Source organism: Microtus pennsylvanicus, chromosome 4, assembly GCF_037038515.1.
Source record: "Microtus pennsylvanicus isolate mMicPen1 chromosome 4, mMicPen1.hap1, whole genome shotgun sequence".
NCBI classification, from domain to species: domain Eukaryota; kingdom Metazoa; phylum Chordata; class Mammalia; order Rodentia; family Cricetidae; genus Microtus; species Microtus pennsylvanicus.
In genome coordinates, this window is record NC_134582.1 from 47687655 (window position 1) to 48841087 (window position 1153433).

A 1153433-nucleotide genomic window follows, 5' to 3' on the forward strand; every position below is an offset into this window, starting at 1 on the left:
CATCTTGACACAGGCTAGGGTCATCTGAGATGAGGAAACCCTGAGGAATTGCCTCCATCAGATAAGCAAGTCTATGGTGCATCTTTTTTCTTTTTTAAAGAAATTGTCAGATTTTTTTTTAAAAAAAGATTTATTTATTGAGTATACAGTGTTCTTTCTGCCTGCATGCATGCCCGCAGGCCAGAAGAGGGCATCAGATTTCATTATAAATGGTTATTAGCCACCATGCAGTTGCTGGGACTTGAACTCAGGACCTCTGGAAGAGCAGCCAGTGCTCTTAACCTCTGAGCCATCTCTCCAGCCTCGCGGTTCATTTTCTTAACTGATGACAGATGTGGGACAGCTCAGTTCCTGTGGCCAGTGCTGCCCCTGGGTGACCCTAGGTAGGACACGAATGCTGATGGAGGCCCCGTAGGAGCAAGTCGGTGAGCAGTGTTCCTTCACAGCCTCTGCTTCGGTTCCTGCTCTAACTTTCGTCCGTGGTGGAGTGAGACCCCAGAGTTGTCCGCTGAAATAAAGCCTTTCCTCCACAAGCTGCCTTGGGTCATGGTGTTTATCACAGCAATAGAAACGCAATTTAAACAGGGCCAGTGGTGAAAGGAAAGCCCCCAGAGGGCTCCACGAGAGGATTCTGGGGGAAAACCTCCTCTGTTTGTTTTGTTGTTGGTGGTGGTGGGTTTTTTTTTCCCTCGAGATAGGGTTTCTCTGTAGCTCTTTGGTTCCTGTCCTGGAACTACCTCTTGTAGACCAGGCTGGCCTCGAACTCACAAAGATCCACCTGCCTCTACCTCCCAAGTGCTGGGATTAAAGGCGTGTGACACCACTGCCTGGCTTGTTTTTTGAAGACAGGGTTTCTCTGTGCAGTTATGACTGTCTTGGAGCTTGCTCTGTAGACCAGGCTGACCTCAAACTCAGAGATCTGCCTGCTTTTGCTCCCCTAGTGCTGGGTCTAAAGGCTCGCACCACCACCACCCGGCAAAAAGGCCCTCTTATGTTCTCACATCTCAGTTCCAGAGGTTCTGACAGTACGGTGGGCACACATGCCCTGTGATGCCAGGGACGTCTAGGTTGGTGCTCCACCCACCCCCACTATGAGGTTCTTCCACAGACCGAGACAGTCACTGCCTCAGCTCCTCTGCCAGCCTAGATCCCTCCTCCCGGGTCCTGGTCCTCCAGGGCCACCTCCTCCTCAACCAAGCCTCCTCCCATATCTCAGACTCCTTTCCTAGAACCCACCATCAGTCAGGGCCCCGCCTTCTCTGACTCCACACTAAACTCTGGTTCCAGGATTTGTCTGTCCCCAAGACCTACAGACCTGGTTTGTCCACAAAACTTCCTTTGCTTCTTTTCTTCCCTCACCCTACTCCAGCAGTCCTGGACTTTTCTGCCCCATCTCCAGCTGTTTAACAGCAGCCTATCTCATTCTCTCCCCTGGGCACCTCGCTGGGGTCCTTGTCCCCAGAGTTAACATCTGCGGGGATCTGAGATTCTGGGGTGTAAAACAACTCATGACTCGTTTCCCGTGTTCATCTGGCCTTTTTCCACCCCTCTCACAGCCGAGTCTTCTCAGTGGGTCCTCCCACTTATTGGCTTGGTGGGGCAAGAATAACTCGGAGGCCATAATGAAGGAGGTGGCAGAGTTTAGTTTATTGGCTCATCCAGTGGGCACTGTGGGATCAGGAGCTGCTCAGCTCCTCTTCCTTCTTCACGGATTCCACTTGGCCCTAAGTGAAGCTAGCAGACCCAGGGCCAGGGGTGGGGTCCGGGTTGGTTCTGACAGGGGTATGCTTGGCACAGGAAGGGGACCCCATGGCAAGGTAAGATGGGTCCCTTTGACAGGAGAGGAGCCAGCTTGGCAGGACCTCCATAGTGGGCCCTGGGAGTGGAGAAGTCCAGCCTAGACCAAGGATGGAAGGGTAGGGGACAGTCCCTTGGGGCCTCATTCTGTCAAAGGCCTGGGGCCTCTGAGGTTCTGAGACCAGCAGGGGTGGATAAAGAGGAAGCCCAGGGCTGAACCTCGCCAGCAAGCATGGCCTTGGGATCCCACCTCTTTCTGGTGGTGTGGAGAGCACACAGCCCTACAGTTACGGTTCTGGCAAGACCGTGTCTTCACTCAGAGCTGGGCCTGAGCAACCCCCTCCCCACTTCTTCCCCTTCTCAAGGTGCCTTAAGGCCCCCTCCTTGGTCTCTCTGGACAGTGGCCACTACCCCTATTGAAGAGACAGCGGTGGAGGCATGGCAGGCCTCGCAGAGGGGGATGGCCATGGTCTTCAGCAAGGCACTGGATGGGTTGGGCGGGGCGGGGCTATAGCAGCCGAAGAGCGATGCTGGCCGGGAAGCCCCCACCTCCTCAAGGGCTCAGTCATCAGCTTCTGGCCTCAACCCTACAACTGTGCCTCCCTCCTCTCTGCCCAGCCCCCTCTGGAGGAGTGTCTACTGGAAGAGGCACAGGAAACAACCATCTAGGGGGTTCTCGGGTCTGGCCCACTGTGGAGGAGGGGCTAGGGCTGCAGCTCCCCCCAGTGCTTGCTATTGGCCGATAGCTGCAAGGGTGGGGGGAGGCGGGGCCTCAAGCGGAGTCACCTCCTCCAGAACCCTTCTTCTTGGGTCGGGTCTTTAGCGTCTTGGAAGCCACCGGCTAAGGAGAAAGGATGATGGGGCTCAGCCTGGTCCCACTCCATCGTCCCAGTTTCCCCAGGCCATGGCCTGTGTTCTCACCTCAGCTTTGGGGACTTTTTTGATTGATTTGGTCCTCTTGGGTGCCTTGTCTCCCAGGTCATCTTCTGAGGTCTCTGTCCGGGGATCTGCCTGGCTTGTGCTGGACCTTACACTCAGAGCAGGGTCATCTCCTAGTTTGGGGGGCGGGGAGAGAATAAAGGCTCAGGCGTCTGTCTGGTCTTTTCAGCTCTGTCCTATTTCCCACAGCCTGGGGTCTGCCATTACCTAAGTCCTCAATAGTGTCCAGGAGCCCCCCAGGGCCAGGTCGGAGGCGGCCATCGGGCCCCTGCAGTGGCAATGCATCCTCATCTCGAATGAGAGTCAGGTCCTGCATGCTGAAGCTCCGCAGCTTTTCGGAGAGCACCCCCTGGCCCTAGGGTTACCACCACGCACCAAGAGAGCAGAAGGGAGGGGCGGGGTGGAGAGAGAGGTTACCATAGTGTTGGGATATTTTCCCTTTGGCCAGATGAGGAAACTGACCAGACAGTAGAAGAAACCAAGGCTGGAGCCTGGAGCCTGGAGCCGCACAACCCAAAGGCCTGAAGACAGGACACGGGAATGAACCCAGCCCTGTCTCACCTTGGCAGCAGCTGTGACTGCGGCATTGGCGGCCAGATTCAGGCCCCGCTTGCCCACCCTCATCATGGTCTCATAGCTCTTGTCTCGGGCTTGTGTGATATATTCGTCGATCTCCTGCGGGGACGGGAGACCCGAGAGGTAAGGCTGCAGGCAAAGACACGGCCCGGCCCAGGGAGCTGGGCTCTACAAGGTTACACCCCCCCACCCGCCCCCGGAAAATGTATGTGGTTGCAGGCTCGGGAATGCCTCAGCTGGATCAGGCTGGGAAGAGTTGAAGGTTGGGGCGAACCTTTTCCTTGTTGGACAGAGTTGGATGCACGAACTTGCGGTAGAGAACGCTGGAGCCCTTGGTGTAAGGGGACAATAACCAAATCACAAAAGCAATCTTGAGCTCAAAGTAGAAGGGGAACCTGTTAGGAGGACAGAGGCACACGAGAGTTGGGGGATACTGGATCAAGTAGCATTGACCCCGGAACAGTTCCCACCCCTAGTGCTCTGGGGCCGTAGGTTTCCAAGAGAGCTGCGAGGGTGGGGCTAAACTGAGACTCCACGCGGGAAGGTAAGAAGTGACCCCAAGCCGGGTGGTGGTGACACACGCCTTTAATCCCAGCATTCAGGAGGCAGAGACAGGCGAATCTCTGTGAGTTCAAGGCCAGCCTGGCCTACAGAGAAAGTTCTAGGATAGGTAGGGCTACGAAGATTTGTGTCAGAAAGAGAGAGAGCTGGAGAGAAGGCTCAAAGGTTCAATTCCCAGCAACCACATGGCAACTCACAACCATCTATAATGAGATAATTTAAAAGGAAAGGAAAGGAAAGCAAAGAAAAGAGAGAGAGAGAGAGAGAGAGAGAGAGAAAGAGAGAAGTGACTCCAATTGGGTATATGCCTATAATCCCTGTACTTGGCAGGGTGTTCACAAATTTGTGGCCACTCTGGGCTACCTGAGACCCTATCTCAAAATAAACCACAAACCAAAGACATGGAATACATTCCTCAATCTCAGGCACCTGTGAAGTGGAGGCAGGAGGATCGTGAGTTCAAGGTCATTTTCAGCTACACAGGGAGTTCAGGGTCAACCTGGGGGACGCAAGACCTGTCTCAAAAAAGAAAACAAAGCAAAAAGCAAAAAGAGGGGGCTGGAGAGATGGCTCAGTGGCTAAGAGCATTGCCTGCTCTTCCAAAGGTCCTGAGTTCAATTCCTGGCAACCACACGGTGGCTCACAACCATCTGGAATGAGGTCTGGTGCCCTCTTCTGGCCTGCAGACATATACACAGACAGAATATTGTATACATAACAAATAAATAAATATTTAAAAAAAAAGCAAAAAGAGATCCCAGAAGGAATTTCCCCAGCAAGCAGCTCTCCTTCCTGTATGCTGAGGGATGTCACCTGTCTTCCGGGTTCCCGCCCTCCTTCCATGATGAGGACCGGGATGGTGTCTGGATCTTGATCCTTGCTGCCATGACATGACCCCTACCCCCTTTTTTTCAGTATTGGCCCCAGACATGCTCAGCTCTCTACCATTGAGTGTTTTCATGTGTGTGTGTGTGCGCGTGCGTACGCACACACACACGCACACGCACACACACACGCACACACACACGCACACGCACACACACACGCACACACGCACACGCGCACACGCACACACGCACACACGCAGACCAGATGTCAGCCTTTGGTGCTGTTAGCCAGCCCTGGTCTCCATCTTTCTGCTTCCCTGAGCTGGGATTACAAGCATACACCATCACTGCCTTTTAAACATGGGTTCTGCATGGCAAGGTTCACACACTGAGCCATCTCTCTAGCCCTTCAGTATTTTTAGCTAAGAACTGTTTGAGAGGTAGTCTCACTGCGTTCACACTGTGTTCACACTGCATTCACATTAGCAGCGGATGCCAGCGTCAAGTGCCCTTCGCATCACTGACAGGCACTCGGTCCTTTTCCTTCTGAGTACCGCTCTCCATTTCCCCCAGGCTTTTAAGCCCAGGCCGCAACCTCCAGCAAGTCTTTTACATCCTCACAAAGCCCTCATCCAAGCCCTCTCCTTCACTTGTGCCCAGGGAATCTAGACTTACCACGCAGAGTCTTCTAACAAATCTCTAAATTACCTTCTCTCTACTGAAACTATTGCTGGTGAATACAAGGGCTTTATCTACAAATGAAATGACAGTTTGCCTTCCAATCTTTACATTTTCTTTGCCTCTTATTTAAAAATGTTTTGTGAAGTCAAGGACAATTTTATTGGAACGTAGAAGGAAAGCAAACAAACAATCCCAGGGCAGGCAAGCTTTACCCTCAGCAGCTTCTGGGAAGAAGGGAATGGAAACAAAGGAAGAACAGCGAGGTCAGAGGAGTGGCAGACAAGCTGTCATGTGGAGGAGAGGGGAAGGAAGCTCCAAGTATTAAGGAAAGCACATTTAGAAAAAAGAGGGGCCAGGCTGTTGTGGCGCACGCCTTTAATCCCAGCCCTTGGGAAGCAGAGACAGGCGGATCTCTGTGAGTTTGAGGCCAGTCTGGTCTACAGAGAATTCCAGATAGCCAGGGCTACACAGAGAAACCCTGCCTTGAAAAACAAACAAAAAAAGAAAATAAAAGAAAAGAGAAGAAAGAGAGAAAGAAAAGAAAAGAGGTCATCAGTGGTTAAGAGCACAGGCTGCTTTTGCAGAGGACCTGGGTTTAGTTCCCAGCACCCACATGGTGGCTGACAACTGTCTGTGCTCCATTTCCAGGTGATCTAATGCCCTCTTCTGACCTCCACTGGCATCAGGCACACAGGTGGTGCACAGACATACATGCAGGCCAAACGCCCATGCACATAAAACAAGCATTTTTTTTTAAAAAAGAGAAAGTTGGGCATAGTGGTGCATTATACACCTGTAATTCTAGCATTTCAGAGGCTGGGGGATCATTGCAATTCTGAGGCCAACTCGGGCTACATAAAGGGTTCCAGGCTAGCCCAGGCAGAAATACATAGTGAAACTATCTGGGGGAGAGAGAAAGAAAAAAAAAGAAAGAAAGAAGAAAAGAAAGAAAAAGAAGGAAAGGGAAAGACTATGAGAGGAGATAAAAATTATGCTTTTTTTGAATTCAGAATAGTAAGCAGATTTAGGAAGGTACCTGGCCAGTAAGCTCTTGCTTTTTTTTTTCTTTCTTCTTTATAGACCAGGCTGGTCTTGAACTCACAGAGATCCTCCTGCCTCTACCTCCCAAGTGCTGGGATTAAAGGTGTGCACCACCACCACCTAGATGCTATTGCCTTTCTAAAAAAATCTTAACCATGGGGGCAGGAGGGATGGCTGCTCTTCCACAGGTTCTGAGTTCAATTTCCAGTACCCACAAGGTGGCTCACAGCTATCTGTAATGAGATCTGGTGCCCTCTTCTGGCCTGCAGGCATACATGCAGACAGAACACTATACATAATAAATCTTTAAAAAAAATCTTACTCATGTATGATATGTGCATGAGCACATGTGTGTGTTGGGTGCAGGCTTCTGCACAGTGCAATGTGGGGGTCAGAAGACAGCATCTGGGGCTGCTTCTCCCCTCCACTCTTACCTGGCTTGCAGGGATCAGACTCAGGTCAGCAGGCTTATGTGGCCAGGGCTTTGCTGCTGAGCCACCTTTCTGCCCCCTGCACTGAGATTACGTAGGCCAGGCTGGGATACCTTATGGGCCCCTGGGATTACAGGTGATTCAAATTCCATGTACTGTCCTCTTCAAGAGGTGCTTGCTCAGACATGTTCCCCGTCCCTGTAACACTCCTATACTTTAGGCCTATTAGTGCAATGCCTTGGAAATATGAGCATCCAGTGTCCCACAAACAGGGAAGACAAGGCTTAGGAACTGGCGATCTGTCTACTGTCCCAACAAGGACGAAGGAGTGGACACAAAATTGGTGAATTCCACTGTGGTGCTATGGCTGTCACCAGAAGTGAGGACAGTCTGTCAAGCTTTTGGGCTAGGGTACCCTCAGCTGTCCCAGAACTCGCTATGTAGATTCACCTGCCTCTGCCTCCCAGGTGCTGGGATTAAAGGCGTGGACCACCATGCCCAGCTTGCTACATTTGTTCTTACTCTGCTGATATCAGGCCTTAAGAACAGTATTAAGGACACCCAGGGGCTGTTGGAAGTTGGGGTAACTCTAGCCTGGGTCCCAACCTTCTGCCTATTTGGCTTCTAAAGGGAAAGGGTCTGGGTCTTGAGATACAAGGAGCGGCCATTGGACCTCACCAGGACAGTATGATATCCGTGAGTGTCTCTGCTGTGGTGAAGAAGGCGAAGACGATCCAGTACATCATCCATTTTACCTGGGGGGCAAAGGGCAGCATTATATGGGGCCTAGGACTGAGAATATGTAAACACCAAGGCCCCCGGCTGCCAAGGAAACCTAGGACCCCATGTTGCTGCCTGCTCTCTACTGAAGTCCTGGGAGAAAGTTCCCCAGGCCCTTTGTCAATCATACCAAGCCTGGGTGGAGAATAGGGAACATCCCAGAACCTCTTTTGCTCAGGGTTTTGTTGGATAGCATGGCACGAAGCCATTGTCTCCCCCCACCTGTAATGTGATAAAATGCCCCCCCCCGTGTTTGTTAAACGTTGTTCACTTACATATTCCTTCACGTTTTTGGTCTTCACAGCCTTGTAGGAAGAGTAGGCTGGGTACAGGGTGCCAAAGATGAGCCTAGGAAGGCAGGCATGGTTACTGGGCCCTCCTCCCTCCCAGCTCTGCATCAGCCCTTGGGGGGCTAAGGTGCAAAGGAACAGAGCTCCAAAGAAGCTGGCTGAGGAGCTCTAGTCAAGGACTAAGGTCAGAGCGGTGAAGACTCCAAGATCACATCCAGCCCTTCCCCTAGACCCAGAGGCTAGAGGTCCCTTCAGCCAGAATCCTTGGCGATGCACAAACATGTTTTGGGAGTTAAGGGGGCTGGTCACTGCCATGAGATGTCTTCCTTCTTGGCCTAATGCCCGCTCAACCATCTGTTCATACTCTCCACTTCCTTGTCTCAGAGACAGGCTCGGTAGAACCAATTCTCCAAGAGAACCTAACATCACCTAATAGGGCACCCAACCAGGCAGTCAGAACTATTGTGATCTTGGGACTAGAGGGCACAGGTTCAGGAGGTCCTGAAAGAGACAGAGGTTTATAACCCCATGTCAACATGGTCTGAGGTCAGGTACAGTTAAGACCCTGTCTGAGCATCCCACTGTAGATTACAGAAAGGACATCAGTGGTGGGGTGGGGGTGGAGGGAGTTTGCCCAGGCCAGGAGGGAACCAATCATCCGGAATGCCACGCGGAGAGATAAGGCCTCTAGCGGGTGGGAAGAGGAAACCCCAATGGGCTGAGAGGAAACCAGGACACAGGCCTGTGACAACACTGACTGGGAAGAAGGGTGGGGTTCCTGGTATGCCAGTCCTGATGGAGGCTGAGGGTCAGAACCTGAACTAGAGGAAGGGTTGGCTCTGAAGCCCGGCCCCTTCAAGTGTGGGTGTTGCTAAGCCAGGGCACTCGCTGCCCGTGCTGATGCTGGATAGTGGGCCAGAATCCTCAAGGCCAACATTTAGGCTCCTGCGGGAGGGAGGTATTTCTTCCTGTATCCGGGGGAGGTGCCAGGGCCATAGCTCCACAATGTGACTGTTACAATGTGTCTGGGATCAAGGCTACCGAATGTTTTCCCAATCCTAGGCAGATAATAGACATCCATCCTGTTACCTCCCCACACTTTGTCCTCCCAGCACCTGGGCTTCCAGGCCCAGCCTTCCTCCCTGGATGCCTAGGGCAGGTGTCCTCAACCAGTCTCTAGCCAGGGAAACAGGAGGAGGGTCTGAAAGCTTTGGGATCTGAGCTCTGGAATGATGAGGCCCCTGTCAAGCTCCCCACACTGTCTTACTCTCTTCCCTAGGGAAAGGAAAGTCTTGTATGCTGGGCTCCTGCAGCCTAGATCTGCTCAGTGGGGGAGGGGATGTGCCTGCCTCCCCTTATAAATCAGTAGCTGCTCAGCCTCTAGGATGGGGGAGGGCGCAGGAGCAAGGCAATTAAGAATAAACGGGTTTTAAAAATAATATGGGTGAGGTCTCTGGGAAACCAGGCCTGTATACTCCCGTAATGCCCCCCTTCCAGTCTTCGGGCTCCCATCTCTGTCTCTGGGGACACCACATAGGAACCTTGGGCTAATCCATCCCAGGCTTGAATACCGCGCCCTCCATCACCGGCCCCCCTCATCCCCCACCGGGCGAGCCCCGCTACCGCCTCGGCACTCACACCACCAGGCGAGAGATGATCCAGGACACCATGGCGGGGCGGGGACCCAGCCCGGGCGAGGATGCAGCTGCCCGAGGCCGGCGGTGGAGGCAGCAGGAGCTGCAGTTAGCAGCGGCAGCCGCTGTGGGGTCAGCAGAGCGCGGAGTTGCCGCCGTTAAAGGGGAGGTTCCTGCCGCAGCAACGGGCCGTGGGCGGTGGCGGCTCTTAAAGGGGAGGCCGCTGTGTCGGCGCGCCCCCCCAGCACCTGCTGTGGCTGGGCATGCGCCTTCACCCTCAGTGCCCAGCCTGCCTCTATATCGCTAGTTCATTTTCTTTGAGCTTCAAGGTGGAGGCCAAGCTCCCGGCGGGGACTCTTTTTGTCATTAGCTTTGGTCCATCCTTTTGACATTGATGTCATTGGTTCCATCCTTTTGACATTAGCTTCGGCCCACCTCTGGCCCTGCCCACATCAGGTTGAAGGCCTCAAGATCCCACCAGGAGCAACAGCTGCTTTAGTGCTTAACTGGCAGGCCCTGTGCTTAGAGCTTTGTGTGTTATTCCATTGAATCCTCACGACTACCCTATAAGGCAGAAGTTATAGTTAATCCTCATCTTGAAGGTGGATGTTATTGGTTTCCACTGCTATGCCAAGGGTCACAAAACCACTAAGTCATACTTGTTACGATATAAAGCCAAGTTTATTTTAGAGGCTACATGCTCCAAGGACCAACCATCGAACTCTCCTCCTCCACTGCAGGCTCCAGGACGTCCACCTGGGCTCCTGGGCCAGGCGTTGCTGCACCTGTGCACTCCAGTCCTCATCAATAACCGCCAATTTCCAGGTAAAAGGGAATTTGTTCACATGGTTTGATCGGACTTTTGGGTAGTAAATTGTGCTAGGGTTAGGAATATGTGAAATTTAATTTCATGGGGAGGGAGGGGATAGGAGAGAGAGGAATGAGTCTCAAGTCAGTGAAAAGTCCAGAGACCTCAGCTCCACCCCCCTCAGAAAATACAATTGGTGGTGGATGTCCTATTTCTGAAGACATTTATATCCGGAATGTAGGCTAGCTCGCAAAGCAGCCCCCCCCACTGCCCTCCTTCCCCGCCCCACTTTACAGCTGCTACATCCTGCAGCTTTGTGTTGAGGTATAACCCTTTGGGTGGACCACACTATTAAAATGTCCAACCAGGCTGTAAGGGCATGATCAGAGTTGTGTATTTCAAAGACTCATATTCAAACCTAGAAGCCTTGAAAAACACAAATAGTCTATTTCTAGCTTGATAATTATGTTTCTAGGCTCAAATGCTCTGGAAGGTGTTTTCAGAGGAGCAAGTTTCAGAAGAATAGGTTTCAGAGAAGCAGGCCTCTGATGATGCCTCTTGCTTTTCTACATAACTTCCTTCCCAAAAGACCTCTTTTAACTAGAATATAGTCTGTCCTTACCCAACAAGAACAGTTTTAATTTTGCTTAATAAACAACCCCAGTTGGGTCCTTTGCAGAGCCGCACACTTTACGGTATGCAGTCGGATGACCTCACAGCCTCACCTGGAGCTGTGCGCAGGCTGTACATTAGGGCACTGTTCTTGCATCCTGCACCCTAAAGGAAGGAGGACCCCACTTAGCCCTTTTTGTTCAGTGAGCATAAACTCCACCAGCCAACTCAGGTGATTCTTTGCCTAGTCTCTCACTGGGCACGTTCTTTCTCTCAACTAAGCACAACTCAAGGGCAAAGAGTGATCAGATCATTAGGCGCAGGGCAGCAAGAGGCCCTGAAACCAGCCACACCTGACAGCCCACAGTGTAGTCTTGACTTTAGAAAAGTTGGCACAGAAAGAATTTTGTCTGCTCCAAACAGATTTGTTAGATTTTTTTAAATAAGAACATGGAAATCCCAATCAGCCCTTCAATAAAATTAAAGTACAGAAAGTGAAATTAAAAGTATTCTACAGTAAATGACTTTTATTTAAAAAAAAAAAAGGTAACTGTGAACATATAAACAAGGCTGCAGGGCAATACACCGGGAAGAGATACATTTCCCGGTGTACCTATGGGCCAGTGAATTCCATCATTTCCAAGTAAATTCTTAATAAAAACTCCACTGAGTTGTAAAGTTTTGCTGAAAATAATTCCAGACAAAACTCTAAAAAACAAAAACTCTTATATTGGAAACCAAACTTTCCACCCCATTTGGAAACATATGCAGAGTCCCAAGGGAACGCTGGTAGTCGGCAAACAGATCCCGGAGTCAGCGGTGTGCACGCAGGGAACGCTCCACAGCTCAGACATGACACAGTTCTTTCTCAGACAACTGTTCCCTCGAGATAAGACTGAGAGGGAGGGAGAAACTAAAGGATTATAGTAAAATGCCAATTCTTTTAAATTACGCTTTGGCTGATTTTGTGCTATAAGGGACAGCTGATTTCTAAAAATCATATCTTTCAAAGAGTTTTATTGAAAGGAAGACTAAAGTAATGTGCCTTTCCTTGTAGTCCAGGAAAACAACTGTGTTATTTCAAAAGTTCTAAAAATATCTACTTTCATGAAATAGTAACTATTTCACTACAAACCTAGTTCTCACTAATACACACGGTTCCTAATCCTGAAGCCTCCTGGGAAAAGTTGTAGGCTCTCCCTGGGTCTTGAAGACTCCATATTCACAGAGAGTATGGGGAATGGCTGCACCCCATCTCCTGGGATGGGCCAGGTCAGAAGTCATGTGCAGAGACATGGCCGGGCTTCCACCAGGCACATTGTATCTCCTTACTTTACCAGTTATGACTTCCTCCGCCTCCAAACACAGTCCCACTGAGCTAGGCACAAGAGGAACAGAGAAGGAAGGTGTGCCCACATTCCTGGTTTCCATGGTCTCAAACCAGGAGATGTGCAGGAGAGCCCAGCGATGTTCAAGCAACCTGGATTCCCAAAGGCCACTGGATGGAGTGTGGCACCCTCAGCTTCGAGTCTGAAACTGTGTGTGTGAACAGTGCCATTTTCTTGTGTCAACCTTCAGTGTTGAGGCAGCATAGAAAGAGCGGCTGGAGAGTTTGTAATACTGACCACACTGGCTTGGGGAAGGGCCTCTGCTCCTGCAGAGAGCCCTGCCGTTCCCTGGTAAGCGTTGTGAAAGGCCTGCTTTACAGGAGAGCTGGAAGTTCCCCATGCCTTAAGACCTTGCCAGTTTGGATTCGTGGGCCTTGAGAGTGCCAACAGCATCTTTCACTGCGTGGTATATGATGTTCTTCACCTGGAGAAGAATTAGCACTGTCAGTTCAGGGCAGCTCACAAATGCAGGTCTATATCCTACCCCGACAAGCTTACTGAAAAGTCAATGAGGACGCCCCAGCTCTGTGCTTCCCAAATCAAGCCCACGAATGAGTTACCAGTCATGCAGGATATGAGGTCCACACTCAAGAAAGAATGTGTATAGCTATCTCACTCCTGTTCTCACTAGGTGTTGGACAGAGTCACTAAGCTGTTATGTGGACCTCTAGTTAATCTATGCCATGAGCCTATGAAGTTCAATTATTTTATCATAAGCCTTGTTTAAAGACACTGAGAAAATCAAGTTCCAGGGAACTAAAGCTGGGCACAGAGGCACATGTCTATAATTCCAATGGTTGAGGTCAACCTGGAATAAAGACTGTCCAAAATACCCCTGCCCAAGACCCCACAGCACTGAACAGTGGGAGTGGGTAGGCAATGGGCTGTTTTCCCTACTGTTGAAGGTTGGTTCTTCTTCCACCTTGTGGGCTCAGCAATTAGACTCAAATGCTTTCACCCACCGAGCCACCCCGCCAGCCCCCCCCCTGAGACAGGGTCTTACTATTTAGCCAAGGCTGGCCTCTAACTTCATTTTCCTGATTTAGATTCACAAGTAATGGGATTACAAGAATGTGACAGCAGGTCTAGAGCGTATGTGCACACCATTTGTCTAAGACACATATTTTACATGTGACATTGGAAGATTTAATTAAAGTTATTAAAATAAATTGACAGGCTAAAAACTTTAAAGAACTGACAAGATGATTAATTTTCCTAGGGTAATTTTTCCTGAGTGAGGTAAGCCAGACCCAAAAAGAGGAACATGGGATGTACTCACTCATATTTGGTTTCTAGCCATAAATAAAGGACATTGAGCCTATAATTAGTGATCCTAGAGAAGCTAAATAAGAAGGAGAACCCAAAGAAAAACATATAGGCATCCTCCTGAATATTAACCTTCATCAGGCGATGAAAGGAGACAGGGACAGAGACCCACAATGGAGCACAGGACTGAAATCTCAAAGTCCAAATCAGGAGCAGAAGGAGAGAGAGAGCACGAACAAGGAACTCAGGACCGCAAGGGGTACACCCACACACTGAGACAATGGGGATGTTCTATCGGGAACTCACCAAGGCCAGCTGGCCTGGGTCTGAAAAAGCATGGGATAAAACCGGACTCGCAGAACATAGTGGACAATGAGGACTACTGAGAACTCAAGAACAATGGCAATGGGTTTTTGATCCTACTGCACGTACTGGCTTTGTGGGAGCCTAGGCAGGTTGGATGCTCACCTTACTAGACCTGGATGGAGGTGGGGGTTCCTTGGACTTCCCACAGGGCAGGGAACCCTGATTGCTCTTTGGGCTGACGAGGGAGGGGGACTTGATTGGGGAAGGGGGAGGGAAATGGGAGGCAGTGGCGGGGAAGAGACAGAAATCTTTTTGTTTGTTTGTTTTGGTTTTTCGAGACAGGGCTTCTCTGTGGCTTTGGAGCCTGTCCTGGAACTAGCTCTGTAGACCAGGCTGGTCTCGAAATCACAGAGATCCGCCTGCCTCTGCTGGGATTAAAGGCGTGCACCACCACCACCTGGCCAGAAATCTTTAATAAACAAACAAATAAATATATAAATAAAAATTGGCAAAAAAAAAAAAAAGAAAGAAAAAGAAAACTGAGGTAAGACAAAAAAGGAAGGACACACTGGTACTTTACGATGTTGTCTATGTACATAGTGTATTTCATGTATATGTATGACATCTTACTTCACAAAAATAGAAGGCTCTGTGATGGGCATACAAGATGCCCTGGGCCTCTACTGGTTCTTTTCTATTACTTAACAAAAACGCACCGTGAGCTGTGTTTTAGATTTGTGCCAGGGAAAGTTGTCAATTAAACAAATTTCTGCCTTCACAAAGCTAATTAAGTTTTACAATTTAGCAAACTAGCAATGAACAAGTTAAAGAACAGTTATGTCAGATCGATGGGACCTGAAAGTGTCAGCAGAGTTGACGCTGCTATGTATTATTTTTGGATTTACATTTACATGTGTGTACACACTGAGCACCACAGGTGGGAGTTCTCTCCTTTAGCACATGGGTCTTGGAATCAGATCCAGGTTATGAGGCTGGGTAACAGCTGCTTTTGCTTGCTAAGCCATCATGTTGACCCCAGTGCTGTTATTTATTAATTTGTAATAAACTATTTACTTTTATTTTATTGTATTGTGTGTCTGCATGTATACCATTACCAGTGCTTGCAGATGCCAGGGGAAGGTATCAAATCCCCCGGAACTGGAGTTACAGGCAGATGTGAGCCTTGGGAACCAAACCCAGGTTCTCTGCATCAGCAGCATGTGGTTTTTTTGAGACAGAATTTATGTAAAACAGCCTCGGCTGTCCTGAAACTTGTTCAGTCGATCAGGTTGACCTCAAATGAGACACCCCGCTTGCCTCTGACTCCTAAGTGCTGGGATTAAAGGCATGTGCCACCATGCCTGGCTAGCATGTGTTCTAAACCTCTGAGCCATCTCTGTAGCCCCAGATGCTATATAAAAAAAAAAAAAAAAAAAAAGAAGGTTGAAAGGAGGCTGAAGAATTGGCTCAGGGGTTAAGGGTACATTCTGTTCTCCTAGAACACTCTTAGTACCAGAGTTACTGTCCAGAACTTTGGCTTCAGAGGATCCAATGCCTTCTCCTTCCTGTGGAAAAAAAAATGCTGGGTAGTGGTGGCGCACACCTTTATTCCCAGCATGAGGAGGCAGAGGCAGGCAGATCTCTGTGAGTTCGAGGCCAACCTGGTCTACAAGAGCTAGTTCCAGGATAGCCAGGGCTGTTACACAGAGAAACCCTGTCTCGAAAACAAACAATCAAAGCCTTATTTATTTATTTAATGTATATGAGTGCTCTATCTGCATGTACAACTTTATGCCAGAAGAGGGTACAAGATCCCACTATAGACAGTTGTGATCTACCATGTGGTTGCTGGGAATTGAACTCAGGACCTCTGGAAAAGCAATCAATACTCTTAACTGCTTAGCCATCTCTCCAGTTCCCCAGCAACCCCACTGCCCCCACAATGCCTTCTTCTGGTCTCTACTGGGACTGCACACACACACACACACACACACACACACACACACACACACACACACACGAACAGATACATAACTTTTAAAAAAAGGCAGCTGGGTGGTGGTCACTTTTAATCCCAGCACTCAAGAGGCAGAGGCAGGCGGATTTCTGTGAGTTCGAGGCCAGACTGGTCTACAGGAGCTAGTTCCAGGACAGGCTTCAAAGCTACAGAGAAACCCTGCCTCAAAAAACCAAAAAAGGCATTAAGAGTAAAAAGACAGTCTACCAGTTGAGACCTGGAAGAGGTGGGGTACGAAATCGGTACATTTATATTGCTTCTATTAATATGAGTATATATAATGTAAGAATGTCCATCTGCTCTGATTTGCAGAATAAGGGACATGTGATTGAAGCCCTGTACATGGCCAAGTTCAAGTTCTCTGACCACCAGAAGGCCCACTTGTCAAAGTGTGGCTCCTCCAAGTTTAATGCAGATGAATCTGAGGACGTGGTAGTTGAGAAGCTTCTTATCCCCGAAGGCTGTAGGGACAAATATGTCACCAGCTGTGGTCCTGGAACAAGTGCAGGCTTGCTACCTGTGGCGCCTTCTATTGTGATGAATGACGAGTCCCACTTTTTGACTAAGTTGGGACTGTTGTCATAGGCTTATAATTCTAGCTACTCTTGAGCATGAGGCAGGAGGATGATAAGTTCTAAGCTAGCTTGGGCTACAGAGAGTTCAAGGCCAGCTTGAACAACTTAGTAAGAACTTGTCTTGAGCAGTAAAGGACCTGCCAACCACATGCATAGTCTGTGCACATTCAGTTCCCAGCACCGTGAACAATGTGCGAAGAAACAGGACCCTTCCTCCCTCCCACAGTATTTTCTTATATCCCCGAGCAGGGATGCAAGCCTACTCAGTTATCAACACTAGAACTCCCAAGGACTGAGAACTAGGGAATCATTACATAGGAAATTGGTAGATTAAAAGACCCCTCCATACACACACAACACAGGGCTTACTCAGGAGTTCAGGTCAGCCTGGAATTTGTGCTTCAGCTGGGTTATAGGCATACATTAAGATGAGTGGATAATAAATTCCTGTAAAGGAGCTGGAAATAGGAGGATCAGGAGTTCAAGGTCAGCCTGGGCTATTTGAGGCAGCGTTCCAAAAACAAACCAATAATCGAAACTCAAAAACCCAACTGAAATGGTTAGGTATCTGCTGTTTCCCAGTCACTTCTCTACCAGAAAACAGCCACGAGGAGAATATGTCTTTGTGTGTCTGTGAGCATTAGATAGGAAGACAGTGTGAGTGAAGGAGGGACCATTTACCTGTAGTTTATCCTCATGATTCGTATGGGTGTTGGAGAGATGCCTGAACTCTTGTGTTAGGCGGAAACAGTGCTTCACGTGCTCTGGGGATACGAAGTCTTCTGCGACTTTAATGCAGCTATACAGATTGTGAACCTGGGAGGCAAGTATAGCAGGAGAATGTAGACCTCAGAGATTCAGTAACTCATACGAAAATGCCAGTGGGCTGTGGCAGCACATGCCTTTAATCCCAACACCTCGGGAGGAGGGCAGGAGGATCTCTGTGAGTTTGAGACCAGCCTGGTCTACAGTGGGAGTTCCAGGCAGCCAGGGCTACAAAGTGAGACCCTGTCTTGAAAACAAAACAAAAAGTTTATGGCTAGGAGTGGTGGTGCACACCCTTAATCCTAGTACTTGGGAGACAAAGATCTCTGTGAGTTTGATACCCCCCCCCAAAAGAAAACCAACCAAAGAAAACAGAAACAGCAATAACAAAACAGAAAACAACTACCATAAAACAAACAAACAAAAACCAAGCATTTAAAGTTACAAGGAATAAAGTTAAAAACTAACAAGCCATGGTATTAGAGCACCCAGTCTGATCCTGCCACTGAAAACTAAACTCAAGAGACAAGCCAACACCAAAGCCCATGGGGCTGTGGAGCCGGTCTCCATTGTTCAACTCACCTGGTGCGGGGCTCCAGCAGGTATGAAAACAGCATCACCCAGGAACTGCACGATGGCCCAGCCTTGCACGCCATACTCCTCAAAGAGTCGCTTCCGGAGGATCTGGTCCAGATACCAACTTTGGTCATGAATTGGGTCATGATCAGGAGGATTCTCTTGGCCTTGCTCTTCTCCAACCTGAAGTTATAATCAAAATCCAAAAAAAGGAAGAATTAATAAAGTAGCCCTTCCTTGCCCACGGTTTCAACAGTTTCGTTTACCCACAGCCAACTGTGCTCTAAAAACACATGGAAAAGTCCAAAAAGGATTTGCAGGTTTAAAAATTGTGTTATTATGGTGTTAATTATGGTGACACGAAAGACTCCCCCACTGTCCAGCACCACCTCACACTAGACATGTTGTATCCTCATCGAGGGTAGCTGTGTGTCTAGGTTCCGTTCCAGTTCAGGTGGCTATAAACTTTTCAGAGAACACGTGTTCAAGTACTCTTTAGCATGCTTTTAATCCCAGCACTCAGGAGGGAGGCAGAGGCTGGTGAAACTGCTGAGTTCCAGCACAGTCTGGTCTACAGAGTGAGTTCCAGGACAGCCAGGGCTACACAGAGAAACCCTGTCTTGAAAATGAACAACAAAAAAGAAGCTTCTTATTACCTCAACATTTATTACCAGTATGCATATATAGGGGGAGAAAGATGTAGGGAACCTCCTAGGAATGTACTATCCCTTAAGCACACAAAGAACATTATCTTCTTTATTCTGTTGACCATGTTCTAGTGTGAGCTCAGGCCCCTTTGCGCATTCTGAAAGATTTCTCAACCAATAGGTCCCCTTTCTTTGTTTCCCCGCAGTGCTGAAGATGGAACACAGAACCTTATGCACACTAGATAAGCATTCTAACACCAAACTCCAAACCCAGCTTTTTGTTTATTATTTATTCATTTTTGAGACAGGGGTTTCTCTGTAGCTATTGCTGGCCTGGAACTTGCTCTGTAGACCAGGTTGTCCTGAATGCTCAGAGATCTGCCTGTCTTTGCCTCCTGAGTGCTGTGATTAAAGACACGCACCACCAGGTCTAGTCAAATTTTATGTATATGAGTGCTTTACTTAAGCATATACTGCTTCATGCCAGAAGAGGACACTGAATTTCATTACAGATGGTTTGAGTCACTATGTGGTAGTTGGGAATCGAACTCAGGACCTCTGGAAGAAAAGTGCTCTTAACTACTGAGGCATCATTCTACACCCCCCCCCCCTTAAAAAGACTTATTTTTATTTTATGTGTATGAGTGTTTTGCTTGCATATATGATCTAAACCTGTTTACCACATGTGTGCTTTGTGCCCAAAGAGTTCAGATGATTTACAAGGACCATGAACATCCATGTGGATGCTGGGCACTGAACCTGGGTCCTCAGCAAGAGCAACATGTGACTCAACTGCCGAGTCAGCCCACCAGCCTCAAGTTCTTGCTTTTCTTTTTCTTTTTTTTTTTGAGATAGGGTCTCTCCAGGTAGTTGAGGTCGGCCTCTGTGATCTTCCTGACACCAGCACTCAAGTGCTACAGGTGTACCCTACCATGCCTTGTACAAATAGGTCTTTACTACCAAGAGACTTCACAGGAGAGACCTTGGTAGCTGTCTAGACCACAGCCTGGAGCTGGGGGTATCGCCCCGCTGGAGGCATACCTTCCTGAGGAGCTCTCGGATCTTCTCTGCATCCTTGGCTGCATAGATGTGCCATAAGGCCCCTGGCTTCTCTTTTCCGTCATGAATCCTCTGCTTGGTCACCTCATCAGCATCGCCCTCATCAATTGTTTTGAGGACTTCTGAAAAGAACAAAGTGGTGATGACAAAGTAACCTTTAGGGGAAAATGTCCAACCAGAACAAGTTTGGTCTCTGTTCTTCTCTGAGTAATATCACAAGAATCAAAGCTTACTAGGCAGTGGTGGTGCACACCTTTAATCCCAGCACTTGAGGCAGAGGCAAGTGGATCTCCATGAGTTTAAAGCCTCCCTGGACTACATATGGAGTTCTACATAGATCCTGTTTTTTTTTTCTTAAAAAAAAAAAAAAAGAATCAAAATTTATATGGGGGCTGATGAGATGGTTTAGCAGGTAAAGGCTCTTGCCATCATGTCTGATGACCTGAGCTGGATGCCAGTGACCCGTGTGGGGGAAGGGAAGAAGAACAGGGTCTCACTGTACCCTAGGCTGGCCCAGAATTCACTATGTAGACCAGGCTGGCCTTACACTCTTAGAGATCCACCTACCTCTTCCTCCCAAGTGTTGGGACTAAAGGTGTGCATGATCACTCCCAGCTTCTTATGGAAATCAAACTCTGGTCATCATGCTGTTGACACTTTACCAACTCAACCTTTATGTTTCATCTTTGTGCACACAACCTGGCTCTGCCATTTATCATTCTACAGTTGATAAGGTTAATGAGTCAAGCAGATGGGTCAGTCCTGTCTTTTTATCCCTTCACTTTTTGAGACAGTTTTCTCTGTGTAGCTGTCCTGACTGTTCTGGAACTGGCTTGGTAGACCAGCCTGGCCTTAAACTTACAGAGACCCACGTGCCTCTGCCTCCCGAGTGCTGGGACTAACCAAGTGCACCACCACTGTCCAGAAGTCCTTTCTTCTTATTTTTTTTAAAAGATTTATTTATTTATTTATTATGTTTACAACATTCTGCCTCCATATATGCCTGCACACCAGAAGAGGGCACCAGATCTCATTACAGATGGTTGTGAACCAACATGTGGTTGCTGGGAATTGAACTCAGGACCTGTGGAAGAGTAGTGAGTGCTCTTAACCACTGAGCCATCTCCCCAGCCCTTCTTATTTTTTTTAATATTTAGCAGGTGCCAGAGGGCATCAAATTCCTTGGAGTTGGAATTACAGAAGGTTGTGAGCCTCTTGTGGGTGCTGGGCACCAAATTCAAGGGGCACTGTACTTTTAAGCAATGTGCCAAGGCCCCAGTCCTCTCTGTCCTTTCTTTGCCAGACTTCATATTTGGACATTCCCTGAAAGGCAAGAACCCAGTCAAAAGTTTCCAAGCAGCACTCTGCTAGAATTTCCCGTGGTCTAACAATATCCACCAGGTACACACTAAGCCTGGAAGAAACTTGCATTGGTTACTCTACTTCTTAGGGGAAACCACATTAAAGCAATTTTTCTAGAAATCCTACCTTCATCATGAGCACCCTCCCCGACAGGGATCCCAACATACACCATCACATTAACAGCATCAGACACATCTAAATGAAGGTTTGTTGTGCCAACTCTTCTGTCTTCTGCTGTTATCAAGCCTAAAGGTGGGAGGAAAATATGAAAGATGAACAGATGAACAGGTGCTATTACAAAGGACTCATGTCAAGCCTGAAAATGTGCTCTAGAAAGTCCTTAAAGAGATGCCCCAGGGGAGAGGCAGTCCAGCAGTAGAGTGCTGACTAATGTGCTCAGGCCCTAGGTTACATCTCTAGCACACAGAGAGAGGAGAGGAGTCAGGCAGGGAGGTGAGAGGGGAGGAATGAGCATCAGCTAAAGCACTCTTCTTTATCTTTTATACAGGTTGAGACTAATTTCTAGCTTGGTCCACATAGCATCAACATCCATCATGAAACCAAGCCACTTTTGAAAATGGTCCCTTTCTTGAAATTCAAAACATGCAGGCATTAGGGACATTCAGACAGAACTCAATTTTCACAGTGTTTTATTTTATTTTTTGTTTGTTTGTTTTGTTTTTTGAGACAGGGTTTCTCTGTGGTTTTGGAGCCTGTCCTGGAACTAGCTCTGTAGACCAGGCTGGTCTCGAACTTACAGAGATCCGCCTGCCTCTGCCTCCCAAGTGCCGGGATTAAAGGCGTGCGCCACCACCGCCCGGCTCAGCATTTAATTTTAGGTCATTTTTGAACTTAATAGAATACAGGTATGACAGCAAGGTAGCTGGCATTCTTTAGTTTTAGTAAAACTAAAGAATAAAACTAAGGATATGTCTGCTGGAGTAGAATTTTTGAGTTTTTGTTTTTCAAGACAGGGTTTCTCTGTATAGTCCTGGCTGTCCTGGAACTCACAGAGATCTGCCTGTCTGGGATTAAAGGTATGCACCACCATCACCTGGTGAGAAGAAACTGTTTCTAACAGATATATGCAAGCTTATGAATGTTATACCAATCACTACTAACAAAGGAAACATTCAGAACTACCCCAGGTATGAAGCTCCCTATCGTGTCTGTGTATGAAATGAGAACAGCAGTCCCCAAAGGGTTAATTCTGTCCTCTCCCTCATACCATAGGCGTTGTACATCTTGGGGCCCAGGTCAGGCCTTACAAAGTAGCTGGGTAGCCTAGAAGCGAGATTGAGCCTGCCATCCCGTTTGGTATATTCTGGCAGAGGAAGATTCTCCATCAGATCCTCAAACCTAAGAAAGGGCAGGAAGGAAGACAAAGAGCATTCACTTCTCTGTGATTCTGCTGTGTTGGTTTCAGCCAGGCATAAGCCTCTGAAGACAACATTCCCTGAAGTCACTAACCTTGTTGGCATCATGTCCCGAAAATCTTCCCCAGGGGGCCAGTCTTTGAGTTTGAGCACCATTGGCTGCCCATCTTCTGACCTCAGTCTCTCTAGAAGACAGACAACATTCTTATACACCCCTACTGCTACTCTTCACAGGACCAAGTCTCTGGAGACAAGCCTCCTATTTCACTTTGATTCTCCACTTCCTGTAGTAGTATGTGCACTATCTCTCCATTTTATAGGACTCCTGCTCCCTTCCTCAGTGCAACAGAGCTCCATGCAAGCCATATGCTCCCTGAACTGCAGGCCTGTTCTGGGAGCCACAGGACTGCCATGCAGCTGTGTAGAGCTGGCATGAAGACAGAAGGCTCCTCCCAACAAGAGGATACAGTTTGTTATTTCAGGTACAGGACCAAGTATTTAGATGCTTACTACTGTTGTCACTGCATAACCAGAAAGCAAAGTTACTTACTGCATATAATCTCAAAGCCATCCCAGAAATCCCGAACTTTGACATCAGAAATGATAGCACAGTTCCGGCAGTTCACCAAGTCCACATCCTGGTCTCCAAATTCCTGGCTAAAGGCTTCTGGCTTCCAGAGTTCAGACTTGAGCTTTTTATGTACCCCTGACACTAGCACTGGCTGTGGAAACAAAGATAACCCATCAGAACCATCTAGGAAATATTGCTCTCCATGAACATCGATTGTTTTTCTCCAGAATGTAATCTACAGATTCCCATATATTAGTTAAAGAGAATGGGAAACTGTCTTGTCTCTATTATTATTCTAGGCTCTCACTCTGGGGAAACATCCTCCGAAGACACTTTTCTTTCTTGGTGTCTATCAGTATTCTGAGGTGAAGAGACATTGCTGGCTAATGCAACTTTGAGAACACTGCCTCACAGTACAATGCAAACCAGGTGACTCCATAAGCTCCTCCCTCCTTAGCACCTGCTCAAGTCTAAGTGCCATGGAGCACCATCGCATTATCAAACACATCACTAAAGACTGAAGCACTTACCCAGAATCCTGCTACTCAGCTCCTTCACACTCCAAACCCTACACTCGGGGATTCTCCTCCAAAGGTGCCATCATTAATGGCAGCTCAGCACCCACTGGAGTTCAACTGCCCTTTACAAATACCAAGCACAAAGTGTTCTTAGGGATTTCCTTGACTCCGTTTTGTTTTTTGAGATAGGGTTTGTCTGTGTAACAGCTCTGGCTGTCCTGGACTGCTGTTTGTAGACCAGGCTGGCCTTGAACTCAGAGATCCGCCAGCCTCTGTCTCCCAAGCACTTGGATTAAAGGTGATTGTCACTACCACCCAGCTTTCCTCGATTCTGAAAAGCAAAGTCAACTAGAAACAGAAGGATATCCTCCATGAATTTACTATATACATAATTTCCTGGCAGAAGACCTTCTAGACAGGCCTGGGATTATCCTGGCAGATGTGACTGCCAGGCAAACAGCAGGCTATAAAATCAACTCAGTGTTTCTTACCTGGCCTTGTTTCCAGCATTCTCGGAAGATCTTCCAATTGTTTTTGTTGCTGGGGTCATGAAGACACAGAAGTCTCCCATCACAGAGCCAGGAATGAGAGGTATGGGGGTCTAGCACATTTAACCCCATCACCATCTCCTTCACTTCCTTTTGGGTATCAGTCAAGTTGCAGGACCGCTTTGAAGAATCTGAGGTTTTCTTATTTTCCACCACAGAGGCGATGATGTGGTCGAGGAAGTTGGGCAGGCTGGCTTTGTTCTTCAATCCCTTCACAGACAAACCCTCAGGTGAGCTTGACTCAAGCACCATGATAACATTAACAAAAAAGAGGACTGTCTCACAGTTATAGTTCCAGGCTTTAATCTATCCAATTAATAAGATGTCTTCTGTAATTGCAGGGAAGACATAAAGTCACTAATCTTTACTATCTTAAATTTCTTGACCTTTAGCATTTTCTTACATTTATGAAAGAACAGAAAGATTTTTTGTTTTTGTTAAGACAGGGTTTCTCTGTGTAGCCCTGGCTGTCCTAGAACTCGCTCTGAGACCAAGATGGAAACCTGCTTCTGCCTTGTGCTGGGATTAAAGGCATGTACCTCCAAGCCCGGTAGGAAGATTTCTTAAGACCTGGGAAATATATCTCTAGCTTTAAACTCTGTGATAAGTACATGCATGTAGACTACAGAGTTCATAAAACACTAAGTGATTTATAAAGGTTAGTTCAGGAAAATCTCTCTTTGGATGGTATGCCTGGGAGATACTGCAATTGTACCTGAGCAGACTTAACAAGGCAGTGGTTTTCTGGGCTGGTGAGATAGATTGGCGGGTAAAGGTGCTTGCCACCAAGTCTGAGGACTTTGTTTCTACTCTGGGACACACAGAGGAAAGATGGGGAGCAGGTGAGTGCCCACTCAGGTAACAGAAGGGCAGTAGTTTTCTGCCACAGAACATTTACCTTAGTAATCACTATCTAAGAACCATATACTCCAAAAGTGGTCTCTTTTCTTTCCAGTCCTTCTGTTACCATCTACTTTGAATTTCTCCCACTTCAGCTGATGGGAAAGCAGGGCAAGTCACAGAATAGAGAACTCCTATAAATCCAATCCTGTCTCAAGTACTATCCACTCATCCTACAGTGGGGTGTGGTGGCAGGTGGGTCTCTGTGAGTACAAGCCTAGTCTTGTCAACACAGCATTCCCAGCCAGGGCTACACAGTGAGACTCTGCCTCAACCAACTAAAAACATATAATCATACAATGTTCTGGCAAAAAAAAAATTAGAAAAGGAAATGGGGGTATTCACAAGTACAACATATATTTTTGAAATAAATGACCTACAAGGTATAAATAAACACTGAGAAGCAGAAAAGAAAACTGTAGAACAAACGTGTGTAAAACAGAAGAAAACTATATACATATAACATTTCTGAAATGACACTCAAGAAATAAATGCTGATGCTAGGCAGGTCAGATAGTTCAGCAGGTAAATAGACACTTGGTGTCAAGTCTGGTGGCCTGATTACTACTACCCACTGGATGGGAGAACTGACTCCCAGACTTCTCTCTCTCTCTCTCTCTTGCATGCGTGCGTGCATACACATACATACACACCCACACCACACACGACCTGAAAAATAAAAAAAGAAACAGAAACCAGGAAGACCTCTTTTTCACAGCACCGATTAAAAACGATACTGTACAAGTACCGCGACACTAACGATATGTACTAGTGAATAAATGCCTTTGCAGAGGCGAGAGCAATACAATAGAACACATTATGATAAGTGCTATGAAAGCAATTATGTGTAGAGGATGGGAGTGCAGCAAAAACCCAGGCGAGGTTGTAGATGGACACTTACTGCTGAGGACGCAGAGAAAACAGGTGGGAAGGGTATGCCTGTGTCCAGGGGGGTTTGAGGAAGTTTTCCGGGCCCAGAGTGAAGGAGGTCTCGAAGGCTAGAACCCTCAGTTTTGCTGTTGGAGGCAGTGGGACCCAGTAACAGACTGTTAAAAAGCTTTGGAGTCAATGGAGAGACTTTTGCAGTGGAGTTGAATGAGTCCAGCCCAAAGGGTGAATGAGATTCTTTATTGAGCACCGACCTCAGGGACCCTGCTTCTGTAAGACCATAAAAAGAGAGCATTAGACGGGGAGGAACAGTCTGCAGACACTGACTCTCCCAACACCCCTAGGAAAGATACCCACCCACCCCACCCCGCCTCCAAAATGAAAAGCTATGAACATAGGTTTCAGGGATACAGAAAAATTCTCTACTTCTTTCTTCTTCTCTGTTTGGATCACAAAATTCCCTTTTTCTCATCTACCTTTTATCTTCTAAGACATTTTACATGGTCTCCAGATCTCTTGAACTGAAATTGTCAGTGATGCTTTTTAAAAATGGAGATCTGTCCTTATCTCAAGAAATTCTAACTTAGCCGGGCGGTGGTGGCGCACGCCTTTAATCCTAGCACTCGGGAGGCAGAGGCAGGCGGATCTCTGTGAGTTCGAGACCAGCCTGGTCTACAAGAGCTAGTTCCAGGACAGGCTCCAAAACCACAGAGAAACCCTGTCTCGAAAAACCAAAAAAAAAAAAAAAAAAAAAAAAAAAGAAATTCTAACTTAATGGTTTCTTTTTTTTTTTTGGTTTTTTGAGACAGGGTTTCTCTGTGGTTTTGCAGCCTGTCCTGGAACTAGCTCTTGTAGACCAGGCTGGTCTCGAACTCACAAAGATCCGCTTGCCTCTGTGTAGTAATAGGAGCGGCGGGGCTGTGTCCCCAACACCCCAGCCGCCTGCTCGGCTAGCTCATGCCCCGAAATAATTACACGGACACTGTATTCTTTTAATCACTGCTTGGCCCTTTTGCTCTAGCCCTTACTGGCTAATTCTGATATCCCGATCAACCCATCTCTAATAATCTGTGAGCACCGGGGAAGATTCTAGCCTAAGTCCATCCTGGGTCGGAGCTGAGGCGTAGCGTCTCTCTGAGGCGTCTGCTCCGGAGAGGAGAGCTGTGGAGTCTGAGCTCACTTCCTCTTCCTCCCAGAGTTCTGTTCTGTTTACTCCTCCCACCTATCTTTTAACCAATGAGGACCAAGCAGTTTCTTTTTATTTAACCAATGACCTTCCTCCATCACCTCTGCTGGGATTAAAGGCGTGCACCACAACCGCCCGGCAAACTTAATTGTTTCAAGTGGGATGAAAGAATGTGCATCTGAAAAACAATTCCCAGGTGGTTTTGAAGCCCATTTAAAAAGGCTGCTTGGCAAGTCTGTGAGTGGGGCCAGCCTGATCTACAGGGAGAGTTTATGGTCAGCCAGGGCTACACAGAGAAACCCTGCCTCAAAAAACAAAACAAAGCAAACAAAAAATATAGGCTGCTCCTTTCAAGGCCAGCTGAGCCCTACTTCAAAATAATCAGCTTTTCTAAGTCTTGCTGTCAATTCTGGCTGCAGAAATAAACCAGAAGAGAAAGAAGCTCACTAAAAACCTCAATTCTGATCAAGGAGGTCTAGGTAAGGACCCAGGATCACTCTACTTTCAAACAAACAAACAAACAAACCGACCCAAACAGAAGAGAACCACTCAAGCTGTATGATCAGCCAGAGAAAAGAAGCGGCACTTTTCTAAAGGGGTATGGTTACAAGTCAGTTTGAAAACCAAACAAACAAATAAATCACAGAATAACCCAATTTTCCTCCTACAAGGCATGGGCGGTTTATCTCACCTTTTGTTTCTTCTTTAGCCTTCTGAGTTGCTAAATCTGCCAACCAATGCAGGGCAGAAGAGGGAGGGGCCGTGTCAGGGCACGGGTGCCTGATGGCTTTTAGTTCACTATTGCTATTTGATGCAGGGCCTTCTGCTCTTAGGGACTCCTCAGACCTGCTGTCGATGCTGGGGCCTTTGGGGACTTGGTCCGGCTCTGGATTTGTGATCGCTGCAGCTCCACCTCCACCCGAGAAGGTAGTTTCGTTTCCAGAAGAGGCACTAGGGGTTATACTGGGGAGCTGAAGCAGGAACGGTGAGAGTGCCCGTTAGAAGCACTACAGAGGGGAGGGTTTGGTAGAAGTGAACATGGCTACCAATGGCTCTGACACTACACCAGTCTGGGAAGAATAACCTCAACTGTCTCAAACAATGTTATTTCATCCACACTTAATGAGTCTACAATGTGCCAGCAGTTTATACTAGGTTCTGTAGAAACCAGTAACACTCGAAATTCATTACTTAAAGTATGTTTTAAATCACTTCTACAACAGAAAACCAGAGATTAAAAATTAATCCTATAGGGGCTGGAGAGATGGCTCCCTAGTTAAGAGCTGACTGCTCTTCGAGAGGTCTTTCTTGAGTTCAATTCCCAGCAACCACATGGTGGCTCACAACCATCTATAATGGGATCTGGTGCCCTTTCTGGCAGGTGTACACACAAAGGAATTATTCACCCAAAAATAAATAAGTAAGTAAATAAATAAATAAATGTTGATTCCATGAAAACATTTTGGGGATGAAAAGAGATAAAATGTAAGTTGTAGCCGGGCGGTGCTGGCTCACGCCTTTAATCCCAGCACTCAGGAGGCAGAGGCAGGAGGATCTCTGTGAGTTCGAGACCAGCCTGGTCTACAAAAGCTAGTTCCAGGACAGGCTCCAAAGCCACAGAGAAACCCTGTCTTGAAAAACCAAAAAAAAAAAAAAAAAAAAGTAAGTTGTAGATGAGTTTTATTTGTTGTTTTGACTTTGCTCCTGAGAAGTAGTCTTGATACATTGCCCAGAGAGGCTTCAAAACTCACAATTCTGTCTGTCATCTCAGCACCCTGAGTAGTTAGAATGGATTATTTTTAAAAAGTTTTCTTTTCCTTTTAAACTTAAAGCACTGATTTCGTTTTAATTGGCATATAAAGTGACAGGTCCCTATGGCATCTCACACACCTAGTTTTGCCCGCACACCCCATCCATGCTCTCACTTTCCCACCACCACCCCCGACCCCGAGTCCTGCCCCTTCTGGAACTAATTCTTAAATAAAATTATAAAAAGAACCCAAAATAGAGAGAGAGAGACAGAGAGAGAGAGCGAGAGCGAGAGCGAGCCTAATCCCTCTCAGTTGTGGCCCCACACTCTGTACCTGTGACATTCCGTTGGTGACAGCAGGTCTCAACACAGATTTGCTTTGCCGACTAATACAAGGGCAGTTTGCTTTAATCCCCCACTTTCCCCGGGCAGCATGTACCATGTCTCCAATATTGTACAGCGCTAGGGGAGAAGGAAACAGTAAGGACCACTGAACACTGGCCCGTGTCACAGTGTACTAAGGCTCTTGTTTGTTTTGAGACGGCATCCGTGGACCCAGGTTGGCTTTCAGCTGCTGAGGAGGAACTGCTGCAGTTTGGGATTATGACCCAAACATAAGCAGTCACTCCTTCTCGCAAGACGACTGCCATCTTCATAGGCTCAAGGTTTACACTCAGCTGGATATCCCCCTGCAAGCTGAGACAGGGCCCAGGGCCTGGTTCTGAGCTAAATCCCCCAGCCCACAGCTGGATATTTCTATTACTGTTTATTTGACCGGAATTTACTGTGGCCTCCAATCCAGGGCAATCACCCTCCTACCTCTACTTCCTGAGTACAGGGGTTATAGTTATGAAGCATCATGGCAGTTCTCAGTTGCCTTTTTTGTCCTTTTTATAAAAAGATTTATTTTGCTGGGATTAAAGGCATGTGCTACCACTGCTTGGTCAAGAATGTCTGTATGTACGCATGTATACTAAATGCATGCCTAGTTGCCCTTGAAGGACGAGAGAGAGAGAACTGAATCCCCCCAGAACTGGAGTTGTAGGTGGTTGTGAGCTGTCCTATGTGGGTGCTGGGAACTGGACTAGGTATTCTGCAAGAGTAGCAAAAACTCTCATCCAATGAACCATTCTTTCCAGCCCTTAGCTAGATTTTTTTTTATAAGCCCAAAGCCAGAAGTCTGGTATGATGGTTTATTATTATTGTCAGCTTGATCAAATTTAGAATCACTATGGTAACACAACTCTGAGTGTGCCGAGGCACATTTCCAGAAAGGTTTAAGGGAAGAGAAAGGGCCATTCTCAGTGTGGGTGGCAAGCTCTGGAGGATTTGAGGCCCAGAAGTGAATACAAAGGAAAAGCAGACGAACACTAGCATGTAACTTCCGAATCCTGACTCTGAATCAACCCTTAAGTGACTTTTCTCAGAATTCTGTCCCAGCAATAAGAACGGTAGCAACAGAGTTAGTGACTGCTACTGCTTTCTTTTACTCTGGCCCAGCTAACCAGTCTCTGTTCCTAAATTCAAGGCCTGCTTACACTAGATAAAATCACTTTCCGTAGGTGGGGGTGTGGCCTCAGGGTCATTCCTGGCTGTAGAAAATAGCATGTAGTGGCAGACTCCTGTATTCCCAGTACTTAGAACTGGAAGGCAAAAGGATCCTAATTGCAAGAAGCTTACTCATATAGTGACTTCCAGGCCAGTCTGTGCTAGAGTGAACCAGCAGTCAACAGTGCTTTCTACTCGTCTAAGGGACTTGAGTTCAGTTCCCCAGTACTCAGGTCAGAGAGTTCAAAGCTACAGGTAACTCCAGCTCCAGGGCATCGGATACCCTACTTCCCCTACTTCTGAGCTCCATGGGTACTTGCACACAGACATACCATAAAGACATAAATAATATGAAATAAAAATAAATCTTTGAAAAATTAAGGAAAACGGCTGGAGAGATGGTTCAGAGGTTAAGAGCACCACTGACTGATCTTCAAAAGGTCCCGAGTTCAATTCCCATGATAATTCACAACCATCTACAATGACATCTGGTGCCTTCTTTAAATAAATTTAAAAAAAAATAAATTAAGGGAAAAAATGCTAAAACAATGGGGCTGAAGAGATAGCCTAGAGGTTAAAAGCACTGGGTGCTTTTTACAGAGTACAGGGTTCAATTCCCAGCATCTACACAGTGACTCACAACCCTTTGTAATTCCAGGTCTAGGGGATCTGATGCCCTATTCTAACCAAGCATGCAGGAGGCAAACGTATACGCAGATACACATGCACACACACACAGTAAGTAGACAAATAAAATTTTAAAAGACTAAAACAAAACAAGGAGCCAAATAGTTCTCTGTGAGTTGAGGCCTGCCTATTTTACACATCAAGGTTCAGGCCAGCCAGGGTTACACAGTGAGACCCTGTCTCAAACACACACACAGAGGGACTAAACCACACTGAGGCCAGGGATAGAGCTCTGTGGTAAAGTGTTGATCTATCGTGTAAAAGACCAAGAGTTCAATGCTCATCACTACAAAACCAAAACAAATAAGCACATAGCACTTTTTAACCCAATCTCAAAACAGAATTACTTACCTGTGCCAGGGATGATCTGTGTAGGCATGAGGTTTTCTGGTTCATGGGACTGCCCCTTGGCACACTTCAGCCAGGAGAAAACTTCTTCATCGCCCATTTCTTCGGTCTCTGAAACAGAAATTAATTACTTATTTTATAGGGTCATAGATGGAGCTTCTTTAGTGAGTGGAAGTTTCAGAACCTTAAAGGCCACTTTTCTTTTCGCATGGCCAAAAAAAGCAACAGCTAACTTAAAAAACTAAAAATTACAATCTGCTCTACTGTGTAACACTTCATAAAAAACATAAATCAACAATCTAAAGCAGATCCCTGTTTCCTCTACAAACTTCGTTCTTCATAACTTTCTTTCAATCTTGGCCACCACTGTTCTGATTGTTGGATGAGGTCTCATGTAGCTAAAGTAGCTGCAGACACTGATCTCCCGCCTCTACCTGACAAAGGCAAATGTTACAGAAATGACTGACCACATCCGCCACACCCAGGCAAACACTACCAACACAGTGACATCCCTAGTCCTACTCAATCTTATAATACTGAATTTTTTGTTGCTTGTTTTTGTTCTTTTGAAACAGGGTTTCACAGTAGCTATGGAGTCCGTCCTGGAACTCGCTTTGTAGACCAGGCTGACCTTGAACTCTCAGAGATCTTCCTGCATCTGCCTCCCAAGTGCTGGGATTAAAGGTGTGCGCCACCATGCCCAGTACTGAACTTTTCCTTAATGAATTTCATATAAACAGATGTATACAGGATAAAGTCATCTGTACTGGGCACCACTTAAGACTTTGTTTTGTCTTAGCCAGGATTGTGCTATACAGTGGAGACTGGATTTGAGCTCAGGTTGTAGTCCAGATTGTTTTCAGACTCTGACTGGTGTAAAGTAGGTTTCCTGAGATAGGATGGATCTCAGACTTGCTATGTAGCCAAAGTCAGCCCTTAACTCTGAACACTTCTGCTTTCTTCTCCTGAGTATAAAATTACAGGGGTTTACTGCCAGATTTAAAGTAGATTTAAAAAAAGACAACTTCACCTGTGTCTGAATGAATGCTGTATGTGTACAGGTGCCTGCCATGCCCAGAAGAGGTCACGGAGTCACCTTGCCACTTCTCTAATTAGTTCTAATTAGTTTTGAGAGGCCCTCCTCAAATACAGCTCAGGCTGGCTCCCAACACGATCCTCCTGGCTGATTCCTAGACTGTGATTACAGGTGTGCAACACTGTATTTTGCCTAGCAATTATTTTGAAACCCTGTCTCGAGCCCACCCCCCCACAAAAAAAAAAAAAGGAAAGAAAGAAAGAAAAGAAAAAGGCTTGGCTCAAGAAACCACAGATGGTATAAGAGATGGGTGCAGGTTTTCAAGTTCCAGTTGCTTCAGCTCTAACACCCACTCCCACCAAACAAAAACAAAACAAAATCTATGCCCTTGGCACGCTACAGCCATGACAACCAGCATCACAAAAGCAGGCCGGATCAGTGTTAGAAACCATGGTCTCTGCCTATAAATTTGGCGAGTGTGCTCCGAGCTGTCTCTTCTACTTTCCTGGTCTCTGCGGGAACGGTGGTTCTGTAAGTCTATTTCTACATTAAAACTATATATATTTAAAAAAAGAAAAAGAAAAAAAAAAGAAAAAAAAGAAACCATGGTCTCAGAATTTGGAGTACTGAGGAGATGCAGGGAAGAAAATAGTGAGCTTGACAGCAGCACAGCCTATGAAGGGAGACTGTGTTAACAAAACTAACCAACCACCAAACAACACAGATACCCAACTGTTAGAAAGGTTTACACTGGATCTCTGAGGAGGCAAGATGAGGATGAGGACATCAAGGGATAAGGGGTTCCTAACTTAAGCTAGAACCAAGGGAAGCAAATAATCTGAATATACGTTTCTAAACAAAACGGATGGACAAAAAGAACCCCAAAAGATACTCAACATCATATAGATAAAATTTTTTAAAGGCTCGGGGATCTCTTTCAAAGACTCCAGAAGGATAAAATATCACCTAAGTAAATAGAAGTGCTTGTAAGCAAAATAACTACCCAATATGCTCTTCTGTAATGTTGGGGCATTCCTCTTCAGCCTATATGCCTAGAGCACCTGGCAGATTTCTCAGTCAAGTAGGAAATCTAAAGGACTATCCCACCTATTATGGCAAAATTCGTCAGTCTCTATTTTCTCTAAATTTATCACTTTATCAGTTGCTAATGGAGTAGATACTGTTGATGTATTTACTGCATTTACATATTGTATATAGTTATTGTTCTTATGGTATATAGTTTTTCTTATAACCTTTTTTAGACAAAAAAGGAAAATGTGTATTTGTACTCTAACAAATAAAGCTTGCCTGAAGATCAGAGGGCAGGGCTAGTCACTAGTTACCCATAATTACAACAGGGGCTGGCCCGATGGCTCAGAACTCAAGATTGCATACTGCTCTGCAAAGGATTGAAGTTTGGTTCCATAGAAGCCCGCACAGAGTCCCAGCCTCGTGGTGGTGGTGCATGCCTTTAATCCCAGCACTTGGGAAGCAGAGGCAGGCAGATCTCTCTGAGTTCAAGGCCAGCCTGGTCCACAAGAGCTAGTTCCAGGAAGTTACAGAGAAACCCTGTCTTGAAAGAAAAAAACAAAAAGTCTGCACAGAACTATCTATACCTCCAGCTCCAGGGGATCCCATACCTCCTTTTAGCCTCTGTGAAAAGTGCACAGAACTATCTATACCTCCAGCTCCAGGGGATCCCATACCTCCTTTTAGCCTCTGTGAAAAGAGGCGCCCACCTGTGCACACACCTGCAGACAAACATACATTCACATAATTAAAAGATAATAGCTGGGAGAAGGAAGGTTGAGTAAGAGAGATGACGTGGAGCCATTGCCCGAGTAAGACATGTAGAAACTTTGCCAGTAAGCCACTGCCACGTGGCAACACAAAGATTAAAGGAGATGGGTTAAATTAATATGTAAGAGTTAGCCATTAAGAAGCTAGAGCTAATGGGCCAAGCAGTGATTTAAATAATAGAGTTTCTGTGTGATTATTTCAGAGCTTAGTGGCAACAAACTGGCACCCGAACAAGCAGCCTCCCTTCACCAACACTGCCTGTCTAAAACATCTGATAAAATAAAAGAGCTGAATAGCTAGTACCGAGATAGAAGGATAGGTAGGGCTGGCAGGCAGAGAGAATAAATAGAAGGAGAAATCTGGGAGGAGGAGAGAGGATGCTAGGGGCCAGTCAGTGAGCCAGCCACGGAATAAGAGTAAAAGTAAGATTACAGGAGTAAGAAAAGGAAAAAGCCCAGAGGCAAAAGGTAGATAATTTAATTTAAGAAAAACTGGTTAGAAACAAGTCAAGCTAAGGCTGGGCATTTATAAGGAAAACTAAGACTCCATGTGGGAGTTGGGTGGCAGGCCCACCCCAAGCCAAAGGAATAAAATGAGTAAAAAGAGTACAACAAAAACAAATCTTAAAAAAAAAGATGTTCTATGTCTCAGAAAAAGATGTCGTGACAGCCAGGCGGGTCTTTAATCCCAGCACTTGGGAGGCAGGGGCAGGCAGATCTCTGAGTTCAAGGCCAGCCTAGTCTACAAGAGCTAGGTTCAGGACAGGCTCCAAAGCTACAGAGAAACACTGTCTCTTGAAAAACCAAAAATAAAAACCAAAAAAACCAAAACCAAACCAACAAAATCAATCCCCCCCCCCAAAACAAAAGATGTCATGACAAAGACCAATGAGGCTAAAGAGGGACAGAAGCCCATTCCTGTCTGATTCCATTGCCAAAGCTCATAAATATGTCTCCTAGTCACGTTCAGAATTACCCAGACAGTATTTACTTACCACTTCGAGGACGGCTTTTCCTCAGCCGGTAACAGTCCAGGCAGACCCCAAATCCACATTTGCGACAAACCCAGTGGATGTTGAAGAGAGTTGTCTCACAGACATCACACATCTCCCGCACTCCCCGCACAGCTCGCTTCCAGGCCACTTTCTCTGGTGGAGAAAAATGCAGTGGCAGTGACTCCGGCACAAGACCCCAGAATGCTGACTGGCACTCACAGCATTTTGTCCAGTTATAAAAATTCTAAATACAAACAGGTTTCTATAATTCTAAGAGAAACAAATACAAATACATGGAACACTTAATGTTGTCAGGGAGTTGCAGTGACAGGAGGTGATATGACAACCTAGTGCTAATACACAATGTCACATGTTATCAGTTAACAGCAAAATTCTAGCTGTGTTGTGATTCCTGCATTTTGAAGATGGAGGAAGGAAAATTAGGAGTCTAAAGCCAGCCTGGGCTACATGAGACCCTGTCACAAAAAATAATAGATAGTATAAAATCTTTAATTAGGGAGAACTTGACAAAGAGAATTTTTTCCTTAAAATTTAAAGTACAAATTCATAGTATAGTTTCCCTTGGTTTGGGAATAATATGCAGTATATTTGCATTGTTTCTCTGTAATAATGAGGATTCTAGGTGAAAAATAAAGTATTAAATGGCACCACATCTCAACAAACCATTGGTACTGATGCAAATTTGTTTAAAGCAAATGAAATCAGGATGACTCAATCCCAATGGGGTCAAAAGCTTCTGTTGGCAGATGTATGACAAACAAGAAAGGCACATTAAGAAGGAGTTTCTGATTTACTAAGTGTCAAAGACTGAAAAAATGAGATCTGTTAGGTACATTTCTGATTTTGATTATAGGCTACTACAAGGAGGAGTCTAATTAGTCTTAATTCATCTATAGTAGATGCCTTCTCCATCCACTCTCTCTCTCTCTCAAGTAGAGAATAATCACCACTGCATGCAAGAGCAGCTGGAAACAAGTAGAAGGGTGCCTTACGGTGTGGTTCCACCATCATCATGGCCTCCTTCTCAGACATTACAAGCTGGCAGAACTGGTCTCCAACATTGGCCAAGATGTATTTTGAGGTTTCTAGGTCTATTCCTTCTGCTAGGGAAGAAGAGGGAATCCACAGGTTCATAGCATCAGGGTCACTCTGCTGAGGGCTTAGAAATCCTTCTACACGGAGTACCCCCTTGCGAGTGAAGACCAACCTAAGACAAAAAGGAGACAAGTCAAATACTACTGTCCCTTGGGAACTGAGGAGAACGGTTAGAGGCCATACTTCCTAGTGGGCCATGCTGCCTACTCCCCTACTAAAATCTGTGGCTGATCAAGTCCCTCATAATATACTGTATTTTTACTACATGTTTTTGCATATTCCTTTAAGTCACAAGCAGGTTACTTATAGTACCTAATAAAATATAAACATTACAACATTTACATATAGCATTACTATAATACTTAGTTTTATATTTTATATTTTATTTAAACAGTATAATACTATACTGTTTAAGGACTGGGGAGGGGAAATGAAGGGATGCACAATGACAGTGAGGTGGCTCAATGGGTAAAAGCACTTGCTGCTAAACTTGACAATCTGTGTTTGATTCCCAACCACTTCTTCAAGTTATTCCCTGGCTGCCAAATGCCACACACAATTTAAAAAAAAAAAAAAAAACAACAAAAAACCAGAGGCCAGAAAAGGCATTGGATCCCCTGGGATTGGGGTTACAGATAGTTGTGAGCTATCATGTGTGTGCTAAGAATCAAACATGGGTCCTCTAGTAAGAGCAGTCAGTGCTCTTAACCACTGAGTTATCTCTCCAACTACCCCGCCCCCAAAATAAGTAAATGTAAAAGCAAGATGAGAAAAGGTTTCTACAGGTTTAGCTAGCATATATGTTATATGCCTAAGTAAGTTTTCAGTCCACTTATTTCAATCTCTTTGCGTGTAACCACCACAGACAGAGGGCAAGCTATATGTGGTCTTTGCTAGGAGACCACTTACTAAATCTCCATTCTTTAAAAAGCTTCAATGAGGCCAGGCAGTGGTTTAATACCAGCACTCTGGAGGCAGAGGCAGGTGGATCTCAGTGAGTTCCAGGACAGCCTGGTCTACAAAGGGAGTTCCAGGACAGCCAGGACTGTTACACAGAGAAAACCCTGTCTTGAAAAACAACCAAACCAAACCAAACAGAAAACCAAAAAAAAAAAAAAAAAACCCAAAAAAAACCAAAACAACAACAAAAAGCCAACCAACCAAACAAACAAAAAACTCCCATTAGAGTTGTCATGAATTTTCCCATCCATCTGTTCCAGACCCATATCCATGGCACTAAATGTAAATAGAGAAAAGCAGGGACCACTCCATCATCACACTTAGACCTTAGATGGGCTCCTTAGTGCCCAGCAGTCATAGCTGTTCACTGATGCACTCCTCTCTAGATGCAGCCTCTCCCTTACCTCTCATCATACAGAGTATACAGAAACCAGAGAACAATGTTTGTTTGTTCCTCTCACCACCTTACTGCCAGAGCTTCCTGCAAACAAACCCAAGTTCTTCATCTGATGAGCCATTTGAAATAAATTCTCAATCAAGGTCAGTATTTCTATGTATATCCTATCCTTTTCTCCAACTCAGTAGAATTTCTCTACTAACTCTTTCTCTCTTTCGAGACAGGGCCTCATGTAGTTCAGGCTCATCTTAAATATACTACATAATCAATGCAAGCCTCAAACTCTTGATTTTCTTACCTCTGCCTCCACAGTGTTGGGATTACACACATTTATCAACAGATCTTCAAGCACTTACCAGCATAAAAGCCAAGGCTCCTGGCACAGTCCTTTAAAATATGGACCCATCAGTTTTAGCTTAGTTGGAAGAGTGCCTACCTAACTTGCAGAAGGTCCTGGGTTCATCAGCACCAATAAAAGGATGGTGTGACATATCTCTACCCCTAGCACTTAGGAGACAGAGGCAGCACTATCAGAGCTTCAGTTCATCCCCACCTTCACAGGGAGTTCAAGACTATCCCGGGGCACATGATAACCAATCTCAAAACAAACAAGCAACAAACAAAATATGGGCCCATCATGAGTTCTCCCTTTGCTCATCCTAGTCTATCCTCTTCCCTAGTTCTACCAGCAACGGTGCAACCTCCAGAATGAACTTGCTTTCACATTGTCTCTCACGCTAGAATGGTGGTGTACATCTTTTTTCTTGAAACAGGGTTTCTCTGTAAAGTCCTGGTTGTCCTGGAACCCATTCTGTAGACTAGGCTGGCCTTGAACTCAGTGCTGGTATTAAAGGTGTGCACCATTCCTGCCTGGCTCACAAAGAGTTCAGGACCAGTCAGGACTCATAGTAAGATCCTGTCTCAAACAAACAAGCCTCTCCAGCCTCCCCCAAAATATCAACTATCTTTTCACATTGGTTTTAATACTCAGATGACAGACTTCTTTTTGTACATATAACATTTTTTTTTTTTTTTGGTTTTTCGAGACAGTGTTTCTCTGTGGCTTTGGAGCCTGTCCTGGAACTAGCTCTGTAGACCAGGCTGGTCTCGAACTCACAGAGATCCGCCTGCCTCTGCCTCCCGAGTGCTGGGATTAAAGGCGTGCGCCACCACCGCCGCCGGTGGTGGAGCTTGACTTTAATCCCAGCACTTGTGAGGCAGAGGCAAAAAGATCTCTGAGTTCAAGGCCAGCCTGGTCCATACAGCAAGTTCCAGGACAGTTAGGGCTACACAAAGAAAAACCCTACCTTGAAAAAGACAAAACAAAGAAATTATTTTTATTTTATATGCATTGGTGTTTTGCCTGGATGTATTGGGGGAGTTGAATCCTCTGGAACTGGAGTTACAGACAACTGTGAGCTGCTATGTGGGTTCTGGGAATTACACCTGGGTCCTCTGGAAGAGCAGCCTGAATCTTAACCACTGAGCCCCCTCTTCAGGTCAAGATTTATTTTCACTTTAAGTTTAAGCATATATGTGTGTGTGTGCAGGCCCCTGCAGGTGGAGGTAGAGCTATGAGGCGCTCACAAGGGTGCTGGGAACTAGAAAGAGCTAAAGAGCCACTGTTCTAGCCCCGGACATGTTTTGTTTTTGAACTTTTTCCTCTTGTCTAAACCACAAGAACTGAAATTTGGTGTTTTCTTGGCTTCTAATGCACAGGGGATAAAATGGTTGACACAATAACGGCCCAATAAATATTTGCCAAATACAGGAATTCAGGCCAGACCAATAAACAATCTGGATTTCTTTGCTTGATCCTAGTCAAAAAGGCTAAGAAATGGATTTCTTTATTCAGTAAGCAAAGATTCTTAGTCTAGTGTGGTGGCAGACAGGATGTAACTCCAGCACTTGGATGGCTGAGGGCAGAGTGATTCCACTAGTTCAAGGACACACTGACAACACAATAAGACCATGTCCCCAAACCAATCCAAAAGAAAAAACAAAGGACAAAAAAGAGGCCTCACACTATCTCCTAATCTCACACCCACCTCTCAGGTTACTCTAGCACTAAAGAAGGAGAGGCGGTCAGGCGGACCTGTAATATAAACTGAGTCCTGCTTATACTACTAACTTCGAATGGAACCCTGTTTGAGAATAAGTCAGGGACTAGCACAGGGCTACAGCTAAAACTGTTCACCTTCCATTCTCTAAGGGCAACATCATATGTCATTTCTAATGCAACAGAGTCTCAACACAGGCTCCAAAAACAAAGGTTAAAGAAAGAGAAAGATGGAAAGACACCTTTGTGGCTCCTGAGGAAGAGAGGGCGGGAGTCATTCAAAACTAATGAAAACTGGGAATTCAGTCAGACAAAGGAGCCTGGTACCTCCGGAAGTGGAAGAAGCGGCAGGCTACAGTGGAGTCGTCTTGCTCCTGTTCCTTGAACTTGCGATACCTCTCCAGGCGGCACTCCCGACACTTGTGCAGGTGGGGTGCCACGTTGATGCAGGAGCCATCCTGCAGGAAGGGCTCTCCAGACTGCTTCAGCTTCTTCACTTTGCTCACGTCTTTCAGCACTGACTGGCCGACTGCGAGGAAGGAGGAAAGGCGTTCATAGAGGTGTAAATAGGGTCCAATGACATGATCCTCTTAGAGACAAGACAAATATCCTGACCTGAGCTATTTCACTTTGTATTCTTTAGGAATATAACCAGAAGGCCGGGCGATGGTGGCACACGCCTTTAATCCCAGCACTCGGGAGGCAGAGGCAGGCGGATCTCTGTGAGTTCGAGACCAGCCTGGTCTACAGAGCTAGTTCCAGGACAGGCTCCAAAGCCACAGAGAAACCCTGTCTCGAAAAACCAAAAAAGCCATGGAGAATCTGTATCAAGTAACTCAGAGAAGTGAGAACACTGGTCTAGGGGTGAAAAACCCCACAGGGACAGAGGAGACAGCCACTACCTAAAGCTGGTTCTTCAGGCTACAGCTGTATCTTGGGCTCCCAGAGTCTGTCAATCCCTGAAGGAAAGAGCTGCTTTTATTACTAGACTCTCAGCAATATCTTGTTGTAGTGACTGGCCTCTGGTAGGTGTTAAATGTCTTAAGGGAGGAACAAACTGTGAGGCTGTGAATCTTTTTGCTTCATCAAACCTACAAAGGATTTCTATGGGAACAGTGACTATCTTTTTGGATCTCCCTGAAGTAAATTTAAAGCTGGTCTAAAGTGAAGTCAAAAGGAATGGGATATACACAGAAACTTAGTTCCTCATTAAAAACAACAACAAAAAAGACTGACAAGATCAAGAATTTTGTGCCCAGAAAATCCTTACAGTAACAACACGAAAATAATGCTGCCCTGAACCAGGTTTGGCAAGAGGACTCTGTCAAGCCCTTTTGGCTTTGTAATGCTATGAGATTAAGAACGTTCCATCACATCATTTGATATTAGTGTTAGAGCAAAGCCCAGCTATGGTCCCAGCAGGATCACCTTTCAAGGGAGCAGTCCGAGGCCGGCCCTTTGAGGCCTGCTTCCCTTTGCCCTTGCCCAGCAGCAGCTCAGCACTGCGCTCCCCGTTGGGACCTAGCTTCCCCATCAGGTGCTCTGGAATCCCCTTCAGGCCACTCTTGGCCTGCAGCTGCTCCTCCGAATCGCTAAGATCGGACAGGTCACTGTTGGTGCTGGAGTCGGAGTCCTGTCTGCAAGCCAAGCTTCGTTCATCCAATGAGAACCTTCTTACGGCTTCAAAAGGAGCTTTGTTCTCCTGTGAAAACTCTGCTGGGGGGGACAGAAAGCTGCTTGAGTGCCTGCCAAAGACATTACTGAAGGTTTTGAGAAGAGGATTGTCCTGCTGGCCAGGTCCCACGGTTGGCCTCTCTTCTGTGGGGCTGGAGGAGAGAGTAGGCATCTCAATGGGTTGGGTGAGGCTGCTGGTGGGTGAGCTGGAACGGCCATTCCCCATGGCAGAGAGGCTTGGGCCCCCAGTGCTGAGAGCTGAGCCCAGAACACCAGACACCAGCTTTGAGGAGTCAGTTGTAATAAAGAGGGTTTTTTTCTTTGCTAAGGATGCAGAATCTGCAGAGGCATGAGACTCGGGCCAGCTGGGTGTTGCCTTTGAGGTGACAGTGTTGGCAGAGGAAGAGCTACCTGATGCCTGAGACGCAAAGCTGCTGAAAGGGCTGTGTTCGACTTTCTCCACAAATGCCAGGAAGGGGTTAGAAGGCTCTTCGCGGGATAGTTTGGGGGGCTGTAAAAATAGATTTTCATGACTCTCTGGGGTGCGGGTGTTTAAGAGACTCCGTGGGAAGGCTGGAGTAAGGGTGGGCATAGACTCTGCAGGCACTTTTCGGTCTACAGAGCTGCCAGTCTTGGGACCTGGCTTAGTATCTGTCCCAAGAGAAGATCTGCCTTTACACAGGCCTGCGCTCAGGCTCTCAAGGCTTTGTTTGAATGAGTCCCTGCTAGAGGAATCATCAGCCATACTCTCTGAAACAGTGGTGAAGTAGTTACTGCTGGGTAAATTTTGGGACATGCATTGAAAAAACAAGTTCTTGGAGAGATCTGAGTCCTTCTGAGACTCTGGTGCAGAGCTAGAGCTGAAAGAGAAGCCCAAAGGCTTGTTTTCTGTTGCTAAAACTCCATTGGACTGGCTCCTTCCACTTCCAAAAGTCAATGGTTGTGACAAACTTGACAGAGACACTCCAAATCCAGAAGAGGCCAGACTAGAATTTCTTGAATTCTGGAAGGAAGATTTTAGTTTTAGTTAGTGATGTTGGCTACAACCTACTGATCTTTCTTTGTCAGAGCTATCACTAAAGCAACATTTCTGCAAGCCAATCAACTTCTCTCTTAGATTTCATGAATCTGTTCTTATAACTGGATTTCACCAGTACTGGTAGGGAGGAAACCGTCCACAGTATAGAAGTCATCTTTACTTTAGCAAGGTAAGCCAGAGATGGCATGATGTCATCTAATCTGCTACTCAACTGGTCATTATCTAGCTGGAAGGCAGTACCAGTACGATGCTAAGATGCTAGGTGTATGAATCTTAGTATGTACTGTAGTTGGAAAGAAACTCAATTAAGGAGCTGGGGGAAAGAAAGGGTTCCTGAACAGTCAATTCTCACTTTGTTATGTAACTAAAGACCTTTGTAACATCAATCTACTTCCTAAATGCCCTATTACAGAAAGGTATTGCTTTGAGAGATGTGGTCTCATGTAGGCCAGTATGGCCTCAAACTCTCTATGTCTTCCAGAATGACCTTTAACTTCTGCTCTTCCTGCCTCTACTTACCAAATGCTGAGGATACAGGATAGGTGTGTATCAACATGCCTGCTTTGAGGCAGTGGGGGCTGAACCCAGGATTTTGTGTATGCTAGGCAAGCACTTTACCAATAAGCTATATAGCCCTCAATAGTTTTATTTACTTAAGCTATTGTAAAGAGCCCATATTACAACTCCCTTTATTTATACAACTCTTTTCATTAAAGAAAATAACTTTATGAATTTGAAATTTCATAAAATGGATCTTTTTGGAAACCAGCCACCTACTTATAGGTTCATGTCAACTTGATGAATTTTTTTTGAGATGGGGTCTATGTAGCCTTGAACTCAGATCTCCCGCTTTGCCTGCCTTTCTAGTGCTGGTATTTGATATGTGCACCACATGCTCTGCTAATGTCAACTGAAACTGAATAGATGCTTCAACTAACACTAATTTACATGAGGCAATTTACTGAGACCTTTTGCAATAATTAGGTTCTATTAAGACTCCCAAAATGAAAATGTGTACATTGAAATATATGCTAAATACAAACATTTAGGATAACAAAGAATGAAAGAAATATTTCGACATTTCTTCCTTTACTTTGAAAATGCTTAACTTACATATGTGAATGCCTGTAGGACACTTTCATGTACATTAGGCACCTAGACCTAACACATACATAAACAGACATATTCATAGGAGTCCTTTCTTATTATTGGTTTAAATCTGTAATACTTAGATCCTAGCACCCCACTTGAAAATCATGTACTATTAAAAAAGAATGATAAACCTAAAAATTCACTTTATTGTATCTGTTTGGAGTGAGAAAAATCTTGGAAACTAGTAATGGTTCTGGCTTTATAACACTGTGAGTGTACTAAACACCATAGAACTATACATTTTAATGGATATAATGGAAATTTTTTTTAGAGTAGCAAAGAAGCCTAAAATACTGGCAGCTTAGCTTCAGCTGATATTTGCTACCAAGACTGTTTTGGGACATTTTAGAGTTAAGTTCGCTTTCTTTCCACTAACCACACAAGTACTAACACCCTACATTCATGAAAGAGAACAGGGCTGACAGTACCGAAGCTCTCCAGCTGTTTCACTAGCAGCATCTGGCCAGAAGCCCGATACCTGCAAGACTCTAAGGAACTCTAAGTAGCTCATACTCATTACTAAAGCAAATAGCACGTGGGCGATAGTAATTTGGTTGCTCTTTCCTTCAAATTCCAAATCCTTTTCTTTTCTTTTTTTCTTTTTTTTGGTTTTTCATGACCGGGTTTCTTTGTAGCCTGTCCTGGAACTAGCTCTTATACACCAGGCTGGCCTTGAACTCACAGAGATCTGCCTCCGCTGGGATTAAAGGCGTGCACCACCACCGCCCAGCCCAAATCCTTTTCTTATAAGAAAGGGATGAAAACTGGTGCAACTCAGTTTTTAGAAGAAATTTCTTGGTGGCTATTCTGTTTCTATATTTCAGATCAAATAATTGTAATGGAAACATTTATGGCTATACTTTGATTTTAAAAGGCAGGCTGAAACATTAATAAAATGCTTGATAGTCCAGAAATTTCTCCAAGGTATTTGAATTTTTTGTGAGGTGGAATGAGGGGTAGGGATGACTAGGGACTGAAACTACTAGAATTGTGAGCACACCAGGCAAGTGTTCTACCAATGAACCATATCCCGAACTCTCCAACCCATTGAACCTACATTACTTAGATTTATTCAGCTTTTCGACTTCAAGAATAAAAACATTTTATAGCACATAAAATTTGTTTTGTTTTATAAACCCATTTACACTCATACTAACTTTGATGCAGTGTTGATTTTAAAAACTTAGGCACTACACCGACTTATCTGCACTAGAAATCCACGTAAGAGCTACTTGTTCTTTTGCTAACACTGGCTAATTAACAAGACAACCATACACTACATTTACAGGTCTTGTCTTCTGTCTGAACTTTTCATCTCCCTCCCTATCCCTGAATACTAAAGCTTTGAAACATTGCACTTGCTAGGACAGGGAAGAAAAACGAAATCAGTAAGTCATAGGTTTTGTTGTGGCTGTTTTGTAGTGTTAGAGACTGAAACCTGGCCCTTGCACAGAATAATCAAGAGCTCTGACACTGAGCTAAACCCTCAACCAAATGCCATTATTATCTGGCATTCCTATACTTGAAATGATTCCATTTTATTTAGTAGGAGAGCTCCTCCAAATAAGGATTTTTCTTTTTAGAAAGGGTTTTAAGTAGCCCAAATTGGCCTCAAACTCTTTAAGTAGCTGAGAATAAACTTGAACTTTCTGCCCTTCTTGCTCCCTCCAGAGTGCTGTGACTATAGGTACTCATAAACCTCCACGCCTGTTTTTCATATATAATATTCAGTATTTAGCACACAGTAGTTTCCCATATAAAGTTTTTTTGTTTGGGTTTTCTTTTACTTTTGTAACGAAGTTTTATATTGCCCAGGCTAACTGTCTTAAACTCCTGGTTCAAATGAACCCCTTAGCCTTAGTTTCATTAGTGACCAGAGATTACAGCATATCCAACTTTTATTTTATTTATTTTTTTAAGACACATTTTTATGTCTGAGTGTTTTGCCTGCATGTATTTCAGTGTACCACATCCATTCTGTGGGTCCTGGGGACTGAAGCCAGGTCCTCTGCAAGAATAGCCAGTACTCTCAACTGCTGAGCCATTTCTCTAGTTCCCAACTTTTATATTTTTTCTTTTATATTTTTTAAAAGTCAAGGATTTCATATTCTAGTATGAGTTAACAGCCTGCTTGAAAGAAAAATGCTAACACCATAAATTATACTTTGGTGACCAAATTTGGTCAAAGACCATATAAAACTAATTTTTATATTGTCCATTTTAGCTTATATTGATATAATTGATTATACATATATATAAAACAAATAGTAAAGTGGATACCACTGTGACTAAAGCCATCAGATTTTACAGTAGTGCTCTTTAAGAGGATAAGATTAACAAGACAAAAACTTATGGCCATATCAAATAATAGCAAGCAGGCTCCCCACAAGAAAAAATATCACAAAATGAAGAACTGAAAACAGCATAATGGCAGCGTGGACACACACACCCTTCATTATGGTGTTCACTATCACCAACACTGGAATTCATTAACTTTGCTCTCAGAGTCCTAGTAAAGGCTCAGCCGCTCTGTGAACTCAACAGATAACTGAAAGAAAAAGATTCCCACAAATGATCTTTTCCACATCTCATTCAATTGAATTGTCTTTTGGTTTTTAATTAGCTCAACTGTTCAGGTGACTTTTAAGAGCTGATAAAGTTATTTAAAAAATACATATTTGCCAAATGAGCAGAGTACAATTTAAGTCCATATCAGAAATCTTCCTTCCTTGGGGCGTTAGAGATGCTTTTCAATGTATTAGCAATGAAGGAGGGTGGAAGAGTTAATGCAAATCTGCCAAGTCTGCCCTGAAGCACTCACCTCTCCTGAGGCCTGCGACCAGCTGCCTTTCTGTTTTTCCGGCCCAGTCCCTGATGCAAGGCCAGTGTCTGAGATCCTCACCGTAGTTGGGGTGGAGCTGGTGGTGGTGACTACAGCTGCTGAAGCCACCATGCCCTGGCTAATTTGTTCCAGTGTTTTTCCTGCCTCTTTGTTTTCAGCTCCACCTACCTCTGGGGCCATAGGTGTCTGACCTGTGGCTGAAGAATATGGAGTGAACGGTACAGGTATGTCCCCACCTACAGGTTCATCCTGCACCACCAGAGTCCTGCCGTTTTCTTTGGTGTAAGTGGCAAAGCGAATGTTGCGGTTAATCTGGGGAACAAATGTAGACGGTGGCTGCTTGGCTCTTTGCTCCAGCCCTGGCTCTCCACTGGCATTACCTCCTTTCCAGGGCCCTCGGCTTGCCTCACCTCCATCACTCCCATTACTGTCTACTTCACCCCTGTCTCCTTTTAATTTCTTTGTAGCAGGGTCACACCCAGAGTCCGAAGCACTTTTCCTCCTCCGGCCATCTCTCCCCTCTATGCTCTCTCTCTTCTTCTTTCCTTTGGAAGATTTTACTGCTTTTATGGTACCCCCCTACAAAACAAAATTCAAAAAAGGTTTATTGTAAGGGATCTTTCATTCTGTGAAAACCATTAGCCATTAGTGCGTTCCCATCCCTAGAAGCAGATAAAGAAGGCACAGTCCTGATGCCAGCTCTAAACATTCAGAAAATTCCAGTCCTCTGGTGGCTCACTTTATAGATACACACATTCAAGATAGTAGTTACTAGAGGTTAACTTCCTTGGCAAAAGCTTGCAGGTAAAATATACTACTTCACAGGGATTTTTTTTTTTTTTTTGAGCATTTCAACAATTTGTGGAATTTCTGCTACAAATCCAATTGTCAGAGCTAGGTTAGGAGCATTATTTGCCCAATAATGAAATAATGTTTGCATATTTATCTCCTTGGGTTTTTTTAATTTTCATGTATGTGTATGTATGTGCCATGTGTCTTCCATGTGTGTACTGGTACCCTCAGAGGCCAGAGGTGGAAGTAGGGTCCCCTGGTGCTGGTGTTACAGGCAGTTTCAAACTGCCTGATATGGGTTCTAGATGCTAAATACCAGCTCTCTAAAGAGCAGCCGCCAGTACTTTTAACTGCTGAACCACCTCTTTAGCATCCCTTCAGAAAAAATTTTCAGCCAGGTGGTGGTGGCACAGGCCTTTAATCTCCCAGCACCAAGGAGGCAGAGGCAGGTGGAAAAACAGAGCTGTTACATACAGAAACCCTGCCTCATGCCCCTGCCCTGCCAAAAAAACAAAGGGTCAGGGTGGTGGTGGTGGTGGTGGCTGGAGAAAAGACTCGGTGGTTAAGAGCACTAGCTGCTCGTCTAGAGGACTTGGAGTTGACTCCCAGCACCCACACGAAAGCTTTCAACCACCTGTGTAATTTCACTTCCAAGGAATCTGACGAACTCTGACATTTGAGGGCACCAGGCATGCTCAGAAGATGCACAGGCATACACACAGGCAAAACCACCCATACACATAAAATGAATACTTTTTTTAAAAAAGTTAAAAAATATATTTATGTTTTTGGATTTATTTTGAAAGGGTGAGCTTACATGCCACACTGACATGTCTGAGCCTCAGACTCAGAGCTTCTGCTTCTGTCCCACCAGCACCTGTTCTGTTTTTGATAGGCTTGCACTTCAAATACTGAAATATAAAAACTCCACTATTTAGAAATCACTCAGCCCAAAATATGTGAATCCTGACCAAAGGAAAAGTAAACCTGACATTTTGAACTGCACACAGACACTGTTAGACTCCATTGATTTCCAGACCTTTCTCCAAACCTTTAGTCAGGGAACTGGAAAAAAACAACAGAGCAAACCGCAAATCTTTTTTTTTTTCAAGTATCTCACACTACCAATGACGTCTTGTGCCGTCTTTGAGGACAGATACCTAAGACGATGGGGATTAGAAGGGACAGTTCTCATCCTTTCCTGAGAAACAGGTTTTAGGCTGGTTCGGAAGCACTGAAGAGTATAGAGGGGTAATAAGCTAGTTCTGTGTAGCAGTGAGTATTTACCATTTAATAAATCTGCCCCACTACCCTCAATACTTACAGAGTCATATCTTTACTGGAATCATTATATCTGGTATGTCAATTTCTTTGTTTTTTTTTTTTGTGACAGGGTTTCTCTGTGTAACTTTGGAGCCTGTCCAGGAACTTGCTCTGTAGACCAGGCTGGCCTTGAATTTACCTACCTTTTCCTCCCACTTGCTGTGATTGAAGGCGTGTATTACCACCAACTTCGTAAAAGCTTTAAATTTTCCTTGGAGTTGGGTGGAGTGGTGCATGCCTTTAGTTCCAGTAGAGGCAGGCAAAGCTCTGAGTTTGAGGACACCCTGCTCTAGACAGTGAGTTACAGGATAGTCACAGCTACATAGAAAAACCTTGTCTTTTAAATTTTTTTTTCTTCTTGTCAATTTATGTATTTTTTACTTTCTTTTTTTGCTGCCTTCATTTTTCTCTCTTAATTTTCTTATAAAATTCATTTTTCAAAAGATTGATTTATTTTATGTATGTGTGTATGCCTGAGTGTATTTACATAGGCCATGTGAATACACATGCCTTTGGAGGCCAGAAGGGGGCATCTGATGCCTGGAACTAAAGTTATAGGAGATTATGGGACAGCAGGTCAATGCTGGAACTGAGCCTAGGAACTTTACAACCTGTAAGCCACATTTCCAGTATCTCCTGTAAAACTCAAAAACCAAACCAAACCAAAACCCACAAGATTTACTTTCATTTCTCCATACTTCTGGCACTATTATCCAAGTTTCCACAGAGATAATTAACAGGTCTGAAAAAATAATAACATGCTCACTATAACTAAGTATCTATCATATTTCTGGTAATATTATCTAAGTTTCCCATACTTTTATTCAAGAATTGAAAGTACTTTGTTGAGCATAGTTTTTATTTCATCCTCATTTAAAACTACCCATTTGGCAAGTTTTCAGCCTAACAGCAGAAGCATATTTACTGAGATAGTTCATTTATTCATTCTCACACTTAACAGAGATGAGGGGATTGATCGTGGAGGTCTAAACGGTTATTATAGAGCTTAGAACAGTGTCGATAATAATTGTATTTTGTTAGTAAAGAATATAGTCATACCATGACAAAGCCAAAAAGGAAAGAGCCAATATCTTCAGCTAAAAAACACAGATTCAGTTTCTAACTCATGGCCAAACTGCAGCCCTGGCTCAGAGCAGTCTCCACCAGTCTCTAAGAACCAGGGTGGGTCCTATTATGCTGAGTTGCTCAGATGTGAGCAGACAGCATAGGGAGTGAGACCTGTGCAGGCTCTCCAGCTTTATCTAACCAACTGAGCAGTTCCATTTATATATTAATAAGTACTTAAGAAAACAAATGAAACACAGAAAGAAACAAAAGTAGAGCTCAATACATCATCAAAATAAGAGGTATTCACAGCCATGCACATACAGTAAAGGCTTATCCTATTTATGATAATGTAACTAAAGACCTATTAAATTTAATCTGGTTCTTTCCTTTCCTTCTCTTCTTGTTTCAACAATGACTGCAAAGCAGTGCATGGTGGCACACACCTATAGGCCCAACACTTGAGAGGAGAGCAGGTGGATCTCCAGGCCAGCCCAGTCTACACAGTGAGTACCAGACATACACAGATCCTGTCTCAACAGGAAAAGAAGGACCGCATACTTGTCAAAAAAGAATGAAAGAGAAGCCGGGCGATGGTGGCGCACGCCTTTAATCCCAGCACTCGGGAGGCAGAAGCAGGTGGATCTCTGTGAGTTCGAGACCAGCCTGGTCTACAGAGCTAGTTCCAGGACAGGCTCCAAAGCCACAAACCCTGTCTCGAAAAGGCAAAAAAAAAAAAAAAAAAAAAAAAAAAGAATGAAAGAGGAACATTTACAGAGGTATTAGTAAGACTATGAATGTGGATATTTGTTTTGTCTTTTGAGACAGGGCCTCAATTAGACCAGGCTGGCCTTGAACTCCTGATATTCTTGCTTTACCATCAATGTGCTGGAATCATTGTCAGGTATGGCTGGCTCAGGCAGATTTTTAACATAGCTTTGTTATTTGTTATAATAATTTTTAATGAACCAAAGATTGGCATGGTTCAGAATAATTATAAAATAAATCATTGTGTATGGAACACTAACTAGGCATTTGTTTAATTTGATTTCACTACAAAATATAGAATTTCATTCTACCTTGGAGCTCACTGGGACCTGATTTAGGGGTAGGAAGGATACAGCTTTTCCTTTATATCCTACTATTAGGTAAGTCATTATTATTGCTATTGTTTACTGAAGTTTTAACTATCTATTAACTTGACCTAGGAGAATATAAGAAGAAAGAGGCCATGAATTTTACAATGGGGACATTGCTTTAATTAAAAGGGTTTGCTCAAACTAGGTCTTTTTCCTAAGGCTGTTCTCTCTTAACTAGATAAATCAGAAAGAAATCAGAAAAGAATAGCCAGAGCCAAGCAACTCAAGGGAATCCATGGAAAATATGTATTCAAGGGATCCACATAGCAGAGTAACGCAAACTTACAAATCTACTTAGACTATTACTATACCTCACTCTGTGGTGTTGAATTGTCCATCAGCATCACATGGATAAGTCTGGGGTCTACTGACTTCATTTCGCCAGTCTATAGAGCAGGAAAACAGAACCCATCAAAAAAGAGAAAAGATAGTTAATACCTTGACAACCAAAATGCAATATACATTTTCATCAACAATATAGGTATCTATTTAATTTTACTTCCCTACAAAAGTAAACTTCCTAAGTAGTTTTCCTAGTAACAGTATTGTAAATAACATCTAGAATATGGTAAGGATTAATATATTAAGCTAACAAATTAAAGAACTGAGCGAGTTCAAGATCTAAGTATGTCTTTGATGTAATAATGTCTATGATCAAATATTGTCTTAGCATATTCATTTAAATTTCTGTATCTAAGCCAACAATCATTAAAAGAGGCACTCAACTATTAAAGAAAAAATAAAACCTGTAGGAATGGGGACAATGTGATAAAGTACAAGTTTATTCTATTTCTAGCAATTAGACACAAAGGAATTTATTTTCTTTTTTCTTTTTTCTAAAAGATTTATTTATTTACTTACTTGCTATGTACACAGTGTTCAGCCTCCATGTATGCCTGCAGGCCAGAAGAGGGCACCAGATCTCATTACAGATGGTTGTGAGCCACCATGTGGTTGCTGGGAATTGAACTCAGGACCTCAGGAAGGGCAGTCAGTACTCTTAACCTCTGTACCATCTCTCCAGCCCCAGCTTTTTTTTTAAGGATTTATTTATTTTTTTTAATATTTATTTTATTTATTTATTATGTATACAATATTCTGTCTGTGTGTATGCCTGCAGGCAAGAAGAGGGCACCAGACCTCATTACAGATGGTTGTGAGCCACCATGTAGTTGCCGGGAATTGAACTCAGGACCTTTGGAAGAGCAAGCAATGCTCTTAACTGCTGAGCCATCTCTCCAGTCCTCCAACCCCGTTTTTTGAGACAGAGTTTCTCTGTAGCTTTAGAGCATGTCCTGGAACTAGCTCTAGTAGACCAGGCTGGCCTCGAACTCAGAGATCTGCCTGCCTCTGCCTCCCAAGTGCTGGGATTAAAGGCGTGTGCCACAAGCGCCCAACTCGGAATGTATTAAACAGACTTATTTTTAATTACAAGTTATGTATGTGTGTTTGTACATGAGTACAAATAGTCAGAAGAGAGTGTGGGAACCCTTTTAAGTGGAGTTATAGGCAGCTATAAGAGGGTGCTAGGCAACAAACTCAGGCACAGGCGCTCTTTCCTGCTGAACCACCTTTCCATACCTTCATGAAGGGTTCAATCCAATAAATAAAATGTGTGAAATCATGTATAAAGTGTGCTAATTGAGCTAATACCTGTGTTAGTAAAAATACCGTGCCTGATTTCAAAGTCCCCTAATTTAAAACTATTTAGTTATGATATATTCACTTAGAATATACTTTGTTTGTTTGTTTTTTTCGAGACATGGTTTGGGACCTGTCCTCTTGTAGACCAGACTGGCCTCGAACTCACCGAGATCTGCCTGCCTCTCTCTCCTTAGTGCTGGGATTCAGGGCATGCGCCATCACTGCACGTAGACTAAACGTATATTTTAAAGGATGAGTCAAATACATATATATGTATATATATATATATATATATATACACACACATATATGTGTGTGCGTAGCATCCATATACAATTATATTCAAAAGATGAATTGTGCCTATGTACCATATTATATCAATCACTAAAGTATAAACTTCATATAACTAAAAACATATTATAGATACATACTTAGAAAATATTAGGAAGAATATGGAAAACACCACACTGGTGGCACCACTGTGGGAGTAATAAATAGTTTCTTAGAGGAAGAGGCAGTTTTCATTATGCACTTTACATGTATGTATATAATCTGAACGTTTTTTAAAAATTGTCTTCAGTGGGGAGGGACTAGAGAAATAGGACAGCTTTAGAGCAGAGGACCTGGGTTGGCATCACGCTTACTCAGTGCCCACATGGTAAATCATTAACTATGTGGAACAATTTAAGGAAATCCTACTTTCTTCAGACCTCTGTGGGCACACTATGCATATAGCACATACACCCACACACACCTATGCATATAAACAAAAAACTAACTTTATTATTACAACAAGTTTTTTTCTGTTTGCTGCAAAATTCAAGCTTGACTGTGCTTTAACCCATTTCTGGAACTTGACATGTTCCCCTCACACTATGGAGTTTGACTCATACCTTGACATACTGTGATAACACCTTTGAATATATCCTGATAAGATATTCTGTCAAATAATTTTGAAATGTTCAACTAAGTTTCTATACAAGCAAAATTCTTCTGGAAATCCTGCAAACCTTATCCTGAAGCCTTGAAGTTTGGGGGCTATTTAAATCTAACCTTCTTCTATGTTCAATGCTATTTTCTCAAACTCCAGTTGAGGGAGACAACCCTGTCTGACAGAAAATAAAGCCTGTGTAATTTGACCAAAGAATTTCAGTAGTGGTCTTTCCTCTTCTTCCACGGGATTAAGGCTTCCAAAGTGCTGGAACTATGTGTAAATGCAGCCACACCCAGTTTACAAGAACTGTCAGAGACTCCCATGCTATGAAGTCAGCAGGCTTATTTATTTATTGGTTTTTCAAAACAGGATTTCTCTGTATAACAGCTCTGGCTGTCCCAGAACTCGCTCTGTAGACCAGGCTGGCCTTGAACTCACAGAGATCTGCCTGTCTCTGCCTCCAGAGTGCTGGGCTTAAAGGTGTCAGTGAGGTTTTACATGTTTACCTCTAACTCACAATGAGGTAACAGTTACGCAGCCTTCCTCAGGCTCACTCAGAAGCAGAGGCAGAGGGAGAAGCCAGTCTTCTTACAATGCTGAAATACTTTTGCTGTCATTCACACTAAAGCAGTGGCTGTACCTCTTACAGAATAAGAGCCTCACCTCAGTTATAGAAACCTCCATGAGACGGGTGATTGTGTCCTGACGGTTTACAACACCACATAGCCATACTTCTTCTCCTTCTGGCTGGTATATTTTGACCCTGTGACCTTGAACACTATAGGGACCTAGAGAAGAGAACAATTAGAACTGAATGCTTGGGCTAAGCACATGAGGTAAACACTTAGCATTTTCTGTGCAGAGCTGAAAGGAACAATTTTTCATACTCAGCAGAATAAAAATGAAACACTGTTTTTTTCTAGTGAATTTTATAAACTTTTCATTTCTAAGGAATCTCCCAAGTCCCCAATTCTATCTTTTTAATCTATTATTTTATCTAATCTATTCTTATCTCTTCCCTCAACCATAAAATTCTGAAAGGCTAGCCTAAGCTATAAAGCAAAACAAAACAAACCAGGTCACTAAGCTAAATGTGCTACTAGGTAAAATGGCCATAGGAATAATAAATGACCATTAATGCCTGCTATCTGTTTCAGTACTGTTAGGGTGAGAGTTCAACTCATGGTGAAAATATGGGAGCTAGGAATTTACATATTTTACAGAAGCACTCTACCACTGACTAGACTCAAAAACTCTAGCACACACCTCCCCCTTTACTTTTGTTGTTAATGGACAAGCTTTATGCATATACTTTGTTGGTGTTAACAAGCTTTTAGCTCTTGAGAAATGCGCAAGTTGTTAGTATAACTAGAACAACAACGAAGGCTTTCTCTAAGGGTGGTGTCTCTATCATTAATGCTTTGTTTAATATGTAGTTAACATACTATGTGGAAAACATCAAACCTTTGTGTTTTGAAATACAGAAAGAAGATCTAGGGATGCTGTGTTTGTCAGGACTATGAATTATTAGAAAATATGGAAATTTTATAAATTGAACCCTCTACCCAATGGTAGGAAGTGACACTGTTTAGTACATGTGTTTAGTACACTAAACATGATGGCCTGAGTAAGAGGCTGTTTTTTGTTTGTTTTCAGTTATTCTAGAAATTCAGCTAATTATAGACATTCTCTCCATCAATGGCCCACCTGATCTAGAGTCCAAGGACAGAAAACTGCTTGTTCTTACCTCGGCTGAATATTTCTTGTAGCTTTTTGTCACTGATCAAAGCATTAACTGTTTCTCTTAATGCAGCATGCTCTAAAAGAATCTGGTTTTGAGCATCTGTTCCCATCTGGCAAAGTAAAAGGAAACAACTGATGTTAAAATGAAAGGCAATAAAACTTAGCAGATGAGAAAATCCTTCCCTAAAGAGTCCTGCATCACCCACAAACCCAAGGAGCATGAAGATGAATGAAGCAAGGATACTGAAAGGGAATGACCTCTGAGGAGGAAGAATAACAAAGAAGCTGCCATTAATAACTCATAGAATGTAGTTTAGGAAATATTGGTCTCAGCTCTCCCAATGAAAGAGTAAAACCTTCTAATCTACATGGGAAGTAGAAAAAGACAAGATCTCCTGAGTAAACTGGGAGCGTGGAGATCATGGGAAAAGGCAGAAGGGGAGGTGGGAGGAAGGGAGGAGAGCCGAGAAAAATACATAGCTCAATAAAAACAAAACAAAACAAAAGTAAATTAAAAAAAAAGAAATAAACACAGGCAGAAACTTCTGAACCGTTTCTCCAATCAGTAGTATCTTTCCTAATGAAACTACCACTCACATGATAGTCTGTTTAAACTATTCACACTCACTTTTCTCTGTGTGTGTGCGCACACGCGCATATCCTTTCATATTTCATACTGCTAGGAACCAGCTGTTACTCATTTCTGCTCATCTGCCACTAAGATAAACACAAACCTCACTAGGTTCCAGCCACACAAGTCATATCAAACGCCATCTTAGAGAAGCCCCCTTTCAATTTATTTATTTATTTGTGTGTGTATAACGTGAGCAGGTATCAGGAGACAAAAGAGGGCATTGGTTTCCCCTATAGTTGGAGTTACAGGCAGTTGTAAACCTCAGGTTATAGGTGTAGGGAACCAAATTCAAGTCCTCTGGAAGAGCAACAAGTGCTCTTACACTGCTGAGTCCTCTCTCTAACCCCAGAGAAGCCATTTTTCTTGAAGTCCTGGGTGGCTTTAGAGTGGGGGGTGAAAGTACAGAAGAGAAAAGAAGCATTAGTCACCAAATATATTTTTTAAGAAATTAGAAAACTTCAAATGCACAGAGAAATTATTACAGGAAGCAAGGTAATGCCAAAAGGATTTGAATCAACAAGGAAATTAACAAGGAGGTAACTAATAAGCCCAAGATTAGATAGAGCAAATACCTGGAACAGATGCAGCCCATTAGCATCTGACATGAAACGCAGTTCTCGATCCACAAGGTATTCAACTGGCACCACAGAGCCCAGACCCAGCTTATCTACCAGGGGAGTGAAAGTCTGTAGAGCACAATGACAATGAAAAGAGGCTGATGAGAACTTGGAAGTGAAAACAAGGAACAGTCAATTCCTCTCTGACTTCAGAGAAGCACATCCAATTACTACTCTCCTCTCATCCTAGGGAACACAGACAAGCTAACAAACAAGGCCTTGGGAACATTTCAAACATTGCCATTGCCACTGCTCACATTACCTCAGGAAGCAAACCAAAGGAGATTTTTTTTGTTGTTGTTGTTTTTCGAGACAGGGTTTCTCTGTGGTTTTGGAGCCTGTCCTGGAACTAGCTCTTGTAGACCAGGCTGGTCTCGAACTCACAGAGATCCGCCTGCCTCTGCCTCCCGAGTGCTGGGATTAAAGGCGTGCGCCACCACCGCCCGGCTCAAAGGAGATTTTTTTCTCTCTCTTTCGTCTTTTTTGTTTGGTTGATTTTTTTTTTTTTTTTTTTTTTGGAGACAGGGTTTCCTCTGTGTAGCCTGACTGTACTGGTACTCACTTTGTAGACCAGACTGGCCTCGAATTCAGAGAACTGCCTGCCTCTGCCTCCCAAGTGTTGGAATTAAAGGTGTGCACCACCATGCCTGGCTATGTTTGCTCAGTATTTTCTAACTTCTGTTTGTTTGGTTTTTGACTCAGGGTGAGGAATTTATGGTAATCCTCCTTCCTCAGTCGCCTAAATGAGGGAATTATAGGTGTAAACCATCATACCTGGTTTTAATACTTTTATATCTAAAAATGGCAAGTGGAATAAGAAATTAATCATTGTTGCACATACCTTTAATCCCAGCACTTGGGAGGCAGAGGCAGGCAGATCTCAGTGAATTTGAGGCCAGCCTGGTCTACAAAGGGGACTGTTACATAGGAAAACCTTATCTCGAATACCAAAAAATGGCTGACCTTGAGCTCTCTATAAATGAAGAATGACTTTGAACTTCTAGAATTCTGCCTTCATTCTCCTAGGTCCTGGGGTTACAGGTGTGTACCAACATACCAGCTTTTATGTGATGCTTTACATAAAACCAGGGGCTTCATGCATGTTAGGCAGGTACTCTACCCAATGAGCTATCTGTTCAAATCTCTTCTCCTCCTATGCCTTTAATTATATCTCACTATATAACCCATTGTCCTTAAATTCATGATCCACCTGCTTTCCAAGTGCTGATATCACAGGTATATACTATCAGACCATCCTGGGCAAATCAGGAAGACACACTATCTGTAAGTGCAAGACAAAAAAAAAAAAAAAGAAAAGAAAAAAGGGTGGGGGCTGGAGAGACGGCTCAGAGGTTAAGAGCATTGCCTGCTCTTCCAAATATCCTGAGTTCAATTCCCAGCAACCACATGGTGGCTCACAGCCATCTGTAATGGGGCCCACTTCTGGTCTGCTGGCATACACACAGACAGAATATTGTATACATAATAAATAAATATTTAAATATATATATATAGGCAAGCCAGGCATGGTGGTGCATGCCTTTAATCCCAGAACCCAGGGACAGACACAGCTGGATCTCATGAGTGCGAGGCCAGCCTGATATATACAGTAAGTTCCAAGACATTCAGGGCTACATAGAGAAACCCTGTCTTCAACATCAGCCAAAAAAAAAAATAAAAATTAAAACTTATATTAAGAGATAATAGTATACCAACAGATTGGATGTACCATTTGGTTTACATCATTTATTTTGGGTTAGTCACAGAATAAACCAGTGGGCAGTGGTGGAGCATGTTTTTATCCAAGACTTGGGAGGCAGAGGCAGATGAATCTCTGTGAGTTTGAGGCCAGCCTGGTCTACAGAATGAGTTCCAGGACAGTCAGGGCTACACAGTAAAACCCTGTCCTGAAAAGTCAATCAATCAATCAGTCAATCAATCAATCAATCAATCAAAATAAACTTTTCTTCAGAACACAGAGAAAAAGAACTGTTAATTTTTGCTTTGGTAACTTCAGAAGAAAAGTTTGTTAAAGACAAAGCATGTAGATATTTGCAATTTCCTATGAGGTAAATATTTATAGGCCTAAGAGAAAAGGTCAAATTGCTCCTATCTAATAAAAGTGATTCATTTATTGGGCTACATGATATAGCTCAGTGGTAAGGCACTTGCCTAGTATATAAGATTTGATACCTGACACCATAAATAAAAAGAAAATAGTACAACAGGGGAAAAAATATCAAAATGCTTGCCTAACGTGTATGGGTCTGGGTTTGATAACCAGCATGGTATAAACAGGGCTGGGTGGCACACACCTGTAATCCCAGCCCTGGAAGGTAGAAGTGGGAGGATAAATTCAAAGTCTGCCAAGAAGCCAGTCTGGAGTATATGAACTTGTCTCCAACTCATTCCCCCCCAAAATAAATAAGCACAAATAAATAAAAGCTACTTACTAGTGCTGGCCACTGCGCAACTGAGACACGAGTGCCCTGTAGAAGGACTGGGTCCTTCCGGGGTGCCCAAACAAGTGATCCTTCTAGCAGAAGTACTATTACTTCTTCAGCATGAACTTTAACCCAGGAGTGTTGCTTCCAGTTACAGCCGTCAAATTCTACAAAGATCTGCAAAGAGATATCAAAAACAATTGGAATGTTACATTTGAGGAGAAAACAATTTTCCTAGTTTTAAACCAAAGACTAAGAAAATTTCCATAAACTTACTTCTAAGGTCATTTTTATTGATATTTTCTGTTACTTAAAAGATTAAAAACAGGTCTGGAGGGGGCTGGAGAGATGGCTCAGTGGTTGAGAGCATTGCCTGCTCTTCCAAAGGTCCTGAGTTCAATTCCCAGCAACCACATGGTGGCTCACAACCATCTGTAATGAGGTCTGGTGCCCTCTTCTGGCCTTCAGGCATACACGCAGGAAGAATATTGTATACATAATAAATAAATAATAAAAAAAAAAACAGATCTGGAGAGATGGCTCAGTGTTAAGAGCTTTGCCTGCTCTTCCAAAGGTCCTGAGTTCAATTCCCAGCAACCACATGGTGGCTCACAACCATCTGTAATGAGATTTGGTGCCCTCTTCTGGCCTGCAAGGATACATGCAGGCAGAATACCATATACATAATAAGTTAATTAAATCTTAAAAAACAAGATTAAAAAAAAACAAATTTATTTAGGGTATAGCACATGCATGTGGAGGTCAGAGGAAAACTTACATGGGTCTGTTCTCTCCTTCCACTACATGGGTTCTGGGAACAGAACTCAGGCTTGGGGGTTAAGTGTCTTTACCTGCTAACCCATCTCACTTTAATTTTTATTACCTTTATTTACTTATTTTGTGTGTATGTGCAATTGCGAGAGTATATACATGGAGGACAACTTGGAACCACTTCTTTCCACAGTGTGGTCACAGGGATTTTAACTCAGGCCAACAGGTTTGGCAGCAAGAGTGTTTTATCAGCTGGCCCAACTCACTGGTCCAAGGTTTCCTTTTTTTCTTCCCAGACAAGGTCTCATGTATCCCATCCTGCCCTCAACTGGGATTACATGCACGTGCCATCACATCTGGTTTTATGCAGTACTAGGAATCCAGCTCAGCTCTGCATGGCAGGCAAGAAAAGGATGATAAATTAACAAAAACTGGAAGTTGGGAAGACGTTCAGTGGTTAAGAACACATACTTTTTTGCAGAGCCCAGATCCATTTTGTTTTCTAATTGGAAGGGTTTTTTTTTTGTTTGTTTGTTTTTTTGGATTTTTGAGACAGGGTTTCTCAGTAGCTTTTTGGTTCCTGTCCTGGAACTAGCTCTTGTAGACCAGGCTGGCCTCGAACTCCCAGAGATCAGCCTGCCTCTGCCTCCCGAATGCTGGGATTAAAGGTGTGTGCCACCACCGCCCGGCTTGTTTTTGCTTTTAAGATCTATTTTTACTTTTAAGAACATAAGCGTGGCCTGGTGGTGATGGCAGCACACACCTTTAATCCCAGCACTCAGGAGGCAGAGACACGTGGATCTCTGAGTTTGAAGCCAGGATCCAAAGCTACAAAGAAACCTTGTCTCGAAAAACCAAAACAAGCAAGCAAACAAACAAACAAAATAAAAAAGTGTGATTTAGACATGGTGTCCCACAACTTTGACCCCAGGAAGAGTCAAACTGATTTTTGAATTTGAGGCCAACCAGGGCTGTTGCACAGAGAAACTGTGTCTGGAAAACAAAATGAAAATACAACAAAGGTTTAGGGATGTGTGTGTGTTCTGTGTGTGCATGCAGAGGTCTAAGAAGCCAGAAATGTCAGATTCCCCTGGAGCTGGAGTCAGTTATGAGCTAGCCAACATGGGTGCTGAGAATTGAACTTAGATTCTCTGCAAGAGCAGTAAGTGTTCTTAACCACTGAACCATCTCTTTATCTCTTTTGTTTGTTGTTTGTTTGTTTTAGTTTTTTTCCTTTTTAAAAAAAGATTTCTGGGATGGAGACATGGTTCAACAGTTAAGAACATTGGCTGCTCTTCCAGAGGACTGGATTCAATTCCTAGCACCCACATGGCAGCTCACAAATATCTGTAACTCCAGTTCCAGAGGAATCTGATGTCCTCATACAGACATACATGCAAGTGCGCTTGTGCACACATGGGTGCGTGTGCTTAACTTTGATAAAATGCCCCATGAGTGCAGATGCCTATGTAGTCCAGAAAAGACATCAGATACCCTGGAGCTGGAGTTACAGGTGGCTGTGAGCTGCGTGAGGTGGGTGCTAGGAATTGAACTTAGGGCCTCTACGAGAGCAACCAATACACGCTCTTAACCATGGAGCCATCTCTGAGACAGAGTTTCTCTGTGTAGCTCTAGCTGTCCCAGAACTTGCACTGTAGACCAGCCTGGTCTTTAATTTAGGAGTTATGTGCAACCATGAGCCTGTACATCCACTGCAGTCCACTGAGAATGATGCTTCTCTGATTAAGCCTGAGAGGAGCATCTATACATGGGCATAAAACGTGATTTTTATCAGATGCTTTTTTCTTCAATGAATGTATCACTTATTATATAGGTAATTAATTTTAAAGGGAAAAATTAACTTTGGATTAGGCTTAAAAGATAAACTATGGAGTAGAGAAACTAAGACCATTCACAAAGAAATAAAATTTAAAAACAAACAAACAAAAAACCAGTAAGAGTACATGAATGTGAACTCTATTTGAGATATTAGAGATGAGAATAACAGGATATGGTGATGACTGTCGGGGAGTAAAGGAAATAAAGGTTCATTAATAAGATTCTTGATTTTTAATTTCCCTATTTCAAAATGTGAATTATGTGCAATTTTACAAAACTGTAGGATAAAGTGATGAAGCATGATGATGTGCTGCTGTTTTCAGGTAAATAACCATTTCCTCTTTATAGTTTATTTTCCAAGCAATATCTTTCCAATATCTTTTCCACCTAAGACTGAGTATATTGAATGGTAGTAGGAATAACAGTGATAGTCTGAATAAAAATTCAAATATGTACAGCATTTTGAGGAGCTATAAGATCAATGTTACATAGGGACTTGTACCCCAACTCCCCCAAGCTTCTACTTTAGTCTCCTTGAGCCTGACTTCCTTTGTCTATAAATAGAAACAATAAGGGCCTCAGAGGGTTGCCTGGAGCATTCATTCCCTAAGCAAGCTTGGAATACTTATTGGTCATAGTATAAACTGATAGAACCTTTAAAAGAGAAGTGTTGCTGGACTGTGGTAGCGCGCACCTTTAATCACAGCACTCTGGAGGCAGAGGCAGGCAGATCTCTGTGAGTTTGAGTTCAGCCTGGTCTACAGAGTGAGTTACAGGCAGCCAGTTACACAGAGAAACCCTGTCTCGAAAAACTAGAGAAAGAGAGAGAGAGAGACAGAGACAGAGAGAGACAGAGACAGAGATGTGTCAGGTGTCAGGTGTGATGGTATATGCCTGTAAGCCCTCTAGGTCTACCATTCCCAGGGGAGTAAAGCAGCATTGGGAGTTCCAGGACAGCTTAGACTGAGATCATGCCTCAAACAAAACAAGAAAATGTAAAGATGTGCCTAAAACTCTTAACATGTAAATATCTGGCAAAACCACTCCTGTAATGACTTTAATTACCCCAGACACAGAGAAGTCTTTACAGAAAGTATTATTAAGATAACCATGGTGGTGCACACCTGGAAGCTCAGCATTCAGGAAGCTGAGGCAGGAGAACAGAAAGTTCCCAGAGACTCTAGCTCCCCCCCCCAAAAAAAAGAACCTTGGTGCTAGGATTATAGATGTATGCCACTACTTTTGCAGGATTGGGGGTGGGGTCCAGCCTTCATGCATGCTAGACAAGTGAGCTTCATCCCTAGCCCCAGATAGCTTAACTGGAGTTGAGGTCAATATATTTATATTGAATCCACCATGCAGCAAAACCTAGACTAAATCTGAAATGACTCTTTTGCCTCAGTCATGATGAGGAACACGACATGCCACCACATCCAGTTTATCATCCCCCCCCCCCTTTTGAGACAAAGTCTCAATTGTGCAGACTTGACTGGCCTCAAAATTCATAGAAATAAACCTGCCTTTGCCTAGCTTTACTATCTTTTTGAAATAACATCATGTCACCTAGGCTAGTCAAAACAAAACATTTGCCAAACAAAGGTGGCAAACTTTTAATCCTAGCATTTGGGAGGCAGTCAGGCAGATCTGAGTTCAAGGCCAGCCTGGTCTACAATGTGAGTTCTAGGACAGCCAGGGCTACACAGAGAAACCTTATTCTGAAAACCAAACCAACCAATCAAACAAACAAACAACAATTTAAAAAAAGCTGGGCATGGCAGTGCATATCTTTAACCGCAGTACTTGGGAGGCAGAGGCAGGTAGATATCTGTGACTTCTGGGCCAACCTGGTCTACATAGAACTTCAGCCTGTCAAGGCTACAAACTGAGCTTTCCTCTCAAAAAAAGAAGAAAAATTTTCAGCCCATATTGGTACATACCTATAAGCCCAACAATCAGGAACTAAGGTGGGTAGATCATTTGGGGTTCACCTGGGCTGTCTTGAGAAAGAAATGGGAATAATGCAATGGAAGACAGAAAGCACTAGCGAATTAGAGGACCACAAACTGAGGGTTGCTTGCTATAAATATCTTTGGGCTACATCTAATTTTCCTTGTCTAATTCTTCACATGGCAAAAATCCTCCTTACCTTGAGCAGGTGAGAGGATTTTCATCTCTACAGGTATATGCACCACTGTAAATTAATAATCTTGCATATGGATTTTCAAATCAGTCTCCAGAGAATTTGGTTAGTGAGTCAGTCCCCTAGAGCCCCATTACCTACAAAGTCACTAAAAATATGGAGCTTATACCCTCTTGTAAAACTAAGAGGCCACACCACTTGAGTCACTACTAAACAATCAGGCCGGTTTCACTCACCTGGAGAATAAGAATAAAAGACACTTTAGCAGTGGACATGATGGGTTTGGAGGGCTTAAAAACCACCAACCTATGGAAGGCAGTGGAAAACTGAGGAGTAACAGGTGTTAAGTGTCCCTCAGGCCTTCCGGCAAGAAAACCTACAGGCACACACCCACGACAGCTGTTGTTAAAAACACCGAGAGAATGTTTCTTATCTTCTACTCTGGGTCTGTTTGTGAAGGGAGACTAAATCAACCAGAACAAGCTAGTAGAACATACAAGTGCTTACAAGCTCTGGGCAGATGAGGAGTTGGTGATGCGAATCCCTGGTAAACGAAGGAGCAATTAAGAGGAGCTGCTTGAAGTGGCAGCACACACACCTGCAGCACCAGGCCAGGCCAGTTCCAGACCAGCCAAGGACTCTTAGAAAAATGCTCTGCTATAAATACAAAAGCAAAAACTAGCCAGGCCTGGGGCCCACGCACTGGGGAGCAAGGGGGAGGGAGAAGCAGGTCAGTTCCAGGCCAGCCAAGACTACATAGTGAGACCCTGTCTCAAAAAACAAACAAACCAAAACTACAACAAAACCCCAACCCCAAAGCAAACCAAACAAACGCAGAAGGAGAGCTCTGATGCTGTAGTGGAGGAAGGTGAAATAAGTCTGTGTAGTGTGATGTGAGGGGACAATGCGCTGCAAAGACAGGCCCTTCAAACTGGGCAGCAGAGCAACTGGGGGGCTAACGCAAGGGCTTCTCAAATTCCAGGCTACCCTGGGCTACAAAGCAATATCCTTACTAATTATTTGTTTGTCTTAGCTGGCCTCAAATTCTTCCTTCTTAGGCCTCTGCTGGGATTAAAGCCATTCACAACCCAGGCAAAATAAATGTCTTTTAAAAATGAACAGAAGGGCTGGTGAGATGGCTCAGCGGTTAAGAGCATTGCCTGCTCTTCCAAAGATCCTGAGTTCAATTCCCAGCAACCACATGGTGGCTCACAACCATCTGTAATGAGATCTGGTGCCCTCTTCTGGCCTGCAGGCATATATGCAGACAGAATATTGTATACTTAATAAATAAATATTTAAAAAAATAAATAAAAATGAACAGAAGCCAAGAGTGTTGGTGCTTTCTTTTAATCCCAGAACTCAGAGGCAGGTGAATCTCTGGAGTCTAGGCCAGCTTGTACACATCAAGTTCCGGGTCTACATACTGAGACTCTGTCTCAAAAAAAAGGGGGGGGGGGCTGAAACCTGGTGATGGTGGCACATGCCTTTAATCCCATTACTCAGGAGACAGAGGCAGGCGGATCTCTGCGAGTTTGAGGCCAGCCTGGTCTACAGAGTGAGTGCGTTCCAGGATAGTCAGCTAGGAAGGACTGTGTCACAGAGAAACCCTGTCTCAAAAACCCAACCCCCACCCAAAAAAGTGGGTCTGGAGTCAAGATGATAGGTGTTCTTAGCATCCAATTAAACACTATATGCTCTTATCAAATGAGCAGAACCTCATTGCTATTTAAAGCTACTCTCCAAAATGCTAGGAATTATAGGCTTGCATCACCATGCCCAGTTTATCTACAATTCTCTAAGCAGGTGTGGCGGCTCAAAACATAGACTGTTTCAAAACAACATACCTCTCTAAACATGCACTGATCCACAAAATATATTTTATTTACTTTACATGCAGGCCACACACATTAACATAAAAAATAAGTCAACAAATCTTTAAAGTGACAAAATGGAGAGAAGGGGAACATGACTGGGGGTAGGGAAGTACAGGGTAGGTGCAGGGGTGTAGCTGCACGGTAGAATACTATTACTCAGGCAGGGGGTTGACCTCCAGCATCAAATCACAGACTCCATCACAATCAGGGCTGACAAGTCTAGAAGTAGGTAGAAAGTAAGAATAGTTTCTACACAGGAAAAATGGTACTGGCATGGACCTGATTATAATGACATCATTTAGAAACAAAATGAGAAAGTAGGCATTTTATGGTTCACCTTCCCTACTATGACACAAAGAGAAAAGGCTGGTGTAGAAATAGCAGACAGCTTGGTGTGGTAGTCCATGCCTCTAATTCTAGTACTCCAGAGGAAGAGGCTAACGCAAGTGGGTCTCTGTGAATCTGAAGCCAGCCTTGCCTACACAGTAGTTCCAGACCAGCCAGTGATATAGAGACCCTGCATGAAAAAAAAATTGGGGTGTCAAGGGGGAGAGAATAGATACACTTTCATTCCTCATAGACTTCCAGATAAAAATCATATGGTACTAGCCAGAACAATGCTATAATTATTATCTCAAATCACTACAGCCGGGAGGCAGAGGCAGGCGGATCTCTGTGAGTTCAAGGCCAGCCTGGTCTACAAGAGCTAGTTCCAGGACAGGAACCTAAAAGCTACAGAGAAACCCTGTCTCGAAAAAGAAAAAAATCACAACAAAGAGAATATTTTATTCTTATACTCTGAAACAGAAATAAAAGATTAAAAGTTAAAACATTAAGGCAGATACCCTTTAATCCTTCTTGAGAGTCTGGAATGCTTAGACAGCTGTGATAGCCCAAACAACCCAATGCAACACTTACAGCACCATTTAATTCTACCATACTGCAGCAACAACAAAAGCTTTCGTCATAAAATTGGTAGTGCCACAATTGAGAAAAGAAAGGACAGATCAAATCGCCTATTTTATTATATTCAATGAAAAAATATCAGGTGAATGGGAGGTCCAAAGATTAAAGCAAGCCAGGAGTAGCAGAAGCGCCTTTAGTACCAGCTAGCACTTGAGTTCACCAGCCTGGTCTACATAATGAGTTCCAAGCACACAGGGAGTCATACATAGTGGGAATATCTCAAAAAGAAAAAAGGAATAAAATAAAAATACAAAGAATATTTATAGCCTAGTGGTGGTGGCACACGCCTTTAATCCTAGCCCTAGGGAGGCAGAAGCAGGCCCATCTCTGAATTTAAGGTCAGCCTGATCTACAAAGTGAGTTCCAGGACAGTCAAGGCTACACAGAGAAATCCTGTCCCATAAAACAAAAACAAACAAAAGAGTAATGATTACAATATACTAGAGAGGTAATCCAAGTTAATAACCAGCCCAGAAGTAGTGGCGCACGCCTTTAATCCCAGCACTTGGGACCAGAGGCAGTTGGATCTCAATGAGTTTGAGGCCAGCTTGGTCTACAAAGCCAGTTCCAGGACAGTCAGAGCTGTAACAAAGACACCCTGTCTCAAAAAGTTAATAACTGCATAAAGAACTCAGAATAAAAACATAATTAACTAATTTCTCAAGTGATCAAAGATGCATAATTAGGATGGAAGAGGAGGAAATACATCCAGAAAGACCAGCAGTTATGAAAACGTTAGATACTTTTTCTCACTGTCAACAGTAAAATACTGATGACATCATTTGACAATAAAGATGTAGGAAAACAAGAACTATAGCACTGTTTGTGGGAGTATGAAACATTTTAATGAGTGGAAAATAACCATGCATTTAATACCTAATAAACTAAAAGTGCACGTATCTCAACAATCTCACTCTTGGATGCCTAAAATACAACAGTGAAACCTGGATCACAAAACACAATGTGCTAAGGACAGATTAATATAGTTAGTGTCCCTCCAAAAAAGTTTTAAATAAAGTGGATGTCCACCAAGAGAAAAAAAATTAAGAACTAGATCATGGCACACTCATTCTATAAAATATGAAGGGGTTATAAACATGATGAAAATTTGGGAGTAGTACAGTACCCACCTAGCATGTATAAGGCCCCTGGAAGGGCTGAGGAGAGTTGGAAAGTGTTTACAACATAGATAGCTACTGATGTCTGCGGTATATATACATCAATTAAAATAAGAAAGCAGGGCTGGAGAGATGGCTTAGTGGTTAGGACCACTGGCCTGGCTGCTTGTGCAGAGGACCCAGACTTTGCTCCCAGTACCCACAGTCACCTGTACAGTTCCAGAGGATTAAACACCCTCTTCGGATCTTCTCAGGCACCAGGCATGCACATGCATACATGCAGGCAAAACACTCATACACCGAAAATAAGTTTATCTAAAAAGAGCCAGTAGCAGATATTGTGCAGTAAGATAGCATTTGTCCAAAAAAAAAAAAAAAGCAATTCTTTGTAGAGAAGAATTTTACAAGTATGTACCCACCACCATGCCCAGTTTCTGCAGTGTGGGAATTAAACTTAGGCCCTTATGCTTGCTGGGCAAACACTACTGACTGTGCTCCAACCCTATCCTTCTTTTCATTTTTTTGCATGTACAGTATTTTTTTATTTTTTTAAAGGAAAAATAATCATATTCTTCCTTGATAAGCTGGAGCCACAGAGGTCAAGACTGCTGTGCTCTCACGTCTATAGCTTTGTTTGACATTCTGTAAACAGATGTACTTTTATAATTAAAAGGAAAATCCACGGTATTTTTTTCTGTTTATCTATACATGTAATGGTCTCAAGGACTCTGGAACATACATGGACAAATAATGATTTAGGAACTCAAAGTGTACAACTACATTATGAAATAATATAAACGCAAAATCCACTAATCTTGCAACATATTTTTAAAAAACACACAAAAGACCTATTTTGAACGAAAAGCCACTAATCCAAGAGAAACAAAGGGGAAAAATTGGGTTTGTATCCGGATAAAAAATCAGCAGCTGCTTGTCAAAGGAAGTTTGATGGTGAACACAACCACTCTTAAAACACTCATCAACAAATTTCCCAATGAATGGAGTAGAGGTTTTCATTTTTTTCCCCACACATCATATCTTAAGGCAGGATATGGCATTGGCAATGAAAAAATAGGTTCATTAAATGTATCACCAGTATACTCAAGTATTTCTGGGTCAAAAAGTATTTAGAAAGAGGGTATTAATGGAGCCTAAAATTGAGAAATGTGTTTTCAATCAGTTCAGAAACTATTCATCCAACCCTTAATTACTCATCCTTAACAGGGGGCGCCCTGCTATGCATTACTCAAAACCAAGCACGCCTGAAAACCTCTTAAACATAACTGAAAGAAAATCTGCCCAATCACAGGCCAGTTGCTGGCAAACTCCACCCTTGAGTACAGGAAGAACACTTTTGATTGGAAGATAGTTGTGTTTACTACAATGAGTGGTGCAAATTGGAAAGGTCCACATGCCCAGAGTCCAAAGACATTCTCGTCAATGAAAAAGGAAAACAAACGGCAAATACACATTTATTTCTCACTAGTCACCGTCTTCAACAAAACCTCAAGGTAACTGCAATTCTAGAACAGTACGGCAAGAAGGTTAAAAAAAAAACCTAAAAGGCCCAGAGTTTTGTTGTGACTGTTTTCTCATATATGTTCCCGGATAAAAGTGTAAGACAAGCACAAATCTATTCACCAAGTCCAAAGTTACCTTTGCTTCTATGTTCACATTGCGCCATAGACCTTCAACACAGTTGTAAGAACACCTTGGTTTTTTTCAAGAATCACTGCAAGTGTTTAGTTGGTTGGAAAACCCACTTACACTGGCCAAGTGGTAAAACTATTAAGTATTTAGCCCTAGTAGGTGTCCAGCACTCAGTGCACTCTGCAATCACGAAGATCAACAAACAACAGAACGACTGGGTAGCCAGTTCAGGTGCAGAGCTCACGAGCTCAATTCATTTGACGGAGAGAACGGGAAACAACTATTCAAAGAACTGGGAAGTAAAATCCCAATGAAATGGCAATGCCTCAGGTCAGAGTATGCGCATATGGGTAGATCTCAAAAAATGCTTTGCTTGGGGGAGGGAGGGGATTAGTGAATGAGAAAGAAACCACCACGATCGAACCCTACCCATCTTTCGTAGAAAGGGCAGAGGAATTTAGGATCAAATCCCCATCTTATTGTCGTGGTATCTTTTTACAAATTCACTCCGCTGGAGCTTCATCAATACCCTAACAAACCTCCTTTATACATCCCAGAGAATGAACAAAGCAAGTAAACAGAACCAGGAGCGGTAAAGCTTGAGCCAGAAACTAGCCAAAAAAAAAAAAAAACAAAAACAAAAACAAAAAAACCCAAAGGTTGCTTACCAACTAGAAAGCCCAACACTTGATCCCTAGGATGCAAAACCAGCAGCAGACAGATACATTAATCCTAAATCTCACAAAATATGTTCCTGTTTGGTGAATGAAATGTCTGCGGTATCAAGCCCATGGAGAATATTCACTTTCTGTTTACTGATCAATAGATCATTCCAAATACCCTTCCCGCCCATTTCTCATAGCTTTAGCTCACCAGAGAGGCTAGCTAGGGCCGCTATCAGAATGAGGAACTGAAGAGGCTTGACAAAACTCAAAGGTAGTATTTTGCCGCCACATTAGCAAAAATAAAAGCTCACGGTCTCGAACGCTACTTAACTATGAACGGAACAACTTTCACGATAAAATATAACGAGGCAAGCGGCCAAACCCTAATACAAAGTTTCAAAGCAAAACCTCTCAAGGTTAGGGGAGTAACCGAGTTAGAAGCAAAGCCACCACTCGACAGCCTCATTCGGCTACCAGCACAGACCTCAAACTTATCAAAAGGCTCAAACAGCAGCTCCTGACACCCAGAAGCGCCAAAAGAAGGGCGTTCGAAATCAGACCACAGAACTGGCCTTTCTGGGGACCGCCAGGCCGAGCCCTGCTCAAACAAGGAGGAAGTAAGTGCCAGATTTAAAAAAAAAAAAAAGCCCCAAGCAGCTCCAACTGCAGCCGCCTCTGAGCCTCCTGCAGCTACCCACATTCTGGCCGCGCTCAGGGCTGCGGGAGGAAGGGAACCCGGTGCGAGTCCCCCGAGACGGCCTGGGGACTCCAGGTCGGCGTCTTCTAGATGCATTTTGCGGGGCCCGGGGACCCAGGGTTCGAGAGCCTGCTCTGAGGGCGTGGGGGGGGGGGGGGTGCGCAGAGCAGGGTCGCCCAGGAGGCGGGGCCTGCCGGCTAGAAGCAGCAACACCAGCTTCCTCGCACCCCGGCCGCCCCCCAGGAGAAACTGGGGCGCGCACCCCGACGCGGAAGCCACGCCGGCCAGAGCCCGAGTGCCCAAGCGCCGAGGTGCCGGCGGGGGGCGCTCAGGAGAGCCGGGGGCGCGGAACTGGGTCACCCCCGCCTGGCCACCCCCCTCACAAAGGCCCCCGGGGAGGCCGCCCACAGGCCCCACAGCCCCGGCCTCGCGTGCCCGCCTCGGCCGCCACTCACCGCTAGGTCCTGGGGCACCGCCCCGCTCATGGCCCGCACCGTGCCGGCTCGCCAGGCCCGAGTGCGCAGCGCAGGCCCAGGATCTCCGCTCACTGCCGCCGCCGCCGTGGGGGCCGAGGCCGAAGCTGAGGCCGCAGGGTCCGAGAACAGAAGCAACAGCCGCTTGCCCACCGGGGAGGCCGCCGCGTCCGCCATCGCCAGGGCCGGCCGGACCCGCGCTCCCGCCCGCCGCCTCCCACCACCTCCGCCGCCAAGCGCCCGATCCACCCGCAAGGCCTCCCTCCGCACCACCCGCGGCCGCCGCTCCCCCCCACCCCCCCACCAGCCACCACCAACCACCGGCGCCGCGCAGCGCCCCCCGTGGCCGGGAGCGGAGGCACAGCCAGGGCCGCGCACAGCGCCCCCAGCGCTCTGGAGCCGGACAGCAGCTGTCAGCCCCTCGCAGCGCTCCGCCCCAACCTCCCCAGGGCCTGCAGTGCCCCCTGCGGTCGGGAGGGGAATTGCAAGTTTGGCTGGGGGGCGGAGAGGTGGGCGGGTCCTTTAGCCCTTTCCCCCACCAGTAGCACCATCACTAGTTCCAGTCTTACTCCAGTCCAGGTGGTCACATGTGGAGGAGTTTACGCCCTCTCTCCTTAGACAACACCAAAGACTTTTCAAGAGGGTGGGGAGATGAGGGAAGGTACCTAGAACATGGCTATTTTGAGTTAACCCCAATAACCAACCCATTGATCTCCTATCCTAAAACGAGTTACTTCCTATTACCTGTTAGGAAATACCCGCTCCATTGATCCATATGGGACCCTACCATCCTTCTCATTGGCCCACAGGAGTTCAGTACTTGATAGATTCCTTTCCTATTGGCCAATGCGTAACATCCATTGGGTGTGATTATGATCTCCATTGGCTAAAGACGAATGTACCTTCTTAGTGTTCTGTCTTGAACCCACAGAGGTTCTTTCCTTTTCTAATGGGCCAATATATTTCTTTGAAGGTTTATTTTAGCCTGGTACAGCAGTAGCACATGCTCTTAACTTCAGCACTCTGGAAGCAGAGGCAGGCAGATCTCTGAGAGTTGGAGGTCTATCTAGGGAGATTTAGCCCAGCCAGAGTGATGTAGTGAGAACCTGCCTTAAAACAAACAAACAGACCCTTTGTGGTAGTGCACGCCTCTAATCCCAGCCCTCAGGAGGCAATGGTAGGCGAATCTGTGTGAGTTCGAGGTTAGCCTGGTTTACAAGAGCTAGTTCCAGGACAACTAGAGAAACTGTCTCAAAAAAACCAAAACCAAACCCTTTTATTTGTATGTTAAGTGTCTTAAGTATTTTGCCTCTGTGTGTGTATGTGTGTGTGTTTGTGTGTATGTGCACCACTGTGGAGACCACAAGAGGGTGCTAGATCCATGGAACTGGATTACAAAACAGTTGTCATGTGAGTGTTGGGAATTGAACCCAGGTCTTAAGACCAGGGAACAGCAAGTACACTTAACTACCAAGACATCTCTCTAGCCCCAGTCTGTCAACTTGTAGAGAAATGGGAGAGACCACCTAATGTGGTGGCATTTCATTTTGCCATGGACATCATAGGGTTGCAAGCAAAGAAAGTTCCATGGCATCTATTAGAACTATTTCAGGTATGAGCTATCCCTCAATCTTAGTTAGAAAAGGACGTGGTACACAGAGAGGATGTTGAGATTTTGGCTAGACTAATCCACAATATGAAATGGAGAGCCTCCAACATTTGTTGGTGATGTTAGACTACCTTGTTTCTAACTCTCTCTTGAATACGCAGACTAAGTCTGTACAAACCAGAAAGAGTCTAGTCCTAAACCATGACTGTTGCTACAAAAGAGGCTAGTTCTTTCATTCATCTGCCCAAAGTAGATGTGGCTACCTAGTTATCTCCTTTTCCATAACCCTGTCTGTACCTTTGACCTATTTTTTTTTTAAAGCAAATATTGGGATGGGAGATACCAACTACCAACTTCATAAAGTACAAAATATCTAGGGAACTCTTTCTAGTGCCACGCTGTGGAGCACAAAGGGAACAAAAGTTTCTTCCCAACTTTTTTGTGTGCTTTTTAAGGGTCTCACTATGTGTCCCAGGCTGACCTGGAGGTCACTATGTAGAACAGTCTGCTTCTCTGGTTAAAGGTACGTTCCAACCCCTATTCCTTGTAACTTTTCTCTCCTGTAACAAAGCGGAGAGACCTGGACTGAGTCCTTAGAGCACATGGCCCATAAATTATTCATAGAAGGAAAACAGGTGAATCCATATAGGACCTATCTGCCTTGCATCTTTTCTACCAAAATTAACTACTGAAGGGTTTTCCTTCCATATGAGCCTTTAATCCCTGCCCCAGTGTCTACAGCTGACTTTGCACAGCACTGTGACAACTATATTTAAGCTCAGGGATGGGATGGGCAAAGGAGAAATTCATCTAACAAATAAAACAGGCACCTTTTCATGTGCCAAGAAATTCCCAAGTATTTAGGCCACAACACTGAATAAAACAATCCCCTGCCCTTATAAAATTTACACCTCTTTCCTATAGAGACTTCAGCAATGAAAGTGATGAGCACATTTGGCCTCAGAGAACTTACAGAACTTACAGCTCTCCATAGAGCTGAGGGAGAGCTGAACAGGAGACTATTCACCTAGCATGTACTCAACCCTTGTGGTTTTATTCTCCGCACAGCAGATGCACACACACAAACACACACAAATTATAAACCAACTACAAGACTAAAAAACAAAAATAAGGATTATTGTCATTTTAGTTGTTCAAACTTTGCCCTGGCTCAAGCAAGTGCAACAGGATAGTTGTGAAGAGAGAAAAAGCAGGAATAGAAATTTCCCTAACCATGTGTCTGCCATAGTCTATCTCCAAAGCCGCTCCTCCTTTATTTCCAGGGCAGGTGGCAACTCCCACTCTCTAGGTTCCTGCTCCAGGTAACCAGGCCAGTCCTGTCTTGTACACAACATTGGTTTCCAAGATGAGTCCCACAGATTTGAAGTAGAAAACCAGGACATAGGGTGAGCACCTTGACTCTCCATTCAGCCTGGTAAGGAAAGGCAGAGGCCCTTGCTTAGCTAAAGTAGCTGTATTTCATCCATACACATTAGAAAAATGTTAACATAAGGAGAAGGGTGGAATATAAAAGCAAAGACTTCAACAACACCTTTTTTTTTTTTTAGGCAGCAACAGAAGTTTTAAGGAACATGTCCTTTTCTAGGACAAAAGAGCTTTGCTGTTAGGATAATTTTGCAAACAGGATTTTTAAGATGGAAAAGTTACCCAGATCTTGGAATCTGAGTTCTGAGGACTAAATCTCTCTCTCCAGAATATTACGTGAAAACTTACGAAGGGATTCTTTTCTGTTCTCTCACCATTCAAAGACAATGAATTAACCTAGTCAAGTGTCTAAGTGCCCATCAGCCATATCTCAGGGAACTGGAATGTATTAGTACTTGCTTTTAACCCGCTGGAAATGAGAGTGATGGCGGACAACACATGTAAGTACCAGGAAACTGGAACCAAGCCATATGAACAGAATTCCAGGCAACAGGGTCTGATCATAGAAGGGTCTAGGGACCAGATACAGTCCTTTTGTGGGGGCTGGTCATGCCTTAAAAGGATTGGGAAGTCAAGCATCATTCAGTTTCTTCCTCTCACTCTCTCTCTCCCTGTGTGTGTGTGTGTGTGTGTGTGTGTGTGTGTGTGTGTGTATGCACACGTAAGGGAAAAAGACACTATAGTACACGAGGTTGCTTGGGAAAATGGATTATTCTAATAAAACTTTATTTTTTCAAACACAGCCACAGAGGCAGAACCTCATGTTTTAACACACAGACTTATGGAATTTTTAATATAAAACAAAGTTTACGAAAAATTTTTTTCCACTTTTTGTTTCTGTAATCCCATTAGCACAGGGACTTTGGCAGCAGGTGGGAATGAAGGGCAGCTAGGGCTGCCACTGGGCAGTCACCGGGCACAGGAGGAGAGCATCAGCCTGGGAGTGGCTTCACTCACACACTCAATAATACTCACCTACCGGCCAGCCACACCACACACGCAGCACAGATGCAGACGTCTACACAGCGTCAGCCACAAGCCCCGGAGGTGTGCTCCACTCTGGGAAAGCCCAAATGTGAAAACCCAGATAACGAAACCAGCTAAAGTAGAGGGAGGTTGCTTGCTTTACAAAAGAAGCAATCATAGGCTGCTTTTAAATGACCAGCAGTCCAAATGCATCAAAAAATAGCATTTGGTTTACACAGAACTGTCGGAACAGATCTATTGTGTAAAGCAAAATGATTCACTTCTTGAAAAGGCTTGTTCCAGGGCCAGAGGCATTTAAACTGGGAAGCAAGATGATAGTTCTGCTTAGTTTAACATTCCAGACTTAAAGGAATGGAATTAAACTATGACAACTGTAGGCCTCCTTTCCCTAAGGGTGGTGACCTAAGGGCTCTGGGAAAGCCAGAATGAAGGCAGAATCACTGCCTTCACTTAGACTTAGGGTCTTGCAGAGACCCCATTGGCATTGCCAGTGACCTATTGGAAGCTGACACTGCCATCTGCAGCAGAGACCCCAGGGATGAGGATGCCCCAGGTGGAAAAGAAGCTGGCACCAGGGAAATTATGGAGCAGAGAGGGAGAACCAGGGAAGGATAAAACCAAGGATAGGTAACTCCCGGGCTGTTTCCCTGGACTCTCAAGAGAGCCTCTCCTAGGCCCTCAGAGACTGGGAGCCCAGTGGTAATATGTGGTAACTAGCCAGGAGACAGGGAGGAGCCCTGGAAAAGTAGAACCTCTGAGGGCCACAGGCTCAAGAAGACATGGCTACCTCCCTTGAAGACACCCTGGAAATTGAAGAGAAAAATGCCCTTACTATAATAAGCGGGAAGGGCAGGTTCAATTTCGTTATGCAGGGTGTTCTAAACAAAGGCTCGCAGATTGCAATCGTGGCAGCTTCTATACACATGCCCACTGGTGCCAATCCTACCACGGTACCTACAATCTTTAAGTCCATTACTATAGCCATTGGGACCTGCTGCACTGGCTGAAGTTGTGGGTAAGAAACAAGAAAGGAAATTCAATCCAACAACAACAAACTCCCAGCTGCTTCTCATAGTCTTTGCTTTACACATCCCCAGCCAATCCCTTGGTGAGCCCCAGCCTCTCTGTGGTCTCTCAGGGCCAATTAGAGGCAAATAAACATTTCCTGGCAAGAGTGGAAGACAAGCAAACTATTAAATGCTGAATGCCCTTCCTCTGTCTCGCAGATCAGAAAGAGACTGGGCCTCCATCTCGCAAGAGTAAGTTTCCCTACAGCCAGCTTCCAAAAGGCAGCGCTGGGGTGGGCTCCAGGACTTCTGGATACGAAATGTCACTGCTCCTGCTACAGGTCAGCCTCAACATATTCTGGGGATCAACTTTGTCTCTGATTTGAAAGATCAGAGCATGAAAGGGTCCCCTTGGTGAAGAAGAGAAAGAACCCCTCCGCTCTGCCTCAGCTGCCCATGTGTGCACCTACTCAGAGAACGAGAGAGGCAGGCTGTCTGCAGCTTAGGTAATCGATGAACACAATGAACGTGACCTTTCTACAAGCCCTCTTGCGAGATTTATCTAGTGGGTGAGGGTGGGACTGAGGAAAAGACCATTAGCTGAGGTCACCGTTCTTAGATCCCAAAACAGAGCCATCTGCAGAGCAAGTAATACTATGAACTTAAAAGCCTGGCTCCAGAGTTAAGACCAAAAAAATAAAAAAAAATTAAAAAAATTTAAAAAAGAGCCCCCTTTTCTCTAGACACCTTGAACAAGCCCAACGTCATATTTAAAAAGAGGCAAAAAAAAAAAAACAAAACAAAACGTCAAGATTCTGGGGGCATGCTGACGCTCTGCTGTTAAAGGAGCAGCTGCCTTCCTTCCCTAAGGCTACACAAACACACCTCTCCTCAAGTACACGCCCAAGCACACACACACTCACACAATTTCTCCGAGGAGGCTGACTGAATGCCCCCACCCTGGCCAAATTCTAAGACACAAGTGCCCTTTGAAACAAAGGGGCTAGTGAAATTCCCCGAGCTGGGGTCAGCAGACCCCTTCCTTCCCTGCCCATTGCTCTCTCAGTGGCAGGGATACTCACACTCAGGGCCGCCATGGGGAGGGTCTGCTCTGGGGCTGTCCCTCCCGCCACCAGCTCCGTTTATCTTGTCCCGGCCAGTCTCTTGGCATGGTCGAGCTTGCTGGAGCGAGAAGACTTGGGCTGCCCTGAGTCGGAGCCCTCACTCACCCCCTTTCCCAGGCTGGGCCCTCAGCCTTGGAGCCTCCACACGTGTTAGTAGCCATTAGACAGTCAGTCAGTGTGGCCCCAGGAAGCAGTCTCTCAGTTTTAGTTTTCCTCAATCAGATTCAGGTCCAGGTCCCCAAAGTCCTGCTGGCACAGTGTCCGCTTGTTTAGTTCCTGCCGTCCCCACCGCACAGCCCCCTCTTCTTCCTCTTCGCTTTCACTCAGCACATGGGATGAACCCTCAACAGGACTGCAGGAAGCAGAGAGAGGTGGGGGGCTACAGGCCATGAACCATGGTGGAGAGATGCTGCTGCCTTTTGGAGCTGTTTCTTGGAGACAGAGACCTCCTGAGTATGGTTTCTGTCAAATAACATAGTTAAGACAAAAATATTAATTTCCCATAAGTAACCTAAAATTTAAAAACTTTCCATTGATTACTTTATGTGTATAGGGGTTTTGTTGCACGGAAGTCTGCGTACCAAGCAGACAGAACAATGCCTGCAGAGGCCACTAGAGAGCGACAAATCTCCTGAAGTGGAGTTACACGACACGGGTGCTAGGAATCAAATTCAGGTCCTCTGTAGGAGTAGACGTGCCCTCCTGGCCCTCCAAAAATATATTTTAAAGGATCCCTCTCAGTTACACTTGAGGGCCAAAATTCTAGGCTTTAGAGCAAGGTTCCAAATCATAAAATTTGGAGCATTTAGTACACATGTAAATTCTCTGAGGAGAGAACCCCAGTTTCCCCCTTTAATCTATTACTTGGGAGGCAGATCTCTGAGAGTCCAAGGCAGGCCTGGTCTACATAGTGGGTTCTGGATTACAGTAATGGCCTATCTCAAAAAACCAAAGCAAACCAAAACCACAGCAAAGCATAGAAGCCTGGGGGTTGACTATTAAACACAGGGACACAGGTTCACTCACAAGTACCACAGAATAGAAGCAATGAGTTATGATGGGGCATGGTGGTATCTAAAATCTCATAGCTCAGCGAGCTGAACCCAACCTGGGATAAACAGAAAAACTTTATCTTAAAAAACAAACAAAATAAAACAAACAAACAAAAAAAAAACCCGGCTTATTTATAAGCTTTTACAAGCTCCATGCAGCCAACAACACCATCTGCTTATTTGGCCACTCTTGTCTGCCTGTGCCTAAGCAGAATCGAGTACATAGATTTTGCCATGAACGCTTCCTGAATGGAAGACTAAAGGAACAAATTCTCAGAGACCTGTGACCAAGAAAAATCTGGAAAAAGTGGACAAGTACATCTCCAGCAACTGCTCTCGGGCTAGGACTTTAGAAAAGTGCCTGCTAAACTTGTTTCAGCCTCCGAAGGCCCACGAGGCAGTGAGGGCAGAGAGCAAAGCCCACCCTGAGCACAAGGCCTCAGCGCCAATGACAGGGCTTTCGTGACTTAAGAGTTCTCTGAGAGGAATAGTGCCTCTGGCAGGACAAGGTTTAATGTCTCGCCTAGTTTCTTCAAATACCAAGGACTAATCTGACAGGGCTGGAAACTTTAAAGGTTAAAACTCAAATAGTTCCAGGCAAGCCAGAAAGGTCTTCCTAGAACAAACTCCAGAGTTCTCAGAGATGCCTGCAAAAAAGGCGGAGCTAGATGTTTCAGCCGTCTTCCCACTCATCTCTGCTCTTCCGGCTTACCAGTCCCACCTGATTCATCTTGTCAAAGTCCAAGGAAGGCCTCAGGCGCCGGGAGTCCTCTTCGTGCCGCCGCTTGATGCCAGTTTTGCGGGCATCCAGGTCACAAGGCTGCGAGCGGCTTCGGGGAAGGTTGCGGAGACCTCGAGGTCTCCAGGGTAGCTCTGGGGAAGATGCAGGGGAGCTCCGGGCAGAGGGCAGGAAGCGGCTTGCCTGTGGGCCCAGGCTGGGTGACAGGGAGAAGCGGCGCTGGGGTGGGCAGGGTGACAGGGACTCAGCATCACTCTCCCAAGAACCATTCTGAGGGGAGGTGGCACAGGGTTGAGAGGAATCTTGGGCCAGAGCCAGGCTGAAGAAAGGAGGGCTGTAGGGTCTGTGGGCTGGGGCACATTGAGAAGAGGCACTGGGAGCTTGGAGGAACCTGAGGCTGGAGACCCGCTTTGGGGGGCTCTGGTGAGGCACCTGCGGCCCACCCCCTCCAGCACTGCCCCGGTGCTTGATGGGAGTCCACAGCTTGGAGGGGGCGGGCCGCCAGACTGGCTGCCAGCGAGACAGGTCCACAGGCACCGAGAGTGAGCGGCAGTGCCTCTTGGATGGAGGAGCAGGGGGCACAGGAAGCTTCTCTGGGTCTGGGGGTTCAGGGCTTAGTACTTGGGAGAGGGGCTGCTCTTGTGGGGAGTTCTCCCGACTGGGTGGTCTGAGGTGCAGGCTTAGGCCCGAGGGATGGTAGCTGAAGTTGAGGCTGTCCTGGAATTCAGCACAGGAACAGTGGGGCAGGCCCCTCCAGGAAGCACCTTCTGAAAGGCATTCATCATAAAAAGGATTAATAACTAACATCATATAATGCAGCGAATACTTCATGCAGTTTCACAAAAATCTTCATGAAGGAGGTACTATGATTACCCCTTTTCAAGGTGACAGCAGTTAACTTGCTATCAGTGAAGAAAACAGGATTCCAACTGTACTATACTATGCTACCTTTATCCTAAGAACGTTTACACACCGTCTTTCACTTCCTCTCAAATGAGCAATTGTCAAAAGAAACCTGTATGTCTGTGTGTGTATGCCCCACTCACCCCAATCTCCCAGACCAATCCTATCTACTGCCCAACCTTCCCTGTGCCCAGTCTGGTTCTGAAAACCAGGCCTATATTCACTTTCTCTGGCCTTGTTCCTTCCTTATGTTCTCCAGGACCAAGCAAAGCAGTACTGTCTGGAAGAAGTAATCAAGTGGCTAAGCAATCACTTTCTTGTTGTTTTTTGGTTTTTCGAGACAGGATTTCTCTTTGTAGCTCTGGCTGTCACTTTGTAGACCAGGCTGACCTCGAACTCACTTTCATCCTAAGTGAGATGATGGCGGGTCTGATGGCAGAACATGCTAGAGAATCTTGTGTTCCTTTTGTTCTTTTATGTTTGTTTGTGCATATACTCTAGTTCTCTTCCCCTTAGGCCTTCATAATAAATGTTTGAGAAAAAAAATGTTTTTGAGACTAGGTCTCACTATATTTCCCTGGCTGGTCTGAAACTTGCTATGTAGATCAAGCTGGCCACAAACTCACAGAATCTACCTATATCTGCCTCCCAAGTGCTGGGATTAAAGGTGTGTGCCACTATGCCCAGCTCCAAGCCTTTTAAAGACAAATAGATTGAAGGACCAAATGGGTATAATGGCTCAAGCCCATACTCCAAGAATTCTGAAAATGCAGGCAGGAAATGAGTTCGCAGTAATCAATAACTACAATGTTGAATTTGAGGCCAACCTGGGCTACAGAAGTAAAGATAAGAGAACTGAAAGAAAAGGAAATGAGCTAAAAAGAATGATCCTCACTCGCTACACTCCAATAAAAACCGTAACGTACGGAGTGTATGTGTGTGCACACGTTCATGTTTGTGTACATGTTCATGTTCACGTGGGTATGTATGGACTGATCTCAGAGGTCAACATCTGATGCCTTGCTCAACAGCACTCTACAGCATTTTATTTTTAAATTACATTTATTTATGTGTGTGGGTATGTGTGCCCCAACACCACAATCATGTGTGTGCAGGTCAGAGGACACTTGGGGAAGCCACTCTCTCCTTCAATCATGTGGGTCCTATGGATGGAACTCAGGTCATCAAGAACTTTAGGACACCCTACCTGCCCACCCCCCCTGAGGTAGGGACCCTCACTGAACTGGTCACTCCTCAATTTGGACAGGCTGGCTGGCCAACTGTCTCTCAGTCTCTAGACACTGGAATTAGACTCTGCTACCACTCCTGGGTTTATGTGAATGCTGGGAACCCTAACAAGTTTATAATGCAAGCACTTTATACCATCTTTCCAGCCCCCAAATTGTGACTTTTTTGGAGACAAGGTCTCGTGTAATCCAAACTGGCCTCAAACTTGCTATATAACCTTTATTCTCCTTCTTCTACCTCCCCATGTAAGACACATTTGGGGGAAATAGCTCACTACAGGACAATGGACCTATTCCAAGTTTTCTCAAGAATTCTCTAGAAAAGGCACAAATCAAAGTATATAAAATCAGACTTGATGACAGCAAGTATTTGGTCAACAGTTCTTCATCTTACTGAACTTCACAGGGCAGGAATAGTGGATCCTTATGGTATAATAACCTGCTTTCAACAAGTGCTTAAGGAAGAGAAAGACAATGGATGTAGCTGCTTGCCAGATCCCCCAGAAAAGGGAATGTGTAGCAGTCCAGCAACATGGGTTAGGGAGCTTCTGGCTGTCTTAGCTATGCTCATGATCGCAGGCCCTTAGATTAATTCCTACTCTAGGAATTTACATCTCAGATGTATTTTTACATATCAAACATGACCTGGGGCAAAGCTATTCACTACAGTTCTCTGTAAAGAATAGAAAATGAGTCTGGAGAGGTAGCTAGTAGATGAGAACACTTGCTGTGTAAACATGAGCCCTAGAGTTTAGATCCTAGCACAAATAGCCAGGCATCCACCCCTGAGTCTGAGGGTGGAGACAGGAGGATCATTGAGGCTTGCTGACTGCAAGCCTACCTCTCCAAATGAAAGACTGTCTCAAAGGAGTGAGGCAGAGGGAGAGAACACAACACCCGACACCCTCCTCAGGCTTCAGTGCACATGTTTAATATCCATACATGCATATACAATACATGCACACACGCCCCAAAAGTAGAAGACTGCAAATGTCCAAATCTCCACCAACAGGGAGTCGGTAAGTGAACACAGATCCATGCAGTGCAGTAACGTACAACTACATAAAACAGGAAAACACTCAGCACAGACAGGGAAAGGTACTCAGCTGCACTAAGCTATAATGAAGCGTGGACTAGCAGAAACTCTGTGCCAAAAAACAATAAAGCAAATAGACTTATATTTGCCTCTACTTGCATACAGATATCTCGGTGCTGCGAGAGGACTCAGAGAATAAAGGTATTTGCTGGCAAGCCTGATGACCTGAGTTATCCCTGAGATCTACACAGTAGCAGAGAACCAGCTCAACTCTACAGGCCATGGTACACATACCCTGCCCCTCCGTAAGTACAATTTTAAAAATTAGACATTATGAGTTAGGCCTGGTGGCACAGACCTGTAATCCCAGAGGCTGAGGCAGGAGGTTATAAAGTAAAAGTAAGCCTGTGACATTTAGAAACGCCCTCTCTCAAGATAAAAAAGTGAGCTGGGCCTAGAGGCACACAACTGTAATCCCAGAACTCAGGAAGTGGGAGCAGAGAATCAGGAATCAACATCAGCCTCAACTACAGAGCAAGATCAAGACAAAACTGAGTTGGAGATGCAGTCCTGCTGTGGAATAATCCTGTACTCCGTGAAGGTGTGCTGCTCTCATTGTTAATAAAGAGCTGACTGGCCAATGACTAGCTAGGCAGGAAGAGGTTAGGTGGGACAGCCAAACTGAGAGGATGCTGGGAAGAAGAGCAGAGTCAAAGAGTTGCCATGGAGAGCTGAGGAAGCAGGAGATGAACATGCCATGCTGAAAAAAAGGTACTGCCACATTGTACAGCGTAAATAAGAAATATGGGTTAAGTTGTAAGAGCTGGTTAGTAACAAGCCTAAGCTATTGGCCAACCATTTATACTTAATAAGTTTCTGTATGGTTATTTGGGGGCAGGTTGGTGGGACAGAAAAACTCCACCCACACAGTCCTGTACAGAGTGCTTGCTTAGCATGTCTTAGCATGAGGTTCAATCCCATGTACTACCAAAAAAGAAAAAAAAAATTCTAGTTGGATATGTGTACAAGAAACTAGTTAACAGAGCCCAAGCAAGAAAGCTCAACAGATAAAGGTAGCTGCTGTCAAGCTTGTTGACTTGAGATGGATCCCTGATCCCTAGAAGCGTCATGGTAGAAAGAGAAACCCAACTCCTGAGGCATGTCCCTCACCTCCACACATGTACCCGACATTCATGCATGCACAGCCCATCCGTCCCCTTCCCCAATGTAAAAAAGAGAACAAGAAATTTATAGGTCAACAAGATGGCTCAAAGGGTAAAGGTGCTTCAGGCCATGTGGTGGGTGAGAACTGATTTCCTATAAAGTGTCCTCTGACTTCCACACACTGTAGCATAAACTTTATAAATGTAAAAAAATGACAAATAAAACCTAGTGGTAGGAGTTGCCTCTCCATTCCATATATAGTTCTTAACAAAGGAAGAGCCGCACACACACTGGCCAAATGCCCTGTCACTGAGCACGGCTTACAGAAGTTACTTTTAGAGAGGAACTAGGAGCTAACTAGGAGCTAAATGGATTGGAAACAGAAGACAATGACTTCTATCAACGTAATATTTTTGCTATTTTTAAACTACATAAATGTATTACCTCTTCAAAGCAATTACATTAGGAAAGTTATACTGATTGAGGCTCACACCTGTAACCCAGCACTCAAAAGCAAGACTGTTAAGAGCTCTAGGTCAGCCTGGACTAGAAGATCCTGCCTCAAATCTAAACACAACAGTAAAATAGAGATAAGTAGCACTCTTAGAAGGTGGCCTTGACAAAAACAAAAAACAAACAAAAAACAAGCTGGTAGGTAGAGGAAGGTGGAACTCTGAGTTCCAGGCCAGCCTGATCCACAGAGTAAGTTCCAGGGCAGCCGGAGCTACACAGAGAGCCGGTTTCAGGAAAAATAAAAACAAAGAAACTAACAAAATGAAAACAAAGAATCAAACACAAATGAAAACAAAAATAAAAAAACAAAAAACCAAGTTGGGGTGGTGGCAGAACGCCTCTTACACTAATAACTTTATTACTTGAGGCAAAAGCAGGAGATCTCCTTGGCTTCAAGGCTAGCCTGGTCTACAGTGTAAGACCCTGTCTCAAAACAAAACAATTAGGCTACCACAAAAACTAGAGGTAGGCTAACCATCTCTGGTCACTAAAAATTAATCAAAGAAATGTGTGGACAGAAACACAAACAAACACACATATATATAAACCAGAGATTCCTTACCAGACACAAGCTGGAAAGGGTTCCCACAGTTGGATATGTCTGCATGATCAGGCAAAGGCTAAGAGAGAGATTATCCATCATTATTTGGGTTCAGGACAAGGACATTTCTAGAGAGACCTCTTATATTCTTCCTATAGCTCATGAGCTACCAGCATATTAGAGACTCCTGTGTTGTTCTCTTCCTATTGTGAGAAACAATCCACACCTTCAAACATTACAAAGCCCTTTTCACCCAAGTTTTAGCGTCCCTGCCCCCTTCTCCTCTTGGGCTGGTTTGAGCCGTTAGTGGGCTTTTCCAGTATAAGCATGTTTCACACAACACAGAACAAGGGTAAAGCCTCCAGGAAAGGGGCTAGATCATGAAGAAGCGGAAACACTGGTCTTTTACCAGACTGATGCTGAAGCGCGTGCATTTCAGCTCATCCAGGGTCTGCTTCTGTAGCTGCTCAGTGATCAGGGTTATCATGATTTGTCCAGGATTTGACTTGCACACTTCGGAGCAAGTGATGGATGTCTTCTATGTCTTTCTTCCAGGTCTCACTCGTGAGCCGACTTCTGCCACTGGAGCACCGTGCTAGCACCATTGGGACTTCCCTCTCCAGTCATGCCTGCTGAGTCTGCCAATTACAGAGGGATCGGCCCCAAGTAACATTAGAGATGCTCCTGATGCAGAGATGGGGAATGCATGGCACACATACCACAGCACCCCCATGCCAGGCCTCTGGCAGACATCATTAATTGATCATAGTCCTCTCCCAGCAAGCCTAAAAGAAGCCTCAGAAACACACTGAACTAGGCACTCTAGATATCCAGTAAAATAAACTGGAGAGGGCAAACTGAAGCCTATTTACTGTTCCTAACTTGGCTTATGCTCTGTTTTGTCTACCTAGAATATCAGCACCACTAAAGAAACAGCTCAAATGAGAAAGATGCCCAAGTGGTTATTTCCATACAGAATCAGCACAATATTCTCTTTATCTTACAGCCAGAAGCCAAGAAAGGAACCCTTCTCCTAAACCACCGGGGCACAGTGCAGGGAGAGGAGCAAGGCATGGCCTTCTGCTTCAGATCAGAATACGATTTTGAATCCTCCTATGGCCTAAATAGCTGATCCATCTTTATTCCCCAGCAGATATTGTGGGTATTCTCTTACACAGTGAGAAGGAATGGTCAGGGTGGTTCCGATTACATTTCAACTGTACAGATATTAAAAACAACTCCATGACTTCATTCAGCCAAGTTTTTTCACGATCCCACTCAAAGGCCATGAATATAGCTAACCAAGAATCTTCCTTATGACTGAAGCAAACTATTTTTTTTTTAATCAAAGAGCAAGCTTCAAAATCCCACACATTACTACCTGAGCGGCCTTGGCTTGCTCAGAGGGAGGTCAACAACATCTTTTCTTCTACCTCTTCCATAACTAACCAACATGCAGACCAGAGTACGCAGAGGATTAACTAGTACAGAGAACAATTAACCAAGAAATCTAAGTCCTGAGCACACACCCGGGATCCCAGCACTTGGCAGGTGAAAGAGCTCACCAAGGCAAGCCTGGGCTACAAACCTGTCTACAACACAAAGAGAAAAAGCTGCCGCCACCACCACCAAGTCTTAATTCAATTTGCTCAGTTTTGGCTGACCACGTAACAGTCCTGCTTACCCATATGCAAGGTGGGTCTAACAATCTTATTCTATCACAGGAACGAGGCTACATGAAATATCGAACTGTACAATACCTTAACAAATGGCCTATAAAAGGTAGACGTTCACATAGGCTCTTGTTTCTTATCCCTCCTATTTGTTTGCTCCTCCTCAAAAGCCTTGGCGTGCCCGAAGTGGTGATACCATTAAGATGAAGAAAGTACAGGGTCTATCTCTGGCTGGACACCATCCTCCCTCTCTTGTTCACCACGGAAGAGCCTAAGGGGTCGGGCTCTTCCTCCTGTGACCTTGGGGGTGGGGGACACCACCCCTACAAAAAAAAGAGGGTGTCACCTCAGAGAAAGGCAACAAAGAAAGCAAAGCACCCTAGGATGTATTTGGAGGTCTTTGGAAGAGAGGTGCAGAAGTCAATCACCGCTCTAGTTAACTATCATTTCCACACATAATTAGTACTACCACTCTGAACAAAGTTCCAGTTTCCTGCGAACTGCTTCAGCTGCTTCCCCTGTGTTCTGGTGGGAGATGCCAAAGCCGGAATCACTTCTGCTCCTATTTTCTTAGCTCTGCCCTCAAAAATCAACAAGGCAACCTAAGCAAAGACTTTTACCCTAGAGACCCCAGGCTGACCAGACATAAGGAGCAGGGAGTGAGAAACCTTTGAAGCTTTTCATGAGGCATTTGGACAAGCAGCAAACTCCCAGCCCTCTCTAGAAGCAGCTGAAGAGAGTGATTTTCTATTTTTCTGCATTTTAATTGTTGGGATGTGGCCACACACAGCGGTAATTGGAACAATGCAACTACCACCACGCAAATGATACTCTGAGCCCGAGTTTCCTAAAACAGGCCAGGCTGAGAGGGGGAACAGAACGGAAGCCATAAGGAATCAAACCAGGACACAAAAGAAGGCAAACCAGCTCTGCAAGGGGCCTTCTCGTTCTCAAGCAGACATTAAAAAAAGTGTGAGAAGGCCTCTCTGGCGGCCTTCCTTCCCCTTCCATTTTGTAGATCTGAAGGGTAGACAGCCCTCGACATCCACTAAACAAGTTAAAACTTCTCAGCTTAACATTACTGGCACAAGGCTCAGCCCTTCACTGAGCAGCAGGCCGCATGGCCCTCCCAGCAACCCCACCAGGCCTAACTCTCAACCCAGGATCTCCCCGCACCACAAGCCCCCTAAGATAACGACTGACCCTCCTCCCCTATTGGATGGAAGTAACCCCTGACACTTGCGTTTCAGGGATACTGAGGTTGTGCTGAAACCTGGACAAGCTAGCAGTCAGGCCAGGGGAAAAGAAAGTCATAAATTCCCTGGGGGCATTCCCCCCCAGGTCCCAGTCCCAAACCTCTGGGAGAAACTGAAGGAAAACATAAGCGAGGCGGGGAGGTGCAGGAAAAGGTAAATGGGTATCAGACTGCTCTTCTTCCATATGGCTCTGGGGAAGATAAGGGTGACAAGTGGGGTGCACCCATCCCCCCACCACGACGAAAGAGCAAACGGCTAGGCTCCCTCTAATCTTCAACCTCTCCCTCAGTTGCCCTGTTTGTCCCCGCGGGGTGGGGCATGGGGCATCTACTGGCTCCCGGGGTGGGGGGGGGACTCCAGGGTTTGCTCAGGGGGACTGTCGCTCTCCTTTTTTCCAATAGGGTTCCCCATCTGACCGCGGGAAGCGAACTCAGGACGCAGAGGATGGGGAGGGTCTGGGACATGCACTCCGCCACCCCCTCCCCCACCGGGTCCCGTGCTCTCCCGCCGAGGCGGCCCTGCGAGGCTCAGCCGCACCAGCGGCTGGACTGGGGGAGGGGAGAGAGGGAGGGACGGTCGCGGTGCCCGCCCCGAGGCCCCAGCACCACCTGCCCTCCGCTACCTACCGCGGCTCCTCCAGCTCCCAGGGCCGCGGCCGGAGCAGCTCTGAGCGCTCCGTTCGCCCCACGGTGCCCTTAAAAGGCGCTAGCACGAACCAACGGGCCCTTGAGGAGAGTGGGAGGATCGCTCCTGTTCGCAGACTCTCCCGGTACCGCCCGAAGAGGCCCGAGCCCTATGTGGTTTCTCCCTTAAGCCTTTCCAGAATAGTGCCTTCGGAAAGGAGCCTAGAGCTGTGATTTGGGGACGCGATGGTTTCCTCACTAACGAATCACCCCCTCCAAAATATTGCAGAGAGTGGACGGGCCCAGTTGGAAGCATATCCTGAAGCCCGTAGGGGAAGCCATGTCGGATAAAGGTAAACAAAGCCACTGTCCACTCCTTCCATTTCTTCATCTTCCCAACTGAACTGTCTTACTTAACTCAGACCCCGAAACAGTATTAGACACAGCCTTCTCACCTGGTCTTCTGTCCCTTCCGAAACAGCCACCTTTCTGTAAGCATCCCCCCTTTCCCCTGACAAAGGACCGATCCTTGGTGTGAAGGCTGCCGGGAAATGTAGTCCAAGCGCCGATCAGGGCCTGCTCTGAGCCCCTGGAGCCCCTCTTCTAGCTGCGGATCTGCTGGAACCTTTATAAATCTGGGATTTATAACGGTTGTGGGGCTGTGTCTTATTCTATAATTTGTCCTCCCCCAAAATACTTTGTAAAGCTGAGGCGGCCCCGAGGCTGTTCACTCCCTCCCTTCCCTATCCGCCTCATCCCGCCCCCCCCCAGCAGGATGAGGTAATGGGATTGTGATTATGACATCATAGGTGGTTCAGTTGCAGGGTGTGTGTGTGTGTATGTATGGAGGGGGAGCACGGTGGTTATGGCTGAACCACTTAAGACAGAGAGGGAGGAAGCTGGCATATGAGGAACCGATGTCGACAGTACTGTATTTCCTCTTCAGGAACTGGAAACCACCTTTTTATTAAGTCTCCACTACCACCACCATCTCCCACCTCAGCCAAAGTTTTAAGTCCTCTTTCAAGAACTGAGTGTTGATATAGGTGGTGTGGGGGAAGGGAGGAGTCAAACCACCATACAGGTTCCTATCTCTTCTGTAAATTGGAGTCTCAGCTGACTAAAAAGTTTTCAATAAATGCTGTCGTGCTGTGATCACTAGTAGGTCATAGTTTTAGATGTCCTTATTAATTGGTTGGAAAGTGGTCATTCCAGTACACTTGTCTAGGACAGTAGTAGCACCGAGTCCCTACCAAACATGGGCTTTCTTTAGTTTGCACCCTACATGTCTGGGATAGGTAAACAGCAGTAGACTCAGTGGTGAAGCTCTTCCTCTTTGAGCTTGGGAGGAGAGGAAACACGACCCTTCAAGTATGCAAACTGAAAAAGAATGAAAAAGAGAAGAAGTATGAAAGAGTGGAGATAGAAAGTCAGGTGTGGTGGCACACGTGTAAAATCCCAGCACTTGGGAGGCAGAGCCTAGCCTGCTCCACATTTCAGGTACCAAATAAAATATAGGAGGGGGAGGGTGGAGATTCACTTTGCATTGTACATTTGACAAAGCCTATGGGAGCCATGGTTTCCAGCAATTGCACTGCGCTACTTACTCTATATCCTTGTTTTTGAGACAAGCTTTTGTGCAGCTCCTGCTGGCCTCAAACTCACTATGTAGCTAAGAATATCCTTAAACTCTGTTCTTCCTGCCTCAGCCTCCCAGATGCTAGGATTAGAGACATGGACCTCCGTGTCTAGTTGCAATATATACTTTTTGTTTTGGTTTTGATTTTTGGAAACAGGGTCTCTCTTTGGGTAGCACTGGCTGTCCTGGAACTCACTCTGTAGACCAGGCTGGCCTCAAACTCACAAGAGATCCACTTGCCTCTGCCTCCCAAGTACTGGGATTAAAGGCGTGCGCCACCACTGCCTAGCGTGCACTCTGTAGTTTAAGTAAACATATTTATTATCGTTTTCCTTTCAATCACCATATTTAAAAAGTCAACAAAAGAACCACCTGAAAGGGTAAAGGGCTGCCAAATAGTAGGTAAGGTTATATCAAAATCTGAGACTCTAACTCCTTGTATGTTTGTTTCGTTTTTTTGTTTTGAGATATGATCTCACCGTGAACATCTGGCTGTCCTGGAACTTACTATGTAGACTAAACTAGCCTACAATTCCCTGATATCCCCCTGCCTCAGCCTCACCAGTACTGAGATTATGGACATGGACCACTAGATCCAGTAACACCTTGCTATTATTAATATGTTTACTAACGTTAGATGGCTGTGTGAAAGTTTAGTGCTTATTAGCAAAACATAGAAACTGAGTCAGATTAAAATTTACAATCCCAACCCTGGAGAGAAGCAGGAGGATTACTATAAACTCCGGGCCACCCTGGGTTACATAGCGAATTCTAAATCAACCTGGACTACAGAGTAAGATGCTGTCTCACCTCCCTCTCACCAACAAATGAATAAGTAAATAAATAAAATTAAAAAGGAAGGAAGGAAAGAAGGAGATTAAAGTAACCTTAAGGACATATAGCTCAATACTGCAGGGCAAAAGAAAATTGCAAAACTAAATTTAAAACCACTGCAAGTCAGGCATAAGAACTCATGTGAGGGGCAGGAGAGATGGCTCAGCGGTTAAGAGAACTGGCTGTTCATGCTGAGGACCTGGGTTCAATTCCCAGCACCCACATGGCAGCTCATTCCTGCCTGTAATTCCAGTTTCAGAGTATCCCACACCCTTCACACAGATATACATGCAGGCAAAGCTCTAATGCACATGAAATAATAAAAAATTTAAAAAAAAAAAAGAACTCATTTGAAAGGAAGGGCACACCATGTTTCAGTATGGCCTAAGATTGCCTACTCGTAGAGCCAACACTGCCCATACCTATGCCTGCTTCAATTTTCAAAGGTGTTTTTGATTGCCTGGTTGATGTTTTTGTTTGCTTGCTTGCTTGTGAGTCTTGTTTTTGTTTGGCAACAGGATATAATGTAGCCGAGGCTGGCCTTTACCTCCTGATCCTACTGTTAATTTCTGTAATAACAAACTCTTAAATGTTTCATACAAATCAAGTTTTAAATGACAGAAATAAACAATTCCTTGTCCTTTGCTTTTCCCTTCCTAGTGCTGGGATTACAGGGGTTGCCAACATGCCCAATTCCCTTTGTTCTATTTGTGGTGAAAGAGATGAAACTCAAGGCCATATGCATGGAAGGCCACGCCCTCTATCTCCAGCCCCCAACTCTTTTGGACTCTACCCTGTGCTCTCATAGGTCAGACCCCTTCTAGTTCCCTAATCCAGTGGTTTTTGGCAGAGGACACTACCTGGGCCTCTTTCTGGCCTCTGTCCCAATTCTCTGAGGATTCTGGGGCCTGGAGCCAGTCATCCAGGAGATCATCCGAAGGAGCAGACTCCACTGGCCTTAGGAAGTTCTTAGTTGCCTTCCTAGAGAGGCAGTGGAGTGAGAGAACATGCACTCATGCAGATAACCCCAACTTCTACCCAACAAAACCTAAATCCTGCAAAGTGGAGAAAGTAGGGCTCATCCTACACCACTCATAGAAGGAACCAGATTAGTGAACACACCCCAAAGCCTCCCTGTCATGCAGAGGCTGGTTTGGGGGGTCCCAGTTATGCATGGCTCTTCTCCATTGCCTGATCTGGGCATCCCAGGATCGGCGACTATACCTCTTGATTTTGTTTGGTGTTTGAGGATGAAACCCAGGCTGTCGCTGTGCCCTGGCAACAACAAACATGGGTCAGATTGAGGTCAAAGGAAAGGGATACTGCCCACTGCTTACCTGTGAATCAGAGCCCAAGACAGGGATTACCCAAGGGCAGGCTAATACTCCATTCCAGCAAATACAGTGGGACCAGGCCTGGGGCACATACCTAGAATCCTGAAATCTTAGCACTTAGAGGTGGAGCAGGAGGATCAGAATTTCAGTGTCATAATTGACTGACTACACAGTGAGTTTGAAGCTAGCCTAGGCTACATGAGACTAAGAGACACAGAGGGAGGGGCAGAGAATAACGCCCATTTCAGCAAGCACACATACTAAAATTAGAATTATACAGAAGCTTAAGCTGGTCCTGAATTAAGGATGAGATCCAACTTTTTGATGCATTTCACATTGTGTGTGTGTGTGTGTGTGTGAGAGAGAGAGAGAGAGAGAGAGAGAGACAGAGAGACAGAGAGACAGAGAGAGAGAGACAGAGAGAGAGACAGAGAGAGAGACAGAGACAGAGAGAGAGATTAAAATAGAAAGGGAACTATAGAGGAAGAGGAGGTAAGAGGTCTAAATGCAGCAGAGAGGAGAGAATATTGGAATGTATGTGACATGAAAACAGAAGAGGGGGGCTGGAGAAATGGCTCAGAGGACCTGGGTTTGATTTCCAGCACCCACACGGTGGCTCGCGACTGTGTGTAGTTCCAGTTCTAGGAGATCTGATATCCTCTTCTGGCCTCCACAGGCATACATGTGGTGCACAGACATACATGCAGGGAAAAAAACCCATATACATAATAAAAGATTTAAAAACAATGAACAAAGAATAATGGAATACATTCGTATAATGAAAACATCCCAGCGAAATCCCTTCATTTGCCGGGCGCACACCTTTAATCCCAGCACTTGGGAGGCAAGAGGCAGGCGGATCTCTGTGAGTTCGAGACCAGCCTGGTCTACAAGAGCTAGTTCCAGGACAGGCTCCAAAACCACAGAGAAACCCTGTCTCAAAAAAAAAAAAAAGAAAGAAAAAGAAAAAAGAAAGAAAGAAATCCATTCCTTTGTACATCAACAAAGAAAATTAATAATAAAAAAAGAAACACGGGGGCCAACAAGATGGCTCAGTAGGTAAGAACATGTGCCAGGGTGCAGGAGGCTGATGCCAAGTGTGATCCCCAGAACTGCCTGTGCTAGAAGCAAAGAACAACGTTTGAAAGTTATCCTCTGACTGTGACAGGGACATCTGCACTCACACAGCTCAGACATTAAATGACAAAAGCAGGGGGGCTGGAGAGATGGCTCAGAGGTTAAGAGCACTGGCTGCTCTTCCAGAGGTCCTGAGTTCAATTCCCAGCAACCACATGATGGCTGACAACCATCTATAATGAGATCTGGTGCCCTCTTCTGGCATGGAGGTGTACATGCAGGAGGCACATTGTATACGTAATAAATAAATCTTTTTGAAAAATGATTAAAAATAGAACACAACAAAGACTTTAGAATAAAGAAACAGACAAGCTTTGAAAGTCTTCTGGGTTAAGGCTTTCTCTACTTGAGAGAAATCTCACACTTATTTTGGGGGACTAGATTGTGGGAGAATTGGTCATTTTTCACCTCTGCTAGAGCACTCAGCTGCCAGTGATCTTTCCATCACTCGACCATGAGCTACAGCCATCTGGTTGACATTCTGGCTGTAAGCGCCCCCAGTTGCACTCACCTGGGGACCAGAAAGCACTGGTAACCAGGTGTGCACTTGCCAGTCTATCTGCTTCTGCCGCCGCTACAGGACCACCTCATCTGTCTCAACTTCCCACCTGCAAGGAAGAACATGCGGTGCCTTGAAAAGTATGACGCTAGCCATCAAAGCACACCTCACACTCCCTTAAACCCCAGGCTTATTTTTCAACTTACCTGGCATGACAGGGCTCTGTGATGACTCCCACACTCACCATCTCTATCCTAGAGGACAAAAACTTTCCACACACCTCCTCTCTGGAGAAGCAGTTTCTGCAGATAAAAAATATCCTGCATCTCTCTTCCACCATCACCACCAAGATTCTCATAGGAGATGAAGGTTATAGATTTTTGTTTATTTTTTGTTTTTGTTGTTGTTTTGGGTTTTGGTTTTCAAGACAGGGTTTATCTGTGTGGCTTTGGAGCCTGTCTTGGAACTCACTCTGTAGACTGAGGTTGGCCTCGAACTCAGAGATCCCTCTGCCTCTGTCTCCTGAGTGCTGGAATTAAACGTGTGCACTAGCAAGCCCAGTTTCTTTTTCACGTGTGTAGGGTGTGTATGTGTACAGCTGTCCACGTGTGTGTGGGGTGTGTATGTGTACAGCTGTCCACGTGTGTGTGTGGGGGGGTGTACAGCTGTCCACATGTGTGTGGGGTGTGTATGTGTACAGCTGTCCACGTGTGTGTGGGGTGTGTATGTGTACAGCTGTCCACGTGTGTGTGGGGTGTGTATGTGTACAGCTGTCCACGTGTGTGTGGGGTGTGTATGTGTACAGCTGTCCACGTGTGGGGTGTGTGTGTATGTGTACAGCTGTCCACGTGTGTGTGGGGTGTGTATGTGTACACCTGTCCACGTGTGTGTGGGGTGTGTATGTGTACAGCTGTCCATGTGTGTGGGGGGTGTGTATGTGTACAGCTGTCCACATGTGTGGATGCATATGTGCCTGTGCATTAGGTCAGAGACTGAAGGCAGGTCTCTTAGTCCTCACCTTGTATATTGGAGTAGGGTCTCTCATTTGAACCCAGAGCTCACAGATTTGGCTAGTCTAACTAGCCAGCTTGCTCCAAGTGCCTCTGCCTCCAGAAGGCTAAGATAACAGGCAGGCCGTCGTGCATTTATGTGGGTTCTAGGAATCCAAATCTGTTCCGTAAGCTTGGTCTGCAAATGCTTTATCCACGGAGACATGTCTCTAGTCCTCAAGTCCAGCTTTAAAGGTTATTTTTCTGACTTTTCTCAAAAAGTGGCCTGCTATTAGCATGAGTAGTACCTGACAGCCTTGATCATTCCTGGGCCATACTCTATAGATCTACTGACCTGCATTTAAAATACTTCCTAAGGTTTTATATTAAAACATGTCCTTTGTTTTTGAGACATCATTTTACTTGGTAGCCCAGGTAGCATTGAACTTGTGATCCTCCAGCCTCAGCCTCTCAAGGGCTTTGACTACAAGCTCTCACCACCAAGTTCCCCACATTTTCTTTGATACTAGGTCTCATTATGTAGTGAAGACTAGTAATTCTTCTTAATCCTCTGCAGAGCTGGGATTACAAATGGACATTACCATACCTATCTTAAAAAAATTTAATTACAAAAAATTTCAAGAGAGGTGTGGTGACACATGCCTGCAGTCCCCGAATTTAGGCGGTTAAGGCAGGAGAATCATGAGTTTGAGGTTAAGACCTTGCCTCAACTACACATTAAAAAGAAGAGAAAAAAAATGGCTGGAGAGATGGCTCAATGGTTAAGAGCACTGGCTGCTCTTCCAGAGGACCTGGGTTCAATTCCCAGCACCCACATGGCAGGGGATCTGACACCTTCACGCAGATTTACATGCGGGAAAACAGGCAGATCTTTGTGAGTTTAAGGCCAGCCTGGTCTACAAGAGCTAGTTTAAGGACAGGCTCCAAAGCTACAGAGAAACCCTGTCTCAAGAAAACAAAAACAAAACAACAAGACAGACAAGAAAATATTCACATTTATTCTGAAGCAGAGTATAGGAAACTGGATGGGTATGGCATCACACACCTGTAATCTCAGAATCCAAGTGGTTGAGGTGGAAGGATTTCAAGCTGAAGACAAATTTAGGCTAAACACACAAAAGCATAGCATAATGCTTTGTTACTTAAGAGTATGGTCCTGGGGCCAGAGGCATCATCATCAACTGAGAATTTGTTATGAATGTAGAAATTTTGGTCTCATACCCCGACCTACTGAATCAGAATCCAGTTTCTCAGGATCTCCAGGTGGTTAGTATGTATGTTAACTAAAATTTCCCACCCAGGCATCACCCCCACACTCACGGCCAATTATCTAATCTATACTCACCCTCGCTCTCAAAAGATTTGAAGAAAATAAAAAAGACCAACATAAGAACTTTTTGGGCTCAGGGGCTGGAGAGATGGTTCGGCAGTTAAGAGACATATAGCTCTTGCAGAGAAATTGAATTTGGTTCCCAGCACCCATGTTGGGCAGCTTATAACTGTCAGTAACTCCAGCTCTGAGGGATAGCCTCTGACCTCCCAACTGGCACAAATTCTCACTCACACACACACAATTAAAAATAAAAGAAATTGAAATCAGGCAGTGGTGGCACATGCCTTTAATCGCAGCATGGAGAGGCAGAAGCAGATGGAGCTCTGTGAGTTTGAAGCCATCCTGGTCTACAAAGCGAGTTCCAAGGAAGCCAGAACTGTTACACAGAGAAACCCTATCTCGACACACACACAAAAAAAAAAAAAAACAAAAAACAAAAACAACAAAAAAAAAAAACCAACAACAACAAAATCTAAAAGCTGTTACCGGGGAGTAGCAGCTAAATGACAGTACTTGTCTAGCATTCCCAAGGCTCTGGTTCCATTCCTTCCATTCCTATTACCACCACCACCACCACCACCACTAATATAATAATCTTCGCCAGCCCTCTCCTCCTTCTAGAAGGGTCTCACTCTAGCCGAGGGTGATCTGGAGCTGACTGTGCAGTGCAGGCTGTCCTCAAATCACGACGATCTTATCTCAGTCTCTCAAATGCTGGGTTACAGTCATGAAACCACCCATCTCCCTACATATAAACCTCATCTTGTCAATGTTCGAATCTACATAAATAGCTAAAGGTTAAGATCCTTTAGAATGTCGTAAGGATTACGTCAAAAGGTTTAATTCCTCTATTCTCCCTAACAGGAATTTCTACCCAGAAAACGTCTTGGAAGTGGTCAGCGGCGACTCAGCATCAACACACACCTGTCATGCCCCAACAACTGCCACGCCGGCGACAAAATGCTCCATTTCCAGCCGAAAGCTAACAAAGGTCAAGAGAAACAACGCAAGAAAGTAACAAGGAGAAGGAAACACTTCCAACTCAAAAACAGTTCCTCCAGACCATCATCATTAGTGGGGCTCTATTTAAATCTCCCGGGTTGCTGGGGTTGCGGGAACTGTGTACTGGAAGGGTGTGGCGATTGGCCAGAGGGAGAGCCAATGTACATCAGGCTCTCTGTGTGCCGGAGAGATAAGAGCCTAGTGATTGGTCAGAGGGCGGGGTCATGATCTGAAATGCTGATTGGCTGACGGTGCAGGCAGGCGGGCGGTGATAGGTTGTTGGGAGAGCGGAAGGTTTGAATGGACTGGCTTGTGTCTGTTGGTCTTGTCCTTCTGCCAGTTCCGGAGAGAAGCTACAAAGCTGGACCTCTAGTTACAGAGATACAATTTTAACCCGAAGAAACGCTTCTGTTCCTCAGATTCCTTGTCATCCTGTGGAATCTTTGCTTCTGTCCAGTCCTGCAGGAGGTTCTCCAAATTCAAGTCCGCTGCTACTTAAGGTAAGCGGAGAGCTGTGTCCATTCGGGAATCTCGGAAACCCGATTGTCCCTGCAGGATTCTTTCGGGACCAGAGGTCCCAAAAGCCTTATCGCATTAGTTAGATTCATTTTTTTTCTGGTCAAGAGTGTGAAACTGGATGATTTGGATCAAGCCAATTTTCTCTGAGCAACTGCAGTGTGACATTCCAGCTGCGTTAGACTCGATCATTTGGGGTTGCTCTTCCAGCCGGGCTTAGGCGGGCTCTGGAAAGGGCGGAGAGCTTGAAAAAGTTGAACATCTGGAGTGTTCTTCTCTTAGATAACCCTCCTCCCTTGGTGAAGACTTGGAAGTCATGTCTACAGGACCCTTTCCACCTGCAAGAGAAGAGGAACGTTCTGTTTCAGCACCCAGTTTTAGGTCCAGTCAAAGGAAGATGTTACACCTACTTTTGGAGAGAAACGCTTCTTTTACCGCCTGTTCAGATTTCCCCGGATCTCCAGGAGACAAACTCCTTGATTTGCCAAACCTAAGCATTTTGTCTGGGTAAATTCATTTTTTAAAAAAGACTTATTTTTTTAATGATGTATAGGAGTGTGTGTATGTGTGTGTGTGTGTGTATTTCACATGTGAATATCTGTTTGTGATTGTAGGTGTTTTCAGAGGTCAGAGACATTGTACCCCTGTACAGGTGGTTGCTCTGCTTGAAATAGGTGCTGGGATCCTAACTACAGTCTTCTGGAAGAATTTTTTTATTTTTTATTTATTTATTTTTTTTTTGTTTTTCGAGACAGGGTTTCTCTGTGGCTTTGGAGCCTGTCCTGGAACTAGCTCTGTAGACCAGGCTGGTCTCAAACTCACAGAGATCCACCTGCCTCTGCCTCCCGAGTGCTGGGATTAAAGGTGTGCGCCACCACTGCCCGGCTGTTTTTTTTTTTTTTTTGTTTTTTTTTTTTTTGAGACAGGGTTTCTCTGTGTATTAGCCCTAGCTGTCCTGTAACTAGCTCTTGTCCAGGCTGGCCTTGAACACACAGAGGCCTGCCTGCCTCTGCCTCCCAAGTGCTGGGATTAAAGGCATGTGCCACCACTGCCCAGCGAGAACAGCAAACTCTTAACCAGAGCCATCACTCCAGCCAGTAAATTAAGTTTTAGTTCTACATCTTATTTTTGATTTTATGAGCAGGTTTGTTTGCTGAATTATCCTGTTTCAAGTTTCAGGGTTTGAGTCTCAGCCACGACCTTGAACATGTGACTCTTTTGAGTCTTGAGCTTCCTTTCTATGTAACAAACAATAAAAAACATCTTTTTCTATCTGGGACTTGGTGGTGTATGTTTGTGAAGACAGGATGACCACAGGTTCAGGGCCAACCTGGGCTTACCTTGAATTTCAGGACAATTATTGGGCTATGGAGTGAGACTCTATTGCAAATAAATAATAACAGAAAGAAAAAAATCATATCTTTTTAAAATTATTTATTTATTATGTGTATGGCTACATATATGCTTCCACACCAGAAGAGAGCACCAGATCTCATTATAGATGGTTGTGAGCCACCATGCGGTTGCTGGGAATTGAACCTGGGTCCATCTGGAAGAGTAGCCAGTGCCCTTAACCTCTAAGCCATCTCTCCATTTCTGTCTTAACAGGAATAATCTTTTCCTGTCTTGTCAGAATCAATGTGCCGTCTAGGAAGAACTCTGAAAATTCTATTTTGATGTTGTGTGAGTTGGTCACTTTAATTGTATCCGTTTTTGTGCTGTACTTTTAGATTCTGGTCGTTTCGTCTTTACACCTCACTAGCAGGCAAGATTTGAGGAGTAGTAGAGATTCCAGGGAGAAACTGAATTTGTGTTCAGGGTGAACAGGATAGAGAATGTGGGCTCTAGATCCTATTTACTGGGCAGTGAGATGGCTCCGCGTGTAAAGGCGCCTGGCACCAAGCCTGATGACCTCAGTTAGAGCCACTGTCTCCTCGAGTTGTCTTCTGACCTTCACACACAAGTATGTGCTCATACAAAAATAAAATGTAGTAAAATTCTAAAAAAAAAAAAAAGAAAGAAAGAAATCCCTTTAGTTCTCATTAAATAAATCACCTCCGTATGTTGGTGAGAAGAGAATGAGGCTCCCATTGTCACACTGTTGTCATGGAGAAACGTGAAACGTGGAGGATTGTTTTTCTCAACCCAGTCTGAACTATTTCAAAATAGCAGCTAGATTGGTTTGGATACTGTTTAGACCTTTGTGGTGGTAACTGAGAGAGATGTCATATGAAGACATGATCTCTACCTTTTTAGGATAGTATACCCTAATGGGAGTCTTAATAGAGTCTTATGTCTCAACAGAGGAACTCCAAAACGTTGCCTTGATCTTTCGAATCTTAGCAATGGAGAGCTGTCTGCTTCTCAGCTTACTGCTTCTGCTGACTTTGATGAAACCGGTAGGGGACAGTCTTCAAAGAGAAAACTAACTTTAAAATTTTTATCTTTATTTAATTTTTATGTGTATAAATGCTTTTCACGTGCATGTATGATGTGTACCACATGCATGCCTGGTACCCTCAGGAGCCGGAAGAAGAGTTGTGAGTTGGATCCCCTGGAACTGGGATTTCTGACTGTGATGAGCTACTGTGTAGATGCTAGGAAATGAACCTGGGTCCTTTGGAAGAGCAGCAAGTGCTCTCAACTGCTAACATCACTTGTGCTGGAGAGGTGGCTCAGCCTTTGAAGGCTAAGGCTTGGCCTGGCAGTGGTGGTGCACACCTTTAATCCCAGCACTCGGGAGGCAGAGGTAGGCGGATCTTTGTGAGTTTGAGGCCAGCCTGATCTAAAAGAGCTAGTTTCTGGACAGGCTCCAAAGCTACAGAGAAACCCTGTCTCGAAAAACAAACAAACAAAAAACAAACAAACAAAAAAGGCTAAGGCTTATTATAACTTTTTCGAGAGAACACAAGGTAATGGCATAGAAATGGAAGATGGTGAAAATAGATAAAGAACCTATGTAAAACCAGGTATATTAGTTTATGTAAACCCAAAATTTGGAAGGTTGAGACCAGCCAGCGCTACCACATACCAAAGCCCTGAGAGAGAACATTTGCCTAAAAGTAGAAATTTTGAGGTTAGATAATTTTTAGTTGAATGATAAATGGAAAGAGAAAATAACAGTAATAGAAGTTGCTTTGCATTAGAAAAGCTTTTCAAGAAGTAATTTATTTTGTTGACTGATTAATGGTGTAGATGCAAGTGCAGTAAATTTTTTTTAATTCCAATTTAATCTCACTAGAAGCAAAGAAATTGGCATAAAAATACTTTGTTCTACAAGACCCTTCATTCAGTCCTCAGTACCCTCCAAACTCAAAAGATATACGTTGCCAACTAATTGGTGTGTGTGTGCGTGCGCGTATGTGTCTGTGTGTTTCTGGGTCTAAACCAAAAAATTTTGCTAGTAAACCATTCTAATGTTCGCTGTAATTTCAGATTTCCTGAATAGCCACTTTCTTTTCTGTTTGCTTTCTTGGCGAGGGGAGAAGGTGGAGGTTTGAGACTGTCTCATGTAGCTCAGGCTGGTCTCAAACTTACTCCGTAGCCATTGCACTTCTGATCTTCTTTACCTCCCAGGTTCTGGAATTATTATTAGTGCGTGTTTGTTTGGTGGGGGTGGGGGTAACAGACTATGAGATAATGGATGTGTGCCACCATGTTTTCATACAGTGCTGAGGATTGAACTTTGTGCATGCTAAGCAAACACTCTACCAAGTAAGCATCATGCCCAGCCCATTATTCTCCATAACTGATTGCAGGTTCCTTGGATTCCTCAGGACCTCAGGATGCACAGTTAACCGCGAAGTAAGTTCTGCTGTTGAAAATGGTCTGCACGCCCTCACTGCTCACAGGGAAGTCCTTTGTGGACTCCGCAGACAGCGAAGTTCTTCCCTTGGGGTATTCGTGAGCTTGGAGGCCTTAGATTCTGGCTTGACAGATTTTAAGTTTTCTGGTTCTAAATTGTGTTGTGAAATGCAGACTATTTTAAACCGGCACACACAGAAATAATCTTGTTTTTACATGAAGGGAATGGTATACTGCGCGCATGCTGGAGCTTCTCTGCACGTGTGAGGTGCTGTATTTCAGTGACTCGGGATGCAGGGTCAGGAATGAGATTGTCTGGATCCTGGTGACTTACTACTTCACCAGCTGTGACCCACAGTTTCTTAATTCATTGGATCAAACTTTCTTTATTCATAATAAAAGATAACAGTAGCACTTTTTATTTTCTTTTGATTTTTCGAGACAGGATTTCTATGTAGCTTTGGAGCCTGTCCTGGAACTCACTCTGTAGACCAGGCTGACCTCAAACTCACAAAGATCCGTCCTCCTTTGCCTCCCGAGTGCTGGGATTAAAGGTGTGTGTCACCACTGCCTGGCAATAGTAGCACTTTTTAAAAACAGCTATTGAAAAGATTACTTAAAAGTGAGAAGGCTGCCGGGCGTTGGTGGCGCACTTCTTTAATTCCAGCACTCGGGAGGCAGAGGCAGGCGGATCTCTGTGAGTTTGAGGCCAGCCTGGTCTATAAGAGCTAGTTCCAGGACAGGCACCAAAGCTACAGAGAAACCCTGTCTCGAAAATCCAAAAAAAAAAAAAAAAAGTGAGAAGGCTGCTGGGCCATTTGAGACACTGTCTTAAATGAAACAAAATACCATCCAACCCAAACGTTAAAAACAAATGCTAATCAGAGCCAGGTGATATGGTTTACGTTCTAATTCCAAAACTCCAGTGGTCGAGGCAGGACAGCCTTACCTATGTAACAAGTCTGAGGCTAGCCTGGGCTTTGTAAGACACTATTTTAATACCGTCTCCCATTTCTACCCCCTCCCCTCAAAAAGCAAACAAACACAGAAGAACGAAGCAAAACATATATATAGCAAATACCAAGCATTTTATATTAGTTGTTATAACTATGATGAAGTATCTCTTGGAGATCCTAAAATATTTAGCTAGGAGGTGTACACAGAATAAAAACTGACTTCGGTTAAACTCAAAACTTATTCTAGACAGTGGTGGCGCACGCTTTTAACTCCAACACTTGGGAGGCAGAGGCGGCAGATCTCTGAGGTCAAGGCCAGCCTGGTCTACAGAGCAAGTTCTAGGACAGTCAGGAACTTGTGTTTCTTTTGTTTGTTTGTTTATTTATTTATTTTTATTAACTGGTCAGTTTTATTCCCAGAGTTATAGAAGGTGTATGTGCATACCCCCACCCCCAATAAGTACTGTAAAGCATTCCCAGTATAACTCTGGCACTCCATGCTCTGTGAAAATAAAAATAAGTGTTTATGCTGGCAGATTGTAAAATCCCCTACTACTTCCTTTTTTCCATCTTGTGCTTTTTGTTTTGTTTTGTTTAATCTTTTTTTTTTTATTGACCTCTACATTTTTCTCTGCTCCTCTTTCTGCCTCTCCCCTCCTCTTCAACCCTCTCCCAAGGTCCCCATGCTCCCAATTTACTCAGGAGACCTTGTCTTTTTCTACTACCGATGTAGATTAGATCCATGTAAATCTCTCTTAGTGTCTTCATTGTTGTCTAGGTTCTCTGGGATTGTGGTTTATAGGCTGGCTTTCTTTGCTTTATGTTTAAAAACCACTTATGAGTGAGTACATGTGATAATTGTCTTTCTGGGTCTGGGCTACCTCTCTCAAAATGATATTTTCTAGCTCCATCCATTTTCCTGCAAAATTCAAGCTGTCGTTATTTTTTCTGCTGTGTAGTACTCCATTGTATAAATGTACCTCATTTTCCTTATCCATTCTTCGGTTGAGGGGCATTTAGGTTGTTTCCAGGTTCTGGTTATGACAAACAAAGCTGCTGTGAACATAGTTGAGCACATGTCCTTGTGGCACGATTGAGCATCCTTTGGATATATACCCAAAAGTGGTATTACTGGGTCTTGAGGAAGGTTGGAGAAACCCTATTTTAAAAAACTAAAACCATGGGGCTGGAGAGATGGCTCAGCGGTTAAGATCACTGGCTGTTCTTCCAGAGGTCCTGAGTTCAATTCCCAGCAACCACATGGTGGCTCACAACCATCCATATAATGAGATCTGGTGCCCTCTTCTGCCCTGCAGGTGTACATGCAGACACTGTATACATAATAAATAAATAAATATTTAAAAAAACTAAAACCATAACAAAAAATCAATACTTATTCTAAATTGACTGTTTTAGTCTTCTTAGACTCTCCTTAGATATTGTATAAGTAGATACTATGTAATCGCACTGGGGAAAGCTTTCTCTTTTTTTTGGATTTTCGAGACAGGGTTTCTCTGCGGCTTTGGAGCCTGTCCTGGAACTAGCTCTGTAGACTAGGCTGGTCTCGAACTCACAGAGATCCGCCTGCCTCTGCCTCCCGAGTGCTGGGATTAAAGGTGTGCGCCACCATCGCCCAGCTGGGGAAAGCTTTCTATGGCAGCTTTTATGAGTACATGTGAAATTTTTACTTGTATTCATTGTTGTCTTTGAACTGATTTTTCTGTCTTTTCTTCTCCTCTTTTTTTTTTCTTCTTCTTCTCCTTCAAGACAGGATTTCTCTGTGTAGCCCTGGCTGGTCCTGATACTCTGTAGATCAGGCTCCAGAGTGCTGGGATTAAAGGCTTGTGACCACCACCTGGATTGATTTTGGTTTTTTTCCTCTTTCAATACTTTTTTCTTGGAGGCTGGGTCTCATTGTCGTCCAGTATGACCTGACTGCTGGCTCCACAGTGTCGGGCCACCGGCCCGGCTTTGGGTTGTTGTAAATAGCCCATGCTTGTCGACTAGGTAGGTTGTGGGAGGGAAGATGGAAACTCAGCTCTAAAGAGCCTCCTGTAGCCAGTGTGGGAACAGGGGTGGAAGGTGCTGTCTGGTGGTCGCTGGGCTCACCCAAGGCCCCAGGGGTACATCCTACCATCAGAATAGACTTTCTTGTGCACGTGTTTATCTCATCCAGGTCAGGTATGCTGGTGAACTGAGGGCCTTTTCCCCAGGACGCCACTGAGTCTTGATATTTAATACCCTGCGTATTGTTGGAAGAGACAAATAAACACTAGGACTCCTTGAATAGAAGAAAGGAAAAGCCAGGTGCCCCTAACCACCGAAGAACCAAACTGTGTTTGGGGATTACCTGACTAGTGGTCTGTTTTTGTTTTAATCTTCAGGAATCATCACCAGGACCTTATGAAAGGCATCCCAGTAGGTAGACTGGCCTGCCCACCCACCTTCCTACCTCCGCCCCTTCCTTTGAATAGGGGTCTCACTATACTTGGCTAGCTGGGCTGGAGTTGAGCGCTGACACTTCAGGCATGCATCACCAAGCCCAGCCTAGACTCTCCCTTGGTTTGACTGTGACTTTATTTCTCTGGTGGGAAGCAGAGGGGTCCCAGCTGGTGGTGTGGCTTACAGAGATTGGATGTTTTCAGTAGACACCGTCTTTTAGGTGCAGCTTCTGTGTAGTACTCCAAATGCTTTGGACCACGGCCACAGAAAAAAAGATGCAATGCGTGACCTATCTGCAAATAAAGAAAATGTGAGTATTTAGTGGAAACCTTGTTATATTAATTTTATTTTTTTAAATGAACAACTGCTTGATGTCATGAAACCTAGGCTCAATATGCTAGACAAGTGAATTCCATCACTGTACAACAACAACAAAAAAACCTCTTGTTTTTCTACCTAATGTTTAACCTTAGGACAAACATCTAGCTCTATAGCAAGTTATCAGTTATCTCCAGTTCATCAGTTTAAGTATACAGATTGCCATTACTATCATGTAAATGATTGTTTTGAAATGGTCATGTTGTGTTTGTAGGTGTAGGCACGCGTAGTACAACCTATATGCAAGTATACCTTCCCAAGCAAACTTTCTTCTCTATCCTTTTGCTTATGATGATAAAATTTGTATTCTCCAAAGCAAATCTAAGTATCAGACATGAAGTCCAAAGTATTATATATCTTCCGATACGCATTTGATGTTTGTGTGTATTTGTTTATGAGATGTGATTCTTTTGGCAGACATTACTACTTCTCTTCCTCCAGCCAATGCAGTTTTTCTTATGCAGATAAACACCAATCTGAAGACATTAGAGTGGGAGGCACCTAGGACCTCGAGGTTTCGAAACCTGCCTGGAGAGCCCCTGGCTTCTCCCCTTCCTGTGCTGGTGAGTTGTTGGATATGTTGACGACTGGAGTATCATGGACCAGAGAGTAAGCTGTGGACTTCTGGCCTGTTGACTTTTTCTGAGCTGCTTTAGGTGATAAGAGGGTGAGGGAGTAAATCCAATCTCTGTCTTTTTAGGTTTTTAAACTATGGAGTGAGAATTTTTCTTAGGCCTTTGGTTCCTTCTTCTTTTCTCTTCCTTTCTTTTCGGGTTTTTGAAACAAGGTCTCAGTCTGTAGTTCAAGCTAGCCTGGAAGTCGCTGTGTAGTTCAGGCTGTCCTAAAACCTACAACAATCCTGATATCTCAGTCTAGTGCTAGGATAACAACCCTGCGCCACGATGCATGTTGCCTAGATTCTTTATTCTTTTTTGAAGTGAGGTTTCACTGCTCAGGCTAGCCTTGAATGCCTGTTCTCTGTCCTCCTCTTTGGTCTTTTGAGTCCTGATGTTATAGGTTTCTGCCCCTACAGGTCGCTTTTAAGAGTTGTACACTTTTAATTCTTACATTTATATTGTTAGTATATTTTGAGTCAGTCTTTGTACATGATACAAGTGTTCTGGTTTTGTTTTGTTTTGCCGGTTTTTCAAGACAGGGTTTCTCTGTAGCTTTGAAACTAACTCTTGTAGACCAGGCTGTCCTTGAACTCACAGAGATCTGCCTGCCTCCAACTCCCAAGCAATGGAATTAAAGGTGTGCGCTACCACCCTCCTCCCCCGACTGATACAAGTGTTCTGAATAAAGTCAGGGTTTCTTGTTTGTTATTTTTCATTTTTTTGTTCCTTCATTGAGACAGGATTTGAATATGTAGCCCAGGCTTGCCTTGGCCTGCTCTTCCTTTTGCACCAGCCTCTTGATTAGTGGGATCATGGACATGTGCTTTCACACTCAGCCCTAACTAGGTTTTAATCTCGTCAATATACTTGATAGGAAAATAGAATCATGGTGGAAAATGAAATGAGGTGTCTGGGCAGTCCCATTACTACAGTTCCGAAACTGAGTCAAAATCTAAAGCTAGAAGACCAAGAAGGGATTTCAGAGGAGCCAATGGAGTTTTCCCTGGAAGACCAAGGCACCAAGGTACGGCATTCTGTTATTTTTAATTTTTCATCCTTTCTTTTCTATTTCATTTTTTATGTGTATGTGTCTGTATGTTTGTGTGTATGTGTATGCCATATGTATGGTGGTCAGAGGGCAACTTGTGAAAGTTAGTTCTCTCTTATCATCCAGGCATCAATCTCAGATCAGCAGGCTTCACGAGCTGAGTCATCTCAGTGGCCTTTGGTTTCTGCTATTGTTGTTGGTTGTTTTTTTTTTTTTTCTTTTAGTTTTTTGAGACAGGGTTTCTCTGTGTAACAGCCCTAGCTGTCCTGGAACACACTCTGTAGACCAGGCTTGCCTTGAACTCACAGAGATCTGCCTGCCTCTACCTCCCGACTGCTGGGATTAAAGGCTTGTGTCACCACTGCCCTGCTGTCTTTGTTTTTTAAAAACAGGGGGGCTGGAGAGACCGCTCAGCAGTTAAGAGCATTGCCTGCTCTTCCAAAGGTCCTGAGTTCGATTCCCGGCAACCACATGGTGGCTCACAACCATCTGTAATGAGGTCTGGTGCCCTCTTCTGGCCTGCAGGCACACATGTAGAAAGAATATTGTATACATAATAAATAGATAGATAGATAGATAGATAGATAGATAGATAGATAGATAGATAGATAGATAAAAACAGGGTCTCAGGATGTAGTCCGGTTGCTGACATTGCTGTTCAGAGCAGCTTTGACGGGCACACTCCTGTCTTAACCCCCGGGATGCTAAGACTACAGGTGTGCGTTCTTGTGCTGCTTTTCCAAATTGTCCATCTCAGTTTGTTTGTTTGTTTGTTTGTTTGTTTGTTTGTTTGTTTGTGACAGGGTCTAACTTTTAGGCCCAGGCTGTCCTAGAACTTACTTGTATCCAAAACTGGTCTGGAATTCACTGTATAGCCCAAGTTGTCTTGGAACTCCTTAATCCTCCTGCCTCAGTCTCCCAAGTGCTAGAATTACAGGTATGAGCTTCTACATTTGTTCCTAAGTAAACAATAGTCTATACCTATTGTACAGGGCTGTGAAAACAAAACAAAAAGCCAGGATCTTAGTCATGATACATGCCTATAATTTCACTGCTTGGTAAATAGAAGCAGGAAGGTTGTAAGTGAAAAGCCAGCCTTGATTACTTAGTGAGACCTGGTCTCAAAGGGGTAGTGGACTGGAGAGATGGCTCAGCAGTTAAGAGCCCGGGCTGCTCTTTCAGAAGACCAGGGTTTAAGTTCAAATTTTTATTTTAATTAAAAAAAGAAAGAAAGAAAGAAAGAAAGAAAGAAAGAAAGAAAGAAAGAAGTCTTTAGACTCGAAGACTCACCTAACGGATAGAGTCTTGTCACCATGGAGATCATCCTATTACTGGATGAGAAATTTTAGTCAGTAATTTGAGGCATCAGCAGAAGTGATGGCTGGAATAACCAGGCAGGATCTTGCAAGTGTTTTACGGTGTACTTCCCACATCACTAGGAGATAATTTGAAACTGCTTGTGCCTTGTAGGTGTGTGTTGACATTCCAGAGATAGTTTCTGAGGTGTTTAGCACTTCTGAATCAGCTTCATTGATTTGAAACTAATGTGGACAAAGATGTTTGAAAATCCACTCCCGTAAGTGGAGTAACTGTCTGGAGGGATAAGCTGACTAATGGAAGTGGATGGACACAAAAGGGCAGGATGAGGGTGTGGAAGTAGTGCACTCGACATACAGTGCGCCCTTGTACTGAAACTTTATAAAGTTAAAGATAAATGATTTGCCAGGCTTGGTGGCTGATGCTTATAATTCTCGCACTTGGTGCGCTGAGACAGGAAGGTTTCCTCGAGCTCGAAGTTGGCCAGGGTAGCAGAGGGATACCCTGTTTCCACAAGCTAAGTGTAGTGAGTTCACAAGGCAGATGTGGTCCATGGGTTTCAGTTCCTGTGTTAGGCCATCTGCCATCTACTGCGAGCCTCAGTTTTCCCTTATAAATGGGAGAGCAGGGCTGGGCAGAAGGCTCAGCTTATAAAGCCCCAGAACCCACATAAATGCTGGGTGGTTCCACCTGTAATCCAGCTCTAGAAAGGGGAAGACAGCAGACGGAGATTGGGGTCAGCAGGCTAGTAGAGCAGCCTCACCAGCCAGCTCTCCGTTCAGTTGACAGACTGCCTCCATGAATGAGGAGAGCGACTGAGGAAGACTATTGGCGTCCACCTAGGGCCTCCACAGGCATTCACAGACACGTGCACACATGCACGTGGGTTACACGAATACGTATGTGATATGGAGGACATAATAACTTCTACAGAATTCCTGTCCATATGATAAAGTATTAAGAGCAATTTGTATAATTCCAGCACTCAGGAAGCTGAGGCAAGAGAAGTCCAAGTTCAAGGCCAGCCTGTCTCAATCTCTGCTTCTCCCTAAAGTAAAGCATGTATGTTCTTTTTTTTTTTTTTTTTTTTTTTTTTTTTTTTTTTTTTTTTTTTTTTATGGTGAAAAAGTCTATATTTAGAATTAGCCGGCTGGGCTCAGTTTAGATGATTCCAATCTTGTTGGCAACATCCAGAGCATCATAATCAGGAGCCAACCGAACATACGCCTTCTTCTCTCCGTCGGGCCTTATGAGGGTGTTGACTTTGGCCACATCGATGTCATAGAGTTTCTTCACAGCCTGTTTGATCTGGTGCTTGTTGGCCTTGACGTCCACAATGAACACAAGTGTGTTGTTGTCTTCTATCTTCTTCATGGCTGACTCGGTGGTCAGGGGGAATTTGATGATGGCATAGTGGTCAAGCTTGTTCCTCCTGGGCGCGCTCTTCCGGGGGTATTTAGGCTGCCTTCGTAGCCGCAGGGTCTTGGGACGCCGAAAGGTGGGCGATGTGCGGATCTTCTTCTTTTTGTGGCTGTGGACGCCTTTCAGCACTGCCTTCTTGGCTTTCAAGGCCTTCGCTTTAGCTTCGGCTTTGGGAGGGGCAGGAGCTTCCTTCTTCGCTTTCGGCGCCATCTTGACGAAAAGGGTGGCCTACTCCAGCATGTATGTTCTTATCTCACACATCTGTGTGTATGCGTGTGTGTAAACACAGGGTAGCAGTGTTTAATGGAGGAGAGATCCACCTGCTTCTGCCTCCCAATTGCTGGCGTGCACCACCGCTGCCTGGCTAGAGAAGACTGTGGAGCTGGTTCTCCCTTCCACATTAATATGGGTTCTGGGAATTGAACTCAGGCTGCCAGGCGCCAGCAAGTACCTTACTTACTGCGCCATCTTGCCAGCCCTGTTCTTTACACCTTTTTTTAAATTGTATTGATTTTTATTGAGCTCTACATTTTTCTCTGCTCCCTTCCCTTCAGCCCTCTCCCAAGGTCCCCATGCTCCCAATTTACTCAGGAGATCTTGTCTTTTTCTACTTCCCATGTAGATTAAATCTATGTATGTCTCTCTTAGTCCCCATTGATGTCTAGGTTCTCTGGGATTGTGGTTTATAGGCTGATTTTCTTTGCTTTTTGTTTAAAAACCACATGTGATAATTGTCTTTCTGGGTCTGGGTTACCACACTCAAAATGATGTTTTCTAGCTCCATCCATTTTCCTGCAAAATTCAAGCTGTCGTTATTTTTTCTGCTGTGTAGTACTCCATTGTGTAAATGTACCACTTTTTTTTTTTAATCCATTCTTTAGTCGAGGGGTATTTAGGTTGTTTCTAGGTTCTAACTATGACAAACAAAGCTGCTGTGAACACAGTTAAGCACATGTCCTTGTGGCACGATTGAGCATCTTTTGGATATATACCCAAAATACCCAAAAGTGGTATTACTGAGTCTTGAGGAAGGTTGTTTCCTAATTTTCTGAGAAATCACCACACTGACTTCTGAAGGGGCTGTACCAGCTTGCACTCCCTTTACCCCACAACCTCTCCAGCATAAGTTGTCATCAGTGGTTCTGATTGTTCTTTAAATCTTTAACATGAGAATTGGGGTAAGTGAGAGTTTTGTCATTTCAGAGCTTAAGTCTAAAGAAGATGGCCCCTCTCTGTGACATCAATGCCATTCAGATGGAGGAGGAAGAGTCTGAACAAGGGTATCTGATTGGTGATTTCTCCAAGGTGAGTTTGTTTCTATCTGCCTTTACTATGCGCGCACGCGCGCGTGTGTGTGTGTGTGTGTGTGTGTGTGTGTGTGTGAGCTCATAGAAATCTCCCTGCCTCTGCCTCCTGAGTGCTGGGATCAAAAGTGTGTGCCATCACCACCAGGCTGAATCGTCTGGATTTTAATCTCTGTTTGCAGAGGATGCTAGATGTAACACTAAATGTGCTTTGCTGACTTAAAGGTATATATACCTCAACCCTAAGTCTGTCTACTAAGAAGGTATTTCTTGTTTATCTAAGAAAAATCCACAACACTGGTATGTATATGAAACTTTGTATCCTTTATTCTTGTTAGAAATATCTTTTTGAGAGCTGGCAAGATGGCTCAGCAAGCAAAAAGCACCCTGGAGCTTGTGGTGGAAGAAAAGAACCAATTCCGGAAAGTTGTTCTCTGAGCTTGACACACGCATGGTGGCGCATGAATACCCACAGTCACCCTCACACACATTTCAAAGGCATTTATTGATTGTGTATACAGTGTCCTGCCTGCATATGTGCCAACGTGTCAGAAGAGGTCACCAGATCTCATTGTAGATGGTTGTGAGTCACCATGTGGTTGCTGAGAATTGAACTCAGGACCTTTGGAAGAGGAGCCAATGCTTTTACCCTTTGAGCCATCTCTGCAGCTCTCACACACAATTTTTAGGATGTTTAAAAATCTTTTAAGCTGGGTGTAATGGCTCATATATATAGTCTCAGCAGTCAGTAGACAGAAGCAGGAGAATTGCTGCAAGTTTCAGATCAGCTTAAACTCTATAGTGAGTTCTAGCAAACCAGACTATCCAGTGAGACCTTGTCTCCAAAAGCAGTTTGTGTGTGTGTGTGCGCAAATAAGTAAAATGATATTAATACTTGGTTAATATAAAAAAGTAGAAAAATATATTCCAAACCTTTTTAACGAGGAAGATTATTTTTTGTGTATATTTCTATTTCTACAGACTTTTTCCACACAAACACACACAGACACACACAGATGGTATTTTTATCCCCCAGCCCTCACTAACAACAAAAATAACTGTTATGCTCTTTTGGGTCTGCTGAGGTTTTGTGTGCTTCTCTGTTGTTTTATGTCATCTCATGGGCTCCTCGGAATAAGAGCACAGCTCAGTGGTAGAGAGAGTGCTTGCCTGCTGTGCCCAGGTTCCGGACTGGATCCTCAAACTGCCATCTTTTCTGAGGCAGGGTGGTGAGATCCTGTCCCCAGACCATAGCCGAAGCTTTTCAGTGGGTGCTGGAGATGTAACAGTGATAGAATGTGTGCTTAGATGTCCAAGGCCCTGGGTTCAGACCTCAGACAGACAATCTTCCCAGCAGCAAACAGTTCTGTTTCATCATTTATCTTTGCTTTTACAATGTTTTTATTGTTAACGCCTTTAAGTTTTTCGAGTGAGTGTGCGTGTGCATGAGAGTGTGCGTGTGCATGAGAGTGTGTAGTGTGCATGAGAGTGTGTGTGTGCATGAGAGTGTGCGTGTGCATGAGAGTGTGCGTGTGCATGAGAGTATGCATGTGCATGAGAGTGTGCGTGTGCATGAGAGTGTGCGTGTGCATGAGAGTGTGCGTGTGCATGAGAGTGTGCGTGTGCATGAGAGTGTGTAGTGTGCATGAGAGTGTGTGTGTGCATGAGAGTGTGCGTGTGCATGAGAGTGTGCGTGTGCATGAGAGTATGCATGTGCATGAGAGTGTGCGTGTGCATGAGAGTGTGCGTGTGCATGAGAGTGTGCGTGTGCATGAGAGTGTGCGTGTGCATGAGAGTGTGTAGTGTGCATGAGAGTGTGTAGTGTTCGTGTCATATACTAGAGGACTACTTACGGGAGCTGGCTTTCTTTTTCTACTATGTGGGTCCTGGGGTTGAACTCAGGTTTTCAAGCTTGGTGGCAAATACCTTTACCCACTGACCTGTGTCTCTGGTCCTGTTTTTGTTTTTGAGACAGCCTGATTTTTTGCCAGGCTTATGCACAGCCACTTGGCTTATGTTTTTGTTTTTTAAGATATCTCATATAGCCAGGAGGTGGTGGCTCACACCTCTAATCCCAGCATTTGGAAGGCAGAAGCAGGCGGCTCTCTGAGTTTGAGGCCAGCCTGCACTACAGAGTGAGTTCTGGGATGGCCAGGGCTGTTACACAGAGAAACCATCTCAAAAAAAGATAGCATCTCATAGCTCAGGATCCTTCTGCTTCAATCTCCCAAATGCTAGGGTTACAGACGTATACCAGTTCTTGAACATTTAATCTTTTGATTTTGGGTGTGTGGAGGCTGCTGTATGTGCTTTAGTGTATGTGTCCATGTGAAGCCATAGGTCAACCTTGAGTGGTGTTCCTCAGGGGCTGTCACCATGTGTTTTTGAGGCAGTGTCTCTCACTGGAACCTAGGCTAATAGATGAGTCTAGACTGGCTGGCCAATAAGCCCCAAGGATCCTTGTGCCTCTGCCACCCCAGCTCTGGGATTACAAATGCATACCATCCCGCTAGCTTTGCTTGTGGATGCTAGGGGTCAATGTGGGTCCTCATAGTTGTATTTTCTCACCTGACCTATCTCCCCACCACCCCCATTTTATTTTTTTATTTTTTTGGTTTTTCGAGACAGGGTTTCGCTGTGGCTTTGGAGCCTGTCCTGGAACTAGCTCTGTAGACCAGGCTGGTCGCGAACTCACAGAGATCCGCCTGCCTCTGCCTCCCGAGTGCTGGGATTAACCCCCATTTTATTGTTAACAACAACAACAGAATTGTTTATTTTTATTTTGTTTTTATGTGTTTTGCCTGAATATCAGTACGGGCCAGTGACCTATAATGTGGGTGCTGAGAAATGAACCTTGGTCCTCTACAAGAGCTCCAGGTACTCTTAACTACTGAGCAATGTCTCCAGCTCCACATTTCATCATAAAAAAAAAATTGGCTAAATAGTGCACACCTTTAGGTAGCCAGATCTCTGTGAATTCAAGGTCAGCCTGGTCTACATAGTAATTTCCAGTACTGTCAGAGTTACGTAGTGAGACTCAAAAAACAACAACAAATTTTTGTTTGTTTTTTCTAGACGGGGTTTGGGTTTCTCTGTAGTTTTAGAGCCTGTCCTGGATCTAGCTTTTGTAGATCACAGAGATCCACCTGCCTCTGCCTCCTGAGTGCTGGGATTAAAGATGTATGCTACCACTGCCCAGCCAAAAATGTTTTTTTTTTTTTAAAAAAAGTTTTATTTTGTATACAGTTTTGCCTGCATGCTAGAAGAGACCACCAGATCTCATTATGTGGTTGTGAACCACCATGTGGGTGCTGGGAATTGATCTCAAGAAGAGCAGCCAGTGCTCTGAACTGCTGAGCCATCTCTCCAGCCCCAACAAAATGTTTTTGTTTTATGTATATGGGTTATGTGCCTATGTCTATGCATCACATGTGTGCAGTGTCGTCAGAGGCTGAAAGAGGGCATCAGAGCTATTGATACTACAGCTGGAGACGACTGTGAGCTACCACGTGGGTGCTGGGAGTCTGAACCCAGGTCCTCTGAAAGCAGCCAGCCATCCCCCAGACTTGTAGTTCATCATTTTCAATATCTATTCATTAGTTAATTCTTTGGCTATTCATGATTTCTCTATAAATCCTTTCTGTGGGACATTTGGGTTTATAACTTTCCTTATGAGTAAAATGGGCATATTTGTGGAAATGTAGAGTTCTGTGTACGTCCTTGAAAAGTTCCTAGGGATCGGCTATTAGAAACAGAATTGCTCTTTGGTTTTCTAATATCACTTGAAAGCCAGATGTGGTATTGCACATCTTTAATCCTAGAGCTCTGGAGGCAGAGGCAGGGGGATCTCTGAGTTAAGGCCAGCCTGCTCTATAAAGTGAGTTCCAGGATAGATGTACACAGAGAAACCCTGTCTCACTTGGAAAGGACACTGTGGGAGTCTTGGATCTGACGTGGGCTGGGAATCCCTGCTGTAAATTCAGTTCTTGGGTCTTTCTAGGTGTGTGTGCTGCCGATGGTGTCAGGAAAACACCGAGATCTGAAGTACGTCACCCCGGACACAGTAAGCAAATTTCTGCAGATGATAACCGGGCGATCATATTGTCAGCCTGTGCACCCCTAAAGCCCACCTTGTCTGTGTTGCCGTCACTCTGTCCACTCTCATGGGCTTCTTATTCCACTGAGGCTGTGTTAGAAGGACTTCTTTGTATCCATTTTCTATCTTTTTATCAATCTGTCCAACTATTTTATAGATAAGTTTTCCCTCTGTAGACCAGGCTGTCCCGGAACTCACAGAGATCTGCCTGCCTCTGCCTCTGGAGTGTTGGGATTAAAGGTGTGTGCACCATGCTTTTCTGCCTTTTAAAAGTTTTGAATTAAGTAAACGATATATTATAAATAAGGGAAAGAAGGGAAGGAAGACATAAAAAGAAAAAAAATTACTCAGTTGGGACTCAAAGTAGCCTTGAACCCTTATTTATATGTTAGCAGTCTCTCTCTTTCTCACAAACAATAGCAACAACAACAACAACAACAACACACACACACACACATACACAATGACTCTGAAAAAGTCTCCTTTATCCCAGACTGTTTGTAAATTCACTGTGTAGTTTTTTTTGTTTTTTAAATTTTTGAGACAGGGTTTCTCTGTAGCTTTTTGGTTTCTGTCCTGGAACTAGCTCTTGTAGACCAAGCTGGTCTTGAACTCACAAAGATCTGCCTGCCTCTGCCTCCCGAGTGCTGGGATTAAAGGCATGCCCCAGCCATCTGTTGAAATAGGGGCAGCGGGGCTGCATCCCCGGCACCCGGCCGCCCACGCGGGGCTGTGTCCCGCCACCCAGCTAGCTTTACCCGAAATAATTACACGGACACTGTATTCTTTTAAACACTGCTTGGCCCATTTCTATCTAGCCTCTTCTAGGCTAACTCTCGCACCTGGACTAGCCCATTTCTAATATTCTATGTAGCACAGCTAGGTGCGCTTACCGGGAAGATTCTAGCCTACGTCCATCCTGGGTCGGAGCTTCATCGCGTGTGTCTGCCCAGGAGCCGGGAGCATGGCGTCTCTCTGAGGCGTCTGCTCCCGAGAGGAGAGCTGTGGAGTCTGAGCTCCCTTCCTCTTCCTCCCAGCATTCTGTTCTGTTTACTCCTCCCACCTATGTTTTAACCTATGAGGGCCAAGCAGTTTCTTTATTACTTAACCAGTGAAATCAACAGATTGATATGACACTCCCACATCACTTCCCCTTTTTCTGTTTAAACAAAAAAAAGGCTTTAACTTTAACATAGCAAAATTACATATAACAAAACAGTTATCAAGTGAAAGTTACAATAATCTTTATCATAACTAAGGAAAACTATAACTATAACTAACTATAACTACACAGTGAATTAGCCGGGCGGTCCTTACATTTCTGAGCCATCTACTTCCTGAGTGCCGAGAGTCTAAGTGGGTGCCGTCATACCCGGTGTGATCCGTGCTCGCAGAGTTGTGTGTGCACTGTTCCACCTCGGTTTCTCCAGCTACCCACTCTCACTCTTTCTTTTCTTTTCTTTTTTTTTTTTTGAGACAGGGTTTCTCTGTAGCTTTGGAGCCTGTCCTGGAACTAGCTCTTGTCTCCCAGGCTGGCCTCAAACTCAGACATCCTCCTTCCTTTTCTCACTCTTTCTGAGACAGGATCTCTCTATGTAGTTCGAGCTGGCCTGGAACTTGCTGTGTAGATCACACTGGCCTTGATCTGCTTGCCTCTTTCTTCTGAGTACTGGGATTAATTTTAGTTTCTAAAAAAATGATAAATTTACACTTTTGCTTGGTGAGATTATTGTAAGTATTTGAGGCCAGCAATGGCTACATGGTAAGACCTTGTCTCAAGAAAAACAAGGCCAGTCATGGCACACATCTTTAATCCCAGCACAGCACCTGGGAGCAGAGGCAGGTACATCTCTGAGTTTGAGGCCATCCTGGTTTATAGAGAGATCCAGGACAGCCAGGGATATACAGAGAAACCCTGCCTTGAAAAACAAAACAAAGAAAAAGATGCACTGTATTATTTTAATAACTATATAATCCATTATACCAGAATGTATAGCTTATTTAACTAAACCTTTCTTATTGAATATTAAGTTGTTTCTAATATTTCAGTGTCCTAAAACAATGCTAAGATGAATATCAATTTGTGAATTTTTACTTAAAGTGTTAGAAGAAACTGAGGGTAGTGAGTACATGCTTTTAATCCCAGCAATTAGGAGGCAGGGCCAGGAGGGTCAAGAGTTCAGAGTCATCCTCAGGTATAGTGAGTTTGAGGACAGCCTGGGCAACATAAGACTTTATCTCTTCAAAACAAAGACTTTAAAATAGGAGGTATAATTTCATGTATTTTTATATGTATTTATAAAGTTTCTTTCTAGAAAGGCTGAACCTAATTTATTCTTCTAGAAGCAATTTTAAGTTTTCCCCTTTAAATACAAATCCTCACCTGTATGTTTTCTGAAAGACTTGGTGAATGGGGAACTATTTCCCATGTCTTCTTATAAAATTGGGTTCTCTAGCTACTGCCTCTGCTACTGCTGTCCTCCTCGGACGTCTCCTGAGAGGCTGCTGGTGACCATGCTTGTCTCTAGATGGATGGGTAACCTCAACATCAGCCACATGGGGCCTCTGCACAGGCATCTCCGCTTCATGCTCATGTGTGGGACTGGGCTTAACCATTGCCATGTTGCAGGTGCAGGCTACCTCTGTAGGCTGTGCATGCAGCGCGGCCCTGGGTGGCAAATGGGAGTATACAAAAAGGCGCTGTGGCTCCTCTCTCTGAGTGACAGTGGACAGGATGTTCAGTCTCCCTTTCCCTGCAGGTGGCTGATTTATTGTCTGGAAAGTTCCAGAATCTGGTTGAGAAGTTTTATATCATCGATTGCCGCTATCCATATGAGTACCTGGGAGGACACATCCTGGTGAGGTGACACTGGGAACATTAGCAAGGGAGAGGCTGGAGATTTGAGTTTATTGAGAAGAGTATATGGGCAGAGGGTCCTGAAATCTAGCACCAGGACGGGGATTATCCGTTTGGATCACATCGGAGGGAATCTTCATGTCTGGGTTAAGTCTGTGCCTTGAGCAATCCCTTTCCCTCCTGGATAATCTCCCTCTTTCCTGTGGGAGCCCCGAAGTAAAAACAGTCGGAGAACCAGGAACACTTTGCAAACATTTAATGTTCACACACAGTTCTCAGAGTTTAACCTGTACTCCAGTGGTTCAGTTCTGTGAACAGGCGTGGAGCAGCTACAAACCAAACTCTTTGCCATGCCCTAGGGTAGATACAGAGATAGGCTTAGCCTCTTGCCCTGGAATGCCTTCTTGCCTAGTCTTTCTGGCCTGAATATCCCTGCATAGTATCCCAGGCATTCCTGAGTATTGACTGGACACAAGCCCTTGAGGGAATTCTTGCTAACATCCTTTTCTACAGGGAGCCTTAAACCTGTACAGTCAGAAGGAACTGCATGAGTTCTTCCTGAAGAAGCCTGTTCTCCCTCTGGATGGCCAGAAAAGAATCATCATTGTGTTCCTCTGTGAATTCTCCTCAGAGCGAGGCCCCCGAATGTGAGTGTCTAAGGTTGGCGATGGAAATGGATCTTGAATGAGACTTGTCAGACCAGTTTAGACAGACTAACCCGAATGAGCGCCTTCCACTGCAGTTAGATGGTGTAGAACTTTGAGACACGGGTCTTGGCTAGAACACACAGGCCATAGGATTGGGCCTTGGGGGTTGTAGTCCAGCCCTACTTCCTGTCCCATACCTGCTTCCTCATTCACCAAGTTGTGAACAAGCTGGGCAATAACCTCCAGTGCCAGCAGTGAGGCTGCAAGACTCCATGCCTCAGGGTGATTGAAGGGAAGTGTTCCCAGATTCAGAAGTTTGAGCACTAAAGGGAAGAACTGGGCACTGGAGATGTGATTCAGCTGACAGTGTGCTTGCCTAGAATGCATGTCCTTGGGTTTGATCACCAACATTGCATAAAACTGGTCATGACTGTACACACCTAGAATCCCACCTGGAAAGATGGGAGTCACACAACCAGGAAGAACAGAAGTTTAAGGTCCTCCTGGGTTCTAGATCAGTTTGGGCTAGAGAGCCGGTCTCAAAAAAAGAGCCAGACATGGTGGCGCATGCCTATAATCCCAGTACTTTGGAGGCAGAGGCTGGCAGATCTCTTTGAGTTTGAGTTTGAGACCCTGTCTCAAAAACAAAACAAAACACAAACAAAAATCCATGTAAAGACACACGCACACACACAAAGAGGTTTGGGGATGAAGCTTCAATGGAGGAAATGGAAGAGAATGCTATTTGGACCTTGGTTAGCCACAAAGGTTCTTTAGGGAAGTTAGTTATGGTCTGCCCCCAACCCCCACTGAAGGCTCGCGGGCTCCTGACTTTTTGCTTCCTTCACCCAATTCATCTCTGGATTTTCTCTAAAGGTGCCGTTCTCTGAGAGAAAAAGACAGAGCTCTGAACCAGTACCCGGCATTATACTACCCAGAGCTGTATATCCTCAAAGGGGGGTACAGAGACTTCTTTCCAGAATATATGGTAAAGGGACATGGAAGAGCCCAGACGTGGTGGGATGTGGAAATGAGGTGAGGTGGGTGGTGGTGGTGTGGCTCAGACTCGGAAGAGCCAGCGTTAGCCTGCAACCTCCAAAACTGTAAACGTCCTGAAAGGAAAATACAGCTCAGCCACTGGGAGCAGCACCTCTTGTCCTTCGTGGGTAGAGCTCAGGAGCCTAAGGAGTCCTTGTCCTTGTCCCCTACCTTTCAGGAGCTGTGTGAACCACAGAGCTACTGTCCTATGCACCACCAGGACCACCAGGCTGAGCTGCTCAGATGGCGAAGCCAGAGCAAAGCGCAGGAAGGGGAGCGGCAGCTTTGGGAGCAGATTGCCGTCCTGGTGAAGGATGTGAGGCCATGATAGTGGGTATGACAGTGGCCGTGAAGTCGCCGGAAGACAATGGAGATGCCAAACAGAAAGAGTCATCTATGCCTCTAACCCTATGATTGTTAAGCTGCAAACATTGGGGATAGTCAGGCATAGTGCAACACCTTTAGTCCCAGCACTCAGGAGGTAGAGGCAGGAGGATCTCTGTGAGTTTGAGGCCAACCAGGGCTACACATGACCCTATCTCAAAAACAAATAAAAAGCAAACAAAGCAAAACCCATCAGACAAAAGCCTCCAGGTGTCTACAAGCCAACAGGCTGTTATTCTGACAGACTGCTAGGCCTGAGAACCCGCTCGGTGTCAGTGAGCTGCTGCCCGGGGGCTGAATGGTGAACAGAGGTGTTCACCCTGCTTCAGGGAGTTCATAGAGCTCTCTGCTCAGTTTCCCATGTCTTAGCAGAAGCCAGACAGCTGGTTCTCTGACCAGGCCTGGCTGTCTGACATCCTGCCTCTTCTCTTTCTTTGTATTTTCTCCCATTGCTCCCCATCCTCTTTACTGAATGGGAGGGTAAACAGATGTGTGATTGTGAGCCCAGGCTCTTCCTAGAAGATCTACATAAAGCAGCGAGGAGTCATGAGTGAGGCTCCTTTAAGGGATTGTCATGCTTGGTGAGGGGCTTGCCCAGCAGCCGCAAGAACCCTGAGTTTGGGCTCTAGCACTATAAACAATTTAAAGATGCAGTCTTGGACTGGGGAGATGGCTCAAAGGTAAACATTTGTTGTGTATGCATGAGAACTGAGTTCCAAACCCAAGAAGCCCAGTAAAACTGAGCACTGTAACTGCATCTGGAGTCCTGCTGCCCTTCCATGAGACGGAGGTGGGAACAGAGGCCCGGGACCCTCTCGGGCCAACTGAACCAGTATACGTGAGTGGACAACAGAAAGGAGACCCTGACTTAAATAAGGTGGAAGATGGAGACCAACACCAGAGGATGCCCTGACTCACACGCACACAGCTTTGAGACCTAAAGGTATAACCTGATAATGCCAAATTCTTCTCTTTAGTGCTTAAGTTTTAGAGCATGGGCCCTCAGCATCATGAATTTGAACTAAAAAAATCATGGTGTTTGCTTCAGCAGCACATATACTAAAAATGGAACAAAAGTGCAAGGAGAATGCACAGATTAGTGAGCCATTCAATATATACCTGTATACACACACATGTATGCATACATATACAGATAAAATACTTATTCCTCATTTCAGGTTTTTTTTTTAAAGATTTATATATTATTATTTTGTTTTCTTTGAGACAGGGTTTCCTAGTAGCTATGGAGCCTGTCCTGGAACTCACTCTGTAGACCAGGGATTAAATGTATACGCCACCACCACCACCACCACTAGCAACAATCCCAGCACTCAAGAGGCAGAGGCAGGCAGATCTCTGTGAGTTCAGGGTCAGCCTGGTCTACAGAGTGAATTCAGGACAGTCAGGGCAACACAGAGAAAACATGTTTCAGGAAAAAAAAACAATAACAACAAAACAACTTTCAAGTGTGGAGCTAGTGCCTGTAATCTTAGTACTTGAAGAGGTGGACCTAGGAGGACCTGAAGTTCAAGGCCAACCTCGGCTACTTGATCCTACTTCACAAAATCAGCGGGGCAAATGTTCCTCCTCAGGTCCTCTGATGCGCCTTGAAGCACAGTAGCCATTGTTCTGGAACTAAGGAAGGTTTTCGCTGAATTCTCATGCTGGACTTAGTAGTAAATGTTTGCATCCCTAAGAGGCCAAGGCAGGAAGTTGGTGAACATTAGGTGTCAAACCTGGGATTCACTAACAATGAGCTCATGTACAAGATACAGGTCTGTGGTGAACTTTTTCATTGTCTTTTCTTTGAAAATTTATAAAGATTAATTTATGTCTATGAGTGATGTGTGTGTGAATATGTGTATGTGTGACGTGTGTGTGTGTGTGTGTGTGTGTGTGTGCGCGTGTGTGTGACTTATGTGCCTGACACAAGATGCCGAGGCCATCACAGGACACTAGAACACCTGGAGCTGGAGTTGGGGATGATAGTGAAGCCACCATGTGGGAACAAGTGCTCATAACTGCTGAGCCATCTCACCACCCCGTTTCTCATTTTTATTTTTGAAATGACTTCACTCTGTAGCTCAGGCCTGTCTGGAGTGACTAGTTTGGTGAGCACTTGTCTAATATACGTGATTTCCCGGGTTCAGTCTCCAGCACCACACGAATGAGCATGCTGGGTACATGGCTGTAATCCCAGCTACTGGAGATAAGGGAGGGGAATTAGAAAGTCCGTGTCACTCTTGGGTGCTTATCAGCACAGGTCACACAAGACCATGGCTTTAAAATGGCAAGAGGGTGGAGAGGTGCTTGGCAGTTAAGAGTAGTCACTGTTCCTCCAGAGGACCCATGTTCAGTTCCCAGCATTGTCATCAGTAGCCACTCCAGCTCCAGGGGAGTCAATGCCTTCCTGTGGCCCCCATGGGTACCCACATGTGGTAAACACTTAGCAATTATTTTCCTTTGTCTTTTTTTAAAGCACTGAAAAGACGGCTCAGTGGTTAAGAACACTTGTTGCTTTTGTGGAAGACATTCACATGGTGGGTCACAAACTGTCTCTAATCCCAGTTCCAGGGTATCTGACTCCCTCTTCTCGGGGGCATCTGACACACATGTGATGCACATACATACATGAAGGCAAAACACTCATAAATCTAAAAATATTCATACACACACATGCCATGGTAATCATGCAGAGGTCAGAGGATAAATTGCAGGAGTTGATTCCCGCCTACCATCTGACTTGGAACTGGATTTGGGACATCAGGCTTGGAGGCGATGCCTTTACACACTGAGCCGTCTCCCCAGCTGTGCTGGCTAGTTTTCAATGCTTTTGACAGAAGTTAGTGTCATGTGGAAAGAGGGACTTTTAATAAGAAAGTGCTCCACAGGGTTGGCCATAGGCAAGTCCGCAGGGCCTTTCTTGATTGGTGATTGATGTGGGAGGCCCAGCTCACTCTGGGTGGTACTACTCCTGTGCTGGTGGGCCTGGGTTAAAGGAGAAAGCGGACTGAGCAAGTCAGTAAGCAGTGTTCCTCCATGGCCTCTGTGTCAGCGCCTGCCTCCAGATTTCCAGTACAGCCACAACAACAACCAAAAAGAAAAGTCACTCTTTAGTTGCTTTCTTGACAGAGTTGCCTAAAAGTGTCCTTAGTGGATAGAAGCTAGGGAGATAGCTCAGAGGTTGTTAAGAGCACTGCTTCTTCCAGGGGTCCTGAGTTTGATTCCCAGAAACCACATGGTGGCTCACAACCATCTGTATTGAGATCTGGTGCCCTCTTCTGGCCTGCACGTGCACATGCAGGCACACTGTATGCATAATAAATAAATAAATCTTTAAAGTAAATAAAATTGTCCCAGGCAGAGGTGGCAGCTCTGAGTTGGTTTTATAATTTCCTTGTCTGTAGCTGGGATTTTGTTTTTCTATTTTTCAAGCTCCATTCCATTTTAAATCTCAAGGATATAGTGTAGAATCTAGGTTAGTTGAAAATGGAGACTTGTGATATATGAAGATGCAGATAGAAGTACAGGAGCTTGGGCATGGTGACGCGCCCTTAATGCCAGCACTGGGAGGCAGAGGGAGGTGTATCAGAGTTCTCGAGGCCAGCCTGGTCCACAGAGTGAGTCCTAGAACAGCCAGGGCTACACAGAGAAACCCTGTCTTTAAAAACATAACAACAACAATAATAAATAAGAAGAAAGAAAAAGTAGAAGTGCAGGGGAAGATCAGCTGGACTTTAGGAAGACCTTTCAAACCTTCCGCAGTGCTCCGGACAATCCCAGAGCTCTTTAGGTGGGCAGCTTTCGTCGTGTGATGAGACACACAACTCTGGTACTAGTGACCGAGAACCCAAGATTAGGAAAGGAGGAAGCACTCTAAAACATAGACCAGAGACAAAAAAAGAAAAAGATTCTGGAACAGGATAACATTCTTGATGTAAATCTGTTTCTTGTTGAATGCAGGCTTCCCAGCAGAGGGCACTGCTGCATTTTCAAAGACAGCCTGAGCTTCCACTCCAGCTGTCTGTGGGAATGAATGCTACCTCCATTGCCACTAAGCCCTTGATCTCAGCCTCTGAGAGAGAGGGCGGAGGGGAAGGTACTGCTCCCAGTTCCAAGCTTACAAGTGCCAGGGCTAAGCCAGGACCCAGTAGCCTGAGGAAGAAAGTATTCAAAACACCCAACTGGGGAGCGGGGAGGCACTCTGGACTCCTTACTGTCCCGGAGAGGTAGACCCAAGCCCCAATAAGATACTGCTGTCTGTGTGTTCGCATTTTAGTAATCTTTTTTATTATTTATTTTTGGTTTTTAAGGTAGGGTTTCTCTTGTATAGCTTTAGTTGTCCTTGAACTCTGTAGACCAGGCTGGCCTCGAACTCATAGAGATTCACCTGCCTCTGCCTCCCCAAATTCAGGGATGTGGGCCCCCACCTCCCTGATACCCCAAGATTTCTCATCTCCCTCTATATTGGGACTGGATTGTCAAATTCATATTACTTTCAAAAATATTAATAGCACTTTGCAACTGCTTGCTGCATGCAAGACTGTTTAATCTCACTGGGCGGTGGTGCACGCCTTTAATCCCAGCACTCAGAAGGCAGAGTCAGGTGGATCTCTGTGACTTCAAGGCCAGCCTGGTCTACAGAGTGAGTTCCCGGACAGCCAGGACTACTACACAGAGAAACCCTGTCTCAGGGGGAAAAAAATAAAAGAAAGAAAGACTGTTTAATCTCATTTCATACATACAAACTAATTTTCACAGCAATCCTATGGAGAGAAATTAAGGAACAGAGAAGATAGCCAAACCACATAGCTGCCCCACACGGCTCACACCTGTAATTCCAGCGCTCCAGACAGGCAGGAGGATTGCCTAGAGTTTGAGGCCAGTCTGGATTACATAGTCCTAAACTAGTCTGAACTAGTGTGAGATTTGTCGCGAACAAAAACAGAAAATCAGGTATGATAGCACACTTATAATCCCAGTATTGGGTTTAAGACCAGCCTGGGCTACATGGAATCCTGTCTCATAAGGGAAAGGGTCTGGGAGTGTAGTTCAGCACCCACAAAGCCCTGGGTGTTACCACAGCTATAATTCCAGCGCTGTGGAGCTAGAGACAGAGGACTGGAATCTCAAGATTATCCTTAGCTACTTAGTGAATTCATGGGCAGCCTGGGATACTCAAGAGAACATGTAACAACACATGCACGCGTGCGTGCGCGGGCACACACACACATACAAGTGAACAAAAACAGTAAACTAGTAAATAGTTACTCTTTATGTTTTTTGTTTGCTTGTTTGTTTGTTTTGTTTTTTCTTTTGTTGTTCTGGTTTTTGAGACAGGGTTTCTCTGTAGCTTTGGAGTCTGTCCTGGAACTTGCTCTGTAGTGGCTGCCCTCAAACTCACAGAGATCCACCTGCCTCTGCCTCCCAAGTGCTGGGATTAAAGGTGTGCGCCACCACTGATTTTATGCAGCATTGATAAGGATCTAAAAGATTAAACTCTTTCTTTGACTTCATCATACACACACATAATACATTCTGATTACTCTCCCCTACCTGTCCTCGTATCCCTTCCATACTTCATAAATTCTGATGTTACCAAATCCTCATCCTACAACAGTGTGCCTTTTGGAAGTGGGTGTGTAGTGGGCTTTAAATCTGTATTATATTTGTAGGTTCTTGAGCACTCGTGTGTGGTTTATGCTTGGAAAAATAGACCAAGAGCAGACACTAAATCACAAGGCTTTGTAGGGGGCACAGCTCTCACTGGTGGCCTTGAACTACCTGATATTTGTCAGGCAATAAAGAATGGAAATCTTTTGATGTAAAAGTTGAGTAGTTATCAGTGTCAGCTCAGTGCCTGGCTGACCTTATTAGGAACATATTATTAGGCATCAGCTATTATTGCTCACTCAGATCAGGCAGATATTACCAGAAGTCCCACGAGGTGGACGAGGTGGTGCATGTCTATAAATCTCAGCACTCAGGAGGTAGAGGCAGGGGAGTTTTTTGTAAGTGTAAGGCCAGCCTGGTCTACATAGCCAGCTGCAGGTCAGCCAGGTCTACATTGAAAGTCCCTGTCTAGGAGAAAAGGAAGGACAATTCTTTCTAACATGTATATATAGAATTGTCAATTCTTGGTGCCAACAGTGTTTAAATGTGACAGAAGCACTGCCCTTAAGAAACTGACAAGGCATGTAGAGATGAAAGCAGCTGGAGCTACTTGATACCCTGTCTCAAAGCCAAACAAAAAAAATACCATATTCAGCCAAAGAAAGAAATGCTGCCCCCTCTTGTTCCAAATCGGCAGACCAGGTGGTGGGAGCTGGCCAAGTTCAGAGAATAATTAGCTCCTGTACTCCACCTGAGATGAGGCAGTTCATTCAGCGCTCTCTCCGCTGAGGTCATTTGCTGAACCCACATCCAGTATGCACTCAACTCATAAACCTTATATAATATAATGCCCTTAACTTTACAGATGAAGAAATGGAGCGCAGAAAATTGACTTGTTATTGTCGCTCTGCAAGGCGCTGGACAGAACATTGAACCTAGGCAATCTATAATGTGTGCTATTAACTACTCACTATGTAATAAATAAATAAATATAGCCAGGCGATGGTGGTGCACAACTTTAATCCCAGCACTTGGGAGGCAGAGGCAGGGGGATCTCTGTGAGTTCGAGGCCAGCCTGATCTACAAGAGCTAGTTCCAGGACAGGCTCCAAAGCTACAGAGAAACCCTGTCTCAAAAAAAAAAAAAAAAAAAGAGAGAGAGAGAGAGAGAGAGAGAGAGAGATGTCAGTACCTCCCTTTCTTAAAAAGTAAGCTGATCCAGAGCGACTATGATGTCTTATGACCAAAGAACAACACCAAAAAACAAAAACCAGGATTCAACATATAAACAAATTCTGTAAATAAATAAAACATAAACATTGTATTATGTCAGAATTTGGATAATAACTGCAGCAGCTTTGGCCTAAGCATTGTTCTTGGGCACTCTGGCTATTAAGAGTTAATACACTCCTTGGGACAAGGCAATCTGCCAGGGTTGACTTGAGATTTTGTATTGGTTGAGGATCCTTGTAGCCACAAAAGCTACTATCCTGAGAACAGGCTTTCACATACCTCTAGATTCTTAAAAATCGAGATATGGGGTTGATGAGTAAAAATGATTATAAAAGATAACTCTCAATGATGATTAAACTTGAGGGAAAATGATTGTAAAACTCTGTTCTGTCACAGTTTATCAATGATAAGTAAAAATGCGCAAGAGGAAGTGAAACACATATACAATCTATGCTTTGGAACAACATAAATCTATCCCTGCTTACTGAATTCTGTATAAATAAAGAAACATTCTGGCTGCTAGTCAGTGAGGCTGCAAGATTCTCCCAACCACCGTGCTTGGCTCATCTTCCTGGCCTCCTCCTCTCCTCCCAGAACCTGTCAACGGTTGGGGCTGGCCCCCAGCAGTTCAATGGGGAGGGGATATGCAGAGCACACAGCCCATTAGCCTACTCAGAGGGGAGAAAATCAACATTGCAAATGCCAGTGCATTAAGACAAGGGACTTTGGACCTCTGGGCACCGTTGGTAGACTGTAAGACCTCCCAAGTCTGGGTTTGTGTCTTAATCACTTTATACTAGCCAAAGCTGTGCACGTAGTTGATCTTAAGAAGACCGTGACTGATGGCTAATGTCATCTCTGTAGACATGACTGGTTCATTTGTCACCATCTACAAGTTTCCTAAGGGTGATGCCACATGCTTCGCAGGTGTTGGCAGTCTGAGGACGTGGCTGATGGGAAGAGTATGCGGGGGGGCAGTCAAAATTAGTCTTGGGGTAATAGTAAAGCTTATAGTCATGTTAGTTAGATTTTCTAGATATATAGAGATATATTTCAGATAGGCATTCTTCATATCTCTCAAAGGCTACAGAATATGGCATTTAAAATATTTTAATAACTTAGGACTTTTCATGACAATGAGACATATCTGCTCCTGGCGGCACCAATCTACTTCGAGAGGAAGATGGGCATCGAAGAGGATCCTTCTGGAGTTTGATAGCCATTTGGGCAAGAAACTGCTCTTGCCTGGACTGTTGCATAAAATGGACACAGAGAACCTGCAGAGAGAGGACTGCTGAACTTGCCTAAAGGTGAGACGGTCTTTTGGGGTTCATGACTCATGAAAGAGTCTGCGAGACATTCTGCAGGACACAGCAGATAGTGACTGAACTGTCTTTGAAATTGCCTGCTTCATGGAAATGTCTGCTGGATACTATGGGCCTGAAGGCTGAAGATGGATGCCCCAATGGTATAAAAGAACTTTGGGTGACTGTCCAGGCAGCGAGATGTCTTTGTCATTTATAGAGTTTGAAGTTTCTTAGTTCTTGTTTACTTAGGTAATATTATATCCTTCTGGAGTCTTTGATGGAGTTGAAGAATGGATAGATAGTTATAGTTTTCCATTGTTATGATAAAAGATAAAATAGATATAAATATTGTAATTGTAATTCTTGCTTAATAACTGTTTTGTTATATGTAATTTTGCTATGTTAAAGTTAAAGCCTTTCTTTTTTTTTTTGTTTAAACAGAAAAAGGGGAAGTGATGTGGGAGTGTCATATATCAATCTGTTGATTTCATTGGTTAAGTAATAAAGAAACTGCTTGGCTGGCCCTCATAGGTTAAAACATAGGTAGGCGGAGTAAACAGAACAGAATGCTGGGAGAAAGAAGCTGAGTCAGGGAGTCGCCATAATTCTCCCACTCCAGGCAGACGCAGGTTAAGATCATTCCTGGTAAGCCAGCTCGTGGGCTACACAGATTATAAGAAATGGGCTAGTCCAGGTGTGATAGTTAGCCGAGAGAAGGCTAGATATAATGTTTAAAAGAATACAAAAATACATAAAAATATAATGTTTAAAAGAATACAATTTGTGTGTTGTTATTTTGGGGCATAAGCTAGCAGGCGGCCGGGGTGCCGGGAAAGTAGCCTGCCGCTCCTATTACTACAACTGACCTTGTTCCTGCATTTATTTTAAAAGCTAGATTTCCCACTATGTAGACCAGGTCGGCATTAAACTCACAGAGATTCACCTGTCTCTAGCTGTTGAGTGCTGGGATTAAAAGTCTGTGCCACCAAGCCAGACAGTCCCCAAATTCTTGGTTATTCTATGGGAAAAGTATTGGAAAGATACTTTTGGTACCCTTTTTCAATGATAGTTTGGGTGCTGGGGAAGTGTATTGGGGTACCCTTTGGCCAACCCACATCTTTGTGAGATCTTAGAACCTGGTCCATTCCTAGCATCTCCACCACCTGAAATTGTTTCCTTTTGCTATGTAAATTACTTTTGAAACTCCTTCAGGAATGAAGTGGAATGCCGAGCTGTGGTGGCGCACGCCTTTAATCCCAGCACTCGGGAAGCAGAGGCAGGTGGTTGTCTGTGAGTTCAAGACCAGCCTGGTCTACAAGAGCTAGTTCCAGAATAGGCTTCAAAGCTACAGAAAAACCTTGTCTTGAAAACCAAAAACAAACAAAAAGAATGAAGTGGAAAGCTGAGGCCAGCAGCTAGCTCCCCAGCTGCAGGTTTCCTGACCTCATTGGAGGGGAGGCTTAGGTACTTAGGGATGGGGTGGGGTTGGGAGCCAACAGGCCCCGTACAATGGCTGGGTAGCCAGATGTTTGCTTTCACAGCTCTCCTGTAAAACTAGCAGGGCAGATATAGATAAAAATGCAGCACAAACTCCATTTAAAGTACATTACAGCTCAGGAGCCAGCTCCCCCCAGGCAGGAGAAGGGAGGGAAGGGCGCAGAGGCCACATCAGTCCTCTTCTTATCTAGGGCCACATGTCTCTCTTCTAGCTTTGTGAAGCGTGATTTACACCCCTGACTGGAATGACTCTCTTTCTGGCCTGATTACATCTGCAAATGCCCCCCAGAGGCCACAGCAGGATGGCCATTTTCAGACGGAGCGGCCAATAAATCTCAGAGGTTTATATTGTACTTCACGGTGCCTTCCCTCTTGGCCCTCTGCCAGTCGGGTTGTGGAAAGGGGGGGGGGTGCTCACGTTGGAGGCTTAGGAGACAAAACCCTCCTCTGCTGTCACCCTTTACTCTTGTCCTTCTAGACCTGGCTTAGTTCTGATCTTCCCAAGTCAGTTTTCCCTCTGGAAACGGGTGGGAACCAAGCCCAGGCCTGGCCGTTGTCCTTGCTCTCACTGGTGACGGACGTGCTGTGTTCTGGACACTGCAGCTCCCAGCTAGTTTAACCCTGGTACAGCAGCTTGCTCACAAACCCCCGTCACCTGGAAGTGGGATCGTGAGTGGTGTCTCTAGTCTCTCTCTTCAGTGACTTGGCAGGAGTTGGGGGGGGGTTGGAGGCAGGGTCTCTAATCCAGACCGGTTTGCCTTTGAACTTCTGGTACTCCTGCTCCACCCCGGAGTGCTGAACCCAGAGCCTCACTTTACCACTCTATCCACTGTTCTGCATCTTAGTTCTGGTCAGTGTTTGATCTGTTTAGCAGGAACTGGGCACTAGGGGTTAGGGTGGGAGGAATATCCTTCCCACTGCTCTCATCAGTCCGAGGGGCTTGATTTTGGAGCAGGTGGGTTTACCAAAGCTCCTGAGTCCTGCCCTGCTTATGCTCCCCTCTGTCATTTCACCAGTCTGGGGACCAATTTTTAGAGTCTTGATTTCAATAATCACAAAACCTTACCCCTGGAAATACTTACTTAAGGACAAATGAGATAATAGACGTGCAAATTCACACATACACACACACACTCACAATCAAGATACCCTTGTTCAAGATTTCTTGATTTGGTTTAGCTTTGGTTTTGTTTGTTTTTTTGTTTTGTTTCGTTTTGTTTTTCTGAGACAGGGTTTCTCTGCATAGCCTTGGCTGTCCTGTAGACCAGGCTGGCTTGAACTCACAGAGATCCCCCTGCCTCTGCCTCCCAAATTCTGGGATTAAAGGAGTGTGAGATACGGTGTCTCTCTGTAGCCCAGACAGGTCTGGAACTCACTATGTAGGTTAGGCTAGAGTCAACTCACAGCAATCCTCCTGTTTCCACCTCTGAGATCTCAGGAGCGAGCCCACACCTAATTGATTCCAATGTTGTTACAAGATTTCATTTGTTCCTGGATAGGGAGAAGGGCTCCGAACGAGAAAAACTGCTTTGTTTTTTGACAATTACTTAGCAGCAGCAATCTTGCCAGGGAAATTGGCAGCGGACAGACAGTAGGTTGGCAGATCCAAGTGGCTCTAAGGTCTTGTCCCGCTCTGGGTCCGGGAGAAACAACTACCCGAAGCTCCCTCGCGCTTCAGAATTGGAGGGCGGTGCCCACGACCCTAGTGGGAGAGTGGCGGCGCCGGGAGGAGGGGCGGGAGGCGGCGGTGGGAGGTGCCGGCCGAGGGAGCCCTGTTCGCCGAGTCCCGAGTCCCGAGTCCCGCGCACGGAGGCAGGGAAACGCGGCTCCCTGGAACCCAGCTCCCTGCGCAGGCAGAGCGCCTGGAGAGCGGACACCCAGCGTCCACACCCGGCCATGGGACGCTCCCGGAGCCCACGACCGCCGCCGCTGGTGCTCTTGCTACTGGTGCTGTCGCTGTGGCTGGCACTAGGAGCAGGTAAGTGTTGCCCCGTGCATTCACTCAGCCAGAACCCTTTGGGGCTGTAGGACAGGTAGACCTAAGAGTATTGGTGGGGTGCTCGCTCTTCTGTCTCTGGAGTCTGGGGAACTGGAGTAGAAAGTCCAGAGTGTCAAAAAGGGGCTGGTTTCCAAGCCTAGAAGAGAGTATGGTCTCGTGTAGATGGAGCCCTATCAAATCCTGGCCACCTAAGCATCTCCTCGCCCCTGCTTCTACTTCTCTCTTTTGAGGTGCATCTAAATCAATCATGGGCCAACCTGAAGCCCGGCACTACCAAGTCATTATCTGCAGGAGGTGAGAATCTGATCAGAGGTTGCCACTGGCTCTCAGTGGCTTTCAACTCTTCCATACTGCAGAAAGGAAGTAGAAACTGAAGAATTTGTGTAACTTTTCATAGAATAGGCTTGTGAACTGCTTAGAATGTGCTAACCTCATTACCTGGTTGTATTGTTGAGAATGTTACCACAACCTGCCCTCTTCCTACACTGGGATGTGCTTTTTAATTACTTAGTTATTTAATTTAATTTATTTTTTTGTTTTCGATATAGGGTTTCTCTGTGTAGCCCTGGCTGTCCTGGACTCAGCTGTAGATTATGCTGGCCTTGAACTCACAGAGATCCGCCTGCCTCTGCCTCCCAAATCCTGAGATTAAGGTGTTTTTTTTATTGAAAATAGATTCTTCTCTCATACTATACATCCCAATGGCAGTTTCCTCTCCCTCCACTCCTCCCAGCCCCCACCTACCTTTTCTCTCCCCCAGATCTACTCCCCTCTGTTTCCCTTCAGAAAAGAGCAGGCTCCCAAGAGACAACAACCAAACATGACAAAATAGGATACTATAAGACAAGGGAAAAGCCCTCATATAAGCTGGACAAGGCCACCCAATAAGAGGAAAAGAGACCCAAGAGCAGGCAAGAGCCAGAGACATACCCACTCCCTCTCAGGAATCCCACAAAGTTGGTGTTGAGAATTCTCTTTCTGGCCACACGGCTTTCCCCCAGCTGCCCAGTACAGTGCCTTCTCCAGAGGGTAACTGACCCGCAGTAAATTTTGTAGGATGATATAATTCAGGGCTGAATTAGAGCCATGTCCTTCTATCCAAGGAAGAGAATCGGAAGAGCCACAATCCCTGGAAAGAAAGATAATGACCTCGGGAAGGTGGAAAGGCACTGGGGAGTCTCACTGCGGGTCTCCTGCCAGAGCCTGAGTGAGAAAACAAAATAAAGCTACAGCAGCAGCAACAACAACAAAACAACCTAGCCTGAGTTGAAAGAATCCCGAGTGAGAGACCACACACAACAGGGGTTGAGAAGGTCGTGGTGCTGTGAGAAGAGAAGACCTTGAGTTTGAATCCAGCCTGGACTAGATACACAGCAATGCCCTGTCTCCAAAAAGGTGCAGAGCGTGGGGAAGGGGAACAGAGTGTCTGGGGAGATGGTCAACAGGCAGACTGCTTGCTGTGCAAGCTTGGGGACCTGATTTTCAGATTTCTAATACTTACATTAAAGTTGGGAGCTCACATCTGTAACACCAACAACAGGGGTGCGGTGTAGAGTGGTAGAGACTGGGGTTTGTTGTCCAGATAGTCTAGTCAAAATGATGAGCTCCAGGTTTGGTGAGAAGACCTGTCTCCAAAACTGAAAGTAGCCAGGCAGTGGTGGCGCATGCCTTTAATGCCAGCACTGGGGAGGAAGAGGCAGGCGAATCTCTGTGAGTTCAAGGCCAGTCTGGTCTACAAGAGCTAGTTCCAGGACAGGCTCCAAAGCTACAGAGAAACCCTGTCTCGTAAAACAAAACAAACAAACAAACAAAGTAAAGAAAGAAGAGAACAATCAAGAAAGACTCCTAACTTGGACCATTGGCCTCCACAGGCACATGACGCACAAGCACATCTATGTGCACTCAGACACACATACATACATGTGAAAATAACACACACACAAGGAAGAGATGAGAAAAGGGAAAAGGGAGGAACTAGTCTGTACAGCCTGTCTCTGTTGGTAAATCTGGGCAATAAGAACTCGTCAGCCTGACTTGGCTGCCCACCAGGAAATTCCACTAGTCCCAGCATCTCTGCCAGTTAGGATCAGAGGTAAACATTAAATACCTTCCTCATTAATTGGTGAAGTGGAATGACAGACAGGTCCATCCCACCATAACTCTTGTAATAATTTCTGCTCAAGTGGCCTTACCAGGGCCTAGCTTTGTGGGTGTACTTGCCTTGCGTCATTCCTAAGGCCCTAGGGTTTAATCCCTAAGCACTACAGCACACACACATGCACAGAGCACACACATGCATAGAGCACACGCACACACCATTGCTGTCCAGTAGCTGCCAAGTGCTGCTTATGAGCTAACACTAACGGGGAGTTTTTTGTTTTTTTTAAACGGGGAGTTTTTAACAATTGAGTAGAGAATACTAGTGCTCACCCCAAGCCAAACATAAAGGGGACTTCCCCCTCTCAGGGATGTGGCATCGTGGACTAAAAATCATTCTAAACTAGCTAGAAAACATGCGTTCTAAGTTCTAACTTTGAGCTAGGCTGGACCAGCTACATCCCCTGGTGCGTCAGCACAGAGCTGTAGATTTAAAAGAAGAGAAGGAAAAGGACTCAGGATGTAGCTGAGCATTGGACCTCTTGCCAACAAGAGCTAGATCCAGTTTCCCAACTCTATCCAAGAAGAAAAGAAAACACGCGTCAATTAAAGCACACATCTGTGCCTTGTATCAGTTTATGATCTTGCCCTGACTTAAGCCCCAGTTTCACAATCCAGAAGACAACTTCTACTTTTTTTCCTCTTGAAATTTAAATTTAAGTCCCTCCAAGTTCTTTGTGGCCTGAGTGGTTTGTGAATCCACCAGGCTCAGGCTCGGTCAACTCCCAGAAAAAAGAACTTTTCCTTTGGAAGAGTTAGGAGTCAGAATTTGGTCCAGTTAAATGTTCATTTAGTTCAGTAACCGCAATGAGACTGAAGCCTGTGACATTTCCTTCAATCAACCACTAACTCGTGTTTATTTGTAATGAGCGTCTCTTTAAACTTTCTACAATTTAAACAATTAACTTGTTTAAATCCATGGCCCCCCTTTGGGTAAAGGTCTTTTCTTTTTTTTCTTTGAAAAGGGTCTCTCTCTGTAGCCCTGACTGTCCTGGAACTCACTATGTAGACCAGGTTGACCTCAAACTCACAGAGATGCTCCTGCCTCTGCCTTCTGTGTGCTGGTATTAAAGACATGTTTCACCATGTCCAGCAATCTTTTCCAATTTTTGTTCACCATCCTTAGTCATTAATAAAACATACCACACGTTACACACACACACAAGCAAATATATAAATCTCATACCTTCCTTAAATATTTTTGAAAATTCAAGAGTTTTGTGGCTTCTTACACATATGAAGCTATCAAAAGTTTCTATTTTATATGCATGTGTGTTTTGCCTGAATATATTTGTGCATATTTGTGTGCCACACAGTCCTTGAGGCCAGAAGAGGGTGCAGGATTTCCTGGACTGGTGTTACAGACAGAAGTGTGCCATCATGTGGATCCTGGGAACTGTGCACAGGTCTTCTGCAAGAGCAGCCAGTACTCTTAATCTCTAAGTCAACTCTCTAGCCCCCTTCTTTTTCTTTTCTTTTATTATTTTAAAAAAAGATTTATTTCATCATTTTTGTGTATGTGTGTATTTGTGTATCTTTTTCTCTTTCTGTATGAGTGCAAGTGCCAGTGGAGGCCAGAGGAGGCCAGAAAAGGGTGCTGAATACCTTGGAACTGAACTTGCAGGTGGTTATAAGCTGCCCCTTGTGGGTGCTGGGAATTGAACTCAGGTCCTCTGGAAGAACATTATTCTCTCTTAAGAGCTGAGTCTCCAGAGTGCTTTCTTCTTCTTCTTCTTCTTCTTCTTCTTCTTCTTCTTCTTCTTCTTCTTCTTCTTCTTCTTCTTCTTCTTCTTCTTCTTCTTCTTCTTCTTCTCTTTCTCCTCCTCCTCCTCCTCCTCCTCCTTCTTCATCATCATCTTTTACATTTGTTTACTTATTTGGGGTGATGGAGGATGCATATGTGGAGATCAAAGAATAACCTACAGTAGTTTCTCAGGCTTGGTAGGAAAGGTCATCTTGCCAGCCTAGGCAAGCTTCTAATCTGGGCATGGTGATGCATGCCTGTAATCCCAGTTTTTGGGAGGTGGAGGCAGGAATACCAGAGGTTCAATGTCATCCTCCACTGCATAGAGAGTCTGAGGCAAACCTTGACTACCTAAGGCCCTAGTTCAAAAAACAAGCATGAACTTTTACATGTTCAAGGTGACAGAAAAGAAACCACACCGTTAGTGACAGAGTTACCACCACCTTTCATGGATTTTTGCAATTGAAAAATTCTCATGACTATGGGTACTATGTTACTGAGCAAAAGAAGCTGTGTCATTACGGTGGCTCATACCTGTAACCTCAGCACTCAGGAGTCTAAGGAAGGAGGGAGGATGGAGAGTTCAAGGCCAGCTTGAGCTCCTGTGGTACATTGCGCTATTTATCAAGAAAAAGAAAAGAAACCCACTAAAAGGGGCTAGAGCAATTCTTCAGTAGGTAAGAGTGATTATTTGGTAAGCATGATGATTTGAATTAAATATCTAGCATCCACAGTTAAAACAGCAAAACACAGTCACGGCTGTGTGTACCTATAACCCTGACATGGTGGGACAGAGACAGGCAGATGCTGAGAGCTTGCTGGTCAGCCAGCCTAGCCAAAAAGATGAGCTTCTGGTCTAGTAAGAGATCCCGTAGCGAGGCAACAAGGCAAAGGACAATAGAGAAAGACACCCTACATGCTGCCGTGACTTCTGCGTGTGTGTGCACAGGCACATGTACTGCACACAGGCAATGCCCCACACATAAATAAACACATACATACTTGCCAAGGTGCAAAAAAGAAATAACCAAAAATACACATATTAAGTGATTGAAAGTAAAACTGATCTCTGTTGTTAGAAATAAATATTGGACTGGACGGTGGTGGTGCACGTCAGAGGCAGGAGGATCTCTGTGAGTTCGAGGCCAGCTTGGTCTACAGGGCAAGTACCGCGTGCCAGGATGGCCAGGACTACAGAGAAACCCTGTCTTGAAAACACACACACACACACACACACACATAGATACTGACTTTCTTGCAGGTACCCAGAAGAGGACTTTAGGGCCTTGGGTACTGTTCAGTTTCATTACTCGGATGCTGGTTACATAGATGTATTCGGTTTGTAAAATTCATTTATTAATACATCTTTCATTCGTAGACTTTTCCTGTACCCTGCTCTTCAGTTTATTACTGAGGATCGCAAGAAGCTAACAAGCACATAAAAATACACGCAGCCGCCTCAGTCATTAGAGAGATGCAAATGAAAATCACAATGAGAAGCTTTCCTCCGGGGGGGGGGGGCACAATAGCAGCAAAATAGAAAAACAGCAATTTTCCATTGTAGGTCTGAGGAAAAACCAGACTCATCTCAGGTTGGCTGTGGGGAGCTAAAAATGTAGCTTCTGTGGAAAATAGTTTGACAGTTTTCCCCCCAAAAGTTAAGCATAGCAGGGCTGGAGACTGCTCGGTGGTTAGGGGAATTTTGTCGCTCTGCGGAAGACCCAATTTTGGTGCTCAACACCCACAAAGAGCTTCATAACTTTGCCAAACTCTAGTTCCAGGATATCCAGCTCGCTCTTCTGGCCTCCATGGGCAACATACGTGTGATATACATATGTACATGAGGGCAAACATACACATAAAATAAATAAGAATGAGAAAGTAAATCTTGGGTCTGGCAGGGTGGCTCAGTAGGTAAAGGCACTTACCATCAGGCTCCGGGATGACCCGAGGTCAGTTCCTGGGACTTAGGTGGTGGAAGGAGAGGCCCAGATCCTATGGATTGGCCTCTGATCTTCACTTGTGTGCTGTGGCATACAGACCCTTCATAAAGAAGTAAATATCATAAAGGAAACTTTAAAGGAACGTAAATTTTATGTTGTGTGGATTTCACCTTAATAAAAAGTTTACTAGATTACAAAAGGGGTTCACTAAATAAGATAGCCAGAAGATGGGAGAGAAGGGCTTTGGGAGCTACAACCGTGGAGACCTGAAAGGAGACTGGCCAAGGGAAATGGTGGTTGCAGCAACGGGACTTGTTGAACACATGCATCTTAGGGTTTCTGAGGCTGTAAAGGGACACCATGACCATGGCAACTCTTCTAAAGGAAAACATTAACCTGGCCGGGCTTACAGTTTCAGAGATTTAGTCCATTATCATCATGGCGGCACGCAGGCAGATACAGTGCTGGAGAAGGAGCTGAGAGTTCCACATCTTGATCCACAGGCAACAGAAGCAATTCTGGATCGCACTGGACAGAGCTGGAGCTTAGGAGACCTCAAAGCCCACCCCAACAAGGCCACCCCTCCTAATAGTGTCAGTCTCTATAAAGGTCATTTTCTTTTTGAGGGGAGGTGGTTTCAAGGCAGGATCTCTCTGTGTAGCCCTGCTGTCCCGGAACTCTGTAGACCAGGCTGGCCTTGAATTCAGAGATCAGCCTGCTTCTGCTTCCTGAGTGACGGGATTAAAGGTGTGTGCCACCACATCGCTGCTGCCATTTTCTTGCAAACCACCCTGTCGGAACATCTAAATTTTAGATTTATTTATTTTATTATTTTATGTACATGAGTGTTTTGCCTGCATGTGTGTCTGTGTCCCACAGGCACGTCTGGTGCTGGAGGAGGGCAGAACAGCGCTGGATCCCTTGGACTGGCGTTGCAGTGGGTTGTGAGCCTCCATGTGATGCTGGGAATTGAACCCAGGTCCTTTGAAAGAGCAGCCAGTGCTCTTAACCACTAAGCTACCTCTCCAGACCCGAATTTCCACTTTAAGCAGCTGACGGGAAATGATGTGCCGTGACACATGGGGATACCAAGTCCTAGAAGCAAGAGCTTCTTCCATGACTGAACTGCAACTGTCTGGGTATTTCTGAGAAAATAAGTGGACCAAATACCCGCCCCCCATTTAAAAACTATGTTTTATATACTTATTGGAAGGAGTCAGGCATGCCATAGCATGACTCCCGAGAGTTGCTTCTATCCCTCCATCATATGGGTCCTAGGAATTGAACTTAGGTCATCAACCTGGTGACAAGCACCTTTACTCACTGAGCTATCTGGCCAGTCTACCTTACAGTGTTTTTAAGAGATTTCAAATGAAAGACTCAAAGGTGTTGCTAACCTGCATCTGGAACTCCATACACACTCTCAACCCTCTGGTTATGATGGCAGCCCTGCCTGTGGCATGGCCCTGCCCAGGGCTACCTTCTCCTGTCCCTGGAAGTATCACTAAGTTTATTTCCTAAAAGCTGGTCTCCTCTGCCTCCTTGGAGGCTGAGAAACCTCTTCACATCTTCATCTCTTCTCAGGCCTTTCCTGTTTCATGTCTATCGTGACAACTGTAGACTATCCAGTCCACTGTGTTTCTTTCTCTCCACACTTCTTAAAAAGAAATATATACGCGCGCGCGCGCGTGTGTGTGTGTGTGTGTGTGTGTGTGTGTGTGTGTGTGTGTGTATGATGTGGTATTCCCCTCTGTATGCCGTGAATAGCACTGGCTAATGAAGAAACTGTCCTAGGTCTGTACAGGGCAGAACAGAGGTAGACAGGGAAAACTAAACTGAATGCTGGGAGAAAGAAGGCAGAGTCTGGAGAAGCCATGTAGCCCCTCAGGAGACAGATGCCAGAACTTTACCTGGTAAGCCACAAACATGTGGTGATACACAGATTAATAGTGATTGATTGAAAATGTAACAGCCCCTGGCATTCATCCTTGGGGCGCCAATGGAGCGCCAGTGGACCAGAAAACTCCATCTCAGGCCCCTTCCTCCTGGGAGTTGCCTTGCTCCGGAGTCCACCTCTGGAAAAGTACGCCAAGTGCTGACCCCTCCTTAGGGAGAGTCAGGACCACGCCCACAGTCAATTTAGGCTGCTGCCAAGAAAAAGAACACGTGGTCTTTGGGTTTTGTGTGCCCCCCAGCCCCCCCCACCTGCCTTGCTTTCCAGGCCACCCAGGAGTACTGCAGTAAATATGGGCACTCATTCGGTCTAATTTGATCTGATTGGAATTATTTGTGTTGGCAGAGAGGCTCATCTTAAGAATATTCCTCACAAATAGAAATAGGTTAAATTAAGATGGAATTTGAGCCTGGGTCCTTTGTAAGAGCAGCCAGTGTTCTTAACTGCTAAGTCATCTTTCCAGTACACTCCACACTTCTTCTTCTTCTTCTTCTTCTTCTTCTTCTTCTTCTTCTTCTTCTTCTTCTTCTTCTTCTTCTTCTTCTTCTTCTTCTTTATTTTTTCGGTGCATGGGTGTTTTGCCTACATGTATGTCTGTGTGAGGGTGCCGCATCCCCTGGAACTACAATTACAGACAGTTGTGAGCTGCCGTGTGTGTGTGCTGGGAATTGAACCTGGGTCCCCTGGAAGAGCAGCCAATGCTCTTAACTTCTGAGAAATCTCTCCAGCACCCTCCACACTTATTCTTAAAGGGCTTTGTGGTGCCCTAGAGTTTTCTCATGATTTCCTCGGAATCTGCCCTTCCTCACCTCATGATTTGGTGGCCTCACTTGATTGCTGTCTTTGCAGGAGACTCCCCTCCCACAGAGAGCAGGTTTGTGAACAGCTGTATCCACGCCAGAAAGAAGTGCCAGGCTGATCCTGCTTGCAAGGCTGCCTTCCATCAGCTGGAGTCGTGCACCTCCAGTGCAGGCACTGCACTGGCCCTAGAGGAGTCTACCATGTCTGCAGACTGCCTCCAGGCGACGCAACAGCTTAGGAACAGCTCTCTGATGGGCTGCACGTGCCGCCTGCGCATGAAGCACCAAGCTACCTGTTTGAAAATTTACTGGACGGTTCACCCTGCCCGAAGCCTTGGTAAGATGCTCTCCTAGAGTGGGCTAAGCTGTAGGTGGATTTGAGGAAGTCATTTCTCAGACCATGTGACTGATTTGGTGGGGACAAATGAAGCTCTGTGAGTGGTATCTGGAAGAGATGCAGGGAAAATTTGGCATTATCTTCTTGGGTCCTTAAAACTTTGCCCTCCCCTCTACCTATTTCTACATTTCTTTTTCTTTTTTTTTTTTAATTTAACCTTCTCATTTTAGTTGTTTGGATTGGAATGTGCTATACATTTAATCCCACTCCCCTTTCCTCCTCCCCCTCCCCTTCCACCCTCCCCCCTGTTCACAGAGTTTGCTCCAGAACAGTCAGGGCTATACAGGGAAACCCTGTCTCAACAAGCAAACAAACAAAATTTCTTTATTCATGTGTGTAGATCTATGTTTGTATGTATGTCAGGGTGCACGTGAGTTCTGGAGTAGCTTCTCTTCTTCTGGGAATCAAACTCAGGTTGTCAGACTTGGGGGCAAGCCCTTTAACTGCTGAGCCATCTTGCTGGCCCCTTACGTCCACTTTTCTTCCCTGTATCCTCCTCTTCACAAAGCTCTAAGATGGAAGATCCCAGCCTGAGGAGTTCCTGAAATAGGATGTTGAGAGAAAATGAGGAAAGGAAAGGGATCTTAACTCAGAACATGTTTAGAACACCACAGGGCCTGCTGATTCAGAAAGAGTAGCTTGTGACAGAAAGGTTTTCCTTAATCACACAAGAGGCAGCAAGAGAGAAGGCACAGAGAGAGCCAAGCAGGTTTACACCTGTCTCTTGCCATAGGCCCATCTTTACTAGTCATCATTGTTAGGAATATTTTCCTAAGGCGAGCTCTCCACTGATGCAAAATCCCAATCAAGCCAAATCAAAGCAAGCCAAATTAAGAAATATCCAGGTTTAATGGGAGTTTCTGCACTCTCGGGTGACCCTGAGACCACAAGGAGGAAGGAAAAGAGACCATGTGTTCCTCTTTTGGGAGTTCACTTAAATATTCTGTGGGAGTTATCCTGACCCCCTTTCTGGCCTGCTGGGATTTGGAGTCCAGAGTGCTAACTCTCAGGGTCAGCTAGCATAGATGCAAGGGGCTGGAGCCTAAGCTCCCAATTTAACAGTCATCTTTGTAATTAACTAACTAACTAATTTGGGGTTTTTTGAGACGGATTTCTCTGTGTAGCCCTGGCTGTCCCAGAACTCGCTCTATAGACCAGGCTGGCCTTGAACTCAGATATCTACCTGCCTCTGCCTCCCAAGTGCTGGGACTATGTTGTGGTAATGAAGAAGAGGAAGAAGAGATCCATAGGTGAGCATGGAGGCTTGTAATCCCAGCACTCGAGGGACTGAGGTATGAGGATCCCCAAAATTCAAGAATAGCCTAGGCTAGTGAGACCCTGTCTCAAACAACAAAACAAAACAAAACCCCAAAACAAACAAAAAAAGATCAAAAGGGGCTGGGGAGGTAACTCAGTCAGCCTTGCAAACATAAAAGACCTAAGTTTGAGCTCAGAACACACATTAAAACAAAGCAAATGGGCATGTGACATTTGTAATCCCAGGGCCGGGGAGCAGACAGGCAGATCCCTGGGGTGTAGGCCAAACAGCTGAGCCTGCTCAGTGAGGCCTCATCCCTAAAACAAAGAGACAAAGTGGGGGCAGTGTGATGAGGGGACTGCAGATTGTTCTGGTGGTTAAGAGCACTGGCTGCTCTCCAGAGGACCAGGGTTCAATTCCTAGCACCCAGGAGGCCGCTCATGACTGTCTGTAGCCCCAGTCCAGGGGATCCGACACCCTCTTCTAGCACTTGGACACTTTCAGGTTTTGCCCAGTGGTCTTATTCTGAAGCACAGAACGGCCTCAGACATGTGCCCTCAACCTTTGACAGCAGAGAACACAGGCCTATGTCCCGGCTCATGGAATTTTCTCTGCTGGGTCTGGATCTGGCTCCTCTTGATCTAGAAACCCATAAATTGAAAAGACAAGGCATCTGCCTTCCGTATTCTCAGTGCACGGTAAAGAACGGAATCAAGACACAACGCTCAGAAAGGGGAGGCTGGGAGGCATAGGGCACACTGGCTCACAGCGGATGTCCAAAGACCGTCCTCCCTAAGAGGAAGGGTGTTCCCTTTGCTTTAGGGGTGCAGTGGAATGTCCCCTGTTCTGTAGGACTCTTGGCCCAGCCCTCTGCCAGCCTCTTGCTTTTCTATTACTCTCTTTGGCTGTGTTGAAATGGGCGTCGGAGACTGAGCCTCCTTGGGGACGGAACAGTATTCTCAGCCTGCTTCCTGCCTGACGGAGGTTGGGGATTTTAAGTCTCATAATCCTTTAATATGGGCTGGTAGCGCTTGGCTGTACAACGCACAATTGCTTTTTATATCTTTGATTTCTGTCATCTCATGAGCCCAGTAGCCTTTCCCACAAAGACATGTGCTTCCTTGTAGCCCTAATTAGAAGTCCCTTGCCCTTGTTTTTCCTCCGGAGTGTATTTGTCCATCTGGCAGGATTTATTCCTTACCCCCTCATCAATCACGAGATCCCAGCAATCGCCAGGGTACCCATGTGTTTGATTTGTTTTCCTTCTTGTTGAATTCTGATCAACTTCATAACTCAGAACCCTTTCCAGCCTTATCTTCTGTGTCCAAATAGGAGAGAAAGTTGCTTCTCTTAATCCTGTAACCCTAAAATTCTGATCTCTTTTTTTTATTTATTCTTAATTTATATACATTGATGTTTTGTCATGGATGTTGGATCCCCTGGAACTGGAGTTACAAGCAGCTTAGCTGCCAAGGAATTGAACCCAAGTCCTCTGGAAGAGCAGTCAATACTCTTAACCACTAGGCCATCTCTCCAGTCCTGTCTTTTGTTTTTTTGAGACAGGGTTTCCTTGTGTAGCTTTGGTCACTTTGTAGACCAGGCTAGCCTCGAACTCAGAGACCCATCTGCCTCTCTGCTGTCTTGAAAATCAAAACTTTTGCTAGGTTAAACCACAGTTACAGCAAGCCCTCTTCCAGACCACTGCTTTCATTTATTTATTTATTGGGGGTGTCTTGAGACAAGGTTTATCTGTGTAACAGTCCTAACTGTTCTAGAACCAGCTCTTGTAGACCAGGCTGGCCTCAAACTCACAGAGATCCTCTTGCCTCTGCCTCCCAAGTCCTGAGATTGAAGATGTGCGCCACCACCGCCCGGCTCAAACCTCTGCTTTTAAAAAGAAAACTGTCTTTCTTGCTCATGTTTTACACCGGACGCCAGCTTCTGTCAGTTGACTTTGCTCTGCCTTTCGTCCTCATGGAACAACCCAGGCTGGTAGAGAAAGGAGGGGCAGCAGGGGCAGCAGATCCATGCGATGGGTCTAAAATGTCTGCTCAGACATGGCTTACAACATTACAGCCTAAACTCCACAGGCTGAAGCGAGCCACATGGCCAAGCCTGACACCAGTGGGCTGACTGTGTGTGTTCCTCTCACAGGGGACAGGGAAGCCCCACTTCCTGCTTTCTGCTCCTCATCCTAACCATTTCTCAGTGCATGGTAATCTTCCTCAAAGACCTCATCCGGGACTCTCCCACTTCCTGATTCTCTTCAGGAGGTCCCAGGTCTTCCTTTCTTTTTTTTTATGTTTATTTATTTATTATGTATACAATATTCTGTCTGTGGGCATGTCTGCAGGCCAGAAGAGGGCACCAGACCTCCCTACAGATGGTTGTGAGCCACCATGTGGTTGCCGGGAATTGAACTCAGGACCTTTGGAAGAGCAGGCAATGCTCTTAACCACTGAGCCATCTCTCCAGCCCAGGTCTTCCTTTCTTAAAGCCTGTCCTCACAGTTTTTCTCACAGCTATGCTCTTGCAGTCTTCAAGATGCTTTTACAGAGGCCTGTAGGGTGACACCAGCAGCTCACCTCTTTTCTAGAGACAGGGTCTCGTGAACCCAGGCTGGCTTCTAAGCAGCCAAGAATGGCCATAAACTCTTGTTCTGTCTACTCTCCTTCCCGAATGATGGTGTTACATAGGAGTCTCTATGCCCAATTTGTTGTTGGCACTGGGGTTGAGCCCAGAGTTTTGTACATGCCAGGCAGGCACTCTAACACTGAGCTGCATCGCAGCCCCCAACACTTATTAACGGCATTTATTAAGCACCCACCACGCTTACAACCTGGCACATGCCCTTCAGGAGTCTGTCGCCCCACAGGAGGACAGGGAGGGAGGTGCTGGCTGTGGGGCCACTGTGTCTTTCCTTCCTCTGGTTTTCTCAGTTTGGTCCAGCTCCGGACCTGGCCTCACTTCCATTTCTATGCTGTCTCTATAGCCAGTGGTCAAGCCCAGAACACAACCCGTTTTCGTCCCTTCCCTGATGGCAAGGGACAGCAAGAAAACATCTCCTTGCTCAATTGTGCACCCACAGGCGAGGTCTATTCTTAGGAGCAGAAACTCTAGGACCAGTGTGGGTTTTATATCCCACCCCACCTCTTTATTTGAGACAAGGTCTCACTATGTAACTCTGATTGGCATGAAACTCGCTACACACACACACACACACACACAGACAGACACAGACACCAGGCTGGCCTCTAATTCAGAGAGAGCAGCTTGCCTTGTCCCAGAGCACTGCGAGGAAAGGCGTACACTGCAGTGCCTCGCCCAGGTCCCCTTCATATTAAGCCCGTGTGAATCTAAACAAGTCACTTCCCCTCTCATCCTCAATTTCTTCTTACCTACTCAGACTTCCAGAAGGGATGAAACGAGCTGTGTGTGTGTCTGTGTGTGTGTGTGTCTGTATGTCTGTGTGTCTGTGTGTGTGCGCACGTGCATGTGCCTGGGATCCAATGTGTTCAACAAATGATAGCTCTTAATTATTTTCATATATTTATTCATCGGGCCTAACCTGTGCCTTCATGGCTCTGAATTATTCTCCTCTCTGTGCAGCCGTAGCTCCCTAGGTACAAGACCTTGTCTTGTCTTTTGCTGTACAGAGCCTTGCCGCCTGGCCCGGCAACTTCAGCCCTCCCCGCTCCCCTTTACAAGTCCTTGTTTTTGGTGGTCGCATACTCTCCATTCTCTCTAGGTGACTATGAGTTGGATGTCTCCCCCTATGAAGACACAGTGACCAGCAAACCCTGGAAAGTGAATCTCAGCAAGCTGAGCATGCTCAAACCAGGTGTGGAGGACAAGCCCTAGGATGCAGAAAGGGAGGCTGGGCTTGGGCTCTGAGGGGAGCATAAACTGGGGGTGCTTTGGGGAAGAGTTTCTGCCTGCTGTGTCAGGATGGAAGTCTGAGCTCTGGTGCACGGTCTGTGTTCCCAGGAGTCATTAAAAAGCCACAGTTACTAGGGAAACCTCCAGAGCCCATTAGGGCTACTGGTCCTCAGGAAGGGTGTGTGGGAGCAGCAGCAGAGCAGAAAACACACTGAAATGGAGTATTTACCCACATTTAAGGTGGCCAGGAAAGTAGTTTTTTTCAGAAGTCCCTAAGGACTAGGAAATTGCTTGTTATCAACTGTTCTAATGGGGTGGGTGAGAAGTTGGGCAAGAGAAAGTAGCAAGCATTTCATTCCCACAGGGGTCACTCAGGGTGGGAGCTATCAGTCTGGTGAGGGCTGGAGTGCATGTTTTTCCTCCAGGCCTGTGAGGCTGTGAACTGACTGAGAAAGAAGACAAATGCACAGGGGGAGTGAGGGGGTGCACAGCCTTAATCCAAGCTCTGGAGAAGTAGAGGATAGACTGTCAGGAGTTTAAGGTCATCCTCAGCTACAGAGTAACTTCTGGGCCAGACTGGGCTACCTAGCTAAAAAACAAAACAAACAAATAAAACAACAAAAAAGAATACATTCAGGCAGTAGTTTTTAAGATACAAATAAAATTTATTGTATAGTTGGTTCTGTATTTTTAAAATTAGAATTTTTCTTGTTTTTGAGACAGAGTCTTACTACGTAGCCCAGACAGGCCTTGAAGTCTTGCTATTTATTCTTCTGCTTCCAAGTGCTAGAATTATATGAGTGCACTGCCATGCCTGGAAGAATTACTATATATATAGTAATATATATGTATATGTATATCTTTATATATATATTGTTTGTTTTGTTTTGTTTTGAGTCCTGGCTGGCCTGGAACTCACTATACAAATCAGACTGGCCTCAAGCTCCTAGAAACTCACCTGCCTGTGTCTCCTGAGTACTGGAATTATAGACATGTGCTATCACATCCATCTTAAGAATTAGAATTTGTATTGAGTTTTATATTATAGTCAACTGTATATATCTTAGAACTGGAGTTTTGAAGAGAAAACACAGATTTCTACATAACAGACCCATTAGGAGGAATCAGTAAACAACCTGTGAAAAATCACAGCCTGCTGGAATATTCTGGGCTGTTTGTTGGAATATTCTGTTACTAGAAATATCATAGGGGTGTGGGGCTGTAGCTCAGTGGTGTGTAGACGGCATGCAATGAAGTCTAACCCCACAGCTCCATACATTAAAATATCATTCTAGCTGGGCGGTGGTGGCGCACATCTTTAATCCCAGCTCAGGAGGCAGAGGCAGGTGGATCTCTGTGAGTTCAACACTAGCCTGGTTTCCAGAGCAAGTTCCAGAATAGCCAAGGCTACATAGAGAAACCCTGGCTCATGAAAGAACAACACCACACACACACATAGTGTTGTTATAATATATATATCATATATATATCATTCTAATTTTCAAAGTTTCAGAATATGGGAGAATTTTTATATGTGAATCAGTAAATGAAAGATGGGCAAGTAACATAACACTGAATAGAATAAACGAAAGATGGATGTGGTAGCTCATAGCTGTAACCTCAGCCCTGGGGAGGTAGAGTAAGAAGAGGATCAGAAGTTCAAGGGCATCTTTGCTAGACAGTGTGCTCAAGGTCAGTCTGGGCTCCGTGAGTCCCTCTCTCAAAAACAGGACAGATGAGATGGCTCAGTGAGTGAGGGCTCTTGCTGCCAAGCCTGGCCACCTGGGACTCATGTGGTGTCAGAAGAGAACCAGCTCCCTCAAGCTGTCCTCCAGCTTCCACGCATGCTCCCTAGCAACACACACACACACACACACACACACACACACACACACACACACAATTTTAAAAAAGGAAAGAAAAGATATCCCCTCCACGAAAACTAACAAAACCCTGAACAGAGTAGAAAAGCCTCCAGTCAAACCTAAGCAGAATTTGGTTGCATCTTCTCAACAGTTGGGAAGTTCTCTGGGGATTGCAGAGCTTCTAATTGGTGATCCCCACCACCAGGCCTCACTGCAGGGTCAAGGAGCCCCTTTCGTTTACTGAGCTGTCTCCTGCTCCTATGCTGGATAAGTGAGTGGGGTGTTAGATGTGCGTGGATGTCGGTGGTGATGACGATAATGGTGATGACGATGATGACGGCTAGGATGATTTTACCAGACCAGATGAGGGCAGGGAAGGAGAGAAGTGAGAGAAGTGTTAGGAGTGGATTAGTTCAGGATAGTCCTTCCTTTCTGCCACCTCAACATCCTGTCACCTCAGGCGTTTCCTGGACTTCCTAGTGAGACCTTGCCTTGGTGACTTGGTGCTACTCTCCCCACAGACTCGGACCTCTGCCTCAAATTTGCTATGATCTGTACTCTTAACGACAAATGTGACCGCCTGCGCAAGGCCTACGCAGAGGCGTGCTCAGGGTTCCGCTGCCAGCGCCACCTCTGCCTCGCACAGCTGCGCGCCTTCTTTGAGAAGGCGGCAGAGCCCCATGCCCAGGGCCTGCTGCTCTGTCCATGCAGGCCTGAAGATGTGAGCTGTGGCGAGCGCCGGCGGAACACCATCGCCCCCAGCTGCGCCCTCCCCTCTGTGGTCCCCAATTGCCTGGATCTTCGGAGCTTCTGCCGTGCGGACCCTCTGTGCAGGTGCCCTGTGAGGGTGGGCAGGATGGGCAGGGATGTGGCACACCTCTCCGTCTGGGTCTGGCTATCCTGCGGAAGCCGCGTCTGATTCCCCAGACACCGGGAGCCCACTGACTCTTACCTTGGAGATTTTGTGACCCTCCCACCCCCCACTCTTCCTTCTTTCCTGTAGCCCAGGCTGTTCACTACATTATGTAGCCTAAGCTTTCCCCTGGATTTCCCGAGTGCAGGGGATTATAAAGTCACCTCACCACTTCCGGCCGTGACCATTTTATTTTAATTTATTTTATTTTATTTTATTTTTTGAGACAAGATTTCATATAGCCCTGAATTCTTTTGATCTTCTTTCCTTTGTCTCCTAAATGTCTGGTCAACTTACTGAGTTCCAGACCAACCAGGGTAGCAAAGTAAGACCATGGCTAAAAAAAATTAAAAAAAATAAAAAACAAAACAAACAAACAAACCCCACATTTATTTACTTATTTGTTTATTTATTTATTTGGTGAGGTGAGGGAGGCAGGGTAGTCCTGCAACCTCAGGATTCAGAGTGCACATGTGGAGGTCAAAGGTCAACTTCCACTGAGTCAGGTTGTGGAGAGATAGGAAGGAGCTCAGGTCTTTAGGCTTGCTAGTGAGTGATTTCATCTCATTGGCTCCAGAAACTCTTCTTTTCTTTCTTTCTCTCTCTCTCTCTCTCTCTCTCTCTCTCTCTCTCTCTCTCTCTCTCTCTCTCTCTCTTTTCTTTTCTTTTGTTTTTGTTGTTATTGCTGTTTTTGTGAGACAGGATCTCTCTACAGGTCCTGGCTGTCCTGGAACTCACTAGGTAGACCAGGTTGTCCTTTGGGTTTAGAGATCTGCCTGCCTCTGCCTCTGGAGTGCTGGGAGGCCCTGGGATACCTGGTTAGCACCTGCAGTCCAGGTATTCCTACAGCCAAGAGGCAGAGGTAGGAGGGGCCTCCAAGCTTCTGGACCAGGAAGGAGGCAACTGCAAAACCAAGAGAGACTGTCCCAAGGCGTTAGTGGAAGGTGCGGAGTGCTCCCCATCCACAATCGATGGCTTCCTAACCATTCCCCATGTAAATAAGGAAAACATTTCTAATTAAAAATTAAATAAAGAGATAAAATCCCAAGCCAGGCTAGTAGCTCATGCCTGAGGCCAAGGGAGAAAGAGCAGAGATGGAAGAGCATTCTCGGATACATCCAGAACTTGAGGCCAGCATGGGCTATGGAAGACCTTGTCTTAGAAAAACAAAAATTAAAAATAAATCAAAATCAAGCTCTTAACAAGCGCTAGCATTCACCGAGCACTTGCCCCTCCCCACAAGGCTGAGCGCAGGTTAACTCCAACCAGAATCCCATGAGATCTGTAGGCTATCCCAGCTTTTACAGGAAACTAGATAGAGCCTTGGAAGCCTGAGGCAGGAGGATGCTTGAATCCAGGATTTTAAGATCATTGTGAAAAACAAAGTAAGACGGTTTCAAAAGATGAAAATTAAAAGTGTAGTGAGAATGTCGTTACAAAACCCATTATTACACATAATTAATATATGCTAATACAAAATTAAAAAACGTTAAAACATCGCTCAATATTCTGTCACTATTCTAGAAAGCATTCCCTGCCAGATTTTTCTATCCGGGCAACAAAACAGGCACATCTGTGTCTTTTTTTTTTTTTTTTTGGTTTTTCGAGACAGGGTTTCTCTGTGGTTTTGGAGCCTGTCCTGGAACTAGCTCTTGTAGACCAGGCTGGTCTCGAACTCACAGAGATCCGCCTGCCTCTGCCTCCCAAGTGCTGGGATTAAGGGCGGTGGGCCACCACCGCCCGTTTTTTTTTTTCACATCTGTGTCTTGAAGTCTTTCCTACACTATACACCGCTCACCACAAGTGATCTCCTGTGGAGGCAGGGTGAGCGTGGGTGAGAGGCAGGGTGAGCGTGGGTGAGACGTTTCAAACATGTAAGCTCAGGTCTGTGCTTAGCTGCTAGATCCGTCTCAGCTGTAAAGAGAAGCTTCACTTGTGGCTGTTGTAGGGGACCTGAATTCGGTTCCCACACGATGGCTCACAATCGCCTGTAACTCCAGTTCCGGGGCATCCAACTCCATGTTCTAGCCTCCATGGGCACCAGGCACACACATGCTGCACATACATACACGCAGGCAAACTTCATACATATAAATGATTTTTTTAAAGCTTTTACTTTGAGCTCTCAATAATAACACTAGCATTTCCAGCCACTTCTTATGGACTTGATGCTGCTTTAAATACTTAGTATCTTCTTGTTTAAGTGGCAGGAAGCCTATAAGCTGGTTGCTGTGACTCTTTTGTATCATCCTCAGTTTACAAATGAGCAAGCCGTAGTGGAAAGAAGCAGAATAGCATGCTCAAGGTCTACAGGGAGAGAGTCTGGCTTCTTTTTCTTATTCTTTTCTTTTTATTGAGATAGGATCTTTCTATGTAGGCTTGATTGGTCGGGGACTTCCTAGGTGGATCAGGCTAGTCTCAAACTCTCAGAGATTTGCCTGCCTCTGCCTCCTGGGAAAGATGTACACTACCGTGTCAGGCAAAGGTCAGATTTCTAACTTGGCTTTGGAGGGCAGGAATATGACTTAGTCTCTAACCATTCTGTGTTCCTGATGACTATCATTCTAGTAAACATTACTATCATCTCACACATTTTATTTATTTATTTATTTATTTATTTTGTTGTTTTTTTTTTCAAGACAGGGTTTCTCTGTGGTTTTGGAGCCTGTCCTGGAACTAGCTCTTGTAGACCAGGTTGGTCTCGAACTCCCAGAGATCCGCCTGCCTCTGCCTCCCGAGTGCTGGGATTAAAGGCGTGCGCCACCACGGCCCGGCTTTATTTTTATTTTTTTTTTTTTTTTGGTTTTTCGACACAGGGTTTCTCTGTGGTTTTGGAGCCTGTCCTGGAACTAGCTCTTGTAGACCAGACGGCCCGGCTTTATTTATTTTTTTAAGGTTTATTTATTATGTACACAGTGTTCTACCTGCATGTGCACCTGCAGGCCAGAAGAGGGCACCAGCTTTCATTACAGATGATTATGAGCCATCATGTGGTTGCTGGGAATTGAATTCAGGACCTCTGGAAGAATAGCCAGTGCTCCTAACTGCTGAGCTATCTCTCCAGCCCCCTCACAAATTTTAAAACGAGTAAAATATTGGCCTTTAAGGAGTTCCAAGCTGTGTAGAAGTAGTAGAGAAGTAAACAACCTAGCATGAAGCAAAATGTAGCACAAACTGAAGAAACATATACAGGACAAACTCACTTTTAGCACCTAAAAATGACTGGTATGTCAGGTGGTTTTGTTCTTTAAGGTTTTCTTATTTTGATTATATATGTGTTTTGTCTATCTGCATGTATGTATGTGTTCCGTGTACATATCAGGTACCCTGAGAGCCAGAAAAAGGCATCCGATCCTCTGGGACGGGAGTCACAGATAGTTGTGAGCCACCATGTGGGTGTTAAGAATCGAGCCCCTGTCCTCAAGAAAAGCAGCCAATGCTCTTGGCTGCTGAGCCATCTTTCCAGCCCTGGGGATTGCATTTTATCTCAGTAATTGATGTGATCGGATCGACCATTGTGAGTGTAGCTGTTCCCAGCGCTTAGGGTCCTGAGCTGTATAAAAAGAATGTGAACTAAATACCAGCGTGCATGCATTTTCTCTCCCCTCTGCACTGTGGATGTGAGTGGCCACTTCAAGTTCCCGCTTCCGTGGCTTCCCTGCTCCGTTGAACTGTGACCTGGAACTGTGAACTAAAATAAAACCCCAAATTTTACCGCAGCAACACAGAGAGAAACTGAGAGGGCCGTCTTCCCTAATGTAGGATGGATGCTAATAACCAGAGTGTCTGGCATTGGCTAAGCACGGAATGTGCGCCGGGCACTATGCTGAATGCATCCTCCTGTTCGTCTCCTGAAAGTCGGCCTGCTTCGGCTGTTGTCCTCTCTGACTGACAGTCAAGGAAACCTCAAAGATCGTGTAGCCAGGGACTGTGGAGCTCACGTTCACTGTGATGGGCTGTGGGGCCTCGGGGGTGGTGACTGGATTGTGGTGCATGTAGGGCTGAAGGAGAAGAGGAGCTGGCGTGAAGACAGGCGTGGCCAGCTGAGGACAGCGAGGGTGAAGTCTGGGTCCTCAGTGGGGGTCCTGGGTTCCTTTCTTTCAGATCACGCCTGCTGGATTTCCAGACCCATTGCCATCCTATGGACGTCCTTGGGACTTGTGCCACGGAGCAATCCCGATGTCTGCGGGCTTACCTGGGGCTGATTGGTGAGGCTGGGGCATAAGTAGGAAATCAATAGAGTAGCCAGCTCCGAGGTGTGAATACACTGGAGACAGCGCCCGGGATGGCGCTGAGGTCCTGGGACAGGCAGAAGAGGATGGAGGTTGGAGTTGGAGTTTATCCCTTCCTCTCTTCGCCCAACAGGGACTGCTATGACCCCAAACTTCATCAGCAAGGTCAATGCTAGTGTTGCCCTAAGCTGCACCTGCCGAGGCAGTGGCAACCTGCAGGAAGAGTGTGAGCAGCTGGAAAGGTCCTTCTCCCAGAACCCCTGCCTCAGTGCGTAAGCCCCTCTTACCACCAGCCCCTGTGACTGTTGGGGGGGGGGAGTCCTGTCCATCTCTCTAGTCAGAGCATCCTCTTCTGGGCTCAGCCCTTCATCCCTCCAACCTGAACCTTTCTTCCTTCTCCCACTCCTCCCACTCCCAGAGTGGCCTCCATGCTGCCTGTTCAACTTGTCTAGGCCCCAAGATGAACAAGTCAGAATTCCACTTCCTACCCACCTGCCCACTGTACCCCAAGGGCCCCGGCATTCCCTTTCTTGCCTTGGGAGTCTGAGGAACTTCCTGGCACCTTGCTCCAATCTACTTTTCCTCCTGTACTTAGTGGAGGCCATTGCAGCTAAGATGAGTTTCCACAGACGACTGTTTGCCCAGGACCCGGTGGACGACCCTACCTCTTCTGTGATACAGCAGCAGGTAGGACCCCCTCGGTCACATACCTCACGGATTTTACCGCACTAGTTGGAGAAAATGCAAATCAGTCAAACAAAGGGACAAGGTGGAAGAGACACCATGATACAGACCTCTAATAACATAGCCCTCCAAGGCACATGTCATGTGACTAAGGCTTAGGTGTTGAAGCGAGATGTCCTCTGGGCTGACTCTATTCCATTTCTTCCACAGAAAAATAACCCTGCTCCAAGACCACAGCCCAGGCTACCTGTTCTTTCTGTCTTCATACTTACCTTGCTTCTACTTCAGACCCTCTGGTAGCTGGTCATCCTCAGGGTCTTTCGTTCTTTCCGCCGCACCCAGACTGACTTGCGGCCTGTTATGGGTGAGAAACTGACAGCCTCTGGAAGAAGATGCAGTGTGCAACACCGTAACCCTGGACCAAGCAGGCGTCTCGCCTAGCACGTCCTGTCTGCTCCAGATGAGGGCCTGGGAGAAGCTAGGGGCTATGACCTTCAGACCCTGACTGGCCAGTTCTCAAACCTCCCTGACCTCTTCTTCTATCTCAGGCTGTCCCTCCTTAGGACTTTTGTCACCACGGTTTTGGCCATATATTCTGGTGGCGATTTGCTTCCCCACCCCCATCCCTTCTTCCTCTTTCCCAGGATTGCCCAGAGCCTAACAAGTCAGCCATTCCCTGTTCCATTCTTTAGGAAGGCAGGGCTGAGGGTTCTGAGGCAGCTGAAAAAGACACTCCCTTTGTGAGGAAGGCTGGTGTTCCTGGCCCCTCATCCCCTCTGAATGGAAGTGAGAAACTGCTGTCTTCACTGCTCTGACGTGCAATCCTGAACATTTGGGCATCAAGAGCTGAGGCCTTTGGGTCTTGCTTAACTCCTATGACTGTCCCCAAGTCCCCCAGCCCCTTGGATCATGATTAAACATTTTGACCTAAAACTAAATCTTTTCCCATTTTCTTAAACTGTGAGTTTACACAAGATTAGTGGCATGCCTCAGTCACAAGGGCACTGAGAAGATGATGGGGAGACACAGCCTCCCTCCTGGCTGCTGACGGCTGTGAGCGTTCAGGCAGCTCTCTCAGCCGCCCTTGCCACAGAGTTAGAAGAAAAACAGTAAATAAAAATAAAAGATCGATAAAAGATGGTCTCCATCCCAACTCTAGGATTCTGGGACCTGCCTAGAATCTACCACTGAGGCCCCCAGTCAGCCGCAGCATTGATTGAACCCTTGTCTGATGAGCTGCTCCAGATCACGACAGGCCCAGAAGAAAGCAGAGGCTGATCCTTGCTCTAGGGGAATCTAGTCCTACAGGAGTAAGGAAGCGTCCTTCCCGAGCAGAGGAGTTGGAAGAATGTATTTATAGAGCTGTGGGTGTTTGCTCATTCATTCCTTCTTTCTTTCCGAGGCCGGCTAGTCAGTTCTGTCTCCGTGAGACACTGGGGTAGACGGAAGAGGGGCTGAGGAAGCCAGGCTCAGACACTATTCCAAGTCTTTTCTCATACCAGAGTAGAGATGCCGAGAAGACAATCAGTGATATTGAAACACAGCAGTGTGGTAAATGCAGCAGAAATAGCTGTGCGCCAGCTACTGTCTAATACACACTGTTTTCAGGAACACACATTGATTCATTTAGGCCTCTGTTGTAGCTTAAAATAATTTTTTAGATTTACTTTTTTATTTTATGTTTGTGAGTGTTATGTACCACATGCATGCCCAGTGCCCACAGAAAAGGGCACCCTGGGACAGGAGTTACAGAAGGTGATAACCACTGTGTGGGTGCTGGGAACCATACCCAGGTTCTCTACAAGGCCAACAAGTGATCTTAACTGCTGAGCCATCTTTCCAACTCCTCCACCTGTGTTGTGGTTTAAAAGTGAGGTGCCCCCCCCACCATAAGTCTACAGCTATCTTAGCTTATACATTCTTAATTTCTGAAATGTCACTCATAAACTCATATAGTTTTTTTTATTTTGTTTTATTTCATTGGTTTGTTTAGACGGCTTCTCTGTGTAGTCCTGGCTGTTCTGGAATTTGATCAGTAAACCAGGCTGGCCTTGAACTCTGAGAGACACTCCCCAGCCTCTGTCCCCCAAGTGTTGAGATTTGTTTGTTTTTGAGACTGGGTCTCTGGTGATTTGAATAAGAATGGCCCCCCCACCAGGCTCATGCTTGGTCCCCAGTTGATGGAACTGTTTGGGAAGGATCAGGAGGTGTGTCACTGGGGGTGGGTTTTGAGCTTTGATAGCTCACTCCAATTCCAACTAGCTATCTCTGCCTTCTGCTTGTAAGCTCTTGGCTACTGCTTCATTGCTGTGGCCATGCCCCATGCCACGGTGGTCATGTGCTCACCCTCTGAAACTGTAAACAAAACTCAATAAACTCTTTCTTCTATAAATTGCCTTAGTCATGGTGTCTTTTTTTTATTGATATTTATTGACCTCTACATTTTTCTCTGCTCCCCTCCCTGCCTCTCCCCTCCCCACTCCAATCCTTCCCCAAGGTCCCCAGTCATGGTGTCTTATCTCAGCAACAGAGAAACATCTAAGGCAGCATCTCATAGAGTTCAGGAGTCCTCAAACTTGCCATATAGCTGAGAATGACCTGGTCCTCCTGCCTCTACCCCCCCAAGTGCTGGGATTATTGTCATTCACAACTATGTCCAGCAGTTTTTGTTTTATTTTGTTTGAGACAAAATCTTACACTGTAGCTCAGGCTGGTCTGAAACTCACTGTGTAACCTGATTGGCAGTGAAGTCCTAACAATCCTGATTCAACCTCCTGAGTGCTAAGATTACAGATGTTGGTCACCATGCATGGCTTCTCTTCCTCCCTCCCTCCCTTCCTTTCTTCCTTCCTTCCTTCCTTCCTTCCCTCCCTCCCTCCCTCCCTCCCTCCTTCCTTCCTTCCCTCCCTCCTTCTTTCCTTTCTTCCTTTCTTCCTTCCTTCCTTCCTCTCCCCCCTTCCTTTTCTTTCTTTTTATGGTACAGCTTGGAATCCAGCTCAGGACCTGTATACATGAGGTTAAGAACTCTGCCACTCGGGTAGTTCTCAGTACTCTGCCCCCTCCCCTCCTTTTTTGGAAACAGGGACTTTCCATTTAGCATGAAGTCCCGGCTGGCCCTTGCTATGTAGCCCAGGTTGACCTTCAGCTTGTGGCGATCTTTCTCTTGTCTTATGAAATTCTAGAGCTTTTGAGAGGTGAGGCTAACTGGAAGTTTTGTTGTTGTTGTTGTTGTTGTTATTGTTTTGTTTGGTTTGGTTTTTCAAGACAGGGTTTCTCCATGTAGCTCTGGCTGTCCTGGAACTCACTCTGTAGACTACGCTGGGCTCGACTCACAGAGATCCACCTGCTTCTGCCTCCCAAATGCTGGGATTAAAGGTGCGTGCCACCACGGCCTGGCTGGGTATGTTTTGATATGTGTGTGGAGGTGCACATCCAAGTGTAAGTCACAGACATTGCAGCAACTGTGAATGGAGCCTGAGCTGTGCCTGCTCCTCTTTGCTACACACCATGGACTTGTATGGTGTACATTCATATGCACAGCTATTCAACCAGTTCTGAACTCATGGATATTTGATTGTGTTTTATTTTTTATTTTTCGTATGTGAGCCAATAAACATGCTATGGTATATGTGTGGGGGTCAGAGGACAATTTGAAGGAGACATTTCTCACCTTTTAAAAACTTCATTTAACTTTATTTTATGTGTTTTTTATATAAAGGTATCAGATTCCCTGGAGCTGGAGTTACAGACAGTTGTTAGCTGCCATGTGGGTGCTGGGAATTGATCCCAGGTTCTCTGGAAGAGCAGTCAGTGCTCTTAACCGCTGAGCCATCTCTCCAGCCCCAACTTCTCACTTTTTATGTGGGTCCCAGAGTTCAAATTCAGGTGCTCAGGCTTGGTGGCAAGCACCTCCACCCAATGAGCTATGTGTTTGTTTGGTTTTCGAGATAGGGTCTTCTGTAGCCAAGGTTTATCTCCAACTTGATGTGTATTTGGTGATGTGAGAATGATCTTCAACTTCTGATCCTTCTATCCCTGTTACGGGAGGTCCTCCCACTCCTCCAGCCTATCGCCGCTGAGATACCAGCCCCTTGGGGCGTGGTCTCTCTCCCTTTAAAAAAGCGGCCACTTCCCTCTCCTCTCTCTCTTCACTTCCTGCTCCGCCGGTGACTTGACTTCCTTCCTGGTTACGCAGAGGGCTGACAGTGATCTGTAAGTTTTTTCCCCTTTAAATAAATACCACCCTATTAATCATAATTCCAAACCGGTGTGGCATTGTTTGTGACTTACGCCTTCATTTGGCGCCCAACGTTTGGTTTTAGAACCTCTCCCGGCTCGCAGCCGCGAGTTCGGCTTGGCGGCCGGAAGTTCGGCTTGGCGGCCGCAAGTTCGGCTTGGCGGCCGCAAGTTTGGCTTGGCGGGCGCTTGTTCAGCTTGGCGGGAGCCCTTGCTTCCTCAGCCGCTGCCTGTGGATTTAAACTCCACAGGCCCACGTAGTCTCTGCCCGCCTGGTTTGCTCTTTTCTGAGTCGTTTTTAAATCCCCCTTGCAAGCACAGCTCTTAAGTGGCGCGAACCAGAGCACGCGGTTGCTGAAAGCTGCAACCCCTCAGGGTGACTCTGTCACGTGGAGGCATAAGCGGCTTCCAGGTTGCTCTTCTCTACCCCTGGATTCTGGTTTCTGGTTCCATCTCTGGAATTGATTTAATTACATTTACTTTGTTGAGCAACTTACATTTTCCAGTTTTTAACAAATACTAGGCGGACTCTGAAACAGGACCGTGTTTTCGTCGAGACTTGGCAACAGCGCCACCTGCTGGATAATAGGTAATATGGCAGTTCCCGTTTCCAACGCGAATTTTACTGTTCTGGTTACCAATACAATGGGTTATATCATGCAAGGTTTATATGACTATGGGGATAACTTAATTTACTGGTTACTAGGTTTTAGTATTCTTTTGCATATTCTATCATTTAGGAAGATCATGGCACTCCTAAGAACCATACAATCTTTACTAGAAACTCATGCAGGTCAGGAGATTAAGGATTCAAAAGAGACAATAATAAAAAGACTTGAAATGATTGAAGAAATGATTGGAGCTGGTGAACAGAGTAATAAGGCACAAGGACAGGATACAATGCCAACACCAGCTATTAGAACTGGCTTACCAAAGGTTTTAGCAGCATACCCTATACTTAATTCTGACAAAGCGTCAACTTCTAAAGGCTCAAAGGGAGTCAGAGAAGCTAGATGGACGCCAATAGCAATGAATGATCTAAAAGAAATTAAGCAAGCTATTGTTAATTTTGGCTTGCACTCTGCATACGTAAAGGAAATGATAAGGACTTGGGCTTCTAATGCTAGAGCTACCCCCCATGATTTCCATCAGTTAGTGTCTGCAGTTTTAGATAATGGACCTTCCTTGATGTTTGGAATTTATTTTAGAGAAGAATCCAAACATATGGAACAGCAAGGAAGAGCAAAAGGTATTGAGGTTTCCCAAGACCAAATTCTTGGTGCAGGAGAATATGCTGATCCACAGGTCCAAGCTCTTTATGATGATGAAGTACTGTGTCTATGTCACCAAGCAGCTTTAAATGCTTGGAATAGGATACAAGATCCAGCAAAAAGGGTTGAATCATATACCAGAATTAGGCAGGGACAGAGAGAACCCTTTATTGACTTTTTGCAAAGATTAATTAAGGCTCTGGACATAGGGGTAACAGACCCAGAAGCTAGACGAATACTTCTTGAATCTCTAGCTTTTGAGAATGCAAACATAGAATGCAAAAAGATAATTGGGCCTTTAAAGTCTAGATCAGCACCTATGGATGAATGGATTCAGCATACGATGAATGTTGAGACGTTTAGCTATAACGATGAATCTTGGGTAGGAGAAGCGATTTCCACAGCAATGAGGAGACATCAAACTGCCAGGTGTTTTAATTGTGGTAAATTAGGACATCTGAAAAGGGATTGCAGGCACAGAATTTCTAGGAATATTATCTCCTCTGGGAATGACAAAGATAGGAGACCTAGGCCTTCAGGTATATGTAGGAGATGCGGTAAAGGCCGACATTGGTCCAATGAATGCAGGTCAACAACAGACAAACAAGGCAACCCGATACCGTCGGGAAACTCCTTGAGGGGCCTCTCGCAGGCCCCCAAGCCAACAGTGGCCCAGTCATTCCCAGTCACAGTGGAGAACGTGCCTCACCAAGAAAATTAAAAGCTCCAATTTCTGCTGTAAAAAGTAATACTGGTCTAAATGATGAAATCCATGTGGAGGATGAGTCAAAAAACCCAGTTGGACAGAGTAAACGTATATTTTGGCAGACTTCTATTAATGATCAAAGACCAAAGCTAAGAGTCTGTATAAATGGCACTTTTATTGAAGGCTTATTAGACACAGGTGCGGATGTAAGTATCATTACCCCAGAATCTTGGCATCCGAATTGGCCTCTTCAAGAGGTTGATGTTCAGTTCCTGGGAATTGGAACCCTATCTCGTGTAAAACAAAGCACAAGATGGGTTGAATGCATAGGGCCCGAAGGGCAAATAGGAAGACTAAGGCCATATATAGCCAATATTGCCATAAATTTATGGGGCCGTGACCTGCTACAGCAATGGAATACCCAGATTAACATTCCTGTAGTTCCAGGAACTCATAATTCTGGGAAGTATATGATGAGGTATTATGGAAAAAGGTCACTAGCCATTCAGGCTGTACAAGAACATACAGCAAATACCAAACCTTTAGAGGTACCAACAGCCCTACCTTTAAAATGGCTAACTGAGAAGCCAATATGGATCAAACAGTGGCCTCTAGCTGAGGATAAACTACAGGCATTGGAACAGCTGGTGCAGGAGCAACTAGATGCTCACCACATTGAAGAATCAACCAGCCCTTGGAATTCTCCTGTGTTTGTTGTAAAAAAGAAATCTGGTAAATGGAGAATGGTGACAGATCTAAGAGCTGTCAACAAAGTAATTCAACCTATGGGCTCACTACAATCTGGAATTCCTTTGCCTTCTCTGTTACCAAAAGGATGGCCTCTTATAGTTATTGATTTGAAAGATTGTTTTTTCACTATACCGTTACAAGAAAAGGATAGAGAAAAATTTGCCTTCACAGTGCCTACTTATAATAATTCTCAGCCCAATAGGAGATATCAATGGACTGTCCTCCCACAGGGTATGCTCAATAGTCCTACACTGTGCCAATATTTTGTAAGTAAGCCATTGGAAATAATTCGTAAACAATTCCCCAAGTCCATTATTTATCATTACATGGATGACATCTTGTTATCTGATTCAAATAAAGATACTTTAGAAAGGATGTTTGAAGAAGTAAAGAAAGTCTTGCCTAGGTGGGGATTACAAATTGCCCCTGAAAAGATTCAAAGAGGAAATTCTATTAATTACCTAGGTTACAGAATAGGGTTAGAGAAAATTAAAACGCAAAAGGCACAAATTAGGAGAGACCGGTTAAAGACTCTTAATGACTTCCAAAGATTGTTAGGAGACATTTCCAGTCTACGACCAGCTGTTGGGATAACACCTGATCTAATAGTTCATTTAAACAAAACCTTAGATGGTGATAAAGATTTGAATAGTCCAAGAGAACTGACAGCTGAAGCAGAAAAGGAACTGACAATGATTGAGGAAAAATTACAGGAGGCACATGTGGATAGGGTGAACCCAAATCTTAGCTGCATCCTAGTCATATTGCCTTCCAGAATTTCTCCTACAGGGATTCTAATGCAGAGGGAAGATATTATTTTGGAGTGGATATTTATACCTAATAAACCAAGTAAAAAATTAAAAACTTATGTGGAAAAAGTCTCTGAATTAATTATAAAAGGTAAGCTGAGACTTCGTCAACTAGCAGGTATAGACCCAGCAGAAATTATAGTGCCTTTTACTACTGAAGAAATAAAAAAGTTATGGGAAGACAATGAACCGTGGCAAAGAGCTTGTGCTAATTTTTTGGGAGAAATTAATAGCAACTATCCCAAAAGTGGTAGACTTAACCTCATAAAAAGAACTTCTTGGATTCTTCCTAGAATTGTACGTGATGCTCCAATAACTGGAGCCCGTACGTTCTATACTGATGCAAATAAATCAGGGAAAGCAGGTTACAAGTCAGATGAATTGAGTAAGGTGGAACAAAGCCCTTATAATTCTGTCCAGAAGGCAGAATTATATGCCATTCTTATGGTGCTAAGGGATTTTAAAGAACCTCTTAATATAGTTACAGATTCACAATATGCAGAAAGAGTTATCTTGCATATTGAAACCGCTGAATTTATACCAGATGACACAGAGTTGACTTCATTGTTTATCCAGGTACAAGACATAATCAGGAACAGGCTTTGTCCGATGTACATAACACACATCCGGTCCCATACAGGTCTGCCTGGTCCTCTAGCCCAAGGCAACGCTGAGATTGATCAATTATTGATTGGAAGTGTGTTGCAGGCCTCAGAATTTCATAAGAAGCATCATGTCAATAGTAAAGGCCTAAAGAAAGAATTTTCCATTACTTGGCAACAAGCTAAGGACATTATAAAGAAATGTCCTACTTGTTCTTTCTATAATCAAACACCGTTGCCTGCAGGGAGTAACCCAAAGGGCACTAAGAGAAATGAAATCTGGCAGATGGATGTGTTCCACTTTATAGAATTTGGTAAATTAAAATATGTACACCACACCATAGACACGTATTCAGGTTTTCAATGGGCTACTGCCCTGAGCTCAGAAAAGGCTGATTCAGTAATCACACATTTATTGGAAGTTATGGCCATCATGGGTATACCTGCGCAAATAAAGACAGATAATGGTCCAGCATATGTATCTAAGAAAATGAAACGCTTTTTTGATTATTATAATATAAAACACATTACAGGTATACCAAATAATCCTACAGGTCAGGCAGTTATAGAAAGATCAAATCGTACTATAAAGGATATGCTGAACAAACAGAAAGGGACCGAAAATACCCCCAGAAATAGATTACATAATGCTTTATTAACCTTGAATTTTCTTAACGCTAATGAGAAAGGAACGACAGCAGCAGAGAGACATTGGATAATGGAAAAGTCTGCTGAACTAAATCAACCGATTTATTTCAAAGATGTGCTGACCTCTCAGTGGAAGCCAGGAGATGTGCTACGTTGGGGAAGGGGTTTTGCTCTTGTTTCCACAGGAGAAGAAAAATTGTGGATACCATCAAAATTAATAAAGTTTCGATTTGAAGAAGAGAAACCTCTTGGAAAGGAGAAATGACAACTCATCCACAATGATTATATTCATACAGGTGGTAAGAAAAACATATAGAATGGGGGCAGGGTTCTGTTCTTATCTCCACAGGAAAACACTCATCTTTGAGAAATTCAAGGGACCCTGGATGTTTGGATACTGACAGATGGAAAAATACCTGCCCGATAGGAAATATCAAGAAAACTGAATGGGCTGTGTAAGTAATATTAAACCATATTTCTAAATTTATAAAGCTGGTTTTGAAGTTGGACTCTGGCTCAGTCCCTCTCCAATTCCAAGCCTGTTAGTAAGAGAAAAACCCAGAGTTTCTGGAGTTTCTGTCTCATGTCAAGAGCCATGATGTGGGACAGAAAGAAATATGAGTTTAGAAAACATCTTTGCTTTTCTTCATATCTATCATACTTTTCATTGAATATATCTATCATGTCTTTCATTGAATATATATATATGTCTATATGATTAATGCTTAAGTTTTTCATAATGAACAATGAGTTTTTCCTGAAGTGACATTTGAAGTTTCCAGGAAGAAGATGGGGCCCCATAACAACAACTCCACCTGGTTGATATGACGTCATGATACTGATAGCGCTACAACAAGACCTGCTTTGGGTACCAGCTGCACAAGACAGTTCCAACTTGGTTAGCTGAAATGGTGCACATCTTATACAACATTTTGGCCAGACCTGCACAAAATACTCAGAGACTATTGGCAATATTAAAAGACTTGATCTTGAAATTTAACCATCATTTTACTTTCACAGGATCCCCCAGAAAGAACGTCGCCCCCATGACAGCTGGAAGTAATTCTAGAGGACGACGTCCCCTCTCCCAGTAAAGTTTGCCCTTGGGTTTAGGGACATCATTTAGGGGTTGATTATAATTAGTATACGATTGAGGGTTGGGGGAGGAATTTTATAAGCTCAGGGATCATTTTGAAAAAAAAAAAAAAAAAGAGGGATGATGGAATAATAGATTTGTAATTGTGAGTTACTGTTTTTAGACAAATATATTGGTATAGATTCTTGTATATTGATACAAAGTTAAATTATATTGACTATTGTATGCATGCATGTTTCTACCTTGTTTAAAACATTTTTATGTATTGACATATATTGTATTGTATATATTTACCATATTGCTGTGTACATTTCTACCTCTGATTAAGATACTTATATAATGTTTGTGTATTGATATATATTTACCTACTGCAATGTATATTTGTACATTGTTTATATTTGGAGGTCATTGTCCTCATTTGTTTCACAGTTGTTTATTGTCTTAATCTTTAAGTTAGATAGATATTGAGAATTATATAGACTAATAGTCATCTAAGTTTGTCATTTATAATTAGACTAATCAGGTTCTTTAGATATATAGAGATTATACTCAGTATAGATAGTCTTCAACTTCTTCAAAGAGCTGTAGAAAATGGCCTTTAATCTAACTCAGAGTTTTGTGGTAGTGAGACACAATTGCTCCTGGCAACACCACTCTATTCCCGAGAGAATGTTGAGCACCAAAGACACTCCACCTGGAGCCTTTCCTTTTGGCAGAACTGGCCTTGGGGCAAAGAAATGCCCATACCTCAACCACTGACAAAGATACAGAGCATGCATCAATGGATAAAACAGGGCTGTCTTATCCTGCCAAGACAGGGTAAGATAGTTTTGAAAAGTTGCTTGCCTTTGAAAATGGTGTGTCAGTTATGTTAGGCCTTAGCCAAAGTTGGTTGCTTCAACACTGCTAATGTGACTTTGGGTGATTGCCTAGGTAGCTAGTTGTCTCTGTGATTTGTTGCATGTTTTGGAAGTTGTTTTACTGAACTTCCTAATTAACCAGGTAACATTATTTCCCTTCTCAGATCTTCGATGGGGTTGAAGACTATATAGATGTAGTTACTTTTCTCTCATGACTTGGCCAATTTATTTATTATACAAGACCTAAGCTAGTTAGAATAGGATATTTGTACTTATTGTATATAATTTCATAGTAGGTTTAGAACTCTCTTATTTAAACAAAAGGGGGAGGTGTTACGGGAGGTCCTCCCACTCCTCCAGCCTATCGCCGCTGAGATACCAGCCCCTTGGGGCGTGGTCTCTCTCCCTTTAAAAAAGCGGCCACTTCCCTCTCCTCTCTCTCTTCACTTCCTGCTCCGCCGGTGACTTGACTTCCTTCCTGGTTACGCAGAGGGCTGACAGTGATCTGTAAGTTTTTTCCCCTTTAAATAAATACCACCCTATTAATCATAATTCCAAACCGGTGTGGCATTGTTTGTGACTTACGCCTTCATATCCCTACTTAGTTAATCTTTTATTGCCAATAAACAATATCACAGATCTGGTAAATAATAAGGGAAAAGAGGTTTCTCTGGGCACAGTGGCACAATCTGTAATCCCAGCTACCAGCTATCAAAAAGATCATGGGTTTAACAGCAAGATTCCCTGTTTGCTAAAAGGTGGTTTATTTGGTTTGCTTCTGGATTAAGATCAAGGGGCTCTCTCTGGCTCTGGCTTTGCTGAAAGAATCTCTCTCTCTCTCTCTCTCTCTCTCTCTCTCTCTCTCTCTCTCTCTCTCTCTCTTTCTGACACCAGTATCCAATCATGGAGGCACATCCTTGATTATCTTTATCTGATCACTTCTCAAAGGTCTCACCTCTAAATACCAAAGTTGGATGTGTGAGACAGAGTCTCACGATGCAGCGCTGGCTGGTCTGGAACTCATTATAGAGACCAGGCTGGCCTCCTACTCACAGAGCTCCTCTGCCTTCTGATGGGATGGGTGTGCACCACTATGTACAGCCTCCAGTGGGGACTGAACTCCAGCAAAGCTTTCTGTGGAGACAAATCAGTTCACACCAGAACGCTTTCCATTTTCCTCTGATCTAAGGTTGTGTGTGTGTGTGTTATGATGAAGACTGAACCAAGCTCCTCACACAAGTGCTCTGCCACTCGGGTATGTCCCCAGATGATGCTTTTGTTGTTTGTTTATGAGTATTTTGCCTGTGTGTGTTTGTGCATCACATGCACACCTAGTGCACACACACATGCACACACACAGACACATACACACACTGCTGCCAGAGTGGTGGGTGGAATAGGCAAGCCTCTCCCTGCATATTCTTGTATCCTCATAGCCTGCCTAGCCCAGGAAATGCTCAGCCAAGCTGCCTCCCAGCAAACTTCAGCGGGGGCACAGGGTCTACCCGCCTTCCCTCTTTCTCTCCTCCAGGGGAGAATTCTGAGCATCCGAGGCCTCTCCATTTGCTTTGGCTCCATTAGCCTGGGCCTGGGGGTGTGAATGGTACAGTCATTCCTTGCTAAGTGCTTGAATTAGACTAATAGGTCATCTGTGCTTTTCTCTGAAGAAAGTCCAAATTCCTGGTAAACAACTAGATACTCTCCCAGCCCACAGTCCAGGGCCAAGATCAGGTGGAGGCACGGTGGCTGGGCTGGAGCTCTTCATGGTGTCGTGGCTGGGATGGTTAATGTCATTAGACTAGTTTCTGTGAAGCCCAGTGCGACGGGCTCTGGGAGCAGAGGGCTGAAGGACAGTCTTGGGACAGTAGAATTTTGTGCTTGTTTGTTTGTTTGTTTTGTTTTGAGACAGGGTCTCACTATATAGCTCTGGCTGGCCTCAAACTTACAAAGATCCACCTGCATCTGCCTCTCAAGTGCCAGAATAAAGATATGTGCCACCATGCCTGGCTTCCATCTTATTTTTCGAGATAGGGTCTCTTACTGGACCTAGAGCTCACTGATTCACCAAGACGACCTAGGCAGCAGGTTTCAGGGGTCCTCCTGTCTCCAACCCACCCATGCATGGCTAGAGCTGCCATACCTAGCTTTTTTTTTTAAATGTGGACATTGGGGATCCAAATCCAGGTCCTTATGCGTGTGCATTGAGTGCTTCCCAAATTGATCTCTCATCCCAGCTCCCCAACTTGGTTGTTTTAAAGGTTGGAATATATTATTATAATACTTTACATAGTGTAACATGAGGGGGCTTGCTTGTTGCGGTTTCTGTCCCACCTGGTACCCTACAGCCAGCAAGTCCCAAAGAAAATCACACAGAGATCTCCATAAGTTATAAAACTGATTGGCCCATTAGCTCAGGCTACTTATTAGCTCTTGTAGCTTATATTAACCCATTATTCTTATCTATGTTGGCCACATGGCTCGGTACCTTTCAGCTGGGCAGGTTACATCTTGCTTCTCGGTGGTCTGGGCTGGAATGGGGGAAGTGCTTCCTTCTTCCCAGAATCTTCCTGTTCTCCTTGCCCTGCCTCTACTTCCTGTCTGGTTTTCCTGCCTATGTTTCCTGCCTGGCCAATCAGCATTTATTTAAAACATGATTGACAGAATACAGACAATTCTCCCTCACCAACATAGTGCCCCCTACAGGATGATTACTGGGTAAATGACAGTCACTGTTATTGTTGCTTCTGGGAGAGACCTCTGTGGGCACCATGGCTTCTGTTCTAGGACCTGGACCAGCACTAAGATGGTGTTGATGTCTCTTCCACTAATTGTTCCCAGGTTCTGTGTGGAGTGGCCTTAGGACATCCTTTCAAAAGCTGAACTCCAGGCTGAAAACCAAAAGGCTGAGTTTGCTCCTCAGATCCCAAGGGACCTTGGACAATTCGTGAAAGCAGAGGTAGCATCTTTGTCAGTAGGCTTTTGACTCCAAGTAACAGAATTGCTTGAATTACTTAGTACAAGGGTAACTAACCGTTATGTAATGCAGTTCCAGGAAGTTCAAACAGGCTTTAAGGAGGCTGACCCAGTGAGTCAGGAGCCAGGGGCATCCTCAATTATTTTCCACTTTTTGTATACTAATTTTCTCTACATGAGGAAATCTGGGTTCATGGTCAAGACTGGTGCTTTTGGATAGGTGTAGTACCAGGCGCAGGAAACAGAGAAGTTGCTGTTGGCTTGCTAGATTTCTGGTCTTGACTGTTGAAGAATAGGGCAGAGTGAATGTGTTATCCACAAATTAAGTTTATTTTCACATTGAGCTGAAGGCAATGAGAACCAACAGAAATGGTAAGAGTTTTCTATTGTTGTGTGTTTGTTTTGTTTTGAGGGCAGGTTTCTTTTTGTAGCCGTGGGTGTCCTGGAACTCGCTCTGTAGACCATTTTGGCCTTGAACTCACAGAGATCCGTCTCCCCCTTGCTTCCTGAGTGCTGGGATTAAAGGCATGTGCCACCACCTCTGTCTTTTATCTCCTGAAGGCAAGGCATAAATTTGCAATCCAGGAAGGGGCCTTCCCTGTGGCAGAGTGAGGAAGCTGCTGTTCTATTCCCCTTGAGGTTTTTGCAACAAGGTCTCATGTAGAACAGGCTGATCTCAGACTTGCTATGTAGTGGAGAATTATCTGGAACTCCAACTCTTCTGTCTCCACCTCCCAAGTGCTGGTATTATAGGTGTGTGTTACCATGCTTGGGCTCAGCTAGCTTCCTTCCTTCCTTCCTCCCTCCCTCCCTCCCTCCTTCCTCCCTCCCAACCTCCTTCCCTTTCTCCCTCCTTCCCTCCCCCCCCTTCTTTCTGATAGTGTTTTTCCATGTTACCCAGGCTGGTCTCAGCAATCATGTCTCAGATTCCCAGATAGCGTGGGGCTTCTGATGTGCAGCCCTATACCTAGAGAAAAGCTACTCCTTTTGTTTGTTTGTTTCAAGAGAGGTTTCTCTGTGTGACCCTGGCTGTCCTGAAAGTTACTCTGTAGACTGGGTTGGCCTCAAACTCAGAGATCCGCCTGCCTCTACTTCCCCAGTGCTGGGATTAAAGAAAGGGGTGTGCCACCACTGCCCAGTGACAAAAAAATGCTACTCTTAAATATTTTACAGATTTATTTTTATTTTATGTGTATGAGTGTTATGCCTGCATATATATCCATGCATCACACGCATGCCTAGTGCCCGAGGAGGTCAGAAGAGGGCATCAGATCCCTTGGAACTGGAGTTAAGGATGGTTGTGAAACACAGTGTGGGTGCTGGAACTGAACCTGGCTTTCTGCAAGAACAGCAAGTGCCCTTGACCACTGAGCCATCTCTCCAGCCCCAGAAAAGCTTTTCTTGTTATCCAAAGGAGGACTTAACACCAAGATGAATTTGCATAAATCGACTTTACTAAAGAGCAGGCAGCTTCCTTAGCTTCCTATACAAGCCTGCTAGTCACTTCTCTGCCACCCTTCGTTCCAATCCGCGTCCTTTCGTTAGAGGCGACATAGACTCTCCAAAGTCTAGCTGTCTCTCACTTCTTTTCTAAACTCCTGTACAATAGTGACAAAAAATCCGGCACCTTTTTATCCCCCCGCCCCCAATCTGTGTGTCCCTGTGACCAGCTGCCTTCCATGCCCAACACCATGCCCTCCTTTCCACAACAGGCTACTTTCAAACTATGATCTGGACTAAATCCTTTCCTCTCTTGGAAAGGAAGTCAGAGGCCAGGTGTAGTGATGCACTCCTTTAAGCTGGAAGCAGAAGCAGGAGGGTCTCCGTCGAGTTCGAGGCCAGCATGGTCTACCTAACAATTTCAGGTCAGCCCAAGCTATAGTGAGATCCTGTCTCAGTCGAGAATAAAAACAAACACACTCCCACCCCCACGTGCTTGTTAGTTTGATTTGTAAACCTCCAGACACTTTCCTTGGCTGATGAGCCCTCGGTTTTTTTCTTCCACGCTTGCAAGGACGCCCTACGGTTCTGTCCTGCATCCTCTCTGGTTCTTAGCGTGTTCTCAACAAAGCTGTTTCTCTCCGGAGGAGGGTTTTCACATCTGGATCTAAGAGATTAATTCCAATAAAATTCTGCCTTCCAAAAAAAAAAAACAACCAAATAAACAAAACAAAAACCTTTTGCCTTTAGATACTGAAGCGGTCAAGGCCTTATCTGAATGCGTGGGTGGAATGGGAGTGGAAGAACAGAAACAAGGATAATGGCTACCATTTATTGGGAGTTTAATGTGTATAAGGCACCATGCTAATGGCCTAATGAGCATTATCTCATTTAATTTTCATAATCATCCTATTTTATTTTCTCAATTTTACATGGAGGTTCAGTGCAGCCAAACAACTCACCCAAGGCTCCTGAGCTGACGAGTGACTGATCTGGCAATCAAAGCTCAGCCCGCCTGACTCCGCGCACATCTGAATGTCCAGCACTGGGCCGAGACCCCATAGCCTAAATTACAAGAAGCGATAGTATCTGGACTTGGCCTCAAACACAGAGAGCTCTTTCCAGGCTGCAGGGACGGCTTCCTGGAACGGCCAGGCTTGAACAATGAACAAGATTTGTTTTGCAGAGATGAGGAAAGGGCGGCCCAGAGATCAGAGGGACAAATGCAGAGGCTAGAAAGGTTAAAGTGTTGGGAAGGCGACCAACGGTTGGCTGTGACTGAGGTTCTGAGAGCAAGCCCTCCTGTCACTTCCCTCCCCGAGGAAGGACACACTGCATGGGCAGGGCTGCTAGGACACAATCTAGGCCTTGTGGAAGGGGCAGGGGTCTTGGAGAGCGGGTATGTAGCTGGCATGCTTGGTATTCCTGGCCATGCAGAGATCCGTGACCCTTCACCCTTTCAGTGACATCCCAGAGCAAAGGTCATTAGCACGAGGGTGTGTGTGTGTGTGTGTGTGTGTGTGTGTGTGAAAGGATGAAATGAGCCTGTGTCTGGGCTAGAACCCATCCCCCACAGAAGGATGCCTATAAACAGACCAGACCGTCTGGAGTCTCTGTTGAACTGAACAGAAGAAGGGAGAGGGTTTTTTTTTCCCCAAGACCCTGGGCTGCTCATACTTGTGTTGGCTTTGAATCTTCTGCTAAATACCTGTGGTGGACTGGGTAAGGCAGGCAGCAGGGTGACCCAGAGATAAAGCAGACAGACAGACAGACAGTAGGGAGAGGCATTATTCTTTGTGAGCGCAGTGTCCAAAACCGCACTAGCTTTACCTGTGTGGCCTTTTAAAGTCGAGTGCCTCATGGTTTGTTTCTTTGTAGTATCTATCTTGTATCTGTCAATTCTGAAAGAAAATTTTAATATAAACTGCATACTCTTTGAAAAATAGTGGCAGCAAGACTTAAATTCTGTGGCTGAAGAGATGGCTCAGGGGTTAAGAGCACTTGCTGTTCTTGCGTAGGACCCGGGTTCTGTTCCTAGAAACCACATGTTGGCTCACAACCACCTGTAACTCCAGTGCCCTCTTCTGGCCTCCATGAGCACCAGGTATATACACAGTGTATAGATGATATAGACATAGATATTCATGCAGGCAAAACACACATACTCATAAAATAAATAATTACTTAGGGCAGGTGCTATTATCTCATTTTATTTTTTTTTCAAGACAGGGTTTGTAGACCAGGGAGCCTTCAAACTCAGAGATCCCCCTGCCTCTGTCTCCCAAGTGCTGGTATGAAAGGTGTGTGCCACCATGCCCAGCCTATTACTCCTTTGAGGCAGGATCTCTTGCTGTCTGGAGCTGGACAGGCGGGCAGCAAATCCCCTCGATAATCTGCCTCCACATGCTATGCTATAGAGGCAAACAACTGTGCTGGGCCTTAACCAATGATTATATCACACTTATTTACTTGCATGTCTATGAATGTTTGTGCATGTGTAGAGGAGGCCAGGGGAGGCCTGCAGGAGGTGGTACCTTCATTACAACTTGTGGATCCTGGGGATAGGGCTCAGTCATCCGCCTTGGTGTTAAGCGCCGGGCCATTTCAATTGCCTTCCACTGGTTTTACTCCTATTTTGTTAACAACAGTAAAGGGATCCAAACCCAGGTCCTCAGGCACGTGCTCTCCCCTGCAGAGCCATTCCAGCCTCCTATTATCCTGTTTTACAGGAAGGAGAAACAGGTGTCTGGACTTTGACTCGTACAGAGCCACAACACTAACCAATGGTAAGTGGACTGCGAGTGTGTTCTTTGCTTACTGGGAAGAGGCATGAGGAGGGGCAGGAATTCAGCGCGGCCCAATCCCTGAGGCATTGTGAAGGAGGAAACTTGAAGGGCATCGCGGACTGAAGCAAGGGCCCAGGGTTCCTTCTGAAGGGAGGCCTTAGAGACAAGTATATCAGATAGGCTGTGAAGGGGGTAACTTCGCCCCTCTCCCACAAGGAGGGTGAGCCTGGCACTTAGGAGATTTGTCTGTTTCCCAACTTTGCCCCAGGCTGACTCTGTCTGTGTGCCCTCTTAACACAAAAGACCCCTTGTAGTCCCTGAAAGAGACCATCTGACTCAAGCTGGCTCCCCACTGTGGGGAGGGGGGGAGATCTGTGGTAAAGGGACCTGGAAATGAATTCCCAAATCAAGTACTCAGTTCCCCAGAAATGGCTTGCTGACCTTCAGTGGCTTAAAGACCACAGAGTGCAGTGAAAAGGGCACAAGGGAAGCAGATCCGGCTTGATCTGGATTTGAGACTCAGCAACACTAATCAGCTGAGGGGATTCTGGCAAACGGCCTCATCCTATTGCTCTTCAGTCTCCATCTGAAGACCGGTGGGCCCTTCGATTATATTACAATAAATACAGACTTTAAAGTAGCACATTAAAGTTACTGTTGCCAAATATTTTTATACATAACTTTGTAAAGGTGTGTTCCACTTGTTTATGTTGTAGAATCTTTGTTTAACTGTGTAAAGCTGTGTTGCATTTGTTTAATTATGTAAAGATATGTTGCTGTTTAACCTTGCCTGCCTAAGGCACCTGATTGGTCTAATAAAAAGCTGGACAGCCAATAACAACATAGGAGGTATAGGTCGGAAAGTAAGTAGGAGAGAGAATTTAGGCTTGGGGGACGAAAGAAAAAGAGATACCAGGGGCCAGATAGAGAGTAAGCAGGAAAGCAGGATGTACTAAATGAAAGGTAAAAAGTCCTGGGGCAAAACGTAGATGAATAGAAACAAGTTAAATTAAGTTATAAGAGCTAATGGGACAAGCCTAAGACAAGGTTGAATATTCATAATTAAAAAAAAAAGAGGACTCTTCCAGGCAGTTTAAATCCCAGCACTTGGGAGGCAGAGACAGTCAGATCTCCGTGAATTTGAGGCCAGCCTGGGTCTACAAATCTTGTTCCAGAACAACTAGGGCTACACAGAGAAATCCTGTCTCAGAAAACAAACAAACAAACGATGGGCCCCTTTGTGTGGTAGATGAAGCAAAGAGAAAAGAGGAAGAGGAGGGCCTGGAGAGATGGCTCAGTGGTTAAGAGCACTGGATGCTCTTCCAGACTTCCAGAGGTCCTGAGTTCAATCCCCAGCAGTCATATGGGGACACACAACCATCTATAATGAGGTCTGATGCCTTCTTCTGGCCTGCAGGCAGACTTACAGGCAGAACACTGTATATATAATAAATAAATCTTTAAAAGAAAAAAAAAACAAAGAGGAAGAGGATCTACTGGCCGCTAGATATAGCGATTCTAATATTTACTTCAGGGTTGAATGTTAAAGACTTGTCAAATCCAGGTCCCCCCCCCCAGGTCCCTCCCCGGAAAGATTCCTAGACAGTGGAGGGGAAAGAGGGCAGCAGATGAACACGGATGAACACGGAGGGCTTCTGGTCTTGCTGCCTCTTCACTGTGCTAGAGCAACCCCACAAACCTCTCTAAACCCGTTTCTTCACCTTCACATGCCTCTTCAATTTAAGGGATACTCTGGAAGGCCATCCCATATTTATTTATTTATTTTTATTTTTGTTTTTGAGACAGGGTTTCTCTGTGTAACAGCCCTAGCTGTCCTGGAACTAGCTCTTGTAGACCAGGTCAGCCTCAAACTCACAGAGCTCCATTTGCCTCTGCCTCCCGAGTGCTGGGATTAAAGGCGTGCACCACCACCGCCCGGCTAAAACAGATTCTTGTAGATATATTTCAAATCATGTGAGTGAGGGCTGGAGAGATGGCTCAGCGGTTAAGAGCACTGGCTGCTCTTCCAGAGGTCATGAGTTCAATTCCCAGCAACCACATGGTGGCTCATAACCATCTGTAATGAGATCTGGCGCCCTCTTCCGGCATGTGGGCATACATGAAGGCAGAATGTTGTATATATAATAAATAAATAAATCTTAAAAAAAAAAGACAAATCATGTGAGTGAGTGTTCTTCCTGTGTGTGTATGTGTGTGTGTGTGTGTGTGTGTGTGTGTGTGTGTGTGTGTGTGTGTGTGTGTGTACTGAATGCATGCCTGGGTCCTGAGGCCATCTGGAACTGGAGCTACAGATGATTGTGAACCACTATTGGGTGTTGGGAACCCAGCACAGGTCCTCAAGAGCAGCTAGAGCTCTGAACTGTTGAGCCCTAAAGTTTACATTTTAGGGCTGAAATTACAGTGGGAAATTGAATCAGGGGATCAGAAATTCAAGACAGGCTTAGGCTCCTTGAGAATCTCTCAAAAAAATAACAACAACAACAACACACAAACACACACACACACTGAGGGGTTGTGGGGGTAGACAGAGAGACAGGGAGACAGAGAAATAGCAATCATAAAGTATACAAAATTTGGGACCCCTGTATTTGTGTTTTGCAAGAGAAGACAATTTCTCTGCCACCCAAGGAATTCCAGATCACGACCACTTTCTGGATGCATTGGCACAGGTCTGCAATCCCAGCACTCCAGAGGGTAAGGCAGGAGGATCGAAAGTTGGAGGCCAGCTACACAGGGAAACCTTGACTCAAAAATCAAAACCAGGGCCAACCTGAAGGCACACTGGGTAAAGGCACTTGCTGCCAAGCCCGATGACCTCATTCTGGAAAACCCACGTGGTGGAAGGAGAGACCCAACTCTGGCAAGTTGTCTTCTGACTTGTACGCTTGCTGTGGCACACCCACAACCCCTCTCTCAGCACACAATAAATAAATTGTAATTAAATAATTAAAGACAAAGAAAACAAAAACTTGACCACTTCAGAGAAATGAACATCCAGGAAAGATAAAGCAAAGGGGAAAAAAAAATCAGAATTGGAGTTTCAGGATTCACGTTACTGAGGCTCAAATTATCTGTGGCCGTCCTGCCGAGCAGCAGATATAAAAACCCTTAGCATAGTGTCCGGAGTTACCTAGGGGTACAGCACAAACCTGGGAGTCCAGCCGGTTGGGGAATGGGGCTGGGAGCCCCGCCTTCACAGTGCTTGCAAGTCTGTGGTTCCTGAGTTTTCCCTCCTCCTACCAGCCCCAATTTCCACTATGTGTCTCTAGAGTCATTATAATGAATCATAAGCTAAAGTATGTTAAGTGCTCTGCCCAGTGTAGGAACACAGTAAACAACAACACGGATAACCGCGCTTGAGCTGATGCAAAGGTGGCCAAATCTTGGAACAATATCCCGCCTCCATCCATCCCGGGCTGGGACCCTGGTCCGGTGAGCGCAGCAGCTGCTCTAGGTCCTCAGCCAACCGCACTGCTTGCGGGCGCGGCGCGCGCGGGAGGTTGGTGCCCGGGCGGGGGGAAAGTGAGCTGCGGGCTGCGAGCAGGAGGCCGCTAATGCAGTCGTCAGTTAATTAGAGGAGAAGGTTATGTCATTAACGGCGGGATCGATGTAAAGGGAATTAGGAGGCTCTGGCAGCGCCACCGCTGTACACTCGGCCCGGGCCAATTCCATGAAAATTCGATACGCATTAGCGCGCAGGATCAGCAGCGGCCCAGGGCAGGGAACGCGGGCCTGGGACCTGAGACACGGACCTGACCCGGTGTCCTGGTGTGACGCCGGGTCTTTCCGAGTGCTTGTGAGGCGTGGTCCCTGCCGGGCCGCACCTTCACTGGTCATCATTAAACCTTCCAGCAGATCTTCCCCAGGTCACAGAGAAGATGCTCTGACCTCCCTAGACTAGCCCAGGCCCCCCTCAACCTCCCTTACCGCACTCGGTTCTTTGTGGCATTTATCAGTGCCACAATATGGTCACCTGTGTAACTTCTATGGCTTTCTGCCCACCAGACTGTCAGTCCCAGGCCTGAGGATTGTGTCTGTCTTGTTTATCTGCACAGTGCCCGGAATGCAGCAGGTGCTCAGTAAATATTTACAGAAAGTGAATTTTCTTAGCAATCTAAAGAACTGAAAGGAGAATTAAGGCTGAAAGAAAGGAATTGACTTTATCAAGATTACCCTGCTCTCCCAGATTCCCAAACTCTTTGCTGGAACACATCTATTAACGTATCTGAATCTTGATTTTCCCAGCTAGGAAAAAAAAAAAGAGCTACAGCCGCCTTCTGCTAGGTGCCTGGGATTGTGCTAACATTTTCTGTATGTTTGCCCCTGAATTAAAGTCATTTAATGAGGCAGGAAATTGACACTAGTTTGCCCTCACATTCGCTCCTCTTCGGTTACCATGTTACAGAGGCCCGCCCTCTCCTCTAAACCTGTCCACTCCTGATCAGGCTGCGTTTCCCAGGCTCCCTTTCCAGTTGGCTCTGACTGAGGTTGGCCAACGGGAGCGAACGGTACCAGATGGAAAGGTTCTGGGTTGGATCCGAACTGTCCCTCACAGGTCCACATTTTCCTTCCTTCTTTCTTTCCTCCCTCCCTCCCTCCCTCCTTCCCTCTCTGCCTGCCTTACTTCCTCTTTTCTTTCTTATTTGTTAATTTATTTTAATTAGATAGTCTGCATATATTATGTGTGCTGTGTGCATGGCTGTTGGCTGTCCTGGAACTGAAGCTGTAGATGATTAGGAACCACCAAGTAGGTGCTGGGAATGGAAGCAGGTCCTCTTACAGGGCAGCAAGTGCTCTTAACCACTGAGACATCTCCAGCTCTCAGGCTCATGCTTTGAATGTTAGTTCCCCAGCTCTCCTATAGTGGGAGGCCCAGACGGTCACAGTAGGCCTCTAGAAGTGAGCCCTCCAGTCCTGTCTGACTTTATTTTCTGATCCTTCTGTCTACTTCCTGGGCCTCAATGATGTGAACAGCTTTGCCCCCATGCTCCTACTGCTGCTAACTAAGATGCTCTGCATGCCTCCCCTCCATGACAGACACCCTCTGCCACGCCTTCCTCCCTTTAGGTTGTTTCTGTCTGCTACTGTAGTCACCGTGACATGAAATGAAATGACATCGAGGACAAAGGGGACAGAAGGCAAAATACCCCTACCCTTGCTATTTTCTGACCCTGCTTATAACGTCTAGTTTGCTTTCCTTTCCCCGTCACATCAGTGATGGCTTCTCTGTCACCTAAGCTGCCACAGTGTCAATTCCTTTGCATTAGATACTCTGCTTGCAATATTCAGGGTGAAGTCATTTTCATGATTACTATAAGAGCCATAATTTGAATCTAGATCTTTCTAATCTTTTCTAACCTCGCTTACTTAAAATTTCTCATAAAAGGTGACAACGGGACAGAATGAAAGAATAACAACCGCCTGACCATTCCTACCCGTGAGAGTTCGTCCTGATAATCTCCAAGAGACCAGCTATTGCTGAGACAAGGTCCTGCTGTATAGCCGTGGCTGGCCTGGAGCTCACTGTGTAGACCTGGCTGCCAGAGAGCCATCTGTTTCTGCCTCCTGAGCACCTTAATCACAGATGTGAGCCCCATGCCCAGCATAAGAGAGAGACTAGTTTTGAAGATAATGACACCTCTGTGGTACCTCTTCATGAATGTTTACTGTGTTTTAAAAACTCTACTTTTGACAGGCAGTGGTGGCACATGCCATTGATCCCAGCACTTGGGAGGCAGAAGCAGCCAGATCTCTGAGTTTGAGGTCAGCCTGGTCTACAGAGCAAGTTCTAGGATAGCTAGGGCTACAGACAGAAACCCTGCCTTGAAAAGCCAAAAAGAAAAAAAGAAACCCTGACTCTACAGACCAAAATCAACCAAAACAAAACAACCCCCCCCAAAACCCCAAAAAACAAAACCCTGTACTTTTGATACCTAAACATTGTTTCCATATATAAACAAACACAGGTGGTAATGGCATCTGCCCGGCCTGGTTGTGCTGGCTTTTGTTTAGTGTTTGTTTTGTTTGTTGAGGGCAGTAGCACCCCAGGAAGCTATCCTGGTTTACAAAAGAAAAGTGTCTGAGCCTGGTGATGGTGGCCCACACCTTTAATCCCAACAATCGAGAGACAGAGACAGGCAGATCTCTGTGAGTTCAAGACCAGCTTGGTCCATAGAGCAAGTTCCAGGACAGGCTCCAAAGCAAGCAAGCGAGCGAGGGGGGGGGGGGGGAGAGAGAGAGAGAGAGAGAGAGAGAGAGAGAGAGAGAGAGAGAGAGAGAGAGAGAGAGAGAGAGAGAGAGAGAGAGAGAGATAAGAAAAAGAAAGGTATCTGAGCCTGAAAACCTGAAAGCAGCTTCCCTCGCGGGTCCCACCTGTCCCTGCCCCATGCCCTTCGATGATGGACTGTGATAGGGAGGTGTAAGCCAAACAAACCCTCTCATTCCCTCAAGTTGGTTTCGTTCAGTGTTCTATCACAGCAATGGAGGGCAAACTAGAACACTGGCAGAGCTGTGACAATGAGATGAACTAGTATATGCCAAGGACCTACACCGGCTGCTTGTTCAGTGGTCGTCCTTTTTTTATATATAATTTATTTTTATCTTGTGTGCATTGCGTTTGGTCTGCATACATGTCTGTGAGGATGCCTGATCCCCTGGAGCTGGAGTTACAGACAATTGTGAGCCACCATGTGGGTGCTGGGAATTGAACTCAGGACTTCTGGAAGAGCAGCCAGTACTCTTAACCGCTGAGCCATCTCTCCAGCCCCCAATGGTTGTCCTGAGGAGTTTTTTGTGTATTTGGTCTTCTCAGCTAGGTCTGCCCACCCTGCCCTGGGAGGGCAGCAGAGGTGTCTTTCATTCTCGCGTGTTCTACTTAGCACATGGTAGACTCAGGGACTTGGAAGTGACAATCAGATGGCGGGCCTGGCAGGTACAACACACAGAAGATGTGTGTGATGAACATTAGGTCTGACTGAACGCTCCCAAATCAATTGGCCCACCCCCTGGGACTTGGCTGGCAATGAACGGGAGTGTGAGGTTCTTTTGACACATGTTCTCAGGGCCTGATTTGAGCTAAGATGTCTGTTCAATGGTCCCCAGGGCAATTTTCTCCTGATTGAATTGCAACTTTTGATTTTAATGGAAAAGAAGCCAAGTGTAAAAGGCAGTTTTTCCCAGGAGCAGACATTCTTGTTCTGCTTTTCTTTCTGAATTTGAGGGGTGCCAACGCCTGTCATCTGCAAAGGGGCTCCAGGGATGGTAGTTTTCTGGGGACAGGTACACAGGTTGAAGTGGAAATTGGGGAGAGAAGTTTTTTTATTTCTTCTCTTTTTTGTTTTTTTATCTATCTATCTATCTATTTATTTATTTATTTTGAGACTGAGCCTTACTATGTAGCCTTAGTTGGCCTGGAACTTTCTATGCAGACCATGCTGGCTTTGAAACTTATGGAGATCCACCTGCCTCTGACTCTCAAGTGCTGGAACTGTAGGTGTGTGCCATCCTGCCCAATTCCTTTTTTAAAAATTTATTTGTATTAAACACAGGGTTTCACTATGTAGTCCTGGCTTGCCTGGAACCCACAAAGATCTAGCTGCCTCTGTGTCCCCAGTATTGAGGTTAAAGATTTGTGCCACATGCCCAGTCCAGCCAGGGCTACACAGAGAAACCCTGTGTAGAAAAATTTTTTTACTTTTAAAAATCACCCAAGCGATTTGTCCCTGTATAGGTGTGCTATGTCTGTTTCCGCTGGGCTGGACATGAATATAGTGGTCTTGAACCAGGGCAGCAGGGATCGTCCACGGAAGATAGGCACTAGATCAAGCCTGTTAACATTCCCTTGGAGGCCTGGAGCCAGCACTTGGGAGGCAGCCATAGAAGATCAGAAATTCAAGACTGTCCCTATATAGCAAGTTCAAGGCCAGCTTGAGCTACCTGAGACCCTGTCTGGAAAACAAACAAACATTCCCTTGTGGATAGACGGGAAGAAGCTCCTTCGGGAGACCTCTCAAGCTGCACCCCTTCCTAGTTATGAGAGGTAAACAACGGGCTAGGTTGATTCTCTTTGGTGGCGTGGCTGTCCATCCATTTCCAGGGGAAACTCCGTGATGCAGCTTTTCGTGGGCCGTCTGTGGGGAAGGTGGTATTCAGTGGTGTGGCTGCCCAGCAGACCTTTCTGCCTTCCTTGCTGTTTATCCTCCTGGGAGTCATTCCTGCTCTTGTAAGTAATTCCACCATGCTGGGATTTGATAGGCTTCTCTCTCTCTCTCTCTCTCTCTCTCTCTCTCTCTCTCTCTCTCTCTCTCTCTTTTTCTTTCTTTGTTTTGTTTTTCGAGACCAGGTTTCTCTGTAGCTTTAGAACCTTTCCTGGAACTCGCTCTGTAGACCAGGCTGGCCCCGAACTCACCGAGATCCACCTGCCTCTGCCTCCTGAGTGCTGGGATTAAAGGCGAGCAGTGGTAGCGCACAAGGCTTGTTTATTTAGTCTGTGGGTACTCTCCCAACTCAGAGAGAATAGATGTGTCCTTATGTCTCCCAGGAAAAGTCATTCAACAATGAGGTAAGAGTAATCTTTTAGGGGCTGGAGAGGTGGCTTAGTGGTTATGAACACTGGCTTCTCTTCCAGAGGATCCGGGTTCAGTTCCCAGCATCCACAAGACAGCACTTGTAACAGTGTAACTTCAGTTTCAGGGGAGCTAACGATTTAGGAAAAAAGAAAAAGAAAGGTCCTTTAATAACTCACCACCAGAGCCAGTGTCACACACCTTTAATCCCAGACGCAGAGGCAAGTAGATGTCTGTGAGTTTGAGGCAAACCCGGGCTACACAATGAGTTCTAAGCAGGCCTGGGCTTCAGAGTGAGACCCTGCCTCAACAGTGAACAGTGGTGACACAGATGCCCCATTAGGGTGGAACGCTCAAGAGTCTGCCTTTTCTCATGCTTTGACCAGTTGGTCTCTGCATTAACTGCTGCCCACTGAGGAAAGATGTTTATCTTGCCAGCATTAAGTGCGGCACTAGTCAATGGGTATACACACTAATATTTAACATGGAGTCTGACAAATTGACCATCTAGTAAAATAGCAGTAGTAAACACGTCCTCCCCCCACAACCTATGACATCCCACGTCATGGCCTTTTGAAAGGTTTACATTTCCTTCCTGTGGGGCAGATCTCAGATCCAGTCAGAGAGTGGTTAGTTACCCCCATAACCTTCATGCCACTATTACAGCAGTGGGCATATCTTACCTGGTAGTTCAGTAGTCAGAGTTCACCACTAAATAACAATGACCTTTCACCCTTAGTGACCTGCTTAGCATCTTCCAACACTATGAAAGCAAGCCGGCCTGGAGGAAGGTGTCAGGTCAGTTCCAGCGTGATGTCACTATGCCCTGCAACTGAAATACGTTGTGTCTTCAGCAAGCAGTTCTGGGTAACCAAGAATAATGGCAACAGCCTGAGAACTTAATGTTTACTTTTTATAGATGAAACTGATATTCAGGGAAATAGTTTATCTCTCAGGGCACAGTGGACAGTAATGGAGCTGGCCTTCGGCTTCTCTGAAGGAGCCGAAAGTCTGTACTCTTTGTTAACATGCTCTTTGCCTCCTGTTGGGTGTGAGCCTCACCCAGAGTTGGTGAAATACTAGCTACCTCCCCTTGTCTGACTTGGTCTCTTGTGATAGACGTAAAAGCTTTTTGTTCATTCTGCCTGCATTTTCCAGCTCAAGATGAAAGAAGAGTGACTGGCTCAGTAAGTGTTAGTTGTTATTAATATTGTATTGTCCAGGTTCTTTCTGGCAGCCAGGGAGGTGATTCCCCAGGCCATTGCTAGCAGTGAGTACTTAGAAGTGTTCTTGAATGAAGGAGACCAATGGGTTGGGAGTTTGGAGAGTAAAGTTGATCTAGGAAAAAGCTGAAAGGGGAGAGTGTAGGGAGCAGTGGGGCAGAGGAAGCAGTTGGCAGGATGCCAGACTGCACTTTGCCTTTGGTGCGGCCGTCCCTGAGGGTTGGGAGGTGTGGGGGGTGTTAGCCCCTCTACTCCTGATTGGTCAGATCTCCTCGCTTTAGGCCTCATTTCTTCCCTTTCAGGGCAGATTGAAGCTTGTGGTTACATAGAGCCCCCTGGAATTCTTCCAGGAAGAGGGTGAAGCGTGCCTTGAAAACCAAGACTCGAGTCCTATGTGGGTCAGAGCTGTGCACTGCCAGGCACACTACACTCACGCTGCTGGAGAGCTTCCAAATCAGCCAGATGTCGGTGCACATCTCAGCATCCCCGCTCTTGCAACTGTGACTTTGCGCAGGTAACGCATGCGTCCCGTCCTGTTCAATAAGGTTGATAAGTAGCACCCACTGTCCAGGTGCTTTTGTGAAGGCTTCGTGGGCGAATGCATTTAAAGGCTTAGCATGGTGCCTAATCAATAGCCTTATTACTGTTCTTGTTATTATTAAGTGTTGTTAGAATTTGATGTCCCATTGGCATGAGCTCATGAATTCTCCAACCTCTTCCTCTCGCTCCTGTCTGTCCAGTCCTGGAGAATATGAGTCAAGTGCACTCAATGGCTCTACATGCCTTGACTTCCAGTGAGTCAGCCCTTCTGGTACCTCTGGGCAGCCCCAGGACGATAGCAACTGTCCCTCCAGGATTCTAGGATGACCTGTTTGTCCCACATCACGGGAAAGACTGATACAAGCTTTATCTGAGTCACATTCCATTACGGGATTAAATCAGACTTGTTCTAGTTGCTGCCGTAGGCTGGGTTCCCAGCAGCGGTTATTGCCTTTGGCCCAATCTGAGGTCATCACACTTCTTTGTACCCAAGGGACTCACCCCGCCTCAGGCAGAGGAGGAGGAGAGGTCCTGGCAGTCAAGGGGAATTCAGTTAGCAAGCACCACCTAAGTGTGGCTAACTACAGACAGGCACAGGAGGGCACACTAGGAGAAAGGAAGGCTCCAGACATCTGCCTAGCCAGCTCTCTCAAATGACATTTGTATGAGGGCAATGAACAAGGGGCATCAGCAGAGAGGTAAAGGGGCAGAGGAATAAATGTGCCCGAAGCAGAATAGTGGTTAAATTTCTCCGAGCTTCAACTTTTTAGGACATTACTGATTACTAAAAAGAGTTAATCCAAATGGAAACACACTGATTTAAAGGATGCTTGTTTGTTCTGTTTTCTCAAGACAGGATCCTAGGTAGTCCAGACTGGCTTCAAGCTTGCTACAATGACCTTAAATTTTGGATTCTCCCACCTCCCTAGTGGGACTTCCACGTGTGCTTACGCAGTGCTGGGTACTGGATCATCCAGGCATTCTATCGGCAGAGCTCCACTCCCTGCCTGAGGTTGTGGAAATAAGTGTGGGTGGTGGGTGGTGGGTGGTTGGGTTTAGCTCTTGGCTTGGTTGCCTCCTGACTTTTTTTTAAATTAAAAAACAAAAACAAAAATCAGAGTGTAATTATGTAGCCCAGATTGGAACCCACCATCCTTCTGCCTCTATTTCCTGAGTGCTGAGGTTACAGACGTGCAAAGCCGAGCTAGACTTGCTCGCTGCCTTTGTGCCATTCTTCTTCATTTTTCCAAGCCTCGGCTTCCTAGGTATTAAAAGGCGAGAACATCTCCCTCCACGGGTTGTTGGAAGGGTTAGAAAAAAACTAGACATACGATATAGTTGGCACTTGCATGTGCATATGGACCCCAAATGATGCCCAATGAAGCAACTCATGTTTTCTTTTCCTTAAGGTGGTATAGAGAGGAGTGTTTCTCCACCACTGACTCACCCACCATACAGCCACCCCCAGTGCGATAGTAACACCACAGAGATGTGTTTATATCACAGGCTTTGCTGGGTCAGCAAGATGGCTCAGTGGGTAAAGTAAGGACCTAGGACCCAGACAGAACCCCGGGAATGCAGTCAGACAGGGATAGGGGCCTCAGAGAAGGATCGACAGTAAAAATGGCAGTCTCCCTCCCAGCTTCTTTTTTGCCATCTTTGCCAGGTTCAAAGGATACTCCAATTCCCCAAACCCCAGAAGGCAGTCCAATGGGCTCAACCTGGGATTTCTGGAGATCAGATCAAAGCCAGCCTTCCTCAGGAATTAGTGAAAATGGTTCTCATGCACTGATGGAGTCATTTCCCTTACCACTGGCAGAGGGACATCCTGGCAGAGGGACATTAGTCTGCCTGTGGTGCCTATTAGCGATGCTCTTCTGGACCCCAGGCTCCCTCAGTATCACAAGTACCTGTTAAACAGTTCAAAGTTCATACTGTCCTCCTAGCCCTTCTCACCTCCTTCCCTACCCTAAAACTCCCTCCAGCTCAGCTCATGGGTTTCCCTCCCCTGGCTTCTCTCCTCTCCTCTCCTCTCCTCTCCTCTCCTCTCCTCTCCTCTCCTCTCCTCCCTCCCCTCCCCTCCCCTCCCCTCCCCTCCCCTCCCCTCCCCTCCCCTCCCCTCCCCCCCCCCCCCTCTCTCTCTCTCTCTCTCTGTAGTGGGAGCTGTGGGGCTGCATTCTGCCACCCAGCTCCCGCCACCGGCTAACTTATGCCCGAAATAATTACACGGAAACTGTATTCTTTTAAACAATGCTTGGCCCATTTCTATCTAGCCTCTTCTTGGCTAACTCTCGCACCTGGACTAGCCCATTTCTAGTGTAGCCCACGAGGTGGCTTACCAAGGAGATTCTAGCCTACGTCCATCCTGGGTTGGAGCTTCATCGCGTGTGTCTGCCCAGGAGTGGGGCATGGTGTCTCTGCTGAGGCGTCTGCTCCCGAGAGAACTGTCGAGTCTGAGCTCCCTTCCTCTTCCTCCCAGCATTCTGTTCTGTTTTCTCCACCCACCTGTGTTCTAACCTATGAGGGTCAGCCAAGCAGTTTCTTTATTTTTTTTTAACCAATGACCTTCCTCCATCATCTCTCTCTCTCTCTCTCTCTCTCTCTCTCTCTCTCTCTCTCTCTCTCTCTCTCTCTCTCTCTCCTCTGCTCCTGCATCTCTCACTGTATCTTCTTTATTCTTTTCTCCCTGCTGTTTATCCCTCTCTTGCAGATAACCCTGGTCAGATCCAGTCTGCCGACCATGCTTCTTTCTCTCTGAGCTCTAGACCCTTCCAGACCCTTCCAGATGCCTCCATCTGTTTTCCCTCTCATATCAACAATAAAAACCTTCCCTTTATATATCACAGAACAGTCACATCATCAGATATACAGTCTTGATTTGAATTAAAGACCTGGTGGTGTTTTCTCCTGCCAGTGGGTCCCATCCATAGATCCAGGCTAGTCAGGTGTAGTCAAGGCTTGTCCTGAACATGTTTACATAAAGATACGGGTCTATCAGTTTCCCTTTCTTTGTTTAAACTGATGAACCCAAAATGGGGGAAGAGGACCCATCCCAGGCCACCAAAACTACTTAAAACCCCCAGCACTCCAGTCTCCTCTCAGCTCTGTGGGGAGTTTTTTACTCTATGCTTTATCCCGTGTGTGTGTGTGTGTGTGTGTGTGTGTGTGTGTGTGTGTGTGTACTTCTTTTGCTTCCAATAAAGGTTGTTATAAAGCTGTCTACCTTGTCTGAGATTTTTTCCTGACTTTTAATATTTTAATTAACTAAGAAAACAAACTCAATTAAGACCTCTAGATGTAACAAAGGCATTTGCCTCCAAGCTTGATGGCCTGAGTTCGTTCTCTGCAGTCCACAAGGTAGAGAAAGAGAACTAACTCCTGCAAATTGTCCTCTGACCTTCACACAGGAGCTGCCTAGAAAGTGTGTGTGTTGCCGGGTGGTAGTGGTGCATGCCTTTGATCCCAGGACTTGGCAGGCAGAGACAGGTGGATCTCTGTGATTTCAGCCTGGTCTACAGAGTGAGTTCCAGGACAGGCTCCGAGTCTGGGGGATGGGGGAGGGGTGGAAAGAGAGAGAGAGAGAGAGAGAGAGAGAGAGAGAGAGAGAGAGAGAGAGAGAGAGAGAGAGATTGTGTAAGAATGGAATAAAAGGTTTTTTGCATCTGGAAAGATAGCTCAGCAGTTAAAGGCACGGCACTTGCTGCTCTTGCAGAGGACCTGGGTTTGGTTCTTATCACCTACATGATGGTTAGCAACTGCCTTAACTCCAGTTCCAGAGCCTACAGCTTCCTCTTCTGGCAGCTGCGGGTACTGCACATATGTGGTGCACAATATATACTTGTATGCAAAACACCCATATAGATAAAATGAAAGTTTAAAAGAAAAAAAGTTAGAAACCTTCTTTGCTAAAGGTTACTTGCTCTTCATTTAGGGCCACAAGGGAACTAAAAGGACCTGACATCTCTACTCTTATTTTATGTCTTTCTCTTTTACTTTGGATCCTTGTTCTTGCTTAATGCACCTAGGTTTATTAACCACTCAGGGAGTGTCTCTACCTAACCTAGCTTGTCCTCTTCAACGCTGAAGGCACAGAGATAGGTCATTGCCCCACACCTGTATTCCCCTTAGATTCTAGGAAGTAAAACGTGGTGGCACCAGGAGCCAAACATCCCTCAGCTAAGGGTAGCCTCCACAGTATCAACTCTGGCCACACAGCGGAAATAGTTACCCCCAGAAAACAGCTTGCCTCCTCGAGCTGTATGACTTCTTCCAAGGTGGGACAAAGATGAAGGAAAGCACACCTTGGCCGGGACTGTGCAGTTAAGCACAGCTCTCACCCCTGCCCTGCTTTTTAATGTAGACCTAAAGCTCCTGTCAACATACTGAAGACAAGTTTGGGGTCTGGAGTCCAGTTTTTATCTGTTCTTCTCTACGTGAAGATGCTAGTTAAATTCCACTTTCCTGCTTTTGACCTTGCAGCCCCTGGTCCAGATGAAGATGCCCTTGGCCATTCAGGGAACGGTTGAAGGGGGAATCCAACCGAAGAGGGTCAGACTTGAGCGACTTTTCTCTCTGACTCCAGATAAAGAGTATTGTTTGGGTCCCAGTTGCCTGCCTAGACTTGCGGACCTTGGGAAGTGTGAAAATGCCACTGTCTTCTCAGGGAGGCCCCACAAGCCCACTAAGGGCATTATGGTTTTCAGTGACTGCTGGGAGTATCCTCTGCTGTCTTCCTCAGGGAGAAGGAATCACTCAGTGGGAAACTGAAGTTCCCAGAAAACAAAATGGCTCTTCCTGTGCTAAACGCCCTGCAGGGCTGATTGAATGATTGCAGTTGTGCAGTTGTGGAGACCTGGGATGCTACAGGGTCAGAGCCAAATTACCTGGGGCTATCTTTAGCTTCCTAATGGCCATTATTGCCCTCTGTGTGTGAGCTTGCATCCTTGTTACTAAGAGGTAAATCCTTCTGGAATGTACTAACAGACTACTAGCTTCCCCCAAGTCAAGGGCCAAGAATGCCATCAGAGAACCCCTGAGGCTTACAACAGATCTTTCTACTTTGCTATGACTGGAACACTCCCTGTTTTCACCAGTATATTTTTAAAGTACCTTGATTTATGATTCTCTTCATTCTGCTATTATAAAAATGAGACAAACCAGCTGCACTGGGTGGTGCATACCTTTAACTCCAGCACTTAGGAGGCAGAGGCAGGCAGATTTCTGTGAGTTTGAGGCCAGCCTGGTTTATAGAGTGAGTTCTAGGACAGCCAGGACTACATAGAGAAACCCTGTCTTGAAAAAAAAAATCACGGGGACTGGAGAGATGGCTCAGCGGTTAGGAGCATTGCCTGCTCTTCCAAAGGTCCTGAGTTCAATTCCCAGCAACCACATGGTGGCTCACAACCATCTGTAATGAGATCTGGTACCCTCTTCTGGCCTGCAGGCATACACACAGACAGAAAATTGAATACATAATAAATAAATAAATATAAAAAAAAGAAAGAAAGAAAACACTCACACACTGGGCTGGTATTGAAGCACATGCCTTTAATCCCAGCATTCCAGAAGACAGTTTGCAGTCATTTTGGTCCAGATAGTGAATTCCAAGCTAGCCAAGGCTACATGGTGAGACCTTGTCTCAAAAAACAAAATGAAACAAACCCCCAAAGCAGCAACAAAACCTTCATGAGACTGTCACCACACTGGCACATGGTATCTGGGGTAACCTAAATCCGTTGCCTAGCCATGCATTAAGAATAGCTTTCCTATAGGTTGCTAATTTCCTTACAGCAGCACCAGTACCAATCTCTGTTTGACAAGACTTCTGTTGCCCCGCTCCTGCCCTGTCAGGAGTTCAACCCCCATCTGAATCCGGAATCCCCCCCCCCACGTCCTTTATTCCTTAAAATCCTGCCCCTGAGCTCAATGCTCTGATCCAGCCGCAGTGTTAAAGTGGGTGGAGAGTCCAAGCTCAAGCTTGAATAAAGGCTCTTTGCTTTGCTCTAGTGGTCTCTGGGGGGCTCATGACGCCAACATAACACCAGCTCTGCCCAGTATTCCCAGTCCTTGGGATATTGTCAGTCTTTTGACAAGCCACAGTTTTTGTTTCCTTTCTTTCTTTCTTTCTTTCTTTCTTTCTTTCTTTCTTTCTTTCTTTCTTCCTTCCTTCCTTCCTTCCTTCTTTCTTTCTTTCTTTCTTTCTCTCCCTCTCTCTTTCTTCTCTGCCCCTTCCCTGCGGAGGGTTTTTCCTCTGTGTAACCCTGGCTATCCTGGAACTCTTTCTGTAGACCAGGCTGGCCTCCAACTCAAAGATCCGCCTGCCTCTCTGCCTCCTCAGTGCTGGGATTAAAAGCGTGCGCCGCCACCACCTGAACAAATTATAGTTTCTTATGACTTGTTTTATTTTTGAGACAGGGTCTCACTGTAGCCCTGGCAGTCCTAGAACTTGCTACATAGACTAGGCTGGCTCCTAACTCACAGAGATCTGTCTACCTCTGCCCCATAGAGGGCTGGGATCAAAGGTGTGTGCCACTACACCTGACCGCTTGTTTTACTATTGCAAGTAAATGTTCCCTTTTTTACTTAAAATAATACAAATGCGCCTTTCTGTGCTAGAATCTAGCAGTAGCAGGGTAAAGATGAATGCAAGACAGCTTATCAAGGAGAGAGAGGTCTGCTCCAATCTCCCTTTGCTTTGCTTTTTTAAAAGGAATGTCAAAAATATTTTATGTGTGTGTGTGTGTATGTGTGTGTATGTGTGTGTGTATGAATCTACATATGTGTACTGCATTTATGCCTGATTTCTGAGGAGGTCAGAAGGAGTTTGGGATTCTCTCAAACAGGAGTTACAGATGACTGTGGGCTGTCATATGGTTGCTGGAATCTGAAGGCCATTCCTCTGCAGAGTAGCCATTGCCCTTAACTATGGAGCCAAGCCGTCTCTCCAACCCCCTTTCCTCCCCATACCTGAGTGTAGGCTCTTCTGGCTGTCTGGCCTGCCTGACAGGAAGCTTACTGTGATCAAGTTCAGCTTGTCGCTCCAGCAAGGGAGTTCCCCCTGGATCATCTTCCTTAGACAGAGGAAAGGGCTGAGCCACAAGTGATGTCAGCTCAATCAATGCCTCCTCTTACAATTCTTAGCAGTGACCTGGGAGGTGAGGCAGCTTTACGGGGAACCTGATTAATAGGGATGAGAGACACTGGGAAGTGGGGAAGGTGCACAGGCTGGGAGCCCCATGAGCAGAATCGACAAGGAGGCATCCGATTACATGCTGGGGTTATTACCTTGGGGAGAGGGAACTGGACAAGCCTGCCTTTCCATTATGCAAAGAAAGGGCTTTTCAAGTAAATTTCCATTTAAGTAGGAGTTTAGACCGTGAAGATGGGGCCATAATAGCTCTGATGGGCACCACAGCTATTAAAAATACATTTTCCCTGCGCTCGGGCTGCCTTGTCATCTTCTTATCGTTTATCCCTAGACGGCTGTGACTTGACCGTGCCCAACCATCTGGGAAGCAGGTTACCATTGATCTCTCTTTTCAACTTTCAAATTCTTCGACATACACAGTGGATAAAATTGACATGGTTGACACAGCCCTCTGATGTTCCAGAAAGTGATATAACCTAAAGGTTGGGTTGGGGAAGGAGGAGCATGGTGGGTAGGAGGAAAGCTCTCTGTTCTTAGTCGTTGTTGGGCTCATATCTCTCCTTATACCACCTTGTGCTGCACATTTGGGTCCTCAGACATACATGATGTGCCTTTAGCTCAAGGCACTCAATCTATTGGTTCTGCTGCCTGGATTCTTCCCCTGCGCTACCAGGCTGACTCCTACCCATCCTTCAGGTTTCTGTTGGAACCCGATTTCTTCAATGAAGCCTTCTTGACAGACTTCCCGGGCCAGGTGAGGGCCTCATGTCTATTCCATATTGTTGTATAATAATCTGCTCCTGCCGAGCTCTCAGAATTCTCTACCTCCCGATGGACTCAGCCTTGTCTGGAGTCAGTTCTGCATTTCAGCCGGTTGTCCTGCTGCTGGCGCGCTGGCAGGCTTTGCAGAGCCTCGGCCAGAATGGCAGGGGAAGCAGGGGCAGAGCGATGTCTGGTGGAGCTAAGAAGCGAACCTGGTGCCTGCTTATGTAGTGTCTGCAGGGCAGCGAGAGGGCAAAGGTCAAAGCTGCGTGGTCTCTTATGGCCAAGGCTCACAAGTGACATCACTCCCTGTTAGCATAGTCTCTTGGTTGGAGCAAGTCACAGAATTAATGGAGACTCAAGGGAACAGATGCAAGTTCACCTCCTGAGACAAAGTCACACTACAAAGGGGCACATAAGCAAGATTGGGAGGACTTGTGGTCTCTTCGCTCCCAACCTAGCACTGGCCTCCCTTGTAGCTTTTCTCTCCATGCATCTCTTACAACTATTTTCAGTTTTTGTTGTTGTACTGGAAGACCTTAAGCTCCTGCCTCCACTCCCTACATGCTGGGATGACAATCACGTCACCACATCCGGCTTGCTTTTGTTATTTTTGAGACAGGGTCTCACTCTGTATCCCAGACTCCTCTGGAACTCACTGTAGAATGCAGGCTAGCCCCCAGTTCACAACCTACTTCCCAAATGTTGGGAGCATATACGAGAGCCATCATACGCAGCTTCTAACTATTATCACCGAAGACTTCCTTGTGTGATTGTTTATTGTCTTTCTCCCTCATGATACAGCAATGTCTGTAAATGTGGATTCATCTTGCTCTTCGATCTATCCCAAGAGCTTGAGTAGGTAAGCGGTTATTGAATAAATAGACCACATGCAGACACGCAGACACACACACACACACACACACACACACACACACACACACACACACACACAGCCCAAGTCACTGACCGTGACACTGAGAACTGACTGAGGGACCTGGGAACTGACTTGTTGGGAACTGACTGTTCTTTCTTTCCTTATGGAGTTTAGACTTAGTGAGTTCTTTCCAGCAGCAGCCAGCTCCCACTTGTACATTGGTCTCAGGACTTTTGAGCTAAAGTGTTTCTAATTCAGCAAGCAGGATGGAGGGATGAAGGGAAGAGCTCCACCTGCCGGCCGGAGCCAGGACTACAACAGGAGACAGCACTGGAGTCTTGCCAGGATCTCAGGTACCATCAACCTGTGCACATGACAACGGAGGCAAACAGTTTCCAGGCCTGGTTTCTTTACTTCAGAATGTCTGGACAGTCCCCATATTATGTCATCCTGCTTTCTTTTTCTTTTTTTGTCATCCTGTTCTTTTAAAGAATATTCTCCTAAGTGTATACCTCTCTCATTGTCATGACGAATCTATACGATGGTTTTGTTTTTGTTTTTTTCGAGACAGGGTTTCTCTGTGGCTTAAGATGGTTTTTTTTTAGCATCTGAAAAAGAACACAAGGTCTATTTCATAGCAGCCTATAACATTTGAAAACAATCTGTAGATGGAAACTATAAACAAGAAGGAATAGTATCGACCAGCAGTTTGGCTCACTGAGTAAAGGTGCTTTTCAAAGAACCCGATGATCTGAGTTAGGGCCCTACAACTCACTCGGTGGAAGGAGAGAACTGACCCCCCCCAAAGGTTATCCTGTGACCTCCACAAGTGTGCACAGCAGGTGCACGCCCACACATGTAACTGACCCCCCAAAGGTTATTCTGTGACCTCCACAAGTGTGCACAGCAGGTGCATGCCCACACATGTAACTGACCCCCCCCCAAAGGTTATCCTGTGACCTCCACAAGTGTGCACAGCAGGTGCACACCCACACATGTAACCACAAGCACAATCAATTAAAAATGTAAGGAAAATTTAAAAATAAAAATATCACAAACTTAACGTTATAAAAATATAGTAGAAGAATACAGACATTCGGTGTGCAGGCCTTGAGGTCACCTCACCTAAATTATCACCTGAGGTTGTTCTCTACTGCGTGATATGGAGATAAGGATACTTGTTTGCAGGAGGCCAAAAGGATTGCATATGTCAAGGTCTTCTGCAATGATCCCTGAGCCTTCCGTGCAGGAGTTGTGTTCTAGATGTTATCAGCTGGGGCTGGGTACCGCAAGAGCTCTTGTTCTCTGCCTTTTGATTGGCTGTGGTTTTCTTTAATAATCTTTATCTGTTGAAAAGAGAAGTTTCTTTAAATTATTTCAAAGGTAGGCGTGGAGCTGGTGGAGATGGTTCAGTGAGTTAAAGTACTTGCTGCCAAGCCTGACCACCTGAGTTCAACCCCAGGACCTACATGGTGGAAGAAGGAAAGTCACTCCCTACAAGTTGTCATCTGACCTACACAGACACAGACACAGACACAGACACACACACACACACACACGACACTAAATAAATAAATGTAATAAGGAAAGTTCAAAGCCAGGTGTGGTGGCATATATCTATTAATTGCAGCACTTAGGAGGTAGGGGCAGGAAGATTAGGAGTTTAGAGTTATTCTTGGCTACATCGGGAGGAGTTCAAAAGCAGACTGTACAACATGAGATTTTTGTTTCAAATGAAGAGCTGGAAATCTATTTTCAGTAAAATATGTTATTGTAAATTTAAATTTTATCATTAAAAATTAAATTACCTTTTCACCCCTTATCAAAGAAATGTCTGTGAGTTTGAGGCCAGCCTGGTCTACACAGAGAATTCCAGGACAACCAGTGCTACAAAAAGAGACTTTTATCTCAAAAAGACACCAAACTAAACCCAAAGAAAAAAATCCAAAGAATAATAAACTAGCACGAAAATTTCCCAAGGTGCCGGGTGATGGTGGCGCATGCCTTTAATCCCAGCACTTGGGAGGCAGAGGCAGGCGGATCTCTGTGAGTTCGAGACCAGCCTGGTCTACAAGAGCTAGTTCCAAGACAGGCTCCAAAACCACAGAGAAACCCTGTCTTGAAAAAAAAAAAAACAACAACAACAAAAAAAAAAAACAAAAAAAAAACCTTCCCAAGGTGTTTTAGTTACTTTTCTATTGCTGTGAAAAGACACCGTAATCAAGGCAACTTATAACAGAAAGCACTTTTTTGAAGCTTACAGTTTCAGAGAGTTAGAATCCACAGCCCTTACTCATGGCAGCAGCGGGCAGGCACGATGTTGGAGCAGTGGTTGAGAGCTGACACCTTGGTGCACAAGCAGGAGGCAGACAGAGAGCTAACTGGGAATGGTGTGGGATTTTGAAACCTCAAAGCCCTCCCCAGTGACACACCTCCTCCAGCAAGGCCACACCTCCTAATCCTTCCCAAACAGCCCCACCAAGTATTTCAACACATGAGCCCATGGGGGTCATTCTCATTCAGACCACCACAGAAGGGAATTAGTGAGCTTGTACTGATACTACTATGTGCATTTTTTTTTAAATCCCTCCATGTTCCTCCAGGCTAGTCTAGAACTTCTGGGCTCATGCAATCCTCCTTTCTCAACTCCCAGAAGAATAGGACTACAGGCATGTGCCACCACATCTGGCTATATGAAAGACTTTTAGGTTAAAGAAAAAGTGACGCTTAGCAGTACACATCTGTAATTTCAGCACATAATAGGTGGTGGCAGAAAGATTAGGAGTTCAAGGCCAGGCTGAGCTCCATGAGAACCTAGCCCCACAAATCAATCAAACAACAAAGACATGTTAAGTATCTTCCTGTAATTTGTGTGTGTGTGTGTGTGTGTGTGCGCTAAGGATTGAACCAGGGCAAGATTTATCCCTACAGCACTCTGCATGTGATAGTTCAGTGCTTCTAGTTTATAATTCAGAATTTTTCCTGAGCCTGATAATGTTTTCTTATCTATAAAACTGTGGCGACAGAATGATAGAAATACCATAGCTCTGATTTTAGAATTCAATCAGATTATATTTGTAGAAGCACACAACCCTTCATCAGGTAACCTCTCAATCAATATTGACCGCTTTTTCCCTGTTGGGGCAAAACGGAGGGTGATAAAGAGGAATGATTTTTCACGCGGGGTAGCGCCTCTTAATATACTTCAAGGAAAAATCCCAGGGGAATCTTCGAATTCGTTCCAGAATACATCCATCATTGCCACCCCCAGGCAAAGAGTCTTCCCATACGCCACGCCCCTTTCATCTTTCGTTGAAGATGAAACCGCTAAGATGCATAGCTCTCGCTCTTCTCCATCTTTTCTTGCCACGAGACCTCAGGCCCCCACCCATCAAGTCCTTTATTTACCTCCCTCCCCCTCCGCGTTCTAATTTACCTCCCTCAATAACTCTTGCCAATCAGGGTGTAATTGTCTCTTTCTCCCCACCCCGCCCCACAGTGCCTTTTAGGCCCATTACGAAGAAGGTTTGTGACTGGTTGTTTTGGAGCAAGGCTAAGCCAATGAGAGGCAGACCTTTTCGGCTTTGCGGAGCAATTATTGTCGACGCTGATTGGCTGGATCGGCCGAGAGGAAAATGGCTGCGAGTACCTCGGTAGTCTCTGTGGCCGCGGCGGCGGCCGCGGTACCGGGCGTGTCCACTGGCGCGGATTTCTCAGACTTGCGAGAAATTAAGAAGCAGCTGCTGCTCATCGCGGGGCTCACTCGGGAGCGGGGCCTGCTTCACAGTAGCAAATGGTGAGAGGTCGCGGTCGGATGGGGCGGTGCTGGATCTCGGCCTCGGGGCGCTCGCGTGGCTGATGCAGTTTGCGTGGTGTTCCAGGTCCGCGGAGTTGGCCTTCTCTCTGCCCGCCTTGCCTTTGTCCGAGCTGCAGCCGCCGCCGCCTCTAACAGAGGTAAGGACGTCGTTACAGCTGCGTTCCCTAGCCACAGAGGGATGCGGACCAAGAGGTCCTCAGCGCCCTGTCACTGGAGGAGAGCCCGCTGCTCGGTGGAAATGATGTAGCTGAGACGCCGGCGTTTGAACTGGGCCTTACGAGCGAGTTCATATGTGGGGGTTGCTTGTGCCTTGGAAGATGTAGTCTCTGCTGTTACTTAAGCAGGGGAGAACTAGTTAACAATTACTGTTTGAGATTTCAGCCTTGATGGGGTTGAAGGGATGGCTCAATGGTTAAGAACCTCTGTTCGATTTCCAGCACCCTCAGCAGGCGTTTCAAAATCTCTTGCAACTCCAGCTCTTCAGGGGATCCCACACCGTGTTCTCCACGGATACACACACCTATGCGGTATATGGATACACATGCATACACATAAAGAAAAATCATTTCTAAAAAATCCATCCCTGGCCTGGAGAGATGGCTCATCGATTAGCAGCACTTGCTCCTCTTCCAGAAGAGCTGGATTTGATTGCTAGTATCCACAGAGGCAGCTAACAAATTACCTGCAACAAAGTTCCGGGGAGATCCGATGTGGGACGGCACCAGGCATGCATGAGGTGCGCAGACACATGCAGGCAAACCATTCACACAGAGAAAACAAAAACAAACAAACCCCTGGAGCCTTTAGAAGGGTGTGAGGTCAGCCCGGACAATGCTAATAAGAAACATGAAATCATTCTTCTACACTGTAGCTCTTCGCTGCAGATTGATTAAGAGTCTGTGTCACAGGCTTTTAACCCCACTCAGGAGGCAGAGGCAGGCAGATCTCTGCGTTTGAGGCCAGCCTGGTCTACAGAGCAAGTTCCAAGACTGCCAAGGCTACACAGAGAAACCCTGTCTCAGCCCCCTCCTCCGAAAGTGTTCTAGGCACATAGGATTCAGTAAAATTAACCATTCTCATTAGCAAAAGGAGGTAGAGTGCAGGCGACTTGCACGCAGGTTTTCTTCTGTATTTCAGGCATGTTCTCTACTAAAACCATCAATGTTGGCAGGTGGCAAGCTTTCTGCAGCTGGGTGTGGTGGCTCATGCCTGTAATTGCAACACTTGGGGTCCTGAGGCAGGGGGATTGCCAATTGTTTGAGGCCAGCTTATTGAGCAAGCACCTACTTCAACCCTCCAACCCCCTCCTAAAAGTGACAGCCTTTTCAGTTGTAGATAATATTAATAACTTTCCAGTCTCCAAGAAGATTAAGTAAAGCAATGAGGGTAAAGTTAGGCATATATTATTTTATATGACTTTTTAAAGTCATTGTGATTTGCATCTGTCTTATTAGCTTGTATTTCTCTGTGCTGACTGTCACAGTGCTTAGGCACATGGGTGTCCATAGCAGGATAAATGAGTAAACAATGAACACTCTCAAGTGAGAGAAGAGCTTCAGTAAATAGCCTCCTCTCGCGAATTTATGTCACTTGGACCAGCTAAGATGCCAACCACTTGAGTTGGACTTCTGGACCACACAAGATGGAGGGAGAGAACTGACTTCTGAAAGTTGTTCTTTGGTCTCTACTTACTCTCTCTCTCTCTCTCTAAGTAAATGCAAAATACATAAATAATTTTTAAGAACTCACATAACACTTACAGACATTAAGTGTTAGCTATTGGTGAGGTTAATAGCTTCCAGGTTGCTATGAGATATGTTGACTTAGAAGCCTCTTTGCTGAATTGTTGAGCACATATTTATTTATTTCTTGCTAGGAACTATCATGGAAGAAACATTTAAGTCCAATTTAGCCTTGATCTGTAATTTAGAGTAAACATTAAAACTTTTAATAGGGGTTTGGTTTTTGTTTTGTTTTCTTTTAGGTACTGGATCTAGGACCTGTGCTAAGCAAGCTCTCAACACTGAGTTGTGTTTTATATTGTCAGTTCTCTTTTTATTTAAACAAAAAGATTTGTTTTCATGGGTTTTGCCTGTGTGTCTGTATGTTTGTGTGTGTGTCTGTGTGCGCAGCAGATGGCGTCAGATCCCCATTAAGCTGCCTCGTGGGTGCTGGGATCCAGACTCAGGTCCTCTGCAGGAGTTGCCAGTCCTCTTACCGGCTGAGCCATCTCTCCAGCCCCACTCTTTGTTTTGAGATGGGATCTCACTGAGGGGCATTGTTTGAGACTGGGTCTTATTATATAGCCTTGTGTGCTGGACAGTTTAATGGGGAGGGTGATGGGGGAGGGTCCAGTCCATTGTGAGTGGTTCCGTCCCTGGGCTGGCAGTTGTGGGTTCTACAAGGAAGTGCGATGGACTAGCCAGTAAGCAGCACCTGCCTCTGTGTTCTGCCCTGCTTGAGTTCCTTCCCTCACTGCTTTGATGATGTTAGGGAACTGTGAGTGAAATAAACCCTTTGGTGTTTCATCACAGCAGTAGTAACCTGGAGATACCCTAGCTGGCCTGAACTCGCTTTGTAGACCAGGCTGGCCTCAAGCTCATAGAGATCTGCCTGCCTTTGCCTCTCGATTGTTGGGATTCAAGGTGTGTACTATCATGTCATGTACTGCTCAGAAGACGACTTTTGGGAGTTGGTTCTCTCCTTCTACCATGTGGGTTCTAGGTATCAAATTCATGTTTTCAGACTTGGTGCCAGGCTCCTTTACCCATTGAGTCATCTTGCTGGTTCCAAATTTAAAGACCATATAGTCCAAGTAGTAAAATTTTCTGAGTTACATAGGTGCATGAAAAGTTAGGAATATTATTTTATGTGTGTATGTTTATACAGTTTTGTATAACCATTTTGGTAGTGTTTGCTGGTCTCAGACTTAATATGTACACCAGCTTGGCCTTGGGCTTGTAATGATCCTCTTTCCTCTGCCTACTGAGTGCTGAGATTATGGGCACCATATCTGTCCTGGATGAATTTCATTATAATTCATGTAAAATTTTGTTTATTTCCTTATTTTGTGTGTGTGTGTGTGTGTGTGTGTGTGTGTGCGCGCGCGCGCGCGTGTATGTCATGGCACATATATGGAGGTCAGAAGATAGCCTGTAGGAGTAGGCACAGTTTTTCTTTCCTGCAGCCACTCTCAAATAATCACTCACAGGCTTAATATAAATTATAAATGCTTGGCTAATAGCTCAGACTTATTACTAACTAGCACTTAAAACTTAACCCATTCCTATTAGTCTAATGCTGCCCCAAGGCTCTTGGCTTTTACTTCTATCATATTTTGAATGTCTGACTCATTGCCCATCTAGCTGGCAACTTCTCTAACTCTACCCTTCCTCATCTCATCATTCTCAATTTGACTTTCCCACCTAATTTGGTCCTGTTTAGCTATTGGCCTGTCAGCTTGTTTATCAAACCAATCATAGTGACATATTCACGCAGTGTACAGAAGGCTTATTCCATAGCCTGCAGGGGTTGGTTCTCCTACTGTGTGGGTCCTGGAAATTGACTCAGCTTTTCAGGCTTGGTGGCAAGTGTTCTTAACCTTCTGAGTCATCTTGCTGGCCCCAACAAACCCAGGCTTGTGTGTGACAAGCAGGCATATTCACCATTATACTAGAGGACCCTTTTTTCTCTCCTCAAGATACCGTTTTCTCTTCTCCGTATTCTTTTTGCTCCTTTTGACTTTCCTCCCCTCTTCTCTTTTGACACAGGGCCTCTTGTTGCTCAGGTTGTCTTCAGACTGGCTGTAAAGCTGAGAATAACCTGAATTCATCCTCCTGCTTCTACCTCCCAAGTGTGGGGATTATAGGCATACCCTGGGGTTACAGGTATAGGCTGCTATGTCTGGTTTTTGTGTGAGCTCTGGGAATGCAAATTCAGGGGATAATGTGTGTGTGGCAGATACTTTACTCATTGAGCCAACCCCCCAAACCCCAACCTTGTTTCCTTTCTTTTTCTTTTTCTTTTTTTCTTTTTTTTTCTCTTTGAGACAGAGTGTCATTATATAGTGTTGGCTTTCCTGAATCTCACTCTGTAGTCTGGACTTGGTTTGAACTCACAGAGATCTGCCTGCCTCTGCCTTCCGAGTGCTAGGATTATGCCACTTTTTATTTTGGAAAAAAAAAAACTTTGGAAAAAAGGTTCTTTGCCTTTACAGGTGATACACGTATTAAAAACTACTGTATAAATGCATGTATTTACATATATTGGGGGAGGAGAAATAGTTAATCTTTTCCTATACTTGAAATTAATGGATATGCTTTTTTAAGGTGAACTTTGGCTGTCTTAGTCTTAACTACCCACACAGTCCTGTCTCTTCTCTTCTAGGAGGACGCCCAGGATGTAGATGCCTACACCCTGGCCAAGGCCTACTTTGATGTTAAAGAGTATGATCGGGCAGCACATTTCCTGCATGGCTGCAATAGCAAGAAAGCCTATTTCCTGTATATGTATTCCAGATACCTGGTGAGGGTCACTTTAAGATGTTATTCTGCCTTCAGGGAAACATCTGAATTTAGAACCAAAAGGAAAATTTTAATTAAAAATAAATTAGATATACATATGTATATATGTATGTGTATATATATATATATGTGTGTGTGTGTATATATGTATATATATGAATGAATGTTTTGTGTGTATATATGTATGTGTATCATGGGTGGACCTGATACAAGCAGAGACCTGAAGAGGAGTTACAGATGGTTATGAGCTGCTATGTGGATGCTGGGATTTGAGTATGGGCCATCTGGAAGAGCAACCAGTGCTCTTGACCACTGAGTCATTTTTCTAGCCTTGAAAAAGTTTAATTTTTAAATACCTAGGTAGTAGGTCACCAAGTGAATATGCTTAATGACAATATTACAATAAAAAAATAATAATAATAATAATAATAGGAAGCCAGGCCTGGTAGTGCACACCTTTAATTCTAGCACTTGGGAGGCAGAGGCCGGTAAATCTTTGTGAATTTCTAGCAGACTAGGGCTACACAAAGTCTAAAAAAAAAAAAAAGTAACAAAGTTTAAAAAATAGCAACGTATGGGCTGGAGAGATGGCTCAGTGGTTAAGAGCACTGCTTGCTCTTCCAAAGGTCCTGAGTTCAATTCCCAGCAACCACATGGTGGCTCACAACCATCTGTAATGAGGTCTGGTGCCCTCTTCTGACCTGCAGACATACACACAGACAGAATATTGTATACATAATAAATAAATATTTTTTTTAAAAAAGAACGTATATGCAGGTAGGATGATTACTAACAGGATGACTCTTTTCTCTGGGTTATTGCATTGATACTACTGCTTAAGAATTGGTAGGGTGTGGTGGTATCTATAATCTCCACATTCTAGATGCAGAGAGCTAAGGATCCCAGGGAGTTCGAGGCTATGTTGGTCTGCACAGTGACGTAGTGAGTTCCAGGCCAGGTAATGGTAGAGATCCTAGCTCAAAAAACGAAAGGCCTGAAAGCAGGACATGATGGTATACACGTAGAATCCTAGTACTTGGGATGCCAAGGCAGAAGGAGTAAGAGTTTGAGACCAGTTTGTGCTACCTTGTATGATCCTGTCTCTATAAACAAACAAACAAAAAGCAAAAAAATAAAAGTACCCCCACCCTAAAAATTCTACAATTGAGTTAAAAAAGTATCAGTTGATTTAAAGTTTTATAAACTCACTTCACACTTATTTGTAGTATATTTATTACTTTGTTAAAAATTTTGATAAAAAGGACAATGCAACCTAGTATGGCAGCATACACTTGTAATCCTAGCACCCGAAAAGCAGAGGCAGGAGGTTTTCTCCTAGTTCAAAACCTGCCTGGTCTATATTGAAAAGTCCAGGTCAGCTATGGCTATAATAGTGAGAACCTGCCTCAGAAAACCTAAATAAATAAGAAATGACAATGTAAGTAAAATTAATATTGAATTTGTAATTGTCTTGGATACTGTCCTACTGTGTAACATAGCCCAGGCGGCCCTGGAACTGTTGTCCTGCCTGTACCTCCGCAGAGTGCCAGGTTTACAGGCATGCACTACCACATACAGCCTTTCTTGGTTTTTTTTTCTTTCTTTTGTTTCTTTCCAAGACTGGGTTTCTGTGTGTAGCCCTAAACATCTTGGAACTCACTCCATAGACCAGGCTGGCCTCGAACTCACAGAGATCCACCTGCCTCTGCCTCCTGAGTGCTAGGATTAAAGGCGTGCGCCACCACCGCCCTGCTGGATTCTCATGTTTTTAACTGTCTATTTATCATTATATTTAAGTCTTTGGTGCTCAGTGTACTCACATTTAGCCAGTGGGAACACCTGAATGAATGGTTGTTTATAAGGCAAGTGTTATTTTGCGAAGACTTTAGTTAGTCTTGTAGATAGAGTCAGGCTGCTGCTTTTAGGAAGCATTTAGAATAAGGTGAGAAGGGAGCTGGAGAAATGGCTCAGTGGTTAAGAGCACTGCCTGTTCTTCCAAAGGTCCTGAGTTCAATTCCCAGCAACCACATGGTGGCTCACAACCATCCGTAAGGAGATCTGGTGCCCTCTTCTGGCCTGCAGGCACACATGCAGACAGAATACTGACAATACTGTATACATAATAAATAAATAAATAAATCTTTAAAGAAAAAAAAAGAATAAGGTGAGAAACCTGTTTATTGATTCTCTCCCTCTCTTACAGTCTGGAGAGAAAAAGAAGGACGACGAGACAGTTGATAGCCTAGGTATGTTTTTTTTTTTTTCCTGTCTAACCTTTTGTCCTAAAAGGCAGATCTGCATGCTTAGATGCCATATGGGCCATTGCAGGGTCCATCAGTAGACTCCATGGCTCATGATTTATCTCGGCTTCGGGCTGTCCACCCAGCTCCACCGCTTGGTTGCTGTGGGATTTGGCTTGCTTCCCTTAACCCATACTTGATTTCTGCAACCTAAGGTGGACAATTCAGTTTTAATTGGAACTGTGATTTGTAAATATTGATAACCTACGACTGCACACCAGTCATCATCTCGAGTAAATGGGTTGTGTGAGGGGTTGCAGGGATAATTTTGGTTGATGATAACAGAAATATATGTGTGTGTCTGAGGATGAATAATTCTTTCTCTCCTAGGACCCCTAGAAAAAGGACAGGTGAAAAACGAGGCTCTCCGAGAGCTGAGAGTGGAGCTCAGCAGGAAGCACCAGGCCCGGGGACTCGATGGGTTCGGCCTTTACCTGTGAGTGTCACCAGGGGTTGGCGCTTTCAGCAGCGTGTTTGCCCCTTGAGGAGAGGAGAAGGGAGGAGACATTCTCAGGCTTTAACCTCCCTGGTGGCTCTGACTTTCTTTCCCAGGTATGGGGTGGTGCTTCGGAAACTGGACTTGGTGAAAGAGGCCATTGATGTGTTTGTGGAGGCTACTCATGTTTTGCCTTTGCACTGGGGAGCCTGGTTGGAGCTGTGTAACCTGATCACAGACAAAGAGATGGTGAGTTTCATGGGGAAACCTATGGTAGTGTTGTGGGGAGAACGTGCTCTCACTCTGAACTTGGTTCAGAGCTGGCTCTTTGCAGCTCCCCAGCCCCTCCACTGTTCTGTTTGTGGGAACTTGCTAGGTAGCTTGGGTTTATTTAACCTGTGGCTCTTCTGCCTCCACGTACCTACTTCCCTGGCAGCACAGGTGTATACTCTCATACCTGGCTTTTTGTTTGTTTGAGACAGAGGCTCTCTATGTAACCCTGGCTATCCTGAAACTCTGTGTAGACCAGGCTGCCTCTGTCTCCCGTGTACTGGGATTAAAGGTATGTGCCTTTATGACCTGCCCTGAAATCTTTTTTATTAGTTGCTGTCTGTGAATTTTGTTTAGTATTCATTTTGTCCTTTAGTAGTTGATAGAACAACACACTTCCTTCCTTTTGTTGCTCCTAAATTGCTAAAGGTAGACCAGGTATGGTGGTGAGTGCCTTTAATCCCAGCACCTGGGAGGTGGGTCTTTATGAGTTCAAGGCTATCCTTTTTTGTGTGTATTGAATTCCAGGCCAGCCAGGGCTAAGACCTTGTTTTAAAAACTATAAAAACTAAAGGTGGGTTCATTCTTATGTTCCCACAACAATGGTTTGTACTGCTCAGTCAGTGTCTGAAAATGTATCTTTATTTGTATTCCCCTTCATGTAGGGTGAATCAAATTATGCATTGAAATCAAATTATGCAAAAACAATTTTTTCATCTTGCATATCAAAATCTCTTTCTTATGTATACAGTGTTCTATCTACATTTGTGCCTACTCTCCAGAAGAGGGCACCAGATCTCATTACAGATGGTTGTGAGCCACCATGCGGTTGCTGAGAATTGAACTCAGGACCGCAGGAAGAGCAATCAGTGCTTTTAACCTCTGAGCCATCTCTCCAGCCCCCTCTCTTCTTTTTCCTATCAGATTTTTTCTTCCTTCCAGCTTCATCATTATTACTATCACTACTCAAGATACCCTGAGTTTGGGTATGGGTGGTTACTATTGGTTCTGGACATAGTAGGCATTAATTCTAGATCCTTCCCTGAGCTAAGAAAGCTCTCCACCACTGACCTGCATCGTAAGTCCAAGACATCCAGTCTCAACACCTCCAAGTCTGTCACCTCCTTTTCTCCTGTCTCTCTTTGCTGGGATGAAACAGTGCTGTGGTCGCTTTTCTGTGGGAATCTTTCTCTTGGTTGCTTGTCACCTCTCTTGGCATCTCGGACCTGGATTACTTAATTAATAATGGATACTTTCTCTCTAGCTTCTGGTTTACAACACTCTTCCATTTCCAAGTTATCCTGTACACAGTTTCTAAAATTCCTTTTTAAAAAGTGTTTAAAAAAAGATTTATTTAGTCTTATGTGTACAAGTATTTGCCTGGGTGTGTGTATGTGCACCATATGTGTGCATGGTGCCCAAGGAAGTCAGAAGAAAGCATCTGAATCTCTGGAATTATAGGCACCTGTGAGCCACCCTCTAGGTGTTGGGATAGAACCCAGATCTGCTTCAAGAACACCCCCACCCCCTCAGAGTGATCCTTTTATGTAGCCCTGGCTGACCTGAGCTCTCTATGTAGACCAGGATATCCCAGAGATCCTCTTACCTCCCAAGGAAGAGACAGGGTTTCTCAGTGTAGGTCTGACTGGACTGGAATTTGCTGTGTAGTTCAGGCTAGCCTTGAACTCACCACGATCCTCCTGCTTCTACCTTCTGAGTGGTGCTAGGATTAAAAATGTGCACCACCACACATAGCTCTTTTTTTGGGGGGGGTTTCAAAACAGGGTTTCTCAGTAGCTCTGGAGCCTGTTCTAGGACTTTACTCTGTAGATCAGGTTGGCTTCGAACTCACAGAGATCTGCCTGCCTCTGCCTCCTGAGTGCTGAGATTAAAGGCTTGCACCACCACCGCTTGAAAAGATGATCTCTCTGTTAAGACTAGGCTGACATCAGATTCATGGCTGTCTTTCTGTCTCAGCTTCCTGGGTACTGGAATTATAAGGAGGAGACATCATAAAACACTTTGGGCAGAAATTTTCAGTAGTTTCTTAACTGTATCTTGTTTTCTAGTGTGTGATGGGGTCTACTTTTTTTTTGACGCAAAGCCTCCTTAAACAAAGCTAGTTTTAATCACTGTACTCTTGTTGTTGCCTTTGCCTGGAATGCTGTTTCCTCTCTTCTCTCTATTCTATTTAGATTCTGCTCATTCTCAAGTTTTGTGGGTTTTGTTTGTTTGTTTAAGTCTATCCTACTGGGCCATTCTCCCCTAATTATGCTTCTAAGTCAGATTCAGTGGGGTTACCCTGTATTCATTTGTAGATGTTCATTAAGATTTTAGTGATGAATCCTTTTAGAACGTAATGATCTTTGGTGTTGCTTTGGGAGAAAGACCAGATTATACTAAGTGTGTCCCTCTCTCTGGGTGCTAGCTGAAGTTCCTGTCTTTGCCTGACACCTGGATGAAGGAATTCTTCCTGGCTCATATATACACAGAGTTGCAGCTGATAGAGGAGGCCCTGCAGAAGTATCAGCATCTCATTGATGTGGGCTTCTCCAAGAGCTCATACATTGTATCCCAGATCGCAGTTGCCTATCACAATATCAGAGGTGAGTGAACAAGGGTGCTGGAGTGCCAACAGACTCTGGCTGCAGTTAGTCGGGCTTTGAACTCTGCCTTCTTTCTTTCAGATATCGACAAAGCCCTTTCTATTTTTAATGAGCTGAGGAAACAAGATCCTTACCGGATTGAAAATATGGACACATTCTCCAATCTTCTTTATGTCAGGGTAATTTGTTCCTCTTGATTGAGCTTGATGAAGCTCCTGCATTAGATAGCATGTTTGCATTAGCTAAAGAGTGAACACCTTCTGGGTGCTTCATCAGGCTCACATGATCTTCCTCTTTCTTCCCAGAGTATGAAGTCTGAATTGAGTTATCTGGCACATAACCTCTGTGAAATTGATAAGTACCGAGTAGAAACATGCTGTGTAATTGGTGAGAGTTGGCTACTTTTTTCTTTTAAGATCTCTGTCTGTCTGTCTGTCTGTCTGTCTGTCTGTCTCTCTCTCTCTCTCTCTCTCTCTCTCTCTCTCATCTCTTTGTTGAGACAAAGTCTCTCTATATAGCACTGGAACTTGCTGTGTAGACCAGGTTGGCCTTGAACTCACAGAGATCTGCCTGCCTCTGCCTCCCAAGTGCTGGGTTTCTATAGAGACCAGAAGAGGGCTTGGTCCTTGGAACTGGAATTATAGGTAGTTGTGAGCGGCCATGTGGGTGCTAGACATTGAATTTAGGTCCTTTGGTACAGCAGTGCTCTGAACTGATGAGCCCCATCCTAGAGGTGTTTTGAGAGAGGGTCTCTCTCACCCTAGCCCAGAATGACCTAGAACCCTTCGTCTTTACTGGCTGGTAAAGAACCTGGTGGTTCTTTTGCTTTTGTTTGTGCTCACCCCTTAGCCTATGAGTGCAGGAAGCCACAGAGTCTAGATGTGTCAGATCATTCTGGGCCTCACGACACAGACGCCCTCTAAGGGCTGTGTGCATCCTTAGACTAGCTGCTGAGGCGCCTCTCCAAGAACTCCCTTTGGCTTCCTTTTGTTTTTCTGAGACAGTTCTCTCAGTTAGCTTCAGTCTGCCTCAGCTTGGAATGTAAGCAGTGGAGGATGACCCTGAACTGCTGATTCTGCTGTCACCTCCCAGAGACCAAGCTCGCGGGAATGTGCTACCCTACCCAGCTAGTATTTGGTTGTTTGTTTTCCAGACAGGATCCATATCTACAATTCACTGTGTGACTGTGGGTGACCTTAGCCTCCTGACTACTCTCAAGCATTGAGATTGCAGCTGTAGGCGTATTCGCTTTGTTTTTCAAAAAGACATAGTAGAGACTTCTGTAGAGCCCTGATTAGGTAGAGAACTGACTATGTAGATCAGGCTGACCTAGACCTCAGAAACATCCTCCTACCTCTGCCTCCTAAGTACTCGGTTTAAAGGCGTGAACCATTTTCCCTGGTGGCAAAGATTCTTATAAGAGGGCATGAAACCTGTTGCTTTAAAGCTTCTAGGTGAACATGAAGTTGAGTTTGAATGTAAATAATCAGACATAGAGTAGAAACAGTGAATATAATTAATTTCTAATAAAACTATTTTTAAAACATACTAGGAATTTTTGTTGTTATTATCGTACCAAAATGGAATCTTTTATACAATAACTTCAAGTTTTCATTATTTTATTTAACAATTTCTCATGTTCTCTACAAGTTAATATATATTGAAATCTATGTTTGACTGGCTTATTGTGTACATATAATTTATACATAAGGGAAATTTTATTTTGATTTTTGAGGTAAGGTCTCAACCTATAGCCTAGGCTGGACTGGGATTTACTGTGTGGCCCAAGGTGACCTGCAGCTTTAGGCAGACCTGCCTCATCCTCCTAAGTGGGGTCACTGCAGCCAACCAAAGGGGGCGGTTGTGGAATTTTGTTTTGTTGTTGCGCTTTTCCTCTTTTTTTTTTTTTTTTTTTTTTTTTGGTTTTTCGAGACAGGGTTTCTCTGTGGTTTTGGAGCCTGTCCTGGAACTAGCTCTTGTAGACCAGGCTGGTCTTGAACTCACAGAGATCCGCCTGCCTCTGCCTCCCGAGTGCTAGGATTAAAGGCGTGCGCCACCACCGGCTGGCGCGCTTTTCCTCTTTATTATACTTGTTTGAGTGTGTTGTCATCCCATATATAACAGCGGTCTAAATTATTTATTTATTTATTTATTGGTTTTTTGAGACAGGGTTTCGCTGTAGTTTTAGACCCTGACCAGGCTGAACTTGAACTCACAGAGATATGCCTGCCTCTGCCTCCCGAGAGCTGGGATTAAAGGCGTGCCCCACCACCGCCCAGCAAGAAAGGTGGTTCATGCATTGTTTTTTTGTTTTTTTTTTCTTTTCTTTGAGGCAGGGTTTTTCTTTTTTTTTTAATTTTTTTAATTTATTTATTTATTAAAGATTTCTGTCTCTTCCCCGCCACCGCCTCCCATTTCCATCCCCCTCCCCCAATTAAGTCCCCCCCCTCAGCCTGAAAAGCAATCAGGGTTCCCTGTCCTGTGGGAAGTCCAAGGAACCCCCACCTCCATCCAGGTCTAGTAAGTTGAGCATCAAACTGCCTAGGCTCCCACAAAGCCAGTGCGTGCAGTAGGATCAGAAACGAGGCAGGGTTTTTCTGTGTAGCTTTGGAGCCTGTCCTGGAGCTGGCTGTTGTAGACCAGGCTCTAAAATTATTTTTATTGCTACTGTTATGAATTGTAATGTAATTATTTGTGTTTTCCAATAGTCCTAGGCTATCCCTGTCAAAGGATCATTCAAACCCCAAAGGACCTGTGACCCACAGGTTGATAACTACTGATAAAATATACAGATGTCAGATGTGATGATTATTTGCTTTGTAAAAGTACTCCAAATTATATTCTTACCTATGCTTTTTATTTTTCTGTATGTCATGAAAATCTCTTCAGGTTGGAACTGGGTTCAACAGTAGAGTGCTTTCCTATGCCCCAGATTCATTGTTCAGCACTAATAAATGAGAAAGTAAATACAGTTTTTTAAAAAAGAAGGAAACCCCTTCAAGTCTCATGACAGCTTGAGTTGGTTCCTTGAAAGAGGAAAAGCTTTATTGGAACAGAGAGCCAGCCACAGGACTTGCTGTGTTAAGTTCATGGTGAAGGGAGCTTCCCAGCAACATTACAGTCTGACTCCATCAACCTAACAATTTTCCATTGTTTTTCCCATGCTCCAGGCCACTGCTTGACTTTCTAGCTTATAATTTTGCCTAATTGGAAGTTTATATAAATGATATTACTTAATATTAATAAAATCCTAAACTGGGCGATGGTGGTGCACGCCTTTAATCCCAGCACTCGGGAGGCAGAGGCAGGCGGATCTCTGTGAGTTCGAGGCCAGCCTGGTCTACAGTGCTAGTTCCAGAACAGGCTCCAAAGCCACAGAGAAACCCTGTCTCGCAAAACCAAAAAAAAAAAATAAAATAAAATAAAATAAAAAATCCTATTGTCTGACTTCTTTTAGTTAGATCTTTTTTTTTTCTGGCTGCCTAGAGCTTACTGTGTAGACCAGAGTGGCTTCAAACTCACAGAGCTCTGCCTGCTTTTCCTTCCCAAATGCGGATTTAAAGCTTTTCCCACCCATTCATTCAACATGGTTTTAAGACTTATGAATGTTGTAGCATCTAAAGCAATCCCTTTTCTTCCTGGATTGGGTCCCATTGTTTGGATCTACCATATTTGCTGATTCATGCCTCATGAGTCAGGTTAGCTTTTAGACTCTTAAAATCTTTTACAGCATCTTAAATCAATTTGTCTTTTCACAAACAGTTGTAATAGAATGCTGTGATTCTTGGTGAAGAAGCTCAGAGCTCTCTACCTTTTTAATCCTTTTGAGAAATTCCTTTGAAGTCTAGGTTGAAAATAATCTAGTTTAGAATCACTAATCTAAACAAACAAAATTCAGGCCAGGCGAGGTGGTGTACTCTTTTAATCCCAACACTCCAGAGGCAGAGGTAGACAGAGCTCTGAGTTCAAGGCCATCCTGGACTACAGCCTGAGGTCCAGGACAACCAAGGCTACAAAGAGAAACCCTGTCTCAAAAACAAAAATAAACAAATATCACCAAACTAAAGAATGTTAGGGAAAAATATATTTTCTCTCTCTCTCTCTCTTTAATATTAATATTAATTTACCTTTAAGGGTTTATTTATGTTTATTAGTGCTTGCCCATAGTCTTTATGTATGTATGTCATGCCTGGTACAAAAGGAGGCTAGAACTTAGCAAACATGTCCCCTGGCACTGGAGTTACGGGTAGTTGTGAGCTGCCACATGGGTGCTAGGAATTGAACTCGGGTCCTCTGGAAGAGCAACCAGTGTTCTTAAGCCACTGAACCATTTCTCCTGCCCCTTTATTTTTATTTATGTGTACTTGTGTGTGTGTGTTTACTGTGAATCATTTTGTTTTTTCTTTATCAGGCAATTATTATAGCTTACGCTCCCAGCATGAGAAAGCAGCCTTATATTTTCAGAGAGCCCTCAAGTTGAACCCTAGGTATCTTGGGGCCTGGACGTTGATGGGGCATGAGTACATGGAAATGAAAAACACATCTGCTGCTATCCAGGCTTACCGGTAAGTGTCCAGTTGGGGTGGGAGGGGTGAGTGGAACAGGAGCCTCTGCTAAGCCTATGTGTGGCTAACCTTAATTCTTTTGCCATGTTTCTGTCTGTTTTGTCTATTTCTTAGACATGCCATTGAGGTCAACAAGAGAGACTACAGAGCTTGGTATGGCCTTGGACAGACCTATGAAATCCTTAAGATGCCATTTTATTGCCTTTATTATTATAGACGGGCCCACCAGCTGCGGTAAGTTGGTTTCTTGACAGTGTGGAAAGGGTTGATATGATACCAGCTCTCTCTCAGAACTAAAGGGTGTGGGTCTGGTCATTTTTACTTAGTTTCTCTACTAGTGTGTTTATGGGATAATTATAAACACTAAGTAAAGTTATTAAATGAAGCATTGACTGAAGAACAGTCCTTGCATAGACTGGGAACAGTGTGAAATAGTAGAGACTAAGCTTTCAGGTGAGGACTTGAGGTTTTGGTAAAGTCTTTGCTCTAACTATTTGTTACCCTTTTTCATAGTCCCAATGATTCTCGTATGCTGGTTGCCTTAGGAGAATGTTATGAGAAACTCAATCAACTAGTGGAAGCCAAAAAGGTACCTCAAATTTCAGCCTGGAGAATCTAAGCAGAAACCTGTTGTTCAGAAGGACGTTGAGCTGTGTACAGTGCTGTAGTAACCCCCCCCCCCTTCGTATTCTGATCTGTGTGTAGCATAAAAGAAATGTAGGCTGAGATTATCAGCGTGGATGTCTACATGTATAGCCTGGACCTATATAACAGGAAAAACTCTCTGTATTGTGTAAGCCTGCATTTCTAGAAGGCTTGTATGGCCTTAGTGTTGATGTGATTAGTTGTTCCACATGGGCAGCAGTCAGAAGTGACCAGTTTATTCTTCGACAGTGTTACTGGAGAGCATATGCTGTGGGAGATGTGGAGAAGATGGCTCTCGTGAAGCTGGCAAAGTGAGTGGAATGTCTTTGATACTTGTGTTGGTTCTCCTGAGGTTGTGTCATGAGTGTGGGCATGGAGCAGGGTGTGGAAAGGGTGTGGAAAGACTGGTTCTGCAGTCGCGCAAAGCTCTTTCCTTTTCTCTGTGTTGTAGATGAACCCAGGACCTTATACATGCTAGGCATGAAGTTATATTCTGGCTTTAGCCTCTTGACTCTAGAGAGTTCCACTTCACCTTGAATTGGAATAGATTTCCTGTTAGGCAAGAGATGAAAAATGAACTGAAGAAGATCTGAGTGGACTAGAAGTGTGGTTGTGTGGTCGAGGACTCACCTAGCATGCATCAGGGCCTGTGTGCATGGGAGAATTGCCCAGAAGTAGTCAGCTGTTGGCTATCGCTTTCATTCGTACCAGTGTTAGCAGGAAATTTTTGGAAGGGTATATTATCCAATTATCAGTTTAAGTCAACTACTCTTTTAAAAAGTTTTTTAAATTTTGTGTATATGTATGTGGTATGTGCATGTGGAGGTCGTGCCAACCATTATGTGGTCCCCGGGAACTGACCTCGATTGTCAGGCTTTGCTTCAGCTGCTAAGCCAGCTCACCTGGCCCTTAACTTTTTTTTTTTTTTTTTTGAGGCAAGGACTTACTATGTAGCACTGGTAGACACCCTGCTTTTTGTTGTTGTTGTCATTTTGTTTTGTTTTTTAAGATACGATTTCTCTGTGTAGCCCTGGCTATCCTGGAACTGCTCTGTAGATCAGGCTGGGCTTTAACTCACAGAGATCCCCCTGTCTCTGCCTTCCTAGTGCTGGTGGATTGAAGCTGTGCACCATAGTAACCACTTAATAGACACTGATTGTATTCTGGATCTCAACATGTTATTTATGTTAAAATTTACTTGTTTATATGTCATTTCAGGTTTTATTTATGCCTTTACTTTTTAATATCTGACTTGCTTTGTGGTCTTTTATTTAAAGCCCAATTTCTTTTGTAGGCTTCATGAACAGTTGACTGAGTCAGAGCAGGCTGCCCAGTGTTACATCAAATACATCCAAGATATCTATTCGTGTGGGGTATGTGTCAGAGCATGAGAGCTGTGTCCCTGACGGGTTCTTGTCACCTCAGTCATGCTTGCTTTCCTTATCTAGGAAGTAGTGGAGCACTTGGAGGAGAGTACAGCCTTCCGCTACCTGGCCCAGTACTATTTTAAATGCAAGTTGTGGGATGAAGCTTCAACTTGTGCCCAGAAGTGCTGTGCATTCAATGATGTGAGTATTGGATTCTAAAAGGTTTGATTTTTCAGGCCAAAACATGTGTTCTTTACATGGTGTGCCAGGAAGCTTACTTTGACTTTTGGGAGTCGGCCATTGAGTACTTCTGTAGTGAGGAGTGGCGGGCTGCGTTCCTGCCGCCTGGCCGCCTGGCTAGCTTATGCCCCGAAATAACAACACACAAATTGTATTCTTTTAAACACTACTTGGCCCATTAGCTCTAGCCTCTTACTGACTAATTCTCACATCTTGATTAATCCATATTTAGTAATCTGTGTAGCACCACGAGGTGGCTTACCAGCAAAGATCTTAACCTGCATCTGTCTTGGAGAGGAGAATCATGGTGACTAAATTCACTGCCTTCTTCCCAGCATCCTGTTCTGTTTACTCCGCCTACCTAATTTTCTGTCCTATTAAAGGGCCAAGGCAGTTTCTTTATTTAACCAATGAAATCAACACAAAACAGAAGACTCTCCCACATCATACTTGCTTTTTTTTTAAGGGGACAAGACTCCTTTTATTTGTAAAGGAATGTTCTGAAGAGTATTTTAAAAACCAACTTTTGAGAATAGCACGGAACACATTTTGAAACAGCTGTAACTTTGTTTCAGACGCGGGAAGAAGGTAAGGCCTTGCTCCGCCAGATCCTACAGCTGCGGAACCAAGGGGAGACCCCGAGCACCGACACACCTGGTACCTTTTTCCTCCCTGCCTCACTGTCTGCAAACAACACGCCTACGCGCAGAGTTTCTCCACTCAACCTGTCTTCAGTCACGCCGCCGTAGTTGACAGCTCTCAAGGCAGCGCACTGCTAGACCAGTATTAAGCCTTACCTCCGGTAAAGAGCAGCCACGTCTGTTCTCCCAAGGACCTAAACTCTTCTCATTTTTACAGATAGAAACAGCCTTGGGGACAGCCTATGGAATCACCTTCAGAGGTAGACAGGAACGATGGAGGACAGTACTGACTGTCTTCTGTTAGCCAGCACTTCTCCCTTCTATTCAGAATAGCAGGTCTTGGCCCTCCCATAGTCTCCTCACCTCCACAATTTCCTCACCTCCACAAATCCCTTTTACAGCACTTTACCATAAGTGATGCTACAGAAACAAGGTTTAATGCTGCTGGAGTGGGCTAGGCAAAGGGGGGAGTAAAGACTATCCTGCTTGTCTTCTGGTGTAGTGAGGTCAGGTGTTGACAGGGTTTCTCTGTGTAGCCTACAATGGGATTACAGGCGTGTGCTGTGAGGCCTGGCTAGAATGACCTTCGTTTTGCAGTGTGGTCTCTGATGTCAGAGATTAGGGTTAGAGTGTAGCTATTCATATGATCTTTGGGAGACTGCTTTCGAAGGGAGTCTTCTAAAACCTTTCAAGTGGAAGTCTGTGAGCATGAACTGTGAGCTCATATTGAAGGCCAGGATGGCTACAGCATTGGCTATACCCTGATGAAAGTCAACACAGGGAGACCAGATTACAGAGAACTTTGTGGACATTTGAAAGTACCTTTTTTATTTCAGACATTAAAATCCATGCTGATATCTTTTAGTTAATGCTTGATGTAATTGTTTTTTCCTTTTATCTCCAAAGAATACTTTGTTTTCAACTTTGTCTGCAAGGTTGAGTCAAAATCATCTTATGTTCTTGTAGTTTCAAATACACTTTGATGTTTGTGCTATATGATGCTAGCGACCATTCTGTGTTTAAGATGTAACCTTCCTTCTCTTGTGCTCCTCAGAGTATTTTTATTCCCCTCTTACTTTTGAAATTTTAGCTGTGCATGGTGGTGCACGTCTTTAATGCTAGCATTTTGAAGACAAAGGCAGGTGGATGTTTTGAGATTAGCTGTCTACACAGCAAGTTCCAGGCCAGTCTGAGCTACATAGTAAGACCTGTCTTAAAAAAAAACCCAAACAAACAACAAAACAAAACCTTTTGAATACATATTGCCATTTGACTCATTTCGTAGTGCACCTTAGGCTGGTTCCCATTGCTGTTCCTGTCCAAGGGTCCAACGGACCAGATGGTATTTATATCAGTTTCTGTCCCCCTTTTTATATTTTTCTAAGTTTGGAATCCAAATAAAAGCATAAACAGTGTCTTTATTCAGTATAATATTTGTGCATGAAAAATGAGATTATATATGTGATTATAATACAATAATTCGTGATACAGTTCAGGAGATATACATACATATATATATGGAGCGTAAGAGACTTAAAAGTTGAGCAGTTCACCAACCTTAGGGCGACAAGCATGTGTCATCCCCACAACCTTAGTACTTTTTGCCGAAAGGAGACCTGAGCAAAGGAGAGTGCCGAGAGCGCAAGATCCGCGCGTAAGGGCCGTTGTCTGTTGAGCTCTGGCAGGTGGGTGTTCGGGGAAGTAAGTTTCGAAGGAATGGTTTCTTTCCTGGGGGTTGATGATTTGGTTGCTGGTTTTCCTGGTTTGTTCCCAACCGCTTTTTAGCAGAAGCCTGGCCTTGGAGCTTCAACACAGTGTGATACTGCTCAGCAATGCAGGCTGTCTTCTTCTGAAGGTCCAGTTTCACTAGCATCATGTTATTCTGCAGCTCAGCCAGGGTCTGGTTCTAAGTAACATAGAAGTTAGAGATTGAACCTTTAACCCCAGCATTTCTACGTTCTAGGCCAGCCAGAGCTACACAGTGAGACCCTATCATCTTCTAAAAACATTTCAGCCTGCCCCTAGGTATCAGTCTAAGAAGTGAACATTTCTGTTTAGCCTTTTAAGATCTCTGGCATCAGCACACACCAAGGAGAAATGCCATTGCTTACTTAGTGGTAGAGTCCCTGCGTAGCGTGCATGAAGCTCTGGGTTCCACCCCCATCATGACAGTGTTTCACTAGTACACCTTTCTCTTTTGTTCTCAGTTCCCTTCTCACATAGACACTGGATGGGCCTGGGAAGGGGAGGAGTATCTAGGGTGCCCTCACCTGTTTGATTAAGATGTCATCGCAGTTGGTCAAGGCTTGGCGAAGTTTTCCTGCCCCGGTGCTGTGACAGCAGGCCCTTTCTGCTGACTGGAGAGACTGTCCTATTTTCTGAAGCTCTATCCTTAGCATCCTTATATTCTGAAAGAGCAGGAATCAGAGTGTGGCTAAAATCAACCACAGCAGCCATTTGACGAGACTGGAGGCTGGGAGCCGGTAAGATGGCTTAGCTGGTGAGGGCACTTGTCCCCCAAGCTTGACATTCTGAGTTAAATGTTAAATCCCAGGAACCCACATGGAACCCATGTGGCTTCCACATTACCACACACAAATAAATAAATGTAAAGCAAAAACAAAAGCTGGCTTTCTGAATGAAATAGCCATTCCTCAGGGGACACACATACAAACCCAAATACAAAACAAAAAAAACCCAGTCTCACATAAATTCCCTTTGATAACAGAAAGGTTACAAACCTTCTGGCCCTCCTCTAACTTCTTATCCACATCAATGGTGAAGGGCTTGGCTACAGCTGGTGGTTCCACCATTTGCTGGAACTTCTGTGGCTCTGGGAGGGAAACAGAATATAAACACATTTAATACATGGCTTTCCAGCTTTGGGCTTACCTCTTTAACAGCAGCAAGCAGACAAGGTGAGGCTCTTTCCTTACCTTCAGTGGCAGAGTTCAGCTCTGCTTTGCATTTTTCTAGTTTAGCTTTTGCTTCCTGGAGCTGCTGAGTGGAGGCAGAAGCTGCCAGCCTTTGTGACCGCCGTAGGGACAGTTCAGACCCTGACACTCGAGCCACTGGTTGCTGTTTGGCTTCCTGCAACAGAGTTTCTAGCTCTTCAATTTTTTCATCCCGCTCCTAAGAGGGAAACAGAGAGCACAATTCTGTCCAGGGTCAGAGAAATAACCAAAGGACCTGATTAAATGAACATTTTTTGGGGATTGTTTTTTTTTTTTTTAGTTTCTCTGTGTAACAGTTCTGTCCTGGAACTTACTTGGTGGACCAGGCTGGCCTCAAACTCACTGAGATCTGCCTAGCTATACTGGGATTAAAGGCCTATGCCACCACTGCCCAAATAAATGAACATAAATTTGACGCTAGACCCTGAATTTAAATTCAGATAACTACAAGGCACTAAGAGAAATGAAGAAAAATGACTTATATTCCTGTTCTTACTAGAGTTTATAAAACTTAGGTAGGTACACACACCTTTAATCCCAGCACTCAGGAAGCAGAGGCAGATGGGTTTGACATCAGCCTAGTCCACAGAGTTCCAGGAAAGCCAGGACTGTTACACAGAGAAACCCTGTCCCACAAAATCAATCAACCAATAAATAATTAAATATAAGTAAAATTTTGTTCATCTCAGACAACCAAGTGCCAGAAGTCTGCATGGCAGTTGGGACTGAATGGGGCAAACTCACCTGAATCTCTTCTTGGTAGAAACTTGTCAACGATTCCTTGAGGATCTTCAGCTTCTCTTCATACATTTCCTCCAGTAGTTCCTTTTGGTTGTCCAAATGCTCACTGAGAGGAGGGTAGTGAGGATTCTGAGTGAAACTAAGGGACAACCCTGTGCCCCAGTCTTCTGTCCCCTCTCACAGGTAACTCGCTAGAAGGGGCCACTCAGCAGTACCTGCACCATTGCTCCCGCTGCTGCATCTGTTCCACCATCTCGTTGCAAATTTCCTCGCGGAGCTGCATTTCTAACTGCAGCTTTTCTTGTCGTTCTTTTAAAAGCAGTGTTTTCATGGCTTCTACCACCTGCAGTAGCTCCTAGGAAGAACGCACCTGTCAGAGATCTTAAATCCTTCTGCAGTAAAAGGCCCGAACCCATCTGGAGCACCCTGTGGAAAATGTGCAGCCATCAAGCTGCTATCCTAGAGCCTTTTTGTATTCTCACCTCCTTGCCATACATAGAGATGTCAGCTTCTTTTTCAGGATGGTCATCAAGGTCTGAGTCAGTCTTGCCCCCTTTCTGTAATCCAGGGGCTACCTGAAGACTATGCTCCTTGATGAATGAATGCAGGGAAGGGATCCCCAAATGCATAGGTGGGGCATGCACAAGCTAGAGAAGGAAAAGAAAAAACAATCGACTCGTTTACCAGTTTCTAAGGATTATCTTAAGGTTGCCAGTCCAGATTAAGTACAATCATCATGCCTATAGCTTCATACCTGGCTGGCAAGGGCTGAGAACTTGGCCACGTGAAGAGTCTCATCATAGTTAGATGCACAGGGATTCACATTGACAATCATACATGAACGGCCTCGACCTGTGAAGAAGCCTTGGAACACACGAGTCAACTTGCTGTCGCGGAAAGGAATCAGGTTCTGCTTTGACCTTGCACAGAATCAGAAAATTAGCACTGTGAACATAAAGGGACTTTCAAACACCATCCTTACAGGTGACGTAGAACTGACCAAATCACCAAGTCCCAGGCCATCCTAGCCCACAGCTTACCGGTTCTGCTGATTTTGCCGCAGGGCAGCAATACAGCGGCCCAGTGTGTGCAGAGAAGTGTTAATGTTTCCTGCCTCCTTTAGCCGCTCGCCACTCTTTTGATCTTTGCAGCGCTCTGAGCCAGCCAAATCACAGAGTGACAGTCTGGATGGAATAATGGGTAGGACCTGATGTAAGGAACTCATAGCTTATATAATTCTGGGAACAGCTAGTTCCTTTGAGAATTATATTACCCTTCGCCCCTACAACCAGGTGACCAAGATGATTAAATTTCTAAATGGAAAAACTTACTCACTGATCTTGGGCACTATATCCCCTTCTCCCTGAAGATGCAAGATTCTGATGGAGAAGATGCTGTGACTAAAAAGGAGAAGAGAAAAATCATATCATGTTGCCCATGATCAGGTGGAGGGCTAAGGCTTCCTAGACACAGCAAAGAGTTAATTTTCAAACTCACCTGCGACTAGAGTTGTGGTTCAGGTGGGTGCTGGCAAAGCTCTGGTTCTTGCGACCCACTTTCAGGAGTTTCCAGGCTTCCTCAACATCGCGAACATGGATCCAGTTGAGGTCTGTGGCCAAGAAAGAGGTGGGAACACTTAGCCCCCTTTTTTCCCTACATGCCTCCAGGTTTTCTATCAGGTTCCTCTACCTTTGTATACCTTTCACATAAGGATTGCCATTCTGATCCTCACACAGCCGCAGTGTCTGTCTCTTATGCTGATGGTTAGGTGGTTCTAACAGGTCATAAAGCAATTCATTGTAGATCTCAAAGAAGGAGATCCAAACAGAGAAGCGGATGTCTGCTGGGACACTTACTGGAGCAGTGTCTGGCTGTGCCCATGAATGACTTGTTACTGTGAGAAAAATCAATGTGTAGGTCATTAATCACGGAGCAGTTCATCTTGCCTTGGTCTACAGGAACTTCAAAAGATGGATTTCAGGTTGTAATCTCTAGTGGGTCCCCACCATTGCCCAGCACAGCGCACATGTACGTACCGTCCAGCTGGCTACTGCTGCTGAGCTGACTGGTGGAAGACAGCCCAGCAATGCCACTGTCAGAGCTGGTGCTGGTACCTATCCGACTATCAATGTGGACACGTTTCTTCAAGGAGGTGGACAGCTCCTCCTGAAGGAGCAAAGAGAAGATAAGCACAAATCTTTCCTGAACTCTACCCTTTATCCCAGCTTTCTTACTACTTTACTTACTTCTTGAAGGCCTCCAGTTAGTAAGGATTGCTTCTTTATTTCCTCCTGGCGAATCTGTTTGCTGTCTAGCCAGATCACCTCACTGGAAAGCAAGGGCTTCAGATCAGGTGTCGGATGAAGTTGGCCTTGGAGACTATTAAAGATGAGAGCCAGGGACCGGGGCAAGATCCCCCCATCCTTAGTAGTACCTGGAAGAATATCAGAGATAATATCTTTTACCCAGGGCATCAAAAGGCAAAGACAACCATTAGATCCTGGGTTAACTACCCTGCTCAAGCTTACTACTTACCTTGAACTGTGTACGTCTTCCCCGAATTGGTAACTCCATATGTGTATATGAGCCAGTTCTGCCCTTTGAGTACATCCTTTACCATCTCCTTCACAGTCAAATTGAAGAAGGGCGCCTGGCCCACTTCTGGCCCAAATATCTAGAAATAGACCTGTTATCAGAGGCCTGCCATACTTCACCTGCCACCTGTTTCCTGTGCAGGGCTAGTAGGTGTATTCCTTCCTGGGGACCACTCAGCTAGGTTTTCCTACTGAACTCCAGCTGTTCCTAAATGCCGAAGACTCAGCCACACTCTGCTAGTCCCCTTCTTCCACATTAAATACTTAATGCTATTGTGACACTGTGCATACAAGGGGAAAATATCATTGGTTGTAAGCATGGGTTTGGAGATGGCTGGATCTAGATCCCAGCGCTGTCTTCCCACTTACTAGCTCTATGACGCTAGCAAAATTACCTTCACTGTACTATGAGCCACAATATGCTTATCAGGGAAGAGGTGATGATAGTATCAGCAGGAATGAATGTACATAAAGTACCTGACACACTGATTAGCACATACAGTAAGGGTCCCAGAATTAATAGATACACATATAGAGAACTCACACTCGGGTAGAAATCTTTTAAAGAACAAATAAAACTTCCCGAGTGTTGGGTCTAGTTCATACACCAGTATTGCATACCTGGGAAAAGGTGAATTTGTGGGTGGCCTGACCAATTCCCCTCTCATTGCTCTTCAAGGCAAAGGAGTCTTTGGGTGCTTGTAGCATAAGAGTTTCTGTATTCTCAATACGGACACAACCCTGAGAAGGCAGAAAGCAGAGGTCAGCACAGTAAAGAAGTGTTCCTAGTGAGCCTCTTCTGTACTATACCATTTCACCTTATCCTCACCTGATCTTCTTGTCGGTCCAACTCACAAGTTAAAAAGGGTCTAATTCGAAGGTAAACTTTCACCCTCTCTGCAGTGTCCTCAAATGGAGCCTGTAACAGATTCCAGCCAGGACAGAGTTAACTTCTAAGCAAATGGGCAAACAGCCCAGTTCCTAGGAAGCATGCTACCAATTCCTCATTCCACCTTAAGTAGCCCTGTGCAAATGTTCTTTGGTTCCACAATAATTCTAGTGCACATGAACTTTGTTACCCTTCCCTGTTTCATTACTGTCCTCTAAATCTGGCTAGCTATACCAGTGATCTGTGTTAGAATTGGTTGATATTTGAAAACCAGTACGCACCAGGCATCATGCTTGTAATCCCAACATCCACTAGGAAGAAATGGGGGAATCAGAAATTTAAAGCCAGTCTTGATTACAAAGACTATTTCAGAATAAACAATTTTTGTTTATTTAACTTAGGTTCTCTGGCAAGAAGGACTCTTAACTCTTAGTAAGATGGCTCAGTTTACTTACTAAACAAGCCTGCCAACTTGAGTTCAGTCACAGAAATCCACATAAGAATGGAAGAGAACTGACTCTCCGAAGCTGCCCTCTGACTTCTACATGTGCGTATCCCCATCACATATACACCCAACAATAACAAGTAAGAGTAGACATGCCTGAATCCAAGACCCATTTCATCATAGTAATTAGGAGACCATGAACACAGTTCTGAAGGACGACATCAAATAGCAGTCACTCCATTTACTCAGCAGATATTTAGAGCTATTACTGAGAAATTTTTGGCCTACAAAAGAAAGGCTAAAGCTTTGGCAGCTATGATAATTATTAAAACATGAATTCCATTCTACCTAGTTAAGACCACCATGGTTCTGTGCAAACAATTGTATGCAGTGCTGAGATTTGAACCTAGGACATAGCAAACATGTATTCTCACACCCTCGTATCTATGATTTAACAATGGGGTATTTCATGATTATAATGTCAATAATATTCTTAAGAATATAAACTCTAGGCCAGGCGGTGATGGCGCACGCCTTTAATCCCAGCACTCGGGAGGCAGAGGCAGGTGGATCTCGGTGAGTTCGAGGCCAGCCTGGTCTATAAGAGCTATTTCCAGGACAGGCTCCAAAGCTTCACAGAGAAACCCTGTCTCCAAAAAACCAAAAAAAAAAAAAAAAGAATATAAACTCTATTTTCTACTTGTTTGCCCTCTTTTGTGTTTTGGCTTTTCTAGACAGGGTTTCTCTGTGTAGTCCTGGCTGTCCTGGCACTAACTTACTATGTAGACCAGGCTACCCTCAGAGATCATCAAGGCCCAGCTTTGCCCTTAATTTTTAATTGATCTTTCACTTCTTCGGGATTACTGGTCTTTGATCTCATACTACCTTGTATAAAGAACTGTTAAGCTGCCGGTATCATTTTCTGCCCCTAAGCCATTCAACTCCTATACCTGTTTGTCCTCCAGAGAGGTGGAGATGACAGAGCAGTCTGACAACAGGTCCTTTCGAACCACGGACATCAGATCTGCAGCTGTGGATTCAAACATGGGGGAGACTACAACATCCTCATCAGACAGTAAGCCCGCTGGCGGAGAAAGGATCCCGTGAGACATAGCAAGAGAGTCAGCCAACGTCTAAAAGACAAGAGACAAGAGTAAATGGGTCGAAGAGCATTCATGCAGAGAAAGTGCAAACCTATGGGTTAGAAACAATTCCCCGATGAGTGGAATAACCTTGCCCAGGACATTACGTCGCGACTATATACCATTATCAGCTAAGCGGAAGAGAATGAGAAAAATAATCCAGCCCGAGGCTGCATTTCTGAGGGGGACTTGGCACCGAGAGATATCTAGCGTTCCCCAAAGGCCTAGCAGTGCAGGTGTGCTTCAGGAACCCTACGGTACTTTTCCAACCTCACTCCAAAGATCACGGTGAGAACTCGGGAATTAGAGAAGACACGGCCACGCAGGCAAGAGCTGATAAACCGTGCTCCAGCCTAAGCGCACTTACCCGAAGACGGTCTACCTCGCTGCTTCTCCGATCCCAGCTTCCACCCAGCAGCAGAACCAAGGCTCTGGCTGGCGGAGAGCACAACTCCGCCCACGAGGCGCAGCTTTGTTCCTCGTACAATGTTTTAAATTGCGCGCTGAGCTCGTCCGGCCAATCAGAAAGAGAAGGGGGGCGGAGACAACCGGGAGACTGCTTCTGGTTGACCTCTAGTAATGTGGGTCCGGGTTAACAACTGTCAGGAATTCGTAGATGTTCGTTACCGGATTCGTCTCGCTTCGCTCTTTACTTCTCTCTAGATCTAGACGTTTCTTTCTTGAGGTTTCAGCTGATATACCTTTTCCTTTGTTCGTTAAAAATAATAATAATAATAATTTCCTAGGCTGATTTTATTAGGGAAACTGACCCACCCACATTACCCAGGAGGCACCGCGAACACGCTGGTACCGTATTTCCCAGAGTTCCCTGCATCTTTCGCAAGCGTTGAAGACGTCGAAGCCAAAATGGCGACCGGAACAGGCAGTGAGTATCGGAGCGGCTTTTGCGTTCAAGGCCTTTGTGGAGTCGAGGCTACGCAGCCCATTTTCGTCGTGCACGAACGGAGTGGGAGGAGTGGGTTGTCGGGAGCGCAAGGTCTTCAGAGATTTGCCTTCCGTGGCGCGCTTATGGCCGCCGCCTGGCGGAGGGATGAACCCGAGGCTGCAGAGAAGCAGCCGCGAAGCCTTTGTGTGCTTGGCCCGCTCGAGGGTAAACATAAAGGCAGGGCCCAGTGCCCTGCGGCTCAGTTGTTTCTCTAGTCAGGTGTGGGAAGCTGTCGCGGTAAGATCTGTTAACTGTGGGCGTGTTCTGCCGTGGGGAAAATGCGTTTCGTGTTTTTCAGCCATTTTTTTTTTTGGTTTCACTGGCAGTTGGGGGGGGAGGGGCTGAGATGTAAACAACTTTATGCAAAGCAGGTGGGCAGTAGGAGCCGGTGGCCGCTAGGAATCTTGGGAAATAAGGTTGATTTCAAACTGGGGAACTTTTTTTTTTAACGTAATATTGCCTTTTTTTTTTTTTGAGAACAGACCTTAAAGCCATGGCATTTGAACAAATACAGTGTTTTGAACAAATGGCATTTGAACAACTTAATGCGTATTCATTGTACAGGTATCCTGGCTAGTATTGATGATATTTCATTGGATGGTGAAAATCAAAATTTGGTGATAATAAATGGTTGATGGTAGTATTTCACATTTTTTTCGAACAAGATTGAGATTTAATTTGTTTTGAGACTGACCCTGGCTGGCTTGAAACTCACTATGCAGGACAGGCAAGCCCTACTCACAGAGTTCTGCTTGCTTCTGCTTCCTGAGAACTAGGATTAATACTCCATACTCATCCGGGGTGTTATTTTATATCGGCTTTTAGCTGTTCTGGGACTTAGAACTAGCGCAGTGATGGGTGATGGTTTCTAAGCCTCCTTTATTCCCAGAGCACAAGCTGCTGAGTACTGGCCCGACAGAGCCATGGTCCATCCGAGAGAAGTTGTGTTTAGCATCTTCTGTTATGAGGAGTGGAGATCAGAACTGGTAAGGAATCTAAGATACCTGATTTATTGGGCTGTACGACTGAGTGTTTTTCTTTCGTGTTTTGTTTTCTGTGTATCCCTGGCTATCTCAGAGCTCACGCTGTAGACCAGGCTGGCCTGCCCCTGCCTCCCCGGTGCAGGAATTTGCCATGTGTCATCAAATTAACCAGGAATGAGTATTTTTCACCTCGGGGTATTTATTCCTTTAAGTTAGTCACTTTAAAGCTCTATGTAGTAGTCAGCTTCAGCAAACTACAGATCATATACACATTAAATAAACCCACTGAAAGTGAAAACTTTTTTGGTTTTTCCTGTTTTCACAAAGCTGTGCAGCCATCCCTGTAAATCTCTTTACATTTCCCTCTGCTCCCCTTTCCAGAGCAGTCTGCTTTCTTTCCCTATAGATTTGCCTATTCTGAACATTTCCTGTGCGTATGCTATGTAGTCTTCTGGGATTAGCTTTTTTGTCAGTTAACATAGCACTTTCAAGGTTTATGCACATGTAACATACGTTAATACTTCTAGTATTGGTCATAGGATAGTATGACTCATCCCTTCCGTATCTGTGCAGAATTGGTTCCAGGACCCTTGAGGTTATAAAAATGATGGTGACTCAATTCTTTTACATAAGATGCCTTGTATTTGCATGTCGCCAACACATACCCTCTTAAATACTCCATGTTATCTCTAATACAGTGACATTTTATGCTAATGGTTTAGGGCAGTTTCTTAACCTTGGGGTCATGACCCCTTGGCACACCTATTTCCAAGAATATTTACATTATGATTCATAACAGTAGCAAAATTACATTTATGAAGTTGCAATGAAAATAATCTTAGGGTTGGGGAGTCACCACAACCTGAGGAACTGTATTAAAGGGTCACAGCATTAGGAAGGTTGAGAACCACTGGTTATGGGAATAAAGTCTGTACATGTTCAATACATGCTTGACAGGGCTTCTCTATTCCTGGCTGCTCTGGAACTCACTTTGTGAACCAGGTTGGCCTTGAATTCACAGAGATCCACCTTCCTTGCCTCCCAAGTTCAGGGATTAAAGGCATGCACCACCACTGTCCAGCTTGTTTGTTTGTTTTTAGAAGTGGCTATAGTGTCTAACCTAGGTTGAGTAAATCCAAAAATGTACATCCCCTGCCTGTGTTCATTACCTGACTGCATGTTCATGTCAACTGCATGTTCGTTCGGGCTTTCACCTTGGGGCAAGTGTGAATAAGTCTTTGTAGACAGTGTCTTCAATTCTCCTAAGATCGCCCAGGCAAAAGAGTCTCTGGGCCACCTGGTAACTCCAGGTCTAACAGTTTATGAGGAACTGCCAAAATATGGGCACATGAGTGCGGGATCCCCTGGGAGCCAAATGAGGACCTCAGAGTCCCTGAAGTTCCAGACAGTTGTGAGACATTTGACATGGGTTCCTAGAACAGAATGTTGGCTCTATGTAAGAGCAGTATGTGTTTCCTGAACCATCTCTTCATCCCCCCCAAATTTTGGAGAGTAGAGGTACTGGGGATGGGACACGGGATTTTTGTGCATGCAAGGTAAAGATTCTGCCATCTTACTATACCTTCAGCCATCAAACTTAGTTTCATTTGGTTTGGTTTTTGGTTTTTCAAGACAGTGTTTCTCTGTGTCGTTTTTGGAGCCTGTCCTGGAACTCACTTTGTAAACCAGGCTGGCCTCAAACTCCACAGAGATCCACCTGCCTCTGCCTCCTGAGTGCTGGGATTAAAGGTGTGCACAGCCACCACCTAGCCTGATTTTGATTTTTAAAGACAGAGTCCCACTCTGATCTGTAGATCAGCTGGCCTCAAACTCAGAGATTCTCCTGTCTCTATCTTCTGAGTGCTAGGATTAAAGGTGTGTGCTGCCATGTCCAGAAAAAAGTATGGCCTAGGCTGTCTGCTGCTTCTCCAGCATATTCTACTGGCTTAATATTATTTTATTTTTTAAGCTACACTAGCTTCAAACTCCTCCCTATGTAGCCTGGGATGACTTTGAACTCCTGATCTTGCCTCAGCCCCCCTGAATATTATGATTACAGGCATGTACTATGAGGCCCAGTTTTTTTTAAATTGATTTATTTTTATTTTATGTTCATTGGTGTTTTGTCGTCAGTGTTGGGTCCCTTGGAACTGGAGCTACAGACAGTTGTGAACTGTCATGTGGGTGCTGGGAATTGAACCAGGGTCTTCTGGAACAGCAGTCAGTTCTCTTTACCACTGAGCCATCTCTCCAGCCCCCGAGGCCCAGTTTTTGAAATACAGATCAAACCAAGATTTCATGCAGGCTAGGCCAGCACTCTACCAACTGAACTTATCCCCATCACCTTCAGTTTTTTGTCTGCTTCACAATATTTCCTGTCATTTTTTATAGCCATACTAGTAAGTATAAAGTCATATCTCATTACAGATTTTTTTAATATTTATTTGTGTGTTTACATGTGTGAGTGTGCATACAAGTGTGGAGGTCAGAAGACAGCTTGCAGAATTTGTGGACTTGTTTCTCTTTCCACCTTATGGGTTTTGGGGATCAAACTAAAATCATCAAGTTTGGTGATCCGTGTCTATTAGCAGAGCCAGCTCATAGCACTTTTGGTTTTTTGAGACAGGGTTTCCCTGTGTAACAATCCTAACTGTCCTGGAATTGGTTCTGTAGACCAGGCCTGCCTCTGCCTTCTGAGTGCTGGGATCAAAGGCATGGACCACCATCACCACCTGGCTATACTTTTTTTTTTCATCCAGCTGCACTGTTTTTTTAAGAAACACTTTTTTTATTATTTATTTATACAATATTCTGTCTGTGTGTATGTCTGCAGGCCAGAAGAAGGCACCAGACCTCATTACAGATGGTTATGAGCCACCATGTGGTTGTCGGGTATTGAACTCAGGACCTTTGGAAGAGCAGGCAATGCTCTTAACCACTGAGCCATCTCTTCAGCCCCAAGAAACAATTTTTAATCATTTATTTTTCAGGCGTATGAGTTTTGCCTTCTTGTAGGATGTATGCTGGAAGAGGTTGTGAAATTCCCAGAACTGGAGTAACAAATGGTTTTGAACCCACCACATAGGTGATAGGAGTTGAACTAAGGTGCTCTGGAGGAGCAGCCAATGATCTAACTGCTGGGCCATCTCTTCACCTGTCTTTGATTGCTATTGTTTACAACACAAAAATTTTTTAAGAATATTTGCAGGGTAGGGCCACTTTATATAAGCCTGACTGTCGGGAACTCACTATATTGACCATGCTGGCCTTGAACTCACTGAAATCTGCTTGCCTCTGCCACCCAAGTGATGGGATTAAAGGTGTGCACCACCCGGCCCAGCCAAAAGTTTTTAATTCTAATGATACCAGTTTAGTTTCTTCTGTTGCTTTGTTTGAGAATTGGCTAGGAAAATACTTATTTTGCTTTTTTGTTTGTTGGATTTTACTATTAAACCTTTTTATTACCATTATTTTGTGTATATCAGTGTTTTGCCTGCATATATGCATGTATACCGTGTGCTTTCCTGGTGCTTTTGGAAGCCAGAAGAGGTCTTACTGAAATGTCTTTAGTTGATTTTAAAGGTTTGTTTTTGTTGGTAGCCTCCAAATCTCTGTGTAACCCCACATTGTCTGATCTTGTCCTCAAGATTTTTCTCTTTGCCGATTGTTGGGGTTATAAGTATACACTAACACACTCAAATAATATTTGGGGGTTTTTTGTTCTTGTTTCTTGAGGCAAATTTTTCTGCATAATAGCCCTGACTGTCGTGGAAGTTTAAACCAGGTTGGCTCAAATTCACAGAGATCCAACCGCCTGCCTCTGCTTTCCGAGTGCTGGGATTAAAGGTGTGCACCACCACCTCCTGGCTCAGTTAGATAATGTTTTAATTACATAAAGTTGTACATACATAGATTGGCCCCTGTCCTTTAATTCAGTGGCAATGATCTTGCCTTTGTTCGTGATATTATTATTAGTGTTTAGTTTTTCCTTAGTCAGGAAGATAGGTTTAACGTATTTACAGGGCCTAATTGACAGAAAATGCTCTTTGGGGATTTGTTTGGATTGTTTTATATTGGCATGGGGTTTCACTTTGTAGCCCTGGTTGCCTGGTCAGCCATGTAGACCAATACCCAGCTGCTTTGGGGAGAAAGGTGGGGCGGGGCAATGAAGGGTCTTGTTATTTAGTTCTGGCTGGTCTGATACTCACTATGTGGCTCAGGCCAGCCTCAAACTTATGATAGCCCTCCTTTTTGTTAGAGTTATAAGTATATATTGTACACAGTGAAAAATACTTCATAAAATTTAAACGACTGGTGCATACTTTTAGTTCCAGCAGTCAGAATTCTGAGGCAAGTGGGTCTCTTGAGTTCAAGGCCAGTCTGGTCTATAAAATGAGTCCAGGACAGCAGGGGCTGTTTCACTAAGAAACTCTAACTCCAAAAAAACAAAAACAGAGAACCCCTGTTTCGAAAAACCAAAAAAAAAAAAAAAAAAACTTTTAAGAGTGGTTTCTTAGAAACAGTTAAGTGTTAATAAAGGTTTTAAATACAGTTTCATAATAAAGGGCTAAGAGAAAGAGAGTGCCTCAGAAGGAAAGGAAGGTGAGAGCAGGGGTGTAGGCTTCTCAGGAGTCATAAAGTAAGACATACCAAACATGGGTACTGGTTTCTCAAGGGAGAATGGCCAAAAAAATAATTTTAAGAATCTAGTTGGGCTGGAGAATTAGCTGGCTCAGAAGTTAAAAGCACTGGCTGCTCTTCCAGAGGTCCTGAGTTTAATTCTCAGCACCCACATGCTGGCTCACAACCATCTAGAGTGGGATTTGATGCCCTCTTCTGGCCTAAAGTTGATAGAGCACTCATACATCAAATAAATCTTAAAAAAAAAAAAAGAATCCAGGCTGGGGATATAGTTTTGGTATTTGTCTACATATGTGAGACTCTGGATACATTTGAAGAATTTTTTTCTAGCATGTAAAGACTTGGTTTATTGCATTTTAATTCATTGTGCATGTATGTGTATATAGGTGTGTGAATACCACTGTGTGTGATGGGGAGGTCAGAGAACAAATTGTAGGCGTTGATATTTCTTCCTGAACCCCATAGATTTTGGTGATTGAGTTCATATCATCAGGCTCGGCAGAAAGTGCCTTTACCCACTGGGCTATTTCACCAGGCCTTCAATTGCTTTTTATATAGTTGTCATTTTCTGTTGTCAGGTATTCCAGAACTAGAGCTCTAACAGGTGGAGCACTCACCTAATGTGCATGAGTGAACCTCTGTTTTTATTCTCAGCACTGACAAGTAAATAGATAGAGTAATGATGAACTCTAAGCTTTGAAGTCAGCCCGTCTCTGCCACTCGTATTTTTCCTGTTTGATGTATAATAAGGCTTTTCTCATTTGCTAGGGTATCAGTTAGCAGAGCAATCAAGCCTTTTGCAGAACCTGGCCGGCCTCCAGACTGGTTTTCTCAAAAAGTAAGTTCCCAATCAGATGCTCTTCTACACTCATTGGAATATGAAATTGGTTCTTTACCAGGCTCTGCCTTGTTTTTACAAGGTTTTCTGTATCATGAAGCAGGGAATAACTTACAGTGCTAGAGGCTGAGTGTAGTGGTACATACCTGCAATTCTAGCGATTAGAAGATAGGCAGGAGGATATCAACATGTGTGAGACTAGCCTGGTTTACATGGTGAATTTCTTTTTTTTTTCCTTTTTTTTTTTTTTTTTTTTTTTTTTTTTGGTTTTTCGAGACAGGGTTTCTCTGTGGCTTTGGAGCCTGTCCTGGAACTAGCTCTGTAGACCAGGCTGGTCTCGAACTCACAGAGATCCGCCTGCCTCTGCCTCCCGAGTGCTGGGATTAAAGGCGTGCACCACCATCGCCCGGCTTTGACTACATGATGAATTTCAAGTCAGCCAGGGCTGCATAGCAAAGCCCTGCCTCAAGAAAACCGAAAGAAATTATGACTGGGGAGGTAGCTCAGTGGTTAAAGTATTGGCTGTATAAGCCCAAAGTTGGGATTCTTAAACCCGCTTACATGCCAAGCATGTCAAGAAGGTGTGGCAGCCCACCAGTTACTACAGTGTTTGGAATGGAAAGGCAGTAAGTAATCCTTGGTGCAAGCTGGCTCTCTAGACTAGTTAAAACAAGGTCCCTGCTTCAAAGAATGAGGTAAAGGCCAGGTGATAGTGGCGCACGCCTTTAATCCCAGCACTCGGGAGGCAGAGGCAGGCGGACCCCTGTGAGTTCGAGACCAGCCTGGTCTACAAGAGCTAGTTCCAGGACAGGCTCCAAAACCACAGAGAAACCCTGTCTCGAAAAAACCAAAACAAAAAAAAAAAAAAAGAATGATGTAAAGACTGGTTGAGGGAGACCTCCAGAGTTAATCTTGAGTATCCACATGAATGTACCTACGCCCACACATACATATGAGCTTGTGAACACAGACATTCCACACATTTAAAAAAAAAGTAAAAGGGTTTAGAAAGAAGGTTCAGTGGTTCAGAGCACTTAACATTGTAGAGGACGTGGGTTTGGTTCACACGCATCTGGTGGCTTGTCAATACCTGTAACTCCCGGCTCTGGGCATCCAGTACCTTCTTTGGCCTCTGAGGGCTCATATGAACATACATACAGAGATACAAAAACGAAATAAATTTTAAGTAAAACTATTTTTAAGATGAGATATTTTAAATTTAATAAAAATAAATAACTTATCTGGGTCTTGGTGGCACATACCTTTAACCCCAGCACTTGATAGGTGGGGAGGATCTCTGTGAGTCTGAGGCCAGCCTGGTCTACAGAGTGGTTTCCAGAACAGACAAGGATACACAAAGAAACCTTGTCTCAAAAAACAAAACACATTTAAAATATTTTAAAATATTTAAAAATTAAAAACAAAAGAAAATACCATTTTCCTTTCCCCCTACTATTTGCTAATCTGGTTATATATGTATGCAAAAAAGTATTGCAAACTTTTTTCTAATTTTTATTTAGTAATAATAGTAGTAGTGTGTGTCTTACTATGTATCCTTGGCAGTCCTAGAACTCACTGTGTAGACCAGGCTAACCTTGAACTCGGATCTCCTGCCTCTACCTCCTACCGTGACCAGCTAAACAACACAGTCTTGAAAAGGTGTATTCACTTAGTCTTATTCTAATTGTTGAAACTTGCAAATCTTGTTTCTTTCCAAGCTTGCTTATCACATTTTTATTTTTTTCCATAGCATTGTGCTTCTCAGTACTCAGAGCTCTTAGAGACTACTGAGACTCCAAAGTGAGTATAGACCCAGGTACACATCTGTTTAGTTGGGAAGTGTTCACCATGGACATCAGTCTTAATTGGGTGAGAAAGGTATACCGGGTGTTACTTAGGATTAAACGGTGGAAAAGGCTGAAAGACTACAAGTAGAAAGAAACACTTGGCCTCTTAACTTCAATTTGGATTTATTATTGTTTGATTTTCCACAGACGGAAACGTGGCGAGAAAGGAGAAGTGGTAGAAACTGTTGAAGATGTTATTGTTCGGAAACTGACTGCTGAGAGAGTTGAGGAATTGAAGAAGGTGATCAAGGAAACACAGGAGAGATACAGGTAGTTATCAGATGACTTGGGCTGGCTTGGAAAGAAATTAAGAACTGATGTTTTGTCTGGTGGCGCATACATTGCATTCCAGCATTCCAGAGGCAGAGGCAGGTGGATCTCTATGACGTTGAGACCAGCCTCCTCTACAAAGTGAGTCCAGGACAGCCAGAGCTTTTCACAAAGAAACCCTGTTTGGAAAAGCAAGTATAAAGAATAGTTGTTTTTTGTTTGTTTGTTCTTTGTTTTTGACTGTGTAGTCCTGGCAAGCCTGGAACTCACTATGCAGACCAGGCTCTGATTCCCATGAACTTGGATTAAAGGTGTACACAGAACCAGCCATGTAGAGTTTTTTGATTTTTCTTTTTTAAGATTTTTTTTTTATGTATATTGGGGTTTTGCCTGCCTGTATGTCTGTGTGAGGACACTAGATTTTCTTGAATTGGATTACAGACAGTTGTGAACTGTCGTGTGTCTGCTGGAATTGGACCCAGGCCCTTTGGAAGAGCAGCTAGTGCTCTTAACTGCTAAGCTACCTCTCCAGCCCCCATAAAAGTTTTTAAAATAGCAGATTGAGAAATTCAGTTAAAGATGAGCAGTGGTGGTGCACGCCTTTAATCCCAGCGCTTGGGAGGCAGAGGCAGACAAATCTACACAGAGAAACCATGTCTTGAAAAAAATACTTAATTGAGTCTGGGTGTGTGGTGTATGTCTACTCAACTCAGGAGGTTGAAATAGAAAGGTCACTTGAGACCACAAATTCAGGCCAGCCTGGACTACATAACAAGGTCTTTGCTTAGAAAGCAAGACAAGAGTCATGGAGATTGCTCAGCAGATAAAAGCGTGTGCTGTACAAGCCTGACAGCCTGAGTGTGATATCTGCACTCATATAAAAAGCTCTAGATGTGGTAGTTTATAGTGGCAGGAAGGAGAGAACCAGTCCCCAAAGTTTGTCCTTTGACCTCATATGTGTAGAATGTGTCCACCTATACTTGCGTGCACTCACACACACACTAATCAATTTCTAAAAAGCAGTATTGATAGCTTATGCTTGTTATCCCAACACTTACTTGGGAGACCAAGACAGGAAAATTTCTTTAAGTTTGAGGCAAGCCTGGTTTACAGAAGGAGACCCTGTCCAAAAAAAAAAGAAGAAAGAAACTTACAAAATTAAAAAAAAAAAAAACTCATAGGGGCTGGAAAGATGGCTCAGTGGTTAAGAGCATTGCCTGCTCTTCCAAAGGTCCTGAGTTCAATTCCCGGCAACCACATGGTGGCTCACAACCATCTGTAATGGGGTCTGGTGCCCTCTTCTGGCCTGCGGGCATACACACAGACAGAATATTGTAAATATAATAAATAAATATTAAAATAAACAATTAATTTAAAAAAAAAAAACTCATAAAAAGAACCACAGTCTGTTTCTTTCTGTTTTTATAGGCGACTAAAAAGAGATGCTGAACTAATTCAAGCTGGACACATGGACAGCAGACTGGATGAGCTTTGCAATGACATTGCAATGTAGGTTCCATCTGTGCCCGTTGGCAGAAACCTTTTTTATGAGGGCAGTGTGAACTATGGGGAAGAATTGGAGTTGGCTAACATTCAGTTCTTTCTTCAGGAAGAAGAAATTGGAGGAAGAAGAGGCTGAAGTAAAAAGGAAGGCTACAGATGCTGCATACCAGGGTAAGCTGAGTCTAGTGCCTCTGCTAGCCCTTGATCATAAAATACTGCATGCTAATGACAGTTGACTGTTCCGTTAGAGTGGTGACCGCTGCACCATGGAAACTTAGCTGTTGATAACATAAAGTCTACTAGTTTAAATTTACTTGCAAAATTTATCATGTCTCTCCCCTTCCCCCTTTTTCCCCCTGCTAGGTAGGGATTGAACTGAGGGCCTTATACATGCCCCATAAAGTTAGACTTCCTGGTGGCATTAAATAAATAGACTTTTATCAAAAAATTCTACTGTAATTCAAAATGATCAGAAATCTACACCTTTGTGTTTACCATAACTAGTTTTTGTCTTGTCCCATGAGTTCCCAGTTGTAGACTCGGGATCAAGCAAATGTTTTAGGCTCCTGAATGATCTGTCAGAATTGTAGGGCAGTTAAAACTTTCTCTCCTTTCTCTAAAAGTTTTAGTATTTTTGAATCTCTGGAACAAACTGGCAGTAAACAGGAGAAATATACGAATTTATTGTTTGCATGTGCAAAGAACCCTCATCAAATAAGGCATGTGGGTAAAGAATGTAGCACAGTAGCCTTGCATGGGTGAGGCGTAGTCTTTAGCACCAACAAACAACTAAAAAGAACAGAGATTCTTGTTATCTTTTTTCTACCAGAGTAAGTCATCCATTAATGTCCAAGAAGACATTAGAAAATGAGGTCTCTTTATATTCTCAGGATCTCTAGTTTACTAAGGACTCACAAGCTTAGTAATGATATACTGAATAAAATTTAAGGTTTTATCTTACAGGGTTTCTCTGTAGCTTTGGTGCCCGTCCCGGAACTAGTTCTTGTAGACCAGGCTGGCCTCAAACTCCCAGAGATCCGCCTGCCTCTGCCTCCTGGAGTGCTGGGATTAAAGGCGTGCGCCACCACCGCCCGGCTTTTATCTTTTTACTTTTTATTTTATTTTATTTTATTTTTTTGGTTTTTCGAGACAGGGTTTCTCTGTGGTTTGGAGCCTGTCCTGGAACTAGCTCTTGTAGACCAGGCTGGTCTTGAACTCACAGAGATCTGCCTGCCTCTGCCTCCCGAGTGCTGGGATTAAAGGCGTGCGCCACCACCGCCCGGCTAAATTTTTTATTTAATTATTTTTATTGTCTTGGTGGTGAGGTACGCAGGTGAGTGCCATAGTGTGTATGTGTAAATCGGAGGACAAGTTTTGGAAATCCAGTCTCTTCTCCCATCAGGTGGGCCTCAGAGATTGAATGTTTACCCACTGAACCATCTCACTAGCCTTAATTAAAGTTTTAGAACTCGAAGGCCAATAAACAAAAAAAACCAAAGCCAAACATGGAACTGGATGTGGTGGTGTACATCTTTAATCTAGCATTTGGGAGGCTGGGGAGGAACATCTCTGTGAGCCAGTCTGCTTTATAGAGTGGGTTCCAGGCCAGCTAGTGCTACATTGTGAGACCTTGTCTACAAAAGGAAAGAAAAAAAGGAAAGCCAGGTATAATGGTGCATGCCTATAATTTCAGAATTTGGAAAGTGGATCCAGGAAGGAGGTGGGATCAAAAATCCATCTCAGTGAGCCTTGGTGGTGAGGTGGGAAGAGAAACTTAGTGTTTGCAACTATAAGGCAGAGTACATGGTGTGAACCAATGAGGTCCTTTCCTCCTTTTAAAAGCAGCGTCTTTGGGTCTTTGGGGGGGGGGGGTGTTCAAGACAGGGTTTCTCTGTAGCTTTGGAGCCTGTCCTGGAACTAAGAGATCCGCCTGCCTCTGCCTCCCAAGTGCTGGGATTAAAGGTGTGCGCCATTACCGCCCGCCTGGTTAAAAGCAGACTCTTAAGTCACAGGAGAAGACATTGAGAAGTATGTAAAACATTTATATAAACTACTACCCTTGAAGTAGTTAAGTAGTTAATTTGTATAGTGAGATAATTGCCCTTAGTTTGAAAAATGAAGCTAAAAGAGTAATTAAACTTCTAATCTAGACTTACCATGCCTCTTTAGGGTATAATAGTGGCTGGTTTCACTTATTTAGCCCTAAACATTTGGTCTCTATTCACTTATATTCTAGCTCGGCAAGCAGTAAAAACACCTCCTCGAAGGCTACCAACTGTGATGGTCCGTTCACCTATAGATTCTGCCTCCCCAGGAGGTGATTATCCACTAGGAGACTTGACTCCAAACACTATGGAAGAGGCTACCTCTGGGGTAAGTATATTTACATTTATTGAAATTGCTTTGCAGAGGGAAATTAAGCCAGCAGAGAGCTGAATAATGGGAAACCACTTTTTGCCTAAAAGCAACTTTTCTTGGTCTGAATGTTAAAGACTATAAGGATGGACCTAAAAGCATTGAGGATTTTGACTTTTTGGTAGATAGGTAAAAAGACTATGTGAATTATTGGTAAATGTATTTAGTCTTACAAAATTTCTGTTGAAGAAAGAGATCGTTTCTTTACAAATAAAATAGTAATAGTTTTTTAAGGAATTTGAAAATAACAGGTTGGATGTAATAATTGGGTTGTGGGTTAGAGTGAGTGGAAGAGAAAATACTATGGGAAAGAAGTGTAGATAGTTTCTGGGTTTTTCCATTCAGAACTAATAAAATAATAGACACACTAACACATCCAGATTAGTAGGGAACCTTCCATAGTTTGAGAAGTCAGATAAAGGTTCTCTGTTGTCTCTTAGGTAACCCCTGGGACTTTGCCGAGTACCCCAGTCACCTCGTTTCCTGGGATTCCTGACACCCTTCCTCCAGGCTCTGCACCCTTAGAAGCCCCCATGACCCCAGTAACAGATGATTCACCCCAGAAAAAGATGCTTGGACAGAAAGCAACTCCACCCCCCTCCCCTCTGCTGTCAGAGCTCTTGAAGAAGGGCAGCCTCCTGCCTACTAGCCCCAGACTGGTATGGAGACTTCTGTGGGTGTTTGAGAGCTGTGGTGATTTAGTACTTGGAAGGGAATGCCTGGGCCCTTAAATATGACCTGGGGTGAAACAAAAACAAAACAAAAAACAGGAGTGTCCTAGTTAAAGGTTAACTTTTTTTTAAAAAAAAAGTGCGTTAAGTTGGTCCTTGGATCCTAAGGTATCTGAATGATAATTATTTGTGATTTTCTTCCCCCAGAGAACTCTTGTCACTTAAGTTCTAAACATTATAGTTTAGAGTTTCCCTTCTATCTTAAAGTATTTTTGTGGATACTAAGTTTTAGTTTCAAGAGGTTTGTTTGAGCACTGGAGCGTTTTGGGAAGTGGTAGTGAAAGAACTTGAGTGTAGCCTTCACCTCTGTTCTTCCCTGGTAGGTCAATGAGAGTGAGATGTCTTCTGGCCACCTGAACAGCACAGGTGTTCTCCTGGAGGTAGGCGGGGTTCTTCCCATGATACATGGTGGGGAGATACAGCCAACAACCAGTGCCGTTGCAGCCTCCCCTGCTGCCTCAGGTAAGTTATTGTTCATGCTTCTCATGTTTATTATAAAGGAAATAGTCATGTATTTAAGGCCAAATTATAGTTCTGAGACTGCTTTGGAGCCAGCTTTTCTATTAACATAGTGCTTGAGATTATTGACCCATTTCATATGTGAAATATTAATAGCTTTAATTACCACAGTATAGGTGATAAAAAAGACCAATAAAGTTGATAGTGAAGCTATTTCTTTGTGCCTTGTAAAATGTGAAAAGATGCCTGAGATCTTGAAATTATAAAATAGGGAAAAGAGGTTTAGAACCAGAGATCTGGGCTTCAATCTCATGTCTTTCGTACAATTGATTTTTTGGCCTTGGGTAGATAACTATTGAGGCTTAGTTCCCTATTTTATTAATGTTGGCAATATATTAGTTCTTGCAAAACTGTGGAAAGATACTAGAGACCCTGGAGATTATAAAATAGGGGAAAAGAGATTTGGAACTAGAGACCTGGTTTGAATCTCAGATCTACCATACTGTTGGTTTTGCGACATTTGGCAGGCAACTTAACTACTGGAGAGTTAGTTTCCTATTTTAGTGGTGGCATATATTTTTTTACAGGGATGTGTTAAGATTAAATGAGAGAATATGAAGCAAAAATAGTAATACCATATGAACATTACATTAGAGATTGGGTAGGGTCTATTGGTGCACTCCTTTAATCCCAGCACTTGGGAGGCAGAGGCAGACGGATCCCTTATGAGTTCGAGGCCAGCCTGGTCTACCGAGTAAGTTCCAGGACAGCTAGGACTACATAGAAACCCTGTCTCAAAACACCCTCCCCCCAACCCCACTCCCGCAAAACGAAACACTGGTATTGATTAAAGTGGAGCATGGGCGATGTACAGTGTGCTGAACTTGAGCAGGAGTTGCAGGGCTTTTCCTCGCTTTTCTTTTTCTTCCTTTTTTTGTCTTGTTTTTGAGACGGGGTCTTGCCATAGAGTTCAGGCTGTCCAGGATTTTGTTTTGTAGCCATGGAGCTCTTTCTTCCTCAGCCTCTTGCCTGTCATACCAGTCATTTTATTTTATTTTATTTAGTGTGTATTTTTTCCTTAGAGAAAATGTCTACCTGTTTTTGCTATAGATAGTGTATAATCTGACACTTGGGTTCATTCCTAACTTGGAGGAAGATCCTAGGTGAGGTTAAAGAAAGGAAGGATGTGGTTATGAGTTTATTCAACACAGGAGTTACTTTCATTCTTTGAAACTGTAAAAAAATATTGATTGAGTCCTCGAGTGGCTATTGCTTCTTGTTCATGTGCTTTCTTCCCTCATTTTGTTTACCTCTTTGTCTGTTAGGTGCTCCCACTCTTTCCCGGCTTTTAGAAGCTGGTCCTACACAGTTCACCACTCCTCTTCCTTCCTTCACTACTGTTGCCAGTGAGCCTCCAGTTAAACTTGTGCCACCCCCTGTAGAGTCTGTGTCCCAGGCTACCATTGTCATGATGCCTGCGCTGCCAACACCATCCTCTGCTCCGGCTGGCTCCACTCCTGAAAGTGTAGCTCCAGGTTCGTCCCTGACCCACGCCCTGAGCAGCCACAGGACCAAACTTTAGTTAGAGAAAGGTGACCAAGAGCATTATTTCCCATATAGATACTTCTCTTCCGTTCTCGTAGACTTGGATCATCTGTATCCTTAGAAAAACTAGGATAGAAGTGGGTGGGTATTTAGTGAGTTGGGTGGGGAGGGTTAAGTGTGGAGACATAAGTAGGCTTGAGGATGTATTCTCACCTCACTCTAAATAAAATCAGGGCGAAGAAAACATGGGCAGGAGTGAGTTTTTAACCTTAAGTGTGTCTGACCTTTAGTGTCTACAGCTCTGGTGTGATCTCCGGGTGGTCATTTAATAATGGATAAGCTTCTGAATTGCTGTTTTCTTCCTGTTAATCAGTGAGTCAGCCCGACCCCTGTGTTCCCTGTGATGCCGTGGGGGATCCACATACTGTGACTGTTTCCATGGATAGCAGTGAAATCTCCATGATCATTAATTCTATCAAAGAAGAGTGTTTCCGATCAGGAGTAGCAGAGGCTCCTGGTGGATCAAAGGCTCCAAGCATAGATGGAAAAGAAGATTTAGATCTGGCCGAGAAGATGGATATTGCTGTGTCTTACACAGGTGAAGAGTTGGATTTTGAAACAGTTGGAGACATTATTGCCATCATTGAAGACAAGGTAACTATCTAGCAAAATCCTAAAAAGTCTTCAGGGTACTACATAGACTACCTCTGACTTTCTTTGGTTTTCTTAGTAAGGATTATTTAATTGTACTTTTGTCCATTTTCATCTTTATAATCTGATGTACTACTTATCTTCCCTGCTGTCCTGCTTACTTGTTTGCTCAGCACAAGTGTCTGTCCACTGGTTGCTTCCTCTAAATGGTAAAAGTAGAAAAAGTAGCTTTAGATTCAGCATCTGATTCTATACTGTTAGACTGGGGGGACATGGGCTTTTTTTGTGCTCTGAACAGTTTGTATATTGTGGGACAGGTCGATGATCACCCTGAAGTGCTGGATGTGGCAGCTGTAGAAGCAGCACTATCATTCTGTGAAGAAAATGATGATCCGCAGTCCCTGCCTGGCCCTTGGGAACACCCTATCCAGCAGGAGCGGGAAAAGCCAGCACCTCTTCCGGCACCAGAAATGACAGTCAAACAAGAGAGACTAGACTTTGAGGAAACAGAAAACAAAGGAATCCATGAACTGGTAGACATCAGGGAATCAGGTGTTGAGATTAAGATGGAACCTGCAGAGCCAGAGCCAGGCATGTCAGGGGCTGATATAGTAGCTGGAGTTGGTCCAGTCTCAAGTATGGCACCACCAGAACTCAGGAGTCAAGACTTAGATGAAGAACCTAGAAGTTCTGCAGGTGGAGAGATTGGTGAAACAGATGGTTCCAGTGGGAAAGACGATGAGATGCCACTTTCAACTGTGAAGACAGAGGTATTTATATGAATGGGCTGGGAAGAGAGGAGGGTTGTGATTCCTGAGTCTTGGCATGTTGCACATAGCCAAAGCCATAGGCTGCAAGTAGTAAATACCAAGGCGATCATCAAAATATTAGATAAGGAGGACTGAGGATTTTTTCCTGTGGTCTCCTTGTCATTAGAGAATGAACTATGGGCCTTCTAACAGTTTATTAGTAATTAAGATACTTAATCTCTTGCTTTTCAGGCATCTCCTGAAAGCTTGTTGTCTCCATCACATGGGTCAAATCCAATTGAAGATCCTTTAGAGGATCCGCACAAGTTTGAAATATCAGGTGAGTAAAGAAACTTTATGTCTAGCTTGAAATCTCTTCCTTTTGGCTTCTCAGGGTTTGTGGGTTGTGGGCAGGTAGAGGAGAAGACAGGACAGCATGGAAAGAAAGGAGAGCTGCAGGGAAGGATCGTGGTCCACAGGAAGGGGAAGGCTAAGGTACAGAATCTTCAGGTAGTTTTTCTCTCCTCTGCAGACTCATTGAAAGAAGAATCAGGGACTATTTTTGGAAGCCAGATAAAGGTATTTCAGACTTTTCTTTATTATTCTTGCCTTATGATTAGATTTTCCCACACTGTGTTATTAAATGAATTTTAGTAAATTCTTATTTTTATCTCCTGGTAAACCTGTAGGGAGTTGGATGAGGAGAAACTGTAGCAGACAGTCTGGTCTAATGGGAGTACTATGGCAGCATGTGCTTCCCGTGAGAATTTCTCTGTATATAGCGCACAAAGAAGTTTTGCTACATCCAGAATGACTCAGAGTGAACAGAGGTGCCAGGAGGAACATTTGGGGAGTCAGGTTACAATTTAGACTACTGAAAGAGAATTACCTGGTTTTACCTTAGAATTACTAAAGTAGCGGTAACAAATTTAAAGTAATGTAAGGTGAGCTTGCTCCGTCAGCAAAGACATGAAATAAAGTGATTATAAAATGATTTTTGATAACTTTGTACCCAGGGTCAGAGTTCCTCTCAAGAGCAAGGGGAAAGAAGGAACGCCTCTTAGCTTAGTCTTAAGTAAGTAGCTTTTTTTTTTTTTTCCTTCCTTTAAAAAAGGTCCTGGGCTGTATTCTTTGTCCAGGTTATAAATTACTTTGCCTTACTTAGTCAGTTAAGTAGAGGGTAGTATAAGTGATAAAGGGCTCAGCCAAAAAAAGTGTGAGGCCATTTCTAGAGCTGATCTAACCCCAAAACAGATCTCATTTAATAATGGTTTGGTAGGTAGCTTTGCTTGCATTTGTTGACTAATGCACACTATATCTAAGGATGCTCCAGGTGATGAGGAAGAAGAAGATGGAGTCAGTGAAGTAGCTAGCCTAGAGGAGCCTAAGGAAGAGGATCAAGGAGAAGGCTATTTGTCTGAGATGGATAATGAACCTCCTGTGAGCGAAAGTGATGATGGCTTTAGTATACATAATGCTACACTGCAGTCACACACACTGGCAGACTCTATCCCAAGTAGCCCTGCCTCTTCACAGTTGTGAGTATATGGGATTCCTTTTTTTATTTTTAGATGGGGTCTCCTGTACCCTAGGTTGGTGTGCAGTTGTTACTATATAGCTGAGGGTGATCTAGAACTCCTACTCCTCTAGCTTCTGTCTCCCAGATGCTGTATTACAGACAGATTATAGGTGTGAGCAACTATGCTTGCCCTGTGGGGGGGGGTGGTGTTTGGGGACATTGAACTTTTGAATGCTAGGCATTCTAGCATAGAGCCATATCTTTAGCCTTAATTTTGCTTGTTATTTTCCCTTTCTCAGCTTGAAACAAATAGTTGAAGAGAAATAGGGCATTGTTTTTCTCCTTATGCTTAGTAGTACCCCTTGTCTATTTCAGCTCTGTGTGCAGTGAAGACCAAGAAGCAATTCAGGCTCAGAAAATATGGAAGAAAGCCATTATGCTTGTGTGGAGGGCTGCAGCAAATCATAGGTGAGCAGGCATTACAAGCTCCTCATTGTTGGCTCAGGAAGTTATTTCAGTAAGCTATGAGACTGCTGATGTTTCTCCTTTTGGGGAATAAATCAGTAATAAATCTATTCTTTTTGGACAGGTATGCCAATGTGTTCCTGCAACCTGTTACAGATGACATAGCACCTGGCTACCATAGCATTGTGCAGAGGTAAGCCATAGTCCAGTTAACATGCCTGACTGAAAATTTGTGTAGACGTAAGTGAATTTTGCTTTAGGTAGTAAATTTAAGGCAAGGGTGTTTTGTTTTGAGACGGGGTCTTAATATATATCACCTTGGTTGGCTTGGGACTCTATAGACAAAGCTATCCTCAAAGTCACAGAAAGTGAGTAATTCCTGCCTCCACCTCCCATGTGCTGAGATTGGTAAAGGCTAGTAGTATTAGTGTTGAACTGACCATGGCAGTGGCTGATTACCATCGATAGTCTAAAAGAATTAATTATCTTTTATTACTTTTCTTGATGCCTAGTTTATAGATGGGCTTTTGGGGGAATTGAATACATGCTTTTAGATCTTGGTAGCCGAAACTGAAGGTTTATGTGAACAGGACTACATAGTGATACTGTATTCAGAAATCAAAGTGAAATCCTCCCTCCACAGCCAATTAGCTCTGTTTATTTATTTATTTTATTTTTTTTAGACCTATGGATTTGTCAACCATTAAGAAAAACATTGAAAATGGACTGATCCGCAGCACAGCTGAGTTTCAGCGTGACATCATGCTGATGTTTCAGAATGCTGTTATGTATAATAGCTCAGACCATGATGTATATCACATGGCAGTAGAGATGCAGAGAGATGTCCTGGAACAGATCCAGGTACATTGAGGCTCATTTTTGTTTGAGTAGGGATGAAGTGAAGGGAAGAATCATAATGGTGACTTTGCTTGTAGTAGGCATCAGGAGCACAGGTAAGTCAGTCATTTTTTCTCTTACTGGAGTTGTATAGGTTTTATTGGTTTGATGGAAGAATTATAATAGAGATTCTATCTTTCTTAGGCAAATGAATTCAGTTTTTGTTGTTGTTGCTGCTATTTTGCTCTTGTTGCTAGAGATTCAAACTAGTGCTTCACACAGCCTACACAAATGCTGTACCACTGAGCTATATCACGTCCACACCACACCCAGTTTATTGATATTAAGAGTCAAGCCCAGGCAGGGCTTCATGTGTGCTAGACAAGCACTGCTCTATCTAAGCTATTTCCCTGGCCCCCTCTGAAGTTTTCAAATCAGTTTTTAAGGTAAGGCTAAGGATGTTTTTAGTTACATAAAGTATTCTGGCACAGAGTGCATAATCCCTATTTATCACAAGAAGTCTACTTCGGTCTTAACAATTGTCTCACCACACATCCTTCATGATGCTGACCTTGGAGGACTGTTGTGTCTTTGTTAAGTCTGCCAAGTGACTTTAATTGCTAAAAGTCTTTGTTTTATTTTATTTTAAAGCTACTTTCGGCTTCTAAATTCTGTAGGAACAGTTAGAATTAAGCCTTTTAGTAAGCCAAGAAGTATTGACTAGAAGAGTGTATAAGTGTAGTCACAAAACCTGAAGTATGTTGGTTCTTTCCTGTTGGGTTGGGTCTTTGTGGTCAAACGTTTTTTCTTCTCTCTACAGCAATTCTTGGCCACACAGTTGATTATGCAAACATCTGAATCTGGAATCAGTGCTAAAAGTCTTCGGGGGAGAGATTCTACCCGAAAACAAGATGCTTCAGAGAAGGTATGGAGACAGAAATGGAGTCGAAAACATCCAGAGAACCTTAAGTTACCCTTACTCTTACATTGCTAACATTCTGCAAGCCAGTGGTGTGCAGATGGGTGTGAGGGTGGTGGAAGCCTGCCTCTGTCTGTGACACGAGGGACAGTGTGATTTGAGTGCGTGGATTATTAATCCTCTAGGAGAGTGCTGTCGGGTGGGGGTGAAGTAGTTGACAGCAGTTGGTGACTTAGCTCCTGTTCTGGGGTCCTGTGGCTGTGGGATCTCTTTCCTCTTGCTCTCGAGTTTTACATTTTTGTCTTTGTGCTGTGTGTGTGGTGCTTTTGCCTCTGTCCTGAGGTTTGGGGTGCTTGTGGCTGAGAGTTTCTGTGGAACCTGATCAGTATTTGTTTGTCCTCTAACAGGACAGTGTCCCCATGGGCTCTCCTGCCTTCCTTCTCTCTCTCTTTGTAAGTATTGAATGGCTGCAAGGGGTGATGTTGCCAGAAAGATTCGCAGCTTCTGCTGGGCCTGGGTGGCAGAGGGAAATCCAACATGCAGACTGTGGCAATGTCTTGAAATTCTTTTTATCCATTGAATAAGAAACTCTTCTTCTGCATTCTTTGCATGTGGTGTGTGTGTGTGTGTGTGTGTGTGTGTGTGTGTGTGTGTGTTGGAGGCGGGGGCTGGGAAGCTGGGTGGCTGAGAAGGAACTGACTGTAAGATCACTGCACTGAAGTATGAAGTGTTCTTAGGGAAAAGGACCTGGGATGCACCTGCTCCTCATTTCTTGCTTCCACCTTTTACCAGTTCTTTACTTACAAGTGGAAGAGAGCTCAGAGCAGCAGCTGCTACCTGGCGTTTTTGGCATTTTCCTCGTGTTGGCAGATATTTAACACATACCTTTCCATTTCCTCCTACCTAAACTGAGAGACTTAACACACAAACCCTCAGTAAAATTAAGCTAAAGATCTCAGTGGTAAAGGCACTTGCCGTGGGAGTCTGGTGACCTGAATTTGATCCACAGACCCCAGCGAAAGTGGAAGGAGAGTACTGACTCCATGGAATTGTCTCTGAACTCCACATGTACACCATGGTGTATGTGCTCCTACACATACATCACACACAGTGATGGCAGTTCTTTAAAAAACTTCTTTTAAAGATCTCAGTAGCAGTGACCACTTGGGTATAATAATTGCTGATGAGATTATAGGTAAACATAATAGTTCTAGCCTAAAGGTTTTTATTCTTTTGCTCTATAAATTAAATGTCTGACTCTTCATGGTAGAGCAGTGAAGTAAGGGAAAGACCATGATGAAAAACTGTACAGTCTTAACTTAAGATCATTGGATAATATTTGAGGGCCTTGTTTTTCTCATCTGTGTAATGGAAGTAATAATGAGTTGAGGGCCAGGAGGATTGCCCACAGGATCAAGGAATGCCTAGGCTATAGAGTAAGACCCTGTCTCCAAAGAGAGCAAGAGGGAGTACTAGAGAGATGCTCAGAAGTTAAGAACACTGGCTGCTCTTGGAGAGGATCTGGGTTGGCTTTCCAGCACCCACATGGTGCTCACAACTGCCTGTAATTCCAGTTTTAAGGAACCCAAAGCCCTTTTCCGGCCTCCACAGGCACTGCACGCTTGTGGTGCACATATACACATGCAGGCAAAACATTCATACACATTAAATGAAAATAAGGCTTTAAAAAAAGAAGAAGAAAGAAAGAATAAGATTGAGATAACCTGTCCAGCCTACCTCACAGGGATGTTGTGAGGATAAAATAAGTTATGAAACTAACTTGGGGGAAAAAAATAAAGTGTTACACAAATGCAAGGTGTTATTTCTAACTGTTGGCTATTGACAACTTAATGTTCTAAAAAAATTTTAATCCTTGCATATTAGAAATACAGAAGTGGTCCAGCCCAGCCAAAGTGTTCACTAGTTCATCTTGCCTATAGACCTGTACCACAAACAGAACACTGTGATGTCTATTCTTTCTTATTGGCCTGCAACAGTGACTCTGGATTCTCATTCGAGTGGCTGGCTATTGCAAGGCCAGTTAATAGGATCTTTTATCTATTGAAGACAGCAAAGTTTTGCACAAGAGGAAGGAGCTGGGCTGCAGGGAGAGAGCAGCAGATGGAAAGAAGCCTGATTGTCCTGATCTCATGGAAAGCAACGGTCAGGAGGTGCTAGGGAACTAGTGCCAGGGTCAGTCTGCAGGAAAGGCCTTTCTTATAGGGACCAGCAACTGGACAGGTATGTTAGCCAAGAACCTCACTCTCCACTGCCCTTTCTGCCTCTCCTACTTTGCATTTTTTCTTCCTGTTCTTACACACAATGTGGGCCTGGGTGGGATGACTGGTAGTCATTCTGTGGGACCCCAGGTGAATACGAAGGCCTTTGTGTTGGCATGAGGAAGATACTGTCTTACAGTTCACTCACAGAATACCAGTGTTCTTTTAGCTGCTCTGGAGAACAGAAAATCCCTTCCACTTCATCCCTTTGGTACTCTCTGCAGATCCATTCCCCCACGAAATCAAATTCCCAGCATTCCTGTTGTATGTTGTCTCTTACCATGTAATCAACTCACTCATGTTTCCTTCCTTTCTTTGATATTGTCTAGGATGGGGGAACCAGGGGACGCCGCTGTGCCATTGAAGCAGACATGAAGATGAAGAAGTGAAGCCTCAGAGTTCCCTCTTTGAGCTGAACCTGAACTAGGAATAAACAAGACATAGCTTGGGGCTTGTGGGCTCAGATCCACATTTGATCTTAGTCAAAAGGCTGAGAAGCAGTTATGGGTCCAGAAGAGAAGGTGCCTGGGCCAAATGACATGAGTTGAGAAAAATCTCTTTTCAGAGAGTTGGAGTAGCACAATTGCCCGTTTTAGGGCAAAAATCATGGGCTATGTTAATGCCCTACTGTGTAGCTAGCAGGTTGTAGCTAATTTGTACTGTCTTGTGAAGTGTACAGACTTTTTTAAAGAATAAACCTGTGAAGTGTGTGTATATAACAAACAGAAGGAAAACTCTGGCCTTTGGTGTGTCCTTTGTGTTTAAAATGTGTTTTCTTCACCACGGTAACTAATCATGAGGGATGGATTGTTAGAGCTGAGGAGTGGGTTTATAAGCTGTTTGCAGCAACTGAGAAGAGGTGAGTAGCCAAGACTAAACTCGCGATTAGTGTTTTTAAAAGAATACCGGCTATTTTATTGAACTTTTCTTGAATGTTTGGAAAATGTGAAGATTATCAGGATCTAGTTCATACAATTCCTTAGGGATTTAGCATGGACAAAGGCAGCAGAATAGGGCAGGAATGTTTCAAGCCAGGACTTCTTTGCTCATGCTATTGTTGTTGTTTTCTTTTGTTTTTGTTTTTCGAGACACGGTTTCTCTGTAGTTTTTTTTGGAGCCTGTCCTGGAACTAGCTCTTGTAGACCAGGCTGGCCTTAAACTCACAGAGATCTGCCTGCCTCTGTCTCCAGAGTGCTTGGATTAAAGATGTGCACCACCACCATCCACACTATTGGTATTTCTTTTTTTTTTTTTTTTTTTTTTTGGTTTTTCGAGGCAGGGTTTCTCTGTAGCTTTGGAGCCTGTCCTGGAACTCGCTCTGTAGACCAGGCTGGTCTCGAACTCACAGAGATCCGCCTGCCTCTGCCTCCCGAGTGCAGGGATTAAAGGCCACCACTGCCCGGCCCACTATTGCTATTTCTGTAGGTAGAACTCCTGCACAATATTCTTCTGTCTTTTGAGGTGGAGTCTGTATTTTGACAAGGCTAGCCTAGAGCTAAAAAAATCCTCCAATTTTAATTTCCCCAGTAGTTTGGATTACAAGTGTGTGTACCACACTGGGCTAGAACTGCTCAACCAACAACAACAGAAACTTACTGATGTATGTAAAGGTTAGTTTCTAAGAGGAAGTTGAGGCCAGGTGTGTATATTGGTAGTATAGTGGTAGAGCTCAACTAGTTCTCGGCAATCTCCAGTACTGGGGGAAAGAAATCACTTGAAAACAGCATGGCTCATACCAGTAACCCTAGCACTTGGGAACTGGGGCAGGAGGATAGCTGATAGTTTGCGGCCAGACTGAACTGGAGAAGGAGCTCTTGTCTCAAAACTACATTGGTGGGGCCTGCATGGTGTCTCAGTGGGTTCAGGATCTGCTATCCCTGCAACCCACATGGTGGGAGGAAAGGCCTGACTTCTACAAGTTGTGCTGTCACCTCCACACAATGGAGTGTGCGTTCTCATATGTATACGTGTCTGTGCACACACAAGTGTAATTAAAATTTTTAAAAATGTATTAAAAACCTTGTGACCTTAGTTTTATCTATCCTAACTTCTGTTTCTAAATAAAAATGTTCATCAGTAAAGTGAACTAGTATGAACCTTTTTAAAAATAAAATTACTAATAGGTCATGGTTTAATTCTTTATTCTTCCTCGAGGAAAAAGGTTTAAGAAGAAAATGCCTAAAGCTAGGTGTAGTGGTGCACGCCTTTAATCCCAGCATTTGTGAGGCAGAGGCAGGTGGATCTCTTGTGAGTTCAAGGCTAGCCTGGTCTACATAGTGAGTTCCAGGCTAGCCAGGGCTACCTAGTTGAGACCCTGTCATTTAAAAAAAAAAAAAGTACCTAGAAGTCACAAGTATTACTGCCTAAAATAGAACTGTTTGTAAATTTGAGGGTTTGGGATATAGTTTAGAGTTTACTTTAAGTCCTAGTTCTTCTTGTACCGTTGTGACCCAAGCCTATTCCTGGCACTAGAAGTAGGTAAAGGAGCATCAGTTCAAACTAATAATTGGCTACATAGCAAATTTCAGGTCACCCGTGATATACAAGACCCTGTTCAGAAATGTAAAGTTTGCTAAGCTAAGGGAGAAGTTAGTCTTTGAGATGAAATAGAATTGAGTCCGTCCAGGAGTTAGAATATGAAATGAGTCTCAAAGCAGTCCACAGACAGGCATGCCTTACAAACACCAAGGCACTAGAAGCTGGAAAACTGCTGGGCATGGTGGTGCATGTCTTTAATCTTAGCACTCCAGAGGCAGAGGCAGGTGGATCTCTTGAGTCACAAGTGAGCCTAGTCTACAGAGTGAGTGCCAAGCCAGCCAGGGCTGCATGGTGAGACCCGGCCTCAATAAATAAAAATTTTAAAAGTTTTTAAGTAGGGAAAGTTTGTCAATAAAGTATTCTAAAGATAATTTTCGGTTGGTAGAAAAGCTGATGCGTGAGTTTACCAAGATAGTAACTATTGGGGGCAAAACTAAGGAGGCATAGTTAGGACTCATGCTGTTGAGGAGTGAAGTACAGATGAGACAGAAGGCACTCCTGCCTCAGCGGTAGAGATTAGGCACGGTGATGCAGCTTTGTAATTCCAGCCAACACTCAGGACACTTAAGTAGAATTTTGAGTTTGAGGATATATATAGCAAGACACACAAAAGGCAGGGGATGGTGCTCTTGCAGAGAAAGTGAGTTTAGGTCCTAGCACATCAGGCAGCTCACAACTGGTAACTCCAGCAACTAAGGTGCCAGTACTTCACACTGGCATATATACATAAATGGTAATTTTAAATACTTTGTAAAAATCAAGGGAGCAACTTGAACAGAGAAAAAAGTTGAAACTTGAATTTAATGGCAAAGCAGAAGACCAAGAACTCAAGAATCTACTGAAAGCTGTGGCTAGATGCTGGGGCTGTAGCTGGCTTTACTAGTATGCTTGGAACCCTGGATTCCGTTTTGCCACCACATAAACCAGGTCCTTCTCGGCTACCTACTGAGTGTGAAGCCAGTCTACGTGCCAACCTGTCTTTAGAAGAAAGAAAAACTGCAAAAGACAGTGCTGCTCTTCCAGAGGACCTGAGTTCAAGTCAGAGCACCTACCTACATCAGGTGGCTTGCCACCACTTCTAATCCAAGGGATCAAATCCTTCCCTCTACTGGCCCATGGACACCTACACATACGGCATTTACACACACACCACGTAAAAATAATAAAATTTCCAAATGAATGAATGAATAAGTGCTTCTGTTTTTATTCTGACAGTCAGATGTGACCAGAAGGATGCCAAAGGTAACCACAAGTGTTTTGAGACTAATGATTAATAAATTAGTAATAGATTAAAAGTTGTATATACTGAGGAAAATCTAATCCTCAGGTTTTTGCCTTGCTGAGTCCATGCTGTCTGGTGATAGAGCCAGTCTGTAAGCCAGGTGTGCTCCAGTTCTTCACCCCACTTTTGTCCAGTAGGAAATCCAAGTTTGAAAATGGGGTAATCTAAACAAGCTATTTTTTATCCAAAAGATAAATTTTCATCTAATGTCTTTGTTTAGCTGGCTCTTGTGCCTCCTAGTGAAAGAAATTTCAAGACCCTTTCTATGAACTTGGAACATAGCAGTGTACTAGGAGTGTTGATTTGAATTAATTTGTTTTTATTTGAGTTAATGCATCTTTTCTGTGTGTTTACAGGTGCGGTGCAAGTGGATCTGGATGAACTCTGGTCGCAATGGCCCTGAGAACACTGAACTGAGCAACAAGTACAGGTCTGCCCTCAGCTCCTGGAACTCCAGTCTGGATCTTGATATGAGCAATTGGAGGGAAACTGAGAATTCAGATGTAGAGGCTGAGGAACTAGAGGAAAGCATCCCAGAGAGAGAATCTAGTGAGTTCCTTGTGGAAGATGTCGAGAGTGAAGAATCTCAGGAGGAGGGAGAGCAAGGCAACAGCCAGAACCTCCTTCACTTCCTCTCTGAGGTAATGGTGAGGCTATTATTTCCACAGCTGGAAAGATCACACTTCACCCCTTTTTTTTTTTCTTTTCCCCTTTCACTGTCTTTTCCCCTTCGCTTCCTTTCACCTTCTCTTTTCTCTCATTTTGAGATCAGATCTGGCTGCTTAGCCCAGAAACCCGGCTTCAGCTTCAGCTTTCCAAGGGCTGACATTTGCAGGGCCGCCGCCCTGGCCCACCCAACTTCTTACCAGAACGCTTGTTACCCTTGCATGTTTCTACTACTGTTAGTCTTGTTTACTGAAATGAAGGCTTGGGACTAAAGAGATGGCTCAGTGGGCTCTTGCAGAGGACTGAAGTTTGGGTCCCAGCACCCACATCAGGCAGCTCACAAATGCCTGTAACTCCAGTTGGAGTGGATCCAATACCCTCTTCTGGGCCTCTGAGGACACACACATGCATGTGTGTCATGTATTCAGAAACAAACAAACACACACACATAAAATTTAATTTTTTTGTATGTATGTATGTTTCTTTAAGACAGGGTCTCACTATGTAACTTTGGCTGGCCTGGAACTCACTATGTAGACCAGGTTAGCCTGAAACAGATCTGCCTGCTTCTGTCTCCTAAGTGCTGGGACTAAAGCATGCACCACCATGCCCAGTAAATAAAAATAAATCTTTAAAAAATAAAAACAAAATACAAGTACCACTGTGGCAGTGGCTGGTTATTATGCCCCCAGCACCTGGTGCTGATATAGAATATGGCCAAATATATAGTTTGCAATTGAATGTCCTAAATCCACAGTCTTTAGGCCCCTGGGTCTTAGGAAGTAGAATTTTTTTAAAAGATCTTTATTATGTATACAGTGTTCTATCTTCATGTATGCTTACTCGCCAGAAGAGGGTACCAGATCTCATTACAGATGGTTGTGAGCCACCATGTGGTTGCTGGGAATTGAACTCAGGACCTCAGGAAGAGCAATCAGTGCTCTTAACCTCTGAGCCATCTCTCCAGCTCAGAAGTAGAATTTTTTTAACAATCTATTTAATTTTATTTTATGTACATTGGTGTGAAGGTATCAGATCCACTGGAACTGGAGTTACAGTCGTGAGCTGCCATGTGGGTGCTGGAAATTGAATTCGAGTTCTCTGGAAGAGCAGCCAGTGCTCTTAACCACTGAGCCATCTCTCCAGCCCAGGAAGTAGAATTTTTATATTCAGTGTTGCCTTATCATGAATATCCTTGTTGTCCACGTGTCATTACCTTGGTTAAGGGCTGAGGACCAACATATTGGAACAGTGAATTTACATTTTTTCTGCAACTGCAAAGGAACATGTTCAAGAGAATGTACATCAAGTTCAGCAAGTATCTAGTTCAAATGTTGCCACTTCTATAAAAGAAAAAGAGTTTAAGTTTTCTAGGCAGCTATTCCCAATTAATCACAATTGACACTTGAGATAAAAAATTATACCATAATCTTAAAGAGCTAAGAATTATGTCTACATGTTCACTATGACCCACTGCCTTTGATAACATTTAATAATTGAATGATTAAATGGGTTAAATCTATTTGCCATCCTAGACTTAGTCCTACTGACAGTATGAGCATGTGGCATCACTGATGTATGGATGCTGGTTTCCATTGCTGTTCCTATGCATCTAATAATAAACTTTGATTGCAGGTAGCTTATTTAATGGAGCCATTGTGCATTAGCAGCAGAGACTCAAGGGGAAACTGTTGTCCTTCATCTGGTTGGTACCAGGCAACAGGAGAGAAGGGAGATGGAAACTACCAAAGTGAAAGAGGAGCCCTGCAGACAGACTGAAGAGCTTGTAGCCAAGCTAGATTTAGTGGCTGAAAAGAAGCTACTGAGAGAATATGGAAAGCCAAAGGCAGCTCCAGCCCCCACAGATATTATACCCTAGAGGGGCTGCCCACAGAGAGTGAAGAGGTAAACAACTTAAATCACCTGGTTACACAGGGAGGCGGAGCAGAGTGGCTACAACACAGCTGGACTCCACAGGGTTAGGTAAACTTCCTGGGTTCGAAGTCTGACTTCAGCACCAGTTTTAGCCATGTGATCTTAGTGTGTTACTGGATATTTAGAACCCCTGTTTTCTCTGCTCCCAACAGATTAGTGTTCTGCTTTAAAGATTTTTTTTTTTTGGTGAGATTTATTTAATTGCAAGAATGCAGCCAGACATTGTAGCACATCCCTGTAATCCCAGCACTTGGAAGGCTAAGGCAGGAGGACCAGAAGTTCAAGGCCACCCTTGGCTATACAATGAATTTCAAACCAGCATGGGCTATAAGACATCCTGTTTTAAAACCCAAAACAGGGCTAGGGGCGAGCTAAATTCAGTCCCTAGAACACACATGCTGGAAGGGGAAAACAGATTGCTGAAAGTTGTCCTTTGATCTCCACGTATGTTCATGTGTGTGTGCACATGTGTGTACCAATAAACAAAAACTAAAACAGTGACATAAAAAGTCAGCTCATGTCAAGCACAATGCGTGGCTCATAACAAGTAGTTATTGCCAGGTGGTGGTGGTGCACACTTTAATCTCAGCACTCAGAATGCAGAAGCAGTTGAATCTCTTGAGTTTGAGGCCAGCCTGATTTACACACCAAATTTCAGGACAGCCAGGGATACACAGAGAAACCCTGTCTTCGAAAAACCAAAACAAACAAAAATTGTTGCAGATTATGTATGGGAGTTTCCTCCTCCTGTTTGATCCCAGCCACAGCTGTCTCTGTTCTTATGTCCTCAGAGAGCATGTCCCCCAAACACAGGCAGAACAGAGTCAGAGAGCATGTCCCCCAAACACAGGCAGAACAGAGTCAGAGAGCATGTCCCCAAACACAGGCAGAACAGAGTCAGAGGGTTGTTTTCAGCAGAAAGGAGAGCAGCAGCAGGAAATACACCTTTCAGAATGAAAGTCTGAGCTCAGTGGCAACAACCAGTTGCCACTAGTTTCTGGCCTTAGAAGTCTTCATCTCACTCGGGAGGCAGAGGCAGGCGGATCTCTGTGAGTTCGAGACCAGCCTGGTCTACAAGAGCTAGTTCCAGAACAGGCTCCAAAGCACAGAGAAACCCTGTCTCAAAAAAACAACAACAAAAAAAAAGTCTTCATCTCCCATTTTAACCTCATAGCCCATGCTGGGGCAGTAGGGGCGGTCTCTTGTCTGGAATAGGCAGGGGTTTCTCAGAAGATGTCTTTCCCCATAATTTAGTAACAACTAGATACATTAAACGTGGGTCTACCTATGGTTGGAAAGTTTAGTGGGGGAAGTACCCTACTTGTACTCCTCAGGGAGGTGTCCATCCACAGGAATTGACTATAGCTGGCTGAGGCCTATTTTGATTTCTTTCTTTCCTGGATAGAACCCAGAGTCTGAAGCATGCCAGTCAAACCCTCTACTGAGCTAACAGCCAGTGTGCTGTTTCACACCCTGCTCCGAACCCTCTTACTCAGCTTTCCCAGTGTTCCTGAACTTGCCAATGTTTATCCTAATGTTTGTTTTAGCTTTAAAAGAATCAGTCAGAAAAAAAAAAAGAATCAGTCAGTTTGGAGTCTCCTTGTTAATATTATCTGGCTGGCTATAATAGCTAGCTTTAAGACCACAGGTGATACAGTAAAAGGTTAGGTTTTTTTTTTTTGGTTGTTTTTGTTGTTGTTTGGCTTGTTTGTATGTTTCCCTACAGAGGGCAACATCAGCTTTAGAATTAAATTTACATTTTCATTTTGGGGCATTTAAAAATTGTACAGATTATCACTGAAAACTTCAGTGATCTGCCTAACAAAGTCATCCTTTTCTGATTTTTCTGGTAACTGTATAGAATTGACCTCTTCTCACCTTACGGTCTGCCTTCACTTATTCTGTATAAGTAAAGTTATGATGCAGATAGTCAATCTCTAAAGTTTCCTGTGCTTCTTGGGTTTCCCAGGGGGAGGCTCGGCAGGACTCAAAAGAGGAGGATCAGGGTGAAGGGGATACTTCGGATGTGGACAAGCAGCCCTGGTCAGGTGACTATGATGCTGGCACGAGCGCTCAGGACACTCCCCTGGTGGACATCCTTTACAACTGCCCCAACTCCTCGCAACTGTAAGTACAGCGCTGGGGTGTGGCTGCATGCTAGAGTGCCTGTGTCACACACAAGGCACCGAAGGTGATCCCCAGCACTGCTGGGACTCTGAGCATATACCTTCGTCCAAGGTTGTTAGGATTCACGCTTTTACTTACTTCTCTTTATAGTTACTTGAATTTGTTACTGTGAAATGAATTATTTTTATAAGTTTTGAAAGGTGTTACAGGTGGAAAATACAGTGCTAATATATAGATGGTGCAAGTAAAACGCTAATGCACATAAAATTAAATAAATCTTAAAAACAACCAACAGCCTGTTTTGTTGACATTAAGAAAGCCTTCGTGGATGAGGATGTAGCTCATAGTAGATGAAAAGCCCTAGGTTCAATAACCAGCACTGTGAAAAAGAAGGAAAAAGAGTATCAATCATAAATAAACCTTCTCAATGATTGCTACTTTAATTTACTTAAGAAATGGTGCTAAGTGATCTATTATACAAAATATACCTTTTTAAAAACTACTGGAACAGGGCCAGGAGTACATGCCTGTGCTCTCAGAGCTAAGGAGGCTGAGGTAGGAAGTTTGCTGCAAGTTCAAGGTCAGCATGGGCTACTTAGAGAGTTCCAGGACAGCCAGAGCTACAGAGCAAAACCATGTCTCAAAATTAATTTTATAGAAACCTATTTTTAAAATCTTTTTTTTTACATTTTATTTATTTATTATGTGTGTATGTCTGCAGTCCAGAAGAGGGCACCAGACCTCATTACAGATGGTTGTGAGCCACCATCTGGTTGCTGGGAATTGAACTCAGAACCTTTGGAAGAGCAGACAATGCTCTTAACCACTGAGCCATCTCTCCAGCCCAGAAACTTATTTTTAAAAATTTTTTTTCCCCCAAGACAGGGTCTCATGTAGCCCAGGCTAGCTTCAAATTAGCTATGTAGTTGAGGATACCTTGCTCCTCCTATTTCTACCTTCCAAGTGCTAGGATTATAAATCTAAGTCATCATGACCAGCTCTTTAAGATGAAAGTTTATGTGCTCCCTTTATCTTGCATGTGTCTTGGGAAATTGTTAATATAATTGTCTTATTTTTATAGATAATTGAGGGACTAAAGACCATATTTTACACATATATTTATTTTGAAATATGATCTTACTAGGCAGCTCTTGTTGGCCCGAGCCTCTGACTCCTGAGTGCTAGGATTACAGGTATATTCACCATGTTCTCCTCAGACTATTTTTTGGAAAGCAAAAAGTAGCGCGCTTTGTTGGTACAGGCAGGCTAACCTTAGCATTCTAGGAGGCTGATGAATCTGTTTTTGTGTGACATCACTACTGGGGAAATTCAAACAAACATCTGCTTACATCAACAGGGAACTGATCAGAGACCAAAGTAATGATATCACCAGAGTCCAACTTAGTGAATTAATGAGTTTATTAGGAGAATTTACAGGAACATAGGTGAGAGGCTACTTATTGGAGAATGAGATGTCTGAAAGGGAGCACTGAAAGCCCACCCCATCATGGGTAACATCTCATGAAAACTGAAACCTTAGATCTCTCTGTATAACTTGTAGGCAGATCAGTAGATGGGAGAGTCTCCTTAGAAGTCCTTACTATTTATATAACTTTGGTGAGGAGGAGCTTGTGAATCTTCTCAGTTTCAGGGACTTCCTGAGACTTGCCAGTTGTTTGCTTCCTGATCTTAATGAGCCCCCTAATGAGTTGAAAAGGAAGTCCTTTTAGAACTTCCTGAGTCTTGTCTTTGTTGTGTCTTGTTTTGAGATAAGGAATCAAACCTGGCTGTCCTAGAACATGGTATGTAGACCAGGCTGAAACTCACAGAGATCCACCTTTCTTTGCCTCCCAAGTGCTGGGATTAGAGGCATATGCCAACATGTCTGACAACTTCTGAATCTTCAAGGAACTTCATTTCAAAATGGGATGTTTAAATTCAGAGAAAATTGTATATATCTTCTGTATCTTAGGGGAAAAAAAGAAAGGTGTAAGGGAGAGAGGAGACAGGAGAAAGAAAAGAAAGCAATAGAATAGTGGTGATGGTGTCTGCTTGATCAAATATATTTTTTTGTTTATTTGGTTGTTGAACCAGAGTTTCATGTAACCCAGACTGACCTAGAACTCTGTATGTAGCTGAGAGTGATCTTAAACTTCTGATCCTACTGTCTCTGCCTAAGTGAGATTATAGGCTTGGCCAGTTATCTTAAGTGGGGATAGAAAGCTGAATTCTTATGTTAAAGCACAAGTTTAAAACCCATTTAAAAAACTGAGCTTGGGCCGGGCGGTGGTGGCGCAAGCCTTTAATCCCAGCACTCGGGAGGCAGAGGCAGGTGGATCTCTGTGAGTTCGAGACCAGCCTGGTCTACAAGAGCTAGTTCCAGGACAGGCTCCAAAGCCACAGAGAAACCCTGTCTCGAAAAACCAAAAAAAAAAAAAAAAAAAAACAAAACTGAGCTTGGTGCCTCACATCTATAATCCCAGAACTCTTGAGTTCCCTGGTTGACCTAATAACTTCCAGTCTCTCTACAAAGTGAAGCTCTCTGTCAAACAACAACAACAACAGTCCCTGGGGTGCGGGGAAGGTAGAGGTAGATCCCAAAGGCAGAGTGCACTGATAGAACTCTGCCAGTATACTCAAGGCCTTGTGTTTTAGCACTGGAAAACAAGATCAGACAGAACCGGTGTTCACCAGGCTCTTCTTCTCTATCTCAGTCTGTAGTCTGTATTGACAGGGACGAGAGAAACAGACCTGGGGTCTGGTCTACTACACTGTACACCCACTCCCTTGCTTTTGCTCTCATTTATGTTACTTGGTATTTGTCTCTATAGAGGTAAAATAAACATAAGACAGAGATTCTTAAAATGTGCATAGTTGGTTAATTATGAGGTTACAAAACCTACCACAGTACATATAGTGCATACATTAAATACTTACTGTGAGGATGTAGAAATGAAGTTCTACAACCTAGTGCAAAAGAGCTGTTGTTTAGTCTGAGTGATCAGAAACTTAAGACACAGATGCTATTACAAACCAACCTCCCGTAAACAAACCTAATGACACTCACTGGGACATACACAGAGACAGGGAAGGAGAAGAGAGGCTAACTGGGAGAAGGAAAGGGACTAATGGGACAAGAGATGGTAAGGGGGTGGTGGTGAATATGATCTAAATATATTAATGTGCATGTATAAAAATGTAATGAAATCCATTATTATGTATAATTAATATATGCTAATAAAAACATTAAATAAAATAGGAATGGCTGGAGAGATGGCTCAGCAGTTAAGAACACTTGCTACTCTTGCAGAAGACCCAAGTTCGTTTCCCAGCACCCATATCCGGAGGCTCACAACCATCTGTAACTCAGCTCCAGGGAATCTGATACTCTCTTCTGGCCTCCTCCGGCACTGCACTCATGTACACAGAAACACACAGAATTACAAAACAAAAATAAATTCTTAAAAAATAAATAAAATAGGAAAAAAGAAAAGAAATTTGTTTTGTGCTTTAAATGTCTTGCTTGGATAGGGTTCTGTAAAATAATAGCATCTAAGGATAAGTTGAGTAAAGATCATAGTAAAATTATATGATGGTATGTGATTTAGATCCAGGTAAGGCCAGGTATGGCGGCATGTGCCTTTAATCCCAGCACTCGGGATACAGAGACAGGTGGATCTCTGTGAGTTCAAGGCCAGCCTGGTCTACACAGCAAGTTATGAGCCAGCCAGGGATACATAGTGAGACCATATCTCAATGAATAAGTAAATAAATGAATTTAAAGTGCCTGGAGAGATGGACCAGCAGTTAGAAATACTAGCTGCTCTTGTAGAGGACTAGGGTTTGGTTCCCAACACCCACATGATGTAACTCCAGTTTCAGGGCACCCAGTGACCTCTTCTGACCTCCTCCATGGCTACCAGGTACACACATAGTACACATACGTACATACAGTCAAAATATTTATACACATCAAGTAAAAATAAAATAATCTAAAAATTGACTCTAGATCTAGGGAAAATATTACATAATGAAAATAAATAGTTATGAGGAGGTATTAAAATTGAACAGATAGGAGTGTAGTTTCAATGGATTTATGCCCTCTAGTACACGATGCAAAATAAGAATATGAAAATCATTTTTTTTTCATGTGACAGGCTCTCATGTAGCCCAGGCTGGTCTTGAGTTTTCTCTGTAGTCAAGGATGATGAACTTTTGATCTTCCAGTTTCTGTCTCCCAAGCGCTAGATCTGCAGATGTGCCACTGTGTCTAACTGAGAGAATGTTGAGGAATAAATACAGTGTGTGATGTAGAACATGTAACATAACATACTTTGCGGGCAGAAAGCTTTTCTTCCTTCCTTTCTTTTCTCTCTCTCTCTCTCTCTCTTTGTTTTTTTTTTTTTTTTTTTTTTTTGACAAGGTTTCTCTGTGTAGCCCTGGCAATCCTGGAGCTTGCTCTGTAGACCAGGCTGACCTCAAACTCAGAGATCCACCTGCCTCTGACTCCCAAGTGCTGCGCTTAAAGGTTGTGCCACCATTGCCTGGTTCAACAGAAAGCTTTACAACTGGGGAAATTATAAGTGAGATAAAGTATTGAACTGTTGTATCTCAAAAGAAAAGCAAAGAAAGACAATTTAGTCGAGGACAGGAAGTATCATGAGGAGAAAGGAATCTATAGTAGCTATTTGTTTTAAGATTATGATAGCTAAGGATATAGTCTAATAGTAGAGTACTTGCTTGTCCAGCCAACAAGAAGCACTAGTACCAGAAAACAAACAAAAAATGAAAACTGAGGTCAGAGGGAGGGCTCAGTGTGTAAAGACACTATTGGCCAACTTGATGACTTGAGTTGCACATGGTGGAAGAAGAGAACCAGCTCTTTCAAGTTGTCCTCTGATCTCCATTTGTATAAGTGTACCTTGGTACCCACCTGTGTGCGCACGCTAGCACACACACACACACACACAAGTGCACATGCAGGCTATAGAAAAAACTAGGGAAAAAGCTAGAACAACTGAGATCGCTGTGGGAAGGAGGCTGAGGGATACTGACGAGCAGGCAGGAGGGCTTAGTCTCCAAAACAGGGAGACAAAAAGAAAACGTTCAGTTTGGAGACACAGTTTGCATCCAGAACCAGTCTAGGGCAGATGGGCCCACTTCTGAATGTTAAAATGGAAAGCGGAGGGCGGCCATTATCAAGAGGCTGCTAAAGGGAATACCATATTTCTCCTGTGTAAAGTGTGCAGCCTGGTCCAGGAAGGGATCCCCAGCTGCCAACAGGTTCCTAGGACATTGTTCAGAGAGGAGTACACGTGTATGCATAGTGTGCTCAGGTAAGGGTCTTAGGCTGCTAGGCATATTCCTAGAAAAGGGGCGGTATGTGTATAGCCCAAAGAGTGGGCTTTCAGGCTGCTAAACTTGGCTACCCCTAATGAGGCATACAGGGGAGAGTGAAAGAGAAAAATAATTAAATATCAAACGTTCAAATGAAACATAACAGAATTCTTTGATATGTGAGGAACAAATTAATAGTATCTACTATGTTTCCTGTGGTTATAGGTGCTTAGGAAAGAACACTGAACAAAAACTTTTTTTTTGAAGTGGAGTCCTATGTAGCCCAGATTGGCCTCCAACTCATTATGTAGCCTTGAACCTCTATCTTCTTCTGCTTTCAAAGTACTGGGTTATAGGTGTGCACCATCAAGCCACTTCAAACTATTTCATAGCACAGTTCTGTAGAATCACAAGTGCCAACCAGCAGAAGTAGATAAGGCTCAAGGGAGCATGGCAAGCACCTGTAATCCCAGCATTTGGGAAGCTGAAGGTTAACAGTTTAAAGCCGTCTTGAGATAAACATAGATTTTCAGAATAGTCTCCAAACATCAGGGTGGGGGGAAAGAGGGAAAAAGGGAAAAAAGGCACAAGCAGTTTCAGATTTGCAGTAGACTTTATAAGACAGCCCACTTACTCAGCATGGTGGCACAGGCCTATAATTCAAGTGTTCTGGGATGTGAAGAAGGAAGGAGAATCAGGAGTTCATCTTCGGTTGCATAGCTAGTTCAAAGCCAGCTGGTCTACACGAAACCCTATCGCAAGAGAAAAAAGGAGAATGCAAGACAAAGCTAACCACTTCGTGGGGCAGTAGTGACACAGTTCATTGTGCTGGAGAGAGATGATGCAGCAGTTAAGAGCCCTTACTGCTTTTGTAGAGGACCTGGGTTCAGTTCCCAGTGCCCATATTAGGCAACTCACAACCACCTGTAATTCCAGTACTAAGGGCACCCTATGCCCTCTGGCCTCTACAGGCACCAGTTCATTCTTGATGCACACAAACTCACACAGGCACACACAGAGACACATAAAAGAAAGGATGTTAAAAAATATAGTTTACTATATTTTTACTATTAAGTACATTGTCATGACTATGCTATTATAGCCCTTCAGATGTTTAATTAGGAGCGCTATACCTTGGGAAAGCCTCGTTATCCACCTAGTGAGACACAGGACTACTTATGAAGCGACTGTCTCTTTTCTGTCATGTATCCTGTAGGAGTGACCTAAGCCAAGGTGACCCTATTCAGGATCATTCCCTATTTAAGAAGACTCTTTTGCAAGTCTGGAAGATGATTGCCAGTCACAGGTAGGTTTCCAATATGAGATTATCTCCAAAACCAAAGGACATGCTTGGATATGCACATGGAAGGGGATATGTTCATCCTGCAAGTCATGGTTGGAGTGGGGGTGCAGGTCTGTGACTTCAGCTGCTGATGTGCCTGCCCAGCACATGTGACATCCTAGGTCTCATCTGAACATAGCGAACACTGGCCAGGACCTAACATGCCTGTCATCCCAGCTTAAGGAGATGGAAGCAAGGTGATCACAAGTTGAAGGGCACCCTAGCTTGAGATAGGCCTGAGCTACAAAACAAAACAAAGAGTCCCCCAAACTAAGAACGAAGCCATGGGTGAGACCTATATCTGCTTTATTAGTCTCTAAGGAGTCATGCTGTGCTATTTGAATTGCCCTTAGGAATTCATTCCCAATACATGCACTTCAAATATATGTGCCTCCTTCCCATATGGTGGATCTTCCTTTCCACAATAACAGGTCCTCAGAGCTGTGGGTAAGGCTTCCTAGGTAGAATGCATACATGAAGTTCTAGTGTTGCATATGCTTGTCAAGTCTGGTGGTACACACCCATCAAGGCAGGAGAAGCAGAAATATACATTTATCCTTAGCGGTATAGCAAGTTTGAGGCTAGCCTGAGCTATGTGACACCCTGCCTCAAAACAAACAAAAGGTTGGAGAGATAGCTCAACAAGTAAGAACATGTGCTGCCTTTGCAGAGGACAAGGGTTCGGTTCCCAGTGCCCACACAGTGGTTCACAGCCATCTCTAACTCAGGTTCCAGGCTTCAGGTGCCCTATCCTGGATCTGTGGGCACTGCACACATGTGATGCACGTATATACATGGAGGCAAAACATTTATCCACATAAAATGAAAAGAAATACTTTTAAAAGGGAAAGAAAAAAATCAGGGTCTTGGAAACCTTGAGCAAATTTTGAGCCTTTAACTAAAAGAGATTATGATAATAGTTAAAATATTTTACAGGTTGGGTCCCCCTCCCCACATTCTTGCTGTTTAGGGACGTCAACAAGAAGTAATACGCTCCTGGGCAGTGGTGGTGCACACCTTTAATCCCAGCACTTGGGAGACAGAGGCAGGCGGATCTCTGTGAGTTCGAGGCCAGCCTGGTCTATAGAGTGAGTTCCAGGACAGGCTCCAAAGCTACACAGAGAAACCCTGTCTCAAAAAGTATATATAATATGCTGTTTGTTTTTGCTTTGTAGCCTAGCTGGCCTAGTACTAGAACTCCATAAGTAGTTGAGACAGGCCTTCAGCTCTTGGTGACCCTCCTGTTCCAGCTTCCTTAGTGCTATGACCTCATTTACTCTGTAGTTCTAAGTATTCTTGTCATTAGCCCATCATTCTCCTTTGGAGTGGTTCCCCAGGGTTTCTTTATCCTCTTTGGGTTTATATCTTAACAGGTTCAGCAGTCCATTTCTGAAGCCTGTGTCAGAAAAGCAGGCCCCGGGATACAAGGATGTGGTGAAAAGGTCAGTAGGAAAGGGGCCAAGAGCGTGGCTGGTTGCTTTGTTATTGTTTGAGACAGGTCTCACGCAGCCCAGGCTAACTTTAAACTGGCTAGATAGCTGAGGATGGCCTTGAACTTCTTATTTCTTATCCTCCTGACTCCAATTTCCAAATTCTGGAGTCACAAGTATGCACTGCCATGCCCATTTTTTGTGGCGCTGAAGATTAAACCCAGGGCTTAGAGCATGCTGGGCAAGCCTCTACCAGCTGTGCAACATTGCTAGTCTGACTCATTGTTTTCTTTTTGTTCGTTTTGTTCTGTGGGTTGCAGTAGCTCAGGATGGTCTCAAATGGTTGGAGCTCACCTTGAATTCCTAATCCTCCTGCTTCCACCTCTGAAGTGCTAGGATTACAGGCCTGAGACACTACACCAGGCCCTCGGTTGCTTTTGTATCTGTCTTTTCATTCTTTATTTCCCATCTATTAGACTATCTTATTTCCAGTACTCACAAACTCAAGATATATCCCACAGCCAATATAAACCAGCTTGGCTTAAAAAAATTGTTTTTGGATATGCTTTCTGTTCCCTGCCCCAACAATACCTAAATTGGTTTTTAACTTGTGGGTTCAAGTGATCTTCCAATTTCTGCTTCTCTCTTAGCTGAGACCACTGGTTTTTGAGACAATCTCATGTACCCCATGATGGTCTCAAACTTAGCTGCAGATGATCTTGAACTCTCAAGTCTTCCGCCTCTACCTCCTGAGTACTGCAGTTACAGCTGCTATTACTGTTATTTTTTTTGTTTTAAATTTTGTTTCCCATTTATCTCAGTGTGGGTCCTGGACATTGAACTCAGGCCATCAGCTCTGATGGCAAACCCTTCCACACACTAAGCCATTTTTCTGGCCCTTTTAGTTACCTTTCCATTGCTGTGATAAAATACCCTGGATAATATCGAAAGCAACTTAAAAGATAAAGGGCTTGTTTCTGCTTTCAGTTTCAGATGTTTATAGCCCATTGTGAAATGGAAGACAGGCAAAGAAGGCGTGATCGTAGGAACAAAAAGCTGGATGCTCATATTGTATCTATACTTAAGCAGAGAGGGAGCTGGGAGGTGGTGGCGCATGCCTTTAATCCCAGCACTCGGGAGGCGGAGGCAGGCGGATCTCTGTGAGTTCGAGGACAACTTGGTTTACAGAGTGAGTTCCAGGGCAGCCAGATCTACACAGAGAAACCTTGTCTCAAAAAAACAAAATAAAACAGAAAAAAAAGTTCCATAATTTTTCCAAGCAGTGCCACCATTCAGTTCCTGTTCCCAAAAGTTCATGGGGCTAACTTAGTTTATCCTTCTAATAAATCTGTCATCTGAATACATTCAGTCCAACTTTAGAAATCCCCATAGTCCTTAACAGTGCCAATATTTCAAAAGTTTAAAAATCTCCGTCTAAAATATCTAAAGCCCAGGGCCAGGTCTTTTCTAATTTGTTTGTTTGTTTGTTTAAGACATAGTTTTACTGTAGGGCTCTAACCAGCCTGGAACTTGCTACATAGTCTAGGCTGGCCTTGAACTCTAGAGATCTGATTGCCTCCTGAGTGCTAGGATTAAAAGTATGTGCACCACACCTAGTTTTTAATTATTTTTAATTATTTATACAGTGTTCAGTCTGCATGCCAGAAGAAGGAACCAGATCAAATTATAGATGGCTGTGAGCCATCATGTGGTTGCTGGGAATTGAACTCAGAACCTCTGGAAAAGCAGCCAGTGCTCTTAAACCTCTGAGCCATCTCTCCACCCCCCCCCATTTTTTTTTAAGATTTAAGTTTTTAATTTTTTAAAAATGTTATTTTTAAAATAATATTCGTATGTGTGCTACAGGAGTTCAGTGCATAACTTTCAGCAGCCCGTTCTCTCCTTCCACCATGGGCTTCAGGAATGAACTCAGGGTGTCGGGCCTGCACAGCAAGTTTGTTCATTTACCTGCTGAGCCATCTTGTCAGCCCCTCTCCTAATTGTGACCCCGGTAAATAAAAAATGAATCATATTCTTCCAGTCTACAATGACACAGGGTGTACATTCCTAATTTAAAAGGGACGAATGGGGCATAGCAAGGGAAATTTGGACCAAAGCCAGCCTGGAATCCAGTAGGGCAAACGCCAAATCCTGCAGCTGTTTAGCACCTGGTGCTGTAGTGTTCATCTGGGCTCGAAAAGTTCTGCTGTTATATAGAACACACATAGATTCTCTCTTGGGCCAACTCCATCCCATGTCTAAATCTATGTTCAGTAGAGATGTCATGGTCCTAAGGTCATCTTCACAGCTTCACACAAGGGCAGCTCAGTCATTGCTGCAGCTCCGCGACACCTTGTCATCTCAGTGCAGATAAGAGGTTTCTCTTTAATGGCACTCATCTCTTTATCAATTAGATGTGTTTATGGCCTGCTCTCTCCTCGTTCACAGCTCTGATCTTGTGCACCCTTCCTTGCCAGACTTCACGGTTTTCTCTTTTCTACTCCTCTCACTGCAGACATGGATGAAAGCAGTGAGCAATAAAGAGCCTCATGTTTTCCTGCCTTGAAATTTCCTCTGCCAAACAAATTAGTCCATGACTTTTTAATTCAGCCTCTCTCACGTGCCTAGAATTGGCAGAATATAGCCAAATTCCTTGCCGGAATAAAACCTGAATGGCCTTCATTGCGGTTCCCAATAGAATCCCTGCTCTTCTCTGAATGAATCTTCATGAACCAAGCCTCTCCAGTCTGCATGTTTCTCTGCTTGTCTTACAGACTCCTACCAGAAGAGCCTATAAAGCTCTTCTTACCACATTTAAAGGCCTTCCTAGCCCAAATTTCAAAGTATTTTTTCATTTCCTAATTAGTTTCAAAGACCTAAGAACCTTATAGTCAGGCTTATAGAAACTGCCCGACTCCTGGTGCCGGTTTCTGTCTTAGCTACTTTCTGTTGCTGTGATAAAAAATACTCTGGAAAAAAAGTCAATTTAGCTGGGTGGTGGTGGCATACACCTTCAATCCCAGCACTTGGGAAGCAGAGGTGGGTGGATCTCTGTGAGTTTGAGACTAGCCTGGTCTACAGAGCAGTTTCAGAACAGCCAGGACTGTTAAACAGAGAAACCCTGTCTCAAAAAACCAAAACAAACAAAAGATCAACTTAGACCTGGGTGTGATGGTAAACTCAGAGGAGCAGAAGCAAGTAGATCTCTGAGTTCTGGCCAGCCTGGTCTACACAGGTTTCCAGGACAGCCAGGGCCATTTTGAGAGATCTTGTCTCAAAAAAGCAACCAACCAACGGAAAGGAAACTTACCAGGTGAAGGGCTTATTTTGGCTTACAGTGTCAGTAAGATACAGTCAGGGAAAACATGATGGCAGCAACACAGGAAGCAGAGAGAGCGCGAACAGGGAGCGTGTGCACTTCTTCCCAGCAGGGCTCTGCCTTCTAAAGGTTCTACACCTTCTCAAGCAGCTCCCTCAACAATGAGGCCCATTGTTCAAATGCGTGGACTAGGAGAATTTCACATTCAAACCACAATGTTGACGCCTGGGATTCTTAGGAGCAAGGGTTCTGTACATCTGGGTTCCTTGTGGTAGTGCATGCTCTTCCACAGTAAGCGTCCTCTTTGTCTTCTGGGGCAGCATCTGGGGACATTTCCTTCAAACTCTTGAGATCTCTTCTCTTTTTCAACTAAGGGTTTCTGGCACAGTAGGAGCCTCCTTTTCCTTCTCTTTGGCACTGCCATGGTTACAGCCAGAAAAAAACAGCATGTAATCTCTTCAGACCTCAGTTTCTTCATCTGTCTAATGGAAAGCATATGTCCCTATCTTTACTCTGGAAAGTGAGGCAGGATTATCACCAGTTGAAGGCCAGCATAAGCAATGGGAAGGCAGACAGACCTTCTGCCTCTGCCTCTCAAATGTTGGATGAAAGGTATCTCACTGTGTCCAATAAAATGGTACATTAAAAACAGTAGTAACAGTGGGCCTTGTGTCAGCAAGTCGGCAGTTCTCACTCCCTGACACAGTGCGGGAAGACAGCGAGTTCAAGGCCTGCGTGGCAGTTTCATAAGATCTTGTCTCTAAAAGGCAAAAGAAGGGCTGGGATAAAGGCTTAATGGGAGGGTGCTTACCTAATATGTGAAAGGCTCCACCTAGGTCAGTGGTTCTCAACCTTCCTAATGCCGCAACTCTTTAATACAGTTCCTCATGCTGTGGTGACCCCCAATCATAAAATTATTTTGTTGCTACTTCTTAACTGTAATTTGGCTTACTGTTATGAATCATAATGTGAATATCTGATATTCAACCCATGTGAGAGGGTTGTTCGACTCCCAAAGCATCTTGACACACAGGTTGAAAACCACTGCCATGGGTTCAACACCCAGTGCCTCCAAAATGCTGCTGCTGCTGACAAGTAATACCTACACTGTGTGTAATTTACCGTAGAATGTGCTCAACGTAGTGCTTGCTTGGCCTTTATAAGGGATCAGTATCTGCAGCTACTGCTTTATTATTTTATGAAAATTGTTATGATTGCCTCTCTTGTAGTTTGCTTTCCATTGCTGTGATAAACACCATGACCAAAAGCAACTTGGGAGAAAAGGGTTTATTCCATATTCCAGGTTTTTTCTATCATCCAGGGAAATCAGGATGGGAATTCAAGTCAGGAACTTGGAGGCAGGAACTTGGAGGCAGAGGCCACCACGGAGGGATGCTTCTTACTGGCTGGCTCCTCCTGGCTTGCTCAGCTTACTTACAGAACTCAGGGCCATCTTCCCAGGAGTGGCACCACCCACAGTCGACTGGGACCTCCCACATCCATCATTAATTTAAAAAAAATGCTCCAGTCATGCCCACAGAGCAGTCTAACAGAGACATTTTCTCAGTTGAGGATCCCTCTTCCCAGATGACCCTCGCTTATGCCCCATTGACAAAACAACAAGTAAAGACAAATTCTCAAAGAGCTTGTTACAGACACCACATTTTTTGTCTGTCTGTCTGTCTATTTTGAGAGAGTCTTACTCTTGCTATCTTGTAACTCAAAGTCATGATAATTCCCCCGTCTCAGCTTCCGGTTCATTAGCTCTTACACATTAGGACTGATTTCCTCTTGCTCCTGCAGACCCATGGACTTAACAACCCTGAAGAGGAATCTGTCCAAGGGACGCATTCACACCATGGCTGAGTTCCAGCGGGACCTGATGCTGATGTTCCAAAATGCTGTGATGTACAATGACTCTGACCATCACATCTACCATATGGCCGTGGAGATGCAGCGTGAGGTCTTAGAGCAGATGCAGGTACTGTGGCAGACAGTGCCATAAGAACGGGGAATGGAGTTTCTGGAATCGGATGCAAGAAGCCTGTGAGACTAGAGATGATGTGGAGTGAGTGACCTTGTGTTCAGAGATGACTGAAGGACCCTCAGGATTGGTAAACCCTGTCTTAGAAGGTCCAGATTTAGCACTGGCAAGAGGTTATCTGGGAAGATCAGGAGCAAGACAGCAGGGACTGAGCAAGTAATGGGAACTTCTGCTTTCAAAGGCCCAAGTTGTAAAACTTAAAAGCAAGTCAAGTGCTGGGTCCACTGTCCATGTCCTGGTTGCTACAGCTGCTGTAATGTAACTCATGTCCATTAGCAAATAATGTACATGAATAGTTGCCGCCTTTGGGGGATAGGCATAGTAAGGTCAAGGAGACGTAAGGATTTCTCTTTGGGGAAGCATCGCACTTTAATGATAAAATAGATGGGGATTTTTGCCTATAAAATAGATGAAATTATTAAATTAATGGGTTATCAAAAAATTGAAGTTATTTAGCATACAATCAAATTCTTAATATCACTACATGAATCTTTTTCAGTTTTTCAGTTTTATCATTAAAATTAATATTTTTATGCTTTTTTTTTTTTTTTTTTGGTTTTTCGAGACAGGGTTTCTCTGTGGCTTTGGAGCCTGTCCTGGAACTAGCTCTTGTAGACCAGGCTGGTCTTGAACTCACAGAGATCCGCCTGCCTCTGCCTCCCGAGTGCTGGGATTAAAAGCATTATTTTTATACGTTTAAAAAAATAGATGAGGGCCGGGCGGTGGTGGCGCACGCCTGTAATCCCAGCACTCAGGAGGCAGAGGCAGGTGGATCTCTGTGAGTTCGAGGCCAGCCTGGTCTACAAAGGGAGTTCCAGGACAGGCTCCAAAGCTACAGAGAAACCCTGACTCGAAAAAACAACAACAACAAAAAAATAGATGAGGGGGCTGGAGAGATGGCTCAGAGGGTAAGAGCACTGGCTGCTCTTCCAGAGGTCCCGAGTTCAATTCCCAGCAACCACATGGTGGCTCACAACCATCTGTAATGAGACCTGGTGCCTTCCTTGCCAGCAGTACATTGTATGCTTAATAAATAAATCTTTAAAAAAAATAGGTGAAATTGCACATTTCCTATGTGGCTTTAAGGTTCTTGGTTTGTGTCTGGCCTTGCCCCTATAGGTGCTGAGTACTTGGTTAGACAAACGGAAGGACTCGAGCAATCCGGAGTGAGTGCCAGCTAATCCAGTGGGTGAAGGCAGCCTGCTCTGTTAGCCTGGAACTACAAGTCTGAGTAGTTCTGAAACCTGGCCAGAAAAGATCTGAAGACTTACTTCCTCCTTCTCCATCACCTTCCCTAATAAGGATAATAAGCCTTACTTCCTTACCGAGCAGTCAATGGTGCTTGCAGCTGTAATATTTTAAAGGGCTGGAGGTGGGGTGCTGAGATCCAGGTTTATGATGTAAATATTTCCCATATTTTTGTTGCATAGATTTAGAAGTGATTTAATTGAACCTTTTGCTTCTCTATAAATAAATATTTTACAAGCCAAAGATTTTGTTTGGTTTTTTTTTTTCTCTTTTTTTTTTCTTTTTTTTTGGTTTTTCGAGACAGGGTTTCTCTGTGGTTTTGGAGCCTGTCCCGGAACTAGCTCTTGTAGACCAGGCTGGTCTCGAACTCACAGAGATCCTCCTGCCTCTGCCTCCCAAGTGCTGGGATTAAAGGCGTGCACCACCACCGCCCGACCTCTTTTTTTTTTTCCTGTCCTGGAACTAGCTCTTGTAGACCAGGCTGGTCTCGAACTCACAGAGATCCGCCTGCCTCTGCCTTCCCAGTGCTGGGATTAAAGCCACGAGCAACCACCGCCCAGCTTTGTTTGGTTTTTGAGCAAGGTCTCAGAACACTTAAACTCAGGCTTTCCTGGAAATCTATAGCATTCAGCCACTCCCTCCAATGGAATGCTGGGATTAGAGGTATGTGCCCCCAGACCTTACAAAGACTGTTTCAAATAATTAAAGAAGCTGGGATAGAAGGCACAGCATCAAGTGGTGAAACGAAGAAGGTATTTGCTGGGGATGGCCCAGTGTTGAGTGCTTGTCTAGAATGGGCCCCAGGGTTGATCCCAGCACTAACACCATCACCTCCTAAAGAGAGGGGTGGGGGAAGGAGGAGGAGAAGGAGGAGATGGCCCTGGGGTTGATCCAAGCACTAACACCATCACCTCCTAAAGGGGGGGGGGGAGAAGAAGGAGGAGGAGGAGAAAGAGAAGGAGAGAAGAAGAAGAAGAGGAGGAGGAGGAGAGGAGAAAGAAGGAGGAGGAGGGGAGGAAGGGAGGGAGGGAGGGAAGGCATGCCAAAAATGAAGAAAAGAGAAAGTAGTGTTAAGAAATAAACTTGGGGGGGGGGGGGCTGGAGAGATGGCTCAGTGGTTAAGAGCATTGCCTGCTCTTCCAAAGGTTCTGAGTTCAATTCCCAGCAACCACATGGTGGCTCATAACCATCTGTAATGAGGTCTGGTGCCCTCTTCTGGCTGGCAGACATACACACAGACAGAATATTGTATACATAATAAATAAATAAATATTAAAAATAAATAAATAAAAATAAAAAAAAGAAATAAACTTGGCATTAATCTTTCACACGGTGTCTGGGAGGGGTGGAGCCGGTGAGAGGAGTGTCTGATTTATCTCATTTAAGAAGTGTGAATAAATCAAGCATTCTTCAAGTAGGTCCGAGGAAGAAGATCAATTAGAGGAGGGCTGGCACTACGGTTCAGTGGGTAAAGAGGCTTGCATACAGGCCCCGCCACATGAGGTCCATCCCTGGAAACCGCAAACACGGAAAGACTTGATTACACGAAGTTGTTTTCTTACCACCACATCACACACAATAAAATTCTCACGGCCTGAAAAACGCTGCTGGGATTGGCCCTCTGCAGCCACCGTTGGAAAAGCAGCTTCAGGTTTCTTAGCAACGGGTTTTGACAACACCTGAACGGAGATGAGAGCGGGGAGGGTATAGCCTGGAGATTTCCTAAGGATTTGGGGACCCTGCCTTGCAGTAACGTCTAAGTCTGTGCAAAGCAGTTCCCGAGGGGTGGGGACCCCTCGCTAGGGCAGCGGGCTAGAGCCTTCCCCACCCACTGATGGCGCATTCCAGTCTCCAGCCTCATTGAAGCGGCCAGGGTTCCACTTGGGCTTTGTACAAGTCATATTCTTCAAGACTGCTTGTAGGAAGACACGCAGTTTTCATTTTCACAAATTAATCAACCCTAACACCAAGTATTGCCTCGGGTCGAATTTGGGACGGGAGCGCGTGTCATTGAAGTGGATACCTGGTCAGAGATTAGTGACTTATACCGGGAAACGCCAGAATGGAGGTGTCAATGCCCCTGCCTCAGATATATGTAGAAAAAACCCTAGCTCTTATCAAGCCAGACATTGTTGACAAAGAAGAGGAGATACGAGACATTATTCTCAGATCTGGATTCACCATCATTCAGGTAACTTCCAGCGTCTCTTTATTAGTCTGCACTATACGTATATAAATGTACCCACCCATTTAGATCCGTGGTAACATTAAGCTTACACTTCTAAACATAAAGGTTATATGTAAGCTGGTCTGCCTGTAATCTTGGTCCGGGGAGGTGGAGGCAGCAGGATCAGGAGTCCGGCTATGCAGTGACTTCAGAGTTAACAGATCTGCTTCAGCTCTGTGAGACCTGTCTCAAAAACAAGCAAGTTACTTGTAATAGATATGTTTTCTCCATTTCCGAAAGATACAGCATAAGACACAAAAGGAGCCGTGTCCATCCCTTAACTTCTCCAAGTCAGGTCTAGAGAGAGGAAATGGTTTACTGCATTGTCCTCTCCCAGGGGTTTCTCTGCGATTGAAACATTTCCCCCACAAGAGGAAGTGATCCTCTCTGACTTCCTCACAGGAGTCTCTTTGGTAAAGTTCTGGATCATTAAATTGTAGTCGACGTATCCCTTCTAAGGCATATGCAGTACTCCTGTGCCTAGTTGGGTTCTCCAGTGGTGGGAGGGTTTTAGTTTGTGTGTTTGTTTTTAAAACAGGGTTTCTCTTAGTAGCTCTGGTTGTCCTAGAACTCACTCTGTAGACCAGGCTGGCCTCAAACTCAGAGATCCACTTGCTTCTGCCTCCTTAGTGTTGGGATTAAAAGTGTGTGCCACCACTGCCCAGCAAATATTTGATGTTTTAAGACCAATATTTGTTCCACAGTTGGTAAACATTGTTAAGGAAGCCAGACTCTCCAGAGGACATTGAGAGGTCAGCTTGTATTATACAGGGAGTCCTAGGTCAGCCTGGGGTACAGGGACCTGAAGTACAGGGGACCCGAGCACCGGAAGTGGTGGTGTAAGCCTGTGATCCCAGCACTAGGTAGGATAAGACTGGAGGATCTTGAGGGCCCCACCATCTTGGCCTTCACAGAGTTCCTAACTGTCCTCTAGAATGACAATGTCTCCAACTAAGGACAAAAATGTATGAATATACCAAATAGAATATAATATTTTGTTGAATTTTACTTGAGTTACTAGTTTTTTATCCTTTTAAACGTATATAGCTTAGTGCAGTGCTCTTATCCCAAGCACTGCAGAAGCAGGTGCACCTCTGTGAGTTTGAGGCCAGCCTGATCCCTACAGCAAGTTCCTGGCGAGCCCAGACTGCACAGTGACCCTGTCTTAAATGTTCTTATACAGAACCAAGCATAATGGCACAGGCTTTTAATCCCAGCCCTTGGGAGGCAGAGGCAGGCAGATCTCTGTGAGTTCGAGGCCAGCCTGCTCTATATAGTGAGTCCCAGGACAGCCCGAGCTACAGAGTGAGACCCTGTCTCAAAAACAACAACAACAGAAATTATATAGTATTAGGTTGACATCATATCACCTATTTTATCAGTGTGTTAAAGAAAACTGAGCTGGGGAGAAGGTTTTTGGCACAGTGTTTGCTGAGCAAGAACAAGGACCTGAGTTTGAATCCCCAGCAACCATGTAAAAGCTAGGTGAGGTGGTAGACACCTGTAGGTAATCCCAGTGCCGGGGGGGGGGCAGGAGGACCCCTGGAGCTTTTGAACCCACCAGGCTTGACAAGTTGGTGAGCTTTGGGTTCAATGGGGGATCCAAGGTGGTGAGCAAGTGAGGCTAGCACCCAGTGTGGAGCTCTTGTCTACACGTATGACACCAGCACCCCCACATATGTGTATATACCCATGTACACAGGCATGCATATCACAGACACACATACACACACACAGGTGATGGGGGGGACTTTGTTTTTCCTTTTCCTTTTGCTTTGTTTTGGAAGAGATTCATTACATCAATTGTACCATACTATTTTTAGGGTCCAGCGCAGACAGTGGTATTCACCACCTTCGCGTGGTTTTGTGACCCTCACCATTATCATCTGTCATTTTCAACATGAAGCTGTGAACTTACTGTTAAAAGGGGTGAAGTGTGTTTCCATCCCCCCAACCCCTGGTAACCACTAGCCTACCTTCCGTCCCAAGGCTGGGACTCTCCCAGCTGTCTCACAGTGACATTGCAGGGCATTTGTGCGGTTCCTTTGCGGAGCAGGCTCTGAGCTTTCCTCTTTCCAGCAGGTGGCAGGCTTTTCTTTGTCACAGGCTGAGTTCTGTGCCCCACCGGTAGCGTTTTCACCAGATCCCGCCGCAGTCCTGAAGCTGGCTCCGTCAGTCAGGCTTGAACTCACAGATTTCAGTTTTAAAGCAACCAATAAAATCATTAGTTTTGTGTCAACTTTAAAGACGGACTCAAAATTTTTAAAATTATGCTGCAGAAACCAACAAACCTGCAGAAGGGGCCCATGCAGGGCTGGGGAGGAAGGCAGCAGAGTGCACTGGCACAGAAACGGGCCATACCGTGAGTGAGGCCTGCCTGAGGACACAAGACCCATCTCAAAACAGACACACAGCTTCACTGGGTGGTGGAGAGAGGAGAGTCGTGTGGGAGCTAGGCTTCTTGGGAGCTAGGCTTCTTGGGAGCTAGGCTTCTTGGGAGCTGGCCGAAGAGTTTATCAGAATATTCCTCTCTACGCCCTATAATACCGTGCCTGGAGCTAAACTCATATCTCAGTTATTGTTGTTATTATTATTTGTTGTTGTTGTTGTTTTTAGAGACAGTGACTTTCTCTGCAGCCCTAGATGACCTCACTATGCGGACCAAGCGTGCCTGATGGCTGGGTGGCCGTGCACGCGTGCCTGCACAAGGGTGTGGTTGCCAGAAGAGGGAGTGTGGTGGGTACCCTGCTGGTAGTGTAGGTGCTCGGATCCAAACTCTGCTCCTCATGATGCTCAGCAAACACTCTTTAACAACGTGTGTGTGTTTTGTGTGTGTGTGTATGTATGTGTGTGTGTGCATGTACACACACAGTGTATGTGTTTCAGTCTGAAAACTTAGGGAACCGGCTCTGTCTTCCCAGCATGTAGTTCTGGGGTTGAACTAAGAGCTTCAGCATTGGCAGCAAGCGTGTTTCCCCACAGAGCCATCTCATCAGCCTAGGGATCTTATTTATTTTAAGTTGGATAAATATAAATACTTCCTCTGAGCACATTTAATTTAATTATCATTTCTGTATAATAATACAAAGATAATTACAGGCATGAGCTGCCATGTCTGGGAAGTTATTAATGACTTAATGAGTTCTTTTGAGCTGTTACTTTAATTGCTTTTGTTGACTTTGTTTTGTTTACAGAGACGAAAACTACATCTGAGCCCTGAGCACTGTAGTAACTTTTACGTGGAACAGTATGGGAAACTGTTTTTCCCAAACTTAACAGCTTATATGAGCTCTGGACCTCTTGTTGCTATGGTACTAGCCAGACATGACGCCATCTCTTACTGGAAAGATCTTCTGGGGCCACCTAATAGTTTAGTAGCCAAGGAGACACACCCAGACAGGTAACTTCCCCAGAGTGCCTTGAGGGATTGAAGCCCCCTTAAAGTATGAAAGCAAAAGAAACAAACCCAGTATCTTTGTAATTCTGGATTCCAGGCGTGAGCCACAACACGTGCCTATGAAGGAGGATTTTTGAAATTGCCTTTTATTTATTTATTGTGTGGGCACTTGGGCCTGGCCCAGGGGGAGGCCAGAATGCAGCTGGTGGGAGTTAACCCTCTCCTGTCCACAATGTGAGTCCCAGATCAACTGGGTCACCAGGCTTTAGAGAACCCACGCACTGATCCAGAAGTAAGATTTTTAATGGGAAAATTTGAAATTTTTAGATTTATTTTCTGGACATGGTGGTTCATACCTTTAATCTTAGTACCTGAGACTGTCTCAGAAGGCAGACAAACTTCTGAGAGTTTAAGGCTGACTTGGTCTACCTAGAAAGTTCCAGGCCAGCCACGGATACATAATGAGAAGATGCCCCCCCCAAAAAAATCAAAATTTTTAGCACAATCACTGGTTTCTAGAAATGAAACAATTGTCGCACTTTTGAATTTATATTTCCTTTTCACTTCTCCCAAAAACACCCTTCTTCACCTAGAGAATGGCTGTTCTCAGTGCATTCCACCAGCACACACAAATGTTTGACTGTCATCTAGTGATGTCCTGTCTAAAAACAAGCAGACAAAAATAAAAACCGCTGGCGAGATGGCTTAGCCGGTAAAGTGCTTGTTGCCTAGTGGGATGACCTGGATTCGAACTCGACCCACGAGCTGGCAGGAGAAAACCACCCCTGAAGTAGTTTTCTGACCTCCACGTGTGACACTCCCCCTCCTCCCAATAATGTGGAGGAAATGTCAGAATGGAAGGACAGCATCCTTCCCTGGCTGTCAGAACGGAAGGACAGCATCCTTCCCTAACTTGCTTTAGTCTAAGGGCGATTTACGGTACGGATGAGCTACGGAACGCCCTTCATGGGAGCAACGACTTTGCTGCCTCGGAAAGAGAAATTCGGTTCATGTTCCCGGAGGGTGAGTTTCTCACGCGGGCTTTCTTGACTACACCCCCAAATCGGTCACTTCTTAAAGTTTGTTTTTGTTTTGAAGATATGACTAGGAAGCAAGATAGAATTTTCCTCCAAATATGCTTTATTATATTTTCAAGTTGTAAGTCATCCAAACTTGAAGCTGGAGGGGCCTGGGATGTAGCTCAGATTGTGGGGTGCTTGCTGAGCTCCTGGGAAGTCCTGGGTTTGAATCCCAGCACCGAATTTAAAAGCAGGCACAGGTCAGTAGCCTGTAATCCTAATTTTAGCTCCGGAGGACCAGAAATTCAAAGTCTTAGCTCTGTTGAAGCCAGTCTATGCTACCCCAGCCCTTATCTCAAAACAAACAAAGCACAAACTCAAAACAAAAACCAAACTCTCAGCTCTTGGGAGGCAAAGGCAGGTGGATCTCTGTGAGTTCCAGGACAGCCTGATCTGCAGAGCTCCCGGGCAGCGTAGGCTACACAGAGAGAGACCTGTCTCAAGAATGCAGAAGCTGAAAGAAAGAAAAAAAAGAAAAAAAAAGAGAAAAAAAGAAATAAAGAAGAAAAAAAAAGAAAACCAAAAAAAAAAGAAAAAAAAAAAAGAATGCAGAAGCTGAGACACGGCTCAGAGAGCTGACTCAGCTGCTCTTGCAAAGGACCAGGGTTCAGTTCCCAGCACCCACAGCGGTTGGTAACTCCAGCTCCAGGGGATCCAACACCCTCTTCTGACCTTTTTGGGCAAGCCGGCATGCACCGGTATGCACAAACATACATGTAGACAAACACACATAAACACAAACACCGACAAAGCAGAGCTGAAAGTGCACACCCATGGATTGTGCTGTGCCCTGGGCGCTCTGGAATTCCTTCTTTCTCTGGGCATGTTTAGGTTTGTGCGGTCATTCTTCCTAATTACCCATGATCCTTCAGGAGTGTTTCAGACACAGAGGAATAGTAAAGTTAACAAGTTCTAGTGCAGTCAGGCAGGGCTCTGTTGCTGGCTCTGCTCCTTTGTTTAGACTTGGTAAACGTGTCTTTTTACAAAAAAAGCATTTTTTTTTCTAAAAGTTGTAAGTCATTGTGAAATTGGTCATTAGAGATTCTTTTTGATTTCCATCCAATTTGAACTCATGAATCTGGTAATCCTTTAAGAAATGGACATACTAGCCAGGTGGTGGTGGTACACATCTTTAATCCCAACACTCAGAAGGTAGAGGCAGATGGATCTCTGTGAGTTCAAGCCCAACCTGGTCTACGTAGAGCAAGTTCCAGGGACAGTCAGGGCTACACAGAGAAACCCTGTCTAAAAAAAAAAAAAAGCCAGAAGAAGGAAAGAAGGAGAGAGAGAGAGAGAGAGAGAGAGAGAGAGAGAGAGAGAGAAGAAGAAGAAGAAGAAGAAGAAGAAGAAGAAGAAGAAGAAGAAGAAGAAGAAGAAGAAGAAGAAGAAGAAGAAGAAAGAAAGAAAGAAAGAAAGAAGTGTGGAAGAATCAGGATGCTGTCTCTAAGCACTGGGGTGAACCTAGGACTTTATAACAGGCAGATCTTGGCCAGTGAGCTGCTGAGTGTGCAGCCCTTTTATTTTTAAGATTTATTTCATTTTTGTTTATTTCTGTGAGTATATGCTACATATGTGCAGATACCCTTAGAGGCCAGAAGAAGACATTGGATCCCCTGGAGTTAGAGTTACACTCAGCTGTGAACCCCCTTATGTGGGCTCTGAGATAGGAATTTGGGAGTCTCTGGAAGAAAACTTGGCCTTAACCATTGAGCCATTCCTCCAGTCCCCTGTTTATTTTGAGACGGGCCTCTGTGTCTCAGGCTGGCCTTGAACTCCTGATCTTCCTGCTTCCACTTAGTGAGTTCTGGGATTCCAGGCATCTACTGCAACCTGCAACCAGTCCTTTGTTTTTTAAGACAGATCTCACTAAACTGTCCACAGGTGAGCCTTGCTTGGGTCCATCTGCCTCCCGGGCAGCCACGGTGTGTGTGTGGGGGTGTTGATTTGGTTTTGCTTTAGTTCTTTTGTGTTTGGTAGTTTTTGTTATTTTGTTGTTTTTTATTTAAATTATATTTATTTCTCTGTGTGATCACAAGCTTAACAAGCACCGTGTGTAAATAACACCTCAGTAAAGAGTCAGAGTGTGGTGCCTTGCACCTGTTATTCTCGGAGCCAGGAGCCTGAGTAGGAAGATCACCGTAGGTTTGATGCCAGCCGAGGCTGCCCAGTGAGTCCCAGGCCAGCCTGGGCTCTGGTGAGACTCTGTCAGAAAGTCAGTATTGATAACAATTACAACACTTCAATAAATATGAAGAAACAAAAATCGAATTTAAAACTCACAGTGGGGCTAGAGAGATGGCTCAGAGGTTAAGAGCACTAATTGACCTGAGTTCAATTCTCAGCAACCATATGGTGGCTCACAACCATCTGTAATGAGATCTGGTGCCCTCTTCTGGATGCAAGTATACACACAGTCTGAACACTATATACATAATAAATAAATCTTTAAAAAAAAACTCACAGTGATACAAATGTCTTGCAACAGTTCAAAACTCTTGAAGACATCCTTTTTAATAGTTATATAGTGTGTACTCATTTACATTTGCTTTTTAGTGAGAATTTATTTGTATTTGCAGTGATTATTGAACCCATTCCAATTGGACAAGCTGCTAAGGACTATTTAAATTTGTACGTGACGCCAACCCTGCTTCAAGGCCTCACGGAACTCTGTAAGCACAAGCCAGAAGACCCTTATGTAAGATCCCTTTTTATTCAAACTAGAGAATAGTGTGTATTGTTTTCATATTTAAAATTGTATTTGGCCGGTTGTGGTGGCGCACGCCGGTAGGATTTGCTGAAGGAGGCAGAGGCAGGAGGATCACGAGTTCGAGGCCAGCCTGGGCTACACATAAAAAAAAAAAATAAAATAAAATTGTATTTGTTTGCTTTTGAGCCAGGGTCTCACTGTGTAGTCCTGGCTATCCTAACCCAGGCTGGCCTCAAATTCACAAAGATCTACTTGCGTCTACCTCCTGAATGCTGGGATTAAAGATGCCACCACCATATCCAGCTAATACTTATTCTTTTTGTTTTTTTTTTTTTTTTGAGACAGAGTTTCTCTGTACCTTTGGAGCCTGTCCTGGAACACCCTCTGCAGACAAAGCTGGCCTAGAACTCACAGAGATCCTCCTGTCTCTGCCTCCCAAGTGCTGGGATTAAAGGTGTGCACCACCACCACCTGACTAATATTTATTCTTTTAGTCTAAAGATTCACAAGTTCTGAGTCTTTCTTGGTCTATGTATTGATTCTGTGGCCACCAAGCAGGATAGTTTAGTGAGACCCTAAAGTGTCTTGTCTTCAAGGCTGGTCTGGTCTACACAGTGGACTCCAGGCCAGCCAAGGCTGTGCAGTGAGACTCTGCCTCCAAAACAAAACAACAAAGGGGTGTGTGTGTTGGGGGGGGGGTCTGGGTAAGTTGGTGGGAGGTCGATAAAGCAGTTCCGTGCAAGCCTCATGAAATGAGCTCCATTTTCTTATTCTTTTTAATGTTTTTATTAGCATATAGTAATTATACTTGCTAAGTTTCATTATGACATTTTCATAGATGCACATAACACTGGGTGATTTTTTTTTTTGCTTATTGTTTTGTTGAAGGGTTTTGTTTAATTGTTTAGGGGAAGTGTCCTATGAAGCCCAGGCTGTCCTAAAACTTTCTCTGTAGACCAGGCTGGCCTTGAATGTTGTTGTAGATCTTTAGACAAGGTCTCTCTGTCTAGCCCTCGCTGGCCTATAACTTACTAGGAGATCATGTCTTTGTTTGCGCATGTGTGCACCCCCTTACCTACCATTGTCCCTGTCCCGCTCCCCCGCTTCCTCCTCCCATTTAGCCCCTCTCCTGCTTCCATGTCTTCTGTTCCTTTGGACTGAGTTTCTTTAGGGTCATTTACAGGAACGCTCATGAGGGTATGAGCAAGGTGACAGGCCTTGCTAGGGAGGGCTCAGCGCGTAAACTTTTCCTCCTCCATTAAAATGTTGCAACAATTGAATTTATTTATTTATTTATTTATTATGTTCTTATTGTGAGTACTACAATACATGTGTGGAGGTCAGAGAGGGCTTTCTCCTTCCACCGCGGGAGTCTTCAGGACCTTACTAAGGTCTTCAGGCTTGGAGGCAAGTACCTCTACCTACCAAGCCATTTCTATGGCCCTCCATTTGTATTATTTTATTTTATTTTATTTTGGTTTTTCGAGACAGGGTTTCTCTGTGGTTTTGGAGCCTGTCCTGGAACTTGCTCTGTTGACCAGGCTGGCCTTGAACTCACAGAGATCCGCCTGCCTCTGCCTCCTGAGTGCTGGGATTAAAGGCGTGCGCCACCACCGCCCGGCTTCCATTTGTCTTTATTATAATTATCATTATTTTATTTTGTATTATGAGAGAGGATTCCCTGCATCCTGAGCTGGTGCCAGACTAGCCATGTGGACAAGGATAACTTTAGACCTTGCTTTTACCTCCCAAGTGCTGGGATTACAGATGTGTGTCCCTTCTCCCAGTTTACCAGGTGCTGGGGATCAAACCCAAGGCTTTGTATTTAGTAGGCAAACGTTCTACCAGATGAACCTATCCCCAGATCTTAAACTGTTTTTGCTTTTCCAAGACAGGGTTTCTCTGTGTAACTCTTGTTGTCCTGGAACTAGCTCTGTAGACCAGGCTGACCTCGAAGTCATAAAGATCCATCTGCCTCTGCTGGGATTGAAGGCATGCACCACCACCTCCTGGTTCTTAAAAAAAAAATGCTTAATTACATTTATTATTTGTGTGTATGAGCTTTTTTCTTTTTCATCCTTCCTTCCTTTCTTTTTTTTTTTTTTTTTTTTTGGTTTTTCGAGACAGGGTTTCTCTGTGGCTTTGGAGCCTGTCCTGGAACTAGCTCTTGTAGACCAGGCTGGTCTCGAACTCACAGAGATCCGCCTGCCTCTGCCTCCCGAGTGCTGGGATTAAAGGCATGCGCCACCACCGCCCGGCTCCTTGTTTTTGTTTTTTTTTGAAGCAGGATTTCTCTGTATAGTCCTGACTATCCTGGAGCTCACCCTGTAAACCAGGCTGGCCTCAAACTCACATCGCTCTCAGCCTTTATTTTTATTCTTTTTTTTTTTTTTTTTTTTTTTTTTTTTTTTTTTTGGTTTTTCGAGACAGGGTTTCTCTGTGGTTTTGGAGCCTGTCCTGGAACTAGCTCTTGTAGACCAGGCTGGTCTCGAACTCACAGAGATCCGCCTGCCTCTGCCTCCCAAGTGCTGGGATTAAAGGCGTGCGCCACCACCGCCCGGCTTTATTTTTATTCTTAAAGTGGTTATAAAAGTTATTTAGCAGTCAGACAGTGTAGACCAGTAAACCAGACTAGCCTCAAACTCACAAAGATTCACCTTTTCTACCTCTGAGTGTTGGAATTAAGGCTGTGGCCCAGCCCAGCCCAGCCCACACTCATACTCTTAATCATTTTCAAATGAAGAGCTAACAGTATAGAATGATTTCACTATGTTGCAAAAATTCTACTTCGTGTTTCTTATTAACATTGTCCAGGCTGGCCCCAAAGTGTAAAAGCTTGATTGCTACAGTCTGTCTTGGTTCTAATGAGTTAGCACTCCTCCCTAATCACTTCGCTTTGCTATCTCTTCCTGCTTTAGTTCAACATCTACCCTGGGCTCACAGTCTTTAACCCCCCTTAAGGTAGATCAGTAGTCTGAACTGAACCTCAGCCTCCACTAAGCCCCAATGACACAATGCCACTGGAGGGTATCATCTCTCTACACGTGGTCCCTTGTCAACTTCCAGGATTATAACGATCCCTCTAAATTTGGGCAGGTTGGTGGTGGTGCACGCCTTTAATCCCAGCACTCAGGAGGCAGAGGTAAGCAGATCTCTGAGTTCTAGGCCAGACTAGTCTACAGTGTAAATTCCAAGACAGTCAGGGCTACACAGAAAAATCCTGTCAAAACAAAAACAAAACAAAACAAAACAAGTTATTTAGCTAGATGTGGTGGGTGGCACGTGCCTTTAATCTCAGAGTTCAGGAAGCAGAGGCAGCTGGATCTCCAGGAGCTCAAAGTCAGCCTGGCCTACAGAGTAAATTCCAAACAGGCTAGGCTGTGAGATTCTGTCTTAAAAATCTTTTTTAAAAAGATACTTAATTTTCTAGTTTATATGTTTATTATACATAGAAAGGAAATAGCTAGATGGGGTTTTTTTTGTTTTGCTTTGTTTTTGTTTTTGTTTTTGTTTTTTTTGGTTTTTCGAGACAGGGTTTCTCTGTGGTTTTGGAGCCTGTCCTGGAACTAGCTCTTGTAGACCAGGCTGGTCTCAAACTCACACAGATCCGCCTGCCTCTGCCTCCCGAGTGCTAGGATTAAAGGCGTGTGCCACCACCGCCCGGCTAGCTAGATGTTTATTAACTTTAGTTTTTCTTTCTTCCATAGGGCTGGCTAGCTGATTGGCTGCTGAAAAATAATCCCAACAAACCTAAACTGTGTCATTTTCCAATACCAGAGGAGCCTTAGTGTGCTGGCGGGACAAGCAGCGAGTTATCTCCCTGTGAAAAGCTGCGCATCTACTTTTAAAAAGACACCTCCTTCCTAGTGGTTCAAGTAATTACATGTGTAATAAACTAGCTTTTCTTTACATTAAAAAAAATGTATGTGTCTTTGTGTGGGTATGTGTCTGCATGTGAGCACAGGAACAAACCTGAGGAGGCCCAAGGCATTGGATCCTGTGGAGCTGGGGTTACAGGTAAATCACCTGCACGAGGGTTGGGAACTAGGGTCTTCTGCAAGAGCATGTACACTCTCCAACACTAAGCCGGCTATCTCTCCATCCTGAAAATACTTTAAAAATACTTTCCTCTCCCAGCACTCGGGAGGCAGAGGCAGGTGGATCTCTGTGAGTTCGAGGCCAGCCTGGTCTACAAGAGCTAGTGCCAGGACAGGCTCCAAAGCTACAGAGAAACCCTGTCTCGAAAAAACTAAAAAAAATAAAAAATAAAAATACTTTCCTCTTTATTTGTTGTTGGCATGAATATTTGTCTGCATGCAAAATTGTATACCGTGTTAGTGCAGTACCCGTGAAGGCCAGAAGAGGCAGCAGATCCCCTAAAACTGGAGCTACATTTGTGAACCACCGAGTGGATGCGAGGAGTGGAACCTGGGTCCTCTGCAAGGACCCCAAGTGCCCTTTAACTGCTGCGCCGTCTCTCCAGTCCATGTGTATGTATCTGTAGGAGAAAATGGTAACAGCACAGATGCAGGAGCCGGCCATAGGGTCGCACACCTAGGAAAACAGAATCTGTAGGCCTATGTGGGCTACACAGTGAGACTCTGTCTTAGAACCAAAGCAGGCAGCAGACATGGCCCGGTGGCTGAAGATCCTGCTGTGTGAGCCGGCAGCCTGAATTCTAGCCCCTGAACTCACGTAAAGTTAGAAGACTCCACAAAATTGTCCTCTGACCCTCACACATGTGCCATGGCACCCATGGCCCCCCCTGCAATCTGCTTGTGGTAGAGCAGACTTGGAAGGCTGAGGCAGAACTATTAGAAGGTCAAGGTCAGGGCTGGAGATGCCTTTGAGTTGCTAGAGTTGCCTAGCATGCATGAAGAACTGGGCTCCGTTCTCAGCACCATATAATACAGGGCATGGTGGTACATGGCTATAATCCCAGGATCTGGGAGACAAATATGAGGGGATTGGAGATTAAAGGTCATTCTCAGATATATAGCAAGTTCAAGGCCACTCTGGGCCAACTGAGAACCTGTCTCAAAAAATAAAACAGGGACTGGAGCAGTGGCTCAGTGCTTAAGAGCAATTGTTGCTCTTGCAGAGGACCCAGGTTCTATAGCTAGCATACACGTGGTAGGTTCCAGATTCTATACCTAGCACCCATGTGTAGGCTCCAGATTCTATACCTAGCACTCACATGTAGGTTCCAGATTCTATACCTAGCACCCATGTGTAGGCTCCAGATTCTATACCTAGCACCCATGTGTAGGCTCCAGATTCTATACCTAGCACCCACGTGGTAGGTTCCAGATTCTATACCTAGCACCCACATGGTAGGTTCCAGATTCTATACCTAGCACCCACGTGGTAGGTTCCAGATTCTATACCTAGCACCCATGTGTAGGCTCCAGATTCTATACCTAGCACCCACGTGGTAGGTTCCAGATTCTATACCTAGCACCCACGTGGTAGGTTCCAGATTCTATACCTAGCACCCATGTGTAGGCTCCAGATTCTATACCTAGCACTCACATGTAGGTTCCATGTTCTTTGCCTAGCACCCACGTGGTAGGTTCCAGATTCTATACCTGGCACCCAGGTAGTAGGTACAACCATCTGTAACTCCAGTTCCAGGGAATCTGATGCCCTATTCTGATTACCACGGGCACCAGGCACACACATGGTACACATACATACATGCAGGCAAAACACACATAAAATAAGATAAATAATTAAAAATTTAAACAATAAAAAAGAATTTTAAGTAAGTTAAGCCTGGGCAATTTATTGAAATTCTGTCTCAGGGGCTGGAGAGATGGCTCAGTGGTTAAGAGCACTGACAGCTCTTCCAGAGGTCCTGAGTTCAATTCCCCACATGATGGCTCACAACCACCTATAATGAGATCTGGTGCCCTCTTCTGGCCTATAGGCAGGATACTATGTAAATAAATAAATAATTTCTTAAAATTTTTATTTATTTATTTATTTTTAAATCTTTTTTTTTGATTGATTGATTGATTATGTGTACAGTATTCTGTCTGCATGTCTCCCTGAAGGCCAGAAGAGGGCACCAGATCTCATTACAGATGGTTGTAAGTCACCATGTGGTTTCTGGAATTGAACTCAGGACCTTTGGAAGAGCAGGCAGTGCTCTTAACCACTGAGCCATTTCTCCAGCCCATAATTTTTTTTTTAAAAAAAGAAATTCTGGGGGGCTGGAGAGATGGCTCAGTGGTTAAGAGCATTGCCTGCTCTTCCAAAGGTCCTGAGTTCAATTCCCAGCAACCACATGGTGGCTCACAACCATCTGTAATGAGGTCTGGTGCCCTCTTCTGGTCTGCAGGCATACATGCAGACAGAATACTGTATACATAATAAATAAATAAATATTTAAAAAAAAAATAAAAAAAGAAATTCTGTCCCAAAACTAAATAAAGGATGACTTAGCTGTACTCGCTCTGTAGTCCAGGCTGGCCTCGAACTCACAGAGATCCGCCTGTCTCTGCCTCCCAAGTGCTGGAACTAAAGGTATATGCTGCAGATGCGGGGTAACAGAGATATTTTAAAAATTCCATTACATTTCATGTATTGTGTGTGTGTGTGTGTGTGTGTGTGTGTGTGTGTGTGTGTGTGTATCTGCGGATGTATATGTGTGCCTTGATGCCTTGGGTGGAAGTCAGGGGACAACTTTTGATTCTCGGCTCTCTCCTTCCACGATGTGGATCCTAAGATCAACCTTGGGGGCAAGAACCTTTACTGGATAAGATGTGTCTGGTCAGCCCCAGGATTTTTTATAATTTTGCTTTGTTCTTTGATGGGACTAGGGATTGACCCCAGGGTCCCATGGGCCACAGTGAGCATCTACCATGAAGCTAAAAATCCAATTTGCTTTTTGCTTCTTCTTAATGTTTTTAAATGTTTTCCTTTATTTTGAGAATGTGTGTGGTGTGCATGTGGAGGTGGGGCAACTCTGGAGTTGCTTCTGTCCCTCTGCCTTCAGGCAGGTTCTGGGAATTGAACTTAGGTCACCAGACTTGTGTGACAGGCACCTTCATCCGCTGGGCAATGCTTCCCTCTCACCCCATACTCTGACCCCTTACCTAATTTTGAAGCAGAATCTCAATACATGGCTCAGCCTGGGGGAACGTGTACTGACCTCCTGGGATTACAGCCTGACACTACAGATCCTACTCTGTTGTAATGGGACCTTGGGCCCACAAGATTACCCAGGGACCCAGGGACCCAGGGACCCAGGGACCCAGGGACCCAGGGACCCAGGGACCCAGGGACCCAGGAAAATTGATCACATACTTGGTAACAAAGCAAACTTCCACAGATATAAAAAAAAAAAGTTTAGTAACTACCTGTGTCTTATCGAATCACCATGGAATAAAGTTAGAATATAACAACAATTCAACCCCCAGAAAACCTACAAACTCATGGAAACTGAACAGGTAACTACTGAACCACCCCTGGGTCAGGGAAGAAATAAAGAAAGAAATTAAAGTCTTCCTTAAATTCAATGAAAATAAAGATACAAAATACCCAATCTTATAGGACACTATGAAATCAGTGCTAAGAAAAAAGTTCATAGCGCTAAATTCACAAATTAAAAAAAGACGGAGAAAACTCACATTAGAAACTTAACAGCACAGGTAACAGCTCTAAAGAAGAAGAAGAAGAAGAAGAAGAAGAAGAAGAGGAAGAGGAAGAGGAAGAGGAAGAGGAAGAAGAAGAAGAAGAAGAAGAAGAAGAAGAAGAAGAAGAAGAAGAAGAAGAAGAAGAAGAAGAAGAAGAAGAAGAAGAAGCTGACTCACCAAGGAGGAGAAGAAGACTGGAAAAATCAAGTTGAGGGTTGAAATCAACAAAATAGAAACAAGGAAAACAATCCAAAGAATCAATGAAGGAAACAGGGCTAGTTCTTTGAGTAAAATCAACAAAATTGACAAACCCCTATCCAAACTAGTTAAAAGGAAGAGAGAGAACACACAAAATAACAAGATCAGAAATGAAAACGGAGCCATAACAACAGACACTGAGGAAATTCAGAGAATCATTGGGTCTTGTTAAAAAGCTTATGTGTGACAAAGTTGGAAAATGTAAAAGAGATGGACTTGTTTTTAGATAAAATCCAAATACCCAAATTAAATCAAGACCAGGTGAGCAGCACACAATGCCTGTCTGCACTCTATGTGCTACCATACAGTTTGTGAGCTACGAGCAAGGGGCTAGAGGTTAAAATACACAAACACACAGACAGAGAGACAGAGACATGGACCTCTAGTCACTGGTAAGAAGCCCTTTAAACAACAGCACCCTGGAGGCTTAGCACCCAACAGTCAATTGGGCCAACAGATGAAAACCTTATCCTCTGATCCTCAAGGCCAAGGCAACCTCTTTTGGCTAGAGAAAGAAGAGCTGGAGAGATAGCTCAGTGGTTAAGAGCATTGGCTGCCCTTCCAAAGGTAACAAGTTCGATTCCTGGCAACGACATAATGCCTCACAACAATCTGCAATGAGGTCCTGTGCCCTATACTGACAACAGAAGGGAAAGGCAGGAGAGATAGCTCAGTGGTTAAGAGCATTGCTTGCTGAGTTCAATAAGGTGGGACCCAGGGACCCAGGGACCCAGGGACCCAGGGACCCAGGGACCCAGGGACCCAGGGACCCAGGGACCCAGGGACCCAGGGACCCAGGGACCCAGGGAAAGAGAATTTGCCACCAACTCTGACAACCTAGCTTTGGTCCCTGAGACCCACACAGTGGAAGGAGAGAGCCAGCTCCTGCAGGTTGTCCTATTTATTTCACGTACACCTCCTCCTCCAAAACACACAGTAAATAAGTAGTAGTGGCTTTAATCTTAGCCCTTGGAAGGCAGAGGCAGGCGGATCTCTGTGAGTTCGAGGCCAGCCTGGTCTACAAAGCAAGTTCCCAGGACAGCCAGGGCTACACAGAGAAACCCTCTCTTGAACTCCCCGCCCACCAAAAAAAAATCATAAAAATAAGTTGTGGGGTGGGGCAGAACGCTGTGGTTTGTTCCCGTTACCCCAGGGTTTGGGAGGCGGAGAAAGGACGGTTGTGAAGAGGAGGCCCGGCTGTCAAATATATTTTTAAGAAGTTTATACACAGCCGGGCGGTGGTGGCGCATGCCTTTAATCCCAGCACTCGGGAGGCAACGGCAGGTGGATCTGTGTGAGTTCGAGACCAGCCTGGTCTACAAGAGCTAGTTCCAGGACAGGCTCCAAAACCACAGAGAAACCCTGTCTCGAAAAACCAAAAAAAAAAAAAAAAAAAAATTTGTTTGTACCCAAAACTGCTGACCCTGCTCTTATGAGGTCAGCTCTTTGTCAAAACTATTTAGATTGAACTTTGACTCAGACATGACCCAGGTCTGTTCCATTTGTGACCTCAGTTGCTTCCCTTGGGTCTTACTTCCTTTGGTTCCTTCACCATATAATGCCTTTGAAAAGTTAATGCCATCAGGGACTTTCAGACCTACAGAGAAGCTGGTTTCTACAGTGGGTCCAGAGGGCAACTTCAGATGCAGACACGAGTGACTTCATCAAAGATAGGCCTGAAGAAGACCTCCGCACAGTCAGGCTCCGGTCCTGATAACTCGCCAGTTGATTGGCCTGCAAAGAGAGATGCCCAGAAGGGGGCTGGGTTCTCCCCCCCCCCCTCATCCAAATCAAAGACCGAAGACAGCGCCTTGATTGATGCCTTTTGTTCCCAGATAAAACTGGTTTTTATAGCCCACCCCCTGCTACTGCCATCCGCTCCCGGGGGAGTCGGGTCCCCAGGCGTCCTGGGCTGCAGCTGCTGTAGGCTGGAGAACCCTGCGGAGGAGAGAACAGTCTGCCCACAAATGCGCAGCTAACCCTGCCGGCAGCCCCAGCGCTAGACTCTATAAAATGCCATTTCCCTCACTTGCCTCCTCGGCACCTCAGGGCTGGGGTGGGGCCACGTCCTCGGGAGTGTGGCTTTTTTAAGGCTCTAAGTCCCCACCCCCTGTTTGCTTCTCAAGTCAATTGTGCTCAGTCAGACTAAGCATTTTCAACTCCCTGTGTGAGGACAGTTTGGGGGGGGGGGGGATTAGGGACAGCTTTGTGACAACAAACAGGAAAGACGTGTGAACAGCGAGAACTGAAAAATATAAATGATCAATGACAGGTCATTACTTTTTCTTCCAATCACCGGGAGGCTTGCTGCTTTTCCGGCTTTATGGCAGCGTCACTTAGATCACTTAGTGTTCTCCTAGCTCTGCTGGAGCTGGCTACTCTTCAGCAGAACCGTGGCGTGTAGGGGGCTAAACTGGTTTATATGAATAAGCACCTCAGGGCGGCAAGATGACTCGGGGTGAAGGCACTTGCGGCCAAACCTGATGACTGAGTTCCATTCTTGGGGCCCACACAGTGGAAGGAGAGAACCAAGGCTCTCAAACTGTCCTGACTTACACACACACACCACACACACACCACACACACCACACACATACATACCACACACACACACGCATGCACACAGAGACACAAACGCACATACACACAGACACACACACACATGCACACACACATACATACACATGCGTGCACACACACAGAGAGACACACACCACATTTTAAAGAGAAAAAAAACAGTAAACATCTTCGTGTTGGGGAGGGGCACTCAATAACTCTTGTCTTAATAAAAACTGTAAAGCCCTGCTCCTTCCAGGTGGCCTTTATGATGGGGCCAGAATGACAACCTTGCTGGACTTTAGTGCTTCTGGCCCTAGCCAGTTAAAGACCATTTCAAGGGGTCGTTAACATATCTATGTGGTTAGTGACTCCAGGTACCATAAAATGGTCAGAAAAGGAACAGCCTGCAGCACTGTCTACTGAGGTGGAAGCTTCAGAAACAAGCGTTTCCTTCTTGGTGGTGCTGGTCTTTGTGAGGTGGCAGTCACACCCCTCCCCCAACCAAAGGCTGGAAGCTGAGCCAGCTGTAGACTCCCCAGAAACTTTACAACCCTCAAGAGGAACACAGCACATGTCCTACATGAAGCCAAGATGTGGCCTTAGGTCACGATGGCCCATCAGTGAACTCACGTCACTGTGCAGCTGCGAGAAACCCGCCTCTTCTTATAGACTGGCCGTAGATCGCTGCACGTCCCGGCACCTCTCGTTTGCTCTGACATTTGCTGGGGTCCATCCTTTGCATTTTCTCTGTTCACCTGTTTCTGAGACAACATCTCAGGTATCCTGGCTCTGGTCCTTCGGTCTTAGCTGCCTGGATACTGGGACTGGGGCCTGAGCAACCACGTCCAGCTACAGTCGTTTCCTTTCCTTTTAACATTTATTGTTTATTTGGTGTGGGTGGGTGGGGGTGAATGTCCCGGTGCTGTAGAAGAAGCTTTGGGAATTAGTCCTCTCCTTTTATCATGTGGATTCTCGGAATTCTCAAGTTATCAGGCTTGGTAGCAAACACCCTAACCCACTGAGCCATCTCGCCAGCCCCATTTTCATTTTCTTGTTTGTTTATTTCACTTTTTTCTTTATTCTTTCCTTTTCTCCCTTCTCCTTTTTCTTTTTTTTTTAATTTTTTAAGTTTTGGTTTTTCGAGACAGGGTTTCTCCATGTAGCCCTGACTATCCTGTACTTATACTATAGACCAGGCTGGCCTCTAATTCAAGAGATCCGCCTGCCTCTGCCTCCAGAGTCCTGTGATTAAAGGCATATGCCACCACCACCCGGCCCTTTTTCCTTTTTGAGTCAGGGTCTCACGTATTCCAGGCCGGTCCCAGACTCACTGTGTAGCAGAAGATAACAATGAGTTCATGATTCTCCTCATCCAGGATGCTGGGATCATAGGCGCTCACCACCGCATCTAGGTTATGTGGTACTGGGTGTCAAGCCCAGGGAGGACTTCCTGCAGGCTATGTCACCATAGCAACATCCCAGTTCCACGGTTTCCTATGGCGCTTTTCTCCCCTTCTATAGCTTTATGTCTTTACCTTTTTTCCCCCGGTCTTGATCCCTTCATCTCTTTAGGTTGGCTGGAAATACACTTGACCTCCTCATAGTTGCTGCAAGACTCTGGAATCCGAAGCATTTCACAGGGCAGAGGAACCACAGTGTGCAGGGGCTAGGGGTGTAGCTTGGTTGGTGGAGAGTTTTCCTAGCAAGCATGAAGTCCTGGGTTTGGTGCAGTACCAGGTAGGCAGAGTTTTCCTGTGCCAGTAGCAGCTCCTAAGTAATCGCTCAGAAACTTAATATTAGTGGTAAAGGCTTGGACTACAGCTCAGGCTTGTTACTAGCTAATGCTTACATTTAAATTAACCCATGATTTTGTGGAGAGACAGAGAGCGAACGGTCGTGCGCTGCCCGCCCGCTGCAGCCTCGGTCTCGGCACGGACCTGCAGCAGGAGCGGCCGTCTCTTCCTCCTCCTTCCTCCCGTGAGATTTTTTTGATCTTCAGCTACATTTCAGCTTTGTGAGAAACCTTATCAACAAAGAAGACGGCTAGCAACGTTACCAACAAGACAGATCCCCAATCCATGAATTCCCGTGTATTCATTGGGAATCTCAATACTCTTGTGGTCAAGAAGTCTGATGTGGAGGCAATCTTTTCAAAGTATGGCAAAATTGTGGGTTGCTCTGTGCATAAGGGCTTTGCCTTTGTCCAATATGTTAATGAAAGGAATGCCCGGGCAGCTGTAGCTGGAGAGGATGGCAGAATGATTGCTGGCCAGGTTTTAGATATTAATCTGGCTGCAGAGCCAAAAGTGAACCGAGGGAAAGCAGGTGTGAAGCGATCTGCAGCGGAGATGTACGGGTCAGTACCAGAACACCCTTCTCCGTCCCCTCTACTCAGTTCCTCATTTGATTTGGACTATGACTTTCAACGGGATTATTATGACAGGATGTATAACTACCCAGCGCGTGTTCCTCCTCCTCCTCCTATTGCTCGAGCGGTGGTGCCTTCTAAACGCCAACGTGTTTCTGGAAACACCTCTCGGAGGGGCAAAAGTGGATTCAATTCAAAGAGTGGACAACGGGGCTCTTCTTCCAAATCCGGAAAATTGAAAGGTGATGACCTTCAGGCCATTAAGAAGGAGCTCACTCAGATAAAACAAAAAGTGGATTCTCTGCTGGAAAGCCTGGAAAAGATTGAAAAAGAACAAAGCAAACAAGCAGTAGAGATGAAGAATGAGAAGTCGGAGGAGGAGCAGAGCAGTGCCTCTGTGAAGAAAGACGAGACGAATGTCGAGATGGAGTCTGAGGCGGGCGCAGATGACTGCCGAGGAGGGCGACCTGCTGGATGACGACAATGAGGATCGAGGGGATGATCAGCTGGAGCTGATCAAGGACGATGAAAAAGCAGCTGAGGAAGGAGAGGATGACAGAGACAGCGCCAATGGGGAGGATGATTCCTAAGCACATAGCGGAGTTTAGAGATCTTATCCTGTTATTCATTTACCTAGACGCTTGTGAGAGATGGAAGTAACGCCAGGTCCTCTCCCCTAGTGTCTTCAGCACAGTCTCACTGTTTGCCCTCTCCCTCTCCTGTGTTCATTGATTCATAATTGCCTTGCGCCTAGTTCCATTCTCACATCCTTTGATGCTCCTTAGTAGTTTTGTTAAGTCTTACCCTGTAAGTTTTGCCTTTAATTTTGATACCTCTTTGACTTAACAATAAAAAGATGTATGGTTTTTAAAAAAATTAATTAATTAATTAATTAACCCATGTTTCTCATCTGTGCTCCGCCACGTAGCTTGGTACCTTTTCTCAGTGTGGCAGACTCATCTCGCTCCTCCTTGGATCTGCTGATGATTCCTGACTCTGCCGTCTTCCTCCCAGCATTCTCAGTTTGGTTCTCCTGCCTAACTTTATTCTGCTCAGCTATTGGCCAGCCAGCTTTTGTATTAAACCAGTCATAGCATACGACATATATTATTCACAAGTGTAAAGGAATATTCCACAGTGCCATGGAAAGCTGGGCATGGAGTCATACTTGGGAGGGAAAGGCAAAAAGACAAGCCGTTCAAGATTATCACCTCCTTGGTTACATGTTCAGCGTCAGGCCAACCTAGGAGTCATAAGATCCTGTTTTAAAATAATAAATTAAAAGCAGTGTCCTGATATGTTTCTAAGGGAACTCAAATTGAGTGGGGTCCTAGTGAGGATGACTGTTGCTGGGAAGAAACACCAAGACCAAAACAACTCGGGAGGGAAGAGTTTATCTCAGTTTACAGAGTCCATCAGTGAGGGAAGTCAAAGCAGGAACTCAAACAGAGCAGGAACCCGGAGGCAGGAGCTGATGTAGAGGCTATGGAGGAGTGCTGCTTATTGGCTTGCTCCTCATGGCTCGCTCAGCCTGCTTTCTTTTTTGTTTGTTGTTGTTGTTGTTTTGAGACAAAGCCTTACTATGTAGCCCTGGCTGTCCTGGAACTCACTTTGTAGACCAGGCTGGCCTTGAATTCACAGAGATTACCTGCCTCTGTATCCCAAGTTCTGGAATTAAAGGTGTGCGCTATGATACCAGGCTAGCCTGCTTTCTTATCGAACCCAGGACCACCAGCCCAGGGATGGCAGCACCCACAGTGGACTGGGCCCTCCATGGCAATCACTAATTAAGAAAATGCCTTATAGCTAGATCTTATGAAAACAGTTTCTCAGTTGAGGTTCCCTCCTTTCAGATTCTCTATTTTGTGTTAAGTCAACATAAAACTAGCCAACTTGTGCTGGTCAAGAACTGGGATTAGGGGCTGAAGAGGTGGCTCAGCAGTTAAGAGCAAGCACTGGCTGCTCTTTCAGAGAACCCATGTTTGATTCCTATATGGCATCTCATGACTGTCTGTAACTCTAGTCCCAGGGGATCCAATGCCCTCATCTGGCCTCAGTGGGCACCAGGCACCTATGTATTCCACAAATATATGCATACAAAACAACCATGCACATAAAATTTTGAAATTAAAAGAAAACAAACAAACAAAACCCAAATAGGCCTAGTGAGATGGCTCAGTGGGTTAAGAGCTTCTGCTCAAGCATTAGGGTCAGTCTGGACCCTCAGAACCAAGCCATATAAAAGCCATGGAGGCCTTTGTGTGACATTGTGCAAGTGAAGACCCCATCCAGAGAAGAGTTAGTGCCCCTGGCCTTCATCATAATTTCCCTTGACAGACAGATATAATTCACTAAATTCCTCTGACCTTTCACATTCGTTCATGTTCGCGCTGATACTTTTTGAGGCTTTATCTTTGCTACACTCAAACATGAGAGTCTGCCCGAGTGATTTAACTCCTTTGTCATGGGGATCCCGAAACAAAACAGACAATGGTCTCACTTATGTGTATAAAACTTTTTTGTTTTTGTTTTTGTTTTTGTTTTGTTTTGTTTTGTTTTTCTAGACAGGGTTTCTCTGTGGTTTTGGAGCCTGTCCTGGAACTAGCTCTTATAGACCAGGCTGGTCTCAAACTCACAGAGATCCGCCTGCCGGGCGGTGGTGGCACACGCCTTTAATCCCAGCACTCGGGAGGCAGAGGCAGGCGGATCTCTGTGAGTTCGAGACCAGCCTGGTCTACAGAGCTAGTTCCAGGACAGGCTCCAAAGCCACAGAGAAACCCTGTCTCGAAAAACCAAAAAAAAAAAAATTTTGTCTCTGTTTGCCAACCCTGGGGAATTAATGTCTCTCATGTCATTAGATAAACACACACATGTATGAAACTGACTAAAACCCAAGTGTCTGGGTACACCTGTGAGGGATTTTTCTTAATTCAATCATTTAAAGTGGAACGACCCACCTAAAATCTGGGCCCACTGCTGGTGGCAGCCTATATAAAGAACAGGGAAGAAGGAAGCTCTTGCTTTTTCCTGCTTGCTCTTGCTCTCCATCCACCAGTATTAGAGTCGACTTCTTCAGAGTGCTCATGGATCTGAAGATCAGCTGAGACATCCAGTCTTGCAGACTGATTAACAACTGGATTCTCAGAGTTGGGGAATTAATGTCTCTCATGTCATTAGATAAACACACACATGTATGAAACTGATCACAGCCTGGAAGCCACGCTAATAAATTTCCTTTATACATATATATTTTATATATATATATATAATCGGTCATGCTATGATTCATTCTGTCAGTTCTGTTCCTCTAGAGAGCCCTGACGAACAGTCCTCTCAGTGTGTGCTCTCATGGATTCTGAATTCTTGTCAGGTTTTCCCTTACCACACCACTGTCCCCAGCCTTGATGTAAGAAGAATCATATGCACAAAGGGGAAGCACAGTTTTAGCCTCTATCTAGCCTTCAGACTCTGCAGAGTACAGCGTCAAGCTGAGGACACAGGTGAGAGAGGGATGCCCTGGGAGTGTTGAGGACATGGATGGTGTCAGGGACCTAAAAGACCTCATGAAGCTCCCTGTCATGCTGACCCCGGATTAACCCATCATTTCCCAGCCCTTCCAGCTGTCTGGATTTCCAGGAGCCTCTTGTGTTAATCTATGGAATTGACCAACTGAGTTTGACCATGACTGGTTTTGTTTTGCAAAACAAAATTGGTACAGCAGGCCTCATGCTGACTGAGTGAATGGTGTCATCAACCCAGTTCAAGGGGTGCCACCAAAGGAAGGAAATGAAACTTCAATTTCCTCCTCTGCTAAATGATAGCTCATCTACTGATTATGGCTCTTCTGCTCAGGGCAGAGAATTTTATTGCTTCGTGCCACATGCCAACCTGGATTCAGAGAGAGAGAGAGAGAGAGAGAGAGAGAGAGAGAGAGAGAGAAAGTAATAAATTATTTCTCCCACTTTCCCCTCTAATGTCCTCCCCAACCCCACACCTGATTGACCAAGACTCAGTGGACAAGGCCTTTCTCTATTGTCAGCAGGGAAACAAAACCCTTTCTGCCCCCACAAACCTCATGATTTTACCTTTCCACTAAGAAGCAAGACTTTGTTTAAAAAGGAAAGCCCATAGGTAAACAGAAGGCAGCAAGTGCCTTTTTGTTTTTGGAGCTGGTTTGCAGTGAGCTGAGCCCTCCTCTTACTGCTTGGTTGGGCACTGCTTTTCCCAGGCAGATAGATGTTTGCTGCTTTGGTCCCCACAGAGTCTCTCATCCCTTAGAAGGCCTATCTCATGGCCTTGCTATGGGTGTAACTGTGCTTGCTTCCGAGCATTTGTTGAGAGTGTATAAATATATAGCTGCATGTATTTATTATTATCATTATGTTGTTTGTGTGCATGACTGGAGATAGAAGCCTGCCACAGTTTATGTAGAGGTCAAAGGACAACATGGAGTGGTTTTCTTTCCACTTTTATCTGAGTTCCAGATATCTCAAGCTCATCAATCAGGCTTGAGTGGCAAGTGCCTTTACCTGCTGAGCCCATGTACATACATGGGGCCCATGTATGTTTGTGTGTGTGTGATGTACATATGTGTTTGTAAGTATTCACATGAATGAGCATGAGTGTAGAAGGCCGAAAGTTAACATCAGGAGTCTTCCTCAGTTGCTCATGGCCTTATTTTTTTGAGACTGGGTCTCTCACTGAACTTGGAGCTTGCCAGTTGGGCTAGACTGGTCAGGAAGCTCAGGAGATTGCCTGGTTTCCCCTCCACAGGGCTGGGATTACAGATGTGTGCCACCCTGCCCAGGGCTGGGATTACAGATGTGTGCCACCCTGCCCAGGGCTGGGATTACAGATGTGTGCCAATGCCCAGGGCTGGGATTATAGATGGTGTGCCACCCTGCCCAGGGCTGGGATTACAGATGTGTGCCACCCTGCCCAGGGCTGGGATTGCAGATGTGTGCCACCCTGCCCAGGGCTGGGATTATAGATGGTGTGCCACCTTGCCCAGAGATCTGAGCTCAGATCCTTTGCCATAGAGCCATTACTGCAAGTTTGAGGCTAGTTGTAATCTATGGCCAGTTTCAGGCCAGCATATCTACATGGCAAAACTTTAAAAACAAACAAACAGAGATGAGCTAGGGATGTAGCTTGGTGGTAGGGCACCTGTCTTGTATGCACAAGGCCTTGGGCTGGATCCCTCAAACTACAAAATAGAACAAACAAGAATCCAGGACACTTTTCAGAGTCATGGATGAGCCATGATAATTGCACTTTTAACAAGAGCCCTAAACCAAGAAAGATTACTGTGTTTCCAGAGGCCACTGAAGTACAGTGGGATTTTGACTATGACATCATGGTCCTACCTCTGAGAGAGGTATGTGAGCTCTATTGTGGGTTTTTGTTTGTTTGTTTGTTTGTGGGTTTTGTTGTTTTGTTTTTTTGAGACAGGATTTTTCTGTGTAAGTAGCACTGGCTGGCCTTGAAGTCACTGAGATCCTCGTCTCTGCCTCCCAAATGCTGAGGTTAAAGGCGCGCTACCACCTCCCAGCTTGTTTGTGTTTTTGAGACAGGGTCTACGGCTGGAGAGATGGCTCAGTGGTTAAGAGCACTGACTGCTCTTCCAGAGGACCTAGGTTCAATTTCTAGCAACTAACAACATGGCACCTAACAACTGTCTGTAACTCTAAGATCTGATGCCCTCACACAGACAAATGCACATAAAATAAAGATTAATAAAATAGCTGAAAAAATATATATAGTCTCAGCTGTCAAGCCAGAGGCAGGTGAATCTCAGTGAGTTCAAGACTAGTCTGGTCTACACAGCGAGTTCCAGGACAGGTTCTGAAGCTACACAGAGAAACCCTGTCTCAAGAAAACAAACAAACAAACAAAAAAGACAGGGTCTCTTGTAGCTCTTGCTGGCCTAGAGCTTGCTCTGTAGCTGAGGGAAACCTTGAACTCTGGATCATCCTGACTCTACCCGGATCACAGCCAAGTTCCACCACACCTGGCTCTACCTGTTGTAGAGACATGAACACATTGCATAGGCAATAAAATAATGTGTAGTTCTCTCTGACTAATGGAACACAAGGTCAAGGAATAGGTGGCCCTTCAAGGAGTCTTCGGAGTTGGACAGGTACATGGGACAAAGGCACTCAGCTGGGATGCAGAAATAAAGTAGAAATTATATGTGCAAGGCAATATCGTAACCTGGCCTGGCTAGAGCTGCAAGAGCAAGCAATAAAATAGGGGAAGTAAGTTAAGAATAGCTGTGCTTGGAAAGGTGATGGGCTGGCAAGGAAGTAGGCTAAAGCGATCATATACAAACATATGTATGTGTGCACACACGTATAATTTATTATAATAAATCAATTATGGTACCCACATCTACAACCCCAGTCCTTGGAAGGCTGAGGCAGAAGAATTACCATAAATTCAAGGCCAACGTGGGCTATAAAATGAGTTCCAGGCCTCACTGGGCCCTAGGCTACAGAGAGAGATCCTGACAAGTTGAGGAACAACAACAGACCCGACAGTTACTGGATTAGTGCAAAACCCAGATACAGGGTGTAACCCAGAGTGGAGGTGAAGGTGATGGAGAGCAAAGCAGAGCCGGAGAACAAACCAAGGGAAGGCGACCAAATATGAGCAGCTGAGCAGAGCGTGGAGTCATGGGTGACTCCGAAGAGCCAGCTCAGCTGCTGGATTTTATTAGGCCTTTCATTGTGTTAGTTACTTTTCTGTGGTGTTGCTAAGACAAAACACAGCGACTTACAGAAGGATTTATATCGGTTTATGGTTCCTGATGGATGAGTCAACTGTTGTGGGGAAGAGTGGCGGCAAGTGGCACCCACTATGCCAGGAACTGGATTCTGAATGCTCACATCTTCTAGGGCAAGCAGGAAACAGAAAGAGTGAATAGGAAGGGGTGGAGGGTTTTGAATCTCAAAGTCTACCTATAGCAGCATTCTTCCTTCAGTGAGCCTGTAGCACTTAAATCTTACCAGACAGTACCACCAGCTTGGGACTAAATGTTCAAGTACTCAAGATTCAACGGCCAGCTGTGGCTCCCAGAACAGAGGACCCCTGAAGTGAATGTCACATCCTTGTCCCCATCCCACCTCCAGTTCCCAGCACATGAGGACCTTGGTGATTGGGGTTGATCTACTGGGCCAATTCCAGCTGATAACAGCTGGCAGTTAAACTCTCTGGCTGGGATGGACAACCTATTGGAGCTAATTAGTGAAAAACCTGCAGCGTTTGGGGCTATTCTGGAAGTAGGAGTAGTGGATGTCAGAACACAGGGCCTTAAAAGACAAGGCTGAACCCGCGGGTTCACGTGCAGATGGGCACATGTCTTACAAACACCTGCCACAGGGAGGGAAGGACTGGCATCCCCTCCCCCATGGTCTTTCAAGACAAGGTGTGCAGCTGGATACATAGGAGGTGCCTAACTGTCACCTCAGAGCTTGGGGGACTGAGACAGAACGATTTCTAGTTCAAGGCCAGCCTGGGGTGCTTAGCAAGGACTTGTCTCAAACAAACACAGGAGAACAATCAACAAACCCAAAATAGTTTGAGTGTAGTTTGCTGCTCTTCTTTCCTTAACTTTCTTTTCTTCTCCTCCTCTTCCTGCTCTTCTTCTTTCTGCTCCTCCTTCTTCTTCTTTCCCCAGACAAGGTTTCTCTGTGTAGCCCTGTTGACCTGGCAGTAGCTCTGTAAACCAGGCTGGCCTTGATCTGCCTGTGCCTCCTGAGAACACCTGGAAAGAAAGAAGTGTGTGTGGGGGGTGAAGAGGGGGGGAGGCAGGAAGAAAAACAGAAAGTAGAGAGCCAGTCTAGACGTAGCTTAGGTCAGCCTTGGACTCACTATGAAACTGAGAATAGCCGGGTGGTGGTGGCGCACGCCTTTAATCCCAGCACTTGGGAGGCAGAGACAGGCGGATCACTGTGAGTTCGAGGCCAGCCTGGTCTACAAGAGCTAGTTCCAGGACAGGAACCAAAAGCTATGGAGAAACCCTGTCTCAAAAAAAAAAAAAAAAAAAAAAAAAAAAAAGCCGGGCGATGGTGGCGCATGCCTTTAATCCCAGCACTCAGAGCTAGTTCCAGGACAGGCTCCAAAGCCGCAGAGAAACCCTGTTTTGAAAAACAAACAAAAAAACAAAAAAAAAAAAACAAAAAACAAAAAAAAAATAAAATTAAAAAAAAAAAGAAACTGAGAATAACCATAAGTTCATAACCTGGTCCTCTTGCTCCTGACTCCCAAGTGCCAGGATTACAGGTATGTGACACCACACCCAGCTGGGAATGGGTGCTATAGCAAGATTATTGACTGAATGTTTTAACATCAGAATCAGGTAACTATGATTTTTTTTTATTTCTCCGAGCCCTACGGAAATAATCTTTCCCTTTGACTATCTGGTTTTCACCATAATTCTGCCCGTAGGTACTTCTTAGACATCTGGTGCACCAACCACACGGCTTTTCGGCACCAACCACACTTCTCATCCATGTCCCCTATCTGTCCGAGCCCTCTGCTTCCCTTGGGATATTACACATTCCTTTTCCGTTGCTTCACCCTAAGAAGAGCAGCCTGGTTGGGATGACCAGAGCACCAGGCACGGAGATTGCTCAGGGGTCGGGGTCTATTCTCTCCCCTGCTATGCAGGGTTCTTTCTCCCTGCGGTAGGGACAGGAGTGGGAGGAGGGACTTCGAGGTCTGTCTCAACCCTTCGAGGTTGTCCTTGCTTTCATTTTATTTTTCTTCACCTTGGATCTTCTGTCGCCAATAGAATTCCAGGCAGTTTGTGCTGCGCAGCTAGGGATTCCCTTTTTCCCTTGGGAGCCTGTGCTCCTTTCCTCTGTCTTCTGAAATAAACACCCTCCCTTGACGTCCTCTCTTGAAACTTTGACCTCTAATGAAGTCCCGACGCTCAGTGGTTTTCTGGTTTTCTTTCCCCCCTCGGAGTGTCCCTTGGAGAACTAGAATTCTGCCGACCCAAGTCAGCAGGGGCCAGGCCGTCTGCTTTATCATTCTAAGGAAGGCTTTTGCAAATCAAAAGTTAAGGCTTTCTTTCAGGAGAAAGGCTGGGAACTCTACTGCTCTCACTTGGAGAAGAAAGAGGAAGAGGGCACCTCTCACTGCATATGAATGATCTTTACTCCACAACTGTCGGGGTGGCTAGAGTGTTGCTGGAGATTTGGGGCTCCCCACAGCGGAGTGACTGACTGCAAAGGGAAGAATTTGAATTTATGAGGTGACAGGTTTGAATTCAAATCCACCTCCCTGTTGTCATTCTTGGGTTGGGGTACTTGCCCGCTCTGAGCCGCTGTAAGAGGGAAATGAATGTAACTCTTAAACTTTGATGTGTTTTGGGTTATGGGGATTGAACCCAGGGCTGTGAGCACGCACAGCACGTACTCCACCCTTGAGTTATACCCTGAGCCCCAGTCATTCCAACAATTTAATTAGATGTTCTGAAGACTGGAGGAGAGAGTGTCTGCTAAACACTTGCCACTTGTCCCTTCCTATTGTGGTTCCTGAACCCTGAATGATCACCTAACTGCTAGCTGAGGCTACGTCTGTGGGAGCCTATGGCAGGCTCTGGAAAATGGCTTCAGGGTTTTCTTTAGGAGTCCCTAATTCTATCTACATCAGAGTTCAGATGGGAAGAAGGCGGAGGAGAAGGCAATGGAGAAAGAGCCTTATGGGGGCCCGTGGCTAGTATAAGTGTATTTTCTAGTCTGGACAGAAAACACAGGAGTCATTTCCCAGGTACAGTGATGAGGGTCTGGACTTGGTGAAATTCTGGCTCAGGAACAAGTTTCCCTCATCCAATCGATCCCCTTCTCAGCAGGTTCTCAAGACGTTGCACTGAACCTAGTCCACCTGCCTGCCTCCAATCCTGAACCTGTTGATCACGTGAGTTTTACCTTCGGCCACCTTAACGATAGCCGGTTTGTCAACGGTGAGCCTGCAGGGAAGGGGTTGGGGTTGTAACTGGTGGATCTGAATGAGGCTGGATGGGCCACAGTGACAGGAAGGTGATGGATGTGGAGAAATCTAAATTCCTTTAGTTTCTGGCGCTAAGGTTCACACTGGTCAGTGATGATTGATGGCTTTGGAGGCAAGATGGATGGGGGCGGGGCTCGGGAGAAGACATCAGCGGACTGTGAGCTGCAGGGGGTCGGGGTGCCCAGAATTATTTTTTTTGTGGCTTTTTTTTTGAGGGGGTGAAAACTCTTCTATTACCCCACAGAGACCACAAGGCAGCAGCGATAGTTTTGTTTCTGAATACCGCCCCATTATTTGGGTGTATGAATTTAACATGAGGGTCAGAAGGTTGGGGGTGGGATGTCAAGCTAGCAGGTGTCTTGGACCTTGGGATGGAAATTCTGTTAGGGATGCGGGGAGAAAAATCGAGTTTATTCATTTCCCTAACGGAATCACAACCTCCAATCAGGCGTCAGGCTGGGTACTTTGAGATCCGTGTTTATTGCAGGTCGACACTCGGGACCATGTAATTTTTGTGCCTTGGTTTTTACTTCCCAGGAAAATGACCTTTCCTTTGGCCGCCTACTCAGAGCCTCTAGTTTCTCCTCTCTCGCCGCCACCGTCACCACAGCCCCACGTTGGCCACACTGCCGTTCTCTGTCCTTACCGTTGTGTCTTTTTTACCCCTTGTTTTGAAGCGGGTCATGGAGGAAAGCGTGTCTATGGACTTCCTGTTGTGTCTGACCTCCCACACATGTGGGGTTTCAAACTAGAAGTGATGGAGGTCAGGCTGGACCAGACTCTAAAGGAACCATTGTGGTTTGTTTCTCTTGTGATGCCGATTTCCTTAGGGGCCATCTCACTCTCATCACCACAGACAATTTTAAAATGAACTGATCATTTGAGCTGGAGACTGTGTTCAGCAGTTAAGAATCTGCATTCTTCTTGCAGAGGACCTGAATTTAGTTCCCAGCACCCGCAGCGGGTGGCTCACAATCTCCTGTTAACCCCCACTCCCCCAGTTCCAAAGGAATCGGAAGTCTCCTGGCCTCTGCGGGCGCCTGCGTGCACGTGCACAAAGCAAAAATATTTATTGTAGGCAAGAAAGAAACAGAAGTATCCTGTTCTTAAATGCCTGGGAGCGCCGCCTGCTCCTGGGGATTGCCGCCCGCTCCCGGGGATCGCTTACTCACTTGTTAAACCTCCCTAAACCTCCCGCAGGGATCCGGACCAGTGTCATTCTGGCTGTGAAATTCAATTAGGAAGGAACCCAGAGGCTTGGGGAAGAGGCGGCAGCTCTTTAAGGGAATTCTACCCCTCCTCCAGAGGCGACCTTCTGAAGAAGTAAAAGTGTAACCAGGGGAAGAAGAATCCACAGCTTTCCTAGACTACCGCCCTGGGACCCGGGTCTTGGTGTACAGACACCCGAGGCAGTTGAGACAGTAAACACACTAGGATGTGGTCCAAGTTCAGAGGACTTCCTCACTCCCCAAAGTTGCCTAAATTCTACTTAAATAACACCCAAATCTGGTGCACTGTTTTCCTGTTACTTCCCTTTTTTGTTTGTATTTGTATTTATTTATTTTGGTTTTTGAGACAGCCTGGCCTCGTACTCCTTTTATAGCTGAACTTCTGGTCCTCTCGCCTCTCAAGTGCTGGGATTACTGTAGGCATGCACCGCCACACTCAGTTTTGACTTTACTTCCTGTCAAATATTGAAATCACTTGAGTGTTCCATTTTCTCCATAGCCTGGTGATCCCCGGTTTTCTAAAGGGCTTAGGAAAAGGTCCCAGCTGAGGCCCGAGGATGACTCAACCGGCTGAGAGCTGGCCTAGGAGCATATGCTGTCCTAAACTCGATCCCAACACCACATAAACCAGGTGTGATGGGGATAATTCCAGCACTCTGAAAGTGGAGGTAGGAGGTCAAGAGTTCATGGTCATCCTTGAGTTTTAGGAGAGGCCAGTCTGGATTGGAGAGACCCTGTCTAAAGACCGAAAAAGAGAAGTCCTAGGGCTGGGGAGACGGCTCAGTGGTTCAGAGCACCAACCACACCAGGCTCACACCTATAATCCCAGCACTCAGGAGGCAGAGGAAGGCAGATTTCTGTGAGTTCGAGGCCAGCCTGGTCTACAGCGTAAGTTCCAGGACAGCCAGAGCTACACACAGAGAAACTGTCTTCAAACAAAGCAACCAACAAAAAACAGCACCAACTGCTCTCGCAGAGGACCTGAGTTCACTTCCCAGCACCCACATGGTGGTTCCCAACCACCTGTAATTCCAGTCCTGCTGACTTCCACGGGCATGTGGCACACAGACATACATGCAGGTAAAACAGTCATACACACACATGAAAAGAAACAAATTTTTTTTTTACAACAAAAGTCCTGTCTCAATAAATCCTAGAAGCATTTATTACAAATGACATTGAGTTTCCAATTTGGGAAAATAACAGAGTCGAGATGTTCTATAGCTCTGGTGAAGTACTCTTCTTCTAGGATGTTGTCTGGTGAGTCCTGGTCACCTGCCCACTCATTGTCCTTTTGGCTCTCATCACGCTGGGTCCTGGTTTCCTTAAGGTTTAGCCAGGGGACCTGTTTCTAAGTGTATAAGCAGATGGAAACCCCCAGCACACTAAGCAGCTCACAGTCGGAGAAGCTGGTCCCCGCCCACGCCCCTCATCAAGGGCTTTCAATGGGTCAGAAGTGAGGAAGGGCGCTCCTTCCCAAGTCTGAACAAAACTCTGATCCTTTTAAATTAAATTTTTACTTTATTATTTTATATGCATAGATATTTTGCCTGCATGGATGTCTGTGCACATTTGTGCCTGCTGACCAACGAGACCAGAGAAGTACATTGGAGTCCCTGGAACTGGAAGTGAGTGCCTGGAAGTGAATTGAGTCCTCTGGAAGGTCAACCAATGAGCGCTTGTAACCACTGAGCCACCACCTCAACTCTGGAACTGTTTTCCTTTTGCTTCTCTTCCCTCCAACTCCCAGCAGCACAGCTGGACGGAACAAATTCTTTGAGGGTCCTTTGGATGTGCACTCCAAAGCAAACTCCTCTTTTAAGAAGCTGCATAAGTCCAGGAGTAAAGGCGCAGGAAAGAGGGGGGCGGGGCACAAGTCAGAGAAGCAGGTTCCGATTTGAGCTCTGTGAACAGGCTCTGTGATCTATGGCCGCTCTCATAAGACCAACCCTGTGGTGATGGATGTCTCAGTTGCTTTCCAGTCTGTGTCCGCTAGGCCAGAAGCTGTGTCCCCCACCTCCACTGTCGTCCAACTGAATGGCAAGTGAATTTGTGGTGGTGTTATCTAGCGCCCCCCTTTCCCTTACCCCGGGGCCGGCCACTACCAGCGGGACGTGTGCAGTAGTACCTGTTCACTATCCGCCTGCACTGGCCACACTTGACGGTGCAGCACCATTTAAAGTTGCAGTTACAGCTGCTCACGGCCTCTGTTTTCCTCTCTTCCACCTGCAGCCCGCACTCGGTGCACAAGCGCCCACAGCTGCGCTGCTCCCACCTGGACGCACCGCGGGCGTTCTGCAGGCACTCGCGTCCCTCTGTGCCATAGATGCCCAGGCTGGCATTGCGGGAGCAGTAGTCAGGAGAGTCCTCCAGGAAGACCAGCTCGGCCTCTGCGCTGGGAAGGAAGGTCTCTGTGGGAGCCCAGCGGCCCTCGGCTCGGTTGCCAGCCCTTAGCTGGCGCTTATCCAGCTCAATTTTCAGCGCGCGGTCATACTTGGCTTTTAGATAGTCTCCCATCTCCCTGAAATCGGCCAGCCGCAGCCAGCACGTCTGGATGCTACAGCTTCCTGAGATGCCATGACATTTGCAGGTCCTCTTCATGGAGGCCCTCACTGCCTTCAGAGAGAGGGGGGAGAGAGGGAGGGAAAGAGGGAGGGAGAGGGAGGAAGGGAGAGAAAAAGTGGGGAGGGAGAGAGGGAGGGAGGGGGAGGGGAAGAAGGAGAAAAGAGAGTGAATGAAGGAGTTGGGGGAAGAGAGAACACAAAGAATAACTCTTGGTAGAGAAGGCCAGCGGTTAGCAACCAAATGGAATATTCTAGAGAGGTGGTTTCTGACTCTGGAGACCTGTGGGGATTACTGGGGAGTCTCCTAAGCCCTTCCCAGATCTTTTCAAGGAGAACATTCAGGAGTTAAGGATCTGAATGCTTCCTCCGATGGAGATCTGGTCAAGTGCTGAGAATGTTACTGCAGCCAGGAACCTAGGCTCCTGGTCCTACCCCAGCACTTCTTCACTGCGTTCTTGGCCCCCTGAAGCAAATATTGGATAAGATTGGGGCTGATGATACAGCTCAAGGGTAGAGGGCTGGCTTAGCATATGTGGGGGCTACAGTTCAGTCTCTAGCACCTCAAAAAATAGAAATTATCCTGTCAAATTCAGGCAAAAAAGAAGAAAAATAGGAATTAAAAAAATAATAACGCCGGGGGGGGGGGGATGGTGGTGGCGGCGCACTCCTTTAATCCCAGCACTCGGGAGGCAGAGGCAGGTGGATCTCTGTGAGTTCAAGGCCAGCCTGGTCTACAAGAGCTAGTGCCAGGACAGGCTCCAAAGCTACACAGAGAAACCCTGTCTCGAAAAACTAAAAAGAAGCCTGGAGCTAGACTATTTGTGGTGACCTGTAGCCCTCCCCCGGGTCTCCCCCACACCCTCTTAGAGAGAAGGGGTCTGGATCTATTTGCTCTCCAGGCAGGGGTTGTAGCTGTCTCGAAAGTGCCTCTCCCTGTCCAGGGTGACCAGGACAAGCAGGTGAAAGCTCACAGGAAAATTTCAGTGTTTTTTGTTCTAAGTCCAACTTGCTTCCAGATTTGAGTTTATAACATACTCCACCAGAGACCTTGTTGAAGGACAGATTCTTCAGTCCCAACCTCTCAAATCCCAGATAGGCGTTAGGACAGTAATAGACCTCTGTTGATGTGGCCTGACGGCTGGCTCATGCCTGTAATCCTAGCACTCGGGAGGCTGAGACAGGAAGATTGCCGTGAGGTCAAGGACTATACAGTGAAGTACCAGGCAAGCCAGGGCTACCTAAAAAAAGAACCATTTTTGGAAAACACAAGCACACCAAAAAAGGTATTTAAATGTATCACATCTGGGTGGTGGTGGTGCATGCCTTTAATCTCAGCACTCAGGAGACAGAGGCAGGCGGATTGCTGTAATTTTGAGGCCAGCCTGATCTACAAGAGTTGGTTCCAGGGGCTGGAGAGATGGCTCAGTGGTTAAGAGCATTGCCTGCTCTTCCAAAGGTCCTGAGTTCAATTCCCGGCAACCACATGGTGGCTCACAACCATCTGTAATGAGATCTGGTGCCCTCTTCTGGCCTGCAGACATATACACAGGCAGAATATTGTGTGTGTGTGTGTGTGTGTGTATATATATATATATATATATATATATATATATATATAACAAATAAATAAATAAATATTTTTTTAAAAAAGTTGGTTCCAGGACAGGCTCCAAAACTACAGAGAAACCCTGTCTCGAAAACCAAAAACAAAACAAAAAAATAATTAATTAAATAAAATAAAATGGATTGCATGTTCGCAAGGCCTGACTCTTATCAACTTTAGTGTCTTAGACAAGCCGCTGTCTGGGACTTAACTGGCTTTGTCATCAGAAAACAGAGACAACTGCCTCAGTTCTTCCTGAATGGCACTGGGGTGAGCCAGCTCTTGGTGACCGTGAGGGGCTATTCAAAGCTGTACCCACCAGCCTGCCAGCCCTGTTGTTGTGAAGGTTCATCAGAGCTCTGGCATCCTTCCCTTTCTCCAGACTGTCCATGAAGAGTCTGGAGATTCTTTCCCCAAATTCCACATTGTCGCTGCAGCCTCCCCAGATCCAGCCATGGCCACCTACACACAAGGAAAGAAAGGGTTCTCAATACAATGCTCAGCTAGATCCCAGGGAAAGAGCGGCGTTCTGTTTAGTTGACAGCTGAACCATCCTCCAGAGCCCTGGGAGGATGTGCTAAAGCTGTGTGTATCTGAAGGTGAGATGGGGAAATGGAGGTATTTGGGAAGGATGGGTGGGGTCTGATTCCCAAGCCCAGTCTGGGCAGTAGTAAGTCCTCTGTGCCCACCAGAAATATGGATACATATGATGACTTGGATGGTCCCGGAAGTTACTCACACATTCTAGACCTCTGCACTTGTACAACGGTGTCAGAGTCCCCTCCACCCTCATTAGTGACAGGTCTGAGTCCTGTAGGGCTTTGTAAATAGTTGGGGAGCGTTGGTTGGTTGAAGAGAAGCTATTCTTGTACCAGGGCTGGTCTTCAACTCTCCCAGCCTTCTCAAGGCCCAATCTCCTTGTTTGTTTTTGTTGTTTGTTTGTTTTGTTTTTCAAGACAGAGTTTCTGTGTAGCTTTGGAGCCTGTCCTGGTACTACTAGCTCTTATAGACCAGGCTGGCCTCGAACTCACAGAGATTCACTTGCCTCTGCTTCCTGAGTGCTGGGATTAAAGGTGTGCGCCACCACTGCCAGGTCCCCGCCTCTTCCCGCCTCCATCAAAGGCCAACTTACCTGTTTTTCCGTTTTTTGACCCATCACAACCACAGTTTTCAAAGTCACCCATGCTGCAGTTCTTGGTGATGGTGTACATGACTCCAGCAGAGCGGATGGCGTGAAGGAAGGACGACTCTCTCGTGGCTTTGGAGAGAAGCACAGGTGAGGCCTTGGGAAGAAGGCTGGCTTTGTGTCCCTGCCCACCTCCCACCTGCAGGGATGGACACCCCACCCTGCGGATGGGAAGCAGAAACTCAGGGGATTCTGAAACTAAGGCTACTGGCCAGCTGTGGTTTCAGATCAGGACGCCGCTCTTCCGAGTCCAGCCTAGACCTCTGTCCACTAGAATATAGGCAGCGAGACCCCGCCCAGGTCTGGCGTAGGCAGTCCAGAAAGACCTTTTATTTCTGAACACAGGGCAGGGAGGCCGTGTGTGTGTGTGTGTGTGTGTGTGTGGTGTGTATTTATATAGTGTGTGGACACACACAGGTACATATGGACACACACCCTTTGCATGTATGTATGTATGCATGCGCACATGTCCATAAGTGTCTGTGTGTGTAGACAGAGCCAAGGTGAACATCAGGCATCTTCCTCTGTTAGAATGTCTTACTTTTACAGGATCTCTCACTGAATCTGGAGCTCACTCTCTGAGACAGGAGGATTACGGGTGTGTGTCCCACACCCAGGTCCGGACCAGGTCCTCAGGCTTGTGCCGCACTGAGCCATCCCCAGGCCCCGGAGGTCTTACCTTACAAACACTTCTTAGTCTACCTGCATGATCCATCTCCCCCAACTCTCCCCAACAACTCTATCGTTTCTACAAAAGGGTTCCCATACAAACTCCTGCAACTAACTGAAAGCATTTGTGCACGTGTGCACACACACATAAACACCCACACCCACACATATACCATGTAAACAACACACAACACAGAGACACATGCAGATAATACATATGTATCACAGACATAAACACACATATACACAAATCACACATACACGTCACACACACCACACATATACACACATACACATATCACATACACACACACCATACACCTCCACATCTCTCTCTCTCTTACACACACACAGACACCACACATACATCTCACACCACACACCCCTCCACATCTCACACACATCCACACCACACACACACATCCGCACACCCTCCACATCTCTCTCACTCACATGCACACACCCCTTCACATCTCTCTCTCACTCACACGCATGTCATACACACACACACACACACACACACATACACACACACACACCACAGCAGCCTGAGGCAAACTCATTCAGATCTTGCAGCTGCATTATCAGTAGGATGTTATGGTAATGGGGCAAATGCATCACCTTCGAGGGCTCCGTGGGTGCCTGTCTCCATTTCTTACTGCATTTCATGCAAATCAGAGCAAGGTGAGTATGAACAAGCACACAAGGTGAGCATGAACAAGCACACAAGGTGAGCATGAACAAGCACACAAGGTGAGCATGAACAAGCACACAAGGTGAGCATGAACAAGCACACAAGGTGAGTATGAACAAGCACACAAGGCCAATGTGCATGAAAACCTACAACAGCATTTGTAACAAGACCCTTCTGTTCGCTACATTTAACTCTCAGAACACTCAGAACACTCCGAGGGCCTGGAGATGGCTCAGCAGGTCAGGGCCCTAGATCCAAGCTTGATGACCTGAGTTCAATCCCAGACTCATGGTAGAAGTGGAGAACAAATTCCTGCAAGTTACACACACACACAAATACACACACACAAACACAAACACACACACACACCGCGGCATGCCCCCTAGTAAATAAATAAATGGTACGAAACTCCTTTTGAGCAGGTCCGACGCCCGTGCCCCCGACCTGGTGTTGACAGGGTCACCCTAGGAAGCAGTGTCTCAGCAGCCCCGGGCATTTTCACGTTCCATCATGCATACACATGCCATAGACCCACGTGTACAAGCCCGCCTTGCAGTGTGGCCCCGTGAAAACTTACCTCCCCTCAGCCGGTTGTGGGTGGAGAACTGGACAGCATGCTCGGGGCAGTTCCATCGCTCCCAGGCAAACTGGAACTTGCACTCTTCCATGCCAGTCTGAGCACCCAAGGCCACACTGGTGGCATAAGTCAGATAGGCCTGTGCCAGGGGAAAGGGCTGTGAGATTCCCTGGGCATGGGCCATGTGGGGTCGGGGAGAAGGCAGACTCAAATAAAAATTTCCCAGTAAAAAACCACACTGGGGCCTGGGGACATTGCTCAGGCAGAGTGCTTGCCTAGCATATACAAGGCCCTAGGTTCAACCCTGGGCACTACAAAACAACAACACAAAAACTAGGCGTTGCTAGGTTTCTCCATAAGAGGGTCTAAAACTGCCCCTCCCCTTCTCTTTCCCCAGAAGAGTCTAGCAGGGACCCCAGAGGATAAAATCAGCAGGGACGGAAAGACATCCTACCTTAGGACCTGTTACCAGGAAATTGCTCACTGACCTACCAAAAAGAAAAACCGAGGTGAACAGGGATGATGACAGGCCGGGCGTCCTTGGGGAATGAGGGCTGGGGAAAGGACTCACCACGCAGAGGCACCGAAGGTGGTACAGCACATGCCCGCAGCCACCCACAGCATAAGCAAGTGGCCCATGGCTCTGTCCATCCCAGGGGACCAGGGCCAGCTCAGGACAGGGGCAGAGAACTGAGACGGCAGAGCCGGTCTCAGTATTTATGTGAGAAAATTCTCAATGGCCAAGAGGGAAAAATCAACAGCCCATCTCATTTGTTCCTCATTGGCAGAGCTGTGGGAGCCGCTGACCCAATGCGGAATCAGAGAGGAGGCTCTCAGCCCAAAGCCTTCAAGGAGGCCACGCCCTTCTCTCCCAGACTGAGAGGGGCAGAGCCGGTCTCCCACCTTTAGGGCCGGTTGCCTGGAGCAGCATAGGCCCCTCCCCCGACCTCAGCCACCCCTCCCTTGGAGCTGCAGGTCTTCATGTGTTAATGAGACTTCAGCCTTCACCCCGATTTCCTCCACAAGTTGTTGATAAACATAGAGGAACTTTTTGGGGACCCCCCCATGAGTGGGCACACTTTACTGTCTCTACCTCTTCCATTGGTGACTGCAGGGTGAGGAAACTGTGAGGCTCGGAGCAGAGGCAACAGAGACCAACTCGCAACTGTGCCCTCAACTACTTTTTATCAAAGTAAGTTCTGGTGTATTTCCTCCCTTTCTATTGCCTTCCCTTCTGGGTCTGAGGGTCAGATCTCCATCTTATTATTGCTTACATGGTGCACGAATAATAAAAACCCAGACACAGATATTGGGGTTCAACCTGAAGATCAGAGAAGCAAAGCAGCCAAGCCTCTAGAGAGTTCTTAAATCTTCAGACTGAAAGAGGGCGAGTTCCTGACTCATCCTGCCTTCTATTCCTCTCTAGTGCTGGGATTAAAGGTGTGCACCACCACCCCTCTATGGCTAACTAGTGTGTCACCACTGCCTGGCCTGTATGGCTGACTAGTGTGGCTGTTTTGCATTCTGGTCTTCAGGCAAGCTTTATTTATTAAAATACAAAAGAAGTATTACTACATTTCCCCTTTTTTTGTCTAAAATAAAAAAGAAAGCTAGATAACTAATATAAGGAAAACTATATACAATATATACAAACAATAAATACATCAACAATGTCTAGTCCATTTGCATTTGACAAATTCAGAGAAAATACTCCATAACTATCCTATGTTGGTGAGTCAAAAGTACCTAATTTACTTTCTATCATAACTTGGTTTCTGTGTCAAGTAAAAAAGGGAAATGATAACTATCTAGTCTTCAACTCCCTCAGAGACCCAAGAAGGAAATAATATTAACTAAGTAAGCAGGAAGTACAAGCAAGAGGCTTCCAAAAAGTATGAGAAATAACAGAAACAGCAGGCTGCCTGGACAGTCACCCAAAGTTCCTCTGCAACATTGGGGCATCTATCTTTGGCCTACAGGCCTAGTATATCCGACAGACTTTTCTGTGAAGCAGGATATTCTGAAATGCTGTCCCTCCTTGTTTTTGTTTTCTTTTTAATTAATATTTATTTATTATTTATACAGTGCTCTGCCTGTATGTCTGCCTGCAGGCCAGAAGAGGGCACCAGATCTCATCATGGGTGGTGTGAGCCACCATATGGTTACAGGGAACTGAACTCAGGACCTCGGGAAGAACAGCCACTGCTCTTAACCGCTGAGCCATCTCTCCAGCCCTGTCCCTCCTTGTTTTGACAATGTTTGGCAGTCACTTTCTTTTGTGTCCTGTTTGTCCAATTAGGACAGCATACTGTCAGCAGTTGAGGCAAGGACATTTTCTTGCCCAGTGGCTTATTTTGCCACAAAGAAAGTAAACTTCATGTGGAGTTTCTTCGAAGCCCATTATCTTCTCTGAAGTAGATTGGTACTGCCAGAAGCAGACATGTCTCATTGTCATAAAAAAGAGCCTATGTTTTTTTCTTAATATTTATTTATTTAGTATACAATATATGCCTTCAAGCCAGAAGAGGGCACCCAACCTCATTACAGATGGTTGTGAGTCACCATGTGATTTCTGGGAATTGAACTCAGGACCTTTGGAATAGCAGGCAATGCTCTTAATCACTCAGCCATCTCTCCAGCCCCCCAAAAGAGCCTATGTTATTAAAACATCTCTGAAGTGTTTGTTTGACCTTGAAAACATACCTAATTTGACTACAAGTTTGATTATAATAATTGATTAACTACTAACCTGCATTTCCTTATTATCCTAAACAGTTGGTAATAATAATTTTCAAGGACTAGAAATTTTTTTTTTTGTTTTTTTGTTTTTTTTTTTTTTGGTTTTTCGAGACAGGGTTTCTCTGTGGCTTTGGAGCCTGTCCTGGAACTAGCTCTTGTAGACCAGAGGACTAGAAATTTGCATTACATTATTAAGTGAGTTGCATAGGTACAATAACTTGAACAAGAGTAGAAATGTATGTACAGTGTACTCTAACACAATCTCAAATTTGTATCAATATACAAAACTGCAATCCAACGTAAAACATTTAAAACTAGTAGTTGCTTTTTAAAAGTAGATTTAATAATCTACTGCTTTATCCTATTTTTTTTTAAAGATTTATTTTTTTTTTTTTTTTTTTTTTTTTGTTTTTCGAGACAGGGTTTCTCTGTGGTTTTGGAGACTGTCCTGGAACTAGCTCTTGTAGACCAGGTTGGTCTCGAACTCACAGAGATCCGCCTGCCTCTGCCTCCCGAGTGCTGGGATTAAAGGCGTGCGCCACCACCGCCCGGCTATTTATTTATTATGTACACAATGTTCAGCCTCCACGTATGCCTGCAGGCCAGAAGAGGGCACCAGATCTCATCACAGATGGTTGAGAGCCACCATGTGGTTGCTGGGAATTGAACTCAGGACCTCCGGAAGAGCAGTCAGTGCTCTTAACCTTTGAGCCATCTCTCCAGCCCTCCTATCATATCTATATCCCCCTTTGTTCTTTTTAAAATAAGAACCTTGAGTCTAATTTTCTTTGTTTAGCTTTTTTCCTGACGATTACCAATAACAACTCACAATGATAAACATCTATAACCCAATGAAAGACCAAAAACCACCCACCCTACCTCTTGGGAAGAATGTGGGTGTTGCGTTCTTAAATTTACTTCCTGCTGTCTGGGGGCAAAGGCATCTTTAGGGGATCCTGAAAAGAAAAATTTGGGTTAATTGTCAAGTCCTGGAAGAGGTAGCTGTATCATTTGTTGTCCAGTCTCTGCATAATGGGAAAGTGGAGGGCTTGTTTCAAGTCCTGACTAGAGCAGTTTGTTAGGCTGGATCATCTCAACTAGCCACCTTGAAATTGTTCTGAGCAGTTTGTAGTCTAAAGCCCATCTTTAGGTGGTGCCTCCCGAGTGCTGGAATTAAAGGCGTGCGCCACCATCGCCCGGCTACTCTGATTCTTGAGACTTTTTTTTTCTGGATGATTTGTCCTTTTTCTTTGGATGTCTCATTTGTCTAGTGGTCTTCAGATTCCTTAGCTGGATATCTTAATTCTGAAAAGACAAAAACAAAAGCCTTTCCCAACACTAACTCTGGGAAGATTCTCTTTTGGCAGGTTATATCTGATCAAATGAAAAGCTTTTGTTATTTTTTTTAATTAATTAATTTATTTATTATGTGTACAACATTCTGCTCAGAAGAGGGCGCCAGATCTCATTACAGATGGTTGTGAGGCATCATGTGGTTGCTGGGAATTGAACTCTGGACCTCTGGAAGAGCAGTCAGTGCTCTTAACCTCTGAGCCATCTCTCCAGCCCCAGCTTTTGTTAGTTTTATAGGTTAGGCTAGCTTAACCGACCATGGTGCTTAGTGAACCAACATCTCTTCTGATTAAGAAGTGTCTCTTGTTCAAACTGAATCTTTCAATTTTGATGGTATCTATAGGTTTTCTTCTCCTGTGGAAACAAAAGCAAAACCCCTTCTCCAACATAACATGTGTCCTGGTTTCCATTCTGAGGGCAGTACATCTTTAAAGTATATCAGCTGTTTTAATTCTGTAGTTTTTTTCTACTAGTCCGTGTCGCTCTGCAGTTGTTATTTCTTTCTCATTAGCATTTAGAAAATTCAAAGTTAATAAAGCATTATGCAATCTATTTATCATTTTATATGCAAACAATTTATCATTCTGTTCTGTTTATTTAACTTATCCTTTAGAGTTCGATTTGATCTTTCTATAACTTCCTGTGCCTGCCCTTTAGGATTGTTTGATATACTTGTAATATGCTTTATATTATAATAAACAAAAACTGTTTTATTTTCTTAGAGGCATATGCTGGAGTATTGTTTATCTATCTTTTTGTTTTTGGTTTTTGAAAACAGGGTTTCTCTGTAACTTTGGAGCCTATCCTGGAACTAGCTCTTGTAGACCAGTCTGGCCTCAAACTCACAGAGATCTGCCTGCCTCTGCCTCCTGAGTGCTGGGATTAAAGGTATGCGCTGCTACCGCCCAGCTCACATTGTCTTTATTTGTGCAGGTATACCCATGATGGCCATAACTTCTTTTTTTTTTTTTTTTTGGTTTTTCGAGACAGGGTTTCTCTGTGGTTTTGGAGCCTGTCCTGGAACTAGCTCTTGTAGACCAGTCTGGCCTCAAACTCACAGAGATCTGCCTGCCTCTGCCTCTTGAGTGCTGGGATTAAAGGTATGCGCTGCTACCGCCCAGCTCACATTGTCTTTATTTGTGCAGGTATACCCATGATGGCCATAACTTCTAGCAAATATGTGATTACTAGGGGGCTGGAGAGATGGCTCAGAGGTTAAGAGCATTGCCTGCTCTTCCTAAGGTCCTGAGTTCAATTCCCAGTAATCACATGGTGGCTCACAACCATCTGTAATAGGGTCTGGTGCCCTCTTCTGGCCTGCAGGCATACACACAGAATATTGTATAAATAATAAAAAAAAATATTTTTTAAAAATGTGATTACTGAATCAGCCTTTTCCAAACTCTAAGTAGTTTCCCCTTGAAAACCTGAATAGGTATCAATGGTGTGGTGTACATATTTTAGTTTTTCAAATTCTACAAAATGGAACACATCCATCTGCCAGATTTCATTCCTTTGAATACCCTTTGGGTTACTTCCTGCAGGTAGTGGTGTTTGTCTGTATAAAGAATAAGTAGGGCGGGCATCTGTGACTAGTAAGAACCTTCCTCCCAGAGGGGCTGTCCCAGTGACACCATCTCATGTGGTTAAAGTGCCGCCTTCACAGCCCCGTCTAGAATCTAAGTCTGAATCACAGAATCTACCACAAAGGCCTCAGAGAGATCAGAGAGTTTGAGAGCAACGGATCAATATCCCTCCTCAGAGGGGACCCCGGCCAATCCGCGAGGCTGGTGAAGCAGGAGATGTGGAACCTCGAAGGACGGTGAGGCACCCTGACAGTCACCAGCTCTTCATCGGGAACCTGCCACCCTGCCACATGAGGTTGACAAGTCGGAACTGAAGGATCTTTTTCCAAAATTACGGGAATGTGGTGGAGCTGCGCATTAACAGTGGCGAGAAGTTACCCAACTTTGGTTTTGTTGTGTTAGACGATTCTGAGCCTGTTCAGAAAGAAGGTCCTTAACAATAGGTCCATCATGCCTTCTGAACGTGGAGGAGAAGACTTGAGCTGCCAGGGAAGGCGACCGCAAGGATAACCGTCTTCGGGGACCAGGAGGCCTCTGTGGTGGGTCAAGTGGTGGGATGAGAGGCCCTCCCTGTGGAGGCATGGTGCAGAAAGCAGGCTTTGGTGTGGGCAGGGGGATCACAACTCCAAGGCAGTGAATTGCTTGGCCCAGGATCTCCACACAGCACACAGCCCTGGCTCCTGCAGAGCGGTGATTTCTTCAACCAGCCTTTGGTGTCTTGGAGTAGTCTATTATAAACTGCTCGAGTTTGTACAATTTTCATTTCCCTTGTGTTCATGGTGTGTGCCCCCCACTCTCCTTTCCTCCCCTGACCTTTTAGTCCTTCACTTCCAGTTTTCCGGAACTATACTTTAGGAGGAGTAGGTTTTTAAAGAAGAGGAGGGAGACTCTTCCTGTTCACACAGAAGATACAGACTGGAGTTGAACAGCCATTCCCCAAAGGAGTGCATCTCACTTTCACTGACAATGGATGTTTCATTTGTTGGGAAACACACAGGATTTGATAAACATTTTGGAAGCAGGAAAAAATCCATATTATTTGCCAAGAGTCATGTCTCCTGTCTGGTGTGGAAAAATTGCCTTTTGGCAACTGCCACTGGGTCCCTGCTGGTGTGGCTAACCGAATAAAAGGTGTTTCTAGAACCTTGTTCTTTTGACATGTGATTACCAAACAGTTCTAAACCTCTGTTTTTACCATTGGATTTTAAGTTGTGATGTAGCCTGTCAATGTCTAGACCACAGCTAAGGATTTTTGTTGAACTGTTAGGTTACTTTGAGGTAGAGTTTTTCAAGTTTTATTGTATTTGTAAAAGGAAAAAAAAGGACAAAATCCCCACAAGAAACAAACCCCAGCCGGGCGGTGGTGGCGCATGCCTTTAATCCCAGCACTTGAGAGGCAGAGGCAGGAGGATCTCTGTGAGTTCGAGGCCAGCCTGGTCTAGAAGAGCTAGTTCCAGGACAGCAGGACAGGAACTAAAAGCTATGGAGAAACCCTGTCTCGAAAAATCCAAAAAAAAAAAAAAAAAAAAGGAAAGAAAACAAACCCCAATCTGATAACAAAACCAAGCAAAACTGTGCCTTCTATTTATCTTTGATTCTGATCCTGGCAATTGTTTATGCACTGGTTTCAGAGTCAGGGCATGTTTCTTTGGTCCTGGGTTCAGAGATAAAGATGTTTCTTTCCCTGGCTCAGGTCTCAGATCCAGGGTGTGTTTCTCTCACTGGCTCTGGGTTCAGAGTCAGGGTGCTCAGTGATTGGCTGGTTTCCTGCTCCACTTGTCCCTTTTACCCTACACACACGGATCCACACGTGCCTTCTGTAATTTCAATAAAGCCAATTCTCTCTCGGCTTCAGCAGATAATTACCTGGAAATATTTAAGTCCTTATCACCATTGAAGGTTTTGTTTAAATTAATCAGGTCATCAGGACCTATCCCAATTGTATGCCATAGCTGGGAAATGTCTCCTAGCAATCTTTGAAAGTCATTAAGAGTCTGCAATCAATCTCTCCTAATTTGTACCTTTTGGGGTCTATTTTTTTTGTAAACCTATTTTATGACCTAAATAATTAATAGAATCTCTTCCTTGTATTTTTTCAGAAGCAGTTTGTAATCCCCAACAAAACAAATTTTTATTCTTCCAACATTTTTTTTCTAAAATATCTATAGTTGAATCAGATAGTAAAATGTCATCTATGTAATAGTAAACTATAGACTGAAGAAATTACTTACTTATCATTTCCAGTGCTTGACTTACAAAATATTGGCACAGGGTAGAATAATTCAACATTCCCTGTGGCAGAATCTTCCATTGATATCTCTTATCAGGGTGAGAATTATTTTAAGTAGGCACTATGCAGGTAATTTATTTCTTCATCTTTTTCTTGTAAAGGTATAGTAAAGAAACAATCTTTGAAATCAAATAACTATAAGAGGCCATCCTTTATGCAATAGAGAAAGCAAAGGAATTCCAGACTGTAGAGGTCTCATTGGCTGAATCACCTTATTAACAGCTCTTAGATTTGTCACCATTCTCCATTTCTTTTTTTTTTCTTTTTTTTTTTTTTTTTTGGTTTTTTCGAGACAGGGTTTCTCTGTGGCTTTGGAGCCTGTCCTGGAACTAGCTCTGTAGACCAGGCTGGTCTCGAACTCACAGAGATCCACCTGCCTCTGCCTCCCGAGTGCTGGGATTAAAGGCGTGCGCCACCATCGCCCGGCACCATTCTCCATTTCCCAGATTTCTTTTTAACAAATGCAAGAGAATACCAAGGGCTGGTTGATTCTTCAATATGCTGAGCATCTAGTTGCTCCTGTGCCAGCTGTTCTAAAGCCTGTAGTTTCTCTATTGTTAAATGCCATTGCTTAACCCATTCAGGTTTGTCTGTTAACCATTTTAAAGGTAGGGCTGTTGGTGCCTTTGAAATATCAGCTATTGTTGCATCCTGTTCTTGAACATCCTGAATGGTAGATGACTGTTCTTTATAATATTTTGTAATATTTTTCCAGAAACATATGTTAATTTATGGTTTGTTTCTAGGATTGAGGGATTGGGGAATGTTAATCTGAGCATTCCATTGCTGTAACAATCACATCCCCACAAATTCATTGCTATGTTAGTCACATATTGTTTTAATTTTCCTCTCTGTCCTTCTGGCCTTAGACATTCAACTCATTTTGTGCTCTCCAAACCCTAAAAACTGGACATTTACATCCTGAAGAGGCCAATTTGGATGCCAAGATTCTGATGAAGTTATTGTCACATCCTTACCTGTATCTACCAGACCTTCAATGACAATGTTATTTATTTCTATTTTTAAGTTTGGTCTTTGTTCATTTATAGAAGTTTGCCAAAATACTCACTTTATGGTTTCTCCTGAGTTTTTTTGTTTTCTCGTCTATCTTCTATAGCTGTTCTATTATCCAGAGCAGTATGGTTTTATAATAGGCATTATGTTCTTTAATTGCTCTGGGAAGGAGTTTCCTCTACGATGGCGGGAAATGACTGAACTGGACTTGTCATAGTGGCCTACTAAAGGCCCCTCACGGAGTTTCCCAATGGCAGGGTATTACCTTGAATATTCCCTGTTGACCTACATTCTTTAGTCCAGTGTCTGCCTTTGGCACACATTCTATATATTCCAGAAATGGGAGGGCATTCTTAGAAAAAACATTGCTTCTAGAAATGCCCTGTCTACAATTCCTGTTAAGGTGATCTTGTTTGCCACAATGATAACATTTGACATTTTGATTTTTCTTAAGTGATTTGGAAATCACCTCTCCTATCCATGCATCATCATGTTCATGAGATTCAATATTAATTGTATCTTGGAACCATTCTTCCAAAGGGGCTGATCTTGCCTTTAAAGGCCTTTTAAATAGATAACTGCCATTTTTAAAAGCCAGAGATCTGGGGCTGGAGGGATAGCTCAGTGGTTAAGAGCATTGCCTGCTCTTCCAAAGGTCCTTTTTTTTTTTTTTTTTGGTTTTTCGAGACAGGGTTTCTCTGTGGTTTTGGAGCCTGTCCTGGAACTAGCTCTGTAGACCAGGCTGGTCTTGAACTCACAGAGATCCCCCTGCCTCTGCCTCCCGAGTGCTGGGATTAAAGGCGTGTGCCACCACTGCCCGGCCCCAAAGGTCCTGAGTTCAATTCCCAGCAACCACATGGTGGCTCACAACCATTTGTAATGAAGCCTGGTGCCCTCTTCTGGCCTGCAGGCACACATATGAACAAAATATTGTATACATAATAAATGAATATTTTTTTTAAAAAGCCAGAGATTCAATTATTACTTGTCTTTCTTCTAAATTTTTTATCTTTATATTCACTGCTGAAGTCAGTCTTTGTAAGAAATCCATAAAGGCTTTGGGCCCTGTATAACTTTAGTAAATGACTCAACTTTCTTTCCTATTTCTCCAGTTCTGTCCCAAGCATTCAAAGCTGCTAATGGCATAAAGCCAGGACGTGACCATCATAGAGAGATTTCCTTTCTATAGTAGCATAATCTCTTTCTCCAAGATTTTGATTTTAGGAGATTTTCCCGCCTCTATCTTTACTCCATTGTTCAATAATCTTAGCCTCTTCTCTGAACCTGGTACTCCATTTTAATTGTGGACCTGACTCTAAAGCACCTTTAGCCAATTCTATCCAGTCTTTAGGGATAATTCTATTACAAACTGACCACGAGCCGGGCGATGGTGGCGCACGCCTTTAATCCCAGCACTCGGGAGGCAGAGGCAGGCGGATCTCTGTGAGTTCGAGACCAGCCTAGTTCCAGGACAGGCTCCAAAGCCACAGAGAAACCCTGTCTCGAAAAACCAAAAAAAAAAAAAAAACCCAAAAAACAAAACAAAAAAAACCCAAACTGACCACGAGTTTGACATTTGCTTCACAAAAGGTGAATGCATGCCATATGAGACTATTGCTTCCTTGAATCTCCTTAAATCTATCATTGGCACGGGAGTCCAAATAGCTGTAATAGAGCCTCTGCAATTTGACAATTCCTATAAGGTTACTGAATATAATAAGGTTGGTTGTTGCCCTGCGGTGGTGGCGCACGCCTTTAATCCCAGCACTCGGGAGGCAGAGGCAGGCGGATCTCTGTGAGTTCGAGACCAGCCTGGTCTACAGAGCTAGTTCCAGGACAGGCTCCAAAACCACAGAGAAACCCTGTCTCGAAAAAAAAAGAGAGGATATCTAATTTAGATGGGATTTATGTAATTGTAAACATTATCAGCTTTATCATTTTTGTCTTATCACTAAAAAGTTGATTAATCTGACTGCTAAGATACAGGCATTAGAAAAACTTAATAAAACAGATCACAGAGAAATTCAAATACAGAGAGAGGAATTTAATGGAGAACCAATTTCAGCATTGCCTGATAAGAATAGAGAGGAACTGCCGGGCAGTGGTGGCGCACGCCTTTAATCCCAGTACTCGGGAGGCAGAGGCAGGCGGATCTCTGTGAGTTCGAGGCCAGCCTGGTCTACAAGAGCTAGTTCCAGGACAGGAACCAAACGCTATGGAGAAACCCCGTCTCGAAAATCCAAACAAAAAACAAACAAACAAAACCAACTCAACTGAGCTTGGAGTTCTCAGATCACACCAATACACTGGACACACAGAGAGACTGAGTTTGTAAACTTGTGTAAGAAGAAAGACTCTTTGCTTTTACATACAGGACTCTGTCTCCTAGTTGGTTTTTGGGGGAACTCTGTGATCTGGGCATAACAGTTAGATCAGAGAGTTCTGTTCTCGCAAGGTTATTGTCAACAGGTGTGGCTAATATCCAGACCTAGTATTTCAGAAATAGAGAAGTAGACATGTTTCTACCTCAAACAAAAGTCTAAGGATCCAACTACGCCTTCCCCCCACCCATTCCTTTAAGGAGATAGCACTGGATTCCACCCAGGAGTGGTTTGCCTACAGAATGTTTTGGTCTAGGGGGTGAAAATGACTTGTTTTGCCCTAGCAACAGAATGTTTAACTATGGTAAGTATGGATTTAGCCCAGGACCTTCAACTGGTCTGTTCATTTCATCGTATCACGTTAATCCATTTTTTTTTGTCTTACTCCTATCTTTTGGGGTCAAGGGTATTTTAAGCAATTGGAAATTAAACACGGGCAATTTCAGTACTCACTGGAACTCCCTCCCAACACTATCCTATGGTTTTATGTCTTATTATTTTTGTGTCTTCGTATTCTTTACTGTATTTCTAAATCCCAGCACCCCTACCATGGCAAGAGGTATTTTTGTCGAGGCTGGTCCCTAATCTAGGATGAACCAGGAGATAATTCAATGCAGGATGAACTCTTGCTCTGCTCAGAGAGAAGCTCACACAACTCATTGTGACACAATACTCACAATATGCTTTATGAGAAACCGCAGCAGAAAGGGACTTCTGGTGAGGCCTGCCATCTAGCGGCTTTTTGTGGTATTACAGACTCTTATTGACAGGCCAAGGGATTTTTACCTTTATTGAATCTCTAAGGCAGCAACAGAGTCAAGATTTTGGAATGGGGGAGGGAATGGGAAGAAGATTTGGCATGTAAAATGAGAAAAGATAGTTGTGTTTTAGCCCTTATGAACAGTTTAGCACAGATTATGTTTCTGCACATATTCATATGCATGCAATATATATATAACTGTGTATGTGTGGTATGCTCTGTCCACATGTATGTGGGCAGATGTGCACACACGTATGTTCACGACATTGGGAGGCCAGAGGCTAACACTGGGTATTTTCCTCAGTAGCTCTCTACCTTATAAATTGAGCAGGGTCTCTCACTGAAACCCAAAGTTACACACACACACACACACACACACACACACACACACATACACATATGAATTATATTATTATTTTTCCTTATGTTTTGTCTTATTTTTGTTTGTTTGAGTCAGGGTGTCTCACGTAGTCCAGGCTAGCCTGGCACTTGCTGTGTAACTGAAGATGACCTTGAATTCCTGACCTCCTGTCTTCATTTCCCAAAGGCTGGTAACACCTAGCTGTGCTTTTGAATGTTCACATAATGGATCTATCGTTTATGACACCTACCTCGGTCTTCCTGGTGCATTTCCGTCCTTTTTAGACAGGTCACAAGCGGTACAGGCAGACGGATCTCCACGCCTCTTTGAGATAAAGCCTTCTCCACCTCTCTGATGCTCACTGCGTAGCTGTCCTTGAACCCAGGCAATGCTCTTCGTCACACCCAGCTAAGTGCTGGGGTTACAAGCCCAAGTCACCATGCCTACAGCCAACTCTCAATCATCTCTCCCTTTCTTCCTCTTTCATCTCCGAGACAGGGGTTTGTTTGTATCCCAAGTGCTCCTTGAATTAGCAGTCCCTGCCACAGCCTGTGGAGTATGGAGTATCAGGATTAAAGGCATGAACCCCTGTACAGGGTTCACTACCTTCCAAACTGGCAACATTTCTATCAACAGAGTTCCCCGGAAAACTGGTGTGCTTCCCGTGACTCTCATTTACGTTCCTTTCTTTAGGCAGACGGATCTCCACGCCTCTTTGAGATAAAGCCTTCTCCATCTCTAAGTGTCCTAGAGACTCTGTTGTTTAATGGAAAGGAGCCCTACAGCACACCCTTTCCCCCTTTTTTATTGATATTTATTGAGCTCTACATTTTTCTCTGCTCCCCTCCCCGCTTCTCCCTTCCCCTTTTCAATCCTCCCCCAAAGTCCCCATGCGCCCAATTTACTCAGGAGATCTTGTTTTTTTTCTACTTTCTACTTCCCATGTAGATTAGATCTATGTAAGTCTTTCTTAGTGTCTGTATTGTTGTCTAAGTTCTCTGGGATTGTGGTTTGTAGGCTGGCTTTCTTTGCTTTATGTTTAAAAACCACCTATGAGTGAGTACATGTGATAATTGTCTTTCTGTGTCTAGGTTACCTCACTCAAAATAATGTTTTCTAATTCCATTCATTTTCCTGCAAAATTCAAGCTGTCTTTATTTTTTTCTGCTGTGTAGTACTCCATTGTGTAAATGTACCACATTTTTCTAATCCATTCTTTGATTGAGGGACATTTAGGTTGTTTCCAGGTTCTGGCTATGACAAACAAAGCTGCTATGAACATAGTTGAGCACATGTCCTTGTGGCACAATTGAACATCCTTTGAATATATACCCAAAAGTGGTATTAGTGGGTCTTGAGGAAGGTTGTTTCCTAATTTTCTGAGAAATCGCAACACTGACATCCAAAGGGGTTGTACCAGCTTGCATTCCCACCAGCAATGCAGAAGTGTTCCCTTTTCCCCACAACCTCTCCAGCATAAGTTGTCATCAATGTTTTTGATCTTGGCCATTCTTACAGGTGTAAGATGGAATCTCAGAGTTGTTTTGATTTGCATTTCTCTGATGACTAAGGATGTTGAGCATTTCCTTAAGTGTCTTTCAGCGATTTTAGATTCATCTGTTGAGGTCTGTACTCCATTTTTTTTATTGGATTATGTGATCTTTTGGTGTACAATTTCTTGAGTTTTTTTTTTTGTATATTTTGGACATCAGACGGGGTTAGTGAAGATCTTTTCCCATTCTGTAGGCTGTCGTTTTGTCTTGTTGACCATGTCCTTTGCTTTACAGAAGCTTTTCAGTTTCAGGAGGTCCCATTTATTAATTGTTTCTCTCAGTGTCTGTGCTGCTGCGGTTCTATATAGGAAGTGGTTCCCTGTGCCAATGCGTTCAAGTGTACTTCCCACTTTCTTTTCGATAAGGTTCAGTGTGGCTGGCTTTATTATTTTTATTTATATTTATTTATTTATTATGGATACAATATTCTTTTTGCATATATGCCTGCTAGAGGAGGACACCAGACCTCATTACAGATGGTTGTGAGCCACCATATGGATGCTGGGAATCGAACTCGGGTCCTTTGTAAGAGCACGCAATGCTCTTAACTGCTGAGCCATCTCTCCAGCCCCTGTGGCTGGCTTTAGGTTAAGGTCTTTGATCCATTTGGACTTGAGACGCATCTTTAATCTCATAAATGGGCCTTTGTGTGGTCTTCTAGCAGTCTGAGGAGTCTCCTTTGACATGTCTAGGATTTATTTATTTAGTAACATCTTTTTGGTTTTTTAAATTTTTTTATTTGTATATGTAGGTGTGTGTATGTGTGAGTAGATGCTGTGTGGACAGGAGCCCCTGAAGGTCAAAAAAGGGGATCAGATCCTCTGGAACGGGAGTGACAAGTGGTTGGGAGCTGCCTGATGTGGATGTTAGGAACTACAGTCTGGTCTTCTGCAAGATGTTCTTAACTGCTGAGCCATCTCTCCAGCCCCTGAGATATTATATTGACTTTTTTTTTGTTTGGTTGGTTTTTTGAGACAGGGTTTCTCTGTAGCTTTGATGCCTGCCCTGAAACTAGCTTTTGTAGACCAGGCTGGCCTAGAACTCACAGAGATTCTCCTGCCTCTGCCTCCCAAGTCCTGGGATTGAAGGAGCGCGCCACCATCGCCCACCTTATATTGACTTTTGATTGTATTTATTTAGATCTAGGGTGCTCTCAGTAGGCCCCGATCTTAATTTCTTTCTTTCTTTCTTTTTTTTTTTTTTTGCTTTTTCGAGACAGGGTTTCTCTGTGGTTTTTGGAGCCTGTCCTGGAACTAGCTCTGTAGACCAGGCTGGCCTTGAACTCACAGAGATGCGCCTGCCTCTGCCTCCTGAGTGCTGGGATTAAAGGCGTGTGCCACCACCGCCCGGCCCGGATATTAATTTCTTAATTAATAAATTTTGTGTATGTGTGTGTGTCTGCTTACGTGAGGTCAAATATGGCATACATGTGTCCAAGTGTTGTCCTTGTGGAGGTCAGAGGACAACTTTCAGGAATCGGCTCTCTCCTATCATGGGGTCTGGGGATTGCGGTCAGATCCACGGGCCTGAGCATCGAGCATCTTTGTCTTTAAGCCCTGTTTTCCTGTTTGACCTTTGTTTAGAGGCCAGATCTTGTTTGTTTGTTTTTCAAAACAGGATTTCTCTGTGTAGCTTTGGAGCCTGTAGATCAGGCTGACAGAGAACTCGCAGAGATCCACCTGCCTCTGCCTCCCAAATGCTGGGATTATAGGTGTACACCACCACTGCCTGGCTAATCTTTTAAAAAACTTAAATATATACGGAAGTTTTGCCTGCACGTGTGTCTGTGTATCATGTTTGTGCCTCGTGCCCATGGAGACCAGAAGAGAGCATCAGGTCGTGGAACTAACATTACAGACAGCTGGGAGCCACTATGTGGGCGCTGGGAGTGGAACGCAGGTCCAGGTCTTCTGGAAGAGCAACCCATGCTTTTAAATTTTAACCACTGCGCTGTCTCCAGATTTATTTATTTATTTATTTATTTATTTACTTATAAGTTTTCGGGATCAAACCCAAGATTTCCCACAAACTAGGTTTGTACGCTACTTTTTATCTGCCAGTCCTTAGAAGCCAGATTCCCCCACCTTTTCTCTCTCTTTCTCTCTGAGACAGGGTCTTACTATATAGCTCTGGCTGTCCTGGAACTATGTAGACCACACTGGCTTCAAATTCACAGAGATCCGCCTGCCTCACCCTCTCAAGTGCTGGGATTAAAAGTGTGCACCACCATGCCCAGCTTGAGACAGGCAATCATATAATTTAGGTCGTCCTGAACTCCCAGTGTAGCAGAAGAGGACCTCAAACTTGTTATCCTGCCAGGCTGATCTCTGAGAGTTCAAGGCCAGCCTGGCCTACAATTCCAGGACTGGCTCCATAGCTACCGAGAAAGCTTCTCTAAAAAACCAAAACCAAAAGCAAAAACAAACTTGTTATCTTCTCGTCTCAGCTTCCCAAGTGTTGGGATTACAGACGCGTGCGAGCCCTGTCTGCAGACTCTGCCACCAATTGTTACTTGGCATCTGACTCCACTTGTCAACATTGCTATGAATCTGAAATCCTGATGGCTTTGGTGGGTGGTTCCAGCTCGGGATCTTGAGAGGATGCAGGCTGTGGTGGGCACGAAGTTCTCAGCTGCAGATTCTGCAAGGCTGAAGAGGGAGACTGTTTACAAATTCGTTCACATGGTGGTTGGCAGGGTTAGTTCTCACCCGGTAGACTCTCCACGGGGTTGGGGTTGTCCCATCACAAAGCTGCCAGCTTTCCAATGATCTAAGAGAAAGAGAGGAAATACCCAAGAAGCCATAGACTTTTTCTAACCCCATCTGAAAATGACATCATATGACAGTTGTATTTTGTTTGTTAGTGATGCATCAGTGTGTCCAGCCAGTTTACACTGAAGGGAACCCCACAAAACACCAAGAGATGAAGCGGGAGAGATCACTCAGTGGTTAATAGTATATACCGCTCTTCCGGAGGACCAATCCCAAGCACCCACACGGCAGCTCACAATTGTCTGTACTTTCAGTTCCAGGGGATCTGATTCCTCACACAGACATGTAGGCAGGGAAACACCAATGCGTATGAAACACCAAGAGAATGCTGCAATTGCCTTAGAAATGGTCAGCAACACACTTGTTTTCTTTTCTCTCTCTCTCTCTTTCTTTCTTTCTTTTTTTTTTTTTTTTGGTTTTTCGAGACAGGGTTTCTTTGTGGTTTTGGAGCCTGTCCTGGAACTAGCTCTTGTAGACCAGGTTGGTCTCGAATTCACAGAGATCCGCCTGCCTCTGCCTCCCAAGTGCTGGGATTAAAGGCGTGCACCACCACCGCCCAGCAGGAATATTTTCCTAAGGCGAGCTCTCTGCCGACACAAAATAATCCCAATAAAGCCAAATCAGACCAGATTAAAAGATATCCAGACCGGACGGTGGTGGCGCACGCCGTTAATCCCAGCACTCGGGAGGCAGAGGCAGGTGGATCTCTGTGAGTTCGAGACCAGCCTGGTGTACAAGAGCTAGTTCCAGGACAGGCTCCAAAACCACAGAGAAACACTGTCTCGAAAAACCAAAAAAAAAAAAAAAAAAAAAAAAAAAGATATCCAGGTTGAATTAGACACCCGTGCTCCTGTTCGGCCCTGAAGGGAGGAAAGTCACCAGTTGGTGGACACCTGAGCAGAAAAGGGAAAATCACGCGGGGAGCCGATTAATAGCCCAAGGGAGTGGTCTTGACCTTTCCTGGGGAGGGGTCAAGGTTCAAAGGGCATAGGGGAGGGGTCTCCAAAAATGGAGGCCAGAAGCTGGGATTTACAGTTTATAGTGGTATATTTGTATTTATTTAATGAATGAATCTTGCCTGAAGACCAGAGGCAAAGCTAAAGCCACTAGAGGCCAGGGAATGGTGAGGCACACCTTTAATCCCAGGATTTGGGATTCAAGGACACCCTAGGCTACGCGAGGTCAAAGCAGAAACAAATCCTGGTGGTGGTGGTCTACTCCTTTAATCCCAGTCCTAGGTAGTCACTCCTTTAATACCAGCCAGCACCAGAGGAAATATAAATTGCAGGGAGAGAAAGTCGTGGCGGCTTAGTTTGCCTTCGCCCAGCCTTGGTAGAGGTAAGTCTTCTCTATTGGTTTGGCTGCCTTGCTTTTCTGGTTTTCGGGTTGAACCCCAATTTCTGTCTCTGGATTTTTATTATTTGTGTACATTTGTTTATCTATGGCTTCATTTTCTTATTTTAGCCCGGGAGCCGTAGTCCAGCCCCCAGCCTCAGTCCACTGCCATCCCCTCTGTCCCAGCCGTGTCTGCTCCTCGTCCCGCGGAAGTCCAGCTTCCACCATGCCGGACAACGCGGATAGCAAGAGCCTCAAATGCGTGCTCTTTGGATTTAACTTCATGTTCTGGCTGGGCGGATTTGCGATATTTGCCTTTGGACTATGGCTCCGATTAGACTCTCGACTCTCAAACCGACAGGAAGAATCTGATCCCAGTTTCTACCCGGGAGTGTACTTCCTGATTGGAGTTGGGGCCCTCTTTATGCTGGGGGGTTTCCTGGGCTGCTGCAGAGCTGAGAAAAAATCCCGGTGCATGCTGAGATTGTTCTTCGCATTTCTCCTGGTGATATTCGCCATCGAGATAGCTGCAGCCTTCTGGGGCTATACCCATAAGGATGAGGTGATTAAGGAAGTCCAGGAATTTTACAACAACACTTACCAAAGGCTGAAGAGCATGGATGGGCCCCAGCGGGAGACACTGAAAGCCATCCACGCGGCGTTGAACTGCTGTGGCCTAGCAGGAGGCAAGGAACAGTTTATCTCGGACATCTGCCCCCAAAAGCAAGGTCTTGATACCTTCCAGGTTAAGTCCTGCCCAGAAGCCATCAGTGATGTCTTCAACAGCAAGTTCTACATCATTGGAGCAGTGGACATTGGCATGGCCGTACTGATGATCTTCGGTGCAATTTTCAGCGTGGTCCTGTGCTGCGTCACCCGGGAGCCGAGAAATGATCCAGAGTCAGCCCGACCCAGAGCGGGAGCATCGGCCCCGAGGACTAATGGGGCTGTTTGAATTTTTTTAAATACTAATATTAGTATTTAAAAGACCCGGATAAATCCAGACCCCCCCCCAGCAGGAAAAAATACAGCCAAAAATCTAAGCAGGGAGAGAAGAATCAGAAATCTGGGACTAGTCGGTTCAGTAACTCTGTTTCAGGAACTAGCTGAAGATAAAGTTAGATTGTAATCTTGAGAATAATCTTGTGAAACAGGGAGTTGCCCCTTGTGATCATCAGTGGTATTTTCGAAATTTTCTCTGACGCCCTCCCTACCCCCTTTGGATTACTGGGCTGTGGTTTCTTCCCTTAAAAACCCCTTCTCCCAGTGACTGGGGTCGAACTCCTCCCCTGCGTGGGTTAGAGTCTCGGCCCCAGTGCACTGGTAACCTGTCAATAAACCTTGTGTGATTGCTGCAAGGACGGTCTCTCGTTAGTTACTAGGGGAGGGGGAGGTCGTGTTATCTGGAGACTTGATTCTTTCCATATGGGGGTCTTTCATATTCATTATGCGTTTCTAGACAAAAGTTACTCTGTATTTGTCTTTAATGCTTTATTCACCATTGAGGGATCTGGGGGTTCAATTTGCTTTGACTTTTTTTCTTTTTTTTTTTTTTTTGGTTATTTTTGCTTGTTATGTTAAGCAAAAATCCTTCAATGAAAGGTGCTATATTTGCTAGACTCTAGACAGTAGATATTGTACATAAAGAGATTTTTTTTTTTACTTTAAAAAGATAAAAGAGCCGGGCGATGGTGGCGCACGCCTTTAATCCCAGCACTCGGGAGGCAGAGGCAGGCAGATCTCTGTGAGTTCGAGACCAGGCTGGTCTACAGAGGTAGTTCCAGGACAGGCTCCAAAGCCACAGAAAAACCTTGTCTCGAAAAACCAAAAAAAAAAAAACAAAAAAAAAGAAAACCAAAAAAAAAGATAAAAGAGTCTCAGATTTAATCAGGTTTTAAGTTATATTGAAGACAATTTGATATATAATAAAATATTATTACAATGTCTAGGGAAAAAAATTAGCCCGGAAGTGGTGGCGCACACCTTTACACCCAGCACTTGGAGGGGAGGCAGAGGCAGGCAGATCTCTGTGAGTTCAAGGCTAACCTGGTACAAGAGCTAGTTCTGGGACGGGCTCCAAAGCTACAGAGAAAAACATCCAAACAAAGATTAAAAAGATACATTTATTTGTGAAGGGTGGTGTGCGTGGGGAGCTCAGAGGACACTTGTGGACACAACTCTCTTTCTACCTTGTGACTCTAGCCTTTAGCAGGAAACACCTTTATTTGCTCAGCCATCATCACCTGGCTTTTGGGTTTTTTTTGGATTTTTCGAGACAGGGTTTCTCTGTAGCTTTTGGTTCCTGTCCTGGAACTAGCTCTTCTAGATCAGGCTGTCCTCGAACTCACAGAGATTCACCTGCCTCTGCATCCTGAGTGCTGGGATTAAAGGTGTGCGCCACCACTGCCTGGCATCACCTCGCTTTTGGAGAGATGGCTCAGTGGTTAAGAGCATTGCCTGTTCTTCCAAAGGTCCTGAGTTCAATTCCCAGCCACCATATGGTGGCTCACAACCATCTGTAATGAGATCTGGTGCCCTCTTCTGGCCTGCAGGCATACACGCAGAAAGAATATTGTATACATAATAAATAAATAAATACTTAAAAAACAAAACAAAAAAACGTATTTATTATAGTGTGTGTAGGCAAGACATGTGCACGTGGGTGCTGCTGTGTTGTATGGGTAGGCATGGCATATGGGCATGTGAGGGCTACTATGTTGTGTGCATAGACATGACATGTGCGTGTGAGTGCCACTGTGTCATGTGTAGGCGTGACATATGTGCATGTGGATGCTGCTGTTTCATGTGTGTTGGCATGAATGATGTACACGTGAGCACTGCTGTGCTGCATGGAGGTCCGAGGACAACTCCTTGTTGGAGCTGGTGCTCTTGCTCTTCCTCTATGTGGGTCCTGGGCTGGAACTCTGGGTGCCCTGCCTGCTAAGCAAGTGCTTTCCTCTCTGAGCCATTGTGCTGGCCTCTATTTCATTTTCAAGATTCACATGCTGATGCCGGGCGGTGGTGGCACATGCCTTTAATCCTAGCACTCGGGAGGCAGAGGCAGAGGCAGGCGGATCTCTGTGAGTTCGAGACCAGCCTGGTCTACAAGAGCTAGTTCCAGGACAGGAACTCACAGAGATCCGCCTGCCTCTGCCTCCCGAGTGCTGGGATTAAATGCGTGCGCCACCACCGCCCAGCATGTTTTTTTTTTTAAGCTATTATAAACAGTATTATTTTCCTGATTCATTTCTCAGCATTAAAAGAAATCCAGTGTATAGAAAACAAATTGCTAAAAGCTGGGATTTGTGGCACATGCCTGCAATCCTGGTACTTGGAAGTTAGAGACAGGATCAGAAATTCAAAATCATCCTCAGCTACTTTGTGAGTTCCAAGCCAGTTTTGAGATTGTTGTCTCAGCCCAAGAAAAGAGCACTGCTTCTTCTTCCAGAGGTCCTGAGTTCAGTTCCCAGCAACCACATGGTGGCTCACAATCATCTGTAATGAGATCTGGTGCCCTCTTCTGGCCTGCAGGCATATACACAGATAGAATATTGTATACATAATAAATAAATATTTAAAAAACAAAACGCAGGCTGGAATGACTGTCCGTGGGATGAGTGTAGAACATCATAGGAGAAACAAGGCTGACCCGCAGAGAAGTTGGGCTGTGATGGGGAACCTCTGAAGACCTTCAGCTGCCCTACCATGGTCATTCCAGAGCTGGCAGGACCCCGCAGAGTTGGTACCAGCTGAGGTAAGGGAGCTGGGCCTGCTGGGCCTTCACCTCCCATACTGTCAGCCGCTGGCCGCTGGTTGGTTCTGGAATGCCTTCAGTCAAGTATTCTCTAAGTAGGGTTGCCCATGGATGGTCATGTCAACACTCCCAGGAGCTCAGGGTAAGATCTGCATTCCCAGCGAATAAGCTTAGTGTCCACAAATTCTGTGATCCAGAACAGATCCTGAAGCTCAAAGAGGTGAAACACGTGGCTTGCCCAGAGGGACAGGAGATGCCCTCAGAACACTCAGAACATTTGATGCTAACATGCGGTCAGATATAGTGGCGCTTCCTAGAAATCCCCAGCCCTGAGGTTAGCTGAGGCTAAAAGAATCTTGAATTCAGGGCCAGCATGGGCACCATGGTGAGATCCCATCTTAAAGCCAAAACCCAAACAACAAAAAATAATCACAAATAAAACAACAACAACAAATCGTACAAAACAGGCTGGAGGGATGGCTCCATGGTTAAGAGCATCTCCTGGGAACAGGAAGACCAGAGTCCACATCTTAGCGCCTGTATATTAAGCTAGGCATCCCATGAGTACCTGTAACTCCAGCTCTGAGGAGTCTGCTGCTTGTGTACACAGACACACCCCACCTCTGCACACGCACACAAACGCGTGCTTTTGAAAAGGCTGTCAGCTTGACTGCCTTTGGAATTAACTAAAAACCCAAGCCCCTGGGCACACCTGTGAGGGAATTTTTTGTTGTTGTTGTTGTTAATTGGATTGTTTGAGGCAGGGAGATTCACCTTAAATCCAGGTTGCTTGAGGTTGGAAGATCTACCTTAAATCTGGATGATGGAGATCCACAGACCCACCCTAAACTGGGCCAGCCTAAACTGGCAGCCTCTGCCTCTGTAAAGGACAAGGTTTTCCTCTTTGCTTGCACTGTGGCCTCCTCCTTCTGGGTTCTGCTGTGTCCTGAAGACATCCAGTTGAGACATCCAGCCCCATGTACTGGACGACACTGGATTTTTGGCTTTTCTGTCAGAACAACATCCATTGTTGGACCAGCAGGGACCCCAGTCTGTAAGCCATTTTAATACCCACATTAATATATATTAATATATAACAATATAATGTACTATTATATGTATATATCAATTATATTTATATAATCAATATATATTTTTCAATCAGTTCTGTTCCTTGAGAGAACTCTGACTGATACACACATGAAAGGTGATTTTTTTTCTTTCTTTTTCTTAAAAGATTTATTTATTTATTATGTATACAATATTCTGCCTCCATGTATGCATACAGGCCAGAAGAGGGCGACAGATCTCATTACAGATGGTTGTGAAAACCCACGTGGTTGCTGGGAATTGAACTCAGGACCTCTGAAAGAACAGCCAGTGCACATATCCTCTGAGCCGTCTCACCAGCCCTCTTTCTTTCTTTTTTGTTTTTTTCAAGACAGGGCTTACTTGTGTAACAGCCCTGGCTGTCCTGGAACTCACAGAGATCCGCCTGCTTCTGCTTCCAGAGTGCTGGGATCAAAGGTGTACAACATCATACCTGGCTTCATTTTCTTATTTGAGATAAAAATTACATTTGTTTATGTTAGGAATATTTTCCTTTTTTTTTTTTCCGAGACAGGGTTTCTCTGTAGCTTTGGTGCTTGTCTGGGAACTAGCTCTTGTACCAGGCTGGCCTCGAACTCCCAGTCATCCGCATGCCTCTGCCTCCCAAGTGCTGGGATTAAAGGCGTGCACCACCACCGCCCAGCAGGAATATTTTCCTAAGGCGAGCTCTCTGCCGACACAAAATAATCCCAATAAAGCCAAATCAGACCAGATTAAGAGATATCCAGGCCGGGCAGTGGTGGCGCACGCCTTTAATCCCAGGACTCGGGAGGCAGAGGCAGGTGGATCTCTGTGAGTTCGAGACCAGCCTGGTCTACAAGAGCTAGTTCCAGGACAGGCTCCAAAACCACAGAGAAACCCTGTCTCGAAAAACAAAAAAACAAAACAAAACAAAAAAGATATCCAGGTTGAATTATATACCTGTGCTCCTGTTCGGCCCTGAGGGGAGGAAAGTTACCAGTTGGTGACCACCTGAGCAGAAAAGGGAAAATCACGCGGGGAGCCGATTAATAGCCCAAGGGAGTGGTCTTGACCTTTCCTGGGGAGGGGTCAAGGTTCAAAGGGCATAGGGGAGGGGTCTCCAAAAATGGAGGCCAGAAGCTGGGATTTACAGTTTATAGTGGTATATTTGTATTTATTTAATGAATGAATCTTGCCTGAAGACCAGAGGCAAAGCTAAAGCCACTAGAGGCCAGGGAATGGTGAGGCACACCTTTAATCCCAGGATTTGGGATTCAAGGACACCCTAGGCTACGCGAGGTCAAAGCAGAAACAAATCCTGGTGGTGGTGGTCTACTCCTTTAATCCCAGTCCTAGGTAGTCACTCCTTTAATACCAGCCAGCACCAGAGGAAATATAAATTGCAGGGAGAGAAAGTCGTGGCGGCTTAGTTTGCCTTCGCCCAGCCTTGGTAGAGGTAAGTCTTCTCTATTGGTTTGGCTGCCTTGCTTTTCTGGTTTTCGGGTTGAACCCCAATTTCTGTCTCTGGATTTTTATTATTTGTGTACATTTGTTTATCTATGGCTTCATTTTCTTATTTTAGCCCGGGAGCCGTAGTCCAGCCCCCAGCCTCAGTCCACTGCCATCCCCTCTGTCCCAGCCGTGTCTGCTCCTCGTCCTGCGGAAGTCCAGCTTCCACCATGCCGGACAACGCGGATAGCAAGAGCCTCAAATGCGTGCTCTTTGGATTTAACTTCATGTTCTGGCTGGGCGGATTTGCGATATTTGCCTTTGGACTATGGCTCCGATTAGACTCTCGACTCTCAAACCGACAGGAAGAATCTGATCCCAGTTTCTACACGGGAGTGTACTTCCTGATTGGAGTTGGGGCCCTCTTTATGCTGGGGGGTTTCCTGGGCTGCTGCAGAGCTGAGAAAAAATCCCGGTGCATGCTGAGATTGTTCTTCGGATTTCTCCTGGTGATATTCGCCATCGAGATAGCTGCAGCCTTCTGGGGCTATACCCATAAGGATGAGGTGATTAAGGAAGTCCAGGAATTTTACAACAACACTTACCAAAGGCTGAAGAGCATGGATGGGCCCCAGCGGGAGACACTGAAAGCCATCCACGCGGCGTTGAACTGCTGTGGCCTAGCAGGAGGCAAGGAACAGTTTATCTCGGACATCTGCCCCCAAAAGCAAGGTCTTGATACCTTCCAGGTTAAGTCCTGCCCAGAAGCCATCAGTGATGTCTTCAACAGCAAGTTCTACATCATTGGAGCAGTGGACATTGGCATGGCCGTACTGATGATCTTCGGTGCAATTTTCAGCGTGGTCCTGTGCTGCGTCACCCGGGAGCCGAGAAATGATCCAGAGTCAGCCCGACCCAGAGCGGGAGCATCGGCCCCGAGGACTAATGGGGCTGTTTGAATTTTTTTAAATACTAACATTAGTATTTAAAAGACCTGGATAAATCCAGACACCCCCCCCTAGCAGGAAAAAATACAGCCAAAAATCTAAGCAGGGAGAGAAGAATCAGAAATCTGGGACTAGTCGGTTCAGTAACTCTGTTTCAGGAACTAGCTGAAGATAAAGTTAGATTGTAATCTTGAGAATAATCTTGTGAAACAGGGAGTTGCCCCTTGTGATCATCAGTGGTATTTTCGAAATTTTCTCTGACGCCCTCCCTACCCCCTTTGGATTACTGGGCTGTGGTTTCTTCCCTTAAAAACCCCTTCTCCCAGTGACTCGGGGTCGAACTCCTCCCCTGCGTGGGTTAGAGTCTCGGCCCCAGTGCACTGGTAACCTGTCAATAAACCTTGTGTGATTGCTGCAAGGACGGTCTCTTGTTAGTTACTAGGGGAGGGGGAGGTCGTGTTATCTGGAGACTTGATTCTTTCCATATGGGGGTCTTTCATATTCATTATGCGTTTCTAGACAAAAGTTACTCTGTATTTGTCTTTAATGCTTTATTCACCATTGAGGGATCTGGGGGTTCAATTTGCTTTGACTTTTTTTCTTTTTTTTTGGTTATTTTTGCTTGTTATGTTAAGCAAAAATCCTTCAATGAAAGGTGCTATATTTGCCAGACTCTAGACAGTAGATATTGTACATAAAGAGATTTTTTTTTTTTACTTTAAAAAGATAAAAGAGGGGCTGGAGAGATGGCTCAGCGGTTAAGAGCACTGACTGCTCTCCCCGAGGACCCGGGTTCAAATCCCAGCGCCCATATGGCAGCTCACAACTGTCTGAAAATCCAGATCCAGGGGATCTGACACCTTCACACCAATGCACATAAAATAAAGCTAAATAAACCATAAAAAAAAATTAAAAAAAAAAAAAAAAGATAAAAGAGCCGGGCGATGGTGGCGCACGCCTTTAATCCCAGCACTCGGGAGGCAGAGGCATGCAGATCTCTGTGAGTTCGAGACCAGGCTGGTCTACAGAGGTAGTTCCAGGACAGGCTCTAAAGCCACAGAAAAACCTTGTCTCGAAAAACCAAAAAAAAAAAAAAAAGAAAAAAGAAAACCAAAAAAAAAGATAAAAGAGTCTCAGATTTAATCAGGTTTAAGTTATATTGAAGACAATTTGATATATAATAAAATATTATTACAATGTCTAGGGAAAAAAATTAGCCCGGAAGTGGTGGCGCACACCTTTAAACCCAGCACTTGGAGGGGAGGCAGAGGCAGGCAGATCTCTGTGAGTTCAAGGCTAACCTGGTACAAGAGCTAGTTCTGGGACGGGCTCCAAAGCTACAGAGAAAAACAAACAAACAAAGATTAAAAAGATACATTTATTTGTGAAGGGTGGTGTGCGTGGGGAGCTCAGAGGACACTTGTGGACACAACTCTCTTTCTACCTTGTGACTCTAGCCTTTAGCAGGAAACACCTTTATTTGCTCAGCCATCATCACCTGGCTTTTGGGTTTTTTTTGGATTTTTCGAGACAGGGTTTCTCTGTAGCTTTTGGTTCCTGTCCTGGAACTAGCTCTTCTAGATCAGGCTGTCCTCGAACTCACAGAGATTCACCTGCCTCTGCATCCTGAGTGCTGGGATTAAAGGTGTGCGCCACCACTGCCTGGCATCACCTCGCTTTTGGAGAGATGGCTCAGTGGTTAAGAGCATTGCCTGTTTTTCCAAAGGTCCTGAGTTCAATTCCCAGCCACCATATGGTGGCTCACAACCATCTGTAATGAGATCTGGTGCCCTCTTCTGGCCTGCAGGCATACACGCAGAAAGAATATTGTATACATAATAAATAAATAAATATTTAAAAAACAAAACAAAAAAACGTATTTATTATAGTGTGTGTAGGCAAGACATGTGCACGTGGGTGCTGCTGTGTTGTATGGGTAGGCATGGCATATGGGCATGTGAGGGCTACTATGTTGTGTGCATAGACATGACATGTGCGTGTGAGTGCCACTGTGTCATGTGTAGGCGTGACATATGTGCATGTGGATGCTGCTGTTTCATGTGTGTTGGCATGAATGATGTACACGTGAGCACTGCTGTGCTGCATGGAGGTCCAAGGACAACTCCTTGTTGGAGCTGGTGCTCTTGCTCTTCCTCTATGTGGGTCCTGGGCTGGAACTCTGGGTGCCTTGCCTGCTAAGCAAGTGCTTTCCTCTCTGAGCCATTGTGCTGGCCTCTATTTCATTTTCAAGATTCACATGCTGATGCCGGGCGGTGGTGGCGCACGCCTTTAATCCCAGCACTCGGGAGGCAGAGGCAGGCGGATCTCTGTGAGTTCGAGACCAGCCTGGTGTACAAGAGCTAGTTCCAGGACAGGCTCCAAAACCACAGAGAAACCCTGTCTCGAAAAACCAAAAACAAACAAAAAAAAAAAGATTCACATGCTGATCCTTTCAACCATAACATTTTTTGTTTTTTTTTTGTTTTTTTTTGTTTTTGTTTTTTCGAGACAGGGTTTCTCTGTGGTTTTGGAGCCTGTCCTGGTACTAGTTCTTGTAGAACAGGCTGGTCTCGAACTCACAGAGATCCGCCTGCCTCTGCCTCCCGAGTGCTGGGATTAAATGCGTGCGCCACCACTGCCCGGCACGTTTGTTTTTTTTTTTAAGGTATTATAAACAGTATTATTTTCCTGATTCATTTCTCAGCATTAAAAGAAATCCAGTGTATAGAAAACAAATTGCTAAAAGCTGGGCATTGTGGCACATGCCTGCAATCCTGGTACTTGGAAGTTAGAGACAGGATCAGAAATTCAAAATCATCCTCAGCTACTTTGTGAGTTCCAAGCCAGTTTTGAGATTCTTGTCTCAGCCCAAGAAAAGAGCACTGCTTCTTCTTCCAGAGGTCCTGAGTTCAGTTCCCAGCAACCACTTGGTGGCTCACAATCATCTGTAATGAGATCTGGTGCCCTCTTCTGGCCTGCAGGCATATACACAGATAGAATATTGTATACATAATAAATAAATATTTAAAAAACAAAACGCAGGCTGGACTGACTGTCCGTGGGATGAGTGTAGAACATCATAGGAGAAACAAGGCTGACCCGCAGAGAAGTTGGGCTGTGATGGGGAACCTCTGAAGACCTTCAGCTGCCTTACCATGGTCATTCCAGAGCTGGCAGGACTCCGCAGAGTTGGTACCAGCTGAGGTAAGGGAGCTGGGCCTGCTGGGCCTTCACCTCCCATACTGTCAGCCGCTGGCCACTGGTTGGTTCTGGAATGCCTTCAGTCAAGTATTCTCTAAGTAGGGTTGCCCATGGATGGTCATGTCAACACTCCCAGGAGCTCAGGGTAAGATCTGCATTCCCAGCGAATAAGCTTAGTGTCCACAAATTCTGTGATCCAGAACAGATCCTGAAGCTCAAAGAGGTGAAACACGTGGCTTGCCCAGAGGGACAGGAGATGCCCTCAGAACACTCAGAACATTAGATGCTAACATGCGGTCAGATATAGTGGCGCTTCCTAGAAATCCCCAGCCCTGAGGTTAGTTGAGGCTAAAAGAATCTTGAATTCAGGGCCAGCATGGGCACCATGGTGAGATCCCATCTTAAAGCCAAAACCCAAACAACAAAAAATAATCACAAATCGTACAAAACAGGCTGGAGGGATGGCTCCATGGTTAAGAGCATCTCCTGGGAACAGGAGGACCAGAGTCCACATCTTAGCGCCTGTATATTAAGCTAGGCATCCCATGAGTACCTGTAACTCCAGCTCCGAGGAGTCTGCTGCTTGTGTACACAGACACACCCCACCTCTGCACACGCACACAAACACGCGTACTTTGGAAAAGGCTGTCAGCTTGACTACCTTTGGAATTAACTAAAAACCCAAGCCCTGGGCACACCTGTGAGGGAATTTTTTTTTGTTAATTGGATTGTCTGAGGCGGGGAGATTCACCTTAAATCCAGGTTGCTTGAGGTTGGAAGATCTACCTTAAATCTGGATGGTGTGAGATCCACTGATCCACCCTAAACTGGGCCAGCCTAAACTGGAAGCCTCTGTAAAGGACAAGAAGGTTTTCCTCTTTGCTTGCACTGTGGCCTCCTCCTTCTGGGTTCTGCTGTGTCCTGAAGACATCCAGTTGAGACATCCAGCCCCATGCTGGACGACACTGGATTTTTGGCTTTTCTGTCAGAGCAACATCCATTGTTTGACCAGCAGGGACCCCAGTCTGTAAGCCATTTTAATACCCACATTAATATATATTAATATAAAACAATATTATGTATTGTTATAATACATGTATTATATACACATATATTATATATAATATATATGTATTATTATATGTATATATCAATTATATTTATATAATCAATATATATTTTTTAATCAGTTTTGTTCCTTGAGAGAACCCTGACTGATACACACATGTAAGGTGGTTGTTATTTAAAAATTTTTCTTGGTTTTTTGAGACACGGTTTATCAAGTGAAACAGACCGAGCTATCCTGAAACTCACTCTGTAAACCAAGCTGTCCTCGGACGTGAGTTCTGACTGCCTCTGCCTCCCAAATGCTGGGATTAAATGTGTGGCCTACCACCATCCACGAAAAGTGATTTTTTTTTTAAATATTTATTTATTTATTTATTTATTATGTATACAATGTTCTGTCTGTGTGTATGTCTGCAGGCCAGAAGAGGGCACCAGACCTCACTCACTACAGATGGTTGTGAGCCACCATGTGGTTGCTGGGAATTGAACTCAGGACCTTTGGAAGAGCGGGCAATGCTCTTAACCTCTGAGCCATCTCTTCAGCCCCCGAAAAGTGATTCTTAACCTAGAATTCTATCCTGACTCAAATTATGAATCAGAAGCGTGGGAATAATAGAGATATTTTAGATAGAGTGTTTACTTCTCTCTAATTCTGAAAAAGTATCTCATAAAGTCTAGGCTGATCTCCAACTCACTACATACTGGACTATGTAGGCAAGGCCCTGCCCAGAGCTCAGAGATCCACCTGCCACTGCCTCCTGAGTGCTGGGATAAAAGGCAGAGATCACTACATGGGGCCCAGCTTTGAAGTCTTGAGACTCTGGCCTCCACCTTACTCCCCAGAACCAGGAATTTGGGTGTGCTCCACCACACCTGCCTTTGAGTGGTTTCTTAAGAAGCAGTTTGACAAGGAGTCTGGTAAATCTGCAGGTGTGTGCGGACAGCAGTCTGCGCTGGAATGAGAAGCTGCAGGCCATGCCTGGAGGCAAGTGTTTAGTGCTTAAACCACACAGTAGTTGTGGACGTGTGAATAGTCAGTAAAGTTAAGGACCTAAAGTTAAGGACCGTAGTTGTAAAAGTCAAGACTATTGGGTTTCTGGTAGGAGGTAGGGAGGGTTGGGAAGATAACTCAGTGGTTAAGAACGGGTACTGCTCTCCCAGAGGACTTACGCTTGGGTTCCAGCACCCACACTGAATGGTTCACAGCTTCCTGGGATTCCAGCTCCACCGGGTTTGACCTTCTCAGCCACAACTTGCACCTACATTCAAGTGTACGCACATACACAGATCTCAGTCTTAAAAATTCAATTAAAAAGAGGCAGGGACTGTGTCCAAAGGAGGGTCTTGAGAGGCGCTGGGGTTCTGTCAGAGTCGTGAGACCCCAGACAAGACCGCAGAGCCGCTGTCTGGTGCAAACACAAACAGGTTTAACTGATTAAAAACCGAGCTTGGTCCACTTGGAGAAGGGCGGCCCTGAGCGTTTACAGGGTTTATATAGGGAAAACCAAGTGGGTCACAGCCTGGTCGGAGGGTCTTGGGGTCGCGGACATTTAACCTGATTGATTATGGCGAGGGGAGGTACAGAACTGAAGAGTAAAGCAGTTAAAATTACATCAGGCGTGGCTGAGGCATGTGGCTAGCAGCTGGCAGAACTATGTGGTTCATGGCTGTCATCACTCACACCCAGGGTGGAGTTCAGCTCATTGCTAGAACTTGGGGGATCTTGGGATCCTAGAGAGTGCAAAAGAGGGGTGATCTCAGCTTAGTTAGAATTTGACCCTCACATTGCCATTTATTTTGTGACCTGATTCTGTTTTAATATGTAGGTATGTGCTTTTTATTTCCATATAATGTTTCCTCTGCTCCTCCCTGGCCTTTCCTCCCTCTCTTCATGCACACACACCTATGCCACTTTTCTATTTCTGTGTGCGCATGTCCGTTCACAGGTTTGCACACATCACACTGTAAGGGTGCCCATGGAGTCCAGGAGAGCGTTGTGTTCCCAGGAGCTGGACTTACAGGTGCTTGTGAGCTGGTCTAAGAGTCTAACTTGGGTCCTCTGGAAGAGCAGCAAGTGCTCTTAACCACAAGAAGCCGTCTCTCCAGCCCCTCTGTTATATTTTAAAATAAATTATTTAAAGGCAGCGAGGCCATCTGCAGCTATACCACCCTGAAGGCTCCTGTCTCATCTACAAACAGGTAGTTGTGGTGGTATACACCTGCAGTCTCCAAACTCAGCAGGATTGCCATGAGATTGATGCCAGTGTGGACCACAAAGTGAGGCCTTCCCTATCTCAAGCAAGCACTGGAGTAGGGCATGGTGGCACATATCTAGAACTTGAGGGACAGAGGCAGGAGGATCACTTCAGGAAGTCCTGAAGCATGAGACCAGTTAGGGCTATCCAGTGTGTGACCCTGTCTCAACAAAATAAAACAAACCAAAAAAAACCCCTAAAATCACGGGGCTGGAGAGCTGTCTAGGTGGTTGAGAGGAACGTGTTTTCCTGCCTCGCAACTGTCTGTAATTCCAGTTTCAGGGGAACCTAATGCCGCCTTCTGGCCTCCTCAGGCACCAGGTATGCCATGCACAGACCGAGGCAAACATGCATACACATAAAAAATAATAAAAATCCCAAACCAAATCCAAATTAGCTAAGCCAACCAAAAGGTGCCTCTACCCTCTGAGACATCTTCCCAGTCCTGTGAAGGTATTTCTTTTGACCTCAGAACACAGTGGGAAATTTCCAACACACTCTGAGTTCTTTGAGTAGAGAAAGTTTGGGAACTTCCAGTATATGAAAAGTCCCTGGCACCCAGATCCCAGGTGGTCAACAAACACTACAATCTACTAAGGCGCTTTCTACAAGGGGGCACGTTTCTCCCATTGTATTTGTGGCCATAGTGGAAGCAAAGTCAGAATTTTTTTTTTTTTGAGACAGGGTTTCTCTGTAGCTTTGGAGCCTGTCCTGGAACTAGCTCTGCAGACCAGGCTGGTCTCGAACTCACAGAGATCCGCCTGCCTCTGCCTCCCGAGTGCTGGGATTAAAGGCAAGCGCCACCATCGGCAGGCTTGCAAAGTCAGAATGTAATGACAGCAACAGACACACGGGAAATGTCAGGTGACTGAGGGAGGGGGCTGAGACAAAGGGTCTTCTTCAAACACCCGAGCGAGGGGGCTGAGACAAAGGGTCTTCAAACACCCGAGCGAGGGGGCTGAGACAAAGGGTCTTCTTCAAACACCCGAGCGAGGGGGCTGAGACAAAGGGTCTTCTTCAAACACCCGAGCGAGGGGGCTGAGACAAAGGGTCTTCAAACACCCGAGCGAGGGGGCTGAGACAAAGGGTCTTCAAACACCCGAGTGAGGGGGCTGAGACAAAGGGTCTTCTTCAAACACCCGAGCGAGGGGGCTGAGACAAAGGGTCTTCTTCAAACACCCGAGCGAGGCCACCGGAGTGGGTAGGCTTGGCCTCATTCTCACATCCTAGAGTTGGCACAGGCCATCAAACCAGAATTTGATGGCTCTGTTCTATATCATAGCTTTCTGTTGCAGAATTGTTGCTTAAAAATGTTCCATGGTAGTGGGCAGTGGTGGCGCACACCTTTATCCCAACACTCAGGAGGCAGAGGCAGGCGGATCTCTGTGAGTTCGAGGCCAGCCTGGTCTACAGACCAAGTTCCAGGACAACCAGGGCTACACAGAGAAACCTTGTCTCGAAAAACAAAGAAACAAACAAACAAAATGTTCCCTAGACCCCAACAGGTTTGGAAACTGTTGGCGGCAGTCTGGACTGAGTTAAAAACAGGCCTGGTACATTACGGAAGGTGTCTCAAGCATGAGTCGCATTATAGAAAATGTAAATCAGCCATTGTGTTAGCCTAATTCACCGAGCACTGCTGCTTTTGAGTCACTATAGAACCAACAACAAATGATAATCTAATATTTTGTCACTTGGAAAAGCCACAGGAGCTCTGTGGGGATGTGGCTGGGTGGGTAGAGCGCAGGCTGGGCAGGTATGATCCCCAGCACCGCATAAACAAGGCATGGGCTACTTGCCTGTAATCTTAGCACTGAGGAAGTAGAGGAAGGAGGGATCAACAGTTCATTCTAGGCTACGCGGTGAGTTTAAGATCAGTCCGGGATACAGTAAATAAATTTATAATAATTTAGAAAAAAAAGATATAATTACGTTCCCTATGTACTGGAGTCAACCACCCTCCTCAGTATGTTCAATGAGCATGGCTTTTGTTTCTTGTTTGTAGACTAAGAGCTACAAACAAGCTCTTGTAGGTAAGAGCTAATAGCTTTTAGAAAGCATTCCATTTTATTTGTTTGTGCATGTGTGTGAATGTGGTATGTGCCCTCAGTGTGCACATGCAGAGGTCACGAGCACAGCCTGTGGGACCGGGTTCTCTTCCACTACGCAGGTCTTGGGGATCAAACTCAGGTTTGTCGGGCTTGGTGGTACCTTTACCAGCTGAATCATCTTTCCAGACCCAGGGTTTACAGCTTTTTCCCAGTGGGAAAATGTCAGTCCCCAAGCTGTGCTCCCCTCCCCATAGCTTTAATCACCAAGCAAAGCTTTTGGAGCATACGATCCTTTGTGCTCTGTTCTGTCAAGTAAGAGTTTGCGTAACAGGAAGATAGGTTTATTGAGTTCTTTATTCTCCAGAGTGCAAGCCATAAACTTGGACTTTTGTTTGATCACGCTTCCTTGCTTTTTTTTTTTTTAAAATTTAGGATGTCTTTTGGAAGAGTTCGTGAAAAAAAATGGAGGATGTGGTTTATCAGGATAACTTTTAGAAAATTAGTTGTTAACAAACACAAAAACCAGAGGCTAGCCTGGCGGTGTGGTGGTGCACACCTTTAATCCCAGCACTTGGGAGGTAGAGGCGGGTGGATCACTGCTAGTTAGAAGCCAGGCTGGTCTGTAGAAGCTCCAGGACAGTCAGAGTTACACAGAGAAACCCTGTCTCAGAAAACAAACAAAACCAAAAACCAAAACCAAAAACATGCCGCAACAGACTGGTTAAGTCTCTCTCTCTCTCTCTCTCTCTCTCTCTCTCTCTCTTTCTCTCTCTCTCTCTCTCTCTCTCTCTCTCACACACACACACACACACACACCACAAAAAAAAAAAACCAACCCAAACCAGAAAAACCAAAAAGCCAGAGGCTGTTTCTTCCGAATATTTCTCAGATTTTAAAATTTAGACAGAATCTCAAAGGGTGGGGTGGCTCACACCTTCAATCCTAACACCCAGGAGGCAGAGGTGGGTGGATCTCTGTGAGTTCCAGGGCAGCCTTGTCTACAGTGTTGATGACTCTGCCTCAAAGAAATGAAAAAATGGCCTGGCTGTGTCAGTCCAGTGGAGGCAGGAGGATTTGTGAGTCTGAGGTCAGCCTGGTCTACACAGTGTTTTTGTGTCAGAAACAAAGAAACAAACTCAAAAACAAACAAAAGATGGGACTGGAGAGATGGCTCAGCGGTTATGAGCGCCTGTTGCTTTAGCAGAGGTCCCAGGTTCTATTCCCAGGACCCATACAGTGACCCCCAGCTGTAACTCCAGCCCCGGAGGGTCCCGCACCCTCTCTAGCCTTTGCAGGCACTGCCCTTGGTGTAAGACATTCATGCAGGTCAAACAGTCATACACATACGAATAAAATAATAAAAACAAAAAACAACAGCCCAAAGCTCTGCCTGCCTCTGTCTCCCAAGCACCGGAAACAAAGGTGTGTACCACTACGCCCTGCATTCATTCTCACTGTTCTGATTTTTGTTGATTCAAAGTACAAAAAAAGTCTTGTTCCTTCTGGTAATTCCATTGCAAGTTTAGATAAAGATTAAGAATTTGCTTGCATCATCTCTTCCTATCTGCCCTGTATTTAGCAATCTGTTGCAGATGATTCCCAGTAATTGGGGGTGGGAGGTATACAGACCTCACGATTGGCTTTTAGTATAAGTAGGTATGCTTATCGAAAAGTGCGAGAGAACGGTCTGTTGTTGCCGCAGCCTCCCACCCATTTTCCTTAGTTGAAATCAAGAGGCAGTGAGGGAAGGTGGGGTCGCATACGTAGCATTTGTTCCCTGAGAGGGTTAAAGGAAAGCTTTGCCCAGAGCATTCAGCCAATGGGGGTTTATCTTGATGAGGTAATGCTTTCAGCCTAGGCTTCGTTGGCAGCCCTTCTCCCTGCTGGCTTTTCTCTGGGAGGCTCGGAAGGGATGCGTCTTTCTGGAGCTTGCCAAGTTCCTTTGTAATTTCTCGCCGGCCTCCTGATGCCGCCGCCTCTGGCGGAGCTGGTGTGTGGAGTTGCTGACCTCTCAGAAGAGCTTGGCAGCGCATCTCTTTCTTCAAGTACCGGGGTTCTCAGCAGTGAGAGCACGAACACCGGCAACCCTAGGGTCCGCAGCGTTTCACTTAGCCTTCTCAGGGCTGGATGAGACTGCCTCCAGAACCACCCCTACCCTCACACCCTACCCCACACCCCTACCCCATACTCCAGGGGCTTTTCTCCAGCCACCTTTCCTCTGTGGCTTTCTCTTTGGCCACTTCCCCTCCGGTGAAATTGTATGGAGTCCTAGATGCAAGAACAGGCGTCTTGGTGGTTGTTTTTTGTCGCTGTTGTTTTGTGCTAGGGCCTGAACCCAGAGTCTCATGCCTGCTAAATGCAAGTCTGGTCATTACATACTCGGCCTGAGCTAGGTTTTGTCAGTAAACTTGGGCCACCTTCCTTACACTTAGACAAAGGAGTGAGGTCCTAAATTCAATTCCTAGTAGTAACCATCCGTAATGAGATCTGGTGCCCTCTTCTGGCCTGCAGGCGCATATGCAGGCAGAACACTATAATAAATGAACACATAAAATTTAAAAAATAATGTAAATTACCAGCACTGCTGGTCAAGGAAATAAGAAAAACATCAAATTACAAGTTTTAGATAGGAAAAGGGGACTTATAGCTTTGAGGCCTGTTCTAGAACTCGCTTTGTAGACCAGACTGGCCTCAAACTCACAGAGACATGCCTGCCTCTGCCTCCCGAGTGCTGGGGCTTAGGCGTGCGACACCACTGCCCAACTGGGAAAGTGTTTTTTTTTTCTGTGACTTTGCTGACTGATTTTAGGTACGAGAATCACCACATATACACACACCACATATATACATACACTACACCATATACACACCACATACATACATCACAGACCCCCCCACTATACCACTTACATACACACATACAAAACACACACACATGCATGCATACACACAGCACATGCATACATAGACCACACACACATATACACTACATCACATACACACACCTCAATATACGTATGCATATATATACTATACCACATACACATATATACACTACACATACACACATACATACAAAACATACACACACACCACATACATATATACACCACACACACATACACTACGCCTACACCCACATACAGAGAGAGAGCCTCCTATGCCCTCCTGGTCTCTTTCCAGCTCACCCCACCCACCAACTGACAGGTCTCACCCTTGCCAGATTAGATTATTGCAGGAAAACAAAAGACCAGGAAGAAAAGGGATGATAAAAAGTCACGAAGGCTGCAGGAGTTTTCCCAGAGCTCCAGGCTGAAACCACAGTCTCCCAGCCTTTTCTGGAGGAGTCTCAGACTCACGCCGAGTCTTTGGAAGCTGGAAGGAACATGGTGAGTGGTGGCCGTGCGATCCCCAGATCTCCAGAGCCCAGGGCCTGGCATGCTTTTATTTTATAATTATTGGAAAGTTTTTGTTTTTTTGGGTTTTTCGAGACAGGAAAGTTTTAATCAGATAGAGGTGGAAAGAATAGTTTAATGTGCTTTCATGTATCCATCAATCATTTTCAAACAATTTTCAATTTATCACACGGGTATCTCTCTAATGTCTTAGCAGTTTCTCTGATGTGATTCTGCTGAGCCTTCTCTCTTCTTTTTTCTTTTCTTTTCTTTCTTTTTTTTTGTTTTGGAGCCTGTCCTGGAACTAGCTCTGTAGACCAGGCTGGTCTCGAAGAACTCACAGATATTCCACCTGCCTCTGCCTCCCGAGTGCTGGGATTAAAGGCGTGCGCCACCATCACCCGGCCCTGAGCCTTCTCTTGAAAGACAATGAGTAATACAAGCAGGTCAGAGTCATATTTTTTTCATTTCTTTTTAATTTATTTATTCCATATGCATTGGTGTTTTTGCCTTCATATATGTCTGTGTGAGGGTATTGGATCCCGTGGAACTGGAGTCACAGACAGTTGTGAGCTGCCATGTGGGTGCTGGGAATCGAACCCTGGTCTTCTGGAAGAGCAGTCAGAGCTCTTAACCACTGAGCCATATCTCCAGCCCCCATATTTTGTATTTTATGGGTTACTAAGAGTTCAAGAAACCACAGTAAAGCACGGTAAAGAAACAAAAATCCCAAATAAAAACAAAAAAAATGTGCTTTGTTTTTGTTTTCTGTTGATTTTTTTTGTTTTGTTTTGTTTTTGCTTTGAGAGACAGTTTAGCCACCGTCTCTGACTAGGCTGGAACTGTTCAGCCCAGGTTGACCTTGAACTCAGGAATTCTTCGACCTCAGCACCCTGCTTGTTAGGATTACAGGTGTGAAATACCACACTCAGAGGAGACAGGAACAGCCTGTCCTGAGCTATTTAATGAGATGATCATAAAGCAATCTCTTTGATTACCTACAAAAGGAGATGCTGAGACTATATATTTGTTTTTTATACATGTGACTAAAAGTTCACCAAGGGGCTGCAGCGATGACCACTGTGGTTAAGAGCACTAATGTTTTTGCAGAGGAGCAGAGTTCAGTTCCCAGAACCCACACCAGGCATCTAACAAGCACCTGCAACTCCAGCGCCAAGGATTCTCATACACTCTCCTTCAGTCCCTATGCTCCAGCACACACCCCACTACCACATAATTTAAAATAAAATAAATCCTAAGACTATGTTTCCAAAGACCGTATGGCACAGTGTTATAATTTCAGCTACTCGAGAGGTTGAAGTAGAAGAACTGAAAGTTCAAGGCCAGCTTGGGCAAAATAGTGCGATCCTGTCTCCAAAATCAATCTAAGGGGAAGGGGAATGGCTAAGATGAAACTTCCGAAAAGTAGTTGCCCAGGGTTCAAGTCCTTGGGAAAAAAAAATCAAAGCAGCGCAGGACACGGCTTTAAAGATGACACATTTGTGGGAGGAGAGGGGCCACCTAAAGCGCTTTTGTCAGGTTCTGGGATCCCTGCACCCACTCTGCCGCTGACTGAATGGGGCCAAGGTCTTCGTGTTTCTTGGTGTTCCCATTTTATTTATCTTTGACCCTTGTCCTGTGGGCTGGTTCTTTATCTTCTAAGGACAGAGATAAAATAGCCGGCTAAGTCTAAGTCTGCCTGAACAGCCTTTTGGGCAGTGCCAGCCTTGGTTCTGGGGAAAGGGCGGCTGCTGCAAAGCCCTCCTTTGCTGTGGACTGGAATGCGGACCTGCTGGACTGGGTGAGTTCCTTCCCGCTGAGGTCTCCCTGCGGTAAAAGGAAGTTTTGGGAAATGGCAGAGAAAGTGGAACTTTCAGAGTAAAACTGACTAGGGTTTGGTTAGGCCAGAGGTGGTGATGCTTACCATACATTAGCACTTGGGAGGAGGAGGCAGGAGGATTGTCAAGTTCCAGCTAAGCTTGTGCTACATTGCAAGACCTGTTTTAAAAAAGAAAAGCCAAGAAAAATAAAATAAAATAAAGAAAAGCCCCATCTAAGGTGGTGACTGGCGCACTGCCAAGTGCTTCATGTTCGTGATCAAAATGTGGAAACAGAAAGAAAAAAAACCCAAAACCAAGAAAACAAGGTAGCAGGGATGGATGGGCAACCCTGAAGTGACACTGTCACCCTCACTGGGGACACAGAAACTCTGCAATCAAAAAGAAGCCATGGCTTCTGCTCCTCAGTCCCATGAGATGACTACATGCCAGGTGTGCTGGCTTGGGAGCCTACGGTAGGAGAATCAGGAGCTCCAGGCAACCTGACGGGGTGAGATTCTGCCTCAAAAAAGAAATAAATCATGTACAGTATCTGTTGTCAGAGTTCAGGCAAATTTTAAGTGTTCATTTTTTTGTTGTCTTGATTTTTTTTTTCTTTTTAAGATTTATTTTGAGACAAAGTCTTCTAGAGTTCAGGTTGGACTTAAACTTGCTAGTAGTTTAGGATGACCTTGAATTCCTGATCTTCCTGCCTCCTGAGTGTTGGAATTACAGGTGTGTGCCGCCACACCCAGGCCAAGTGTTTTCCTTGGTTGTTAAGAGTTTGCTCCATACAAAGACATGCATGAATATACAATCACATCATAGAACTAGCTTCATGGAAAAAAAGCTGGAAACAACGTACTAATTCGACACGTGTCTGTGGAATATTATATGTAAATAGTAAATGGACGCTCTGGAGGTGCACGCCTCTACTCCCAGGATTTTGGAGGCAGAGACAGATCTCTGCAGGTTTGAGTCCAGTCTAGTTCAGATAAGCCAGGGCTACGTGCGTGCTTACATGTATTACTCTGTCTCACAGAACAAAACCATCCACCCCCAAAGAGGAGATGGGATATTAGGGGGATGCTTTTAAGTATTTAAAAATTTGTGTGCACTTTTAGGATTATCTAAAAGGATACCCTTCACAAGATTTGCTTTTGTCAGAAAAGGAGTAAAAGTTAGAGTAAAAAGCGTTTTCTTTTGGTTTGTAAAAACTTCTTAATTTTGTATTATGCCTAAGTGTATATTGTGCAATGCATGTGTGTAGGAGCCTGTGGAAGTCAGATGAGGCATCGGATCCCCTGAAAGTGGAGTTACAGATGGCTCTGAGCTGCCTTGTCGATGCTGGGAACCGAACCTGGGTCCTCTGTAACAGCAGTCGGTACGCACTCTTGACTGCCGAGTCTTCTCTTTAGCTGTCTTCCTTTGGTTTTATGAGACAGGGTCTTATTCAGTAACTCAGGCGGACTTCAAACTCATGACAATTCTCCTGCCTCAGCCTTCCAAATGCTGGTATTCCAGACATGAACTGTAATACAGGACATCCTTGTGTAGCACAGGCTAGACCAGAACTTAGCATATAAACCAGACAGCCTTCAAATCCGCAGTGAGTCTCCCACTTCTATCTACCTGAGTATCGAGAGAACAGGTATGGCCTAATCTCTGGGTCATGAGAACTTTGATTTTTGTAAGGTGTTATTGTGTGTGTGTGTGTGCCTATGGGCAAGCTGGGCATTGTGAATGAAGGGCCTTGCATGTTTTAAGCAAGTCACTGAGCTCCACGCTACCGCTCGGTGCCCATTTTTAATGGCTCTGAGTTCCCAATTACTATAACACGGTCATTGTTTTGAGTCTAATCTCAGGAATGTGTATTCCTTAAAACTTCATTCCATTCCATTTGTTTTATAGTGTGTGTGTGGGAATGTGTGCCACCGTGTGTGTACAGAGAACAGAGAATCACTTTGATCCTACCGTGTGGGTACTGGGATGGGTTGTCAGCCTTGGTGGCAGGCACTTTCGCCTGCTGACCATCTTTCTGGACCCATGTATTTCTTTTGTACTTGAAAAAACAATGATGAGGTTGGATGTGGAGGTGCACATCTTTAATCCCAGCACTGGGGGCAGGTGCAGGTGGATCTCTGAATATGGGGCCAGCCTGGTCTACAGAGTGAGTTCTAGGACAGCCAGGGCTACACACAGAGAAGAGGAGGAGGAAAATGAGAAGAGGGAGAAATAGTGATGATGAGAACTGGCCTGTTTCTTGCCTAGGTCTAGCTTCACAGTTGGGTGGAGCATGGTGAATCTTCATCCCAGATGCATGAGAAGGAAAGCTTTAGCCACAAAGAACCAGATAAAAAACTAGAAGAAGAAGGGAGAAGAGTGGAAGAGGGCACAGTAGCTCAATTCTTCCGGCTCTTGGAAGGCAGAGGCAGAAGGATCAGAGTTCAAATTGCTCAAGACCAGCTTGAGCTAAATGAAAATTTGCCAATAAAGAGTAAAGGAGGGGGCTGGAAAGATGGATCAGCAGTTAAGAGCACTGGCTGCTCTTCCAGAGGTCCTGAGTTCAATTCCCAGCAACCACATGGTGGCTCACAACCATCTGTAATGAGAGTTGGTGCCTTCTTCCGACCTGCAGGCACACATGCAGACAGCACATTGTATTTATTACATGCGCATAATAAATAAATTTTTTTTTTTGGTTTTTCGAGACAGGGTTTCTCTGTGGCTTTGGAGCCTGTCCTGGAACTAGCTCTGTAGACCAGGCTGGTCTCGAACTCACAGAGATCCGCCTGCCTCTGCCTCCCAAGTGCTGGGATTAAAGGCGTGCACCACCACTGCCCGGCTGAAATAAATATTTTTAAAAGGTAAAGGAGAAGATCCATGTTATCGTTATCATGTTATGGTTGTTGGGGGTTGCCTTACAGGCTTACTACATTCAGGTGAGGTGTTCTAAAGATGGCAGATTTGTTCCCACACCTTTTTTTCCTCTCTTTCTTTCTTTCTTTCTTTCTTTCTTTCTTTCTTTCTTTCTTTCTTTCTTTCTTTCTTTTTTTTGGTTCTTTGAAATAGGGTTTCCCTATAGCTCTGGAGCCTGTCCTGGAATTAGCTCGGTGTGACCAGGCTGCCCTCAAACTCAGAGAGATGCACCTGCCGCTGCTTCCTGAGTGCTGGGATTAAAGCTGTCTGTCCTCCCACCATTAATACTACCCTGGGCTCCTGAGGACTCAGAGAAATGAAGCCCTGGACCTGGCAGCTCTTGCCCAAATGAAGCATGAGACATCCTTCCCTCTTCCAATCTGGGCATTCATTTTCCCAGTGTCGCGGAGCGGTGGTGGTGCACGCTTTAATCCCAGCACTCGGGAGGCGGAGGCAGGCAGATCTCTGTGAGTTCGAGACCAGCCTGGTCTACAAGAGCTAGTTCCAGGATAGGTTCCAAAACCACAGAGAAACCGTGTCTCGAAAAACAAAACAAAACAACAAAAAAAAAAACAAAAACAAAAAAAACCCCACAGAGAAACCCTGTCTCGAAAAACCCAAAAAAAAAAAAATCAATTTTCCAGTATCCTTTTTCTTTGCAAAAAGCACATTGCCTACTCTAGCCCCTCTTACAGGAGATTCTGGCTCCCCCTCCATGGGGTCTCTCTCATCAGTGTCCCTGAGCTCTGCCACTACTGTTCAGGTCAGTCTTTTATTCTGCTTTTCTTCTACAGAGCCATGGTTATTATGAAGCTTCTGAGCAGTCTCCAATGATTGGGACCCATTCATACCCTCAACCCCTTCTAAGTTTTGAAGTTTCTTTCTACTATCCTGAGAGACTACATACAAAAGCAGTAGGCAGTTGCTCACTGGTCTTCTGGTACATTAATCTGGGTCTATGGGTGTGAACATCTGGTAGACCTCAAAGAGGCCCTCCAGGAACCCACAGACAATTCCTGGGGCTCTTGTATTACCTCACTCACCTTAGGCAGATTGGTAGCTTCTCTAGCAGTGACCTTCATTCCTCTTAAAACGTCTTGGCAAAATTGTTCAGAGCATCCTTCCCTAGGTGAGTGTTGGGGTCCCAGTCAGGTTGAACAGAGGGGAAAATCCCTCTGTAGGCAAATGTCTTTTTGTACCACCAGCCAGCTCCCAAATAACCACACAGAGACTTGTTAGTTATAAATACTTGATCAATAACTGAGGCTTGTTTCTAACTAGCTCTTATAATTTAAACTAACCCATATTTTTGTTACTCTATGTGCTATCATGTAGGTTGGTTCCTTTTTTTGGCACAGAAAGTTCATCTTCTCCCCGCATCTCCCAACCCCTCTCCATCCCTGAGAGCTCCCTCCTGCCTGCAAGTCCTGACTAAACTCTGCCTGCCTAATTATTGGCCATTTAGGCCTTTATTAAACCAGTGAGAGCAACATGACTTCAGAGTGTGCAAAAAGATCATTTTAAAATACCCCTCTAGCCGGGCGGTGGTGGCGCACGCCTTTAATCCCAGTACTCGGGAGGCAGAGGCAGGTGGATCTCTGTGAGTTCGAGACCAGCCTGGTCTACAGAGCTAGTTCCAGGACAGGCTCCAAAGCACAGAGAAACCCTGTCTCGAAAAACCAAAAAAATAAAATAAAATAAAATAAAATAAAATACCCCTCTATGGGGCAGTGATTGCAAATGGCCAGACACTCTCCAGCCAGATTCTGTCTGCTCCTCAGCCAGGAGCTGTTGGCTGTCATCCTGGTTGGCTGATGGGTGTAAAAGACTGTCTTGAGAAGGCTGATGAGACCCCGAGGATTTTTTGAGGATGGTGGATTCTGAGTTTTTCAATTATACAAATCACTGATTGAAAAGGAGATGTAAACTATGAAAGGAGAAGAATGAGAACTCCAGGGCATGGGTCCACAGCTGAGTGCATGCGCGTGCGTGCATGCCTGTGTGTGTGTGTGTGTGTGTGTGTGTGTGTGTGTGTGTGTGTGTGTGTGCTCTCCCTTAGAGGCAGGATGGGGCACCTAACCCTGCCCCAGGGAATTTGTCCCAGAGCCCTCACCCAGAGCCACTCCTTTTGTATGAAGGGGGGAAAGGGGCCTGAGGGAGAAGATACTATCTGCCTTTCAGTGTAGCCAGGGGAACCATTTCCTTGGGGATGGGGTCAGCTTCCTCTGGTGGGACACAGAGAACAGGCAGAGGTTTGGGTTTTCTCTGGTAACCAGCCCAACCAAGAGGATTCAGGTCCCCAGGGAGAGAGCGCAGGTCTTAAGTCAAGGGGATGGATCTTGTACCAGAGAAATGTTGGTTGTTTATTATTCATTGGTTCTTTGCTCTTTTGGGAGCCCACAACCCAGCTCCCAAATAAATATATACAAAGTGGCCCAGCCTTAGCTTGGCTTGTTTCTAGCTAGTTTTTCTCAACTTGAATTATCCCATCTATCTTTTGCCTCTGGGCTTTTATCTTTCTCTACTTCTGTAAACCTGTTTTTACTTCTTGCTGTGTAGCTGGGTGGCTGGCCCCTGATGTCCTCCTTCTTTTTTTGCTCCTTGATCTATTCCCAGATTTCTTTTATTTCTTCTCTCTCCCTGCCAACCCTGCCTATCCTTTCTGCTGCCTGACTATTGGCCATTCATCTCTTTGTTAAGCCAATCAGGTGTTTTAGACAGGCAAGGTGTCACGGCTTCACGGAGTCAAACAAATGCAACGTAAAAGGATGCAATATATCTTTGCATCATTAAAACAAATGTTCCACAGCTTAAACAGATGTAGCACATTTTAAAGCAATATTCCACAACAGAGAAAGCCATTAGCCAATGTAGGGACATTGGTCAGGGTGGCCAGAGTCTCCAATCACTATGTTCCAGACAGCCTGAACTATCTGGGGTTCAGAGATACATCATTGGGCCACCCAAGTGCAAAAAAAAACCCCAAAAAACAAAAACCAAAAAACAAAACTAATCTATTTCACAGAACGTCTGGAGTTTTCCAGGAAAGGTACAGACACCAAACCAACTTCCTTTAAGTGTTTATAATATACTTCATCGGTGTCTTGGGACTGCTCTCTTCCCTTCTTAGTCTTAGGTAAGCTTTTATTGCTGTGAAGAGACACTGTGAACACAGCACCTCTTATAAAGGAAAACGTTTAATTGGAGCTGGCTAACACTTTCATAGGTTTGGTCCATTTTCATCATGGCTGGACATGGTGACATGCAGGCAGACATGGTGCTGGAAGGGTAGCTGAGAGATCTATATCTTGATCCACAGACAGCAGGAAGAGATACACTGGACAGGCTTGAGGATCTAAGATCTCAAAGCCCGGCCCCCAGTGACACTTCCTCCAAGGCCACACTGCCTAATAGTGCCACTCCTTAGTGACCAAGCATTCAAACACGAGTCTATGGGGGGCATTACTATGCAAACCACCATCCCCTCCCATAGCAACTTCCTCCCAGCCAACAGAATTGACAAACACACACAAGAGTCACACAGACAGGCAACAATAAAGACAACCAGGGGTAGTCACCATACAGGCTTAAACCAGAGTTCCAGTGACATCTCCCTCATACCACACGCTAGGATTTGGGCTGTGTCCAGCCTTTCCTAAGTGCACTTTTCATAAGGTGCCATAAATACACTCATCTCTGAAGGAGGCAGCTCCAGGTGAGTTTCCATAATTGTCCATTTAGGGTGGAGGCTCAGGAGCCTCTGGGGCACCAGGAGTAGAGGTGAAGTTCTCGGGGCCCTGGAATGTCTTAGGGTGCACACTTCTAGGGACTGTCCTTTCTCCCTGCTGTTGCCCCAGAGGTGGTCTAAGACCCCCAGTTTCTCAGTCTTCAGAAAGTTGTGAGGTGAACACACACTTTTCTTTTATTGACAGAGTATTTTACATAGTCCTCACTGTCCTGGAACTAGTTCAGCAGACCAGGCTGACTTTGAACTCACAGAGGTCCACCTGCCTCTGTCTCCAGAGTGCTAGGATTAAAGGTGTCCAACACCAGCACCTGGTAACACATACACTCTTTTCTGTTTGTATTTGTTCTTTATTTTTCAAGACTTGGTTTCTCTGTTTAGTCCTTGCAGACCTGAAACTCACTTTGTAGACTAGGCAGGCCATGAATCCAAGACCCACCTGCCTCTTCCTCCCAACTGCTGTAGAACTTTTTCTTTCTTTCTTTCTTTCTTTCTTTCTTTCTTTCTTTCTTTCTTTCTTTCTTTCTTTCTTTCTTTCCTTCATTCCTCTCTCTCTGTCTCTCTCTGTCTCTCTGTTTCTCTCTCTCTGTCTCTCTCTGTCTCTCTCTCTCTCTCTGTCTCTCTCTCTCTCTCTCTCTCTCTCTCTCTCTCTCCTTCTTTCCTTTTTTGTTTTTTCGAGACAAGGTTTCACTGTGTAGCTTTGGAACCTGTCCTGGAACTCCTGGAACTCTCTCTGTAGTTCAGGCTGGCCTCAGATTCACAGAGATTTACCTGCCTCTGCATCCCGAGTGCTGGGATTAATTTACTTTTTACTAGTGTTCTGCACCAGACCTCATTACAGATGCTTGTGAGCCACCATGTGGTTGCTGGGAATTGAATGCAAGACCTCAGGAAAAGCAGCCAGTGCTCTTAACCACTGGGACATCTCTCCAGCCCCATAACACTCACTGTTAAAGCCAAATGTAAAGTTTTTATTGCTGACTAGCAGCTGCATGGGGAACTTGCCCAAATCATGAGACCTGATCCTTGTAAAGGTCTTTATGTACAAAAATCACATCCTGGTGACACATTTCAGTAAGCAAGAACAGTCAGCAAGAAGCAGAACTACAGAAGCCAAAAGGCAAAGTTAGTACATTTAGGGGCTTTCCTGGATCCTGTAATTGTAGACTAGATCTTCAATTGATTAGGTCTTTGTTTGCATTTTAGCAGGTGTTGGTATACCTGCTGTGCTAGGTTTTAAGGTCAGAATGGCGCCTCTAACATGATTTGTCAGTTGTGCTAAGTTCTGGGGCCTGCTACAAGTCCACAGAACTCTATGATACCAGAACATCCTGTCACTTGGTGAGGTCATCTTTTACTGCAGGGTGTCCTTGAACACCACAGCCTCTGTCTAGCAAACAGGACTATGGGCAGCGGGACTGTAAGAGAAGCTTTATTTTCCTATTTGTGAGCAGCTCTTCGGTGCATTAAATGGAGTTGGATGTTGGGTGAAGGATCTCTCAGGTCTGGACAAATGACTTTGCCCATCCCCTTGGCTCTCTTGTAAGCTTCTGGGATATTCTAATAATTATAGATAATATAGTACATGCATTCTGATCTCCAGTACAGATGAGCACAGCACGGTTAGAGAGGCGCCCATGGAGGGACACAAAGCCAGCTCTGCAGATACCAAGGGAATTGTAGGTTCCCGCAGAGGAGGTCAAAGGCTTAGGCATATCCCAGTGCATCCACAACAGGCAAGAACCATGTCCTGACGGCTAGAGAGCAAATACAGAGTCTATGGCTGCGTTTCCAACTCTTAGCGCCAGGCCTGGCAGACTGTAGGTGTTCAGCAAAAATTTACTGCATGGACACTCCAGGAGAAGCAAGAACGAACAAACAAATAGCAAAACCTTACTATAGAGGCCTAGCTAGTAGCACACCCTTTTAATCCCAGGATTCTCGCAGTAGAGGCAGGTGGTTTTGTCAATTCTGGGCCAGCCAGGGCTGCATACTGAGACCCTGTCTGAAACACACACACACACACACACACACACACACACACACACACACACACACACACACACACGATATAAAAGTATCGATACCCCATTACTATAATTCAACACATTTGGTTAAACTATGAAGTATGGATGTCCTCTTCCTTTCAGTGTGGGTTTTTGTTTTGTTTTGCTTGAAGCAGGGTCTCCTGTAGTTATTTATCAAAGGCTGTCCTTGAACTCCTCATTTTCCTCGCTCTGTTCCTACTGCTGGTTTTACAGCCTGGGCGACCAGACTCTCTTTCTCTGAGACAGGGTCTCACCATGTAGACTAGGCTGGTCTAGAGCTCGCTAGGTAGATCAGGCTGGACTTGAATTCAGAGAGATCCGCTTGCCTGTCTCCTGAGTGCTGAGATTAAAATCATGTACCACCATACCCGGCTAATGCCCTTATTATTTCAATGAGTGTTTTCACGGAGATTGTCTTCAGTTACACTCTTGTAGTAAGAGCTGGGTGGTGGTGGTACACGCCTTTAATACCAGCACTTGGGAGGCAGAGGCAGAGGCTGGCGAAGCTCTGTGAGTTCAAGGTCAGCCTGGTCTACAAAGCCAGTTCCAGGACAGGCCCCAACGTTATAAAGAAACCCTGGCGGTAGTCTGTAAGCATTTGGCTATCAGTTTATCGGTTTGCTACAGGCAGGGCTCCAGTGAGAGATAGATGAGGCGACAGGACGGTCAGACTCCAGACACCAGAGCCTCTGAGGAAGAAATGGGCTCTACAGAATGCTAAGACCATTTCAGGCTAAAAAGACAGACAACAGTTTATTGTTTTGTGAAGGTCACAATCCGAGCCTCTGTAAACTTTGTTTCCCCTCGATGGATACAAGAAGAGGGAGAAAGAAGAAAGGAACAGCTATTCACTGATATTTATTTAACTTATTTATTTCTGACAATATTGTTAGATTGTGGAAAACAGATGATCACAGGCACTTCATCAAGAAGCCAAAACAAATTTGTCTACAGCAAATGCTCACATTATTGTCATACAAAGAATTCCAAATTGTTAGGCCAAAAATGTGGACTTGGCAAAGATGAGCATCACTGTCCATTGTTCCAGCTCCTCAAACTTGATGCGGCTGGCACCAGGAGCTCTGCGAGTGAATATAGCAGCCGAAATCCACATTGTGTTGACTTTGGTTCTATTCCAAAGCCATTATATTTCCGAGAGATGTACGATGAAGCCTTTTCGGGGCAGAGATCATTAATACTATCCCAGCACATCATAATAGCTGCTCAGGAAATACGCACTAAGGACACAAATGACACCAAGGTTACTTTGGGTTGCTAAGAGCAGAACAGCGTCGGCCATTATTTTGGGTTCTGGCGTGGGATTTGTACATTCTGGAACAGTCTCTTCTCTTTGCAGCTAGTAATGGTTTTTGTTTATGAAGAACACACATTCTTGCACTGGCACAATGGTCCTGGGCAAAGGGGCACAGCCAGACTTCTTGTGCATTCCTCAGAAGAGGCAGCAATGCCACTCTCTAATGGTGAGTTTCTTCTCCTTTCGGAAGATCGGAGTTTTGATGGGTTCTTAGTCTTTGCTCTCTTCATAAGAGAGGCAGGAGCGCCAGGCAAGGAGAAATTAATGAGCTGAGTTTGACTGACTTGATAGCATTCCAGGGCTCTTCAGGAAGCAGAGTTGGCGAGCTCCTTTCCCTGTTTGGTACTGCCTCCATCCCTCTCCCCCAGACTGCTTGTCTTTTCTCAGCCACATCTAAAGCCATGCCTTGGTTTACACGTCTTCTATTTAGGGAAGATCATTTTTTTCTTTTTCCCTTTTCCTTTCTTTCTCTTGCCTCCCCTCCCCCACCCCCAGACAGGGTCTTTCTAGGTAGTAAGGCTAGGTTTGAACTTGCTTTGTATCCCAGGCTTGCAGTGATTATTCTGTCTCAGTCTCCTGAGCACTGGGATTGCAAATGTCTACCATCACGTCTGGCAAGAAGAAATGTCTTTGACGTTTAGTAGGTCTTAAAAATAGCACCAAGAAGCCAGGTATGGTCCAAGACTTTTGGGGTTCTTGATTTTCATTTGAAAAGAAATTGACCAGGGATAGGGTATATAGCACACAGTTCTGGGTTGATCCCCAGAAACAAACAGGGCCAGCTGTGGTGGTGAAAGCCTTTTTAATCCCCACATGGCAGAGGCAGGGAGGCAGAGGGGGGCAAGGAGAAGCAGAGAGAGGCAGAGAGGGGCAAAGAGGTAGAGGCAGAAGCAGAAGATCTCTGTGAGCTCCAGGACAGCCAGGACTACACAGAGAAACCCTGCCACAAAAGCAAAGCAAAGCAAAACAAAAGGCCATAGCTGGACAGATGGATAAGCGTTTGGTGACTTCTGGGAAGAGTTCTCACACAGGGACCCATCCCTAGCCATAAAGATCTAAAGTAAAGTATTTCCAGAGATGCTTTCTGGCTCACAGCAGGAGAGGAGTGGGAAACGCTGCAGCATACTGTTCACTAAACACCCTTTAACATACCAATTCACGTTAGCTTTCCTGCTTGCTGACAGGGACCCACGGTACTTGACCAGAGCCGCAAGGCTAGTAACAGGGTCTAGAACTCAATGCAAGTTTCTAATTTTAAGTTCAGTATGCCTATGTACTAAATGGTTGTGTTTTTAACTTTTGAAGTTATAGAATTGGGGATAGAAATGTCTTTTTGTGCGTATTAACTCCTATGGCTCATTTTTTTTTAATTAACATGGCATTAAAGATATAATGGCAATCTTGACTGAGCAAAACTGAATCCACTCTGAAACTTTGGGGCTGGATGAGATCAGTAAGGACAAGAGAGAGCCGGGCGGTGGTGGCGCACGCCTTTAATCCCAGCACTCGGGAGGCAGAGGCAGGCGGATCTCTGTGAGTTCGAGACCAGCCTGGTCTACAGAGCTAGTTCCAGGATAGGCTCCAAAGCCACAGAGAAACCCTGTCTCGAAAAAAAAAAGTAAGGACAAGAGGGACAATCAATTCTGAGTTTCCTCCTAGCACCCAGAAGAGACGGGCATAGACGCCCGTTATACTATGAAGAACTAAATTCTACCAAAGGAATGAAAGGAGCCAAGAGGCCTATTTTCATTCTCTGCATGGGTTGTAAGGTGACAAAAGACAGTGAAGTCTCATCCCAGGCATACTTCTGCCCCTAGGTGGCAGATATACCTGGCATCCAGGACATGCGCTCAGCTGCAGCAATCACTTGTTCCCTCTCCAGTGATCTGATGCACAGCCTTACCTCTGAGATACAGATTACCGAGTTCAGAGAAGTTAGGTGAAACACTTGTTTTACTGTGTGAAAAGTAATCTCAAAAAGAAAAGGTGAAAGATAGCCCATTTCTAAATAACTTTCCTCATCTGGATTAACTTGAGGGGTCTTTAGAAACACAAAGGCCTGGGTGCTTTTCATCCTGGCCAAATAGCTATAGTTTTGACACTAGAAATATATCAAAATGTGAGTTCTAGCCCAGCATGAGAGCATACACCTGTAATCCTCAGGAGGCGGGGAAAGCAGGAGATCAGGAGTTCAAGGCCAGTCTGGTCTACAAGACACTGTCTCAAAAACAAAAGTCAAAAGAGGAAAACAAAAAAATCCAAATCAAATCAAAACATGACTTCTATGCCTATATATAGTTAAAACATTCGTAAGAAAAAAAGAAAAATATATGTAATTCTGGTACATGACTGCTGAACTTATAGATCTTTATTACATCAGAAGCTATATTCTCAGCCAAGGAAGATAGGGCTTGGCTCACAAAGCTACTTGGGGCCAAGTGTGATGAATCCCAGGACCCATATTTTAAAAGGCAAGAACTGACTCCTGCACGTTGTCACTGACCTCCAAAAAAGTGTGCTCCCCACCCCTAGTCAATCAGCGTAAAAGAAGCTACTGTGTTCATTATGGAGCATTCTGTGCTGTATGTGGGGTTCAGCAGTGCCCTTGGTAGTTACCCCTGGGTCTGCTCCATGTTTATCTACCAACGACATATCTACACACTGCCTCCGAACATCCTGGCTGAGAACTGTTGTTTTTGATTGAAAATATTATGTATGTGTTTGGGAAGGGGTGGGCAGTGTGCTGTGGTGTGAGTGTGGAGGTCAGAGGACAGCTTCAGACAGTCGGTTCTCTCCCTCCACCTGTAGATGGGTTCTGGGAATTGAACTCGGGTCACTGGGCTTGTACGGAACCATTGACTCTGGTATACTACTGTTTTAATGGAAGTACTAAACATGACAACTCTCCCAGATTACCTGTCCCACCAAATGACCTCATTAAAGCGCCCTCTGAGGTGTATCCTTTTTAGGGATTCCAGACAACAGCAGGACCGCGACACTACAGTGAGCTGAAAGGTGAAGGAAGAACGACAGGATTTCCTAGGGGACTGCGGCTGTATGCGGCCACAGAAGCAGGCATCTATCTGCCTCTGACCTCCAGCAGGTGACTGGGCCCTCAGCGGACCACGCAGTACTTGCCATGCTTTTCTTGCAGTTAGACAGCATAGTGGGCTGTATCTGACGCCCAGGGCTGACGCTGTTCTGGCAGCAGAGCAGAGGAATGCTGAATCCAAGCTAAGATGAGACTGCCCTCCTGAGTCTGGATATGTTCATGTGAGCTTCCTGTGGTCCCCATGAAGGATGCACAGAGCCACAGCACGGGCAATGCGGTGGCAACAACAGCAAGTTCTCCTAGACACTGCAGGGCTGCCATATTGTTAGCCATAGTAACTAGTACAGAACCCTTTACTGCCACCTGCAGGAAAGCCATCAGAAGTAGTACACATGCAAACAGACAGACAGACAGACAGACACACACACACACACACATCTACACGGAGGAGGCTACAGGAGACTGATCTTGTACAATGATAAAGGGTGGCCCAGGACCTTACATCTTATCTGATCGGGTGGGCCCCACAAAGATGAACAGTTTTTAACAAGTGGCTGAAGGACAAAGTAAAACTCTTGCTAATATGGTTTTTTGCTCAGATCAAGGGAATTAAGGGTGAGAAATGATGGGCAAGACAGGAAAAGTCAGCTTTAAAGGTCTAAGGCCAGGGAGTATTAACTGATCACATAGATGAAAGCCCCTTTCTGAGCCTTCTCTCCCTTCCCAGTTGCTCTAGCTAGCACGGTGCAGAAGGAGGCAGACTGGCAGGTTTCTAAGGCAAACGATCTATTCCCACTGTACAAGTTCATAGGGATGGCAAAAGAAAGGTTTTTGTTTTTGTGACAGGGTTTCTCTGTGTAGTTTAGGAGCCTGTCTTGAAACTCACTCTGTAGACAAGTCTGGCCTTAAACTCACAGAGATCCACCTGCCTCTGCCTCCTGACTGCTGGGATGGATTAAAGGCATGCACCACCACCGCCCAGCCTGAAAGTTTTTTTTTTAATGAAAATGAATGTAATTTTGTGTGCATGTGGTATGTGTGTATCGGTCCAAGGCGGCTCTGGGGGGGTCAGCTCTTCCTTGTCCCTTGTTGAGGTGGGGGCTCTCGTTTCTGCTGCTCTGTCACACCAGGTTAGCTGGCCCACAAGCTTCTAGGCAATTGTCCTGTCCCATCTCTCATCTTGATAGAGGAGTGTTGGGATCCCAGATGTCCCCAGCTTTCTGGGGGCTCCGGGGATTGAGCCCAGGTGCTCAAGCTTCGACCTGCACAAGCATCTCCACGCTAGTCTTTTTGTTTGTTTGGTCTGGTTTTATGAGACAAGGTTCCCTGAGTACTTCCAGGTTGTCCATGAATTCATAGTGATCATCAGGTCTCTGCCTCCCATTGGGATTTCAGGTCTGTGCTACTACTTCTCACCAAACTTTCTTTTTATTTTAAAGATTATAGCCCAATGCTCCACAAACTGAATACTCTGTTATTAAGATCTTAGAATTTGTTCTCTAAGATATGTTCTTGAATAACCCAGAGGGAAGATGCTCAGTGAATCAAATCACCAGCATTGAAAATCTGTACTTTAATACAGAGCACTTAGAGGCCAGAGAGAAGCTCACATCTTAGGCTTCATACGAAGCACGACTACAGTCAGTTATGCCAACAAGGGCTGTGTAAGTGGGGCCAGGAGAACTCTGCATTTTTAGGTATTACTCATGACTTGCTTGCTTATGATTAAGCTTTTGGAGCAATCTACTGCCTTTATTTTCCAACCATGGACTTGCAGGTAAAGGCTTTATTTAAAATGTTTAACCTGATGAAATTCTTTTCTTAAAAACATTCTTATTTATTTACTCACTTATCTACTTAACATGTGTGGGTCTGTGCCACAGTGTGGCCAGAGGTCAGAGGATAGCCTGTAGGAGTTTTCTTTCTACCATGCGGGTCTGGGTCTCAGGCTCAGGCTCGGAAGCAAGAGCCTTTACCTGTTGGGCCATCTCACTAGCCCAGCTGGCTGGAATGTTCAATGTTAACAGTTTCATAGTCTTGTGAAAATGTTCAGGGTTTTAAAATCCTCTAAGTATTAGGAAATGTCTGACAAATTAACATGGCTATATCCCCAGAAGCCATTATTTGAAGAAAATGTAAAAGCTGAAAACATAGTCTTTTCAATAGCTCTTAAAATTATTAGTTCCTTAAGAATTTTATAGTGTATTTTGGTCTTATTTATCCCTTGCCTACACTTCATCTAGATCCTCACTATCCGTAGCCAGCTAACCTTGAGTCCTCTCCCCACCCCCCACCCCTTTTTTTGAGATAGGGTTTCTCTGTCATCGGAAACAGTTACCTCTTTTCTGGACGGAGTGGGAGTCCCACTGAATGTATGTACACACGTGAATACTTCAAAGGCTTTGTTTTTAACTATCTGTGTGCTTCTGTGTGTGGGTATGTACCTGCTTGTGGAGGTGCTCACAGAGGCCAGAAGAGGGGTCCAGATCCCTTGGAGCTAGAGTTATAGGCAGTTGTAAGCTGCCTAACGTGGGCACCGTAAACCAAACCCAGTTCTTCTAGGAGCAGTGGTTTCTCAGCATGTGGGTCGCCACCCTTCTGAGTTTAATCAACCCTTTCACAGGAGTTGCATATCAGATAGCCTGCATAGCGGAAATTTACATGGTGATTCCTAACAGTAGCAAAATTAGTTATGAAGAAGCAACAAACATAATTTTAGAGCTGGGGATGACCACACATGAGGAACTTTACTAACGGGTCACGCATCAGGAAGGTTGAGAAGCACTGCTCTAGCGCCAGCTCCCGCAGGGTATTCTTACTCAGGTTCTGTGGTTCTAGACTTCTTGTGGACCCCACCCTTCAGTTATGACAGCATCACCTGGGCATGTGACCTTAGGTTACAGGTAATTTCAGTCTCTCTGATGAAGTCTGGGAGTCACTTTGGTCTCTGTAACATTTGCAGAGAGATCGTTGCTGAGGGTGACTTATTTTTTTATAAATCTTTGTGGGTTTTTGAGACAAGGTAGTCCAGGTTACCTTAAACTCATTATGTAGCCCAGGGTGGCCTTGGACTCCCAACCCTCCAGCCTTCACCCCGCAAATGCTGGCACGGCAGGCAAGGGGTACCACATCTGGCTGATCACTTTTTATAAATCTTGTGCCAAGGTCCGTGATTTTTTATTTTTTACGTTTTCCAGGTTACTGACTTCTGACAAAGGCAGGTAGGTAGGAATTGCGGTGGTTTGCTTTTATTATTTTTGTTGTCTTTTTAAGTAGCTCAGGATGGTTTTGTACTTGTTATATAGCCCAAGTTGGCTTCCAACTCGAGGTGATCCTCCTGCCTCAGCTTCCAGAGTGCTAAGATTAGAGAAGGATGCCACCACACCCCCGCAGTGGTTTATATTTTAGAGACAACTATAGCTCACCTTGCCAAAAACTGCGTTTTTCTCAACATAAGTCCTCAAAGGCCTTAACAGAAGAGACGACCTAGTCACATTAAGGGTGTGAGGGCGCTGCAAGGTTGGTTTATGTGGCCACACAAGGAAGGTCATAATCCTGGGATCATAGCTTCTGTCTTCCTGCCTTGTAGCTCTGATTTAGCATCTTAAGTTCTCTGTGAGTAAGTAGCCTATTAATTTCCATATTCCGATCCCTCCGGGCACCGCGCTCAGAAATCTCTCCGGAGTCTAGGTCAGGTACTTAGGTAGAGCGGGGTAGGGGTGTTATGGGGCGAGGCAGAGCCCCAGAAATCCCTCATCCGACCCAAATCGCAAGTAAAAGGCAACACTTGGGTCTGACAGGCAGCTTCCTGTGACGGTTTCTGCATCCTCACCGTAAGGGTTTCTAGAACCTTCTACGGGACGCGGGACACAGGCGCCCTTTTCCTTCTATGCCTCCTTAATCCTCTCCTTCCCAACGTTCCCGAGTCGACGACCCCCGGCCCTGGCTCGCGCCTGGCACCGGACCAAGGAACCCACAAGTGGGCGGGCCAGAGCCGCCGCAGTCCAGAGCCGAATCCGGGTTGACCAGGGCGCCGCGAGCTCGCCCCGCCTCCCGCGTCACTTCCGGCCCGGCCGCTCGCCCTCCGCCCTGCTCCCCTCCCGCTCGCCGTTAGGGAGGCTCCGCGCCTCAGCCACCACCGCCTCCGCTGCTCCCGCCCCCTTCTCCGCGTCTGCCGCCGCCGCTGCCCGGGGTCTCCGGGGGTCGCTACCGGGCTGGCCCTGCGCCACAGCCGTCGCTTCAGCCTCGCGCCGGAGGCCGCCTCGGGAGGAGACCCGCCGGCCGCCGTGTCACTTCGGGCCTCCGTTCTCGCCTTGTCGACGTCGCCAAGGGTTCTGGAGAAGCGGCCGAGGCCGGGGAACGGGGCTTCGCGGTTCCAACGGTGGGTAAACGGGCGGGTGCCCGGCATTGCGCATGCGCCACTGTCTGCCGCGGCGGCCCTTCCCCCCCCACCCCCACCCCGTCCGAGGCCGCCCCGCAGCCCCGGGTCCCACCCGCGGTGGCCGCTGGGCGCTGCGGGTCGGGGTCTGGGAGGTCGAGGCACAGCCCCGGTGGACATTCAGTCGAGGGGGCTCCTTTTCCGCTGGGAAGGGGAGGAAGAGGCGGTGGCCCTGGCTGTCGGGGGGTGTGGCAGCCTTGGCTTTGCAGCCGCTGCAGTGCGTGCAAGCGGGCGTGCGCCTCAGCTCCCGGCCTCGCCTGCCCCCCGCTTCTGCGCCACCTCTGCGCCCACTTCCTCCAAGCTGGGCAGAGGAGTTGCTGCGGGGGTGGGGTGGGGAAAGTGGTTTATTCCGGGCTCGACTGCGCCCCTTCTTAAGGTCACCTGAGATGAGTGGTTGCTGACTTCCTTAAGTCGCGCAGAGACCATAGCCAAAATTGGGCTGTTGGTGCCCTGGGACCTCATTTAGAACGCCCTGCGCCAGAGCCAGGCTCCAGGGGTCCCTGCGCAGGGCGTCGAGTTTCAGACGGGGCGCCTGGCTAGATAAGCTTCTAGGAAGTGGAATCCGTTGGCACACTCGCCTAGTGGGAATTGTTAAACTCTCTTTGTTTGTAATCAATTAAACCCAAACTGACTTAGAAGAACTGTTGCATAATTTCATCCGGTTTCTTCTTCGGCTAGGAGGAAGCCAAACTGAAAAGGGCCGCCACAGTTACAGAATATTTGCCTTTTAACAGTAGGTAGCGGTGGCTTGGAAGTGTGTAGGAGATATTAAAAGGATAGTTTTGAATATTAACTTTCTGTGTTCGGGTTAGTGTGAAGGTGTGCCTCCAGCCCCCGCCCCATCACCCCACCCCTACCCCCACCCCCTTTGTAACCTCAAAGTACTGTTTGACCTGGGTTTTCACAAGTACTGTGCGCTTAGTAAATACTTGTTCTGGTCATTACTTGTTTGCCTTTTAGGTACCTTCTCTTTCCCCTTTTTTTTTTAAAAGATTTTTATTTATTATATGTATGTATATATACACACACACACACACACACACACACGGTATTATATATACATACAGGGTTTTTCCTGCATGTATCCTGCAGTACAGAAGAGGACACCAGATCTTATTACAGATGGTTGTGAGCCACCATGTGGTTGCTGGGAATTGAACTCAGGACCTCTGGAAGAGCAGCCAGTGCTCTTTACCTCTGAGCCATCTCTCCAGCCCCCTCTTTTCCTTTTAAAGTAGGGTATTTTCTCCAGTTTTACAGTTAGGTGTCACAGCACAGCTGAAGGCCTAGCCGTGTGTAGAAGGGCCCATCCCAGTGGCATTATTCTTCGTTGGGTAAAGTAGTTTCATTGTAGTATTTTTTTTTTAATTAAAATGTTTTAGGATAGAAAATAGCTGAATTAAGCCGAGTGGTGGTGGCGCACGCCTTTAAGCCCAGCACTTGGGAGGCAGAGGCAGGTGGATCTCTGTAAGTTCGAGGCCATCCTGGTCTACAAGAGCTAGTTCCAGGACAGGCTCTGAAGCTACGGAGAGACCCTGTCTCCAAAAACCAAAAAAAAAAAAAAAAGAAAGAAAAAGAAAGAAAGAAAAAATAAAAGAAAATGGCTGAATTAAATAGTGATTTACCAGTATTTCATCATCAGTAAACTGACAGTTCTCTTTTAAGACAGGTGTCAGGTAGCCCCGACTGACCTCACCTCCTTCTCTATCTAGCTGAGGAAGAATAACTCTGCCCCCCTGCCCCCCTGCCCCTTCCCAAGGGCTGGGATCAGAAGCACACACCACCATGCTAGGCTTCAGATTCTTTTTTTTTTTTTTTTTTTTTTCGAGACAGGGTTTCTCTGGCTTTGGAGCCTGTCCTGGAACTAGCTCTTGTAAACCAGGCTGGTCTCGAACTCACAGAGATCCGCCTGCCTCTGCCTCCTGAGTGCTGGGATTAAAGGCGTGCGCCACCACCGCCAGGCTAGGCTTCAGATTCTTAAACAAAAAAAAGTTTGTTATGCAGTGTTCTTGTATCCTGGCACATACTGCAGGTCAGAGGACAACTTTCAGTTCTGTCTCTTTATCCGGTGGGTGGGTTCTGGAATGAAACCAGGTCATCTGATTGCTGGCGAGTGCCTTTCCCCTTAAGTCTTCTCGTCAATCTTCAAACTATTTTTGAAAGCATTATAGTAAATATATACCTAAAACTCATCATTGCACAGTTGACATACAATTTTATTTTTGATATGACCTTTGTGTATGCCTAGATGGTGTCACTCAAAAAATCTTACTGAAGCTTCCTGAATGTTGGGATTACATTTCAGGTGGGCACCACTACATCCAGCTGTAACAAGTGTTTTTTTCCTTCTTCATAGAACCACCAGGTTCTACCTATAGCATGTGCACATATCCCCTCCCCCCAACTACAAAAAAAAAGTGTGTGCACGCTATTTACGCTATTTACGCTATTTACAGGGCTTCTGACAGTTGAATCTAGGTGTTCTCCCTGACCTTGAACTTCTGATCCTCCTACCTTCACCTCTGTTGCGATTACCAGGTTGTGTCACCTGTTGCTGTGGTGTTGGAGGCTGAGGAGGGCTTTGTGCATGTGAGGCAAGCACTCTATCTACGGGGTCACATCTTCAGCCTCGTTTCCCTAAAGGCTGGTAGTAGGCAACTGAACAATTTTTTTTTTAAACTTAAGTGTAAGAGTAGGCTTACGTGCATGGTGTGTGTAGTGGAGACCAGGTCCCTGGAACTAGAGTTCCAGGTGATTGTAGACGGCCTGCGTGGGTCCTCTGGAGTAGCAGTGAGTGCTCCTAACTGCTGAGCTCTCTCAAGCGCTCATTCCATCTGTTTGTAGGTTCTGGGATTTGAACTCAGGTTGCGAGGCTTGTGGGGCAGGGAGCACCTTCCCCTGCTGGGCTGTCTCTGAGCCATCTCGCTGGCCCAAGGATAGCTTTTCTAAGCTTAGAAAAGAGAGTCCTAGATAGAGCTCTCTTGCTGGGGTGAAAACACCGTCACGCACAGTTTAGGCAAGGAAGGGTTTATTTCACCTTACTGGTCAGTCAGTCTTTCACTGAGGGAAGCCAGGGCAGGAACTTGAGGTGGCACTGAAGCAGAGGCCATAGGGAGTGCTGCTTCCTGCCAGCGCATGGCTTACTCAGCCTGCTGTCTTACACGACCCAGGGCTATCTGTTGGAACAGCATCTAGCACAACATCAGTCCTTAATCAAGAAGATGCTCCACAGACCTGCCCACGAGCCAGTCTGATAAAGGCATTTTCTCAGTTGAAGTTTCATCTTCCAGATGACCCTAGCCTATGTCGAGGTGACAGAGCTAAACAACTAGCACACTTCCATTTGCATATTTTGGGAGAAGTGTTTATTGCAAACCCATACCTATTTTTTGTTTTATATTTTTGGTTTTTTGAGACAGGGTTTCTCTGTGTAGCTTTGGACCCTGTTCTAGAATCCATACTTTTTTTTTCATGTTGAGTTATAGGTGAAGTTAGTCTTTATTTTCTGCATGAGTTAAATCTTATTTGAAAATCTAATATTTCTGAACATGAATGAATTACTGTAATTTTATATAATACTCTGTTTTACAGATAAGCAGCAAAGAAGCTGATTTTATATCCAAAAAAGGTTCTCAGCCTAAATTTAGTTCTCAACTAGGCACATCAGTACCAAGAATGTGTTTCTGTCGCATCAGTATTAAAAAGGCATATCTGATTACACACTTTTATTTCTAGTACTTTGGAGGCAGAGGCAAGCGTATCTCTCTGGGAGTTTCTAGGCCAGTCTTGTCTATGTATTATTAAGTTCCAGGCCATCCAGTACTACATAGTGAGTCACTCAAAAATAAAACAATAGATAAAATCTCCCCATTAAATGAAGACCCTATTCTAATCAATGAACAAGTGTTTTTCAGAGACCATTTCTTTATTAATAAAGTATTTTTGTAGCATGCTAAGAACGTGGGAGGAGTTACTAATGTAGAAGAAGGAAGGATGGAATGTTTAGATGAACCCATGTGAGTGAATTGGGACTTTTCCAAGAGAGAACAGTAAGTTCATTTATGAGTAGCTGATTTTTAACTAGAAATGGGAACAGTGAAGGGTGTGGAACAGAGTGTAATGTATGCCACGTTAATACAACAATCCATGATCTCGGGAAATGGAAGCAGCAGTTTTAGTGATATCTATAATTGTTAGCTAGAAAGGACATCCACTTAAGAGCTAGCTGCAGCTTGTAGTCACAAGCTCAGGACTTGACCAGTCTTTAGCTGAGCATTTTCTTCTTTTCCTCCTTATCTCACAGGATAGTTGGAGGATTCCAATGGGTAGTGAACTGGAAAGTACTGGAAATGACAGCATCAGTTCAAACAATTGGATTCTAGTTGGTCAGTTTAAAAGTGTGGAAACAAAAATGAGATAGTCTTTGTTGTTGATTTGCTCAAAGCTCACAAAACAAGTAAGGATAGTCCTGACCATTCTTTGTTTGTGGAGTTTAGGTTTGGACCTGTGGTCTTATGCATATCAGGTTGGTGCTCCTTTTGCATATGTGCCAATTTTGTGTGTGTACATGTGCACCTACTTATGTGTACCTGTGGGTGTAGATGCTAGTGTACCTGTGTGAGTTTTCGATTGAAGGCCAGAGACAACTTGGGGCGTTGTTCCTCAGGGGCCATCCACTTTGTTTTTTGAGACAGTCTTTCGCCAGGAGCTGGGGCTTGCAGATTATACTAGACTAGCTAGCTGGTCTGCCATTGAGCCCCCGGGATCTGCCTGGCTCTGCCTCCCCAGCACTGTGGTGACATGCCTGGCTTTTTCTATGGGTGCTGGGGATGGAACTTGGGTCTTCATTCTTGTGGGGAGAGCACTTAACTCTCCAGATCCCACTCCTCTTTTTATTTTCAGAGGAACTTTTTGCAAATTGTGTAAAATGAGATGAGGAAAGTTTTCCTCTCTGGGAACCCATTTGTCTACAGTAAGTTAGAGAATTCCTCTAATACCCTTTTCTGATTAAAAACAAGTAAATTGTAGTTTTATATTAAAGAACAATAAAAATGATAAACTATTCTATTCAGTCATGGTTTCACATGCCTGTAATCCCAGGATGTGGGAGGCTGAAGCAGAAGGATCTTGAATTTGAGGTCTTGATTATATAGCATGACCCTGTCTCTAGAAAGAAAAAAAATAGTTTGGAGAAGATGATTCAGTGATAAAGAGCACTTGCTGCTCTGCAGAGCACATAGATTTGGTTCTCAGCATTCACATTGGGCTCAAACTGTGTCTAAATCGACTCCAGGGGATTGATCCAACACCTTCTTTGGGCTTCTGTGTGTGCGCGCGCATAGATAATCTTAAAAACAATAAGGGGCTGGAGAAGTTAAGAGCCCTGGCTGCTTTTCCAGGGGTCCTGAATTCAATTTCCAGCAACCACATGGTGGCTCACAATGTCTGTAATGAGATCTGGTGCCCTATTCTGGTGTGCAGGGTTATGTGCAGACAGCACTGTATTCATAATAAATAATAAATCTTTTAAAAATATTAAGATAAGGTTATCCTCTATTTTTTTTTTGTTTTTGTTTTTTTTTGTTTGTTTGTTTTTCGAGTCAGGGTTTCTCTGTGGTTTTGGAGCCTGTCCTGGAACTAGCTCTTGTAGACCAGGCTGGTCTCGACCTCACAGAGATCCACCTGCCTCTGCCTCCCGAGTGCTGGGATTAAAGGCGTGCGCCACCACCGCCCGGCTAAGGTTATCTTCTTAAAGTCCTGTTCCTCTTAGGCCTTGGTTGTGGTCTACCCTGAAATTAGATGTCAGTATTGTAGGTCACTTATCTCAAAAGTAAGGTCTGACATTTGGACAGGCAAAGTAATTCCTTAAAGTACATGTCTATAGTATGGAGTTGACTTCCTTCTGTAGAGCATGCTGCATTTAAACGCACAGAGATCTGCCTGCCTCTGCCTCCTGAGTGCTAGGATGAAAAGCATGTGACTGCACACTCAGCTTTATTACAATTTTCATTTCATTCTCTCTGTGTCTCTCCCTCTGTGTGTCTGACTTGTCCACCCACATGTGTATGAGGAGGACATTAGGGGAAAACTTTGAGGAGTTGGGTCTCTCCTAAGGCTTGAGTTGAGGTCATTAGGCGTGGCAGCAAGTTCTCACCCTGAGTGTCATGACTCTTTGGAGGTGGATATCCTGCACATGAGATATTTATATTGTGATTCATAAGGTAGCAAAATTAGTTATGATGTCACAATGAAATAATTTCATGGTTCCAACCAATTAGGAAGATTGAGAATCACTGTTCTAGCTCCTTAAGTTCCTTAATGTGTTACGTCTGTGTATGTTAGCGGTTAGTGTATTGTTCATTACTCTGCTTTAGAAATGCCGGGTGACATGTGCTTATAACTCCCCTCCCAGAACTGTGGGCAGTGGAAACAGTTAAGAAATTTTGTGTGTTTGAATGATTAGATTTTACTGGGAGGCTGAGGCAGAATAATTTCTGAACTTGGGGTTAGCCAGGTCTACAGAGTGAGACCCTGGGTTTTTTGTGGTGGTGGTGGTTGTTGTTTTTGTCTTAAGATTTTTTTTTTTTTAGTACCTAACTAGGAATAGTTGCTAGATCCTGTAACCCCAGCATTCTGTGGTGGAGACAGGTGGATCCAGGGAGCTTATTGACTGGTCAGCCTACCTGAACTGAAAGCTTCAGGTTCAGTGAAGAAATTGTATCAAAAAATAAAATGGGGAGTGATTGAAGACTCTAGACAAACACGCATAAGGATGAGAATTGAAACAGTTGTTTTCTTCTCTTGTAGATTAACTGCTGAAGTACTGATCGAGTTCTGCGTTTCTTCAATGAGGAACTACAGGCTGATCTTCTGCCATAATCTCAAACAACCATAAATGACAGAAGGATGCTTGCTCAGTGAGGGTAGCTGGTGCAGAAGCCGTTTTTTAAACTTAGGTGTTTAAGTACTCAAAGGTAAGCTTTCTCAGTGGTAATTTTCTATAAGTATGCAAATCAATAATTCTTGTGGTTAGCTGCTGTTTGATTAACTTTGAGATTTTTATTTAATTAGCTGGCACCAAGTGCATCAAAGAGTAGATGTTGCTTGTGTAAGACTATGTAAATTTATTGTTATCTTCTTGTTCCTAAGTTCATTTCTACATTCCTAAAAACTGGTTGGATTGTTTCTTGTTATGCTCTGGTGCCCTGGATCTAGCTAATACAGCTGATTCAGTGTTACTGTTTGAAACTCATAAATCTTGGGATTCACCTTTTATCTGGCATATCAGTACTTGAAAAAGTGTTTCTTTTTAAAAGATTTATTTATTGTGTATACAGTGTTCTGTCTGCATGTGCATCTGCAGGCCAGAAGAATGCGCCAGATCTTACTACAGATGGTTGTGAGCCACCATGTGGGTGCTGGGAATTGAACTCAGGACCTCTGGAAGAGCAGCCAGTGTTCTTAACTGCTGAGCCATCTCTCCAGCTCCCTAGTTTTTCTTTCTTTTAAGATAAATCTTTTCTCCTTTTGTTTAGTGAATGGATTTTTATTGAGATCAGTTAGTTATTTGGACTACTTGTTACCTAATGCTTCAGATACTAGAGACTCACTTGAGGCATTGTCTCCTGGCTTTACTGGTCTCCCTCCTACAAGGAGACAATCATTTCTTCTGAACTAGCTTGGGGGTCTGGAATTTTTTTCCTCACTAAAAGTGGAAGCTTAGAACTAAACGTTTTTCCTTTCTGGAAAAAAAAAAATGAGTTACAGCTGCTCTTATAGAAAGAAATGATTATTCTTGTTCTTATCAGGCCTCAGTTTATAAAGTGATTGATAGCTAGACATGCTGTATATGGTTGTATCCTAGCAGTTAGGAGGCTGAGGTAGAAGGATTTTGAGTTTAAGGGCAACCAGACCTATACACTGAGACCATGTCTCAAAAAGGCCCATTAGTTTACAAAAAGTGATTCTTTTTCTGATTACCCACTTTGTGAATTGAGGGTTCAGAAATGGATTAGGTTTGACGTCTTCCTACAACTGCAATATTACTACACTTTCAGAGTGAAAGTCGTCTTGGGGCAAATTTGGCCCTTAATTATCTTGGGATATTAATGTTACTTTCCAGAAACTTTGGATGATCTTTGACACTGTTAAAGTGTTCAGATAACACAGAGCATTCAGACCAGATTCTATAGTAGAGGAAAACTTTTGCAATTACACTGAAGTTTGTTTGTAGACTGTATCATGGGCCTGACAAACAGAACATATTTAAATAGTGCACATTCAGGTGTAAAAGCATTTTTCTTTAATGTATTTACTCAAATAGTGCCGCCTTAATTATTATAGTCCTTTTTTTCCTTTTTCTATTTTCTTTTTTGTCTTTCATTTGGCAGAAAAGACAGCTTTGATCTCTGGCTGCAAAAAGATATGAGGAAGAGCTCCTCCCCTTCCTTGAGTAACTGCAACTCCGATCTTGCTAACAAAATATTTGGAATTCCACTGGATGAGCTGCAGCAGGGAGGACATCCAGACAATGAGGTTCCGTTCATAGTCCGCCACGTTGTGGACTATATTGAGGAACATGGTATACATTTCCTTACTTTGAGGGCTAGCTTTTGTTGTAATAAACACAACTATCCCTTTTTGGTTTTGATTTAGTTTTTTCTTAGTATGGATAATGCAAAGCATGAAGAACAGTATAAACTGTAAGGCTGTAGTATATTTTCCTTAAATTGATTTACCTAGAAATGGCAGCTGCCCAGCTGAGAACATTTTTAGTTGGGGTAATAGAAACTTTTTAAATGGTTATAAGGGTGGGATGAAGTAGACTATCCCTCGGAGATAGCGTGTTGCTAGATGACCAGTTTGCCTTTTTAGCCAAGTCTGGGGAGCCAGGAAAGCCTTTCCAAAAGCTTAAGAATTTTAAGTTGAGAATGAATGAATATATGTGGCCAGGCAGTTAAGGTGCAGCTTAATTCTTACCTTGAACCAACATAGGAGGTCTGGAGCAACAAGGGCTGTTTCAAGTCAATGGGAACGCTGAGACAGTGGAGTGGCTTCGACAGAGATACGACAGTGGAGAAGAGGTGGATTTGGTTAAGGAAGCGGACGTCCCCTCAGCCATTAGTCTCCTTAGGTTTTTCCTGCAGGAGCTCCCTGAGCCCGTCATTCCTGGCAGCTTGCATAGTCACTTGGTGCAGCTTTCTCAAGGTAACAGTTGGTTCTTATTTCAGTTATTTATTATTAGTTTAGAGTCCTTTTAGAAATTTGATATGTGGTCAGTTAGTATAGAATTTCAGAGATTTTTTATTTTCTCCATTGCTCTTTGAGTCTTATGTGGTATAGTAAAGGCAATGACAGATTCTTAGGTCTTTGTAGTTGTTTACAATTTTTAAATAAGTATTTTTGTGTATATGATGTGTATGTATTTGTGTATGAGAATGTGCATGTACTACTACTGTGTGTGGACATCAGAGGACAGCCTTGAGTCCTGTTCCTCACCTTCCTACTTTTACATGGATTCTGGAGACCCAAACACTCAAGGCATCAGGTGTGTGGCAAGTGTTTTATCACAGAACCATCTCTTTAAAAAATTATCATTTATTTTGTTGTGTGTATGGATGTGCACGCTACAGTATGCCTGTGTAAGTTAAAGGACAACTTGCCAGACTTGATTCTCTATCATGTAGGTTCTGGGTTTTAAGCTCAGGCTGTCTTGCTGCTCTCCCTTCCCTGATTTTTTTTAGATTTGATGTTATTGAGCCAAAGACACAAAAAGGTATTCTCTTGGGAAGGTATCTAGATCATTGGACACAAATTCTATTTATTGTAGATAAATATGCTACTACGTATCATTCAGGTAATGCAATTGTTTATTGAATGCTTGCTATATGCTAGGGCACTGCTGTATATTTTGGGAACACCAGCACTGATCAAAGGTCGTTAAGAATCTTTTCCCTCTTGGACTAAAGTGAGAGAAAGAGTGTGTGCGCATGAGCTTGCATGAACGCTAGTGCCAGAACATGGGCGTTCTCTCCTTCCACCATGTGGATCTTGGGAGTTGAACTCAGGTTGTCAGACTTTGTGGCAAGAGTCTTTACATGCTGAGCTAGCCCTCTGGTCTGAGCTAAAGTTTTAAAGGTGATATTTAGAGGAATAGATGATAAATACAAAATAAATATGTGGGTGTGATGTGAAGATAAATTGGAGATGTTAGGTATAATTAGTGTTAATTGGATTTTGCTCGCAATTGTTATAAGCAATTCCCCCCCAAAAAACTATTTATTTACTTATTTATTTTTGAGAGACAGGGTTTCTCTGTGTAGCCCTGACTGTTCAGAAATTCACTCTGTAGACCACGCTGTCCTGAACTCGCAGAGGTCTGCCTACTTTTGCCCATGTGCCACCACTGCCTTGCAAGATTTATTATTTTATTTTTTTAATTATTTATTTTTATATGCATTGGTGTTTTGCCTGCATGTATGTCTGTGAGGGTGTCAGATCCTCTGGAACCAGAGCTACAGTTTTAAACCACCACGTGGGTCTTGGGGATTGAACCTGGGTCCTCTGGAAGAGCAGCTAGGACTCTTACCCACTGAGCCATCTCTCCAGCTCCAAGATTTATAGTTTTGAAAATTATGTATATACGCGTGTCTGTGGATATATGCGAGTGCAGAATCCTGCAGAATCCCAAGAGAGTGTTGGATCCTCAGGAGCTAGGGAACTAAGACTCCCTACAAGAGCAACACACGTGCCATACCGTTAGTCCATTTCTCTCTCTCTCTCTCTCTCTCTCTCTCTCTCTCTCAGCTCTTCACAGAAGTTACCAAATACTTACTGATTTCTCTTGGCTATGTGCTTTTAAAATGTTTTTGTTCTTGGTGTGGCAGGGTCTCTAGTTTGACTGTCCTGAAGCTCACTATATAGTAGACCAGGCTGTCCTCCAATTCACAAAGCTCTTCCTGCTTCTGCCTCTGGAGTGCTGGAATTAAAGTGAGCACCACCATAGCTGGCTCTTAATAGATTCTTATAATTGTTTCCACCAGTTATAGGAATGATGTTTTAAAAAACACTAAAATTATAAAACTATTAAATATAACATAAGAATAATAAAATCATGTGGTGGTTTATGCCTCTAATCCCGGGCATGTTCCATTCAGTTATGACTTCAGAGTACTGGTGTATTTGAATGGACAGTTACTAATATCACAAAGTATAGGAAAGTTGTTGCATTTAAAAATCTTATGTAAATCATGTGACTTTCCCCCTCCTGATAGACTTTGTGTATGTGTGAATACATGTGTATGGAGGCAAGAGATTGATGTCAATTGTTGTCTTCAATCATTCTCTACCTCATTTTTTGAGACAGGGTCTCTCATTGTGTTTGGAGCTCTGGCCAGCAAGCTCCAGGGTCCTCTGGTCTCTTATCTTCCTGGTCCCGGGATTACAGGGGTGTATTACTGCATTTGGCTTCTTTTTTTGTTTTGTTTTGTTTTGTTTTGTTTTTTCGAGACAGGGTTTCTCTGTAGCTTTGGTGTCTGTCCTGGAACTAGCTCTTGTAGACCAGGCTGGCCTCGAACTCCCAGAGATCCGCTTGCCTCTGCCTCCCGAGTGCTGGGATTAAAGGCGTGCGCCACCACTGCCCGGCTGCATTTGGCTTCTTAAGGGGATATTGGAGACCTGAACTCAGGTACTTAGTCTTGTGCAGTAAGTTCTACTGATTTAAGTGGTCTCTCCTGACCCTGATAAACATTTTAGACCTCTGTTATCTTCCAGAAACGGCCAGTATTATCATGACAGTAGATAACCTTTTACCATTTTTTTCTGTAAGTTAATTTTAAAAACCAGAAAAATTAAAAAAAATGAAAGTAATAAATTACTTCATTTTTAAATATATCTGAGTTCTCCAAAATTAGACCATAATCCATTAATGGGGTTTCTCAAGGCCCCATTTCTGTTAGTAAAAACTCACTGACAAAACAAACACAAGGCCTAGCTTCTGTAATCACATTCACTTGGTAAAAAATGAAACCAGAGCCAGGTGTGGGTGGTTTGTGCCTGTAACCCCAGCACCAAGGCAGGAGGATTGCCAGATTTGAGGTCAGCCTGGGTCAATCAGTCTAGGCTACCAAGTGAGGCTGTCTCAAAAACAAAAAAAAATTTTGAGGAGAAACCCAAGTGAGAAAAAGAAACCTTCCTTTCAATTTAGTTGGATCGTACTGTGTAGGTTGATTGGTTCTTTTCCGAATCCTTTCACCCTGTTCATTTCTTATTTTCTTCCCTGTTCGCATAGGAGATTGTCATTGATCCTTACTTGCTTGTTGATGGCAGGTCAGTGTATTGTGACTTCTTAGAGTTGGCATTAAATGGAAACAGTAGTAATCATGCAGGAGACAGTATGATGAGAAAAGTTAGAGGCCTGTGAGTACTAGGTGAGGAAAACATCCTACAGTAATTGGGGCTGAATCCTTCTCCGCCTCCCCCTTTCAAACTCTTCTTTCACTTAATAAGTGAAATGCAAAGCCCTGAGGCGTTGGCCTCTCCGGAGGAAGTGAAGAGGATTTGAATTATATTAAAAAAAAAATGACGTGGGTGGAGTAATGTGAACCTGGCAAAATATCTGAGCTTGACTTTTTACTTCATTAAGAAAACCTGTCATTATGTTTTATAGATTATAATAATGAAGATGAATTTGGAAGAAAGTTGAGGTTCCTCTTGCAACAGCTTCCACCTGTTAATTACAGTTTGTTAAAGTTTCTGTGTAGGTTTTTAGCCAATGTAGCATCACATCATGAAGAAATTTGGTCTGCAAATTCTTTGGCTGCTGTTTTTGGTCCAGATGTCTTTCAGTAAGTTATTTCACAACTTTGTTTAATTTAAAAAAATTTGGATTTGTGAAATGGGATCACTATATCGTTTCCCAAGAATCATAGGATGCTTGGTGAACCATTATTAGTATTATTTTTATAGTCTATCTGATTAATTCTCACAACATTACTGTGTTCAGGGTACATTAGGTGGGTCTTACAGATGGGAAAACTGAGGTACGGAATGATGACATAAATTGCTCAGTTTCATAAAGTGACTCATTGGTTCTTTTCTCATTTTACCTGTAATTAATTTAAGAACTCAGCTCAATTTAAGCTTTTATTCTCAGCATTTACACGGATGTGGAAGATATGAAAGAACAAGAAATTGTGAGCAGGATAATGGCGGGACTTCTGGAAAATTATTATGAGTTTTTTGAGAATGAAGAGGAAGATTTTTCATCAAATGATCTGAGTTCAATTACTGAGCAGGTGAGCATACTTAACATTCGATTTCTTAGAAAATATTTGTAAGAGTGCGCTCTTATAGTGACTTGACAGAAACATAATTTACCTGCTAAACTGGAGGTGGTTCTTGTGTTATCTCTGTGATGAATGAGCAGCACATCCCTGTAGCTGTGATTGGATTCTATACCCTTATCCCTACTTCCTGACCCTAGTTTAAGGTACTAAGCCAAAAACATGTATTATTTATTTGTAGTTCTGAGCATTGGACCTCAGTCTTTGTGCATGCTAGGTAAGCATTCTATTACTGAGATAAATGTTCAACTAGGAAAATGGCAGAGTGCATAGTAGAAATTCCTTTGACTTCACTCTCCAGCCTCATTATTCACTTAGAAATTGTGCGGTGGTGGCGCACACCTTTAATCCCAGCACTCGGGAGGCAGAGGCAGGAGGATATCTGTGAGTTTGAGGCCAGCCTGGTCTACAAGAGCTAGTTCCAGGACAGGCTCCAAAGCTACAGAGAAACCCTGTCTCAAAAAAACAAAGAAACAAAAAAGAAATTGTTGACAGCTTGACCTAGTATTTATAGACTTCTCAAATTTGCAGTGTATGCCTTGATTATACTTTATATTGTCGTATACTTTTGTGGTTTTCTGTCCTATAATTTCCTTATATGTACTGAACTTTATGTCTACATGTCACTACTTTTATATTTTTTCAAACATTAGAAAAATTGGCTTTAAAATATATCGCATTTTACATTACATAGGATGATACTTAAATTAAGCAAGACTGAAGAGATATGTTGAATTCTGTTGGGTTTGCCCATAGATAGAAAAGGTATTAGTATATTGATCAAAATATCTCCAAGAAGTAGGGTAGTGAGGTGTTTTACACGTTGCTAATTACTGGGATTTCTTTTCCTTCCTCTCTCCCTCCCCCCCTTCCTTCTTTCCTTCCTAAGATTTATTTATTATGTATGCAATGTTCTGTCTGCATGTACATCTGCCGGCCAGAAGAGGGTACAGGATCTCATTACATGGTTGTGAGCCACCATGTGGTCGCTGATAATTGAACTCGACCTCTGGAAGAGCAGCCAGTGCTCTTAACCCCTGAGCCATCTCTCCAACTCCAGATCTCTTTTCTTTTAAAAAAATATTTAATTTTATGTTGTATGTATGGGTATATGTCATTATACCGTGTGCATGCTTAGTGATTTCAGAGGTCAGAAGAGGGCATTAGATTGCCTGAAACTGGAGTTACATATGCTTGTGAACCACCAGGTGGCTGCTGGGTCCTGCAAGAGCAGCCAGTGCTCTTAACTACTGAGCCTTTTCTCCAGCCCCTGGGATCGAGTTTCTTACCCATCAAAAAAAAAAAATAAATAAACTTCTTGATTAGAGTGAAGTAACAGAAGTACAGACTTGTGAAGCTTGTTTTTCTTTAAGCAATTTGGTAAATTCAGTTTGATTTGTTAGTAGAATTGATGAGGTATTTGAGTGCAAGTAAAATAGCCTCAAACTCAGCAGAGCTGTGTTTAAATTACTTTAATACTTAAGTCTGATTTATATGCTTAAGGATACTAGCAAGTATGGCTGTCGGGCAGTTCTTTGCTTTTTATTTTAATTTTGATAATTGAAGGAAGCCAAGTTTATTCAACACTGTTTTGGAGTGTCACCCCATTAACTAGTATTTAGTTGTTAAACTCTTCTGAAGGTAGTCAATGTCTTATGCGGGGTATGTGTTGAAACAGTGAGTAGGGAATGCTTGAGAAATAACTTGACAGAAGTCAAGTGGACTTTGATTGGGCTCTTCAGATGAATGAAAAGTCCAGTAGGGAGGCTTGAAGTGACAATTGTGTTTGTCCATTCGAGAAGGCAGCTAGCAGTGTTCTCCAGTCTGGAGGCTGGAGAGTGGGCATTTCACAGTCAACGAAAGAAGAGATGTAAGTATGGGTGAAGGTTTCTGTAAGTGAAGTTAAGGCAGCTATATAGTTCAAAGCTACAAGTTCAAAATAACTATGAATAAACAAGAATTGTTGAGCAGAAGATCAAGTGGACAAAGGAAAGATGAAGAATTTTTGAAGATTAATGTGGAGTGAAAGGACTTTTTACTCTGCCCTTTATGACCTCTCTGATATAAATAATTGAGTTAGTTATTACTGGAGAAGTTCCCAATGATTGTGCTAGGAATTGGAATTAAGGAGAAGAAAATCCTAAGGCTATATTTTCAGTTGTGATTATACTAGTGTTGATGAAAATATTGGAGATTGCTGGTTATGGAAGGTTTATTGACTTGAATATGATACATTTAGTATAAAGTAGCATAAGGCTTTCATAGTTCCCAAGAGCTATTGTCTATAGAAGTGATTTTTTTTTTTGTAAAAATTCTTGTTTTTTAAATTTGTGTGTGTGATGTCTATATGTGTGTGCAGGCTAGAGGACAACGTTGGGTGTCTTCCCTGTTGCTCTTTACGTTAGTCACCTAATGAGGCAGGGGGGTCTCACTGAATCAGGTGCTCAGTGACTGGTTCTGCTAGCTGGCAATATGTGCTGGGGATCTTCCTGACACCCTCTCCCCAGTGCTAGACTTACAGATGTGCATCACCATGTCCGGCTTCTATGGGATCTGTGAGTCCAGATTGAGGTCCTAATGCTTATGTGGCATGCCATTTGAGCCACCTCCTAAAATTATTTCATTTTAGCATGTTTTTTAGTATGTTTGTTGTGCATATGTGTTTGTATGTATGTGGACACACTTGTGCAGAGGTGCACACATGTGTATCTTTTGTATGTGGAGGCTAGAGGTTGACATTGGTGCTGTCCTTGAATACCTTCCTCTTTGAATATTGTGGTAGGGTCTCTCACTTATCCCCAGAACTTACCGGCTTGGGCTAGTCTATAGTCTAGCGAGCTAATAGCTTTGGGAATCCGGTCTCTGCTTCTTGAGCACTGGGATGACAGGCAGACCACCATTCTACCTGGCTTTGCACTTGGGCTGTGGGAATCTGAACTCTAATCCTCATGCTTGTGTTGTAAGCACTCTATCCTCTGAGGCATCTCCAGAGTGATTGATGGGAGTGATACATGTTCAAATAGGAACAAAATTGTGGAGGTCAGAGGACAGCTTGGGGAAGTTGGTTTTTTCTTTCAGCTACATAGGTTCTAGGGAACAAACTTGAGGACGTCCACTCAAGCTTGATGGCAAGCGCTTTATCGGCTGACACTGTCTGTCCAGCTCACTGCCCCCTCTGAATCTTTTTTTTTTGTAGCTGTTTTATTGGTAGATGAGGCATTACATTTGTAAGTACAAATTAAATGGAATCTGTCATACATATTTACAAATTGAAGTCATTGACTTTTTAAAGAAAATTTTTTGAGATTCCCTAGGTTGAACCTCTAGCCTTGGGTGTGCTAGAGAAGCAGCCTGTCCCTGAGTTGCAGTTTCCAGCCACTGACTGTTTTCATCTGACAGATGATAGTGGTTAGTGTTGAAGAGCTCCCACTTGGGCTTGTGTAGTCTAGTTTAGGTAACCATGTTGGTAAGACTTTATGGGTGTAGTCATTTCCCGGAGACACAGCCTCGCAGCACTTCCTGTCCCTCTGGCTTTCACAGTCCCCATATCCACTTCCCCGATGATCTCTAGCTGTAGGTGCAGCTGTGGTGTAAGTGCGGCTAGGGCTAGTACCACATAATACCTTGTTCTCTGTGCTTTGATCCGTTTTCTGTAATGGTCTCTGGCTAGTTTGATGAGACTCTGGCCCAAGATCTGCTGCTCAGTATTTTAATGATTAGTATTAACTTATAAAAGTTTTTAGGTTATTGGTAATTTCTTTTTTCTTTCTTTTTTTTTTTTGGTTTTTCGAGACAGGATTTCTCTGTGGTTTTGGAGCCTGTCCTGGAACTAGCTCTTGTAGACCAGGCTGGTCTCGACCTCACAGAGATCCGCCTGCCTCTGCCTCCCGAGTGCTGGGATTAAAGGCCTGCGCCACCACCGCCCGGCGATAATTTCTTTTTTGATGTAATTTATTTTTGAGACAGGGTCTTGCTGAGTAGCTCAGGTTGGTCTGGAAGTCACTGTGGAGCCCAGATAGACTTGAACTTACAGGTTTGTGCCACCACATCCAACTGCTACTTTTGGACAACCTTAAAATAGGTTTCACTTAACAACAGTGTTTTTGGCTGGGCAGTGGTGGTGCACACCTTTAATCCCAGCTCTCGGGGGCAAAGACAGGTAGATTTCTGTGAGTTTGAGGCCAGCCTGGTCTACAGAGCAAGTTCCAGGGCAGCCAAGGCTACACAGAGAAACCCTGTTTTGGGAAAAAAAAATATTTTATCGACTTTCCCTTTGTATCTTAGTTGTTCGTTTTTGTTAGTGATTACTTAATATAAAGTTGGTTTCATGATGGAGACATTTATAAATCCTACTAAAAAATAAAATTACAATTTTGTGCTTAATAATTAAAATGTAAGTCCTTTGTTTCAGGATTTGCCCTTGCAAATGCTAGGCTAGTGTTCTATCACAGAGGTACATCACTGGCTAGGGTCCCGTGTTTTTTTTTTTTTTTTAAAGATTTATTTATTATGTATACAACATTCTGCCTTGATGTATGCCCGCACGCCAGAGGAAGGCGCCAGATCTCAGTACAGATGGTTGTGAGCCACCATGTGGTTGCTGGGAATTGAACTCAGGACCTTTGGAAGAGCAGTCAGTGCTCTTAACCTCTGAGCCATCTCTCCAGCCCTAGGGTCCCGTTTTGTCATGAAAAATGTGATCAGAAGTTAGCAATTATGAAACATAGCTAACACATAAAGAAAGCATCTTGCCCCTGTTTCCCCCTTGATAGGGTCTGTGTGTCTTTGCTTGCCTAGAGCTCACTCTGTAGACCAGGCTAACTTGTAACTTACTGTGTAGACCAGGCTGTCCTGGAACTAAGGAGATCTGCCTGCCTCTGTCTTCTGAATACTAAAGACAAGTGTGCCAGCCCAGCCACAAGCAACATTTTAGAATATCCCCCACTCTCATTTATCCTGAGCTGGCCTCTCGGTTTGCCAGGATGATCTTGACCTTTAATAATTGTGCCTCTGGGGGCTGGAGAGATGGCTCAGCGGTTAAGAGCATTGCCTGCTCTTCCAAAGGTCCTGAGTTCAATTCCCAGCAACCACATGATGGCTCACAACCATCTGTAATGAGGTCTGGCGCCCTCTTCTGGCCTGCAGGCATACACATAGACAGAATATTGTATACATAATAAATAAATATTTAAAAAAAATTGTGCCTCTGTCTCTCATTTACTGAATTTACATATGTATTTCATGAAACGCAGGATATTTGTGCCTTCTTTTTTATACCTAATATTAAAATGAATTAATATCCTTAGAAAGTGTAGAAAGGAACTGGAAGTCTTTCGTGTTAGATTTGTAAGATTAATTAGAAAATTACTAGATATATAAAAGTGGTTAGAAAATGAAGCTTTAAAAAATTCATTTTGAGACAGATCTTCTTTGTAGTTCTGGCCAGTGGAGCTTGTAGAGATCCTCCCGACATCTCCCTGGTACTGGAATTGCAGGCGTGTACTGCTGGGCCCAGTGAAAACATTCTTACTGTTAAGTGCAGGCTTTTTCATAGGTTATAACATTCATATTTATCATGCATCGAAATGCTGTTTGACATAAGCAAAATTAAATAGTTGCATTGTTCTTGTTTATACACTTGTTTACTTTTTATTGTTATTTAGTTTTGTAGTGCTAGGGAGTGAAACTGGGATCTTGTGCATGTTAGGTATATGTTTTCCCGTTCTACAATTTTATTTCGATATAAAAAAGTTGACACTTTAGAGAAGAAATTCGTATTAGGAAATGAAATTTAAAATGAGTTCCTTGCATTTACAGTATTTTTTAGAGTAAGACTTTTAAAAGCTTTATTAAATTTAATCCTGAAGTTCCTTTTTATGTAGGTTAATGGGCTTTCTGAGGAAGAAGAGGAAGATGAAAAGCTGGAACATATAGAAGAACTTCCAGAGGAAGGTGTAGAAAAGGCAGCTGACATGCCAGAGGGGTTGCAGCTGAGGATGCCTGAGAACACCCTGGAACCAGACAGTGTTACGGCGTCGGCAAGGTAAAGACCTCAGATGAGCATCTTTAGCTTCTGAGTGTTTCATTCTCACCGTAGACTCAGGCACCAAACACCAAAGCACTGCTTTGTGAGGCTGAGCTTGGCATAGCGGGGGATACAATTAGTGTTGGAGAATTAGCTAGCAAGCGTGTTCCCCTGCAATCCCAGCATTTAAGAGGCAGGACCAGGAGGCCAGACCGTGCAGGTTGTATATAGTAAGACCCTTTCTCAGGAAAAAAAAAAGAGCAAAAAGAAAACTAAAAGCCATTAAGGGATTTTCATTTACCAGTGTTCCACGTTTCTCAGAAGTAAAGCCTCATGTATATTTTCCTTAGAGTTTGTTTTTATGCTAGCTAGTTAGTTGGGTTTGGTTAAAGTTTTAGAACTTTGAAATAGAGTTTCTAGAGATGGCAGTACTGTGATTGAATTGACCAATTTAGTTACTTTACTGCAGGATTACAGACTTGTGCCACCACAGCCAACATAGGTCATGATGGTTATCTGATTGTTTCAAAGGCCTGATCCTTTTTAAAAATCTTATTAGGGTTGATGCTGCTGCTCATACTGCTAATTCCAGTGATGGTAACATAAAGTGTTCAAAGCCTGTGGCTGTTACTGCCGCAGATAATGAAGTCATGCAGCAAGATTTTATATTTGAGGATCAGAAAAATAATCAGGTAAGAAATGCTAGAAGCATCATTCTGACTGTCCCATGTGTTTCTTTCATAACAAAAGTTAGTTATTAATTCTGTTGACATACTTGTCTGTGTTGTAAATGCCTAAGAACATAAATTCTCTGTAGAATTTAGGAGTCATGTTAGAGAAAAGTGTAAAGCATCTTATTTTTATTATTTTAATCTTTTGTGTAACTTTCTAAAGCAGTCAGCTCAGAGTAATGTCTGAGAGGCCTGTGTTGTGTGCACGTTCAGAGTGCTAAAGATCTGCAATTGCAGAAAACTGTGAACACTTGAATTCGGTGCTGCTGCATAAGCCACTGCATAATTTTCTTTAAAAAAATAATTTAGTGCAAACCTAGGAGCTGGGTCTGTATGTCAGCAGTATAGAATCTGCCTGCATTGTGAGAGTTTCTGCATTTGGTACCTAGGTCTGAAAAAGAAAAGTATAAAAAAAAAAAGACTTTGGGCTGGAGAGATGGCTCAGAGGTTGGGAGCATTGCCTGCTCTTCCAAAGGTCCTGAGTTCAATTCCCAGCAACCACATGGTGACTCAAAACCATCTGTAATGGGGTCTGGTGCCCTTTTCTGGCCTGCAGACATACACACAGAGAGAACATTGTATACTTAATAAATAAATATTTAAAAAAAAAAGAAAAATATAAAAGCAGCATCTGAACTATACTTTTTCAAAGACATATCTTAACACATTTATTTAGTCTTTTTGAAACATGGTCTCACTGTATAGCTCTGGCTGGCCTGTAACTCACTATCTAAACCAGGTTGGCACTCAGAGAAATCTGCCTCTGCTTCTTGAGTGCTGGGATTAAAGGTGTATACCTCCGTGCCTGGCATTTTTCACACTTTTAAATAAATGAGTACATAAGGTTGTTTTCTTCAGTATGTTACCATTGTAAATCATATAGAAAAGTAGGTGTAGAAGCAGCTTAGAGTTGTCGCACTTACCCATCTTTTCCGTCTTTCCTTTTAATGTCGTCCCTAAACTTAAATCCTTTTGCTTCTTGAGTATGTGCTGTCATGCTTTGATACTTTTTCTTTTGTATGTAGAAATGGGTCGCAGTCACAAAACAATCCGTTTGATTAGTGCTCTGATTACAAGCAGGAACTACCACATTTTTTCCCTGAAGATTTAAGTTTTAATTTAATTTAAGTTTTAATTATGTGTATGTTTGTGGGTTGAGATGTTTATTGCCCATAGAAGCCAGGTATTAGATCTTCTTGGAGCTAAAGTTACAGACATTTGTGAGCTGCCTGATGTGGGTGTTGGGGATTGAACTCAGGCCTTGTGGAAGAGCAGTAGGGAGTTCTTAACCACTGAGCAATTTTTCCAGCCCCTATTTTTACTTTTTACTAGCTTTATGACTTTGGTTAAGTTACAGAGCTTCTGAGCTGCTTTTTACTTCCCTATAGGAAATGATAAGGTAATATCTAGTACAAGATTAAGATATGGAGAAGTAAATAAAGGTGTTGTGAAATTTCTTACGTTCATGAACTTCTGTATTAGACAGATCTGTTTTTCTTATTCTGTTCCTGGTTCTCTGGTGGTTCCCTTATCCTTCTGAAGTTTTTATCTTATATTCCCCTAAATATAAGAAATATCCCTGACCTACAAGGTAACCAAAGACCACCCACACCCCCTTTTGTATTGGGAATGTGGACTTGTGTTCTCTGGACTGCTTCCTCTTGAATGTGGGTGAAGTATTTTTAGGGTCCCAGAGAGAAAATCTGAGATAACGGCCAAGTCCTGGGAAGATCAGTTATAACCTTTGTTAATAGATATCACCTGTCAAGTTTCAGGAGCTAGCGCCCCTGATCAAACCAGATCCAAATCAACCTGGAACTGTAGTGGCATTTCAATTGTATTTTAATAAATAAAGCTTGCCTGGGATCGGAGAAGTATAATAGCCACACTGGCCAGCCTTACAGACCAGGAAGGGCTGACATACACCTTTAATCCCAGTAGTCACACTAGTTGCCATAGAAATCAGGTGGTGTGTGCCTTTAATCCCAGTGGTGCACACCTTTAATCCTAGAACTAGAGGGAATTATGAGTCGGGAGGAGACAGCTTTCAGACACAGTCTCATTCTGAGATTCCTGGAGGCAGGATCACCATTTTGTTTTTTTTTTCCATCCATCCATCTATCTATCTATCTATCTATCTATCTATCTATCTATCTATCTATCTATCTATCTATTATGCATACAGTATTCTGTCTGTGTGCATGTCTGCAGGCCAGAAGAGGGCACCAGACCCCATTACAGATGGTTGTGAGCCACCATGTGGTTGCTGGGAATTGAACTCAGGACCTTTGGAAGAACAGGCAATGCTCTTAACCACTGAGCCATCTCTCCAGCCCCAGGATCACCATTTTGGACTGAGGTTGAGATAAGAGCCAGTCTGACTGTTTTACTTTTTAGATCTTCAGGTTGAACCTCAATTTCTCCCTGAGTTTTTATTAATCGTGTTTCATGGAACAAACGCACAACCTATTGTTTCCTGTGGAAACAAGCAAAATCTCTTCTCCAAAGCATTTTTGATTTCCATTTGACAAATACACTTTTGACTTTTTTAAAAGTTAGGCATTCGTAAAATATCTAGGCTGGTTTATTTTCACAGCAATCAAAAAATTCAAAGTGAACACAATACTATACAGGGTCCAGACTCCCTGTGTTTCCCATCTTTACGTGGCTTTTTTCTTTTACATTACTTTTACTCTTTCTTTAAAGACTTTATTATTTTTAATCTATGATGACCTATACCCATTTTCTTTCTTAAGCCTACGCCCATTGTAAAACATATTGGAACCTGTTAAGAGGTTTTTTTTCTGTCTGACCTCTTTTACTGCATCTCTCTCTCTTTTTTTTTTAAAGATTTATTTATTTATTATGTATTCAGTGTTCAGCCTGCATGCATCCCTGCAGGCCAGAAGAGGGCACCAAATCTCATTACAGATGGTTGTGAGCACATGTAGTTGCTGGGAATTGAACTCAGGACCTTTGGAAGAGCAGGAAAGCTCTTAACCTCTGAGCCATCTCTCCAGCCCTACTGCATCTCCTTTAGCCTTTTTTGATCACAGGAACAAACTTCAGACTGTTAAGCTACACCTGGAACCTCAGCATGCTCTTGCAGCTGGCTCTGCCCACTTCTCAGATTGGGTTGTGAAAGCCAAGCCCAAAGCTTGTGCCCTGGTAGGAGTTGTGGAAAACACAAGCAGTTTTTGCTTAGCTTGCAGTTTCTAGTTTCTATTTAGCACTGCCTGCTAAACAGCAGCAGCTCCTCTTAAAGGAGCAGCGTCTTTATTTTTTATTTTTTATTTTCAGCTTTCTGAGGTCCTACATGGAAATTCAGGCCCATGTTGGAATGCCAAAGTGTTGTGTGATGTTTACTCTTTGCTTTTCTGGGGGGGCCTGCTACTCAGCTTCCAAATAAATCACACACTGAGAGTTATTTTTAGTTATGAGTGCCTGATCTTAGCTTGGCTTGCTTCTAGCCAGCTTGTCCTACCTTAAATTATCCTGTCTACCTTTTGCCTCTGAGCTTTTGTTTTTCTCTATTTCTGTATATCTTACTTTACTTCCCTCCCCATGGCTTGCTGGTGTTCTCATCTCCTCTCAGTGCTCCCTCCTCTTCTGGATTTCTCCTATTTATACTCTGTCTGCCCCGCCTATCCTTCATCTTGCCTTTCTGTTGGGCCACTCAGCTTTTTATTAGACCAATCACGTGTTTTAGGCAAGCAAAGAATCACAGCTTCACAGAGTTAAACAAATGCAGCGTAAACAAAAGCAACACACCTTAAAATAATATCCCATAATGTAAGCTGCCCTGTGTGTGCTGGGAATTGAGCCCTAGCCCATTGAAAGAGTATCCGGTGCTCTTAACCACTGAGCCATCTCTCCAGCACCAGGATAAAACATTTTAGACTGCTTCCCCATTCCCCATGTTCAAGGAAGAAGCTTTATAGTTTAGCTACATCTCTGTATATCTGCTTCCCTTTATAATAAAATGGCCAGGAGTTGTTTTATTCCTCACTCTTTCCCTTCTTAAAAATATTTTTGGGACAGAGTTTCTCTGTGTAGCCCTTGCTGACCTGGAACTCACTCTGTAGACCAAACTGGCCTTGAACCCAGAAATCCTCCTGCTTCTGCCTCCCATTCTTTCTTAACTCATTCCTGCAATCTAGCACTCTTGAAACAGGAGCCTCTTCATTTGAAGGCTAGTGTAGGTTAGGCCTTGTCTCAAAGAAAGAAAGGAATTTTTTTTTTTAAAAAAATATGGCTATAGGACATATGGATATTATTACTTCTGTTAATCTTTGGATTGTCTCTGTTATTTCAAGGTAAGTGAAAGTATAGATTAAGATTTGGTGGTGGGATAGTTTGCTTAACTGTGTGCTCTGACTATCCTGGAACTCACTCTGCAGACCAGGCTGGTCTCAAACTCACAGAGGTCTGCCTGCCTCTGCTTCCCGAGTGCTGGGATAAAGACATATGCCACTATGCCCAGCAAAGTTTAGTTTTTAAATTCTGTCTTAAAAACTAAGGCATATAAAATACTGATTTCTTTTCATGTGCCTAGTGGTGGGGAAGCAGAGAGCTAGCTGGATTGAGAGATAGGTGTGAGGCCAGACTAAGGTGGAAGGAACAGGATCTTGTTTTGTGTGGGCACTCCAGTGGGATGTGCAGTGGTAGCAAAAGGAAGGACTGGGCTACTACAGGATGCATGCCTGGTTAGGGGTGGGGATGGGGTCAGGAACTTCAGGGAAAGGGGGACAGTTCATCTTCTTCTCTCATCCCTGATGTATGCTATGGAACGGGGCTTCTGAGGCTTGCAGCTGTTTCTCTTCTATCTTAGATTTGGATTTATTTTCCCACCCTGCTGAGACCTGCCTGTGAGTTTACACTTCTTATCAGCTCTAGGTCTTGGCTTGTCCTGATTCTTCAGGCTTTGAACTAATACATGAGCCTATGACCTAGAAACTTTTGAGAATGTATATCTACTTTCATGATAACACTTGATTTTTAGATCATTGGTTTTCACACTGAGTTTATTTATCTCTTAAAACTTGTTGAAACATCTTAGAGATAATTTTTTAAATATGAGTATATCAATATTTATTATACTAGTAAAAATTGACTAGTTTTAAAATAATTTATTAAGAATAAATTTATTCATAATATTTTCATTTTATTTTTGTTTTATGTGTATGGGTGTTTATGTGTATGCTGTCTGCCTGCGTGTATGTATGTATATGCATGACGTGTATGTAGTGCTCTTGGAGGCCAGAAGAGGGCAACAAATACCCTGGAACTCAAGTTAGAGTTGTGAAGTACCGTATGGGTGCTGGAAATTGAACCCCATTTTTTCTTTTCTATTTTCTCTCTCTCTCTCTCTCTCTCTCTGTCTCTCTCTCTCTCTCTCTCTCTCCTTCCTTCCTTCCTTCCTTCCTTCCTTCCTTCCTTCCTTCCTTCCTTCTTTCCTTCCTTCTTTCCTTCTTTCTTTTTTTTTGCAGTAGCAGCAAGAGCTAACCACTGAGGCACCTCTCCAGCCCCCAACCCCCCCATAATATTAATAAGGTTGTTTTCCCCTCCCTCACTTCTTCTTTGAAGTAAGATCTCAGTATGTTGCCCAATTTACCTTGAATTCATGTTCAGCTTGGGCTTGGTATAGTCCCCTGGATAGTTAGGACTATGGGTTCCATTATGTTTGCATCCATGCATCCAGCCAAGTGTGTGGGTGCACATGTGTGCAAATGTACGCGGAGGCCAAAGGTTGGCATCATGATTCCTCATTATTCTCTGTCTTATTTTTTGAGACAGTCTTTTGCTGAGCCTGAGGCTTGCCGCTTGGTAGATTTGCTGGCTGATTAGCCCCGCGGATCCTCTTGTCTCAGCCTTCCCATTGCTGGGCTTATAGATGTGCACTGCTGGGCCTGGCCTTTTTACGCTTGCAGAGAAGCACTCTGTTAGCTAACCTGTTCCCCCAGACCCCACTTTTTTAAAAAATAACTTCTCATTAAATGTTTTAATTTGGGAGGTTGCATTGTTTTATGTTTATAAATATAATTAATGCCTGCCTAGAGGATTTTCATATTTGCTTTTATATTCAGTATGCTGCTGTAGAGTGGATTGGATTAGAGAGTAGGAAACAGTTCAGCCTCATGGAGATTTAGTTTTTTCACACAGTCAGGCACTTTTCATGCCAAACAAAATGGATTCTTGAGAATCTAAGAAGGTTGCCAAGATGGTCAGTGGATAAAAGTACTTGCCACACAAGCCTGTCGATTTCAGTCCACATAACCCACAGTGGAGGGAGAAACACAGTTCCTAAAATCTGTCCTCTGATCTTTACATATGTGCTGTCATGTGTGTGCCATACAAACACACACTAATACGAATTTAAAAATTAAGAATTTAAGAAGAGTCTAGAATTGAAGTTTTTGTTGATTTTGCAGATTATCTAGAATATGAAAATGTTTATGCATGTTGTAATGTTGAAAGGAGTTGTATTATACTTTGGAGACTTGGTCCTTCATGTAGCTTAGGCTGGTCTATAGAGCAGGAGGAGCTCAGATTTTGAGTCTTCCTGCCTCTAATTCTTGAGTGTTGAGATTATAGGCATGTGCCCCCACACCTAGTTCTCTTGGATCATTTTTAATTTGTAAATTCATTGAAAAGTAGATTCTTCTGTGCTTCTGAGGCTCAAGTGCCCCCCACCCCCTGCCTCCAGTATGGAAAGAAGTTGGTATTTCAAATGTACCCAAGCCAGAGCCCTTGCTCTGCTAGGCAAGTGCTCTACCACTGAACCAGCACCATAATTTTTGGAGGAGAGAATTCTAAGGAAAGAAGATCCTAGTGATTATTGCTTACAAGGAGACAGAAAAACAAGGTCCCTGCAAGTACTTAATATATTTCAGATTTTGGGTCGAGTGATGGTGGGGCACACCTTTAATCCCAGTGCTCGGGAGGCAGGGGGATCTCTGAGTTTGAAGCCAGCCTGGTGTACAGAGTGAGTTCCAGGACAGGCACCAAAGCTATAGAGAAACCCTGTCTTGAAAAATAAAAAATAAACAAACAAAGAAAAAGGGGAGAAAAAAGTTCAGGTTTGAGGGAGGTTAAGTTTTGTGTACAGAAACTGCCAGTTCCTAAGACTGTTACAGTAGTGGAGAAGGGATGGTTGTTAATTTGTCATCTGACGTCTCTTTACTGTGACTGTGGGAGCTGGTAGACAGCCATGTTCTTCTGTTAGTCTGCAGGTGTACTGTTAGAGCCTTGTAGTGACCACGGAGACAGTGAAGATGGCCGTCACGAGAGGTAAGCCTTTATTGTTGCTGATAAATCGTTTTGAGAATTGGAAAAACCTTTTCACAGGTTTTTGGTTGAGAACTTTGGGTGAATATATCCATGATAGCACACAGTTTGGGTAATCTTAGAAAGAAAATCAGGCTTTTTACTTTAGTGGTAGATTATAGTATATTAAGAGGCACAAGTAGACTTTCCCAGCTGCAGACCACCATCAATTACGAACATGCATTATTCAGAGAGAACACAACCTTCTTAGAGACGACAAAAACTGTGATTTATAAAAAAATTAGAATTTATCAATATTGTAAATGGACATGTCCGTGAGTTAACTGATAGTTTGGGAACTGTGGCCAGCCAACCAAAAATCTATAGAGTACTTGCTTCAGTGAATAAGTGTGGGATAGTTTCTTTGTCCCTGTTACTGTGTCCAAGAATAACCTTGCCCATTTGGTGCTTGTTCACCCCATCCCTATAAGATGTCTGAGATAATGAGAAGCATCAGATGCAGAGTCCCTTTGAGGAAGAACAGAGTCTCAGTCAGTGGACAGAAGGCTTTTCCAGTCACTTGGCTCTTGCTGCCCTTTGCAGCCTTCTGTCCCAAGCTGCCAAGAAGTAGATCCTTCCATTCTTAGCGGAGCTGATTTGATGTTCTGAAAATGACAGGAATGAGCGTTCTGATAGAACATTACTGATTTACTGATAGCCTATTTGTCAGGTAAAGTTTTGTTAATGATGTTGTATCTTAATTGTGAGTAGGAACCTGCTGTTGGTGGGTAAGTAAATTCTTTGGAGCCATGTCTCTGGAGTGTCCTCATACTCTGAAGGTCCACAGATTTCCTGCTTACGGAGCTCCTTGTGCTTCCTTTCAGGAGGCAGGACTGATCCTCTTCCAGCCCAGGGAATTTTGGAGCTATGGGCTGAAGATATAAGATTAACAGGCATCCCCAGAGTGATGACATCGGGATATGGTAGAACAATAAGTATCCATTTAGTGAGGACCCAGTCTTTTTGGAAAGCTCTTCAACTCATGTCTAGGTTAGCGAACTTGTAGATCTAGAGTACTTTGGTTAGGTGGATTACATTTTACATGGTTAATACTTATGCTTTTCAGATGTAGATAATTAGGTCTTTCAGAGTGAGTCTTTGAGAGTGAATCTATCTTATCCTACAATTTGCTCCAACCCTAAATAAAAGAAAGCCTTGAAGCAATGATGGTGCACACCTTTAATCCCAGCACTTGAGAAACAGGCAGGCGGATCTCTGAGTTTGAGCCAGCCTGGTCAACAGAGTGAGTTCCAGGTCAGCCAGGGCTACACAGTGAAACCCTGTCTTGATCCCTCCCCCCCCCCAAAAAAAAGCTTGTCAGAGAATTAAGTTTATTTCTCAGGCCACCAAAGATAAGATACTTATATAAGGAATTAGCTTCTTGTGTTTAAATCAAGGCTTGTCTTTCAAGTGCTCACCACCTATTATGACCACTTAAAAGTAGCACTTAGGTATATTTATAACAAATTGGCACAGATCTCTTTGAGGAACATTTCCCACTGTGGATGTATTGATAGCTTACCCTATTAATAACAGATGCTTTGTTGACTGACCAAAGAGGGTAGGAATCATTTGTGACAGCTTACAATATGGTTCTTACACAGGGTTTTATTTTTCTGGAGAAGTAAAAGGTGAATGAAGTTTTTCTTTCTTTTCTTTTCTTTTCTTTTTTTTTTTAATGTTATGTGTTAGGTTTTGTGGTGAGGGTTTAAGAAGCAGTAACTTCCTGTGATAGCCTTCAAGGACAGATCCATGGAGAGAATAAACCTGTTGGTCAGAATTTTTAATATTTTTTAAATATTTTATGGATTCTTTTTCCAATGTGTATCACTTCTCACTGGCTTCTGTATTGCGGTTTTTAATTTTCCTTTCATAGAGATTTTTCTTTTGGGGGTGGTCTTTTGTGGGGAGGGAGTGGTGAAGAATATCATTTAATTTTTCCAAACCTGAAGTGAGTCTGTGGATCTTTTCAGTATTGTGTGATTTTCAGATATAGGGCTCCAAAGAATGGGCATATGCCCCGTTGTCACTTTCCTCTTCAATTTTAAATGCTAACTATATTGGGGAAGAGAAGAGTTTAGGTAAGAGGTAATAATAGCAGTTACCTTTTTTAGTCTTCAGATGCTAATAACTATACTTGTGTTTTTAGGAAGGAATATTTGTTATGTGACAGTGATAAATTACCACACTTGATTCTGGTAAGAACTATCTTTATATTATAGTTCTTAAAAATGTTGCTTAGATTCATGTATCAGTTATGTCTAGCCCCTAATTCTTGCATTGGATAAGTTAAAAGAGTCATGTGTGTTTTAATTAAGCAGCAATTAATATGGCTACAAGATTGTGGGTTATGAAAGTACTTTACTAAATTTGAAATCGAAACTTGGTTTCCTAGTAAGACATTATAAAATGCAAATTTATGTTTGAATGTAGTTTGCTTGTACCTGGAGAGATGGCTGCTCTGGCTGCTGTGCTCTTCTAGAGGTCCTGAATTCAATTCCCGGAAACCACATGGTTGCTTGCAGCCATCTCTAATGGAATCTGATGCTGTCTTCTGGTGTGCAGGCATATAAGCCAACAAAGCACTCATAGACATAAAATTTATACAAACCTTAAAAAAAGAAACAAAACACTGACTCCTCTTCCAGAGGACCTGGCTTTGATTCTCAGCACCCACACTTGGTGACTCATCTGTTAGTCCAGTCTTGGGGGATCTGATGCCATCTTCTGGCCTCCTTTGGCACTAGGCACACACATGGTGTGCATAACATAAGTGCAAGCAAGCATCTACACACACACACACACACACACACACACACACACACACACACACACACACACACGTGCGCGCAGAAACGGACAGTTAGCCTTGCTGGCACAATAAAGAAATGAAAAATACATAGGGATATTTTTGTGCTGATTGTGTCTGAGCCAGTTATGAAAAGCGTCATGGTTTTGAAATGCATTCTTTATTTTAAAATGCAGGATTCTAGTTGCAAGATCCATGATTTGAATGCCAACACGGAATCAGTAACAGACGGTCAGAGTGGTGGTGTTCAAGGAGAAGCAGCATGTGTACAGGTCGCTCATTTAGATCTGAAGAATGTTTCTGATGGTGATAAGTGGGAAGGTAATTCTACATAAACATTTTAATTCCCTCATACCTTTATTTGTAGTTGAAGTAACCCGAAGCAGTGATGAGATACCTGCCCAGGTCTGGACAGTGTTTGTCATCCTGCTCTGTTCTCTTGAAAACAAATGAAGTTTGTTGTTTTTGCTTTTTGGGGTTTTGTTTTGTTTCCTCAAGCATAATAGAAGGGCAGTTCTTTCATGAGTAGAATGTAACTATATGATTCGCTTTGAGAAAGAGTGCTACCGCTGGAATGGTGCATGCCTATAATCCCAGCATCTGGGGAATCAGCCTGGGCTGTATCATGAGACCATCTCTGAGCCACTTCCCGAGGTACCTCCTTTAAAGAAAAATCAAAATTGATTAAAAATAAAAATCACCCTAGAATAGATTTGGTTAATTATTAAATCAGATACCATTTCTTGGTCTGTGAAGGTTCAGTGTATTAGTTTTGATGATTCTACCAGTTTAAACAGGGTGTTTTGCTACCTTTTCTTATAATCATCAGCAATATGTTTTTGTTTTTCTAATTCTTCAAGGGTACTTCCAAGCAAAGATTGTAGATTACAAAAGTATTTGGGGGAGACCATAAATAGTTTGCACAAAGGAATGAAGTTTAAATTTAACAAGCAACATGGGCATATTGTTTTGGGCATATGTTTGTTTGTTTTTTGTTTTTGTTTTTCGAGACAGGGTTTCTCTGTAGCTTTTCTTTGGAGCCTGTCCTGGAACTAGCTCTTGTAGACCAGGCTGGCCTTGAACTCACAGAGATCCACCTGCCTCTGTCTCCCAAGTGCTGGGATTAAAGGCTTGCGCCACAACTGCCCAGCGGACATAATCATATTTTAAATTTAGAAAATGTCCACTGAATTTTTGCTAAAGGTTTTTACATTAAGAAAAATGATAAGTTGTAAACAAATATTGGGCTTAATTTAAGTGAATTATTTACACACTAAAGTTTTTTCTTGGGAAAAATACCAGACTCTACAGTTTACTTTGAAGTTGGTAAAAAGAAGCTGGCTAATGACAGGCATGGATAATGCACAGGAGTGTGGCAGGTGTCAGGCAGATCTGTTGGGCGTGCCTTTACCCTTGCTGTATTTTATCCACTTTAAAATACTGGAGAAGGGGGAAAATAAGCAACCAGTTTAGATCCATGAATCTTTATGAGTCATAAATCATCCTAGTAAAGAGAAAGTGAGACAACTCAGGATTCCTAAGCACAGTCTTTGATCATGTGGATAGACTCCTGAGACTGTCTTTTGGCAAGTTACTCGATGACATACAGTAGCAATAACCAAAGGAACTGCGGTGCCAATGTCCTGTGTTCCTCTTGCTGCCTGACCATAGTTTCAATGTAGGTTTTTGTTCTTAGGTTTTTTTTTTTTTGATTTTTTTTGAGACAGGGTTTCTCCGTAGCTTTTCGTTCCTGTCCTGGAACTAGCTCTTGTAGACCAGGCTGGCCTCGAACTCACAGAGATCCGCCTGCCTCTGCCTCCCGAGTGCTGGGATTAAAGGCGTGCGCCACCACCGCCCGGCTGTTCTTAGTTTTTAATCCCAAGTCCAGTCATTTTAAAAAACTGTGCCAATTTTTAGTGTTATCCTCCCCTACCCACCAGTTCTAGGTCTCTGATTGTGAACCTTAACTTAAACTATATCAGGAAGTTAGTTGGTTTCCGTTTGACTTATTCAGAACCTTTAAAGAAGCTCCCTGAGTTAGGAAAAGTTAGCATACTGGTGGTGGTGAAGATCACATGTCCATTACTTCAAAGGATCAATGGCTAAAAGAGCACCTTTAGGAACCATGGTAGGAAAGGAGTCTCTGAACATGAGGGTAGGGTATTGGTGAAACCCTTTTGTCTCTTCTAGTAGGAGATGCAAATAAATAACCACTCATGATCTCCGCCTGGAGGCTCTGGCCTGCCTTAAACATGGAAGAATGAGCATTTTCCATTGGAGAGACTGGTTCTCTAGCTCCAGCTCTCTGGAGGTTCTCAAAGAGAACCTGATACTGGGTATTTCCCTCTGTCAGAATTCAGATATAACTTGTTAGAAGAAAGGAAAAAGCCCTGCTGTTGTTTGCATGGGCTGTTTCATTATCCATCCGATGGGCTGTTTCATTATCCATCCGACTCATCGTCATGATAAATCCATGCAGTTCCCTTTCTCATTTCCAGAAACTCAGTGCCAGTGGATAGATGAGTGACTTCCTAACCTTGGGAGAGAATGGTTATCATTAGTCATGTTGTTCTAACTTTGCCACAACTTTGAATATTGATTTTCTGCAATTAGGTGTTGGAATATTAAAAAAAACAACTTAAATTTTTTTTTTAGCTTTGTGTACTTTGAAATCTATAAACAATTTTGTTTGTTTGCTGTGAGTCTGGTAGAAAAATGGGGATGACTCCACAAACTGGCCCTTCTCTCTATTCCCTAGTAAGTGGGGTTTTGTTTTTCTCACAGGATAGTTAACAGAGCATAGTCAGCAAGCAGGTTGCACATGTCTATCACAACCAGTGTGCATTTGTGGTAGCTGCTCAAAAAGTCTTAATGGTGGACATCATCTTTCCCTCAGTAGGAAGTCTCTTAAGGAGCATAATGCATAACAAAGGGAGATTTTTGTTACTTGCCCCTTTTGGTCCTGGGGACAGAACGAAGAAGCACTCCATCACTTAATGATACCCGCAGCCTTTTATTTACTTATTTTTTTGGGGTGTTGGGGTGGGCTTCAAGACAGGATTTCCCTTATCTTTGGTGCCTTTTCTGGCACATGCTCTGTAGACCAGGCTGGCCTCACACTCCCACAGATTCACCTGCCTCCAGCCTCCCGAGTGCCACTGCCCAGCATCCTAAGCCTTTTAAGAGAGTTGTTTTCTTTCTGTCAGTCTTAGTGAAAGGTTTCAAAGTGTACCTGACTAAGATGGCTTGGTTCTTCATCCTGATTCTGAGATTTAATAACAGCCATTTTTGGGTTTGCCTTACTTGATGAAATATAAATGTATATTTGCTAAAGTTTGGTTAGTAATTTCTTTGCACAATGTTTTTGAGCAGAATGCCTAACTGGTCTTAGGGAAATGTTTTTGGTATCCTTGGCTTTGTGTTATGTGTATGGTTTGTTCTGCCTGTGCTGTGTGTTCACTGTAGTGTTTTTTGCCATTTTTTCCATTTTATTAGCATCATGCCTTATCACTTTCCCCCTCATTGATTTCAAAACAATGCATCTGCAGAGAGATGGGGAGGGTAAGTATGGTTCACCATAGTTTAGTTTAGAGATGGGGAGGGTAAGTATGGTTCACCATAGTTTAGTTTAGAGATGGGGAGGGTAAATATGGTTCACCATAGTTTAGTTTAGAGATGGGGAGGGTAAATATGGTTCACCATAGTTTAGTTTAGAGATGGGGAGGGTAAGTATGGTTCACCATAGTTTAGTTTAGAGATGGGGAGGGTAAATATGGTTCACCATAGTTTAGAGATGGGGAGGGTAAGTATGGTTCACCATAGTTTAGAGATGGGGAGGGTAAATATGGTTCACCATAGTTTAGAGATGGGGAGGGTAAATATGGTTCACCATAGTTTAGAGATGGGGAGGGTAAATATGGTTCACCATAGTTTAGAGATGGGGAGGGTAAATATGGTTCACCATAGTTTAGAGATGGGGAGGGTAAGTATGGTTCACCATAGTTTAGTTTAGAGATGGGGAGGGTAAATATGGTTCACCATAGTTTAGTTTAGAGATGGGGGGGTAAGTATGGTTCACCATAGTTTAGTTTAGAGATGGGGAGGGTAAATATGGTTCACCATAGTTTAGTTTAGAGATGGGGAGGGTAAGTATGGTTCACCATAGTTTAGTTTAGAGATGGGGGGGGGTAAGTATGGTTCACCATAGTTTAGTTTAGAGATGGGGAGGGTAAGTATGGTTCACCATAGTTTAGTTTAGAGATGGGGAGGGTAAGTATGGTTCACCATAGTTTAGTTTAGAGATGGGGGGGGGTAAGTATGGTTCACCATAGTTTAGTTTAGAGATGGGGAGGGTAAGTATGGTTCACCATAGTTTAGTTTAGAGATGGGGAGGGTAAGTATGGTTCACCATAGTTTAGTTTAGAGATGGGGAGGGTAAGTATGGTTCACCATAGTTTAGTTTAGAGATGGGGAGGGTAAATATGGTTCACCATAGTTTAGAGATGGGGAGGGTAAATATGGTTCACCATAGTTTAGTTTTTTTTCCTTTTTGTGGGTCACTTTGTCTGTCTTTTCATTAGCCCTTCTCCTGCTGTCCCCAAATCTTAGGAAAACTTGTGTTAAAAGCTCAGAAAAAAAATGTTTTTGTTAGTTTTTTTTCTTAAAAAGTGGTAATTTCTCAGTGTTCATTATTAGTGCATTTGCTGGGACACAGGTACAAGGGTTGAAATCACTGTACTGCTGAGTTTGTTGTGGGATCACATACTTGTTACCCAACTTTTAGTCACCAAACTGATCTAGGTTTCAAAAGCAAGCTAAGTCATTTTCTAAAAACTGTTAAAGATAATGCTTTAAATGGCTGCTACATAGCATTAAACGACATTGCTGAAGTGGTTGTCTTAATTATTGTCAAAAGGACAACTTAAAATTTTGATATGCTAATTCATTGTTCTATTAGGTTTTGCATTTTACAATAGCAGTATCATCAAGATTTAAAATTTTAGTTCTAAGTCTAATATATAGCTAAGAGGCCCTTCCTCTCCCACACTCCAGGATGTTTAAAGTTAGTGTTGTATTGGGCATCTATTTGTAGATGGTGTATGTGAGCAGAGGCATAAGCTGTATTACCATAGCTTGAGTGGAGAGTATACAGGATGGCGATGATGAAATAAATGTGCTTAAGGAGGACCACTGCTGTTTGATTCTCACTTAAATACTGTTGCGGGATTAAAGTGTGTGTGTGTATCCTGTTTATAGGAACCTCATAACAGAAAGTAATTATCACTGTTTTGATGTCTACTGCTAACATTTTTTCATATTATTTTACATATTGTGAATAGGGTAAGTTGGTTCCTCATTCCAAATATTAGAATTTTTACAGTGTTAACTTCCATTTCTTAGTTCTGTGTAGTGTGGGGAAAACTTTCATATTTTAACATAGCCAGACATACCATCTGATAGTGAGAGAGTTCAAACACCCAGTGAATGTTGAGTGTTCACTGTTTCTAAGACTTGTATTGAAAAAGTGTTTTTCTGTGTAACAGCTTTAGACTATTGAGTTAGGATTATATTGAATAACATCTTTAGAATTAAATTTAAGAAACTTAATAGTGTGTTTTCTTGGTTTGTTACTGGGTTCAAGCTTTAAGGTGAATCTCTTAATGAGAGGCTATCAAGAATGAAGCTTGGATATTTCTAAACCCCAGCAAGCATTATGAATATGCTGTAGTGTCACTTGCATTGATGTTTTCCAGTATATAGATATATATGTGTGTGTATATTAATAAACAAAACATATAAAATGAACCCACTAGATAATGTTGTAGACTCAAGACACTCCTAATTCTGCTCTTGTATTTGTTTCACAGAGCCGTTTCCTGCATTTAAGTCTTGGCAGGAGGACTCAGAGTCTGGAGAAGCTCAGCTGTCTCCACAGGCTGCAAGGATGACTCACCATCCCCTGGGAGAGGACTGCCCTCCAGTGTTATCACATCGTAGTTTAGATTTTGGACAAAGTCAGCGTTTCCTCCATGATCCAGAAACACTGGATTTCTCGTCCAAGGCCCTTTCCTTCACTAGGTACGTGATGTCACGTATTTGCGAGGCAGTTCTTATTCTGTACACAGGTACTGCTAGGCCTGTAGTTTAAAGCTGCTGTCCCTATTCCTGGAGCATGTATTGTAATTCCCTAGTTGTTGCATTTTGAATTTATTGAGGTTTATGTGGTACTTGGGGTTTACTGTTAGACTGTAGGCACTTCTTCATGGTTCAGTCCTCATTCATTCATTTATTCATAATTGGAATGCAAGACTCTGAAGGGGGGAAGCTGACTAGTTCCCATTATTCTAATTGAAACTTAATTTTAATTGGGTTCCTCAACTGTCCTGGAAGTAGGAGGGAGATAGTGGTGTTGGCATCCTCTTGTAGCATCATAGAATGCACCTTATTCCCAGAGGGAGCTGACATGCCACTGAGTGGGCCAGGGTACCTGCTGTCTAGTCAGTCTCTGACCTCCTCTGTACTCTTTCTGTGTGTGTGTGTGTGTGTGTGTGAGAGAGAGAGAGAGAGAGAGAGAGAGAGAGAGAGAGTTCAAAAACAAAACAACAGCATAATCTGAGAAATGTTCAAGCTGTGGCAGAAGCATAAGGAAAATTCACATAAGAGGGAATATTGGTTCATCAGTTCCAAGATAGCAATGTCTGTCTTCCAGATTGAAGCTATAATGCTTTTTCAGTTTATGGAGTTGGAACAGGGTCAAGAGCCAGACTTTGCTAAGAACACAAACACAGCACTTCATGAAATAATAGAGGAAAGAACAACAGGCTTTCTTAGCAGGTGTCCTTGAGTTGCAGCTTGTCGTTCATGTTTGACAAATTAAGTTTGCTATTGAAAATTGAAACTTTGATTACTTTTATTCAGATAAGTTTAAAATATATTATTGTTCCCATGGCTGTGTGTGATGTGCTGGGGATGGGGCTTTCTCGTGCCATAGCGTGCATGTGAAGTAAGGGGACAGCTTTGTAGGCAGTCTGCTCTCCTCCTCCTTACGTGGGTTCCAGGTATCGAACACAGGTCATTAGTCCTGCACAGCAAGCTCCTTTATCTTTTGATCATCTTGCTGTTCTAGGCAACTTTTTTTTAAATTTATTTATTTATTAAAGATTTCTGCCTCCTCCCCGCCACCGCCTCCCATTTCCCTTCCCCTCCCCCAATCAAGTCCCCCTCCCTCATCAGCCCTAAGAGCAATCAGGGTTCTCTGCCCTGTGGGAAGTCCAAGGACCACCCACCTCCTTCCAGGTCTAGTAAGGTGAGCGTCCAAACTGCCTAGGCTCCCACAAAGCCAGTAGGTGCAGTAGGGTCAAAACCCAGTGCCATTGTTCTTGAGTTCTCAGTAGTCCTCATTGTCCGCTATGTTCAGCGAGTCCGGTTTTATCCCAGGCTTTTTCAGACCCAGGCCAGCTGGCCTTGGTGAGTTCCCGATAGAACATCCCCATTGTCTCTGTGTGTGGGTGCACCCCTCACGGCGGTCCTGAGTTCCTTGCTCGTGCTCTCTCTCCTTCTGCTCCTGATTTGGACCTTGGGATTTCAGTCCTGTGCTCCAGTGTGGGTCTCTGTCTCTGTCTCCTTTCATCGCCTGATGAAGGTTAATATCCAGGAGGATGCCTATATGTTTTTCTTTGGGTTCACCTTCTTATTTAGCTTCTCTAGGATCACGAATTATAGGCTCAATGTCCTTTATTTATGGCTAGAAACCAATTATGAGTGAGTACATCCCATGTTCCTCTTTTTGGGTCTGCCTTACCTCACTCAGGATAGTGTTTTCTATTTCCGTACATTTGCATGCAAAATTCAAGAAGTCATTGTTTTTTACTGCTGAGTAGTACTCTAATATGTATATATTCCATACTTTCTTCATCCATTCTTCCATTGAAGGGCATCTAGGTTGTTTCCAGGTTCTGGCTATTACAAACAATGCTGCTATGAACATAGTTGAGCATATACTTTTGTTGTATGATAGGGCATTTTTTGGGTATATTCCCAAGAGTGGTATTGCTGGGTTCAGGGGTAGGTTGATCCTGAATTTCCTGAGAAACCGCCACACTGTTTTCCAAAGTGGTTGCACAAGTTTGCATTCCCACCAGCAATGGATGAGTGTTCCCCTTACTCCACAACCTCTCCAGCAGAGGCTATCATTGGTGTTTCTGATTTTAGCCATTCTGACAGGTGTAAGATGGTATCTTAAAGTTGTCTTGATTTGCATTTCCCTGATCGCTAAGGAAGTTGAGCATGACCTTAAGTGTCTTTTGGCCATTTGAACTTCTTCTGCTGAGAATTCTCTGTTCAGCTCAGTGCCCCATTTTATAATTGAGTTGATTAGCATTTTACAGTCTAGTTTCTTGAGTTCTTTATATATTTTGGAGATCAGACCTTTGTCAGTTGCGGGGTTGGTGAAGATCTTCTCCCAGTCAGTGGGTTGCCTTTTTGTCTTAGTGACAGTGTCCTTTGCTTTACAGAAGCTTCTCAGTTTCAGGAGGTCCCATTTATTCAATGTTGTCCTTAATGTCTGTGCTGCTGGGGTTATACGTAGGAAGTGGTCTCCTGTTAGGCAACTTTTTTGATGGTCAGAAAAGATAGACATTGATGGTGCTCATGAAGATACAGACTATTATACCTCTTCCAGAGAACGCCTCCAGATCAAGGGCGGTGTGCCTCAGGGCTGCTGCTGAGTCTTTAGAGACTGACTAGTCACATAGCTCTGAGATTTAATATTCCTTTCTCCCAACTGGACTCCACAGTGAGCAGGGAGTGTTACCTAGTTCTTAACACAACAACATTCTCCTTAGGGCAAGGAGGAGTTGCTCGGGATGGGAGAAGGTGTCTCGTCAGATTTTGGAGCCTATTGTGTATATCTCCTGGTGGAAAGGCTCATCACCCTCCTGTGCTTCTGGGTATGCCTGCATTCTGAGGTGGAAGCTCCTCAGCTGGCTGACATGGATACATACCAGGGAATGCTATAAAGAACTGGGGCAGACACTAAAAACACGCGATGCCTGCAAGCAAACCTTTTCTGCCGTATTGAAAAACTGCTGAGGCAGCAGCCCCAATAGCCCAGCAGCATGGCAAGATACTTTTAGGTTAACTTTCTAAGAATAAAATTCAAGTTTTATAAGTGCTTGAAAATATTTTCACAGTTAGAATGACTGCAGACAAGTACTCTGGTCAATAAAAACAATTCAGAAATTAGGAAGTTATAACCTATTTTTGTTATGCCTTCATATCACTGTGTTTGTGATTATTATTTGTTTATTTATAAACAGGGTTTTGTTTAGCCCAAGTAGCTCCAGACTACCGAGATGCATACTGTGCCTGGTTTCTATGGTGTTAAGGACCAAACACAAGACTCCTATATATGTGCACTGTACTGACTGAACTACATCCCAAGACTTAATATTCTGATTTACATGTATTCTGTTTCATCATTTTAAAAGCCAACATTGAGGTGGGGGTGATTAGAGAGATGGATCAGGTGTTAAGAACACTCACACTATGCAGCTTACAGCTATGGGTAACTCCAGCTTCAGAGGGTCTCGTGACTTCTTGTGGCCTCTGGGCACTGCACTCACTTGTCCATATTGGGCTGAAAAGATGACTTAGCAACTTAGAAGCGTACTGCCCTTGCAGAGGACCCAAGTTTCATTTTCAATACTCAGGTGGCTCACAACCACATGTAACTCCCATGTCCAGGAAGATCTCATCCCTCTGACTGCTGAAGGCACCTGAATTCTTGTACATACCCCCTCCCCACCATACACAAAACTAAAATAAAAATTTAAGCAGCTAACATAGCCTATACTTCCAAATGCTCTAATAGTAGGATACAGCTTCGAATATTTTCTGTAAGAAAAAAATGCAACAAGCAAACATCATTATAAGTGATGCTAAATAGGAAATGATCGCATTGTAGCACAACAGGGCCCCTTTTTTCATTTGCTTCTAAAGAGCCTTTGTGTAGGGGCTAGAGCGCATGTACTGCTCTGCCAAAGGACCAAAGCTGGATTCCAGCACCCATGCCAGGCAACTTACCTGTTACTCAAGCTTCAGGAGGATCTGTTGCCTTTGTCTGACATGCACCGGTGTGCTCACATACAGGCAGACATAAACACATAATTAAAAATAATTTTTTTGAGACAGGGTTTCTCTGTGTAACAGCCTTGGCTGTCCTAGAACTTGCTTTGTAGAGTAGGCTGGCCTTGAACTCAGAAATCTGCCTGCCTCTGCCTCCTAAGTGCTTGAAAGAGAGTGGGGGGGGAGGGAAGGAGAAGAGAGAGCTGTCTGGAATGAGAGAGTGAACTGTTAGCACTGCTGAAGTTCAGAAATGCAAGATAGGATTTGGAGGCTTTACTAGGAACTGCATGGATTGTGTGGCTTCCTATCCCCATGAGTCCTTTTTTGGAGAGTTTTTATTCTCAGCATTGAATGTTAACACAGGTTTTAAACTCTGTGAGGAAAGCATATGCAACACCACTTCCTTCCTTCCAACCAGCATTCTTAACTACAATTCTTTGGGGTTGGGACATGGTTCAGTGGGTGAGTACTGGCTGCTCTTGCAGAGGACCCAGGCTCAGTTCTCTACACCACATGGTGGTTCCTGGAGATTTGATGCTCTCTTCTGGCTTCCAAGAACACTGAACACACAGTGATATATAGGCATAACAAAATACAGGCAAAGACCATACATATAAAATAATAGTAATGACAACATCAGCAATAATAATAAACAATACAAATTTTTTTTTTATTTATTTATTTGTTTATTATGTATACAATATTCAGTATGTGGATACCTACAGTCAGGAAGAGGGCACCAGACCCCATTACAGATGGTTGTGAGCCACCATGTGGTTGCTGGGAACCGAACTCAGGACCTTTGGAAGAGCAGGCAATGCTCTTAACCTCTGAGCCATTTCTCCAGCCCCAACAATACAAATTTTTTGACAGGGTTCCCAGTATTGTTTATTATTATTGTTGATGTCATTACTATTATAATTCCCTGATGGTCAGTTTAGGCAGCCTTCTGACAGGCTGGGTCAAGTTGCCTAAACTGACCATCAGGGAATCAATAAGAAATCTTGGTCATTTAAATACATTCCCCACCCCAACTTTAATTATGTGTATATATGTTTTTCTGCGTGTGGGTTTGTGTGTGTGAGTGCAGTGCCTACAGAGGCCAGAAGTGTCAGGTCCCCCAAGATTGGAATTACAGACGATGATAAGCTACTGAGAAGGTGCTAGGAACTGAACCTGGGATCTCTTGGAAGAGTAGCCAATGCTCTTACCTGCTAATTCATCTCTTGAGTCGCGTTTTGTTACCAAATGTGATAGCTAATTTGTTTATTGACCTCCTTTAGTATTAGAAGTTTAATTTCACTTAAAATTACTATTTTCATTATTATTGTATTACATGCTCATGCCACAGTGTTTATATGAAGATCGGAGGGAAAACTGCTGAGTCTTGGCGCTGGTCCTTCCTTCACTTTTAAGATGTCCTTACTAGTAATAGCAACACATCAGGACAATAAGTAATGCTATTAATTATTGAAAATTACATAAAAATTATAATAAAATTACACTTGAAAATTTAACACACCATGTTGGCCTGTGTTTTAATCAGAATTCGAAGGTCATCCTTTAGTTCAAAAGATGAAAAGAGAGAAGACAGAACACCATATCAGTTGGTCAAGAAACTTCAGAAAAAAATCAGACAATTTGAGGAGCAATTTGAAAGGGAAAGAAATAGCAAGGTAAGTTTGTCATGTGGCCTGTAACAAGTTTAAATTCATACTATAGCCAAGAGAGGAGGGTCTTGGAGCAGGTGCTCCAGCTCTGTGCTCAGAACACACCCGAGATCCTAGAGAAGCAATAGTGGTCCTAGACCCCTGTGAGCCATCTGGTCCTCAGGTCTGGATTGCTGGGACAGTGTTCTTGTTTTCATGTGCAAACAACGTTTTAGAATTTTTAAACTCAATTCTTTACATTAACAGATCAAAGTTCTGCTCTGAGATAAACCACAAGTAACAAAAGGGGAGGGAGGAAATGAAGAAATTGTGTACTTCTAATGGTTAGAACCTGTATGTCAGAAGTCTAATGCCTAGAAATGAAACACTACCTTCAAACCAGGCTTCTTCCAGTTGTCTGACCATGAAAAGCTCAATAACAGATTAAAGTGAGAATTGAATGAAATTTATGATATAGGAACCATAAAATTCTATGGGGAGTGAATTAATGTAACTGTTGTGTATTACAAATGTCAGTGATCCTTCTCCATAACTTTGTAGCCCTCCTACAGTGACATCGCAGCCAATCCGAAGGTACTGAAATGGATGACAGAGCTTACAAAGCTACGGAAGCAGATTAAAGGTATAAGTGTGCGTCTTGTGGAAAATCTGCATCTTTTAAAAGCATAATTCTATACAAAAAGTCGTTATAATTTTTGATAATTTTAAATCTTGGAACTGGTGTACGCCTTTAATACCAGCACTTAGGAGGCAGAGGCAGGCAGATCTTTGAGTTCGAGGCCAGCCTGGTCTACAGAGCAAGCTCCATGACAGCCTGAGCTACACAGAGAAACCCTATCTTGAAAAACAAAATAAAAAATAATCTATTTTGGAGCTTTTTGGGGGAAAAAAATAGATTTCCTTTTATTTTTAAGGTCAGTAGTAAGAAATGGGAATCTTTGTGCTATGTTCTTCCTAATCTCTTGTCTTGTGTGAGTATTATTACTCTTTTGAAAGATTCCGACATTCCATTCATAGGTGCATTGATCCTATACAGTTTATCTGAAATATGTTGTAAATGTCAAGTTGCTTTGGGTTTTGGTAGGTACTTCATTAAGATCTTTGTGTGTGGGTGGGAAGTAAAGTTTTATCTAAGCTAATGTAACTAGGAGCTGGGAGCATTGCTCAGTGCTGGAGTCCTTGCCTACTGTGTGTGGTCCTGCGGTCCGTCTCTAGTCCCTAGGCTTAGTCAATTTTTGAAACTATAAAAATTAACTGCTAAGTTATAAATTTTTCCTAAGTCATAAGTTATGCCAGATATTTTAGTATAGTGTTAATATAGTTAAATTTTATTTATTATGTGTTTACTGAGTGTGCTTTAATAATTGCCACTACTTTAAACGTTACTTGTGTGAAAAAGGGCTTACAATGTGGATCATTGGTTTGATTCATTTGAACTTAGTGAAATTTTTAATATCTAAGATTTAAGACACTGTTCCTACTGTTGTAGACTTTAGTCTTGTGGTTAAGATCATTTTTTTGAACCCTTTTTAAAAAGGATTATCTTCCTCTATAGTTCTAGTAAACATTTCCTTATTATTTAAAGCACTTTCCAGCCATTAATTATTACATTAAATTGACTAAACAGCCTAATGTTCCAATTCTCTTCCACTCTTACTGTCCTGTAGTTCCTCCTTTGCACACCACCAGAAGTATCTTTTAAAAAATATCATTACTTTTTTGTTATATTCTCCCACCGGGTTTCCCTTTCTAAGTCCAAACTCTATACCATAGCTCTTAAGAACTTGCACACGCTGCCCTTTGTAGATTTTTATCTTGTTAATGTCTCATTTTCTGTTCTCAATCTTAGAAGAATTTAGGGCTTTTGACCAGGCTATTGCCTCAATTGGGCACAAATGCTTTTTCCCTAAGTCCTCTGTGCTGGGTATAGTTGAATGTAGAATGTTCAACCAGAATGACACCATTCAGAGAGGCCTTCTTTGTTTTTGTTTGTTTTGTTTTTCCAGACAAATTTTCTCTGTGTAGCCCTTACTGTCCAGAGCTCTGTAGACCTGGCTAGCCTCCGGAATGCTGGGATTAAAGGCATGTGCCACCACTGCCCAGTTAGAGACATTCTTTTCTTTGTTAATCCATGTTGTTCTTCCTCCACAAAGGACGGTCTCTCTAGCACTGTGACTCCCACTTTTATTTTCCTTGTGTGCAGTCTGGAGTTCAATGTCAAACACCTTTCTCAATAATTTAAAAAAAAATCATTTTTTTTCCTTTGAGACAGGGTGTCTCTGTGTAGCCCTGACTGACCTGGAACTCACTGTGTAGACCAGGGTGGCCTTGAACAAAGATCCACCTGCCTTTGCCTCCCTAGTGCTGGAATTAAACCCAGCCCACGCTCAGATTTAAGACAGGGTCTCTCATTGAAGCTGGAGTTCACTGAATGGTTAGCCTGGCTAGGCACAAGCATCAGAGAGCCTCCCACCTCTGCTGCTGAGGATCTGAACTGAAGTCTTCAGGCTTGCACAGCAAACACGTTCCCAACTGAACCATCTCTCCAGTCCTCTCTTTTATCTTCTTCATAACACTTAGCAGTTGAAATAACTAAAACTATTAATAGAATTGTCTTTCCTTCCTTGAAAAACAGTATGTACACCATAAAAATGTGTTTTGTTTACTTCTCTTTGGTGCTTATAAAGGTATTATGCTTTGCAGTAGGCTGCTTGTAAATATTTTTTAAAGGGACAAGTAGGATAGTTCTCTTGCCATGTGTATACTGCATGCTAAATGTGTGGCTTTGAAATGTATGTTACTGATTATTAATCATCTTATTTCTAAAATTTAGATGCAAAACACAAAAACTCTGATGGAGAATTTGTACCTCAGACACGTCCTCGGAGTAACACTCTTCCAAAAAGTTTTGGCTCTTCTCTAGACCATGAAGATGAGGAGAATGAAGGTGAGCCCAGAGTCATTCAGAAAGAGAAGAAGCCGTCTAAGGAAGCCACTCTTGAACTTATCACAAAACGATTGAAGGAAAACCGTGCTGAGCGTCACCTTCCTGAGGATATCAAGGTAATGCTGAACTGTGTGGTCTCTGCCGGGGGGGGGTGGGGGGTGGGGGTGGGGGGGTGGGGGGTGGAGGGGGTGTAACCTTTAAGAGTTCCTGAAACAGAATAACTAGCATAGCCGGGTAGAGAATGTGCAGCCTGACTTTTCTGTTCTTCAGACCTGCCACTTCAAAATATGCTTTTAAAACCTGGAGTACTATGTATTAATGCATGTTGCAGATTGTTGGCAAGATACTGATGTGTAGAGTATAAAATGGCTGAGTCTGAGTGGTAGCTGTATATACTGAGTTCTTGCTATTAGCCTGTTGGTCTCTGGCATAAACTATGTGGGTTCTGCCACTTGTTGTTTTTTTTTCTTCAACATTCCTATGAAAAATATAAATGTGATATTAGCCATTTAAAAAAATATCTTGCCAGGTAGTGGTGGGACACATCTTTAATTCTAGCACTTGGAAGGCAGAGGCAGATGGATCTCTAAATTTAAGACCAGCCTGGTCTGCAGAGTGAGTTCCAGGACAGCTACAGGTCTACACAGAGAAACCAAAAACAAAAAATATACAAAGAAAAGATACCACTCAAAAGCCTCGCATGGTGGTACATATGTGTAATCCAAGTACTAGAGAATTGGAGGCAGGGAGATCAGGAGTTCAAGCTACATAGTGAGCTTGAGCCCAGCCATGGCCACGTGACACTCTGTTTAAAAAACAAAAAACAAAACAAACAACTGGCAACAAAAACCTAGATGATCTCATTGTTAGCAGGATTACATGAATTAACATTTTTTAGGAATGATTACTGTTATGTATGGTATAGGTATGTGTGGATCCATGCTTCTCCATGTGCATGGAAGCCAAAGGCAGCCATCCGGTTAGGACTCTGTCTGCCTCAGTCCCTAAGACAAGATTTCATTGCACCTGTGAGCAGGCCCCATTACCACAGAGTCCTCTGTGAGACAGTCCAAGTCATATGTGAGGTGAGATTGCTGGGGAGATAGTCTCAGGGGACCCAGACACACCGACAACAGAATACATTTCTCTGATGATATAAATATATGAGTTTCCCTGGAACAGGGCTAAATTAGTCATTTATACCCCCTCCTTCAGCTTTTTCTTTCTTTCTTTCTTTCTTTTTTTTTTTTGTTAGAACAGCAGTCTCCTCCTGCTGCAAGTGGTTTGGTCACATTAGCTTGGTTCAGATTTACAATCGTAGATTTAAAAGTTCAAACTTAGAAATGGAGTGACAGTTTTTATAGGGTCTACACTCAGCTGTGCCTACTGCATGAGGAGAGTCCACAGTGTGATTTGTTGTGGGGTGACTGTCTAGTGATTGTGATTTGTAACTTCCTCTGGTAAGAGGCTGAGAACTGTTTGCTGTAGAATTTATTTGGTCTAGTTGAAGGGTATCTTGTGGAACATTGGTTCATTGAGATAATGGATGAGTCTGTGGAATAAAAGGAAAACTTGTATACAAACACGTGGGGAGTTCTGCCTGCTGTGCCCTTCAGAATATTAAAAGACGGTGGGTGTATTACACTGCAAAGAATATGTCAGCCAATATAGAGGGAAACATGAGGTCATAGGATAGAGGTCTAAGGTTTCAATTGGACATTTTTGAGCTTTCAATAGGTGTTGTAATAAGGAGGGCGGCGGGGCTGCACCCCCGGCACCCGGCCGCCCACACGGCTAGCTTTACCCGAAATAATTACATGGAAACTGTATTCATTTAAACACTGATTGGCCCATTAGTTCCAGCCTCTTATTGGCTAGCTCTTACATATTAATCTAACCCATTTCTAATAATCTGTGTAGCCCACGAGGTGGCTTACCAGGGAAGATCTTACCCTGCGTCTGTCTGGAGTGGGAGAATCATGGCGATTCTCTGATTCAGCTTCTTTCTCCCAGCATTCTGTTCTGTTTACTCCGCCTACCTAATTTTCTGTCCTATTAAAGGGCCAGGGCAGTCTCTTTATTTAACCAATGAAATTAACACAAAACAGAAGACTCTTCCCCACTCTCGAAGGTTAAGTCTACCACTTTTGGGATAGTTGCTATTAATTTCTCCCAAAAAATTAGCACAAGCTCTTTGCCACGGTTCATTGTCTTCCCATAACTTCTGCTGGGTCTATACCTGCTAGTTGACGAAGTCTCAGCTTACCTTTTATAGTTAATTCAGAGACTTTTTCCACATAAGTTTTTAATTTTTTACTTGTTTTATTAGCTATAAATATCCACTCTAAAATAATATCTTCCCTCTGCATTAGAATCCCTGTAGGAGAAGTTCTGGAAGGCAATATGACTAGGATGCAGCTAAGATTTGGGTTCACCCTATCCACATGTGCCTCCTGTAATTTTTCCTCAATCATTGTCAGTTCCTTTTCTGCTTTAGCTGTCAGTTTTCTTGGACTATTCAAATCTTTATCACCATCTAAGGTTTTGTTTAAATGAACTATTAGATCAGGTGTTATCCCAACAGCTGGTCGTAGACTGGAAATGTCTCCTAACAATCTTTGGAAGTCATTAAGAGTCTTTAACCGGTCTCTCCTAATCTGTGCCTTTTGCGTTTTAATTTTCTCTAACCCTATTCTGTAACCTAGGTAATTAATAGAATTTCCTCTTTGAATCTTTTCAGGGGCAATTTGTAATCCCCACCTAGGCAAGACTTTCTTTACTTCTTTAAACATCCTTTCTAAAGTATCTTTATTTGAATCAGATAACAAGATGTCATCCATGTAATGATAAATTATGGACTTGGGGAATTGTTTACGAATTATTTCCAATGGCTTACTTACAAAATATTGGCAAAATGTAGGACTATTGAGCATATCCTGTGGGAGGACAGTCCATTGATATCTCCTATTAGGCTGAGAATTATTATAAGTAGGCACTGTGAAGGCAAATTTTTCTCTATCCTTTTCTTGTAACGGTATAGTGAAAACACAATCTTTCAAACCAATAACTATAAGAGGCCATCCTTTTGAGGAAGGGAGGGCTTGTGCCAAGCCGAACTCGCAGCCGGCAGCCGAGCGGGGGAAGGAGAGGTCCTAACGTTGGGCGCCAGGTGAAGGCGTAAGTCACAAACAATGCCACACCAGTTTGGAATTATGATTAATAGGGTGGTATTTATTTAAAGGGGAAAAAACTTACAGATCACCGTCCCAGACAACAGCCCTCTGCGCAACCAGGAAGGGAGTCTAGTAGCCGGCAGAGCAGGAAGTGAAGAGAGAGAGGAGAGGGAAGTGGCCCCTTTTTTAAAGGGAGAGAGACCACGCCCCAGTGGGCTGGTATCTCAGCGGCTATAGGCTGGAGGAGCGGAAGGGCCTCCCGCAACAAATAGGATCTTTACACTATATTCCTAAGGGGTTTCCTTAGTAGAGACCCGGGGTGTCTGCCTTCACTAGTCTTTTTCTTTGGTGTCTCATCCATCCATCCATCCATCCATCCATCCATCCATCCATCCATCCATCTACTGTCTGTCTGTCATATCCATCCATCCGTTTTTTTGTGCCAATTGAATCCAGGGACCCTTGCACAAGCTGGGCACATGTGCCACTGAGTTCCATCAGCAGTCCTTGTTTTTTGGGAAAGGCTCTCTTTCATTGTGTAGGCCACATTGACCTTAAATTCCTGATTCTCCTGCTTCTGTCTCTAGAATGCTGGGGTTATAGGCCTCTGACCACGATGCCTTGCCTGTAGTCACTAGTCTTTTTTTTTAAAGTGTGTGTGTGTGTGTGAGTGAGTGTGTGAGCAGGTGCAGGTGTGCATGCCACAACATTCACAGGGAAGTCTTAAGGACAGCGCCATGAGTTGTCTCCTTCCGCCATGTGCTCTGCAGTTGACTTTGGATTGACCTGAGGTCCTCAGGCTTGTGGGTCAAGTGCTTTTAAATATGCTGAGCCAGCTCTCTGTCCATATTTATGGTTGTTTTGACAAAAACCTTTGAAACATTATAAAGTGTCAAGCAATATGAAAGTTTCCTATGTGCTAGATAGGCACCGTTACAAGTGCTTTTACATGAATGAATTTGGACCTTTGAGGAAGAATGGAGTATCAGTGATTTATAGATTGGGGTATTAAACACAAGGTGGCTAAGGTACCCAAACTGGCATTATTAATTTATACAACATATAAATTAAGCCACAAAAATGTATTGATTGACTTAGTACGAAGTTTGAATTGTATGGGAAACTGAAAAGTAGAGCTGCACGTCCATAATCAAAGACGGCCTTAGCCAGTTGTGTTTCGCTGTCCGCACTGTGGGAATGAGGAGATAATGACACCAGTACTTTCCCATTCTAGAAAATGACAAAAGATCATTTGATAGAAGAGAAAACGTCTCTGCAGAAAAGCCTGCTTTACTATGAAAGTCAACACGGAAGGCCGGTAATTCCTCCCCCACTAAGACCATTTGCTTTCTCCCTCTTTAAGCAGTATAGACCATGTTGGTGTCTGCACTCTTCAGTGCTTTTATCCAGCACTATTCCCTAGAGTTGGGAGATCACCTACTAACTTAAAAATTAAATTTGGGGTGAGGGGATCATATTATTTGTTTTTGGTGTCTAGATTTCTAATAGGTTACTTTGCTTCACTTTTTTTTTTTTTTTGGCTTCAGGTTACCAGGGAAGAAAGGCACATTGTTAAGCCTCTCTATGATAGATACAGGCTTGTAAAACAGATGCTGACAAGAGCTAGCATTACTCCTGTCCTTGTAAGTAAATTAAACACATGTTTGGTTTTGTTTTAAAAGACAGAATCTCACTTTGTAGCCAAAACTGGCTTGGAACTCACTAGTCCAGTCAAGCGGGACTCTTTAAGTTGCATTATGTCATAGGTATGCATTGCCATGCCTAGCACAAGTATTTCTTCATTTTGACAAAATATATTTAAGAAAAGGAGATTAAACAAATTTTCTTAATATTTTTGAGACATACATAGCCAAGGCTGAAAAGTTGTTGAGATTATGAATTTTAAAAGAATAGGAAATGCCTATGACTATTTTCTCGGCACCTTAGTCAACAGTTACAGGCGTGTGGTATTAAATCCTGACAAACAACACACGGGTTAGAATATGATGACACTGAGATCCGGGTGGTGCTTGTATGCAAATTTACCTACATAAATGGCAGAAGTAGTGCTTGTATGTTGTGCACCTCACCTAGCCTCTGCTTCAGTTCTGGTCTATGGATACTTTTGTACTGACCACCATGAAGGTGTACCTCTAGCTGCATTACAATAGAAATGGGTTTTACACATTCATTTATGTAAATGTGTACCGTGCTAAGAGTAGCGGTCAGAGTACAGATTTAGGGGATCAGTTCTCTCCTGCTATTCAGGTTTCCAGGGTTCATATTCAAGGTTTTTAAGCTTGGCAGTGAGACTGAGCCATCTTGCTGATCCTATAAATGGGTTTTAAAGAAAGAACCTATCAAGATAATGCCAACTACCAGGTGTCTGGCACCCGCTTTTAATCCTAGCACTAGAGGCAGGCAGTCTCTGAGTTCAAGGCCAGCCTGGTCTACATAGGGAGTTCCAGGACAGCGAAGGCTACACAGAGACAGACCCTGTCTCAAAAAACAAAACTAAATTAATCAAATTAAACAATGCTAATTTCACAGGGCCAGAGAGATAGTTGAGCAGGTAAAGGTGCTTGCCATCTGACCTGCTCTGCACACAGGTGCTACGGCACATCCACACCTCTCACACACAACCACACAAAATTAGTGGAATAAGATATTTTACATCTGTACTTATACTTTATCTGTATTGGTATGCACTAAAACAAACAGAAAATAGCTTATTTAAGATGGGGTCTTGCTGTACTGTCTAAGGTTATTTTGAGTTGTGATCGTATGTATGTGATCTTTTGGCCTCAGCCATCTAAGTAGTTGGGACATTGAACCTGCCAACACTAAAAATGAAATTTATAATACTTAGATACAAGTCAGGACTATTCTTGGAGAATTGCAAGTTTGATGCTAGCTAGAGCAACTTGGCATGACCCAGTCTTAAAATGTTCTTTTTTTTAAATTTATTTATTTATTAAGGATTTCTGCCTCCTCCCCGCCATCACCTCCCATTTCCCTCCCCTCCCACATCAGCTCGAAGAGCAATCTTAAAAGTGGAATGCTGGCATGTTGTTAGTGGGCTAATGATTATCTTGCATGCTAGGATGAATAATATCTTAGGATTTGATTTAGTTTAGTTTTGCTTCTAAAGAAGAATCCGATGAGGTCCTGAGACTCCAAAATAAAGATGCTTGAGCTGGGTGTGGTGGCACATGCCTATAATGATAGCATATGAGAGGGCTGAGGCAGGAGATCTCATAATCCACATATTTGGTCTGTGCTACCTAGTGAAACTCTGTCTCAGACAAAGGGCTGTACATTACACTGTGTGCTTGGGAATCTGCCGGGCTTTTCTGAACTATCAGTTAATACCTTTACTATATCATGAAAGTAAAGTGTAAGAAAAGCGAGTCTAGTAAAGAATTTTTTAACATTTTAAAGATTGCTCTAAGATTTTGAAAATAGTTTGTATATATTTTTTCTTTCTTTTCTTTCTTTTTTTCTTTCTTTTTTCTGTTTCTTTTTTCTTTTTTTTTTTTTTTGAGACAGGGTTTCTCTATGTTGCTTTGGAACCTGTCCTGGAACTTATTCTTGTAGACCAGGCTGGCCTCGAACTCACAGAGATCTGCCTGCCTCTGCTTCCCTGGTGCTGGAATTAAAGGCGTGCACCACTACTGCCCAGCTTTTATTTTTCATTTTTATTGAAAAAATTTTCAGACTATATTTTGATTGTTCATTCCCCTAACCTCCCAGATCCTCTCCATCCTTCTAACCCCCAACTTCATGTTCTTGCTTTTTCAAAAAAAAGAAAAAGAAAATAAAAAGCAACAAAAAAACAAAAAGTAGTTGGCCAGCAGAAAACACACTTCATGTTTTTGAGTACTTTTGTTTTAATCTTACTTTTGTATTTTAATCTTACTAATTTTTTTTTTGTTTGTTTTTGTTTTCCTGTTTTGTTTGCTTGTTTTCTGGGGGGCTGCTTGGGTCTGAGTGAGTCTGTTAATGTACCATGTGTGAAGCAGCATTCACCTTTCAGTCTGAACTGTGGAACTGGTATTGCTGATTTTACAGGGATCTCCCTCCACAAAGCGCCGTGGTCAGATGTTACAGCCAATCATAGAAGGAGAAACAGCACATTTTTTTGAAGAAATCAAGGTAATTGTGTAGAAAAGTCATTTTTTAATTACATTGCTAACAGGAAAGTGGAAAGTCATGACCTAGGTGGCCCTGCTTGGTCATTTTTTTAGGAAGAAGAGGAAGATGGTGTCAGTCTGTCCTCTGAGTTGAGTGACATCTTGACAACAACCATACACACACAGTCATCGTTGGAAAATTCAGAGTCTGATGCTGAAGAAAATCAAGAAAAACTGGCTCGGGATCTCCGCCTATCGAGTACTCGGGCAGCTTCTATGTAAGTAATAAAACTTCCATATCAAGAATGCTTAGAAGATAGATAATATTAAGAGATCATTAGAAATTGCTTTGTGAGAAACTTTTATAAGTGTAATTTACAATACAGATTGTAGTTCCTATTGCCTTCCATTTTATGTGTGTGGGGGCTGCTGCTGGTGCTGCCATGGATGGAACCCAGGGCCTTGTGTATGGAAGACACACTGTATCCCCAGACCTCATTTTACCTTCTGTTCTAAATTGTGTGAGAGAGTACCCTTTGCCCACTACGTGGGTCTGGAGGTCAAAAGACAGCCTTAAGTGTTGGTTCTCACTCCTGCCTTGTGTCGTGATTTCTCTTGCTGTTTTGTGCTGTGTGTCCACATTGTATTGCCATAAGAGTGCTGGAATTAGAGATATGTGGCACCTTGTTTGGCTTTTTACATGGGGTTCGGAGATCTAAGCTCACGCATCAGGCTTATACATCAAGCCTGCTTTGTTGAGTCCATCTCCCTAGCCTATTGTTCCTATTTCTTTATGAAATATTTCAATTTAAAAATGTACTCAACTTATAACAGTTATAGGAACCAATGAGAATTTTTTATTGGCCTGCTTATCTTTTGGTGGATTTATGACAGTGGTTCTCAACCCTTAATTCACCTTAAAATTAGGAAGGTGTGTGTGTGTGTACGTGTATTCATGTGCACTTGTAAGTCAGAAGACAAACTTGGATATTGTTCTTTAAGAGCCATCCCCCTTTTTAAATAAGACTCTTGTTAGGGTTTTTTTGTACTTTTTAAAGAATTTTCATTTAGGGCTGGAGAGATGGCTCAGAGGTTAAGAGCATTGCCTGCTCTTCCAAAGGTCCTGAGTTCAATTCCCAGCAACCACATGGTGGCTCACAACCATCTGTAATGGGGTCTGGTGCCCTCTTCTGGCCTGCAGACATACACACAGACAGAATATTGTGTACATAATAAATAAATATTTTTAAAAAAATTTCATTTAATAATGTGTATATTTATGTGGATTTGAACACATACGTTGAGTGCCTCTGGAGGTCAGAAGGATACATTGTGATCCCCTTAATGTGGAGTTACAAGCTATTTTGAGCTGCCTACACATGGGTGCTGAAAACCAAACTCAGGTCCTCTGCAAGAGCAGTAACTACTGAGCCATTTCTTCAACACACATTCACTTTTACTTACCGGTGCTTATGTGTATGGGTGCTTACTTATGTGTATAGGTGCTTTGCCTATGTGTATGTTTCTGTGCTATGTGTGTGTCTGATGCCCCCCGAAGGCCAAGAGAGGGCTTCGGGTCTCTGGGTTTTTTCCACAGCCCTAGAACAGTTTTGTGATTTAATTTGTAGTGGAGTATAGACATTGGTATGTTTCGGAAAGCCTGCAGGGAGGACTAGAACCAGTGTTAATAGAATAAAGAAACTGTATCCTTTAGTAATGCTTTGCTTCTATTTTAACTTTAGGCCTGAATTACTGGAACAGCTTTGGAAAGCCAGAGCTGAGAAAAAGAAACTACGTAAAACATTACGGGAATTTGAAGAAGCGTTTTATCAACAAAATGGAAGGTTTGTTAAACATTGTAGAAGCTGACATCTTTCTCCTTTTACTCACAAAATGTATGTTAAGATAGTAGAATACATGGGATTAAAAACACAAGTACCGATGCTTGCTGCAGCCAGTGCTGGCTACCAGTTTGATCCCCAGGACCTACATAGGGGAAGCAAAGAATCAGCTCCTAAAGGGTCTTTTTTTTATCTCCACATGACACATGCACTCTCATGTTCCCACACACTAAGAAAGAGAATTACACATTGCTTATAGGATGTTAGCCCTGAAATATAAGTTTTAGCCCTTAGACTATAATTGCTTGGTGCAAGAGCATTTGCCTAGCATGTGCAAAGCTCTGGGGTTTAATCCCAGCACTGCAAAGACACAAAAAGAAAATTATATATATTATTTTTATATTATATAATTAAATATATATGTATGTGCATACACACACACACACACACACACAACTATGTAGACCAGACTGGTCTCAAACTCAAAGTTCCACTGCTTCTGCCTCCTGGGATTAAAAGGTGTGCATCATCCCAGCCAATTTTATAACAGTCCTTTATGCTCTCAATCTGCTGTTTAATTAAAGTCAAGGAAAAGTCATAATTGGAGTAAGCATATCAAATATTTTAAGGTTTGTCTAAAGCCATTCTTGTTGGTTTGCAGTGCTGGAGCTCAAACCCATAAGGCAAGCATTCTACCACTGAGCAATATTTCCAGCTCCCAGCGATATGATATGATATGATATATATTAGTCACCTGTGTCTCTGAGATGATCTCATTATGTAGCAGTTACTAGTCTGGAACTTGATACATAGATCAGGCTGGCCTGGAACTCAGAGATCTCTGTCTGCCTCTGCTTCCTGAGTGCTGGGATTAAACACCATTGTCTGTCTGGATTCTTAATTTTTATCCTGAAACAAGCTCAAGTTGTCAGTATACTGCTTGTTGGGTTATCCTGGCTACTCACTGGAGATACATAGGTATGTGGGTCTGAAGAGTATGCCATATGCCTTTAACTGCTTTGCATAGCTGACCTATATCCCCAGAGTTGGGGACTGGGGAGGCGTGTAGACAGGAAGATCCCTGGGCTCACTGAACAACTAGAAAGCTTTAGGCTCTGTGAGATAACCTTGTGCTGTGGAAGCACAGTGAAGAGTGATAGAGCCAGGAGACAACTGTAGAGTTTCACATCTGTGTGGGTTATCAAGTCTGATTTAAAAATGTGAGGACTGGGGAAATGGCTGTCAGTGAAGTGAACCTTCACTGCCATGAAGCCTGCTCTGTGGACCTGAGGTGGGTATCTGAGTGCTGTATCACTGGGGCTTGATAGCCAGCTCGTGCTGTGGACCTTTGTTTAATAACGCGAAGGTGTGCTGCATTCTTTTATGTGGCATTTGTTTAACTCTGTGAAGCTGTGCTACTTTTCCTGTCTAAAACACCTGGTTGGTCTAATACAGAGTTGAATGGCCAATAGCAAGGCAGGAGAAAGGGTAGGCAGGGTTGGCAGGCAGAGAGAATAAATAAGAGGAGAAATCTGGAAGAGGAAGAAGGAATGAGAAAAGGAGGAGGGCAGCAAGCCTCAGAAGAAAGATAGGCAGAAATAGAGAAAGGTAAAAGCTTAGAGGCAAAAGATAAATGGGATAATTTAAGACAAGCTAAGGCCAAACATTTATAAGTAATAAGACCTTGTGTGCAATTTATTTGGGAGCTGGGTGGCAGATTCCCCTCCCCCCCAAGAGTAAAGAGTAAAAACAACCACCAGCAAGCTAGCTTTAGGCAATAGGAAAAGAAACAAGGTGGGTAAGACAGCTCTGGCTCATGTACACACGTGTGTACAACATATGTATACACAAAAACATGTGTAAGAAAATCTAAGAGCTATAAAGGCATTTTCCATGCAGTTCCTTTATATTGAAAGAAAACAAATTACACTTGAGGTGATGGATGCTGAAGCACCCATTAGTGGAGTGGTTAACTAAATATGTAGAATGATTCACGGTAGCTGGGTAGTGGGTGGCACATGCCTGTAGTCCCAGTACCAGCTTTTATTTTACCCTTAATTTGTAATATTACGCTCCATACTAGGACAACTTTTAAGTCAGATTTTATCTTCCCTAGGAATGCCCAGAAAGAGGATCGCGTACCAGTGCTTGAGGAATATAAAGAGTACAAGAAAATTAAAGCCAAACTTAGACTTCTGGAAGTTCTTATCAGCAAACAAGACTCTTCAAAATCCATATAAATATGTTCCCTGAAAATTGGCATCATAAAGTCAGTTGTGTTCTTTGAAGGTTCATCATGTGTACTTGGCTCGCACTTGAGTTCACTCTGTCAGGCACTCAGAGAACCCATCCATCCCCTGTGTACTTGTCTGTGGTTCAGTAGGGAAAGGAAGGCTGCTCTCCACACTTAGCAGATATGCAGATTCCTCACTGTTTACTATAGATACAGCTGTTAGCAAAAGACAAGATTTTATTCTTTTCACTTCAAGAACTTTGGAAATACAAAGCTTTTCTTGCTTACTGTAGTGTTTTTTCTTTTTCATTACTGAAGAAAATTGGGAGGAAAATCTTCACACTGAATTCTTCGGTTGCCTTTTTCTTACAGAGTGACTGAAAATTTAAAAGAAAAGCCTATAAATGAGACATATGCAACTGTATTCTGTTTTTCCTAGAAAACCAAACTGAATTTTGAAATCCTAGTGTGGAACACCTTCCTGTGTAATTCCAGAGTGACACCTGCTCAGATAGGTACTTAGCCAGAGTTTGCAAATCCGTGGTCTCACCCGAGCGAAGAGAACGTGGGTAGACCACAGAGCAGCCTTGCCTAGTCATTTGAAACATTGCACACATCCCTCAGAGCTGAACCACATCACATGCTGCCTACAGGACTTCAGTTACTATCTACCAGCAATGATGTGACTTGTCTGGATCAGATCCTGCGCTGTCCCCCACCCATCTCCAGATAATGTGAGAAAATAGCCGTGCCAGTATGGAGGGACTTGGATGGTGCTCAGGTTTGTGTATTTGATCACGTGGGCCTCAGTTGGCACAAGAGTGATTCCACCTAAGTAAATGTGTTCTTTACAAGGGCTATACCACTGCAGCTGTACATGTCCATTCTAAAGTGACCCCGCCCACCCGGCCGCTCACAGGATGTGTGGTGGTATGCCCCTTGTCACAGACTCAGCATCTCTTTTCCTTTGGCTTTGCATGGCTTTTCTTCAGGTACTCTGCTAATCATTTTTATGGAATAGTAACTTGTGTTAATAAAACAGACGTGGGTCAGGCTTTATCTGAGTGGCTCATACCTCCCATCCCCCACCCCTGGTGCTCTTTTGAATTGATAAATGTTTCACTTTGCCCATGCTTTGCATGTAATGACTCATGCATGATTTTCTTAATATTAATAGTTTGTTTCATACAAATGGAATTTCACAACATCTTTAATAAGGTGAGGAAAGCATGAACCTCGAACTTCTGGCACTATTACCCAGTAAGAACATGAGGTAGCTTGCTAATAAATAGTGTCTCTAGTACTTCCCATCTCACTCGTGTGTGCAATGCCTTTTTCGGAGGAGAGGGAAACGTCCAGCGGTAGTGAGTGTGTAGTTGGAAGATTTTTAAAAAGCACTAAATCCAGCCTTGTTTGTGTGGTTCCTTTTGATATTGCTAGGTCATTGATAATGTAATTTTAGGAAAGTAATTAAGAATGCCAAAAAATGTGTCATTTGATTTGAGCCCATCATGTGGTGTACTTTTTAGTTTCTTTTGGTCTCCAGATAGGATTGCTACATGTAATTTTATGTGCACTGTATATTTTTATGAATGTTTTATTTTGTATACCACATGCAAAAATGTCCATGTGCACTATTTAAATGTTAAATAATATATTCCTTCTCTATAATGCTAAATCTATTTGAGTACAATATTTTTATAAGTCTGTAGCCTGACTGGTTTCACTGAGTTCCGCTGCATCATGGTTTGGTCATTAGTGGTAGTTGGGCTGAGTGGTGAGGAGACGGCACTCTAACCGTGCTGTCGTGACTCACGGCTTAGCAGTGGTGGTAGAGCTAAGCACCTGTGAGAGTTTTACTTTGGTACAAATAAAAATTATATCTATATAGAAATATTATATAGATATATATATGTTCACCAGTATAATAACATTGCTGTGTTTGTTTGGCACTTCATTGTACAGACTTTTGTAATAAAAGGACTTTAATGTTCCAAGTCATTGTAAATGTATGATGTTTTTCTAGAAGGTTCTTAGGCTTATTTAAATCGCCCTACCCAGTGATGATGTAGGGGACATACTAAAGTTGCTCAGCAGGGAAAAGTCCATACTGCTTCTCAGAGCTATTCAGGAGAATGGGCAAACTACCCCCCCCCCCAGGGTTTCATGTATCTGGTCCTGAAATCGGTATGTAACTCCTGCTCCTCCTTTCTGCGCTCTAGTGCCAGAATTAGTCATGTCTCATTGCAGTGAATTACCACACTAAGAAAAGTCGGCCCTCCTTGCTTTGAGGGAGGTGGGTAGTAACATTTACTGGGCATGGTGTGGTATGTACCTATATTCCCAGCTGCTCCAGAGACCACAGCAGAAGGATCCCTTGAGCCCAGGAGTTCAAGGCCAGCCTGGGTGGCTTTTTTGGGCCGGTATGTGTTGAGGGTAGGTGTTCAACACAGGGTTTGTCTGTGTAGCCCTGGCTATCCTGAAACTCATTTTGTAGACCATGCTGTCCTGCCTCTGCCCCCCAAGTGCTAAGATTAAAGGTGTGTGCTACCACTGCCCAGCAGTTTATTCATGTTTTAAACATATACATTGAGCATTAACGTGCTGATTGAGTGCTGTGGTTGAATATGGTGTTGTTTTGACCCACAGGACAGATCATACAGCTCTTCTGGAAGGGCTTATATAGCTTAGGAAAGTAACATTTTCCTCCAGTTTCTAAAGCACTAGTCACACACAACTTTCCAACAAGAAGGCTCTCAAAGGTCCCTTGTCTGTAATTTCCAAACAACTTACAGCCTTAATATGCCATCTTTTTTATTTTTAGGAAATTTGACATACTGCTGTTTAGAAACCAGATGAAATCTGCTTTTGAAAATGGTAGTGAAATTTCTGTATTTAGCCACAAAGTTGTTGTATATGACTTTTTCTAGGCATTTTGGAGTATAGAATGGAGATTATTTTATGTATGTTGTTCATACATAGTATTTTCCCAAAATCTTATTACTTTACCCCTGTCCAAAGGAAGTGAGACCCTGGGACGTGCCAGGGTTGAAACTACCAATAGTTCATCTGTCTCTACCCTGTGACCTTAGAGATCTGCCCCATGACCAAGAAGCATTGACCGTGCTTCCCTTTTACACTCCCGTGAGTGTACCACGTGCATATTACAGGAAGCACTTGGTAAATGTGGGGGTGGTACAGTGGGCTCCCTTCAGCTGCACTCGGTTCATGGAAGTCATCCTGTTAGAACTGAGAGCTGCTTCTTGGCTGGAGATGTAGCACGGTGCCTAGCATTTGCAGGACTCTGCACTCAGTCCCCAGCACAGTGGAAGCAATGAAGTAACCAGAGATGGCGACGTGTGTAGGAGAAAATGCAGTAAGTACCTCCCAAGTGTTGCTAGAGCATCGCACCTCACAGTCTTACCTCCAGTATTGTTACTGTAGCTTTCGCATCACTTGGTTTAGTTTTAAACTGATGTAGTGTAATTCCTTTTCCAGCTCCACAGCATATAAAAAGAGTCTAGAAGAGAGTTTAAAAGTTAGTGATAGGCGTGACAGTTGTGTGCAGTAGACAGCTCAACGCCTGCCGTGATGTGCTTTGAGAGGGAGGTGGGATGATGAGCTCCAGAGTCACATTTCCCAGGGCAGCCAGCGGTGGTGCTGTAGTGCTGACGGGAAGCCTGGGAGAAGAGGCCAGCTGTGCCCTTCCATCTGTCTCACTCTGTAAAGTGTATGTGTGTGTTTTTACCTGCTTGTATGTCTGCACCATACACATGCATGGTGCAGATGCTCTCCAGGACTGGAATTAGATGTGAGCCAGCACTCCAACATGGTGGCCTCACTAAGCAAATGGAGTTGTGCGCTCTAATTTGGAAACTGCAGCAAATGAACGAGGCAAGTATAGCAATGTGGTTCTGGCTCAATAAAATAACACATAGAACCTGTGTCCTCGGACTGCATGACCTGCTGTGCCATGTGCCACAGTTGGTACATGCGACAAATGCTTACTCTCGAAATTCTTGCTGAGTGACAGGCTGGTAGTCATCTTGAAGGTCTGTAGAATAATACTTTTTCTCAAGCCTCTCTTTCCACGTTTTCATCTGCTCTGCCCCTTGGATCTCCTGTCAGTTTAGAGGACAAATACAGGCTGCAGTCTGTGCGTCAAAGACTCCAAGGTGACAGGCTTCAACAGCCTGGTGCTTGGCTTCTGTGCCAGCAAAGTCACCCCAGAAGACTGGGCCGTGAGATGCGCAGTGCGGATGGGCAAGGGTTCGGGTCATATTTGCTAACCTCCTGGCTTTAACTTGTCAGGGCTAATATGCTTCTGTCCCTCCTCCTCCTTCAGTGCTGAGTATTGAGCCCAGAGTCTCATACGTGCTGTGCACTTGCTCTGCCCGAAGCTACACCCCTACCCTCTTAACTGTAGCACGTGTACCTCAGATGCATCTGTGGGCATTCTTTGCCCTCCCAGCAGCCTTTCTGTCACACTTGCACAGAATAATCCCTGCCTTGGTTAATGGCCTGTATGCACCAGCGCCACGTACCACAACACAAGTCTCTCACCAGAAAGTGTGTTATTACTGCCCCTTCCTGTTCTGGAGAGAGAGAGAGAGAGAGAGAGAGAGAGAGAGAGAGAGAGGAGAGAGAGAGGAGAGAGAGAGGGGGGGGGCTGCCTCTTCGAGAGACAGAAAAAGGAAGAGATTCAGGCAGGAAGGAAGAGCTGCCTGCCTCAGCTGATGGGGGAGTGAAGTGGCTTGTCTCTTAAAGAGACAGAACAGATCATTACATTCCCATCTCTTTTTTTTTTATAATAAAACGGCAGAGGTTAGGCACCACAGGTTAAAGGAATTGGAGCAATGGATTCTCAAGATTGCTTCCTGCTTATTGGTGGGCATCGTCTTGGGGGGGGGGGGACCTGAACTACTAGATGCCCAGGCTGATTATACTGTGGGTCCAAATACACCTGTAAAGCTTTTAAAAATTCTGGCTGAGCCGGGCGGTGATGGCGCACGCCTGTAATCCTAGCACTCGGGAGGCAGAGGCAGGCGGATCTCTGTGAGTTCGAGGCCAGCCTGGTCTAGAAAAGCTAGTTCCAGGATAGGAACCAAAAGCTACGGAGAAACCCTGTCTCGAAAATAAAAAAAAAAAATTCTGGCTGTGAGAGTGCACACTTGTAATCTCAGGGCTGGGGATGGGGACAGAAGGACCTTTGGAGTTTATAGGCAAGCCAGTCTAGTGCAGCTGATGAGCTTCAGGCCAATGAGAGACCCTGTTTTAAAGGGGGGAGATGGCCTTCCTGGGATAACATCTCTGGTCTGTGCACAGACCCATCCATACATGAACATACCCACACATACATGCACAAGAAACACCCCCAGATTTTGTCAGAATTGAGATGAGTCTTTTTAATAGAAATGACCGATTTACTCAGTTCTATAAATAGATGTCTGTATTCTTTAGGCAGTTTGTTGAGCTCTGTCATAAATGGGGGAAACTTCTGATTTTGAGAGATGTATTGGAGGTTACAACTGTTGCCATAAATTATTTCTGTTAATCAGAACTAATAAAGCTATCACTTGTGTTTAGAAAAAAATGAATTAAAATCTTACGCTTTCATTAAAGCCTTCTTTTCTGGCTTGCTGGGCCAAATCTCCGGTGGTTTTCCTGCTGTAGATGCAGAATAAGCATAAGAGTAAGAAAAGGCAGCGAACCGTCTACAGTCAGATCTACAGCAAGGAGCGGGACTGTGTCATGAGAAAAGACACCCTGCTGCTCATCGAGGAAAGGGAACTAACTAGGACTGTAGCTGTGAAGCAAATTCACTTCTTGGCATCAGGAGACAAACGTGAGCATCATGTTAGGCACAAGTCCTGTTCGTAAGCATCACTGTAAAACGTTTTTATTTTGATAGTTGAATACACTGTGTACTGCATTTGTTGCTTTTGACTTGTATGAGAGGCCTTACTCTCCTATTTTCCTGTCAGAGTCTTCCCTGAGTGGCAAAGTTTGTCCTGTGTGCTGTTTTCAGTGCCAGCCCAGACCCTCACATGTGGGGCAAGTCCTCTACCACTGGGCGACTATCGGCTGCAATGAGAGAGTCACAGCGGCCTCAGAAGTCAAAGGCTTACTGGGTGTCAGAAAGACACCGCATGGAGCCTTAACTCTCACTGTTTCTTCTGTCATACAGAGAGATGCTCCCATTTTAGCATCAGTTTAACTTATGCTTTCTTGACTTTATAATGATGCAGAAGCAGAAACCATGACTTCAAAGTGTGAGTTTTGGTCTCTGCCAGGGTGGCAGTGTGTGGTAGGATAGATACTCTGACCCTCTGACTGTGATATGCCGTAGCAGGGAGCAGACCTCTGCCAGCCATGGACATGGTCACGAGGGGAACAGTCGACACTACAGGTCGTGGTGTTGCTGGTAGGTTTCAGAGCTACAAAGCCAGTAAGTTACATGTTACAATACATGACTATCAAACGGATTCTCGGCTGACATGGTCCCACTGATGTTAGTGTTTTGAGCATATTTAATATATGCAGGCTAGGCTAGGACCATTTGGTAGGTTAAAGGTGCTAAATGCACTTTCAAGTTAATATAGTAGTTTTACAGGTATGGAACCCCATCCTATGTTGAACATCTATGTGGAAGCTTGAATGAGAACGTCACCATAGGCTCACACATGTGAATGTTTGGTCCCCAGTTGGTGGAACTGTTTGGGAAGGATTGGGAGGTGTGGCATTGGAAGAGGTGTGTCACTTGGGGTAGGCGTTGAGGTTTTAAAAGCCCACATCATGGGTCAGAGGTCAGCTCTCAGCTACTGCGCCAGTGCCACACCTGCCTGCCCCAACCTCCCTGCTGTGACGGTCATGGCTTCACCTCTGGGACAGAGCTTCAGGACCTTTCCTCTGAAAGTTGCCTTAGCTGTGTCCCTTCACAGCAGTAGAAAAGCGACCAAGACATTTTGCATGAAACTTGAAAGTGATAAATCTTAACGTCTTACATTTTCTTGTCTTCACTATCTTGAGCTTTCTTCAGTCTGAGTTTCTCGAGAACATTAAGGTAACTCTGGGTTAATTAAAAAGAGTTTAAAAATTCATCAGAAATTATTTCCTGTAATCTTCACATTCAGTCAAGATGCATGAGCTATGACGTGTTTGTGGTAGGACCTCCTGCCTAAAGAGATGTCTGGCACAGCGTCCTGATGCCGTCACCATCTTTCATCCTGCCCTGTGGAAGCAGGGGTGCTCTGAGGGGCATCCCTGGACTGTGGTGCAAAGGTGGGGGTGGCTGGGGACGAGACCAGGAGGGACCAGGTTGGGGGAGGATGGAGGGAGACAACTGAAACTGAGGGGCATTTCGGGGGCAAGATAGAAACCTAGTGCAGTAGAAACTCCCAGGAATCTAAAGGGTGACTCGAGCTAAGACTCCTAGTAATGGGGGATATGGAACCAGGATTGGCCACCTTCTGTAGCCGGGAAAGACTTCCGGTGGAGAGACTGGGGCACCAACCCAGCCACAAACCCTTTGACCTACAATCTGTCCTGCCTGCAAGATGTGCTGGGGTACGGATGGGCCGACCAACGACTGGTCCAGCTTGAGGCCATGCCCCTAGGAAGCCCACTCTGACACTGCCTGGAGGGCCAGGGACTGGAGGCTGGTTAGCCCAGAAGCCTAGGATAGAACCAAACACGATCAGCAAAAAGAAAATACAATTAATGAAATGATTCTTAATGGTACTCTGCCATACTCATAGACAGGAGCCTAGACAATCGTCACCAGAGAGCCTTCAGCCAGCAACTGATGGGAGCAGATGCCGAAACCACAGCCAAACATTAGGTGGAACTTGGGGGATCCTGCAGAAAATGGGAAGGAAGGATGGTAGGAGCCGGAGGGGCCAAAAAACCCACAGAAACAACTAGCTAGGGTTTATAGGAGATCATAGAGACTGACAGGGAGCCTGCAAGGGTCTGACCTATATTTTATGGTTATGTAGCTTGGCCTTCTTGTTTGACTTCAATGGGTGCTGTCTCTGAATCTTTTGCCTGCTTTTGAGACCCCCTTCTTCCTATTGGGTGGCCTCACCCAGCCTTAATGTGAGGGAATGTACCTAGTCTTGTTACAACTTGATAGGCCATGTTTAGTTGATATCAAGTATGTTAACACTCTACTATGTACAACCAACACCATCCTCAGGGTATCACAGAAGAAACCTGCAGCTGAGCTCCTGTGGGGAGGCCATCTTAACAGCATTCTCTCACACAAAGCGCTGTGCCTTCAAGACCACAGCTACTGATGTCTGGGAAGTGCTCTTGGAACTGCAGAGTGTACAAGCTGGTCAGGAGGAATGCTGGCGAGTTCTGTGTCAATTTGGCATGAGCTAGAGTCATTTGAACCTCAATTGAGAAAATGCCCCGACCATAGCGGAGTCTGTGGGACATTTTCCTGACAAGTGACCTATGGGGAGGGCCCAGCCCACTGGGTCAGTACCACCCTGGGCCCATGATCCTGGGTGGCCTAAGAAGGCAGGCCGAGTGTGCCAGTAAAAGCATCACTCCTCCGCGGCCCCTGCCTCGGCTCCTCTGACTTCCCAAGCAGTAAGCACAAATAAACACGCTCCTCTCCAAGCTTTTAGCCATAGTGTTTTATCACAGTCACGAGGAGATAAGACAAGACAGGGCAGATTCTGCTGTCCAGAACAGAACCTTAGCAAGTACAGCTGTGAGGATCTTTATTTCAGGGTAGAAGTGGTGTGAGCAGAAGGCAGGGTGGGATATGTGTTACGCAGCCTGTACTTAGGTTAGGAATACTCTGCTAGAACTGCAGTGAACTCAAGGCCAGCCTGCTCTACAGCAAGTTCCAGGCAAAAGTGCACCATGAGACCATGGCCCAGGAAGACCCAAAGTAAACAACAAGCAAAAACCAACCAAACTGGGGCTTGCAGTATAATATACTAAGGATGGAAACGTAGAAATTAGCGCACGACAGCTGAGGCTAGGTTGGGACTGTGTTGTGTGCAGGTGGCTTGGGAGAGCCGAGTGAAGAAATGTGGCTGGATTTGATAGGCCCAGTAACCTGCCAGACTGACTCAAAGCTGAATGAGCTGGGGTCAGGCTAGAACAGGTAGAGGATGTTATCATATGGGAATGATCTCTTGGTGGCAGAGTTTAAGGGGTCCTTGAGATAGTTGGAGCAAGACCGGCACTGGCAGAGAAAAATTACAAGCCTTGGGGACAGACGATCAGACAGCCACCAGGACAGAGAGTCCAGCGTTTGAGCCAGGAGAGGCTAAATAATACTGCCATGAATATAAGGAGAGAGCCGGGCGGTGGTGGCGCACGTCTTTAATCCCAGCACTTGGGAGGCAGAAGCAGGTGAATCTCTTTGAGTTCGAGGCCAGTCTGGTCTACAAGAGCTAGTTCCAGGACAGGCTCCAAAGCTACAGAGAAACCCTGTCTCGAAAAAAACAAAAACAGAAACAAAACAAACAAACAAAAAAAGAGTGAGGCAGACAAGGAATACAAAGGCTGTGTTTGGTTGTGGAAATTTGCTAGTATCTAATGACAAACTTTTGGGAGCAATGAAATAGTTTCCATCTATCACCCGACAGTGCTTTGTACTCAGTAGTCGGGCTGTGGAAATTTCGGCTAAACTGTTGGAGCCAGAGGGGCTGGAGATGTAGCTCAGCTGATAAGAGTACTTACCTTGCATATATGAATCCCAGGTTCCATATCAAGCAACACATAAACTGGGCATGGTGGTACATGCCTGGAATCCTTGGACCCAGGGGGTAGAGGCAAGAGGATCATAAGATTACTCTTGGCTGCATAGTGAGTTTGAGGCCAGCTTGTGAGGCGTGAAACTCTTTCTCAAACAACAAAACAACCCAGAAGGCATGTGTCTCTTGGAGGGTTTAAGTGATACAAAGTGTTTTAGAATTATAATTAGGAAAGTAAGTTAACTAACCTTCTTAATTATTTTACCAAGCTCAAAATCAGGTCTTCTGCCGATTGAGTAGTCCGCCTTCACTTCAGAATATGTGTCGTTGATTATTGCCAAGAACATGTTCTGAGGAAAACAGTCAAATAATGTTCTCAATAAACACTTACTTAGGGGTGGGCGTGTAGCTCAGCATTAGAGTGCTTGTCTAGAATATCCTGAGTTTAGTGCCCAGCATCCCATCACATGCACACGCGCATGTGCACACACACGACTTTTGCAGCTGGGTACTGCAGCAAGTGCCTATAGTTTGGCTACTTGGGGAGGTGAGGAAGAGTCATGAGCTTTATTCCATCAAAGTCACACCCCCTAAATCCGAATAGCTGGGAACAAGTGTGCAGGGCCACAACTTGTGATTAGTCTGAGATGAAGGAGAAAGGCGGGCGTCGTTCTTACCAGCAGCACAAAGAACACAAAGAAGATGAACGTGATGAAGTAAATGGGCCCCAAGATCCAGTTGGCCTGCTGGATACCAGCAAAGTTAAAGTCTCCAAGGACAATCCGAAATTGTGCAAATCTTTGATGAGAAGAAAGAACAACATTAGAAAATGTTCCAGCTCTTCCTTTACATACATGACAACTTGGGGTTGCTAATAATGTCTCTGGCTGCATAAGACATATGCTCTTGATTTTTTTCCGCAGTGCTGGGGACTAAACCCTTGCAAGACCTCACCCATGCTAGGTTAAGTGCTTTACCATTGAGCCACAACCCAGCTCCTCCCCTCTGGCTTTAATTATTCTGCCACAGCATCCTAAAATCAGACCGAGCATGGTAGAACACGGCGGGGGAGGTTGAGGCAGGAGATCAGGAGTTCAGTGTCAGCCACATTACATAGGAAATTTAAGGCCTTTGAAGACTACATACTCATAGCAGCCTCTCCCAAAGGTGGCTCCGCTGGGAAAGGGGCCGCCATGAGAGCAGAAGAACCTGAGCGTGGGCCCCGAGCACCCATGTGCAAGCTGAGCATCGAGGTACATGTCTGCGATCCAGGTGCCAGGGCAGGGCTGGGGTGGGAGGCAGACATAGGTAGATTCTCTGGCTGTCACCAATTGAGCTCCAGGTTTAGCGACAGACCTTGTCTCAAAAAATATAATTGAGGAGGGGCTGGAGAGATGGCTCAGAGGTTAAGAGCATTGCCTGCTCTTCCAAAGGTCCTGAATTCAATTCCCAGCAACCACATGGTGGCTCACAACCATCTGTAATGGGGTCTTCTGGCCTTCAGGCATACACACAGACAGAACATTGTATACATAATTAATAAATAAATATTTATAAAAAATATAATTGAGGGGTGGAGATGACTTAGCAGGTCAGGGTGCTTGCCCCCAAACTCAAGAAAATAAGGCTCCCACATGCTGTTCTCTGACCTTCACATGTAGATCCCCCCCACGCACACATAATTGGAAAACCGAGTGCAGAGAGATTAGGGAAGCACCGGATGTGGCCCACTGGCCTCCACCTGCACACACGTATGCACGAGCCCACACAGATAATATGTACAACACACATGCACACACATGCACGAGCCCACACAGATAATATGTACAACACACATGCACGAGCCCACACAGATAATATGTACAACACACATGCACACACATGCACGAGCCCACACAGATCATATGTACAGCACACATGTTCACACATGCACGAGCCCACACAGATCATATGTACAGCACACATGTTCACACATGCACGAGCCCACACAGATCATATGTACACACATGCATGAACCCACACAGATCATATGTACAGCACACATGTTCACACATGCACGAGCCCACACAGATCATATGTACAGCACACATGTTCACACATGCATGAGCCCACACAGATCATATGTACAGCACACACATGCACGAGCCCACACAGATCATATGTACAGCACACATGTTCACACATGCACGAGCCCACACAGATCATATGTACACACATGCATGAACCCACACAGATCATATGTACAGTACACATGCACACACATGCAAGGAGCATAGCAAGGAACTTCAGTAGCTGATCATGCAGTGGAGGAAATGGTAAATGTTCTGTTCCTCTTTGTGCACCCACACATACAACAGAGTATCACTTGGTCACAGGGAGAGGCAAATGCTGTCACTTGGAGGCAAGCGGATGGAGGAGGAGGACACCATAGTAAAGTCTGCCACAGACAGAAGGACAGTGTCGCTTTTGTCTCATGGATGGGAACACATGAATAAAGGACGACCCAAAAGTGGAGGAGGGATCATCTACTGTGAAGGCATAGCGGGGATGTGCTAGCACTTTCTATCACTGTCCAGGGAAGGAGTCCATAGAAACTGGAATTCTCTCATATAGACGGAAGTTGTTCTATCTACTCAGAAGGAGATAAACTGTAAACCAGACTGGACGTGGTGGCTTATCCTTATAATTCTAACACTCAGAAGGCTGAGGCAGGGGCATTGCTGTAAGCTTGAAGTCAGCTTCAACATAAATCTGTTTTTTTTTCTTTTATACTGGGTCTACTAGCTAGGCTGGCCTCGAACTTGCGATCATCCTGCCTTAGTTTCTCTTCTTTCTTTTCCTTTTGTCTGTCTATCTATCTATCTATCTATCTATCTATCTATCTATCATCTATCTATCATCTACCTACCTACCTATTTTTATATTTTGAGACAGGGTTTTTCCGGAACCCACTTTGTAGACCAGGCTGGCCTAGAACTCACAGAGATCCATCTACCTCTGCCGTCCAAGTGCTTGGGATTAAAGGTGTGTGTCACCAATGTCTGGCTTGCTTCAGCCTCTTGATGTCCTGTGAATATAGGTATATGCCCCATACCTTCCTTTTATAAAGCTATTTTTATGTATTAAAAAGTTATACGTTTTTGTATTTAAAAGGGAGTCTGTCTGTATAGCTCAGGTAGGCCTCAGCTCAGATCCTCCTGCTTCGGCCTGCTGAGTGCTGGATCTAGGCGTGCACCACCACACCTGGCTTTAGACCGCGGCTGTGAGGCACAAGCTGGCACGTAAGCGGGAGCAATCCAGTTACCAGGGAAAACCTACTCTGGAGACGACTTCTGTGGGGAAGCACAATTTCCTCTGCTCAAGGGTGAGCGCTATGGAAACACTGGGACCCTCTTCCATTACATATTCTCACTTCCGGTGAAAAATTATTCTTCTAACTTGACCTACCAATGATTAAAAAACAGATAGCATTGCCCATTTTGGTTGTCCACGGACAGAATTCATTTTGAGCGTGATGGATGTTTAGCCTTAAATGAACTACAGGACCAAGCTTTAAAAGAACTGTTTGTCCTGGGGGCTCGATGTGGCTTCCCAGGCAGAGAGCCATAAAGACACTTGTGCTAAGAGCTTACATGGAATTTTGAAAAGTGGAAAAGTCATCCACCTGTGACCCGAAAACAAGGAATCCCAGCTGGGCATATGCGGAGAATATAATAAAGAACATGACGGCGAACCCCACTATGTCCTTCATGCAGCGGGACAAGGTTGACGACAGCTGTGACATGGTCTCGTTGAAGCTTATGAATTTGAATATCTGAAAGAGATAAAACAGAGTCAATCTACTCAATACACTCAGAGCCGCTTAGAAGCAGGAAAGTCAATTTCAGAAGAATCCTTCAAGTAAAAGGAGACAGTGGGAATCAAGGGTGTTTAGAGATGTCAGTGAGCATTTAAAGATTGAATTAATTCCTTACTTTTTTGGATTTGTATGGGGGGTTTGTGGGGAGAGTGTGCCACCGAGCACAGGTAGAAGCCAGAGGAGAGCTTGTGGGAGTTAGCCCTTTCCCGAGGATCAAACGCAGGTCACCAGGCTTGGGAAGCACCTTCACTTGGTGCCAAATTACTTTCAGAATTCACTTACTGTCTGGCGGTGGTGGCGCACACCTTCAATCCCAGCACTCAGGAGGCAGAGGCAGGTGGAGCTCTGTGAGTTTGAGGCCAGCCTGGTCTACAGAGTGAGTTCCAGGACAGCCAGGGCTACACAGTGAAACCCTGTCTTGAAAAACAAGCAACGAAACCAAACCAAACAAAAATGTACATACTAGTGGGGGAACTGCTTCCCCTCCGTACGAGGTAACCGTTTTCCTAATGCATATTTACTTGGATTATGTAATAAAAGAGATGTAAATACCTTTATCCATGCAAAGAAGATAGTAATAGCAATCATGTTGTTATAGTAGATTTGCCAGTACGCGAGGAAATAGAAGTCTGGGTAGTTTTCAGTGTTTTTAAGCAGTCGTCCGAGTAGGATAAAACTCTGCAGGTTACAGTATGCATAGAAAGAGACCGCCAGGAAACACAGCTGCAGGGGAGATGGCAAAGGCCACGATAGTCAAGAGGTAGTTGGAGACCATCTCTCTCTCTCTAAATTTCTCGCGGCCTTTGAAAAAACATTCATTAAATGCTTAACAAAAGGGAGGAAAAGATAGGATCTAGCCTTTTAAAGTAACTTTGTGAAAAGTGGCTTACCACCAGGCGGTGGTGGCACACCTTTAATCCCAGCACTTGGGAAGCAGAGGCAGGTGGATCTCTGTGAGTTCGAGGCCAGCCTGGTCTACAAGAGCTAGTTCTAGGACAGGCTCCAAAGCTACAGAGAACCCTGTCTTAGGGAGGAAAAAAAAAGAAAGAAAGAAAAAAAAAGAAAGAAGAAGAAAAAAAAGAAAAGTGGCTTCTCAAGTCTGTTTTTGTAAAGACACAAGGGAGACCTCAGCCAATCAACCCTGCCTATGATTGCTCAGCAGGGGACTTGATCAAACTGAGTCCAAGAACATACAAGAAGAGACTCATTTCTTATAGAGTCCTCTAGGCTCTTGCTGGCCGTCTCAAGGACTACATCAGAGAAAACCAAGAGACTTCTCTTTTAGGGGCGTAGGATTAGACTGCCCTATGACAGCTCATTTTATGTTTGATATTTGGATCCCGTGTTTTATACATCTCCAGCTGCCAGAAGCAGACGCGAACCCTTAGATCACACCGTGGCTATACTCACCGCCAAAAGCAGCAGCTCCAGCCAGTTCCAAATACTTTTGAAATAGGCGATTTTAAACTCATTCAGCTTTCTCAGTTCTTGTGTTATGAAGACGAAAAGGAAAATACAGAATATGATTTCACAGGACGTGATGAAGTAATCGTAGTGGGTGACGTATCTGAGGAGCTTCACGGAGTAGAATTGCCACGAGGTGAGGAGCCCGCCTGTCGCAGGGAACTCTGCCACCAGCCTGGAAATGGAGTCCGTGAAAGCTTTCCTAGGTTTTGGTCTTTAAGTTGTAAAATTTCTAAATTACTAATGACGTATACCTTAACGTTGACCACTGATTTTGTACAAAAACCGTTTCCGTGGGGGTGGGAGAGATGGCTCAGTGGTGAAGAACACTTCCTGTTCTTTCAGAGGACCTGGGTTCAGTTCCCAGCTTCCACACGTGGGCTTACAACTGGCTGCAACTCCAGGAACTCACAGATTGGTGATATTAGCAATATTAGTCTGGTTAACTTCAATGTTTGTGTGCGGGCTGGTTTTATATCAACATAAGCTAGAGTCATCGGAGAAGAGGGAACCTCAACTGAGACAATGCCTCCGTAAGATGGGGATGTAGGTAAGCCTGTAGGGAATTTCTTTTTCTTTTTTCATTTATGTATTTATTTAATTTTTTTTTTGTTGAAAAAATTTCTGCCTCCTCCCTGCCTCCCATTTCCCTCCCCTTGTGGGGAATTTCTTAATTAGAGATTGATACCCTGGGGAGGGCCAGCCCATTGTGGGTGGTGCCACCCATGGGCTGGTGGTTCTGGGTGCTGTAAGAAAGCAGGCTGAGCAAGCCAAGAAGCGCAAGTCAGTAAGCAGCTCCCCTCCATGGCCTCTGCATCAGCTCTTACCCTGCTCCCTTCATGATGAGCTCCTGGTTGGACAGCGTGAGCTGAAATAAAACCCTTTCCTCCCTGAGTTGCTTTTGGTCACAGCTTTTTATCACAGCCATAGAAACTCTAAGACAGTGTATGTGCTGGAACATACATGAACCATGTTTTATAAAACATGGAGACGGTTTGGCAAGATGGCTCGGGCCTGCCAGCAACTCTGACAATCTGAACAGGGCCGGGCGGTGGTGGCACACACCTTTAATCCCAGCACTTGGGAAACAGAGGCAGGAGGATCTCTGTGAGTTCATGGCCAGCCTGGTTTACAGAGCAAGTATCAGGACAGGCTCCAAAGCTACATAGAGAAACCCTGTCTTGGAAAACAAACAAAAACAAAACCCAAAGATACTTATAGTCTTATCTATTGGTGTCACCTTTCCTATGCCCTGACAAGCCACACAGCTCAGAGAACACAAAGGCAAGGCTGTGGAGTATGAACTTGCCTCTGCCCTGTGGTTCCTGCAGCTAGTCAGAGCTCCTCTCAAAACACAGCTCTTTACATCAGAGGAAGGAAATAGGTTGCTCTCCTTGGCTAGCTTATCAGAGACCTCGCTGACCTCGAAACGTCAGGATCACACAGTCTGCTAAGACCAGTATTTTCTGGTTACCTTAGGCACTGGATGTTGGGCACAGAGAGCTGTACAAACATAAGTATGACAACTTATTTCCCAAAACAAAACATAGAAAGCTGTTCACTGCTGTTCCGGGTTCCCCACAATTTTTGGTGATTAAGAACTGGCAGAAGCTGGGCGATGGTGGCGCACGCCTTTAATCCCAGCACTTGGGAGGCAGAGGCAGGCGGATCTCTGTGAGTTCGAGACCAGCCTGGTCTACAGAGCTAGTTCCAGGACAGGCTCCAAAGCCACAGAGAAACCCTGTCTCGAAAAACCAAAAAAAAAAAAAAAAAAGAACTGGCAGTAATCTAAGGAGCCACTGTGCCTGCCACAACCTAAGGGTACCCCAACTGTAACCCTAAGGGTACCCCAACTGTAAGTGCAACTGTTTTCCTGCCTGAAAATGCGGGTGAGATGCCCCCTAGCAGCTACGGCCCGGCATCAGAACTGTTTCCTTCTGCACACAGCACACAAACGCCATTGGGTAAGGGAACGAAACACAAGAAATGTGCAGACCAGCAAACAAAACGGGGAGACAGCAGAATTGACTCAGTTTCTCTGACAGGATATAGGAGAAGTAAATAGAAATAACCATAGTGTTGACCATTGCTTCCTTTTTTTAAAAAAGTTTCTTTTGTTTACTGTTTGTTTGTTTGTTTTTTTGAGACATGGTCTCTCTTCATATCCCTGGTTGTCCTGGAACTCACTACGTAGACCAGGCTCGACTCAAACTCAGATAGAGCTGCCACTGCTTCTGGAGGACGGGGAGGGGGGGGGAAGGGGGGAATAAGGGAGGTTGGGGTGGGAGGGTAGTAGAAGGCGTGCGCCACCACGCTCAGCCTGACCATCACTTCTTAAACTGAATCCAGAATCATAAAAAAAAAAAAAGCAACAGTAAAACATTTCCTAATGCGCAATGAACAATGGATCAGATGTGTTTCTGGCTGGGCCAGCCAGCACCGCAGGACTTCACTGCAGCCTGTGCCGAACACCGAGCACTGCTTCACACCACACGCCACCAATGCAGACGGCCTCAAACACCTGCGTCAGATTCCTCCTCCTGCCAGCACACAGTTTTGCTCATCACTGAATTCAGCTTTTACATGGGTGTTGGAGACCTTGTGCTTACACAGTGTCCTGCTTTTCTGGGGGCGGGGGATTCTTTGTTGTTGGTTCATCAACTTGACACAGGCTAGAGTTAACTGAGGAGAGGGAACCACGAGATAATGCCCAGCTCATTGTGGGGGGTGCTGGTCCTGGGCTGGGGGTCCTGGGCGCTAGAAGAAAGCAGGCTGAGCAAGGCATGACGAGCAAGCCAGCCAGCACCACCTCTCCACGCCCTCTGCTTCAGCTCCCATGTCAGTGATGGACCATGATCATGAGGTGTAAGCCAAGCAAACCCTTCCTCTCCAAGCTGTTTCTGCCCACAATATTTTAGCACAGCAATAGAAACCCTAAGACTTATACTTATGACAAGCATTTACCAGCTGACTTATCTGCCCTGCCCATAACCCAAGAGATTTTAACAATCTGATTTTATGAGAAAATTATGAGATCAGATGTGTACAATTCCAGAAGGACAGAAGTGGCAAGACTCTATATCCTCACACCATACAAAACTAAAGTTTTGGTGGCAAGATGCCTCCACAGCCACACAAGTCTGACCACCTGAGTTTGCTTCCTGTCCACCGTGGGAGGAGAGAACAGACTCCCCAGTGCTGATCTCCACACCTGGCACCATGGTGCACACTTGCGCATGAGCGTGCGTGCACACACATGAATCATAAGACCTAGCACATTGTATGTGACTCTTCGTGTTCCTAAGTGTGTCCTGAAATAACGAAGAGTCTGATGATGTCGCTCTTTTCTCCTCTGCACCCTTGGCAGAACACCACGTTATCTTAAAGCTAGGACTTTAACCTCAGCACGGGTATGCAGAAACTGCAACCTGCACTGGAGGCTTTGGATGCTTTTAAAATTCCATTTGCCAGGATCAATAACTTCTGAGTCACTCACCTGACGATGCAAAACAGATTGACATTAGCATTGTATACGGAAAAGTCAATAAAAACAACCCTGGTCCCTCTGGTGATCCAGCTGTGGAGGCGAAGGTCAGCAAATTTGGCTTGGGTTTCAGATTTGGACTTTGATAATGTGAATATATACCCTCCGTCTCGGTACACACCGACATATCCCCAGTGCCAAGGGGCGTTGGCAGGAGAAGGCGAGTACTTCCATCTGTTAGACATCAAAAGAACAACAGCAATGAGAAGCCCAGGCGGAAAGCATTCAAGAATTTAAGCTAACATTTGATTTCAAAAGAAGTAGCTTCAAAACACCTGAAATAGAAAGTTCAAAGTAGCCGAGACGATTGAGTTAGGGCCAAGGACCCAGTGTGTTTAGTGCTTATCGTGGGCAACAGACACATCCAATGGCTTTGCTGTACACTTGTGGTGTGCCTGCTTTTATGCACTCTCACACACACACATACACACACATACACATACACACACATACACACACATACACATACACACACATACACACATACACATACACACACATACACACACATACACACACATACACATACACACACATACACACACATACACACACACACATACACACACACACACATACACATACACACACATACACACACATACACACATACACACACATACACACACATACACACACATACACACACATACACATACACACATACACACACACATACACACACATACACATACACACATACACACGCATACACACACACATACACATACACACACATACACACACATACACACATACACACACATACACACACATACACACACATACACATACACACATACACACACACACAATTGGAGGGGTTGGTTTTTTGAGACAGAGTTTCTCTGTGTAGCCCTGGCTACTCCCTCTGTAGACCAGGCTGGTCTTGAACTCACAGAGATCCACCTGGTTCTGCCTCCTGAGTGCTGGGATTAAAGATGTGCACCACCACTGTCTGGCTATTTTTTTTTTCAAAAAAATGTTTATAGTTAAACCTTCTGACTTTTAACTTATAATTACAAGAAAACCAAAAGAAGAATATCTTGACTCCCCATTTTCAGTCTCCCTATTCAGCTTTCCCCAAACATATATGAAAGGTGTGTGATTATATGTATGACTTTATTACATTAACAAAATTATATAAGTCCTCACGAATGCCCAAACTCACCTAGTCTGGGCTATATATATGGCAATATCCTGTCTCTGAGTAAGAAAAATTCCCAAACTCATACAAAGAGTAAGTCAACACACAAGAAGCCATGCATACATCCTGAGATTGGAGGAGGCTACGTAAGAAAGGAAATGCAATCAGAGTTTGTAAGGAAAATATAGACTATGAGTAAAGACAGTCAAGTGTAACTAAGAGGAAGAGAGGCGGCAGGAACTGGAGGTGGCGGGAGAGAGCTGCGGTGGCAGATCACCTGCCACGTGGAAATGACAGCCCTTGGAGGACGTGCCTTAGAAACAGGACTCTAGAGAGTGTGATGAGCAGGAAAATCCATCTTTATGAACATTTGAAAAACTAATAAATACTCAATACCGAAGGGCCAGTCCTGTGCCCGGCCATGATTATCACAGGACACCTGACCCAGAGAGTGTAAACAGCACCGACTGGGAACACCTTTGTCTAGAGGAGGTGGTACCAGTGGCTTCAGGCTTTCGCAGTTCAGTATAAGGTGGTGGGTCTACACCCCTTCCCCCTATAATTGCCACGAACTCTAAGTTCCTCCAGCTGCAAGCCCCCAACAAACTTGTGTGAGCTGTTTGGGTACCTTAGCACAGCAATAGAAAAAATAGCTAAGACAGCGTCTTTGGCGGGCATCATCAGACACGATGACGAAGAGCATCGCTGCCCCCTTTTAGTGCTGGAGCCACAGACATCACTTAAATTGGGCACAGTGAGGAGGAGAGTGGCCGAGGATAACTCAAAACCAGCTTTTATAGCCAGCTGTTGGGGCAGAATCTGTAATCCCAGAGCTCAGGGGGTGGACACCATTGGATCCCTAGAGTTCATTGGCTGATTAGCCTAACAGAATTGATGAGATCCACCTCTAGTGAGAGACCCTGTCTCAAAAACGAAAGATGGGGTGATTTAGAAAGACACCTCTTTTTAAAAAAACATTTTAAAAGAGATTTATTTACTTATTATGTATGCACACCAGAAGAGGGCACCAGATCTCATTACAGAGGGTTGTGAGCCACCATGTTTGCTGGGAATTGAATTCAGGACCTCTGCAGCGCTCTTAACCATTGAGCCATCTCTCTGGCCCTACAGAGACACCTCTTGTTGATATCTTGGCTCCACATGCATGCACACATGCAGACAGAGTGATATTTTACGGGCCGTCCAGTGTGACTATACATTTCATATATACATCAACCCTCCCACCCACATCAGATGGGGTCGCTCTGGTGTTCTGAGCGCAGCTATAGCCCAGGCTTCTTCCCCTGCTGTTTACAGAGAAAACCACTGCAACCTGCAGCCCCCAGCTCCCATCACTCACAGGACAGACTTATTTCTTAAAGATACAAAGGTACCTGCTAGAAAAGGTCACCGGTTTCATATTGCTTACTCTGTATTCCTTTTGAGGCCAAAATCAGACAGGTCTTCGTTTTCAGCTGTGTATTTACCGTAACAGTCGCTCACCAGCGACTGAAAGGCTGAGTAGACCTTGCAAGTGTTGTTGCGGACTCTCAACTGCCGTACCCTGGGGACTCCGAGAAGAATGTTCTCGTAGTAGATGCGGCTGCTGTTCTTCAAATTGTACAGCTGCTGGTTATTGTACCACGAGTCCCAGTACAAGCCCTCCAGAAGGGGTCCTTCCATGAACTTCACAGAGAAGGGCGAACATCATGGGAAGAAGAAGAACAAGAAAAGCCTTCATGGCAACAGAACCTGTAGTCACACGTGGGATTCTGAGTCTAAGTATTGACCGAGACACCACTTCCGGCAATGCCAAATGTTGCGGGTGAACACCACAGCGATGGCTATTCCTCACTGTCCCTGTTCCATCCTAAGTGATCCCAAGGATGGCTTTCCCCATTTCTTGTCTCTGCTACCGGCCACACAGACAATTAAAAGAGTAAGGACGATTTCTATTCCCCCTTTCCTACTCATGACCTCTTGGATCTTATCTCACCTTTGTCCTTTCTTACTAGGTCTGCCTTGTCACCAGGACAGATTACCAGCCTCAGTGCCAGTGTAGGGGAGGAAAGATTTGTTTCAGTCCGCCTTAGCAGGAAGCGTGCGGCAGAACAGCAAGGCTCAGACCACGGTGGCCAGGAAGCAGTGAAATGCCTGAGCTTGCTGCCAATTTCCCCGGGTAGCTAACCCCCTCAGAAAGAGGCGTCACAGGCACACCTCAGGTCTGCTCCATCACCCTGCTTCTCTAGGTACCCAAGCTAACCATCGTATCCACCCACGCTCAGAAAATGATGGTCTCCTGGGTAAGTTTCAGCTTCCCCGTGTGGCATTCACGATCTGACCTTTGTCCGCGTTTCTACTTCACCTTCTCGGGTCTCGCACTGCAAATTCAGCTCCACAGCATCGCACACAGCACACGCTCCCTATTCCTAGGACACCTTTTCCTTACGACCCTTTAAAATGCGTCCACACTGCCGTCAGTTTGGGAGAGCCGTCCCTCCCTGCCTCCCTCATCCTTCCTCACCCTTTACATCCAAATGTTTGTGATACCGAGACCAGAAGTTCTCCTCCTTGGTTACTTTTCCTTCCCCATAACTTGTGCTACGTGTAACAGAAAACGTGTGTATCCCAGTGCGAGTGTGGAAGGAGCCACTCTCGTGTGATTAAACACAGAAAGTCATACACACATTGCTTTTTTAAAAATTATATACAGCATATTACTATAACACAGCAGAAGGTTGCATATATAAAATTATGAATATTATCCTTTCTGGGCAATTAAGAATTTGTAAGAGCCGGGTGATGGCAGTGCACGCCTTTAATCCAGCACTGGGGAGAAGGGGGTCAGAGGCAGGAGGATCTCTGTCAGTTCAAGGCCAGCCCGGTCTACAGAGCTAGTTCCAGGACAGGCTCCAAAGCTACAGTGAAATCCCACCTCAACCCCCCCTCCAGAAAAGAATTTGTAAGACCGTCACTCATATAGATTTTAAATACACAGTCCCAGGCTGACGTTAGCGCTCACACAACAAGTCACTCATAGAGACCGTCACTCATATAGACCGTCACTCATATAGACCGTCATCATATAGACCGTCATCATATAGACCGTCACTCATATAGACCGTCATCATATAGACCGTCACTCATATAGACCGTCATCATATAGACCGTCATCATATAGACCGTCATCATATAGACCGTCATCATATAGACCGTCATCATATAGACCGTCATCATATAGACCGTCACTCATATAGACCGTCATCATATAGACCGTCACTCATATAGACCGTCATCATATAGACCGTCATCATATAGACCGTCACTCATATAGACCGTCATCATATAGACCGTCACTCATATAGACCGTCATCATATAGACCGTCATCATATAGACCGTCATCATATAGACCGTCATCATATAGACCGTCACTCATAGAGACCGTCACTCATATAGACCGTCATCATATAGACCGTCATCATATAGACCGTCACTCATAGAGACCGTCACTCATATAGACCGTCACTCATATAGACCGTCACTCATATAGACCGTCATCATATAGACCGTCATCATATAGACCGTCATCATATAGACCGTCATCATATAGACCGTCACTCATATAGACCGTCATCATATAGACCGTCACTCATATAGACCGTCATCATATAGACCGTCATCATATAGACCGTCACTCATATAGACCGTCATCATATAGACCGTCACTCATAGAGACCGTCACTCATAGAGACCGTCACTCATAGAGACCGTCACTCATAGAGACCGTCACTCATATAGACCGTCATCATATAGACCGTCATCATATAGACCGTCACTCATATAGACCGTCACTCATATAGACCGTCATCATATAGACCGTCACTCATATAGACCGTCACTCATAGAGACCGTCACTCATATAGACCGTCATCATATAGACCGTCATCATATAGACCGTCACTCATATAGACCGTCACTCATATAGACCGTCATCATATAGACCGTCACTCATATAGACCGTCACTCATATAGACCGTCATCATATAGACCGTCATCATATAGACCGTCATCATATAGACCGTCATCATATAGACCGTCATCATATAGACCGTCATCATATAGACCGTCACTCATAGAGACCGTCACTCATAGAGACCGTCACTCATATAGACCGTCATCATATAGACCGTCACTCATAGAGACCGTCACTCATATAGACCGTCACTCATAGAGACCGTCATCATATAGACCGTCATCATATAGATTTTAAATACACAGTCCCAGGCTGACGTTAGCGCTCACACAACAAGTCACTCATATAGACCGTCACTCATATAGACCGTCACTCATATAGACCGTCACTCATAGAGACCGTCACTCATATAGACCGTCACTCATATAGACCGTCACTCATAGAGACCGTCATCATATAGATTTTAAATACACAGTCCCAGGCTGACGTTAGTGCTCACACAACCAGTCTTTTTCCAAGGGAAATGGGAATATTTGAGAAAAGTATCAAAAATTTGAACTTAAAAAGAGCAGTATCACATTGTGAACATAGAGATTCATAATAAAGGGGCTGGAGAGATGGTTCAGTGGTTAAGAGTACTGCTTGCTCTTCCAGAGGACCCAGGTTCAATTCCTAGCACCCACATGGCAGCTCACAACTGTCTGGAACTCCAGTTCCCTCACACAGACATACATGCAGGCAATACACCAAAGTACATAAAATAAAAATAAACTTTAAAAAGATCCACAATAAATTCCACTGGTTGATTTTCTAATAAAAAATAATACTCATTTTTATCAATTCCTTTAACAAATATTCCCTGAGCATTTCCTATGTGAGGCAAGGCTTTATAGATTGTGAATTTGTCTTTTTTTCCCTAAAGCTGAGGCCCAAAACCAGGGCCTTTCACTTAGTAGGCAAGCACTGTACCACTGAGCTAGCCTCTAACCCTTGGCTTATGGGCTATCTAATGCTACTTCATCAAGTCACGCATCTTACCTTCCAAAAGTCAGTTATGCTGCGAATGGACCTAAAGCTACTTCTTTCGTCGTTGGGGAGGGACGTGTCCACAAACAGAGACGACATTACTTTGTTTAAGTAGTACATATGCGGATTGACCATCCCAAAAGTCACTGAGGAGAGAATGTCTTGTTTCAGTTTGTAATTTAGCATCCTGCTTCAGCAGCATTCAAAAATATTAATTCCCCCTGCTTTAAAAAATTCAACATTGTCTAAGCATATTTTTTACAATTATTTTACATTACACACACACACACACACACACACACACACGTGCCCTGGTACAAATGCGGAGGCCAAAGGACAATTTGTGGGAGCCGATTTTCTCCTTTTATTATGTGGGTTCCAGGGACTGGGACTGAACTCAGGTCACCCTGCTTGGTTGCCAAGTGTCTTTATCCCTGAACAGTTTCACCAGCTCTGCGATATCTACTTACTAAAGCCAGAAATAGGCAAAGCAGGCAGAAGCTTTCTTTAACCCTGTACTAAAGGGAGACAAGGGCTCTTCAGGTTTTATACATAGATATTTAATACTTTATCTTTAAAAAATGAAGTCAAGCCAGGCAGTGGAGGCACATGCCTTTAATGCCAGTGCTTGGGAGGCAGAGGCAGGTGGATTTCTGTGAGTTCAAGGCCAGCCTGTTCTACGGAGTGAGTTCCAACACAGGCTCCAAAGCTACACAAAGAAATCCTGTCTCAAAACATCCCCTCCTCAAAAATAAAGTCAAATTCGGGCTGGTGAGATGGTTCCACACTAAACAGTACTTTCCATGAAAAGCCAACAAGTAGAGGGAAGGAGAGAAACAACCACGCAGGGTTGTTCTCTGACCACACGCATGTGCCCCTCATTCAGACACACAAATATTTTTTAAATGAGGTCACATTAGATCCATGATTCTACTGTTGGTTTTATTTCTCCACATTAAAACAGGCAATACCACCTTGAATTCAGCCAGTGAGAGTTATAAATCTCATCATAAGGATGCTATCTTTTACTACAGAGTTACATCATAATTATGGAATGTTTGGAGTGTGTGCACACACAGACGTGCAAGTGGGAGCTCATGCATGTGGGGGCCAGAGCTCAACATCAGGAGGCATTCCTAACGAGCCACCCACCTTGTCTTTATTTTTGAAACTGGACCTCTGATTAGCCTGGACCTTTCAAAGTGGGCCAGGTTGGCTGAACAGCAAGCCCCAGGGGCCTGTTTCTACCTCCCCAGCCCTGGGACTACATCATCACCACACTCTGCTTTTCTGCATGGATTCTGGGGACCAAACTCAGATTCTCATGTGTGTGTGGCAAGCACTTTACAGACCAAGTTATCTAGCCCAACACATAAAGTGCTTACACCCATGCTTTGGAGCATACGAAATTCATTTAACATTTTAAAGCAATAGTCTTTCTTTCTCCCCTGCTATAAACTATCTTATTTTATTTTATTGCCAGAACTTCCCAGTTAAAACAAAAACAATACATGAGGCGAGCAAGATGGTCGAAAGGGAACATATTGCATCATCAAGTCTGACAAGGCTGAGCCGGGCATGATGAAGGCGGGAACCAACGTCACACACACGCTGTCCCCTGGCCACCACACACGCTGTCACATGCACACATGCACACAGCAAGTGAGCGCCTGCCGTTCCTCAACAGTTGTGTTTATTCTGCAGTGGCTAACGAACCACCTCACTGCAGATTTAGGCTGTTTTCTTTAACTGTTCAAAACCCTCTGGATTGGTGGATTATAAATAATCTTTTGGCTCATATTTTCTACTTTCTAAATGCTTGGTAATAACCATGTGTTTGTGTTATCGCTATAACTAAGCCTTTATTGACCGTCTAAGGTACCTTATCTAGTTGGCCACAATTGTCTTTAATCTTGAACACCCAGGGCTGGAGAGATGGCTCAGAGGTTAAGAGCATTGCCTGCTCTTCCAAAGGTCCTGAGTTCAATTCCCAGCAACCACATGGTGGCTCACAGCCATCTGTAATGAGGTCTGGTGCCCTCTCCTGGCCTGCAGGCATACATACAGAATATTGTATATGTAATAAATACATAAATAAATATTTAAAAAAAATCTTGAACACCCAGCCCTACAATACCAGTTAACTGTGTAATTGGTACACAGGCTACACATTTGGAGATGAGAAAAATCCTGTATGTTAGCTTCTAGCTACGTGCATTGGGCGGTTTAAATACAAAACATCACCAAGTTTCTCACCTACTAAATTGATGCCATGGACCCACGGCAGCAGGGGCAGGTTGAGATGTTCTCCTTGCCTGCCTTGAGTCAACACAGTGTATTTTATTATTAATTATGCAGCAGTTTGTGTCAAGGATGAGACTTACGGTCATCCCCAAACTTTACGTGGGGTCCCTTTTGTACTTTTTATTTATGGAACCAAACCAATACATCTCTATCGCTCTGAAAGAAATTAAATTCAATTGCCAGCCCCGGGGACTATGTTTAAATAGATTCTCCAAATTAAAAAAAAAATCCTATTCAGTCAGTGTTGACCATGGAAGTTTTCCATTAACCTGTGACCTAGCTTTGCCCCTTGGAAACTGGAAAGTCTGTCCATCAGAGGATAATGATCTCTAAAGTTTCTCAGCTCTCCGAGTCTTTACTTTTCACGTCGACATTTGAAGTTCAACTGGCATTTTTAGCTAGGGCTGTGTACTTACGTATACACAGATTTATTAAAAACACAAAGTAGAGTAATAACTCCTCAAGGGTGGTGTTAACTTCTGCTTCCCGTCTGTAATGCAAGTCATGTTTGGAAGTCCCTGCGAGATGTAAAACAAACATTTCTTTATATTACCGGGTAGTAATAATGTACGTAAGTAACCAAGATGGGGGAAAGCAACGATTTTTAGTGCCTTCTGGTTCCTTTTTTACTTCTCACTACTAAACTTTGCTATGGAGCGGGCTGTCGTCCTATGATTTTCACGTACATCACAAGTGTTTCCCCCACGGTTCTGTTAAGACACAAATCAAACACCTCCTTGGGTCCCTAATGCTTTCTCCGCCCTCATCGCAGCTTCTGGGGAAGACCAGGTCCAGCTGCGGAGAAAGGGCTGCAGCAGCAGCGGCCAAGGGCGCGACTCCCTCAGCGACCCACACCCACGGAGGTGACAGCCCAGCAAGGGACGGCACTCTTCCCCCGGTGACAGCGCTGGGGATGTGGGTCAGAGTTCCTTCCTGGGTACACCCACCCTCACCTCCTCGGTACCACCAAGTGGCGTCGGCCATCGCGGACAGGACCACACGGTCCGTTCCACTACGCCCGTTCCACCCCCATGCCCGTCCCGCGCCTGCGCGGTAGCCCCGCAGCGCGCCAACCTGACAACTGCACCCGCCCTACGTGCACAAGGCAGAAGCTAGTGCGCTTGTGCGAGGAGGCACAGCCTCGCTTGTCGCTTCACCTTCCAAGGGTTGGGTTGTGGCTCTTAACCCCGGCCACAAGTTTATTTATAGCTTCGTTTTCTGAATGCAAATAAATAAATAAGTTTCACTGCCTACAGCATCAACTAAGTAGCTAAAAAGGTGGTCTTATTATTGATTTAATAGAAACAATTAAATTAACATATCACAAAAACAAACGCTGATGGGCATGGTGACCCAAATTCGGTCATACAAGCCTTTAGGAGGCAAAGACCATAGAGAGGGTCTGGACTTAGGGGCCAGCATTGGCCTAAATGTGGAGATCTGGCCTCAGAACACAAACCCGCTGAGCTCCAGCCACGAATCCTCGGTGTGCTCACAAGTCACTTAAATACCTCTACGTACGGAGACAAACGCTGGTCCGTATCTAGATGTGCAGCTGTGGGTTTGTTTGTGCGTGATATGACCTGGCAGGAGGTGAGGCATGAGTAGGCGAAACTTTAGAAGTTTGTACTGTGTGTATCTGCATTATTGATTATGAAAACGGAGAAATTTAAAGTAGACTTAATACAGGGGTCTCCAGAGGAACATAGCTGACAGAATGAAACCTATCTATAAAAAGGGATTTAGTAGAGTGACTTGCAGGCTATGGTCCAGCTCGTTCAACAATGTCTGTCTACGCCCAAGAATCAGCAGTGGTTCAGCCCGAAAGCCTGTGTGTCTTGTTTGCTCTTCAGTATGGCCAGAATCCCAGAGATGTAGGCTCTAACGCCGGTGAAGCGAGAGCAGGGGCAGGCAGGCAAACGGCAACTTTTCCTTTGGATAGGCGGCCACGAGAAGCTGCGCCAGACTTATGGTGGGTCTTTGGAGCCCAAATGATCCAATTAACTAAAAATCCCTCACAGGTGTGCCTAGCGGCTTGAGTTTTTAGTTAATTCTCGGTGTAGTCACAGTAGACAACCAAGAATAGCATCGCACGTCAGAAGCACCCTTTCTAGCAACTCTATGTGACCCGTGCTGTGTAAGGGCACGCTGGAGAGCTCACACCTAAGGCCTCACACAATCTACCATTGAGCAGATGGGGTCCCGCTTGTTTTATGCTATGGTTGCATGACTGTACCACAGAACTTAGCTGTCTTTGTAAAGGCTTGTTAGCCGGTTCCAGCCGGTTCCAGCCTTTTGACATGATGGATAGTGTTGTTAGGAGACACTTTTATGTGTTCTTTGTACTTTTTCTTCAGCCCTGGGAATCATCGATTTCACGACTTGTTTTTCTCCGGTCAGCCCCAAATACTATCTTGTAATTTTAATTAAAGGCTTTTCCTTATTGCAGGTGAGACAGGGCATTTCTCCCTGCCCCACGCCCCCCCCAAAAAAAGACAGTGGAAGTTAAGACAGGGGCATGAGAGGGAAAGGAGCCCTTCAGGTCAGGATCTAGTGAACCCCTTCTTGCTGACAGAGAATCAATGAACTTTAACACAATTAAAAAAGCCAACATTGTCTGCAGAGATCATGTATGTTTCCCTAAAGATATCTCTAATAACAATATTTAGAAAACACGACCTATGAGCCAGGTGATTCACTCCTGTAATCCAGCACATGGAACGGAGAGGCAGGGAGATCAGTAGTTTGTTGTTGGTTGCACAGCACATCCAAAGGCAGCCAGAGCTACATGAGACCTCATCGCCAGGGTGGAAAGACGATTGGGCAGAAGTTTAGCTCAAGTGTGGTGCTGAATCTCAATTGTTAACTTATAGTCTGGGATGCAAGATCCTCGTTCGAGGAACTGACTCCACCAATGGCCTGTGGGCATGTCTGCGGGGCATTTTCTTGATTGCTAATTGATGGAGCCCAGCCTACCCCACTGTGGGCAGTGCCACCTTAGGCAGGACTAAGGAAGTAAGCTGAACAGAGCCAGGAAGCAGCATTCCTCCGTGGTCTCTGCTTCAGTGTCTACCGCCAAGTTCCTGCCTTGATGTCCCTTGGTGATGGATTGTGACCTGGGGACTTGTAAGATGAAATCAACCCCTTCCCTTTTAATTTGTTTGTGGTCACACTGTCTTATCACAGTAACAGAAACAAAATTAGGACATTCAGGGCTTCCTGCGCAAGTATCAAGACCTGAGTTTGTGCCTCAGACCCCAAGGCACCTCTGGGGAGGCGGCACACACTCAGAAGCCCAACTCTGAGAAAGTAGGTCCTGGGGCTCATTGGTCAGTCAGCCTAGCCCACCATGAGCCCCAGGCCAACCGGAGACCCTGCCTTGATCAACAAGAAAGATTGTTCCTGGGGAGCTGAACCTGAGTGAGGTTGCTCTCTGGCTTCCACATGCACTGGCACACACGTTTCATGCTCTCTCATACACACATGTGCACACTCATGAACACAAGAGTGCACAGACACACAAAACAACACAAAAACAACAAACGAACGCTGCTTACTTAAGCCCCGATGTTTGTGACCTGTGTCGGCGACCATCTCTAAATCTGTGCCAGAGTAGTCTGCCTAATCCCTCCCTAAAATTGTCTAGTTTTAGAAACCATAGATAAATCAACTCAAAAAGGGGACTGAGAATGGTGCGCAGACCTGGGTAACCCAGACACAGAAAGACAATTATCACATGCACTCACTCATAGGTGGTTTTTTAAACACAAAGCAAAGAAAACCACAATTCCCGAGAACAAGCAGGTGAGGTAGCACATGCTTGAGTATCTGGGCACTTGGGAGGCTGAAGCAGGAAGGTATTGAGTTTGAGGCCACCCTGAGCTACACTTTGAGACTGTGCTGAAGAGGAGTGGGGAGAGGAGGAGGGAAAGAGAGGAAAGAAAGAAGAGGTAACCCGGAACTCTGAGGTCTAGGGGCTGAAGCTGCACGGAAGTGTTCAAGGACAGCCACTGACACGTCTTTCATTGATTCAAATCTCAACCACATGAAAAAATACCCTCTGGAGAGGCTTCCTCCTTCCTCAGAGCCCTTTCAAAAGCCCCCAGTTCCTGGCCTCTCCCACAGCAAACATTCTTTGGTCAAGGTGATAGATGCATAGGTCAGGCTAGGACCTCTGAAAAGTCTGTGACAAACGGTGGCAGGCCCTTCCTCGTTAATTCACATCCTGTGGCCAGCCGTAGGTCATAGGGCAAAAGACACAAAATTTACATCTCTGATGACCCTGGAGCCCCTAAACCAGCCCCTGAGTACCTATTTCTTGACTTCTCTTACACACAGAGCAAGACATCTGTCTTGTCCAAGTCACGATATTTTTTGCTTGTTTATGAAGACAGTAGTCTTAACCAGCATAATCTGTTTTCTCTTCATGTGGAGATGGAGGTCATTCTCAGCCAAGGCTTAAGATAACTTGTTTGGTTTGTAAAACAAAATATTTTAACAAAGTCCCCAAACTAGTACAAATAGATTAAGCATTAGAAGGTAAACAGTTCTGCAGAATGTTACAGAAAAAAGACTTAATGTTGGGTTGTTTTCTGGGTTTACAACGAAAGGAATGTTTTTTCTTTTTCTTTTCTGCTAACAGTCAAAACAGCCTGCAGAAGCACGAAGCCAAACAGAGCAAAGTAAAAGAAGAAATAAAAGAAACAAATTTCGTTTCTTTGTTTTGTTTTCTTGAGACAAGGTTTCTCTGTGTAGCTCTGGCTGTCCTGGAACTCACTCTAGATCAGGCTGGCCTCGAACTCACAGAGATCCATCTGCCTCTGCCTCTCTATGCTGGGATTTAAGGCGTGCACCACTATCACCCAGTCTTACTTCATTTCTTTTGCATGCTCATACTGAAAAGTGCATGTGTGTTATGCGTGTGTGTGTGTGTGTGTGTGTGTGTGTGTGCATGCACGAGGAGGTCAGAGGACAGTCGGTTTGGGTGTGTCACCCTCCAGAATGGCATCCACTTTCTTTGAGACAGAACCTCTCATGTCTGGAGTCACCAACTAAGCTAGACTGGCTTGGCAGCCAACCCCAGGGATCATCCTGTCTCAGTCCCCCTAGCTCAGGGATTAAAAGCATACACCCCATGTCTGCTGTTCTTAAATGGGCTCTGGGGATTAAACTGAGGCCCCCATGTTTGCAAGGCAAGCGCTCTACTGAGTGAGCTATCTCCCCCAGCATAAGGAACCAATTTGTGGTCATATTGTTCAGTCCCTGGGATTTAACTGAGGTCCGAACTGTATACAATCCTTGAATTTTTAGTTATTTCAAGGAACACATTTCCCTTTGCTGTCAGTCCTTGGCATTCTTCTCTGAGGGGCTAGCCTGATCTTACTGTGCAGTGAGCGCCAAGGGAGAGTGCTACAGAAGAATTTGAGGCTGGGTGGGGGTGCGCACCTTTGGTCCCAGCACTCTGGAGGCAGAGGCAGGAGGATCTCTGAGTTCCAGGACAGCCAGGGATACACAGAGAAACCCTGTCTCAACCTTTCCCCCCTCAAATGAGGGTGTGTCACTGCTGTGGTTTGCCTTTCTGGAGTCTGTATATTAGAAACTAGGTCCTCCCGGTTGTGGTGGTAGATGGTGTGGGACTTTTTGGAGGTAGGGCCCAGTGGGAGGTTCTTGACTAGCTGGGGACAGGCTCTCAGAAGGGATTAAAGAATTTCTCAGCACTCCTTGACATTCTTCCAATTGTCACAAACCCCAGAGCCTGCCCCACCCAGTTCTGCCACTTCCTGTCTGGTGATGTGGCACCTGTTCCCTCCCTCACTCCAACTTGCTTTTTACATGTCTTCATTTTTATTATTTATTATGTGTGCATGCATACCATGGCACATATGTGGTCAGAGGTCAGTCCATGGGAGTTGGTCCTCTCCCTCCACTATGTGGGTTCTGGTGATGGAACCCAGACTGTCAGTTTGGGGTACAAGCACCTACTGGGCTTTGCTGCTGGACCCTTCTCTCTGACTTTTGCCACCCACCATGATCTGATGTATGAAAAATGGCCCTCACCAGAGCTAAGCTGATGCCAGCCTTATGTGGTACCCTTGCACTTTCAAGATTACAAACCAAGTGATTCTTTTTTGTTTATATAGAACTTGCATCGGTGTTTTGTTATATTAACCAAAAGCTAGTTGTGTAATTTTTTAAAAAAGTTAGGACATCACTGTCAGGAGCAGAGCATCAATACACAGCTGAGGACAACCTCAGATGGAAACCAAAACTTGGACCATTTTTTTGGCACTGCATTAGACAAGGGTGACATTCAAGACTTGGAGAGCTCAGAAACACTCCGTTTACAGTAATAAAGTCAGCATATCATAGATGAGATGGGATGTCCGCAGAGATCTGTTTCATAGATCCAAGCAGAAGGCGCTCAACTGACTAACCACGAGTCAATAAGAAAAAGAAGTCAATAAGATACAGAGGTGAAGTCCTGAAAGTGTCCTAAGATGCAGGATGTGGCGCGGCCCTGCATCCCACAGGCTGGAGACACTCTGAGCAGTCAGCCTGAGCATCCATCCTCTTTGGCAATACTTCCATGCACTGACCTTTATACTTCAAATCGCTCAAGATAGCACCGTTTACACTCAATACTCTTCAAACAAACTGCAGATCACGATTTTATAGCTCGTGTTAGCACGGCTAAGCAGTAAGAGAGTCCAGATCAAAGCTCCCGTGGAGGGCAGAATGTCAAACTGTAGGCCAGGTACAAACACCAGGTCTAGATGGCAGAGTAGATTCAAAACTTAGGGAACAGTTATGGAACTAGAAGGGATAGTCTCGAAGCCAGAGGCAGTAATAAAAGATCAAGTTGGGAATGAAGAAAAAGATTTGGGCAACTAGTCAAACTGAGAAGGTCTGTGGAAATCGGGAGGGAGCTGGCTGGCCGGCAGAGAGCCAGGTGGGTAGGAACAGGATCCACTTCTCTTGGTTCTAGTTATTTGCATGGTAGAATTCCTGTTGACTGGGGTCCAGGGACTTTCTTCGTTAATGTTGGCAATGCCCTAAAGCTCTTTTGTTCTCACTTTAAAGTGCAAATATCCACAAAGAAAGTGAATGCATTAAACTTTATCTCCCATCCAGCAGCCTAAGCAGCCCTTTCAGACGCAGAACCAAACACCCTCTAGTTTACTACTTAAAAGAGCCTCATTGTTCAGAGGTGAACGACTTTCTAGAATTAAATTTTCCTAACTTTGTATATGAAAAATTAATACAAATAAATGTAAGACTTACTCAGAATAAATAATGCAGGCAAAACATATGCATAGCCAAGCCACAATTATTACCGTGCAAAAATAGATGGCTATCATTTCAAACATTTGCTCGCAAATCCAGCATAGCCGTGGCATCACGGTTATAAAAGCCATGAGGCTGTAGCTTCCCACATTCTATGAATCTTAAAGCATTTGTTTAGCTTAGAATATAATTTCTTCATATATATTTTCTTGGGAAAGAGGAACCAATGATGACCAACAGGCAGGCTGCCAGGTCTGAAAAGAGCTGTTGGCTTGGCTTTGTTTCAGTACCTGCATTAGAATGTGTTCACAACATTTTCCACGGAAGACGATTTGCAGTGCTTGAGCTTGGAGAACACAGCATGCACCTCTTCTTTAGAGAAAATACCCACTCAGCCAGACCCTATAATTAGAAAACAACACCCGAAGCTGTGCAAAAATACACGCAGGCTTTCTCAGATTCAAAGTTTCGTGTGAAAAGCTTCAGCCCACCCTGGATAGGTGCTGCACTTGTAATGAATTTCTGGGTTATTGCTTACTTCCCCTCTCCTGTGTCTGTCTCCTGACTTGCCTGTGACCTGTGCTCTTCCTTTTCCCTTTTAGCCCCATCCCCTTATTCCCAGAAATGTTAACTGGGAGAGATAGCCAGCATTAAGTATGTTTGGAAAAGTCATATGAAAATCTACTATTTTATAAACTTCATATCTATTTATTATGTGTTATACATGTGTAAGTGGAGTTCCCCTACACAGGGACAAGGCTCTTCCCACAAGCCAAGGGCTGCCAAAGAAAAACCTCAGCACCAGATGTGCGACGTCTCCCCCAGCAAGGATTCCCAAACCAGCATGGGCTGTGGCCATTGTACTTGGTTGCCCAAGAACTTGATGAGAAGACCCTACTGCGGAGACACAACATACTTTCATGGTCACAGGGCTTGAAAGAAAATCAAGCTAGCACTGACAGGGAGGCTTCCTCCCAGATGGTTGGTTTTCACAGTGCTGGAAGGTTCTATACAGGCTGCGAGGGGAGCAGCTAGCAACAGTCTTGATCCAGCTGCGAATCCTGCAAGGAACAATAAAGATTGACTTGGTAAGATATACCCATGGGTGCAGTCATGGCAAGAGGGTTACGAGGTTAGCCAGCTGCTCTCTACCAGGGGGAAATGCATGCTAAAACTCTCATCGCTGACTTACTATTCTTTTGATTATTATCATCTTTGCACCCCCTCTTCCGTGGTGTTCTCCGAGCCTTAGACGTGGGAGGTGCACTGTAGATCCACAAATTGTGGCTGGACACCAAGCAATCACTTGCTCTCTGTATTTTGACAGGTTGTGGTTTTCTGTGATGGTTTCTGTCTGTTGTAAAGAGATGTTTCCTTGATGAGTAGTGAGAACTACACTTATCTGTAGATATAAGGATAAATATTTAGAATGTAGCTAGAAATTATGCTGGCTTAGCAAAGTGGCGACTGTAGACTCTCCTCTAAGATCCACGAAGTCACTAGCCCTAAGTGGTTGGCTAGGTTTCCAGTACCAGGCATGATTTTCCTCTCGGGGAGTAGGCCTTAAGTCCATTGTAGAGTGGTTGGTATGCCAAGGTATGAGTGTCATTACCGCGTCCTTAGGGTCATTGTGACATGCTAGCCATTGTAGTTCACAGGCACCTTAGGTGGGTAGAATTCCTGGCTGCTTTTCTCCCATAGAAGCTTGCATGGCATATTCCAGTGCTGTGAAAGCTGGTTCTCATGCGGGGGTATGTTTTGCCTACGTGTATGTCGGTGCACCACATGTGTGCCTGGTGCCTACAGAGGCCAAAAAGAGGATCTGGAACTGGAGTTACAGATGATTGTGAGGTGCCATGTGGGTGCTGTGAATTGAACGTGGTCCCTTAGAAGAGCAACCAGTGCTTTTAACCACTGAGACATCTCTTCAGCTCCACCTTCACCTCTATTAACTAACAGACATATATACATGGAGATATCCTTTAAAATTATATACAATAAACAGACATATATACATGGAGATATCCTTTAAAATTATATACAATAAACAGGCATATATACATGGAGATATCCTTTAAAATTATATACAATAAACAGACATATATACATGGAGATATCCTTTAAAATTATATACAATAAACAGACATATATACATGGAGATATCCTTTAAAATTACATACAATAAACAGACATATATACATGGAGATATCATTCTTTAAAATTATCTACAATAAATAGACACATATACACGGAGACATCATCCTTTAGAAATATATAAATAAAAGGTTATAATGTCTCTGTCTTGCATTTGCCTTACAGGGGAAACCCAACTCAAAAGAGTTCATTTATTCTTTGGGTAGATGACTGTGGTGGTTTGAATAAGAACAGCCCTTGTAGGCTCACGTATTTGAATGTTTAGTCATCAGGAAGTGGCACTATTTAGGGATTAAGGTATGGCCTTGTGGGAGGAAGTATTACTGAGGTTTCAAAAGCCCGTACCAGGCCCAGTCTTTCTCTCTCAGCCTAGGGATCAAGATGTAGCTCTCAGCTACTTGTCCCACAGCACACCTGCCTCTGTGCTCCCTGCTGTGCTCCCTGCCCGGATGATAATAGACTAAGCCCCGGAAGTTGTAAGCCAACCCCAATTGAATGCTTTCTTTTATAAGAGTTGTCTTGGTCATGGTGTCTCTTCACAGCAATAGAACAGTGATTAAAGCACTGATAGTCTGTGCTGCTTAATATTCTATTGGGTAGATAAATGTGCCTCAAATTATTGATGGACATGCAAATTGATCCCAGTTTTAAGTTTTGTCCCCACAAAAAAGGTTGCAGTAACAATTCTTGTATGCCCGTTATTAGGTGCCAGTGTGCTTATTTCTGAGGACTAACAGGTGACTGAGGCAAAGGTTTATGTATTTTGAACTACAAGAGGCACTGAGAGAGGGGCATTCCTCATGGTCTATATTGGATTCATAACTTCAAATGTCATAGGTGAGCATGTTCCCTTCTGCAGTCACCCATTACTGCCAGCTACAGGGGTTAATATTCTTTTCAACTGTTGAATTTGACAAAAGTGATTGCTGGGCTCTTCATCATTGTCAGTTTATTTTTATAATTTTCTTTTATAATTTCACCTTGAATATGCACACAAGAAGTTCTGAGTCGGGAAGACTAGAAGGAGCAGGGTCTTATTGTGTAGCCCAGACTAGCCTGGGGGCTGGGTAGAGACAGATTTATTATACACAACAGTAAACAAGAATACTGTAGCCAAGTCTGATCCTTGGAAGCCACGTGGTGGAAGGAGAAAAATGGATCCTACAAGCTCTCCTCTGCCCTCCCCAATGCAGTGTTTCACATACATTCTTGCCCCACAAATGTTTTGTTTTTCTAACTTAAAACAATGGATCTTTTCCCAGCTGAGATATTGTCCGCCTGTTAGGGCAAAGGAAAGACCTATGTGGATCCTCAGCAATTTAGAGACTGCCTTGCTGGTGACACCGGCAGCCACTGCATCCGAATCTGAATCAAGGGATTCCTCGGAAGCAGTTCTTTCTCCTCCATCAATGTGTAGGTGACAGGCATTGAACTCTGGAGGCCAGGCACGGCAGAGGAATGACAACCTGAGCTCAATATGCAGAACCCACAAGACAGAAGGAAAGAATTGACTTCCATGAGCCGCCCTCTGATGTGCACAAGAATGCACGGCATCGCATGGGCACCCCTGCACATGGATGCACACACAAACAAGTAAATGTCAAAGAAAAACTTTTAAATGTGTAATCTAAAATTTTTCTTGGTCATGGCTAATGCTGATGGACTATGTGCAAGGTGAATAAACAGAGGTAGCCAACACAGACAGAAATGGAGAAAGACAGGAAAACAAAGGAAAAACAGACATAGAGAGGCAGAAGGAACAGATGTCAAGACCAGCTTTCCAGTTCACAGGCCCCTGGAGCCCTGTGTACCCACCAACACGCCCCAGGATGCAGTCAGTAGGCTTGTTTTCACTATTGCACATTCGAGTGGGTTTGGGGATTTGCCCCTTATGAAACGTGTGACTGAGGAGGGACAGGAAGAAGGACAGCATGATCTTTACTACATTTCAGCCCCGATTATAAAACTGGGGCAAGGAAGGGTTGGGATATGGAGGTATGCCAGTGTAGTGTAGGGTGTGTATGTTTGTATGTGCAGGTGTCTGCACACAGATGTCCATGTACGTGTAGAGGCAGGAGGACAACCTTAGATGCCAGTCCTCTGGATCGGTCCACTTGCCTGGAGCTCCCCAAGCATGCCAGGCTGGCCCTGGCGAGCCACCTGTTGGTACCTTTCACACTAAGCTCATAAGAATGTATCTGGCTTCTTCTAGTTTACAGTCTACCATGAAGGGAAACCAAAGCAGGAACCTGGAGGCAGATTCTGAAACACAGACCATGGAGGAATGAGGCTTACTGGTTTGTCCTCCATGGCTTGATTAGCCTACTTTCCTGTATCACCCAGGACCTGCAGAGGGATGGCACTGCTCCGTGGCTGGACTTTTGCTGGACTTTCTTTTTGGGACTGCCAGCTCCCAAATAATGACATAGAGACTTTATTAATTACAAATCTTGGCCTTGGCTTAGGGTTGTCCACAACTTGCTTTTATAACTTAAATTAACCCATTCATATTAATCTACATTCTGCCACAATGTATATCTGCCTCCCTCTGCATCTAGCTGGCAAATCCACCTCTTTTCTTCCCAGAGTTCCTATCTCTGCCTGGAAGTCCCGCCTATTCTTTCCTGCCTAGCTATTGGCTGTTGAACTCTTTATTAAACCAATCAGAAGGTGCCTTTCAGGCAAGGTAAAACAGTAACAGATTTTCACACAGTGTGATCAAATATTCTACAATACTGGGCCCTGGCTTAATCAACCATTAATCAAGAAAATATCCCATAGATTTGCCCATAGGTCAATCTGATGGAGGCATTGTCTCATTTAAGGTCCCCTCTCTCCGAAGCAAGCAAGTCAAAGTGTTTTCAAATCCAGTGATCATGGGTAATGTAAGAGATCTTCTTCAGATCTAGAACAAGAACTCAGCCTGACGACGGTCTTACTTTTAAATTTCACTTCTGCTCAGAATAAATCCTCCTCATTCTTAAAATCTTCACAAGAGTCATAGACTGTCTAACAAAAACTCCAGTCCCAGGCATCAGAAACCTCCTTCTGAGTTGCTGGTCAGGAGAGTTGAAGAGACTCCCCAAGCAATACAGACTATTGCTGTTGCCCTGGGTTGCCTCCCAGAAGCTGGAAGTAAGTTCCCAATTCAGAAAACAACCATGCACTTTGGACACAGGACTCAGAGGGGTCTGACCCAAAAGTCTCCTCCCTGAGGACCAGCTTTCCTAATACCAGAAGGTGCTGTGCAGACTGCCAGAGGAGGCGAGCCCTCAGCAGTCCAGCTGTCAATCACAATGATTATCTGTCCTGCGTTACTGTGATAGGGGCATTTAGATCTTGGGGTTTCCCAAAAGTGGCGCTTATATCTTGGGGGGTTACCAACAGCTGTCTAATTGCACTTAAGGCCTAGTGAACAACAGGGAATTCGTCTCGGGTACTCTCTTTCCTAAACCAGTGTAATTATTCCTAAGTGTATTAAAATATTTATCTGGCTTTTACTCCCCGTGAGTCTTATCTTTAAAGCTAATATTTGTAAGGTCTTTGACACTAGAGGAGATCTTGCATATACCTCTTGAACAGCCTACAGTTGCCTTGCAGAGATGACCTTCATTAAAGTTGCGACAAGCTTGACTTCTGACTTGGCTGTAGTTACTCATTACAAAATGAAGGCCAACTCCCCTAAAACAAACAGGTGGTTTCCAATTGTTAGACTTCCCAAGGGACATGGATTACTGCCTGTTGATAATGGCGGGAATTCTGAAGACCAATAACAGACACATCTGTGTGTGCCAGTCTTGGGTCCACAAGCCATTTTCTTAGACTTGCACAAATGTGCTTCTATCCTGCAAGTATGTTTACAGAATATGGTCAGTCTATGAGCATGTGTGTCTCACCCATCTGTATGTTTTTTTTGAAATGTTAGTAGTAGCCTTTCTTTCTTTCTGGTCCATCATATTCTAATGCTGTTGTATATCATTCTCATGTATCTTTTCATATTTTGGCCACATATTTATGTACCAATAATTTCATATATTACTACTGTGATTGTTTTTAAAATGACAATGCTATCTTTTCTCTTTATCATTCTGTAATCTCTATATTCACAATAGAACATTTATTTTGATACCTAAGGCTTAATTTTAGCAAATTTATTTTCTTATTGATGCACATTTAAATAGCTTTCAGGTTTTCCAAGGTTCAAAACATGCTGCAAGAAATCTTGCTCATATCTGCTTATGCAACAGGAGCTCCTCTGTGGTGTGTAGCTACAAAGAGCTTCTGGGTAAATATATCCTCAGTTGATAACGCCGACTAGCTCTCCAAAATGGCTATCATAACCAAATGCGCGAGGGCTCTCGTTTCTCCCACATCCTTGTTGGTTAATGCCGATTTTGTCAATGAGGGTAGAGAGGCTTCAGTCCCGCAGCCTGCACTGCCCACGTCTGACTCACAGGGGTGGACATCCTGTGTCCATTGGCTCTTCTCTGCTCAGTTATATTGGGACCACCAAGCTTCCTACTTCATATATTCAGACAACTGAAGGAGATCTTCCTTGACTGAGTTTTGAGTTAACACCATAATTGTGCCATTTTCTCTTGCTATCTTCAAACTGTGATTATTACTGTTGTTTTGTTTTATTGCAATATTCACAATTGTGCCAGACCCTTACGTGTGCTGGGCACAGGCTCTACCATTAAACTGCCTCCAAACGTTTGACTTTTTTGAGACAGGGCCTTCATATGTAATATTTACTGGCTTCAAATTCAAAATTCTCCTGCCTCAGCTTCCTGACAGCTAGAATTACATGTTCATGTCATCATGCCCAGCCAAAATTATGATCCCTAATTACTATCTTTCCTAGTGATTGTAGGGATCATTCTTTTCAACATTAATTTTTTTTTTTACTTTCAGTAAATTATCTATCCAGTTAATGCATAGTGATCTAGATCTAATGGGCTATGGCTTTACTATTCTTTTATTATTATAATTATTCCTTTTCTCTCTTCTTTAGGACGTGACAGATGCTCCTCTGAGATCCATGACTCCACTGGTGCTGCGTATGTGACCAGGTCTCTGACAGTCCTGTACCCGACATACTTCCCTCTTCCTGAGTATTTCTGAAGCCCTTCAGAGAGCTGCTGGTTACTCCTGGGTACATGTACCACTACTGCATCTCCGGGTGGCCGTGCTGTACTGGTCATTGCTGTGGTTCATGGGCATTTTAACTGGGTAGCACTGTGGGTTCCTTCCCTCTCTGAGAGACTCGCATGGATCCTTCTGGTACCATGAGAGCTCATCCTCGGGGGAGGGGGGCATTCAGGTCAGCTCCAGCTCACAGTCCTGTTTCCTGTGTCTGAAGCACAGCGTTTTCTACAATATATTCCCCTCATTTGTTGAATATACATTGTGTTTCTTTCCTGTCCTTCCTTTCTTTTAAAATAATAATTATGTGTTGTGTCATTTGTGTGAAGGCCAGAGGACAGCTTGAGGGAGTCAGTTTTCTCCTCCCACCCTGTAGGTCCTGAGGGTTGAACTCAGGTTGTCAGGCTTTGGAGATGAACACCCTCACCTACTCAGCCACCTTGCTAGCTTGAGGTATAATTTTTTAAAAGACAACTTAAGCTGCAGGGTTTAGAAATAAATTGTATGTGATGGAACTCTGAAGAGAACAAGTGATGGTTGACAGCAAAAGTCAAGATATGCTCGCTTTCAAGGGGAAAGAATTGGAATGGGAGCACGGTGAGCAGAGGCCTGTGGGAGTATGGTGAGAGGAGGGCCTGTGGGAGCACGATGAGCGGGGGGCCTGTGGGAGCACGATGAGCACCTGTGGGAGTATGGTGAGAGGAGGGCCTGTGGGAGCACGGTGAGCAGAGGCCTGTGGAAGCACGATGAGCACCTGTGGGAGTATGGTGAGAGGAGGCCTGTGGGAGCACGGTGAGCAGAGGCCTGTGGAAGCACAATGAGTGGGGGGCCTGTGGGAGTATGGTGAGAGGAGGCCTGTGGGAGCACGGTGAGCAGAGGCCTGTGGGAGCACGATGAGCGGGGGGCCTGTGGGAGCACGATGAGCGGAGGGACTGTGGGAGCACGGTGAGCGGGGGGGTCTGTGGGAGCATGGTGAGAGGAGGCCTGTGGGAGCACGGTGAGAGGAGGCCTGTGGGAGCACGGTGAGAGGAGGCCTGTGGGAGCAGGGTGAACAGGGGGCCTGTGGGAGCACGATGAGCAGAGCCCTGTGGTAGCACGATGAGCGGGGTCCTGTGGGAGCACGATGAGAGGAGGGCCTGTGGGGGCACAGCGTGTGGAGGGCCTGTGGGAGCACGGAGAGCAGAGGGCCTGTGGGGGCACAGCGCGTGGAGGGCCTGTGGGAGCACGGCAAGCAGGGGACCTGTGGGAGCACGGAGAGCAGAGGGCCTGTGGGAGCACGGCAAGCGGAGGGACTGTGGGAGCACGGTGAGAGGAGGGACTGTGAGAGCATGGTGAGAGGAGGCCTGTGGGAGCACGGTGAGAGGAGGCCTGTGGGAGCACGGTGAGAGGAGGGACTGTGGGAGCACGGTGAGAGGAGGGACTGTGAGAGCATGGTGAGAGGAGGCCTGTGGGAGCACGGTGAGAGGAGGCCTGTGGGAGCACGGTGAGAGGAGGTACTGTGGGAGCACGGAGAGCAGAGGGCCTGTGGGAGCACGGCAAGCAGGGGACCTGTGGGAGCACGGAGAGCAGAGGGCCTGTGGGAGCATGGCAAGAGGAGGGACTGTGGTAGCATGGTGAGAGGAGGGCCTGTGGGAGCACAGCGAGTGGAGGGCCTGTGGGAGCACGGAGAGCAGAGGGCCTGTGGGAGCACGGAGAGCAGAGGGCCTGTGGGAGCATGGCAAGAGGAGGGACTGTGGGAGCACGGAGAGCAGAGGGCCTGTGGGAGCACAGTGAGAGGAGGCCTGTGGGAGCACGGTGAGAGGAGGCCTGTGGGAGCACAGCAAGCGGAGGGATTGTGGGAGCACGGTGAGAGGAGGGACTGTGGGAGCATGGTGAGAGGAGGCCTGTGGGAGCATGGTGAGAGGAGGCCTGTGGGAGCACGGTGAGAGGAGGCCTGTGGGAGCACAGCAAGCGGAGGGACTGTGGGAGCACGGTGAGAGGAGGGACTGTGGGAGCATGGTGAGAGGAGGCCTGTGGGAGCATGGTGAGCAGGGGACCTGTGGGAGCACGGCGAGCAGAAGAAAATACCCAATTGAGTTCTAGTAGAGAATAAAACCAAGATCTAGTTCTCAGAATTTACATCCTACCGAGAGATAAACCAACAAGTGAACAATACAGCCTCGGTATTTTGGTTTTCCATGGCTATAAATAACTGAGTGCCACAGACTGGCTCAATACTAAGATGCTAGACGTAGTGATACAGCCTGCAATCCTAGCACTTTGGGTGGAGGCAAGAGGACAAATAGGTCAAGACCAGTCTCAGCTCCATAAGGGGTTTGGGGTCTGGACTTCATGAGACTTGTCTCATAACTAACTGTCTAAATACACAAATGAATTTTCTTAGCTCACAGTTCTGGAGGGTGGCGCTGGCTTCCAAGGAGGGTCTAGTCACCTCAGCAGCAAGAGAAGCAGGACAAGAGGGCTCCCACAGCATCCAGTAATCCACCAGAACCTGCATCCCTGATAACCTCCTAAAGATGCCCCCTCTCCGTACAGCCGCATGGGGACCAGCTTTCCTGCACACAGTTCTGGGAACATGCACACACTGCAACAGTCAGTGACAAAGACAAGGAAATAGAAAATATAGTTGGCCCCATGCCTCTAATTAAGCAATACTCACTATAAAATCCACAAAATGTAATTATTTGATATCAATTGGTAACAATTTCTTTTGAATATGTTATTTTGACTTTAACTTTTTTAAAATATTGCTTTTATGTGTATAAATGTTTTTCTTGCATGTATGTATGTGCACCACATGCATGCCTGGTACCCACTGAGGTCAGAAGAAGGAGCCAGATTCTTTGGAACTGGAGTTATGGATGGTTCTGAGCCCCCATGTAGGTGGCATTACATTTGGGTCCTCTGGAAGAGCAGTCAGTGCTCTTAACCATTGAGCCCTTACTCGAAACTTCTTTATTTTTCTCTTTTAAATCTATTTACTATTTACCGTGTATGGTGTTTATGCATCACGTACGTGCCTGGTGCCTCAGAGGCCCCAGAACTGAATTACAGATTGTGAATTGCTGTGTGGGTGCTAAGAATTGAACCCAGGTCCTCTGAAGAGCAGCCAGTGCTCTTAACCACTGTGCCATCTCTCGAGCCCCTGCCCTCGCTTCAAAAAGCCGGGCAGTGGTGGCACACACCTTTAATCCCAGCACTCGGGAGGCAGAGGCAGGCGGTTTTCTGTGAGTTCAAGGCCAGCCTGGTCTACAAGAGCTAGTTCCAGGACAGGCTCCAAAGATACAGAGAAACCCTGTCTGGAAAACTGAAACAAAACAAAACAAAACAAAACAAAAAACCCTTAACTATTCCCAATACTATAGGCCCTTAAGAGAACAAAGAAAAAGACAGAAATGGACAGAAACAAGTCACAAAAGCAAGGCTGTGTGTAGGGAAGAGAGAGGTCACAGGCATAAAGAAAACCACACCCATGTGCCTAAGTCCCTCACTGCAGTTACACAAGCTCCATATGGATACAGGTGTGTATTCCTCCTCAGACACATAGTCCACAGCTGGAGACTGTCCCGCGTGTGGTCACTGTAGCTGCTACTTTGCCCCAAGCACCTTCTGTGTGTACAAATACCCTTGGCAGATGTGACAGGTGATGTACAGGTGAAGATTATTTTTTTCTGAAAACATATTTCCAGTTATATTGTGAAAATGTTATTTGTGTGGATGTGGATGTGCGAATGCAGTGGCACAGGCGTGAAGTTCAGAGAGCTTGGCAGGAGTGTGTTCTTGGCTTCCATCGTGCCGGTCCTGGGGACTGAACTCAGGTCATTCAGCTTGGCGGCAGATGCCTCCCCCGCCCCCAGGTACTTTGCAAGCTGATTTGCAAAGAAAATGAAGGCTAGAGTAGAAGAATGTTTACTGGTCCACGGAGAAGAATAAAGGGTGGGGGTGCCTGGGCAAGCACCCCACTTCAGCTGGGTGTGAGTCTGCAGCCAGTGGCCCTTGCTTGCAGCACCCAGAGCAAGGGCAGCGATGGCAACTGTTGCTGAAGGACACCATGGAGATGTTCTCATTCTGTCCACCTTGGAAGGCTTATTTATAGCTCCGTGCTCCGACTGTAAAAGGAAATCAATGTAAAGATGGCCTAAAACGGGAGGTTGTGGTTCACATCTTCCTCTTCCGGCAGCTTCCGTCTGCCCTGCTGTTGCGGGATTTATTAGAAACAACTGAGTAAACCACAAAAACAAGTTCTAACTCATCTAGAAATTCCTTACGTACCCATAATTGATTATATTTTTTTATTTCAATTTTATTGGATGTGTGCAGGTGTTTTGCCAGAAAGCCTGTCTGCCCACCATTTGTGTGCCTGGTGCCCACTGTTCTCCCTTATACATTTGTAATTCCTGGTGCAGTTTAGCACATTTTGTCAAATCTCCACCGTTGAGTCTGTGTTAACACTTATGGACCTATTTGTAGAGAATTAATGTTTCTCTAAATTTCCCTGGGTTTATTGTTTCTCAGCTAGGTTTTATAGTTTTTTTCAAACATATCTACTACATATTTTATCAGTTTGTGTTTATCTATTTTATGTTTTTATGGGCTGGGCTTTGGCAACATGCAGTGTTCAGGAGGCTGAGACAGGAGAACTGTGGGTTCAAAGTCAGCCTGGGTCATATAGGGAGACACTATCTTTTAAAAATTAAATTATTTCTTGACGTTTTGATTAAAATAAAGTGTATTTTGTGTTTTGTTATCAATGGCTATAGAAAAGAAATTAATGTGTGTACATGTGTGTGCGTGTGTGTATACATTGGTATGAGGTCAGCGGACAACTTGGGTATCATCCTCAGGCATGGCATCCACCTTCTTTGAGACAGTTTCTCTTTACCCTGGAGATCACCAGACTCTCTTGACTGGCCAGCGAGCCCAGGGAGCCGCCCCTCTCCGCCTGTCCAGCACTTGGCTTATAAGTGTACACCATCAGCCCTGGGAACCAGGGGTCAAATTTAGGTCCTGATGCTCGCAAGGCAAGAACTTCACCAGTCCAGGGGGAAAAATGCATTTAACAGTGTGACTAATAATTTGCAAACCTTCAGTTGAATATGCAACAGAGTAAAGGTTGAAAGCCATGAAATCGTCTCTAACTATATTCTAGAAAATAAAAAAAATTCTTCCCTAAGGCTTGAAAACTTTTGCTGTAATTATACTAAGACCAAAAATTAAAAAAAAATGTAATTGGGTTGGTTTGCCAAGTCTGATATCTACAAGGAAACTTTGTATTCAGGACACAAACTCAGGCCTGGCCTTCCCCTTGCCTGGTGCAGCCCGATGAGTTTGGTTCACTGCAAGGGAAATGCCTCCACCAAGTCTTCACTGGCGCCCAGCCTTCTTAGTTCCTTTGCTTCAAACCAGGGAGTCCCTTCTCTAAAATGCAAATCCTGCTGAAAAAAAACAGACTGCAGGGACAGGGAGTAGAGGCGCACGCCATTAGAACTAGCGCTCAGGAGGTAGGCAGATCTCCATGAGTTCCAGGACATTCTGATCAGCAAGCTCCAGATTTGCCAGGGCTTCATAGTGAGACACTGTCAAACAAAACAAACAAATGTTTAAGCTATTGTCTTCTATAGGACAATGGGAATCGACCATCATTTTCTTCCCAGTTTACAGCTAACTAAAGAGTTTTTAGTAAATGAAATGGACAGAAGGTGGTGGAGCTGGAGACATGGCTTAGAGTTCAAGAGCAGAGGACCCAGGCTCAATTCCCAGCACCACTGTGTAACTCCAGCTCGAGGGGATTCGATGCCCTCTTCTGGCTTCCGTGGGCAGTGCATGCATGCAGTGCACAGACATACATGCAGACAAAACACCCATACACAAAAATAAAATCTCAATTTGGGGAGGTGGGGTTAGAGACAGGGTTTCTCTGTGTAGTCTTAGCTGTCCTAGAACTTGTCCTGTAGACCAGGCTGTCCTTGAACTCACAGAGATCTGCCTTCCTCTGCCTCCTGAGTACTGGAACATACACTGTTACCATGGCTCTCAATTTTCTTTTTGAAGAGAGCAAAGGGCAAGATACTAGCACATGGGCTGTGTGAGTGTGTGTGGGTCTAGAAAGCCAAGAAAAGGGAGCGGAAAAGTTTCAGGAAGAAATCTGCATCCTTAGTACATCACAGCCCTTCCTCAGATGTGTGTCAAACAGCCCATGGAGAACAGATTCGCTCACTTTGTGGCTTTGTCTACAGCCTGGCCTGCCCAAAGCCACACATCCCAAGTTATTTTGGGGTGGCCACTAAGCTGCTGCTCTGACTTCCTTTCCTCAGAGATACTCACAGAATCTTCCTGCTAACAGATGTTAGACCTGGGCCATAACAGCTGCTAACACATTTTGCACTAAAATAGAACAATCAAGTGTCTATTTATACAGTTTTGAGCGTCTCCTTGTAAGATAAAAGAGTTCATTGCCATCAGGTGCTGGGTCAGGACCCTGGTGACCTCTCTCTCCTAGTCCTCAGGGGCCCGGCCAATTCACAAGGGAGGCCACCAGGGAAGTCCTGAGAGAGTGAGGAATGTGCCCGTGACCCCATACAGAGGGGGTAGATTCCCCACTCTTGGTATTTATGAATTCATTAGATGCAGAAAAACAATAACTCAACCAAAGGTCTCTGCTTTCTCAACTCCCAGGGGCTTGGGGAAGGTGGAAGGGAAAGCTAGCAGAGCTGTAAAGCATCTGCTGCTGGTGGAGCTCAGCGTCACTGAGAGCAAATGGAACCTGACAGTAAGAAGAGCCGAAGCGGGGCCCTGGGAGGGGACTCTGATGGTAAATGCCTGCAGACCCCAGTGTGATCCCCAGAATGCAGGTGTAAAAACGGGTGTAGACAGTTCCTCAGGGCTTACTTGCTCGCCAGCCTAGCCAAGTTCAGCTCTGTCTTCATCGCTGTTCTAGTGCTGTGGAGAGACGCTATGACCAAGGCAACTCTTATGAAAGAAAGCATTTAACTGAGCAATTTCAGAGGCTCAGTTCCTTATCACCGTGGTGGGGAGCATGGTAGTATGAACGGCGCTGGAGCAGTAGCTGAGAGCTATACCTTGGTCCGAGAGAGAGAGAGAGAGAGAGAGAGAGAGAGAGAGAGAGAGAGAGAGAGAGAGAGAGAGACAGAGAGACAGAGAGACAGAGAGACTCTGGGACTTGGCATGGGTTTTTGAAACCTCAAAACCCACCCCTACTGACACACTTGCTTCAACAAGGCCACACCTCTTAGTCCTTTCAATCTTTTCAAACAGCGCTGCTCCCTAGAAACTAAACATTCAAATATATGAGCCTATGGGGGCCGTTCTTATTCAAACCACTACAAGTTCCAAACCAATGAGAGACCTTGTCTCCAAAAAAGCAAAACAGACAAGCAAGGTAGAAGGCTCTGAGGACTGCCCCTCAAGGTTGCCCCTCTGGCCTCTTCGTACACACATTTGCACACGTACACACGCACATGAAACAGTTAAATTGGGGGATTTTATTGATAATAGTTTTCTTTCTTAGTGATGAGAAAATTTTTAATATTAAGTGACTGAAGTTTTTTTGAACCTTGCAGTGAGAGCTGCCAAGTGCTGCGGTGGCTATTGCTCGTTATGAGAGCCCCAGAGCTTGGTTCCCACCGCCTGGACTCCTGGGTCTCTTCCGTGCCTTGCAGAAAGTAGGTCCTTAGTAAATAGCGGTTTAATGAGTGAGGAGCAATTGGTGCTCATTGCTTTCAACTACTTCACGTCTCTTCCCTGGCCAAAGTCAAGCACAACTCGTTAGCTTTTTGAAAACAACATAAAGCCTTTAGCAAGTATTTCTAAATAATTGGGTCCTTCAGGGGTGGAGAGTTTCTCGAATCAATTTTACAAGTGATAGCCTGGCCTTGCCTAGTCTTAAGTTGTCCTGAAAACTCCACCCATGGGGTTGGGGATTTAGCTCAGCGGTAGAGTGCTTCCCTAGCAAGTGCAAGGCCCCGGGTTCGGTCCTCAGCTGCAGGGAGAAAAAAAAAAAAGACAAAATAACAAAATAAGATAAAAAAAAAACGAAGCAAAACAAACAAACAAAAAACCAAAAATAAAACAAAACTCACCACGTTAACTGGCACACATAACCTTTTAGCTAGGCAGTGGTAGCACAAGCCTTTAATCCCAGCACTCAGGAGGCAGAGACAGGAGGGTCTCTGAGTTTGAGGCCAGCCTGGTCTATAAAGCGAGTATTAGGATAGCCAGGACTACACAGAGAAACCCCGTCTCGAAAAACCTAAATTATATATATATATGTACACATATATATATATACATTATATATGTATATACCTATGTCCATTTGTCCTCTGGAGGTCATAGCCTTAGATGTATGTCTTCCTATAAAGACATGACTGTCTACACCAAATAATTATTGGTGCTTTTACTAGTTAGGTCCCAAGATGGCCGCTTAACTCCACTCAGCTCTGCGAGGCTAGAGCAGTCTCAGGCAAATGCAATCCCATGATATAAACTGCTGCTGGCCTTCAGTCCAAGGTGATTTTAAAAGTTCTTCTTTTAGAGTAAAACAAATTAGAAAATTGATTTAAGGTAACTAAACGATTTGTTTCAGGAAAGTATTACTCTGAGCCAAATGTGGGGCTCGTACATAACCCTAGCACTTAGGAGGGGAGATCAGGAAGACTGCTACAGGCTCAGGACCAGCCTGGGCTACACAGCGAGTTCTATCTAGATCAGGCTGGAAAATGAGAGCCTTGCTCAAAAAACTACAGGTTACCCTGAAACCCAGTCGATGTTGGCTTCTGTTTTATTTGATCAACATAACCGTGAGTCTTCTATTTAATGTAAGTCTTTTGAGCTGGGACTAATGATGCATGCCTTTAATTCCAGCACTCAGGAGGCAGAGGCAAGTGGTCTGTGAGGTCAATCAAGATTAGCTGGGTCTACAAAGTGAGTTCTAGGACAGTTAGCACTACACAGTGAGATCCTGTCTCAAAAAATCAAACAAGCATAAGTCTTTTGCGGCTCATTGAAGATGTTTGCATCTAAAATTCATAGCATTGCTTACTATAAATATATAAAATAAAAGTCATGAACTTGATAACAAACAACTTAGATGTATGTCTTCCTATAAAGACATGAGTTGTAAGTAATTCCATCACCAAAAACCAACCAAACAAAAAACCCAACCCCCCCTCAAAAAACCAAAAAATCAAAAACAAACAAACCAACCAACCAGAAATGGACCCCATAGAAGGATGTTTTATTCTTTTGGCTTTTTGAGGGGCCCACCACCCAGCTCCCAGATAAATCACACAAAGGCTTATTCTTAGTTATGAATGCCCGGCTTTAGCTTGGCTTGTTTTTTGCCAGCTTTTTTTAACCTAAATTAACCCGACTACCTTTTGACTCTGAGCTTTTATCTTTCTCTATTCTATATACCTTTCTTTGCTTTTTTCTCCGTGGCTTGCCATGTAGTAGGGTGGGAGGACCTCGTTCTCTCTCCTCCCAGAGTTCTCCTTCTGTTTTTACTCTCTGCCTGTTGGCTCCGCCCATCCTTGCTCCTGCCTCGCTATTGGCCGTTCAGCCCTTTCTTAGGCGCGTGAGGCGTTTGAGACAGGCACAGTAACACAGCTTCACAGAGTTAAACAAATGCAGTGTAAACAAAAGTCACACAGCTGAAAAAAATATTGCCCAACAGGACTCCGCTTAACAGCACATTGCTCTATTCATGTGTCTTGAGTCATTCTCATGTCTGATACACATGTGATAAGATTGAGTATATTGTATTAAATATAAATTCACTTACTACCGCATGCAATTCGATTTGCCATTATAACTATTGATGTCTTTAAGTACAAAGAATGTATAAGAATGATCAACAGGTTAGAGGGTCACTTGTAATTTTTGTAATATTTTATGAAGGAATTTGTAATGAATACTATAGCTGCCATGGTTTAGAGACAGTAAACATATGTTAAAATAGGGGATGTGGCAGGAAGGTTGGTTTGGGAAAAGGTCTGACACAAAATTACCCTTCAGGAGAAAGGGCCTTGTGACCACCAGATCCATGATCCGGCCTTGAGGTGGGAAAGCTTTCAAAAGAAGACAGTTTGGATGGCTTGCTTCCCTTTAACTCCTGAAATGAAACTTCACTAAGAATTAAAGCTAGGGCCGGAGAGATGGCTCAACAGTTAAGAGCACCTGGCTGCTCTTCCAGAGGACCAGGGTCCAATTCCCAGCACCCACATGGCAGCTCACAACTGTCTGTATCTCCAATCCCAGGGGAATCCGAAGCCCTTCTTCTGGCCTCTGCTGTGTATTACACACATGTGTTATACATACATGCAGTCAAAACACCCATACTCATATAAACAAGGAATAAAATGTTAGAGAGAGATTAGAGAAACAAAGCAGTTATAGCTAAACAAGAGTAGGAGAGCTAGCGGTCACAGACAGGGTGATAGGGGAGTGGGCAGACCTGGGAGAGAGCCTTCAGAGAAATCCCCTGAATGAAGGAAAATATCCGGCTTTGATATTATTTCAAGTGATGGTAGGAAATTCCACACCGTGCGATTTAGTCTGGGGTAGCCGACTTGACGAGGAGTGTGGAGGAGGCAGCTTAACTGTGTAGGACAAAAATTAGAGTTTGTGAAGCCACAACACAGCATCACTTCTTAATTCTGTCACGTAGAGAGAGGGAGAAGGACCAAAGGGGGGGGAGAGAGAGAGAGATCTAAAGGATATGGCCACTTAGAGTGTCTTAAACTTACAAACCCATGATCTAACAGGATCATGATTTTTTTTGGACTTACACTTGATTTTAGACTAATAAAGCCTTACTTTTAGCAGGTTTTGCTGCTGTTTTTAATGGATGGGCTCACTCTGTTGGCCCAGGCTGGCCTAGAACAATATGGCTCACGTTAGCTTTAGCTTCATGATAATCCTCCTGCATCAGCTTCCCAAGTGCTAGAATTACAAGTTTGTCTAGTACATGTTTTCCGTTTGTTTGTTTATTTGTTTGCTTTATACAAATGAAAGAGTTGCTAGGTAAAAAAAATGTGGGTGGGGGGAATAAAGTTTGTCCTAACAAAACTTATTCTAAAGACTCCCTGTTCTAGCTGGCAGAGAGACCATCAAAGGGGAAGGGGGAAAGGCTGTGTGGTGAACTGGTGCTTGCAAAATGGAACTGCATGCCAGCTCTCATCACTGAGCAAACGCTATTTCTGCCTTTAAAAGAAGCTTGTCCTTGAGTCGCCTGGCAAGGTCGTGTGATGATTTACGGCTGAGAGCTGAAGGACCTGTGGGCCAAAACACCTCCCCAAAGGGCTGAAAGTCAGCGAGCAAAGAAGCAGGAAGTCTGGAGACAGCGCAGTGATAAGGAGCCACCCACACCAGTCAGTTCGCTGCGTGCCAGAGAGCAGCCCGACTTTAACCAATGAACGGCGTTAGGTTCCTTTCTTGCCCACGTCTGGCAAGTCTGGATGATTCATTTCCCTTGGGTACAGGTTAGTCCAAGGGGGTTAAATGGGAGCCCAGCAAGTTGATCTTACTTCTTTCTAGATGGCTAGTCTTCGCTATCAACTGGAGTTCCTGCCTTGGTTTTGCTGGATGATAGACTGTAACCTATGGGATGAAGCAGGCTGCTCTCTTCCCCCGTTCTTCTAGAGAGAAGCTGGGCTCTTGGAGGGCATGAACTTTCCCAAGAGCACCCAGATAGTAAATGGAGCCAGGTTGTCAGTTCCAAAGTCTACACCACAAGCCTGTGCATGCCCTGGGCTGGTTCTTGATATGAATACAAGGTCTCCACCAGCTGTCAGATCTCAACATGTTCCTTCTATCTGGAGAGCTGGAGGCTGCCTCGTATAAGGCCACTGTGTAGGCAGAATAGCGAACCTCTTCCCCAGAGGTCCATGTCCTAATAGTCAGAACCTATGAATATATTTCGTTATACAACTGTGAGCTTTCTGTTAGTGCAACAAATACCAGAGAAAAGTCAGCCTAGAAGGAGGAAAGCTGGGGCTGTAGAGATGACCCAGCAGTTGAGGACGCTTGTGGCTCTTGCAGAGGACACGGGTTCTGTTCCCAGCACCCACACGGTGGCTTGCAGCCATCTGTTAACTCCAGGCCCAGGAGATCCAATGCTCTCTTCTGGTCTCCTGCAGGCACGAGGCACAGTTTGCTGTGGTGCACATGCAGACAAAACACTCATACACATAAAATAAAAACAAATCCCTTTAAAAAGTGGAGGTAAAAAATAGATGGGCCACAGAGACGAGACAGAGGAAAGGGGAAGAGAGATTTGAAGTAGGAAAGGAATCCACCCCACTACTGCTAGCCTCGAAAAAGAGGAAGGAAGCGGGCATTGCAGTCTTACAACTCCAGAAACTGAATTCTGTCACCCGCTCAAAGGAGCCAAGAAGCGGGTTTGCCTTGGGTCTCCAGGAGGGAACCAAGCCCTGAAAATGAGACCTTGATTTTAGCCCAGTAAGACGCAGGTCAGACCTCTGACACTAGCTCTAAGATAATGTATTTATGTTGCGTTAAGTTACTACATTTATGATAGGAGATAAAAATGCTGATCAGCAGTTTCTTTGCCCACGTGAACTAAATCTCCCTGATGACTAGTCACGAAGAGAAGTGCATGAGGACTAACTTCTGGTTCTCCTCGAGATCTGGGTGCCTCTGAGGTGCCGGAGTGGGTAAGGACGCTTGCTGTGCAAGCGGGAGACCCTCCATTCAAATTCTCAGTACCAACATTAAAAAACAAACAAAAACAACTGGGCATAGCCCCACAAGTGTTGTAACCCTGGTGCTGTGGGAGACACAGACAGGAAATTTCCCCAGGCTTGCAGGCCACCAGCCTCACTCCACTCCAGGTTTCCAGGTTAAGTGCGAGCCCCTGCCTCGAAGGAATACGAGGCCAGTGACAGGAACTAAGACACCTGAGCTCTCCTCCAGCCTCGGCACAGACCTTGCAGCGCGTGTACACAGTAACACACACCACACACCCAGGGGGCATGGAGGGAGGCAGTCAAAACTGCAGGCCACCTGTACACTCTTAGGCAAATCCAGACTGTTCTCTGGGGGTGGGACCCATAGCCCAGAGCCAGCGGACAGCTGCAGCCAAGAAATCTAAAGGCAGAGTTTGTCAAAACTAGACGGACCAGTCATGATCACAGAGCAACAACCTGCCGACGGCTTGTTTTTGCTGGATGACCCCGTGCAGGTGCAACTAGGAAGTGAAAGGACACAGCAAAGGGCACTTTCACGCCTGTTGAACAAAAAAAAAACCTATGGATTCGTAAGCAATAGCCATGACACAGGGCAGCTCATCCAGAGTGAAAATACTTCAGCTGGGCTAGAGGCTAGTCCCATGCTGGTTTGTTCTTGACTTTCTATACTCAGCTTCCTGATTGAGAGTGGGAAATTATAATAAAAAGCTTTGCCTTTATTTTCAATAGAAAATGTGTAAACTAAGATAAACGAGGAAAACAATTTTATTCAAATGTATTAAACGAAGCATGGCAATTTTTTACTTTCAAAGATTTTACTTGTTATTTGTGGTAGGTATATGACTGAGGGGGTTAGACAGGCCGTACACCTGTGTGGAGGTCAGAGGGCAACTTGGCTCTCTCTTATGAAGGTTCCAGGGATCCAATTCTGGTTGTCAGGCCTAGTGCAAGGTCTTTACCACGTGAGCCACCTTGCTAGCCTTGTCTTGTCTTTTGGAGATAGCCTCTTTTAGGCCAGGGCTCTTAGGTTTTCTCATCTACAAAAGGTTTGTGATGACCGCATGAGCAAAGGGTCTCGTGGCTTCTCCAGTCTGACTACAATTATCTAAAGGCAAATATTAGGTAATATTTCTCTCATTCATTTTAGCCCTAAATGGGGACTAAGTATCCACACACATGAACCTACGGGGGACATTCCTCGTTCGAACCCCTGCATTACACACAGCAGGTGGGTGTGTACAGGTTGTATGGAGGACAGGGGTCAGCGTCTACTCTTGAGATCCCATGTCTCCCTCAGATCTTCTCTGGCTTAGTTTGAGGGCCAGCGTCTCTCCCTGGACCTGGAGCTCACCAATTCTGTTAGGCTGACTGGCCATCAAGCTCCAGCAAGTTACCTCCCTGTGGTGGCATCCAGATGCTGTCACCTGTGGCTCTTACCTCATGCCACCTGGCAAGCCCTTTACTGTTGAGCCATCTGCCTAGCATGAGGCCGTTCTTTAGGAAACAAAAAGTCACTGGAGGAAGGACGGACAGAGCACAGTGTGACACACTTTTTCAAATGTTTATTCTGGAAAGCACTTATTATTTGTATCTGGGTGTGCATGTGAGCGCAGGTGTCCATGGAGTCCAGAAGTCCTGGAGCCCTTGGGACAAGAGGTATAAGGTGGCTGCTGGGAGCTGAACTTTATCCTCTGCCAGAGCAGTAGGTGCTCCTAAGCCCTGAGCAGTTTCCCTAGTTCTACCTGCTTGCTTTTCAAACGAGTCTAGCGTAGCTCAGGCTGCCCTCAAACTCATTATAATATAGCTGAGGCTATCTTTGAATTTCTGATCCCCCTGCCTCATCTTCCAAGAGCTGGGATTGCAGTTGTGCACAACCATGCCCGGCTTTGACCAGCATTTGGTGCCTCTGACTGCAACATTGTGAATTAATTGTAGGCTAATGGACAGCTGGGCGTGGGTGCTATTAGAATAATGCTATTATCATTATGGTTCAATTTCATCAGTGACTAACTGGATATTGGTGGGGGCAGCAGACAGAGTTGATTGAAGACCCTCAGGGAAAATCTGGAGAAGGAACTTGCAGATAAGGAAAATGGAGCGAGCAAGGTATCTACCCCACAGAAAACAGCATAGGAACTTAATCAATTTGGAAGTGGAGGTGTAGGACAAAGAACGTTTGGGGCCAGTTTGTGCACCGGACCTCGCATTCTCTAATGAGAAATTGGATCCTTACACAGCCCCTAAAGGCCTTCGAGTCTTAAGCAATGAGGAAAACTTGGCAGGAGTAGGAGAAAGGGCCATTTCTGGAGTGTTCTGAAGGTATGTGGGTGAAAGACCACTAGAGCCTAGGGTTAGGTGGAGGAAGAGTTTGGGACGTAGGTGGAGGAAGAGTTTGGGACGCCGCCCAACGCTGGAAGAACTAGAGAGAGGTCGTGAGGCTCACATTCCCGGTCTACCTCTTCTTCAGGATAACTGCGCTGTTAGGGAATTGAAGATAACCATTGCCTTTCCCTTCCCTTAGACCTCCAGGTAACACTAGCCCACCAGGAGGCTCAACTGCAGAGCTTGGAAACAAACGGTGTGCCCCAGAATAGGGCACGTGAACTTCCTCTACGCGAGTTTTCAAAACTATGCTGGCCCAGGAGGGGAGCAGGCCTGCACCCTTTTCCATTTTTAGGTTAAAATGCCTTCGTAGGTTCAGCTCAGTAGTGTATCCTCCAGACTAGTCTTAATCCGTTGCAGACGTCAAGGTCGCCCGTCCCTTTGGGTCTTTTTTGCACTGGTTGGATTTTAAAAAGTCAGGCGGGCACCAGGAACCTCCTGCTGTTTACTGGGTAGTGGGGGACACCTCCCTGCCGAAGCGGAGGCCCGGTCGGGCGTGGCAGCTGCGGAGAGAGCAGGGCGGGGGCGGGGTAGGAAGCGCGCCAAAAGGGCGGGGGTGAGCCGGGGCGCGCTCCCGGGATCCTCGTGCACGCGCCGCGGTGCCGCCCGCCCCCGCCCCGCCCCGGTCAGCTGGGTTCCGCGTCCAGGCGGCTGCGGAGCATCCCGGGCGGCGCGAACGGCCCAGCCATGTCTGCAGCCATGAGGGAGAGATTCGATCGGTTCCTGCACGAGAAGAACTGCGTGACCGACCTCCTGGCCAAGCTCGAGGCCAAGACCGGAGTGAACCGGAGCTTCATCGCGCTCGGTGGGCGATGGGTCCCCGGGAGCGGCGCGGGGCGCGGACGAAGGGCGGACGGGAGGCCCCTGACGCTTGGAGCGGGGCCTGGGAGCCGGGAGCTGCGGGACGCTGACGTGTCGCCTCTGCCGAGCCGATGTCCCGCTGGGTGGAGGAACCCGCCCTCACCTTCCGGACCCCTCGGCTGCCGGGCGTGGCGTGGACAATCCACGCCCGCGCGCGGGATCCGGGTCTGGCCGAGCCGGGCTTCCCAGCCGATGCACCGCGCTGGCCAGCTGGGAGGAAAGGGAGGCAGGGGACTGACTGCCCTGTATACCCAGTCCAGGCGGGCGCTCCCCGGGGTGTTGAGGCCGGGGATTGCTCGGTATGCTCAGCCCAGGCGGGCACTGTCCTAAGAGTTGAGGCAGGGGAATGCTCTGTATACGCAGCCCAGAAGGGCCGTGCCCAGGGAGTAGAAGCAGAGGCCTCGCCAGGGTCCCCAACCCAAACAGCTGCCGGTGAATGGGCAGGCCTGACCTCCTTATGGTCGGTTTCTCTCTGGCAATCGAGGCAGGAGGAAAACGCCTAGAAAAGGCCCAACCTCGAAGTGTGGGTGTGGGCGGGGACTGTCTTTTTAGAATGTCCGCAGGGTCACCCAACCGCTTCTCCCCTCTGCTCTCCAGGTGTCATCGGACTGGTGGCCTTGTATCTGGTGTTCGGTTATGGAGCCTCTCTGCTCTGCAACCTGATAGGTTTCGGATACCCAGCCTACATCTCGTAAGTGGCTCACCCTGCAACCTGCTCTCCCTTCCACTTTCAGGGCTTGTGGGCTGCTTGGCCCAGGTTCTTGAGACAAAGTCCCATAAGGTTAATGTACTGACTGCTTAAGGTTACACATTTGGGAGCCTTAACTTGTTCTCCCATCTCCTGTCAGCTAGCCAAAAGGTATTTTATTTTATTTATTTATTTTTGTCAGATTATACTGACAACTTGACCTTATCCAGGCAGCACAAACTCTGGTGGAGCTCAGTCCTCCCCTCTCTGGCAGACAGACTTCAACAAGTATTGGGAGTGAACTGCATCCCATTGATGACTTATGGTTATTTCCACCATATGTTTTTTATACACAGTAAAACCCAATTAAGAATGCTAGAACTTTCTTAATTCAGTTGTAGTCGGGGCAGGTGAAGACTTTCGGCTTTATTTATTTGATCCCGGGTCTCACGCTGTAGCCCTGACGTGCCTAGAACTTGTGATACTTACAGCAAAGACTGACCTCACCTCACCTTAACTGTTTTTTCTAGTGCTGGGATTACAGACGTGAATCACCGGCCTGGCTTAGCTTTTTGATTTTTAAAAAGGCTAATTAGTGATCCAGTGAGCTGGCTCAGTGGTCTGTTGTTTGCCACCAAGTCTGACACCGTGAGTTGAGTCTGTGGCCACCCACATGGCAGGCGTGAGAGCTGACGCCTGCACCTTGCCCTCTCACCTCCACGTGCCCGCCGTTTGCTTGCTGCTTCCTACAACAGATGAGCAAAGGAAATGACAAAAATTTAAGGCTTTATTTTTTCTTTAATTTTTAAAATTTTTATTTTTTGTGTATGGGTGTTATGCCTATGTCTGGGCACCATATGTGTGCTTGGCACGGGAGGAGGCTGGAAAAGGGTGTTGGAGTCCCTGGAATTGGAGTTCTGTACAGTTGTGAGTCACCATGTGGGTTCTGGGAATCAACCCTGGGTCCTCTGGAAGAGCAGCCTGTCCTCCTAACTGCTGAGCCATCTCTCCAGCCCCAAGGCCAAATATCAAAAGCAAATTTGGAAACACCATAACAAACCTTGTAAAAGACATCATAATGTAGCTCCATGGTTATATAAATTATTCACGTAATTAGAAAATGAACCATAAGTTTAGCATTTAATGAGTATTCATTATTTTATAACTTAATGTTTATTTTTGAATTTATCATTTCTCTCTTCAAATCAGAATTGCTCCTCTCTCCACAAATGAATTTTGTTTTATAGTGTAACAAAGCTGGTGGTTTCATCCATTTGGTTTCTGAATCCTCTCACCCATAGTGATAAAAATAAAGGTGAAAACATTTCACTCGGAGGCCAAGACACAGATAATATTATAGCACGTGACTCTCACTGGCCAGATTGGAGCTTAACATATGCTGGAAGGGAGAAAATGTTTTATTGCTGTTTTGTTTTGTTTCATTTCTGAGACAGTCTTAAATAGCCCAGGCTGGCCTCAAACTTGCTGTGTAGCTGAAGATGACGGTAAACTTCTGCTCCTCCTGCTTCTGTCTGGCCAGTGCTACGATTATAGGCAGTGCCACCACAGCTAGTTTTGCAAATTTGTTTTGAGAAGTTGGTTGTTCTGGATAAATGCCAGCCACCGATTTGACATACTTGCTTGTGAAGTTGGAGACCCTCAGGCTCCAAGTTGAGAAGGGCGTTATTTGCTAAGGCATCATGTGAGTTTTGTGATGGTACCAAGGACCACTAAGGCAGACTAGGGAATTGGTTCGCTACAGTAAAGGTAGAGAAGCCCTTTTAGTGATATTTGATGTAAAATGCTCAGAACAGCCTTGTCCAAAATAGCTCTGTGTGGTAACAAAGTTACCCTGCAGTGTCCTCTTTGACCTGACTCTTTCAGTTTGGGACCCTTTCTTTCTGTTTGGGTGTCTAACTTGTAATTCTTTTAAAAAGGTAATATTCTGAGGCCTGTGTCTTAGAATTGTTTCTCTCCCTCTACCATGTGGGTTCTGGAGGTTGAACTGGGGCTGTAGGTTTGGCGGAATATGGATTTTTTAAAAACATTGATGACATAATCACCTTCTTTTTCTCCGTCAGTGTTACTTGACATAATTGTGCGATAAACATAGCTTCTTTGTTGGCGTGAATAGATTATTATGTGAGCTGTAGAGAGTTCAGTCTGTTTCTTGGAACTGGAGAGCCTTCTCAGCAGTAAGGAGCACTAGCTGCTCCTGTAGAGGACCCAGGTTTGGTTTTCAGAGCCTGATGGGCAGCTCATAACTGGCTGTAACTCCAGTTCCAGGGGACTCATAGCTCTCTCCTGGCCTCCACGGGCACCAGGCACGGACATGTTGCATATACATACACATGCAGGCAAAATATTTAGACATACAAAATAAAATTAAAAAAATTTTTTTAAAAAATCTGTTTCTAAACTGGGCACGATGGCACATACCTGTAATCCCAGCTCTTGGAAAGCAGAAGCAGCAGGATCTTAGTGAGTTCAAGGATATCCTGGTCTACATAGAGAGTTCCAAGCCATGCAGTGAGACTCTATCTCAAAAAACAAAACAAAACAAAAAACCACCTATTCTGGATGGAGCACGTAGGTCCACATACATGTACAAGTGCATATGACTAAGGGCGGGACAGAACTAGGTTGTATGTTTCCTTGTCTAGAAGTAGTCTTAGGCTGGGCTATTTTCAGCCATATTCAGTGTGATTTTTTTTTTTCTGAGACAGGGTTTCTCTGTGTAGTCCTGGCTGTCAAAGCGATTTTTAAGTTGCCATTTCTAGCCTTATTATTTCTTTGTTTATTCCTTCATTGTCTACATATTACTGGCTTTTTTTACTTACAAGATGTTCAGTGTTTCCGTTTGGTGCTAGATGTTCTAGCAGTAGAGCTGGTCATTTCTAAGTAGTAGGGGGTTAGATTTCCCAGGGTTAGAGTTTAGTCAACAAGTATATCTGCTGTATTTTCTTTATAGTTTTTATATTCTGAGGCAAAGTAAATTTTAGTCAGAGTTAGAAAAACACTAAAGATGTAATAAAGGACATTGAATGATTTCAGCAAAAAAAAACCAGAAAGTAATATTCAATGATTATAACACTGCTCCCACTGGTGTTTGTATGTATGGACCGGTGTTTGTATGTATGGACCGGTGTTTGTATGTATGGACTGGCCTTTCTGTAGCTCCCCCAAGGTTCTGATCTATGCAGTCTGGGATACGGCCTCGGCTTGGGGGTCTGAAAGGCGTATCAATCCTTTATACTTTTTAGAGGGTTCTAGTGTGCAGAGAGTGCTGAGAGCCTCTGGTATAGAGGCAATGATGACCACCACACAAGTGCCTTTAAGTGTGAAGACTGGGCACGAGGGAGGGAAAAATAGCCTTCTGTTCCCGAGAATAGTCTAGAGACCCCCTCAGTGCTCTGCTCTGTGTAGGAGGGGCAAGGGAAAAGAAAAGGGGGATCTGTGCACAGTGAAAAGCATACAGACCCAAGTCAGTAAATGTTCAGGCAGCCAATATTAATTTAATTAAGTCTGTTCATTGTTTAGCCATGACTATTGTGATTGTACAGTTTTTCAAGAGAGAGAAGGTCTTTAACAAATGGTGGTTTTGAGTGGTACTCAGGTCATTGTTCCTGGGGTTGGGAGATGGCTCAGTGGGTCAGAGTGCTTGCTGTGCAAGCATGGGTGCCCAGCACCCACGAAGAAAACTGGGTCTATATGTGTGTATGTGCCTGTATCCTCAGCATTTCAGGGTTGAGGGAGGTAGATCCCAGCAGCTCATGGCCAAGCCGTCTAGCTGAAACAGCAGGCTTCTGGTTCACTAAGAGGCTTTGTCTCAGGGAAGTAGCATGGAGACGTAGAGGACACCGGAAGTCTGGCTCTGGCCTCCACGTGGGCACACAGACAAACCCGCACACGTGTGCACTGCCATATTAACCCGTATTCACACACCACCACCACCACCACGGTTTCTGCTGGTCTCAGTCGCGTTGGGCTAGTATATAACCAGAGGTGATTTAGGAGTGAGGACATTTTTGTTCTGACTTCTGAAGGCTGAGAATTCCAAGATCAAGCTGCCAGCTGATTTGGTCATCTGATAGCTGTTATCTGCTTCGGAAATGGCACCAGCCTGTGGCATAGTCATGAGGCACAAGAGGCGAATGAGCTTCCTCTAGCCGCTCACATCAAGCAGAGCATTTAAACCAATCACCTTCTAAAGGTCTCATCTCTTAGAACTGTCACATTGGGTATTAGGTTCCATCAAACCAGTTTGTGGGGTACCGAGCTTCAGGCCCCAGTGGTCACCTTCACCCAGTCACTCTCTGTTCCCCTTACTGGTCCCTTCGTTCCCCCAGACAGTTATTTTTCAAAACTGAGGTTTATCTGCTTAGCAAATGTCAACGTCAGCGACATGCCAGGTGCTGGTGCCCTTTAGATACGGCAGGGAACGAGAGAGACACACACTCCCATTTGCATGGACACTGCCGCGGGGATCAGGCAAGAATTAGGTAAAGTAGTGGCCGAATGGCGAGCTCTCAGAAGAAAAGAGGCCGGCAGCTGTGTGGTAGAGAGTCACAGGAAGGGCTCTTTGGAAATTTATCTGCAATGCTATTTAGGACTTAGGAATGAGCTGGAGCCAGCCTGGCAGAGGCAGCGGAGGGAGCCACAGCCTGAGGCTGCAGCAGCCTGGCTGTGTGACAGGGAAGAGTGCTGAGGGAGATTCCAAAGGGGTGTAGGTCTGCCGAGGGCAAAGCTGGCGGTGACTGGTGTGCACCTTCCGCTCCAGATGGTTGTATTTTTCCTGATTGCATCAGAGAGGGTGTGAATAACGGGTCACGTGATAGAAGCTCTCAGGTAAAGTGGAAATGGCTGCTGAGACCTCTGGAAGGGATTGGTGATCTGGCTAAAGGTCTGCCAGAATTTATTTCCTTCTTTCCTCGCCTTTTAGCTTTGTTCTTGCTGTTTCCTTCCCTTGTGCCCATTAAAGGAAGGGGCACAGAGATTGCATCTAAAGGTCAGTATTGGGCCTAGAGATTGCAGGGTGTGGAAATGAAATTTGGAAAAGCTCATTTGGCTGCCTGCCTTTTTCCATTACTCACCCCCTTGAGAACTTCATGGGTGAGGCTCAGGTGCATCTGGCCCCAGGTCAGGACTCAGCGAGTGGGGAGGGGGGCGGCTGGAAACAGTGATGAGGGGAGACAGGGCCTCCTCCCAGGCCTCCTTCCCTGGGGCCATTCTGCTTTTCTTTGTGCAGTTTCTTTGAGCTCCCTAACCTCTGTGCTTCTGGACACTTTGGCCACCTGGACAGGCAGTCTGAAAGCGAATTCCAGCCTGTTTTGTTCCCAGGAACTGTTGGCAGGTTCACCTGCGTCTCCTCCCTCTGCCACAGCAGACAACAGTAGAACTTGTAAGGACGAACCCACATCTTCTCTCATAGGCCAATGTACACTTCGTGCCCAACATGTCCACAGCCTGTAGAAACATCCCTACTGTCTAATTTGAAATATTTTTGTCACCCCTGAAAGGAAATCATTAACAGTCATTCCCATGTCTCCCCGCTCAGTTCCCAGGAACCCTTAGCTAACGTGTTCCTGTGGGTCTGCTTTGAGCGTTTCATAGGCGGGATCTTATGCTTTGTGGCTTTTGTGACTCAGTGCAGCCCTGCCTTTAATGACAACGCATACTTAAGAGGCCCTGAGACCAGCAGTGAGTGGTCTGCACCTTCCTACGCAAGCCCATGCCTGAGACCTGTGAGGACCTTTGGGCAGTGTCGCTGGTACCATGCTAGTTCAGCCAGGGGCGCGAGTCTGACCCTGCTTCTCTGTACAAGCGGAATCGTGAGGCAAAGTCTAATGACTTGATTTTCTATTTTTATTATTGCCCCGCAGTGAGGAGAAGTGGGGAGGGCTGGTCTTCTGTCCTACGCACAAAGCTTTTGGTCTAAAATTCTGCACAGGCATCTGTGTCTTTCTCTCCTTCGTCTCATACGTGCTTAGAAAACTCAGGCTGCCTCCTTCCTAGAGCTGCCGCGTTAGAGGTCAGATGTGTATCACCTTCCTTTAGTGTTTTGTATGTTTTAGTTTTCTTTTCTGTCGTGTAGGGGTTGAACATGGCCGTGCTACTAAAGCCCGGTACCACTGAGCTAATGCAGATTCCTTTTAGTTTGAAATGGCACTCTCTGGTCAGGCACGGGGAACACACACCTGTAACCCCAGCACTTAGAAAGTGAGGGTGGAATATCAGGAGTTCAAGGTTATGCTAAGGCCAGCCTGAGACCATGCGCACCCCAGAGAAAAACAAAAGAGTTGAGGAAGGAGAAATGATAGCCCAGGGATGGGCACAAACACACATGGAGGGAGGGAGGGAGAGAAGGAGAGAGATTTATTATTTTAAATTGTGAGTCCATGTGGGGAGACGTGAACATCGGTGGCTACCCGAAGAGGCCAGAGGCGTTGGGCCACCCGAAGCTGGAGTTATAGGCAGTTGTGAGCCATCCCAGGGTGCTAGGAATTGGACTCTGGTCCTCTGCAAGAGCAGTAAGAGCTCTTAACTGCAGAGCCATCTCTTTAGCCCTGAGAGTTTTATCTTCACAGAGCTGCTGGACACTTGTGTAGCGTTTTATTTAGCTGAAAATTACATATATCTATGTCTAAGGCCTTCACAATATAGTTCATTTAATGTTTATACCAATCCTGTTATGTAAATACTATGGTAATTCCCACCTTTACAGACAGGGGGCAGAAGTGACAGTAACTGGCTCAAGACTTCGCACCACGCCCATCTGCGCTCCATACATTACCATACAGTTCATGAACTGGGCAAGGGGTTGGAGATTGAAACGCACAGAAGACTCACAGACAGAGATACGGGTCATCCTTGAATTCCCCAAGAATGCCCCTTTTATTGTGTTCAGGGGCAGCTTATATAGGGATCCTTAGCTGATAGCCACGCCCCAGCCAAACCCACCAGAAACCACTCTCCTGCCATCAGGGTCTCATGCTCAGAGCAGCTGCAGGCTGTCTCAGAGCAGAGGAAAACAAGTTGTTTACAAGCAATTCAGGATCAGGGGTTCACAGCTCCCAACAGCAGTTCATGGGTGGGAACTGGTGTGTGACCCCATGGAGCCTGGCTCCCTAATCTGGATCTTAGTTAGATGCTTCCCGTGTGGCCTTTCATGTGGCCTGTGGATTCATGCAGTGACCTTATGCAGTGAAGGAAACTGAACTCTGGTGCTAGCTTTTGTATGAAATCAGCTCTGTGAACACATTATGCAGAATGTCCTCTATCTCTCAGGGAAGGTGCCTCCAGCCCCGTATACCTACACATGGAGGCATTTTCTGTGTTTCGTGAACGTGCTAGAATACTCTCGGTTACCTGTCACGTAGCTTTAATTTATCAAGGCTCTGGAGATGCTGCCAGGGCCTCACGCTATGCGTACACTCTACTGTTGACTACATCCCAGCGCCTGGCTTTTGACACCAGTCTCAATAAGCAACTCTGTCCGGTCTGGAGCTCATCACCCCCTGCCTCCGTCCTCCTGTCCTGGAATTTTAGATATGTACCATCCCCCTTGGCTGAACTTAAACTTTATGACACCATACTTGACAGGGATACTTAGTTCCACAGCCTTTGGTTTTATTGACAGTGGTTGTCCTGGAGTGATTTACCTGTGGACTTATTTACACAGTGTGCTTGTCATTATTAAGTTGGCTCTTGGATCCTTTAAGAAAATATTAGAGTAAAGGAGGGCAGATACGACGGCTCAGCAGATAAAGGCGCCTGCCACCGAGTCTGGTGACCGGAGCTCAGTCTCTGCAGCCCACATGGTGGGAGGAGAGAACAGGCTCTCTGTGTTCCGACCCTCACATGTGCACCGTAGTAAACAACACCACACCTCACAAGCAAGTAAGTAGTAAGAATTTTAAAAATAAAGATTAAAGGAACAAGTTCTATTTTTCATTGTTTTTGTATAGTTAACTGGGAAAATAGTTTCTCCACAGTTAAGAAACCTACTAAACACTACCCATCTCGTTTATGTTCTTTTGTTTGGTTTGTGGCACATGGTATAAACAGTAAATAAGTGAATTAATTTGATTGACTCATTCTGCTATCAGCCATTCTTGCTCTCTTTGTCATATCTCTTGTTTTGAAAACACATATTCTTTACTGAAAACAAAGCAACAAACAGCAGCAAAAGGAGACCTAGGCAGCGGTAGCATGTGTTTTAGTACCAGCACTTGGGAGGCCTTGGAGGCAGGCAGATCTCTCTGAGCTAGAGGCCATCCTGGTCTACAAAGCAAGTTCCAAGACAGCCAGGACAAAGGCTACTTAGAGAGACCCTGTGCCTCCCCACCCCCAAAACGGTGAAGCTTGTGGCCACCATAGTTCTTTATCTTCTTGTTTTTCTAGGAAGAAGGAGAACATTTCCCTTATTTACATAGGAGCAAAATAGTTCATATACATTAAAATACCTTTTTTTAAAGAAAACTATTCTTATTCTATGTGTATTGGTATTTTGCTCGCATGTATGTATGTATGCAATGTGTGTGCTTGGTGTCCACAGAAACCAGAAGAGGGTGCCAGGTCCCCAAAACTGTCTTGAGTGGTCACGTAGGTGCTAGGATCAAACCTGAATCCTCTGTAGTAGCAGCCAACGCTCTTAACCACTGAGCCACTGTCAGCCTCCTAAAATACCTTCGTATGTGAAGCACTGGTGATGGGAAAACTGTGTTGCTGTGTCAGGAATTCTCGTGTCTGCGGTGACCAGAAGCGTGACAGACATTGTGATCCGTATTCTTTGTATTCAAGTGTCTGAGGATTGACCTTGAGCTCCAAAGTGTGTTCTGTGGAGCCTAGCGCTACCTCCCTCCGCAGGTGCCGGTTTCCTTGCTTCTCTGCGCAGTACAGCCTCGTCCTGTTTATGCTTAGCAGACGTACCTGTCAGTTTGCTAATGCAGTCGACTGGTTCAGATCCTAAGGATGGGCGTGATTGACCGCAATGGTAAAGTCTGTGCTTTGGAGATAGACTTACTCATTTTACTGAACTGTAACTGAACTATGTAACGTGGTATGTCTCTACGTGTGTGAGCCAACAGAGGCTAACGTGGAGCTGATCACCAGCTGTGCTACCCTTTGGCAAGCAGCCCAATTTAAAGGAAATTATTTGTATTTGGTGAGGGTGTGGAGAGGGCAAATGAACACATGTGGAGGTCAGAGGACATGTCTGTCATCTGTTTACCCCTTCGACTTTTTAAAAGTTAATCTTTCGTGTTTTAAGTTATATGTGTGCACAAGCTTGTGTCCATATGAGAGTATCTGTGGGTGGTGTGTGTGTGTGAATGCAGGTGTCTGAGGACTCTGGAGGTGTGAGCCACCTGAGTGCAGCCCCTCTGCGAGGGCAGTAAAGACTTTTGGCTGCTGAGCCAGCTCTGCAGCCCTCCCCTCTTCCACCTTGTTTTGTTCCCGGCAGGGTGCTGGATGCAGTGGCTAGCGGTCTGATAGTGCATTGCACCTCCCGTCCTGTGGTTGCAATGCCAGGCTGGATCACAGGCACAAGCCTTGTCTGCTTTACCGTTGGCTTCAGGGGATGGAACTGAGTTAGTTGTCTGGCTTCACCAGCCGAGCCATCTTGCTGGCCTCCGGCTTTCACTGATAAAACTCCCTGTTTCTGTGTGTAGAGACTCTGTAATGGCTGAATTCAGGGTCATTCTTTTTATAGCTTACAGGGGAAAACTGATTTTGTCATACTTTGGATTTCCCAACTTTACTTCATGAAACTTTGAGACAAGCTAAGAATTACAAGTGTTTCCAAATACTATTTTCTCTCTTTCCTTTTCCTCATACTCATTTTTGTTATTTCTTGTTGTTTTCCCCTGTGCTTAAACCATATGCTAAAAACCACCGTTATTCACAGTTGAAAAGGGTGGGGATGTTTTATTCTTCAGTATGGTGAGTCTCTGTGGCTTGTGGTTCTTTCTGCCTTGGTTCAGTGCAGTTAGAGTATGATTTGTTTGGGCTTGGGGTTTCAGGGGGATTTCAGTTCAGCAGAAAAGTGAAGATGTGACCAATGCCACACATGGTCTCACTCTCAGATCAGCTCCAAAGGTGCCCTCAGCCTTCCTCTGAGCTACATTACTGACATCTTTAACAGCTTGAAGTCTCTGCTGCAACTTGGGCTTCACTTCCCAGCCTTACATACAACCCATTCAGTAGCGTTCTTCGGGGTCTGCCACCCTAACACACATTGTCTGGCCCTGCAGGCTTCTCTCTGGAAGGTTGGTGTGTTAGTCAGGGATCTCTAGATTAACAGAATTCAGAGGATGGTGTGTGTGTGTGTTTGTGTGTGTGTGTGTGTGTGTGTGTGTGTGTGCGCCCAGGCAGAGTCTAACTAACTTGGACTGACAAGGTTTGGATTTTAAATCCTCTTTCTTCCCTTCTTTTTCGGGGTGGGGACTGATCATTTCTTTGCTACTGGGGAAGACTTACTTTGACCGGACCCGACTCAGTAGAAGCTCTCAGCGAGGACGGCCTGCATCTCTTGGTAATCTGTTCCTGCTGGCATTCTTTGGCACCCTTCATTCTCATGGCCAGAAGTTAAGCATGCTCTGCAGGCTCTCGTTTTTCTTAGGGCACTGCTTCTTCAGAGCAGTACATCCGTGTTTGTGTTACAGGGCACGGAGTAGGAAGACTGATTCCTGCGTGCCTTAGTCCCGGGCTCCCAGCAGATTGTTGGACTACACTTTCTTTAGAGAGATGGGAAAGCTCTCAGGTTCTGCTAGCTCTTGGGGCCTACTGAGCCCCAGTAGAATCTGTCAGCTCAGGACTCTCCCCTCGCCCTCGGTGATAACCAAGTTCACTTTGGCACCCACAGTGTATCCTTACAGACTTGGCTTCCTCTCTCCAGTTCCTGGTTGGGAACAGGACGCCAGGGCGCCAGCGGCTTCCACAGCCATGGCTTCTCAGACCTTTGCCCTCACCCACCTGAGCGAGTTTCTGACAGCCAGAAGGAAGAAGCTTCGTCTTGGTGCAGACCATCGTCTGGAGGAGCAACAGAAAGAGCTTAAATCCATTTGTTTCCTTAGTTTTTGTTTCCGTTGACTCTTGTTCTGAGTCCCCTGCTATCCTGACTGAGTGTAGTTAATATTTGGTAGTTCATTAAGTAGAAAGTTCAGAGGAGTCCATTTCATCTGATAGGCTTTGCGCCTCTTCTCTTTCTCTGTGTGTATAATATCGAAGGCTTTTAATCCCTACAGCACAGGTCGTGTCATTGTTAGAGAAGACTGTTTGTAAGGAAATCAATTAGTAGTTCCTCAAGAGAGAAGTTAAGTGAGTGTGTTCACTTTAGTGTTTGCTCTAGTGAAGCTCCAGAGAGCATGGCCTCCTAGGAGGCAGTGGTACCGTGTGGAGCTCAGAGCTTTCCGCATGGAGTCTCCTCTGCTCCTTTCCTCACGCTCATCTCAGAGGCTTAAGGAAGTAAAAGTCTGTCACTCCAGTGTCAGGACTGACTTTGTACTCCGAATCTTTCTGGGTACCTGTACTGTCAGCACACGTAACACATCTTTTATTTGTTTGCTGTCTTGTTTTCACACAAAATTAGAGTGTTTTATACTCAGCAGTGTATGTTGGACATCTTTGCTGTCCTTTTTAAAGGCTTCTGAATATTTAAGATGTGTTTAACAGGCCATTCCCCCTTTAAAATGTGTTGTGTGGAGATTCTATAATCTTTCAATTGAATTGGAATGCATTTTGATACGACTCCGTCATCTTTGGTGTATGTGTTGGGGGGTGGCACATGGTTGCCATGGCACCCCTGTAGTGGTCTGAGGACAATATCAGGTGTCAGTCCTTGCCTTCCTCCTTGTTTGTGGCAGGGTCTCCTGTTTGCCATGGTGTCCACCAGGCTAGGTGGCTGGTGGGCTACTGAGGGTTGTTGTTTGTCTCCCATCTGCTAGAGCAGTGTGGGGTCAGACGCACATTACCAAATCCACTGTACATGGTGCTGGGGATCTGGACGCAGGCCTCGCTCGTGCTTTACCCACGGAGCCATCTTCTCAGCCCTCATATTATCTTTGGAAACAACAGTCTGGCTTGAAACAGATTCTCGTGCCCTCACCTTCCAAGTGCTGGTGTGGCAGGTGTGTGGCGTCACACCCAGCTCCTGTGCAGCTGAGGGCACACGGCTGCCCTCTGCCTTCCAGAGGCTGAACAATAGATCTCAAGAAGGAACTAGACCCAGCTCCTCTGGGTGGGCGTAAATGGTTGTCTTCTAGGTTTGTGGTTTCCAGCAGACTGGAACACCAACTCAGAACACCATCCTGTCATGTCTGGTGGAACCCTCCCCTGTCCAACTAAGCAGGCAGGAGGATAGCATGGTCTTCCGGGGATTTTGACTTTGAGACTGTGACCTTTTCTCTACTCTTTTTGCACTGTGACCAGTTTTCTAGTACAGGATAAGATCTCAGTGGTACCTTCCAAAGCCGAGGATGCAGCCCGCCCATTGTACGTGCACTAACTGGTAAAGAAAGACAATGGCTTGCTCTAGTGAAGTGAGCCCTGGCTTCGGAGGTGGCCCTGGGTGTAAACCCAGCCGTGCTGCTTGTAGCAGGGTTGTTCCTCTTCTCTACGCTCCAGCTTCTTCCTTTAAAAGACAAAAAAAGCTATCCCATGGGTTATTATCAAGGTTTTATATATTTTTTTATTGTTTTTGACAGGGTCTTGTCATGTAGCCCTGGCTGGCCTGGAACTCAGAGAGATCCCCCTGCCTCTGCCTCCCGAGAGCTGGAGTTGGTTTGCCGCAGTTCATGCATTTGCCTGATGTTGGAGAGCGGGCTGTGGGGCAGTAATGGATCTCACTAATTGACAGTGTGTTTTCTTTTGTGCTGCTTTTCAGGATGAAAGCCATCGAGAGTCCCAACAAAGATGATGACACCCAGTGGCTGACGTACTGGGTGGTGTACGGTGTGTTCAGCATTGCCGAGTTCTTCTCTGACCTCTTCCTGTCCTGGTTCCCCTTCTACTACATGCTGAAGGTACCGTGGCCTCTAAACGGCTGTCCCTCCACATCTGTGCCTCCCTGGCCCTCTCTCTCTCAGACTCCATTTCAGGGCCCTTATACCGGGAATAGTAGGAGCAGGGGCTTAGATGTTGGATCCCAGTGGCTCTTGTCCCCCATTACAGCCAAGGAGGCAGGATTCATGTCTCCCCACTCTGTTTAAGGCCTTGGGAGAGCTAGGCAGTTTGTGTCCAAAGCTGTGTTTGGTGATTGCAGAAGAGGAAGAAAGCGCTGTGATGTGTACCACACAAAGAAAGAAGCGTCAGCATGTTTTTAGTGTTCCTGGTGCTGAATAGGAGTCACGATTTGGGGGGAAAACATGTAATTCTCATAATAGACTTGGGGAAGAAAATGTCCAGTTGGTTGGGAAAGTCATCTTGGTAACTTCGGCTGCTGCGGTAGTCATCTCAGTCCTGCCAAACCTTTTTGGCACAGGACTAACCCAGGCTGCCAACATCTGGGGTAAAGGACAGGAAACGGAGACTCATAACTGGATCTCCGTAGGCTTCTGGCTTGCCCAGAGGTGAATGAGAGGGAGAAGGTTGCTGACTTCGTGGATATGGTGGTGGTTTTCCACTGGATGGCAAGCTGTCCTCGATGGATCCCCGGGTGTCGTCCAGTCAGTGGGTGTGATGTTCCCAGAGCGCAGACTTTGTAGGCTGGAGAAGGTGGTGTGTCCAGTTCTGAGGACTCCAGGCTGGCCTCTTTCCCGTTCCATTGTAGGCATTTTACTGCTCAGCATACATGACATAGTTTAAAGGTTCAAGTCGTTCTGAGAGACTTTGAAAAAAAAAATCTGCATTTTGCTTAAGAAACAACCATTGTTGGAGCTGGAGAGCTGGCTGAGGGGGCGAGAGCACTTGCTGCACTTGCAGAAGATCCAGCCTCCATTCCCAGCACTCACAGAGCTGCTCACAACAGCCTAAATTCCAGGGGACCTGGTGCCTCTTGTGGCCTCCATGGGGACCGGGCACACACAAGCTGAACTCTCATATATAAAATAACATTGGCACATAGTTACAGCCGCTCTGCAGTTAATGCATGTGTTGGGATTTTTATTTCAGCTCTCATAATTTTCAAGCCTATTTTTGCTAGGCTCTTACTTTGATTTTATTTGACTGCGTGAGTGTGTGTGAGTGTGCACTTGTGAGGTCAGAGGGCATGGTCAGCAGCCGCACTCTGGCCGCTAGGCTTGCATGGCCGTCTCACTTCTTTGAGCTAGAAACGGTCTGTTGTGAATTTTGCATCATTCACTTGTGGGTTTGCTCCTGACAGAGTCTGTGATTGATTATGTTGTTTTTCCTTAGAAACAGTGTACTCATCAAGTATCTTATTATTTTGGTCTGAAAACCAATTTTCCTCCAAGGGATTCATAAACTCTGTCCAGCCGTGGAATAAAGGCCACACCCATTTATGCTGGAGTTGGGGTGGGCCAGTCAGTGCTAGCCTGGGGAGACTGAGGCAGCCGAGGAAACAGCAAATGAATGACTCCCCCTCCCCCTGCCCCTCTGCACCCTCAAAGATGCCTGGGAGTTGTCTCTGGCAGAGCCTGAGGAGTGGGGAGATCCTGACTTTTGATTGGTGAGTGCCCCTACTCCCTGTTTTCCTCAGAGCCTCACAGAGACAGTCTCCTGTGCTAAAATCTGAAAATGTAGGAAGGAGGGTTTTTGTTTTGTTTTGTTTTGCTTTGCTTTGCTTTTTAAACTTCAAAGTTTGGAAACAAGAAGAAATGCAAAAATCACAGAAAAAGATTTGATAAATTTGACTAAATAAACATTTTAAGAACCGAGTTTCTATGAGAACAGGTGTAAAGCTGTCAGAATTCTGACAGACGAGGAGGATCTACTTACAACATTTGTATCAAATGAGGAACTGATCATAAAATATGTTAGACTTTCTGTAAATGAAGAAAGAACCAGTCAGAACTTCTATATAGATATTTAATTAAAAAGAAAAGGTGACTGTGAGTGTCCTGGAAGCCTCCCCGTGATGTGGGACACGGGCGCTCTTAGTTAAAACACTGGCTGAAGCAACCTGGAGAGGAAAGGTTTTATTTCCCCTACAGCTGCCAGTCAGTCCATCTGGAGGGAGGTCAGGTAGGAGCCTGGAGGCCGCAGCTGAAGCAGAGACGTGGAGAAGAGGGGCTGGTTCCTGGCTTGCTCACCTTGCTTTCTTAGACAAGCTGGGCCCGCCCGCATCCATTAGTTATCAGAATGCCCCACAGACTTATCCAGAGATCAATCTGGTGGGGGCATCTTCTCAGTTAAGATTCCCTTTTCTGAAGAGATAAGAACACTGACTGTTCTTGCAGAGGACCTGGGTTCAATTCCCAGCACCGATGTGCCAGGTCATAACCGTTTATAACTCCAGGCCTCCACCAGCACCAGACACACACATGGTGCATAGACATGCATACAGGCAAACACTCAGACATGTAAAAATAAAAAATAATTAAAATGAAAAGATTCCCTCTTCCCAGGTTTGTGTAGTTGACAAAAACCAACCAACACACGGAGTTAAAATTAAATATTTTGTTCACTAGATTGACAAGATTTTTGTTTTGACAACTCTCTTGTGGCTTCGCTGTGAGAAAACACTGGTGTGTGTCCCCAAGCCTGGCCTGGCAGACAGTAGAAATTGAAAATGCCTGATGAGGATGAGTGTACAGGAATTGGACATGTAACGTACTGCAGTGAGCAGTGCTGTCATTAGAACAGACATTTGAGAGTTTCTGTTGAATTGAAAATGACGCTGTCATAATGATGCCCCAGGGAAATGTTCACAGCGCATGATGGTTGCAGAAGGATGCTTTTTCTTTTTTGTGGAAGAACATGATAACAACTCCTTTTGGTGTGTGTGTGTCAGTATGTGTGTGTCCATGTTCACATATATGGGCACAGTGTGTGGAGGACAGAGTTGGTGCCGGTGTTTTCCTCCATTGCTTCCTATCTCATTCACTGAGGCAGAGGCTCTTGACCCCATAGCGCATCCCTTCTGCTAGTCTGGCTAGCCAGCTTGCTCTGCCTCCACCTGCCAGGCACAGGGCTTACAGCCCACCCCGCGCCCACATCAGTGCTTTATGTACTGCACCGTCTCTCCCCGGACCCGGCACTTCTCATTTTAACTTTCTGTCCTTGTTGACTTGACCGTCTAGAGTGACCAAAGAAGTGGATTTCAGTTGGTTAGCCTGTGGGCATGCTTTTGGGGGATATTTTTCTTTTTCTTTCTTTCTTTCTTTCTTTCTTTCTTTCTTTCTTTCTTTCTTTCTTTCTTTCTTTCTTTCTTTTTTCTCCTTCCTTCCTTCCTTCCTTCCTTCCTTCCTTCCTTCCTTCCTTCTTTCCTTCCTTTTCTTTTTTTTTTGGTGTTTTTGAGACAGGGTTTCTCTGTGTATCTCTGGCTGTCCTGGAACTCACTCTGCAGACCAGGCTGGTCTTGAACTCACAGAGATCCACCTGCCTCTACCTCCCTGAGTGCTGGGATTAAAGACCTGTGCCACCACCTCCTGGCTGGGGGATTATTTTGATTGCTAATTGCTGTCAGAGAGCCCAGCCGACCTGTGGGTGGTACCCTTCCCTGGGTAGGTGGCGCTGAGCTGTTTTAGAAGCTGAGCTTGAGCCTGAGTGAGCCGGCAAGCTCTCCCCCTGGTGTCTGCTTCAGTTGCCGCATGAGTTTCTGCCTTGCCGTCTCCCTGTGATGCACCTGTCAGCTTACACATACCCTTTGGCTCCCTGAGTTGCTTTTCCTCAGAGGACCAGAAATGAAAACAGGATACTTTAGTAGGACCTGAAAGCAGGCAGATCTTACCCCTTCCCTGCTCTTTTTTATTTTATTTATGACTCAGGAAGAGCAATCTTTTTTTTTTTTTAACTTTTTCCAAAAGACAGGGTTTCCCTTGTGTTATTCAGGTGACCTCAAATTATTGTGCACAGTTTGAAAATTTTATTTAATTATTTATTTATTGAACAATTGATTTTAAATTTAGCCTGTCACCTTTCTGTGGCTGTATTGAAAGGTTTTCCAAAATCTAGATTTACTTACTTTCTTCCTTCCTTAATCATACAAATTTACATAAAGCCATTGTTTGCACATTTTTATTGTATTTTAAGCATTATTTTCCCTGCTTCATTCTCTTCTACTTTCATATCATCAGAACATAAATGGTGGACTTAAGTTTCTGACCAGTTCATTGTAGCGTAGTAGGAAAAGTTGATACATAAAATCCGTCTCTCTCCCTCTCCCCTCCCCTGCCTTCTCCTTCTCTCTTCTCTCCTGCCTTCCCCTTCCTTCCCCTTCTATCTCCTTTTCTTCCTTCCCCTTCCTTCTCCTTCCCTCTTCCTCCTCTTCTTCCTCCCCACCCCACCCCTCCCTGTTGCTGCAATTGAACCCTGGGCCTGGTGCATTTTAGACAAGTACTGTATGTGAGATGCATCTCCAGCCCTTGAAATATATTTTCTCTGGCATTAGCTTTAAGTTCTTGCCAGGATGGTCCTTGACTGTCATTGTGTATCCCTGCTTTTGGATGGTGATGGCATTGCAGCCAGACAGACTTGTCTGACTTGTCGTGTATGGATTCATTGTGGCAGTGCTGATGTCACAGCGGTCCAGCAAGAGCAATCTATGCTCTTCGTCTGAACTGTGGGTAAGAGTGGGCTTGTGTGGGTGCCTCTGGGGGAATTATCAGCCGGCACTCAGAGGAGAGATCACATCTGTGTGAAAATAGTTACATAAATTAAGGTGGAGTTTTGAAAGCTGATGGCTGAGTATTGCCTGGAGAGTTGAACAGTAATTAACCTAATTTTTAATATGAGAACTGGAAATGCCGAGAATGTAGGTAGAGAGTGGTAATTATTTTACAGTAACTAGAGGGCACCAGGAAATACCAAGTGGATAAGTGGTTGTATATTCTACGGAGTGATCACATGGAAGACAGAACTGGAGACATTTGACTCTGGTCCCATCTGTTAGCCTTGCCTTAATTCATGCAGAAAAGAGAATCTGCCTGGCTGATTTCCCACAAGTGGTGTCTCTGTGGGTGGACGGCATTTCAGAGCTCCACTAATAGTGAGAACTTTGGCGCCTGCTCTCCTGCCAGCTGAGAAAAACATCACGGAGCTGGAGAGATGACTCAGCAGCTAAGAGCACTGGCTGCTCCTCCAGAGGACCCAGGTTCAATTCCCAGCACCACATGGTGCCCCTCAACCACAAGGTGGTTCCATAACTCCAGTTCCAGAGGGAGCTGACCTCTGTGGGCACTGGATGCACATATGTCACGATACATATTCGCAGGCAAAGCATTTGTACACATGAAGTAAATGAATAAATGTAAGGAAAAACATTTTAAAAGATCATGATTTTCCTAAAATCCTACAGAACAGAAAAAGGACTCAAACATGCTGAGTTGCCTAAACTCATGAGACAAACCTCTTGTGAGTCTTAATTAATCTGCTGAATCATTTGGACTTCACCTTGATGCCTTCTTTTGAAGTGACTGTTTCTCCATGAATAATTTATTATTGAAAATTAAATGATAATAAAAATCCATAGTCCATCTTTTGGGAATATGGGCATACATCTCTAGAATACTTCATGTTTGGGCATCAGAATCTTTGGGGAACCTTGAGAAAATCAGGATGATTGTTAAGTCCTGACTGGAGTATTCTGTAAGGGTCATCTCAGCCAGCGGCCTTGAAGCTGCTCTGGATGCTGGACTACCTGGGTCATCCATTTTGAGTGGTGTCTGGCCCCTTGTTCTGAAAATACATAAACTTTTAAAGGTAGCATACATATCTATATTAATATAAGTATAGACTGTGCATTGTACACAAGTCAGCCAAAGATGATTTTTTGTTTTATGTTTGAGCAGGTAAAATAATACATCACGTGTCTTGTAGTTCTTCTAGGTTTATTTCTTTATGTTTGGAGCCAGGATTTTCAGGGGGTCTCCCTTGATCAAACCTGATCATCTTTAACTTAGAATGAATTCACAGCCTTTCGTTTTCTGTGGAAATAAAAGCATAACGTTTTCCACACAGTAACATATCTTTTGACTTCCATTTTGAAGTCAAGACATTTTTAAAATATAAAGGTTGGTTTAATCCAGCAGTTTTCATAACCCAGTGTGTCTTAGCGGTTGCTATTTCTCCCTCAGCAGTCAAAAGATCCAAAGACAACACAATAACATACAGTATTCAGGTTCTGTATATTTTTTTATCTTTTTGTGGCTTTTATATTACTTTATTCCTTTTTAAGGACTTTATTATTATTTTTTAAACCTATGACTATATATATATATATTTTTCTCTTTTATTTCTGAAGCATACACACACACACATATATATATATATACATATATATGTATATATACTATACATACTATAACCTGTTCAGAGACTTTTCTGTCTGGGTCTGTTTATACCGAGCATCTGTATTGATTTTTGATCACATAAGGCAAATCTTAAACTCCTTTGTTAATCAATGACATGGATCAGCTTAGCAGAGGGCATTGGAGGCTGCCCCCCCCCCCACTGGTTTCTTGAGAGCTTAGCTTCATGGTGGAGGTATCAGCAGGAGCCACGTTTACCATCCCAGCTCTGGGAAGCTGTTGGGTCTACACTTCCACCAAGTAGCTCACTGCCTTCTTGCTTATAAACCCACTTACGTGTTCAGTAGCAGGGCCTCTTCAAAGAGCCTTGCCTGTGTTTGCTGCTAGCAGTGAGCCAGGAAGCCATCTCTTAAAGCAGCCTTGCCTCTACTTGCCACTAGCAAAGAGAACCTACTGAGAAAAGGCAGTTACTGAGAAGCCACACTTAACTCAACTTTTGTGTGTTTAGAATCCTTTTTAAAGTTTATTTTTAAATTTCATTTTACATTCCAACCACAGTTCTCCCTCCCTCCGTCCCTCTCACCCCTCCTCCTGCTTCCCCTTACCTCCCCCGTAGCCTGCCCCCCCCATTCACTCCTCCCTATGAGTAAGGGCTCCCATGGGGAGTCAACAAAGTCTGGCCCATTTAAGTTCTGGCAGGACCAAGCCCCCCTCCCCCTGCATTCAGGCTTAGCATTGCATCCCACCATAGGGAGTGGGTTCCAACAAGCTAGCTCATGCACCAGGAATAGATCCTAGTCAGAATCCTTTTTTTTTTTAAAAAAAAAAGCTTTATCAGGTTTTATGTGGATCTACATTGCTCCACGTTGGGTAGACAGACTTTTCTTTCCTGCCTACCAGTTCTCAAATAACCAACATGGAGACTCATTATTAATTATAAATGCCCAGCCAATAGCTCAGACTTATTACTAAATAGCTCTTATAACTTAAATTAACCCATTTTGCTTAATCTATGTCTTGCCACTTAGCTTGTGGCTTTACCTCTCCTCCAGCAGGTCTTGCTTCCTCTGCATCTCCTGGTGACTCTTCTGACTCCGCCCTTCTTCTTCCCAGAATTCTCTCAGTCTGGCTCTCCCACCCAGTCTCTCTTGCCCAGCTATTGGCCAGTCAGCTTCTTTAGTAAACCAGTCACAGTGACATATATTCACAGTGGAAAAGGATATTTCACACTGACCTCAAACTTGTATGTTAGAAGTGGTCCTCAGCTTGCTGCTGAGTGTGTGTGCATCTGTGTGTAGGGTGTGTGCTCACCTGCATTTGTTCACACACACGCACGCACACACACGCACACCAGCCTTACGTGGTGCTGGGGATCTACACTCAGGCCCTCACACTGTGCAGCAAGCCCTCTCGCCTCCATGTACTGGTTTTTATTAGCAGGTACTCATGTTAGGAGAAAGGATTTCAGCTGATAAGATGGTGCAGTGGCTTACAGTGCTGTGCAAGCCTGACAGCCTGAGCTTGACTCACAGACCCACGGTAGAGGGAGGGAACTGATTCCTGAATGCTGACCTTTGCCCTCCACAGTGCACTGCACTCACACACATGCACCGTGTTTCAAATCGTATGCAATACACAAATTTTAAAGCATGATGGGTTTTATTATGACCTACTCATATATCCCTTATTTCCAGTAATTCTATCGCCCATTCTTATTTGTTTCATTTTTCTATTTATTTCTTTTAGACATGGTCTCACATATCCCAGGAAGTTAGCATTAACTTCCCTGTGTAGCTGAGGATGCCTTGAACATCTCATTCTCTGGCTCTGCCCATGTGGAGTGCTGGAATTATGGACTGGTACCACCGTGCCTAGGTTTTGCAGTGCTAGGAATTGAACCAAGGTTTTGACTGTGCCAGGCTTGCACCGTGGCACCTGTGCTGTACCCCCAGCCCCTTCTTTTCCTCTTCCTTCTCTTTTGAGACAGTCTCTTTGTGTTTCTCATGCTGCTTCCTTAGTGGTTGTGGTTTTTCTCCGTCTAAGAAAAGCCTCCAGTTAGCCCTCAGAAAATCTGGAGATGTAGTGGAGATGTCAGAGTGGTGGGACCGTGAGTGTGGTCCCAGCGTGTCCAGGTCCCCGTGAGTGTGGTCCCAGCATGCCCAGGTCCCCGTGAGTGTGGTCCCAGAGTGCCCAGATCCCCGTGAGTGTGGTCCCAGCGTGCCCAGGTCCCCGTGAGTGTGGTCCCAGCGTGTCCAGGTCCCCGTGAGTGTGGTCCCAGCGTGCCTAGGTCCCGGTGAGTGTGGTCCCAGCGTGCCCAGGTCCCCGTGAGTGTGGTCCCAGCGTGCCCAGGTCCCCGTGAGTGTGGTCCCAGAGTGCCCAGGTCCCCGTGAGTGTGGTCCCAGAGTGCCCAGGTCCCCGTGAGTGTGGTCCCAGAGTGCCCAGGTCCCCGTGAGTGTGGTCCCAGCGTGCCCAGGTCCCGGTGAGTGTCGTCCCAGCGTGCCCAGGTCCCCGTGAGTGTGGTCCCAGAGTGCCCAGGTCCCCGTGAGTGTGGTCCCAGAGTGCCCAGGTCCCCGTGAGTGTGGTCCCAGAGTGCCCAGGTCCCCGTGAGTGTGGTCCCAGAGTGCCCAGGTCCCCGTGAGTGTGGTCCCAGAGTGCCCAGGTCCCCGTGAGTGTGGTCCCAGAGTGCCCAGGTCCCCGTGAGTGTGGTCCCAGAGTGCCCAGGTCCCCGTGAGTGTGGTCCCAGAGTGCCCAGGTCCCCGTGAGTGTGGTCCCAGCGTGCCCAGGTCCCCGTGAGTGTGGTCCCAGAGTGCCCAGGTCCCCTCTCACCAGTGCTCTGCTCCCTACAGTGTGGCTTCCTGTTGTGGTGCATGGCCCCGAGCCCGTCTAATGGGGCCGAGCTGCTCTACCGGCGCATCATCCGTCCTGTCTTCCTGAAGCATGAGTCCCAGGTAGACAACGTGGTGAAGGACGTGAAAGACAAAGCCAAAGAGACCGCAGATGCCATCACTAAAGAAGGTGAGGCTTAGGGACAACATGGTGCAGTGTGGAGATGTGCTGCCCAGGCCCACACAGCAGACTTTTGGCCACCTTGTCCTCTCTGATCCTCTGCTTCCTCAGTGACACATGTAGCTTCAGTCACCACATTAGAAAAGTGGCTCGGCCACTGCAGGCAGATGTTTTAGAGTCTCGTCTACAGTTAGCTATATCTGTGCAATCAGTTCAGGTTGACCTGTTTAGTGTGCCGTTCTAATCATTTCTGCTGCTGGGTGTGGCCGTACATGGCTGATCCTCAGCATCTGGGAGGCGGAAGCTAGGTGAGCAGCTTTTTAAACTAGAGAAAGCAGGGAACCATCACCAAGTGGCTGTGCTAATTTGGTTTTCTGTTGCAATGATAAAACCTTGGGTCAGAAACCAGCTTGGGAAAGGAAAGGTCTGTTTTATCTGAACAGGTTACAATCCATCGCTGAGGGATGCCCAGGCAGGAGCTGGCCGCAGAAGTCAGGGAGCAGTGCTGCCTGTTGGCCTGCTTCCAGGCTGTGTTGAGCGCTACCTTTCTTTATGACAGTGGGTGGGGCTCTCTTGGATCAATTAGGAATCAAGAAAGTGCCCAGAGACATGTCCACAGGTTAATCTGCTAGAGGCGGTTCCACAGTCAGGTTCCTTCTTCCCAGGTGTGTCAAGTTGAAAATTAAGATCAGCTGTCACAAAGGCTGTCCTGAGTCAGACCTGAAATGGTAGCATAGGGAACCCGAGGGTAGATTGTTTGTCTAGGAACTGCTTGTGAAAAAGCTTGGATGGAGGTGGAAGCAATGAAGAAAACATGGAAAGATAGCAAGATCAGGGTCAGAGAGGCTGGCAGGGGCAGATGGGGGCCGCCCACGGGGCCATGGGCGGGGCATTGGCTTAGGCTGTGTGTGAGAGGGGCTGCTGGAGGAGGCTGAGCGGAAGGGCAGGGCCGTCTGTGCCCGCTGCATTAAGAGTGGACAGAAGGGGTTGGGAACTTAGCTCAGGAGTAGAGTTTGCCTAGCAAGGGCAAGGCTCTGGGTGGGTCAGTCCTCAGCTCTGGGGTGGGGTGGGGCAGTTAGGGTGTCCTGACCTGGCCGGAGATGACAGCTTCATGATTCCTTGCTGTCATGAGGAGACTCTGGGCTCCATCAAACACGGCTGCCTTCTGTGGGGTCTCACTGGAGCCCACCTCCACCTCACCCGCCACGTCCTGTCCTGGGGGCAGTAGTGGCACAGTCAGCAAGCCTAGGTGTTTCCAGTGCTGGTGTGGGCCCTCTCTCCTCCTGTGATCACCATGACAGTCTCTCCTGCTTCTCATCGCTGAAGGAGACAGGACAGGTGATGATGTCATACTAGCATTGAGGCTGGATGACCTTCAAGAAGTCTGCTTAGGTCTTGAGGACTTGTGCTCTAAAGAGGCACTCTGTCCATTTCCTGGAAGCCCTCTTAGCCTTGGTCACGAGCCTCCGTGTGTGCCCATCCTGGTCGCCCGCGTTCTCTAGTAGCCAGGGAGGCGTGGAACTCAACACCGGAAAAGCCTGTGATACGATTCTCTTTCTCCCACAGTCAAGAAAGCTACGGTGAACCTACTGGGTGACGAGAAGAAGAGCACCTGAGCCTGGCTGACGGCCCCACCCGCTGTCACTCCCAGCGCTCCGCGGCACACTGGGGACAGTGGCATAGGCGATGGCTATGTTGCCTTGGAAACTTTTTGATGTATTAAAAATGGAATGTGTTGTAAGCTGTTTTGCTTTTATTGTCATACATGTAGGGAGCATTTTCATTTAAATCTAACACAGTGGACAATATCTAAACATTTTTAAGTATTTTGCTGAGTAGGAAGACATGCCACTGTACTCCAGGAACTACAAACAGACTGGAATCGATGTCCGTAAGCTTTGCTCTGCAGGGCTCACCTGCATGCCTTTTCTGGTACTGACAACTAGGAAATTACTATGATTCTGCTTTGTGTGGTGTATGGTTTTATATAGCTCTGTGTTTTTAGTGTATTTGTGTATATATATTTGTGCATATATACAGGGGAATGTTATTGCTTGGCTAGAACATGCTTAGTGCTTGAGAGGGAGAGGCCAGGAGAAGGTAGTGCGGCCCTGTAACGTGTGAGGCACCTGCTCTCATGTGTGAGCATCCAGGTCATGCTGCAGTCGAGTAACACGCGGACGAGCACAGTAAGGCGTGACGCAGCAAGGAAGGTGGCCGTGATTGTTCTGGACATTAGTGCTGACTGCCCGGACAGTCTGTCGAGCAGGTGCCACACTAGGGAAATACTCGCACACAGTGGTGATCAACTCCGGTTCCCTGCAGAGATGGTAATACCATCTCACCTGCTGTACATTTGTCCGGTTTTGATGCTGAAATGTCAACCATTCCTGTTTCACCTTCAAAACTGGGCAGCAAGTCTTAGTCTCTCCTCTCCATATTCTGTTAAAACCAACTCAAGGTACCTCCCAGACATGCCCGCTTCTGCTGCAGAAACCCTGTTACTGCTTCCCGCAGCGCAAGTGATGTCCATGGGAGAAGGTCCGAGTTGACTTCTGCTTGCCCGTCTTTCCCAAATAGAATAACAGCATGACTCGGAGAATGGAGAATGGCGTGAGCTTGTGTCTGGCTGGAGGCAAAGCATTTGTTTGCATCTGAATGATATTCAAAGGCATGTAAAGTTACGGAATTCCTACTAAATATTCCAGACAGTTAGTGCAGCGGTTATTTCCCGCCTCAGTCATTCAGATGAGCATCGCTGCTGTTCTGGGGAAAGAGCCCCCTGTCCACACCTGCAGAACGTGATCATAGCCTGTCCTCCTGGTGTGCTCCACCAGACAGACGTGCGTGTGCCGCGTCCCTTCCTCTGTGTTCCCAGACTCCCTGTTGCCTGAAGCTTGAGAGTCCTGACCTGTGTGGACTGTTCTTTCCTGTGCGTGTATAGCTGTGACAAAGTAAGAATTAGAGAAGAATTACGACAATACACTCTAATAAAGATTATGTTTATCTGGTCTCAAAGTATCTTAAAGACGTTTTTATTATACTCGTGTGTGTGTGTGTGAGAGAGAGAGAGAGAGATGTGTGGTGCAGGCGTACAAGCCACAGTGCACTTGCGGAGGTCAGAGAACAGTTTACAGACGTCTCTCTCCTTCAACCAAGTGGTGGGGCCGGCTCAGGCTGTCAGGGCTGGCGGCCAACGCCCTTACACACAGAGCCCTCTCTGACCTCAGGACGTCTTGCGGTGCCACGCTGTTTCAGAGTGACCGTCCTCCCATAACTAACTAGCCACAATCTGTGTTCGTTCACCATATTTACTTGAAATTTTGCTAAAATCTGGTTTAGGAAAAAAAAAACTCCCACAAAATAAAGTAAAATCTAATAGTTGAATGAAAATTGAATTTTATTAACCCCACGCCTCGATTTGTACTTCTGTAGAGGCTGGAGTGTGAAAGGAAGGCTCCTAAAGACAGCAGTTCACCCGGTCACATCTACCCGTGATTAGTGTGTATTGGGAGACAACTCACTGCAGTCTGCCCCACGGGACGTCACTCACTGCAGTCTGCCCCACGGGACGTCACGGGACATTCATACAAGTAAATAAAATATGAAACAATGAAAAGTCTTTCCTGGAGCTGGCAGGATAGCTCAGTGGGTAGAAGTACTTGCTATCAACCCTGACAACCTGAGTTTGATCTCCAGGACCCACACGGTGGAAGGAGAGCGTTGGTTCTTGCAAGTCATTCTTTCCATATACATGTCCCACGTGCTCATACACACACACACACACACACACACACACACACACACACACACACACACACTTCATTCTTTCCATACACATGTCCCACGTGCTCATACACGCACACACACACACACACAAGTCATTCTTTCCATACACATGTCCCACGTGCTCATACACGCACACACACACACACACGCACACACCATTCTTTCCATACACATGTCCCACGTGCTCATACACGCACACACACACACACACACACTTCATTCTTTCCATACACATGTCCCACGTGCTCATACACGCACACACACACACACACCATTTCCATACACATGTCCCACGTGCTCATACACGCACACACACGTCATTCTTTCCATACACATGTCCCACGTGCTCATACATGCAGACACACACACACACACACAATAATAAAAACATTCTTTTAGTTTTTCTGCTGGGTGTAGCTCAGTTGGCAGAATGCTGGGCTAGTGTGCACTGGGCCTGGGCTCGGTCCCCAGTACCACATACACCAGACTGGTGGCACTCAGGCCTGTAATCCTAATCCTGTAGAAGAGGAAGAAGGGGGCGGGGTCAGTTCAAGGTCACCTTTAGCCTCAGCTTGTTTCTGGCCCACGTGGGCTTCATGAGTCCTTGTACCCAACAGTTAAGTCTTTTCCAAAGCAGCCAGTTTGAAGGCAAACTTCTTTCTCTCATAGTGTCCTTCATGCTGTACCATGGACTGTTCCCTCCTGTGTGTACGGTCAGACCCGGGCTGTCTCCTGTCCCCTCCTCTGTGTGTACGGTCAGACCCGGGCTGTCTCCTGTCCCCTCCTCTGTGTGTACGGTCAGACCCGGGCTGTCTCCTGTCCCTCTACTCCCTCTCTGCTTCCTGATTCTGAGTTTTGGGCTCCAGGAAGGGATACCTGACACAGACCTAGTTTGTACTTTCCCATGTGCACCGCACTGTGAGGCAGAGCAAGTCAATGTCTCCATCTCGTTTTTTCCCCTTTCACTTTTCTGGCCAACTCAGAGGCCAGTGTGGATGCTAACATCTGCGTGTCTGTCTCTGCACATGTCTGTTCCTCCTGTATACAGGTAATTCTTTTTCTAGGAATACCTCAGCCTCAGTTGCATGTCTTATTGCCCAGAGCACAGGCCACAGCGCTGACTGACATCTTAGCCTGCTTAAGATCCTGTCCCACATACACTGCTTTCAAGGACTGTGAGATATGTATGTTTTCTTTTCTTTTTTTTTTTTTTTTTGGTTTTTCGAGACAGGGTTTCTCTGCGGCTTTGGAACCTGTCCTGGAACTAGCTCTGTAGACCAGGCTGGTCTCGAACTCACAGAGATCCGCCTGCCTCTGCCTCCCAAGTGCTGGGATTAAAGGCGTGCGCCACCACCGCCCGGCTCATGTATGTTTTCTTTAAAAATTCGTGTGAGTGCCTGCATGTGTGTCTATGCACCATATGTGTGCTTGATGCCCACAGAGGCCATACCTGTTGCATACCATGGCACTGGAGTTAAGGAGGTTGTGAGCACCATGTGGGTGCTGGGATTCAAACCTGGGTCTTCTGCAAGGGTAGCAAGTCCTCGTAACTGCTGAGCCATCTCTCCAGCCTGTAAAATATTCTTTAGACATCAGCTATTTGGGGGCATCTCTGTGCTCACCAGGTAGGCCCCATTCATTGGGGAGGTGTTTTTCCTTTGCTGCCCTGGGATTCTTCCCAGGGACATTCGACCTTCGTGAGGGTTGCTTAGCTGCATGCCTTTCCTGGGGCAGGGGCAATGCTTAGCTGCATGCCTTTCCTGGGGCAGGGGCAATGCCACTGCTAATGCTGAAAAGATGACAATATTGGGATTAACCCTGTGAGCACCCCACCTTCAGATAACCTCAGCTTCACGGCTCTTCACTAACAGTGGAGACAGTGCACCCCCAGACTCATCCGTAGCTCTGTCGTGCTCCACATCGGGCAGCAAACGTTATGTGAGGTTTTCTTGGGGAGATGAGCACACATCTATTCACCCCAGACAAAACTAACAGTCCACAATAATGATTTCACCCAAGTCTGTTTGGTGAGCTTAGTGTCTTAGCCAGGATCCTGCTGCTCAGAGGAGACATTGTGACCAAGGCAAGTTTTTTTTTTTTTTTTTGATTTTCGAGACAGGGTTTCTCTGTAGCTTTGGAGCCTGTCCTGGAACTCTGTCCTGGTCAGGCTGGCCTTGAAGTCACAGAGATCCGCCTGCTTCTGCCTCCCAAGTGCTGGGATTAAAGGCTTGCACCCTCTAATTTAATTTAAACCTTTAGTTTAATTTAAATTAATTTAAAGCATCATCTGGCTATGATCAAAGCAGCTTTTAGAAGGGAAAGCATTTAATTGAGGCTTGGTTGTGACATCTTGGGTGGGAGTATGTTGACACACATGCAGACATGGTGCTGGAGAAGTAGCTGAGAATTCTGTCTGGATCTGCAGGTAGCAGGAAGAGACATTGGGCCTGCCTTGGGCCTTTGAAGCCCCCAGTGATGTACTTCCTCCAAGGCCACATATTCTAATCCTTTACAAGTAGTGCCACTTCCTGATGACTCAGCATTCAAATATGAGTCCATGCAAAGCATTCTTACTCAAATCATCACAACAGGTTCCTTACAGGAGCATGGGTGACTGATGATTGACTATACTGCAGAAGGAAACATTACCACTACCACTGCCCCACCCCAGCCACTGCTGACATCCCCTGGGAGGGGTGGGACCCATGAGCACCCCCTAATTCCCTATATGTCTTTAGGGTGGGCTTTCAGTGAGGCCTCCTGCTGGTACCACAGCCAGAGTTCAAGAGGGCAGCAGAGCAGTTATGCTGTGCCAGAGGACAGGTGCCACAACAGCTCCAGCCACCACTACACCAAGTGCTTTGAAATGCATTCCTGTTGTTGGAGGCTGTTTGTTCATTCCTGGCTGCTCAGCCCCAAAATAATCACACAGAAACTGTGTTATTTAAATCACTGCTTGGCCCTTAACTCCAGCCTCTTATTGGCTAACTCTTACATCTTAATTTAACCCATCTCCTTTAATCTGTGCATCACCACGAGGTCATGGCCTATCGGCAAAATCTCAGCACATCTGTCTTGGGCTGTGGCTCCATGGCTTCTCCCTGACTCTGCCTCCTTTCTCCCAGCACTCAGTTTAGTTTTCCCCACCTAGCTAAATTCTGCCCTGCTACAGGTCCAAAGCAATTTCTTTATTCATTAATGGTAATCACAGCACACAGAGGGGACTACCACATCACATTCCGAGTTAGTTTCCTCAAAGAAAGTGCACTTCCAGGTGCTCAAGTGCAGGTCATTTTGAGAACTCTGGTGGAAACAATGTCTGATTTGTTTGGAGACCATTTCTCATGTGGTCCAGGCTGACCCAGAACTGAATATGTATGTAGCTGAGAGCAGTTTTGAATTTCTGGTCCTCCTGCCTTGACCTCTAGGATGTTAGATTATAGCAGGTGACGTTACATTGGTTTTCACATGTTTTGTATGTGATGTGTGTTCATGCACATGTATGTGAGGTGGCCAGTGGTTGACATTGGTTTTGACATGTTTTGTATGTGATGTGTGTTCATGCACATGCATGTGAGGTGGCCAGTGGTTGACATTGGTTTTGACATGTTTTGTATGTGATGTGTGTTCATGCACATGCATGTGAGGTGGCCAGTGGTTGACATTGGTTTTGACATGTTTTGTATGTGATGTGTGTTCATGCACATGCATGTGAGGTGGCCAGTGGTTGACATTGGTTTTGACATGTTTTGTATGTGATGTGTGTTCATGCACATGCATGTGAGGTGGCCAGTGGTTGACATTGGTTTTGACATGTTTTGTATGTGATGTGTGTTCATGCACATGCATGTGAGGTGGCCAGTGGTTGACATTGGTTTTGACATGTTTTGTATGTGATGTGTGTTCATGCACATGCATGTGAGGTGGCCAGTGGTTGACATTGGTTTTGACATGTTTTGTATGTGATGTGTGTTCATGCACATGCATGTGAGGTGGCCAGTGGTTGACATCAAGTGTCTTCCTCTCTCACTCCCCATATTATTTTGAGGCAGGGTCTCTCACTGAACCTGTAGCTCAGCTTTGGGATCTGCCTGTCTTTTACCCACAACACTGTACCTGGCTTTTGTGTGGGTATCAGGATTTAAATCCAGGTCTTTGTGTTTGTGTAGCAAGCCCTTTGCCCCTTAAGCTCTCTCCAGCCCAGAGCCAAGGGCCCTAAGACTGACAGATAAGCAAGCTTAGAGCTTCCAAGAGAACTTCTGGCGGAAGAGCAGGCTAAGGGTGCAGCTCCCACTGCCCTCCAGACCGTCCTCTGCTTCACTACACCGGCCACACCTCAGCTGGCTCTGTTCTCATCCACCTCCGCTGCTGGTATTAACTGCCTCGTAAGTGAGAGCTACAAAAGCCAGTTTAATTTTTTATTTCATTAACTTAAAAAGTGAACAAAATGTTTATTTCAAATTTTATTAAACTTATTTACCTGAAACATATGTTTACAGAGAAGACAAACAGATACAGGATTTCAAGTAACTTATGGGACGTTACATTGGTTACAGTCATTATCTGTTAAAAATATTCTTCTTTCTTCTACACACAGAATCTTTCCTTTTTACAGTATAAAAGTTAGATGCAAACTTTTGATGTAAACTTATCTCATTGTTAGCTCTGGTGATGAAGATGGGAGACATACTTGTTCACAGTTCAGTAAACGACACAAAAGCTGTTCCCGCAGGCACAGAGATGCCCGTGTCTCAGTAGGACGTGTGCTTTGCGTTCACACTTCACTTCTTCTTCTTCCCTTTCCCCTTTTTACTGCCCTCTCCTTGCTGAAGACTTGGGTCAGCACCTCCTGTTTTTTGTGTCCTTGTTTTTAGCTTGGGTATCATTTCTGCTACATACAGCATCACTGACTTACCTAAAAACCAGAAGTGAGGTTTAGTGCAACAATCTTGGAAATAAGACATAACATGTCACTGACTTGAACATCACCGGGTTAGAAATAGCTGGACAGCTATTTTAAAAATCAAACTGCCGAGGACTGTGGTCTGCTCAGGGGCACCTCCTGAGCAGGGTGTAAGAGCAGGAGCAACACTGGAGGCTTCAGTGAGCACTTCCATCTCCAACACTAAGTCTGAACCAAGAGTTATTGTCTTGGCACCAGCAACTGGCATGAACCTCAACAAACTAAACACAGCAAAAGTAGAGCATCAATATACCTTTCACTGAAACACAGGGCTCTTAGCCTGAAAAAACAGTAAGTAACAATGAGCCTCACTGTTAGGCCCAGATTTCTCTCTCTCACACGCACATACACACACAGACATACACACTCCTGCTCCAACTACGAGCTGTGTTTTTTGCTTCAACATACCAACCTACACAGCTTTGATGTCTCTTTACTGTCTTATTAGAAGTATTATCTTTCAACATTTTTAGCTGCTTTTCAAATCAAAAGGTTTTATGTGTGTGGTGTGTGTGCATCAAGTTTTGGTTCTTTGAGGCAGTAAGGGAAAATACTGAGGAGAAACGCAAACCAGAAAGCATTTCTGTGTGGTATGGGATTCCTCTTTGTATGCTGTGAATATGTTTTATTATGGTTAATAAAGAAGCTCTTTTGGGCCTATCACAGAGCAGAATAAAGTAAGGCAGGAATACCAAGCAGAGGTAGAGGAGAAAGTGGGTGGAGTCAGTGAGACACCACGTAGCCACCGGAGGAGACAGATGCTGGAACCTTGCGGGTAGGCCACGACTCATGGCAATGCACAGATTAACAGAGATGGGTTGATACGAGATGTTCAAGAGTTAGCTAGAACATAAGCTAATAGGACAAGCAGTGTTGTAATTAATATAGTTTCTGAGTGATTATTTTGGGTCTGGGCGGCTTGGAAATGAACAAGCAGCCTCCGTCCACATTTGTGTGCTGCTAGGTGAGTTTTCACCACCGAGGCACTTTTCCCAGCCTATCTTGAATTAGAATCTGAAGTTTTTGGTAGCAAGTGATACTTAAGAACCAATCCATTTCATTAAAAACAAACAATTACACTGTCAATTTAGCCTGACAATGTAATCATTTTTACTTTAATAAAATTGAAGAATTTAGCCAGGTGGTGGCAGTGTATGCCTTATTTTGGTTTTTTGAGACAGGGTTTCTCTGGAGCTTTGGAGACTGTCCTGGAACTAGCTCTAGTAGACTGGGATGGCCTCGAACTCACAGAGATCCACCTGCCTCTGCCTCCCGAGTGCTGGGATTAAAGGCGTGCGCCATCACTGCCTGGCCGGTAGTGTATGCCTTTAACACCCCTCTAGGCAGGCATATTTCTGTGAATTTGAGGATAGCCCAGTCGATAAAATGAGCGCCAGGAAAGCCAAGGCCCCTGTCTCAAGAAACCAAAATAAATAAGTTAATTAAATTAAAATTGAAGAGTTTAAAATAAAGGAAAAAACAGAGTGAACAGCTTTAAATTAAAATATATACATTAAAAATTGAAAATATTAAAGATGATGTTATTTTCTGTTCTTGAACTAAAACCATCATCCTGTGTATGTATTCGCGCATTTGATATGTGTGTAGGCAAACACATCAGAGGGTAACTGTGGAGTCTGTTCCTTCTTTCACCTTCACATGGGCTACAGGGATTGGCACAGGTCAAATACCTTCACCCTCTAGTCCTCTCCCAGCCCTCAGTGTTCTCTTAGTCCCTTGATCTCTACTCCTTGCCACTAGGTAACTACTGTCTTAAAAATGGGTATTTTAGCTTCCAGTCCATTTTATTTTTCTTAAAAATATTTTTTTCAAAGATTTATTTATCTCTTATATATACAACATTCTGCCTCCATGTATGCCCACACGCCAGAAGAGGGCGCCAATCTCATTATAGATGGTTGTGAGCCTCCATGTGGTTGCAGAGAATTGAACTCAGGACCTCTGGAAGAGCAGCCAGTGCTCTTAACCACTGAGTCCTTCCAGTCCATTTTCAAGAAGCACTTCTATCAGTAAGTATTATTGCATATATTCATCAGTAAAGAGTAGTATTAATATTTAAATTGACATGAGTGGTACCACACTATGAACATGTCTGTTTTCTTCAATATTGCTCCTTAGATTCCATTTACTTGTTTGCCGTATGGGGCTTGAGCCCAGGACCCTGTGTATGCCAGGCAATCTACTGCTTGGCTTCATCTCTCGATTTCTTAAGTTTTCTACTTCGGGACGAGGCCTTACAAAGTTGCTCAGGTTGGTCTTGAACTCATTCTATAGCCCACACAGGACTGACCTTGCCGCAATCTTGCCTCAACTTCCTAAGTGCTGGGCTACAGATGTGTGGTATAACTACCCCAGAGCCCTAGTCATTCGTTCTGAAAGCTTACGTGACGGGAACTGCACAAGACAGAGGCTGCCATCTTCCTGTTTGAGCTGAACCCGGACTCTGCCTCTGTACTGAACATCACGGTTCCATTCTCTGGAGTACATTTTGTTTTTCTAACACCAACAAAAGAAAATAGACTTTCAGAGAGTTATTATATCAGGGAGGTAAGTATAAAACAGTGAGGAGAGACTCACATCCTACCTCCAGAAATGCGTTCAGTCCAACTGCTGAGCATACATCCTGAATCTCAGTAGCGGTAGGGTTTTCTACAGCCTGAACAGTTAAAAACAAAAACACTCAACATCTGAGTTTTACGTGAATATTACTATATGGTTGTATAAATAATTTCTAATATTATGACCCAAACACAGACCAAACCCTACTGTCCATTTTTATTAAGTCCACTTATTTTATTTTAAAAATTCTCAGGAACAACACAGGCGTGTGTTTCTTTCTCTTCCAACATAAAATATGTAAGGGAAAGGATACTATCAGTGCATCTCCTAGCACCTAGTATGATATTCTGAACACAGCAAACTGCTGGTTGAAGGGAACACACACAAGCATTCTACAACACCGACTGTTACCTCCTAAAGCTGAACATACGATTCCCTATGGCCCTGCAATTCAGGCATATATTCAACAGAAGTGCAAAAGGCAAGCTCATACTCTATAAGCATAATCATAGTATATATTCGTCCTGCTTATTTTTAGTATTTACTTATTTTATGTGCATGTCTGTGCACATAAAGTCCCCATAGAGTACCCATAGAGTCCATGGATCCCCTGGAACTGGACTTACAGAGGGTTGTGAGGCACCATGTGGGTGCTGGGAACAGGTACTTTGCAAAAGCAGTAAGTGTTCTCAACTGCTGAGTCATCTCTTTAGTCCACAGCACTATCTGTAAGAGCCTCAAACTAGAAACAGAAGAAAGGAGTGTGGGATCTGCAGTTCTGCAAAGAGATACATTGTAGCAGGGAAAGTTTACACACCCTCTACTCCAGGAACATTTGGTCATGTTGGGAGACAGTTCTGCTTCAAGACAACTCAAGAAAGGCAATTGTTATCTAGCAGGAAGAGGCCAGGGATGCTATCATGCACCTTAAAATGCACAGACAGTAGCCTACAACAATTATCAGACTCAGAAATGTCAACAGGGGTTGGAGAGATGGCTCAGCAGTTGAGGGCTTGTGCTGCTCTTGCAGAGGACCCAAGTCCAGTCCCTAGCACCGGTATCAGGAAGTCACACCCCACCTCCAAGGGATCTGCTGCCCTCTTCTGGCCTTCACACGTGCACATTCCCACACATAGACACTTACATATATACACAACAATAGAAACAGAATACATCTTTAAAATACAAAAACTCTCAATGGTGCTGCAGCTAAGAAACTCATGCTTGGAGCAATTAAGAGTTAAACGACACTGGGGTGTTGCTTAGCAACAGAGCACTTGCTTGGCCTATTTGAGGTCATTCATTCATTCCCAAGCAACAAAACATGAAAAATTCCAGTAACAGTATGAATGAATTTCATAACTTTATAAAGATCTGTGAAAAAGATAAAAAGGTACACAGTGAATAATACCATACATAGAAAATGAAGAACCAGCCCAAGGTAACCTATGTTGGAAATCGGAACAACATTCCCTTTCATTAGTGAGAACAGGGAGGAGACAGACAGAAGGAATCTTCTGGCAAACTCACTTTTCTTCTTCTTCTTCTTTTTTTTTTCCGAGACAGGGTTTCTCTGTGTAGTTTTGGAGCCTGTCCTGGAACTCACTCTGTAGACCAGGCTGGTCTCCAACTCATCTGCCTGCCTCTGCCTCCCAAGTATTGGGATGTACCACCACCATCCGGCCAGGCATACTGTATCTTAAATATGGGTGCTGTAACTAGCTCTGCTCCCTGTATGAAAACTATTCAATTTATGCACGTACAGACTTTCGTTAAGTTTGTTAGCTACACACCAATGAATTTTCTTTTAAAAAATGAAATTTTTGGAGAGCATCTGGAAGCGGTTATCAAAAGTCTGTCACGGCGCCGAGATGTGTATTATCTCAACAGTGCCTGGGAAGAGGCAAGGTGGATTTTTCTCTTCGAAGTAACAGTCACATAAGACATATTCATATAAAAATAGCTAATTCTTTGCTTCAGACCTCATTTGATTATAAAACTTAAGGACTCTAAAAGTCAGGTGGTGGTGGTCCATGCCTTTAATCCTAGCACTCAGGAGGCAGAGGCACACTGACCTCTGTGAGTTCGAGGCCAGCCTGGTCTACAGAGTGAGTTCCAGGACAGCTAGGACTGTTACACAGAGAAACCCTGTCTTATAAATAAAATAAAATAAAATCTATGAGATCTCTCATTTAGCACTGAACATTTTTCTAAGCTTAAATTAGCAGATCAGCTCCAAATTAGAACTGTAACTCCAACAACCTGCCTACTCCTGCCCTCACTTAGCGGGGCTTCCACATGATGGACTAATGGGTCTACCATGGAGCTACACCCCATCCCCACATCTACTTTCCCAAAGTACTAACTTGAAAGTGATTTCATACTCTAAAGAAAAAAAAGACAAAACTCAACAAAGCTGCACTTAGTACAAACCTTTATTCTTATTTTAACTCACGTTAAAACCCTGAGTCTGCATCAAGCACATTGTGCTGTTATTGAGAAGACTGGCATAATCTTGCCTCCTTTCATTTACAAACAGGTCATTAAGAATCCCATTTCGTTTTGCAAGTGTCTTTCAGGTCTCACCAATGTTATGGGAGGCGCTTCAAATCTTGGCTACTGTGCTCTTCACTCTCAAAGGGCAGTCGTGGCCATAACGAGGCGACCTCCCCCAAGCCTTCATCGGCCAACGTCACCCACTCACCTTACTTATGGGAATCCGCCTCCCCTCCGCTATGGTCTTCTTATTATTTAAATAAGCGGGGTAGATACAAATAAACCTGCCACAAAACACACAAAAAAGCACAGCTGGTAACTTAAGTGGTCATTTAAAGCGGACAACTTCATTGTCATCGCAGAGACATTATCTATTCAACACAGAACAAGGCGGCGACTGTGAGTTGACACAGCGCCAGTCAAGAGTTCCCGAGGCTGGGACGCGCTCTTACACGACACGGAAAAACTCAGCAGACCCCAGCGAGCCTCTCTGAAAGCGACCCTAGCGCAGCAGCGAAGTGCGGTGCACGGGGTTTGGCGGAGGAGAAAGCCCCAGCCCGGCGGCCAGCCTTCCTGGGGACCCACCTGTCCTGGTCGGCCGGGGACCGCGCGGTAGCGCAAGCCATCTCCACGGGTGTTCCCACGGCCCCGCCAGCCCGAAGCCCAGCTCACCAGCCGGAAGTTGACTCGGAGCTCGCAGGCTGACCGCCCTTCCGGCGGAAGTCATACCCACAAAGCGGCCGGCTGCGGGTTGTCCCTCATAAATTGGTTCCGGCGCGGAGTGACGTGGCTTGCGCGGCTGTCTTCTCGCGAGAAGAGTGCAGGGTGGCTGGGGACCGGACCCTTGGCGCTCAGGAGTGACCTCCGCTGGCTGCCCACCGGGTAGAGCGGGCCGTTCACCAAGGGGAGTCGGTGGAGTTGAAATAATTCAATGTTTTACTAGCATATCTATGTATTAATTACACAAAACAATGTGTTTTACTGATAATTTCATATACACATATCTAGATAGTAACTCCCCAGTACCTTCTGGTCCCTCTCCTACTCCTGAATGGCCTTCCTCTTCCCAGTTAGTTCCCCCCTTTCTTTCCTGTCTTTTTGTTTTGATGACCCAGTGAGTTGTGCACAGGAAAATGCACATCTCGCCAATGTTTTCCTCCCCCCCAGTGTTCTTCCACTGTCACCTGTGGAGAAATCCTTAGGGATCTATAAGCTTTTATACTTCACTTCTAACCCTTGTTTCCCAGTTTGGGTAGAAATAATTTAATTTTTAGTGTAAGACTAAAAGCACAAGATTAAAATTACCAAGCATTTCATCTTTCCTGTTTGATTATGGTAGTTTGAATGTGATTTGCCCCCATAAACTCATTGGATGCGGTACTATTAGGAGGTGTGGCTTTATGGAGGAAGGGTTTCACTGTGGGTGGGCTCTGAGGTCTCCTGTGCTCAAGATACACCCAGTGTCTTGATACTCTGCATATCAAGATGCAAAATTCTCAGCTCCTTCTCCAGCACCATGTCTGTCTGCAGGCTGCCATGATGATAACGGACTGAACCTCTGAACTGTAAGCCACCCGATGAAGTGTTTTCCTTCATAAGAGTTGCTGTGGTTATGGTTCCCCTCACAGCACAAGAGCCCTAAATAAGACAGGAGAATTTGGACTGAGATGCACAATTATTTACCTTTTTATTCACTGTTCTGATTGTTTCAATTGTTACTTTGTATTTAACTGATGCTTCGATGTGGCTGTGTCGTGGTCCCTGGTTTCCCAGTGCTTTCTAAGGGCCCCCAGGAGATTCAGACAATCCTTGTCTTACAGACCTCGCCTCCTCCGTAGAGATAGCTCAGTGTGTAACCTATCACTCGTCACTCACTCACTCACTGAAGCAAGACTTCAGTGGGGAGCAGGCAGCACCAAATGAGGGCCATACCCATTTTTATCTTGGTGTCAGGAGCAGCAGCTAGGTTTTCACTGCAGTAGGTCTGTTCTGGAGGCCGTTTCTATCACAGTTCTCAAGACTTATTTTTCTAGCTCTCACATTTTGTGAGCTGATATTCTAAACAGACCTTGTGTGCTGGGCACAAGCTAAAGTTGTCTGAGAGGGAGCCTCAACTGAGAAATAGAGCGGGGCTGCAGGGAAGCTGCAGGGCATTTTCTTAATTAAAGACTGGTGGGGGAGGACCCAGCACATTATAGGTGGGGCCATCCCTGGGCTGGTGGTTCTAGATTCTGTAAGAAAGTGGGCCGAGCAAGCCAATAAACAGTATCTGTCCATGGCCTCTGCAACAGCTTCTGACTCCAGGTTCCTGCCCTCACTGCTTTGGTCATGGTGTTTCAGTACAGCAATAGTGACCCTAACTAAGACAGCCTGTTGTTTAGAGGACTTAAGAAACTTGAGAGAATCTCAAATGATAAAAGCACTTTAGACAAAAGGGATGTTTTTATTTCCTTCCAAGGGATGCAAATACTGTGGTAATCTTATCATTTAGTATTGTGGGAATCTGACATCAGTCCAGTTCTTTTGACAGTGACTCCTCCTTTTCTCTGTTTTTGAATAGGCTGGGAGTGTGGATCACTGGTAGAAGTACTTGGCTTGCACACTTGATTCTCCCCCATTACCAAACCCAATGATGATGTGTTTAAGTGTGGCTTTGTTAGCTTCCAGTCACTTTAGGAACTGGGGTTAGTTCACAAACGCCAAGTCAGGAAAACAGAAATGGGGAATTCTGGTAGCTAGTGATTGTCTCTTAATTGCTCTTTCATGAATCTGCTCCCTTTTTTCTTGCCTGGCTTGTTACACGGTCCTAAGTCAGCCTTTAGTCTGCAGATCCTCTCAGTTAAATCTCCAGCCGAAACCTGTGTGGTCTATGTGCACATGGGCGGTCAGGCCGATGCACACATGGAGGTCAGAGGTCAGGATCCCACTCTAACACTGCATTATTCCCTTGAGAAAAGGGTCTCTCACTGAGCCTGGAGGTAGGCTGGCAGCCAGCATATACCCTAGGCTGGCCTTCGCCCCACCAAACTAGAGATGACCTTGAACTCCTGACCCTCCTACTCCCCTTCCCCCCAAGTGTGTGTCACCACACCAGGCCAGAAAATTTGTGACTTTTATCTCAAACTGACTAGCCTAGTCAATTTAGTTTATCTAACCCAGGCCACATAGGTCTTCAGGTGCAGTCATGATCAGGAGAAAGGCTGGGCACATGGTTCAATGGTTTATCAGTGGGATAAAGTGTTTAGGTCCCAAGAGTGTGAATAAATGGACGGGTAATGCTGGCGCTTCCTTCAAAAGATGTTTTTTCCTAGTGTTTCTTATATTCAATGGCAACCTTCACTAGTATACATTAAGCATTTTTAATTAAAAATAACAATCAGGTAACTTCAAGAAAGTAAGTGAACAGAAATATAGAGAAAAATTATCCTGAATACCAGAGGAAAGTATATTTAGCACCAAGAACAGTATTACACATATAGAACATACAGTTTGAAAGATGCATCAATGGCCTAACAAAAAGCAGAACATATTTTTGTAGACCAGAGTTAAGAGAACAGGAGGAAAATGACGTGGGTTTACAGAAGTCACAGTTCATAGATTTCCACATTACAGAGTAGTATTCTAAGGTCGGCATGTGAGGGAAACCGGCTAGTAGAAAGTGAGAAAGAAGACACACTCCATGTTAGCCTCCTCAACTCTTGAAAAGTTGTTTGGGAGATTTTAATCATCTGACCACACAAACCCATCTTTAACTTTGGGCAGTTTAATTCTTGCATTTCTGGTATTCTTTTCTTAGCTGTAAGAAATCCTGGCAACTGTCTCCTATTTTCAGCAACAAACTCATTTTTCAATTAACTTTGTGGCAATATGATCCACATTTTACACATAAAGAAAATTCTGCCCGCACGAACAGTACTGGTTGGTTCCCACAGGGCCTATCTTATTTCCTCCGTTACCTGGTTAGTGCCCCGGTGATCTGCAAAGCTTACCATTGGTTCATCACTGCTACCGTGCACTAACAAGTGGGTGGTTTTCCTTTCACCTACAACCCATTTTCTCTCATCTCCAATTTCTCTTTTCATAGTCTCATACTGCATATGCAAACTACATATTGATAAGGCTCTTTAACGGGAGCTGTCTCCTTAACACAAGCTGATCCTCAGATGCAGTGGATGTATTGAGAACTGTGTGTTTGTTAGTCTGGCGAGTTTACTCCCTACTGTGAGTTGACATAGGCTGTGGAATTGGACAACTCAATATTCAGGTCTTTCATGCCAAGGAGCTTCCTCGGCAGATTAAAGGTCCAGTTGTTTAAGTGTTAAGAGCTGTGCTGTGGCTACTAAGGACAGTGGTTCTTTATGGTCCCCACCCCATAAGGCCACGTATCATCCCTGAACTCGTTTTTGCAACCCTCTGCAGATCAACCCTCTCAAACTGGAGGTGTGGGGCCCAGCTGTGATTTAATAAACACTTCTGATGACCCAAACACACCTACCTGTCTGAAAACTGCTACCTTAAGTTTTCTTTGCTGTAGTCCAAACTAAATAGGCTCCTGCCCTTTGAATAGCCTGCTGAGTAGTAGCCGATCCCCAAGAGTGGGCTAGTGTGCTGTTAAAGCAGAAGCTGGCTTGCTACCAGTTAAGACATCACCCAGTGAACTTTCCAAACAGAACGGAGGAAACTCCTTCATTTCCACAGCCATTACCTCTAGCCAGAGGGTTTCACCCAACAACTACAAGGGACAACACAGACAGACCCTTTCAGTAGGGCTGCCCATGGGGATTTTAGTCTCCAACAGGTGGAATGAACTCTTCTTTTAGTTTGAACATTAATTTTTAAAGACATGTACTAAAAAGCAATTTATTCTAATACCTCCTATCTTTCCACAGAAATACTTGAAGTGGCTTATAAAAATTGGCGTGCAGTAATTCTAACGGAAATTAGGACTGAAAGACAGTTATGACTACATTCCCATCCCCGATGCTTACGGCAGCCCAGGAGAACATGATGGGATATTGTTAAAAAAAAAAACAAAAAAACCACACACATTTCAGATAAAGTCTGACAAAAATTGAAACTCTTGGCTAATTACGTGTATCAGTGTATTCTCCCTCATAACGGAGTCTCTCTGCCATATGGGAAGTGGGCACTAATCACCTCATCACTGTACCCATTAAAAACAAAATTGTCCTTAACAGGCAGGAACTAAAGAAACCTTTTGACTTTTGAATTATGGTGCATGTGTGGAAGTTACCTGCTGAGACACCCTGTTGGCCCTAGGCAGTCCTTTCGTGTGTGCACACGCAGGTGTGTGGAGGTCAGAGGGTAGCTTCGGGAAGTTGACTCTCTCCTTTACCACGTGGGTCTTCAGGCTTGATGGCAGTCACCTTTATCTTTCTTTAAAATTTATTCTAACAGCATTAAATTTATCTCTGACATTTCACTGACTTGTATTTTTTGAGCATGAGAAAATACTGATTATACCTGGTCACAAACAATCTACTTTAACATATAGGGCGGTGACAGGCATTAATTTCACACCCAGTTTCAACATGGTGGAGATGACGGGGTAAGACAGTTGCACTGTAAAGCCTGAAAGACACAAGTGATACCTGTCAAAAACCAATGTTTCAAGTATGAATCCTATCAAGGAAAAGGAGCTATTATTCTATGTGGGCCGATCTGTCCCCGTCTTGTGCTATTCCAGGCATTTGCTTTAATCAGACTCCAGAGTAGTAAGAAAAGAAGTGGAGGGACATCAAGCTTTGAGAGGTGCTAAGTACATAAAAATAAATTTTAGGAATGGGTAAGTGTCAACAATCTTCTTCATTGTCTTTATTACAGTAAGAGGGAATTTTACTCTTAATGCATAGAATCTCAAGAAAAACTTTACATTTAGCTTTTAAAAGAGGCCCTTTTGACAATTATTAATACAAACGTGAAATAAGACCCTTCAAACAAATACCAATTTCAGTAATAGTTTACATACAGCAATAATTTATTCTGAAATGTTCATTTAGTTTGAGACACAACTCATGTCTCATTAATAAAAGAGCAGCCATCTTACCTCAAATACCAGAATATACAACAGTTACAGCATAGCAAAAATCCTACCTACTTTCCATAAAATCTAGTTCAGGTAAAATAGTTCCATTCAATGTTTTACAGTTACACAGATCTGAATTGTTACACTGTAGCTATCCTATGCACACCATGTGATCACAGAACCAATAATCATTACCTCTGAAACTGAACCATCAGCTTCATTCATGCAGTAAAGCAAAGCAGGCTGGGTAAACATATCCATTAGGAACCATATTACTGTGAATTTCACAGCCACATGATTAATTATGACATTAGATGGATTCACAAGGACTATTTTTGCATAAATACCAATTTCTCCCTGATGTAAGTTTATTTTATAATCTAGAAATGATTGATAACAGCAATATATCATATAGCATCTATCTGTAGCGTTATTTTAAGATAAGCGATAATTAAAGGATGAAGGATGGATGCCACTTAAATACATGTGAAACATACTGTACAAATAGACTTGGCTTTACCATTTCTTTCCTACCTAACAAGAGTGCCTTCCAAAATGACCAATGAGGACCAAGTGGACTATCAAATATGGTTTCCAGAACAAAACCCCTCTAACAAGAGTCAAACCTATTTACAAAATTTTTCAACCTTTAAAGTTTTCTTTGAAATAAAGTCTCTATACAGCAGTTGTGATAAAACCAGCTTTTCCTAGGTTTGTCTTCCCAGCTCTTTTAAACAGATGTCACGAGGTAAGACCCAGAATGGCGCTTAGGACTTTGGGCTCCACTGGATTCTGTGCTGTCAGTCTTTGAATCCCGCTTCTTGGTGTTGTTGCTCACCGGCGTTGGGATCTGCGAGGGCCGGGCTGACGTGCCATCTGCACTGCTTTTCCGAGGGCTCGGGTTGTAATTAAAAGGCGACACTCGGGCAGCAACAGTCCCACTAGGTGAGCTGTGTTTGCTGGAGCTGCTTGAACTGAAAGGGGTGCGCTCGACCACACACGTCTCACTGGGCTCTGCTGCAGGCACAGAGCTGCTCTGTCCAGGCTTCGCCTCCGTTCCCTTCTGCTCTGGGGCGTCCACCTGAATAAAGGAGTTCAGGCGGTTCTCTAGGCCCGCGGTGAGCACAGGACTTCCGCTGCTCACACTCTGCTTTCCCTGGCTGTCTTTTGCATCTTTAATGCTTGGATTTCCCTTTTCTGAAACACTGTCAATCACTGGAGGGGTGTTACCTGTGGGAGACCTTCCAGACCGAGGGTTGTTAATGGGACAGTCTTCAATTCTCACCCACACGTCCTCTGTTTTAGAAACAGCAGGTGCCATCTGATAAATCAGAGTCTTTGATTCAGCACCATGGGCAGCACCTGAGGAAGCGGTCTGAGAAACCATGTTTGTGGGAGATATTTCACTTTCTTTGATTTTCCTCCATGTGCCCTTTGTGGGTACCTGGTTCTCTTTCGCTTGTCTGGGTCCTGGCACGGAGTTCACATGCTTTTCATCCTCACTCTTTGCTTTTTCACTGGACTCTGATGAGGCGGAAAGAATAGAAGATGAGCTTCCAGTTCTTCTCCAAGTGCTCACTCGAGGGAGGGATGAGGAGTGTTTGCTATGCTCTCGCTTCCAGGTTCCTGCCCGGTTGATTGGCAGTCTGGAAGGACTTTCGGAATGGGAGCGTGTGATATCGTGGCGCTTTCCTGGTCTTCCATCACTATACTCAATAGTGGGGCTGAGATTAGGCGGGAGCTTTCGCCATCCACCAGCCTGAACAGACGGATGTGTGCTCAGAGACATATCAGGAAGGGAGGGACTTAAAACTGGGGTCTGTGCCTGGGACCTGGTGGGAGAATCTGGTCTAGAAGATGGAGAAAGGGATTCAAATGAGGCAGATTCCTCCAGTTTCCTCCTTAGGGTCGGGCTTGGGGCTTCTTTGATGAAAGTAGACTGGCGTACTAGCGCAGGCCTTTCTGATCTATCTGACTCACTTCCACTTGACTTAGTTGAAGACATTCTAGAAAGTTCTACCTTCTTATTGGACCCATTGCCGTTGCTCATCTGGTTCAGCCCTTTAGATGCGGACTCGCTTCTTGGGATACTACTGGCATTCTTGGGTAAGCCTGCTTGTTTGGTAAGGTTTTGTTGGCTCATCTGTCTGCCGGGGGATGTATAGGACATTTTCCCCGAGCCTGAGGACTTGGTTGAAGCAGTGCTCGGAGACGATGTTCTGGGCAGCTGAGACAGTTTGTTAGGAGGGCTTATTCCATTTCTACCAGGGGAGATCGAGTTTCGCCCTGGAGACTGCAGTGGCCTACTTAATGGTTGCTGTGTAGGCCTTGAGGGAGTGGAGTCTCTAGATCCTGATCTTGAAGGCCCCTTATTTGACCCACTAATTTGGGAAGTCTGCCTGGTAATAGGGCTCAGCTCTGATTTTACTGATGGCTTGGTTCCTCTAGGAGAAGTGGTGGCTGCCGGAGCTTCGCCAGGGCTTTTGGTGGCTGGAGTCTTGAGGGGTGGGCCCTTTTTAGAAACAGGGCTTGTACTTGAGGAGCTGTTCCGAACCCCGGGGATGTGAATCATGGTCCTGCCTCTTGAGATCGAGGGCATGCTTGTCGGGAGGGGCTGTTTCATTTGGCTGGAAATTTCTGAATTAGATCGAATCTTTCCAGTAATCAAACTTTTATAAACCTTTTTTCCACCTTTGATTCCTTTATTCTCAGATTCTATCTTTTTTGCTTCTAATGTGCTTTTCTCCCCCGGTTTGAGAATTCGTGGGCCTTTATTACTTGTGAAGGGTTTTTCCTCTTGATCAGGTGTGAGATGAAAGGGTGAGCCCAGGGAAATGCCTGACTTGAGCGAGAGGATGGAATCTGAATCGGACGAAGCCTGTCGAGATAAACATGCAGCAGCAGCAGCCTGGTGCAAACTACTCACTATGGAGTTCGCACCTTCTTGAATAGCTTTCCAGTCAAAATTCTCTGAATCAGGAGATAAGCCGTGTTCTGAATCTGGCCTCTGTATATCTTTCAAGTCAAGGGTCAGATCTTCAGCTAATATGCCTCCCATGTTTCTGGGACTCTGCTTTCCACTATCACCCTTGAGTCTTGAAGGTCTTTTCTTTTTCGGCATTGCAGAACTGATGCACTCCTGCAACAGGTCATCTTCAGAATCGATGCTCAGAGAGCTGAGAGAACTGTTTCTTGAGAAGCAGACAGGGGTATCCTCAACATGAAATGACTTGGGCGCATACCCAGATGCCTGAGGCTTACTTGGTTCCCCCTGTGCATTAGTAGGTTCAGCTTCTTTGATTGGTTCGTTTTCTTTGTTATTGTTGTTTTCTTGGTCAATGTCACTAAGGGAACTCAGAGAGGAATTTCGAGAAAAGCAAACTGGAGTATTTTCAATAGCAAAATTCTGCAATTTTTCATCCGTTGCTGCCCCCCTATCTGGCAAGTCTTTGGAGGCCTGGGGGAAAGTGGGTTGTTTCTGAAGCCCTGGTTTGGACTGTCCCCTGTTTACTGAATGTTTTGTATTAGCTTGTGACTTACTAGCTGACTGTTGGCTTGAGGCTGGTTCTGTGTGGCAGATACCTTTGGCTTCTGAATCCTTATTTTCTTTCCCCTTTCTTAACTCAGCCTTTTCCCTGGACAGGTCAACATCGTCATCATCAAAATCTAGAGAGCTCAAAGAATCATTTCGTGAAAAGCAGTAAGGAGTTCCTTCAATAGGGGTGTAAGGATGCGGTGAATCAAAGGCAAAGCTTCCGCGGACTCTGTCTTCGTTGTTCGGCAGCTTCTCACTGAAGTCCTTGGGGGTGTTTTTCAAGCTCTGTTTCTTTGAGTCTTTGCTGTCTGAGAAAGTTTCTTCAGCATTTACGTTAACTTTTGAGTCTGTATTCTTCCTCATTTGTGTTCTATATTCTGTATTTTGTGGCATGGGCTTTACTGGTGAAGTCGGCTTCTTTTTCTTAGTGTCTAATTGATTTTTGTTAGTTCCAGATGAAGTCACTGATGCTTGTTGGACCTGGTCCATTATCTTTTTCACTCGGAAAGGCTTGTGGCTTTTTCCTTTGGGCATAGCAGAATTGATACATTCTGCAAGAATATCTCCTTCCTCTGCTTTAGTGTCATCCAGGTCTGGCTTAATTACAGATGAGATGTTCCCCCTCTGAGCTTCATCTGAACATCTGCCCTCTGTAGGAATAGTATCTCGTTTTTCAAATTCGCCTGACTGTGTACCTGCTCTAATTCCGTCACCAGCAGCCAACTCATTTGGAGGGGATTCTATTGTCAGATCACTTAGAGATGTCGCCGTGGAAAAGTTTATAGGTGTCCCTTCTACACAGTACACGCGGGGCATATCATCTCCTGGTGTGAAGCTAACATGCTTTTGTGTCTGCAGTCTGTTTTGTGATGGCAGAAGTTTGTACACAGGCAGCTGACTTGGCTTCCTTGCCACAGGTGGAGGTAATTTTGAAGCAGTCTGGGCTAGCTTTTTGGCTTTGCGTGATGACTTTGTTGGCATGGCTGAGATAATGCACTCTTCTAATATTTCAATATCATCGTCATCTGAATCATCTAATAGGTCTTTTTCAGAATCAGGATTTTCTACCTCTTTCTCCTGATTTTCATTGGACTCTTCAGGCTGCTCTGGCTCGGTTTCATTCCCATTGTCATTTTCCTGAACTGGGGGCATTATTCTTAATTCCACGTCCTTCTGTATAAATGGCTCATCCAGGCTCAGTGCGCTCAGGCTGGATGAACAGGAAAACCCATCTGGAGTACTTTCTGTGGCAAAGTGCAGCAAAGTATCAGCATCTGGAAGGACCTGGATCCTCTGGACCGCAGCATTCACAGCAGTCTGCTTAGGGCCACTCTCCCTCTTCTCCGCGGCAGGTGCTTTCGTTTTTGGCACCTCTCTCTTGGTCTGGACTGTCTGGGGAGGAGGAGGAGGAGTTTTGCTTCTGCTTGGTGGCATGGTCTGGCCAGGGCTATCTGGAAGGTCACTGGGACTGATAATGCCACTCACCATTCCACTGCAAGGCTCACTCTGAACAGAGCTAGCAATGGAGCGACTCTCAAAACTGTCAAGTGAGCTGACAGAAGTGCAGCGGCTGAACACAAGTGGGGTCTCCTGGACATAGTGTTCGGGGGGACTTTTGGGCGTCTGAGCACCACTTTTGGAGGGAGACTTGGCCCCTGAAGAAAATTCAACAGCCTTATGCCTGGCTGATTCTGAAGATAAGCCAGAAGCCTGGAGTCGGCTAGGTTTGGTTCTGGCGTTCTGGGACACTGCTGGAACTTCGCTCGCAGGATCTTCAGCTGATGGAGTTCCATCGTCCTCCTTTATTTCTGCTATCTGCAGAGTGTTCGCAGAATCTGCCTGCTGTGTTGTCGGATCACATCCTATTTCATCTTCAGCTGATGACAGAGATGATAAGGAACTGCACCTTGAGAAACAAATGGGGGTGTCTTCTACACAGTAAGTCTGCATAGTTTCTTGGTTGATGGAGGGGACTTTGCAAGTGTTCCCTTTTTGAGCCTGACCATTTCTCTGTGCTGAACTTGGATGTAGCTGATTCTGCCTTTTGGCATTAGATGAAGGTGTGGATGTGTTCTCGCTGCTTGGAGAGAGATGTTCAGTTTTGGTGCTTTGTGCTGATGAGTTCTTTGAGAATGGAAACGATGGTTTCTGGGAGGAAGAGATGTCAGTGGCGTATTTTAGACTATAATCAATAGGCTGATCCACATGATGTTTTTCTTCGTTATATTTTATACTATAGTTTGTTGGTCTCTCCTCTTCTTCATGTTGTTCTTCCTCTGAATAACGCTCACTGTAGTTGGTAGGCTTATCATCCTCATAGTCATCTTCCTGACACAAAGACTGGTTTACATTTTGATTAATTGCATGACTAGAACCCATTCGATTTGTTTCTGACCCACTGGTTCCCCTAGACCTATATGGGGAAACACATTCCTGTTGTCCAAAATGTGGTTGGAACTTGAGGTGTTTATCATCCGTGTTCTCAGGATAGACAGGATAACTGGAGTTTTGGCTTCTGGGCTGTCTTTGCTCGTTCTGCTTTATCTCATCTTCTATTACATGCTTCGGTCTTGCCCATCTTTCATTCTGTGAGGGACTCTGCCTTCCAGAGTTCAACTGCTCATCTGAGTATTTAAGACTGTAATTTATTGGTGTGTCCAGTTCTCCATCATTATCATCCATATGATTTGCACTATGTATCTTATGGGCTAGGTCAGCTGGATACTGACCATAACTGCAAAACTTACTTTCATCATCTTCAGAATAGGACTCGACGGAGGGCTTCATCTGACCTCTTTTACCGTAGCCATCACTACTGTTGACACTATTTAAACTGTCATTGGAAGATCTCTTATACTCCACTTTGGCATAAGGCATAGAGCATGTCCTATTTGAATTTTCCGATTTAGTGAAGTTGTATGTGTTTGAATGTGTATGGGAAGCAGAGCTTCTCCGTGCTGCATTCCTCTCATCCGTCACACAATGGAATTCGGTGGTAGAGCCGGAACTCCTGTCTTCCTGGGAGGTGTGAATGGCTGATACTTCTTCCATAACTTTGGCAATCTGGGCTGCAGTGCTAGAGATCTGCAAACCTCGTTTCGAAGAGGTTCCTGGATTTTCTGTTGTTGAATGGTAAGTGCTGAGGCCAATACCTCGCTCTCTCTCTAAACTTCTGTCTTTTTCAGAACGAGAACTGTCTAAACTTCCCCTCGATGAAGAAGAGCTCGGCAATACTGTAGTATTTAAATATGGTGAAAGAACAGTCATGTTCCCAGTATTAAAATTGTCTGCCCTATTATCATCATGTCGATTGGTGTCAAAAACATAGTCACCATAAAGATTTGGCTTGTGTCTCTGCTTGCTACGATGAGATGCCTTGGGACTTAAGTTGTCAATATTGTCAAAGGTTTCTGATAAATGCTGAGCATCTAACTCTGCTTCTAGGGCCTTTTGCTTCCTAACATGAAGAGATGGCAAACTTGACCCAGGTGACATAATATTGGCATCCTTATACTTTGCAGGTCTGTTTGCCATGAGGTTCCTTAAAGCTGCAGCACTTCCCATAGCAATCATTTTGTGCTTTGAATGAATGAGGTTCTTGAGCATGCTCACTGCCCCCATGTCCCATAAAGCTTCCTGGTCTTTAGGATTTCTTGCTGAGAGATTCCACAGAGTTCCACAAGCATTACTGACTATTGTCAAGCTGTGAGATTTCAAGTGCTGTAATAAAGTCTGTAGGCAATTGTTCTCTCTTAGGATTTGCCTGAATTAAAACAAGAACACATAAGATTCAGGGGGAAATGTGATTATTGACAACAAATAAAGGGACAGAAAGCAACTGTAAACCCTGAGCTGACTACTAAGCACAATCAGCACAATATGAGTCTATCAGCTATCTTGTCAACTCCAAGCTAGCCACCTCTCCTTTTGTTCTCTTGGTTCATTTAATATTTACTGTTTTAAAGTATCCATCTGTCAGACCAAAAGTAGGAAAAGTGAATGTTAGGTTTCATTTACTCTGTATCCTACTCTGATCCACTACATGAGAAAAAGAATTATTTTTGAACAAATACATTTTCTCCATTCACACAGTACGTTTCCTAACTGAAGAACTACAAACACATTATGAAATCTAAATTAAACAGGGACTGTGACAATTTAATTTATGGTGGAGCAACCATGTTGAATACTGAGGAATCTTGGAAGCAGAAGACAGGTGACAGATAGATCTTTACGTAGTCAGGGAGCACACATGCTTCTAGAATAGCAAGCTTACTTTCTAGAATGATCTCTGTACCTGTGAAAGTGCCATGTCCTTTTTATGTGGTTGCTGGCACACTAAAAAGAACATGATATGCACTATGAAAATGTAACATTTACAGGACAGCACGTTGCCCTAACCTGAAGTGACTTCTGAAGCTCCACAGTTTAGTACACATGATGAACAATTCGTGACTAAGCAATCTGAAGACTGAGGTTAAGACACCATTAGAAAATTGTTAAAGCCTTTATACTTCCTAGATCATACTCAGTAGTTTTTTTCTTGCTTAAAAATTAGTTTTATATTCCTTTACATTATCTAAACAGGCACAAAAGAACTAAAAATATTCTGACTTTTATTCATATTTTTACAGGTAGGCTGTACTTCTCAACTACCATTTATTTATTTGTAAATTTCTATAAGACACTTCACACTTTACTAGCAAAAACATGCAAATGAGCTATACTTGGAGATGTAATTACCTTCACACTGCAGTAAGGACATCTTGCTTAAAGCTTTCATAGTGCCAAAAATAATTTATAATTAGGTCTTTTTAAAGAAAATAAACTATAACAATCCACTTAAAAGTAATATAAAATTTAGTATATACCTGTGGTCTTCATTTGTAGCTATCAAGCTGGACACATTTCGTAATATCCCACCTCCACTTTCAATGATGGCTAACGTATTTGTCTGGCTTCGGTAAGTGAGAGTGCCAACCAAAAATGCAAGTGCTCCGTCCACGGCACAGATGTCAGCTTTATTCTCAGTGCAGTGTGCGGACAGATTCCATAAGGCACTCAAGACACTTTTGAGGGTTGATTCCTATTAACAATGGAAACAGAGTATGCATCCATATGTTAGAATCCTTTCTCTTTTTGTCTCCTTCCTGCACATTCCTCACTAGTAAATCAGGAACTTCTCGATTACAAACACTTTTGTGCATGCCAAATGAAATCTAGGTCAGCACTGTTCCTATTATATAGTATTAAAGCAGTGACCTTTGTTCCAAGTGTTTAGATGTTAGATATATCTTTAATGAACCCAGAATATGAAGCAGAATTGATATTCACTAATTGTATTCACTATCACAAAATAATACCAGGAGGATAACAGAAACTCAATTAAAACACCTTCATATACTGTGTATGTATATGGAAGGATATCTAAGTACTAAATGGCAACACACTGCAGAGAAGGTTATATAATATTCTATTTGTATTAAAAACAAATATATGTATTCCTATGCTGTTGGTTAAAAATAATGTAACTTCTGAAAAGTACTAGAATATGTACAAATTCTTAAAATTCCTAAAGAAACAAAGTTATTATGAAAATGCCCAAGCTCCCTAATATAAAAAAATGTAACTGCCACAGATACACTTTGATACACAATTAATGTATCTGGTCATAATTGGTCACATTCCAGAGTCAGTGTTTCTTTTTATGATACCATCAAGGAATCTTCATTAGAAATGTATTTGTTCCTATTAGGACAAGAAGCACTTCAGACAATACAGATGCAATACAGTACTCTAAAAAGAAGGCTACAGCAGTCTGAATTTAATATAAATACCTCACAAAGGGGACAATATTGTAGGAGGATAATATAGACAATGTAGAGAGAAAACACCAGAAACAAAAACTAGATTCTGAACACAGTCTGAATTATTTTACTTGGAGTCTGACATTAGTTTTTGTTCCTGTAGGAAAATGTTAAAGAATAGAATGGCTGGGTAGTTTGGAAGGTGTATGTTTAACATAAATCCTGTCCAAATGTTTCCCTAAGCGCTCACACACACTTTCACATTCCCAACAATAGTACAGAATGCCTCCAGTGGCTCAACTACCTTGACATGTGGCTGGCTTACTTTTTAACATTAATTCAGTACGGTATGCATAATAGCATCTCACTGTAGTTTAACAATGAATGATGTCCTGTACCCTTTTCAGCATGCAGTGGCTAATCACCTGTTAGCTGTTTAGCAGTATCTTTCTACAGAACCTACATACATTTAAACAAGGCTGTGTGTGCCTGTGTATGGTGAATACACAAGTGTCTGTGTGAGCATAGGTGTGTGCACGCCACCATGTGCAAGTCAAGGAGGACAGCCTCTGATGTTGGGTCTTGCCTCCCTCCTTGTTTCAGACAGGGTCTCTCTGGTGGTTTACACCTTTAATCCAGCACTAGGCAGGCAGAGGCAGGTGGATTACCTAGTACAGTACTGAACATTTAAAAGTTACCTTTTTAACTTCCAAAGCACATTCCATCAATGCTTTCACACTTCCAACTTCTCGCAATGTCTTTTTACTATTTACATCTGCTCGCCAAGACAAATTCCTCAAAACACTTGCAATAACCTGCAAATAATCAGGTTTAGAATAATTTGCATACCTTTTTGTTTCTAAAGCCAGAGGTAAGAATAGGAATCTATTACAAGTTAAATACATCTTATCTAAAAAGCTTGGCAACGTAAGTGTTTAGATTTTAAAATTGGTTTTTTGAATATTAGTACATGTGTGACAGTCCCTGGGTATAAGATTACATTCCATATATATGTACCGTACATGTTTAACCCAAAGGCAACTTTATGTAGTATAGTGCACTGATCAGTTCCACAACACAGATTTTCCACACATGGTGTCATGTAAGCAGCATACAAATAGTTTCACATTTATAATTAGGAATGCTCCAGCTACATTATCAAAGCATGGCATTTGCATGTCTCGAAAGGTCATAAATGAAAACCACTAATTTAAATATGATTGATTATAATAATAAAAATAGGAATTTTCTGCCTATAGTAAATTTCTCATATATGTTACGAGGATGTCAAAAGGAATTAGTTCAACATAAATATTTTCCTTTACTTTAGTGTTAATGGAATCATACTTTAACGTAAACCACTAAATACTGAGCTAAAGTTTAATATAAATCAGTACATTAACCGTTACTATCCAGGAAAACACTAGAAATTCTAAGCAGTACCTGCTGTAAGTCTTCACTTTCAGATTTCAGCTGGGCCACGAGTGCTCTCATGCAGCCTTTCATAGAACACAGCGTAGCCTGCAACGGGAGACGCGGAGCAGCAGCGTTAGTGAGACGGCCTCAGCTGGCTTCTTTCTAGCTACTGAATTTCAAAGCTGGTTCTTACTTAAATTATAAATGCTATTTCACCTATACAAGACCCAGAACAAAACTACCTAGATGGAAGACAGATGCCTCCCATTTCTGTTATCTATCTTTTACCTAACTGGAAAAGCCAAACAAAGCCCTGAGAAACAATAAGGCAGAGCATGGCGCTGTACTGTCTGTCGTGGGAGCTTATGCTTTCTCCTGGAACAGTGCTTTGGAAATCACTCTTTCCTCCAGTACTGCTGGTCTGCACTGTCTAGGTGGATGAACCACCATTTTTTGCTACATGCCCAGTACGAGGAGCAATGCTGCTGGAGCAGCTATGTAAATTCAGCACAGCAGTCTAACGTCAGGTGCACTTTTGCTTTATTTAGGCAAAAGACAACCTACTAAGCTGGGGTGTGCAGTACTAGGAAGGACCTACTAAGCTGGGGTGTGCAGTACTAGGAAGGACCTACTAAGCTGGGGTGTGCAGTACTGAGGAAGGACCTACTAAGCTGGGGTGTGCAGTACTAGGAAGGACCTACTAAGCTGGGGTGTGCAGTACTGAGGAAGGACCTACTAAGCTGGGGTGTGCAGTACTAGGAAGGACCTACTAAGCTGGGGTGTGCAGTACTAGGAAGGACCTACTAAGCTGGGGTGTGCAGTACTGAGGAAGGACTTTTATCAGCCATTGCTCAACTGGGGTGGGGTGGGAGACACCAAAAACTCAGAAGAAATTCTTTGCTTCTTTAGTTCAAAAAGTTGTTTTTATGAAAGTAAATTGACTCATAATTGAGTTACCTTAAGAAGTAAATCTTATAAAAAGACATACCTTGTTGGCAACATCTCCAAAGGTCAAGTTTGTCAAAGCCATTCCAGCATACCGTCTTAAAGTAATACTGTAGTGGTCATTAGTAAGCCCATACATCTCACAGTCCACCTGTAACAACTCTGCAATGGCCTGCAGTCCCCCTAATTAACAAGGGTAAAAGGAAAAACATAATAATCTAGAATCAAATAAACTGGTATAATTTGGCAGCTTAAAAACCAGGGGAAAATCTCAAAGAATGAGACTACATGATTTAAATAAATTTCCCTTTAGAATGAAAAGGCCACAAAACTGCTATAAACAATCTCTGTGTAATATAAAGTACAACCGACACGATTCCACTTCCTGCCAGTGTCTCCACCCTCCAGCCTCTAGCTTTCCTGAATGACACCACCACTGTTTTCTGCTCACTGACATACACTGTGCCTTGGCAACAATGGAGGCTATCTGCTATAACATGGGGCTTCCTAAGCCTGATAGAAAAATTAACTTATTGCTAGTGTAAGGGCTTTAAAACTACTTTCCATTGTCATTTACTGTGGCCTAATACTTTTTTTGAAGTGTCAGATAAGTATCCTTCAGAATAATGAAACTTTTAAATGAAATTGTGCATGAAGTAAAACTTATTTCATATAAAGAACAATCTATTCAACCAACTATAAAGTTTCTTTACAAAATAGTCTTACTTCCCGTGGCTACTACAACATATCATCCATACCAAGACTCAGTATTTTCCTCCTTCCTAATACTCAACTAGCAGATATGCTAAGTAATGCTCACAATGGCCAACACTAGGAAGGAAAGGAGAAACATAAAAGGGGAGGAAAGGGAAGACAACAAAGGAACGAGCTATAAAAAAAGTGAAGTGAAACGGTGAGGACAAGAATAAAAGGAAGATAAAAAGCACATGGACTATTAAAGGGTTGTTGAGCAGCATGAAAAAATCAGTAGAAGAATTTGTAGACTCACAAAATGAAGTTCAATGTTGAGCTTTAAACTGTAAGATAAGGTATCTTAATTACAGGAGGATTCATGCAGATCTTTATGACAAGAAGAGATGACAGGCAATTCTCTGAACACTGGCAAGCAAATTAATTTGTATAAAGAAAATCTAAACCATATTTATGAAGATTTCCCTCCATCTATTTGCAATAATGGGTTAAGTAGTGAGTGAAACAAATCCAGTCACTGTCTTCACAAAACTTATGAGTGGTGTGCAGCACCCAGATCTGCAGTGGAGAAGGCCCCACGGAAAGGTCTGAGAAACCAAGTTTAAGGTGAAGTTTAATGGATGACTGAGTATCTAACAAGGGCAGAGCAAGGAAGAGAAAGAATTAGTCTAGGTAGGATAAACAGTGTGTGTAAGGGCCCAACAAGGAGGAGGCCACCAACTGAAGCCACAACAATGAGCAGATCAGGATGTTAGGAAGAGGAGTAGAATTAGAGGCACATTATAAATAAAGTATGAGTGCAGGGTGCAAAATGGCTTATGACTGGAAGTAGCACAAAATATGCAGAACCAGAGAGACAATGGTGCCTCGCTTCACAATGAGAAATAGAAATTACACACACACACATACACACACACACACACACACACACACACACACACACACACACACACACACAGCTGTTGTTTTTGAGACATGGTCTCACTATGCATTCCGATAGACCTGGAAGGAACTCCCTACATAGATTAGATCAGCCTTAAACTCAGAGATAAACCTTCATCTGCTTCCCAAGCACTTGGTGTGTGCCACCATGCCTGGCTTGAGATATACTCAAGAATTAGGATTAAAGTGCTCCTTTACTAAATGTGGGAGATACCAATGCAGTCACGGATGATTTTCCTAAGATTTTGATTTGAGCAAGTGGTTTATTAGAATGCCAGAAGGAAATCTGGAAGAGACAGATTTTGGGATGAAGGTAACAATTTCCATTTGTGAGAGTTCAGTTGGAAGTGTCTAGAATACCATATAAAGGAAGATGCCAGGTAAGTAGAATGAAAACATATCCAAAGGGTTTGGTGGTAGAGTGTTTGCCTAACACACATAAAACTTGGGAGGGAAAAGTTAGATCGACACGTGAATCAGAGAACACTGGCTGAATAGTGACTAACACAGTAAAAGACGGAGCACAAGGACAGAGAAGGAGAGCCTAAGGCCAGGCTCCAACGAAGGCTAGTATTTTGTAGAGTTGAGTAAAGAAGAAGGAGACAGCAACATAACCGATATTTTGATACAAGATACTAGGGAGTCACTAAAGACCTGAAGACTGTGGCACTGGATGCCGATGTAGAGTACTGTGAAGCAGGGTCTTAGTACCAAGGTAAAACACACTATGCTCTATTTTTGCATGAAGTCTTGCCTAGTGTAGTATCTGCATTATTTCCTAAGAAAGATAAAATGGTCTAAAGAAGGTGCTATGAAGGCCTTCAATTGTCAGGGAATTCTCCTATCCAAAAATATCAATTTTAGGATTTGATTTTAAACAAAAATTAAAGATATACTGTATGTCAACAATTCTAGAAAGACTATAACTGATTGAAAAAAATTAGTAAAACTTGGAAGATTAGATAAAAGAGATTCCTTTATAATTTTAGGCAAGTAAAAAGAAAAAAAATCAGTGAATTCTGAGGCAAAGATATAATTCACAGGTTAAAACTATAAAAAGATTCACTGAAATATGATGCAAATTCATAAGCAGCAGAAAAATGAGTATGTCTCAATGCAGAAGTGAATATACCCTCCTGCACTGGTGTCTAGATGGGCTCACTATTGATAGTGTCTATGCAGAGGTCTAGAATGAGCTCACTATTAAATGATAGGACGTTCAATTGCCTTACAGACAAGGAAGAGCAAGGAAGAGCCAATTGCTTCAAGAGATATTGAATAGACTCGCAGTTACACTAAAACAAGATAATAAGACATTTAATTTTTAAAAGTACAGAATTTTTTTTATCATATAGCTTAGACAGCCATCACTAGCCTGAGATAGTCTCTTCTAAAGTAAGTATTGGGGTCCACATCAATATTCTGTAGATTGATACCCCAATTTGACAACCATAAGCATCACTCAGACTATGTTTAATTCCTGGGGTTCTACTCTGGGGAGTCTGTTTGCTATGGGCTGGAAAATCTATCTGGCCTGGCAAGTGCCTCTGCTGACTGTTATGATCTAGAAGTGTTGTGAAATATTAATGTAAATAAATCATGTTTTTACTGGAAGCCATGGATATCTTAATCATTTGAAAATTCCAGTGTCTATCAAACTTTCTTTGGCAGGCAGATCGTCACATACTACACGTGACAGTGCTCATGACTAGGCCTAAGAGTTGTCCTCATCTGACTGGGGCTGACACTTTCCCTAGTCCTTGCGGCCAGATCCTCTGCTATCTTATGCTCCCTGCCTGTGACACAGAGACCTTAACTCTTCTTTTGCCCCAGTGCAAATCTGAAGGCGAGGAGTGAGAGGAAGGTAACCCTGTGGCTATGTCCCCACAGTCACACCCCAGAGCCCCTCCTGCTCCTCACCTGAGAGCCCCTGACCTAGCTCCTGTGGTGAAATGCCCCGGGTAGCCTTCCTACCTGAAGAAGAAGAGGAACAAATACTGAGTCTAAGTTTTATTCTGAAATTCAGATAATTAATGTGTCAGTCCTAGTCTATAGTTCATTGGAACATATGAACATTTATAGAAAAATCTTTGCAATATCTCAAAACTGTGTTTTCCTGTTGTTAGTTTTACACCTTTTCATAATTATTGGCATTAGGAAAAAAAGTCATAAATGCTGAGATTGTACTGAAATGGGAAAACCCATAAGATTAAATGAAGTTTCACAGGATACTGGAAAGAGGACCAGATGGGCCTGTGGGAAGAAAAGCACGGCTGGAGAGCAGGCCTCAAGCCACGGAGCAGAGTTCTCCTAAGTGATGACTCTGAAGGAGACAGCACTCACGTTCTGCAGTGCGGTTTGTAGTCAAGAGTCTCACAACTGTACCACTGTTATAGTAAATGATGAATAACAATGACAGGGTGCTAAGAATACAATGCAGGGGCTGGAATGCAATGTAACAAAAATAGCACAAAAGCATGGGCACAGCTATGCCAAGACAGAAACTCAGTGTATGGTTCTTGCATGTGGCATGACTACAGAAATCCAGTTTACATGTGATGGCTCAGCATGACATGCTTTATAAACATATGTGTAAAATAAATCTAGAAATTAAAGAAACTGTTACATGAAAAAATGGGTACTCAATGGTCACAAAGGGTTTAGAGGATGTGATAATATGTATATAAGGGAGTTATTTCTCCAAAATTAATGCAATATTTCTAACTTCAATTGGAACATATCTTTCTACATATGCTAGTTTCAAGAAAAACCAGTAAAATACTGATAACCATTAAGATAAATTAAAGTCCTAATAACTCTTCTTCCTGGTGTTCATCTAAAGTCACGGACAGATTGCAAGAACACTGATCCCCTCCCCTACACCAAGACAGGGTTTCTCCATGTAGCCCTGGCTGTCCTGGAACTCACTATGTAGACCAGGCTGTTCTTAATCTAGAGATCCACCTGCCTCTGCCTCCCAAGTGCTGGGATTAAAGACATGCACCACCACTGACTGGCTAAGAACAATGATGTTTTAACAAATAATTCAAATAATTCCTCTTCATCAGAGGTGACACAGGATCTCTCTGGGTAACAGGGACAGAGGTGGTCCACTTAGTAATTTTCCCAAACTTTAGTTAAGATTTTAAAAACTGAAGTTGGTTTATAAGAAGGTAGACATTTCTATGATTCAGGACCCATTTTCCCATGGAGACCAGGGTACAGTGGTTTTTCCTTTTTTCCTATATGGATAGAAGTTATTAGTAGCCTTACATTATATCAACTTATCATCTGTATTTATTCCAATGATGAATTTCTATAGTTGTTTTAAAGATTCAGCAGCATTTACTTATGGCATTAAGAAACCTTTTTATCTTACCAAGTTCATTCATTGCATGTCTATGTTCTTCATCAAATGAAAGCTTCATGAGAACACACACAGCAGGACAGATTTGATGTTCAACAGGAGCTGGCACTGAAAAATAAATTTACCTAAGCCATAATATTTTGTTATTATAGAAGAGATGCTATTACACTTCTAAAATGTGCCAGGGTTATTAATATGTCCCTAAGGTTGGCAGATCAGCAAGTACTTGCTGAATGATGACCAAACACCACAGCAGTGGAACACGACTGTGCCAAGGGCTTCCAGTTCCACAGCATGTTCACTTGCCTGCTGTAACCAAGCCTGTCAGACTGGGTCTCCCATAGGTTTTGCTATAGCTCATATGTGTAATCATTTTAAATGATGACTACATGAAAAACTAAACACACTTTGGTATAATACTGTTGGACTTTGTTTCTAATTTCAGTGTAAACAACTATGATGGCTATGGATTAAAAGCATATGGTCGCATACAAATGTGATACCTAGCACAAAGTTTCCTATACAGACAGATACATAATACAAATGTAAAGAAAAGGGTATCTGAAATAAAGTGTAAAATGCACTTACATCTTTAATATTATATGCAAGGTCTCAAGTCAGTATTTGACACAAAGTATTTTTAAACTATTTTTTTCAGAAGCAATAATATGACTTATTAAATAATTGTGAGTACTCCTCCCCCATCAAGAAAGGAATGTTCTCTAAACAAAGTGTCTATTGGCTCTCACCTCTCACTCCAAGTCTCCCTAAGTGAATTAAAAAAAAAATTATCCTTGCTCCTTGCCTTATACATTCTTAAGATTTGAAATAATCTTTATATTAAGCTTAGGAAAATTCTGCTATATAGGTTCAAGGACATACGCAAGTGTTTTTAGCTTAAACATCAATTTCGTTTACAAATGGAGACGATACACCTTTCCTTTTCTCCTACTCCATAAAGGCTGCTGTGAGGACCAAGGAACAGCAGGTAGAGTGTGTCCAGTGTATGCTACGTACAATGTAGAAGACTATGGCTGGGTTGCTAAAAACTGAAGGAAATTATGTAAAAATAACTTTCCTGAGCTCCATTCAAAGGGCAACATAGCTGCTCACATTGACTTTAGCTCTACCAAGAATTTTTTTCTTTTTGTGGTTCTTTGAAACAGGGTCCCATGACAAAGGCTGACTCTTAACTCTGTACAGTCCAAGAAGACCTTGAACTCCTGATCCTCTTGTCTCCATCTCTCAAACGCTGAGATTACACACATGAGCCATCAAAGCAGCTAGCTTTAAGTTTTAATTACAAGTGTCTTTTGGTTTGCTCTTGAAAGCCTGCCTGGAGGTTCTAGCAGGGACTGCTGCTACTCATATACCCCTGACTGAATGATGGTCTTCCTCTTCTGGGAAAAGCTGTCCTCTTTAACTGTGTCCTCAGTTTTGGGGAAGCAATAAAGCAGTGAGGGAGGAAAGGAACGCCTGCCCAGACAGATCACCCTCACAACTGATTTGCTTGTTCTGTTTTGATTGCTCAGTAGTGCATGTAACATTTTCCTTTGCTAAAAAGTTTTAGGGAAATGCAGATTTAAGCCTTTAATGTGTTAGCAGCAATAGCTAGCTAATACAAATCCTTTCTATTCATAAAGACAGCATACTAACTACAACGAGTTTCTAACCTGTAACTTACATATGCTTTGAAACATGCAACATACTTGGATTTTTGTCCTGGTCCATGCCTTGTTCATGGGCTTCCTGCCACTCCCAACAGGTTTCACAGTAAGCTCGTATCTGTTCCAAAAGATGAAGGACTCGGATTTCACGCCTGCCTCTCTTGTCGTCAGGCTGTGAGTGAATGATGTTGTGGAGAGCTGCACTGGCCCTGGCCCGAGCCTCTTTACTGCCCCGGGAATTTCCCAACAATACAGAGTCTTTGTCATTGCCATGTAAAAGCTGGATGAGGAGAGGAAGACATCCAGACTGCCGCATGGATATACAGCTGTCTTGGGAGCTAGACATAGCTAGCAAAGTTCGTGACATATCGTCCTTATCATGGGTACCAAGCATTGACAACAATGAATACACCATTTCCACCTGTGGGCCAAATGAGTTTAGAAACAAAATTATGACTTTGATACCCAAAAGCCAGATCTAATGAAGTGATGAATGGGATTATTTACTAAATTCATTAAAAATTAAAACAAAACAAAATTAAATAAAAAAAACTTCTGGATGAAGTGATGAGTGCTATTTCAAAATAACATCCACAATTGGTTTATGTGACTAAGTGATAATATTGCAGACTGCTGAAAAAAATAGGTTCTTACAGTACTGAAATTGCTACATGCCTGCATAAGCTAAAGCTGTTACATGAATGAAAATAATTTTTTCTTTTTCTCACATACCCATTCATTCTCATTCTCTCTCTCTTCCGTCCTTTCTCTCTCTCTCTCTCTCTCTCTCTCTCTCTCTCTCTCTCTCTCTCTCTCTCTCTCTCATGTATTTATTAAATTCTTTATATAATTTAAAACTTCATTTTACTTCTAAGCAATAGAAAACATTTTGTAGCAATTATAATCTACTAAATTCTAATTCTCCGCAATCATTACATTTCATCAGGCTTATAATTACAACATTCAAACTTATATGATCTGTTATCATCTAAAATTATTTTGTCATAAAAATACAAATGCCACAAACACATAGGAAGTGACAAAGCCAAGAACTGTCATCATTTTCCTTTTAGAAAGCAACTGGTAAGCATTGGTTGCTTACAGTAAGCTGGAAGGATGAACTGAGAAGGACACTAGAAATAGAAAACCAGCATCCAGTTAGCATGGGTCGCTATTAGCTTCCCTTCAAAGTTAGAGGATATTCCATAAGAGAGGGTATGAGATGCAGAATGCATCATCAATCCACAAGGATACGTATTTTTGGTCTTAACAACAGTGTTGGAAGAGTGTTAGGGGCATCTTGTAGGTGCTGCTTAACATTGTATAGTGTAACCAAGAATGACCTAGCTATGCTGCTTACTGCAAAACGCTGCTCAGAAGTGTAACACAGTTCCTAGAGGTGCTAGCTCTATTATGGCAGTGACAGGGCTGGGGATAATGTGTTTTCATCAGACCTAGGTTCCAAGTTTGGCTCCAGCACTTTTAAGCAAGCTATGTGGTATTAGTTAATTTATTTGATGTCTCTTGAGCATAAGCTCTCTGCATTTTCTCCACTGCAAATTGGAAGGATTTACATTATACAGAAAACTACATAAAATAATAGTCTGGCATTCAAATTGTATAGCAAAGCCTGAATATTATTATGCACATATCACTTCTAAAGGAAACGCAGTATGAATGCCAACGTCCAAGTGCCAAGAGCCAATATTGTGTTGATGCTGAATCAATCTCGTCAGCTTCAGACTAACGGCCTGAAGCAGATTCTTTCTTTCCAATTTCTTCCTCAGAGGGATAAGAATACAAGTGTTTGAGTGAACTGGTAATGTAGAGGCAACTCCTTACTGGCACACCTCAGAGAGGTCCTAAATACAAACTATTGTGGATTAGCATTAATGATTCAAATTTATTTCTTTAATTTTTATTGTTTCTTCTTAATGAATTGAGTCCAGAGCCTTGGACACACTAGGCAAGCATTCTACCAATGTCTTTGTTCCTATCCCTAAAATTCATTTCTTAAATTAACGTTAGTTATTTCAGTGTTTCCTAAGCACTGCCAGAGAACACAGAGTAGGCTATGAAGACAATGCCCTGCACTTCTGACTGAAAACATGTTGCTCAGAATGTCATTTTAGTAAAACACTAAAGTGATTTTCTTCTCACACTCTCCCCTAACCTTAAAATATTTGCAGTACTGGCTAATGCTCAATTTCAATGATTTTCCATCCATTTCAATAAACACTCGTTAACATCATGTGCAGATCCTGTGAGATGCTGAAGACAGAGGACAACAATCTGTTTTCCAAGAGTAAGTTTCAAGCCAACTGTTATGAGAGGACACAGGCCAGTGGCTAAGAGGACGTTAGGAATTAAGAAAACGTCTTCTGGAGATGCAGGGCTCAGAGTCCCGAGCAATGGAAAGACGGTGACAGCCCTTCGCAAAAAGTGTTAGGTGCCGCCACAGGCAAGGCACAGGGTGCTGAAGCAGTCAGTTTGGCTGGGGCTTTGGATGCTTGCAGGTAAATGGTTAATGAGCTGAACAAGAAATTAACAGGCATCTAATTCGGGAGTTTTTATAATTCTCATTTTCTCGTTTATGTTTCTTTGTATAAAAACATTATTTTCCCAGGAGACTGAGTCAAAATCTTTAGAGAACAGAATGTCCATGACGACTGTCTTAGCAAAGCACACCTAGCCTCGACAAGAGGACTTGTTCTCTGCTGTTACCTTGGTCCCCAGATGACTCGTCAGCCTTCGAGGAGCAGAGTGTGTGCTGCTAGAACTCAGAACACTGGCTGTCTCATGATCCATTCGTGTAGCTGGACTCTAGAAATGGGGCAAATTACAGATAGTGTAATTTAGGTTACAAACACAGGCAACTCCAGCCTCACAGTTTAGAAAGGGTTCACTGGCATTCACAGGGAAAGAGGAAAAATAGAAACTTCAGCCTAACATAATGCAGCACCATAGCAGAGGACTGCACAGAATCCCAAAGGAAGAGAAGGAGCGATGACCTGCTGTGGACAATGAAAGCTGCATCTCAACACAACCAAGACAAACATGGAGAGCATGACGTATTCTAATGTGGACACAGGGTGGAGTGAATGATTATCTGGGGGGCTGTAAAAGATGTTATATTCAAGCTGTGGAGCCTGAACTTTAGGTGGCAGGCTAGCAAAATCAGAATTATATTTTAAAAAGAACAAAGGACATGATGGAAAACCTACAGGTGGCCAAGAGATTAGAACAAACCAACAAATTCATGGCCCTTATCTAGGCTCAAAGTCAAAGAAAGCATGATAGGCACATTTATGAAACAACAGCGAATGAATCACGAGAGGCTATCCAGTGCTAGGAAGGAACCATTCGTTTCTTTGGACTATAATAATGACATCAGGTATGCATTCTGAAAAGCATTCTTAGCTTGGAAATGAACAGTAAAATATTTACGGAACAAATGACAGAACAGTCTTCAGAACAAAATGGGTAGCCCACGTGGATATGATCTGTATGGACCACTACTGTTCTGCCTTTGTGTCATCTGGAATCGCCTGTGCACGACTTCTCCCAACTGTGCTGGAACTTTATCATACCCACAGGCGTTAACAAAGCTCTCCAAACAAACAAGGGGAACAAGCAGGGACTAGCCTGAGTAATTTACTTCTAGCCTTTCCTATCACTTAACTTTCTGAGGAAATAAACACAGATCAGAACATCCTCTTCCTAGCAAGGTTATCAGTTCTCCTTACAACCTCTACTCATTCACTTAATTATTCATCAGGGACTGTGGTAAAGCATGAACTAGGTAGAATTTTTCTTTTTTAAACTGAGACAGGGTCCTAGTTTGTAGCTTTGGCTGTCCTGGAACACACGTGTGCACAGTGACCTAGACATCTATGCAGAGCACACACGTGTGCACAGTGACCTAGACATCTATGCAGAGTACACACACGTGTGCACAGTGACCTAGACATCTATGCAGAGTACACACGTGTGCACAGTGACCTAGACATCTATGCAGAGCACACACACATGTGCACAGTGACCTAGACATCTATGCAGAGCACACGTGTGTGCACAGTGACCTAGACATCTATGCAGAGCACACACGTGTGCACAGAGAACTGTCTCACTGGTCTTCCTTTGCCCACTCTGAAGTATCTTTAAATAGCTGATGTAAATATCTATATATTTTTACTTTTTTTTTTTTGCTTTTTATAAATGTTTGAAAATAAGATAATCTTGACTTTTTTGCTGTTGTTCTGAGACAGGATCTGTTGTAACCCAGACTGGCCTCTAACTGTCTCTGCAGCCAAAGGTAGCCACGAACTCCTGATTTTACTGCTCCTACCTTCCATATTTGAGACAGTGTTCTCTGTATTGCCCTGCCTGTCCTAGAACTCACTGCTCAGCCCATCTTGACTTTCTAAAGGTCAAGTTCCCCACTGAGGACTAGCTTTCCTAGAAGACATTCTGCAATTGGTAAGGGAGAAAAGCACCAATAGTCCTACCCAGCTGTGATGCCGAGGAACCACAACAAAAACTAGCATGGTAAGGGAGCTAGCAGGTGGTGGTGCACACCTTTAGGCCCACTCAGAAGGCAGTGGTGGCAAATCTCTGAGTTTGAGGTCAGCCTGGTCTATAGAGCGAGTTTCAGGACAGCCAGAGTTACACAGAGAAACCCTGTCTCAAAACACAACACAACAAAAGATATCCCTAAGGGTGCAGAGTGGCACTCATAGCTTGGTGGTAACCAACAGTAACAGGACTTAAGACCTGGTAAACAGGAGGGAAATGAAATCATGCTTGGAACTGGAAACCTAGCCCACTATCCAGGGCAAGTGAAATCATGGGTCTAAGAGGAGAGCATCACCAATAACTGATTAAGCCAGTGTACTTCCTAACTACACTCTTGGTACTTAGCCTCACACTGCAGATCAGTGTCGTTCCCCCTACAGCAAGGAAGTTTCTCTCTAAAATAGATGGAGACCATTACAGAAAAGTCAAAATGCAGAGAAAACCTGTATGGCAAATACATCTATGACACAACTCTTGTCCCTAAAGCACAGGGAACATCTCAGATGAGGAGTCAAAAATTGTAAAAGTCAGGACCAGGAAATCTGCTGTGGACTGTGTCTCTTAGAAACGACAGGAACATTTTAGTCATGATGCTCAACAATATAGCTGCCTAAACAATGTCTGAACAAGAACAACACTGAACAGATATGCTACTGTGGAAGGAGGAATATCTAGTGGGTGGGCTGGGGTGGGGACATGCCTAGACAAAGAACAACAGGCAACTAAAAATGCTGAGAGTCGAAGAATTAGTCTTCTTCAGGGACGAGTCCTTTAACTGGTAATCCAATACCAAGTGGTCAGTCAGCTCTGCAGTCATGTACATTCAAGCAATACTAAACAGACTCAACAGGTTCTGTCTATAGATTTATGTGTTATATACATGCACAATGCAGTAATAACAAAGAAAAGGTCATGAATTTGAGGGGAGGGCACAGATAGATGAATACTGGAGAGACTGAAGGGCTTTTAGAAAGGGAAGGGAAAATGATGCAATTATATTTTAATTTAAGAAAGGGAAAAGTAAAAAAATAATCTCTCTTGTCAAAATCTTAATTAAATCATTTAACATGTATGAGTGTGTTGTGGAATAACAGGTTACATTTATTGATGCTGTGGAATATCTGTTTAACAATGCAAAAATGTGTTGCATTCTTTTATGTGGCATTTGTTTAACTCTGTGAAGCTGTGCTACTTTGCCTGTCTAAAACACCTGATTGGTCTAATAACGAGATGAACAGCCAATAGCTAGATAGGAGACAGGAATAGGTGGGACTGGTGGGCAGACAATAAATAGGGGAAATCTAGGGAAGAGAGTGAGAAACGAGAAAAGGAGCCAGGGCCCCACCACACAGCTACACAGCCAACACAGAGTAAGAAGGAAAGAAAGTTCTATAAAATAGAGAAAGGTAAAAGGCCCAAGAGGCAAAATGTAGTTAAAGAGAAACAGGATAGAAATCTGGTTAGAAACTAGCCAAGCTACAGCAGGGCATTCATAAGTAAGAATACATCTCCATGTATTTATTTGGGAGCTGGGTAGTGGGCCCCCAAAGAATAAAACAAAAACAAAACCAACTATATGGGTGTTTTGTCTGCATGTATGTCTGTCTGTGTTCTACATAAGTGTTTAATGCCCTTGGAAGCCAGAAAAGGACACTGGACCCCCTGGGAATGGAGTGAGCCTTCATGTGGGTTCTAGGACTTGAACCTCAGATCCTCTGGGCAACTAATTGGTCAGTGCTGCTTATTGCTAAGCCATCTCTCCAGCACCTGATGTGACTTCTGTTGTCTAACAATCCTGTTTTGATTTCTCCAAATACTAAAGTATTCACATTCTTCTGAAACCTACTGATCCTTCTTTTGTGGTTTTCTCACCCATTTCATCATAAAAATTTCCTTTTCATCCCCCCTCCCAGTTTTTTAAGACAGGGTTTCTCTGTAGCTTTGGAGCCTGTTCCAGAACTAGCTCTTGTAGACCAGGCTGACCTCAAACCCATAGAGATCGCCCGCTTCTGCCTCCCGAGTGCTGTCCTTTTAATCGTTTTATATTGCAACAGTCTCCATTTCTGATATTTAGCATAATCAACCTAGAGTTGGTTTTTCTATAGTACCACAGAGACCTAACTAGTATAGATAGCTTCCACCAGATGAGTAATACTGAAGTCTGAACTGTCCAATTAAATTGAACTCTTCATCCTTCTGCAATGTAGGAATAGATAGTTCTCAAAAAAGAACTCAACCCTTCTATCTAACTCTCATTATTTTACCCTAATTTACCATCAAATAATTTTCCCGTATAGTGCTAACCAGTGATTTGGAATTAAGTATCTGTTTTAGCTCAGTAAAAGGAAATATCTTTAAACAGGAAACATCTGAAGCTTTATTTAATGAATTAGAATAGCCTCTCTCTCTCTCTCTCTCTCTCTCTCTCTCTCTCTCTCTCTCTCTCTCTCATAAATAATACCATCATAAGTAACCTAGAAAGACTAATCTTTTTTGTTGATAGTAGGAAAATTATCTTAAAGTCAGTTTGGTGAAATTCCATTTTAAAATATTTATTTACAACATAAAATGCCTTTTAAAGGAAACTTGAGAAATACAGGACACACCAATGAAAAGTTGTCATATTATTTTGATAAGCACTAACTGAAAATTGGTGACAATTTGTACAGATGGTAAAAATATAACACAGTAACAGCTAAACACGATGAACTATACAGCTTATTGTTTATATGCATCACAGTAATCTTTTCCAGTTAAGATTTATTTCTAAATTTGTGTAATCGTGAAGTACATCAGAAAGTAAACACTATAAGGGTCTTTGCAATCATTACAAACCCAGAAACATGTCTTTGTACTGAGAGCCTCAGAGGAAAGCAGAACCATGCCAATGTAGCAACAACAGGGTCAACTACACAGAACTGAACACTCTCCGAAACTATGCATGCCACACAGGAGACCAATGCAGAAACACGATCTGGAGCATAAGGATATTCCAGCAGGCTCAGAAAGTATATTCAAATGTAATAAGGAGAAAAGATAGGACTTTGACATTGAATGTAGAAACACATTCTAAGGAAACAGGAAGGATTTGTGGAGCATTTACTTTTTTTTTTTTTTTTTTTTTTTTGGTTTTTCGAGACAGGGTTTCTCTGTGGTTTTGGAGCCTGTCCTGGAACTAGCTCTGTAGACCAGGCTGGCCTCGAACTCACAGAGATCCACCTGTCTCTGCCTCCCAGGTGCTGGGATTAAAGGCGTGCACCACCACCGCCCGGCGATCATTTACTTTTTAAATACTGAATCAATACAAAAATATGACATAATGGTTCATACCTGGCTGGTACTAGAAGTTGCCATGTTGTTTTCTGCCATTCCTTGACCGTCATGCTGCCGTTCAACTTCATGGGAGGCAGATTCATGCTTGTTCTGAGAAGACCTCTGTTAACATGGAGTTAGCATAAATTATGTAGAAAAATGGAGTACACTTTTATAGCTCACAGCTTGTCTTTTTCTCCCAACCTCTTAACGAATCAATTATACAGGCTGACAAAAGACGAGAAGCACACGCTACACGTCCAGCCTCCAGCATGGCTTGCAGTCGACTATCCTGGTAAGTGGGAAGGGAAGCGTTCCCCTGAGCATTTGAGCTGCATAAGACAAAGGATTTTCTGAGCTCACAGAAACACATCCTCCACCAGATGTGCTTTCCTCACTATCAGGAATACAAGCCGACTAGAGCAAATAACTGTCCTTTTCTGCAAGGTCACATGACTGTGGCATTTAATGGTGCTGCTGCAAATATAGCAGTTAGACTAACACCTAGGCTTACAATAGCGCCTGTGCAGACTTTATTTTACAGAGAATATGTGCACATCTGCAAATGTCATAGAAAACCAAATGACAAGCTCTTCAAAACTGATATGTAAAACAGAAAACTTTGCTAATGTAGCCACCATCTGTTTTATGAAATAAAAGTGACATCGACCTAGTCAAAGGGTTGTGACCCACAGGTTGAGAAGAACTGCTAAGCAGGGCTTAATGAGGTATTCTGGTGTGAGTGCTGACGATCAGAACACTGACAGGAAGGCAGACAACTGTGCTCTCTGGGTTCACAGGAGGAGCAAAGACTCTAAAGGAATCGTACTGGAGGCTAGCTGTGTTATATCTGGCAAAAAAACAAGGCTGCTTTCGACTGTATCCTGAAAAATGGAGTGAGACTTAATTCAAGGGTAACGAATTAAGTTGTTTGGTGGAGGAAATTTCAAGACAGCGTAACATACAGGCTGGGGCATGGTTTCACCCACTGCTCTTAGATTTACAGTGAAAGAGAACAAAAATATATGAAAAACGTGAAATCTATCAAACGAAGGAGCAGGCAGAGAGTCTGAAGTTGGATTAAGGATCAGTGTAGATAAATGTTTAAAATGTTAGAGGCTGGCACAATTATGAAATTCACATTCTCTTTGCAGGCAATACTCCACTCACTGAAGGCTCCAGCCTGTAAAAAAGTATAAACTCATAGGGAAGGGAGAAACTGAAATGAGAATGTTACCTTACTTGAAAACTACCATGGAAAATGTTTCTCAAGTTCTGCTGCCAAGGGGCACAGGGGCCACCCCAGATAAGGTAAGAACTGGCTAGACTACCCCTCACACTGGCCAGTTGGTCAGGGTTGCCCATGTGGTTTTGCAGGCATGCAACTTCAAGATTTATAGCTCATGAAAACTTGGACCAAGAGTCCAGGAAACTGCTGTGGACACATGGCAGAGGTAGAGTCCCTGCAAGGAGGCCCGAGAGCCCACTTCGTGAGGCTGTGAGGTGTTCTAAGGAGAGCTGCACACGTGCAGCAGAAATACCCTAACAGAGGCTGCACAAGCTGCAGGAGGCAGAACTGGAGAGGCGGGGCAGCATCTGGAATCTGCCCTGCTGAGCTTCCCACTTACTCTGGTTTGATCTTTCCTTGCTATCCTCCCAGTCCTTCATGTTGTAATGGGAATGTTTGCTATGTAGCTGAGGCTGGCCTTGAACTACTGATCTCCCTGCCTCTGCCTTCTGAGTGCTGGGTAACAGGAATGCATTACTGGCTTGGCAAATAAATAAATAAATAAATAAATAAATAAATAAATAAATAAATACAATTCTGCTTAAGCAGTCAAGTGCCACAAAATGTATCCATTAAGTGTTCAATTAAGTGATTTTCAATAAATTTACCAAGTAGCACCATAATTCAGTTTTAGAATATTTTTATCATTGCAATAAGCTTTGTCCAGTCCAATTGTATTACTGTGACATGGTATGTCACCTGTTAAGAATGTTACAATTGTTACTTTGTTTATGAAGTTAAGGAAGTACCCTAAGTCTCAAAGAGAGTGGGTTTTGAACCGTGTTAGAACTGATAAGACTATGGAGCGTTTAGAGAAGGACTAAGTGCACTTTGTGTTATGAGGCAGCCATGCCATCTGAGGGTTAGGGTGGAATCAATTAGGAGACAGGAAGACCTTCCCTGAAAGAGACGGTAACCACTTAGGAGCTGGGGTTTCTGACTGACTAAAAAGGGGAAAAAGGAGAAAGCACAAGGCACCGGCATTCCCGTCTCCTTTTCCGGACTGCTGAAGTAGTCAGACCAGTTACTTCATGCCCTTGCTTCTAAGCCCTACCCAGCAAGACAGACTGTATATCCCAAACTCTTTCTCTTCATTTGCCTTGTTTCTGCTATTCTGCCACAGCGATGTAGAAATAGCCAACAATGGCTCCAGGATATGGAGTACTACTCTAATGCTCCTCAGCTCACACAGCCCCTAGAAATAGATGAGAAGGTGGCCGGCTGGTCAGGGTGTAGATGGGCTTCTGTTGTTCTGTTTGGTGACACAGGGTCTCACTGCAGTCCTGGCTGGCCTGGAACTCACTAGGTAGACCAGACTAGCTTCAAAGTCAGATTTGCCAGTCTCTGCCTCCTGAGTGTTGGGATTAACGGTGTTTGCCACCAAACTCAACTGTTAATTGGGTTTTTGATATGTTGGATTTAAAGTCTTTGGCAAATCCTAAGTGGTAATACATGGTAGGAGCATGAATTAAGAATTAAGAATCTGGAGCTAAGGACAAGAAAAATAAATTGAACAGTATAAAGATGGTACCTAAAGTCTTAAACCATTAAGTGAGATTGTCTAAGAAAGAGAAGACACAGAAAAAAAGCCTTAAGGGCTGCCTGTGATTGACGCTCAGCAAAGGAAATTTACAAGAGCCACAGAGCAATTCCCTCGCCCAGTCGACAGAGTCACACACTGCTCTTCATTGGGTGCAGTGGCCTAAGAAAGAAAGATACAGAGAAAAACAAAACAAAACAAAAAAACCTTAAGGACTGCCTGTGACGGATGTTCAGATGAAGAAGTTTCTCTTTGTGCCCGTCCCTTTACTTCCCCACGGAAGCACACCTGCACTCTTGGATGACTGTCCTCAATTACAGTCTGCACACAAGAGAGGCTATTGCTTGCTGACTTCTAGTAACCAGCAAAAGCTGTATTCCTATGGCTCTGTAAAACGGAAACAGTTTCCTGCCCTAGGTGATGGGCCTGAGAAGAAAGTATGTGTTTTTTGAGGCAGGGGCTCATGTAGTTTAGGCTAATCTTGAACTTGCTATGTAGCTGAGGCTTGGCCTTGAACTTCTGATCCCTCTGCCTCCTGAATGTTGGATAATATCACTGGCCTGGCAAACAAACAAAAGCAGTTTTGCTTAAGCACTTGAGTACCACAAAATATACACATTAAGTGTTCAATTAGAATGATTTCCAGTAAATTTACCAAGCATCACCAAAATCCAGTTGTAGAATATTTTTATCATTACAGTAAGTTCTCCCCTGCCTAGTTACATTCCATCCATATTACCACACACAGCACCAGGCAGCAGCTCATCTACTTTGTCCTGTTTGGAGTTTTTGTTTGCGAGAGAGGGGCTCACTGACCAGGCTGGCCTTGAAACTTAATTCCTCTGCCACCCAAATGCTGGGATTAAAGGCGTGAGCCACCTCCACACACATACATGAAGGAAAAACACCCATACAACTAAAGTAAAATTTAAAAAAGCAAGCGAGCTCCCAAAACTGCTACATATTTCAACATAGCTGCTTGCTGTTCCCCTATTCTATCCTGACAGAAAATAAGTTGCCCCGCCCCAAGGATAAGGCTCTTTGAATAGATTACAGTAAACCTATATAACTGAAACTGGAAATACTATATAAAAATTTACAATTATTTATCGTTAGCTGAAAATATACTTAATGATGAAACTCCTGCTCTCCTCCAACCCCGTCTTTCAGCACGCTTCTGGAAGCAACACAAGTTGCTCTAAGAAACACAGCCCCTTCTGTGGTCACTGCAGCTGGCCTCTAAGTTAGAGGCCAGCCTGGTCTACAAGAGTGAGTTCCAGGATGACCAGGGATACACCACCAACAAAAAGAATGTATGTGTACTATGGACAAGCCTGCTACCAATGGAGGTCAGGAGAGAGCACAGATCCCCTAGAACTGGAGTTACAGATGGTTGTGAGCTACCAGGCAGGTAATGGGAATCTGATCTGGTTCTTCTGGAAAAGCAGCCAGGGCTCTAACTGCTGAGCATCTCTCCATCCCCCTTACCTGCTTGTAAACAGCTCTTCAACTAATCTCATTTCAGCCCCTTTAATACTTACATTACAGCTGACCTGAATAGCCGGTCTCGGAACCCTTAAGGACTCCATGACACACGCTGTCATGGCTGTCGTACTCTCCTGTAAGCTCTACCAGTTAGGTCTGGGCAACTCTGCCAAAGCCTCCACTTCACGCCTGTCACTTCCCCTGGTGTTTGTGACTGTTTCATTGAATGTTTTTACTACCATTTCTATAAGGATTGTGGGATAACTACAAGCAATAATGTTTGATCATTTTTTTTTAAAACTAGGAATTACATATAAAAAAAAGCCCACTTACAGGGTAATGATAGCCCAAAATTGTGATTTCATTCTAGAAACCGACAGCCGACGCTAAAGTGACTAAATTTTAACTGCTGAAAGGTATAATGTTTCCAAGTTGGAGAGATGGCTCAGCAGTTAAGAGCACTGGCTGCTTTTCCAGAGAACCCTGGGTTCATTTCCCAGCACCCACATGGCAGCTTACAACTGTCTGTAACTCTAGTTCAAGGGTATCTGGCATCCTCAGCATAGATAGACATATAGGCAAAACACCAACGCACATAAAAAAATAAATGAACCTTAAAAAGAAAAGTCTCTCTCTAGAAGCTCCATTTCTCAATCGTGTTACGTTAATTACATGGGTTTCTTTTCTGGGAAGAGCTATAGACATCAACACTTGAACAAAAGGGCAGTTTACTAACCTCTGCTTCAGCTGCTTGGGACTGTAAAAGCTGTCGTACACGAAGTATGTCCTTTTCTATTTGCTGAATTCTGGCTATTCTTCGCTAAAATAAAAGAAGAGAACAAATCAGATACTCAATTATTTTTATGTGTCTGTGTGCACACCTGTGGAGCTGCCTTACATGTGTACTGGTAATAGTTTTATATAAAACACAACATAGCTGTAAAGAAAAAAACATTGGGGGCTGGAGAGATGGCTCAGAGGTTAAGAGCATTGCCTGCTCTTCCAAAGGTCCTGAGTTCAATTCCCAGCAACCACATGGTGGCTCACAACCATCTGTAATGGGGTCTGGCACACACACAGACAGAATACTGTATACATAATAAATAAATAAATATTTTTTAAAAACCATTGTTTTATATCAGGGTTTAATTAAACAGCAGAACTAACATACTTCAAATTTACTCCTGTTATAAGTCAATATTTTTAGAGGTTTCCTAAAGTACCTACTGCAACTAAACATTCCTTTTGTTTGGGACAGGGTCTCCTTAGTTAGTCCACTAAGGCTAGAAGGTGTGTGGTGAGGGTGGCCTCGAACTGTGTTCCTTTGGCCTTTGCTTTCCAAGGGGACATTGCTTTTATTTTATTTACAAGGACCACAACAATGGTACAGTCTTGCATTCACACTGAAGAAACCACTGAAACACAGTATGCTCACGTATACATTATCTGTGGCTGCTGGGATTAAAGGCATGCGCCACACCAGACTAGAAGCAGGCTCTAGTACAACCCAACAGGCACCTTTCCAGTCTTTGCTAACATGCTATGAGACCAGATGTCACAGATCAAAAACTGTAAGTAAATAACAAATTGATAACAAAAGATTTCACAAAGGCAGGGCAAGAATGGGTTTTGCTTGAATTTCCCTGAATTATTTACCAGTTATTTCTACATGTCATACTGGACTTTTCCACCCTTTAAACATACTGTTGGCCAATCCTCTGTCCATTTAAAAACAAGGGCTGTCTTCAAGAATTAATCCTCAGGATTCTCAAATTTTAGGGATATTAATTAGATTTCTTTATACTATTGAAAATATTTTCCCTTTCTATTCTTATAGGACAGGTGCTTTAAAATTTTATGAAAATAATCTTTATTACTTTTATGTTTTCATTCCCCCCCCCCCCCCGACAGGATTTCTCTGTGTAGCTCTGGCTGTCCTGGAACTCACTCTGTAGACCAGGCTGGCCTCGAACTCACAGAGATCTGCCTTCCTCTGCCTCCCCCATGCTGGGATTAAAGGTGTGAGCCACCACCACCTGCAGAGTTTTCATTTTTTTAAGATTTATTTATTTATTGTGTATACAGTATTTTGCTTACATGCATGCCTGCAGGCCAGAAGAGGGCACCAGATCTCATTACAGATGGTTGTGAGCCACCATGTGGTTGCTGGGAATTGAACTCAGGGCCTTTAGACGAGCAGGCAGTGCTCTTAACCTCTGAGCCATCTCTCCAGCCCAAGTTTTCAATCTTAAGGCATCAAACGTTCTACATTTTCTTCTATTAATTTTAGCCCTTTTCCATTAAGACTAAGTGCTAGCATTTTTCACAACTAGTAACCAACAAATTTCTTTTAAGGTAGAGGTGTTCACATCTGAGCCCCTTTTTGAGACAGGGTTCATTCAGTATGGAGCTCAGGTTGGCCTCCAACTCGACTTTCCTGCTCAGCCTCCTGAACGCTGGGCTATAATCAGATTAGTCCAAGCTCTGTGGATTTATAACCCAGACGTGCTTGTCATTATCCTGATTATTCCTGATGAAGACAAATTCTTAATTTGAATCAGTAAAATTTCATCAGTCTTATATTTTATAATCTCATCTTGTTTAAGAAATTCTTTTCTATGCAGTATCAGAGACATGTTTGTGCATATTTTCAACCAAAAAATAAAAGCTTTACTTTTGATATTTAAATAACTAATCTATCTGAATGCAATGTGGGCAGGAAGGCAAGAACTATATATACTAATTGTAATCTGATAACTAATAGAAACACAATACATGTATGCATATGTATGTGCACGTAACTTTAGTTATCTCCCCAACTATAAAATGTGTCATGTTATGGGTGTTAACTATTACATCGGACACAATCGTATTCTAACATAAATCCCACTCCTAACCAAGAATTTATTTGTAATACCAGCTATTGGGAGAGGGCTGCCCAATTTTCTTAATAGAGAGAGACACTGGGTCCATCAGTCACATCCCAGGGCTGACCACTTGCTCAGGAATAACTATTTAGACAATGTGAAATGGGCTCCATGTATTTTGGTTTCTTTCTTCCTCCCCTTTTTGGTTTTATTTTTGTTTTAAGAGAGAGAATATGAAGTGGATCTTGGAGGAGTTGAAGAAGGGGAAAGGATGTGACCAAAATATACTATATGAAAAAACTTAAAGACAAGATCAACTTTACAGAATACAAGCATGTATCTATACCACTATACATATATTAATTTGTCCTACTAGTTGCTATTTAAATATAATCTTTGACTGTTCTTCCAATATGTCTTAAAAGTTTTTTAAAAAAGCAAAAATAAAAAATTCCCCATGCTCACTTTGGAGCAGACGGGGCGGGCCGGGCTGGGAAGACGGCAATGTGGATGGTTTTACAGGCCTAGACCACTAGGCCGGCACACATTTGTGTTCACACACAAGTGCTCAACAGGAAAATCAGGCAATGTTCTTCTGACCTCAGTGTGGCTTACTCTCATCCGCACCCGCAGCAGGTCGTCTTCCCTCAGGGTTTCTTCATGCCTCCTTTGTTTCTCAAACATGGACTGCTGCTGCTTCTATTTTTATTTTTTGGAAAACTTCTGAATGTTACCACACAAACTTAGATTACAAGAAATAACAATCTCAAAGCAGCTGAAACTAGTTATTGGTTGCCAGGAAATCAGCACCTCCCCTGTGATTCTATGCAGAAATAAGCAGAGGCAGAGTGATGTCAATACTGGTTACCATGGCCAACAGTCACAAGAAATTGTCACCCTGTAAACAGTGCCGACACGAGACAGGCTTTGAAGTCCTTTCCTTGATGGTGCTGGAGGGTGGACTGAAGGCCTTGTAGGAGAGGCCAGTGCTCCGTCACTGAACTACACCCTAGCTGCAGTATGGAGTTTAAGAACATCATCAGAGTTGTGACGTGTGCAGTGTGGGAAGATGCCATTCACCTGTGCTCGCTTCTCCATGTCCTGGCAGGTGCCAAGCTGCTCCTCCATTGCAGCCCTGATCTGCCTTGCTTCATATTCCAGTTGCCTTCTTGTCATATCTGTTTGTAGGGAAAACTAAAACCACAAATAACATATTAATTTCTCACTGTCTATTAGTAAAACCAAAGAACACACAAATGTCAACTGAAAAATTGAGTAAATGACTATGTGAGTCACCATACTTGAGAAATCTATTTTTTCTTCAAGGAATCCTAAACCTGAGTACGGGCACCAGGAGTAGCTGGCATTCCTAATGAAGATTCAGAGCCGCCTCAAAGTAAAACATGATCAACTTAAGACTGTTGCGTTGAAAACAGGCAATTGGTCCAATTAAAGTGGACCCTTATGACTTTTCCCTGCGGAAGAGGCACCTGATTAGTTGATTTTTGTGATGCCAGGGGTCAACCAGACCCTTATGCATACTAGGCAGGCACAGTACCGCTGAACTACATCCCACAGCCCCGAGGAACTGCTTTCAACTCTTAAAACTACTATTCTGGACAGCAGATGTAGCTCAGTTAGCAGAATACCTACCTAACATGCCATATAAACCCCGGTGTGATGGCACAGACCTGGAATCCCAGCCCTCAGCAAGTGGAGGCAAAGAGGATCAGAGGTTCAAGATCATCCTTGGCTGCACAAGAGAACTGGGCTACATGAAACTCTGTCTCAGACAAAACAAAACAAAAACTAGTATATTAACATAGACAACATTGGGGGAAGACTCAAAAACAGGCATTCATTACTCTTAATGTTTTGGTTTTAAGGTAAGCATTAACTGACTTAAGTGTACAGGCTAAATAGAGATAAAAACTCTGTTTTTAGAATGAAGAAAATGGAGTAAGAAACAAAAAAACCTATATCTAAAATAAATATTACTAGCCCGACAAAAACAACACCGACTGTGGCAGTACTTCACAAAGTGGTGTTAGCCCTTCACTGGTCCTCACACTGGGATAGCTGCCAGGTGTACAAAGGCATAAAAAGGGCAGACTATGAAGTGAGAGCAGAGCAGTCAGCAGAGACAGCAGGAGCCATGGGAGAACGAAGCAAGGCTGTGAGACTGCTCACACTCCTCATGCTGTCTGGAGGGAACTGCTCCTGCTCTGAGTGCCCAATGACTCCAGACTGATGTCTTTTCAAATTGCCCTCAAACAAAACACTCATGTTCAGAATGCATTCTTGCAGGCACACCAAATGCTCTGCATGTTAGTTATTTATTTAGAGACAGGGTCTCCCTATGCAGCTTTGGTTGGCCTGAAGCCACTACATAGACCAGGCGGGACTTGAAATTACAGAAACCTGCCTCCTCTGTCTTCCAAGTGCTGGGCTTTTGAGACTCAAGGGAAGTATCACCACACCCCACTGAATGCCATTTCTTACTCTCTCTGAGTCTATATCATTATTTCTCTATTTGTCCTCCACTTCCCAACATGCTAAAAGGGACAGAGCATGTCATGACAATATGGTTTCGAGTTGGTAAGTGTAATCCCAGTCTCTGGCCTCCATCTTTGGAGGCCCTGCCCCTGTGCCCCTTGCCACCTACCCGAGGAGGGTCAAGGTAGCCCACCAAACCTTGATCCCTCCCCAGAGGAGGTCAGTTCCCTCGAGGCCACCTGAGAGCGCAGGAGTCCTATCAAACCTGGATAGCTTTTCATTCGGCTTGTTTTGATTTGGCATGATTGGGATTTTTGCATCGACAGAGAGCTCGCGTTAGAAAATATTTCTAATAGTAAGTAGTGCGGTATTTTGATAAACAGGTCAATATTTCCACATGGAACAAGTGGAAATAAAGTTTGTTAACTTGTTTTCCCAAAAAGAAAGCAAACTATAGTAAATGGTTATAAAATATAAGCAAGTTCAAATTTACTAATGCTATTAATGGCCCATAATGATTACATATTCTGGTATATTCTATTAAACATGATTACTTAAGGAATTTGACAGTCCATCTTTACTTCCGACAGTAACCCACAGCTTTTGAGCTGTAAAATATACCAAAGCCCTTTCTTGACCCTGATTTCATGGAGACAACAGGGCTCTGGATTTTGTATATTCTCCAATCATAGTCAATGATTAAAAAAAAAATTGAAAATCTCATCAACCCTTCTGGATCTCTTAATTTTCATTCATTATAAACTCCCCAGCAGCCGTCTTTCCCTGTGTATGATGTCTTAGTGGTCAGGGAGAATCTGAAGGGCACTGCAGGAAGAGGGGTCCTTCTCCCTTCAAGCCTGGAGTTCTAACTAGTAAACTCAGGAAACCCAGTTAGCTATATTCTGAAAGGCTTTTCTTCTATTTTCGCTTTCTGTCTACTGTGTTCTCTCAATACTTTTACGAGGAAGAAAGAGCCGAAGCTGAGAGCACAGGCTACACTGAGGCAGAATCTTACCGCAGCCCAGACTTTGGCTTCACAAACACCCTCAGGGTCAGCATCCTGGAATACTGTGGTTATGAGCACAAGCCACACACCTGGCTCATTTCCCCTTTTTAAATATCACGTAAAATATTGATGAAAGATACAGTCTTGAGATTCTTAATGTATTTCAGAAGCTTTCTTTTCTCTTTTATTTTTGAACAGGACTTCATATATCCCAGACTGGCCTCAAATTACTATATAGCTGAGGGTAACCTTCAGTTTATTTTTTTAAGAGTTATTATTTTTTAATTTACGTGTACGAGTATTTTGCATGCATGTATACATGTATACCATGTGTGTGCTTAGTGCCTACAAGGCCAGAAGAGGGTGTTAGGTCTCTGAGGACGGAAGTTATAGATGGTTATAAATTTCTACGTGGGTGCTGGGAAGCAAGTCCAGGTCCTGCAGAGGAGCAGGGCGTGCTCCTAACTGTTGAGCTCTCTCAAGCTCTGTGCATCTCTGACACCGCTGCCTCAAATCCCCGAGTGTTAAGAGTACATGTGGGGAACAGAGAGAGGTCCAAGGATGTGAAATTCTGGGCAAATCTGTATTGTTAACATGGGCAAGGCTATGTCAAAATCCCCATAGCCCAGACCCACAGGAAATGGCAAAGCCTTCCCTCCTGGTCTGAATGCCCACCATAACGCTCTCCCTTTGGGTGTTTATGGCTTGAAGACTGCTCCCCCATAGAAACTGCTCCTACTACATCTGCAATAGCCTCACCTCCTTGTCTAACATTCTCCATCAGAGAACCCAGTCCACTGTTTCTGTGTGTTCATGTGTGCTTGTCTTTTCTTCATTTCCCCCATTGCCCCAGTCAGGCCCATCTCTGGAGCTGTGCTGGCCAGCCATTACAGGCATGTATTACTGTATCCAGTTTATGATGTTCCTGGGGTTGACCCAGAGTTATATGCATGTTGGGCAATAAAGGTGCACCCCGACTCTTAGAAACATCCTTAATATAGGTTATCCCACGAGTAAGAGTTAACACAGCGAGGGACAAGTCTGCAGGATTATTTTTAACTATTTGTTTGTGTGTGTGTGTGCACGTGTGTGCACAAATGCATGTGCATGGCACAGCAGGAATGTGGAAGTCAGGAGACCGTTTATGGAAGTTAGTTTTCTCCTACCACCAGGTGAATTCCCGGGACTGAACTCAGGATGCCAAGTAGGCATAAAAGCCCCTTTACCTGCTAAGCATCTCACTGGCCTCCGTTTTCAAAATTTTAAACACAGGATAAAGGGAGTCAAGAATTCACAGAACAGTAAGATCCATGACTCTAGCTACTGGCACTTGCACCTAGAGAGAGTAAGGTTCAAACTGCCTTCCAGGATAGTTTAGTTGTAAAAACTATCTGGCAGGATTCCTGCATTGTACAGAAAAACCCAAGCAGATGGTTTAATGTTTCTAATAATTAAACATGCAGTTATCTAGTAGAATCTGGATCCAAACTCATGGGGATTAAAATAAGCATCTGTTGGTACACAGTAAACGGAAGCTGTCAACGAGCTGGCATGGTGAGGCAGGCCTGCACTCCATTCCCAGCACTTGGGAGGATCAGGTCTTCTTCAGCTTTACAGCGAGTCTGAAGTCAGCCCAGGCTACAGGACACCCTGTGTTAAAACTAGAACCAAACCCCACAAAAACAAACAAATAGAACAAAAAACAAGAAATGCTTACTAACCATTATATACTTAGGTTAATAGCTAATTAAGACACATTATAATTTATAAATCATTAGATATGCAGTTATCTCAAATTCTTCATACATAATCTGAGAATTTTAAAAGATCAAGTTAGTCAATCTAAGCTGTGCTGCCCAGGTACTTACGTTTTCAGTTAAAGGCAGACTATCTATTCTTTTCGTGAGGTTCTGAAGTTGAGCATAATACCAGTCTTTTTCCTTTTCTTCTTTGTCAAGATCAGCAAGGAGTAATGATCTGTGTTTAAAAGAAAGGTAAATTTACACAAGCTACTGCATATTGCCTAAGAATAACTCTCCAGCTGTCACTGTAAAACGATAGTGAACTGGTGAAAAATCTGACTTGGATTGTGTAGCAGGACTTACAGATTCATACTCACTGACATCTGGGTGCCAAGAGTGTTCCTTCCCTGAGTAAGGCGGTTCTCAACCTGACCAGTAACAAGCTTTAGCCGAGGGCTTGCTTTCATACAGTCTAAGAGGTAAGTGAAGGGTGTGGACAGCACCAAGTTCAAAGTTTGTTAGGAAGAACAAACATTAACACTAAAGGAGTTAGGCCAGCAGCAATGACGCTGGGAAAGCGTGATGTCAGCTGCTGAGCTGCAACAACACTGTGAACAGACCTATCACATCTGCAGTTAGAGAAAGCTGCTCTGCATAGAGGAACTTAGCTTGGAATCTCGATGAATTTATGTAATTCCTGAAGAACCAGACCCACCATATACCTAACCATTATAAATATAAACAAAATACTGTAACTAAGATAAAACTCAAGAGGATTACAAAAGTTCAAGCTCCTTATTGTTTTGTATGGTTCTTTTCCCAAAGCAATGTATGTTATAATTTTCTTGTGCTGTTTCCAGAAGTTTTCTATAAAGATGCACAGAATAATGTGCATAATTACATGTATGTTTAAAAATATAAACATTCTATTATTAGCATATGTTGCCCTATACATTTTTTCACTTAAAAAATTTACTGAAGGGGGGGGTCATACCACTTGAGAACAAAAGACCTACCTGGCTAATAGCCCATGTATCTCAACAATATTGGATGAACCCATAAAGGAGACATACTATGGCCAGCCAGTTCTTTGCTGGGGAGCACTTAGCATCTTTTAAATATTTTTCTATTAACATAAATATTACATGGCTGTCTTTATGTAATAATAATAAAGTACTTCATTCCATAATAAATTCTGAGGGCACATGCATTTTAACTTACCATTCCAGTAAGGTGTTATACCAACTTATACAATTTTCATGAATTTAAGTATATGACACAACTTTGTGTGTGTGTGTGTTTTGTTTGGTTTGGTTTTTCAAGACGGGGTTTTTCTGTACAACTGCCCAGATTGCCCTAGAACTCAAAGAGCTCTTCCTGCCTCTGTCTTCCAAGTCCTGGAATTAAAGGCGTGTGCTACTACGCCCAGCTACAACACAACTTTTAATATCTTCCATATCTGAATTTATAAACCTCCAGAATATCACCATGATTTTAATTGATTTATCTTACTGTACATGAGACTATTTTTCTGAGTTTGCAAACCTCCCTTTTCTGAAACTTTGCTTCTTATTTAGAGGACTTCTATATTGAGAACAGCAATACTTAGTCACTAGGTTGCATATGCATTTTTTCAATTTATCACTTATAATAGTTTTGTTATTTGGAAAATTTGGATTTTCATGTAGTCAGATCTGTGAATGTTTTCTATTATGGAATCTGGAATTTGGCCACATGAGAAGATGCTTCCCACTCTGATGATATTTTTAAAATTCTGTTTGGTGTTTCCTTGAGAAACATTCATAATGAGTACAAATGCATGTAGAAGGTTGCATATCTTACTGAGATCACCTTTCCTCAGAAATAATCTCAAAGACAAGCAACCTTAATCGTAAGAAAATAAATGGGTAGGAACTGGCAAGAGATAAATGATGCCAAACATGAGCCAAGAGCATTTGCCACAGAGAAGCAGAGACAAAAGGAACCCGCGGTCAGCCTGTCCTCTGTATCTTAGATTAGAAACACAAAGGCACTTCCATGCACATGTCGTACCTACTACATAGGAACAAATGTTACCTTTCTTTTTCAAGCTCTTCCAAATATCCAGTGCTTTCTCTGCTTCCATTTACAAACGCTCTTCTTGGGAAGGACCCCATGGGAACAGGACTGCACTCTCCAGAACGGCTGGATACCGACCCTTCCCGACTCCCATAGGAGCGAAGGGACATTTTTGAGCGTAGTTTCACTCCAGGAAAATTGCTATCTAAGTTAAATTCTAAGCAGAGACAAATTCTTATGTAGTAACTGCTTTATGTCATGTAAAATATTCCTAAAGCTACTACATTATTTTAAAAGAAGTCTCAGGTTTATATTTTAATTACAAATGTACAAGGCTGAATAAATAATTATTTAGAATAGTCATAATTTCCCTTGCAAAGTCAGCTTGAATCATGAAGAAAACAAGTATGTTAACGGGAATTACACAAAATGTCCATCCTTAGATTCCCTGTGATAATATTTAGGGACTCAAAAAGCAATTATTCTAGTTTCAATTATTATTAAGCAGGGTCCCTGTCTGACACTAGAATTTCTAGGCAACAAAGTGAGAAAGACATTTTAAAACAGATCCTATTAGAAACGGCATAGGAAAAGCTATCACCTCCATCCCAGATGGAACACAAAAGACAACAGCCCTTGAATCCACCTGCCAAGGGTGTCTTGTGAAACATGGCATATTGAAGCATATCTAGTGACTAGTCAAATGCAATGAATTTAAAAAGTAGCTCAGAATTTCCAAGATGAAAGCTTAAAATCATACATTTAAAACAACGGGCAAACAGACCTTCTATCTATTTGCATTCAAGAGCTATGACCAAACATGGAAGTAGGAGGAGCAAGCTGAGCCCAGTGTTCCAACTGAGAGCAGCTGAACTTCAATCAGTTGTCATGCTGAGTCTAAAACAGTATTTTTAAAATACTTAAAAAAATGTACCTTTAAGACGCTCCAGTAAGTCAATCTGTCCAGAAGAAGTCATAGTTTCATCTTCAATACTTCCCTGTAGCTGTTTAAGTACTTCCTATTGAAAAGAGCACAGTACATTAACATGAAATTCTAAGTCACTCCTTGAAGACACGAATCTGTATTTCTTGGCATTTAAATATGACCACGGATGAGAAAGCTACTTCAGTTCAGGATGACAACATACCATAAGCTATAGTGTATATTAAATATATTACTATTATTCACTGTTATATCTCAATAACAATAATAGTGGCATTTTGTGATAGTGGGGATTACGAGGAGTCTCCACGCAAGACACTTCATGCCACACTTAAAAGGAAGGTATGGGGTGTTATGATCAAACTGCATTACTGCAAACTTGAAAAGACTTAATGAAACAAACACTTATTTTGTACAGTATAGGCTAATAAAACATATCAGCTAACTTTTATGAAAAGTAGAATTATTATCATTCTGAATCAGCTGACACCTACAGACTTACTTAAGTTGTAAAAAAATGACTGTTTAGAACTTGTACCTCTTGGGCCTGTATCTGCATGACCAGGACATGAGCCTGCTGTTTAGCAGCTTACTGCCCAAGTCCACAGCACACCCGAGCACACTAGAGCACCGACTTACACTTGGCAGACACCCAAGTGCTAGCTGCCTCTTGACCTTGAGACCACTGTCTTCCTTCTCACATACATTACTTCATAAACTTTTTATAAGTTTGCTGTCCAATTATCTGTAAACCTTGTCTTTTACTTGTACTCCTTAGTAACTTACTTATAGTTCCCGTATATTGTAGCACGTCACTCTAGCCTCCAGCATGTCCTTTGGCCAATTTGATTTTGAAAATGTACTGAATGTCCGCCACCCTAAAACTAAAGGCAGTGTCCCTGTGTGGGGAAGCGATCTGCCACAAAGTGAGCAAAGCAGGAGGGGCAGCTCCACGGCTCCGCCTTGATCCTGGCCCTGTACGCTCTAACGACAAATGAGCTGTGGGCTGGGCTGAGTGTGTGGCCTTCCAACAGACCTCGCTGTTAACTGAAAGTCTTGGGTAGGGAGGTGTTGGGAAGGTGAATGATGTTCATGTGGAAATCATCTCAAGAGAGTATCAGCACTGTGAGAATGAGACCATATTCGTATGGGGACACCTCCCTTACATGACTGCAGAGCATGCCCAATGGTCAGCTGTCAACTGCAGGTCACTTCACCTCTTTCCCTGTGACTTTCCCCCAGGGCTCTAATCTCCTTCCATCCATGGCGACTACCTGTGGCAGTCTTTTAACCTTATCATCCTATGACAAGCCGACCACAGCATGTCATACAGAAAAACCAAGTATGGAAAAAAAAAGATACCATTGAACAAGAAAAGGCTTCTCTTTACGTCAGTGATGAAATTACAAATATAAATTAGTGGATGAGCTGGATGGAAAGCTCGGTGGTAGAGTGCCTATCTAGGACACACAGGCCCTAGGGCTAAGCATTAGTCCCTCCCCAAATCCCTATACAAACTGAATGATTCTGGGATTGCTTGCATTTCCTAATCTTAAAACTGGTTAAATTCACAACTTGTAATAAAACTACTTTTTTAAGCCTCTGAGACTTACAATCTGAATTTGAATCATTGAACCCACATGGCAGAAAAAAATTGACTTCCACAAATTGTCCTCTGGTTTCCGTAAGTACAACACACACACACATACATGCATGCAATAACTGCGCTGGGCACAGCTTAGCAGTAGAACGCTTTTTGTGGAGATTGTGTGTCACCAGAAGTTTAATTCTCAGGGCCGATACATCTGTTAGGAATATATTGATAAAAGCAGCAATGTAATTAGAACAAAATTTATGGATAAAATTTTTTAAGGATTTTATGAGTAGCAATTCTAAAAAGTATCAGCTTGTGTCATTCGTCTTTCATGTTATCTTTGTTAAGTGCTCTGACTTATGAACTTCACTAGGCAAAGCTGGACATCCACCTCACTCCGGTCCAGTTACTCTACCTTAAGATGACAACATTTCGCGTGATTTATACTACTTACAATATGTAATGTAACTACTTGCAATGAATAATCTATGCCTACTCCCTAACAAAAATAACCCCAGTTGTATTTCTATTGTGAGGCTCAATTTATACAGGTACAGATCTTTAGTCCTTAATGGCTTAACCTTTCCAGCTTTGGTGGCCTCAAGTTCTCACCAGTGTATCCTCAGTCCCCAGAAACAGCCACTATGCTGCAACTAGACAGTAAACAGCCCTCTGAGTTTCTGTTTTCTGCTTTAAACAATCACCTGTAAGATGCTTTCATACTACTGCATGTATTCATCCATATTCCTTTGGTGAAGTATAGAATCTACTATATGAACACACACTGATGGGACATTTGGATGCCCCAGTCTGAAGGCTGCTATGAAGACTGCTAGTACGATCACTCTGAACAGACATCTTGTATATAAGCACTTAGTTCTCTTGGGGTGATTTCAAGCTCAAATGTTGAATCACAGTGTTTACCTTAAGAAGAAACTGTTGTTGTTGTTATGTATGTGTGTTTAAAATAGGCCCATCAGCAGTGTGAGAACACTTCAATATTTCAATTTATGTGAAGCGGTCACATTTTAAATCTTAGTCATTTGAGTAGGTGTAAGATGATCTTTGTATTTCCCCAATGACAGGTGATACCCAATTTCTTTCCATTAGTGTACCTGGCCACTTATCTTCCTCCTTGGACTGTCTTAATTCATGTTGCAAAACACTGGCTATTTAAACCCATTTGTCTGTCTACTTGTGTGTGTGTGTGTGTGTCACACTTGAGGGGATCAGGAAACTTTGGGGGGGTCAGTTCTCTTCCATCTTATTGAGGCAAGGGCAACTCTCCTTTCTGCTGCTGCCGAGCCAGATACTCCAGGCTAACGAGGCCTCGAGCTTTTGGGAAATGGATTCTCCCATCTGCTCTCCTCTTACTTTAGGAGTGCTTGGACTACAGATGTCAGGAGCACAGCATTTCCTTCTGGGGGGGGGGACCCTGCTTGTGCCACCAGTGCTTTACCTTACCAACTGACCGTCTTCCCAGCTCCCCAAACTAGATCTTATTGTTTATAATGCAAGTCCCTTATATATTTTGAAACAAATTCTTTTGTCAAATATATGTGCAGTGTGGTAAATGATTTTCCTTAGTTGATAATGGCCTGTTTTTAATTTTCTTATTGAAGTCTTCTGAAGATATAAATTTTTAATTCTGATGAAGCCTATACTGGCTAGTTTTATGTCAACTTGTACAAGCTACAGTCATCAGAGAGGAGGGAGCTTCAATTGAGAAAAAAGCCTCCATAGGATCAGGCTATAGGCAGGCCTACTGGGCATGTCCTTAATTAGTGACTGATGGAGGAGGCTGGGCCGTGATGGGTGGTCCAGCCCTGGGCAGTTGGTCCTGGGTTCTATAAGAACGTGAGATTGATTACCATGCCAAGAGGAGCAAGCAAGTAAGCAGCACTCTTTCAGTTTCAACATCGGCTCCTGTCTTCAGGTTCCTGCCCTGACTTCCTCTGGTGATAAACTGAGATGTGGAAATGTAAGACAAATAAACCCTTTCCTCCCCAAGTTGCTTTGGTTGTGGTATTTCATCATAGCAGTAGTAACCCTAAGACCAGTCAGTACCAGGATAATGGGATGTTTCTGTGACATACCTGACCATGTTTTGGGGGAGAACTGTAGAAGGACTTTGGAATTCTGGGTTAGAAAAGTCATTGTTCAAAGTTTGGTGAGCTGTTCTGTAGGAGCTTGGAAGATAAGAATGTTGAGGGCAGTACAGAGGTCCAGCTCGTGAAGTTTCAGAGGGAAGTTAAGAGTCCATCACGGTCATTTGTTATTTTGAATTCTGTGGCCTTGTTAGCTGGGGCTGAAGAATCAGCTGTGATAAACAAGATACCAGAAGCTGGGCGGTGGTGGCGCACGCCTTTAATCCCAGCACTCGGGAGGCAGAGGCAGGCGGATCTCTATGAGTTCGAGGCCAGCCTGGTCTACAAGAGCTAGTTCCAGGACAGGAACCAAAAGCTATGGAGAAACCCTGTCTCGAAATTTAAAAAAAAAACAACAACAAACAAACCAAAAACAAGATACCAGAAACTGCTTTGTGGGGATACTAGAGGCTGCTCCGCTGGAGTAATTAAGACAGGAGGTAAGAAGTTGGGAAGTGTTTGGTTCCTGAGAGTCAGAACATTTTTTATTGTGGATACAATTACCTGTCAAAAATTTATAGCATTTCTGGCACTTTACAAATTTTCATTTTTTCATTACATTCTATTTATGTCAAGAATCTTTGACTAACTCCAACTTCTGCATTACCTCCTACTTTCTGTTTTCTTGACTACCATTTTCTTATTTCTTAAAACTTGACAATATGCCAATGGTGTGTCTATAAGAACAAGAAAGACTTAAGATGAGTGTATTCTTTCTATAGATTACCCCCTGCTGGGGCTGCCCTCTCCCATCCCACCAGATGCAGTGAATGGTTTACAGGTCATTTCAATCTATTTTGTTTCTTGAGTATGTTCTTTTTGTTTGGACTGAAACCATGGGCGTCTGTTTCCTCGGCCTTTAACCCCCTACTCTATACAACTCCAGATCCGACACATGGTTGGGAACAAGCCATGCCTGGCACAGCAGATGCATCCATTAAACATCTCACTACAGCTTCTCTGCATGATTTTCTGGTTCTTATCTCTTTAGCACTAAAAATCCATCTCTTAGAGTTGAGGTTTTTAATCTGGTCCAAAAAGTTCAAATCCTGGCAAACACTTTATGAAACTAAAGTTACTCTCTCTGTAGCCACGTCCTACAAGCTAATATTAAGCCTTCTATCTCCCCCCAAACCCCGCTTCTCCACAACTCCGCATCCACAGCAAAGGCTGCTATGGCTGGAGCTCTTCTCCCCTGCCTTCATGTGTGCTCCCCCACCAAAGCTGTCAGCTTGTGCCCAGCTTGGCTTGCACTTTTGTCCCCAGAGAGGAAAGTCACCAGTAATCTCCGCTTGCTCTGCTTCCCGTGACACAGCACTTCTTCTGCAGTCTTTTGGTAGGTGTATTTAAAGAGGGGCTCTCAACACAGCACACTCACAGCACCCTCAGACATGCAGTCTGTTCATATCCTCTAATTCTTACTATGCGTTCTCCTGTGCTATCTACCCCACAGTATTTATGTTTTTATAGTGATGTCAGGTGGCCAGCAACAGTACCCTATTTTGCCACTAGGTGGTAGTACTGCTTATATTTTAGGCTTCCCTGGTTTAATCTGAAGATGTCTTGCCTTGCTTTGTGGAGACTAGATTAAAGGTCAGGAAACAAGCTTTGCCATTGTTCTATGTGTTCTAAAGAGTGTCTGAACTACTGTGTTGCATTAATTTTAACCCAACATGGGAAGCACCAACAGTTTCAAAAGCATCTTTTTACAAATCAATATAAGACAAAACAGATCACAGTTCCTGTTCTTTAACAGCACAGAGCCCGTTAGGAAGCAATCCATAAATAACTTGACTGACGGCTGTAATTACTATGATGCCGTAAGCCCAGTCCTAATGAAATAGGTCTGCAAGGGTATGTGCAGAAACACCTTCGTGAAATCACTGAATTCAGGCGCACCTTAAATATATTCCTCCTGTGCCTGGTTTAAAGGAAGCAGCACAAGGTATGGCTCGAATGGCCACTCTCAAAGACACTCTACTTTCAGCATGGAGATGGACCTAATGTCGACTAAAATGTCTCCTCCAAAGTGTTTTTTAAAAACAATTTTTGGATTTGCTTAGTTAAATGAAAACTTCAAGGTAGAACTGAGTTCTGTATGACAAATCAGATATGTACCATTTAAACAGGCCCTTCAGGAGGAAGTGTGCAATGCATATGCAGTCAAGCAAACCAAAATGTGTCTGCACACTGTATCCCTGAACTCTCAAACAGATGCCCTGTACAAGTTTAAAGGGCGCTGTGCTGTAAGTGTTACGATAACAAATGGCTTTTTAACCTATTAGGTAACTGACTCTAGTGTTTTAAATCACTGATAGTAGCTTGTGGTAAGAAAAAACAAATCATTGTTTATAGTTATCCTATTTCCAAAATGATATGAAGTGTCTATTTTGAAGACATTATTGCCAGAGAGTTTTTATGGCAATTAGAATGGGAAAAAGATAATAGGTAGATAGTAAGACAGTGTGTAAGAGCAAAGGCTGAGCTGTTAGGAAGATAGTAAGACAGTGTGTAAGAGCAAAGGCTGAGCTGTTAGGAAGATCGTAAGACAGTGTGTAAGAGCAAAGGCTGAGCTGTTAGGAAGATAGTAAGACAGTGTGTAAGAGCAAAGGCTGAGCTGTTAGGAAGATCGTAAGACAGTGTGTAAGAGCAAAGGCTGGGCTGTTAGGAAGATCGTAAGACAGTGTGTAAGAGCAAAGGCTGAGCTGTTAGGAAGATCGTAAGACAGTGTGTAAGAGCAAAGGCTGAGCTGTTAGGAAGATAGTAAGACAGTGTGTAAGAGCAAAGGCTGAGCTGTTAGGAAGATAGTAAGACAGTGTGTAAGAGCAAAGGCTGAGCTGTTAGGAAGATCGTAAGACAGTGTGTAAGAGCAAAGGCTGAGCTGTTAGGAAGATCGTAAGACAGTGTGTAAGAGCAAAGGCTGAGCTGTTAGGAAGATCGTAAGACAGTGTGTAAGAGCAAAGGCTGAGCTGTTAGGAAGATCGTAAGACAGTGTGTAAGAGCAAAGGCTGAGCTGTTAGGAAGATAGTAAGACAGTGTGTAAGAGCAAAGGCTGAGCTGTTAGGATGCTGGAGCTAATGGAGAAAGCAGGAAAGAGAACAGTTTTTTCAGTGAGTCTCAGTCTAGAAAAGAAGGGAGACTCTGAAATGACAGAAAAGAACTAGATAGAATAGCAGATATCTATAGATGAGCAAAATGGAGTATTCAGAGGAAAAAGTCAGAAATCAAGATGTTAAAATAGCCAAGCAACAGAAACAACACAAAACAGAACTTTCCCTCAGAGAAGGAAGTAAACCATTTCTGTTGACAATCTCCAATTTTATGAAGTTATTATATTTGTTGGGAATCTGCCTAACTGATAATTAAAGTAACTAAAGTTTTAATCAATTACTTTGAATCTTTTCCCTTCTACACACTAAATATTTTACTGTGTAAGTTTTCTTGCTATCTGGCAAACCAACATCAGTGCTAAGAAGTGTCATGGAAATCATTCTCTAGGCTTATGATGCCTGCATTTTCCAAATAAGGCAATGAAATATTTGAGATACACTGTAAAAATAAAGCTAGCTTCTATAAGCTGTACAGAAACCCTTCCCTCTAAACTGAATACAATGATAAAGTTGGGGTTATTATTTTTAAACTTAAAAACTAGAAAGAACTAGTCACCAGGGCTAATTTATTTTCTTTGAATGATTTGTTATATTAATTTAACACATTTAATAAGAATATGTTAACTTTTCTAAGAAAGAGTTTATATATTATTGTTTAGTTTAAAGTATACTTTTGAGTTAGTAAAGCATCTTAGCTACCCCAAGTTGACAAGAGGATATGGAATGAAAGTGGATCAGCTACAATTAAAAGTTGCAGTCTTGATACCTTCATATTAGATGCCTCAGTTTCCAGTTTTGTAAGATGATTGGAATTATCTTCTAGCTCTTGTCGAAGGTTTGAGTTCTCCATCTTCAGGGCCTCCACCTGCTTTAACAACTGATCATATGAAGCTGCAGCCATCCTTGGCTACCCTTGGACCTATAGGGTTAAAAAGGATTTTGAAATTCACTACTGAAAATGGAGAAGCTGCTTGTTTTGTTTTGAAAGAAGAGACAATGGCAGCAAAGCTGTCCAGACAGGGATGGTGCCTGTGTGCGGGTTTGGTCTCAAACGACGTCACTCAAGCAGCAGCACCTCCTGAGAGAACAGAACACAGGGTCCTAGCTGAAGAGAAACAGGGTAAAAGCAGAAGGCAGACCTCAGCCTATTTGCACAGGGAAGATTTCTATCTGTAAGAATCTTTCAAGGTTAAAGATGATCTAACTAGCCCTGTTATGTCAAACTTACAGAACAGAACCACTGATAAGGAAGTTGTATAGTAATGGATTTCAGTCTTAGATTTGAGCATGGGTTATAGGTTTTCAGAGTCAGAATAGATTAACAAGACCATTCTATCACTTTTATTTAATGAAAGGTTTGTCTTAAAACATCCATGGTGAAGTAGTTCTGAAGATTTAAGATGTCACAGAACAGCCATTCACAAAACTGTCACAAAGGCAAAGATAAAACTGAGACTTCTGATGGAAAGGATAGCCCAGTCTGTGGCAGAAGTGGTCTGTGTTCAAACTGAGGCTGAAAGGTATTGGACAGAAGAAAGTGGATGGGATGACCTTAGAGATAAGACTTCAAAGAGACTGGAGGGAACAGAGGAGACAAGAAAGAGAGCGCTGTTGGTATGACCAGATACAGGATGACACAGAGCGTGTCAAGACTAAGCAAGAGAAAAACAAAAGAAGAAAAAAGAAAGAATAACAAGAGTCAGGAAACCCAGATTCTCTTTTTAGTTTAATGTCAACTAATTTTGGAATAAAAATTAAGAATAAACAATTCTAAATTATTTAATACAAAACATCACATACATTTAAAGATCCTGATATAAACTGCTTCCATAAAAGGAAGGGAATCTAATTAGGACAATGCAGGCTGCCTACACCATTGGCTATTCGTGACAATACTGGAGTTGTACACTCGAGCACCCTAACAAGGGACTCGAATCTAGTCATTTCTACAAGACCAGAGACACTGGTGAATCTGGGACAACCCAAGGGTGCCTAAGAAGGAAGGGGAGGCCTGGGCTGGAGACCATCTATCGGAAGTTTCCAAAGTTAAAAACAAGGAGACTCATATTTGGAAGCATGGTCTTAGGCTCAGGCACGGTCATCTATCGGTTAACTTTCACCCCTTCGTTATTTCATTTGTAGAAGGCATTTACCACCTGCTTCAACATAACTTAGAGGAATGCTGTTAGGAGTAACAAAATAGAGACTGAAAGCCAACGATTCTAAGTAAATATATTCTGAAGGCACACGTGCAGCATAACTTCTTAGTGAGACCTTACGGTGAAGCTGCCCTTCCGTTATACCAGGGATGAGAGGAAAAGAAGCAGACCACTTTCCACAGGACCAAGGAGAGCTCTCAGACAATGGCAAAATTCATATGATTAATCTTTTTTTTCTGTTTTATATATATCAATAATAAGTAGGTCCAGAAATACACAGCATATTGAAATCATCTGACAAGTAGGGATTCAACAAAGCTCTAATAATTAAGCCTCAAAATAATTTACTTAAAATACAATTACAGGCAATGTTACACTAAAATAACAAAATGAGGGAAAAGCTAATGTGGGGGTGTGCTGAGACAAGTCAATTTACATAACCACAAAAAAAGAGCAAGCTCTGGTCAGCAGGCAGAAACTTCAGACTGATGTCGGTACACTGTTTGAGCAAAAGAGTGCAATGCCCACAACGGCCAGAAGAGGGCATCAGATCCTCTGGAGCTGGAGTTGCAGGTGGTTGGGATCCACCCAATGTTAGTGCTGAGAACTCAAGCACTCTTATTGGCCAAAGCCCCCAGATTTGTTCTGAATGGTGGTCAAGATTTTCATGACCTCTACTCCCCTAAAGAATCTCAATCACTAAAGTCCTTATGCTCTAACAATGAAATAAGAAAACAATGAGATGCTTCACGGAGGATTACTCTACCTCAAAACCCTTCTAGGAGGCTGAAGCTGTCATGTCTTAACCTGCAATTGCTCTATACAAAAATTGGAAATTTTTAGCCGGGCAGTGGTGGCGCACGCCTTTAATCCCAGCACTTGGTCGGAGGCAGAGGCAGGTGGATCTCTGTGAGTTCAAGGCCAGCCTGCTCTACAAGAGCTAGTTCCAGGACAGGAACCAAAAAGCTACGGGAGAAACCCTGTCTCGAAAATTAAAAAAAAAAAAAAATGGAAATTTTGGCATTTACTTTGGGAATATTTTTCATGCAATCATAAGAATTTCACACCAAATAGTGTAACTAGAAGTCATTCAACAGCTTTTTTTTTAAAAGGGCTGGAGGTGATGCTCAGTGATAAGTTCTTGCCTCGAATATACAAGGGGTAAATCTCCAGTACCCACCCAAGCACAACAATGGAGCTTACGTGATCACATAATGTCACCATGCCTTGTGAATTGGAAACTCAAAAACTTGACTTGACCAAGAGCATGCAAACACCTCAACTTATTTCCCTGTAGCTAAGATGCCAGCTCAGATCCCTGCTCACATCTTGAGGTAGGGCAAGAGCAAGCAAAAGGAGGCTATAACCCAGACTTTACCTAAATGCTTACAGAAAACACATGCACTGCAGAAAACAAAGCAAGGAACAGAAAGCCAAAAGGATTAAATGTGGAGAATTCATTATTACTCACTTAAGTCTGGGACTGCTTTCTTTTTTTTTAAATAATAGAATTGCTTGTCTTGGTTTTAATACTTTTAGATGATAATGGAGTAAACATTAATGGAAAAATACCAAAGAAAATCAGGCAAATCATAAAAGATCACCTAAAATCGTAAGATCATAAAAGACCATTAGTCAAACAATATACCAGAAAACATAATTTACCAAACTGATCCCCATAAAGAAATGGGACATTTTTCAAGGAAGACTTACAATACAGTTGGGCATGGTGGTGTATACCTATAATCAGCCTTAGCACTAGAGACTAAGGCAGGAGGATGATTACAAATTCAAGGTCAGCAATTCTGCATACAAAGACTGGGTTGGAGGAGTCACAATGGCAAAGCTGTTATTACTAGTTTGTATCACTGGACATGAATAGACCACACAGAGAAAAGAACTAAGGAGAAGAGGTATTTTCCATTCCAGCAGCCATCCTTGTTGAAAACAATAAATGAAAGAGTTCTTGCCGGCCAGGCCTCAGCTCAATGTGGGGGCATGCTTAGTAGGTGTGAAGCCCCAGGTTCAACCCCAACACCAGACAACCGAACACTCCAACTTCCTTAATATGATTCACATCAGCCCTAGAAGAAGCATCCTCCTTATACAGAAACATTAGATTACAGCAGTAGCTGACACAAATTAATAAAGGAAATTAGAAGGCAAACCTTGGATGAAGTATTACAGAACTGAAATAGTGGGGAACAATATATGAATATACTACAGGACAAACATTAAAAATTCATATGCTCAAATAGAAGGCAGATAGAAGGTGAAACACAAGAAACAAATCCCATTTACAAGAACTGCTAAGTCATGCTTCCATATATAAATTTATGGCTTTATCTTCCTAGAGGTAATCCATAGGGAAAACATAGGTGGATGCTGTAAACTTACACAGATAGCCAACAAGTGGGAAGGCATGACTGCGCATTAGGATCAGCATCATAAACACGCTACTTTCCCTAAAGTAACATACATTTATAATTCCAATAAAAATTTTGCATATGGTTTATTTTGGTTGTTTTCTATAGCTACACATTTGGGGAAAAAAGGCTAGCAAAAATATAAAATGACAATGGAGTAGACCCATCACACACTCACACGAGGCCCAAGCTGTCCTCAAATCACCACAGCCCAGGCTAGCCCTGCACTGGTAGCAAGCCTCTTGCCCAGCCTCCCAAGGACTGGGGCTACACCACCCTGGCTTCCATTGGCACAATCCATTTCCAGTTTCCTTAGTTCTGACAATCAGAAAGAGTGGAGAACTGAGTGAGTGTGCATGGGAACTAATCCTTCTCTTTACTGTAGCTAGTCTCTAAGTCCAAAGTTATTTAAGTGTGGTGGTGGTGGTGGTGGTGGTGGTGGTGGTGGTGGTGGTGGTGGTGGTGTGTGTACATGCTGTTTTGAGACAGGGTCTCACCACATAGCCCTGGCTGGCCTGGAATTTAAGTGATCCAACTGCTTCTACTTCTCCAGTGCTGGGATTAATCATGCGTGCCTCCACAAACAGCCTAAATGAAAGTTTTTTAAAAAGCTGTAATATTGACATATAAATAAATCAATCACTAGAATACAATTTTTAAAACATGAAAGCAAACATACAGAAATTGAATCTATGATAAAGGTAATATTTCAAATATGGGAAAGAAGGGTTTAGTAATGCTAAACAGAAGTACAGCCACGAGGAGTGCCCTGCTCCTAAACAGAAGGACGGCCACCAGGAGGGGAAAAAGGGGGGGGAAAAATCACCCCAACCTTACAGAAACCCTTTCAAGAACAGAAAAACAGTATATATCCTCAGTCCATCTATAGGAACAATTGACGGTCATGGTGTGAAACTCAAAGGCTGTGAACGAAACGACACAGGCTATTGTTATTCACAAATATTGATTCAAAAACCCTAAAGCAAATATCAGAAAACAGAATGCACAGTAAAGAACCAAACAGCTTATTCTAGGAATGTAAATATAGTTTATTAATATCATTCAGTCCATTAAATATTGAGGTTTTATAAAGACCTGATTACTAAAATAGAAAAAAAAACTCTTGACAAAAGTCAGAGTATAGTCTGATAAAAAAATGTTTATAAAGTAGAAATAGGAGGGAGGCTGCTAAAAGTTTCTACAATAAACTTCCTGTTTCGTTTCTGAGATACTAGACACTGAACCTAGATGCTCCTGCACATTAGGCAAGAGCTCTTATTACTAGGTCCCTAGCATAATTTTAGCTGTTTTGGTTTTAGACAGGATCTCACTCTGTAACCCAGGCTGGCCTAGAACGGAGAGCAGTCCTTAATAGGAATTACAGATGTGAGCTACCATGCCTGGTCCCACAAAACTAATATCAGGCTGCAGGATGGCTCATGTTGGCAAAGTGCGTGCACCGCAAACACGAGGAGCTGAGTTGATGCTCAATATCCAAGTTGTTTTGTTGTGTTTCAAAGGTAGCTTTTGCCTCTAATCCCAGCATGGGGGAGGCCGAGACAGAACAATCCCTGGCATCACAGGGCCACCCAGTTTAGCCTAATCAGGGCAGTGAGAGAACCTATGACCCCTGAAGTTGACTTCCGGCCAGTACCCACATGAGCGCTGCACATGTGCATATGCCTCGGTGAAATTAGAAGCATGCAGCCTCTTTACAATAAAACAAAACATCCACAGGTGTCACCACAGTTTTCACCACAGCCTAGGTCTTAGTAAGCATTGTAAATCTTAACGACATTAAGAATACTGACTGGAAAAGGAAGAAACAAACAAAAACGATGAACGTGTCCCCGTCCCTGGGTAGACCAGGCTGTTCTGAAACTATCTCTGTAGAACAGGCGGACTAAACTCACAGAGATCCGCCTACCTCTGCATCTCAAGCGCAGGATTAAAGGAGTGCGCCACCACCACCCAACACATCCCCCGAAACTTAAACGTGAAAATATAAAACTGTCGGATTCCAAATTGACATGCTAATTTTAAGAAAGGGTTTAAGTCCAAGAAGACGAACTCTCTCACTGTCACTTTCTCTAACAAGCAATGTATATCCTAGCCACCCTCTGCACTCCGCAAGGCCTCATAGTCAATGACAGTCCTTACTCCCTGAACATGGCTATGGATGCTGTCTGGAAAACTGGCAAGCGCTAAGGTGGTCATCACAATTAAATCAGAGGGTGAGCAGCAAATGTTTTTGTTGGGGAAGGGAGACAGGGTTTCACTATGGTCTAGACCTCTCCATACAGATCAAGCTGACCTGACAATCTCTGAGATCCTCCTACCTCTGCCTCTCAGGTGCAAGGATTAAAGGCATGGGCCACCATGTCAAGCTACACACGTTTTCTGTAAGAGAAAACAGCAAACATTATAAGCCTTTGTAGGCCCACATGACTGTTGTACCTTCTGGTCTTTGTAGCATGAAAGCACCCTCGGAAACTACAACATGGGACAGCATGACTATCTTCAAATACAGCCAGTTTATAGAAACTGCTAGCAGTTTGCAAAACCCTGGCATCTATCTGACCTTCAAACATTCAAGGGCAGCCCACGTAACTTCTAAGGCTACTGAAAAATTCTGAAAATTAGTATTTACTTTTAGCTAGTAAGAGGTAATCTGTTATGCTGAAAAGAACAATGAACTACATGGTCTCATCTCAAGCCCCTTGGTTTTTTTAAGTCACTCCATTCCTTACCTTTTTAGCTGCTTCTCAGGTTTTTGAGATTGTAAATTCACACTTTCAAAAACTTAACTATCACTTAGGTACCCGAGGAGACAGAAAATTCCTAGTACTAGTAAGGAATAAAGCACGAATGAGTGGTGTTTACTTCAGGAAATAAACCAATTTGTGGCTGACTACTTCAGAGAAGGGTCAAACCGGAAACTCCATTTCTATATTCATTCATACACAACTGTGTACCTAATGAGGATAGTGATCTTCTACGAAGAAAATCAATTATATTCATAATGGTTTTACATTTTTTTCATCGAACAGAAATGTAAAGTTCTAACCCAATAGTATTTTATTAATTTGGGAGACATATTTTTATGACATTAAATCATACTGTGTCTCAGGACTCTCACAGAGACGGAGATCAGCCTGCTTTGCCTTCCAAGTGCTTAGACTGAAGATTATTTACTTCCTTTTATTAACACATTTCTTATAGTGGTTTCCTTAACAACAGAACTGCTAAGGGCACCAACTGTTCTTGGATTACATGACTAATTTTCATAAACTTTATCAAAAAAATTGAGAGCATATAAAAGTCTCAAAATTCTATACCTTGTTTCCTAGCTATGACATATTATTTATATCTTCTACACATATCCTTACTTCTATGTGTCTGAGACGTGAAATCCAGATAGTATATGCCATAAGCTGTACATGTGTTAAACCCATTACCCCCCTTTACCTTACAACTACCCATGAAGTAAGTATTATGCTTCTTGTAGAGTTAAGGAAAATGTGATGTCCAAATGGCAAGTAATTTCCCCAGAACTCAGACCAAAGGTTTGTCAGGAGTCAAACCCATACTGGTGTCCAATGCTCACATTCTTACCGAGCAAGCAAGGCTCTAACCTGATAACAGCTTTCAATTTACCTCCTATTAGGTTCCAGTATATCCCCCCACCATATAAGTCTCTTCTCAATATTTTCTGCATATGGCTTGTACCTTTGTGGTACATGTGTTCTAACATCCTCTTTTTGAATGCCACATTATTTATCTTCTGCTCTGTTAGAGCATAGCTTCTTCTTCTAGGTCCAGTTCAGCTGCTTTCCACAAAGCCCTGCTGACATGTCTAATCAACAACACATATCCTGCTGAAGGAGCAGTAACTATGGCACACCTTGGCCTAGTTATGGTCTACTTTACTCTGGCATGTTTATCTCCTCAGCTAAGGCACAGACATCTCTAGAAGAGGGCTGTATGTAATGTGCAGTCTCTGTAACCCCAATGCTCCCAGTGACAGTCACATAGAAGGTAAACACTATGCATCATCAGTTACAGAAGCAAGCAAATAGAAAACAAGACAAATTCAGAGAAAAATGAAGACAACCTTCCACTAAAGAATAAGACTCTCTGTGGCTGCACCATGGGATCAACAAATTCTGACAATTTCTAATCCATACACTACCACGCCAGTATAAGGCGGTGCTAATGCTATAAGAAACTTTGAGTCCTCCCATTCCACTTTGAGCTGATAGTGCCAATCATGTCACTTGGAAAACCAAGTTCTCAGTGGGATGAGGTACCGTCATATAAGTCGGATAAAACACAGTTGCCTTTTTTCATTTTTAGAGTATGTTGGCTAGCAGGGTTTTGGTTCTGTTGCCTAACCTTTTTGCCAAAAGAGAAATCACCTTGCAAAACTATTTCTACTTTGTTAGAGTATTCTTTCTTTTTTTTATTTATTTTTCAAGACAAGGTTTCTCTGTAGCTTGAGCCTGTCCTGGAACTTGATATGCATAGCCTTGAACTCACAGAGCTCTGCCTATCTCTACCTCCTGGGTATTGGGATTAAAGGCATGAGCTATCACTGCTTGGCTTGTTGTATTCTCTTGTGTGTTGCTGATTTTCGTTTCTAGTTTGTGTCATAGTTACTGCTCCTTCAGCAGGATATGTGTTGTTGATTAGACATGTCAGCAGGGCTTTGTGTAAACAATGGGTTCATTTCTAACAATAAATCTGAACCTTTTGTAGGCAGGGTCTCTGCATTAGTAATAGAGCTAGGACACTGTATTAAAGTGGGACCTACATCAATTGGTGGAATTCAAGGACACGTGAATCAACACAGACACACAGAAGGAACACTATGTGACAATGGAAAGGGGGGTTGCTAAGAGAGAGAGAGGGAGGGAGGGAGGGAGGGAGGGAGGGAGGGAGGGAGGGAGGGAGGGAGGGAGAGAGAGAGAGAGAGAGAGAGAGAGAGAGAGAGAGAGAGAGAGAGAGAGAGAGAGAGAGAGAGAGGCCTTTCCCTGGAGTCTTCAGAAAAAAGTAATCTTGCCAACACATTGGTTTTGGGCTTCCAGTCTCCAGAATAGTAAAATCACAGGTTTCTAATGCTCTAAACTATCAACAGTTTATGACACTTTGTTCCAACAGCTCTGGGAAAATAATACAGTGATAAAAGGTAAGTTAATACATTCCTTGTTCTGAAATAGCTCCTGGAAAAGGATAAACAAGATCATTATACAAAACCATCAGGCTTGTGGGTGCCACCTTCTATTCCCTGGCTCACAACTCCGTGCACTCCTTCTTCCATCAGCTCACTGCAGACGTCAACAGAACCATGAGAGGATAGAATTCCAGGAAAGGAAGGTAACCAACAGGCATGGAGGAAATAAAGATTTTCTAAAGCGATACCTGTGTCTTTCAATCTGACTATCATACCATTGAAATGGGGAACCCTCAAAAAAAAAAAACCAGAAAATTTCCCAAGAATCTCATGCTGGGAGAAAGAAAAAGCCTCAGCCAGAGGGAAACTTGTCTCCTGGAGAGATGCACACAGCTGTAAGAACCTTCCAGATTAGTTTGCAGGAGACTGAAGTCCAGACAAAGATGGGTCCATCTGGGATGGTGCTGGCCACACATCTTGACCTGGACTGCTTAGATGTGCATATCCTTGGTCCTCTCTTTAACCTCCACTTCAGGACAGAGAAGATGGGTTGGGGTATTGCACAAGTATGTGCATCTGTACGTGTGTGCATGTGTCTGTTTGACTAGAGCTTCGTCTCTCTTCCCAATGTGGCCACATTGAATAAATCTTCTGCTTCCCACTTTTAATTTGGCTCTTTCAATTGGATTTAATTGCTGAGGATGGGTGACCAGACCTGACTTGGGGCAGAGGTTGTATCCCCAAGTTCATTAACACAAATACCATAATCAAAGTTCAGAAGTTGACAAAGCAAGATACATATTGGGGAGCACACAATTATCTAATATAACTAAATACAGTATTTAGTTATATTAAATAACCAAGGAGACCAGGGAGGGAGAGATATAAACACCACTGTGGCTTGGAATTAGATTGTATAAGGAGGCTGTCATTGACTGGAGTCAGAAAAGGTGCTACAAGTCTAAAGGTATAAAGAGTGACTTCATTTCTGAGTTTCTATTATAGACTCTGTCCTAAGTAGCTAATATACAGATAAACATTTAACTGGTAATAAAGCCAGTATTCAAAAAAAATTTAAAAACCTATTTCAATACTTACCAATTATACCTTAAATAACAATTTTAGTCTCACTTCAAAAGTAATACTTATTCACAAAAAATTTTCAAAATGCCTCAGAGAAAAACAAACTGTTAGTATGCATACCTATGGCAAAAAAAATATGATACCAGAAAGTTGTCCGTGCCCTAACCTCCCAAACCCATAAATGCATTACTTTTTTTGGCTAAAGAGACTTTGTCGGTACAATCAGTCAAGTCTGAGGAGCAAATTTTCCTGACTTACGCGGGCAGAACCAATGTTATGACATATGTTCACAGAAGAAGAAAGGGGCTGACCAAAAAAGGACCTGTGACAGTGGAAGCCAAGTGTCAGATTCAGAGGGAAATTAATGACGCTGCTGACAGTGAAGGTGGAGAAAGGAAATGAAGGAGGCACCTAGAAGCTAGGGGAAAAGGCAAAGAAACAAATACTTCCCTCCAGCCTTAGGAAGGGCAGTGATCCCGAAGGGCTTCCTCACTTCGGGCCAGTGGAAACCATTCCGACTTCTGACCTCCAAGAATGCATAATAGTAAATTTTGTCTTAAATCCTGAAGTGGGCTGAGGATAGCTCAGGTGGTAGAGTGCATGCACAAAGCCCTGGATTTGGTCCCAGCACCACGTAAAACCAAGTATACACCCATAATCCCAGAAGTAGAGGTAGAAGATCAGTAATAGCAACAAGGCCATCCTCAGCTACACATGGAGTTCAAGGCTAATCTGGGCTATACAAGACCCTCTCAAAAACCAACCAACAAAACCCACAGATAACCAACCCACTCCACCCACTAAGTTTGCTACAATAACAGTAATAGAAAGCAATGCCAATATGGTGACCACTTCCCTTAGGGCTAAATTCCAGTGCCATCCTGATCCATGCAATGACCTTCAAATGTTTATACAAATTCTCTGACCATACTCTCCTAAGAGGTCCAATTCATCTCTTTTGTAGGCTAGACTTAGCACTCTTAGTAAAGGTAGGGCTGTTGTAGGATAATCTTTGTACACTGTGAAGATGTGTCTTTGCCAAGACACCTTCTGATTGGTTTAATAAAGAGCTGAATGGCCAATAGCTGAGCAGGAGAGGATAGGTGGGACTTGTGTGGGGAGAGAGGAAGAGAAGAAGGAATCTAGGCATGCAGAGACGCAGAACAAGTTAGACATGCAGTACAGAGAAGGTATCCAAGTCACATAATATAACATAGATGAATAAAAACAGATTAATTTAAGTTATGAGAGCTAGTTGGGAAAAAGCCTAAGCTAAGGTCAAGCTTTCATAATTAATAAGAAGTCTCCAAGTCACTTTTTGCAGGCTGGCAGGCCAAGAAAGTATGACTCCCTAAGACAACAGAAATGGTGTACAGGCTCTGAGACCACACCATAAATGGCTTCCTTTTTTGCCTCTTTCCCACAAAATAAGCAACTGAGACTATTGGTCATTAGCCATTGGGAAACAGAGGATATGTGAACAAGTCATCTTGGAAGTAGCCTCAGTTCTAGTCAAGGCCTGATGACTGTCGAGATAACCAAATCTTGGGGCTGGAGAGATGGCTCAGAGGTTAAGAGCACTGACTGCTCTTCCAGAGGTCCTGAGTTCAATTCCCAGCAACCACAAGGTGGCTTACAACCATCTGTAATGAGATCTGGTGCCCTCTTCTGGCCAGCAAGCATACACACAGACAGAACACTGTATACACAATAAATAAATAAATCTTAAAAAAAAAAAGATAACCAAATCTTAACTGCAGCTTCCTGAGAAAACAGTTTTCTCGCAAACAAGATGCTCTTGAATTCCTATCTCATGGAAACTGAAACAATAAATGCTTATAATTTAAGGCACAATGTTGTTTCAAGCATTAAGTTTTGGTGTGATCTGTTGTGCAGTAACACAGAACTAGGACAACCAGTGAGTAGTCATAGCAAGTACAAATCGCTGCAGTCTGTGGTAAACAGAATCCAGAAAAGGAAACCTACAGCCTCCACTAGAGTAACGATGAACATTATGGGGTGCTAAACAGCGATGTTAGCACCACAAATTCAAAGGACAGGAAGTAAAACAGACAGCATTTTAAGAGTTAAAACATTTGTCAGCACACAAAGAAAGTGAAAGCAGAGACAAGAGTTCTCAGCACACACATGATCACAGCTTTACTCAGGACAAAATGGAAGCAGACTCCAAGAGGCAGATAGATAAACAAAATGTAGTGTGCATGGAATGGAATTACTCAGTCTTCAAAAGCAAAGAAACTAAAATACACGCAGGCTAGCTTAAATGATTCATGAAGACACTATGATAAATGAACTAAGCCAGATGGTCACCAAAGGGTAAATATATGAATCTTTTTATATGAAATTCCTATAACAGGCAACTTCATAGAGGTAATAAAGTAGTGTTCTGGTTGCTAAGTGTCAAGGGAAAGAGAATTGGGGTTTTTATGGTCTCAAAGTTTCCACAAGGGAAGACGAAAAGGTTCTGGAGATGACCGTGGTTATAGATGCACGATGTATTTAATGCCATAGAACTGTACACTTAAAAATGCTTACGGTCCAGCGGCAGAGGCAAAGGCTGTGGGGTTCAACCTCCGGCAATGTAAAAACAAGACATGCACTTTGAAAGAAAAATAGAAGGAGAGGTGAAAACAAAGGACAAAGCTCCTTCCACATAACACATCATCTTACCAAAACAATGGGGGTGTCCTTCCTTGTCTAAAAACAAAACTAAATACATAACTGGCAGCCAGGACTAAATGATACAGAAACCATTCCACTCAACCTTGATGATATTCAAAAACAATTTGTGATGTCAGGTCTTAAACAAGGGTACAGTACTTCAAAGAACAATCCATTCCTTCCCTGCAAATCAGAAAATATTTCAGATTATACAAACCTTTAAAAAGGTGCCCAGGACTAGCCAAAGCAATCAGTATCCAACCCGCGTTCAGATTTCACAGTTTATTATAAGTCTCATGAAGGTTAGTTCCCAGGTTTTATTTGGTTCTGACGTTTGGCATGTGGCTGGTACTCTAACAAATATGTACTGAGTAGATTTCCTCAAGTGTTACTCATCTTTCTAAGCCACATGCTATCACATTTCTGGCACCTTGGCCTCGTCCGTCCAATGGGAGAGTGACACCGCGAAGTGTTTAAACACAGAAGTGCAGTACTAGTTACAGTGTGTGAATCAGTACAAGAGAAAAACAGTAAAACATAAATCCACACTGTAATTCATCCAAACAAAATCATGAATAGCTTTTAGTTCACAAAATACACTTCTGAATATTTAATTTATGAATTTCCAAGTAGGTCACATAATTCTAGCTATAAAAGTTAGCAATAAGCAATTTTAAAGACCCCTTTACAAAGCTCAGTGAAATATAGACTATTATAACTAAAGGGAGATCTTTTCTTAATTTAGTCTTATTTCTCTTAACTTGGAAAAATACTGTAATCTAATATTGTAGAAATGTTTATAATACTAATAAAAATATATACTAATTAATGGGACTGCCAAGATTGTTCGGTGGGTAAAGGTACTTGGCATCAAGCCCAATAGACTGAGTTTGATCCTTGGAACTCCCATGGAGGGAGGAGAGAACCAAGTCCAATAAGCTGTCATGTGACCTCTACATAAGCTTCTTGGCAACATGCATGCAAATGCACACACACACACACACACACACACACACAGAGTAAATATATACATGTAATTTTAAGTTATCAAATCTTTTATAATGCATTCTTATAGTTAAAAACTGGCCAGTAAGTGGTTGTGAATGTCTTTAGGTCTTTAGTCCCAACACTTGGGAGGCAGAAGCAGGTGGTTGCTGTGAGTTTGAGGCCAGCCTGGTCTACAGAGCAAGTTCCAGGACAGCCAAGGCTACACAGAGAAATCTTGTCTCAAAAAACAAAACAAAATAGAAGTTAAATAAAAGACAAGCTCTTATCCTTACACAGTAGATGACCCGATGACCTTGGATAAAGTCACATACTAGGATAGGAGAACTGTAAAACATATAAAATGAGAATAATGCTACACTCACTAGGTGGTTAAATGAGAATACATCTGTAAAAATTATAATTCCATAAACTCAAGAAGTAGACTGAGATGCAAGGGATTGGATAATAATGTTAGCTATTAAATTTCATTGCCAGTTCAACAAGACACCTTTAATCCCAGGTATGGTTTCCATCAGATTTAAAAGCTATCCCAAGTACTTTTAATCCTGACATCCACAATCACATAAAATTAAAATATTAAAAATATTAAGGAATAAAGTTAGGCCTGGCATACTGGCATAGTCTTATAACCCCAGCACTTGGAAGGCTGAGGCAGGAGGAACCTAAGTTTGAAGTCACTCAGGTACAAAGTAAGTTGGAAGCCAGCCTGGACTACACAATGAGACTTTGTTTTAAAATAAACACAACAAACAGCAAAACAAAACAAAAAATAATAAAACTGTTAATTTTCATTTGTCAATGAAAATCTTGCATAGTATTATTTACTCAGGTATAATTATTATTTTGAAAAATACTGAGACAAAATTGGAAATTCTACTAAGATAACTACATAAACAACTTAAAAGGAACTATCTTGGAGGAGCATTGATCCTGGAGGGCTTCACAAAGCCATTGCTAGTGTAGCTCCGAGCCTGAAGTGCGGGGGGTTGCCATAGACATGCACAGGAATAAGGCCAAGACTCATCCGAGACAGACATCTAATGTCATTAAAACACTTTAGACTGAGACTGTATCTTGCGGATACTCACTAAATAGAGATATAGCTAAAATATTTATCTGTAGATTTTATTAAACTACATTAAAAAGTAACAGTAGAGAAATAGAAATTTACTTAATAAATATAAGTCATAAATATCAGGCCTATAAAAAACGTATTGTCTGAAATTTTTCACAAAGTAATTTACATTCTAAAGTAATTTGCCCTCGAATGATCTAATTAATGGCATAAGAGCTAGACTAACAAAGGGGAAGACCGAGTTCCATACATAATGTATTAAGACTTCCTATAGGATTTATGTTAAATCAAAGCTTTGACATCTCTTGTGATATAAAATCGAAGTGTTTGATACCCTCCTCTGTCAAAACATTCATAATCTGATATTCCTCCCACTTTAAAAAGGCAAACTATGCATTTTCTCCTATCTGGGTGTAGTTGTGCGCTGGCCTCCTGTAGACGGACTGAGCATTCCATCTGCTTACTCTCTGCAGTTGTCTACAGCAGAGCCCTGCTGCATCACCACCGAAAGCCACTACAACTGCATCCTGCCGCTAACAAAGACACAGCTATCTCTGCATCCTATTCTCAACGAGTTCACCTACATGCTGTACGAAAGCGGCACGTTACTACTACTGAACGTTATTTCGCCAGTCAAGCGAAAGATCACTTGGGCTCCGCTTTTTTTCCTCCCGTCCTCGGTAGCCCTTTCCATCAGCTGCAGCTTTGTATGCCCACTCTTGGCGACCACTGCCTGTGCCCTTGTGGCCAAGGAGGAAAAGCAGCCTTTCAAAGGGCTAGGGCTTTCTATCCTCGCCATGAATATACTCCATTCTTTGTTGTCCTCTACTCGTTTCCTTAGATACTGTTATTCCACTCCACTGTCAACAGGCATTATAAAAAACAAAACGGCTTTCTCCCGGCTCCCCTCACCACTTCTACCCCTCCCCCTTTCTTCCTCTTCTGTCAAAATCCCAGGATCAGAAGCACAGGAAATCCATCTCCTGTGCTGCAGTGGGGGGTGGGGGAGAGGAGTGGGACGACGCCCCTGCCTCCTAGGCTTGGCATGTGGCAGTAGACCCTGTGCCAAGGAAAGGTCATCGGTTTAAGGCAGTCCATGAGAAAACCACCTCCTCCCTCTCCCCTGCAGCAAGCCGGGCTATCGCAGCTCCAGCACCTACCCCATTTTCGAGCCCGGCAGCACCTCCATTCTGTCTCCAGTGACACCCCGGCAGGCTGCGCCAATACAGCCACATGTCGGTCACGTGTGTCTGCGCCCAGCCAATCCGCTGGTTCCAGACTGGAATGGGGAGCGCCCTGGTCAGCATCCAGCGGATTACACAGCTGCTTCACGCTTCTGACCTGCTTCACAGCAGGGCAGAGACCCATCCCACTGCACCGCACTGTCCAGTCGGACACCCCTACCTCGGCAGCCCGGGGTAGCTGACACTCAAAACCACAGGTCCACAGGGTGGAAAGCCCCTCATGGGATGCGGGATACTGACGGTGGGAGGGGCAGTAAATTAGATTTCATTCTCATGATTGACATGCAGCAGAGAAACAGAATTCTAGTCAGTGATTTACAATGAATAATCTGACATTATAAATCATTAACTTGTTCAGTAGATTAACTCTAATTACGACTGTATTTAGGACAGTTACCAGAAAAGCCATGATGACAAAACACAGTGACTTGTGTCTGACCTCAGAGTTCCAGCCTGGGCTAAATGTTTTTGCTCCTCTCTCACCCTCTAACTAGTCATCTGACCTCTCAGTGATTAAATTCCTTCTTTTATTAAACAAGAACAAGCATAAAATAGGAGTTAGTATATGCAGGGTGTATTTAAAGCACTCCCAGGCATACAGGGCAAGCTGTTAATTACCACTGATCCTACTGCATACTCCACATTTACTGATTTATGTGTGAGAAGGGCAAGATTCACATTAAGTCTTAAAAGTCTGATTTAAGCTTTGTCTTAAACAAGAAAATTTTTTCAAACAAATATTTCTAAGACAGGGTCTCATGTGTGCTAAGCTAGCACAGCACTTAAAAGAGCCAAGGATGACCTTGAACTTCAGCCTCCACAAAGGCTGGGACTAAAGGTGTGTGTGTACGCCACCACCCACGGTTTAGGCAGAGTTAGATCCTAAACTCAGGGCTTCTTATAGGCTAGTCAAGCACTCTACCTATGAAGCTACATCCCTTCCCTAGCCCCATCTACTGAAGTTTTAAAAATAAACTAAAATTTAGAGTTTAGAGTAAATAGAAGTATATTTACTATAATTTCTTGCATTTTTTTTCAAATAAAATGACAAGAAGCTACTAAGTGTCATTTTTGAGACAATTCCCGTTTATAAAACATTACACACAGAAGAAAATTAGGGGCTAGTGGGAGTGTGGTGGTAAGAACCACACTGCTGTGGCACCCCATGTGCCTGCTCACGTGGCCTGTAACTCCAGCTCCAGGGGAATATGACTCCCTCTCCAGGCCTATCAACTGGTAATGCACTCATGTCACAGAACCACACACAAATACACAATAAAAATTAAATCTTATAAAGGATAACACACAACAAAATAGAGATATTCTTTTGAAGGTCAGAATATGGGAGGGATTTCTAATTTTCTTTTGGGCTTTGGGTCTTTTCTCCTCTATTAGTCTCTATAAATACCTAATATGCTGTATATATTTGCTGTATGTAAGTCAGGACTTCCACACTGACCACAATATAACTGTAATTCGAATTATATACTAAAATCTTAAACATATTTAGAAAGAAAGCCTCATACTGAACAAAGGAAACGTGAATCAACTTGACTCTATTCTAAACCTCTTTCCTGAAAGACATGGCTTTACAAAGCCATTTTTAAGATCTTACTGGAAGTGCATCACTCAGTCTGCAGGACTCAGTACACAGTCATCGTCTATGACAAATTCACAATTCCTCATTCAGGATCGGCCTTCCAGAGAGAAAAATTATCTTGCAAAATAAAGAATGCATTTTAAAAGCTCCTCAAAATAACTTAATAGTCTACGAAACAATTATGCCTGTTACTTTTGACTCGGGCTATGAGTGACTTAAGCCATTACTTTAAGAAATGAATTAGTAGTCAAAACTTGTTTAAATTTTAACTACATGTACTAATACTGAAATTAGTCAGTGATTCAGTGGCACGGGGTGCTAAAGAATGACCCCAAGGCCTCCTTACACACAGACCATCAAATGATTAAGTTTCAAAGAAAGCTATGATCATTACATGTTCATAAACCTAGACTGTGGTTCAAGTATAAGAAGTCCAAAGACTTTTTATAGTCACCAGGCTGCCAACTGGATTATTCAATAAAACTCAATAATGATGATGATGATGATGATGAAGAAGAAGAAGAAGAAGAAGAAGAAGAAGAAGAAGAAGAAGAAGAAGAAGCCGCCATTAAGCCAGCTTCTTCAAGACTGAATTTTATCTTTAAAAAAAAAAAAGAACTAACGACAGCATTTCGGGGCTAGGGAGATGGCTCAGGGTTAGAATCACTTGTTGCTCTATCAGGAGAGCTGGACCCTTGATGGGTAGTTCAGACACTTGAAACAACTTTCCAAAGACTCTGACATCTTCTTCTGGGCCCCACAGAGATCCCTATGTACACAAGAGCATGTACTCTCACACAAGCGCATGGAGTAATAAAAACTAATAAAGGTAACTTTTATTCAAAATATAACACTGAAATTTTATAGACTCAAGATCTTTTTTTTCAGAAATATTTTTAATTTAAATTTTTACCAGTTTGTTTTTAGTAAATGGCTTAATTTGCAAGTGTTATTAAACAGGGATGCAAATTTTATCTTTGAAAAATTTGAACCTTAAAAAGAATTATGACCAAGACGGGTGGTGGTGGCGCACGCCTTTAATCCCAGAACTCGGGGGGAGGCAGAGGCAGGCAGATCTCCGAGTTCAAGGCCAGCCTGATCTCCAGAATATTAGTTCCAGGATGGCCAGAGCTACACAAAGAACCATGTCTTAAAAAAATAAAACAAAAAGACCAAATAAGATTAATAGGCTTATTAATGTCTTCAACTGTATGTTCTATATTTTATATATTCATTAAACCTGATTTAAGACTCACAGTTTAGAGGCTAGAGAGATAGCTCAGTTGTTAAAGAATGCTTTTCCAGAAGACCGAAGTTCAGTTCCCACTCACAATGCCTACAACTCTAGCTCTGGGTGATCTCATGCCCTCTTCTGGCCTCAAAGGGCACTCATTCATACAAAGTGTGCGCACGCGCGAGCACACACACACACACACACACACACACACACGCACACGCGCACACACAAATACGTCTTTTAAAAAACTGAACATTTAGCCGGGCGGTGGTGGCGCACGCCTTTAATCCCAGCACTTGGGAGGCAGAGGCAGGAGGATCTCTGTGAGTTCGAGACCAGCCTGGTCTACAAGAGCTAGTTCCAGGACAGGCTCCAAAACCACATAGAAACCCTGTCTCAAAAAACCAAAAAAAAAAAAAAAAAAGAAAAAAACTGAACATTTAAAGAACAGACAAGGATATTAATAAAAGCATTTGAGTTTGGTGAAGTGAGTTAAATCAGTGCTCCTTTTGACAGATGTAGTTGATTCTTACTTTTATTGGTAACTTCAGTTGTCTCTTTACTGGGGAATTCAAACAAAACAAATTTCTAGCTATAAAGAGATGCAATTCTAGGGTATACAACAACCTTTCCTGACCTCTGACAGGCACCAATCATGCACATGGTACACAGACATTCATGCAGGTAAAATAAAAAAAAAACTTTGAAAAAATAAAAAGAGGAAGGGTACAATTGAGGCATGTTCAATGGTAGTGCTTATGTCTAGGTTCAATCCTTGTTTCACCAAAACCAAAATGAGACAAATAAATAAATATAAAGAAAAATATTTATACTGTAAAAATATTCAGCATTATTTATATTACTAAAATGTTAACCTCATATTTCTAACAACAGGCTAGTTAACTGAACTTCTGGTACCTTTCCAAGATGATTAAAATATTGTAGAAGATAACATAATTACATAATTCATGCGGTATTATAAAAATACCGAACATATATATTTTATATATAATGTTTTATATAATTATTATAATACCAACTAACTTTGGAGGGCAGGGGCTGGGGAACAAACCAAGACCTTGTTTATGCATACAGTATATCAACCCAGGTACTGCATTTTCTCTTAACAGTTTTAAAAAAGACCAATTTTAAGCTGGGTGCACACCTTTGATCCCAGCACTCAGGAGGCAGAGGCAGGTGGATCTCTGTGAGTTCAAGGCCAGCTTGGTCTACAGAGAGAGTTCCAGGAAATCCTGTCTCAAAATACAAAAACAAAATACTTTTGATTATGTGTATGTCTGTGTGTGGATAGGTATGTATGTGTACAAAAAGGGCTGGGGGTACAGCCACTGGAAGATCACTTGTATACCAAGAAAAAGACCCTTGGTTCAGTCCCCAGAAAACAACTCTGCTTCCAAAATCTTACTATGATGGTTCCTTCATAGCCTCCACTGTTAAAGACCCCTCCATGCTAACCGAGTCACTGCCCTCTGCTCCGCCTTCCCACCACACCACAGTGCTGTCCTCACGCAGAGCACTGGAAATAGAAAACGTTCTACCTACATACTTAAGGTGTGTGCCTTCTCATTTCCCAAACCAGAACATAAACTCCATGAGGACCCTGGTATTTCATGTATTCCATTCAATGTATGAACATGTTGTTATGACGTAACAACATGACAATGAACACAACAACAATCCATTACCTTGAACTGAGGCTTATACAATGTAAGCGTTAATACAAAGGTTAAGGCCAGTTTTATATGGCTAGAAGAGGACAGGTTAGGTCATGTCTAGCTTATCAGGAAAAGACTTCAGAGAGCACAGAGTGTCAGAACTAGTCCTGAAGGATGCTGGGGCAGAGCGTCTCATCTTACCTGTTAGCTTAAAATTTTAAACTTTATTCTGCAGACAATGGAATAAGTATCTCAAATAAGGAGGAATGTATGGCAAGAGCAAAGTCTTCAAAAAGCAACGGGACTAGTGTCTCTTCCTACTCAAAAGGGAAAATAATGAGAAATTACAGCCATAAAATTACAGCCAAGTATAATGGTCAAAAGTATTTACAACTGGAAGAACATGTTTATAGGAATGCTCTATGGACTGCCATAGAAATTTTATTTATCAACTTTTAAATTTGTGTGTAAGCAAGTAAATTCTTTATTTTTTGTTTTTGTTTGTTTTTCAAAACATCCTGGAAAAGGCAACTAAAAATTCCACGTAGATCTGGGGAGAAGGCTCCACAGGTAGAGCACCTACTGCACAAGGCCCAGACCCTGGGTTTGGATATCCACACTAAAAAGCTGAGTTCAGGCCTAAAATCCCAGTGTTGCAAAGTATACAGGAGGAACCCAGGGGCTTCCTTGACTGATCAATCTAGCTGACTTGGCAAGTCCCAGGTTCAGTGAGACCCTGTGTCATATAATAAAAAAGTTGGGGGGGGGGGGTTAAGGGAGGAAGGAAAGACAGAAGATGCTTGACCTCTGGCCTCCACATGCACGGGCCCACAACACCCCCACCCCATACAAACTAAACCGAGGTTATATCTCACTCTAGTCAGAATGCCAAGGAATCAACAATACATGCTAGTAAGGATGTGGGAATGCAATGGACACCACACACAGACGTTTACACACTGTTGATGAGACTGTACAGTCACTACAGAAACCAGCATGGAGGTTTCTCAAAAATAATTAAAACTAGTATCATCAAAGGACTTAGCTATACCACTCTTGGGTACACACCCAAAGCAACCTGAGTCAGCATACTACCAAGATACTTAAACATTCGTGTTTACTGTTGTAATATTCACAATAGATATGGAATCAGTCTAGCTGTCCACCATAGATAAATGTCGTAAACATACAAAGGAGTTTTATTTGGCCATAGGAAAAAAAAAGAAATTGTTTCATTTGTGGAGAAATGGGTAGAAGAACTCAAGATCATCACATAAAGAGAAATAAGTCAGACTGACAAATACTTTGTTTTCTCTCATGTTAGTAAAGTACAGAGAGCTTGTGTATGTGTGTGTAGGGGAGAGAGAGAGGAGAGAGAAAAGGAAAGAGAGAGTGTAAGGCAGAGAGAGAGAGAGAATGTGTGTGTGTGTGTGTGTGTGAGAGAGAGAGAGAGAGAGAGAGAGAGAGAGAGAGAGAGAGAGAGAGAGAGAGAGAGAGAGAATATGACATAAAAAGGCAGATTATAGCATGGTTTTAATTCCAGCACTCAGGAGGCAGAGGCAGTTTGAGGCCAACGTGGTCTGCAGAGCAAGTTCTAGGACAGCAAGGGTTACTATACAAAGAAACCCTGTCTTGATACCTCTCCCCCAACAAAAAAGGCAGATTATTTGAGATGGAAGAGTAGTAAGGGAAGGCAAATGTTTCCTCTCATGTAAAATCAATCAATCAATCAATCAATCAATCTATCTATCTATCTATCTCCATCCATCCATCCATCCATCCATCCATCCATCCATCCATCCATCTTCTGTCTATCTGACATGAATACAAAGGAAGGGGCTATTTGAGAGTGAAGAGCACACAGAGACGTGTTTTTGAGAGACTATTCATCGTAGTAAAGCAGGATTAAAATTTTTCATTAATATTTCTTGTCATTATAGGCCAAATGATCCAAGCTTGCTAAATGGAAAACAAATTCTAAACCTTCCCTAATGTAACAGGCCAGTGTCACTTAGAGTAGGAGACGCTGGGTTTCCGGGCTACTAAAGGTAGTACTTAACGTGCGGATTTCATTTCATTCCAGGGCAAGAACGGTCACTAACAAATGGGTTCATATGAGTGTTTGATATTACATTCCAGAGAGACAAGGACGAATGAATCCAATGCACCTAGTATATGCGAACCCTCTTTCACATCAGGTACTGTGACCTTTCTTGGTGCTGGGGACTGGCTGCTTCTGAATGCTAGACATGTTTTCTACCACTAAAGTACACTCCCCATCCAGACTAATGTTTTTAAAACAGAAACATTCATTTTCTAAGTCTTTTAAAATGTATTTTGTAAAGGTATCCAAAGTCAGGTACAATTTATTGAAACACTACATAGGTTCTTTTATAGAAGCCAAAAGCAAGATTCAAGAATTGTACTAAATTTCATTTCACATTCAAATACCTTTCCCAACTAATAACAACAACTATCAAAAAGTCTCTTGATCTTAAACTATCCTATACCTCTGGTAGTATGAAAAGCGCCTTTTCTTAACATTTCCCCAAAGTTCTGCTATTAAAACAAAACAAAATCGTTCAATAACAGGTGGGGCAGAAAAGGGGCACCTTTCCAAGTGCTCTCCATGGCTGAGAATACAAAGTTCTTTTTTACAGAGAGAGAGAGAGAGAGAGAGAGAGAGAGAGAGAGAGAGAGAGAGAGAGAGAGAGAGCCCACCACTAGCAGCTGAGGAGCTAGTAACATCTGATGGCTACTGGGAGAGTCAGTTATTGTTTTTTAATAATGTGACCTATTGGGCTGATCACACACCAGAGCATGCCCCAATCCTAATACTAGCAGGGTAACACAAGCTGGCCTTGATGGAGAAATGTGACATTATTAATAAAAACCAAGAGACAAATACTGGGGTTCAGACTGAAGGTCAGAAAAGCAAAACAGCAGCTGAGTCATGGTGGCACAGCACATGCCTTTAATCCCAACACTCAGGAAGGCAGAGGCGGGCGGAGCTCTCTGAGTTTGAGGCCAGCCTGGTCTACAGAGTGAGTTCCAGGACAGTCAGAGATACACAGAGAAACCCTGTCTTGAAAAAAAGAAAAGAAAAGGAAAGGAAAGAAAAAAAACCCAGCCGGCCACAGGCTCTTTACCTCTACTTCAGTCTGAAATGGTGATCCTGCCTTCCAGAATCTCAGAATGAGAGTGTGTCTAAGAGCTGTCTCTTCCTGTCTTATAGTCCTCTCTAGAGCTGGGATTAAAGGTGTGCACCATTACCTGGTCTGTAAGGTTGACCAGTAGGGTTGTTTTACTCTCTGATCTTCAGGTAAGCTTTATTTATTAAAATATAAATGAAATCTCACTACAGAGGAAGAAGAAAAGAAAGAAGCAATAACACAGGTGGGTGAGAAGGGATGGAAAGGTTGAGGGGAACAAACATGTTCAAAATATATTGTATGAAATTCTCAAGAATTAATATAATTATTTAACAATAAAAAGTTATTGGAGAAAAACTACTTACATAATCTGCCAGACATTACACACATTTGCAATGATATCTGAAGCATATCTTTTCCTGGAGAGACATAAATGACTCTTTTATCCAGATTCAGACCAAAGATTCCACCCAAGCTCAGCTAGGTTGTACCAGTGAGTTTACTGGGCTGCTTACAAGAGAATGAGCAAGAAGTAACTAGGCAGTTGGACCACTGAAAGTACCAGTCCTCGCTGTGGGGGAACAAGCTAGGTCTGGTGGGCATTACAGAAATGGTGACATGAATTTCCAACACAGAGCTGTGACCCTACAAAGCCTGTCCCTGACTAGAGCTAATCTAAGTGTGATCTGAGTTTTAAATGTCTGTGTCTAACTCTTTTTATAGAAAAGTTACCTGAAAGAGGGGTTCCATATATTACATCAGGAAATACATTTAAGAAGCATAAAATATGGTATGCCTTTATCTTGTAGACTTGCAAGTAAATCAATCAGGCAGAAGTCAATGCTTTGTCCTAACCTAATTAAAACTGCTGTAGTGTTTGAATAAGAATGTCCCATAGGCTCATGTATTTGAATGCTTTGAAAGTGGCACTACTTGAGAAGGATTAGGAGGTGTGACCTTGCTGGAGTAGGTGTGACATTGTTGGAGGAAATGTATCACTGGGGGTGAGCTTTGAGGTTTCAAAAGCCTGAGTCAGGTCCAGTGTCTCTCTCTTCCTGCTGCCTGCAGATCCAGATCCAGAACTCTTAGCTACCTCTTCAGCACCATGCTTTTTGCTGCCAAGTTCCCTGCATCACCCTCTGAAAACTGCCCCAGTTAAATGCTTTCTTTTATAAGAGTTGTTGTGGCCATGGTGTCTCTTCACAGCAATAGAATACTGACTAAGACAGCTGCCAAATTTGAGTTCAGGTTTCCATTCTCTAAGAACCAACGGCAATTAATTCTCATATAAATAAAGAATATATTTATTTATCATCAAAATATTCTTATACCAATGGTGGGTGCTTAATTTCAATAAAAATGACAAACAGTAAGTATACATCTACTAGGTAAGAATTAAATTGCATAAAATACTCAAAGTAATAAACTGGAAGCCTCTGCTACAATAATCATAGGGCCTTTGACAGCCAGTATAAGACAAATAAAACATTTTAATTTACAACTCAGTAAAATCCCAGCACTAGGGAGACAGAGGCAGGTTTGAGGCCTCTGGTGAATTTGAGGCCAGTCTGGTTTACAAGAGAGTTCTAGGACAGCCAGAGCTGTAACACAGAAAAACCCTGTCTGAAAACAAACAAACAAACAAAGTGATGCTGAACACCTGTTACAGAAGGTGGAAAGCCATTCTTTCAGTTCAGTCCTCAACATACTTACAATATTTAGTGAACAAGTTATTGACTACATATAACTTTCTGTCAAAGATCTATCTAATTCTATCTTAAATCAGGGGCTCTGATCCCTCTTCTGACCACCTCAGGCTCCTGAAAACTTACATATACCTCAGACACATACCCAAAAAATTAAATGAATGAAGTATTTAAATAATAACAATTTTAAGAGTTTTGTCCACTGTAACACTTTCCAATCCTTAAATTTGCTTCAATGGATATATATATCCATTTAATATAATTATATTAATATAATATATATATATAATATATATAGTTGTTGTTTTTCAAGACTGGGTTTCTCTATGTAGTTTTGGAGACTGTCCCAGAACTCCCTCTGCAAACCTGACTGTCCTTGAACTGGCCTGTCCCTGACCCCAGGGTGCTGGAAATAAAGGCATGTGCCACTACCGCCCAGCTAGATAATATATTCTTAATTGCTGTCAAGATGTACATTAATGTTAGAGAAAACACAGGAGAAATGTGTTTGAAGTAAGAAACTATTGAAAGACAACCAGAATATTATAAAATACATCAGATTTTTTCTGACCTTAAACTACAGCAAAGACAGAGAATTTAAAAGAATGAAGTGGGTAGACTGTCACTGCTAATTAAATAAGGTACTAAAACCACACTCCAGTGTTTACAAAAGAATGTAACAGGAAAAGTGAGCATTATCCTTGTCAGTCAAGCATGACAAGATTTTGAAAATAAGATAACAGGATCCCTAATTAAATACATTAAATGCTATGATAGAGTAATAGTATCATCTGTTCCTTTTCTGAGGTACTTAATCTAACATAACTGCTGCTTTACTGTTTAAGTAAAAATCTTTAGAAAATATACAAGTTGAACAATCTGAAAACCACAAATCCAACTTTCCATAAATCCAGTACTTTTTTAAGTGCCAACATGACTTGGGAAATTAATACTTGGTCTCATGTAACAGGTCACAGTCAGAATACAAACTGATGTACTAATGTACAAAATACACAGCTCAGTGTGTGCTTAACACGGCATTAGGCCCGGGGTCTGGTCCCAGCACAGTCAGAAGAATATATGTGTATGTACATACACATACCTTGAGGTATATGAGAAATATAAACTGATTCATGTTTGGACTTGAGTCCCATCCTCAAATTATGCACATACAAATATTGCAAAGTCCAAGAAAGACAAAAATCCAAAATACGACTAGTCTCAAGCATTCTGGATAAGGAATACTCAACCTGTGTGGCAGGCCAGGCCAAGGAACAGCCTGGAAAGTAACAGCTGCCAAGACTGAAGGGTGAGACTGACTCATACCTGAATTCAGTCAGGTAGCAAACTTTAAGAAATTAAACACACTCACTAATTCATGAGGTCTAAAATTAACTGCACTGGCAACTAAGACGTAAGTAACCAAGGTGCATTACCCATTGAACGGATCTTAAAAGACACTGAGAATCATCATCTTGCTGTGCCTAGCAAGTGGGATAGGGCAGAAAGGCACTTCAGGAACAATGACAAAGGCATTGACTTCACACAGTGTAAATAGGTGGGTAAGATGGCCGAGCACAGAGCAATTCCAAGTTATCACCCAGTGTTCTGAATGCAAGTGAACAAGTCTGAAACAAACAGGAAGCAAAGGCACCATAATCAACACGGATCTTCAAGTTAGTATACCCATTTGGCAGATAAGAAAAAGAATAAGCGCCGGGCGGTGGTGGTGCACGCCTTTTAATCCCAGCACTCGGGAGGCAGAGACAGGCGGATCTTTGTGAGTTCGAGGCCAGCCTGGTCTACAAGAGCTAGTTCCAGGACAGGCTCCAAAGCTACAGAGAAACCCTGTCTCGAAAAAACAAAACAAAACAAAAAAAAAAAGAAAAGAAAAGAAAAGAAAAGAAAAGAAAAAGAATAAGGCAAAATTCACAAATTCTAAGCTTCCTTCCAAGAGGGCTGTTTCTGTATTTTTTTTTTTGATGCATCAATTTAATGGCAGAAATGGATGGCATCTCATGCTAAAGGCTATGAAGAATATCAAGTCAAATAACTATAAAACATGAATATAATTCTAAATTCCCAGCATAACTTTTTAAACAAGGAAGACTGCCAACCAATTTGAAGTTGACAATTTCTTTTTTCTTTTTGGTTGGTTTTTCGAGACAGGGTTTCTCTGTGTAACAGCCCCAGTTGTCCTGGAACTAGCTCTGAAGATCAGGCTGGCTTCAAACTCACAGAGATCCACCTGCCAATCCCTCCTGAATGCTGGGATTAAAGCCATGTGCCACCACTGCCCAGCAAGCATAGAATTTCTAAACTGAAAGTTTGACTTCCATTTTTAATTAAATAAATTCAAATACAAATTATGCATTTTTATAGATGTGTTAAGATTTAAAACTCTTATTTTATTCCTAAAAAAGAAATTCACAACCCCCAGGGATGCCAAGATGCCTCCGTGGGTAAAGGGGCTTACATCCAAGTCTTACAACCTGAGTTTGATCCCAGGGACACGCATAGTTGGGAGGAGAAGACTGATGCCCCCAAGCAATTCTTGGACCTCCATATGCTTGTACAGTGATATTCTGTTTGTGTTTTAACAAATAAAGCTTGCCTGACGATCAGAGTGCAGAGCTAAGCCACCAGAGGCCAGGGAGTGGTGGCACACACCTTTAGTTCCAGGACTAAGAAGAGAGAGAACCTCTGTTAGTTCAAGGCCACCCTGGGCTACACAAGATTGAATCCCTCTAAAAGAGAAACAGAGCTCACACAAAGGTGATCCCAACCCTTCAATCCCTGCACTAGGGAGGTGGAGACAGGAATGCCATGTCTGGGCAGAGAGAGGAATACAAGGTGGGAGGAGCTGGGAGCTCAGTGCAGTCTGAGGACAGGATTGCACCTTCAGTCTGAACATTGGTACTGATAAAAGAACTCTCTAGTGGCTGGTAGCTCTGCTTCTCTGATCTTCAGGCAAGCTTCATTTGTTAACACAAAGTATCACTACATGCATGCTATGACCAAGACTTACACTCACACTCTGAGATAAATACATGTAATTTAAAAAAAATCACAACATCTACGTGGCTTAAGAATTCTCACATTAATTACTGAAAATAAACTCAACTTCTAGCACAACCATTAAAGGACAATTTGTTTGCAGACCTTGTCAAATCAATTCATGTCCTTTGCAAACTTGTAGAATCCCACTTTACAATGTAAGATTACATCCTGCCAGGTCAAAAGGACAACGCCTGTTCCAGCGACACACAATCAGATGTGATATCCCGCCTCCCTTCCCACAGGTAACAGGAACTAGCCTGGCAAATAATACACTTTAGAGCAGGGAGGAGGTGGCTCAGGCTTCTAATTCCAGAGGCAGGTGGGTCTCTATGAGCTACAGGCAGCCAGGGCTATGCAGACACTGTCTTAAAAAAAAAAAGTGGTATTACAAAACAATTACATGTTAATTTTTACGTTTCTCAGGTCTCTCATTTATGCTACAAAGAGATTAACACAAATGAGTAACACACTAACACAGGAATGTTTAGTCTTCTTTGGACAAGTTGTCAAATGTCTGGACTTCTACTTGTAGAAATGGGGTATCAGGCATTTCAGACCAACTATCTCTGAAAATAATTTTAAAAGTGAGATATTAAATAATCTTTTTTGGGGGGATTCAAAACAGGGTTTCTCAGTAGCTTTGGAGCCTGTCTTGTATACAAGGCTGGCCTCGAACTCAACGGAGATCTGCCTGCTTCTGCCTCCTGAGTGCTGAGAATAAACATTTAATGCTGCCTGCACTTCAAAGATGGGGAGCCAAACAGAGTCCCAGACGAAGTGCCAACTAAAGTAAAAACCTCTTTGCCTTTGGCTGAGGTTTTCATGGGCCCTTCATTTGAAGAATAAGACAAGAGACCATATTGTGTTTTTCATTCCAACAAATACCTGAGTAATTAACACAAACAGATACAAGATAACCTAGTGGTCCCACCACTTTATGACTCTAGAGAGCAGCACAGATAGTGGATGTACAGTAAAGGAAGCAGCTCATCTTATGACCCAAAAAGCAAAATGGCATCAACACCAACATCTCACAGCTGACCTCCTAACAGTACGACCTTGGGACCACGCCTTTGCCACATGGACCTTTGTAGGACACTCCCCTCATTCAAATCATAACAGAAATCATGAACTCTGGCACCACACATAAAGTTAACAATGTGAAATTGATGAAGGTGATTTTATAAGTCCCAGACTCTTGATGACACCAAATAAAAACCTTCATAAAAATGTTAGCATTATCTTATACAACAAATTATTTCTCCAACAGATTCACAGAAATTTACAAATATTGGAGTTAGATTATGATTTCCTAATTATTTTACTTAAGAAGTTAGCAGTTAAACTTACGTGTGTGTAACTGCAAAGGATAAAAAATTAGAGATTTGAAAAAAATATTGAGGCTGTAAAATAACCTAAATTAAGCATTTACTTGATGAGTAACCAAATAGTAGATATAGGTGAATAAAATAGGAACTTTAAGGATAAAGCCTTAAGACAACATAGGAGGGATCAGGGCACACGAGAGGCAGAAAGATCTGCACATATTACTGCAGAACCTGCTAAGGGCAAAAGCGAATACTGAGGTAAAGGTGGTACTTGAAGGCCTCCGGCTGACAAATGTGTGGCACTGATAAGAATGGATCCAAAGCCGAATCACTGATGATAGAGCAGGAGACAATGTTAAAAAGCTTTCCTTCCTTCAAAGGAATATGACAAAATGATTTTAAAATTTTAGAGTCACGGTGTCAGCTAGCTGTGGTGGCACACACCTTTAATTCGAGCACTCGGAAGGCAAAGGCAGAGGCAGAGGCAGTTAGATTTCTGTGAGTTCGAGGTCAGTCTGGTCTACAGAGTGAGTTCCAGGACAGGCTCCAAAGCTACAGAGAAACCCTGTCTTTGAAAACATGTAAATAATAATAGCAATAAAGAGAATGAGCCGACATAAAGCAACAATCAATCTAGAACGTATTCTAACAAGTAACTGCTAACCTAGCGTTCTGTAGCAAAAACATCCTTCAAGAATGGAAAAGTAAAACCTTTTCAGGCAGACAGGAGGACATTCTAAAGGATGTGTTTCAGATTCTTTAAGATACATAAAAAGGATCCTAAACAGACGTTTATAGGAAACCTAAAACCAGTAAATACATGCGCTACGCTAAACAATACTGATGGTGGAAGAAAACAGTAACAGTGACTGAGATGGCTCAGTTGGTAAAGAACGTGTCCAGCAAGACGATGGTGATGGAGTTCCCTAAGGCTCACTGGGTGCCAGCCTAGGCTAATAGGAAGCCCTCTGGAGCTCGGGTCCCAGTGAGATCCTGTCTCAACCAAGGTAAAAGACCCCAGACAGATGCTAGGGGCCAACTTCTGACCTCCACATTCACCTGTGCACACAGATGAGGAACCAAGGGCAGGGGTGCAGCTCAGTGGTAGAGCTTACCTAGTCTGTATAAAGCACTGGGTTCAATCCCCAGTAAGGAGAGGAAAGAGGGGACAAGAAAGAGAGAAAAGAGAAATTTAGTTAGTAACACCTTTAGTAAAAACCTTTCCACAAAGAAAAACACCCCCACAGCCCTGATGCTTTCTCTGCTGGATTAAAACAAACATTCAAGGAAGAAATAATTCCAACTGTGCAGAGCAGAAATGAGGGTCTATTTATTTTACAAAGTTAGTGTAACAGTGATTTGAAATCCTGACAAGGACAACACAGACCATCTCACTTCAGTAGATCCTTTCGTGACTTTTACCAATACTTCGTTAACTCAAGTCCTTTCCCAACCTGTGACTTGTCAGATGAGGTTGTAAGTGGAAATTTTCTACCTGTCATGTTGATGCTCAAAAAAATTAATATTTTAGAGCTTTTCAGATTTCAGTTGTTTGTATCAAGGGATGTTAAATTTGCATTATTAGCAATCTAAAGATGATTTAAAGTATTTGGGAGGATGTACAGATTATATGCAAATACTATCATACTTATTTAAGAGTCTTGGTCATCCATGGAAGGTCCAAAATCAAATCTTTCTTGGATGCCAAAGAATGAATTACAAGAACGTCATACACATGCTTGGTGGCATGTATAATGCACATACTTTAGGGCTCAAAAAAGCTGTTGAAGGAATACAGAGGCGGGCCCTTCCGTTTCTCTGTTTTCCCCACAACCTATCTTTGTGCTAAGTATAAAATTATTCTATATACGGTCGAACCACTAAACCATTAAATAATCTAGACAGAATTTAAGAACATAAAGATAACTAAGGGAGAATAGAGCATGAGAGAGAAAAAACAGAGTATGATACATAATGAAGACACAGTCTGCAAAGTTGTACCAAGACAGAAAAACTAACAAACTTTGTGGGAACAGGTGCTTAGGGAAGGCCAGGAGCAGTGATACTCAAAACAAATACAACATCGAATATAAAAGTGATTCATGGGGCTGGAGAGATGGCTCAGTGGTTAAGAGCATTGCTTGCTCTGCCAAAGTCCTGAGTTCAATTCCCAGCAACCACATGGTGGCTCACAACCATTTGTAATAAGGTCTAGTGCCCTCTTCTGGCCTGCAGGCATACAGATAGACTATTGTATACATAACAAATAAATAAATAAATAAATATTTTTTATTAAAAGTGATTCGTTTTATTTTGTATGTGAAATGTGGACATTAAGTCTGAAAGTGCTACAGTAATTTGCTACCCTGAGGCAGGCCTAAGAATGAAACCAGAATTAAGGGAAACGAGACAGCAGAGCAAATCAGAACAATGGAGCCAAGTCCTTCCTTTCATGGGAGCCATTGACTGATGCCTGAGCTAACATTTAACACAAGATCTAATCATTGCTTTTTGAAAATCAGTTTGAATTTGTTGTCCTGTCATTTATAATATAAGACTATAAGTAGATCATTGTGAATTCTTCTAAAAGGCAAAACACTTGCTAATCTCAGTGTGTATATAGTGGCGCTTTAAAGTATGACTGTTTTGTGAGACTGGTCATTTCAAACATCACAGACTACTTAGTGTATCTGACCTCTACTCTCTAATTGCTAGTGAGACTTGACAGTTACTGTGACAACCAAAAATGTTCCCTGAATTTCCAAATGCTTTCCCTGAAAAGGAACCACAAACTGATTCATAATTGCTTATATCTGGTTCAGACAGAGGCTCCACCAGGTATGCTTAAATGCATTTAATATCATACCAACTTTAAAAGAATCCAATATTCTAATCTACCACTCAAATCTTACAAATTTTATATAAGAAACCACTTTAGATAGCTACTTATGGTTATCAAAATGTTTGGCAAAAAGCCATGTATGGTTTATGACAGTGCATTGGCAAACAGCGCTTTACGCTACCTACTGTTAGTTTGCAATTCTCTTTGTAAAGCTTACTTCTCCATAGAACACTGCAGAAATATGTCACTGACACCAAATGCCACTTTCTCTTCAGCCTCTTCTTATACTTAAATGCCATAACTGGCTTTCCAAGTAGTATTACAATTAAGGTAGACACCCGATTGATACAGACCTCTTGTGGAAGGTTACTTGCCTAATTAAGAGATAAGAGGGCATACTTACCTTTGGTGGGTATGGTACTTGAGAAAAAAAGAGTCATGAATAATTATGATGCGATATGCGTATGTTCAAAAGTTAGTACATGTAGTGGTTTGGAAGAAAATGGCCCCCAAAGGGAATGGCGCTATTAAGAGGCGTGGCCTTGCTGGAGAAGACTGTCACTGTGGGGTGGGCTTTGACATCTCTTTTGTTCAAGCTTTGTTCAGTGAAATACTCAGACCATTCCCTGTTGCCTGCAACATGTAGGACTCTCAGCTACTCCTCCAGCACCAAGTCTGCACATGGCCATGCTCCCCACCACAGACAGGACCTCTGAACTGTAAGCAAGCCACCCTTATAAATGTTTCCTTTATAAGAGCTGCTGTTGTCGTGGTGTCTCTTCACAGCAACAGAAAACCCAACTGAGGCAGCACGCTAGGACTTGTCAATTATAGAGATGATCCCCGAAACCTCACTGTGCAGCACAACTGACTAGCCATGAAATCCTCTAATTCTGATCATCTGTTTTACGTGAGACACCAAGTAAGTATTCTGTAATTTGGAGCCTAACTAACATATGTTTAAGATCTGACAACTCATGGGCAGTGGAGAAAGAACCAATATGACTGTAAGGCTCAATATTGGGTGACTGAGAGCGTGTGCTACAAGGGAGAAACTAGAAGGAAGAAAATACAAACATGCAAGCACACTGGAGCACAGCACAAGGTGTAGGTGGATGCAGACTAAACTGATTTGGTTTGTTGTCATGTGGATTGTGGCAGCACATCTGAGTTAGGGATGGATTCACAGCGAACAGTGGAAGTGGGAAGGGGAGCTCCAGAAATTAGAAATAGCCAGACAAAATCGTTTATATCAAAAGAAAAATGTACATGACCACCAAGAAAACACACCAAAGAACATACAAAGCCTTGAGGATATTAGCAACCCTTTTAGGACCCATTTCACACACCCCACTCATGTTGAGCTCCAGTCCTTATTTTTATACAGCATTCACTCCTACCTAACTACCACCCCCAGAGAAAAAGATACTGCTCCAGACCTAGCAGCATGACCTTCTGTTTTGTTCAACCACAGGAGAGCTGAGAACTCTGGGGAAAGGCTAGAAGAGAAGACTTCTACCTTCCTCTGATAGTAAATGAAGATCATACACGAACATTGTATCTAGTCATCTTCTTATTAGGCGAGAAGCAAGTCTGTGCAAAGAACTCAAACAGGAGGACAATGTTGAGAAAAGAGAGGAAAGATGGAGTTTCAGCACTGACTATATGATCGCTAAACAAACCACACTTCATGCCATTTCTAAGGACGTATCTGCCAATTACAAGAGGCAAATGCATTACCTCTGTTTGAGAATCCTATTTGTAGCCTAGCTGATAGCAGGAGTAAGAGAAAAATGAAGCCGAGCGAGGGCAGGACATTCGAAGAAACCAGGAAGGACAGCACAGAATGCCAAGAACAGGTCGTTCATTACTACAGAGCACTATATAATTTACAAATTGTCTATGCAAACTGAAGATGAAACAGAATAGATCTGGTGCTTAGTATTACCTGATTTTTTTTAAAAGGATTTTTTAAAACTACATTTATTTATTGTGTGTCTATGTGTGATGTAGGTCAGAAGACAACGTGCAAGAGTTGGTTATTTCCTTCAACCATGTTGTTAGGTTCCACAGCAAGCGCCTTTACCTGCCGACCCATCTTGATGGCCTTACAGCACTGTGACTTTCATGGTAATTTCATAGTGAAATGAAAGATGAGGATGTGCCAAACACTCAGATGGACATTTAACACATAGTAACTCCCTCTGTATCCACCATGCACGGTAAGGATTTCATCCTACTTTATAGATACAGAATAGTCTAAGTGGTAATATGATCACACCCACTGCTAAGCAGTTTTAACACCAGTCAAAACCAAGACTGAAGGATATATCTGACTATATCAGAGTCCTTGGATGAAAGAATTCTGAAGGAAAATTTGTAATTCAGAATGGCCTCCTGGAGTTGAACCTGGCAGCTCAGCGGAAAACACAAACGTATATAGGAGAGGGAGCGACTGAAGAAGGCCTCCAGACAGTAATAACGGACAGTTCTAGATAAAGAGAGATGTTGCTCTTGCAAAGACAGACATTTCTGTCTCTGAAATATGTGCATTAAATAGGGAGATAATATGGGGGAGGGGAACCTGGGAAATCGAGGAAGTATGCCTCAGACAGCTGAGATTTTTCTCAGCCACTGGAGTTCAGAAGCCCCAGCTTCCTTCTTATTCCTTCAAATGGAAATGAAAGCGTAGGGGTGACAGCCAAGACCTAAGAACATGCAGTCTTAGCGGGGAAGAGTGAGGGCTACCACTCACAAACGAGGGAAGACTCAAAAAGATTTCTTCTTTTAAAGTGGGCAATCCTATAGCGAAATTTTACATTTTTTTTTACAGTCCTGGAGAATGAACACGGAGTCAAGCATTCTAGCACTGAGCTAACGCCTCAGTTTTCTGAACTAGCATTCAAAGCCCCGCTGTACTGCAGCCTCGAAGGGCAAAGTCTAAGTATTTTTAATCCCACTTTGGGGCTCTTGACATATCCAAGGAACGGGACAGAGGAGAAAAAAAAACCCCAACAACTTCCTCCACCGCCACTGTGATGGGGCAGTTTGCACTTGCAAGCTTTGGCAAGATCCCTAAATTAATCGGGACAATTTTGCGTACAGTAATCGCGATTACCCTTGAGGGGTAGCCGAGATTGGCACAAACCCCCGTTACAGCTACTATCAGGTGCTATATGTATTGTAAAACATTAGTCACAACTGAGAATACAAGAAATGTGAGCAGCCCTTTCTAAAAAAAACAAAAACAAAGGGTTTGCACACTGGGGATTCCAAAGCTTCAATGCTCACTGTGGGCTAATAACTAAAGAAAGTGTAAAAGAAAGTATAAACCACTTCTCCTTTCTTGTGCCATTATGTGTTATCTAACATGTCTAAGGTCTTTTTTTTTTTTTAAAGGAACGGAACACTCCCCAATTCTTTCAATGGATCTACAAAACCGAACGCTTCACAAAACTCGCCTCCATCTGGAGACCAAAGACTGACTATGCCGAAAGAGATTGATGATTTAGAAGCGAACAATCATTTTGCCATCGCAGGCTCCACTAGGCAGGAGTCAAATGCCTAAACCATCCCAGTCTACCGGGACTCGTTCCCTTCTCAAGCGGGACGGATCCCACCGGCCTCTGCACAACAAGCAACGCTTTCCTCGGTAACTCCACAAACTAGGCTCAGATAATCTTCCCGGAGCTCAAAAGTTTTCAAGGGAAGAAAGCTGGCTGGGCTCAAATGAAAGGGGCAGGACGACCCACGCACCTAGAGCCAAAGGAGAACTGCTAAGCAGGGGCGAGGCTGCCTGCAAAGCCAGGAAAAGGTGCGAGGGCGGCAGGAGTCACCCTCCCACCCACGGTGACCCTCGCCCACGGTGTGGGAAGGCGAGCCGGGGAGCCTGCGAGCTCGCGGCCAGCAGAAGGCCGGAGACGGGCAGGCCAGGAACGTGCAGTCCGGAGGAGAGCGGTGGCCCCGGGCCGCCGGGCTCCGGCGCCGTCGCCGGGGTGGGAGTCGCCGGCGTGCGCAGCCGTACTCACCTGCCAGACGCTCGTTCCGCGGCCACAAGCACGGACGCCGCCCGGGCGCCTCCCCTCCCGCGGGACTCGGTCCCGGCCGCCGCCGGAGCTCCGGGCCCCGAGAGTCACGGGCGGTACCGAGGCGGGCAAAGCGGCGACCGGCCCCGAGCGCGAGGAGGCGTACATAGGGGGCGCTGGGAGGGCAACTCCTCGCTCCAGCTTCCTCAGCGGCAGCCGACCGCGCTTCCCGGGAACAGCATCGCGCCAGCCTCCGTCCGCTGCTCCCGGGCCTTAGCCCGAAGCTCCCCGAAGGCGGCAGCCGGGTTTCCGGCAGCCACACTCCGCCCACTCAGGACAGGGCCTTCGCCATCTTGCTGGAGGCGGGAAGCGTGCAGTGCGCACGCGCGGTGGGCGCGGCGGGCGGGCGTCCGGCTGTTCGGGGCCGAGGGACTGGACTGCGCAGCCGCAGCGGCCGGTGCCCTGTCTGCGGTTTGGTTAGTCCCTTCTGTTTTCTGCACCGGGAATCCTGAGTCTCCAACCTGCTCACCTTTTCCAGCAAAGCTGAAACCACGAATTAGTAGACTTTTTGTGCGCACGCTACTGTTATCTGTGAGCATCTGTTCCTATCAAGCATTCACCAAATGCCAGGTCCTGGGCTAGGTACTGATGATAGAAAATTTGAAAATGAATTCTAGCGCTAAGGGAGTCAGTCCCTTTCCCAATGGAGAAGACAAAACCAGTTTTTCTTCTGTAGGTGCCCCTCCAGCCTTCCTCGCCCGTTTTAGTTCCAAACCTACTTATTCTGGACTCCCTTTCAGTTTGTCTCAAACAACAATCAGCTCTTTACCTTGAGTTACCTGTCCATCATAATTTTCTTGGGGTGTTTAAAAAGAAAACACTTTGGGTATCTGTCACTTATAGAAACTGATCCTGGCTCTAGGGTTACAGCAATGCAGAATATAAACTCGTGGAATTCACACTCTACTGTGAAGGAATAGGCAAAAACCGGTAGTGGTAAGGAATAGGAAAAGAGCAAACCAGGAAACAGAATGAACACTGTGGGACAGTGTTGAACAATCTCTTACCACAGGTGACATGGCCCTAAGACTGACTGACAGATGCCTTGAGAAGATCCTGGGACAGAGCCTTCCAGGGGGACAGAAAAACGGGCTTCAGGTGGAATGAGTTTGTGAGGGAAGGGGGGGGGCAGAAAAACTAGAGAGCGGTGACAGTGGAGGAAGGGGTGAGGAGGCAATATTCAGGGCCTCCAGGCGACGGTCGGAAGCAGGATTTAGGCAGAATGGTCTCTCTAATCTGTGAACCTCCCAAATACAACAACGCCAAACACTTTTAGCGCCTGGCTGCCTTCGGATATGTGGATTTGACCATCTGCAAGAACTTCCACCTGCCTTTCACAAGTCTGACTTCTTGTTGTCCTTCAAGGTTTGGGGTTTAATTGCCACCTCAGAAAGGCCACTGGGTCATGTTTACTAACTAAATCTGCCTTCCTACCCATCAGCATTGCACCTTGTCATTTCTTCTTTGGCACGAAGGATGTTTTTGCAAAACATCCCCTTTGTTTGTTTTGAGACACGACATCACTGTAACCCTGGTTGACCTTGAACTGGTCATCATCCTGCCTTAGCTTCCTCAGTATTATAGGTACATGCCACCATAATTGGCCCTTCGGTTTTTATTTTATTTTTGAGAAAGCACCTCACATATCCACTCTGCCCTCAGATACACTGTGATCATCTTCCTTCTACTTCCCAAGTGCTAGGATTACAGACATGTGCCACAGGGTCTGGCTATGTCTTTAAATTATATATTTATTGTTTACTTGCCATCTCCTCGCTGAACAGTGAGCTCGCTAAAAGGGAAAATGTTTTGTTTTTAACACCATGACTGGCAAGGGTGGTTACTCAGTAAATGTTGAATTAATGAATGTGGGAATTTGAATCTAACTAATTGTGTTATATTGTTTTTCACCTACTGGGTTTTAAAATTAAATGTAAATCACCTTTTATATTTGTCAGGGTGGATGGAGGAGTAGGTAGAAATTATATTGAATGTATTTGTAGGGGTGGACAAAGGAAAGATTTAAGTAAATGTGATGTATATTGTATGTCTGTGGTACTGTGGCAGATCCTCACTCTTTACCACAGCCCATCTAGGTAGCCATTCTCACTTTGAACGTGGGCAGATACAAAGAGATTAAGTCACTGGACCAAGAAAACTTTTGGAGACAGTCTTGACCCAAAGCCCAGGCATGCCCTTGCCTTTGAAGGGAAACAGATCTAGAAACAGCTTATTTGGACCTGCCTCTGTCCTTAGCTTTCATCAGATACCTGAGCAGCTGCCGCCCTTCCTGTGCTTTCCCACTGAGGTCCTGACTGCAGACTGCTGCCAGTCCTTCCTCTTAGCTAGAGCGGAACTCACTTTACCAGTTTCATATTTTCATCTTTGTATTTTTATTAAAAACATTTTTTTCAGTGTATGTTAAGACATGCCTGAAGACTGGATCAGATCCTAAGTGCAAGTTACACTTCTTAGACTTCTTTAGTGTGTTCGACTGGCTCCTCCTCCATCTAGTCTCCCAATTCTTAGATCCCAAGGCAATCTTCTGCAAGAGTTACAGGATCACAGTAACAACCTCTTTCTCTATTAATTTCTCACAATTATATCATTGTTTGGGATGGCTGGAGAGATCTGCTTGTTGGGGTTAGGGCTGTCATCTTATTTGTGGGGACCATTCAGTTCTTATATGAGGTAAGAGGTACACTAAATTAATGATGTTATATGCTGATCAACTGAGCTCTGCCAATCCATGTAGAAACCAAGTAGTAGATGAGACTGTTTAATACCTCTAGAGGAATGGATTAGGGGGTGGGAAAAAAGGGTGTGGTGGGGGAGAGACTGGGAGGAGAGGAGGGATGGAAAACTGCAGCTGGAATGTAAAATAAATAAACAAGGTTCACCTCTACTTTCTTTCTGACTATAGTGTAATCCTTGGAGCCAATCATGGACCCATGACAACATTTCCTTACGTTGACCCTCTGTTATGAGTTGACCTGTGCTCACCCCAGACAGGTTCAGCTAACCACCAGAGCATGACCATGATTGAAAGCAGGATCATTAGAAATACAGCTAAGTTAAAACTGGGTCTCACTGCAATGGGAGCAGTAACATAGCAAGTGTTGTCTGTATAAGAAAATGCTTATGTTCAGACAGACAGAGTCAGGCGAGGACAAGGATGGAGGCTGGAGAAGTGCAGCAGGAAGGCAAGCAAAGCCAGATGCCATGGGCAAGCCATCACCTCCTGAGGTGAGCCATGGGCAAGCCATCACCTCCTGAGGTGAGCGAGACAAGGGAAGCCAGATGCCATGGGCAAGCCATCACCTCCTGAGGTGAGCAAGACAAGGAAAGTCAGATGTCATTGGCAAGCCATCAGCTCAGATAAGGTGGCCAAGGCTTTGCTTGCCTCTAGGTTTCAGAGGAAGCATGCTTTGTTGACACCTCAATTTTTGATGTCCATTTATTGGAACCATGAGTACATACACTGTTTTGTGCTGCCCAACCTGTGATATTATGGTAGCCCTAGGAAATTAACACACCATCTTGTGGTGGTTTGAAAGAAAATGGACCCTAAAGGGAGTGGCACTATTAGGAAGTGTGGCCTTGTTGGAGGAGTATGTCGCCGTGGGGGTGGAATTTGAGGTCTCTTTTGCTCAAGCTCCCCTCATTGTGACTGTCAGTCAACTTCCTGTTGCCTACAAGATGTAGCACTCTCAGCTCCAGCACCACATCTGCCTGAACGCTGTCATGCCTTCTGTCATGATGATTACGGACTCAACACCTGGAATTGTAAGCAAGTCACCCCAATTAAATGGTTTTTTAAATAAGAGTTGCCATAGTCCTGGTATCTCTTCACGGCAATAAATACCCTAACTAAGACACCATCTTATCAGTGTGGCGGAGCCCAGAATAAAGAACAGAGAGTAGGCAGTGTGACTTCTGCTCCCTCTTGACAGCAAACCAGCTGCAAACCTGCGTGCTAGTCACTAAGTAGTAGTTTCATTATCTACAAACAAGGATAATGGTTATTTCCCTGCCTGCTTTAGAGATCTGTAGTGATAACAAGTGCTTAGTTCAGTGATGTCACCAAGAGGGTCTGACAGATACTAAGGATGAACTGAAACACATGGTTCTTACCACAGGGAACACAGTTCTTACCGCTGGAGACAGTGCGGCTGAGAAGACGTGGCATGTCGCCGTGAGACTCTCACAAGCAGAAGACAATTGTGTGGCTTGTGTCTTGCCATTGTTGAGGAAAGGAAGAAAAAGCCTGTGAACTAGGGCAGAGAAGGGAGCTTCAGAAAGAGCCTTTACGGGAAAAGAGTTCCTTAGTCGGGTCTTGGGGGCCTATAGGATGTTCATGTGCAACAATCATAACAATGCTCACGACGGGTCCCTGAAAACTCTATGCAGCCACTGTTGGATGTCGAAACATAAACTGAGGCTGTGCTACCTCATGACTTAGACATTAAATGCTGTTCCTGGTCGATTAAGGCCCTGAAACATGACCCAGCAATGATCACTGTTGCTACTCCCGGTGGAATGGAACAGAAGGTCACCTTGTCTCCTAGCACCAGCTTTCAGCCACAATGCGGACAAGTGATCGACACAATTCAGTCACATCTCAGCCGTGTCATTCATGCCGTCCAACAGACGTCTAATGTAAGCTGTCGGGCGGTGGTGGCGGACACCTTTAATCTTGGGAGGCAGAGGCAGGCAGATTTTTGTGAGTTCAAGTTCAAGGCCAGCCTGGTCTGCAAGAGCTAGTTCCAAACGAGGTCTGTTACACAGAGAAACCCTGCCTCGAAAAACAAAGCATAAAACAAAAATAACAGAAATATAATGTAAGCTACATATTTAGTTTTAGATTTTTTTAAGAGCTGCATTAAAAAAGGGCTTTCTTAAAAAAAAATTACAAGTGAACCCTCAAGCCAAGGCTTGGGGAACACTGGAAGGGGGGAGTAAAAAAACTGTAAGAGCCAGTTGGGGGGACTAGAGTAAAACAGCGTGTTCTGGACATCACAGGGCGGCTGCACTCCTGAGCTCACAGTGGCTGTAATTACCTGCACAAGCGCCACCCAGTCAATGGTCCAGCATGGAGCGGGGAGGAGCTATGAGCCCTGACCACAGGTGGGGACTGTTGACAGCTGATGGCTTCTTCAGAAGGGCGTCATTTTTCTTTTAGAGTGTGGCCCCCAGTGGGGCAACTAGGCTCCAGTGGATGGCCTCATCTCCGCGAGCATAAAGGCAGCACAAATTGGACTTGATGTGTTACTTTTAAAAAAGCAAAAAGACACCAAGTTTGGAGGGGTTTGGGAATAGATCTGAAGAGTTAGGGGGAGGAGTTGAGGGGTAAATATGATCAAAATACATTGGATGCATGTGTAAAATTCTCAAAGAATTAATAAAAATATATTTAAAAATAACAGGTGAAATTGTAACCATATACTTTAAAGATCTTAATTGTGTGCATACGAGAAGGGGCTGGGCACGTAAGTGCGGTGCTCATGGAGATTGAAAGAGATCATTGGATCCCCTGGAGCTGGAGGAGGTACATATGGCTGTCTGCTGCCCAGCGTGGGCGCTGTGAACTCTGCAAGAACATTATAAGCCCTTAACTGCAGGAGTGTTTCTCTAGCCACCTAACAACATATTTCATTTAACTCAATATGTCCAAATATCCTTTCGACATGGACACTAGCCCCTTTCACATGCTTAGAGGTCATGTGTGCTGAGTGGCTACCATATTTCATAACAGTTTAAGCTGATCCAATAGCAAGAGATGGGCTCCACTTTATGAGAAGGACAATTTCCTAAACAGAGGAAGAAACTTAAGGTAGAGTTTTGCAGATGGAAGATAAAACTATATTCGATTGGAGATTAAAGACTTTTACCATTAATTTTATCTATCTTGTAAACTGGGAAAGTACTTTGAGATTTAAGAGAGCTGTGCAAATGTTAGTGATGAAGAGAATGTTTGAACTGAGCCAGAAGTCCTTGGCTGTAGCTATGTCTTCTCTCTGCAGCCTTGGCCAAGCTACCCTTCTGAACCTCTCTTGTCACCTTCAAAAACAGGGATGATACCGTCCACCTCAGGCTTGTTTCAAAGATCCCATGACGCAGTGGATGTGAAAGTGTCTAGTTCCTGGTATATTCAACAGTCTCTTGAGAAATGGAAGCAGTGTGTGTGTGTGTGTGTGTGTGTGTGTGTGTGTGTGTGTGTGTTAGAGGACTGGCCTATGGAGGCTCAGGAAGTCTCATAGTTTGTGTTCTGCAAGCCAGAAGGGAAGCCAGTGATATAATGCAGTGAGTCCGAAGGTCTGTGAGTTGAGTGTCTCATGAATATAAGTCCTGGTTTGAATCTGAAAACTCCAAACAGGGGCAGCTGTGTTCAAGGACTGGCGCAGGAACATACCTGCAGTGGTGAGCAGAACTTCATTCTCTTCAGGAGACGCTGCTATAGACAAAACTGGAAAAAGAAAAGGTTTACTAATGCTGCAGGCATGCCAAAGCCTAGTTAAGTTGCTATAGAAAATTAACTATTATATTTAATAAACATTCAAAAATGTTAACTAAATATGAAGAAATCTGAGCATATGGTTAGAGAACCAATAAACAGAAAAGAAGCTAGAAGATTTCACCGAAACCAAGAGTAACTCTGTAAATGGAGACTGTGATTTTGTTTCCAGGACACCCAGAGCCAAATTATCACACAGAAGCGATATTAATTATGACACTGTTTGGCCAATGGCTTAGGCGTATTCCTAGCTAGTTCTTACATCTTAAATTTCTATTACTGTATGTATCACCACAAAGCTGTGGCTTACTGGTAATGTGCTGGTATCTTATTCCTTCAGTGGCTACATGAGTCTCCTCGACTCCACCTACTCTCTCTCTGTTCAGATTTCCTCCCTGGCTTTACTCTGCTATGTCACTGGCAGAAACATCTTTATTCATCAACCAATAAAAAGCAACATGTATACAGAAGGACACCCCACATCAAAACTCTAGGATAAAAATCCAGACAATGTATATTTTCGGTATCTTTATTCTGTCTCAGTTTGGATAAGTTAGAATGTGTCTTTATTTTTTAAGTAGCCCATTTCTTATGTGAATTTACTGATGGCTATCCATATCTGAAGGCAACATCTGTTTTTAAGCCTTTAATTCTCCTCTGGTTAAAATAATATTGTTGTTTGCAGGGCTCATGCCTTTTTTCATTAGATATATATATATATAAGGGCATAAATGAGATTTGGTCACCCCCCCATTCTTCTCTCTCTCTCTCTCTCTCTCTCTCTCTCTCTCTCTCTCTCTCTCTCTCTGTGTGTGTGTGTGTGTGTGTGTGTATTAAAAGCATCCAACCAAAAGCAACAAAATTAATAATTTTAGAAGCTAAATGAAGAACACAGCGATTCGTATTGCTCTTGCTGCTTTTGTGTGTGCTAGGAAATTTGAACAGTGAGGTTTTAAAACCATCCCAGAAGCTGCTTCTTCAAAAGGAGGAACTACGCACGAATGTTTACAAACATGCACCTCCCTCTCCTCTGGTCAGCTGGTGAAACTAAGGAATGTTAAATGTTGTGCAACATCATTCTCATAGGCCCTAAGTTGATGGAAAGTATCTTAGTGATCTGTTCATAGATCTTTGGGAAACCTGGAAGAGTCTATAAAGGTAACCTATCTGAATCACAATTGGTGAAAAGCATTATCTCTTCTTAGTGTGACTTACTGCCTGTCACAGTTCTTCTTGTGCTGAGCATCCTTAGAGCGCCTGTAGGGATTTTGAGGTCCTCCATGGGGAAGTTGAGCTTGGGAAAAAATGTTTTCTCACAGTCACTGCTCTGTGTAGTATCTTGTGGCGGAGGAACCGCTTCCAGGAAGATGCCAACAGTCTAGCTCTCAGGATTAGAATGTAGGTAGTATCTTACTGCTGACCCTTGTGGCAGAGGAACCGCTTCTAGGAAGACCCAAAGGCACTGAGCCAGAGATCACTGTGATGTGAACACAAGACATATATAAAGAGGCAGACACTGGTCTATACAGACTCACTCTTTACAAAACACTTGATTTGGTGCACATACCGTGTGTAATCCCAGCACTCCCTATAGAATGAAAAGCTGAATGCATTTTATCTTGATAGACTATTTTAGGAGCTCCAAGGCAAACCATGCCGGATATGCCTTCTGATAGCAAGGTAACCGAGTAATTAGTGAGGAAAATGCAACAGAAGAAGAATCCTCAACTGTAGAAGTTAAACAACACACTTCTAAAAAATATTGTCAAAGAGGAAGTCTCAGAGGAAAAAAAAACACAAATTAAGTGAAATACGAATAAAATGCATCAAAATTTGCGACAAAGCTAAGATGTTGCTCTTAGAGGGAAATGTGTAGCACTAACAACTACATTAGAGAAGAGGAAAAGAGCCGGCGCTACGGTTCAGCAGGTAAAGGTGTCTGTTGCCAAGCCTGATGATCTGAGTTTGAACCCCAGGACCCACCTGGCGGAAGGGGAGCACTGATTCCTGCAAGTTTTCCCTCACCCTCCATTGCTGTGGCATGCATGCCCTTGCACACAAATAAGTCAATGTAGAAATGTCTAAAAAAGAAAAGAAGAGATGAGAGAAAATCTCAAGATAATCATCTGTACTCCCCTGTCTTCAGGATCTAGAGAATGAAACAGAACGAAACAAAACAAAAAGAACAAAGAACCCCAACGCAAGCATAAACAAGTGATTGAGACAGGAGCAGATCGGTGAAATTGAAAGGAAAAATTACAAGGAAAATCAGTGCCACAAAAGCCTGCCTAGTACACCTCTCCCAAGCCTGACGAAACAAAGAGGAAAAGACCAAATCACCAAGGCCAGTCACAGAACAGACTCTCGCCGCAGCTCTGCAGCCACTAAAGGAAGAAAGGACGCTGCAGACACAGCCACACTTGGAAATCCGACAGCTTTAGAAGAAAATGGGCCAATCTATACAAACCACAAACTACTGAGACTCAACGAGACGAAACAGGATAGCCCTACATTTATTAAGGAACTGAACTCGTCGTTGAAAGCCTGGAAGAAGACATGGATGGTTTCAACTGGAGAACTCCAGCAACATTTACAGGATTTTTACTAACTTTCTGCAGTCTCTTCCAGAAACTGAAAAGGAAGAAATACTTCTCTGCTCACTTCGGGAGGCCAGTGTTACTCTGACACCAAAACCATGCAGAGTACAAGAAAGACTACTAGAGGCCAACATCTCTCGGGAACTTAGAGGCAGAAATTCTCAACAAAGTGCTAGCAGGTCAAGTAAAAAGGATTTTAAAAATATATAATATGACCAAATAGCTACTATCTATCCTAGCTATATGTGAATCAATCAATATAATTATATTACATATCAACAGGCTAAAAAAGACAATTCACATAGCATCATTATCAATTAATGCAAAAAAGGAATTTGATAAGATCCAACATTTTTTCATAATAAAATCTGGATCTCCTTCCTGAACAGTAAGAGTACATAAAGGGAAATAAATCTATAGCGATTGAGAATGAGAGCATGTCCTATCAGTTAATAAGAGGTTTTGACAAACGAAGACAAGGTGATGAACGAGCCAAGTCAGCGTACTTCAGTTCCGAACACAACCTGGATCTGCCTCTGAAACTGATTGGTCTGGTCAGGTGATGGCGCACGCCTTTAATACCAGCTTTCCAGAGGCAGAGGCAGATGGATCCCTGTGAGTCCGAGGCCAGCCTGGTCTACAAAGCGAGTTCCAGGATAGCCAGAAACAGAGAGAAACTCTGGCTCAAAAAATCAGAGGGAAAAAACAGTTGATTGGTCTGGAAAAGCAGCCTCAGGCATCCTGATCCTCGGCCACCATCTCCATGTTTGTGATGGCATCCCCTCCACCTCACCAGAGGGAACTTGTCACACCTCACAGGATTCCTTACCCGGCATGCCCACCTGAGCAATCGGTTAACATGAACCATGCCCCCAGCCCGTCTGTGCTGGTTAGCTTCTTGTCAGTTGACATAAACTGGAGTTGCCTGGAAAGAGGGAACCTCAGCTGAGTGATTGCCCCCATTCGACTGGTCGGTGGGCCTGTCTATAGGCTATGTTTTTTTTTCTCTTAAATTGATGATTGATGTGGGCAGTGCCAGCCGCCCCTGGGCAAGAGGGGTAAGAGAGCAAGCTGAGAAAGCCATGGGGAGTGAGCAGGGAAGCTGTGTTCTGAGGGGGTCTCTGCTTCAGTCCCCCACCTCCAGTCCTTGGCCCAGCACTCTCAATGATGGACTAGAACTTACAAGTCAAATAAATCCCTAGTTCCCCAAGTTGCTTTGGGTAATGGTTTTGTCCCAGCAACAGAGAAGCAAACGGGGGCACCTTTTATTAAGACAATCTTCTAAGTTTGCTCTGTATTCTAAAGATTATTCTGAAACGTAAGGGGCATGGATGTATATTTTTCCCAGTCAAACCTTCTGATGCCTACATAGTTCCTGCTGGCAGCTTCATGACAGACCTTGAGACAGACACATCCAGCAAAAACCGGCTCGCATTCCATGGGACCTATAAAATAATACACATTTCTTGTAAGCGGCTACGTCTTGGCAAAATGTTACACAGCAATCGATTATTATTAGTACAGGAGGATCTGAATTCCATTCCCAGCTGGGGCGGGCATAGAACAGACTTGCGGTCTTTCATCATGAAACCATTAATGGTTTTATTGTTTCTCTTTGTGCATGCACATGCGTGTGCACACACTCACGAACATGCGTGCACACACTCACGCACATTTGTACACACACGCACATGTGTACACTCACACACGACCCTGCCAGGGGATGACCTAAGCTGCGCCCGTGCACATCAACTTCCCGCTCACTATCCCGTATTCCACCCTTCTCCGGCACTTCACCTACTCTGAATGTTTTCCAACCGAGTCAACTGGATGCAAGGAAGCAGCCGGAGAGGCTGTGCTTTTCCATCTAATGACAGAAGAAAGGAAAACACTCCATCTGGACAGAAATTGACAATCAGCCGTATCCAATTCCTGGGTATCTGGCTTTTAAATGAAACTCAGCACAGTGATGTTTATTTCCCTTGGCTTTTATTGAAAATGCTATTTAGTCCTTCTAGCCTTTAAAGAGACAACACCAGCACAATTTGATTATTAAGTTTCTAAAAATTTGTCTCATTTTATGTTACCAGTGTAATGTATTTATTGAAAACAAAAGCCAGAAACATAGAAAATCACCAGGAAAACAACAGCCTCATCATCTATGATAATTGCTAACATTTTGATGAATATTTTCCAGATTTACTTTTAACACAAGTGACAGCTCAGAATAACAATTTCTCTCTCTCTCTCTCTCTCTCTCTCTCTCTCTCTCTCTCTCTCTCTCTCTCTCCCTCTCCAGGGTTTCTCTGTGTAGCCCTGGCTATCCTGGAACTTGCTCTGTAGATCAGGCTCTGGCCTCGAACTCACAGAGATCCGCCTGCCTCTGCCTCTTAAGTGCTGGGATTAAAGGTGTGCGCCACCACCCCCCACCACCACAATTTCTTCATCAACAATAAATCTGTTTAAAAAAAAAAGAGCTAGAGGGCTGGCAAGATGACTCAGTGGATAAAGGCAGTTGCCACCCAGCCTGAAGTCCTCAGTTGGATCTCTAGGACCCACATGGTGGAGGAAGAGAGCCAACTGCTCCAAACAGGCCTTTGACTTCCTCAAGGGCACCAGGACACATGCACTCACACACACACCCCCACTAAATAAATAAATAAATAAATAAATAATGCTTAAAAATACAAGATTTATTTAAGAAAAAAAATCAAGGCCATCCTTGGTTAGTTCCTTCGACCCTTAGCAAGGTCTAAGGCGAATTAGCTATATGAAACTCTGTCTCAAAAAACAAAAACAACACAAGGACAACAAACTTCCAAAATAGAACCCTTTTTCCTAGGGAGTGTCTGAGTTTGTTCTAAATGCTTACTTTCTAAATGTAAGATTAAATTAATGAGTGAGACTTAACAAAGAAAAGGAGACTATTGATTTCACTGAAAGCCATATGCGTGTCCCCACACAGCTCACGGTTTGACTAATGACACTGATAACTAACAGCAGTCTGAGTATTTCAGGGGATGAATATCCATAAGACTAAGGCAGCCCAGCGCAGCCTGGGACTAGTGAGGTCCAGGGAGGCAACCGCTCCTCTCCCTTCACGGTGCCACTGCTGCCCTAGAATTTGGATGAGGAAGGGATCCTCACAGTTGCATCAGGATCTTCAGGAGGCTGGAGCTGACTTGAAGAGGAGAGCTGGTTGTGAAATTTTAGAGGTTTTATGAGCTGGCTAATAAAGCCAGCCATTATTAAAGATTAAATGGCATAAAATTATAATGCAATAATTATATTGAAAACAAAGCTAGTGATTACTCGAGCCATCGCTTTTAGATCAGTTTACTGCGTTTTCGAGTCCCACACTCCTGCCGCTCTTCCAGCTGCTGTGTCTGCATGGTATGCCGGGGCACAGCTTTCCATATCTATGCTCAGTGATGCCACACCGGTACTTTGGAACTGGAGTATTCACCCTATGAGTATCAACAAATGTTCCAAATCTTGTCTTGGGACACAGTGACTGCGGCTCAGGTTCTAGGGCGGGCAGCCCAAAGGACAGACACAAGAGTCTCCAAGCTTCACATGAATGAGGGGTGGCGTCTTGGGCCTTTATCATAGTCAGATGACAAGCTATACATCCTTCAGTTATGACGGCTGAACAGAGGTATTTGAGGGCACAACCAGATGTGGCCCTTCCGTGAGGCCCTTCCATCCAGGTATATCCTGAGGGGGAGAGAAGAGACTCTTGATGGCTGTTGAGCAGCCCTTACATTGAGTGTGGCATCAAGCAGATGGAGTTAGCGGCTAGCTGAACTCAATATTTACTTCAAGAGACTGGTCTTGAAAGTGCAAAGAGTTTTCTTGAGAGTGGTATGGCTGAGTTTGCTCTCATCAGTGAGAATGGGGACTTTAGAGATAAGATGAATTCCTTGATAGAGAAATAAACTATTTCCACTTGAGCTGTAGATTGTGAATTTTAAGCCCATTACGCTATCATATTCTTTCTTTGAAGTCTTAGATTTTGTGTATGGTGTGGACAGAAGTGGCTTCAGCATCTGTAGTGTTTGTGAGTCTGTGAGGTACTCTTGGTACCGTGAGGGGCATTTCCCTTTCTAGGCATCTGGCTTAGAGACTGCAGCATTTTTTGGCTTCCCCCAGCAATAATAGCTCAATGATGACGCAGCTTCTTCAGAAGCTAGGTTGCGTTATCCATCTGTTCGTCATCTTAACATGACCACGAAGGGGCAGAAGCATTTCTCAGGCATGCACGGTATGTTAATGCTGGGCGGTAAATAACGTGCTAGAAAGATGGTACTTCAAGGGGCTCACTAATAGCAACAAGGAGAGAAGCAGACCAACAAATATCACCTCTGTGAGTTTGAGGTCAGTCTGGTCTACAGAGTGAGTTCCAGGACAGCTAAGGCTACACAGTGAAGCCCTGTCTCAAAACCCTCCCCCCAAAAGAGCATTTTGACATGTAACCCAGGCCAAATCTCTCAAATAATAGACTGATTCCCCCTTTCCCTTGATGATGAAGGGCAGCAAAGAGACAGTGTACGAAGTCGGGGGCAGGACTGAGTGAGTCAGAGAGTGGATGTGATGGCAGGAAGGGCACAGTTGGAACGATGGGAAAGGGGTGTGTTGTCTGAGCGAGGTACTGGGTCTGAGTCCTCCTCAGTCCTAATCCCTCCCTTCCCACCAGTTAAAGTTCACATCGTGACCACCAAAATGTCTCCTCTGACCCACGGCCGTCTCCTTTAGCCCATGGCAAAATGCAGTGGAAAGAAGACAGGGGGCACACTGTGGGGGTGGCAGTCTGCTGATGTAATAGCAGAAAAGTAGGAGTGGGAGCTGAGGGTCCGGGAAGCCAGGAAGATGAGGTCTTCATTTCCTATCTCGCTAGAGTGAGGATGAAAAGTGTGAAGAAAATTATTATTTGAAGCAGATGAATATTCTCTATCCCTCTTCAGGGAACTGGTCTTTTTTCTGTATCAATCATCTACCCCCAACACATGTGAACCTACGCACATGCATGCACACTGTTTTACAATCTATTCTAGGGAGAGAAGCCAGTTAACTTTGTGCTGGGGCAGGCAATGAAGGATTACTTTAAAATATAAGGGTTTGGGGGCTGGAGAGATGGATCAGTAGTTAAGATCACTGGCTACTCTTCCAGAGGACCCAGCACCCACCTGGTGGCTCACAACCACCTGTAACTCCAGTTTTAGGGAACCCAATACCCTTTTCTGGACTCATGGGGCCAGTATATTGGTCAATATATTTAGAAAAAAATATGAGTTGAATCTCTTTATTCATATATCCTTCCATTTTCTAAGCAATAAGTGTTTTCAAATATATCTGTCTTAGGCCTGATCCTTTACACCTGCAGCTAAGCAATAATGTATTGATTTCAAAATTGATTCTGTTCCACAAATGTTTTAGTCTTTTGAGTTTGTTGTAACTTAATACTCGTGGTCCAAACCCCTTTACTTAGCCACACTGTCTCAGCAAGCATCGCTAGCACAGCAGTGCATTCATTAACACAGTCACTAACCTCATAGCGGCATATTATGGCTTTGTTACAAAACCTAGCAGATGGGAGGAAGTGATGAGAAAAACAAAGCTCTCTTCAAAACAAGTATTTTAAAAGCACTTATTAAAATCCATAGGGGTCGAGATAGAGGAATAGCTTCTATTTCTTATTTTACTTCTAAGAACTTTTCATGGGGCCAACACTTCATTCCATGCATCAGCTCCTAGGGAGTATGTAAGATGGAAACAGAGCAGATTTATTGTTTCTAGGTATGTTGCCAAAGAATCCTGATACAGACTTCTTTTTGGGGGCTAGGCAAAGAAGAAGCTGGCTTTGTTTTTAGTAAGGAAACAAAATACCAGAATGGAATCTATTTGTGGCTGTGGTTGGAGACAGGTGATGCCCGGCATTGTTCCTGCTGTTGGAACAAAAGGACCATGGAAGGCGACAACGAAGCACCAAACCCTGTTGGTGGGAATTCAAGAGATGTACCCATAGAGAACAATGTTTCTTATTCTTGGTGCTTTCTGAAACAAAGACAGCAAGCTGGATGTTGGGTGGACTCCGGGTCTAGTCCCCCAAGTTGGGTGGACCCAAGTGCTGGTCTTGTCCGGCTTGTAGTGGAGAAGGCAGCAGAAAGACAGAAGCAATTTGGTCTTTTAGTTCTTCCCCTAGCTCTGCCACTGCAAGTTTCGATTTGGGAGTTAGAGAACCAAAGACAGAATTCTAGGTCCTCACGGCCTGCAGAGAGCCGTGTACATGTATGTAGTCCGTGGCACTATTCATCCACTGTTGGTCTGGACTAGCGACAACAAACAGAACATTAGCTGGAGGAAAGGGGTCTTGAAAATGGAAGCAAACAGTCTAAGCAGTTCTACCAAGATGTACATTTGTTCAAAGACACACATGACTGATGCAAATTGATCTTCTCACTGATTTCATATAGTAATAAAAGCTGTTTGTATCACACGGTAGGTATCAAGAGCACAGAATAGCTTTTTGCAAAGCTACATTAACAAGGATGAAGACCCAGAGCACTTCCAGGAGCAGATGACAATGTGTGAAGGTTTCTGATGCCAAAATTGCAGAATCAAATATGAAATCTTTGTGTATTCTAACCACATAGATAGATAACCTCATAATAGTGACTTTTTCCATTGGGATTTTAGGAAATGTGTAATAGTCTGGACAACAAAGAGCTCTTTGTACCAATCAGTGTGCCCAACCAAATCCCATAGGATCTTTATTTTTTGTCTTGGTTTATTTAGCTGAAATTAATATTGAAACAAGATAAAAAGCTCTCTGTACCCATGAACGCAAATATTGCAAATTGAGAACAGTTGGGAAAAATATTATCTGTACTTAATATGTGCCCCTTTTTCCTTGTTATTACTTCCTGGGCGGTACAGCGGAACGACTGTCGACCATTTGTTTTAAAGCACAGAGGAAGAAGTCTATGGGAGTCTATGTAAATACAAAGCCATTTTATGTCTCCTACTTGAGTATCTGTCGATGTTGATATCTGTGGGGCTCTTCTCCCTTACATCTGCTGAGGGGGGATTTCAACATTAGACTTAGATTGTATTGTAAATCTAAACCCACGAGTTTCAATTTCACACTAATGCATCTACTCATATTCCTCTCCCATCATTCCGTTAAGTACGAGGGTGAGAGGAGCCGTGAAGTGCACAGCCCACACTGAGTAGTCGGCAAGGGAATGAAAGGCTTGTTCCCAAGAATGCTCTCCAGGGGAGCATATCAGTTGCCATAGGGAAGCAGGAGTAGATACCATCCCAGTGAATCTAGAACCTATACGCCCTACGTGAAAGTATATTCGTGTTCAAAGAGCTGAGTTTGGTTATGTTCTTATGGTACTAGGAAAAAAACATTTTTTCCACCAAAAAATAATATTCATAATGAATACAATACTTTTTGTTTTGTTTGTTTTCTTTTTTGAGACAGGGTTTCTCAGTGTAGCCCTTGTCCTAGAACTCACTCTGTAGACCAGGGTGACCCTGCACCCAGAGATCCACCTGCTTCTCCCTCTCAAGTGCTGGGATTAAAGGTGGGTGTCACCACATCCGGGAACTACAACACTTTTAACATTAGACTTTCTTGTAGAAAATCGACTTTTGAAAGTTGAAAGCTGTAGTATTACATGGCACTAATGTATGCACCTTTAAGACGAACGTCTTGATTGCACATTCAATGACTCTCGTTGATTTTCCCAGAATACATCTCAGAGTCAAATATTCTCACCAGGCTAAGAATAGGAACAAGCTGTTAGTTTGGAGGAGTGCTGGGTGGGAAGCTGACTTGCCAAGATGGGCTGATTAAAAATGGGCCAATATAGAACAGAAGCAGAGGTTTCCCCTCCCCCATGTGCTATGGCCTCTTAGCAGCAGCAGAAAGGCTTCTGTGGCTTAGAGCAGGCCCGGAGACTTAAAGCATCAATTCTCCCCTCTGCTCTCATACAGAGCTGCTGTGCGGAGAGATACAGTTGTCTTGCGTGTGGATTTTGATAGAAAAGAAGCAAACTAATTTTTTTATTGTCATGTTTTTCTTGTTTCTAATAACATTAAATAAAAGCATATTTCCAGAAGAAATATTGCATGGTGAGTTCTTCTCTGGGGAAGATGGAGATCTAGGAATGGGACTTAACCTCATTAGATGGAGCTTAGTGTGGACGTGAGAAGAATTCTCTGTGTGCACAACTACACAGCTTAGAACCATACGGATGAGTGTGCCTTTCATGTCCCTTAGGAACTCACAGGTGATGACGGATGGCTTACATTTGAGGGTGGGGTGATGCTGTGGGTACAGAGATGGTCATCAAGAATGAAAAATATTAGTTACGCAGTAACAGGGTGCTCAGTCATTAAGGAATCCTAAAATTAGAGAAGAATGACCGGAGGAGAAGAGGAGTGAATAGTTCGAGGGGGTTCATTGAGTGTCGCCAACCTGACAAAGGCCGTGCAGGGTTGGTTTTTGCAGCTGCAGTCCGGGCAACAAGCTTGGGCAACAAATCTGAACCCCGGCCATCTTGCAGAATAGCACAGTTTTCCCCCCGTGTAAGCCAACCCCATCATACACAGCCCACAGCCTCCTGACAAAGACTGAAAAGTTCCAGATAAGTGAGACGCAGGTCTCTGTGTCTTCAGCAAATGTGCTCATCACACTTCCATCTGCCTTCCAGAATAGGCTGGAAGCCTACCGGCCAGTGTTTGAGTGCCAGACTCCCACCCATTGGGCGGAGTCTGAGGTCCAGAGTCAACTCTTCCAGCCCGTGGTGGGAGGAGCCTACCCGGTGGATCATCTTCTTTTAGAGCAAAGTTGTTTTTCTTTCCACCCTGGACAAGTTGACGTCATTAGAACTTTTGAGTCTGATGCTCCCTACAAGTATTTGAAGGGTTCACTGCTTATCAAATGAATAGACAAACTCCTAGTGGGCTAATGTGTTAGGAGCTTGCCTGCAAGCCCAGTCTGATAGCCCGTCAATGCCAATGCTACGTCACTTGTTTCCTCTGAATAAGTTCCCCCGGGGATGGCGGATTCCATCTGTTATTTCCTGCTTGGTGGGGTTTTTCAAAGTTTCTGATGCTGTTATAACAAAAGGCTTTGCTCACTTGTTTACTTTTCATTTGGTTGGTGATTAAAAAAAAAAAACCATGATAGAAATGAATTGGTTGCTGCGTGGATGCTAGGCCGGTGGCAGGGAAATGGAGAGCGGAGATGCGGGTGAGGAATGGGACCCCTGACGTCTTCCACTGAGAGGCGGTGTTGCTGCAAATATAGACAGACAAAAGCACAAATAAATATAAATATGTCTTAGAGGTAGTAAGGCAGAGAGCAACCCAGGAAGACAGTGTTGACCTCTGGTCTCCATAGGTGCCTACAGGGTTAGCACACCGGCACACACCTCTTCATCTCTTCCTCTACACACAGATCTTTCCCTAAACGTCTACTGATTCTCACAGCTTTATGAAGTCATTTTCTTTTTCTGGAGGGCTCTGTTAAATTTTAAAAAACAACTTGAAAGAAACAAACAAAGAAAACACCACCTTATCAGGGAGGAACTGTTACAGCATCACCAGCACTATTTGTTATAATATGAACACTGGCAGATGAGGATATAGGAAAGATTCTTAAAATTTTAAATGACACCTAATTTGACTATGGTAAAGTCACCTTTGTAGTGTAGAGGTTTTCAGTTATTAATAAGCACACACAGTCATTCAAGCACCATGACAACCAAGACACAGGGTGTTTCCATCACACCAAAAACTTGATCCTTATCGTATCAGGTTCATAGCAGATATTAGACATATCGCTATTAGTGAAACCCTTCACCAACCCCGGAAACCACTGATCTGTGCTCTGTCCACAGGTTGCCTTTTCTAGACAGCGCCATATAACTCATTTCATAATACAAGACTCTTTTCATTTTTGTATCACAGTAATTCGAGATTCATTCATGTCGGTTTGTGTATCAACAGTTTATCCTTTTTCTTGTCCAGTCATATATTACGATGGGACAAAGTGGTCTACTTATTTATTCATCCCCAAGTTCTGCAGCTGCTGTGCACTCAATTGTTCCCTCTGAACTCAACTGCTGAATGAAACCTGAATGGCACAGTGACAGCCTTTGCATAAAGCCTGTAGAAACAGTGAAGTCTGGATGAGGTCATGAGGGAGGGGCCCTAATCTGATAGGTCGATGCCTTCAGGAAAGAAAGAAGAAATTTCAGGAATTTCTTTCTCTAAATACAGGCCCTGAGGGGGACTGGAGAGATGGCTCAGCTGCTCTTCCAGAGGACCCAGGTCTAATTTCCAGGACCCACACACAGCTCACAGCTGTCTGTAACTCCAGTTCCTGCAGGCATCCTCACGCAGACGAAACACCAATGCACATAAGTTTAAACAAAAGTGCGCTAAGGGAAGCCAGGAAGAGAGGCCTTACAGAAATTGCCTAGCCAGCTCCTCAATCTTTGACTTCTGGCTTCCATGAGAAAATCAATTTCTGTTGTGTAAGCCAACAACTCTGTGGCATTTTGCTATAGCAATCCCAGGCAGCCCAGTGGCCAGAAGAAAAAAAACCTAACCAGAATTCCACTTGTGTCTTTAGGGGTTACCCATCCCCTAAAGAGTGGCCATGGCGGAGCCTCTGCTCTCAGGGAGCTATGTGAAAACAGACCCCTAGGTCTGGAGCACCAGGATTCACCTCATTTTTGGAAAAACTGAAAAAAGAAAGAAAAGAAGAAAGGAAGGAAAAAAGGGGAGAGAGAGAGAGAGAGAGAGAGAGAGAGAGAGAGAGAGAGAGAGGACGGTGAAATGAGAGCAGAGCTATGACTATGGCTATGTCATTACAGACAAAGCTATGTTACCGAATGGGCTTATTTTTTACAGGCAGTTCTGTCTACATTTGCTAGAATAACCTCTCACTTCCTTCCTTCCATTAAGGGAAGGAACTCAGTTCTCCCAGGGGGATTTTGAAGTTATTCGTCTCAGACATATGATGCCTAAGAAAGGGGCTGTCGCCTGTGGGGCTTGCTACAAGGTGAGGACCTTCGGTTGTTATCTGTTAGGTTAACTCTGATGTAGATAGTTCAGGGTTTCATTTCAAAGCATAGCTGATGAGCTGGTGAGGTGACTCAGGAGTGAATGAGCCTGTTGTTGCCACGCATGAAGACCTAAGTGTGACTGCAGGACCCGCTCCGTGGAAAGAAACAGCTGACTCCTGCCAGCTGTTCTCGGACCTCCACATGTGCACCCTGGCACAAGCATGTCTATGTACACACATGCCCACATACAACACTAATTAATTAAAATGTAATTTAAAAAAAATTGCTACCGAAAAACCAAAAAAGGAGAACAGTGGTGACCCACACTTTTAGTCCCAGCACTTGGGACGCAGAGGCAAACAGATCTCTGAGTTTGAGGCCAGCCTGGTCTACAGAGCAAGTTCTAGGACAGTCAGGGATACATAGATAAACTCCGTCTCAAAACACCACAAATAAACAAACAACAAAAATTGACCATTACTTAAAAATGGACAATTTCTCTACTACATGAAGCAAAACGTCATATTCAAAACACATAGTGGGGCTAGAGAGAATACTTATTTGATAAAATGCTTGCCCACACACGCGGGAGCACCTGACTTGAAGGCCATGTTATAAAACAACAAATAAACAAAACAGACATGGTAGCATGTGTGTAGTCCCACACCGGGAAGGTGGAGGCAAGGAGACTCCTGGGGCTCCCTGCCTGGCCAGCGGATACAAATCCATGCTTGCCAAACCAATGTGTGACTTTATCTTTAAAAACAAGATGGAGACCTGGAGAGATGGCTCAGTGGTTAATCAAGCTTGTTGGTTAGTCAAGTGGTTAATCAAGCTCAGTGGTTAATCTTCCCTTGACTCCCAGTACCCTATATTGGGCAGGAACAACCACCTGTAACTCTGGTTTCAGGGGATCTGACACCTCTGTAAATGGAGACTGATTTTTGGTTTCCCAGCCACCCAGACCCAAATAATCACACAAAAACTATATTAATTACAACACAACACTGTTTGGCCTATTAGCTCAGGCTTCTTATTAACTAATTCTTACATCTTAAATTAAGCCATTTCTATTAATCTGTGTATCACCATGAGGCTGTGGCCTACCGGAAAGTTTCTGGTGTCCTTCTCCTTCGGCAGCTACATGGTGTCTCCCTGAATCTTCCTACTATCTCTCTATAGCTCTGTTTGGACATCCCACCTGGCTTTATTCTGCCTGCCATAGGCTGAAACAGCTTCTTTATTAACAAATGTTAGTAAAACATATTCACAGTATACAGCGGGGAATCCCACACAAACCCTCTTTTGGCTTCTTGCAAGTACCTGTACACACATGAAATATATTCATTTACACAGGCACAGACATATGCATAAAAATAAAAAACCAAGATGGGTAGCCTCCTGGAGAATAACCCTAAAGTTGTCCCCTATCCTCAATACACACAGGCACACCTGTGCACGCCCCCCCCCATACACATTATGGCTTAGATTCAGCTTCTGACTCTCACAAAGATGCACATGTACCAAGTATGGTGCATTTATACAAACATACAGGCTTGATTATTTATTTCCATGTGTTTATACAGAGAAGCGAATTCTACCGAGAAAAATGTATCTAAATGTAGATGTTTGCCTTTCCAGGATCTGTAAGTGTCTGCATAAAGTTCTCCAGTCAAATCCTTAATGTGAGGGCTGCTAAATACCCTTTCACACCTTTTTGTGTTTGTGTGTTGATCATCGAAGAAGGGAACTTCCTGTGGGCATCACTGCAGGGTGTCAGAGAAAGACAGCTGCTCTTGGCTGATGGTCAATGATATGCAATGAAAAGAAAGAAAAAAAGAGAATGTTTCAGTAGTTTTGAATAGTCTGCTTAATAATTTGGAAAGCAGAATGTGTCTCTTTGATGCCCACTAAGCACTTTTGGCAACTAATTTGGGTACATTTATCTTCTATGACACGGACTAATGGAGCTATCTGCCTCCCTGGAGCATGTTAAAAGCAAGTGGCTAGAATGTGCGCATTCTGTTCTTTACAATTAGGTGGGTGTAGCGCACGGATAGAGAAAGTTCACTCTGGGCACCCCGCCTAAGACGTTAAACTAATGAGTTCTCCAGTAGCGGTTTAGTCAGTGGTGTTTGCTGTTTTAACCTCCGAGATCTGCGTAAGGGCTCAGATTTCTTAGACTTGGACTCTGGGAGTTAAAACAGTTTTAATCAATCCTGTCAAATATATTCCAGTTAGAAAATGTTTCCATTTTAAACAGAGTGGGAAAGCAAACAGAAGTTAATTAAAAGGGATATTGGTTAGTACTTCCTATGTTTCAGTTTCTGAGCCCCAGGAAAATTAGAGCAGCAGAGAAATGTGTCTTGCTGAGGCCATTTTGAAACCAGCTGTAAAACTGGAACAAAGTCTCATGACAGCGAGGGAGGAAAGGAAGTGGGAGAGGGGATTTCGTGTGGACAGTCTCAGGAAGGTCTGTTGAATGAGGCTGGAGACATGGCTTAGCTGCTCTTCCAGATGGCCCAGGTTCCATTCCCAGCACCCACACAACAGCTCACAACCATCTGTAACTCCAGTTCCAGGGAATCTGACACCCTCTTCTGACCTCTTTCGGGTACCAGACGCACACATTATACACAGACATAAATGCAGGCAAAAATACTCATACACATTGAAGATGATGATAATCATGATAAGTGTCTGATGAGAAAAATATGGTCTCCGAATTAAGGAAATAGCGGGGAGAGTCCAAAGAAAGAAAACAAATCTAAGCCCTGTGCTTACGTTGCCCAAGTTTCTAATTTCATATGAGAAACAGCACAGATCTTAGGAAGAATGGCAAAGAAGAGGTCTTCCATAGTGGAGTCAAGTCGATACACATCTACCCACTGGAGGAGAGATAATTCTAGGAGGCAGACCTCTTCGCCGTGGGGGCACACTCCCTGTTCTGATGATAAACCTTGGCATGGCAATGCCCCTGTACCTGTCTCCACCAATTTATACTATTCAGTTCCGCTTCTAACACTGTCTGCTTGACTTTTCATTCTGAGAAAGATGAAAAGACCAAATATTGCCAAGGAGATTCTTCATATAAAATTCTACCTGCCTTTGATCAAATTCTGTAGACTTTCCAACCAGTCATTGAAGACTTGGAGTAACTGCATCACAGGATGGACAGAAATATGACAATCATTGACCACTAAAAGTGTCACAAATAAAAATGTTCTCGACACTGTGGGGCTCTTACTTCTTGAGACAGATTTCGAAATTATTATACTATATTTTAGAGTAAGAGTTAGAGACCTCTCAGTGGTGGCTCGAGGCCAGGCTGGTCACTTGAGTGAGTTCCAGGACAGCCAGGGGTACACAGAGAAACTCTGAAAAGAGAACAAAAAAGAGAGACAGATAAGCTTCAAAGGAGGTACAGAGGTACAATCAAGCAGTTGTTCTTGTCTTCAGTTTGAACTATTTTCATCTGAGCACTAAAATAAACTCCTAGGGACATCTTTAGATTTCTTGTCTTCTTTCTGTTTTGTTTTTGCTTGAATGTGTGTGAGAACACATGTATTTTTGAGCGTGTGTGTGTGTGTGTGTGTGTGTGTGTGTGCGTGTGTGTGTAAAATTATGTGTGGAAGCCAGAGGTCAAACTCGGTTGTCCCACCCCTGACTTTTCTCTGTGGGTTCTAGGGACTGAATTTAGGTCTTCATGCTCTTTTAAGCCCCACTGAGCCACCCCCATCACCATTGTTGACGAGTGCCGTGACTGCTCAGTAGTGAAGGGTCAATAGAAAATGCATGAGTTGGAATTTATTAAAGCTTAAAGAGTTTGTGCATCAAAGGACACTAGCAACACACAAACAGCTCATAGAATGGGAGGAAATGTCTGAAAACCTCTTATGGGACACGAAATTGTCATCTATAATATGCAAGGAATCACTATAACATCATACACAAAAATAATAACAAAGCCCAAACGGTTAGAAATAAAGCAAAGGAGCCAGGTGGTGGTGGTGCACGCCTTTAATCCCAGCACTTGGGAGGCAGAGGTGGGCAGATCTCTGTGAGGCCAGCCTGGTCTACAGAGTGAGTTCCAGGACGGGCTCTAAAGCTACAGAGAAACCCCGTCTCGAAAAACAAAACAAAACAACAAGAAAGAAATAAAAGAAATAAAGTGAGGGAAAGCTGGCATAGGGGCATCCTCTTACAATTTCAGAACTGAGAAAGCAGAGACAAGCTCACTAGCCAGCCATTTGAGGCTACTTGGCCACTTCTAGGCTAGTAAGAGATCTTGTCTCAACAAAACAAAACAAAAACCAGTAGGTGCCTGGAGAATAACACGTAAGGTTGTCTTCTGTCCTTGACATGCAGCCACACACATGTGCACCATCACATACACAAACACTTACACACATACACGTGTACACACACACTTAGACAAAAGAACTGAATATATATTTCTCCAAAGAAGAAACGAGTGGCCAATAAACAAAATAAAAGATATTTAATATCATTACTGAATACGGAAATGTAAATCAACACCACAATGAAATGCCACCTTGTACCATTTAAGTTGGCTATTATTCTTTTTAAAAACCCTCCAGAAAATAGCAAGTGTTGATGGGGATGTGACGAAATCAGAACTGTGGGCATTGCAGATGCTACAGAAAGTAATATAGTGACTCTTCAAAACATAAGAAATAGAATCCCTGGGCCAATGGGACTGCTCAGTGCCTACAGGATTTTCAGTTGAAGCTTGGCAGCCTTAGTTTTCTCCATTAAGTGAGAAGGTGAGAGCTGACATCACAAAGTTGTCCCTTGATCTACACACAGATGTTGTAGCCTACACCCATGCACATTATGATGATAAATAAAAAAAATTTAAATGTATTAAAATATAATTACTAGATAGTAATTCAGGATTTCAAGGCCATCCTTATAAGTTATGTTATGAGTCCAGCCTGGGCTACATAAGACCCCTCACCATGCTGTAGTGGCACATGCCTTTAACCTCAGTTCTCAGAAAGCAGAGTCAGGTGGAGCTCTGGGCTCCAGGCCATTCTTGTCTACATGCAAAGCAAGTTCCAGGACAGTCTAGGCTAAAACCGACAAATCCTATCTCAAAAAACCCAAAAGATGAAAGAAAGAAAAAAAGAAAGAAAGAAGAAAGAAAAATTCTGACATGACATCAGTGGAACTTGAAGACATACAAAGTGAAATAAATAGGTCACAAAAAGACAAATACAGTATGATCCCTCTCATACATGTTTTCTGGAATAATTAGGTTTGAGATGCAATAGATTAATGGTTGCTAAAGGCGGAGGAGGGGAGGACGTGCAGGTCCTCCTTCCAAGGTCCCAGGATGTGTTTGCTCTACGCCACTCGGAGTGGCTGTAGCAAGTGTACGGGTTAAGCTTCATTGTTATTTGGAATGGGTTGAAAATCCCCGAAAAGACACATTTCTGGTGTCTGTGAGCGTGCTTCTACAGAGGTTTAAAGAAACGAAGAACGATTGTGGTGAGTGGCACAATTCCACGGTCTGGGATCCTTGCTTACTAAGAAGGAAAATGAGAACTCTGTTGAGCAGCCTTGTTCATCTCTGCTTTCTTACTGAGGAAGCAGTGCAACCAGCTGCTGTATGACCCTCCTGTGCCTATGCCTTTTCCACAGCGTTGGAGATACAATGTATCTCATCAAATAGTGAGCAAAAGAACCCACCCCTTTCTTAAATTGCCTTTTGCAGGCATTCTGTTACAGTGTTGTCATCACCCTGGATCAGAAAAGTAAATGACCATGTTTATGCTTCCAGCATGTCAGGATTTGCTGAATAACGAGACATTCACAAGCTATGTTAGTTTCATTGGCTATAACTAGCTAAGTAGCTCATATTTCTCTTGGTATCCGGGCACTGGCAAACATAGGTTCATTTATTCCCATCTTAATTAATAATATTAACTCTTAGATCACACATTATGTATCACATAATAATTATAGATCTCTCTATTGTGTGTACGTATATAGTTTTACTAAATGGCCACAAAAAGGTTAAAGAAGCTTACTGAAGGCAGAGGAGAGAGCAGATATAGATGTAAAGAAAGTCAATGTGGAGAGAGATAAAAGATGTAAGATGCCAAGGTAAGCTGCAGACCTGGGGTCCAGCAGGACTGTGGAGGCTATGAAGGTAAACTGCAAGACCATGGAGACCATAGAGGTGAGGCGCATGCCCAGGCCGGGAGGGATGAATTGATGGCAATTGTTAATAGTCCATGTTGACAATAGATGGAACTGACCTGAAGCTCCTGGGACATTCGGACGCTCTCTGACTGTTGGTTGATCTCTTGACATGCCACACTGAGTGCTCAGATGGTCAGGATCACGATGTTAGGCATCTTCCTTTTTGTGGGTCCAAGCAAGTGTATTGCACCCTTTCTCAGTCTGGCGAATTTTGAAAGTTCACGGGCCTGGTTTTCCTCACACGGTTTTGGTACTCCAGTGTGTTCCTGCGGTCCCAGTCTACTGTAATAATTTATAGACTAGCACCTTTCCTCTTTCAGGAGTAAGTTATTTACCAGGCTGTGCCCTACAAGTGGGTTGCGTAAGAGCTGATGTCTACATGCACCAAGTCAGAGTCATCCTTCCTCTGCATTTGCACGCAACACAGGACCACATGTTGCTTGTAAAATGGAGACACTCAGGTCAAGAGCCAGCCTGCAACCTCTGCCTTACACAGTATGTAGTCACTTGGGCCACAGTAAACCTGATATCTGCATACAGCAATGAGAAAAGTAGCTTCCACATCAAGTGCCATCCTTCTCTGGAAATGTTGCCCTGTCTCCCACATGTCCAAGAACACGTCTTTACCATGCATAGACTTCCTACTGGGGAGATGGTAGTGACGATTGCACAGCAGTGTGCGTGTCCTTAATGCCAGAGAACAGTGGGCTTAAACATAGTTAAGGTGATACATTTTATGTCTTGCCTATAAATAAAAAAATAATCCAATGAAGACTCATCCTTTCTCATCCTGAGACCCCTGATGACTGCCCTCCCCCTCTTCTCTATCCTCATTTCCTTTACTTCTGCACTGAACAAGATCAGTTGCCCAAACCTCAAGCTTTAGCAATTTTTTTCTCTACCACTTCAATTGTGAGTTTCTGTGCTAATGGATTCATCATTTGAATTAGGAACATTTGCTAAGTGTGCCATGCGTGCCGGACTCTGTGCTCAGTGCTGTAGATATAACAGCATAATATGGGCCCAGTGACCTGAAACAACATTCTGATAAGATGGGGTCACAGGTCCTAGGGCACATGGAGGACAGTTCATTACTTCCAGACAAGAATGATAGGTGATAGGGTCACTAAGAGTTGGAGAGCAAAACAGCCTTCGGAGAGATGGGTTGCAGGACTTGACAGAAGAGAAATCTATGGTAGTGAACTCCAGAGGGAGTTCCTTACCTGTAGAGGTAGCTAACACTGACACCATGGACATATTTGTACTAGATACTATTTGCTGTCAGGACTACCATGCCAGTTAATTCCACACCAGTCATGACAGTCAGATCTCCAAATGTTGCAAAGGTTACCTGATCGGCAACACAGTAGCTCCACCCCACCCAAGAAGGATGGATGAGGGAGCCTGTCTCTCAGACAGGGAGGGTTTGAATTAGACCAGGGCAGAAAGTCCTCATGAGAGTGTCTTTCCTTTGTACTGCACATTCTGATTTTGGCCTCTGTCACACGTGGACTCTTTTTTTAAAGTCTTTCGTTCACTCCATTTTTATAAGAGAACTTGCCTGAAATCTTTAAGAGTGTGACACTACCCAGGGACTCAAGCAAGTGACGGTCTGACGTCATAGTCATGGTACTGAAGTCGCGGCATGCCGCCATCCATAAACAGCTGAACTTGGAAGTGGCAGTGTTGGCGTATGTGATCAGAAGTATTTTTTAATGTAAAGAAAGAGTGTCATGGGGAGGCCCTACAAGTACACAGGCCATTTTAAAGCTTTCTAAAGATTGAGAAACGAGACGTGTCAAGACATAAACGGAGGGTGTAATACACGAGGTAGAGAGGGGCGGATGAGCAAATTTCACGCAGGAAGAACGAGGACTCAGAGTGGGAGGCAGTCAGTTACCTAGGACGAAGGTGTTTGGGAGAAGCTGAGGAGTCAGCAAGGATGCACAGAAGCATTAGTCTCCGCAAGGATGGCAGAGGGTTGAGCCGAGCAGTTGTTATTTCACATCACGGAGAGGATGTGCATGGTAAGCTGCCAAGCACAACATGGAGCCACTGGTAGGCAAAGGAGGTGGGACTTCCGTGAGGCTCCTCACGAGGGAGAAAAGAATATCACAAGGGGAGAGGGGGGCACAGCTTGGCTTTTCACGCTTTTCACGCTTTTGTCCCTTTGAGGTGTGTAGGTGAATGGTTGCTGAGTTGAGATTTTTAAATCTGCCTTGGGAGTTAAGTGGGTCCCTTTAAAAGCCCCCAAGAGAATCAAAAAGCTCCCTTGTTGAAAGCTCTAAACCATTTTCCCTCTCCAGGGAGGAAACACAGACAAAGCAAGGGCAAATTGCAGCCTGAGGGCCTCCCCCCAGCTGACAGCCTGGGACGTTGCTAAGCTGGTGAACATCCTATTGTCATTTGAGAAAGCCAGCTGCACAGCTAGATAGAGTGAGCTTGTCTCTTCAACCCCAAGACTGTAATTATGCTAAAATGGGATCTTGCAGCAGTGACTATAAAGAGAAGCCTTGGAATATCTCTCCCACACTAAACAACTTTATGGTTGAAAGGAAGCAATTACTGAGAACAAGATGAGGCTAAGTAAAAACAGCATAACTTTCCAATTTTTCTAACTTAGTATGGACAGTATTGTGCTGACCTCAAAGAGTCTTGTTCCCCCCTTTCTGCCAAAGCTTTAATAACTTCAGTTTTCTGTCTTTTAGACTGAGGGAAAATCATTTTTGAAAATTAACTCCTCCCAGGGCTTGAAGACAGTTCAGTTGCTAAAGCACTTGTCATACAAGCATTGCAACCCACGCCTTTAGTCCCAGCAGCTGGGAGGCAGAGGCAGATGAATCTCTGAGTTTGAGGCCAGCCTGGTCTACAGAGAGTTCCAGGACAGCCAGGACTACACAGAGAAAGCCTGTCTTGGAAACCCCAAACAAACAAATAAATAAAAATGGGCCTGAGGACCTGCATTTGATACACACACACACACACACTACCTGTGTGCTAGAGTGTGCTTGGAGTCTCAGTGCCAGGAAGGCAAAGGCAGGTCAGCTTCTGGGACTTTCTGGCCAGCTCTCAGGGAAGGATCCTGTTGTGGGATAGTCTTTCTGTTTGCTGTGAATATATGTTGCTCTCATTGGTTAATAAGGAAGCTGCTTTGGCCTACAGCAAGGCAGAATAAATACAGGCAGGAAAGCCAAATAGAAATACAGGGAGAAAGAAGGCTGGAGAGAGAGAGAGAGAGAGAGAGAGAGAGAGAGAGAGAGAGAGAGAGAGAGAGAGAGAACAAGAGACAGACAGAGACAGAGAGAGACACAGAAACACACACAGAGAGAGAGACAGAGAGAGACAGAGACAGAGAGAGACAGAGACAGAGAGGAGCCAGCTGCCTGGGAACCAAGATGCTAGAGAACAAGTAAAGCCAGGAAGCCATGTGGTAAAATGTAGGTTAATAGAAATGAGTTAATCTAAGTTGCAAGAGCTAGTTAGTAATAAGCCTGTCTATAGGCCAAACATTCTGTAATTAATAAGTGTGATTATTTGGAACTGGGCAGTCAGGACAAAAGAAAAGCACTGATTTGTTTACAGGATCCTGTCTCAGAGAATGAGGTGGATGGTATCAAAGGAATGAGGATACACACACACACACACACACACACACACTTTCTCCTCCTCTCTGCTCAACTCAAAGCAACTTCCTTGAGTGGCTTAATAGTATCATTAGTTTTATTAATGTTTTTATGTTTAGATATCCAAGCCACCAAAATGTGGCAATAATTAACTATCCAAGGAAGTTCTCTGGTACTTAATGACTTGGCTCTATCTTCTGTTTAAGATGTCATTTAAAAACATTTTAGGGGAATATAGGAAGTAAAAAAAGTGATGTGTATATTACTCAACCAAGGGCATCGTGCACATCAGGCTAAGTGCCAGCCAAGATGGAACCAAGGGCATCGTGTGCATCAGGCTAAGTGTCAGCCAAGAAGGAACCAATGGCATCGTGTGCGTCAGGCTAACTGTCAGCCAAGATGGAACCAAGGGCATCGTGCGCGTCAGGCTAACTGCCAGCCAAGAAGGAACCAATGGCATCGTGCGCGTCAGGCAAACTGTCAGCCAAGAAGGAACCAATGGCATCGTGCGCGTCAGGCTAACTGTCAGCCAAGATGGAACCAATGGCATCGTGCGCGTCAGGCAAACTGTCAGCCCCAGAAGGAACCAAGGGCATCGTGTGCGTCAGGCTAACTGTCAGCCAAGATGGAACCAATGGCATCGTGCGCGTCAGGCTAACTGTCAGCCAAGAAGGAACCAAGGGCATCGTGCGCGTCAGGCTAACTGTCAGCCAAGAAGGAACCAAGGGCATCGTGTGCGTCAGGCTAAGTGTCAGCCAAGATGGAACCAAGGGCATCGTGCGCGTCAGGCAAAGTGCCAGCTCTACTGTCGAGGTTGCCACCATGCCACTGGGATTAGGGCTTTGTGAGAAAACAGGTGCAAACACAGCACAAACCAAGGATTCCTAACTCTTTGTCTCCTGTGACAGAAAGTGGCAGAAGCAGGAAACTGGAGACAGGATAATGCCTGAAGTGGGAAACTGTAAATTAGAACCACCTCCGGCAGGCTACCACCTCCTCATTCTGGCTTCACTGCCTGCAATTCAAAGTGTGTGCCCCAAAGCAGCCATTGCTGGGGTGTATGGCGAGGTTAAGTAAAGGCAACAGAGAGTGTTGAAGAACAAGTGCCAGCTTCAGGTTGATCCACACTCAGTAGATAACATGGGTCTCTTAATCATTCTAGAACCCCAAAGACCAAATTTTACTTAGTTAAGCTGATAATTTGCTAGTCATTTCTCATTGGTGGAACAAAATATCCAAAAAACCCATTAGAGCAGAGGAAGACTGATTTTGGCTCACGGCTTCAGACTTTCGGTCCGTGTTTGGCTGGCTCCATTGTTCCTGGGCTGTGGTGTGGCAAGGCACAGACGTTCACCTCATGGGAGACAGGAGGCAAGGAGGTGGGTGTTGCATGAGTTCTAATTGGTGTTAATAATAAAATCCCAGAGACAGATATTAGGGGATGAAAGCTCAAAGATCAGAGAATCTCTGGTTGCATTTAGTCTTTTAACCAATGTACACACACACACACACACACACATATATATTTCAATGGACCATAGCTTTTTTTTATCTGACGGCACAGGGTGAGCAGTACTCTTGTTACTCTTTAAAAGATCATTGAATCTTTCCCTTATATCTTAATTTTTAATCATAGATAGCATGTCAATAAGTTTCTTTATATAAACTGTCTGATTAAATAATAATAATTTTAAAAACCTTCCTGACCATTTTTTGTGCTGTTTTTTTTTTTCTTTTTTTCTTTCTTTTTTTTTTTTTTTTGGTTTTTTGAGACAGGGTTTCTATGTGGTTTTGGAGCCTGTCCTGGAACTAGCTTTTGTAGACCAGGCTGGTCTCGAACTCACAGAGATCCGCCTGCCTCTGCCTCCCAAGTGCTGGGATTAAAGGCGTGCGCCACCACCGCCCGGTTTTTGTGCTGTTTATAGATGTTCCCGATGAGGGGAGCAGAACCTGATCCTTGCTGAGGAATCTGCACTAATGATGACTCAGTTCCCAGGCCTGGGGTGTCCAAACCTGAGTATGTGCAGAATCTCCAGGAGAAGCTGTCAATGCCCCATTCCCAGCTCAGAGCCCGGGGAAGCTGACTCAGGGGTGTTCGGACAAGCCAGGTGGTTCTGGTGCTAGGAGCTTTGGGAAAACAAGTCTCAGGATAAACACACAGAAGCAGAATTACTGGCTCAAACCCACCAAGACTGTGAGGGCCTCTGATTTATATTGTTAATTTATCTCCCGCAAAGGTCTCGCCGACTTATTGTCTTACTGTATTGTGCAAAACGGCCCATTTTGTTGTCTTTCATCAGTGTTCTGGGTTATCAGCTTTAAAAACAGTCACTGTTGGGCAGGAATGAAGAAGACAACTTCTTGTTAACATGCAAAAGTCATAACAGGAAATCATAGTTCTCTGTATCCACACCATCTAGAATAAATTACTGATTTACATCCTGACAACATGGTTGTTTTCTCGTCTTTTTACTTGGCATTTGCTTGTTTATTCATATGCTTTATTGACGTGCAGCCAGCACAATTGTATACACTCCAGGTCTACTCTTTGATGCTTTGGTGTGAACTGTGAAGCAGGCTCGGTCAAGCTAATGAACACACCTGTCATGCCCCACTGTCTCTTTTGTTGGTAATGAAAACACTTAAGCACTCCTCTTGGTCAATCACAATTACACAGCACACTATCACGGACATATCACAGTGCAGCTACTGTGTTGCGCACGGGTCTTTAGAACGTATCCAACAAATGGCTACAAGTTTGTAGGCTTTGACCAATATCCCCACCCCAACCCCACCATCCTACACACCCCAACTTTAGTCTTTGGTTTTTAAGGGAAAAGAATACTGCGGTTGTTTTCATAAAAATTATACATGCTTACTACAAAGAATATCCATATTAGAAACAAATGTGAAGACTAGAGTCACCCCATATGTGTGTTATATAAACATATATATGTGTGTGTAAGTGCATAATATGTATATATATATATACATATATGTTATACCATGCAGACAAATTAAGTCTAATGCCGAATGATTTTTAGATTAACAGTTTACGAATGTCTACAGTTAGGTAGATGAGGACAGATGGACGTATGGCTCGCTGGCTGCACAGTAGGAGGGGGTTACTTTAAGAAGAATGACGTCATACTACAGATAATGATAGGTGTATAGCCTTTGACTATGCCTGGCCTCTATTCTTCCTTCTGGGGTTTTGTGTTTGGTTTGTAGCATGATTTGTCGCCTTCATTTGGGTTTGTATTTGTGTAAGCTGATGGCATGACCACTCATGATATGGTTAAGAGGAGGACATGAGGGAGAGAACAGCCAGAGGCGTCTGGTAGAGTCCGGAGCAAAGAAAGTAGTAGATCAAACGTGGTCGGCAGACTGGACCTGGCTGTGAGAGAAATTGGATCAGAGCAGAGAGAAAGAAAGGGGTGGGAGGAGAGGAGGGAGGGGAAGACAGAGAAAGAGAGGGAGAAGTGAATGAGGAAGGCAAAAAAGTCAAGTAGTCAAAATAGCAGGGTTATAAGGAGAATGAGTAGCTTCAGGGAGGGAGGCCCATGTGCTGGAGAAGTTTAGGGTAGGGGAGGAGGTGAGGGAGCCTGGAGGCCAGCTTGCGCTTAGATATGTTAGTAGGTGTCACAGAAAGCCACTGGTCCCTTCTGCCTTTCAGAATTTGGGGAAATAGAATTCCCTCGGGCCCCTACCACCTTGCATTCTTTTCATTAATTCTTAGGTTGGCTTCCCCACAGGCAGAACCTGAGACGTGGAAGGTAGAGGGAGGATTTCATCCCTGAGGGTTCCAGGAAGCCCTGCAGGGGAGTAGAAAGGGAAGGGAGGGAAAGAGTTGGTTAAGGGGGTGCTACAGAGTAGGGCCCATTTGTGGGCAGACAGCCCACCATGTGTTCAGGAAGACACATCGGAGTTACCTGCCTGAGAATGAGGACTTGCCTATGATCAGTCAATTATCAGCTGATGTTGTAAAGCCGTGGGAGAGGGACCTTGGAGGGCCAAGGGGCCACCCAGCAGGTGAGAGCCCATGGCAGGTGAGGGACAGAAACACCATGCAGACAGACATATGTGGGAGTTTTATTGATCTAAAGGAAGTGGGGGAGGGAAGAGAGAAAGAGAGATACAGAGGGAAAGAGGAAGAGGAAGAAGAAGCAAGGATCAGTCTGCCTCTCCAGAAGAGCAGTGGAAAACAGAGCGAGAATGGGCAGGGCTTATTTCTCTCTCTCTCTCTCTCTCTCTCTCTCTCTCTCTCTCTCTCTCTCTCTCTCTCTCTCTCCCTCTGTCGCTCTCTCTCTGTGTGTCTCTGTCTCTGTCTCTCTTAAAGAGTCCTTTGCACACACAGACTAGGTAGTGACATAGCAGTCGTAGGACCCTGGGCTGGCCAGGGTACTGCTTGCGTTCGTCCTGCCAGCTGACAGGGGCCAGCATAATGCCTGAAACCTAACAGGTGACCCTTGCCCCAAGGAGGCACAAACTTTCCAGTTCTTTCTGCCTGCTCAGACAGGGCAATCAGTACTTCAGACATTTGTAGGTGGCTGTAGCTGGAAACTTGAAGAACAGACGTGGGAACCTAGGGCGTTCTGCAGGTGCGTGCAGATCCGCAACAATGTTGCTATTACCCCAAGGTTTTAGACAATTGCCCTGGCCTCCCCAGAGGAGCCTTTCACTCTTCCTGGAGTGTGTGTACCATCATTCCCTTTCCTACCTCCTCCCTTCTTTCCCAGCACCTGGGGCCACATCCACTCCCAACATTCCCCAGAGTTACGGTTTAGGCCTGAAATGTCCCTCAAAGCCTTGTTTGCTAGTCTGTGGCACTTTGGGGGAAGTGATGCAGTCCTTAGTAGGTAAAGCTGAAGGAAGTAGGTGATTGGAAACATGCTCTAGAAGGACGTGTTGGGACCTCTTCTGCTTCCTGGTCACCACCATGCCCTCCCAGGCACGATGTTCTGTCTTGTGCCAGCCTTGGACACAGGGAGCTCAATGCTTATGCATTGATACCTTTGAAACCACAAACCAAAAGAGACCTTTCTTTCTTTCATTTTTAATTAAATTTTTGTTGTTTTTGCTTTTGAGACAGAGTCTTGCTATGTATCCCTCACTGGCCTAGGACTCGCTATGTAGCCAAGGACTGGCCTCCAGTGCAAAGATCTCCCCACCCTGCCCTGTTAGTATTAGAGGCCTGGGTGGCCACATCCAGTCCGCTTTCTCCTTTAAGTTCGTTTTTTAAGGATGTTTTCACAGTGACGAAAAGCTGACAAACACTCTAGATTTTGAGGTATTGGTGAGAAGCCTTGACAGGATTTTGTCAACTCTTGTACAGTGCCTAAAATGGTGCTTAATATAGGACAAGAGCATTCCCATGATCCTCTGCTCTGTTCTAGAAGCTGATGCCTTCCGTACACTCCCACCTCTCCTGTCCCCTTGCGTCTAGGGCACTGGGCCCCTCTTCAGTTTTCAGTGTTTATCTTGGTGGTTTGAGATACGTGACAAATTGTTTGGCATCCTACCTCCAACAAACAGCAGTTAATTCCTGTTCTTTTGGTGCTGACTGGATGCAGTGGCTCTCTTCTAATGAGCAGAAGATGGTAGGGATGAAGAGCTGTACCCAGGACCCAAAAGGCATCCTAACTCCCTCTACCTCTCTGGCTCCTGGGTCAGACTCTGAGGGGAGCCACCTACATTCCTTTGAGGAAGTTCACCAGCCCAGGAAGGGAGCCCAGGAGATTCTTCGGGCAGTTAGCTAGCAGCAGGGGCAAGGGCCAGGCAGTGAGTCTGAAAGAGGCCCTGCAGCACAAACTGGGCAATGGTGGTGCACTCCTTTAATTCCAGCAGAGACAGAGGCAGGAAGGCAGCCTGCTCTACAGCATTAGTTCTTGGACAGCCAGGGCCACACAGAGAAACCCTGCCTTGAAAAGACAAACATAGTGCAGGGCAGCAAATGTCACATACTGTAAGGTAAGGACCATGGGGAAAGTATGGGCCAGGGGCAAGGGCGAGGGCACCTGGAGAATGTGAGCAGTTGTTTAACCTTTGACATCAGAGACACACCTTGGAAACTGTAAATTCAAAACCGTTTGAGAAGAACTAAACATGGCTGCTTGCACCCAGGTGGATTTCCATAAACAGGCCACACCATAGATTTTTAAAAGGCAAGCCAGACTGGGCTTGTCAGGGAGAGCAATGACAACATTTTTTCCTCCTAACTGAAGGGGAGCTTCTCATCTCAGACTTCTCCTGTGTTGGGTGAGGAGCTTCCCAGGGCCATTGTACGTCATCTTTTCTTCCTCCTCCTTTTCCTCTGCTCCTTCTGCTTCTCCATCTCTTTCTCCTTTTTCTCCTTCTTCTTTTTAAAGATTTGTTTTCACTTATTGGTGTTTTGCCTGCATGTATGTCTGGGCAAGGGTGTCAGATCTGCTGGAACTGGAGTTACAGACAGTCATGATCTGCCATGTGGGTTCTAGGAATTGAATCCGGGTCCTTTGGAAGAACAATCAGTGTTCTTAACTGATAAGCCATCTCCCCAACCTGCTGTGGGATTCCCCTCTGTATGCTGTGAATACCATTGGTTAATAAGGAAACTGGTTTGGCCTGATAGGATAGAACAGAGCTAGGTGGGGAAAACTAAACTGAATGCTGGGAGAAGGAAGAACTAAACCGAATGCAGAGTCAAAAAGAAGCCATATAGCCCCACCAATGACAGACGTGGGAAATTTACCCTGTAAGCCACAGCCTTGTGGCAATACACAGATTAATGGAGATGGGTTAAATTAAGATGTAAAAGTTAGCCTATAAGAATCTAGAGCTAATAATGGGCCAAGCAGTGATTTAATTAATACAGTTTCTGTGTGGTTACTTTGGATCTGAGATGCTGGGCAGTCAGGAAATGAACAAGTAGCCCTCCTACAACACCAACCCTATCATTTTTTTCTTAATAAAACGTTTCCACAGTGGTTTTATGGTTGGTTATTTTGCCTGGACAAAAATAATGATTATAAAACATGTCCACTTTGAAGGGTTCTAAGTTCCAGTTTTAAAATCGTACTGACGAGGCAGTCTCAGGAGCAGTGGCTGTATCTGCTTTGGCTCCTCATCAGGGACCACCTGCCTCGCCATCTGAGTTTGTGGCTCTCTGAGTGTGGAGATGGACTAGGGGTGATAGCCCAGAGCTGTAGAACTGAGCCACACTGCAAAGGAGTAAGGCCTGTCTTAGGTCTGTCTATAAACCATTTATGATCTCTTATGTCCCATTCATTAAGTAACATAATAAACACCACAGGTCACATTACAGATGTATCTGTGGTTAACTTTAAAACATGCCATCTGCAGGAGGAATTGTGTTTGGAGCAGGGCCAGCTGCACTGCCGTGGCAAACCGTCTCCATCTGCCCTGTGGCTGGCTAAATACCCATCACTTATGTCTGTGCTTAGCACCAGGCTTGCCAATGTTTTTTCCTTCCTTCGATAAGCAGAGAGGGGAGTGAAAGTACCTCAGGCCAAAGCAGTAGATCTCTACAGAAAGAACTCCAGTGCTGAAGGTGAAAGCTGGGAAGAGGTGACCTTGCAGAAGGCAGAGAAGTGTGCTTGGGAACTGTGTTCACATTAAAGAGCCACATAGAAGAATGGCCAAGGTCCGCAATTGCCGCAGGCAATGAACAGACTTTCTATATCACCTTTAATTCCTGGCCTGAGCATCCTTGTGGAAGGCAAACTCTTTCTTGTTTATGAAAACATCCTATTTGAGGTTGGAGAAGTGGCTTCAGTTAAGAGCACCGACTGCTCTTCTAGAGAACCTGGATTTGACTCCCAGCACATACAAGTGTAGAGGTCAAAAGACATCTTCCACCACGTGGGACCTAGGGATTGAATTTGGGTTTCTCAGGCCTGGCAGCAAGACCTTTATGTGTTAAGCCATCTTGCCAACTCAATAAGTATAACAACACCATATAGGATGCCTTAGTTTTTTACAAGTACTCAGGATTGAACCTAGGTCTTCATGCATGCAAGGCAAGCAATCTAGCACTGAGTGACAGCCCCAGTCCCTAATTATTCTTTGACAATTTCATATATATATATATATATATATATATATATATATATATATATACACAATGTATCTACCCAAGCTTCATCCTTCCACTCCCCCACCCTGACCTCTCCCATATCCCTCCCATCTCAGTGTTCTTCCTCTTCTTCCTCCTCCTCTTTTCTTCTTCTTCCTCTTCCTCTTCTTCCATAACCCAATGAGTCCAACTAATGACCACATGCTCATGGGTATGGAGCTATCCATTGGAGCACAGGCAACCTAGCAGCATCCACAGCCCGGGGTAAAAACGGTTTCTTCTCTCCCAACAGCCATCAGCTGCCAGTAGCTCTCTAGCCAGAGGTGGGGCCTCATCCATGCTGGAACGCTGCCTGGCTTGATCTTGTGTGGGTCTTATGCAGGTAACCATAACTATTGTGAGCTTACAAATGAAATGGCCATGCCCTATCCAAGCAAGAGACAGCATTTCATAAAGCTCCCCACCATCCTCTGGCTCTTGTTTTCTTTATCCCTGGGGAGGTGGATTAATACAGACATTCCCCTTAGGCATGAACACCTATGGTTACTTATTCTCAGCACTTGGGTTAGCCTCATCTCTTTGAGTCTCTGCATAAAAAGTTTCTCTGAAAGTGTCAAGAGCAGCACTAATATGCATGAGCATGAAAGTTGAGCAGGCAGTTTAATAGTGTGTCCTTTGAGCAAAAGAGTGGCGTAACTGTCTCTAGGGGTTTGCTGGTAGTCGTGGAGACTGCCAAGTTAGCATCTGATGCCATGTTCACGAACAAAGAGTGAGTGTGGAAAGCAGGGCACCATTTCTGGCATTAACCTCCTCACTGCCTCATGGCAGGTGGAGAGCACCTCAAGTGAGGAGTGCTTAGGAGGGATGGAGGGAAAGTCGGCAGTTGTCCGTCCTCTTCTCAGGAGGTCCCTTGGAATAACCCACTTCCATAGTGATGACTTTAATCAAGGATGCTTTCATGGCCTAAGCACCTGTAGAAGCCTCCTCTTCCCCCTCCTCTCTCTCATTTTTTTTTCTAGACAGGGTTTCTCTGTAGCTTTGGATCCTGTCCTGGAACTAGTTCTTGTAGACCAGGTTGGCCTTGAACTCATAGAGATCCACCTGCCTCTGCTTGAGTGCTGGGATTAAAGGTGTGCGCCACCACTGCCTAGCTTAAGTCTCCTCTCTTAGCATGGTTACCATGACAGTTTTTAACGAACTTTGACACTCACATCACAAGGAAGGAATGAGACAGTTGTCTGTAAAGTGCTCACCATTTCCATAAGTGATTATCGTGTCAAAACTCCTGGACTTGCCTAAAACATGCATTCACATACATTTTTATCTTTCATTTATTTTTAATTAAGAGATAAATGTATTTATATTTTTGTTTGTGTATTTCTCAGCTCTAAATGTCAAGGTTTTATGACCCTCACCTTGTTACCTCTAGATATACTGTTATCTCAAATTCTCACTCCTGTGTCTCCTTCTGGAAAATTCTCTAGGGATACTTTGTTAGGTCAGACCTTTGCTAGTGCACAGACTTCCTCGATATAGTAACTTAGGATGGAAGTGATCACTTGACAAATGTCAACCTCAAAAGATGAGGCACTCGCCGGGCGATGGTGGCGCACACCTTTAATCCCAGCACTCGGGAGGCAGAAGCAGGTGGATCTCTGTGAGTTCGAGACCAGCCTGGTCTACAGAGCTAGTTCCAGAACAGGCTCCAAAGCCACAGAGAAACCCTGTCTTGAAAAAAAAAAAAAGATGAGGCACTAAGGGTAGGACTATGGTCGGTGGCTTTTGTTCTCTTTCTATTCTAAAATTTCCAAGTGTTCAATATTAAACATTTATTGCTTCTATTTATAACTCAAAAGATGAGCTACCTATAATAGATGAGCACTGCTGATCTTTGTAAATAACTATGGATCTATTATTTTATGCAAATATTTTTAGAATTTTCCTCATTTTCAGACAACAGACTATGGGATTGTTTCTATATTTCAATGAATTTGTGTGTTTTGTCCATTTTATGACTTAAAAGTTCACCATCTATAATGAACTAATAAAGATTTTTATTTATTAAATGCAGATATCTAGTTTACCATTTTATTTCATAAAAGAATCTATGTGTCACAGTCTGGCCTTGAACTTGTCAGGTAGCCAAGCATGATCCTTGCACCTCTACTTCTCAAGTGGCTGCATTACAGGTGTGCACCAGCATACCTGGTCTGTGCGATGCTTGATCAAACCCAGGGCTTTGTGTGTGGTGGGCAAGCTCTCTACCACCTGAGCTACATCCCAACCCCAAGTTTGTCACTTTACAGAATTATTCATGATGCACTTTTTAGTCAAATATTGAATGTTAAAATATGATTCTAGAATCATATTGTTATAAAATATAAAATTAGAATATGTTTTGGGTTCATCTATAAATTTTGTGAGAATCTTATGTTAGATTCATGATGTGGGATTCCCCTCTGTACGCTGTGAATACCATTGGTTAATAAAGAAATCTGCCTTGGCCTGTGATAAGGTAGCACACACATGGCAGCTCACAACTATCTGTAACTTCACTTCCAGGGAATCTGACACCCTCACACAGGCATACATGTAGGCAAAGCATCAAAGCACATAAAATAAAAATAAGTAAATTATTTTTTTTAAAAAAAACATGGACGAATATCACCAAAGCTGCTGTTGTGAAGAGTGTTATGTTATCAGATGGAATGTATCTAGCATCCAATAAGTGTTCAGTAAATGCTGGTTCTTGGCATTCCCATTATAGCAGTAAACATTTCTCCTGCGCTAAATAAGCTTGTGATTTAATAGAAGATGTAGAAACACGTGACGTGAACATAGGGAACTCAAGGCTCAAGTTTAAGAATGTGGCAAGATCCATAAAGGTTCCTAGCATCGGAGAGGAGGGGCTGGATGGAGGCACTGCAAAGGCGAACTTGAGTCTGGACTGCAAGACCGCAGATGCTTCCAGGAGCCTCCCCTCTGACTGTAATAGCTGCAGTCTCAGGGTACTGAGTCTCTTCTGAGAGTCTGGGGGAAGCTGCTGTGATTTCAACTCAGGTTTCCCTGGGTTGCCGTCCTTCCTGGGCTGGTCACTCCGTACTTTCCAGCATGTTGTCTGGCAGCAGCCACTGGATGGAAGCTTTGTCAGAGGGAAGGATCCTAGCTGATAGATACAGCTCACTTAGTCGTAGAGGACCCTTGCACGGGGAAAGGGGCGGAGGAACCGACAGACTTGAAGCTGCAGGCAAGTCCTCGGAGGCCCCACGCCCTCTTTTCCTCTCCTTATCCTTAGGCAGCCTCCGTGTGCCTGCTCAGGACAGCAGGCTGAAAGGTAGCCAGCTGGGTGGGAGGAGCCCTGGATTTGAGTCAAAAGTGCAGTTTGAATCCTGGGGTCATCCCTTGGACAGGTTGCACCGAACTGTAATTTCCTTAACCGTAAAACAGAATTAGTAATATCTGCCTCTAGCGTCTAGGGCGAGGACTGGCTGTGTAGGAAATCCGGGTTCTTACTGTCAGTGGTGCGGCTCCTTTGCTCTTGATTTTGGATCTGTCTTGAGTGTCTTGAACATTTCACTCAACTAAGTGAGTTTGCTACTGGCCTTGACAAAGACAAACAAGGAGGAGACTTACAGGCCGTTTACATTGTGGTGTGCTTTAAACACATCCCGCGTTTATTTCTTCCCATAGGGAAATCCCTGCTCCGAGCAAAGTAGAATCTTTCCACCTTTTCATAATTCATCACCAATACTGTAACCACTTGAAGGCCATTGCTAGGAAAAGCGGGTTTCTTCAAGATCTGAAGCGTCATTTACTAGCAAGCATAAAAGACGACCTTGTCTGGATCCAATCTGTAACCATTTCAGATTCTAACAAAGGCTTTTCTCTGATCAGACCAACCGTGCCTTTTGTTTGCTTGGTTCTTTAAAAAAAAAAAAGCAAGCTCTAGCAAGAAGGACACTACAAAAATAGAAATGCCAATCCCTCTGGTTTTTAAGAAACCTTTGAAATGACAGATTATTTATTTTAAGCATCCCTAGTATGATTAATCTTATTTTGGGCATAGGACATTAAAGAACCTGCCCAAGGTTAAAAGCAGCTAGGCTTTGAAGTTGTTCAGGAACTCACACTCACAACTTTTTACACACACACACACACACACACACACACCACATTTATTCATATGTATAACATGTTTTATTGTTTATTTATATTGTGTGAGAGAGAGTGACATGTGGAGGTGAGAGGATACCTTGTGAGAGTTGTGGATTCTTGGGATTAAACATCAGTAATCAGGCTGTGCTCTATGACAAAAACTTTTACCTGCTGAGCCACCTCGCCAGCCCCCACAGCCTCTTAGAATAAACAATTGCGTGGTTTATTGCATTTACTGAATATAAACGACATATGTGCCGTGGAAGCATTGTTTATCATCCAGGCACTTACACTCTGGTGGAGATTCCGTCTCTGCCTGCTCTCCCAAGGCACAGACACATTCCCCTGATAAAAAGCAAACAGCGAGGAGAAACATGAGCTATGACAATGTCGTAAAGGTAGACGAGGGGATAAATCAATCAGGATTCAGACAGAGGGGAAATCTGAGAGTACTTTATAGAGCAGAAGGGTTTTAAGCTGAAGCTGGGGGCAGACTTGATTGTTGCTGGGAGTACTAGGAGGAGGGACCAAAGATACCTCACCAGCTAGAGTGTTTCGGTTAGAGTCAGCAAGTCTACAAGACACACAAACATCCGGTAGATCTGCAGTGTGCACAGACCACAGTTCAGACTGCCAAAGACTTAAACTCTGAATTGAGGCTAGACTTGTTTGTCAGGCAGTGCCACAGTGACTTTTGGTGGAAAAGATACAAGATACGCGTTCTAATAGGACAATTGCTATGGTACCAGTTTAGAAGGAAAGACAATAGGCAGGAAACCAGCAACTCATTTATTCAACCCTTTAATAATGTGTAACAGGACTCAGACCTTAGGAGGTCCCCAGCTCTTAGCACAACTAAAACTCAGCATGTAGACTGTTGTGGAATATTATTTTAAGATGTGTTATTTGCTTATGCTGTGGAACATTTGTTTTAATGATGCAAAGATGTGTTGCATTGTTTTATGCTGCATTTGTTTAAATCTCTGAAGCTGTGTCACTTGCCTGTCTAAAGCACCTGATTGGTCTAATAAAGAGCTGAATGGCCAATAAGAAAAGGAGAAAAGATCGGCAGGGTTGGCAGGCAGGGAGAATAAACAGGAGAAATCAGAAGAAGGAACAAGTCAAGGAGAGGAGAAGGTTGGGGGTCAGCTGCACAGCCATCGTGGGGTAAGAGTGAAAGTAAATACAGATGGAAGAAAGGGAAAAAGCCCAGAGGCCAAAGGTAGATGGAATAGTTGAAGTTAAAGAAAGCTGACTAGAAATAAGCCAAGTTAAGGCCGGGCATTCATAAGAAATAATAAGTCTCGTGTGTATTATTTATTTGGGAGCTGGGTGGCAGGCCCCCCAAAAGATCAAAGAGCCAAAAAAGTAGCAACCAACTACAGTAGACAGTACCACCTGCCAAGATGAAAAGTAAAGACCTAACCCATCAAAGTCCGTAGTTCTGGGAAAGGCTCTAAATGTACTAACCTTGCTTTTGGCTTCTGTAGTTTCGCTTCTGGCTAAATAGTCTTGTTAACTAGAGTATGTCAACCCAAAATATGGTGGGTTTTTAGTGTGTGTGTGTGTGTGTGTGTGTGCTTAACAATTCACCCTGAGGTAGGCTTGGGCTACACTGGAATCCCAAACACCCAGAGTAGCCAGCCAGCTAAGACTTTCTATTGGTTTAAACCCATGTCTGCGCAGTCTTCTCTGGTGGACACCCCACACAGTGTAGATGATTTCTTTGTATTAGGTAATGGTTGCAATGTTGGGTAAACCAGCACAAAAGAGGCAAAGCCCCTGCTCCCGAGTGAACAGGTGCTTACCAAGTGGGCCAAGAGGTGGTGAGGACAGAATACTTTGGAGACCAGGGACATCTCAACCAGGAGGTGGTTTTATTCTATATAGGAGAATGACAGGGCCAGGTAAACAGCTCACAACTGTAATTCTAGCACTTGGGAGGTTGAGGCAGGAGGAAAAGAGTTCAAGGTCAGTGAAGTCTTCTTTGTAGAAGACCCTGTCCCAAAGAACATTTAAGAAGAGATCAGCTGGGACAATAAGGTGCAAGAAGGAAGGCATCCCAGGAACTAACACAACAGGTTCAAGGAACAAGGGGAGCATGAGATACTGGATCTGTTAGCTAAGAGATGAACTCTAACCAGGAAGTAAAGATGAGTTCCTGAATAGAAGAGGAACTAGGACAAGTTTAAATAGTGTCAAAACTGTTCTGGTGAGATGTAATCAGATCTCAACCTTGACGGATCCAGGCAGTGAGACTGAAAAAGATCTTGTTATTTGAATCGATGTAGCAGAAACTCAAAGTATTGGGACTGATGTTAATAGATTGTATTTGCTTAGGAGACTTTAAATCACAAAGTAGAATTAAGGAAGCGCTGCCTTCAAAGTACCTCACAGATAAGTGGCATCAGCCAGACCATGTAGGATGCTAGGGTGGAAATGTTTGTTCCCAGGATGGACCAACCATTAGGCCCATCACCAAAGAACATGCCTCTAAGGGGGCAGCGCAGGGTCGCAGTCAATGTTAAGCCCTAGTCTGCCATAACCCACCCCCCATTCTCCTTTTGAGAAAAGCACAATTCTGACAGATGGGCAGGCAACACAACCCAGGTAACAGCTGTTCGAAAAGGACAACACTGGTGTGCTTAAGAAATAATTTTGGCAATATCTTTGCTGTGTAAATCTCCCATCTGCCCAAGCAGCCAGACTTGCGGTCTCCTGTCTCTGTTTAAATTGTGGAAAGTGTAACCTGGGGCCCGGACCTGAAGGAGACTTAAGGATGGCAGAGTGTGTAAAATGTACAAATCTAAGGTGTTATTTAAGTTAGTCAAATCTTGTATTTGAGGTCGGCTCTTCTTTGGGCATTAGCTACAGCAATAGCTGGCCACATGCTTCCCCTTCCAGACCCAGTAAAGAGCTTCTCTCTCTCTCTCTCTCTCTCTCTCTCTCTCTCTCTCTCTCTCCCTCCCTCCCTCCCTCCCTCCCTCCCTCCCTCCCTCCCTCTCTCTCTCTCTCTCTCTCTCTCTCTCTCTCTCTCTCTCTCTTTTCTCCTTCTCTCTCTCTTAGAGACAAGGTTTCTCTGAGTAGTCCTGACTGTCCTGAACTCACTCTGTAGACAAGGTTGACCTGAACTCAGAGATCCACCTGCCTCTGCCTCCCAAGTGCTGGGACAAAAGGTATGTGCCACCACCACCTGGCCCTTTATTAATCTAAGTGTGTGGATTTCTCACTGGGAAGGCAAATCATTTTTATAACAGAATGAATTCAGACTAATACAGAAAGTGATTACAATCCAAGATGAAGCCAAAGGTTAAATTCTGGATGGATACCTAGAGGTTTTCAAAAGAGAAGGAAGTATGGAGGCTGGATTCCAGGAAGAGGTGTGGCTTGAGGGAAGAGACAAATTAACAAGACGCTGGACTTCTGTGGCTGTGGCGAGAAGGGGCTGTATCTGTGGTGGACAGATGGATGGTAACATGATAGGCTTATGGGACACTCTAAATGGAGCAAGATGAGATGAAGTGAGCAAGAAAGATGTGAAAAAATTTGAACAGAGAGTTGACCTCTGTTCAAAAACCATGGCTGTAGGCAGTTTGTTTAGCTGCAAGGAGCTTGGATGGCTTAGGAGAGGGGATTGTCTCTGACTACCCTGAAATATGGTTGTAGAATGCAGATTCCTTCATTTTGTCCAAGTATATATGATCCTATCTCCTCAGGCATATGCATGAAATGAGTTTTTCCCACTCAGATATCATCATATAATATTAGCTATTATGGCTAATGTAGCCTATAGTTCTTGAGGAAGTATTATTTCTAGAAAGCATCCTGCCAGTGACCTGTGCAATTTTGCAGCTGGTATCTTTCTCAGTATCAGAGGAAAGGCCCCGAGTACCTCAACAAACTTTCCTAGGACCATGTCCCTATGTATTGTTATACACAGGGCCAACTATGTAGAGATTTGGGATCCCTGTGGTTGTGCTAAGGGTCTCACATGGAATAAACAGTGAAATAGAGAAGCCCAAAGGTGATGGAAGAATAAAGCAATGGTGGAGAGAAAAACGAGGGATGGGAAGCAGAGTCTAGAAGTAAATAACACTTCCGGAGCCAGGAGATGTAGACTCAGGAAAGAGAAGCCTACAGTGGTGGGAAAGGAGGACATGGTGTTCTCCTTAACTGCCTCTTCGGGACAGAAGAACTCAATGCATGTACCTTAGCCAGAAGGGAGCATAAAGGGGACATAGACTTTTAAAAAGGCAGAGAGAGACGGGTGGTAGTGGCACATGCCTTTAATCCCAGCACTTGGGAGACAGAGGCAGGTGGATCTCTGTGAGTTCGAGGCCAGCTCTGGACTACAGAGCGAGTACCAAGACAGACTCCAAAGCTACACAGAGAAACCCTGTCTTCAAAAAACCAATAAAAAAAAAGCAGGGAGAGAAGGAGGGTGGGTGAGAGATGGGGGATAAAGGGGGAGGAGGAGTGGAAAGGGAAAAAAGAGAGAGAGTCGCTGAGGGAGTACAGAGATCCAAGGATTTCCGTGTAAGAGGTCTCTTAAACCAGAGCCCGTATTTAGTGGCTGCCTCCAACCATCTCTGTGGTTTCATAGCTGGTTATACTTAGGACATCTGGGCAGGTAGGAGGTGTTTAAAGAAGACATGGAAGGCGATAACAGCAGCATTCAAAACAGTCATCAACTCCTTTATCTTGAAACACTTCCTTCTCCTAGGCTGCGAGACCACCAGTCTCCTGTATCCCCAGTGACTCCATTCACAGGGTCTCGTTGCCTCTGCTTTCCTATCTTGACTCCAGGTGAGGGAGTTCCCTCACAGACTCTCCCTCTGCTCTAGCTACGTGCTCTGTGCAGCTGAACTCATCCAATTCCGGTTTGAACATCACATGCACATACAGATGGTCCCCAGGCTATAGTTCTTGCCATACACTTTGTCCTGACTCACACGTCTCAACGCATACTTGGTGTTTCTGTTTGGCTATCATGCAGACATCTCAGAGTTTGTGAGGACAAAATCACACGCTTAGCTTTCCTGCCCAGTCTTGTTCCTTCCATTTGCAGGTTACCAGCATCCACTCAGTTCCTCGTCATCCTTGGTCCCTTTCTTTTTCTCAGCCAATCCGTAAGCAGTGTCAGCCATCCTACTTTTAAAATCCATCCCAAGCTGCCTATTTATTTCACCACCCCTGTTAGCCCCCCAGTGTGAACCTCCATCCTCTGCCGCCTGGAGCACGGTTAGAACTACTCGCTGTGCCATCTGCTTGCTCTCTACCAAGGGGCAGAGCATGGTACGCTTGCCATCGCCTGCATCCCTCTGAGGTCTGCCGTCGCCCTACGATTCCAACCCCGTCTGGTTTGATGCTCCTCCTCGCTGATCTTTGGTCCGCTCCTTTAGCACGTGCATCTTTGAAATGACACAGCTGAAAACTGGGCAGGGATCCAGGAGAGAGGGAATGAGAAGATTGGGGAAGAGAAGGAAACAGCCAAGTGAGCACTCTTTGGACTGCTGGTCCTGGCAGCCGGCCTCTACTCTGCGGAGATCTGAGCTGCACACAGGGTGTCTCCCTGAACTGCTAAGTGATGCCAGCCTGGTGCATTTGTCTGCCAGCTCTTACCACCCCCCCAAATTAAGGGTTGTCTGGAGGGCATAAATACCCCCTTGAGGTTGTACTTGGTGTTCATATGCCTGAGGAGGGAGGCTAAAAGTTGCAGGTGTGTTTGAAATTGCGTCAGAGCTGGAAATCAAGCGGGGCTGAGGAGACTGTTGACCAAGGAGACCAGAGGAGTCTTCTGTCTCATGATCTTCTTGTCTTGGAGGTTTTGCATATGTTCCCTTGGCCTCCCATTCTGCAAGTAGCTGGGTCCCGTTTGCCCTCCAGATCTCAGTTTAAATATCATTCCCTCAGAGATGCCATCGCGGCCTCCCACTCTAAGTGACAGTTCCCTTGCTACTGTCCACCACTATATTGTCAAGTGTACCTATTGGGAGTATACAACTATGTGCTTAGTGTCGCATTGTTTCTGTGCTCTGCATGAGATTGCATCTCTGTCTGTCCACTTTGGGCCCATACACCTAGTGCCTGGGATTATGCCTGACACGCTAGGTCGATTATTAGTGAATGAATCAACTTAAAAAGTGCCCAAACCTGCTTCAAGTCTTTCTTTTTGGTAGGGAACACCAGAGGTATGACTCTTTGATAAGCCTCCTCAGAGCTACAGAAGTGGTGTCTCCTGGGAAATAATGGAACTAGACCGAGAGAGGAGATTCTAGGTAAGGAGAGGAGGGTTGGACAGGCCTTGGAGTCACTGTGGATGGCACTCTGTCTGTCTAGGTGGTGGAGATACTGACGTGAGGTGCAACGCCTGTTCTCTTGGGACTCAAAGGAGCTTGTAAGTGGCAAAGTAGTCAGAAGGCCATAGGCCTGAGGTGATGGTGGAAGACGGGGCTAGATGGTTCTAAAATCCTCCTGCCCTTTTCATCCAAGGCCTTTCTACCAGGAGACACTTGAACTATTTAAACCCAGAGGCTCAGGATCCTGAGGCATTGCTCAGTGCTCTAGAGGCCAGTTCCAGGTACAGAGTTCAGGTGTGCAGACTCAGAGTCAGGGAGCAGGGGCTGGCTCTGGGCCACCTGAGGGTAAATGAATAGTTGTATAAGATTTAATTTGGCATACCGCAGTCTAAGCTTTCAGCTCAGGACTAGCACATTTTCTTTGGCATAATTGCAAAAAAAAAAATGTGTGGTAACATTGGATAAAATGTGATGGAATCTATCCCTTAACTTGCAGTGTACAAAAAGTGATTTTACATGAAAGATACTCTGTGCTGGCATCTGTGCCAATACCGTCACCTACTGATGCTTAAGCCGAGGGCTGAGAAATAAACTCACCTGTTTCTGTTTCACTGAAAAATATCCTCTAAAGCATTACTCAATGTGGACTCTCCATCCCAGGCTGGGATTTAAGACCAGGCCTGGCTTCCTGGCTTCCTCTCCTGCTCAACTGCTCCCTGAAATGGAACCATGCATGTGTCATGGCTACTCTGCTCTCAGTTCCTTCCTTCCTTTTTCATGACCTATTTCTATTTTTTGTGCATTGGTATTTCACCTACAAGTATATCCGTGTGAGGGTGTGGGGTCCCCTGGAACTGGAGTTACAGACAGTTGTGGGCTGCCATGTGGGTGCTGGGAGTTGAACCTGGGTCCTCTAGAAGAGCAATCAGTACTCTTGACTGCTGAGCCATCTCTCCAAACTCAGTATCTTTAGCTACAAAGAGCTTCCAGGCTTTGCAGTTCTGATCATCAACAAGCAATGCAGGTGTTTCAGCATCTCTGCGAAGGGCTCAGGTCTAAGAGCAGTGCAAATGAAAGCCCATGCTGCGTGAATTCGGGTAAATATTTAATACTTATGTCCATTGTCTCATATGGAAAACATATTAACAATGGTTTCTACCTCATGGGATAATGATAACATTGATATGAATATATACACAAAAGATACTATATAAGTCTTTACTAAGACTTGCTGTGGTCATGGTGTCTCTTCACAGCAATAGAAACCCTAACTAAGACCAAACTGAAGCAAGCTACTCAGGGCTGGCGAAGTGAGAGGGCTCAGAGGGTCAAGGTGTTTGCCTTTATGCCCTATGCACTAAATTCAATCCCCAGGACCCACATTGGAAGGAAAGAACAGATCCTGCAAGTTGTCCTCTGACCAAGGCAGCTTTATTCACACTCATGCCATGGCATGTGCACGTGTACACCGTTAGGAGATGTGATTCTAAAGGAGAAGTTGATGAAAAACAAAGCAATATAAGACAACATAGCTCGCCTTTGCCCATCTCAGGGGACACTTGAGGATGGGGCTTTTTCTGAAAGCACTTTGAAAAGCTGGATGATGCTGGTCATTGTGATGAATTATTAAAATGATGGTGTTTGGGTGGAAGATCCAGAAGCCCTAAATGTGTGCGGTTGCTGAGGTAAACAAGTGTGGATATTCAGTATTACGTAATGGTTGGTAGGAAAGTTATCAATGCTATCAGCAGTAACTGAGTATCAATAGTAGGCAACTGGGACATTATTAGTGGTGTTACAGTAGGGTTAGCATCCATGGCCTTCATGACAACTAAAGTTGGAAACAGACTTGGTTTTTTTCCAGTTCAATAAGGGCAAGTAATCCTTTGCTTTATAGTATGTAGACAGAGACCACTTATTTGTTTCCCGGCCCTCCAGACCCGAATAATCACACAGAAACTGTATTAATTACAACAATGTTTGGCCAATGGCTCAAACATATTTCTAGCTAGCTCTTTTATCTTAAATTAACCCATTTCTATTAATCTGTGTGCTGCCATGAGGCCTTGGTGTCACCTCATTCTCTACATATTTTGTTTCCTTAGTATTTGGCTGGCACCTTTCTCCTTTGGCAGCTACATGGCATCTCCTTGACTCTCTCTCACTATCTCTTCCAGCCTGGTTATATTCTGCCCTGCCATAGGCCAAAGCAGCTTTATTCATTAATCAATAAGAGCAACACACAAGACCATTCCACATCAATAGTATTTTTGTGGTGTTGAGGATGGGTGGGAAATGCTGTATTAAAAATTTCAAGCCAGACGTGTTGGTGCAATTCTATAACCCTGACCTTCAGGGGCCTGAGGCAGGAGGAGCAGTCATTTTGAGGTCAGCCTGAGCTACCCTGAGAGACCCTGCTCAGACAAACAAAACAAAATTAAGTTAAATAGAGAAAAAAAACCCAAAACTAAACTAATAAACAAACAAAATTTAAAAATTCAGCATTTACTTTTCTTTTGGCACATATAGCTATTGTTACCCTCCCCAGATCAGAGCCTCATCAGACAGTGCACACAGGGATTTATCTGAATAGAGACCTTAAAAGGGTAAAACCAGTGTGACAGAGCAGACTCACTGAAGAGTTGAGGATTGTCGAAGTGACTTGGCCTTGGGTCTAGGAAGAGAAACTGAGTGGGCAGACACTTCCGGGTTCCTTTTCATTTGTCTTAGAGCAGAAGGGCCAGGGGCTGGTGAGAGGAATCTTTCTGTTTCTACCATTTCCTCAAATGCCCAGGTGCCATATTATAGGGGATGTTATAACCCATCTTGAAACAGCCTTAAGGAAGTGCAGTGGTTCAGTCATGAAGGAGGAAGTTGAATCTACTGGGCTCTAGGTTTCGTCAGCTTTAAACATACAGCCATGTAGCTGGCTTTCTTAGACTCCAGTCCCCAAATGATGACACGGAAACCTATTATTAGCTATGAATGCTCAGCCTTAGTTTAGCCTGTTTCTGGCTAGCTTTTTAAATGTAAATTAACTGTTTCTATTCACCTATATTTTACCTTTCTTTCTGTATGTCCTACTTTCCTGCTTCCTTTGTGCCTGGCTGGCTGACCCCTGGGGTTTCCCTCTTTTTTTCCCCCTCGTTCTCTTCAAGCCTAGATTCCTCCTCCTACTTATTCTCTCTGCCCACCAGCCCTGTCTATCCCTCTACTACCTAGATATTCACCATTCAACTTTTTATTAGACCAGTCAGGTACCTTAGGCAGACAAGGTGAAACAGTGACACATCTTTTTTTTTTTTTTTTTTTGGTTTTTCGAGACAGGGTTTCTCTGTAGCTTTGGAGCCTGTCCTGGAACTAGCTCTTGTAGACCAGGCTGGTCTCGAACTCACAGAGATCCACCCGCCTCTGCCCCCCGAGTGCTGGGATTAAAGGCGTGCGCCACCACCGCCCGGCAACAGTGACGCATCTTTACATAGTTAAATAAATGCAGCATAAACAGATGCAACACATGTCTACATAGTTAAACAATTATTCTGCAACACAAACAAATGCAACACATCTTTATAAAGTTAAACAAATATTCTATCTCATATCACAACAAGCTGCCCCGCCCTTTTCTCTCCTTCCTTCCTGCATGGCCCAACCTGCCATAGCCCCTAAACAGGGCTAGAATGCAAGATCCTGATGGATTTTTCTCCCTTCAATGATTCTGCAATCAGGCTATGTCCAGTCTCCGTTGTCCCAGTACTTTGTTTTCTGGTTTCTAATTACCCCTTGGAGTCCTTGACAAATCGGTTTCTATCTCTTCAACCACAGAGCCTCCCTGACAAAACCATACCGCATTGAAGTCTGTGGCTACAGTCCCTCTGGCAGTGAGTGCCCAGCCCATCCAGCCTGAGAGTCTCCCTGACCCCTGCACAAAAGAGAGGAGTCTAGGAGGGCTCCTCCCCCACTTCTAAGTGCGCTGCCCACCCCTGCCCTCAGGGAGTTCTGCCTGTCATTCTAATTTGTTTGCTTGTCTGGAGAGTGAAACGCGGGTGTCTGCAGTGCAGTGACCCTTTCCTGCATCTCTGGAGGAGTCCGCCTCCTCCGAGCAGCAGCTGGTGGGTCCAGTGACCCCGTCCCCAAGCCGCTCGAAGGCCGCTCCCTGCCTCATCTCACCGCCTCGGTTCCAACCATGTTTTCCTTTTTGTGCTGCATGGGGAAGAAACCTCTTCTTTCTCCACAGTTGTAGAGAAATACTGGGGTGCTTGACACGAGGTCCCTTCTGGGTTTGCTTTGAGGCTTTGAGACAGGATTTTACTGAGTAACCCAGCCTGGCTTAGAACTCATGGCGGGTCTTCTGCTTCAGCTGGCATCTTTTTCATCCCCCTAGTCACATGGGGGTTCAACCACATGGATAGTACAAAAGCAGCTCCAAAGGAGACCGGTTGGACCAATGCCCTGATTGTGCACACTGGCTGCAGCCTGGGGACTCAAGGGCATACATTAGCCCAAAACCACCTTCAAGTTGATGATAGAGACAAAGAAATATCTGCAGTAGAATAGCAACTTACATTTGATATCTGATTTTGACTGCATCTCCCCCCTTTCACTATGATGGCACCCTCCCCATCGCTTTAATCCAGGGCAGATACTCCTCAAGACTGGCTGGCGGTGGAAAGGGACCGCCTGCCGGTGGGCAGTGGCAGGCAGTAGGGGTCAGCTGTCGAAGTGGCCAATTTTGGGGGTGCAAGGTGTGAATCAATTGTAAAAATGTAACAGGGTGCACACTGAGGCTTTGTGGTCACTGAGACACTGGCAGCTGCCTTACAGCGCTTTGCACGGACCAGCCACTGCATTAAGGACTTTCCTTTAATTATTTTATCATTATAATAACTCTTTGAGGCGGTTGGGTTTATTATTACCTTCATTTAACAGTTTTGGAGACTAAAGCTTGGAGCTATTAAGCAATTCACATAAGATCCCACAATTAGGAAAGGGCAAATACATTCTAAGCACGCGGGTGGCCGCTCCTTCAACCACCTTTTAAAACTGTTTACATCCATTTTTCAGGTTAGCATACAAACTACTGGTTTTTATCACGGCATCTTCATACACACCTGTCATTATACCTTGTTCTGATCAGGTGTCCTCCCTCGCTGGTCTCCCCTGTGCCTGGTCCCTACTTCCAGGGATTAACAATCATCTTCACAGCACCATAACCCCAAATGCTCCAAAATCTCAAATGTTTTGAGCACTGCCACAAAAGGGTTTTGAGAACCTGGAAGTTCAGAGCCAGGCCGCCTCCGTTCTTCTGTTTGTTCGTTTGTTGTTCAGGACAGGGTTTCTCTGAGTAGCTCTGGCTGGTCTGGAACTCACTCTGTAGACCAGGCTGGCCTTGAACTCAGAGACCCACCAGCCTCTGCCTCCGATCTCTTTTCTTTTTCTCTTTCCTGGCGCAGTAGAAAAGTCTACACATTGAAATGCTCTCATACACAAACAGTTAAAAACAACATGAAATTGCTTCTGGGTTGTGTGTAGAAGATGGGTGTGAAACAAAATGAATTTGTGCAGAGGCTTGAGTAAGTCCTGATGTAGTTCCTTATGTATATGCAAATGTCCCATTATCTTAAACACATGTGTAGCATGAATAATAAAAACCTAGAGACAGATATTGGGGTTCAAACTGAAGAATAGAAAAGCAAAGCAGCCAGCTACCAGGAGATCTTTTACCTTTCCCAACTCTTCAGACTGAAACGGTGAGATCCTGTCTGCGCGAATCCTCAGAGTCTCTTCCACTTTGTACTCCTCTCTCCACCCAGCCAGATGGCTCCTGTCTCCACCTCCCTAGTGCTGAGATTAAAAGTGTGAACCACCACTTCCCTGCTCTGTTTCTGGATTGATTTTGTGTAGGCCAGGATAACCTTGAACTCACAGACGCCTCTGCCTCCTGAGTCCTTGAACTAAAGGTGTGTGCCAGCACATCCTGGCCTGTTCCGCTGACTGGTGTGACTGCTTTGCCTTCTGATCTCAGGCAAGCTTTATTTATTAAAACACAAATAATATACATGAAATTTGGTGAGCTGTGATGCTACACACTTTTGATGCCAGCCCCTGGGAGACAGAGGCAGGCTATGAGCTATGAGCTCAAGGCCAGCCTGATTTGGGCATTAAGGATACTCACCTGGCACTTCCTTTTTAGAATATGGTTGGTTTAGATCTCAGAGGCTGCCAATCTTCCTTTTATGGTTTAGAGACACAAGGAGTTTGGAGGTAAAAGTGGTTGTTCCTGGTGGGATGCGGGGCTGTGGCTGAAAACAATCCACTGTGCAGAAGAGTTGACCTAAAACAAAATAGAGGACAAGAAGATATTGAGTAGAGAAGGAAGATGAAAGGAAGAGAAAAAGAGGAAGAGTAAACTCCACCCATTCCCAAATAAATGTCTCCAAGGTGTCTAATGTCTGCTAGACATTAGGAAACAGCGTTAAAATGAAAATACGTTATTGGGAACTTTTAGCTTAGTGGGGAAGACTGAGTACCTTCAACGCAGCCACATTGGTAAATTTCAAATAATATCTCCTACTTAACGCCACAAAGGCAAAATTCACAGGACTTAAAATAATAAGAAGGTCCACTCTCCCTCTCTAGTGAGATGGGACGGCAGAGAGGTTTTAAAAGGTGGGGTTGATCCTGCTTCTCTTGGGTGGGTAAAACGCACCTTGGTTTTTCAGCAGAGGAAGTTCGGAAACATGGGGATTTTTCTGTTTCAACTCCCCTCTCCCCACCCATGACGTGTTCTAATTTTAACCTCCTTCTCCCGGTCCAGTGGAGCTCCTAAATCACTGTCACTTCCTCTCGGTAGCAGCTTTTCACCGGGCGCTTGTCTGCTCAAGGGCTCATTTGTCAATGGCTCAGCTTGGCAAAAACATCTGGGAGCCAGTTGTTGAACCTCGACTTTCCTCCAGTTTCCTGTCCACCCCCAGAAGGCTTTTCTGAACCAAAAGTCTGCTGCACTCCTTCCCATTCACCAGGCCTCCGGGCTTTTTGGCTTATAGATTATTTTGGCATTATTCTTTTTATTATAGGTAAAGTATACAGTTTGTTAAGACAGAGAAGAATATAGAGAAAATAATTTTATTTTATTTTCACTCGGTAATAGAAAAGACTGGAAACACTCAAATTTCTGAGGAAAAATGGTACAAAGCTGGTAACTATATAGCATTCTGGGATATCTTACTTCATGGTTGATGTTGATCTCGCTTATGGCAAGTAATATTGATTCTCAAACTATCATTATTTTATTTTTTAAGGTGCAAAATGTCTGATTAGTTTCCAGTCCTACAGCCATTGATATTGTTATTTTTATCAGGCGTTTGCTACAACTGTTCTTTGTCAGGATGTCTCCTGATGGGCTCCTTGTGTCTGAATTTAAGGACTTAGAACTTCAGGAGAATCTACTGTCACCAGAGAGAAAAGCATAACGTACTCAACACATATTCCTGTTTAGCTTCTTCCCATGAAAACAAAAGGCACATAACCCGGACCTAAAAACCAACTAACTAACTAAATTAAATTAAAAAACAAAACAAACAGCACCATACCCAGCAACAGAATTTCCTGCTCCCCTTTAGACCCGCAGGAGACAGTAATATTACGGGGTGAGCAGTTTTCTTCATGACCTCCATGTCTTGATCCCAGTAGCTGCTCCACCAGCAAAATGGCAGAGGATGCCACATTTTCAAAAGAAAGTCTGCCCCTTGTTCCTGGAAGCACCCGCTGAGCACTTGAAAGGAATCCCAAGGACTGCCCTGACCCCTTTCAACCTGAGCTTTCCTTTCTGGGTAACTGCTGGAGGGTGTTTGCCCTGTCTCCCAAGATAGAGTTATAGGAATTCCATCATGAGAAAGGTCAAGTGGAAACTATACTGAGACGGAGAGCGGTGCTTCCCAAAGGAGACGTAAGTCAAGGCGAGCAACATCATTCTGTAACTCAGTTAGGCAACACTGGCCACCCATCCTTGGCTGGGGCCCAGGCGTAGAGTACTGAGCAAAGCCTGGAGCCTGACCTATAGGAACACCCTGTCTGCAGGGGAGGAGAGCGACCGAAGTGGTCGGCCACACAGGTACATGATGGTAACCGGAAGTGCCCAGTGCAAGGCAGGGAGATGGGGAGTAGAAATGGGTTCTTGGTAGTCTAGGTCTTCAAAGCCATTGCCGTCCTTGCCCCTGCATTTAGCTATCTCCTGCCCTTGTCTTTGCTGTCTGTCCTGGAACACACACACCTAGTAGGGCAAGACTAGGAATAAGTCATTCACAGACCAGTTCAGAATTTTTTTCAGCCCTGACTGACTTCTGGTCTCTGCTGGCGTCAAAACGTGAGCTCTCAAGACAGGCTGGGTGCCCTCTGAAAACTTCGCAGCATCTAAATCCATCTCTAAGAAGAGGTACTTCTGACTAGGAGGCATAGTAGCAGTGAAGGGCTGCTACACTCGATGTGTTTTAGCCACATGACCTCATTTCCTCCACAAAGGAGCGGTTCTTTTCCTTAGTTCCCACTTACGAGGAGAGAGTAGGTAAGACTGGTGCTTCATCCTTCCATTTCCCTCATCATAACACTCAATACAATTTTTCATGACTCACTTCTATGCTTCCTCTGTGGGACTATAAACTTTATGAAGGTGTATCCGGCAAGAACCAGTACATAAAAGTAATTATTGCTCAATGAATGAATAAATGAACACATGCATCATGACAAAGGAAATCTGTGTGCTGGTGGCAGAAAGAGACTTTGCCCCAATTTCCCAGTGGCATGTCACCGAACAAGTCTCAGATGGGCAGGAATTCAAGGCAACAAAACTGTCAAGGGCCGACGCACTTTTTCACATGCCTAGACTGAAGATCTATAAAAGGCATGTAAAAACACACCACACTTATCTTAAGCCTTTCCCCCAAATTGCTACCTCCATCTCTGACTTGTCAGCTCTGTTACCAGAAGACCTGGTAGGAACCCCTCCCCCACCTCCCTCTTTATTTTTCTGATCTGCCTCATGTTGTAACGAGTTCTCAGTATAGTTCTCTTACATATTGGAGCTAAAGCTTTTAGCTCCAATGAACCCTGACTTCATCAGGACTGGAGTAAGGTGGGGTTGATATCAACCACATAGCATCTAATATTCTGCCCTCACTCTCTTAGTTAAGGCTTTTGTTGCTGTAATAAGACACCATGACCTTGGCAACTTATAAACGAAAGCATTTAATTTGGGGGTTCACAGTTCCAGAGGGCTGGAGCCCAAGACCATCATGGTGGGGAGCATGACAGCAGGCAGGCAGGCTGGCACGGTGCTGGAGCAGTAGCTGAGGTCTCACATCTGCTCCACAAGCAGGAGGCAGAGACAGGTGACTGGAGGTGGTGTGGGCTTTTGAAACCTCCAATGACACAGCTCTTCCAACAAGACCACCTCCTAGTCCTTCCCAAGACCTTGGGGTCTTTCAACTACACCATCTCTACTAAGAAGGTGCCACTGAATTTTATACCGAATCTTGTGTTGTCTGTCCTGGGCCTTTGCTTTGGATGCAAATCAGAACCGGGAAAACTGGAGAGTTGGATCACGAGCCTGTGGCTTCCTGTTATAACACCGCTTCCCTGGCCACTCTTCTGGGGTATTAGGTTTCCTGACCTAACAGTTATTCTAAGAATTTCACTTAGTTAAGTGCGTGCAGCTATTTCATGATTGCTAAGGTGAGGGATTGGAGTTAGGGCTGAATTGGATATACTTGACATTGTCTCGAAACATGGAGATTAGCACTCTAGGCTTCACTACACCACCCCCACACGTGACAACATTTTGTTTGCATGTTCATCTGCACCTCAGAAGAAGGCATTAGATCCCCCGAGGCTACAGATGTAGACAGTTGTGAGCTGCCATGCGGGTGCTGGGAATTGAACTCAGGACCTCTGGAAAATCTGCCAGTGCTCTTAACCACTGAGCCATCTCTCCAGCACCCAATATTTTATGTGAATGGAAGAGTTGTCTGGATAAGGGAAACCATGTAGAGTTTCACACACAAAGTTTTCTCACTGTGGATGATGAATATGGAAGGGGAAAAGCTGGAGTCGGTGTGGAAGGAGTCGAATCTACTCCTTCAAAGGGGAAATCACAATAATGTGACCGGCTCAACATTCTCTTCGCGCTGTTGCATAGGGGAACACGATGGAAGTGCCACAGAAGGCTTGTCAATCCAGCCGCAGGCACTCTGAAGGGTTCCATTTCCCTAGCGCTGGAAACGGAGCCCCAGGCTTCACACTCTCCCGTGGGCGTTATTCTCCTGCTCCCAACACTGCTCTTGTGGACGGCTGTGGAGTCAGGAAGAGGCCACTGGTCTGTCTCACTTCTGCCTCATCACCTCCCTGTGACTTTAGGAGAGCCACTCCCCGCTTTAAACCACATTCCCATTTACACAGGGTGGAAGGGCCGAGCTGGACAATCAGCAGGGTGTTTTCTCTCTAGCCTGATGAAATTCTGGAGCTATTAAGGAAGTTAGTACAATCTGCTGCTTTCAGTGAAGTGAAGCCGGTTTCTGGCTGTCGCCTGGAAGGAATTTCTTAAACCACAAAACCCAATGAGTCGCAACTTCAATGAGACAACCTGCAACAGAATTTAAATTACATTTTAAAAAGTCGAATCCCCCCTGGAGTCTACTGAATGGATTTAACCCATTTCAAAATGACTTTCCAAAAAATGCAAAAGGATCAATGATAATATTTAAAAGATAATTCTAGTAATATTACTGTCTCACAAAGAAAAGAGAAAACCTCTGATTTTTAGCTATTGTGGGATTTTTTTCTATATCATTGTAAAATATGGGAGGGTCAGATCCCTGCGAAGGACCATGGCAGCTGCATTGTCAGGAAGCACCATGGCCCAGACCTCAGGAAGCGCTCAAGAGCAGCCTTATGATTCAGTACAAAGGATTTCTCAAGTGAGGTGACTGCTCAGCCTGTCTTAGACTCATGGGGAGTACGTGGAGATGGGAGCACCTCAGGCTTCACTCACACAGGACTCAGAACTCTGGAGACTGGACATTGTAAGGAACAACCATCCATAGGAAAAGACTCAACATGCACAGGGCTAGAAAGGCGTCCAAGGAAAAACCTCTACAGAAAATGAGTGCTTGCTGCTCTCCAGTGAGGTTGGGATGAGGTCGGAGCTCTCAGCTGCCTGTAACTCTTAACTCCCGAGAGATATGATTATCTTCAGGCCTCCAGAGCATTCTCTCTCTCTCTCTCTCTCTCTCTCTCTCTCTCTCTCTCTCTCTCTCTCTCTCTCCCTACCCCCTCCCCCTCCCTCCCTCCCTCCCTCTCTCTCTCTCTCTCTCTCTCTCTCTCTCTCTCTCTCTCTTACACACACACACACACACACACACACACACACACACACACACTATTTATATGTCCTGAAGTCATGGGGAGTGAGATGGGGCAAGTAAAGACACTTGCTGCTGAAGTCCGAGTTTGATTTCTGAATCCCCCTGAGTGGAAGGAGAGAACCTACTCCCAAAAGTTGCCCTCCAACCTCATCTACACACATACACAATAAATAAATGTAACAGTCATAAAAAAGAAAATGACACAGAGATCTTCAGAAGGAAGGATGTTTTGTGTTAATTTATCAACCTCTAATTGGGGATAAGATTCAAATATGTTCGTTCTGTCAAGTGTAAAAATTTTGTCTTTTGACTTCTATTCTCCAATACAACTTCCGCCTATTAAAGGTAAGAAAGCACTGGCCCTCAGTGTGAATCTGTCCCAGGGCCCTCAGTGTGGATCTGTCCCGGGGCCCTCAGTGTGAATCTGTCCCGGGGCCCTCGGAGTGGGTGTGCCACAGGACCCTCAATGTGAATCTGTCCCGGGGCCCTCAGTGTGAATCTGCCCCAGGACCCTCAGTGTGGATCTGTCCCAGCGCCCTCAGTGTGTATCTGTCCCGGGGCCCTTGGTGTGGGTGTGTCCCAGGGCTCTCAGAGTGGGTGCGCCCCAGGGCCCTCGGTGTGGTCTGTCCCGGCGCCCTCAGTGTGAATCTGTCCCGGGCCCTCGGTGTGGATCTGTCCCGGGGGCCCTCAGAGTGGGTGTGCCCCAGGGCCCTCAGTGTGGTCTGTCCTGGGGTCCTGTAGCCATATCTCAGGCCCAGTGGCCCTCTCCATCCAGCTCACTGTGGTTCTCGGTATGATCCTGAACTAGCACAGCTCTGGGAAGAAGGACGATAAACACAACAAAGGAGTCATGGCCAGGTCCCTGTGTCCAGAAGAAGAGAGTAATTTTGAACTAAACACAGGAATTACATGATATGAAATGGGAGCTAACTACTGTCTACAGAAAAGGCAACTCTTTCAGCACCTGACACACGTGTGCAGCGCTCAGCAACCTGGTAGCAACAGTCAAGGCCTTTGTTGTCGCTTTTGATCACAGACATTATATTTTCCCTTCTTATACTGATTGACATAGATCAAGGGCACCTTAATTACCACGTAAATATAATTTCTGTCTCGTCATTTCCAGCACACCATTTATTTAAATGTGTGAGAATGTCTTTTTCACGCCCTATGTTGGAGATTCTTACACAGAACACTCACTCTTCCAGTAGAAAACAAAACTGGAACTCTGTAACTAACTGGCCGAGCTCCGAGAGGAATACCTTCAGCGGCCCTGGTCCATGACCAGCGTTCCCAGTGGCTTTCTCCCCACGGCGAAGTGTTTGGAAAGTTCTAGCAGGGCTGGCTCTTTGCCAAGCAACGAGGGGTGCATTTTCTCCTTGTAAATTGAATGAAACACCCCTTGGCAGACCCACCCACGGATGGCCCCAGGAACAGCTGGGAGGAATTAAATAGCGTTTATGCCTGTATTGGTTATGGCCAGGAGCCAGGAATTCTACAGACAAGATGCTTACAGCCTATGGCACACACGAGGGGCCAAATTGTGGCTAGAGCTGCACCCTCTCTGTGGACAGGATGGGAACGGTTAATTTTTCTATTAAAGAATGTGATAGGGCTGTTTATTCCCCACTGTAGGTTCAGCTTTCCAGATACTTGAGTAACTCACACATGTCTACACAAGAAAAGGGAGAATTGGACAATTATGCCACAGAATCAGGTCCTCCGGGCACCTAATCCAGGCAAAACTGCCCGTCAGCCTCTGCCCTCAGACCCATGAAGTAACTGCCCGGCTACGTCACCTGGTAACTATTGACTCACTTTGTCTTATATTTAGTTACTTATTTATGAGATAGCTGATCTCAGGCTTGCAATCCTCCTGCCTCCACTTCTGGAATAGCTGGGAGCCCAGGCCTGCACTACCATGCCAGGCTTTAGGCAACTGTTGAGCTCTGGCTTCAGAACCACGGAGGCAAGCTAGTGGGAAGTTATCATTTCTCTCCCTCAGGTAAATGTGAAGATCGTCTGGGAGAGTTAACGCACTGCGGCAGCTGAGGATCTTATGTAGCAGGAACCAGGTTTCTCAGATGACAAGCTGGTGGTATTAAGTGAACAGAGCCCTTTATGTTGATAGAACTGAACACAGAACCCCAAACAAGACCCGGATGTCTGAGGGAATTAATTGAGCAGTAAATGTTGTGGCTCAAATTGGTGAAGAAGGTACAGGTTATTCAAGAAGCTGTGTGGGACAACTTAGGAAACAGCAAAGTACAGTTTTACACCTTAGGACGGACCTTCCTCTAGATAGATCTTCACTGAATGTCATCTGAGAAATCTTTTAGGATGGATTCTGGCCATGAGTTAGCTTGCTGGATCTCAGGTGTTTCAGCAGAGCCCCTGCAGGGTGTAGAGACTCAGTGTGGTGTAGACTGTAGAGTGTAGAGACTCAGTGTGGTGTAGACTGTAGAGACTCAGTGTGGTGTAGACTGTAGACTTTAGAGACCTAGTATGGTGTAGACTGTAGACTGTAGAGACCCAGTGTGATGTAGACTGTAGACTGTAGAGACCCAGTGTGGTGTAGACTGTAGACTGTAGAGACTCAGTGTGGTGTAGACTGTAGACTGTAGAGACTCAGTGTGGTGTAGACTGTAGACTGTAGAGACTCAGTGTGGTGTAGACTGTAGAGACTCAGTGTGGTGTAGACTGTAGAGACTCAGTGTGGTGTAGACTGTAGAGACTCAGGTGGTGTAGACTGTAGAGTGTAGAGACTCAGTGTGGTGTAGACTGTAGAGTGTAGAGACTCAGTGTGGTGTAGACTGTAGAGTGTAGAGACTCAGTGTGGTGTAGACTGTAGAGACTCAGTGTGGTGTAGACTGTAGAGTGTAGAGAGTCAGTGTGGTGTAGACTGTAGACTGTAGAGACTCAGGTGGTGTAGACTGTAGAGACTCAGTGTGGTGTAGACTGTAGAGTGTAGAGACTCAGTGTGGTGTAGACTGTAGACTGTAGAGACTCAGTGTGGTGTAGACTGTAAACTGTAGAGACTCAGGTGGTGTAGACTGTAGAGACTCAGTGTGGTGTAGACTGTAGAGTGTAGAGACTCAGTGTGGTGTAGACTGTAGACTGTAGAGACTCAGGTGGTGTAGACTGTAGAGACTCAGTGTGGTGTAGACCGTAGACTGTAGAGACTCAGTGTGGTGTAGACTGTAGAGTGTAGAGACTCAGTGTGGTGTAGACTGTAGACTGTAGAGACTCAGGTGGTGTAGACTGTAGAGACTCAGTGTGGTGTAGACTGTAGACTGTAGAGACTCAGGTGGTGTAGACTGTAGAGACTCAGTGTGGTGTAGACTGTAGAGACTCAGTGTGGTGTAGACTGTAGACTGTAGAGACTCAGTGTGGTGTAGACTGTAGACTGTAGAGACTCAGTGTGGTGTAGACTGTAGAGTGTAGAGACTCAGTGTGGTGTAGACTGTAGAGTGTAGAGACTCAGGGTGGTGTAGACTGTAGAGACTCAGGTAGTATAGACTGTAGAGACTCAGGGTGGTGTAGACTGTAGAGTGTAGCGTATGGGTGTGGCACAGTCTACGGAGTGTTCATGTTGCTCTTGGAAACAGAAGTGCCCACCATTTGACAGTAGTCAACGTTCTCATTTCGTTCTGTGACTGTTGGGGTTTATCCTGCTGTCGTTGGAAGGATGGCTCTAACTCTATACATTCCTGAAGATGTGCACGCCTTCTCTCAGACTGACCCCAGCACCTCTGTTCCCTACCTTCCTCACCACAGAGCTCTCTTTGTTCATGTAACTGACTCTTCTTCATTTGGCTCACGGTAAATCCCATTCTAACTCCACAGCGGACCTAGTTCACCGCTCAAGGGCTGTTTGCATGAGACATTTCTACCGAACTGTGGGAAATCACTGAAAAAATTTTTTTTCACTCTTATAAGATAAAAAGAAGGAAAAACATCCCTCCTTTTTCATTTTGTAAGGCACTTTCCAATTTGCATGCAACTCCAGGACCAAATGGCCATCTTTTACTCTCAAGGAAAGGCAGCCAGTGGCGAGGACCCCAAAGATGAAGTCAGCTGCTGTGTGTGGCAGAGCAGGAAGGTGAAGGGAGCCGTGGCTCATGTCGCTGATGCGTTGAATGAGCTCCCTGCAGTCATTTCCTCCTCATTCAGTCAGGCATGGGATCGTCTATGTGAATCACATCCTAGTACGTGGTCCACTGATGTTGCGTCCACAGGAAATGCACGTGTTGAACAGAAACACATCCTTAGCAGAGGTCTTGACCTTGTCTTCAGATGGATTGCCTGGCCTCTCAGAGTAGCACTGGCCACATCTTGTGGGCTGACTCTGGGCAGCACTGCTGGAGCCGAGTACTTGGAGAAGTACTGGTTAGAACACTGAATGGAGGTACGTTAAAACTTACAACATTATTGTTGTTGTTATTGTTTTAAGATATGGTTTCTCTGTGTAGCCCTGCTGTCCTGAAACTCACTCTGTGACCAGGCCTGGTCTTGAACTCAGAGATCCACCTGCCTCTGCCTCTCAAGTGCTGGGGGAAAAGGCATGTGCCACTACCATCTGGGTTAAATCTTATTTTAAGTTGAAACATTTTCTTTTTTTAACATAATTTTTTATTGATTCTTTGGGAATTTCACATCATGTACCCCAATCCTGCTCATTTCCCTGTCCCTCCATATTCACCCCTCACGTCCATAGTATCCTCCCTAACAAAAGATTTTAAAAATATTAATTAAAAAACAAAACCAATCAAATAAAAAAAACCACTTTGCTTCTCCATCTTCCCCACCTCTCCAACACCTCTCCATTCATCCTCATGGCACTGGGGACTTCCGTGTGTCACACAGTCTACCCTGTTGTCCTCTCAATTTACTTACAAATGTTCATTGCGATGAGTTTTTGGTCTGGCTCAAGGTCTCTGGCTTCTGGCTCACCATCAATACTGGATCCTCACCAAAGTTTCTCTCTGATATCCTGCTGTTGCCCTGAGCCATGACAATCCTGTGGCTGTGATTCCATAGGACCAATGTCTTTATGCACTCTGGCAGGTCATAGATGGGGAATATGCTGGGGTGGATCAACTCAAAGCCCTAGTGTTGTGCCTGGGTAGTAGCTAGTTTGGTCAGTCTGGAGAGAGACGGAGCCAGCTCTTCCTTGCGCATGCCCTCTGTACCAGCTCTCACACATCAGTGGCAAGGGGTGGGACTATCTTTCTCCCGTGAGGGGCGGGGCCAGCTCTTCAGCAGTAGTGGTCAGTGAAGGGCAAGACCAGCTTTTCCAAGGTCAGCAAAGCCTGTGGTACCGACTCAGCATGGCCCATGTTTCCTATGGCCCTCTGTGGTAACACAGACCACAGAGATCAACACAGACCTCAGTTGCGGCAGGGCAATGGACCCAGACACGGCCCTTGGCAGCAGCTTGGACATCGATGTCACTATGGCCCTGGTGGCAATTCAAGTCACCCAGATCTGTATGGTCCTGGGGGCAGCATGGCCCTCAGACACTAACATGGTCTCAGGTGGCTAACTAGACCCTGGGTATCCACACGGCCCTCGGTGGTAGCAGGTGCCACAGACGTCAACTCAGACCCTGGCTGGTGTAGCGCCTCAGAGCCAGTCATGGCCCTTGGAAGCAGCCTGGGCTCAGACCTCACCAAGGCCCAGGCTAGCATTACAGGCCACTCAGATCTTCATGGTCCCTGTGGCAGCACTGCCCTCGGACACAAACATGGTCCCAGGTAGTAGCCCAGACCGCGGGCATCCGTGGCAGCAGAGGACCACAGACCCAGACTTCGATATGACCCCGGGGGGCAGGAAGGCCACCATGTCAGCCTGCTCCCCACCACCTGTGCTTCTTCAGTTCTGCCTCTTCCCGCAGCACATGGACCCAACCCCTCTTATTTCTCCACCATAGACTCGCTCATCATAATGGTGTCTACCCAGGCAGGCCTGGGGGTGTCTTCCACCCACCTGGGGCATGGAGGAAACATTTTCTTATACCCCAGATAGATGGTCTGTAATTCTACTTTCTTGGCAACAATGGAAACAACCCTATCGATAATATAATTCAAAATCTATTTCAGAAGAAAAAAATTGAAATCTATAATAGTGGTGCCTGATCTTTCTCTTCGGGATCTAGTATGGCATGACCATGACATTGGTGAGTTCTGATTTTATTTGAAATATTTGTTGGGTGAGGAGTGTAGTCAGACTTTCCTTTGTGGGACTGCCAACCCTCAAATAATTGACACAGAGACTTCTTATTAATTATGAAAGCTTGGCCTTTAGCTGAGGCTTGTCCCTAAATAGCTCTTGTAACTTAAATTAATCTGTTGCTATTAATCTACATTCTGGCAGGTTTGTTTGTTTGTTTACTTCTTCTCCATTTTGTATGTCTGACTTGTTTCCTGTCTCTCTGAAATCTCCAGATGCCTAGATTTCCTTCTCTTCTTCCTCTTCCCAGAAGCCTCTCCTATTTTCCCCTGCCCAGCTATTGGCCATTCAACTCTTTATTAAACCAATCAGAAGGAGCCTTGGCAAAGATACATCTTAACAGGGTTCAAAAACATTATCCCACAGCAAAGAAGGGTTCCAATTTTTTTGTTTTGTTTTGTTTGCATTTTCAAGGTCCAGGTGTGTGTCAGAAAACTCGGATCAGTGGTTTAATAGTAGTTTAGTTTGCTCTCCTGCAAAAGTCATTTCTAAGCCGGTTTTCAAGAGCCAATATCCTCATTTACAGACACCGGTTCCTTCCTTACTGTTAACTTGACAATGTCAGAATCTGCTTGTTATCAGAGATGGCTGCCTACCTTCCAGTTATCACTTCCAAATTCCAGTCAACAAGAGGAAAGCATACCCCACCCACTTTCCCCTAAATGACATCTTTGGAGGACAACTGATATCACACTGACCAATATTTAGAATTTATGAAGTCTGGGAAAGGTGTTAAATAAATTTGGGGAGGCTCTGTGCTGTCTAGAAATCAGGATTCACTTTCGGAGAAAGAATAAACCCTGACAATAACAGGCCGCCTGTGTCATAGTTTAGCTAGCTCTGCCTTCTCTTCTAGCTCTGAAATTCCTGTTGAGCGAGCCGATCACCATTCCCGGGTGAACGGATTTGACTTGCTGTTCTAGCTGAAGCGGCTAACTGCTGTGGCCTTTCCACTGTGTTTCTGGTGGGAAACAGTTCACCCTCTGGTAGAGCTGTGATGTGCTATTGACTATTTGGATGCTTCCTTTTTTTGCTGTTGAAAACCCCACAGCAATGAGCACCTGAGCCCATCCTGCCTGGGTGGAGATGCAACTCTCAGAGCCTGTAAATGTCTTGTGCTACTTGGGGCACAGGCTTCAAGCACACCAGGCTGGTGTCCCACCACTGCCCTCAGCCCAGCCAGGGTATTTCACCTTCCGATAATCATTTTGGAATATTGATTCCTACATTGGTTAAGTATAATCTCTTAAAAGTTTTGTGTATTCTTTCAGTGAAAAAAAATGTTTTCTATCCATGTTTATTAAAGTGTTCATTGTCTGGCTCAGCAGGTAACTAACATCTTTTGTCACATAAGCCTGACAATCTGAGTTTGAACCAGAACCCACTTGGAGGTAGAAGGAGAGAATTGATTCCACAGAAGTTTGACCTTCCCCCACCCCCACAGCAATAATACATATAAGAGTTTTTTAAAAGGCTACCCTCTCTTTAAAATATATATATATGTATGTATTAATTAGTAGGCTGGTTAAATGGAGCTGCGAGAGATTACCTTACATAATTCCCATTTAAAATCTCAGCAATTTGAAGAGAATACAATAAATTGTTATGAACTACAGTTATATTATTCAACAGAGATCTTAAATTGATTTTCATATTTAACCGATGTTTTGTTTCCTTTGATCAACAGCCACACTAGGAAGTCACTTCTCTAGTCTGTCTGGGGTTGAGCATTGTTCAGTGAGATCCCGTGGCATTTGGTTCTTTCAGTTTAACTTGCCTTCAGGGTTGAAACTCATTGTTGCAAATGACAGGATTTCCTTCCTTTTTTAGGCTAGGTAGGATTCTATTGTGTACAAAAGCCACATTTTCTTCATTCGTCCATCGACAGATTTTATGTTGGTTCTGTAAGTTGGCTGCAGTGGCCGGTGCTACAGAGAAAACTGAAATAGAAGCTCTCTGACATTGATTTCATCACCAGGCCTGGGTCACATGGCGGTTCTGCTTAGCTCTGGGGAGGCTCCTCCACACTGTTTTCCATAACAACTGTGCTAATTTGCCGCCCACCAACACTGTGTTAGGCTTTGTTTTCTTTAAATCCTCTCCAACACTTGGCTCTTTTCTTTTTTAAAATAATAACCACATCTCAGTGTGGTTTACGTTGGCACTTCTCTGATGATCAGTGTGCTTTCTCACACACCTGTCATTTGTATGTCTTACACCGAGAAATGTCTGTTCAAGTCCTCAGCCCACATAAAAATTAATATTGTTTGTTTTCTTCCTGTTGAATCATCTGCATCCCTAATAGGCTATAGAAAGTGAGCCTTTACCAGAGCGTTTGCAGGTGCTGTCTCCTATTTTGTAGACTTTCTTCTCACTCAATTGTCTTAACTGTGTTGAGCGTTTAAGTTTGATACCCCCCCCCCCATTTGTCTGGTTTTGGTTTTCTCTTCTGTGCTTTTGTTTATATATGAAGAAACCATTGCCTGCACTGTTGTCTTAAAGCATTTCCCTATGGTTTTTTTTTCTATTAATTTCATGTCTTTTTTTGTGGTTTTTTGCTTTTGTTTGAAACAGGGTTGTTTTGTAGTCCTGGCTGTTCTGGAACTAGCTCTGTAGACCAGGCTGGCTTTGAACTCACAGAGATCCACTTGCCTCCAACTCCCAAGTGCTGGGATTAAAGGTGGGCACCACTACCATAGGGATCTATCTATCTATCTATCTATCTATCTATCTATCTATCTATCTATCTATCTATCTATCTTCCTTCTTTTCTTCCTCCCTTCCTTCCTTGTGTGTGTGTGTGTTTGTTGTTGTTTTTGTTGTTTTTTAAGACAGGGCTTCACTGTGTATTTCTGGCTGTCTTGGAACTCAGTCTGTAGACCAAGCAAGTCTCAAATTCACAGATACTCTTTTGCCTCTGCATCCTGAGTGCTGGGATTGAAAGTGTGCACCAACATCACTGATGTAAAATCAACTCTTAAAATCCAGTAGCTGTTCTATATACTAGCTATGAAATACCAAAACAACAACAAAAACAAAAGTCAAAAATCAAAAATAGTTTAGGAATAAGGTTAACCAAGGAGATGAAGGACCAATACATAGAGAATCATAAACACAGTGAGGGCTAGGGACACAGCTCCGTGGTAGAGAGCTTGCCTAGGATGTATGAGCTATAAAACATAGCACTGTAAAATAAAACCTGATGAAAGAATAAGACACAGACACATGGAGAGACATTCTATAACTGGTGAATTAGAAAATTAATATTGCTAATATTTCTACATTATACAAAGCAATGTACAAATTCAGAGCAATCCCTGTAAAAAAAAATTCCAATGATATTCTTTACAGAAATAGGAGAAGATAATGTGTAAAAGATCTTGTACAGACAGCCATGCTGGAAAAGAATAACCTTGGTGTTTTGTAGTAATATGGGGAGCGGCGGCGGGGCTGCGTCCCCCAACGCCCCCAGCCGCCTGCCCGGCTCGGCTAGCTTATGCCCCGAAATAATTACACGGACACTGTATTCTTTTAAACTCTGCTTGACCCATCTCTATCTAGCCTCTTCTAGGCTAACTCTCGCATATTAATTTAGCCCATTTCTAATCATCTGTGTAGCGCCCCTAGGTGCGCTTACCGGGAAGATTCTAGCCTAAGTCCATCCTGGGTCGGAGCTTCATAGCGTGCGTCTTCCCTGGAGCAGGTAGCATGGCGTCTCTGCTGAAGGCATCTGCTCCCGAGAGGAGAGCTGTTGGGTCTGACCTCACTTCCTCTTCCTCCCGGCATTCTGTTCTGTTTACTCCACCCACCTAAGGGTGGGCCTATCCAATGGGCCTAGCAGTTTCTTTTATTGCTTAGCCAATGAAATCAACAGATTGATATATGACACTCCCCCATCACTTCCCCTTTTTCTGTTTAAACAAAAAAAGGAAGGCTTTAACCTTAACATAGCAAAATTACATATAACAAAACAGTTATCAAGTAAAAGTTACAATAATCTTTATCATAACTAAGGAAAACTATAACTAACTATTCTTAACTCCATCAAAGACTCCAGAAAGATACAATACTACATAAGCAAACAAGAAAAAAGCAACTTTTAAAACTCTAGAAATGACAGAGACATCTCGCTGCCTGGACAGTCACCCAAAGTTCCTCTGTACCGTTGGGGCATCCATCTTCAGCCTTCAGGCCCATGGTATCCAGCAGACATTTCCATAAAGCAGGAAAATTCAAAGTCAGTTCAGTCACTATCAGTTGTGTCCTGCAGAATGTCTCGCAGACTCTTTCATGAATCAGGAACCCCGAAAGATCATCTCACCTTAGGCAAGTTCAGCAGTCCTCTCTCTGTGGGTTCTCTGTGTCCAGTTTATGCAACAGTCCAGGCAAGAACAGTTTCTTGCCCAAATGTCTATCAAACTCCATAAGGATCCTCTTCGATGCCCATCTTCCTCTTGAAGTAGATTGGTGCTGCCAGGAGCAGAGTGTCTCATTGTCATGAAAAGTCCTCAGTTATTAAAACATTAAATGTCCTATTCTGTAATCTTTGAAAGACATGAAGAATGTCTATCTAAAATATATCTCTATATATCTAGAAAATCTAAGTGACATGACTACAAACTTGACTATTAGTTATGATTATCCATCAACAACCTATATTTCCTAATTATACATTTCATTTTAAAAATGAACTACACAATCACAATACCTTAATCAATATCGGAAATACATATACATATAACAAAATTGACCTTAAAATCCATACCAATGCAAATTATTCATACCTATATCATTTCCCCCTTTAAATGTAAAAGAACATTTATAAACTATATTTGGGAACATGGGCGCAGTTTTTTCTCTCCAAACTGCTTCCTGCTGAATGGGGGCGTCGTTAATGAGGTCTTTCATGGTATAACCTGTGTGCTAGTTTCATCTCAGTTGGCAGTTGAGCAAAGCAATTTTCTGAAGATGTTCACAGCAAACCTTCAGGAGGACGTGGTCCATCATACCAAATCGGAATAGAAGAAATCCAAAGGGTCTGGTCCTCTGTGAAAACAAAAGAAGACTCTCTCCAAAGCATCATATCCTTAGACCCAAATTCTGAAATCGTAATACCCTTATATCCATTCTGGTTTAGCTTGGCAGCCCATGTAATGAAATGTCTCTCTGTACTTAGCTCCTTCACAGTCAAAAATTTTAAAGAAAACACAATGTACATAATCCAGACTCTCTGTGAATTTTTCATTTTTACGCGGCTTATTTTTCTTTATTTCTTTTAATCTCTTAACTATCTGTACTCTGTCTCTTTAAAGACTTTACTTTTACTTTTTTCTTTTTAAACCATTAACTTTATTCTCTATATTCTTTTTCTTCTCTCTCCCAAGCCTACGTACATTCATCCAACAGTGTGATTCATTTAGTGGTCTGAATCTGTCCTATTGTGAATCTGCAATTTTTTACTATCCAGGAGCACTTTTGATTTGCACCTTTAAATCACTAGGCGCTTAAGAATCTAAGCTGTGACATTCCTAGGTTAACTTTTTGCTTTTTGAGCGTACATCTGTAGACCAGGCTGTCTTTGAACTCTCAGAGATCCGCCTGTCTCTGCCTCCCAGGCATTGGGATTAAAGGTGTTTGCTACTACACCTTGAACTCACAGAGATCTGTTCGTCTCTGCCTTCTAGGCACTGGGATTAAAGGCGTGTGCTACCACACCTTGAAGTCACAGAGGTTTGCTTTAAGAATTTTAACTTTTAGTCTGCATATATTTTAACACTGTAAATCATTTAAAATATTTCTTTGTCTTTGACGCTCTCTTTACTGTATCTCTCTCTGTTTTTCTGACCACATGAGTCTTTAATTTGGCAAGCAATATCAGTAGAATTAAAGCCGTGGCTTTGCGGGCTAGATGTAGCCCATTCCTTAGCTTTCCAGCCTCATGGCTGAGGTACTGGCTGTAAGGTCCCTGCCAGCCAGCAAGCTACAACAGACAACACTCAAGTCCTCTCTCGGTAGCTGGCTCTCCTGCCTCAAATAGTCAGAATTTGCCCTGGCAGGACAGCCCAGAAAGCCGGCATTTTTAAACGGCGCAGCTTTTTTCCTGCTAAGGTTGAAAACCGAAAAGCATGCGTTCAGCTTTTCGTCAACACCATTTAAGTGTTTCGTGGCAGGACCTCTTAATGAGCTGCAGGCTTTGCAGCTGAAGCTGAGTCAGGAAAATTTCAAAATGGAAGACGTACCATTTTGTGCTAGCTCTGGGGCCGCCAGGTAGGAGCGGCACTCAGCACTTTAATTCTGAGACTGAGCGTGCAGCACAGAAATTCTTTTCATCCAAGTTACATCCAAATCTGACATGCAGAGCACTGCGCAGTCTGAAAACACGTCCCTGTATGGCGGCAGGAATCTGCCATGCTCTTCTGCCTGCCTAAGCCTTATTCTGCCTTCTGCCCAGGAGCAGGCGGGGAGCTCTGAGTCAGGAAGCCTCTCTTAGATGAGGCGCTTGCTTGCCTCTGGCAAGCAGAGTAGACCAGAGAAATTGTCACAATCAAGAAAACATGCTTTACTCTTTCCCAAGCTTTCTCAGGGTTTCTGTGGACTCAGTTAGCCCCACGTTGGGCGCCATTTGTAGTAATATGGGGAGCGGCGGCGGGGCTGCGTCCCCCAACGCCCCCAGCCGCCTGCCCGGCTCGGCTAGCTTATGCCCCGAAATAATTACACGGACACTGTATTCTTTTAAACTCTGCTTGACCCATCTCTATCTAGCCTCTTCTAGGCTAACTCTCGCATATTAATTTAGCCCATTTCTAATCATCTGTGTAGCGCCCCTAGGTGCGCTTACCGGGAAGATTCTAGCCTAAGTCCATCCTGGGTCGGAGCTTCACAGCGTGTGTCTTCCCTGGATAACTGTATTCATTTAAACACTGCTTTGGCTCATTTCTACCTAGCCTCTTCTAGGCTAACTCTCGCACCTGGACTAGCCCATTTCTTATCATCTGTATAGCACCGGTCTTACCAGGAAGATTCTAGCCTAAGTCCATCCTGGGTTGGAGCTTCATAGCGTGCGTCTTCCCTGGAGCAGGTAGCATGGCGTCTCTCTCTGAGGTGTCTGCTCCGGAGAGGAGAGCTGTCGAGTCTGACCTCACTTCCTCTTCCTCCCGGCATTCTGTTCTGTTTACTCCACCCACCTAAGGGTGGGCCTATCCAATGGGCCTAGCAGTTTCTTTTATTGCTTAGCCAATGAAATCAACAGATTGATATATGACACTCCCCCATCAGTGTTTCACAAAAAAAAAAAAGTAAAACAAAACCTGCAAGAACAAAGCAAAGTAACTGGGGCAAGGCAACTTCTTTTTGCAAAATGGGTACACCAGAACTCAAACGGGCCAGTATGCAGATGCCAAGGTGACACCAATCTTTTGTCTCTGACTATGTGGTGACTGTGTCTCATTCTGCTGGGTTCACCAATCTGATGGGTTTGGCTAATAAGCATTCAGGGGGAGTCTTATGATGTCCCTGTAGTTCTCAGGCATTTGAATACTTGGTGCCCCAATGGTGGTCATCCTTTGGGAGGCTTAAGAGATGTGGCCTTAGCCAGGCGGTGGTGGCGCACACCTTTAATCCCAGCACTTGGGAGGCAGAGGCAGGCAGATGTCTGTGAGCCTAAGGCCAGCCTGGTCTACAAGAGCTAGTTCCAGGAAAGGCTCCAAAGCTACAGAGAAACCTTGTGAGAGAGAGAGAGAGAGAGAGAGAGAGAGAGAGAGAGAGAGCCTTGAGAGAGAGAGAGAGAGAGAGAGAGAGTGCCCTTGTCAAAGGCACTGGAGTGAGCAGGCTTTGAGAGTTTACTAGTTCACTTCTTAGCTTCCTGCTTGTGGTTCAGCCCAGGCTGGCCTCGAACTCGTGATCCTCCTGCCTCTGCCTCCTTCAGCAAATCCTACCGGTGTGCGCCACCACAACCGGCCTGCTTGTGGTTCAGGATGCGGGATTTCTGCTTCTACTCTGGCTGCCGTGACTGCTGCTTGCTAACACGCTGCCCCGTTACGATGGACTCTTGCCCCTCTGGAACTGTAAGCCAAATAAACAAAAGCTTTCTCACGTCTTAAGCAGAAGAATAAAGCTGAAGGTATTGCACTGTCTGAGTTTTGTCTAAAAAAAGAATATGTGTACATTTGTCAATGTGGTGACACACGCCTTTAATACTAAATGAAAAAAAGAAAGAAAAGGGGGACATGGCTGCTCCTTGGCATGGTGGAGAAGAAGGTTTGTTGTAGATGTGAGGGAGAGCAGAGCTAGAGGCATCTGGAAGGGTCTGGACTGAACATGACCAGAAGCCTGAGCTGGGCCATGTGAGGAGAGGGGGCAGGGGGAAACAAGAAGACCAAGCGCTGTGGACAAAAGGTCAAGAGGCTAAAACGGGCACATCACCAAAATGACTGTGTTATATAGGGAAACAGCTGGAGGAAGGGCAGCCCAACCTGGACCTTGGGCTGGAGAAGTTTAGGGTAGGGGACTAGAGTCCACCAGCCAGGAGGACCCTGGAACAGGTAGGGGCTGAGGGATGCTGGGAGAACCTAGGGACAACACCTGATCTGATTAGTTAATAGGTGCTGTTAATCCCACTGGGAGAGAATAGGACCACTACCACAATTTTGAACCAGATTAGAAGCAAACGTCAATTAAATACTGGCCAGGTCTATGCTGGGGTTCCCAGAAAATGGCCATGAGTTGTAGTCAGGCTTTCTTTAAACTGCCAGCTCTTGAATAATGACACGGAGACTTCTTTTTTTAAGTATGAAAGCTTGGTCTGAGTTCAGGTTCGTTCCCAATTAGCTCTTACAACTTAAATTAGCCTATGTCTATTAATCCACATTCTGGGTTTTTTTGGGGGGGGGAGGATTTTTCGAGACAGGGTCTCTCCGTAGCTTTTGGTTCCTGTCCTGGAACTAGCTCTTGTAGACCAGGCTGGCCTAGAACTCACAGAGATCCGCCTGCCTCTGCCTCCCGAGTGCTGGGATTAAAGGCGTGCACCACCACCGCCCAGCGTATTAATCCACATTCTGCCACCTGACTCGTTCTCTCTCCTCCATACCGTACGTCTGACTTCCTGTCAGGCTGGCAAATCTCTGCCTCTCAAATTCTTCCTCCAAGTTCCTCTCTCTCCCTGGAAGTCCTGCCTATGCTCTCCTGTCTAACTATTGCCCATTCATCTCTTTATTAAACCATCAGAAGTTTCAGGAAAGGATAGAGACACATCTTCACACAGTGTATTCAAATGTCCCACAACAACAAGTCACCTTTTATAGAGTCTTATAAAGGCAAACCCATAGGATTATGTATTTCCCACCAGGCCCAATCAGAGGCAAGCGTATATCCTGACATGCTACCTGCCCACATGTGATCCAGCACACCCAGTGCAGTTGGGTCAAACAAACTCGTTTAGGGGGGTGAAACATGGCTTGTTATCGTCTTAAACGACAGCCCCCAGCATTCCAGGAAGCATCTGTCCTTGGGTTTGTAATTTAGAGGCATTTTTGATTCATGGATCTCTTAGGCGCAGAAATTAAAACATAACTTTAGTCTTCGCAGCACTCCAGTTAGCCATCTGTCTTGGATTTGAGATTTAACAAATCCCAGCATTTGGAAGACGGAGGCAGACCTATCTCTAGGAGTTTGAGGCCAGCCTGATCTATATAGTGAGTCCCAGGCAGCCAGAATGACGTAGTGAAAATGTCAAAACAGCAAAACCCAAAACAATTGGGAGTGGATGGGGAAGAGTCGGGGAGGATAAATATGATCAAAACTCATGATAGGAGAGGCTTGGAATTCTCAAAGAACTAATAGAAAAGGTAATTAGAACCAAGTGTAATAACATACATGCATAAAAATGCCCTGATAAAATCCATTACTTTATATACTAACTTAAACTCATTTAAAAGAAAAGTACAATGCATTCAGAGAATATTTATCAAATACTACCTATTTGGTGTCTGTGTGTTCTACCTGAGGTGAATGCTGCCCCCTACCTCAGACCTACTCACCCTGGGGCACACAACCTACCTGTGTAGACGACAATATAGATGTGCAGATAATCCAGACAGACGTGCAGACAATACAGACATGCAGACAATACAGATGTGCAGACAATCCAGACGTACAGACAATCCAGATGTGCAGAAAATCTAGATATGCAGACAATTCAGATGTGCAGACAATCTAGAAGTGAAGACATTCCAGATGTGCAGACATTCCAGATGTGCAGGTTGGGGAATTTGATGATGGGAGCAGAGTGTCTGCTGTTTCCCTTTGGGGACATAAGGTCCCCAAGTCTGAAGATGCCTACTTTCTCAGATTCTCTGAACTGTTTATCCTGTTTTCCTCCTTGCCTCACTATCTCCAAAGGGACAAAAGAAGCACTCACCCCACCCCCAGAAAACCCAGCTGAATAAATTCTACAACAATTGTGTGTAACTTTGGAACGATTTAGAAACACACACACACATACACCAAAAGAAACACCAGTTGTTTGTTCTAGATCAAGTCATCAGATTGTCACGCCTAAGGCCCTGTACAAAAAGCTCTTTGGAAGGTAAATCTGTTTTATTGTAAGAGCAAGTGTTTTATCTTTTCCAACCCACAGGCAACTGAAGTGTTTTCTGCAGTCAGGCCCGGACAGGAGAATTTGCAGACAAATTCCCTCTTACAGCACTCTGGAGACCGCTGCTGAGGGACCAGCCAGAGGAGGCTGTTTGGTGGACTCTTAAAGAGGGCAGAAAAAGAAAAGCGGACAGAGTCCTTCAACACAGAGGCATTCAGTTTGGAGTGGAGTTTACATTCAGGCCTTCGATGACCTTTTGAGCAAGGATTCAACTAGATTAGTAAGTACTAGAGTGGCAATTTAAAACATTGAAATCAGTGGGAAAATGTCAGTTTCTCTCTTAACAGCATTTGGGAAGGCAGGGGGCTTACAGTGCGCCTGTCCCACTGTGCAGCTCACCGCCCAGCGAGGTTTGTGTTCCTGGTCTCTGGTCTCTCTCTGCTGTCAGACTACCAGCTCATTAGTATTTAAATCAGCTCATAAATATTTCCTGGAAATTCAGGCTCTTAAGCTTCACCACTATTCATCTTGTTCCCTCTTAGTCTTCCTTGTGCCTCTATTTCCTAGGCTGATGCATTGTGGGAAGGCGGAGCTCACGACGTATTAGTCTCCCTGGCGTCGTGTGGTTCTGGAAAAGGAAGGGAGTCCTGATGGAGGATGGAGACCCAAGTAGAGAACCGCTGTGGAAGGAAACTTTACTCCGTCTCCTTTGTACAAATATAATTATCTAGTGATGGACCATGAAAGTCTGAATAATAAAAACAGCTCGAAAGCCAGAGTCAAGGCGATTCGACCTGAATGAAGGTTTCTTTCACGGACTCTTTGAAAGCTTTGAAAAGGGTTCACTGGGGGCAGGTCGTGGATGCTCCCACTGGGGAGATGGTTGTGTGGCCACAAAACCGTTTCTGTTCGGCATGAGAGCTGCAATTCTAATCATCAAATAATGATGACAGAGAGGGGGCCGGCCCCATCGTTGTATTCTGCCAGACTTCAGCTACGGCGAGCATGGCCTTCAGTCTGTAAGGCGCTCTGTCTTTAGATTATGCTCCGTTTGTTCACACAAACAAACGTTCCTTATAATACCATACTAACATAAAAGTTAAACAGAGTCTCACCAAGGGGGGCAACAGTTGTTTGGGCAGAAATGCGCTGGGGAATTTTCTCGGGTGAGGATCCTCCGGAAGCTTGCAGACTCAACCCAGCCACGAAGTCCTTCAACTGTGGCAGGCTGGGCGGATGGTACTGACGGAGGCCCACGAGGTCCTTGAGAGAATAACGCTAATGGTGACCTCCAGGCCTGAGTGAGCCCAGGGACGATGCTGGAAATTCAATGCTCACTAAGGCCAGGGCCACGCTCAGAGTCCCAAGTCCTCTTGCTAGTGAGAATCAACAGAGGCGAGAGAGGCGGTGTTTGGAGACAGCAGTGCGATGCTAGAGACCATTCCCAAAGTTCCAAGGTCTGTATCATCCCCTTGAGGAGTAGATTTATACTATCAGGGCTCACAGTCTGGAGCTGATCCACTAACATTTCCACACTACCTTGGGCTAAGTTCATCAACATACCGAGGCCTCTGCCATGGCTAGGCTCCTGTCGGGAAAGGCTAGGTGGCCTCCAGCTGTTTGCTCCTGGGGCCTAGCACTCTCCCCCCACCACACTTTTATTGAAAATGGATTTTTTTTCCCTCATATGATATATCCTGATTATGGTTTCCCCTCCCTCCGCTTCTCCCATCTCCTTCCTGCTTTCCCTCCCATTTGGATCCCCTCCCTTTCTGTCTTCTAAGGAATAAATAAAATACAATATAGGATACAACAAATACTATAACATTAGAGCTGGACAAGACAAACAGAAGGAAAAGAGCCCAAGGGAAGGCACAAGAATCAGAGGCCCACTTGTTCACACTCAGGAATCCAAAAAAAACCTTCAACTGGAAGCCATGATGCCTATGCAGAGAACCTGGTGCTGACCCATGCAGTACCCAGGCATGGTGCCGACCCATGCAGGTTCTCTGGGCATGCTGCCGACCCATGCAGGCCTCGTGCATGCTGCTGACCCATGCAGGCTCTCTGGGCATGCTGCCGACCCATGCAGGCCTCGTGCATGCTGCTGACCCATGCAGGCCCCGGGCATGCTGCCGACCCATGCCGGCTCTCTGGGCATGCTGCTGACCCATGCAGGCCTCGTGCATGTTGCTGACCCATGCAGGCCCCGGGAATGCTGCCTCAGTTTCTGAGAGGTCATATGAGCTGTGGTCATGTTGATTTAGAAGGCCTTGTTTTCGTAGCATCCTCCATCCCCTCTGGCTCTTATACTCTTTCTGCCTCCTCTTCCACAGGGTTTCCTGAGCCCTGAGTGGAGAGATTTGATGGAGATGTCCCATCTCAGGCAGAGTGTTCTAAAGTCTCTCACTCTCTGTATATTGTCTGCCTGTGGGCCTCTGTATTTCCCGTCTGCTGCAGGAGGGAGCTTCTCTGATGACGGCTGAGTAAGGCGCTGGTCTATAAGTTAAGTATAGGAGTCATTTTACTGCTACTATTTTTTTATTATTATTTAGAATACTAGTATTTGGTTTTACCCTAGGTCCCTAGGCCATGTAGCCTCTAGTTCTTGGCCACCCAAGCAGCCCTGGGTTCCATCTCATGGAGCAGCCCTAAGTCAAATCAGACGTTGGTTGGTTACTCCTACAAGCTTTGTGCCACCATTACCATGCGTATCTGGCAGCCAGGACATCACTGCAGACCAAAGGTTTTGTGCCAGAGCTGGTGTTTACATTTCTCTCTCAGCAGCCTGCAGAATGCATTCCCTCACCAACGAGACTAGAAAATGGGGTGAAGGCTCTATGTAGGCACCTGCTCGACTTCTCCAGGTTCAATGAGTTGTCTAGGCGTTGTCTTCAGCGGTAGGACCTCTCTGCCAGTTTGTGGAGAACAGCCTATAGTTTTGGCTACAGCCTGGCTTGTTTGGAGATTCCAGTGAAAGCCCCTTGGCCAACAATTCAATTAGATGTGATTTAATCTGTATTGGAAGCTTAATTTGGTTACAAGAGATGGCTAGTTGGGGCTCTGTCTTCCCCATTATTTGGTGATTTCATTTGGATCACCTTCATATGTGTATATATTTTAGGAAGCTTCTACTCTATTAGGTTTCCGTACCACCCCTCAAATGGCCCTTGTGGTGGTTTGAATGGAATTGGCCCCCATAAACTCATGGGGAGTGGCACTATTAGGAGGTGTGTTTTTGTTGAAGTAGGTGTGGCCTTGTTGGAGAAAGTGTGACATCGTGAGGTGGGGTTTGAGGTCTCATATGTGCTCAAGTCATGCCCAGTGTCTCAGACCACTTCCTGTTGCCTTGTAGGTCAAGATGTAAGAAATCTCCTTCAGCACTGAGTCTGCCTGCATGCTGCCTTGCTTCCTGCCATGACAATAATGGACTAAACCTCTGAACCGTAAGCAAGTCATTCCAATAAAATGTTTTTCTTTGGGGCTGGAAAAGTTAGCTCAAGGGTTAAGAGCACTGGCTGTTCTTCCAGGGTGTTACGATTTTTGCCTGAGGGTCCCGAGCGGGGGGGGGGGGGGGGGGCGGGCAGTGAGTCCTAGAGCTGCCAGGCCCATGCAGGGCCCAGCCGTGCTGCAGGCTGTCCTGCAGACAGTGAGTCCCTGGAAAGTGCAAGTTCCCGGCAAAGGAACGGCAAATGGTGTGGTGGCATGTGGGAGGCACATGGACAGACACATCGTACAGAATAGAACTGGAATTATGGAATGGGAAGGAAAGAGGGGAGAAGGGAGGGAAGAGAGGAGAGAGAGAAAGGGATGAGAGAGAGAGAGAGAGAGAGAGAGAGAGAGAGAGAGAGAGAGAGAGAAGGGGGGAGCGGGAAAGGGAACCGAGAGTCAAGATGGCGATGGAGGGAGGAGCTGCAGGGAGTGGGTGTGGCTTGTCTCTTAACACAGGGGATCTGGGTTCAATTCCCAGCACCCACATGGTAGCTCTGTTTGTAATTCCAGTCCTAGGGGACCTGACACCCTACACAAATATATATACAGGCAAAACACCAGTGCACATAAAAATAAAATAAATTAAAAAAATGTTTTTCTTTGTAACAGTTGCCATAGTCATGGCATCTCTTCACAGCAATAGAAACCCTAACCAAGACAGCCCTTAATTCTAGTTATCTCTCTTAGGTTTTTCTCACCAACAAGCCTTTCCGCCAATGCAAATAATCCCAATCAGACCAAATTAAAAGATATTCAGGTTTAATTGGACATCTGCGCTCTCGGGGAGACTTGGGGAAAACACATGGGGGGAGGGTGGAAAGTCAACACCACATGATCACCTGAGAGGAAGAGGGGAGACCACATGTTTATTCTCTGGGGGGGCAGTTTAAGTAGCCTGTGGGAGTGCTCTTGACCTTCTTTGGGGAGGGGTCACCGTATGGTGGGCTTCCTTGACCCTCCCTGGGGAGGTGAAGTTTGGACTGAGGCAACTCTCAGGGGAGGGGGCTTAAAATGGAGTTTTGTGCCCAGTATTCCAAAGATGGATGCCAGGGGCTGGGATGAGACTCCCAATTTAATAATCTCTCCCTGCATTCTCTCCCTCATGCCCCCTACCCTCCTGACTTGACTCTCACCCCAACCCACCTCATTCATACATAACTGATGGAGGAAGGTCATTGGTTAATTAATAAAGAAACTGCTTGGCCCTGATAGGTTAGAACACAGGTGGGTGGAGTAAATAGAACAGAATGCTAGGAGGAAGAGGAAGTGAGGTAAGACGCCTCAGACAGACGCCATGCCACTCCCCTCCAGGGCAGACGCACAGACGTGATGAAGCTCCGACCCAAGAAGGATGTAGGCTAGAATCTCCCTGGTAAGTCACCACCTCGTGGTGCTATACACATTAATAGAAATGGGCCAGGCAGTGTTTATATGAATACAGTTTGTGTGTTGTTATTTCGGGGCATAAGCTAGCCAGGCAGCTGGGAGCTGGGTGGCAGGAACACAGCCTGCAGCTCCTTCTACACATAACTATCCCATTTCCCTTTGCTAACAAGATCTGTACTCCTATACCTTATGCCCAACCTTTAACCTCATGGATTGTAGCTTGTTTTTCATTGACTTAACTGCTAATATCCACATGGAAGCGAATACATTATTTGTCTTTCTGGGTCTGGGACAGCTCACTCAGAATGATATTTTCTAATTCCGTTCATTTGCTTGCAAATTGTAGATCTGTGGGAGAAGGGCAGAGGCATCTGGGAAAGTCCAGAGTGGCCATGTCCAGCCTGAGCTGGGTCATGTGGGGGAGGGGGGCAGGGAAGGGAGAGGAGAGAAAGCCGAACCAGGTGCAGCAGCCAAGAGGACAAAGGTAAACAGGGTGGCTAACCCAAATGGCTGGGTTATGTAAGGGGAGCCTCTGGGGATGGGCAACCCAAGCTGGGCTGGAGAGTTCAGGGTAGAGGGTGGGATCTGCCAACCATACCCTGAAACAAGTAGGGACTGAGGAATGCTGGGAGAACCTGGAGGCCAGGTCTGCTTTGATACATTTAATAGGCACCTCAGCTGTGTGTCCTGGATTTGAAGTTTAACTCTTCTTCCCCAGTGCTGGTATTAAAGGAGTTCACCACCAGGTACCTGGCCTGTACCTCATTTTTAGGTCGGTTATTTGTTTTCTTGATATCTAGTTTCTTGGTTATTTCTATATTTGGAATATTAGCCCTCCATTGGACATAGGTTGCCACTTTTTCCCAATGACAGTGTCTTTCCTTCCTTTTTTTTTTTTTTGACAGAGTTCCCTCTGTAGACCAGGGTGGTCTTGAACTCAGAGATCCATATGCCTCTGTCTCTTGAATGCTGGGATTAAAGGCATGTGCCACCATCACCTGGTAAACCTAGACTTCCAATTAATTTAATTACTAAACTTTCTTAACCCTACAAGATTATTTGAATTCCCTAATTCTGCTTATAGCAGAGGTTCCTGCCCTTGGTACTGCTAATGTTTGGTTTGGGACATTATTTATCGTTGTGCCTGTACTGTAGGAGTTTTGCTTGTTTGAGAATTTCATATAATCATGTAATGTGTCTTAATCAAATCTACCTCCATTCTCTCCTCCAATTCCTTCTCTAGCACCCCCAGTACACCCCCTACTTTCCCTTTCCAATTTCACATGCTCCCTTTTTGTAATATTCACCGAGTCCACTTAGTGTTGCCTGGTGCACCAGCCTCCACAGACATTACCCTCCTCCCCATTCTAGCTGAAGTGGCTGTTGCCTCTCTTCAGCAAGACTCACAGCCTTTGTAAATTCTCCTGTCAATCTAAAAGCCACGGTGGCGTTTTTTTTTAAATGAAAACTGGAGGAAAAAAGGAGCCTTTTGTTTACATTGAGCCTACACTGACTATAGACCAGAGGGGTGGGGCTTACACAAGGTGGAGAAAGCTTTGGGCAAGGAAGGGGCCACGAGAGAAGTCACCACTGTTTCCAGATTGCTTGGGGTTTGTGGCAGGGTGTGGTGGCACCCAGGAGAGCTGATGGGATTTGAGTTAAAGTTTTTGTTTGAACTGTATTTTAAAATATGAACTGGCCTTCTGTACTTTATAGTTCATTAATTGATTAACCTATGCATCTTTCTTCCTTTCCACCCCCTGGCCCATTGTGGTTATATGTCTAAGAATTTTTCGAGTTGTGTAAATATGGCCGAGTTCTTTTCTGTTGCCTGGCCTTCAGAGACACTGCTGTTGACTAGCTTTGCAGTTTGAAACCACCTGTTATGTCTCTGCACCCGTGTTTCTCTTAGAAAATTTAGAATGAAAATAAAAGCCAGGCCATGCAGTGGTGGGTCACACCTTTAATTCCAGCACTTGGGAGGCAGGCAGATCTCAGAGTTTAAGATCAGTCTGGTCTGCAAATGAAGTTCTAGGACATCCAGGGCTTTAGAGAAACCCTGTCTTGAAACAAACAAGAAAGAAAAGAAGGAAGGAAGGAAGGAAGGAAGGAAGGAAGGAAGGAAGGAAGGAAGGAAGGAAGGAAGAAAGTATTTCATATTTGCAAAGCATGGCCCGCTGTCCTTAGGCTAATTTGTCCTTAGGCTAGGTTCTGTGCTAAACCCCTTGCTCCTGGTGAGATACACAGTAGGACTCCTACACCAAAGCAAGCCCCCAAAACCCTTTGACTGGTCTGATACTAGCAGGCCAAAACCAGCGAAAGGAGCTTTGGCCCTCAGCACCCCCAAACCACTTCATTTAGTGCTTACTTCCTGCTAATAGCCTTCCTCCCTCCCTCTCACCCCAGAAATCGGTGCAGGGAGGGAGGGAGCAGCTGGTTCCTGTCTGGGGCTCTTGCACTCGTCATCCTGGACCCCCAGCCTGGCCAAGGCTGCTGAAATGTCTGGATTCTGCAGAGCTGTCAGCTCAGCCTCGGGGGCAGGGAAAGAATTCGCTGTCAGCACTTACCCTGTCCCGTGCGACAGACCAGGCCAAAGGCTTCTTTGAACAGTGCAATCCAGGGACTGGGGAGACACAAAGAAACAAAGGAGAGGCAGCTTTTCCAGGAGGGCTGCTGGCTTAGGCGGAAGGTGGGCCTAAGTTTACAGCTTTTGTTGTGGGAGAGGGAAGTTCCCCGTCCCAGGCTGCCCCTTTTCAGAATCTCAGTGAAAGGCTCCTTTGTCCTTCTTTGCTCCTTGTGCTGAGGGCCAGGTGCAGACTCTGTTCCCAAGGGCATTAGGACTTCGCTGCCTTCTATGCGGTGCTGAGCCTTGCTGCCTGCCGGTTGTGGCAGCAAACCCCAAACCACGGAGCAGATCAAAGGGAAAGAGGGACAGGCAGGTGAAGAGCCGGAGGACCAAGCCTGGAGTTTGAGGGAGCTGAGGTTCGAGCCAGACAGGACCTCAGCTGTGAGGATGATGTGGGCTCCCTGTCGCCCCGCCAGCAGCCCTTTCCCAGGCGAACCCTGAGCACCAAGACAACCAGGAGTTCTGAATCCTCCCATTTTTAACCCTCCAGGTGTGACCATTTCGTAGTCTGTATAACAAAGCACACAGTATCCTTCTAGGTGATGAAACGAGGGCTCAGGCTGGATTAGAACCATCTCTGGCTTCGACTCCTCGAGTCCAGGATGGAACCATGCCTGCTAGGCTGCTTCTGAGGCAAGCTATGAGCATTAGGCATCTTTTATATATGGACTGGCTTCTGTTACACATGTGTAATAAAATACTGGAAGCCTTTTCTGGGCACGGAAATGTAACCTCGGTTCAGGCCTAAGATTTGTCTTCGGGCGCCTTTGCCTGTGTGCTCCACTCGGCTCTCAGAACAAACATCTCGGCGGAGATCTCCACCTTCTCCCGCAAGCTTCTTTTTCGTGCCTCCCTCCCTTGGTGAACAGCAATGTCCTCCGTATAACTCAGGCACTATTGAGTCAGTCAGATTCCCCAGTAGGTAGTGTAATGATTTCAGCCACATGAGGCTGACAATTCCAGGTTCTAGGGGTCATGAAGGTGCAGATAAGCCCTCAGGCAGAAGCACCTAATGGCCCCGCATGACCCACATGCCGTGGATTACATCATCCACGTATGACTCAGCTAAGCCCTTGCGCAGGCATGATCCCCGTCATCTGTGTATGACAGAGGGTCTACCCCGTGCGCATGCGCTAGGCCACTTTTAAAAGCTGAACACGCCATTCCCCCCCCCTCCTCTCTGCCTCCCTCCCTCCCCCCTGTTGTGCTTTCCTGTCACTTTAAAGGACAAGCCACGCCCACTCCCATTACCTCTGACCTGCCTGCCGCCAACTTGGCCCCTTCCTTTTCTGCTTCCTTGAGGTGCCTACGCGCCTTGTCTCTCTCTCTCTCCTTTTATCTCTTCTCTCTCTCTCTCTCTCTGTCTCTCTCCCTCTCTCCTTGTAATAAATATTTTATCTTTATGCCTATCTTTTGTGTTTATGTGTCTGTTACCCGCTGCCACCGCCCGCGCAGCGCGTGCCCTTCCGCTGTTGGGAAACTGTAGCTGCTTGTTTTATGGCGGGCTCTGCCAGCCCGCTTGGGGATCATTTTTAAGAATAACACCCCCCACACACACACACACTGACTTCCCCAGGCCTGTGCATGCCCCCTCTAATAAATCCCTAAATGGGTTTGTTGCGTGTTCTGTGTTTCCTTTTCACATGCTCCAGGTCATTTCAGGTAGATAGATGGGGAGCGAACCATGACTGGGTAATCAAGACGGTGGACTTCCAAGATGGCCGACTTCTTCCTCCACTCCTACCCTGAGACAAAAGCCTGGCATCTTTGTTTTTTGGTTTTGGTTTGTTTTCTAAAACAGTTTTCTGTGTAGCCCTGGCTGTCCTGAAACTCTCTCTGTAGTACCAGGCTGGCCTCAAACTCAGAAATCTGCCTACCTCTGAGTGCTGGGATTAAGCCTGGCTTTTTTTTTCCTTTTTTTTTTCTGTCATTTCTTAGGAACTTGTGAAGCCAGTAGTTCCCCTCTACCTAAAGGAAAGGAGCCATTTCCTGTATCACTGGGCTCCAGGCTCCCTCAGTATGACAAGTGCCTATTAGACATTTCAGAGCCCATGGGAGCATCCAAGCTCTTCTCACCCCAGTCCCTAGGCTTCCCTCCCCACAGTCATTCCTTCTCCTTATAGCCCTGCTGTGGCAGCTGTGCCCCATCTTTTGCCCTCGCTCTGTCACATCTCTCTCCCCCATCTTTCTCTTTCCCTCTTTCTCTGTCTCTCTGCTCTGCTCCTGTTTCTCTCACGGCCAGGTCTAGTCTCCTGGCCATGTTCTACTGCTATTTTCTCTCTCAGCTTTGGACTCCTCCAGATGCCTCTGGCTGTTCTCTCATAACTACAATAAAAACCCTCCCTCTTAAGCATAGAGCAGTCAGTTTGTACACTCTTCTCCTAAGATGTGACAGCTTAGCCATATCTGTATACCCCAAAGCCATCACACGCCCTTTGACCTTCTGCCAGCCCTCTATTTCAAGGCACTTAGGTGGGGATGTCTACTGAGGTGAGAAAGACAGCTTCAAATAGTACAGATAAACCCCAAACCACTTTATGTAGTACCTCACCCCAAAATCCTGCCCCTCTTTCTCCAAGGCAAATATTGACTATTGTTAGGGGCTAGGAAAGCAGAGGTTTTTGTTAATGTTTATATACATTTTGGGATATTAAAACGGACATATGAAGTGCCTAATTTCTTGATATGATTATCCTATATAAAGCAGTACATTTCTTAACTTTACCAACATTTTGAAGTGCCCCAGAGCTGAATAGGTGCTCTAGGCTAAACCAATAAAAGCAGTGGTGTAGACTTTTCCAGTCTCTGGTGCCCTCGTGACTGGTGAGTCCAGAACTTGGCAGGGCTTGCTCCCATCACTTGAGCTATCTTCTTCAGTGAGTAATAGGAACTGGGTTTCATTTTGAAGTCTGATTCTTGGATCTCTTACATTGTAAAGATTCTTTATCATCTCTGGCTCACAGAGAACATTCCTTGGGCTTCCCTGGGCTGTTTTAGATTTCCACAATAACTCTTCTGTCACTTCTATTATACGATATCATGAGCATGACCTTGTAATTATCTATTTACTTATGTGTCTCTGGACTTGACTCTTTGCAGACAATTACTAATTATCTGTCTGTCTGACATGTGGTAGTCACTCATAAATGTTTATTGCATAACTAACTAAATAAGAAACTGCCCTTACATTCACCTGCTCTGATGGTCAGAGAGACTCTAGCAAAGGTTTTGTCCTATTATTGGGCAGCAAATATTCACTCCCCACCAAAAGCCCCAAGAAGTATATTATTCCTGCATAGACTCTGTCCTGGGCCAAGGCACTTTCTTGGACAAATAGTATCCGAGGAGTATGCAAATTGTGAGCAGAGGCTGTGTTCCAGAGGGGCAGGCTTGCGGCCTTGAATATCTGTCCTTCTCAAATAGGAGAAGAGCCTATAGAAAGAAACAGGTCCAAGGAGGATGAGAAACAGAACACAGCGTAGTCATCATCTTGGGGGTTGATCCAACCTATGTAAGCTGAATTTTCACCTCTCTGCAGAGATGTGGGTGAGAAGATGCTCACGATTGTCTGCCACTGAAATGTACAGGTGGGTTTGTGTCACAATATTCTGTGGCTAGTGGTCACCGGAGATACACTCACTTCAGAACCCTCTAGGGTGCTTGCTGTGAATGAAGCATCTGAGCCCACTCTGGGCCTTTCACCTCTGAACCACAGACATTTGTCACTATGCACATATCACAGGGACATAGAGAGAGCAGTGGGTTAGCATCTAGGAAGCAGCTATGCAGACGGAAGTTACTGTCCCACCCAATCCCACAGCAATTCAGTCCCAAAGAAACATATTATTAACTATAAACTATTTGGTCTATTAGCTCAGGCTTAATTATTAACTAGCTCTTACAACTTAAATTGACCCATAGTTCTTATCTATGTTTAACTACATGGCTTGGTACCTTTTCTCAGTGAGGCATTCTCATCTTGTTTCCTCCATGTCTGGCTGGTGACTAACTCTCTGCCTTTCCTCTTCCCAGAATTCTCTTAGTCTGGCTGCCCCACCTATACTTCCTGCCTGGCTACTGGTCAATCAGTGTTTTATTAAACCAATACGAGTGACAATCTTTACAGAGTACAAAAGTGTTATCCCTCAGCACAGCTGTTTGTTTACTAAGATCTCTTCCCAGAGATTTGGCGCTGGTAATGAAGCCAGAGAACAAGATTTTCTCACAGAATCATTTCATTAAAGAAGTGGAAATTCAGACATTTAAAGACTCCTTAAAGAGATTTATAAATGTGGCATTGCTCAAAAAGCCATTCTTCCATGCATGTGACCACCTCATGGTTGTTTGTTTAAATTGGAATAAATTAAAATAAACCAACCCATATGACATCAATGACAACACAGTACTAATTTATTCAACAGGTATTTAGTATGTAATTTCTAAGTAGTAGAAATTCTAGAAGGCATTGGGAAAAAAATCAAATGAGCCTAAAATAGTCTCCTTATACAAAAACCCTCCAGCGCACTTAGTTAGCTATGTTCCTTCTGTGTGTGGATGCTGGCATTTGGGAGTTTGAAAGAAAAAGAGGTAATTGGGTATGGAGGCCCACACCTTTAATTCCAGCCCTTGGAAGGCAGAGGCAGGTGGATATCTGAGTTCGAGGCCAGCCTGGTCTACAGAGTGAGTTCCGGGACAGTCAGGGCTATACAGAGAAACCCTGTCTCAAAAACAAACAAAAAAAGGGGGGTGATTTGGGGTTTTTGTTTTGTTTGAAATAAAGTCTTGCTCTGTAGCCAGGTTGGCTTCAAACTGACAATGATCCTTCTGCCTCAACCTCCTGAGTGCTGCGATTATGTGTGTGAGCCACTTCTCTTCGGGACCCACCTAACTTCATGGTTCATGGAAAGGATTCTTTGGAGCAGACAACAAAACAAAATTGTTCTGTTCCCCATCCTCCATGACTTCAGAACCTTTGTCCCACCATCTTCCTGAGAGTGCTATGCCTTGCCAGGGTCGGTACCTGCCCAGCTGCTGTGCAAGGGGCCTTATATACTTGGGTATATAAGGAGCCCTGGTATAATTACCTTTCAAGATCATGAAATCCATGTCTTAGGAAAGCATTTTTTCAGTAGCACACAAAAATCAAAGGACTGGAATCTTCAGGGAGCGCTGCACTGTGATTAATATGCAGCAGAAGGAAGCATTGATCTCTGGTATTTGCGCCTCTGAAGTTCATTGGCTAATTGAGGGAATGGATTACGGAGGTAACCTTTGGCCACTGACCCAGGCACATGATATACTCACTTTTCCCTCAGTGATATAATATTGCATGAGTTTAATAAGTTGCCCTGTGGCCTTTTGTCACATTATTTATCCAAACTCAGACTTTGCCCTATGGCTTAACTTCTAAAAGAGATGAGCAGATTACACAATGAGCCCTTACCATCTTCATGCGTAGTTCCCAATGGCATCAAATGTTGCAAGCTCAAGCATTTGTAGATGAGATTCGTGTTGTTTGATGTTGTTTTCTGCCTGGGGTTCCTTTAAAATGATGTTTAACAACTGTTAAACAGGAGCACAGAAGCAGGAAAGCTTTGGATAGGCTTCTTAGTAAGGTTGCCACTTGATTAACCACACAACTTGGCATCTCAGAGTGTTTTCCTGACCGAGGAGCCTTCTAACGGAACACTCGAGACCTACTGGCAGTGACCCACATAACTTGGCTTAAGGAAGTTCCCATTCTTGCCCCTGAATTGTGTTCTAGAATTGCACTCACCGTAGCCTTTTGTCCTCTGAGTCAGATAGGATTATTATTGTCTGTGATGGTTAATTTTATGTGTAAACATGCCTGAACTAAGGGCGACATATTATTGCCAGGAGTGTCTATGGGGGGTGTTTCAGGAACTGAGAGCAGCCAATGGCCTCTCCCAGGTAACTGGGCATCCAGTCCATCAAGGGACTGACTGGAACAAAATGGTGGAGGAAGGGTAGTTTCATTCTCTTTGCCCAAGTAGAGATCTCTGTCTTCTCCTGGCCTTGCACATTGCTTCTTCTGCTTTCCAGGCATTCAGACTAAGGCATAAATGATCAGCTCCCTGATTCTCAGCTCTCCAGGCTGAATTATACCCCCAGCTTTCCTGCTGCCCTACATACAGCACGTCGTGGGATGTCTTACTCCACAGAATTGCATGAGTCAATTCCTACAAGACATGTGTTTGTGTGTGCATCTCTGTTTAGCCTATGAGTTCTGTTTCTCTGGAAAACACGGTGTAATACAGATGGAGTGGATCTAAAGGGAAAGATTTTAAAGGCTAAGTTTTCTGAGTCAGTTATGGGGTTCTGGAACTGTTTTAGAACCTGACTACTATTAAAGATGCTAATGACTGCATTTCCAGCAGTAAAGACAACCAAGCTGGGTTCATGGCATGAACCGTATATAAAGATATGCAAAATATCTCCATCGGACACATAGCCAATCACTGATAAGAAGTAAGAAATGGATTATGTGAATATGATCACAGTACATCTTACATATATGCATGAAAGTGTCATAATATATATAAAAATTCATTTCATCTACTTATATGTGTATATGTCGCTGTGGATGTGCATACATATACATGTGTATATGTACATGTGTAGGTTCCAGAAGAGGCATCAGACTCTATGGTGCTAAAATTAGAGGAGCCTGTAGGATATTTGCTTGTTATGTGGGGTCTAAACTCTGATCTTATGATTACACAAAAAGCACTCTTTTTTATTTTTTTATTTGTTTTTGAGATAGGGTCTTACTATGTATCTCTTGTCCTGGAATTTTCTATGTCCACCAGGCTGGCCTTGAAGTCACAGAGATCTGCCTATCTCTGTCTCCTAGACACAGGGATTAGTGTGTGCCGTCACATCTGGCTTCTACAAGCACTCTTAGCTGCTGAGCAATCTTTCTAGTATCTGTCATAATAATATAATATAATGTCATAATAATATATGTTTTAAAGAAGCAAGGAGCCAAGTGACTTTAAGATACTTACAAACAATTTTGTAGAACAAAGGAATATGATAACATTGATTGCTTGTCCTATAATTACTGAACAAAATAAAAAAGAGAAAGAAAGAGAAACATGGGCTCAGGGATTTAAATCTCTTACTCAAGCAAGAACATCTAGGTGTGCTAGAGAGATCGCCCTGTAAGACATTCTTATCTCTGTAGCCACAAGGCTGAAATTGCTAAAAATCGAATGCAGACCGTCATCCTGAATTGCAACACAAGCCAACCCCCAGCATTGCAGACTGCCTAGCTTTGAAACGAGGGCATGGAGAGATCCTTCACATTGACATGTATTGTGGAATATTATTTTAAGAGGTGCAACATTCATTTATGCTGTGGAATATTTGTTTGCAAAGATGTGTTCCATTCTTCAATGTTGCATTTTTTTTAACTCTGTGAAGCTGTGTTACTTTGCCTGCCTAAAACACCTGATTGGGCTAATAAAGAGCTTAATGGCCAATAGTTAGGCAGGAGAGAGAAATAGGTGGGGCTGCCAGGCAGAGAGAATAAATAAAAGAAGAAGGGAGGAGCAAGAAAAGGAGGAGAGGAGGAAGCCAGGAGTTAACCATCCAGCAAACCAGCCACCCATGGAGTAAGAAGTAAAGAAAGGTACATGGAAAAGAGAAAGGTAGAAACCCAGAGGCAAAGGGCAGATGGGATAATTTAAGAAAAGCTGTCTAGAAGCAAGCCAAGCATAAAGTCAGGCATTCATAAGTAAGAATACGCCTCCGTGCATTTATCTGGGAGCTGGGTGGCAGGCCCCCAGAGAGTGAGGAGTGAAAACAAAACAAAACAACTATAGACATGGGGACATGCGTGAAGACTCTGGTGAACCTGGGGATAATTCTGATGAGTCTTCTCTGCTAGAGAAAGGGGTCTCCCCAAGCTCATGACAATGGCCTGCCCACCTACAATGTATTAACCTTTCCATCTCCATTAAGAACATTATCCCTTCATTCCTGAAGAAGTTGTTAGCAGCATCTTCTGAGGCAGTTGTCATGGCAAGCAGTGTGGATTCTCTTTGGGATCCCTTTCTGCTTCTGATCTCTGTGTTAAGCTCAGGTCCAGCACATCCCTAAGGTGAGGTACAGAATTTGGCTCTATCATGGAAAGAATGCTATACTCTGAAAGAACCACTTGAGTTTTCTCATTTATATAAACAAATATTTTGGGACCATGTATGGGAATGGATATTGAAGGTGTGGGATAACAGCTGAAGTAATACAAAATTGGACCAGTCTGGATTTTTTTTTACATTTTTAAAAATTTATCTTTATTTTATGTGCATTGGTGGTTTGTCTCCAGGTATGTCTGTGTGAAGGTGTCAGATCTTGGAATTATAGACAGTTGTTACCTGCCATGTGGGTGCTGGGGATTGAACCCAGGTCTTCTGGAAGAGCAGTCAGGACTCTTAAATGCTGTGCCATCTCTCCAACCCCCAGTGTGAATTTTGACGTGAGTGCACTATGTAGAGATTCTGCATTTAATGCTACAACTTGGGGAGTCAGAAAAGGCTCTGTTGGCTAGGTGGTTAAAATACGAGACAAAATCGAAACTGCCTGATCTCCCTTGGTTTAAAGTAGAAGAGGGATTTTGAATCTTCAGGAAAATGGAATGCTACAACAGACTTGCCATTTACGAGTTACTTCCTCCTTTTTGCAGAAACCATACAGCAGCCCCCTGTAGCCACTTGCTGTCAGTAATAATCAACCCTACTGTGTTCTTTGACATTGTCACTGATGGTGAACCCGGGGCCACATCTCCTTTGAGCTATTTGTAGACAAGATTCTGAAGTCAGCAGAGCACCTCTGAGCTCAGGGCTCTGGAGAGAAAGGATTTCGGTATAAGGGACCTTTCTTTCATGGAATTAATTCCAAGATTTAAGTGCCCGGGCGGTGACTTCACATGCCATAGTGGTACTGGTGGCAAGTGAAAAAATATAAGGACGAGAAGTGTAATCCTGAAGCATACAGGTCCTACTCTTGCCCATGGTAAATGTTGAAGCAGACACAGTGGTTCCCAGTTTCTCAACTGCACCATGAAGACTAAGTAGTTGGATGCCAACATATGGTCATTGGGAAGGTGAAATATGGCATGAACATTGTGGAAGCATGGAGCACTTTGGTCCAGGAATGGCAAGACCAGCCAGAAGCCCACCATGGCTGACTCGGACAGCTCTGATACTTCTGATTGGCTTGTGTGCCTCTTAATTACCAGCCCACTCCTTCTGCAGCTCAGGAGAGCTCCCTTCACCCCTCTGTTTGCAATATCCTGGAGTTCTTTGGGTTCATATTTCTTCTTTATATCTAGATGGATTTCAGAGTAAAGTTTAGAATCCTGAATAAAAACTAAATAAGAAGTCAGGTGTGGTGGTATGTGTCTTTAAACCCAGCACTTAGGATGCAGAGGCAGGCAGATCTCTATGAGTTTGAGGCCAGCCTGATCTACAATGTAAGTTCCAGGACAGCCAAGGCTACATACCTTGTCTCAAAAAACAAACAAAAACAGAAATGAACAAAAACCAAGAAGCAAACAAATAAAAGAACTACTCCCTCATACTGGGGGCATCTAGAAGTATATCCTTCACCAATGGTTTGGGAAGGAAGAGTGTGCAGGGAGCCCCTGAACCCTTGAATGACTCCACCATTTCCCTAGCTTCCAGATCTAGGTGGAAACTGAAACCTCTCAATTAAAAACCCAACAGTGATGGATGATAGAGACTAAGTGGCCATACTAACTGATCAAGGTAGACTAGGTATATTGATTATAAAGTACAATAAAGTCAAAACAGCAATCAGACTAATACAACTTTCATAGACCATGACAATGACTGGTGTTTGTGGAGTTCCTAGAAGCAAATCAGATAGGAATCCTCATAAAATAATGAAGCATGCCTATAGTCTCAACACTTCTGATGTGGAGGTATGAGTCCAAGGCCAGCCTGGCTTCATAGACAGATCAAATCTCTGTCTCTGTCTCTCTCTCTCTCACACACACACACACGAAATATTTCAGGTCAAGTAAATAAAATTTTAACTAGAATCATAAAAATAGAACCACAAACTCTTAATTTCCAAACATGAACCTCCTTCCAGATAAAAAAAACACCCTGAATAGAGTGTGTTTGTATTGGAGGGAGGATGCCATCATACTGAAACACAGACATTTTTAATATTTTCCCAATCTTCTCTGAAGGACGTCTTTCACATAACTGTACTTCAAGGACTTCTAGACACTGGGAACCCAGACTGGTTCCAGGGTGTCCCAAATGTCACCATCCTCCAGTTAGAGCAGAAGCTGATGCAGGACAGGAGGTGGTTGGACTTTTGTCTGAAGCCTCTTCCATAGTGGGTCTAGTGGGTCCCTGAGTCCATTCTGCAATTATTTCTCAGGTTCCAGCATGCTTAATCAGAATAGAAATAACCAAGCAGCTGGAGGACTCTCCAGTTGAGCCGTGGAATGAGGGCTTTTGTGGTGGAAAAGCTAAATGGAGGCCATTAGAATGGCTTTCTTCTAGGCAAAGAGTAAGTGGAAGCCATGCTGCAGCCCCAGAGAGAGGGGAATAAAAACAAAACCGGCCCCAAACTTTAGAGTCAGAGGTGCTGATTTCCACTGTGCTCTCCTTCAAGCCTCCTTCTTGGCCTCTGGAGAAGGTGGGTGGGCTTGGAGAATGTGCGTGGATTTTTGTAAGCTTAACCAAGTGGTAACTCTGATTGCAGCTGCTATTCCAGGTGCGGTTTCATTGCCTGAGCAAATTAACACATCTCCTGACACGAGGTATGCAGTTACTAGTCTGAAAAAAAATGCTTTTCCCTCTTTCTCTCCCCCAAGAGCCCCCAGAAACCATTTGCTCTGGGCTGTGACAGCCAGCAGCAGACTTTCACCGCCCTGCTTCAGGAGCGCGGTCATTCTTCAGCTCTACAGGGGGACTTAGGCCACAGGCAGTGTGTGTGTGTGTGTGTGTGTGTGTGTGTGTGTGTGTGTGTGTGTGTGGTGGGGAGGGTGGTTCAAGACAGGGATTCTCTGTGTAACAGCCCTAGCTGTCCTGGAACTAGCTCTTGTAGATCAGGCTGGCCTCGAACTCACAGAGATCCATCTGCCTCTGCCTTCCAAGTGCTGGGATGAAAGGTGTGCACCACCTTTTTGATAGGCTGTCTCTTACTTAGTCAAGATTACACCTGTCCTTCCACTGATGATACTGCGTTCATTGGACCTTATAAACAAGACGTTCTCAACTACTTCACAGTTATTGGTAAAACATTTGTGTGTCCAAGACTGGGAAAGAATTTTGACTAAAATTTTAGGGGCCTTCTATCTCAGGAAAGTTTTTGAGGGTATGGAGATATGTTAAGTTATCCTAGGGCGAAGGTTAAATTGTTGCTCCTGGCCTCTTCTGCAGCCAAAAAAAAATGCCTCCTGAGCCCTCTTGGCATTCAGAGGTAATTGAGTCCTCATTTGGGTCCATTTACCAACAGAGCTAAAAGCTACTGGTTTTGTATGGCCCCAAAGAAGAGCAGTCCCTGTCCCTCATCTAGGCCGCTGAGCAAACAGCTCTGACACGTGGCCCTTTATCAGATGCGATCCATTGGTGCTTGAAGAATTGCACAGGGGTGAAGAATGATCCATTGTGAGAACCTTGGATTTTGAAACAAGAGCATGCCCACCATATATGCTATATGCATATGAATATGTGACTGTGTTCCAACAGTAAGACAGAGTAAAGGAGCCAGAGAGAAGCCCACTGTGACCGAGCCACTGCCACAGTAACTCATCAATCTATTAACCCCTGAGCCCTCGGGCCCACTCATATCTCAGAGACTGCTTCTCAAGGCTCCTGCACATCAACCTTAGGAGCATATCTTCAAATCCCAGCACTTCCTGTAACTCCTGTTTGCATCACTGGGTTCCTTTGGTGCTCTGAGAGGTCATAAAAACCTTAGATTGCCATAGGCCTTATGGCAATGCAGAGTTATCTCATAGCAGTGACGGGGCAGAGCAAACTGTGAGTGTTTGGGAGAAAGACAAGCCCGTGAGAACGTATGGCGGTGCATTAAAGGCAGTCTTCTGAAAGAGTGTTTGGAAACTTATCTGGACATAAGATTTCATTGGGAGTTAAAAAGAAAATAAAGGAAATGTAGGGACATAGGTTATTCTGAAACCTTAAAAGTCACTCCCAATGACAGACCTCCAATAAGGCCACACCTCCTCATCCTTCTCAAACAGCTCCATTGCCTGGTGACTCAGCATTCAAATAGATGAGCCTATGGGGCTCCATTCTCATTAAAACAACCTCAGTGTGGTAGAATACTGCTTCTGAAATGCTAATGTATTTTAATAGATATGATGCATTAATAAACAATAATCTAAATTAATTTATATATGTATATTAAATCATTAGTCATTTTTTAACCTCCTCTGTTCCTTTCCAACTTTCCTGCTTCCTTGACTACCTGCTAAGGGTAGAGAGCAGAGAGGCTTCCCTGTTGCGGCTCTCAGGGCACACCCTGGAAGAGCTCCTTTCCATTGATGGGGATGGGTGCTGGGAGAAGAGAAAACTTAAAGGAACAAAGGATTTTTTTTTCTTTCCAGAGGGTTCCCCACAAAGTGCTGAAAATTAGAGATACCTTGTACGATGCGTAGGGCAGTGGTTCTCAACCTTTGGGTCTCGACCCCTTTCACACAGAAATTTGTATTATGATTCATAACAGTAGCAAAATCACAGCTAGGAAGTATCAACGAAAATAATTTTATGGGGGCTAGAGAGATGGTTCAGTGGTTAAAAGCACTGACTGTTCTTCCAAAGAGCCAGGGTTCAATTCCCAGCACCCACATGGCAGCTCACAAATGTCTGTAACTCTAAGACCTGACACCCTCACTCAGATACACATGCAGGCAAAACAACAATGCACATAAAATTAAAAAAAAACATTATAAAATATTATAAAAATATAAATACATTGTAAGATAATAATAATAATAATTTTATGGTGGGGGTCACCACCACATGAGGAACTGTATTAAAGGGTCGCAGCTTTGAGAAGGTTTAGAGCCACTGATCTAGTGGGACTGGAGGTGAAATCTTGGCAGGGCACGGCTGAGAGGCCTGAGACAGTTCTCCGAGTTGTCCACACAGCTCATCAGTCAGGACTATGTGCACTCCTGTGTAAGGCTGCTGTAGAAGAGCCTGGAAGAGGTCGAGCCTATTAGGAGATGCTTCCTGCTGGGAAGATGTAGCCCCAGAGCAGATGTCAGTGCTGCCCCACATCAGAGGCCAGATGGGAGCTCAGTTGTCTCTGTGGAAGCCAAGAGGGACGGACACTGACAGCCGATGGCCCCTGGGAACAAGGACATGGCGGAGGATGCCAGCATGGACAGATGACAGCCAAGGACTAGATGAATTCCCTCCACGTCCAGATGTTCCTCGGGGCAAAGGGGGAGAAAGGAAAACCCAGAATGGATCAGATTGACCAGGAATTGACTTGTTTCCAGTTCTGCCATTGAGTAGAACAGGGGCTTCCTATGGGAAGAGCATAGTCCTGGTGGCACAGACCTGGGTCCTGAGGATCTGGGGCTGAGGTGGGAGCATCTTGAGTAGCCACTGTAGGCTACACAATGAGCTCTAGGGCCATTCTAGACCACAGAGTCAGACCCTGCTTAAACAACTGAGCCAAACAACAAAATAGAGCAGGCATGGACAACAGAGACTCTCATATTTTTGTGTACCTGAGTGGTGAGGTCAGAAATCCTATGACTATAGCTGAAGTCATGATGAATCAAACAGAAATGCTTTCTGCTTTGGGGGAGGGTGGAGATGCTCACTGTACCACAGGGTTCTGTTAGCAGAATGTAGGAAAGTCGGGCCGTGGTGGTGAACACCTTTATCCCCACCACTCAGGGGGCAGAAGAAAGCAGATCTCTGTGAATTCAAAGCCAGTCTGGGCTACAGAACCTGTTCCTGGACAGCCAAGGCTACACAGAGAAACCCTGTCTCAAAATAAACCAAAACCAAATAAACAAACAAAAAAGGAGGAAAAATGTTGGAAACAAACTTAGGTATGGTGATACACACTTGTAAAGGTTGAGGCAGAAGGCTAGAAGATTTGAGGCTAGCCCAGATCACACAGTGAGTTCAGAGCTGATCTGGGCTATACATGCAAGACCTCGGCTAGTAAATAATTTTCAGACTGAAAGATGGTGTTAGGAGAATTTCTCTTAGCTAAGTAGGAGGTGATTTCTGTGCCACTTCTCCTGACTGACGGAAAAATGGAACAGAATGACTGTATCACCAAATCTCTTGTTCTAGAAAGCTCTGCGGTTTGTCTTTCCAGATTTCTGATGTCACAGCCGACCTTCCGGGGAAAGCAGGCACTTACTTCTCCGGATGGTCTGGTGTTCTCCTCTGCTCAGCGGCCTGGATACTGCAGCTCAATAAAATACAGGCTTAGGAGAGAGGAGGGGCAGCCATGACCTTGTCCCCAAACACGCAGTCATTCAACATGGTTCCTCAACCCTTATTTCCCATTAGGATTCTCTGGGGGCTACTTTTTAAAAAAGCCCAGAAACCTCTGTTTGAGACTCTAGTTTATCTGGATTGGTTTGCAATTATGGGCTTCTGGAGAAGACAAACTGGTTTGTGTCAACTGGGATCCTCCTACTGAGCACACTGTTAGATTAGAGCTGTCTACTTTTCAGTTAGCAAAGAACCACCTAAAATGAAGGCTGAACTTCCCAGTGTCCTTTGCAGTGAGATTGGCCACTTAGTTGAGAATTTAGGATGTATTTAGTGTAATAAACAGCAGAGATCAGAGCTCGTGGTTTAATGATGAGAGTTGATTTTCTTCCAGGACAATGGGTCAGAACAGCAGCTCCAGGCTAGCATCAATTCCCAGGCTCTTCCTGCATGTCCACTGTGCTGTTCCTAGAACAGAGGCTTCTCCCGTCACAGCACATGACACATGGTTGTCTCATTTCTGAGCACCACATTCTTGTTTAATGCAGAAGGAGACCTGAGGGATGGCTCCTGGTTTTTGTTTCTTTCGTTGTTAGGGGAAGCAAAGACTTTGACTGAATCTCCCTAGCAGGCTTCCACACTTGTCTCATTGGAAGAACCGCGACCTAGGACCACCCCAGCTTCAAGAGAAGCCAGTAATGAATGTTCAAAATTTTCTTGCCTCTGTACTGGAATGGAGTGAACTAAATAGGGATGGAAAGGAAGTTTAGTCAGCCACCCGGCGGCATCTGTCTTGTTCCCTGGCTACCTCTGGTCAGCGACTCTTTCTGTGGAGTTGCTGTTTAATCTCCTTTGTCAGAGCGGTCTCTGTTTGCAATGTACGTTTGCTGAAGCACAGGAAAGTATTCATTTCTCTACCAAGGACAAAACAGCAAACAGGTGCCAGCAGCTCATCAGAGGTGTGGAGCACAGTAGTAAATGAGATGCAGGCAGAGCATGTAAGATATGTTAAGTAAAATACTGATTAGATCAGAAGCACATGACACAGAAGGAGAATTCTTAAGGTGTGTTAACCTCAGATAGCCACAGACTGCAAGGCCTGCTGAAGGTGTGCAGAATAAGCCAGTATGATGTAACAGACTAAAGAGGGACAGATTAGAAGAGGTGAGTGTATCCTTACTGGGCTGACAGTTAGGTCATCCCTAAATCAGCCAGCCTTTGGTGACACCCAGTGTGAACATGGTTCCCTTGTGGTCCTACGTGAGCTCCGTTCAAGAGCGGCAGATAGGGGCTGGAGAGATGGCTCAGTGGTTAAGAGCATTGCCTGCTCTTCCAAAGGTCCTGAGTTCAATTCCCGACAACCACATGGTGGCTCACAACCATCTGTAAAGAGGTCTGGTGCCCTCTTCCGGCCTGCAGGCATACACACAGACAGAATATTGTATACATAATAAATAAATATTAAAAAAGGATGCTGAGAGGAGTCAGAGAACAATGATAGGGAAGGAGAAAAGAGGAAGAGGATGCGTTCACATCCTAGCCGAGTGTGTTAGCACACCCAGTTGTTGAGTGTAAGCTGTCCCTCAGTGTGACTGCCCTCTCTGCAGTGGAGGACAATTCCTAGAGAGTGGCCACTCTAATCTAGGTCCTTTTGCCCTGTTCTGAGTGGCACCATGGAGTCCTTCAAGACTTTACCTGGCCTTTTGCCGTTTTCTCCGGGTTATTTTTTGCTTTTCTTTTAGTAAAGGAGAGTGCACTGAGAGTCAGTTGTCATTGTCCACACACTCAGCCACCTCCTCCTTCCTGGTGCACACCGTTTCTCCTTCTCCACAGCCTCTCTGCCCATTGCTTCTATTCTTCACACCAGCGGGACCCACAGCTTCTCAGATCCCGCTCCCGTTTCCTCCCACCTGGCCTACTCTGAGTTGGTGGTCTGGGGTCCCGGGGAGAACGGAGCTGAAGCCCCACGTGAGGATCAGCTGATGAATGCTGGACATCAAATGATGTCTTCTCTCTCGGGGCCTCTTCCCTCCCTCCCACCCCTTTCTGCCCAACCCCCAAACCAGCAATGAGAAACCTGGAATCCTTTCCTAGCAGAAGAGCCCACTCTGCAGTTCTCAGTTGCGCTCTGCCATTCAATAGCAGCCGGCTAGGTTGCAGGCTAGGTTGGAAAGCACACAGGGAGTGCTCAGAAGATGCCCTACAGCTGGATTTATTTCATGCTAGAGCAGTTTTGCTGCCTGGCTGCTTCCTGCTGAATGCGCAGTGGATGTGCTGAAATGCTGCCGCCCGTAAACAAAGCCAGACCAGGCAGGAGCCTCCCTCCTGCACTGACAGATCTACCTTGTAAATCGCTGGCGGAGGTGCTGTTTGACAGACCCAGTGCTAGGAAGCAAAGGGCTTCAAAAATAACATCCCAAAGCGGGGAATTCTTAACTCTGCAAAAGACATTAGCACTGCCCACTGCAGTGCACTAGTTGACCACTGAGAAAACTGAGGCCAGGTCAGGCTAGGCCACACAGATAGTGAACGCAGCTTGAACTTGGCACTGAGGCTGGTTTTTGTTCCCTTACATTGTGTTCAAGCTCATCGCTTCGCCTTAATGTTTCTGTTTTGCCCTTGTGTACTGCAGAGGACCCTGTGTTATTCCCCAGACACAAGCAGCTACATTCTCTTGCTGCACCTGGACCGGCTATCAGTCGCATCGCAGGAAGGAACAGCTAACAAGTTCACTAATTGGCCCGTTGTGCTCATTTCTCATCTCAAGGCTAATTATTTGTTTAATTGAGGCATTTTGCTTTGATCATAAATGCCATCACATAAAATATTTGATGAAATCTAGGGCTGGAGACATGGCTCAGCAGTTAAGCTCATATTTCTGTTGCAGAAGGCTCGTTCGTCGGTTCCCGGCATCCTTGTCAAGTGGCTCACGAGCCCCTGTAGCTCCAGCTTGAGAGACTCATTAGCTCTGGTCTCTGCAGGTGGGCACCTGCACTGGCAAGCACATATCCACACAGAGACACCGGTGCTTACACGTAATTAAAGATGAAATAAATATGTAGAAATGTCATGAACCTGACAGCATTATGAAGATCTAACACAGGCACGAAGCGCTTTCATTAGAACTTATAGGGGAGGAGCCAGCTTAGTGGGTGAAAGTTCTTACCACACAAGTGTGAGGATCTGTGTTCAAATCCCCAGAATTCACATTGCCTGCAACATGAGCACCCATAGCCCAGTGCTCCTGTGGGGAGACGGTCGGTAGAGACAGGAGAATCCCCCGAGAGCAGCTAGTAGACAGAGAAAAATAATGAAGATCCCTGTCTCCAACACAAAGAACACAAGGACAGATGCCCACCCACAGTTGTCCTCTGACCTCTACACACAGGCCAGGGCATGCGCACACACACCTACTGCATACCATACATCATGCAAGCACACACATAAAGAACTGATAAAAACTGTAACAACGAATTACCTTCGAGACGTTTAAAGCTTAAATAGGGGCTGGATAGATGGCTCGGCTGCTCTTCCAGAAGACCCAGATTCAATTCTCAGCACACACGTGGTAACTCAAAACCATCTGTAACTCTAGTCCCAGGGGATATAATGCCCGCTTCTGGCCCCCAAAGGCATTGCATGCATTCAGTGCACAGATACACATGTGGACAAACACCCTTACACATAAGAAAAGCCTAAATAGAAACACATTCATGAATTTAAAAATGGTTCTCTATTTTATATATTAGTTCATACATTTATGAAAAAACTGTGTGTGGAGCTATTTGTGAAAATCGCAATCTTCTTGGTGGGGATTCCAACAGGCTACATTAAACTGCTTGCTTACTTAAGATTTCTTTGTGTTCCTAGGACATCTTTTCCTTTTTGCAGCTCACAGTGCTGGATGAATATTAACATGAGAATCCTCACTACAGGAAATCTGAGGAGAGAGCTGACATACTAATATACTGCTCCCAGTCCAGAAAGCCCGGAGTCTTCCTGGAAAGTCTACGGCGCATCTTGCCCGCATGCTGATGTATGGTCAGAGTGCTCTGTGCACTGTATGGAAATTGTTTGATGCATATGCAACTGGTCATTTGCTTCTGGGCATCTTTTCATTTGAGAAAAAAAAGAACTGATAACAACACAGTATACTGCTGAACTGAAAAATAAACCAAACTGCAAACAGTGCAGGCTGTCCTTTTCTGCGGCAAATGCTAATATAAAACACAAAGAAAAAAGCCACTGTTCTAATTTCGTACTGCGACGAACACCACAACCAAAAGCAGCCCATGGGAGAAAAGGATTTATTTGGCTTCTATTTCCCAGTCACAGTCCATCGCTGAGGGAAGTCAAAGCAGGAAGTCACTCAGGAACTTAAAGCAGAAACCATGGAGGGATGCTGCTTGCTGGCTCCCTTTGAGGCTCTTGTTTAGCTGATCCTTATATATCCCAGGACCACCTCCCCAAATAATGGTGCAGTCCAAAGTGGGCCAGGGCCTTCGATATCAACTAACGATCAAGAAAATGTCTCACACACATGTCCACAGGCTGGTCTGATCAGGGGAATTCCTCAACTGAGTCTCTTCTATCAGATGGATCCAGATGTACTAAGTTAACCAGAACAGCCACCAAAACCTAAAACTAACCAGCCCAGCTGTCTTTCTTACATCAGACCCAGTACTGAGCATCTCGTGTGTGTGTGTGTGTGTGTGTGTGTGTGTGTCTAATTTTCACACCTGCCCTGCAAGATGTGTTGGAGCACAAAGGTATTTACACCCACAGGTCACCAGGGAAACCAGGAATGTTAAGCCCACAGGGTTGTCTTTCAAAGTAAAAGATGTAAAACCTGTTTTTCCACCCAGAAGTCTGGGAACTGGAGGTGACAGCCCTGTGAGCTGTCTTATCTGAAGGAGCAGGCAATACCAAGCTTCTTCAACCAGAACTGGAGATACCTAATACTCTAAGTGACCATTACATTGTCTGCATAGTGAGGGGCCCCCCCACATTCCCACATCAGGACCAGAGGTGGCTAATAGCCCAAATAACTTCTACGTTATCTGTCACTGAGACCACACCAGATCCTTCCTCTTAAGCCAGTACAGGCAGCCTATCTCTAGAACCCATCTTGGAAGAAACGCCACGCACTGAGTTGATTTTCAACATACTTATGCCTTCTTGTCCACTTGGAATTGTGTTACACCAGGAAATTTTTTGTCCAAATCTCGGAATGTTTAAATATGGCTACAATAAACTGTCCGGCATCAGACTCTGGGTGTTTAATCTAACTTGGCTGACGAAATCGGGCTAAGGCAAGTTTTCCTTCTTGCATCTTAGCAAATAGCTTCGCTACCATGGTGATGCTTAAAAGGACTGGTCCCCCCCCCCCCCCCAGATCAACCCAACAGCTCCTCTTTTACAGCCCAGGAAGGGGCCAGGTTCCAGGGTGAGAATTTAGGATTAAGGGACTTGAGGCCAGGTTCAATACTCGGAAATATTTCTGCTTCCCAGTTCTCCGCCTCTTAACAACCCCTCTTTCTATTCACTCAGCGCATGCTGACAGAGCTCGCGAGAGGTGGAGGACCTACCTTGAACATCTGAATCTACATCTAAAATGTTTCAAAGTGGAGAGCTTTCGAATAGCAGCATGACCCGCCTGGCCTCACGTGGTGGTCACGGTCAAAACCAAGGAGCACAGGAGAAGAGAAAATGGAAAAGCCACATCTGGAAGGGAAATACAAACTGAAGTTACTTTGGGATTTGTAGGATCTTTGTAGGATCTTTGTAGGATCCAACCATAGCAAGCTTAATAGGAACAGAGCACCCGAAGAAGTTCTTAACTTCCAACCATTATCAGGCAATTGAGGAACTGTCGAGAGTCCCCAAGAAGAGTGCCCAGTTGCTTTATCTAATATCTGGTGCTCAGCCCTGAAATCATACACATGACATTATATGGACTAAACAGAACGTATTTCTGTATGTAGGAGTGTGTGTGTATGTGTGTGTGTGTATGTGTGTGTATAATATATGTTAGAGAAAAAGAGGCCAGGAGCCATGAATTTGATAGAAGGTACATGGGAGGGATTAAAGGGAGGAATAGGAAAAATTATGTAATTTTATTTTAGTTTCAAAAACTAAAGCAACCGTAGCTCCTGCGACTTGGCAGCATAGAAAGTGGCTCGTACCCCTTTCTATTTTCACCCCTCACTATCTATTTGGGGTCCCTAGGCAAGCGCCTACAAGCCTGGCTTCTAACTGTGCCTTCTCCTAAACTCGCCAGTATTTCCCAGGGCTCTTCCTATGTCTTCTTGAGTAGTCCAGCATGTGAAAAGCCATGTGGGTGAGAGTCCGTGAATTTACCCAGGCCTTTTCCTAGCCTAACATCCTTGCCCTGACAGCTCCTCAGCAGGGCTCAGGGGAGGGGGAGGGGGAGAGGGCAGGGGAAGAGGGGAAGGAGTGAAGAGAGGGGAGGGGGAGGGGCGGGAGAGAGCAAGATGACAGCCAGATATAAAACTTTACCCCATACTCCATCTGGTATTACTGCAGCGGTCAAGGCCGCGCGAAATTGAATCTATCTGGCAGGGGAAACCATTCGCTCACCCTCATTCTTTAATTAATTTTGGCACCAATTCCTACCTTTCTCCAGGGAAAAACCTCCCTCTCTGACAAAGCCCGTTAAAAATGCTAGTGAGAAAGCACCGGGCCTCCACGCATCTGTAACGTCATTCTGTATTAAAAGCTTGCAGAGTCCGCGGAGGGTAGCTTCTTCCGCAGGAAAGAAAACTGTCTTTGTTCCCGCTTTCATTGTTTCTAGTCTACACAGTTTGGGCCTGAGGATTATAAATAAGATTACAGACTGGATAAGAGGCCTGGGATAGAAAATAAGCCGTTTCAGGAATGTCTCTAGATTCCAGGAGCAAAATTGCTGTTGCGATGAGGAGATCATAGACTGAGCGGTCACTGATCAATGAGGTACGTATATGTCTAAGGAGAGGGACAGAAAGGAATTTTGAGGTGTGGGAGGGCGGAGAAGAACTTGGCTATGGGAGGCGGAGGAGGACAAAAACAAAAAATAAACAAAGGCAAAGACCCTGGGCTGCAGCTCAGTGGCACAGGCCCACAGCAAGCTGATTCTACTTGAGACCTTGTTGGTAACAACTGGAAGGGGACCGAGCACCTGTACCCAGCCCTGGAGGTAATACTCATTAGCCCTAGAGTCTAAGAACACTGGGTTAAAGCATTCTCTTCAGTAGGAAGACTCGGATTCAAGGTCCCTAACTTGGGAGTGTGCTGGGGCAGTAATTACAGGTCAATATGCGATTCACGTGGCCAATTCATCCCACACAAGTCTCCTGGCCAGAACTTAAGAAAGTCTGGGAACTGGAGCCCAGGTGGCCCCCCAGGGCTCTTTCAGAATTCAAAGGAGACTTCAGAGTTGAGCTGCTAAACACTGTAGCCAGATTAATTAGTCTCTGGCAATTTCCTGTAAAAGCTGGAAAGGCTGAGTTAGAAACCAGCAGCCAATTATCTCTGTGAAGCAGGGAGCGAGGGGACCAACTTCATCGCTGGTCCTTCAAAAGCCCTCTCCCAGAGGGCGGCAGAGAGGCAGGCTCCACTCTCTGTTCTGACTCTGTGTTCCTCTGAAAAGGCATTCCTTAACTGCCCGGAACAGAACTCAAGAGCTTCCCTTCCAGCAAGGAGCTGGGGGAAAACAATAAACTGAATGCCAGATCGAGAGAGCTGTAGTCTCCTAGGCCGCAGGCTTGCCTGCTCTCCTGCCTACGTGGTCCCGGCTTCCTTCCTGCGGCTCTTCCTTCCTCCGCAGTGGCCTGGGCTTGGCTGCAATAACCTACTCGGTGTCCACGGCCCGCGGCTAGTGGTAGATCCTGGAGTCTTGTGGAGGCTTGAGTCTACATTTTAAGCTTCCCAGGTGGAAGTAGACCTTTGCTAATGTTCCTTCCAGGTTTTGATATTTTTCTGATGAAATTTTCCAGCGAAGAGCTTCACTCCAGTGAGAGATATCGGAGTTCTAGACCTGTCACCTGCCTTTCAGGAACAGTCCAGTCCAGTCCAGCAACTGTCCCCTGTCGGCTATGGCAGGGGGAGGAGGTCCCCGAGGCCCTCCCCCGTCCCCCAAGGCAAAGAGGAAGAAGAAAACCAGGAAATAGCCAGGAGGGTTGGCCATGCTCACAGGTGTACCTGCCTACGTGCGGGGTGGTCACTACCACCCCGTCCCACGTCATGGATGTGCGAATATCTCGCCATCTGGCCCATTCCTTCTCCTTCCTGCTCACCCTAGCCCAGGAGTTTGAAGCATCCAATCAGAATGTATGTAGCCACATAAGGGAGAGAAAAAAAAAAAAAGGCCAAGCAAGTATAAAAAAACCAACATTTGGGGCTATTTATATTTATATTTTATAGCTTTTGGAGGATAACCCACTAGAAACCTACCAGCGTAATAAACCGTTTCCTGAAGACTTGGAGGGTCTATTTCTTCGACTTGAAATCATGCCTCAAGGAGTTGCTCTGCAATTAGGTCAGCTTTGTGTCTGTTCTTCTAGCGTTCATGGATATTCCAGAAGAGGGCACCAGATCTCCTTACAGATGGTTGTAAGTCACCATGTTGTTGCTGGGACTTGAACTCAGGACCTCTGGAAGAGCAGCCAGTGCTCTTAACCACTGAGCCATCTCTCCAGCCCCTATTACATTACATTTTTATATTTGTTTTATGTATAGGAATGTTTTGCCTGCATGTTTGTCTGTGCAACTTGTGCATACAGTACCCATGGAGCCCAGGAGAGGGGGCTAGAGATTCTGGAACTTGAGTCACAGATGGTTGTTAGCCACCACATGCGTGCTGGGAACTGAACCTAGCCCTTGCAGAGCCAGTATTCTTAACCATCAAGTCAACTCTCTAGCCCCACAAGAATTTATTCTCAATCAGAGATTTTTGTGGACAATAAACATGAGGGGAGTTCAGCCCAGAGAAAGTAGAACATAAAAAAGTATGGAAAACCGTCTAAGAGCCTTTGGCGTACAGTCTCCAAAGAAATCTATGCCTTGAGCCAATAAAAATGTGCAAGCCATTTATGGGATAGATTGCGTTTACATGTTTGGACACCATGGACTATAAATTGTGGGGGGAGACGCATAGGTAAAAATGGCTGTAGGCCCTCGAAGCTTTCCCGATTGACCAAGTTGACAGCAGTCTATTTACAGAAATCGGACGAAAGTCTGCATTTCTGAGATTTATGAACAGGGTCTGTGGAAGAGAATCACGCAGCAAAGCAAAAGCTGGAAGAATGAATTAATATCCTGTATTCTCTATAACTAGAGGTTCTAGGCACGACTCATCTCTAGAGTGCTACGCAGTCCATAATTTGTCTTCCCACATAGTCATAGCGTCTTTCAAAACTGTCAGCTATGGAGATTTACCAAGCTTGCTCGTGCATGTAAGTGTTTGTGTTGGAGTGCTTTTCTTGCTGCTGCAGGGACGCTGGACCAGAGGTAGAATGGCAGCAGCCTCCCAGTGAATCGCTGCCTGTCACAGCCTTTGAAAACGTTAGGTGCCTCAGCAGGGCTCAGCAGGGCTCAGCAGGGCTTCTGCTAACATTGTTTTATTGTTCTACCCAGTAAGGATGTCAATATCATGCCGTTCCCTGCACCGAGTTTAGCATATCATTTGCATTTACAGTGCAAAGTTGTTATTAAAGGCAGGATATTTTTACAAGCGCAAACATCTCTCTTCCCTCTTCTGCAGTAGCACAGAACTGAAGAACCTGCTGTTCAACCACCTGGCTATGTTTATTCATGTCAGAACCACGTTTCTGTCATGGGCAGTTTTCTTTCTTTGACTGCAATACTGCTCCAGTGCATCTAGACTTCAGGAAGGACACAGCTCCGGGCACAGCATGCTCACGTGTGCGTGCATGGTGGGAAGATTTAGCTAGGATGAACTCTGCGAGGCCAGGCATGCACTGGTAAAGACACCTGCTGGTTCTCATGTTTGGAGCATGTTGCCATGCACGCACATACTGCTAGAACTTTCCTTTTGCGGCACATATCTGTAGTTGGGGTTTTTTCTTTATTCTTTGGGGGTCCTGCCACCCAGCTCCCAAATAAGCACATGGAGACTTATTCTTTCTTACGAATGCCCGGTCTTAGCTTGGCTTGTTTCTAGTCAGTTTTTCTTAACTTAAATTATCCCGTCTATCTTTTGCCTCTGAAGTTTTAGCTTTCTCTACTTCTGTATATCTTTTCTTCTTACTCATTGGCTTGCTGTGTAGCTGGGTAGATGACCCCAGTTCTCCTCCTCTTGCTCTTCCTTTTTTATTCTCTCTGCCTGCCAGTCCTGCTGATCCTTCCTCCTGCCTTGCTATTGGCCGTTCAGCTCCTTATTAGATCCATCAGTTCTTTTAGACAGGCGAAGGAACTCGGCTTCACAGAGTTAAACAAATGCCACATCAAAGAATGCAACACATCTTCGCATCATTAAACAAATGTTCCACAGCATAAACAAATGTAAGACATCTTAAAATAATATTCCACAACACATATAATCACAAATATTCATTGAGTAAGCAGAGCGCTTAGGTTTGCAAGCTAGTTTACGAGCATCCTGATGAGAGTCTACGGTGCACAAGATCCCCTTCAGCCAGCTGCAATCAATTCCAAGAGAGAGCATAGGAAAGAAATGCAATTATATGAGAGTCTTTGTCAATATGATTCGTCTGGGGATAGTAGCAGATTGAGGAACATTTTGATTTTAATACAATAAAATGTTGGTTTAAAGTAGAACCCTAGATAGGATATAACTAAAATAGACAAGAAAGCTTCTTGCTATTTCAGTCTGATTTATGCATTTCTCTATTTAGCAGGAAGAAAGGACTGGAAGAGAGAGTGAGGAGAAGGAAGGGAAGGGAAAATAAAGACAAAGATTGAACACAGTAAGAGAAGAAGAGAGTCAGCATTGGTGGCACACGCCTTTAAACCCAGGACTCGGGAGGCAGAGGCAGGCAGATCTTTGTGAGTTCTAGGCCAGCCTTGTCCAAAAAGTGAGTTCCAGGACAGCTAGGGCTACACAGAGAAGCCCTGTCTTGAAAAACCAAAAGGAGGAGGAGGAGGAGGAAGAGGAGGAGGAGGAGGAGGAGGAGGAGGAGGAGGAGGAGGAGGAGGAGGAGGAGGAGGAGGAGGAGGAGGAGAGGCACCTGCAGAGCCGTGTGTACTAGGGTGGCCCTACAAATGCTCAACATCAGCGATGAGCAGTGACCAGAACCTTGGATCTGATTCTGTTCCTAGAGCAAGAAAACAGAATTACAGTAGAAGAACCTAATCTGCCTCGACACCCAGCAACCCCAAGTCATCTCTAGGCTTCTATCTTTGGGTGACTGCTAGGCCACTTGGGAGACACTCTGAAGAGAACATCCTGTTACTAGGGTTAAGACATTGATGCAGGGGATGGGTTGTTCCTGCAGAGGAGGCAGATGACCACACCCACCAGTGGTGAGGCACAAAGGATAACAGACATCCTTGCTCAAGAGACAGAAATGGCCACTGGGAAGAATGTGTAACAGAGTTGGCCAGGGCCATGGGGACTGGATGAAAGTCCCTATTAAATAAGTAAATAAATAAATACCAGCACAAAATTAAAATCGAAAGAGCAAATGATGGAAGTTCATTATTGATCAACAGAAAATAAAGGTTCCCTAGAATGACGCAAATCATTAAAACTAGTTAATAAAAATTAAATGACTAGAAAAACTCAATGGCATTGGCAAGTTATGAGAGAAAAGAGATCACTGGACCATAAAATGTGATCCTAGGTAAGAAACTGGTTTTTCCTGTGGATGGGTCACAGATCAGTAGGGAACAATCCTGAGAGCTGTGCTCCCTCGCGTTCCTTTCCTACCCCTGAACACTGAGCAATACGTTGCTGCTGGGAAAGGTGCTTGGAAGAAACACCCACCCTCTCCGGATTCCAGCCTGAATTAGCCTAGAACTACGACAAGCCAAGTTATATCGTTTAGATCCATCCCACCCCTTCCTCTCTCTCTCTTTTGTGTGCGTGCACATGTATGTGTCTGTATGTGTGTGCAATTACCAGCTAAAAAGTTAGTGTTCACCCAGAAGATGGTGTATATATTCCCGACATCTAGGGATGAAAAGCAATTCCCTATAGTATAGGGAGTCCAGAGCGAGGTTTCATCTTGTGGGCCAAACACTATGCATTGTAAAGGCCAAAATGTGGAGCGAGGCCTAGACATGATCTGCTGGAGAAGCTGCAGCCAAGAGGAGGGACAGAAGCGACCGAACAAAGCCATGAGAATTAGGTGTAGGACGTCAGGGCCTGAAAGAAGAGGACACATGAAATTTTATATGCAGTATTTATCTAATCTAGGCAGCTAGCTTTGCATTCAACAGGCACAATGCTATTGAAATGATTGGTTTTTATAATGTCCAGCCATCCTCCTTCATTTGATTAAATCCTGCTTTCACTAAAGAACCACAAGGGTTTTCTTTTCTTTCTTTCTTTCTTTTTTTTTTTTTTGTGTGTGTGGTTGTGTTATGCTATGCCCAAGTTTCTGGTCCTCAAATGCATTCACAAAGCCAGATTTCTGATGCAAATTACATGAGAGTTTTTAATATTCAAACTCACGTTTGGACCAGCACCTTTCCAGCACCCCAGCATGGTGGCAGAAAGTGTGGCAGGGAAGAACTTTTAAGGGGGAAACGCTGTAATCAGTGAGTTCATGTCATGTAGTCTTGGAATTGGGTAAGGAGGGCATAGGGTAAGGTAGTTTCTAAAACCATTGGTCAGTTTTGGGGCACGAACACCTAACAAGTAGCCGTTAATAATTGACAAGGTATCTTCAAAAACAGGATGCCTCCCAGGAACATCTGGACCTCTTTAATTTTTTGGCCCTTCTCCCTAGCTCCTTAATTTCAGGGCATCTGTTCAAATTCTGCTAACCCAGCACATTTCTGGAGCTGAGATCTGCCCCCGACCCAGCTCATTCTATGGCTTAACATGAAGCCCCTTCTTTAAAATAGAGTTTCCAAAGTCAGGTCCTCACAGTTGCTGACCTTTGAAATTGATTTTTATTTAATTTATCTCTGTGTTTAAATGTGTTTATCTTTCACAGTTCCACATATATGTATATATGGTATTTTTATCATAATTTCCCCATTATTCTTTTTTCCTCCTATTGAATCCCTTTTCTTCCCAAGTTCCCTGTGTCTACCTCTTACTTACATGTCCTCGTGTGTGTGTGTGTGTGTGTGTGTGTGTGTGTGTGTGTGTGCGCGCGTGTGCTGCTGCATTTAGTTAGGATTCCTGCATGCATGTATAAGCATGGCTTGTGGGGGGATTGTTTACTTGAGCAAGGGGAATGTTCTAGTATCTACACTATTAAGGAATTTGATTCTCTGTCCCCTAGCAACCATTAACTACAAATGGGAATGAACCCTTATGAGCTACCCCTTGCCCCCAAACCAGAGTTTTGACCCCACTGTTGGATGACTGGACTTCTGCTCATCCTTGGAGGCTCACCCATGCCCTCTCCAACCATTCCTAGGCATAGGAAGCCAACTTCCATGGATTGTGTTCTTGAACCTCTTGTTCTCAAACTTCTAATTGCATTGACCAATAAGATATGCTCTGAGAAGCTTGAGAGCAGAGAATTAACCTTTTCATGGCCTCATCAAGGATGCTTGTTGCTTCCTGCTTTCCACCCTGCCTTGAGAGCGAGGCTTTGTCTTAGCCGTCTTCTGTGGCTGCAGAGAGCTAGGTGTTGCATGCTTAGGCAGCTCCTTTTCAGTGAGGAAGGACAGGTTTCTCTGTCAGGGAGGACCCTGCCCCAGACTTCTTCCCATATCTCACTGGCCCTAGCTGTTTGACAAACTTATTGCTTCAAACAAATCCTGGCAGTGGAGAAGATGATAACATGATTGGCTTAGATGAGGAGTTGGCAAATACTGCCTTGGCTCCAAATGTGGCCTGTTGGTTGGTTTTTGTTTTGTTTTTTGTTTTTCGAGACAGGGTTTCTCTGTAGCTTTGGAGCCTGTCCTGGAACTCGCTCTGTAGACCAGGCTGGCCTCAAACCCACAGAGATCTGCCTGCCTCTGCCTCCCTAGAGCTGGTATTAAAGGCGTGCACTACCACTGTAACAATAGAGCAGCAGGCTGGGCTGCGTTCCTGCCTCCTGGCTCCCGGCCGCCTAGCTTTACACCCGAAATAACAACACACAAATTGTATTCATTTAAACACTGCTTGGCCCATTAGTTCCAGCCTCTTATTGGCTAATTCTCACATCTTGATTAACCCATTTTTAATAATCCGTGTAGCACCGTGAAGTGGTGGCTTACTGGGAAGATTCTAACTTGCATCCATCTCAGAGAGGAGAGCTATGGCGTCTGCCTCACTTCCCTTCTTTCTAGCATTCTGTTCTGTCTACTCCACCCACCTATGTTTTGACCTATCAGGCCAAGCAGTTTCTTTATTAATTAACCAGTGAAAGCAACACATAGAAAAAAGACCCACCTACATCACTACCACTGTCCTGCCAGCCTGTTTCTTATAAATAAAGTTTTATTGTAATACAATTATACTCAACCTTGCGCAGTTCCCTAAGGGAAACAGGAGTTTTAATAAATGAGTGGGGATTGGCAGGACATTTATTTACTACTTATGGCTAATTTTATAATATAGCAACATAACAGTAATTGTGACAGTCTGAGGCTGAAAATGTTTATAGAACATTTAAATAATATTTAAATATATTTTTCAAGAAATCCTCAGGCGTAGACCCTTCCGTAGCCTCCTCCTATGAACTCAGGATAGAATGAACTCTATCCAGCTAAGGGGGGGGGGGGGGGGATTGTGCCTGCAGAGACAAGGGAAACAGGAAGCAGCTGCTGTTGATAGGCAGAGCAGGGGTTGGTGGTGGACTGGAGTTTTCCGTGGAGTGCTTGCTGCTATGCTGGAGAAGACCACCAAGTGGGGTTATGGGAAGCAGTGTTAGTTGCATCCTCTAGGTAGTGGTTTCTGCTCAGACCATCCTGTTTGTTTAGGGGGCTACTGCGGAGAAACAGCTCAAGAGTATCCCTGGGCTATCACAGGAGAAGAAGGGAGCTGTGTGGGCTTGTGCCTAGAGTTTGCACAGAGCAATGCCGTGTTCTTTCTCTCTCTCTCTCTCTCTCTCTCTCTCTCTCTCTCTTTCTCCCCAGAAGCTTCACAGAGTTAAAAAATAAAAGATCCAACCTGAGAAGGCTTTACACATGCCACTGCCCTTCCAGTACTGGAATTAATACGGGCATATGTCACTATGCATGGACAGGCGAGGCAGATATCTCTTTTCAATTATACTCTCTGTTTCTGTTTTACCCATTGACTGCTGAGTTTATGTTTAATTGAACTGAATGAACTGAATTTAGTGGTTTTGTTTGTTTGTTTGGTTGATTTTTGTTTGTTTGTTTGTTTGTTTGTTTTGAGACAGGGTTTTCTCCGTGTAGCCCTAGCTGTCCTGGAACTCTCTGTAGACCAGGCTGGCCTGGAACTCACAGAGAGCCAGCCACCTGCCTCTGCCTCCCTAGTGCTGGGCCTAAAGGCGTGTGCTACCACTGCCTGGCCGAATTTGGTTTATTAAAGTTCAAATAATAAACTCACAAAAGACCCAGACACAGTAGGACTTAAATTCTTCAAATAACCAGATGGTTGATCACCATGTGTGAAAGAAATATTTCATTTCTAAAGGCTCTTAGATTACTTTACATATATGGTATATGTATTGAGTATAAAATTCTCTATAAGGTAATCTAATTATATTATATACATAATTTGTGTGTGCACGTTTGCATTCATGTCTGTGGTGAGGGTGTGTGTACCAAAGTGCACATGTGCAGATTGGGGTCTAACCTCAGATGTTGGGCCTGGTCTTCCAGCTTGTTTGAGACAAGGTTTTCCTTGTTTGCCATTTGGTATTCTAGACTAGCTGGTCCATGAGCTTCCAGGGGATCCCTGTCAATCTTTCCCATCTTCCTGTAGGATCCTGGATCACAGGTCTTTTTTGGCTTCTCTCTGAGTTCTGGAGTCTGAAGCCAGGGGGTCAGGCAAGAGCTTCTACCTGCCTAGCTCTCTCCCTGGCCCTTGTTTGGGAGGATGGCGGGGGGAGGGGGTGCTGTGCATTCTAACCACGCATTTGTTCTACCATCAAGTCTTGGTAACGTGGATGACTAGATTTGGTATGCTTTTCTCTTGTTAATCTGCCTTTGTCAAGAGCTGTGTCAGCTACCACCCTGGCTGGCTGAGCGAGAGGGATTCCCTCTGCCCTGCAGAGGTCGCCGAGAAATCGGAGAGGGAAGACAATAGTCTCTGCCCTCAGGATGTTGGGGGGCAGGGACGGTCCTGTTAGGGAAGCAGAGTAACCATTCCCTTCCCTTGGCAGGACCTTAGAGTCCTGGTTTTCTCAGACCCTGCCAGCCTTCCTTCAGCCAAGCTAGGGTTGAATTCTTTGGGCAGCGAATCCACTGGAGAGGGGCAGACAACAAAATCTGTCTTCACAGTCTTTTCCGCCCCTGATTTACTGTGAAAGCCGCAGAAAGCAGGTGGCTAAGAACAAAGGGAGCAGGGGCCGAGCGCTCCGCCGCCGCCGCCGACTGCGGAAGGTTCTCAGGAGGCTCGGGTTTCCGCGACGGGGTTCTCTCCTCTCTCTTTATACTTTGGGGGAGAAGGGCTTGTTGTCGTTTTAATCCACGGACAGGAAAGTGATTGTTGTTCAAGATTCTTCCAGTATCATAAAAGGATTTCTAAAGTCAGGCTCAGGAGAATTTTTTCCCCCAGTCAATGAATTGTACTTATTTGACCGCTGTTGTGTATTTGTTTAAGTGATTCTGGTAGCTTTCTCTTGTTAGTGAGCAAATCCCCTCTGTCTTGATACTTGGGAGATAAACACAATAAAGACCCTATAGCCAGTATAAAACGGTTCTGCATTTCATATTATGCAAATTATTACCAGAAATTTTAAGGTCTCTATGTAACTAAAACTCTATATTTTTACATTAGATTATTTTTAAAAATTGTGTGTCTGTGCTCACATGTATGTGCATGGGTATGTCAGTCAGAGATTGATATCAGGTATATCAAATCCCATTGTATCTAAGAACCTCATTTTTTAATCTATTCATCTGTTGATGGACATCCAGGCTAGTTCCATGTCTTGATATTGTGATAATTCAGTAATAGGCATGGATGTGCACATAGCTTTGTGGTTTGTTGACTTAAAATCCTTTGGGTATATACTGAGGAGGGGTGCAGCTGGATTAGATGGTAGATTCATTTTCATTTTTAATTTGTTGCGATATTTTCATAGCGGCTGCACCAGTTTACAGTGGAAGCTGTGTACAAGGGTTTCTGATGTGGGAGGGTCTTCTGTTTTGTGTTGATTTCATTGGTTAATAAAGAAACTGCCTTGCCCATTTGATAGGCCAGCCCTTAGGTGGGTGGAGTAGACAGAACAGAATGCTGGGAGGAAGAGGGAAGTGAGGCAATCGCCATGTCTCTCCTCTCTGGGGCAGACGTCATGGAGCCAGCCACCAGGTCAGACATGCTGAATCTTTCTCGGTAAGTCACCACCTCGTGGTGCTACACAGATTATTAGAAATGGGTTAATCAAGATGTAAGAATTAGCCAATAAGAGGCTAGAACTAATGGGCCAGGCAGTGTTCAAAAGAATACAGTTTCTGTGTAATTATTTCAGGGCATAAGCTAGCCAGGCGGCCGGGAGCCGGGTGGCAGGACCGCAGCCCTCAGCTCCTTCTACAAGTTTCTGTCCCCTGCATTCCCACCAGCACTCCTTCTTATTTCTTTCTCCAACTCCTTTTTGTTTTTATTTTTTAATTTTTTTGGTGTATATAAAGTGAGTTTCGTTATGACTCTACTGGTGAGTTTTATTTTTTTGAGATTGTAATTTAATTTGATGTCTCCCTTCCCTTTCCTCCGGTTAAGCCCTCCCATGTACCTTCCCCCGCTCTCCTTCAGATTCATGGCCTCTTCTTTCATCAGTCGTTATTGCGTGCACATATGTATTTGTATAGACTTATCTTCCTATGTCTGCCCTGTTGGCTCACATGGCATCACTCATGTGCATGTTTTCAGGACTGGTGATTGGCACTAGACAGCCCTGTGGTGTGCTCCTCCCCGGGGAGGAACACCTGTCCTGTGCCAGCTCTCCTCCAGTGTCTGTGGTTAAAGTGTGGAGGTCACGGGACATAGAACCTTCCTCAGGAGTTGGTTCTCTCCTGCCACCTTGTGGGATCCTGGGACCAAAGGCAGGTTGCCAGGCCCCTGTGCAAGGGCCTCTTCCAGCTGAGCCATCTCGCTTGTCTTCGATATAATTTTAATGCATATTTAAAAATATAAAAACAGTTTTCAAATATATATTGACCATTTGTACTTCTTTTGGGAACTCCTGTACAGCTCATAAGCCCGGTTATGGATTGTATGGCTGATATAAACTCTCAATCTTCAAATAAGGATATAAATTTGGCAAAAGGCATGAATCTAGAATAAATGGAATTTCAAGACTAGGTCTAACATCCTGGCTAAGCGCAGGGTTTGTGAGCTCCTGGAAAGTGCTCTCCTCCCAGGAAAGGCAGATGTGAGGCGTAACTAGGAACAAGGAAAGTCTGAGTGTTTGTGTCCTGGGACAGAGACAGCATCTTCACTAAAACAAAAGGCTGCGGGAGGACATTGAGCGTGACACCACTGAGGCTTGAGCTGAATGAGAAGAGGAGCCGGGACCAGTGCCCAGTGTCTCTTCAGTGTGTGAATGAATGAATCTGTTACACACGACCACACACACACACACACACACACACACACATACACACACACACACGCTTGTGTACCCACACACCTACACACTTTCAATTTAAAAGACTAAATATTGAATAAATATAATGTGCTTTTCTTTGGTTAACCTGAATTTTATTACTGAAGTCTCAACCCTGAATCCGGCAGCAGAGTAAAGTAAGGCTAAGATTTTCTTTAACTTTCATTTCAACCATAAAAACAACTTCATGTGTGAGTACAGAAGGTGCCGTGGTGTGTGACGTGCCCCACAGGTGAACATGTTTAAGCACTTGGTTCTCTGTTGATGGCAGTGTTTGAGGAGGCGGAGCTTAGCTGGAGAAAGTGGGATGCTGGGGGGTGGGCCTTAGGGTTTTATTTAGGGTATAATAAGGGGTTTTTTTATTTAAGGGGGTACTCACAGATCACAACAGGGAACAGGAATGGAATCCAGCATTAAGGTGTGAGACGGGGAGGGGGGGAGAGAGAGAGAGAGAGAGAGAGAGAGAGAGAGAGAGAGAGAGAGAGAGAGAGAGGGAACAGGAATGGAATCCAGCATTAAGGTGTGAGACGGGGAGGGGGGAGAGAGAGAGAGAGAGAGAGAGAGAGAGAGAGGGAACAGGAATGGAATCCAGCATTAAGGTGTGAGACGGGGAGGGGGAGAGAGAGAGAGAGAGAGAGAGAGAGAGAGAGAGAGAGAGAGAGAGAGAGAGAGAGAGCACCTTAGGTTTTTAAGTTCTAGCCCCAGGTCCTGCCCTCTCTGCGGAGGTGGGAGGAGTCCCAGTGGCAGCTCCCACCATGGAGCCGGCTGTCACTGTGCCAGTCTGCCGTGTTGGACATCTGTTTCCTCAAGCACTATTCCAAAATAAACAGTTCTACCTTGAAATTGCTTCTTGTCAAGTATTTAGTCATAGTATTGAGAAAAGTAACAGATATATGAGGTCAAAGATCACACAAAAATCGATTATTGTTGGTTCTTTGACAAAAAAAAGTTCAGGCATGTAGGTATAGAGTGGAGGTGGGGGTTGGCTGGGGAGGGGGACACAGGAGGTGTGCGTGCCGAGGGCGGAGCAGCCCGTGTGTTCCTGCTGACAACCACGCAGACGACAGTCATCTTCACCCTGGTTGAACAAGGTATCATCTGCAAGGCTATAACGTTTTACTGCTATCGGGTCTCAGCACTAGCGATTCTAATTAAGTTGAACCGTGGGCTGGCCTTGGCGTCAGGCTTTTAAATTTTTAATTAGGTAATGGGTAGCCAAAGGTGAGCTCTGTAGGTTAAAGCGGTGTGTGTGTGTGTGTGTGTGTGTGTGTATGTGTGTGTGTTTTGCTTCTTAGGCACTCCCCATATCAAAGCATCAGTCTTGTCTAAAAACACCGCCCATCCCCCCTTCCCCTCCCACGCAGTTCAGCAGGACCAACAACATCTAACTCTTCCAGACTTTACAGGTTCTTACAGGCCGCTGAGAGCGCAACCATCTCTTAGTTCATTTGGTCCCTCAGCAGACGGATAAAGGTTGAATTTAATACACAAATGCTAGCCGGGCGGTGGTGGCGCACGCCTTTAATCCCAGCACTCGGGAGGCAGAGGCAGGAGGATCTCTGTGAGTTCGAGACCAGCCTGGTCTACAGAGCTAGTTCCAGGACAGGCTCCAAAGCCACAGAGAAACCCTGTCTCGAAAAACAACAACAACAACAAAAAACCAAAAATATAAAATAATACACAAATGCTTTGAAGAAGCATTTTTGGGCTACGACGTTCTTTACTAGAGTTTCAGACATTAGCATATAAATGAGAGGGTTTGTGTTGCTGCTTTGATCTCTCCCTTCCCTCTGTTTTTGGTGGAACTCTTGAACTACTTGTTACTAGAACTTTCTGTCCAGACTGGGAGTCTCCAGGTTCCTGCTGTCTCGTTCAGAGAACTGAAATACAGAAGTAACCAAGTAGTAAGGGGAGTGAGATTACCGGCTAGGTTAAAGAACGGGAGCTGGAGAGATGGCTCAGAGGTTAAGAGCACTGGCTCCTCTTCAAGAGGTCCTGAGTTCAATTCCCAGCAACCACAGGTGGCTCACAACCATCTGTACTGAGATATGGCGCCCTCCTCTGGCTTGCGGGCATACATTGAGGCACAATGTTGTATACATAATAAATAAATAAATCTTAAAAAAAAAAAAGAGAGAGCAGACAGAAATCGTCACCGGCAAGAGAGCAGTGGGCTGCTTGAGCTACAGAGTTGCTGGTTGGAGTCTCCGTGTATGGGTCCCGCAGAAGGAGGCCCTGGTTGCTACAGATGAAGTATGGTGGTTTTCTCTTCTGACTGGCTTGGGTGATGCAAGCTTTTATTCCCTGCTCCTGTCCGTTCCCATAGTGCATCTGACTTTAATCATTTTCACACCCACTCATGTATAGGCATTAGACGGCAAGTAGGAGATTCCCCTAAGAGTTCATCCCGAGGACACGGGGAGCTTCAGGGCGCATGCACCTGTGATGGTTAGTGTGGTCAACTTGACAGACGTTAGAATCACTCAGGAGATGGGCATTCTGGAAGGGTTCTATATTGAGTATCATTTAATTGAGGTGAGAAGACCTGTCTGCTGTGGGCTGCACAATTCCCGAGGTGGGGGATCCTGGGCTGGATAAGAGGGAGAAAGGGAGCTGAGCTAGCATCTGGCTTGCGTTCCGTATGCTACCATTTACTCCCTATTGTAGATACAGTGTGACTGACCACTCCTGAACCCTGACTTCTTCCGGCATGGGCTGCCGTGGGCTGTGAGCTGAAATAATAAACTCCTTCAGACATGGGCTGTGCCGTGGACTGTGGGCTGAATCGACCCCTTTCCCCTTCAGTTTGTTTCGTCAGAATCTTTTATCATAGCCACAGAAAAGAAACCAAAGCTCACCCCAAACCAGATCAGGCTGGATGAGCATGTTTTGATTAGTTTTGGATTCATCTGGACCCTGAGGGGGAAGTTACTGAGCGGTTGTTGTGGAGGAGAGATCTAAGGCAGCGTTTTGGAGCCAACCCTAGGTTCGGCTTCCTGCAGGTGGGAGTCCCGGCTGCTAAGAGCTTTTGTTGGTAAGGGATGTGTCCAACTCAAGTTGGGTGGAGTCTGGGTTGCTAGGCTCCCCTTATGCTTGCCCGCCTGCCTCCTACTTTTTTTTATTTTGCAGATGGTGGATAATTCATACTAGTGAGATAAAAATATGGTCCAAATTGGGCTACAGAGGAAAAAAAAGAGTACAAAGTCATTACAGATTTTTTTAAAAAGATTTATTTATTTATTATGTATACAACATTCCTTCCATGCATGTTTGTATGCCAGAAGAGGGCACCAGATCTCATTATAGATGGTTGTGAGCCACCATGTGGTTGCTGGGAATTGAACTCAGGACCTCTGGAAGAGCAATCAGTGCTCTTAACCTCTGAGCCATCTCTCCAGTCCCCCAGTTTTTTTGTTTTATCTGACAAGTTTAGTAGAGGCCTAATTCTGTTATTCTTTTTTTTTTTAAGATTATTTATTTAGCATATAGTGAGGTTTTGGCTGTATGTCTGTTGAAGGTCAGAGCCTCTGAAACTGGAGTTATAGACAGTTATGAGCTGTCGTGTGGGTGCTGGGAATTGAACCTGGCTCCTTTGGAAGAGCAGTCAACGCTCTTAACCACTGAGCCATCTCTCCATCCCCTAATTCTGTTATTCTTAATCGAATACTAATGAGACAATTTTACTTTAAAAATAAAGTAACGAAGGACTGGGGATGCAGCTCAGTGGTGGAGTGCTCGTCCAGCGTTCACATTGAAGCTCTTGGTTTGATTTCTAGTCCTGCATAAACTGGGTGTGGTTACTCAGGCCCAGAATCCCAGTACTCCAGAGATGGGAGGTGGGGGGGGGGCGGAAGTTCAAGGTCAGCCTTAGCTGCAAAGCAAATACAGGGTTAGCTTGGTGTCCATGAGACTTTATCTCAAAGAAAACAAAGCAAAACCAAAGAACAACTACTACCGATCAACAGTCACAAAACAGAGTAACGCTACACAGGTAAACATTCGGGAACTCTGTCATTTTTTTTTCTTTTAAGACGGGGTTTCTCTGTGTAAAAGCCCTTGCTGTCTTGGAACCAGGAACTAGCAGCTCTTGTAGACAAGGCTGGCCTCGAACTCACAGAGATCAGCCTGCCTCTGCCTCTCGAGTGCTGGGATTAAAGGTGTGCGCCACAACTGCCTGGTTTGAGAACACTGTTGTTTTTAAAAATTATTTTTTATTTTTATTTTATGTGCATTGGTGTTTTGCTTGCATGTAGGTCTGTGAGAGGGAGTAAGATCTTGGAATTACAGACAACTGTGAGCTGCCATGTGGGTGCTGGGAATTGAAACCAAGTCCTCTGGAAGACCTGGGACACTTGGGACATACACTGCAGTTGTAGCAAAAAGGACGCCTTCCAGGCAAGTGTGAGCCACCAAAAATGATCCCCAGGAGAGATAATTTATCAGATTAATTACTATGGTGTAAATTGATATAGTTAAGTATTTTTTTTTTCTTTAAGGTTCATTTACTACTTTTATGAGTCTGGGTATTTTGCCTACCTGCACATCTGTGCACCAAGTGCATGCAATGCCCACAGAGACCAGAAGAGGGCGTCAGATCCTCTAATACTGGAGTTACAGATGATGTGGGTGCTGGGCCATTTTTCCAGCCCTCAGTTCTAAGAAAACTGCCAGGCTTCATTTTGGGGGTCGGGGAACGGGGCTTGGGACAGGCTGTCCTGGAACTTGGTCAGTAGATCAGGCTTGACTCAAACTCACAGAGATCCAACTGCCTCTGCCTCTCAAATGCTGGGATTAAAGGGATGGGCCACCACTACCCAGGCCAAGTGAGATCCTATAAACAAAACCTTTAGAACATTAAGAATAGACATCAGAGGTAAGGCAGGAGTTCACGAAGTTCAGGGAGTCCAAGAATTCAAGGCTATCCTGGGCTATGCACAAAACAAATGTGAAAGAATAACCTTCATCCCAGAAAGTCAAAGATGGTAGATTGGAAATACAGCCATATGTAATTCCTGTATCTCTCACAGGGCAAAACCATCTCCTTACCTCTGCTGGTGATTGCCAAGAGTTTTATGAAGGATGTTGGACACTTCCTAGAATGCTTACCAACTATTGTATTTCTGTTTTTGAAGACTCTCCGTTCAGTTTCCCTGTGTGTGTTTGATTGGGTTGTTTGTTCTCTTGGTATTTAGTTCCCCGAGTTCTTTGCGCATTCTAAATGCTAATCCACTCTTCAGTGTATAGATGGCAAAGGTTTCCTCCCGTTCAGTAGGCTACCTCTTAATTCTCTACTGACAGCCGCTTTTGCTATGTGTACACTTTTTAGTTTCCTGAGGCCCTACTTGACAACTGCCGTTCTAAGTGCTGGAACCACAGGCAGACAAGCGTCATGGATTTACTTGGTAGAGTGTTCAACACTGAGCTACACCCCAGATACATTGTGTGAGCTTTTCATGAGCTTGTTTCCAATTAAAAATAAACATATTTAAATATGTCTGAGAGTAAAAGAAAGATGAGTTTTAAAAATGAACAAGGTAGCACACTGTACTTCTTGTTACTATACTACGGTTTCCTTGAACTTGGAAGCATATGGGAGGGCTACAGGAGAGAGAGAGCCTGTCCCAAGAGAGGAGCATGCTGGGACCAGATATGGCTTAAAGAAAGGGAGACAACTGGGTGGTGGTGGCACACACCTTTGATCTCAGCACCTGGGAGGCAGAGGCAGGTGGATCTCTGTGAGTGTGAGGCCAGCCTAGTCTACAGAGCCGTCAGTGACGGCCAATGGCAGGAAGTGCATGCTTTTGTGCAGCGCAGTTACTGTGGCCTGCAGAAGACAGCACATCATCGCTTAGGAGCCACCTCCTTGTTTCCACACAAGGAGGACGGTAAGCGTCCTGAGTGAGGACTCCTGGGTGTTCAGGCTGCCCTGTGGCTGTAAGGCCGGCCTCTGGCAGCCCACTGCTGGCTCTGCTCATGTGGTCTCTAATGATGCTAAGCGGTAAGAACATCATCTTCCTCTCTGGGAACCATTTGTACAGCGTTTCCAATTACAGCTGATAGGAAGGCTAACTCGTACCAATCAAAGTGGCAAGGGGTTGCTTGGCGTTACCCCGGTCTCTCACTGCACCAGTCCGGAAGGATGGGGGTACTCCACCAGGAGCCAGAGCCTGAGGACTGACTTGCTCATGCTGTGACCTGGTCCTCAGTGTCCTCAGGTTTGACAAGGGTGGCCATGTGGGTCGAATCCAATGTAAATCCGAGCTCACAGATGTGCTTTCGATTGGCTGTGATGAGCAGAGGAAGTGGGGTGCGTGATACTCAAATCTGCATTCTCAGCGTCCTTTCACTGAGCCGCAGAGGGCGGTCAGCTGCAGCCGCAGAGGCTGTTGTCCCTTTACTCAGCCTCGCCTGCCTTCCACAGATGATCCGCCACCCACCACACTCTCAGGAGCCATCAGCATGGCCCGCTGATCCTGCGAATACTTAGTTGCATCCTTTAACCGGGCTGCAAGGGTTCTTCCACTGTTACAATGTCATGATTCTAAAATTTGGCCTATCAGCCCGGAAAATATATTCCTTTTCTACTTTGCTTAAAAGCCTAGGCATTTTAAGCTAATGTGGGTGTAGTAAGCTCTGGCCGGATACTTTTCTTTCTTTTTTTCCATTAGCTTGTAGCAACCCATCCTTGGTTACCATGGAGATTCACATCCCTTAATGATACGCTGCTTCTGATGGGAGAATGTAATTTTCTTTAAGCGCAGTGGAGAGAGGTGGTGGTGGAGGTAGGTACGAGGGCTTTCTCTCCCGCTCTGTCCTCCAGATGCTCCTCAGTTGCCACAAAGGACTAGATCAGGCTGCCAATCAATCTCTCCAGGTTCTCCAACTTGAGAGCGGCTGTCAGGGTTTAAATTCCTTCTGAGAGTCCCAGTGCACATGCGGGAACCCCAAGGCAGGCTATTTTCAACCTGTAAAAGTGTTCTGCACCAGGTCTCACGGGACTTAATTAAACGAATGAGCTCTCGCTGGCAAGGCCTTCGTTTCTAAGTCCTCCCTCCTCAAATGAGCATCCTTTGTGCAGAGCTGCCTGCTCTAAAGCCGTCTATCTGGCTCTCGCCAGCTTGGTGCAAGCAATCCCTGCCAGCTCTCCCTGCTGATAGGGATCCACACTCGGTGCCTGGCCCCTCCTGATGGCACAGAGGTCATACACGGTAATCCAAGGCTTGTTGTCCTTCTGGGGAGTTTCACGCTCGGACCACACCCAGGAAGATAGAGAATCTATGCTGGACTGAGTCTAGGCCCTTTGCATTCGGGTTCCCTGCCTGGAATTTGTGCTGGTGTGTCAAGGGGGACTTTCACAGACCACCCTGCTCATAAGGTTCTGAAGTCTTAGATCCCTGGGGTGTTTATCAGTTATTTTGAGAGGGTCTATAGTTCAGGTTGGCCTCTAATTCATCTTTATGTATGTCAATGCTGGGATTATAGGTTGGTGATACTATACCCAGCGATTTAATTATTTATTTGTGTATGTATGTGGTGGTGGTGGTGTGCGTGTATATTCACATGTGTGTGCACAGGTCAAAGATATTAGTAGCTTTCTACCTTACTTATTTTTAAAAGATTTATTTTTATTTTATGTTTGGCAAATTTACATGCATGTATGTGCGTCACATGCATGCCTGATCTTCTCAGATGACAAAAGAGGGCTCCAGATCCCCTGGAACTGGAGTTTTGGATGGTTCTGAACTACCACATGAGTGCTGAGAACCGAACCCAGGTCTCTGTAAGCGCACTGAACTATTGAGCTGTCTCTCCAGCCCCCTCACTTATGCTGGAGCTCGGCGGTTCAGCTAGATTAACTGGCGAGGGGGACTGGGAATCTGCCTGGCTCTGCAGCCCCCACTCCCATGCCCACTCAGCCCTGGGGTGGTAGGCATGAACTCTTGAGCTGGCTTTATGGGTTCTGGGGAACTAGACACAGCTCTTTGTGCTTTCAAGGCAAGCATGCTTCCCATTGAGCTGTTGCCTCGGTCACAGCATCCAGTTTGAGATCATGAGCAAATAGGAACCAGGGAGCCAGAGTCAGCCGAACATCTGGAGCTGGCTTAATGTACTAGAGCCCGCCATATAACAGCCCCTTCTTCCCCCTCTGCCCTTTCAGATTCCCAAAAAGTCAACTGGAACAAGGAACTGAATGTGGCTAGAATTCAGCTGAGAGGTGGGCAGAGTAAAACCGCAGCATCTTTTCTGTATATTTAGACTTTTAATGATAAATGTTAGAAAGTGATTAAATAGCTGAAAGTACACAGGTGGGTCCCACAAAGTCCACAGCCAAGATTTGCTTGACCATTTGATGACTATTGAATCATTTGAAAGCGTATAAACACCAGAGACTTCGGCCGGGTACGGTGATAGATGTCTGTAAGCCCGGCACTCAGGAAGGTGGAGATGGGAAGACTGTATGTCTGAGACTCATTCCGCTTACATAGCGAGACTCGATCTAAAACACAAAGCCCACAAAACAAACATAGGGACTGGAGAGATGGTTCAGCGGCTAAGAGCCCCAGTTACTCTTGTACAGGACCCACATTCAGTTCCTAGCGTTTGATGGTGGTTCACAACCATTTCTAACCCCAGTGCTTGGGGATCCAAGACCCTCTTCCGACCTTCCTGGGCACCAAGCACACACATAGTGTTCAGGTATGAAGGCCAAACACATCCACATAAAACAAAATATATAAATCTAAAAAAACTGGAAAAGACATATTGTATGCACATGTATGTATCAATGGTAAGTAAAAATTTAAAATCTGGATTTCCAGTTTCTCTAGGCAAGTCAGGAGACTTTTCAATGTTCTTTCCACAAGATATGAATTCCCCATTACTTCACTTGAATGAACCCATTGCTTGGGTGGGGAAGTTGAGCCGGCATAAGCTTAAAAAGGGAAAAGTTCATGAAAAAGACAGCTGAAGTCTGCCGGGGCGGCATTTGCACACATATCCTGTCATGCGGAAATGGTCTCTCATCGCAAGCTTTGTTTTGTATGGTTTAGGAACAAAGGCCACTGCCTTCTCCTTCTGGTCCCAGCCCAAGATTCTGCCTGGTCCTGCCCCACGAGGATGGTGAGCTGAGTGATGCACCAGCATCTTGGGCACACCTGTATTAAAAATCTTGGAACTGACCAAACCAGGTTGCACCTCCTTTCAGAACACTGGCTCCATCAGTGCCCTGACATAGATCAGGTCTCCCATCAAGTTGTCACCACGGTCACCATAAAGCTTCATTGTTAGGGGCTAGGCAGAAAGAGTCTCGCTGAACTCAGTTGTCCTGGAGCCTGAACTTGATCTGCACGTATCCTGATGGGAAAATCCAATCTCCTTTGTTTTCCTTAAAGAGGCATAAAGAGAATTTGTGGGCTCAGATTCCTTCTCAGAGAAAAATGGATGCTTGCCACAGGAGTCAGTGTTTCCAAAAATTGATCCCCTGGCCCCCTTCCTACTTATGCCTTTGCCTAGAAGAGCTCTGCATTCAAGCGATGTCTTCCCTGGCATCTGTGCTGACTCTGGGGTCTGGTCTGATCTGGTCTGGGAGGTCCTCAGGTGGAAGCTAGATTTACTCAGCTCTAACGGCATCATTCTGAAGCCCATGGTGGGACGGACTCGGGACCCTCCATCTCATTTTCTTCTAGGTTGTTTTATTTATTTTATTTTATCAGCTCAGAACATAATCTGTATGGCCTTCCACAGCCAGCTGGTCCTCACAAGGCTTGGCTCCTGCTTATCTTCCAACCTCATTTCCCTCTCTTCCCTTCCCACGCCTCAGCCACACAGGCTTTTGCGCGGCTAAAGCCCCCAGCTTGTCCCTGCCAGGGGCAGCCACAGTGACGCTCCAGGTTCCCCTGCCTCGGTTGCTCTTGCCCTAGTCTTGGCTCTTGCATTCAGGCTCCAGAACTCATGGCAGCTCCTCCGAGGCCCTTTCTGACCACCACAATCTGCTCTGGACATCCTGGTACAGTACGGTGTTATTTTGAATTACAGTTATTTAAAAAATATTTTCATTTACTTGGTTAATGTTTCTTCCATGTCAGTGCAAACTCCACAGAAGCCAAAGTTGTGTCGCCTCTTCACCACAGAAGTCCCCAGACCTAGAATAAATCCTTAACCCATGAAGGCAAGGGATATGATATAGGCCACTGCCATTGGCCTGAGAGCCCTGGCTGGCAGGGGGTAAGGGATCCCAGTCATGCATGCTTGATGCTCCTCTAGTTTGCTTGAGTTTGCCTTCAAGAATAGCAGTGTCAAGTGCATAAACGATGTCAACATTAAAGTAGAGCTGGAAGGAAGGTTCGGGCTTGATGGCTCAGTTATTTCCTTACATACTAGTTTTAAAGAGTTTTGATGACAAAAAGGCAAGGTTGCCCCCTAGTGTTCAGACGTGTGGTTGCAGGCGTGACACCGACAATAATACCTTTATTAAAAATGGTATGTCTATAGAAAGGCAAACGTCTACAGCCTGCTATAATACAAACTGAATTTGCCAAGGGAATATAAATCCCCACACAGGACCTCTTAGCACGAATTCTAGTCTTCTGCCAAGAGTCGAGATACCGTCTATTAAAGAAATCTGAGCCAACCCGGGAACTTCGAGCTCAGCTCCACCAGACAGGCCGGTCTTAAGTTTCACCAGCTGCCCACCCCCATCAAGGCGCTCTGTTTATAAAGTAAGCGAAATCAGTGCTAAGGAAGGTGGCGCGTTATCATGTCTGGATGGGGGTTTTCCCTCGGGGTTTCAATGAGACTGGGTGTGTCCAGGGGGGTTGGGCCATAGACGTCCCTCAAAAGTTAGGAACCCACCAAACCATTCAGATTTGAAAGGGGTTGAACCAAGCACAACCTTTAGATGACGATGTCTTGGTGGGCTTAGGCTGGGTGTTTTCCATTCCGGTGCCACCCCGAAGACTGGCGAAACAAAGGAAAGTCTGAAGATGGACCGGCGGAGAGCGGCACCGAAGGCAATGGCTTAGAAAGAGCCTGGGATAGTTACTGGCTCCTGAGATAATCCCCGCAGGAAGCAGAGTTCTTTGAAGTTATGGGAAGTAGGTGGTGAGGTAAAGAGCAACCATGGCGCCCAAATTATCCATTTTCTTGCTGATTTACTTTTCTTGAGCTTAAAGGTTGGTGAATCGTAGGCCCTGACTGCTTCCTAGGCAATCGAAGTAACGCCCATACCTTGGGAAAAATATCAAACGTCTTTTACGCTGACCTCTACCTGCCTTCTCTACATGAACACACAGTCCAATTTTTACCCTGAGATGTATCTTCTTTCCGGGGGAAGAGTCTTATTCTGTAGTTCAAGCTAGCCTAGAACTCATTATGTAGCCCAGGTCAGCCTCAGATTCAGGGCTGAGAGAGCATGCAAGATTAAGGAAGACAAGGTCTATTCTGGCTCCCAGGTCAACCGCACAGTCCATTGCGGTGGGTGCGTGGCCTACTTTTCCTCAACGGGACACACAACCAGCAGAGGGAATCTCCGTTTAGGGATCACCTCCATCGTATTGGCCCATGGACGCGTCTGTGGGGGCATTTTCTTGCTTGGAAATTGTGTGGGCGGTGCTCCCCTGGAGAGCTGGACCAGGACTGCGTAAGACTGGTAGCTGAGCGAGCCGGGAAGCCGCGTTCCTTTAAGTGCTCTGCTTCAGTTACAGCCTCCAGGTTGGTACCTTAGCTTCTCTCAAGCAGGGACTGTCACCTGGGAATCAAAGAAGCACTTTTCTCCCCCAAGATGCTTTTGGTTGGTGTTTATCCTAGCAACAGAAAAGTCAAGTTAGAATAGAGGGTAAGTTAAGTCTGCAGGAGCTTGAGGCAGTGGGTCACATCGCCCCCCACCACCAGGAATCGGGAGTGAGGAATGCTCGCTGCCACTCAGCTATCTCGCTCTGTTCACAGGGTCCAGAATCGCACACAAGAAATGGTGCCTGCCACCCACAGTGTGTGGAGCTTCCCACCCCAATTAACACACTCAAAATACTTTCCCACAGGCATGACCAAGGCCCATCTCACAGGTGATTCTAGATCACGTCACGCTGACAGGTTAGTAAGTAATCATACAACACTAAATCTAAGATGCGAATGTTTTAGTAAAATTGGGTGTTTTCCCATTTTTGTGTTTTGTGTTCCCTTTTTGATTTCTTTCACTAGCGTTTTATAATTTTCACTGTAGAGATATTTCCCCTCTTAATTTGCTCATAGGTAATTTGGCCCTCTAACAGCAGGTCAGCTATGAGTATTTGTGATGAGATGATCTTAAGAGGACCTTAGCAGCCATCTTGTTCTGCCCTGAAGATTTGCTATTTAAAAGTTTTAAACAACATTATTGTTGTTATTATGTGTATGTACTTTGTTTGTTTGTTTGTTTTTCAAGACAGGGTTTCACTCACTCTGTAGACCAGGCTGGTCTCGAACTCACAGAGATCCGCCTGCCTCTGCCTCCCGAGTGCTGGGATTAAAGGTGTGCACCACCACCACCACCTGCATGCGTGTGTATCTGTGTTGTGTGGAAGTCTGAGCATGACTTTTGGGAGTTGATTCTCTCTTTCACTATGTGGGCTCCAGGGACTGAACTCAGGCTGTCAGACGTGGTAGCAAGTGCCTTCACCACCTCCTCACCCTTTGAGATTCTTACATATTTTTTAAATACTTATTTTAAACTATGTGTATACATATGTATCTCTGTGTGTGGGCGTGCTCACATGCTTGCTGGCACCTTCAGAGGTGAGAAGAGGGTGTCAGAGCCCCTGTCGCTGGAGTTACAGGCAGCCACGAGCTGCCTGACATGGGTGTTGGGAACCAAACTCATGTTCTCTTCAAGAGCAGGAAGCCTTCCTGATCACCCAGCTATGGTTCCAGGCCAAGATTTATATTTAAAGAAGAGGTGTCTGTCTGGCCTGGCTTGGGTTCCATGCTCCCAGTCTTTGCCTGAGCAAGGCATGAGTGGCATCTCTTCAGAAAACACCTAAAGGATCCAACTGGGAATCAAGCAGTTTTTGCTAAAAGTAGGCACAGAAACACCCTAGATTTTCCCCAGTGGTTGTTGTCAAGACTAAATATCTCTACATCTACTTTTTTAAGTGGAAAAAACCGACTTTAACTCACTGCAGTGTCTGGCAGCTCCCTGCTTTCTTGGCGATCACTTCACTATCTCAGCGCATGCCCTCGAGTTCTTGTGTTCTGCAGAGTATAATTTACCCTGACTCAGTGTCGTAAATTCTCCTAAAGCCTCCGGGTGTGCAGTCTACTGCCTCCATGCCCCACTCTGATGATAATGGACAAAACCTCTGCAACTGTAGGCCAGCCCTCAGAATTTTAAAAAGGGCATTACTGCGACTACTAGTATTTTGTGTTTTGTACGTGTGTGTGTGTGTGCTTGTGTGCTATGGTACATGTGTTGTGTGGAAGTCAGAGGACAACTTTTGGGGGTTGGTTCTCTCTTTCCACTATGTGGGTTCCTGGAATCAAACTCACGTTAATAGCTTCAGTAGCAAGCTCCGTTACCTGCCGGGCCATCTTAAGGTTGCTGTGGTGATGGTGTCTCTTCACAGCAACAGCCGAGTGGAATGTGAATGACTCCTCACCCCACAGACTACACAGCACCTCTGACACTGAAGATTAGCCGTCAGGGAGAATGTGTTTACAGCTGCATACTAACTTGATTCTCCACGTCCTGTAACCAAAGTGGTGGTTTTTTTTGTTTGTTTGTTTGTTTTGTTTTGTCTTGGGTTTTTGAGACAGGGTTTTTCTTTGTAGCCCTGGCTATCATGGAAGTCACTCTGTAGACCACAATGGCCTTGAACTTACTCAGAGATTCACTTGCCTCTGCCTCCTGAGTGCTGGGATTAAAGGTATGTGTTATCATTGCCCAGTTTTTTGTTTTTGTTTTTGGTCTTCCTTCCTTCCTTCCTTCCTTCCTTCCTTCCTTCCTTCCTTCCTTCCTATCAGTTGAGTCTTACCATCAGGTTCTGATAGGCAACTGAGAATAGTGTCAACAGCTTGTATGATTTTGGGGGGTCTCGGGAACACCTCTGAGCAACATCCCAAGGGTGTATCCTACACCCGGCACTGGGCTTTTTATTTAGTAACCAACAACTTCTGGGAGGAGCTTCATCCCCTGTGTACGGTAACTCCATTTGTGCTTTTATATGAGTATATATGCATGTGTGTGACATCTATAAAACAGCAACTCTTCATATGGCTTTCCCAAGCATCCCTCCTTAGTTATCCCCTCCCTAACCTCCTCCTCTGCCCTGCCCTCCCATCCCTCTCCTCACTTTAAACCTCCCTCCCATCATTTCCCTTTCCCTCTCATATCAGCTGTCTTCTGCTTCCCCTTATGATCTTTCTCCTCATCCCCCAAGAAGCAGATGGCATGATTATTAGCTACTTTAAAAATTAGGTTAACATACAAAGTAATGGATCTCATTATGTCATTTTCCTACATAAGTACCATCATCCTTTGTTTTCTGTTTTTTTTTTAAAAGATTTATTTATTTGTTACATATACAGTATTCTGCCTGCATGCATGGTTGCACACCAGAAGAGGGCATCAGATCCTATCATAGGTGGTTGTGAGCCACCATGTGGTTGCTGGGAATTGAACTCAGGACCTCTGGAGGAGCAGCCATGCTCTTAACCCCTGAGCCATCTCTCCAGCCCTGCACTTTGCTTTCCCTTGTCCCCTTCACTCACTACGCTCTGCCGTTCTCTCTGTCTCCTCTGTCCCTATTTCCCTCCAGATAGCCTCTCTGTCCTGGCTGGTTTTGTGTGTCAACTTGACACAGCTAGACTCACCAGGGAAGGAGGAGCCTCAGTTGAGGAGATGCCCCCATGAGATCCAGCTGTAAGGCATTTCTCCATTAGCGATCAAGGGGGGGAGGGCCTAGCCTCATAGCTAACTGTGAGTTGTGGAGCAGTGATTACGGATGTGTGCATGTCTCCGTGCTGTGTTGGCTTACAGACCTTGGGGTGTCCATCCAGGAATGGTATATACCTCGGACATATGTTAATCACAATTTTAGGTTTTTGAGGAATTTCTTTACTGGTTTCCACAGCAGCTCCACACACTGCATCCCCACCAACCGTGAGAGAGGGTTAGTCTTTCCCCTCAGCCTCCCCAGCGTTTGCTGTCCTGTGTTCTTGATAATATTGATTCTGACTGAGGAGAGATGGAGTATCAAAGCAGTTCTAATTTGCATTTCCCTGGTGGCTAAGAATCACTTAAAATTTTTTTCAAGTGAACATTTGGCTATTTATATTTTTCCAGACTGTCTGTTCATTCATTAGTGCCGTTTACTCATTGGGTGTTTGGATTTATTCAATTTTGTAGTTCTCTCTTTATTTTAGCTATTAGTCTCTTGTTGGTGCATGGTTGACAATGGCTTCTCCGTTCTGCAGATCCTGTGTCCACGGTGTGCAGAAGCTTGAGTTCCTGGACTATTTGTTCATTCTTGGAATTACCTCCTCTACTTCTGGGCTTCTTTCCAGAAAACCTTGGAGTATCCTGGGTCTCACTACATCCTCCTGGCTTATCTGGGGCTTGTTCTATAGATGAGGCTGGCCTTGAACTCACAGATACCTGCCTGCCCTTGCCTCTTGAGTAGAGTGGAGGGAATAAGGGTGTGAGCAGCCATATTGACTTCATTTTTGAATTGACTTTTGTAAATGGTGACGAATACGGATTTAGTTTCATTCTTGCTCTATGAAAATTCAGTTTTTCTAGACTTTTATTAAGATCTTTGTCCTTGCAGTATACGCTTTTGGCGTTTTTATAGAAAGCATAGATGGGGCTGGAGAGACGGCTCAGCGGTTGAAGCACTGGTTGCTCTTCCAGGACCCAGGTTCAATGCCCAGCACCACATGGTGGCTCACAACTGTCTGTAACTCCAGTTCCCGGGGATCTGACGCCCTCACACAGGCATACATGCAGGCAAAACACCAATGTTCATAAAATACAAATAAATTATCTTGAAAAAAAAAGAGCATATGGTGGGGGCTGGAGAGATGGCTCGGCAGTTGAGAACACTGGTTGCTCTGGTGGCGGACCCGGGTTCCTTTCCCAGCATCACATGGGGGCAAACTAAAAACAAACCATGAGCTCCAGGCTAGGAAAGGAAAGATTCTGCCTTAAGGGAGTAAGACAGAGAGCAGTAGAGGGCAGGCAGCGTCCTCCTCCAGCCTCCACCATCACAAACAATAGCAACCCCAGATTTTTCTTTTAACTTTCATTTGATTCATTTTTGATCCTTTGAACTGAATCTGTGGGCGTCTTTCATCTTTATTTTAATTTTACTTTTTTGGAGAAGAGGTCCCCCTATCTGGCCTTGGGTGTCCTGGGCTTCCCCATGTAGACCAAGCTGGCCTCAAACTCATGGAGATCTGCCTGTCTCTGCCTCCTCCGTGCTGGGATTAAAGATGTGCACCACCAGTGAGATATTCTGTGTCTTTTTAGTGGTGAGCTGAGGCCATTTACATTTAAGGTTACTACTGAGAAATGTTTACTCAGTCTGATAATTTTCTCAGTTGTTTTGCTGGTTGTTTTGATTATTATTTGCTCATTTCTTTTTTTGTGTTGGTCTGAATGAGAATGCCCCATAGGCTCATATGTGTGAATACTTGTCCCAGTTGGTGGAACAGTTCGGAAAAGATTAGGAGATGTGGCCTTGTCGGAGGAGGTGCATAGTGATATTTTATAAATAGATCTTGCCTGAAGATCAGAGTAAAGCTAAGCCCCTAGAGATCAGGCAGTGGTGGCACACATCTTTCACCCCGGGTCTTAGGGGACAGAGGCAGGGGGATTTCTGTGAGTTCAAGGCTGACCCTGGGCTATACAAGATTGATCCAGAAACAGATCCAGGTGGTGGTCACTCATGCCTTTAATCCCAGTGTTTGGGAGTCACACACTTTTAATCCCAGCACTAGGGAGGTGGACACAGGAGCAATATCGTTGGGCAGAGAGAGGAATAGAAAGGGAAGAGACAGGAGCTCACTGGAGCGTGGAGTCTGAGGATTCGTGGAGACAGGATCTCACCCTTTCTGTCTGAAGACTTGGTAGAGGTATAAGGTCTCTCTAGTGGTTGGCTGCTTTGTTTTTCTGATCTCCAGCTTGAACCCCCAAATCTGTTTTTATTATTTGTGCTGCAGAGGTGTGTCACTGGGGGCAGGCTCTGAGGTTTCAAAAGTTCCTATTATGCATTCCCAGTTAGTTCAATCCGCCTCATGATTGCGGATGAGAAATAAGCTCTCTGCTGCTGTGCCAGTGTCCTGCCTGCCAGGCTGTCCACGGACTCTGACTTCCTGGGACCATGAACCCCCGATTAAATGCTTTCTTTTATAAGCTGTTTTGGTCACAGTGTTTTCTAACACAGCAATAAAAAAGAAACTCAGACATTTACCCTCTGGTCATATTAGCTGTTTGTTGGCTTACTCTGTTAGACGTGGTGGATTCCGTACTATTTCTCCTCTGTTCATTTTTATTCCTCTCATAAAATTTATTATTTCTTTTTGTTTATTTGTTTTGTTTTTCAAGACAGGGTCTCTCTGCCAAGGCTGTCCTGGAACTCTCTTTGTAGACCAGGCTGGCATCAAACTCACAGAGATCCGCCTGCCTCTGCCTCCATCACCGCCTGAGACATTTATTATTTCTTGTGCTCTTGTAATTGAGACTGTTTTTCTTCTCTGTGTGCTCTATTCCTTTAAATATTATATGAAATGGCGACTTGTGGTCATGAACTGCCTTAGTTGTGCTTGTCTTGGATTGCCCTTATTTCTTTGTCGATTTTAGTATTTTCTTACTTTATTTGTTTAGTGGTGTGTGTGTGTGTGTGTGTGTATGTGTGTGTGTTAGTGTGTGTGTGTGTGTTTGGGGAAGGGCGTCTTGTTGGGCAGACTGATCTTGGAGGCTCAGTCCTCAGCACCTCCCAGCACAGAGGAAAGAAGCTGCTTTGGGAAGTAGCTTCTCCTCCTGCCTCCCTCCACTAGCTTCTAGACATCTTTAGTTTGTTAGATTGATTTATTGATTGATTTTTGATTTGTTTTTGTTTCTCTGTGTAGCACTGACTATCCTGGAACTCACTCTGTAGATTAGGCTGGCCTGAACTCAGAGATCAACTCTCTCTGCCTCCTCAGTGCTGGGATTAAGGGCCACCACACCCAGTTAGATCTGTAATATGAAACAGCACCAAGAGCTAGGACTTTCTATAACATGACTATTGAAAGGATCAGAGAGGGACTGGATCAAGAGCTAGGACTTTCTATAATACGACTACGAAAAGGATCTGACAGGGACTGGATTTGCTAAGCATGGAGCTTTTGCTTCTAAATTCAAACTCTTTTGAGGGTCAATGCTTAAGACAAGACAACTAGTAATTTGAAATCAAGTATGATTTTCTCGTTTGTGTGCATCCTGTTTTCATTTCCCAAATGGCAGAAGATTGCTACAGTAACAACGGGCGGCAGAGAAATTCAGTCTGGAGGCTGGCAGACAGAAGCGCCTGGTTGGCCACTGTCAGCGGCCTACAGCCCACTCATTTGACTCCAAAGAGCATTGTAATGGGTCTTGTTTAATCCTCTATCTGGCCTTAAAAGGATCAGACTGCTTCTCTAGCAACAAAGAGGCACCCTGCATTTAAGGCAGTCCAAGTTGAAATGCCAGTTGTAGAACAGAGCCCTAGAAAATACAGGGGAAAGGATCTAGCCTACTGAGCCCTGAGAAGTCAGACATGGAAGGGCTGGAAAAATGACTTGGTGGTTAAGAGCATTGGCTGCTTTTCCAGAGGACCTGGGTTCAATTCCCAGCATCCACACAGTGGCTTACACCATCTGTAACTCTAATTCCAGGAGATTCAATGCCTTCTTCAGGCCTCCACGGGGACTAGGTACATACCTCATACATAGACACACATGCAAGCTAAACACCCATACATATCAAGTATAATAAAATAGAACCCAAACATGGAGCTAGTCTAGATTGAGAAGCGAAGGCTACCATGAGAAAGATGTAGCCCATTCCTTTGCTGTCTCGAGGTCTTTGTTAGCATTCCCTATGTGGATCCAGGGAAACAAGACTGAGGGAAGGGAGAGGGAGCAGCTGTTTGTCTGGGTTCTGGCTCTGAGTTCACGTCACATGTCAAGGCCATTGTCTTAAAGAGTCCCCGATACAAGCCAGCGGCCACCAAGGGGCTGAATAAGGACTAGCCCTGAGCGTGGATTGTGACTCCAGAAGTGGTAGCAAGGCCTCACACTTGATGAGCACAAGCTAGTGTAACTGCCCAGAGCCCTTTGCTCACCAACATCCCACACCTGAAGCTCGATGCCCCGGTATCGCTATTTTGATTTTTAAATAATTAGTTCTTGAGTGGGTGTTTCATACGTGAAGGTGGAGAGTAGAATGGGATGGAAGACGTCATTTAACCCCGACTTCACTCCCTGGAACCCACACGGTGGGAGACTCCCCATTTTGTCCTCTGGCCTCCCCATGCACAACACGGCACCCCCGGAGATAAACAAGTAAGTGTAAAACAAAAGGTAGATGCTAACACCAAAAATCAAACCATCAGACCAGTTGAGGGAACACTCTCCTAATGTATAAGGTGAGAAGGGAAGTGAAATCGTTAGTTTCAAACGAATCACACCACAGAAATTTGACCAATGTGACTCCAACACGCCATACCATGTTCTCTCACGGTCGTTCACGATGGTTTCCGACTTCCCCCACAGGACGTGATGTTCGTATGCACACAGGAGGTGGCAGCAGATACCAGCTGGGATCCCTGGGGTTCACACGAGCATATGGGAGACCAAGGAGAGGCTGAATGTAATCAGATTGAACTAAGAATCAGCCAAGGAACTGACCTACAGGGACAGGTTGGTCTGGACACTGGAGCAGGAACCTGGGGCTTGAGCCCTTTGCTTCTCCTGGCCTCCGACCTCCCAGGACCAGATTCCTAGCACCCCCACCCTGCCCGCAACAACTTCCAGTGAACAATGGCTCCTCAGGGGCTCCCCTGGCTGGGAGTGTGGGTGGAAGGGTGGGAGGCGGCAGGCTCAGGTCACACAGGGGATCCCAAGTCTCATGCTGCCTTCAAGTCCTCTTCTTGAACCTGAAGGAGTAAACAGATAAAAACCACGGGAACAGAGGAAAGATGCAGAGAGAGGGAAGAAAGTATTTTCTTTTGGAATAAGAAGCCCCACATATTAATAACGCAGTGGGCCCCAGAGAAACACAGTTGTCATGTGATAGATCCTCACAGTCTAGTGAGGCTAACCCCAAACACACAGTCAGATAGGTGATGGGAATTGGAAAGCTGGAACTGGCGCAATGGAATCCTTACTTTGAAGCAGGCGAGATGGTGAACAGCTCTTATTAGACGACAGTGTGTGTGTGTATGTGTGTGTGCATGCGCTGTTTCCTTATTTACCATGGTAGGTGCTCTAATCTGGCTTTATGTGTGGGTTGAAGTTCATCTGACTCGACCTGCAGAAAGTGAGGCTGGAGAGTGTTGTTTAATGAAGTCCCCAACAGTCTTTGAGAAACGAAACAACGATAATGATGTATCTTCCTGACCCTGAAAGATTTTACAACAGGCTGAGTTTTCCTGTTGGCCTTCCTATGTGATGAGTGAGTTGGTTATGATAAATAAAAGTTGGTTATTATACATATATAGTATGCATTTTTTGAGATTTTTGAGAACTCATAACTAATAATTTTCTTTTTTGCATGTTTTAATCTTCAGAGGAACACACACACATATGTATATTCTCTTGGGTTTGGCATCCTTAGACATATAAAAGGGACATGGATGCAGGCCACACTCCTGACAATGAAGCCCGGAAGACTGCTGCACGGTCTCTCAGGCTGGAGTGTGAGCGTCTCCCAGCTGCAGGTTCCTTGGCGCTCCGAAGCTGTGCTGAGTCAGGAAAGAGGCGCGAACACTGCCTGGCACCTCAGTCTATTTTGAACAGAACGGAATTTAGATAAATCTAATTCATGCTCTTAATTTATTCTTCTCAAGCTTCTGTAGTTACAGGTTGGGGCGGGGCGGGGGAGAAATTTCCTCACCACATTTCGAAGCGGATTTGACTTATTAGAAGAGCAGGGAGTGGGAGGAAGTTTGGAAGGAAGCAACATCTGCCTGGCTGCTGCTCTAGACTCGTGTTTATTTAACGAATACTCAGAGATTGCCTGCTGTCGTGCTGGGCACTGTTCCAAGTACTTCACAAACACCAACTCGTTTAGCATTTAAAACAATCTGGGCCAACTTATCTAGGGAGGCACAATGCCTGGAGTCCACAAAAGCCTTAATTCTCTTTCAAATCTCACAAGGAAAATGAATATAATTATCATAATAGATATGTAGTCATGATTCCAGCCAGATTGTTTGCCTTTGTACTACTGCAGTTATCAAGTGTGGTTTAAAATAGTTTATGGAGAAAGAAAGCCACAAAGGCCAGTGTATCTAGGGCCCACGTCTACTGTAATACGGCCTCTCTACTCTTAACTATGGATGAGCAAACGGGAACGCGGTTAGGCAACTTGGTGAATTTCACACAACTGCGGACTGCAGGAGCTGTGACTTGAGTCTAGACAGCCTGTCTCTAGTGTTCACAACACTGTGCTGCACAAGGATAGGGACATCAACTTGTGTGTGTGTGTGTGAGTGTGAGTATGAATGTGTGAGTGAGTGTATAAGAGCGTGTGTGAGTGAGTGTGAATGTGTGTGTGTCTAAATGTGTGAATGTAAGGGCATGTGCGAGTGTGAGTGTGAATGTGTGAGTGTGTGTGTATGTAAGTGTGTGTATAAGGGTGTGTGAGTGTGAATGTGTGCATGTAAGAGTATGTGTGAGTGTGTGTATTTTCCAGATAGCCACTACAATGTCAGAGTTAAGACTGATTAATAGGTTTGGGAGATAGTCTTCTGTCCTGTTTTGTGGTGTGGGGTTTTGTGTGTGTTTTTAATCAACCCGACACAAGTCAGAGTTATCTAGGAAGAAGGAATCATGAATGAGAAAATGCCTCCATATGGCTGCCTGTTGTCAAACCTGTAGGCATCTTCTTGATTAGCGATTGATGTGGTTGGGTCCAGTCCCAGTGGTCTTGCCCCCCTGGGTCCCTGGTCTTGATACATAAGAAGGCAGGCAGAGCAAGCCATGGAGAGCAAGCCAGTAAGCAGCATTCTTCCATGGCTTTGCTTCAGTCCACACTCTCTCTTCCTGCCTCCAGCTCCTGCCTCGAGCCTCAACTTCCATCGGTGGTGGAGGGAGACCGGAGAGTTGCAGGACAAAATAAACCCTTTCCTCTCCAACTTGCTTTTGGCCAGTGTCTTATCACAGCAATAGACCCCCTAAGACACTTTCCATGTACTGATATTCATTTCCCTGCCTTATTATTTAGATTGCCTTGAACTAATCTAATCTTTTCATTAGAACACCACGTCTTTGTCTCTAAGCTTTATGGAATTTTTTAAATGTCTCTAGTGCCATTATAAAATTTCTACACCTACTCACTGAATTTGCACAGTGGTACGAGACAGACTTGCTATATAAGGAAGCCAAAATTAAATAAGGGTAAGCTCCTTACTCAAGTCCACCTTGCCATGGTAGCATCAAACCCAGGCATCCGAGCGTCAAAGCTGATTCTTTCAAGCAGGGCGGATAGCAGTGGCTTCACACCCTGCCCTCAAGGACAATGGTCTCAGGGCACACAGAGGGGCTTCACAGGGCACATAGAGGGGTTTCATGCTCTGCCCTCAAGAACGATGCTCTCAGGATGGTCTCTGCCAGCAGCATCTTCAAAATGATGTGCTACTTTTTAAGTCTTGCCCAAACTTCTCGTGACTGCCCCTTTCCCGTTAGTTAGCTGACAACTTGGCTGTGATTCGTTTCCAATATTCAACTTTATTCACCTGACAAATTATTTGCTGTTTCCAAACTACCTCAACAGCAAACCCCCAAAACAACAAATAATCAAAAAACCAAACCCACCTTCGTAGAACTGTGTGTGTTGAGTACTGTCAACCTGAACTGGGTGGGGGGTTCCCTATTTTTAGCCTTCTGATTGTTATTACTTGATCTTGGGGAGGTAAGTCTGGATGCTTTCAGGACTGGTACAGAATTATTTGAAAGGTGCGAAGAATGATTTGATAGCACAATTGAGCAAGTGGCTTGACAGAATTCTTTTGCCTGGGCACTGAAGTACCTTCATGGTGTTTACCAAATGGCACAGAAGTCAGGGTGAACCAATAGAATGAACATATATATTAAAAGGAAACATATTAGATTCGCTTACATAATATTATTCTGAGTAATTAACAATGATTGCACATGGAAGAGGCTGGGAACCCAGTACCAGCAGTCCCAAGCTGATGTAGAAGATCTGAAGGGTTCCTGGAGAAATACTGGCCTTCAGTCAATACTCGAAGTCTAAAGAATCGGGGTTCTGCCAGGCAGTGGTGGAGCACACCTTTAATACAAGCACTCGGGAGGCAGAGGTAGGTGGATCTCTGAGTTCGAGGCCAGCCTGGTCTGCAAGAGCTAGTTCCAGGACAGCTAGGGCTGTTATATAAAGAAATGAAACTCTGTCTTGAACCTACCTTCCCCCCCCGCCCCGCAAAAAAAAACACCCAAAAACAAAACACCTGGGTTCTGACATCAGCAAAGGATGGTCCAGCATCAACAGGGCAAATGACCCCACCAGCACTTCAGCAATGATACAGCTATATCGACAGCAGTGATAACAGGTCTGCTAACACTTCACGGAAGAGTGGGGGGATGGCCATTAAATCTTCACGTGAGATTCCGCCCAGGATCCATCCTGACCCTGAACTCGTGTGATCTCGTGGGGTGCTAGAGTATATAGGAGGTGGAGGGTTAGCCTAAAGCAGAACCTCATTCTGCAGCTTTGGGGAAGTCATGCTGGAGAGGGATGATTTGGGAACACCCACCCCCATGTAAGGACGCCCACTCACCCACGTTTCTGTAAATGAGATTGACTGGTGTACTAAGCAGGACTTGGGTGGAACATAACTATGGTCTATTGTTGGTGTCCCATCTAGGTAAATACATGTTTGCTCACCTCTCCTCATGACAATTAATTCAACACCTTTGAAAATATTAAAGGAACAAAACCAGACACAAAAGGCCACACATTGTATAATTGTATCCCAGAGAAACGTCTAGAGTAGACAAATCTACGGAGATCAGTGGTCACCAGTATCTGGGAAAGAAAGACTGGGGCTCCCTTTGAATGATGTGTGTGTGTGGGGGGGATGTACAGTGTTCTGAACAGACAGTGGGGATTGCTGTGCAGCTACTTTTTAAACATACTATTGACCTTTGAATTACACACATTAAAAGTGGATTTTATCACTTCTGAATGAACAACAAACTAGATCACACCGAGGGTACCTTAACGTAGGAAAGTCTGGTCCGTAAATGCGAGCCTGTGAAAACAAAGATCATGAAGGCAGAAAAAGAGATGGTAGCCAGTGAGCACGTCCTAGGCGTCAGCTGGGAGCTGAGGATGTGGACTGATTTATAGTTCATTCCCTGCAGGGTCTACGAAGCCTAATAGGGATGGATCATGATATAATGCAAGGAATGCCGTCCAAGGAGTCACTGGCTGGAAATGCAAAGGCAAGGCTCGATGTGGATGAAATACTATAAATCATCGAGGTGGGAAAGAACACGCATGCATGGCATAGAGAACTCTTGAACTCAAAACTAAGAAAACACAGAGTCCAATTAAAAAACCAACAAAGGATTTGAACACACACTTTATAAAAGAGGACACAGTTGGTAAATAGCATGTGAGAAGCTACAACTTCATCACTGCTGAAGAAAGGCAAAGTAAAACTGTTCCCGTGCTACTACTGAACAGTCAGAATGGCTAAAATGTAGAAAGATATCCATGGTAGGCTGAAAAATCCCGATCCCCACATAGTTACATTTTAATCCATGGATTCAATACACACTGGTATCATATATGTTAAAAAAACAAGTAAGAAAGGGTTGGAGGGTTCTTTGGAGATGTGATTTAGTTAATCTTGAGATTGGGAAATTACCATCACAAGTGTTTATCTAAGAGAAAGGCAGAGCCAGGCACAGCCAGGCAGGGCGCACACCCCTGTAATCCCAGCACTTGGGAAACAAGGCAGAAGGATGAGGATGAGGTGTTCGAGGTCATTCCTGGCTACACGGTTGAGTTTGAAGTCAACCTGGCGTCCATGAGACTGTCTCAGAAAACCAGACGTGGCCAGTGAGATGGCTCAGATGCTACGAATGCACACAGTGAAAAAAATATAAAGGGGGGGGAGGAGGAAAAGGGGTGGGGATGGGGGGGGAGAGAGAGAGAGGGAGGGGGAGAGAGAGAAGGAGAGGGAGGGAGGGGAGGGGGGAGAGAAAGACAGAGAGAGAGAGAGAGAGAGAGAGAGAGAGAGAGAGAGAGAGAGAGAGAGAGAGAGAAAATAGAAAATACAGTATGTGGCGGTCGTGGAATCAGAGGTTTTCACCCTGGAATCAGAGGTTTTCACCCTGTGCTCATAGCCAGGGAACAGCAGGAGCCCCCAGAAGCAGACAGACCCATGAAACAAAATCTTTAGAACCTCCAGAGGGACTGTGGCCTCAAAGACACCTTGGTTTTTGGATTTCAACTTCCAGAACTAATTTCTAACAAACTTCTAAAAGAATACATTGTTGTTATTTAAAGTCACCAGGTTTGTCTTAGCTACTCTGTTTGCGGTGACAAAATATTGAATGAAAGCACTTTAAACGGGGAGAGGGCTGCTCCAGCTCCCAGCTCAGGGGCACAGTTCATTGCAGTGGGGAAATCACCTACCATGAGCTTGAGCTTAAGGTCACATTGAATCCACATTCAGGAAGCAATGATGCCAACCACATTTATGTGGGTCTTCCTACCTCAGTTAACCTATCAAGAAGCCCCTCGCAGGCATGCGCAGAGGCTGCTTTCCTAAATGATCTTAGGTCCTTTTCCTAAGTGATCTTAGGCAACCAATACTTTACAAAGTTCATGGTGATTGGCTGCAGCACTCTTGATACAACCAAGGGGGACATAGTAGTGATTTCTTAACAAGTTAAACATGCAGCTGTCCTATGATCCAGCCATCCTCATCCTAGCTTTGACCCCAGAGAAATGGAAGCCTTCGTTTACAAAAGAATCAAATGTATCTACAGCATCTTACACTGGAAACAATCCAAACGTTTCTAACAGGTAAAGCATATGACATATGGGCGAGCTCCATGTAGACACATTTTCTAACAGAGAGAGAGAGAGAGAGACAGAGAGAGAGAGAGAGAGAGAGAGAGAGAGAGAGAGAGAGAGAGAGAGAGAGAGAGAATATGCAGCTCACACTGGTCACCCACAGAGGGGGTTGGTCTAAATGACATGGGATAATTACATGTTTACAGTCGACTCTAGCAGTGGCTTTGTGAGTGTATACACATGTCAAAATTCATCAAACTCTATAAACGGAGTGTGAAATAAAGCTATCAAGCAAGCTGTTTCACTGTTCTGGCACTGTAGTCTGGCGATCGCTCCAGGCAGAAGGCTGTAATGTTCACAGGGCTTGTCTCGTTTGACATCTTTCTATGAGGATCACAAGTCTGAACCACGTGCCCACGTTTATCTCTTCTGTCCAACCTTCTTGTTGCCCAGGGTAGATAGGCAAAGTCCAGTGGAATTTACGTGCATGTAGCCTGCTTCGACTACAGCAGCATGAGGGATTTATGATTGACTTTGAAGTGGCCATTTTGTGATAACGAGGGAAAAGCCCAGAGGGGACTCAGAGAAATCAGTTTGAGATGTCTATTGCTGAGCTAGTGTGTCACTTAAAGCTTGAACTACATCAGGGCCTCTTTTGTGAAATTAAAACTATTTCTAAAAGCAGTCTTACAGAATTATATTATTTTCAGGTACATTTAGCTTCAATTGTTTGTTTGTTTTTGGTTTTCAAGACAAGGTGTAGCCCTGGCTATCCTGGAAATCACCCTTTAGACCAGGTTGACCTCGAGCTTGGATTTCTGCTTCCCAGGTAATGGTATAGAAGGCCTGCACCACAAATGTAACAGACTTTTTCTTGGGCCACCAGCCAGCTCCCAGATAAAGACATAGAGACTTAATATTAGTTATACATGCTCGACCTTAGCTTATGCTTGTTTCTGGCTAGCTTTTTTTTTTTAATTTAACTTGAATTAACCTGTTTCTCTTCATCTATATTTTGCCTCCGGGCTTCTTAGCTTTCTTTCATTTTGTGTCTTCTGTGTCTGGCTGGCTGGTGACTGCCTGGCTAGCTGGCCCGGTCATCTCCCTCACTTTCTTTCTTGTTCTCTCCTTCTCTCCCGAACTTAGATCCTTCCTCCTACTTATTCTCTCTGCCTGCCAGCCCTGCCTATCCCTCTACTGCCTAGCTATTGACTGTTCAGCTTTTTATTAGACCAAACAGTACCTTAGGCAGGTAAGGTAAAACAGCAACACATCTTTATATAGTTAAACAAAAGCAGCATAAACAAATGTAACACATCTTTACATAGTTATAGTAATAGTCCAAAACACACCACCACCACCCTGTTATATTTTTTAAACTTATTCATCTTTTAAAAGTCCCTTTGTTAGGAGGAGCAAAATATAAAACAGCAACAATAACCCACCCACCCACCCAACCAAAAATCCCACCTAAATACAACACCCCCAAAACTCTAGGCTGGTTATTGGAAATGAGGATTCAACTTAAATTAAAGGTGGTAAAATATGTATTAGGGTTGACCTTCTACTACTTATTAACCAATGAAGTACAAAATATCCTGTAGAGGCTCTCCTTTCATGGGAGAAAATTAAAAAACACAGAACATCACACAGACGTTTATTCATGAGCCAGGAGGATGATGGATGCTGGGTTCTTGCCTTTAGCCCTGCCTGCCTCCCTCTGAAGAAGGGGCCCTTTGAGAGCCTCAGTGAGCACAGCCCTGCAACTGTAACTCCTCTCCACTGTTTGGAACCTGTCTAGATTCACTTGGAAGGAGTAAGAATGGGGACCCAGACCAAAGGTGATTGAGATGAAAGAAATCATGGCTGCCTTTGGCTTTGAAATCTTCTGATTTTCGCCTGTTGGAATGTCAGCACAGGACAGGTCAGCCTCCTTCTTGCAGCTCCTCAGAAACAAGGCCTGGAGTAAGAGAGGACACCAACCCAGCTCTCAAACAATCGCTTACAATTTACCCACAATCCTTATTTTGCTGACTCTTATGCTTTTTCCTTTCCAAACATCTCCAGGTAATTACGGCACTTTCTGGCGTTTCCCAAATTGCTGCACAAATCCACAAATCATACTGATCTGTCCCCAAAGCATCTACATTAAAGAGCCAAGGAAGACATAGGATAATTTAACGGGTTAATGCCAGCGGCATGTTCTTGAGACACGCATTCATCTTTGTGTGTGCTCGGGCTCCTCTGTCATGAAGAACTGTGGATTCTGGGTGACACGATTTGCCTGGAGCTCAAATGAAAAGCCTCAGACATCAGGGCCTGCCGCAGTGTGGCAGCGTCTGATTAGCCCGGGAGGGAAGCGCTTGTTAACTTTGCAAATGCATCACTCAGGTTTGTCAAGCTTCTCCAGCCCTTCGGGCTCTAGGCAACCGTGCAATTAAATTCTTCTCTTCCCCCAAGATGAATTAAGTACTTTCTGTAAAATAGAAGATTTTACATGCTGTGATTGAGTGAGTCAGGTTGGATCAGGCAAGGTCCTGAAAAAATAGACTATGTAAATAGTCATCAATCCTTGACTTCAATGACAAATATTTGTGCTCTCCTTATAAAGTATATATTGAAAATTAAGTCTCATATATCTGACGACTCTAAATCTTTTGGCCAAGTTCAATTGTGTCACTACTGCATGACATATTTCTGTTGGTACCCACAAATCATCTGTTACATTAAATATTCTGGCTGTGGTGAAGGTGGATGCTCTCTGGGTCAGTAAAATGTATTTAACTCTTGTCAGGTTCTGGCAACTGTCTGATTAGTTGACTGCATCTCATTCTGACTTCTAATCATCCAGATGTTTTGTTTCCATTTTCCACTTAATACTGTAATATTAATAACAATAACAAAGTATTCTTAAAAAATAATTTTTTTCCTTAAACTGCTGTTTTCAGCTACTTTGTTTTCTATTTATTTATTTGTTTGTTTGTTTTTAGAGACAGGGTTTTTCTGTGTAGCCCTGGCTGTCCTGGAACTCTCTCTGTTGTTGATCAGGCTGGCCTTGAACTCATAGAGATCCACTGGCTTCTGCCTCCCGATTGCTGGCATTAAAGTTGTGAGTCACTATGCCCAGCTCCTTTTTTTTTCTTTTAAAACAGGCTCCCAGGTAAAGCAGGCTGGCTTTGAACTGATAATGTCACTGATAATCATAGGCATGAATAATTATACCCTGCTTAGTAAACAGTTGTTTTTAAATACTTAAATATATCTTCTTAGTTATTATTTTATTGCTGCGATGAGACACCGTGATCACAACAACTCTTCTGAAGGAAAACACTTAATTGGGGGTGGTATACAGTTCAGAGGTTTAGTCCGTTATCATTGCGGGAAGCATGATGACATGCAGGCAGACATGGTGCTGGAGAGGTAGCTGAGAGTTCTACATCTGGATCCGAAAGTCAGCAGCAAGAGACAGTGAGCTAGGCCTGATGTGAGCTTCTCAAACCTCAAAACCCATCCCCCAGGGACACACTTCCTCCAACAAGGCCACACCTACTCTAACAAGATCACACCTCCTAATAGTGCCACTTTGGGTGAATCTATGGGGCCATTTTTATTCAGACCACCGCATCTTCAAACATTAGATCAGAAGTGGTATGTAGACTGGGTTTAATTTTGAGACATCCAGAAATTCCTAAATCAAGGGGAATTAGGCAGAGATTTGAATTTGAGCAAATGATCATGGTAATTGCCTCTGTTACCTTCTAAGCTGCACAGCTCACCCTGGAAAACAGTAACAGCAGATCAGAACGCTGCCTATGTTTTTGGCATGAGGGTTATCCTAGAGCATCTTGAGTTGATCCTTTACCTTGGTACTTTAGAATATCTCTTGTTCCAACCCATTTGTTTACTGAGTGAGCTTCCGTCTCGTTCCTCTACTCCAGCCCCAGTATTTTCCTGAGCCTTTCCTGAGGCCTTAGAGCCCTGGGTTGTTGGCGTCCAGAAGATTTGGAGGCCATGGCCTGGTGCTATGGCCACAGATACCGCTGTCCAGTTGTCTCCTTTGGGGTCTGCCAAGACTGTTTGCTGTCAACGTCCCAGCAAAGAAGTGAAAATGGGGCCCGGTCTGCACTTTGGGGGGAATCTAGTTGGTGGTGTTCTCTTCTATTGGTAGCCAAGAGCAGCTCCATGGTGCTGCCCTTCCTCAGACTCTAGGAGTTATGTCGAAGCTTACTCACTCTTAAGATAGAATCTAGATGCTGCCTCAAGCAATTATTACAAAATTCAACTTTCATTGTTTCTCTTTATTTTTTCTTTTTCTTTTTTTCCTTTTCTTGACAGGGTGGCTTCAAAGTCACCATGCCACTGGGGATGACCTTGAATTCTTGATCCTCCTGTGGTGGGATTACAGGTATACATGAGTGGTTTATGTGGTGTTGGGAGTGAAACCCATGGTTCGGCAAACACTCTATCAATTGAGCCACACACCCATCCACAGCCCCTCTCTTCCTTTTTTCTCATCAGCACTTTCCTGTTTTAGCACTTTAACTGCAACAATTACCAGGTTTTTGTTTGTTTGTTTTGAGGCAGGGTTTAATAATAGCCCTGGCTGTCCTGGATCATCTTACTCTGTAGGCTGACTTGCTCCCTGAGTGCTGGGTTTAAAGAGATGTGTCACCAGACCTGGTCAGTTTTTTTTAACAACAACAACAACAACAACAAAAAAGGTCTGAGCTGGGCGGTGGTGGCACACACCTTTAATGCCAGCACTTGGGAGGCAGAGGCAGGGGGATTTCTGTGAATCTGAGGCCAGCTTGGTCTACAGAGTGAGTTCCAGGACAGGCTCCAAAGTTATACAGAGAAACCCTGTCTCAAAAAACAAAACAAGACAAAAACAAAAAACCAAAAATCAAAAGAAAACAAAGGTCTGGTGTAGCATGAATTCTAATCGTTCTTAATAATAAAAACCCAGAGTCAGATATGGCGGTGGGGTGGGGGGCGTGAAAGCTGAGCGATCAGAGAAGCAGTGCACCCAGCCACTAGACAGACTTTTTACCTCACCAGTGCTCAGACCGAAGGGGCTCTCCTGTCCTAGACTGCCTCCACAGACTGCATCAGACTGAACCTCAGACTGCATCCTCAGACTGCATCTGTCTCCACCAAACCTCAGACTGCACTGAGCTCCCAGCTCCTCCCACCTTGTATTCCTCTCTCTGCCCAGCCCTGGCACTCCTGTCTCCACCTCCCTAGTGCAGGGATTGAAGGGTTGGGATCACCTTTGTGTGAGCTCTGTTTTTCTTATAGACTGGATCAATTTTGTGTAGCTCAGGGTAGCCTTGAACTAATAGGGATCCCTCTGCCTCTGTCTCCCGAGTCCTGGGATTAAAGGTGTGCCATCACTGCCTGGCCTCTAGAGTTTAGCTCTACACTCTGATCTTCAGGCAAACTTTATTTGTTAAAACACAAACAAAATATCACTACAATCTGTGAGTACAGAGATAGCTCAGTAATTAAGTAGTTAAGAATCAAACCCAGGTTTGATTTTCAGCACCCACATAGTGGCTCACAACCATCTTTAACTCAAGTTCTGGGAGATCCGACGCCCTTTCTAGCCTCCATGGGCATTGCATACACACGGTGCATAGAACATGCAGGCAAAAAAGAAAAACACCCCCCCCCCCACACACACACTAAAACACCAAGACAACAAAACCCTCAAATTTGTAATGATTCTCTAAATTATAAAAGAATTAATAAGAGGGGCCAGAGTGTTGGCCCAGCACTTAAGAGCACACACTGCTTTTCTAAACAACCTGAATTTGGTTCCTAGTACACAGATCAGGCAGCTCATGACTATTAGAATCTCCAGCTCTAGGGATCCAGGGTCCTCTTCTGGCCTCCTTGGCATGCACGTGCATGCACGTGCGCGCGCGCACACACACACACACGCATGCACACACCATAAATAAAAATAGAGGCAAATCTTTAAACAATTTAATAAGAACACAGCAGTGGGAGGATTATTGCAAGCTAGAACACAGCAATCCCCTGTGTTAACACAGACGCCTTCTGTTCAAAACATTAAATTAAAAAAAAAAAAAGGGTTCTCTGAACCTGTTTCTTCACCTACAGAGCAGAGGGATATAATTTTGGAGGTTTGTAGTATGTTTTGATTTGAAGATTCAGTACATTATTATGGGCTATCGTTAATCCTATTTGCTTAAACCAGAGACCTCTTTTTAATCTCACGTGCTCACCGGCTTCTCATGTATTACAAAATGCTGTTATTAATTTAACAAACATCTATTAACTTTTTCAGTACTGGGGGTTGAACACAGGGCCTTGAGTGTGTTAACTCCACACTGAGCTACATTTCCAGCCCCCAGCTGTTTACTGAGTACCAAGCACTCTCAGAGATTCTAGGAGCACAAAGACCTTGCACACAGGATGGCCGTGGTCTTCTCCCTCCTTATGTGGTAGAACAGTACCACTGTTTAAAACGTCTTCTCCTCCCCTAACAGGGTGACACTCACTCATTTCTCTCACCATCAGTCCCCACTTTTGTTATGTTTTGGTTTTTCAAAACAGATTTTCTCTGTGTAGCCCTAGCTATCCCGGAGTTTGCTTTGTAGATCAAGCTGGTCTTGGACTCACAGAGATCTGCCTGCCTGTGCCTCCCGAGTGCTGGGATTAAAGGTGAGTACCACCATAACTGGCCCTCTTTTCATTTTTTTGGAGACAGGTTTTGCTATACAGGCCAGAATAGCCTTGAACTCTTGATCCTCTTGTCTTAGCCTCTGGAATGATGGAATTACAGCTATGTCTGCCAATTCCTTGCTCTTTCAATGTCTCTTCCTTTTCTCTGCCTTTTTAATTAGTCCTATCAAAACTGTCAGAACAAAAATGGAGTCATATGTCAAAATAGTGAAAATTAACAGTAGGGAGGGTTGGAGGGGGGAATCTTACACACATATGTTTAATAATAATAATAATAATAATAAACAAATACTTTGCCAGAACAACAACCTTAAATACTTCTGTGACCTTACCTAGAAAATACTTCTGCAAGGACATTTGTCCAATAACTGTATGCTCAACCTGGGCCCTGTTATGGATCCTTTTAACCAAGGATTCTTGCTTCAAAAGCAACAGATTTTATCTCTGAAAACTCTCCTGCCTCCATCTCTTTGAATACATAGTTTGCTATGACATAGCTGTATCTGTTTTCGATGTTATCCTCCAGTCCAGATTCTCTCTAGCATTTTATATGAAGGGATACTTTTCCATAAGATAAAAGGTTTACCTGTGTTCCCAAAGCCTACACGCAACATTGAGATGATTTGAGAAGTATGAATGTGTTAAATGGATATGATTTTATGCTGACATTAAAAGCAAACCAATAAGGGATTAGAGAGATGGCTCAGTGGTTAAGAGCACTTGCTGCTCTTGCAGAGGACCAGGGTTTGGTTCCCAGCATCCACTTGGTGGCTTAGAACCATCTGTAACTGTAGTCTTTGGGAATCGGAAACCCTCCTCTGGTCTTTGTGGGTACCAAGCATGCACATCCATACCAAATACACACACACACACACACACAAAATAAAATAAATACTAAAAAAAATAGGCATAGTGATGCATATCATTCAAGGCTACATAATGAGACCCTGTCTCAACAAATAAAGAAATACTATAATAAATAAATACAAATTTAAAAATTAAGTAAGCAAACACATTTGCTTTTACAGCAGAAGAGAGACTTCAGTGGATGGAAAGGTACAAGAGAGAGCATCCTGCAGAGGAGGGGGGGGGAGAATTCACAACTAATTCTGTGGGGCTGCAGAGATGAATCGGCAGTTAAGACTGCTTACTGCTTTTGCCAAGGTCCCCGGTTCAGTTCCCACACCCACACGGCTGCTCACAACCATCTGTAAATCTATTTCTAGGGGATCTGATGCCCTCTGCTGGCCTCCAAGGGTACCGGGCAATTGTGAGCTACCCAACGTGGGTGCTGGGAACCAAGCTTGGGTTCTCAGGAAGAGCAAGTGTTTCTGCAGTCAGAGGTGTCCCTCCAGCCTCCACCTTCGTTTCTTTTTGTGCTTGGATTGCCACAATGGTGAGGATTCTTCAGCCGCTACACTGCAAATCTCACAAAGGGAGGGACAGGGTGACTTACAATAGTATACAGTGTGTGATATCCTCAACTTGGCTAGGCTATTGTTCCCAGTTATTCAGTCAAATGAGTCTAAATGTTGCTCTGAAGATGTGTTTTATAGGCTGCTTTCAATAAGATTGAATCAGTTGAAATCCTGATCTGAAGCTTCTCTACAGAAAAACTTCTTCCTCTGTCCTTCAGCTTCTACTATTTATAATATGTATTTACTTATATTTATATGCATACGTATTTACTGGTTCTGCTTCTCAGTGGAACTCTGACTAATGTGAACATTTGATAAATGAATGAATTAAATACAAAATGGAACGAGAAAGCGCTAGCTAGGTGCTGATAGCATTTCTCCAGTTTCAGTGTGTTTTCCTTCCATTAAATGGTCATTCTTCCTTTAATATGGATTTTATTTCTTTATTCATCTTCTAAGGCATTGACTTTAACCTCATCACTTGTGTCTCTAGGAGATCAAAATTTGAACTCGTTGTCTTTTCTGAAATAAGATCAGGTGACTAAAAACATTATATATGTAATGTGTGTGTGTGTGTGTATATATATATATGTATATATATATATCATTCACATATATGACCTGTGTTTAACTCAGGCTCTGCTATTTACTAATTATATGATGTTTGGGTATCGTATTCTATTTTTATGAGCCCAGTATACTCCTCTGTAAAATACTAATGGCCAGTGCTTGCCTCAATAGAGTAAATAACTCAATATATGTGAAGTTATTGCCAAATACTCAGGTCCGAACAGACAAGACTGTCTCACTGCTGTCCCTGTAGGAGTCTAGCATGCGTTCTCCAGTCTAGTCATGCTGGCCTTCACACAGGTCCGGAGATCCATCCCCAGCCTCCCACCCCCAGATCCCTGTCCTCTTAGGAATGCCTTTCCCTCTCTGTTCTTTCTCTTTTTCTTTCTTATTGTCCACTTTTACTAATTCAATCAATTTTAAAAGGTTGTTTATTAGTATATATTAGCTATACGTAACTGCATACTAACATGTTTCATTATGACATTTTCACACATGTATTTTGTAGTGGTTTGATTGAGAAATGTCCCCCATGCTTCTCTTCCCAACTTGTTCCCCTTCCTTATATGTATGTGCTCCAATAGGTTTCATTAAAGTTGCTTGCAGGAGTATGGATAATGGATTATTTGCAGGCACATGTGTACCTAACCAGAGATAGGTATGCATCTCTCTGATCCACAGGGAGGAATGGGGCAGGGCCCCATGGGCCCCTCTTCCAATTCAACTCAGTTTTTAAAAGGCTAGTGTGTTATTCAGGATTTTCTAAAGGATAAGAGAATGAACATGTAGTGTGTGTGTGTGTTTGTGTGTGTGTGCATCACAGTGGCTTACAGGCTAGGTAGTGTGGTACTTAAGACCCAGGTCCAATAATGGCTCCGTCGTGATGGAAAGGTCAAGAGTCCAGTGGCTGTTTAGTCCAGGAAACCAGACATCTAAGCAGTCCCGTTCTGAGGCTGGAATCCCAGAGGATTCCCGGAGAGCTGGTTTTCAGTCTGTGCTAGAATCCTGAAGAACTAGGTCCTTAATGAAGGAATGCATGCCTGTGCAACAGGATAGAGGTGAACTGGCCAGCGAGAGTGAGGGTAGGCAGGCCAAAAAGCAAAAGCTTCCTTCTTCTTTGTCCGTTATGTGGGCTGCTACCAGAAGGTGTGGCCCAGATTTAGGGTGGGTCTTCCCAGCTCAAATGATCCAGTCAAGAAACCCCTCACAGGCCTACCCAGCTGTTTGGGTCTTAGCTAATTCCAGATGAGGCCAAACTGACATCCAAGACTGGCCGTGACAGCTGGACTCAAACTTGTCTCTACCATGTCAATTTTCACCGTGTGACTCACACAGCTTCCTTATGTGATCTGTGTATGATAGATTTAAGAAAGATGTTCTTTTCGACTTCTTCCCCATTAAGTATAAACAGCTCTATATATTCTATATAAAACAAACCTAAGAAGAGCTTGAACATTGCAGAGAAACAGAGAGAATGTTGAAACACAATTAACAACGCAGTGGCAGGTTCTCCATGTTTCCCACATCCCAGGCTTGGAGCTGAAGAAACAGGACAAACTCAGAAAGTCCAGACAGACACAGACAAAAGAACCCTAACAACCACCATATCCCAAGAGATCTTTATTTATAAAGGACAAACAAGGAGCAAGACCTTGGCAAGGGAGAACACTTACACAAGACCTACCGTAGAAACAACAATGGCTTCACACTACCTGTGCCAACAAAAGCCGAGTGGGAAGTCTGGGATTCTGCATTTGTGGGGCTCTAATGAGATCTCTGACCCTCCCCCCCCCGGGCTCTAACCTCTCCCCCTTTTCCTGAAATAAGGTTTCTGAGGAAGTTGAAAGGGAGCCAGGGATTTCACCACTGTCCTGGAGCCACAAGGTAACTCTAGTTACTGTCAACACACGGAAATAAAAATGTAAAACACAGCACCGTTTACCACTGCCATCAGATGACATACTGTTTACCTAGCAAGCGTGTACATAGTCTGTGCATATAGCACGCTTATGGATTAGACTCAGTGAAAGGTGTCAGCTCTTCCCATTCGCATACAAGATAATACTACTGCTGACAAAATACCAGATTTTTTTGTAGATTTGAATAATATTTCACATTTTTTTAAGTGGTAAGGGAAGTTGAATATCTGAAAAATTGGAAGATAATATAGTAGGATTGGTAAGTCACTAGATTTCAACCTTTGTATCATGATAGTAATGGCTTGTGTGATGTTGGAGAGAGAAGGGCACAGATATGGCATGCAAAAATGTGCCCGCGCTTTGCCTCTTTAACAAGTAAGTGTTTAATTTAATAGACAAAACATTTCAGCACATGGAGTTGGGACAGGAAGACATACAGAGGAGACAAACAGCTCGAAAGTCGCTCAAAATGGATCCAGACTTAAGTATAAAGTGTAAGACACATGCGAAAGGAGAGAACGAACGGGAGGAAGCCTTTGGTAACTAAGGCTTAACAAAGCATCGTCAGGCTCAGCATCAGGAAACGCGGTCAATAAAACAAGGTAATAGATGAGATGTCATGAAAATTAACATTTTATTCCACGCAAGCCTCTGCTGAAAAGAAAGCCATGCTACAATCCGAGAGGAAGCCTTGGCAGGTCAGGCGTCTGAACAAAGCCCGAGTTTCTGCTCTGCGGGGAGGACACTTAAATCACAGAGGTGGAGGAGCCATGGATAGCTAGAACCGCAGCAAAGTACACGAAGGGAATTTTCACCCGAGAACATGTACACATGGCAAGACAGAAAGATGCACCACCAAATTAACACCGTGGGAAAGCCAGTTACAGCCACAGCGAACGGTTGCTAGGGGCTGAAGGGGGGAAGAGATAGACAGAAAGAACACAGAGGGTTTTCATTTTAATGATTTTTTTTATAGAGCAGTTTTAGGCTCACAGGAAAAATGAGAGGAAGGTGGAGACATCGCACACACACACTGCCCTCCCAACTACATAGCCTCTCCCAGCAGCAGCAGCAGCATCCTCCTATAGGAAAGCTACTCTGGATGCGCTGCAGTGGCTCATGCCTGCCATTGCATTTGTCCATCCCATGGGGTGGAAGACACGAAAGTGAGCCCGCGTTAGACCTTAGACTGGCTGACCACAACCTGTGGGTTCATCACCGAGAGCATGCCCTTCGGTTTGGAAGGGAAGTCCACATACTTCTTGTTGATTTTTTTTTTGTGAAAATAAAATGGTTCTAAATTATTTATTTAAAAACAACAATGTAGTATCACTACGCATCTATTAAAATAATGGGAACAAAATAGTGGCAGCATCAGCTGGTCAGGAACATTTGTGATCTGTCTCTGCACTGTCTCTGCAGCCTCCAGATGCAGTGATCAGGTCTCTACTTGCTTCTCTGGCCAGGAAGGGCCGACTGAGCTTGCTATAAACCAAGACATTTTGATTTTTAGGACATGATTGGTAAAACTCTCTTTTTTTGATTCATTTTTTCTCTTTTCCAAAATTCAATTTAAACCAGCCTACAACTCACAACCAAGATAACAAAGAGGACCGTAAGAGAGACATGCATGGATCTAATCTACGTGGGAAGAAGAAAAAGACAAGATCTCCTGAGTAAATTGGGAGTGTGGGGATCATGGGAGAGGGAGGAGGGTAGTGGAGAAAAATATATAACTCAATAAAAACAATAAAAAGAAAAAAAGAAACTAGCTTTTTGTTATTTGTTGTTTTTTTTCTCTTGATCTCATGTAAGTTTATATTAAATCTTACTATTTGTCTCAGTATTGCTGAGGGTAAATTTATGAATTGGTTTCTAATATATGTAATAGCCAATGACAAACCTGATAAATGTTTCCTGTCACTACAAAGAGTGTGGCTAACTCTCCAAAAGGGTAAATTAAGATGTGATTACATGGGTATTTATGGATTAGCTATTAATTGGCCTTTCATTAAACAATCCGTATTACAGAGCACTAATGGGGACGATTAGGACATGGTTTCTTTTATTTGACGAGCTCACACACTAGAAATAGACGGACACTAACCATTACCTCATAATAGGCACTATAAAGGGCAATACTGGCGGAGGCCAAGGAACTAGGTCAGCCTGCCTGTGGCGGGTGCTGTCGAGGACTCGCACAATCCTGTGGTTCTTCTGAAGACCTCAGTTTCTGTCTTAGTTCCAAAACAGTTGCTTTATTTAACTGTGAGAAATTACAGGACACTCTGTGGTTTCAACTTTTAGGATTTGAGGTTGGAAACGCCTGTGTTATCTCTGGCCAACTTGTCCCCAGTCCCACTTATCCAGATATAATCCACAGAGTCAGCGGATGGAGCTGTGAGCCTAGCCTTTGGAATTAGCTTCTCAAGTTCAAATCCCAGATCTGTGGCTTGTTGTTTGGCCAAGTCGAAGCTACTTAACTTTTTCAGATCTCACTTTCCTTGGCTGGAAGATGGAAGGAATAGCGATACGTCAATGTCTCACTAATCTCCCCAACCCCAGGAGAGTCTGCGTTGTATACTATGTAGCTGCAGTCGGCCTTAAACTGTTAGTCCTCCCAGATGCTGGGATTACAAGTGGTACCCCCACCCTCACCTTATCTTTCATGAATTTTAATGGCATCATGTCATTGTATTATTTATTTCTTCCATATTTCTGCATTTTTTTAAAAGAGAAGGTTTCTCTGTGTTGTCCTGGCTGTCCTGGAACTCACAGAGATCCTCCTGCCTCTTCCTCCTGAGTTCTGGTATCTAAGGCATGCGCAACCCCACCCAGCTTTCATATGGCTTTTATCTACATGTTAATAATAGTTTTGGCTGTATGACAATCAAAAACCTTCAAGTGATTTGATTCTTCATCTACTTAAAACAAGTTCACATTCTCCATCTTTTCCAGATGTTATGCCATTTTCCCAGAATCCATATATCTACACACATTTAACCAGAAACAAGTAGATTGGATGTTGCTGCGGATAGGATGCTGGCAGGAAAAGGAAGACCCCAATGTTGAGTGATCTGAAGAGGGCTATTGACAAAGACGGAGGGAGCATATAGGGAGGAAGGAAATAAGGATGGGAGGGGGAGAGGGAGAGGAAAAACCTGGGGAGCAAGGCGAGAGAGGGAGGGAGCTCTTAGCATGAGATAGCCCCTGGGCAGAGCTGCTGCTTCTCTGGGGCCCAGGATAACACACTAAAAAGAGAGGCCTGGGCTGAAGACAATCTGCTCTCACTCTTGTTCTGAGCAACTTCAGAGTGAAGTACAACAGAAAAATTAGAGGTGGGAAAATCACTGAGGCCCTGCCCAGGTCAGCATCTCAAAGCCCAGAGCAGGGCTGAGATTGGTAGAACGTGGTTCTGTTGGAGCAAAAGTGCCGAAATCTCGGCTGGAACCTCCAAATGCCGCGCACCGTGCACCGTGCCCCCGTGTCTGCGCTCTGTGCGCTGGCACCCAGCTACCGAGCTTCGGGTAAGGGCCTGGAGGTTAAAATACACAGACACACACAGACAGAGAGACAGCGACACGGGTCATCCTTGAATTCCCCAAGAATGCCCCCTTTATTGTGTTCAGAGGCAGATTATATAGAGATTGCCACGCCCCAGCCAAACCCACCAGAAACCACTCTCCTGCCATCAGAAACTCCTGAAGGTCTCGTGCTCAGAGCAGCTGTAGGCACTCAGATCAGGGGGTTACAAGAAATTCAGGATCTGAGGTCTCACTGCTCCCAACACAAATGAAAGAAAACCAAAACAGAAGCCAGGTTATGGTAGGGAAATTATATTGCAAAAGCAAGGAAATTTGACCCTGAAACAAAGCAAACTCGAGTAGGTTAGCAATCTGTTACAGCAGCCTTCCAAGATTGACTTGAAACCTACAGAAACATGGCTGCAGACCCCCAGAAGTGTCCGGGGAGAGGATTCTGCTAAATGTTGATTTCAGGTGGAGCTAAATGAAGTTCACAGGAAACGTCTCCTTCATGATCTATAACCAGAAGACAAGGCGGATTTCCCTGAAGGGCAGAGCCGGGGTCTGAGACATGCAAGTCCACAGCCTAAGCAGAAGGACCTCATTCCTGCTGTCTGCAGGATGAAATACGGGCTGTTTTTTCCATCCTTGACTCCACAGACGAGAGCTCTTACTGTAGCTAGCTTTTCTTCCCCCTCCACCGCAGTGAGTGTGTTCAGAGCAGACGTCTTTACTTTCCAACATATGTTTGCAAGGACATGTGGACTGGAGAGCTGGCCTTTGATCTCCATGTAGGAACTAGATGACGGTTTAGACTTGTTTCTGGGGAAGGACGGATTAGTGTTCTGCATGAATTGAATACGTGAGCAGAGGATCATGGGAGCGCCATGGATCAAAGGGAAGAGCTACAGTAGACATTGCAGATGGGCTAGCCGAGAGCGTGTCACGACTCCTCCCTGTGCTTTTCTCCACCGACACACAGCTGAGGACAGGGAGACACATGCTAAGGAGAAGACACTCGCTTCCTTTCTCCTTAAAATGTGGGTGTCACACCTAACAGAGCCTCCTGTGAGGGTCACAGAGCAAAAAGATGGACGAGACGCTTCTTAATTATTATTCAGCAAGATTTTCCGCTGGTGTATCATAATCTATATAGATTTAAGTAATAAAATAACCATCTTGTTGTCAACTTTTTGTCATAGTAACTCTTTATAATCTACGCCATTTCAGGCCCAGTGAGATGGCTCAGTGGGTAAGGCACTTGCTGCCACACCTGATGCCCTGAGTTTGATCTCCAGAACCCGCATGGTAGAAAAAGAGGAGAACCAATTCCTGAAAGTAGTATTCTGAGTTCTACATGCACACCGTGGCATACCCAAACCTACATACATTCACGCATACACACAAATAATAGATGTCTATCCTTTTAAATCATGCCATTCCTGGAGCAATGACTCTTTTGTTGTCTTTTCACCCACAAACTACATATTTACTAAGTAAATATGGTCAAGCAAGTGACATTTTGACAATACAGTTCTAGATAAAGACACACTAAGATAAATCTTGAGTTTTATAAGATTTACAAAGTCAGAGAGCGAGATAGAGACCAAATATGAACCGTGTACCTGTTGGAAGGGCTAAATTCATTAAAATGTGTAAACTATTGAGAAAGGTGACTGCCGCATGATGGTGTAGGGTGGACCATTTTCATGGGTGTATACCCTGTGGTGTCACACGGGAGCCCAGTGCCTAGAAAAGGCCTGAGCTCAGTTTAGGAACAAATGCTGTCCTCTTGTGATGTGGGATTCCCCTCTGTATGCGGTGAATACCATTGGTTAATGAAGAAGCGGTTTTGGGCCTGTGGTAGGGTAGAGCATACCTAGGTGGGGAAAACTAAACTGAATGCTGGGAGGAATAAGCCAGTCAGGAGAAGCCATGGAGCTGCAGCCAGAGGCAGATATGCCAAAACTCTGCTGGTAAGCCACAGCCATGTGGCGATACACAGATTAAAAGAAATGGGTTAAATTAAGATATAAGAGCTAGCTAAAAATATGCTTAAGCTATTGACCAAACAGTGATTCAAATGATAGAGTTTCTGAATGATTATTTTGGGTCTGGGCAGCTGGGAACAAACAAGCAGCCTCTCCTACAACATTCTTAAAAGTCATTTATTTATTTATATTTACATATCAATCCTAGCTCCCCTTCCCTCCTCTCCTCTTGCCCCTCTTCCCTCCTCAATCTGCTCCTCAGAGAGGATAAGGCCTCCTGTTGGAAGTCAACTAAGTCTGTCCCTGCCTGTTGAGGCAGGACCAAGGTCCCACCCCCAATGCCTAAGCTGGGCAAGATATCTCTCTATAGAGAACGGGTTCCACAAAGTCAGTTCATGCACTATGGTTAGATCCTGGTCCCACTGCCAGTGGCTTCACATACTGTTAAAGCCACACCATTGACACCTGCTTTCAGGGGGTCTAGTTTGGTCTTATGCAGGTTCCTAGTTGTCAATCTGGAGTTAGCAAGCTCCCAGGTCTGCTGAGTCTATGGGTTTTCCCCATCATGATCTTGAACCCTTTGTTTATATTATCATTCTTCCCTCTCTTCAATTGGACTCTGGGAGCTCAGCCCAGTGATTAGTTGTGGATCTCTGTATCTGCTTCCATCTGTTTCTGGAAGAGGGTTCTAGCTTCTCTGGGGTTGTGGACTGTAGGCTGGTTATCCTTTGCTTTATGTCTGGTATCCACTTATGAGTGAGTACATACTGTATTTGTCTTTCTGGGTCTGGGTTACCTCACTTAGGATGGTTTTATCCCTAGTTCTGACCATTTGCCTACAAATTTAAAGATGTCATTGTTTTTTTTTTTTTTACCACTGAGTAGTACTCTATTGTGTAAATGTACCACATTTTTAAAAATCCATTCTTCAGTTGAGGGGTATCTAGATTATTTCCAGGTTCTGCCTATTATGAATAATGCTGCTATGAGCATTGTTGAGCAAATGTCCTCATGGTATGAGTGGGCCTTCTTTGGGTATATGCCCAAAAGTGATATTGCTGGGTCTTGAGGTAGATTAATTCCCAATTTTCTGAGAAATTGCCACACTGATTTCCAAAGTGGCTGTACAAGTTTGCACTTCCACCAGCATATGGAGGAGTGTTCCCTTTACTCCACATCCTTCCCAGCATAAACTGTCATCAGTGTTTTTGATCTTGGCCATTCTGACAGGTGTAAGATGGAATCTCAGAGTTGTTTTGATTGCATTTCTCTGATGGCTAAGGATGTTGGGAATTTCCTTAGGTGTCTTTTAGCCATTTGAGATTCTTCTGTTGAGAATTCTCTGTTTAGATCTGTACCTCATTTTGTTAAAGTGGATTATTTGGTAGATGTCTAGTTTCTTGAGTTCTTTGAAATTTTGGAGATCAACCCTCTGTCAGGTGTGAGGTTGGTGAAGATCTTTTTCTATTCTGTAGGCAGCCATTATTCTGTCTTGTTGACTGTGTACTTTGCTTTACAGAAACTTTTTAGTTTCAGGGGGTCCCAATTTTTAGTTGTTGCTCTCAGAGTCCATGCTACTGGGTTATATTTAGGAAGTGGTCTCCTGTGCTAATGCATTCAAATCAAGGGTACTTCCCACTTTCTCTTCTATGAAGTTCAGTGTGGTTGAATTTATCTTGAAGTCATTGGTTCATTTGGACTTGAGTTTTGTGCCTGGGGATAGATATGGATCTATTTGCATTCTTCTCCATGTCGGCATCCAGTTATGCCAGTACCATTTGTTGAAGATGCTTTCCATATTCCATTGTATAATTTTATCTTCTTTGTAAAAAAAATCAGGTGTTCATAAGTGTATTGGTTAATATCAGAGTCTTTGATTCAATTCCATTGGTCCTCCTGTCTGTTTGTATGCCAGTACCAAGCTGTTTTCATTACTATAATAGAGTTTGGAGTCAGGAATGGTGATGCCTCCAGATGTTCCTTTATGTCCAGGGTTGTTTTGGATATCTTGGGTTTTTTTGTTTATCAATATGAAATTTAGTATTGTTCTTTTGAGGTCTGTGAAGAATTGTGCTGAGATTGATGGGGACTGGATTGAATCTGTAGGTTGCATTTGGTTAAGATTGTCACTTTTACTATGTTAATTCTACCTACCCAAGAGCATGGGAGATATTTCCATTTTCTGGTGTCTTCTTCAATTTCTTTCTTCAAAGACTTAAAGTTCTTGTCATATAGGTCTTTCACTTGTTAGATTAGTTACCCCAAGATATTTTATGTTGTTTGTGGCCATTGTGAAGGATAATATTTCTCTGATTTCTTTCTCAGCCCATTTATCTTTGTATATAGGAGGGCTACTGATTTTTTTAAGATTTATTTATTTATTATATATACAACATTCCTTCCATGTATGTTTATATGCCAGAAGAGGGCACTAGATCTCATTATAGATGACTGTGAGCCACCATGTGGTTGCTGGGAATTGAACTCAGGACCTCGGGAAGAGCAGTCAGTGCTCTTAACCTCTGAGCTATCTCTCCAGCCCTGATTTTTTTTTTTGAGTTAATCTTGTATCCTGCCACATTATTGAAAGTGTTTATCAGATGTAGAAATTCCCTGGTAGAATTTCTTGGCTCATTCATATATACTATTATATCATTAGCAAATAGATTTTTTTGTTTGTTTTAGATGTATGGGCTCTGGGTACCCTCAAAAGCCAGGAGTGAGCTTCAGATTCCCTGGAACTGGAGTTATAGATAGTTGTGAACTGCAATGTGAGTGCTGGGAATTGAACCCAGGTCCTCTAGAAGAACAGCCAGTGCTCTTAACTGCTGAGCTGTCTTTCCAGTCCCTATCTTGAAAATCTTAATTACTTTATCTGTGAACTTGATGGAACAATAGAGCATGCACATGAGCACAGTAGATGTGGGATTCCCTTCTGTATGCTGTGAATACCATTGGTTAATAAAGAAGCTGTTTTGGGCCTGTGCAGGGCAGAATAGAGCTAGGCAGGGAAAACTAAACTAAATGCTGGGAGAAAGAAGGTGGAGTCAGAGAGAAACCATGTAGCCCTGCTGGAGACAGACTCTGGAAGGAATTTTACCCGGTAAGCCACAGTCACATGGTGATACAGAGATTAATAGAAATGGGTTAACCAAAGATATAAGAGCTAGCTAGCAATATGCTTAAGTGGCTGGCCAAGCAGTGATTTAAATAATATAGTTTTTGTGTGATTATTTCATGATCTGGGCAGCCGAGAATGAACAGTCTCTGTCTAACGAGGTGTACATAATGTGAGAGTCCTCCCTTACTTGTAGCCTCATTCACACAGTGTTCACTCTGCCTCACAAGCAGAGTTCAGGGACAATCAAAGCAAGAGCAAGTTGGTCACATTATACCTACAACTGAGTAAGATGACTACACCCTGGGGGCCACACTTTCTATTTTAAACACTGTTCTGACTGCAGAAGGAAGAGGATGAGATTCACGAAACGTAAGGATTTGGAATCCTGATTCAGATTATCTGAACCTGTTTCTTCCAAATCACAATTCCTAAGAATCCTACTTACTTGCAAATCTTTTTACTCCTGCCAAAAGAGAGAACAATATAAACAACCTAGGAAGCTTACCCTAGCCTTTTTATTGTAATCTCCCTGAATCAGCCACTTGCATTGAAAATCATGATGATGGAAGACATAATGGGAACAATAAGAACTCTGCTCCCTTGGTTTTTAAGCCCATTTCCCCATCAATAAGGTAAAGGCAGAGTGTGTTGATAGTCTATGATCAGAGAGTAAAACAAAAACCACTGAGTTCTTTTCGGGCAGTATTTCAACATACAAATTCAACTACAACGTATCAGCTACAAAGTTCAGTAAGCCTAAATGCCAGGTAAGGACACATCTATCTGCCTTTACAGTCAGCAATGAAAAACCTAAAAATGGATGGTAGGTGCCAGGCTCGCTGGGGTATGCCAAGAGCCCTAGCACTGGAGAGGCTGAGACAGGAGCATCTCTGGAGCTCAGGAGTTCAAGACCAGCTTAGGTCAAGAAAAGCCCTCCTCCACTTTAAAACATTTGTAAGATTCATGCTAATTATTTAAATGTTCTCTCCCTAGAATGATAATTAAAACACAGGTGAAGTTGAAAAAAGACGCAAAAGAAAGAAAAGAAACCTTATATTTTAGTATCTTTAATAGCACTTTTAAAATTTTTGATCAAGGAACCTTGAACTGTGTATTGCTCTGTTAATGACGTGTATGCTGCTGGACTAGAACATCACATGCACCTCCTAATGATACACTGCTAGGATAGTTCCTAAGTAGACATCCAATTAACAGCAATGCTTCAGTAGGTAGCCCTTGATTGAGAGGGAAAAACACACTTCTGCTGAGGTCCTGTTCTCACCTCAAAGCATAGTTTAGTTATAGAGTCAGGTTCTGTAGTAACTAGGGAAACAACATTCTTCAGAATCGTCCTGCCTCAGTCTGCTGTTTTAAGTTCCCTTAAAATAGAAACTAAGGGTGTGTTAGGTACCAGGTCTGTAACAGAATAAGAATTGCATAGAGCATATTCTCTTCATGAAATTGATGATGCCAATGAATTTAAGACATTAATCCACCACTGCAGGAAGTGAAGCCTGCTAAGTCATTAAGGACTTACACCAACACAGTGCTCCTAAACATGGGTTTCAACAGTCTTGATTGCTCACTATTGTAGAATATTATTTTAAGATGTGTTGACTTTGTTTATGCTGTGGAACATTTGTTTAATGATGCAAAAATGTGTTGCATTATTTTATGTTGCATTTGTTTAACTCTGTGAAGCTGTGTTACTTTGCCTGCCTAAAACACCTGATTGGTCTAATAAAAAACTGAATGGCCAATAGCAAGGCAGGAGAGAGGATAGGCAGGGCTGGCATGCCAAGAGATTAAATAGAAGGATAAAAAGAGAGAAAGAAGATCAAGGAGAGAGAAAAGAAGGAGATAGACATGGAACAAGAAGGAAAGAAAAGATATACCAAACTAGAACAAGTAAATGCCCAGAGGCAAAAGATGGATGGGATAATTAGTTAAGAAAAGCTGACTAGAAACAAGTCAAGGTAAGGCTGGGCATTCATAAGTAATAAGTCTCTCCATGTGTATTTATTTGGGAGCCGGATGTCAGGCCCCCTAAAAGAGCCAAAAGAGTAATGAAGAAAAAAGCAACCAACACTCACCTTCACCAAAGCCCCAGAACTCACACCAATAGAAGGTGAAAGTGGCCCCATGACCACCAAAACAGCACCCAGCTTTACTGTGGGTCTGAGAATTTTCACGAGATCTCCAGAAGCAGATGAGCAAACATAGAAGTCAGTGAGCAATGCAGGTTCCTCCTGTCATTCAAGGGCAGAAGCGGAGGCAGCTAACAGGTAGATCAAGAACTGCTAAATCAAAGTCCTAGATATTACTACCCAGTAGGAGAGAATGTATACAATGGTCTAGCAGTGAGCATATTTCTTTCCAAATAGAATTGCTATTCTCGCTATTCTCTCTCTCTTTCCTATTTTATATGGAGCTGTTTAGCTTGGTTGAACCTAAAGATTACATGTGAAGAAAAACTGAGTGCCATCAAGGCAACTCAGAGGCCACTGAAGGGCATAGATGATACCTGGATCACTTCCGGCTCCCAGGAACTATGCCTGGAGCTGCCTTACTGATATCCACTGACTGAGGTCACAGAGGGCCACTGAGATTGACTGATCTCACAGTGCTGCCTTCTACACCCTCAAATTTTAATCCCAAGTTACACATGTCTTTTCTGAGTTCTGTGCTTACCTGGGATGATGTACTCTCCTCCCTACCATGGTACAGAAGCCACACTGATGGCATCCTTATGTCTCATGATCTTGTGTCCTATGAAACCAGATCCATAGGTTTCTACTGCCGCTACTTTTCCCACAGGACTCAAACTCAAGTCTGCAGCTGTTCAAGAGAGCCCTACTCAGACTCTACCATGCTCCCTCACAACTCCTTCCCACCAATATGTGAGCGTCTGCTGCCCTTTTTGTTAAGCCCCAGAACAGAGCATACCCTTCTAGTGCTGTCAATCCCATGTGTGAGTTGCTGCGGGGAGCAGATCGGTGTGAACATTCCTCTAGTTGACTTTAAAAGCCTCTATGATCTTGACATGTTTGAGTGGAAAGTCAGAAGTACTAAAAATGGGTTTGCCATTTCATTTTTTCAGGACTATGCACTGGGATGCGGTAGATGCAATAAATGAAGCATATTTATTAATAAGTGGGAGGGTATAATATCACACAGGGGAACAAGATTTTTTTTTGATCTCAGTTGAGGCCCTAAGGTTGAGAAATGGATATAAAGAACCCCTCGATTGTAAAGAGAGATGCTAGACCATCGCTTAGGATTTGCAGCAATTGTATTTTGCAACTGTGTATTTTGGATTGCTGACTGACACATCCATGGCCTGTCTCCGCTACCTCATCCGACCCCGAGGAACAAAGGGTGCATAGTTTGTGGGAGGGGAAAATGCAGGTTATGGGTTGGGATTTGTTAAGATACAATGGGTAGAGCCGACTCCTCCTCCTTCCCCACTGCAGGCTGTAGACAGGGATGGACAGAAGTCTTCATTTTTATCACACGGTGCTCATTAACACTGCACCCACAAAGAAAAGCCTTTTAAAATCTGAAAGGGATTGGAAATCTTTGGGATATGCTTAAGCCCTCTTCCTGGGGTGTAGAAGGAAGATCTGACAGAGGATATCCAAAGATCAAAGGATGAGAGAAATGAAGGTGCTTCCTGCCCACACCCCACTGAGCTGGCTCATTCAAAAGGCTGTTATCTCCAGCATCCTGCAGAGAAGCCGCAAGGAGAAGCAGTTAATACATAGAGATTTCAGGTAAATGCTGCACTGAAGAAAATTTGAATCGGTCTCCCATGCTCTATGTACTTGACTGTTAAACTTCCAGCATTGCTCCAGGAAGCATCACATGTGAGTCTGACACTAGCTTTCTCCATTGTTGGGAAATCCTGCTCTTTAGCTCCCGGCGGCTCAGACTCAAAATAATCACACAGAAACTGTATTAATTGAAGCACTGTTTGGCCAATAGCTTAAGTGTATGTCTGGCTAACTCTTACATCTTAAATTAACTCATTTCTATTAATCTGTGTATCGCCACGCAGCTGTGGCTTACCAGGAAAAGGTCCATCTGGCGTCTGTCTTCTGGTGGGGCTACATGGCTTCTCACTGATTCCGCCTACTCTCTCCCTATATATATATATATATCTCCCAGCCTGGCTATATTCTGTTAACCGATTGGCTGAAAGCAGCTTCTTTATTAACTAATAAAAGCAACACATATACAGAAGGATTTCCCACACCATCCCATCCCTGACAGTGGAGTCATTTTTACACCTTAGTAAGCTTCTAAGCAAAAAACTGCTTGTGAGCATGTGCGTGTGCATTTGTGTGCATGCATGTGTGTGTTCGTGTGTATATGGTCTATGTGCACCTGTATGTGCAGGTGCACATACTTGTGCACACATGGAGGTCAGGGGAAGATAGCTGTTGTCCTGCTCTATGACTCTCTGGCATATTCCCTGGAGACAGGGCCTCTTACTGAACCTGGGGCTGGGCTGGCAGCCAGCTCCATGGTTACAAGTGTGCAGAGGGCCATACCTGGATTGTTTAGTGGAAGTGCCGTGAATTTGAACTCAGATCCTTATTCTTGAGCATCAAATGCTCTAACCACTGAGCCATGCCCCAGTTCCATGGCTTATTTTTTATGTTTAACATGCTGCTATAACTATCTTCATATTCTTCTGTGTGAAGTTTTTTTTTTTTTTTGAGACAGGGTTTCTCTGTGGCTTTGGAGCCTGTCCTGGAACTAGCTCTGTAGACCAGGCTGGTCTCGAACTCACAGAGATCCGCCTGCCTCTGCCTCCCGAGTGCTGGGATTAAAGGCGTGCGCCACCATCGCCCGGCAAGTATTTGTTTTATAATTACACCTTATAGAAAGATTTCATTTCTTCTCAGTCATAATTATTTCATTTTGAATTCATGATGTCTAACTAAAAGTTTATTAATTAAAACTAAAGTACTTTTTTGCACTGCCGATTCCAGGGCCTTGTTGGCTAGAAGAGCTGTTAGCACAGAGCTTGGCTTTAGGATCGAGAGCTCATGGATCAGGAAATCCATCCCAGGAGGAGCGGTTTCTGTTGGCAGCAATGATGTTTCTGTTGTTGTTAAAGGAGTCGTGTTAATTGCTCCCGTTGTTAGCTCATTCCACTCTTTATTTCTCCAGCATACATCATATTAACAGGCCATTTCATTTAATGCTATTTCCTTTCAGAATGCTCCTATAAAGTACTCATTTGTTTTCAGTATGGGAGATTTTATTGTAGTACACTTATATTATCAGACTTCCTGTTGTCTTGAGAATTCATGGTTATTTTATTATAGAAGTTAGATGGTTTACATAAATGGAGTCAATCATATAACATATGAGAAAACGAAGGGTTGAAGTCACCACAGAAGTTTTCCTAATAATTAGTCATGAAATTTTAAATAAGTTGTGAGCAGAATGAAGCATTTATTAAAATATTTTTGCTCATAAAATGTAGCTTTCTAGAGTAACTATGGATTCAGAGGAGGAAAGCGGATGGTGAGAACAAAGAATGATGTTCTAACATTCAACTCTGCACGGTGAAACGAGCAGAAAGCTGGTGTCTAAGGACCCGCTAAGGCTCCATTATTTTTAATCTGTACAGGACAACTTGGAAAAAGGTACCAGACTTTTCAAGTTCAACTAGAAGTTCTGGCAATATGTCTTTCGGGAGAGAAAGCTGGACTCCTCTCCCTTGCCGTCGGCAATAAACCTCACAGTGACTGATCTTCGTGACCTCACCCAGGAATTTGGCTCGAATGACCAGCTTTAATCAACCTGAAAATAATGCCTCTTTGTCTGCTGGAAAACAAATGGCGACAGATCGGCTCTTTCTGCTATAACCCAAGCCCAGATGACAAGCCTTGCCCGTGAAGCTCTTAGGGAAGCATGGGGTACCATTTGAGGAGCTAGCTGTGTGTGAAAATCTTAATGAACCCAGTCACCTCGTCATTTAAAGGCCAAGAGGCAGCTGTCTGAACAGATTAGCCATTAAATCCTCGATATGGGGCGGTTTGACCTTAGTTAACGTATTGTAAAAGACAGAGTTTCACAATAGAGTCAATTTCGAAGTCTGAGCCCGGAGCCAGAGCACCAGACAGTTCTGTTAGGCTACGCCTCAATGAAGCGGGTGGTTTAGTTAGCCACTGGCACAAAAACAAAAGGTGGACTACTTTCCTCTCCTTAAAAAGCAACGCAAACCATTTTTATAAAAATAAAACCACTTTCTACAATTAGCATTCGTTCAGTAACCACCTTTGCTCTCTGGAGTGTTAAATCAGGGTTCTCCTAGGAACACCGGAGACCCGTGGTGGGTAACTAAAAGAAGGATCTATGCTAACCTTTGCATTATGATTACTTCTGAATATAGATGTTTCTGGAGTCCTAGGATTCAGAAAATCACAAAGGGAAAGAACAAAGCCACCGGAGCAGTCTTGCCAGAGGAGGCACTGGGACACTGGCAAACAGGACTTAACGGGCTTCACATGTTCCTAAGAACTCACTGCACTTGCCAGACACGATTGCAACTGGGCAAGGCAGTGTGATGGGCAGTGTGGTGCCCAGAGAAGGGATGTATGTGATTTCTGTGTTGGCCCATTGTCGGCTCAGTGCAGAGAATGGAACCCGCCTCCCCTCTCCCCCTCCACCACTGCCATCAAGTACAATCTAGACTTGGTGAATAGGAGCTATCTCGGTCCGCTCAGATGAGGATGAATCCTTCCCACCATGGTCCTACTCTGAGGTGAGGAACAAGCTCTTATTTTACTTAAGGCATAGTTACTTTGGCTCTTTGAATAATAGCAGAATCGACTTCTCAGTTAAAATCGCAATATAGTGATAGTTGTAAGGGACACTGTGAGTCCTAAATAAATCCAGACATAAACTTTAGATATTATGGTGGGCAAACACCAAAGTCACATCTTAGGGTAGATTGAACTCATCTGCAACTGCGGCCTCCAGTTTCCGGTCTTGTTTCTAAAGCCTGGACCCCGGCAGCCCTGTAACCCTGCCACACACCACACACTCCTTCCTCCTGATTCCAGGTGCTTGGAGCATCCCTCAGAGGGTGCTGTGCACACGGTTTCCTCCCCAGAAACTGAAACATTCCACCCTTTAGGGAAGATCTTTACACAGTAAGCAACTCAAAACAGCTTCAGGAGGATGAGATCCTATAATGGCCCGCACTTGCAACTGTAATGACGCTACAGGCCTTCCGGGGTCTCTTGGGACACTGGCAGATTTTCATACCCCATCTTGCCTAAGCTGTTCGTCCTCTGTGTAACTTGAGTGTTCTCTGGAATGGAGACAGAAAGGCTCAAGAGGAGGTTTTTTTTAACAGCGTGTGCCCCACTACCAACTGTCCCTTTTCGTTAGAAGTCACCAGATGCTGAAAGGTTGTAACTGGTGGCTATGACAAAAGCAATAGACTGTTGCAGGGTTTTGTCTGTAACATTGTCAGGTGTCATAGACATCTTACCAGACCAGAATACCACAAGAATTTGACAGCTGTGCCTGGCCCTTTTATACTGGGTAGATTGAAACCCATCCCTGTTCCTTTAGATGCACCTGTATGTCTCTCTGATGGCTCTCCAATGTCCACGTGGTAGACCCTACTCTACTCATCAAGCAGCTGTGCCACCCCGTACCACATAGTCAAAGACTGCCATCCTGGGATTCTTCTCACAGACATGCCTAATCCTGATGGTTCAGCCTTAGGGGCGCATCTCACTGCCTGTAGCAAGAATGGCGCAACCGGTGTCCTAGCACAGAGGAACATAGAAGGACCACTGTATTGAAATTCCTTCTGTGATGCTCCCCCGTGGGCTGCTCAGCCTCAGTTACATGCCTTGCCACCCACAGCTAGAATCATTCATTCATGTCTCCCTAGCTCATCTCTGGGCTCTGTTGTGTCCCCATTTGGGCACCATTATTTTGTGTGACAAACCCTTTCCTGGGGGGACATGCCAAGCCAAAGTACGGATACTACATGGGTGGAAAAAGATACTCCCAGAGGCCATAAGGTGATTAAATGAGAATTCCAGTGCCAGGGGTGGGCCTCCTGCCTGTAAGTTGTTGGCAGGGAAGGCCCTTAGGCCTCACAAACCATAAAAAAGCTATTGCTACGGCTATTGGCTTTATGCCCAAACTAGATAGTAAGATCCGATTGCTGAAGATTCCGCATGTGCATGCTTTGACTCTAGGCCATGGAAAAATTAGGTTGGGACTGGACTGGAAACTCTCAGTCTGTTGGCTGGCTTTTATAGTGCCAGAGGGGGCACGTAGGCTGCCGGCAGGAAACTGTCACCAACATTCCTGCTCGACTATGGACCCTGTATGTGCAAACACCAGCATACCAGGCAGATGTACTCCTATATGCAATGCTGGCTTGGCTAGGATGGGTAAGACCAACAGGCTTTCAATTGAATTTATAGTCCCTCCACAAGAGGGAGGAGTTCACATTTGGTACTGTAAGCCAAAATAGCATCTTATGACTTGGGTTGGTCGTAGGTCCCAACGGGGAAAGAATTTCCATGGTTTTACTAGATGGATACGATGTGTCTGTCTGTCAATCTGCCTTCTGAATTTGTACTTGTACCCATAGATCACCACCATTGCCAGCTTCAGCTCATAAACATTGGTGGTACTCTTGAGAATAACCGTTGCTGCGACAAAGAGGCCTAATTCTTAGCCGTAGGTAAACATCTGTAGTCACCCCCTCCAAGGCTCAGCCATCGCGGCTAAATGGGTGGGGTGGTGGTGTATAAGAGCCAGAGAAAGAGATGGAGTGTTGTCTAACAGTTTCCTCCAAAATTGCAACATTCCACCATACGGGAAGTTCTTTAAACAGAAAAGCAAGCAAACTCTAAACAGCTTAAGGAAGTCCCTAAAACTAACTAGATCCCCTAGGGCTCTCTTTGTTAAACAGTGAAAGCAGAAAGTCCCCCCTTAGTGAAGCAGAGTAAGGCTACAAAAATGATTCTGGCAAACAAAGTGACAAAGGAGAATTTCAGACAAGCTAAGCTACAAAAAAACACCCAGGAAAGCCAAGTGACAAAGACTCTTCGAGACCAGAACAGCTGCCTGGAAGAAACAAGCTGCCTGGAAGAGGTTTAGACCAGAGTTACTTGGAAAAGACATTCCCTGAGTTGCTTGCAGGCTGTGCAGGATGCTCTAGGTTTCCCAAATCTTATGAGTTGTTACCCATGCTGGGGTGGCCATTGGTGATGTAGCTGTCTTTGAGTCATTTCTGCTCTTGTGGGTAACCCCTCACCCATATTCCTGTAACTCCAGGAAACGTCATTGGTTCATCAAGTTGGACTTTGGTGGTATCTACACTTAGGTCGGTTGTGGGCTCCCTATCGGAGGTGAATAGACATGTGTATTCCCCAAAACATCTCCCCCCAAAAAAGTTTTGTCCCGCAACACATACTCCATAGAGATTACCCTGCCTGCCAGACTTTTGCAGAGTCTAACCCGGGGGTGGCACATGAATGCATGGCTTAGCTTTTACATTATTGAATGGCTGCCTAATTGTGAAGATAGGAAGCCAGTTTGTGAGGTGCCAGAAGAAAAGGGCACCGGAGGTAGGGTGAAGAGAAAGTGCCTCTGGGGAGGGCGGGTCCAGGACCATTCATGATTGTGTGGGTTGTATGCTGTACACAGTCTTGAAGAAAGTGGAGATTTATTGATTCTGAGATCCTCCCAGCAAGTGTTGTGGAGAGTGAAGGGTCTCTTTTCCTAATTTGTGCACTGTTTGATAGCACTAGTGTTAGGTGATTGTAACACGCATGCTGGGGGTGGGGGGACATCTTAGGACACAGAGAGAGTGCTTTCCTTGTGAAAAGCAAAAGGTTACCTTCCCACTGGTAAATTTCGTGAGAGTCTGGAGTACCAGGAGAACCCGAGTTTTATGAATTTACTTTTAAATTTTACTTATTTTTATGTGTGTGTGTGTATGTATGATATGTGTGTGTGTGTGCATGCCATAGCATGCATTCAGAAGTCAGATGACATCTGTATGTAGGTCCTACCTTCCTCTTTGTTTGGGGGGAGGGCTCTCTTGTTCACTGCTGCATGTGGTGGGCTGGCCTGTGAGCTTCCTGCAGTTCTGCTTCTGCCCCTCATCTCCCAGCAGTGGCGCACTGTGATCTCAGATGCTTGCATGATTTCTTCTAGATTTTATGTGGGTTTTGGGGATCCAAATCCAGATCATCAGGCTGACACTGGCTGAGCCATCTCTCCAGCCTAAGGTCTCACATGAGATAGAGGGCAGTGTACCTAGCTATCTTACAGCCTTTGTGAAAACAACAAAGGAAAGACAACAGACAAGTGTTATGGGTACGTGGTTAGAAAGTTTCTGCCATCTCAGTTATGGTGCAGAAAATTCTACACACCAAGTTGGGATTCCTACTATCCTATTCAGATCATTTTAAAAAAGTTTTATGTTATGCCAAACAGTTTTAAGAGAAGCAGAGAAACTCTCTTCTATTTTATATATTTCCAGAAATTGAGAGGAGAGAGAAATGGTAAGATTTCACTACATTCACCTCCGACATGATGTTTGCACACACTGTGTGACAGTCTGTAGCTGCTCAGGTCAAGTTTGCTTACAGCTAGGCTTTGGTTTGCTGGTGGAGCACTAATTTTGAAATTGACATTAGTTGTCAGTGTTTAAGAAAAGTGTAACTTGGAGGAGGGGACGTCTCAGTGGCAAAGTGTTTACCTACCATATGTGAAGTCCTGGGTTCAATTCCAGTGCCTTTCCCACCTACACACAAAAGAAGGCTTTGAAGGACAGAGCATGTAGCTTGGTGATCCACAGCATGCATCCATCCATTCGTCCGTCCATCCATCCATCCATCCATCCATCCTCCAGTCAGTCAGTGAAATTAGCATCTGATGCTTCAGTTTTGAAAGCTGGAAACTACAACAACACAGGACTCAAATTCCCTTGTGGGAGGACTACAGCGATGCAATAGTTAATCTTTATCATCAACATGGCTAGACTTAGAGCCACCTAGGAGACACGCCCTGGGTTGTGTCTGTGAGAACATTTCCAAGGAGACTCATTTGAAAAGGGAAGACCTACTTTAAACACAGGTAGCACCATTGACTGGGGCCCTAGACTAAAAAGAAAAAATCTCAAGTGGAGCACCGGCGTTCATCTCTTTGCTTCCTCACTGTGGGCACAGTGCCAACAGTTGCCGCCAAGTTACCACCACCATGCCATCCTCACCATGATGACTCAAACCGTGAGTCCAAATACATCCTCCCCTCCTTCCATTGCTTCTGTTGGGCATTTTGTTAAAGCAAAAGGAAAAGTGGCTGTCTTAGGGTTTCTATTGCTGTGAGATGATGCCGTGACCAAGACAACTCTTATAAATGAAAATATTTGATTGGGGTGGCTTACAGTTTTAGAGGTTCAGTCCACTATCATCATGGCGGGGAACATGGCAATGTGCAGGCAGATACCATGAGTCTTATATCTTGCAGACAACAGGAAGTTGACTAAGATGCGCGGGTTGTCCTGAGCATAGGCAACCTCAAAGTCCGCCTCCACAGTGACACACTTCCTCCAGCAGTGCCACACCTACTTCAACAAGGTCATATCTCCTAGTAGTGTCACTCTCTATGAGCCAACAGGGCCAGTCACATTTAAACTACCTCAGTCTTAAAGTGCAAAAGTAATGATACTTCTGATGTTGCAACTTTGATTGTTAAAGAGAAGTCACAAAGTGCTTCCTTTAAGCAAAATGGAGAAAGCATAATAAAAACCAGAGAAAAAGAAACCTTTTCTGTTTTGTTTTATTTATTTATTTTTGAGACAAGGTTTCTCTGTGTAGCTGTGGCTGATCTTGAATTTATAAAGATCTGCCTGCCTCTGCCTCCCAAGTGCTAGGATCAAAGTCCTGTGCCACCACTGCATGACTGAAAGAAAACTTTTATGTAACTTTTATTATGATACTTTGTTATAAATATTCTATTATTAGTTACTGTGAACCTTATAGTGCCTAATTAATAAACTTTATTACTGATACTTATGAAAATTATGAGAATATGCTTATGAATGCATGTCCGATAATACCCCTAGTTTCAGGCATCCACTGAGGGTCTTAGAACACCCCTCCTCCTTGGGTAAGAGGGGACTACTGTCGTCAGTGGGTCTGAATGGAGGCTATCAGCCTCCTAGTTGGCACCTAGTTATTCATTTAGACTACCACAGCCTCCAGTGGCTTACCTCATTAACAGTGCTTTTCTGACTTCTGTAGGAATGTGATGTTGCTACCCTAGCTAGATTTGGAGCAGGGACTGTTTTTCTCTGTGTCATTAACATTCATTGAAGAATGAACAAGTGAAAGACTAGAGAGCTGCCTCAGCAGCTACAAGTGCTTGCTAGGTCATCATGAAGACAGGAGTTCAGATCCTAGCTCCTATGGAACAACTGGGAGTCCCAGCAAATGCCTCTAACTCCAGCCTTCTAACTTCCACACGCATCCTTGCTTTCCCACAAGTCCTGCTGCTCTCACTGTGTTGCGAACAACGTGTTTTACCTGGGAACATCCGTAGAGCTGTTCTGACCAAGAGACTTCAGAGCTGGAAAGGGAAAGCAGCTCACTTCCCCATGAAGGGGAGCTAGGATTCTCTGCAGGAGGATTACGGTGGTCTTTGCAAATACTCGTGCTCTTCCTCAAGATGACACTCTGCCCAATTTCTTATGCTCAGAGCTCCTGTTCCTTTCATATTCTTCTAAACCTCATCATAAACCCAGCCCTAACCCCAATGTCTTTGTACCGTGCTTCAATAATAAACTCATGCTCCTTGTTTTCTTGTAAAAACAAAGTTCTTGGTCTTGCAAAACTACTATTATTTTCACTGTGTTTTTAGCAAACCTGCTTTACCTTGGAACATACACACAGCTGCTTTAACACAAGCAACTTCAGAGTTGTATGAGGAAAAGAACACACACAAAGACATGTAGATACACACAAACACACAGACACACAGATACATACACACACAGACACACAGATACATACACATACAGACGCACAGATATTAAGATACATACAAACACATAAGTACACACAGACATATAGATACACACATACAGACAGACACACAGATACATACACACACAGACACACAGATACATACAGACACATAAATACACACAGACACATAGATACACAGAGACAGACACACAGATACATACACACACAGAGACACACAGATACACACACACAGACACACAGATACATACACACAGACAGACACACAGATACACACACACAGACACACAGATACATACACACAGACAGACACACATATACACACAGACACACACACAGACACACATATACACAGACACAGCCATATAGGTACACACACACACATACACACACACACACACACACACACACGACTGAATAAATGAACCAGTCTTGCCTAAGGATCATCAAAGTCTGGTGTCAGTGATCATCTTGGTTCAAATCATGAATTTTGATCTTTTTGTCTGCATCTCTGTCTCCTGCCAAGGGGCAGATAAATTTTTAAGTGACATCTCATGACTCCATTCCCCCTGCCCTCCAAAAATGGCTTTTTAGTAATTCTGTTGAGTTTACTGAGCCTAGCCATGTTCTCTATTTTGTTAAAAACTTGGCTTTCTCACGGCCTCCAGCCCAGTATTGAGGGGCTCATCACAGAGGTTTCAGCAGCCAGCACTCACTGCTGTGTGCTTGCACAACCGTCTTCAATGCTTGTGATGGAAAAGACAATTTTTCTTGGTGACCTGGTTTTCGCTTCTCAGCTTTTTCAACAACTTTGCCATTTCCTCAGGAGCTATGTTTGATTCTAAATGAAATACTTAAGTGTTTTATCAGCAAGCCACACACTAAGTGTCCTAAAGCCCTGTCTTAGGTGTCTTGGAAGACAAAAGAGCCTTAAAGGGAGACTTGAGGGAAAGTCTGCAAAGTAAAGAGCAGCTCAAGGGTTTTGCAGCTTCAGCAGAGGGAAGAAGATGGGGATCTTGAGGGACTAATGCAATCTTGAGCTATGCTGGCATGGTGGAGTACAAATTCAGATGCAAAATCTCCTAAAATCCGAAGAACACTGTCTAATCCAGGCTTTGGAGGGGAAACTGCCTTGATTCTGGCTGAATTATTTTTTTTCTGCCATTTTTTTTGGTTCAAATATGATTGTGCTGCTTTGTGTAGAAGCTGGAGCAGAGAGGAACTCCCCCATGTTTGCAGGCTGGTTGGTGCCTTACATATAAACTAGAAAGGCCTTAGATGGCCTCCCAGAAGGCCTCAGTACAGTTCAAACGGCAGCACTACAATTTTAGTTGTCGCATCTCCCTGTCTTTTACGTCCTGGATGCTGTACATATTATTCGTAGGTAACTAATATTGCTCCCCAAAAACAAGTCATGAAGAGGAGATTCCGTGGAAATATGGGGAAGAGCCACAGGATTCCTAACGGAATGCCCGCGATGGGAATGCTGTAATGTCAGCGTCTTTGGAAGCAGAGGCATGAACCCAGATTCCTTAGAATGGGTTGAGAAGCCCAGGAAACGAGGCTACCAGAGCTCAAATTATGAAATAGCTAATATCAGGGAAAACCCTTCCTTTACCATTTTGGCTGTTTGTTCTCAGGATCCTCATGCTTTCTGTTAGTTCCCAGAATTCTGACCCACAGGGCCTGCTGAACTCTCTCCTCCCTGCAGGGTGGTAGGCTCAGAAACTAGTCTCCTTTCCCAGGAGGTTGGGAGCCGCCACAAGGCAAGGACTGTCCTGCTTCTTGCTGTTTATGGCCCAGCCTCTAGCCTCGAGTCTGACATAGAGTAAGGACTAAGTAAGGATTTGCTTATTCTGCCCTTTTATCTGGCCACCAAGATGATAATTTATGCGATCCTACTCCAATTCAACCATGCAACTTTCCTAGAGTCAAATGTTGAGCAAAGGAGTGTGAGACTTCTGGCAGATGACAAGTTCTTAGGAAGCCATCTTCCAGTCCTGTGTGATCTGTAACACACATGGTCATCTAGATAAACAGAAGTCAAAAGAGTCCCGGACACCATGTTTGGATATGAGAACCAAATGATGTAACCTACATAAAAATGTTCAGAAGCATATCAAGCGTAACCCAGAATCCCCATTCTCAGGCCTCATGTCCCCAGTGCAGGCTCTTCTCCTTGCACTTGGACCTTCTCTCTTCTCTTCACAGGCAGTGGGCGTCCTGTCTCCAGCCCTGCAACTTCCCACTTCCCTCTCTGCATGGCAGCTAAGAATCTTCCCACACACTAGCCTGAACAAGGAGTTAAATTTTGCAGCAATCCCTCTCTTGCCATGCGTTAAGTATTGTGTGGTTCAGGCCACGCGTTAAGTACTGTGTGGTTCAGGCCACGCGTTAAGTATTGTGTGGTTCAGGCCACGCCTTAAGTACTGTGCGGTTCAGCAGAACCACAGTGCACTTGAACTCTTTGGTTCCACTGTATTATCCCCAGAACTCCAGCTCATAAAGTTCATACTTGAAGCTCTTCAGCATACTCTCCAATCTCAGCATTCATACTGCACCTGCCCTAGGTTTTCCACAACCAAACTTGCCTGGCAAGATGGATTTCCCACCTGATCTCACTGGTTGCCTCTTTCTCTTTCCCTTCCACCTGGTTTAAGCCCTGTGGGAACCAGCCATGGCCTCCTTTGCATATGTGCTGTGTGTGTATCGGTCACAAGAGATTCGTGCTTCCCCTTTGGGAACTGGAATTGTGTTCCTGGAAGAGTGAAGACCTGTGCTTATTACTGTGTTCTTCACAAGCTCTGTAGTTGTGGAAAAATGAGAGCTCAGTGGATGTTGATTTCAACTGGGATGGGGAAGACTTTCGGGGTCCCTGACTGCGCTGAAAGGAAGCTGTATCTGATATAGAAGTGGGAGGCAGATTCTGAATATCACAGGTTTATTCCTGGCCTCCAGAGACACTAGGTTCTTGCCCTCAGGGTACTGTATGCTTACAGAATTCATTTGCAGACATACTTAGAAGCAAGGGTCTTTGTTGGTCAATCACTAAAACAACGGCAGAATGGCAACGGCCTGCGCTGTATGGCTTGACAAATAAACAACACAAAATTGTGTTTGATTCTCATTCTCATCACAACCTAGAAAGGGGCATTAGCATTCTTTTATAGCCATTGGGATGGAATCAGAAAGATTAACTGTCCAAGATTGCCAGCCAGGTCGGGTGGGTGGAATATTTTTAAAAAATATTTATTTATTTTGTATACAATATTCCGTCTGTATGTCTGCAGGCCAGAAGAGGGCACCAGACCTCATTACAGATGGTTGTGAGCCACCATGTGGTTGTTGGGAATTGAACTCAGGACCTTTGAAAGAGCAGGCAATGTTTTTAACCACTGAGCCATCTCTCCAGCCCTATGGGTGGGTGGAATATTTTGATCTCTAACCTGGGAGCTTTCTTCAGTCACAGGAAGTGCTACCTGCTTTCTTCTAGCACCTTGCCCCATTTATCATGACCCATCCTGGCGGGCACTCTCTCACTCTTTCTGCTGCGGAGGCTAAGGAAGCTCGAGAGACCACTTTATAGTAGTGTGCCGAGCATCCCATGAAAGGATGTAGAACGTGCTATGGAAAACCAAGAGAGGGACACCTAGCTCAGACCAAGGGCCAGGTGGGGCAGTCTTCCCTGAGGAAGGCATCCGGAATATAGTTTTGGAAGTGGCAGGGCTGCCATAGGTGGAGAAGGGAGAGGACTCTTGGCTGGGACACTGACCTATTCAGCAGTTGTATTTAACACCCCCCCCCCCTTTTAAATTGACACAGAGGTCATGGAAAGATCACTTGACCTCTTTGAGTTTCAGTTTACTGATCTTAAAATGAACAATCATTTATATTATTCAGGGATTTGAAGGGCACAGCTGTAGGGGCAAAGGCTCCAGCTTCTTGAGGGGCGTGCATTTGTATTTGTATATGGTAGTAATTGTTTACAGTGACCAACAAACAAGCGACTGTGCCCAAAGGGAGGCGCACGTCACCCTGATTGAAGTCAGTGGTTGCTCTCAGCATTATGGAAGGGGGTTGTGGTTGATCTCACTACAACTGAAGGGGTTGGGTTTTCTCATCATGAAGGGGCATGGCTGTTCTGTCCTTGCTGAAGGTGGGGCCATTGTTACAGCCATGATTGTGACAATGTGATTGTATTAGTTACAGGTTTTTGTCGTTGTTATGAAGAGACACCATGACCGCAGCAACTCTTATTAAGGAAAACATTTAGTTGGGGCTTGCTACAGTTCAGAGGTTTTATTCATATCCTCATGGCAGGAAGCTTGGCGGCACACAAACAGATTTGGTGCTGGAGAGGTACTAGAGAGTTCTTCATCCGGATTGGCACGCAGCAGGAAGAGACAGAGACACTGGGTCTGGCTTGAGCGTTTGAAACCTCAAAGCCTATCTCCAGGGACATATTTCCTCCAACAAGGTCACACCTACTCTTTTTTTTTTTTGGTTTTTTGAGACAGGGTTTCTCCGTAGCTTTTGGTTCCTGTCCTGGAACTAGCTCTTGTAGACCAGGCTGGTCTCGAACTCACAGAGATCCGCCTGCCTCTGCCTCCCGAGTGCTGGGATTAAAGGCGTGCGCCACCACCGCCCGGCCCACACCTACTCTTTCAAGGTCACACCTCTTAATAGTGCCACTCCCTGTGAGCCTATGGGGACCGTTTTCATTCAAACCACCATAGTGATCCTTATCGTGATTGAAGGCTGGAAGGATAGGTGGCTCTTATGACAGAGGTAGAAGTGGGATATCACAATTGAAGGTGTGGCTAGGGTAGAGCCCCCAAAACAGGTGAGACTCGGAAGGGAATCACTGGATAACCTGAAGGAAGAAAGGTCTGGCAGCAGCTGTGGGGAAAGAGTGAAGGGGCAGCTCGGGGAGAGAGAAATAGATGGAGTATAATCTGCAGTTAGCTTAGATAGTTCATGAAATGGAGGAGAGAACAGCCTTCCCCAGGTGTCTGGCTTGTATGCTATTGTTGAAGGAGAGGGAAGGATGAAGTCCAGGCCTGCACATTCCTTGCAAAAGGTCTGCAAATTGACTTAGGCTCCTGTGGACTCAGGAGACTGAATTCTGGCCCCTCAAAGTTGCCATAGTAACCATAAGAAAGGTGCTAAAATGACCATACAGGTAAGGGAGTAAATTATACCTTCTATCTCTAACTCCAAACCTCAAGTCCCTGTTAGCTTTTGTGATCTTAATGAATGGTTAGCTTCCTGAGAAAGCAGACCCCAAAATGTTTAAGATGTAATGTTTTCTTTAGTTTTTATGATTTATTTTATCATTTAAGGGTATGCATGTGTGTATGATGTATGTGTCTGTATGGGCATGGGGAGGCCAGAAGAGGGCATCAGATCTCCTGGAGATGGAGCCACCGTCAGCTGTGAGCTACCCAACACAGGGGCTAGGAATCCAACTCAAGTTGTCTGCAAGGGCGGCAAGCACTCTGAACTGCTGAACCATCCCTCTAACCCAACTCCTTAGTTTTTAAACATTCGTGTAATCTCTGGAAGACTTTGAAGCAAATCCAGGGAAATAATAGTGTTTTTGTGCGTATTTGGTACTTTTAAGTATTTGTGATATTTAAGACATTTGAGCCTAGTAGAATAGACAAGCAGGCTGTTCCCAAGATATATTGATAATTAAATACTAATTTAAGCTTGTGACTATAAGTCTACATGTAAAATACATTGCTGACTTAAAAATAGGATTAGCAGTTTAAAAAGAATAAATAATATGCTTATATACTTAATATCTTAAGATTAAAAAGTATTTTTATGTGTATGCATGTTTTGCTGGATATCTGTTTGTGTAACACATGCATGCCTCAGAAGTGAACATCCGATCTCCTGGAACTAGAGTTACAGAGAATTATTCTTCCATGTGGGTGCTGGGAATTGGACCCAGGTTCTCCGGAAGAGCAGCCAGTGCTCTTAACTGCGGAGCCATCTCTCCAACCCTGCTTAATATCTATGTACAAAAATAACTGATTTTTTTTAGGAGTTTCTTCTTCTTCCTCTTCTCCTTCTTCCTCCTCCACCGTCTTCTCCTCTTTCTCTTCTTCCTCTTGCTCTCATTCCTCCTCCTTCTTTCTTCTTCTTCTTTAATCAGTAGTTAAACCAAAGGCTCTGCCCATGCTAGGCAAGTGTTGTATCATTGAGCTGTAGTCTTCTCTTCCCCTTTCTGGGATAATCTTATATGTAGACCAGGCTGGCCTCAACTTCATTATTTTCCTGCTTCAGTCTCCTGAATGCTGGGTAAAATTTGCATATATTTAATTATGTGATAATAAGTTTTTAAAGTGCTTTTTAGATAAGTTGAACACTCAAGGAAATAAAGCATATAGACACAGTTCAAAATGTAAGGTTGTATACTAATTTGATCAAAACTTCCTTTAAAATGATGTTAAAATTTGTTCGTTTTGAGAATAGGATAAGACTTGTAAATTTATCTGTGTTGCTTTGGAGCCTGTCCAAGAACTACCTCTGTAGACCAGGCTGGCATTGAACTCACAGAGATCTGCCTGTCTCTGCCTCCCAAGTGCTGGGATTAAAGGCATGCTCCACCACCGCCCGGCAAGTTTTTTATTTTAACTTTGATACATCACTTACTTTAAAAAGTTTCTGTTCACAGAAACCATCCCAAGATGTTTAAAAAAAAAAAAACACACTGATGGGACGTATGCCAAAATTAAATGAGACTATGATTCTATATTTCCAAAATAATGCCTGTGCTATATTTTAATAAAGTATACTCAAATATACATGCTATAGGTAATAGTAGCAGTCCGGTCTCAGCATTTATGTGTCGTGTTTATGTATCGTGTCTACTTATGTGGGTGTATTCCTTTTTCCTTGCACCAGAGCAGCAGCTGCAGGCAAGCCCCACACACCGAGGCTTGGGCAGGCTTGTCTGAAAACTGTTTTCCATAGTTCAGATGCTCAGTAACCCAAGCAGAGAACAAAGGGATTTTGCTCTGTGAAGCCTAATTGCCTGCTGAATAAATAAACAAACAGACGAAGCACTGTACGCTTTAAGTGAAGGTAAATATTGACCCTGACACCATATGCTCTCTGGGTGCCAGGGGAAGTGAGCTGGCCGGTTTCATCAGCCAGGAGCCATTGGCCCAGCCAGCACGGCTTCCATCACACAAGACAGTCTGGGAAGAAATGGTGGTAAGGTCTCTGTTTGTGCCTTAATCTTCCCAGACCCCTGAAGTCTCCCATCAAAGGCAGCCCATAAAAGCCAAGTCCGGGGAAAGGAGGAGTAGGGTGCGTACTGATTGTCTCATAGGAACCTTTACAAAGTCAAACTGCTGACAGTAAGCACACCTTCACTTTGGATCTCACTGTTACCGAGGAAAAAGAAATGGCTCTGTTGAGTGTGGAGTTAACTTTGGCAAGTGCAGGTGGAAGAGCCCACTACCAATCTACCTGCCCCTCTACGGGGAAGTCCTGTCACCTCTGTGAGCTTCAGTTCAGCAGTCCTCACTATAGGGTCAGGATTGGCATCATGATGCTGGTACTGGACTGGCCTTTGTCACAGATTTTACAGGCTTGCTGTAGATATGAATATTTTGCATTGGTATGGATCTTGGCTTATTGGTACAAATTTAAGGTCAATTTTCTTATATGTGTATTTCTGCTCTTGATTAAGGTATTGTGTTTGTGCAGCTCATTTAAAAATGTAATGTATAATTAAGAAATACAAGTTAATAGATAGTCATCTATAATAGTCAAGTTTGTAGTCATGTTAGTTTAGCTTTTTTAGATATATAGAGATATATTTCAGTTAGATAATCTTCAAACCTTTCAAAAACCTACAGAATATGGCATTTAAAATGTTTAAAAAACTTAAGACTTTTCATGACAATGAGACACATATGCTTCTAGCAGCACCAATCTACTTCAAGAGGATGATGGGCATTGAAGAGGTTCCTTATGGAGTCTGCTAGCCAAGTGGGCAAGAAATTTTTCTTGCCTGAACGTCTTGATGTTATGCTATGTGAACTGGACATGCAGAACCCACAGAAAAATGACTGCTGAACTTGAATAAAAGTGAGATGGTCCTTCAAGATTCCTGATTTATGAAAGAACAAAAAGAGTCTGCCAGACATTCTGCAGGACACAGAAGAAAGTTACTGACAAACTGCCAATATAGGTGGAACTGTCTTTGAAATTTACTGCTTCATGGAAAAATCTGCTGGATACTATGGGCCTGTAGGCTGAAGATGGGTGTCCCAATGGTAGAGAAGAACTTTTGGGTGACTGTTCAGTCAGTGAGATATCTCTGTCAATTCCAGAGTTTTGAAAGTTGCTTACAATGTATTTCCTGTTTACTTAGGAAATACTATATCCATCTGGGGTCACTGATAAAGTTGAAGAATAGATAGGAAGTAGATATAAATATTATAACTGTAACTCTTACTTGATACCTGTTTTGTTATATGTAATTTTACTATGTTCTAGTTAAAACCTTCCTTTTATTTAAACAGAAAAGGGGAGATGATGTGGGAAGTCCTTCTGTATATGTGTTGCTCTTATTGGTTAACAAATAAAGATGCTGCTTTGGCCTGTGATAGGACAGAATAGAGCTAGGTGGGGAAAACTAAACTGAATGTTGGTATTAAAGGGGAAGTGCTGTGGGACAATGGTCTTGTACCCTGTAAAGATTTGTCATTTGTATTGGTTAATAAGACACTGATTGGCCAGTATCTAGGCGGGAAGTATAGGCAGGGTGACCAGAATAGGAGAATTCAGTCAGCAGTCATCACTCAGACACAGAGGATGTAAGATAAGAATGCCTCACTAATAAAAGGTACCAAGCCATGTGGTTAACACAGACAAGAATTTTAGGTTAATGTAAGATGTAAGAGTTAATTACTAAGAAGTCTGAGCTCATAAGCCAACCAGTTTATAGTTAATGTAGGCCTCTGTGTGTTTCTTTGGGGCTGAATGGCTGAAGGACCTGGATGGACAGAAACCTCTGTCAACACAAGCAAGGATAAACACAATGGCTTCTGGGTACCACCAAGTCAGTCTTTTCTTATCATCCCCACTCTTGTTTTTCAAGGCCATCGTAGTAATCAAAGAAGGAATAGACAGGAGAGCTGGCCACATGTGAAATCAGTGGGGGATTCATCCTTCCATCTCCTAGTTCAGGAGCCTAGTGCAGTATCCGGACACTTGACTTTTAAAAGATGAACTGTATTAGTCACTTTCTGCTGCTGTGATTAAACCCCTTGACCCAGGCAACTTACAGAAAGAAGAATTTATTGTGGCTCATGGTTGCAGAGGGATAAGAGCCACCATGGCAAGGAGGTAAGGTGGTGTGGGGCAGGCACCGTGGCAGGAGCAGGATGCTGAGAGATCAGGTCCTCAATGCAAGAACAAAGCAGAAAGAGTGAGCGGAATTAGGGTGAGACTATGAACGCTCGAAGCCCACCCCCACCTTCTAAACTTTCATAAACAGTGGCATCAACTGGGAAATAAGTGTTCAAATGCCCCAGTCTATGGAGGACTGTGGTGACATTTTGTTTGTGATCTAACAAATAAAGCTTGCCTGAAGATCACAACATGGAGCTAAACCACTAGTTAGCCATAGAGGCCGGGCAGTGGTGCCACACACCTTTAACCCCAGCACTTGGGAGTCACATGCTTTTAATCCCAGCAGTAGGAAGGTGGAGTCAGGAAGGGATAACGCTGGGCAGAGAGAGGAATACAAGGCAGGAGGAGAGAGGAGCTCAGCGCATTCAATCTGAAGATTCGTAGAGACAGGATCACCCTTTCCGTCTGAGATTTCGGTAGAGGTAAGAATTAGTGGCTGACTTCTCTGATTCTCTGAACTTTCAGCATTAACCCCTATATCTGACTCTGAATTCGTATTATTAAGATGAATTAGAACTCATGCTAGAGAGGACATTTCTCATTCAAACACCACACAAATCTAAGGAAGACCAGAAGACTTATGCAATCCCTGTAGCAGTTCATGATACCAAAGATTGATTTCATTGTATTATTAGTGTTGCATTATTTTTACTTTCACATTGTTTTATTTGTTTTTTTTCTTTTTTTTTTTTTTGATTTTCAAGACAGGGTTTCTCCGTAGCTTTTGGTTCCTGTCCTGGAACTAGCTCTTGTAGACCAGGCTGGCCTCGAACTCACAGAGATCCGCCTGCCTCTGCCTCCCGAGTGCTGGGATTAAATACATTGTTTTATTTGATACTTGGAGTCATTTAAGATTCCTTAATAATCATTCATTTCTGCATTCATTCTTATGAACATCCCTAAAACTAATGAACATATTTAAAAACAAGTTTTTGTTAGTAATTCTAAATACATATGCATAAAATATCATGAGAAGTCAAAAAAATAGGTACAAGATTTAAAAGACATTGCTTATTGTCTTAGTCACTTTTCTATTATGTAAAGAGACCATGACCAAGACAACTTACAAAATAAGGAGTTTATTAGGGACTTGCTTACAGTTTTAAAGAATTAGAGTCCATGACCAGATGGCAGGGAGCTTGGCAGCATGCAGGCAGGTATGGCCCGGAGCAGTAGCTGGGAGCTTACATGTTGAGACAATAGCCACGAGTCAGAGAGACAACAGGAATGGTGTGGGCTTTTGAAATCTCAAAGGCCAACATCCCCAGTGACACGCCTTCTCCAGTTAGGCCACACCTCCTAACTCTTGCCAAACAGTTCCACCAACTGGAGACCAGCCATTCTATTATGAAGCTATGGGGACCATCTTTATTCAAACCACCACACTGTGGTATCTGCATATGAATTGCTGTAAAAGATAATTCATTGATGTGTAACTCATGTAACATAAGGTTAACCATTGTATATGGAATGACCGAATGCTGTGTAGTTCACTATCTTGCCGTCACCCCTCCTATCTAGCATCTAAATAGTTCAATACTCCAGTACTAAAACATTTTTTTTTGTTCCTGTCTCACCCAACTTCTGCCAGCCGTTCATATGTGTTTTATCTCCTTGGATTGATCTACTTGGGATATTTCATACAAATGGGATCATACAATATGTGAAGTCAAAACCAAATCAACCCTCTGAAATGAGTGATTGTAAGGGATATTAAAATTAATGTATATATATATATATACTTAGCAACAAGCAATAATTTCAAAAAATAAAATTAATGGTAAATTTAATTGGATAGAATTGCACTATTAAACTTCATGTGATTTGAGATTGGAAGGTATTAGTATATTAAACATTAAACAACATAGGAAATCTTGCTTTAACTTTAAGTCTGTTTTTAGTACAGTTTACTATGTTGTCTACATTGGCCTTGAACTAATGACTCAGTTTCCCTAGTAGCTGGACTATAAGAGTGTATCACCATGTCCAGTTCTTTCATTTTTTTTTAAAGGCAGTAACACAAATATAGTTTTGGACCTGTCTTAAGTGCTGTGGAATGTTTAGCAGAATTCCTTTTCTCTAACAATTTGAGAGAAGTGGCATGTCTCTAGCTATGACTATTCAAATTCCCTTCAGACATGTGCTGAGGGTGTGACAGAGGTGGGAATTACTGCTTTAATTAAAGCAGCAGAAATGTCAGGCTGTTATACTGACAAAGCTGTTTTCTTTCGGTTGCTTCCTAGTCTTTTATTTAGCTGAAAGACCCCATTTCGAAGACCCCACTTCGGATAAAAATGTGCCACGGTTTCTATCTGGTGGTGCCCTAGTTTGTGGAGGCCAGAGAGGCAGTGTAATAAAAACATCAATCCACTGCACTGCACTCCAGTGTCAGGTAAACGTGGATGAGCACCGTTCTTCCTTCTGCCTGCCCCTCCCTCTGCATCCAGTTGAGGATCAGATCTTCCCGGATGCACCATCAGCTACATCATGGATGCCCGCACTGTAGCCACTGCCAACCGCACCGTAGTGAAGAAACGTAGTGGAGAGGCTTGGGAAATGGTGCATTTCCATGCTGCTGCTTAGTGGCTGAACCTAGGACGCATGCACGGTGGGCATGGCTAGCCCTCTGCCCATAGGCTTTGTTCATCTCTGTAGACCGTCTTGCTCTGCACTGAAGAACAGCATTACCCTAGAGTGCTCGTCCAAACCCCCATTTGTCTGGTTACACAACCAAAACTTCTTATGCATAGGAAACTGAGAATCATGGTCAATTTACAGCCCGACATCTGGAGTCAATTTATCTTAGAATAAGACCAATATAATTGATTTGAGAAGGCAATATAGAAATTTGGAGAAGTAAAAGCAAAGCGGGAGGTGGCTCAGCTGGTTAAACATTGTGCAAGCGTGAGGACCTGAGTTTAATCCCCAGAACCCACATAAAAAGCCAAAGTGGGGCATGGGCTTGTAATTCGATGCCTGGTCGGAGATGACGGGAAGATCCATGGGACTTTCTGGTCGGCCAGCCTTGTCTAATTACCAACCCTCCACACTCCTGTGTGAGACTCTGTCTCAAAAATAAATAAATAAATAGATTAGGTGGATGGCTCCTGAGGAATGAACCCGAAGTTGAACTCTGACCTCTGTAGCCTTTACACGCACCCACATGTGCTCCATACATGATCATGTTACACACATACACAAACACACATACACAAACACACATACACACACAAACACACACACACACACGAGCAAAAGTTATCATGTGGAGGTCTCCTTCAAAGGCTAACGTTGGTTTCTTGCTCATGGCAAGTGTAGGCATGCATTCATGGGAAGGAATGTCTCTGGACTCTCCCGAGGTTGCAAGGGTTGCTTCACATAGGACACATGCCCCCAAACTTTCGGTGGCTTGCTGTCACCATGTTTTTATTGGAAGTGTTGAGCTCATTGTTTAAGTCCCAGGACAGCTCAGTTTCAGATTAGGCTGAAGAGCTGGGTTTACTGGAGATGTCCTGACTTTGATCAAATAGGTTGTGCAGATGTGTCAAGGTTGGCCCCGATATACACTTTTCTCTGGGTGCCCCGTGGTCAAAGATGGAAGAGAGTGGCCCACAGAAGGTTGGTGTGTGTGTCTTTCTAGGTACATTTCTTGCAGCAGTGGATTTCCAGGGAGACAAAAGGACATGGTTACGAGAAGTCTCCCCGGGGTACCTTTGCAGTGGCTTGTCTCCTGAATCAGTTCCAGGGGTTGCCAAGGAGAGTACGGGTTGCTTGGTCTGAGACTGAAAGGTGTTAAGCTAAGGTCTATGGAAGACTTTGTTTGGTAAAACACATTGTGAACGTACTCCAGATGATTAGAACCTGAGGGCCCTGGGGAAGGGGAAAGGAAGTTGACTGTTTTCATTGAGTAGGCAAAACTTGTTTCCAAAGAGAAGCATATAGTTGCACACAACCAAGACTAAGTTTGTTAATTTGGTGTCTCGATCTTTTACATTACTAGTCACATGGTGTGTCAATCAGGATTGTGTTTAGCCGTGTATAACAAAACAAAACAATTTTACTAAACCCCAAACAAATAATAGGGGTTACACAAAGGTGGGACTTTCATTCTTCCTCTTGTATGAGGAAGTTCAAGAGAGGCTGTGAAGCTGGGTGTGGCACCCTACACTCACAGGGGTCCAACCTTCCGGCTCTTTCTCTTCACTGTCTGAAGGCTGTTTGCACTTGGGCCTCCACATCAAACTGGAACCACCAGGAGGGAGGACAGAGATGTGTGTTGTTTTCTTTTGAAAGACCGTGGGGGAAATGTAGAGGCTCTCAAAAGGTACCATTTACCATTTAGCTTTTAGGCCTCATTGGTATAATCATATGGTCATATTTACCTACAAGGGAACCTGAGAACTGTGCCCAGCTAAAGGGGAGGGGAACTTTAGCTTAAAAAAGACGTTATTTACTTGTGTCTATGGAGAACAAGAAGGCAAACTGCAGACCCAGAGGCCTCTTCAGGTAAACACAGCAAGTGTCTCTTCCTGCCTTGCCTCTACTAGCTCGAGCCATGAACACTATTTTTTGGAGGTTGGACTAAATTACCCAGTTAAAAGGTGCGGATATCAACAAAAAGTCTAATGTTAGGACTGGGTTACCTCCCTGCCCTCCAAATATTACAGGTTATTGTCATTGTCCTTGGTGACCCTTTAAAAGTTGATGGGAGGACCTTCTTGCTGAAGATGTCATGTGCTTGAGTCATAGAATGTGGAGAACTCAAGCTGGTGCTGACCTGGAAGCTTCAACCATACCGACTAGCTTCTTTGGTGCTGGACGGTGCTGTGCCTGATCTCAGAAAAGTAACCATCCGGGCAGTGGTGGCACATGCCTTTAATCTCAGCAGAGAGTAATTAATTAATTAATCAGGAGGCAGAGGCAGGCAGATCTCTGTGAGTTCGAGACCAGCCTGGTCTACAGAGCTAGTTTCAGGACATGCTCCAAAGCTACAGAGAAACCCTGTCTCGAAAAACAAAAACAAACCGAAAAAAGAAAAACAAAAAAGAAAGAAAGAAAAACAAAGAAAGAAAAGAAAAGTAATCACTAATTTTATCCAGTTGGGAACCTTGTGAGCTACAATAGCAATTGGCCTGGCAGGATATGTCCACTGCTATAACAGTGGTGCAAATGCCACTTTCTAGCAGTCTTTAAAGACTGCTCTACACGTGGGAACCCATACCCGGCACAGTTACTGGGACGAAGAAACGGAGCTAGACAAATCGTAGGCTCTAGGAGAGACCCTACTGCTGCAGCTCTTCTGATGAGACACTTTATCAAACCGAGTCCTAATGATGTCTCCTTGTAGCCATCAATCAGTGCATCTCTCAGACCATCAGAGAGGGGTTGCTCTGCGGTAGATGACTGACAGAGACACACATCTGGTCACAGTGAAGAGAAGAAGTGACGACAGAGCGCTCGTCCCTAACCGGGACACTGCATCACTCTCCTTGCCTTCCTGGTAGAAGAGGGGCTGGGGAGAATGTAAGAGCCAGCAGCGGTGGGTGGATACAGGGGACTGTTTATTGTGGACAGTAGGGCAGCTGCGTATGTGAACTCACAGCGGTTACGATAGCATGCACAAGACTCAAGTTCAAGACTCAAGCCAAGAGGAATCCCAGTGTCGAGTTGGGAGGAGGCATGAAGATCCTCGTATATCTGAGGGCCTATTGATAATTGATAGCTGCTGGGAGAGGGAGAGTTGGTCCAGCGTCTGGTCCCTGGTAGGTCTAACACGCTCCAGTGGATGGCTATGTGCCTAGGAGTGTATACGCAGCACTAATGGGACTCAATGGATTTTTTTAAAAAATGGATTTAAATTTTTTTTTATTGAGAAAAGGAAAAAACAAGTTTCCACCTCCTCCCAGCCTCCCATTGCTTCCCCCTCCTCCCACCCTTCTCCCCCTCCTCCCACCCTTCTCCCCCTCCCCCTACTCCTCTCCCCCTCCCTCTCCAGTCCAAAGAGCAGTCAGGGTTCCCTGCCCTGTGGAAAGTCCAAGGTCCTCCCCCCTCCGTCCAGGTTTAGGAAGGTGAACATCCAAACTGGCTAGGCTCCCACAAAGCCAGCACATTAAGTAGGATCAAAACCCCGTGCCATTGTCCTTGGCTTCTCATCAGCCCTCATTGTTCGCCATGTTCAGAGAGTCCAGTTTTATCCCATGCTTTTTCAGTCACAGTCCAGCTGGCCTTGGTGAGCTCCCAGTAGATCAGCCCCACTGTCTCAGTGGGTGGGTGCACCCCTCGTGGTCCCGACTTCTTTGCTCATGTTCTCCCTCCTTCTGCTCCTCATTGGGACCTTGGGAGCTCAGTCCAGTGCTCCAGTGTGGGTCTCTGTCTCTATCTCCATCCACCACCAGATGAAGGTTCTATGATGATATGCAAGATATTCGTCAGTATTGCTATAGAATAGGGTCGTTTCAGGTTCCCTATCCCCAGCTGCCCAAGGAGAAAGTTGTCCTTTTAAAAAGACAAAGTTGGTTGCATATAGAATGAGGGTGATGGATTTGGAAGGAGACAGGGGATGAAAATTCTCAAAGTATTAATAAAAATATTTTTTAAGTTGTGGGTATGTATTATATACCACATACTATCTTAAGAACTACAGACAAGCTAAGTAGGGGCTGCCTCTGTCCCTCAGGAACCTCACAGGAAGGGAGAAGACACATAGAATAAACTCAGTAACTCACAATCCTACTGTTAGGAAACAGTCTATTTTTTAAAAATGTCACTGGTGTTTTTCTAGGGCCCTGGTCACACTTTGAGACAGCAGTCTAGTTAAAGTACAATTAACACTTGCTACAAGGGTGGAAAACTGTCTGTCATTGCTAGGCCTTGTACACGCAGAATGGCCAATGAGTCCTGGCTGAGTAGTTAGATAAAAGGAAGTGTGAGCAAAAGGAAAGTCTAAGTAGCAGTTAGAAGATGTATAATTCATATAATGTAGAGCCTTGACATACAGATGTACATATTTGATAAAGATATAAGGTGTAGGGTGGTTATTTTCCACGAACATGTGGTATTTATTTTGGACTATGATTTATCAAATGACCTTGTGTATTTAAACCACGATTTGTATACTTGACATTTGTTGGTTGGCTGTACCCGCTTTTTATGCTCTAACTGCTTAGTTATTCCTTCTGATTCATTTTTGAGGGCCTGTGTGGACCCAGACATGCTAATTTTCCTATTGCTCAGGAGGCATGGTTTAATGTCGGGTAAGCTAGCTGGTCAGCAAAATCTGCCTCAGGGATAACTTCGGTGTTAGGCGTTGCTATCATCATCATCATCATCATCATCATCATCGTCGTCGTCGTCGTCGTCGTCGTCATCATCGTCATCATCATCATCATCATTGTCGCCAGCATCCTCATCGTCGTCATCATCATCATCCTCCTCATCGTCGTCATCATCATCATCATCATCATCATTGTCGTCATCATTGTCATCGTCATCGTCATTATCGTCATCATCGTCGTCATCATCATCATCATTATCATTGTCATCATCATGGTTGTTATCATCATCATCATTGTCATCATCACCATCATTTTCATCAGTATTTTCACAGCATTTGCTAATTTATTAGGTTCTAAACATCACATGAGCCCTTCTAGTCAGGTGATAATACCACGAGGTAGATACTATCATGGTCCCTTCCGGGTCACTCTGTGTGAGCTGTCCTGGTCTCTGAACTCAGGCAGTGAGCTCTGGAATCTATGCTCCTGATGGCATCACTGAGTTGCTTGTGACTAAAGCATGTCAATAAGAATAAACCTTGGGGCCTTGAGTCCAAGAGGACGGATGTCTCTCTTCAACATGTGTGGTGTGGTGAGCAGATGTGAGCCCTGGAATGGCTCCAGCCTCTGTTTGCTCCAGGGAGGCTAGCTGAATGCAAGGCCATTATGTGGAGGTGGCAGAGGTAAAAGGACATGAAGACCTGAACTCAGTGTCTTGATGGCACTGTGATTACAGTCAGGGAGGCAATAGATTCTATTTCAAACCATGGGAAAAAATCTTGATGCCACATGACTTATTTTTTTTTTGTTTTTTGTTTTTCGAGACAGGGTTTCTCTGTGGCTTTGGAGCCTGTCCTGGAACTAGCTCTGTAGACCAGGCTGGTCTCGAACTCACAGAGATCAGCCTGCCTCTGCCTTCCGAGTGCTGGGATTAAAGGCGTGCGCCACCATCGCCCGGCCACATGACTTATTTTTAAAAATTATAGATAAGTACTTTTCTTATGTATCTGCTATGTGAAAAACTTTATTTTAGTATCCTTTGCTTATTTTCATTGCATGAATGTTGGATATTAACATACATTAACTAAGTTACCTAATTAAGGAAAGATGAAGAGTGTAAACGTGACCTACACACCATGTTTCTTCATTGTCCAGTTAACACATTTTCCTAACATCTTAACATTTTTGAACTCGGGGTACACCCATAATTGATGATGTCTTTAATCAAATGAAATTGTTTTTCTCTTAGTAGTAAATAAAAGAAGAGCAAGTAGACAATTGCTAGCACCTTCAGTTCGATATGACAACAGGTGGGTATTTCCCCTCTTACGTCCTTGTCACTCTGTCTACAACCCGGGCAAGAAATATCCAGACATAATCATAATAAATACACATATATACAACAAAGAAACTTGGCACATTCCCAGAGTTTTGGTGAGGATTAGATTGTAAGCAGTAAATTATAAATGAGAAATGTCCTTACGTCTCAGCAACCTTGCCTGAGGTATAATTAAGAGGTGGGATCGGGTTGTTGAGTTCGCCCTATAGTTCCCCTGCTACGGCTCTTTTGAGATTGTATTAGTTACAGCTGTTGCATTGATATCACCGGCCCCGACTGTAATCAGGGTATCGATAAGGTGTACTATAAGATAGAATGAGTAAGTTATTAAAGCTGGCTTCTTGTTTTGAGCGAGTTAGCTCAGGTTCTGGAGGACATGAGGATACCACTCTGGTGATGCTGTTTTGGACAGCAGCTGATGCTCTCTCTCAGTCAGCACTCACTTGGGATACTGCGACTGCCAATTCTTTTTTATTCCTGTTTATCTTAATGGATTGTAATTAATTAATCAACTAATTGGTACTAGGGTCTGAGCCCAGGTCCTCATACTTGCTAAGCAAGCATACTACTGAACTACATTCTCACATCTGATATTTTTTTTTAATTGTTGTTGTTGTTTTCAGAAAGGGCCTAACTCCGTAGCTCAGCCTGGCTTAGAACTTGCTACGGAGTGAGCCCTGGCTCATCTTTAACTTGTAGGGCTCCTCTTGCCTCACCTTTTGAGGTGAAATTACAGTTGTGAGCCATCATGCCCAGACTGAGACAGGATCTTGCTATGCAGCTCCAGTTAGCTTCAAACCCAATTCTCCTCTTTTAGCCTCCTGTATGCTGAGATCACAGGTGCATTAACCCTGGCAAAATAAGAGAAAGGAGCTGACTTAGCATTCATTGAAAATTGCAGGTACCATACTAGCGATGAGGTTTGTACAGACCCTCAGCCATTCAGTGTGTGTTTATTGAGTCTGCTATCCACTGAGCAAGCGTCAAGAGCTTGGAATACAGCAAGAGGTAGTTCTTATTCATAGCACTGCCCTGGTTATATGGAACTACAGTCTGGAAAGAGGGTGGTAATATACATGGTACCCAGTTCTGATCTCAGAGTCAGGAGAGCTTCGTGGTGGAGGGAGAACAAGATAGGTTGATGTCTGAACAGCAAGTGGAGCCAAGCAAGATGAAAATGAGCTAACAAATGCAGGTTTGGCAAAGAAGAGGTATCAAGACGATTTTTAAGCTGAGAAAACAGCTCACAGAGTGAGAGAAGGCCTAATGATCAGGGGACTAAAGCTGGCTACCGAGGGCCAGGCAGCGTGGTTTCTAAAGGAGCCTGCCCACTTCACACACCCCTGAGCTTGGCCTCCTTATGTTCTTTGTTTAAAAATTCTATTTTATTTTATAAGATCAATAATCTTATAGTTACTTGGCCACAGGAATAATATTCAAGAAATAAAATGGATAAAAATAAAACAACAGGAAACAGAATTCATGGTTTTGCCACAAAGAGCTAATTCACTGCTGGTGTTTCTCTTTTGTAGATCCAGTCCTTGCTGTACACACACTCATTTAAGAGAGAATATCAGGAATGAGATGCCAGGGTTTAAGAGCTCTGACTGCTCTTCCAGAGGACCCATTTTGATTCCCAGTACCCGCATGGAGGCTCAAACCTTCTGTAACTCCAGACCCAGGGGATCTGACACATCCTTTTGGCCTTTGAGTGCACCAGGCTTTGAATGGTGCACAGACATACATATGGGCAAAACACCCTTATACATAAAATTAAATAAAAAAAATAAGGAGATACCATAGCCTTCCCTTTGCCTTTTTCTAAATGATTTAAAAACATACATGCAGGCAGTAAGGAGGCAACACGTGTAGGGAATAACAGGATACAAAACTGTAACAAGTTGTCTCTACTGGCCAGTCCACCAGTCACACATACCTTTCCACAGAGGAAAGGGAGGGTTTCAGTTTTTCTTGGCCTTGTCTTAATCAGAAGGATAGATGTTTCTTTGCTGTCTGATAGGCTGGGCTGTTCCTTCCTGGGATCGTTGCCTTTAACGAATAGTAATGTAGAAAAACATGGAATTCAGCCTGTTGAACATACTCTGCATCTGCAGTAACCGGAACATTTATCCCAAGATCCTCATCTGATGCATGACCAGGCTGAGGCGCCCAGAGATGATGGAACATCTTCAAAGTGGTATAACCTCACTCAAAATAAGGAGGGTGATGAGATAACCAAGTAGGTTAATTTCTCTACTGTTTTCATGGAGGGACAAACGCTTAATCGACTAAGCTGTCATTACATTGATATACTGTATTCATGAGAAAACCAGAACATATTAACTAGGTACAACAGTCAATAACAGTCAATACATTAAGACCTAGGTTAAGACTTAGAAAATTCTAACTGAAGTCCAGCTTCACTAAGGAATAATTTGACAGAGATCATGTTTTAGTATAAAAATCCGTTTTTTTCTGTTTTTTTTGTTGTTGTTTAAAATTTTCGATGGGCATTGTGAAAACTTTAAATTTTATTTTAAAAACAAGAGAGGGTAGTGCCTGGGCCTGCAGATCCCACGGTCAAGATCTGAAAATTTCTTTTCTTTATCTACCATTGCAACCAATACAGCGTGCTTGTATCATAAAATCAGACAACAATGGGTCCAGCCAAATGACCCAGGGGTACTTGCAGTTAGGCCTGAGGGACTGAGTTTGGTTGTTAGGATCCACATCGTGGGAGGAGAGAACCAACTCCCAAAATTGTCCGCTGACCTCCACATGTGCCCTGTTCACGCAATACAAAAGATAAAAAGTTTAAAATGTAAAGAAAGGAAACCCAAACCACAAAACAGACCCTTCCAATTTTGCATAGTTATCTGAGGTTCTCTTTTTCAAAAACTTTGATAATTTTCCATGTCAGTATATTATACAACTATTTAATCTTTTTGTACACTATTATATGTATACACCATGACCAACTTAATATTTTCCTATTATTGAACATCTAGGTTGTTCAAAAAATTTTAATATTATCAATGATATAGTAAATATCTTTTCACATATATCCATCATTATGCTTTGATTTAAATTCCTAGTTGCTAAATGTCTGGATCAAAGTGTATGCATATTTAAAATATTATATTTATGATAGGTTGCATTCCAAAATCCTTAAGTCACTTTCTAGTTCTTCCAACAATGTACCCAAATACCATTTTGTCGTGTGTGTGTGCGTGGGTGTGTGTGCAGGATGTGTGTATGCGGGTGGGGGTCAGAGGTTGGTGTGGGGCACGTCTTCAATTGCTTCCCACCTTGTCTTTTGAGATAGTTTCTCACTGAACCTGGCACTCAGGCTAAACTGGCTGGCCAGTGAGCTCCAGGGATCTCCTGATTTCTTCTCCCTTTGTGATAGGTTCCAGGCACGTGATTGTGATTAATGGGTCTTTTTATGTGGGCGCTATGGATCTGATCAGCCTCGGGTAAGATGCTTGAGCTGCAGGCACTTTGCTGACTGAGCTATTGCCTCACCCTTTTCCTCCCTTTTCTCCCACTTGGCCAATCTTTGGAATCTCTCTCAATTAAACAGGCAAAAGATAAGGACCTGCTGTTTAAGATGATAAATGGGCTGAGAAAGAAATCAGAGAAACATCACTCTTCACAATAGCCACAAATAGCTTAAAATATCTTGGAGTAACTCTAACCAAACACGTGGAAGACTTGTATGACAAGAACTTTAAATCTTTGAAGAAAGAAATTGAAGAAGACACCAGAAAGTGGAAAGATCTCTCATGCTCTTGAGTAGGCAGAATTAACATAGTAAAAATGGCAATCTTACCAAGAGCATCTACAGATTCAACGCAATGCCCATCAAAATCCTAGCAAAATATTTCGCAGACCTTGAAAGAACGGTACTCAACTTCATATGGAAAAGCAAAAAACCCAGGATAGCCAAAACAATCCCGTACAATAAAAGAACTTCTGCAGGCACCACAATCCCTGACTTCAAACCCTATTACAGAGCTACAGTACTGAAAACAGCCTGGTATTGGCACAAGAACAGACAGGAGGACCAATGGAACCGAATAGAAGACCTGGATATCAATCCACACACCTTTGAATACCTGATTTTGACAAGCAAAAAATATCAACTGGAAAAAAAAAAGCACATTTAACAAATAGTACTGACATAACTGGATATCAACATGTAGAAGAATGAAAAGAGACCCATATCTATCCCCATGCACAAAACTCAAGTCCAAATGGATCAATGATCTCAACATAAAGCCAGCCACACTAAACCTCATAGAAGAGAAAGTGGGAAGTACCCTTGAACACATTGGCACAGGGAACCACTTCCTAAATATAACCCTAGTAGCACAGACACTGAGAGAAACAATTAATAAATTGTAATGGGACCCCCTGAAACTAAAAAGTTTCTGTAAAGCAAAGGAGACGGTCAACAAGACAAAATGACAGCCTATAGAATGGGAAAAGATCTTCACCAACCCACATCAGACAGAGGTCTGATCTCAAAAATATACAAAGAACTCAAGAAATGGGTCATCAAAAGAACAAATAATCCAATAAAAAATGTAGTACAGACTAAACAGAGAACTCTCAATAGGGAAATCTAAAATGGCTGAAAGACACGTAAGGAAATATTCAACATCCTTAGTCATCAGAGAAATGCAAATCAAAACAACTCTGAGATTCTATCTTACACCTGTAAGAATGGCCAAGATCAAAAACACTGATGACAGCTTATTCTGGAGAGGTTGTGGGGAAAGGGGAACACTTCTGCATTGCTGGTGGGAGTGCAAGCTGGTACAACCCCTTTGGATGTCAGTGTGGCAATTTCTCAGAAAATTAGGAAACAAACTTCCTCAAGACCCAGTGATACCACTTTTGGGTATATATCTAAAGGATGCTCAATCGTGCCACAAGGACATGTGCTCAACTATGTTCAAAGCAGCTTTGTTTGTCATAGCCAGAACCTGGAAACAACCTAAATGCCCCTCGACCAAAGAATGGATAAGGAAAATGTGGTAATTTACACAATGGTGTTCTACACAGCAGAAAAAAAATGGCATCTTGAATTTTGCAGGCAAATGGATGGAGCTAGAAAAAATCATTTTGAGTGATGTAACCCAGGCCCAGAAAGACAATTATCACATGTACTCACTCATAAGTGGTTTTTAAATATAAAGCAAAGAAAACCAGCCCACAAATCACAATCCCAGAGAACATAGACAACAATGGGGTCCCTAAGAGAGACTTACATAGATCTAATCTACATGGGAAGTAGAAAAAGACAAGATCTCTTGAGTAAATTGGGAGCATAGGGACCTTGGGAGAGGGTTGAACGGAAGGGGAAAGACAGAGAGAGGAGCAGAGAAAAATGTAGAGCTCAATAAAAATCAATAAAATAAAAAAAAGAATCTGCTGTTTAGAAAACTGAAAACAAACAAATAATAACCAAAATTCCCAAGATCCTAAAAGGTTAGGGTATTTCAGAGTCAAGCTCCTTAACCATTTATACTAAGTAGAGCCGTCTTGGTGCATTCAACAACATAGACTTGGCTTTCTCAGTAATATCAGAGAGCCTCTATTTGGAGAGCATACGGAGGAAGAAACAGCTTTCACGGTAGGGCAGACTTGGGGAGTGAGTTTTCTTGCAACATGGGTCACAGCCTGGAGGCGTTTTCAATAAGTGCCATCCTGTACTTCAGTCCTTGGGAGGGAGGACAACTGTTTAGCGACACAGCCATGACTGAGTCAGAGGCAGGATAGCCTTGAAGAGCGCATGTACCCGGGCACTTTCTATATTACAAAGAAAAATGAGTATGTTATCCAAGCAGCCTAGGCAACAACATTACAAAACCCAAGCAAGGATACTTCCTTTCCTTAAAAGCCATTCCTTCTGCTGGGACCAACTTGACAGGGTCTTCAGTAATCTTCCTTGACAGGCACTGACTTTATGCATGAGGTCGATTCACAGAGAGGCTACCAGTGAAGGATGAATCACCCTCCCAATCACTTGTAGGTAATTAGCAACAACTTCTGCTATTTGGGGGGAACGATAACCTCTAGCGGTTTGCAAAATGTCCTTGTTTCACTGCTAGGCTTTGCTGGAAATGGAAATTCTCAACGTGGGCTCCAGACCTACTTAAGAACTCTGGGGTTCAGGCTAGGAATCTGTGGGCTACCTATCTTCATGGTGATTCTGCCATATTACCCACTCACGTTTAAGTAATGAAATTTATGTGTTTATCATCAGTGCTTTCAAAAATTTTTTTCCCCTTTTTTAAATTATCAAGTTTCAGAAGTTTGGAAAACATAAAATGATTTTGGTCACTTAAACACATCTCTCTACTGAGAATATAGTGCTTTAAAAAGAATTCTGGGGGCTGGAGAGATGGCTCAGCTATTAAGAGCCCTTTCTGCTTTGATAGAGGACCAGAGTTAGCTCTCAGCACCCACATTGGGCTGCTCTCAGCTGATGGTAACTCTCTAGCTCCAGGGGATTCAACACTCTCTTCCTCTCTCTCTCTCTCTCTCTCTCTCTCTCTCTCTCTCTCTCTCTCTCTCTCTCTCTCTCTCTCTCACACACACACACACACACACACACACACACACACACACACACGTACACACGTACACACACACCACCTAATAAGTAACTCTGCGCCTGGCATTTTGAAGTGCACATTTTCAGCCAGGATGGAGGGTGTCTTTGTAGAGTGAAATATCTTCTTTCAGGATGAGGATTCTCAGGTATTCCTGCAGATTTACTCTGAATTTGTGAGCCATTTGACCTATCTGTATCAGGTTAATTGTGACAAAATAGAATCTGAACAAAAGACAATATTTTACTTAAAATTTTTCTGAGAAGAATCCTCAAAGATTTGGTTAGGAAGCTTTAAATAGGATCACTAGACTGTGCACACACTGAAAAACTATTTTTTTCCTGATAAAAAGCTTACATCGTACCTTGTTAATTTTTTTTCAAGTTTTAAGGACCTGTCAAACTGTTACCCAGTGTGATTTGTGTCTTCTTTTGTGCACAACAGTAATGAGACTACAAAACACCCCACACCTTCACTACGATTCTGAGAGGCAGCTCTGTATGGGAACTTCCCCTAGGTGTGGGTGGCATCCTTGAGTTGCCGTCTCCAATGACAATGGACTGGAACTTCTTTCTGTGGGCTTATCTGCCACTTGTCTATCTCCTTATTCATCATTCTATATAGCACTGGCCCACATAAAGATATGTATTCTTACCCTGGGCTAAATTGTGTTTCTTAACCTTTTTGTGTGAAGTACTGACCGTACTGACCCAATGACTGTATTTAGAGATTGGGTCTACCAGAAAACAACTAAGGATAAATGAGATTGTAAAACACTCAAGGATTTGTGTCCTTAGAGTAAATCCCAAAGTGCTTGCTTCCATGAACACATGTATATGTACATGTGTGTACACACAAAGAGAGCGCACTGCAAGATGGGAGGCCACCTAGAGTCAAGAGGGGGCCTTATTAGAAGTGGACATTGCTGGCACAATGAACTTGGACTTCCAGGGACAATGTCTATTGTGTAAGTGACTTAATCTATGATGCTTTGTTAAGGCTGTCAGAGTTGACAAGACAAAGATGATCAGCTTAGTTATTTTATCAGTAATGCTCAAATCTGAAATACCCAAATAAATGAAAATAAAAGAAGATACATAGACGCGCAGACTATGTGTGTGTGTGTCTAATTTTATGCAACTGAGCAATAAACTTGAATGAACTATTTATGCAACATGGATAAATCTCAGAATACGTGTACTTAGTGAAGCAAACTAGACCCTCCCCCCCCCGCAAAGATTTGACATTGTGTGAATCCATGATGTAAACCTGAGAAAGTGTAGATAATCTCCAGTGACAGAAAGCAGATCTGTGGATACCTGGGAGGGGAGGTGTGGCGAGGTATTTGAGGGAGGGAATGCAAGCATGCTGCAGTAAACTAGAGATGATGGATGGATGGATTTATCAGCCTGATTACGGTGATGGTTGTATGGGTGTATATGTCAAATGTAAGCTGTAAAGTTTTAATATATGTAGCCGTGGTATGTCAGTTATACTTGGTAATGCTGCTAAAAATGTGTGGAATTTCCTTATCTCTAGGAAGCTTCAGTTTTGTATTAAAAGCAGGTTTTTAATTTTCTTATCTCTAATCTGCGATGAAGAGATGGAAAAGAAAATGTCTCACTTAGTATAGGCTGTTGTATGTATGGAATGTCAAGGCTTTGCAACAGAATTACTGCTCCACCCCCAACCCAGCCTTTCCGTCAGTGGCAACAGACAAAAATCCTAAACCAAAGTCCTAAACCATGAACTGGTAGGTGGCTTCGAACTCACAGAAGGCTATATTTATGATTTTTATTTTATTTTGGTCTTTGCAGGCTTATATAGTTCTGCTGCATATTGTGGTAAAGAAAGAAAACCATTAAGATATCTTACAGCCACATTTGGCGATAAATGACAGGAAAGCTAGATTGCAGAAAAGCCTCCATAGTGAGATGCTAAAATCCACAAGTTTAAGTTGAATAAAACTTCTAAAGTAGAACCTAAAGTTGCATACAGAATTTGACAGAATCCCAAAACCTGCTTCAATTTCCAGAAACGTTGAAAGATTAATGAGGGCTTTTATCTCGTTTATCTGGAAGTTGGGCAGGGAAAAGTGAGATTTCTTATAGAAGTCTTTCGTGGGAAATCACTGTGTTGACAACTGTGTCCAACTGGTGCAGAACTATTTTTACTATGTTGCTGCGGACACAAAGTTTTTTACTAAAATAGGTTTTTTTAAATTTTTTTTTTATTTTTACTATCCAAGCTAACAAGTGGTAGAAGAGGGAATTTCTACCCCATGCCAAATTCTTTCTCTTTCTAGTAGTCAATACAGAACAGAGTTCAGCGAGTCACCTCCCGCGGTGCGCCCCCCACCTCAGCCCCAGCCTCCACCGACTGCTTTTGCATTAATTCGCTGCGGCTTCCCAGCTAGAGAGCTCAGATTGCACCTGCTCCCAGGGCCAGCGGGGGTCCTGTGTCTTCCACACTCAGCCGGTGTTGCCTGTGCACGGACACCGGAACCCACCAGGGGTCACTGCAGCCTCAGAGCTATTGTGCCCACCAGTGCCTGGCCCCGGCCCGCCGCGCGGAGGGCGTGGGATTGGGATCGCAGCAGGCAGGGGTCGGAACACAACTGCGCCCTGGCGGCCCGAAGCCACCTTCCAGGTCTCCCAGGGAAACGAACGCAGTGACCTGGAGACGGCCGCACGGCTCTCGCGCAGCGCACGCGTTCTGGCTGGGACCTGCCGGCACCGGGCCAGACTGACCACCTCTGCCCCGCCCTCCGCCCCCAGCGGAGACCCCGCCCAGAAGGGGCGCTCGGGTCGTAGTTCCGGGGATCCTGCTTCAGCTCCGCGGCTTTTTGCGGACGCCCGGGGGCCCTCTGCACCTGGGTTGCTCCCGCCCAGGGCTCCGCCCCGCGCGGCCAAGAACTTTCCCTGGAGCCTCGGCGGCCTCGGTGCCCGGGTACTGCCGCGCCCGCCCGCAGGTTCTCCGGCGCTCGTCTCTTCAAGACGTTCGGCGTTCCGTCCCCGTAGCAGGGCGTTCGGGAGAGGAGCGCTAGAACTTGGCCATCTCGGCGGGATGAGTGCGGGGACCCTCAGACGGAAGCCGCAGCCCGCAACAAGCTGATCTCCCCCCGGCTGGTTTCGGTGAGGAGCCCTGGCGCCCCCCCCCCCCGCGCCCCCGGGCTGGCTGTGAGAGCCGCAGAGGGAGTGGCGACCTTCGCCGCTGGCCACGCGTCCCAGGCTGGGGGGTCTTGGCCACCCCCGACACAAAAGAGAAGCTGAGTGCTCTCCGCTCTGCCTACCTTGCCACGGGGGTGTGGGGCGGGGCCCGGTGCGCTCCCGGTGGGGACTTGGGCGCTGCGGCAGGGGAATCGCTCCGGTGCTTGTATGGGGCTGGCGCTGCCGAGTACCGAAGGGCGTCCGAGCCCAGGGAGGGTCTGGAGCGCCCGGCCCGCCCTTTTCGTGTCCCTGGCTGTCCGTCCCTAACCAGGCGACTCTTGTCGTTCCCAGGTCGCCGCCCCAGTTTTTAGAAGAGGAGCCTCAGCCGCAGGATGCGCGGGGACACGCCGCTCCCGGCGCCCAGTTCGGCGGGCGCTTCCCGGGCGGCTCTGGGTCCCTGACGCTCTGGGGCGCGCTCATCCTCCCGCCTCCGCTCTCCGAGCTTCTCGGGGTGCCCTCGGCTCGACTGCAGGACCCCAGACCTCGCTCCCCAGGGCCCCACCCAGACCCGCGCCTCTCGCCCTCTCCGCGGCGCGTACAATAAATTAATGCTTCGCGCTTGAGGGGAGGAGGCGGCGGGCACCTCGGTCGCTGCTCTCGCCTGACTGGAGACGCTTTCAGCCGACATGGGCTGTTTCTGCGCCGTTCCGGAAGAATTTTATTGCGAAGTTTTGCTCCTGGACGAGTCCAAGCTCACCCTTACCACCCAGCAGCAGGGCATCAAGGTAGGTGCAGCCGGGGCGCGGTACGGGGTCCGCGACGTGGGGGTCCGCGGCTTTGTCTTAAGACTGTCACCGGTCCAGCCCGGCCACCGTGCAACAGCAGAGCAGCAGTCCCGGCCTCAGACAGAGGAGGGGTCTGTGGGGCTGTGCTAACTTGGAGATGCTTTAGAAAAGTAACTGCTGTCTTGAAGGGTCCTCGACGCCCCAACTTCCAGCAGCAATTAGAACCCCGGTGACTCTGCCCACTCCCGGGCTCCCGCAGCAGCAAGAGGCCCCTCGCAGCTCCCAGACAGACGCAGAATTGAATGGGCAGGCTGCTCCCCACCCGGGTGCTGGAGGCGTGCTTCTCGGCTTTGTGGAAGCCTTCCTCTCCCATCCACCCCCATTTTCCCTGATAGTATTCTTGGGGAAGTAAACTAACGCACTCTCTCGCTGAAACATGAATCTGGTTGTTGTGATTGTGTTCCCCGGATTTGTAGCTGGAGAATGCTACGTTTGCCCAATTTTCTTTCCGCTAGCGAGCTGGTTTATCTCCACATTGAAGTAAACATCTCACAAAGCAAATCTGTGATCGGTTTGCCCCTGTTTGTAGTCATCAAAAATGTATTGCTGCTTCTAAACTAGAAAACCCACAGAAAGCCTACGAGCTTGCACCCGACCCACTTCCTTAATTTTAATGAGTACATTTTTTTAAAAAAAATACCTGACAACCTGAGGATGCGCCTGCGCGTTTGTTTCGCTTTTCCAACAGTTCTGAGCAGATAGGAATCCAGTGTGTGTGTTTTGTTTGCCTTTTTCCTTCAGTACTAAACCACCGAGGCATTTTAGTTAAGGCAGCTGTGGAGTCTGCATCTCGTGCCCCCCTCCACACCCCCGCGCGTCCGGAACCTGTGAGTCTGGGGGATCGAGTTTACCATGATGCCCTATAGCCTCTCCTAGTCTTGTCATTTCAGAAGTTGTCCGCGTGAGGTAGGTTCTGGGCATTTCCTTGTGGCAGTCTATTTTGATTACCTTTACGCCCACCAGAAAAACTTCCTGGCTAGAAGCCTCTTTGTGGATGTTGCCAGTTTGGGCATACAGAATTAGAATTTCATGGTGTAATCCTCTTTCAGAAGAAAGGCCAAAGTGACCAATTAAAGCTAAAACACTTAACCCCTTCCTTTGGGAAATCGTTTTGAACAGTGTTCCCCAGCAATTATAACAAGCAAATTCAATCAAATTTCCATCTTTCAGTTTTTCCCAAGAGCAATAAAACAGTATTTGGAGGTACAATGCTTGCTTTATATTTTTAACTTTTCTTTATGTACTTAGTCACACATCCACACACAGTAGGAAAACAAGGGGAAATAAAACTTTACTGCACAGTAAGATAGAAGATTTTGTTTTGAACAAACTGGGCCAAAATAAAAACAAAAACAGTTCTTGGCGATACAGACGGATTGCCTGGTGTAGGAGTGGGAATAGTCAGAAGGATAAGTTAGGACCTGATACCAACCCGGCAAAGAGACCTTCTGAAGCGCAGAGAATAAGTGCATTTGGACTCTCGAGTTGTCTGCAGCAAGAGCTCCCCACTTAATCATGAAAGCCATGCCCCTGTCAGCTGTGGCTTGTGTAGATTATTCTGTCAGGAGAGCAGCCAAGACTCCGGATAATAGAGTAAGTTTGTTAAAGAAACGTGAGTCCCAACTCCTGATCCATACTCACTTTTAGTAAATCCATAGTATTTACCTTGTTTTACAAATGGGTTGAAGGTTGGTGAGTGATTCAAAGGCAACAACAGCTTCAAAATAGTGTTCTTTTGGCTGAGCGCCATGTAACTAAACACTATTTAAAGCAGGCTTTCGTTGGAAGTAATCATTTTTGCCACAAGCTTAGCCTCTTTTGGTGTCACAAAAGCATGCCGTGCTGATTTTGATGTCTGTGTGTGCAACACAGATGTCTGCTGGAGCTAACCACATTGTCTGCGGCTACTATCCCTCTTTAAAAATGAGTGTGTTAGGAACTAGCTACCTGTAATATGTACTAAATTAAGCATTTGTATGTTTACCAGTGGTGCGAGGCTTGAAAAGCACCCTGTGTAAGTGATCCTCAGACATAGTTTGAGTATGTGGGCTATGCTATAGAGAACTGGCTTTTTAACCTTCCTCTTCCCCTTCCCATGTTATGGCATACAGGTGTCAGTTACTCTATATGCATATTTGAATTTTGCTTATTTTATGTGTGTTGGTATTTTGTCTGCATGCATGTGTAAGAGACTGACTGACGGATCCTCTGGAATTGATATTACAGATGTTGTAAGCCATGTGGGTGCTGGGAATCTAACCTTGGTCCTCTGGAAGGGCAGCCAGTGCTCTCAATTGCTGAGCCACCTCTCCGGTCCCAGCTACTGTATATTAATTTGATAAAATTAGCTCCTGTTTAGATCATAAGTTAACTTCACAGCCAGTAACCAACAGCCTCTGTTACAGTGTTCTCTCTGGGGTAGTTTGATTGGTGACTTTGGCTATCACCAATTAAAACCAAAGTTTCCATAAGGTCCAGGTGTTCCTGAGGGACCGAGGCCTGTCCACCGCTCTTAGAAAGTGGAGACAAAATGCCCAATCTTCAGATCTTAAAAACACAGAGATCAGATGAAAAAGACTCAAGGGTTTTATGGTAGCCAGGAAGAGAAAAAGCTTAGCCTAGAGTTCTTCCAGCAGCGTGGCTGAGATTTAGAGCTTGGAAAATTGACAAAAGTTTAACTCTAGTTGAAGCCCTTATAGCAGGAAATGCTTCTCTTCTAAGTCTTGGAAGGAAAATAAGAAAACGGGTGAAAAATGGGAGAGAGACCATAAATGTGGCCGCTGATGGTGCATAAAACCTGATCCCCGACTTTATTCTGTCCCTCTTCTGTCACTGAAGCATTTTTCCAAATGCTTTGAGCACATACTCAGTACTTCCAGGACTTTAGGGTCATATGTTGTTTGAAAAGTCAGAGTTTTAACTTTATGTACTTGATGTAATTATTGTTCCTTTTGTATTTTTATACTAGCAAAATTATTCTCAGAAATTAAATGAAAATAAACACAACGTTAAGCAACATAAGTTAACTTATTTTCCTTTGAAATTAAAACAAAAATTATTGATTAATTTTTAAAAGAACTTTTGTTGTTTTTTTTGAGACAGGGTTTCTCTATGTGGCCCAAGCTGTCCTGGAGCTCACTCTGTAGACTGGGCTGGCCTGGAACTCATAGAGATCCACCTGCTTCTGCCTCCTGAGTGCTGGGATTAAAGGTGTGCGCCGCCACCACCTGGCTTTAAAATACATTTCAAGAGCTGATGCGTTGGTTCGGTGTTAAGATGTCTGTTCGGCATCCCTGGGTGTCTGAGTTTGATCCCTGGAATTCTTACAAAGTTTGAAGGAGAGAAACTCTACAGAGTTGTCCTCTGTCCTCTAGTTGGGTGCTGCCACACACTCATCACCCCACAGTGCACGGATAAACACTCATACAGCAATAATAAACAAAAATCTTTCAAAAAGTGCTTTTTGAGATTTTGAGTTGCCCATTTTTTTTATTCTCAAGTGAAATGGGAACCACAGTGGGATCTGATGTCTTCTTGTGACTGCTGAGAGCACCAGGCATGCACATGCGACACATGCATGCATGCAGGCAAACACACACATAACATAGAACAGCTATTAAAAATCAAATAAGAACCACTGGCTTTGCATTAAACTTATTCACATATTTTGTGGTTTTTTTGGACAGGGTCTCTCACACTATAGCCCAAACCGGCCCTGAGCTTGTGGCTGTCTTCCTGCCTCAGTCTCCTAGGCAGGGAGATTCCAGAACAGGCAGAAGCCACCACTCTAGGCTCTGTTTTATTTAAATAGAAGTGATTTTACTGATCCTTATGTGGTTTACTTAAGACTTCCCTTGTAAAAATCTGAAAAGTAAGCAAGAGCTGGGACTGGAGAGATGGCTCAGTGGTTAAGAGCTCTTAACTGCCCTTGAGGAGGACTAGAGTTTGGTTCCCAGAACCCACAAGCAGCTCACAACCATCTGCAACTCCAGTCGTAGGGGACGTCGTCTGACCTCCACAGGCACCCGTGTGCCTTGGTGTGCATTCATATAGCCACATAAAATAAAGAGGAAAGAGGAATGCCTTTGAATTTCTGTTAAAATAGGGCATTTGGTTGGAAGACTAACTGTAGCTATCACATGTACACACATGAGAGAAGGCTGAAAAGACGTTATCGTGTGCACCAATTGGAAAGTACTCCTTCAGTTTATTTAAATAAAGTACCAGATTATGAGTTGAAAAGTTAGTTGTAAAGTCATTTTTCATAATGCAGATAAAGGCTTTTCAGCGGGAAGATTGTGTTCTGGTAGAGAGCACTTCGGTGCAAGGGTGATAGCTGCATGTGTTCACAATTATCACCTGACTGGAAAATGATTTTCTGTTTAAAAAGTAATTAGAACAATAAAAGACTAATTTTCTTGTATCCATTCTAGTGTTACTTAGACATTCGCATTCTTCCTTTAGACGTAACCTCGCTTGACAGGCAGGAAGTTCTTTTCATTCAGTCTCTTGCTTGAGTCTGATCTGAGATTTATATAAGCTACGCGCTTTCGATTGTGGGTCCCGCCAGAACAATAGCGTTTGCCTGTTTGCTCTCCGCTGCCGTTTCTTCAGCTTCTTCAAGGAAGACTTTCTCCTGTGGTTGACCTCAGTTTTTGTAGTGTTTGTTCTGGGAAGCTTTCCTGAGGCCCTTTGTGGCTCTCTGTGCAGGGAGAGGTGCTGCACTTTCCTTTTGTTCTTTTCCAAAGCAAAACTTGAATGGGGTTCAAACTATTTTTCTGGATTTGAAGAGCAAAAGATTCGAAAAAAGTCATAAGGTTTGATTGTAAATTGTGCCCTTAGAATTGCTATGCAAATATGAAAAAGATTAGCATTTCATCTTGGCAGGGTTTGGTACTCTGAATAGTGAGGTTCTTGATTTTCATAGAGGTGATGACTAAATTAATGAAACTGACTTGGCAGTGAGCTAGGAATTCCATTAACCTAAAACAAGATTTATTTGTTTTATATGCCTAAGTATTTTGCCTGCATATGCGTGTGTGGGTGTGGGTGTACCATGTGGATGCCTCCTGGTGCCCACAGAGGCCAGAGAGGGTGTTGGATTCCCTGGAACTGTAGTTACAGATGACTGTGAACTGCCTCGTGGGCACTGGGAACTGAATCTGGTCCTTTAGAAGAGCGGCCAGTGCTCTTAACCCTGGGCCCTCTCTCCAGCCCCTCGTAACTTTTAACGTGGAGCTGTGCCATACCCGCTATCCAGTTACAATGTACAGCTGATCTTTCCGCTGTTAAGGGCTGTTATGTCCTGCCCATCCTGAGATCCTTACGAGTCCTGTCATCCTCAATCAGAAACTTCCCAGGGAACCAGAAGAAAGTAGTCATAGGTGAGGTTTAAAGTATATGCATCTCACGAAGATGTCTAAGTTTCCTTTTACTTGGACTGGAAAGGGAAATGTCTCAGAAGGCTGGGGCAGGGGCAGGGAGTAAAAAGAAATGTTTTCATAAATTCTGTTAAGCATATATGTGAATACTGGTATATTTTGATATCTGCCGTCTAACTTACAAAACCAGGGACCTTTTAAGCAAACATAGGTTGAAGGAATGATTCTGAAGTGACGTTTGTGTTAGTGTAAGCAGACTGTGGAGCTTTAGAAAGATACTTGTCACTTCAGAGCCCCAGTTCTACCCTGTATAAAATAGCCACCTTACACATTCCTTGTGCCTCGAATGTGCTGAGCAGCAGAGACTGCTGGCCTCGCTCTCGCCTTTTTTCTAACCTCCAGTCTGACCAGTGGCTTGCTGTGCCAGGCAGAATTGCTCTCAGCTTCCCAGACATTCCAGACCCTCCCGGGGCACTGTGCACGGGACTCCTGCTGGTTGCTATATATGTACCCTTTTGCCTTTCCCTAAACACCCCCTCATCTGAGCCAGGCTTCAAAACTTGAATCAAGTGTCTCAGCTGAGCCTGACTAGGCAGGGTGCCCATCTGTGTCTTCACATATCTCTGTCTCGGTACTCCAGCACACTCCAAGTGTTTCTGGACTCTCTGTCTCTTCCTGTAGCTTGCGAGCCCGTGCCTGTGATTCCGGGAGCTCGGGCTGTACGCTTCGTGTAATAGATGCTTATTAACTGTAATTTGAATAGGAGGGAAGAATGGAATGCTGCAGTTGGTCGGGCTATATTGAAAATCTTTACTATAGATAATGACATTCCTTTGCCATTTGATTTTTACTAGAAAAGACTGCAGAATAAAGAGTTTCACTGTGAAAAATCTGTTGCCAAGATACTCTAGCTTTCATATTGATAATGGGCAGAGAATGAGAAGGCTCAGTGCTGGTGGCACACTGAAGAGCTGATTGGCAGCTGTTGCAGAAAACATGAGTCACGCCATTTTCTCTTTTCTTGTAGAATGGGTGGGGAAGCGGGGATGAGAGACAGGGACTCCTGTAGTCCTGGCTGGCCTCAAAGTGGCTGTACCTGAGGATTTCCTCAAATTTCTGATCCTTCTGCCTCTACTTCTCAGATCTTAGGTCTTTTATTTCTCTTTTAAATAGCGCATTCTCCTTCCGGTTTGAGTCATTAGGAGAAGTGCGGATTTCAGGAATGGCTAGAGAATCTCGCTGTCCTGCATTGTCTCAATTGAGGACGCTGTTGGTTAGTACCACGGTGTGTGTCCGCATAATTAGGGAGTTCTGTCTGCCTTGATTTTTAAAAGATTGCCCTCTGCTCGTTTTACTCTTGAAGCTGTGTAAATCTGATTTGGTACTGTTCTCAGCCTTAATAAGCATTGGGGTTTTATGAAAAAAAAATCTTTTTTTCCCTGTCTGATGTGGAGGGCACTTGTCTGCAGGCCAGTATAGATGTGACAAGTCTGAGTTCTGGCTGTGTTCCTGTCTCTCTGAGGCTGCTTGGTGGAACGTTAGCTCTGACACGTCGACCCCTGTAAAGCTGGTATCTGTTGCTCCTGGTTGTCCTGGGCTGGGATGAGCAACTGCCCTTCTCTTCTACTCTGTGCGTTTTGTTTGTAAGTCTCACATATTAAGGCTAAAGAGACACCTGTTATCACATGTCCTAGGCAAAGACAAGGTGTGTTAAGTTCAGGAACCAGTCAGTTTACTTTGTGACTCAGGAAGCTTGTACTTACAATTTGGAGAGTCTGTACCAGTCTCTAAAGGAAAACAGAAAAGAACGATTTGCATTCCTACGTCCCCTGAGCTGTGTGTGCACTTCCTGTTTGTTTTCTTTTCTTTTCTAAGTGAAACAGCCATTCTTACTTAATGCTATCCATTGTTAATACCTTTCTCCGTGACTAAACACTCTGAAGAGATCCCCCAGGGCGGAATGGCTCCTCCAGAGGCTGCAGGCTGGAAAGGGCTAGCTGCTTTTCCAAAGCGTGAGAAGTCTGTTTCCTAGCAGAGGAGACTGACATTCCTAGACGGAGTCAGAACAAGGAAGGTGGAGAAGGCAGGGTTTGAAGGAGTGCTGGGTGGTAGTGTCTTTGCTCGCCCATCCTAGCACACTGGGACAATAGCACAATAGCAGAGAGGTCAGATGGCAAGGGAGGGGTCAGCCATCCGAGACTGGAGAGGGAGTGAAACTGAATTCTGCAGCGGACTTAGAAAGGACGCATTCTGAGCCCCACATAGAGCAGTCAGCACACTGAGTTCCAAGATTCTCATGGACTGGCTTGTTTAGAGTCCTGCGCGCATGCCTGTGATCCCAGCAGCCAGGAGACAGAGGCCAGGAACACTGCTGCATGTTAGAAGGCAGCCTAATCTGCCTAAGTGAGTTCCAGGACAGCAAGGAGCCACACAATGAGATTGTGTCACAAACCAAACAGTAGTCCAGATTTCCGCACAGACTGTGACCTGCCTGAAGGCCAGGCTCTTGAGCTAACCATAGACTGTTTGTGTAGCACGATTCTCTCCCTACTTTGCCCTTCTTCAGAAGCAAGTTTGAGAAACAGTCTTGGCCTTTGGCTACATCAGATATTGCTTCTCAAAACTGCCTTTTCTCCCCATCCCACTGCTTCCAGCTTAGCGTGGGCTCACACTCGGTGCCCAGGCTAGCCTCCTCTCTGGGGCTGTGTGGGTGTCTCTAGTTCTTCGTTGTGCTCCCCGTGTTCATGTCCTGTCTTCTCCACGGGGACAGCTGTTCTTGTGCTCCCCGTGTTCATGTCCTGTCTTCTCCATGGGGACAGCTGTTCTTGTGCTCCCCGTGTTCATGTCCTGTCTTCTCCACGGGGACAGCTGTTCTTGTGCTCCCCGTGTTCATGTCCTGTCTTCTCCACGGGGACAGCTGTTCTTGTGCTCCCCGTGTCTATGTCCTGTCTTCTCCACGGGGACAGCTGTTCTTGTGCTCCCCGTGTTCATGTCCTGTCTTCTCCACGGGGACAGCTGTTCTTGTGCTCCCTGTGTTCATGTCCTGTCTTCTCCACGGGGACAGCTGTTCTTGTGCTCCCCGTGTTCATGTCCTGTCTTCTCCACGGGGACAGCTGTTCTTGTGCTCCCCGTGTTCATGTCCTGTCTTCTCCATGGGGACAGCTGTTCTTGAGGCAGCCACGGTTTCATCTGTATGTAGAGGAACACGATAACTGCCTCATAGGATGATGGTGAAATCTGGAAAAGGATTTTAGGCATGTAAGAGCAAAGATACTCAATAAGTGATATATATATATACATAATATTTTATATAATAATATATATATAATTGTATAATAATAATTTTAAAATATATTTGCTTCTCATTTACAATTTGGAAATGCTAATTCTCCGCACCATTATCCTTAGTAAGTCTTTAGGAGTCTCTCAGAGGTGTGTCTTGGAGCAGTCAAGGACCGAGAAGGGCACGACTTAAGGCAACAGTAATGGAGAAGGGGAGAGGAAATAAAATCCGAAAGATATTTAGGAGGTGGGATTCTCTAAGATCTGGGAGAATGTGGAAATGTAAGGGTCGTGGCCCAAGATGTGGAGCACTTGGTTGGTGGCCTTCAGCACGCAGGAGTCACCTCTGTTATTCCTCACCCAGCTGCTCTTCCCTGCAGCCAGCAGCCCGGGAGGAAGTTGGTCCCAGCCCTACCCCAGTCCAGGGAGGATAATTGCTCTGAAGGTGTGCCTGTTGCCGTTGGAGATGAAGGACTCCTGCTGGATAACAGGCACAGGCAAGCTTGCTGGTGAAAGTGCTTCTGGGAAAGTTCCCGTCTAGCACATTATCATATACACGCTTCCCCTCTTTATCACCAGAGCCATTGGCTACTGATTACAGCGTGTAGACCACAGCGACTCCTAAAATGGCAGAGATAGAAGAAGTGACAGTGGTGTCTCTGAACTGCCCTGAGTCTTCTCTCCCTACCCCTGGATTCCCTCATGGCTGAGCTAATACACTTCTTCACTGAAGCAGCTTGTAGCAGGAGTCTGTTACCGGGGACCAGTATATCTTGGGAGAGTGGAGCATGGATTTGTTCACCAGTCTGGGGCACAGGAGGAGAGGCATAAACATGCACTCACTGTTTAGTGCAGTAGGCAATGGGAAATGCAGTTAGGGCAGGTGATGAGGAAGTTGGGGTGAGGTGTGGTGGTACGCGGTGCACATCGGAAGGTAAAGACGTGCTGTTTGAGCATCCCAGGGAATGCTCTACAAGAAACTCTTTCTTCTCAGGTACATGGGTCTGACAAACCGTCAATGCCTGTGACTGTCCGGTCTCCACGGCTCTCCTCATTACTCCTCCCCTCCTCTCCCATTCTTTCTGTTCTTTACGCTGCTACTTCCTCATCCTGATCTTGCTGTCCAGTTAAGCCAGACTGCATCCAAGTTTTTGAGTACCCCACATTCCTGCTATTCATGTCTCTGTCTGGAAAGCTCCAGCCCACCTAGCCTGCTAGAGGAGCTCCAGAGTTCTGCTCAGGGGTAACCCTGCTGACGGAGTGGAGAGCCCTTCCTTCCCATCTGCCAGCGCTGTCAGTGCAGACGAGCCACCCTCTCTGAGTGTGCATCCTGAAATTACCTGGTGCGAGCAAGAAGGAAACATAGAACATACAAGAAACCGCTTAGGAGTTTATTAGAGGGGGTGCGTACAGGCCTGGGGGATGGTGTACAGAGAGAGAAAGACGGTGCGGCCAGCTTTTTAAAAGCTGCCTAGCGCATGTGCACAGGGGGTTGGCGTGACTACGTCATACGCAGATGATGGGCTTACACATGCGCACAAGGGTTTAGCTATGTCACATGTGGATGGAACCACGCATGCGCACACGTGGGTCCTGTGGGGGCCTTTTAACATTCAGGCAATTGCCTAAGGGCTTGTATGTACGTGCATGGCTTTAGAACTCGGAAGTGCAGCCTTATTTGTGGCTGAATAATTACACATCCTTGTTTGTAAATTAGAGCCAAACTCCCCTCCTTGTCTTGAGATGTTGCAGATGAAACTGTTTACAACGTACCTCATGGGCAGTAACTACTGTTCACACCAGGCCTCATGGGTGGTACCTACTGTTTACACTGAGCCTCATGGGTGGTAACTACTGTTCACACCAGTTCTTATGGGCTTTAACTACTGTCCACACCAGACCTCATAGGTCCAAACTACTGTTCACACCAGACCTCGTGGGTGGTAGTTACTGGCTGGGAAACCCTGAGGGAGGACACTAGGCCTTTTTAATGGGATTCCCAGTCAAGCCACTGTGGAATGATAGGCATTAGTGGGTTAGTGTTGACTGTATGAATTAACCTGAGCAGGAAAATGTTTCTCTTTTTGGACATATGCTGATTTGCTCTTTTAGGTTTTTCTGGGCTTAGGTAATATGCCTGGTTTTCAGGTATGTTAGAAAAATTATCATATATATATGTCCATCTGTTGAAACATTGAGAACTTGGTAGTGATCTGTTCTGAGCAAGGTAAGGTGTGCTCTTCCCCCTGACACACACAAGTGATAGGTTGCTAGAAGACTTTCTGTGAACACATACTTTCCAGCATCACTTTCAACCCCGAACTTTAGAGATTTCCCCAGGATGGCAGGATAAAAGCCAGGGAGCCGTCCTGGCTTTGTAGCATTGGACTGAGATTCCCGTGACTGAGGGCGTCAGAGCAAATTCATGGTCCTGAAACTGGCATAGTTTGAGCTCTATGGACTTGTCCACAATTTTCCAAACATTTGAAAACTCCCAGTGTAGGCTACAGCATCTTCCCGTGTACAGTGTTGAGAGTCCAGGATCAAGTTAGTGCCGCGACGCTACAGCATCCTTCACGCGAGCTCACTCTGCGTGTCATTTGCTCTTTCCCGTCAGGCGCTCGGTCTGTTGAGCGGCGCTTCAGCTGGTTGACCCTCTGCACACACTCATTTACCCCCCCCCCCCGCTCAGTTTGCCCCCGGAAAGCCTTCCTGAAAGGGCAGCAGAGAGCGGTGGAGGTGGCATAAGCTCTCACAGACTGGCTTTCCCTTAGAGGGTGAGGCCGTGGTCCGCAGGTGAGGACGCAGGACTCAGAACGGGACTGGTCTCCCAGGTCCCAGATGGTGGACCTTTGTGTCTGCTCTCCCCTCCTCATTCCTGCCTTGGTGCTCTCCCACCCCTTCTGGCTTTCAGCCTGGGAGGAAGGAAAGAATGAGAGCTGATCATGGAAGGAGAGGCCAGGGTTTATTGAAGCCATTTAGGTTGGCTGCCCTGCCTATCTCGTATACTCCTAGCCCCTTCCCTCAGGTTAGGTCTTCTCAGCTCTGTGGGCTGTCCTGAGCACCTGTGTATGGCTCCTGCTTGGACTTGGCAGCCTCTCCAGGCCGGGTCTATTTTTTAAAAATTGTATGAGAAATGACTATGTGGGACGTCTTTTCAGAGTGATAGTCACTGCCATGCATTTCCTTTTTTTTGGGGGGGGGGACGGAGGTGTATTTTGAAAGTGCTTATTTGAGAAGTCAGGAATAATTTAACGGCATAGTTTTAGAGTGTGTGTTACATGGACTTTTTCTTTGGTTTTCATTTTAATAAAATCTTTGTGCTTTGCCCTGAATCCCTATAGTTACATGCTGACTCTTTCTAGGAGGGAAAAGTAAAAACTGGTTAGTGATCCTTCTTACTGCTTGGGGTGAGGTGCAGAGGAGAGAGAGAGCGCGCAAGCGCAAGGTGAGATTGTCCTGTCAGAACAGCCGATGGGTGTTTCCAGTAATTGAGTAACCGGTACTTCACCGTCACTATCACGACTCTACATTATTTCCTACTTAGCTGCTGTTTATCAGGAAGATAAGAATATTTTCCTGAATTTCCCAGAAAGTCATCTTTTTATTTAAAGATGCTTTAAAACTATGCCCTGGAACAGTTATTTGCAAACAAGTAGGTTCTGAGTGTGTGGTAGTTTGAATAAGTGTGGCCTCCAAAGCCTCGTGTGTTTGACTGCTTGGCCTGTAGGGAGTTGCACCACGAGAAGGTATGGCCTTGTTGGAGCAGGTGTGGCCCTGTTGGAGGATATGTGTTACTGTGGAGGTGGGCTTTGAGGTCTCATAGATGCTCAAGCCATGCCCAGTGTTCACTTCCTGTTGCCTGTAGAGCAAGATGAACTCTCAGCCTCTTCTCCAGCACCATGTCTGCCTGCACCCTTTCATGTCCCACCATGATGATAATGGCCTAAACCTCTGAACTGTAAGCCAGCCCCAATTAAATGTTTTCCTTTGTAAGACTTGCCATGGCCTTGGTGTCTCTTCACAGCAATAGAAACCCTAACTAAGATAGAATGTAAGGGTATTTTGGGGTCTGGAACAATGTCGTATGTCTGTAATTGTATGCACAACTTTGTGCGCACAACCATGTAAGAATTTATTCAGAGCCTACTGTTTGCTCAGTAGCATCAGCGTTCCTGTTGGTGATAATGAAGTAAAGGGTACACTCTGTGCAGATGTGGAAGCACCAGGTGAAACAGCAGTGGACACACCACAGGACAGCTTAGTGGGAGATTCCAGTGTGCACAGACGTTATTACAGGAAATTGCTTCTTGCATGTCAGAGTGAGGTTAATCAGGAATGGAGCTTTAGAAGGAAGTGTTTATTGGCCCGAGAGTATTATAATAAGGTGTTTTAATTATCATATCATCTGCAAATAGGGATAATCTGATTTTTTTCTTTCCTGTAGCTTCTATGTCTTTCTCTTGTCTAATTGTTAAAGCTAAGACTTCTAGCTCTACACTGAATGAGAGAGGGAGAGTGGACAATCTTGTGTTGCTCCTTATTTTAGAGGAAATGCTCTCAGGTTGTCTCCATTTAATATAATGTTGGCTGTGGTTTGTTAGATATAGCCTTTATTCTTTTGATATATGCTCCATCTATTCATAAACTCCCCAGAACTTCTATCATGAAGGCGTGTTGAACTTTGTCAAATGCCTTTTCAGCATTCTATTGAACAGTTAAGTGTGGTTTTAGTCCTTGAATTTGTCTATATGGTGTTATTGATGTATTATATATATTGATTTGGGACGAAGCTTACTTGGTCATAATGTATATGATCTTCCTAATGTGTTACTGAGTTTGGTTTGCAAGTATTATTGTTAAGAAGTTTTGCATCTGTGGTCATGAAAGTGTTTAATTGTGATTACAGTTTCAGAGAGATAGGAGTCTGTTATTGTCATGGTGGGACATGGCAATAGGTAGGCATGGCGTTGAAGCAAGCAGATAAGACACAAACAGGAAGCAACATTGGAAATGACACGAGTCGTTTGAAACCTGAAAACCCTCCCCCAGTGATATATCTTCCCAACAAGGTCACACCTCCTAATCCTTCCCAGTTATACCAGCTAAGGCCAAGGTATTCAAACATACGAGCCTATGGGAGCCATTTTCATTCAGACCACCAGAGAGACACTAGCCCCCCTTGATGTGAGAGGATTTAGAAGAGCAGAAGGCAGGACTCAGTGGGTCCCGTCTTACAGATGGGCTTCTAGGTGGCCAGTCTTCAAGTGTGTCTCGGCGTTAAAGGAAAACCTTCAGCTTTCATACAATTTTGGACTACATATTAGGGAGGAGCTGTTGATTTTGACTGCCTGAGGACGGTCTGTCCCTGAAGAATGCCTGGGTTGGAGCAGCATGGACATAAACAGAGAAATGAATTGGTTGAGGAAGACAGGAAGTCTGGGGTTTATCAGACTAGCTGCCTGGGCTGTGTAACTTTTTAGCAACCTGGATCTTAAACCTAGAATTATTTATTAAACAACAAAAATTTCAGCAATGCATGATGCTACTTTTATTAACTGGGAGGGGCAGCTTCCTTGGGCAATGGAGAGGGAAAATCTGGGTTTCTCTTTCTCTACCTTCCGTTTGCATTTTGGGAAGGTCATTCACAGTGATGGTGTCACACTTTCTCCATTTACAAAACAAAGTGGCTGCTGAGGTCATCCCACTAGTGTCCCGTGGATCCGGAGGCTCAAAGACAGAAATGCCTGGCAAACGTGGACAGTTCTCAAGTGCTGGAGAGTGTTAATGGCTCGTTTGCAGCCCATCCTTTCTTCCCTGGTGACCCCTGGCAAGCCGTTTAACTCTGTGCCTGAGATTTATTGTCAGTGGGGTGAAATTGGTAACATATCTGCTTTTTATTCCCGTGCAGGCTGAATGCAGTAACACACTGTGAGAGTTTAGTTACCAGCACGTGCACACGACACATACCAGATGAAAGTTAGGGGCCATTGTTATGGAGCCACGTAGTGCTGTCTTAAAAGTAAGAAACCGCGATTTGTGAGACCTTAAACTAAAGGCTTTGCAAAAGACTTTCGTGTTCTTTGCATTTGCTGGTTCGTAAGCTATTTGCCGAGTTGGAGGCAGCTTACTTTGAAAGTAACAAATCCCTCCTTTTCTGTTGTATGTGTGGGCAGGTGGGTGTGTATGTGCATGTGTTATGTGTCTGTGCTCTGAACGTGTATGCGCCGGTGTGCATGTACGTGAACAAAATGCACTATTTTAACAGAAACTCAGAGACATTTCTCTTTTCATTTTATGTGGATGTGTATGGATACACACCAGGGCACACAGGAACCTGTGGTGGTCAGAAGGCATCCCCTAGAACTGGAGTAGCAGATGGTTGTGAGCTGCCATGTGGGTGATTTTGTGTGGTAAAGGACTCACAATTTGCCAGTCTCTGTGTGGGGCTTTCCACGGGTGACTGCTGAATGAGTCAAAGCTGTGATCCTGACAAAGGTTCTGGGTGTCTTGCCACACAGCAGAGGTAGGCATGCCTCTCTTTGACACACAGTAGACTTTCTACCTTCAAGTAGTTAGGTAACTTTGGCCTTGTGCCAGAGATTGGATAGCAAAGTAATGAACAGAATGTATCTAGCCCTCTGAATTTATTAAATTCTCCTGCCCTGGATAGAATTCATAGCCTATTAGACACTCTCAGTTGCCAAGTTTTCTAAATGTGCACAACTAAAAATGTTCAAAATTAGGGGGCTTAGGAGCTTAGCTCAGTGTTCGAGTGCTTGCCTAGAGCATCAGGCCTTGAGTGACACCCTAACAACACACCCAACACACACAACACACCCGACACATGCAACACACTGCCGCTTTAGATCAGGGCATCTTAAACCTTTCCCACTTAAAGTCCATTTTTGGTATGGGATAATTGTATTCTGTCAATTATATTTTAAATAAACGCTGATTGGTCAGTAGGCAGGCAGGAAATATAGGTGGGACAACCGGGCAGGAAGTAGAGGTAAGAACAGGAGAATTCTGGGAAGGAGGATGCCCATTCCTCCCCAGTCCTGTCCCAACCACAGAAGAAGGAAGATGTGATTGCGTTGCTGAAAAAGGTACCGAGCCATGTGTCTAACAGATAAGAATAATGAGTTAATATAAGTTATAATTGTTAATAAGAAGCCTGAGCTAATGGGCCAATCAGTTTATCATTAATATAGACCTCTGTGTGATTTCTTTGGGGCTAAATGGCTGTGGGACCTGGTGGGAGGACAGAAATCAGGCAGGACAGAATCCCAGACAACACATTTTCTCTAAGAAAATTTAAATTATTTAAAATAGTGTACTCATTTGAGAATTTAATATAATTTATTTTGATCATATTTGTCCCTCTTACTCAACCCTAGCTCAGATCCTCCCTCCCTGCCCTCTCCTCCTGTCTAGTTCATATTGGTCAACTACTCCTAGGCATGGGGATTGCTCTGGGAGTGTGATTGATATATCAGGTATCACACCTAAAGAAGACTGACTTTACTTCTCCTGGCAGCAGTCCATGCCAATAGGGCCTCAGGTAGAGGCGGGACTTCCTGTTTACTTCCTCTCCTCTGACCTTGGACTTATGAGTGCACAGGTCTGTGCATGCTGTCCCTATCACTGTGAGTCCATAGTGCCTCTGCCTTGTGTCCAGAAAACACCGTTTCCTTGGAGTCATCTTCCACCCCTGACTCTTGCCTCCTCTCCTGAGGCGGTGCCTTGTGAAATAGACATTCTGTTGAGGGCCAAGCATTCTGAAGTCGCTTATCCTCTGCACGCTGCACAGTGTGGGTCTCTGTGTTGTCAGCTACTGTGTGTAAGAAGGAGCTTCAGGGATGAGGGTTGAGCAATGCTCTGTAGCGCTAAGTCATTAGGATTCATTTTCTGCCTGTTCAGCAGAGTATTAGTAGTGGGTAGCAGGCTAGTAAACCTCATGACCTAACTAGCCACAAGTTCCTGGCCTTGGTGACTGTTACAAGGAGGCTGCTTGTTGGTTCCCAGCTGCTCAGCCCCCCGAAATAATCACACAGAAACTGTATTATTTAAAATACTGCTTGGCCTATTAACTCTAGCTTCTTATTGGCTAGCTTTTACATATTAATTTAACCCATCTCCATTAATCTGTGCGTCACCATGACGTCATGGCCTACCAGCAAAGTTTCAGCACAGCTGTCTCTGGCACAGCTCCATGGCTTCTCCCTGACTCCGCCCTTCTTTCTCCCAGTATTCAGTTTAGTTTCCCCCACCTAACTAAGTTTTGCCCTGCTATAGGGCCAAAGTAGTTTTTTTATTCATTAATAGTAATCACAGCATACAGAGGGGAATCACACATCAGGTGACAGTGTCAGGTATGACCTACACCAAGTGGATCAGGCCTGAAATTTAAAAAAATGGTGACCTTGAACTCCCTGTATAGCTGAGGATTGCTGTGAGCTCCCAATCCTCCTGCCTCCCTCTCCAGATGCTGGGATTACAGGCTTGCATCCCCATGCCTGGCTTTAGATTACTTTTGTAGGCAGAAAAAGGAATAAGTGCACAATTGTTTATGTGGTTGTTTTTATAATGTTAGATGTTACACTTCTCTCCCAGTTAAAGCCTTTGGGCAAGAGTAGGGCCCACAGGATTGACACGCATGTGTAGTTGCTACCACATGGTTCTGGTTTTTATGGTCGTGTCAGTACATGCAGGGGTGATGTTTAAAAATTCTTACTCATCCTGGGGCTGGAACGATGGCTCAGGGGGTAAGAGGATGCTGTTTCTGCAGAAGACCTAGGTTGGGTTTTCAGAACTCATGTGACCCAAATGTAACTCCTGTTCCAGAAGATCCAGTGCCCGCTCCTGGCACTGCACACACATGGTGCACATACATACATGTAGGCAAAACACTCATACACATAAAATAAAAAATAATAAATCTTTAAAATTTTCCTAAAAATCCAAAAGTAGCTTAGTTAGGAAGTTTCAGTTATGGAGTGAAGAGTTTTTAAAGTCTGGGTAGTGATGTTGCTACATGCATGTTCTGTTCAAGTCTTAAACACTGGGAGCAGTAGTCAGCTTTCTTCTAGCTGCCAAGGTGTGGAGGCCGATGAATGGCAGACACAGAGCCTACTTCTGAGCCGAGAGATCCTGCAGTGTTTGGAGCCACAATATTGCTTCACGACTCAGGTTCCACAGACAACTATAGCTCCAATTCCCTCTGTAGACCAGACAGAGGATCCGGGAAAAAACCAACCAGGCTTCCTGTTTCCAACAACTGGGCTGAGCGATTGGCAAAGGGAAGGAGCGTGGAGCTGAGATTTGATTCTGAAGGACTCTTTTCAGAAATTATTTTCCTCGTCAGGTTCAATCATATGCAATCGGAAGTTGCCCTCAAGGAATAGTGAGGCCGTTAGTTCAGTGGAAGTTTTAACAGCACTTCCTAGACACTTAGCCAGTTTGGGCCTCCTTCAGTGCCTGGCACCCAGCGGTGCCCTCTAAGTGCTGGCACTTTTCTCTTCTTGACACTCGGCAGGCTCTTGTGGCGTGCAAGATGAGCATGCGTGGAATCATAGGCAAGCAGCTAAGCGTAGAACTGAGCAGTACACTCTTAAAAGGGGAAGAGACCCAAGAGACTTGACTGCTAAGGATCTGGGGCCTGAGGTATCTAAAAGGTGAGAGGTCACCCCAGAGGACTCCTGGGAAGGGGTGGGTGGGAGAGGAGGGCCCACTGAATCTACAGGTATCCGCAGATAAAGGAGAAAATTAGCTTCCTTCCTTTTAGGTAGGGCTAGGGGAGGGAAGGTCTTACAATCCAGAAGTGGGGTGTAATATCTTGGATGCAGAGGAAATCCTTGGTGGTATTTTAGGAGTTAATTGGGCAGCTGATGTGCGGACGGGCCTGAAGGTGGGGCAAGCGTTAGTGTGAGATGTATGGTGGCCTAACAGGGTGTAGGGTCACGGTGTGTGCATGAGCACAGTGATATGTCAGGGTGTAGGGTCACAGTGTGTGCAGGAGCACGGTGACATGTCAGGGTGTAGGATCACAGTGTGTGCAGGAGCACGGTGACATGTCAGGGTGTAGGGTCACGGTGTGTGCATGAGCACAGTGATACGTCAGGGTGTAGGGTCACGGTGTGTGCAGGAGCACGGTGACATGTCAGGGTGTAGGGTCACAGTGTGTGCAGGAGCATGGTGACATGTCAGGGTGTAGGGTCACAGTGTGTGCAGGAGCATGGTGACATGTCAGGGTGTAGGGTCACGGTGTGTGCAGGAGCATGGTGACATGTCAGGGTGTAGGGTCACGGTGTGTGCAGGAGCACTGTGACATGTTGGTGTAGGGTCACTGTGTGTGCAGGAGCATGGTGACATGTCAGGGTGTAGGGTCACGGTGTGTGCAGGAGCATGGTGACATGTCAGGGTGTAGGGTCACAGTGTGTGCAGGAGCATGGTGATATGTCAGGGTGTAGGGTCACGGTGTGTGCAGGAGCACGGTGACATGTCAGGGTGTAGGGTCACGGTGTGTGTAGGAGCACGGTGACATGTCAGGGTGTAGGGTCACGGTGTGTGCAGGAGTATGGTGACATGTCAGGGTGTAGGGTCACGGTGTGTACAGGAGAACGGTGACATGTCAGGGTGTAGGGTCACGGTGTTTGCAGGAGCATGGTGGCCTAACAGGGTGTAGGGTCACGGTGTGTGCAGGAGCATGGTGACATGTCAGGGTGTAGGGTCACGGTGTGTGCAGGAGCACGGGGACATGTCAGGGTGGTAGCAGGAGATTGAAGGAAACTTGGCATATGGCGTAGATGAGGGCAATAGATCAGGCTTCAGTTGTTTCTCTCCCCACACCGCTGTACCTGTTTGCCGCTAGAGTCCACCTGCACACTCGGGCTTGTTCCTAAGATAGCTAATTTGTCCAATTATAACTACCTGCAGCTGGCAACTGTTTGGTACAAGCCACCCAAGACAAGGTCACAGCAGTTTGATTTAGGAGTGCACATTTTCAGAGGAATAGACCTTTAAAACAGAATCTTATTCATTCAAAGCTTTGGGGTTATGGGCTTTATTTTGTTTAAAACCATCACATTTATTTATATATGTGTATGTGTGTGCGCACTCGCACGTCCACTCACGAGTGTAAGTGTGTCACAGCGCATGTGTGGAGGTCAGCGTTTATGGGAGTTGGTTCTTTCCTGCCCTTCCACCGTGTAAGCCCCAGGACTAGAGCTCAGTTCATCAGGCTTGATGCCTTTGTTTGCTGAGCCATCACTTGCCAGCCCTGTGCTGTTCCTTTGTTGAGACAGTGTCCTGCAGTGTAGCTCAGGCTGGCCTGGAACTAGTGTGTGCTAGGCTGGCTCTGGGCTTCTTCCTGCCTGCCTCTGGATTGCTACAAGTGTAGCCTGTGCCACAGTGCCCAGCAGCTTCTGCTGTTTGTAAGAGACAGTAACATTTTTCTTGTAGGTACCCTGGTTTTCCTAAAGCTCCAGTCACAGAGCTGCCAGGAATGAAGTTTGTATCTCAAACGTCCCAGCCTGTAAGCCTATACGCAGTGTTCCTCTGTGGCCTCTGCTTCCGTTCCCGCTTCCAGGTTCCTGCCTTGAGTTCTTGCCCTGACTTTCCTCAGTGACGCAGTGTGACCTGAGAGCTGTAAACTGAAACACACCCTCTCTGCCTCTGTGTCACTTTTGGCTATGGTGTCCTGACCTCATCCTTCCTTTCTGTGTGATGACAGACTGGTTGCTCAGCTGTGATCTGCTTGCAGGCTCTGCCTTTATAACGAGATCTGTTTATTCCAACGTAGCTGTGGGGCTCAGTGCTACAATAAATGCTTGTTAGTACAAAGAAAGCGATATAAACCGTCATACTGGAATACTTTAATGTATTAAAATGTCTTTACAAAACTTTCCTAACATAGGGAAATAACGCATTTTATTGTCAGAAATTTAATGTCAGAAATTTGCTTTTGAATTATTATTATTATTTTTGATATAGGGTCTTATGTTTGTATTGTAGCCCAAAAACTCACTATATAGCTGAGGCTAATCCAAAATGTTGAAAAATCATTTTGCCTCAGCCTCTTCATTGTTGGCTGAAAACTGTCATGCCTACTGAGATGTGTGTGTGTGTGTGTGTGTGTGTGTGTGTGTGTGCATGCGCATCCGTGGGGGTGTACATCCGTTCGTCTCCTGGGATAAGAAATTACTTTAGCAGGAGTTTACAGCTCATTAAATTAAGACCCAACTGGTTCAGAAGCCCACAGACTAATAATTTACTCTTAAATGTGTATTTACATCTGGGAACTCGTAACAGGAGGCCATGGGGGAAGCAATGGGCCTGCAAACTTCCGAGTCAGTGCTGAGCCTGTCCCCTGCTCGGCTGCCTCACAAGACCAGTTGCCTAACCAAGCTGCCATTTTAAAATTAAAGATGGCTGTTGTCCGTCCTGGACTGACACTGAGGGGAGAGCAAAGGTCTCCAGCGCCCTGCACGCAGTATTGGGAGGATGGGGCACTGGGAGCAGGGTCAGGCTTGGTTGGATCTTTGGGGCAGCTGGGAACTGGTCAGGTGATACGCACTGCTGTTTGTGTCAGGGCAGTCTGCCTGTCCCGAACCCCGACTTCTCCATTCTTCTCCCTTCCCCTTCTCAGCCCCACATGCGAGCTGCTGATCCTCGACTGCACACTCTGGTCTCCCAAGGAGCTTCCAGGGTAGCCTAGCAACTGTGTAGCGATTCCAAATCAACTTGTCTGGGTGGTGTTTGTGTTTGGTTAAAATGAAACTCTCCCCCAGGTGACACAGATGCCCAGAGAGGCGTGAGAGCCAAGGAACTGGGTGAAGCAGCTGGGTCTGCTGACGGATGTTTCTAGACATCCCCTCTGCCTGCCTCTTTCCTTGAGTCTGTTACTTAAGGCTGAGTGGTTGGCATTGGTCATGCATTGTTCATTCAAACTGTGACCTTAAACTGCTTGCCTTTTTAAACGGTGGGAAGGAACCTTTATCTTTGTTAGAAATCACAGGCTGGGGCCAGCTATTGTGAGGGTGAATTGTTAGCTGCCTTTCGAGTTTGGGATTAATTTAGTAATCTCTGGATTTCTGAGGCATGCCAATTTTCAGGTCTTCCCTAGATGGTTCGTGTGTTGGTGTCCAGTTATTTCTTCGCCCAGCCCCCACACCGTGTAGGCCTGCTGTGCTTCCCTCTCTTGCTGTTAAGATCCAAGTGAGAACTGTTCCACTCTTTAGAAGCACAGGAAGGTGGAGACCAAGAATGGATGCTGTCATCATCGGGCCAAAGTCTCTCTTTGCCTGCCCGTCAGCTGATTGGAAGATGGCCCAGCCTGCTGAAAACTGATTTTAAGTGATTTGTGTAGGAGATGGCCGGCCTGGACTGTGGCCACCTCCTCACAGGCAGAACTTTGTGACCAGGTGACGTACATCTCATCTTGATTATGTCGTCTCTAAATGCTTTCCAGTTTGACAAATCTCAAGCGCAGAGGCCCTTATTTCTCTGAGCTGCTCTTGTCATTCAGCCCATGTGCACAGTGGCCGAGCTGGAGAAGCAGGTTCTCAAGGCTTTCCCTCTTGGGTACAACAAAACAACCCTCCCCAGAGAAACACAGGGCAAGGTCACGCAAGGTTAAAGGAGGGAGCCGGGCACAAACTCTGGTCTTAGTACGTGGCTTCACCATGTTCGGATTAAATCTTCTAGGACAGATCTCTTTTATTCTCTTTAATTGTGTAGTGCCTCAGCATATTAATAAAATGTACAATCTACTAAGCTGTTTTATATAGAGCCACATTTATAGATGATGTCTATTTGAAAACCTGGAAATTCAGTCTTTTCTTTGGAGAGCGCATGATATAGAATAAATGTTATTTTGGAACCAAAAGAAAAATTTGTAGGTTACCTCACCCAGTTATTTTGCAATACCATTCCCACTGCAGAGGGCTTTCCTCTGGGCATGTCGTGGCTATTGCCATCTGCAGCTGTCAGCATCTGTGATTGCCCTCAGGAGTCCTTACACAAGAACGAGGCCATTAACTTTCCATCATGGAGAGGGAAAGGGACCAGGAGGTTTCACCCTTCCCCAAGGATTCATGGGCAGTTAATGATAGATGCTGATGGTGGTAGTTTATGTTTAAAGTACAGGAGTTTCTCCATTTTGGTTTTACATTCTCAGAAATTCTCTTAAGATGATCTTGTTTCTTGTAAATGTCCCAGGTTGGCTTGGATCTAAACATTTAACCCAGGCTAGACTCAAACTCAGGGTCATCATCATTAGCCCTCTTGAGTATTGGGGTTACTGATGTGCCCCATCATGCCCAGCTCAGATAATCTTTAATAAGGTGTAATTAAGATTTTACACTTGAGATGTATATGAAATGGAAGGCCCTAGGGCCCAGAAGGGAGTAGGCTGTTATGGGCGGCTTGACCGTGCTCAGGAAGAATGCGTGGTCTGATGTGAGTTCAACACTTGCTTTGCTTTTTGCATGAAGTCAGATCTGACCAAGTTGAGGCTGATTTTGGCACCAGCATCTATCAGTTAGGGACATTTTTTTTTTGGCACAGTTGCTGGGCACAATGCCCGTGGGTGAGCCAGGGAAGGGTGTAGGCTCCCTTACTCCTCCAAGAGTTTTGTCTCAAGTGGTGGACCTGCTTCCTAACAAAGCCCAGTCTCCTGGTGCTGGCACGGCTTGCTCAGATCAGTCCCCAGTGAGAAGGCTCACCCTCTGCTTTGGGCTTGCTCTTCTGATTGGCTGTGAGTCTATTTCTCTCCCCATGCCTCTACACACTCAAGGCATGGGGTGACTTTGTTGTCTTTTTAGCTAACGCTAGGGACACAACTAGGAGCCACGCTCGCTGATGGTGTGTTAATGTGAAGTAAGAGAAGAAAGGGCGAGTGAATGCATACTCTGGCCTCTTTCTCTCCTCTGGTGGCCTTTCCTTCTTTGTGGGTGAATCAAGGCTGTTTGCAGTGTCTCCCTAGACTCTACTGTCCAGTCAGAGTGGCTTATTAGCCAGTAGCCTGAGTTTTGAGATGTGCCCCTTGTTTGTCATCTGAAATGTGGACATGGAAGGAAAGGTGGTATTCTCGTAGGTTCTGTGTCAGCTCGACACAAGCTAGAGTCATCTGATAGGAGGGAACCCCAACTGAGGAAATGCGTCCATCAGACTGGCCTGTGGACAAGCCTGTGGTGCCTCTTCTTTGTTAGTGGCTGACGTGGGAGAGCTCTGCACATTGTGGATAGTGTCGCCCTGTGTCCGTGGCTCTGGGGTGTGTAGGAACAACTGAGCCAGCCCGTCAGCAGTGATCCTCCATGCAATGCTTTGCTTCTGTTCCTCCTTCCAGGTTCCTGCCTTGAGTTCTTGCCCTGCGTTCCCTCAGTGATGGAGTGTGACTGGAGAATTTTAAGCTGAAATAACCCCTTTTCTTTCTCCAAGTCGCTTTTTGTCATGGTGTTTTTTTTTTTATTTTCCGCAGCAATGGAGCCCTAACGAAGACTGGCGGAATCAAGGCTTCATTTGCAAACTTCCTACAGTCTGTTCTGCAGCTAATGCTCATCCCAGTCTAACATCTTTGAAAGGCCAGCGTCTGCCAGTTGAAGCCCATCATTCCTCATATTAGATTAAAATAAGCACAGCATCCCTTTAAATCAGTACTGGGCCATACAGATGAAATTAGAAATTCCTGTCTGCCCTAAATGACTGTAATGCGCAAGCTTTTTCAAATCTATCAGTACTTAACATTGTTAATTTTATGCTAATAAAATTTATTGCTGAAGGTTTGATGTCCCTCTGGAAATAATTTAGGACCAGACAGAAGTAATTTGCTGTAAGGATATTTTATGTCAGGTTTGAGTAATTTTATGGGCCTGGTTTATGAGACAAATGTGTTGGTGGCTGATCCTTTACTACATTTCCAGGGCTTACCATGAGATGGCCCTCCATGGTGATGGGGCCTTCTCAGGGCCCTAGTGTAGCAGCTGTGATTATTAACGCAGTGACTAACAGACTGAAGGAGGCCTTGCATCGTTTCCTCATGCCTCTTAAAAATATAAAACACCGGGCTTGAGACCTTTATTAAAGAAGCTAGAAACGAGAGTGATTGGAAGCACTAATTAAGCCGTATAAAAAGCTAATTATTTGGCTAGAAGTGAGTGCACAGCTTTGCTTCTGAAACTGGGAAGCTGGAGGAGGAAAGATCGATGCTGTGGCTTGAAAGATCTAAGTACACATCGATGTCATTATTTCCAGAAACTTCTCCCACTTTGAACGTTAGGAGTTGAGACTGAAACTCAGTCTCTGTATGATCTCTAGTTGAAGATTTGAGAAAAGCAAAATGTGTGCTGGAAAAATACATGATTGATGTTGGATGTGGTTGGTCTCTGTCTCCTCCTTTTGAGTTTTATGTTTCACCGTGGTCACTGGTGTAGTCAAGTGTTTTTTATAGAAATCTGACAGTTATCCAAGGATTTTCAAGTGGTGTCATTATGAACTAGACCAAGTGTCTGGAGCCAGTTCTTGTCTGTCTTGGTAGTTAAGTACATGATTTTACAGAAAATCAAAACAAGGAAGTTATATTGTGTTTTGATGAAGGCAGTGTGGTAAAATTAATAGTTTTTTTTTTCCTGGACAAGAAGGGAGGGAGGAAGCTCAGCATTTAACGTAGATATGGAGATGCCTTTCTCGTGGGTTTTGTTGTTTGTGGTCATCACGTAGCCGATTTGTAGGACTTGTGATTCCTGATCTGGTGTTCTCATAGCCAGCTCTGTCTGTCATGCAGCTGTTCCCTAGGACCGGGGCTGAGTAATCTGTGAAGCAGGGGATTGTCTCTTACAGAGTGCCCCTTCAGGTAACCATGGTGACTCTTCTTGAACAGCGGACTCAATTTTGACTTTAAAAAGTTGTGCTCTTACTAAGATCATGAGTAGAGGAACCGCATGGCCTTCTTTTCGTTGAAATAGTCTCTTTGGGCTGAGGGCGTGGCTCAGTTGGTAGAGTGCTTGCTTAGCATGCGTGAGGCCGTGGATTCTGTCTCAATAATGCGTGGATGGGATGTGGTGGCTCATGACTGCAACCCTAGCACTGGAGAGTCAGACACGCCGGACTAAGTTTAAATAGATCAGTACTCTGAGCAGAAAGCAGCTGCAGTTGCCTCTGTGTGTGTGTGTGTGTGTGTGTGTGTATGTGTGTGTGTGAGAGAGAGAGAGACAGAGAGAGAGAGAGAGAGAGAGAGAGAGAGAGAGAGAGAGAGAGAGAGAGAGGGCTTCTCTATGTTTGTTGCTCTGGCTGTCCTGGAACTCACCATATAGACCAAGTTGGCCTCAAACTAACAGGGCCACCTGCCTCTACCTCCCAAGTGCTGAGATTAAAGGCATGCACCACTACCACTGGGCTCCGAAAGTATTTTGATGTTAGATTCTAGCTTTATTTGTAGGATACAATCTAAATATAATACAGAAAATTTAAATGCATGGCACATAAGGGCAAATTTGGGGGAAGGATGACTGTTTCACACATCAACGCCTAAAAGAAGTTAATTACATAAATGGAAACACTTATCAAAGTTTGATTGTTAATTTTAGGACAATGGCTTAGATGTTTGAGGGTGGATGTATAAGCTCTTTCTGTGTCCACTGATGCGCTCTGGAAACTGGAGGTTGGCCTGACTTCCCCGGGTGGCCTGTCACTCAGTTACTGTGACACTGACTTGGTGTCACGTTACTGGGCTCTGTCACCTTTGTGAAGGTGTTTGTGTGTGTTCACACCACCAGGTACCTGCACATCTGTGTGCCCCCTCCTTCCTTCACACGTCCACAAGTTTCTGATTTGTGGAAGAAAAGGTAAAAATGAATGAAGAACACAATAGTGCGAAAAGACCTCCAACCGTGCCCGAAGGGACAATAGCACTGGCTGTGTAAAGTCAGAATTAACTGTTTAGCTAGGTTTCACCAGAGACGCTGCTCTGCCCTCTGTTTAGACCATTGCTGTAGAATAACTCTGTCCAGCTGAGCTTCTGATGGAGAAGAGAGAATGTATTTAGAGTACGTACTGTTTGAGAATGTGCTTGGGTCGCTCTGTGAGCAGACGATCTCAGTACCATAGAGGCATGCCGGAAGCTGACCAGGAGCTGAAGAGGCTCCTTGCCATCTCTGCCCGCCCTGCCTCCAGTGGCTCAGGGTGCCTGGGCTAACCCTCCTCTGTGGCTCCCTGCAGTACCATATTTTCATGTGCCCATCCAGGAAACCATCTTGGAGAAACCCCACGTAGTTTTCTTGTACCTGTTAATTTGCATTGTCTGTTTGTCATTCATATCTTGTCAGCCTTGGATTTTCCCCCTTTGTTGATTATATCAATGATAAAAGATGAATGGAAAAAAAGAGTAGATCACAGTCTTGAAGGAATTGTTTTCTGACCCAAGTAATGCTCCAGCTTAGGAGTGACTAGAATCTAGCGAGTTGAACAAACCAATCAGTATTATCACGGAGGGCAGAGGACATGATTTTACCAAGGCAGGATGCAGAAGCCGGCATGGCATGGCCCCTAGGGTGTGGAATACCAGAAGTACCATAGGCTAGACCGGAGACTTTATGGTGAAAAGGTGAAGATGAGCGAACACGTCACTGTGAAATGGCCCCCAACTTTGCCCAAGTGAAAATGGCACTGGCTGGTTTTACTCCCCACAGGGCCTTTTGGTTCAGAGCAGTTCCAATGGCCTGTGTAGAAATAGTGTCGTCCAGCACACGGGCTAGTAAACTGAGAGGTTTTAAGGGCGAGGTGCAAACTGAAGGAGGCAAGATTTTTGTTTGTCTGTCTGTCTGTCTTTCTGTCTGTTTTGCGTCCTGATTACGGATTCAGGATCTGCAGACTGTGAATTGCTAGACTCTCCCCGTCTGCCTGGAAACATGCCGCAGCGTGAGCTCCCCTGAGAAGCAATTAGGTTTGCTGTAGTTGGAGAGGCTTGCAGCACTTACTGTGGTAATGGGTGTCTTCTGAGAGCCTGTGGGAAGGCAGTGCTGCCCAGCAGAGGGGCCTGGGAGCGTGTTAGCATCATTCCTCGAAGCTGCAGCTGAGGAACAAGTGTAGGCTCTGGGGGACTGTAGACTGGAGAGCTAAGAAAATGTCAAGCATCATCGTGGACGTAATTGGTTGTGGCAAGGCCACAGGGCAGCCCTTCCTTATTGAATAAAATTGGACGGCTGGGATTCTTGGGTCAGAATGAGATGATGACCATTAGATTAAATCTGGCACATGTGTAAAGGTCACTGTTAGGAGCCTGTTGTTGTGGCGAGCAATCCTCGGTGGGTAATAACCTTTAAAAAGTTCACCTCTTGTGAATGTTCATGTGCAGGTTTTTGTTACTTTTTCCTTTTTCTGAGCTGAAACTTCATGTAGTCCAGGCTGGACGCAAGCACTCCATGAAGCTGAGGGTGGCTTAGAACTCTTGATAAGTGCTGAATTTTGCAGGCATGTGTCACCATACCTAGCCCTGCGGATCTTCTATGCAAATGTCAAATTTTGTTTTCTGGTATAAAGGCCTAAGAATACAGTCGCTGCAATCTGACAGTTGTGTGTTTAATATGCACAGTAACTCTCTGCTGCCGGTCTCCTTTCCAAAGTGGTTGTGCCCTTTTACAGTCATACAAGCTGTGTCTGAGTGACCTAGCTTCTCCTTGGGCCAGCAGTGGACCTACATCAAGTGACCAAGGAACACGGTAATATCTCCTCATTTAGCATGCTCACAAATTGTTCACTGAAAAAAATTTATTAATTTTGCTGTTGCTGTATTGTCACCTGGCTGTTGGAATGGCAGCTCAGTGGTGATTTCTCATTCAGTTTGAGTTCTCACTGAAACATGCCCTTTTTTATGTTATGCTTGAGATGCGGGACCTCATTTTGATCTTTTGTTTTAGATGACTTAAAAAAATATACTGCTGTGTGGAGAAGGGGATTGCAAGTGTCTGACAGAGTCTCCTAATGTAGCCCAGGCTGCCTTCGAACTTATACCCCTGCCGTTGCCTCCCGAGTGCTGGGATTACAGTCCATGTGCAGACTGTGTGGTCGGTTACTGTCTGTATCTGTAAGGGACGTGGGTTTAGGGCAAAGGGGAGATTTGAGTGCTTTCAGGGGTTGACTTGGCCCTTCCCATATACTCATGGGCTTTGTGGGCTTGCCAGGTACTCAGTCCTTTGCCCTTTAAGTCACCCAGTGGAGCTAAAAGCAACAGCAGAACACAGTGACCTCTTCCTCGCCAGTGCAGTCTGGATTCGTTTGGTCAGTGGAGGTTAGGCACTGGTGCTGCCGCCATTTTCCAGATGATTGTAACCTACCCTGAGAGCTGGAGCCCGGCTCTGCAGGCAGACAGCTTGGAAATGCGACCTCCTACTGCGCTTTCCTCCACTCAAGCGCAGCTATAAACCATTCTTAGTGGGACTGGGGAGGGGTGAAAGGCCACAAGATAAATTTGGTTCATTTACCTGGAGAAGCAGTTTTTCCATCATAGAAAAAAATACTTTCAATTAACCTTCAACGTGAGGCAAAAGCCAACCCCCCATTTTATACAGTAAAGCATAAAATCTGCATCTCTCTCTCACCTTTCCACCTCTCTCTCCTCTTCCTTTTTCCTCCCCCTCCTCCTTTTCCTCCTTCTTTCCTTACTTTTCCTCACAGGCCATTCCCCAACCCGAGTTGTTATGTAGCTCAGGCTAGTCTTGATCTCCTACCTTTGCCTGTCAGTGCTGGGATTACACTTGTCACCTGCCTTTCCTATTATGTGTGTGTGTGTGTGTGTGTGTGTGTGTGTGTGTGAGAGAGAGAGAGAGAGAGAGAGAGAGAGAGAGAGAGAGAGAGAGAGAGAGTCAGAGAGAGTCACTGTGTGCTCTGTCTGGCCCTAAACTCACGGCCTTCTTGCAGCCCCCCCCCCCCAGCCCCGTGCTAAGCGCGTAGACACTTAAAGAAGCAAAAGCTTGGTAAGGACTCCTGAGGAAGTGAGTCGTGGTGACTCCTGTGCCGACATGGCGTCTTTTCAGGACTCTGCCGCTGGAGCTGTTGGAGAGGCCTGAAGACTTGGGGAGCAAAAACACTGTTGAGCAGTGTTTTTCACTGTTGTTGTGTAACCTAGGTGACTGGACTAACGTATGTTTTGTGGTATGAATCATTTTTATTTAGAAGACTTTGCCTTTTCATCATTTCATCATCTGAAGCACCATCAAAGCGTTTCTTGTGAATCAAGATTTTTTTTCTTTTTTCTCAATGCTTCTTGCTTTTTCTCCCCCTTCGACTTCCTTTCTTTCTTCCATCTTTAGCTCAGGGTGACAAGAGTCCCATGGCTCTCAATTCTGAACCTAGGAAGTGGTCGGTTCCTTCTGGAAGGTTAAACTGCTAGGTAACGAGTCTGTTCTCAGCTGTGTCGTCTGCATGGAGGAGCTGCTGCCTTCCGCTCTCCACTTGGTGATGTCAACTTGATGGTCCAGTTAGGGACCCGGGCTATTCTGTGGGGCTGCTTCTGACGTTTGAAGAATGCGTGTGATTCTGAATTGACTGCTCATTCCACACGAATAATTCTCCTGACGAGAAGCTGTCCCAGAGACGGGTGTTTCTTACCTGACAGGCTTGCGCTCTCTCAGAACTAACCAGTGCACACATGAGCTCTTGACACTCGTTGAGGGAAAAAATTAGCATTTCCCTTTCCTTCACATATTAGTCTGATTCTCTGGAAGGGATAAACGAGCTGATGAAACACACACACACATGTAATTGCAGCAGACTAGAAGCCGTGTGAACATTCGCTTGGGTGTCCCCCGCCAGAATCCACGTTGGTGCTGTGTGTAAGTCGTGCCTTCCAGAGGGTGACTACAGTTGTTTGATTCTGTTTCTGAAGAGCTTGACTGTGAAGCCAGAGTTCATAGTGGTGTGGCTCACGTGAAGGAGAGCAGCAGCTAGGCGACCTGAGTTCTAATCCTGCCCGTGGCACGTGCAAATGGGGCAGTTTACTTCTGCCCTAGTTTCCCCTTACTTAAAGCAGGAATAAGATTTTGATTAAGATAGAACAAATTAATATGTTGAGAACTCTAATGTAATGCATAGCCTGTGACGAATGCCCAGTGAAGTAGTGAGTGTTCTAATGGCAAGAAAATATAGGCGGCTGCACACTTGACGTCTGTGGAAACTCCAGGGAAGGCTAGTGAGGACCAGGAGGTCTCATTAGAGAGGCTGATGGTGACACAGGAAGTGGGGAGGAAAGAGGTGTGTCCAGAGCTGACCTAAGGAGCTGACCTAAGGCGACCCTGAGGATGCCATCGCGGGAACCCTTGGTCCTGCCGCACACCATCTTCTGTAGTGTTCCGCTCCCCAGTGTCTGCGGCCTGTATAATGTTTGCCACAGGCCCAGGGCCCTCAGCTAGGGGGCTGGAAGTAGTGGTGGCTCTGCTCCCTCTCTCTGGTGGAGAGGCTGCATGGGTCAGCAGTGCCGCCTCAGTCTGGATTCCCCAGCCTTGTGGCTGTGTCCGAGTACATTCTCCAGGATAGATGGTTCCATTCCTGGTTATTAGATTATTTAATGATTGTTCCACAGATAGTAGTAGGGAGGACTGGCAAGATGGCTCAGTGGGTAAAGGTGCTTGCTGCCAAGCCTGGTGACCTAGTTTGATAGCCAGAACCTACCTGATCGAAAGTGAGCACCCACTCCCGCAGGTTGTCCTCTGACCCTCATGTCACAGTGTGGCACCCCACCCCCAATATATAAATGTTTAAAAGTTTTAAAAATAGTGTAAAAATGTTTGTGTTTATACGTCAGGTATTTAGGGAATGCCTGTCCACATTCTTGCCTTTGTTTTTAGTGTATAGTCAGATGTCAGCGTCTCTCTGTTCAGTTGCTGTGATATTCTCTGTTTTCCCATTAGAGTTTATTTCTCTACATAGTAACCATAGTGAGCCCGCTTTTTAAAACTCATGGGTGGTTTTAATTGTACTTTGAACAAAGTCTAAGCTCCTTAATGTGACCTACTAAGACCTACAGGTCTGTTAAATGTTGGACTCGTCACCTACTATGACCTTAGATCTATCAGTTGTTGGACTCGTGATCTACTAAGGCCTTTCGGGTATGTAAGGTGTCAGGTGTTGGGCTTGTGACCTGCTAAGACCTATGAGGTCTGTAAGTTATCAGACTCATGACCTACTAAGGCCTATCAGGTCTGTAAGCTATCAGACCCCTGACCTACTAAGGCCTATCAGGTCTGTAAGTTATCAGACCCCTGACCTACTAAGGCCTATCAGGTCTGTAAGTTATCAGACCCCTGACCTACTAAGGCTTGTCAAGTCTCTAAGGTGCCGGACTCCACCTGTTCCTTCATTCTTACCTTGTTCTTCTCACTCTGCTTGTGCCCAGCATCATCAATCATGTGTCATCAATCATGTGGATTGTTCACCGTCTAGTTGCATCTGTGGGCAGTGTGGCAGGACGATTGTATCCAGCACTGTTGAGTTCTCTTTGCTGCCGGTAGCTGTCAAGCTCTAGAATGAGGAAGGTGTTGTCTGTTCCTCCCCTCTACAGTTTGCTGCTCTTGGCTGGTATATTATGATGAAAGCAATTCCTAGTCTCCATCCTGATTGAGTTCACAGCTACATGTTTGTAGGTGGTCGGCGTGATGAATAAAGGAGCCTGGATGGTTAGAACAGAGTCCTTAGTATTTTGGCTAGCACCTTGTGATTGGCTTTCCCCAGCATAGACTCCAGGACAGTGTCCTGGCAGTGGGATCAGCTGGTCATGGCTTGGGTCAGCAACCGAAGCCTCTGAGTGTTGCCGTGTCCCAGGGCTCCAGGGACATAATATGCTTCAGGTGCTAGGATTTTGACTTTGCTGAATTGCAGGGTGTTTGGTTTCAGGAATCTTTTAAATAACCATGTGTACTGGAAACTACTCATTTCACAAACACAATTAAGTACAACAGAGGCTTGGTTAATTAGCAGACCTTCCACTGAAGTTTCAAGTGTTATTTAAAGTGCCAAGCAACATGGTAAATCCCGAGGACAGTACTTGACAAATGCCAGTTAACAGCTGCTAGGGACCTGATAATGTACACGGTTGTGAGAATACACGTGTATTATGCACATTTATGCCAAGGTTTCCTCATATTAAATTTCCGAGATTATACTGGGTGGTCGTCTTTACAGTTTACCGTGTATCTCTGCCATTTAAAACGGCGCTTATTACCTAATAGATGTTTTGTACCAACCACCACCAGCAGCAGCAGCAGGAACAAATCATTTTCATGCTCTAAACTCCCAGCTTACAAATTTTGGGGGAAAATTTATTTTTTAAGTTTGGAATTTTAACTTGAAAGCCAACTGCATTTATCAAGGCTCTCTAGAGGAACAAAAGGGGTAGAAAATATATTTAATTTTTATATATACATAATAAAGTATAATCTGTGGGCTGGTTTAGTCCATTGGTATCTGTATACATGGAGAATCTATGTACACGAAGACGCAGAGAAACCAGTAGCTCTCCAATCCAAGGAGTACAAAGCCTTGGCAGTACCATTCCCACGCTGAGCACCTGGAAGCTCCTGGAAAACTGCTAACGTTGAGTTCACGTTGAAAGATGGAAGAAACGGGAGCCTGATGTGGGCAGACGGAGGGAGGGAGACTGATACAGTTGCTCACGGAGAACGAACTTGCATCTTTCCCCATCTGGGCCTCTGGTGCACTGGATGGTGCTGCCCACCGTCAGAGCTAGCATTTCCCTTGATTCTTGTCCCACATGTCGGGCCTCTTTGAAACTGATCCAAGATAGTGCACGCCACCATCTTCCGGGTGAGTCTAAATCTAGTCAGATTGGCAGTTAAGATTAATCATCACACCAGACTTTCCCCCTTTCATTAGAAATAGATTTTTCCTCATACAGTATATCCCGATTGCAGTTTCTCCTCCCTCTACTCCTCCAAGTTCTTCTCCATCTCCCCTCCCATCCAGATCCACTCCCTTTCTGTCTCATTGGAAAAGAACAGGCTTCTAAGAGACAACAACAAAATGTAACAAAATGAATACAGTAAAACAAAACCCACCCCATCAAAGTCGGACAAGGCAAACCAACAGAAGGAAAAGAGTCTCAAGAAAAGTCACAAGAATCGGAGACCCCCTCGTTCACACTTTGAGGAGTCCCATAAAAGCATTAAACAGAAGGCTATAGTGTATATGCAGAAGATGTGCAGACCCTTGCTGGCCTTGTGGTTGCTGCTTCAGTCTCTGTGAGTTTACAAGAGCCTGTTTCCTCGGTGTCCTCCATCTCCTCTGGCTCTTACACTCCTCTGCCGCCTCTTCGTGGGGTTCCCTGAGCTTTGAGGGGAGGGATTTGATGGAAACATCCCATTTAGAGCTGTGACACAAAGCTTTCATAAAGAATCTGTTAAAGCAGTGAGAGGATTCATCAGATAAAGGGGCTTGCTGCCAGGGGCCATGGCCTGGGCCCACGCAGTAGAAGAGAACTGGCTCCTGAAGGTCGTCCTCCAGCTTTCACATGGGCCCTGTCAGGTATGCCCCCTCGCACTCATAATGCACACACAAAATAAATAAATAGATGAAAAATAATAAAAATGTGTAAATATTTTAATCCGAGATAGTTGACATTGGTGAGTGGATTCTTACAGTCAGATGTCTGTTTGCTAAGGAGGACAGTTTATGAAATGGCAGCCTGAGCGCCTTGCTGCTGCGCAGGTATTTGGAAATGTTTCCAAAGGAGATTTCTTTTAAGATCCAGGAAAGTGATTGAAAGCTTTTGATAAGTTACAGCGTTCAAGTCCCAGAAGATGGAAAAGTACTCTTTCTGTTGTGTAGTGGAAGTGAGTCAGCCCGGAGGTGTAGGGGTGCTGCAGAGGTGGGCGCAGTTCTGTGCCCCCCCCCCGGCTTGGAGGCCCCAGATGCAGATGAGGGCACTGGGCAGTCAATACACATCACTGCAGAACTAGGTCAGCGCGCTTTTGTTCTAGCCTGCAGTGGAATCCTGTGGCCGTGTACAGGTGCCATCCTGTCCCACCTGGAAGTGTAGGAGATTACTTACCCTCTTCCCTCTTGGCTTGGTGTTCCTGGTCATTTCTGGACATGTTTATTTGTACAGTAAATACACAAATAGTCATCTTAAGAGTCTTAGAAATAAGTGAATTAAAGAAAGCATAGCACACGGTACCCATTATTATAAATACACAGTAACCAAATCCCAACTTAATAAGAGACCATTTCTGTTGCCATTTACTTTTTGACTCAGGCCATGCCAGAATTTTTGGCTTTGATATGAAAAAGAATTTCAGAAGTAGCTAACATGAAGCAGAGTTTGGTCTAATAAGGATGTCTTAACATAGGCTCAGCATGAAGGCCTTGAAGAGAAAGGGCCACTCAGAAAGAAAGACCCCAGAGCCTGGGGCTTCTCTGTGTAAAGTCATGCCATTCTGGTGGGGCTGGAAGTTACTGTCTTCACAAGGTCACCTTTAGCCTACATGGATGGAGGGTGGTTCTGGAGGGGCTCCTGCCAGGATTACACCTCAGGGAAGGTAAAAGTCCAGGTTACCAGGATGCTGGGAGGTAAGGTGTCATCACTGCAAACAGTTAAACTTTTGCTTGAGAGTCCCAGAAAATACCCTAGAAAGATAATGAAATACTGCTGGGGGCCGTACTCACTGAGGCCTGAAGCATGGGTCATCACTACTCTAAACATAGAAAATGTCTGTATAGAGAGTGAAAGGGCAGTGGGCAGGAAGGGTCAGCCTCCAGAGCTGACCAGGGAAGCATCCCAGCCGTGGTAGGGAGAGTTCTGCATGGCAGACATGGCAGAGACTCACAGAGCGTACAGGCTAACACATGTCCGGTGGATGCAGCGAGTGGAAGTCGGTGGCCTTCGGAGATCAGTGTGGCGAACAGTGTGGGGAAGGAGAGCAGGGAGTTAGAGATGGAGGGCTGGGACCCCTGCCTGAGAGGCAGAGGAGCAATGGGCGGTAGCGGGGTGGCTTGGGTGGAGATCGTGGAAGTCTTGATGTTATTAAGAGTTGATTGAAAAAAAAAAAGAGTTGATTGACTAAGGTGTAACAGTTGCCTGTTAAGAAAGAACAAGTAACTGGAGACAGCATGTGGTGAAGGAGAGACACCAACAGGCGGGCTGATGCCAGGGGAGACAGCCAGGGGTGGGAGGAATGGCTTCAAGCGAGAATAGATGTAGAAGACACAGTGTGACGAGGCTGTGTGTGGCACTAGCAGTAGAGAGAGAATATTGGTGCCCAGGGTTGAATAAGGCCTGTAATTCCAGCACTGGAGAGGCAGAGACGGGCGGATAAGGAGTTAGTTCCGTGCCCAGCATCAGCTACAAAAGAGAGGGAATGCAAGGCCAGCCTGGGCTACCTGGGATGATGTCTTGAAAAGGAGGAAGAAGACATCTGAAAGATAGTCTCTTCTTTTTCTTTAAGAATAATTTTAGAGGGCTGGAGAGATGGCTCAGCAGTTAAGAGTACTGGCTGCTCTTCCAGAGGACTGGGGTTCAAATCCCACCTCCCACATGACAGCTCACATCTGCCTGTAACTCCACTTTCAGGGGATCTGACACTTTTATGCAGACAGGCATGCAGGCAAAACATGAATGTGCAGGGAATAAAAATAAATAAAATATGTTAAAAATAATGTTAGAGGCCTCACAAGAGGGCTGAGCCCAGAGGACTGAGTGGGTAAAGGTGCTTACTGTAAAACCCTCATGACTTGAGTGCATTCGTGAACCCATGGTGGAAAGAGAGAACATGTTTCTGAAAGCCATCCTCTCACGTCCACACAAATAGTTGCTCTCTCTAGCCTCTCTCTTCATCTCTCTCTCTGTCTGTCCGTTTCTCTCTCTCTTTCACACACATAACCCATGTATGCATATACACACAGGTTTTTTTTCCTGAAAGATAATGTTAAATTGAGAAATAGGATTAATGGAAAATTTAGAATGTATGAAAAACTCATTCTTATGGTATTTTCAAATGCTTTCTGTACCATAAGCTTTATAATGATTTTTTTCTCCTCAAACCAATGAATTAAATGTAATTGTTGAAAATAACTTTTCTAAACAACAGTGTTAACATCATCTGCGGGTGTCAATGGTCGGCATTAGCTCACTGCCAGTCTTCTGGGCAGATTTGGTTTTAGGTTCTTTGTCTCAGCAGTCAGTTCACCAATTGCTGAGCTATGTGCTTGGGACATTTCCGACAGCACAGACGGAATGGAATTTAAATGTCATTCCTGTGACCTTTCAACCTTTCCTATTTTCATTGTATTTCTGCAAAGAGAAGTGGAAGCTTTTAATTAACTGCAAAGGCATCTGCACATAGCACATTGAGTCTGCAAATCTGTGCAGCATTTGCTGTGCGCTGGGTGGTGCGGTCTCTAGAGGCCCTGCCCCGTCCTGGCAGCCCCTGGTCACAGAACCCTGGCAGGCAAGGCTCTGTAGAGAAAGATGGCAAGATTGCTGACAGAAGTGGGGAGGGGAGTTGCCGAGGAGGAATGAGTGGTGGTGCGGGAGAGAGAGAGACAGAGAGAGAGACAGACAGACAGACAGACAGACAGACACACACACACAGAGAGAGAGAGAGAGAGAGAGAGAGAGAGAGAGAGGGAGAGAGAGAGAGGGAGAGAGAGAGAGAGAAGCCTGAAGAGGGATACTGAGGGCTTTTTTCCAAGGAGGTTATGGGGAACCAGGGAAAGTTATTAAGTGTTGGATGGGATAATCCAGTGGTTCATGCTTGTTCAACATGGTCTCCTTGTAACAAATCTTTCTCTGTCCCTCCAGCTAGCTCCCAAATAACCACATGGAGACTTCTTATTGTGTTATGAAAGCTTGGTCTTAGCTTAGGCTTGTTCCTAACTAGTTTTCACAATTTAAACAAACTCATTTCTATTTATCTATATCCTACCATAAGGCTTGAGGCTGTTAACTCTTCTCCTGCAAGTCCTGCTTCCTCTGCATCTGCCTGGTGACTCTGCCTTTCTTCTTTCCAGAGTTCTCTCTCTGCCCAGAAGTCCTGCCTGTCTATACCTCCTGCCTAGCTATTGGCCATTCGGCTTTTTAATTACACCAACCACAACAAATAGATCTTCACACAGTGTACAAATATCCCACAACATTTCCCATTTTTTGTCTAAATGAAAAGGAAAGGTTTTAGCTCTAATACAGTAAAAAGTGTATGCAAAAAGAACAATTATTAAGTGAGGATTGCATTTACAGTGCCTATTCCATTTGTTTTTGGCAGATTTGGAGAAGAGCACAAAGTTTTACACCTAAACCATATTCCATCATAATTTGTATTACCATCCTAAAATATCTTTTTAGATGTAAAAACATCTTCTCAAACGACTTAAGATTTTATGTTCCTCAGCTTTTCTGTGAAGCAGGAATTTCGAAGGACTGGACTACCTTCCTTTAGTGTCTACCTTGTCCAGTTTGGATAGCATGCTGCCAGCAGTCAAGGCAAGGGCAGTTTCTTGCCCTGTGGCTAACTTTGCCACAATAAAAGAAAACTCCATGTGGAGGTTCTTCGATGCCCATTATCCTTTTTTGAAGTAAACTGGTTCTGCCAGGAGCAGACATGTCTTATTGTCATGAAAAGACTTAGCTTATTGAAACATCCAAAATGTCATATTCTGTAGTTCTCTGAAGTATTTGAAGATCATCTGCCTGTCTAAAGTATATCTCTGTTTGACCTTGAAAGTATACCTGTAGCCTTCTCTGACTGCATGACCCACGCTTTAAACATGCTGCGTGGCTCTGCACATGGCAGTGACCGGCTCAAGCATGTAGGCAGAGACTGGGAGCTGTATCCTTGTATGCCGAGGCCTGCCTGAGAGACTGCAGGACTAGGAAGCCACGTCTGGCTCCGAGTTTGCATGTTTGGAGCTTTTAAAAAAAGCTTTTTCAGGTCCTGTGTGGAAATATGCACTCCCATGTTGGACACTGTATGTAATGAGTCTTTTCTGTGGGACTATCTTTGAATCACCAGCCCCCAAACAATGACACAGAGACTTCTTATTAATTATGAAAGCTTGACCTTTAGCTTAGACTTGTCTCACTAGCTCTTAAAACTTCACCTGTCTCTATTAATCTGTGTTCTGTTATGTGGTTTTGTACCTCTCCTTAATTCTGCATGTCTGATGTCCGGCTGGTGTCCCTGTGTGCCTAGGTTCATCCTCTTCTTTCTCTCTTTTCCCGGAAGTCCTGCCTATACCTCCTGCCTAGCCATTGTCCATTCAACTTTTTATTACACAAGTCACAACAATACATCTTCACACAGTGTGCAAATATCCCTCAATAGCTCCTGCCTACGACAATGTACACATTCTGTCGTGCATTGGCCTGGGAGTGCTGGCACAACTGAGTGGTTGGTCTCACTATGGAAAGAGCTCTTGAAGGCTCTTTCTAGTTCTGGAGCGGTCATTGGCTGACCCTTTCTCTAGCCTGCCTGACTTCTCCCACCGCTGGGTGCTCAGTCAGAGTAAGGGTCAGAAGTGTGCTGCTGTTGCCCCTCAGGGGAACCTCTGATTTACCATGTGTGTCCTGAAGGAAGTTTTTAATAAAACCTTTATCCTTACTCTAGAGGAGTATATAATATGTGTAGCACGGCCAGCATCATGCATATTAAGAAGCAGACAGCAGCTGGACAAGGTGGTACACACGTATAATCCGTCACTTGCTAACTGAAGCAGAGCAACCTTTAGTTTGAGACAGCCAGGGCTATGTATTGAGATTCTGTCAAAACAAGTGAATTATGGTATCTGCAATACTTGTAATGCTAAACATTCATGTACAGTTTTTTTCATAGCCCAACATGTAAGGAAGATGGTAATATTTTGACTCAAAGTAAAATAAAATACGTGATATTTTATTTAAGTTCAGCTCTACTGAAATTCCCAGTTTCTCCTAATTTTTGCTCTTAAATTTTCATTTATAATTCAACAAACATTTATTTCATACTTGGTTGTTGCTAGGAATTGAAGTACACTTAGGAAATGAAGAATAAAATATAAGATAAAATAAAATAAATCTTGTTGCAGCTAAGAAATACGTATTTTTTGTTATTTTTCTGAATATTAAGTTTAATTATTTTTGTATTTATCCAGTACATTGTATAGTACAGTAATTGACATTAAATTCTAAAATGTCTATGAATATAAAGATATGTGCAGTTAATTATACTTAGGTCTAAGTACATTTATTTTATTATTTATTTCTGAGAGGTAACCCTAGATGTAGGGTTATCCTTGACCTTAAACAGAGGCTGACAGTGTGTTTGGGGAGTTTAATTAATTGGCAATTAGCAGTTTGTTCAGAAGTCTGAAAGAAGTCCTGGCTATTTCAGAGCCAGGCCGTAGACAGAAACGTAGGTGGAGGCTGCTTGTTTGTTTCCCAGCTGCTCAGACCCAAAATAATCTCACAGAAAGTATATTAATCACAGCACTGTTAGGCCAATAGTTTCTGTTAATCTGTGCGTTGCCATGAGGTTGTGGCCTGCTGGTAGGGTTCTGACTGGCAGCACGCAGAGGTGTGCAGTCAGACATGGTGCTGGGAAAGGAGCTGAGACTGGAGAAGGAGCTACATCTTGATCCTGCAGGCCACAGGAAGTGGTCCACCTCACTGGGTGTAGTTTGAGCAAAGGCGCCCTCAAAGACCACCCCCACAGTGACAGTCTTCCTCCTACAAGGCCACACCTACTCCAAAAAGCCACATCTCCTAATCCCTTTGGGGGGCATTTTCTTTTAAATTCCCACACATACTCAGAAAGTCACATGCTATGTATTTTCTCTTGTTGGCAGAAGTTAACGGTGTGTGTGTGTGTGTGTGTGTGTGTGTGTGTGTGTGTGTGAGAGAGAGAGAGAGAGAGAGAGAGAGAGAGAGAGAGAGAGAGAGAGAGAGAGAGAGTCATGGAAGTAAAAAGGGGTCAATGAGAGGGAAAAAGACATTTCACGTGGGAGAGAGGGTGATGGAATACACACACCATGAAAGCGGAGGGGAGAACTGGGGAGGATGAAGAGAAGGCAGGGGAAGGGGGGGATGAAGGCAAATTATGGTTAATGTATAAAAAACAAAGACAATGCCTCCTCTGTGTATGCTAAGAGAAATTTCAGACTCTTTATTTAGGTAGAGATTTGAACACAATGAAATTGTCTTAAACACTTGATCTATGTACATTCTCTTGGTCTCAGCATCTTGGTTGTGTAGGAACTACCTTTGAAATAATTTTCAGCTCCTAGTATCTTACTAATTATGAATGAATAAGTGAAATTACTTTATTATCTATATTTACTTGTAAGTTGGTGAAATAGCTTTTTTGTCCTTGGCAAATGAGATTTTACAGAGATTTGTGTGTTTATGTGAAATTTCTGGAAAAACAAAACAAGATTGTGATGTCAAGCATTCCCTGGTGGCTCAGTCTCCAATTCTTCAACTTTTTTAGAATGCTCCTGTTTTTTAAGAATGTAGCTGTTCTTGAATAAAAATTTAAAAAGTGGTTTCCAGGTCTATAGCTAACAATGTTTTTTCTTACTTGAAGCTAATTTTCTGTTGGTAATGCATTAATGTTTTTGAGACTCAAAAAAAGTAGTTACAGATAGAAACGAAGTTTGCTAATAGTGTCTTGCATATGGTTTGCAAAGAGCCCAATATTAACTAAGTCAGTATGAACATCACAGCTCATCAGTCATAAAGTTTATATTAGTCAGACATTAGAGTGGATCCCTGTAACCCCAGAATCTGGTAGTCTGAGGCTGGGGGATTGCATAAGTTTGAGGCCAGACTAGTAAGTTCAAGTTCAGCTTGGGTCACTGTTTCATTATGGTTACTGTTGCTGCCATGGAACACCATGACCAAAAGCAAGTTGGGGAGGGGAGGAAGGGTTTATTTGGCTTAAACTTCTGTTCAGCACTGAAGGAAGTCAGGGCAAAAACTCAAACATGTCAGGAACCACAGGAGCTGATGCAGAGGCCATGGAGAGGTGCTGCTCACTGGCTTGCTCCCCGTGGCTTGCTCAGCTTGCTTTCTTATAAAACCCAGGCCACCAGCCCAGGGACGGCATCACCCACAGACATGGCTATACTTCATCCTCTTCATCCTCTGGATCCTGTCAATCCTAGAAAGATCTTTACTTAGAATCTTTCATTAGAATGTGCCATCCTGTCTTCATCCCCTGCCCATTTCCCCACCATCTGCTTCTTCCAGGCTTGCTTTCTCCTTTGTAGTTAATGGGACACAAGCACCGTTGTGTTCTGGACCTCTCTTCCAGGTGATAGTCACAGTGGGCGTCCTTCATTCTGTGTATGGAGCCAGCCATATCCCCTGCTGCTTGCCCGTTGTGTCTTCTCAGGAACGTCTTGCAGAGCTTCTCAAGTCGACATAGCAGCCGTTCTATTACTTCTTACACAGCGCTCTCTACCTCTCTACACCCCCTGCCCCCCTCCGTCGTCCAAGCAGCTGTTACAGACCTCTCCTTTCCACAGTCGCTTCTCCTGCTGGATATCAGAACCTTGTCCTACATTGGGATTCAGCTCAAGTCTCTCCTATCCTAAAGCTATGTAGATGTGTTGTCTCGACTCTGCACTCCCTAAAATGGTGTCCTTACTTCATTCTTCTCTCTTGGTGTGTGTGTGTGTGTGTGTGAGAGAGAGAGAGAGAGAGAGAGAGAGAGAGAGAGAGAGAGAGAGAGAGAGAGAGAGAAGGAGGGAGAGGCTGCTGGATTGGAACTCAAGAGCGTCACCTCTCCGAGGGACAAGCACACCCAGCTGTGTCTCCAGCACTCTCTCACTTGGTGTGAGATGACAGCTCACTCAGTTGCTCAGGCTGTACTTGAACTCACTCTGCAGCCAGGTTGCCCTGCATTTGTGATAACTGGGACTACAGGCTTTACCCCACTAGGCACAGCTCCGTTGGTGAGCTTCACAGTTTCCGGTTCTCTTCTGTCTGTGGTCTACCTACTGTGACGTCAAAGACCTCACGTTACATGTGCTCTGTGGTGACAAAGCGGTTGTCATGGCTCTCCCCACTGTGTTTGCTCTTTCTTTTGTTCTCCAGCTATTTCCCATAATCCTGCACACTGTCTCGTGTGGCAGTCACCTGCACTGTGTTCATTTGTGAGTACTTGGCACCCGTCTTGGTCATGTCTTCTTTGACATCTCAGCATCATGCCTAGCTGTGTTGTGAACGGTGCCGTGTGGGACGAGGCTCTCGAGGTTCTGCGTAGGGACCATGGCTTGTTGGGAAACATCCTAAAACACAACTCCGATTTGCCCATCTGTTGTTCTGAGCAGATAGATGGGATCCTGGACTCCCAAATGGGAGTCTTTGAATTTTTTCCTTTTTTCTCTCTCCACAAAACTTTGAGACGCTTCCTCAGTATCGTGGCTGTGTCCTCCACCACAGTATCTTTGTAGATTTGCTCTGAGCTGCACCCCCACAGCTTTGTCTCTGGCTGGGACCCTGCTTCTTTTGCTGAGTAACACTTAGGGCCTCTCTGTGGCTCTGGTGTTGTGGACAATTGAGAAACATCCAGGACCATATCTACAGATACTTATTTTCCAAGAGAGCAGGTTATATTCTTATTTATCAATTCTGAAAATGATTACTTGACTTTAAAATTTATGAGGACAGTGTTCTTGGAGGTGCAAAGATAATAAGAACATGAAGGCCATAGCCCTTGAGTTTGCAAGATGCTAGGAAAGCATTCTCCTGTGCTTTGTTTTAATTCTAGTACCAGCCCCAAGTGATAACTGCCCGTGGAGGGAGGGATCATGGAAGGTTTTGTGAAGGAGCTGCTTGGACGGCGAGCTCGGAGGAGCTTGAGGAATGTGTAGTGACTTCACTTGGTGGAGCCAACAGTGGGGATGGGCAGATTAGGTGAATGCAGGAACATGGGTAAAGGAAGTAAAAAGGGCGACATATATACTGGCTTTAGCCGGTTGATTGGTGTAAGGGCACATTGTGAGACAGAGGGAGAGGTGAGCTCACACCCAGCAGAGAACATCAAATGCTGATCTTGGTGGCGCAGAAGGTGTAAGCAGAAGGGAGTCTTTGGGAGTTCTTGTTGGAGGAGGTCCAGGGATCAGTAACTAGAAAGACACACTGAGCAGCAAATGGGAAGTGGAAGGTGTTGGAGGGTGGGAGACGGAAACCTGGAACCTGTGACTGGCTGCTAGAGTGGCGAGGTGGTAGTGACATAGGGTTCTCCTCAGAGAACCTGGGTGCTCTCTCTGTGTTCCACTCGGACCTGGCGCCTTTGGCCATGGAACTTCTCAGACTTAAGCTTATGTTTACATTGCTGTTGGTTCAGTCATCCCCTTACGGCTTGTTTCTGTAAGTATCATTGGAAGGGAACAGTGTCGGGTCAGGACCCCCGAGACCAGTTCTCTGCACAAAGGAGATTTATTTGCCCTAGAGGGACAGAGGGCAAGGATAAAGGGCAGAGACCGAGGCAGAGCATAAGGGAGAAGGGGAAGGGAACAAGGGAGAAGGAGAAAGGGACAAGGGACAGGGGAAAGGGTATTTGTGTGTGTGTGTCGGGGGCTGCTTCTGGATAGAGGGGAGATAGATGTGGCAGTTCATAAAGGTAAAAGGGGAACCCTGTGTTAGGATGAGGTGTTTTTATTTATTTCTCTGTGTAATAGCCCCATGTGTCCTGGAACTTACTCTGTAGACCAGGCTAGCCTCGAACTCACAGAGATCCGCCTGCCTCTGCCACCACCGCCAAGCTTGTTCCTCGGTACTTTAAAACCCAGCGTATTGTCAGTGCATCCCTTATCCTGTGCTACCACAGAGCAAAGGTGCCCTTCCATCTTTAGTACAAATGCCAGCAAGCGAAACAGGCAGACAACATTGTAATACGATTACAAGCCCGGTTTTGATCCTCTTCAAGGTTCGCCTTTGAAAATACTGGTGTGTGTGCGTGTGTGTGTTTGTATGTGTGCGCACATGTGCGTGTGAGTACTCGTGTGCATGTCTACCTGTTGATTTTTCCAGATCATTTTGGAGGCTGAGATGAACTGCTTTTAGTCTCCGGTGCTTTTCTGTTAGCATTTCTTTACCGGCTTGTGTGTGCATTGAACACAGCAACGTCTGTCGTCATTGTGTAGATTGGGGTGCAGCTGGTTTATTGGCTTATGCCCAATTGTGGTTGCATTAGAAGCAGTGTGGCTATTTGGATATAGCTATCAAAATAACAAATATGGGGCCCCCACCCATGCACCCTCCTCTTTGATGTTCAGAAAATGTGGAGTGTGGTAGGCAGTGAAGTAGCGTGGCCACATGCATCTCCTTTCAGCCCATCATTGGAGAATCCTGAGACAGTGGTTTTGGGAAAGTTTTTTTTTTTTTTTTTTTTTTTTTTTTTTTTTTACTAAGCAGGGAAATGTTGACTTGGAATTTTTATTTTTCTAAAATGTTGTTTGTGTTGTTTTATGTTATGAACATAACAAAATATTGGCTGTCTTGGACATTTTTGCAGTGTGAGATATGACCACATTTCTGTTTATGAACGAATTATCTATACTTGAGGGTTCTTGTGGTTTCTGGTTATTAATCTCTAAGCCTTTATAAAGTTTTTCTCATTTGGGCCCCTTTGGTAGGTTAAAAGTAAATAATTTACGTAACTTTAAAGGATTAGTCATTGAACAAATGGCCAATGGTTGCATCCGTTGAATAGATCAGGTGAAATTACCAAACACTGGCGACCTTTGAGAGAAAGCAGGCACAGTTACGCCACAACAGACTTCATGGTATTATTTAGTAATCTAAGATTCTTAGACAACTATATTAATCTTTCATCGTTAATGATATTAATTAATGAACTCTAGAATTTTGACTTAACGTAAATTTTTTTAAAGTCAGAAGTGCTTAAATTATCAGCTATGATGGGCATTTGGCAAATGCAGGAGAGTATTAAAAACCTGGATGTGGGTCGCACCTGCAACCTAAAATCCTAGGAGCCAGAAGCTGGTGGCAAGTGCAAGTCTATCTGGGCTACAGAGTGAGCTTCAGGGCAACACAGTGAAACTTTGTATCAGAAAAATAAAACCAGGAACCTGTGGTGGTGTGGCATAGCCTTTAATTTTAGCATTTAGGGAGACAGAGGCAGGTGGATTTCTGGTCTACATAGTGAGTTTCAGGATAGTCTGATTGTGTAGGAAGACCCTGTCTCAAAAAGCAAGCAAGCAAGGAGAAAACTCACCCACACTTTGTGGCTGGAGGGATGGCTCAACGTTGAAGAGCACTCGCTGCTCTTGTAGCAGACCAGAGTTGCATTCCCAGTGATTCCAGTTTCAGGGGAATCCTGTACCCTCTTTGGCCTCTGCTAACTGCTGCAGAATGTGGTTCAAAAGAACACACATACGCATGAGAATAGGAGGATAAGGATAAAAAGGTGTGTGTGTGTGTGTGTGTGTGTGTGTGTGTGTGTGTGTGAGTGCGTGTGTATGTTTTTGCTCGCTCGTGCATGCCAGTCCTTGTGTCTGTCCGTGCTAATAGCACATCTGGGAATCTTCATGTGTACAGTTGGCCTTCAGTGGTCCCTGAGTATTTGTTCCAGCCCCTTCCTGCCCAGCAGATATAAAAATCTGGGGACTCCAGTTCCTTAGATAGAATGATGTAACGTATTAAATATATTGCATAGTAAGAACTGTGTAGACAGCTCTATTATTTAGGAACTAATGATAAGAAAAATATATATATTTAGTACAATTTTTTTGAGTTTTTTTTAACTCTTCAATTGGCTGACTCCATGAAGAGAGAAATTCATATATGCAGAGGGGACTTTCTGTCTCTCTGTTTCTGTCTCTGTTTCTTTCTCTTGTGTGTGTCCGTGTGTCCATGTCCCTGTGAGTGTGTGTCCCTGTTTGTTCATGGGTGTACTGTTAAGCAACGGCCTGTGATAATGTTTTTTTCTGATGTATTCTCAGATGAATATTTTCAAAACTTACCAAACGGTTCCTAAAATTGGTATATTTCTCTCTGAAAATTGTGCTTCCATCAATAGCAGTAATAAGATAAAAATCTCCCTACAAATTCAGTACTAAGGAACAAACATGGGTGGCATTCCTTATAATTGAAGGCGTTTTAAAATTTGAAGTCTTGTTTATGTGGAATATTGTAGGCTAAAGCTAGGTGTGGCAGTACATGCCTGTTACCATGTATGTGATAGAAAGCTAGGTATGTTAGTACATGCCTGTTACCATGTATGTGATAGAAAGCTAGGTATGTTAGTACATGCCTGTTACCATGTATGTGATAGAAAGCTAGGTATGTTAGTACATGCCTGTTACCATGTATGTGATAGAAAGCTAGGTATGGCAGTACATGATGTCTAGAATAATTCCCTGTAGTAAACTGCTTGTAGACTTAAACCACATCTGTAAAATGCCTTTTAGACACAGACAGGTTGGCTCTTAAGTAACTGGGGATATACCCTAGCCAGGGTGATTCAAAACTGACTTTTGGACAGAATAGTCTCATGCACCCCGTGAGCCCCTGCATGCAGACCATGCTTCCATCCTGTAGCAGGCTTTCTTTTAGGCCACCAATCAGCTCCCAAATCGTGACGTGGAGACTTATTATTAGCTATCAACACTTGGCCTTATCTTAGCTTTTATTTTAATCTGTTTCTCTTTATCTGTGTTTTGCCTCAGGGCCTTTTACCTTTTCTTTTGTCTTGTCTTCTTTTCTTTAATCTTACTCTCCTGCTGTCCCCATGGCTGGCTGGCTGGTGAGTGCTTGGCTTCTGGCCCTGGGTGTGTCCCTCTCCTTCTCCATCCTTCTCTTCTCCTCCTTCTCTCTCTCTAGATTCCTCCTATTTATTCTCTCTGCCCATTAGCCCCACTTATCCCTCTCCTGCCTAGCTATTGGCCGTTCAGCTTTTTATTAGACCAATCAGGTGTTTTAGGCAGGTAGGATGAAACAGCAACACATCTTTATATAATCAAACAAATGCAGCACAAACATATGTAACATACCTGTGTATCACTAACAAAGGCAGAAGGAACATGACACACCTTTGCATAGTTAGAGTAATGTTCCACATCATAAATAGATGGAGCACATCCTTGCCTAGTTAAAATAATATTCCACAACATTATCTTCCTACCCTTCCTGTTTCATTTTGAATCAGACCTGGTCACTATCTTTTCATCTATAAGCATTTAAGCACAATCTGGAATTTTCTGTGATGGCAGGAGTATCTGTATTTGGTGCACGTACCTATGACATGCAGAGAATGTGGCTAGTGAGTGAGACTGAGGAGCTCACTTTATTTGTTAAAGATATGGTTTCATTTAGCCCTCTCTCGCCCTCCTCAAACTAACTACGTCCCTGAGGACGACCTTGAACTTCCAACCCTTCTGTTTCTAAGTCCCAAGCACTAAGATTAAGGCTGTGCACCACCTTGCCTGATGCATGCTGTGCTGATGATTGAACCTAGGACCTTGTGCATTCTAGGCACACACACGCCCTACCATCTGGGCCACACCCTGGCCTGGGGCTGCATTTTCTCTGTCTCTCTGTCTCTGTCTCTGTCTCTGTCTCTCTCTCTCTCTCTCTCTCTGTGTGTGTGTGTGTGTAAGATGGTGGTGATAGCATTTATGAGGGTGGCTGTGAGGTTGTGAGGGTGAGGCATGTCAGTGACAGTGACTCAGCTAACTCTGAGTATTTGCTGTGTGCCAGGAGCTTTTTAAAGCATGTTCCGTGCATCAACCATTTCTTTCTCACAAAGTGAGGTTATTCCCGCCTTCTAGATTTTTCAGGTAACTTCTCAAATATCACTGTTCTGAGCTGTGAAGAGACACCATGGCCAAGGAAACTCATTTAATTTGGGGCTTACCATTTCAGAGGGCCAGTCCATGAGCATTATGGCAGGAAGCATGGCAGCAGGCAGGCATGGCACTGCAGAAGTAGCCAAGAATTCACATCTGATCCCCAGAAGCAGGTGCGGGGAGGAGACAGAGACTCAGAGATAGATAGAGAGAAAGAGAAGGGGAATAGGAGAGAAGAGACTTGATATGAATTCTCAAAGCCCAACACCCTGTGACTTACCCACTCCAGCAAGGCCACGCCTCTTAATCCTTCCCAAAATCAGTCCACCAAGGGGGAGGAGGGGCAAGCCTTCAAACACAGGAGTCTGTGGGACATTCTCATTCAAGCCACCACAGCTGGTGTCAGAATCAATTCAAACATGACAGTCCAGACTCAGAGTGTGTTGCTTCTTGTTTCCAGTTTTATGTTAATTTGACATAAGCTAAAGTCTGAGAGGAGGGAACCACAATTGGGAAAAAAAAACCAAAAACCAACCAAACAAACAAACAAAAAAAAAGCCTCCGAACATCTAGCTGTAGGCAAGCCCATAAGGCATTTTCTTGATTAACAATTGATAGGGAGGGTCCAGCCATTGTGGGTGGTGCCATCCCTGGGCTGTTGCTCTTGGGTTCTATAAGAAAGCTGGTTGAGCCCAGCGGTGGTGGAACAGGCCTTTAATCCCAGCACTTGGAAGGCAGAGGTAGGTGGAGGTCAATGAGTCGAGGTCAGCCTGTTCTGTAAGAGCTAGTTCCAGGACAGGTTCCAAAGTTACACTGAAAAACCCTGACTGCAAAAGCCAAAAAAGCCAAAAAACCAAACAAACAAAGAAAGCAGGTCAAACACACACACACACACACACACACACACACACACACACACACACACCCCACCCCACCCCACCCCACCCTCCATGGCCTCTGCATCAACCCCTGCCTGTAGGCTCTGCCCTGTTGGAGTTCCTGACCTGACTTCTTTCAGGGATGGACTATGACATGGGAGTGTGAGCCGAACAGACCCTTCCACAACTTGCTTTTGGTCATAGTGTTTCATCATGGCAGCAGTAATACAAACCGAGACAAATCGCTTTCTTGTTTTTTAGTGACACAAACACAGACTGCATCCCCATAATTACAGGCTACATCAGCACCAACCAGATGACTTGGTTCTAGGAGCTGATCTCCGTGGTGGGTACTGTCGCTCAGTCTGAGTTCTTACCCACCGTGCCTTGTCTCCAGTTTCCTCTCACCACATTGAATGAGAAGTTCATGTTTGGCTGATACCTAGGAACCTGGACATGCTTGAAATGATGTAGCCGAATTTGAACAAGTGTTTTTCCAGGGCCGCTGGGAGAACAGAATCAATTAATTCTTCAAAGCCCCTGAGAACCCTTAATGTAAAAGCTGTGGCGGAAAGTGCACTTGCCTGCAGTCAGCTACTATTCCTGGCTCCCTAGCCCTGCTTTGTTTAGAGGACAGTGGCTTTCGAGTGGAATGCGTTCCTGCAGCCATGCTCTGAGGACCATGCTTTTTATTTAAAGTCACGTATACACCATAGACATCTTCTCAAAGCCTACTTAGAGCAGCCAGTGTCTTGTCTTTCTAGATGGGTTGTGAGAGCTTTGTTTGTGCTGCCTGGATGGACTCCAGGCACACGTCCCAGGAGAGCGGCCATGTTGCAGAACTCAGGTGTCTTGCCTTGGGCTTGCCCTGCAGTGTGTGCTCATTGGCTGAGTGGGAGCACAGAAGCTCTCTGGCTAGGTCGTGGTGGCTGCCGGCCTCTCCCATACATCTCTTCCAATCCCACCTCCATGTTTCCTCAGTCACTTCCTCTCACAGGAAGGGTAGACATCTCCATCTGTGGCGTGTTCACCTGTATTGGGTTAAACTGTTACCCAAAGCACAGGGAACTTCAGTGTGACTGAGAAAAAGGGCCTGGAAAGCGTGCCTGGCACTGTGGGAGTTGAGGCCCCACAGGCCCAGCCTGTCACTCCTCAGGACTGCCTGTCACTCAGACCTCCAGAGGACTGGGCTGAGCACAGCTGTACGAACACCTAGCAGCAGATGCTGTAGATATGATGGAAGGGGAGGTACATTTTCTGTGTCCACTGCTCAGTGGGAGACCAGAGAAGAGGAGGCTGGAGAGCCTGCAGGGAGAAGGCTCGCGGGGTTGGGTACCTGCTCCACATCCTGATTATCTCCTTGTGACTCAGTATCTTATCTTCCATGAAGACAGTAACTGATTAACTTCTTTTTAAGGAGAATTTTAAAATAGTCTTTAGGTAGATATTTCCTAACAATCTACTTCTATTGCAGAATTTAATTTCCTCCTCCCCTTCCTTCCTCTCTCCCCTCCCCTCTCCCTTCCCTCCCCTCTCCCTCCCCTCCACCCCTTGCCGTCCTGGAACTTGCTCCGCGGATCAGGCTGACCTTGACACTCACAGAAATTTTCTTGCCTCTGCCTCCTGAGTGCTGGAATTAAAGGTGAGGGGAACCACTGCCTGACCAGAATTTCGTTTCTAATTGCCATCCATTTTGTGAATTGTCTTTATCTGTTCTGTAAAATGAAGTAGTTTTACATATAGATATTGGAACAAATTTGGATTAGCATGTAAAAATTTCTCAAGTTTTTTTTGATATAGGGCTCTATATTGAATGTCTAAGTTTTCAGAGCATATAATTAAAGGTAAAGTGTAAAATTATTTTCTTTCGGGATTATTGGATGTCACCCATAAACAAAATGCTGTTAATGCGTTGCTCATTTGTGAGGTTGAGTCAGTATTAGGGATTTCCTATTATTTTTTATTTCAGTTAATAAAAGTATCAAATAATTTAGGAAGTCCACTTGATAGCCTCTGTTAGTAATACAGAATTTTAGACAGTGCCAGACACACACATGGGAATGTGTGTGTGCTCAGACACCCGTACACAATGGGATTTGACCTTTATTGCCTGGGGAATTAGTAAGGAGATAAATAATAAAATCAGTATATTATAACTAAATACAGTGAATTACAGGTAGGATATGGGGATTTGATAGAGATTAATTCATTAAGTTAATTATGAATGTGAAGGGTGTGTATGTCTTCCTTTCACCTGTCTCAAGCTAGTGGTCAGTGTGAGTCTATCGACCACGGGAAATGTCTGGTCTTTATACCTGCCATGCCCACGTCACCAGGGAGCCTGCCAAACATGCTCGCTATCACCCCATCCCAGACCACCTGCTTCAGAAGCTGGAGGTGACTGCCACAGGTCTACTTTAACAAGGCCATCAGAGGGGTTCTCTTAGATGAGCGTCAGAAATGCCCACAGGGGCTCCTCCCTCATCCTTCATGTGCATGGGTTTCCGTGGGTGCACACCTGTGTGCACACCATGTGGAGGCCAGGGGACAACCTTGAGCATTGTCTCTTGGGTCCATTTTTGTTGGTTTGTTTGTTTCTGTTTTTGTTTTGTGGCTGAGTCTCTCACTGGTCCTGAAGCTCTCTAAGTAGGCAAGGCTGACAGGCCGTGAATCCTAGGGACCCTCTGTCTTTTCCTTACCCCTGCTGGGTCACAAGCCTTCACCATTACATCCTGCTTCTCATGTGTCTCTGGGAAATGGAACTCAGCATGTAGGAGGCACCGACCTTATTGTGTCGACGTCCCAGACCGTGCCCTGATTTTCTAGTCTTGCTGCTTTCTCTGCACTTGGAGCTCCTTTCTCCTGGCTTCCCTCCTGCTGTGAGGACTGGATCTGTGGGGAGCATGGGGAGCATTGGGAGTTCTGGAATCTAGCCCACTTTCCTCATTTAGCCTGCTGTGAGGTAATACGGTGGCTTAACTAGACTAGGCCTTAGTTTTCTCAAATAGAAGTGCAGGGAATGAGTCTTGCCTAGTAAAAAGGGTTTCCTTTACTAGGTCCGACATGATTCTGTTTGCTTTAGAATTTACAAATTGAAATTGACAAATTTGCTCAACTGTACGGATTATTACTCTAGTTAGTCATCAAATTGTTCATGTTAGCCATGGTTACCAAAACTTTGAATTTCTAGTGCAAACTTTGTCCCCTAATAATAGAGGCCGCTTATTTCTGGGCAGGGGTGTGCTGACTGGCCTTGTCAAGGAGCCAGTTTTAGAAGCCTGGTTTAGATCCCCTGGTGGTGTGGTGGTCAGCCCCGATGGAACTTGTGTTTATAGTGTGCTGAGTGGAGCCTCAGCCTTTGACCAAGGAACACAGCCAGAATTGCTGCTGTTCAGTGAGTCTTCCTCTCTTCGCTGGCTCCTAAACTCGGCCACCAGGCCTGCTGCTCCGGCCCTCTGGATCTCTTGCATCCATCTTCCATGTTGTCCCTGCCCCTGCCCCATCACCCCACCCCCACCCCCATTTGCTTTCTTTGATTTGAAAAGGGTATTTGTGGGAACTGTACACGGTGGGGTTGGAGGTGCACTGAGATGGTCAGAAGGGTGACAGGCACACAGCAGGAAGTGTACAGTGGATGCGCAGTGGCACTCTGGCAGATTGGCAAAGTTTACTGAGTTAGGCAGTGAGGATTTTAGGCTCTGCGGGCTGTCAGGTCTGGTTGTAACCACGCCACTCTGCTTCTGACAACACGCGAAACAACAGAGGACACCTGCCATAGGAGCTTAGGCCGGAAGCCAACTGTGGCCAGTGCATTGTGCTTTCTTTCCCAGGCCACACACAAGCAATCAGTCATTGTGTGTGTGTGTGTGAAATCCCTGTGAATGCAATGGTGAAATAAGGCAGAGAGAGGGGATGAGTAAGGCTGGGGTTGGGGAACTGGAGGTGGGGGAGGGCGTTCTCTTTTGTTCACTGCTGATAGAAGACAGGCTCTCTGATCTGAAGAAGGAGGAGGAAACCAGAAGCGCCCTCCCAGTGTGGGAACACAGGTGCTGTGGCCAGCAGGACTGCCTTGGGCTTGTTGAGGCATAGCCAGAGAGCCAGGACAGAGATAGCAGTGGCAGCAGGCGGTGGAGAGATAAGCCTTCACAGGCGGCCAGGAGTAGAACTTTGTAGAGAAGGAGCTGCCTGGGGGAAGCTGGGAGGGAAGGCCTGCCGGGAGGCTGGGCTGAGCAGGGAAGCCCTGCCTGTGGTTTGGTTGGCAGAGGAAGGGATGAGAAGGGCTCTTGAGGCCTGTGAGGAGCTGAGGTCAGCAGAGTTTGCTTTGAACATCCCGCCATGGGCGGACTTGTAGGCAGAGGAACACAGTCTGCCTGTGCTTTGGAAAGGGTGACATATGGCAAATGGAGGACAGAGATGGGCACGAGGAGGACTGAGAACTTGCCCTGGGGCTGGTTGATGGAGACAGATGATAGGTTTGTGTATTTTGGAGAGAGCCTGAGGTTCCATTGAGCTACCTGAATTCTCCTTCATCTCTCCACGTGTCTGTGCCAGTGAGTTCTCCATCTTCTCTCGGGGAAGCTCTTCTGCTGTCCTCCTGGGAGGGACCTGCCCTGGTCACCCCAGTTAGAAGAGTCCGCTCTCTTCTAATTTGCATAGCTGCTGCTTCCTGGCGGTTCTCCTCCAACATGGGGCAGTTGGGCCCTTTGCTCATGTGCCCTCTTTACATCTTAGATAATCTAACCCTTGAGGTCAAGGGATTCTTTACTGATACTGGTATCACAGTCTTTAGTGTGACAGGAAACAGTCACTCGAGAGTTGGCTTTGTGATCTTAGGTCCCTGACTGTTTCTCCAAGCCTGCTTTTCCTTATCTGTAGAAGGAGGTGGCTGTCACCAGTCTCCTGGGGTCTCTAGTCTGCTCTGTTCAGGAAGCAATGCAGATAGTGGCCTGCAAGTTTTAAGTGCTCACTCCATGTTTTAGTTGCAAGAGGCTTAACACCTGGTAAATAATAGCTGCTCAACAAACACTGGCTGACGGGAAGTGTGGTGCAGATAGAGGTTTGTGGCGAATGGATGGATGCATCCGGGCCAGATTGTGCTAGAGCTGACTGGAATCAATGGCTTTGAACTTTGCGAGGATGAAATTGTGAGCGCTCTCGCTCTCTCTCTCTCTCTCTCTCTCTCTCTCTCTCTCTCTCTCTCTCTCTGTCTCTCTGATCCTAGGAAGCCGTAAAATTCCAGGAGAAAAGATGATACCGTGTCATTTACACAGGCAGAAATGTCCATATCCATGTATCTGCAGTATTAATGATCAGATGCGCTTTTGCATCTTCCAGGATTTGTGTCTGACGGGCTCAACAGACAAACACTGAAGGGAGATAATTAATGTCAGTGATGCACCTTGCTTCCAGATGGAGAGCTAGCTACGATGCTTGAGTTCTCAGTACTCTTTGCTACACACACACACACACACACACACACACACACACACACTCACACAGAGAGAGAGAGAGAGAGAGAGAGAGAGAGAGAGAGAGAGAGAGAGAGACATACACACAGAGAGAGAGTTATTATTGTCTTACAAGCAAGATTTGTGAACAGACCACAAAAGAGAAAGTGCTAATGAAAGATTCTTTTGCCCTAGAGAAGTCACAAGCTGATTTTAGATAAGATTTTTAAAAATTGGAAAGATACAAACTTGATTTCATGTACTTCTAGAATGCTGTCTGCTTCCCATTCCTACACCTCAAAAAAAAAAAAGTCTGACCGTTACTCATGGGAAATCATGTCCTGGCTCCTCAGTGGCCCAGGCACCAGGCCTCAGGACATTGTCATCATCTGCCTCAGTCTCTCACCCTGATTAGCTTTCTAATCATGCCTTGGATCAACGTAGTGGCAAGCCAGGTCACAGGCCCCCATTTAGCTCCAGGTTCCAGAAGTGCTGTTCTTCCCTGGGAATGTCCTGGGGACAGTCTGATGGCCCTGCAGGGCTAAGGGTGGGTAAAGAGCATCCCACCACGTGGAGCTTTGTGAGGGGCAGCAGAAGCAGGAAGGATGGAGAAATCAGCCTTGAGTCTTGGAAAGTTGTGAAGGCGATTGCTGCCAGGCCTGTCAAGCAGCCTACAGGGAAACTGGGGACGACTCTCCTCTTGACCCAGAGAGCCCACCTGGAAAGCCTTTGTTGTGCAATGTCTAAGCCCGTGTACTCCCTGTTCTCTGGGTAACAGACAGTCATGCCCCTCTGTTTGCGACTTAACTTCTTGGTACAGAGCTATCCTTGAGGGAAGCCTAGCTGGAACTCTCCTTTACTGGGCTGTTGTGGAAGTCCTACTACCCCACATCCATGCAGTTTTGATTGCGTGGTTAGTTTGTTAATTCTGCTACAGTTAAACTACGGCTGTTCACTGCTTTCTGAGCCCCCTTGTCTCTTCTTGCTCATCTCTTCCTCAGACTTGGAGGGTCTTCACTTTTCTTCACTTATCCAAGCTTGCCTCGTTTGCAAAGGCTCTTTCCTCTAGGAAGCTTTTCTGAAGCACAGGCAATCACAAAACACACCTTGATGGAGGAGCAGTGCTGTACCAGGCTGGATGGCGTGTCTAGATGCCCAGCTGCTGGGCTCTGGGTGTGGGAAGAGACGCACAAGTGGTGATGGGTCAGGACTAGGTGGCAAAGGGAGCTTGGAGAGCAAGGTGTAGGGATTTGGATTTTATCCTTATTATATTGAAATTCTACTAGACAATTTTAAACGAGACAATGTTATCGTCGAACTTGCTTGCAAAATACTCTGGCTGCCATGTGGAGGGAGGAGCCAAAACGACAGGACAAAATTAAGAGGCAGTTGCACCAAAGATCAGTATGTTAAAGTGGAAAGCCAGACTTGGAGAGTTGAGCACAGTATGCTTTCCCTCAAATGCAGACTCTAGAATGTTGTATGTACATTTGTATATGTATTCATGTGTGTGCATGTGTCTGTACATGTATGTGTGTGCATGCATGAGTATGTGTGAGAGAGTGTGCATGCATGTGTGTGTATTTGTGTGTGTACATGTGTACTCTTGGTGGAAACAGAAAAGAAGACAAGATCTTCAGGGAAGAGGGAGGGAGGAAAAAAGAGAGAGAGTAATAGATTCCATGTGACATGAAAGCAGAAGGGACTTTCGGGAGGAGTTGGGGATCAGCAAGAGGAGGAAGGGGGCGGGGCCTGTTGGTGAGGAGGGAGATGGATCAAAACAAAGTGAAATGGCGTTAAGTATGAAAATGCTCTGATAGAACCCACTCCTCGTACACTAACTGTACAGGAAACAGTAGATGTTCTGATAGAACCCACTCCTCGTACACTAACTGTACAGGAAACAGTAGATGCTCTGATAGAACCCACTCCTCGTATACTAACTGAACAGGAAACAGTAGATGCTCTGATAGAACCCACTCCTCGTACACTAACTGAACAGGAAACAGTAGATGCTCTGATAGAACCCACTCCTCATACACTAACTGAACAGGAAACAGTAGATGCTCTGATAGAACCCACTCCTCATACACTAACTGAACAGGAAACAGTAGATGCTCTGATAGAACCCACTCCTCGTACACTAACTGAACAGGAAACAGTAGATGCTCTGATAGAACCCACTCCTCATACACTAACTGAACAGGAAACAGTAGATGCTCTGATAGAACCCACTCCTCGTACACTAACTGAACAGGAAACAGTAGATGCTCTGATAGAACCCACTCCTTGTACACTAACTGAACAGGGGACAGTAGATGCTCTGATAGAACCCACTCCTCATACACTAACTGAGCAGGAAACAGTAGATGCTCTGATAGAACCCACTCCTCGTACACTAACTGAGCAGGAAACTGGAGACAGCAAGAGTCAGTTGTCACAGGGGAAACAGGGAGATGGCAGTGGGGACGGACAGTCATAGGCAGATTTATGTCTGGAATTTTGTCAGAATGATCGAACTGGCTGGCTGGCATAACTGGATCAGATGATGTGAATGAAGAATGTATTTGCCAGCTTGGATTAATGGGGTGAAATTCTAGAAGCCCTGCACTAGGGGCCCTTTCTCGTTCTCATGTCCCACTTCATTGACTGTCTAGACTCAGCGAGAGGTTTCTTTTCTTATTTTTTTTTGGAAGTGGTGAGTGATATTTTCTGCATACAGGTCTCTACTGGCTTTACCTCTCCTGTTAAAATGTAGTGGAAGAATTCTTCTGAGATGTTCAAGGAGGCCCCTGAGCACTGATCTCTCAGCAGCTTTGGTGCCTCTTGTTGTGTGGCTCTCCCCTTGTTCTCCTGTGTTCTTTGTCTGTAGTGATATTTCATTTGTATTTAATAAATAAAGCTTGCTTGAAGATCAGAGAGGAAAACAGCCACACTGGTCAGCCATGCAGACCAGGCAGTGGTGACACACACCTTTAATCCCAGTAGCCACACCAGTTGGCCATAGAGGCTGGGCGGTAGTGGTGCACACCTTTAATCCCAGCATGATTATAATATAAGACAGGAGGGGACAGGTCTCAGCTCAGTCTCATTCTGAGGATCTGTGGAGGCAGGATTGCCATTTTGGTCTGAGGTAGAGGTAAGAGCCAGTGGCTGGCTGCTTTGCTTTTCTGATCTTCAGGTTGAACCCCAATACCTGTATGGATTTTTATTATTTGTGCTGCATTTGTCTGCCATGTTTAGTAGCTAAGGAGCTGTTCTGTGGCCAGGTTCTCCTGAGGGTCTAGTCCTTGTGCAGGCTCCTGTCTCCTTCAGCTACCATGGTGGGTTTCACCCTCAGTCCCTCCCTCTCTTGTCCGTCCGTCTGTCCCTCCCTCCCTCCCTCCCTCCCTCCCTCCCTCTCTCCCTCCCTCCGTCCCTCCCCATCTCCATCCCTCTGTCCCTCCCCCCCCCCTTTTTTAAGGGTACAATAACATTGTGGGAATGAAAATGGTTTGGAGGTGAGATTTTACACCAGTCTAGACCAGTGTTTGGCGAAACATTTCCCAAAGCCGTTTTCTCTCCCGAGGTTTAACCATTGGCTTTGCCCAGTAGGACATCTGTGAAGCACCCAGACCCGACGTCTTAGTCTTTTAAACTCGCGCCTGGGGATGTATTGCAGGCTGGTAGCTGACCTGCAGTGGGTGCTGAGCGGGCAGTTTTAGTTCCTCCACAAAGAAAATCGAAGGTAACACCCAGTGATTCCGTATGTTGTCCCTGCTGGCAAATCAGAAGCCTTAGAGATGTCTGGATTGTCGGGGAGGCACTTACTACAGAAAGAACTGGTGACCTCTGTATTGGAAAAGTGGGAAACGATTTGCTGTCAGTGTGTGTGTGTGTGTGTGAGGGGGGGGGCTCTGTGTATGTGGAAGAGAATCTGGCGGGAGACTGGAGGACAGACGGTTTCAGAAAGCACGCTGCCCCTCCCCTCCCAGCAGAGCCTTTCTGCACCAAGGGGCTGCAGGCACGGCATCCTGTTGTTCTACTTGTCTGTCAGTGTGTGTATTTGTTTCATATTCATCTGTACCCCCTCTCCTGGGGCTTGGTGTCACAACCATTATCTGTCCATTGTGAGCTGCCTTCGGTGTCCTAGGAAGACCAGCGGTGCGGCTCCTTAATTGGCTGGTAGGGTCACTGCTCATTGACATGCATGTTTGTGCAACCCCCCCCCCCCATCCCTCTTCTTGACATTCCTCTCCTGCTCAGGGTGCAGCTTCTTTTTGGCTGGTGGCTCCTTCCCAGGGTGTGATGCACTCTTAGCCATTTGAGAGGGTTTCCATGTAACTCACAGAGGACACGAATACCCTGTAGGTAGGGAGCTATGGGTTCCCTAATGACTCCTGGGTTTATTGCTCTGTAGGCACTGAGAATTCAATGGAACCTTGGAAACCACGAGGTTTGCTTACAGATGGATACCATAGGGTCTGTCTGCTCCCTCTACAGTATGTTCTGATCTGAGTCTCTGACTCTGCTGTCTAGGTAGTCTGGAACCTGCAATTCTCCTGTCTCAGCATCCCGAGTGCTGGGATTGTAGGGACATCCCAGCACTCCTGTCGTGACACTGATCCCTTCATGGTAGGTTGTGATGCCTTCAAGGTAGGAGAGGAAGAAAGCCTTCTGCCAATTACAAGTAGCCATAAAGTACAGAATTACAAAAGCAAGAACTTGCTTCTCAGAAAACAAGGTGATAGATTTAGAAAAACAAAAAACAAAACAAAACATAGCTCCATCACTTGTTTATTACTACTTGCAAATTCTAACTAGTTTTTATAACATAGCTTCTGTTACTCAACACTACCAGTGGGGCAGAAATATAACTTAATAGCAGTCAGATGTGAAGCCTACAAAAGAAAGACTTACAGAGTGCAAGGGAAAAGAGGGAAGTGGGGTGGCAAAGAAAGTTGTGTTCTGGTGAGGGAGTGGAAGAAAGACTTCTTTCTGGGGAGACTGTGAGTAATACGGGAGAATTCGTGTCAAACACGTCCAGGGTTTTATCAAACAAGACCCAGAGTCTTAGTATGGTCTTGTAAAAATCAAAACTGACAGGTTATTACTGCATGGTAGATATTTTTGCGCTCTGAAGTAGTGCTAATAGTAGCAGACACAAGGAGAAGTCAGAGTTCTGAGTGGTCCCCAGGCTAGGCAATTAGTTCAATAATGGAAGTGGCTTGAGCATCCTAGAGATTCACTGTTGTGCTCTAGGCGAGGCGGATACCCAAGGCTTCATCGTAGCAAGAACGGCCTAAAGGAGGAGAAGCAGTGGAATAAAGGCTCTAATCTGCTCTCTGTGGCTGTGGTAAGGACCACTGATCTGCTGCCCACAGAGGTCTTCACTGGCTTGGGTGGACATTTCAGTGTTTTAGTGATGGCAGGACACCTATTTGATACTGGGTTCTTGACCTATAGCCATTTTAAATCTTATAAGAAAGGTAGACACAGAGGGTTAAGGACCATTTCCGGTTCCATTAATGTCTAATGGGAATTGGAGCTTGATCGACACAGCCATTGTTGCCACTGTGTTGGTTTAAGGATTTGTGAGACTAGTCCCTTAGTGTCTTGAGAAGGCAACTTCCTTCCCTGAAGACGGCCACTGACTTAAACCAGACCACAAGATCAGGGGATCAAAACAATATAGATGTTTATAGACTAGAGAGTTTTCCTATTGGATCACTTCGTGTTCTATTGGAGTCTGGTAATGTGAAGAGCTTGCCCAGTGCCTGCTGCTGGACACGAGCTCCAGAACACCGGGCACATTGCTGTGCTCCCTGCCCCCAACTTTTAACATGTAGAGCCTTCATCAACCCCTTTATTCCCTTAAAAATGACTTTAGCAAATTAATGGAATGTGCTTTCACTGCCGCCTCCCAGTTCTGCAGAGTCTGTTTAACATGAAATAGAAGTGCGATGGTGTGCCTCCGGCACTTCACGGTGGGGAGAGGCCGGAGCCATCTATGTGGTGCGTTACGCTTTTAAAGAGAGCTTCCAGGTATACTTTATTTGATCTTCCAAGACAGCCTGCCTGTGATGTGGGTTGGGCAGGGCTTCTTAGTTCCTTTTGTGAACAAGGACAGAATTTGAAAGGGATTCAGCCGACTTGCTGAAGGTCACACCGCCTTGCACAGACCTGTGAGGGTGGCAGGTACCCTGCTTCTCATTCAGTAAGGCAGGCAACCCCATGGCCACCTTTGTGTTCAGCGGGGTGGCCGGGTGGGGTGTGTGTGTGCAGGGAATGAGAGTTCCACAAGTGTGTTTCCCTCACGGAGGGATGGGTTTGCTCACAACTGTCCACACTCCTTTTCCTGTTGAGAGTGACATAGATTTCATTTTTAGGACAGTTCCTGGCATGAGAATTGTGTTCTGGGCCACTGAACAGACAAAATCAGGAAGAGCGAGGATGTTGCATTTGTAAGGGAAAAGGGGCAGTGATCCGGACGTGGGAATCGCGGATCTCAGCATCTGCATTGTTCGGAATGGTGACTGGGTCTTGGGTGCTGTCTGGCATGAAAGATGAGGATACAGAGCTAGAGAAAATAGTGGCATTTCCAGTTCCCCCAGTGAGCGAGCTGCTGAGCCAGGATGAGTATGCAAGGCCTGTAATAATGCCATTAGTAATCAGAACTGGCACCATCCTCTGTTTCTAACTCAGGAAAATCTGAGTTTCCAAAACCTGTGATTTAGGAGCTGGTGATTCACGTTATAGAATGATTCATTATGTCTGTTTTAAAATCTTTAGGTGCCTTTGCACTCTCTCCCAACATATTAATATCCCCTCGAAAACTGTAAGGAACTGGCCTGTTTTATTAGGTATTTGGCTGTTTGAAGAGTAATGAGTAGCTTCAAAATTCTCAGACGTAAAGAAGTAAGAAAATTATAAGATCGCAGTCTTACAAGTTTTCTTTGCTCACGGCCTCTCAGTTGGGTGCTTACAGGTTTAGGCTGAGTGGCATTGTTTTTGGATGTCAATCATTTTATTACCCTACGTTAATCATTCAGAATGATGCATTTCACTCAGACATCCACAGACATACATCAGATACACTTTGATCATGTTCAAGCACCCACTGTCCTCTGTTAACCCCACCTGCCATTCCATTCCCCTGGTCCTTTCTTTTCTAATTGAACATTTTCTTCTTAAAGAATTATTTCTTTTATTTTTGAGATTATGATATAATTATATCATTTCTCACTCCTTCCTCTAAACCTATCCCGTATATCCCTCCTTGCTCATTCTCAAATTCATGGCCTCTCTTTTCATTAGTTGTTGTTATGTATTCATATACATGTGTATATACATGTATGTTCCTAAATACATACATGTGTGTTGTTACTCATTGTATGTTTTCAGGGCTCACCATTCAGTGTGCTCCCTGAAGACTATTTTCCCCCCGCTCTGAGTTCTTTAGTTGTCTGCCATTCCTTGTGTAGGGTTGGGGCCTCCTTGGCTTTTTCCCATCCATGTTAGCATGTCTGTTGCTGTCCTTCTTCGGCTCATGTTTAGGCAGCCATGTTAGTGAGATTTCATGGATGTAGCTTCTTACATTATTAAGAGACACAATCTCACAGCAAACTCCCTGTTCCTCTGACTCTGAGAAATCTTTATGCCCCTCTTGGTCAATACCCTGAGCCTAGTGTGCAGTAGTTGGTGGGCATGTATCCGTTGGGACCACAGCTCTGCGTTTTGGTCTGTTGTGGTTTCTGTAATGGCCTCTGTCTGTTACAAAGAGAAGTTTCCTAGATGAGGGGTAAAGACTACACTTATCTGTGGCCATAAGGACAAATAATTAGAAGTAGTTAGGGGTTCTTTTGTAAAGTAGCAGTTGTGGGTTCTCCTCCACGACCCATGACTACACTAGCTCTGGGTACTTGGCTAGGTCTCCAGTACCAGGCAGGCGTGGTTCCTCTCTCCTTCAGCGGGTCCTGGATAGCGTTTTAACCAAGTGGCTCTGCCGCTGATCAGTGGGGAGACATGGCTTTTGGTCTGCACTCTGGTTATTAATGGACTCTAGGGTATATTTAAGTTAGAGTCATTTCATTGTTTGTATGACAATATCCACAATTACTTTGCTTTATTTGCTGAGAAGTGGTTTATGATACAACCAATGGAAAACAGTTACAGGGTATCCAACTTTTTATTTTTCCAGAAATGCAAGGCTTTATTCATAATATTGTGTTTCTGAAAATGTCAGTCTGCCAAGATCTTTTGATCTTCATCTTCTCCCATACTTCATAGCCGCTTTTAAAAGGACTGCAACTTGTCTGAATTTTATAAACCAACCAAGGGATGAACCAAAGGCAGAGTAAATTCCCAGTGGAGACATCATGTGACGCAAGCGTTTTAGGTTGCCTGGGTAACCCCCTTGCAGGCTGGGGTCCTGCTTAGCCTTCCTGCCTTTTTCTCCCCTCCTCTTCATTATTCAGGGTAATTTGCTGATGGTTTACTGTATACTAGGTATTTGTATTTATAGCTAAAATTTGTGGTTTGCAGCTTTTATCCCAAGAGAAACCAATGTCTTGCTGTGTAAGTGTTGATAAGTTTGAGATTGTTTTATTGTTAGAAGTAGGCCTAAAAGATAGTTCATAGAATTAATGGATTTAAATATGAGGCATGTCTTGCTTTTATAAGCTTTGACTACAGCATTTTCAGTTTGTTTTCTTTAACAACACCTTCTGTAATTATTCCGGTGAGAAACGTGGATCTTCGGAGTCTTGACATATCTGGGGAGGAGTGAAGTTAGGAGAGGAAGGCTTGTTTCTACGCAGAACCACTTCTGGCTCCATGGTATTCCACGTCACCTCGCTTTCCTCAGCCATAGTTCCTTGTTTGGCACAGGCTGCTTCTCCTTGTCTTATCCATTCGGAGATGTAACTGGAACCACTCAGGCTGGGGAAGCAGAGCACTGTACAGGAGCCACTCAGGCTGGGGAGGCCGGGCAGTGTGCAGGAGCCACTCAGGCTGGGGAAGTGGTGAGGTGTGCGGGAACCACTCAGGCAGGGGAGGCCGGGCAGTGTGCAGGAGCCACTCAGGCTGGGTCATGGCTCGAGCACTGGTCTGTGGTGCAGTCAGGGCTCTGTCTCTGCAGAGGTTTGGTGGAATGTGGAACTTCCGTGGCGTAGATTTGGAAGCACTGGAGTAAAGGAAGTGGGAATAGAAGCAGAGGAGACTGGGGAGTTCAGGACAGCAAGTGGTCGTTGGAACCATGAGTTGTCACACATTGCAGCCCTTCTAAAAGTTCTGAAGAGGCAGTAAATGAGGGTCATGCTGGACCAAGAGCCTGTCTGCAGAGGGTGGCAGAGTGAGAAAGTTGTGGATTTTAAACTGTTGTTCTAATAGCCGTCTTCCCTTTTATGCCTTTTCAGGAATTTGAGATGAAAACAAGGCCCACAGTCCTCTGCAGGGTTTATTACTTTTCTGTGAGGCTGGGAGGCTCTGTTTGAAGGGGCTTCAGTAAGCAATTGTGGGTTGGGATTGCATGTGAAGTCCTCTGATAATCCTGTGATGACATTTTTGGGGTATAGGGTTGGGTATTCCTTTCTGTGATGAGATTTTTGGGGTATACGGTTGGGTATGCCTTCCTGTGATGACATTTTTGGGGTATACGGTTGGGTATACCTTCCTGTGATGACATTTTTGGGGTATAGGGTTGGGTATACCTTCCTGTAATGACATTTTTGGGGTATACGGTTGGGTATACCTTCCTGTGATGAGATTTTTGGGGTATAGGGTTGGGTATACCTTCCTGTGATGACATTTTTGGGGTATAGGGTTGGGTATGCCTTCCTGTGATGACATTTTTGGGGTATAGGGTTGGGTATGCCTTCCTGTGATGACATTTTTGGGGTATAGGGTTGGATATACCTTCCTGTGATGACATTTTTGGGGTATAGGGTTGGGTATACCTTCCTTGATGACATTTTTGGGGTATAGGGTTGGGTATACCTTCCTGTGATGACATTTTTGGGGTATAGGGTTGGGCATATCTTCCTGTGATGACATTTTTGGGGTATAGGGTTGGGCATATCTTCCTGTGATGACATTTTTGGGGTATAGGGTTGGATATACCTTCCATTTGGCTTGTGGAGTAGAGACTGACCAAACAGCCAGGAGGTGACAGTGTTGGCGGAGAGATGAACTGATCTCGAAACTCTTCATTCTGCCGTGTTCTTCAGGCCACAGCAGAGGAGACCCTTGATGTGTAGGCCAGTCATCCCATCTGACAGGTGGGCTGGAGCCTCTGCAGCAGTTCAGGATCTTCTGTGGTGTTGTTTTAATGCTTTTCTTTTGTGTTTCTGTTTTCTTATGAATCTGAAGATCAAACCCAGGGCCTTGAGCATGCTTGAACACTCTATCACTGATTTTCTCCTATTGCGTTTTCAAAGCCTTTTTTTCCTGGGTGAAAATACACTCTTAAGTCTTCCTTTGATTGTGGCGTAGTAGAGCCAGGGTGGAAAGGTCTCCAGATGAGTAACTTGACAGGGGTTAGAGGTTTGAATAGCTGCAGGGCCAGCAAGATGGCATGTGTCAGGTGAAGGCACTTTCTGCACACGCCTGTTGTATTAGTTACTTTTTGTTGTGATAAAATTACCATGACCAAAAGTGACTTATGGAAGGATGTTTTGGCTGTGGTTCCAGTGGGAGAGGTCTTAGTGATGGAAAAGGCACGGCAGAAGGAGGCTGGAGCAGGAAGCTGGCCGACCACATCACCTCACGATGCAGGAAACTGAGAGTGAAGCCTGGGACAAGGCTATAAACTCTCAAAGTTTCCTCCAGGAAGGCTCTGCTCCTCAAGCTTCTCTACTCTCCCCTAACAACAGCATGGTCTGGGGACCAGGCGTCAAGTACAAGAGCCTGTGGGGAATATTCCTCATGTAAGCCACCATACCCTGTAACCCGAGTTGATCTTAGAGCCTACACGAAGGTAGAAAGAACCAACTCCACAGAGTTGGTTTAGACATCTACACTCTCTGACCCCCACATACCGTCACTCACACACATGGTGATGATGAATAGATTAAAAAGTGGCTAAAGAGTGGACATGGTGAGCTGTGTGTAATTTAGGAGAGCGTGTTTTGTCAATTTTATCGATATCGGCTCAGCGCTATTTATAAGAAAGCGGTAAAGCGATTGCAGGGTTTTTGTCCTCAGAGGGCATCCCTCTGCTTTTCTTTCACTCCTCCCAACAAATGAGCGTTAGATGACGGACTGCCGTGGAGGATGCATCTTTGTATTTCAGTCACCGTGTTACTGCAAGATGGGAAGAAATCGAGGCTGGCAACAAGGCTTTTTGGAATTGTTTCCTTGTGGGCTTTTTTTCTTCCAGTTCCATTCTGACTGCCAAGTGCCCTTTGGCCTTCCTACTGGGAGCTAGGAGTGTCCCAGTCCTGTCAGCCACAGCTCTTCTGGTCAGGTTGTCTTTCCTGTGACCCCAGACCTTTTGAACTGTCTGTTACCCTAATCATATAAGACCAGATTTGTGGCTGTGAGTCTCCTAGGTGTCTGTCTTGCTTCTAAGCAATACTGCAAAGACCCCGGAGGTTCTAGTACCTGAGGTTCTTGAGAGCCCTTTCCCTTAGATTCTCAGGCAGTGTCACTGTGGGTGACACCTCAGGTGTCTTCACTGAATGAGTGAATGGAGTGTCGAGGTGCCTCAGATCACTGAAAGAGCCAGAGTGGGGTACTCCCCAATTTCCTCACCGCTGAATGAAGCGGTTCTTCTGCTTACGGGGGACGTGTGGTGTTGAGGGATATTATGTAGATGGAAGTCAGCATCTTGTACATGGATAGATGGCCTGTCTTAAAACATTAGTGAAAATAAAGATTGAGAAAAGCAACATGCATTGCCTATGCACAGGGACTCTGGGCACAACCTCTCTTCCAACCTCACCACCTCTGGGGTCCTTCCTTCTCTGTAAGTTCACCTCCCCCACCTAGGTTGTGTAAGGAGATGCTCCAGGAGGGAAGCAGACGCTAAGAAAGCACACTGGTCCCTTGTTCCCTGCTGCTGCAGTGTTAGAGCGTTGACCTTTGGTAGAAAAGATAAGTTACTGAAATGGCTTTAGTGAAATGGTTTCTCCCATCACTCTGGGGAGATAAATGTTAACAGGGAGGTTACTGTGTGCCGTATATCTGGAGTTTCAGTAGAAGTGTGTCTCATGTTGTGGGGTAAAATACACAGGACCTGTGTTGGGGGTTCACAGCTTTCTTCTTTTCCCATTCAACCTTTCTCCTCACTAAGCCCTTAAGAAAGGACAAATGGACTAGGGGCCAGACAGAGACTGGAAGAAGGAAGGCCCTTCTGAGAGCAAGTTGCAGGCTGGCCAGAGTGAGGGAAGCCTGGGACTTTTGGGGAGTCAATTAAGAACTAATGAAAGATGCTATTTAACTTCATCTTGAAATAACCCCAGTCCTGCAGACGAGCTGAGGAATATGCAAAGCACGCCGTACACCTTCACAATGGGTGTGATGGTTACCATGTCACTACGTAAGTGTTACCGTGATTCTCGCTAAAACATCGATGGGTTGAAAACATGAAAACATCAGCTCTGCATCTTTTATGGTGTGCTATCTACAAACAAGGGCCCCTAACGCACGGTTATGGCACAACTATTGGTCGGGAAACTATATACAACAGTACCCAAAGTCCACAGACCTCAGCTCTGCTTGTCTTGTCCTTTGGACCAGAATAGAACAGTCCAGGGTTGTCTGTCACATACCCACATGTGTCCCAGGCCTCTTCAATTCCAGGACTTGGTCCCTTCCTAGCTGTACTCCTTAGAGGCTTCTAGGTGTGTCACATTGTAGTGTACTTGGGTTTGGGTGTAACTGGTGCTTGTTACATTCTTTTTTTTTTAATGGTTTCTTCTCTACCTAATGTGGTTTTTACTTGTAGAGCATTAAGGGGAGGTCAAAGAGTTACTGGTGTTTTGTGCGAGGGCTGGCTGCCCTTTGTGAGATGTCCGCTAGGCAGAGAATGCTAGGGTTGCTGGTGTTTTGTGCGAGGGCTGGCTGCCCTTCGTGAGATATCCGTTAGGCAGAGAATGCTAGGGCTGTGCAGGAGCCCAGTGAGCTATGGTTGTTTAGTTGTAGAACAAACCTCCAAACATGTGGGTGACCATCGACATCCTATCCCTTCTCATGGTTGGGAAGTCGGGACACTCAGCAAGGCCTACCACTGACCACCATCCTTGATGGGGCTCTTCTGTTTGGGAGCCTCAGATGTCTTCACCCATATTTCCAGTGCCTGTGAAAGAGCCCCACTTCTGTGTTTTCCTAACCTAATAGCAAGACAAGACTTCTGTGGAGGCTTAGGGCTCTGCAGCAGCAGTGAGCAGCAGCCAGCTGCAACAGCTGCAACAGCTGCCGCATCATTTGCAGAGGAATCATGGGTAGGGATAGTCACAGGCTAGCCCAGGGAAAGGGGAAGACGGTAAGAGTCCAACTCATGATAGCAAGAATTAAAACAGTTTATTGCAGTAAACTATAGCTTGAAAGAATTATGAATAGAAGATGAATGGATTTTAAAATTGTTTTCTTAAACCTTCTATAGAAAAATAGAATATGATTCTTGTGCCTTCTCTTGGGCTCTTTGACTTCTGTTGGTTTGTTCTGTCCAACTTAGATGTGATAGTTTGGGTTTTATTATATTTTATTTTATTATTTCTTAGAAATCTGTTCTTTTCTAACGAGAGACAGAAAGGGAATAGATCCTGATGAGGGGAGGTGGGGAGGAACTAGAAGGAACAGAGTACAGAGGGCACACAATAATAAGGGTATATTATGTGAGAAGATAGTCTATTTTAAATAAACGGGAAAAGATAAAAACAATAGAATGTTTTGTTAGTGCATTGAAAGATTATAAAATGTCTTTAAAATTCAAACTAGAGTTCATTCACATAACTGTATATAATTTGCTGTTTTACTTTTTGTAAATCTCATGCTATAGGCTTGTCTAGAATTTATTGTGTAAACCAACATAGCCTCAAACTCATGGTAGTCCACTGGCATCAGGCTTCTCGGTGCTGGGATTACAAGAGTGAGCCACCCTGCCTGACCTCAAGTATCTATTTTTTCTTTTCTTTCCCTTTCCTTTTCCCCCCCTTTTTTTGGTTTTTCAAAACAGAGTTTCTCTGTGTAACTGTCCTTAACGACCTGGAACTAGCTCTTGTAGACCAGGTTGGCCTTGAACTCACAGAGATCCACCTACCTCTGTCCCCCAGTGCTGGGATTAAAGGCGTGTGCCACCACCACCTGGCTTCAACTATCCATTTTAAGAGAGTGTATTTATAAAATATAGACCGTTGGCTTATTCCATGTTTTCCTGCTTTGTAAGCCTTGTGGGAAATAATCATCTTGATGCTTTAGACAGTTAAAGCAAGGTTATCAATGCATATTCAAAGATTTCATTGTAAATAGGAACCATTTTAAAAAATACATAAGTAAAGACTGAGCGTGTTATAGCCCATACCTTTGATCTCAGCACTCAGGGAGGCAGAAGGATCCCATGTCACAGAGAGACCCTGTCTCGAATAAAGGAAGACCAGCTTAAAAGGCCGTGTTATGACACTGTCGTTGTTGTCGCTGTTTCCAGCCTGTAAAGAGTGCAGTGGGCACATAAAGTCTTGGAAACATTCTGTACCTCTTAGTGTTCAAAACCTTTTTAATTTAAAGGCCAATTTCTAAATCCTCTTTGGGATACCATAAAATCAGGTTTGTAGTTGAGTTATCAGAATTAAAGCACTGAATACCATGTCACCCTCCCTTCATGTTGCTCTTATGGAGTTCAACTGTATTGTCATAACAAGGACATTAACAGATGCAATTTTAGTAGTTAAACTACGACTACTTACGGATTTCAGCAGCACCTCCTTTTAATAGCCTTTCTCATTCTGAAACCCAATCTAGGACACTTTAACAAATTTAGAAAGATCCTGGACTTCATGAACTTGACACATTTTTGAGGATGGCCCTTGTGAATGGAAGTGCACCTTGGGTTTCAGACACTGGTAATTATTTAACGCAAAACCGATGAAACTGGAGTGTGTCTTCTTAAATTGGTCTTGGAAATGGCCTCCTTGTGAAGTTAGGATTTCTAGTGTTGGAGCATGGTGACGCCTGTCAGCGAGTCTCTAAGCAGCCTCATGCATGGCTCCTCTCTGTTTCTCTGGGCTTCACCTCACTAGTGACGTGCGTTGTACAGGCTCCTGTGGTGGCATGATCATTCAGACGTTGGGGGAGGACAACACTCGCTTTAGTGACCGTCACGCTGCATTGACACTGTTCTTAGACTGGTAGCTAGTTGTTTTGTATGTGGCCTGTGGGCAGCTCACCCTTGGGTCCAGTTTCCTCATGTGTAAAACAAAGAAGGGCTGGCCCACAGAAATAAAAGAATAAAGAGCATTTCCTATTAAAAATACATATATAATATATATGTTTTATTTATATATAGACATCACCAAGAATATAATTTTGTCTTTAGAATAACAGGGGAGATTCCCAAGCTGCTTAGTTTGGAGTTTTTACGCTATTTAAAATTACTGAGAAATTTTGCTTATATAGATTATCACCATGTATATATACTATTGTTGTAAATTAAAACTGAGAAATTAAACTAGTTCAAGAGGAAGCAATGGAACATACATGTGTATGTATGTATATTATGTGTGTGTGTGATTGGGAAGTTTGGAGGGCCATTTTGAGGAAGAAGAGGAGGACTAGAGGGGGAGAGGTTGTGGGAGGGCATTGGGGGGAGCGTGTACAGACAAAACACAATGGTTTTATGTATGAAAATGTCACAATAAAAACCATTTCACAGCCGGGCAGTGGTGGCACATGCCTTTAATCCCAGTACTCGGGAGGCAGAGGTAGGCGAATCTCTGTGAGTTCGAGGCCAGCCTGGTCTACAAGAGCTAGTTCCAGGACAGGCTCCAAAGCTACAGAGAAACCCTGTCCCAAAAAAATTTTTTCACATAATAGCCATAAACTTAATAGTAAAATAACACAACTCCTTAAGTCATAAAGCAACAGGACATGTTGGCATATGCCTGTCATCCCAGCACTTGAGAGTAAACAGGTCATGTTGATGTACACCTTTCATTCCGGCATTTGGAAACAGAGGTAGAAGATTCAGGAGTTCAGGGTCATCCTCTACTGTTTAGCAAGGTCATGGCTAGCCTATGCTGCATGAGACTCTGTTTCAAAACAGCAATACAATTATAAATATGATTATAAAACTTTCATATTAACAACATTATCTTCACAAACAATTTCATAGTTCTTTTTGCACAGTGAAGTAAAATGTTCACTTTGTACTTTTACAGATTTTTTACCATGTGACTTAATAGCAGATACCTGGAGTCTCTTACTGTCTGATGTTCTCTGTGGTGCCGTCAGGAACCATATCGATGCTTCTAAAAGGAGTGTGAAGTGATAACTATCAAACTAATGATATCATAAGGGCCGTTCTGCTGTTTGTCTGAGATAAGATCTCACTCTGGAGCTCAGTTGGTCCTGAACTTGCAACACTTGGCCTCTGCCTCCCGAGTGCTGGGTTACAGGTGTGACCCACACAGGAGTGCTGTTGATTTCAGGGCCCACAGAAGGTTCCTAATGCCCCCCACGCCTTGAGAATAACTGCCGTCATGGAATGAGTTGTGGCTTTAAGCCAAATAATACGTTTAGGTAGAAATCCTGTCCCACGCCTTTCTATGTGGCAGTAACCATGCTACTTGTAAAATAGGAATAAAATGCCCGTTTCACATAGCTCTCGTGAAATAGGAATAAAATGCCCGTTTCACGTAGCTCTCGTGAAATAGGAATAAAATGCCCGTTTCACATAGCTCTCTTGAAGCTGAAAGTAGCATTTAACATACTTTCTTAAAAATAGACGGCTAGAATAATTTACTCTTTTTTGTTTTATTGTAATTTGAAATATGAGAGAAAGAATGAGCTAGGTGGGGAAAATATTGTAAAGAACAGAACCTGGCTGGGAGGCAAACAAGTCTGCTGTCTACAAAAATGCCAACTGCTGCTTCCTCCATGCAAGCAGTATAGGTCCACGCCACGCCTCCTGTAGAGAGAAGGAATCTATTTTTGCACTTTTCCCTCTGGGCTGACCTTATGGTTTGTTTTAATCAACAGAGCGCAGCAAGACTAATACTGTCCAGCTTTGGTCTATGTTCTCTGAGCCCTGACTTACCTTAGAATGAAGTCTCTTGCTGTAGACTTACAACGTGGGGGAGAGGATGAGCCAGCCCCACCCACTCCAGGTGACTTGTCAACATGTGAGTGAGGTCACACTGGAGGCTTCAACACAGATGAGCAAACACCAGCTGTCCTGAGCCCTGGCCAAATTTAAGGCATGAGCAAGTGGTTGCTGTTGGATGCTGCTAAGTGTGGAGATTAAAGGCATGAGCAAGTGGTTGCTGTTGGATGCTGCTAAGTGTGGAGATTGGTGCATACCAGTAAGTAGTTGGAGCCTTAAAGGTTGAGAAAAGTTCATTCCAAGTTTATCAGGATACACAAATTGTATATGGAAAATACAGCAACTTGAAAAACAAATCATTTTCCCCACAATAAAGGGTTTTCTTAGTAAATAAAAGTTAAAAGCCATCGAGGGCTGCTTTGCCTTGCTTGCTTGCCTGACAAGAGATTCCTGAGAAGTGGTCCCTCCAGGTCCCTACTTACTGTACTCTACTGGACCTGTGCTAAAATATTTAATATGATTTGTGTTTTCCATGGAAATCCTTCCATTCAAAATAGTAAATAAGACAGAGTAGGTTCTCACAGGCCCAGCGGCGGGGACCTTTGCAAGGCTCATTTTCCCTTGGCGCAGGAGCAGGCTGTCCTGAGTGCAGATATCATTCTGTGTGGCTGGCCCAAACCTGCCTTTCTGGTTTGTAATGTCACATTAATCTGCGAAGGTGTTATTACTCATTTGAAGGATCCTTTGTTCTGGTTCAAAGGCCCACTGGTGGTATTTCCAAACCGCTCGTCCTCCTTGGGAGCTGTTCTCTAAGATAATATCCAAGTCTCTACTAGAAACTGTCGTTTCTGCAAAGTTGCTAGTATGGGAACGACCTGTGTCTGTTGGCCGAGTTAGTAGTTCATAGTCCAGCACTGCCACTGGGAGTTTCTTCGCTAAAAGCAGACGAGTGTCCTGTAACACTTACGGCTTTTCCCTGTTTGCTTAACTGTCTTAGGACTAGTTATATATAATACATAGAGATGTATAATGTTTTCCATGCAATAAAACACACCTGACAAGAATCCCATCATTTTAAAAGCTATTAGATTATTCACAAAGGAAGTGGAATATAGTAGCCAGCACTACCTGCTTCCAAATCATCTGAACTTTAATGCTTCTCAGCTTTTTGGATAAAGGTCAGGTGTCGAACATCTCCACTTTAGTAGGAAAGAGAAGTAATAAAGTTATTACTTTAAGTATTAAGAGAACTTAATAAAAATCAAGTAAATCTAGAGACAGGCAAAAATCAAGAAACTTTGCAAGGCCTATGGATAGAGAGTCATCAAAGCTGAGACCTCTAAAGACAAATGACAGACACATCCTCCAGAGAAGGAGGGGAGCATGGCCATCATCCAGAACACAAGGGCCCCCCAAGGCGTTAAGAACACCTTTTCTGACAGTGGAGTTCTTACTCAGCACTGCTGTGAGAGTCTTGCTGGTGGGGGCCAATTATTAGAGGCAGAATTTTGTTTATCTATTTAGAAACTCCTTAGGCATGTTGCTAAGTGCCAAGGTTGTGATTACATCTTCAGTGGCTTCTGGATCTCTCTTAGAAATAGACAGGAAAACTGCAGTGGTGCTAACTGCAGTCACACCCAGACCTTTTCCTTTGCTAAAAAGAAGAGAAGAATCAAGCTTTTCTTCAGTTTCAAATGAAGGTAGCCGTCTGGCTTAGGGCCGAAGGGCTTGTCTTGAGGGCTGGAGGAACTGGGCCTCTGCAGTGGAGTCTCCTGGCCTGTGATACATCTGACTGCTGCAAGGAAGGGCTAAAGAAGAAATCAGATTAAGACATCCTGTAGAAACTTTAAATGCGAATGAAGTGCCAGTTCACAGCTTACTGCCGTGTTCCCGTCCTGTCCCCATTTACTGCCGCGTCTTTCTTTCTTTCTTTCTTTTGTTTAGTTTGTTGTTTGCTTTTGTTTCTCTGTAGCTTTGCAGCCAGTCCTGGTCCTTGCTCTGTAGACCAGGCTGGCTTTGAACTCACAGAGATCCGCCTGCCTCTGCCTCCCGAGTGCTGGGATTAAAGGCGTGCGCCACCACTGCCCGGCTCCCTGCATGGTTTCTTCGCATCCCCTGCAGCAGATGCCAAATGCACGGCAGTGTAGCCTCACTGGACAGACAAGGTGATGCCTCACCTCTACTGCTGGACCTGTGGGTTTTAAAAATATTTTACACGTGTAATACATGAGAACCGGGTCTCTCCTTGTCTTCTTTCAGAGGTTTCGTTAAGATTTTTTTGTCACCCCTTGTCTTTAATGTCTTGATAACAGACACGGGCTTCCCTTACTACAGCTCTTTGTACCCCACATCTGCCTCTCTTCTGGTCCCTACTACTAGTTTCCTTTTCCCCATTTCCCAGGGAGTGATAATTTGGGACCAGGGTGTAAGCTCAGTTGGTAGGGTGCTTGTTTTTTAGGTTTGAGCCACAGTACCACACGAAGCATCCAGGGTGTGGTAGCACAGGCCTATAATCCTAGCAGTGCATGGGATGGGGGGCTTTTGTGGGGGACCAGAATTTAAAGTCATTTTCAGCTAACATATCAAGTTAAAGGATAGCCTGGGCTATGCAAGACTGAGGGAGCCAGACATGGGGGAGCAGGCAGGTGGAGAATCCTAGGCAGGCTTGCTGTCACAGAGCTATACCCCAGAATCCTTACTGGAGGATGGTTTCTTAGGACACACAAGAAAGGAGAATGGAACCCCAGATTCTGGCGCTGACTGGGCTTTGCACTCAGGGCTCGGGGCATGTGTAGACACACCCCTGCTACTTACAGTTAATACAGAGGGAATCGGGAGTGGTCCTGTTCCTGCTTAGGTCAGGACGACATTCATTGCCTAACACGGGATGCTCTCCTTGTGGCTTCTCTGTGGAGGGTTTTCCGTCTCTGAAGGAAGAAAAATAATCCTGCATATCTTCAGAAGCAGGTTCTGTGGGAACACAAAGCTGTCAGAAGGCTTGGCAGACTGTGTTCTGGCTCTTGGGAATGATAGTTTTTAAAGACGAATGACTTACTCATATGTAAGAAAGTCTCATAACTTCCGTATTGAGGTGGCTCCCCAGATCCCTTCCTTTTTTGGGGGCAGGGTCTCCTTTTGTGTCCTAGGCTGCCCTCAGACTCATGGCAATCTGCCTCTGTAAGTCTCCCGAGGGCTGTGACTGCAGGCTCGAGCCACCACATCAAGCTTCGAGGCGGTTGTCTAAGTCTGCTTTGCGTATGCTCTTCATGACTAAGCACGTTAGGCCGTTTCATGCCCTGTAAGTAGATTATGCATATGAAAGAGTACCTAGCATTCCTAGTGGATGTGGGAATATTAAAGTAGTGTTCATAGAGAAAGCTTGACTTACATATTTTTTAAAGTCTCCAGTATTTCCTGCATAATTCTTCCCATTTTTGTTCATGAATTGCTTCTTGTTGGCTTGTTTGGGGATAGGATGTCAGGAGCTCCATTTATGCATCCTGTTCTCTATGTCTGCACAGAAGAAAAGACCCAAAGGAGAGAAACGGATGGGAGATTAGCCTCACACTCTAGCTTGCTGTAAGTGTTTTGAAGTAACAGGAAAGCTGTTTAGACATATTCCATAGCCCTTGGGGTGGTAAGAGAATATGATTTTTCACTTGGCCAGAGTTTATTTCTTTGTAATTCCTGAAAAACACCAGTGAGCAATAGAAGGTAAGAATTATTGCCCGAGTCATGGGCTGAGGCAGTGATGGATCAAGTAGTAGTTCAGGCTTCGTTGCCATGAATGTATGAGGCCAGGTAAAGCCTGGGTTCCCATCAGGTTGATGTCTGTGGAGCCTATGACATATTTGGTAACTTTTCAATTTTTTTCATAGTGACATAGACCAGAATTAGCTTTAAAAATCCCATGGGAATGCTTAAGATTGCTAGAATAAGTTGTGTTTGTGATGACATTTTTTATACTCTCACTTGGAACACTATCTTGGCTGTTAGGCCAAGCATCCCTGCTTCCATAGGGCAAGGGAAGGCAGGTGCTGCACTGTTTGGCCATCCCTGACTGGGATGGAATAATGGAAAACCTGCCTTAGGAGTCAGTAACCATTCCGTCTTGTTGCAACTGGGTCCACGACTAGATGCCTCCACTATTGGACACGTCTGACCGAATCATTCTAGGTCCTCGCTGTGTCTGCATCTCTTGTTTTGAGGTCAGAGTCCTTGAGTGAAAACTAGGCCATGTGTCTATTGCCTGGCTTCAGTCACTGGGGGGGGGTCTGGTTCCAACTCCCACCAACACACAGTGGGAACTTCTCTCCAGGTAGAGAAGGTGTGCATATTATATACCCAGGACAGAAAACTAAAATGGAAACATCTTCATTAAGAACATGAAAGTCAGATGAAAGAACAAGAGTCATACAGCCGTCTCTGCTTTCTAAGGAGAACTTGATGGGTTATCACTTCTTGATTAGAAATGAAAACTCAAAACAAAAAGACAGAGAAAGCAGACAAAGAGACCTTCTCCTTGAAAGAGGGTACCTTTCAAGGCTGTGTGACATCCATCATGTTTAGAAGTGAGATTTTAGAAGCAGTTCCAACGTACCAGAAAGAGAAGGACGTAGAGCATGCCGTGTTCTTACAGAAGCCAGTAACTGAGGTCCTTGTCAATGCAATAAGAAAAGAGAGGTAATTAATCAGAGGTGTTTTATGAAGGAAGAACAAGAATTCTTTTATTTTAAATTTGGAACAGGGTTTCACTGTGAATCCATGGCTGGCCTGAAACTCTCCATGTAGAGCAGACTGTTCTTGAATCCAGAGGTTAGCCTGTCTATGCGTAGGGTGTGCATCCCCACTCCTGTCCAAGAACAGAATTCTTAGTAGAAAATATGGTGATCTCAAAAGACAAGACTGCCACATTTGTTTAATAAGAGTTGAACAGGATGGCTGTAGGTAAAACTAATGTCAACATATGAGCTGTTCCTTAGGACATTAACCAAGCTGTAGCCAATCAGAATGATAACAGCCATATCATTGTAACAACCCAAGAATAAGCCTTGCGAGTGTTCTGTTTCAGCACAACAGATTGCTACAGGTTTGGTGGCTTGAGTGTGAACCCTTGACTGCCTCCTGGTGCCGTCGTCAGAGTCCAGGATCACCAGACACAGTATCTGTCTGCTGGCCTCTTAGCTGAGAACTCTGCACAAGAGTCCGCTCTTTTGAGTCTGGCTACTGGCAGAAGCTCAGTTTTGCGACTATGGGGTAGTCCTTTCCTTATTGGCTGTCAGCTAGAGGCTGCTTCAGCTCCTGAGGGCGCTTACGGAGTGTATTACTTTTCTAGTTATCAGGGCAAAAAAGCCAGAAAAGGCAACTTAAAATGGGAAGGCCGTGCTTCTGCGCATGGTTTCAGAAGAGACGCGGTCGTCTAGTCAGGAAAGGCATGCATGGGATGGCCGGCCACATCGCGTCCTTAGTCAGTGCGCTGGTCTAGTTTTGTCCTCGGGAAGAGGGAACCCATCAGTTTGGCCTGTGTAAAAGTCTGTGGGGACACTTTCTTGGTTGATGGTTGATGCGGAAGGCCCAGCCAACTGTGGTGGTGCTGACCCTCCTGGGCGGGAGGCCATGGGGTGTATAAGAAATCACTCAGCAGGCCGTGAGCAAGTCAGTAAGCAGCTTTTCTCTGTCGTCTCGGTTTTAGTTCCTGCCTTGGCTTCCCTCAGTGATGGAGTGTGATCAGAATGTGCAAGCCTGTTAGAGTCTCTCCTCTCCAAGTTGCTTGTGGTCAGTGTTTAATCACAGAAATAGAAGACAAATGAAGACAGTCAGGAAATGGGGTGGGGTGGGGAGGAGGCTGCTGGTGCACAGCTTTCTCTCCTTCACTCAGTGAAAGACCCAAGTCCTGAACGTGTAAGGCTTTGCTCTTCAGTTTAACCTTCCTGACCTCACACTCACAGACACGCCCAGGTTTCCTCTGGTCATTTTAAATCCAGCCACACACAGCTTCTTAGACCGTCCTCTCTGTCTTTCAAGTTGTGCTACAGCGCTGACAGGAAAGGTTTCCCCAGTGCAGCCGCTACAGCTCTGAGGGGAGAGGTCTAGGGTACCACAAAGTCACACCGTACAACAAACCTCACACAAGAGATTCATTGGGAAAGACACGAGTGGGTGACTGTTTCTGCTTGGGCAAGAAGCAGCAGGGAACTGAGCAGGGGACAGGCTTATGCAGGGTTTCCTGGAGGCAGAGTTTTCCAGGGTGAAGATGTCCAGGATTGGGATTGGTGGGATTTCAAGTCTTCCGCCTGGGACAAGCTCAGGCATTGGTGGCATTTTGAGCTCAGGGATTGGTGTTTTTTTTTATTTTTGAGCTCAGGAATTGGTGGGTGTTCGAAACTTGGAAGCGAACTTGGACTTTTTACCCGACACAAGTGACAAGGACACTTGGAGTCCTTAAGCACGTGTCTTTCTCTTCTGCTAGAGTAACTGCTTTGTGTGTTGTACACCAACTCACCACTGGTGATTTCTTTGTCTCGTGGTCCCTGTTCCATCTAACACACAGTGACAGGGTGACATCATGTTGAGAGATTCTGGAGGGGATGACAAGATATCTTTTCTTGGGAAGAGAATTCTATAATTTTGCCATAAAATATAGGTAAAATTTTGTAAGATTATATGTATAAATATGGCCTAGTTCATGTTACTATTGCTGTGATGAACACCGTGACCCAAAACGAGTTGGGAAGGATGGGTGTATTTGTCTTATGCTTCCATCATATGTAGTCCATCGCTGAAGGAAGTCAGGACAGGTGCTCAAACAGGGCAGGAACCTAGAAGCAAGAAGGGTGTTGCTTACTGGTGCAGCCTTTTTTTTCTTATTTTTTTTCCATTTGATATTTTTTGCTTCTTTGTCAAAAATCAGGTGTTTGAAGATGTATGGATTGATATGCCTCCCCCCCTTAAATAGAACTCAGGACTACGAGAAATGGGCCCTCCCCCATAAGTCACTACTTAAGAAACCGTGTTATAGACTTGCCTACAGTCTGTTCTAATGGAGGCATTTTCTAAAAGAAATCGTGCATTTTGAGTAAACAATGGCACAGTTTTTTTTTTCCCATTTGGAAGCAAAGTTAGGCCTTGTTCCAAGCACAAAGAATAATTTCCAGATGGAGTGAAGAGTTAATACACTAGATAAAATTGTACATGTATTACGGTATCAGAGGGTCAGCTCGTAAACCTAGTTATGGACTCCCCAGCCCCTGTGCTAGGGAATGCAGTGGACTGGTAAGCCCATGAGCAAGGACAACTTGTTTTTAGTAGAGTCAAGGAAATATAAATAAAACAGTTCCCCTTTGCCACATACCTCCCATCTCAACTCAAGTTTTGGCAAGGATGCGGGCACATGCATTTTCACCGAGTGAATTATAGTTTTAAGTATGATATTCTTCCATTGAGTGATTGCATTTCCAGATGTTTATCGCAGAGAAATACATAGGGACACGAGTACCAAGAGGCATTTATTGGAAGTGCCATTGTTATTCTGTCAGAAGCTTCTCAGCAGTGTGTGAGTCCACCATAGAAGGGCTTTTGGCTTTGAGAAAACAGGTTAGTGGACCTTGAGCATGCAGGGGGCAATTTAGTGTAATTTAGAGATTTGGGGGTTTGTAAGAAGGACTATCTTTTCCAAGTGTGTAATTTTATTACTTCATATCGTCATCTATTTTCTAAAAGCCCTGTGGTATACAAGGATTACCTGATACAATTATGCAGCTCGTGGCAATTGTCTAAGAGAAGCTGCAATTGAACAAAAGCCCTAGGAAACAATGACTGCAATGGGGGTTTCGTTCAGTGCTCATGATGAGGCCAGAGAAGGGGAAGGTCAGACTGATGGTGCACATGGCTGTCCTGATAGATCAGTGTCAAGACCAGTGTGGCGTGCTGCTTGCTGCCTACATGTTTCTTGTATTTGCAAATAATTATGTCTAAGATATTAAGAAGCCTAAACCCAGGGCCTTACTTATGCCATGCATGAGTCTTGGCGGGGGGGATAGGCAGAAAAGCATATGTGTGTGTGTGTACATGTGTGTGCACTTAAAATGTAACCTTAATAAATGTTTTCTTTTTAGATATACTCATGTGTAAGAGACCAAGTAAAATATCCTCACAAGGCTTTGCAACACAGATTTAGCAGCTTTAATCTATGGATTTAGGCTTAAAAAATAAAATCTTGGGCTTTTATTTTAATTTTATAGGTTTTCTGTTCTATATACTTGTAAGAGTACTGGTGATTATGGAAATCATTTTTTAAATGAAAGAATTATGGGAATTGTAGCCACCATAATGCTTAACGAATTTATTAAATGTTATTTACATAGAGGGTTATCTTTATTTAAGGAAGCATTTTGGAACTGGAGAGCTGGTGAACTGGGTCCTCCAGAGGACACAGGTTCAATTCCCAGAACTCAGGGAGTGGCTTACAGCTCTTTATAGTTCCAGTTAGAGGAGATCTGATGCCCCCTATTTACCTCTGTGGGCAATGGGCACATACAGGAAGCACGGGCAAGCATGCGGAAAAACCACTATACACAGAAAATTGAAAAATAAAGAAACATTTTATCATGGAGAGAATTTGTAATCCCACAAGGGAAGGGGCTTATATTAACTTGATACTCCTAAAGTTTAAGGTGATTTTTCTAAGACTATTTCTTTAATATGCTGTAATTTATAGCTCAGCTATCTCTGTAGCTGAGGCAAAACCTGGAGAGAATAGTGTGGTCTCGTGCTAAGCTCCTGTGAGGGCTGCTCCTAAAAGATGAGAATTTGATTTTGTCCCGTGGAGGAAGACACGACACCTTGTTAAAAAGCAATCTGTGGCTTGTTTTGCAGAAGTCTACAAAAGGTTCCGTTGTCCTTGACCATGTTTTCCGGCACATAAACCTCGTGGAGATAGATTATTTTGGGCTGCGATACTGTGACAGAAGCCATCAGACAGTGAGTACAGTGACTTCATGTTACAATTGTCTGTGCGCTCTCTCTCTCTCTCTCTCTCTCTCTCTCTCTCTCTCTCTCTCTCTCTCTCTCTCTCTCTCTCTCCCACTGTCCCTCTCTCCCCTTTCTCTCTCACACACACCTTTCTGGGTGTGATTTCAGGCAGTTAGCTTCTTTGGAACTGAAAATGACTTTGGAAATTTCACTCTCATTTTCCCATGATAATTTCTCTGTACTTTTTCTTCTCACAAAGCCTATAAGGCTGTCCTGCGTAGCCATGTTGAAATGAAGAGCTTTTCCTCCCCTTTCAGGTCTGCTGGCTGTCCGGTATTTGGGGAGTGAAGTCAGTACAGAGCATGGTCCTCGAGATCCCCTAGGGTGAGAGGAAGGAGGGAACGAGGTGCTGCTGAGGGTGAAGGATGCTGAGCGTTTGGTGTGTTTGTGGCTGGTTTCGCAGTCTGTTCTGTTTCTCAGGAGAAACATAGAATCGAGGTAAACATTGGGGTGTCGGGTAGATCATCATAGAAAGAACTGCACTGCATTCTGCTAGGCAAATGGGCGTTGCTGCGTGTTATATACAGGCATAGTCAGAGATTCACTGGCTTCTGTCCCGTATAGGCCACAGGTCGCTGTAGTGGAAGTGGAAACCTGTGCAGAATGGTAAACTGAGGCTTTGGCGGGTTCCCCAGATTGCATCCATATTTTATTAGCAATACATTGTTCTAACAGAGACAAACGCAGTGTTCTGATGGATGCCAGACCTTGCCTGGAAAGACTGGCTGCCTTGCTGAAATTACACAGACCTTATCTTCTCTGAAGGTGATTCAATGACAAGTGCCCTCACGTGTGAGAGGAAGGCTGGAGAGCAAGGAGAAGATGTTACGATGGAAACAGAGGTTGGAGTGGTGCATTGCTAGAAGAGGTCCTTGAGCTGGGGAACGCGGGTGGCTTCCAAAAGCTGGGGAGGAGGCAAGGAAGTGGCTGCCCCCCGAGAGAGCCTCCAGGAGGAGTTCAGCCTGCATGCATTTTTATTTTGTCCTAGTAAAATTCAGTTTGAACTTACAGCCTCCAGAGTGATAAGGGAATACATTTCTGTTGTTTTAAGCCATCAAGACTATAGCGGTTTGTTACAGCAGCAGAAAGCAAGTCTCGTGGATATATGGAGGAGAGTTTCCTTCTTGGTTGCGCAGGAGAAGTGTAAGACTTTGTAGTGTAGATTTTTCACATTAGGCAGAAGCCTGCACAGCACTGCTAAGCTCCGTGTGTAGTGAGATCTCTGGCAGATGAGCAGGGCCCCTTTGTGACTCTAGCTGCACGAGTGTCCCTGGTGTGTGTGACCAGTGTTGCTGCTTCAGCAGCACTTGGGTTCCTTGCTGTGGGGAGGGATGGCGAGATCTGTAGGCCACAGGCACAGTGTTAGAGTTGTAGCATGGTCTTCTTCACTTTAAGCATTAAGAATTTGAAAATAACCAGAGGTTGAAAGGAACCAGGCCAGTTTTTAGGGGTTCCGAGACTCCTGCAAGTGGAGCGTGATGTGGTGGAATGGACAGCCGTCAGGCTCACAGATACCTTTCAGTCCCGTGTCTCTTCCTAATAGGTGGTCAAGTTTCTTAGTTCAATTAACTCTCTCAGAATTCTGCCTGCCTCTGCCTCCCTAAGTGCTGGGATTAAGGTGTGCACCACCACCAGATATTATTTAACTCTTAATATCTTTACTTTCTGTTTTGTTTTACTGTCATAAGGTACCCAAACCTGGGCAATAATAAGGAAGAGTTATATTTAACCTACAGTTTGGAAGTTTAAAGGTACGATGCTGGCGTTTGTTCATCTGGTGAGGACCTCATGGAAGATGGCATAAAGTAGCAGGGCTGCATCTGTGAGAGGGAGAAGTGAGAGAGACAAGGAGAAGCCTTACCTTTCTCATGTATGACAGCTTTCTCTAAAGAGCTAACCAAGGTCTCAGGGGAACTACAGCACTTCCCCGTGGGGGTAACTCCTTCAGTATCTACGTATTCACCACCATTAAAGGTTCTGTGTCACCTCCAAACACTGCCACACCAAGCCACAAGCTTTCCACACGTGCGCTTGGGTGGTAGTTAATTCTGTCCAAACCATAGCAGGAGCCTGCTCTGTGCTGAAAATGAAATGCCCTTGTCCTCAACCCTCTACAGTGTCGTGGGGCCAAGGCAGATTTCCATGAAAGATCTCTACAGGTTAGAAGGCATTGAGCATACAGTTGGCCTTTTCTCTGGAAACTGGGATGAGAGAAAGCAGCGCTCATTCTCATTTGTAGCGTAGGAAGAAGAACACGGTCTGTAGGGAAGGAGAGAGCAAGCAAGGTCTAGATTCTTAACTATCCCTGGGAAAATGTAAAGGTGTGTATGACGACATTGAAACCATCGTAAGGATAACTGTGATGCCCAGTGCCACTCCTGGCTAGCACAGCAGTGCTTTGAACTGTGCTGTCTCTCAGTGAGACATTGAGGCCCCTTGCCTAATTACTGTCTCAGAGGCAGAAGTCACAGGTGCTCGGAACTTTTCTCATAGAATTGGAGCTGGCTCTGAGAATCATGCCTCTAGACCTGCTGTCCTCAGACCTCTAGAAAGGGAAAGGTCAGACACAAAGATAACAGTGGCACATGGGTGTCTTCCTTCAGTTAGCTGTTCCCTGGCGTCACCAAAACAATAAAGACAATCGGAAATAACTTTCTGGGTCTTTCCGTTCCCAAACACTGTCTTTTCCCCTCCCGTCACAGGGAAGAGTGTCAATGCCCCTGTCCTCAATCTTCCGGCCTCTCCCTTCTTCTGTGATAGCTCTTGCTCCCTTTTCTGCTCTTCCTCTCCATTTCCTGGCATTGTTGGGTTATGCCCAAACATCTCTAATGTAGGAGCCACTTCTGAGATCTCATGTGTTCCTTAACTTCTCTTAGTTAACTTAACATAGTTATTTTTTGCTACATCTTTTGCTGTGAAGCTGCCAGAGGCATTCTTAGCCTTACAAAGAACCATGCCTTTCTGCTTCATTGGCCACAGTGACTTATTCTTTCTTGAAATATTTTGTTGTAATGAGAGCACAGATTCCTTGTTTTTCTCTTTTCAGACTTTCTTTTGATGGCTCTTATGGCCTCTCTTTCTTTTTCTGTTCCATGAAGCATTGAGTTTGTCTTTCTTGTTTGTTTTTTTTGGGGGGGGGTACTTGTTTTATATGTGGGCCTTATATGTAACAGGCAAGTACTCTACTCTACCTCAGCCCCAAATGTTGTCATTCATCAAGATTTTATCCTCGATTCCCCATGTCTGAATGCTGCAGAGGCTCCTGCATGCAATGCTACCTCCAGACGTTCTCATGTTGAATGTGATCTTGTCCACCGAGTGCGCTCTGCCCCGAGTAAAGACACTACGCTCTGTGTTGCATCCAGATTATGTATTTTACAGTGTATGTGAGCTTTCACCTGCTGTATATTTTGGGAAATCCCTATAAGGACGGATAATATTGGGAAGGAAAGAAGATTGTCACACTTGCTACACATGGACTTTCCTGTTCGGGGCATCTTTTGGAACCTGGTAGGGGAACAGAGGGCAAGGATGAAGTAGGAAAGTCTGTTCAGGGATCCCTCTGACTTTGTGAGGAGCAGCATGTAAGCCGTGTAGTGGCCTGGGGAGAGTGATGTCAGCCAATAAAGGGTGCCTGGGAAAGAAGCCACGGGAAGACTACGTTTCCCTTTAAGGGAATGAGAGGAACATCCTCATAGGGCTGTGGAGTGCTCGTTTCCCCAAGGGTAAATATGTGTTCTTCCTGGGTAGTGCGTCTGTTCCAGAGACACATTATTGTCTAAAGACAGGTGATCCCTTCCCCTAATTAGTGTCTCGAGCTCAGGTATCCCCAGAGATATCATCATGTGCAAAGACTGTTGAAGGTCGGGGCTGTCTGGCTTTAAACTGCACTCTGCTCCCCAGAGAGCTGTGTGGCGTTGGTGACACTCCCTCACTTCTGCTTCTTTTCTTCATTTGTATAGTGGCCTGCTGATAGTACTGGCTCCCCAGGGTGGCAATGATCACCGAGGGCATCTCTATGAGTGCCGAGGCTGGTGGTTAAATTGTTAGCCCTTCTTATTCATCGCCTGGATGGCCTTAAGGCACCCGGTGTGCCTTCAAACTGGACACGCCTCATCGTCCCCCTGAGGTCTTTGTTCTTTCGTGATTCTGAAGGCAGTGATTTCTTTTTCAACTACTTAAAAAAATCACTTACCTGTGCAGATGCAAATCTTGGTTTGCCATAAATATTGACATTGTAAAGTCTATGTCAAATCGCTCTTAATGAAATCAGTGAATTTATATTTAATAATTGCATTGTACTTTTTCTTCTCTCTTTAAGAAGAATATAAAAACATTTATTATAAGCCAGATTTTTAGCTCATACATCTTGCAGGTGTCAAAGAGTCACTGGTCTGGTTCAAGGCCTCTGGCTTCTGCTACACTATCATATCAATACTAAAGCCTCACTGGGACTCCTCTTGGGTATCCTGTTGCTGCCCTGTGTCGTGGAGATCCTGCAGCTTTGGATCTGCAGGACCAGCCCCTTCACATGCTCTGGCAGATCGTAGATGGGGTGGATGTTGGGATGGGCCAACTCATAGCCCTGATTTTGGGCCTGGGTGTTGCTGGGTTGGTCAGCCTGCCAGCTCTCCCCCAACTCCCCACCAAGGTGAGCGCTCCAGCATTACCCTGGCTAGCTCACCCTATGCAGCAGTAGGCAGGGGTAGAGCAGGCTCTGCTTTCACACCCTCAGGTCCAGCTCACCCACATCCACACCACCAGGTTAATCTCGACAGTGTTGCCCAGGCGAGGTGTAGGGCCCTCTTTCCTGTGCGCTGCAGCTGGTAAGTTAGCTCTCTCTCCTGCCACAGGTGGGGACAGGGGAGGGGAAGGACGTCTTTTTCTCACCCTCACCACCACGTTGGCAGACGAGGAGGGTGGGGCCAGCTTTCCCACTCTCAACACCCTCAGGGCCAGCTCACCTGGACAGTTCTCTGTCTTAATACCACCCTGCAAACTCGGGTGCTCCTGAGAGTAAAAGGGACTGCCATTAATAACTAACCCGGGATAACTGAAATAGCAGGACCTGTGGTCTGTTAGGCTCTCTTGTGCTATTTTTCACCTCTGTCTCACGCGCCATCAGAATGCTGGCAAGGCGCCTGCTGCACGAACCCTCAATCTCTGGAACCCACATAAAGGTGAATGGAGAGAATCAACTCTGCACAGCCGTGTTCCTACCACTACATGGGCTCCATGGCTGGTGCGTCCTCACACAGATCACACACACACACACACACACACACACACACACACACACACCCTGCAATACAAAACTTTAGGTACTAGTAGATTAGTCTGGACTCCTGTACGAATTTTGAGTGGACTTCTTGTCTTCAGTCTTTACATTTTCTCACTCTTGGCTGCAGTTTTCTTTCAGGAAAGGAACTTTCATGGTGTCTCACTGTGGCTTCTAATTCTTCACTGGAATCCCTAAGAGAAAGTCTCTACTCTAAACCATGGTCCACAAGGTCCTCCAAGTGGCACAGCCCTGAGTTACTCTTGAGCCCCCTGGCTCACAGTGTGAGCCTGTAGTGTGCCATCCAGGCCCTAGTTCCAGGTGCACGAGCCTGTTGCTCTTCTGCAGCCCCTTACCTGTCCCAGCATGCCTCAGGCTAATGCGCTGCCTCCCTGCCTAACCACCTGTGCGCTCTTCTCTGTTTTCACCCGGTTAAGCCCTTTTCTCTTACCACCCATGTCTCTGGATTTTTTTTCTTGAAACTTTCCTCCACTGTCCAGGAATGCCTTAAGTCTTTTTATCTCAGGTATTAACAGTGTCTTGTTTGCAAACATCCTGAGGTTGGTTATCACCAGATGTTGCTGCAGGGTAAGCCTTCTAAGCTCCTTTAGAATGGAGGCTCCTCCCCTCCCACCAGATACCATGTGCAGGCCTGGTGGAGGGAAGGCCCACTCTTCCTTCTGTGTCTTCATGCTGCCCGTAATTCTTCCTGTTCTTCACCTTGCTTCTTTCACTTAAAACATATTCTCAGTTAAAACATGTTTCACCTTAAGAAAGAAATGGCTTCACTTAGAGATTGGACAGTTAGCTTAGAAATTTATGGAATTACAAGGCATGCCATATGCTTGATGCTTACTATGTTCTGGTAGATACTGGGTGCTGCTTAGCAGTTCTTGTCTAGCGACAAGTACACGATTGTGTAATGTGTAATAGAAGAAGGCGTGGCGTATGAGGACTTGTGTGGGTCAGGGCCATCTGTAGAAGTAATGACTTTGGACCTTGATTTTCTTAGAAAATGCTTATAATATTGCTTATAATAAAATTTCTATTCCTCTGTAGTCCCTAAACAGTGTTTAGTAAAACAGGAACAGATGGTATTTTTCTGGAGTGCTTCCTGTTTGGAGAGGGTCTTCTCTCCCCTGAGAAGTCTTACATTAGGATCCCTGGGAGATGCTGTGGCAGGGCTGCTGAGTGGCACCTGCAGATCTGCCTGGTGGGCGTCATGCGTTCCTCCCTGTAGCTCCCGGGACAGCAGAGGTGGTTTGATTGATCCTGAGTTTCTTCATGTGTTGGTGTTGATGGAACTTTGTAAATGTGTGGGAGAGGCTTCGCTGGTCTAGAGTCTCTTCTGTGACATAGCTCACTTGGTCTAGAGACTGTTCTGTGACATTGCTTGGCCTAGAGACTGTTCGGTGACATTGCTTGGTCTAGAGTCTGTTCTGTGACCTAACTTGGTCTAGAGTGTGTTCTATGACATAGCTAGGTCTAGAATCTCTTCTGTGACGTAGCTTGGTCTAAAGTGAAACATTGCTTGGTCTGTGGCATAGCTTGCATCCATTTCCTGGTTCTTGGTTTATTGTATTTGCTGTCAATTCACAGATGGTTGATCACAGTGGGCGCCAGTGTGTCTTCTGCAGGGCATGCAGGATTGTCCTGTGCCTATCCGGTGTTGCTTTCCAGGTTTAGAGAAAAGGAGGGACTGAATTCCTGAAATTTCTTTATTAATGACATGCAATGCTCTCATTTTTTTATAAACTCAAACTAGAATAAAAGAAACAGTCAAAGTGATACAAGATCAAAGAAGAGCTATCAGAACTAATTGAAACATCAGTATATACAGAAACATTCAACTCTGTGTGTGTGTGTGAGAGAGAGAGAGAGAGAGAGAGAGAGAGAGAGAGAGAGAGAGAGAATGTAGATAAAAAAGCGAGGTATGGAAGTGTGAGAAACATTCTTCTACCAATGAAACAGACATTTGAGAAATTTCTTTAATTTATACTTTATTAATTACATAAAAGGGACATTGCCAGTTTTTTTTCAGTGAGCATTTTTATTAAGTTAGACTCGTTCCTTCCTAGTTAAATCAGTGTGAGTTATAAAGATAGAATTTCAGGTGTTTGATGGTGGTATATGTGGAAGCAGTGCTTTAAGAGTTAATCATTCTAGACCCTCCCTCCCTCCCTTCCTCCCTCCCTCCCTCCCTCATTCCCTCCTTCGTTCCCTCCCTCGTTCCCTCCCTCCCTCTCTCTTTTCCCCTTTTAACTATATGTGGTCTCTCTGTGTAGCCTTGGCTGACCTCTAACTTGATAAACCTGCCTAAGTATACACACCACCACACTTGGCCTACACATTTGATTATCATGGGAGACTTCTTTTTTTATTTTTTTAATTTTTTTCTTTTTTTTTAAATTTATTTATTTATTAAGGATTTCTGCCTCCTCCCTGCCAGCACCTCCCATTTCCCTAACCCTCCCCCGATCAAGTCCCCCTCCCTCATCTGCTCGAAGAGCAATCAGGGTTCCCTGACCTGTGGGAAGCCCAAGGACCGCCCACCTCTATCCAGGTCTAGTAAGGTGAGCATCCAAGCTGCCTAGGCTCCCCCAAAGCCAGTACATGCAGTAGGATCAAAAACCCACTGCGATTGTTCTTGAGTTCTCAGTAGTCCTCATTGTTCGCTATGTTCAGCTAGTCCAAATTTATCCCAGGGAGACTTCTTTTAATGCATAGAATCATGACATAAATCTGACAGAATAGCCTTGATTTACCTTTGTTCTGAATCATAAGAGGATTGTATTCTCCATGTCCTCCATGAATGTTATGTCCTTCATAAACATAATAAATGGGTAGATTGAGGTATGACAATCAAGCCTTCTATTGTATGCTTTCTGCAATATTTCCCATGTTATTTTGTCTTTAATTTACAGGCACTAAATGCTGACCCATCTGTAGAATCTATCCAGTCCTAAGTTCTGAAGGAACCGTTTAAGGTTGGGCATATGATTGCACGGATGGCCGAGAGTAGCTAATGTCTGCCTGCCTTTAGGAACTGTAAAGCTTGGCATTGCTGCGTGAACTAAAGATGATGATTTACATTTAGTTTTTTGTTTGTTTGTTTTTCCTTGTAAGAGACACTCAGGTTTCTTTTTGGGGTCAGGATGCTCTCTAGTGGATATTTACTTAGGAAACTTCTTTCTTAAAATTCTGACGTGCTATAGGCTTACTCTGACCATATGTCTGGCCTGGTACTATACTTGCTATTTCTCACCTCTGTTCAATGAAGCAGCAAATATTTCCTGGGCAGCTACTGTGTCTATACTGTGTATGATGGTAGGGAGCAAGGGACAAGGCCCCTGGTTCCAAGGAGTTTATTTCCAGGAGAGCTAGTCGATGTTCAAGCAGGCGGTGCTGAGAACTTTAGGGTTGGCACTTCACAGTGGCTGGGAATCTGCTGCTGGCCACGCGGAAGAGTCGTCTTTGGGGTGATTAGAGTGGGAGAGCTGTGGTGGACGGAGAGAGCGGAACATTGGCCCTAGAAAGGGACACTGAAGGGCTGCTGAAGCTAAGAGGGGGTAATGCCGAAGCCGGCTCATCATACATGTGCGTATACCCTACAGCCTGTGCAGGCTGGATGTTGGGCAGGCGGTGGGAGTGCAAAATGAGGGAGAAAAGGATACGGTCTGGTGGACATGTTGGTTGAGGAGGAGTTAGTAGTTTCATTTGGGGTATACAAATTTCAAATGTCTTGACTTCCAAGTCCAGTCACGCTAGGGCATGGGCTGGAATCACAGAGAGAGAGTAAATGCGCAAGAGCAGAAGTGCGGCTGCCGTGCACGGCTGGGATAACTGTGCAGCTCGGCGCTCTCATTTGACACAACTGGGCACTGTAGTTCTGAGCAGGGGCCCCAAGGCCAGGGTGACTTCTCAACCCACCCCAGGCTGGATCTGGTTCCTCTGTGGTCAGTTACTCGGCCAACTGAACTGCATCAGCTTTCAGGTGCTAGGACAGAGTTGGGACAAACCCCGCCTTAAAGACCTGTGCTTGCTAAATTTCTGCAGTTTGAAAGCTGGTTGGTTTCCCCCAGTGTTACTTGGCTTCCTCATATCATAGCATCCAGGGCCCAGACTCCAAAAGAACAGAGGGAACGAGGACTGGATGCGACCACAGAGGGATGACTTCTGCTGTAGTCTGTTCATTTGAAGAGGCCGACCAGTGTTTTAAAAACGAGAGGAAACCAGACAGCCCTTGATGATAGTGTTGGTGAATTTTACAGACAGTTTTGTAGAGATTTGTGTGTATGCGTATATCTGCATCATGTGCCTGGTGTCCCTGGAGACCAGATGAGACCATTGGATCCCTTGAAGCAGGAGTGATAGGTGGTTCTGAGCCTCCATGTGGGTGCCAGGAACTGACCCCAGTCCTCTTCAAAACCAGTACGTGTCTTAACTTCTGAGCCATCTCTCCAGCTTTTAAAGACACATTTTTAAACATTAGATTTTATTCTTTATTCAAAAATTGTATTTGTTCCCTAAATAAAGATGTATGTATTCTGCCTGGCTTCTCTGGATTCTCATTTACTATGATAGAAGACTCAGGCTTCAAGTTCAGAGTCTCATGAGATTCGATTCTGGGCAGTTTTCTTCAGATTTTCCTCCTTGAGTATGTGAAGAAATACAACAGCATTGAGCGTCATGCCCCACCGCAGTGCAGGGCCTCCATCTGAATCGAGGTGATAAGCAAGGAGGTGAATCCCTGCCATCGTTGAGTTGTGTAACGGTGTGTGTTGTCAGTGGCACCAACTTCCGTATTAGCTCCTCTTCCACTGCTGGGATAGAGCAGAGTGGTCAGCTCATAGAAAGAAGGGTTTATCTGGCTCATGGTTCCAGAAGGACAAGAGAACAAACTAGAATGGCTTAAAATTCCCAAAGCCCGCCCCTAGCAACATACTTCCTCCATCCAGGCCACACTTCCCAAACCTACCCAAATCGTACCGCCAACTGAGGACCAAGTATTCAGGTGTCCAAGATACAAGGAACATTTATTTCCATTTATTTATTTTATTTAAGATACAATTTTCATTTATTTATTTTATTTAAAATAATAATAATAAATACTTTTTATTATTAGAGACCAAGTCTTACTCTGTAGCCTGGGCTGGCTTCAAACTCATGACAGTCCTGCCTGTCAGCCTCTCAAGTCCTGGGATTACAGATGTGAGCCACCAAGCAGGGCCTGAACATGTCCAGTTAGAAGCAGGGTGGCAGTAAAGAAAACCACAACAATGTAGAAAAGAGAGAAACAGGAGGCAATTACTAACCCATACAGTTTTTAGTTTCTAGTCTTTACATTTTGTTTTTAAAATTCAGAGACAATAATTGTATACACTTGCAGGACTCAGTATGACATTTTGAAATCCAGCCTGGCCTGGCACATGTAGCTCTTTCTTGGTCTTAAATCCCTGGGAGTTGTCCATGGTGTTGGTGGCCCCCCTGGATTGGCTGTGTGGTCTGTTCTCTGGATTTTCCTTCTGCTCCATAGATAAGTAATACATGTTTGCAGCTGAGCGGCATTTCAGTCTGCCTGATGAAGCCTGAAAATGCAGACATATTTTTCCCCTTGCTACTTCGCTCATGCTGGAGACAGACAGGTATACCTGTGAGGTCTAGGCGGGCCTTAAAGTTGGTTTCCTCCTTCCTCTGTCTCCCCAGGTGCTGGCTGGAATTACAGGCTTGTGCTACCACTTTCGTTTGGCATAATTATAAAACAAACAGAAAACTGTCTTTGCAGATTTGCTGCAAGTTCATTTTTAATCAGCTTTCTCAGACAAAGGCCTCACTAACCTGCTGTTCTGGTATCCACACGTAAGTCCATTCTTTCCATCCTTGCAAGGCTGTTGAAGAACACCCTCAGGATTCCTCAGGAAACTTCTGTCATTTGGAAAGGGTCCGTGAAGCCTCATATAAAGTCTTTTTGAGGACTTAATAAGGATTTTACAATTACATCTTGTTTTCCTGACAACTTCTGGATTCAGTCTTTGCCTGGAAGCCGTTTCTTAGTTGTAGCACTGGCTGCCTTCTGATAAGACAGGGAATGAGAAAGTTTTATTTCTGAACTCTAAGTCCTGGCTCTCCTTTATCCTTCAACTTTTTTCCCCCTTATCTCTCTCCCTCTCCTTGAATTTCATTGTAGGCAGCAAAGTGAAGCCATTGGCGCTTTCTCCAGTCTGCCTGGAAATCTCCCTCTCTGGATCATACAGTTCATTAGGCACCTTATTAAAATTTTTTGTGTTTCCACAGGCAACAGCATTACTAAGCCCCTGACCCTGTATAATTAGGTTCCTCTCTTCTGCGTCCAAGGGCTCTGGGAACAGCCTTCAAGTCTTCTGACTCCCACCACACTCTTGTGTAAGGTGCTTCTAGCTGCTCCACCCGCCAAGTCAAGGGGGAGGTGGAGGCAGCAGGACTGGGATTGGAGAGGCTGTTCTGTTTCCATAAGGACTTTGGCTTGAGTGGCCATCCAAAGGGAAACCCTCCAGAAGACTGGACTTCTCTGACTTATGCTTCCAGTCAGTTTCTCTTCCTAACTCCCAAGGTGGGGATTGATGGGGCGGGGGGGAGCAGGGTGTCATAAAAGCAGCTCTTTAAGGAATCCAGGTAAGCGTGATGCCACTTAGACCTGAGAATGTGGCTAAACCTTCAGATTTGTTTCTGTTTAGAATATAGAAGCCAAAAGGATTTGCAGACGGGTAGAAGATAAAGAATGGACAGAGTGTCACAAAGTCTTGAACATTTATGGAGCTTGGAAGATGGCGTTCATCTTTATGTGCACATATGTGCATGTATGCGTGTGTGTGTGTGTTTGCTCAAGTAGAAACTTTTATTTTGATACTTAAGGTCTCAGACTCTAATGAGCATCCAAGTGGAGATGTAATATTGGCAGAAACATGAAGAGGGATTCTAGTCAGGAAGTGTTAGCCTCGGGCATTTTGGTGTTTCTTGGCTGGGAACCTAAGAAGCAACCAGCAAAGGGATTATGTGGTCAGTGAAGAAAGAGGAGAACCAGAGAGGGGGACTATTTGAGAGGCAGAAAGTGAATGTTTTGAGTACATGGGGACATAATATGTGTCTGCAGCATTCTCGGCTGCTCTTTACTTCTACGTACAGTAAACACATAAACACATTGCTTTTCAGTATACACTACAAGCCACTGTTTATACTGTCAAGGATTGTGTATGAAGTATATGAAGTGCTTGCTTCTTGGTAGCATATAAATTCAGAGTGAGGAATAGACCATCAGATGGCCATGAGTGGCTGAGATAGTAACACCTTCGTTTTCTGATGCTTCAGTGGAGTTTCTTATACCGTGTTATTTCAAATATGTACAGTTGACTTCAGGCTATGTGTCTTCAGGGGATGTCACTACTGGTGGGTTGCACATGCCCCAGTGGATGGCCCCACAGCCATCTGCATGTAGGCAGCACTAACTGGGCCAGCAGAGGGATTGATGGTGGTAATGGTGGTGATGCTTTTGGTGATGGTGGTGGTGGTGGTGGTGATGATGATGATGATACTGGTGGTGATGATGCTGGTGGTGATGCTGGTGTTAGTAATGGTGGTGATACTGGTGATGATGATGGTGATGGTGATGATGGTGGTGATGGTGATGTGATGGGGTGATGCTGGTGGCGGTGATACTGGTGGTTATGCTGGTGGTAGTAATGGTGGTGATACTGGTGATGATGCTGGTGGTGATGCTGGTGATGGTGGTGATGCTGGTGATGGTGATGATGGTGGTGATGCTGGTGATGGTGATGGTGGTGATGTGATGGGGTGATGCTGGTGGAGGTGATGCTGGTGATGATGATGCTGGTAATGATGATGGTGGTGATGGTGGTGATGATGATGGTGGTGATGTGGTGATGGTGGTGATGATGATGGTGGTGATGATGGTGATGGTGATGATGATGATGGTGATGATGGTGATGGTGATGATGGTGATGATGATGATGATAATGATGATGATGGTGATGGTGGTGATGATGATGGTGGTGATGATGGTGATGGTGATGATGCTGCTGCTGCTGCTGCTGCTGGTGATGATGGTGGTGGTGATGATGATGATGGTGATGGTGATGATGATGATGATGATGCTGGTGATGATGATGGTGATGGTGGTGATGATGATGGTGGTGATGTGGTGATGGTGGTGATGATGATGGTGATGGTGATGATGATGATGCTGGTGATGATGGTGGTGATGGTGGTGATGATGATGGTGGTGATGATGATGGTGGTGATGTGGTGATGGTGGTGATGATGATGGTGGTGATGCTGGTGATGATTATGGTGATGGTGATGATGGTGATGGTGGTGATGATGATATGACATGAAGTTGAGAAGGGGAAGAGAGACAGGTTGAGGAGTCTAGGGACTTGGGGGAGTTAGAGGAAAGTAGTGGAGGTAGAGTGGGGATATATAAAAATAGAATGTGTTATAAATATGAAATTTTCAAAGATTAAATTAAAAGGTTTATATTTTTATTTTGGCTAGGCATGGTAGTTATGCCTGTAATCTTAACATCTTTGGGAGGGGCGCTGAGACAGGAGAATAAGAAGGTCAGTGCTGACCTGAGCCTCACAGTGAGGCTCAGGTCTGAAAACAAAGGACTGGGTATGTAATTTGGTGGTAGAATGCTTGCTTAGCATGTACAAGACCCTGAGTTTAATCCTCAACACACACACACACACACACGCACACACACACACACACACACACACACACACAGATACCTCTCATACCCACACACCCACACCACACCACCCTCCACACACCCACACCCACACACAAAAACAGATACCTCTCATACTCACATACCCACACCACACCACCCTCCCCCCCCACACTCACACACACACACACACAAGCAGATACCTCTCATACCCACACACCCGCACCACACCACCCTCCTCTCTCTCTCTCTCTCTCTCTCTCTCTCTCTCTCTCTCTCTCTCTCTCCCTCCCTCCCTCTCTCTCTCTCTCTAGTATGATAAGGGTAGGAAAAAACATGGCCAGGAGTGATTTTTGTACAAAGAGAAACTTGGATGTCACAAACAGAAAGTCACCTTGGTTTTAAGTGGATCGTGGATGTGTCTCAGGTAACAGGAGAGGACAGAGCGCAGCACAGATGTAAGCAGGTGGAGCGAGACTGTTCTGATTGCTTTAGTTTCTCAGTGGAATAAGCAAGGTCTTCAGCCGAGAGCATGGAAAGAAGAGAAACTGCCAAGGGGTGGCCTTGGTAGAGAGAGTAAGGGACACTAGGGGTGGTGGTGAACTTGAAGTGATTGGTTAGATTTGAAATGTTCCCTTACGGCCCATGTGTTAAAGGCTGGATCTCCATCTGAGGAAATTACATAGAGGTGGGTTGCTGGAGGGTGGCTCTTTTGAGTTACAGCTCGTAGTGTTTGTGCAGACCTGAGCTCTCTTTGCTTCCTGATTGCCTGAGATGTAACGAGCTGTCAGCTCATGTTCCTGCCACTGCACGTGATACGCCACCATGTGTACCTTAAGCCCACATGTCTCTTAGCCCTCTCCTCCCTTAAATTGATGCTTTCAGTTAATTCAGTTAGTACCCTGATGTTGTGCAGTCTGAACCTTTGGTGTGTGGAACCATTGGGGTGCCTGCATAAGGAAGACATGGTCACAGTTAACTCTGTGTCCCCACCCGGTGGACATTACAGAGGGAGGGATGCGTAAGGGACTTGGATGCTTACAAGTGCATGATTGTAATGGCTAACAGAGCACGTGAGGACGGAGGAAGGGGCAGAGGAAGGGACGATGCAGAACCGCTGGGATCACTGATGTCTCCATGCGCTCACATTGTTAGAGGAGCAAGCTGGGGAGGTGGAGTTGATGGCTGAGCTTGTGGTCTGGGGTTAGGTTATACATTGCTAGTGTTCAGATGCTTTCAGAGAGTGGGTTACCAGTTCTGTGCAGGTGACTCCAATGACCGGCTGTTGTTTTGGCCCATTCTGAGAGATTGTTCTAGTACGGTCCTCAGGCTTTAGCTATTCATACCAAGGAGCAAGTTAAAGTCATAGCCTGTTGATGTCGCTTAGAGGCCCTGGATTCGTACCCAGAGGAAAGAACAAATAGCTGTTGTCACAGCCCTGGATGTCTTGGAGTTGGAGTGTGAATTATGTTGAGTACTAAACTCCCAGGATGACCTATTCTGTCTTTTCTTTTTTTTCTTTTTGGAATCTTTTTTTTCCGGTTTTTCGAGACAGGGTTTCTCTGTGGCTTTGGAGCCTGTCCTAGAACTAGCTCTGTAGACCAGGCTGGTCTGAAACTCACAGAGATCTGCCTGCCTCTGCCTCCCGAGTGCTGGGATTAAAGGCGTGCACCACCATCGCCTGGCCTCTTTTTGGAATCTTTATGCTCTTGCATCTCAGACTCTTTTGATGTCTTAGAAATTGTTTTGCTATTTTAAACAACAAAAAATGTGTGTGACAATTCTTTGGTTTGCAGAAAGCACGATTAAGCGGCCTGGTGCCCCAGGCCTGTAATCTCAATGACTTGGAAGACAGAGGCAGGAGAATCCGAGGCCCTTCCGCCTGGGCTGTATATAGACTGAGTTCCAGATGAGGCCGTGCAACTTAGTGACATCTTGTTTTAAAATAAGAAGTAAAAAAGGGCTGGGATGGAGCCCAGTGGTTGAGTTTATGAGCTCAGAGTTGGTAAAGCTTGCCTGAGACCCTAAATTCAATTCCCAGAATGAAGGAAAGGAGAAAGAAAGCATTAGAATACATAAATGTAGTTTGTTTGTTTTGTTTTTTTTTCCAGACAAGGTTTCTCTGTATAGCTTTGGGGCCTGTCCTGGAACTAGCTCTGTAGACCAGGTTGGCCTGGAATTCACAGAGATCCTCCTGCCTCTGCCTCCCGAGTGCTGGGATTAAAGGCGTGCGCCGCCAGAACCTGACCAAATATAGTGTTATTAAGCCACATAGCGTTCTTAAGTTCTTTTGTTGTTTGCTTGTTTTTTGAGATGGATCTCACTGTGTAGACCCAGTTGACCTCCTGAGTGCTGGGATTAAAGTCATGCATCGCTGTGCCCAGCCATTCCTCAGTTCTTAAAGAAATCATCATTACACCCATTGAAAAATAAATACAGTAAAAGTATACATATAGTGGATTCTGGCCATTTTACCTGCTAGTGTCCTCTCCCACCCCCTGACCCTCTACCTTTGGAGACATTTGTCTCAACAAGCCTGTCTTCTACTTTGATCTCTTGTGCATGTGACCCGCTGAGTTCAGTCGTGGTTTCTTGCATGAGCGGGACGATTTTTTACTGGAACGCGGACAGCTTATCAATGTCTGCATCCGCCAAAGAAAATGATTCTTCCATCTCTAGAAACCATTAGCTCCTTTAGTGAGGGGTGAGACCTCATGAGTCCTTCTCCCATGCAGGATGAAATGGTGGCGTGTGCAGTAAGGTCACGAGTGGAGCAGGCATGACATGCTCACGGCTCCTCCCCTTCTTTTGTGGTGTTCCCTGAGCCTCACACGGGTGATACAAGTGTCCCTTTGCGGGCTGAGCACACTGGCCAGTTGCAAGTCTGCATTCCCTGCTGTCCAGGATGTGGTAAAGCTTTTCATCATTGTGTGCTTCCAGTTCTTTGTTTAAATTGTGGAGGACTCAGTATGCCGTGAGAATGCCAAGGGGACTCCAAATGAACAGTTGGCAGTGGGCATGCCCAGAATTGAATATATATCTATATCGAAGGTTAGGATATTGATTTAGTGGTATTAGAATTTAGAATAATTCAGAGACTGTTAACCTAGAAAATTGATGAAATTGTAACATCACCAGCCAAGGTGTATGAGAGGAGCCCAGGGCATTTAGCCAAGAGTGTCAGAGATGGCAAAGGGTCTGTCATTTCTCTCCTAGTTACACCAGTGCTGTTATTAAGATTGACAGGCTGAGGGAGGGAGGATATCTAACTGCTTGCCCCTTATATCCTGGGGAAAGACTGATAGCAGCGATGGCGATGGTCTTGTTTCCTGAATAACTATTAGGGACTTCATGAAATGGGGTAAGGCAGAAAGGTGTGTTTTTATTTAGTGCTATTTTTGTACAGAATAGGATCTAGTCCAGTTTGTGAATTTACACTGCGGGGGGGGGGTAAAATTTATAGGAATGAGGAGAAGAGAGTGACTACCAATCTGAGAGATTCTCCTAGAGAATACAGGCTGTTTCTCCTTGGGGCCATCTGGATAGACAAGATGGAGGCACAGCCAAGACCAGTCCAGAAATGCCACACCCTGGTTGTCAGCATCACGTAGCATGATCCTGATACTGTTTTTATCTCTTCTCTCCCACTTTGTGCAGGGGAAAGGACAGGAACAAGTACGATAAGCCCTCTTTTTTTCTTTCTAAAAATTATCTACCAGCCTGGTTTTTATTATTGTGACAGAGCACTTGAGACTGGCACATTGTATCAAATTGATTTAGTTTGGCTTATGGTCCAAGGGGCTAGATGCCCAAAAGGAGGCAGGTGCATCCAGCAAGGCCTTGTGCTGGGGTGAGCAAGAGGAAGAGACAAAGCAGGAGGAGCCTTGCTTCATAGCAGTCCTGCCCCCATGAGGAGTCCATCCCAGAAAGGCAGCATTAATCCATTTGTGAGGGTCACACCTCACGAGCTAATAGTCTCTTAAAGGTCACTCTCTCGGCACCGCTACACTGGGGACTGAATTTCATCATGAGTGTTGGGAAAGGACAAATGGCATCCAAGCCACAGCATGCTCTGTGAATGCGGGTGTCTTAGCCATTGGGCAGCACCAGTTTCAATACAGTGCTCCCTTGCGAAGGCAGTGTCGTCGCTGATGTGCTCATCCGTGCAGGAGGGCTGGGAAGAGATAGTTCCGTGGGTAGAGGGCCCTGACGTGCAAGCAGGAGGACCCGAGTTGGGATCCCCAGCATTTATGTACATGCTGGGCAGGTGAGGCTTGCCTGTAACACCAGGCTGTGGGGTGGAGATAAGCGCATCTCTGGAGTTCATTGGTCAGCTAGCCTAGCCAAGTTAATGACCTTCAGGTCCAGTGAGAGACCCTGTCTCAAAACACAAGGTGGAACACAAAGTTGGGAGGAAGGGGAGGAGTTGGGAAGGAATATGAACAAAATACATAGTATGCATGTGTGGAATTCTCAATGAAAATATTATATACCAAATATATGAAAACCAGGAGAAACAATTGAGAAAGACATCAGATACGGACCTTCGTACTCCACATGCATCCACATAAACATGTGCACCACATACACACTCACAGACAGACATTGAGACAATTGACATGTATTTTATAACAGTATAAGGTTCTTTTCCCCTCCATACATAAATCTTGAGGATTTTTATCATGAACGTTTGTTCGCTGTTTCTTTTTCTTAGTATAGTCATTTGCATTTCCCTTGCAGTGTTCCTTGTGTGTAAGTTTGTCACGTATGCACTCATTTTGTGCACTTTTTTATGGTCTGTATTGTAATTCTAGGTACGTACCTAGCCGGGCTTTAAGTTCCTTGAGGCTAGAGGCCCATCTTACTTCCCAGGTCAGTGCCTGGTGACATAAAAACGTATCAACAGAGAGTGTTCTGTGCGTGCTAAATGGTGTAAAGGCCACCTTCAGAACCTTCAGATTGGGGTATTGCATTCAGTAGCAAAGTTATGCATCCTTTTCCTCTTGGGTGTGAGCAGCAGCCTGGTGTGTGCGGTGTGAACAGGCATGTGCTGTGTTTGATTGCTTGCTGATGGCGAGCAGTGGCAGTCGGGTTATACTGTGGCTGCTTTGTTTCCAAGGTCATATCTTTCCCTTGGTTGAACATAAGTGGATTTTGCATTTCAGGATCCTGGCCTGTGGAACCTGGTTGATTATGTTTATTATTTACGTTAGGAGCATTTATCATTGTCTGACCTCCATCACCTCAGCCTTCCATTTTGATAAAATGAGATTTGTGCCTGGCAAGCTGGATGGATGTGTAGCTAGCATATCTTATGTGCGGGGAGTTGATGGAATGACCTCTGATGGATCTTGTCTTGCTTTGTGAAAACTGCAATTTCTGTCTCATCTTAGGATCCTACTTTATCGTGCTTTTTTACATAAAAATTTAATCATTCTCATGGGAAGAGATTAAATTGTACAGATTGTCACTAATATGCTTTATCTGATGCACCAAGCATCTTTCCTATCCCTTTGAGATAAAAGCTTCCTCTCTGTTTTCTTTTCATGGCCTTTTCAGTGTTTGAAAAAACATTGGAGACAGAAAAATGGAAAATGATGCAGTGTATACACAGGCTGAGCTCCATGGCACACCATTAACATAGACCACTTTTATCTTCTTCTGTGCCAGCAAAAAATAAACATCAGAAGACCGTTTACTACCCAAAATGCCTTGAACTGAAGAGTCTATAAAATTTGACACTTTGTAATCCTTTTAGAAGAGAACATTTAGAAGCTTTGCTCTCATTGGCTCCTTATGGTTTCAGTCTTCCTTCCCATCCCACCCATTCCTCTTTTGGCACACTTTGAGTCCTCTTGTGTGTGATGTAAGTCCTAAAATTAAAACCCAGGGTTTGGACCAGCTTTGACCTCTGGAGAACATGGCAAGAGCCTCTAGGGCGCATCTGCCTCCAGGACTCTCTCTTACGGGCTCTGTGGATGGTACCAGCATTGATGAGTCTTGAACCCAGATACCCAGAGAGAAGAGAGCCACTGACCTGCAGAACTGAGATAATAAATGGGGGTTGTTTTAAGCCTCACTTTTTTTGGTGGCAATTTGTGTAGCAGTAGAGACCGAATCAGCTGTCAAGTGGGTGATTGTGTTTCTTTAGGTTTCCCTCTGAAATACGTAGGCATATTTAAATCTTTTAAAAACTAAGTCTTACGTATCCCCTTTGCGTGTGCACTTGCAAGCATGAGTATGGTATGTGCATGTGAGTATGGTCGTATGCCCTGTTGCACGCGTCACACTCAGGCTGTCAGGCTGGCACAGCAGTTGCACAAACAGCGCGAAGTTCTCCTTTGTGCCATCTCCCCAGCCTCGAACTTTCTTACCTCACACCAAAGGAAAGGATAAGTCCGTACATTATGTTTCCCTCTCATGGGAAGAATCCTTAGTTTCGTATGCAAAGAAGAATGAGTCCAAGGCACAGAGCAACAAGTGGCTTGATGTTGCTCTACACCTTGTGCCAGCATCTCCCTCGGAACCAGGGTTTTGGCACCAAAGCAGCATCTTTGGTCATTGTGGACACCACAGTACTTCCCTTGTTACAGCCTCTGCTTCAGATAACTCTTCTGTTTTAAGTTGGTGAACTTGTGTATGTGAGCTGCTTTGTAAACATCTTGCGGAAGTAGACCTGCCTTGAGAGACAGTGGCCGTTGGGTGCAGATGAATTGAGGCTAGTGCTTCAGTAGTATGTCTTAATGGGGCACTTAGTATGAACGCCTGGCATATAGCATTTGAAATAGAAGGTAAGGGGATCGCATAACATATTAGTACCACTGTTTATAATAATGGTTCACCCAAGGGAAGGAAAGAGAACACTGGTAGGTAGGTCCTCCTGGCCTTTGTCTGTAGCCCCTGATTCTGTCCTGAGTGTTGGGGTGGGGGAGGTGTGATCTCATTAGGGTTAATGAGGAAGGACATTTAGGCAAATGTAGATGGCTCCTGGGTGTGTGTGGGTCCTCTGTATTTGTCTAGGGTAAATGATGGAGAGGCTCCATCTGTTTGTCCCCACGGACCCTTCAGTGCCTCCCGTGAGACCCCGAGCCTCCCCTGTGCAGCTGCGGCTTCTCCCTGCTCCTCTTGCAGATGGAGAGCTGAGGCTGGAGACTTGCTCCTTTCAGTGATTTTTGTTTCTCAGGAAGAAAAGGAAAGCCCATCTGTAGGGCCAAGAATTCCCTCCCTATCCCTGCCTGCAATTCTGTTTGTTAAAGGTTAATCTGCATTAATAAGCAAATACCTTACTGGTCTAAAGCCAGTTACCAAGAGTGAGCGTCTGTGTGTTGCCTAGCTTGGGGTGAGCCAGTGCTGAAGACTTTGTGGGAGGTCCTGTGTGTGAGCTGCATGGAGACCCTGTGGGGACATGCAAAGTTTTCAGTCCTTTGCCCGTGTTGCATGGTGATGGCAGGGAAATCCAGCTAGAAACCCCCATGGCTGTGCTCCAGGATTCAGGTCCTCAGCTGAGCTGACCTCCCCTCTTGGATCCTGAATGACTGTGTGAGCTAATGTAATTGTTTTCTTCCTAGTACTGAGGAACAGGAGGAACAGTTGTTACAGGACATGGGACAGCTAGTGAGGAGGTTGGGGACATTTTATGGAGAGGCACGACTCAGGGAGCTATGAAGGAGGACTTTGGAAAGACACTCAGAGGGTATTCTTAGTGGCCACGGATTTCCGAGTAATACAACTCATTTGTAAATGTCTAACTGCCACTCACCCTTCAGTGAGTACAGCCCAGCTGAGGCTCATTGCTGCCCTGCCTCTCTGGATGCCAGCCGCGAGCACCCTTCCCTCTCTTTAATATTCTAGCCACAGAACGCTCCATAGTGTGTTTGTGGATGTGATATGATGTACAGTTGCTTGCCTGTCTGATATTTAAATGGCTTTTGAGTAATACTTCAGAAATGCTCTGGATGCGAAGGTGGACGGAAGCATCTAACTTTATCCTTGCCTCTTTCTGTTTCACAGTATTGGCTGGACCCAGCAAAAACTCTTGCAGAACACAAGGAGCTAATCAACAGTAGGTATTTCATTTTCATTTTGTGAGTGGGTGGCTTGGGCTTGGTAAAATGTCTGTGATTCGTTTAGTGCTGGTGAGGGAACAGTAGGACCGGGAGTCGTGATGGGGGTGTGCACGGTGAGATTCTCCAGACTGGGGCAGTTAATCTCATCAGCTACTCAGCGGAGCCTGTGACTGTAGCGAATGTGTCCTAGGGATACACCCTTTCATGATTTTTATCTCTGACTTTTCTATGTGTTTGTCTTTAAAACTCGACCTTAAAAAGCAAAAAGGAAGAGAGAGGAAAGTGTTTGTTCTTGGGCTATGGAGTGTTTTGGTATCATGCCACAGGGCCTGTGACATGAAGAGTTTCTGTGACTTTGGGGAGAGGTCATTCCTTGTCAGGGGTTAGTTTTTAGAATGATAAAAATAAATTATTAGGGGAGTTGGTGTAATTGAATATATACTCTTTAATCTCAGTATCCATACCCAAGGTTTTATTTATAAACACATGTCTAAACTTAAGTATGCAAAAGAATAATCAATTACAAATTTTGTGTTAAAATTACATAAGTTAAAAATTTGAAATATTGTGTGTGTAATTCACTGACATGAAATAATTCATGTTGCTGTAACTATCACCGTCTGCATAATTTTTCATTATCCTGGACTGACCTCTATAACCAATTAATCTTTTTGTTCAAATTGTCACTGACTGCCAATCAGAACCTAGTGGGCCCTTCTGCCTCTGGGTCTCATTGCTCCCATGCCTGCCTGCCCTTTCTCTGTGGTCACATTGGCTTGATGAGCGTTGATGGATCTCAGCACAGGAATGCAGCCACAGCAAGGAACTGGAAACCTGGAAATGCAGGGCCCCCAGGAACAAGTGTAAATTCCCTCAACATCGGCATCATTGTCTCCAGCTTTCTACCTCTGTAGAGACCACCAAAGTTTATAAATTACAGCTTGGGCCCACTTGACTCAATTAAAGAAACAACTATCAGAAACTCAGAAAAATTTCAAGAATAACTATTTTTTAAAAAAATAAAATAAAAAAATGTCAACATTTTAGTGGCCCACAGATGTTCGTGCCTGTAATCCTAGAGGCTGGGGCAGGGGAATTGCCACAAGTGGAGAGCAGCTTGGGCTGTACAGTGGTTCCAGGCTAACCGGACTAATTAGTAAGTTCTTGTTTCAAAAACAAGCAAATAAGCCGGGCGGTGGTGGCGCACACCTTTAATCCCAGCACTTGGGAGGCAGAGGCAGGCGGATCTCTGTGAGTTCGAGACCAGCCTGGTCTACAAGAGCTAGTTCCAGGACAGGCTCCAAAACCACAGAGAAACCCTGTCTCGAAAAACCACAAAAACAAAAAAAAACAAAAAACAAAAAAAAAAACAAGCAAATACAGGGGTTGGAGAGAGGTCTCAATGATTAGAACACAGTCTGCTCTTCCAGAGGACCCAGGTTTGATTCCCAGCTACACGGTAGCTCATAGCCTATGTAACCCTGGTTCCAGGGGATTTAATAATATCTTCTGGCTTTCCTGGAGAGCAGACATACCTGTGGTGTACAAATACACGTACAAACAAAACGCCCATGCACATAAAAAGATGTAAGTCTTTCAAAATTTTAAGATGGGTTTTAAAGCATGCCAAAGTTTTCCTCAATTTATTAAGATATTCTACTTAAACATCATTGTAAGAAGCAATATTTTTTCATATTCAGTAATGTTAAATATTTGATGTATCATATGTATAAAACAGAATCTCACCTGAAGAAACAGGTCATGGAAGACTTTTTATTTCATCAAGTGTTTTGATAGTGAAGGCAAATAGCACAGTGAGTATGAACAGCCATCCAAATGGTAGGCCACTGCTAGAAGTCAAGATTCTCATAGGTAAGTCTGGATTTGCTTGCCCTAAACTAAGAGGAAATTCCTATTATCATTAAGGCACTATAAAATGTAGTTTGGAGACTTCCCAGTGTCTGCTTCCTCCATGGTTTTTGGATAAAACAAAATGATCTTAGCTTCACTTTAAGGGTTTCTTAACATTAATGCCATAGACTAGACGGATTTCAGATACTGCTAAGTTAGTGACTTGCCTCATCAGCATCTCATTTTTGTAGTTAATTAGAAAATGTCTGGCTAGGAATATTCTTGCATATAAATGACCATTTCTGGGGCCATTGATTCTCTACCAGGTGTTCCCACGAGAGTTTGAGCCAAGGCCTGCTTTCCCAGACTGTAGAAGGCAGTGCCCACACAGCACCACATACTAGGTGTGCATGAGCTTTATTCTCATCCTGTGGTTTCAGGGAAGTTGCTCAACTCTTCAGAGCTTCACCTGCTTTCTGGTGATTTCCAGGCTGTGGTCAAGAAATATTCATGAAATTTGTTGTTGTTGTTTGAGACAATGTCTCACTATGTATCCCTAGCTGACGTGGGACTTACTGTGTAGCAGACTGGTCTTGATCTCACAGAGATGCACCCATCTCTGCCTCCTGAGTGCTGGGATTAACGGCGTGAGCCACACACTGGGCAATACGAAGTGACACAAACCCCCTCTGTGTGCCAGTGGAAAAGGCCAAAACCTTTAAAGAGAATGAACTCAAGTTGAGTGTTATTCATTGTGCATTTTTCAAGTTTCTGCTTAGCTGCCCATGACTGGACACAGATGAAATGCCTGTGATGGGTGAATAGGGTCATCTGTCACGTTCACAGAATGAAAGTCACTCTGGAGTCTATAGAATGCCTCTTCCCTTTGTGCGCTTTTTAGCGGCATGCACGCCTCCCTGCCCACCCTAGGTGAAAGCCCAGCCGCCTGCGGGCACAGGCGGACCCATCTGCTCAGGAGCAGGGCTTGATTGACACAGATCATCGGCTGTCAGTGGACTTCCTATCTTCTAAATATTTAATAATCTTGCCTCCCTAGTGTCTGTGTTGAGGGGCGTGTTTGTCATAAATAAAGTGATTGAATATACATAAAAAACTCAATATATGGATTAGTTAGGAAATTAGATAAAGGCTTTAAAATGTAGATTTAAGAAAAACCCCTAAGTGTAGGAAGTAACTCATGAAGGAAGGCAGAGATGAAGGGAGAGGCATGGGCCTGCTCCTGCTGTCATGTGTATGCAGTTAACAGGGCTTTGGGAGAGGACAAAAACGTGTGTGAGCATGGGATAAAAGCAATAACATGGTTCGAATAGTATAAATTGACTTTATTTTTATTACTTGATCTAATTTGTTTCTTTCACCTGGCGCTTAAGTTATGACTTCATTAATTTAACTAAAACTGAAAGTAGCTTAGGGTTTCTTTGTATCGATTACATGGTGTCAGCTGTTTCCACCAGGTCCGCGTTTGTGGGGCAGAGAGCCTTCGGTGAAATAATCGATTGCAGCACTGACAGTTGCTTGCAGCCCTTTCTAAAACAAAGGACGTGGTGGTTGGGAGGTGGGGACCCGAGGACCAGAACTCCAGATCAGCCTCAGCTGTGTAGAGGTGGAGGCCAGTGTGAGCAGCGTGAGATCCTGCCTCAAAATAAATAATAAATAAATAGATAGATAAAGATTTTAAAAAAGTATATTAGACCTATTAATAATTACTGCCAGCTTGGAAGTTCAGCATTTTTGGAAACAGTACAGATTACACCCATCCACCCGGAAGTAACTATTTCTAGAAATGGCAAACTACAATATAGCAGTACCCAAGGGACCTGCACACTCTGCACAGTGTGTTGACTTTTATATTTACCCACGCATGTGCAGTTCCAGGCTTTGTTTCTGAATTTTTAAATTTTGTTTTAGTTGTCAACAGATTTAGTTCTTCTCTGTGTGGTAAATGATTAAGAAGTATCTTTTTTACCTATGCAAGGATATATTTTTCTATTTAGAATAGTTAACAGGGCTGGAGAGATGTCTCAGTGGTTAAGAGCAGTGGCTGCTCTTACAGAGGACTCTGGTTTAATTCCCTGCACCTGTCTGGCAGATCACAACAATCTGTACTTCCAGTTCCAGGGATCTGACCTTCTTCTGACCTCTGAGAGTGACAGACATGCCTATGGTGTGCCTATGTATATTCAGGCAAATACACACATAAAATAAATAAATTAAAAAATTAGAATTGTTTAAGAATGTAGCAGATATTGTGCTATTACATGGCTACTCTGATTATTATTTTTAAGAAATATATGTGATTATGAAAATATTAGGTAATTAATTTGCAGCACACTGCTACTTCCTCTTCCCAGCATTTGACACAGCTTACACTTCCTCTTATATTTTTTCCTGGGACAAACTACACATATTAACTTTTTGCCCGTATGAGGTGTTGGGACTGTAGACTGTCAACCCTCTCCACACCAGCACATATGATCTCCACCTGTTTGCTTCTGCTAGGGCTGGGCCACTGTCCTGTGGCTGTGGCTCACTGACGGGGTCCCCGTGGCTGTGGCTCACTGACGGGGTCCCCGTGGCTGCGGCTCACTGATGGGGTCCCCGTGGCTGTGGCTCACTGGCGGGGTCCCCGTGGCTGCGGCTCACTGACGGGGTCCCCGTGGCTGTGGCTCACTGACGGGGTCCCCGTGGCTGCGGCTCACTGACGGGGTCCCCGTGGCTGTGGCTCACTGACGGGGTCCCCGTGGCTGTGGCTCACTGGCAGGGTCTCTGTGACTTTGGCTCACTAATGGGGTCCCTGTGACTCACTGACAGGATCAGCATTGTTTGCAGCCTTTTGCAGAGAAGTTTAGAAAAACTTTTTCTTGATAGTTGATGTGATAAGAGGATGATTTTAAAAAATCATTTGTCAGTGAATTCTTGATGATGAGAAGACCCTCTCCTGTTCACCTCCTTCCTTCAGTAATGAATAGCAGGAAAATAGAAATTAATAAAAATTGTGCATAGGCAGTCCAACCAGATACAAGAACCAGTAGCCTTGTGGTATTTGGGGCCTTAAGTGTTTTCTGTGTTTATGTGTGAACGAACATGCACTTAGCATTAATGTCCGGCCTTCACTAGTCTTGAACCATGCCTTTTCCATTTTGTGTTCTTGTGTCTTTAGAAATATTTTATAAAGGTAATTCTGTTTGTGCATATGCATGTATGTGTACACAAGGGTGTGTGCACGTGCTTGTACGTGTGCGCTAGCGTGTGTGTGTGTACACATGGATCCATACACCTATATGCAGAGACTAGATGAAGATGTCAGGTGTCCTACTTTGTCATCCCCGCCTTATTCCCTTGAGACAGGACCCTGCATGGAACCAGGAGCTAGACTGGCGTTCAGAAAGCTCCAGAAACACCTCTGTCAGCCCTGCACAGTACTGGGGCTACAGGAGTGTGCACAGCCACACCTAGATTTTTACACTGAAATTGGGATTTGAACTCAGACCCTCTTGAACTACTATTATTTGATGTGAGAGTGTAAATCTTATAATAGAATTTGTATGTAAATGAACTGTCAATTGCTTGAAATAGATGTTTTTCATATTTAATATATTCTCCATATGTGAATATAATTCCTAATTGTTGCATAGTACAATGCAGCTTTGATTATAATGTGAAATGTAATTAGTTTTTGCTTTTTCTTAAAGCTGGACCTCCATATACTTTGTACTTTGGTATTAAATTCTATGCTGAAGATCCATGTAAGCTAAAGGAAGAAATAACCAGGTACAGTATTAACTTTATCTTTGGATAATGTGCTATACATGAAAGGCTGTATTGAACGTGGATTAAAAGTGGGGTTTACATACCTGAATACGTGTCGAGCTGTGTCTCATGGTGCACCTGCTGTGAGGATTAAATTTTCGCCTTGCGCGAGGCAGATCAGTGTCCGATGATAGATGTGTGTGGGAAGCGACAGGAGCCTGGGTGCCATGATGACAGATTTGCATCTGCTGGGGCAGGATATTCTCTGTCATTGTTCAGTGCCTTTGGCCTTTGTATCTGTGTAAGAGCAGTCATTTGATCTGCCAAGGGAGGGCGTTTTGATGTGCTGGGTTTATGCATATGAATATCTGTTTGGAAGGCCAGTTATTTTTCTTTAATTAGTTGTAGTTGAAATATCAACTGTTTAGATATTTCATTTATCTTTGCAGGAAATGAAAAGATAACTATTTTCTGTATTAAAAAGGGAGAGAAAGTATCAATATTATAATGTATTACTTCACCTTTATCTCAAAAAACTATATTTTAGTAAAGACAGATTTGCTCATTGGTATTGAGTAAACAGATTGCCAAAATAGTCCTTACCAGCATTTGAAAATGCCTTCTAAAGAGAGGGGGACAGCAGCGTCCTGCTGGTCTTTACTTTGCCAGTGAACTGACTGGAAACCAAAAAGCACTTGTCATAACTCAGACAGTTAGTTTTCCAGTGAAATTTTATTATAGACTAAAGGAAAACTTTATACATTTATGTGAAATCCTGGACACCATAGCAACAAAGGCGACCTGACTTTTTTTCCTTCCTGTTGCACCCTTTTGTGTATGCATGAGCATGTGTGTGGGGATGCATGTGTGGAGGCCAGAGGTCAGGTGTCTTCCTCCATCACCCCCCTTCATCTTTGTGACCAGGACTCTTATTGAACATGAAGCTCATTCATTAGCTAGACTGGCTGGCTAGTAAGTCCCAGGGCAGTGTCTGCCTCTGTGGCCCAGGGTGGGGTTATAGGAACGCACCACTGTACCTGGCCTGTGACGGGTGCCTCCATGCTTGCTCTGCAGGCACCGCGGTGGCCTAGCCACTTCCCTAGCCCCCGTTGCCTTCTTCTGTCTGTCAGCCCAGACTTTCTTTCCTCTTTATTTTGGACTCTTTGGGGTTTCCCATTCCACTCTGACCTGCCACTTGTAGGCCTCATCTCTAGAACTATGTGACGTCTGCCTCCACGTCACCCACCTCGGTTTGCTTCTGAGTACTCTGAAGAGCCAGTGCACACATCTTCCTAGCGCACACCTTTCTGAAGGAAGGGAGTTGTTCTGAGAGGAGAGGTGTGTATATGAGATCTTCACAGGGAGGGGTGGGGACCAAGTCTAACAGGTGTAAAAATGTTCTCCTATCTACAACGCATTAGAGAAGGGCAAAGGGACAGTTTGTTTAAAAATGGTGCAAGTCCATCGTTTCCATGGGCTCTGCCTCAGTGTGTGTCTCGGAGGACTTTGTAAGTGTTGGGTAGCATGTACATGGGCTTGAGTGGTATGTGCTTGATCATGTGGATTCTTAGTAGCCCACCCTGTGTTTGCCATGACAGTGTAGTGCAGTTACACTGACGTAGAGTTAGCTTCAGAAAATGTTGTACTAAGACCAAAGGTTTACAGTACATTTCTTTCCCCATGTTTAACTTGGATTAATAGGAAACAGAAATTTTTCTTCAGAATCCACTGATGCTTGTGCCTCAGAGCTTCTTGATGTAGCCATTTCCCCTCAGGTATCTCACCAGGTTGGAAAGAACCAGATGGTGTAATTGGCTTATAGGCGGTGATCATGACTTCTTTTCTGCTTGGTCTAAATCATAGTAAAATGTGGGTAAACTAAATGCACATTTAATATGTGACCGGTATGGGATACACTGAGGATGACACCATTGGCTCACATGAATACATTGCTCCATAGACAGGTTTGTAATACAGCAGACATGAAAAAGTGGACCAAGTACATAAAATAACTTTGTTGTCTATGTGCGATTGTAAATGTGAGTGATGCATGTGTGAGTTTGTTTATTTTATATATGATTGTAAATGTGTATAATGTGTGTGTACGTGTGTGCATGCTTGCGTGTGTGTGTGTGTGTGCACATGTGTGTGCATGCATGCGTGTATGTGGAAGAGAGTCTGAGTGCGGAGCATGTGTCATGGCATGTGTGTGCGTGCATGTGTGCATGTGTAAGAGAGTCTGAGTGCGGAGCATGTGTCATGGCATGTGTGTGTGCACGTGTGTGTGCGTGCGTGTGTGTATGTGTAAGAGAGTCTGAGTGCGGAGCATGTGTCATGGCATGTGTGTGTGCACGTGTGTGTGCGTGCGTGTGTGTATGTGTAAGAGAGTCTGAATGCGGAGCATGTGTCATGGCATGTGTGTGTGCACGTGTGTGTGCGTGCGTGTGTGTATGTGTAAGAGAGTCTGAATGCGGAGCATGTGTCATGGCATATGTGTGTGCACGTGTGTACGTGTGTGTGCGTGCATGTGTGTGTGCACATATGTGTGTGTGCATGTGTGTATGTGGAAGAGAGTCTGAGTGCGGAGCATGTGTCATGGCATGTGTGTGTGCGTGCGTGTGTGTATGCGTGCATGTGTGTGCACATGTGTGTGCGTGCATGTGTGTATGTGGAAGAGAGTCTGAGTGCGGAGCATGTGTCATGGCATGTGTGTGCGTGCGTGTGTGTATGCGTGCATGTGTGTGCACATGTGTGTGCGTGCATGTGTGTATGTGGAAGAGAGTCTGAGTGCGGAGCATGTGTCATGGCATGTGTGTGCGTGCATGTGTGCATGTGGAAGAGAGTCTGAGTGCGGAGCATGTGTCATGGCATGTGTGTGGAGGTCAGGGCATCTCTTCAGGAGTCATTCTTCTTTCTCTTTCTGAGCCAGCATATCTCTTGCTTGGGCTACTGTGCGGCACACTCCGGACTAGACTGGCCCACGAACTCCTAGCATATTTCTCTGTCTCTGACTCCCATTTTACGGTAGTAATTCTGGGGTTATAAATACATGGTGCCACATTAGTCGCTTATGTGGGTTCTAGGGATGAAACTCAAGTCACCAGGGTTTTGTTCAGCAAGCACATTTACACGCTGAGCCATCTCCCTGGCTGAGAGGTAAAACTGAACCCCAAGAGTGAAATTCCCTCATATGCCATTAAAGGAAAACAGTTCTGTGGCCTGTATTTACAAGCTAAATTTCAGTGTTTTCAACTTTAAGTTTAGCTGGGCTTTGTGTCTCGTGCTTGTAATTCTAGCACCTGGGAAGCTGAGGCAGGAGGATTGCCATGAGTTAAGGGCCAAAAAGCAAAAAAGCAAGCAGAAGTCCCAAATAGAGTGATTGATTATCTTGATTCTGTTGTTTGGAGCGTTGTTCCAACTTATTCTGTGTTGGTTTTTAAGTTTTCCTTAATTTTATATGAAATGTAAGATAAAGGAAACTTTTATGTGTATAATCTTCCATCTAACCTCAGTTTTCTATCTACATACAGAATTACAGGTTTTGCATGTAAATAGATTTTTAAAAAAATTATACAATTTCATATATCTTGCTTGAACCTCTCTTACCATTTAGCCAGTTCGCTTCTGGTAAAAAGGTCTCAGCATTTCTGCAGGGAGATGGCTGGAAGAATGTCGTGAGTTAATGCATGCATGCGGCTAACTCCTGCACAAACAGCGGAACTGCTCAGTAGATTGGTTAGGGCAGCTGAAGTGGGGCCAAATGATGGCTAAAGACCAGTGTGGAGCCCTGAGATGGCTTATCAAGGCTCTATCAAGCTATTAATCAGAACTTTCCGGGCATATGTGTTTATTTAGCTCTGAGTCACCCACCATAGCTCTGTAGCCGGCATTTGTGGAATCTGTATATGAAGACTGGATATGCCCACTGGCTCATTCTTCATTCAGGAGCTGCATGGAACGTCCTGCTCCATGTGACCGTGTGATCAAGGAAAGGTCTGGTTTCCATCACTTGAAGAGAACATTTTTTATATTTTTATTAATTTTATTGAGCTCTACATTTTTCTCTGCTTTCCTCCCTGCCTCTTTTCTCCCCTTCACCCCTCTCCCATGGTCCCCATGCTCCCAATTTACTCAGGAGATCTTGTCGTTTCCTACTTCCCATGTAGAATAGATCTATGTATGTCTCTCTTAAGGTCCTCATTGTTGTCTAGGTTTGAAAAGAACATTTTTATACTTCTGACTATAGTGATTTTTCTTTGAGCTTAAAGAAGGAGGACCATCCTCTTTGCCTCTGGAACGCACTCCTTCCCTCGAGCAGCCTGGAAGGAGGAGGGGAAATGTGGGTGGTGGCAGACCAGGTTTAAGCGAGGTCGTAGGTTAGGGGTGTAGAGGGATGTGTTACTGTCACACTCTCACATATTTTGTGATTGATTGTGGATGTCAGGGAGAAACCAGCGCTCCTGGGTTTCTCTCACGTGTGCACCTGTGACTAGTGTGCCAGCCCTGAAGCAGCCAGGTGAGGAGGTCTAGCCCCAAGCCTGCAGCTGCTCTCCAGTTGGATAACGTCTTCTGGGGATGACCAGTGTGACCTCTAACATTTGGGGTTTCTCATAGGGCTGTAGCTGCAAGCAGCTGGAGAAGAGATTTATCAGAGATGATTTCTAGCATCCATTTAATTTTCTTGTCTTTGTCTCTCCCTGTGTAAGCGTCGCCTTACAAAGTAAGGGGATTACAGGGCATCCTGAAGGATGCGGGTATGTGGGGTGTGTTAGTGATGGCAGCTGGATGTGGATAGTGTGCTGGTGTGTGATGCTGCCTCCTAAACCACTGCCTTTTCTCATCCCAGGGGAAGGAAGCCTAGATGGTCGAATCAGTCGCAAAACCCCTCGTGTGCTTGTTTGTGTGTCTGTGTGTATGAATGTGTGTGTGCACATGTGTGTATGCGTGTGGGTATGCATGTGCATGTTTGTGTGTGTCAGCATATGCATGTGTGTACGTGTTTGTGTGTATATGTGTGTGCACACGTGTAGACCAGAGATTAGCCCTGGTTATCACTCCTCAGGCACTGTCCACCTTTAACCTAGAGACAGGCTCTCTCACTAGCCTGGAATTCATCAATTAGGCTAAACTAATTGCTGGGGAACTCCAGGAATTTGCTTGTCTCTGTCTCCTGAAAGCTGGGGTTAGAAGCATACCACTGTGTCTGTTTTTGTTTTTTTAAATATAGCTTTCTTGGGATCAAACTCTGGTTCTTCTGCTTGTACAGTGAGCATGTTACCAACAGAGCCATCCCCCAGCTCATGTAGAGTCTCTTGATTGTGAAGGTTCTAGGATCCAATTGCTCAGGCTGTAGTTCTGTTTCTGCAGACTAACTAGCCGTGAGATCTTGGGCAGTTTCTTCATCTACAGAAAGAAGATAACAGTGCTGGCCTCATTTTTCTAGCTTATTGTATGTAAACTACTTAGACAGCGTCACATTTTTTACAGTTTTGAGACCACTTCTTGGTGCTATGATTTTTAAAGGTATCCCAGAATCAGCAAAGTTGAAACCATAAGCAGGTGAGAAGAGGCAAGGAAACACGCACTGCAGTGCTAGTCTTGCCCAGTGCACATGATTTTGAGCCTTGTAGATGACGCATGTCATAGAGGTGGGGCCCTTGTAATTTCTCCTTCTTGGGAACTGCGTTTGTGGAAGTACTGACGGCGGCAGCCGGTGATGGTGACATAACATTTCATCTTCTCCTTGACACCATGAATTGATACTGTCCTTTCCCATTCCCGAGAGGCAACTGGCCCTTAGGGAAGCTGAGTAACATCAAAAGGCTACAGATGCAGTGAGCAGCAGAGCCGCTGTGCAAGCCCTGCAGTCTGCCCTGAGAGTTCAGCAACCTAGTGAGGCCGCCAGTACTTCTGCTGGCCTCATCCCTGCCTGTTCAGGAGACACCTCCCAGAGCGGTGGGAGTGGCTTGCTTTTTTAAAAAAAAAAAAAACTAAGGATGATTGGCTTTTCCCTTGCTGGTCAGGGCCTGAAGCTTCAAGTCTGAGCAGCATCAGAGATTGTTAATCTCCTTTTTTCCATTTCTCTTTTAGATATCAGTTTTTCTTACAGGTGAAGCAAGATGCCCTTCAGGGCCGGCTGCCCTGCCCTGTCAACATTGCTGCTCAACTTGGAGCATACGCCATCCAGGGTACGTTCCACTTAAGTATGTTTGCTTCCGAAACGCTTGGGGAGAAGATATTTGGGCATATTTCAAATTTGGTGTGGGAGAAATGAGATAGTCTGGTCTTCGTTCTTGAGACACTAGTAGACTAGACATTAGAGAGAATAAATATCCCAGACAGAATGTCAGCTGGATGAACTGGGTTGGCCTGGGAAGTGAGATTATTACAGGAAGAAGAAGCTGACCAGAACTTCCTGGTTTGGCTCTACTCCGGGTGCCAATGGTGAAGGATGGACCTGGTACTCCAGTACGTTTCCTCCAGCATCACCTGCAGCGCGGTTGTTTGGAATGTCATGCTTGCTCTTGGTTTATCATCTGAGAGGATGTATTGGGATCATCTCCAATGTTCCTGGAATGCATGCCCTAATCTCTAGTAGCTACGTTATTCAAAATGTGCATATTCATTGTATTTCATATGTACTGATAAAAATAATTGAAATAAAATGATGATAGGCTCTGTGGGAAAGCAAAAAATGTAGACTTTTATTTCTAAATCCTGATTTGTTTGTACCACACACACGTCTTTGGTGAAGTTTTTTTTTTTTTAGTAATGTTTTAGCAAAGTTATTTAGTAGTTAGCTACATCAATAAATTGATAAGGCATTTGATGAAAAAATGTTTCAGTGTGATAGGAAAATTCCATTCCTTTATTTTTAGAAGCATTTCCCTAAAATACCCTTACCTGTGATAGTTAGGAGAAAAACTATATATGAATAAAATTCCACTTGTGTTCCAGCTGAACTTGGAGACCACGACCCCTATAAGCACACTGCAGGGTATGTGTCGGAGTACCGCTTTGTTCCTGACCAGAAGGAGGAGCTGGAAGAAGCCATCGAACGGATTCACAAGACTCTAATGTAGGATCATGCTTCATGTTGTCAGCCGTCAGCATCAGTCAGCTGGGACGGTCATAAGTGCTTCCAGCGACAAGTTCGCCTGTGCCCCAATGCTCATTTCCATTGCTTCTTTTATAACAATAAATGCTCATCGAAAATTCCTCTATCTAAATAATATAAAGGCGGCGTTAAACCCAGTACCTAAAGATACCACAGTTTTGGTTGATGACCTCTGACTTCTCCTCTCTGAAAATTGGTTTTGTTTAGATTTTTGTATTGTGGTTTTACATAAGCAGAGTCATTTCATAAGAGCTGGGTTTGGTACTTTTTCCCCCATTCCTACTATCATGTGCAATCCTATAATGTATAAATATTACTTTTAACTATAGGAAAATAGCTAAATATGCCTTTGTGCATTTGAGATTTGCCCCGTGGTAAGTAGGTAAATCTTTAGAATTAGAAGCAAAAACATCCTGTCTAGGCCATAGCAACGAGTCCATGCTCATGAGGACAGTGGCGTGGAGCTTCCCCTGTCATTGTGCCAGCCATGATGCACCCCGAGAGTTCCCATGCTCCTCTGGGAAGATTTGTAGTTAATAGCCCAGAGCACTGAAGTTATAATTTAATTATACTTATTTTGGTTAAATCCTCTATACTGATTAACTTTGCCTTTTTGGCTTCTTATATAACAGTCCCCTTTGAATATACTTGGTTTCAGATCTATTATAGTTAAGAAAGAAAATATAGAATTAATTTGCTCAACCAAAGTATTTGCGGAATGGCTCTGCCTCAGTGGGTAGAGGCAGAAGTCGATTGCTGAACAGGAGTCAGAGGGGGCCAGCTCTCCATCTTGGATTAGCATGCACCCAGGATGCTCTGTGGCCTGAAAATAGAATCCTTCGTTTTAAGGCTTGGCTGAAGTGGATGCTAACAAGAGCGAGCTTGTTACACATTATAAAGGGCGGCGTGATTGGTGCGGTCTGCGAATGCTAATTCTATTAGGAGTTTCAAAGAACAGCTATATTTGAAATGATAGGGCTTTGGATAAAGGCCCTCGTTCGTGTTTTATGTGATCGTGCAGCCAGTTATCTTTTCCTAGGAATAAAGCATGATCAAAACTTGGTAGTTTTCTTCTGACCAGTTTATGAAGAACACTCTTCCAGGCTTTCATCTGAGCGTGTGGTGGCTGAAGTGATGGAGAGCGTCAGAATATCAAGTTTTAGATATTCTTAGCAGCTTTTATCTTTTGTGAGCCATCAGCCCCCACACACTACCCCACCCCCCATTCATCCACGGAGATTTCTGGCAAATGCTCACCCTCATTAAGAGCAAATGGTGGTCACTGGATGCTGCCACCACTGAAGGCCTTAGGAAGATTTCTGCACCCAGTGATGAAATGACAAGCACCGCACGGCTCCTGCGTGTTGCTAATGTGCTTCCACACCGCACCTGTGCTCAGGAGCTGTTGGCGCGACCCCCCCCCCCTGGCTAGCGGGGCCTTCCGCTCCTTGCCTGGTGTGGTGCCAGCTCCTGTTGCTTCCAACGCACAGCTGCTGGTGCTGGTGCGTGGCAACAATTTGCTCCTTGGGAAGTGGCTGCTTTTTAATTTGAATGCTTACATTCTCAGTAATCTCCTTGGGAGCTTTTGAAACTGAGGGTTTTTAATACATAGTGAGAATTTGGGAATAGACCATAATGAGCAGAAATCGGTTTGGTAAATGAAATTAACTTAATATAAATATTAACTTCTTGTCACCCAGAAGGCCAAGTTCTTCTTTGAGGATAAAGCCTAGCTTGTTTCCTTCCTTCCTTCCTTCCTTCCTTCCTTCCTTCCTTCCTTCCTTCCTTCCTTTTTTCCTTCCTTCCTCTTCTTCCTCTTCCTCCTCCTTCTCCTCCTCCTCTTCTTCATTCTTTCTTAAGTCTTCTTTAAGCTTTTTAAAAGCTTTTTAAGCCTTTTTAAAGTTTTTGCATTAGTGCAGAATCTTCCTTGTTTTGCTAATAAGCACAGTGAAGTATCCTTCTCTCTCTAAGTAGGGTAGCTATGAGTTAAATAGTCTTTGTTTTTATTCTGGGTGCAGGGGTCAGGCTCCTTCTGAAGCGGAGCTGAATTACTTGAGGACTGCCAAATCCCTGGAGATGTACGGCGTTGACCTCCATCCTGTCTATGTGAGTAACATTTAATTAACACAAAATATTTTAAGCTGATGACATTTTTGTTGAAAAGTCAGAGGAACTCCCTGAGGGAAGCCACCGGCCTCTTGTTTAGCAAGTAGATGATACTTCCTCCTGTGGTCCTTGAACTCAAAGCCGCTTTTACCTGGATTAAACCCTAATGAGTTTTGCATAAAAGTCTGTGATTATATTTCCACGTGTAGAAAACAATTAACTGGGCTTGCAAACACAATCTGGATAAGAGTTCCAAAGGGCTTAGCTAAATGCCAAAGCAGTTTAAAATCAGTCTATAATTGATGCAAGACAGAAAATGGAAGGATTTTCTAAAAATAGATTTTTGTGGCAGAAAAACATAAAGCTCTTTGCCAGGTGAAGTAGGTGTTGGGGAACCGTCCTGGTGCAGTGGCTGGTGGAGCCAGGCTAAGTGGACAGTGTCCTGTCAACAGGAGAGTATTGCATGGATAGATACGTCTGCCAGGTTCCTTCAGTAGCTATGGAAACTGCCAGCTGTTGTCAGCGAGCAAGCATCAGATCTGCATGAGCGGTCTAGAGCCAGGCCCCACCCTCTCAGACCTTTCCCTTTGACTATCTCTTCCATATTTCCACTCCTGCATTCATTTTGTAGCCTGTCTTTAGCTCACTGGTGTTGTTTGAGACAAGAAACCAAACTTCTTACTCATTCATTCAGTCAGGCAGGGTCTTGCTGTGTAGCCCAGACTGGTTTGAATTCTTCTTGTCTTTACCTGAGGAGTGCTGGGATTCTGTGCATCTGCTATTGTTCCTGGTTCATATTACTTTTACAGTGAGCAGCACCTGTGAGTACGCATTCACTGTGATAATGGAAGTTACAGACTCGGAGGATCTAAAAGTTCCCTGATAATAGATGCTGGTCTCATTAGAGGATGGAACGCTGCCTCTAAGATCTGGGTAGCATGGTCCTGTAATGTCAGCACTGTAGTCTCAGGTGGAGGCCAGACAGTCTCACGCTGGAGACCAGCCTGGACCATGTAGTAAGAAATGAAAGAAGGAAGGAGAGAAGGAAGGAAGGTATCTTTAAAACTCCATGAAGTCGTTGTCTTCTCCTCTGTTGGCCTCTTGGTAGGTTTGGGGGTGTTTAAAAAATACACCCCCCTTGGAAATGTATAGAGGCTTCTGCAAAATGCTTTGATTCTATAACGCCTATCTTAGTTCCTAATCAGGTCTTCTGGCTTTGGAAGGTACTGGTAAGGATCTATGGGTAATGGCCCAGATCTGGTATGTCCTCCATCCCTCTAAAGATGGAGGTTGGCAACGACGGGGTTTTTCCAGAGCCGTTGTCTTGGTTGTCTTCTGCTTGCAGGCCGTTCAGCAGACAGCTCTGTGCATGTTCCTGGTACCCACCCGGCCTGTGGCTCTGTCATTTCAGGGCCCTGTATTTTGAGGTTTGTCACAGCCTGGAAAGTGAATGTTCTCCAGGATTTATGAGAAGGGATTGCACTTCTCAGTTTTTAAAGTTACAAGTGGAGGTGGGAAGGACCATGGTAGACTTCAGGAAATCGAAGTCTCTCTCTGCAGGCAGCTGCCTAAAATTACTCATGAGACTTGTGGTACTGGTACTGGTAAACTGGGCCCAGCTCTATCCACAGTAGAGAGAAAAACCAAGACAAGTCACTTGAAAGCACCACTAGTAGAAGTCAGTGGGTCTCAGGCTATGGCTATGGAATTATTTGAAGCCCCATGGGTTCTCACACTCGGCCTCCGTCACTGGAGATTCTGGGGTAACTGATTTGGTGGCTTGTCCTCATCAGTATTTTACGCTGCATGGTGATTCCACCTGGGCATAAGCACCATTGCATATGCAGCCTTGAACTGGGTGTCATTCTGTGCTTCTTTGATGAACTGAAGTCAGAAGCATAGATTGATGCTAAGATTGGGGGTGGGGCAGAGCATCAAATTAGTTGCTATTACAGTTTAGCTAGGTTTTTTTGTTTGATGTCTTTCAAAACTTGAATCCAATTTTAATTATATCTTAGTTATATAAATTGTTAATTATATAACCATTATAACAAATGTGTTTGTATGGCCAATTATAGTTTTACTAGGATCTTCTTTATGAATAAGTCATGGTCCTGGGAATATATGTGTAGATGGAAGTTTCTGTCCTGCCCGGTCTTGCAAATGTTCAGTCCCAAAGAAACACGCAGAGGCTTATGTTAATTATAAACTGTTTGGCCTTCTAGCTTAGGCTTATTATTAACTAGCTCTTACAACTTAAATTAACCCATAATTCTTGTCTATGTTTAGCCACGTGACTTGGTGCTTTTTCTCAGTAAGGCATTCTCATCTTGCTTTCTCAGAATTCTCCTAGTCTGGTTACTCCACCTATACTTCCTGCCTGGCTACTGACCAGTCAGCATTTTATTAATCGATTACGAATGACAGATCTTTACAAGTGTACAAAAGCATTATCCCATAGCATATATGTGTTTGCTTCTTTTTTCCCCCCCAGGGAGAAAACAAGTCTGAGTATTTTTTAGGATTAACTCCAGTGGGTGTTGTTGTCTATAAGAATAAAAAGCAAGTGGGGAAGTATTTCTGGTAAGTATAGCTTGGGGTGAGTTAAAGTTGTGTACTGTATACATCAGGTTTGGGAACTTGTGTGCCAATGGGTCTCAGTAGTGAGCAGGTAACTGGATGAAAGTGGTTGTGAATGTATATATCTTCAAGGTAATTTCATTTATGGTTGTTTTGGACTCTCTTGTCCATGGAAGCTCTATAGTAGTATTTCCCACCCATCCTCATGTGTGCTGGTGGCCCATGGACCCAGGTCTTATTGGAATTTTAGCTCTAACTGCGGAAGGAATGTAGGGATTGGGAAACCTGTACCCTCAGGGAACGGGGATTCCAAGCTTGGTTGTGTACTTGTGGAGAAGCATAGGGATGATGTCCAGAGCAGAGGACATGCAGGGGTGTTCTGCAGTGTCCTCAACAGTACATAAAAGAGCCTGCATTGCTCAATCTTTTCCTGCTGGATACCCTTCTGAATTCTGAAAAAGTTCTGAAAACAACAACCCCAGTGCTGTCTGCTTTGTTTTTCAGGCCCCGGATTACAAAGGTGCACTTCAAGGAGACCCAGTTTGAACTCAGAGTCCTGGGGAAAGATGTAAGTTTTCGTGGGCACGTAGCTCTCCTGTGAAGAGCAGGTCTCGCCTGCTCATTCGTAACTTAAAAGGCATCGTGAAGTTACCACCCTTTCCTTAAAAGGCATCGTGAAGTTACCACCCTTTCCTTAAAAGGCATCGTGAAGTTACCACCCTTTCCTTAAAAGGCATCGTGAAGTTACCACCCTTTCCTTAAAAGGCATCGTGAAGTTACCACCCTTTCCTTAGCTGCGGCCTTGTGGAACCAGGCTAACCATGTCACACACAAATTTCTCGCGGACGAGAAAGGGAAATGGGGATGGGAAAATGTCGTTTCAGTCCTGCCCGCGAAGGTGGGACTCATTTAATCTCAGAGGTGTGGACTGTGTGGAACTGCAGAAGTGCGTCTTTGTTTTGCTCCAGAGTAAACAAAACAACCCACTGGGTACCACACATCTGTTCTTAACCTGCTGAGGGCGACACATAAACTGGGTGTGGAAATTCTGCTTTCAAGGGAGATGGGGAGTGGAGGGCTAGGCATCCTGGCAGTGTTTGACAGTAGGTGCAGTGTCTGTGCCTGGCTGTGCTTTCATGCCTTCACAGGTAGCTTTGAGAAGCTGGTCAAAGATGGCAAGGGTGAGAACGATCCCTTTTGATCTGCCTGTGAAGGTCAGGCTGCCTTTTGTGCTGCTAGTGCAGCCCGTGCAGGATAGAGCTATAGGAGGAACCCTTCCTCTGTCTCCTGTTCTCTTCACACACAGTGAAGCCCAGTGTGGAAGTGAACTGGCTTGACTCTTCATAAGTCTTTTTAAGACAGGATCTTGGTATGTTTTCTTATTTGGCCTCTTACTTGCTGTGTAGCGCAGCATAGACTTGAACTCACCGCAGTCCTCCTGCCTCAGCCTCCCAAGTGCTGGGGTTACAGGAGTGTGCTACCACAGCAAGCTTTGAATTGACCTTTTTTTTTTCTTTTGGTGCTAGAAAGATTTTAGGTACAAACCAGTGCTTCTGTGGCCACTTGAGGAGCTGTCGGCACAGCGTAGCATCCCCACAGGTTGGGAACATGGTTTTTAGCAGAGGGTCTCCTGTTTAGAGAGTCCTCTGTGACATCTGTGAAGTGGCTGATGAACTGACTTTTGAGATGTTCAAAGACACAAACTCTGATGCTGTCTGTTCTTCCTCTAGGGAGAAAAAAAAAGGCTGTTATTGATAAAATTGAAATCGGGTTTCGAGGTGAATTTGAACTTGTGAGAATGAGAGAGTCTTTACTTCTCAGACAGTGGTGATCCCAAAGCACATACAAGCTCTTAATTGTATAGTTTTTTTTGGCGGGGGATGGAAATTAATTTTGTTTTTTAATTCTTAATTAGATATGTCAGTCTTAAAACATGCACTAAGGTATGAGTAGATTTGAGAAGCAGAAAAGCTAGTTAGTCAGATTTTGCAATTTTCTCCCTGTCTTGCCACGGGGTTCACGTGATTTAATGCAAAGAATCCCATATACTAAATGCGTTAAAAATGACGCTTGGCAGGCACGGTGCTAGGACCCCATGGAAGTGTCCCTGTTGTTTAGGACACCCTTCCCCTAGGCCTAGATTCCTTTTGTGAGTTCCCTTTCTTCTCTCTCTTTCTCTCTCTCTGCCTGTGTTATCACCGCAGAGCTTTACTGTTTCTTCTCTTGTCTCAGGAGAGGAAATGGCAAGGTTGCCAGTACCCTGAACTTTCAGCTAAGGGCAGCACTGTTGACGACATTGCATCGCTCCCCAGTGGCAGTCTCTGTGGCACCATCTCCAGATAGCAGCTGGTTCCTAGGCATTCTGCTCAGCCCGGGACTCTTCCCAGCTCTGAGATAGGGTGGATGTTGGGAGGAGCCTGAGTGTCCCATTCCCACTGTCCTGGGTCCTGACCGCCTGTAGTTATAAGTGACCTTTAAATTAGGTGCCGTGGTCAGTGACTGCAGACCCTTTCCTTTTTATAGCCCAGGCTGGCTATAACCTGGAAGTCCTGATTGTCCACCTCTTCTTCCCAAGTGATGGGATCTCAGGTGTTCAACACCACGCCTCGTCTTAAATTTGTTATTAAATAGGCACATTAATTTAACCAAAACATTCTATTTCCTGAGTGTTCTTGCTTGCAGACCCCCCCCTTTCTCCATCAGGGTTCCTCTCTGTGAAGCAGTGATTTGCATAATGGTAGAATTAAGTTGATTATTACGGAGGCCTAACTGTAATCACAGACTGAATTAAAATGCCCCTTAAAACCCATCACCTGGAACAGTAATCTCATTCAGCTTGAGAAATGGCTGAAATGCTTAGTCTGCTGATTTTCTGGTCGACTGGTCTGGTTAAAGAGACTTAACTCCGCGTGTGTGCTGGGTGCTTTGAGGCCAAGTTCAGAGGTACTTTCATGCATGGTGTATGCTTCAAAGTGCACTGTGGCTTAAATTGCACCTCACAGGAAATATAAACTCTGAATAAAGGTTTCACATAACAAATGGTAGACAGTATGGAAAGTATAATGAAAAGAAGAAAATCAGCATTTCCCATTACCTTAGAGTTTAGAGATAATTATTAACAGTTTGGTATGACTGCGTATTGATTTTTTTGCCTCATTAGTGTAAATGTATTATGTGTTTATATGTGCATACATAGAGATATTATCTCTGTATGGTTGTGTACATCTTTTTATTTTTAGTTGATTTTGAGATAGAGCCTTACTCTGTCGGCCATTTTGTCTTGGGATCATGAGTCTTCTTGCCTCTACTTCTGAAGTGCTGGAATGACAGACAAGACTCCATGCTCAGCATGTGTGTGCCTTTGTACTTAATATTATATCATGAAGATTTGCCTTCTCGTTATATTTGTACTTATGTGCCTGCTTCAAGTTTTGTAAGTTCTATTTTCATGTGTTTTACTGTTTCTTATTATTGCGTTGCAAATGTACGCTTTTTCAAGGCAAGGTTTCTCTTTGTACCAGCCTGTCCTGGAATTCACTTTGTAGGCCAAGCTGGTCTCAAACTCTCAGAGATTCCCCTGCCTTTGCCTCCTGAGTGCTGGGATTAAAGGAGTGTGCCAGCTCCCACTGGTATGCTTTCTTTCTGTGTGTTTTATTTTGAATGCCTGTGTTTGTGTGTGGTTGTATGTGTGTGTGTGCACACTTGAGTGCAGCTGTTGGTGAGATGCAGAAGAGGGCACTGGATCTCCATGGAGCTGGACTTACAGAAGGTGCGAGCCGTCCGACATGGCCGCTGAGAGCTGAACTCAAAGCAATGCTAAACCATCTCTAGCTTTCCCCAGTGGGAGGGTGCAATCCCCAACACCAAGCCTGGGTCCTGGCCTGTAGGAAGCATATTTGTAAACGATACCGGGAGTACTTACGTGTACGATGCATCATGATACTAAACTCAGCTAAGCTTAGTGTCACAGGATGCGAGGCCAAAAGGTTCCTGGCAACGCAGCTGGGAATAGTTAGACCTACTAGCAGAACCTGGGAGAGCTTTGGGAGTGTCCACAGGAAGTGATGGTGGCTAGGAGTGGTTGGTCACTGTTGGTCAACCCAGCAGGTTGGTTTACATAATATGGGGGTCCTTGCACATGAAACATCACTGCTGCCAGATTGCTGTAAATCCTCTTATCTTGTTGCATGACCTGATAATATCCCCCATGCTCTATGTCTCCGCCAAGTCATAGACTCTGGCTAGCGCCCTTCAGTCTGGAGTGTTTTCCTAGCATTCCTTTGTCTTTTATGACCTGGATGTTTAAAACACAACCGTACCCTACTGTAGTTGAGTCTTCCTTTCATGCTTTTCTGGTGGGTTGTGGTTAGAGTGTATCATGCATTCCCGGCTCTGTAGTCACAGTGGTGAGGTGGTGTCTGTCTCGTGGTGTCACCGCTGGGGGAACATGGTGACCGTCCGCTGGCCTTTGTCTCTGAAGTCTGAGCTGCTGGCTGTGATATCTCCTAATTTCTTCATTGTCTAATTCCTATTGTGGGTACCCATCCCCCAAGCTAGACAGTAAGTAGCCTACAGGTAGACACAGTAAATCAGCACAAGCACTTCTTTCCTTGTCAGGATTTTCCTGTGTATTTAGCATTCACTCGGCACTTACCCAATCTAGTCTTTTACGATAATGGGAAATGTTGGTTCTTTAGTTCTCCCATTCCCCTTCACATTTATCTTCAGACCCCTGTATTCCACAGTAGGCAATAGCCCTGCCCTCTCTTCCGTTCATTTATTCGTCTGTTTTTTACATAGACTTATTAACCTTTTCCCCCTCAATGATTTACGATACAGTCCAGTACCTAGAGATTTTGATGGTTAAGAATTCCTAGCTCTGAATAGAAGAAGTACCCCAGCCCGACCTCCGTGCTCCTTGGATCTGTTCCTATCATCCTTGTCCCCCAGCCTGACCTCCGTGCTTTTCGGACCTGTTTCCATCATCCTTGTCCCATCGTCATGTGGTACTGTTTTCCTTTAGTGTGCTCTGATGTTTAGATCCATCTTGTGTTTGTTTTGTCCTTAGCTCAGTATCTGCCACATCTCTAAAGGTCGCTGGTTCCTAGCAGTGGGCGATGGTCCAGGTCTTGGCTAGAAGGTGATTATTACTCCTCAGTGACTTTTCCAAGCCTTTCAGTGGACAGAAGTAGAGAATCTTTGCATGTAGATACACAAACACTGCCCAAACACACCTACATGAAGTGCAAAGGTACAATTGTACATGTGCATTTAAGTGTGTGCACATTCATATATAGTGTAGAAATTATGAGTTTCCTTCATCCAGGCCTCTCTCTCTTGCCTTTCTCATTTCATGTTTTATGTCCTTTCTTTGGCCACGAGAACCTTTGTTTCCAGTAGTTAACATTTAGTCATTTGCTTAATCCTAAAGTATATATCAAGTAGTTTCAGAGTTGCTTTGGTCAAAACACTGAAATTACAGTTCTTTACCCACATGTGTGGACCAAGGACCTATACTGTCTTCTGTTCACAGTTTACTTGGCTCCTCCCCTCCCCCTTCATTCCTTTCTTCCTTCTTCACTGCTGTGGTTGTATATACCCTCAAAATCTAATTAGGTTTATTTATTTCCAGTTATGGTTCCCTCTGCCTTACATTCCTGCTTGTTTAAGTCTATGTTTTAAATATGCAGAAGACTAACATTCTTCTAAAGGTTGAAACTACAGAAAGATACCCACGGAGGCACATCACAAATTCCCGAACTCTTTTAAGTTGTTTCTTACCTTCCTTGAAGCTATTGAATTTCACTGCTTTCTAGGTCCTTTTCCCCATGGTTTGTTTGTTTGTTTAAAGAAAAGCATGTGTGTGATAGAGTGTGTGCACAGATGCCCTTGGATTATTCTTTCTTAACTAGAAGGTAGCATGGTACAAAAGTATTTGTATGTTTCTCCTTATTTTTCATCCAGGAATAACTCTGTATCAGTTCATCAGGAACTTTCTAGTTCTTTTCTTTTATTGTTTTTCTTTTGTGGTGCTGGGGTGGAGTCCAGGGCCTTGTGTGTGCTTCATGGGCTCTCCTGTACTGAGCCTCACCTTTCCCCTCATTCTTACAGACTCCGGTGGGTGCGAGTCCCACAGTGTGTACAGCCCACTGTTTGTGCCCAGTGTTTAGGAGCTTTGAAATACTCTGTGTTCCTTCCCTCCGTAACTGGCCATCTGTGTGTTTGGGGTTTGGATGTGTGTCATCTGTTCTTTGGAGTAGGCTTGCTCAGCCGAAGGGTAAGCGCGTATGTGGGTTTTTGTTTGACATTTCCGTTTGTTCCCCCCAGCTGAGAGGTAGACAATTCTGCATTTCTATCCACGGTATGAAAGTACCTGAAATATAGATTATGAAGTGTGGCCCTCAGTAATATTTGGACCCTGATGCCATGTAGCGTTTTTGTTTTGAGTTTTCTGACCTCAGAATGAACTGCTGGGTAACATGTGAGCTCAAGGCTCCCACGCACAGCTAACTTTGCAGAGTTCACTGTTACTGTCTCACCTGTGTTCCTCGCCAGCGGGGAATGGGGGTGGGGACAGATGGGAGGGGGATATAGAATATCTACCTTTAGAAGCCTTGGGAGACTGAAAGTGCCTAGCCCAGCGCTCGCAGATGAGCACCCGGTCTGTGCTTCTCAATTGGGCCCCTGCTGTAACCCCTATGAGATCACCTTGTACCAGCCACTCTTGCCTTTGGGTAGCCTGGGCCAGGCTGCAGGGAAGGCTACATCTGTAAGACAACGGTTCTGCCTCTGCCTCATCTTTTAATTCATTTGCCAACATTCTCCATGATTAAAATAGATTAAGCCATTTTTTCAAAAGGGTTGAAAATTTTAGAGTGAAGACTGTCAACTACCATTAAATGTAATAAAGGAATTGATCCTTTAGAAGCTCAGAACATTTTTCCAGATTCCTGTACCTTCATGCCAACAATACAGCCGTGCTGTTAGGCTGTTTCCTAGTAACAGTTCCCAGGCCCTCGTCCTGTATGGCAAGCATGTTGCCCACTCAGCTGCCTCCCCAGTCCTTGTTTTAGTCCTTTGTGCAGAAATGTCAACCAGGGTGACATAGTGAGACCAAAAACCAAATAACAACAAACACCCAAACCAAACAAAGCTATGCCGTATGTCTCAAAAGTGTTTGAGCTGACGTGAGCTTATGCGCATACCATACATGCTGCAGGCGTATAGAGGAGCATTTGTATTTATATTTTTTGATACTGGGGTACGTAAAATATATTTTTTTAAGACACAGACAGTTCTTTGTCTAAATTAACTAGGTAAACACCCCAGTACCTTGCCTAGTGGACATTGACAGTGCATATAACCACATTAAACTGTGTGATTACCCAGCATGCCCCACACTTACTTGGCATCCCATAGACTTCTGTATGTAAATACCTTAAGGCACTAGCATTGTGAGAATTGCCCTTTTAGGGGGGTTGTTATGGAAGCTTATCTTGGGAGAACAAGCTGAGGTCTACTCAGGGTTTTAACATTTCTTTCCAACTCCCCTTTTCAAGTAATAACAAAAGCGGCATTTTAAAAAATCAGGTTTGAACTTGAGGAAAGAGTAATGAAAGATGATGAAAGCCGTTGAGAGAAACCCAGCGTCTCGGGTACGCCAGCATAATTCAGCGCTTCAAACAGCACCCAGCCAGTCTCGCCATTGGAAAGATGAATTCCCGCATCTACTTAACATTCTGTGTTTCTAGTGTGAGTTTCCGTCTGAAGAGCAGTTCTGTTTTCTAATTTCACTGCTTGCCTTTGCTTTCTGAGCAGCTGAGAAGGAAGTTATTTCAGTCGGTTGTTGTCATGTTTCTTCTTCTTCTCGTTTCTCTCTTCGTGCCTAAAGTAAGTTTAAGAGTTCAAACTCCTGTTTAGATTGAATGCAAAAATACCTATAGATTTCAAATGTTACGTTTCTCTCGAGCCTCTCCTGTTTCTCCAGCGAGGCCTGGTTAGGAAGTGCCTCTGCCACAGGCCTCCGTATTTGAAGAATGGCTTTATCTTACCATCTTTAGGATCTGTTTTGCTTGCCAGTGGCCCGTGCAGTGTATCTATCTGTTAGTGTTTGTGTATGTACTAGGGGGACACACGTGGAGGTCAGAGGACAGCTTGTGGGGGTCTGTTCTCTCCTTCCATCATGTGGGTCCCAGGGATTGATGTCAGGTCCTCTGCCTTTCCCCACGATCTCATTGTCCCCCCTCCCCCATACATCTTGAGTTACATCTGGTGACCTTGGATGTTGGAAGTCTTTGTAGAATTGTGAATGTGCTCATTCCTATAATTCCAGGGGACTGAGGAAAGGTGGGACCCCCACCTGTGACTGTCTCCATAGAAACAAGGAGAAGCTGGTTGAACACAGGACTCTGTAACACAGGCTCTTGTGTCAAGAGCACAGGCTTGAGAGACCCGGGAAATGGAGTGGCCCAAGATGCCTTAAGCAGCCCAGCCGTGCCTTGGCAGTGTAAACCACGGCCATGATCCAGTCAAGAGTGACAGCAAGGAGCAGAAGCAAATAGTCCTCTCCCTCCCCCACTTTAGGCTCTCAAAGAGAGACAGCAGCAAAGATGAGCAGAGAGACCAAGAAGAGGAAAGGTGCCCAGCTGGGCATTTGCGGATACTAATACAGCTTCTGGGTTCCAATAATGCAATCAAGGGTTTGCTCCATTGAGCCTCCTTAGAGACCCAAGGGACAGTGTTGTCCACATTCTGTCTTAGATACAAACGACATAAGCTTAGTTAACTCATCAGCCAAAAAGGACGGATCCAGACAGTAGCATGGCTTGCCACGTGAATGACCGAAGCTCCAAAGGTGTCTGAGTAACGCAGCACACTTTGGATGCTGGGCAGGGGATTTTAGCTCTTAGTCAGGATAGCTCTCAGTCTTCAGATAAGCTGCCCCGTGGGCTGAATGGAAATGTGTGCATGGCCACGTCTGTTTCCAAATGGTCCCCAAGTGCTCTGTCAGCTCCTTGGTGCCAGCAGCAAATGACAGAAGTCCACAGAGTTTCCTCAAGAGTACCTGGCTCCCGGCTTAGCATTAATCTTCCTTTGCTATTTGACTCACGCTGTCAGTAACGCCACAGAAAACAGGCGGCTTCTCTGAAGCCTTCTGCACACGGGGAATGAGTTCATACTTGCGTTCGTTCATGGCAGGGGTAATTAGGAGGCCTGTGGGAGACTCCCCTGCCCCTCTGTCTGTGCCCAAGAAAACTCGAGAAAACCCAAGTTCCAGTTGGATTTGAAGTAACTTTTATCTTTCATTAAGTGATGATAGATTAAAATAGATATTAAGAACTAGATACCCTGGGGTAGTTGGGGGGAGTGGGAGGAGGGGAGGGAGTGAGAACTGGGGAAAAAATTAGATACTCCTTAACTGGCTTTCAATAAGAAAAGCAAAATAATACAGACATGTGGAGGATGAAGTGGAAAACAATCTGAGGAAATTTTGAAATGAGGAGGAAATGGAGTTTAAAAACTGGATAATTTAAAATTTTCTCTGTGCTTATGGAAATACAGGTTCTATGTAATCAACATTTTTGAGAATTTGACTCAGGTACTTATATATCTTCTTGACGGATATTTCTGCTAAGATGTGAGTGTGCTAGAGACCAGCTTCAGCTCCTGTTTGGGATCCATGGCAAGGCCCAGTGCGCATTGTCACATCTGGGCTCTCCTTGTTGAGAAGCACAGGAGATGGCCTTGTCCCATGTGGCTTAGAGAGAGGGCGCCTGCCCCAGCATTCGTGTTTCCTTAGTGACTTACCCCTGCAGGACACACTCACAGGCAAACTTTGAAAAGGGACCTGGGCATTGTAGTGAGGATAATCCAATGGTGGCCAGGTCTGGAGAGGGGAAGTCAGGACAATGGTAGTGAGGGAGGATCGAATTGTTACTGTGACTCCATCTTGGGTGCCTGTGCTTTTGAGAAGAAACCTGGAAGGAGAGAGCTTGCCCTCTTGGTACTCCTGTCTCCTCGCGGGAGCCTGAGCTTTCTTACCCTGCCTGTCTCCGCTCCTCTCCAGCCTCAGTTTCTTTCGCTATCAGGAAAAAGGGGTTCTGAAGTCACTGAACTTCTCCCTCGTCTCTTGTTAAGAATCCTACGTCTTACACAAAGGTCACCAGATAGTCTCACTACGGAAAGCAGAAACTGCCTTTGGAGCCCCCTTGGCCTTTCTGTGGCCTTTGAGACATGTGCTCTTTCTCCCCAGCCTTGCTGACACCCTTGTCTCCTGCTCACTTTGACCCACCTCACGAGCGAGCGTTGTCCTGCGATTCCCCTTTAACCCCTGCCCTCTCTTCTGACCATCTTAGGCATTCTCAGGAGACAGGGCTGCGCCAGGAGATGTGACCTTTCTTTCGCTTGGGGCTCCTCTGTGCTTACTGGCCCGTTTGGCATTCTGTGGACGTTTCATTTTAATATGTTGACCGGACCTTACTGTCATTATCTCCAGTTCTTCCTGCTTGCTGTCTACTCACAGTAACACCTAGACTGAATCCCTGAGAATCTCCCTACGTTTCCTCCTTTACCTTGTAAGATCTTGGTAGTGGGCTGGTTTTGCTGCATCGTGAACCTGTGGCCATTCTTCTGCTCTATCCCACATTTTACAAATACATTCCTAAGTTAGGCGGTGTTATTCTGGTTGGGCTTGGGAGGAACTTCATGTGTCCATGTTAAATGGTGGACAGATATCCCAGTTACTCCTGCACACTGCCAACATTGTGTTTATGAGTTCACAGGAAACTCATAATTCCACAATAATTGCTGCGTTTAAGGCTAGTATTTGATTTTGAAATTTGAAGCTAAACTACCAATGTATAACTTCATAGAGCTTCTCATGCTTATTCTGATTTGCTTTGTTTTCTATTTGGTCATTGAAAATAATATTTCACACACATACAACAGAGTTACCTTAATGGGTTCTTAGTTTCTTATATATCAGATAACCACTAGGTTAAAATGGCCATCAAATTTTCGTTTGCCTATTGCATGCACACTGCATCTACCATAGAACTTAATTTTATTCACCTAATAGTTCAGTGTAGTGGGGGCAGCCCCCTCACTGCTTCTCCTGAGATGCTCCAGACAGGATCTAAGTATGATTTCTCCGTCTCTGAAAGCAGTAGGGTTAAGGACTGTACATATGGGCATCCCTGTCTTTGTTAGGAGTGAATTCCGCAATCAGTGTTTTCTGTATACAGTGTTCACTTACAATGAACAGACTTGCAGGATTCCCGTTCCATTGCCTGGATGATCCATAGTCCTGAGACGACATAGAAGGAGTTAATAAAGGTGACTGCACTGAGATTTAAATAGAAGTTATGTTTCATAATTGTAGACAGTGGAAGGTAATTTTTAATGCAACCTTCCAAAAATAGCTTTTCTTTCGATGTTAGCCTCTGCTCTTCCGGATTTCTGCTCCCTTGAGGAGGGCTGCCCTCCGGAGAGCGTCACAGCCAGTAACCGGTGTTCTCTCCCCGTCTCTTGCAGTGTAACGAAACCTCGTTCTTCTTCGAAGCTCGAAGCAAAACTGCCTGCAAACACCTCTGGAAGTGCAGTGTGGAGCATCATACATTTTTTAGGTATGTCAGCAGAGTGAGTGCTTTGTCCCCGGTACAGTAAATGAAGGTGCCCTTCCATGTTCATGACAAGTATCGGTATGCACATATATACACATATGTGTGGTACATCTACATATGTACTTATGTTCAGATTGATATGCACATATATACACACATGTGTGGTACATCTACATATGTACTTACGTTCAGACTGATATTCTTTGCTCACGCTGTAAGAACAATTCAGGGATAACTATTAAAAGCTTTATGGAAAAAGCTCAGAATTACCTAGCAGCTATGTGATGGGGTGGAAATTTGGTGTTTCTCTGTGAACATACAGCAGTTAAAGTGCCTGTAAGGTACCTCAGTGGAGCTGAGTAATCCTCCTGCCTCCGCCTCCCATGTGCTGGGACAGGCATGTGCTATTACACTCAGCTCTGTAGGTACACTTTATTGTTTCATGTCTTTTTGTTGTAAAGATCAAAACAAAACAACAAAACAGACTTCGGTTCTTAATACATTGTTTATTGACTCGAGATTGAATTCTTCCCTTTATTCCCATACTGTTTATATTGGGTATTACAAAATGACTGTTAATCCTGTCAGGTACACGCTGCCTTTAATCCCAGAATGGGAGGCAGAGGCAAGCAGATCTCCATGAGTTCCAGGCCAATCTGATCTATGTAGCAAGTTCCAGGCCAGCCAGGGCTACATAGTGAAGCCTAGTCTCAAAAGAAAAGAAGAACCCTTAGTACAGTTTTTGCTGGTCTATTAGGGGAAAGAGGTGACCCAGATGGCCAAGACTTTCCCCACAGCCAGTGACACTGGGCCCATGATCTCTTCATGGTGTTGTCTGTTGGAAGTACCCTGAAATGGGAAATGCTGGAACATATTGTATATAAAGAGTGAACCAGCACTACATGTGATGTGATTGGTTGCCATTCAACCTTCATACGAATAAATCAGAACGGTGACAAATTCCCAGGATGACATAAGGATGAATACGTGAGCCACCATTACCGTTTCCTAGAGAACTTCAGAAATATGAGGAAGTCGGAGTTCAGGCTTAGCTTAAAGTAACTGGGTATGGTGATTGGGCTGGACAGATGGTTCAGTTGTTCAGTGAGTCTGCTGTCCTAGCAGAGAGCCCAAGTTCAGTTCCCAGAACTCATGTCAGGCAGCTCATAACCATCTTTAACTCCATATCCAGGGTATGTGACACCCTCTTCTGGCCTCCATGAGCACCTGCACTCATGTGGGCGCACACGCGCGGCGCGCGCGCGCGCGCGCACACACACACACACACACACACACACAGTGTGTGTGTGTAAAAATACATCTTTAAAATAATAGCTGACTGTTATTTCCTCCTAGTATGTAGAATAAGTAAAATATTTTAGCTATCTCAACTAAATAGTTTTTTGTATAGCTCTGTGCTCAAATGTTATATAAATATTTGTATTTAAAAGTCTTTGGTTTTCTTTTTAAAATTAACTAGAATGCCAGAAACAGAGTCGAATTCACTGTCAAGAAAACTCAGCAAATTTGGGTCCCTAAGTTCTAAGCATCGGCCCAGGTAAGTGGCGTCTCCCCTCCCCCACATCTTGGGACTTGAGCGTGTTGATAAGGTATTAATTCAGTTACCTACACATATGTGGGCCCCCCCACCCGCCACTGCCAGCCATGCCAGTGTACTGTAAATAAATCTTTTTTTGACAGAAATGGCTTTCCAGTATTAAATGCATCTAGCCTCTCCATTAGCTATGTAAAGTTATGGGCTTTTAGAGCACAGTAGAATTTGTTATATTCAGGATTTCATTTTGCTGTAATTATCAGTTATTTCCAATTATGTTCTGTGATTATGGAACAAAGCAGATATTCTGGAATATAACTGACTGGTTGTGATGTTAGAATATTCGGTTGATCCCATATTGAACGATTAATATTCTACATCAAACATGCTTCTACATATATAATTTACATATGCATAAACCTGCTTATAGTAATGCTTACTCTGTATCAGCTTTGTTGGGCATTTGGTCTTTATTGTTTTAATACTTTCTATTGCTTCAGTTAACCATCACAGTCGTCTGTAATGTTATCGACGTTGAAGAAACTGAGGCTTAGGGATACCAAGGGACTTTCCACATAGCCTAGCTAGGAAGCAGCAGTGCCGTGGGATCCATGACTCCATGGCCTGTGCTCTTGACTATTAGACAGACTCAGCCTGTGGAGAGAAAACTTGACCGTCATGCAGCCAGGTGCCTAACTCTTAAAAGTGGGAGTGAGTGCTGCATTTTAAAGAAACATTTGTCTTGTTTCAGTTCCTTCTGTTCAGTGGAGAGCTGTGATGTTTCAGGAATGCGGTTAGGGCCGCAGATGGACAGACTCAGCCCAAACCACTCTGCTGTCAAAGAGATGCAGTATTTCTTAGGCAGAGAAGCAGGTTTCCAGGCTTAGTGAAGCCAAGCAGGGTGCAGAATGCTGCCGAGGAGACGGGAGACTGCTCTGTCAGCTGACTAGGGACATCACTGGATGAAGCGCTTGCATAAGAGATTGAAAAAGTCATGCCTGCAGCCAGGTTTTAATTCCTCTCTTTTAGTGACCCACTTGGAAGTCTTAAATCTAAGACAAGAGACAATCATTAAGGGTGACCAACAGCAGATACCCAGGGTTTCCAGTGAATAGGTATCTAGCAGAGCGTTTGCTCATTTGATGACAAGAAGAAAAGTGTTATTTATTCTAGGCGCTTTTGATTTTGTATGAAGGTTTTCTTTCAGTGTGTAAATATTTAGCCTTCAGGTTTTCAGAGTTCTTCCTTAGACGAGAATAGAATTATGAAGTATTTAAGAAGATAGTATAACTTTTACACTGAGAAGAACAGGCAACACAGTATCTGTGCTGTTTTCCTAATCATGGTATTGCCAAGGCTAGAGAGAAAATGCTTGAATCTGTCTCCTTGTCAACGGTCTGCAGCTAATGGGAAGACATCTGTTTTCTTAGTGTTTAGATGATTAAAATTTTAATCATGCTGTTTAACATATGCTGGAATTAGTTGGCTTCTGCAAATATAACCATACCTGATTTCTCAAGTTTATTGAAATGCAAATACTGTGGCTACTGGGAATTATTATTAGAAATTATTCTTACTGGATTTTGCATATTAAATACAATTTTTTTCCAAGAAAGCAATTAAAGGTAACCTTTGCAGACTTGGACGTTCTGCTAAATCTGCTCTGATTTCATGACTAATGTTAATTGCCTGGCAAATCTTAATGAAACACAAATCTATTTTTATTTGTGTGTAAGGAGCACTAACTTCATGCCACTTGTGGGAGAGAGGTATTTCATCTGTCTGGTCAGAGGTCAGGCAGGACAGGTCTCTGATTGCTGCATGGTCACTAATGTAGACTGTTTGGTGATAAGAGTTGGTAAGCTAACATTCTTTTAACCAGGATCACATGCTTGTCTCTTTGTTAAACTAATCTAGAGATACCCCAAAATGAAATAGTTCTGGAGCACAGTAATCATCACCTCCTGCAGGATGTGAGATAAGGCGGCAAAGGAGCTGTGTCCCAGGCTGCAGTGTGTGGATGTGGATATGTGTGTGTGCGCGTGTGTATGTGTATGTGTGTGTGCGTGTGTGTGCATGTATGTGTGCATGTGTATGTGTGTGCGTGCATGCACATGCACGATTGTGTATTTGTACATGTATGGTTGTGTGTTTATGTGTGTATGTATATATTAGTGTGTGTGCATGTGTATGTGTGTGTGCGCGCGTGTGCATGTGTGCACAATTGTGTATTTGCATGTGTGTGATTGTGTGTTTATGCGTGTATAGGTGTGCATGCATGCATGAGTGTGTGCATGGGTGTGTGTGGTTTGCAGGGACTCTTGTGCTGTGTGTGTAAGGAGAGGAATACAGCTTTCTAGTCTTTCTCTTTTCTGTCTTAAGGCTCGCAGAATACCAGGGTGATTCTTGCATCTTTTAGGGAAACTAGTTATGGTTTAAGAAGGGGAGAAAAATCAAAGATTTTAAATGATGTGTGATAATCATATTTCAAAATTAAATTGGGAAGAAGGCTGAACTGAAGTCTGAAGTTTTGATTCTCTTGTTTTTGAGAGACCGGAGATCTGAAATGGAGACTGATTAAATCTTTGATTAAGTATTTTGTTACATATTGATATTTCCTTATTAGAGTCCCTTGAAAATTAGCCTTCCCTCTTAACTGTTGTTAAGCTCCTTGAAAGAATGAGTTGCACGAACTTCGTAGGAGTCCTGAGACGTAGGCATCCTCTCTGTAGGATTGAGCCAGAGGAGCGCTCGAATTTCATGAAGCATGGAGGAGACCCAGTTCTCAGGGTCTCCTCCTTGGTGTCAGGTGCTTTCCCAAGCACTGCTGATTTGATCTGCACAGCGGCCCACCAAAGAGGTATCATGTCCTCAATTATAGGAGAGAAACCGGAGCCCTCCCCTGGGGAAGTCATTAAGCTAAGGACCCATAAGCAGCAAATCTTCTAACTGAAGCCAAGCAACTTTCCCTGTTATTTCCCTCTCCTTCACTGTAATGCTCAAGTACGGTGGCTTTGCCAACCAGAGTAGAGACGCTGCTCGTGCCAGGGTGTGAACGGGCATGGAAGTGGGGATTCTTGTACTTAATGCCCATTATTTGACACCAGAGAGAAAAAGCATACTGTAAGAAGGGGTGCACTGTAATAGCGAGGATGAACGGGGGCTGCAGAGATCTCTAAAAAGAAACAAACAAAAAGCCTCAGAGACCACATGGCTAGGAAAAGGCAGATCTGAGTTTTCCTCAAGGCTTGGAATTTCAAATTAAACAGTGAAGTGTTATGTTCCTGCTTGTCTACAGTCTGCTCTGTACTGACCAGGTGGAGAGTCTGAACCGTTCTAGGCCTGGATCTTGTGTAGCCTGTAGTAGATTGGTTGATATTTCTAGACCTTAGTCTTATTAATCTTGCAAAATTATTTTCTTATTACTTTGTTCCTGGGAGAGGAATTATGAAGAAAAATTGAATAATAAAGTAAAATTTCATTATAAAATGTCCCAGGGGTCTGCACATTTAGTTATGTTTTTATGATGAATGTTTCTTCCTCTGTGAAGTGAGGTACACACTATCCAAGCCTTTTTGATGTTGGAGAAAGTCTGGAGAAGGTAGACCTGATCTTCATGCTCTGAACCATATATAATAATGGAATCTTGTCTGTCCATGGGATTCTTTGAAGCTTTTCAGAAAAAGAGCCTCTGCTCATAGAGGCCTCTAAGCTAGAGGACAGGTGTATTTTGGTTTACAGTTTCAGAGACTTCAGCTGAAGGTTAGCTGGGTCCATTGTATTGGGTCCCTGGTGAGGCAGAACCTCACGGCAGTGGGAGTGTGTGGTGGGAGAGACTGATGATCTCATGCTTGCTAAAGAGGGTGAGGGTCAGGAAGAAGGGAGAGAGGAGACAGACAGGTCTCAGTCCACAATGTTGTACATATTCACTTGGAAGGCACACCTCAATGACCTACTTCCTCCAAATAGGCCCCGCTTTCTAGCAGTCTTTTGGGCTATAAACTGACCAATGGATTAACCCATTGCTGAAATTATTAACTTCACAACCTAGTCACCTCTCATTTTGGCTACTGACAGGAGCCAAACCTTCAATATATAAAGTGTGTGTGTGTGTGTGTGTGTGTGTGTGTGTGAGAGAGAGAGAGAGAGAGAGAGAGAGAGAGAGAGAGAGAGAGAGAGAGAGAGAGAGATTTAAACCAGTATACCAGACTAGGGAAGGAAGCTGAGACTCCACATCCTCCTCCCATGATCTCTAGGGAAGGAAGCCCCGTGTGTAGGCTTCTAGGTCTGTTTTCTCTCTTTCCAGACACATGGTTTGTTAAGTGAGGGGATATAATAAATGACTGATTGTGCCAGGGCTCAGAAACAAAATCACACTGCTCTGTTACAGGGGTGTCTTACGGCTTGCTGAGTGAGCACAGCCCGGGACAGGCTAGCAGAATTACTACCCTTGCATAGCTCACCCACCATGACTTTTCCAGTGTTTAGCCGTGGGCCTCAAGGCCACCAGCAACCTTGATTTCTAGCCTGTCCTGCCTTGAACATAAACCTAACCTTTGATAAATCTTCCCTTCCTGCTGGTCCCTCAGCAAGCTCTTCTTTTTATCTGACATGAGCCCCTCCCTGAGGTTAGTGCTCCCTTCTTGGTCAGCAGGATCACGGGCATCAGTTAAGAACCTCGGCACACCTATGTTCCACTGTGTCCGTGCTTTTCTTCCCTGTCTTGTTTGCAAGGTACTCTGATCGGATTGTCATTTAACCCTGGCCGTATGGTTTTACTCCTGCTAATCCAAGTGTCACGTTTTCCAGTGGCAGGACAGCTCTGCAAATGAGCCGAGATCTTTCTATCCAACTTCCCCGGCCCAATCAGACTGTGGCGAGAAGTCGAAGCAAGACTTACCCCAAGAGGGTAGCGCAAACACAGCCAGCTGGTAAGTAGTCAACCCCAGTGCGTTCAAATGATCTAGCAGTTTCTTTTAGGCTGGTATAAGACATGCGAGGTGGTGACTACAGTAATGTAAACTTTTTATTTTATCTTGAGTGCATGATGTGCAAGTGAACGTGTGTGTGTATATGCTAACATCTGTGTATGTGAAGATGTGTGTGTACATGCTAACATCTGTGTATGTGAAGATGTGTGTGTACATGCTAACATCTGTGTATGTGAAGATGTGTGTGTACATGCTAACATGTGTGTATGTGAACATGTGTGTACATGCTAACATGTGTGTATGTGAACATGTGTGTGTACATGCTAACATCTGTGTATGTGAACATGTGTGTGTACATGCTAACATTTGTGTATGTAAACATGTGTGTACATGCTAACATCTGTTTATGTGAACATGTGTGTACACGCTAACATTTGTGTATGTGAACATGTGTGTGTACATGCTAACATCTGTGTATGTGAAGATGTGTGTGTACATGCTAACATCTGTGTATGTGAACATGTGTGTGTACATGCTAACATCTGTGTATGTGAACATGTGTGTACATGCTAACATGTGTGTATGTGAACATGTGTGTACATGCTAACATGTGTGTATGTGAACATGTGTGTACATGCTAACATGTGTGTATGTGAACATGTGTGTGTACATGCTAACATCTGTGTGTGTGAAGATGTGTGTGTGTACATGCTAACATTTGTGTATGTGAACATGCTTGCACACAGGCCGCTGCACACGTGGAGGTTGGGTTAACCTTGGGTGTTGGGTGTCACTTTCTATCTTGTTTGAGACAGGGTCTCTTTTTGGTTTTTCATGGCTGTGTATACCAGGAGAGCAGACCTGTGAACTTATGGGGACCATCCTGACTCTGCCTCCCATGTTACTGTAAGAACACTGTGATTGCAGGTACATGCTCACACCCAGCTGTGTTTACTTGGGACCAGGGGTTTTGAACGCAGATCCTCATACTTGTACATAGATGCTTTGGTGTTCTGGGCATCCCCCTAGCTCTTTGTTTTTAATACTAAAATTTTTAGTTTGACTCTGGAAAGTTTCAAACAATCAGAAGCCTAGAATCCCCTGTGAGCTGGTCTCTTGGGGCTTAGCAATGCTTCGTAAGGCAGGTAGAATCTTAGCTGAGTTTGTCTTATTTCTGCCATACCTGAGGGACTGCAAAGGCAATCCAGCTCTGTATTCTGTACTCAGATGGTCATATGAGGCGCTGGGCTAAAGCTTTGACAAGCATCCAGCATGCAAGGAAGAGGAGGAAGGCCCAGGGTGTCCTGAGAAGGACCTTTCTAACTCAGGATGTCACCTTCCTTGGGAGGCACAAGAATAAGGGCTGGGTGTGTCGGACACTTCCTAACTTAGTACATGACATTTCCCACACACTTCACAATTAGTTTGAAAAAGTGCAGCCAGGGAAACTTAGGTCAGTCTAAGGTCACCCCGAGTGCTTCTGCAATCACATAGTAACTCAGTTAAGTCAGAGTCTTAGGCATACGCTTCTAGTCTTCTAACGGCTGGTCTTAGGTTTTACTTCAGCATACTGTACTATCTTTTTATGTGAGCAATATGAAATCCCATTGGGCTACCATCCCATGCTAAAGATTAATAAGCAAACTTCCCACTCTATTGTACTTCTGAAAAATCATAAACACTACCTCCTTCCCATCATCATGTTGAAGCGTTAAACTAATTAATTTTATCAACAAAAATATCAGGAGTCTAATATTGGGGTAAGAACCTGAAAGATCAGAGAACAGGGAGCAGCCATCAGTAGCCTCCGACCTCACCCATTCCTCAGCCCACAAGGGCTGAGAGATCCTCTCTCTACCCCACCTTACCACTTCCTGTCTCCTCTCTGCTTACAGTCCTCCAAACCTCTGTGGTCAACTAGTGGCTAGCTCCGCCCTCTGACTCCCAAGCGAGCTTTGTCAGAATACAATCAAAATATCACACAGCATCATGTCCTCCTTTCGTGTTTTTTTTTTTTTTAACTCACAGAGTCTAATGCTGCTCGTACGCAAGGAGATGTGGGTTCACCCCCACCCCCAGCAGGGGTAGCTTTCCAGTGGCCGCACTCCTGTGAAAGGGGAGTGGTGGTGGTGGGGTCCTAAGTTGAAGTGAAGAGAGCCCTCTAGTCCTCCCTCCTTGATCACTGTGAACTTTCCTCTCCACACCTCCTGCCCTGTGGAGGAAGGGCATCCCTGCAAAGCTGCACTGAGAGAGACCAAGACCATGGGGTCTACAATAAGGGCTCCTAGGTCCCGGCTGCCCAGAGAGTCCACCTCCCAGCCCGTGCTCTCCTCCCATGCTGGTTTCTCCAGCAGGGCCCTTCACTCAAGTCTCTGTTGCTAGGACACAGTCATCGCTAACTGCCCAGGGAAGAAGCAGCAGCTCCCATTCGTTAAGGCTTGCTTTTTAAACCAGGCTGGGGATGGAGTGCAGTTCAAAGTATAGCAGGCCCTGGATTTTATCCCTAGAGCTGGAAGAAGGGGGAAAAAAGCCCAAATTTTACTGGCTAAAAGAAACAAATTATTATCTTAATGAATAACCTTGCTATAGTTATTTAAAGTATTTGAAAATTTTGATCATAAAAATGGCAGAGGCTGATTATTTTTGCAGTATTGAAGCTAGCACCACATGCATTACCACTGAACTATATCTCCAGGTTTGTTTGTTTTCAGTTTTTATTTTGGGAGACTGGAGAGATGGCTTAGCAGGTAAGAGTAACTTGCTGCTCTTCCAGAGGACCCGAGTGTGGTTTCCAGCACCCGTGTCAGGTCTCATGATCACTTGTAACTCCAGCTCCAGGGCCACATGCAAATATCTACATATAATTAAAACACAGAACAATAAAAATAAAATTGTGTTTTTGTTTTGGGTCAGGGTCTTGATAAATTGTCAGTGGTAACCTTGAGTACAAGCTTGATAAATTTTTAAGATAGAGACTATGGGATTTTTTTGTTGTTGTTGTTTGTTTTTTGTTCTTAGTATTTGCCCTGTATTTGGCAGAAGTGGAGTTATAGTTTAAAGAAGAAGTAGGTTATTTTATTATTCTAATAAGGCCAACTATTATTTTTATAGACTGAATCCTTTTAATAAGATCACCAAATAAAGTGTTAGCACTACAGTTTTTGGAACTCTATATTCTCACCTCTCATTTTCTATGTTTTTGTAATTGGCTGGAGTTGGTTGTTGCTGGTTTGTGTCTCTAGCTTACATGCAGCACTTTTTACTTCACAAGACACTCCTTTATTCCGTTGGAAGAGAAAACAGTCTGATCTCAGTAGATGACTTGCTCCGTTTAACCTGCACCCCAGCTCTCACGAATTTAAAGCGCCTTGGACTCACCTCTCAGTCAGGAATAACAAACGTCTGGTAGCTTAAAGGTCATTGTGTTTTGAATCTGCCAAGCAAAGGCCTTGGCACCTCTGTGAGGAAGTGCATTCCAGAGTCAAGATTCTACACCCCGCAGCCGGCTGCCCCACCCAGGTGAGCCCAGTGCCAGGGCAGGCGGCCAGCGCATTCCAAAAACCAGAGCTGCCTCTGCGGCTAGAGCCCCAGTGTGTGAAGAGGAAGGGAGGTGGCGGGCAGGAAACATGCGTATTTGTACAGCCCTTTCTCTGATAAGGTCTTGGCAACTCGGGAAGGTGGGTTCTTGTGAGAAGCATCTGCTGTATGTAGGCAGTAAAGACAGAATATTTAAGTACAGCCCAGAATTAGCTGTAAAGGAAATAGTAACACCGCCAGCAGTGCTGTGATTCCCCAGGGGGGCATTTGATTCCTTAGGAACATGCCACTGAGAGACACAGGAGGTGCAGTATCATCTGGATCACAGAAAAGCAAGGCGGCGGTTAGGAGTAAGTGCTGCTCTTGCAGGGAGTGGGCTTTGGTTTCCTGTGCCCGCTCTGAAATTTATAACCTACCTGTAATTCCACTTGCAGGGGACCCAATGCTCTCTTCCGGTCTCTGCGGCCACCTGCATGCTCATGGTACACACACATACGTGTAGGCAAATATTCATTAAAGCAAGACAATGTCATTAGTCTTCAGGCTCTGTGGGAGGGGCCGTGGACACCATGACCAGAAGGATGAGAGAAAGACTTTTGAGGGAGGATCGCTGGGCTGAGTGTGCGGGCAGACCTCGGCCATGGCTGCAGAATAGACTCATGATTTAGTCCTGATTCTTCTAGTGTTGTAGCAAGCACAAAACCTGGGTATTTATGTGTGCCATTCAGAATTCAAGATATTAGTAATTGATTTCATTTAGAAAAAGTATGTGCTAAATCTGAGCGACAGATTTGGTCTGTAGACTGCCTCCTTAGGATCCCTGGTTAGAAGAGTTAGGGCAGATGGTTGACTTACTACATGGTCACGAGATGCCTTCACCTGTCTGTCTTGGGGTTCCCAGTGGCCTCCTTTAGTGACCCCTGGGAGAATCACGTTTCCTCCCAACACTCATCCATCACTCTTGGCATGAACACTTTGTTATTAGTAGGTTGGTCAACCCACTATAAGGAGAGATGTTGCCACAGCTCTGGACCACGGCAAATGATTTCCCTGCGGGTAGCTGATTGGCATGTCTGGACATGAGGTAGGCCCAGTCAAAGCAGTAGATATGCAGAAAGCATTGATGGAGTGAGGAACAGTTTCACCTACTGCAGTGTTGCTCTGGGCTACTGAAGAGGCCTGTCAGGAAAGAGGCATTTATAGGGACACTTGCTCTAACTGCGCAGAGTGTTCGATGTGAGTCAGCAGAAGACCAGCATAGCGAACGTTCATCAGGTCTTTTATGGTGAGGTGGAGAAATAAGGAAGCTGTGAGTAGGGTATTCATCAATCCAAGGTGTATCATCAGCCCAACGCATTGTGGATCTAGTGAAATATAGGAAGCCAGACCCAGGAAATCTGAGTTTGGCTTTAGAAGTCCATATTATTAAATGTGTAGTGTTTTAAAAGCACAGAACCACCTTGAGCCTCAGTTTCTTCATCTGGCAGGGGCGGATATTAACTCTGCCTCCTGGATTACTGCCCTGGAGATGGTGTTTCAAACAAGTTGAACATCTTACTGTGCTTTAGTGGGGGCTTGGTACACTTTAGTTTTTTTCTGAAATCCACCCATCAGTGTATGAATTTTGCATATGATGCTGTCATACAAAGGATAATAAGGCTGTTATGGGATGGTGGGCAGTGGAGAGGGGGTGAGGAGAGGCCACTGAAGTACGATGGATGGGGATGGAGAAAGAAATGGGGCACTTTCATGTCACCAAACAAAACAAAATTCAGTGTTAACAGAATATGAAGGAAGACAGCCATTCTGGACGCTCCGTTCAGCTTTTCCCCTTTGTTTTGTGAGAGGGTTCCAGGGTGGCCATTTCCTCACGATCTTCTGCCTCGGCCTCCCGAGTGCTACCTTGAACATGGTTAGGCCTCAGCCTCCTTATTGGCTTCCTGCCTTCTAGAGTAGCCTTTTGTCCAAGCTGATTTCTTTGAATCATGGTAAGAAAACACATACTATTAAGTTTAACATATTTATAACCTTCCTAAGTTCAGCAATACCAAGCACTCACCGTGTTGGAGAAGTTCTCTAGAACGGTTTTCTCTTGTAGCACTGAAACTTTGCTCTCATTAAACACTCCCTACTGCCAACTGCCTTTCTGCTTTCTCTTTTACCCCCCCCCCCCCCCTTTAAGTGTGCATTGTTCTCTTCCCCTCGGGATTTCCTGTGACTGAACTGGAAAGTGAGTTGCCAGGCCTACTGGGTGCATGCCACATCAAGTAGACAGTAGAAAGAGAACAAAGAGAAGACAGAGGCTGTGGAGAGGGGCCCCGATATTGTTGGACAAACAAACAACATAGGGATACCGGGGTTCTGGATCAGGAATTCTTAGTAAGCTCACCAACTTCACCTGTCTAATATGAGCAGGCTGTGTTGTAGGTACACCGTAACTACCTATCTGTCCGGTAGTTGGGAAGTGCCCTGGGAATGGACACTGTGTCCAGTACCATGTATCTGTCAAGAGAAATCTGTGCGATTCCACAGCCCTGGGATACTTGCCATGAAGGCCAGACTCACAAGGGTCCATCAAGGGAAGAGAATGTTAATAAGTAACGTTTATTAGGCGTTCTGTGTGCTTGGTTCCGCTCTTGGGCTCTCCAGATGGTGTCCCACTCAGTTCTTTTAGAAGATGCGGTGACCATGAGTGTTTAGGTTAGAAAGTGGGAGCCGGGACTTGTCTGCGAGCCACAGAGCAAACATGGCTGTAATAAGTGTAGAATGATCTCTAGACTACAGCGTAAGTGAGAAACGGGAAGGGAAGAAAGCAGCCGGGGCCCTGGTAGTGACTCATGCTCCCATTGTATAAAAAGACATAGAAAAATCCTGGGTGGGGTATATGTGTGCAGATACACGTGCAGGCAGGGTGTATTACACGCTAGTAATGGTAGCGACCTTTAAAGGGGAAGTGTTTCTAAGCAAATCAAGAATGGGGGAAGATCTATTTTATTTGATTCCCCCCCCCATGTTGTAATTTTAAAAAGCCTAGTAGATAATTGTCAGGAATGCGTTATGATGGGAAAATGGTTTCAAAGATACATTCATTTTTTTCCCCAATAGAGATAGTCTCGAATGGCTCTGAGCTGGACCCTGATGTTAGTATTCTAGAAAGTATACAGTGTGATTCGTAGAGCAAGTGACAAGACATGCCAGACCAAGCTTAGAAAACTCAAGTGTCAGGAATGTCCCCAGTGTCAAGACACCAATGGAAAGAGAGAGGACAAAGAAGAACAAAGCCCTTTGGGCTCAGAAAGGAGAGGCAGTCGTTGAGCAAGGAGGACTCAGGACTCTGGATTCAGGGATCCACAAGTCCCCTCAGGTTACAACCTTAACAATGTTCCTCTACAACACTAGCAGAACTGAGTGTTCAGAGGCTGGAGTGAGGCGCTCTGGTGCTGTGCACGGTAGCCGCGTTAGAGACGTTAGGGTGTTTGCCCAGATGGTGCCTCACGGAGCACGGGCTTGACACCGGAGAAGGAAGGGTCTTGAGCATGCACAGTCCTTGCAGGAGCGAAAGTGGCGCAGGTGCCTTGCATGGCAGGTAAGGAACCAAGACCAGGGGAGGTGAAGTGATTAGCTGGTCACTAAGAGTAACTGGTTCTTTCTTTAGCTTGGAGGCTCTCTGGATCGAGATCACGTGGGGCAAGGGACTGGAAAAAGTGAGAGGACGGAGACTGGAAAGAGATGCGGACATGATAGCCTTCACACCTGTCGGGCATTGCATGCTCGTTCGTGTCTATTTTCTCCGGTCAGCCAAGGACAGGAAAAGGAAGAAATTAGTGTTAGCTCGTTTCCCAGGGCATTAGAACAAAGCATTCTGAATACAATCTGCTGCGTGGTGGCTGTAGAGACAGTTTCTAGAAAAATTAACACAATTCTAACTTTGTTTTGGACACAATGTGATTTGGCTTTTCTTTTTCAGTGCCACAGATTAGAATTAGATAATCTACTGAGACAATGTCCAGATCTGGGTCTCGGCATTGTCTTCGGGTGGACTGTAAGAATGCTTGAGGAGAATCTAGGTTGCTCTCGCCTGGTTATGCAAGCTCTTCCATTGGGAAAGCCCACAGCGGCCAGCGAAGTAAAGGAAAAGGAGCAGGGAGAGAGGCGAAGGTTGTAAATAATCCCCGCTGACTGCAGAAGACCTCACAGCATCCGCTGTGGTCCCATTCGCTATAGAACAGAGGGGTGGGATGTGTAAACGTTTAGAACCCTTCTTCTCCCTGAAGTGCTAGTGTTCCCTTATGTTCTCTGGCTTGCCTGGCTCAGAGTCGGAAGGATCAAACACAGAAAAGATAGAAAAGACTTCAGGGGAAAACACCACTGCGTGCTCGATCGTTGCTGCTTCAGAAGCCTCATGGATCTGTGAAGACTGTCATCCCAAATTGTAAATGGTGTCTTTGTGGGACTGGAGAGGTGGCTCAGTGGTTAAGAGCACTGGCTACTCTTGCAGAGGAGCCAGGTTCTGTTCACAACCCTGAGTAACTCCAGTCTAAGGGACCAGATGACCTTCTTCTGTCCTCATCGGGCACATGTGTGGTGCACATTCGTGCAGGCAAAACATTCATGTGCATAAAATAATTTCAAATACTTTAAATATATTTTTGTTATTGGAAATACATCACATTTTATATTTCAAAAAACATTTTAGCAAAGGTTAAATGAAATCCTTATTGCCAAGTTGAATATTATCAATTGTAACAACCTTTGCTCTGATGCCACTTTTAAACTATTCTTGTAGTTAAAATTGACCAGATGGCTGACATTTTCACCTCTTTTGGTTAGCTCCTAGTTAAAAATGAGTACTGTTCACCTGGTGAGAACCAGGGAGAGATGACCATCTCTTCTGGGAGGCTTGTATAGTTTGTATTTGACTTTGACAGCTGTGTTCACACAGCTGTGGGCTAATGTGAACCTGCTTGTGGAAGCCAGTGGTGGGTGGGATTGACTCTGCTCGGGCCCTTGCTTGTTATCAAAGTTCATAATACGGTGCCTTGATTCCAAAGTTGGGAAAATGCTGTGTTAGTTAAATACATACCCTGCGTGCCCCATTTTTCTTCCCCAAGCAGCAGTTAAAGGATATTTTTGAACTGTTTGAAATTCTGTTGGGGGCATAGGTATTCTGGAGCAGACGGTACCTAAGATTTACACAGCTAAGATTTAAGACGGCTCATATTTTCTTTGGACTCTGAAGTCTGGAGTGGATGGATTTGCATGGCTCTGTTTGCCTTAGATATTGATTTCAATATGGAAAATGTTGGGATTCTCTGAGTTTAGGGTAGCTATAGTCGGTGTGGGGAGGGTGAAAGATTCATGGTGGTGTGTCCCTGGCAGGTCCCCTGGCAGGTGGGTGGGAGACCAGGGAGGGTGAGAGGCAGATATGCCCTGGAGGGAGGCTGGAGAGGAAAGAGCTCCATTCACTGCTGCCTGAAGTGCCCTGCTTAACATATGGAGTTCTTTGCTCTGTGGGGTTTCTTTTTTTTTAATTAAAAGAAAAATAAAAAATTCCGGCCTCCTCCCAGCCTCCCATTTCCCTCCCCCTCCTCCCACTCTTCTCCTCTCCCCCCCCACTCCTCTCCCCCTCCCTCTCCAGTCCAAAGAGCAGTCAGGGTTCCTTGCCCTGTGGAAAGTCCAAGGTCCTCCCCCCTCCATCCAGGTTTAGGAAGGTGAACATCCATACTGGCTAGGCTCCCACAAAGCCAGAACATGAAGTAGTATCAAAACCCCGTGCCCTTGTCCTTGGCTTCTCATCAGCCCTCATTGTCCGCCATGTTCAGAGAGTCCGGTTTTATCCCTTGCTTTTTCAGTCACAGTCCAGCTGGCCTTGGTGAGCTCCCAATAGATCAGCCCCACTGTCTCAGCGGGTGGGTGCACCCCTCACGGTCCTGACTTCCTTGCTCATGTTCTCCCTCCTTCTGCTCTTCATTGGGACCTTGGGAGCTCAGTCCAGTGCTCCAGTGTGGGTTTCTGTCTATATCTCCATCCATCACCAGATGAAGGTTCTATGGTGATATGCAAGATATTCATCAGTATGGCTATAGGATAGGGTCATTTCAGGTTCCCTATCCTCAGCTGCCCAAGGAGCTAACTGGGGACATCGCCCTGGGCACCTGGAGCCCCTCTAGGTTCAAGTCTCTTGCCAACCCTAAGATGGCTCCCTTAATTAAGTTATGTGATTCCCTGTTCCTCTAGAGGGCAGATAGGGCAGATGAGTTTGCCCTCTGCAAGTGTGGGCTAATCTGTGGTAAGGATGGGGCATCTGAGGACCTCTCAAATCAAGCTCCCCTAAAGAAGGTCACCCAGAATGCAGCAGATGGGTTGCTAGGCTCGGCGCAGCCAAACATTTGGGGCTGCATTGCTGTCCCTTGTACTGCTGTGGGCAACTGGTTTGCGGAGAAGCAGAAGTGGAGCTGACTGTGAGAAACACTGAGGAACCACGCTGCTTTGAGCACAGAGGGTAAGGGAGACTCTGTATCAATGGATTCCAGCCTGTGAGACCTTTCAGGTCGTCACCTTCGGCCTCTTTAATCAGAGCCGCTTCATCACTGGACAGTTTTAGTGACGCCAAGGGAAATAGGTTTTTAGGATTTTTTTCTTTTTCTTTTTAATTAGTGAGGAAACCAAAACAATTGTTAAGCAGCACAAGGCAGTCATTCAAGGTTGAGCAAACACCAGCAGCAGACGAGGATTTGAATCCAGGTCTTTAGAATTCCAGGGAACATAACTGAAAAAAAGTCAGTATAAACTTTAAAAAGTAAACTGTCTAGAATTGTCTGAAAATGCACAAATGCTTTTCCTCCTGTCGTGTGATTTCTTACTTCAGCAGATAGAACTTGCTTCAAAGATTTCAAGAGATTTGTGTGTATGGGTGTGCGTGTGTGTGCGCGTGCGCTCGTGTGTGTGTGTGTGTGTGTGTGTGTGTGTGTGTGTGCACATGCACGTAGTATGTGTGTATGTGGAGGTCAGAAGACAAAATGTGGGAATCAGGCCCCTTCCTCCACCATGTGGATTCCAGGGACTGAACTTGGGTTAGGAGACTTGGCAGCAGGCTTTTGTACCCGCTGAGCCATCTTGCCAGCTCGTAGCAGATACGCTGTTGCTTTGTGAGGGAACAGCAAGTCAGTCGGCTGGAAGTCCATAAGTCCAGGCTGGTCCTGAACTGGATTCTAGAGTGCCAGGCTTACAGAGCTGTGCTTGGACTGCTGACCCATCTCTAAAAGAAATGATCTCAGTTCTGGGGGTGAGCACTGGGTAGAGGCAAGGGTTTGTTCAACGCTGTTTCCCTTTCTGTCCCACCTTGAAGCTGATGCTTGTTTGCACTGTGTAAAAGGTGTATTAATGTATGGCCAGTCTGATTGAATATATTCTAAGAAACTAGTGTGTGCCCCTTTCTGTGAGTACTTGGCATTCCAAGCATAGCTACCCAAATTGGAAAAGCAAGGAAAGCTAAAAACTTACTATATATATGTTCACATTGAAACCTTAACTTTGGTGAAATTACCATAAAGGTTTTGCTTCTCCTTCTTAGTTAGCAAGAATTTATTAATCACCTCTGTGGCATGAGACCCTCTTTCATGAAGGAAAATAAATAAATAAGCATGGTCACTAATGTGTGTGTACAGGTTCAGACGTACAAGCACAAGGCAGCTAGTTAACGCTTGTCAGTGCTATGCCAAGGACTCTGTATAAATTGTCGAATTTAATCCTCTCATTCGCTGTGTAAATGGTTGGTGGTACCCCATTTCGCAGATGAGAGAACGGAGACCCAGTGTCACCAGATCAGCTGGTAGTGAGTAAACTGGCAAAGATGAGGAACAGATCTGTTAAGTTTGAATCCATACAACCTAGAGATACGAAAGATGTGGTTCTGGCGGGGGGGGGGGGTTGCTGTGTGTCTGTGGGGCACCGCAGGAAAGACTGGAGACGGCTGGAGAGATGCCTCAGTGGCTAAGAGCCCTTGCTCTATCAGAGGGCAGGAACTGGGATCCTAGCACCCGCGTGAGGTAGCTCACAAGGGATCTGAAGCTGCCTCTGGCCTCAGTGGCTATACCTACTCAGACACACTAAAATTAGGATAAAATAAATAAAATGGTCTTTATCAACAATGGCAAAAGCCAGGCATGATGGTCACACCTTTGATTCCAGCAGAGGCTGGTGGATCTCCTTGAGTTCAAGGCCAACTATGGCTACACCTCAACAAGCAATAAACACCTCCAAGGAAAACCGTTGGGGAAAGTGAGGAGGGTAATTTGATTGTGGCTAGAGGTAGCCTATGGCGATACTGTGAAGGGAGCCATTTTTGAAGGACATGTCTAGCTGGCATTTTTCATCCATCCCTATGTTTGTAGCTGAGGAATATATAATAAAATGCAGTTTGGAAGGCAAAGCATGTGGCCTTTTTTTAAAAGACTTTTTACTACCCCCCACTCTCTGTCTGTCTTTGTCTCTATCTCCTTCTCTTCCCTCCCTTTGCCCCCCCCCCCCCCATAGTCCCTCTCTATTAGCGTGTTGATATCTTACTTCTGTTATTTTCTCCAACTCCAAAGAGCGCTGCTTGGGGTCATGTGACCCAATTCCTAAGAGTGGGACATCATGGTGGCTTTCTAGGACACAAATAGTTCAGTGGTTTGGATTGATTACTAGTTGTTGTTGTTGTTTTTCTTTTTTACTGAAAAATCTGTCTGTAGTAGGCATGCTGGCTTTTTCTCCACTGTGCCTTTTGCAGTGAACCTTCCCTCATTTTACAGAGACAAATAGAGCTCTCCTCCAGCTGAAATCTATTGTATCTGTGTCTTTAAACCTCCTTGGCTGGTGCTGGGAAGTAAATGATTCTAATTGTCAAGTAACATCTGCTTTTCTGAGCTGTTTTCTCATTTTCACGCACTACAAAACGGAAGAACCTGTGACCTGACAGATATTCAGGATCATTGCTGACGCTCTGTCCGGAGGAGGTGCGGAATTCCTGGAGGAGCTTGGGGTGTCATGTGACCCCTTAGCCGTACTTTTTCTTTCTACTTGTTTTTGTGCCTAAAATGTCTCAGCACAAAAAAAAAAAAAGAATTAAAATGGTAATGAGTCTCTTCTGTTAAACTGTTCCAGTCTAGCAATAGGTAATTCTTTCTTTTGTTTGGCTTTGTTATTTAAGACAAGATTTTCTTGTGTAGCCTTGTATTTTTTTTTTCCTTTTTTTAAAGAGAAGGTCACACTGTGTAGCCTTCATTGTCCAGGAATGCTTTGTTGAGCAGGGCTGTCCCTAAACACTCACAGAAGTCTGCCTGCTGACGTTTCTCTCCTGTGTACCTGTGTACCGGGATTAAAGGTACCACATGGAGCCAACAGTAAAATTTAAAAGAAATAGACATTTTGCACTGGTTTATGTGTGCACGTGCACAGATGTGCATATGAAGGTGACTGTAGAAACCAGACAAAGGCATCAGATACCCTGGAGCTGAAGTTACAGGCAATTGTGAGCCACCCATGTGTGGTGAGAACCAAACTCTAGTCCCCTAAAAAGAAACGAGTGCTCCCAACTGGTGATCAACCTGTCCAGTTTCCCCAAAGTACAATTTACTCCATTTGTTTGTTCTGTTTTGATGGTCTCACAATGGAGCCTTGGCTAGCCTGAGCTTGCTGTGTAGATCAGGCTATCCTCACACTAAAAGAGAGCTACCTGCCCCTGCTGCTTGGATGCTGGGGTTAAAGGAGGATGTGCCACCACTGGCTCAAAAGTAAAGTTCCCAGTTGGTTCTATCCATGTAGCCATTGGGGAAACTAGACCCGTTTATCTCACTGGCAGGACTTTAGGAACTAGAGAGATAACTGGCTGTTAAGAGAGTGCTTACTGCTCTTGCAGAGGACACAGGTTCAGTTCCCAGAACCCATATCCGGTGATTCCAAACTTCTTTAACTACTGTTTCAGGGGATCCAGTGCCTTCTGGATACCTGCATACAGGTAGCGCACATAAACTCGTGCAGGCGCACACATACACAAATAATTAATAAACATTTAAAAAGCTACTTTCTAGTACAATTTACTTTCTGTATTTAATATTTTGTCATCATTGGCATTACTCTAGCATGTTAATATTACTACTAAATGTAATACAGATTCAGAAGTTATTTTTGTGTGCCTCTGTGTGTGATATACATGTGGTGTACATATGTGCATGTGGTGTGTGTGTCTGTGCATAAGGGTGTGAAGGCCAGAGGAGGGTGTCAGGTCTCCTGCTTGTTCCTCTCTACCGTATTTCTCTAAAAGATGGACTCTTTCTGAACCTAGAGCTCACCATTTCAGGATAGGATACTGGCAGCCAGGCAGCCCCAGAGATCCAGTTTCTGCATCCACCCCACCCGCTCCCACACTAGGGTCACAGGTCATGTAAGTTGCAGACACACTCGCTTTTTACATGGGTGCTGGGCGTCAGACTCAGGTGCTCGTGTTTGCAGAGCCCCTGTTCTCCCCAGCCCCAGAAGGTAATTTTATCATCTAGGGAATTTTAATTCATGTCTGTATTTTGTCACAGATAAAAATGATAGACTGATAAAAGATGAATCAGTAACAAAAAGTCTGTCGTCAAAGAACAGCCCAATACCAGCTGGCTTCGTTGCCCTGTACTACAAAACATCAAACATCAGTTCTCTTTGGTGTTCAGTAATAGGAGATGAAGGAACTCATCCAAACACAGAGGAGGCTAGCACTGTCCTAATAACCAAACCAGAAAACTTTCCAGGAAAAAGTGCAACTTTCCATCTTGTATGCACGCACTGAGATGCATAGCTTTTAATTCTTTTTTTCTCCCAGAGACAGTCTTTCTCTGTGGCTTTGGAGCCTGTCCTGGAACTAGTTCTTGTAGACCAGGCTATCCTCGAACTCACAGAGATCCGCCTGCCTCTGCCTCCCGAGTGCTGGGATTAAAGGCGTGCGCCACCACCACCCGGCCTAAAAATTCTTTGTGTGAAAAAATTAAATACTGCTGGGTTACAACCTCACAAAAAGGAGCTCAGACATGGAAATATATATTGTAAAAGACAATTTCCAACTTCTTTTCAACTAAGCCTTTTAAAAGTAACCCTTGGGGCTGGAGAGATGACTCAGTGGTTAGTAACACTGGCTGCTCTTCCTCAAGACCTGGGTTCAATTCCCAGCTCCCACATGGCAAGCTCACAATTGTCTCTAACTCTACTTACAGGGTCTCTGACACCATCTTTTGGCCTATGTGGGCACTGAACACATGTGGTATATGTATATTCATGCAGGCCAAATAGTCATACATAGGATAATTTTTAAAAGTAATCCTCATATATGTGCGTTGTGTACTATAAATCAGTGAGTGGCCAAGTATCCTTCACTGAAGCAGGGGCAATGACCCCTCCACCCTAGACCAGGAGAACATTAGTTGTGGGTTTGAGAGCCGGTGGCCAGGGAAGGCTTGCTCTCTGTTCCTCCAAGGTGTAGGGTCCCCTTGGGCTTTGGGGGAATAGCCAGTGCCTTGAGAAACTCAGCTCTTTCTTCCTCTGGCACAATCTGTCCTCAAACCATGGGAAAGAATAATTGGTATCCGGGAACTTGAGATACTTCCTGATTCCATCCAGCCATTCAGAGATGAGGGCTGTCATTGGCCCCCCGAAGGTTGAGGGAAGGATGCTCCACCCTTGCTAGCAGGCTCTCCAATGGTGGTGTGCTTCCCCTTCTTCAGATAGTCAAACTTTCAAGCCTCCCGAGTCAGCGAGGCTCCCTACTGTCTCTTTTGTTTATGAACCGGGCATTCTGAGCTGTAGAGAAGAAGGATGTCTCTGGCTGCCTGTCTCCCAGTATGTGTGCATCTGTAGCTGTGGTGAAGGACTGGGAGAGAGGTACCTTTGGGCCGATCTACCTCACATCTCCAAGTTGATTGTACCGGTGAAGATGGGAGTGTTGGGCAGCGCTGTGCTAGGGACAGGAAACTGCAAGCAGATGAACTGCGGAAGATTCCTTTGTGCATTGACGTAGCTTCCCGTAGCTTTCCGCGCGCTCCCGTCCTTTTAATCTCCCCTCTAGCGTGTTAGTAGAGGCCTCGTTTGATCTTGCAGTTGACATGTATGTAGCAAATCGATGCTGGGAAGTCTGTGTGTCTACAGGGAGGAGGTGTATTCACTTACATTGCTGTCTTGGGACTCTGAAGCCAGAAACTCTTCAGAACGGTAGGGACCCCTTTGTCTGGATGAGCTGACGTCAGGAATTTGAACTTTAAGTAATTGGCCATCAGATGCAGGAACATTTCTAGTTTCCAGAGCACGTGTTTGAAAACTTGCTTTTGTTTTATAGTTTAGTAAGTCTGTGTTCTGGCAAATGAATATCTTCTTGGTGATAGAAGAGAATTTTCTTCTTGAGCATTTGTGTGTTTGACCGTAATCTGTGCAAGTAGAAAAGGCATCTTTTACTGGTTTATTCTCCTTTGATATTTTATTATTATCATTATCTATTTTATCCATGATACGTAGTGAAAAGCTGGTGCAGCTAAGGCAAGCTGGGTATGTACTGCCAGTATGGAAAGAAAATGGAAACTGTTCCAACACAAGCTAGGTTCTCTTCCTGAATACAATGTTTCTTCTGATAAATTGTGTTGGGATAGCTGATTTACTAAAGCTCTCAGATTTCTTGTTTTGGGTATGGCCATAATGTTTCCTGACTTTTTGTCTTAAGTATTAGATGTAGTTGTTTTTGTTTGTTTGTTTTAAATTAAAGTTTAGGGAAAAGATAAAATATGATTAAGAAAAATAAAACCGAACATAAAGATTTATAAATTTGTGTGTGTGTGTGTGTGTGTGTGTGTGTGTGCGCGTGCGTGTGTGTGTGTGCGCGCGTGTGTGCCAGAGAGATGTCTCAGCAATTAAAGAGCTCTGCAGAGGACACAAGGTTAGTTTTGAGCACTCATGCGGTAACTCACAATTATCCAGAACTCCAAGTTCAGGGGATATGATTCCCTCTTTCTGCTTCTGCAGGCAGTAGTCATGTACACAGTGCACATGTATGGATTCAGGCAAAATAGTCAGACATAGAATATAAGATAAATATATTTAAGTTTATAAATTGATATTTGAAGGTATTTAAAAGAAATTATTAATATGGAAAAATATCCTTTACTCAGATCCACTCTTTCCTTTTACTTTCCCTATAAGTTTTTCTCAATTGCCAAGCGTGACTTTTGTTTTTTCATTTTAATGTCATGTGCTCACCTAGTCCAGCTGTAAGTGAATAGTAGTGGGGCTGTTTGAGTAACATGACAGTGTCAAGTTATGTTGTAGGAGCCTGCTTGTTCATTCCCGGCTACTCAGCCCCGAAATGATCACACAGAAACTGTATTATTTGCAATACTGTTTGGCCAATAGCTCAAGTGTATTTCTGGCTCTTATATTCTAAACTAACCCATCTCCATTAATCTGTGTATCACCATGTGGCTGTGGCTTACCGGGTAAAGTTCTGTCTTTGGCGTCTGTCTCCAGCAGGGCTACATGGCTTCTCACTGACTCTGCCTTCTTTCTCCCAGGATTCAGTTTAGTCCATCCCGCTCCCCTCTCCCACTTCCAGCTCTATTCTGCTAAGCCACTGACCAAAACAGCTTCTTTATTTATTAACTAATAAAAGCAACACATATACAGAAGGACTTCCTATGTCAAAGTTATGAATTGTGTACAGTTCTTTAGTAGTAAAATAAATGTGTTTTTGTCATTTAAAATGCATGTGTGCTTATCATCAAGATGACTAAAGAACTGTCTGTCCCCGCTTCTGGCAGCTGCTCCTTCTGAACTGAAGGAGAGGGTCACGTACCAAGCACCTATTGCCAGTAGGACCAGCTGAGTCTGCTGAACAAAGCTGTGTTCCCAGCTTAGCCCAGGCTTGCTCCAGTTCTCATCTCTCAGGCTCACCAAATCTTTTCTTCGTCTGATAGCCTGTTGTTTGGGGGAAAGTCAATTTACTTAATCTTTTTCATCTAGTTCCTTCTAATCATTTCGCCTCAGATTTAATAACCAGGTAGACCTCTTCCCTCTCCCCCAGTTGACCTTTAATTTCGATGGACTCACACTGTTTGTAGGTAGCAGCATTTAGATGCAGAGAGAAAACAGGGGTGCTTTGTGGGGGCAAATTAAATCTTTGTGACTGAGCTGATACATCTCAAAGCTGGTTTACTGGGGAGCTAGAGGGTGAAAGACTGTTTTGTTAGACATTTATTTTACATGTGCAAGTATTTTGCCTGCCTGTATATATGTGTTCCATGTGCCCATGGAGGTCATAAGAGGGTGTTAGGTCCCCTGGAACTGGAGTTAGAGATGGTCAGTGAGCCACTATGTGGGGTGCTGGGAACCAAACCTAAGTCCTGCAAGAGCAGTGAGTGTACTTCACCACTGAGCCCTCTCTCCAGCCCCAAAGACTTGTATTTGCATCTTTACAATGAAGTGATGTCAGTGTCTACTTCACAAGAGTATTTTGGGGATCACACGAGTAAATACATACAGACCACATAGAACAGTGCCTGACACACAGTGAGCCCTCAGTAAATATTGGTGTTCGCTAGTCTCCCAGTGATCCCCGTGACTCCAATACTTAGCATGCAGTGAGTGGATGTGGGTCTCTGCCTGTGGAGGAGATACCCTCTAGAAACAGCCCTGCAGAAGATACTTCTGCCTGCTGCACGCGTTGGCTGGTTGCCCCTCCCGTCCAGACAGCCTCCTCTGAGTGAGAAGAGTCACCACTGGAGTCACTGATGTCATTCCCGTCTGCTGGTCTCTGTCCTGAGATCAGGACCCAGATTCCTCACCAGGGAACCCTGAGAAGTGTCTGCTGTGGGCGCCCTCTGCTGGCCCGCCGTGCCTGTGTGCAACTCTGCGGTGGAATAAACTTAAACATTCAGCTGTAGGTTTTGAGGCATGTTTTGTAAAAGGTGCATTTGGGAGTCTGTGTGTGTGTGTGTGTGTGTGTGTGTGTGTGTGTGAGAGAGAGAGAGAGAGAGAGAGAGAGAGAGAGAGAATGAGAATGTACATATCACATGTATATATGTATATTATTCTTTTTGCGATTTGCATTTTGAGTTGGGATGTTCTCACGGGTTTCAGTCTTGGAGAGTTCATGAGATTTCAGATGGGAGCAGTTAGGACATGTTGGAAAACTTCACTGCTTTGTTCTTAAGAACTGATAAGGGTTCATATTCCAAGATGGTAACAAGTATCCTAGAATCTTATTTTCAGAGTCTGAGTTTTTATTTTTATTTTTAGATCCATTGTATGGGGACTCACTACTATTTTTCAAAAGTCAAAGCTTAGACCCCTGGGGCAGTACTGTGCTGAGGGTTTGATGTGTCAGCGAGTATATTTCAGGCTTATTGAGTGGCTGATCATTTATTTGGAGTCATAATCTATCAATAAAATGTGTCACAAATTACCCCAAATTATATTTTACTTACTGAATTTTGTGTGAGAGTGTGGGCGTGTTTGTGGAGGCTGGAGGACAACCTTGAGTGTTGTTCCTTGAGAGCGGTGCACCTGTTTTGGGGGACATAGTCTCTCACGGGGACTTGGGGCTAGACCTAGTTGAGACTGGGTGTCTGCTGAGCCTCCAGGACAGGACCTGTCAGTCTCTACCTCCCCAGTGTTGGGATCACAAGTACCCGCCATTATGCTTGGCTTTTTGGCATGGGTTCTGGGAACCCAACCCTGGTCTCCATGCTTGCATGGTACCAGTTCTACTGACAGAGCCATTGCCCCGGCCCCCTTAAAATTGCACTTACAAATCATTCTCCTGTGTCTGTGTGTTTCCCTCCTCATGCTCTACTTCTGTCTCCCATCTTTGCTTTTGTTTCGTTACTAGGATCAAACAACATAAATCGGGTAATCGCAAGCCTGGAAAATGGGGAGAATGAAGGAACAACTAAAATTATCGCACCTTCACCAGTGAAAAGGTCAGTGTGTGTGCAGTTATGTGCCCTATACTAGTTCTTCCCCTTGACAGCAAGGTCGCGGATCTTCTCGCTTTGGTAACTGAGTAGTACTTTTAACCTGGGGGCTTCAGTGGGTAGTGTCTGATCCAAAGGATGCATTACTATGTCAGCAAAATCCAGGCACTGGAACCTGCCCCTCATTGATGTGCCCTTGCTGTCACAGCATTGTGAAGTCACAGACTGTGCGTGGTCTGCAACCCTCAGCAGCATGCTGAGAATCCCATGTGGTTTTTAAAGGCACAATACAATGGACTAACTCAAAGGAAGTGGGGAAGTAAAGGGGGTGATGTTTTTGTTTAATGTACTGTATTCCTTACATTGGTGCACTGCGCTGTGGCCCCGGGAAGAGGTTTATAACTTTAGAGAGCTCAGAGCCTCAGAATTCAGAGATTGCGTACGTACAAAGCTCTGTCATTGTCCTTGGTATCCGTTTTCCCAACAGCGTTCCCACTGGGAAAACCTCATCTTAGTACACTACATGGATGGGTTCCTGAAAGGTCAGCTCTGTTCTCTGCTAAGGGACTTTTGGAGTCATTTTCCTGTCTCTGATTATGCACAAGGAGCATCAGCAGCAGCACACAATGAGTAGCTTTCACGAGCTCACTTTCCCTATAGAGCCTGCACCACTTACATCATGGAGAAGTCCCAGAAGTCAGAGATGTGTGACCCGCAAAGATGCCTTAGGTCATCCTCCACTCCATCATTTCTTAGTAAATAATGGCCCCTTCACTCAGCTGGACTGTGGTGGCTTTGAGGAGTGCAGTATTCTCCAGAGCTGTGATGTCTCCCCTACAGTTCTTGGTTCTTTCTTGCTTGCTTCTTTTTGATTTTTCAAGACAGGGTTTCTCTGTAGCTTTGGAACCTGTCCTGGAACTCTCTTTGTAGACAGGCTGGCCTTGAACTCACAGAGATCCACCTGCATCTGCCTCCCAGAGTGCTGGGATTAAAGGCGTGCGCCACCACTGCCCAGCCTGTTTTCTTTTCTTTAGTTCTGGGGCAGTCTCCTTATAGATCAACCTTTTAGAATGATGCAATCTTTATCTTTAATAAAGACTGCATTTCCCTAGCTGGCCTCACAGTCCTGGGTAGAGGCTGCTTTGTCAGCACGTACAAGGCGTGCTTGTGATAGATCCAATATTAGAACAGTAATCTTCCATGATATTCAGATCCCAAGCCCCTTAGAAAGCATTCAGTCAGCTTTGCAACTCATTGCTGCTCACAGTCTTGAAAACAGAAGAGTGACAGGCTCCCCCACAGGCTGCAGAGTGAGAAGGACCTTGGGGAAGGAGCACAGTCACCGTGCCACTGGGATTTCGTTATTCTCTGTCATTCGTTCATTTGCAATTCCTTGTTCATCTCTCTCCTTCCCTACCTCCCTTCTTTTCTCTTCACCTTTTCTCTCTGACTTAGTAAGCACACACTCTGTACTACTGTAGTGAATCTCTCTTGTATGTTTTACTTTTTCTTATTTCAGAAGGGAAGCATTTACTCTGGTCATTTGTTCTTTGAAACTGTGGTTTTAAGTCATTGTTAAGTAATATATCGGACCTATGTAAAACACGCCTGCTATGTACTAAACCTTTGATGTGTATGACCGTGTTGGATGTGTCTTCTATTAGGTGTGCATTATTCCTGTGTGAATACAGTGTCCTAAGGCAGAAGTTTGTTTGTTCTGTTTTTACAGCATCCTTGTCTCTTTCCCCTTTCTCCTCTTGGTTACTATTACTAAGAATTCCGCCACAGCCGTATTCTGTAACATCTATCCATATCCCTCAAAAGGCCAGGATTAAAAGTAGATTAGCAGCTAAGTCTCTTTTTCTCGGCAAGCTAAGACTCCAGAGGAAGTGAGCTATGGCCCCATGCCCTTTTGCTGATCCCTCCCTCTGTTCATCTAAAACAATTTGTTGGGCTTGAGTAACAACAACAACAGTTATATTTACTTTCTTAGGGCAGAAAGCCGATACTAGGTCAGGAAATGGCATTCAGAAGTCATTCTGATCCGGAAGGATGGAGCCAGGATATCTGGAAGCTGGGCAGAGGTCAGATAGGGTAGCCTGATCCTACCCAGAGTTAGCTTTCAGAGCCCAAGCTGGAGCCAGGACATCTGGCCTCTGCTGAAGAATGCCAGCCTCATGTCAGTGGATGCCCCAGTATCTTAGTTACTTTTCTATTGCCATGACAAAACACCATGACCAAAGTAACTTGGCTCACAAAGAAAGTGTTTCATTTGGGGCTCGTGATTCCAGAGGATTAGAGTTCATGGCAGTCAACGTGGCAGAAAGCACGGTGGCAGGCGCGGCACTGGAGCAGTAGCTGAGAGGTTGCATCCCATTCATAAGCAGGAAGCAGAGAGAACGAACTGGGAATAGCACCAGTGACACACTTCTTCCAACAAGGCCACACCTCCTAATCCTTCCCAAACAGTTCTAGCTGGGGACCAAGCATCCAAACACAGTGTCTGTGGTGGCCATTCTCATCCAAACTGCTACACTCGGGTTCTCTCCCTTTTCATCTTGCTGCCTTTGTCTACTTTGTAGTTCTTATTTCCTCTTTTCCTGGGAAGGAGTCTCCCTCCGTCCTTTCCTCCCCTGCTCCTTCCCTCTCTCCCTTTCTCTCCCAACCTCCCTCTTATCAGGCAAGTGTTGTCTCTTGTGGAGCAGGCCTCAGAATCAGTCAGAAAGCAGTTGGCTATCCCTGTTAGCAGTCATTCCATTATTATGCCTGTGGCATATGCTGCGTGGCAGGTCAGGATCGCAGAGCACACACCACTCCTGAGTAAGTCCCGATGACCTGCATAGCAGCTTTCAGCACGATGAAAGCCGGCCAGGAGGGAGAAAGCTTCCGGATCAGTTCTAGCTTGATTTATGTATGTCCTGCAACTGAATTGTGTTGTTGTCTTCAACAATGGGGTCTCATTGTCTAGTTATGGTGGGCAAGCAAGAGCAATGGTTATAGCCTCTGTTATTTTGGGTACCTCTGGGGCCTCTCTGACAAAACTGAGATACTGATACTGATACCATGCCTGATAGTGAGATTTTCATCTAATTACCCATGGCTTCTGGGGAAAGTACTGTCATCCATGCAGAATGCTCCACATAAACTCCTTAAAAATAATATATTTACATATATATAATATAACATATTTATATAAACATATAATATACAGATATACCCTACGTACACCAGCCTGACCCTGGGTTTAGAAACCCATTTGACTCTGCCCTCCAAGTGCAGGGATTAAATGCATTTGCCACCATATTCCAATTTAAATATTTTTAATTAACTTCCTAAGTAGTGATTTTGCAAAGGCTTTCCCATGTTCCTTAGTTTTGGCTCACCCAGTTCCCACCATCTCCTCTTGGCCACTAGAATGGACTCTTTAGAGAGTTTTTAACAGTTGGTCGGCTGGACTTCTCCTCACCTAAAGCAATGCAACTAGGCTCAGGGAGGAGGCACAAACGTGCTTACTGGAAAAAAATGCTTATTAAGCACCATCATAGGTTCCTTTTGGAATGAGTCACAGCTATAAACAAGGAAATGTGTGCACATATGCATCTTAATGTCCGTTAAATAAGTCTTCAGAGTAAATCAGTGTGGACTAACATCATTTGTTTTTGCTCAACTTATTTTCCATTCTTTATTATTCAAGTTTTAAGAAAGCAAAGAATGAAAACAGCCCTGATATCCAAAGAAGCAAATCTCATGCGCCGTGGGAAGAAAATGGACCCCAGAGGTAAGCACGCCCACTGTCCCTGGAGAGAAGGGCAGCAGAGGGCGGCACATCTGTCCCGGCCTACCCAGTTGAGGACACTAACTGCCCTGTGGCTTCAGGAAGTGCTGATGTGGGTGTCAGTAGCGTGTTTCCCACTGTGAAACCTTTGAGAAGGACAAGAAGGCAGCATTGTTTGTCATAGCCAGAACCTGGAAACAACCTAAATGCCCCTTGACTGAAGAATGGGTAAAGAAGATGTGGTACATTTACACAATAGAGTACTACACAGCAGAAAAAAATAATAACATCATGAAATTTTTAGGCAAATGGCTGGATCTGGAAAACATCATACTGAGTGAGGGAACCCAGACCCAGAAAGACAATTATCATATGTACTCACTCATAAGTGGATTTTAGACATAAAGCAAAAAATTACCAGCCTACAAATCACAATCCCAGAGAACCTAGACAACAATGAGGACCCTAGGAGAGACATACTTGGATCTAATCTACATGGGAAGTAGAAAAAGACAAGATCTCCTGAGTAAATTGGGAGCATGAGGACAATGGGAGAGGGTTGAAGGGAAGGTAGATGCAAGAAGGGAGCAAAGAAAAAATGTAGAGCTCAATAAAACCAATAAAAAGAAGAGACTTGAGCACCTAAAAATTTTGATATCTTCAGGGGTCCTGGAGCCCCCACAGATATCAAAGGATTTCTATTCAATTCATCTAATTTGTAACAATAGTTCTTTCAGAGAAATATATTCTAAGTTATGAAGAAGGACATTGAATAATGAAGAAATACGTTGTGTGTCGAAGTCAATAACTATTTTCTGGTGACTAAGGCCTGAAGTCATGGGTTCAAATGCCAGGCTTTTCTCTGTAAACACTCTGCTGCCCTATCCACGGAATCATGCATTCAGAGGGGCATATAGGGCGGTTCTCCATCCACAGTGCTCAGTGTGCATGACACGTAAGAGGAACTCAGGAAATGGGGCTGAATTAATGATAGATGAAAGAATGAATAAAAACTGCCTGGCGAATGATTAAAAAAAAAAAAGAAGTCACCCACAAGGCCCTCGTGATGGGTCGGAGCAGTGGTTCTCAATCCCCTCGAGGTTCCCACAGCAGACATTAACATTATGATTCATAACAGTGGGAAATAACAAAAGAATTTTATGATTGGGGTCACTGCAACATAAGGAACTGTATTAAAAGGTTGGAGTATTAGGAAGGCTGAGAACCATTGATCTATAGTCAGGGTACAGTACTGAAAAAAAGACCGAATGACGTTAATGCTTATACCCCACACTCGGTCCTGTGAAAACTCCTGAGCCCGACCCTGAGCTTTCTCTTCCACTCCAGTGGGCTCTACAACTCGCCCGGTGATCGCACCAAGTCACCAAAGTTCCCCTGTACCCGCCAGCGTAACCTGTCCTGCGGCAGTGACAACGAGTCTGTGCAGCCCATGCGGAGAAGGTGAGCGGAACAGGGTTCTCATGCCAGTGGGACCAGAAGCTTCGGGTCCCAGGCATGCTGCGATACCCTGATGCTCAGAAAGCCACTGCTGTGTGTCTCCTCAGGATAACGGGAGAAGCCTGTTCTTTTCAAAATAAAGCAAGCAGGGTTGCTGAAGTCTTTATCTGAAATAGTGTTAGAGAACATTTTTATAAATAGTGATAGTCACATGCTTTCTGTATTAAAATGACTAATTTAAAAACATAGATGACATGCTAGCTATATAATGTGCCTTTCAGGGTATCGGTAATGCATATTAAATGTTACTGCATTGGAAATTAGAACGACACTTACAGCCAGTGGGCTCTGTCCTCCAAAGTGATACTGCTGTGTAAGCATCGTGAGCCTCTTTCAAAGCAGAGTGTGAACCTGCACATGTGACTTTGCTTGGGTGGATGCCTAATTGCCCCCAAATTAGCCTAAGGGCAGGGGTTGTGTATCGGTGTGTCTTATATGGTTTAAATAGTTAGAGGCAGAGGGAAGACAGAAGGCCTGGGGGTGGTGTTGAAGAGATAGATGTGTCTACTCTTTTGAGGGTTGGATGACATATGGGAAGGAGATGGAGCAGAATCTTTAGACATCTCTGAGGAAGTTTGGCTTTGAACGAGAGGAGGGACAGGTGGGAGAAGAGGAGCCGTCTAGAGTCAGAGTCAATGTTAAGGGCCGATGTATGGCTCAGGAAGCAAAGGTGCTTGCTGCCAAATCTGATGACCCGAGTTCAATCCTGAGAGCCATATGGTGGAAGGAAAGAACCAGCTCCTTCAAGCTGTCCTCTGACCGCTCATAAACACAAATAAATAAATAAATAAATGGTGTAAAGAAAAAGTTGATAATATTAAAATCTACAAAAGGGTTTTGACAGGGAAAGTTGCATATATGTGAGGTCAGCAGGGAGTGCACCAAGATGATTTAGAGAAGTGATCAGGACTCGTGTTGCATATAGAGGTAGCAGGGGGAGGGGCTAACCTTTGTTGTCAAGACAGTTGTGTAACAGGGAGATGGTAAGTGTTTATTTCAGGTGGAGGGAAGATGGAGGAGCTCCATTTGATGCCACCTTTTCCTTTGGGAGGAGAAAACAGACAAGCTAATGCAGAAGCCTTTTAGCCGAAGGCCACCAAAGGAGATGTTGGCAGAACTCTGCAGGGACAGTACTTAGGTCAGAGACAGGTGTCCAACTGTTGAATTACTGAAACACGGTTAGAAAGCAGATTGACGCTGTACCAAGCCTACTCTGGTTCAGTCCTGGATGCCAAGATGATGGGCTAAAAAGCAGAGTTAGGGATAGGACCGAGAACTGGCATGGAGGTTACCGAGTGAACCCTAAGTTGAGTAAGGACACAATAAGCAGAGCTCATGGGTCAGATAAAGGATAGGATGACGTTAGGGGAGTAAACAGTAATAGTGACAGCTTACACTGACTCACGTCCTAGTCACTTGGAATGTATTACTTTGAGGATTTATTTTTCTTATTTTTAAATTGTGTATATGTGTGCTTGTGTGTTTATGAGGGCAGTGCACATGAGTGCAGGTGCCTGCAATGCTCAGTCCCCAGGAGCTGGAGTTACAGGATCATTGTGAGCTGCCCTGTAAACTGAACCCAGGTCCTCTGCAAGAGCAATACATGCTCTTGTATACCTGCTGCAGCATCTCTCCAGCCACGGTTTTTTACTCTTCACAGCTGTTTATTGGGGGTTCTATTAAAACTGAGGCACCTCAGGCTGGAGAGATGGCTCAGTGATTAAGAACACTGGTTCTTCTTCCAGGACCCCGCTTGGATTCCTAGCACCCAAATAGCAGCTCATAGTCATCTGTACCTCCAGCTCTAGAGGATTGACAGTGTCTCTGACTTTTGAGGGCACCAGGCACATACATAGTATGCAGACGTATATGCAGGCCAAACACCCTTACATATAAAATAAAAATTAAAACATGAAACACCAAGCCACTCAGAGGAATAGCTTGAGTCACAAAGTGCTTCAGTGAGGGAGGTGGGATTCCTGTTCACGAGGTCTGGCTTCAGTGCTGGAGGTGTAATTCCTTGTTCACGTGATCTGGCTTCAGTGTGGGAGGTGGGATTCCTGTTCACGCGGTCTGGCTTCAGTGAGGGAGGTGGGATTCCTGTTCACGCGGTCTGGCTTCAGTGCCTGCATATTTTAACAAGATGCCCTACTAGAAGTGCTTAAAGGTAAACAGGAAGTAGGGGGCGGTGTGGCGAGAGAGCACCGTGTCTGGAGATGGTCAGTGATAATAAAAGCCAAAGTCTAAGGAAGACGTAGGCTGGTGAGTTGTTGCGGATGAGGTTATTATAGAAGAAATGAGGAATTCACGGCCAGGACGCAGAGAGTGAGCCCCAGTGAGAGCTGGAATCAGCTGAGAGTTGACCTAGCGGATTGCATTCCTAGACACCACAGCCATCCGTATTGTTGGGTGAGCGGAGCTTATCCAACCCGGGCATTACACATACACCACAGCCTTGCTCTAGATGACTGGGTTCCTGAGGCCAGCTGGTGGTGTGCTGTGTTTCTGGGACCTGTCACGGGGCTGAATTATACACATGACATAAATGTGTGGCAAGTGAGCCAATACCAAAGGCATCTGTAGTCACCGATGTGAAATCTGTGCCTTCTTAGCGGCTGACCAGACTGCTCTCTTTTGTTTTCCTCAGGAAAGCTCATAACAGTGGCGAAGACTCAGATCTGAAGCAGAGGAGGAGGTAAGACAGCAACGGGAAGGGTCCGGGAGGAGAAAGGATGGGGGTGTTCATCGTCAGGGCGGGAGTGGAGTTTGTCCCTCTTCTGCGGCTGCTATGACTGTATCACCAGTTGGTGGGTTTTAGCTGGATCTCAGTCTTCCATTCTGTCCTGACCCCTGACATTTCTCTTTTCTTTCCTGCTCCTTTTGAGCCTCTGAGGAACTGTCTCAAGCTATGCTCTGCCATATTGTAAACTACTCCACACTTGGCTTAAAGCAGCAACATTGTGCATGTGTGTGTTCTGTAGGGTAACTAGAAGGAAGCAGAAGCCAATGGCCCTGTTTGGAGCCAATGGCAGGCTCTCCCCACACCTCATTCTGTTGGTGAAACCTGTCACATGATCAATACAAATTCAAAGCAGTGCGAATAAACTCCACCTGTCCCGTAAGGGGTTGGAGACGATGAGATGGCATCCCTATTTTGTCCACACTGTGGAGTTTGGCTTTGCCGCGTTGAGTTTTGTTAGGCATGCTGGGTCTTAGGAGTCCTTTCTGGGAATACAATGTTTCCCTTTATGTGTTCTCCTCTTCCTCCCGCCTCGCTCTTTGGACTGTAAGCTTAACTCAGACGTTTGACTGTGTCCAGAAACACTTACTGGGAGAGAGATAATGTGGTTCTTTGTGTTTGGACTAGTGGTTTTTCTCCACAATCACCTCTAGAGTACCCGATGAGCCTTTCTGTAATTTGTCATAAAAATGTCTCCCGTTTGCTTTCGTCTTCAGGTCCCGCTCACGCTGTAACACAAGCAGTGGTAGTGAGTCAGAAAATTCTAACCGAGAGCACCGGAAGAAGAGAAACAGGTAAATCCTTCACACTGCAGTGCCTAGAGCCCCGCCACACTGCAGTGCCTAGAGCCCCGCCATCGTCGGTGGTCCTCAGGGTACGAGCCTGCCTTCTTCCTTGATGGTCCAAGGGCCACTGCTTTGAATCACTCGTTTGGGAAACTGTATCACAAATAATAAAAACCCAGAGACAGATACTGGGGTTCAACCTGAAGATCAGAAAAGCAAAGCAGCTGGCCACTCGCTCTTACCTCTGCCTCAGACCAGAATGGGGCAAGATCCTTTTTCCATGAATCCTCAAATTCCATACTACACCAAGTCCCTGTCTCTTTCCCTTTATATCCATCCCTCTCTCCGCCCAGCCATATCTCTCCTGTCTCCACCTCCACCTGCTGGGATTAAAGGGGTGGGATCCCAAGTGCTGGGATCACCTTCATGTGAGCTCTGTTTCTCTTTTAGACAGATTCAGTCTTGTGTAGCCCAGGGTGGCCTTAAACTCCCAAAGATGCTTTTGCCTGTCTGTCTCCCTAGTCCTGAGATTAAAGGTGTGTGCACCACACCCTGGTTTGTATAGCTGACTAGTGTGGCTTTATCCTCTGATCCCCAAGCTTTGTTTATTTAAACACAAATAATAACCACTATAGGAAAGCCTGCTCTTTGGTTTCTTATCTCTAGGGTACAGTCATTAAATAACCCGGTAGTTAAGTACATTCTTGTTTGTTTAAAGATAATTCTATATTTAGGGTATAATGTATGTTGAATTTATCTAAGATGGGGAAGAGCTTGCTGGTTGTGTGGCGATTTCTCCTTGAAGTACCTCCTGGTTATATTTCTATATTTTATTTAGCCCTGAAATGAGACTCATCATCTTAGAGCGTCTGTTAATCTTAGCTTCTCTGTGTTTCCGGTCACGTGAGGTACAGCAGGCCGGTGTGTTTGGGCCACCTTTGCGGAGTCTGTTTTTAAGAGCTTGCTAATCAGTTGACATGTAATCAGCTTTAGTGTTTGCTTCTTGCATTAATCATGTCTCCCTAGTCCCAAACCATCTATTTAAAAACAAAAGGTCATTCAGGAGATATGGAAACGCCATCAGGGCAGGCCTCAGAGGGGTCTGATTGTCGGTCACACAAGTTTAAAAGTTTTAAGTTTCTTAACTGGGCAGGCTCTGCCCTTTCAGAGGATGTTTGGCTGTGTTTGCAGACATTCATTTTTGTCACATTTGGGTGGGAGAGATTGCTACTGACCAGAGTTGATGCTAAGCATTCTCCAACATGCAATGCAGACACTGCTGCACAGATACATCTAGCACCAAAACATCCGTGATGCTGAGGGAGAGAGACCCGTTTCACCTTCTGGGAGCTCAGGCCTGCTTGCTTTTCTTTCTAAGCCATCTTTTTCTCTTCTGTGAATTAAAGAAGTTGGACCAGTCTCCAAGGTCATTCTTTAGTGCTTGGGATCCTTGTTCCACACAGACTGGATGCTCTTCTCTCTGACTACAAAGCCTGTAGAATGATAGCCTCGTCGGCACTGTGAGCATGGGCCGCTCGCCTAGGAAGTCTTTCTGCCTCCTGCCCTCTCCAAGGCTGGGATTACACCAGAGAGCTGCAAGAGCTCCGTGTGTTATAACACTCCTCGAAGAAACAATTTCAGTTTCTTTATCTGTGAAAATCCAATTATGACAGGTGGCTCTCCCTTAGGTAGGTTCCTCCTGCGGTACAATCAAGCAGTTTTGTACAAAACGAATCAAATGGCTGTGGCTTTTCTGTTTAACGGCCTGTGCTTCTTCATCAAGGCAGAATCTATTTGTTTTACTTAGTATCTTCCAAACTGTGCTCCTAAATGACCTGTTCTCAACTGCACGGAAGAAATCTGTTTAAAACACAAAACAAAAAACATTGTCTTTGGGGGGCGCTAAATGGGCTAAGGGTGACATTTGCTATTAAAAATGAAAGAGAATCAAAAGGTTGCCACCAGGTCTTTAAATTGCCCATTGCTGGTTTTGCTGTGTGCTGGCTTATATCCCTGTCACGGGGACAGAATTTTTTGTTTGTTTGTTTTTTAATTTGGCTTCCTTGGTGTTAGCATGGCAGTAGTTCTGAGCGTCTGAATGTTCAGGTGCTACTGTGCTTTGTAAGGATAGTGAAGAGAAATGGCTTTCCGAGCACGTGCTCACTCACGTTTTACAGGAAGGATCCGAAAGGCTTTTGCAATTGATTTTCACTTCTGGTAATATTGCCCTAGTTCCTGTGTCCTAAGTAGATGAGGCGTAGCAGAAAACGGGCCAAGGAACGCTAGCTCTGATCTCCATCCACGCAGGTTCTGCCTCAGCAGGCAAAGGTGGGCGAGGAAGGCGGGCACAAAGTCAGGTTGCTTCTTCCGGGAGCCACCTGTCCACTGTATTGTGCTAATCCCCCCCCCCCCCCCAGCATTAGCCTTTGACCTTTTTACCAGAATGCCTCGCTTTTGGATCAGCTTTGAACATTTAAGCTGCTGCTCTGCACCTGTGCAGGAAGTCTTCCGAGTGCTGTCTCTCCATATCTGGCTTTGTGCTTGCTCAGGAGACTCCTGGTGAGATGCTGAACCTTTGTCCTCATGCAGCTTCCCTGGGCTTGGCTGCCTGTGGGGGCTACCAAGAGCTCAGCAATATCCTTCTTGCTTTTACGAAAGGTTTGGGGTGACCGTTAGCCAAACAGAACTTGTACATGTTGGTTGGTGTTCCATTTCTTTCTTTGTTTCTTTTTGTTAGTTAGTTAGTTAGTTTGTTTTTTGAGGCAGGGTTTCTCTGTGTAACAGCCCTGGCTGCCCTGGAACTCACTTTGTAGACCTGGCTGGCCTTGAACTCACAGAGATCCACCTGACGACTTTGCCTCCCAAGTGCTGGGACTGCACCATGGCCACCCAGCTCAATGTTCTGTTTCTTTTTCTTTTTCTCTCTTTCTTTCTTTCTTTCTTTCTTTCTTTCTTTCTTTCTTTCTTTTTTTTTTTTTTGATTTTTCGAGACAGGGTTTCTCCGTAACTTTTTGGTTCCTGTCCTGGTTCCTATAGACCAGGCTGGCCTTGAACTCACAGAGATCCGCCTGCCTCTGCCTCCCGAGTGCTGGGATTAAAGGCGTGCGCCACCACCGCTGGCCGACGTTCTGTTTCTTAGGACTGGATCTTTCTTTGTCTTTGCTGCAAGGGCCTATACCCTTGACACACCCCCACTTTTTTGTCTTGCTTGGGGAAATTTTAACTTTGGGCCAACTTTTGGGTAAACTGATTTTTAAATTTTCATTAGCATTTATGTATGATCAGTCTGATGATGCTGTTTTCATTCATGTGTGCGATCTGTGTCAATCATAGCCACTCCCATTGCTTCTCTGGTCCTTTCCCCAACCTCACTGATCTGCTTCCTCTTCTCGGGTAGCCTCCCTTCTGCTGCCTTGATTTTTTTTTTCTTCAATGGTGATGATGACCCGATCAATGAATTTCATTAAGGTTGTTTCAGGCACACATGCCCTTTACTGATTTCTAGACCAATGAAGAAAATGTCGCTCCCTTCTCTAATCAATGCTAACTGCATATAAATCCTTAGGGAGCACCGGGGTCCCGTGAGCCCCTCCCCCTTCTGTGACGAGCTGTTGATAGGCCTAGTCTTGTGCAGGTCATCGCATAGGCTGTGAGGCCTAGAGTACAGCAGCCATGTCCTGCCTAGAAGCCGGTGATGTCTCCCCTGTTTACTCTGCCTCTTGATCGTCAGTGGTCGCGAAGCCTTCGGGGAGTGTTTTATTTATGGCCGAGCTTTCAGTAATCATTTATCCTTAGTATCTATCTTAGTATTTATCTCTGGAGTTACCACTGGCCACTGCAGATAAGAAACTTCCATGAGCAGTGCTGACTTTAGCACTGCACTGTGCACATCTACCTGGCTGTCTGGAAGGCAGTTTGAAAGGCACGTCGTGCCTAACAAGACAGCAGCCGTAACTCCCCACTAGGGCCTACAACCCTCCTAACCACAGGTTTTTGACCAGGGTTATGGTGCCAGATGTGAGTTCTCTCCTATAGAGAAGGCCTCCAATATTGATTCCCCTCCAAGGAAGCCTTACCATTACTGCACCATTGGGACCATCTTGCCTGGCATGTCAGTGTTATTGCACACGAGGCCCACAACTGAATATCACGTGTTGCTGACAGTTGTGTCCCCCCCCCCACCCGGCAACCTGCATAGCACCTTCCTGTACCACGAGGGCTAGCCAGCAGGGGGGAAGCTTCCAGCCCAGCTGCAGCTTGATTTTTCTTTTCCTATGTCCTACAACCACAGTGTGTGGCATCTTCAGCAATAGAATCTGGCTATCCAGTTCTGATGAGCAGCCAGTGGCAATTTTACCAGTATTGGGGGTAAGGGGGTGTTGTCTCAGGGTCCTCCCTGACTAACAGCTTGTAGGGAGATGGGCCCACTTCTGGCTCTGGGATTGTTCAATAAATGACCTGTGGCTTCCGAGAGCATCTTTCCTCAACCCCCAAGGTACCTCCATTCAAATTATTATTGTTTGATGTTTGTCAAGGTCAGATTTCCTTTTTCACACAGTGCTAGTTTTTGCTGCACTCCCCGGGTCTCCCAAGTGTTTTCTAATCTTTGAAGCCAGCTCCTTTTCCCCCGTTTTGCTTTCCCTTCTTACGCTGGGAGGTTGTCGCCTTGGGGAGACGAGACACCACTGTGCAAATTTCTGTGGGCTGTGGATCTTCAGAGTCAGTTTTACTTCTGGAGATTCTGTGTGGTCTTCAGATGTTGGTTACTTTCCTAAACTTTCTTTCTGGATTTTACAACTATTTATTTATTTGGACATAAAGGGAACTCTCTTGGCATTTTTGAGACGGGGTCTCTCATGAAGCTCCATTGACCTCAGGCTGGCAGTGTAGCACAGGCTGACCTTCAATCCCACCTTTCAACAGCTGGGGTTGAAGGTGTGCACCGCCCTTCTGCTACTTTCTGTGCCTTCTGGAGATCAGACCCAGGGCCTCATTCCCCGGGCAAGCACTCTGTCAACACCCCCAGGCCAGGAAGTCGTTATTGGGCCCGAGGCCATTCCAGGAATGCTGGGAGTTTTTTTTTCCCTCCAGACAGGGTTTCTCTGTAGCTTTTGGTGCCTGTCCTGGAACTAGCTCTTGTAGACCAAGCTGGCCTTGAACTCACAGAGATCTGCCTGCCTTTGCCGCCAGAGTTCTGGGATTAAAGGCGTGTGCCACCACTGCCCAGCTTAATGCTGGGATTTTTGTTGTTGCTCTTTTGGTTTTCTATAAACTTGACCCACTGGGCTTACTTCTACTGTATTGTTTTGTAGGTAACATTTTAACATCCCTGTTTATGTGTGATGAGAAATAATGTTTACAATAGAGTTCATCCAGAAGAAGCTTTTAGTACCAGCAGTGGAATACTAGATGCAAGGGTTGTTGTTTTCTTACAGTTAAAGAACACAGAGCTAGAATCTGTACACGCACCCCTTTGGGTTCAGAACAGGTGGGGATGTAGGCAGTCTTCCTACAGATGTGTTTCTGTGCGGTTCCGTCACAGCAGAAAGGCCCACCCTCCCTCCTGCTGGCATCATTTCTGCTGTCCCCGTTTCTCTTCACTTCAGTTATTCTTCAGGCTGCAGTGAGTGTCCCTACTGTCCTCAAGGCTGAGAGGGTAAATTTTCACACCCATTTTATAGCCAGCTGGAAGTTGTTTTTCCACAAGGTCTCACAGTGTGGCCCTGGCCTTGAACTCAGAGCCCCCCCCCTTCCTCCTAAATGCTAGGATTGAAGGTGTGGCTCCGCCCCTGGCAAATTTTCTTGCTCCAGGTCTGAGCCAATGAGATCCTTCCCCTTAGTCTCTCTAGTTACATCATCTCCTCTTCAATTTCTTGCTGCTGGTTTCACTCTATGTTTTATGATTTTTTTCCTTGGCTTTTCTAAGCTTCCTCCCCATTCATCCTTCCTCTCCTCTGTCTTCCCTGAATTTTTTCTTTGCACAAGAGCCACTGGTGTATGATGGGACAACCCACGGTTTGGGTCAGCTCTGTTGTGGTGATATTTGGGCATCTCATTTACCAACTCAATTCTTAGGTCTTTAGCATGGGGCATGCAATATGTATGATATGTGTTGCCGCTCACCGCGGGCCCCCGTCTGCGCTCTAAGCGCTAGAACCCAGTTCGCGAGCTTCGGGCAAGGGGCTGGAGGTTGAGAATACACACGCAGAGACAGACCGACACACAGACCTTCCCACACTGGTACCAAAAGCCCCTCTTTAATAGCACCATGGAGGCTTAAATACCCTGCAGTCAATGGCCAACAGGTGAAAATCCCATCCTCTGATCCTCTAGGTAAGGCATAGCTTCTAGTAACTTCGGTTAGAAGGCTCTAGACAGGGAAGAGCAGCTAAAGGCTAGGACTCAATTAGTCCCAACAATGTGTTTTGTTGTCGGATCAAATGGAATCTTTGAGGTGAGAGTGTTTTGGGGTACAAGGTCCCAGTCCAGTCCCAGCCTGAAATCCCTGCTTCTTCAGCTGCCTTCACCCCTCCCCTCACGTCTCCTTTCTCCTTCCCTCCCCTTCTCTTCTACTTGTCATTTCCTCCCCTCTTCCCTTCTCCCACCTGTCCTAACTTTACATATTTAGTTCATTCTTTTGTTTTGTTTTTGGAAACAGGATCTCATTGGTAGTACAGGGCTCTCCGGGTGCATTGTCAAGAGGACATTGTGTCAGAAACCGACTAACATGTTTGTGTCCTTCCCTGATGGCAGAGTTTATTACCTAGTGAATAGGCTGTGTGGATTTCTCTGGCAGCAGTTTGCTAGGTAGTACTGATTTCCTCCATGGCCTGTCGAGACACACGGGTTCTTTCGTTCTGGTCTTAATTGCTAATATTAGCTCCCAGATCCCAGATCACACATTGCACATCACAACAAGAACATCGATTGCTGTCTACCCGCCCGACGTGTGCGCTGCGGAATGGCTAGGTAAAGCCGGTAGACACTCAAAAATCAAGTGGGCTTTTGTTTGTTTGTTTTTTCTTTCCTGTCAGCTTCTGCTTCTCAGGCTTCCTTGGAATTCCTTGACCTCTGCTGCAGCTTTTTCACCCTTCGTAGCCATTTCTAGAACAATTTCTAGGAACCTATCCCTCAATTTGATGCTTCCAGTAAGTTCTTGGGCCTGGTTTTCTTGATACGATTGGTATGATGTGTTCCTACAGTCCTGATACACTTCATAGTTCACAGAGTGGCATACTTTGTTGTTAAGATGAAGTCATCAATTTGTGCTTTGTGTGTGAGGTTGAGTGTCCCTACGGTGCAGACTCAGCCCCATTCTGCCCGAAAACACCCGGTGTCACACAGTATGGAGTTACTCAGGCCAGGGAAGACCTGGGACTGTAGACAGCATCCTGCACAGGCAGGTTTGTTAAACTAATGAGAACGTTCAGCTGCCCCGTGGTCTCCCAAGGCCCCAGAGGGAATGGAAAGTGGAGTTGGCTCCCTCGAACAAAAATGAAGTCAGCATTTGAAACATGAGTTCATTCTGGCATGAATCTATCGGAGTTGGTTCCTGCCTTTTAATATCTATTTGTCTGTTGGTCTGCTGGATATCTATTAGTATCTGAAGAATAAATAGCTTAAGATAGTCTTAAATGTATCCAATAAGGACTTTTATATTCTTTTCTAATTAAGGAAGAAGCATGTTTCTGTGGCAGAAATTCGGTACTGAGACTAACAGAGACAAGACTTGCTAAGTAGGGTGAACGCAGATCACGACTTGGGGAGGATTTTGTCTTGAGAGTGTTTTTGTTTGTTTTTTAAAGGCACGGCTGGGGAGATTGTCCAGTGAGTAAGAATGCTTGCTGTAGCTGGCTGTGGTGGTGCATGCCTTTAGTCCCAGTAGAGGTAGAGCAGGCAGATCTTTAGGAGTTAGAAGAGGCCAGCCTGCTCTCCATTGTGAGTTCAGGACAGCCGGAGCTATATAATAGAAAGAAACAAATCGTCTCAGAAACAAACTCACAGACAGTTAAAAAGAGAGATCGCTGCATAAACACGAGGGCCTGAGTTCAGATCCCAGCACCTGGGGAAAAATCCAAGCGTGGCTGCCGGTGCTTACAGCTAATATTGTGGGTGGGGGAGGTGCAGCCAGGGGCTTGGTAGCCACCAGGTTCAGTGAGGGACCCTGTCTCAGAGGAAGAAAACGGAAGAGTGCCAGAGCAAGACAATGCTGGATGTTCTTTTTACCCTCCACAGGTATGTGTACAAACACCACTCTCTCTCTCTCTCTCTCTCTCTCTCTCTCTCTCTCTCTCTCTCTCTCTCTCTCTCACACACACACACACGGCTGCTGTTTCACTAAGCCTAGGAAAAAATGCATGCAGAATGTTAGTAAATTTAAAACCATTTGGGGCTTCCTTCCCTAAACCTGAAAATAGTAATTTCCCTTGCCAAATCCCCTGTTGTGCTACTGTTGATTTTTTTTTGTTTGTTTGGTTTAATGCTACTATTGATTTAAAGGCAACAATAAGATGCAAATTGTGGTTATGAAGGGTCACAGTCAGCTTGGTGCAGACAGACTGCGGTCACCAGGCCACAGGCACAAGGGCTTCTGATTTCTATTTTACCAGGATGTACCAAGATGTAGACCTGTGATATAGGTGACACGGGGCTCCAGAGCGTAATCTGAGTTGCCAGAGAGTCTGTGGAAATAACAAAGCTTCCATGCTGGAGACAAGCTGCCGGATGATTGAGGGTGAAACATTGTAAGATCATGAAGGCAGGAGAGTTTCGGAGTAAAGTTGCCCTTGTCAAAGGTCATCCATTGTGGTAGCAGGGGCAGAAGGAATACTTAGAAGAAGGAAAACAACTCTAGGAGCAAACAAGAGGAATTTATTGCTGGCAGAGCAACGCTGGGAAAGCGAACGCAGTTTCTGTTTCCTGGCCTTAAGAGAGTGCAGCAACAGATGCCTGGAACCAATAAATTTCCCTAGGGAAGAAAAGCTACTGACAAAATAAAAAAAGAAGATTGCTTTACATCAGGTGAGGTAGAAATGAGCGCAGTTGATGAGAACACAAGTCCCCAGTCTGTTGGTGATTTAATCTTAGCAGTGGAGTGGCCACACAAAGCTATTGTCTCCGGTGTTACGTCTCAGTCAGAGAGAGGAGCTTTGCCTCAGAGTCTTATTGGCTTGGAGAAAACACAAATAGAGGAACATTGAGTTTTAAGGATAGAAAGGATCTTTGTAATAATTTTTCACATGAGCAAACCGAGACCTGACCAAAGGAGATAAACGGTTTGCCTAAAGTCTCCGCTGAGTCAGATTGTGGCTGAGCAGGACGGAGACAGAACTTGAGGGCGGGGCTTATGCGTTTGCTCGGAAAGGCTTGAGGTTCAGCATTAATCTCGGTGAATTAGAAGTGAGTTAAGAGCTGGTGTAAAGGAAGAAGGTCTCCTTAAGACCAAAGCTGATCAAGGGAGATGACAGAGGATGGTCCCAGGAGATCTGTGTAAGAATTCGTTCGGTAATGTGAAGATTTGTGCGGAAGAGGCAGGGCTCTAATTGAGGAGAAAGAAAAGAATAAGGATTGCTGTTATCTTCACTTTGCTATCAGGCGATGATGTAGCATTTCATCTTCACGACCTTAGCGAGCTTTAATTAAGTGTCAAACACGGTCAGAATCTAAATTGCGTGTAACCTAGGGAAAGGTGGACTGGGAAGTGGAGAAAATGTAGTAGATTTCCTCTGCCCTGTGGTACTGTCGAGATGACTGTTTAAAAGCATTCTCCCTTTCTCCCCATCTTCCATCTCCCCCATTCCCCCCATCTCCTCCATCTCCCCAATTCACCATCTCCCCATCTTCCCATCCCCCCCATCTCCCCAATTCCCCATCTCCCCCATTCCCCCCATCCACCTTTCACATCTCTCCACCATTTTTGAGACAGGGTTTCTCTGTGAAGTCCTTGGCTGTCCTGGCACTCACTCTGTAGACAAAGACTGGCTTCGAACCCAGAGATCCACTTGCCTCTGCCTCCCATGTGCTGGGACTGAAGGAGTGTGCCACCACTGCCCTCTCTTCCCCTCTCCTCTTTCCCCCTTCTCCTTCTCTCCCATACATTAATTTAAAAACAAAAGCCTTGTTACACTTCCTTGATGTATTTCCCACACTATCTTGTGACTCTCCTTTCAGGCGGGGACACAGACAACGTGTGTCAAGTACAGGCTTGGGAAGAGACTGAGACACAGGCAGGAAGTGCGCTGGGTTTTGAGGTCCATCTTTTGTAGCACTTGAAACTACTAGATCTGTACTGTAAATGATGATGGACCCCTCCCCCTTTGATAATTCCCTGACTGTGCTGCTTTTAAAGGCCGTGTGCCAGTTCAGGGCTTTTAATATTTTCTCTTCCTCATGATGTAAATCCTTATATCATAATTAAAGCGTAGCTGGAAGGCAGCAAAAAGCACATGCATATTCCACACCTGTGCATAAACACAACTTAAGAATCGCACCCGGAGGTGGTGCAGGTCTACTATAGTCTCAGCGTTTGGGAGATCAAGGCAGGAGGATCAGGAGTGCAGGCAGCATGATGAAACCATCTCAAGAAAAGAAAAAAAAGCATTATAGGAGATACGGGTTTTTTTTTACATACATATTTCCTTTATTTGCTAATGATTTTTTTTAAAAAAGGGATTAGATAACTCCCTCCTTTAAGGACTGAGTGATAAAATATCCTTGATTATAAGTGCTAGGATTTTTTTTGTTCCCAGAGTGCACCTGTGTCTTCTGGAACAGTTCAGTCGCAGAAGAAATGACACTTTTATTCTTGTAATGAGGCATCATTAACCGAGGCTTTTTGTAAGCGTGTAATTTCAGACTTCATTACAAGCTGGACTTGGGCGTCCACACCAGCATCACTCAGGAAGACCGCTTCTCCTGGGACTGCACGGAGCCTTGCATTTTTAATGCCTCTGTTAGAATATTTATGAAGCAGCACCACCGGTAGAGGGCATTCGTTTTCACGGTGCCTGGGTCATGAGGCTAGGAACTGGTAGACCTTCACTGGCCTTTCGTGAGATTTTCAGTTTGAGAAATAAAAGTATGTGATATAATCTGAAATTCATTTTGATTTAGTCCTTTCTCCTGGCAAGGTAGAGGAAATCCACACGTGTGTGTCTAGGAAGTTGTTTTTCTTACTGTGTAGGTGACTGGCCTAGAATTTGCTCTTTAGACCAGGCTGGCCTCACATTCACAGAAATCCTCCACCAATCCCTTCACTTGCCTCTGATTTTGCCCTCTGAGTTCTGGCATTAAAGGTGAGCGCTATCATGCCTGGCTAGGTTTTTTTGTTTTGTTTTGGTTTTTCGAGACAGGGTTTCTCTGTAGCTTTGGAGCCTGTCCAGGAACTAGCTCTTGTAGACCAGGCTGGCCTCGAATTCACAGAGATTCGCCTGCCTCTGCCTCCCGAGTGCTAGGATTAAAGGCGTGCGCCACCACCACCCAGCAACCTTCTGAATTCTACAATGGATGAGAATATACAAACAGCACTTTGTAATACCCGGCATCCATCTTTGGAAGCCCCCTCCTCCTGGGAGTTGCCTTGGTCTGGACTCCACCTCCGGAAAAGCCTGCCAAGCTCTGACCCCTCCCCAGGGATGGTCAGGACCACTGCCATGGGCTATTTAGGCTGCAGCCCAGGAAAGGAACATGTGGTCTCAGGTTTTGCGTGGTTCCCCCCACTTTCCTTGCCATGCTCCCGGCCACCCAGGAGGGCTGCATTTATTAAACATGGGCATCTTTTATTCCATCTAATTTGATTTGATCGGAATTATTTGCATTAGCGGAGAGGCTCGTCTTAAGATTATTCCTAACACACTTGTCTTCCTTGTAAATGTCTGTTCTTAGAGGAAAGTATTGCTGAACTAAGCCATATCAGTCTTGCTAGGAGAATTGAGCTTGAGATAACGGAAGCTCCTGACTTCCTGATAAACATATCAAAATATGTAGTGATATTTAAGCCTACCCATGAATTGTACAGTGATGTCATCCAGCATTTTATGTCTAACCCTAAATCCAGAAATCAAGGCGTGAGTTCCTGTGGGCAAGAACAGATCTGCTACTGACCTGATTCTTTCCCTTGGACAGCAGCATTTACTGAGCCCTGATCCCTCAGGCCTGAGAGTGTGTCAGGTCTCCCAGCAAGCCTCGTGGGTGTCTGTGGGCGTGGCCATGAAAATGTGTGAGCGCACACATGTGCCCACGTGACCATAAATGAGCATATGTTCCCGTGTGATGCTGTTAAATGGAAGTGCTAGGTTCAAAGGATGGCTGATGGCCTCAGGTCATAGACTTTGTTATATTTCTAATGTTAATGCCCATAGCATGTATGTTCACTTCTAATTTATTCTACAATGAGAAGATGGAACAGGGTCCTTCCAGCTGCGCAAACTCCCATGACTAGGCTCCTTCCCATCCCATAGTCCTGTGTGGCTCCCCCGTGACTTCCTACAGTTACACCCCCAGCTAGGTCCACTCCTTCCCATCTCAAAGGTCTGCACAGCGATTGATTCAGCAACCTGAGTTCGTGGGAAATAAACAAACAGTACCAGTGCACAAAATCAAAAGAGGCCTATCAGAATACCGCAAAATCAACAAAATGACAGGAATTGATACACGTCTTTCAATAATAGCTCTTTATACGAATGATCGCAATTCCCCAATAAAGAGGCACAGACTAGCAATTAGGATTAGAGAATAGGATCCATCTTTTTGTGCCTCGAAGAAAAATGTTTCACCGTTAATGGTAGATACGTTGGGGTGAAAGGGTGGGAAAAGATATTCCAAGCAAACAAAACAAGAAACAAGCAGGTATAGTTAGCCTAATGTCTGACCAAGTAGACTTCAACCCGAAACAAATTAGAAGAAAGAAGGAAGGTCACCTCATATTCACCAACAGAACAATCCATCATAAGGACATTACAACATAAATATATTCACACCAAACCGTGGGCATACCCAACTTTGTAAAATGAGATCTAAAATTATAGATTAAGCCCAACAGTCAGTGGCAGGTGGCCTCAGCACCCCATTCTCAGCAATACACAGGTCACCTGGACAGAAGTTAAACAGAGGAAGAGTGGAGTTAAATGACATCAGAAATCAGATGGTCCCAAGATCTACAGAGCATTTCACCCAAACTAAAGAATACACAGTCTTCTCTGCACTCACGGAACTTCCTCCAAAACCAGCCACACAGAGGGGACAGAGAAAGTCTTAACAAACATAGGAAAGTGAACTAATGTCCTTCATTCTCTCTGACCACCGTGGAGGAACGCTGAATATTATCTCCGCAGGAAACTGTGAAAAATACACTAACTCATGGAGACTACATAAAACACATCTAGGTGATACACGAGTTAAGGAAGAAATCAGGATGGAAATGAAAAATTCCTAGAATTGGATGAAAATGGAAACACAGCATACCCACATCTGTGGGACAGTGAAGGCCATCCCCAGAGGACAGCTGATGGGTACCTACCTACACAACAGAACCAGAGAGAGTGCGATTTAATAGCTTAATCGTACCCTGGAAAGCTTTGAAAAACAGTAACAGACAACGCCCGTAAATAGTAAACAGGAAGAGATAAAGTCGGGGCTGAGGTGAACGAGACAGAAGTGATAAAGACAGTAGAAGGGATCAGTGAAGTGAAGAGTTCTATGAAAATATTAACAAGATTGCCAAGTTTTCAGCCAAATTAATCATAAGATAGAGAAAGAAGACTTGGATCAATAAAATTAGAGATGAAAAGAGACATTACAACCATCAAAGGATATACAGAAAACCATAAGGCTATACTTTAAAATAAGTTACTTTGTTTTATAGACTTACTATGAACACTGTATACTTATGTGTACATATGCCTACTTAAGGATATATTAATCCAGGTTTTGATCCCCAGCTTTTATAATGTAATCAAATTGCCATTCTCTTGCCTGAAAAACGAGGTTCAAGTGGCTGAGAAGCTAGGACTGCCTTCGTTGTGTCCCGTAGATTTTGGTATATTGTGTTTCCCTTCTCATTCGTGGGTGGATGTTAACTTCACATTTCTTCATTGGCCCCGAGACAGGGTCTCTTTCTGCTGCCCAGGGTGGCTCAGACCCCTCGTTTTCCCACCTCAGCCTGCTGAGTGCTGAGACCCCAGGTGAGTTGCGCCATGCCTGGCATAGACGTGAACTCCAGATGCCTGCTTTGTCTTTTCAGAATACGCCAGGAGAACGACATGGTTGACTCAGCGCCTCAGTGGGAAGCCATATTAAGGCGACAGAAGGAAAAAACCCAAGTGGATCCTAACAACAGGCGATCCAGACACAGATCTCGCTCGTATGTGGTTCTTGTTCCAGTTTCGTTCCAAATCCGGGAGCTGGGTGGGGCAGGTGTTGGACGCTCAGGTTGCCCACTTACAGGCGCCATTTCCACGGGGACCAGCCAGTTTATCGTCTAACCTTCTTACATGCTTACCATTCATTAACCGTTTTTGAAGGCTCAGAAGTTGGAGCTCAGGCAGAACAAGGCCATCAAAACCCATATTTTTAGTTTCATGTTGTTTTTCAACAAATGGATACATCCAACCATATAACCAGAGCCGCCTTTGTTCAGAAGCCTGGCTGCTGGTGAAACACTTACGCTTTGCCCAATCTGAGTCTACAGAATTCTCCGAAGTCTTCTTCGAAATCAAACCCGATGTGACTGTCTTCCTGTCAAATAACCACTTGTGAGCAGTAGTGATTCATTACACCCCGATGTTGAGATTTGCTGCCCCTCCTGTTGCTAGGCAATGACATGCGTGAGCAACATTACCCCGTAATGGCGAGATTGCCTGTCCCCCAGATCAATCATCTGTGAGCTGATAAAGTGGTGTGTCTACATGCTCGTGTGTGTGTGCATGTTCATTAGCGTGCTCAGCAAGAATTAGGCCACCCTGTCTGCTCCACTTGCCACGCACGCCTGTTCCAAGTGAGCTGGGACTGACGGCAAAACCTTTCGTGGTCCTGGGTGACCAGCTGCAATGGGCTGGGGTCCTTACTCCTGGGAGGAGAGAGGAGTGTCTGAACAGGAATGGGCTTGGAAAGTTGGTGGAACAACAAGCTGGGTATCTCTGAGGGCGCCAGAAGAAAGCTGAGAATGCATTGTTAGATTTATGGGCCAGGAGAGACACGGGAGGCTACAGCATCCATCGTGTGCCGTGTATTTGAAGGGATGCTCCTCAGCTACAGATACTTAGCTGGGGTCTCATGGGGCTGGAGCGATGGCTCCGTGGTTAAAAGCACTTGTTGCTCTTACAGAGGAATTAGATTCTTTCCAGGCACCTACATGGTAGGTAGTTCACAATCATCTGTAACTCTAGTTCCAGGGACTCAGCACCATCTTCTGACCGCTTTTGACATCAGACACACATGTGGTGCACAGAATACACGCTGGCAAAACATACACGCTAAAGTAAATACATCTAAAACACATAATGGAAAACAGAGCCTCACTATGTAGCCCTGACTGGCCTGTAACCTGCTGCATAGGCTTAGCTGGCCTTCAGCTCTTAGAACTCTGCCTGCCTTTGACTCCAAGTGTTGGAATTAAAGGCATATGTCATTATACTTGATAGAGAACTTTTTGTTGTTGTTGAGAAAGGCTTTCAAGCACCTGCTAGCCTTTGGCCTTAAACTTACTCCTGCCTTCCTGCCTTCTTTCTTTCTTTTTCTTTTCTTTTGAGACAGGATTTCACTATGTAGCCCTAGGAGACCTGGCCTGGGGTTTGCTATAGAAACCAGACTGGTCTGGAACTCACAAAGATCCACCTGTTTCCACCTCCTTAATTCTGGGATTAAGGGCTGGAGAAATGTCTCAGAGGTTAAGAGCATTGCCTGCTCTTCCAAAGGTCCTGAGTTCAATTCCCAACAACCACATGGTGGCTTACCACCATCTGTAATGAGGTCGGGTGCCCTCTTCTGGCCAGCAGGCATACACACAGACAGAATATTGTATACATAATAAATAAATATTTTAAAAAAAACCACCAAAAAAATTCTGGGATTAAATGTATATACCTTTACATCCTGCCTAGGACCTTGAATTTTTGATCTTTCTGCCTCAATACCTCCCCAAAGTAAGGATTACAGGCAGATACTATCATGTCCGTTTTTTCTTCTTCTTCTTTTTTTAATGTGGCACAGTGGTTTTCAAGTTTTCGCTCTGTAGACCAGGCTGACCTCGAGCTTACTGAGATCCACCTGCCTCAGCCTCCCAAATGCTGGGATTAAAGGTGTGAGCCATCAGGTTTTTTTTTTTTAATAACAAACTTATAATTTGGGAAGAGTTCCTCTTTGTTTTCAGAGTTCATATAAGATCAGCATTATTTCTTCTTTAAATATCTTGTATAATACTTCACTGAGATTGTTTCCCTGGTGGGTCCCAGGCTGAGTACTTACGCATTCTTGACCTTCATATTTGAGGACTGCAGTAAAGACCCACACAGATTTGCAAAGAAGCATGCTAACTTTATTCTAAGCAGAGTGATAGGGCAGGCCAGGTACACTGTCAAGAGTGACAGTGGGGCCACGCAGGTGAGGGTGCCCAAGGGCCCCGGGATCAAGGGCCCGGGGCCTCTCTCTATGCTGCCTAAAGGAAGGAGGAGTTTGGTTGCTAGGGGTGTGTTTACATGTTCTCTATTGTGACTGCAAGATTTGCACATGCTCTTTCCCACAATGCATGGGATCATGTATGCATCTAAATAACACATAGGCACATGACGGAAAGTCGAGGGTTTCCCCTACAAATTCACGTAGAGGGCTGCGCGGGCCTTTGTAGCACGTTCATCCCTAACTAGTTCAAGTTGAACTGGCCATGTGCTCACAGACTCAGCTCTAACTCTAGTGTGACTGAGCAGAATCTGTCTCAGCTTAGGGGCTGCTGAGGGGTAAAGGGAGGAGAAAGGTATTCCATTGTTCAGAGCCCGGTGTGCATGCGGCTTGATGCAGGTAGGAGTCCTAGGCTACCAACAGCTTGTGGGGTGCATTGTTCAGAGGTGTGTGTGTGCGCACGTGCGTCTGCACATAGTACATGTAGTTCTGGGTGTCAGGCTGCCCAGGGAGCATCGTGCTCGTCCTTCCCCCCTTCCTGTCCTAACCAGGATCATGAAGTTAGGAGGAGGATATACACAGCACGGCCCAAACAGTGGAGTCCTGGGTGGCTAAACTATCCCTGCTGCTTGCCTGCCTCAAGAGTGTTCGCCACGATCTTTCTTTGTGGGAAGTTTTGTATTGTGAACTCCATTTCTCTTTTACAATTTTTTATTTACTAATTATTATTAGTTTGTGCCCTCCACCCCCAAACAAACATGAACGTGACCGGCTCTTACCTGTTAAACGTTAGGAAGCTCAGTGATATCTAGGATATGTTTCAGTTCCATTCCTATGGCATTCGTGTGTGCTGCTGTGAAATCTGCATAAAACAGAGTCAGCTTCGGTCTTGTTGAAACTGCTTCACAGGAGGAAACCTCCACTCCTTGGGTTGTGCAGAAGAGGCCATGCCCTGGGCCCTCAAACAATAGTCTGTGTGCTAGTGGACTTGACCGCCCCCTGGTGGCCACCATGTGGTACTATTTTTACTGACTGAAAACGATTGATAATGGGATTAGTGAGGCTGTATAAGTGATTGGTCCAGAAAAACACAAATCCAGTTTAGGTGGATGTTCAGTGATATTTCTGGCTGCCCCTGCTCAGACGTCGACAGCTGGGCTACTGAACATCATGTTCCTAATCAAGACAGGAAGGGAGGAAGGGGGAGAAGATGCTTCCTAATTCCACTTTTCTGACCATTAAAGGAGTATCAGAAGAAGTACTAAGGGTTTGTTAAATGTGTGTTTGATTGAGGTTTCTAAGTAAGTATAATTTTTACATGTACAAGTTTTCCAACTTGTCTTTTAGAGATTCAGCTAGCTTAAAGATGACAAAACAATCCGAGCTGGACACTACCTTGTTGGTTATTTGAAGTAAATATTGTATATTATATATTATTGCATAGCTATTTTGAGACTGTGTAGCCCAGACTGGCCTGGAGCTTTCATTCCCCCCTCAGCTGCACAAGTGCTTGGATTACAAAATAATCTGTCCAAACTATTTTCTCCAATTGATTTAAAGTTGAATCATTGCATAAGTATAGATAGAGATGCTTTTGAAAAATACTGGACCAACGCTGGGAGCGTGTTTATATTTGGTGTGTTTTATATCAATGGACAATCAGGGGGCTTCTTTGAATCAGAGTGAAGAGTTTAAACACAGTGTCTATGTAAGTTTTCTTTTAAGACAGGTTCTTATGTAGCCCAGGCTGGCCTGAAACTCAGCATGTAGCTGAGGATGGACTGGCTCTCCTGAGCCGTCTTCTGAGTGCTCAGATTACAGGCATGTGGAGCCATACCTTGTCTTACGTGTGCTGGTGTAGAACCCAAGGCTTTGTGCACGCTAAGGAAGCTCTCCCAACTGAGCTACAGATGAATGGCTATTGAAATTTCACCGTTTTCTAAACCCACAAATCTGTATTGAACTGTAGGCAATGTAAACCTTATATGTGCAGATATAATCATAAATCAGCATATTCAACATTAAGGTGGCTTCTGTTTGTAGATCTCAGGTGGTCTAGCAGTCAGAGGAAACTGGCAATTTTCCCCCCCAGCTTTAGAATTTACCCCTGCCTGAGCTCTTTGAAGTTAGGGGACATATTAGAACTCGGTTTCCTCAGAATACTGCCATTTCAGGGTCTCAAGACATAAAGACACAGACTAAATGCCCGAACTTCTTAGGTCCAGATTTTATGGCTTAGAGGGACTGGTGATCTTGTCCAGGCGGAGGCAGCTTTCCTGCTGAGTTTTCAGAGACAGAATGATTGGCATCATGAATGGAATCACAAGCCTTATTTACACATGAAAAAGTTCTTAGCCCCTTCCCCCCATCATAAGCTAAGGAAGTTTTCTGGCTAAAAGTACAAGCAGAAAGGCATAAATAAGAAACTAGAGTTACTCGAAGCTCCGACAGTCAGTAAAAATGCTCGCTGCGGTCAGGCTTTTGTTGTTTCTTGGTGTGTCTGGGCATGCGGCACTGGGGATCTAATGCAGGCTGTTGCATGTGTTTGGCTCTGGCTTTATCATTGAGCTATACTCCCACCCTTTAACAGGTTGTTAGCTGCATGGATGTGTGTGTTTAAATTGCGTTGCATTTCCTTGGAGTGCATGTGTGTGTATTTACATGTATTGGAACGTGCATGCCGTGGTGAACATGTGGAAGTCAGGGGATGACCTATGAGAGTTGGTTCTTCCCTTCTATATTGGGTCCTGGGGATGGAACTCACGGCACTCAGCTTGCCAGCAGGTGCTTTTACCTGCTCAGTCATTGCACACATGCACACACACATGCCTGCGCGTGCACGTACACACACACCTCATTTTCAAAAATAGATTGTAACATGAAGACAGCTGTAGTCCTCCAGCAGCTCCCTGTCATCTTCCTCCTCGTCATCTCTCACCACTAGCTCTGGCAGGGTGGTCATGGGTTATGTATTCTTTGCACATGGTTTTGCTTTCTCCTGAGCCTTTGTAAAGGCGCTAAGCTTTGAGCTCACGCTTTCAGACGACGTCACTTTGTGCTCCCTCTCGTCACTGTCGCCAACTGTGATGTGGGTCTCACTCAGTTTTTTGCTTTTTGTTTTAAATATCCAACCCCTGCCTCCTGTCGGTATTGTTTCCATAGTCACACACTGGATCTTTACAATCATGTGGCCAAGTACTTCTACCACTTAATTTTAGCTACTTTCAGATTTGTAGTTTTCAGGTGGGGGCAACATTGTCCTCCTTCCTGGGACACTTGGCAATGTCAATAGTCATGTAACAGTTTTAATTACATTTATTTATTTATTTGTGTGTGTTGGGGGCAGGGTGGGAATTATGCCCTACCGTGTGTGGAGGCCAGAGAACAGCTTTTTGGGTGTCTCCACCATGTAAGTCCCACATAAGGGATCGAACTCAGGTCACCAGGTGGCAAGCTCTTTACCTGCTGAGCCATCTCCTGGGCTCCCCAGAGTCATTTTTTCTTTAATATAAATGCTGTGGGTGTCACTTACATAATCTTACAAACCACGGGGAAGCTTCCAAAGAGTTATTGCTCAAATGTCAGCAGTGCTGAGGGTGTGAAAAATTATGGTAGCATGAAGACAGCTAACCAGTCCTCCAGCACCTGTCTATACCATAAAGACAGCTAACTAGTCCTCCAGCACCTCCCTGTAACATGAAGAGAGCTAACGAGTCCTCCAGCACCTCCCTGTAGAATGAAGACAGCTAACCAGTCCTCCAGCACCTCTCTATAAAACAAAGGCAGCTGACTAGTCCTCCAGCACCTCACTATACCATGGGGACAACTAACCAGTTCTCCAGCACCTTCCTGAAAGAACAGCTTACCAGCAGAAGTGCGCCTTCATCCATGTATCTTATGCTAGACTATTGAGCGGCCTCCTGTGAGAACTGCATGCTGACGCAGCATGTTGAAGTAGAAGCATAGCTTAGTTCTCTGAAATATTTGCCCCTTCTTAGTATCATTTAAAGGGCTGATAGACTACCCAGGGGATCAGATGGGCAAAGTGTAGAAAAGGCAGGTTTTGTTCAAGAGACCTTCCAGAAGCATTTGAATGATTTTTTTTAAAGCATACAGTTTTATATAACAAAATCAACACCATTTGTGGTCACACACCCAGGCTTTGTCCCCAACCCTTACCACATTTCACTCCTTTTGATTTGACCGAAAGAGCAGGTCTTTGTTCTTCCCCCACCCAGTCCACACACACACAAAGGAGAAACCGTTTAGTAAATTCTATGGCTAAGTAAATAGCTTATTGTAGTCCGTGGATTCTGCAGACCCTGCCAGAACACATGAGAGAAAAATGAAAGCATTGATATTGTATGCTGGAAGCAACACTGAACCTCAGTGTAAAATTCCACAGGGCAGGGTTTATCAGTGGTTTAAACTCTTGGCCTCTTTGTTAGGGCTTAGCACCTTTCTTTGGGCCTCTTATTGGATCTTGTTTTCTCCTGAGGGTACTGAAGAGTCCCATTCTGTGACAACGGCTGAAATCATTTTACTTTTTCTTGCTATAATGGAGATTAACGGTTGACCCAATGGAGAGTTTGAACACGGGTGGTGCCTTCAGGTCTCCTCTTCTAGGACTTTACACATGATGGTATAATTTCTATCAAGAAGGTCTTCAGGGAAAGGCGGTGGCTCGAGTGGAGCCACAGATGGCCCTGTCCCTTGTGGCCTAAGTTTCGGTGCGGAAATGCAGCTTGAGACGTCATAGAAAAGGGGAGACGTTATTGGGCTGCTTGTCTTCCCCCCATGGCTGTTGCTTGTGCTAGGTCATCACAGACCATGCTGAGAGCCTTAACAGTGGGTGACAGAAGTGAGTTCCTTTCTGCTTAAAAGTGGGTGCCTGGTGAAATGGCTCAGCAGGATGGGGTGCCTGCTGCTTAGCCCGAGGAATTGAGTTAGATCCTTGGGACCAGATTGGTCAGAGCAGAGAGCCAGCTCCTGCAGACTGTCCTGAGCGTACCAGGACACACACATGTGCACACATAAACAAATGTAATAAAGTAGACAGTAAGGTCAGAAACCAGAGCCCCTGGGTCACAGTCCATTGTCCAGCTCTAACCAGAAAGGGTCTGTACACATGTCCCCAAAAGTTCTAAGCTCTTTCCTTTCTTCCTGTGTATTTTTTGCTTGTGATGTGTAGGGTCTCGCTGTGGTGCACTGGCCGGCCAGGCTGGCGTCAAACCTGCCTCTGCAATGCTGAGATTGCAGCTCTATCCGCCCATCCTGGCTTCCAGGCTCTTTTGTAAATGAAGCTTTGGGGATGTCTCATTTTTCTTTATGTACACAGATGTGAGCTTTTCAGTGGCACTGGTCAATAAATTGCCCCCTGTCTTTTCACTGGTCATTGTCGTAGCTCTGGCTGCTCATGTGTCCTGTCAACAGCCAAATGGCAAGTAAGGCCTCACAGAACTATTACCGGTAACTCTTAAGGTTTGCAGAGGACACATGTTGCAGAGGTGAATGCTGTTTCATTTTTTTGCAGAAGAAGTCCTGATATCCAAGCAAAAGAAGAGCTGTGGAAGCACATCCAGTGAGTACTGGGTCTCCCCCGTGTGTACAGTGTGTATATAGTACACACTCACACACACATGCACTCATGTACATGCACACACACACACTCACACACACACACACTCACACACACATGCACTCATGTACATGCACACACACACACTCACGCACACACACTCACACATGACTGTTTTGCTTGCATGTATGGATATGCACTGTGTGCATGCCTAGTGGCTCCGGATTCCCTGGATCTGGAATATGGATGGTTGTGAGCTGCCATGTAGGTGCTGGGTGCCACACTTGGGTCTTCTGCAAGAGCAGCCTGTGCTCCTACTTGCTGAGCCTTATGTCCAGGGTGATACTTGCAGGTTTGAATTGGCTGTAAGGAAAACCAGTGCCACTGCAGGGAGCCTGGGTCTGACAGCTCAGCAGGTCCCTGTGCTCATTTGGTGTTGTCTGCTGCCAACAATGGTGTCCGGTGCCACACACGAGCAGCTGCCCGCGGGCTGCACCAGTTCCTCCTCTCCAGGGTCACTTAGCTTGTCTGTCAGTGTACCTTGGCTGGGCCAGTCAATTACAAGGGAATACAAAGAGAAGCAAAACCATGTAGAAGGAAAACCATGCAGGAGAGAAACTTATCACTGGGGAGATGGGGCCCTGAAGGTGGGGGTACAGAAAGGAGGGAAAGAGCTACAGGAAAGGGGTGGGGTTCTCCCAGTTTTCCTTGCACGTGTTCTAGCTCCCAGCTTCGTGTACATCATACATGAGTCCCACAAGGGCAGAAAGGGAAGCTTGTCAATTGGAGCAAGCAGTATTAGCATGTATGCAGGCCTGACAGCTTTCACCTCATTGTGTATTCTCTCCTAGGAAGGAACTCGTGGACCCGTCTGGACTGTCGGAAGAGCAGCTGAAGGAGATCCCATACACTAAAGTAGAGTGAGTGTGACCGTCTTTGCAGTTTTATCAGTGGGAAGGTGGATGGATACTTGATCGCCATTGCCTTGACAAAGCACCATGGCCAAGGAAGCTTGCAGAAAGAAAGTGTTTAGTTTGGCTTACAGTTTCAGAGGCATGGGGTCCAGCTTAGATCTGGGACAGCAGATCATAGGTGGTGGAACCAGCCGACAGCTCATCCTGATCCACAGTAGGAAGCAGAGAGGACACACTGGGAATGGCCCACCCTGGTGACACACCTCCAGTAAGGCCACACCTCCTAGTCCTTCCCAGCAGTTCCAACTGGGTGGGTACTGAGGATTCAAACATGAGCCCATGTGGGCCATTCCCTTTCAGACCACCACAGAAGGGAACACTTCATTCTTTCTTTATGTTCCATGCAGTGTCTCAGTTTGTACATTAACCAAAGATTAATGTAGCGAAGAGGTAGGAAAGATATATAGAGCTGTTCTCTCTGTGTGGTGGCTCAGGTTTCCAGTCCCTGAACTTGGGAGGCAGAGGCAGGAGGACTGACACAAGTTCAGTGTCAGCTTGGTCTCTAGAGAGTTTCAGGCCAGCCTGGGCTGGAGCGAGAGACCCTGTCTCAAGCAAGTGACACCCCATAAAACTGCTCTTGTTCTGTATCCCATGACGACACCCCATAAAACTGCTCCTGTTCTGTATCCCATGACTCTCCTCTGCTTGTTTGTGGGTGAGAAGGTAGAATGAACGATGAATAATGTCCATTTTAAGTAAGTTTTTTGCTGAGATACTCATTGATAACAAAGTCAGTTTTTCTATCATTTTAACATAGGAGAATTATATTTACTATAGAACCTGGCCATATGAGCCCAAGTCAGTTCCCATTATAGAACCACACTGAACTGAGCACGCTTTGTGACCATTTAGTAGGAATCTCCAGCTGCAGCCCAGACTGCTGAGCACATATTGGCTGTTTCTGCCTTGTCAAGAGAAAACCGGCCTGGACTGGGTCCGGCCTGGACTGGGTTAGATGGAAGCAGCCTAGAACTTGGGTACCCCTCCTGTCTCTGCCTCCCAGATGCTGAGATTACGGGTGGGATCTGCCTGGCTGGACCACTGAAGCTTCAACATCTCCAAGAGCTCACTTGGCTTCTCCTCAGGAATATGGAAGGAGAACACTTGACGGCTTTATTTCCCTCCACAACCCAGTTTCTCCCACCCAGAAAAACTCCTCAGCCTCTTCCCACGCTCTTTTATATATTCTTTTACCGTTTATTTATGTGTGTGCCACTCGTGTGTGTAGGCCAACATCTTGTGGGAGTCAGCCCTCTCCCCCCATCACGCTGCTCTCTCTGGGACTCTAACTTAGGTCAGGCTCGGTGGCAAGTGTGCCAGTCCTCTTGCTATCATTTCTAGGTCAAGAATTGAGGCTTTTTCCCCACTTTTTTTTCTTTTTTAATAAATGCACAGCTTGAGAGACTTCTGGTATATGTGATAGTCTAGTATGTGCTTACACTGTTAATTGTGACGTCAGGAGGGCTTAGGTCTGCCATCTCATTTTTGTGTGTGCTGAGAACACTGGAGAGCTCAGCACGTCCCCCGTGAAGACCCAGCTAGAACTGACCTTTCCTTACGGGAAGTTGAAGCTCTCCTGTTTTCACTGTAGATTTATCCTTCCACGTTCTGGAGAGAATTCAAGTGAATCCCCAGAAGTGTTTCAGTTTTAGTGGTTAAGCCGGGCTAAGTAGAGCACACTTGTAATCTCAGAGTCTGAAGCAGAGGCAAGAGGGCGCTCAAGTTCTAGGCCACTTCCGTCAAGTTCAGGCCGGGACTGCATCATGAGACGCTGTCTCTAAAACACCAGCAACAAAATGTGGTTAAACTTTCTCCCTCTCCCCTCCCCTCCCCTCCCCTCCCCTCCCCTCCCCTCCCCTCCCCTCCTCTCCCCCCCCCCCCTCTCTCTCTCTCACACACACACACACACATACACACACACCCTGAAAATAAAGGTTAAGCAGTAGGACATTTTTCTTTTATAAAATACTGTTAAATTTAAATCACTACTGCTTTCACAGCCTATTAAAGTCAAGTTCTCTTAAAAAAAAAAACAGTCTGAGCTAGGTGTGGAGGTGCATGCTTATAACCCAGCAGTTGGGGTGTGGAGCTGGGAGGATGGGGGTTTAAATCATCTTCGGCTATGCAGTGGGTTCTATTCCGAGGCCAGCCTGAACTTCGTAAGACCCTGTATCGAACAAACTCACCTGCAACATAAAAACAAGAACGACCAAAGGCAGTTTGAAGGTTGCTTTTATAGTTCAGTATTCGGGAAAAGCTGCCCATTATCCTGTCCTGACTGTTGAGTGTTTCCTTGCTTCGTTGCTGTCCTCTCAGGACTCAGGGAGACCCAGTCCGCATCAGGCACTCACATTCTCCCCGGAGCTACCGGCAGTACCGCAGGTCCCAGTGTTCAGACGGAGAGCGGTCGGTTCTCTCGGAAGTGAAGTAAGTGGCCAGTCTCAAGGCTCCACACAGCAGCCCGCAGAGCTCTCCGCATGGCAGAGCTCAGCTTCCGAGGTCTGTCCTGTTCACCAGTTCTGACGCTTTCTCTTTGGCAGCTCGAAAACAGACCTTGTGCCACCACTTCCAGTGACCCGGTCCTCAGACGCTCAGGGGTCTGGTGGCTCTACCGTGCATCAGGTTAGTGAGGTTTTAAGGTGTCCCACTGATGACTGTGTAAAAATAGGCATTTTATTTAGTGTGCATGATGTATGTGGGCGTGGTCTGTGTGTGTGGTCAGAGAATTTCTTTGAGGATGTTTTACATGGGGTTTGAACTCAGGTTATGAGGGTTGAACTGCCCTGGCTTTTACCCATTGAGCCATCTTGCCAGCCCAACACATTTTTTTTTTGTTTGTTTTTTTGTTTTTTGATACAGGGTTTCTTTGTAGCTTTGGAGCCTGTCCTGGAACTAGCTCTTGTAGACCAGGCTGGCCTTGAACTCACAGAGATCCGCCTGCCTCTGCCTCCCCAGTGCTGGGATTAAAGGCCTGCGCTACCACCGCCCGGCACTTTAACATTCTTTAACTTTTATTTGCTTGTCTGTTTATTTATTTGTGAGGCGGGGTCTCACAGTGTAGCCCTCTCTGGCCTGGAACTCACTCTGTAGACCAGACTGGCCTCAAATCCCAGCATCTGCCTGCCTCTGCCTCCCGAGTGCTGGGGTCCCAAGGGTGCACAGGCAGGGGAAGCAACTGAGAATTTTGAGAAACAGCCTGTGCTTTCAGAATTCCTTTGGCTATATTAGCAGTGAGTCTTTAACTCCATTCTCATTTTTTGCTTACCAAAAAAACCACATGCAAAATCCTAAAGCAGACCGATGTGTCCAAAAACCATGGATGGGCACAGCCCCGAAAGAGCTGCTAGGAATGAGAAGAGGTAGTGCAGGACGATCCCGAACAGCTGGGCACGGGGAGGGTAGGATCGCGATCACACGGAGCTAGGATGAGAGTAACTGCTTCACTGATTTAAATAGTGGGGAGGGGCGGGGGGCTTTAAGGTATTTTTCCAAGCTGGAGAAATAGTGATGGGCACAGATGCTCTGTTAATGGATGCCAGACAGAACTAGGTCCTGTTGTAGCTGACCTCCACAGCAAAGGGAATACCATCCGGGAGGTGTTTGTACCTAGGATTGAAAAAGAAGCCACAGCCATTCAGTCATCCCTGAGGCAGGGGCAGAGCTGTGGAAGCACTGTAGGTGGCATCTTGGGTTTCCATCTGACCTAATTAGTGGGTTGTATACAAGTCCCGACTCAGGAAGAGCTGGTATGATGTCCAGGCTCGGGTAGGCAGTTAGCCTCTCTTGATAACACAGATTTATCTCCAAGGCTCCTCACTCTAGTTGACAGTGACACTGAGTTCCAGAAGACAGGGAACTCTAAGCTACAGTTACTGTCTCATAGTGTGAGAGGCCTTTTAGCTGTCTCTGGCCTTGCTCAGAAAAGCAAGCCTCGTTAAGGAAGTCTTTAAATAATGAATATAACCGATGTGTACTGAATCTTGTCAGACCGAGAGTAAACACATTTGATTTTGTAGTTAACTAGTGGAAACTTTAAAAACAGTATAATAGACTTTTCCTTGCAATGCCATAAATGAATAACTTTAATGTGGCCACACTATGTAGCCCAGGGATTGATTACCTTGCTCTCTTCCTGGGATTATCCAAATGTGACCTCTATGCCCAGCTCCTGGTGTATTTCTAATAGTACTTAACCTGGTTATTTGCTTCTGCCATCAATTGTTTTTCTAGAGAAGAAATGGCTCTAAAGACAGCCTGATTGAAGAAAAATCTCAGCTGTCTACAATCAACCTGGCTGGAAAGCATACAGCAAAAACAATAAAAACTGTCCAGGCTGCCCGCCTCAAGACAGAGACTTGACCTGGTAGAGGGACAAAGGGTGAGATGGAGATCCTTGAGCCAGTGGCACTTCTGAAACTGTGAACTAGAGAACTAGCCACAGTCGTGGGCATGTCTTTAGCGAAAGAAAATGAGCACTTAAGGGTTCATGCACAGCCTTCTTGTGCTGTGGAGCCTTTTGACTGGAAGGACCCTATGAACTCACTGGATGCCAGTCTTCCTTGGAACCCATCCAACTCTCTTCACCCCAGCCAGAACCTACACTTCTCATGAAGCCTTTGGATTCCTGGTCTGCAGACTGTTGACTTTTATTCCCATAAAGCTGTTTGTATTATTGTATTTTGTGGCATTAAGTCCCAATGGTTATTTACAAATATTGTAAAAACTGTTAAGTGTTGATTTGAATTTAAGTGTCTTTGTCTTGTGATTTCTGAGGGGAAAAAAAGCCTGTTTGGACCTTCCTTCCCTCCCCAACACAGCCTCTCCCTTGCAGGACATTTCAGGCTCCTTGCAATCCTGTTCCCTTGACTTAAGCCTCTTCACATTAATGCAGGGTCTCATCTGCCTCTTGTAGCCGTTCAGTCACTACAGCCCATTAGTTCATTCAACTCTGCCAAGCTGTCCCTTTGAGGACTATATTCAGCATCCTTATGTCCGTCACAACCCCTTGAGGAGGCAGACAGCTCAGCGATACAGTGCTTGCCAAATTGTCCCCAACACTGGAATCTCAACTGAGGCCTTTGTTTCCACAAAAAAAATAAATCTTAGAATTCCTTTCCAATCAATATCTGATGTCTCAACGCTCTTTTCTCTGCTGTAATTCTGTCTGTGTCTACAGGACATCCTTTGCAGCCCACCTCCCTAGAACCACCCTCTTGCTTTCTTTCTTGCTGACACTCCCAGCTCTAAAACCAGAACAGAGGAAGAACAGCCAACAACACATGCTGTTCTCCCAACTTTGCTTTGCAGTGGCACCCACCCCCACCAACTGCTTCCTCAGGTTTCCCACTCTGTCAAACCATGGATTCATCTCACAAAGCAAGCTTTCCACCCATGACCTTCCAGTCCAGCTCCAAGGGGGGGGGAGTGTTTTAAGTACTCAATAGGATGACCAATCTGTACTTACTTGTTAAGCCAAGGGAAGTTATATGTCAACCCAAGCATAAATCTAGCTACCAGTTTAGCTGTTACATAGAAAGCCAGGCATTTAGCACACAAGTCTCAGAGCAGCATATTAAATATTTATTCATAGCTTTGTTACAAAAATGTGCCCTTACACAGCTCTTAGAAAATTCAAGTCATCCACGTTTCTGAAGATCACATTTCCAAACGATCAAGGACACCCTAAAGGAAAAAAAACAAGACCACTTTACTCATTTGTCCTAAGTATTTTGGCATATTAATCCTCATCAATCTTTTTAAAATATTTATTACGTATACAAAGTTCTGCCTGCATGTATGCCTGAAGGCACCAGACCTCATTACAGACGGTTGTGAGCCACCATGTGATTGCTGGGAATTGAACTCAGGACCTTTGGAGAGTAGGTAATGCTCTTAACCGCTGAGCCATCTCTCCAGCCCAATCCCCACCAATCTTTAGCATTAGTAAAACTCCAAGTTGTGACACACAAACTTCTCTAGCTGATACACAGATGAGAAGAGATTCACAAAGCCACCGCAACGTGCATTCACTTCTGTTCAATACCACGTATTCAGAAAATACAGCCCAACGCCCAGAAAAGTGAGTCAACGCAGAGGCTGTCTTCTCTGCAGCTGCCTTCTGGCCTACCCTCAGGTAAGCAGTAGCAATGCAAATGAACCAATTAAGCTGGGGTGTCGGATGGCACCCCAGCTCAGAAACCCCCACCCTTGTGCCTTGCAGCCTTCCTACCTTGAGCCACCTTGGCGCTCCCGTGCGTCGTTCCTCAAGTGTTGGTCAGCTTCAAACACCTACCTGCCAAATGGATGAAGAACCAGTTAAACCACACTGCCGGCATTGGGCGGCCCATTCACCCCGCCCCCACACAAGTTAGGGTAGATTTTGTTACTTAAGCAGTTCCTTTACCCAAGATACCAAACTCTGGGGTAAGAAAAGCTTGCCAAGCATTAATTTATGCCTTTTTTGACACCACATTCACTAGTGATCAAAGGTGAACGGGCAACACAAAGGCTATATATCAGAGCCTCAGGCCGGCTCTACCCGGACTGTAAGCCTGGAAAGCGGTACTCGATCCCACCTCTCGACTCCGATCGCCACTCCGAGACTCTCGCCCAGGGGTGCGGCTGGGCGGACGGCGAAGATCCACATCACAGACGGCGCTCCGCTCACACCGATCCATTTCCCATGGGGTCCGGCAGGCCGTGCTCCTTACACCGCCACCGTCTCCGCGCCGTCTTCCCACTTGCCGGGAAGGGATCGCAGCGGCCCAAAGCCGCCGCGGACACTTCGGATTCCGACGCCATAACCACCCGCCAGGCCAAAGCCACCAGCACCGCCGTGCTGCGCGCCACGTGAGAGCGGAAAAAGGGCGCGCAGCGATCCCACAATGCTTTTCTACGGCCGGAAGAGCCCACTGTCCCCGGAAGGGGGGGAGGGCGGACTGTACCACGGCCACTGCGCGCTCGCCTGCCACCGTGTGGCCGGAGGGAGAAGTGCACCGCGGGAGGCTGCGGCGCGGGTTTCCTAGAAAGAAGGCGCAGGAGCCCGGCGCTCACCCGATCGCTTTGCTCCTATGGGACCGGTTCTGTCCCGCACCCCACCCCGCAAGTAGAATAATAAGGAGATTTTGTTACTTGTGTCTCCAGCTCCCTTTCTTTCCAGGGCCCAGGGCGTTTGGTCAGTGAGGAGCAGCCGGCATAGTGCTGGAGGAACCTAGAGCTGGGGGACGCCGGACGTTGCTCCTCCTCCAGATAAGGAACAGTAGGGTCGAAAACATAAAAAGCTAAACCAAAACCAGTAGCGATTCCATACGTGCTCCAGGTTCTGGAATGTCTGGGAATCGTGATGTGAATGCCCTGTCTTGCAGTCTAGTGTTGGATGATCGACAAACAAACAGCATTGAGAGCCAGGAAGCGAGGGGGTGACGCCCGGCGCCTGTACTACCAGGCAGTTGAGGGAGGAGGGTCAGGAGTTCACGGTCAGCCTGTGCTATTTAGTGACATCCAGGCCAACCTGGGCTACGTAAGCCCAGTCTCAAAACAAAAGACCAATCCACACCAAGTCAAGAAAGCCGGGTTGTGGTGCACGCCTTTAATCTCAGCAGTTGCAGGTAGAGGCAGGAAGATCGCTGTGAGTTCTAGGTTAACCTGGTTTATACTCACTTAATTCCAGGTCAGCCAGGGCTTTATAAGTGAGACCTTGGCTGGGGGAAAACGAAACAACAAAACAAGCATTGTTCAATAGAAACACAGTGAGGATAACAATAGTAATTTTAAATTCTCATATTACCAAATCACAATGTTTCAAAACATAAAACATTTCAAATAATAACCCAGTATTCGTAAAATATAATCCAGAGAAAATTTTAATAAAGTGCTTTGATCTTTTAAAATTCCTTCAAATGCTTAAAAATCACATAAAATGTCAAAAAAAAATCAGCAAATTTCAGTTCAGAAAAGGGTCATTTATGTGCCTGGTAGGCAGATGGTGGTAGTTACAGGGAGGCTGCAGGTGAATTTCGTAAGATCTGGGGGTACCAGAATGTGGTCTGCGTGACTGGAACGGATGGAGGGGTGCGCTGGGGAGATGCAGGCAAAAACAAGTCCTATAGGGCTGGTTCCTGAGGTAAGGCCCTGGACTTCACAATGAAATTTTAGGGTATTTTCTCCTCGGAAATAAAAAGGAGGTTCTGAACTGGTCACCTCGCACCCAAACCGTTACTCCTTACAGAGAGAGGTGGGGCATTGAGATGAGCTTCATGGTGCAATGAGGATTCTCTTTAAGTAAGTTCTGTGTCTCCTAGCCTCCCTCCCTCTCTTCCCCCTCCCTTCTTCCTCCACTCCTTCTTGCCACTCTGTCTTCACACCTTGCCACAGGGTCTTGCTATGTAGCCCAGGCTGGCTTTGAACTCACAGGGATACCCTGCTTCAGTTTCCTGGAGTACCATGATAACAGCCTTCACCACCATGCCTGGCTTTTCAAATGAATGAATGTCAATTCATTTAATGTATGCATTAAAACTTGGAACATCCGAGCTACTTTTCCTGAGTAGTTTGAAAAGGAAGAGAAGGCCCTAGATCAGTTATCTTCACTCTAGAACTTCTCTAAGAACCAATGTGTCTGGGGCAAGACCACAGACATGAAATGTGAACTCCTGACCCGCTCTGAGAAGCCACTGTGACACAGAAAGGTCGGATCAGGGAGACCAGTACCATCACAATTGTCATTTAGACACTGACTGTAAGCTGGGCGGTGGTGGCACAGGCCTTTTATTCCAGCACTAGGGAGGCAGAGGCAGGCGGATCTCTGTAAGTTCGAGGCCAGCCTGGTTTACAAGAGCTAGTTCCAGGACAGGCTCCAAAGCTACAGAGAAATCCTGTTTTGAAAAAAAAAAGGAAAAAAAGGAAAAAAGAACCCCCCCCCAAAGACACTGATGGTACAATATGGGGCTCATGACAGATTTTAGTCTTGCCTTGTTGCTAGGCAGAATGAGAGTGAGGACATTTCCTGGTGTTGGGCCGATAGCAGGCCTAGGTTTCCATCTAGCTCTGACACTTGTTCCCCTGGGTTATTGGCTGTTGGGAGTAGTGAGACCCCAGATCCTGAATTTCTTTAATCCTCTGATCTGAGTGCCTACAGCTGCTCTGAGCACGAGACCTTCAGGAGTTCCTGTGGCAGGAGAGTGGTTTCTGGTGGGTTTGGCTGGGGCGTGGCTATCTCTATATAATCTGCCCCTGAACACAATAAAGGGGGCATTCTTGGGGAATTCAAGGATGACCCGTGTCTCTGTCTCTCTGTCTGTGTGAGTCTGTGTATTTTAACCTCCAGCCCCCTTGCCCGAAGCTCGCCAACTGGGTGCCAGCGCACAGAGCGCAGACACGGGGGCGCGGTGCACGGCAATTGGCCACTGTTCAGAGCCCGATTTTCCTCATTTACAGGTACCAGCCATTTTTAGATGTATACTATATATGTACGTATGGTACCTATTCCAGCTATGGATGTACACACATGAGCGTGAGTTAAAGAGGGCTGTGGAGTGCCCCTGCTGTATGTGGTGCATAACATGTCTAATAAAGGACTCCAATGAACTCAGATTTCCCTCTCTACCCTGAGCAACTATTGGAGCTTCCTGAATTAGGATCTCAGAAGGGGGGACGGCTGCCAGTTTTCTTCCCATGGCTTCACATTTTCCCGCTTCCTCCCCCTAAACTCTGGAGAGTACCAGGAGAGGTGGAGGAAGAGCTCAAGCATCCACACTAGGTTATTGGTAGGTATCCAGATGCCATTTCCAAATTCTTCATCTTTCTGACAACTTCAGCTGCACACACAGCCTGGTAGGACAAGCCCAGGGATTAAGTCCTGGCAAGAAGAAGCCGGGCAGTGGTGTCGCACGTCTTTAATCCCAACACTCGGGGAGGTAGAGACAGGCAGACCTCTGTGAGTTCAAGGCCACCCTGGACTACGGAGTGAGGGAGTGAGTTCCAGGACAGGCTCCAAAGCTACCCAAAGAAACCCTGTCTCGAAAAACCACACACACACACACACACACACACACACACACACACACACACACACACACACAAAGAAAGAAAGAAAAGAAAAAAGGACGCCACAAGGAGATGGGAGCGTTTGTAATCATCTTTTCCCTTCACCTCGACCCCGGAGCTGGGGCACCGTGTAAGAACACACAGCCACATGCAGCATTAATTACAGCAGAACAACTCCAGTTTCCCTGTGTGGTAGGCAGGACAGTCCTCCAAGATGTCTGCACTCCTGTTCATAGGCCTTACAGCTGGGGCGAGGGCGGGGCTACCAGCTGCTCTCCCTTCTGAAGCTGTGATAACTGGGTCCTCGGGAAGGGGCTTCCAGGTCAGTCCCAGCTCACCTCGTCCTGTATCCAAAGCCTGTGGCATCTTCAGCAATAAAGACTCACTGTCGACCTCTGGGAGGCACCAAGGGCTTGGGAATCCCACCTGTCCCTCTGACCAACAGAGGGGAGGTTCCGCCTGCCAGGTACTGGGATTTGCTAGAGGTGCCTCACTCTTGGGGTGAGCACCGTCGCTCCGTGTGGTGTAACATATACATCCCAGTATGATGTGCGCACACGTATATGTATTTGAACGTAAGCTTATAAAGCAACGTATCCTGATGTCTTCTTTCAAATACCTCAGTGCTATTTACGCCACCCCCACTGTACTCCCTCTGGCTCCTCAGCTAAGGTCCCCCATTTTCCAACGCCTCCTTCTTAGCACCTACCTCCTACCAATTGGGGTCTTAGAATGTCTTAATGCAAGTGTTTCGAGTCAGCAGAGGCAGTGTTGTGGGTGTCCACCAGAGAAGACTGCTCGGACTTGGGTTTAATTAACAGAAGGTCTTTATTAGCTGGCCGGAGACTACCCTGGGTGCTGGGGATCCCAGTATAGCCCTGAGCCTTGCTTAGGGTGATTTATAAGTACAAAAGCCATGTCCTGGGTTGACATATTCAGTTAGCAAAGACAGTCAGACAGAAGCAGAACTACAGAAGCCTAAAAGCAAGGTTAGAATATTTAGAGATTTCTCCAGAGCTAAGGACTTTGATGGATGAGGTTTTTGTCTTTATTTTGGCAGGTGGTGCTGTCTACGTGCTGAGTTTTATGACCTGAATGATCCTTACTTCCTTCATGGAGACAGTTAGTTTGGGGGCCTACTAAGGTCTGGGGTCCTGTTTCATTGGGAGGGTTTATCTTCAGTATTTTGCCATTACACGAGTTACTCGTTTTTTTTTTATCTTAAGAAAACAAATTAGCTGCATCAACTTGGTTATTTGGTTAACATTAATTTTGTTAAAAAATGAGAAGAAATATGAAATGGTAGAAAGGCCAAGTAAAACATTTGTTGGGTAGCAGAGAGGTTACAGGAAACTTAAAAACCAATCGCTGTGTTATTTTCCTATTTTTGTGACAGAATGCTCACCAAAACAGCTGGAAGGTGGAACTATGAAAATTTTAGTTAATTTATATGGTCACCCTTTATATTTTCAGTAAAAATTCTGGCACAAAATTTAAAATACTGCTCTCCTAGCTTCTGGTTTTTTTTTAAAGCAATCTTTTTTTTTAATTTTACATACCAATCCTAGTTCCCTCTCCCTCCCCTCCTCCCTTCTCTCCCCACATTCACCCCACCCCATTTTGGCTCACCATTTCAGAGGGCTCTGTCTGTATGGACAGAGCATCACGGGGCCCTAGTGAGTGCTGGAAGAGGAGGTTTTTCCAGGGCGGACCTGACACAGGTAGCAGGGAGAAAGGAAGTGGGTTGGAGACCAGGTTTGACCTTCAAATCCTTGTCCTCAGCTATTTACTTCCTCCTGCTAAGCCCTCTCCTTTGGTTCCCACCACCTCCAAAAAAACACCACTGACGTGTGTGTGTGTGTGTGTGTGTGTGTGTGTGTGTGTGTGTGTGAATGAACACCACACGGATGTGGGGCGGACATGGGGCACCATGGCGACAGGACAGGACACACTGAGCAGTTAGCACGGGAGTCTGTGGGCACATTTCATATTCAAAGAGCAGCAAGGACTGACTTTTTTGGGAATTTGACAAGAAGCTGATAACAATGAGTACCAAGAAACTATTACATGCAGAAGAGTAAGTAAAGTTTCCTTAGTAAATAAAGGACTGAAAGGACAAAGAAGGTAATAAGTGATTTTGTTTATCATTTATTTATTTATTATACATACAATATTCTGTCTGTGTATATGTCTGCAGGCCAGAAGAGGGCACCAGACCTCATTACAGATGGTTGTGAGCCACCATGTGGTTGCTGGGAATTGAACTCAGGACCTTTGGAAGAGCAGCCAATGCTCTTAACCACTGAGCCATCTCTCCAGCCCTAATTAGTGATTTTTTTTTGGCAGTAATGTAGGCTTTTTCCAGTCAACTAATGAAAACGATGTTTTATGTGCTAATTGACCAAATACTTGTAGTCAATGTAATTAGAGTAATATTATCCTTAATAAAATATTTATGTTTAAATTATATAAGAAATCAGGGAAGCCCAAGATAAAAGAGACATATTATAAATGAGAAATGTAAATTGTAAAATATAGTAAAGAACCCTGTGAAAATGTTTATAGCCTTACTCATTTATAGAGACACTAACTTTTAATTATTTTTTTACTGAGACAGGGCCTCCACCTTACCATGTAGTTGAAGCTGATTGATCTTAAACTACAGATCCTTCTGACTCCACCGTCTACCTCACCTCCTTTCTTTGCTGTGCTGGGGATGAAATCCAAGACTTCACTATCCTCCGCAAGTGGGTTTTTTTTTTTTTCCAACTCAGCCGAACCCACAGCCCCTGTAATTCCTAATTCTGTATTTCGATCTTTATTTGTTGATTTTCATTGGAATCCAGGTCAGTCTATGCTTGGGTAAGCCTTGCCTTTTCTTTTGTTTAAGTTTGTCTTACAAATGGCCTTAAATTTTTTCTTACAATTTTTCATTATGAATTATTGAATATGGTTATGCTAGATAACGGATAAGTGATATGGTTCAGTAATATCTGTCGATCTTAGTTTGGGTAAAAAAGACGATGTAAAAATCCCTTCCGCATCATTCAGAGATCTTTCAGATACCTCAGACTGCTTAAGTGAACACCAATTCAGGAAAATTCATTAGGTCTGGTGTAAATATATAAAATGACCACCAGGTGGCAGTAAAAGACAATCACAAAACTACCGATTTATAGCGCTGCATTCACACAACAGCACTTCAATTGGGAAATTAGTAAAACAACATCATTATTTGAGCAGAATATCCTATAGTCCAGAACTTACAAAAGCGTTTTTATACTAGTTTAAAAGAGATCAGACATTGGTGTTTTGAAAAATGCTGGTGGAAAGGATTTGTTTTGCTGGGCAGAATCGTCCCATGGCTTTATTCCCAACACTGGAAGGGAGGCAGAGGCAGGTGGATCCCTGTGAGTTCGAGGACAGCCAGAGCTACGCAGAGAAATGCTGTCTTGAAAAAGAAAAACAACCCCCAAACAAAAATCAAACCCCCAAAATTTTGTTTTATTTTTTCCTTATTCATTTAAAATTTAAATTAATTGTGTGTGTGCGTGTGCGTGCGTGCGTGTGTGTGTGTGTGTGTGTGTGTGTGTTGGGGCATGTGTATGCCAATGTCTGCCTATGGTGGTCAGAGGACTCCTTGTGGAAGGCTGTTCTCTTGTTCCAGGATGATAGTTCCGGGAACTGAACTCAGATCAACTGGCTTGGCAGCAAGCTCCTTCCCCCATTGAGCCATCTTGATAGCCTGAGACTTGTTTTAATACGTTGCTCAATCCAAAAGAACATATTACGTGGTCTGGTCCAGACAGGAATGAAGCATGTTTGCATGATAATAACATTATATGACCACAGATGTGTGTGTCCTAAGTCAAGCAGGAACATGAAGAGCTGGTGTATTAGGTGGTACCCGGCCTGCCAGGAAGCACATGGACACGGGGCCGCATTACTGAGATGTCTCTGTTGTGGCTAATCTCTGTTCCATCTTAGCTTTGTTTTGTTCCCTTTTGGTCAGGCGCTGTGCTTAGTTACGTATCTGAAAATAAATAGTAGCTAAATAGAAACATGTGGCCTCAAGAATCGCGGTGAAGGGGCTGGAGAGACGGCTCAGTGATAAAGAGCACATGGTCCTTTTAAGACCAAAGGACCAGAGTTCAGATCCCAGCACCCACCTTGGGAGGCTCACAATCACCTGTTACTAGCCCCAGCAGGTCCAGTGCCCTCTGCTGGCCTCCAGCTGGCACGGCACCTGCACCCACAGAAAAATAAAGTTTTCAGCAATTTTTCAGTGATTAACTGCATGTGGCATTTGTTTTTCTGTCTAAGTTTCCGAGGGTATTTTTTAGAGAAATCCGTCCCGCTGTCAGCAGGTCTGCTGCTAACCCTGGAAGGTCTTCTGGGGCGCAAAGCTTGGGAGGAAGCTCTAGTAGGCTAGAGGAGGCTGCACGAGAACAGGTCTCTAGCGGGGCAGGAGGATGCTGTAGAGGGCGGGTCTCTAGTGGGCAGGAGGATACTGTAGAGGGCGGGTCTCTAGCGGGGCAGGAGGATGCTGTAGAGGGCGGGTCTCTAGTGGGCAGGAGGATGCTGTTGGAGGGCGGGTCTCTAGTGGGCAGGAGGATGCTGTAGAGGGCGGGTCTCTAGTGGGCAGGAGGATGCTGTAGAGGGCGGGTCTCTAGCGGGGCAGGAGGATACTGTAGAGGGCGGGTCTCTAGCGGGGCAGGAGGATACTGTAGAGGGCGGGTCTCTAGCGGGGCAGGAGGAGGCTGTAGAGGGCGGGTCTCTAGTGGGCAGGAGGATGCTGTGGAGGGCGGGTCTCTAGTGGGCAGGAGGATACTGTAGAGGGCGGGTCTCTAGTGGGCAGGAGGATGCTGCACGGGGGCGGGTCTCTAGCGGGGCAGGAGGATACTGTAGAGGGCGGGTCTCTAGTGGGCAGGAGGATGCTGCACGGGGGCGGGTCTCTAGTGGGCAGGAGGATGCTGTAGAGGGCGGGTCTCTAGTGGGCAGGAGGATGCTGTGGAGGGCGGGTCTCTAGTGGGCAGGAGGATGCTGTGGAGGGCGGGTCTCTAGTGGGCAGGAGGATGCTGTGGAGGGCGGGTCTCTAGTGGGCAGGAGGATGCTGCACGAAGGCGGGTCTCTAGTGGGCAGGAGGATGCTGCACGGGGGCGGGTCTCTAGTGGGCTAAAACAGAAGTCTAACTGATTTTAAAGAGGTTACATTGCAAGGCCAGGATTTATGTCCTAAAACCAATGACATACACAATTGCGTTAGCTGTAACATGTCTGGAAAAGACTTAGGAGGCAGAGCTGCCAGTGGGTTTAGTAGAAATTAGGTGCCTGTCATGGCACCAGCAGAGGAAGCATTGGTTTAGGTTCCACTTATGAAACTCTCAGATATGGTGAAGAAGAGATGGGCTGCACCCTCTCCTACCAGCTAGACCACCTTTTCTTCAGTTATTGGTGCTGCACCCCAAGTGGGGACCTCGGCAGGCTGCAGATAGTTCCAGAAAGTTTCTTGCAGCAGCAGAACTACATGCCACCGGGAAGAGGCGGAAGCTGATGTGGACGGAGATGGTGGTTTTACATACTTGAGTCTGTTATAGGAGGAACGGTTTGTGTCCTGTTCTGCGTGATCCCAGGAGACTAAATTAAGTCAAAATGGGTGGAAGGTTTGAAGAGACAGTTCTGAGTTTCATTTAAGTAGTCCCATTGGGAACGGCCAATTCATGAGATAGTGAGTCGTCTCTCATCAGGGCGCTCAAGCATAGGCTAGTAAGGACTTGGGGACGTGCAATTGATGGACAGTTGGAAGCACTGAAGGCTGTCCTTTCAATTGTGATTTTCTTGTCATTATTAAGCTAGGGTAAAATTTTAAGAGAATGAGAATTTTTCAATATTTATTTATCCCAATAGTCTAAATACGGCTTGGCTTTCACTGTTCATCAGTGAGTTAGCATTTGCTTGTTTTCTGAGACAGCCTTTAAAAGTATTTTTATTAGTATTATTAGTTCTATGTAATAATGGGCATCACGATAATGTTTTATACATGTGTATAATGTATTTCTGTTCTGTTTATCCCAGTTACCATTTGTCCTCCTCCTATTCATCTTTTTCCTCTCCCAACTAGCTCCACTTCAACTCCCCGCCCCACCTCCGACTCTGCCTGCAACACAGTGACTTCCATTCAGGTTGTGTATAGGAGCATGGGCATGGGTGAGGGTTGTTTATAGGAGCAGGGGTGAGGTTGGTTTATAGGAGCATGGGCATGGGTGAGGGTTGGTTTATAGGAGCATGGGCATGGGTGAGGGTTGGTTTATAGGAGCATGGGCATGGGTGAGGGTTGGTTTATAGGAGCATGGGCATGGGTGAGGTTGGTTTATAGGATCATGGGCATGGGTGAGGGTTGGTTTATAGGAGCATGGACATGGGTGAGGGTTGGTTTATAGGAGCATGGGCATGGGTGAGGGTTGGTTTATAGGAGCATGGGCATGGGTGAGGTTGGTTTATAGGAGCATGGGCATGGGTGAGGGTTGGTTTATAGGAGCATGGGCATGGGTGAGGGTTGGTTTATAGGAGCATGGGCATGGGTGAGGGTTGGTTTATAGGAGCATGGGCATGGGTGAGGTTGGTTTATAGGAGCATGGGCATGGGTGAGGGTTGGTTTATAGGAGCATGGGCATGGGTGAGGGTTGGTTTATAGGAGCAGGGGTGAGGGTTGGTTTATAGGAGCATGGGCATGGGTGAGGGTTGGTTTATAGGAGCAGGGGTGAGGGTTGGTTTATAGGAGCATGGGCAGGGGTGAGGTTGGTTTATAGGAGCATGGTCATGGGTGAGGGTTGGTTTATAGGAGCATGGGCATGGGTGAGGGTTGGTTTATAGGAGCAGGGGTGAGGGTTGGTTTATAGGAGCATGGGCATGGGTGAGGGTTGGTTTATAGGAGCAGGGGTGAGGGTTGGTTTATAGGAGCATGGGCATGGGTGAGGGTTGGTTTATAGGAGCAGGGGTGAGGGTTGGTTTATAGGAGCAGGGGTGAGGGTTGGTTTATAGGAGCAGGGGTGAGGGTTGGTTTATAGGAGCAGGGGTGAGGGTTGGTTTATAGGAGCATGGGTGAGGGTTGGTTTATAGGAGCATGGGTGAGGGCTGGTTTATAGGAGCATGGGTGAGGGTTGGTTTATAGGAGCAGGGGTGAGGGTGAGGGTTGGTTTATAGGAGCATGGGCGTGGGTGAGGGTTGGTTTATAGGAGCAGGGGTGAGGGTGAGGGTTGGTTCATAGGAGCATGGGTGAGGGTTGGTTTATAGGAGCAGGGGTGAGGGTTGGTTTATAGGAGCATGGGCAGGGGTGAGGGTTGGTTTATAGGAGCATGGGTGAGGGCTGGTTTATAGGAGCAGGGGTGAGGGTTGGTTTATAGGAGCAGGGGTGAGGGTGAGGGTTGGTTTATAGGAGCATGGGCATGGGTGAGGTTGGTTTATAGGAGCATGGGCATGGGTGAGGGTTGGTTTATAGGAGCATGGGCATGGGTGAGGGTTGGTTTATAGGAGCAGGGGTGAGGGTTGGTTTATAGGAGCATGGGCATGGGTGAGGGTTGGTTTATAGGAGCAGGGGTGAGGGTTGGTTTATAGGAGCATGGGCATGGGTGAGGGTTGGTTTATAGGAGCAGGGGTGAGGGTTGGTTTATAGGAGCATGGGCAGGGGTGAGGTTGGTTTATAGGAGCATGGTCATGGGTGAGGGTTGGTTTATAGGAGCATGGGCATGGGTGAGGGTTGGTTTATAGGAGCAGGGGTGAGGGTTGGTTTATAGGAGCATGGGCATGGGTGAGGGTTGGTTTATAGGAGCAGGGGTGAGGGTTGGTTTATAGGAGCATGGGCATGGGTGAGGGTTGGTTTATAGGAGCAGGGGTGAGGGTTGGTTTATAGGAGCAGGGGTGAGGGTTGGTTTATAGGAGCAGGGGTGAGGGTTGGTTTATAGGAGCATGGGTGAGGGTTGGTTTATAGGAGCATGGGTGAGGGTTGGTTTATAGGAGCATGGGTGAGGGCTGGTTTATAGGAGCATGGGTGAGGGTTGGTTTATAGGAGCAGGGGTGAGGGTGAGGGTTGGTTTATAGGAGCATGGGCGTGGGTGAGGGTTGGTTTATAGGAGCAGGGGTGAGGGTGAGGGTTGGTTCATAGGAGCATGGGTGAGGGTTGGTTTATAGGAGCAGGGGTGAGGGTTGGTTTATAGGAGCATGGGCAGGGGTGAGGGTTGGTTTATAGGAGCATGGGTGAGGGCTGGTTTATAGGAGCAGGGGTGAGGGTTGGTTTATAGGAGCAGGGGTGAGGGTGAGGGTTGGTTTATAGTAGCATGGGCATGGGTGAGGTTGGTTTATAGGAGCATGGGCATGGGTGAGGGTTGGTTTATAGGAGCATGGGCATGGGTGAGGGTTGGTTTATAGGAGCAGGGGTGAGGGTTGGTTTATAGGAGCATGGGCATGGGTGAGGGTTGGTTTATAGGAGCAGGGGTAAGGGTTGATTTATAGGAGCATGGGCAGGGGTGAGGTTGGTTTATAGGAGCATGGTCATGGGTGAGGGTTGGTTTATAGGAGCATGGGCATGGGTGAGGGTTGGTTTATAGGAGCAGGGGTGAGGGTTGGTTTATAGGAGCATGGGCATGGGTGAGGTTGGTTTATAGGAGCATGGGCATGGGTGAGGGTTGGTTTATAGGAGCATGGGCATGGGTGAGGGTTGGTTTATAGGAGCAGGGGTGAGGGTTGGTTTATAGGAGCATGGGCATGGGTGAGGGTTGGTTTATAGGAGCAGGGGTGAGGGTTGGTTTATAGGAGCAGGGGTGAGGGTTGGTTTATAGGAGCAGGGGTGAGGGTTGGTTTATAGGAGCAGGGGTGAGGGTTGGTTTATAGGAGCATGGGTGAGGGTTGGTTTATAGGAGCATGGGTGAGGGCTGGTTTATAGGAGCATGGGTGAGGGTTGGTTTATAGGAGCAGGGGTGAGGGTGAGGGTTGGTTTATAGGAGCATGGGCGTGGGTGAGGGTTGGTTTATAGGAGCAGGGGTGAGGGTGAGGGTTGGTTCATAGGAGCATGGGTGAGGGTTGGTTTATAGGAGCATGGGTGAGGGTTGGTTTATAGGAGCATGGGCAGGGGTGAGGGTTGGTTTATAGGAGCATGGGTGAGGGCTGGTTTATAGGAGCAGGGGTGAGGGTTGGTTTATAGGAGCAGGGGTGAGGGTGAGGGTTGGTTTATAGGAGCATGGGCATGGGTGAGGGTTGGTTTATAGGAGCATGGGTGAGGGTGGTTTATGGGGCATGGGCACCTTAGTAGTGATATTGCTCAACTAAATGTCTTTTTCTCCTTCAGCTCCCTCAGAAACCAGTAACTGCCCATTAATGCTCAGAGGGTGTGGAGCCCAATAGCTTCCTCCATGCCAGGGTGTTGAAGGGCGCAGTCTCATGGAGATCTTGTGCGTGTATTCATGGCTGCTGTGAGTTCGAGTGTCACAGTTATATCATACCCAGAAGTTAGCATTTCACCACACTCCCCATTCCTCCAGCTCTTACATTCTTTCTCCCCCCTTTCTTCAGTGTTCCCTGAGATTTGTAGAGGGGTAGGGACACTATACAGTTGTCCCTTTTATGACTGGGCATCCTGGAGTCTTTTATTCTCAGGACTTTGACCACTTAATGTGTCTCTACTACTGAGCACTACAAAAAGAAGCTCCCGACAATGGCATTAATCTATTGGCATAAGCATAATTATTTAGAAGGCATTTTGACAGGTACATCATATCTATTTAGCAAAACAACAGCAATGGCTTCCACCCTAGGGCTTATAACTTCCCCAGCCACAGGCTGTCGACCTGGTTTTTAGTACCAGATATGAATTCCTTCTTATGGTGTAGACTTCAAATCCAGTAACAGAAGCTCATAGCTTGCTTACTCCTGTTGATTCAGTGGATTTATCTTGCCTGGTCCTGGTCGCATACAGGATTCATAATTAAGTAAGTCTGTTGGTGATATTTTCGCTCACACCGATCTGCACAGCACCTTCCAGGACTGTGTGGGCTAGCCAGCAGGGAGGAAGTTTCTTGTCTACCTGCTGCTAGATTTCTCTATGTCCTGCAACCAAGGTGTGCGGTGTCCTCAGCAGCAGGGTCTTATCTTGTAGAAAGGCTGGGCAACCACAGCAGTGACAATTGCCTGTATTGATGGGGGCTTCCTGAATACCAACTTGTGTGTGGGTCACCTAGGGTCTTCCTCTGTAGGCAGGCTCAACCACTCAAGAGCTGGGATTATAGGTGTGAGCCACCATGCTTGGTAATATTAAGATATAAAATATAGCAATAATTCCCATTACCTCAGAAATGTGGTCAAAGGCCCAAACATCAATAAAACCCAGTTCAAATACCACAAAATCCTAAAGACATTTCTGGGTAGGTTATCCTAAGCAGTTTGTGAGGTTAGCTCTTCCCTGGTGAGCCCATTGCTCACTTCTGCTGTCAGGATGCCTGGTGAAGTGGGATTCGAGATGTTGCTTCCCTGTGATAAACAGCTGGGGTCCCTTGAGATGCATCTCTTGCAGCTCAGGAGACTAGGAAAGCGACATGCATATCAGCGCTCGCAACTGGAACCAGCTGTTCCTCCAATGGTCAAACAAGAGAGAGGGTTTGGGTAGGACATAATTTTTCTCTTGTCTTTTCTTATTTTTATGTGCATTGGTCTTTTGCAATGGATGTTGGGTCCCCCAGAACTAGAGTTACAGACAGTTATGAACAGCCATATGGGTGCTAGGAATTGAACCCAGGTCCTCTGGAGGAGCAGTCACTGCTCTTAACTGCTGAGCCATCTCTCCAGCCCCTGAGTTTGACATTTTCTCTCAGCACCAAAGGAGCGTGGCAGAGGCAGTGTTTCTTCTCAGTTAGACTGGGGCTCACTCTAAGGGACCTTGTTTAACGGTCTCTTCCTCAGCGATGGACTGCTGGCCACTGGGCTGCTGAAGGAGACTGTCAGTAGGCTGTTGACATGAGGCCTGTGTTAAGCTCTCTGGCTCCAGTCTGTCTAGATTTAAATCCATCTCTGCTGTTTGTTCACTGTGATCATGGGCAGAGGTGGAGCAAGAATGGAAGAAGATGTCTGGAGAGATGGCTCAGCAGTTAGGAGCACTGGCTGCTTTTCCAAAGGAGTGGGTTTGATTCCCAGCACCCACACGGGGGCTCACAATTGTATCTCCACTCCCAGGGGACCCTCTCTGGCCTTTGTGGACACAGCACGCAGTTGGTGCACAGATAAACATGCAGGAAAATCACACATACATGTTAGAGGGAGAAAAAGAAGAAGAAGGGGAGAAGAAACTCATCTCACATTCCAGCCTGAACCATAGTAAGATATCTCAGGGAAACCAACTTACACTAGACAAAAGAATCTAAAAATAATGAAGTTAGTTCTTTTTACAACTTAGGGAAATGGAGGCAGCTGTAATACTTTCCCATGTTTTCAACCAAGGGTCGGAAGGAGTGTGGGAAGCAGGTATTTACATCCTGTGTAGACCAGTTCAGTATACATGCAGTCTGGCTATTGCTCTCAGTGGGGATACAAGGAATTGTGGGTGGAGTCTGTGCAGGAAACCATCCGGCCTGCTTGGGTCTTCAGTTTCTTCACCTAGAGAAGACCTGATTCGTTAAATTTTGTAATCTCCTATGTCTACTACCATGACATCTGAGATTTGGTGTGCATATGTGATTTCATGTTTCCCAATATTTATTTATACCTAGACTTTTCCAGAAAACTGTGCCTCCACAGTTTCTTTGGGGGGGCATACTGACCGTGTTTTCATACGTGTTTTCCCGGTAGTTCTCATCTCTGCTCCGGTTTCTGTAGAGAAAGGTAGTAGTAAGATGGCCTTTGGAGCATGTGTGCAGTAGGGTTTTCCATGCGAACCCTGCTGACTCAGTCTACATGTTGTGTCTGTATTTTCTAGATGAAAACTTACAGGCAAACTAAATTCTAGAAGGTAAGAGAAATGGTCCATTAAGTATAATTAAAAGTCAGAGAGTTCCCTGGGCCTCTTAGAATTCATGAATTATTCATTATCTTCTCATCCATAGCAAAAAAATAGTTTGTTTTGAATTTTAAGTATGTTCAGGATATGATTTCTGTCTAAAAAGCATGATTGTCAGTAAGTCCTTGTCTGTGTCTGGTGTGCTCTGGGGAGCGTTCTTGAACTAGCTGAACTGTCTCAAATGGTCAGTAAGGTGTGCATTCAATTCAATGAAAACAAGACACAGTGGGAACATTGTGAAGTAGACAGGCTGGGGCAACAGCCATCTTCTTCTGCTTGGTTCTTTGCTCTAATTTCTGATTTCTGAACTATATTATTGATGACATTATTGGCCATTTAAAAACTTAGATTGTTTCATTAGTTTTTTCTTTTTAAAATCATTTTAAAAATTATTATTATTATATAATTATTATATAGTTATAACACAATTACGTCTATTTCCTCTCCCTTTTCTCCTTCTACACCCTTCCACGTGAGAGCACTCCAGTTGGCTAACCTAACACCAGTCAACCTCCACACATACTTCATTAGTTTTCCTTAAGGATTTATTATTGTTCTCTTTATGTGTGTGCAAGCATGCAAGTGCGTGTGTTGTGTGTGCATGTGCTGTCAGAGACCAGAAATGGAGTTACCGGTGGTTGTGAGCTGTCCAGTATTGGTTCTGGGAACCCAGTTCTGGCCCTCTCTTAACCACTGAGCCATCTCTCCAGCTCACTTTCTTAGTTTTGTATGCAGCCTTTGCAGCAGCACTGAGCGGACGATTTTCAGTTTATCACTGCATCAACGTCACAGAAAAGCAGAGGCACCAACTGCCGCACACGTGGCTTCACTGCCGGTGACATGAGACATCCTTGTTAGGTTTCTCCAGTTCAGATCTAAATCATCTCTCCATTTTTGCCTGTCTTATGATTTACAAGCTGATTTTAGAAAAGCTTATTTGCCAATGTACACCCAGCAACTAACTCCACTGGGAATCTCAAGCTCCAGGAAACCCCAACTCAGCTTGCAGTGAGCCTACTTATGAGTTGGTAATAGGATGGGATATCAAGTGACATAAAATGTCTTTCTGTGAAATGGTGTAATTTTAAGGAGGCAGAAGTAGTCCAGAGTCTGTTGTAAGGGCATGGCTGTATCTATAATAAGTGGGAAGGTGGCAGCAGCACCCTTTATGATTCCAGCTTCTGGCATCATCATCATGGCCATCATCATCACCACCACCATCACCACCACCATCATCACCACCACCATCATTCCACCACCATCATCACCACCACCATCACCACCACCATCACCACCACCATCATCACCACCACCATCACCACCACCATCACCACCACCATCATCACCACCACCATCACCACCACCATCATTACCACCACCATCATCATCACCACCACCATCATCATCACCACCACCACCACCATCATCACCATCATCATCACAACCACCATCACCACCACCATCATCACCACCACCATCATTCCACCACCATCATTACCACCACCATCATCACCACCACCATCACCACCACCATCATCATCACCACCATCATTCCACCACCATCATTACCATCATCATCACCACCATCACCACCATCATCATCACCACCATCATTCCACCACCATCACCACCATCATCATCACCACCATCATTCCACCACCATCATTACCATCATTCCACCACCATCACCACCATCATCATCACCACCATCATTCCACCACCATCATCACCATCATCATCACCACCACCATCACCATCACCACCCTCATCATTGTCATCATCATCACCATCATCATTACCACCACCATCATCACCATCACCATCATTCCACCACCATCATTACCACTACCATCATCACCATCATCATCACCACCACCATCATCACCATCATCATCACAACCATCATCATCACCACCATCATCATCATCACCACCATCACCACCATCATCATCACCATCATCATTGGCATTATCATCACTACCACCATCATGATCACCTTCAACACTACCATCATCACCACAATCATCATCATCACCATCACCACTACCATCATCATCACCACCATCATCACCTTCATCATTGCCATCATCATCACCACCACCATCATCACCACTAACACCAGCATCGTCATCATTAGCATCATCATTACCATCACCACCATCATCATCACCATCATCTTCATAGTCATTACCATCATCACCACCACCATCATCATCACCATCATCATCACAACCATCATCAACACCACCACCACCACCATCACCACTAATATCAGCATCGTCATCATTAGCATCATCATCACCACCACCACCACCACCACCACCATCATCATCATCATCATCATCTTTATCGTCATTATCAGCATCATCATTCTATTGGTTTTTTGAAACAGGGTTTCTCTGTGGAGACCCGGCTGTCCTGGAATTCACTCTGTAGACCAGGCTGACCTTAAACTCTTGCTTTTCTGTCTCCCAACTGCTGGCTTTAAAGGCGTGTGCCACCACTGCCAGGCTTATCTTTTGCGCATACTTCCCTCAGCATTTTTGGGGAAACTCTGATTTCTCTGTCTTTACGTGGGAGTCAGCACACGACCTAGTGTCCACCTCACCACTGGGGTTGGTTCAGGTGACCCAGACCCATGCTGGGCTAATTGGAGCCTTTCTGTGGAGCTTCTCTTTGCTGGAGTCTGCAGGAAAACTGCTGTTCCTTCCATGTTCCTGGATGCAGAGGAAGCTGAGGACCACTGGCTTTGTCACCTGCGGAGAGAACAAGGCCAGTGCAGAGCGACAGAGGGGAGCAGACATGGTGATAGTGTTTGATGTCTGGATCTGGATCTTGTCAGCTCTTTTCAACCCTGTCTGTTTTGTTTATATGAGTCATGATTCTGTTATTTGTGTCCTATCTGATATAACCTGCAGTCAGGAATAGCAGAAAAAGCCCTATTATAAGTGTCACTTTCTGGGACTGTAGTTATGGCTCCATGACTGCTCTTCCAGAGAACTCAGGTTTAGTTCCCAGCACCCTCTTGGAGACTTACAGGCATCTTTAACTCTAGTTCTAGGAGATTCCATACCCACTCCTGGCCTCTGTGGGTATCAGATAATGTTCATTTTATTATATGGTGCACAGACACATGTGCAGGTAAAATACCCAGACACATAATTTTTTTTTAAAAAAAATGACATGACTATTAAAATAAAGATTCTAATTTAAGGACAAAACACTCTTGAAATTTATTAAGCATATCCTATGTACTATGTGCTACTGTAATTCTAGCATACATTCTGAGAGTTTAACCTCACAACAGCCTGTGTAAACCTTAGAGACTTGAAACAACAAGAATTTAATTCATGAGCCTCTGTCTTGTTTGCGTGATTCTCCTTGTTTGGACAGCATTTGAGGGTAACTGGGCTTGTTCATGGACCTCATCACGTTTCTGAGATCAGGTTGGTCTAGGGCAGCCTCCCATGATGGCCTCTCAGTGGTACACATAGGAGTGGGGTGGATATTGAGTTTCTGTCCTGCTGTCTGGCTTCACAGGGACATGAGAGGTTCCGTGAGAGTGAGTGATAGAGGCTTGTAAGTCCCTGCAGTGTTGCTAGCTTCTGTTGCATTGTTGCTTCATATTCTTTCTCTGTCTGTTTCTTTCTCTTTATCACCATATATATTATATAATACAATGAACGTTACATGTATATATGTATGCTTGTATATTTCGCTTTTTGAGGCAGCGTCTTGCTATGGTTGTCTTAACCAACCTCAAACTCTGTAGCCCCAGGCTAGTCCTAATTTCATGATCTCCGCTGACCCCCTCCTCCCATCATCTGTAAATGTGCATGCTCCTGCTGAAATTCCTTATCCCCCACTCTTGGGGGCTGGGATTACAGAGTGCACTCTATCCTTTTCTTTCCTTCTTTCTTCCTTCCTCCCTTCCTCCTTCCTTCCTCCCCCTTCATTTCCTCTCTCGCTCCCTCCCTTCCTTCTTCATCCCCTCCCTTCCTCCATTCCTCCTTCCTTCCTTTCTTCCTCCCTCCCTTCCTCTTTCTTTCTTTCTTTCTTTCTTTCTTTCTTTCTTTCTTTCTTTCTTTCTTTCTTTCTTTCTTTCGTTTTTGAGACAGGGTCCTGGCTGTTCTGGAACGTGCTCTGTAAACGAATACTGGAATTAAGGGTGTGTACCACAGCGACTGCTTTAATAATAATCTCTATTCTTAATGGGAAGAACTGAAGATTTGAAAGGGATGGATTAGGGAGGAGAGAGAGACTCATCTGTGTAAATGGTGTGTGTGCATGTGTGCTTCAGAAAGAAAGTGAGGTATCCAGGGTCATAGTTAGGGAGTGGCAGAGCCAGGACTAGAGCCTTGATCTTCCCACTGAAGAGCCCACTCTCTTTGAACATTTTTTTCTAGTTTGCTGTTTGATCTGTGTGTTCTGTCTGCAACGCAGTAATTAGTCTCTAAAGCCCCATTCTTAGATCAGTGTAGAATGACTGCAGAGTTATTGTCTTGGCCCACGCTACAAGCATTTCCCCTCATATTCATACCTACAACAACACGAGTTTCATGTTCTCATCTTGTATCACAGCTACAGCTTGAAACACCAGGTGTTAGTTTAGAAAAATAGGTAAATAAGTTTTGGCACCTAGCAAGTTCTTAGCTAGAGGGGTGGGGCATGGTGGCCCCAGCACCTGGCAAGCTGGGAAGGGGTGTGACCAGATCTCCAGAGTGGAAGAGAGCTGTAGGGATCTTGTGGGCTTCTCCGGAGAGGGTGGAGACAAGTGGTTACTATTCAAGCTGGGGAATTTTGTAGACTTGTATGTGTGGCTTTGTGCATAGACCAGAGCCTGCCTTCTCCCAGACACTTGAAAAAGAGCTGAATATCGGGAACAGAGATGGTGCAGAGAGCCTGGTCTTGAATGCACAAGTCCCGAATGTCCCACATTGTGCCTCTGTCCAAATAACTCCCTTGAAATCACTCTCTTGAACTTCACTTAACAGTGTGTTCTTTATTTTCCTTTACTACACTCCTCAGGCTGCTTGCTGGTGACAGTGGTCACAGAGGCAGCTTTAACTAAGAAAATCACAGCATGCTGGGAATAGACGGAAATACAGAGTGCAGCACATGAGAGGGAGAGGTGGGGTGCGCTCAGAGGTTCAGAGGACCCTGCCTCTGGGGACCAGCTTCCTGTTTTCCTGTATCCCCCATCTTCATTCTGGCCGTGCAGCAACCTAGGTCGGAGAAGTCTGGGTTTTAGTGGAGCCTTGGGGGCTCCTGCTGTGGTACCTGGCATTCCAAGAAAGTCTAGGGGCTTGGTATCTGATTGTCATCTAACTGCAGATCCTTTCCCCTGTGCCCCCCCCCCCACGAAAACAAATGAAAAAGAAGAATTCAAGCCATAAGAATAAAAACCTGAAGTCATCTTCCCGTATAGACCTTTTGAAGCTTTAGGTATCATTTAATAGCATGAAAGAAAAGAACCCAAGGAGATGGAAAGAAACCAGTTCAGTTAGATGGAAATGGGCTTTTGAAAAGCGGCCAAAATCCAAGTTCAGACCGGGCAAGACCTCTCAGGACCACTAGTAAAATCAGACCTTTAAACCACAGGCTTGAGATTGCGAATGCCTTTGGTGGTTAATGCAGGGCAAATGCCAGCCTCTGGAGCCCCGGAACTCACGTTTGTTCAAAGCATTAAATAAATGAGAGACGACTGTGTCATCTCTGGCATTTCACTATGATGTGACAAGTATCCGAAGATAAAGAGTTATGGGATCAGCGAATCATTTCTTTTGTTTATTTATTTTGCAAGTGTTGACCAACCCTCGCTAAAGCTGTGGTCGGAAAGGGCAGGAAAGCAACCAGCGCCGAAGCGCCTTCAGCCCTGGCTGAAGCCACTGAAAAGGCAGACACGCTTTCCCATGTGGTGGCTCTCAGCTTCCTGTCACTATCATGTGAGACCATGCGTGTACAGAGAGAAGAGCTTAATTCTGGCTTCCAGTTAGTGAGGGTTCAACCCCTAGAGGGTTGTGCCCATTGCTTGGGAGCTCCCAGTACTTCTGATTGGAGGACCACAATCGACTCAGTTGCTGTGTCTTCATAGTATCCATCAGCTGCTGATAGTTTCTAAGTCTTTTTTTAAAATTTTAATTAGTTAATTTTTACTTTTATTGATTCTTTGTGGATTTCCCATCATGTATTCTGATCCCACTCATCTCATGGGTTCTCAGGACCTGTGTTAGGCAGGTTACGACCAGAGGATCCGATGCTCTTTTCTCGTCCCCAAGGGCACCTATACTCATATGCGCATGCCCACACAGACACACATACATGCAATTGAAAATGAAATAAAATCTTAAAAGAAGAATCTGGGATTGGGACTGAGGTGTATCACAGTGGGAGACCGTGTGTTTAGGAGACGTGAGGTTCCAGTTTCTATCCATAGCACCAAAAAGAAAACCCACTCCTCTTTCTCTGTAGCCTGTGTGTGGTGTAGTTATTTTAGGAATGAAGAAGTCAGGGAGAAGATTCCGAGACTACTACTGCTTTCTTTTAGCCAACAACTGCTTTTCACCTGTTGGATAAAATGAATCATTGAAGGTTTCTTTTCAGTGCAGTGAATCTCATGGGTGAGTCTGAGAGCTGGTGGTGGGTGGTGGGAGAAATTTGAAGCCTACCTTAGTAAAAGAGCATTGTGAGTTGAAGATCTTCTCAGGGTCTATTCTTGTCTAGCTCATCCTCGAGGGACCTAGATAAAATAGCGGTCCTGTGGCTCTTTTTTTGTGTGTGCAAAGTGTTCTCATCCTTTTGGGGTTTGGACTCAGTTTCTCAGGCCGAGACGTGTGCGTGTTTGGAAGGGCGAGGTTGAGAAGTTGTCACCTGGATGTGAAGTGAACACACTCTGCTGCAGTGATGTAAACATTGCCTTCATCAGGACAGTAGGACAGAATGATGCCGCTGAGCCCGGTTTATTTCTGGTCTTGCTGGCACATCGTTCTCTTTCTCAGGAGCAGATGGGCATCTCTGAGCTCATCACCTCAGGGAAGGGAAGTGGCAAGATAGAGTCTCCAGGATTGTGTGCCAAAGTCCTAAGTCTTTCGAAAATAGACTGTTTGGGGGGAATGGACATAATTATGGAAAGATCTTGAGGGAGGGAGCAGGACTTCCCCTGGATTAGAGAAAATCCCTGGGGTGGCGAGGAAGAAGTACATCATTGGTAGGTCTCAGACACTCTGAGCCCGGGGACTTAGGACCATATTGCAGGACGTTCTTCACGGATGCCTCCCAAATGCGGGCGAAGATGACCTTTCAGATACTCCTAGGCACTGTAGGAGTGAAACAGTTGGCACTCCACACCCTGACGTCTAGAAACCTACCCTGTCTTCTTGACCTCTCCTCCTCGTCCACAGGGTCTCCACTGACAAGTTCCTTACAGCGAGCCATCTTTCTGGTCAGGTGATTCTCTCTGCTACTTCTTAGTTGTAGGTTTTTAATTTGCCTACTATAATTTACAGAGGACCTGAGACTTCAAAGGAAGCCTTCAGATGAGTTGACACCCAGGTGAAGCATTTGACCTAAGAATAGCAAGTTCCCAGGGAGTATAGTGTGAGTGATGGCATATTGGGTTTTCCCCACTTTCATTCTTTCTTTTCTTGCTCAGGACAGTTATGTAAAACCACATAGAATGGGGGCAAAAGTTCAACTTGCAAGCAATCACTAAAGTTCCTTTGGTGCTTTCTGCGTCACGAACATCAGATTAATTGAGCAGTTACTGAACTGAAGACGCTTGTATGCTTCAAGCATGAGCTGGTTCCATTTAGAATGCTTGTAGTCTCCATTCTGAAAATAATTTGATTTACAGAATTCTGATGCTGAACCCAACCAGGAAATAATCTAATTGAGTTCCTATAGAACTCCTTAAATCCTTTGTGGAACACAGAAAGACAGGATATTTATACTCCTTATATTATTAGATGAAAATTTAATTCTTTATTTTTGAGACATTGTATAGGACTGGCTGGCCTGGAGCTTGCTATGTTGACCAGGAAGACTGCAAACACACTGAGTTCTGCCTGCCTGTCTCTGGAGTGCTGGGACCAAAGGCCTGTGCCACCAGGCTTGAGACTTTGTTTTCAATAAAGTCTATGTTATAATGGCATTTAGAATCTAAGTCTTTTACATTATTCTGCCAGGATCCACAGCAACCAGGACCAAAGCATTTTATTGGAAAAATTAAGAACAGAGGGTTCTTTCCTTTTATGAGAGTAGCAGTTAATCTTGCAGTTGTCTCTGGAGACCTTACCATTGCCATATGTTAGACTTTGCAAACAAGTGATGTGATTCAGGCTGCCTGTTTCCTGCCAATAGCTCCACGCTGCTGCCTGCCTTTCAGCACACCTTACTCCGAGATGTGCATACATCACCCAGCGGTCGCTTCTTATGCAATCCCCTTCGTCCTCGGGTCCATAACCTTAGCCATCAGCTCTACAGGCTCTGCCACATTTCCTCCTGAATTTAAAGTAATGAAGAACAATAGGAAACCAGAACAAATGGCCAAGAATCATTTAGAGGAAATTAGTCTGAATACTGGCGGATTGACTAGAAAACCAAGGAGAGAGGCTGAAGCTTAAGACAAAACGGCAATGGCGATTAGAAGAATTCTGCTTGCTCCACCATATGAATGACATAATACTTTTCTGCTTCTGCAGAAGGTAGATGGTGCACACCATTCTGATGAGCAGATGATGAGGATGAACAGAGAACAAGTAAAAACCACTTACATATTCCCTACTTTTTTCTCACGCCGCTTCTGGTGACTCCTAACCAGGAATCCAGGAGAGGCGTCATCTGAGCATCTGAGATACGGATTCACGGGTATTTAATAGAATGAATTTGATAGAAACCTTGTTTTGACAGCTGTATTAGTAGGGATGGGGAGATGGTTCAGTCAGTGTCTTAGTTAGGGTTTCTATTGCTCTGATAAAAACACCGTGACCAAAAACAACTTGGGGAGGAAATAGTTTATTTCATCTTATACTTCCAGGTAACTGTCCATCATCTAAGAGGCAGGGCAGAAACTCAAGGGACCTGCAGACGGGAGCTGAGGCAGAAACCATAGGGGAGAGTTACTTGCTGGTTGCTGTCATGGCTTGCTCAGCCTGCTTTCTTAGAGCCCCCAGGAGAAGGAGCCCAGCAGTGATACCGCCCAGAGTGAGTAGGCCCTCTGCACACATCGTCAACTAAGAAAAAGCACCACAGGCGTGCCCTCAGGTCACTTTGGGGGGGGCATTTTCTCAATTGGGATTCCCTGCTCGAAAATAACTCCAGTTAGTGTCAAGTTGATGTAAAAACTAGCCAGCACGGTCAGCAAATGCCTGCTAGGCAAGCAAGACGACCTGGATTTGGATCTCAGCACCCTTGTCAAAAGCCAGGTGTGGTCACATTTGCCTGTAACCCCAGTGCTGGGGTGTTGTGCAGAGGCAGGCAGATCCCCGAAGTCACTGGTCAGCCTTGCTCAATCAGTGACCCTGTCTTAAAGTTTAAGGTGGAGAGAATTGAAGAAAACATGCAATGCTGACCTCTGGTCTCTACATATGCATGCATGCAGATGGGATGCACCCATGCAAACATGCGTAACACACACTCACACACACATTATCTGAGGAAAATCCTGTTGTCAATAAATTAATACATATATTTGAAGTATATTTCTTATGAGCCTTACTTGCATTGCTATAATCATCTACTACTTTTGACTGTGAGTCTTCAAACTGTAAGATACTTAATGAGCCTTTTTTGCAGCACATAGGAGAGGGTTAGAGTTTGCCACTAGGAGGCTTCAAAGACTTGGGTGTGGTATGTGCTCAACTACTTATTCTAATGTAGCATTTTTGTACGGCAGATTTTGTGTTTTGTGTATTTCAGTGGACATTCGAAGTGTTGTTTTCCCTTCATACCTGGGATCAGTGAGGTAATCGTCTTTAATTTACACCTTTGTGTGGTCCAGCAGGGCCTAAAATTAATCCTTTCCTTTATGGGGAGGGCAGAGCAGTTGTGCCCTTAGGCAATCGCATGTCACCTTAATGAACTTCCCCACTTCCTACTGTTTTACAATCTGTTTCTTGGCACCCAAAGGCTGTACACGCTTTTCCTTTGGGGGACACATGGGTTTGCCAGGGCTGCCACGGCACAGGATCACACCTCAGGTGGCTTCGGCAGCTGACCTTTAGTTTTTCACAGTTAGGAAGGCCAAAGTCTGAGATCAAGGTGTTGGCAGGCTTGGTTCTTTTGTGGTGCTGTGTGGAAGAGGATCTTTCTGTCTGTACCCCCTTCTTTATCTTTCGGTGCTGGGGATGAAAGCGAGGCCCTCACACACATGCTAGGCCAGGACTTTGACACTGAACTGTGTTTTCATGTCATTTCTCCCCTGTGATTGCAGTATCTGAACTTCCCCTTCTTACAAAGAACAGCAGCCGTGTTGGCTTAGCATCCACCCAAATAACTTTGCTACAATTTAGTTACCCCTATGAAGACCTTATCCAGAAATATAGTCAACCTCTGACATTCTGGAGGGGGGTAGGGTAGGATTTCAATATGAATTTTAAGGTGTGAGGTAGTTAAACAGTTTGAAAGAACACAGAAATATTTTCTGTCACATGGCACTTCTGAGGTGTTGAGATTCTACACGAAAATATACATTTTAAGTGTCAGGCTAGAAATATGGTGAGTCACCCGTGTAGTGACACCAATCTTGCAGCTGACACGCTAACCTAAGAGGACTTAGCTTCCCTGCCCGTTTCAGACACTAGGAAACAGTGCAAGTTGAGTTAGCCAGTGCCTTGGTCTGTTTTCTGTTTCTAACAATGTAATGCCACCTACTGGGTAAGTTTTAAAGTAAAGAAGTTTGTTCATGGTAACAGGGAGCTGTGTGTGTGTATGTGTGTGTGTGCATGTATGCAATGCACTTCTTTCTGGTGTCTCCTTTTTAAAAAAATTTATAAGTCCATATTCTTTTCTAAAGATTTTATTTTTTTACTTTTAATTGCATATGTATGTGTGGTGTGTGCAGATTAGTATGGTGTCCTCAGAGGCCAGAAGAAGGCATCGGATTCCCTGGAGCTAGAGTGGCAGGCAGCTGTGAGCCACCTGATGTGGAAGCCGGGGACTGATCTCTGGTCCTCTGTAGGAGCGCTGTGCACGTAACTGCTGAGCCGCCTCTGCAACCCCTCGCTAGTCTTATAAAGCCGTTCATACGCCACCGTGTGGGTCCCACCCTAATGATTTTATTTAATCCAGATCACCTCCCCAACAGCTCACCTCTTAACACTCTTGCTGCTTTAAGTTTTCATCTACTTAATACTTCACAGAGGGGATTTAGCTCCTGAGTGAGTTTCAGAAGAGATAAACTATATTTAAACCAAAGGGGCGAGTGTGTGCAGAGTGGAGTCTGCTATCGAAACGGCACCAAAGAGCTGTCAGGGCCTTGAAAGCAAATGATAAAAATGTTAGACCCTCTTTTAAGCCACACAGCTGTATTTTATTCCTCTCTCTCTCTCTCTCTCTCTCTCTCTCTCTCTCTCTCTCTCTCACACACACACACACACACACACACATCTGTGTGCATAGAAACCAGTACTCATCTTACCCAACACAGTCTTGATTTAATGTATACTGCTTCATGGGAGCTGATGGTTCTTCTACTGCTTTTTAGCTCTCTGAGTATAAGGAGACATTTCTAAATAACTAAAAAGATTGCGCAATGACTCCAAAATGTCCATATGGGTAAGAATATTTTTTTGGAATCATTACAAGCAGAATTACATTAAAAAATATCAGGAATTACCAGAAGACAAATGAATTTGGAAGCTCTTAACAGCTGCTGGCACTTAGTGCCATGGCTTCATCTCCTGAGTTAGAAGCTGCAGTTGTACAGTGTGTGTATGTATGTGCGCGCGTGTCTGTGCGCGCGCGTGTGTGTTTAATCGTTATTTAGATAAAATGATTCGGAGAAGGCTGGTGGTTGGTTAAATATCATAGAGGGTTATCCTAGTATAATCATAAAGACTTTAACTAGGCAGACCGGGGTCCACGAGCTGTGATCCCTAGGTTTCTAGGGCAGGGCAAGACAGGATCAGTGTGAAGAGGAGGGCGAAGGGCGTTTCCCGAGCCTCTTCTCAATGGAAACTGGGCTGGCTTTGTGAAGTACTGCTCTGGCTTGAGGATGCCAGATCAGGATCCCTTGTGAGCTACTTTTCTCATAGTGGTCACAAGCAGAAGAGAGACGACAAAAGGGAAGTAGATCAGAAACACCCTCAACTGCCTCTCCCAAGGGTTATCACAGAAGGTTGACGTGCCAACGATCCATCAGGACGTTCCTGGAGAACCACTCATTACTGCATGCTGACCATTATGCTTCAGTGAGTTCTGAGTAAGCAGGATTGCATCATGTTTGAATATTTCCAGGAGGTTCTTAGAACTTCCAAGTTAATCTGGGTCATATTTAACGTGGCTTAGAAACAATGAGGACACGTGTCAAGATTTCTTTTTTAAAGTAGGATTTTCTTGAGCTATTATGAAGGACAGTGATTGATAATATGCTTAAGTCAACAACTTGCTATCTCATTAATTGGTAAAAACTGGACAGATCATCCCTTTCTCAGAAAGTATTAGTGATTTCCTCGGAAGGCAAGAAATAGCACACGAATCTTTCCTTCCTCTATCCCTCCCCAGGTTCCTATGTTATTTTCTGTGGCCTAAAAGAGATGCATCCTGTTTTCCTTCCTAAGCTCATTAATTCCTCTCATATTCAGCCCCGGGGGTCAGTTCTCACCTCCTCTTTACTTTCTCTTATTTACACAGTCCTCCCAAGAGACTTGAAAAGTACATGTACCTATAGTCTTAGAGGCGGGATCTCACTTGCTTTTAGATTATAACACCAAGCAATTTTAGTTAAACTTCCAAGTCAGTTAAATATGGATACAAACCAAGAGTTACAGTCCTAGTTACTAAATTTTATGTGATACATTTCAATAATGAGAATATTCTATGGTGATAAATGACAAGCGATAATTCTTTTGGGCGAGGGAACAGACCTAAGGGCTCGCTTCTGTCTGCCATCCTTTCTCTGTCTATGTGCTTCAGCATCTCAAGAGGTCTAGGCTCAGTGCGAGCTTGGACTGCTAGTCTCCAGTAACGTAATGGGTGTCCTGGGATCTTATGGGGATATTTTTGGTTTTTCTTCCCGCTCCATTTTTTTTTTGGAAAAACAAGTCAAACATATGCTAGAATTAGTGGAAATATTAGACTCCACAGTTTAAAGGAATGATTAGTAGGATTTGGGAAGGATATTTAAATGAAAATCTTAAATGTTTGCTTTTTTGGCGGCGAGGGTAAGGAATAAATAAATGGGTTAGCTAGACTGTGGCCAGAAATCTAAGTAGGAACACCAACAGGTACTTATTTGGGGGCAGAGGGCTGAAAGCAAAATGATTGCAGGAAGGTTGAGCTAAAAGTCAGCTGCTCTGTTGAGAATAGACTGACCTTGGTAAATGGCGTCAGGCCTTAAAGAAACAAAAAGATGAAGAGAGACCATTTTTCTTCCTCTATCTAGAGCCTCTATCAATAATGACTTTACATTTCAACTAGTTGAGCCATTCAAAGTACTCACCACGAAGGAATGGTAAAATTTAAGGTGACAGACATTCTGATTGCTTTGGTTTGATCAATACATGATATATGTTTAGATTTAAGCAAAGTCATGACCATCATAAATATATTCAAGTGTATATGTCAATCAAAATATACAATTAGGGTTGTTGAGATGGCTCAGGTGTTAAGAGCTCTTGCTGTGCAAACCTGATTACCTGAGTTTGATCCCCAGAACCCATGGTAGAAGGAAGATCCATCTCCCGAAAGCTGTCCTGCGCATGCACACACAAACACACATGGTAATAACAGCAACAATGCATTAATCCAGGTGTGGCCGAGCATAACCGCAACCCCAGCATTCAAAAGATAGAGGAAGTAGGATCCAGAGTTCAATGCCACAGTGAACTTTATCTAACAAGAAAAAGAAAAACAAAGCAACTCAAAAATGTATAGGAAACAAAGAGCCAGCAAGATGTCTCAGTAGGTAAAGGCATTTGTCACCAAGGCCAGTTACCTGAATTCCACCCCTAGGACCCACAGAATGGGAAGAGAGAACCACCCCACCTACAAAATAAATGAATGTAACAACAACAACAACAACAAGCTGTAGGATTTTGAAGAAATATGTAAATGTGCCCCCATGCCCTGTGTCTTTAGTGGGGTTTTGTTCAGCTCCTCAGGCTGGCCTTCAAATTGCAAACCTCTTTCTCATTGGATGCGTATTGGGAATATAGGCATGGGTCACCACACTACGCCTCTAAAAAACAATCTCTGTAGGAAAGAGAGACAGTTTCAAAGCAGGAGAGTTCACACATCCTTTCTGGTTAGCCAGCTGTTTTCCTGACTCAGTAATATCAACCAGCATTGCTGTATGTATAACAGGACTTAACCCGGGGAGGGTCCACTCCTTAACAGGGTGAAGCAAAGGACATATGTAATAACTCAGGAAGGCTCCTGGAAAGAATGAAAAGACAGTATAAGTCATCAGAAATTTATAATTGAAAGCATATGACATAATTTCTCTCCAAATGAGCTAAGGATCCAAATAATATCATGCCATGATTCTCACTGTGGTTGGGGTATGTTGCCTCCAAAGGAATATTTGGCAACAGCTACAGACTCTTTTGATTGTCAGGACTATAGCAGGCTTTTGACATCTAGCTGGGAGAGGCCAGGGATGTTACGAAAATCCTAGTATGCACTGGACAGTACCTCTCATGCCCCCCTAACCCACAGCAAACAAAAGGTGACTGGGTATAAAGTGACAGCAGTTGGGTAAACTGGGCTAGAGGCAAACGGCCAGCTCCACGAAAAGCCTGGGACAGGAATGAGTCTTTCCACAAGGCTTGGCCCAGGAATAAGGTGACTGGTACCCTGTGGGTAAGAAACTTCTAGAAAGCAAACAGTGCAGGGAGGCCTTGGAATGCGCTAGGGTGGAATGCAGTGGGGAGTGTCTGGAGCAATGCCCTCCGTCTTCCCAGACACTTGTGAAAGAGCCAACACCTATGACTGAACTCAGGAGCTTGTTCTTTTCTGCAGATATCTGTGGTCAGAAACACTCTCATCTACTTCTGCTGGCATCTGACCATATTCAGAGCCAGGATGAAGGAGCTAAGAAGCAGTTCTCCCTTCTTGGCTATCATTTGGTCCTAGACATTCTTTAATGGCAGCAAATGGTTTATGTTTCCTGACTTCATTTTGTCTTCCCCCTCGTGGCTACAATAAGAAGCCTATTGCTCCCTGTAGAGTCTTGCTTGCATTTGGGTAAAGATAAGAACAGCAATGTTTTCCTTTTTCAATGATGAATATGATATTTAGTTAATTTGAGAATTTCATACACGGATACAATGTATTTTAGTCATACCTATTCCTTTATAACTCTTCTCAGATCCACCCCACCTCTACCACTCCCAACTTTGGGTCTGGTCTCTTCCTCCTTCTCTTTGCTTTCTTCTTCTTCTACAACCTAGCAGGTCCGATTCATGCTAGTTATATACTCATGGCTATTGAGCCTTTGACTGACACGTGGTCGAAATTACGAGGGGTCACACCTTCAAGAAAATGGACTCTCCTTCCTGTGTTGTATAGATAAATAGCTATAGGGGAGGGAGGAGAGCTGGATGGAGACAGAAAGGAAGGACATTACCGACAGATAAGGAGTAGCTGTTGTGGTGTGGGAGAGCTAGGTGGAGCCATAGCAAAATGAGATCTGAGTGTTGGTTTCCTCTCGGCAGATCCACCGCTTGTCTCCTTGCTCCTGGCTGTACTCCACTGACTTTTACATTCCTCTCTTCTCTGTGGGCTCCCAGCTCTTGTTCTGTGCAGTGTTTTCTTGTATCTGTCCTGTAGCCAAGGCAAACTCCGACTAGCCTGCATTGCTGGTACATTCTAAAAGAGTTTGGTATGGGCTGGAGAGATGGCTCAGAGGTTAAGAGCACTGACTACTCTTCCAGAGGTCCTGAGTTCAATTCTCAGCAACCACATGGTGGCTCATAACCATCTGTAGTGAGATCTGGTGCCCTCTTCTGGCCTGCAGCATACATGCAGACAGGACAGTGTATACATAATACTGGTCAATACTTATACTAAAGCTGCCTGCTCTCTAAGAAGGATTTTAAATATCGAGTCTCCAGGTGCCCAAGCTGAGGCCCCCAGTTAGTTCCTTGGGCAGCTGAGGATAGGGAACCTGAAATGACCCTATCCTAGAGCAATACTGACGAATATCATGAATATCATCCTAGAACTTTCATCTGGCGATGGATGGAGATAGAGACAGAGACCCACACTGGAACACTGGATAGAGCTCCCAAGGTCCCAAGGAGGAGCAGAAGGAGGGAGAACATGAGCAAAGAAGTCGGGACCACGAGGGGTGCACCCACCCACTGAGACAGTGGAGCTGATCTACTGGGAGCTCACCAAGGCCAGCTGGACTGTTACCAAAAAAAGCATGGGATAAAACTGGACTCTCTGAACATGACGAACAATGAGGGCTGATGAGACGCCAAGGACAATGGCACGCGGTTTTGATCCAACGCAATGTGCTGGCTTGGTGGGAGCCTAGCCAGTTTGGATGTTCACCTTCCTAGATATGGACGGAGGGGGGAGGACCTAGGACTTACCACAGGGCAGGGAACCCTGACTGCTCTTTGGACTGGAGAGGGAGGGGGAGAAAAGTGGGGGGAAGGGGAGAGGGGTGGGAGGAGGGGGAGAAGAGTGGGAGGAGGGGGAGGGAAATGGGAGGCTGGGAGGAGGTGGAAATTTGTTTTTTTTTCTTTCTTTTCTTTATTCTCCTTTTATCAATAAAAAAACACATAAAAAATATCGAGTCTCCTTTCTGTTTAGTTTTAGTATTGGAAACTGAGGTGTGAAATTTGAAGTAGTTCTCCGGAAGTCCAACTTGGCCATAGCATGACACATCTCCGGGGGAGTCTTAAAAATAGCTTTTCCTGATTCTTGGGAATTCTTGAGCTATGACCACCTGCTAATTCCCTCTCTGCCTTCCTTTATATGTCCCCCTCAACAATCCTCCCCCTAAGTTCATCTCTCTCTGAAGAAGGACGCTTAAAAGAAATCCCACACTAGCTCAGGACTGAGAAATAGATGGTTATTTATTTAGGGGTAGACTTATAAAACAGAATCCTCTGCTTGAATGGAGAACAGCGACCAATCCCGCGGTCAGAAAAAGGGCAAGGATGCATGCTCTACATCGGCTTATATAGTATGAGGCCACGCCCCCGTGGGCGGGAACCCACTGGCTGTAAGACTTCCTACAGCATCTATGTGATAATACACTAAGTCCAGTAGTGCTGCCCACATAATATGGAAACCTACCGATGACCCTGCCCTCCAGGAAGAATGAGTCTCCCACCCCATCAGCTATCACCTACCTCTGCTCCATGAATGCTCTCGTAGCTCGTCCTTTAACTCTATGTGATTCTTTTCATACTTAGAAACAAACCCAAATCATTATAATTTTTTTCTGTTTCCCCCTTTTACATTTCTAGGGAAGGGGAAAGGAGTGAGGGCACTGAGGAAGATGTGGCATCCACATTTAGTGAGGGCACTTATCTGTCCCATGAAAAGGATGTCAGGAGGCCGGCAGGGGCTGCTTTCTCAAATCCTGACTCAGGATGAGACAGCCAACTGGCTATTCCCAGGTGCACCCCAAAATACAGCTTACTTTAGTACAACAATGGATTTGGTCTTTTCTCCTTGTGATCCTCAGGTTTAATATTATTGAGGCATTGTTTTTTTTTTCCTAGCAACTTATCTGTATTATCTGAGACACTGGTGATGGCAGAAAAGTTACGCCGAAACTTTTTAGCCAGCAACAACCCTCAGATATTCCTTAGGCTGAGCGGAAAAGTTCGTTACAGATACGGGAAACATCCCCAGCGATCCAGGTTTTTGAGATTGTGTTGTTTCTGTGGGTAGATACTTAAGAAAAAAAATACCCCAAAGTTCATAGAACATAATAGATTTAGGTGGTATTTGGGGTTTGATTTGTTCTCTGCTTTTATGGTCAGACAGTCTGAAAAGCTCTGTTTGTATGGTATGTGAAGTTCCATTTCTGCCTCTGTAGACAGCTGTGAGTTTCATAATGGCAAAAGCAGTGCAGGACTAGGAAATGTTACCAGCACATCATTTTGCTTAGAAATTATATGGTGTGCCGAGGTAAGGCTTACGGCATGCAGTATCCAGAATGAGATAAGTTACTAAGATCTAGAAACAAGCAAAAGGAATATTAAATGCTGCTTTGCCAATTACGAGAGTCATTTAACACTACCTTTTAAATTAACACGATATTAACAATTCTTTAGTAGTATAATAGAAAATCATTTTCACACTGAATTTTTTTCTACTGTGAAAGTTTCCACTCTCAGCTTCAGATTATGCTCCTGAGGAACTTTTGAAAGTCTCTCTGGGAAGACCGGGTGTGGAGCTGAGCGGCAGCCTGTTTGCTAACGGTGTGAGACCTCTGGTTTGCTTTCCAGTACTACAAAACCAAAACACAAGCACACCCATATAAAGCAAAACATTTTTTGCGGGTGTTAATCTGATAAGGTGACAGATGGGCTCATTTCCCTCCTTCTCAGTCTGTCTACTCTTCTTACTGAACCCTGAGTAATTCCTGAACTCCCTAAACCAGGTCTCTTCTTTCTGCTGAAAAATTATTCAATGAACTTTTGAGACATCCAACTTAGAGACTCACCCACATTCCATAGCCCACAATGCTCCAACCTGCACCTCTCATTCACTGGTCACAGGATCTCCCACAATGCTTCACACCTGCACCTCTCATTCATGGTCACAGGATCTCCCACAATGCTTCACACCTGCACCTCTCATTCATGGTCACAGGATCTCCCACAATGCTCCAACCTGCACCTCTCATTCATGGTCACAGGATCTCCCACAATGCTCCAACCTGCACCTCTCATTCATGGTCACAGGATCTCCCACAATGCTTCACACCTGCACCTCCCATTCATTGGTCACAGGATCTCCCACAATGCTTCACACCTGCACCTCTCATTCATTGGTCACAGGATCTCCCACAAAGCTTCACACCTGCACCTCTCATTCATTGGTCACAGGATCTCCCACAATGCTTCACACCTGCACCTCTCATTCATTGGTCACAGGATCTCCCACAATGCTTCACACCTGCACCTCTCATTCATTGGTCACAGGATCTCCCACAATGCTTCACACCTGCACCTCTCATTCATTGGTCACAGGATCTCCCACAATGCTTCAACCTGCACCTCTCATTCACTGGTCACAGGATCTCCCACAATGCTCCAACCTGCACCTCTCATTCACTGGTCACAGGATCTCCCACAATGCTTCACACCTGCACCTCTCATTCATTGGTCACAGGATCTCCCACAGTGCTTCAACCTGCACCTCTCATTCATTGGTCACAGGATCTCCCACAATGCTTCACACCTGCACCTCTCATTCATGGTCACAGGATCTCCCACAATGCTTCACACCTGCACCTCTCATTCATGGTCACAGGATCTCCCACAGTGCTTCACACCTGCACCTCTCATTCATGGTCACAGGATCTCCCACAATGCTCCAACCTGCACCTCTCATTCATTGGTCACAGGATCTCCCACAATGCTTCACACCTGCACCTCTCATTCATGGTCACAGGATCTCCCACAATGCTCCAACCTGCACCTCTCATTCATGGTCACAGGATCTCCCACAAAGCTTCACACCTGCACCTCTCATTCATGGTCACAGGATCTCCCACAATGCTCCAACCTGCACCTCTCATTCATGGTCACAGGATCTCCCACAATGCTTCACACCTGCACCTCCCATTCATTGGTCACAGGATCTCCCACAATGCTTCACACCGCACCTCTCTCTCATTCATGAGGCTCAGGATCTCTCACAATGCTTCATGCCTGTGCCTCTCATTTGTTACAAGAAGGCTGCTTGTTTGTCCCGGCTGCCCAGAACTGAAATAATCACATAGAAACCATATTCATTAAAACACTGCTTGGCCCATTAACTCTAGCCTCTTATGAGCTAACTCTTATTTTACTCATTCTTTGGTTCCAGGACCCTTTTATACTTTTAAACTTTGCTAAGGCTCTACAGTAGACTTTATGTGGATTATACCTATAGAGAAATACAGAAATCTAAAAGTTTGTACATGTTTATATCTGAAGTAATAATAGCACAATGAAGTGTCTAATGAAAAAAAAAACTTTTTCAAATGGAAAGCATTGAAAAGAATAGCATGCTCTACAATTTTGCAAACTTCTTTGTTTTAGTGTTTGGATTAACAGAAGATGGTTGGAGTCACAAATTTACTTTTAATTTGCTGTGAACCACTTGCCCTTCCCTTGAATATCATTAATACCCACTCAAGCCTCTGCAGAGACACCTTCTTTTCCCACCCACTTAGGGGAAGGTCAGCTCCTTCAGGACCATTATCTGGCCTTACTTTCTCTGTAATACTGAAAAAATATGTAAAATTATACAACTATGTCTGTGTTTATTATCATTTTAAACCACTGAATTATAAACTCTGTTTAAACAAGGATCTCCTTTATCTTCTAAGCTGTTGTTTGTTTTCTGTTGTAGTAAAAAGTTGCCAGCAAAATGATTTGGCAGGTAAAGAGGCAACCAAGCACAATGACCTGAGTTCATCTCTGGAGCTATAAGCAAGGGCTCCGAGATGCCGGGAACTGACTGACCCATCGTTGGCTTGCTTGTAAGGGTTGCACTATGTAGCTCTGGCTATGGAGAACTCATTATATAGACCAGGCTGTCCTTAAACTCATGAAATCCTCCTGCCTCTGCCTCCTGGGTGCTGGTACTAAAGGCGTGTGCCAGTACATCATCTGGCAAGGAAGGTTTTTATCATTAGACACAAGAGAGAGATTAGCCAGGAGTCTTTGGGGAAGTCCAAAGCAGTCGTGGCTACTTCTCCAGGGTAGAAAGGAGAGGGCAGACTGACTAGGGCCAGGGCTACCTCTCAGGAACAGAGAAAAGAGTTGAACAGGGGAAAACCTCTAAGGTTATAAAGAAAAACCTGTAGCTGCAGGGTTAGGTAGGGAATTCTGTGATCTGGAGCAGCCTGGATATTACAGGTCAATAGAGGCCAGAGGAGCCTGGAGGCTAGCATTGGCTTTGTAGGCACCATAGGTACAAGCCAATAGGGAAACAGGTGCTTATCCACTGGAAGAAGGGCAGATAGTGAAAAGGCTCTTCCAGAATCTCGCTCTTTCTCAAAAAACAAAGCAAACAAGCAAACAAAACCCAAAACAAACAAATAAACAAACAAAAACTATCTTCCCACCCAAGGATCAGTCAGTTCCTGGCTTCTCTGAGCTCTTGCTTACAGGTTCCAGAGATGGACTCAGAGATAGGGAAGGAAGGTTCCCAAGGGATGCTGAAAGAATCTGCCCTAAATCCTTCTGTTTTTCCTGTCGGCGTCTACCTCTAGCTGCATCCAGCCTGTCGTCTTGGACGTAGACCGTGGGCCTGTCCTTTCGGGGTGCTTGGAGTTTTCCTTCGAACCATGAAGGATGAGAACCGATTCCTTGAAGCTGTTCTCTGACCTCCACATCTGCACCACAGCACATGGTAAAGATCATTAAAATACTGCAACCAAATTTAACAGTTCGCAAAAGGCAAAACATTTGATAGCTTACATTCTCTTCGCTGAGTCAGCATGTGGGTGTGGCTTAGCTCTGAGACAGCATGTGGGTGTGGCTTAGCTCTGAGACAGCATGTGGGTGTGGCTTAGCTGAGACAGCATGTGGGTGTGGCTTAGCGCTGAATCAGCATGTGGGTGTGGCTTAGCACTCCTAAAGCTGCAGTCAAGCTAGACTGAAGGGTTTAACATGTAGTTCCTACTCCTCAGAAAAGCGTTCCGCATCAGTTAATTTTGTCATTGTTGAGATCACATACCCAACAGGAGAAACATAAGAAAGGAAGACTGATCCTGATCTTGGTTCCCTGTGTGAAGGACACACAATTGTCATGGGAAGGGTGTAGTAGCCAGAGTGGGTTAATCTGCAGCTGTGGCGACTTCTCAATTGACATTGACCAGAGAACAGAGAGCTTGGTTTGGAAGCAGGGCTGGTGTATAGATCGACATGAGGCTCTATTTCCACAAGCTGAATCTTATGTAAAAAGGGTCCCTCCCCAAAATGCAACCGGCTGGGGTCCAAGTGTTCAAACAGATGAGTCTGGTGGTGGTGGTAACATTTCACATTCGAAATGTGACACTAATAATCTCACTTCCTAAGTCCCCCATCCCCCTATTCACTTCTTTTTTCCCCTGGGATGACCCAGTGATCTCTTCAGTGACTAAATTTTGACCGCAAACGGAGTAGGTATTATTTAAGTAGTGTTTGTTTTATATTTAGACACAACAGCAGTTGAGAAAAAGCTGGAAAATGTAGATTAGAAATGTTAGTGGGGCTGATACCTGTGGATAAAAAATAAAAATAATAAATTGCTGTATTGATTAGTCATTCAGCCTTGTATTATGCTTTCATCCTTTGAAAGAAACCCAAAGGCATATTGATATTTAGTGTTTAATGCTTAATACACATTCTCTTAAAACACATTAGGAATTTAGGCGAAATCTATTTATCAGAAGAGAGTTATTTATGAGGTCACTTTCCTTTTTGTTCTGTGTGTGTGTGTGTATGTGTGTGTGTGTGCAAGTAGGCCTGTGGAGGCCAGAGATTGATGTAGGATATCACTCTTCACCGTATTTTTTGAGACAGGAGTTTCTCACTGAACCTGGAGCTCATTGATTCAGCAGCAGACTGACCAGCAAGCCTCTAGAATTCTTTCTCCACCTCTCCAATGTTGGGATTGCAGGTGTAGACCTGGATTTTTACATAGGTACTTGAGATTTGCACTCAGATCTTTGTACAACAAACACTCTTTAAATCTGAGCTATCTTTCCAGCCCTGTGGAAACTTCTTTTTAAATCTGAGCTATCGTTCCAGCCCTGTGGAAACTTCTTTTTAAATCTGAGCTATCGTTCCAGCCCTGTGGAAACTTCTTTTTAAATCTGAGCTATCTTTCCAGCCCTATGGAAACTTCTCAAGAAAGCTACAGAAGAGATACAGAAAAGGGAGAAAGCCTTCTCCTTGTAATATGCAAGAGATCTGCCCTGCTGGGAGGAACCTGGTCTGGATGAATACCAAAGTAAGTTCAGTTGTTGGTCATAGGCCTTAACTACTGTGGCCAACCATCATCTCTACAGCCTAATTTTCTACTTGGTAATTAATTTTCTGGCTTTCATTTGCATGTGTCTGTAAGAGGTAACATCTACAAAATGCCTAGGAGAGAATCTGTCTTCAAAGAAATTTAAGGAGCTATGAGATAACCATGAAAAGAAAACCAAACAGGACTGGGTAATGGTGACACACACCTTTGATCCCAACACTTGGGAGGCAGAGGCTGGTGGATCTCTGTGAGTTCAAGGCCAGCTTGTTCTGCAAAGTGAGTTCCAGAACCGCCAGAGTTACTGTAAAAAAAAAAAAAGAAAAGAAAGAAAAAGAAAAACAATTAAAAAGAAATAAAATGATTTTTAATACTTCCTGAAGTTTGTAAAAGATAACTGTTATCTAAATTACCACAAATGGATAAGGCATACAAAGTTAAATCATTTTCTCTCAAGCTAAGTGTTTTTGGCTATTTATTTGTTTGCTTATTTATTTATTTATTGAGAATGCTTTCTCTGTGTAGTCCTGACTGCTGCCCTGTAGACCAGTCAGCCCTTGAACTCAGAGATCTGCTTGCTTCTGCCTCCCAAGTGCTGGGATTAAAGGTGTGCACCACTACAACTGTGCCTGCTAAGTGTTTTGATATACAGCTCTGCATTGGAGAAATAGAGAAATCTGAAGCTTGACGATTTTCTTTTGATTACTAATTTCCATTTTTATACAAAGGCATAAAAACCTTTGAATAAAATTTGGGAACCAGTTAGACTGTTTCCACGTACCCACCAAAAAATATTGCCATATACCTTGGAGGGGGTAAGATCTCTTATGTAATTTCTCATTTTTTTTCTGTAACTTGAAGAATGAACATTATTGACAGAAAGAATTCTGGTTGCTGATTTTGTGTTCAGCCCTTGTTGGGAGTCCAGGGTGAGAAGGGATTCCAGCTGGGTTTGCCTTGTTTAGTTCAGTGTCTTTCTCTTCTTCTCCATGCCATCTGATATTGGGCCAACTTGGTGTCTTTCTGAGGTTGCTGATGAGTGGCTTTACCTGGCTAGCTGACTTTACAGTGTCAAAGAAGATCTAGGACACTAAGAAGCCAGTTCAGCAATTTCCTCAAAATTCCTAAGAGTGACTTTTAACACAGACCAATACTGAAGCCTCATTGAATCAGAGCCTTCTGTTGGTGGGACTCAGGGACCCAATGATCCTTTTAATCACCCCTTTTAGAAATAATAACATAAAACATTGGCACACTGCCTCCCCCAAAAACCCAGAGGTGGGAGTCTTACATCTTTGTTTTTATTTAGACTTTAAATATCTGCCCAGAGAATCCTGAAAAGGGGAAATGGCCTCAAAATAAAAACAGAAGAGTTCAAAGGTTTTTTATTTGGTAACCTGATGCTGTTCTGACAGAGGTCTTGAAGTCTCGGGGACTCTATGAAGTCTTTCCTGACAGTTTGGAATAGAAGCATCGCTGCCCTCAATTGCACTCAGCTGGCCAGTCTCTCATGCTGGGATGGGATATGAATTTACGCTTTGATCACCCCTGTGGCGTTTAATGGATGCTTTGTAATGTTTAGAATTTATTCACTTGTCTGCATTTGTATTTCAGACATTAGGAGATTTGTTTTTCTACTTAATGTTTTTTTTTTGAATAAGGTTTGGGTAAAATAAAGTTCAGAACATGATAAAATGTTGATGACATCTCTTTCTGGAGCTCATAGTGACCCTTTCCTCACAACCATATTAGTTCAATGTTAAAACTAAAAAACTTTATAACATGGAAAACTGTTAATTGTAACTTTAATTTTCCCCTTTAAGTGAGAAATCAAATCAAAAAAGAAGGATTTTGCTTACTTTTTATGTATCTGATCTGCCTAAGTAGAATCAGTCTTGAACTTCATGAGTTCCTTCCATTGTTCAATGATACACTTCTGATATTCTTTATTTTCATTACTGTGGACATTTTAGGGCATAAGTATGCAAATCTATATATCTGTTTTCCCACAGATAAATATTCCAATTATTCCAGACTGTTGGTGTCACAGGTACTAGTGTGAACATTCTTTTAAAACCTGTTTTGACATATAGCTTAGGCATCACAAATCTCACTTAAGTCTACCAGCATCTTGTGGTTATTAGTGTACTTATAAAACTGTAGCTATCACTGGGCTGAGCTCTGCGAGTCCAGTTGAAAAGAATGTGGTGGATTATATGAGCAGGGATGGATGGGGGTGTCAAGATCATGATGGGGAAACCCACAGAGACAGCTGACCTGAGCTTGTGGGAGCTCATGGACTCTGGAGAGACAGCTAGGGAGCCAGCATGGAACCGACCTAGGCCCTATGCGTCTGGGTGACAGTGTGTAGCTTGGTCTTTTGTGGGGCCCCTAGCAGTGGGACCAGGACCTGTTGCTGATGCATGAACTGGCTGTTTGGAACTTATTCCCTATAGTGGGAGGCCTTGTTCAGCCTTGATGCAGGGTGAGGAGTTTGGTCCTGCCTCAGCTTGATATACCATGCTTTGTTGAGTCCCATGGGAGGCCTTACCCCTTCTGGATGGAGATGGGGAGGAGCGGATGAAGGAGTTGGAAGGGAGGTGGGGAGAGGGAACAATAGGACAAGAGGGAGGGGAAACTGTGGCTGGTATATAAAATAAATAAAAAATGATGAATTAAGAAAACTAACTATTACCAAAATATGTTTGTAACACTTCCTTCCCTAAAGCTCACTAATAGCCATTCCCTCCCTCCTCTCTGACCCTCCTAGTGTCTGGAAACCTATAATCTGCATTCGGTCTTTAGTGTCTGGATTCTTTCACTTAATGCAATGCTTTCAAGGTCTGTCTTTATAAGTGTCAGTAGTCCAGTCATCTTTATTGGCAGGTGATAGCCTATTTATGGATGTATTATACTTGTTTATCCTTTTACCAGGTGATGAACATATGGATTTTTCAGACTGCTCTAGTGCTGCAGCTCATGTATATGTAGATGTACTTTTTTTTCCATAATTTTGTGTATAGATAACCAGTAATGAAACTGCCAGGTCTTATGATAACTTTATACTATTTTGAGGAACTTCTAAAGTTGGTACCACTTTTTGTTCCCATGAACAATGTATGAGAGCTCCAATTTCCTCATATACTCAGTGATTCTTATTATCATTAATTTTTTTGGTAATAGTTGCCCAATACTAGCATGAACTGGTACCCCATTGACTCAAGATTGCATTTCTCTGATGAATAATGATGAATGCTTTTCCATTTTACCAACTGATTCTTATATTATTATTATTTTTAGTAAATTATTTGAAACTTATGCTCTTTTAAGAGTGTGACTACATGTCTAATTTTGTTTTTTGCTTTTTCGAGACAGGGTTTCTCTGTGGTTTTGGAGCCTGTCCTGGAACTAGCTCTTGTAGACCAGGCTGGTCTCGAACTCATAGAGATCCGCCTGCCTCTGCCTCCCAAGTGCTGGGATTAAAGGTGTGCGCCACCACCGCCCAGCCTACATGTCTAATTGTTGAATTATAAATCTTCTTTGTACATTCTGTACACAAGTCCTTATCAGTTGTAAGAACTTGAAGTATTTTCTCTCACCTTGTGGAGTATCACTTTTGTGCTGGTTGTTTTCAGCCTCACACAAACTAGAGTCTCCAGGGAAGAGGGAGCCTTAGTAGAGGAATCACCTCCATCAGATTGGCCTATGGATATGTCTTTGGATCATATTTTGGTTAATGATTGATGTAGGAGGCTAAGCCTATTATGAGAGTGCTGCTTCAGGGTAGATGGCCCTGAGTTCTATAAGAAAATGGGTTGAGTAAACCCCAAGGAGCAAATCAGTAAGCAGCTCCCCTCCATGGATCTGCTTCAGCTCCTGTCTTTAGTTTTCTGCCTTTCATAGACGATGGACTGGAGCCTGGGAGCTGAAATAAACCCTTTCCTCCCAGAACTGCGTTTAGTTATGGTGTTTATGACAACAACAACAACAACAAAACACTGGAATAACTTTACTTCCTTAATGATGCCCTTAGAAGCACATTTTTAAATTCTGATACACTGTGGAGACCAGAATAGGATGTTAGAACCCTTGAAGCTGAAGTTACAGGCTCATGTAAGCCATCTGACATGGGTGCTGGGAACTAAACTTGGGTCCTTTGCAGTAGTAGTATGTGTTCTTAACCCCAGAGCCATCTCTCTAGCCTGTTTACTTTTATTATTAATAATTGTTCAATGTATAAAATAATAGGCTTAGTTATGATATTTTCATATGCATACATAATGTCATTTGATTATACGTCTCCTATCCATTAATGTCCCTTATCCACTCTTCTTTTTGGATTCTTCTTCCCAAATAGTCCCTTTTCTACTTTCAAGTCTTATTTATTTAGTAAGTCTAGATATTTACATATGAGAGAAAATATAATACTGTCTTTTTTTGTCTGGTTTATTTTATTTAACATGTTTATCTCTAGTTTCATTTGTTTTCCTAAAAAGCATAATTTGATTATTGTTTATAACTTGTCAAATCAAAGTGATATTTAAAATGTCTATAATGTACTCTCCAGTATTGTTTGCAAAGGGAGACAGTTTAGTTTCTTTAATACTGCCAAGTTTCTATTGAGCTGGAGTGAGGTCTCTATGTGGTGGGGTTAGCCTTAGCTTTATTTTTAACAAGCTCCCACACGCCATTGCAAAATTTCAGCAGCAAGTGTAAAGGCTCTGAGAAGACTTTCCAATCAGTGGTTTAATTAATAATGTCAGAAAAATTCTAAAACATAAACATATTCAAGCAGAAGTCACTGGATTTTAAATGAGGTCTGACGTCAGTACATACTGTATTTCCTCCAAAAAAAAACACTTCCAGGAGAGGTAAAAGTAGAAGCTTTTGTTTAACTCCCTTTTGTGTGTGTGTGTGTGTGTGCATGCACATGTGTGTCAATACATACACATATATATAGTGTACAGTTTTAGGTAAATATAAAACAATATGATATCTTGAGTCTTTGAAGTTATTTGTCCCTTAGTCTCCTTCTGTATTGGCCGTCTTCCTACTTCCTAGTTGGAAGCCTCTCCCCATTACTCTGTTTTGCATTTTTGAATGCTCACAATTATCCCCCCAAGACCCATAGACTAAAAAAACTCCAGTACCAGACACCAGAAACCTCTTTTTAAATGGTTGGTCAGGGTTAACCAAGCAACTCCCAAAATAATACAAATTATCCATGTGGCCCTTGGTTACACCTAAGAGCTGAGGGTGGGTCCTTACTGCTGAAGATACTACACATTTAGGATACAAGGCTTGGACAACTAGAGCTTGATCTGGCTCAGAAGTCTCCTTTCTGTGGTCTAGCTTTCATGGTTCCGGAAAAAAATTATGCAAGCTACCAAAGGAGGGAAGAGGAGAGAAAGTCCTACCTACCTGCAACACCATGAACAATGGCAATTACCAGCATGGGCAGATGTGTGTAAAGGTGTAAGAAGTGGCACCCACATGTCAGTGGCATCCAGCAGCTGTCTAATCGGACACAAAGCTCACTCAACAGGAGGGAAATGTTGCCTGGTACTGGAAACCTAGCCAACCTCCTAGGGACGTGAGGTCGTAGATCCTTGAGAAGAATCTACTGCCATTACCTTGCTAGGCCAGCAAGATTTCTTACCACATTCCCCTGTTTTATTCTTAGACTCACAGATGAGTCTGGCTATCACTTCCCACCAAAGAGGCCTCTTTTTATATTATAGCAGATGGAGACAATCATAGAAAACCACAGCTGGACACAATGCAGAGATCAACAAATCATGGGGAGCTCAGCCCCAACAGGTTCATCTGTTTTACAGCTCCTGCATTTATGGCTCAGGGACCATGGTAGATAAGGGAGCAAAATGATTTTAAGAGCCAGAATATCAGGAAGTCTGCTATGAAACAGTCTCTCCCAGAAATGACTGCATAAATAAGACCAGAATAATGGCAACCTTAACGAGCATGCTAACGTAGACAAGGGAAAGTTTCACGGGCTTCCTCCCCTAGTGAGAAGTAAAGACAGCTATTGGTTGCTGAATGGAGAATTATTCTCTCTGAGTGGTTGTTGTTGAAGAATGGTCAGCCTTGAAATCATATATACACAAACAACAACATGTATTCATCAGGTACTCTCTATACATTTATATACACACATACATGTGTGTACGAGATACAATAAAAGAATAAGGGGCTATCAACTTGTGAGTGGGTGACTTGGGAATGAGGGAGAAAAGCTTGGAGGGGCTGAAGGGAGAAAAAGGAGAGCTAAAGTGATGTAATTCTATATCAGTTAAAAACATTGAGCAACAACAACAACAACAAACCCTTTGTCTATGCATGGATCATTTCTTAACTCAGGTCTGTAACATTTTGATGCTTAGGTGAGGCTTGTGACTCCTGGACTTTTGCAATACTGCTTTGACAGGAGTGGGAATTGCTCTCTCGGGAGCTGTGGCAGCAAAAGCTGTAAAATCAGTGCATTCAAAGATGGGAAAAGTGTGGGGAAAATGAAATGATCACAGAAGTTGAGGATTGTCTGATTTAATGCAGCAGAGACCCAAGTTCTTCATATACAAAGGGGAGGTGACTCAAAATTGCCCCAAGAGTGGATCTTTCTTCCTCACCACACAGCAAATGTATCTCCGTGTATGGACTGTACTAATGAACACATCTTAACTGTCAGTACTGCCTTCTGGCAGCTTCTTCAGCTTCTTTCTTTACCATGCTGCATACAGTAGCTGGGACTTTAAAAGCATAAACTGAGCTGTGCCATTTCCACATTTAAAAATTTCCCATGATTTATCATTGCAGCTTTATAAATATCTTCAAGTTACCAAGTGTGTTTGACAGAGAAGTCTGTGTGCTAAGTGTGAGGCAATACAGAAATAAACATGCCAACTCAAACAAAGTAATGTCACAGAAACTTAACTCTGGTGTCGCATTGTTATCTGGCCCATGTCAGGTTTTAGAAAAAGTTAAACTGAAATATAAGATCTCTTTAGTTTCACAATTCTAAGGATTAATGTTCTATTTTTTTCCAATTCTGAACAATTAAATGATAAAAATATGTCAGCATTTTTATGTCACTAATGCCTTTTCTTTGCCTAGTGAAATATGGTTTAGCAAATGTTTCTGTGTGACTCATTTATTGTTTTTGCCTTTTTTACTCTTTAAGATTAAAATATAATTATATTCTTCATCCTTTTATTCCCTTAACCCCTCATGTCCTTCCACCTCTTTCAAATTATTCAAAGCCTCGTTTTTTAATTGTTATTGTTATATATATGTATGTGTGAATAAATCTATAACTACAACTGGCTGAGTTCATGTCGTGTTGCGTGTACACATTTTGTTTCTCAGAACCAATCACTTGGCAGTGAATGACCACTCAGGGTGTTCATCTCTGGGGAAGACTAACTCTCCCTTTCTCAGCAGTTTTTAATTGTGAATTCTTCATCTGGGGTGAATTTATGGGGTACTGACCTATAACAGCAACAGAATACCTAGGTTAACATTCCTGCAGTCCCAAAAACTCATGTTTCTGGGAAGAATATTATAAGATATTATAAACAAAGATCACCAGCCATTCAGGCTGTACAAGAACCCAAAACAATTAGAAAACCTTCAGAGGTACTAATAGCCTTGCCTTTAAAATCATTAACTGAGAAACCCATATGGGTTAAATGATGGCCTTTAATGGAAGACGAACTGCAGGCTTTAGAACAGCTGTAACAGGAGCAACTAGATGCTGGTCATATTGAAGAATCAACCAGTCCTTGGAATTCTCCTGTATTTGTTGTTAAAGAGAAACCTGAAAAATGGAGAATGGTGACAGATCTAAGGCTGTAAACAAAGTTATTCAGCATATGGGCCCTCAACAATCTGGAATTCCTCTGCCTTCTCTATTACCAAAAGGATGGCCTTTTATAGTTATTGATTTAAAGAATTGTTTCTTCACTATACCTTTACAAGAAAAGGATAGAGAAAAATTTGCCTTCACAGTGCCTACTTATAACAATCCTCAGCCTACTAGGAGGTACAAGTGGACTGTCCTCCCACAGGGAATGTTCAATAGTTCCACCCTGTGCTAATACATTATAAAGCAGCCATTGGAAATAATATGCAAGCAATTTCCTGAGTCTGTAATTTACCATTACATGGATGACATTTTGTTATCTGACTCAAATGCAGATATTTTAGATAGAATGTTTGAAGAAGTATAAAAAGTTTTGCCTAAATGGGGATTACTAACTGCTCCTGAAAAAATACAAAGAATTGATTCTGTCAGTTACCTAGGCTACAAAATAGGTTTACAGAAAATTAGAACACAAAAGGCAAAAATTAGAAGAAACTGATTGCAGACTCTTAATGACTTTCAAAGTTTGTTAGGGGACATTTTCAGTCTATGATTGGCTGTTGGGATAACACCTGATCTAATAGTTCATTTAAACAAAAACTTAGATGGTGACAAAGACTTAAATAGTCCCAGAGAATTAACAGCTGAAGCAGAAAAAGAATTGATGGTCATTGAAGAGAAATTACAGGAGGCAACATAGAGTGAATCCATATCTTAATTGCATTCTAATCATATTTCCTTCCCAAATATCCCCTACATGAAGTTTAATGCAGAGAGAAGACATTATCTTAGAATGAATGACTACATAAACCAAGTAAAAAAATTAAAAACTTACATGGAAAAAGTCTCTGAATTAATTAGAAAAGGAAAATTGAAGCTTCATCAAATAGCAGGTATAGACTCAGCAGAGATTATAGTTTCTTTTACTGTTGGTGAAATTAAAAAATTATGGGAAGACAATGAACCATGGCAAAGAACTTGTGCCAATTCTTGGGAGAAATTAATAGTAATTATCCCCCAAAATGATAGAATTAACCTTATAAAGAGAACTACTTGGATTCTTCCTCAAATTTTATATAATGCACGAATAACTGGAGCCCATACATTTTATACTGATGCAAATAAATCAGGAAAGGCATGTTACAAATCAGAAGAATTAAGTGAGGTGGAACAAAGTCCTTATAATTTTGTCCAGAAGGCAGAATTATATGCTATTCTTATGGTACTAAGGAATTTTAAAGAACCTCTCAATATAGTTACTAATTTACAATATGCAGAAAGAGTTGTCTTGCATATTGAAACCACTGAATTTATACCAAATGATGCAGAATTGACTTCATTATTCATACAAGTTCATGATATAATCAGGAATAGGTTTTGTCCCATATACATAACGCACATATGATCCCATATGGGTCTGCCAGGTCCTCTAGCACAAGATAATGCAGAAATTTACCCATTATTGATTGGAAGTGTGCTGAAGGCCTCGGAATTTCATAAAAACATCATGTCAACAGCAAAGGTTTAAAGAAAGAGTTTTCTATTACATGGCAACAAGCTAAGGAGATTATAAAGATATGTCTTACTTACTCTTTCTATAACCAAACACCATTACCTTCAGGGAATAACCCAAAGGGTACTCAAAGGAATGAAATCTGGCAGATGGATATGTTCCACTTTACAGAATTTGGAAAATTAAAATATGCACACCACACAATTGATATTTATTCAGGTTTTCAATGGGCAACTGCCTTGAGCTCAGAAGAGCCTGATTCAGTAATCACACATTTATTAGAAGTTATGGCCATCATGGGTATACCTGCACAAATAAAGACAGACAAATGGTCCAGCGTATGTGTCTAAGAAAATGAAACAGTTTTTTGCTTATTATAATATAAAGCATATTACAGGTATACCAAATAACCCTACAGGTCAGGCAGTTATAGAAATATCAAATTGAACTATAAAGGATATGCTAAACAAACAGAAAGAGATGGAAAAGACCCCCAGAAATTGCATAATGCTTTATTAACCTTGAATTTTCTTAATGCTAATGAGAAAGAAACAACAACAGCAGAGAGACATTGAATAGTAGAAAAAAACCTTCTGAATTAAATCAGCTGGTGTATTTCAAAGATGTGCTTGTTACCATGTAATAGAAAAAATTTCCTGCCTTTGAAAATGGTGTGTCATTTACTTTAGGCCCTAGCCAAAGTTGGTTGTTTCAACATTGCAAATGTGACTTTGGGTGACTGCTCAGGCAGCCAGTTGTCTCCGTCATCTATTGCACATTTTGGAAGCTGCTTGATGGCACTTCCTGCCTACTCATGTAATATTATCTCTCTCCTCTGGCCTTCAATGGGATTGAAGATTAGATAGTCACAGTTACCATCCTCTTATGATCTAGCCAAGCCATTTCCAACACAAGACTTAGACTCCTTAGGATAGAATGTTTATTAAATATTTAGCATATGCTCCTTGCTTAATATTGTTTATGCTGGTTGTATTTCTAATCTTATACTGATATCTGTTCCTAGTGAATATATTTTTGTATTGGGTTTAGAACTCTCTTATTTTAAAAAAGGGGGAGGTGCTGTGGGAGCTCCTTTCAGCTCCTTTAGTTAATAGCCTTTAAGATACCAGTTCACTTAGGCATGGTTTCTTATACTATAAATGCAACTGTAAAACATGCACTCCCTCTCTTGCTTCTGGTTCTCACTTCTGGCTGCTAGATTTAGTTCTTGTTCCTCATTTGTGCAGAGGACTGTAACCTAGGACAGTGATCTCCAAGTCTCTCCTAAATAAATAACCCTTTATTACACATAATTCTGAACTAGTATGGGATTATTTTGTATCTTCTGCCATCAGTCTACCTTCTTGAACATAGTGAAAAATTTCAATTATATTTATTTCTGTTTCTAGACTATGTAAATTATTAAAATTTTAAATGTAGCAATGGTCAAAAATGATTCTAAAGTTATTCTTATTGTACTAACAAATTAAATCTTTAATAATTACTTCTTGGATAATCTAGCAGACTTATAAAATAAAATAGAAAAGTTGAGAGAACAGAATTGAGAAGGCTCAATAATAAATTGTGCAAGAATAATATTCTGCTGTTTCTAATGAGCTCTAAACTATAATTTTCCAACAAAATGAAATAACTCTGTCAGAGGCAAAATCATTATCCTGAAAGTACATGCAATGCTCTGTGAGATTAGAAATCGACCTTCCTTTTCCTTTGAGCAAATATAAGTGGGTTAGATAGTTGGAACACATACAGTATTTCAAGTGGAGAATTCCTAACTATTTCTATTGAGAAATAGAATTTGATCATTGTGTGCTTTCTTTTTTATTCCTACAGCATGTATGTGCAGGTGAGAGGGTGACGTGTGCAGGTCAGAGGGTGACAGTGGAGGTCAGAGGGTGACAGTGGAGGTCAGAGGGTGACAGTGGAGGTCAGAGGGTGACAGTGGAGGTCAGAGGGTGACAGTGGAGGTCAGAGGGTAACACATGGAGGTCAGAGGGTGACAGTGGAGGTCAGAGGGTGACAGTGGAGGTCAGAGGGTGACAGTGAAGGTCAGAGGATGACAGTGGAGGTCAGAGGGTGACAGTGGAGGTCAGAGGGTGACAGTGGAGGTCAGAGGGTGACAGTGGAGGTCAGAGGATGACAGTGGAGGTCAGAGGGTGACAGTGGAGGTCAGAGGGTGACAGTGGAGGTCAGAGGGTGACGTGTGGAGGTCAGAGGGTGACAGTGGAGGTCAGAGGGTGACATGTGGAGGTCAGAGGGTGACAGTGGAGGTCAGAGGGTGACAGTGGAGGTCAGAGGGTGACAGTGGAGGTCAGAGGGTGACAGTGGAGGTCAGAGGGTGACACGTGGAGGTCAGAGGGTGACAGTGGAGGTCAGAGGGTGACACCTGGAGGTCAGAGGGTGACACAGAGTGTGTCATGGGAGTTCATGCTTTCCTGCCGACTTGTAGGATGTGGTATAGAAGTCAGGTCATAAGTTTTGTGTGAAATTCTTCCCTGAACTTCCTTGCTGGCTCTTGTTTGGTAGATTTTACGCATTCTCCTTCTAGTGCTGATTTCATTAATTTCTGCCCAGATCTTATTTCATGTCATCTCCTGCTTTCGGATTTGGAATGCTCTTCTCCGAACTACCTCTGCTGTGTTACAAATGCCTGGGAACGCTGTGCTATCATCTTCACCGATCCGAGGAATTTCCAAATCCTCTTCCATTAGTTACTTAGGTGTCTTCTCATTCCTCACATACTTGTGTAGATCCGACAGTTCTCTTGTATTGATTTCTACATCTATTATGCTATGGTCTGATTGCTTCTATATTTTGGATGTTTTGATGGTTAATTCTCATAACTTCTTTCTTGTTTTGTGAGAATCTATTTTGTTATCATACAAAATGTCCCAATTTTTTTTTGTGTGTGTGGTGTATGTGTGTGTGTGTTTGTGGTGTTAGGAATTAAATGTAGTTATACATGCTAGACAGGTGCTCTACTACTGAGCTGTGTTTCTAGCCCAGAACAGTGTCTTTTCTTTTTTCATTGAAGATATTAATTATACTTCATTCAGACTTTTCTCCACTATTGTAGTTTTGTCTTTCTTTTCTTCACGTCGGGAGCAGTTTGATCAGTATAGTTGACAGCAGATGCAGATGTCAAACTTTGGGCATTTGAAGATAGCATGTATTCTGAGTGCTTGGGACACTCTGCCTGCTAAGGTTGGTTGGCGTGCTTGGGCCTTAGGCCACCTTCTGCCCTTTTGATCAGGTGGCTTATGGCAGTGATGCAACTATAATTTATTAGCTTGTTTTTCTCTGGGAGAAGTCTGAAAGGTGAGAGGTGAGACTAGTCATGTAATCACTGCCTGCAGCATTGATGGATTCTCTGGTAAGATCCTTGGCCCCCAAGGCGCAGGAGAGCTCTCCTGGCTGGGAACACTGTTGGTGTCACTTAGAAAGGTAAGTCAAGAGAATTGTGTGCCTCCCTGTGAGGTATACTAGGAGGGGGCATTGGGAGCTTTGCTCTCTTTCTCTTGGATTTTGTCCCAGGAGCCTTTCCCTTTGCTGACTTTAATTTGGATTTTTTTCCTATTATAAAATGTAATCACTTAGATGCCAGCATTTCTGGGTCCTGTGAGTTCTGCTGAAAGATTATTTTGGGAGCCCCAGCAGGCAAGTGACTTCTGTTTTCTACTTGTTCTTGTTCTTCTTTTCTTTTTGTTTGTTTTTGGGACAAAAATCTTAATGTATGTAGACCAGGCTGGCCTCAAACTCAGAGGTCTTCCCGCTTCTGTCTCCCAAGCTGGGTCTAACATCATGTGCCACTACACCTGGTTGGCAATTCTTAATTGAATCTTCATATTTTATGTAAAGTACTACATACATATGGACATCTCTAAATATGAACAAAAGAATCCTTATTTCACAATGGGGGTAGGGATTTTTTAAAGTGTTTTTCAGCTATCCCTAAAGTCTCAGAGGTCCTTGCCAGGTGCTCTTGAATGCAAAACTCTTTCATAGTAACACCAGGGTTTTGTGTTTCTCATGACACTCATGTTTGCACTAACGGCATGAAACAGTGATGGATGAAACGCTGTGGTCCAAGCTATGGCAGTGCTTCAATTTGTTATTTGTTCCTGTGTGTGTGTGCGCACGCATGTACACATGCCCACAAGCTACATGTGGCGTTCAGAGGATCATCTCAGGTAGCTGCTGTGGTCTTCTATCATGGGTACCGGGGACTGAACTCAGGCTGTTAGACATGTAGAACAAGAACTTCCCTTGCTGAGCCATTGGGCCGGCTAACCAGTTTTGACAGCACACAGTGTTGTAAGAAAAGACTTAGTTTCCCTTGGCACTGACCGGATAAAGCAGTAAAACTCGTAAATTGAATGGCAATTTTAAAATATTTTATGGGAGAAAATAGGAATTATATCTACAATTCTGAATGCAGAGTTATTTCTGTCTGCAGAAATGCAACATTTATCACAAAGAAAAACTCGAGGGTGGTTGTTTAGTTGAAATTGTCATTTTCCCCATGGTAACCCAGTTTTCCTTGAAATCCCAAGAGACAGAAGAGCCATAGTTACACAGGTGTTGGTATTGGGAAGACAATTTTTAATTTTATTTTATTACTTTTAAATGAATAGAGCAATCCTGTGACTTAAGGAAAACAACGGATAATTTTGACTTCCAATGAGAAATATCAGACTTCAAGAAAAAAAATTAGATCCAGGCCTGGTGGTGCTTGTCTTTAATGCCAGCACTCAGGAGGCAGAGGCAGGTGGATCTCTGTGAGTTTGAAGCCAGTCTGGTCTACAGAGCAAGTTCCAGTGCAGCCAGGAACCAGGTGTACATAGAGAGATCCTGCTTCAAAAAATAACTACAAATTTAGAAAACTTAATTGACTACTGGGAACTTTCTCAATATGATATTTTCTCATGAGATCAGTGATAATATTAATAATTATGTTTTACTGGAAACTGTGTGATGAAATTTACCAACCCTTTGAAGATCTGTATAACTTGAACAAAGATTTGCTGTGATGCTACAAAATCATGCATTGATAAAATATACATTCCCAGTGTGAAATACATCAACGCTTTTAATGTAACAGGGAGAAAAAGTCCAATAATGGTCATCAGCTTTTGCCAGGAAATCACTGCTTTCAATATATGATCTAGTTTGGTGCACAAATACCTGAAAGAGGCTGTTAAATCATTCTTCCGTTTCCCAGAGTCTCTTGCTGTGAGGGTGCATTTCCTCCATGTACTTCAGCCAAAACAACATGTTGTAACTGGTTAAATGTAGAAGCAGATATGAGTCCAGATGTCTCTTATTAGGACAAACATTGAAGAGTTTGCCAAAAATACCACTCATCTACTAAATCTTTTTTGTTTTGGAAAATGTAATTATTTTCAAAAATTATATTATTAAGCTATGTTCTGGGCTCATTATTGTTATTTTGAAATGCGTTAATAAACATTTAAAAATGCTCATTTTAATTCCAGGATGGCAAATTTGAATAGCTGCAACTCACATGAAAAGAGTTCTTTGAATGGAAAATACAAAGTGGGTCTCATTGAAAAGTCTGAGAATTGTTATTTGGGGATTAAGAAGGGAGCTGTACTTTTGTGGGGGGAGCGGGTGTGGTCAAATATTATTTGTTGGCAGATTTTTCTGGAATTGTTCATTTCTTTGTTCTCTACAAGATTTCTTCATTCCCTGACATGGGGCTGTCTGGTGGCATCTTGGGGAAGGAGTCAAGAAGGGATTTGCAAGCCCATTAGCCCACAAAGTGAGGACAGCCTTCTCTCCCTTTTACTCAGCTGTCGACTCTGAGGTGTTTCTGATTTCCTCTCTCCTGAGGATAACTTCTGCTCTCCAGTCAGGATACAGATATGGATCAGGATATGCAGATACGCAGTCAGGATGCAGATATGGATCAGGATATGTAGATATGCAGTCAGGATGCAGATATGGATCAGGATATGCAGATATGCAGTCAGGATACAGATATGGATCAGGATATGCAGATATGCAGTCAGGATGCAGATATGGATCAGGATATGCAGATATGGATCGGGATATGCAGATATGCAGTCAGGATGCAGATATGGATCAGGATATGCAGATACGCAGTCAGGATGCAGATATGGATCAGGATATGCAGATATGCAGTCAGGATGCAGATATGGATCAGGATATGCAGATATGCAGTCAGGATGCAGATATGGATCAGGATATGCAGATACGCAGTCAGGATGCTGATATGGATCAGGATATGCAGATATGCAGTCAGGATGCAGATATGCAGTCAGGATGCAGATATGGATCAGGATATGCAGATATGCAGTCAGGATGCAGATATGGATCAGAATATGCAGATACGCAGTCAGGATGCAGATATGGATCAGGATATGCAGATACGCAGTCAGGATGGGGATATGGATCAGGATATGCAGATACGCAGTCAGGATGGGGATATGGATCAGGATATGCAGATATGCAGTCAGGATGCAGATATGGATCAGGATATGCAGATATGCAGTCAGGATGCAGATATGGATCAGGATATGCAGATATGCAGTCAGGATGCAGATATGGATCAGGATATGCAGATGTGCAGTCAGGATGCAGATATGGATCAGGATGCAGCTATGTATGCCGACTAGCCTTCGCTAGCACCCCACCTCCAAGTCACACTTTTCTGTTGCATTTCTACTGCTTCATCTCATTTTCAAACAAGTGCACTTGAACTATGATGGTCCCTTTGGTGTACTGTTTTAGGCATCGAGCAGGCTACCCTCTCAATAGAATGTCTCAATTCCTGGGAACATGCATGTTCCTCTAAAGGCATTGCCAATGAGATTAAGTTGAAGACTTTGAAATACAAGACATCAACTTGTACATTCAAGTGAATTCTAAATGTAATCACATTCTAAAGGAAGGTAGATAGGCTTGGAAAGATGGCTCAGAGTGGTTAAGAGCACCTGCTGCTCTTGCAGAGGACCCAGGTTGAGTTTCCAACACCCACACCAGACAGCTCACTGCCACTTGTAACTCCAGAGGACTGATGTCCTCTTCTGGCTTCTATGAGTACCTGCATGCAGGTGGCTCAGAGATGTACGCAGGTCCTAATACAAACTCAAAAAATTAAAAAAAAAACTTAAACAAAAGAATAGAATCAAATGAAGAAGCAGAGATGAAAACCCAACAGACAAGTCAAGGAAGGAATCCACCATGAAAAACTGAAAGAGCAGGGACCACGCTGCTATAACCATGGTTTCAGAGGACAGGCCACCAGACATATGAAGGGATGAAATTCTGCTATTTAAACCACTCTTTGTCATAATTGCTTGTAACACTTTCAGGTATAAGAAAATTGTATGGGAGGATTATTTGGGAAGGGGAAAGGGCTACGGTGAGGGAAGAGAAAGAGGGGATGTGGAAAGCAGTCGGGGGTGAATACTGCCAATGTGCATCACATGTATGTCAGAGAATGTCAAAGTGAAATCTTGGCATGGTGGCGCACACCTTCAATCCCAGCTATCAGGAGACAGAGGCAGGTAGATCTCTAGTTCAAGGCCAGCCTGGTCTACAGAGTGAGTTTCAGGACAGCCAGGGCTACACAGAGGAACACGCACACACACACACACACACACACACACACACACACACACACACACACACACAGAGAGAGAGAGAGAGAGAGAGAGAGAGAGAGAGAGAGGGAGGGAGAGAGAGAGAGAGAGAGAGAGAGAGAGAGAGAGAGAGAGAGAGGAGTGAAACCATAACTTTGAATCATCAATGCACCAATGCAAAGGAAAAGCAGGCATCTCCCTTCTCTGCTCTGTAATGATGACTTAAGGCGTACACCAGGTAAGGTGTGCATCCTCCTGCCTACATCAGGACTAATCTGAAGTTTCCAGGGAGCTTTTAATTGCCTTGACAATGAATCAAGGAAGGGAGAATAAAAACAAGACCAGAACACCTGGGTGCTTCTGAGTAGTGCGGCAGGGGAATGGCTGACTGGTGGGACGCCTAGGTTTTACTTCCTTCCATTTTGGATTCTCAAGACAGCTCTTATCATGGCCATAGCTTGCCTGAGAGTTTTAGAAACAGCAAACAACAGTAGGAATTCCTGCTGTAGCTTTAAAACCTTGGAGGAATTTGGGACATCACTCATTTGGGGGGAGGAGATGAACTGTCTATCCCAGTTTATACCATTCTTTAGGTGTAGGGAGTTATAGAATTTTAAGATTTGAGAAAGATGGATTATTTCTGCAGGATTGCCCAGAGTCCCTCTGCAGTTTACTCCCAGGAGGAAGTTGCTCTCCTGCCTTTCTCCATCTTCCCTGTCAGTTAAGTTTCCCAGCTGCACCTTCTGCACATGAACACAGACCACAGAGAGCTGCCAAGGCACGTGGCTGGGGAGCACTGTGGCATTCAGGAACTGCAAAGCCCAAGGAAGCCTCTGAGGGGTGTCAGTGGGCCCTGGGGGAAGTGTGCCTTTTTTCCTAGCAGCACCCCTTGTGGTGAAGCTTGGTACCACAGCCCCTGGGGAGCTGTAACTCACCCTGTCCTCTCTTTGACACAGGAAATCACACTGCATAAGAAGTTACAATGCATTTAGAAAGATAAGCATCTAAGGGGATAAGATCTAAGGATCTGAAATCATGGCGATATCAAGAATAAGGCACAAAGTTTGATGCCTAGAACGTGCAGTGTTTAACCTGCAAAGAAAATGACTATTATTCAGATTACATCCATACATAACCAGAGAAAGAACCTGAACTTATAACACATTCGGGTCTCAGGTATTTGCTACAAATTAGGGCTTCCTTTCTTCATGGGCTAGAATTACTTTGGATAGCTCAGTGACAAAGAGAAGTATTTAAAAATCACGGAGAATTAGAGATGAGAAATACAACCTAAATTGATGGGCTAGGTCAGATAAATAGAATTGTATTGGACAGAAGGAAGAAAATGACCATTCTTGGCAGCCTGCCCACAGGGCTGTAATTAGTTCTAGTGCTATTGATGGTGGGCATGTGCTTCTGGCGGCCAGTGAGTTTGAAACACAAGCAGACACACATGCTGCAGAAAAAACATTTCGCTTTGCTACAAAGAGACTTGAGCGCACGAATTACTGTTACTAATTAAAAAATAGCTCTCCCAAACCAACAGCCCTCTTTTAGATATACCTTCTAGTTTCTTGACAATACAGAAAGTACTACCTAATATGCAAAATGATTTCTTTAAAATTCACTGAATATTGAATAAATCTCTCACTAGTATTAATGGCAAAACAAGGAAAGAAATATTAGGTAATAAAGAAAGCAGAGATTACAGGCAAATAATTAGTGAATCATGAGGACAGCAGTTAATAAAAAACTATTATATTAACTCCTGGGTTTAGAGTATCAATAATTACTTTCTTCTACTGACTGGCCTGTTCCAAATGCTCTAAGGTTTGCAGGTCTGTGCATGTTTATGAGGGTGCAGGGTGAGAAAGAGAGAGAGAGAGACAGAGAGACAGAGAGAGAGAGATAACATGTCATTTCAGGAAAAAGAAGGCCGGACAGACATGGACAGTAATGTGCAGCCAGAAGCAACCTCAAACAAAATGTCAACCACAAAGACCCAAGAAGGTTCAGTTTGGGTCTGAAATTCTAGCAACTATTCAGAAAGAAAGAGCTGGAATGAAGACACAGACGTATCTGTGGCTCCAGAAAGGCAGAGGTCTCTTTGAGGCTGGGGAGAGGCTGATGTTTTCTGAAACTAGGCTCGACATAATGTGATATAATGAACACTATTCTGTTTTTTTAAATAACTTTGTTTATTTCCCATCCATGCCACAGTTTCCTCTCCCTCCTCTCCTTCCAGTCTCTCCCTCCCACCCACCCCTGCCCCCACCCTTCATTTCACTCCTCCATTTCTGCTTAGGAAAGGGCAGGTCTCCCATGGATACCAACAAAACATGGCATATCAACTTGTATCAAGACCAAGCACCTCCGCATGTATTAAGCTTAGGCAAGGTGACACAGTATGAGAAGTAGGGTCCCAAAAGTCAGTAAAAGAGTCAAAGACAGCCCTGTTCCCACTGTCAGGAGTCCCACAAGAGGACTAAGTTGCACAACTGTCCTGTATATGCAGAGTGCCTCGGTCAGGCCCCTTCAGGCTCCACAGTTGTCAGTTTTGTCTCTATGAATCCCTATGAACCCAGGTTAGTTGATTCTGTGAGTTTTTTTGTGGTGTTCTTGACCCCTCTGGCTCCACAATCCTTTCTCCCCCTCTTCTGCTGGATTCTCTGAGATTCAGCAAATATTTGGCTGTGGGTCTACATCTGTTTCCACCAGTTGCTGGATGAAGCCTCTCTGATGATAATTGGACTCGGCACCAATCTATGAGCCTAGCAGAACATTGTTAGGCATCATTACATTGACATTTCCCCCTCCAGTCATGTTTGGTTCTATCCCAGGTCTCTGGGCTATCCAGCCTCTGGCTCCTGATGTCAGTGTCAGGGGTCAGTTTACTCCCCTGGCATGGGTTTTAGGTTAGACAGTTCATTGGCTGGCTCCTTCCTTAAACTCTAAGCCACCCTTACCTCAGCACATCTCATAGGCAGACAGACTGTAGGTTATTGTCAGAAGCTACTTGTTCATTTCTAGCAGCTCAAACTCGAAATACCCACACAGACATCTGTATCAATTAAAACACTTCTTGGCCAATAGCTTATACATATTTCTAGTTAGCTCTTACATCTTTAATTAAACATTTTCTATTATTATATATTTTACCATTAAGCTTGTGGCCCATCGGCAAGATTCTAACTGGCAGCTCGCATCTTTCTCCTCTGGTGGCTACATGGCTTCTCACTGACTCTTCCTTCTTTCTCCCAGCATTTAGTTTAGTTTTCCTGCCTAGCTCTACTCTGCCCTACCACAGGCCAAAGCCTTTATTCATTAGCCAATAAAAACAACACATATACAGAAGGACTTCCTACACCAGAAGGTTAGTGGCTGATGTGGTTTCCCATTCCCTCCCTCCATTTGAAGTCTTGCCTGGTCACAGCAGATGTCAAGTTCAGGCTACTTTCCGATATTGTCGGGAGTCTTAGCAGGGGTCATCCTTGTAGATTCTAGTAGATTCCCTTGTGACAGGTTTTTACCTGTCCCCCCAAAGCCCCCCTTTCTAGTAGTCTCTTTCAGTATTTTTCCCTTCCATCCCCTCTCCCTCATGATAAACACTAATTTTTTTTAAACAGGTCTCTTCTGTACTGTAACAATAGGTTACTGTGGATTGCAGACTGTTTAAGCCTCAATGTAGGTGTGTGACTTCAAACCTAGCAACCATTCAGCTAAACCTTCCCAGCCAAGGGCTGTCATGCTGTGGAGCATGTATATAGCTGGACAGAAGGAATGGCATTTGTATTTGAGATAACAACACTCTGAAAACAACTAGTAGAGAGACCTGGCTTCGCACTGTCTTCCTGGCCTCCTGAGCTGTGTCTGTCTTTGCACAGAGCCTGAGAATGCAATCACTTATACTCATAAGTGATTGGTTTTCTGTAGAACAGAGAGAAATGGAAAAGACATCACATATATTTAAGCAGGGAATAGCTGCCTCTTCTTTCAGTCATTATACTATTGCAGATGTGGCTTACAGAGCCTATTTAACTTGTAAATGAGTATTTGTCTAGCATAGAATCATGGAGTATGGATAAAACACAAACACGCTCTAGGGATTATTCCCATCCTTCTAAGACCCAGTGGAGTCCATTCCCAGCTGCTCAAACTGTACAACTTCAGAAGACATCATTTAGAATTTTGGGGAATGTAAAAGATGTCTGGAATTGTGCTACGTGATGAGGTGTGACTCCACCTGCTATGATGAGGTGTGAGTGCACCTGAATGATGAGGTGTGATTCCACCTGTTGTGATGAGGTGTGATTCTACCTGCCATGATACCATGAGAGTCCACCTGCCGTGATGAGGTGTGATTCCACCTGCTGTGATGAGGTTTGATTCCACCTGTTGTGATGAGGTGTGATTCCACCTGCTGTGATGAGGTTTGATTCCACCTGCCATGATGAGGTGTGATTCCACCTGCCATGATGAGGTGTGATTCCACCTGCTGTGATAAGGTGTGATTCTACCTGCCATGATACCATGAGAGTCCACCTGCCGTGATGAGGTGTGATTCCACCTGCCATGATGAGGTATGAGTCCACATGATCATTGTCATCACTGTTGCAGTGATGGCTGTTGGATTCTCTGGTAAATATAATTTTCAGAAAGTTAACAATGTAACATTTGGGGCTGACAAGACTCTCAGTGGGTAAAAGAAACTTGCAACCAAACTAATAATGAGTTTGATTTCTGGAACCCATAGGGTGAAAGGAGAAAACTTAAAGTTGTTCTGTGATTGCTGTGACACGTATATACTCTAGTAAGTGCATGCATATAGCTGATAAAAATGTGAGAAAAACCCCTATACCTTACAAAACCACAAATTCTTCTGTTTGCTTGACTCTTAGGTCAACACAGAATCAACAAGATTTTAAAAGTGTTTGAGAGACTGGACATTTATAGGATGCTCAGTAAGAGGGCATTAGGATAAAACTGCTAAGTTAGATTGGAATCTGGTTAATGGCCAGAAAGGCAATAGACTTTAACATATGGGGTCTTATTTTTCTATATGATATACACAATTTGGTTGACATTTCCTAATATTGCTCATACTTATCAGTTGAGTAAGTCTTGACTTATCAGGATATGCGAGGTTTCCTAATAAGCAAACATGAATAGTACTGAAGTACTGTTGGAATTTCAATATTCTTACTAATTTGTCCTGAAAGCATATACAAAGTATTATCTTGGTTCAGAGAGAGGTTTCTTACACACTTCATTGCACCAGATTTACCCCTGGCTGACTTATTAACAGCCAGGCTAAATGTTCTTCTGAGGACTGGGCACTCCACAAGCAAGTGTCAAAGAGAAAGATTTTCCTCTTGCTTGTCTTAGGGAAGAAGGAAGCCATCCTTTTCATCTTGAAAATGTCTCCTGGGAAATCTAATGGCCAGACTTCTTCTCTCAACACTTGACTTATAAATAAGATCCCTGGAGCCAGGATGCCCGTGTGCCTTAATTTTTTTAAGGACCAAGAGATGTCTCCAAGAGATGGTTCATCTTGAAATATAAGTGTCCAGGGAGATAGATACAGTGAGGGCATTAACTAGATAGCTGGCCTTGCCATGGTGGGGACCTTTAAGCCCTTTTGGTGGTCCTTTTGGGCATGAGAACTCAGCTTCATTGCCAGAGAAACAAATCATTCTCAAGAAAACTTTTATGGTAAGAAAAAATGTTTCTAAGAGAAATGAAAAAATCTTACTAATCTAGGGCTTTTCTATCTTTATATTATACACATTTCAAGTTCTATCTTTGCAGACTAGGGTACTTTCCCAAATATTGTTTGAGAATTTCACGTATGAATAGAACATGTTTTGGGCAAATCCACTGCCACTCTTCTCTAGACTCCAGCCTCTTGCCCCTCCTAACTTCACATTCTCCTTTTTAAATCCCCTGGACCCCCATGGCGCTGCTGGTGTGTGCATGGGTGCTGTGCACCCACTGGATGGGCTCTCGGTTGTTTCATCTGAAGAAAACCAACTCTCATCCCTCCAGCACCTGTTGATCGTCAATAGCTCCTCAGCTAGGGGTGGAGTTTCTGAGTCGCCCCACCCCAATCCATCCTGAAGTTTTGGCTGGCCTGATCTTGTGCATGCAGTCACAGCCACTGTGAAGTCTGGAAGAGGCTGTTTCTCTGCAGTCACCCACCAGCTCTGCCTCCTGTAGGCTTCCTGTCTCCCATGATGATCCTGAGCCATGCGGGAGGGATTGTGGTATAGAAGTCCTTTCTAGGACAGAACGCCCCACAGTCTCTTATTCTCCGCACTTGGAGCAGTTGTGATCTCTTCATTAATCGCCATCTCCTGTCAAAAGATGCTTCTGCAGGGAGGGCCGAGAGCTGCACTCATCTGTGCTATCCTGGGAAGTATTTGGGTGGGGGGCAGTTTACTGTTGTGTTCATTTAGCAGGACGGTAGGAGTAGATTCTACCCTAGGTCCAAGGACCTGTCTAGCCATAGGTTCTCGGTCTAATTAACAGGATCGGGCGTGATTTCCATTTTGTGGAGTGTCTCTTAAACCCAGTCAGAAAGCAGTGAGCTATTCTGAAAACATTCATTTCACTATTGCACTAATGGGCGTGTTTTGCCAGGCCAGTTGCTTTCATACCTTGCATGGTTTCCAGCTGGGTGAGGCTGCTGATAACCTTTCTCTGTCAGCAGCTTGTTGTGTGCCACCTTTCAGCGCTATGAAAGTTGTACAGTGGTAATGAAGCTTTCTTGTTAGTTCCACCTGCTTTTCCCATGTCCTGTGACTCAAGTAACTATTGTCTTCAGCGATAGGGTCTTACTATCAAGTTCTGGGGGTGACAAAGGGAAGTGACGACAGCCTGTGCTGTTTTGGGGGTGTCTATGGGACCCTGTGGCCAGCAACTCCCAAAGAGGTAACCCACAGCTGACAGCGGGCTTTTTGTTTGATAGCATATGGTGTCTTGAAGAAGCATAATCCCCTTAAATATGGCAAGCCCGTTTAAACTCTTTATATGTGTTCATATTTTGGGCATCTACAAAGGTCTTTTCAAAGGTCTTTAATATGGGTAGTCCCTCACAGGGCCTTCTCCTCTACTCTGTCTTCCCTTCCCCCATTCCATTTAACCTCACCTGTCCCTCTATTCCCCTTTTCCTCCCTCACACCAGCTGTGTTCTATTATTCCCCCATCTTAAAAACCCTCCCTCCATGGTCCCTTTCAAGTTCCCTGACTTCTACATGCAGTCTAACTTAAACATATATAGTGAAAGCTAGGATTCACTTAAAGCTAGGACGCACACATGAAAGAAAACATGTGACCTCTGTCTTCCCGAGTCTCACGGTATTCAGAATGGTCGTTTCCAGCTCCACCCATTTACCTACCACTTTCATTTCTCTTTATATCTGAATAAAATTCCATTGTGTGTGTGTACCACATTTTTATTATCCATTCACCAGTAGATGGCTATCAAAGGTTCTTCTATTTCCTGGCTATTGCCAACAGAGCGGCAATGAGCGTGGATGAGCATATATCTCTGAGTAGAATATGTAGTCCTTTGGGTGTATGCCCAGGGGCAATATGCCTGGATCCTCTGGTAGATCTGTGTTTAGCTCTTTGAGGAACCTCTCCACTGATTCCACAGTTCACACCCCCACCAGCAGTGCTGAGTGTTCCTCTTTCCCAACATTGTCGTCAACATTTGTCATGTTCTTGACCTTAGCTATTTTGACTGGGGTAAAATGAAATCTCAAAGTAGTTTTAGTTTGTATTTCCCTGATGGCTATGGATGTTGAACAATTTAAAAAATATTTCTTAGCTACTTATAATTTTTCTTTTGAGAATGTTCTCTTCAATTTTATAGCCAATTTTTGATCGGGTTGCTTGTTTTCCTGGTGTTTAGTTTTATGAGTTATTTGTATATTTTAGATTTGAGTCCTCTGTCAGATGCATAGCTCCTAAGGACTTCCCACCCATTTATTCTGGCTGCCTCTTCACTTGATTTATGGTGTCCTTTGCTTTAGCTTTATGAAGTCCCATTGGTCAGTTGTCAGTCTTAATCCCTGAGCTACCAGAATACTATTCCTAAAGTCCTTACTTGTCAGGCGAGGGCTTTTACAGGAGTAACTGCAGCAACATCAGCACCACGAGAAAATTTTCATAAGTGCATAACACCACGCGTGCTAAGTTAGGAGCCCTGGGACTGGGGCCAGCAATTTCTTGAATCTGCTTCCTAGGTGATTCTAATAAAGGCCACAGCTTGGGAACTTCCGCCCCAGGCCATCCATTTGCGAGCCAGTCCCATCATTCCTTTTTCCTACATCTATCTTATTGTTCCTCACCGTGATTTATTGATTCTTTAGCAACCACAGTCTATATGCTGCTTTGATAATGTTTACTTAATGGGTTTGATTGGAACAAGAAAGAGTAAATTCATCTGCAGGAAACATCTTTGTGCAATGGGCAGGTTATTGATTTTTGTGTCTTCATGAAGGGCTGTATAATTGGATTAGCAATCAACTATTTCATACATCTTGAATGTGGACAAGTTATCAGCATGGGCTGGACGGAGTGATGTGAACTTGCTCCTTTTCTTCAAAGCAAATTGTATTTGCAGTGTAAAATGGGTTCTGATAAAGAGCGATGAGCAGAGCCATCCGATGCAGGGGCCATCATAGCAGAGAGCAAACATTTGCTATGTTTTAGCCGATTTTTTTATTGCATCACAAGTACATTTAGGAAGTAATAACGACCAATTTCATCTGTTTCATAGATGTTTTTAAATGGGCGGAATCACTGCCACCTCTCTCTTTTGATGCCAGAATTGTTCAAAGTGTTCTTTAGTGTATGCTGCTTGCTTTCTTGTACCCTCACAAGGGGAACATCAAAATGCCTTTTATCTGTAAACAATGCCTTCTCTTACTCAGAAGTGGATTCAGTCTTACTCAAGAACCTGAGGGGCTTAAACTAAACAACCCATTTGCTCAGGTAATCTGTTCTTTTGGAACATGAGTGCAGATATTAGACTGTAAAAATTCCATTTCTAAGGCCCCCCAAGTGACCTCTTGAAATTCTCTCCCATCTTTATTAGTATAAGCAAATAGAACATGTGGGGCTGATTATAAACATTTCCAAATTCCTGTTACAGTTCCCTGAACATAAATCTGATTTGCTTGGCTTTCATGACAAAGATCAGAAGAGTTAATCCACAAAGGAGAAGAAACACACAGTGAAGAAAACATAATTGCTAGCATGTGCATCAGGGCTGTGACACTGGTGTGGACACAAATCCAAGTGTGACATTAAAAAATGCAATGAGAAAAAAGACCCAAATTTAGCTAATTGCATGTTCCTTAAAATTTAAAAGTAAATAATCCAGGCTAACATAAATTCTAGCACACAAGCCATAAGCATTTATGACTTCAGAAACCATATCTGCTCCTCTTTCCGGTGTCACTAGTTTCATAAAGCAGAATTGTGTTTGTGGGCTGCAGAATGACTCCGTGAAGTCCTATGCTCCTTGTCACTTCTGAGATCGCTTTGGGAGAAGCAGTCGTTACTTTACAAATTGCCAGTGTTCTTTCAAGTGTCAATGGCTGTTATGTTGCTGTGTTGAAGAGCTATTCCAAACCTTAATATTCAGTATGAGCAACATGAGCAAGCCCTCCTTTTCCAACGAGAGCTTGTGTGTCAGAGGGTTTTTAAATTTTAAGTTTAAAAAAATTTAAAATTCATGTGTATGGATGTTTTGTCTGCATACATGTCTTTATACCACATGCATGCCTGGTGCCCTCAGAGGCCAGAAGAGGGCATTGGAATTCCTGGAACGGGAGTTACAGAAAATTATGACTTGCCATATAGGTGCTGGGAATCAGACCTGGGTCCTCTGGAAGAGCAGCCAGTGCTCTGAACTACAGGGTCAACTCGTCAGGTTCAGGATTATTGTGTTCTCAAGCCACTTGATAGGCAACTTTCCCGTGTGATGACTCGGTTGCTGTTTACCCTTCTGATTATTTTTTAGTTCTATTTTCTGACCTTTTTTTTTCAGTTTAATGATTTGGTTTTTTTTTGGGGGGGGTTTAGCTTGATAGAACCACAGTGCCAGAAAAGCATAAGTGCTGAACTATTCTTCACCAAATTCTTTGATTGTGCAACATAGTCTGGCCATTTCTCCTTCACTGTTAGTGCAGTGTGTGCTTCATAGGCTTGGGGTTGGGCAGTTCTGTGGACCGTGCACCTGTCACTGTTCCGTGGACTGTGCACTCATCAGTGTTCCATGGACCGTGAACATCATTGTCCTGTGGACTGTGCACCCGTCACTATTCCGTGGACTGTGCACTCATTACTGTTCTGTGGACTGTGCACTCAGCCCTATTCCGTGGACTGTGCACTCAGCATTGTTCCGTGGACTGTGCTTTCAGCACTGTTCCGTGGGCTGTGCACTCAGCATTGTTCCGTGGACTGTGCTTTCAGCACTGTTCCGTGGGCTGTGCACTCAGCATTGTTCCGTGGACTGTGCACTCATTACTGTTCCGTGGACTGTGCACTCATTACTGTTCTGTGAACTGTGCACTCAGCACTGTTCCGTGGACTGTGCACATCACTGTTCCATGGACTGCACACTCATTACTGTTCTGTAGATTGTGCATTCAGCACTGCCATGCTGTGCCCTTCCTCTGTGTCCTCCAACTTGGCTAAGAACTGCCCTGTAACTAACTGTAACATTCTTCTTGGAATATCTTCTTTTCCAGCCAAGCCTGGAATCCTTTGTTGTGTGTGTGTATGCATGAGTTCCTTTCCTATGACTCTGTCTGAGGACTCAGGTGCAGTCATTTCCTGTAACCTTCTGTGCTTAAAGAGAGAACACAGGATCTTCTTTTAACAATCATCAAAATGGATAAAAGAAAAGAAATAATAAACTCAAAATTAAAATGCATTTAAAAACACAATCACTTCTACAACACATTATTTATTTTATGGCCTTTCCTATTTTTTTCATTTTATTATTGTCCACTCAGAAAACCAGTTTCATAATAGAACAGGTATGGTGCCATGTCTTATGAGCTATGAACTCAATAGCTTATTGTGAAGGAACAAATCTTAACAAAGCAAAGGAATAAAAGAGTGTTGATTTCAGAATATTCTCAATGGAAACTAAACCAGCAAAAGGATGGAAGGGATGAACATTTGATTATAAATCTAATTTCTAAAAAGTAACTCAAATGGCCTCGTCATAGAATTTCTTGATTAACACGTAGCCTGTGAAATTACAAACCTTTTATATTTCTTTACTGCAATAGAGTAGGCTATACTCTTGCTTTACAGATAACAAAAGGCTGAGGTGGTGAGCAAAGGTGTCTTTGTAGGCTTCAGCATTATTCTAACCAAGATTTATAAATATTTCAGTTTATGCTGCCACAAGGAAACTAGGCTGGATGTCCCGTGTCTCTCCCCACCCCTTGCCTATGCTATTTGTATTCTTGTTATTTTTTTCTAGTGAATTCTTTTAGAAAAGCATTTCTCTGTGACTGCCTGGCACTGAGTGATACGCCCTAATCTTAGCATGGCACTCCACCTCAGAGGAGACCAGTAGTACTAATTGTATGGTTAACCCTAACAGTAAATCATCTGCATCAGACAGCTGTACATTTTTATCCCTGGCAGTATAAGTGTGCGTGGTGGTTCATTTTACACCGCTCTACAGCCCAAGAGTTTGTATCTGACAGCTTTAAATAGAGAAAATGAATACTTTTAAAATAGCCCAAAACTATCGGTATGAATCAAGTAATTTTGGGCTAGGAATGGGTGGCGAGTAAAGCCTACTTACTGCATTCTGTAATTTCGTGGCAACTACCTGTTTCTGACATGGAAAGTGGGCATTAAATCTAGAATCTTTTTTATTTTTTGGCTCTGAGGGTGCCTATAAAACTCCACTGAAGGAAACTGAAGGGGTTGGGAAATTGTTTGCCTTGGTTTTTTCTTTAGCTCTCCCAGAGTGCCAGGCTTCCCCAAATGGTGAAACAGAGAGATGTGACTATGACTCTTTCTGCTGAGGATGATGCTAGGACCCATCTTCCAGGAAGATGTGGCTCTGACTCTGTGGGCAGAGGATGATGCTAGGACCCATCTTCCAGGAAGATGTGGCTCTGACTCTGTGGGCAGAGGATGATGCTAGGACCCATCTTCCAGGAAGATGTGGCTCTGACTCTGTGGGCAGAGGATGATGCTAGGACCCATCTTCCAGGAAGATGTGGCTCTGACTCTTTCTGCTGAGGATGATGCTAGGACCCATCTTCCAGGAAGATGTGGCTCTGACTCTTTCTGCTGAGGATGATGCTAGGACCCATCTTCCAGGAAGATGTGGCTTTGACTCTGTGGGCAGAGGATGATGCTAGGACCCATCTTCCAGGAAGATGTGGCTCTGACTCTGTGGGCAGAGGATGATGCTAGGACCCATCGCCCAGGTTTCTAGACAGAATTTACTGAGAAATAGATGTGAAACTGTCAGCACAGAGAAGGCATGCGCTACTCTGCTAACATCATGATCATTGTTGTTATCAGCTGCCTTCCTGGGCCATCTTACTCCACGGTTAACAATGTAAGGATAGAGGACACATGGGTATAGTCTCTCATCACCATGTGATTCGCTTCTCTCTGGAGGACCTAGAAATGTTACCACGTAACTGCTTTCTAGGTGGGATTCTGGCAGAGAGGAGTTTTACTTCATAATTTGTTTTACCTGGTTCTGGATCTCTGCCTCACCCTCTTCTTTATGATGGGGTGCTCTTTGGGGAAGATGATGTAACTTTCCTAACTGCATTCGTGAACTGGAGACCCTCCCCTTTCAGATGTCACACTCATGTGCTAGAGAAGCGAAGCTCAGATTTTAAAAAAATATTTTTGAGAAAAAGCCTATTTACACATACAGCTAATATTTAAGGCTCATAAATAAGAAGGTGATTATTTCAGACACAGTGGTATGAATCTTAAGTCCTCTTGGTTGTAAATTCTACTTCTTAGGAGCCTGCTTACATATTAATTATTTGGCAGTGACTAGAAAAGTAAATAAATTTACAGCTTCTCTGAGGAACCATGCTTAGGGTGATCAAAGTAAAAGATCAACCTCTATAATAGGGTGGAAGTATAAGTCAGTGAAAACAGTGCAATTAATTCTCAAGTAACCCATATTTCAGGAATAGATGTAGAACAGACAGAATAGCTTCTCTCCAAGGCATCAGGAAGTGATTAAAAAGGCAAGCAAATGCCAGCTATTGCAACATCACTGCGTCAAGTCTTTCTGTGGGAATCTATTCACGCATTTATTCATTATTTATCACATCATCATCCTCTTAAAAAAATCTAGACATTGAGATGAAAAAATGGCTTTAGACACTTACTGCTCTTCTAGTGGGCCCAAGTTTAGTTCCTAGCATCCACATGAGGTAGCTCTCTATCATCCGTAATTCCAACTCCAGAGCATCAAAGGCCTCTGAGCTTAACGGCACCTGCTCTGCCTATACACATATACAAATTCACACACACACATACACACACACACACACACCTGCACATAATAAAAAATAAATATTTAAAAATAGAATATCTCAGCGTCATGGAATATCCCATTAACACAGCGTGAAGATGTATCCCTGTGACTTGTTTACTAAAGAGATGTATGGCCCTTAACAGGCAGGAAAAGGTTAAGTGGGACTTCTGGGGGACAGAGAGGGCTCTGGGAAGAAAAAAGGCAGAGAAGCCAGGAGACATGGAGCAGAAGAGGTACAAAGATGGAAGACAGGTAATACCCTGTGATAGAATGCAGATTAATATAAATAGGTTAAGTTAAGTTATAAGAGCTGGTTGAGACAGACCTAAACTAAAGGCCAAACTTTTAAAATTAATAGTAAGTCTCTATGCCATTATTTGGGAGTTGACTGGAAGGACAGAGAAGGACTCATTACATTTCAACACAAAACTGGTTGTGAATAATCTAAATGTCCTTCAACTGATGAATAGATAATAAAATTGTGGTATATATACACTATGGGATACTATTCAGATGTAAAGAAAAATGAAATCACGAACTTTGAAGGTACATGAATGGAATTAGAAAAAAAATCCCAGACCCAGAAATACAATTATCATGTGCTCTCTCTCTCATCAGTGGCTCCTAGCACCAAATCTTTAGATGTAATGTCTTTGTTAGGGTTTCTATTGCTGCGATAAAACACCATGACCAAAAGGCAAGTTGGGGAGGAAAGGGTTAATTTGGCTTACACTTCAGCATTGCTGTTCATCACTGAAGGAGGTCAGGACAGGAATTCAAACAGGACAGGATCTTGGAGGCAGGAGTTTATGCAGAGGCCATAAAGGGGAGCTGCTTACTGGCTTGCTTCCCATGACTTGCTCAGCCTACCTCCTTACAGAACCCAGGACCAACAGCCGAGGGATGGCACCACCCACTAGTGATGACTTCCTCCCCCACTGACCAACAAATGAGAAAATGTCTTACATCTGGACCTCATTGAGGCATTTCTTCAACTGAGGCTTCTTCCTCTGATGACTATAGCTTGTGTCAAGTTGACACACAGAAACAGCCAGTACACGTGAGTACATATCCTGGTATAATTGCAGAAACCAGGAAAGCAAAAAGGGACCGTCAGCAGGGTAGAGGTTGTGAGGGAGCAATATAGAGGGAAATAGCAGGGCACAAGTGATCTGATCTGGGAAATGGGGAAAGGGGAAAGGCTCTGATTAGAGAGCAGAAAGAGAAAAACAAATGCAGAATAAGGAGGGCAAAATAAAAATTAAAATATTTTTAAAGATCATAGAGAATCATACTACTAATGGTCCACCTGAAAATCCTATAATACATACAAGCTTGTATATACAATTACATATATAGTTTAACTGAAGTTTTCTCATCTGGACTCACAATGCTCCCTCCAAGATCACAAGACTATCTAACATTATAAACCCCAACTGAAGCATGAGACTCTCTCTATTGAGTTTTTGGTCAGTGTTGTCCAAGAGATTTTCAAAGCATTAAAGACTATTGCTATTGCCCTTCTTGCCCTTGGTTGCCCTCCAGAAGTGGAATGTAAGTCTCTATTGCTGAAGACACTAAGACACAGGATCCAGAGGCCCCTAAGCTGGAACTGATTTGAAAACCTCCTCCCTGAGGACTTTCATGGCACCAGGAGATGCCATGCAAGTTTCCAAAGTGGAGAAGTAACCAACAGTCCTAACTAATTGTGATATCTGTGAACCACCACAAAACCAGCATGGCACGATAACCCTGAGGGTGCAATAGTGGCACATGTATTTTGGTGGTAACCAACCGCTCTCTAATTTGACTTAAGATCCACTCAACAAGAGGGAAAGCATGCACTGTCCTTAATCTCCTTACCTTTCAGCATAAACCTTGACTCCAACATTAAATTTTCTGGTGCTCTTTTTCTTTTCAAATTGTACATTTTGTATTATTTTTGTTTTACTTGTATTTGTTTTGTAGATCTCTATAAGTTTGACTGCTAATAACCACATGACAGAGTCAATAATAAGTTGTCTTGAAAATCTCTTCCACCAGATAAATAAGTACACTACTTAGCCTCAGGCAAATTCTTAGGACAAGGCCTAAAAGGGGTCACATTTTTTTTTGCTTAAATAACACAAAAACGGTTCCCAACCCCATAGCATGGCTAATATTGTTCCTCTCTGAACCTTTTGAATGGGGAGAGCTGGACCTCCATAGTCTGCATTGCTCTCAACGCTATTGTCTTTTGAACTCCTTGTAGGATGGTCTGTTATGCTCTACTAAAGTGTTTAAACATGTTGCTCACCCAAAGCCCTAAAATCTTCCACAGTCTTTCAAAAATAAAACCTACACAGTCAAGTCTCCAACAGTATTAGCCTACTTCCTTCTGGTACCAATCTCTGTCTTAGTCACTTTTCAATGGCTGTGACAAAACAGCATGACCAAGGCAACTTATAAAAGAAAGTGATGTGGGCATAGTGGCAGATGCCTTAAATCTCAGCAACTGGGAGGCAGAGACAGAGGTAGGAGGATCTTTGTGTGTTTGAACCCAGCTTGCCCTATATAGTAAATTACCAGATAGCCAGAGCTATGTTGTGAGAATCTGTCTCAAAAAAGCAAACAAATAAACAAAAAGAAAGCATTAATTGGTCTTGCAGTTTCACCATGATGGTGGGGAGAAGGCACAGTGACAGGAACAGTTGATAGCTCACATCTTGATCCACAAGCAGGAATCAGAGAGAGAGACAGCTAACCCAAAAATGCCAAGAGTCCTTTGAAGCCCCAAAGCCTGCCCCCAGTGACATTCTTTCCCTAGCAAGACCACATCTCCTAATCTTCCCCAAACAGCTATCAACTGGAGACCAAGCATTCAAACATATGAACCTATGGGGCCATTGTCAGGGACCATGAGAGTTACAGCAGGTGACAATGAGAGTTCAGATGACAACCCACCAGAGAGTGACTCTGTTGGAGGCTATTCATGTCCAGGCAAGGTCCATAGGACCATTAACTCTGAAAACTGTTGCTCACTTTTGCTAAAGCAGCTTGGAGTCTCCCCACTACAGGCGCTGTAGTGTGTAATCTCATGTGATGTGTATATGTAATTTCATGATTGCATCTCAGTCTTATGGGCACATATATCTGTGGGTGGTCAGGAAGATGACTTTTCATCTATCTATATAGTTTTGATACATAGAATATATGCTGGGACATGCTACATAACTGGATCTATTTGTCCCATGAGGACAGTAGATACTTAAAAGCCTGCTTTGTTCCTTCCTTACTCAGACTAATATCAAACAATAGCAATTATTCTTCAGTCTAACACAAACTGCTCGTAATTAACTCAATTTTCCCTCAAAGCAAGTTCAAACTAGACTAAAAGCTTTTTGTAAATAGATCATACATTCAAAAGTTTACAGTTACGCACAAGGTCATAGCTGCTGATGTCCAGCTAAGGTTACTAAAGAAAAGCATGCCAATTCTTTGCTTGCCAAGTCTGGTAACAAAAGACCTAAGTCTCAAAACTTAACTCAGTGGGCACTGTACCACCCCCTGCCACCAGGTCATGGTCTCACTTCTGTAACCTAGGATCCTAGTGTTGCCATGGCAATGGCTCAACTCCTAATCACATACCCTAGAAATGTGCTTTTGACCAATAAGAAGTAACTTTTGTGTTTTCTTGATCACTTCAAGGCTCCTGGGAAGACCTGCAAGATGAAGTGAGGAGAAGCAGCTAGGAGAAGTTAGAAGTAGAACAGGAGGAGGAGAATAGAGATTTTGGAACAGCACGGTGTGAGAGAATTGACTCGCCCTCAGATCTCAAGCCTTCTGCTGGCTGTAGATTTCTTTCTGAACCCGAGAGAGCACTAGAGCTGGCCCTCAAAAGGCTCCCATTAGGCCATTGTCATTCAAACATATACAACCAGGGAAAATCTATTATAATGGTTGATCATGTCAACTTGGCTTGATCTAAACTTAAATATGAGACAGACCCATGGGCACAGCTATGGGGGATTTTTCTTAAGTTAATTGAAGTGGAAAGCCATAGTGCAAATGTGAGGGCATCTTTCAGTGGTGACCCAGATACATAAAGAGGGCTGAAAGAAAATCATTGGCATAGCAAATATATAAAGCAACAACATAATTTCTCATTTATTATTACTCTCAAATATCATGTATATATATATAATTGCATGTGTTTTACTTTTTTTGGTCTGGGAGTGCAGAAGGCATGTTTATACCAGTGTCACCATTGACATAGAAGTGTTACATCAGGCTATGATTTCACCACAATTACATCATCTGATCATGGGGATTTTCAACTCTCTAACTCATTGTATATGGACTGGGAAACACACACACACATGAGTCAAAAATGTCATGAACTTTATTCTAGACTTTGACAGATATTAATAATTCTAAGTTCTCAGTACATTTTATCTGATCATGATGATGACATCAAAAAGATTTTCCATCTGCTATATGACAATTAAGCATATGTATCAGTCAAGCTAGATTGGATTACATAGTTGTGACAAATACTCACCAAACCTTAGTGATTCAGTGAAGGCCAGAAGCAGGTTTCTGATCTCAGGAGAAAGGATACACTGCCCTGTGACAAGGCTGAATCATAACATGTTTACGTGATCAATACAGCAGGCAGAGAACTCTGGAGAGTGTCATGCCAGTAATTAAATGTTTCTATCTAAAAAAGATACTCAGCTCCCAGCTGGTAACATTGACCAGAATTCATTTGTTGGCCTTGCACAGCTACCAGGAAGTGTTGTCTTCTGTGTTTAGGAGGTAGGTTCTATGTCTGTGAGCTTGGGTAACATTTCCCACAGTTCAAGGCCCTGACTGGGTTGAGCAAGATGAAATCAATATACCTTCTGAGGTAATAAATAGCCTTCCATCATGTGCTTTCTCCAGACAGCTGGCGCTTGCTTTTAGGTTTTTACTCTTTGGAGACTTGTTGCCAGGTCTTTTTAAGGTTGGCAGTGGTAGGTTTTGCTCATATTTTATAAAAATCTCATGGAACAGCCATGGTCTGATGCTGCCCAGAATGTTTTATGTAGCCTGTCTGTATACACATCTGCTCATGCACATACTCATCCAATGTGGATTTGGACCTCAAAAGGATCAGACCCTTTCTTGGAGACCAAGACTACAGAAGCAAAGACAGATTTTCTGTGAATTCACAAAGGAACAAATCAAAGGGCTGCAGGCTATGGTTAACCTTCTGCTATGAGAGGGTACAATGGAGCAGCCTGCTGTTTTTCATACAAAGGATGTCTGGAATCTACAGTGTGAATGTCTTCATCCTACACAAACTCTTAAATCAGTAGCAGTCTAGAGAAGCAGCGTTCACATCTGTTTAGAGGAATGATTCCTATGTTTTAATGGGAAGAAAAAAAATACTCCTGCAAGAGCTTTGACCTTTGGTCTTAGAAATACTTAATGTATCTACTGGGAATGCATCACTGTTTAAAGTTCTTATCATTTATCATTATCTATACTACAGAAATATAAATTTCAGGTGAATATATGTAAATCCATCGAGTATATTTCTATTCTGCAGAAGCCAGTATATAGTCTATATACTCCTGGGCCAATGAGAAAGACAGAAAAAATAGAGTTCACAAGGTGAAATTCTTCCTCCTCACTCTGCTGAACATCCAGCTTTTAGGCTGTCTGCTGACAGTAATTCAACAGAGTGATAAGGTTAATAAGGAGTAGCTGGGCATGGTGGTGCATGCCTTTAATGCCAGACCTCGGGGGAGGCTGAGGCAGGTGGATCTTTGCGAATTCGAGGCCAGCCTGATCTACAAAGCGAGTTCCAGGACAGCCAGGCTGTTACACAAAAGAAACCCTGTCTTGGAAACCAAAAAAGAAAAAAAAAAAGATTAATAAGGAGAAAGGCTGTCCAAAAGCATTCCTGGGTCCTGAAAGCACCGCAAACTATCCAGCTATAAATAGCCTTCTGTTGCTTCCCCAACAGGATTCTTAGATTGCTGACTTGGCAAAGCACAATTATTTCCATTCCTTTCATATTATTTCTATAAATCAGCAGTAGCTTCCCAACATTTCTTGCCTAATGACTCTGAAAATCAACAATTCAGGCACTTCAGGAAGAAAGATCGTGGGAGTGTTGGGTGTCTGGGCAAAGCTTTGATGGAGACCACTCTGTTTTCTCTGATCTTTTCAGCCAGGGAGCAGAAGGGATGGAACTTAGAAATTTATAAATGGGGTCTCAGGACAGAGGCTTGGAAGGAACAAAGCGGAAGAGAAACCAGTGTGGAGACATGCTGTCTTTCCAACTTGGCTTGCACCTTCATTTTATCTTGAAATATTTATTTCCAAGCAATATATGGTTGTTGTAAATAATTAAATGGCATGCAAATATTTAATAAGACAAAATTCCCCTACAGTCTCATGCTCCAGAAATGATTATTCCTTACAGTTTGTATGCATTCTTCGAGGATTTATTGTAAGCTTCTCTGTAGGGCTTTTTCTCTGCTCCGCTTTTCTCTTTCATCCTGTCCTTTCCCCGTTGGCTACTTCTATGCCTCTCTGCTCCTTCTCTTCCTTTCAACCCTTCTTCTCAGCTCTTCAATCTGATTCCTTTCCTCTCCTCCTGTTGTTGGAGCACACGTGGGACTGGGGATCAAAGACTTGGTTGTTTCTATCTTTATCTAAATTTTATTCATGTGTGTGTGTGTACATGGATGTGCCAAGTCACAGCACATGTATAGAGGTCCAAGAACAACCAGGAATCCATTCTCACTTTACCCTTCGTTGAAGCAGAATCACTCTTGTTTCTGTTCTACTGCGTAGTGCAGGCTAGCTTCCTTAGAACCTTTGGGCTGATTCCCCTGCCTCTGCCCCCTATATTGTTGTGTGTTAGGGCTGTAGGCAGTGGTTGATTTACATGGGTTCTGGCGATGGAACGCATGCGGTCACAAGTACTTTCACCTACTGAGCCATATGTTTAATATGTAGAAGCCAGTTGTTTGCCTTTTTGAGACAGGGTCTAGCATAATAGTTCAGATTGCCTTAGGGTTCTCTATGTAGCTCAGCCTGGTTTTGAACTAACAATCTTTCTGCCTCAGTGTCCCAAGTTCTGGGGTTGCAGGTGTGCTCCATCACGCTTGACTGACAGTTCAGGTAAGCACGTTGCTTAGGTGTTGCAGAGTCTCTGTAAGCTTATCCTCACAGCCACCTTAACATGTAAATCCATAGAATATGAGTCCATAACAAAGATGCACTGGCGGTGAGTGTGTGTGTGTGTGTGTGTGTGTGTGTGTGTGCGTGTGTACTGGAGATTAGATCCAGGGCCTCATACATCCTAAGTAAGCACTCTAGCACTGAACTGCATCCTCAGCCTTAGAAAAAATCTTTTTTAAGTTTTGATATAGGGTTTCACATATTTACACACAAGCAGTCCTGATGATCCTCCTGCCTCAGCCTCTTGAGTGGCTAGGCTTACAGACATGCATCCTCACGCCTGTCTTTCTTTTTCTTTATATGCATTGCTAGCTTCCAGTCTTTCTTCTATGATTTTCCTATTAAAGTCTGTATTTTTCACGTAAGATACTTGTTTTAATATGTATAAGCATGTTAATTTGCTTCACATGCATTATGTATGTTGCCTATGCATTTTCATTATTGCCTTTGTTCTCTTTATTTTGTTTGTGATTTGTAGCTTTCAAATATTTACATGAACACGCACGTCTGTAGTTTTTCCTGTGCTTCGTATGATACTTAGGAACTTATGAACACTGTATTCTCAGTTTATGAGAAATGTTTATAGTGCTTCTTTTGTGAGTTTAATTTCTTGCTTTATATGTAAGTTTATCATGTGTCCACAATTTATTTTGTAGCAAGATACATGATGAATTCAATTGAATTATTTTCCAAATAGCTGACTTATTTTACAGTCTGCTTCTCTGAGGAGTCTGTTTCCCACCCTGCTGATTTCAAGTACTGTCCTTATCAGATATTGGACTTCCACAGTGGGGCCTGTTCTGTCTTCCAAATTCTGGCTACTTCTGAGCCAAATGCTGCAATTTTATATTTTTTGTGATTTATTCTATTGTTTTAATGTACTTGAATAATTAAGCAATCTTTCATTTCCTCTTGCTTAAAAACAGGATTAATTTTGAAACTAGAATGTGATTATTTACTTTTATAGCATTGAATTTATAGATTAATTTGAGGAAAAATAATACTTTTACATCGAGTTTTTCTGGCCAAAAATGAAAGTCGTGTTTCTAGTCCCCATTAATGTCTGTGTCAGGGTTGCATACCTTCCTTTTTACGAGGGAGGCCTTTCTGGTTGTGCTTTCCTGGAAAGGTTTGTAGTAATAAATACGCTTTCCCCACTTTCCCCACTCCCTACTAAGTTTCTAAGAAAACGTCAGGCAAGTGAGGTCCAGCAAAATGTTCAAGATGTTGACCCCTGCCCTGCCATACTTTCTCGCTGTCTTGACTTGGGTTTCTGAGATGTCTGTGAATGGTGATGATGCTGCCGCCTGCCTTTTGATAGTTCTAGATTTATTAGCATAACTCATACTTCATAACCCTTCTTCCAAAGCTATTGTGGGGGTGTTATTTTGAAGCAGTGTGTACACTGAGTTCTCTCATAGTCTTTTCTTCACTTGGGAGTTCTTGCTTGGAGTATTTCAGTGGGAACTGCTTAGGATTTATGTATACTTTTTCAGGAAAAGCATGTTTTCAGTCCTTATTGTTTTATTTAATTTATTTACTTTTTAAAGACAGGATCTCACATGTAACTCTGGTTGGTTTGGAACTGCCTATGTAGACCAGTCTAGCCTTGGACTCATAGATATCCCCTGCCTCTGCTTCCCAAGTGCTACTAAAGGTGCTACCATGCCCAACTAAGGACAACTTGTAAAATTTATTCATTTTTAATGCATATGTATGGGTATTTTGCCAGCATGTACATTTGTATAACGTGCATATGCCCAGTGTCTGTGGAGGCCAGAAGAGGGCACCTGGAGTTAGAGACAGTTGTGAGCCACTATGTGGCTGCTGGGAATTGAACACAAGTTTTCTAGAAGAGCAGTCAGTGCTCTTTAACCACTGAGCCATCTCTCCAGCCCCCAGAAAGAGCTTTGAAGTGCTATCAGTCCAGAAGTTTTGCAAACTTAGACATTTTCTTCTCTGTGCATGGCAGCCTGTTTGGATATAAAGTATCCCTTTATACACCCCAAGGATGATATTCCTGGGTCTTTTTAGTGTTCTTGAGGTGAAGCCAGAGTTCATCCTAAAAATGAAATAAAATAACCAACCAATCAAACAAACAAGGAAACCAAACCAAACCAAACCAAACCAAACTAACAAACTATGGGGATATGTTTATGTAGGTCTTCCTCCAGAAAAGGACTGTTTCTGATGAATAGTTTTACATTTTATTCTTCTGCTTTGACACCTTCCAAATTTGCTCACTTCTGAGGGATTTTCTTTTCATTTTCTTTTCTTTTTCTGAGTAATTTTCTTCAGTGCCCTTTCTGTGTCTTTATCAGTGTTGGGTCTTCTCCCAGTTTTCTTCCCACTTCTATAAAATGTTTTCTCCTTAGGTTTTCTGGTTGCCTTTCATATCCCCTCTGGTTTAAACAGCATCCCACCTCTGGTTTCTTGTGTTTCTTGTCTAAGATGTGATTTCCTCACATATTGGAGCTATTTTGTCTAAAATACCCCCCCCCCCCCCCGAGACAGGGTTTCTCTGTAGCTTTGGAGCCTGCCTTGGAACTAGCTCTTGTAGACTAGGCTGGCCTCTAGCTCACAGAGATCCTCCTGCCTCTGCCTCCCAAGTGCTGGGATTGAAGGCATGTGCCACTGCCTGGCAATATTCTTTTTTAATGTAATTTTCTATAGATCCTTTGGGGGATTTCACTTAGTGCACCTTAAGCCCACTCATTTCCCAGTCCCTCAATAGCTGCCTTTCATCCTTCTGGTGTCCCCTGCCCCCATCCCCCACAAAAGGAAAACAAAAAATAAACAATAAAAATAAGATAAAAGCAAAAAAATACAGGTAAGAATATTAATTAAAACAATTAATTGCCCTTGAGCAGCACCATGCCTGGCTTTATGTGGGCTCTAGGGATCTGCCTTAGTTCTGAAAGCTTCCTTTCTTGACTGAGCCATCTCTCCAACCCCCTTGTGTGGTTTCTTGATGAATATTGCTTGATTCTCCTATTTCACATGTAGTCTTAGGTTTTTCTTATTTGAACGTCCGAGTGTATAAGGAAGAAGAGTGCCTCTATATTAGCTATTCCATCATAGCTTATGAACAATGTATACTGGATAAGCCAGCACTTCACTAGGAAAAGAATCGGAGGCTTAGGGAAAAGTTAGAACACTTGTGTTTCTTTAAGAGACTTAATGCTTTTTAAACCAGCTTCTTATCATCACTTTGTGGACCAAAAACAGTTCTTAACAATCCTGCTGCTGGACCAGGGGAGGGGCATGGTTTTAAGAATAATATCATGGGCTTCTAAGTGTGCCAAATCCTTTCTGCATAAACTTCTTGAATATTTCATAAGATTCACTAAAAGGTGACATTGCCCTATCTATCCCTGCCCGAGATCTGAAAAAGATGAAACTCAAAACACACACCTGGAATGGAAAGTTATTGTGAGAATATTGAGTAACATTATATTTTTGACAGGCTGCCATCTTTATACACAAACACATTTTCATGTAATGTGAAATCTCATTTTTCTAATTTGCCAAAGGAAAATGCCAAATTAGTAATTAATTTGGTTTCATCAAGATGATTATTGGAACCTAATTATAGAAGTGTATATGCAACAAATGTCATTTTTAACCATTCAAAATCTTAATGTTACACATGAATAGATACAGTGTAGATAGCTTAGTTTAAATTTTTAATTTATATTGCTAATGGTTTTTAATATTAAGCCTATAACTGAGCAGTAAAACATTAAGAGGAAAGCTAACTTTATTGGTGACTAGCATTGTAAAAAGTCAGCGGAAGGATTCTGGAGTTAATTTAGCAGTGGAGGTGGCAGTACCCAGCTATCAGAACTAACCCATAATCTTCTTACCTAATAGGACATGGACTTCACTATAGTCTGACCTCATCTGGAACCATAGGTGACTCTTCTGCTTCAGGCTTTATTTGGCTTTACGCATTCTTTTTTTTAAAATTTATTTATTTATTAAAGATTTCTGTCTCTTCCCCGCCACCGCCTCCTATTTCCCTCCCCCTCCCCCAATCAAGTTCCCCTCCCTCCTCAGCCCGAAGAGCAATCAGGGTTCCCTGCCCTGTGGAAAGTCCAAGGAACCCCCACCTCCATCCAGGTCTAGTAAGATGAGCATCCAAACTGCCTAGGCTCCTACAAAGCCAGTACGTGCAGTAGGATCAAAACCCATTGCCATTGTTCTTGGCTTTACACATTCTGTGGTAGCTGCTTGTTTTTACCATTCTTGGACTAGTGTCTATTCAGCAGTGCATTTTTACACCTATGGCAAAAGTTACCTTATTAATTAGGCACAGAAAGAGACAAGTGACTAACAATAGAATAAAGCAATTATTACAGTATGCTGTTACAGCTTAGAGGTTGCTTTTATAAGGCAACTTTTTTTTTCTAGGATTTTTCCCTTGAGTATTTTTAGATTGTGTTTGACCTCGGATAACTGAAACCTTGGAGAGAGAAAAGGGAGGAGAGGCTGTAATATAGAGAAGAGAGGTTAGTCTTGGATGGTTTAGATGCTTAAATGAAAACCCTTTTTGAGACAGGGTCTCAATAGGTAGTATAGGCATGCCTAGAAATTTTAATCCTCCTGTCTCAGCCCTACCCCAAGTAGTTCTTATGGCAAAGAGCAAAACCACAGGAATTAAGCATAACAATGTAAAAACATTATACATGTATTTTATTACATCACCTGTACGTGACAGACATTCCATCACACACATATATGTGTAAATAGAAGTTTTCTGTCATGCCTGGTCCTGCAGTTATTCAGTCCTAACAAAACCTACAGAGGCTTATATTATAAACTGGTTGGCCTATTAGCTCAGGCTTATTATTAAATAGCTTTTACAACTTAAATTAACCCATAATTCTGATCTATGTTTAGCCATGTGGCTTGGTACCTTTTCTCAGTAAGTCATTCTCATCTTGCTTCCCCTGCGTCTGGTGACAGCAGACTGAGCATTTCCTCTTCCCAGAATTCTCCTAGTCTGGTTGCCGTGCCTATACTTCCTGCCTAAATACTGACCAATCAGTGTTTTATTAAACCAATACAAGCGACAAATCTTTACAGGATACAAAAGCATTATCCCATAGCACATATATGTGTATGTTTTATGGATTGATAACAACCACTCTTTTTTTTGCCCTCTGTTTTTTTTTTTCATCTAAGCATAACATATATCTGTGAGGAGAAAAGAAATAGAAGTATGGATATCTTGTTAAATAGAGGGTGGTGTAAGGGCTGAAACATATTCATGCTTGTTTGATTCTCAGACCCTGCCAAGGACTTTCTTCTCAGTGGGCACTCAATGAATGCTCAAGTGACTGATTACCACAGCCTTGAAGAAAATAAGTCTCTTACATTTCCTATCTCTATTTTTGTCTAAGTTTTCAGTATTAGGTATAGTGCCAGAAAAATATATAATTGTATCTATTGTGATAAAATATATGTAGAATACAATTTTAAGTTTTTAAAGAGATATAGTACAGTGGCATGAAGTACATTTATACTGTCAAATAATCACTACACTATGTAATTTCTGTACTTAAAATAAACTTCCCCAGACTGGGTATGGTGATTCACTACTGTAACCCCTAACTTAGGAGGCCCAGGCAGGAAGGTTGTTATCAGTTTGAGGCCAGCTTGGGCTACACAATGAGAGTTTGTTTAAAACAAACAAACAAATTAATAGATAAATAAATAAATGCCAAAACCAAACCAAACCAAACCCCATCAAAACACCTTTACCAAAAACAAGCAACAAACATTAAACCTTAAAAAACGAGAAAACCAACCAACCAAACAAAAACTTCGTAAGTGGAAATCTTGCCCCTCATAGGCAGTCAAACCTTATCACTATTTTTTCCAACCCCTTGGAAAAAATTTCCATTCCTAGTATCAAACACACAGTCGCTCAACAGCGAGTTGGTAGGAAGCCAGATATCAGCAGCTGGTCATTTTAATTAGGACTTTAACCTCGCGTTCTTTACTATTTGCGGTGACCCATCTTAGATACCTTTTATTAAACTATAACACTCACGGGGTGCTTTCCCATTTTTCTCAATTTTATGTACCCATTTTACATGTGTTTTTCAGTCTCCTCGTCTTCTCTAAAAATGTCTTAAGTCTGAGATCATGTGAGACTTTGATTTAAGATTTAAAAGTACTCCCTTCCCTGAAGGGTTATTACCCAATTAGAATCCGAGCTGCAAAACTATTTCATTATCCATAGAGCCTGAAAGGGGTGCATTGGAATTAATTCAAAGGCTTGGAAAATAAGATATATGAGTAAAATGATAGGAACTGGCAATTTGCAACTTGAGACATGAAGGCTGAGATCTTTAATGCATGAAGGGCTGATACATGCAGGATGAATGGGCTTTCTGTCTTTTATAAGAATAGAATGAGAGGAAGTGGGTTTAAACTATGGCAGGCAGGATTTAGATTATAAATGGAAGCTTTCCAATGCTAGAGACTATAAGTGGTCATCAGCATCCTTGCTAAGTTCCAAAAGATATTTAAAGAAAACAAATTAGAAGCAAAGAGTTATCCTTATTGTTAGTATTGCTGATTTAGAGATTTTCCCGCTGCCTTTCCTTGTGTATGTGTAGGGTAGAACCAATATCTATGTTCCCCGGGATGAACAGGTGCTTTCCCATCTCTGAGGACAGGAGAAGGACTGGAGTCTCACGCTTTCCTATTCAGGAGCATTGGGACAGTCTTACAGGAAGGAGCCCCTCAACACATTTAAATAAATAAGTTCTATTTTCAAAGTTAAAAAAAAGTCAGAACACACACAAAATGAAGTAGTATAGTATTTATCTAGCCCAAGATCAAGTAACTGCTTAAACAGGGTCAAATTCACACAGAAATCGAAGGCAATGATTTGAGGTGTATAAGAAATGTAAGGGTAGACTTGAGGCAGAAGATAGGTTTCTTCCTGTTTAGTACCAGACCCTGAGTGAATAAGACAGAACTGGACCTCGGGCAGCCTTCTCCCTTCCACACTGTGGATGTCTGGACTGGTCTGGATCCACATTTCAGTAACGAGAGTTAACTTACTACCGGTGCTAGTGGTCTGGGTCTCCTGAGACATACGCATCCAGTAGAACGATTCAAGAATCCAGTAATTATTCACTGAGTTTTATGTTGTATGAGGTGCTGTGTCCATCCTGGTCTCAGTAGGGCACGAGACAGAAAATATTCCTATAAAATAGAATGGTGTTACCAATCCCTCTTTTCAAGGCAGTTGGTGATACAATTAAGGTTTAACTGCCATCAAAATAAGAAATCTGTCCGAGGGAACACTGTGCTTTCTCTGAAGGTATCGGGGTACAGAGTCACAGATTCCCTACTGCTTTCTCTAGAGAGCCCTTCTCACCCATTTCCTCTTGAATCTGAAGTGACTGATGAGCTCCCCTTACCCTGCCCTGCATGTTCCTGCCAGTGTGTGCTTGCTCGCTCTTGCACCTGCTTCTCCTCTGACATAACTTACATGGCCATTTTCGTGGTGCCAGACATAAGGACTCAGAGGTCCTAGGTTAAAGTGGCATTTAAAGCACTGCTGTGCTGCTGTAGGAATGGGAGGACGGGGTGTGGCTGGGGCAGAGAGGCTCCTGCAACAATCCTTGGGCTTAAGTTTAAAACAGCAAGTTAAGAATCTTCTAACTTCTATGATAAAAGAATAAGAATCAGAGCAGGAGGAACACTGTTAAGCAACACTGAGAGTAGAGACTGATAAATAGTTATAAATATCAACTACAAAAAAATCATCAATTGTCCGTTGTGTGAAATCACTACACAACACAGTGACCCTTATTCATTATGTCAGATTAATTTACAATCTGGTTTCTTGCACTTTAATCTAAATTGAATTTTATGCATCTCAGGTTTCCAGACTTCTTGCTTTGGTTGAGAACATATACAAGAGCATAAGGGGCCTGGAAACACAGCCCAGTAGTTAGGAGTGTGTCCTAGTTCGGTTTCTGAGTCTGGGGGAAAGACTGAACCAGAAGAGATTTGGGGGACGAGAGGGTCTGTTTGGGTCACAGGTTACAGTCTATGACCTAGCAAAGTCAGGGCAGGAACTCAGACCAGGAACTTAGAGGCAGGAACTGAAGCAGACACGAAGGAACAATACTTACTGACTTCTTTTCAGGCTCACTGTTCAGACACCACTTTTATATAACTCGGAAGTCCCTGCCTATGGGTGGCACTGCCCTCCTCTGTCAATTAGCCATAAAGAAAGTGCCCACAGGTCAAGCTGATGGTGCTCATTCCTCAGTTGTGATTTCCTCTTCTCATGAGTCTCCATTTTCTGTCAAGTTGACTAAGACAAACTAGTAAAACTGATTTCTTGTCAATCTGAGTAAAACACATCATTCTTAAACCGTAACATTTCTTCCCTTGTTTATTTCTGAGATTTCAAGTCAATATCAAAATATGAAGCACAGTTCAGTGTTTTCTGAGGTTTCTGTCCTGCCCAGTTCCCACAGCCGTTAAGTCCCAAATAAGTCACACAGAGGTCTACATTAATCATAAACTGATTGGCCCATTAGCTCAGGCTTCTTATTAACTCTTATAACTTACATTAGCCCATTATTCTTATCTGTGTTAGCCACATGGCTCAGTACCTTTTTCAGCAGTGTAGTCACATCTTGCTTTTTCTGTGTCTGGACAAGACTGCAGAGCTAGCTTCCCTCTTCCCAGAATTCTCCTATTCTCATTGACCCACCTCTACTTCCTGTCTGGTTGTCCCACCTATACTTCCTGCATGGCTACTGGCCAATCAGCATTTATTTAAAACATAATAGACAGAATATAGACAATTGTCCCACACCAATTTACCTTTTGATATCTCATGATCTTAAAAAAATTCAAACACTTTAAAAGTCCAAGGTCTTTTTTTTTTAATATCCAAAATCCTGTGGGCTCCTGTAAAATCCAAAATAAGTTACAGATGTTCTTATTTCCAGAGAAAAGAACTAGGGCACAGTTACAAACAAATCAAAGAGAAACTGAGCAGTGTGAGAAGCCCAGTGTCTGATGTCTGGGACTCAGTGATGATCTTCTGGGCTCCAAATGGTTTGGCAGTCCCACTTCTTCAGCCCTGCCACCACCACATACAGCTTGTCTCTCTATTCAGCCTGGCTCCCTTTCTCACCAGCTGCTGTTCTTGGTGCTTGTCCCATGGTCCTGGCATCTCCAGTTTGCTGGAATCGCTAATCACAACTGAGGTTTGTTTCACTCCCACTAATTATTTCTTGTGAACTTTCAGGGTCTTCAACTCTGTCACATGGTGCTAGACCTGAGTCACATTGCAAACCTTTCAATCCTGGGGTTTCCATCTCAATGGAGGCTGTACCTCCACCAATGACCTCCTGGACTCTCTGCAGGGATCTACAAACCTACTGCCTGATGCCAAGCCTCAGCTGCTCTCCGTGACTTTTCATGCCTTCAAAGTCAGTACCATGTGAGAGACCCTTCACGTTTTCAAGTTGATGAACTTGAAACATAAATAAACTAAAAATAAATCTTAAAAAGAGACAACACCCGCCCGCAGAATAGACTTTTCACTTACGTAATTATTCATGATGTTTGGATTGCTGTTTCTTAAATAATACTGATATTTGATGTTGACATGGAAAGATAGTATTTTGATGACATTTCTAAACTGCAACAATTTGGCTGCTGACTTTGTGACATTGAAACCTGGAGAACGGCAATCAAAGACAGCAGTCTCTTTTTAATCAGCTGGTTTCCCAGTCCCAACTAACCATCATCCATTGTCTCAGTGAAGCAAGAGTTCACTTTCACAGTTTTTTTAAATGCAAATACATCATGCAGATGTCCCAGGCCCAGACAGAGTCCTTGCTTCCCAGTGAAACTTCAAGAACCCGGCCCCCACTTTCTACATTTTTCTCAACATTCTTTCCATCTTAGCTCCCACTGCAGCTTGTTAGGCTTTGAACACTCAGGGCTTTTCCAGCCCAAAGCTCCCAAAACCTCCGTGTATGGTAAAAGGTCCAGGCCCACTTCTGGATTTGAAAACCTACCAAAATCCACCAATTCCTGATCCCAAAATCCCACCAGTCCCTGAACTTGAAATCCCACCAATTCCCACCCTGGAAAATGTCCTTTCTGGAAAGCTCCTCCTTCAAGACCTCTTATATAAAGCTCAGTTCCCTGCTGCTTCTCACCCCAGCAGAGGTAGCCACCCTCTTGTATTTCTACCAATGAATCTCTCATGTGAGGTTTGTTGCACGGGGTGACTTTGTGGTATTCCAGGACTCCTGGCTAGTTGGATATCTTTCACTTCAGACTTGTATCAGGCGCATTAGGGAAGCCTTTCCCCTCAGAGTTATAACACTTATACTCCACCTTTTTGCCATAAAATAGTCCAAGGTATAAAGACAACATGGTTAGTTCCTGGTATCAATTTCTGCTTTAGTTTGCCTTCTGTTGCTGTAACAGAACACTGAATGAAACAACTTGGGAGGAAAGGGTTTATCTGGCCAATAGATCACTGTCCATCCCTGTGAGGAGCCAAGGTGGGAAACTGGAGGCAGGAACTGAAGAAAGGACTATGGAGTAATGGTGTTTACTGGTCCCCCCCCCAGGCTCATGCACAGGTCCCTTTATTACACAACCATGACTAAGTTTGTCATATCTCCCCACCCGCAGTGGGTTAGGCCCTCCTCCATCAATCAAGACAGTGCTCCACAGGCCAATCTGATGGAGGCAATTCCTCAGTTGAAGTTCCATCACATGAGGGGTCTTGTGTTTGTGCCAAGCTAACTAAAGCCAAGCAGCACAGAGTGCTTGCTGTGCTTCCATGCATGCTGATGACTGCCCATGACTAGCACACATTCGATGCTCAGTGCCCATGTCAGGCTGCCCGTACCTCCAGCTTCAGGGGACCCAATTTCTCCTTCTGGTCTCCATGGGCACCCACATGCTCATTGCATATACACACTCATACACACATAAAATATAAAACACACAGACATAAATAAACTAAAAATAAATCTTAAAAAGAGACAACACCCACCCACAGAATAGACTTTTCACTTACGTAATTATTCATGATGTTTGGATTGCTGTTTCTTAAATAATACTGATATTTTAAAATATTTGATGTTGACATGGAAAGATAATATTTTGATGACATTTCTAAACTGCAACAATTGGCATATTGTTCTAATTGCCTTAGCTGCCTTTCCTAAAGGAAACATATTTGTTTCCAGGACTGGACAGTTCTGGCCCAATTACAAATTGCTCCTAATGTTAAGCTGAGAAGACATTTAATCAGAGCATTTTAAATTTGGCAACTGTCAGATTTCTCCTGTGTCTCCAGCACAAGCTGAATAGAGAATTGGGTTTCTTGTTCACCAGATACTTCACATAAACCTTACTTAAGACAGAAAAACAAAAGCCAACAAAATATAACAAAAATTAACCAAAGGCAGTCAAGGGGAGTCCTCTCCCTTTCCCACTCTGAGCCTTAAGCTGGGTGTTGCTTTTAAGTTTGATGGAAACTGTAGTCTGTATTTTGATTTTGAGACAGAAAAATAAGGCACAAAGAAAAGAAAAGAAAACAAAGCCTGAATGTCAACTTTTGCCCTTAGGGAAGGAAAATGGACATCAGCGTCTGGGGTTCAGGGGTGAACTTCAGCAACACTTTTTGCAGGTTCTTCATTCTACTAGAGCAGCATTTCTCAACAGGTGGGTCGCTGCCCCTGGGAGGGTCAAAAACCCTTAACACAGGGGTCACATATCAGATATTCTTATTATGATTCATAGAAGTAGCAGTAACACTTATGAAGTAACAATGAAATAATATAGTTGGGGGTCACCACAACATGAAAGACTGTATTAAAGGGTCTCTGCTTTAGGGGGTTGAGAACCCCTGCTCTGAGCTATCATCTGACCTGAGCTGCAGCTCTGTCTGTCCTCAGTTTTATGTGCGTTTGTTTGCTTCTCCCTTTCCCTTGAAGGAAGGCATTCTCCCAAATTCTTGGCAGCCTTGTTGATCCGCTGTGCAACCAAAGACTGTTGTGTATTTGAATTCCTAATTGTAAACATTGTGACAAGCTTTGGCAAGCTGGGAGTTGGCAGAGTTGGTGTGATGTCATAGAAAATAATTTCCTTTGTTTTATTTTAAGAAGTTTCCAAGTTTCCCTGCAGCAAGTCTGGCTTTTATCTCAAGCTCTGAGACAGCGGTATACCAGATGTCAAAATCCAGACGTTATCTCTGACTTCTAAGGACCTTGCCCAGACTGACCCGGATTGCCTCTCCTCATGAACTAAATGCAAGCCTCTTGGATAACACTCCATTTTTCGAGGCCAATGGGCTTTTTATTTCCTGTCTTTTTCTTCATCCTTTGTTTCAGGTAATAAATGATTTCGCTCCTCCACAGTGCAGCATGAAAGTGATCCCTGAGGTCCATCATTTCTCTCAGATCTTTGCAGAGAGGCCTTGTCATCATCTTGATTTTGTCTTTTTATAAAAACACAGGTATACACTGAGTATGATGTCAGTTGGTGGCAAAATCCTAAAACAAAACTAAAACAAACCTTGTTTACGAGAGCTTGATTATTCTTCAGGGAGACCACGGTTAGTTATGAAGGTCTTCTTGAATCTTCTAGAACAAATAGCACATGGTGTAACAACCACCTCTCTCGCAGGTATTTGAATAAGCTCAGGAAGATTGATTCTTTCACAGACAGCTTCTTCAACAAGATGGAGAAGCAGATGTGACTATTAATGATGCTATGGACCTTAGGAGGAGGTGTTGAAAGTGTACCTTGCAAGTCTCCAGTCTTAACACATCGGTGGTCAGCATTTTGGTTTTTAGTTAGGAAGAGTTACAGGAGGCCCTTTTCTATTATCTTCTAGCTAAGGCACATTTGATCTTCAGAATTCTGCTTTCAGAATCTCTTCCCAGTGGATATCTTCAGTCCTTCCCAAGTCTGGTTTAGAGGTCTGTCTTGTGTTTGTCAAATAGGTTTTCATTGGACCATATTGTTTGTGATTCCTCACTGTATTAGCTACTTTTCTGTTGCTGTAAGGAAATGCTGTGACCCAAAGTAACTTAGAGGAGAGGAATTTATCTTGACTTAAGGATCCAGAGTTCTCGATGGTGGGAAGACATAGCAACAGTCAGGAACAGAAACATTACTGATCACATATTCATCCATGCACAGGAAGAAGGAGGAGCAGAAGGAGGAAGGAGGAGGAGGGTGAGGAGGAAAATGAGGAGGAGGAAGAGGAAGAGAACAGCAAGGTCTTACCTCCATCACCTTCCTAAATAACATGGCCAATTGGAGAACAAGTGTTTGAACACAGGAGCTCATGGGATACAGTTACTTGTACCCATGGAAAATATTTACATTACAAACTCACTTGCTTCTTTTACCAGGCGGAGTAACATTCTTGTAGCCAATAGCAGTCTGTTTCTTTTCATATAGTCTCTGGTACTCAGTATACATTAGTTTAAAAAGCATGGTGGGTGTGAAGCTGTGAAGTTTTGACAAGGTGAATGAATTATTATTATGATTATCATTATAATCATAAATAGACTCAAGGTTCAGGAAGAGTCAAATAGTAGACAAAAATGAGTCCAACAATAAGGTGGAGTTTAGCATTTCCACTTGGCGGTCCTACTACCTTTGACTTCCTCTTACCTCCTCTGTGCTCTCTGTCTCCTGCTGACCCATTTTAATTTCATGCTTGAAAACTGTAGCCTCTCCCTTTCCTCCCTGGCTTTGTCTTCAACCTAACCTTAGCTCTAGGTAATGCGGTGCTTGTACTTATGAATAAAGCAGCTGTTGAATAGCCTGCTTCTGTGCTGACATACTGAACTTTGATTTCATAGCTACCAACCTTCTCTTAAGCTGTCAGCATTCATTTTATATGCCCCCAATTCACTTCCTCCTCAAATCTCAGGTGACTACATATTCTCTCTCTTCCTTCTTCCTCCTCAGTGGGAAGATATAAGTGACTCTGATTTCCACAGTGTTACTAGAATAGAATTTTAGGATCAGGTAGATAGTTACCTTTATATGTGGAGTCCACCCCTTCCATTCCCCAAGAACAGTATTCCAGAAATTCTGAAACTTCTTATGAAAGTCATAATTTGTACTCTACTATGTTATATTCTTTTTTTTTTGATTTTTGAGACAGGGTTTCTCTGTATCTTTGGAACCTTTCCTCGAACTAGCTCTTGTAGACCAGGCTGACCTTGAACTCACAGAGATCCATTTGCCTCTGCCTCCCGAGTGCTGGGATTAAAGGCATTTGCTACCACCACCTGGCGTAACTATTTCTAGTTTAAAAATACCCCTTTGTTAAATCTTACTTCTTTCCCAGTTCTTGGTAGCAACTCTCCAACTCTCTTTTGAAATCAGAGGTGGAGCTTTCTTTTGTCCTGACTGCCTAGTCCCAAATAATCACACAAAAGCTTATATTAATTATAGAATGTTTGGCTTATAGCTCAGGCTTATTACTAACTGGATCTTACAGTTTAAATTAACTCATTTTTGTTAATCTACATTTCACCATGTTGTTTCATGGCTTTTTCTGTTCTCTAGCATAATGCTTCCCTGGTGGCTGGCTCATCTCCCCCTGACTCTGCCCTTCTTTCATCCTGTAATGTTATTTGACTTTTCCACCTGGCTTTATTCTGCCTTGCTATGGGCCAGAGAAGCTTCTTTATTAACCAATGATGACAACACATATTCATAACACACAGAAGAATTATCCCTCAGCATTTACCTCTTTCTGTCTAATCAAAAAGGAAGGTTTCATCTTGAATATAGTAAAATTATTTACTATAAAAGAGTTAACAAGCAAGAATTACAGTTACAATATCCAGTCCATTTGTATTTGGCAAAATTAGAGAAAATACTCTATTATCTATCTTATATTGGTGAGTCTAATAGAGTATTTTCTCTAATTTATTTTTTATCATAACTAAGAAAAGTTATGAATATAATTATCTAGTCTTCAACTCATCAAAGATCTGAGAAAAATATGATATTACCTAAGTAAGCAGGAGGTGCGACCAAGCGACTTCCAAAAAATGTGAGAAAAGACAGAAACAGCTGGCTGCTTGGACAGTCATGCAAGGTTTCTCTTCAATGTTGGGGTATCCATCTTTGGCTGATAGGCCTAGAACATATGACAAACTTTCCTGAGAAGCAGGGAGTTCTGAAGGACCAACCCATCTTGTCTTGGCAAAGCTTAGCAATCACCTTTCTTATGTCCTGTTGGTACAGTTTAGACAGTAACTGTCAGCAATTGAGACAAAGGCAGTTTCTTTGCCCACATGGCTAGCTTTTGCCATAAAGAAAACAAACTCCCTACAGAGTTTCTTTTGTCCTGCCTTCCCCATCCCAAATAATCACACAAAAGCTTATATTAATATAGAATATTTGGCCTATAGTTCAGGCTTATTACTAAAAAGCTCTTACAACTTAAATTAACCCATTTCTATTATTCTATATTTTACCCTATGGCTTTGTGGCTTTACCTGTTCTCTAGCATCTTGCTTCCCTGATGGCTCCTCATCTCCTCCTGATTCCACTCTTCTTCCTCACCGTATCTTGGGTTGGCTTTCCTACCTGTCTTTATTCTGCCTTGTTGTAGACAAAAACAGCATCTTTATTAACCAATGAAAGCAACACATATTCACAGCATAGAGAAGAATTATCCCACAGAACTCTTTATTGTTTATTAATATTAGATACTACATATTATTTACTATTTCTGTTAAACATGATTCAGCTGTGCTGAAAATTCTGCCTCATTTCATTTGAAGGACAAGCCACACTTCAGAGTGGCCAGAAGACCCAGAATGCTTTGCACCTGTCACCTCATCTCTCCTTATTTCTCCTTACTCTTGCTCTTGTTGTCTCTGTCCAAGGACCTCCTTCCTTCTGCCCAAATCCCAGTCCCACAGTCTCATTAGGGGTCTCACACCCTCCTCAGGGTTTCCACAACTTTCTCAGGGTTTCCAAAATATCTTCAGGGTTTTTAATACTATCTTCAGGGTTCCCACAACCTCTTCAGGGTTCCCACACCCTCTTCAGGGTTCCTACACCCTCCTCAGGGTTCCCATATTTTCCTCAGGGTTCCCACACTCTCCTCAGGGTTTCCACATTCTTCTTAGAGTTTCCACAATGACTCTTTTCTCTGAAACATTCTTCCTCCTGATGGCCTGAATGCCTAATTGTGTCACATTCAAGTGTCACACTTTAATGAAGGCTGATTGAGAAAAAGACAAAACATCACAGCGGTAACCCTTCTGCACCACTCTGATCTTCCTAGCACATTTTCTTCCTTACTTTTTCCTAGCATAATTTATTTACTTATTTATGAAATTTATTGTTGTTTGTTTTGTCTTCCACAATAGAATATAAATTCTGTGAACACAGGATATTTTGTTCTGACCTCAGTTTTCTCTCCTTACTCTTCTTCCCCACTCCAGTCCACTTCTCCCCAGTGTCTGGTTCAGAAAAGGGCAAGTTTCCCATGGATATCAACCCAGAGTCTGAACCAACAGGCATAGAGTCTGCATAGGACTGACCTAGGCCTTCTACATATACGTGACAGTTGTGTGGCTTATTCTTCTTGTGTGACTCTTAATAGTGGGAACAGAAGGGTTCTCTTTAACTCTTTTTTTGACTTTTGGGACCCTATTTCTCATACAGGGTCACCTTGTCCAGCCTAAATACAAAGGGAGGTGCTTAGTCTTACTGCAACTTGATATGCTATGTGGTGTTTTTGTTTTGCTTAAGTGTGAGTGCTGGGAATTGAACTCAGTTCAATCCTCAAAGTGTACCAATACTTTTCTGACTGAGCCATTGCCCAACTCTTGTCCTGTTTTTAAGGCAGGGTCTGGAATTGTAGTGCTTGCTGTCCCAGAACTTACTATGTAGTACAGGTTAGCCTCAAACTCAGAACCCCAAGTTCTGAAATAACAGCCTTGAACCAGGGAATATTATTTTAAAAACATGTCATAATTACATAATGGAAGAGTCACCAGTTTATGTAAAAATTAAGCATTTTAGTCAGATATAAATGCAGTAAAATTACTGTTATCTTCTTTATGCTAAGCAAGTTAAGCATTGGATTGTGTAAGTACTAGATAAAGGGAAATAATAATAATCTGTCACCCACAAATACTTACTAATGGCTCTATGTATTAGTCATCTTTCATGGGTTTCAGACTTACAGTATAGAACAAAACAGAAAAATCCCTGATCTCATTTACTTATATTCTAGTATACTCTGTTACACACTGAGGTTTGTAATGTAAAACCAAACTGTACTCTATGTAGGTTTTGCCAGACTAATCATATTACATTTTATTTGGTTCTTATTCTTTAAGTTAATATATACCCCTTTTAAGATCATGGATGTTGGAATCAGAGAGACAAAGATTTAAATTAAAAGTAATTTTGGATGATATGCAAATAATGAGTTTAATTACAACATTCTCATTCACATGCACACACCACTGTTTTTTGCTCATATTTTTCCTCCCATTACCCCCCCCCCCACATTCTTTTGCTTTCATGTCATAAACATTTAGATCTAGACTCTGTACAGTTAAAAATGTGTGACATTTGTCCTTCTTCTTCAACATTGTCCTCTCTTGCTTACTCTATGCTCTCTTTCTTTTCCCTACACTGTTCTATTTCTGCACATTCGTATCTATGTGCACATGCGTATGTGTGCATGTGTATGGGCATGCACAAATGCATGCACGCACACACACACGCACACACGCACGCACACACACACACACACACACGCACACGCACACACACACGCACGCACACACACACATGCACACGCACACACACACATACACACTTTCCCCTTGTGAAGGAAAATATGGAGTGCTGGTTACATCCTGGCTCAACCACATCTTACTTATTCATCCATTGGCAAGTTATTTAACCTATAATATCAGCAGTATCAATACCTACAGAAAAGACTATTTTCTTAGACCGTCAGGCTGCCCCTTCCAGATGAATAATTCTGAATTTACATATCTTAGCTATGAAGGAGCACAGTGATTTACAGAAAACACTTTAGTTTTGGTATTTAATATAAAATGTCAATATGGCAAAAATAAACACTTTAAAAATATGTGTATTATAAAACCTTTTGTTTGATTTAAATGTAAGATCACTTCAAGAATTTATTGTATGTCTGTGGATGTTTTGTGTTGAATTAAAAATCTGTGCTCCTATAAAGAAAGCATATATTCAGCCTAAATAGTTAACAATGTAGACAATATATAAATAGTATATTTGCCTACCAAGTTATTACTGCAAAATCTGAATCTAGATGAATTTTATAAACTATAGTTTAAAAGAACATTGAATGATTTTCTTAAGCAAAACATCTTTTCTAAAATCAAGACATTTGTCATTAGCCTGAGCAAAGGATGCTGTCAGATCATCAGTCATTAGAATCTGCGTGTCTCTAGGGTCCTCGGGAGAGGAAGGTACACTCTGGAGAAGGGGGAGGCAAGGTCCTGCACTTGATGGTGCAGCCTTTGCTTTCAAGACTCCCTTCCATCCTCGACCTCTGAAGCAGCCTCTGCAGGCAGGTCTGTTCCGCAGCATTTATAGAAGTTCAGCATCACAGAGGGGTCCCGCGAGGCTCGTTTTTCTTCTGCTGTCCCTTATGATCAGCACACGCTTCCATCTTGTTTTCCACTGGCTGTCGTTTGCGGCTGTGGAGCTCACAGGGCCTCGGCGCAGCATACTGCAGCAAACCGCCCTGTTAGAACAGAGAGTTAAAAATGATGACAGTTCAGAAAAATTAACTATTTGGGTGTTTCTATTATTCAGACTTTCAGATAAACAATTGTCTGTTGTATCAATATAGTTGTTAGGAACAGTTCAAGAAGTAGAAATGTATATAAAGTATTTAACACAATCAATGTGCAGACAAGTTCTTTAATAATGATTAATTATTGTCACTGTACAAACTGGTGACTATTTAAAGGAGAATATCTAGGATTATTAGACGATTCAGTTTCACGTCAAGAGTTTTAATTTTCTTAATTTTTTTTGAAAAAGAAATTCTTCATTGTTTAAAGAAGAGAAGATACTGATACAAATGGTATCTGGGTTGGGTATGTGTCCCTGTGGGAACCTGATCTGATAACCATTACACACATGCACACTCACTCCATAAATAAAAGTTAACCAAACAAAAACAAACCCAAACCCCTCTAATATGGAAAGGAACCTATAGCTTATAAGGAATATCAGCATACACAAGTAAGATCAGGATTCTAAGGGTTTAATGTATAGAAGAAATTTCCTGAAGTATGGCCTTGACTACAGCAGACCAAAGGTCAGGACTCTGTGTCCCCCAGTGTCTATGTGCCTAGACTGCCTGTCTATTAGAGATGTTCCCTAGAGATGCTTTCATGGGTGAAAGCTGAACAAAGACACCAATATCAGTTTCATGAGCCCAGTGTGGATACAGACACACACACACACACACACACACACACACACACACACACACACACACACACACACAATGTACATGTACATATATATATATATATATATATATGTTTGCTGGTTCATATTTCCTTAATATGTCCCCATGTTATACTGCTATTATCTGATAATTTCCTAGGTGACAAGAAGCATGCCAATTTAATTGCATTTTGGAATCTCCAAACAAGCGCTAAGTATATTACAAGCACATTCTAGTTGAATTAGTTCGAACTAATTGAATATATTTTCTTCACAGAAGGTGACTGGGAATTTCCATCCATTCTTGGAAATCATTAAATCCAGATTAGTGGTTATCTGTACAGAAGGTCTATAATGCATGGCTTCGTGATTGACAAGGCCAAAGACTCATTTGCTTATTCAGCCTCTTATTTTCAAACCATTCAATAAACAGCATTGAGTGATTTTGATGTTGAGTTGGTCAGCCCAAGCCCTGTTACTTGCAATGGAAGAAGTGCACACACAGGTCCCCACAGCCAAGATCCACACGACAGGCGTGAAATGGTTCGAAACTGCCTAGACTGCTCACAGGGCGCCATATTTTCTATCTTTGCAATTTAAGTTGGTGATTACACATTCTACCTAGCGATGTTGTTATTGTGCTTTTTAATGATACATTATGAACTATTTTCCTTTTTAGTATAACAGGGCAAAATGTTCTTAATTCATATAGCAAGGCATCATCAAATTTATTAATTATTAATATTTATTCTGGGTCTCTCTTGAGCTCCAGATAGGAATATTTTAATACAAATATCTGCAATGAGTGTTTATGTAAAGAAGACTTTTCTTTGCATTACTAAAAGTATTCATGAACGTGCATGTAACAGTGGATTTTCTAGCTCTGTGGTATTTTTGCTACAAGCTTCTTTCATGTAAGGGTTTTCCTCTTTATTAAAAATATTACTCTGTATTAAAAATAAATTCTTTCCTCTTTATTAAAAATATTACTATAAGGTAGGCAGTAACACAACCAAGTGCTCCGTCTACCACTGAAGACACATTGTGAAGACAAAGCTTAGCTTGTTACTCGAGGGCAAGAAATATATGCTTGAATTTCATATTATAAAATAATTTCATGGACCCAGCACAGACTCCTTCACTCTTCAGATGATTTAGATGTATAGACTGTGATTACCACGAAGCTTAGCTAGGTGGTTCGTGGATCCGTCTCTCACACTTCTCAGGTGCCTGGGTACCCTTAACTGTTCACATGCAGCCAAACGACCAGCTCCATCAGTGTGTTTGAATGACACAGGCTGGTGGATGTCACCACACTGCCGGAAGCCTGTTCTTCCCAGTTGCACGTTTCTGAGCCTTTTTGTTGTGGCAGGGTGTTCCTCTTTCTTCCGTGGAAGCTTCTGCATGGTGGATCTAGGAGGCAGAGTGGTTTGGAGGATTTCACTGTTTTCATGTTGACAACATTAATGCCAGTGTTTTAGTAAGACTACACCGCAGCCTGCTCTGCGCATGTTCTGGTCTAGAGCACCAGGTTTCAGTGTTCGGAGTATATTAGGGGAGGTGTTATCTCCTAACTGTAGAGTAGGCACCTGGCACCTGAAGTTCTCTGATGCAGCTCCTGTATTTGGCTTTGTCGATGACTGCTAACTGCACTTAGGAATTTCCAGGGCTCTGGAGGTTAAAACCTTCTGCGTCTCATCTGCAACACTCTGTCCATTATTTTGCCATTGTCCCATGTGATTTCTGGGTCTCTGTGTATGTGATCTGTGATCATGTTTTGTTTTTTTTTTTATACTATTGTCCTGTTTGATCTCTCTGGTTGTGTATTTGATTTAGAAAAGTGAGTTTCTTAGTAGTTGCACTGAAATTAAAACTTTCATTTTCTATGCTTTTATAGACTGATTTAAATACATAGACATAAAGTCACATAATAGTAATGATACTAAATGATAGTCATTGGTTTCTGTTGTAAAAAAATAAAATAAAAATAATAAAATGTTTTTATTATCTTTAAGCCACCCAGCATCTAATTTGTGATTCTCTTGTAGACAATTACTAGTTTCACAATTGTACAATGGTGCATGTGGTCTCTTTTGTTACTAAAAATTAGTAATATTGGGCACTCTTTTTCCCATGAAGGAGGTCCAAGAAATCACCCTTTGTAAATTCTTTCATTTTAGATGTGTGAGTTCAGGTGTGTTTATAGGGATGGCACTGAGGTGCACAATCCACATAAAAGTGACAGCTCATTGAAACATCTCTACTAAGCAGGACATCTATACAAACCAAACTATAAAAGTAAATGTGATTGTTTATTAACCGTGCATGATTCTTATATCATAGAGAAAAATGAACTTTTCAAAATGGAGTCAATGTGAAATGTTCTCAGGCAATATAACCCCTGCTTGTTTTATTGACTTTTATTCGCTGCTTTCCTCCCTGCCTCTCCCCTTCCCTTCCACCCTCCCCCAAGGTCCCCATGCTCCCAATTTACTCAGGAGATCTTGTCTTTTTCTACTTCCTATGCATATTAGATCCATGTATGTCTCTCTTAGGGTCCTCATTGGTGTCTAGGTTCTCTGGGATTGTGATTTGTAAGCTGGTTTTCTCTGCTTTATGTTTTTTTTTTCCCCTTTTTTTCTTTTTATTTATTTTTTTTGTTTTTTTTTTAAATTTATTTATTAAGGATTTCTGCCTCCTCCCCGCAACCGCCTCCCATTTCCCTCCCCCTCCCCCGATCAAGTCACCCTCCCTCATCTGCTCAAAGAGCAATCAGGGTTCCCTGACCTGTGGGAAGCCCAAGGACCGCCCACCTCTATCCAGGTCTCCTAAAGTGAGCATCCAAACTGCCTAGGCTCCCACAAAGCCAGTACGCGCAGTAGGATCAAAAACCCACTGCGATTGTTCTTGAGTTCTCAGTATTCCTCATTGTCCTCTATGTTCAGCTAGTCCGGATTTATCCCATGCTTTTTCAGACCCAGGCCAGCTGGCCTTGGTGAGTTCCCGATAGAACATCCCCATTGTCTCAGTGTGTGTGTTAAAAACCACTTATGAGTGAGTACATATGATAATTGTCTTGCTGGGTCTGGGTTACCTCAATATAATGTTTTCTAGTTCCATCCATTTGCCTGCAAATTTCAAGATGTTATTTTTTTTCTGCTGTGTAGTACTCCATTGTGTAAATGTACCACATTTTTTTTTATCCACTTTTCAGTTGAGGGGCATTTAGGTTGTTTCCAGGTTCTGGCTATGACAACAATGCTGTTATAAACATAGTTAAGCACGTGTCCATGTGGCATGATTGAGCATCCTTTGGATATATACCAAAAACTGGTATTACTGGGTCTTGAGGAAGGTTGTTTCCTAATTATCAGAATCACCATACTTATATCCAAAGGGGCTGTACCAGCTTGTACTACCACCAAAAATGCAGGAGTATTCCCTTTTACCCCACAACCTCTCCAGCACAAGCTGTCATCAGTGTTTTTGATTTTTGCCACTTTTACGATGTAAGATGGAATCTCAGAGTTGTTTTGATTTACATTTCTCTGATGACTAAGGATGTTGAACATTTCCTTAAGTGTCTTTCAGTCATTTTAGATTCCTTTGTTGAGAGTTCTCTGTTTAGGTCTGTATTCCATTTTCTTATTGGATTATTTGTTATTTTGATGATCAATTTCTTGAGTTCTTTGTATATTTTGGAGATCAGACACCTGTCCGATGTGGGGTTAGTGAAGATCTTTTCCCATTCTGTAGGCTGTTTGTCTTGTTGACCATGTCCTTTGCTTTACAGAAGCTTTTCAGTTTCAGGAGGTCCCATTTATTAATTGTTTCTCTCAATGTCTGTTCTACTGGGGATATACTTAGGAAGTGGTCTTCTGTGCCAATGTGTTCAAGTGTACTTCCCACTTTCTCTTCTATAATGTTCATTGTGGCTGGCTTTATGTTGAGGTCTTTAATCCATTTGGACTTGAGTTTTGTGCATGGTGATAGATATGGCTCTATTTTCATTCTTCTACATGTTGATATCCAGTTAATGCCAACACCATTTGTTAAATATGCTTTCTTTTTTCCATTTTATATTTTTTGCTTCTTTGTCAAAAATCAGGTGTTGGAAGGTGCGTAGATCATTATCTGGGTCTTTGACTCAGTTCTATTGGTCCTCCTGTCTGTTTTTATGTCAATACCAGGCTGTTTTTAGTACTGTAGCTCTGTAATAAAGTTTCAAGTCAAGGATTGTGATGTCTCCAGAAGTTCTCTTATTGTACAGGATTGCAAAACCCCTGCTTTGAAAGCAGTTGAAATTCACTGCCTCATACAGAAAATTTCTTTCTTTGTTACAGTGATATTTTATTTGTGTTTTGATACATAAAGTTTGCCTGAAGACAGAGTGCTAAGCTAGCCACACTAGTAAGCCATGTAGACTAAGCAGTGGTGGTGCACACCTTTAATCCCAGCACTGAGAGAAATACAAAGTGGGATGAGACAGGAACTCACTCTCTTTTCAGTTTGAATATATCATAGAGGTACAAGCTCTCTAGTGCCTTGGCTGCTTTGCTTCTCTGATCTTTTATCATGAATCCCAATTTTGTCTCTGAGTTTTTATTACTTATGCTACACCTGGTGCCCAACTATTGGGGTACAAATTCACAGAAAAGCCATTTGCCTGTGGTTTTATAATCACTAGCATAGGCTGGGGTTACACATGGCTGGAGTCACCACCCTACTAGCTAGGTTTTCCTTTCTTCTCTCCTGGTGAGCTTTCCCTGAAGCCCCTTCTCAGGCTGCTGCCAAACTAGGTAGCTGCCTTGAAACACAGTCTGGCCTTTATTGTTCTATGCAGCAGCAATAAGCCTCACATCTTTATCATAATCAGCAGCAGATTTGGTGAGAAAATGAAAGATTATTAAAGGAGGAATTGGTTAAAAGGGAGAGTTTTTCCCATGTTAAAAATGAAAAATGCAATTGTGATAGAGAAAGTTAGATCTCTGCATGATTATGTAAAGCATGATTTAAAAATGGAACAACTAAATGAAGGGATAATCAACTTAACCGGGATTGACATACTGTTGATTATCATTTTGATAATCCTTTTTGGAGTTTTGATAATTCTTGGTTTATCTCCTAAAAAGTTGTTTGGTTTGACTGCCAAGATACATGCCTTAGATAAACTTAATGAAATAGATCATAGAGATATTCAGATCCAGATAGAGGAATTTAATAGAGAACCAAATTTAGCAATGCATTATAAAGTTAGAGAGGAACAGTCTAATGTTTTCAAACAACCAATCTTAATATAACCAGTAGCCTTACAGAAATTGCCAAATGATAGAAGCGCTGGAAGAGCTAATTTGACTCCTGTGCCAGTGTTAGATTGAAGGAGATTCAAGGAAGCAACAGTCTCTTATGACATGCATTTACCTTTTTTGAAGCAAGTGTTAAACTTGTAGTCAGTTTGTAATAGAATTACCCCTAAAGACTGGATAGACTTGGTTAAGGCTGTTTTAGAACCTGAACCGCAATTACAGTGGAGTATGTGGTTCAGAAAAGAGGATGAAACTATTGAACAATGGAGTAAAGTTAGAGGCATGGTAATCTCCTAAAATCAACTTCTTGCAGAAGGAGATTATGGTACTGTAGAAAGACAATCTTTATATGTTGGCCGTACCAGTGGTGGCAAACACCTTTAATCTCAACAACCACACTAGTTAGCCATAGATGTTAGGCCGTGGTGGTGCACACCTTTAATTCCAGCACTAGAGAGGAATATAAGGCAGAATGAAACAGGAATTCACTCTCTTTTCAGTCTGAAGTTTTTATAGATGTAAGAGCTCTCTAGTGGCTTGGCTGCTTTGCTTCTCTGAACTTTCAGCTTAAATCCCAATGCCTGTCTATGGGTTTTTATTATTCGTGCTACACTCTGTTTTTTAAATTTTTTTTTAATGATGAGATCTTTATTAGGATTCAGATGCTAACTCTTACATTGGAGAAATAATGATTTTAAAAATAGCTCTTAGCTTGATAGTGATGGTACACACCTTTAATCCCAGTACTTGGGAGGCAGAGGTAGGCAGATCTCTGTAAGTTCAAGGCCACCCTTGTCTACAGAGTGAGTTCCAGGACAGCAAGAACCGTTGCTCAGAGAAACCCTGTCTCAAAAAAACAAAATAAATAAATAAATAAAACTATTAAATAATCCGAATGCCTTTCCTTTCTGGTATCTTGAGATGTAGCACATCCCCTTGGGGAACATGCTTTCAGAAAGGCGACTGCAAAAACAATATAATATAGAGCAATTTCTCTTCGTATTTGGTCCTGAGATGTAACATTCACTCAGACTCATAAGACAAAAGGATCATACTTATTTTATATTTCCTCTCCTTTTCTCATGTTCCCCTCTTTTTTTCTGAATGTCTTTAGTCTGTTTCATCAACAAGTGAACATTTCTATATGTTTGGTCAAAGGCCAAAGGTTAACTTCAAGTAAACAAAGTCACTTTTGTGATGACTAACGTTGGGATTGCTACCCAGCATGCCTCTGGCCTGCTACACTCACGTTTTGCCAAGATAAATCACTGGGAAGCCCAGTTCATGTTTGGAAGACAAACTGAGAAAAGTTCAATCTTTTGTGGGGTTGATTTTTGACAGGCCAGCAGAAAACTGCTTTATTGAATCCAGATTTGTGCATTCATGCAAGACTCATGAAATAAAATGACTTGGTTTTGGTGGCAGATTTGGGCAGTGGCAACTGTAGGGAACTCCTGGGAGGGTCACAAGAGCTTGTGCATCTCTGGGGAAAATTCCTTGGAAACCACTTAAATAGCTGTCAAGTATCAATTGTTTCTAGACACAGTTGGCTGGAGAAGGAAAAATTGGATCCTGGTTCGGGTTCATCACATGACCACCATCTCTAATAGCAACAACTGCAAATTCAACAAAACCATGGGTTTCCAGGAAACCCTCCTGCACTCTTCAGTGAAGGCCTGGAGTAGAATAATAACTGGGAAGCAAATGAGCTTACGACAGGGAGGAAGGAGAAAGATCAGCTTCAAGCGTAGAACTCGTGTCAGCAGAGGAGAGGAGAAAATGAGAAAGAACAAAGGGATTCTGAATGGACTTGAGTTCCATCTGCGGGGGTCATCAAGAGAGAATGTAGTCATCTTCTCAAGTTCTAAAGCCCTGCACTTCCCAGGAATAATCAGGGTCTCAGACTCTGACTCATTCTCATGAAATGCTGGCATGACTAAGGGAAACCCCAGAGGGACAATTTATTGACAAGGGAAAAGACAAGTATTGTGTAGGCTGGGAGTACACAGTGAACGCATGACTAACACAGACGCCTGTACACAAACATTCGGAGATGCTTCATCATGGCTAGAAAGCATGGACCAAGTCCTTATCATCAGTCTGCTTGTTCCCAGAGTTAAACAATTTGAAATCAGAAATGCATGGTGACCCTGGACTCTGACAGACAGGACTTTAAATGAGCAGCTGAACCTGCAATGATACTTGTCTAAGGATGTGTGCCATGTCTGCCTTTTGAGAGGAATGAGTGTGCCAGATGGGCCAGCATGGTCACAGTCTGATGCTAGTGGCTTCTGAGCTCTAATAGGCAGTTTTGGCCTTGAAAACATGTAAGAAACTCTCTTTTCCAATTTATTCCAATTTTTAGGATTGTTCAAACCCTATCTTCAAATCTACTTCTGTTTGATGATAACTACTTCCGGGCAAAGCTTTACCGTATAGCTGTGTTTACCTACTTTCACTCCCCAGGACTTGTTCATCTTTTCCTTCACTGAAGTAAGCTGAGGAATTAAATTGTGAGCCACGGAGCAGAAGTTTCCAAAGGTCTAATTCACATCTGTAGCCAGGTAGCCCTCAGGATTGCCCTTTGGCTTTGTGCTAGGGTAGAGAGATGCTCAGAGCCTTTGTGTTTCCTTGTTTCTTCTGGATCCTTTGCTCCATGGTCCAGATAGACGATTGTGAGTAGAAGACTCTGCAGTTGACTAAAGGTGTTATGTCTTCAGCTCCATATAGACACACAAAAGATTTAGAAAACTAGCATTTCGTCTTAAAATGGAATCATCTGTGCTTTTACTCTGAGGATCAGGCTTGACTGATATCCAAGGTATCTGGGAAATTCTTGGTTTAGTGGTGGTGTACAGAAACACATGAGCTTTAAGTTTTATATTCCCCGCTGCAAAATTATCCCAGTGAATGTTGGAGGTTCTTGTGTGGGTGGAAAACATGGACATGTCACTTTACTGAGTGCTTGCTTTGTGTTGGGCATGCTTGCATATTTGTTTATGAATGTTCTAAAAGCTGTCAAATAGCCAGACATCTAGTCACAATGAACAACTTTCTAGACCTCCCAAGGTTATGTGGAAAACAGGGGTTAAGCTACACATGTTAAACATACAAAGTATTCCTCTCATAGGGGAAGAATTACCTTTAACTAAGAAATGGATTACTATACTCAAACTAAAAAAAATCAATAAAAAGAAAGGAATTTATCTGTAAGCTTAATATCTAAAAAAGCAATTAGAAGAGTTATTAATATCTGATACTCACATGCAAGCCCACCTCATTTACTTGAGCCATTGAACAGCCCAAAAGGGAACTCAGATTCAGGAGACCTGAGATTTCGTGTTCCATCATGCTAACAGTCTTAGGAAGGCTTTTTAAAAATAGTAACAGAACAATGAAAGTCATAAACATGATACTTTCAAGTGTACTCATGAAAACACGAAGAAGGTGAATTACATCAAAACAGGAAATGTTAGAGGCCTCAGCTGTTATTCTAATGACATTCCTAGCCTTGGGGTTGGTGGAAGCTAGGAGTGCACATTCCAAAAGATTTACTCAGTAGTAACAAGGATGGTAGCCACAAGCAAAAATAGGAAATAAATAATTTTTTGGGGGGTTATTTATCTATGAACCTGTAATATTTCAACTCTCCATAACTGTTAGCCCTGTAGAGCATCTAACAGACGTGCTGTTTTCTGAAGGGAACTGCAGTTAACACCTGACAGCAGAGTTTCATCATCAGATGTGCTGGCAAGGCCAGGTCCTTGCATCCCTCTTTACCGACAAGATTCAAAGCGCCTGTAAGTATGGGCTGTGAGAAATAAGAATAGGACAGGTCAAGAAAGAAAAACCATCAGTGAATGGTGAAGGGGCTTCCCTAAATAATCAGATACACCAGCAAATACACAGAGAAGAACTCCTAAACTGCTTTAGGCAGCAAGGTCAATATGCTAATATCAAAAGCTGACCTTTATGTTTATACCAGAAACCTGGGGAAAAAAACAACAGCACCTACACAAAGTTACCCCGGCTGAGAATCTGAGATACACGAGGCAGAGCTGGAAAGAGGTTCTCATCTCAATGAGATGGATTTAAGAACATGTAACTTTCTAAGACTTCGATAGCATATGGCTTTATGTATCCAATGACTCATCTTTTTATTCAGGAAAATTTGATTTACTTCTGGTATTCTGGAAGGTTGCTGCAGCCTCAGTGTTGATTGGCACTAATAGACACAGGACTAACAAAAGAGATGTGGTTGGTGAGTCACCAGCACAAGGGCTAAAATAGGCCACATCTCAAGGTAGAGAAAGCCACTCCCAGCATCTTCCCTTGGTGTTTTAAAGCTATGACCATCAAAGGGAGAAACGGATGTTTGCTGAGAAATCTCAGTGAGTTTGACCTTCATCAACCTAGAGATCCTAATGGTATTTCCTTGGAGCAGGTGAGGTCTGCAACGATGAGGTCGGAGCTGGAGTCAAAGGCACTGTTGAAGCAGATTTGCCATAGCGTCTTATTCACGGTAGCTCCTTTCACTCCCACGTGGAGTAGCTTTCTTTTTTATTTTAGTGGTGGTTTAATTAATTCATAATTTTAGGGCCTTGCTATAGTCATTGAGCAATTTGAAAATGCTTCTAAATTAATTGGATAAATAATAGTGGTAATTTTGTTATTCATATAGCTCTATTATAGGCTCCTGGCATATTAGAAGTAAATTTAACTTGCCTTAATTTATTTTTGGTCCACAGTTTTAAAATTTGTTATTCTGGGCATCTTAGCAGCTCACTCTTTACAAAAACATATTGTTCAGTTTTCCATATTTATGCTTTTGTCCATGTAGAGTGCATCTCAAGTTGAGAGCGTGAGTGCAGTAAAGACAAGGTCTTGTTATAGGTTAAAGTTCATTCCCTATTTACCCCTGAGAGGGGAGCTGGAAACAGGATAAGGTGAGACTAATGCCATCATTTTTAGGTTTATATCACAGATAGGTAATGGGCATATCACTGGTTAATGTTGCAGTCAATACATAGATTTGGCTTGTGACTTATGAGTGGCTATTCACTCTTTACTGTGGGAAGATGGAACTTAGTTTCAAGATAAACCTGACAAATCATGTTGGCTTTCCTTTTATAAGTGTGAGCAACTGTCTGGTTCATTCCAGCTAGGGCACTGATGATTGAACAAAGAAACAATTCTATCAAAGTTCAACTTGGTGAACCAGAGAGTTTATGGGCTTTGCTTATAGAACACAGGTGAGGGTTAGTGTAGGAACATGGACAACTCTTAGGCAGCTGTATCATCAGAAGCCCACTCAACACGGATGATGACTTACAAAAGTCACATCCTTGGGACTCCCTAAAGGACGTTCAGACAGATGTGGAGTAACTCAACCAGTTGGAAAGTCTAATTTCTCAGTAGTTGTTATTGCTTGTCTAACACTGGGCAGGGACTTTGGGAATCTAGTAATTTTCAGGAACCTCCTGAGACTTGTGAGTTGCTTACTTCCTGAGCCTTATAAGATCTGTTTATTTCCCAAGTTTTAGTGAGTCTCTCTCTAGAGTGGAATGCTATAGTCCAGAAGTAATTGCTACACAAGAAGGATTCAGGCAAAAAAGGGGAAAAGATGATGCAATGACTTGAGACATAACTGGACATGATAAATCAAACATGAGGGACAGCCTAGCTGGCTAGGAGTTGATACCTTGACATACATCCACTCTTCCAATAAACATCTTCCAAAATTGAGCGAGAGAAGGTAGGCTTGTCGTCTGCCTTCCAGCCCAGACTCCATGAACCTTACTGTCCAGTTGAGCTGCCTTACTTATTTGTATGAAACAGACAGATGTTTCACTCAAAGAGAAACATCTGACTTCTGTCACTGCAGTGGTCATCGTACCTGGTGTGTTTAAAAAGTCATATATCATCCATCAGCTATTGCCTGCAAACCAGAGGAAAGGCCATAGGAACTAAAGGAACCAGAAATACAAGGTTATAAGAGCAGTCACACAAGCTCCAGATGGAAACTTAACCAAAGAAACATCTTAAAAATCTTCAGAGAGAGCTAAGTTGCTATTAGCACTAAAAGAAAAAGAAAAAAAGGGGGAGGATGAAGAGAAAGGAGAAGGTGGAAGAGGACGAGGAGAAAAGAGCTAGGAAGATGAATAGCTAGAGAACAGAGTAGTCCGAGAAGGTTAAACAATGAAAAATTAAAGTAGATGTATTTATATAATCAGTAGTAAGAGTTCCCCTAAAATAGAATATGCACACAGGAAATAGAACAAATGAGAAGATAATAGAAAGTTCCCTTGGGCTAAAGGCTTTATTTAGTCTTATTAAAAAGGAGCTCTTATCTAGCCAGATCCTATTTGCATTTCAGTCATGAAGGATTAAAAGAAAATGGTAAGAGATTCCAGAGGGGAAAAGCCATTCTGTGAGCAAACTTACAGGAGATGATAGAATAAGATTCAAACTAGACTTAGACACATAGTGGACAACATGGAACACAGGAGAAACTTGAAGTGGCCCTTCCTACCTATGAGGTGGTGGAGGTCTCTCTACCTCTGTGTGTCCTTCTGCCTAGCTTTATTCTCTGAATTAAGTCTCACAGAGTAGCCTTACTACCGGGGAGGCTTCTGAAGAATGCAGAGCTGTGGCTCTGTTCCAGGTGTTGGCATCTATCAGAACCAGGCTGTGGCCGGCAGTGAGTCCTGGGAAGCCTGCTCGACTTGACTTGGGAATCCGACCTTGGCTTTGTTTACAGACAGTGGTGACTCAGCTCCATTAGCTGTTTGTCCATGTGGGGCCACACACACTCCCCAGAGCTGAGCTCCAGCCTCAGACTCATTCCTCCTCCCCCACAGTAGACCACAAGGCTGACTCAGGGTACTCTCTGAGGCGCAGGCAGCCCGGGGAGGTCAGAATGCTGGCCATAATTACCATATTCATGACTGTGCTTCGTTTTAGACTAAACATGTCCTAGGTAACAGACTGTCCAGAGATGTGAAATTTTTTAAAAAATAAATATAACTCTGTTAGTGCTGTAACCTTTCATTTATGGCTCTCTGGGCATTCTTGAGGGGCATGCTTTCTACAAAGAGAGCGAAGAGCTTGGTGGAGTTGTGCAGATCTGATTCGGGAGATTTCTTTGATGCCGCTTTACAGAATTGTTTAATTTACAGAGATACTCCTATTGCCTTTCAATTCTACTGCTCCTGTCACTAAGAGACCACCTTAGGATGCCTGCATCATTGGAAGTCAGATGTGATCCAGGAGCGGCCCCCAGAATACAGCAGCTGATACAGCTTTGATAAGGAAGTTCAGTTACACACAGCAAGTCAGACACGCAGATGCTTGATGTTGTCACAGTCTTAGCATATTCATGCTGGGGATGATGGATCTCCACTCTTCTTCCATCCTTAGAGAAGGTAGGCTCTACTCGGGAATCACCAAGAGAAGGTAGGCTCTACTCAGGAATCACCAAGAGAAGGTAGGCTCTACTCAGGAATCACCAAGAGAAGGTAGGCCATCCCTGTAGATGAATGTTTCAGTAAGCCACCAGAACTGCTTCTAATTGTTTAGCTTCTTTGGTTTATTATAAAAGGAAATGTGTGTGGGTGAGCATCGTGTGAATTCCACACTTTAATCAGATGCTAAGTAGTTAGATCAGCATTAGGTTTTGATTTTGAACCAATATCAGGCTTTTGCTAGCTCTCTCTTTCCCTTTTTCATTCCTGTTTTCCTATTAGAGTTTATTCTCTCTCTCTCTCTCTCTCTCTCTCTCTCTCTCTCTCTCTCTCTCTCTCTCTCTCTCTCCTTTCATATGCCATAGATACACACACATCCTTGTGTGTGTCTGCTGTGATTCTTCCACACTCTCTGACTCTTCACTCCAGTGCCCCTTGTGCCCTCCTGTGCCTTCCTTCTAAAATTTCTTCAGACTCTCTTGAATCTTAAAGGCAAGGGACAAAGCAAAGAGTGTAAACATTTAAAATTATCTTATGAGCAGCCATCACTGGCACAATTATCCTGAGCCCCCAGTCCCTAGCTGTAGACTGTTGTTATACCATGCCACAAATCTTCCCTTTGATGGTGCTCATTCACTGTCATTGATACCCCTAATGGTTCATTGTTCTGTTTCCATCCCTAACCAGAAAACAGGGAAAAAATAAAGTTGGCTCTGAGTAAGTCTCTATGTGTGCAACTAAGTATGAGCTAGAATTTCTGAAAAATCACAATCTTTCCAGTCAGAAAGTAATTTTTTAAATAGTGTCTAGCACTTCTGGTAAATGGATGAAAATCCGATTAAAGGACTGTCCAAAGACGCATTTTAGATGCTGGCTATAACTTTAGTAGTTAGTAAGAATCATGACAGGTATGATTTTTATTTTCTTTCAAAACTAAGAACGTTGCCTGCTGGAGAAAATAAAACAAGCAAAAGCTTAACTTTTATGAGAACTAAACAGTTGCTAGGTCGAGCAATCAGCTCCCAATGACTATGTGCCCAGGGAGAAAGGACTCGAGCAATTCTACCTTAAACTTTGTATATTTGTGCTATTTATTCGAATCATGTTGGATCAGAGTAACATATGTTCATTTCCTTTAAAGCAGAGCTCTATTGTTGCCATGCATGCTGTAGGATCAGAATGATGATGGATTCGAGGGAAAGGTGACATTTAGTTGGTCTTGGTTGACAAGGGAGATCTAGCCTTTTCTGATAAATCTCAATACAACCATTGGCTCATCATCATGGAATAAGTTTCCTATTATGTATTTGTCCTAAGATTCCTGACATATTTACTGAGGTGAAATGAAAGCTAGTAGAAAACGTTTGCCCACATCTTAGAAGTGATAAACAGTCACTTTGGTCTCACTCTGGGGAGGGGCTGTCACTATGTTTGGAAAGTGTTGCCGAATATTTGTTTACACTGTGTGATTGGTTTAATAAAGAGCTGAATGACCAATAGTTGGGCAGGAGAGAATAGATGGGATTACTGGGGAGAGAGAGGAAGAGGAGGAAAAAGAATCTATGTGCATTGGTTTCGCCCCTGACTCAGAGCAAGTTGGATGTTCTGTACTAAGAAGAGGTAACCGAGACACGTGGCAGAACACCGACTTAAAAAAATATGGGCTAATGAAGATAAAACAGTTGGAAAATAGCCTAGCCAAATGCTGGTGACTACTGAGAGCCCTGGTCACCCAGGCACTTTTGGTACTGTTATAAAATGCACAGCCAATCTGGGAAAGTTGAGTCATTTCTTTAGAACTGTCAGGACATTCAATGACTATGCAACTCAGCAGTTCTTTTTCCTGGAATTTATCCCAAGGAAACAAAAGTATATACGCATAATAAAATGTGTGCACACTGCCATAATGGTGGTGCATGCGGAAATGCTGGCATAGCGGTGGTGCATGCAGAAATGCTGGCATAGCGGTGGTGCATGCGGAAATGCTGGCATAGTGGTGGTGCATGCAGAAATGCTGGCATAGTGGTGGTGCATGCGGAAATACAGGCATAGTGTTGGTGCATGCAGAAATGCTGGCATAGCGGTGGTGCATGCGGAAATACAGGCATAGTGTTGGTGCATGCAGAAATGCTGGCATAGCGGTGGTGCATGCGGAAATGCTGGCATAGTGGTGGTGCATGCGGAAATACAGGCATAGCGGTGGTGCATGCGGAAATGCTGGCATAGCGGTGGTGCATGCGGAAATGCTGGCATAGTGGTGGTGCATGCGGAAATGCTGGCATAGTGGTGGTGCATGCGGAAATACAGGCATAGTGTTGGTGCATGCAGAAATGCTGGCATAGCGGTGGTGCATGCAGAAATGCTGGCATAGCGGTGGTGCATGCGGAAATGCTGGCATAGTGGTGGTGCATGCGGAAATACAGGCATAGCGGTGGTGCATGCGGAAATGCTGGCATAGTGGTGGTGCATGCGGAAATACAGGCATAGCGGTGGTGCATGCGGAAATGCTGGCATAGTGGTAGTACAGGCAGAAATCCCAGTATTCAAGAGGCAGAAGGATCAGGGATCAGGCCTGCGTTAGCTATGTAACATGCTTGAGACATGACTGACCCCATCTCAAATAATCAAAGTACAAAACCAAAACCAAAGCCAAAGTTCACCCAAGCCATCTATAAACACACAGTGTTCATAGTAGCTTTATTTGTAATAACTACAATCATCTTCAATAAGTGAAAGGTTAAGTGAACTGTGGCAAATAGATATCACGGAATACTACTGGGCAATCCATGAAATAAGCTATTGATAGACACAATCCTCTGATGATTTTCTGAAGTGTTAGGATGATAAATAAAGCCAATCTCTGAAATTTTATCACATCGTTTATACGACACTTTTGAAAAGACAAGCCTTTAGAAATGGGGGACAGTGGTCACCAAAGGCTGAGTAGGGTTAGAAGAGGGGTGCATATTTTCCTTATGAAGACTGAACTGTCTAACATCTTGGCAGTGGCAGTGGATACATAAACCCACACTGGCCATAAAAGTTTTAGAGCTAAACATTCCCAAACGAGTAAAATAGAACTGGGGATTCCTGAACAGAGCGCATTTACTGTAGCGACCAACCCTAGTGTTGATACAATTTGGTTTTACAAAATATTAACAACGTCAAGTGTGTGCAATCTTCCTGTCTTGTGTTTTTCAACTGTATATGTATCCACAATGACCTCAGTGAAATGTCACTTAGTGAAAGCACCCAGTCCCTACAAGGTTAAAACTGGCTCAAGTGGCCATGAAATATTACACCCTGCTGCTCGGAACTGTGGCAGGCAGACACTAGGTCTTCAGCACATCTATGCATAAATTAGCTGGGAATAAAGGGGGATGAAGTCAAAGATGGCTCACCTTTCAACTCTGAAGTGCTCTGGAGATGCTAACAACCTCAAAGCGAAGGACATAGGTACAAAACGCATGTGTGAGAGGGAACATCCCTTAGGCACAGCCTTCTTGGTTTCTTGATCTCTTGCTCTTTCTTTCTTTCTTGATAAATTGGATTTGAAATTTCAATGAGTATTCAAATAAAAAAATCTGGATAAAAATATCTGGCATGTAAATGCAAATGATTTCATTTCCTTTTTCTTTTTAATTCAACAACAAATATTTTAGGTGTGCTTTTATGATTTAAGGTTATCAGCATTTTTTTTGAAAAAAAAACTTGTTTGAATCCGCATAGTTCATTTTTAGTGATTTATATTAGACAACGAACTAAAACAACTGAAGTAAATCAGATTTAATTATCATATTATAAACAGTTTCCTCTCCATTTTATGACTGCAACATCTCTATTGGCGGTAAGCTCGATCTGTAGTTTATACTTAAAATCCATCAGAGATTATCATATATTTACACTTACATCTATGGGTTTAAGTATCAATTTTGATAGAAACATTAGAAATGGATGTAAGAGCACTTGACATGAAAGTTATCCAGCTGTATGACACGGTTCTGGGTTGCTTCCCATGCCACTTTGAGGGAAGTAATTGACGGTAAAAGCAGCATACAGATTTTAGTATCAAAGCTCTCAGATGAGGCTGGGGTCATTATCTACTCTGCCCCTTTGATTGTAATGGTCTCAGATCAATAATCTCACAGCTCCTAAGGACTGACACTACCTTCTCTCAGCAACTTCTTAATTTTTATCCCGTTTTTTTTTTTAAGGAATTCTTTTCTGTGCCGGAATGAAATGGCGTCTATTGGCTAAACTATGCTTTACTCATTTTTTAAAAAGTTGCCTCGTGTTAGGCAATGCAGGTGCTCATGTTGTATGCTCTGACTGATTGGACAAATGGTTTTGAAAGCATCCTTTAATTTTGTTCCACTTTCTCCTGTCAGGGCGTTTAAGGAAAAGACAGAACAAGCCTTCCAGACTATGAGGACACAGCAAACCTGTCCTGTGCTTTCTTGGAGAAACTCAGATTTCTTTGTCCTTTCGCACAGAGTTTAAATCGCTTCCTCCTACAGTTCTGCTTTGGGCATGCAAGAACTCTCCACATCTAGTTTTGTCGCCAGTAGGACACGCCGTTCCCCACAGATCTCACGAGCTCCTGGCTTACACACATGGCTTATGTGTTATCCACTTGTCTTTTTCTTTCCTTTTTGAGGCCCTGCACCCTGGCACTGCTTCTGCCACACTGTGGGCTCTGGGTAAAAGCTGGGTGGATGGCCGAATTTGAGATTTGCCATTCCTGGTAGAGATTTCTTTTTTGGGGAAAAAGAACCAAACTGTGCTTTGTCCGGCCTAATGTCCTTGGAGGTGAGGGAGAACAATTGTTTTTCTATTTTCATTCAACTGACAGCCAGGCCACTGGAGTAGCTTCCTCCTCTGTGAAGCCATTTCTTTCAGGTGACAGTAACTTGCCAGAGACTATTTTCTCCTCAGGAAGAACCTCAAGTGGTTGGATTCCCGGCAGGAAAATCCATGGAACCTGTCAGCATGGTGTGTGTGTGTGTGTGTGTGTGTGTGTGTGTGTGTGTGTACATGTGTTTGTGGGTCTTTGCACCTGCATACGTATGCAGAGAACAGAGGAGGATGAGGGACATCCTGCTCTATTATTTGCAGCATATTCCCTTGGCACAGGGTCTTTTCACCGGAGCTGGAGCTACGGCAGCAAGCTAGCACAGGGTCTTTTCACCGGAGCTGGAGCTACGGCAGCAAGCTAGCCTGTGATTTTTTTCCCCATCTCTGTCTCCATAGTGCTGGGGATACAGGTGCCTGCGGTGACACCTTGCCTTCTCCATAGGACCTGAGGATTTGAACTTAGGTCCTTATGCTTGTGCAGCAAACACTTTTACCCACTGGTCGATCTCCCCAGTTCTGCACAAGTCATTTTAAAAGTTTTTATTTATTGAAAAGCAGGAATTTTGTTTTACTTACCCTATGATCTACAGGATGACTCTTGAGTACTAGGTAGGCACTTAAGCATTTGTTGAATTAAAGACCTAATGGTATTTTCTTTATTTTATTTTGGTTTTTCGAGACAGGGTTTCTCTGTAGCTTTGGTGCCTGTCCCGGAACTAGTTCTTGTAGATCAGGCTGGCCTCGAACTCACAGAGATCTGCCTGTCTTTGCCTCCTGAGTGCTGGGATTAAAGGTGTGCGCCACCCCCCCTCCCCCGGCCTGAATGGTATTTTCTACTTGTGGCCCTTTAATGAAATTGCAAACTTAATTTTATTAATAATAACAATAAATATTTTATCAGTGATTTAAGCCATTTTTTTGCTTCTATTATAGCAGATTTGGCAAACGTTATTGTTTTAGCACTCCTGGGTTCTGTTTAACTCAGGAGTTGTTTTTCTAACAAATAGATATCCAGTGTTTTCCAAACTGGGAGTTGACCCATCAGGAGATTATGGGAGGTTCTCAGAAAGTCTCAGGGCTTGCAACCCCTGCGCTCCACAGCTGCTTGGGAAGAGGCAAGGAATTAAGGATGACTCAACATTTTCCATCTACTGCCTCCCCTTGGACACTTCCTCCTTTCAGATTTGATGTGCTGCTAAAGGGCCACATTGGAATCTGTAAGATGAAACATTAATAACTTTTTTTTAGACAATTGATATGAGTCATGGAAACCCAGAGGAATTCACAGGATGACAGAGTTTAAGAAGCCCCGAGGTGACCCCACACTGATGCTGATTGAATTCCCTTGACAAGCCGTCTTACATGGGGCAGCAGCACTGTTACTGTTTTGAAATGAGTGTCGGGAAAAGAATTTTCCCAGAGCGACTCACTGGAGACCAAGAGGTCACTCAGATTTCACAGTTGCGAGTCATGTGCTAGTTAGGGTTTGGATCGAGGCTCAGGCCAAGGGATGCAGAATTGGAAGGCAGGCCTGGCTTTTCCTGGGCAATGTTCTTATTCTTGTTAACTGAAAGGTATGTGATTTCATTTTAATAGCGAAGCTTCGGGATAAATCTATACCTCTGCAGACTAGATTTCTGCTTGTTTTAGCCCAGCGTGCCAAACTTTCCTTTCTTTATATTTTACACATCTCCTAACTTAGCTCCACCCTGCTCCATGTTGTTCACCGTCTCTGTAGTAAGCTGTTTCGAGACACTTCCGGCTTACCTATTCTTCATGGCTCCCCTATCATTCTCACAGATGCTGTATGAAGAACACGCTTTCTGTCTCTGTTGAACACCCAACATTTGCTAGACACCTTGAGAAGACAGAGCCGCTTCCTCTCCATTGTGTCCGCTATTGAACTAATTCTATCTGCAACATTTCTTCCTTCCTTGTGATCTTTGACTCCATGGACACCCACTTGGATGTGTGTCACCCCATTAAAGTTCCTCAGAGCTGTTACCCATCAGCCTCCTGGGTGATCTCCTTGAGTCACTGGGATTCTGTCAGAATTCTTGCAGTCTTTCACCCCCTAGGTCCCACTGTCTAGCCTAATCATATCAGTATTTAATTTATTTTAGATTTATTTTGTGTATGAATGTCTCTTCTGCATGCATGAATATGAACTGCATGCATGCTTGATGTCCACAGAAGTCAGGAGAGGGTGCTGGATCCTCTGCAACTGGAGTTATGGAGGTTGGGACCTGACATGTGGACGCTGAGAATTGAACCCGGGCCGTCTGCAAGAACAGGAAGTGCTCTTGGTCTCTGAGCCATTGCTCCAGCCCCCACAGTGTGGATATTATATAGCTCACCTCAGCAGCACTGTTTTCCCCACTTGAAAGCCAGCAGTCATTCTTTTTTCCCAGACAATGAATTCTATTATTGTTCATGTAGACGCAGGCTTAGCGCCAGGAACTGAACCTAATTATTCTCCTAGGCATTCTTCTCTCTTGTCACCTGGTGGGGTCTTCCCAGGAGTTGACCTCACGCACCGCTAGGAATCCTCTGACAGACTCTGAAGTAAGTGGGCTGAGACGGAGTACAGATATTGGTGTTTTCTAATTTTCTAGTAACTCTAATATTCAGTGATATTCAGGCTATACACCAACCCTGGTTTCTGCTCTGTCGTGACAGTCTCAGATTCCACTGTGATTATGTATAGCTGCACATGCAGTCCAGATTGAGGTTTTCTACTACGAGTGTCTGAGAAATCACCTTTCATGACAGAAGAGGATTTTCTTTCCTTTCTGTACGTGTACATGCTTGTGTGTATGTGCATGCTTTGTGTAGAGACCAGAGGTTTCTTCACCAACCAGTTATCTATCTATCTATCTATCTATCTATCTATCTATCTATCTATCTACCTACCTATCTATCTATCATCTATCTATCTATCTATCTATCTATCTATTATCTATCTATCATCTATTCATCTATCTATCTATCTATCTATCTATCTATCTATCTATCTATCTATCTATCATCTATCTATCTATCATCTATCTATCTATCTATCTATCTATTATCTATCTATCATCTATTCATCTATCTATCTATCTATCTATCATCTATCTATCTATCTATCTATCTATGATCTATCTATCTATCTATCTATCTATGATCTATCTATGATCTATCTATCATCTATCTATCATCTATCATCTATCTATCTATCATCTATCTATCTATCTATCTATCTATCTATCTATCTATCTATCTATCTATCATCTATCTATCTATCTATCTATCTATCATCTATCTATCTATCATCTATCTATCTATCATCTATCTATCTATCTATCTATCTATCTATCTATCTATCTATCTATCATCTATCTATCTATCTATCTATCTATCTATCTATCTATCTATCTATCTATCATCTATCTATCTATCATCTATCTATCTATCTATCTATCTATCTATCTATCTATCTATCTGTCATCTATATGTGTGGTGTGTGCTTGTATTCACACTTACATGTGGTACACACATGTGCATTTGTGTGTGCACGTGGTAGATAGAGGTAAACACTAGATGCCTTCTTTAATCATTCTGAACCTTTTGGAAAAAAGTTTCCTACTGAGCCTGGAGCTCACCAGTGCAGCTAAAATGACTGGCCATCGAGTCGCCTGGGTCCTCTGTCTCTGCCTGTCTGTGCAGTGCTGGGATTATAGACACGTATCACTGTGTTCAACTTTTCATATGGTTTCTGGAGATCTACACTTAGGTCCTCATGCTGCAAACACTTTCCTTCCTGGGTCATCTCCAGGATCTTGAATATGGAAAATCTTTGTTCTTTCCATTTCTTGCTCTGTCTGTCTACCGGCCTGTCTGTCTGTCTGACTCTCTCTCCCCGGATTGTTCTTAGCTGGAATCTTTGAAGTAAGCCAGACTGCTAAGATGGAAGAGTTGGAGAGGGTAAAAATTAGTTTTTCTGATTTCATTGTTGACTATATGAACTGTCTGGTACCTGCTTATCTCTGCACTTTAGGTTAAAGAAACAGTAAGTATACTTACGTTAAGGCTACTGTTCATCAAATCTCACACATTTTGCTTATACTACAATGTACTTCCACACCAAACCTCTAAAATCACTAGCCAAAAAATTCCTTTTGTAAGGGCCAGATGGCAAGTATTTTAGGCTTTGTAGATCATATCCTTTGAGCTGTAGCTACTCAACACTGCCACTGAGGCACAGGAGCAGCCACCAACAACACATAAACAATTGAATGTAATGGTTTTTCAATAAAATATTATTTATGTAAGGGAGAAGGGAACAGATTTTATCTCTGGGATGTGTGATGAAACCTGGCTTATATCATCAGTATAAAGTGATAGGACCCCAGAAACTGACCTATGTCTGTAATTCTAGCACTTAAGAGGTGGAGGCAGGATGATGAAGTCCATCTTGGGCTATGTAGTGACTTTGAGGCTATCTTGGGCTACTTGAGACCCTGTCTCAAGAAAGTAAAGAAACAAAACTAAGAAGTTTCAAGGTATCAGCCTTTGTAGGACTAGCTATCACGCTGCCATCCATGGGCATGGCATCAGGTCTCTTCTGTGGAGCAGTGCAGGAAATGGTTGCAGAACTGGGAGCTGAGAGTGTGAAGGCAAATACAAGCATGTCGTCTGGACTCACAGTAGGAGGGAAGAACCCAAGATAGGGTTTACACTAAGGTTTAAGATGATCATTAGAAGTTCATCTTTATAATAGCAGTGGAGACCTGTGACCTTAACAAACACAGGAATGGACACAGCCACATGCCCAAAACATCCAGCACATGCCCTGTTATTGATGGGCACATGATCCACAATTTATGGCTTGTAATTTTCAGTGTTTAAAGTAGAAGTGTGGAGTTCCTGCGAGTTTCTTCCTGCTCTCTGCATCTGGCCTCTGGCCTCTAGCCACTTCCTTCGTGTCATGGCCCCGAAATGGCAATCTGCGCTTCTGCCTCAGTCCAAGAAACCCAAATCGGCTCCGTCCCTGAAACTGGAGGACAAGTCTGCCTCTCCTGGCCTGCCGAAGGGAGAAAAAGAACAGCAAGAAGCAATTGAACACATTGACGAAGTACAAAATGAAATAGACAGACTTAATGAACAAGCAAGTGAGGAAATACTAAAAATAGAACAAAAATATAACAAACTCCGCCAACCGTTTTTTCAGAAGAGGTCAGAATTGATTGCTAAAATCCCTAATTTTTGGGTAACCACATTTGTCAACCATCCACAAGTGTCTGCACTGCTTGGGGAGGAAGATGAAGAGGCTCTGCATTATTTAACCAGAGTTGAAGTAACAGAATTTGAAGACATTAAATCAGGTTACAGAATAGATTTTTATTTTGATGAAAATCCCTACTTCGAAAATAAAGTTCTCTCCAAAGAATTTCATCTGAATGAGAGTGGTGACCCGTACTCAAAGTCCACTGAAATCAAATGGAAATCTGGAAAGGATTTGACAAAACGCTCGAGTCAAACACAGAATAAGGCCAGCAGGAAGAGACAACACGAAGAGCCAGAGAGCTTCTTTACGTGGTTTACTGACCACTCTGATGCAGGTGCAGATGAGTTAGGAGACGTCATCAAAGATGACATTTGGCCAAACCCCTTGCAGTACTATTTGGTTCCTGATATGGACGATGAAGAGGGAGAGGCAGAAGATGATGACGATGAAGAAGAAGAAGAAGAAGAAGGCTTGGAAGATATTGATGAAGAAGGAGATGAATGTGAAGAAGATGAAGATGAAGATGATGATGAAGGGGAAGAAGGAGAGGAGGATGAAGGCGAGGATGACTAGCACAGAAGACTGATGGATTCTGACTCTCTTTTTTATTTTCTTTTTATTTTTTAAATTTCTCCAGTCCCTGGGAGCAAGTTGCAGTCATTTCCCTCCCGTCCCCAATCCCTCTTGTGCTCAGTTGCCCTGTTTCTGAGGTCTCACTTCTCAATACCATGGTTCTCAACTTATTTTTGGAGAAATGTCTTGAGCAAAATACAATGGGAAAAGAAAGAATCTCCACTACTCTGTTCTACATTCATTTTTATCTTTTCTTGTCTTGAACTGTGGATTCAACACCACCACCACCGTGCTCTGTGGGAAAAAAGAAAAGCTCTCCAGCCCCTTTGGCTCTGCTGGAGGCTGGAGGGTGCTAGGCCCCTGTGTAGTAGTGCATAGAATTCTAGCTTTTTTCCTTTCTCTGTATATTGGGCTCAGAGATTACACTGTGTCTATGTGAATACAGACAGCATTTACAAAAAAAAAGTAAAGTAGAAGTGTGTGTGTGTGTCTGTGTGTGTGTGTGTGAGAGAGAGAGAGAGAGAGAGAGAGAGAGAGAGAGAGAGAGAGAGAGAGAGAAAGAGAAAGAGGGAGAGGGAGGGAGGGAGGGGGAGGGAGAGAGAGAGAAAGAGAGAGAGAAATAGGTAAGGCTGGATGCCTACGTTCTTTGTCAAGTGTTCTCAGTAAAGGCTGAACTATATACACAGCTTTGCCAGGTGGGTATAAGAATTGAAACATATTCTTTTAGCTTTGTTGCTTGTTTTAATAATTAGCTCACTTCTTTAATGTAGTCCGAGTGAGTCTGATTCTTTCTTCTTGCCAACGATTATTCAAACCAACTGAAACTCTTGTTCTAGAGTTCCGTCCTTTTCCTTCAGATTGAGGTTGTCTTTAGCTAGTAAGACTTGTGTGACATTATCATTTTAAATGGCTGTGCCATTAATCTTAGATTTTATTATTTCTCATTAACAGAGAACATATAAAATGTCAAAGGATGGTCCAAGGTCAATAATTAAAATGTTCCAATGGTGTACACAATGAACATAATGCAGAGAGGGAGAGTGTGTGAGAGAGGGAGGGGCAGTTACACGTAGAGTCCACCAGAGTCAGCCTGAAAACAATGGTGACAGAGATTTCTGTTTCTTTCCCCCCATCCTCTTAGGCACGTGGCAGTCACGCTACTTCCCCCCAGTTATTTTCCGGACCACCAATCCTATTTAAGTTGTCAGTATTAAAATTCATTTGTCTTCATCCTACCTTATCTTATTCCAAGGCTGAGATTTACTATCTCAGTTTCCTGCTCCTTCCGCCACGCTTGCTGCATGCTGCCATGCTTCCAACCCATAATGAACTCCCAACTCCCTGGAATCATAAGCCAAATAAACTCCTTCCATAAGTTGCTGTAGTCATGGTATTTTATCACATGAAAGAAGTAATTAATAGGACAGGGTCATGAAATCTTTCATTATTGTGACTGGACCTATGTGGTCTTTTATGACTTTTATACTATTTAAAACTTGGGTGCTCCAAGTTCAGGACATAAACATTTATAATATCATGTGCTCTTTAGAAGTTGTTTCTCTTGTTAATATGCAATCATTCTGTTTAATCTTTTCTGACTAATTTAGTCTTAAAGTCTAGTTTACTAAAGATGAGCGTTACTGTGCGTCCGTGTTCTCAGCTTAGTGGTTTGATTTTTCAACCTTTGACCCTCAGCTTGTGGATGTCTTAGCTTCTTGGAGACAGCAGATAGTTCGATGGCATTTATTTTTTATTTTTTTTTTAGGTTTAGCAGCTCTGGGGATTATAAACTTCTTTTTTTTAAATCTTTTTTTTATTGAGAAAATGAGAGAGAAAAAACAAGTTTCCACCTCCTCCCAGCCTCCCATTTCCCTCACCCTCCTCCCACCCTTCTCCCCCTCCTCCCACCCTTCTCCCCCTCCCCCCACTCCTTTCCCCCTCCCTCTCCAGTCCAAAGAGCAGTCAGGGTTCCCTGCCCTGTGGTAAGTCCTAGGTCCTCCCCCCTCAGTCCATATCTAGGAAGGTGAACATCCAAACTGGCTAGGCTCCCACAAAGCCAGCACATTACGTAGGATCAAAACCCCTTGCCATTGTCCTTGGCGTCTCATCAGCCCTCATTGTTCGCCATGTTCAGAGAGTCCAGTTTTATCCCATGCTTTTTCAGTCGCAGTCCAGCTGGCCTTGGTGAGCTCCCAATAGATCAGCTCCACTGTCTCAGTGGGTGGGTGCACCCCTCGTGGTCCCGACTTCTTTGCTCTTGTTCTCCCTCCTTCTGCTCCTCATTGGGACCTTGGGAGCTCAGTCCAGTGCTCCAGTGTGGGTCTCTGTCTCTATCTCCATCCATCACCAGATGAAGGTTCTGTGATGATATGCAAGATATTCGTCAGTATTGCTATAGGATAGGGTCATTTCAGGTTCCCTATCCTCAGCTGCCCAAGGAATTAACTGGGGACCTCGGCTTGGGCTCCTGGGAGCCCCTCTAGGGTCAGGTCTCTTGCCAAACCTAAAGTGGCTCCCTTAACTAAGAATTGTGCTTCCGTGCTCCCCTATCCAACCTTCCTTTATCCCAATCCTCCTTTTTCCCCAAGTTCTCCCTTCCTCCCCTTCTCCCTTTTCTCTCCCCATCTTCCCTTTCCCCCATCCCACCCCACCCCCAAGATCTCAATTTTCTCCCTGGCAACTTTGTCTACTTCCCATAGCCAAGAGGATAACTATATGTTTTTCCTTTGGTTCACCTTCTTACTTAGCTTCTTTAGGATCACCAATTGTAGGCTCCGTCTCCCTTATTTATGGCTAGAAACCAATTATGAGTGAGTACATCCCATGTTCATCTTTTTGGGTCTGGGTTACCTCACTCAGGATAGTATTTTCTATTTCCATCCATTTGCATGCAAAATTTGAGAAGTCATTGTTTTTTACCGCAGCATAGTACTCTAATGTGTAGATATTCCACACTTTCTTCATCCATTCTTCCATTGAAGGGCATCTAGGTTGTTTCCAGGTTCTGGCTATTACAAATAATATGAACTATGAACATAGTTGAACAAATGCTCGTGTCATATGATAGGGCATCTCTTGGGTATATTCCCAGGAGTGGTATTGCTGGGTCCAGGGGTAGGTTGATCCCAAATTTCCTGAGAAATCGAAACACTGATTTCCAAAGTGGTTGCACAAGATTGCATTCCCACCAGCAATGGATGAAGGTACCCCTTCCTCCACAGCCTCTCCAGCAAAGGCTATCATTGGAGTTTTTTATTTTAGCCATTCTGACAGGTGTAAGATGATATCTCAAAGTTGTTTTGATTTGCATTTCCCTGATCGCTAAGGAGGTTGAGCATGACCTTAAGTGTTGTTTGGCCATTTGAACTTCCTCTGCTGAGAATTCTCTTTGATGGCATTTTTAATTCAGTTTACTAGTCAGAGCCTCTTAAATGGTAAATTAAGGCCGTTTGTGTTCTAGCTTATAATTAAGAAATGTTTACTATTGTTTATGAATCTGCTGTTGGTTCTTGTTGGTTGGATAACTGGCACCCCCACCCCTTTCTGGTCTTGTTGGATGCTTGGTAGCTTGCTCCTTGAGACACAATCAATTCTTTCTTAGTTCTCCTGTGTTCATCTATTGCTTTCTTCACCTGTATCTCTTCCTCTATTCTCACATGCAAACCCTTTTTGTATTTCTAAAAGAGCTTGCTAACGTTGTCCTAGATGCTACAAATTGCTTGACTTGTGGTTTTCTTTAAATACTTTTATTTCTTCTTTGATTTTCCTAGATGATTTTGCTGGGTATAACAATCTAGAATAACAATTATTTACTTTCAAGGAATGAAAGAAATCATCCCATGTTTTCTTGGCTGTTTCGGTTGTTTATTACAGATCTGATCTTATTCTGACATTTCTGCTTTGTGTGTTAACTGGTGTTTTCCCCTTACAGCTTTTAGTCGTTTTTCTTTTCTTTGTTTTTTTTGGACATCCTGACTGTGATATACTGTGAGGTGGTTCTTCTCTGATCATGTCTATTTGGGGTTGTAAAGCGTTCCTGTGTGTGGATGTCTATTTCTTTCTCTAGGTTTTGTAAGTTCTCAGCTAAAATTTCATTCACAGATTTTACATAACTTCCTTCTGTCCCATGAATTTTTAGGTTTGGTTTCTTAATGTGTGCATACTATAGACTTCTTAAAGTTTTTGTCATTTCATTATTTTTTCTTTATATATGCATGAATGTCTTACTGCCCTGCCCTTCTCCTCCATCCGTGAGATTCGTTCCCTTTCTGGGCCTTGCCTGCTCATGAGGCTCTGCTTGACGGACACATTCATTCATTTCTAAAATTTCTGTTTGCATCTTTTTCAGTGATTATATTTTCTTTATGTATTTTTATTCCATACTTCTTTCTTCAAGTTACTGATTCTTTCATGTACTTCAGTAACTTCAGGGTCTATACACTTAAATTCATTTCATAAGTTTATTTTCTTTATCTTTAATTATGTCTTCTGTTTTTTTCCAGTCTTCTTTTTGATCATTGAGCATTTATATTTTTTAAAAATTATATTTAATTTATTGATTGTGTGTATGTGTGTGTCATGCACACACTTGCCACAGCGAGCAGTCAGAGAACAACTTGCAGGAACTAGCTACCACTTTCCACCTTCTGGTGCTGTGGGATAAAACTTAGGTTATCAGGCTTGGTAGCAAGTGCCTTTGCTTGCTTAGCCGTCTTGCTGGTCCTGGTCTTTGAATCTTTAAAAAAAAAAATAGAACTTTGAAATCTTTTTCTGTCATCTAGCTGTCTAGGATTGAGAAACATTGAACTTGGGAGGTTATCATACTGGGGCATTGCCATGGTGTGTATGTGTGTGTGTGTGTGTGCTCATCATGTATCTGTTTGGGTTTTTGTTTGTTTGTTTTATGAGTCCCCATTGTGGGCTGTCTTCACTGGGATTTGTGTCTGGGGAAAAGCTGAGTGCAGCAATGTCTGCTGGTTTGACAGAAGTCTCAGTGTTGACTGCAGAAGACACTGTGCTCTTGGATCCTGCTCACTCAAAAGTTTTCAGATGGGAGAACTGGGGCTCTGGCTGGGGAAAATGTAGCATAGTTAAGTAGCAGAGGAGGAAAGGAATGTGGGGTAAGAAGAGACAGAGGTGGGAGTTGCGAAGCAGTAGAGAGAAAGTGGATTTGGAGATTTGGAGACAAGGACAGAGGTAGGAGCTTTTCCCAATAAAATACTAATTACAGCATATCAATTGAGCCCTTAAAATACAACAGTGTATGCACTAAGAAAGAAATCAAAGAATGAAAAATATAAACACCATATAATGTACTTAAAATATGTAAAATAAAAATAGAAATAAAGTATATACATATGCCGAGAAAAAGCTGGATAGATGGGATGCTCAGTCGGTGCTCCCCCCCCCCCCCCCCCCCCCCCCGGGGTGGAAGAGCCTGGCTCCCGTGTTTACCTTAGGACTGTCCTCAGGGTGCTGCATGCTTCCTTCCCGTCTTTTGTTCTTTCTCCTTTCTCCCTGCGGGTGCCCAGTCGACTCCCTTACCACCCCTCTGCTGTCTTCATGATCTGTGGCTTGCAGTTTGCTGTTCAAATTGGCCACAGCTACGTATTTCCTTATGTGCCCACATGCTTTCTGTGGCTCCGAAGGGTCCCTTGCCACGCAGGGCACTAATAAGGATGAGAGAGAGGGACATGCAGTTCTTTGGAGGGAAGCTTTGGGCCCCTGAACTTTTCTCCTTTGGTGGTTAATTCTTGCTGGTTGAGGTTAGCTCTTCCTGAGTCTGATTTTTGCTTGGATCGAGTCCATTCCTGCGGCCCCTCAATCAGGCTGTTTGCGCCTCTGGACTATGGGTGGATGTGAGGAGGGTTGTGAGTGTTGGAAAAATTTTCAAAGTCCTCTGCCCTTCATCTGGCACCTGCTTATGCCTGCTGGAGACCTGCCAGCTTCCTACTGGGATTTCAGCAGTGCCCACCCAGGTGCGAGAGTTATTTACAATACATCCCTTGGTGGCCACATGCTTGGTGCCATGCTAGGCTAGATGTGGCCTGGGGAGGCTGCATATCACTTGTTCTGCTGAGCAGAGAGTCTGTGTGCTTGTGGGTCACTGACCTGATTTTCTGTGAGTAGAATTTCCCTTCCGTCCTTCCTTCCTCCCTCCCCCTCTCTCTCTTTCTCTGTCTCTCTCTTTCTTTTTCTCAATCACTGTCTTAAGAATAATTGTATTTTTTTTCTGTCCCTACTGTACTGGCTCCCACTGAAACATGCTCCAGTCTCTGTATTCCTTATCCCATCCTTCTTACTTGCCCCTTTTTTCCTGCTTATGACCGTTCCCCATGGTAAGTAAGGGTTTAGCTGACGCAAACGTGTATCTGTCCGTAGGAGGGGTCAGAAAAACATTAGCTAAGACCCTAAATTTGTTTTTAACTTTATTTTAATCTTTCTGAACCTCCATTTTCATGTCTAAAAGATAAAAATTAAGGTAGAGCCCACCTAATGAAGTGAAGTGAAGTCATGGATCATATGCCGAGCTTGCCCTTAATACAGGTAAGCGCTGATCCAGGCTATCACTATCTCTAGCCCTTCGTACTTCTTATTGTATAGCCCACTCTGCTTGTCTCTGAACATCCCAAAGTACCGATGTTTTCCACTCCCCACGCCATATGCTTGTGATTTCTGCTCATTAGGAAAATGTCTGCAGGAAAACAGAGAGACATGTGATGTAGTGTATGAAACTGGATGTTTGAGCTTGGACTGATTTTATTTGCAGGGTCTGCTGTGTGCTGTCTGGTGTTCAGGGAACAAAATAAAAGCTGAGCTCATCCCGCTGATTGAGTTTACTGGCTCTCTTATGATTTCCTTGGACATTTTTCATGGTCTAGGATAACTTCATTGCCAACATCTTCTGGTGGAAGAAATTACTTATCTAAGCAACACAATCATGCTATTTATCGAAAGAAACCCTGTTGATCAGAATGGACCTGAGTACTGAACCATCTGGCAGACTCTCAGCAAGAAGTTTCTTTGTCTTCACAGACTGATCTTTATAAGCAGTGACCAGTCTGGAAAGAAATGAGTTGGGGTCTCTGAAAGGTTGCTTGAACACCCTCAAAAAATTACTTCACCCAAATGCTGACTGAGATGAACCTAGCACACAGGATACACCATGGAAGACTTAACAACACCCCCCAAAAGCAGGAAGCAGTATGGATAGAACTATGCCCATATTTCCAAATATTGTTTATAATTGTTTGTTTACATTTAAAGGGGGATATGCTATAGATATGAATAATTTGCATTGGTATGAATCCTGGTTTATTGATACAAATTTAAGGTCAATTTTGTTATCTGTATATGTATTTCTGATCTTGATTAAGGTATTATGTTTGTGTAGCTCATTTAAAAATGTAATGTATAATTAAGAAATATAAGTTAATAGATAATTATCTATAATAGTCAAGCTTGTAGTCATGTTAGTTAGATTTTCTAGATGTATAGAGATATATTTCAGTTAGATAGGTATTCTTCAGATCTTTCAGAGACATTCAGAATATATAGCATTTAAACTGTTTTTAATAACTTAGGACTTTTTATGACAGTGAGACACATCTGCTCCTGAAACACCTCTATTTCAAGAGGAATATGGGCATCAAAGAGGCTCCTTATGGAGTTTGTTAGATGAACTGGACATGCAGGATCTACAGAGAAATGACTGTTGAACTTGCCCAAAGGTGAGATGATCCTTCAGGGTTCTTGTTTTATGAAAGAGTCTATGAGACATTCTGTAGGATACAGAAGAAAATGACTGGCAAACTGCCAATATATGCAGACCTGTCTTTGAAATTTCCTGCTTCATGGAAAAATTTGCTGCATACTATGGGCCAGTAGGCTGAAGATGGATGCCCCGACAGTACAGAAAAACTTTGGCTGACTGTCTAGGCAGCCAGATGTCTCTGTCAATTCTAGAATATTGGAAGTTGCTTACAATGCACTTCCAGTTTGCTTAGGTAATATCATATCCTTCTGGAGTCTTTGATGGAGTTGAAGAATTTATAGTTATAGTTTTCCTTAGTTATGATAAAAGATAGATATAAATATTGTAAGTGTAGTTCTTGCTTGATAACTGTTTTGTTATATGTAATTTTACTATGTTAAAGTTAAAGCCTTCCTTTTTGCTTAAACAGAAAAGAGGAAATGGTGTGGGAGGTCTTTCTGTTTATGTGATGCTTTTATTGGCTAATGAGTAAAGAATTGGCTTGGCCTATAGCATGGGCGGAGAAGGGCAGAGTTAGTCACCATGGAGCTGCCGGAGATAGATGTGATGAAACTTTGCCAGTAAGCCACTGCCACATGGCAATACACAGATTAATAGAAATGGGTTAAACTAAGATGTCTGAGTTAGCCAATAAGAAGTTAGAGTTAATGGGCCAAGCAGTGATTTAATTAATACAGGTTCTGTGTGATTATTTTGGGTCTAAGCTATCCGGGTGGCTGGGAACCAACAAGTGACCTTCTCCAACAGGCTCTCTTAAGATTTCTTTGGACATTTTTCATGGTCTAGGATAACTTCATTGCCAGCATCTTCTGGTGGAAGAAATTACTTATCTAAGCAACACAATCATGCTATTTATCGAAAGAAACCCTGTTGATCAGAATGGACCTGAGTACTGAACCATCTGGCAGACTCTCAGCAAGAAGTTTCTTTGTCTTCACAGACTGATCTCTATAAACAGTGACCAGTCTGGAAAGAAATGAGTTGGGGTCACTGAGCTCTGGTCAATGAAGAGTCTCTTACTGAGAACACACATGAAAGGACACATTTAAAGAGAGAGAGTCATTAGGAAACAGGATGCTTTGTCTCTACTTCCTGTATCTCTCCATCTCAACTCTGCTTGGGAGATGCTTAGCTCTGTTTATGAATATAAACATTTTATGCGATTCATTCATTTATTCAGTACTTACTGACTGCTTACTATGACCTCGTACTGGTTAAGTGCTAAGTGAAAGACATTGCCAAGGAAGCCAGATGAGGTTCTTGGCTCTGTGGAGGCACACTTCAGTCAATAGGGCACAGGGAAGATGGGCCTGGATTGGAGGCACTGGGGTATGGCCAAGATCCAATGCTAAAGCTGTGCCAAAGGAAGCTGAGTGTAGAGTCTCTATTCATTTCTTGATTTCAGAGATGCCACAAGACAAAGATCAGTTTTCTATCATGTGTATAATTCTACTTTCTTTTGATTTAGCATTAAAATATGTAGAGTTCCTATTTAACTATAAAGTTGTTACAGTCTTTTCTGAATAAAGGCAGGAACAAGCCTTTATAATGTGGCTTACTATATAAAACTGCTAAGACATTAGGCCCAAACCATAACACAAACAAAGCTGACATGTATTTTAGACATTAGCTAGATTCCCTTATAAAAAGATAATAGAAGAATAGATGAATAAATGTATAAAGTATGTATGCCACTTTAGTTAAAGACAAACAAGGAGGGGGAATGTGGATTTAGCAAAATGTTGCCAAGGATTACAAAAAAAAAACACCCAAAAAAACAAACAAGCTTCTTATCTAATAATTGCAGGTGAAATTCCAGGTGGTTCTACACTCAGCATGGGATTGTAAGCTGATGAACCTCTTGTAAACTAAAACCACTGTCAGTCAAAACTTCACTAGACACACCTAGCATGTAGAGCGTCAGAGCTCAGCCTGTGTGCCTTCAGTATGCCCAGAGAGCTTGTATTAGCTCACTGTTGGTCAAAATTGTTTAACACAGAATCTATTTCATACTAAAGTGTTGGACATCTTTTTATTTGTTGGATACTATACTGACGGTGAAGATCAGTATGGACTTGGGTATAATTAAGCACCATTATAAAGTTAAAAATAGTAAATAGAGCCATTATTATTGGGGATATTATTGGGGGGTGGCATGGAATAACAGGAATGAATCAATGCTATTTTAGTGTGGCCCTTTGAAGTTAGTTAATAAATTGATTGGTTGACATTTTTTAAAGACAAAGTTTTATTCTGTGGATCAGATGGTCATGAACTTGTGACTCCCTCCCTCTTCTGCCTCCCATGTGTTGGGATTTCAGATGCACAACACCATGTTCTCCTTCCACATTAAAACTTTGGTATGAGCTTTTAAGTGTAATCCAAATTGATTAGTTTAAGAACACAAAATGTAGAATTGTAAGCCACCCCACTACAGCCTCTGATAAGCCTTCTTTTAATTTGGGTTCTTCATTGTACTTCCTGAACTCTGTTTGTGTTTTCTTTCCTATATGTTGACATTGTGACCACCATCACTCCCTCCCTTAGAGAAGAGCAATACATACTAACATTCAGCCTAAGGAACACATCTCTCCTCAGCTACCTTGGGCTTTCTCTTTCCTGCTCCCTTTTTTTTATTATCAACTTAGGCTCACTTGCTTTTCCATTCTCCTGAAATTAGTGCATACCTCAAGATTTGAGAAAATACATCCCTGTATGTACTAATTTTTCAAAATATTTCATTCTTTCTCTCTCTGTGCATATGGAGGCCAGAGGTCAATGCAGTACATTCTTATTACCCCTCTGTTGCAAGGAAGGCTGCTAGTTGGTTCCCAGCTGCTCAGCCCCGAAATAATTACACAGAAACTATATTATTTAAATCACTGCTTGACCTATTAGCTCTAGCTTCTTATTGACTAACTCTTACATATTAATTTAACCCATTTCTATTAATCTGTGTATTGCCACGTGTCTGGCTTACCAGTTAAAGTTTTGGCGTGGCAGAGCTACATGGCTTCTCTCTGACTCCACCTCCTTTCTCCCAGCATTCAGTTTAGTTCCTTCCACCCCCTCCCTGCTAGCTCTGTTCCCCTATAGCTCTGCTATAGGTCCAAACAGTTCCTTTATTAACCAATGATATTCACAGCATACAGAGGGGAATCCCACACCACCCCTCCATCTCATTTTTTGAGGCAGGGTTTTTGATGACTCTGGAGGTCACTGATGGACTGGGCTTGGGGACAGCTGGCTCCAAGGATCAGCCTGTTTTCATGTCAACATCACTGGAACTGCAGATGTTTATTGCAGTGCCTAGCATTTTTGTGATGGCTGGAATCTGACTTAAGTCTTCATGCTTGTGTGGCAAGGACTTTACCGACAGAGTCACTTCCTAAGCCCCTGGGTAGGGCAACTCTCAGTGGTCAAGTGCCTACCAGAAGACTCAGAGAATGAGAAATGTTTGGGGTTGGAGAACTGAAATGAGCTTGTATATGTGTGTGTGTGTGTGTGTATATATAATACATATGTATATTTCAGAAGCAAAGTGCTTTAGTACAAGTTAGTGTGGAATAAGATGGCATAAAATCTGGTAACATGGACAGAGCATGTAGAAATTAAATATGTAAACATGTACAGTGCTTACGAATTCTTCAGTAAACATAAATAAACCTCAAAATACAGGGCTTTGATCTCTATTTGTGAGAAGAGCTGAAAAGAGAGTTTTGGTGTTTGTTTTGAGACAGAGTCTTGCTGTAGCTCAGACTAACATCACGTTTAAGAGCCTCCTGATTCTACCTCCTAAGTGCTGGGATTATAAGTGTGTGTGACCATACCATGCTTGTAGGGGGATGGAAGGAGGGAATATGGAGGGAGAGAAAGAAAGAGAGAGGCAGAGAGAGACTTAAGGATGGAGAAGTAGATCACAATATTAACAGGCCACAGAGTCCCAGGTCAGCAGTGAGCCTGAGCTGGAGTGGCCAGTACTCCAGCATTTCTGCCAGTGAGAGAGAGGGAGAGAGAGGGGAGAGAGAGAGAGAGAGAGAGAGAGAGAGAGAGAGAGAGAGAGAGCAGCAAGGAGCAGAGGAAAGCACGGGCTGGAAGTCAGAAGACTTGGGGTCACAGGACTTGGCAGGCTGGTGAGAGGCTCAGATTTGCTTTCCTGGGGCACAAGCCTTTTGAAGGTGAATTTAAAGTTTGCCTCAATGAAAATTTTAGTGGCTCCAGAATCCATATTATTCAAAATATAAAATTAAAAAGTAGCTTCAAGAAGCATAGAAAATATGCAAGAATTTTTTTATTTAAAAAAGAAAACACCCACAAGTATCCCATGCACACAGGGAGCATGCTGGTGTCACAAGCACACTGGGGAGAAAATGTTAAGTATTGAATCTGGCACACAAGGAAAATGATATATGAAGATTTCAGGAGAACTGCTGAGGGCTGGGTTTTTGTACAGCAAAAATTCTCAAGATGCCCACTGACTCAAAGAATACATGATAAAGTAGCAGGAAGTGGAGAAGTTCCTGGAAGTCTCTAGGTGCCCAAGGGAATGAGCATGTTCAAGGACTGTGGATACACAGAACACACAGGCACGTCCTGGAGAAATACTGACTGTATGCCTATCATTCATGCTAATGGGTGCAGAGCAATCCAAAGTTCTTATTTGACATCCATGTAAAAAAAGGACACGTGTGTGTATGCATATGCACATGCAGAGGGCATGAATGTACTCACACATAGGACACACAGGGAGTAAGATCATTTTAATTGGTTATCTTGGAAAGTAATTAAAAAATATTTTTTGGGTTGGTGAGATTTGTTGGTCAATAGTGGTATTTTCCATAAAAGCTTGCATACCTAGTTTCAGGTTCTCATGTATAAAGCTGGGTGTGGCAGTACACACCTGTGCAAGCATATGCTACATGCCTGTACACACACACAAAATTAAAGCAAAACTGTAAAATTTCCATGTCAGACTTATTTTATAATTTATCATTATGACTTTTAATTAATTACAATGTAAAACTTTCGACTGGAAAATTCCCAGCGACTCTCTTCCTCATAGTGTCAAAAGAATCTTACAAAGTAAGTTGAGGATAAGAAAATATTTAAAAGTTTTTATAAAGCAGAATATAGAAAGAGATTTCCCCCTAGAATTCTATTATTTGATTTGTTTCAAGTAAGTATGGAAGTGTAATTAATAACCTCTAGTAGACCTTCAGAGGCAGCTCAGGGGACAGCATTGCTTCTCAATCCTTGAGACTGGTTTACCGTGTTTCACTAATCCCAGCCTGCTCAGTCTACTGATATCACATGGTTTTGCCCTTTGGTCCTCAGCCTTTTGGGTTACTGCAAGCTGTAGAATGTGTGGGTTTAAATAGTCGTTCATCTACAGTGTGCATCCAGTATAGTAAGAGACAACTTATTCTACCTATGATACTTTACATTTAAAAAAGCCCAAATATAGATCCATACTTTACTAGCGCTCTTGAACTTCCAGAGGCTCTTTTTATCTGAGAGCCTGTTATATGTGCACAGAGATCAGCCAGTCTGCCATCTTTATCCTGAGTAAACTAACCCTTCTGTTCAAGGTTGTAGAGGACAGAGGAACATTTATCTTCTTTACTGTAGCTACCACATGTCTATTCATGTGATCTAGGATTGTATCAGCTTCTTTTTATAGGGGAAAGTCACATGTTGACCTATATTAAGCTTATAATTGAATTAAAATCTTCATGCTTCTCCTTAAAAGGCTTCTGGGATGACAGTTTGGATTTCTAATTAATTGAATTGTATCCGATTTTGTCTCTGGTGTTCTGGCCTTGTTGCTTTTTGGTCCCTATTTCTGCCAGTTAGCATATTTTCTTTCCTTTTCAGCATTGCAGTCTGCAAATGTCATGCGCACCATTGGATATTTCTGACAATGCCACTGGAAATAATTCTGTAAGGTAATGAAATTCTCCATCATTAGATTCCCCTCTAGGGCTGACAGTCTTTCATTAGTCAACACTTGATGGTCATTTCCTACTTACGTATGTCCCAGGATTGAATTCAGATTTATCTAACTTGACTGTAAAAATATTTATGGTAGGCTTGGCTGTACTGCCTCAGGATAGTCCTTTAATTTTACCTAAAAAGAAAAATTAAAAACTCTGACATTTATCACAGCATACTTACCTACCTAGAATTGAGCAGTCACACAAGGGATGAGAAACAATGAAGTACTCTGGAAATCATGCTGAAGGGATAGGACTGTGCCTTGAGGACACAGAGAAACCCTTGCAGCTGAGAAAAGAAGGTTCGTGCTTTAATGGAGTGACATACACTGGTGAGAACTACCCAGAGGCAGAGAGAATCAGGGTTCCAGATGTCAAGAAAAGCAGGGTTCCAGATGTGGAGAGAAACAGGGATCCAGATGTGAAGAGAAACAGGGATGCAGATGCAAAGAGAAGCAGGGATCCAGATGTGGAGAGAAGCAGGGATCCAGATGTGGATAGAATCAGGGATCCAGATGTGGAGAGAAGTAGGGATCCAGATGTGGAGAGAAGCAGGGATCCAGATGTGGAGAGAAGCAGGGATCCTGATGTGGAGAGAAGCAGAGATCCAGATGTGAAGAGAAGCAGGGATCCAGATGTGGAGAGAAGCAGCCATCCAGATGTCAAGAAAAGTAAGGATCCAGATGTGGAGAGAAGCAGGGATCCAGATGTGGAGAGAAGTAGGGATCCAGATGTGAAGAGAATCAGGGATCCAGATGTGGAGAGAAGCAGGGATCCAGATGCGGAGAGAAGCAGGATCCAGATGCGGAGAGAAGCACGGATCCAGATGTGGAGAGAAGCAGGGATCCAGATGCGGAGAGAAGCAGGGATCCAGATGTGGAGAGAAGCAGGTATCCAAATGTGGAGAGAAGCAGGGATCCAGATGCAGAGAGAAGTAGGGATTCAGAGGCTGAGATGAAAAGGACATGAAACAGCTAATGTAAATCATGGAGAACAAATCAGAAATAAAGGCTGTTGCATTTGACCCGAACACACTTTTCCTCACTCAAGTGACCAGGGTGAGCAAGCACTGAAGCCACTTTATTTATTTATTTTCTCTCTCTTTTTCAAAAATTAATATACTTTTTTTCTAACAGTATATTCTGAACATAGTTTCTCCTCTCAGATCCCCCCCCCCGCTTACCACCCACTCAACTCTCTTTAGAAAAAAGACAAAAATAAATAAAAACCAAAACAAATAAAAACCCAAATGACCAAACATCAGCATGCTTTTTTTTTTCAAAAAAAAGGAAAGAAAAAAAGCACAAGAAATATGGACACAAAAGTAAAATCCATGAAGACATGAAATTGGAAACAATAATATATAAACAAAAGACCAGTAAGACAAATAACTGACAGAACAAAGTGATATGAGACAAAGTCTATGAATTCATTAATAGACAAAAGTCTACTAAATTCATTTTGTGCTGGCCATCTACTGTTGGGCTTGGAGCCTACTGTCAAGTGTGCTTAATATATCAGTAAGACTCCACAGCTGAAAACTAATTTTACAATTGCAAGTAGATGTCAATTGGAGATTGACAGCTTACTGGTTAGGGGTGGGATCTGGCGTTCACTTCCCTCTCAGCAATGGGACCCCAAGTGGCTTGGGCCTGTGCAGGCCCTGTGCATGCTGCCATAGCCTCAGTGAGTTCATATGTGCACCAGTCCTGTTGTGCCTGGAAGACACTAGAGGAGATGGTTGGCTTCTTCTTTATCTTTATTGAGAAATCTTTTCCCATGGACCTGACTTCTGTTTGTCTTAGTTCTCTCTTTGTAAGCCACTTTAAAGTTTATTTATTTCTCTCTCTACATAACAACTTTTTGAATGCTTTAGCTTTGGTTTTATCTTATTTTACCAATATCTTTTAGAAGCCAATTTGTTTTTTAATGAAGAACAGAAAGGGAGTGGATCAAGATGGGAGGGGAGGTGGTGAGGAACTGGGAGGAGTAGAGGGAATGAAAACAGTAATCATGATACATTTTATTATAAAATTAGTCTATTTTTGTTGACAGAAGTTTCTGGCTCTGCTACCCCTATTTGTACAGCTTTAGTTAATCTTTGCAAAAAGTCACTAAATGGTTCTCTTGGGCCTTGCATAACCTTAGTATATGATTAAATTATTTTTCCTGGTTCTTGAATTGTATCCTAAGCATTCAAGGCTGCTGCACAGTATAGGGACAAGATGTGTTCATTGTATGTAGCTTGACTATACAGATCAGCAGAAGGGCCCTTACCAAGAATTTCATCTTGGGAGGCCTTAACACCTCTGACTCTACCTTGATGTTCAAGGGTCTTAGCCTTTTCCCTCCAAAAGCTCTTCCACGGAAGCTGTGGACCATGGTGTAGTATAGCTGAGAGAAGTTGAAGCCAATCATGTGAAATAACCTTATTTCTTGAAGCCCATGTCTTTACCAACTGCCTCACATATGGTGAATGCATGCCCTAAGATACTTCTGATTGCTTAATATCTTTTAGAACTTTCACACATATAGGATCCCATTTACATTCTGTATATCCTTTTAGGTATTGAGTATTTGCTGCCTTTTCAGAGGTAATAACAGAATAATTAGCTAAAACTCTTGGTAAGTCATCTCTGACTCTGAGAAGTACTGGCGATGCTAAATCTTTACTATTGTCTTTCGCCTGTACCTCTTCTCCTTGCTTATCAATTCTGACAAGAACCTCAATTGATTCAAATCTTTTTATCACTATATTTTATAATGTCTGAATCTCTTGACCTGTGAATATTTCTAATGATTTCATCAACTCAATTAATTTCTGGTTCTCATTCTGTAGAAGTGATTTCAAGTTCTTAAATTTTTCCATTGATGATATCTTCTCATCCTTAGAGATTATCTGGATGGCATGAAGATTGCCTTCCAGGAGGGATGTTCTACCTGCAGATCCAGAAACTTCTGTCTACAAATGGCTCCAATGTGGAACAGCTACATCCACATAAACCTGAGAGAGTTTGAGAAGGGATCCTAGGTATAAAATAACAGAGTTACACATGACTTCTTGGTAGAAGCATTTTCTCAGGTGGGCTCTGTTTTCTAGAGGCAAGCAGAGGCACAGTTCCTTTAAGAGAGGATTCCTGACTCAGGGTTAGAAATCAAAAATGTCTCAGCTCTTTGAAGAGACCCTGACACCAAAAACTTAAATGGTGTTTATGAGCAGCTGGCATCATGCTTCTTGGTGGTGGCATGAACCTAGAAACTCCACAGAGTTGTGGTAAAAACTATGGTTCCTGCCAGATCTTCCACCATGAACCTAATCTCTAAGAAAGTCAAGGAGTGGGGGAGACCCAGTCTCAAAAGCCACAGCTTTAATCATGTTATTTGGCAGACTAAAGTCTCATGTGCTGAGAAAAATATAAAGATATACAACAAAGACAGATTCAGGGGGGGACCTCTAAACAGTTTACAGTTTGTTTTAAAATGTGCATAGGCTTGGAAGAGAAAAGAAAAAGGATAGAGAAAGTCCTTAAAAAAGGAAATATAGTCAGGTGGGATGGCACATGCCTTTAATTCCAGCACTTGGGAGGCAGAGGCAGGCAGATGTCTGTGAGTTCAAGACCCAAACATGGTGGCACAGCCTTTAAATCCCAGCACTTGGAAGTCAGAGGCAGGTGGAGCTCTGTGAGTTTCAGGCCAGTCTGGTGGACAGAGTGAGATCCAGGACAGCCAAAGAAAACAGCGAAACCTGTCTTAAAATAACCAAAAATTAAAAATAAAAAATAAAGTTAAAAAAGGCATGTAAAGATAGAAAATACACAGAGAGCCTGGATACTATATGTTATTGTGTTATTTTTTAATTGTTTGATTGCTGAGGAAGGAGCAACAGCTACTACAAGACATTTGATTATAAATGCTGCTGGATTAATCTAACCTATATATTTTGAAAATGCCTTGAATTCAAAATTTAAGTCAAAAGATATGTTACTTTGGAGAAGAGGTTTTGCTTTTGTTTCCACAGGAAGCAGAAGGCCGTGGATTTATTCTGGGTTAAGAAAAATCAGGTTTGATCAAAGAAACCCGTTGAAAATCTCTCATAGGAGCTGATGTCCCAGAGAATTCAATGTTTCAGAGCACCTCTGTTGTAGTTTCCCTGAGTTTTACATGCAGAACAGCCTCAAGACTTCTGGCTGAGATGATGTAGGCTCAAAGAATACTCAAGTCAGTACTTGACCATAATCCTAAATTTTCTTTGGGTACCTATAAAATTATCAGTGCCCCCAAATCAGCAGCAAGTAGCCTAGAAAACTATGCTCACAGTCACAAAATATGGATTTTGAATATTTGTTTTTGTTTAGAATGTTGGTTACAAGTTGTTATGCATACTGGTTAGGAAAAAAGCTAAAAGAAGAGATTAGATTCAGTTCTTGTTTTGAAAAGAAAAAAGGGGGGAAGTGCTGTGGCATAATGCACTGCACACTGTCAAAATTTGTCACTTAAATTGGTTTAACAAAATGTTGGTTGGCCAGTAGCCAGGCAGGAAGTATAGTTAGGGTGACCAGACTAGGAAAGGAAGGGCACAGTCTATGGTCACTGCTCAGACACAGAGGAAGCAAGATGAGAATTTTGCAAGATATAGACAATAATTATGGGTTAATTTAAATTTTAAGTGCTAGTTAATAATAAGCCTGAACTAATAGGAGAAACATTGTAATTAGTGTAGTTTCTATGTGTTTCTTTGGGACTGAACAGCTGTGGATCCAGGTGGGACAGAAACACCATCAACCTATTTTCAATAAAAGGGAAAAAACAATGAAGCCTTCTTTTATTCATACTGAATCTTCCAATTTCTAAACTGAGAAGATCATTACTTTTATCTGAAACTTCATTATGTAATAGGTTTTCCTGGTGTCTTAGTAAAGATTTCTATTGCTGTGAAGAGACACCATAACCACAGCAACTCTTATAAAGGCAAAAATTTAATTGGGTGGCCTAGAGTTCAGAGACTTAGCACGTTATCATCATGGTGAGTAGGCAGCAGGAACTGAACTAAAACAATGGGTGTGGTTTAAGCATATATGAGACCACAAAGCCTGCTTTGACAATGACACACTTCCTCCAACAAAGCCACACCCACTCCAATAAAGCCACTCCTCCAAATAGTGCTACTCCCAGTGAGCTTATGGGGACCAATTACATTCAAACTACCACACCTAGAGAAATGTAAATTCAAGTTTAGTAATTTATCTTAATCTTATTTTTTCATGAATGATTTAATATATAAAAAATCTTGGAAACAACCTAGATGCCCTTCAATGGAAGAATGGATGAAGAAAGTGTGGAATATATACATATTAGAGTATTATGCTGCGGTAACAAAACAATGACTTCTCGAATTTTGCATGCAAATGGATGGAAATAGAAAACACTATACTGAGTGAGGTAACCCAGACCCAAAAAAGATGAACATGGGATGTACTCACTCATAATTGGTTTCTAGCCATAAATAAGGGTCACAGAGTCTACAATTGGTGAACCTAAAGAAGCTAAGTAAGAAGGTGAACCCAAGGAAAAACATATAGTTATCCTCTTGGCTATGGGAAGTAGACAAAATTGCCGGGGAGAAAATTGGGATCTTGGGGGTGGGGTGGGATGGGGTTAAGGGGAGATGGGGAGAGAAAAGGGAGAAGGGGAGGATGGGGGGAACTTGGGGAAACAGGAGGATTGGGATAAAGGAAGGTTGGATAGGGGAGCACGGAAGCACAATTCTTAGTTAAGGGAGCCACCTTAAGGTTGGCAGGAGACTTGAACCTAGAGTGGCTCCCAGGAGCCCAAGGCGATGTCCCCAGTTAGTTCCTTGGGCAGCTGAGGATAGGGAACCTGAAATGACCCTATCCTATAGCAATACTGACGAATATCTTGCATATCACCATAGAACCTTCATCTGGTGATGGATGGAGATAGAGACAGAGACCCACACTGGAGCACTGGACTGAGCTCCCAAGGTCCCAATGAGGAGCAGAAAGAGGGAGAACATGAGCAAAGAAGTCGGGACCATGAGGGGTGCACCCACCCACTGAGACAGTGGGGCTGATCTATTGGGAGCTCACCAAGGCCAGCTGGACTGTGACTGAAAAAGCATGGGATAAAACCGGACTCTCTGAACATGGAGGACAATGAGGGCTGATGAGAAGCCAAGGACAATGGCACGGGGTTTTGATCCTACTTAATGTGCTGGCTTTGTGGGAGCCTAGCCAGTTTGGATGTTCACCTTCCTAGATATGGACGGAGGGGGGAGGACCTTGGACTTTCCACAGGGCAGGGAACCCTGACTGCTCTTTGGACTGGAGAGGGAGGGGGAGAGGAGTAGAGGGAGGGGGAGAAGGGTGGGAGGAGGGGGAGGGAAATAGGAGGCTGGGAGGAGGCGGAAACTTGTTTTTTTTCCTTTTCTCAATAAAAACAAAGTTTTAACCTTAAATATCTTTTTGAGGTTGAGAGAAAAGCAGATTTTTAAAAGATGATTCTCTCCTTACTTACCCTTACTCTAAAGCAAGGTTTTCATGAAAGAAAACATCACATTGAGACCTTACTCAAAATGGAAAAGTATGACTCATTGAATTTTTTTTTTTGGCCTGAAAATGTGTTTTGTTTCTGTCTGTAAGGTTGACAGCACTTTCCTGCCCTAATGCATTCAGAGGTGCATAGTTTACATCTTCCATTCCGTAACTCTGCTATAGACCCTGCTTTTGCTAGTCCATAAAGGAAACAATGCAAACGCAACCTGGATTCCTGGGTTTTTGCCATCCGTTAATCTTTACCAAAGCAGCTGGAGACCATCAAGAAATGATTTGAATCAGGATAGAGGGAGAGGGAGAGGAAGTGAGTGAGAGAGAGGCAGGGAGAGGGAGGGAGAGGGAGGGAGAGGGAGGGAGAGATGACCTGAGCAAACTGAGAAGACAAAAGTGAAGACTCTGCCACTGATTGATTGTCACAGTGTCAAGATAAGGACGTTAGCTTTGATGTGCAAAACACAAAATAATGACTTGAAATTCTTCAGGGTGTCTTGTTAAGAATAGCTGGTTTTGATTACAGAGAACTACAACTGTTCAAAATGCAGACAGCAGCTGACTGTAGGACACCCATCCCTTGTTAACACATTTACAACAGACCGCCCACACTCAGACCTCGGGGAATGTAGTGGGATAGTGGGGTGAAAGATGGTAAGAGCCAGAGGTTCAGGACATCTTCTACAAGATAGAGATAGATAGATAGATAGATAGATAGATAGATAGATAGATAGAGAATATGAAATAGGAAGGAGGAGGAGAGGAATCTAGAAATTAGCGGGGGGAGTGGAGAGTGGATATGATCAAAATATGCTGCATGGAATTTTCAAAGATCTAATAAAATATTACATGCTAAAACAACAAAACAATGTCTAGTCCTACCGCAGAGGAGAAATATTTAACACTCTCAGTGTTTGGGCTTCGTTTGGAGCCAGTGCTAAGTCTTTCAGTATAAACACACATTTATGGCATTTAATGCTGATAGAATAAGTTTTGCTGTTGAGAACTGTTCTGTAGCTTGCTGTTCTTGTGAGACTCCCAACAGCGTGAGTGTGTGTTTGTGTGGGTGACTGTGACTCTTGTGTGTGTGTGTGTGTGTGTGTGTGTGTGACTCTTTCGCCTATTCCTGCTGCATTGCCTCATCCAGCCTTGATATGAGGGTTTATTTTTCTGAAGGAAAATGGAGAAGAGGTGGGGGGGATTAGGAGAAGTGTAGGGAAGGGAAATTATGGTCAGGATGTGAGAAGAATAAATAAATTTAAAAAAGAAACTGTTCTTGATTTACAGGTTGTTTTTATTTTAAAGAGTCCTTATGTTTTAAAGATACATAACAATGCAGTTACAGATGAAGTGATTTTGTTTAGAATAGTCATGGGAAAAAGGTGGACTAGATGGCAGGAGGTGGGTCATGGTCATTTATGGAATTGGGGTGAGTCATGTGATGGAATCTGTTATTCTAGTCACGTTCTTCTACCTTCTTATGTGTACGTTTGAAGTTCCGGCTCCATCATAAAAAGATTCATCATGATGCTTAAAGTATAGGGACAGTTAAGGGAAAAGGAAGAGATGCTCTCTCCTCCTGGAGGTGCCTGGGGAGAGGCCTTGTCCATTTCTGAGGTTATGCATTGGACATTTAAGTTTGCCTACATGAGTTATCTTTCCTTTTCAAGTGGTTGATTTAGGCAGGACAGACAGCGAATATCTTTGGCTGGGGGCTTTCAAAGAAAGATCTTATTATACTGAGAGAGGGGAGGGGAAAGAGAGAGAGAGCATTATCAGAGAAAATTCTCCTTCCTCCGGGTGTGGTCACGTTTAGACACGATAACAGGAGTTCTGGCAGCTCTCTTGCAACTGTGAGGAAGGTGGATGCCTAGCCTGAGAACGCAAGGAGAGCAGTGCTGAGTGTGGTAGAGTAGAAGATAAGAATTGCCTGAATCCTTGATGACCCTGAGCTACAGAAACCAAGGTACTGAATTCACAGAATGTCTTCACTTCTTGTTATGCAAAATGGTGAATACTTATTGCTTAACTCTTGGCTGCTGAAGCAGACTCACCAAGTAGACCATGTAAATACCATGCAACATAGAAATTAAAGTCCATATAGGCATATAACCCACTTGTACTTGTAAGCTATGAGCTACAGTTCAAGAATGTTCACAACTGTGCTTGTTGAATAACAGTGACAGAGCAGGCACAACCAATTGCCGGCCAACAGTAGGATGGGTCAATAAGATATGGTATATTTACATAGCAGAGCATTAGATACCAACCAGATTAATAACCCAGCTGTTTGCCAGGGTGTGTGGTGAATGTGAGGTGTTAAATATGAAAACTCACCTGTGATAATGTGATCCTACTAAAAAAAATCAGACTAAATCTACCATTTAGTGATACATGCTTAATCAATAAAACCATAAAGGAATGCAGCTGAACAATTGCCATAATTAGAGTGAAGAGAGTGGTGTTTCCTGAAGGAGAGACGGAGGTGGCACAAGGGCAGGAATGCCGGGGGTTTCTTGAGCACTTCCACCTTCTAGGTCTTTCCTGTGTGGTGGTTTTAAAATGGCTGGCTTCATGATTACTTTTTATAAATGCTCATCTGTTAACTCTGCTCTTCTATAAGCAATGAAATTCTTCCTTTTTGTTATTTTAGCCATATATTGTCTCTATTTAATAATAGTGGTGTGTGTGTGTGTGTGTGTGTGTGTGATTTCTCATTTTCAAACTCATAAAGTTTGGCCATGAGTATAAACTACAGCTTATCAATTTCCACACACATCACAGAAATTTTTGTAATAAACTCAGTAACTGAGAGGACTGACTGCCGGTATGAACTCTCGCAGGGCAGGGCCCCAGGAAGCTCAGCTCTGCTAACTGTTGCCTTGGTTAACAACACACTGCCTTGGATAACAACACACTGCCTTGGTTAACACACTACCTTGGATAACACACACACTGCCTTGGATAACACACACACTGCCTTGGTTAACACACACTCTGCCTTGGTTAACACACACTGCCTTGGTTAACACACACACTGCCTTGGTTAACACACACACTGCCTTGGTTAACACACACACTGCCTTGGTTAACACACACACTGCCTTGGTTAACACACACACTGCCTTGGTTAACACACACACTGCCTTGGTTAACACACACACTGCCTTGGTTAACACACACACTGCCTCGCTCTCATGTTCCTCCGTTTCTTCCCGTTTTGAGCTTGACTTCGATGGTTCACTCAGCAACCTTGTATTTGCACTTCCTGGAATGTTATTGGGATTGGGATTGGAGCTTATACTTGACAGTTTCTCTAAATGATATTACCCTGAGTTTCACTGGGTGTTTGGAAACACAGCTCGGAGCCACAGCACTGTAAAGAGAAAGGAAACAACTTGGACACTTTCTTCAGTGATGCTGGGTTTCCTCTGGTAGATACACAGCAATGGGCTTGGGACTGGAGAATACAGGCTAGTGTTGTAGGCATGCCTGTTATGACTGGGACCAGTCTTCAGCTTATGCACCTATGCCCATTGGATGCTCCTCAATGATGAGCAGTTCCAGCTACCTTCTTCTTAGCAAAGATAATGAATGAATAGTTAGCTCAGGCAAAATAAAGTGTAGGGAAAGAACTGCAGGGAGCTGGGGGGGGGGGGGGCGGGGAACATACAAGGCAAAACCAATGCTTGTTGTCTTTGCTCAATGCTAGAGTGAACCAGCCACCCAATGCTTGTCACCATTGCTCAAAGCTAGAGTGAACCAAGACACTAAGGAAAAAGACATTGAATTTTGCAAAATTGGTTTTGGTCGTTCCAGGCGACTGTAGTGTGATCCCGGCACCTCCTCGATGTATGCCATTTCACATTCACAGGAGTAAAATGTTTTTTCAAGGGTAAAATCCCTCTGAATAAATTTAACTTCTTTTAATTAAGATCCCTAATTAAAGAAAGCAGAGCCTTCCTCTTTTTTCATTTTATATTTTCTTTTTAATTAACAAATAATAGTTGTGCATATTTATAGAGAGCAGTGTAATATTTCAGTACAGCATTGTGTAAGTGCCAGGTCAGGAAAGAAGCGTTGGTGCATAGTTTAGTATAGTAATATGATATGATAGTTATTCATAGACTATAGAACAGGTTTTAGGAATCTACATT

The 1153433-nt window shown here is 44.3% G+C and overlaps 19 protein-coding genes, 1 long non-coding RNA gene, 1 other non-coding gene and 5 pseudogenes across 54 annotated transcripts; 14 read left to right on the forward strand and 12 right to left on the reverse strand.

Annotated features, from left to right (window-relative positions):
* Positions 1-1625: 1625 nt before the first annotated feature.
* Reep2 (receptor accessory protein 2) lies at positions 1626-9887 on the reverse strand. 2 transcript variants are annotated; one of them, XM_075968992.1, is made up of 8 exons: positions 9562-9887; positions 7909-7981; positions 7532-7608; positions 3587-3707; positions 3298-3411; positions 2944-3091; positions 2719-2849; positions 1626-2638 (listed from the first exon to the last, which is right to left on the reverse strand). In XM_075968992.1, the coding sequence occupies exons 1-8, from the start codon at positions 9591-9593 to the stop codon at positions 2570-2572; spliced, it is 765 nt and encodes a 254-aa protein (XP_075825107.1). In that variant the 5' UTR covers positions 9594-9887; the 3' UTR covers positions 1626-2569. The 2 variants fall into 2 exon arrangements, with proteins under 2 accessions (XP_075825107.1, XP_075825108.1); XM_075968993.1 differs by having other exon boundaries at positions 2944-3085; positions 9562-9775.
* Positions 9888-11401: 1514 nt separating this feature from the next.
* On the reverse strand, positions 11402-71086 carry Kdm3b (lysine demethylase 3B). Of its 2 annotated transcripts, XM_075968980.1 has the most exons (24): positions 70841-71086; positions 58672-58839; positions 56174-56287; positions 54972-55077; positions 53888-54012; positions 50958-51032; positions 46307-46906; positions 41049-42297; positions 39948-40149; positions 36102-36316; positions 35089-35241; positions 31262-31369; positions 29010-29137; positions 27617-27896; positions 25753-26009; positions 23895-24161; positions 22865-23036; positions 22409-22499; positions 22167-22297; positions 21065-21184; positions 19559-19698; positions 17877-18053; positions 17211-17345; positions 11402-12789 (listed from the first exon to the last, which is right to left on the reverse strand). In XM_075968980.1, the coding sequence occupies exons 1-24, from the start codon at positions 71033-71035 to the stop codon at positions 12709-12711; spliced, it is 5289 nt and encodes a 1762-aa protein (XP_075825095.1). In that variant the 5' UTR covers positions 71036-71086; the 3' UTR covers positions 11402-12708. The 2 variants fall into 2 exon arrangements, with proteins under 2 accessions (XP_075825095.1, XP_075825096.1); XM_075968981.1 differs by lacking the exon at positions 46307-46906.
* A 3519-nt stretch (positions 71087-74605) lies between these two features.
* On the reverse strand, positions 74606-88547 carry Fam53c (family with sequence similarity 53 member C). Of its 6 annotated transcripts, none has more exons than XM_075968986.1 (6): positions 87782-88036; positions 85987-86222; positions 84636-84864; positions 84248-84305; positions 78796-79589; positions 74606-77493 (listed from the first exon to the last, which is right to left on the reverse strand). In XM_075968986.1, the coding sequence occupies exons 3-6, from the start codon at positions 84711-84713 to the stop codon at positions 77236-77238; spliced, it is 1188 nt and encodes a 395-aa protein (XP_075825101.1). In that variant the 5' UTR covers positions 84714-84864; positions 85987-86222; positions 87782-88036; the 3' UTR covers positions 74606-77235. The 6 variants fall into 6 exon arrangements, with proteins under 6 accessions (XP_075825101.1, XP_075825105.1, XP_075825106.1 ...); XM_075968990.1 differs by having other exon boundaries at positions 78805-79589; positions 87782-88035; XM_075968991.1 differs by lacking the exons at positions 85987-86222; positions 87782-88036 and adding an exon at positions 88234-88547 and having other exon boundaries at positions 78805-79589.
* Positions 88548-89092: 545 nt separating this feature from the next.
* Positions 89093-93561, reverse strand: LOC142848985 (oocyte-specific histone RNA stem-loop-binding protein 2-like; annotated as a pseudogene).
* A 2972-nt stretch (positions 93562-96533) lies between these two features.
* On the forward strand, positions 96534-119584 carry Cdc25c (cell division cycle 25C). Of its 3 annotated transcripts, XM_075968983.1 has the most exons (15): positions 96534-96638; positions 96986-97066; positions 97365-97589; positions 99387-99481; positions 100841-100886; positions 104227-104260; positions 104505-104594; positions 105127-105225; positions 106154-106303; positions 110270-110371; positions 114371-114433; positions 117226-117324; positions 117837-117970; positions 118847-118958; positions 119187-119584. In XM_075968983.1, exons 3-15 carry the CDS (start codon positions 97399-97401, stop codon positions 119334-119336), a joined length of 1365 nt encoding a protein of 454 aa, XP_075825098.1. In that variant the 5' UTR covers positions 96534-96638; positions 96986-97066; positions 97365-97398; the 3' UTR covers positions 119337-119584. The 3 variants fall into 3 exon arrangements, with proteins under 3 accessions (XP_075825098.1, XP_075825097.1, XP_075825099.1); XM_075968982.1 differs by lacking the exon at positions 96534-96638 and having other exon boundaries at positions 96899-97066; XM_075968984.1 differs by lacking the exons at positions 96534-96638; positions 99387-99481; positions 104227-104260 and having other exon boundaries at positions 96899-97066.
* LOC142847853 (large ribosomal subunit protein uL23) lies at positions 108712-109295 on the reverse strand. Its single transcript, XM_075968994.1, has one exon. The coding sequence runs from the start codon at positions 109274-109276 to the stop codon at positions 108806-108808; it is 471 nt and encodes a 156-aa protein (XP_075825109.1). The 5' UTR covers positions 109277-109295; the 3' UTR covers positions 108712-108805.
* Positions 119585-130828: 11244 nt separating the features above from the next.
* On the forward strand, positions 130829-155256 carry Gfra3 (GDNF family receptor alpha 3). The gene is made up of 8 exons (XM_075968995.1): positions 130829-131019; positions 139688-139975; positions 145042-145134; positions 147559-147871; positions 152055-152158; positions 152316-152450; positions 152778-152869; positions 153077-155256. Exons 1-8 carry the CDS (start codon positions 130938-130940, stop codon positions 153164-153166), a joined length of 1197 nt encoding a protein of 398 aa, XP_075825110.1. The 5' UTR covers positions 130829-130937; the 3' UTR covers positions 153167-155256.
* A 38530-nt stretch (positions 155257-193786) lies between these two features.
* Positions 193787-213018, forward strand: Cdc23 (cell division cycle 23). The gene is made up of 16 exons (XM_075969024.1): positions 193787-193973; positions 194059-194131; positions 198381-198518; positions 200721-200763; positions 201148-201253; positions 201370-201502; positions 203952-204129; positions 204211-204308; positions 204435-204516; positions 208541-208694; positions 208809-208928; positions 209208-209283; positions 209589-209650; positions 210634-210712; positions 210788-210907; positions 211522-213018. The coding sequence occupies exons 1-16, from the start codon at positions 193813-193815 to the stop codon at positions 211693-211695; spliced, it is 1797 nt and encodes a 598-aa protein (XP_075825139.1). The 5' UTR covers positions 193787-193812; the 3' UTR covers positions 211696-213018.
* On the reverse strand, positions 212986-677543 carry Kif20a (kinesin family member 20A). Of its 2 annotated transcripts, none has more exons than XM_075969019.1 (19): positions 677493-677543; positions 220161-220343; positions 218706-218795; positions 218498-218617; positions 217818-217956; positions 217529-217716; positions 217319-217448; positions 216982-217176; positions 216780-216891; positions 216614-216682; positions 216323-216466; positions 216037-216202; positions 215765-215929; positions 215498-215637; positions 215286-215388; positions 214524-214719; positions 214329-214420; positions 213858-213995; positions 212986-213493 (listed from the first exon to the last, which is right to left on the reverse strand). In XM_075969019.1, the coding sequence occupies exons 2-19, from the start codon at positions 220320-220322 to the stop codon at positions 213179-213181; spliced, it is 2664 nt and encodes an 887-aa protein (XP_075825134.1). In that variant the 5' UTR covers positions 220323-220343; positions 677493-677543; the 3' UTR covers positions 212986-213178. The 2 variants fall into 2 exon arrangements, with proteins under 2 accessions (XP_075825134.1, XP_075825133.1); XM_075969018.1 differs by lacking the exon at positions 677493-677543 and adding an exon at positions 220720-220847.
* On the forward strand, positions 220928-246030 carry Brd8 (bromodomain containing 8). Of its 5 annotated transcripts, XM_075969013.1 has the most exons (22): positions 220928-221238; positions 222188-222284; positions 227691-227760; positions 229511-229560; positions 229755-229877; positions 231306-231386; positions 231487-231551; positions 233617-233753; positions 234236-234454; positions 234850-234988; positions 236311-236520; positions 236904-237184; positions 237499-237951; positions 238183-238270; positions 238463-238509; positions 239254-239468; positions 239825-239917; positions 240039-240107; positions 240598-240775; positions 241572-241676; positions 242078-242122; positions 244279-246030. In XM_075969013.1, the coding sequence occupies exons 1-22, from the start codon at positions 221220-221222 to the stop codon at positions 244336-244338; spliced, it is 2844 nt and encodes a 947-aa protein (XP_075825128.1). In that variant the 5' UTR covers positions 220928-221219; the 3' UTR covers positions 244339-246030. The 5 variants fall into 5 exon arrangements, with proteins under 5 accessions (XP_075825128.1, XP_075825130.1, XP_075825131.1 ...); XM_075969015.1 differs by lacking the exon at positions 236311-236520 and having other exon boundaries at positions 221118-221238; XM_075969016.1 differs by lacking the exon at positions 234236-234454 and having other exon boundaries at positions 221118-221238.
* LOC142847865 (bromodomain-containing protein 8-like) lies at positions 248062-267284 on the forward strand. Of its 3 annotated transcripts, XM_075969026.1 has the most exons (6): positions 248062-248410; positions 252340-252497; positions 259051-259140; positions 260550-260618; positions 265729-265906; positions 267089-267284. In XM_075969026.1, exons 1-6 carry the CDS (start codon positions 248147-248149, stop codon positions 267137-267139), a joined length of 810 nt encoding a protein of 269 aa, XP_075825141.1. In that variant the 5' UTR covers positions 248062-248146; the 3' UTR covers positions 267140-267284. The 3 variants fall into 3 exon arrangements, with proteins under 3 accessions (XP_075825141.1, XP_075825142.1, XP_075825143.1); XM_075969027.1 differs by lacking the exon at positions 260550-260618; XM_075969028.1 differs by lacking the exon at positions 259051-259140.
* Positions 268897-280521, forward strand: Nme5 (NME/NM23 family member 5). Of its 2 annotated transcripts, none has more exons than XM_075970868.1 (5): positions 268897-269408; positions 272639-272844; positions 273764-273864; positions 276497-276615; positions 280335-280521. In XM_075970868.1, the coding sequence occupies exons 1-5, from the start codon at positions 269280-269282 to the stop codon at positions 280413-280415; spliced, it is 636 nt and encodes a 211-aa protein (XP_075826983.1). In that variant the 5' UTR covers positions 268897-269279; the 3' UTR covers positions 280416-280521. The 2 variants fall into 2 exon arrangements, with proteins under 2 accessions (XP_075826983.1, XP_075826984.1); XM_075970869.1 differs by having other exon boundaries at positions 276497-276589; positions 280335-280401.
* On the forward strand, positions 288957-290328 carry LOC142847855 (heterogeneous nuclear ribonucleoprotein C-like; annotated as a pseudogene).
* Wnt8a (Wnt family member 8A) lies at positions 302671-308642 on the reverse strand. The gene is made up of 6 exons (XM_075969025.1): positions 308563-308642; positions 308446-308479; positions 307992-308130; positions 305998-306123; positions 305185-305327; positions 302671-303314 (listed from the first exon to the last, which is right to left on the reverse strand). The coding sequence occupies exons 1-6, from the start codon at positions 308640-308642 to the stop codon at positions 302760-302762; spliced, it is 1077 nt and encodes a 358-aa protein (XP_075825140.1). The 3' UTR covers positions 302671-302759.
* LOC142848986 (ras GTPase-activating protein-binding protein 1 pseudogene) lies at positions 313186-314547 on the forward strand (annotated as a pseudogene).
* Positions 326344-327089, forward strand: LOC142848531 (CD9 antigen pseudogene; annotated as a pseudogene).
* On the forward strand, positions 332639-333367 carry LOC142848532 (CD9 antigen pseudogene; annotated as a pseudogene).
* On the forward strand, positions 364301-423012 carry Fam13b (family with sequence similarity 13 member B). 3 transcript variants are annotated; one of them, XM_075969021.1, is made up of 21 exons: positions 364301-364602; positions 371467-371633; positions 373050-373240; positions 373654-373866; positions 377327-377504; positions 377813-377954; positions 383885-384045; positions 384587-384719; positions 391984-392048; positions 394234-394282; positions 395070-395214; positions 400761-400971; positions 406565-406694; positions 407229-407310; positions 409522-409751; positions 414043-414126; positions 414356-414451; positions 416880-416963; positions 417056-417219; positions 418684-418785; positions 420899-423012. In XM_075969021.1, the coding sequence occupies exons 3-21, from the start codon at positions 373084-373086 to the stop codon at positions 421020-421022; spliced, it is 2550 nt and encodes an 849-aa protein (XP_075825136.1). In that variant the 5' UTR covers positions 364301-364602; positions 371467-371633; positions 373050-373083; the 3' UTR covers positions 421023-423012. The 3 variants fall into 3 exon arrangements, with proteins under 3 accessions (XP_075825136.1, XP_075825137.1, XP_075825138.1); XM_075969022.1 differs by lacking the exons at positions 364301-364602; positions 414356-414451 and having other exon boundaries at positions 371498-371633; XM_075969023.1 differs by lacking the exons at positions 364301-364602; positions 414043-414126; positions 414356-414451 and having other exon boundaries at positions 371498-371633.
* On the reverse strand, positions 424451-449083 carry Pkd2l2 (polycystin 2 like 2, transient receptor potential cation channel). Its single transcript, XM_075971130.1, has 14 exons — positions 449006-449083; positions 448469-448570; positions 445761-445894; positions 442178-442434; positions 439554-439775; positions 436004-436232; positions 435146-435316; positions 434367-434548; positions 431412-431532; positions 430983-431084; positions 428020-428084; positions 426625-426679; positions 425024-425136; positions 424451-424535 (listed from the first exon to the last, which is right to left on the reverse strand). The coding sequence occupies exons 1-14, from the start codon at positions 449034-449036 to the stop codon at positions 424451-424453; spliced, it is 1869 nt and encodes a 622-aa protein (XP_075827245.1). The 5' UTR covers positions 449037-449083.
* Reep5 (receptor accessory protein 5) lies at positions 478349-504685 on the forward strand. Its single transcript, XM_075968996.1, has 5 exons — positions 478349-478550; positions 479204-479297; positions 492178-492316; positions 501508-501676; positions 503234-504685. The coding sequence occupies exons 1-5, from the start codon at positions 478433-478435 to the stop codon at positions 503281-503283; spliced, it is 570 nt and encodes a 189-aa protein (XP_075825111.1). The 5' UTR covers positions 478349-478432; the 3' UTR covers positions 503284-504685.
* Srp19 (signal recognition particle 19) lies at positions 509909-516214 on the reverse strand. The gene is made up of 5 exons (XM_075968997.1): positions 516081-516214; positions 515704-515779; positions 513025-513096; positions 512825-512936; positions 509909-510371 (listed from the first exon to the last, which is right to left on the reverse strand). Exons 1-5 carry the CDS (start codon positions 516119-516121, stop codon positions 510238-510240), a joined length of 435 nt encoding a protein of 144 aa, XP_075825112.1. The 5' UTR covers positions 516122-516214; the 3' UTR covers positions 509909-510237.
* Positions 521464-607882, reverse strand: Apc (APC regulator of Wnt signaling pathway). 13 transcript variants are annotated; one of them, XM_075969008.1, is made up of 17 exons: positions 607574-607710; positions 570861-571013; positions 563235-563319; positions 562319-562517; positions 560369-560477; positions 556079-556192; positions 552868-552951; positions 547837-547941; positions 542656-542754; positions 539974-540049; positions 538277-538372; positions 536818-536871; positions 533288-533427; positions 532327-532404; positions 531582-531698; positions 529948-530162; positions 521464-528839 (listed from the first exon to the last, which is right to left on the reverse strand). In XM_075969008.1, exons 2-17 carry the CDS (start codon positions 570993-570995, stop codon positions 522272-522274), a joined length of 8274 nt encoding a protein of 2757 aa, XP_075825123.1. In that variant the 5' UTR covers positions 570996-571013; positions 607574-607710; the 3' UTR covers positions 521464-522271. The 13 variants fall into 13 exon arrangements, with proteins under 13 accessions (XP_075825123.1, XP_075825115.1, XP_075825116.1 ...); XM_075969000.1 differs by having other exon boundaries at positions 539974-540352; XM_075969001.1 differs by lacking the exon at positions 607574-607710 and adding an exon at positions 586861-586909 and having other exon boundaries at positions 539974-540352.
* A 133642-nt stretch (positions 677544-811185) lies between the features above and the next one.
* On the forward strand, positions 811186-1007827 carry Epb41l4a (erythrocyte membrane protein band 4.1 like 4A). Of its 3 annotated transcripts, XM_075969030.1 has the most exons (24): positions 811186-811706; positions 812073-812506; positions 893457-893561; positions 915626-915677; positions 921246-921324; positions 927394-927491; positions 928261-928381; positions 930439-930526; positions 933021-933109; positions 933611-933674; positions 944639-944730; positions 946208-946285; positions 951092-951213; positions 970637-970727; positions 974416-974499; positions 975844-975957; positions 978662-978709; positions 979471-979548; positions 993779-993898; positions 1001684-1001731; positions 1002580-1002648; positions 1005019-1005129; positions 1005243-1005324; positions 1006933-1007827. In XM_075969030.1, the coding sequence occupies exons 2-24, from the start codon at positions 812408-812410 to the stop codon at positions 1007059-1007061; spliced, it is 2061 nt and encodes a 686-aa protein (XP_075825145.1). In that variant the 5' UTR covers positions 811186-811706; positions 812073-812407; the 3' UTR covers positions 1007062-1007827. The 3 variants fall into 3 exon arrangements, with proteins under 3 accessions (XP_075825145.1, XP_075825146.1, XP_075825147.1); XM_075969031.1 differs by lacking the exons at positions 811186-811706; positions 975844-975957 and having other exon boundaries at positions 812292-812506; positions 1006933-1007186; XM_075969032.1 differs by lacking the exons at positions 811186-811706; positions 1005019-1005129; positions 1005243-1005324 and having other exon boundaries at positions 812292-812506; positions 1006933-1007092.
* A 434-nt stretch (positions 1007828-1008261) lies between these two features.
* LOC142848675 (uncharacterized) lies at positions 1008262-1009570 on the reverse strand. The gene is made up of 3 exons (XR_012910449.1): positions 1009278-1009570; positions 1008932-1008994; positions 1008262-1008384 (listed from the first exon to the last, which is right to left on the reverse strand). It is a non-coding gene; the product is annotated as an uncharacterized LOC142848675 (long non-coding RNA).
* LOC142849117 (small nucleolar RNA SNORA13) lies at positions 1009080-1009212 on the reverse strand. Its single transcript, XR_012910520.1, has one exon. It is a non-coding gene; the product is annotated as a small nucleolar RNA SNORA13 (small nucleolar RNA).
* Positions 1009571-1128073: 118503 nt separating the features above from the next.
* LOC142848676 (protein SET-like) lies at positions 1128074-1129389 on the forward strand. Its single transcript, XM_075970870.1, has one exon. It carries the CDS (start codon positions 1128074-1128076, stop codon positions 1128944-1128946), a length of 873 nt encoding a protein of 290 aa, XP_075826985.1. The 3' UTR covers positions 1128947-1129389.
* Positions 1129390-1153433: the final 24044 nt, after the last annotated feature.

Bases quoted from the DNA above. Each gene is read 5' to 3' on its own strand.
- Srp19 (XM_075968997.1), bottom strand. From the start codon at position 516,121: ATGGCTTGCGCTACCGCGCGGTCCCCGGCCGACCAGGACAG. The intron at 515,780-516,080 runs GTGGGTCCCCAG...GTTTTGTGGCAG, and splicing joins TCCCCGGCCGACCAGGACAG to GTTTATTTGTATCTACCCCG. The intron at 510,372-512,824 runs GTAAGCTTTCAG...TCTGGTTTTTAG, and splicing joins TCTTGTGCAGTTCCCGTCAC to GTAAGTCAGTGATGCTGTAT.
- Fam53c (XM_075968988.1), bottom strand. From the start codon at position 84,713: ATGATAACCCTGATCACTGAGCAGCTACAGAAGCAGACCCTGGATGAG. The intron at 84,306-84,635 runs GTAAAAGACCAG...TCTCTCTCTTAG, and splicing joins CGCGCTTCAGCATCAGTCTG to CCTTTGCCTGATCATGCAGA. The intron at 77,494-78,795 runs GTAAGCCGGAAG...GTTATTTGACAG, and splicing joins AGATGAATCAGGTGGGACTG to AAACCATACTCAGGAGGTCT.
- LOC142847853 (XM_075968994.1), bottom strand. From the start codon at position 109,276: ATGGCGCCGAAAGCGAAGAAGGAAGCTCCTGCCCCTCCCAAAGCCGAA.
- Gfra3 (XM_075968995.1), top strand. From the start codon at position 130,938: ATGGGACGCTCCCGGAGCCCACGACCGCCGCCGCTGGTGCTCTTGCTA. The intron at 152,451-152,777 runs GTGCGTAAGCCC...TCCTGTACTTAG, and splicing joins CTCCCAGAACCCCTGCCTCA to TGGAGGCCATTGCAGCTAAG. The intron at 152,870-153,076 runs GTAGGACCCCCT...TTTCTTCCACAG, and splicing joins CTTCTGTGATACAGCAGCAG to AAAAATAACCCTGCTCCAAG.
- Reep5 (XM_075968996.1), top strand. From the start codon at position 478,433: ATGTCTGCAGCCATGAGGGAGAGATTCGATCGGTTCCTGCACGAGAAG. The intron at 478,551-479,203 runs GTGGGCGATGGG...TCTGCTCTCCAG, and splicing joins CCGGAGCTTCATCGCGCTCG to GTGTCATCGGACTGGTGGCC. The intron at 492,317-501,507 runs GTACCGTGGCCT...TGCTCCCTACAG, and splicing joins CCTTCTACTACATGCTGAAG to TGTGGCTTCCTGTTGTGGTG.
- Kdm3b (XM_075968980.1), bottom strand. From the start codon at position 71,035: ATGGCGGACGCGGCGGCCTCCCCGGTGGGCAAGCGGCTGTTGCTTCTG. The intron at 42,298-46,306 runs GTGAGTGCTTCA...TCTTCCTTCCAG, and splicing joins GGTCGCAGGCCTCAGGAGAG to AATTCAAGAAATTCTAGTCT. The intron at 36,317-39,947 runs GTACCAGGCTCC...TTTTTGTCTTAG, and splicing joins CGCTTCTTCCACTTCCGGAG to GTTGGTCTTCACTCGCAAGG.
- LOC142848676 (XM_075970870.1), top strand. From the start codon at position 1,128,074: ATGGCCCCGAAATGGCAATCTGCGCTTCTGCCTCAGTCCAAGAAACCC.
- Wnt8a (XM_075969025.1), bottom strand. From the start codon at position 308,642: ATGGACAGAGCCATGGGCCACTTGCTTATGCTGTGGGTGGCTGCGGGC. The intron at 308,131-308,445 runs GTAGGATGTCTT...CCCCTGGCACAG, and splicing joins TCCTGGTAACAGGTCCTAAG to GCCTATCTGACTTATGCCAC. The intron at 306,124-307,991 runs GTAAGTTTTCAC...TTCTCTCCAAAG, and splicing joins CCACAACCGGCTGAGGGGAG to CCACGAGAGAGTCGTCCTTC.
- Reep2 (XM_075968992.1), bottom strand. From the start codon at position 9,593: ATGGTGTCCTGGATCATCTCTCGCCTGGTGGT. The intron at 7,982-9,561 runs GTGAGTGCCGAG...CTGCCTTCCTAG, and splicing joins ATCATCTCTCGCCTGGTGGT to GCTCATCTTTGGCACCCTGT. The intron at 3,092-3,297 runs GTGAGACAGGGC...TGGTAACCCTAG, and splicing joins CAGTCACAGCTGCTGCCAAG to GGCCAGGGGGTGCTCTCCGA.
- Epb41l4a (XM_075969030.1), top strand. From the start codon at position 812,408: ATGGGCTGTTTCTGCGCCGTTCCGGAAGAATTTTATTGCGAAGTTTTG. The intron at 930,527-933,020 runs GTGAGTAACATT...TTTCCCCCCCAG, and splicing joins TTGACCTCCATCCTGTCTAT to GGAGAAAACAAGTCTGAGTA. The intron at 933,110-933,610 runs GTAAGTATAGCT...TTTGTTTTTCAG, and splicing joins CAAGTGGGGAAGTATTTCTG to GCCCCGGATTACAAAGGTGC.
- Pkd2l2 (XM_075971130.1), bottom strand. From the start codon at position 449,036: ATGGCCGACGCCACTTGGTGGTACCGAGGAG. The intron at 439,776-442,177 runs GTAAGCAATATG...GATGTCTAACAG, and splicing joins GGCCTCAAAAGGAATACAGA to ATGGAAGTACTCGCCTTCTC. The intron at 435,317-436,003 runs GTGAGTATAGCC...TCTCCCCTGCAG, and splicing joins TGGAGCTGCTGCTTTTGGCG to CTGTGTTTCCTGGCGGTCTC.
- Brd8 (XM_075969013.1), top strand. The intron at 227,761-229,510 runs GTAAGTTCCCAA...TTTTTTCCATAG, and splicing joins CAGACTGGTTTTCTCAAAAA to CATTGTGCTTCTCAGTACTC. The intron at 238,510-239,253 runs GTATTTCAGACT...ACTATATCTAAG, and splicing joins TTTTTGGAAGCCAGATAAAG to GATGCTCCAGGTGATGAGGA.
- Kif20a (XM_075969019.1), bottom strand. From the start codon at position 220,322: ATGTCTCACGGGATCCTTTCTCCGCCAGCGGGCTTACTGTCTGATGAG. The intron at 217,449-217,528 runs GTAAGTAAAGTA...TTGCTCCTTCAG, and splicing joins TAACTGGAGGCCTTCAAGAA to GAGGAGCTGTCCACCTCCTT. The intron at 216,467-216,613 runs GTAAGTTTTTCC...TATTCCATCCAG, and splicing joins ATAGTGCCCAAGATCAGTGA to ACTGTCACTCTGTGATTTGG.
- Nme5 (XM_075970868.1), top strand. From the start codon at position 269,280: ATGGAGGTGTCAATGCCCCTGCCTCAGATATATGTAGAAAAAACCCTA. The intron at 272,845-273,763 runs GTAACTTCCCCA...AACTTGCTTTAG, and splicing joins AAGGAGACACACCCAGACAG to TCTAAGGGCGATTTACGGTA. The intron at 273,865-276,496 runs GTGAGTTTCTCA...TTGTATTTGCAG, and splicing joins TCGGTTCATGTTCCCGGAGG to TGATTATTGAACCCATTCCA.
- Cdc25c (XM_075968983.1), top strand. From the start codon at position 97,399: ATGTCTACAGGACCCTTTCCACCTGCAAGAGAAGAGGAACGTTCTGTT. The intron at 99,482-100,840 runs GTAGGGGACAGT...AACTGATTGCAG, and splicing joins TGCTGACTTTGATGAAACCG to GTTCCTTGGATTCCTCAGGA. The intron at 105,226-106,153 runs GTGAGTTGTTGG...TATACTTGATAG, and splicing joins CTTCTCCCCTTCCTGTGCTG to GAAAATAGAATCATGGTGGA.
- Cdc23 (XM_075969024.1), top strand. From the start codon at position 193,813: ATGGCTGCGAGTACCTCGGTAGTCTCTGTGGCCGCGGCGGCGGCCGCG. The intron at 200,764-201,147 runs GTATGTTTTTTT...TTTCTCTCCTAG, and splicing joins CGAGACAGTTGATAGCCTAG to GACCCCTAGAAAAAGGACAG. The intron at 201,503-203,951 runs GTGAGTTTCATG...TCTGGGTGCTAG, and splicing joins TGATCACAGACAAAGAGATG to CTGAAGTTCCTGTCTTTGCC.
- Fam13b (XM_075969021.1), top strand. From the start codon at position 373,084: ATGAGGAAGAGCTCCTCCCCTTCCTTGAGTAACTGCAACTCCGATCTT. The intron at 384,046-384,586 runs GTAAAGACCTCA...AAATCTTATTAG, and splicing joins AGTGTTACGGCGTCGGCAAG to GGTTGATGCTGCTGCTCATA. The intron at 406,695-407,228 runs GTAAGTTTGTCA...ATAACTTTGTAG, and splicing joins AAAGGGAAAGAAATAGCAAG to CCCTCCTACAGTGACATCGC.
- LOC142847865 (XM_075969026.1), top strand. From the start codon at position 248,147: ATGAACTCTGGTCGCAATGGCCCTGAGAACACTGAACTGAGCAACAAG. The intron at 248,411-252,339 runs GTAATGGTGAGG...TGGGTTTCCCAG, and splicing joins TCCTTCACTTCCTCTCTGAG to GGGGAGGCTCGGCAGGACTC. The intron at 260,619-265,728 runs GTCAGTAGGAAA...TTGCTCCTGCAG, and splicing joins TACAAGGATGTGGTGAAAAG to ACCCATGGACTTAACAACCC.
- Apc (XM_075968998.1), bottom strand. From the start codon at position 607,738: ATGTACGCCTCCTCGCGCTCGGGGCCGGTCGCCGCTTTGCCCGCCTCG. The intron at 552,952-556,078 runs GTGAATGGCATC...CTTTTATTTTAG, and splicing joins ACATGGAGAAGCGAGCACAG to CGAAGAATAGCCAGAATTCA. The intron at 542,755-547,836 runs GTATGAACCATT...CCCCATTTCTAG, and splicing joins CAACTTCTAGTACCAGCCAG to AGTCCAGCTACACGAATGGA.